We start from the raw sequence: 1091430 nt of genomic DNA on the forward strand, positions 1-1091430 counted from the left end.
TTGGTGTCTCCAGCGCTGGTATGAGACTACGTTTTTCATCAGTACCACATCAGCAGAGAAGCAAATACCTGCCAGAGTGCTCTTATTCATCTGTTCAAGAGGCAAGGCATGACTGTACCACTTTGGAGGGGAAACGCTTGGCCCTGACCTTGCAGTGACATTCTAACAAAGCGAGGAGCACACTGAGTGCTGGCTTATCTTGCTACTTGATGCTCAGTTGCCAACAGTACTCTACCGTTTACCCGCTCTTTCATCAGAAAACACAGGAACATTGCATCAGAGGGTCAGTACTCAATCCCGAGCAGGTCAGTCTACAAGCTTTATTTTTTCAAATTGATTCTGAAAACCAATCTCCCTCACCCTCAAGCATATGCAATTTGTGGCAAATGAGGGACTGATGGCATTTAAAATGAAAGTATTTCAGAGCCTTTCCCTGCAATGTTGTTTGTTTATTTGCATGGCACTAGGGATATGCCAGATGTTCTAAAAAGTCACCAAAACCTCATCTCCCTTCAGCTTTGTAAATAGCAGCTAATCCATTTACACTCCTTGTCAGGTTTGTTTCTTCAGCCTGGTATTTTAAAGCTCCTGGCTCAATCATGTCATGGGCCTGAGGATGCTTTCCTAGCACAGACAATAAATAATAATAACTGAAGCACCTGGGATTTCAGGGATATATAACTACTGTGAAAGTGAGATCTGAAACAGGCTGCAGACCTGTCCCGAGAATTTACAGTCTCATCAGAAAACACAGAAATGACACCAGCGAGCTGGCTGATAAATGACACATGACAGTCACAAATACTGATTTTCCTACAAACAATACTATTAAAAATAGCCCTGGAAGTACACCACTGTGTGAACCTGGGTGAATGCCAATAGGAAAGTGATAGGTCCCTCTGTGCTTCAGCAAGCTTTTCTCAAGCGATCAAGAAAAGCCTTGCACACCCACAAAAATTGTAGCAAGTTACTTTTGGAGATGGTAAATCTGATATGCATCAGCAAAGAGAGAGGAAGAAATCTGAATCCTGGATGTTCTCAATGACAGGAGGAAGGAATGGCTTCTATTAGGATTTGTGAATAGCAAAGTAATGTGCAAAGTGGGATTCAAAAGCAACAGCAAGGTGACCACAGTCTCCTCTCTGGAGAGGAAATCAGATTGACAAGCATGAAAATAAACTATTTGGGTTGCTATGAGCAGATTAATTAAATCTGGAACTCTGAGCTCTGCCTTTTAATTGTCCCTATAGTTAAAAATGGATTTTGCTTCCCTGGTTCCTGTTACCTGGATCACTTATTCCAAGGTTCCCTCTCAGCTTTGCAAACCCAAACTCACTACACTGTTACATGTAACTAGAATCACTGTTGAAGGATAATTACAGAGAAGCTACCACAAGGCTGGTTTCCATTTTCTAGTTCTGTTGCGCTATTTCTTTTCAGATGGCCAAGCTATCCACTTGTTATCTAGTAATGTACCCACAAAAATGAACATGTTCATAACCATTTAGTTTGGAAATAACATAAATGGAAGAGAATAAAAAAAAGCAGAGATGGCTTTTTTCCCCCCCTCCAATGTCAGTGCATCTCCAATTGTTTTGACCCTGCACTTTCTGTACGTCATGTCTCTAAAGAGATTCCACTGGGAATTAGGGATGTGCAAGGTTATGACCTGATAGTCAACACATCTTTGGCTTTGTAACTGAACACTGTAAGATCAGCAGAAAGACAAGAACAAAAGTTAAAAAGAGAAAACAGGCTATTCTTCAGCGAGAGTGTTTTGGGAACAGAGTCAGAACCATTCTTGTTTGTGAGTGAAATTCTCTACAGATCTTGGAATAAAAATGGCTAAGAAGGATGCTCTCCAATTCCTAACACTTGGGTACAACAGTGCCAGAGCTCAAAATAGGGTGTTGCTGCCCCAATCAATAAACACAGAGCTGATCAGAATAAGTTACAGCTCTCCTCTAACCCGAACGTCATTTCAGTAGGGATCTGGGTCTTGAGGTCAGCATGTGGCTTTGGCATGGCACCAGGCCGGGGAAGATGGGCACACATTAATCTTCAGGTACCTCAGCTGCAAACTCATCTGTAAATCAGTGATATCCACTCAAACATTCATATTTTTTATACAATGAGAAAGCTTGGGGGGGGGATTTTACATCTAACTGACCCCATTCTTTTGCTTTCAGTTTAATTATGAAGTTGGAAGAAAAAAACTGCTGTTGCCTTTTTCCACCAGTAGAACTTTAAGTGGGATATTAAAAAAAAAACCCTGCAACTGTAGTAGTGTTTCCTTTCTTTAAAAGTCATACTTCTATAAATAGTATGGCTTAGTCACTTTAGCAGTAATACCTGCATGACACAGAAGAGCCTGCAATCTTGTTCTTTTACAGTTTCCAGCTCGGTTGTCTTGATCTTGTGCTGTGTTTCCTAAAGTTAAGATAGCCATACAGCCCTGGTAAAAAGACAAAAACATGTGACAGGAGAAGACAGAGGGAAAGAAATGTCGAACTACAAATTCATTTCTAGTTCTTTATCTTCTTCTGCCATGTTATGTCCGTATTAGTCAGGGGCATCAGATTAGCTTCAGAATTAGCAGTAATAACATTTCTCAGATCTGTGGGCTATCTACAAGTACAGTACAGTTCTGTTTTACAATTGGGGTCATAAATTCAGCTGGGGTAGGAACCACACCAACATAAACAATTAACAGAATTTGAATTAAAGTCTGCCTCTGTATTTTACACTACCAAAGGATTTCCTTGATGTGCTTCAATGTTGTAGGATCTGTACTTGTCCATTGATTTCATTTCCTAATGGCAAGCCTGCATGCCTGCCACAAACACAAGACCAGAAGGCACAGCCCTACATTGGGCACACTGCTTCTGCAGGTACTGAAGAAACAGCAAAGGCATACTTCTCACCTCTAGGAAGCATCTGGTTTTTGCAAACGTACAGCCACACATTATTCCTTTCCTTCCCAGTTTCCACAATGAGATAAAAGTCAATCTCACTCTGAATTCAGCATCTTCTCTGAAAAGTACACCCCTGTCAGCCAGGTGTAGGTAGAGCTGGTTCAGACAGTGGTGGGAGCTGTGCAGACACAGACACATCATTTTAAGCAATGCAAAAATTCTTTGCTGTTGGGTAAATTCAGACTTTATTTTCCATGGATGCACTTGTGTTCCGTGTAATGAGAAGGCTGTCAGGAACTCAAGCAACAATTTACGAAGAGGTGAAGTAGCTTGCAGGGGCTGAGAGCTGAACTCTGCTGCAACACCACCCATACTTGTTCAGATTTCAAAAGGGTCTCCAGAGGCAACACACTTGACTCATGAACCTCCTGTATTATCCTCACACTCCCGTTTCAGTAATTTCTAGGGTCCTGTTGTACTAGGGAGTGAAGAGTCATGGAATAGCCAATGATCTTTTCTCCAGCAACCTTGTAATATATAAGACAGGATAAAGTTATTAAAGAGAGAAAACAGATGGGCGATTTATCAACATGTTAAATGCTCTTTCTCCCCAAAGTGCACTCCTCTCATTGCCAATTCTCTTCTTTCAGGTCTACCCACCCTCCTGAGGGAGCATGTTTTTGCTTCCATTTCCTCTAGACTGACTTAACCAGCTAACATCCTCCTGGAGCTGACTTGCTGTCAAGCTGCTTGAGTGAGAGCTGCTGTGCAAACACTCATCTATACAGGTGGATATTCAAGCTCAGGGTAATTCCCTCGATTTAAGCAGCATAGCTTATCTCTTTGTGAGAGACAGACTGCCCTGAGTTAACATGATTGTTTACATGATGCTCTGCAGTTCACTGTAGAGCAGCTGACACAAGGATCTTGTTCACAGTTACATAGGAGCTAAAGTCCCACTGACAAGGGCTCAGAAAAAACACACTGTTCCTAGGAGTAGAAGGCCAACCACACATAATAAAGGTTTGCAAGAAGCCCATTGTGCAACTAGGCAATGCCAGAGTTTCTGGGTAGGGTCCTTTTATTATCACGCTCAGTCAAGTAGAACTGGCACTATGACAAGTGCTTCTGAAAGAGCACTAAACGCTACCCAGGTGAGAATAAATGCGATTCTCAACTGATGTAGCTGTATCATCAAGAACACCTAGTTTGGAGGTGTAGTAGCAACAGTACATATTTATTAATAGAGCATATTTCACTATAAGGAACCAAATGATGTTGGTAACCCGGCTCTGTACCTAAAATAAGCCACATCTGGATTTGTAGAGCTACATGGTTACACCTACAAAACTCTGCTAATTCAGATTTGACTTGTTAGTTGTGAGGCTAGAACTTGGAAGCTTTCAAATGTTACCTAGTATTTATATTAAATGCCTTTAAAATGCATTCCTTGAATTTGGGATAATTCCCTCCCAACGAAGACCATTATTACAATAGTAGCACTTTATAGTACCTAATGGCAATGTCTGTACATACTTACCCATATGCATGCACACATAAACACACAGAGTATCCATTAAAAAAAGAAATATGCATGTATACCCCTAGGTACACAACATGATGCAGGATGACATCCTCATAAGGATGTGTAAAATCATGTTTCAGACATACTATAAAGTGCATGAAATTTAGAGAAAAAAAAAAGAGAGGACAATTTCCTTCTTCAAGAATTTTCCAAATAGCAGGTCTGTTATCAGGTGCAGTCAACAGTAAACCTATATTATAAACATGCAGGTATTGAACAACTCCTAGTGGCAGGAAAAACTCATCTGTCCGTGAAATGCATTAATACAGGAGATGTGTTCCTTCAGTGAACAGCAACTGCCTTTTGCACAGACTGTAACAGACTGGAATTATCATATTTGAATTTGTTTAGTTTTCATAAAACTGAGAATGGAAAAGAAAATTGAAGGCTTTGAATTCACTTTCATTTATTTCACACCTAAGAACATCTAATTATTCAAATGAAGTAAATCACTCATGCTGCAAATCTGGGCCAGGAGGGAACTCTATTTTGGTGCGAGGGGGCTGAATAAATAGGAGGAGTTTTGTTTCAAGTGTTTCGTGGGAGCTGTCATCACCTTTCTTTGCCAGTGAAAGTTGCCACTTACTTAGTGGACTGACAGAACAGATTTCATTTCTTCCTGGCCTTATTATGTAGCATTTGGAAATGACTGTCCTTTACATTTTCGCTATAAACATGTTTGTCCACTTTGAATCAACAGCACTGTCTTGTCTTCTTGCTTCTTACAAGGCTGTTCCTTGTATGATTTTTCTGGTTTTGGGAATTGGGTAATGTAACCAATTCAGCAGGATTCTATCTTACAAATGCTAACATTAGATGACCATCTTTATTATTTTTGCAAGGCTTCACAGAATTTTACAACTGAAATTCACATGAATAAAATTCCCAGTCAGACAACGGAGGATAACAGTCCCATGGGCATTGCACAATTCCCTTTCTTATACAGGAGACTGATGAAAACAGTTTTTATACTTTGTTTTATATTTATTAATTTAGAACACCCCTCAGTCAATTGCTTTTATTTTCTTGGTACAGAGGACTTCAAGTGGCAGAAAAACAGCAAAGGGAATTCAACATAAAAAGCCAGGTGTACTCAAACAGCAGGGGAATTCTGCCTCATGGAGAGCAAAGCAGCCCTGTTCTGAATCTACTTGGCTCCTTAAGGTGCTCGTCCCTGGAAGCAATTTAAAACCACAGGCTATTTTCCATTTTTGGCCTCCGACACCTGAAGCACTGCCTGGAGGAGGGAGGCAGTATGAATTTCAGCCAATTCTCAGCAAGGCTCTCATGGCTGTTTTGCTTCTCCAACCTCCTCCTCTGCCTTCCTTAAACATCCATCACGCGTCTACTTCAGTGCTTTTCAGCAGTGCCTCTGTCTTACCATGTCTTTGGATGCAGCAATGATGGAAGCATCCTGAGGAAGAGAAGAGCTGTGGTCCTTCCTCTTTTTAGAAGGAGGGTCAAAGACTAAGTCCCAACTCTGCAGGTACACTTGCAGCCTCATCACAATGTACTAGACACAATGGCTGGAGTAAGATTTTGCAGTAATATGGACACTCAGCAATGGGGACAGGGTAAGATCTAATCCTCTGAAAATTTAGCTGATTTATGGAGAGAAAGAAACAAGTGGGAGAGTGGGGAGTAGAGAGAAAAAGAAAAGAAGTTGAGGTATCCCAGCAGTTTGCTTTTCCTAACAACATTCTTCTTGTTGTATCTTAAGTTAACCATCATAAATGCATGGGTGCTCTGGCCTCTTACACAGAGATCTCCTATGCTGCAGCTGAAAGAAGCACACTTGTAAATCTCAGGCATTCACCTTTCCCACAGAAATATGCCCTATATATGTATCAGATGCTGACAGACTCCGACCTATTCAGAGACGCAAATATTAATGAAAACTGCTGAAATCCCACTTTTATGCCTCCACCAAGGAAGCATTTTCAATGCATTTCTTCCAATGTGGGAGAAATCTCATCTGACCTAGTTTCCTACCCTGTTTGTTACCTCCTGGCTGTCTCATCTGAGGTTCCACCTGCTGTTTCTCCATCTGCCAGCCTTTTTTAGATCAGAGGAACCTTCGGAGTTACACATTAAATGTCAGGCAGGCTTAAGAAAAGTTGTTTATGTCTGTACTTAAACAGATGATATTTTCCATTAAAAATGCAGCATGGAGACACTAAAGGCTAAGATGTCATTTGCTTTTGGTTACTGTAACTCAAGAGCAAGTCTGCTTATGTGGAAACTGATGCTATTAGTTCAGACCTATGTATATTCAAGCAGAATGATGACATCCTGTGAAAACCATTATTAATGTCTTTCCCAGCAATACTGAAAGCCTCAAGCTGGGAGCCAGAAAGTATCAGATAATTTAGCCAAAGTCACTGGAAGCCTTGTGTGGACTGAAATCAAAACCCAAACCAGTAGCAGGGAACCATCTATCTTCTCCCACTTACCTTGTAAGCTGTTCCGGAGCTGAACACAAAGATTTAGTCTGCATTAATATGTCATTAAATATCAATTACCTGAACAAGTAATTACCTCTAAAGTTGCGATACCTAGGAACAACTACTCCATTCAAACCAAACATTTGAGGTACATTGCACCATGCAGTATTTACAGTATGGTATTTTGCCAGTGTGCAAGACCACAGCACTGCTGAAAAAGTCTGGGGATGCCTTAGCTGTAGGGTTTTATGGTAATCTTTGTTTTTCTGCTATTTTCATTCCTCTAACATATTCTGCAAAGGGGCCTTGATCATCTGATCTCTGTTATCTCTGAGTTCTACACAGACTTAAGAGAGGCACCAGGAATCATTCACACCCACGTAAGTCAACAAAACCACTCCCTTTATTTTCAGTGAGTTAGGGATCAGAGCTCTGGAGCATCACCTCCATTGAACACCATCTATCTGACAAAAAAAAGTACTGTACAGCCAGAGACTTAAAAAACTCTAGAAGCAAGAGTTTCAGCAGTTATTTTCTCCCTAAAAAGCATACAGAAAAGAACTGGAAACTCATCATGTCAGTACAGACTGCCACACATAATTTGTATGAGAAGATCAAATGCATGGGTACTATGGGTGTCCTAGAACACTCATGTGAAACCAGAAGAAAACTTGCAACAGATTTCAGTGAACTTTGGATCAAATCTTAAAGGCAATTAAGTAGTTCTACTTATATATTAAGGTTTTATGAACATGTGTAGGCAGCCATTCTGTACCTGTCTTCCATTGTGCTCCTGGAATAATTTCAGGGATTAAATGGATGGCCCTGAATCTTTGAGTCTCCCGGTGCTTGGAGGCAGAGGGCTCTATGACAGGCTTGCTGCAACTGGTTGACCTGCTGTTCACATGGGATGCTCCCATATGACAATCACTGAACCTAGACTGCCCATACTATGAAAGCCAGTAAAATCTGTACTTCCTGAAGAGATGCAGGTATGTTACTTTTCCTCAAGTTCAGGACAGTTTAATGTACCTTAACTTGCCTATACCTGTCTCAATGGAATGAAGGAAGGTCTTGTAGCAGGGAAGGCATTTCTTGCCTTATCCCTGAAATACAATGATTTCAAGTCATTATACCAAAGGCATCTAAAACAAGTATTAAAATTATAATTTACAATAATAAAACCATTTTTACAATGTGTCTAATTAGGAACCATTATAAGACCAAGTAAATCTGTCAAAATAGAACAAAAAAGCAACATGTTTTTTTTTTTATTCCCTGGAGGACTGGGATATGGTGAGAATTGCTACTAACTCGTAATTTGAGGACCAGAAGATTGCTTTTAGTTTGAGTTGAAATCTAGGCTATTAAGGAAAAAAGTGCTCTGAGCTATATTCCTCTCTGGCAGGCATTGCTTAAGCAAATGCGATCACAACAGTACAAGCATTTTTTAATACCCAGGGCAGGCACTTAAAAAATTTGAATACAGCAGTATCTACTTAGTTAGCTGCCAGTTCTCCAACATAATTCTGACATTTGCAATCCACGTGTCAGTATTCATTGCACTGCAGGAAATACGCCAAAATGGCATTTAGTTTACCTGGAAAGGATGGTCAGACAGCCCTTAAGGAATCTAATTAAAATGCAGCTTGTTACCAGAGCAGTGCATCTTACTGTGCTGCCATAGTAACCAGGGGTCCCATGAACTTTTGGGGCCATCTGAGGGCATGTTTGCAAGAGGCACAAGAACTAATCTGATTGCCTGTGGTACATTTTAAATGACCTGAAAACTCTGAATGATTTGCTGATGTTAACCTATGAAAGAAAACAATTATCTCCTACACGTTCAGACAATGGACCAGTCTCAGGAGTCAATTTATTCTTATTACTGGTTTTTTTTTTTTTATGTCATACTGCTCCCCACAGCTTATTTAAGAAGCACCTGATTGACCTGCAGCATGTGAGCAACCAACCAGTTTAATATGATTCCCTAATAGAAAAACAACAATGATCAAGACCTGTGGGCTGTGGAAGAGACGATGAACAACAGAAATATGTGTTCTACTTAGGCTGCTATTTCAAGTGCTATTTCTTGAAGCATCAGGCATCTGCCTGCCCTCAGTTGTTGCTTTTGGTGGATGAGTCCCTACTAGCATGCTGGGAAAATAAATCATGCTGCAGTGCTGGGCTTTTCTTCCTGAAACCTTCTACTACAACAGAAAGATCCTTAAACAGTGTTAATAATTATAAAAGGAGTATCTTACAATATTTGGACATTGTGCCTTGTCCTAATATTTATTTTTCATGTATGCAATCAATAGATTTGCCGCTGAGGCATTAAGATGAATTTTAACAGTAGACATGTCCAGGTCAAGAGATTCTTTTGACACATCACCTGTAAAGAAGACTTCAAATTGTTAGTGGATTGTTTCAGGTTGTCATGAAGCATTTCTGCAAAAGAGTGGTGGACTTTGATGAAAATATCTGCTAGCTGTTTGAAATGAACAAGAGGATTTTTAGTTGCTTTGAAAAAAGAGCTTGACAGCGATTTTTCAGAAATAAATGAAATTCCTTAGAAATGTGGGGTTGGGAATGGGGGGTGACATGAGAAATTGGAAGCACCAGCTCCAATATGTTCACGTGATTTTGGCTCACCGTGCTACACCATCAGCTTCCACTGTATGCAGCTAGGATAGGTACATACGTGGACAAATCTATTCCACATTGGGCATGCCAATACAAGGAAGGCTGCAGAAAGCCAGAAAGGAGTTCATTTCAAGAACAAGTTGGAGAGTTCAGCCTTTGGGGATTTGGGTCTCTTTTTGTAAATACCAGTGTCACACATTATGTGGTTATGCTAAAGTTTCCACATTTACAAAACCAGACAATGATATTTACCTGTTTTAAGAGCCATGCCCTAGAACACTGGGAAGACTAGAGGTATGCAAAGTTCAAAATCCTGCTCAGGATTAGATAAACAAAAAAATACTGCATCATTCAGTTAGAGGCAACATTTGATTCAAAATAACAGGTAATAAAACATGAGAGAAGTAAAAGTATCTCACATTTAAGTCTTCTGGATTGGAAGAAAATTTTCCTGGATGGAAAAATATCCAGGCAATATAATAACTAAAATTAGAGTGTCTAAAAACAGACAGTAGATTGTACTTTTGCTAAATGGATCTTTATAGAAGACAAATTGTTTGCAACTAATCCATCACTCTTCTGTATTGCCCAGTGCTCTAACAACCATGAAATAATAATTCTTCAAAGGGCCCTGGTACTCTCAATTCTTCACCCTGATTTTGTATAGAGTGGGCTTCCCCTTGCTGGTTTTGTTCCTCCCGTTCCTTCACGGGAATACATTAACACGGGTTTTTGGAGAGGAAAGAAGGTGTTGTAAATCAACACTATTTTAGGAGTTCGTTTTTAATGGGTTACATTTTATTCGCTTCAGTTGGTCACAGTATTTACAGACACAGGTTAATAAAACACATCACAAAACAAGAAAATTTCAACAGCTAATATTTATAGGTGCATAGTTCATGCTTGATTACTTCTTTTTAATATGTATAATACATACACATATATATAAAGCTCTCACAATAAGTCATCTCTGCACAGAAAGAATAGTCATAGGAAACAAATAAAAATTGTATCATAAACAATATCAAATTACTGACAGCCTATCAACAAAACATGTACAGAGTTAGAAATAAGCAGTAGACACTTAGGTGGTTTTATTTAATATTTTCTTTGTTAACTTTTAAACTTGAAGCCACAATATCCACAGCACAACAATAACCCTGCCAACCAGCTTTCATTTCAGCAGGAGGGAAATGCTGAAATGAGGTGGATGCAGTCACAGATACTCCAATCATTGCTGATGGAAGACTTCAAAATACACTGTAAAAACTGTAAAAAAATTTTACGACTGGGCACATTGGAACTCAGCACTTGTACAGGATGGGATGTCTTTAGTAGTAGATTTCAGGAGATACAAAGGAAGGAAAGGACTCTCATGCTTCAGGTTCATAGTCTTGATACTCTTCCTAATGAGGAGAGCAGAAATCAGTGCTACTAGTACTTCAGATAAATGCACCCTACCTTCACCATTTGTTCTAGTCCAAGTGGATTCAATATCAGAATATTATGGATTTTCATGTGATCAGGATCTTTCCATTTTTTATTGTTTTGTTTCAGATACTGTGGTTGTGGTATTTGCAAGAGAATTAAGCTTTTACAGTGATTAACACGTCATTCAGCTGATGCTGCCAGGAACTCACAAGGCTACTCACGGCAATTCCCTTGGAGAGGGAGGACTAACTCTGAGCTGAACAGCACACTAGGTGCTGCAGACACTCCTATAAGCCAGTAGATCATTTAAGTATGTGTTTAACTACAGTTACATGATCAGCCCTCCTAATTTCAGTGACATTCAATGTTAGCGATGAAGCATGCCTTCAAGTCTTTTACTGGATCATGGCCTAAACGTTTTATACCTCTGATTTGCAACCTAATTATCTATACTGCTGTGAAACTGCCACTCCAACTACCAATGCATCATGCCAAACACTGTAGTAAGGTTTTAGATAGCAGCTTCATGAAAAAAGCAACAAGATAATTTACTCATATAATTGCATGAATTTAAGAGTATAATACTGAATTATCGTCTTTGCAAAGTGTGATGCTTTGATAAATGGCTAAGCCATTAAAACAATCTAGGAAGATAAGATGCAGTTTTTCCCAGATGTCCTATCAAACTTAAGAAAAAGATACAAGTTTACTGCAGATTACTCAGAAACCCAGCCACAGGTATTTCAAAACATACACAATATTTTTCTGGTAAACTTTCTCACTATCAAGAAAGCAATGGATTTTCTGATTCCCAGATCTTGACCAAAGTGACTGTGCTTCTGTTGTGCCCTTGCAGCTCACAGCATCAGCCTGTGCCAGGCAAATATAACTTAAGTGTGCATCCCCCTTCTCCTACATGCATGCACAGCAAATACCACAACTTATTTACCTCTGGAGGCATTTCATAGGCCTCATTCTCAGGATCCACAGCAACATTGGTATTATTCACCATTCCCTCCTGCAGGAAACCTTCTTCATTCTACATTTAAAACACGGAAAGAAAAGTGATAAACTAACTGCTTGTCTTGTCATTCCTCCCCACCAGTGGTTGACTTCTTGGCCTGTCCCTTGGTTGCGGGATGTTGCTAGGGGTTGTGAATAGCTCCAGAGAGATCTTCTCCATGTTCCACAGGGGTATCCATGGGAATGACTACCATCATTTTTCCAAATAGCTGAAGTGCTGATATCCCATTTCTCTGTTGCCATGGACAGGCCAAGAAGTCAATATGAATACAAGCACAGTGTCACCACCAACTTGCTGAATAGATTTGGAAAATATTTTAATCCCATATAAAATGCTTTGGTCAAGTCATGAACCAAACCACAACAAGGTTTTTTTTGCTCCTTAAGAGACAGTCCCATACAAACTGTTTAAGTAGGTTATCACATTCATTTCTGTTTGACTACCTGGGGGAATACAGTCACAGGTATGCAAAAGGAGTTGTAAAAGCAGGCCAGACGACTTGGGTAGTATCAAGACACACAAATGAAATAGTAATTCAACTGGGTATTTTTAATGTTAGTAATTCAATTATATATTTTTTAATGTTACAGACACTTCAATTGTCTCATAAGTCATTGTTTATTTTACAGTTTTAGCCCTTTTACAGTCAATTTCAAAGTAGCCAAAAAAGGGAGAACTATTATAACTCAGGCTGGTTTTTAGCTTCAGTTTTAGAACCTAGCTGTATTGGGAAAAGGTTTTTTCCTTTAATGGGTCACACTTCCATATGCGTTACTATGTCAACCGGCATGTTACTCTGTGCAGTGTTAGCATACGATACAGTGTGCAGTATTAGCGCACGATACCCAGCTTTTTACACCTTCTTCCATTACTGACCATTACGGAAGCACTTCTATTTTTAAGAAATTTGTATAAATGCTTCTGGGAATTAATGACATGCAACAGTGTAAGGAATAACTTGCTGAGTAAGTTTACCTAAGTGTTGTCCTAGAACTACAGATATTATTTAAAAAAAAACAAACAAACCCAAACCATTCCAAACGGGCCAATTCCCGTAGTAGTTGTTACTACAGAAGTTCACCGAGAAGAAACATGAACTTTCCCAGAACAATGACCACTGGAGTCCATCCTGAACTGTAAGAAAACTGGTATGAAAACATGCAGAGTAGCTCAGTGGAACTACTGTGACCATGCTGATTTATATGAGTTGACAATCTAGACAAAAATGCACTAAAAAAAATTACAGACACTCAGGAAGAAATTCACTTCAAAAAACCCTTCAGGTTGGTAGCATAGATGTAAGTACAAAATTAAGTAAGTCACAAACTAGACTAACGAGGTAATTCTTCAAAGTATACAATTGATAGGATTGTGATGATAATTATATTTAGGATATAGATAGGCTGAAGATAAGAGAAGCTAAACCTGAAACTCACTTCCGCAAGTTTAACACCAAATAGAAAATAATACACACAACAGGTGGCACTGAACCCTCTTTACCTTCACACAGTGTTTATCATGCTGCTGCTGTTCACAGTTTGCTGTATATCAGCTCCCTCTTTGGTTTAACCAGGTGACCTTAGTCATAATACTCTGCTCCTCACCTGCTGCATCTCTCCACTCACAAATTGTGACTTTATCTGCCAGATACAAATCCTGTTCTTCCTTGGTTTGGTCACCTCTCCTGGCACTGATGAATGTGCATGTACATGTTTTTCACCCTCAAAGTCCATAATGTGCAAAATTCATTTCCACAATGTGAATTCTTCTATCTCTTACTTCAGACTGTAAAAGGTCCAGTAGGAAGTTTTCTGGTGCCATTGCTTCTCACTGGGGCCAGATATGCTTTTTCCTCTACATGCAAACAGCATAATCCTTGTGGAGTTAATGCCTACTATTCTGCCAAGTTGTCTCCATGCATGGGCCTGCTAACAGTTAACACTCTGCCTTGCTCTATGGCATAGATAACACAGACAAATTCCAAAATGCAGTCAGGGACACCAACGAATAAGCTTCCTAACATCCTTACTTAGGCCTGTGTCTTCCAGAAGAACTAGTAATTTTGGGTGTTAAATATGACAGGTTACTTTTCGAGCACGAAATTATCAGAAAAACAGGGTTTAATTACAATTCTCCCCCAGCTTACCAAAACACTCAAGCTCCTAAGATTATTTGATGCGCAATATTTAATATCCAACTTCTAAACAAATTTTTAGGAGTATTTATGCCGAGTAACATCAATCCTTATCAACTTTGACTGAAATAGCTACATAATGTGTACAAAGCAAATTTAAAAGCTGTTCCTGTGCACTCGATCTAACGTATCTGCTCTAAGGACCTACAGTTCCAGTCTACTGCTCTCCTGTTTGATCTAAGATATAATTTAATTTCTGCTTCCCCCTATCATTAAGGAACAGCTTTGGCCAACAATCACTACATCAAGAAAAACTGCACCCAAAATCAGTCTTGAGGTTGCACAAGGAAGAAAGCATGCAGTTTAATGTGAACCGTAGCAGGAGAACAGATGGCAAGTGAAACTGCCACGACCATTATTTACAATGAAGAACAAGATTTGCCAGATGGATTTCAAAGAGCTTCAAAGGTCGTACACTGTTTGTTAGGAACCTCTGCAGAGGGTCTGGACTCTCCGTTGGCATTACAGAGACACAATGCCTTTAAAAAGCTGAATTTATCATCTTCCCAAATTCCTTCAACAAATTCAGGATGGAGATTCTTCTGCAGCTTTCAACCACAACACTAGTATTTTTTCTAATGAAGCAAACCAGAAGCCATATCAAATCATCAAGGGGACTGTTTTCCTGAGAAAGACATACCACCATTGTTTAGCTGGTAACAGTAACACGAACATCACCTTTCATGTTGATGTCACTGCAGTTCAGATAAGAATGATATTACTCAAGGTCACATTTGTTACATTTAAATGCATAGCATAGGTGACCACATCACTTTAAATGCTAGCGCTTTCTGCTTCTGGTGTACTTGTCACTTTGAAGTATCACAAAGGTAAACACCCACCCCCAGTAACACAGAGCCATTAAAGGTACACTTTGTATCATTATTTATCTCCCCCTTAAAAAAAAAGAAATGCAATTTTACATTCTCATGATCATAACTCCATAACCTAACTCAGTTATGGAACAGAAAAAACACCCAATAGACCAATAACGAAAGACATGTTTTTCTCTTGAAGCTATCACCTCTATTCTTAAACCATTTAGGAGGGTATTTCCAGAGGGAAAGCTTTTTATTAGTTCTGAAAAGCTAAACATAAGATTCTCAGCGATTAAGTCAGTTCTTCACTGAGGAGAATGAGCTCTATTGCAGGGAAAACACTTTAAAAAGGGAAAACTGTAACTCGCACAATAAACAAGGTGTTAGAAAAATGGCAAGTTGAGGATGTCTGCTTGTACCCTGAAGATTCCACTCAGAAAAACCAAATACCCACCTCTATCTCAGTTTGGAGCATGATCACTCTGGGTACGACTTGTATTTTATACATCTCCAGAGAGTCCTGTGCCCTCAATTTCTCATGCAGATATTGTGGGAGGATTTTTTTATCTAGCAGAAAGCTTTATGTCCACAATGAATTCTACACACAAAAATAAGCTAACACATGCCTCTAACACATAAAAATGTAACATGAGAAATAACAGTTAATTTCAACAAAATAATTATAAACTCAATGAACACTGGTTGCACTACATCACTTGCCAGTCTGTATTGAGTGTTTTGTAATTATTGACTAGCTGCAAAACAAGATAAGAGGCACTATGGAAAAAGCAGTGAACTAGAAAAGGAAAAAAGCTGGTTCACAAGATAATTTTGGTACACCTCTTTTGTAAAGACCTTTAAAGTCCCTTGAGACCCTTAAAATATTTCATGCAAAGCATTTTTAACTTAGTCCAGTTGTACGTGCATACCAGCTGGTACCTGGGGGAGCTTGAAATAAAAAATAAAATCAAAGACACGCAACCAATAGCATTAGTACCTTGCAAAATTACCATGTGCTAACAGATTACAGTAAGGGTAGTATTGCCTTGGACTCTACTTCCAAGCCCTGTCGCATACCAAGAACAGAACTGGCAGAGAGGTGGGATGCAATGCTTGGTGAACAAGCCCAAATAGTGCTTTCTCAATTTAACAGGAGAAAGGACAATCCCATCAGGGAATTTGATGTTTCCCAAGCTCATCAATTGTTCTGAGTAGCTCATCTGGAGAAGAAGCCATGCCCGCCTCCTGCCTGCCTGTGAGGCGTGGTCATATACATCTTTGCAAGCTCATATGTTAAGTCTAGACAACTTCTAGTGAATTATTGAATTTGTTGTTGTTACAGTCTAGATAATTGTGCTACTAATCTGCCTTTATTGCCACACCATCATTTAGAGAAACTGATTATCCCTAAAGCTGTTGGTCTCATGCCTGTTACTGCATCCTAAACCTATAATTCATCAGGGTTGCCTTAAGCCCTTACAACTGGTAACCGAATATCTAGCCTGACTAAACCCATTTCATTTTGGTATGTAAAAACCCTGTAAAAGAACTTTCTTCAGGGACTGTCATTATACAGCAAGCTTGAAGAAAAACTTTGGGATTTGTGTTGTATAGCCTCAAGGACAGTTGTTATGCATACTATCTAAATTCACCTCTTGATACAAGCTGAATAGCAATTTTCCATGCCAATGGAATCAAAATTCACCTTTGAAAGGAAAATAATTGCTATTCTTTTTATCCACCAAGTATCACAATACTTAGGGTCTGGATATTGGACCTAAGTGAACAAATACTTGTCTTTCTAATTTGGTAATTTATTTTTTACAGGTATGTTGACCATAAAGTCCAATTTACCAGGTGGGAGCAAATCACTTGAACAGAACAGCAAACTCTCAACAATATGCAAAACAAAGATATGCTAAAAGGCCTCAGTTTATTTACTTTTCTAGTCCTAAGGTACAAAACACATGGAGTTGACTGCCAGGTCAGCTTAGGATGGTCTAAAGGTTTGTTCACTTAATACAATAGTCAGTGGCTCCAAGCCTCAGGTGCAAATGACAAAGCATGAGCATCAGTCTAGTGGTTTTACTCCAAAGATACAGACAGGAGACATATCTATTCACTAGCTAGAAAGAAGTGAACTGTTTTAATTGTCACTAAACTGAACACCTAAGTGAATGAAATGATGAGAAATCATTATGTGTGAAGGAAACTAGCTGTTCCAGTGCACAACTCATTTAGAATACCAATAATAAAATGGGACTAGAGCCCTCATTCTCTTTAAATGGACAGTGGAAGTGAAGAAGAAACATTTAATTAAACAAATAAGTATCAGCATGATAGCACAATTTCAATGAAAGGCCAACACAGTGCCTCCAAGTGCTGCAGGCTGCATTTTGGTTCATATTTTTATGCCAGTCAGTTGGCAATAATAAAAGTGAAGCAGATAAAGCCTGGGGCCTATGAAAAGACAAAAAATGTGAAGACTGTCTACATATTTGTGGTTATAGGTCCATCTTGGTGTCTATAAATAGCTGGAAAGACTTGCTGCTTACAACAATTTATGAAGTGCTGTAAAAGCCTAAAAAACCATATTTCAATACAACACAGATTGTGTGATATTTTTGTTCTCTTCCTTTAAAATTCTCTGCTTAGTATTACCTGTAAAGATGAGACTCAACTCAGTTCAGAGTATAACAGGAACATTTCTGTGAGCAATCAACTTTCCTCAAACTCAGATTAATTTTTTTGCATTAACCAGGCTGGTAAAGTACCTAATTAGAGCTGCTGATAGGTTATTTGCTGATAAATGGCTGTGATTTATATGAAGAACCTTCCCATTGCCCAGGTCAGACCAGCAGGTCATACAAGTTCTAAAATGATGGACATCTGCATTAATTACAGGTGACTGAAAAGAACAGGCTGCCTAGGGGCTGAGTCAAGGTGCCAGCAGTAACACATGTAAATGCACCCAGAACACAGTCAGCTTCATGCTTTTCAGCTTCCAAAATCTACAGTGACATTGATAACTCCACAGGTAGCGAAAGAAAAAGCTGGAGCTTTAGAAAAATTTCCGTAGCTGCTAATTGAAAAACAGTGGTAATGATTCTATGGTAAGTAAACTTCCTATCAGAGAGATGTCACACCCGTTCCTCACTTGATATTCTCCTGAGCAAGGTATATTTTAGAGTAATCAATCTGCTGGTCTAATCCAGCCCAAGGGTGCCTTCTCCTGAATACAGAATTCAGCCTACACAATGCACTTTGCTAGGGATGTTGGGAGATCCCAAAGATCAACAGCAGGAGTGATCACATCCTAAAACAGAGAGGAAAGATGAAGGAACCTGTTAGGAAAGCACAAGTGAACTAGGTTCATATAATCACAAAGGAATCACCTGAACTAGAAGTCTTGAAGAACAGCCTGGCCCTACATGTGTCAGGAGCAACATGCGATTAGCTAAACCCATCTGTCCCCCTGCAGCAATGGAGGATTCTCCAATCTGTATGAACCTATCACCAAGAACAAACTCCAAGGATGATACCTGAGATTTGCATCTATTAAATAAAACTAGAACGCAAGTATCTTGTGATCTTGACTGATCTCTTTAAAGCATTCCTTCAATTCCAACCTATTACAACACTACTTAGCTGGGGAACTTTAAAACATGCTTCTTTCAAGGAAGAAATCAGCACTTCCTCTGAGAAACACCTGAAACAATTTTTTGAAGTTCTTATATATTTTTTTAAACTATATAAAGGTTTTAGGAGTATTTCCTGCAATTGTGATCTATTCAGCAGATCAAATACTACAAAAGACTAGAAAGTCAGACTGCATTTTAAAATTTATATTCCTGAGCTATCCATTTTCACCCAGAACAAGTATACAACTACACAGAGCTTTCTCTTACATTGGGAAAGATTAGCACGAAACACAAACATCTCTTCAGCTTATTCTTCTCCCATAAAAGAAGAAATGATTCTTTTGAAGTAAGTGGAAAGAAATATTTAATAAAGTTTGCTTAGTAAGGTGCAGGAGAGGAGACTCCTAAAGGACTAGTACCTAAATACACAATACTTGAGTACGTGTGTTGTGTTTTCTTTCCTTTCTCCTCTGGCAATGTTACCATTATTTTTGCTTTTCATTTCTGACTTAGATGAAGTAAAGCGCCAGACTGAAGTCTGCTGTCCTCTATACTGCATGAGAGTGGAGTTCAAAGCAAAACCACCTTTCCCAGGCCAAATTCTGCTCTTATCTATGTGTTAAAATAAGCCTGGTATAACTTTTCACCTTACTAAGCCATCTTTGTACTCATACCTGTACCACTGAACAGCCTGTCTCTTTTCAGACATCTGCTGCTGCTCCAAAACAGCATAAAAGTACCATAAAAATCTTTACTACTTCATATATAGAAAATGGTAAAAGTGCAAGTTTGGATGACCTCGAGGAGTCACCTCTGCTTTAGGCAGGTTCAACTTTCCCTAAGTCATTCGCAACAGATGTCTGGGGAAAAGACACCTTAAAAGCCTCCGATTACAAAAAATCCACAGCATACCCAGGCAATCTCAATCCTGCACATACTGTTACCATTAGCATCTTTCTTGGTGTCTAACCTTGACATTCCTCAGTATCATTTAGCACCAGTATCTCTAGTCCTGTTCCCAGTGGACACAGTCCCCTTTCTCTCTGTAGAAAGGGTTTGATATTGGAAGAAACCGCTATGCTAACTCATTCCAGTCTTCTGTGGACTAACCCAGCTTGTTCTGTCCACAAAATGCAGTAACAAAAAAATCTCCTGAGCATCCACTAACCTGTATCTCATTTAAGTCTTCGCTAGAGTTGGGATGTGGCTGCTTGGTGTTTGAAGAAGTCAAGTAGGGCAGAGACTGCTTGCTCATCAGGCTGGTGGAGGAAAAGGAGGGCAAGCCCCAGTGGTGTCTAACGTGAGAAAACTACCTGAACCAGTGTTGGCTCCCAGTCTCCTCAGCCACTGATTAAGCTTCAAAAGGGAGTTGTTACTGCACCATTTTAACCAGAAAGAGTCTTCTATTAATAAACTCCGCCAAACCACCTGAAATTAAAATGCAGAGCTGCTTTTAAAGGATCAAAGCAGCATAGAATGATAGTTGACAGAATTGTCAGAACGGCACTTTCCTTCTGGTACTTTCTTAGTATTAATCACAGTAGCTCCCAAAACTTCACCAGCTAAGCCGGGGTATCCCCTCTGCAACTGGGAATACAGTGGAGTCACAGCAAAGCAATCAACGTGAACTGCTACAGTTCACAAGAAAGTGCTGGCCCTCAGCCACAAGGAGCATAACAAAAGGGAAATAACCCTCTTCTTCACATATGTTTTTGACTTGACAGAGGGGACTCTAATCATACTCCAAGTATCACCCCGTTAATATTTAAGCATATGACGGAAACAAAACGATGCATACAAGACCATAGAGGTAGCACACACAAACAAAAAATATAGTTGAGGTAAAACATTCATTCTGTTCACTAAACCCACAAGGGCAAGTGAAACCACATTTCTGTCAGTAAGTTTTGAGTGAAATACTGCTTAGCATTTGCGCTTATTATACCCTCTACTTTGGGGATAAATAGAAAAAAACAAACCAAACCTACTTTTTGAATTCCTGGCATAACAGTCAGCTACATGTGATTTACAGATGTGCAGATCAAGTTGTGGAAGAATAATTCCATGCATGCCATGCCAGTGAGACTGATTATCAAAATTTGTTCTATAGACATGAGGGTGTTCAGTTAAAACAGAGGCGGAATTAAAAGTACACGCATGGGAAATCAATTACAGTTGCTACAGTTCTTTCTCCTACAAGCCACATTCACAGTTCCTGCAATAAACATTGATATGCTGCCCAGAGCAATACAACATCTTAAGCATTTATGTTCTCACTAGGATGGAGCTTTTTCATATTTTCAGCATTGAGGATGATGCAAAAAGACTGTCAGGACAAGTCCATCCTTCAGAAAGAGATGTGCATTTATGATATGACTCCCTGTAGTTTGAAAACAACACAAAAGCCTATCTGCTACCAGCCGTAAAGATGTTTCTCTACACGTGCTACTTGCTGAACATTTAGATAAGAATAAGAGCCAGATCTTGAGATCACCCATGCAGATCTGAACACAATTCACTTGCATGACTGCCACAGCTGGGTGCCCAAGTGTTTACAAATGCTCAAGCTGTATCAGTTAGACACCCAGCTGGTGAATTTATTTGCAAATGCCATTTCAGAAATGAGCCATACTAGAAAATACTTATGTGGAATACAAGGCTAAAAGTAAATGTAGTTTGCCATGAACAAATGAACTGAATGAAATTCAGCAATATGCTGTATTATCATCTTTTAATCACCATTTCCAAATCATTTTATTTCAGTTATCTGATGATAAGTATTTGTGCATTCCCACCACAGGAATACTTCAATGTCTGTCATTAAACTATGATATTTTTTGTAGTGGTTTAGCATAAACCCAGTTGACGTGTTTACTATTTCACAATAAGCATTGTTTAACAAGCAGATTCAATGAGGAAACCATACTACTGAAAATAGCAGGGATTTCTGTACATGTGTGCAATTTCTGTAAGAGCAGGCAACAACCAACTGCTTCGTATTCACTGGTTTAGTTGTTCATTTGCCAAGAATTATCCAAGAAAGGCAGTGGCATTAGAAATTGCAACCAAAACTGCTCTAACGTTACTAATCTCTTTTTACACTTGAAACATTCCAAACACATATGGGAAATGCGGATGCTTAGTGGGATATGTTTACCTAAACAGGAGACACTTTTGCTGGGATGTGCCCTGGACCATCTAGCATCCTCAAAAAGCTATTTACAGAGTAATAGCTGCTGCCACAACTATTCAGAAACTTTTCTGAATGGATTCTTGCAGAAAAGGAATTCAACACATTCTTTGCAACAAGGACAACAAATGCGTACCATATGTAAGCAATCTGATAAGAGAAGCTTAAAATAACATTACTAATGAAAGCTTAAAAGCTGATCTACTTGAACTTGAATTATTTTTACACATTTAGATTCAGATAAGCCTTGATTCAGCAAATGATTTTCAAACATACACTGAAGCACATAGTTAGTTCATTGGAAGTCAAAGCTTTTACATAGGTTTAATATTAAAATAACATTGTAGTGAATCAAGAACTAACTTCAGAAACCCAAAGTGTTTGAAGTGCCAAACTATTTAATTTGATAAGGTATAACATTTTTGAAACCTGATGCAAACTCTTTTTATCCAGCAAGGCAGACAGTCTCAGCATTTAACCATCTGTAATTTACCAAATTAAATCAGTGACAAGAGAGCTCTTTTATTGTACCATCAATGCAATAGGAGCATTAAGATTCACATATAAAGGGAAAGCATTCAAGCAAAGTGTGTTCCTAATACATGTTCCAATAGCCCCATGGAAACCAAGATTTATGTAAAGCAAAGCAAACTTTGGAGACAACATTCTCACAATGACTATTCACTGAAGAAACAGAACCCCTTCAGCACTGAAGTAATTTTTTTTATACATTGCTGCTGATTACTCTGTGCAAAAGAAAAATGCTCCGGTGCTTTGTGTTGTGTGGGTGATGCTCCCATTTCCCAACTGAATTAGGCCCAACATTTATATCAGGGGCGAAGTTTTCTAAATTGGCTTGTATTGGTACAATGACTCAGTGATCACTGCACAAGTGGGAGGACTTCAAGTATTTAATGTTGCATCTCATAATTCTTTCTGTCACAAATGCAAATGTTAGAGAATTTAAATTCATTTTTATCTTGTCATTTTAAAATCCTAAAAGGGACCTTTGACCACTCAGCACCCTGTTAAGCATTTAGCAGTCAGGAAGAAAAGTTTTCCTCGTCCATGATTGTTTAACTGGTTTCAAATCTAATCCTAATTCCTTCATGTGAATACAATGTATCACCATTTGCCCATTTCTCCAGGGGGAAAAAAGAAATCAAATTAAAAATTGGTCTGTCTCCTAAACTTTAAAGAAAAGAGAAGACAGGATTAATAATAGACAGAAGATGGGGTTGTGAACCCCATGAGCTACACAATCTGTATGCACAAAACATATGTACATCGTGGGGGCTTCTATGAAATAAATTTTAATTACTGTGTCCCCTTTCAAAGCCAAGTGCCTTGTAAATAGCAGCTGGAGACACTCAACTCATTGAATGAGAATTATGACTATCCTCTTCAAAGGCATAGGATGCAAGTCCTGTAGGCCCCAGTAACCTAAAGCACTTGAACATGTTCATCCCATTGAAGTGCATGTGATTGTTTTTCATCATAAGATTAATCACACATTGGGGATATGTATGGTTAACCAATGACCTGAAATTCAACACCTGGGAGCACTGAGATGTAACCAGCCCTGGTGCTTAGGCTTGCCTCTGTCACCAGCCTAGGAAAGATGGCTCCTTCACTCTCTCACACAAACCTTCTCCCGTGCTTGTTAGCCTGTCTGTGATACTTGATATTAGTGACTCATCTACATTGTAAATCACTAGTTCAGGCTTTTCATTAATCACCTGAAGCACGCTGGCCGCTGCAGTTTGCTCAGAGTCCCTGCTCTATGAATAATTCAGGCTTCAGCATTACAAACGCTGGGAAGAAGTTTGTAGGTCAGGCTTTGCACTTCAGCAATGAATTTGTGACATCACAGAAGGTATCTTATGGATATTTGTTACCAGCCAAAACCAAAATTCAAAGAGTAGTTGTTATATCGTATGGGTGGCCAGGCAATCACCTCTGGTGCATTCCCAGCGATATGCTTGTACAGACAATTAGTCCTGTAGCACAGACCAGTCTGCCTTTCCTGTAGAAAAAGCACTGACTAGCTTGTTCAACAGAATGAAAAACCCAGAGTAAATATGAATGCACTGTACTGCAAACTGATTTTTTTTCTTTTTTCTTTCAGAGGAAGAAAAAAAATCTCATTCAAAATATTCTGCACAAGGCACTATATGTTTTACAGGAATGAGAAAGCCACTGAGAAAAGCTACAGGTCGTGGGGAGGAGCGTGGATTTCTGATGGACTATTGACACTTCCTCCCCCATCCCTGCCACAACTAGATTTGATTCATAGCTCCTTCTTTACATCCCTTTCAATTAACTGTTTCTTAATTATTCCTACAACATTCAAACATTTTTATTAACACTAACTACAAAGTAACTGGGCCTCATACTCTAGATCAAAACAGGTTTCACACAAATTAACCAGGGCAAAGTGCACTCTCAGTGAAAAACTAGCAATGTGTAATTGATTTATGTCCACTGTCCACCCATCTGTTAACCCCATCAGTTTGTTCTCTGATAAAACATCAAAACTGCTGTCAATCATGCAGACAACCAAAGAGGCTTTATCACAGACACTAAAAGAATAACTCTCCCTTCTAACTTCTTAACACAGATAAGCATATCATTTGATATAGAGATTAGAGCTCAGGCACAGTAGCACAAGAAACCTGATAGATACTTAAGTGATGCGTCAAGGGTGTACCAGTCCTTGACATACCACTTTATTAAAATACGCATTTTCTAGGTATCTAGAACCACATTTTTAATGGGTATATATCAGAGCAGTCACACTGTCTTCAGACTCCGTGTCTGATCATTTATCTCCCTGATAGATCACTTATCTACCAAGACTGTAATTTACCCCCAATATTGCAACTCCAGAAGCAACATTCATCAGGGCTACAAATCTTGGAGAAGCTTTTACACATTTCTAACTGAACACTCAGCTGTAGGATTTAATTAATTGGAATATAAAACACTGATAATATTTCAGAGGAAGATGGGTCAATTATACAGTCACAGTGCCATTTGAATTCTCCTAGTACATACACATTAAAGAGTAGAAATGGTTCTGATTAGGCATAACAGTTGAACTACGTTATGTGAAGGCAGATAATTCTGACAGGGACTCAATTCTGAATGATCTCACTTGTTTTTCTGAAAGATAGAAGCTGTTCCACAGCAGCTGATGGAGATTTGGCTGTACTCAAAGCAAAATTAAATGTATTAGCTGGTTTCTACAGTGAACATACCAGTGGAAAATGACACAACCCCCCAGGAACAATATTAACATAAAAAACAAAGTTCGCATTAATGAATATGCAGACAACGGCCCATGAAAAGAAAAAAAACCAAACCCAAACCAACCCACAGGTAAATATTTTCTTACTATTACAAATCTGATGAACCACTCCAGTGTTGAAGGAAAAGTAACTTCAAGTTAATGATGACAGTGATCCTAGGAGAGGAAACATGCTTATTTTATCCATCTGTGAGGGCTTATGCTGCAGCTGTTCATCACTTCCTGGGCTTTACTCAGTGAAAAATAATAATCATGTGGAAATCTAGTCTCTCCCTTCTCAGCAACCACAGCTGAAACAGTTCTTTCAATATTAGGTTTTGGGCTTGGGTGGCCTAGTAACAATTCCTGTGTCACATCCACCATAACTGCTTTTCATTTTCTAAATGGTTTTATTTTATTTTATTTTGTTTAAAATCTGGAGAGAAATTTCCACCTAATATTATAAAACAGAGCTTTCAAAGTGCTAGTGTTTGAGGAGTTTCAGATCTACACCTCTCTGGGAGGATGCAGATTTGATAACAATGGGCCAGGAAAACACGTGTTCAAAACCTTGCAGAAAAATATTCTTGACCCACAAAGACTTTCTCCAATATTTCTGACTTCCATTAATACTCCTTTTGCTTCCTACCACCAAGGCAAAATGTTTGCAGCTTTATCCAAAAGCTTTTCAGCACCAACTGATCTGGTAATTCAGTTGTCACTCTGCAATGAGCAGCTAGCAATGTTTAATTTTAGGAATATTTCCCTGCAGTGTGACAGGGAAGAAAAATGGGAGTAACTTACCTTCTGAATATATAAAATTAGTAAGAACATATTGAAAAATATCAGCACAGTAACCCAGACATCAGCTGAAAAAGCTTGTTTGTATCTTTGGGGGCACTGATTCCCAGGAAGTTGGTTAACTTCAGCTCAAATGGTCTGCCTCAGCCAAGCCAAAGGCACAGATTTTCATAAACGGCTCTCTCCACAAAGGAAGGGGAAAGCTTCTGCCCTGACTGTGGCTGCCAGACTGAGCCCACAAAAGCCTGTAACACCACTGAGACCGGACATCCCAGGCTAAACAGGTAATTCCCTAGCACTCATGTCTTGGAAACACCATTCTTTATTCTTCAGCTGTCTACAGCTAGTCTAAAGGAAGCATTCATTCCTTCTTTTTCCTGCCTAAATAAATACCTTTCTGGCACAGATGTGGCTGAGCATAGAGAACAATCTACCTTCATACATGATACACATGAGCAATACATCTTGCTCTCAGACAACCACCTGAGACCTGCTAATCGCAGCAAGGGGCAGGCAAGAGCTGACAAAACTCCCAGCCCAGCTGAGCTCACATCTCGGGCAGCTTTGCTTTTGGGCTCGAAATATGTTTTGTTTTCCCTTCTGCTTTTGGTTTTTAACACTTTAGGATCACAAACTGCAAAGCCAGCAGCCATCTGCTGTTTCCCACCCCTCAAAGTCACAGCTGCTCCAGTGGACGGCCTCTCAGCAAGGACACACTGTCCCCATCTCACTGTAGTTTTCACCTTGGGTAAGAACAGTCTTCCCTGGCCAGACTTGTTGCAATGAACATTCCCCTGCCATTACATAGGAAGTGATGAAGCTTCTCTCCTTCACATCCCTAAAGGACCACCTACTCTGCTCCAAGTCCTATGGTCACCGCCGGGGGTCTGTCAGTGCGACACCTCCGGCATGCTGGCCTGCTAGTTGAAGACTACCAAAATGCAGTACTGACCAGACCTGCAGTATCACTCGACACTCTAGCTTAGGGAACATCAGTGCTGTTGCTCCACCACTTTGATCCTGATCTTCAGACTTGAAATGTCAGTGAACTGTCCAGTAGGTGTTTAAGTGTCCCAGCATGGTTAAGAGTGCTTACCAAAATACTAAAGGAGCTTTCCAGTTCAAATAAAACAACTTTTTATCCCTTTCCACAATACATTTTTTTGTTTTAGTCACAGCAATCTGATGCTGCTCAATAGCCCATATTTAAGCAATTGCTAATTAAAAGTTGTCTTTCCAAATGGGAGTTTAACAAAGTAATGAACTCTAGTTGCTAAGCTTGCCAAAATGTTCAGTGAAGTCACCCTGCAGAAATCCAAGATGGAGCATCCAGTTGAAATTTTTGCTGGATTAGTTGTAAATATTGGGACCATGAAATCAGTGTGCCATTATTGATGTATCTATACCAGCATCAAATCTTGTAATTCAGTTCTTCCACCAGCATAGTGTACTCTGAAAAACTCCTGTTAACTAAAACTACTTTTTAATGTATTTATTTATTGCTATAAAAGCTGCGATGACATTTGGGATAAAGCTCCTCAGAGAGCTATACCAGTATCTGTCTGCCTTCTAAATATAATCTTTCTACAGACATCTACCATAACTTCTTGTGGTACACACAGAATCTGTTCAAGCTTTCCATACATTCAGTGATAGATTTAACTTTATGTTTCCCAGGTTGGGGATAGTATAGATGTGCCAGCACTTCTCAGATAACATTTCTTTCCTTTTCCATCAATTATTAAACTGCGTAGATAGTTGTTTTCTCCCAGTGCCACATGACTTGAGAAAGAGCCCATTTTGAAGTTTGTAAAGTTCACAAGTAAAATCACCCTTCGATACCTGCTCTTTACAAACTGCCCTAAAGGAGCCGGCTCCCAGTCCCTCCAGTGGACAACCTCTCTGCTTCCCAGACAGCCTCTTGAGGTTCACTTGAAGTACAGAGTGATGAGCTTTGCACTGCTACAAAGCCAAATAATCCCAGAGGCTTGCCATGGGCATGAAGTCAAGGGCATGCCATGTTTACTTACAATTTCTGGTTTCTAGAGGAAGCTTTGGAGGCAAAAGCTGAAAATTAAGTGCACAAAGCAGTGCCTTACAAGCACAAACAAATCTTTGCACACATGCAGAGGTACTTCAGGTACCATGTTGTGACATTAGCAGATGTGACCATAACACACCCTCTGCTTTGAAAAAAAAAGATTTTTCTTTTTTTTTTGTGAGAGAAGAAAAAGATTAAAATTCAGGTAATGCTCTTCAAAGGGCTACATTAGAGATACCAAGATAAGCAAAGCATTCAAAAAAAAAACATGCAGCGCCATCTGCTCTCCTTTATCCTCTAACGTCTATCAGCGTTGACAGTGTTGCCAACATTAGTCACCCTCCTCATGATATTGGGTGTTTTTATTATGCTATCAGCTCCCATAATCAAAATTACACGACTGCATTTTATTTAACACACATAAACAAAAATCCAAACACCTGATGCCTGAGAAAACCAGCGCAAGCCAGAAGATCGAAAAAGCAAGTTAAAACTATTTAGACAGATTTGGAATGGTAAAATTTATTATGATAGTAAGTACACTTCAGGGACTACTTTTCAAAGTAGCTCAGCTTTCACAGGGGTACCAAAGCGATAGCCTGACTTAAGATCCACGGTGGTGTACTGAATCTCTCAAAAAATCTGTTTTTAACTATGACCACAGAATATTGGAAAAAATCCTGTTGCGAGGCCCATTTTTATATTGGCCTAGCTCTTGATAGAGAAATCAATTGAACTCTCTACCTTTGGAAGCCAGGCAATGCTCAAACACTGAACCGCACATTGATCACAAGTTTCATTCCCTCCTCACCCAAGCACAGCTCGCATTAGTGTCCAGGAGAAAGGAGTGAAAGCTCTGCCTCTCCTGCCAACTTTACATGCTACTCAGCTGCTTCACACAGTTTTTATTTTTATGTAAAGTGAGGAAGGTTTTTGCTATTCTGAAACAGAAAGTATGTCACCACCACTGCTTGCTGACACCAGGGTGCAGCTCACGACAAGCACTGTAGGCACTGGAGAGGTACCAGCCCACACTTGGCTGGCAGGGGAAGGGCAGCACAAGGCAGTGATACTCACAGGGGCTTTTCATCTGACTCAGCAAGACTGAGATGGGACCTGAGCGATTTGGGTCACTTTAGGTGTAGCCAAGCACCTGGGAAATTCTCCATCGCATCCCCAGCACAGGTGCCAACTAATAGCTCAGCCCCAGCCTTAGCCTTTAAGAAGATTCAAAATCTTTAACTTTGTCATCCTGCTTGTCTGTTTTAAGTGGAAACTGGGGGCTGTAATACATAAAATTACTCCATTCTGTGCATGCTAAGTTATAGCCTGCAACTTTGCAGAATACTCCATGACTAATATCTGACTCATGTAACGCCTGTATCACCAAGAACATTTATCACAGCCAGAAATCAGAGTACTTGCCCTCAGGTTGGAAGCTATTTTGATGCCCCAAATGTTAAGGAAGAAATAGACACAAGCCCAGCCGGCAACCCAGAACCACGCAGCCGCTCGCTCACTTCCCCCCTTCCTCCCCCTGCTCCTGGAGGAATGGGGAGGAGAATCAAAAGAACGTAACTCCCACGGGTTGAGATAAGAGCAGTCCAGTAACTAAGGTATAACACAAACCACTACTGCTGCCACCAGTAATAATAATGATAAGGGAAATAACAAGGAGAGAGAATACAACCGCTCACCACCTGACGACCAATACCCAGCCTGACCCAAGCAGTGATCTAGTGCTTCCAGGTAACTGCCCCCAGTTTATACAGAGGTCATGACATGCTGTGGTATGGAATACCTCTTTGGTCAGTTTGGGTCAGGTGTCCTGTCTCTGCTTCCTCCCACCTTCCCCTCCTCCCTAGCAGACCATGAGACTCAGAAAGTCTTTGGTCAGAGTAAACATTACTGAGCAACAACTAAAACATCAGTGTTATCAGTGTTGTTCTCAGGCTGAGAGTCAAGAACACAGCACTGCACCAGCTACCAGGAGAAAAATGACTGCTACTGCTGAACCCAGGACACCTAGGTAGTTGGTGTAACCAGGCTTGAAGAAACACAATGTGACCATCATAACCATGACCCTCACTCAGCCCAAGCACAAGGAAATTTAAACTAATGATACCCACCAGCTCAAGGTATTCTAACAGCACCCCTATGACCTAATCCCATTCAGGATTTTTTGCATACCTCCATACTTCGTATGCTTGAGTGCTTTGCCTGCTTGAGTTCATGTCCCCCCACCTCACATGAACTCAAGAAGAATGAACTCAAACACACACATGGCCCTTTACAGAAATCAAGTCCTGGTGCTTCTTGTAGTGTTACCTGTGGGAGGCAGTTTTCAGAGTTGCGTGTCTTTTGCTTTCTATATTTTCTAATATTAACTAATGAAGTTTGTAGTTTCCTTACAATTGTTACAGGTCCTGTCTCCCCTTCCCCCCAGGTTTTTCTCATAGAAAACAGGATTTCAGAACATTTGAAGGTTTCTCATAAAGTTATCTCACTTCCTCCTTTCCTGCTGAGATTCTGGCCTCAATAAAACAAAGCCATTGCCTGCATTTAAAACCACTGAGCTCATTAACTACTTAATGAATTTTGTGCTTTCCTGCTGCACAAGCTGCAAGCCTCAGCCTATTTTCCATGTATCAACTTTTTTTTGTTGTAATTTTTATTACCCAGTTTTGTGCATGGAGATTTCCTGGGTGCCGTGTGGACCAAGCCATGTTTTTCACTGTGGGAAATAAAGAAATTGATAGAACAGCAGTATTAAAATTAAAACATTTATTTGATATGTCGAATAAACCTTACAGCACCAAACCCAGAAGTTCCTAATTATAGTACACTAGGTTATGAAAGATTATTAAGAGTGAGAAGAAAAAGCCCACAAGCTTATCTGCTTGGTTGATTGCTGGCTGCTACTGCCAGTACAGCTCTTAGAGGAAGAGCAGGCATATGACTGACACATGCAGGAATCCATCTTTTTAAGTTACTACAAATCAGATCAAATGACCACCTGGGCAGCATTCAGCAGCTGCTATTGATAGTGGTCACCAATACATGATCAGAAGGCATCTTTGAACAATTAGTGAGCTCTCACAATGCAATAAGCTTCCTAAGAAGAAAACAATCATCTATTACACTGGCACTTTCTCAAGTTTCTATTTTACCTTATCAAATTCATAGAAGGCCAGCATGCTTGGCTTTAAGCAATAGGCCCGGCTCCAAAGCCACTGGCATTTCCAAAAGCCCTCTCAGTTTTGGATTGAGCTTTGTGGTTTCAAGTTTTTCAGGACTGGAGCCATCACTTGCCTCTTATCGTCATATTTTGCTTTTAATTATAATTTTTAAGCATCCAAGAGCATAAGTCTATCAGCCTTATCACATCTGATCTGCATCATGTGGACTTCTCCAGCATTACTGGAACTCTTAACTTGCAAGGCCACAAAAAGCGCAGGAGAAAGTAGTTTTATTGGAAGCAGCGATATTGAAAAAGATCATCATTTCAGAAAACAGTCCTACAGCACCTGTAGACAGAGCCACTGGCAGCATCTTTCTCCACATCCCCAAGACTTCAATTAGCCTGGAGTGAACCATGGGGAAACCTCATCCTTTGTTCTAGGAGGGAGAGGAGAGGTGGGTATACAGGGAGGAAGAGCTGAGGAAGCAGGTTTTAAGAGTAACCATGTGTACTGGGTCGAGCTGAGATGGAGCTAATTTCCCCACAGCAGCCCTCATAGTGTTGTGCTGTGTAGCAGTAGCTAGAAAGGTGTTGGTAAGACACCAGTGTTTTGGCTACTGCTGAACTGTCCAGCACTGCCCCCTCTCCAGCAGGCTGGGGACGGGCAAGATCTTAGGAGACAGAACAGCTGACGCAAACTGACCAAAGAAATATTTCACACTACATGACATCTGCTCAGTAATAAAATCTGCAGTATTATTTACAACATTTGTCTTCTCAATCAATCACTGTGAGTCCTGAAGCCCTGCTTCCTGGGAAATCTGGACACTGCCTGCTGATGGGAAATACAAAATAAAATCTTTTCCTTTTCTTGGTTTCTGCATGGGACCTTTGCTTTCGCTTTATTAAACTGCCGTTATCTTGACCCATGAGGTTTTTTCCATCTTAATTTCTCCCTGCATCCTGCTGAGAAGTGCAGTGATAGAGCAGCCCAGTGGGCAGCTGGTGCCTAGCCAAGGTCAACCCACTACTCCATGTAAGCAGAGTTCACAAATTATTAGAAAATAGCTACAGAAGAAGTGTAAGAAAACCCAAGAATGAGTCACTGCCAGGGGACAAAAAAAAAAATAAATAAATATGGTCCTGGTTCTTCATAGTAACTTTTTCTGAGACCAAAAATCAAGCCAGGTGTCCTGCTCTTGCCTGCAAAGTGAGAATATTATGGACCCTATACAGCCATTTCCCAGAAATACCTGTATGAAGATGAAGAATATCCTTCTTTTCTCCTCTCAGCCTCAAAAAATTACTAGAAAAAATTTATCCTGGCATTCACACATCTACAGTAATGCTCAAAACAGTAGTGTGGATTTATTTCTCTTTTCCTTCATTAAAACAATATTTAAATATGGAAAATTATTATTTTCTGTTATTTGACATCTAAGAACTTGGATTAAAAAATGAACAGCACATGTAAACAAAATACAAAGGCAGCAGTTGAAACACTCTCAAGATCTTACTATGTAAAACAGACATGAAAGGAATGAACTAGAAAAAGCTGTCATTACCAATCCTACTTCCATGGTGTAACGAAAGGAAATGTCTTGTGGTAGCATTGGTGAAACTGTTAAGTTCTTGTTTTTTTGATTGCTCTGTTCTTCTAGAGTTTTTGATGGGAAACATATGAACTAAGTGAGGAAACAGATCTCTCAATAACTCAAAACCATTAAGGAAAGAAGAGGTAAAAAACCCAAAACCCAAATACAAAAAGCTAACAGGACAGCTTCGGACACCTTCCTACATTTAAGTCCTCCTCCCATCACTCCCATGTGATGCTTATTTATTTTCTTTTTTAGTGTTACCATTAACATTGCCAGTAACAGCTATGCTACCTTTGAGTCCTAATTATTGGGGGACTCCACCTTCACTTAATCACCTTCCAGCAAACAGATCACTTGGCATAAAATATCCAGGACAGGAGTGACTTTTGGGAAGAGTGGTGCTCACTCTGCCATGGAATTAAAGTGAGGTCAAACACAGCCTATACACTTTTGTCAACCACATCCATGAATTTTAGTGTTCTGAATGCTGTGCTGATGTTCACCTCTGCAGGAGTCTTCAACTTTCTTACAACAGCATGCCAAGCTCTTATATTTTTACATAGAAAAGGCAGGAACATACTATACAAGTTCCAGAGGTAGGGCAGTGGGGCTTGTAAAATCTTTATTGGTCAGTGCAAAGCCACAGGAAGTTTATGACCTAGCAGAACCATTCACCTACTTCTCTAGCAGCCTCTGTCCATGGATCCACATTTCAAAGAGCTCTAAAATGCACCCCAGGCATTTTAAGCTCAAGAGTTAAAAATTAATTTTGCTTAGCAACATGCCCTTAAGGTATCTTACTTTCATGGAAGTTGTTTCGCAGGGATTCTTTTCATTATAGAAAGAGCTTCTGTTTAGTATCAGCCATGTCATTCACAACTCGTACTGGGAGAACCTGGAAAAAGCTTCACTTGATCCATTCAACCATGAATTTTCTTGCCTGCTTCCTACACTAATCCTTAACTGAAGGTCACTCTTCCTATTTCTACCAGAACAACAATTCATGCACATGACTTACTGTTTACAGTACAATATGTTAATTTCTGATTTTCTCTTGACATCCTGGGAGGATGCAGAGTCTTCACTGTGGGGGTCACCAACTGCCAATATCACTTACCATAGATTTGTGGAGCTTCTCTTGACAATGTGCTTGTCTGCAACCAGGAGATTTATCATGCATTACTGTCAGTTTCTCTGACTGCTTGTTTACAAGGGCAAAACATCTAATTGTTAATGATTACATCCCCAAAATTCACCAGTGTCATAACTACAATTCATCTAAAGATGCCTTGAAGAAGCCTTCGCATGTTGAGTCTTTCCCAGTTTCATCCTATGAGTAATTGTCCTTTGAACTCCTTTCTACAGAGCAAACCTACCTGTGTGTGCTTCACATACAAAGCACTGTCCCAGTCCTCAGCAGGGAAAATGGACATGAAACTTATACAGAGGGACAAAAACCCCAGCCAGGGAAAAATCTCCTCATTTAAACATGTTTTCAGTGGGAGCCATATGAAGGTTTGTGTATCACCCAAATAACGCCGTTCAGGATGGTTTTTTTTAAATTTTTTTCCAACAAAATATAAAGGAAGCCTTAAACTGTTTTTCAGCCACATTCTCCACGCTGGATACCTTGCTGGGTGTTTGTTGATCAGTTTGTATGCTGCCACTGTTTTTTGCTTGTTGAACATATGTTTTTGATTTGTTTTCACATGCTGTCCTTCTTTAGAATAATGCAGGTTGTTTCCCCAGTGTATGCTGCTCCCATCACTACCTTAGCCACAGGTTGTGTACAACTGTTTTGGCTGCATCTCCTCATTATTTAGTGTAGGTAATAAGCTCTGCTATTCATCCAGCCCCCATGCTGATCTTTCAAACACAGAAACATAGCTCCCAAATATCTTCAGTCTTTCATTGCAGGAAGCATGCTATCTATCATTCTTACTGTAATCCCTGGCACCTCTGTTCATCGCCCTTAACAGAAAAGAAACAGATAAGGCAGAGAGCACACGACAGTGCTGGTATCTCTTCTCCTCAAAGAACTAAGAGGGTTTATTTTCTTTTCCTGCAGGAAAATCTGAAGCTGAGTCCTCAAAGTGTAGTTAAGCATATCAACTGCCATTTGTGAATTTCTTCTTGGGAGATTAGGTAAGCATGCCACCAAAGCAAGTTCCAGGGTGAGACCTCACTAGGTAGCTGATGCCAAGTTCAAGTGAATCACAGCAGGGTTATGCTGGCAGAACATGCTGGCAGATTTTAGTGGTGCAGTGATTTCTCCATCAGTTTCCAGCAGGGATTACAACTCTCTACGATATTCAGAGAGGAGTTTTCTAACACACATTATAGCCAATTTTCACTCCCCTGCTATCCCCATTCTAACACTCAAGTTTTCTTTTGAGTCTTTTTTAGTCAGAATCCTTAGTGTTTCTCATGTTATTCAAAGAAATCACCAAGAACCATAATAAAACCACTTCCTTGCAGAATTATGTATCATTACTTATTTTAATGGAGAAGAACTTAATTAAAACATAAAAGCTGCTGACCTCTCAGTAAAGGTACAGAAAAATTAAGCCAACATAGTGAAGAAGACATCTCCTGAATTTCCCAAATAGAGATAATTCCTTTTGGTTTAGTGACTATAGCTACAAACTTGAGAAAAACCTCATATTTTTAAATCCTCTCTGCTTTCTCTCAGTCACCATGATGGTAAGATTATTAGTATTTAGTATTTCATGGATCAGGCTAAGAAGTTCATCCTACCCCAAAAAACATTCCTTTAGACTAAAAGCAAACAGTCTGCGGTGGTTTCGAACTCCCCACTTCTGAGCTAGGGTAATACTTTGGTGTACCTCTCTTATGGGCTCCAGCAAGAGCCATCTCCCTGCATCATCATGCTATATAGTGTTTGATACCTTTGAGGACTCCATCCCTCTCAGGGATGGGTACGTGGCTTTGTTAACACTGAAATAATAGTTTTTCCTCGCCTCTATTTTTGTGTAACATCTATAGGTTCGGTCTCTGCAATCACTTGTCAGAGGACGGGGATGCAGAGGAGATGCCCAATGCTCTCTCACTGTGAGCGACCACAGTAAATAAAGCTTCTGTCTGACCTGTCCTAATTTGTACTTGCGTGGTTATGCACTTGGAAGCCCCAGGCTCTTCAACAACTCTGTATCAAGTTTGAACACAACACAACTGTGTCTTTCTCAGAGGCTCAAATGAAACCAGTGCCCTTATTTCATTTCATTTTCGCCAAAGGAGCAATATCATCAGTGCTGTATTGTAGTTGGTAGAACAGTATGTCTTACAAATTTAAACACTGAGAAGCAGCATTCCCAACAACATATTACATAATGCAAGACTCTGAGATTTACTATGTTATTCACAAGTCTTAACATACTGTACTCATCTATTCACATAGTACTGAATCCTTCTTTTTAGAGAAGTCTCCTACATACACCATGCTAACAAAGATGACATTTACAAGTTTTACCATCAGCCTTTTTTCTCGTCAACTAATTTTGTCATAGTAGGAGTATGTCATTTATTTATGGCACGCATTTGGGTGGAGTGTGGGGTTTTAATCCCCAGCTTGAGGAATTTTTGTTGGACTTCTCAGCCAAGTCTGTGTTCGTTTAAGAGTGGTTCAGAATTAGTAACACTGAGGAGTCCAATTGGAAGCACTTCAGAAATACCTATTTGAGGGCACTTCTAATTAATCTGAAACCTGACGATAGAATCCTAACTATGGGTCACTCAACAATTGCCTTGGACAGCGTTCCAGTTTTTAATGCTAAAATGACATCGCCTATTGCTGCTGAGAAGGAAACAAAGTAATTAGTTGGTGCTCTTTAAAACACAACAGGACAACCAGCAATTTAAGGTTCCTTTACCTGGAAATAACCAAAATTAGAGTTATAAGCAAATAAGGCTTCATTGAATTGCTTTCTCCACTGCCAAGGATGGGCTCCCACTACACAGAGAGCTGATGAGAGAGAACTGCAGAATTGCGTTGTTAAAAAGCTAAAATGGTTATGGTCTCAAGCAAACACTGCTTCTCCACTTCCATAGCCTTAGAGATAGAATAAGAACATCACATTTAAAGGCTACCTTCCCTCCGGTTACTTCAGAGAAGGGAGTAAAATAACCAAGACAAGCTTATATGAACAAACTAGGAAAACCCAACACCCCAAAATAACAAAAACATCACCTCACCTAGGAGCAAAATACTATGGTTCTTTCTGAAAGTCTGGTTATCCTCCTACCAAATTTTCTATTGAATTCTTGACCAGATCTTCAGGTGATCTAGAACAAGCATCAATGAAAGCCAACCACAGACAGTTGCATGGTGTGCTGGCACTTCATAAACAATAAATTAGACATCTAAGGTGGAGATTTGAGAACCACATCACATGGGCCCTAAAGCTGGTCTCATGGGAGAGATCAGTAAGTCTCCCACTGACTGAACTGGTAAGTGACGTAGGCCAACACTACACAGCTGAAAATCCTGGGCCTGGATGGAAACAGAATCACAAGCAGAAAAACATTTAGATTAAGTCTTGTCTGACAAGGTTGCTTCATCTGCACAAAACTGCAAAATTAGTGGATTAAGGGGTCACAGTGGAATTAATACCATTAGACTTTAATGAAGCAGATGGTGCTGTACCTCAGTGTCTTAATTAAAAATTAATTGAAATTTATTTGAATAAAACAAGGCCTTGTGAATTAAAACTGAAAGGCTGAAAAGAAAAAAACAATGATAAATGAGTTTCAGTTTGAAGGAAGGCGCCTCATCAGTTACTAAAGGAATTTTTTTTACACATCTTCCTTAAAGATCCCTAACAGCAAACACAGCATACTAGTCAGAAATTTAGAAGTGGTAATGGAGTGTAAATAATTCCGAACACTGGGCAGCAGAAAAGGAATACAGAAGCCTAGAAATCAAATCTCAAGCACAAAACCTCCAGAATTCATCCCAGAAGCTAAGCCTTCATTTGTTCACAAGCCTAAAGTTTTGGTTTTTAAAAAAGTACTATTTCTAGCAGGTAATCTTGAAAACATGAGCCAAGTGTAACTATTACATACACATGTGCTCAAAAACGCAGAAAGACCCAAACAGCTCAGAGATGCCACCTCTCCACTTCTGGCTGTTAAGTCTGAAATTTTATGACAACAGTTTAAAGGTCAGCATGATTAGTTATCTCAGTACGTCTGCCTACAAAAGAATCCAGCTAATGCCCACACATATTCACAATGGCAGATTCCCTTTCCCACCAAAATTTCCAGCATCAGCTGTGATAATGATCTCCATAGAGAGACACTGCTTAGCCTTTTTCTACTCTTTAAATAAGCAGATGTCCAAATTATTGCACCACAGCGTTCCTGAGACAGTAGCAGTTGCATACAATTTATCTTGGACAAAGTGGTACATCTGCTTATGGATTTATTTGCTTTTTTAAATAAAGTATCGAATAACTTCAGGCTTATCATGCATAAATAGCCAGTATGAATTTCTATCTTTAGATTTTATTCTTTATTTTTACAATGCCTATTTTAAAAGTACCCAGGAGAAGCTTCAGTAACACTAATCCATCACAAAATACTCCAGAACACTTGTACAAACACAATTCTCATAACCATTTCAACTGCATTCACCATTTATTTACATTCTATTATCATAAATGAAAAACCACTGCAAATATGCATGCAGTAATGTATTTGCCAGAGTATTTGCAGAGTCCCTTCAGAAAGGCTTTGTGAGCTTGGAAGACTTTCTATCCAAGAGCAGGAACATTACGCACGATCAGTGACTAAACGCAGAGTACAAATAACAAATTGCGAAGAACAGACAGAGCAATGAATAGGCTGGAACAGCCAAATAATTTTGAATAATATACAAATTCATGGAAATTTAAATCTGTTCACACATCATTGGTGGACACAACAGCCGAAATTTCTTTTCTGCATAACAAAATTTCAAGATAAGCATAAGAAAATGCACTTTTGGAAAAAGAGGGCTACCAGGACAAAGATGGATAGATTACCGGGATTATCCTCCTCTCCCCCACCCAGGTTCTTATAAACATTCAATCTATGACAACAAAAATACCTCTCTACTGAATAAGTTACATAAAAATGGAGGATTTCCCTTTCTCCCCCATTTTATTACAATGTGAGTATTTTACAAGAAGTATAAATACAAACTGAAACCCAGCTAAAATCAAAAATATCAGTATGAGCTCAGATTTCATTTTTTATCATCAACTTGACCTTTACCTGTTAAACAGCACAGAGACAGTAAGGAATGATAGGTCAGATATCTTCACAGATGAAAACTAAAGGGCATTAAATAAAATCACCAGTGCCATAATAAAAACCTTACTGTAGGATATGGTGGCTGCAGAGGGTTATGTGCCATCAAATAACTGCCGAGCAAGTTGAGGGGTATCACAGAAAAACACAGCACCTTTCAAGAAGTCTACTGGCACACTCAATTATAAATCCCTGTTGGGGAGGGGAGAACATTGTGGAGTTAGACCATGCCATGCATGTCCTGCATCTTTGAGATGAGTTTCCCATGCTATGCTGACACTGATAGCTCTTCTTAGGTTCTTATATCTGATGCATTCATAAGCAAAAGGACTAAACCATTTAATGCTAATTCCCAAGGTGGGGGAGGGTGGATAGTTATTGTAGCAACCACTCCTGCCCCTAGGAAATAATGTGACTCCATAAGGAAAAGTTTTCTTGCAGTCAGTAGACATCAGGAAGGGAAAAAACCCAGTGTCCAGTAACGGCTCACTTTTACAAGGCAATGTGTTCGTATAGCTTACATTTGTGAAATGTAAAGTAAAGGAACTCAGAACGTGTCAAAGGTCATTTCTGTCCTCTGTGAATATGAAAACAGATATGGTGATTAATATTCTTATGGCTTGTACATTATCTCCAGTATATGACTGATTCCAACATATTGAAGGGAAGTTCTCAAGAAGGTAGGGAATGCTTTGGCTGTTATTTTTCCTGATACTTACCATATCTCTTTGAAGGTGAATATCCCTGTAAATGTTCATACTGTTAATTTACTTGAGAGTCAATAACAATTATATAAGTGTCCTTAAGTGCTTTTCTAATTTTTTACTTTAAGATCATTGTCTACTCAAGCTAATGGCAATTGAAATTACAAATAGTGCAACCACCAAGTAAAAAAAGCACCCTCACTGGGGGCAGAGAAGTTACAGGACACACATCACCAGGCTTTGTTTTTCTTTCAAAATTCTTCCACTTGCCCTCCAAGGAGGAAAATTATTTCTGTCTTTAATACTGAAGGCTCACTGCTGGCATTCCCAGGGACTATTTAGGTATTTATAATCAGGAGTGAAATTGTTTGCTCTTATATAGCAACACATGTTGCCTGCTGAGTATGAAACATGCCTCTTGTTATAAAGCATCAATTCTAGACAGAAGGATTTCTCACCCTATCACATTCCAAACTGACTATACCTTTGCTCTCACCTGGTTCATCCTAGCAAAGACAAAAAACCCTACCCAAACAACCCCCAAACCCAACAGCAGCTACACAGAATAGTTTCCAAACCACAGCTGATATTCTTACACATTCATTTTTAGACATTTGGAAACCCAGAAACAGGTAAGGCTATATCAACACACGAAGTTCCAGCCATTTGGGTCTGGTTTGGCTCAAACAGAACTTAATAAACATTTCCTTCGAATTCAGCAGACAGCATAGAAGTCCAAAACTTCTTTTTTTTTTTCCTTCCAAAATCCACAAAAATATTAGCACCATAAGAAACTTCAGGCATTTCAGGGGTGGTTATAATTTCAAACAGCACAATGAACAATTTGAATCTACACTGCAGATCTAGCCTGATGCTGAACACTCTGAAGCAGCATTAACAAAAGAAGCAGCTCTGAGTCTGAACAACTCATCCCAATGTCACGTTTGAACTTCATTCTGGTCTGTGAGACTTCCCCTTGCCTGTGTATCAGAAGCTTTTAAACAGGCATGCTGTTCAAGGAGATTGCTACCAAGCTTTGTTTTCCTGTTACTGTAAGAAACTTCATCTTTAAAAAGCTGTAGACAAACAATCATCACCCAAATACAATTTTAATTAGTTTAAACTTAAGGGGCCAAGCGATTCATCAGGGTTGGGCTGTGCTTGACTAGACAGATGGCATCAAGACTGCTTTCAGTGTTCAGAAACTGACAGCACAGCTTTTAAAATGCTTTAGGAGGGCTGGCGAATTTTAACCAGTGTAAATATTGCTGGTAAAGCCCCAGCAAATGTTAAAAAGAAGACATCATAACACTACCTATAGGTGTCTCAAGGCAGTGAATCTAAACTTACATATATGCCTATGTTTTGCAGACAATTGGCCAGTTCATGTTCCTTCCTCTGACATCAACATTACTAATTGAACTAATTAATGTAGCTTATAATTTTCTCCCAAACAGCAAGAGAATTACAAGCTTCCTGCCTTGCATTTCCAACAGACTAGAAGCATCTGTTCTGAAGATGAAAAGTGACATTTGGCTTTTAAGTTCTTTGAAACAATCTGCATGCGCTTCAGCGTGTGAGGAATAATGATTTTTGTTAGTTTGAGGATCTTATTCCAGGAGCTACATTTTCATTTCATTTTTTTATTTGATAAAATATGAAAAATTCCGAAATCAAAAAAGTAGTGCACCTCCAGATCCTGAAGAACTTGATTCCTCCATCCCTCCAAACCACACTTCAGGATACAGTATGATTTCTGACAGATAAAACCATGCTGGATTCTACATACAAGATTTTACTTCAGTTCATACTGGCTTGGAAAGGAGCACTGTGAGTGCTTGGAAGACAATCCCATGTGATTAGGCAATACCATTTTGATGGGTCTGGTCCATGTTAGAGATACAGAAAGAGAAGTATCAATTTTTATTACTTGCTATAGAGCTAAAAAGTCTGTGTACACAGCAGTAAATATGCTGGTCTTTCATAAGGGAAAATATGATAAAAGGCAGCACATGCCATCACTGACTCTAGCACATACAATAGACTAAATGCATATTGATAGAGTAGGAGGTCAGGAAAGTAAACATGTGACAATGAACGGTCTGTCCAATAGCCCAACTAATAGCAACTGTGCTATTCTTATTTATTTTTCTTTTTGTGAAACACTCCTATGCAGTGCTTGACTGAGTATTATTTTGTACATTCACAGCTGAAGAACCAGTTTCCCTCTGACAAGAACATACTACTCCTTAGCTTTTGTACTACTTAACCTTTTTACTAATATAATCCTATTAGCTCTGATTACCAGGAAGTGGAATATTCAGTAAGAAATTTGGCCATGCACCAAATTATCTCAGATTCTCAGATGTTCAGTTTCCACACAGTCTTGAAAAACAAAAACTGTTTATATGGCATAATTAAGTGCTCAAAGACCAGAACAATCTTGAATAAAAAGCAGAATATAAAGCAAACACCAAGTAAATGGAACACAAGTTTTCCATTGAGCAGGTTGGACTGACAACATCATCCCTTCCCGTCTTGCCACATCCTTCCTTGCTGTACTTACTCTCACAGTGTCAGTCCATGCTGAGGTGGCTGAGAAAACAGCAAGATAAAAACTTACTGTCAAAGGAAGTAAGAAAACTCAATTGCCACCTCTGTCCAGCTGCCACCATACCAACCTTATCCTCATGTCCCTAATAAATTCTGGCTTCTTTAAAATCTTGCCAATCTGGAAGACATACCAGGTCAAAGAAACAATGGTAGATTGAATGGACAGTTGACAGGCTCAAAACAGCCCTTCTTCATGCAGCCAATGACACTAACCAAATGGGATCAAGGGATTAATTTAACAGACCCCAACATCATTCTTGCATGGTAAGAATATGATGTTATGTGTTGCTCTGTACTATTTGGATGTTATCCACCTATTGCTTGATGTCTCTGGAAGATCACCTGCCCAGATGACTAATGTTCACTCCCACGGTAAAGGAGAGCAAGACTACACTAAACATGCTATGCAAGAACAATAAAAAGAACAAGAAAATATTTTCATGTCATATTTTAAAGCCAGAAAAGTTACACATCCATTTATTTCTGCCCTCTAGAGACTTCTTTCTAACCGTTACTCAGTAACGTCTAGTGGCATAACTCCCAGGTTTTTTCTTTGTCAAGGACAATTACTATAATTTCTCTCTCATAACCATCATCTGGAAAAGTTGTAGAAGATGATTAACGAAAATTTGAACACTGCAGCATGCATTGCTTCAACAGTAAAGGCAGAAATGAGTCACAACTCCTCTGAGCACAGTGTCCCAAAAAAAAAAAAAAAAAAATCTCTATGAGAAATCTCTTAAGCACTTCTTATAGCCAGTCTAGAGACATGACTGTAAAAGAATACTCTTAATCAGAACAACTATAAAACAACGTACTATCATAGAGTCATAACATAGGGTTGCAAAGGACCTTAAGATCATCTAGTTCCAACCCCCCTGCCATGCCATTGCTAAATACTCCGGATCCACTTCAACAGTTACATACATACCTGTGTATGTAGTCTACTTTATATTATCAATATGCTTATACACTTTTGCTTGTTTATTCTGCAATCACCTGTCAAATACTGACATTCTCCCTTGCTTCCTGAGCAGCCCCAGTGACTGCAATTCAGTTTACCTGTGCACCAAAAGCACTACCGAGTGGCTGGAGAACAGAGGATTCTTATCCCTGAAGCACTTCTAGTTTTAACAATAATATATTAATGCATTCAAGCCAAACATTCCTGGACAGAGGTGATCATGAGAAACATACACTCAAGCATAAGTATGTTTTTTTTTCAGTGAACAATTCTTTCTCACTCACACTCCAATCTGTCACACCAAATCTGTGTTCCAAGGCTTCCCAGTGCTAGTCCACAGGGCATGCAATTGTCAGACCCTGGTCTCCTGCCCTTTGATTTTGGGACTGAAGTGGGCTATGCTTCTTGAGAGCCACAGTTCAAATCTTGGTCAGGCTCCCTCACTCCTGAAGTTGTGTAGCTTGGATCCTACTAGCAGACATTCCAAACTTCTGTTAGCTACTCTGAAACAAGTGAGGAAACTTCATGCCTCATTGTGAGGAAGACAGCTCCTCTGATGCAAAGATAAATGGGATCCTTGCACTTCTTTGCTCCCACCTCTCAGATCAGTCTTGAGACTGTGGCACACGCAGAATGACATTTTGTCAAGGCACAATGTATTCTTTTAACAAAGATCAACAGACAAGTTGAGTGTTTTGAAAGACAGGCCACAATGTCTGGAGATGAGCCAGCGAAATGTGTTCCTCCCCTCCAGAAGAGTTTTAACAAACAAACAAACAGAGCAAGCTAAAAAACCCACAATCCAATGCATCTCAGATATCACAATATTAAATAACAGTCTTAAAATAAGGGACTTAACAGATGAGATATTGCAACACAGAAGCTCTTCATTAATATACGACATACAGTAGCTTGAAACATGATTTTAATAGCTCTGTTGAAGTGATTTTTGCAAGCAATGGACAGTTCATGTCAAAACAAAAATTACAAATCATTTCAAGTTTTCTTCCCTCTAAAGAATCTTAAGTAAATGCTATGACAGGTGTGGTTTTCTCCCTGAATGCCAGATATGTTCAGCTAAATGTAAAACAACAACAAACCCAAAATAAAAATTCAACCTAAGCTCTTACTTCATTTGGACCACTGCTGTATTTTAATAGAGATATTTCTAGCCAAACTGCATCTTCATTTTTCCTGCTTAGCTGCTCTGGATAAAAATCATGTCCCTGTTTAAAACTAGGCAAGCAAGGTAGCCTTTCATAGATTTAAATTAGTGAAACTGAACATTAGTACAATAAAAAGCCTAGTTTGACTTGTACACTGATGATTTATAAGAAAAGCAGGCAAGCATTAATCCCATTCTAGTCTCCCAGCAGTCTACCTGGAAGGTCAGGGGCAGGAAGTGATAAAAACTGGTGTATACACATTAAACACCCCTGAAACAGTGAAAACGGGTGAGAGACAACATTTAGAAGGAAATTCTTTATACTTTCCTGAAATTGTTGGCATATCCTTTTGTTGACAGCATTTTGCCCAGTGACGGGCAGTCATTCCCTTTGCCATCCTAGTATTGGTAGACACTAATCTGCCCTTCACAAAGTGGTCGTCTTTATTTTCTCAGGATGGCTACAGAGATCATGGCAACAGGGGGAAGAAAGTGGTGCAATATGATGTTGCACTAGACTGATGAAATAGCTAGTCAAACAGTATGCACCCGTGCAAACCAAAGGACAGCTCTCTTCCACTGGGCAGCAGTCTGCAAGACAGACTCACCTAAGGCCCAGTATGAACAGGTTTTAAATCACTGGTAATTTTAGAAGGTATTCAGTTCTTTAACTTGGATAATTAATGAACACCTAACAAAACACATTGCTGTAGATTTTTAAGCTCTTTAATCTTTGAAAATTGTTTTCTCTTTCCTTCATGCATACAAACCCATTCAAATACTAGATGCTCAGAATGTGACTCCACTGAACATAAGATAGCAGTTTCTTTCTCCTTCACATAAGGGGTACTAATTAGGTGAGCAAGTGATATGTCAGCAACAAGAAATCTAGCAACACTCAAACACCCCGCTTTTGTAAACTAAGTCAGAATATGCAAAACCTCCAGTTTTAAGTGTTAAGATGTGACATTCAAAGGCAGTCAGCACTGATCAAGTTCCACTCCAAATAAGTCCAAGTTCTGCTCCCAGTAAGTAATTATCAATGGGATCAGCATTAGGATTGATGCAGAGTGTTTATAAAAAAGAATTTGAAATGTAATCTCTTTGTCCCGTAGGCTTAATGTTCATGACTGATGTTCACCAAAAAGCAAAAGGGTGTCAGAGTAAGGTAGAAGCATTGCATACCCCTTATCACAGGCTGAACCTGTTTTCTTCCATGTTCCAGGAGCACAGAAGCAGAAGCAGAGGTTTTTGGAGGGGGAGTTATATGACAGCACCCATACCCCAAGGAAACAGGATTAAGAGGATGCCTCCTAGTGCTTGAATATCAGGGGAATAAAAAGGCTGCCATCTCTCATGCACAGCCACTCCCTCCCCCCTTTTCCTCATTCCCTCGCCATCAGATCTCCTCCACCCAGTTTTTCCACCCTTTCTGAACCCAACTCATCCCCACCATCTGCTTTGTCTACACAAAAGAGACTTTTGCGTAGAGGATAGAGAGAAAATCTCAGAGCATTTCAGAGATGTCAACAGTAGGTGAGACAGAAGCCTTGCTGCTGGCTTTTACATGTCCTAGAACATCAAGGCACACTGCTAGATTTAAAACTACTTCTGTCCTCCCTCTTCTGCCCCTAAAGGATAGCTTGGTAATAACTCTTTCCTTACCACAGGCTAATATGGATAACGGGTGGCAGGGGTACTAAGAAGCATTCGACCATGAATGCCAAGCTCTCTCTAGAAAGAGTTACTGTAAACACCGTTGAGCAGACTTGCTCACATTCACCTAAATGGTTCAGGTACTTTCAAAACAAAGGAAGAGTGCTAGCATTATCTCTTTCTCTCTCAGGTTAAAAACCCAAGTCAGTATTTAAAAACCTAAAGACTTGAAGCACTGTAATTCCACAGACACCTCTGACTGGGTCCTACATCTCTGTGCATCTTCCTCCTGAAATCAAGAGTACGTTTGACAGAGCATCCATAGCTATGATCAGTCTTTGTCTAAACTGGTAAATTTCTAAAACAGGAACAGATCCTGATATAGGATGAAGATTAAATTGCTTTCTGATGTCTCCCTGTAGAGGACAAAGATCATTATGGAACTGATCAGGGTTGCACAGAGATGTCGGTGATACAAGGGCAGTGCAAATTTCAGAGCTGCAGGGAGAAGCAGTAAAAAGAAAACTTTACCTGCCAACTAACCTTGTAATCTACCTGAAGTAACAGAGTATGTAGTTGGCTTTGTAACAATTAGCACAAAGAATACACTGCCTGACTAACAAGATTTACCAGCAGAAACAAGCAGCCTTCAATAACATTTTGTCAATGAACACTGCCAGGTCAGGTTTAGCACCATCTGTGCTGGTCAAACCAGTTACCTTTTTCTCAGGCCAACTTTAAATCCTAGAAGCACAGACAAAACTTGAAGTAACTGAACGTCCTTAACAGTCTGTATAACATGCTAAGTTGGAGATGACACCTTGAAGAGATGCACTCATCCATTTTATTTCAAGTATGACTGATAATTCTCTATGTTCTCTTCTCATAGCCTGCACACTAGTATCAATTGCCAAATGTGATTCCCCTTCAGGAGGCCAGCAAAGGCTTCTGTTTAGATGCTTCCCTTCCCATTAGGTACCACACAGAAACTAGAGGCATAAAACTGATCCAAGGAACAAAGAAGCCAGGAAAAGATGAATAAGCAAATCCACAGTCCTCATCTTAACAGTCATCAAGGCATTTATACAACTCCAAACAGATTCCAAAGCAAGGCCTAAGCTTTCCTTTTTAAATCCATTCCATCACTTCTCCCAGCCTCCTCTGTTTCCCAGTTTGGACAACAGCAGACATTTACAGCAGTCCAACCAGCCGTGTTTTAAAGCATACATCTGAAATGAAGCTCAGGGAAAAATCTGCAGAGAGAACCAAGACTTAAAATCCCCATCTCATAGATGCATAGATGGTGTGTAGGAGGTGGAAAGAAGCACTGCTAAATCTGTTACCTTTCCTGTGAATGACAAGCACACCACTCCTTCCAAAAATAGGCTATGAAGGAAACGTTACGCTGATGACTGTGAAAAGCAAGTTCACTACTCTGGTTTAGACAGCCGGTCAGCTGTATGTGAACACATACCCTTCTTCAACCTACTGGAATAGCTATTACTTTTTCTTTTTTTTTTTTTTAAAGCAAGCACATGACATTAATTGGAAATAATGGTGATTTGGAAACAAAAAAAATCCTGATTTCCTGAAGCAGTTTTATAAATTCTAAGCTAACAAAAGGAAACAACTGATACAAAGCTCCTAGTAGAAGTTTCCATCTTCCACCTGTTTGTCTGACAACCCTGTGCTACGCTCTATCACAACAGCCATCGCCTATTCCTCCTGCCGTCGCTCTTTAATTTCTGCTCTGCAAATACGTGCTTCTAATGGGGCAGTACATAGCCCGTCTCCATGCTGTGAACAAGGAAGAGTGTTTAGCTGCTAGATGCACACAGCAAATGCACTTCCAACAAACTTCTAAGATCACGGCACGAAGGACAAGGGGAAATCTTTCTTCCATCTAAGGATCCATATGAAACACATTCATAGTTACATCAACTTTCCAGTGACTTTTCTCTTGACCTGTTAGAATAATTTTCTCCAAAGAGGGAAATTAATTCTGCCCCCAGAGCTGTTTGATCTCTGATCTTTCTCTACAAAATCATTTACATACAGTATGTCTAGCTGAACTCTGTCACCTACTGTCTCTAGGAATTTGTAAGATAAAATATTGCATGCACAAAACCAAAAGTGACCTAACCATTAAAACTGGTGTTATCAGGAATCTGAAAAGAAGCATTTGTTCAGATGAATTACATAAAGCATCAGCTAAGTCAGACAAGGGTTAAACAAGCATCCTGGAATACAATTCTTACATGGCTGAGATATGCTGGGTGTTAAGTAACGAAGTCTTCAATGCCACAGTGTAATGTTATTAATTTTAATTGACATAAGTGTATTCATTAGGCAAAGCATAAGGGTTTCATATGGACATTATCATCTACAAACTGCATTAGGGATATAAATTCTACCAAACTGGCCAGAGACCGCATACCTGCTTAGAATTAAACTGCACATTTCAACACCTTTCAAGTATTAACCGATTATAAGTTATTAGCTTAATTAATTATACTTTGCATTAGAAGCAATCAAAAGCTTGCAGTCAATACTAGAACTGCTAACACGTTTTACAGCTTCCAGCCTCCTTCCTAAAGGCTCACAAAATTAAGAGAATCTCCAAGTCTTAAAAGCATTCTCCACCCTAGCTCAGTTGCCTTTGTAATTTCCTCCCCCAAGCACATTTTGCATTTCTAGCTGTAAAAACAACTTTCTTTAGATGTGGTAGTTTGTTCAGCCCCTGGCATCTTCCCTTCTTCAGCCTGAGTTTCTAACTCCTGTTAGAAATACTGTTTCTATGGATAAGAACACATTTCTCATGAGTGACACTCACCCTGACAGCCTAAATGATTTTTTTTCACACCACTCCAGGGCAACGCATGTCTGTTTGGACCAGAGTGCAACCTTTGGGCCATGAAACCATCACAGGGAATCAACAAGAAAAAAAACATCCATACATCTTTACATATAATAGCACATGAAGAAATTGTTACATTACACAATGAAAAAATATAGCAAAGGTCTACCAAAACAGAAAAAGCCCAGAGCCTTTGCTTTGTCCCACAGACCCAGAGAAGAACTATGCGTGGCTGACATAATACCGGCAGGGTATCTGCTGCAGTAAGTGATGCCCCTTCCAGGATGGAGTGGGAGGTAGGACAAAGGGATTAAACAGCTTCAAAGGCACAATCCTGTTTTATGTGCTTCTGAAGGAAGCACTGTTACAGACTGCCACTTGTTCTGCTTGCAGCTAACCTATTAAGCAGGGCAGAAGAAGCTCTTTATTGGCTGTGTCTCTTCACCTTGAGCTTCATTTTGACTTTTCCGACCTGAGCCCAGCAAATCTCCTGGGCACATGTTAATAGAGCACAAGCAAACAGCTCTGAATGCAAACACCAGAAGCTCGGAGGGCAATCAATATGTCCCTCACATTTCAAAACCAGGTTCTCTGCCTGCTTCAGTCTTGCAAAAAGCATGGATTTTTAGAGGACAATTTTAACAGCTTACACCTCCAGTTTCCTCACAGGGAATATTTTACATTAGATAAGTCACTGGCAAAGAAAAAAAGGTTTGCAATCTAAATTTTCAGTCTTTCTGAGACATTCAACATAGCTTTCTCCTGTAACAAATTCCAGTCTCCAGGTATACCATGGGAGCTTTTGAAACTCTTTGAGACAAGTACTTCAGAATTGAAAAATTATTACCAATAATCCTTACACTTGACTTTTTCTAAGGGACATATTTAACACAGCTGGAAGCAGGTGAGAGCCAGACACTTCAATGACTATTTACTGTCAAAAACATGGGTCATCTCTTTCGTTATGTGCTACCAGCTTTGAAGGAGTCCCAGGCAATCCACAGCGATTTACAAGCTTTTATCTATTAACTCACAGATTCTTTAGGAGCTGTGTCAGTGGTCAAAATAGCCACCAAAATGATGTATACCACATGCCACTGGTATTTGCCATTGTGTCACTTCCTTTCTACTAACAGTAGAAAGGAACAGTAGAATACACTGCCAATGTATTGGGTTTACATGGCAAGGTTTTGGTAGCAAGGGGGCTACAGAGGTGACTTCTGCAAGAAGCTGCTCTAAGTTTCCTCTCTGTCCAAGACATCCAATGTCAGCTGGCTCCAAGATGGACCCCACTGCTGGCCAAGGCCAAGTCCAGCAGTGATGGTGGAAGTGCCTCTGGAACAACATATTTAAGAAGGGGGAAAACTTGCTGCAGAGGAGAAACTGCAGCTGCAGAGAGGAGTGAGGATATGTGAGAGAAACAGCCCAGTAGACACCAAGGTCACTCAGAAGGAGGGCAAGAGGTGCTGCAAGTGCTGGAGCAGAGGTTCCCCTGGAACTCCATGGTAAGGCAGGCTGTGGACGTCCACAGTGGAGCAGATATCCACCTGCAGCTCATGGAGGACCTCATGCCAGAGCAAATGGATATCCGAAGAAGTCTGACCAAATGGGAAGCCTGTGCTGGAGCAGGCTCATGGCAGGATCTGTGTCCTCATGGAAAGAAGAGCCCGCGTGAGAGCAGGTTTGCTTCAGGACTTGTGACCTGTGAGGGACCCATGCTGGAATAGTCTGTTCCTAAAGGACTGCACACATGGAAGGGATCCATGTTGGAGCAGTCTGCTCCTGAAGCAGTGCACGCCATGGAAGGGAGCCACGCTGGAGCAGCCTGTTTTTGAAGGATGCACCCCATGGAAGGGACCCATGACAGAGCAGTTTGCAAAGAACTGCAGCTCATAGGAAGCACCCATGGAGAAGCTGGAGAAGTTCAGGGAGGACTGTCTCCTGTGTGAGGGACCCCATACTGAAGCAGGGTAAGAGTGTGAGGAGTCTTCTCTCTGGGAAGAAAGGAGCAGCAGAGGCAACATGTGATGAACTGACCAAACCTGCATTCTCCATCCCCCTGCACTGCTGAGGGGAGGAAACAGAGAATTTGGGAATGAAGTTAAGCCCAGGGATGCATGGGGGGGAAATGGTTTTAAGATTTGGGTTTATTTCTCATTATCCTTCTCTGATTTGATTGGTAATAAGCTAACTTCCCCAAGTCTGTTTGCCTGTAACAGACAGCAATTGGTGAATGACCTCTCCTTGTTCTTATCTCAACCCATGAGCCTTTTGTTATGTTTTCTCCCCGCTGTCCAGCTAAGGAAGGGAGTGATAGAGCAGCTTTGGTGGGCATCTGTTCTCCAGCCAGGGTCAGCCTACCACAGCCAGTAATTAGGTGATCCTAATAAAAGCATTCTGCCTTCTTCTTTACTTCCTCCCTCTTCTCTTAACCTACAGGTAGGATTTATTTGTTTTCTTAGGAGATGACATTGGATTGATATTCTGAAAATGCAGATTAATCTACTTCTCCACAGAGAGGTATTTCCTCCATACTTCAGTCCTGAATCATTTTGAAGTTTGTATAACCCTCATCACCCTATCAATCCAGGACCTCAATTTGCCACTCATACATATTAAGCATCCCATTGCAGTGCATTGCTGAACAGAGACTGGCAGACACAAACACACATTACAGTGGTTTGCCAAATTGTCACTTCAGCACCATAAACTTTAATTGCTGGCTAAAAACCTCCCAGCTGCAATCTTTGGCTTTGACAGTATCAGCAAATGGCACCAGCTATCACGACAAACCCTTAAAAGACTATGATTTCTAGATAGGCACTGAATGAATCACACTTAAGATCCTTACCTTCCAAGGCTTATACACTTCATCTTGCCCAGCAGAGGAAAGGAACACTGAACCATAACAGAAGATGCTAAGGACACCATTATTGTAACCCAGTAATGTTTGCAAACTTACGAAACCTGTACCTTAAGTTCCACAAAAATGCTACTATCAAGTTTGCTCAACTATCACGGATTACGTAAAACTATTTTCCATCTGAAATAGCCAAAACTTTCACACAACAGTGGGCAAGAACAAGAATAGTTGGCATGAATATGAATCATTCCTAACTGAACTTAAACATATTCCTCTCAGCAAGCAGCACCTTCCTGAATATTTAGCATGAGATTGGCAACTATTTAGAGTAAGGAAAAATGAAATACATTCCTGAGTACTGCACGAAATTCCACAGACGGATGCATAGAAAAGACTGGAACATGGTGAAATAGAACTGGTCCCATGTTAGCCTAGGGACTTGCATAATAATACACTCATAGAATGGTTAGGGTTGCAAAAGGACCTGAAGATCAGCCAGTTCCAACCCCCCTGCCATGGGCAGGGACACCTCCCACTAAACCATGTCACCCAAGGCTCTGTCCAACCTGGCCTTGAACACTGCCAGGGATGAATCATTTACCACTTCTCTGTGCAACCTACTCCAGTGCCTCACCACCTTCACAGTAAAGAATTTTTTCCTAATATCTAATCTAAATCTCCCCTCTGTCAGCTTAAAGCCATTCCCCCTTGTCCTGTCACTCCATGTCCTTGTAAAAAGTCCCTTTCTAGATTTCTTGTAGGCCCCCTCTAGGTACTGGAAAGCTGCTCTAAACTGAACATAGTACTCCAGGTGAGGTCTCAAGACAGCCAAATAGATGGGGAGAATCACCTTCCTTGGCCTGCTGGTCATGTTTCTTTTGGAGCAATAATGCAGAGCCATACATACACAGGGGAGACAAACACAGCTGCCTGGAACATACTACTGGGGCATATTAGGTCAGTTAGGAAATTGGAAATGGAGGATATAATAGGTAGAAGAGAAACTGAAGTAAAGAGCAGAAGAGGGAGGAAAGTAGAGCATAGACTGCAGATAAGCAAACCCTTACAATAAATGCAAAAGTTGGTTTCCTAGTAAAAGGATGGGGAGGTTCTTTTGATTCTCTCTCACAAGTTAAAGAAAAAGAAATGAAAAAATATGTTCTGCTATTTGTAGATATTACAAATATTATCTGATTATCATGATATAAGAACAATTCCGAGTGGAGAACGTGTTCAACTTTCCATCATCTAGCAAACAATCCTTATTCTTCAATTTAAGGATAGGGCTACTTCATTTCTCCAAGGTCAAAGTGGAATCTGTGGTTGATCAATTGCTAGAAAACAAAGAGCAATACGATGCCACCCAAAAGCTCCTCAACTTAATTCCTCCACAGTTAATTAGGAATACATTATGGTCAGAAGTTTGGAAGGCAGCAGGTAAATCCGGAACATCAGTCTAAGCTAAAATGTTATCGCACAGCATGAGTGTTACTAAGAAACCAGGATATTTCACAAGACCTTTACATTAAACTCATATTTGTTCCTTAATTAATGAAGAGCAATAACTGCCAGGATACTTGGGTAACACAACACAAGTTTTCTTCCCTTGCAACTCAACTCAAGTCCTGTTAGAATACAGATGTCAATGTATGGAAATGCTTTGACACAGAGAACATGGTCGTCCTTTAAATACTGCTGTTTTGCCCTCCGAGAAAAAAAAACTGAAACATGCCCTGCAGCATTTTCTCTGCTAACCAGGAAGGCCAGGAAACACAGGCTGCAATTCAAAATCCTCCCATCACTTCAACACTATTTTCAACAAACACAGAAATGCTAGCACTACTACCTGGAGTCATCCATCTTTCAGTCTGTTTTTTCCCCCAAGTATTGTTAGTTTCTGTGAATATTCATCTATATCTTCTCCAGCCAAATTTTAAATATTTCAAAAAGTGGTGGTTAGAGTGAAACAAAGTTAAGCTACTCATGTCCAGAAGTGCTACCAGAATGTGCACATACCTGCCAAGAAGAAGTGACAGGTAAGATCTTATCATAAAGCAAAAGAAAGGTAGAACCACGGTATGTCCTTGCTGGCTTTGTGACTTCTGTGGCCTTCCCATTTATCAATCTATTTTCTGCAGGCACCATTAGCATATTTCACCAAATAAAATTGCTTGTAAACATTAGAATCTGAGTGACATTATGCAATATCAACATATACTAAGCTACATAAATGGGACTTGTCCATGTGAAACACGAAAGGAAAACAGAACCGTATTAATGGAACTGCCTCCACTGCAATTATTGAATTTATTTTGGAAACAAACCAAAGCCACTTGCATTCTAATACAGAGCATTCATACAGGATTGTAATGCAGTTTCACAATTCTACTGACATTCATACCTCTGTACAACCTAGATGATTCCTAAGCTTTCCCATCCAAAAATTATGTGCACTGTCATGAAGGAGCGATTTGACTGTGTACATAAAGCAGATTCAAATCCTTAATATTGCCTGCCTAAGGATGCCTTATGATTTAGAATGAATCAGTGTTTGCTGTTTTAAGAATATGGATTAGTTTTACAGAAGTGATTTTTTTTACAGACATTTTAATACCACACCATCATTAATTCTGAGACTAGTAAGAAAAGCCCTGGCAAAATAAATCAGTCCAGCTATGCTACAATCAAAGAGACACATCACTTCACTGACAGTCCCACTTCGTCTGTGAATTCGAAGAAACAGCTAACAAATGCTTTCTCTTAAGAAGGGGACATCAGTTATTCAGCACCTGAGCAATGTGGATCCCCTAATGGAGAATCTCCCTCCCCATTCTTCCACTCTCAATCCACCTACATACATTAAAAAAAAGGAAACAGTGCTGTCGCTGAATGTTTGTTGTGCTCTGCAGCAGTCACTCATATATTATGCATAGATCAAGAAATAAAATTGTAAGACAAAAAGTAAAACCTATCTCAAACTACATGCTCTTCACATATTAGTATTTAAATAGAAATTTGAAAGCATTTATTTTCTGGTTGATGTTCAGTTGTGACTACCTGATTAGGCCTTCTCCTATACATAATCCAGAACTCTTGTGGAAAGTTTACTGTCTGCTGTTTATCTTACCAGAAACCACAGTATGCAAGCTTTCTAAGCCACTGCTGTAATTGTTCCTACAGATCAAACAAGCATGAGTCTCACATCAGAATCATGGCTGGGCTCACCCTGAAACGACCAAAAATCTCATCCCTGTGCACTGCATCACACAGCAGGACTGGTACTGCTTGGCTCAAATATAGAGGGTTAGACCTCTAGTTGCTTGGGAGGCTTGCTAGGGATCTAGACTACACATATTTAATCATAAATTTCTCCATTACCTACTGTGACCTTTTATTACAGCTATCAATAGTAAGAAGTAGTTGAAGAGGGCAATTAGATGTTGCTGCACCCCAGCAGCCTACTTGCTACTTGTGTCTAGAAGAAAAGCATCAACTTCAGTGAAGGCTATTTCAGCACTTGCCATGCCAAAATCTTACTAAAATTTCTTTGCTTAATTCAAGGCTTGACTTTTTCCTTGTGGCAAGCTCTAAAGAAAATGAATAAACTGTCTTATTTCAACAAAAGAACAAGAATACAAGCCTCATGTAACTCACACTTACTGTCCTGTTTTTCTTGGGGTCTATTAGCCTTGTCAGACATCAGACGGCCAATGGCAGAAAATGTAACGGAAAGGTGGAAAAACCTCTCTAATTCCCCTTCTGAAGGAGGAAATTGGATATCTCTGCTCCATAGCTTTTCTTTTGTGTTCTTGTGAGCTAAACTTTACAATCTTAATTGACTCATCTACAGGAACCAAGATGGGGAATAGTGATCCTTCAACAAGGCAAGCATCCTGTACAGAATACTAAGCACAACGATAGCCAGAAAACTTCGTATTCTATCAAAATGCACCTAAATTCAGATTCTGCCATGATTAGACCTATTTGTGAAACCTTATTCATAAAAAAGTACATTAAAATGAAGTTTTAATATTTTCAAGAATTTTCCATGTGGCATGTCAGCATTATAGCAGAGTGGGAAATAAAATATGTAATATATATCTCAAAAAGATAAAAAGACACAAAATGAGAAAATGCCTCTTTGAGCTTTTTCAAGTACTAAGCAAGGCATTTATATTGTATGAAAGTAGCAAGGGGACTATTAAAATAGTGATGGGGACTTTAATGTTGGCATTTAAACTTCGGGAAGTGCTACCCAAGATAACTTCCGTACAAGTCGAATGTCAATCTTAAGTTTCTGGTTATTTCGGCATTTGATTTCTATAGAAAGATTTTACATGCAGACAGCAGTTTAGAAAAAAATCAAAGTGTAAAGTGAAAGGAACAAAAGATTTCAATATTCATTTGGGTTTTTTTTTTTGGTTTGGGGTTTTTAGCTACCTGTGATAATTAAAACTTCTTTGGGAACGCTCAGGAATCTTAGTCTGCAACAAGACAAACCAGAAATCTTTGAAAGATGTGATGTCACTTGCATTTCAAAAATGGGTGTCTAATAAAGCAGAAAAGAAACCTCCATGCCACCGCTGAAAGAGAGACACATTTTCAGAGGCACTTACAGGGCTTGCATCCCTTCTCCCAGTAAGACTGTCCAGATGAACAAATAGCTGCTGGCTGGAGCACACTGTGATGCTTTGTGTCTTAATCAAAACTGAGCTGCTTTCACCAAAATTAAAAGGTGTTTCATCATGTCTTAATTCTCAGCAGTGCACAATGTCTCATGGATCTTCCCTGTAAAAAGGATGAAAAGGCTTCCACATATTGGTATATTTGATTATGGTGATTCCAAGCAATGTATAATGTCGCATGTTAAAACTGATTCTGACCAAGAAAAGCAGTAAGACAAGAAATACTCTACACCTGTGGGGTCCACTGCACTGGATGTTTACACTAGGATAGCATTTAAACCCTAAGGATTCACATGAAGTACAAGCTGGGAGGGAGGGAAGAAGATACAGCAAAGTTACCTTGCTTTCATTCTATGTTAACTTTCACATTAAATGCAGTTAGCAAAAAAAAACGCTTAATGCCTAAATTGAGTCTTTCCACTTCCACTCATCTTTTCCTCTGAAAGCTTGGTAATTAAACCAATGAGCTGTATTACCTGCTCTCTAAGTATATTACCTATCTGCATGTTAGCTACTACTGTTTATTATATGTCTGTGTTTAAATTGCTACTTACTGTAAACGTGTTAAGCTAAGACAGTTTAGAAAGGAAAAGGATTTAGCACCATAGATGCCAAACATAACCCATATAGATCCCAAACATGGTAAGGACAAGGCCTGCTCCTCTGTTTAGTAAGGTCTACAGCACACAAAACATGGCTAACTATATCTTTGCATTGAAGCTCAAAGTATCTTGAGCTTTCAACTTGACTGGGGATTTTGGTGCTGTAACAGTATAAATAAAATCATAGAATTTACCACTTGATTAATTCGTGAGATGCTACAGAACCAAATGGCATTAATTTGCTGAGATTAAGAACTTCAATTACTTAATCACCTACCTGAAAATAATAAACTTTGTAATGCATATTTTGTTCTCAGGAAATATTATACACTAGATATTCACTAGCTCATACCCCTCCATACTAGCTGTATCTATATGTTTATGCTGTGCTGAAAACAGAATATTCAAAGGATTTCACAGCTTTCTTAACTTGGGAAAAAAGTTTTATATGTTAAACACAAATATCATTAATCTTCCTTTAAAAAAACCTCAATTCATTTTGAAGCACGCTTACAGTGTACGCAGAAATAAAACATGCATAGATACAGAATATATTTAAAACAAATGTTTTATCTGTATAATTCAACTCATCAGCTTATCATCTTAACGGAGAGAAGAAAGCATGAAAAAGAGAAGCAGCTTCTTCTCTGCTTCCAGGAAGAGTCTCAATTATCACAAATAACAGTATTATTATGAGCAGGTTTTAAAATTAGACCCAATTTTACAACTAGTTTATTAAATGCTATTAATTTTTAATAGGCTGCATGATAAATGGTAGTGCGCATTCGAAATACTTCATAAGTAGATGCATGCTGCCAGTGCATAAAAATTTCTGGAACCCAAATAATCTTAAGAATTGTTTTGTTGTTTATTGACATGCTATTTGCAGTTTGTTAAACCCTTTTATATTTAACTCAAGCCTACCAACTGCCACTACCCTTGCTGTGTCAAGCAGTGAGTTTCTGCAAACGCATAAATGCCCTGGGCAATCCTCTGATGGGCACTATCAAGTCAGCCCTGCTGGTCTTTAAACTGTCACACTGCACTGCCTTTTTACGCAGCTTCTGGAGTGGGTAGGTGACAGTCTGGCATGACAGCAGCCCTCTAGCCTGCTCTCAGTTGGGTGGTTAAACCTGTGCTTCATGGTCCAAAACATGCTGATATTAAAGGCTGCAACCTCAGGCAAGCTTCTCAAGAAAGCATTTTACCAAGAATCAGCTTAGCGTTTCCTTTGCATAAATACTGTTGTATCCTCAGGTAAAGAAACACTACGACTGCTTTCAAGTAGTTGAAAGTCAAAACCAGTCATACCACAAGATTGCAGGCTTTCACAAAGGCAAGCAGATCACTAACAGCAGACTCCAGCAATGACCATCAGTTTAGACAGGCTTTCAGACACATGTTTGAAAGCAGCCAATCCCAGCAAGAAGCAAGGAGTTGGACTCTGTCCTTACAGTCACTTCCAACTTGAGGTATTCTATGATTCTATATTTATTCCACAGTTTCTGATCCTGTAATTACTGGCAAGTAAGAAAACTCCTCCAGTTGCATGGAGGTTGAGTTTAAGCAGTTCACAGAATAATTCAGGTTGGAAGGTGCCTCAGGAGGTCACTATTCACTACTGTCAGTTGCAGGATTTGGACTTGATTATGTTCAAATAAGAAGTCTGTATCAACTGGAAGAAATAATTTGTCACAAGTTTAGAAGTCAACTGAAATAACAGATTACTGGCTAATGCTTTTCAGCCTTCCATGCACAGATAGCCTGTAATCGTGCTTCTATCCACTTTCACTAAATACGCTTCACTTGCAATACCCTGTCAAATCCCATGACTTGCTTACACTGTGTAAACAAGGTAAGTGCTCCTTGTGCATATGGGATACACAGCCATTTGCTTTGATGTTCAACTCCAAATAGATGTTCATAGGAAGAATAACCTGTCAAAGACACTGGCTAGCCATGCAGAAGCACAAGGAATGAATTTGCTAGTCACAGTCTCTTATTCCCAGCTTATGGTAGGCTAGAGATATCACAGCCTTAAGAGACATAACCTTACAGCAATAAAATATACAGTTACATTGATACTTTGACAGTATGCCTCACTGACACCTTCCCCTAGTTAAGAAAGACTCACTCCATTTCTTACAAAGCAGAATACCTGTTGTCCCACTGGTATTCAGAATGATCATACTGGTCCTCACACAGCTGTCAGTTTTACAAGAAAATCCAAGCAAAAAATAAAAAAGAACGAAAATCTGTCTCCTATGCCTCTGAACTGCACAGGAAGACAAAAATACCTGGTTCTAGAGTACCTTTACGTAGTTCGATTTTGATTTTAAATTTCTGAAATGGCTACTCATCTGCAAAACCAGTGAGGGACACAGATTCAGAGCAGTCTGCTAGAAGCTATAGATACAGTCAACTAGACAGCCAGAATGCATAGATGACAGAGTATCAGTCTAAAAATACCAGTATCAAGAATCAAATAAATGGCTTTGCATATCCAAAGAACAAAGCACCATTGCAAAATAATTATTCTATTTATAAGGCTCTGGAATAGTATGCATGTACATTATGGATGTTCTTTAATTTCACGGATGTGATTTTTATTCTGTTACAGCTATCATGACTCATATTGAAGCTACACAATATACAGAACAGAATTAAGTGAAAGTCAGAGATTTACTTCATACTTTATAATTATAAGTATCTATCTATATATATTAACATTAAAAAAGACTAGGTATGGTCCATACTAAAGCAGGTAATTGCCTGTTACAGCAGTGATGATCCTTATGACACTGTTTGAAGAGCTATGAACAGAAAAGAATATTCTTAGCATCAAACTACAGAGAAGCTTTAGCAGAAACTAAGGGTATAGACTGCTGTGACCATGCTTGTCACCATACTCATGTATTCCCTGGAAGTTCATTAGATACTCGATTTTGTAGATCTTCAACATTGCTTTTATAAGGGACCATGGCCTTATCAAAAGCAACATTTTACTTACAACTGAACAAAAAAGAGACTAAAAAGACTGCAGGAAAACTGCGAAACTGCTTTGAAAGAGAATAAAACTGCTTGTGAGATGTTTTCAAGACCAATCCACCACAGTGGAGAGAATGCCTACCACAATGTCATAAAAAGTTTTCCCCCCAAACTGAAGCACAGATAGGATTTGTCAGACAGACAGAAATGCACTTCAATAAGAGAGAAAGAAGAGTTCTTAAGGATTCAATTTTAACGACTCCTCTGGACATTAACTGGAAATAAGAGAACATGATAGAACTTCTTCATGCTAAATCCATATGACACCCATATTTTTGTACAAATACTAGTATTCTTCATAATTTATTTTTTTCTTTAACACTTAAATGATCATGCAGAAAACAGTACAGGAGGGGGTTATTTGTCTCTTCTGGGCCATTTTTGTCTCAAACAGCACTGTACACATTTTGGAAAGCATCATTTCCACCAGCTATGTGGGGTCACTTTTCACCTAGCGTAAGTGCAAGAAAATAACCGCAGCATATAAGCAACCAAAAAATGTAGTAATGCTTTTTATTGTGCAAATACTTAATATTCACCTTGGTGCTGGAATAAAAATATCCACAGAATGTTTTATAGGATGAACTAGAGCAAATTTAATTTGAAGAGTTCGGAATAGTTTGGAGGCATATTTGAGCTTCATGTCACTATATTAATGGAAGATAGTGACTCTGAAGCTGGATCTTGACTTTAGATGCAATGTATCTAACTACTGACTGGATTGGTACACAAACCCTTCTGCTCTTCATCTACAGAGGATACAAATTCTGCTGTTAAACCTGAGATTTTCTGTTTGACCTTTCAGCTGTAGTGGCTTGCTTTTCAATTATTGGGGAAAATAATTATCTTCCCATTCAACTGTACAGCAATCCTACAGCTGCTGGCCCCTACCAGAGACTGAGTCCAGAATCACCACTAGGTTACACTGTAAAACATGATCCAGATTCAGTAAGACTTTTTAGGAAGGTAAGGGTCCATGCTTAATCCTACTCAAGTTCCCAAATCCTGCAAGTCACTCAAAAGACAAGCAATAAACAGCAAGTGTTTTCTTTGTGGCTCATTTGTCTAGCATTACACAAATCATCCTGCAGTCATACCACTGACAGACACAAAAGAAAACACTCCATCTGCCCTTCAGTTCAGAAAGATGAATTATCTTCCACTTCTTCACCTGGAAAAGACTGTAAATTAACAAACCTGTTTGGCCAACTGATCCTTCTTTACCAAGCCAGTGGCTGCAGCAATGTTCCCTGCTCCTTCCACTGTCTTCTGGGCCACCGCCGTCACTCCTGTTACCACAGCTCCCCCAACATTAGACACTTGCTCTTTGGTCTTCTCAGCCACTAAGGAGAAGCAGAAGATGGAAGAATACGTTATTATTATAGCTCTGGCAGCTGTAAGTTTTTCAGAGAATTGTATCTATCACTGACAGCCCAGCATGAAGAGCTGTAAGGCCATTACAATTTGTGTACCCCAAGTGGATCTTAAAGAAATGAGACTATCCATCAGGTAACACTAGAACAACAGAAGTAAAAATAAGCCTTATTTGTGGCTCAATTTATTTCATGTGAAAGACATTTGACACTTTCATTCATATCTAGCTGTACTTCAGGGAACAGAAGTCATTACTTAAGGGCCTTTATTATGCCCAACTCACTGTGCAACATACAAGAACTGCCTTCAATATATCCCAGTTTGGAAATGCATTCCGATTAGACCACCAAACACTTACTGCATGTTACAGAGCACAGAAGAAGATTTTTTTACATTACTTAAAAGCCATTGATTATTATTTTCTTAAAATATACTTGATTAATAAGCAGAGCTGCTGTTGTTCAGAGAATTTCAAATACAACCTTTTATTCATTTCTCTGTTATTTTGTCCCATTGCTGATGTGTCCATCTATAACACGTTAATCTACAAAAAGATTGAATGCCAAAGATGTCAAAGCAAACTGGATTAATAGCTAACTTCTAAGCCCCAGGGAAACACCTCATTTAGCCTACATATACATCAGCAGTTGCCATTTTACCTTTCAGAATATCACAGGGTTCTTTCTGCTAATTCATCCCCAAGGGCTCCTTCTGACAGCAGCCTGCACTATAGTGAAACCACTCTATGAAAAGAGATGGTATGACTTCATGCCTTAAAGTTACACAGGCAAATTTCTGGCATAAAGCACATTTACTCATGTAAACAAGGGGCTGTTCTTCAAAAATATACAGCAGATAATTTTGTAATTTTAACTAATCCCATACTTTCCTTCAGCCCAAATCCCATCTGATCCATAAAATGTATTCATAGCTCTATTTACACCCTTTAATGAGCACTTGATAAGATGCTGCTTGGCAGATAGGTCACCCTTTTAGAGACTTTTTTGTGACATACGAAAACAAGTCTTTCTCAGGTAAGTTATATTTCATTAATTCCTTACATAAATAGTATCAGCTGTCCATACCACAGGGCATGCAGCACAGACTGCTATGATTGATATGAAATAACAACAATTAGGAAAAAGCTAGAAAGGTAAGCAATGTGCCTACTATGTGATTTTCATTAAAGACGCAAATAATAAGTATCCCCTGACTGAAAATGCAGGCAGATCATTTAACACTCATTCTAACTTAAAATAAAAAGTTAGTAAACAATTATCTCTAATATGACCAAAACCAGGAGCTTTTGTTATAGAGTGGGACAACAACAGACTACATACATTGTCTGAAATTAGAAACAGAAAGTTCGTTCTGAATATCCTGCATGCTAATAAGATACAAATTCACATGAAAAGTCATTGTATCCATTCAGTATTCTATTGCATGCTTTTTTCCAGAAAAAAAAAAAAAAATAATCAAAAGTAGGTTTTGCTGAAAAGCAAATGCTGCCCTCAGGGAAGGTTTGACATAATGCTAGCAAGTGCAGAAAAATATCAGTCAAGATGTCCCATTTGATTACTATCAGCTACAGACCATGAAAAGCTCTGGACTGTAGACATAAAGTTTATATAGGAAGCTTTTCACTAGTTCTTGCAAACATGTATCTTAAGGTGTAACACATCATGTCTTCCAAAAAGCGTTAAGATCTAATTGTGTACAGTCTTTCAGAAACAAACTCAGTAACATTATGAGACAAACTTGTTAACATTCTCATGTTATTTAGCATGGTAAGACAAAAATCTCAGAGCTATGTAATAAAAGTAGCATCTTGCAAAAATACATTTTAAACTTGTATTCTATAAGAAATCTACGGGAAAAAAGGAAAAAATAAAGAGAATAAAGAGAAATAAGAGATGTGGTTTGGGTAAGTTTCAGTATTGTTTTTTATTTTCTGTCATCTCTTTCCCTTTCTGGCAGAGAAGACAAAACCAACAGAAGATATATAAATCACAATCCTTTTTATATATTTTTTTTCTCTTAATTTTCTTGTATAGAAGATACATACACTGTTTTGAAAATTCCTTTTTCTAAAGTACACTGAATGTCAGAACAGTTAAGAGATAAATTTAGCATGCTTGATGCTGACAAAGGCTTAGCTGCTCTTAAGCAGACTCTTCCCTTCTCATAAAATGATAAGGCATGGCTGCTCTGTGTTCATTGTCAACAGTCACAGTCTCATCATCTCAAAAGCAAAATACCAAGAAATAAAGTGAAACTGAGTGCACTGTGGATGCTGCAATATAAAACACTTAATTCCTGAAACCACTATTAAAATTCCTGAAACCCTTATTAAACTCACATTCCTCAGACTATCTTGTCACTGCAAGTATAACCATCTACTAAGAGCAACTACCCAATAGCTGCCATTCTCACTATTAGAACGTTTTGGGAAGTCTGTCTGAAGTGTGTTTTCTCCTCCCAAAAATACATTACCCTAGAAAAGGCTCAGTACATGTAAGCAAAACAAAAAAGCAAAGAATCAGGTGGCTAACACTGTACACTGGCACAACAAGAAGATACCCAAAAAAAAGCAGCAACAAAAGCAGTATATTTAAGACTACTTCTATTTCAGACTGTCATGGTTTAATCCCAGGCAGCGCTTTCTGGGGTGGGTTACAAAGAGAGGCTCCAGGTGGGGCTGAGACATAAAGCACATTTTTCACATCTTGTCCTGCCCAAGCTGGCTCAAGTGCTACTGCATGAACCACCTCCCATTTAATTTGTTCTAAAGCTTACTGCCACTCAGGGCCCCCAGTCAAAGTCATTGCGCTTTCAGGTCACTTGATAGGGTTTATGATCAGACAATTACCTGCGATATGCATTCTCAAAACACAAAAACCAACCACAACACCTAAAAAAAATTCCTTTTTTATTAGTTGGTGGAGGTGTTGTTATGTTGTTGATCACATCTCTGGGGGACTGATGGCATCCATCTTGCTATTTTATTCCCAAAACCTGGACATCCTGTGCAGATCCTTTGTCCTTACTTTGTTTTATGGCAAAAACAGCTTTCATAAGAACCTGGATTATTCTTCTCCCCTTTTCAAATGCTTCCTCATGTCATCATTATACTGCAGGTGTTCTGGAGTTTCATCCTGTTCCAGTGCAGTCTGGATCAATCCATGGCAGATGGGAGGGCTGTGTTTCCATCCTTACAGTAGTTGATTCCAAGTGTACTGGAAGGCCCTCTACAAGAAAATAAACTGAATCCTGCACTCTGCTGCCAAAGGGATCAAGAAAAACGCACTGACAATCTCAGTTGTTGCATACCATTTGGTAGCCTTTGACTCCAGCTTCTGTTGGAGTTCTAGCACACCTAGTACAGCAGCACTGAATGGCACTGTGACTTTATTCAGGCTTCAATAGTCCACTGTTAGCCTCTACTCTCCATTAGATATTTTTTTTTTGGACTGGGTGAATGAGGCTTACTGACCACTCCTTGACTCTCCAGTTGTGATCAACTTATGGATAGGAAGGAGGAGTATCAACTGGCAAGACACTGTCACCAGTGCATTATCACAGTAGCAGCTGGCACCTGCTGGTCTTCCACCCACAGCAACCCCACCACAGACAGATCCTCTGAGAGACCAGGCAAGCCGGACAGCTGGTTAATCTCTGTACTGAAAGCAGCTATTCCAAAAGCCCACCAGTACCCTTTTGTGTACGCTTGACTGTGCAAGCACTGCTCAGAAATAACTATCTGTGCTATCCCTGTGCTATCAGCACTGTTTCCAGCACAAATCCAAAACACAGCTCCCGATAGCTACTACAAAGAAAATTAACTCTACCCCAACCAAAGGCAGCATGCAGACACAGCGTAAGAAAGCCGACACAGGAGGTACCATAGAAGATCTGTCATACACTGCTTCAGGAATCAGAGCCCATGGAGATAAACCCAGCCAACTATATACATATCACAGATTCTCAAAAGCACTCTACCAGTGAGTGTCTTCTTTTCCCGTCTCTAAGGAACAGCTGAACACCATCACAGTCCCTATTACCCAAGTGATTCTGTAAATAAGCTCCAGCCTGGTGACCCTTCAGCTCTGAAAACCTAGTGACAGGAGAAGAAAAAATAAAATATGTTCCCAGTCTCATGTATTTTATTGCTTACACTTTATAGTAACAGGGGAAAAGCATTAAGCATGCACAAACAAATCAGTTCAGAACACAGGGGGTTGATACAAACTAATTAAATTATTCTGAATGCCAGGCTGTTTAATGATCTTAAACCATTAAGCCTTTATAAAGTTGATGTCTGCTTTGCATCACGACCTGAGAAACAGAGTAAATCAGCTTGTGCAGAGCTCTGCTGTGCTGTCCACCTACACAGACACTGTCCATTCCAGTAAGTGATCCTGGGATGGTGTACAATGACCATGCCAAGGCTAACTTTGAAATCAAAGTTCTAATGCTGACTATAGCACTGTGTAAAAATTATTAGCTTTCTTTTCTCTACTGCCTATAGACAAATGGGTCAATGATACCAATGTGAAACCTTCAGAGCAATTCAAGATGAAAACTATTTGCTTTCAATTTTGAACAATAAAAGTAGGTGAAAACCACAGGATTTCTCTGAATTAATGAAATTGTCCTTATTGCATTAAATATACTTTTGAATATGTATTTAAGACAATGAGGCTGCTTTAGGTACTTGAATTCATTTACAAAGAGACCATAAATACATTGGGGGTTATTTAATTCATACAGTTTACAGTGAGAAACTTGATGAAGTCAAAACACAAAAGGGATACCAGTGACTAAGAATGTTAACTATTACTAGAATGATCAAAGAATTGAGTAAACCCCTTGACTATAGTTCATGGCTGTTGATACTGTGTCTTGACTTGGCTTCAGGAATGGCTGAAGTATCAAGGGCTTTTTGGCTTTGATCTTTTGTACAAACCAGTGCTTTACTTTGATTATCAGGAGATGGACTGTAATTTTTTCATCTTTGATACTGTACATTTCTGAACACTTATCCCTTGGAGATAAGCAAGATGAATGAATTATATACTTACAATCAAAGGGCAGTAGACACATTAAGTAAGCAGGCAAGTCAGATAGACAAGCTAACACCCTATAAAACCAATAACCAAAACTTCATCTTCGGGAGTTCTGAGAAAGGGTGACCTGACAAATAACATGCTCACCATATTCCTGTGAATCACAGACTGGTAACCTCGTTTTACAGTGTCTTGATGCCACTAAACTTGGTACAATCTGGTCATGCTTTGTTTAAAGCAAGAAACATCTTTATCTATTATTTCCAGCTTTGCAAAGCACCTGACTGAAAAGTGTATTAGCTGTTCAGCACTTTGAGGCATGTCACCTCCCAGACCCCTCATCAGCAAAGGGTTTTAAAAGGCAAACTATTAAAGAATAGCAAAAATAGCAGGACCTTAGAACTCTGACAGCAAGAAAGGACTGAATGCACAGCTGTCAACGCACACACATTTTGATTTGCAATTCTAGTTCTCATTTCACCATCTTCAACCTTGAGTCATTTTTATTGACATGAAATGTGTTATTATGCCTCAGATTTCATATGATTTTAACAGCCTAGTGCATCGTAAAACCACTAAATCTGGTGAAGTCCTACTCCTATGAGACAGGTAGGTCTTTACAAGCACTCTAAAAGGCACCTTTGTCACAGGATCTTTAACAGAGTTAATTTAAATGGGTTTGATTTCTAAGGCAACTTCACTAGCATTTATCAGTGTCTTCATATCTTTTAGATCACTACAATGAGCCCAAATCTGGTTTGGCCCTGCTTGCCATAACAACTTTTCATAGACTTACATTCATTTTTAATCTCTGTTCTTATACCACCAAGCTTCTCTTTAGAAACCATGCTCTCTGGATTTTGCACTAAGTCTCCTCATTGCCACATTTCAACCAGCATGGCCTCTATCCATTTTACATTTTCCTCCAACAGCCAAACATCTTTCAAACAGTTTAACAGGCCAGAAGGAAGCAAACTGTGGCACTGAACCTGTTATTCCCAAGTTTCAGGTGTTTCACTTTGTGTCACCCATTTCTTAAAGTGGGTGAGGAGCAACCACTGTTCTGCCTAAAATTCACAGTAGCTACTCTCAATTTTCATAGGTGGTGCAGCACATAACAGATGTGTGCTTCTTATGTTTGACTTTGCAGCCCGTTTTGTATCTTACAGAACAAAATCTAGCATGTTTTCAAACCTGCAAAAATTCTATTCATCAACTTAGAATTTCTTGTCTCATTACACATGTTGCAATCGCGTAAAGATGAATAATCACAGCCTTTGAGATCAATTCTTCTCTCAGGAGAAGGGGAAGAAGTTCCCCACTAAGCTAGCCTACTATACAGCCACAGTGCTTCAGCAAGTTTCACGGATGTGCAAATGTCCTTGACTTATCCTACCACAGCCCAGCTTGGTGAATATTGCCTCTATTAACCTGCTCACTAGCGCTGTCAGTTGCCGTTTCCAAAACTGTGATAGCGTTAGATATACGTGCCTCAAATCTCATTCTACTGCAATCCTCTACTGGTTATAGTAATGATCCCTCTGAATATTTCTCTTAATTGAAATCTAACAAGCTGAGATCTCAAACCCTGTAACAATAGCATGCAAGTTCAGCCTGAGGTTAAACTCTGAAGGACTATCATAGATGCTCTGTTCAGTTTTGTTACTAAAAACTCTTAACTGACCTCTCAATCATTTATTTGGGTTGTGATATTAAGTATTGCCATTTTTGTACGTACAGCTGTTTATCCTTTGCACAGACTTACGTGAGCACGGTGAATGATACACTGGCTGTACACAGGAGAAACAGAAAGAAGATATCCTTTTCTCCTCCCTTACTTGTCTTCTAATTTCTTGGAGGAAAACCACCTGAAGTTTCTTGACCATGCATTTTCTTGACATCCCAGAAGTCCCATATTCTACAGCAGAAAATGGCATGTTCTGTTCAATGCACTATGGTCAGTTGAGGCTTTCCTGCACACTGGAGATCAAAGACTTATATTCGTTTTGCCACTTACCACAAATTATTGGTTACTGGTTTCAGTTCATACCTAAAATGATCCCTGCAAATCAATTTAAAATGCAAATTAAATCTTTCTCAGTGTAGAATTGCTAACGTGAACATACATGCCCAGCATCAACTTGCAAGTTGGAAAGTGCTGGTGCTTCTGAGAGATTAAGCAATTCTGAAAAACATTTCAAAACCCTCATAACTGTGACAATTCAAATCAGTTTATCTAAAACTGAAATCTGTTTCTCTCCTATAATCCACTTCCCTTATATTTTCCCACCTAACCAGCTCCAGTGGGACACACTGATGACTCACAAGAATATTCTACGAATGGAGAGGATGATATAGCACGGTCACACTGCAGTAGCAACATGACTGTGGATGCAGCAAGCACATCTTACATAAAACTGCACTATCTGTTTGTTGCTGGAAACAGACCTCAGACTACGATGAACAACCACTAAAAGCACAGGTGATACTTGGGTATTAAGTTCACATTGAATTCTCTGCAGGCACAGATGTACTAGTTTAAAGCCCTCTCGATCAGTGCTGCCAGCTTATGAGCAGACACATTTCCCTCGGTGGGACAGGTGGACCCCATCAGGCCCTAGCACACCTTATGTTTCAAAGACTCTAGTGTAATTATAAAACTCAAAGCTCTGGCAGAGGCACCAGCCCTGGGGCCTGAAATTTCTTTTGATCAAGCTTGCATTCTGGTTGCAATATCATTAGCACTCACATGAAAGATTAAGGGTGGGTCTGAAGGTTGTACTATGCTCATCAGTCACCTGGTGACATACCCAGTTGGGGCTCTAGAGGGGCAGAAACTCTCCTGAAAGAGGGTCTAATCTTCAAACACGTGCCTTCATTCTGCTCAGAAGAATAACCGATGACTACAATAACTCACCACTGTTTCATCTTGGTGCTGGCCTCGCACAAGGATTTGGTTGATGTGCCCTTGGTGAAGGTGGTTACATAGGCTTCTATCTTCCCATGTGTTTTGTCCAGCTACCTACTCTGTAATGATACCTGAGAGGGTTCCTCATACAGCTCAGTTCGATGACCTGCCTCCATCCCTCCCTGTCCCCAGAACACTGCCTTCCTCCTGGCACAAAACAGATCCTGGACGCCCCTCCGTTGCAGTCCTGCTGAGCTGGCCTGTGCACACCCGCCGAGGGCAGGGACAGACCCGCAGCTGCGGCCGCCAGGCGGCGTGACAGCGTCAGCACGTGTAAATTACCCGCGCAGCCGAGTGCAGGCTCCGCCCCTCACTGCCTCGTCCAATCAGCGGGCCCGGGCTCAGCCGCGCGGGGAACGTCCCCTGCCGGCGCGCAGTCCCTCCCTGCCCGTGTGCGATCCCCTCGATCCCCTAAGACTCTACACCATAGCTCTCTTAACATCATAGCTACACAGCAGTCAATGTAGCAGTAGCTTGGGTATTTCCACAGGGGCTGCAGCTCTCAGCAGTGATTGTGCAGCTGTGCATTAACGGCTGTGGAGGTCAGACTCCCACCTTGCATCCCAACTTCACCGGGGACAGCCTAGACGACTCAAGCATGGTCCCTACTGTAAGAAGGAGGCTCCTTCTCCATTATTTTCCCCTCTTTGAGTTTTTCTCTTTCAGCTGGCTGCAGTGATTCCTGCAGCCTCTTCCACCAGCACTGGCCCTGTCCACCTATGGGCTCCTAAATCAGGAGATTGAAAGTCCTTCTCATATGCCCAAATCCCTCCCCATTTTGCCTTCCACAGTCGTCCTCTAGTGGCATGCCTCTGCTCCAGATCCCACTTTTCTGCCTCAGATCATAAGGAGACAAACACAGGCACTCAAACCAGCCTTTCAGTGTCTATAGGTCAAAGTTCCACATAGGAAAAAAAAATAAGTAAGAAAGACTTCACTTTTTTAATGCCAACTAATTAATAACTTTCCAGCACAGAATATTTCACCTTTGGCAATGAACAAACAACAGAAAGACCCCAAGTTATTTCCTTCTGTTGAGGCATCTGGTTTCATCAGTCTCCTGGGTCATACCAGTACAACTTGACTGATTCAGAGTATCCCTCAAAAAAACCTCCTCACACAGAAATGAGTATATTAAATTAACATAATTGACTACAGAACAGTTTATGCATTTTGACAAAATGAATGTTGCTTTCTGCCACTCCATTTCCTGTGTTTTTCTATCTTTCATAAATTGGAGTGCTCTCAAAAAAACCAAAAACACAACAAAACACACCACAGACTTTTTAATAGCTAAATGGTTGGTTAATCAAACATAGTGAAGCAGTTGAAATTAAGAGGTAATCGTCTTACCTGTTGTGACACCATGAACAACTCCTTCCTTGGTCCTGGAACCTAAACAAAGAACAATATTAGGTTGAAAAGACGTTATTAAGTACAGACTAGATGGATGATGAAGAGGGATGGATATATAGATTAGATACAGTTACATACAGTATTTTCTAAGACTGTTAAAAATGATAGAGAAATTCAATTTAAGGGAAAGGGCAAAACCATCAATAAAGAGCAACTGTATGAATGTTTATTGACTGTGGAAAGGTGAATAATACTGGAAACACTTCTGCAGTTTATTTCCTATATGTACTGACTTCCTTGACATTTTCTTGATAGCTGTGTTAATTAAACCTCCCACTTTGCACACTCACATGGATGATTCTGGACAGAAACCATGTTAAAGTTCACGTCCTAAGGAGGCTCACACATGCCTTTGTATAAGATCAGAGCCAACTTTCCAGAAGATCCTTTCAATTTCATCTTACAACTCTTCTCCAGATCTCCATTTGTAAGGGTTAACAACTGTTACCGAACTACAGAAAAGCCTAGAGGTTAAAATCATGGGGAGCTGGTAGTGATAGCCAGATTCAGACCAAATTTAATCTGAACCATTCAACAGTAGGTAAGAATTCAAACATGAAAATGCCACCAGGGTCAAACACAAGATCTGCTGCATCCAGCATCCTTCTTGTCAGAGGCACATGTGACAACTTACGTAAAGATACTGCACACAGCAATCTAGAGCTGGTACCAGACTGAGGCATGTGTAAGCAATGTAACCCTGACACCCTGAAGACCAAACTGATTTCTGGAACACCCCTGTAAAAATACCATGACTTTTTACCACACTGCATGAAAGGAAACAATCTCTCATGTCTTCAATGGGAGGAGAAACAAATTAGCACATACTGCTGATGAAAACATAACTCCATGTCTTTTTCCTTAACCAGAATTCTACTTGTCCTCACCGGGTTTTATAATTTGGCTACATTTCAGGGATTAGTAACCATCTGTGGACTATGATGCCTAACAATGTGCAATTGAGCATTACAGAGACAGAGTTTATGCCTTAGTATGCCAGAGAGAGGATGACTCCTTTTTTTTATTGCCAACACAGAGATTACCTTATTTCTAATTCAATTTTTTTTTCTAAATGTTATTCAATATTTGAGACATTGTAATATATATTTCTGATGTTACACTTCAAACACCTATATAATTTTAGATTACATGTAAATTCATATACAAACTCATAGAGGCAGAAATATATTAGAAGAAAATGTATGAGCAGAAATATATCAGAAGAAAACAACCCTACCCACAATTCTTTACAATAATACAATTAAGTTCTGAAATAGAATATAAATTCATTCATCAATATGTCCTACTTGCTACTCGTGACAATTTATGGAACTTAAGCCAAGTATTTATAGCACCATCTGATTGATTACAGCACTGAAAAGGCTCTGTTATCCATGAGCAAGAGCAGAATGCCAATCCATGATAAATAAGAGGGGAAAAATGCTGCATCAAGTAAAATGAGATTTTAACTTTAACTAACCCTTTAATGAAGAAATAAACCAGCTGAGAAGTCTTCTCCTCCATTTATTCTGATTTTCTCTTTTAAAAAAAAATCTTGTTTTCTCTCACTCAAAATACTTACCATTGAAAGAATAATCCATTTTATTAAATCCAAGGTGTTAATGTCAAAGAACTTGGTTTAGGACTTTGGTTCTATGCTATAACCACAACTAATACAGAAATGCTCATCTCTTTCTGTTAATGGAAGATGGGTTTTTCTTCAATGAAAGCTTGGCTTGCAGACCCATACAGAACAGAGATATGTATAGCTAAATCCATTAGTTGGCAAACAACCAGCAAAGCGGTGGTCCAGACCTTACAGCATATGTTAGAGCTCAATACTATTTGCCCTGATACTGCACACTTGCATGGAAGTAGCAGTTTCTGCAGTCACAGCTACAACAGGACCCGTAAGTACATTAGGATCTGCCAGAACAGGCCTATAAATAAAACCAGTTGAATTTAGTAGGATGACTTCTGGCTGGCAATGAAGAAAAGCTGGTCATCCACACTGCTGTTGAGAGAAACTAGCTGTCTGGCATTCTGGCATTCCCAAAACATCAGATTATATCTTGCTTATTGTACCCTACATAACAAGGGGAACAGAACAATCAGAGTAGGGATAATATAAAGACTAAGGAACCTGACACTGATACACTAACTGGGTGATGCAGGAGCAATAGTAGTACATGATAATGCTACTTTTCCAAGCTATAATACACATTTGTGTGAGGGGAGGGAGAAGCCAAAACCAGATTTTTTGCCTTTCTGAGAAAAAAATAAAATAGACTCTCTTAATTTCATTTTTTATCTTCATCATTCTTACTATGCCAAAAATCTCAACAGTTTGGCAATACACTCATTTCTGGGGGTTTTGAGAGATGAACAGACTATTCCACTCAAGCCATCTCCGAGATTCCATTTGCTTAGTCAGAGCTGGGTTAAGACAAGGAAACATAAGCAGAAATTAGGGGAAGGAGAAACCACTGTCTAAGGAAAACACTTCTCCCATGTGCTGAAGCCCATTATTCCACCAGATGGACCCGAGAGTCCCTTGACTACTTCACTGGCTTTTCTACTACTGAAGGAAAATAAGAAACCTTATGAAAAGACAGCAGCAGAGGAATTTGGAAGGTCTTGCCAAATAGGTCATGACTGCACTGTTCTACTCTAAGGCCATGTGCCAGCTAAGCACAAGGAGTAGTAAACAACTCACCTGCTAGTCACCCTGCTCCTGGTAAACTATTCTTTTGTTCTGCTAGGGTGTAACACACAAAAAATGGCTGGAAACTCCCATTCCTGAGCACTGAACATGCATTCAAGAGTCAACTGACCAAAAAGTTCAACTCCTTGGTAGTACACACAGACCTCAGAGGAGCTCTTGAGAAGTACATCACTAAGAGCAAGCAAGAGCTTCTCACTCTTACTCTCAGGTCCTGCTTTCAAAATGGCTTGGGGTAAGTATGACCACTCATTTCCTCACAGCTCTTGAAGAATACATAGAGACACCACTTTAAAATTAATGCTACATGATGCAGCATAGGAGTGCTGAGACTCAGTCCTCCTTTCTAATCAATGATCAGGACATTGCTTGAAAGAAAGGACTTGATGCTGCTCTTGTATGAATCGAGACAGAGCTACTGATTTCAGCTGGCCAATGCTGAAATACATCATCAGAAGAATTCAGGGGAAAAAAAAAACAACAGACTTGAAAGCATATAAACACACTATAGACTATATTGAACAGTATCTTGGGTATTAAAAAGCAGGACAAAGGCAGTGGACTGAGGGAGAAAGAATAGACTAGTTAGAACAACCACTTTCCATCCCTCCCAAGCAGCAGCTTTTGTTAATAGAACTCTTACCAGGTAGAATTATGTTACAATCTTTCACGTAATAGTTAAGAGCAGCCTGGACAGAAAGGTCCAGATGTTTTACGTATTCCCTTAAATTCCACTGATTTCAGTCGGAGACCTTTATCAAAAAAGGAATCTGGACCAATGACTTTGAATATTATTAATTCTCCAGTAGCAGTGGAAGGCTGAATGTTATGGAGCTGATTGTTGAAACCAAAAATGGTGGACTGGTTGCTCTCAGCCCACTGTTGTTAGGCTCTATTTTGCAAGATGTCAGGCAGCTTTCACATCTGGCTGTGAAACTTGCATTTGAAAACCCAACTACAGAGACAGGAAGGGAGAAACTTTCAGGAGCATTAATGCAGTGTGCTGCTCCTCTCCTCTGCTCATTAAGGGGTTTCACCACCTTTTGCACTGCAACAATTATCAGCCTGCAGAACCAAGAGACCATCCCACCAGCCTTTGCTAACACTGCTCTGCAGAAGAGCCACCCCTGCTGTGTATTTGGGAATTAGAGAGAAAGATAGTCAGCTCCTCATTTTCTCCCTTACCCTACTTGACCCTGTTGAAACTTCAGCTGAGAAAACTGGGACTCTCTGCAGGCAGTCACACACCCAGACACATGAGCTCCTGGAGACACAAAGGCTTCCAACTTGTATGACTGAAACTGTGCATACAGTTCTTTCCTCCTGAAAAGCAGGCATCTGCTGTGGGAAGGATCCTACACCATTACTAGTTATCTGCACTGCTTCCTATCATGGCTCGGGATTCTGTTGTCCTTCCTATTTATTCTTGAAATAAATAGCAAGCCTGCCCTCCAAAGATCAACCTCAGCAAAATCATCTCTGAAGACAACAAGGAAATCTGTTGCCTCTGGGAGCAGAATCAGGTTCAAATATTATTACAGTCTGGAGAATGGGTCTCCCACAAAGATTAATTCAGCACACAATGTAAGTTTCTGATACAAAGATATCAGTGACCCCAGAAGCATGGCCAGGAACTACAATAAACCAATTTAAAAAAAAAAAAAAAAAAAGCCCTACCTCTAAAAAAAATAACACTAACATCAAGCACAATGTACAGTGAAAGAACATCTATTTTGATACACTGAAAATGAGCAGATGCTCGTTTTAAAATAGCCTCATCTTACAATTAGTTTTCAAAATGACTGCCATCTCTGTTGGCAAGAGCACCAAGCTTTGCTATGGCTCAGCAGGAGAAAAGTGTATTCCAAATGAGTAGTCCAACCTATCTGGAGCAGAAATAATTTGTTACAGACTGACACTAGCCTGCACGAGCAGAGGGAATCCTGAAAAGACATTAGAATTGCAGACTTAGTACTCCCATTTAAAAGCAATGCCTCTGGTCTTCAGCTCAGTTTAACTTCTCTTGGTATTTGTGCACATCTCCCCAGATACACCACAGCTTCCATTACAGAACTGACCTGTTACAAAATCATCAAAAAAGAAAGAACCTACAGAAAAGAGTATCTTTTTCCCTCCATTCTTTTACAGACGTACTTTATTTGATTAATAGGAGAAATTGATCCATAATTATTTTTTTAATGACTACTTGTTCATACAAACTTAGCAGATTATTTTTCCTGTAAATTTTTCATGGCAGCATTTTCAGGATAGTCCTCTAAAGCCTGATATTTGCCAAGCAAAGATGATTATCGTGTGATCAAAGTACCAATTTGGGATTTGAAAGTAATTTTATCCCCGGTTCTGTGCAAGACTTTTGTCTGTCCTAGATAAGTCACTTAACAACTGCTTTGCTACCTTGGGGTCTGATTGCCCTACCTCATTAACTGTAGTGGCTCTTCCTTGAGAAGTCATGGAAAATATCTGCTAGGGATATGCAACAATAAATGCAGAACATGGATTTAATTTCCAAAGATGAGGAGATGACACTTTGCCATACAAAATGTTACTGTTAACATGCCAAGCAGTCAGGATGGCTTATGCTCAGTTCCTGAACCTCTCAAGTTTCTTCTCTCAAAATCTGACTTAAACCCCACATGTTCTATGGGATGCTATGAAGCTACCTTCCACTTCAGCTTTTACATGTTTGTTTTTTTCTCCATTTATTTTTACGGCACCATCAACCCCTTCAGCCTTAACTTAGGAAACCTCTTGAAAGAGTGCCAGCTAGCAACCTGTACTACAAGGTACCTCCTAAGACATGACCTTGTTCTGTATGGCTTTACAGATGTGGCTCCACTCCACAGAAAACTAATGCACAGCCAGCACAATGCAGTGATGGAAGAATCAACATGTGGCTTCAAAGAGCTGGAGCTCAGGAAGTCTCAAGCCTCCTTTTGTTTGTTTTGCAATGGTCTCCTATGAGCCATTATATATGGGGGGTTGCAGAAGAATCGATCTGATGAGGATCCAGCTGTGAATGTCAAGGCACACCAAGTAGCAGCATGATCCCTGCTGCCCACCTACCCACATAGAGGACACCCTCTTTCGTCTTCCCTGCCGCCTCTGCCACACCCTGCTTGGTCTTTTCTGCTGCTGCTACAACTCCCTCCTTTGCCTTGGATAGTCCTTTCATGAACACATCCATGGCTGAAGAATTTCTTCACACAGCTCTAGGAAAAAAAAAGAAAAAAAGACAGGACACTTTCAGTGAGGTTTGTTTGGTTGTTTTTTTTCAGCTTTTTATCCCTGAAAGGGAAGAAAATTCTATTCAAAACAAATGGGATCACAATTACTTTAATACTGTATTACTTCTACCCCTATGTTATGTAGCTTTCATCCTCATCTCTATTACCAATACACAAGCACCTCTCTGTATGTGAGGCTGCACTCAGTACTTCATTCAGATAGAATGAATAGTTAAATAAGTAGAAAGGAGTACGATTATGTGATCACCTTCACATTTTCTCACATGCTGCTGTACACAGCAAGTTAAACACCATTGCCAGAGCAGTTCCTCCAATCCAAGCAAAGCCTGAGGATCCTATTTCCACAGAATCCTACAGAGAGGTTGCCAATAGCACAGTTCTGGTTGGGAAATGGAGTCATTGATACAACAAGTCCCTTCCTTGCCTACAAGGGCATCATTTCCTCCAAAGAACAGTTCTGTTCGTGTGGTGATTGCAAGATTTAGCCCTGTGATTTGATGATACTCCACCTCTCGTCCAGAAGAAAATGCCAGCTTAAAGAAATACCAGCAACTTAAATTAAGAAAAAACCCCAACCAACCCACAAAAATCCCCAAACAAATAAAAGTACAATACACCCACACCCTCCTAAATGACAGATGTTCACTTGTTTTAAGAAACTGCCATTACTATGCAGAAGAACTGGAGCAAATAGAGAATGCTGCTTTTCCGGTAGTCCAGCATTTTGTGCACAGTCCACACTACTCTTCTAGAAATCGAGTTTTCCCAAATGGGATCTGGTCTGAGAAGAGGTTTTACTAAAAAGCAAGAGCAAGAATGCAGGATTTTAGAAGCACTGCACTGAAGCTACCAGGTGAGCTCTGTGACAGCTATACAACCCAGCGCTACACTGAAACTACTAAATTAGTGATTAAAACAAAGAAGTCGGTGCCCCTTCAACAAGTCCATTATCGATAGTCCTTTCTCCCCCTCCCCCTCCACAGAAAGGAGCGCTGCCTGTTATTTTATGTTCTCTGCTGGAGGCTGAGTAGGAGGAATGGATATCTAGGAAGGCATCTGGGCTGCCGCAGCTTTCTACTAACTCATGACGAGCGTGTGAAGAAAAGCAATGTTTGTGCTCCAGCCAAACTGCCCACGGTACCTGTCACCCTGCGGCTGGGGAGGTGTCTCACCCACATAGGGAAGAGGCGGGCAGGCCCTCCATCCCGCGGGACCCTCCGGCTCCTCCTCAGAGAGGATCCTCAGCCCCGTCCCCAGCCCTGGGCGGGGACACCCGGGGACCGCGGGCGGGCGCCGTGGATGTGCATCATCTAACACACAGGCACCCGCATAAGGAGGGAGGGAGCGTGCAGGGCGGCGTGACCACATATATGCACATGCATAGAGAAGGGCACCTACCGGGGAGGGCGGGTGAGGCGGCCGTCTGGGCACCCGCGGGCTCCAGCTCACACGCCGTCGGCACAAGGCGGCCACAACGCCCGGCTTCCCCTCCCTGCCTCCCTCGTGCCCACAAGAGAACGTTCAACAAGAAATACTTATATTTTATATATACATTTAATTATATATATAATATATACATACATATATATATACACATACACACACACATGCATCCCCTTGGGCTACACAGGCACAGAAAACCCAGCCCTTGGCAGCACCGACACGGAGCGGAGCCGTTCACCCCCGCCGCACCGCTCCCCTCCGAGCCCGGAGCTCCCCGAGGGGCCACCACCGCCTCTTCACCCCGCTACCGCAGCGGAGCAGTCCCCACTCCCCCGGCACTACCGGAGACAGCACCTGCCCCGCCCGGCCCCGCACTTACCGCCGAGCTCGTCCGCCACCGGCGACCGAGCCGTTCGGAGCGGGCGTGGGACGGCGGGAGGCGGAGGGCGAGGCGCAGAGGGCCCGAGGGGAGATGCCCCTTCTCAGCACATCCCCAAGGGGGTGAATGGACCGGGTCTGCTGATGCCTCCCCCCGCGGCAGCCCCGCAGGCGGCGAGTGTGAAGCAGAGGAATGGAAGAGGGGTGGAGAGAGGATGCGCCACGGGAGGGAGGGGCGGAGGGAGATAGGGAGGATCCCGCCACGCTCCCCACCTTCTCCCGGCCCACCCGCTGCCGGGCTTTGCGCAGCCCACCAGTCACGTCCCGCTCGGGAGCGCGGGAGGAGGTGTGGTAAATGGGGGACACTTGTTCCATCCACTCATACCAGGAGAGGAACAAGAGTAAAAGGGAGACCGGGCGACTTAGTCCTGCGACTGTGCACACCCACCACTCCCTCAAAGGGCTGGAGCACCGCATCTTAGAAGTGTTGAGGGAGGTGGTGGTGGCGGCAGCAGCACACCTGTGTTTCACTTCACTTTTCACTTTACCAGATTCTTAGAAAATCTCCCCAAGCATCTAATTGTTTTTCTTCTACTTCCAAATCTTCAGCCCTAAGTGACTGGAGTTCAGTGTGACTGTTCTCACAAAATTCATAGACTCATAGAACGGTTTGGGTTGGAAGGTACCTTAAAGATCATCTAGTTCTAACCCCCCTGCCATGGGCAGGGACACCTTCCCCTAGACCAGGTTGCTCAAAGCCTCATCCAACCTGTCCTTGAACACTGCCAGGGATAGGGCAGCCACAGCTTCTCTGGGCAACCTGTGCCACTGTCTCACCACAACCACAGTAAAGAATTTCCTAATAGGTAATCTAAATTCTACCATCTTTCAGTTCATGGTCCCAGCTCATTTTTAAGGATGGGAGACTCTCTTGCACCTGTAATTTTAGTCTTAACCCTATTGCACTCACAAAAGGAATTTCATCCCAAATCAGGAATACTATGAGAAACTCCACCTCACTCCTGCCAGATTTGCCCAACCCCTACACCTCAACTAGCATCCTCCACCACACACTCCATACCCACTGCTATTAAAGTCTTAATCTGATGCATAGAAGTCACTTTTTCTGCAGAAAGGGTGAGCCAGCAAACTTCTCTATTTTGGTAACAGAATTTCGGCATGAAAAGCCAAGACCAGCAGGAGACAAGGCATTAGAGCAGATGGACCTTCAGCTTAAGTACATCAGTTCCTGTGCTGTATAAAATCCCACAAGACCTACACAAACAGTTTTGGTTTTATTGCACTCCAGAAGGAGAAATAGAACACGGTATAGATGAGATACAATCATGTGAGCTGCAAGGAGCATCTTGCATCCATCATCCCATGCAGACAGATGTTGCATCCCTGGTTTTGTTTGCATTCTGAACAAGTAGTGCAGAGTCTTCCTCTTGTCAGATTTCTTCATAAGCCTTAATATTTCTATACTGTTCAGTAAACTTTCTTTTGCTTCATTCCACTACTAGTTTTAATCAACCAAGCATTCAGCAATATATTTTATTTCTTCTGCAAGTAGGTGCAGACTGAGAATACAAATCATGACCTTATAATTCTACCCTCAAGAAAAACCCAGGAATTAAATTACATAAGGTGCTTCACCTCATTCATCCCATGCAGCACATTCATTACCAATGCAAGAACGAGATATGGTATCTCTATTTCCTCCCAGTTTGGGAGAGAGGAAAATAGGTACACTTTCAGACAGTAAATCAAAGTGAATCATATTCTTTGACCTTGTTGTTAACTGACCCAGCAATTTATATAACTTAGTAGTTAAATTGTCTCATTGAAAGCCATTCCCTCAGTCATTCTCTACCACCTAGGCCTGTAAACTTGGATCCCAAATTAGAATTAAAGTGAATATTGCAGTCCTTATATAAGTATTATCTTTTAGATTTATTGTGGTTTAAGCCCAGCCAGTAACTCAGAACCACGCAGCTGCTCGCTTACTCCCCCCTGCCCCACCTTTTGTTTCTCTAGCATGTAAGTTACTATGAGCATGAAATGTTGCTTTTTATTATGCTGGCATAAATCCGGATAGGCTTATTTTATTTAATTATGTTAGCAATAACAGAGAATCTACTATGATAAATATCCTTGTCTATTTATGGCTCTATTTCTGAAAACTTTATGAAGAGGAGCTCAAATGTTTGCAACTCCTAGCTTTTGCAAGGATCCTTTTTTTTTTTTTGCCTTGTGTTTATCAAAGGCAGGCATTATGTTGTGCTGTTAAACAAAGTAACAGCTTGTTGGTTAATAAAATCATGCAGCTAGAAATACAGAGGTAAAAGCAAGAAGGATCAGTTGCCACAGCAGAAATAAAGCTTAAGATTTCAGCTGTAGTATTCAAAATAGGCAGCTGTTAAATTCTAAGTCAGAGGGTAAAAGGCACAGAAGGAAAAAGAAATAGAATATGATTGTTGACACAAGAAATGTTTCATTCTGAAAACAGATGTGACTTAAACAGAAAACAGCATTAAGTATGGTAGTGAATTAGCATTGCATCTCCAAGGTAATTTCTATTTAAACCACATTGCCTACAACAGCTGGGTGGGGTTTTTTATGTTGTCTCCTCAGTACTATTGATATCACAGTAAGTTCTCCCCTGAAGCCCTTTCTGTCAGAAGAAAGGATAGTAGCAAGCAGATTGCCCAGTGATCACATGTAAAACAAATCTTTATTTAATGACACTGTTTACTCTGCGTGAACATCTAGAGTGAAAATCCATTGAGCAGTAATAAAAACTTGTTCAATCCATCTTGCATTGCAAGCTGATTGGATTATTTGCTAGCGATCAAGTACATATACTTTATCACTACGAAAAGAACAATTACTGGTAACTGAACAATGTTGCAGAGTAAAACTGATGAGAATTTGCTGTCTTCAGGTTAAAAAGTTGAAATGTAAAACTCTTCATGTGGAAACACTGGAAAGGTGCTCCCCTTCAACACTACCTACTAAATGGAAAGCTTTCCCCTGTTTATTCAAGGAGTGATTCACGCAGGCTCTCTGTGTTAACACAGAACTGGTAGGTGATGTTACTCAGAAGATACCTTTGAAATCCTGAAGAGCTGCAGTGTGAAAGGAATCTATCTTAGGGCAGTCTATTTACAGGTAACATTGATTATTCCACTGCAGTGTCTTTCTGTTGAATGCAGATAATCTGAAAATGGCCTTAATTTGATAAATCCATTGACTTTGTAAAACAGTGTGATTTTTGTGCAAATATACTTCAGTCTTTGTATTTCCCATAGAACAGTTTACTATGTGCATTGCTTTAGAGGCAACTGGGAGTTCAGACCATTTTCATCAACTCTTCCATCACAGTGTTTCCATTTCTATTCCCACCCAGGTCTCTCTGTGGGCCATGGCTGTCCATCACTGACCATGCTGTAACTACCTGTGTGCATGAGCAATTTCTGAGAATGCAAAACCAAGTTCAGTTTCAAAAAAAGTTAAATATGATCTCTCATTTGCTTACAGGTAAACTGAGATTTAGCATATCATTATCTTAACACTTAGCATGTTTGTAAGTGTTATAATGTAACACCCCACAGCACCTCATGCGCATGGTGTCTCCAGTGATGCTTACTCAACTGAAAATGAGCCCCATGTGTTAAAGCCTTCTTACAATCAAATTGCAAGTTATCATTTCAGAGTTAGTTTTTCTGTGAATCATTCTCTTTATTTATTTAAAATTCATGTCCACTATTATGCACCAGTTGCCAGTTTCAAATCATTCCTATTGAAAAGATTTCTGCTTGTGAACTGTTTTGGTAGATATATCTGGATGCTTACCGTGGGCTGGGTCACTGGATCCACTGTCCTGCTATGCAACCACTGGCGAGAGACACAAATAGAGCTGAAACAGGTTTGTTTGAAATTCAGATTGACATTCTTGATGTCTTTGTGCACAGAATCCTTCATCTCAGATCAAAATGAGAGCACGGACAGAACACTTCATAGAGATAGACCTTTGTGACCAGACCTAGCTCTAGCCTTTATTCTTGAGGCTTCTCCTCTGCTTCTGATTTACCTGCTCCTCTCTGGCATGAGGTTCTTTCTCAGATATCTTATTTCTCTGCAGTTCCAGCCCTTGTATTTGACATAGATCAGATAACCCGTCTAGTCCTTCCTGCTCTCAGCTCAGATGCACACAGCACAGTATGTACCATGTTCTGTCTGCAAACTACAGGCCAATTCATGATCAGCTTCAGGCCAGAACATGTCCAGTGGAGGTGGACTATGGAAGAAGGGGGGCTTCTTCCCTAAGTCTGAACATTTGAATGAATTAAGCTGGAACTGAAAACATACTGCAAAAAAAACCCACACGTATATCTCAAAGGAGGTTCCTAAACCTCAAATTCCTCCTTCCAAACATGAACAGTATAAACTTTCTCAAAAGAAAAGTTCCCCAGAATATTTTAGCATACCTAAAACGTAAGATTTCTCCTCAAAAGCTACTCAGGCATAGCTCTGCTATTTTGGGTGATTTAGTATACGTATATAAGCACACGTACATGTATGTGTATACGTGAGAGAATATTTACAAGGTATAAGTATTAAAAATGTCTTAATTGAGACAGGCATATGTGCCAAAATATGATGTTGGAGTTATGTACACACATACACATGTGTATGTCTACATACAGATTTAAAGACATTACAGATTTAAAGAAGTTTGATGTATGTCACTGACATGGTAAATATCAGCCCAACTACAGCAATGCTGATATAACTCTAACATTCTAAAGAAGGTTCTCTCACAGCTTTATACCACCTTTGTTAGAAGCAAAACCTGCCAGACCATCACCTCCTTTATTTGCAGCCAAAGCTGAAGTTACAGACACATCACATCTTTTATAGGCAATGATAATGTTTCTTGAATTAATTTATCTGGGCTAGAAATCCAGTGCTGAAGGGCAAAGCAATTCTCTGTGTTGCACTTGGGACCTTAAGCAAAGCTGTGCTCTAAAAAGCAAAAGCTTAAGTGACAAAGGAGGCCATATGGCAGCACGTTTCTACTCGGAGACACCCAGTACATCTGATGAGGCTGACCTAAGGGTGCCTGGCAAAATCAGTGCTGATTTTTCTTTAAAATGTTTCCTGTTACACGGTACCAGTGGGCTGTCTAGAACTAAAAGACAGAAACATCTTCCTCACGTGTGATACAACATGTTAGCAGTATCTCATATAACTGAAAATGCTAGCACTGGAAAAGTGGGAATCATCATACAGGGTCAGGTCTGACACCTGTCTTGTCCCAAATCATGTTGGAGTGAGAGGCCAGCACCAGCTGTCTCCAAGGTCAATGGTAAGACTGCATGCTCTAACATAGCCTGCTGCACTTACAGGTATCTGAGCCATAATGTGCAGGCACAGCACATTAATTACCTGGATGGAGGCATTTCTCAAGAAATGCACCAGGAAGGCAGCAGCTTTAATTAGATACTAAAGTTAGTCACCAGCAAACTGTTCAAACAAGTGCAAAACTCAGACAGGAGCATACTTCTTTCTATCAAACTGTCTTCTTTCTGGAATTTCTAAGGGAAAGTAGATACCACACAAAAGAAAAGTGACAGTTTTCATACAGACGACACTTTTGCCATCAGAGTTATTAATAATCCAGAGGTGATAAGCTTATTAGCAATCCAAACACATGACTGCATCTTCACACAAATTTTTGTCATGTTGCTTGTGAACAAGTTTGCTTTCTTGCTAGATGTCTGGTATCCAATATATTTAGTAAACAGACGTTCTATGTATCTGAAGTTCACCAACATATGCTACACAAATAAGAGATTCCCTTTTTGAACATTTGGCATGTGGAAAAAATACGTATAAGCACTGGTATACAGAAAAAGTAGATAAAGACTACATAGCTTGCTGGTATTATGTTTTGCCATATTAACCCACAAGAAAAAACTAAAGTCTTCTCTGGAAAAGGCAACATATCATTCTCTTATAATTTCTCTGATTTCAACATGCAAGCTTCCCAGCTTATACACTCTTTGCTGATGCCACTTCAATCATCTGAAAGTCATGACATGGTCATCAGTTGCTAGCACTGTTTTTGTAACACCAACTACAGGTCCAGTTCAGCTCCGATTCATGTTGGCATTAAATCAGCCATTCACTCAGGGGAACCAAGAATTACAAAGGAAATATCTATATAAGAAAATTATCTGTTCTGGTTTCTTTAGCTCCATTATTTATTACACATAATCCCTTACTGGAATCTTATCCTAGTGCAATCTCCAACCCACAGGCCTGTATATTTTTGTTTATGTTTTATTGCCACAAATCATTTAGGCACTTGTCTTGATTTAAAATTCTTAATTTTAAGGCAACACCTGGGATATTAAGATTTAACTACATGCAACACTAAGCAGGGCACAGAGTAACTGCAGGGAGCCATTTCAGATTTCTTCATGAGGGGATGTATACTCAGGCTTGGGCAATGTAGGCAATCGATACTAAAAAAGAGAAATTATTTTTCCTCATATTCATGCACAGAATAAATGTACCTGTACATTTAATTTAATCTAAATTGCCATTCCAGTTACAGCCTCAAGCACAGATCTTGGTAAAAAAGCCCAACAAAACTACCTTAGAAACATTCAATTTCTGCTAGGCTTTCCAATTTGTTTCAATTCACAAGCAGTTTGAAGCATTAACATTTGCAGAGATGCCCAGGAGGCAGGAGAAAAAGACTGAAAGATCACTTAAGTAAGGGACAAGTTAGGTAGGGGACAAAGGGAGGAAAAAGTAGCAAACATGACAGTAGTCACAGTCAAACAGGCCACAGTCAAACTCAAGTCAAATTTGCATAGGCATCTCAATGGTTGCCCAAAAAGGAAATGTAAGTGGTCAGTGGGCTAAGCAGAGTTCTGAAAGTGTCTTTTCATGGATGAAGACTGATGGGGAAGAGGGCATGAAACATTTTTAATCACCAATGGTCAAATGCCACAGGCACCTGGCAGAAGGAAAGCAAGAACTGGCATGCTGGCAGCAGATGGAAGGTGATCAGTTACCAAAGGATAGGAGCCTTGAGTTGTGCTGTCCAGGAAAAAGATGGAACAGTGGCGACACAAAAAAGAGAGGAGACATGGTGGAAGCCATGTGCTAGGGAAATTATTTCTCCAACAGTTTATTGAAGGGATACTGGAAAAAGATTGTATTTGTCAAAGTCAGAATACAAGCTGTTGTTTCCCAAAACCTATAAGCTGTCAGATGATCAGATCATTTTCAATGCCCCAAGCCAGCAAGACTAGAGTTACAGTAATCGCATCCTACCTCTACTAGGATAAATGTTTGTAAGTTCCAGATGTAGGAGGGCTTGCTTCCCAGGCTGTTAGTTCCATCAGTAACTGTAGGGCAACTAACTGTCAGACAGAGATATTCAGATCGTAATGCTTGGCTGAGTGAAATCAATCACAAAAAGCAGCTGAACAAGTGGCCAGATTTTCATCATTGTTGCCTGCAACAGTCCAAAATTAGTTGCCCACCCCCACCCCCCCAACAGGGCTACTGATTTGGTTTATCTAAATAGGGTTTTTTTCATTTAAACAGTTTAGGCTTTGCACTATCTTGAAGGCACATTTGATACCCAATGTTGTGGCTCAGACCCTGCAGTAGTCCTTCTCTTGCTTTATGCTCTGTGTAAGAAATCCAAATGATCTTGCCTGAAACAGCTGAATCTCCTTTTAAAAAAGAAGTAGTCAGTTCCCTTTATCTCCATTAAGAACATCCTAAAAGACTGGCTTTCATATCGGGCATCTGCTTTTTCCCATAGGCCAAAATACAGATTTCCTTTTGTGTTTTGAAATACAGATGCAGAACTTGCGTGGAGTCAGTGTCTGAGGAGTTTATCTGCCCCTTATGGTCCTAATCTACAGGAGATATTAAAAATCTTTTCAGTGTTAAATTTGTTTTCCCTATCAATATGTTTTTGCATTCATTTCCTATTAGCACTCACAACTGCTGATGAATGTTCCATTGTGCTTGATGTTTTACAGCCATGATCAGACAATATTCTTTGCTCAAAAGGGTTTATTATCTTGGTTTCATGAAAAGATTCAAAGAGGGTAATAAAGCACAGATTAAGGATGTGAGAAGGAGTAGGGAGAATGAAATTGGTGAACCATGCACAGTACACCGATAAGCACAGATCACTGCCTTTCTAGGTACCAACTGCCCTGTGAAATGAGAGTTTAGCATCCCTGTAGCTTGTTTAAGCAGTGAACTTCAATATGGAGAGGCTTGTTTCTCTTCATCTTTTACTGCAATCTTCTCAGCTATTTGCAGCCAAGGTCCTCTTGTGTTCAACCCTTGGCTTACACATCACAACGTTCTGCCTTTGTTGCTTCAATTCCAAGCTTCTCTGAAAGATACTGATCTTATTTGTTGTACAATTAAAAGATTCCTGGTTGTGTCATTGCTCAAAAATGTCTGTGTCAAGATGCATTGAATTTGATTCATCTTTTGGTATATACACACAAACACATTTGATATCTTCTTCTTTTCCATGTTGTCATGCACAGTGCTGTTCTGTTTAGGAGCAGCAGAAGCTAACTGCTATTGTCCATAATCAGAGCCCTCTCACAGGTAACAGTTTATGTTTTGGCTACAATCTACTTTAAGCTTTTGTATATAAACTGCTAATAAAGTGCTAATGTGTTTTAAAATGTTTCAATCAATTGTTAATTATTATTATTTACTGCTAATATCTAACCAAGCAGTAGATTATTTTTGCCTGTGGCATATGGTCATCAGCATTATCTTTTGGTGGCATCCTCATAACCATGTTACCAGGTACTTAATGAATTCCCTCCGAATATTAAACTCTTTCAGAACTACTTGAAATAGGCATAAACTGGAATGGTAAAGTATTTCCTCTAGCTATTCATAAGCCAAATGCAGCTTTCATTATTCTATGAATAGCTTGAATGCTCTGTTGAAGGCATTCCCCGCATCAGCAAGCTTGTGTTTCAATTTGAAATGTGTCTGATGGCATACTTTTAAACTGAACATCAGCTTCCTAAGTGAACTTTAATGTTCTTCACTCAAAATCAGCATGCTGAACACCTTCAAGAAATGGTATTGTATTTCCATTGAGTGGTTTTAAAAGATTGTGTTTCAGTCACTGCTGCTTTTGTCTATTGTGAATAATACAGCATTCACTCAGTGGGGTTCATCTGTGCAGTGAAGTACTAACATCAGCAATGAGAAAATAAGACCTTGACACTTCCTTAAGGCATCTATCTGACAAGAGGATTTCCAGTGCCTTTTAACATTTTCCACAAGTCATCTGTATTGCTCTCATACAGCATCTTCTCAATCCAATGTTATAATTTTGCAGTTTTGACACATCTAGTGTGTAGTTATGGAAAACCACCCTCTTGTTCTTGACTTCAGTGATTTCCCTTTACCTGTCTGACTTGAGCTATCATTTAGTCCAGCTCAGTGGAAGACTGATTCCTCGCAGGGACTATAACTTAAAGCCAAAGCTTTGAGGTGGATCTAAAGCTCCCTAAAGAAGATCAAAATGTCCAAAAACCCAGGTATGATCTGAGTAAAATCTAGGCAAATAAACACAATTTACTACTGAAGCCCAATTAGATTAGCCCAACAAATTAATGCAACAGAAAATAATAGCTTATACTTGACTTTTTGTGTAATTGCCCTGTCTTGGCAGCAAGTTTTGCTTCCAGATTTGCTTTGAGATTAACTCATTGACCTTCTCAGCTGCAGCAAGCAAAAACTGCACATTCCCTCTTTGGTCCTTTGAAAGCTGTTCATCCCCACCTGAGGCCAGCCAGCTGCTCGCTGCTCTTCAGTGCAATTCCACCTGCTGTGTGAGCTGCAGGCTCCTGGCTGCAGGTAGTGCTGTATGGCCCTGCCACAGGACCTTTTCTCTCTAGACACTCAGCAGCTCCACAGAAGAGGTTGCAATCTCTTTCTGCCTTCTAGAAGGTCTTCCAGAAGGTCTTCCCGAAGGTCTTCCCGTTATGTGTGATGGACCCCTTCTTTCCTGAAGATGGCAGAACACCAGCCTGTCAATGCATGTGCCTGTGCAGACATGTTGGTGAGGAAAACCCATATGATCTTCACCAGACTCTCAGCTAGAAAAAAATAAGCCTATCTTAGTGGACATACAAATAGGGTTGTGGACTCAGACAGGGTTTTATAGCCAGAAATATCTTTCTCTCACCTTACAATTACAAAGGAATACTGTGACAAGATCCTGCTGTCCTATTGCTCAATTCTACTCTATTGTTTCTACCATGAATGCTAAGTGCATTCTTTTCTTATGAAGCCCTACTCTCTCAAGCAGGTCTGGTTCTCACAGTTTTCTCCCACTGTGATACAAGGCTGTCTGCATGAAATCTGTAATCACAATAGCAGATGACAAAAAAAAACAGGTGTTAAGATTAGACAGATTATGCCATTAGCACCTGGGTCAATGTTCCTATGTAATTTTCTTTGTGCATTCTCAGACCATCACAATCTTCAGTGTGGGATTTCGGTTCAATATCTGAGCTCTGTAATATCTCCAGATTTACAAGGGTGCCCATGACACAGCTGCTTCTCTGGAACAAAGCTCTTTCTGAACAGGGTGTGATATTTAAATGAACAAACATTTTGGATCTCAGGGTAGTATAAAGAGGCTGTATGAATGTTTGCACAGTTAATGAGAATAGCTTCATGAGTCTAAGGGCACCAGTAGCCTTAACTACCTAGAGTAACCCCATCTGGGGTCTCCACCTGTTCACAGCACCTCCCATACCCTCTGTGCAGGGGCCTAGGAGTCCTATTTAAGCTTGGCTCCAGACCCCAAAGCCTCGCCTGAGCTCATGAAGAGGGAGCAGCAGAATAAAGGCTGCCCCACACATCAGGGATGAGGTGCAGGGTGGCTCCCCCATGGACAGAGATCTTGCTGACAGGCAACAAGCTCCTGCCAGCCTGGGGACAACCAGAACAGCACAAAGGGACAAAGGTGGCCTGGATCACTCCATCAAGGGCCTGGGGTCAGGGCTGGGCAGAGATGCTCAGTGGGGTCAGGTGAGGCTGTTTAAACCCATATCCTATCTCACAAAAATAAGCAGAAATTCCAGGGGGGGAGTTGTGGACTTTAAAGTTAAGACATCATAATGTATGATACAATGTATAGACTTGGTAATTTTATGGGGGAAGAAGTGTAAATCTCTGTGAAACAGAACTGAAATAGCGTTATCTCTCTAGGAAACTCAAAAGGAGAAACTACATACTGACAGGGAGTAAGATTTTCTTTACACTGAATTTACAACTCAAGCTAGAGCAATCTGAAGGAATATTATTGCATTAGCATAATCACTGTTCTAATGTCAAAAGTCTCATTTATTTTGTATACAGGAGACTGATCACAGCCCAAGTTAAGCAGGCTAGGGTTAGAGGAGAGGGAGCTGTCATGATCTGGATGTTTTAGAAACACAAGCAATTTTGAACAGAGCAATTCTACCTGATGAAATTAAATGAGTAATGAAAATAACGGTAACAGGAGACACCACCGATCACTGTAATTTATTTTATATAGAAATATATTTAGTGAATACTTCCCTCACTTCCATGCCTACAAGACCCCTATATTTTTCATCCAGTCCTGCAAGAATAACCACACTTCAATTTTAATTACTTTCTACAACTTAGGAAGGGTAAGAGTTCAAAAACCCTCAGGAAACATACTATTAAAACAGAGCAGCTTGTACTTGTGAGGTTCCCCCAGCTTCTCTTTGAGTAAAGAGATGGTTCATTCCTCTTTTACCAACACAAAGTTCACCATAGAAAGTAGGGAATAAAAGCATTGAAATATAACCTGGTCAAATTAGAGATCTCCATCCATCTCAGCCTCTCCACCAGTTTGCCAGTGGCCCTAAGAAAGAGACCCAGCATTCAGACTAGGGAAAGCTGTGATGCTTTGCTGCATGGAGACCTCATAGCAGCCTTCCAGTATCTGAAGGGGGCCTACAAAGATGCTGGGGAGGGTCTCTTCATTAGGGACTGTAGCGATAGGACAAGGGGTAATGGGTTAAAACTTAAACAGGGGAAGTTTAGATTAGATATAAGGAGGAAATTCTTTCCTGTGAGGGTGGTGAGGCAGTGGAATGGGTTGCCCAAAGGAGTGGTAAATGCTCCATCCCTGGCAGTGTTCAAGGCCAGGTTGGACAGAGCCTTGGGTGACATGGTCTAGTGTGAGATGTCCCTGCCCGTGGCAGGGGGGTTGGAAGCAGATGATCTTGGAGTCCTTTCCAACCCACATCATTCTATGGTTCTATGCACTGCCACCCCACACCTGACATAGACAATGGTGAGGCTGAATGCTGGGGCATACCAATGAGATTAAACACAGGTTCTGTGTATTAACTAAATTTACTATGTGCCTGCCACTGTGGGTTACTCAACATCATGATGCACCTTCAGTCTGGTGTTCCCATATTCTTTTATATACCCTACAGTGTCTGCCTGAGGGGCTTTAGGAAGGCTGTAGACTGCTGGCTTAGATATGTATATTTTGTTGCACAGCAACAGCTACCATCCCAAAGTACAGCTATTTTTTCCACCACTCTGTCCCACAGGTTTCTCAGATAGGACTGACTGAAACTCAGCAAATGCAGCTGGCAGTGGCAATCCAGCAGAGAACATGTAGAAATTGAAACAAGGCTCATAGAGGAAATCATATTATTGCAGAGGGTGAGCATAGTTCATACACAATTGTAAGTAAGCATCTTAGACCCCAACCTGCCACATGACAGTAAAACACGCTGCTTAGTTCAAGCAGTTTGAAAAGCCAGGAATAAGACGTCGTCATTTCATTTTACTATGCGTTGTAAATTTGAAAGCCTGTATTTCCCAGCAGACCACACAACATATTTTATAGAACCCTGGGGCTTCTCAGGAAGCTAGGCAAAGCTTGTCTTGTCCTGTTCTGCTACATTTTCTTGGGATTTTCACCAACAACGCATGTCACTGGACAGTGAGTCCTTTTACAACAAATTATTCCACTAAATCCCCCTGCCTCCAGTAGCTGGAAACACCCCTGATTAGTGGCCCTGCTTACTGGCAAGGCTTGTGCTGGACCACACCACACGTTTTTTACCACTGCTAGATCCAGCCTGCTACTCACAGTACAGACTCTGCTCTGCACTGTGTTACCAGTTTGTTGCATCCACATTAAAGGCTAGATTACATGAATTCATCATTATACTCCAAATCCATGAACAAAAGGCGAACACAAGTTATATGCAAAACCAAGAACTTATTTTTAGTTCGACTGAACTCTAAGCAATTTAGTGAAATAACTAATTTTAGTCTAGTAAAAATGATACACAGTTCAAATAAAATACTGTTAAAATTACATATACACAAACTTCCTAGAACCTACCCCATTCTCTGGTGTTGTGCTCACTCTTGCACTGCCCCTTTGGGTATGAGGGTTTATTCAGGGAATTACAGCACAGTCAGTACCTTCTCTCTGGGAGGAGTGGGATGTTGGTTTTTCCTTCTCAATCCAGGACCAGTAGCTAGAGTAATTTTTATGTTTTATGTGGAAGCACCTACAGCTGCTCTTTCTTCCTTGGCCTGTGATACCATGTCACAGCCACATTTAAGTGTTTAACATATGCCATATACTAATTCTTTGTTCTCTTCCCTTATCACTAGAACTGGTTTTACCCAGCTGCCAAGGTTGCTTTCCTTTGATAATCTATTTATAACCTATTTATAACAACTGACCAGTGCTGAGCTGTTCATAGTCATGGGTCCAGTGATACGACCCTTGCCTGTACTTTAAACCTCCTGCTTTGATCCCATGCCTGTGGTCCTCTACACTGCATTTTATTTAAGGGTCATTCTACACATAATAACTGTTTGCTGTCACTGTATGTTAAATACAGATAACAATAAGTGTTACATCACAGAACTGTACAAAGCTAAGCAAACACTAAACCAAGGTCAGTAATAGTTACCTGGTCATTAACCAATTAGTTGCAAGTTAAAACAAAACTTTAACAAAACCAAAACAAGTCCAAACCTTCTATAAACACCTTTTAGTACTAATAGAGAAAGGAAGAGAAGCATCTACCTCACACCCTTCCTCTGAATGGAAGATAAAAGAATTAGAGATAGACAAAAATCAGTCCTAAAGGGCTTAGAACACTGGTGCTCCCCAGAGGTGTAAAGACATTTGCACGTGCTGTAGGATCAGAGAAAGTAATTTTGCAGATGTTGAAAGAGCAAGACAGGATTTCTCTCTTGACTAAAATTAGATTGGAAGAGCTTAAAATTATGTGGAAAAGTTACAGTGCCTTTCTCACCTGGGATATTCACTGCAATGCAATATATGATGTCCAGGTCACTCTTCTCCAAGGCCAGGAAGGAGCTGGTGGCTTCTCTGTTATTTCTAGGTCTCTCAAAGATACTGGTGCCTATGGCCCAGCAACATGACTTTCAATGAAACCCCAGGGCTTTCCATAATAGATTGCTCTTGTTCCCACTAGGAAGGGAAATCCTAGGTGGATTAGAGTTTAATCTTGAAGGTAAGATCAGGCCTTGCTCACTCCAGATTCTTCCAGTGATCCAGTCCAAAACAGATTCATGTGGGCATTCCAAGAGCCTGTGTTCCCAAAGCCCTTTTGCTGCTCCTGCACCAAGTTTGAACAGCGCAGTTGCTTGATGCTTGGAAAGTATCTATCTTTCCCTTTTCTTTTGTGGCATCTGAATATTATGTAGAGGGCTTCAGCATATCTCAGTGCCTTCCTGGAAATGCTTGGAGAGACTGCCTGATCTTTTCATAAGCATTTGAAGGCACTCCAGAAAATAGATCAGACAGGCCCATATTGCTGTACTTCCTGTAAGAACAATGTACTAGGTGTCATACTGGTTCTTACATTCCTCAGTTGCTAAAAGAGCTGGTAGCAGGCTCTATCTTTCAGCTACACATGATAATACATACCAGGTTCAATGCACTGCCATTACAGCTCTGTAGCAGAGCTGACAGAAGAAAGGAAAAAGGTTGCACTGAAAGCACTGAAATTCAAAATACTTAGAAAGCAAATCCTTACAAAGTGGAGCAATTTTACATTCAGTATTTGTTTGCTTTACTTTGGTTTGGTTTATGAGGGATTTTTATTTTGAAAGCTTTTTCTCAGTTATTCCACTTGTTTCTCTTTATTTCGCTTTCATCTTTTCACCACTAGTGACTGGCATGGTGATGAAAAATGCACTTTATTAATTTGGGGATTTCCTAACAATAACAAACCCCCAAACATTTTGATGAAATAAGACTTTATTATTAGTTTGGGGTTGTTTGTTTGTTTGGGTTGTTTTGTTTGGTTGTTTTTTTTTAAGAAAGAAACCTCTTGTGTAGATTTACTGGCATACTCCTCGATGTTCAATTTGAAATGTGAACAAAAAAATAGAAGCCAGGGTAAGAAGTAAGAAACCATCCTTATACACTTGGTACAAAGTTTTCCACCTCTTCCATTTGAAATCAGTTGTTAGTGGCCATTACTTTTTGGTGTTACCTTCTTTGACCCTCTCTTAACCTCCAGCTTTTCTGTTACCAATACAGCTAAGAGACACCATTCAAATCCAAGCCCTCAGGTAGCTCTGATTGTGCCATGGCTACTATAAATGAGTATACATTCTTATATTTAGATTTAGTAGTCACTCCCAAAGCTCATTATTTTCTAAATTAGGCTTCTTCAGGCTCCAGCCCAGCTCTAAATTCTAAGCGGCAGCAGCCTTTGCATAACACTTTAGTCAGCCCTCCTTCACTTTTTGGTTCCAAGGGAAAAATTAGACACTACAAAAAATCTACAATTGCTCAAATTGGAGATTACACACAGAGGTTCCTGATGCCCTCCTTTTGTTTTTCTCCCAGGCCATGTCAAGACTGCTAACCAATTTTCTAGGAATAGAACTCATCACATGGGCCAGAGAAAAATCTCTCAAACCTATTTTTCATATGATGGGGAAAGCTTCTCTGTAAACAGCAGAAAGCTCATTCTAGAGTCTGGAAAAAAAAATGTTCTGTGGCAGGATCAGGGGACTTTCAGAAGCCTTCAATATAGACAAGTTTCACATCAAGGTTTCCAGGAAAACAAAGCATGGCCCCAGATAGTAGCAATCCACACAGTAGCTGAAAGTGAGTCTTTAAGTCTGGGTGGAAATGATATTTTTGAAACTCTTGTGTCAAAGGCTACAATGAAGAGTAAATTTCAGCTGGTTTGGGATATATTTTCTGCCAAATCCATGTCTTTTCCCTTAGCTATTCACCATTTTCTGACTGGTGAATCATCAGTGGACATACCTGGAGATAATTTGCCCTACCTTCAAATGTCTAATCTTAAGGAATATAGATCCCCAAGAATCTTTATAAGTAAAGGAAACAGGAGAATAATGTGATCAAACAAATCTTATAAAAGAAACTGAGCACATTAAATCAAAATCAGTGTGGAAATTGGCTTCAGCTAGTCATTGCAAATAAGATTAATCTCTTCTAAAGGCATTCCGCATCCTCAGCTCCTCTACCAAGACTATTCGTATAAAAACCTGCTTACAGATCCAGCCAGACAGAACATCTCTCTGCCACAGGACTGCTCCTCTCTAGAGGGAGCTACTTTTACAGATCCCCCGGCAATGTGCAGCTAACTGGTTCAGTTCTGGGACTCAGTTTATCCCTGGGTCACATACAGAAGGAAATTAAGACACTACCATATCCTGACAGAATATATCTCAAGCCACAGAGATGCCAGTTGGGAAACACCAGGCAAATAAATTTCTTTCCCTACTGAACTAGAACCTCATTATCAAACCAAAGAGCACTACAAGAAACCTAGAGACTGACACATTTATTCCTGTGCAATTCATACACCCACCCTACGAACAGTGACAAGTTCTAGTCATGTATCCAACTAAACCTGGACGAATTTCAAGCACAGGAGCAAAAATCCAGAGACAGAATTATGGATAAATTTAGATTTATGTATACTGAAATGTTTACAACTGTATTATCACTTCCCCTTCTAGATTTTCAAATCCCCCAGGCAGAGTCTGTCAACAGACCACAGCTGATGTGTAATGGAAGAACATCATGGTCATCTGCGTGCTACCAGTTGCAACACTGGGGCCTCAGAGCTGGAAAACAGAAACCGCAATTCTGCATATAAAATGATGAAAACTAAATTGACCCATAGACACCTCAGTTGAGCAAAATGCAGAAAAACAAAACATCATGAACAGAACTCCTGTGGTCTTAGGATACCACATGCAGACTTTTATAGCAGATTTTTATCTTGATTGTATCCATTAGAACTTGCTCTTTGCATACCTTGCACAATTTTCGTTCTGCTTAAAAAAAAGGAAATGGCTTCTCACTGTCCCTTAAAGGAGGTGTGACTCTCACTCCAGACTGAGCTGCTTGGGAGGGGGAAGAAATCTATTTTCCCATGAAACATGTATCTACAAGAAAAGTGATAAAAATGTGGTTGTAGAAAGCCAAGTCTGTATATTTGCCATGGAAACAGCAGTTATAAGAAACACAGTGATGGGAGGAATATCAACTATCATTTGAGTCTGAATTTTCCAGCATGCAGACATACCAAACTGTAGGCTGCTCCTCATGCAACTTGATAGACTCACCACTTATTATCTTGGTAATTGTGGTTCATTTCTGGCTGCTACTTTTGAAATGTCCTAGGTATACTTTAGTGTATTCAGGAAATACAAGGAATGAAATGGAAAGGAGAAAGCAATGGTGTAAAGGGCTCTTACTGCACTCTGGGTTCTGACCTCATTTTTGTGAGGCCAACAGTAACCCTAATGTGTATTTAATTTACCCATGCTTGTTTCTTTACATCCTGGCATGGGAGGACATTATAAGGAAGTAAAGGGATTTCTTTGGAGACCCCCTGAACACAAAGCTGCGCAGGTCTACTTTTGGAGGTTTTCTGTTTCATCTGTATCTAAGAAAGCTTGAAATTAAAAGCACCTCCAAGCTCTAAGAAAGCTTAATCAAAGTTGCAAATCCAAATTATAGTATAGGGTTCCGTTTACAGAACTGTCACTGTTTCTGTCAACTCTGTTCTTTGCCTCTTACTAGTTTCCTTGCTTTGATGCCCTGTTCCTCTTCAGTCACCTATCTCTCCTTTCATTACTCCCTTCTTTTTGCTATCAAAGCTGTGGTGGAAACATCACAATCTTCCTTCTCCCCCCTACTAATGTGAACAAAACCCCAGCCAAACCAAGCAGCCATTTTTGCCAAAGGAAAGAGATGCGCATGGTGAATGCCATCTGTTAGCATTAGACTCTGCAAACCAGATGACTGACACTCAGCAGCACTTGATGGCCTGCCCATAGCAAGAAATCAAAGAGCTTCCAGAAGCTGACTGCTTCCAGAGTTGAGGTAAGTGCTGCTCTTCCAGTCACTTGCAGCACTGCTGTTCAGGCGGGTTGATCACTCCTTGTGGAGCCACCTTCATCTGGGAGAAAGCAGCCAAGCACAGATACGAATGGTTGCTACAAATAGAGAAAAATGTTGCTGTTGTCACAGCCCTGGCTTCCTTCTTGTTTTCACAGAATGTTATTGATCAATATAGTAGGGAATGAGCTAGCATGGGAGCTTTTTGGTGCTTATCTCTAGTAGCATAAGCTTGTTTTTCACAGGGTGTTGCCAAAAAAGCTTTGTCACTAGCAGATATCCATGGGAATTTCACACTATTAGACAGATGAAAAGTGCATCCAGGAAGTTTCTGTCCTTCAGAAATGATTTATTAGTCCCCAGCTTGCCACCTTCTCATGAAAGAAGACTTCTGGGGCTAGCTAAGCTTTTCTTAATGTTGAATTTAAAGCCTATATAAGGAACTGTTGCTTTCCTGTCTTTTGCTGATTTCTTGGCATTTGGAAATGGTTTGGTCTCCAGAATAGTGTAAGCATTCCAAAGCTAAACTGTCTTTTAGCATCATCCCCTACAGGCTGCTGAAAGAGGTCACAGTGCTTACCCAAAATCAGTGCCTCCATCACACTTGGGAGGCAGTACCGGGAAGGAAATGGCCAAAGTTAGAGCGCTGCACCAACAGGTAATTTATTTTGTTTTAGGAAAATCCTAGTGTTCTTTGGTATATTTGCATATGAAAATCATTTCTAGAGAGGAAATACTTATAGGTGTTTATTTGAAAGTAACCCAGACCATTGCCAGTTCCCACTTACTTGATGTCAGCTTTGTCTAATGGATAGGCTGAAGTCAAAGCAAAGCAGAGAGCAACCTCTTTCATCAGCTGCCACAGTTCCTACATAAAAGATGTTCCTAATACATAAATGTCTCTGAAGGCTAAAATCTTGCACTCAGGCAAAGGAAAATAATATACTGGAATACACTAAAATCACAGTTATTACATGATATTTCAGCAAAGGTATATTCAAACACTGTAGGGCATTTGGTTTTCTTTGTTTGATCAAGAGTGATGCTGATGAAGAAACATGACTCTCTGCCTTAGCTGGATCCAGAATGCAGCTGATTTATAAAAACTACTAAGAATTCATGCTGTACCCATGCAAACTTGACATAGTGGCCTTTAACAGGAAAATCCCTCTGCTGCTATGTCCTTTCTACAAAACGTAATGATTTTTCCTGTTACTACTGTTCTAAGTAAAGTGAGATTCAGGGGAGTTATTTTTTGAGATGGACAGAGTGGTCTGTATTATGCAATCAAAGCAAACCTAAAGAAATCTGATTGATTCACTGAATCTTAATTTAGATATACAGTTTGAATTTCCAGGAATGACTTTTCTGGAGAAATAATTTTGTATAAGTACACAATGGATATAACCTGTACCTATTGCGTGCTTTTAATTCATGCTAACCATATGAGCTGCTAAGTAAAAAAAAAAAAAAATCAAAATTAAAAAATATGGTATTTCAGAATTGCTCAGAAACCTTCAATATGCTCTTGGAGCTTACAGGAGAAACATTATGACAAGAACAAGAGATACAAAGGGGTATTACAGCTCTTCATATAACTTGATGAGAATTTTATGCATCATTGCAGAGTGACTACAGAAGTGATTTTTTCTTCCCAATCCTGATGTGCTTACTTTCATTTCTTTAGTGCTGCCCTATCACACCTGACAGAAGAAAGCAAAGTGGCTTTTTCACTGCACCAACTTAGCTGGTACCAAGAGGCACTGCAAGCAATGTGAGAACTTACCACAAATACAAATTTATTTCATCTGGGGCAAGGAAAAGCCAAATTCTCCCAGCAGTAGGCATGCCAGTGGCATAAAATGCTATTCAATAACTCTTATTTTTTTATCATACCACTTGTGACAGTAGGTGCCCAGCAGGCACACAGCCCATGATCTAGGCAGCATTTTACAGCTGTTGTTGTAGCTGCTGGCATAGGTAGAGAAGATGATCTGGCTGTGCAGTCCTTGCATGGATAGTTCTGGGGTGTCTAATCCCTATGGATTTGAACTCTCTAAGACTGGGGAAAGCTCTACTACCAGTAAACCCCAAAGAGTGAGGATGATAGAGGGCTGTGACACAGGCTATGGCTGTGTAGCCAAGGTGAGGTTATAGAAGCTATTAAATAATCCGGAGAATCAACAGTAGACCTGCCAAAGTAGCTGTGCAGCCAGATAACTGCAGAAGAGATCAAACCAGATGCTCCCTTTACAGTGCTTAGGGAAAGTTGAAAGTCCCCGAAGATTGTTCAAGTTGTTCAATGGGATGAGCAGAGATTTGTCTGAAGTCAAAAGTGTTGCATGTGTGCCATTAGCAGATGTTAAATATACAAGAGTTTCTAAAATCCCAGCCTTTAGTCAGCTTACTTAGGCTTCAGTAAGGTGCTTTCCCGATTTGGAGAGCCACAGCTGTGACCCTGAAAATAAATACTACTCTTTCCTCCACTGTACCAAATAGGATAACTTTTATGTGAGGAGAAGGGTACAGCTCTTTAATGCAATGTAGCCTGATTTCAATGCCCCCCAAGGGTGCAGCTGCATCTTGAAGACTCCACTTCCACCTCCCAGGAAACTGCTTCTTTTACCATTCTGTGCTCTCATGGGAGACTCTCCATGCCCCCTGCTGAATGTGCCACCATACATAAAACTTAAGACTCACTGGGTGAAAGAACATGTGTGTAACAGCAAGCATGAGTGTAGACTCCAGGATGGGCACTAGACTGGGAACTTGAGATTCAGCTTCTGCTTCACGGTCAACTTTTAAATTTTACAATAAAAGCCCATGTGGCCAGCCCAACATGCAGGGATTTCAGTAACACTGATGCACAGTAATACAAAAAATGTGGCACCTATGGATGTATGCATAAGGGAGTAAGCAGCATGTTAAGCGGGAGTTTTCAGGATAATTTTCAACCCACTTCTACCTAAGTTTCACTAAATGCATCCAAGTGCTTATCTTTCCCTAGGTATAATTTGCCCTGAGACAAGCAGCACTTGGATATGAGCTAATGCCGAAACATGATCTAGATTGAGCTTCGGAATCAGATGCAGCAAGGAGCAATCTGAAAATGGATATCCTGAGTTTCTTACAGTCCCAAAATTGTTTTGCTAGATAAAAACAGCTTCAAAACATTTTATCTTTTAATCAACAGCCCAGACATGTAGTAATAAAATCATAAACAATTAAGATTAAATTTTCATTTTGGAGTATTCAGACAGGGAAATAAACACTGTTGTAATGAAATCTACCAACCATCAAAAGCCAGACTGTTTTACACTGCTTTTCTCTGCGCTGGTGGAAATCTGCAGTGGCTTCCCTGACTTTAGGGACAGAATTAACAGTTGCACTGGAGAAATTCAAAGCAGAATCAAAGCTTTGTTTGTTATAAGGCACTCTGACTCCATAAATAAACACAGTATCCAGCTGCTGTAATTTTCCATTTTTAAAGCCATCTTTCATTTAATTTGCAAATATGGTCAACACTAATTTACCTCTCATTTTTCTTTGTGATTTCTAAATATATAGGATGGCAAATGCTAATTCAGGTAAAGGTATTAATTCAAAATCTCAAATATAGAGCTCAAAAAGAGAAGCACTCACATGAAATAGCTTATATTAAAGCTTTTAAATGAGATTGCTCAACAGACTTTCTCCTGTGTCCTACAATTAAAGGACATTTACAGATTTTCTCAATGAATAATAAAAAGAAAGGGGAAATAAGGTCTCCAAAAGGAAGCATAACTGCATTTATTTTCTAACAGGTATCACAAAATTGCATCTGTTTTACTTGCATAGTAGAAACCTACACTTTACTGAGACAATAAAACAGAAAAACAAAATCATAGCAAATGGAAAACCTAACCCTTTAGCATGGTATTAAAGGACAGACTATCACCTGGAAGCTGAAAGCAAGGTGCTGTTATCCAAATCTCTCAAAACAGGAACAGACATGTCAGGGATTTACTTGACTGTAATAAGAACTAGTGGTTTATCTCCATGCTTGTTTGGTTGGTTGTTCTTCTTTTCTATTCCTCAAATAATATGAAGCATGCCCAGAAGATACTGTTCTGTTTCCAGGTGGGTGAGGTTGCTTTCATAGATGCACTGTCCCTAGTCCTTAGTACAGCACTTGTCAGGGACTAGAGGCTTTCTGAACAGATTGGTGATACCCTCTCAGATCTTTCCGGTTACTGACAGGTCTGTTCTGTTACTGCTTTGTCCCTACTTCAAAATGTCATGTTACATTTCTCTACACATTTTCTTCAGCAATTTTCTTTTCCCTTTCTTTTCCTTCAACAAGAAACTAACTTTTCTTAGTCTCAGAGAGCTGGAGAATGGCAGTAGAGGGGGAAAGATTCCTTCTCCTCATCTCCAACTGCAGTATTCAACCTTGCAACTACTAAGCATAATTTCATAGAGTATTATAGATTGGAAAGGACATCCAAAGGTCATCTGGCCCAAAACCCAACTCAAAGAAGGGTCTAGATCATATTTCTCAGGTTTTTGTCTAGTTGAGTTTTGAATATCCGGGCATGGAGATCCCACAACCTCTCTGTGTAACCAGCTTCAGTATTCATCTATCCTTCTGGTGTAAAAAAATGTCTTTACTCTTTATACTGAGTATTCACCTCCTAAAATCTTTTCTGCATGTAAAATTACCAATACTATGTTTAGGCTGCAATTAATATTATTTTAGAATAATAATAATTGTAATTGTAATTGTAATTAATTAATTGGCAAAGTATGCAACAGAAGGGAAGGAATGGACTCAGTGTTTCAGGATATTCCTTTCAGTCTTGTCCATGGGTAGCAGATTTAAAGATATCAATGTAGTGGTCCATAAATATAGATCTGTATGTGAACTAGGTGTTTTAAACTCCAGTTACAGTCAACTGGGACATAGGCTGGGATTTAGTTGCCCCTATGTAAGCATTTAACATCATTTGAAATGCCCTCAAGTATCCTGCCTCAAGGGCACGTGCCTTCCATAGATCATATGCCACCTCAGCAGGACTCACATGAGTGTTTATTGTACCCTAATCTGAAATGACACCAGGCACCTGTGGGTAATGCTATAGAAATAGTTCATACACATCATAGGATGAATTATAGAAATAGGATGCGGCATAAATCACCAATGACCTGTAGGTAAATTACTACATTCAAAGGCTTGTGGTACAATGATGAATACAGCATGAACCTCTTCCACATCATCTCCCCACTTCTGGCAGTACTGTGCTTAAGCATTCAAACAAAAACAGAAGACACAGCAAACTTTCAGCTTTATGTAACATACCAGCCTTGCCAACTTTTTCAATAACAAGGTCATAAGTACAAACTATCCAAAGGGCACATGTGACAAGTCACTTCTGTTCTCTGTACACAAACATATGAAAGGAAAATTACCTAATAATTTCAGTTTTTATCCCTCAGGATTACTTTGCAGTACTTATTTTTCCACATTTCTATTGTACCATTAATCTTTATCCTGTGCCTTCTGCAGAAACTTCTTTTTTTCCTCCCACAAAGGCTGCCAGGCTCCCACTCTCTAAAGGGTCACAGGTTGCAGAGAAATCCACAGAAACAGGAAACCAGGCTTCCTCAGTCAGTTTGAAACACCAAAACCTGTTTCCTTTCTACAAAAATAAAGCCTGTCAGAGCATCCTTTTGGTAGGCTCACTGTATGAGCAGCAGCTTAGGAGGAGGAAGAAGCTACAGGATTTCTTGCTGGGGAAATAAATGTGAGATAACTTAGAGCTTTTACAAACCAGCAGAATGAAGGCAACAATCTTCTTGCTGCTGCTATTGCACTTACAGAGTGGCAGCATTGGATTTAATACTGCAGGAAAGCTATGGACAACAGGCCAGAGTCATGAAACACAGACAAGTCGCTCAGACTTGACTCCCTCTCCATCCACAACTGTGGGGTCACACCATTCTGAGATCCAAGCTGCTGAAGCGAGTGCCTCACAGGGACCTCCTTTTGCATCTTCTGGCAAGACTCTTGGAATGGAAGCAGTGAAGAAATCTAATCCTTCAACCTCTACCCCTGAAAGCCTGTTAAATGGACACAGTGATGGTGACTCTGACGAAGATAAGATGGGAAGCTCATCTAGCAGCAAAGGGACATCTCTACAAAGCAATGCTAGAGAGGTCTCTTTTCAGCAAGAGGTCACTACAAGCCAGGATACAGTTATGGGGAGAAGATCTCTCAAGCAGTCATCCCACAGCACTGGTATCACCAGCACTCAGCGGGATGTCAACTCCAAAGCATCTGGCTTTGAAACTACCAGGGGAAAGTAAGGGAATTTTCATGTTTTTTTCTTTTCTCTTATATACTGCTTAGGAATGGTTATTTTCCTGTCCCCTGTGAGATAACTGGCAGGAGTCCTAGTAATTTCAGCAAAATTGTTTTCTGAATCAAAGACCATCTGAAACAAGCAAGGGACTAGACCCGCAGTATTTACTCAGTCAAAAACATATCTTTGTAACAGAATAAGTGCTGCAATATTTTATTCCTCAGGGTAGTTATCTCAAAACCAACAGGAAAGTCATTATCATATATGGGTAGGAAAGGACGACAATAGATGCCTCCCTGTTTTATGCACAGTAAACTTTTGTTGTTTGGTGGCGGGTTTTTTTTGTAATTTCTTGTGAGCAAAAAATTACAAATGCACTTTTTCATTTTAAATCTGTTAAAAATTATGATGTTTGTAAACCTTCCCACCAAATTAAAAATACAAGCAAATAATTGTACTAAATGCATCCATGTCTGACAATTTGAAACATCTTATTCTGTGATAAAAGCTTATGAAAAGTGGAGTTGCAGGTGGATGCACATTCAGAATTGTGTAACTTAGTACATAATAGCTATGTGTAACAGAGTGTATCAGATTGTACTGTCTAGTTTTATAGCTCTGGAGCACTCATTTATTTTCTTTGTTCCCCAGTGTCTTCAATTCTCAATGGGGACGTTGATATGTCTTTGGAGATGTTGCAAGGTTCACTTAATTGCTGATGCATATTCAGATACCGGTAGAAAATTGAAGATACAAAAGACTGGTTGTTTTCCATAGTATTTACAGAGAGTGGGCTTTCAGATTATAGATTTCTTCTTTTCATGGTATTTGTCCAAATGCTAGCATCCAAAAGGAGGAAAAACACTTCTGCCTAAATTCACACAAGAGAATAAATCACCCCCTTGAAATATTCCTACAATTATCTTTCTGTGTGTGGCCGAGAGCTAATGTTCCTTCAACTCAAAGAAAATATTCCCCTTGGCCTGAGCATGGTTTGGATCATGCGTATGTGAAATAATGCACAAAGACCCAAAGGAAAGGAGTCCTTTGACTCTGCTTGGAAGAGATACACCAGCAAGGAGCTATGTTTCCCAGAGTGCTTTCCTAGCACGCTCCTCCAGCTGTATGTTACCACACCTTACTATGGTGTTTGGCAGAGTGTCTTAGTTAACCTGAGTTAAATGAGTTGTCTTTGCATGTGGGAGCTGATAACTGTATCTCCATTAAAATAGGTCCTAACATATGTCAACCTTAGATCCTTTGGCTTTCTCAGCTTTTTTCAAGAATAGTGTTTCAGTGAAATTAATCTTCAGAAAACTCTGCGAATAGGCAGATATTGTTTCCACCTTTTACATAAGATATAACTATAAAGAAAGCAAAAAATTAGTCTCTGGTGAATAAGGTCTCATATTTTATTTATCATAACAGATGTGGTTGGAACTGCAGAGAGGCAAAATAAGCAAAACTTGTATTGGCTAGCACTGTACTTCATAAGTGGATGAGGAGCAACCTGCTGTGCAACACACATAAAGATTTTTTTTTCATCAAAGTTACAGGAATGTCTAGCTACATGAAACCCCAGCATAGAACAGAATGCTGAACCCCCAGTCCTTTCACAAACTGCTGGGCCATGTAGCCTCTCTCTAGCAAATGCCTACAGTTCTAGGTGTGGCTTGATCCTTTACACATCAAGATTCTTCTGTTGCAAGTCTTGTCTTCCTACTGCATAAAAGTGCTTATACAATCAGCTAAGGTGTTTTGAGCTTTTCTTCCAGTTTTGCCATTGACCTAGACTGTGATATAAGTCATTTAACTATTCTGTCCCACCTTCCCTATGAATCAGACCTGGATTAATAATACAGATGCTTGTGACTGATTTTTTTTTCAGTGAACTCATGAAAAATCACCAAGACTAGTGTGCTCAGTGTTACCAGTCACTGCTGTGAAACACCTGGCAAGCTGCTGCTGAAAACTATGCAGAAGAACACAAGCATTTTTATTTATTATGTGCAGATGTTATTGACCACAACCTAAATCCATTTCTAGCATAGATTTTCATTAAAAAAAAAAAAAAAAAGATAAAAGCATTTTGATTGCAAATAAACTGAAAGAGATGCTGTAAAACTTCCAATAAAGACATACGTATTTCTTCAAGGTTTACTCATTTAATGCCTGAGCTGAGCATGAATGACTCAATAGCAGATTTTGTAGTTGTAAAGGGTACTACCTCTGGAGAAATTTGGAAATACAATTTGCTTTTTGAATTGACTTTGAATTAGAGCAACCCTTTGGTTATAGTTTGTATTCCAACCTGAATTTTTTGAATGACCTTTTAGGAACTGCATGACTCTGTAAACCTTTATGGCAACCCATTGTGTTAACATATGTGCAGAAATGGTGATGTTACAAGGCTCCATATAAAAGGAACAATAGGAAGAAGTCAAGGAGAGACAAGAGGAAGGAAAACAAAATGAAAATGAGCATTTGTTTTTCAATATATTTATAGTTTTTAAAATAGCAATGAATCTACTTTGTTGGACAGTCTCCAGGGCTATGAGATTGCCCACAAGATACAGTATGTGCTCATTGTACAAGCTTAACTACACAAATGCCCCTTTCTGAAGGAGGAAGTGTGCCTTACTGGCTTAATTACAAGATAATTCTTTTGCTATTGCCACCCTAGATTATCTGAGGACAATATTATATACACATATCATGTCCATACTAGAACCAGAGTAGGAAAAAAGTTCTTCTGATTCACTCTATTTTTGCAAAATCCCCGTTAAAATGCCGTAAGAGCATGATTTAGGAAGATTTAATGGATTTTCAAAGCCTGCACCTGAAGAATATTTCTGACAACCACCCAGTGTGGCAGGCAGGACACAGCAAGGTAGGGGAGCTAGCATCACCCCAGAGCCCAAATTGACAGGCACAGTAGGGCTGCAGTGCCAAGATCAAGCTGGGAAGGCAAATCAGTGAGTCAGGATCACTGATCATCTGGTGATGGTGACCAGGATATATCACATTCCAGTGATCACTGGGCAAGTCCATAGTGATGGGGCAAGGTCAAAGTTAGGCCAGGATGTCAGCCTGCAGGTCAGGACTGGCACAGGGAGAATGCAGTCCTGGGGTGAACTTTAGTGAGGCCTTTGAGCCCATGGGCAGGGTATATGTGTGGAGACCTCAGGTCAGGCTGGTCAGGTTGAATAAAACCCACAAGTGCCATCAGGGTCCTGACAAGATTCCATTTAATTTTATTGAAAGAAATGCACTATTAGGACTGCCAGAATAAATTAATAATTTTTTTCCCTACTGAAACAGAACCATATTTGCAAAAGACTATGACTTTATTTTAAAAACCCATCTCAGGCTGGCTTTTCGGATTCCAGCAGAACTTCTGAGGGCAGAGGCATACTGCAACAGGCAGGAGTACAGTCAGTAGGGCTAAAGGCAGATTAAAAATTCTGCTGTTAATAAAACTTAACTTTGAGCCTCTCTGTATCACATCCCAGTGTCATATTTTAAGTGCTAAAATATTGGGCATATCCTTATCTCTAAAACCACTAAACTCTTCCTTATTCTTTGCTGGAATGAAAACACAATGAAATCCTGTTCTTTTGCAGTGAAGTGGAACAAGTTTATACTTATCCTTAGAATAGGTACAGGAGGACATAATTTATAGGTTCTGTAGTTGCCTGCTCTCTAAGTATTTCAGATGAGTAGTTTCACTGGTGAGGCATCCCCACTTCTGGGAGGTCCTGTACCCAAGCTTTCAAAAATGGTAAGGAAACTTTATAGGAAGCATATGTGGATTGGCCTCAGCTGAAGGAAAACTCCTTTCTTCACCTCTAGTAATGACTTTGACTTAAGCTTTGAAATGTAAGCTTATGTCTCCACAAACAAGTATCTTTCTCCTTTCATTTCTGCCAATCTTCAAATTTTCGTGCTATCCATATCAATGAATGAAGAAATGCTGAAAAAACAGAGCTGTGCTTCAGCAGTAGAGAAAGAGATTTTCCAAAGTTCCAGAGACATTAAATGTGAGCACCAATTTGGTGTCGAATAAGAAAACAGGTGATACATTCTTTTCAATTGACTTTATGTGAGATATGGGGCTTTTTGCCTGTGGAGAGAGGCAATTGCAGTATTTCACTGTATAAAGCATCTTAAATAACAGTGGTGATATGGTGGAAGTCTGAGGCAGAGTCCTGAGACTAGCACACTCATCCTTTCATTGAACCCAATGTTATTAATTACTATTCAAGGCAGCTCCTGAATGCATAACACATTCATTCAGGCTGTAAATTACCCACACTATTTCTGCATTGTTGGATGGCTCTGCATTAGTCTTTTCTCTTAGTATGTGTACACTGCACATTCTCCAGTTATCATGAATCCACTGAGGGTCTTCATAGACTTCCTCTGCCATTACTTTGGGTAGTGGTGAAGTGATGGTATTTTATTATTAAGCACAGAAAGGTTCGCTAAAGCCAGCACCAGGGACAGATTTCCTCAGCTGTCACATGTGCTAGGAGTGCTGAAATATTTCATTCTCATGACAAGACCTCTGCATTTCTCCCTAGAAATTGCTTTTCCTTATATCAGTTTGGTAGAATTTCTATTGTACTGACAAATTAAAATGAATGGGCAAGCTCAGTAGATGGCTCAAATGCACAACATACATAGAAACCTGATTTAACTGCCTAGTTAATGCAAGGTTCACATTCTCTTTTCATCATGTCACTTTTTAATGGAGCAGAGAACAATTCTTGAATTGATTTCTTAAGATTTTTGCATCACTGTGCATTTACAATAAATAACAATCATACATGGCTTAGGTTTCTGCCTCATTAGGTATGTTCACTATGACCTGGAAGGAGGAACCTCTTATACTGGTACTTAGGTTGCCTTGGTGGCTGTGTCGGAGGATGTTTGACAAGCAGTGCTTGCTTTACCCTCACAATGTTGTATTCCAGCCACACAGAAGACCTCTGAAATGAACCCCTCTTATCCAGCAGCATCTTGAATGAAGTTATGATGTGGGCTGCAAGTCCATAATCTAGTTTTCCTACACATGCTGAATGCAACATTACTCCCGCTGCAGTCCTAAAAAAACAAATCATTCAGCCAAGTGCTGGTATTCACTACTTTATTACTATTTCATTCACAGAATAAATGGGGCAATGGACATAATTATGCAGTTCCATAATGATGCATGTGGCCCCGTATCAAGAAAATTTTACTGTAAAGAGAATTTTAATGCAAGTATTTAGAGATTGTCGCTGTCTTCTGCTGAGCACAGAAGTGAAACAATTAACATCTGAGACTGCTGGTGTGAAGTAGCAAAACACCTTATTGCATCATGCAGATGAGGTACTACAGCACACTGTACAGCAGCAGTACTGGTATAGGGCAAGAGCTGAAAAAAGGTCCATGCAATTCATACTTTTTGTTTATATTAGTGCTATTATACCCTATGTATTGCGGAAATCTTTTCCACTGCTGTTGTCCCATGCACAGAATGAATTAAAGGATATGTTTGCTCCAAGGCGGTGGTCACTTTTCAAGAGGTTCCAGTACTGAGGTGGGAAGGAGTCATTGCTGGAGATGCTTTACCCAGCTTGAGCTGCCTCCCAGAGGGATGGATAGGGTGTTTTGTCTTTCAGGGGGAGAAGAAAGGTAAAAAAATGTCCTACAATACTGTACCGTAGGTGATAAACTAATAATTTCTGAAAACCAGGCAAAAATTCAGGAAATAGCAAAATCCAAAGTTCTGGTTGTCTGAGACTACCTTCCAGCACTGATGCTTGGCAGAGTCATGACTGACTCTTTTCAGTAGCACAGGAAACAGCAATGCAAAGAAAAGAAAAATCACATCACCACCCAGGCTGCTTCTGAGACACTCACAAAGTACTCATAAAAGGTAAAAAGCCCAACATCTTTTCCTCTTAGCCTCCTCAGATTCTGGTCATTTAGGTTTTCTGTGATCAGGCACTACCATATGGATGACTTCTGAATTTTTTTAATGATGGTAATAAAGGCTTCCATTCATCTCTCATCACACTAAATATTGCATTGATGTTCACACCTTTGCTCTTGCTCTTTTTTTTTCATCTGCCATGGGAATGAGGAATAGGAACAGAGTGTTTTCCATCCCTATTAATGTCTCTTCAGCCCTCTGCATAGTTTAGGATTACCGTAACTGGACAGTGTTAGGATTTGCCTCCCAGCCACTGCATTCAACCCTTTACAGCCTTTCATTTAAAGTACACCAGAACCATCAGCTCAAGTCTGCCCAGAATCTCAATATAACTGACATTTTAGAAAACTGACACTTTCCTTTTGTCACTTATAAAGGCTTTCTTTTTTGTTATTTCTCAAAGTAGAGAAGCCATCACTAACATACTACAATATCCTTATCTGTAGATTACTTAAAGGAATAAGAAACCAGTGAAAACAAGTACCACTGAAGGTCATCTGAGAAGCACTGCCAGTAAGCTAGCCCAGAATTACCTTGATGCATTTTCTACTCTGGGTCAGTCAGGTGATGGAAAATAAATGTATATTCCAAAGGGAAAAATGCAGAATTAATACCCTTTTAAAGAGCAGTTTGTCTGGGTTTTCAAATGTGTTTTACTGGATGATTCTCAAAGCAGATTATGCATATCTTCTCAAAAGTCTAACTTCCAGCTGTAGGCAAGTTTGATTATTTTGGAGGGCTCTCAACACAGACAGGGAGATAAGGTCCGAAAGAGCTGATCTGGTTCAAAACAAGACAACTTCTTATATGTTAAAATAGATTGGTGAAGTGTTAGGTAAGTGGAAATTGTGAATTAGTTTTTGCAGCTCAAGATAGGATATACAACTGATCACAACAGTAAGTAAAAACTTGAGACAAAGAGGCTGTTCACAGTCCAAGACTTCAGCACTGTATGTACAAAAAAAAGGAAATGAACAACAAGAACAGAATTTGTGTTTTGTAATGGTCAGGACAAAATGTCAGGACCCTGAGTCCTGAAAAAAAAACAATTAAACAAATAGTACAATTCCCTCCATCTGATACTTCAGTGTCAACAAGTCAGCTGTTTCTCAGGGCTAAAAAACATATCCTATAACATATTTTACAATCACATACTGTATTACGTATCAAAAGTATTTTTCAGAGCCTGTCTGGGTTTTCCATTCCAAACAGCATGCAGAACAGGTTTTCCAATCTGATTGGTTTGTGGTCTGTCCCTAGTGAGTACTGAATTATTTCAGCTGAGATTTAGGCAGTGAACCTAAAAAAATTAACTGATTTTGGTTCAGGTTTATAATTTCTCTTTGAACTAGAGCTTTTTTTTTTGAAAGATGACTGATGTTCAATTAAAGATACAGAATTTACTATATCACTAGTATCAAAAAGGTGAGGTCTCTGTAGTCACCTAGTGGAGTGCAAAGGAAGTTGTTGAAACCACAACATCGTCTCCCTTGCAGTAGCAATAAAACCCTGTGAAGGTTCTTGCTATCCTTATAATCTAAGTGTTTACATTATGTCAACTAATATTATCTTTCATTATCCAAACTTGGCACGTGCTTTAAAGAAAATTGAAAATATATCACAGCAATGTACTTTTATACAAACAAAATTCAGGGCTGATACTCTGATCTTTGTGTAATGGTGTTTCAGACTGGGAAAGATCCTAACTTCATAAGAAAGAAAAAAATGGATTGCTTCCATACCACGTCGTTATATGTTTTTACATTTGAATGCATGTAACTGACTGTATTCAGAAGAACAACCATATCACCCAAAGGAGACAGAAATACAAGCACAGATCATAGGTTCACAAAACCATAGAATCACTCAGGTTGGAAGGGACCTCTGGAGGTCACTGGTCCAACCTCCTACTCACTGCAAGTCCAAGTCCAAGATCAGACCAGGTTGCTTGGTGTTTGATGCAGCCAGGTACTGAGCTCCATGCTCTGGGCTGGTTGTCTGGGCCCTGCTCCAGTGCCTGGGTGTCCCCATGGGGAAGAAGTTTCTCATACTTAGGCTGAGCCTCTTTTGTTTCAATATGGGTCTGTTGTCTCATCCTCCTGCCGTGTACTGGTGGGAATAGCCTAGCTCCAACTTCTTCATAGCCTTTGGGGAACTGACGTTAGGTGTCCTCCCTTCTCCAGCCTGAATAAGCCTCTCAGCCTCTCCTCAAAAGAATTCAGCTGCTTGTAGCATCTTTCTACACAACCTCTGCTGAGGTGTAAAGGACAATACAAAATGTAAACGGGCGTAGAATTGAGATTGGTATTTCAGAAACTATTCTGTGAAGTACGAATAAACTGCATACAATGTGAAGAGGCACAACCAGTAAGCTGTGCATGGACTTCAGCAACAGGTGCAGCTCTGGGTCCTTTTGTACTCCTTCAGCAACACAGTAATTTCATTTTCATGATTCAGTGATGTTCAGCTGCGCTGATTCAATAGCATTTCTATTAAAAGCCAGGTAATTTAATTTACTCATGGATAAAACTAACTAATTTTCAGATATAAATGAAAGGGACGAAACAAAATCTACACCCTTTGTGGCCTGACTGCCACTGGTGTTCCTGTGAAGTGGTCTGAGGACCCCCTACAAGCAAGTGGAAGCAAGTGTGTACATATATACCTGATAATCTGCAGCTGGCAGTTTTTGTCAGGGTTGCTTTGTGTTTTTTTTTTCTTTGGCAATGTATTTTAATTCTCTGTGAGGGTGGTGAGGTGCTGGCACAGGTTGCCCAGAGAAGCTGTGGATGCCCCATCCCTGGCAGTGTTCAAGGCCAGGATGGATGGGGCTTGGAGCAACCTGGTCTAGTGGAAGGTGTCCCTGCCCATGGCAGAGAGGGTTGGAACTGGATGATTTGTAAGGTCCCTTCCAACCCAAACCATCCTATGAGTCTGTGATATATCCAAACAGTTTACAGTGGGAATGTGCTGTGGAAGGAGTCCTTGCAGTCTCACTCACCCTCTCACCCTAAGGAAGTTATAATTTTTTGGTGTTAGTGTAAATTGCACTTTGCTTTTCAGCAGCATTGGGTACCGCAGTGCCAAGAGGACTGGTTCAAAGCCTGCTGCAGTTAAACAGAAATATTTCCACTGACCACAAATGTATTCATAACAGTCCTGTCACAGACGAGACAACTTCACCAGCAAGCAGCCACAGCACTGATTCTTCGGAGTAAAACGAATTTATGGTTTTATTTTGCTGCCCTCCTTCCTGCATGCCTCCTGTTCTCCCTTAGCACCCCCTGGGAGCCCCGAAGGCAGCGGGGCTCTCCCCGAGCGCTGGTGCGGGTGAGCCATACGAATCGATGTACCTGTACCCGAATTTACACAGACCGGCCCCCTCAGCAGCCGTGAGCGGGGCGGCAGTCGCGACAGAACCGTGGACGCCCCACGATCCACCGTCGCCGCGGAGTTACAGGCGCGCAAACACCTTCCAGCAGCTTTCCACCTCAGCGGGCCACGACCGCCACCTGTTGGCTCTACTTGGCAGCGCCCCACCTCAGCCCTCCCCGCCTCACCGCGCCGCCCGCCACCGCCCCCGTCCTTCCCACTCCCCGCCGCCGTCTCCTCTTGGCACCCGGCGTTGTCCCGTAGCGCTGTGGGTCCATGGGTGGTCTTAACCAGGCGCCAGCTGCCGGCACCAGCAGCAGCGGGTAGTGGCGGTGGTTCCCGCATGGTGCTGGCAGCCCGCGGGGCGGGAGGGAACGACCCGCTGCCGGCTGTCTGGGTGGGGCGGACGGCTCAGACAAGGCAGCCAGGCCGCCACCAAAGACAGCATTAGTTCTGTTAATTGCCCTGCTAATTGCGAATTAGGCGAGGGGTTTAGGAGTGCCGGCAACATGCCAGCGAAGCAAAGATGGAATATGAGTTTAAGGGCTCTCAGCTGTTAGGGAATCATGAGGCAGGGGTACACCTAAGAGCAGGTGCTCATACAGCTAATGAAAGTGGCATATTTTTCACCATATAAAGTCAGGCCTGTCTTCAGAAAGCTGCACAGTAAATTAAACAGATTTGCTTCTTACAATATCTTAAACAAAAATAAGTCAGTAACTACTGCTTGAGGCATTACCTACTATTCATCTAATAGCTGTGCGCCACGGGACAGGTTTCCGTAGGCCCCATTATTTCATTTTGTGGATGGGAAGTTGCATTTTGCAGGGAATCACATCCTTTTGAAGTTGCAAGATGTTGCCCAGTAATTAACACCATATTCCATATATATATATACGTGTATATGTATTTCCATATCGTGAGGCTGGTGGAAATCACTGAGGATGATTCAGCTGAGCACAGGGAAAAACTACAGTAATCTGCCTTACCATATCAGAAATAAGGTGGGTTTTTTTCCAGTTGAGGGAAACACATGTATTATTGGTGCATACTCACGTAGACTGGGCACTGGTTTTCTGCCATGGACCCAGTGCAGGCAGTCCTTACTTAAAATTGCCCCAAAGCTACTTCTGTTTCACAGTTACCTCCAGGCTGCATCCTTTCTATTTTCCTGGGCAACTGTGGAAATGAAGAAATGCTTCATGGGAATGTTTCCTCTGTGAAAAAACAAACACTCCAGTATGAGAAGAATCATAGAATCGTAGGATAGTTAGGGTTGGAAAGGACCCTATTGGAGAGGGTACTGACGTAAAATCTGCATAAGCCGTATGTGACATGTAGGTTCCCAAAAGCTAAAGACAGGCTTAAGGTCACTGTCTGGGTCCCACTAATACCGTGCCAGATGTGGGTGCTTGGCTCCAGGTGTGTGGGCAGGCTCTGTGGCCCATTAGCTGCTCAGCACTTTGAATTTACAATGGCTTTAAACCCCAGAGGACTCAGGCTTGCCAAAGCTGGAGACTAGACATGCTTATTGTGAAAGAAAAAAATGCTGTTCTTCGTACTCTGCCCTACTTCTCAGATATGGTCCAGCCACACTTGATGGAGAGTTTGGATAGCGGTGTTTTGGTTTGAGCTGGAAACACTGCTGCAAATGTAATTTGCTGTTTCAAAAAAGCTGTTTCAGAAGCCTCAGGACTCAGTGTACTCTCCCACACCTTGCTACCAGTGAGTTTTCCTGGCCAACATATGCAAGAGGAGGATGAAATCTGTCACATGGGCTTTGTGCCAGTTGTGGTCTTGCACCATTCTCTCCAGGCTGCATTCCTGTTGTATGTTGTGAGGATTTTGTTTTGTTTTTAAATACGGCTTTTCTGATTGAAATCAGTTTCAATGCAAAAGAAATGCCTGCTCCTGCAGCTGTCAACAAAACCTGCATGTTAAAAGCCTGTGTTGCTGCTCTGGAATATATGATTCCATGGAGGGTAAAGAGGATTTTCAGGTTTAAAGTCCTGTTATGCAAATCAGTTGTCTTCTGTTCTGCCTTTGCATTAACACAGCCTGTCATGGTTCTTCTGCCATGCTTCATCTTCTATTTTCAAATCTACATTTTTTTCAGACAATTTGATTTCAAAATTATGTTTACATTCTTAACATCTCTTAATGAGCTTATTTCATTGGTGGCATAAACCTAATTGTGAGTCACACCAGGGGCACTTTTGCTATGAATATTTCCTCCAATTTAACCTGATCAAAGATTGTTGGGCCATGCAAAAACCACAGCTTCAGACATTGCACTCATGCAGCTTAAGAATGAGTTAAATACTTTAAATAGAAACAGTCTGCTAAAGCTGAATTAAATTTTTGATAGAGACTAGAGGTTGAGTTCAGACTACCTTTAAAAACTAAGAGCAGTCCTTAATGGATACATTTGGGATGTATTGTACCCTGTTTTCCTTTGAAGGGCATGTCCGAAGGTGCAAGTTCCAGCAGCTGTTTCCTTGAAGCTAGGCACCCTGAATAATAATGATAAATAGTGGATTGGTATTGTCAATATTAAAGAGTGATTGATTTATTTATTTATTTACTGGACTCTCAATTCCAGGGCTTTCATGTATTTTATGACTGCGTTTTATGCCTGTTTTCACTGTTTTATCTTCACATTGACCACATTTGCTCAGATGTAAAATGTCCTTCAATTACCAAAAGTTCTACCCCGACAATGTGTGCTGCAGAACAGGTTGTCACTGACAACACTGTTATATGTCTTCTGCTTTGCCCCTTTCTCCAGTGAGCTGTCAGGCCTGCACGCGAGGGTAGAATGCAGGCTAGGGAGCCACAAACTCAAGTCCTAACCTAATTTCTGCTTGTTGTAGCCCAGATTTTAAAATCTGACTCCTGTATTTGCATTCTTTATTTGCAGGGGTGGTAAGCTTAGCGCTCAGCTGCCCAAGGCGTTAGCCCTCAGGTCTTCTCTTTTCAGATAATGTGCAGCAGTAAAAGAGGTGTGGTACTGCAAACTGCCTGAGGTGGTAGTATCACTTCAGATGTCTTCTGATCAGACCTGATATGCCATGAGTTAATTGCTAGGAGTTATTCAGGAATTTAGATGTTAACATTCTCTGTCCCGAGTTTAAATCATTAGCAAACCACCAAGCTTAGAGCTACTCCTTAATAGACCACTGCCAGTCTAGCCCAGCATCACTTCCTGCATTTGCTAAGAAACGTTTAGCATCCCATTTACAGGCTAAAAGATTATTTATTTTAATCCTTGTGCTGCATTTCCAAGAAAAAAGTAGTTTTTAATCTTGGATATGAATATACAGAACCCTCATGCACTGAGCAAGCTCAGTGATAATGCCCTGAGCAAACCAACAAGTCCTCCTAATCCTAAACAACCTCGCCTGAAACCTCCACACATGCTCTTGGGCCAGGGCTCCATTTAAGCACAGGCTTAAGCATGTTCTCTTTATATCAGGTCCTTGTCACTAGCAGTCCTCTTGGAGTTGGTTTGTTAGCTAGTCTTTGTTTGGTGATTGCTGGGCTGCTACTTGATCTGCTTCTGTCATTTACAGCTGCTTGCCTGTCTGTGATGCTGTAGTATTGTATGTTGCTGATGAGGTCAGTGTTAGCTCATGTGGTTGGTTGTGTTGCTCCTTCTAGTAGAGAGAAACCCTGGTCTTGCTGTTCCCTGATCCTCAGAGAGGAAGCTCCATGGGAGCACTATCTTTCTGGTTGTGCTTGTGAGGGAGTTAAGTGTCCTGCTATGTCTTGCACCTACTGAATGGTTGGCAAGAGGGGATGCCTGTCTCACTTGGTGCTGCAGAGGTGTGCTGGAAAGGATGGAGTTACAATCTCTTTCTCACCCTCTGACTGTTTACAGTTTAGCTGTAAATACCACTTTTACTTAGTTACCCCTGCTAGTCTCTGTATGACACATAAGACTGTCAACAATCTATGTGTTCCAACTAGGGGGATGGTGTAAGTAACTTTGCTATTTGTCTGCAAAACTCAGAAGTCTTTTTATTCTGCCAATTTTATGTGTCTCAGACTTGCACAGAGTTGCTTTTGGCTTCAAGAGAGGTAGTGAGAAGAGTGATTAATCTTTAATCTTATGCTTGAGAGTTGCATTTAATTTTTGGCAAATATTTATTCATGGAGTCTCTAATTTATAGACAGACAAAAGCCTATAGCTAGAGGAGACCAAACAGAGGAAACGTCAAGCAAAAGCACAGCCTTTTTATACCCAATTAAAAAAGAAATATTATCCTTATGAAAACTCTCAAGGAAGTGGAGACTGAGTGGGCAAAATCAGATCAAAGAGACTCAACAAAATCTTATTTTATATGGAACATGTTATTAATCAATTAAAAGATACGTGTTGTGTGAGGGAGCATCACAGTGCTAGCAGCAGAAATACTGAGAGGTTCAACTTGTTGGTCTTACTTAGCATCTTCCTAGCTTATCCTGCTGTTTTCTCAGGAATCATTCTCCAAGTAAGGCATAGCTGAATTTAATGTAAGTGCACTGGTAAGATCTCAGTAGACAAAACCAATCACTTAAGGATAGGTGCTGGTACTATTTTGTGTTTTGTACTGTTGTTCTTGTTTGAAGCAGTGTAAATCTGTATTAATGCCACATAAGTAAGTGGAACTAATCTGGTCTTAATTGTATTTTGATTTCTACTGTAAGGAGCCCATAGTAAGTTACTGATTTCAGAGGTAAATGTCTGTTTCCTTACTGGATTATGGCACACTAACAAAACTACTACAACTGGAAGCAAAGTTTAGCAGCAAAACATGACCCAGGAAGAAAAACGTGAAGTTCTCATACACTGATATTGGTATGGAAATACTTCAGAGTTTACTGTCTCTGTAACTGAAATGTTTTGTCACTAACTTGCCAAGTGAAAAATGAAATCTGTTTCAGCATTGACAAGAGAATAATGTATGACCCTAAGAAAGGCTGTACTAATATAGGAAAAGAAAATCACTACTAGACCAAACAGACATTTGTTCCACCAGCAGAAATGCAATAATTTCTTCAGGATGCCATCCAATCTGCATGGGGGGACTTCCTGAGACAGTGGTTATAGATACAACTTTATATTTTTAAAGCATCAGCAAACCAATAGCACCTTAATTGCATGCTCTTTCATGAAATCCTTTAACTGCTTTTAAAAATCCACTTTGGCTTCCCAAACTTCCAAATATGGCACAATTTATGTTGGTGGAAGCACTACCCTGAGTCTTTTTTTTTTTTTCCCTTTAAATCTACTTTGGTTTGATGCCTTTTTGTCATAGTAATATAGACCAAATAATGAATGACTTCCCATCCCTCCTGTTCTTCATCTTCTATTTTCACTTTTCTTTTCACCTCTTTAGGATGTAGTAATGAAACTGAATTCTGTACTTAAACTGTAGACTAATCATAAACTCATATACAGCAACAAGGAGTCGATGTACTGAAACGGTGGTGATTTCTGTTTGTCCTCTAGTCCTTGCCTAATAATTTCATGCATTTGATTCACTTGTTTAGTTCATGCTTGCTACTAAATTGGCATATTCAAAGAGCTAATCACAATGATTCCAAGCTCTTTTTCCTGATTATAGTTAATTTAGGTAGTCATACTGTATGTATAAGGCTTTGTTTGTGTCTGACTCTGCATTATAAGACCCTGTTCTGACAGAAAAAAAAAAAAAAAATGGAAATTCAGCATCATGAGATTTTTGCAATACTTCAAGATCAGCTTTTGGTTGAGTACACAAAATGATTGTTATCTCCCTATTCATTTACTCATTAATGTCTTAATATAATGTCTATTACATATACATATGGGATTCTGCTGATAAACTCTTTCTTGAGAAAGCTAGCTGGTCTTTCACCTCTCTGATTTATGCCTTATTTATCTATACCAGGTCTATCCTCTTGCTATGTGACAGATAGCTTTTTTTCCTTCTAATAGCATTTGCTGAGTGACCTAGCCAAAAACCTCTGAAAATCACCCCTCTATCTACCTGTTCCTGATTCAGAGAATGCTAATAGATTTCTGTGGCATAATTTCTCTGTACAAATCTCTCCTGAGCCGTTATTCAGTTTATAATCTGTACTTAATTTCTGTTCTGTACTGTAGCTTTTAATAAGTTCCCTGGTTTCAAAATACAATTTAGCAGTTTGCCTTTTCTTGCAACCTCCTTAGAGTGCTTTCTTGCAAACCTGGCCTTGCAGTCACCAGCTCCTACATCCTGTGTTGCAGTGGTCAAAAGTTTGATGCTTTAATATATGACTTCCTTCTCTGAATCAATAGCCAGTGGCACAGCCAGCGTGAACTATGGCACATTATTGCCATGTGTGGCTTTGATCTCAAAGTGCACTGCAAAACACAGTCTACCTGTTCTCATGCTGAGCAAAGGGAGGAAAAGTAGAAGTGTCTATCCATGAAGTGAAAGTTATGGGTGGCTAAAAAAGTTACTAAACAATCCTTTGAATTCTAGATAAACAGTTTCTGTAACCTGAAATATAGATGTGTTTTGAGACTTGTCATTACTGCAGTCTAGAAGAGCTTCTTTGTACTTGGTGCTCCAAGAAAAAATTAGATTGCGATATAAATATATGTAGAGATGAAGAAAAGATTGTCTATTTCCTTTGTTGTTAAAAGGTAGCTGAAGCACAAAGACTAATAGCCCAAGACTACGTTGGCAGCATGAAACCGAACTTAATGTTTGGAACTTGGACTGATCCCTAAATTATGGGTTTAAATTTCCCCTGTAAGTATTATATCTCATCTTAGTGTGGAAAATGTTGTTTGTACTTTTAATTATATTTGTCTTCTCTGTCTTCCAGAAACTGGTGTGCTTATGTCCATACCAGACTCGTACCTACAGTGGTAGTGGACCACCTGGAAACCTTCTCATCAGGCAGAGCAAAGCCTTGGATTTGGTGTATTGGATCGTGTGCTCAAAGGTGTGTAGAACTAGGAAGAAGGAGAACTTACAAGTTTGTTATTGCCAGCTGCATAATTCATACAGCCATAACTTTAGAAGTGAAAATGAAAACAGATGGGATCATATTAGCATGTTTCCAGGACTCATCTTCACATGTCCTTATAGCAAGTATAAAAGCTCATGAATTGTCCCTATAGCAAGTGTAAAAGCTCATGATCTGGCATGCCTTTACTCTGTCACCCTCTGATCAGTTCAAAGTTTTCAAGTAAGCCTGCTCCACTCTTCCAGAGTACTGCAAAGGAAGGTGTACATGTACAAAGCTTTAAAGTGCATGTAGGCAAGGAAATCCTTTCTGTGCAGTTTTCCAAGCTTCTGCTCTGTTGGAGCAAAAGGCTTCCCCTAAGAGGCATAAATATTTTTATTATCTTTGTGCTGGATGCTTATTTCTGTCACAGATTTGGTTACGCAGTGAACCTAGAAAAAGTAATTGGCCTGGTTACAAGTTGTAAATAATGTCTCTACTAAACATATTCAGATTGTCCTTTGTGGTTTGGGTGCCCCATTGTATACTTCAAACTTCACATTGCAGTAGTAAGTGAAATTGGGTTTCAGTGCCTGTGCCTAGAAAATGGCAATCCAAATCAGCACAACAGAACAGAGATTCTAGTATGTTTTCCCCTTGAAATATTTCAAAAACCTCTTACAAATCAGTTTGACTATTCTAAGAATTGTCCTCTAGATGGTATGGTAGCACATGCCTAAAGTTTTGAGGTGAAACTGGGAATAGAGTATCCTTAGGATTTGGTAACTCTGAAATAAAATCAGTTGTATTTCAAAACTATGGAATGGACCCTATGGTTGAAAGGTTGCCATTTTTTTTTAAATTTTCTGATTTGATCTAGAACATTTGCAATAACTCCAAGTTGTTGGTTTTTTTTTTGTATGAAAATTAGCTCCTTGTACTGTTCCTGTAAATACATTTCTCCTATATAAATTTCTGAGGCTTCTCTGCATGGAGAGTTATTTTTCAAATCATTATTCCTGATTAACTTCTTTCATGGTCACTTACTTTGTTCTTATAAATGCATTCAGGAATGGATTATGCTAATGCAGAATAAGATAGTTTGATCATAAAATAAGACCATGCATACAGCAAAATAACTGAGAACTCTGTTGATTTTAGTTCATCTTAATGTTTTTTGAGTTCTTGCTGCTGAAAAAGCCATTTCTCAGAGGCAAAGCTAGTGCTTTGAGTGCTTTCAGCTTTGAGTGGAAACACGCTTTATTGGATTAATGTGTGTATAATCTTGGTTAAAATAATCAAAATGGAAGGCTTCCAGTGTACACTAAATGTTAACTGGCGTGGTAAAAATTCATTGTGATTGTTTTTTTTCAGTGATTTCAAAGAAAACAATATATCACAACTGTATTTTGACTCATTCTGTCCAGTTTAGCAGATATTAATTGTAATATCTTCCATAAAAAGATAGCGTTATTTGATTCCTGAATCAGATATTCAGGAAAGAAGTCTGACAGCACTAGAAAGACATCAGGTTCCTTTTACATCTATGCAGATGGTCTGAAGGCTGCAATATTAAAATTGTGATTGCTGTTGAAACACCAAACCCTAGTCAGGCTTCACTTTTAGTTTCAAGCAGTTTAGCAAAAGGATATGCTTGACATGTAAGATAACATAATGCAATTGATACAGGTATCCTACAACTCCTGTTTGGTCACCTAAACTAGGTTTAAAATGTTCTTGTTCTGCAGGTCCCAGACAACAACACACCAAGCCTACAGAATCAAACATAAAATAGTAACATCACTAGAGTGGAAGTGCTGTCCTGGGTATAGTGGGCAAAGCTGCCAATCCAAAGGTATGTAGAGCTATAAGAATTTGAAACTTGTTACTTCAACAAAAGAAAAAAGAGTGCAGTCTGACTTGTGAGCAGATACCTCTGCTGAAAATCATTACAGTCTCTCCTGTTAATTTAAATCAGGAGAGATGCACAGTAAATTAAAATGTTTGGGATTTTGACTCTTCCCTGCACATGAATTTCCAGAGTAGCTAAGCAGAATGTCCTTTCCTTTCTTCCACTCTAAATACAACTCTAAATAAATTTTTCTCAAAATCTTCAGTCCTATTCTGTTTTGCTAATATGGAGCTTGCATACAGTGTGTTTGGTGTTTCTACTTGTGACCTTTTAGTTACTGAATATTGCAGTGATGGAGATATTAAATCCAGGTCCTCTATTGAATGCTTGCTGTAAAATTAATCTTCAGCACTGTGACTCTTTCGGCTTTCAGGTTCTAAGAGTATATTTTCGGTATGATAACATAATATATCAACATTGTTTCCCTCTGAATTGAGTAGGACTTTCTTTGTTCATTTTAACAGTAACTGAATTTTACTAGGTATTACACGATCCCTGTAAAATTGTGCCCTTTTTTGACAGAGCGTTTTACGTCTGCCCTGGTGATCAAACGTATGGCAGTGTACTGTAGTTTTATGTCTGTAAAATAGCTATTTCTTTGCTGCTGGCCTTAAACAAGCAGGCCTTGAAAAATAAGATATGGCTTCAGCATATATATTTTAAATGAATGAATATTACAAGAAAGGCCATTAGATGTGGTAGGGAATTCAATCAGCAGTGGTAAAGTAGAGGCTGTGATTAAAAATTAATGTAGAGGAATGAAGAGAAATCACTGTTATTCACGTCCAGGAGAGAAATTTCAATACTGAAGAGCCAGAACCACAGCAGGCACAGAATTCTCTTCTGTGCAGCTGAGCGTGGAGTCAGATATTAACGCAGGACACAGTCAGCAAGGCCGTCCAGTGAGCATGGATCAGGTGTTTTAAAGGTTTGCTTTTAAAAAAATGTAAACATTAGCAAAAATAGATTTAAAAATGCTTATTGAAGGGGGAGGCTACAGCTGATAAAATTGAAATGGCATCAAAACAGGGAAGCATTGACCAGGAAAAAAAGCTGTATAACTCGATTTGTAGTGGCATCTGCATAAAAATAAGAATAAAGGAAAATGTTGTCAAGTGTTACAGAAGCAGGCTTGAAATTACATCTCCTGGGTTCTGTTTTCAAACCTCTTCTGGCTTGCTGAATAATTTGGGAAAGCCACTTATAATCTGCATACGCAAGTTTACCCATCTAGAAAATTGAGATGACACTTATCTCACAGGGGCACTGGGATATTTAATTAATTAATGCTTGTAGAAGTGCTTAAAAAGATTGGGATGAAAGGTGCTATGTCAGAAAGGCTCTTCTTCCCTGCTTCTGGAATCATGCCTCCCATGAGGAGCAGACCACCAGCACAAGCCCTGCTGTATTATTCAATTCCCATGAAGGGATATCAGCTAATGAACTTGAACAGCTGGAAGCCCTAGTCTTGTCTTCAGGCACTTCATTTCTACAACAACAGGGGGAGAGACGTTGTAAGCTCTGTCTGGGGCTCTCCAGAGGCTCTGTGCTCTCCACTTGGCCTCTCTGCACTTCATCTTCTCAACAACAGAACTCTTATCGAAGGGTGCCAAGAGAACTGGGGAATTCTGACAATATGGTTTAGACCTTGGGAAGGCACTTTGAGTGTGATGTTGTTTGCTTGTAGGAAATGCTAGTTCGAAATGCCTTTTGGTTGAACTTCTCTCTCAAACCAAGTGAAATCATACATAACTATTTTAGTCTGACAGTCTAGGCAGGAGGAAGCACTTGTCACCATCTGATAGTTATTACAAGACATCTGTAAACTATATTGGGTAGCCTCATTGTAACTGCTTGGCTATAGATACTTCTCAAGGTAATGTAGTAGTGAGTGAGACAAAGGAGCCTCTGGGAAGACACATGTTCAGATCACTGTTTCTAACTTTACCTCCTATGCAGCAACACATGACCAAATTAGATAAGAAATGGATCCTAGTCCAGAATGGACAATGAAACTTTTTAAGGGAAAAATGCAGACATAATTTCTTACAGGTCTCATGAAGCAGCGCAGTATGGATTATTCAACAAATAAAACATCATTGTTTTGGTTTGGGAATACCAAATGCCTAAATGGGAGCAAAACTGCTAAGATGAAAGGGTTTATAATTTCTGAGTTGAAAAGTTCATTATGTCATTTTTATTAAACACAGCTTCATTTTCTCCATCTTAAGGATGAAAAATTAAAATAATGTGCATGTAGTAATGTCTGAAGGTAAGAAATCCAGTCTGCTCATCTACATGTGTTCTCTTAACACTATCATGTTAAAAATGATTTCAAGAACTGGAAGATGCATCTTCAAATATAGATCATGCTGTATTCGAATTCAGCTTTTCTGTAGACTGAGGCTGAGGTGACTTAACATGTATGAATTCATTTCCATCTGCCTTGGCTATGGTTTAGAGCAAACAGCTGGTTCTCAGTTGCTGACAATGCCATAGCCATTGCTAGCACTGAATTCTCTCTCATGGTAGTGATGTCGTTTCTCCAGCAGATGGCTGTAAAATATTCCACACAGGAGTGAGTACTACCCTCTGCTTGGGGTGAGCCGCAGACACAAAATGTAGCAATTCCCCTTGAAACACAGGGAATGGTAGGAAACTACCAAATCCCCCACAGGCATCCTCCTTCAACTACTCCTGCTTCATCAAAAATATATTGAGAAAAAAAGATCCAATTTCCATTTTTTTTTTAATATTTTCTGAAATCATTTTGCATTCTATGTTTAAAAATACATGGGTCAATAAATTATACATCTAGACCAATATATTCAATAATAGGAGCCTAATATTAAATTCCTGTGTGCATTACCTGATACCCAGAAGTGCTGAAGACCCCAAAGCTCCTGGCAGAACTGGGAGAACTCATTGCTCAGCACTTTGAATTGCTGCTTCTTTTTGTTGTTGATGATGTTGCTTTGTTACTGTAAATGGCACCTATAAGGTGGGTCTAGTAGTCTAATTTTTGTATTACATTTTCTTATTAGCTTAAAATGAACATAGAATATCCAGTTTTTAAAAGGTCTCATGCAAATAATTTTATGACTATTGCTACCCTAAAGCATACATATATTAGAGTTTCAGTCTGGTGCTCCCATCACATCTGCTGCTCTTCAGCATCTAGGATGGGGAATCTCAGCTGAGGGACCAAGCAGTACATAAGACTTAATCACCGTATGATGTGTCAGAGCACTTCCTTTGGAAACAGACTGAGGCACACTAGAAGAATGCTATAGTAGAAGCTATATTGCCGGTGACTCTCCTGAATTTGCTTCACAAATGAACCCCCTGAATTTCTAATGCTGCCTAAGTACCTTTCCTTTACAGTGATGACATTTAATAACTGTACAATATGCTTTATTCTTGTAGGAATTCTGTGTGTATGTATCACTGGTTACTCTTCTTGCCTCTTTTAGAAGTGGCATAATGCACTCTTGGCTTGCTCCATTACTGGTGTGCTCCAACAGAGTGATACTGTATCCTGGATCTTGCAGAGATTAAGTTATCTGAACAGTTTAAACCATTAGTAAAACAAGCACACAGCCATAAATATATATATCCTTGAAAATCCTTAAGTGACTAAAACTAAAAAAGGCTTTCAGGTATTCCACAAGGTGAAGTTGTGAGTGGGGCAATTGATTTAATAGGGAGGATGAGAGATAAGATGGATAGTATAAAAAACCCTGGTGCCTGTAGTTCTAACAGTGGTAGAGATTACATTTAGAGCAACAGAAAGATCGGTAAATGAAAGAATAAAAGAACATCGATTTGCTGGTCCTTATCACATGCAAGTAACTGACTCCCTTGTCATAGATTATATCATCACATCACCATCTGATAAATCCTGTGTAATGAATTGGGCTGAATGCAAGTATTTAACTCCTGTCAATAACCATGCCACAGAAGGATAACTGAAGCTACTGAAATAATAGCTATTTGAGGATTTTATATTTATCAGTTGATTTAAATAAATTCTGTGAAATTTTCAGTCCATAAATTCAGTGACCTTTCCTTTGAGTTTGTGTGCTAATTGTTACTCCCCCCCTCCCTTAATTTGCAACATAAACCACCTTACAGCACCTTTAAGTGTAATCTATTGATCTCCATATATACTGCTAAGAAGCTGATGAAACAAAGGGAATTTCTTGATTCAGTGTTTCATTCTGTTTCCTTGGAAAATCACATTATGGCCAAACTAGTCTTAATATTTGAATTGGAAAATAATGTCACCATACCAAAGTTATTCTGCTTGTACTGTACTAAAGACTGAAAATCACACGAATGGCATTTCCTTAGATGTGTTCCAACTGGAACAACATTCACTTCAAAATGCTTCATGAACTGAGCAAGCATATAAAAATTAGTCTGAATTTATAGTAGAAAATGTACAGTCTACTTTGTGCATATTTTTTTTTTTGTGGTTTTTTGGGGGGTGCTTTTTTTTTTTCCTTTAACAATAATGAAATCAAAGGCAATGCAATTAAGCCTAATGGCTGGAAAAGTAAGTCAGGAAGGTGGAAATCTCAGTTCAGTTCCAGCTATCCTATCAATTGTTCCCTACTTTTTGTGAGTGAAGGTATTTTTCTGAACCTCAATTTTCCCAACTGTTATATTGAAATAATAATAATGGTATTGTAGCTTTTTGCAAATTGCTTTGGAATCTTTGGGCTGAGATGTAAAGTAAGCTCAGCAAATCCCTTCTGTTACAACCAGAGGAAATATTTAAAAACTTACTCCCCTTATAAAGTTTTTAAATGCATGTACCAGTTGCAAATCTCAGGTGATATTTGTTGGAATTTGGTGAGGTTTTGAAATGTTTCTGTTTTCTAGGTGCTGAAACAATGTAATATCCCCATTGCCTTTGTAGGAAGATATATATGGTCAAAGATTTGTGTAATCTGTAATCTGTTAAAAAAAAAATCATCAGTTTCAATTCACCAAATTCTGTTGCTATAAAAAAGTAATAATCAATTTTACAGCTGGCAATCACTGTTTTGCTTTTGTACTATTGTTATATTGATCTAAAATACTTCTGTAGGATTTTTTAGCCCTGGAGATTGCAAAATTCCGTTCATTATAGAGCAAGTTTTGACACTTTAATGTTAATACCAACCCTCTCTTATAGACGGACTAAGCAGATAAAAAGAATCACTGCAAATTATTAGGCTTTGATAAAGTTGTTACAGAATAGAGAGAGAAAGCAACTGTTGTGGAATCGTGATTGTCATGTTCAGTGTTTCACTCACATCCTTTCCTTTTTCTCCCTCTTTTGGCTCAAGAACAACAATCACTTATACACAGCAACCAGGCTGAAAGCAGCAGAACTGTCAGTGGGAGAACACCAGGACCTCCTCAGGACCCCAATGGGCCAGGTCAGCTGTTATAATTACTATCACATCTAACCCAATCACTGACCACATGACTCACTAAGGTCACTGCAAAAACAATTTGGGAAAAATCCCTGTGTGCTGAAGGGACCTGAATGAACTGTTAGAATTTCTAGTCATGGTTCAGTGGTATGTTTCTCTGGTAAAGACAGGCAGAAGAAACTGAATGTAAAGGTACCAGTAACTTAGCATTTATAGAGTGTCTTGTGACTAAAGAAAACCCAGGAAAGTCATTCTGCATAGAAATATTTAAACTATTATATTAGAGTAAAAGAGAGAATACTGGAAAAAAAAAACCAAAACAACCAAACAAAAAAACCCAAAACCAAACAGAAAAAAAACCAAACCAAACCCAAATCAAATCTAGGAGTAGCATAGACCAGCATTAGGCATAAAAGTAAATGTAGTGACATTAACTGTATTATCTGAATATGTGATTGTTGTTTACATATTACAAAAAGTGGTGCTTTATTCAGAGCTATTACAGTTGTGCTTCAAACATTAGCAAGGGCAGCTTAGGTGTGTTTTAAGCTACCCTATCTAGGATGATCAAATAGCTAAACAGCACAAGGGCAGATTATAGCTTTATACAGATGTTTGGGACTGTTTCTTATTACACTATTTGCTCACTACTGTGTTTACTTCAGCCTATCTAGACTGTGAGGATTTGGAACACGTCAGTGTTTTCTTGCAAGGGTGTGTACAGACCTCAGCATTGTAAGAGCTGGTTAGTAACAATAATGCTTTTATTCAAATAGTGATCTATGTTGAGAAGTTACCTTAGGTGGCTGCTGCATGAAAAGCTTCTTCGCCTCTTAGTCTCTAGAACTGTTGAGTGTGCTCACTTCCCTTTGTATTTATTTTCCATTACCATTTGTATGATTTAAAGTTTACTGGCACAAATGTTCCAGAAAATTAATTTCATAGTTGTCTGCATAAGTATTCATGGAAATGGAATTTTATTAATGCCAGGTGTGTCTGCACACTCACTAAACTGGGAGCAGAAACAATCATGGTTTATCAGACCATTCCAATTAACCATGAATTTAAATATTAAGTGTTCACTAAAAGGAACTATGAAAAGGTATCCATGATTTAGAGGTAGGCAAGTAGTTGTCAACCTATACTATGTTCCAGTTTGTACCACCTGGAGATGTGTATGCCTTTGAGGGTATAGAAATATTGGTAATGCAGAATTATTTGGAAAGTCTGTACTTGGTGAACTGCCAACAGTGATATAACCCCCAACAGAGAGTGAGCTGCATTTTTCAGGTATATTTTTGGTGGCAAATTAAATGCAAGTTATTTGACAGGATTCTGTACACCCTGTTGATTGAGCCTGTAGTTTACATGGGAAAGGAGCCAGCAGCTGGACAAGATGTGAAAGATAGTGTAAAGGAAGCATGTTCCTTGAACTTTCTTAATACTTCTCTTTTCTCTTGAATCTGTCGATGTTTCGATTACGAATGTCTACACTGGCTTTTTGTGTAATCATCAGCTGTTACACACCATGGTGTAATTGTCACTCATGCAGTTGGCCTATATTCAAAAACATTTTATGGAACCATATAAAAAGAAGAGTTATGTTCCTAGGTATGTGTGTTGCAGTTGTCAATATAGTGTTCTGGTGCTGGGATATTCACGCATACTGGGAGAACAGGATGTCAGAATTGAGACTGCCACAGGGTTTTATGGAGACAGTACACATGTATGTGTTTATGTCCATATATGTGGGGAGGGAGGAGGAGAGCTCCATATTAATTGCTTTTCAGTTCTTTTTAAATCAAATGGGGTCAGTTCAGAAGGAAAAATACCTGTTCTGGCTGTGAACCCTGTGAACACGACTTGAGCCCAGTGTCAGGACTGACAGCCCTGGTCTGTCATTCTATCAGCAACTACCAGGACTCTAAAAGCCAAATTCCAGCTCCTACTATGCAGCTATGCTACTTATAAACCTCACTTTCAGGTTCATCTGTGTAGTTTGACTGACAGAAACTGAACTGAAGAAAGCATTGCACCTGGCAGGTTGGTTATCAGTTTGGGTGACTATGCATGAGCCAGTAAAGAATTCAAATCACTTTCTCATAAAAACAATTCAAACAGGAGCAGAAGTGTCCAGGTGTGTCTGCTTGTCACAGAGCAGTATTATGATGAAGAGTATTCAGACAAAAAAGATCTTACAATGGCTTGTCTCCACATTGCCACTGGGGAGAATTGCTACACTTTAAACTAGGTGGTTGAGTTACGAACACAATTTTGTATCTGTGTCAGTAGACATGATGGGCAAAGTAAACAGCTGAAGGTACTAATATTCTAATCTAAACCAGCCAGCCTTATTCACCAGCTTTTACCACGTATGAATTTCAACATGCCTTTACAGGAGGGCATTCTCACTGGTGTTCAGCATGCTTCATCTGCACTGAGCCGTGCATTCAGTAAATTTTCAGGGTTTTCCCAAATGTGTTGAGTTAGATATGATACATGTATTTGTTACATACTAGAATTCTGAAGAATAAAAGTCAGGTCAGAAGAATATCTTCTTTTACATATAACTTGCTTTTTCTTTTTTTTTTTTTTTTTTTTTTGTAGTTTTTACACTCCTGTGCTTGCACATGAGTCCTGGTTAAAACTGTTCACTGCCATGGGAATAGACACTGATGCCATAATCAAAAATGACACAAGATCAATAGCAATACTATTGCTGTTTTATTGTAAATATACTGTAAATTTTTTGTATGCACTGCTAAAGAATATCTTGCCTAGCAGTTTATTAAACCATAGTATGTCCTTGATCATGTAGGGTAATATATCATGTGTCTAAGGTAAGCCACTTAGGCTGAATTTTTAGGAAGTAAAGAGATTTTTGTAATTTTGCTTACAGTAATTGAAGCATTTTATTTTGATCCAACATCTTCTGAAAATCACAGACTAAGTCCCATTCCTGTCAGCTGTCAAACTCAGATGGCTACCTGAAGTCATATGGAGTCCTAATTTGCATGGACCAAGGCCATCATCATCACTACCTATCTTAAAAGGGTGCCTGTCTTAAAACCAGATCTTTTTATACCTGAAGGGACTACAAGTGTCAGGATCAATTTGGGCAGGTTTTAAAACAAACTTGACTTCACAGGTTGAGCATCTTTTCTGAATGGCAAACTAATGATTATTCTAGTCATTTATCTCTTAGCTGTTTTGTTGCTGTGTTGAACAAGCCCTTATTGTGACCCCTATGCTGAAAAGATGTTTTCCTTCAAACACAAGCCTTACAAATTCATCAAGTTATGTTATAAATTGTAAGTAAAAATCAAGGTTTTTGTGATTGTGCTAAAGGAGATAGACTAACTGAATATACTGTAGGATACTAGGTGGAGGAAAAATGGCATTATGCTGATTAAAATATGCTAACCATTCAAAATGCTCTTGGAGAATTACAAATACTTTATAATGGATACAGATGCTTCAGTAATTAGTTACTGCTGTGCTTCTGAATGTCACTAATGTACGATACATGACAAAAATCAAGATTATTCACTCAAGACTAAAAATTCAGAAACTTTTCACCCCACTTCCAGCTAATGTGTGTCAAGTCAATTATACTTTCTCCCCGCAAGTGTTTTAAAGGTTTGGGATTTTTTTATTCTCATCTTGTTCTCTGACCAAGCACTTACACAAAAAATGAATGAGAGGATTAGCAGCCAGGAGATGAAACTGACTTTTCTACAGAAGAAGGTTGACAGCATTGCTGCTGCGATGAATGATGTGAGCAAAATGCTTTCTTCTCTGGAAGGCAAAATCAATGAAGATAAGGGCAGAGACTTGCAGTCTTTTCTGAAAGGTAAGAAAAATAAATTAATGTAATAATTCACGAAGTTAAAGGTGTCAGAAAAAAACAAATGCTAAAAATATTCATAAACTATCCTGTTCTATTGCTCAACATTTATGGGAAGAATTCTCTTAGTTTCATACCATGGTGGAGGGATTTGTTTATTTTGACATTTGTTATGGTGTCTTTTGTAGTAACAAAGAATTTACATTCTTGGGCACTGCATCATCTACGTGATAACTTAAGCCACAATCGAGACATTTTCATTTACTTAGAGCTTCTGCAAATATTCTTATCTTTGTTTTTTGTTTATATGGCAGCTGCTAAAGGATGTACTATTTGCTTTGCTATCAAGTCTAAGTAATATTCTCTAATACATAATTCACATATGCAGGGGAAATGTATAAGGGATTCTGTGGTTGTTGTATCTATAACATTGTAAACATCCCGCTGAATAATCTGCCTCTGATCATATTAAGCTACCTTTGATAAACATCTGTACTCTTCTGTGGTAGATGAGAGACATGGACAGGGATCAGGAGGCTGGGCAAACTCTCACCATTAGAATTATACATTCATTCTTTGTGAATCCTGCAGCTGTTTGTTTCCCAACTACAAATGGTGCTTAACAATCAGATTGAGACTGATGCTTTCATTTCCTTAATATACAATATTTTTCTCATGTTTCAGAATTTTTCCCCAAACTGTTTGTATTATGCACTTTAGAATCCAGAAAACTTCCTATTGTTTGAGAATGAAATGAGGGAACTGGAGCTTCTTACATTGAAATAAAAATAAATCAAACATTAAGTGCTTTTGTATATCCCTCAAATTTACCAAGTGTGGTCCTATTTCTTCTATGTTCAGTCCTCTGAGTTGCTTGTGCCACATGCTAGATGGCCCTCTTGTTCCCTGGATCAAGTTGATCCCATTTCTCACGTAGGTGACCTGCTTTCACCTCTCCACATATTGCTAGATGGCATTCTTGACCCTTGGGCATACACTTAATTTGTCTTTGAATATTTCACATTTCCCTTCTGCTTTCTCTTCATTCTTTTTTATATTCCACTTGTTCTAGCTGTCATTTCCATTCTATTCCAAGACCATTCTTTTGCTGCATCCTGTACTTCTGCTTCTTCATTCCCTTTCTATTTTTAAGGGTCCAAGTTCTAATTAAAACATGCAGTACAAAAGACCCTGTTATTTCACAGTTCTCTGCAAATGTGTTTCAAGCTTTTATTGGTTTTATTTGCAATGATATATATTATACCTGCTTAGATGAAATCTCCAGCTGCTGGCCCTTTTTTGATTTATGTTCTCCATCTATCTCCTAATCAAATTACTAATGAAAATACAGCTATCAAGTACTTTCCTTGACTCAAATTGTGAGTCTTCCAATAGAAGTTATTCTTGGCTTGTATACAGGTAAACAGCAGGAATGAGGTGAGGAGGAGAGAGAGAGCAAGGTTAGAGTTTCTCTTGGCTTGTATGTGTAATGTCAAAGGGCAACTGCAGTTTCTGTCCAGGGAATATCAGTCAGTCATACTCCAAGTGGGCAAAGAGCATCCTATAGTAGCAGGAGCTGGACGAAGTTTTCACGGTGTCTAACCTGGTACAGATGTGCAGTATAAGAATATCAGACTTGCTAAAAATTACTCTTAGGAGTTCACCTGAAGGAAAAAACAACTTTCCCCACTACCACTGCCATCCTGAAGCAACATGTTTTTGAATCACAGTTAACTCTGTAGTTGCTTCATACTATTCAGACTTCTTCCTACCTCCCCTGCTTTTCCATTTTTTTACCATGGTGCCCAGGTCCTTTACTCATATCCTTTAATCAGTTTTCTTACCACAGAAATTCTTATGGCTGCCCAGCTTTGTATCAGGGTTTGTTAGGAGTGAGGTCTGTTTTTCTGAACAAAAAATTCAGTACCATTTACAAAGTTGTTATTTCTTGGTTTCTTCTGTAAATAGACTTCGGTCCCACAGACCTGTCATCTGTTTATACAGAGCCACACTCAATGAAGTAACTGATATGATCCCCTAATCGGATTAGTGAAACCTGCATTTTTAAAAATGGTCTTCGGTACTCAGGAGACTGTTCCTACTTTTTACTTAGAGAAAATAGTTTGATGTTTCCTTTTAATTTAGTAAACTCTGCTTACTTCTCTCTAGTCTTTCTTCCTCCTTTCACTCCACATCAAGCCCTTTTATAGACTTCTTTCCTCTTCATTATTAAAATATACACTCCTTTGAAAATGAACTCAACAATGGAGTGTTAATCACTCCCAAGTCAGAAATGTCATTTACGGCTGGATATATGACCTTAACTCAGTCTCCTGTGTACATACATTTATTTTGCACATTATTCTTCAAATAATTGAATCTACAAAGGGAGTATATGTTGACACAGAGTAATTACACACTTTGGATTTCAGCCAGAGAGTTAAAATTAAAATTTATAATCTAATAGAAAGTGCAAGAGATCTGTAATGTTCATAGGTAATTTGGACCTTTCTATTTCAAAATGAGCAACAGAGAAACTGAGTTACATTCACAAATTCTCAGCTCAAGCTTAAGAATATACCCAATTGTCACCTACAGCAGAAGTTTGGATCAGGTCTTTCTGTGGAAGGGCATGCTCCCACAGACCCTAGTGAACTTTGGAATACCACTTGCTTACCACATACCTAGAGTCCTAGCCAGTAAGTAAGGGAGGGAAACCCAAAGCTGTCTATCAAGTTCCACTCTCTTGATAACAAAACCAAAAAAACCAAAGCTGAGCTATGTTCCAGATGTGAATCTACTAAATAGAGTAGGAATGTGAGAGAGCAAGAATGGCAGTTTCTTGACTGTCACAGGAAGAAAATACCAGTATAGATCCTGTGAAAGACCTCTTGCAGCAGGATGGTCTGTTATCAAGATGTGTTGCTGAGATGGAGAAATTTAATTAATTCCTCACAGAAGGTGTAGAGTAACGTTGTTTCTTTCCAAAGCCATTGAACTTTTCTTCACAGCTGTTAGTGTCTTTTAAAGCACAGAACATTTTTCAGCATCATAAAGCAACCCGACCAAGTCATAGTCATTAGTTACAATGGTTTCTCTACATGTCAGTTATTTTACTCTGCATTCATATCTTGGTTCTTCTTCTCAGCTGCCAGGACATCGTTATTCTCAGGTATCTTTTCTTACTGTTTTTCCTTCGCTGAAGTTCACTGACAAAGCTCTTTGTGCAAAGTGTGCATGTTCATGGGTATACATCTGTCCAGGTATTTGCTTGCTGTTGAGGCTGTAAAAAGTGAAATAAAGGCAATCTCATTATTATCTCTTCGTTATTTTGTTTATATTTTGTGCAAAAATTGCTGTGGCATCTGTGACCACAGTTGACAGTAGTTGAGTTTATTGCTTAGGAAACTTCATGCTATATTTCTGAAGTGGCTCTTTTCTAGGTTAGCAAACTTACTGCACCTGCCTGTTAAATCCTGCCTTGAAAAAAAACACCACCATCTGAAAAAGTGACAGATTTATCCCTCAGGGATCATGGGTGTTTACTGTCCGTTTTACCAGAAATAATGAAGACTGAGAGTCATAATTCATAAAAAGCAATTATAATCAACTAGTTTATCTGTTTCCAGCTGGAAACACACAATTCACATGGATCTCCTGAGCAGAAGTAGGACTGGGCTTCTCTGTAGCTTGCTGAACAAAACCAGTTTTATTTGGAATCCTTTTGCACCCTTGGAGCCCAAAGTTGTGCTGGGTTTCATGGGTCTGATTTCCTTCCGTTTTGCGGCTCTTCCTGAGAATGTATTTTAAAATAAGGTTTCAAAACATGCCTTGGTGTTTTAGAGATGAAACAATAAAATCCAGGGTATGGATGTAATTGAGAGGAAAATAGAGGAGGGCAACAGAGAATTTCTACCTTTACCAATACAGCTTTAATTGAAGAACGGGTGGTCATGGAGGCATTGTAGAGGCTGAAGGGTTTAGCCGTTATAACAAGAGATGGCTGAAAGTGTTCATAGGCTTTAGAAAAAACATGAAAAAAATGTTTTAGCTGGACATAGGGGCTACCTTTGAAAAACAAATCAAAACCACACATCTAATTTCATACCAGAGCGGAACTACTGCTCTAATTAACTGAGAAGTGTGGCAACACTCTTGATGAACACTGTTTTATGACTGTCTTATCAAAATACATCTCCCATATAGCCTTAGATGGGTTGTTATTCACAGGAGCAGAATTCCCACATGTTCACCTCTGCCCAGTGCTTTTCAGGATCGGTATTCCTAGGAGTATTCCTAGTTAAAGAGTTAGTATGCAAGACTAACTAAAGATGTGTACCTTCAAAATGTCTGCCTTTTGCAGCAGTTGTCTTGTTGCTAACTTTAGATATTCAGTAAGGCTATTCTTTTTATTTGCTTCTTTCTTACTATAGCATGTTGTATGATCACTTAGCACATACACTAGGAAGGTAATCTCTTCTTTCACTTCTTGACCATAACCTTGATAAAGCAAGTGTTTTTTTCCTTACTTTCCCAGTGGAGAAAGGATACATCATTTTCTCATGAGCAAGCCACAAAAGCACACAGAACTCCCCATTTCAGTGTTCAGAAACAGCTCAACTAGGAGATACCACATGCAGAGTCTGAGTTTGCCCTTTCAAAATAATAGCAAAACTGCCATTGATTTTGGAGAAACAGGGATGAGTCTTTAAATACTGTTATCCATTCTCTGCATTTATCAGCTTTAAATTTTGCTCTATGGATCGGTAAATAGGGGCAGGGATGTGTGTGTATCTCTTCAGCAAAGCACTGTGCTTACTCACATTGTAGAAAAAAATTTTGATATTACTATAATTGGTTTGATTGTTTCCCTATTTCTTCTTTTTCCCAAAGGTTTCAAATCCAGAAATATTAACGAATTAGTCAAAGACATTGTCAGAGAGCACTTTAAAGGAATTCAAGGTGAAATGCAAGAAAGCATGGCTCAGATTTTCAAGACGATATCTAGTTTGTCAGATGATCTTGAAAACACAAAGGGATTAGCCAAGCATCTGAATGAAACCCAGCAAAAATTTGTTCAGGAGAAAGAAAATGGGCCAACAAAGCTTGATATTCTGGAGCTAAAGAATCATATAGTGCAGATGAAAGAGGAACTGACCCTCACTTGTGACAAACCTATAAAAGCTTTACAGGAAAAGCAGAAAACCTTGGAGGATAACTTGGAGCATCAACAGTCAAGAAGTGTAATTTATTATGAATCTTTAAATAGGACTCTTACTGAAATGAAAGATGCTCATGAACAACTGTTATCAGTTGAACAGTTTTCAAGCCAAAACATCCCTTCAGATAAAGTCATGGAGTACAATGTTACAGAGTACATGTTCACTTTGCATGAGAAAGTAAAGAAACAAGGAATGATGGTGCTGCAGATCTATGATGACTTAAGAGTCCAAGATAGCAAGATCAGCAATCTCAGTGTTGCACTAGAAAATCAGAAAGACTCTGTTCTGGGGGTCTGTGATGACATGTTGTCAGAGAGCAGGAGGGATTTCCAAATGCAGCTGACAGCAGCTCAAGAGAATGTGCTTATCCTAAACAAAAGTCTCTCTGACCTGGTTCTTCCATTGGACAATAAGATGGACAAAATGAATGAGCAAATTAATGATTTGTGTTATGATATGGAGATTCTCCAACCTTTGATTGAACAAGGGATACCTTTTAGTCTGACTTCAGAGTATGAACAACAAATTCAAGCTGAAGAAATCAACAAGAAGCTTGAAAACCTCACTGCTGTTGTTAACAGAATGAGTTCTGCAATTAAGGAGCTTTCCAAAACTCAGGAAGGACTTAAAAATGAATCTCAGGCTTATCAGGAACTGTTTGAAAGTCATATTAATGAATGCTCCATGGAAATAGAAGAAGGATTAAACAAGACCATGATAGTGATAAACAGTGCTATTGATTCTATTCAAGATAACTATGTACTGAAAGATACGCTACATGCTCTAAGAAATGAGACTGAAGTCTGCTGTGGCAGAGCTGAGAAACTGGACAGCCTCCTGGCTTTCATTCCCCAATTTCAACAGTTGAATGAATCCCTCCGGATGCTGCTTGTTGGCAAGAAGTATGAATTTTCTTTACAAGTAGCACCATCCCTTTCTGATCTTCCATATGAGGAGTCTGACAAAGTTATCCTCCACAATTTCAGAAGACTTTTCTATATTTTAAATGATACATCATTAAAAGTGGACAATCAACAACAAGATATCAGCCGCCTGGAAGAAAAGCTACTTGATTCTGTGGAGGAATCAAAGGACCATGAGGTTCGCCTTCTGAATGTAGAGTCAAAAATTTCCAAGTTTTTGTCAAACAACTGTGCGTCGCTGAAAAAACCCAAAGCAGCCTCAACAGAGAAAGAGCAAGTGGTCTCACTTCAGCTCCAGACACTGAGTTCCAGGATCAAGGCCCTGGAAGCCAAGTCAATCCGCTTCTCAAACATCATTCCACTTCTGAACAAGACTGCTCACGAGGCCTGGGGGCTGTGTCATGATACTAACAGCAGCATCCATAAAGTGAATGCAAGTATACCTGTGCTAATTAAACTTGCTCAGCCAGATATCCCCCTCCTGCATAGAGGCCTCAGAGAGCTCATTGAATCTTGCTTGAAATAAGAGCAGGAGCTATTTTGACAAATTTAACCCAGCATGTTGACATATCAGTTGCAAATGCTATGAACAACATCACCAAACTTCAGAAGCAGGTGAAACCAGTTATGAAGAAACCAGTCCCAGTGAAAAAAGGAGCAACAAATGTTACCATGAGCCTGGCAAGCCGAAGTCAGAGAAATACGGATAATACTATAGATCCAGGTAATGCATTTTACTGTACTTAAAATTAGAGTCTTTGTAATAAAGGCCTATGTAACCGTTGTGATGAACTGAAGTGGCAGATCTTGACTGAAGGTGAATAAAAAGTGCAAAAGAGAGTTTCAGAGGAACTTGAGGTTACTCTAGTCTCTTGCTTATAAAAGATGATGCACTAAGACATCTAGAAGCTCCATTTAATTTTCCTTAAGAAATTCACATCTGATCAGTTTAAGATACATGTGCATGCACACACACTCAGCTGAGTACCTGACCTTTCAAACATAACTGTCAATTTAGACAAACTCTAAACTACAAGAATTTTGTGCCTGCATCTCAATTAGCAATTTCAGTAAAAAAACATGCAAGCTGGGAGAGTAATCTGGAGTTGTGTCAGTACTTTGCAGTGTCAGTGGGGACGAAGCATATAAAAAACCTGAGGCAAGTGAATACACCAAATCACTGAAATGAGGCTTTTGCTGACTCCTTCAGTAATGCATTGAGATTACTAGTGCAGTTACAACAGTGTGTTCTTGCAGAATCAGGAGGCCAGACAATAAAGTAGGTTTGACTCAAGTCCATCCAGAGAACATCTCAGCTGAGTAGAAGCTGCCATTCTTAAAAAAAGATGTTTTGAGTGAGATTTGCTTCTGAACTTCAATTTAAACATCATTATATGAAATGAATTCATGTGGATGAATTCACAGAAATAGTAATGGAATTATGAATTTTGGAATCAGATGAGTGAAAACTAGTAATGTAAGCTAATATTTTATAGAAATATAATTTCTGGAAAAATACAGAAAATGATGAGTGATTTAAGTTTCTAGAAATCCTCGAAGGACTCTAATTCACATTAGAATAAGTGAGACAGATCCTAAATGGTAGAGAGATGTCCAGATACTTTTGAAGACCTGTATCTAACTATTTTCTGTAAAGTATTCTTAAACTTACAAACATTTCTGGAACTATATTTGCACCATGTTATGAGCAGATGTAGGAGCAGTAAGAGCTACCACTGTTGTTCATGTGATAAGACCATGGGCAATCTCCTTTTCCCTCTTCACGCCTCTTCTCCCCATTTTCTTCCCTCATCTCCTTCTGTCTTAGGTACAGGCACTTTTCAGTGATCAGTTGAAAGGATCCTTTATGAAGTCCCAGTCCCATGAGTAGCTTGACTTCTGCTGAAAGCCATCCCTACTGAAGGATTTCAGTCCTTGGTTCTCATTTCAGTTAACAGAGGACAGACAGCTATTCCAACAGGCAGTCACACCAAGATTTCCCAAATTCTTATTATAAATTAACTTGAATATTTTGATATTAGAAATAGCAATTATTTTTCAGTCATTTCTGTTTTCTGCCTGTTTGTGCCACTGCACAGGATGGAAATTCAAAACCCTTGATCACAATTAAAATTAAGGGGAAATGAAATATGATGCCTTTAATCTTTCCGGAGTCTTCTACTTTATTGGAAAATGTCACTAGTACTACCTGCCTGGAGCGCAGGAAGCTGCCACCTGCTCTGTTCTTTTACTCCACATTATTGAATTAATATATTTCCTATTTATTATTTATTTCATGCTGAATTTTAATAAATACCCACTTGATAACACTGGAAGTATGCTTACTCTTACAGAAAGTGCAGATGTTGAAAAGCCCTATTTTTAAGCAACATTTCTACATAGCAATGTTTATGCAGACTTTTTCATCAGTAATGAGCTTTTGCACTCAGTGATATTTCACGCCTAGCAAATTCATACGTTACATTACTGTAAGTTAAAGAAGTAAGAAAGATCATTATTCTAATTAACAAGTATATTTTACTTCTCAAGGAAAGCTTTTTCTCTCAAGTTCCAGGAGCTCATCCGGAGATATGTGCTTATTCTACTAAAGTTTCTAGAAGAAACCCCAAGGCGTAACTGGCTAATTATAAAATGTATTTGATCTTAGATTGTCTTTTTTCAATTAAAAACAATTAGAACAAAATTCTAGAAAAAGGTGAATGAAAATTCTCATTGATTCCAGTATGTTCAATATTTGATCCTGATGTAATAGATTGGGATTTGCTTTGGCTTTAATGTGTTCACGATTTGGCCCTGAAGTAATACTTAGTAGTTATTTGAAATCAAGGGGAAAGAATGCAAGTTTGCATTCCATATGAAGGGACATACAGGTTTGGAGACTTCCCATATTGTGGAATGGATTAAAAAAAAAGGTGTATATCAGCTGAAGGCTACAATATGTGTGTGAGGGACAGAAAATCTAACACTTTTCCTGATATTGAGCTGTATCTGCAACCTGGGGTGAATAAGAAAATGATGGTCTTAAGACAGATTCAAGCATTTGAAAAGGGGGAGGTGACAGCTTTTAAAGAAACAATATACAGTAAGATTTTTATTAGTCTTGGATATGGATTATGTCTGTTCTTACCTTCCAATGAACTGTTCTGCTGCAGAAATGTGTGATGCAGCATGAGGGCAGCTTTGCTCAGTTCCATTTTCACATTGCCATTTAGTGCTGTGCCTGTTCTCAAGAGAATCTAGAGGCTGCCATGCAAAGGTGAATGCAGTCTCTTGTTGCCTGTCTTGTACTAGTTGTGGTTTGCTTTTATTCAGATTTCCCATCAACATGAATAACTGACGTTGCAGCTATGTTATATTTATGTATGTAGTATGTAATAACATGTTATGTTCATGAAGCTCCACCTGGGGATGGATGAGGAACTGCCTAAGAGTGTATGGGACAGGATTAACGGATGTGCAGGGAAAGGTGACATTATAGTGGGGGTCTGTTACAGGCTGCCTGACCAGGAAGACAAGAGTAGATGAGGCACTGTAGAGACAGATAGGAGCAGCCTCACACTCACAAGCCCTGGTCCTCATGGGGGACTTGAACCACATTGATATCTGTTGGGGGGACAACACAGCAGGGCATAAGTAATCCAGGAAGTTCCTGGAAAGTGTTGGTGGTATGACAAAAGAGCCAGCAAGAAGAGAGGCGATGCTGGTTCTCACCAACATGGGGGAACTGGTGATGACCATGAAATGGTGGAGTTCAAGGTCCTTAGGGCAGTGAGAAGGGTGTGTAGCAAGCTTTGGGAGAGTGGACTTTGGCCTCTTCAGGGATCTGCTTGGTACAGTACCATGGGATAAAGACCTGAAAGAAGAGGAACCCAAGAAAGCTGGTTAATATTCAAGGATCACCTCTTGCAAGCTCTATGTGACAGAGGAGGTCAGGCAAGAATGCCAGGAGGCCTTTATGGATGAATAAGGAGCTCCTGGGCAAGCTCAAATACGAAATGGAAGCCTACAGTTGGTGGAAGCAAGGGCAGGTAGCCTAGGAGGAATATGGAGAAATTGAGCAGCCAGAGGTCAGGTTAGAAAACCCAAAGTCCTGGGTATCTGCCCAGGGATATCAAGGGCAACAAGAAAAGCTTCTGTAGGTATGTGGATAAAAAGAAGACCAGAGAAAATGCGGGCTCTCTCCAGAAGGAAACAGAAGACCTGGTTACCCAGGACATTTGCCTTGGTCTTCACTGGCAAATGCTCTAGGCACACTGAAAAGGCAAAGCTGGGGAATGGGAGAATGCAGCACCACCTGTAGGAGATCAGGTTTGAGACTATCTAAGGAACCTGAAGGTGCACATGAAGGTCCATGAGTCCTTATGAGATGTGTCTATAGGATGAGAGGTCCTGTGGGAGCTGGCAAATGACATGGCTCAGCCACTATCCATGTGGCACTTTTTTGTACTGTAAACACCCTGCACAGCACTTATAACTGAATTCCCTCTCAGAGTCCCAAATGTACTGACAGCCTTACTTGCCCTGGGCATACTGACCTAGCCCTGAGACTGCACACCCTGCCTATGGGCCTGGGATCAGCTCAAGCCAGTGTCCCAGGCCTTTTCGTTCTTGCTGGACTGTGACTAACCCTGGTTACCACAATCGACCTGCTATGCTTTGCTTGTCACCACTCCAGGTGAGGCACCAGCACTACTGTCACCCTCAGTTCCTGGGCACCAGCCCCAGTGGGGCTGCCTCTCTCCCACAGCTCCCTGGCACTCCTTGCATCTAGGCTATTGGGGAAGCACATCACTTTTATCACTGTCAGACTTGAGAGCGTGAAGCCAGAGGTGATTAATAATTGTAGGCTGACAACCCGTCTGACCCTGTGTGAGCCTATGGTTAGCAGGCTTCCAGGCTACTCCAGTCTCCCAGGGCTTCCTGAAAGATGGTTACAGATAACTAAATATTGAAAAACGTTGGCAAGTTACTTCCTGTTCAGACATTTCCAAATTGAGCCACTGGAATCACTTCTTTCCATAAAGAGACCATTAAATTTCTGAATATTTGATTTGCTTCTAAACAACACCCCTGTAGATACTGACAGAGCTTCTTTATTTGGTTGAAGATCTATTTGTACAGCAGTGTATTTCCCAAAAGAGCTTCTGGCTGCTTGCCCTCTCAAGGAGTAGCAAAACTCAGCATTAACTGGCTCTGCTCAGTCCTGCCATACGGAGAATAAATAGCAGCTGCATTCAGTTTATTCTGTGCTATTAATAGCTGCAATTTAAGCAAATTTAATTTATAAAGTATCTCTCTTTTACTCATCTACAATACTAAGTTGTGAAGATTAATTGAAAATAGGATATGCACTATAGTAGGAAATTCTTTCCTAATCTGAACCTCTTGGCATCTTTACCCCAAGCAGAAAATAAGCACATAGTGTCTCAGGATGCCCTTCAGGAAGGAGAAGGAAAACAAAAAATACTGGGCAGAGGGGCAACCATAGCCAGAAATGACAGCAAGAACATACTATTGTAAGATTACATGGAAGTTACACAGAGATTACCTTTTCAGTGGGGAGCAAAGGCATTTGCCTCTTAACTCTGAAAACTCTTGTACAAACCCCCTTCCAGCTTCTTCTAGTTTTAGCAAATGGAGCACACTCCCCAGCTGCTGTTAAGCAATACTGCAATGGAAGGGTTAATTTCTTGTAGGTAAAGCTATGTCTGAATTTGATTTAACTCCGAGATTGAGTTCAGCCAAACTTATCCCTCAGCAGACTGTTAAAACACTAGTCTCAATCTCGTTATCGTTTCCTTTTTGTGGTCTTTTTCCTGTTTCTTAGATTTACTTCTTGTTATGATAAGCATAGGCCAATTAGCCAACAGTCTGCCCTGTTCTTAGACAAAGCTTTTGTATTTTGGGAATATGATACAGTCAGCAAAATCAGCTGTTTTCCTGCCATTTATGCTTTCCTTTCACACTTGGTAAACATGTGGATGCTTGGTAAATATGACAGAAATGTTGTGGATGCTTGGTAACTATGAGTAAAAAATAAGGTCAATTAAGTGTGCAGTGAAACTATTATCTGAGAAGAAAAACATTATTTCTTCATGTCCAGTTGCCTCTACTGTGACCCCAGTCATCACAGTCCTAAATTGCTTTATTTCAGGCATTATGGGATGGATATTATTTTCTGTGAAAAAAATTACTGGATTTCTTTAAGTCCATATGCTCCATCAGTGCAAATTTAAGTGTCACTGTACAATGTGCTTTAGCATTCTGCTTGCTGAAATGAAATTTCTCATAGACATAGTTTGCTTTAATGCAGGATTCTGTGAAATGTCTGGAAGGGAATCTGAAGATAACTATAGGCATTACTGAGGTATCTATGTGAAGATCCACGTCAACATTCCTCTGGCAATAAGTAGACCCTTTTATAAAAGGCTTTTCAGTTCCCACCTACTAATCTAGATTTACCATCACTGGTAAATCTGTGTGGAGTATTATTTCCAGAGCTCTGATGGTAGTTCCTGGGAAAGAAAAGGTTTGTTTTCAAAAATATATGACTTTCTAAAATATATGGGAATGCTCTATGCTCAGAATTTTTCATAGGAATGTTTAATTTTTAACATGGCTTGAATGTTCTTCCCCTCCAACTGCTATGACAACACATTGTGCAATTACACTCAGTAGTCACTGTCTCAGAGCTTAGCAGCACTGGACTGACATTTCTCCATATCAGCTGGGTGTGATCTGTATACGTAATATCTTTCATCTTACTACGTGTACTTGACCTTCTGAGATGAGCAGACCTCAGCATTTCTAGGTAATACTTAGAGGCTATAGGTATATCTTGAAGGTATATCCTATATATGATTAGATAGGTATGTAATTATATAGCTATGTCCTGGAGGCTGTCTGAGGGTACACTGTGTTCAGGCAAAGAGGGAAGCTAGCAAATGATCTGAAGTGCCTGGACAAGCTGTGAAGTTGGCCTTCACAGAGCAAAAATCCCACTGGTTTTATGAGTTGACAAAGAGGCTTTCCAAAATGCTGAAATCTTGGGAATGTCACTGTAATGACATTGCAGCTGAGGTTGTTGCTTTTCCTCCCTCTCTATCACAGGGCAGTACTCAGCTTGTGTCAGCTCCCCATGCCAGAATGGAGGAACCTGTATCAATGACAGACAGAGCTTTATTTGTGCTTGTCGCCACCCCTTTGGAGGAGCCAACTGCAGCATGAAGCTGGTGAACGACAATTCTCTGAGTGTCGGCAAGTACAGAATTTAGTAGCACAATATGCTAGCAGTACAGGCCTCTGCCTCAGGGCCTAATTAGAGAGCATTTGCTGGTCAAAGGTCTCAATTTCACTTTAATGAGTACCAACTCAAGTAGTAGTGTCCTGTGTTTTGGTGCTGAAGACATCAGTCCCCATGGGTGACTTGTGATCTCTTTCTTTAATATGACCAGATGATGGGATTAAATTGGACTGGGACCAGTCATAATACCTGGAAAGCTCCCTGGTGAATTGCACAGAGTGGGAGAGTGTGCAATAGATGTATTTGAACATGGTATCATGAAATTCAAAGGGGGAGGTAAAATCACATCACTGGGGCATACTAGCTTCAGTACGGCCGTAAATGCTGTATAAATACATGTAGCTACAATGATGCATGGGACTATGGCCTCAAGAAGCCATTTTAGGCATGCCTCTGATTTTCATCAGCCAAGGATGCAGCCTTTGAAAGATATTTCAAAAAAGAAAAGTGGAAACTGTGCTTATTCAATCTAGAAAACAAATAAATCATTTACATCCAGGCCACGTGGAATGTGAATTTTATGCAGCTTTTAGCAGCTATTTGACTGATTCTTACTCATGACAGCATATGAATAGTGAATAAAATCATTTGTACACTGGCAGGGAATCATAGTGTGCAGGCTCAGCTTGAGGAGAAAAGCTTATACTTATTTCCTCATTTAACATCAGGAGTGCTAAACCTCTTTAGTGTCTACATATGATTTGTGGAGAAAATTCTTGGCTTCAGCACACATAGGAACAATTAAAGAGATCCTGGGGTGGGAAAAACTTCAGGAGGAAGGGGTGGAGGAAAGAAAGTAAAGAAAAATAGTAGCTTCCTTAATGATAACATAGTATAGACAAACATAAAGTTCCCTTGCTGTTGCTAAAATTATTCTTTTGTCGATCCACCTAGCACTAATTGTGAAGAAAACTACTTTTTATAAAATACAGAGCAACTTTGTGTTTATGCAGAAATATGATGTTTCAGTTGCTCAAGCTACTGGGTGATGTGACTTCAGAAAAGCTGCTTTTGATCTTCTGGCTGGTCCAAGTTACCTTTATACATTACTTGAAATTTTTCTTTATTCTTTTCCAGATTTTTCAAAAGGATCATACAGATATGCACCTATGGTGGCTTTTTTTGCCTCTCATACATATGGAATGACGACTCCAGGACCCATCAGATTTAACAATCTGGATGTCAACTATGGAGCTTCATTTGCCCCAGCAACTGGGAAGTTCCACGTTCCGTATCTGGGGGTCTATGTTTTTGAATATACCATTGAATCATTTAGTCCACGTGCCTCTGGCTACCTGGTCATTGATGGAATAGACAAACTCACTTTTCAGGCTGAAAATATTAATAGTAACAAGTACACTGACAGAGTAATTACTGGAAATGCTTTATTAGAGTTAAATTATGGTCAAGAAGTCTGGCTCAGACTGGCAACTGGCTCTATACCAGCCAAGTATCCACCTGTGACTACCTTTAGTGGTTACCTGTTGTATCGTACCTAAGTCTGCCATAAAAGTAAACACCATCAAATGAAACAACCTGCATGTGAATTTACCTTTGCCTTTAAATACTTTGTTCTTTAACAGCCATAAGTTTCTCAAAGTAACCAATGTGATGATGTTTAAAGTGCTCATTGTCCAAGAAGTTGCTTGGTTGTAGTCATTTTCACATCTAGGGAGTCCACAGGTTGGAGATGGGTTTAAAAAATAAGCATTTTCTTTATAAAAACGTGGCTGGGAAGCACTAATCTAACCCAGGACAATGTTCTACATTCACACTGCATAAAAAAAAAAAAACAACACAAGGTTGCTGAGGATCAGTTCTCAAGACAAATCATAGCTGGTTTTGATTATTCCTTTTTAACCTGAGTGCATACCAAAGATGATGGGTAGATTCTGATGGCTGTGATGCTGGATAACTGCTTAGCTCATTGTATCAAGTGATAATCATGTATATATATTCTGTTTGGAAAAAATATATTCATTTTTCATTTTGCCTGACACTATTTACCACATAGAATCATAGATTGCATATAATACAGAATTCATACCCTGAGATGTTAGTGTTTAATTGATTCATGATTTTTAATGTAACCAGTATAATAACAAACTGTTTTTTTATCTAGCAGAAAAAACAAGAGGGAACACTTAGAAGCTGTGTGTTGATACAGATTAGAAATAAGGTACCATTTTCAGCAGTGAATATAGTGGATTTGGTGGAGTCTTTATGTTGCTTGAAGCATTTACACCACAGCTGGGTTTTCCTTAGGCGGTAGGTTTTTGGGCAAGCATGGTTGTATTTGCTTCACACAGATTTTAGCATGTGAACTTTGGCCTATAAAGTACACAAGATTAAATGAGATAATCATAGTAATTTGTAAGTTTGAGCTCTATAAATCTATGATTTCGGTTTGCTTCCACATTATACCCACTAACTACTTGGGGCAAGATGAACTTCAGTCTATGTAAACAGGAATGCGATTCCTAAGCACTAATCCAATAAAAAAAATAAAATATGTAGTTCATGTTACGGCTGCCTGAAGACATAAACCCTCAGGTTTGCGTCCTTATCAATTGTAAAGCCCTGGGTTGCTGCAGTTTCTTGATATCCCATGGGCTGGTGTGACTGACCAGGTTTGTTTCTGGTTATTGCCTTTGTTAATGCTAATTGATTGGGTTTTAGCTCTCTGTGTGTTTGTCTCCCTCCCTTTTCTCATCCTCCCAGCTGAAAAAAATAAACTTTCTCACACTCGACATGTCCTTACCAATTAGTGCCAAACGAGGTTTGTTCTCGTCACCAGCTCCTTCACTGTGTGTCAGGCAGGTTTGTCTCTGCCTGTTCTTTTCTATGGCTCCTTTGACCAGCTAGCCTTAAAGGTTCAGACACCCTCCTTCCATGGCCTTCCATGGCCTTCCATTCAGTTATCATTAATCAGTGTGCTCCAGTGATTTATGCCAGTGTTTTGAACCCTAGAGTGTTTTGAAGCTCCCTGAATTACTTTGTTTTACACTGTCAGGAGTTGACTCTATTCTGAGAGTCAACAGAGAGAGGCTCTATTCTGAGAGTCAACTGCAAATCTTGTCAACAGGTTGGGATATTTTGCCGCTGTTTGTATTTTTTTTTCTTTGAGGCCAGAATTTTTTTTTTTTTTTTTTGTACCTGATGAGTTTTTAATGTACCATGAACCCTGAATGAGTGTGCTACCTACCTTTCTCCTGTTGCATACATATTTTTCTGTAAATCTTTGATATGACACTAACTCAGCCTACCGTATCATTGAATATTATCAAAATATTGACCACAAACCCAAATCCCTCCTTGTATGATTTTTTCACTTTAATGTGTTTAGTTGTCTTTATTCCTGCTGTGACTATGGCTAAATGGCATGAAAATTACTCTGCAGATGAAATTCAAATGACCCACCAGAGACTGCATCTCTGTTTTAATGTGACTTTCTTCACCCTTGCTGTCCTTGCCACTAAATTCTTCAAGCTGGGTCCTCATTTTCACAGGCGCTATTACCCCCCCCCCAGCAGCCAGATACTTTTTATGTCATTGTACTGGCTCTCTTTCCTTTTTTCTTTCCCCTCTTTTCTCACAAAACTCAACATTCAATGGGGTAGAGTAAAAATTCTGATTAAAACTACATCTGTAGGAGTAACACATAGAAAAATAATTTCCTGATAGAAAATATTATTGAAGCTAGTTCTCATTGCACTATTAAAAATATGGAAGAATCAATATTTTAAAAATATAATAAATGTGCAACGCCCTTTTTATACAATAATCCATTCAAGTCTTTCTTTGGATATATTAAAACTAAGTATACTTGGCTTTGTCTTTTGTTAAAAACTAAAATGGAGATTCTTTACTGTGAATATAGGTTTGCATTGACTGCTGAGGTTTATTTATGGGCCTGTGTCTATGCACCAGGGCTGCCTGGTCTAACGAAGCAAACAATACTGAAAAATAACTGAGGATCAATAAAATCAGTCAGCCTACCCATTATGCAGAATAGACAGCAATCAGCCTGTACTCCCAGGAGAACTTTTCAGGCATCAAGCAGGAAAAGAGTTCCCAAGGTACATTGTCACCCTGTGCTTTCATTTTCATGCTCTGATTTGCATTCCCTAATGATAGCAAGCAGCAAATCTGAATGTTCATCTCTACCCACAGCCCTTGTGAGGGACCAGAAAGCCATCCTGAGCCTTTGTACTCCAGAGTGCACGGTGTTCTCTTTATTTGGGTGACTCAATAACCATGGCAACATTTTGTCTGGTTTGGCTTTGACAAGCCCATCCAATTTACTCCAGAGCTTGCATTATCATTTCCTTACCTGTACCAACCAAGTTATCACTGAACACATTCCCCAGCCCCTCACATACTTAGTATTTGTGCTGAGATCAGCAGTTTGTTTTCCTCACATACCTTTTCTAGCTGAATAGCCAGCACAACCCTGCTTTGCTCCAGCTCATGCCAAACTTCCCTGTTGACACATGCCTGCCTGATGCTGACTTATGGGTACTGCTGTCTGTCCGTACTCCTGGGATATTTTTGTTCAATTATTTTTTCTCTCTGAGATAATAACGTCTACGTTGGCAGCAAGCAAGAAGAAAGCCATCATTTCTGAATTCAGCCACTTACCTGAAAGCATCTGATAGAAGCAACGCTGCAGCTAAGCTCCACCAAAATTAGTGGGTATCACATGATTAAGTACTTTTAACGGTGGAATAACAAATACACTGAGACAGTTGCAAAACTGAATGTTCTTAGCAGTTAAATTTGGGCAGGTAAACAAGAGTGCAAAACAATGTAAAATAAAATAAGAAAACAAACAAACAAACAAAAAAAATAAACCCAAAAACCAAACAACCAAAACCCAACCCAACTGCTTCTGACATTTCCAAAGAACAAAAATGTATACCATGGCTATACACATCTTTTGCTGGTGGCTGCTACTTGGTGCAGGAATTATTGCCTAACAGCTCTATGGATTTCATTAACCCCTTCAGGCCATCAGTTGTATTGCAGGGTTAGCAAGGTCTACATTTTTTCATCCAGCTTTTATTTGCTTAATCCATACTTCTTTCTCTATGCTCAGCTGAATGCTAAAAAGACTGAGTGTTATACTCCTGTTCCCGTGCTAGAGTCTTATCAAAAGCAGAAGGGTATCTTCTTTAATTATTGTGGATGGAGTTTTTTCTACTTACTAAACTAAACTGGTGTAATCACATTTTCAGCAGAGTTCTGTAAGAAATGCAAGTATTTGTCATGACTTTGTATTTAAAATGCCCAGTTAAAGTCCCTTTGTAGTAATTTTCTCTTTGCAAAGCTGCCACTCTCCCTTTTCATATGATAGCAGTGATGGCGAGAGAGTTGTCAAGAATGAGATATAATGAAACACTGTCTTTAGGATGGGACTTCAGTTAAGAGTGCTGGGAAAGAAATTTTTATCAGCAAGCTGCTTCCCAACTGAAGTTGCTATAGATATGTTACAACCAACACACTGGCTCATAATGAACTTCCTTGCCCTGCTTCCCCACCCTCAGAAATCTGTGGTGGCTGCTAGTTGAAAACACTCTTCTGCATTCACATATTACATGTAAACAAACTGAAGTGTTTCTGAAAATATTTATTTTAGTAGTTGCTGTTGAAGATTCTTATCTTGGAAAAAAGCAAGTTGCAAACAAAACAGACCATGGCTGTTTGCAAACAGTGTACAAGTACTTTCAGAAAGCTTGCTATTCAGATGTGCAGGAGTTGGGAGATACCATACAAATGATCTGAAGTGCCCAGAAGTTCTTTATACATACCAAAAGCCTTTTGAAAGCTCTTTGAACCCATTGTTGGAAACCAGTATATCTCATATCCGTACAGATTTAGTGTGATGAAGGCTTGTATGTCTCAAATAAATTTGACACTAAACATCTGTTAGAGCATCTTTCCTTCTTATGTAATGGCGATGACAAGAATGGTGGCAATTAAAACAAAATTACTGGACATGTTTAGACTGAGAATTAAGCTCAGCTCTATCTGACTCTTCTGTCTCCTCTGCAAATTACCTTGAAAGGGAACAAAAAAAGAGGTTCACCCATCCATTGGTAGGCTACTTACTGCTTCTTGCTGAACTGAAATATACACGAGAAAACTGTTTACAATTACTTCCTGACAAAGAAAGTGCTATTACCAGCTTATACAAGTAAGAGGCGATTTTCAGGCTCAGTGTTTAGACACGTTCTAGAAGAACAGTAGACCTTAAGTACCATTTTTGTCATTAATTTCTAGGGTATAAGTTGATCACTCTGTTACCTCAGCACCAATACCTGGGCATTGCTAGAGCTTGTTAATAGATGCACACTATCATAATTCATTTAATTCTGGGGAAACAAGAACTATGCTTTTAGGAAGAAGAGAGAAATCTCACTCAATGGAAACTGTGGAAAACCATCAGCAATGCATTAAATACAGCCTATCTTGGCCAAAAAGTGCTAAAGGTCATCCGTTTGCATGTTGAATTATTTGTGTGAGCTAAACTGAAACATTAGGAGAGCTGTGAGGAGCTCCTAGCATCTAGAGTAGAAGATACAGATCTACTTGCACCCTTCAATTTGTATGTGGGCTTATCTTGTTTGCATAGGTTTGGACTTTGACTTACCTAATGCATATGGCCATGTTCCCCCAAGGAAGTTCATATGCTTAAATAATTGTGAAGGAAAGGCACAGAAGCGTAAGGCAGGGAAATAACACAGGCCATGTTTGTACCTAGTAAAGCATAAAATAAATTTATACCCTTTTGCTTGTTTGATGAACCTCACAAACAACAACACTTAGAGCAGTCTGCAGGCTGCTTTTTATCCAGCAAACACCTGCAAACTTAAGCAATTGAAAGCTTTGAAGAAAATGCATTAATAACAATATATATGCTTTCCTGAAAAAGAATGAAGAGAAAAATAAACTAAAGCTAAGATATTTTAATGCACTTGAGCAATAAGGGAGAATGTTCATCAACAAATGATGCCCAGCTGAGACAGGTTGTATGAAAGGTTAGCTTCTGTGATGTAGAAAGGTTTAATTTTTAACTATTTCCAAATAGAAAATAACTTTCCTCATGGAGTTGTTGTCTAGGAAACCAGTTTTCATCTTTTGCTGTGTGAAGTAGATTATTTTGCGGGACTTCACCTCTGTGGTGTGACGTGAAGCTTATTTGGTGGGTGTTTGGTGTTACCACTCAAGTACAAAGCCTCACTACAAATTTTAGTGGCAGTTGAGAGCCTGAACCACTGCTCCTGTGAAGCCTTGTGCCAAGGTGCACTTAGTACATGTTCTGGCTGTCACAGCACCTGAGTGTGTTTGCTGTGACTCTGAGATGAACCACAGCCCTGAGTTTTCTCAGCCTTTCCTGTCTGCTAATCTGCATTTCTTTGTACTTGCCCACTCTTTTTGAGAATGATGGGACTGTGGTGACATTGTGTCGTGGTTTAAACCCAGTCAGGTAACTCATTCACTCACTCCCCCCCTTCTTTCCCTCCCCCTACTCCCAGAGGGACGGAGAGGAGAATCGAAAAGAATGCAACTCCCATGGGTTGAGATAAGAACAGTTTAGTAACTAAGGTATAACACAAATCACTGCTGCTACCACCAATAATAACAATGATAAAGGAAATAACAAGGGAAGAGAATACATCACCTCACCACCAGCCGACCGATAACTCGCCCCCCTCCAGCCCAACCAAGCACCAACCCATACCTCCTCCAACCCCGCAGTGCACCAGCCCTTCCGGGTAACTCTCAGTTACCTCCTGGGCATGACGTGCTGTGGTATGGAATACCTCTTTGGCTAGCTTGGGTCAGGTGTCCTGTCTCTGCTTCCTCCTGGCTTCCCCTCCTCCCTGGCAGAGCATGAGACTCACAAAGTCCTTGGCCAAACCAAAACATCCTTGTTATCAGCTCTGTTCCCAGGCCAAAAGTCAAAACACAGCACTGCACCAGCTACCAAGAAGGAGAAACATGACTGCTACTGCTGAACTCAGGACACATTGGAAATTGTTTATGATGCAATATCCTTACAGCAGACTTCTTCTGAGCTGTAAAATAAGCCCAAGTCCTTTTCTGTTTCCCAGTTATTTTTAGTTTTCCAATTCCTATGGACACCCAAATTCCCATCATTTTAGTTTTGTTATAGTACACTACAAAACTCCCAAAAGCTTGTGTGGAAGAAGGGGTAGACTATTGTTTCAATCTATTAGTACATAAACACAGTAATTCATTGTTGCTCGTGTGTGGATTCTTTTTTGCAATACTAGGAGAAGCTGGTGGGCAAAAATTACTTTACAACCAGGTCACACATGCTTTTGTTACAGGAGGAAGTGCACATGGATGAGAAGCTGTTTAGTAGTCCTCTGTTTTAAACTTCATACTACTTAGTGCCACGCTTTTCATTTTGGAGATGAATATACAATCTGACCATTCATTTGGTAGCTTGTGTCATATCTCTGTCTGCAGATTATACTTTCTGAGGTTGTTCTCCCAGTGACTATTCATGAGACAACGTATGTGTGCCAAAGGCTCTGTACAGGCAGGGAAAAATAATCGACCTGTTATAAAAATAGTTGGAGTTTCTTTCAGGTGAAGATATACTGCTGGTCACCCAGCTATGTTGAAGCCTACAGATAGACCTTGGTCTGTTTTGAAGAAGGTTCAAAGATACAAAGGTGTAAGAGGACAGTTAAACCCAGAGAATAATTAAAAACATTGCAGGAAGAGTTAGTCAGGAAGTGGTATGTGAATTTGTCATCTAGTGTACAGGGAAGTCTTGTGGAACTTCTTACGTTCCCACCTGAATCTGAGTGGATCTGAGTAGCGTGCTTGCTTTGTTACTGGGAAGAACATGATTAAGCTGGGGGCATCTTGGGCAATCTCCCCTCTTGTTGTGCCATCTCCAAGTATTAGAACAAAACCTTGGTACATTTTACAAAGGTATGTAACAAGCCTAACTCCATCTTGTGTATTAACGTGTATGTACAGAGCTTCCCTTGGCTTATGAGGGCTGATAAAAATAAAACGATGGAGTGTCTATCTCATGTCAAATTACCTGATGTCAGCTGCATGTAATTCTGATTACACTTTGGCAATAACTTGCCATGGAAAAAATTGAATCCTTATCTAAGTGAGAATTGCCCAGTCAAATTTAAGCCAAGTAATATCTATTGCAAAAATACTTAAGAAAATAATGAGATTGCATTTTGCAATTAAAAAAAACAAGATAGTCTTTAAAAATTTTATCAAAAGTTGTCCAATAATTTTTCAGTATATATTAAGGGAAGCTAAAAATAGGGAGTTGATTTTGTAGCTTTTTAGCCTGCTGATTCTATTGAACTTGTTGGAGGGAAGAAGGCTATCCTTCATGCACACAGAGAGAAGTGCTCATGGCAATATGCGTCAAAGTGTTCAAAAATATGTGTCAAAGTGTTCAAAATCTCCTGTTTAGGTGCTAATAACAATGAATAAATACTGAGCTGTATGTGTATCCCTCTTCCTTTCTGATGGAATAGAGCTATATGAAGCAACATGTGCGTGGCAGGTACTTTACTTCAATGATGTTGAAAAAAGAAATGTATTTGACAGAAGTAAATGAACATTTACAGGAGGCATCTATAAAGTTGAAGTATCAAAGAAGTAGAACTGCCTGGCAGCCCTGACAGGTTAAGAGCCACGTTCCTGCTCAAGTCAGGTTTTCTTGCTAGTCTTCCGTTGTGTTTGTACCTTTTCACCTTCAGGCTACTCTAAGATATGATTGTGAGCCTCACAGCCTGCAACCAGTGTGATTATTATGAACAGCAATGTCTGTTTGCCATCTATGAAGAGTGTGAATGCTGGTAACTTTCTCCTAAGCAGAGTGCTATGATGAAGTGCTTCCTATAACCAGTTACACTGCTGGTTTTGTGAACTAGATAGCTCTTGCTTCTCATCTGTTGGCTTAAATAACAATGTCTGGTGATAAAAGGACTGTCTTAGGTTAATCTTTCATCACCATCCATTTCACTACCTTTCTTCCCACAATGATTTTCAGAAGTGCTGGCAATGACGGTTTTGGTTATATACCTACTTCCCAGCTAACGCCTTTAATGAGAAATGTTTATTTGGATTTTCGTCTTTCCACAGCAAGATGATTATCCTCTGTAGAGCTGCAGCACCAGCCATGTGCTCACATGTGCTGAGAACAGCATGTGGCAAGTGCTGAGGTTGTTGGACCTGTCTCTTGAACCTGACAGAATTAATCACAGCAGTTCACCTTAGAAGTGGCCAGCACTTCTGCAGTATTTCAGTCTTTCTGTCGTGAATCCCATGCAGTTTTATGCTTTTAGCTTGCTTTTATTTCCTGCCATTTCACTCCAGACACACTGTGAAATCTCTTGAGTGCTCGATTCTTACATCCATGCTGCCCTGATCTTCTATGTTTCTTTGGAGCAGACAGCATTCGGCATAATTTCCACCATCATTGTTATGCTGATGCTTCACTGGTTTATTTATCAAATGCTTGGGAATTTGCTTTCAAATCCTATTAATCCTATAATCCAGGAGCGTAAAAGGAATTGCCTAGGGAACGGCACTTTTCTCTACCAGCTCAGTACACCTTTGTGTATGTTTTTAAGGGTGTGTGTTGTGTGATCTCTGATCTCTGTTCCATTTTTTCTTATGAACTTTACAAAGACAGCTATTGTGTTCCCACCTTTTTAGGGTCTGGCCTGTGAACACAACACTTCAGTCACCCCCAGGAAGCTGATTCAGGTGGGTCTTAAAAAATTAAGCTCTCCTTTCGGGGTAGCTTTCCTTCTAGGCTGCACCTTTTTCCCTTCCTCACTTCTCTGGCAGATGGCAATTTCCATCTCACCAGCCTGGGCTCGAGGACACCCAGCTTGAAAGCAGTGGGAACAACAACAATTTCTAGATGGTAGGTTTCACATGTAACCAGAATGTGCCTCAAACACCCAGAGATGAAGAGAGATGAGAGACTTCAACGTCTCTCAGCATAAAAACCAACTTCAGTAAAGCTACACTTACTAGTAACTGCAGAGACTGTAGCTCCTAATCTGGTGTCACCTATGGCTTTATATATTCTGATTGCAAAAAGTAATTTAAAATACGCTGAATGATTCTGTTTCCTCTCCTCCTGGGATTGCTTTGATGCCCAATGCTTTCCTGTTGGAATGGGACTATTTGTTACAGCATTTCAAACAGTGAGCTTGAACCTGTGTATTCCTCTGGTGTCCCCAAAACTTTTGAAGACAAACACTTTAAAATTCAAAGAAGTTTTTCTCAAACACATAGATACAAAAATGCTTTCACAGAAATAGTTGCAACCTTTTGTAAAAATCCCCTCATTTTCACACCCTGTTGCATTACAAGGCTAATTCTCTTTGCAGCTAGCAGATCTAAATTGCCCATTTTGAAGTCACAAAGCTTCCCTTTATTCTCCAAGGAGTTGTGAACTGAACTTGTCTACAAAACTGTCCAGATTGTTGAACTGCTACAATCTTTGAGACAATAGTGACATTTTGCTTTGGAAACTCGCTCTGATTTAATCATATGTTGCTAGTTTTACATGAATTGCCAGATATTTCTGCAAATCTAAAATCCTCCAAATTCAGTGTCTTTATCGTACATGTGTCCTCATGATCCTTTCATCCCACCATGTGGAATGAGCTTGGGATATACAGCTGCTAACTTGATAATTATTTTTTTGTGCAGACATACAGAAGGGTAACAATTCAAGACTTAGAGACAAACCCAATGAAAACAAAAGGAAAGCATCTTGCTTTGCCTGGCCTCGCTTTCCTTCATACTAATACCATCTGAAACATTTTTTCCCATTAAGATTAAAACAAGCAGCTTGATTCCTAAGGACAGCAATTATTTTTGAGTGCTCTGGTGAGTATAATTACACTGTCAAGAGTTCAATTATGTTCCTCTGGTAGCCATGTGGCTCTGTTTGAGATTTCCAATTTCTCTCTCGTACAGGATTTGTGCCCTTTAAACAGTTATAACGTTGCTACCAATCTAATAATACATTTGTGCTCGTGCCGTGATGAGTTGCACGCCACCTGCCCACAGCTGTAACTTAGCACTGAGCAGATAAATAAGACAGTCCGTTCCCCAGAGGCTCCTACTCTCTGCTTCTTAACAGGTGGCTGCATGGCAGGATCCAAGCCTGGGAATGTCACCAGAAAATGAAAGTGGGAGAGAGAGAAAAGGAGAAACTGTGGTGAGAATGTACAACAACAACAACAACAAACCCCACAACAGCCTAGGTGTGAGATGCATCCTGATAACGATGAAAGAAAGTACATACTCGAGTGAGAGAAGTCAGCACTAAGGGAAATGCCTCACAGGACATGAAAGAAGATGTACTGCAAACTGGAGGCTGCTGTGCTGCTGGAGAAGAGCACCCAAAAGTGGAAAGCAGCAAGTGACAAAGGAAAGCAGTATTTGACAAGAGATACTGAAACAAAGGAGAAAAATACAGAAAATAGCAGAACTAAGAAAAAAAAGGAAATACAGGGGGTGAAATGGTTGTGGGCAGTGATTCATTAGCTAGCATCCATAAGATCTGTGTGATTTCCAGAGGGCTAAAGTTCCGCTCAAGGTACACTTGAAAATGACTCAAGGTATGCTCCAAAATGGATTCAAGTCTCCTAAGGAGGGAGGAATGAGTCCAGCTGGTGAGCAAGATAAAACACAGAGCAGCAGAGACACTGAGAATATTTTTTTGCCCTACCGCAGACTTTCTTTTTGTGTAACTTGGAGTCATTCTTTAGCTAGGCTGTGCTATCTTATCCAGATAGCACACCTCTTTGACCAGAATTAAGCACCCCTTTGACCAAAATTAAACCCAGATTTATATTGGGTTTACTGGTTTAATGCCATGAGGGGAAGAACTGAAAGATTTTTATCATGAGCAGAGCATGTTTTCATAGAGTCCTGATTTTTTAAAGCCATATCAATTTGTCCTTGTGCTAGTCTGTAGAAACCTATTACAGATCACTACAGCTTCATTCCTTTCCTGCTGTTATATGTTCTTATAGCTTGTGCTATGCGAAGAGGAGAGGGAGAGTCTGGGAAAAGATGGTCTTCTCTATAGGTAAAGCTTGCAAAAAGATGAAACACCATGGGGCCCATGAAGGTTGTTTTGAAATGGGAGAACTTGGTGAGAGGATCAGCCTGCCTGCTCTGCTTTGTCCACTCCAATTTGCCACTTCCAGGGAAAGAACTTCCTTCTGCTGGGGAGATCTGTTCTTAATCGGAAGCAAGAACACTTCTTCATGGTGCTTTGAAGTGGAAAGATGACGTTCCCTTTGGGAGCTCAGAGTTGTCTGATAACCTCTTCCCACTGTCCTGTAAAATGTAAACATGTCTGAGAAACCCTGAAACCAGCGAAGCAAACAGGAAGACCCAGTGAGAGCATGTCCTGCTCCCTGATCCAAGGGGACAGGAGAGTCACTGAGCAGCAGATTTGGGAGTGTATGGCCTGGGAAAGAGCTGATGGCTGACATGCCTGGGGAAAGCTTGGCTGTACCTTCTGTCTGTGCAGTTTGAGAGGCCCTTGAAGCCACAATTACTTGGCTGCGAGTGTATTGACTTTGATTGTTAAAGATGTAGAAGGAATAGAGAGGGGACAGAAATGAACACCAGGAATGTGTTTTGGACCATTTTCTCCCTTTTGCTTTTTATCCCTTTTATTAGTTATTGCTGTTGTAATGCAACTTAAAATTTGTGGGCTAATCTTTCCCTGTGTGCCATTCTCTCTTTGTGCTCTGACTTAATTTTGTAACCTGTGTTTTTGGAGATGCTATGAATGTCAACTATATAACGATTTTTTTCCTGCTGTTCTTTCCAGAAGCTCAAGAAATCATCAGATGGCCTGAGTCGGCACTGTTCAACTGACTTCAAAAGAGGTGAAGCAAAACTGGCTTGAGGAGCTGGCATGGCAGGGGGTGAAAGGAAGAGGAACTTTCCCCTACCATTTCAGCATAAAATTAATAATGATAGATATGATTCTGTTTCTTATTTTTTGACCAATGTTGTTGAATCAGAATAGATGTTCTGAAAGCTTTCTGTTCTGCAGTCTCCTATGATATGGCACTTTGTTGACAGAAAGATGATTTATTTGCTTTTCAAGCACCTCTGTAAAGTTCATGCTTTTCCCATGGTGAAGCCTTCCCGATTCACTGAGTCTGTAGAAAGATGCATCTCCTTTACCTGTTTTTTCATAAGTTCAATACATAGGTCCCTTCCAACTCGAGATATTCTATATGATTCTATGATTTTATTCCTTCCCCAAGCTCCATTGCAAGTGATACAGGATAAGCATGGGATTAAAAAATAAAACAAAGAAGTGAAAACCCATGTTTGCAGACTGCCTGGTTGTGGTGACTAAGGTCTAGTCAGACCCATTGTAAAGTACAGAAGTTGCAGCAAGATGCATAGAATTTGGCTTCTCACAGGCAGCACAAGATCAGAGTGAGTATTATCTGATTTTATCAGATTAAACAAGAGACAGAGGAAGAAGCAAGAGTCAGTGTGAAACTGGGGTTGAGTGTATGAATGCTTTTCCTAGAAAACAGTCTATTTGAATTTGACAATTCAGTCCCTCCCTGTGATTTGACTTGTTTCAGGAAATTGCTTTCACATTTAGGGTAAGAATCCTCAAGACTCAAAAGTTGTACTGTACTTGCAGAAAAATCATGAACTTGGGGGTTTTGGTTGGCGTTTTCTTGGGTGGGGGCTGCATTTCATTTGCCTGATTTTCTAACTCTCAGATCTTTTGCCTGAAAAACCAGAGACAGGAAAGTGTTGGGGGTGGATTGGTGGATTGGTGGGTTATGTCAGTTTTGGGTAAATGTGAAGGATTTCATGTGAACCTTGGCTATGTGATCTGAGACTCTTGGAAACTTAACATTCTGTTTGCTTGTAGTGAGCGCTGGGTTTCTATGCCTTAGCTGGTAAATTGTGGTGTATATAAACCACGTCTTGAATAGGCTTGCCCATCCTTTTTTCCTTCTGACACAGCATTCACAACTGTCATGTTGCTGTTTTATATGAGTGCAACAATTACTTATTATGAAATTCAGGGACATGGCAATAATAAAACGTCAGAAGAATCACTAAGTGTGCATGTGCAAAAAATTGTATGATCCTTTTGTTACCGGATCTTAAGTATTCAAAGCCCAGTGCTGTATCCTGCCCAGCTACCACTTTGCATTTAAATGTAACTCACAGTTAGTGACAGATGCTGAAATAAATATACAAATAGGGGGGGTGAAAGTACTAGTTTATATACAGTCATTTATCTTCTGATAGCACGAGCAAAGCTTAAGTCAGATACAGTTAAATGAACTGAAGCTTTAACAGTGCCTTTTGAACTGCTTGAATTAACAAAATCAATCCTCATAAATCAAACTATCATTGATCTATGATAAAATTAAGTTCTATAATCAAAATACACTATTGGTGCATGCAGCGTAACCGTACTTGTTCCAACACTGAATTTTAACCACTGCTGGCTAACTGTTCCTGCCGTGCTGTGTAAGGCTCCCATCTGGCATGGGCGATGCTAACATCACGATACAGTATTTCTTTTCCGTTTTTCAATTTAGGCTGACATCTGCTGGTCTCCACAAATGGCAGGCAACCCTGATGAATGCAAACCAATTTGAGGCGGTGGCTCTTTCATTTTTTCCCTTTGTCATTTTTCCATAGCTGGGAATGGCAACCGAGGCGCTTAATTACAAAGGAAATTCACTTAAAATAAGAACTCTTTGGAAGAAGAAAAGCAGGAACAATACCATGTAAAAGAAAATGAGTTTGACATGATAAATCACATACAGGCATGCCCGGTGTGCTGTGTGAGTACTCAAAGGAGCCAATAACAGCTACTATATATTGGCCAATTAGACCTACATAAAAAAGGTGTTATTTAAGGGCACCACACTGTGAGTCATAATGAGGAGGCTGTGCATGGGAGGGGGTTCTCTCCTTTGCACTTTCAATCAGGCTAAAGAGAGGGGGAGTGGCACCACGTTGGGCAATCAGCACTAGACCTGTGAGCAGGCATATGGCATTGGTCACAAAGGGCTTGGCGTTGGATGGGGTGACAGGTTCCTCCAGGAACTACCAGCACTACAAGTGCAACATGCACCTGGCCAGAAGCAGGAACAGCAATGAGAAGCTGTTCTCCACTGCCATGATTAAATAAACTAAGAGACACCTCCATGTTCCCGGCTTGCCTCTGACTGCAGTTTTAGACAATGAGTTAATTGACATCTTATGCTGACTGCAGCACTCCTTTCAGCTAGTTTCAAGGTTATTCAAATGTATCTTCACTAGTCTGTACTCCAGCTGCGTGGACTTCGAGTTGCCTTATTTTCTTGTTGGTATTTTGGATATGAATCCATTCACAACCACCTGTATACCTTCTGCTTTCCCACCGTGATTTGGAAATCCTGAGGAATACCTGTCATCTCTGAATGAACTGTGCGTCTGTTGAGGTACTGATACATGAGTTACCATGCATTTACTAATTCTCCAGAGGTGGTTTGTCATGCACTTTTATGTCCAAATCATTCACTGCATTTTTTGTTCTTGCCACCTTTCACTTCCGGTTCTTTATTTGAGGCTGCTGGCGTCCCTGCTTACCTCAGCAGTTGTATTTCCCACTCCAGTTGCACCACTTCATCTTCCCCAAGATACTTCCTAAGCAGAGGAAAGAAGAAGGGAAGCTTTATGCAATAGAAGCCAGTCCTGTATTGCCAGGGTGTCTCAAGTGTAGGTTACTGACACTAACTGATGTCCATGCCACTTACAGGCTGCCTGGTCTTCAGTAGGAGATGCATGAGAGTCCAAGTATTACCTTGTTCTTCTGTGGCGGTTAGCCCTGCTTTTCAACAGGGTGATTACACCCTGTCAGCTGTCTGAGCTAACACCCTAGGACATTTCAGCACCTAAGTCACTGCACAGCTTTGTAGGGTGTAGAATATACTGGGCGCTAGTTGTGATAACTTATGATGCTGACTCTTCTCCTTTGGAAACTAAGCTGAAGTCTCCACTTTCTTACTTAGAGCTGCAGCTTGCAAAAACCAAGAGAGACTGAGCCAGGGATGTAGGAGAGCCTTTTCAAAAGATGCCCGCTCCACCTCAGTGGCCTGCCACAGCTGACAAGGTGCTAAGGTGCAGCTGAATGGCACATGTGCCACAAGAGAAAGAAAGGGCAGATAAGATCAAGGTCCTTTCATTGTCCTCTCCTGCTCTTCTTCCATTATGTTATTTCTCATAAGCACTAAGGATTCTCCTGCCCAGAAAAGCAGAAAGTCTGCTCGGTTTTGGGAGGAATGAGCAGAGAAACGTGCGCAGTTTATACATGCTACTAGTATTTCAGCCAGGAATCTGAAGTCAAGTTGATTTTTGGCACAGGTTTAGTGATAGTTAGTAATTACAATTAACCATTCTTGTCTGTTAAGTGCTGACCGACATGAAAGGAGACAGTGCCACCCCCAAGCATGATAGCAATCAAATAAATCAGCAGCTGTTGCAAATAACCTCGATTCCCTATGCTGAGGTGTAGATTTGGGTTTGGTGAAAATCCTGCAGATAGCACTTGGTTAGCAGTGGTGTGATGTAAGAGCCAGAGAGTCTCTTACATATCTCTTGCTGCGATAATTCTGCAGCACTTACAAGAATAAAAAATGTCAATGCTTTGGATCCTGGCTCTGAGAATGTGTTCAGGGAGGTAGACAAGCTAGCTAGCAAGGTGAGCTTTTTTTCCCTCTTAGTACTTCAAATTATATGAGGTACATGAACCAGAAAACTACAGGACTGAAGATGGGACAAAAGTTGTCTTGATTTTTTGAAGACAGAGCTTTAAATCCTCTTTAGAAAAAAAAAGATGTAAAAAACAGCACTGAACTATAAAGCTGGTGCCCTGGCAATATCAGTGTAAGCATTAGGAAAATCCTCAAACTACCTTGAGCCTTTAAATGACTTCTTACACAGCAGTTTGGGCTGCTATGTAAGTATAACTGTAGTGACATTTGGTGCTTCTTTGGGTTAAAGCCTTCTGAATGTTCCTAACATCTCTGAATTACAGTTCAGATTGCTCTATGTAGTTGCTTCCAGGTGAAGATGAATACATTTACCACCAAATTGAATCCTATTGCTGGTGTTCATTTCTCTCACTCTGGGATTCTGCAGGTGCCCTGTTTCTATCAGTTGGTTAATAGTGACATTAATATACTGACAGATACACCCAAGTATGATGCAGTTCACTAGAGCTGATGGGGAAATGTGCTCAGACCTACACTTGCAAAATGTAGCTGTTTTATAACTTTCATGATTGCTGTTCTTGAGAACTTCACCTCTCTGAGAGTGCTGAGAGACAATTTTCTCTTCCATTCATTCCTCTGCTTATCATAATAGATACTTTCAGCACAGATCAGTGAACTGTAAATCTGAACAGATTCCTCAGCACTTCATACAGTAGAAAAGAAGCATCAGAGGATTCAAATTTGTAGCAAAGCTGAAATAAATTATACCACAGATATCTTGCTAGGGTGGATTTCATGTTCCATGTAACAAGGATAGAGAATGAGATGTGAACCTCCTTGTGCAACATCACTCAGGGCAGCACAGGCTGAGTGAAGCTGGGTGATCTGTCAGGTGCTCTTATGGCTTCCAGCAATGAAACAAGAGTGGGATGTAAATTGGTGGGGCTGCTCAAAGTCGTGCTGGGATAGCTGGTCACAGCCTGATGAGCACTGAGGATTTGGGGGCTGCAGAGTGGGTGCAAATCCTCCATAAGCCTCTGCTTATCTGAAGACCTCAGGCCAAAAAGCTTTGGTGCTGCTGTAGAGTCTCTCTCTGTTCCTGTTCATCTCCTTCAAGAATTCTTAAGCAGCAAACTTAAGCATAATCAAATTAGTTGAGCCAGTAAACTTCATTGCGTTTCTTGTTGCCCTACCACAATGACATGCTTCTAATATAGTTTACTTAAAACAGAGACAAGGATTTATAATTATTCTAACATAGCCTCTCCTCTTCATCTCCTGAACCTTCTACTCTGTGACTCAGACGGACTCAGGATTGCTTGGTGTGTACATCTGTGAGGAACATTACTATCTGCACAGCTTTTGCATGACCTCAGGCTTCAGGAGGAATGTCAGGATCAGACCCTGAATATCTGAATTAAAAGCTTAACTTTGAAAAGCTCACCACTGAAGTTGTCAGAAGGTCTGTGGGGTGCACAAAGAGAGCAATTGTGCACTTAGACTCCTGCATTAGTTTTCCATTTGTCTCCAGAAACCAATGCTGAAAGAAGGTGCTTGTGTTGCAGGTGGGGCATGAAAAATAATCTGGAAGGAGGAGTAAAGAAGCAAAATTCTCTGTTAAAAGCTCAGTTTTGCAGGAGCAGGCCTTTCTACCTCATTCTTTCTGCTTCAGAGTAACAAGAGAACAGTGAGCTTTTTCCCTCTTGTGGTGACTAAGCCCACTGAGTTCCCTTACTGTTGCAGTGTCAGCAATCCTTGCTGTCTTTTCGAAGTGGCACCTGTAATGACTCTAAGGCCCTAAGAGAGGTAGGGCTTCAATTCTACAGATACCAATGATGCTTTTGGAAGCACATCTCTCTCTTAATCCCAGCCTGTGCTTCCCATTCCATTGTAGCTGCAGAAGGAAATGCTCACATCCCAAGTTTATGCTGCTCCCAGGCATCTTTCTTCATGATTAACACAGAAACTTTTAATTTATAGGACTGGCATATTAACTCCGGTGGCCTAAAAGAATAAATGAGTAATACTGTAGGATCGTTCATTCAACAACAGGAATGTTTTCCCAAAGTTCTCTTTTTAATTGAAGCCATTTGTCATTTTCAGTGTAGAATGTATTCACTAGAAAGCAGCACCTCGGAGTGGACTGGATTGCTCAGGAGATTAGTAACGTGGTACAAAGCCTTTTGCCTCCAGCTTGCCAATTTCAAATCTGGCCATGTCATTATTGATCAGAAGAAGTCATTACAGGCTGACAGATGTTTGGCTGCTTATGGAGAAGCGATCTTGTCAGATTAGTCAAATTCTTTGTTAAGAGATATGTCCCTGCTTGCACACACAAAAAAATCCTCATTAGCACCTTGCTGGTAGTCCCTACAGCATCAGTAAGGACAGGGCAAAATCAGAATGGAGGGATTTTTGAGCCACTTGGAGGCTGATTGAAGCATTTTTGAAGCTATCTCATGATGTATTTCAAAATTTCCAAACTGATTCTGTGGTGCATAATTTAAAATCAGTCCTTCTTACACTGTTTGCACACTTTGATCAATGTGAGGTGTATTTTTTTTTGAGAAGCTGAGAACTCAAATATTTTTATTAGACTCATCAGTTTGTGCATTAACAGCAAAATATGCTCTTAGCAAAAAATGCACCTGAAATACCTGAAAAAAAAAAAAGGGGGGGGGGGGGGAACTGCATACATTTTTAATCCTCAGCTGTGTGTATTTTGCAGATTTTGCTGACTGATACTTAGGAGAGAGGAGATTCCATGAGGAATCTTACAAAATCACCACGGGCACTGTAGCTCAGCCTGCGGTAGCTCATATTTGTAGTTTAAATTAAACCTCTGCTCTGTGGACCATGAAGGCCACTAATGGTGAAAGCAGAAATCTCCTTTCAGAAGGTTCTGTAACTCCTTCAACATCACCCATGCTTTTTAGAATCACTTAGGACAGCGTACAGAGGAATTTTCAAATGGATCCCTTTTCCATGTCCTTTTGAAGATCCTGCGAGGAAGGTAATCCAGCTTGGAACAGGGCTTCCTCCACTGTCCCCCAGCTGGGACTCAAGGAGGCTTAACCTAGTGAAGGAGAGAGCTGGGGCTATGACGGAGATGAGAACGTCTGCACAAATAATATATGTGGGAGAAACATACTCATTCCTTCTCTGAAGTGGAGGAAAAAAATCCAGTGGGAACTCAATTTGCCAAATGGAAGAAAAGGATGTTTTATATGAGCTTTGCAGCCTGTGCTGCAAATTGAGACAGAAAAACTGCTTTGGGGTGTTCATAATTTTTACATCTCCAGCAGTAAATATCAAAGCTGGGTTGATAACTTTTTGTTGGCAGGAAAAGCGCAGGTGACATTGGTCTGTATTGCAAACAGCAGGTAAAGTGTCCCTCGATCAGCAAGGCAGGTAGGGAGAATTTCTGCTCTTGTGTTTTTTGATTCCAAGCCAAATTCTGCCTTTAGGGGACTGAATTGGGTTTTTCCCCGAGTTAAACTTGTTTCTCTACAGGGTCTTTGCATAGGGTATTTAACCAATTGTAACCTCTCACAAGGGCCTTATAGGGTGCTGAGTGCATTAAACAATGCCTTTGGGCTGGACTGGATTGCTCTGAGAAACACCACATTTTTGGCATACCTTGCATATCCTTTAAGCTATTCCAGCATGTGACTTTGGCTCTTTCTGTCTCAAGAACATTTGTTGTAAAATGCTGCAAGGATATGTGAAGGTGTGCCAAGGCTTCTGTGCACCTTCAGCCGCTCTCAAGGTGACAAGAATATAAGGCCGCTTATACAACTGATTTTAAAATGGCAATTTAGGCTTTCCAGAGCACAGAACAGCACATACCACTCAAGTCTTGGACAAAAAGATACAATAATGTCCTGCATTTTAGAGTTAAGGTTTATGAATTAGAACATCAGGGAAAAAAAAAAGGATGAGCAAATATATGTCACAACACTTCAGCCACCAAACTTGGCTGAATTGATTTTTATCAGTGAGGAGCTTTAACCTGCCCAATACAGCATGTCTTTAAAGTCTAAATAATATTGGGTCTGCAAGAAGTAATACTTCAATATGGGTGTTGAAAAATCTGGCTTGCCTTCAGGTAACATCAGCTGTAAGTAATGTGACCACCTGCTTGTGTCCCAGTGATATGGAAGGCGCCAGCCCAGAGCAGACCTATGGATTTCATAGCTGTCTAAAAGGGAGAATAAAAAGACAGATATTCCAATGTATTTTAATGAAAACAGGTAGAATCAGCAGGCAGCTCTAAATTAGTTATTAGGGTGATGAATACTGCATTATGGACCTGCATATGTGCCTTAGGCTTTTATAGGCTTGTAATTACATTAGGAAATATTGCTTCAACCTCAACATAACTGTACAAGTTATTTACTATGATTCTATGGCTTGAGATAAATGAAACCCAATGAAAACTCCTTCAAGTACTGTATGCCAAACATGTAACAGACAACATAACAGGGATGTCCCTGATGACAAAAGAACAAAGACTGCAATAGAAAGCCGTTTTGGGGTGGATCTGTGAATGGGAATATTGGTAGTTTTGTGAAATTAACTTTATTTCTCTTTCTCTGATGGTGTAGCTTAACTGAAGTTTGTTCTACCAGTCTGTGCCACCAGCTTTCCTGAAGGCAGCGTCTCCTGATGGAGGGTGCTTCAGAATATCCTGGCTAACACTCAAAGCCTTCACACATCCTAGAAAAGCTGCTTAGCTGGGATGTTGCAATGAAGTAATTGGGCAGGAACTCTCTAAACTGTTCTAAAATAATCATGAGTGTTCCTAAAGCAGATGAAAGACCCCAAGTAGTACAGAAGGGCTGTAACAGAAGGCTAAAGGGTCAAGACACCTGATTTTTTAAGGCTTTCTCTCTATTTGTATGAATTCTGTTACTTTCTTGCATAAGAAAAAAAAAGAAACAATACCTTAAAAATAAAGAACAAAAACCATAAGCAAAAGGGTAATAATTTTCCAAGGTCAAAATCAAGGACTTTAAAGGTCTTCTGAAAATATAGTGCTGCTGTCGCCAAAGGCATTTAGAGAAAGACGATATAAGGATAAATAATTTAAAAGAAAGCATAAGGAGTTAACAAATACAACTTTTCTAGTATTGTTTCAGCTAGATCCAATGGTCAGGCAAAGGCAGCCATGCAGTAGATGAAAAGAAACAGTGAATGGGAAAGATAACAATTTCAAGGGGGGGGGGGGGGGGGGGGGAAGAATAAGAAACCTTAGCACAGCTTGGGAGGCACAGCTATTAAAGCAAAGGCAATTTGTGAATCTCCAGGTAGATGCTACGCTTCAGGAGATACTGACACACAGAAGGGAAAACTAAGCTTTCTCACCAAGTTGCCTTTCACCAAAAAAACCCCACCCCAAAACAAATAGTGAGAGTTAATGTACTGGCTGGCATCACTTGCACTTCTCATCTGCTTCCCACCAGGTTTCCTTTCCAGATCAAAAAATACACTACATATCCAAAATGTAAATGCCTAATTTTATTTTCTTGGCGATTTCTTTGCATTGCTGCAAGGCCTCCAAAGGACAAGTCAGAGGAAGATGTAAAGCCTGTGTAGCCTGAGCTACAACTTGTTGAGGCACTGAAACAGTTGTCAGTATGACAAAGCTGGGTTTTGTAAGGCAAACAAAGGGAGAGGCCGAAGGAAGTGGTATTGTGCCACTTGCTGCTTTGGCCGTTGCTGATTTAGCTTGTTTCTCCTCCAGCCGCTCCCAAGAGCCTACACTGTCCCTGGGCACTGTCCCTACTCCTTAATCCTTCTTAGGGGAAAGCCAACAAGAAAGCTTGGGCTGGATGCCTCCAGGACCTACACAGCAAAGTGTTCTTTGCACACACAGACACTTCCTTGAACCGTGGCTGCGAACAACTAATCGCTCTGTAATCTTACTAACCTATTTGCCTCAGCCGTATGTTGGGGTTAAAATTCTTGCTGATAAGATTAAGTGCTGTCTTGGACGGGGGCCTACATAAATAATAATGCTATTTCCACAGTTGCACTCATTAGAATAAAATGTAAAAAAGGATGCCAGTCTTCCTACTGTGGGATGTCAGCCAGCTGCTAATTGTTTGTGATCAGAGAGAAGTTCTCTTTTTACCATCCTTTAGGGGTTTTATGTGTGTTGATAGAATTACATTTTACTCTTGCGCTGAACTCAACTGTATTTATCTACAATATTTGAGGTAGATTTTTCCCTTTTGAATGCTGGATATCTGCATGTGGACTCAAGGCTGTTATAAGCACAGGTTTTTTCTTTAGCTTCCTTATAAGGTTGTATTTTCAATCTGAGTGGCATTCTTTCTGAACAGCAAAGACAGTCACACCTCAGATTTAACTCCATCATCACAAAGCTGACCTGTTTTCTCCATTGTCACACCATTGCTGTGTCACACCATTGCTGTGAGCAAAGGCTCATTGCTCCTTTTTGCTGACAAGCAATGCATTACATTAATGCGAGAAGTACAACGACATCGTTCTAGTAATCTCTATTTTAAAAATTCATCAGCAAACTCCAGGGAAACAGAGTGGCAAATCCTGTTGTTTTACTGAACAGTCTCAGAAGCAGCAGCTGTTAGAGACTGCACTCTGAAACTGTGCCTTTAATCTTTGGAGGTGTTCTGTCACCAGCTTAGGCACAAAAAACCTGAAGCACAAGTTTAATTTCAGGCACACCTGCAACTGTCCTGGAGTGACTAAATGCTTTGCTTGCTTTAGACATATGTTGGCAGACTGAGGAAATCCTTGGATGCAATCGGCAAAGTCTGGAAAGTCTTCCAAAGCAAATCATGTATCAAGATAGTACACTCAGGCAGCATTTTAAAACTGAATGTTGAAACTAAAGCACCCATTTTCCTTTCAAAAACAACAAAAAAAAGGAACCCAAAAGAGACCAAAGACTAGCTTTCCAAGTAACAAGTCTCTCATGTAGAATGATATAGGCGTGCCTGAAACCACTTTTGACTTAAAGTATGATAACGTGTGATACAATTATGTTAACATTTCCAGCACTTTTCAGTTGTTTTAATGCTTATTTTAAAAAAGCCTGTTTCCTTGTAAATCTCTCTGCTGGGGGGTGGGAGAAGGGTGGAATGGAGGAGTGCTGACTTCTCCCATTTCATTAAAGGTATGCAGAGATTGCTTTGAAAACCCTAGCCAAATGGCTACAATCACAGGAGGAGTCTGACTGACTGGGGAGCCGTGTGAGCCAAAGGAGCTATGTAGAACACACCTGCATATACGTCAAATAGGAACTTGTCGGTGATGCCATTCCCGGTTGCGTGTGTCCTGAGTTGTTTTCATTGTTCCCAAGTCTTGCATTGTTAAGACAGAAATGCAAATTTCCTGATGTCTTCTGGAGGCCCACGGAGGGAAGAAAGTGAGAAAGAGAATCAAAGGGAATATATTATTGGTGACAGCAACTATACTAAGCAAGAGGTGCAAGCATGAACTGAAGATCTGTTTAATGAGAGCCTGAGAGGGAAAGCAGCCCACCATGCACACTAAACCTGCACTTGGAGCAGGGCATGGAGGGAGACACTGGAGAAAGGGTAATATTTCTGATACTGCAATCCTCATTTTCCAAGCAAGCAGCCTCTACTTGAGCTGAATGGTCAGAAGCCCCTCTAATCCTCTTATTCCTCTTGGTACATTCCTCCTCTAGAGCAGAGGTGCTCCCTCCCTTTCCCAAATCTTTGCAACTCTCCTGTTCTTCAATACTAATGCTGAAAAGATCAAAGCTAGGTGCCATTTTGACATTGTGAAATTAATTTCTTATTACTGTAAGTGCATCTTTTTCAGTTCTTTGTTATTGTATCTTCTAATATTTTCAGGATGAATTTTTTCTTTATTCAGAAAAGAGCTTCCAAGTAAAGTATTTTTTTTCCCCAAGTATTTCTTTCCTAAGGATTTAAAAATCACCATTTTTCATTGTAACCATTATTGAAGCCAAAACAGATTTTGAATTACTTGAAGCCTTTGCCAAGTAATATTTTCACCCTTTTGCCAGGTCTAGTTCAGACTTGTAGCAAGACAGCAGTGGAACAGATCTTGTATTGTACATTCATCCCCGCCAGTCTTACGCAAGACTTGTAAACAAGAGTGTGTGTCCTCATCTTGGCCCAGTAACTTCATTTCTCTGCTGGTTTAGTTATTTTTGTTATGTTATTATCACAGCTCTGCTTTTTCTCTTTCCCTAGAGGCTCAAAAACTATACTGAAGCAGCTAAATAACACAGTACTGCTGTTCTTATGGTAGGTACTTTTGGAAATGCTTGGTACCACTGTCTTGCAGTTATCTTCCTAATGCAAAATTTCCCAAACTCTTAATTTATACATTTTGTGTATATACATATATATATACACACACACACACACATATGCCCCTCCCTTCTGACTCCTTCCAGTCATTCTTTGTATTTAACTAGTATTGGCATTCTTTCATCTATGATTAAGATGATCTTCTATGATCAATACAGTCTCCAGGTGAACATTTTACATATGCTGTCTTATTAGCATTACTCCACAGTGGTCTTGCCTTTGTGTTCTCTACTCTGTTGCATGTGGGAGTCCTTCAAAATATCCTGAAATCTTAAGATCACCAAAATTATCTGCATAAGGATTATTATCATGAGTGAGAGGGAAACTTAGATATATAGCACATACTGCCTTTCTCTGCATTAGGAATATTGCAAGTAGAAATGGAAAATTTGGTGTTTGAATATATCAAATATGTTTGAATGTGTTTGATGTTTGACTGTACTAATGCAACCTCAAAGCAGGAGGGCTCAAATGTTTTAGAATCAGGCCATCAAATGACTCCTGAAAGTAGGGACTTTCAAGAACACAGATGGGAGTTCCAGTGGGTGCTACCACCGACTAGAAGGATGAAAGGTATACTAGAGAAGCATGATACCATCATACCTTTGGAAACCTTTACCTAGAAATAAACTATTGGAAACTTAAGTCATTAATGTCTAAGCTTTCATACTCAATATTTGTAACATGTTGAAACAAATAGTATCCTGCAGAAAAACATAAAAAATTTAATGAACAGGTTTTATGAATGGATGCAATGCATTCATGTCACTCATATAGCGTATTATCTGAATGTCTCACCCCATGAGCTGGAAGTTCAGGAATGGGCTGATATTTTTTAACGGCACAGTACCATCAAACAAGGCCTACAAGAAAATAAAAAGTGCTATTGAATTTGTATGTGTAATTATGTATAAGTAGGTTTAGAAATTTAGGTGAGTGGATTATAAATCACACCGAAATGTAATTAATACATCAGCCCTCTTCAAATTTAATTTAAAAAATTTCCAGTGACACTTTGCTTTCAAAACAAGTAAGAATGATGGTAAATGTTGGTGAAAGCTTTTTTTCCCCCTCTAGTAAGAAAAGTAATTTCTGAGATTCTATTTGACAGCACTTCAGACAAAAAAAAAAAAAGAAGACAGTTCAGTTGAAATGAATTAGTATTTCATAAAGACAAACAATACAATCATTTTATCAGGAGACTTCAAAAAATGAAAGGCGTGCTGTGCAGGAAGGAATGGCTCCTTAGGTGATCAGGTTTTTGAAGAGCAGTCATTCATTTAAAACCTACAGACCGAAATGAGCACATTTCTCTTAGTCTGAATAGAAATGAGTTCGTGTATTTCACAAAGTTTGTAACTCATACAAGCAAAGCAAAATCATTAGATGATCATAGAAAAAGGTTCAAATAAAAACTGGAATTTTTATCCACTTGTCCAATTCCAGAAAGCTTGTATTTCACAAGAAGCTAACATTAAACTAATGTGAAGCTTCTGGTAGGGTGGAATGTGTTCCCACAAGCATCCTACTGCTCGGAAAAACTGCAAATCTCTCTGGAATTTGATAAAACTGTTGGCGTTTTTCTGCTTTTCAGCATGACTGCCTCTTGGATAGGACTGCTGGGCTGGGTCTGTTTGAGCCAAGTAACCACAAACTAAACTATTGCTTCAAGTCTAGTAGAAGACTTAGTACATGTCCTTAGTGGACCCAATTACTACTTGGATTTCCTTTATAGTAACTGAAAACAGGAAGCAAGAAGGGTTGTTACAACTCACTAATGAGTTACCTGAAATGAAGGAAGCAGGGAAAAGGATGATATCAGACTAGCAGGACTGAGGAATTATTTTTGTGTATTGCACACATAGTCTCTCATCACTGAAGACATCAGGGGTCCAGTAACAGAGCAGCTCTAGAGCGCAATGACAGAGCCAGAGAATTCTAGGCATGTATCCAAGGCTTTCCAGATAAACTTGCAAAAGCAAAAGGAAATCCAACAGCACAACAAGTAATGCTGATATGCTGGAGAAAAGGAGGTTTGTCTCCAGCCACCTGCTCACCAAGAGGATGGTGACAGGCAGAAAGAAGGGGCTAGCTGACTTCCAGCCAGCAGTGCCAGCAGCCGCAGAGTACCCCTTGCAATATTCATAGCTAGCTGCAGCTCTGCTTCCAAAGGAAACTCCCTACAGTCTTCCTATTGATAACAGCTGCAATGAATTACAGGAAAATTCACATTTTAGGAAAAAACAATATCCTTAGGCAAAACACCTTCAGTTCCAGTAACCTTACCCTGCTGGGGGATAAGGTGCCTACATGCACTTTCTCCCCCATAAGCACGCAACTGGATTAGTATTTGAATTGCCTCTTGCCAACAGCAGAATGTCTGATGGCATTACTTTTAATACAGTTTATAAAAGAAAAACTATTGATACGAATAATTTTCCAGACAGTGCATAAAAACCTTTTAAAAGTTGAGATGCTGTGAATATGGTTGCTAACTGGAACATAAAAAGGTAAACATTTTCATAATCCTCTTCTAATGTGGATATAAATGAATTTGAATAGAAATGCCTTCCGAGCTAAGTAATTGTCCCCTTCCTAATTAGCAGCCACAGATCTGTCTATCAATTCCACATACAAAATAGATGTTAAGCTAGAAAGCAGTTTGTAGTTCCCACTCTTCTCTCTTTCATGCATTTGTAATCTGAATGCAGAAATCTTTTTGTGTGAAAATCACTAAAATTATCATCAACATATTTTCTTTTTAACACAGGTATAAACCTATGTCCACAGAAACCGCATTTTCAGTATTCAGTTATAAAGTGTGTCAAGAACTCCAGCTACTCTGCAGTATATTACTGAAAGAATCAGTTACCAGGCACTTCTTTTTTTACTACATTTTACCTCGATCAGAAACTGATGGCTCTTGCTATGGACACGGGGGCAGGATAAATCTTCTGCAAAGCAAATAACCCTAATTTGAATTCTTCATTTGTAACAATGTGTTTATGGATCTAGTTCACTCCTTCCCTTTTGGGAAAGGCATATTACAGAATGTGACAGCTCCCGTGCACTGGCTACCAGCACGTCTGGACTACAAAGCATGGGAAGATGGAAATACCACATTCAGATGGGGTCAGTCTTGAAACTGCAGAGCAATCAGGCTCAGGCTGAGCAAGCCCATGGTTAACTACGAGCAACTTCAGAGTCACATGGCAGATAAGAAAGTAGACTTTGAACTTAAAATTTTATCACCCATTGGAGTGCTATTTTGGAGAAAGTCCAGCAGAGCCTTCACCTTGAAGGGATGAGCACCCCACATGACCTGCTTAGGTCTGAATCCAAACCTGCTGAAGATATGGTAATGGTGTCTCACTGTTAATGGACACTGTTATCTCCATCAGCCCTTGAATTGAGCCCTTTTATGTCAGCAATTTTCCTTGGCTTTCCTGAATATTTTGTATCTTGAATTTGAAAAATGATAGATATTTCAACTTTTTTATTAATCTAACCTCTTAACTAAAACTTTCTTCTAAAAATTCCACAATATTATTCCATTACTTCACTGAACTCTTCTTCCCTATTATCTAGGTCTTCATTAATGCATAATCCCTCATACCTCTTCACCTTTTTTCTCTTCTGGTGACTGCTATAAAATAACGGTTTATTAACCCTGCCATTATAAAATTCTTGTTAATCTGATTATCCCCCTCATTTATCAGTGGACCTGCTTTTCCCTGCTTCTTCTGTTATGTCCATTCCACTAAATCAGGCTTTTATTATCACCCTTAGCTTTGTTATATAGCCATAAATAATTTCCTTTCTCTACCTTCTGCTCTATTCTTTTTCCCGACTCTCATTTCAGGTCTGTCTCTTCCATTCAGCTCTCTGTGAAGCAATGGTACATGCCTGTTTTGGCCAGTCACCTGTGATATGGTGGTTCTTTGGGCAGCTGTGAAAGTATGGAGAAGATACGAGGTGTGCCCTGGACACATTCCTCTGCAGACCTCCCTCAGTCTTCATCCTATCCCATCTAGGAGAGATCCAGAGCACATCAGCCTCAGGAGTAAGCTGTTTCTACTGTTGACAAAATGGGAGCTTCATTCATTTTGACCACTGAAAAGGAATTCACATTATAAATCAAGAACTGGAAAGATCAGGTTACAGAAGAGGTGCATTTATGGTGGAGGGAGAAAAGAAGAAATCCACAAGTATTTTGCCATCAATTTTAGCATGCCAAGTTTGGTGGTGTCTTATGAGTTGCTGCACAAGTTAACTTCTGTGAAACCCCTGCTTCTCATTCAAGCAAAGCTGCAAAGCTGCCATTAGTTTCAGTGTGACAGGAAGGTCTTGTCAGCTTTGCTACTGATGGAGCCACAGCTAGAAAGCTTGCACTCTGCCTTCAGGTCTGCCACCACACTGACAAGCAGGTACAATATTCTGCCTTCCTATACCCTGATATTTCATACACCCTTTTTGATAAGTGCATGGTGGAGGTTTTGTCTTCTAATATGTTTTTGCTGAATACTGGTGATAGGTGCTGCATAACGCACGTGGTGCAGAACTGCAGCCTCCCTGCTCCCTTCACTGCTGTTAACCTGAGAGATCAGACACAAATCCAAAAGGAAGTCCTGCCTGTGCCACTCAAAAGAAATCTCCTTTTACCCTCCCCTGATCTCCTACATCTGAAAGATTTCCAGCCAAGGTGCTGTCAGTCTGCCCTCTCACAGGAGGGAGGGAATTATGTAGTTTAACATCATTTGTATTCTTTCACATAATCTCTATTTGCATGACCAAAACACTGGGATTAGAGTAAAAACGCAGAAGTAGTCCCAAAAGAAATGGTACAAGCAATTCTGTTGTTATTTCCTTGGAGTTCTCATCATGTTAAAACCTCTCAATCTCTAAAATTGGTAGCTGGTGAGGAACAAATCACAACAGAGTGAGGTAAAACAAACCCCCACTTCTGAAATAGCAGAAAACCCCACAAGTATACAGCTGTATCAGCCAGATCTGTATTAGCCTCTTCTGCTTAAGTATGTATCACTGCCAAAGATTTCTAGGTTTTGTGTTCATCCAGAGAATTGCTCTCAGTCAAGTTACTGGCTAAAAACCAAGTAAGCAAATGCTGGCTCCTTTAGCTCCTGTAAAAAAAGAAAAAAGAATTTAGCCATTCCAAAGCACTTGCTCTACTTTCTGCTGCATTTTTCATCATTAATACTTTTCATTAATACTTTTCTATGGCAAGACCCCAAAAATCAAAACCATGTGAAAGGTGCTAAACACCTAAATAAGAAGGCACAGACTGCAATCCTTGGCTCCAGCCTGTGCCACCCCTCTATGCAGACCCACACTCTTCAGGCACAGGAGTCCACCTTCACAAACATGTTAGATTGTAGCTTAACCAGAGGAAAAGCTGCAAGGGGCTTTGACAAATATGAGGCAAAAAATTAACTTGGAGGTAGGGATTAATGATAAACATGCAAAGATTGGATGCCTAAACTGATGTAAGGATGCTACACTGATTTCTGGCTGTCATCTCATTCCAGAAGCCTGTTCCCAGGAAGGTATTGGCAAACGCAGATTTACCTGATCTATGGGTATGTGGATTGTAGAGGACAAGGAGTCATCCTATGTAGTATTTCCATAATTGAAAAAAGAAATAGGAAACATGATAACCTTCTCCCTGCCATGCTCTGTCTCTTCTAAGTGTTTCCATACTGACAGCTGGAAATGCAGACTGAAGACACTTAAAACCTCATCAGCCCTGGGGTTCTCTTGTTTTCACTGCAGCAACTGCCCATTCACCTCCTTAAATGCAAGGATGCTGCAGGGAAAAGTTGCCCAAAATAAATAATAGCCCCCTCCTCAAACTTGAAAACATTATGAAGCTGATGTTTCTATAACAATTATATCCATTGTTCAGATTAGGGTAATCTAGAATATGCAGAGAACTCGTAAACACACTGACATTAGTTGTCATGGGGAATATACTTCCAGCTCTCATTCCTAGTAAATTCAGTTTTATAATGAAGTGTGCTGTTCAACATATTATATCATCAGGATCAGACAATATTTTTTTCTATAATCCTGTCAATAGACCTCAACCATATAAAGAAAAACTTACTGTGGAAGAGGTTGCCCAAAGAAGTGGTAAATTCTCCATCCCTGTCAGTGTTCAAGGCCAGGTTGGACAGAGCCTTGGGCGACATGGTCTAGCAGGAGGTGTTCCTGCACATGGCAGGGGTGTTGGAATTAGATGATCTTGGGGTCCTTTCCAACACTAACTATTCTATGATTCTGGAGAGTACTACAAACCACGACATAGCTAATAAGCAATCATAACCTAGATTTTTTACGGGTTATGTATTATTTCTAAACAGATGTGACAAGATAAAATTTAATCACCGTATCATTGTTGACATCCACTGGAATAAATGCCTATAACCCACCACTCATATCAGAAGAGCATGATTGCAGAAAGGAAAAAAGAAAAGTAAACACTATTTGCCTTTTTCTTCAATTACTGTGGAAACATCGATACACAGCTGCCCTTTTTCATTACGCTGCAGCAGGCAGCGGAGTATTCATTGTTGAGTAAAATGATTGCAGGGGTGGGGAAAGGAGAGATGAAGAGAGAAGAAAGACTTCTCTATTTAAGATAATATGTTTCGAACTGAAAAATTTGTAATCCTCCTATCCCTGCCTATTGTTCACTTGTGCTATATTTCCTTCTCCTTAGCTGAATATACGCTGACAGGTTTTTTAATCAGAGAATACCACCAGGTTTATTAATTTGGCATTTATGGTGTGCATTCTTCTGTGCCCTCTGTCAGACTGCATTGGCATATTACTTGGATACTCAGAAGCAATATCTGATGAGGAATGAAGCGGGGGCAAAGTGAGGAATTGACTTTTTCAACCCCTGACCATGCAGCCACATCTGGAATTGTGGGATGCCTACAATAAATCCCATCTTATTATCCTGCATATGAAATATAACTCAGCTAATGACCATATGGAGCAGATTAATGTGAGCAGAGTTTAATTTGAAGACAGGGAAAAAAGAAAATTTCTGGCTTAATTGTCTAGATCAGAAATACAGCAACAGACAGTATAACAGGAGGACCATATTTAAGGCCCCTCCCATCAAATGTTTTAATGGTATGCAAGACCCAAGGCAGCTCTGAAAATGCCTGGCCCTGCCAACACACTTGTAACATGGGTTTGCTTTTGAAATCATTTTGGCTAACAGTTTTGAAAATGATTAGTTATTAGGAATATCTTGATTTTTCTGCCTGTCCAACTTAAAACACCTCCAAAGGGGATGATGTTTAGATGCTGTGTACAGTAGTTACATAATTATTGCAAGACAAGGCAAAGTACATTCTCACAAACTCAAGGCACCCTGGGCTTGCTCAGAGGAGGCTATAGCATGAGCCAAATGACAAGATAAAACCAGATGCTCCTTGCTCCTGAGTGATACTCCAGAACTGTTGTCTCATCTGGACAGCAGTCCTTCATCATCTTAGCAGCTGTAAAAGTAACTTCCAAATATCATCTTCAGCCTGCGTAGGCAGTGGTCCATCATGTAGTGTACATCACTGGTTTTGATCCCCTATCCAACCCAGGCGGTTCCTTCGATTGCTACTGCAGCCCTCAGAAACCATTTGTTTTCTCATGTATTCAGATTAGTGCTAGTGGATGATTGCTGCATGAAAGCCTATTGAATGTGTTTTTTTCTGTTAAAGCAATATTTTTTAACTGAATTTTTTCCATACCACTGAAAGATCCCAGCTGCTGCGGACCTTGTGAAATACTCTGTACAAAGGCACGGCAATGGCAAAAGGCATTTCTTTTTCAGGGAAAGCTTTCTGTCTGAGAAGCAAAGCAGGAGAAAAGTGACTTGTACAATTCCAGAGAGCAAGGGAATATAATGTTAAGGAAGGTTTCACAGTAAATTTCAAGTATTTTTTACTGCTTTTTTTCATTATCAAATCAACATAACTACATGAAATTAATGAAACCTGACACAGTTGAAATTTTTGGTTTTGTTTTTACCTCTGACCCTTGAATCTTTCAAAATGCAGGGAACAGCACAGTATTTCTTTGTATTCCTGACAGCTTTCCTTCAGCATAACTGTCATCCCAGCTATGAAGCAATTTTCTGTGTTGTCACATATACGACATTGGATGGATTGGATTATGTACAGCAAAATGTAATTAAAGATACATACTGCACAGGAGAGGTAGAGTCACCAAGGAAAAGAAGATTTGCCAACACCAAAATGAGGATTAAGGGAGAAGGAGGTTTGCAGAGACCTGAATATATTAATTTTCCTAACAGCTTACATAGCAATTCAGAGACTTCTATTGTGTACAGTGTAGTTAGAGCCTTCCTTGACCTGCAATCAAAAAGAAAGGATGCATCTGTGTGGAATCAGAGGAGACAGTATTTTATTTTGAAGTCAAAATACAAATCATCTAGGCTCAAAAAGAATAGCTGATAAACTGTAGCCAAAGGTTAAAGTGGCTCAGTCACTGAGGAAAAAACACGTTCCATCTTGTCTTTTCAGACTGCAGTTAAGTGAAAATTAAAAGGTCGATGAGATTATTTTCCCAAACCTCATTGTTTACAGAGCTTGTTGGACTTTTTTTGCCTCAGATGCGTGATGAACTAGATCTGGGAATAATATAGAAATGTCACTCCAGCATTATCTGTGAGCTGTGGCGTCTCAGCTCTTCAACCAGCCTCAATGGTTTCACATTGAGCAAAACCATCTGTACCAGAAGAGAAACATTATTTAGGAGGTATGCTGGAATAGACAGGTATGTTGTCTGTTACTCTTCATCATAACCGTCTCTCCGTCAACTTGCATATTTTATGCATCTTTTGCACTTCTGTAGATGTGTGAAAACATGAGCAACTGTAGACTTTGCTGGAAAGATCATTAAATAAATGCAAAAAATTAGAGGGAAAAAACACTCCATTACAGTGTGATGATTGTTATGATTAATTTACTTAAATCTCAGTTGCTTTACTCAGAGGTATATTACACTTATAAACAAACAAACAAAAGGGGTGAAGATGTGCTGATCAGCAGATTCAGTGCGGCAGTACAAATATTTACCCCAGTCCAGAGTCTACCGAGCAGGTGATATTATATTACTGAGCAGCGAATACACACAACAAGTCAGACAAGCATATAAATTTGATATAGAATCATAGAATTCTGCGGTGTCATGACAGCAGAGTAGAGGGGCAGGATCACCTCCTTCAACCTGCTGGTCACGTTCCTTTTGATGCAGCCCAGGATACGGTTGGCTTTCTGGGCTGCAAGCGCACACTGCCTGCTCATGTTCATTTTCTCATCAACCAACACCCCCAAGTCCTTCTCCACAGGGCTGCTCTGAATCTCTCCTCTGCCCAACCTGTAGCTGTGCCTGGGATTGCTCCAACCCAGGTGTAGGACCTTGCACTTGTCATGGTTAAACTTCATGAGGTTGGCATCAGCCCACCTCACAAGCGTGTCAAGGTCCCTCTGGATGGCATTCCTTCCCTCCAGCGTATCAACCGAACCACACAGCTTGGTGTCATCGGCAAACTTGCTGAGGGCACACTCAATCCCACTGTCCATGTCACTGACAAAGGTGTTGAACAAGACCACTCCCAACACCAACCACTATCTGCAATGGGAAACCCTGTATTTCCTTCTGAGGCTAGAAAGACATTGTTCCCATCAAATAAATACGTATTCTGCCATTGCTTCAGCATCAAAAGGAGCCCAAAAGACACCTGATCTTTGGTAGAACTTCAGGTATATGAATCACTGCTTTTGTTCACTGGAATTAAATTCATTTAATCTTAATACTAATGAATTATTTCTTTGCAGCCTTGCTTCACCACACAGGCACAGGTCTGCTTTCAGCTCTGGCTGGAGGCTTTCCATGCCTTCAAAGGGCTGATTTTTTCTGAAGCCTTATGCATGCTGGCTGGCTGCATTTCCACTCACTGCCCAGTCCTTTCCCCAGCTGCTTTTGTTCAATGGGGATAGCTGTCCCAGTGCAGTGGAACCGAGCAGTCCACGGTGGTTGCTCATGCATTAAAGAAGGGTCCTTGCAAGCACTGTGATATTTCATGTTATATTGTGTCTTAGTCATGAGGTGGGTGTGTTTTCCACTTGCTAAAACCCCTTGCCTTGATGGTATAGGAGGCCACGTGACATAACACTGTTTTTCCTGGATATGTTGACATTTATCTGTAGAGCTTTGGGGATGAAAAAGAAAAAGGTACAGCCAGCCTGAAGTTCAATGAAACTTTGCTTTTTGTCCTGTCAACTGCGCATGCGTAAGTGATTTGCTTGTGAATAAAGATTCAGGCTTTTTTTTAATTCAGGGATTATTATGCGGACTGAGCTTTCTTTCAACCCACTGTTTGTTGAGAAAGTGAGAGCAATGAACTTTACACCCCACAATAAACCCACACGGGCTCTTTTCACCTGAGTCTGCAAACATGGGCCTGTTGCACAGAGCTGGCAATTTCTCTTTAGTTACTTTATTTTGGCAGAAGTTTGCAGGCTCTAGCTGGTGGGACACTGTAGTGAGAATCCATGAAAGGCAAGGGGATTGATTTAGCCAGGATTTCTGGTGGGGCCCATGAGGCATCCCCTCCTCAGCTTTGTTCCTGTCCTGAGGAGTAGCACAGCAGCTGAAGCTTGGTCCTGCTGCCACTGCATCCTCCTGGGTAATTTGATGGTGTTCCCAGACCTGATACACTGACGCTGGGCTCTTTGGCGGCAGAGGCAGAGGATCCTTTGCTGTGCCACTCACAAACCCTATCTCCCAGAGCTCTGTGAGAGGGAGAGAGCAGAAAAGTTCCTGCCCAGAGCAGAGAAATTCAGACCTGGATCCTCCTGCTTTTGCTTGTCCAGTGGGAAGGATGTCTAAGGCAGCCTTGCATGCAACTACCCTTTCCAACACCTTTTTCCATTGGTGCATCACACTGGCACACAGTCCTGTTTTCAGGCAGATCAGCATGGGTTGCTTTAATCCATAAGACATATTTTAGAAACACATACATGGACTATATACTGGAAAATGCAGTGTATTTTTACGGACCTGAATAGCCTGGGTGTCTTGGTAGCACATGAGATCATTATGCCTAGCTTATCAGAATAATTACACTATTAGTGACCTTGACTAAGAAGGTCAGATCCTTTTCACTCCCAGTTCGGTGTTATCTTTTTCATGCAGCTTATGTTGGCACTTAAGTAATCCATACAATGCAATTAGCAGGGAATGGCTGTGAGTCTTACGTTGAAAAATGGGGAAAAAAGGTAGGGTTTCTCTAGTACACTCTTGACTATTCAGTAATTAGCTCCTGTTGTATCATTAACATCAGATACAGATCCCAGAAAATGAAGACTAGCTGACAGCATGAACAGACCACTCAATGTTAATTGACATACAGATTATTTTATCTGCAAAACTTTCTGTCTGTTCATGTAATGATTTGTTTTACTACGTGCTTCATAACCTCAGGTGTTATAAAATCTATGGAGGGATTCTTACAATCTTCCTTTTTTTAAGAATAAGGCAAACCCTTCTGCTATTAACCGTTCACACTGTGGCATGGGAATGCTCTGAACATGCTGTTTACAAGAGCCAATTGATCATGGCTTACTTATTTTTTTTAGAGAAACTAGGGTGTAAAGGCTGAGCTTTAACCATAGTAAATGCTGCATAACAGTGTGTGCTCTGAAAAAACATGTGCTATGTCTATCAGATGAGACCTCTATGGTGAAAATGTCCGTGCTTCAGTTTCGTTGCTGTATAATACAGATGCTATCACCCCTTGTCTCACAAAGTGCAATGAAAATTAATTATTGCAATGCACCCAGGTATTAGAGTGATGAGATTCCAGCCCTCACCCCTGCAACTTTCTGTAATATCAGATTCCTTTCCCTCTCACTGATTCCTATTGTGATCTTAGCATTCACCCCTCAAATGAAGGCACTTGCTCAAAAATCCAGGCAAAAATTAAGAATAAAAGTGCTGTCCAACATCAAACATTTCTTCTATGCAGGATAAAGACTTTCATCTTTTATTTAACCATCTTTTGTGAATGAAATGAACATATTCTATCCATTATAAATGGCCTGAAAACTTTAATGTTTTTCAAAAAAACTTCTCCTCCTCCTCTTCTATTTTACAGCAAATGTACTTGTTAAATTCAACTTCAGGTCAAAAAATCCCATTTTGTTCCTGAAAGAAGTTAAAAATGGCCACAGCTGAGTATCTATCCCTGCTCTGTAATAAAGTAAGTGCTATGAATCAGTTCAGCTGTGAGATTTAAATAGGGTCCTGCTTCAGGTGATAAGAAGACTTTGGGGCTTGCTTTAGGGTCACCTCATAAGAGAGTTTCTATTTTATCACTTGAGAGCTACAGTGACCTGACCAAATGATGACAGGAAAGTCTTATTATTTTTCTTTCTTTTTCTGAGCAGGTGTAGCTGTACTATTCCTTCCAGTTATATTGTGGAGAAAAGGTCTGGCTAAGTGGACTGGCTCTAGCATTCATAGTACTAGTTAAGAGCCATAACAAATTGCAGGTGGAAGGAAACAGAAGGACCATGCCTGGAAGAAATATGGCACCTTTTTTTCGGTTTGTGATGTCTGGAAAATCAGCTTAATTGCAATGGATATAAAGATTTTTTGTTTGTATGTTTGTATTGTTTTTAATGGAAATTGAGTTTTAGTATTTTTTTTCAAAGGGCTATAATGTTTTGGTTGCCATCTTTATCAACAACACATGGCTACACTGTGAGATTTCTATTAATAGTATATGCCAGCTGAAAGACATCTTACTTTTCTTCATTGCTTCTTAACTGGTGTGCAGGAAATGTATCCTCTGTGTGATGGGCTAGTCAGAGTAGACCTTGTTTTTTTGGTTTTGCCCACGTTACCTTTGTGCTCTGCAAGCAAGGCCCAAGAGGGGATGTAAGAGACCTGAGCAGCATTCAGAGAGTACAATTACAAGCAGCCAAGCACTTTACCTTGCTTCTTTCAGAGTGTTCCTTACATGCCTAGAAGGGCTGAAGCAGCAGTGCAGAGGTAAACCTAAAGAGTAATGAACAGAAAATAGCTCCTTTGAGCAGAAAGGAAGCATGAAAGAGGTGGTGGGTTCCCTGCTTTTGCATGGGCTGGGTTATAACTGCACCAAAATGACTAAAGAAAATAGCAAATAGTCACCCTTCCTTAAAGATGTTTTTTTGTATTTTATATATGTATAAAACTTCTCAGTTTTGAGTGTTTGTGCAGCTGCCATGCGGGCTTGTGCTTATATTTTGCCTAACTGTCAAATTGGTATGCTGGGGAGATGCAAAATTTCACACTATAGTCTCGACTTGATCCATAATAGCTAATTAAGGGAATGTGAAATTGAAATGTGTTCTTATCTATGGGGACTAAAATGAGGATACATAAGAAAACTAGAAGAAAAGATACAGTGAAAAGTGTTGCCCCTTAACATTTTATCTCTATAAACTGCTTTTGAATTACAACAGATAAATCTAGGTATTGGGAAGCCAGCTTAGAGAACAGCTGTGCATTAAGAACTGCCTAAGCTCCTTTCCCTGCAGAAGCAATTATGAAGTCTTTCCTGTGAAGTTAATACTGTTAATATAGATATTGTAGATTCAAAAGGCTAGATCTAGAAAAAGAAGTGCTTTGTGTCTATGCAGCCACTCTACTCACAGCACTTGTTAATCAAATATTCAGAAGACAAAGTAGTTGTGAATTCACATGTTTTGGATTACAGGTATTTTGACTGGTCTCATACCCCATAATCCAAAGGAATTAAAAGATTGCTATTCTTCAATTGAGTCATATACCTATACAAAATATGCTTGCCATGTAGAATGTGTATACATATAGATCCTCATACTCCATGTATCACTATATATGATGTTCAAGCAAGGCTCTGTGCCCCAGGATCTCCTTAACTCTTCTGCAGGAAGGAGTTACGGATTAGGTATCCTAGCATTCAGGGTCTTGATGAATTTCCTTTCCCAACTCCACACTTGGCTTGTCCTCCCTCCCCATGGTGATGCAGTGGCTAATGAAGTCTAAGCTAAAGGATGTGTATTGCTTTCTGCAGACATGTTTGCAGAAAACTGATGACAAAAGGGTGTTCACTAGCTCTTTCTAAAACTTTCTTCTTACTGTTATTTTGGATGTGCAATGCCTCCAGCTTTTAAAACTGTTTTGAAGATAGATGGGCTTAGGTCACGAAACCTTTTATTCCTCAAAATTAAGTGAATGAAATGTACATATGTTCAGCCAAGTGTGAAAAAAGGTCAGCAAATAAGGTGCTGTAGTGCGTATCTTCCTATATTCTGTCAAACACTTCTCAAACCTCAAAATTACTCCATTGCTGTGCTGTAGCAGCTGCCTTGTCATTGATGCCTAAAGGTATCAATGGGGGTATGCTAGATCACACTAGGCAGGCAAACTGGGACTTGTGTTTCCAGTTATTTCAGTTTCAGCTTCTGATCACCTTAAGAAAACACAAACTAGTCTATAAGTTCTAGGCAACATATACTGTATGTGATAACATCTGCTTCTCCTTGTTGTGCTACAGTCAACTTTCCACAGAAGTGTTTCTTCTATCAAATGTACGATGTTTGTGCTTTCTACATAATTAAATATGTAATGTTGGTATAATTATTTGGTCCCATTGTTTTAAGGTGAATTTCAGGAAATGTCAGCTTCATTTGGAAAAAAAAAATGAGAGAGTTAAAAAAAGACCATTTGTTTCACTGTTTTCATTTGAAGCGTGCAGATACACAGAAACAAAAAATAAATCAATATATCATGAGAGAGATACCCAGGGAATAATTACATTCAGGGTTTTGAAATTAAGGGCTGCCACGTGAATCCAATGGGTTACCAGTGTCACAAGGTCATGTTTCAGCCCCTTTGTAGGACACAGGGAATGAGAGTTAGAAAGACACATTACCCGTGCTGCCAGATTGCCCTTCCAGAGGCTGGGAGAGAGTTTAGGTAGGAGGTAAGCGGAAACCATAAGACTTTCCTAGCAGGTGGCTGGACATGTTGAAAATACTGGCTCTAAAAATCAAGCTCCTTGTTTCAGGTGGCAAACGGCTCATAAAACTGAGTATCAAACATCTGCCTGTGCTAGTGATCTGTTAAACTAATATGGGAAAATATATTCTTTTCTGTAGCCACCAAAAATAAAATGGGAAGGAGTGCTAGAAAGTAACTGCTTTTACTAAACCTGGACTTATCTCTGAATTGGTATAAAAGTACCTTAACTTTTCTGCTATTTCATGTCACCTTGAGATGCCAAAATTGAATATGCTACTAGCTCAGTGGGACTGAACTTGCCACTTTTTGCTCATTTTGAAAAGACAGGCCACATCAGGAATAATAGACAGCTTTATATCTACTGCTGGTGCTCCTGCTAAAAATGTTATTCCCACTTTGAAACTGTGATGCATTTGTCTGTGTTCTAGCAACACATATTAAACCATGCCTCTGATGACAAGCACATATGGAGACAGAAACCTGTGAAATAAACCCATGGGTTTTTTCTTTTTTTTCTTTTAATGTGAAAGACTGCTCAAGCTGGAGAATATCCAACCATTAATTATCAAAGATACCTTAAGTGACAAAGCTGCTGATCCCTTCCCCACTTCTCCATCGGCTTCTTGCTGTAGAGAGATAAATGTTGTTAAAAGCCTTCAAATTCTTCAGCGGCATATGACTTAATTATATAGGACAGTTGGAGAGTGTGAATTACTGTTAAATAGTACAAGATTTCAAACATGTGAAGCTGCATCTCTCAAGATTTAATTTGCATTTTCAGAGCTCTGTAAGCTGACTTGAATTATGGCTATGAATGTATCCTGTGTGATCATCCATATTCTGTATATTGGAACAAGAGTCCTTTGTGGATCTAGATGTAAAACTTCAACATGGACTGAATTCAAGTGATTCTTGGGAGATCCTCTCTGCAAGCCTTTTTTTTTAGACTCTGCTCAGGTATTTTTTTTGTTGATGTGTAATTGTAGAAACTTGGATAAGTTAACATAGAAAGATTTAAGCATTAAAAAAAAAATATGGTTATTAACTAGCCTTAACTGGTACAATGGTGAGCTCAGTGGAGCTCTTTACCTTTTTACATTGTGAAAATTTTGCCGTTTGGTGGTGTGTCTGTTTTATTCCTGGGTTTTTCTCATTTCTATTCCCCTCCTTCTGCAGAAAACATAGATTGATTCCCCTTCCAGTTGCTTATTAAAAGCAATGTGAAAAATTAATAGCATAAGGGTCAAATTATTCTGAGTAATCATGAAAGCTAATTATGAATTTTAATATTTACTTGTAAGAGTAATTAGTTATTGGAATAAAAATGTCTGGAGAAAAAAGAAGGATTTTCCCTTTATTTGACATCCCTAGATCTGGATATCTTTTTAAAGAGAAGATACTGCTTCAGCAAAAGCTAGTCTAATGTAGACATTTCTAGACATGATTTTAACACCTAATCTAGTAAACTATGAGAATTCATGTGAGGTATTTATAATAATGCCTTTTAGCAAGGGAATTTAAAATACCAGATGTAATATTTTATCCTTCGATACGTGTTTCCTATTATACCTAAAACGGTTATTAGAAAGGTGGAGTCATCTACTGTGGTCAATAAAAACTTGTAAGAACTGATTATCTGAACTCAAAAGTCAGCAGTACTTAGGGAAAAGTATCATGCAAGATGACTTTAGCTAACACAGGATTCTTTCTAGATATCCCTTGGGAACTAGAGTCATACCCTGGGTTTGGTTGTGATAGAGTTAATTTTCTTCCTAGTAGCTGCGTTTTGGCTTTAGTCTGGAAATAATGCAGATAACACACCGATGTTTTAGTTGTTGCTCAGTAGCACTTCCCCTGGTCAAGGACTTTTCAGTCTCTCATGCTCTGCCAGTGAGGAGGGGCATGGGAAGCCAGGAGGAAGCAGAGACAGGACACCTGACCCAAACTGACCAAAGAGGTATTCCATACCACAGCACGTCATGCCCAGTATATAAACTGGGGGCAGTTACCCAGAAGGCTAGATCAGTGCTCGGGTCGGGCTGGGTATTGGTCAGCAGGTGGTGAGCAACTGTATTGTGAATCACTGCTGTTTGTTGGGGTTTATTCCTGTCTCTCTTTTTGTTTATTATTATGTTAGTATTTTACTTTATCTCAATTATTAACTGTTCTTATCTCAACCCACGGGTCTTACCTTTTTCTAATTCTCCTCCCCAACCCTCTGTGGGGGGAGAGGAGTGAGCAAGCAGTACTTAGCTACTGCCTGGGTTAAACCACAGCAAAACATCATAACAAAATTGGAAATACATTTTGCAGTTCAGAAAGGATGATTTAACTATGTTCCCTAGTTGAAACATTTCACTGTCCCTGGGTGTTATCTGGCAAATACGTTTTTAATATTGTCATGCGACCCTATTAATCAGTGAGTTTTGACAGCTCAGACAGGGGGATGAGCATTTTTAAGGTATTTGGTGTTTGTCCGTGTAGAACGAGAAGCAAAATCTCCTTTGTATCATGCAGACACTGCCATACGTCATGTTGTCACTGCACTATTTCTTCTGCTTTGACCTCTCAGAGGAGAGTGAAGGAGATGTAAATTTGAAACGCCCCTCACCATTTGGACCCAGTCAGTGCTGTGACAGCTACCTGAAAAGTGTGGACCTGGGGAGTCGACCTAGACCTACAGGACATAAAAAGGATTTGAAGCTTCTTTCATGCAGATGCCCAGGTGCCCTGCTCACTTGTATCCAGCAATGCAGTCAGGCTCAGGGTGATTATTATTATACTTTTCAATGCTGAATACTGTGCTACTGAAAGAACTGTATTAATGAAATTTTTGGTTTATCTCATGCTTAGACGATAACATCTATGGTTAGGGCTGACATGATCCTCTCTTGACTGGTAAACTAATTTCTGAATGTATCAGGAAAGAGTAAAATAAATCTAAGCCATCTAAATGCATGTTCGGTGAATGCTACACAAATGTTCCTCCTCTTATACGGATAGAATGAAGCAGCCTAAGGAAGGAACTGAGTGTACTTTGGCAGAAGGGATGTAGCAAGTGCATGGATCTTTCTTCCTTTTTGATAGGGTTCCTTGCAACAGAGAATTGTCTCAAGTGTAATGCAGATCCCCTCTTACAAATCAGCTTGCAACTGGACCCAAGCATTTACTACAAACCTAGTTCTTCCCCACCTCACATGTTTCAGCTGCATAAACAAAGTACTTCCCAAAACTAATCTCCCTCAGCTTTGGTCTCCAATGCAAACTTGGTTTTAGTAAGACAAACAAAAACTTACAAGCTTTGCTCTTGCTAACTACGCATTGCAGAAGATTTCCAGGACTCTGAAAAGAAAGTGTTAGAATAAATAGCTTAAAAGTTAGCTTTATAATGTGAGCTACACAAAATCTCTGTTTCATCACAGAAGAAAACAAACGAGTCTGTTCAGATGATAAAGGGTTTGGTTTCCTTTCTGATATGTCAGTGTACAGTAACTAGTGTGGACTGTAGTTACAGCCCTGTGCTGATCACAAAAATGAGGGTAATGCTCAGCAGGGAGATGACAAGACTGATAACAGACCCTTCCCTAATCATCTTTGTTGGGACTGAGGGGTTTTATTACTGTTACTACTTCTGCAAACACACATGCTCTGATAACGTGCATCAGCAGTGTGTAAGTACAGTGATCACAGGAAGAAGCAAGAATGGCTGTAAGACTTGCATCTTCCATGTCCAACCTCCTCCCATGTGCAGGGCTTCCTTGCAGCCTCCTGGCATCCTGATGTTGACAGCCTGCAAACGTCCATATGCATCTTAAGCTGCCTCCTGTTGCTGGAGACCTGACAGACAGCCTCTGGCTATGCTTGGGGTCATGCTTGAGGCAGCACTGTTCTACAGTCTACAAGTCTGGTCCCTGGGAGAGCCCTAGGGAAGCTGATATGATAAAGATGCAATTTTCAAGGGTTTTTTCCCCTCCTTGGAGAGTGCTGGGAGTCATCTTGCTCTGGGAAGTCCAAGAGTGACTGACATTGCTAAAGAAGAGACTTCAGTTCAAAACGTGGGGGCTTCTATGCTCACCATGATGCTCCCAGGCTGCTCTTGGGTAAGTTCAGAGTTAGGCAGCTCACAACAGCTCTCATTGAACTTGTTCTCATGGATCAGTACTTTATTGAGGGCTCTGCCTCTGACACTGTAGTTGTTCGCTTTGGTTTTCCCTACCAAACTGCCTCACAGAGGTGGAATGGGCACATATGGATTTATCTGTTATGGGCTTGTTACCGGGTACAGGGACTTCCAAACCCTCTGTGTATCCTGATGGCTTCTTTTGATAGATACAAGTGAAACTGATTGGTAGTTGCCAATAGGAAAAAATGTCCTGGGGAAAAACAAGCTAGGCTCAATTTATTTTTTTTTCCGTCTCCTGGTAAAACTTTCAAAGCTTTTTGTACCATTACTTGAAATTGTTCAGGCTGTATGGTGGGGTATTTCAAACTCATTAGAAAGTGGGACCACCTGAGTTAGTAACATGATGATTTGATCCTTGGCTGACTTTATTTTATGCTGTTTTCTACCCATGTAGCAGATCAAGAATGGTAAAATCAGAGGAATTTTACTTTTTACTGCTACTTTAATCAATGCAAAATTGCCAGTATAGTACTATTTTAAACATATATTGCTTCGTGTTTAATTAAAAATACAAAAAGCTTTGCAAAGATGAGGCAATATATTTTCCCAATTTTAAATAGAGGTATGAATACACTGAGTGTATGAAAGTTGCTGCCAGTCCTGGTGGAAGATGCAGGTGCAGAACCCAGAGCTCCTGACCCTTGCTTATGCTCCCAGCTACAAATCGCCCTGCAGCCATCTGCACCCATCAGCTCAACTTTGTAAATATAAAATGGAGTGTAAATGGGTTAAGTGAAATGCAGGTCTGTCTTCTCATGTGCTTGCAATAACAATAGAAGCGGTTGACTGCATTTTCTGCAGATACGCTCGCTCTCATTTATGTACATTCTCATATTGACTTGGCGATCTTTGGCAATTGATGCTGTTTCGCTAGAAAGAGGAAATACAAAAATACCCTGTCAAGTGTCATCTGATTTACAATGGGATAGTTCATGAATGAAGACAAGCCGTGGGCTTTATGAAAAGCAGAGTATTGAGTAGAATGAATTCCAAGGATAAACATTCATTCGTTTTGTGAGCTCTGTATCTAAATCATAAATAAGAGATAACAATTTAAATTTCCCTTCTGAATTAATCTGATTTGGCTCTGAAATAGCACTGATTGTTATGATCTTTTTTTTCCTTTCTCCCCAGTGCCTACGTGGACAATATCTGTATTGCCATTTCTGCTGTGCAATTATCTACTGGCATTAATCACTGCACTCTGAAACAGTTCACCATGAATTCACACATACTGTGAATTTGCTTAGGTGGTAAACCCATACGCAGCTACAACAAATATAGGATGCTGTTTATGAGTGCTTAAATACATGCAGCTATTGATGGTGCATTTTAATGCACATATTACTATTGATGCTTATTCTATTCCATTGTAATTAAGTTCCACGATTAATTTTAATTATTACTAACCTTGAATTAGCTTTCTGCACACCACAGGCATATACAATAAATACATATAAATGGGTAGTTCTTTGAAAAATAATTGACTTGAGTTTTCAATAGCATGACTTGAAAGGAATAATGGAAACACTTTTTTTTTGTTATTAACCTACAGTGATGTATGCAACACGTGACAGTTTAACATACATGCAGCTTAAAAGGAGACACCTGGCACATGGTCCAACCCTGCTTGTGTTATAGTAAATGCTGTTCTTTTGTGAGCCAGTATCTGCAAGATTTATTTTAATTTGGACAAAGCAGTACATAGAAGCAGCAACTATTTAAGATTATTTAAGGTTAGCTGAGCAATAAAGTTCACTGGAAAAGGTGGGACTTTAAGAGCTAAAGGAAATACGGCTGTACTTGGCCTTTGCTAATGAGGCAATTGTTTTAAGTACAAAGGCCGTCCCTGAAAAAGCAGCAAATTGAAAAAGAAGATGGAAAACAAAAGGCAAGGTTAAATGTGCAACTTCATCATTTGTATTAGAATAAAAGCAACTCCTACTTTGCCTGGGAATGGGAGGGGATACCATGGCTATGGTCTTCCTGCAGTTATACCTGCTTCTTCCAGTCAGGCATAAAGGATGCTTCAGTGGGTTGGAACTAAGGGGAGCTGTTATAGGTAGAAATCATGCAGGCTCCAAAACCACAACAGAGGTGATGAAGGAAGGTGTATCATCTCTTTTGCTCCTTCTAAGCACCAGCTGACTCAGCTTAACTGGTACTGTACCGGAGACAGTAAGACATAACATCTTAGTTGTTTAAGTTATTCTTGTGTAGACTCGGGAAGCCCATGTATAATGCAATCATGCTGTTGATTCAAAAAAAAGGAAAGATGAAACACATTCAGAGATTCTTGTTGCATCTGCCTGAATATTCTTATAAAAAAAAAAGCAATATCTTTCTTCTTAAATTTCTTCATGCTTCTCAATTTGCATGTCAAATAAAACCTCAGCTACTAATTTTGATGACACTGGAAGTGTTTGGCTCTGTAGACAATCACTGTAAGTTGTCATATGTTATCGGATAACCATTGACAAACTGCATAACCATGCACTTTGTAGTCTAATGTGCAATGGTTTTCACATGAAATTAAGACAATTCAAGATCCTACAAAAAAAACTGTCTTTTGTTTGGGAATGCATTATGTACAATGCTAGAAAATGAGAGTTGGGTCAGAAAATCTGACTGAGGTTCCTTCTCCCTCTGCCCCTAAGGCATATTTATCCTTCAGACATCAACACACGCCACAGAGTAATTTAATCAAAAGTGCTCTATATCTTTATGGGTATATAATGGAACTGCCACTGGGCTTTCATTATAACTGGACTTTCAGGATTATCTTTCTGAACCAGTCTAAGAATTATGCTGGTGCTGCAGATTTCTCCATCTCCATCTTAGCACTATTTTTCCCTTTTTCTTTTTTTCCCCCTCCCTGTGAATTTCAGTATCTGTGAACAGCTATTTGTTACATTGCAGCATGAATTCAAGGCAGAGAGAGTAGAGTACGTGCATGTGTATTTTGCCTAGCAGGGGCTCTGTCTTTCTCTGAGCTTTGGGGAAAGTAGATACTGCATTTTCATGTTTGTCACAATGGTAGGCATCATGCTTTAGGGCTTAGTTCCCAGTTGCTTCTACTACTCAGTGGGGTAGAGTGATCCATACTACAGAGATTTTTTTCAGCAATATATGAGCAAATGTCAAAGAAACCCCCTCTTTGTTGTTGACGATTATTTTCCCCAGTGGAATGATGTCCTGTTTTTATGACAAAACAACAGGAAGGTGCAAAGTTGGCCTTGTCAATTCTGATAGAATATTTGATCGAATGCACAGTGGCAAAAAATAATTAAGTACACAGGCTTTCTTTTCTAGGGTATATTTTTTTGTTTGTATCATAGAACATCATTTCACTTTTCTTTATATTATTGCTAGCAGACAGAAGGAAACATCTCAGATGAGCAACGTTATTGCTGGCTATTGCTTATAAACATGAGTATTAGTTTGATGTGCTGACATAGGGCTTGTTAGAAATGATTTCATTCTAAAAAAAACAACAACCCAAAGCTTGTTGTTCAGAAAGGTTTGGGGTTTTGTTTATTTGGGTTTTTTTTGTTTTTTTTTAATAAATGTGATTCAAGTGTATGTGTCATGTATCACTTAAGAAGAAATGAGGAAATTCTATGGAAAGGTCATGTACAAGTTTCACATCATTTAAAAGGTAAGATTGAACTGTTTGTCCTTAGGGTTTGGTAACAAAAAAGCTACCAAAGTGAGAGCCTTTCCAGTTACCAGGGTTTCCTGAAGGTCCTCCTCGTCTTTGGTGCTTCCTCCTCTGACCATGTGGTCACTTTCCAGTTGCTCTGTTGCTCAAGGTGCCATGGGAGAGCCTGTTGCATGAGGCAGGGGTCTTCCTCAGGTGTCCAGCTCCAGTACATAAAGGGTCTTGCTGTCTTTTTTGTTGAGCTGCAGAGGTGTTGGGGAACAAGCAAAAAATGTTGTAAAAGGTTTGCCAGCACACTGCTGTCATCATGTGAACAGAAGTCCTGAAGTTTGTGTTGCACGCGCACCTCTTCTCCTCACTGATACAAAATTATTTGGGTGCTGGTCACTTGCTGGTTCACTAGTTTGAGAGCATTTCTTAACAACTCTCACCCACAGATGTAAGATTTTGCCATTTATTCAGACGTGAATACACTGAAAATGCTGCAAAGGACCAACATGAAATTTTAGTGATCTCTGTTTTGAGGATTGGCCCCAGGTGCTTGTTTCAACCCACACCCCAGGGTGAAGGAAGAAGCAAACAGTGAGAAACTGTGCTCAAACATTCTTGTATTACGGGAGTGTTTGGAGAGGGTGGCAAGTATCGAGAGCACAGACAGGATAAAGCAGCTCTCCAGCCGGGACCCTCCTCTCCTCTCCACCCAAACACTTGTTCATGCACCCAGCCTGGCCTCTCCCACAGGGAGAGGAGATGCTCAGGTCAAAGAGATGATGTTTGGTTTCCCAGGAAGTAGACAAGCTTGAATATCTGGTTCTGCCATGGTTCACATGGTCTGTTCACTGAAGAGATCAAAACATATTTATTTTTGGCACAAGACTCATGGATTCCTGCGGCTGCATGTCAGCAGAGAATGGATGAGCTCTCTGACCATAACATTCACCTCAGCCACCCCAAAACTTCAACATTTGTCATCATTCCTTTAATGAAAACAGTCTTTTTGCTACTAGACCAGCTTTCCTTATTAATTAGTTTGTAATGATCAGACGCATCAAATATTCCTGAATACTTGTTTTTGTTTTTGTTTTTTTTTATTAAATCATCTCAGATTTTCAGGCATCCAGGTGGCATTGTGAAACAAGATGGTCAACTGACTCATCTGACATTACGCTATAAAGCACAGTTTGATTCAACTTAGGGTTTAAACTATGTCTAGATGTAGCTGTAACTGATTGGTGAATCACTACCCCTTGTCACCAACCATTTCAGTGTTGCTTGGGCTCCATGACTGAAGAAAAAAAAGTTTATGTGCAATTTAGAAACTTCTTATCCTTTGGTCATAACCAATTGTAATGAATTAACTGCATAGCTACTATTCTAATGTTCACATGGTTTTATTTGTTCGTTTTCTCTTCTTTTATCCAGATTTTTTTGTCAGCTTGTGAGCAGGCTGGTTAGTCCACAGCTTTTTCCCCACAGCTCTCAACCACATCACAGCTCTGTCATGTGTTAGGGTGACTGGTATTGAGTCATACTTTCTTCTGCTGTACCTACAGTTTTTCTGCAGTAATCATCCTCACTCATATGCTGTTCTGCACTTTCTTTATTTAAATAATACCTAAAGGGGGTCTACAAGAAAGGTGCAAAGGGACTCTTCATCAGTGATTGTAGTGATAGGACAAGAGGTAATGGGTTTAAACTTACACACGGGACATTCAGAGGGAAAAGCAATGTTAGAACTCTGATGCCAGATCCACTGATTGTGATCTGTCCTTTGGCTGATGACTTTATCTGGCAATCGTCCTTTTACAGGGGCACATTTGACATCTTGGGTGGTTTGCAGACAAATGCCTGTCATGATAAAGGTGCTCCAGACTGCTGCAGCACTTACAGAGGAGCCAGGGTGCTGAGCAGCTCAGGGTCACCTTCTTGGGGTCTCAAAACTCAGTGTGCATTTAGCATTCAGGCAAAAATTGGGCATCCATATTCCTTTGGGAAAAAGTGGGAAAAAAAAAAATCTGAGGAAGGGATCCTCTGAAAGCAAAAGCCGATACTGCTTGTAACAGCTTGGAAGTGAATGTAACAAGAAAGACCTGGAGTTCATGTACATGCTACCCACCCTCTCATTTGGGATCCAAGGTGTGACCCTTTTTCAGTCATTTATTCCAAAACGTGACATTAGTCAGATATCTTCGAAGTTGGCCCTGCTTCGAGCAGGGCTTGGACCAGATGACCTCCTGAGATCCCTTCTGACCTGAATTTTTCCTGCCCAGTGGGAACTGGGTGGAGGGACATAGCACAGGATTGCCTGGTTTCCAGTAGCTTGTGATTAAAGCAGCCGCATGTGAGAGGCTGGAGTTCATGTTCCTGTTCTGCCTGTTTCACAAAAACATGAATCCCTATGACTTACTCCTCAGAAGACTGGACAAACAGGCTAGTAGATACTCTGGACGGCTGAAATCCCCCTTGGTGCCAACTTCTGGAGGTGTTTACCTGAACGCACCTGGAGAAGGAAATGGGTGAATGCTGGCTCCATAGGTTACTGCACTTGCCTGTAGATGTAAAAGACTAGGCTAATGTCGTGGTTTAAACCCAGTCAGGTAACTTGTTCACTCACTTCCAGTGAGTGGTGCCGAGCTGACAACAATCGAGGTCCGTGTCCGTCTCCCCCGCCCCCCCCCCCCCGCACCGGGGCTCTCCCCTTCCCCGCTCCCGGAGGAACGGGGAGGAGGATCGAGAGAGTGCAACTCCTACGGGTTGAGACAAGAACAGTCCAGCAACAAATCACCACCGCTACTATCAGCTAAAACAATGATAAGGGAAAATAACAAGGGAAGAGAATACGATACCACCGGCCAAGAAAGCGAGTTCCACCCGGAAGCCCCTGTCCTTCCGGGTAACTCCCAGTTACCCCCCACCCCGGGCATGACGTGCTGTGGTATGGAATACCTCCCCGGCTAGCCCGGGTCAGGTGCCCCGTCTCTGCTTCCTCACAGCTTCCCCTCCTCCCTGGCAGAGCATGAGCCTCACAGAGTCCTTGGTCAGGGTAAACATCACTTAGCAACAACCGAAAACATCGGCTTCACCAGCACTGTTCTCAAACTAGAAGTCAAAACACAGCACTGCACCAGCTAACACAAAGGAAAAAAACATGACTGCTACTGCTGAACCCAGGATAGCTAATAAATGTGGTGTTGTTTGCACAGTGTAGACAGATAAGAACAGAAAATAGCTTCCAGGTTACTGTACCGACTTGTATGTCAGTCAGCTGGGTTGAGCAGGGGTCTGAATATGACTCTCTGACCCTCTGGCTCAACCCTCTCTCTGCACTAGTAGACGCTTTGGCACTTGCCACGCCTTCATACAGCTTTCTAGCAATCTGGGCAGTATTTCTACATATGCAGTTTATCCCATACCAATGTCAAAACCGTACTTACAAGCAGACCACAGGAGCAGCCAGCCCAGTACTGCAGGATAGCAGCAATCCCTGAATGAAGCTGAAAGCTGCTCTCAATGTTTTGCTGCAGATCTGGCCCTTGACATGACCACAGTGAAGTCCTGGAGGCTTTCTGCCTGATTTTATTTCTCAAGAAAATCTTACTCTACAACCAGTGGCAGGAGGCTTTCTTCTATAAATACTGCAATAACAGGCACAAAGAGTTTTCCAACCTGTGCTGAATATCATTTCTTCTTTAACTGCTGAGTAAAAACTGGAGTCTGAGTTTCTAGAAATTTACCCTATGGTAGGTCAGAGCATAGTCCCACAATATGATAAATAAGATCCAGATAATTCTATGTAAAACTCTGAACTTCTACACACATGCACACGTAACTTTTTGTTGATGTAATGGACATTTTATTGCAAAGGACTTTTTTTTTTGCCTCTGGCTTGTAGAAATGAAAAACTCCAATGTGCATTTCAAATTATGCAGTTTAATCATAAATCAATGGACTAGTTTATATACGTGTAGAAATAGTCTTCTTAAGCATTTATTAGAATAAAAGGAAGTGCTCTGCAGAAAGAGCTTCAGCCCTTAGCCCAACTTCTGTATGCAGTTAGAGTAATGTAAGTGGAATTGAAATAAGTGAGTCTGGATCAAGTCCAAGAAACAACGGGATTGCAGTGGACCCAACACTGAAGCCAAAGGTAATTGATTTTGGATATTGGCGCCAAAAGGTTACAGCAAAACCTGACATTATTTCTGCTATTTGTGCTGTGTTGAGGATATTCCTGCTTCAGATTTCCCCACCTATTTGCTATCCCTCGAGTCCCAGTTCCTGTAAAGCATTTTACCCAATGTCTTGCTGAGGGGTTCTGAAGCTGCACCGGGACATTGTGAAGCTGCAGGCAGCAGACTGGGTAGAAGCTTTCTTGCAGGGGGCATGATTGAACTCAGGCTTTAAGGGCTGAAAGTCTAACACAGCATTGTCCTAGTAGGCCAGTCACAAAACTTGGACCTCTGTAGCCAAACCTCTTATTCTAAGAAAACACTGTTAAACATCTGATCAGTCTTCTGATAAGACAACCTAGGTATTCCTGCACTAGAAGACGTTGGTGGTATTATTTTTCTTGCTGTGAAGAGAACCCGCACAGTCCTTTTAGATAATTGGGTTGCTGGTGTTTTTATGCTAATTAAACTGAAAACATTTTGAAGTGAAGTCAGTCATTCTCCATTGGCAAAGTGCCATTCTGAATGGTGCAGGGGCAGATGCATTCACAGCTCTCTTCACTGGCTATAGTATACAGCGAGGGACAGAAAAAATGATCCATGAAGAATGGACAGTTCAGTGGAGACATAAGTATTAGCAACATTAGGCCAATAAAATCAACAATACGATTTTTATGTACAGCTGTAATTATTTTCTGCTAAAGAGGGTGCTGGAGGAGGATAAAGCAATTTCCATTGCCAGCAGCCTGCGTAGCAGAATGCCTGCCTCCTCCTCTGCCTCTCACATACACACATCAAACAATTGCATTAGCACTTCTGTTGCCTTTCTTCTCCCACCCTCTTTTTTCACACAATTTGAAAGCTAAAGCAGAGTGGTGTTGATAGTTGAGCCTAACAGCGAGTTTTGTTTGAACACAGCATATACTATCATTGATAATTTGGAAATTTCCTCATGCATTTGGAAGGCAAGTTTAAGTAATTTTTAAAGGCACATTTCTCCATTTGAAAACAATAAATTTGCTCTGCTTAGTGCTTCTGAGAGTGTGTCTTTGTGGAAAAGATGGGTGGTTGGAACAGAATATAAATATGCCTCTGCTTACAGGGATATGCTCTATCTGTTTGTAGATTTAAAATATGTATAGTTTAAATAAATATACTTTACTATCCGTTTTTTATTAAAAAGACATTATTGTAGAACAAATTCTAGTATTTCCTCTTCATTGCCACCTCCACTACCATGGGAGCAATTGTTGAGGAACGGCATTTCAGTAACTTTAGGGGCGCTCTGCAGACAACTGCTGTTTCTTCTCAACATGTCTTTAACAGTATTTAGATCAGGCTCCAAATATGTGTAATTAACTTTCTCTTTTTAAAGCTATTAGAGTGTAATTTGGATTTTATGTTCTGGCTATTAATGCTATAGATGCTTTAAAATGCACAGCTCCAAGCCCTGTTCTGTTCCTAATAGCTAAAGCCTAAATTTAATTTTTGGCAAAGGGACAGGGAGAAACTCCTGGGACTGCAAATATAAGCACCATCATTACATAGTAGATGTGTTTAGTACTGTGGTTATAGATAATTCACTCACTGATATGACTTCAGTGCTGCACACATTAAAATTATTGAGACCTTTGCCATCAAGTTCAGCAGGTACAAGTTTGTGTTCTTCACTTAAGTAGTAGCAAAATGCACATTTATTTGCTCATGAGCTTCCATAGCAAGCTTCCTCTTTCACTGAGCCAGTATATCTCTTCTACAAGGGCTAAAATTTTGTGGTCTTACAGAATACAGATGATAGTCATAATTTCTAAACAAAATCTATGTGCATTGGTTGGTATTTTCCTAGGTCCTACTTTTTACAAAAGGAACATTTCATATAGACTAAAAATAAAGTGTGGTTTTAAAGAGTACACCCATTCAGGGTGGAATATTTGAGGAAGTCTGTAGGAGTTAGTATCCAATTTCTAGTATTTTAATAGGATTTAGGTCCCTAGCTCCTATATACTCTCTCAGACTTTTCAATGAAAACCAGAATCCTGCTGGGCTAAAATACGAACTAAGTGACAATTTCTGCCTGAAAGTATCCTTTCAAACATATGATCATGTCAAAAAGAAAACGCAGGCTTGCGTAAAAAAGCCTTATACACACGATATAGAAGAAAAACATTTTGTCTTGCCCTAGTGTTTTTTTTTTCCCATTTATAATTTAATGAACAGAATTATCTAATATATTTTTTTCTCAAAGATTAATTCAGTATCTTAGAAATAACTAAAGGACATATGATTCCTTAGGTTTCATAGCAGGTATACAAATGTTTATTGAAGGGAGAAGTATTTAGGGACATAAATCCATGCTGCTTGTTGAGGCATAACTTACTGTTGCCCTTGGGAGAAAAAGGTCACACTGCGTTGGTGTGTGCATGTGTTAATGAACACATATTTAATATACTGGCACATTTCATTAGCTACATCACTCGGGTTTTAATTTTCCATTTTTATTTAATGTCCATTGCAAAGGCACTTAATTGTCTAGGATCTAGGCACAGATGAGTTAAAGTGACCTGAAGAACTCTGATCATTAGGTAGAACTGGTAACAAATACCTGTATTTTTTTCATAACTACTCTGTACATGTATCTCAGAAGGAGCCTATTTATTATCTGTATATGATTCAAAGATAGTCACGATAGATAAAAAATTATACTCAGGGGAAGAGTACATAGGGATGTATAAGTCAGGAAACATTGTGACACATTAATTATTATCCCTATATATTAGTGAAATAAGTTTTGTGTTTTGAACAGTTTTTCTTATTGATTTAGTTGTGAAGTGTATGTGTTTGGCAGTGTTTGGGCACTGCTGAACTCCACAAATACCTGGTACCTTTCTACTCACATCCTTTATGCTGCTGCATTTCCTAATGCTTTTGAAATCCACACTACAGAAAATTCAGCTGTTTAATTCCTGTTATATCATTTATGTGACTATAAATAGCAATAAATAATTAAATTACCCAAGATGAAGTTAACAGACCTTTCTGGTGTCATCCTTCAGGTCATTTAAGCTGATTGCTGTCTGGGAAAGAAACTTCCACAGGGAAAGAGCAGTAGGGAGCTGGTGCCTTTTGCTGAATGCCAGACTTGTCCTGTTAACCATAGATATTCTTCTCCAGATGAATGTTTCCTAGAAAGGGATATGTGCTTCAGGGACCTGAGCCAAAATATGAGCCTGTTCAAAGATTCAGCACATGAGGCAACACTGAACATTTCTATATATGGGGAAGTGTGATGGGAAGTGTGCTGATTTTGTCTTTCTTCTCATACTGACTGTGATAGAGCTCTACTTCATGGGTGTTTGTGATGTTCGTAACAACAATACTGTGTAATAGTAAAGTATGTAATAGAGTAATAAATATCCCTTAGGATGTAAGCCAAAGGCTAATAAATTCATTAAGCAGACCAGACTTCCAGCCACTAGCAGCAGACCTGGCTCTTAAACCAGAACTACAATGCGGGCTTCAGCAACTGTCCATCTCTAACAGAGACTTGAGTATTTTTAGAAACTGACTTTGAAATCAGATGTTTGAATAAAGAACATTCCCTCTCTTCCATAAATACTAAGTATGATGCTGGGCATAATAGACATGAATGTGAAAATTGATGTATCTTAGCACGTCTTTGCGTCTCAGTTTGATTGCACATTGTGAGAGCTGGTGGATTGATACCTTGTCTCCTGGAGCCTCATGATCACACAAGCCAGTGCAAAGGCTGATGAAACGAAGCTGCCTCTGCAACAATAGCAGTCTGAAGTGAAAGCTTTCTTCTAACCCCAGCTCAGCAAGCGGCTTCCAGTGTGAGACTGGTAGTTCACATCAGCTCTCTAGCTGCAGCATCAGGCTGGGCACAGGACTGTGCTTGCTGAGTATTCAGACACACAGTACTGCAGTAGCCCCTAAACAATTCACCTCCTGGATTAAAAAAAAAATCAGATTTTTACTTAAGTCTATATGATTTAATTTTTACTTGTGTCATCTTTACTGTTGTATAGGCATTCAAGGTCTGCCACAGGTTGGTTAGTGTGACTACTAAAGATCCAAGAACTCGTGCTTTTTCCTGTGCTTGAGGAAATACGGAGCTAATGTTTTAAATTAAGATTGAATCCTTTGCCTTTCTGAAAAAGCACTGGTGCATCTTTCCGAATTCTTGCTAGTGCGACCACTACATTTCATATACAAAGATAACACACTGAGAGGGCTCAGATGTTATTGCATATCTATTTCCAGTATGTTTTTCCAGATATATTCTTCCTACTGAAGATCAAACTGGAAGGCTGTGTGGAAGAACATCAGTAACTGAATGAGGTAAAACATTTTTCTGGGTGTTTTGAAGATGCTGACAATAGATCATACAAGCCAGCTGAATAATATAAAATACGTGACATATTCCTCTGGTTTTGATATTAATTATTCTTGTTTGGTCAGTAATTAAAGTATAACTAAATGCTCTTACTAGCAGATTATTTTTTCTTGATTTACCAAGCTAAAGAAGTAGAGAAAAGAAAATGTTTTCTCCTCCGTAAAGTCATTATCAATTGATGAGTGCATGAAGAATGGCCATTTCAGGAGAGAAGTTAGACCTGCAGCAGGAGTGAAAGGAAGAATTTGGGAAGGAAGTGCTGGAAAGATGGCCTTGCTCTATCTGGTTGAACAGTACTGTCCAAAATCTGTGGTGTGGAGTGCCTGTGACAGTTGTGACAACTCAGGGCCTTAATCTGGGAGTCTTTTCACTTAATGGTCTTTTAGGTGTTACATTGCATAACATATGGGTGCAACTTAACACATTCCCATGTATCAATGTATACACCTGGACATCCTACATTCCTCTGCATCTTCTCACATGATGCCTACGTCTTTTTTTTTTGCCTTGTGTGTGGTCTTTTGTCTGCAAAGCAGAGAAGATACTGCTCACTAAACGTAGTAGGAAAACTTTCAGAATTCCATGCTAACTGAGCTTTAGGTGCTATTTTAGGCCTAAGGCAAACCTGATTAATGAGATTTAAATGCAGAATTTGCTCAGCCCCCCAGGTTCAGTGGTACTCCTGCTGTGATGATGCATTAGAGTCGCAGATATGATAAAATGAGGCATATTCTTTTTTAATCCTCTATTTTCTGGTACAGAATACCACCCTCAGACAATGTTTTCAATACCAACACTCAATCTATTTAAAATAGAAATACATTTTTCCCTTTCAGCAGGTTTCCTTCCTATTCTCATTTTTGTACAATGGATAAATAACAAGGCTGAAAAGAATGCTTGTCAACTTCAATTTTGCCAAACATGTAAATGTTACAAAAATAACCTTTACAAAAATCCCCAGACAAACCAAAATATTTGCACGATATAAGGACAAAGATTACAAAGCTGAACAGACAAATTACATACAAATAAGCCCTGGTAGCCTAGAGAACCAAAATACTTCGTCATGGGGATCCTCTGAGTGAAAGAGCTCAGAATGAAAAGAAAAACTGACTTTATGCAGACTTCTGCTGTCCATATAAAAAGGCATGCAAGCACACAAGGCAGCACTGATTGCTTTTATTAACTGCTGTTTGTGAAAATACCACACTCAAGTCCTTTGGAGTCCTTCAGATTTATGTATCCATGTGGAGCTTCAGGGATTACAATGGAGAACCAGGAGTTTGCTCACCTAATGCAGGATCAGACCCTGAGCCAAAGTACACAGATTTTACTGGGAGAATATCCCTCTGAGTTAGGACTATTTTTTCACCAAGACAGTTTGGCTAGTGAAACATTGAAATAAGTACATTTATGCTTAAACAAAACTGCATTCTCCAGTTATGGCGTATTTCTATAGGGAAATATAAACAAACTATACTGCTAAGTTCATATTAGACCTCATCACATTTTTACTGTTTTGATTATACTGATAACAGTACAACACATATCTTGCATATCTATAGTGCTTAAAATCAAACTAGCTGAAAAAATATGTTCACAAAGCTGGGTTGTTAAAGAGCTGCTTCCCTTCGGTGGTAGTTACACATTCCCTGGCATCAAAATTTCCATCAGTGAACAGTGACAATGTATGCATTACGTGTTTGAATCTGAAAACAAATGGCAAAGCCAAGATAAGCTGTTTTACCAGACTAAATGAGGAGAAAAGCAAGGGCATGGAGACTGATCCTTTTTTAATGTCAAACTGGAGATTTTTTAATCAAAGGTAAATTCATGACAGTTATCTCACTATACAGATAGTCAAGTAACTTTTATTTGTTCAATTTAATAAACTAAATTTTGAGAGTGTAAGGAGCATTTATCTTTTTGAATGAATAGAAATCCCATCTTTCTAATGGCAATTGTTCTTTCTGGCCTCAGTGAAGGTGATTATATTCCTAAAAAGTGGTGTCATTTGTGTCATTGTCATTGAGGGAGTTCAGAGACTATAAATCAATTTACAGCCTGTTTAAAAGCAGGGGACAAAACCTATGAACATTAATTTTAAAACTGCTTCAGATTACTATTCTTTTATGATTAACTAAAGTGGACTTCAACCTCCTTTGAGATTTCCGTGTTAGTGTGATAAAATTCATTGCTTTTAACAAATGGACCAGTTTCAGTGACAGTGTTTATTCAGTACATTGCACATGCACGGCACTATACAGCAAGTGGAAGGTCACTTCATTAATCCTTGCTCCAAAGGTGTAAGTGGATATGATTGTATGCAATACAAAACCAATACATATTGATTAGCATGACAATGCTCCACTGAATAGGTATTTCTTAAAAGGAGAGTGGAAGCAGTTTGGTACAGGAGGTCTCCTTTGCCCTGTCCAGTGATGATGTTAAACCAATACCTCACCACAGTACCTCATGGTCGCCATGGTGTAGCAACAGCCCCAGTGCCAATCTGGCTTAAATAGTGTTGTTAGAGAAAAACCTGTAGCAAAGTCTATACAGCTATACATCCCCTGGACCACCCAGGATGCCCCAGAGTACGCTGGTGCCAAGGTTAGGTTACTCCCCCCACTGTGTAGTAGTGAATCACTGCTTGGCATACATAGCTGTCCTCCCAGAACCGGTTCCTTTGAGGCTCTTAAAATGCTTGTACAAGACAGAGATGAGTCTGTTTTACCTCAAAAGTGCCGTTTATGGCCAGGTCCAAACTCCATGCCGTTATGGTCACACATGCAGACAACCTCCAAGTGTCTGGTCTGTTGAATAAGACAGACTAGCCAATGACTTGTCTCAGGAATACAGGGATGCCTGTTTGGTGAAGGGCTGAGGCCTTGAAGAAGGTTACATAGGGATGCATGCTCAACCCTAATGGACATGGCTGTTCAAACTGATTTGATCTCACATGCCTCAGCTCCCCCTGTGCCTGCCCTGTGATGGATCTAAACTGGCAAGCTGGGGGGTGAGGTGGGGAGTGATAAAAGTATGAAAAAACCATTTATATTTATTATATTTATTGGGAAGTAGGCAGCATCAAGCAGATGGAATCATGTGAAATTGCTGGTCAGGCAGTAAGAGATGAACACAAACTAAGAGGGAATGGAAAGAAAAGACAGATGATGCAAGCAAATAAGACATGTCAGTTGTAGTGACTTTCAGGATATCTATTTCTCAGCCAATGAGAATGTCTTGTTCCTGGTTAATCTGTAAGTCCCTGAATCTAGAATTTCCTCTTAAGGCTTCATTTTGCTAATAAAAAGTTAATACAGATTTTGCTGTCATACAGGGAGCCTTTCCACTGAGGTCACTGGAACCATATCAGTAGGAAACTGATGGGAGAAGAGAATCAAGACACCTGTGCTTGAGCAGGCCCAGGGCGTGGTGGCCACAAGTGTTCCTGCTCCCATAGCTATCTGTTGGGGTCTCAGGTAGCAAAACTACTTCAAAACAGGTATTTATTACTTGAGGTGTAAGCTGAACACAATGTTTGGGGCATTTTCCCCACAGATCACTAGAATGCAATTTAGTGTTGGAAAAGCTGACACAATTTCATACAACAGCTGCTGGCTGCTGTTTATCTGCTTGTGTCACTGGGTTGATCAAAGCTTTGATGTGGAAGCATCACTTGAGAGTGTGTCTGAAAGTGCAACTTAATCATAAGGGCTTGACATTCCAGGCGACAGCAAGCAGCTAGGAGAGCTTATAGAAATGTGCTGGAGAGTCAGAGTTAACCGTGAGGAGGCTCTGGGAATTTTCTGCTGAACACAAGGAAGAAGGAGGGTGAGAGAAGGAGTTAGAAAATCATGCACGTCTCAGCAAAACATGCATTCCTCTACCTTTAACTTCAAGGCTGTCTCCGCTTAATAAAGTGGTTAAGCAGACCCTCAATTTTACTTACGGCAAATATCTTAGTCTGCACTTATTGTTGAGCACGTGTTTAAATGCTTTGCTGGTAAACTAGCTAGCTCTCAGTAAAATGATCTGGTTACTGCATACTCATTTAAATTCCCAAATCGTGTAGCTACTTCGAGCAATGAACATCTGCTCCGGAGGTGGTGTCACATGGGATATTTGGCCTTTTTAACGTGGATGACAAGTTGCTAAAAATCTGTTTCTCTCCATGTAGCATCGGTGTGGTACTACTGTGTGCTGCACCCAGCAAACTTTCCTCTGTGACTGTAGAACATCTTATCTGGTTCAGGTTTATTATCTGGCTGAAGAGGAAACAGAAATGCTTTTAGGCTTGATTGCTACATTTCATAGAACAGTCTCGTGAACATGTTGAGCAGATTGACAGAGGTACATTTAAATATAGATAGGTACAGTGAACTCATTTGTTTGAAGGTTTAGCTTTGGTAAAGCCATATTTACAAGCATCCAATTTCCTGACAGTTTTGTTCCAAATGTGACACAGACACATCTGCTTCTGCACTCTCACACAATCCTTACTCAGAATTTCAGCAGAACCTCATTGTTGCTGCTAAATTGTAGCTGTATTTTGTGGAAATACGTTTTACTCAGAATTCTTCAACTCTCATTGACTCCACTCTGATTTGCATTTCTCTGTATAAGCCTAATAGTTAAAATTTCTTTGAGTTCTTCAGTTTCACAGGAACAATGATGTTACAGAATGAAGAACATGCTTTGTTCCTGTGGAGACTTAAGTCTGTAATGCTAATGTGTTTCTTCAGTGCATCGTGTTGCTTATGTTTTTTTTTTTTTGTAGCATGAAGGGACAGGGCATATATCTGTAGTCCATAGTGTATTTCACTCAAATGACATCCTTACTGAGGCAAAACAGTTCACTTTGGTACATGAGGCAGGAGTGATCCTGTATAAATTGGCAAGAAAAAGCATAGTATGAAAACTCAACCATATTCCTTAAGTATTAGTTGCAAAGAACATAGCTAATCCTGTTTTACCCTCTCTTTCTGAACTCAATAAGGAACTTATTTACATCTAAATGCCACACAATTGATCTCTGCCCTGACCCAATGTTCCAGGGGAGTCTTTCCTTCTCTTACAGTGACGCGGATGGATCTATCTTTGGCATGGAGACGAAGACTACAAAGTTCTCTTCCTAGGACTGGCAACGCACTAGGATGGTGATGGAGTAACTGGAATATAATTACAAAACACAGACCAGAAAAGAGGACGAGGAAATGAAACCAAGACTGCTTCACCACCCTGCGGGAAAGCAGGAGAAAGGAATGCAAATCCCAAAGCAGATGCTGCGTGTAAACATACCGGAGCAGCGCCGAACTCCTCACGGGGAGACTTCCCCTTCAACCAGTCCCCCTGTTTGTCTCCCGCCAGAGGAGAGCGGGAAGCAGCTGAGCAAGGCCCGGCCCCGCGCTGGGGCTGAGCCCGGCGGGGTGCAGCCTCCAGGGGTCTCCTGGGCCACCGCCTCCCCGCTCCCGCAGCGGCGGGGGCACCGCGGGGAAGGGAGACACGACAGCACCAGGCACGGGGGGACGCACAGCACCCCCACGACACGCATACGCATACATATACATACGTACCTATACACACATACACACATGACACACCGCCGCACCGCGCGTACGGACACACACGCAGAAGCTGCCCCGCATCGCGCAGCGGGCACACGCGCACCGCACCGGCACACGCGCGGAAGCACCGCCCCGGCCCGCCCCCGTCCACCGCCTCCCTCCGCCCGCCGCGCACATAGACACCACGCACACGCCCGGCTGTAAATGACTGACTGACGGACGGACGGGCGAACAGACAAGTAGGGACGCCGGGCTCTGGAGGGATTATTCACCCCGTACCAGGGACACGCAGGAAACCACTTCACCTACCCCGCGGGCCGGGCGGGGGCAGGAGGGTCCCCAGCCCCCACCGGTGGACGGCGAGCGCCCCGAGTGTCGGAGGAGCCTGACCAGGTAACGTGTCCCTCCCGGGCAGCACCGCCGGGCTGAACGGGCAGCCGGCTCAGGCCGTGGGGCGCCGCCGGATACGCCGGGGGCCGGCTGGCGGGAGTGGGCAGAGGCCGCCCTGATTCTCCACTCAGGTGCTGAGGGGATGCGGGCGGGTGGTGCCCCGGAGCGCGGGTGGCCCCCCGCCGCTTGGCCTCGCCTTCCCAGCCCGCGGGGCGGCGGCTCCCGGCCGCCCTGCGCCGACCCGCGGCGCGGCTGCAGTGGTGGCGGCGGGGGATCGGGGCTGCCGGTGCTGCAGCTCCGCGCTGATCCCCGGGAGCCGCGCTCTGGTGGCGGCAGGGATTAGCGCGGGTGGCTGGCAGGGGGGACACCGGCATCGATGTCTTTGTGGCGTGGTGGGCAGGGGCTGGGTGCCCTCAGGTGTCAGCCGGGGCCGGCCCAGCCGCGGCAGCGGCGCCGCGGTGCTGGAGGGGGAGGCCCGGAGGCGCTGTGGGTCTCGGCCTGTGCCGGACGCAGCGGGGAAGCTGGTGCCGCGGTGGCTGCAGTGTGCAGTTAACCTGTGAGGATGTCAGGGAGAAGCGGTGGCAGAAATGTCAGTGGGTAGGGCTGGGGCACTGGCCGTCAGTCGTGTGTGGCCTTTGCAGCGTGGTTGGGTTTGGAAGCAGGAGGTAGAGGGTGCTGCCCGTGTTTTCCAAAATCAGATGGCACGCGTAAAAAGTGGAGCAGATGGTGGTGGTTGTGGTTATTATGGAAGAGGTTCATGAAAATCCTGTATTTCCTTTAGATAGTTTTTGTGTTGCCTCTCCTGGCTGAAAGAGGGGATTTTTCACTTGGCAAGGAAAAGTGTTGCTGCGAGTTGGCTTGTAAAGGAGCGGGGTGGTTCTGCCTTTTCTCGGAGAAGGAAACCCCCCCACAGCTTTATGTCTCCGTCTCACCTTTGAGACTGACAACAGTGTCTTGGCGTAGAGAGAAACTGCAGTAAGCTTTATTTCTTATTGCACCCCTTTATAGTTGAATGTAAATAGAAGCGAGACTCAGAATCTCCTCTTATCCTTTTCTATGCCAGATGTGTTTTTCTATCTAGTATATATTGCACTTGAAGTGTTAAACTCTTAGGGGGCACGGAGGTGGGGGTGTGAGGCAGGGTCTGCTAGTTACTTCAAACAATTCTCTTTGCACATACTTAAGAAGGAAAAAAAGGAACATGTTGTAAAAGCAGCTGAGGAATATATAAAAGTGAAATATTAATGAACTGAAAAAGCTCAGATAGCAAAGACATTGCGCCTAATCATTTGGGAAGATTCTTGTCTTTTTTACAACTCCTCGTTGTATGTGTGCCTGTAGTACAAATGCAGTCGGTATAAAGGACAGCAATATTTGTATTTAAATAGCTCGAAGTAGTAATAGTACATAATTTGTTTTTTTGCCTTGGTGATAATCTCTGCAGTGGCTTGGTTTAGCCATGATTTTTGAGGCTGCTGTAGGACAGAAAATTATTGCAGAAACAGAAAAAATATTTCAAGAATGTTTTCTTAGAAATGGAAATGGGAAGGACTGACTGAGACCTGGAATAACCCAGAAGAGCAACTAGAGCCTTAGAAAGACCTCTTACAGACATGATGATAATTTATTTTGCTCTGATGTTACTATTTATCTCTAGCATCCCAAACGAAGTGCAGCATCTCGTAAATGGGCAAGACTGTCCCAGCACAAGGTAGTACATGGCTGTCCATGAGCTGCGGAAAGCGTGTAGTACAAACAAGGGATATTTTCTGCAAATAGCATTTCCTTTACATCTTGGAGTCTGGAGTGCAATGGTCCCTGTAAATTGACGAACTTCCCCAGCTTGGCTTGAAAGGATACTGAGTGCAGCAGCTTTCTGCAGCAGCCTGATGAGGAAATCTAGTTCAGTGGGAAAGTTGTCTGTCAGCCACAGGGTGAAGTCCTGTGGCCCTGGCTGTAATCCCTGGTAGGACTTTTTGGAATAGCTGGTGCATATTGGTTTGAGTGAGGCCTGCCTTCTCATGAGCTTGGTGCAGGCCCCATCAGGCAGCATAGACGTGGGGAGCTGTACCATAAGGAGGAGCTGGAACAGTGCATAGGGTATGTACCATGTCTGGGTTACAAGAGATATTGCTTGGTGTTTAAGTCTGTTAGTCACAGAAGATGCTGAAAAACCATCTTGTATCTTCAGGTCTAAGCATATGGTTGTGTGAATGCATGATCTGTCATGCTGTGTGAGCTGCCTGTGGTTGAATCTCTCCTTCTTGAGTCAAGCCTAATACCTCATTTAAGCCTTTGTAGTTAATAGCTGGACATTGAACAACTTAAAATTGGCAATGTCTTACTTCACTAGATAGTGTTTCATAAATTGCAAGAGAGAAGTAGAAATGTTGCTCCATCTGGATGAATTCCTACTCCTCCATGAAGGTTCATGGAAGATACTATGGCTTGGTTGGATTACCGCCCCTGGAGTATTTGGAAAGTCAGAATTGCATAAGGGCAATGTATGGTTTTATGTTTTGTCAATAGCGCAGATGTGAGTACTACTGAGAAGTATTTTGTTAAAATAATGGTAGATTTTGAGAAACATACAGATGTGCACATTCTGAAGACATGACATTTTCACTGAGGTTGAGTTCCTGGGTTATTTTCACTGTACTTCTGGAGGTGTTCTAATGTAAAGAGGCTGTGTATTTTACCAGGTGTTATAGATCTTTGAGGCAAGGTAAGAAGTGAAAGCTGCACAATTGTTTTTCTGAGGTTGATTAATACAAGTAAAGCATCTGAGGACATAGCATTTGTGTGTCAGTGAAAGTATCGATGGAAAAGAAACCTTGCAGACATTTCAAGTCAAACGGTGCACATTATATTTTTGGAATACCCACCAGCTTGTTAGGCAGAAGAACTGAATTAAATTCTCTATCTTGCCAGAGTTACTGCTTGTTACAAGATTCAGTGCCTCAGGTCTTCCCCTTGTGAGTAGTTCTGCTGCAATTGGATGGGGGTGGTGGTAGGGGAACAAAAGGAAGCATATGCATAAATAAAATAATGGCAAGTAGGGGCTGGGTTTGTTTACTGGGAAATAATTATGCAGCTTAAGGTTTTTCTCTCATTATTGCGTTTATTTGGCAGATTTCTGCAGTGATAGTAAACTGGGTTTACTTGGTAAAGTGAATATGCTTTCGTATCAGACTTTAGCTACTGAATGTGCTGTGTCTGTGAGATGGCATGCAAAATACAGAACTTGTAAGCATATAAAACCTGTAGTGTGATTTTTTGCTTCTAATATTTCATGTATATTCCTATGCTTGAGTAAGGACCTATAACTTTGAGGTTATGGAAGATGGAGCCATATATTTTACATCCAATTGTATTAAACCTCTGTAGCTGTTTGCTAGTTAAGCATGTTGATACTTGATGCTTTTTGACTTGTTCTCACTGCCCTACCTTACACAGTGTATCGCACTATATTTTTATATAGAATATATAAGCACATACTTGGTGACTGCAGACTGTTGTATCATTTATCCACTGTATGACAAAATGTTAATGTTTCCTATGCAGTCTACTGCTCTTACCTGAAAAGTGATCTGTCCTGTTAGAGAATAGTTGTTTTATAATAAAATGTAAGGCAGAAGAAACCACAGACAGGCAATAAGTAAAAGCAGAAAAGTCCTGGATGTGGAAAAAGCAAGAAGTTTTTAAAATGTGCACTGTAGTCTGTTGCAAGTGTTTTGTAATTCTGCACAGAAACCAACCAACCAAAAAAACAACACAAAAAACCAGACAACCCCAAACTCAACAAACAACCCCCCAAAAACTTAGAGAAACAAAACCAACCCCAAAATACACTGTCAAGGGGTGTTGTAAGGTCTGAATGATGATGGTTTTGTGTACAAATGTTCTGTGTTGAATATAGATGACTCCATTTTTTTTTTTCCCCTGGTTATGCTAGAAAAGTCCCTGTGAATGTTGAGGTATGAATGTGTAATTGTTTTCTTCATAGATGGGAAATTGAGGTGGTGGTGTGTTGAAGTCACACAGTTGATTTGTGATAAAGATAATTGAACTGGAATATGCATCCCAAGTCACATGGTCTTATCTTAATGACTTAACTGCTTTAGTATAGTTATTTTGATAACTTGGCATAGATGTAGAAACTTCCTACAGATGCAGTTGCAGGATTTGGGTGTGGAGTTAGGCAACATTTTCTCTATAAAGGTTAATTAGTAGCAGATTATTTTTTTTTTCAGTTGAGGAGAAAAAGCTTTTCCTGGATTTTCTTTAGCTGCTGAGTTTGAGAGAAAGGAGTTCAGCGCTCATAGAATGCAATGACACTTTTGCATTATTTAAGGAAATAGCTCTTAATTTTTTATAATGCTCTAACATATCAGGAATTTGAGATCCAGTTCAGTCAGTAATGCTTTTGAGGGTCACAGCTGTCTTCCCACTGCGAAGAACCAGTTGTGACAGACTGGTAGAAAGCTTTAAAAAATGCCTTTTTTCCCCTATACGTTTTGGTGCAAATCATTGCCTCTGAAAATGTGTTGATTGGTTCTAGTGCATTTCCAGCTCTGGCTTTCTTCTTAGTTTTTGCCTCTTTCACTTTTGTTTTTGGGCCTCTTTCCTGCTCCTTCTTTGATGTGCCATCTTGATGTGATCTCTTAAAATGTTTCCATGTGAAAATAGCAGCTTTCAAGCCATTTACTGATTTTGTGTAGTACAGTGAGATTTAGATTTGGGTGAGAGTATAGTACAGAAATATTTAACATCTACATATTGCTTGTGTCATAGCCTAAAACCTTGTCATTTGAAGCAGAACCTGTGAAGCCATGATGTCTGTGCACATCACCTTCCAGTGATGTTAACCTGTCAGTTAGCCATGCCAGCAAAATCTGACACCCTGAGAAAGGTGGAGTCACCTGGTTCAGCCAGAATGTGGTAGAAAGGGTGTTTTGTGTTGAGGTGGCAATGGCAGCTTCTGCCCCCTCTGCCAGTTACCAAATACACTAGCATTTTCTGCTTTGCGTTTTTCTCTTTTGTAGTAGGTAGTAGTTCCAAATTCTTCAGTGTCTTTTAGCTATATTTACTGCAGTGCCAGTCAGGGGTGTGTGTGTGGTGTATTCTGCACTCCCCTGGCTTATTTATTCATTAATTTAAAAGTATTTTGTATTTTTTTTACTGTATGGCTGATGAGGGGAGAGTTTTGCTATCAATTCTCAGAGAAGTTTTGGCCATTTAAGCCAGTGGCAGAACTGCTGCTTATTTGAATAGGAGCCTTGGTGCCTGTTTTAACAGGTTTTACAACTTCAAAATACACAGGCTGGGTTCTTGATGACCCGCTTGTGGCACAAGTACAGTGAAAACAGAGTAACAGTCCTGCCAATAAAAAAAGATTGCCTTTCATTTTCTTTATTAATTGTGACCATACATATTACTTTAGTGTGTGCAAGAAAAATATTTATTCTGCTGTTAACACAGAAGCTTTAAATAAGAACTTAATCTATGTATTGAAAGGATGAAAATGCTAACAAGCTAATTTAATTTGCGGTATTCAGAAATATTAATAAACTGCCTTGGTAAACAGATTCTCCTAATGATATATTCATGTTTTTTTCTCTGTATTGCTGAAGGGAGGTGACTGACAGAAAATGGCAATAGGGAAAATGATGTTGCTTTCTCTATATTTATTTAAGTGATGCTGCAAGTTCATATACATTCTTTAAGATTCACAGATCTCTCAAACATCTTGAGGGCAGATCATGTCTTCAGCTATGAGTGCAAGGTATCAATTGTGCATAAAATGACGAAGTAGCTATAGATAATATCAATACATATTAATTTTCTAGTATTGATACTTAAAACAAGTATTGGGACACACAGCATCTGTGGGAAATAGCATTTAGAAAGTGATAGCATGTAACTCAAATGTTAGTTTTGAAATGCATGTGGAACTGCAGACTTTGTGGTGTAGTCACTTGTTGCATGACTCCTTGCCTCTGTGGGGAAAAAAGCCTCATGTAATATGTGCGGGCACACCTGTAGCCTGTGAAGGCATTCTGATTGTTCCACCTGCTTTCCTTCTGTTAGTGGTTAATGAGCTGTCAAGGATCCTGGGGTGGGAGAGCCAGGTAGGTATCTTCTATTCTCTTTTGGTTTTCCTGTTGCATAGGTAATGGCAGACTTTGCCCTCACTATAAGTAACAAAATAACTTCGCTTTGTTTTGCATGTGTTCTCGGTGTTGTGTAGCTATAGTTAGTGCAGTAATTACACTGTGGGTAGAAGACTTGAGCATCCTAATTTGTTGGTGTTTTGAATGTTTTTTTAAATGTTTTTTAATGTAACACCTGTAAGTTTTGTGAGAAATGTTGTACCTATAAACTAGTGACAAAACTGTTGCTGATTTTAATGAAGCCTTTATTGTATTCTTATATTTTAGTATTTGTTAATTTGCTTTGTATAGTATTTGGTTTTGTCAGTAACTGATTTTTAAAAATTACCAAGCATGTGCTGTTTTGATGTCTTTCGTTACATCATTATGTTTTTAGTACCTCTAAAATTAGGTTATCAAAATATTTCGGTGAATTGAGAAGAATATAAATTTTTGAATGGTCAAGACATTGCAAATTCGACTGATGTGAATAAGTTCAATGTGTCTAAAAAGAAACTTTTCTGTACTTACAGACACCTATTCTATAGTAATGTTAATTATGCCAGGGCATGATTATCAGGTGGGAACCAAGGCATTTTGAGTTTTTATAAAGTCCAGGTGAAGCAGAGATTACAAAGATCAGAGATGTTAAAGTGATCACCTGGATTTAAAATTCTCAGAAGTTAATGGGAAAGTGAAAGAAGAATCTAAGATTTGGGAGAACCATGCCTCAAAATAAAATTGAGGAGTTACAGATGACATGCGCAAAAAGTAGCTGAGGAAGAAGTAAAAGGAACATAGAGAAATTAGTTTGTCTGTTAACAGTTGACACTACAAATGGCTTCTTATCTGCTAATCTTAATTTTATAGCTAGCAAACTCTGGGGCATCTGTTGAGATGGGGAAGAAAAAGACAGAGGAGGGGTGGTAGGGAATTAAAGAAAAATCGGCTCCAAGCTCCATGCCTTCGCTATACTCCACCACTGTTAGAAGACATTTAGGGATTAGTCACATTAGCTATAAGGTAATTTCTATCCTCTCTGAACCCTCATTGTAACATCCTGGTCTTGCTCAAATATGTTTTTGGTGGCTGTCTGTGGCAGGGTCTCAGCAAATTTCACACCAGTCCTTAGTATTTGCTCATGGCCCTTAATAAGGGAGTAATGTACAATTGTCTGCTAATGGCTGTTAGTGATAAATTTTGTTATAGATTAAATTTCTAATGGGCAGAAATCAGTACTGGAAGCTACAAGGCTGTTTTAGGCTGTCAGATCTGCAGTTCTGCTAAACTTGTATTTTTAATGTACAGAAAAGTTAGTTTGAATTTTTTTCATTTAATGTGTGACATGAGATAAAGCATGCAAACAGCAATGTTCTGTGGCATAGCTAAAGGCCTAATAACTTGATTATGCATCTGAATCTTCTTTGTCAGGAGACCCATTTCATTTATATTTATAATGGTTTCAAATTAAGAGGGTTAGAAAATGAAGAAGGCTGGGGCGTTAATAAGACACGGCTGAGGCTTTAGTTGACCCATACTGTGAGTTGCTTACAGGAGACATAATATCCTTGTAAAAAGGGATCAGTTTAATGGGGTAAATATTGAATACATGCATACATATATATATAAAATACAAATATCCTTTGAAGGTTGCAATATAAGTTGTGGTGCTTTCAGCTCAAATCTATGGTGTACTCTACATGTGGAATAGTCAATGTTTCAGAAAAAAGGATTTAGGTTTATTTCATTTACTTGCTCTAGTACAGTGAAATCCAAGTTCACAGCTTTTAAAAATCTACTCTCAGATCTCTAAATACTTAATAACTGGTGGGGGAAAATAACAAAGCAAAAAAGTACTCCTCATCTTGGTTTTAAAGAGTTTAATATATTGCAGGCAAGATGATTCTGAAAGCTGTATATTAGCAATACACATGACATTTTGTAGGCTTAGTTTAAGAGGGCGGTAGGATGATATTTATTGAAGTAGGTAAGTAAGAAGTTGTTACTTGAAGAATTTTAGAGTGTCTGTTTTTTCATGCTTTCATTTGAATATGACTGAGGTCCTACGGTGTAGCTATTTTATAATGATTCTGTATTCTTTGAAAACAGTCAAGGGGGAAAATGGTATGTATATAAACAAAGAAATTCTGTACTCACATTAAGAATTCCTTTTTCTTTCTGGTTTGCAATTGCCTAGGACAGTGCATGTGATTTCCAAAATGCTGAATTTGAACACCAGAGAAACTGTAAAACACTTACACAGCACTATCTGTTTATGCAGCATTTTCTAAATATAGGCTAAGTCCTTGTCATAAAGAGTTTGTATATTAAAGCAAGACTAGACTTGAGATGACACAGAACAGCTTGAGAGAGGCATGAGAGCTATGTTGAGGAATTGTGAAGAACTGAACAACTGGTACAAGTGAAGAATTTGAGGAAAGCTGGAAAGCTTGAAAGAACAGTGAAGATGGCCCTTCCCAATTAAAACCAACCCCCCAAAAGCCCAAAGCAAACTGCAGCCCCAAAGCCAAATACAAAAAAACGAAAACAGAAACCAGGAGTTTGAACTGCTTTTGTTGTCCATTGTTTTGTTACTAGTTTTTAGAAACCACTATTTCTGTCTAATTTAGATAGTAAAACCTGTAACTGTGTGAAATCTATGGAAGTTTTTTAATTATTAATGAAGTAATTAATTTAGTATTAATGAAATTACTGTTTACAAATGTAAACTTATGGGTCTAGATTCTCAGCTGGTGTTACAGTATTGCTTCCTTCAATGGAGCCAAATACTCCTGTTTGGCCTTGTGTTTGTTAGGCTGAGCAGTGACTGCAGAATGAAAAAGGATGGAGGAGGCAGGCAATGCAATAGCTTTTGAACTACAGTGCCTTTAGCTTCTCTCCTTTGTATGTTGTTGGTTCTCCTCCATTCTTCTTGAAACTGTTTTTCTGTCCTGGAATTTGAAAATGGAGTTTGTAAGCTTTTGGTTAATTGTGTTGCTCAGAAGAGAGATTGAAACGCTAAAGTGCAAACAGTTTATCCTGATTTTCTATGGAAACAATACTTGCTATCCTACTGTCCTGGTGTGTCGCCTGTATATTAACCTGCACCAGGTATTTTTGAATTTGTTAGTTGCTTTCAGCAGTATCTGACAAAAGAATGGAGGTCTTAAGTTTTAAGAAGTTTTGAGAAATCAGAGTGGAGGGGGAGAGAGAGAGAGACTCATGTAAGAAAAAAGCTGCCTAGTGTGCTCATTCTATGATCAGTATCAATGAGTCAGCCTAGGAGAGGAGTTGTGTGTGTACCCTGGCTGCTGGGATCTTCTTAGACATTAAAATGAACTAACCACAACATGCAAATCTGTAGGTAAGTAGGCCTTGTTAGGTTTGGTGCTCATAATGTATGTGAGAAAAAAGCCCGAGTGGTTTTCTTCTTTGGGTTCTTTTTTTTAATGGTCTTCCTTCTTCCCCTGGGTTATTTTTATATCATCTTTTCCAAAAGCATAGGGTGGAACGCTTATGCAAGGTGTTGGACTGACGCCTGCTTGATGAGAATTGATTTGTTTAAGCCTGTGTGCTATATCCATTTACACCACCTGAAGCTTTGGATTTCTTTTTGTTAAACATCTCTTTGGTACCTCTGCTTTAAGGAGGTATGTTAAAAATAGAGAAGTAAGAGAAAACTTCATATAGAGTCATCTGTCTGTGCAGTAGTAAATCGCTTACCAATTAGTAGTGAAGCAAAAAAATAAATCCATGTATTTGTATTCAAATAGTGTGAAATCCTACCAAAGTGTTCAAAGTGGTTTGTTGCTCTAGTAGAAAATGAGCTTAGAAATAAAGCAAGGGAGTCTGTGTGAAAGGAAACTTAACAGACATATAGAATGGTAAGTTTCAGTACTAAATTGCTAAAATTTAGATAGTTTGTTTCTGAACTGTAGCTGATCACAATTTATGGTAGAGAATATACAGAATAAATATTGAAGAGAGTCACTGAAAAATAATTAAGTGGTGTGAGTGTTTGGCACAGTAACAAAAACAAAAACTTCTTCATGTGGTTCTTTATCTTGGAACAGAGTTTAGGCAGGGCACTGAAGTGGTTACTCAAGAGCATATTTATACATAAAAGGAACTTCGTTTGCTCTGTCAGGCGGGTGTGCATTGCCATGTTCCTGTAAAACCATGTGCTCAGCTTGTGTGAGGACAATGCACCTGTTTATTGGAGTGAAAATTTCAGTGGAGATAAACTGATACAGGGTGTACAACAAAGTGACTCAAGGGTAAAGCATCCTTTTTAGTCTGGGAATCTTGCTTTGGCACTGTGATAGTTTTGTCTTTGTGTTAGTTGAGCTTCAGTCAGCGCTGATTGCACTTCACTTGTACTCTGGTTACATTATATGTGCATTAGGCTTACTTTATCTATTATGAATTATTGTTACTGAGGAAAGCTGTTTCGTGAGCTACTTTATTACCTTCAATACCACAGACATATAATACTTAGAGGTTTACCAGAGGGATTTAAGGAATCTGACAACAGAAACAGTTACAGGGGTAGTGGGAAGAATCCTTCAAAGTGTTACATTTGTTTCCCTGGAGTTAATCTTTACATATCAAAGTAAATTAACCAGAATATTCTGCTTAGATGTCTCCTGGATTCCCGAGTCAAAAGCTATTATGAGCAAAATGTGATCCTTTTTATTCCCCGTCCTACAATCCTTACTCAAAGTAGGCTTCTAGTGAAGTTGATATAACTGAACAAAGTAATATTCTACATACATTTGTGGTATTAAGGGAAAGACATCAGTCATTGTGATATGCATAGGTGACATTATTATTTCAGGAGATATTTTGCTATGATTTTTTTTTTCTTTTTCTCTCTGTTAACTCTATTTTTGCCATTACTTAATCAATGCATAAAAAAAATGAACAGGTGTTTTTCCTGTAAGGAATGCTAGGTCATAGCCTGTCATATCATTCTGGGAAGATTGTTAGAAAGGGTGCAATAGTTTGTCATGAATATAGTTTTCAAAATCAATTGAAGACCCGTGGAGACGTGTGCTGTGCTAGAATTGAGTGTTTTCATGCCTCACTTTGTCCTTGTAATGCCCTGAAGGTTTTCCTGCTGAGTGGCATTTGCTGGAGAGGTCAGATTTGATGGAGGTTGAAATAATGTCCTGGCTGGAGATGAAGCAGAATATATTTCATGTTTATTTGGCTAGGAGTAGATACACAGAGAGATGAATTTCAGTGTAATCCTCAAACTGTTCACTATGTTGCCCTAATCTCTACAGCTACATCTGATTACAAAAGAAAAAGGTCACCGGTAGGCTTTAAAAGTTTCTGCCATCTGTCCTGGTGCTTACCCTTCGTTCACCGAACGGATGTATTGTGAGCAGTTTGACAGGCTCCCTGTGTATTGCAGCTTTTTATTGTGTTTTTTACCTTCTGTCTCTCTTTTGGGTCTGTCCAACTGGAGCAGCATGTGGGTTTTCTGTTTCACCAGAACAATGCACATTAACATATCGTTTGGTTCAGTTCCTCAGCCTAGCGCTTTGGATATGGGACCTTCTTTTTACACTGTACCTGAAATAACGGCTTGCACAGTGAATTTTTCACAAGGAAGAGGTCTCCTTGGTCTATTCCAGCAAGAGGAACTGTGTGCTTTCCAGCTCTTTCATTCTTGGGATCTTAGTCCTCATGGGCTGGTTTTACCCTACACACCTTTTTTAGCTCACTGCATCTCCAAATCCCTGCTATGTAAGTGACTGTACCCTTTAGTTAGCTTTCTGGATTGTGCTCATCCTTAATCCTCATCTGACACTTCACTGTTTCTGTCTGTTGGGAAGATCTTGCTAGACTTGAAACCATAGGAGGAGTGGGCTGGCATATACTTCCAGCAAAAAAATAGCTTTCTAGCAGCTCCTGGCCAACTTTATGGTGTGTAGTTGAAAGGAATATGATTACTTGTGATTGCTGTGGAGTAACAGGGTGCTGTCTTTTCCAGAGCTGAGGCATACATTTCACAACAATGTTTTCCATGCTGAGGTATCTCATTCATCTAAATCACATTTTGTCAATGTCCTGAGTGTAATAAACAATATGTCATTAAAGCTTGTCATGACCTCCATGGGCTTTTGAGAAAATACTATCATTACTGGAAAGCTGGGTTAATCTCTCCCTAAATCCATAAGTAATTCAGGCTGTTACTGTGGTTTCAGCACTCTTCCCTAGAAAGCACAAACCAGGAGAGTGATGGATACCAAGAAAATAACCTACAGATAAAAATCTGAGAGCTAATCCCAGTATTTTTAAATAATAAATAATTGATTAGAATACTTTAAATATTTAAAGTGTATTTAAAACACTATTTCAGCAACCTTGCTTCTTTGGATTTCTCTTTCAGATTTTTTCTGCTCATGATAGAGGTTTCAGGTATGTTATTTCCCCCCCTGGCTGTATTGTAATGAAGCATTAGATTGAAACAGGAAATTGTTGATGTCACTGTTTGAGTACAGTAAGGCATAGGTACCTGAGGCAGATGTATGGGCTGGCCACACCAGATCAGAAGTCCTGTATTCACAAAGCATCCTCCAATTAAAAGTATTTACAGTTGTGGAAATTAAGAACTGAAAGTCTTGGTGAGAGCTAGTTATGTCCACAGTGCCCAAGATAATGCAAATTGTATAAGCTGACAGTATTACACTGTGAGCTAAGGGAATGCTGCTGATCTTCTTTTTGTTTTTTGAACTTTGATAATCCACTGTCCCATGTGGCCAAACAAGGGAGATCTTTTCTGTGCAGCAAATAGTGGCAACAGTTTCTTGGCAGCTGAATTAATATCAGATTCTGTAACAGGATTTCAGATTAACATTAGATTTGTAGGTGCTAGTGGTATTTTGGCCTCCTGACTCTCTTCATAGGAAGGAAAAAAAAATCCTCTCTCTAAGGTATTTGGGTTTTAAATCTGATATCCCCTACTTTCTTACGTAGCATATGTGTGTCACAGTTTGACCCCTTAGCAGATAATGGTGTGAAAAGCACTATAGCCATGACTAGTATCAGTTCTTAAACTTTGAGATTCTAGATGAAGAAAAAGGTTGTTAGTGTACGTATAATAAGAGGAATTCAATTTCAAAGAGTGATCTGTGCTGCTTAATAAGATGAACTCGCTTGTACAGGGTTCATTTTAATAAGCTAAATGAAACATTGCGTAAGTAAGAAGCAAAGATTTAGGTCACCTTTAAACTACATTAGAAAAACAGTGACTAACAAGTAGTGGGTAATCAGTCCCCATTTCATACAGGATATAAGGCTGCAATATGTCTCTGCATGGGGGAGCACTGAGCAGAAATAAAGGAGGTGTTTTGCTTGCTGTGTATTTTGTTAGTGAGGCTGCTTGCTGGAATGAGTCAGTCTGGTCTCTTACATTGAAAAATATGATGTTAGCTTGACATTAAGGAAAATGAGGGAAGCTTATTCACAAATTGGAAAATATTTTACCCTGAGGGGTTAAAAAAGCTCCGCTTGTTTGCGTTAACAGGAAAAAAAGAAACAACTTGCATTTCCACATTTCTATTTACCAAGTGCAGGTAAGAGGAAGCTTCTTGAAATTGGGTGGTGTTTAGTTATACTTTAGTTGGAAGTACAAGAAGAGCTTCTACAAAATCTGGAATCTGAATATGAAGGAACTAATTTGTATAGGTTGTTATATAGGAGGTCTGAAATGATGCTCATCTTGGTTACTCTGTCCCTAAAATCCAGGAATAATAGAGTCATTGCTGGGATGCACACCATCATGAGGTAAATCTTATCATAAGACTCCGGATGGATTAAAAAGGTGATTATTTTCGGAGTCTGCAGCCTAGGTATCTTCTGCTTAGCACTAAAATATTTTTAATATGTATGCCTTTTTCTTGCTCATGCTGATTACTCTGTCCATTAATTATTTTTTTTACAGCTTAGAGTGGGAAAATAATCTAACCTCTTCCATCTTCACGTTCTTGCACATTGGGACAGACTTAATAAGGAAGTTGATGGAGAGAGGTTAATTAATTTAATTAGTTTCCGTGGGACTTGGGGAAAAAAATAAAATATGGGTACTGTTAATTTTCTCACAGAAGACCGTTTTCTGTAAGTGTATATACTGAATTAAGTTTGGCTTAAAATATTTCTGGAGGACCTTATTTTGATGCAGCTTAAGGGATAGGATGGCTCAAGTTTTTGGGGTAAAAAGAGGGATCTGGGACCTGCAAAATGCTTCCCTTCATTCTTGGCAGTAAATGTCCCTCCCCCCCAGACCACTGCAGAAGCAGTGTCTATGTTGTATGCCAGACTGTGTTCAAGAGGAGGGGTTAAGCTGCTAGGTCTGCCATCACTGCTGGAGCAGCTGTTCTGTGTCTCCTCCAGGTAGTGGGCCAGATGGAGGCGTCTCATGTGCCTGGTGTGGCCCACAGGCTGTCCTCTGAATGGTCCGCATGGCGAGCCAGTGTTCATAGCTCTATGGTAGGCTTCTCCTGCTAGCATTAAGTGGGTTTTCTATAAGCTTGTGATTCTGTTGTGTAAGAGTACACTGAAAGTCTTCCTTTCTTGAGAATACTGAATGAAAAAGATCGGGCATTTTTTCTGAGTAATTGAGTGATTATGGACCTTGCTAACCAGAAACTTAGGTTTCTTCTCTCTCACCCTCCAGCTATGACTGCAGCTGCTTTCCTTGTTATCTGCTGGCCTTTTGCCTTTTACATGTGTGGATGTATGCAGTTGCAGTCACCCCCTATGCTATATTAGCAGTCTGTGCCAGGAGGAGCCCTCAGAGACCATGGCTTAGCTCTGCTTAGGCTTTGCTGTACAAGCCTATTGTTAGACAAAGCTTCACATTGAATTCACATTTTCATTATGAAAACATGCATCTAATTGGTTCTTTCAGCTAACTAAAATGAAAGATGGGTGGCATCTGTTTAATAAAGTCTGTCATCATCTGGAGATTAAAGGGAGAAATACTTACGCTTTCCTGTATCTTAGTGTATTGGCTTAGTATTTCTAAAGAGGTTTGATGCTGACCTGGAGTTTTATATGACACTTTATGCAGTCACTACATGGCTTGAAACTGTTGTGAACACGTTTTCATATTGACATTTGCTTGGACACAGTTGGATATCAGAGTATTTTACCTGTAAATTTGAACCCTCAGAAAGTGAGAGTGAGCTTTACCAGTGTTGTGTCTGAACTGTCCGGGACAAAGACTCAAATTTAACCAGGTTTCTCTCATTTATTTCCATCATGATTCCCTGTATTTCTAGAACTTTAGTGTAAGATATTTTTCCTTTAGTTCTTTCTTGGATATGATACTTCTCCAAAGAAATCTTTATGCTAAGAATTACAGTCAAACACGTTGACACAAGCTGAAAAAGCCTGTAGATAGTTGAGGCATACCATATGTTGTCCACCACTTCGCTGCAGCTGGATTCTGCAGAAGAATGTTGTGGTAGCATTTCATAGGGTGAAGTGTATGGAGGCCATATGACGTGTTTCTTGGCTAACTATGAACTTCTGATTTTTTGTGTATAGCACAGGCATAATGCTTTTTTAATATAGGTTTTCTGTATGTGTGTATATATGAGAAAGTTGATTTTATACTACAGTATAGTAGAGTAGTGTCATAAGGTATAATTAGGCAAGCTATAATTAAACTACTACTGAGTTATGTTCTTTAGAATGATACATTATTTCCTTTTGGATTGAGGCCATTTCTTTCATGTGGTTTCCATGTCTGTGATTTCTTATTCTTAAAAATATGATTAAAGACTCAGCAGACATACACAGTTAATGGCATAGTGGGGAAGTTCAATATTTTAATGACTTCGAGGTGTAAAGACCCCACCCCCACCCCATTTATTTATCAGAAATGTTATTTAATGTTTAATCTGTGCTAATGCAATTTGATAAAAGTGAAACCACAAAATGCAGCATCTCTGGTGAAGCTGAAGCTTAGATCTAGGATATTGCAAGTAAAGGGTGTGTTCAGAGGCTGTCCTTTGTGCATCAACTGAAACTACTGGATGCCATGTCACAGTAAGACTATAACGGGAGCAGCGGTTGCTGACCAAGAGGTCAGTTGTGAACGTTTTTGCGACTGAAGGATTTGGAGGGGTGCCCTATTCTAAGGACTGTCCTTGTATCAGCTGTCATAGACAAATTCCTGGACTGATTTGAATCAACTGCTTCAATACCATGTTTTTGGTTACAGTGAAAGATTGGAGGGATTCTCAGGTGCCTGCATCAGAAATGGGAATGTGCCCTCATGGAAAGCTGCGGACAATTAGGGGACAGCATGATGAGACGGACAGGGATTGCACTAAGGGCCTGTGAGGAGGGAATGGAGAAATCTGGTGTCAAGGAAAAAAGTGATGCTTTATGTGTGTATGTGCAGGTTGTGTGCCAGCAGCTTGACAGCGTCTTAGAGGATGACAATTAGACTGCTGACCTTGAATGATGCTCCTTTTGCCGTATGACAGCTGGATGGCTGTAGCCTTTTGGAATGAACCTGTTCAACTGGGAATAAGCAGAGCTTTCAGAGAAAAGGCAGCAACCCCAGTCAGTGTCAGACGGACAGAGTGTTGCTGAGTTTATCTTTCTTTTTTTCTTTTCCTCTGAAAAAGATTCTGAGCAAACATAACGTACACTGTGTTTGTGTATACATACTGTGTACACTATTGTTGTGGTTTAAACCCAGTCAGGCAGCTTGTTCACTCACTTCCCCCCCCCTTCTTGCTCTCCCCCTACTCCTGGAGGGACAGAGAGGGGAATCGAAAAGAATGCAACTCCCACAGGTTGAGATAAGAACAGTTTAGTAACTAAGGTATAACACAAATCACTACTGCTACCACCAATGATAACAATGATAAAGGAAATAACAAGGGAAGAGAATACATCACCTCACTACCAGCCGACCGATAACTCACCCCCCAGGCCTGACCAAGCACCGACCCATACCTCCTCCAACCCTGCAGTCCACCAGCCCTTCCGGCTAACTCCCAGTTACATCCTGGGCATGACGTGCTGTGGTATGGAATACCTCTTTGGTCAGTTTGGGTCAGGTGTCCTGTCTCTGCTTCCTCCTGGCTTCCCCTCCTCCCTGGCAGAGCATGAGACTCGCAAAGTCCTTGGCCAAACCAAAACATCCTTGTTATCAGCTCTGTTCCCAGGCTGAAAGTCAAAACACTGCACTGCACCAGCTACCAAGAAGGAGAGACATGACTGCTACTGCTGAACCCAGGACAACTGTAAATATTTACATAAGCTCCTATCCTTTTGCATACATGATTTCTATAATAAAGTTGCTTGCTACTGCCTGGTGAAAATTGTTGTCATCTGTTTGACAAAATGTTTGTTCTTTTTTTTTTTCCCAAGAGATTTCTGCAGTAGTGATGGTCTTAAAAATTGGTTTAAAAATTTGTCATTAAAACCTAATGACACATCTGTTCTGCTATAAGACTATATAATGCTTTATTAAAACTAATAGCATATATTTTCAACTACTTTTAAAACTTTTTCTATCTCCTTACCATAGCAATAACATAGTAACATTTACTGCTTACACAGTGCTTGACCTTTCCAGAAGCACTTTACAAATGCTAATTAATTGTGGAATGTGGGCAGGAGCAATGGGGACAGCCAGGCCGGGAGAGCAGAGTGCTTCTTGCTACACCTTGTTATTTCCGGTTGTGAAGAGTATTGTCAGAGGTGCCAGCCGCCTTTCATCATCCTTCCCTCTTGATAGCTCTTATCTCGAGGAGTCCACCCTGTGTATTCCTTAACGAATCTCTCCTCTGACAATACATCATGAAGTCTGGCTTCCTACATACTTTTAGGCCCACTGGGGTTTTCAGTGGAAAACAGCTATTATGGCTGTATTCTCCCTTTATGCCTTGGACAAGGAGGGATTAGCATTTGTGTAGTGCCTTCCAAATAGTGATCTTGAAGAGTCTAATGAATTTGCCATTTCCCCATTTTGCAGATGTATAAAAAATTAAAGCTCAGAGAAGTCAGAATTGGAAATAGCATATTGGTTTCCTGTCAAATAACTTCTCTTTAAATGAATGAATAAAACTGATTTAATATAGAAAGCAGAAATGCTCTGAATTATGAAAAAGAACAAGATTATAGGACCTAAGTAGTGAAATATACTTTGCATCGCATGCTTAAGTCAGAGGAAAGGAAGAGCCAATATCCATGCATGTTGAATTGGGTTCACAGTAAGATAGTGCATACACCTGGGAATTTGCATATAAAAGACTGCTATAATTGTTAATTTCATGAGCAGATTGATTAGCAATGGCCAAGAAAGCTGAGTACCAACAGCAAAAAAATATTCCCAGTCCACACCCATCACCATTGCAAGTGGAGCAGGGTTGATTTTTTTTTTTTTTTTTTTTTTTTTTTTAACCACCAGAGGAACTGTGTTTAAATCTGTTTTATTAAAAAGCACATTAAACTATCTTGCTCCTGAGTCCTTCAGAAGCACTGAAACATTGCTTTCACTGCTCTCTTTGGCTGGTATGTGAAAATAGGACTGCTGCTGTTAGGGATTTTCCTTACCTCCATCTGCCAATTACAGCCATACCTCTAGTGTTGTGCTCCTCTCCCTTCGGTGAGGTATGATCGTAACTTGTGCCCTGGGCTCCCACAGCCCTCTGAGCTTCTGCAGTAGTGGCCTGGACTGCAGGCTACCAAGTTCAAGTGCACTTTTCTTTGTGTGTCTTGCCCTATCCTGTCCAAGGAGAACAGGATGGCATTTCCAGAGATCCCACAGGGGCTTGGAGTTGAGAGCTTGAATAGGAAAGGGACGAAGGTGTCAAGAAAAGAGGAGAAAGGCAAATGAAATCAGGAAAGAAGGTTCATATTGAAGTGTGTCAGACTCTTATTTTTGTACCTGGTATTAGGTTTTTGTAGAGCAATGTCTTCTGCACTTTCAGGAAATGGTATCAGCATTTGAATATAAAAAAATATTTGCTTTGCTTTTTTCTTAGTCAGGTTTTCTGACCTTCCAGAAACGGAATGTTGATTAGCTGGTGATCATGATAAATGATTATTTCCTGAAAAGTCAAACAGGCTTGGCTGAATTGATGATTTTTTTTTTATCATCTTTGTTAGCTAGTAATAATCAGTCCAGTATGTTAGTGCCTCTCTTTGCTGTATTTCACCGCACATCTTAGTTAAGGTTTGGATTTTCTGTTAAGCTTTTTCCAAGGTAAGAACACAGATATAGCTGAAATAGATCAGCCCATGGCCTGTTTAAAATCTCAGTAGAGTGGCAAGGGCTCCAGGAGTTGCAGGTGTGACTTTTACAAAGGCATTGCCTTTATTCCTTGCACTTTTGAGATTTGCTGAAGCTCTCAAAGTTGAGATTTAACCAAATATTTGCATAGGATGTTGATATTAAATACTGTACTCATCAGCATAGTCTTCTCCATAAAATCAAATACTGTTTTTGATTCATTCCAAATTCTAGCCTTTGCAAGTGGTGATGGGCCAGGGATCTGCGATCCTTAGTACTCCTCAAGAAATGAGAGCCAGGAACATAAATCGCTGTGTTGTGAAGCATCTATGAATGTGCTAAAATCCCACAGAATTACGGTATTTGAACACTATGTGCAGCATACTGATTAACCTTAAATGGTAGAGGAATATATATATATTGAATAAAAAATGATGGCTTGAACCCTAACCACCTTATCAGCATAGAGTACTGTAGTGTGTGTGTGTTTGCTCTTACTGCTAGAGGCAGCTAAGAATGGATGAATATGTGTTGTTAGAGGCACCCTGTTGTAGTAAAAATCCTAACAACCTGGAAAGCTAATGTATATGCACAAGTTGGTTGTAAGTAAAAACTTACTCTTCTGTTAGCTCACAAAGCTAATTTTTGGCCTTTAATGTTTAATTTTAGTACACATCATTGCTTAATTATGCTCTCTTTTCAAGTGCTCTCAATTTTTGTGTGTGCAGCTTTCTCTATGATGTTTTATATTAATGTTTAGGGTTTCATATAGGAAATAGGACTGAATCAGCTAATACAATTTTTTTAAAAAGATAGTCCTGAATAGGTGTAATTAAACACGCAGTTTGTCACCTCAGTAGGCAGAAATTCCATGCTTGTTCTAGTGTCTCATTGCACTGTCTTGGGTCTTTTGGTTAACATGTTATCTGAACTGATCAGTGGTGAATTTCTTAAGCTGATATTTAGATTCCTCACTTAATGCATTGTTTTTATGAATGTTGTCAGTTCGGTATGACGCATAGGTCTTTGATTTTAGTCTCCTCTTACATACATAGAAGCAATTCTGCTTTGTTTTCTATCTACTCATACTGAGAGCCTTAGCTTGGAAACAGGGTTTTCTTTCTTTTCTTGGCAGCTTAGATCTTGCAGGAATGGTAAGTCCTGTGATCAGAGCAGGAAGTCTGAAGCTTCTTTGGAAAGTGTGAGGTCCTGATTGCTGCTTAGTAAGAAAGCTGAATTTCTGCATTAGGTAACAGGAATTAAGAAGTGACACGATGCTGTGATCTTCTACTTACAAGCTCAGGGTTTTTAATATCTGAATATTAGGTCAAATTGGTTTGCAGAAGGTTTTAGAAAATGATCAAAGTAGCGTTGTGACCAGTAGCCCTATCAGCTTTTCAGAGGTTAAGGCATCTGTGCAGCCTAAAAAAAGTATTCTAGAGAATAGTAGATTATTAGAGATCTCAGAAAACATGCTTAGGCTATTGCATATGCAAATAAAGTTATGCTTTCCAGTATCTAAGCAGGTATGGTGTCAACTGTAACTAATCTGTCAGACGTCACTTGTAATGCCTCAGGTAGTGGGAAGACTCAATGGGTAAAATTCTGAATTCAAACTTAGGTTAGTATGGGACTGCCAACAACAGTGGGGTTATTCTATGTTTATATCCAAATAGATGATTATCTAATTAGTTGAATGAAAGATAAAGACCTATAAACCATTGAACTGGAAAATGTTTGTCTTTATTAAGGATGTTGAAATCCACGTTAAATACTCAAAATTGAATGAATAAAGACAGACAAATGATAGGAACAGGCTGTTCTTTTTTAGCCATCTGGATGTTATTCTCAGTATAATGCTGAGATAGTGTTTTTATCTGTATTGGAACATTCTTTGTGGAAGCATTGAATATAAACACTGTATACCCAAGCAATTTTTACAATTTAAGTTGTGGCACATATTTGATCAGGAAATGTCACCGCAGACTGCCTGCTGAAGGTCAGAGAGTTAAATATTGGAGCTGGATTCTAACTGGGCCAGATAATACAATAGCCCATAACAGTATTAGTAGTCATGCAAGCTGAGATAAAAGTTATCAGGGTTTGTTTTATAAGCTGATTGCTGTAGGAACCTGTGATGCTGCTTCCCTCCTCTCCTCTGTTTAGAACAGTGCAAGAGCTGGTGGCATTAAAGGGATAAAAAGGTCTCTTACAGTTGAATCATCTTTGTAAAAAGAAAGTTGACTTAAAGGTTAAGTGATCTCAACCTATATACTGAATGTTATATCACTTCAGCTATACCAGTGAGATTCTTGCAATGCAGAGGTGTTCCATGAGGGTTGGCGCAGCACCATGGGGAGGTAAGTGCTGTGCGTAAATTTATTGCCAAAAATATCTTTAGAGTGAAGTAATGGGAGCAGCTTTGTATGAATTAGAGAATTTGGAAGTGGATTAGGAATTTGGAAGTGGAACTCTTAATCTCCGGATACCTCGATACAAAGAGTCTGGTGAGCTTTTGGGACAAGATGTGTAGAACTGCCATGCTGAGACTATTAAAGAAGCAGAGCTGAACAGCTTTAATCTGTTTATTTACTACTGAAAGAGTACACACAGGGAAAGATGGAATAAAATTGAATGTAAATGTAAAATGTTTCTTGGTTTAGCATACTTTTTATAAAAAATTTGCAGTCAATTAGTGAAATGAGAGAAGGTGGCAAAGTACAAGAGCCAGATACAATTAACTGGGGGAAAAAAATCTGCTTCTTAGTATCTGTTTATTCAGGACTAGCTGCTTTCAAGTATGTTCTCTGTTGATCTGGGTTTTATGAATGAATATTGAACAGAAGGTACCACTTTTTTTTGAGAGACTATTAGCTGATGCTCAAACACACTGATTCAGTAGCTGGGTGTATGCTGAAATGCATTATACTCTGATAACTAGTCTGGGTACGTAGAAGATTTCACTATTGTCAGATCTTTAATGCTGAGCGGGGAGCTGCTAGCCTGAAATACAACCTTGTCACTCCGAATATGTCTTCTCATAGTTTGTATTCCTATCTACATTACATTGGCACTTTTTTGCTGCACGCTTTGTTGGACATATTACTCCTCCTTCACACTGCCTGTTTTCTTCTACATTTCCCTAATTAACAGGGAGATGAAGGAATACTGGAAGTGCTGAATCATTGTTTACTACATATTGTCCTTGCAGTAAAATGAATCATGGGTTTCTCACTAAACCAAAGCAAAACAATAACCAAAAACCCCCTACTTTTGTTCTGACTCGAGCAGTTTAGAGTTGAACTTTATCCGTCTTTGAGTAGTTAACTGGAAAATTGAAACCTGCTTGTACTAAGAGCTTCTATTCAGTACAGTACCCGCTGAACCTCTGTGAGCTATTGCTCTGATCCAGAGCAGTACATCTGTCTTAACCATTTGGTATAGTGAGGCATCTACTTAACATCACTCAATGTCCTCATCAACAGATACTTCAAGGAGACTTTGTGTATGAATGAGAGAATCTTCATGCTATACACATTTAATGGGTAAGTGGAGAAAAAAATTGTGTAGCTTATTTGTTTTATTAAAAAAGACCAAAAAGTAGAGGATTTTAGAGGGACTTAAGTTTTTTCTTTCCTCATTCTTCCACCTTTTCTGATCCTGTAGTCACAAAAAAAAAACAATAGTCACAAAAAACCCCAATAGTCACAAAAGCTAGTGATGTGCAGTTGCCTTAAGCCTGCCAATAACAGGGATTCCTTTTCCCCTTCTCAGCTTCAGTTTGTGGAGCGAAAACCGATCCCCTCATCTAATTGAATATCTAACTCCTTTTTCATGCTGGAGGTTACTGTAATTCACATGTACTGAAATCGGTCTGGGGTCTATTGTGGGACATGGTAAATGACTCTGTGTAGATGTGATTGATCTCTTGGAGAGTATGTGGTTTGTCTGATGCCATTGTGAAATGGCAGGAGCAATGCACAGAAATCAGGGTTTCAACAAGGATTTTTACTTAAGTCTTAGAAATTGCACAGGCCTTTGAAATCTGATTGCTTAGATTAGAGGCAGTGAAGACAGAAGGAATTCTTAGTTTTATGTGTGGCTGTATTGGTACACATCAGTCCCAATAATATCAACATTTGCACTTCTCTAATTTGTGAAAAGTTGTTGGAAAAAAAAAACAATTAAAAAACCCAAATCAAGCAAACTTTAAAAATTGGAAATCCTTTCAAGCTCCTTAGGCCTCCTCAGGAAGGGAGAAACTGACTGATTCATCCAGGAAGAGCAGTGAAGTTACTTTAACAGAAATATTGCATAGCTTCGGAAAGAACGAAACAGGTGTATTTATGTATGGTGCTAGGTATTTCTGAGTATGTATTTTTACATGAGAAACATCTTTTACTGTGGCAGCTATGGTATTGATGTTGGAAAAAGTCTAAGTAGAACTTCTGTTAGCTATTCAAATAGGTGATGGTGTGCTGTGGTGTGCTCTTTACCTAAATCCTTTGAAATAAAGAAGAGCAAGTTGAGTATCTTAGCTGAAGGCTTGTGCAGGATATGCCTACCAGCAGGTTATTTGCAATTTGATAAGGATGGTTCCTATGCTTTCTATGCAAAAGAGCTCATGCCTTGGAAATTATACTGACGGCAGAGGGCTTGGAGAGTTCTAACCTGATCAGAGGTTGCAATTACTGTATGGTTGCCAAATTTGAAAACAGCCTGGTGTTTGAACAGTAAAAACTGTTAATGCTATACAAGTTCATTGGCAGGAAGGAAGCCTGCCTGCCTTGTAGTGGCTCGTATGATACCTGAATTCAGCATAAAGGAACTGTCACTTGTGAAGAAACAAACTAGCTTCTAGAAAATGGGTACAGCTGTTAAAAATCCTGGCTAAGACCGGCCAGAACAGAATCAATTATGATAAAACATTGTAGCGTTGCAGATAAAGAATAATTTGGGAATAGCTGAACAACTTTCTGGAAATTGTCTTCTGCATAAACCTTCCTAAGCTCTTGTGTCGGTAAATGCAGGCTCTGGGTTCACACCTCTCTAGGGCTATGATGTCTTATGATAGCTACGTTAGAATAATTTTGATACCCTTCAGCCAGGAGAGCAATGACAGTGAGTTTGCTGGTGGTGTTTTAGCTTTACTGAACTAAGAGTGTGGCTTCAGACAGAAAGCTTGTGGAAAACGGGGCTTCTTGTCATCTCTGCTGTGTGTTTGGGCCGTCATGAGGTGAGGAACAGGTGAGAACAGCTTTTCTGCTAGTCTTATTAGTGAAAGATGAGTGTGCATAGTAGAAAACTTGTTCTGGGTTACCTGCTTGGAGGAGAAAGCAGAATTTTATCATAGAATCATAAAACGGTTAGGGTTGGAAGGGACCTTAAGGTCATCCAGGTCAACCCCTCTCTGACCAGGTTGCTCTAAGCTGCCCCCTCCAGCCTGACCTTGAGCACTGCCAGATATGGGGCAACCACAGCTTCTTGGAAACCTGTTCCAGTGCCTCATCACCCTCACAGTGAAGAATTTTTCCCTAACATCTAATCTAAACCTCCCCTCTTTCAATTTAAATCTAGTCCCGCTTGTCCTGTCACTCCATGCCCTTGTAAAAAGTCACTCTCCAGATCTCTTGCAGGCCCCCTTTAGGTACTGGAGGGCTCCCCTAAGGTCTCCCCAGAGCCTTCTCTTCTCCAGACTGAACAAGCCCAACTCTTAACCTGTCTTCATAGGGGAGGTGCTCCAGCCTCTGATTTTATGGGACTGCCGTCTTACAAGGGAGTGAGTGAGCTGTTTCCATAAGTTATTACGGTGTTACAGTACACAACTGTGTGCAATTGCCACAGGTACTATTTCCAATGGTTATCTAGTGTGCAGGTTCATCTGACTAGTAATACAGTAAAACATTTACAGTGTATAGGAGAAGTACTGCATTTGGATCTCGCTGACCAGCAGAACTGACACAGGAGCAGTTGCAAGCTGTCAGGTTTTCTCCCTGGCTGCCAGTTAAATGGATTTTAATTTTTATTTTTTTAATAGTTCTGGTGAGTTGCATCAGATCACTTTGTGTACTTGAAGTTAATCATTGGTGAAGTGCTTTGTTGGATCAAAATCAGCATTTGACTTCCTCAAAGGATTCTGCCTCTATTTATCATGATCCGTTTTTCAGGCTTTATGTAATTTCCAGTCTAGGGGGGATATGTTTTGTTGTTGGGTTTTGTTTTTGTTTTTAATAAATAAAGAATTGAAAGTGCTAGGCATTTGCTAATAGTTTATTTCAGATTGTTATAGTTTACTGAAGTATAAGCAGAAAAATCCTAGCCCCAGGGATCTGCAGCCTGATAGGAGGCAATGTTCAGGAGGCCAGGCCCAGGAAAGGAGCCCAGAGATTGCTGCAGTAAGATCACAAAGTTACTCAAGCATATACGCATCTTGAATCAGTTATTTTAATGTAACAAAAGAATTGCTCGCCAAGCTGAAACAAAATACACTGAAATGTAAAAATGCCTTCTTGGAACTTCTTGCTTCAGTGATTTTTGTATGAAGTGAGAAATATTAAAAGTTGGTCCCAAAGTGACAGTGTTTATACTGTCTGTTGCTTCTCTCTCTTGCAGTGGCATATTCTTAGTGTTCTTCATGAAAGCTGGTATTTTCGTGGAAAAAAAATGTACTGTGGAGAGCAGCAGGATGGCCAGAGACTCCTTGACTTGACATTGGACAACAGTATTAAATGAGAGAATGTTTAGAATGCCACTGAAATATGGACTTGTATCTCTTTGTAATCCCATAATGAAAGTAAAATCAAACATATATATCAGAGTGGTACATTCAGTTGACAAGTGTGGCTTGTCAGAAAGAACATAAAATAGAAAAATATTTTAATGAATCATAACTCTTTCTTGGGAATATTTGGCTTTAGAGTAGAAGGAAACATAAATAAAATATTCTTAGGATAATTTACATGATGCTAAACTAGTGAGCTCACTGGGCTTTCAAGGCTTAATCTCTTTGGAGGATACTACAAACATATATTTGGAGATAAAAATACTGACAGTCTCTGAATGGCTGATTTTAGGAGCTGTCCTATTGTCAGAAGCACAAATCTGCACAATTAGAGAATTCAAACCAAGAAAGCCACTACCTAACTCAGAATATTGAGCAAGCTATAGAATGCACAGGCTTTGGCTTTTTGTTTCCTTCCAATCTGTGTAACGCTTTACACCAAAAACCTAAGGTGTGTAATGCTGGAAAAGGGCCTGAGAGCTTGGACAGCAGTAGGCAGTGACTGTAGTATTCTCAGAGCTGATGTAAGACAGACATTTTCATCTGTTACTTGAAAATTTAGGTGGAAATGAAAAAAAACCCTTTTTTGATAGAAGTGAAGGCAGATCAGCAGTCCTTTCTGTCTTCAGATGTAAACCAGTAGTATTTTCTTGGGAACGGGTATTTTCTGCAAATAATAATATGTTGATTTTGGAATGCATTACTTTGAGCAAGTTCAAGTGGAAATTTTAATCCCCCATGTGTGGAGTATTCTTTTCTGTTCATTATTTGCAAAACTAGTTAGTCCATATAAGATAAAATGGTGTAGACTGCTCCTGATTTTATGCCAATGTGTGAAGACAGAACAGGGAGTGACAAGGCTAATTGTAATTTCTCATGCTTACTCATCCACATATACTTGCATTTGCAAGTGTAAAATTCAAGCTGTTGTATGTGCATCTCATTGTACCCAAAGATATATTTGCATAGAAATATTAAATATGTGGTAGAGATATTTGGTAAATTTTGAGGAAAAAAAAATCAGGAGAAGGAATGCATTGCAAAATCACTGTTTTTCTCTGTGGTAAATCTAAACGCAAAAAGCATGGCCTGGTGGGGAGAATGAAGTGTGCAACCTTCTGTCTGCTTTTTGTTCGAAGACAGTTTTGGAAAGCTGGCGTCTTTTTTTCAATTGGGTATTTTGTTGTGGTTGTTTTTTAATGAGTCCCGCAATTTATAAGAAAGCACAATATTTTTATTTTATCATAGATTACCAGTTAATAAGAATTTGGAATGCCCAATTTACTATGACTATGCGCTAGTACGGATATTGCTTACATAAAAAGTTGATGAATGGCAGATTTAATTAAATCTAATTGGGCAGTTATATCCTACTATTGTGTCTTGAGTTTAGTTCATTTTTATGAGTAGTATAACAAGCATTTGCTCTCTCATGGAAGGTTTTTATTTGTTTTTACACCTGTATAAGTATGCTGTGTAAGGCCTGTGAACTGTACTGCAGAGAGAGAAGCAGTGACATGAGAGCACTTTCAGCAAGCACATTCTCTATGCAGTGCAGGACCAGATCTTTGCAGAGCAATGGCTAGATTCTGATCAAGCCTGAATTATACTCAGTATGAATGTATTTGCCCTAAGGGCATCTGCCCCCTCCTTGAAGTAGTGGATCAGATCACATCTGTAAGCATATGTTACCAGTATTGAGATTGAGAGAACTCTCAAAATGCAATTGAGAGTGATTTGTAATCCCCTTAGTGGGATCTATTTCTGACTTAGTTTTCTCATGTTCATTTAGTTTAAAGCTGTGTCTGTTACATTAAGTAGCCTTTTCCTCAATGCCTTTTCTCAGCTTCTCAGCTTAAGATGAGTGAAAACCTAATGTCAAATTGTGACCTTCCAGCTTTCCTTTTAGTGCTCCACATCCATCACAAAGATGTATACATTCTATCAAATACATATTTAAAATGCACTCTGAACATGGAGATGCAGTGGTGAAATGGCACAGAATCAATAAAAAAATCGGCTACATTGTTGCTGTTTAGCTGCACTGTGTTTCAACACTGAGGTAAGAGAAAGCAAGGGTCCTAGTTAACAAAGGGGAGGCAGGAGCATGCTGGCTGTTAAAATATTCCCTCTGCGGAGCTCAGCTTGTGTTAAATATCCAGTTCATTGCCCTGTAAGTCCAAACCCCTTCATTTGCAGGGTTCTTTCCCCCTCAAGAAGCGTTTGCATCAAATGATGTCAGTTCTGTTTGGTGCAGTACACTGAGGTGTGGAGATTGTTGAAGTGTAACTAATGATACAAATTTGAAAGCCCAGTGATGGATGCACCAGGCTTCTCAAACCTCGCTGTAATATTTTTATTTCACTGAAATGTCTTGATGCAATTGAAAGGCATGTGTCTGAAAGCAAGATTTTCCAGTTCTCTGTAATATTTTGTTGGGATTAAACTGATTCTCTATTTTCAACTTGACAAAAAATGTTTTTGTGACCAGCACTTGAGTCATGGGGCTACTAACCCTCCTTCAGAAAGAAAGTGAATGTTAAAATTAAAGACACTGTCACAGTAGGTACAGCTTTTCATATACAAAGAGGGAGTCTTAGAGGTGGAGTATTGTTCATCTGCTATTTAAAACACTCATTTTAATTGATGCATATATTCAGAGGCATTCATGGGCCTTATTTCACTATTCTGACAACTGGTGCCTTCCAGAATTCTGTATTCAAGGATGAGGGGGTCATTAAGAGTAGCCAACATGGTTTTACCAAGGGGAAGTCATGTTTGACCAACCTTATAGCCTCCTATGAGGAAGTAACTAGGTGGATGGATGATGGTAGAGCAGTAGATGTGGTTTTTCTTAATTTCAGTAAGGCATTTGATACTGTCTCCCACAGCATCTTCACAGATAAGCTAAGGAAGTGTGGGCTTGATGATCAGGGAGTGAGGTGGATCAAGAACTGGTAGGAAGGAAGAAGGCAGAGAGTTGTGGTCAATGGGGCAGAATCTAGCTGGAGGTCTGTGACTAGTGGAGTCCCTCAGGGGTCGGTGCTAGGACCAGTGCTGTTTAATCATCGACCTGGATGAGGGAACTGAATGTACCCTCAGCAAGTTTGCTGATGATACTAAACTGGGAGGAGTGGCTGACACACCAGAGGGCTGTGTTGCCATTCAGCAAGACCTGGACAGGTTGGAGAGTTGGGCGGAGAGGAACTTCATGAAATTCAACAAGGGCAAGTGTAGAGTCTTGCACCTGGGAAAGAACAACCCCATACCAGTACAGGTTGGGGGTTGACCTGCTGGACAGTAGTGAAGGGGAAAGGGACCTGGGGTCCTGGTGGATAGGAGGATGACCATGAGCCAGCAATGTGGCCTTGTGGCCAAGAAGGCCAATGGCACCCTAGGGTGCATTAGAAAGGGTGTGGTTAGTAGGTCAAGAGAGGTTCTCCTCCCCCTCTACTCTGCCTTGGTGAGGCCGCATCTGGGATATTGTGTCCAGTTCTGGGCCCCTCAGGTCAAGAAGGACAGGGAATTGCTTGAAAGAGTCCAGCACAGAGCTACAAAGATGATTAAGGGAGTGGAACATCTCCCTTATGAGGAGAGGCTGAGAGAGCTGGGTCTGTTTAGCTTGGAGGAGACTGAGGAGTGACCTCATCAATGTTTACAAATGTGTAAAGGGTGAGTGTCAGGATGATGGAGCTAGGTTTTTTTCAGTGATGTCCAGTGATAGGACAAGGGGCAATGGGTGTGAACTGGAGCATAGGAGGTTCCACATGAACATCAGGAAAAATTTCCTTACTGTGAGAGTGACAGAGCACTGGAACGAGTTGCCCAGGGGGGTTGTGGAGTCTCCTACATTGGAGATATTCAAGGCCTGCCTGGACAAGTTCCTGTGTGATGTACTCTAGGTTACCCTGCTCCTGCAGGAGGGTTGGACTAGATGATCTTTTGAGGTCCCTTCCAACCCTTGGGATTCTGTGTGTGATTCAGAGAAAAATCGCTTCAAATGTGATAAACTCGCGTCTTCTTAATGGCAGCTATAAAAAGTAGTTTGTAAATAGGAATGAACATTCTGAATAATAAAGAATCACCTTTTAATGCAAACCCAGCATGGGCACCTGTGTGTGTGTGTGAAGAAGAGGCTGGGTCAGAGGATGTAGGATCCAGCACGCTTATAGTAAGCTGTAGTGCTTCCAGAATCAATACAGTGTTTAGTTCAGACATCTATCTGTACACTACTGCTGGATTTGGGTATATTTAGTTATTGAAAGTCTCATGAATAGCAACCTGTATTTGGCACGACCTGTCAGGTTTTCAGTGATGGGTATAAAATAAACTGATGCTCCTAGTTTGCTTCTTTGCATGGAGGTAGGCTTCTGCTGTTTAACTTCTCTATTGGTAACTGCTCTTAATACCTATTTAACAGAACCATCTTGTGTCAGGGACTTGTTTTCTAATGCATATTAGATGGTGATGGTTGGGAATCCTTCCCATTGCACTAGTTAACAAAATACCTTTGAATACTGGATCATTTTTAAGAAAGCAAAGAACGCCTTAGAATTAGAATTTCTGTAACATTTTCTTTTTCTCCAAGCAGTTGCAGAAAAAGCCCTAAAAGCATATATCTATAATAAAAAAAAACAAACAAAAAATAGTGAAAAACATGGCAGAAAAAAGGCAAAGCACTGAAGAGATGTTTACAGTCTCAGAATTGGCCTTGTTTTGGTTCTGTTGTACTGATTGAAAATAATCTGCAAATAAATATTCAAAACCATACTGATTGAAAATAATCTGCAAATAAATATTCAAAACCATAAATGGAAACATGAATATACTGATTATCTTTAAAGATTCAGTAAAAGTGTATAAGAGTTTTATTAAAGCAGTACTGGCAGTGACATTCACAGTGACCATCACAGCAAAGTTTTATTACAGCAGTATAGTGTTCAAAAACCGTGTTGGTGATATGGTTTAGTGGTGGTCTTGGCAGTCCTGGAGTAACGGTTGGACTTGATGATCTTAAAGGTCTTTTCCAACCCAGTTGATTTCATAGTTCTATGAAAACAGGAAGAGAAAGATGTATCCTCAGGATATTTTCCTATAATTTTGGAAACTTTTTTCCATACTTCCCACAATAACATGATAAAAGCTTTCAGACATCTCTGCTTGAAACAGATCTTTTTTGTGCCATCTGCCTGCCATCCTCAATGTGGGCCAAGGGGAGCTGAATCTTTGGCTAGAGTAGGTTTGCTTTTTTTTTTTCCCTGTGACTTTCTCTGGCACATTGCCTTCAAGAAAAAGCCTTCATTTGTGCTTTAGACCCAGAGCCAGCACGTAATCCATCAAATGCATCTGTTATCAAAGTGCAGTGTAAAGTAGGGAAGGGAGGAAGAAAATGGCTGAAAAAAGTGGAAGGTTTTTTGTTTTAGTGTGTGTGTGGTGTGTTTTTTTGTTGTTTTTTTTTTTTAATATATATATTAAACAAAATTAAAATATTGCTTTTCTTTGTGGTGTTCTTTTTTTCTCTAAAGACCTTATTTCCTTACAGCACAAAGGTAATTGCTGTGGAAAACTCCAGGTATCATGTAATAAACCAGTTTCTTTATCCATTCTGACTAATGGAAATTAATGTTTCAAGATGTAAAAAGGAATACTATGGAAAACTTAAAATTAGAGCCTATAGAGGAATTCATTTCCTTAATAGCTTTCCAGAAATTTAATTAATTTATGAAATTGTATTCAAGCATTTAACAATGTACATTTCTTTCCTTCAGATCCTGTGAGCAGAACTGCTCAGGGCAGTTCTTTAGTCCCTTCCTGTAGAGAAAGCACAAGTGAGTCACAAAGTCAGACTCTGAGGATGAAAATCTTTCCTGTGCTCATCCCTAAAGGATGGAAGGCTTGTAATAAGTATCACAAAGGCTCATATTTTGGTTCTTAATACTGTTTTTAAGGGGATAAATAGTGTTTTCTGAGGTAGCATGAACAGATACTGGCCTAAATATGGAATGATGTGAAAATTTACTAAGTCTTCCCCTTCCCACCCTCCTCTTGGAACTACTCACAGTACTCTTGGGGGTGTAAGGTAAATGTAGGATAAGATTTGACAGCCACTCAAATTATGATGATTGATAATTGCAAAGATCTGTGTGTCCTAGGTTTAGCCAGTGCTGGCTGCCTAGTTACTGTATTTGTAATGCAATTAGTGGTGACAGGGCAGCCTTCCTGTGTGCAGGGAAGTTGTGTTTGCAAAACAGCACAGATCAGCTTGCAAAAATCTCTGCTGCAGAACGTATGTGAAGGGGAGAAAGGTCTTTGTGTAGCTTTTCGGTTACAGGAAAGAGACTGGGGGAGCAGTGTGAAAGCTTCCTGCAACAATTTGGAAAGTGTAAAGGTTCAAATGTTATCCTTTACTCATCTTACTAGAGGACAAATTTTAGCCATTTGCTGTAAAAGGAAGGAAGGAATAATTTGTTTGAAATGCTGAGGAAATGGTAGAGTTCCCTTACATGTACACAGGTGTTTCCTGGACAGAATGTATATTAGCATATATGTTTGCATATATTTGGGCATTCTCTGAGGCAAAATAAGTGAATGAGCTTTTCTTCGGCTTATAGTTGAAGTAATGTGCAGATTTTCTGCTATAGTGTACACTGATTATTTCTAACACTAGTATACAAAGCAGTTCTTTGACACAGTGTGTAAAGATGGACAGGGATGCTTTGCGCAAGGGTAGCAAATTAGCAACAAAGAATATTGATCTTTAGTGCTTTTGACAAAGCTCTACTTAAGTCATTTCCTAGAAGTGAGGATTAACAAACCATTTGAGACCTTTTAAAACTAAACTGGGCAAAATTATAACAAGACGGCTTACTGCCACTATATTTTTGACTGTTGGCCATTATTACATGTTGCAGCCATCATTAAAGTTACTTAAATTCCTCAAATGTCCATGCCACCAGAGCATGATCCTGCCATCATCTTTGTTTCAGGCATTAACATTGTGTGGCTGTTCCTTACTATAGCTGTGTCATAGCTAAGCCTGTGGAGAATTCACTTTGCTTTTATCTCGTTAGTTTTCAACTAGTAAAATTCTCTGATTTGATTTATTCTGTCCCCTAATAGCACCATGCCAGCAGGGAAGGATGATGGGGCAGTGAGACCCAGTCGGGTGGAAAAGGAGGCCAGAGCCTATTTGCAGCAGTGGCAAGATGGGCTGAAGTGTTCAACAACTGTTTGCTGGGGAATTTGGCAGGCCTGAAGACAAAAAGAAGAAAAAACCCGAAACACTGTATTTTATTTCTACTGTTAGGAAAGGAAATAGTTAAGAAGGAAACAAATAAAAAAAACCCCATATAAATAAAAAAAGTATCTCAGTACTGAAAGCAAGGAACAGATTAATACTGCTAGATTTGGTCTGCAATCACTGTTCCTTTACTTTTTGAATATTACTGAGGCACACACATTTATGACTGACAAGCTTGCTTAATGGAAACCAGTGTATCTGGACAGCAGTGTGACAGCCAGGAGTTTCCAGCTGATGTGGAATATGCTGGTGCCCCAGCTAAGTAGCATAAATTCCGCAGAATGCATGCTGCACCCCTGCTCCAGATGCTGTTTTGACTCCTTCTGGAGTTCCAGACTGGACTGCGTTGGTCCAATGCTGGTCTATAAACCCACTCCTTCAGCTGGCCTCGTGTGAAGGATTACATCAGTGGAATGTGAGGCTCCATAGAATTTCCTTTTTTAAGACCTTGGGGCTTGTCTGACCCCTGCTTTTGTGTTTTAAGGGATTGCCAAGCACAAAACTGTTCTTCCGTCTGGCTGCTGCATTGCTGCCAGGCAGAATTCCCATTTTTTCCTTTAAGGACTCTGTTTTGACAACCCAGCGAGGTTGTATAAAACATATTTAACTCTTTCTTCATAAACAAGCCCTTGAGCTAGCTTATGTATTTTTCCAGTTAATTTAGTACTTTACTAAGCACAGCTACACTGTCCATTTTTAAATCTGGTATGCATTCTGCATCTTTTCTGTCCATACAGCACATTTGAAAAGGGTTTTGTCAGTTACAGCTCAAAAGTTGAGACCTATTGTATGTTGAGATCACTCTAATGGCATTCTTGGACATACACTGAACTTGAAGGTGATGCTTATGAATTTCTTTCATTGAAATTGCTACCTCTCATCCATGGAAATGTGTTCTTTCTGAAACACAGCTGCTTTATGATGTGCTGTGATAAATGTCACTAGAAGGGACAGCTAGAAGGAGGTGCAGCAGGAGGGCCAGGAGACCTCCTTGGATGGATAAAGAGCTGCTGAGGAAAATTCAAATGAAAAAAGAGGTTTATAAAAGCTGGAAGCAAGAACAGGCGGCCTCGGAAGAGTACAGGGATGTTGCCGGGGAAGCTAGGGATCAGCTTAGGAAAGCTAAGGCCCAGTTAGAATTAAAATTGGCTAGGGATATTAAGGATAACAGGAAGGGATTCTATAGGTATGAAGCGAATGAAAAATAGACTAGGGACAACGTAGGCCCCCCTCCAGAAGTTCTCATGAGAACTGGCTACCCTGGATTTGGAGAAGGCTGAGGTTCTGAATGACTTCTTTGCCTTGGTCTTCACTGGCAAAGGCTCTGACCACACCACCCAAGTCTTGGAAGGCAGAAGCAGGGACTATGAGAATGAAGACCTTGGGCCAACTGTAGGAGAGGATCTGGTTTGAGACCATCTTAAAAACCTGAATGTACAAAAGTCCATGGGACCTGATGAAATCCATCCATGGGTCCTGAAGGAGCTGGTGAATGAAGTTGCTAAGCCACTGGCCATCATATTTGAGAAATCATGGCAGTTAGGTGAAGTTCCTGACAACTGGAAAAAGGGAAATACAACCCCCATTTTCAAGAAGGGGAAAATGGATGACCCGGGGAATTACAGACCAGTCAGTCTCACCTCTGTGCCTGGCAAAATCTTGGAGCAGATTCTCCTGGAAGGCATGCTAAGGCACATAAAAAACAACAGGGTTCTTGGTGACAGCCAGCAGGGCTTCATTAAGGGGAAATCCTGCCTGACCAATTTGGTGGCCTTCTATGATGGGGCTACAGAACTGATAGACCGGGGTAGAGCAGTTGATGTCATCTACCTGGACTTGCGTAAAGCGTTCGACACTGTCCCACATGACATCCTTGTCTCTAAATTGGAGAGACATCAATTTGATGGATGGACCACTCGGTGGATAAAGAACCGGCTGAATGGACACACACAAAGAGTTGTGGTCAATGGCTCAGTGTCAGCTGGAGGCTAGTAACGAGTGGTGTCCCTCAGGGATCGGTGTTGGGACCAGTCTTGTTCAACATCTTTGTCGCTGACATGGACAATGGGATTGAGTGCGCCCTCAGCAAGTTTGCCGATGACACCAAGCTGTGTGGTTCGGTTGATACGCTGGAGGGAAGGAAGTTGGGTCTGTTCAGCCTGGAGAAGAGAAGGCTGTGTGGAGACCTCACAGCAGCCTTCTGAAGGGGGCCTACAAGAATGCTGGAGAGGGACTCTTCACTAGGGACTGTAGTGATAGGACAGGGGGGGAATGGGTTAAAACTTAAACAGGGGAAGTTTTGATTGGATATAAAGAAGAAGTTCTTTACTGTAAGGTGGGTGAGGCACTGGAATGGGTTGCCCAGGGAAGTTATGAATGCTCCATCACTAGCAGTGTTCAAGGCCAGGTTGGGCAGAGCTTTGGGTGATATAGGTCCTTTCCAAGCCTAACTATTCTGTGGCTCCAAATAAACATACTAAACACAGCCCTGTTAAACTCAAACCAGAATCATTATCTCACAGGCTGAAGTAAAACACCCTTTTTACTGCAAAGGTGTTTTCTAAAAGGGAGAAAAACTCTTAAATGAAATTTAGTGGAAAGGGTCATCTGACATTTTTACATGCAATTATACTTTTCGAAGTCAACAGGTTCCAATATGCACAGCAATAAGTGTTTATCTAACAAAAAAATTGCACTTAAATTAGAACTGTATGTACACAGAAGGATACCTAGATCAGCAAAACTGTGTTGTATATGTATGTAAGAAATAGAGGCCAATCCTTGCTCTTTCCCACTTCTCAGTACAAAGTGTCACTTACTGTACATGTATGCATGAATTTGGTTCTAATGAAGTATAGCGTTAAGGCAAGCTAAATGAACAGAAGAGCCTGGCACCTGGGGAGTTTCAATAAACATATGTGCAAATTTGCTGTCCTGTCCTTTCTATATAAACCTGGTGTTGAAATATAACTTTTATATTACTCCAGCAGATCTTACACTGACAGCTGCTGAAGTCATGAACTGGACTGACAGATCAGAACTGCTACATCATATATACATACATAAATTGAACACGGTGCATTTTTACTCCCACTGCAAGGTTCCTAGTGCAAATAAACCTGTAAAGACCTGACTGAGAGGCAGTGTGGACCTCACATTCATCAGCTACATTGTCCATTCTACATGAAGTTACACATACCAGCTAATATAGGAACTCAAACAGAAATCTGCTCCAGAGAGCTGCCATTTCTGGCTAAAGCATAATAACTTCGGGACCTGGTTACAGGAAGTGTGGCCTAGGCTTCTCACACGATTTACTGAATTTCCACAGATGGAAAATGCCTTTAATCTTTACTTGGTTGACAAGGAGCCCAGCATGATCCGGCAATGGGTACTTGCAGCCAGAAAGTCAACTGTACGCCGCACCGCATCAAAAGAAGCGTGACCAGCAGGCCAAGGGAGGGGACTGTCTCCTTCTACTCTGCTCTCCTAAGACCCCACCTGCAGTACTGCATTCACCTATGGGGTCCCGAACACAAGAGCGATGTGGACCTGCTCAAATGAGTCCAGAGGAGGGCTATAAAGACAATCCGAGGGCTGGAACACTACTATGAAGACAGGTTGAGACAGCTGTGCTTGTTCAGCCTGGAGAAGAGAAGGCTATGCAGACACCTTAGAGCAGCCTTCCAGTGCCTAAAGGGAGACTACAAAACATCTGGAGAGGGACATTTTACAAGGGCATGTAGTGAGAGGACAAGGGGGAATGGCTTTAAACTGACAGACAGGAAACTTAGATTAAGATGTTAGAAGGAAAAAAAAAAACCAAACAACAAAAAAAGCAAACAACAAAAAAACAAACACCACACACACACAAAAAAAAAAAACAACAAAACACACCACCAAAACAACCCAGAAACACTGACACAGGTTGCCCAGAGAAGCTGTGGCTGCCCCATCCCTGGAAACATTCAAGCTCAGGTTGGACAGGGCTTTGTGGAACCTGGTCTAGCAGGAGGTGGCCCTGCATCAGAAGCAGATGATCTTGAAGGTTCCTTCTAACCCAGACCATCCTATGGTTCTCTGATTATTCATTTTCAGAAAACAAGATGAAATTATCTAATGGGCAGCTACCTGCATGCAAGTACCCAGGCAAGGCCCCTGCCCTAGCACAGCTCCTCCTCAATAAGCACTGAGGAGCACAGCACAAACCCCTCGGAGCTCAGGCCCACTCCCCCAGGGCAGAGTCAAAGCAGCAAGCTGAGATACGCAAATGCTTGTACCCTCCATCTTTGTCTTGACCTTCCCTAGCTACTGGGTTCCAGGTAAAGGCATTATGACATCACAGGGCATTTGTTGACAGCATGGAAGGGGGCAACTGCTGACGCCATCACCCCAGCACTGCTTGTGACTGGCTGAGCTCCCATCGGGGTGATAGCATGAGATTGCTGGTGCAGAGACTGCAGTTCACCAGGGAGCAGCGGGGGATGCTCAGCCTGCAGCGGTCCCTTGTCCTTGCTCTCTGCATGGCCAATCTCTTCCTCGGCAGCCTCGGCCTTTCCAGCCATCCTGCCTGGGCCACCCTCATGGGGGATGTGCCTCGCCAGGACCAGGGCACTGGCACAGGGAGCCAGTGTTCCTACCGGCCCTGCCCTGAGGAGCCGCTTCCGCCCTCCTCCACCCCAGTGACTGGAGGCCTGGGGTCCCTGGAGGTGACCTTATTGAGCTGGTCGTGCCTGTGCCTGCTCCTCAGCGGGGTTTTGCTTATATGGTGCCTTTGCAGGAAAGCCAAGAGACACCAGAGAGAGGTGAGTGGTGGGGTCAGCTAAATGGGATGCTGCCAGATGGCTGGGAGCCAGGACCCACCAAAGCCTTGGGCCAATGTGCAGGGTAAGGACTAACAGCCCATGTGGAGAAGAAAGCCTGGGCAAGTGCCCTATGTCATCTGCCTCTTCCAGAGCCCTTTGACCAACCGCAGGAGGCTGAGACGGGTCTTGGCTGCAGAGGAGGAAATGAGGACACACTGACCCATGACAGGAAGAAGGCAGAGCCTGCCCGAGGAGGGCTTTTTTGCACATCCCGCTGCCCAGCAAAGCCTAACCAAACTTGACTTTCTCCAGGAGAGACCAAGCCCAGCCAGAGGGCTCTCAACCCGAGGAGGCTCCTGCCCTTTTCACCATTCTCCCTGCCCTGTCATTTGCAGGAGATGGGCCAGACACCCTCAGCTCCTCCAGGGACATGCTGCCAGGACGACTCCTGCTGCAAGACCTACGAGCTCATCTGTCGGCTGAAGGAAAATCCTGACTTGATGAAGAAGTATCTGAGGCACCTGCACAGCTGCTACCTGCAGGAGGACGTTCTGCAGATAGAAGGAAATGCCCTAAGACTTGGAAGAGGAGGAGGCACATTTCTCTGACAAGACAGCCACAGATCCCTGAAGGCTGGGGCCCAAGGACAGGGCATTGTAGGAGATGCAGAGCAAGCAATGCTGTCCCTGCACGCTAGGACATCCCCAACAATTAGCATGTTATGCGAAACCAGCTCCAAGCTAAATGTAATATCAAATGTGCGTTCAAAGACAGAGGCAAGTTACTCTGCACAGGGATGTTTCAAAGTGCCTTCCAACCAAAGAGAAATCGCACTCATGTGAGTTCTTCAGGCTTCTCCAAAGAAGCAGGAAAAAAGGACTGCAGCAGCAGCATTTAAAGCGCAGTCACAAAATCAGATGCCTCCTACACTGCCCATGAATAACATTCCTGTAACTAGCCCCACAGGATCAAGCGAGGCTGCTCTCACTTCTTGAGTTAGACAAATTCAAATGCCACACTCCCTCCTTTCATGTTACATTAGATTTTCTTCACCTTGCTACAATATTAAATAAATATTCTCTCAGATCCCTAAGGTCAGGTCTCTGTTTCTGTCCTAGACTCATCTCTTAGAGTAAGGGTGCAAAAATGACTGCACAGACCAACACAGAATTTTACATCTTACTAGTTCCACTGACAAAACACCTCCTTTGTTCCTATCACCCTACCCCTCTTCAGTCACAAGGATCACACATTCTCCTCTTCAGCCAAGGTTACACGTATTGTAATCATGTCTTTGACCATCTTTTAGACAATTTTAGTTTCACTACAAATCCAAGCAGGGATTTGGGAACCCATCACTGTTAACAGCTGTGACCTTCCATGTGGAGAAAGGAAGAGTGCCTGATTCAAACACAGGGGCAGAGGAGCCTGTCACAGAACCAGTAGTATCATAGAATAGTTAGGGCTGGAAAGGACCTTAACTGGCAAACACTTCTGAAACACAAATCGGCACAAGCAAACAGCAGGGACAAAGAGCACCTACAACTAAAACTGCTTTATGAATGGAACACTAACCATGGATTATTTTAGCGCTATCCCAAATCCTCAAGTGGGAAAGTTCTGTTGCTAATCGTTAGACCACACATCTGCTGTTTGCTGAGAACATATGGCACAATTGTAACGGGAACTGCTGAATAAAGTAATATAGCACTTTATTTGGATAATAAGGCATAACTTGAGTGGCACTTGCACTGTTCAGCATCATGTGGTAACCACATACAAGTTCCTGTCCCACCAAGTATCGGGATTTTGGCACATTTCCTTGGTCCCCCTGTATTTGTATTTTTTCCCTTCTGAATACATAGATAGCACACAAAGTCCTTCAACAGACCAAATAAGACACAAGTAAAGGACACCTCACACTCTCTGGGTTAGCTGGCAATAGCAGGCTCACCTCCGGAGAAAAGAAATATTTTCAGGGTTATCTTTGTTTTGATAAAACATTTTTTAGTCTCTAGGTAACAGCATCGAACTTACAATCTGGCCTGAAAGTCTGTAACAAACTCTGAAACCAAAATAGGCCCATCCAAAACCCATTTAAGAGTGTGCTAATCAATTTTAAACGTATGAATGAATGTAAGTGGTTTCATATTTACTTGAACTTGTTACTACTCGTGTCCTCTACCACCACTCACACCTCTTCATGCAAGACACTCATGAATAAACTGCGCAATAGTGTCCATTGTTAAGTCCACCCCTCGATCACGGGCCCATCTGTATGTTGCATCTCTGCCCTGATGGCCTGAAGTGTCATGGGCCCACCGGGCCAAAAATAATTCACCCTTACGTTGCCAATTTAAGTCCATCTGAGCCACTTCAATCTTAGCAGCTTTATCCACTTGTTGGTTGTTCTGGTGTTCCTCAGTGGCCCGACTCTTGGGTACATGGGCATCTACCCACAGTGCAGCAGCCCAGATGGGTTTACCTCTGCTTTGCCAGTTGCTCTGCTTCCATTGCTGCAACCACCCCCACAGGGCATTTGCCACCATCCATGAGTCAGTATAAAGTACTGGCCACTTTTCTCGTTCAGCAGTGTCCAGGACCAGCTGGATGGCTTTCACCTCCGCAAACTGACTCGATTCACTCTCTCCTTCAGCAGCTTCTGCAATTTGTAATTGAGGACTCAATGCATCTGCCTTCCATCTCCGATGCTTTCCCACAATACAGCAGGACCCACCAGTAAACAAGGCATACTGTTCTCCACTTTCTGACAGTTCATTATATGGTGGGGCCTCTTCAGCACGCATCACCTCCTCCTCTGGTGCCATTCCAAAATCTTTGCCCTCTGGCCAGTCCATGATGACTTCTACAATGCCTGGGAGACTGGAATTTCCTGTTCGAGCTCGTTGGGTAATTAGTGAAACCCACTTACTCCATGTAGCATCGGTTGCATGATGTGTAGAGGAGACCCTGCCTTTGAACATCCAGCCCAGCACGGGCAACCGGGGTGCCAGGAGGAGCTGTGCTTCAGTGCCAATCACTTCTGAAGCAGCTCAAACCCCTTCATAGGCTGCCAGTATCTCTTCTTTGCTTTTCCCCTTGCGTACAGGGGCAACCGATATTGCCACGAATTGGTACTCTGGTGTAGCTGCTGCACTTGGAGTTGTATTAGCTGCACTGTCTGTTGCAGTCGAAGACTGGGTAGCTACTGTACTTGTCACTGGGGCTGGTGTAGCTGCTGTGCTTGGAGCTGAGGAATTCCAAAACCCCACCTCCAAAAAAATCATCACCTATTCAAGACTTCTCAGACTTTTTTCATCCACATATCCTGAGTGGTTTGTAGATTTCACCTAACCACACTCACCTTACAGATAATGACATTACAGAAGGGTAAATTGAGACAAAGGTTACAAGGTTCTCACTGACGGTCAAGCATCGAAACAGCAATAAGAGTTGAAAGTAGTTTCCCACTTCGGAATCTGAGGGAAGATTTCACAAACTTGGGAACTTTTAGAATCACATTCATTGATAAAAATAAGAGTAAAAAATTAGCAGTTGTGTGTACATGTCTGTGTGCAGATCTCCTAAGCTAAATTTACTTCTTCTGCAGCAAAGTAGATGCAAGTCTCAATTTTTCAGTATTTTCTTTCCTCTAAAGACTAGGGGAAAGCTTGCTGAATCTTATTTGGGAAGGGCAAAGTTCAGACAGCTCATTTAGTCCATTACAAACCTCCCTATCAAATTACAACTGTAGTTTGAATGAAAGAACAGGTCGATATGTACTGTTTGGCCTCTTCCATAAGCAAATAAAGAGGTCTGTCTTCCCAAAATAGTTGTTGATAAAGAAAACCCATTCTGGCAAAGGAAGCTAATACACTGTGGATTTAAACAGGAGAAAGAATTACTGTATCTTCATTTTTTACTTAAAATAAATTAATTATTTGCAGAATGAGTTGTCTGTAATTGGCATATGATGCCAGATGCTAAATTTTGTATGTTCCTTCACTCTCTCTTAGTAATATATAGGTGTGCATACTGAACACTAAAAGCGGTAGCTACTTCAGTGTTCTAAAGAAGCCAACTTCCCCAAACAAAAATAAGAAAATACCACCTTTCTACTTCAAATAAGAAAAAAAAGCAAAGCACCTCAAAGTCTTATTGCAAGTACTGTCATATGATACTCGTTCAAGTTACAAAATCTAGCTCAAAAGTCCTCTCCTTCTTTTACAATATGGCTTTACCTATATTTCTCTGACGCAGGTTGTCCATCATAAGACTTACTACAGAATTTAGCAGTAGATGAAGAAAAGTAATGAAAAAAACTTCTTAGATTCAGAGTATTAAATTTAATCACTTTTTAAACCAAAATATAAATAAACAGAGCAGCAGGATATGGAAAATTATGCTGCTGCATGTCTTGTCCATGCAAATTAGAGTGCACAGTTTTAGGGTGGTTTGGGTTTTTCTTTTTGCAATTAAAAACTGTTTCTTGAACAAGTACCACCAGCTGTGGCCTATTTCCGTCCACCCAAAGGTAAACAGTTCAACTGGGTTTCAGCTCCAGCCATTCAAAGGTTCTCCTGGGTGGTGCAAGATAGATTTGTAGAAATTAAAAAGTAAGCACCAGAAGCACAGTCAGCCATCACAAGACAGGAAGCAGAAACAGCAGAGGTATCAAGAGAGGTTACAGTTAAGAATCCTATGAGGACCCTGAGGAAGAGGAAGAAAAAAAAAGAAAAAGAAAAAAATATGATAAGGGAAAATGAGTTTTGTACTCGAGACTGAGCTTAGAGATGAGAGTTCAGTACATTTGAAGAGACAAAGACTACAGGATTTGAGAGAGAAAACCCTTTATGCTAACAGGAAAGCAGAGGCAGAATTTTGTTTGCCTCACTGTATTTTTAGAAGTTCACCTCTCTCCATTCCGCCCCCTTTCAGCTGCCTGTGCACAAATATCAGCACTTAGAGGGAGCTCACAAAAAATGAACTGAACACTGCACTTCTACATCTGCATAGATTAGACTAAGGAAACAAAGCCTGATTCACTTTCCAAAACTCACAGTAATTTGACCAATTTCAGCAGCACACAAAGCATTATTAAAATGGTATTAAAGTGTTATTAAACCAGCATAACCTCACACCATAGCTCAGTATCATACATCTCCTTTATTTGCTACTGCTCCTTCTCCTCCATCCCAAGCCCACATCCTCACAGCCCTTTAATTTTGTCTTTCATCTCTACACCCTTAAATTCCATATTCCAAGTGGTTTTCTGGACACAATTTTTCTTCTTCAAAACAGCTACTTTGCTATTGAGGCTGTAATCCTTTAAAAGCTGTCCCACTGAAGTGAGTGATCCCAGCATCGCCTACCTCACAAACGTCAAGCAGGACACTCAGAGGAGAAGATAAGTATCAACAGTCCTATCTTTTCCTACAAACTGCGGGGAACTTTAAATTTTCTTTTCTTTTTTTTTTTTTTGTGTTCTTGAAAAACATCCCCAAAAAAAAGGAATTAAAAAAAAATTATCTTGTTTCTTAACAATACTGTTTTTAAGCTAAATCAGTTTATTTCGGTCTGCTGTATACTGAAGCAATAATCCTTGTTGGCCGAGCCAGTTGTCTTTTTTTACGTATTTGTTTTATGGGTCAGCCTCCAAACTAAACATCAATTAGACTTCAGACCTCACACTTTTTGTTTTAGCACCTTAGTACAACTCTTACAGCTATCAAGGATTAAGACATCTAGAAGCCAAAGACCGATTATTTGTTGAAAGCCCCACCTGCATAACAGCACATTAGACTTACTTAAAACTGACAAGTATTTTCACAAGAAACAAATTCTACTATAAATGAAGAGTCAGCACAGACAGATGTGATGCACAGAAGCATAAGGAATTGCTGCACCAAATAGTAACAGAAACATTCCACCTCACTCTTAAAACCTAGCAACCCTCTCATCCAATCTGCCATCATAAAAATCTGTCATCATAAAACCTGCCATCATTCATAAAACACACACACATTGCTGAGGCGAGCAGCTCGAGAGAGGACTCCGTCAACACCGGAGCGGGGGGAAGCTCAGCGTCCAGGAGCCTCAGCTCAGAGCGGCAAGAGCCACCGAGGGAGCCTCAAGTCCTCCACAGGAGTTGCCCAGGAGCCGGCAGCGCGCCTAACGCGAGCAGCTGACCCACAGGGGGCGGAGCCAGGAGGGGCGGCACCAGCCCTGACTGCTTAAAAACCCGCCTCAGGGAGCGCGTGCCAGAGGCAGTTTGCGCGGGCAGGCGAGCGTTATGATGAGCACTCGCCTCATGAGCAGGGCCCGGTCCGGGAGCTCTGCTCTGGCTGCCACGGCGGTGGCAGCGTAGGCACCCAGACAGAGCCAGTGAGAGGGGAGGCTGCAGTGCAGAGCTCGGGGTGTAGAGAGTGCCTGCACTGGTCTGGTGAGGGGAGGGTGCGCAACGGGCAGGGCTGCGCTCGGTGCTCCCTGGTGGAGGTCCTCCTGCAGCAGGGGCTGAGCTGCGGGACGCTGTCAGTAGGATGAAAGATGTCAGGGAAGCTGAGAGGAAGCAGGACTGCTTGCTCCAGGCCCAAACGGTGCAGGGGCCTAAAGTGTCCACTGTAGCTCATGGAGGAAGGAAGGAAGCAAGCCGTTAACCCAGGAAGCTAGGAAACAGCAACAAAAAAGAATAAAAAAAAGGAGTAAGAGGACAGTGGGATTGAGTGCGCCCTCAGCAAGTTTGCCGATGACACCAAGCTGTGTGGTTCAGTTGATACGCTGGAGGGAAGGAATGCCATCCAGAGGGACCTCGACACGCTTGTGAGGTGGGCTGATGCCAACCTCATGAAGTTTAACCATACTTAGTGCATGGTCCTACACCTGGTTTGGAGCAATCCCAAGCACAGCTACCGGCTGCGGCAGAGAAGTGATTCAGAGCAGCCCTGCAGAGAAGGACTTGGGGGTGTTGGTCAACGAGTAAATGAACATGAGCCGGCTGCCGTGTGCGCTTGCAGCCCAGAAAGCCAACCGTATCCTGGGCTGCATCAAAAGCAGTGTGACCAGCAGGTCGAAGGAAGGGATCCTGCCCCTCTACTCTGCTCTTGTGAGACGTCTCTTGGAGTGTTGTGTGCAGTTCTGGTGTCCTCAACATAAAAAGGACATAGAACTGCTGGGACAAGTCCAGAGAAGGGCCACGAGGATGATCACGGGACTGGAGCACCTCCCATATGAACACAGGCTGAGAAAGCTGGGTCTGTTCAGCCTGGAGAAGAGAAGGCTGCGTGGAGACCTCATAGCAGCCTTCCAGCATCTGAAGGGGGCCTACAGGAATGCTGGAGAGGGACTCTTCACTAGGGACTGTAGTGATAGGACAGGGGGGGAATGGGTTAAACGTTAAACAGGGGAAGTTTTGATTGGATATAAGGAAGAAGTTCTTTACTGTCAGGGTGGTGAGGCACTGGAATTGGTTGCCCAGGGAAGTTGTGAATGCTCCATCCCTAGCAGTGTTCAAGGCCAGGTTGGGCAGAGCTTTGGGTGATATGGTTTAGTGTGAAGTGTCCCTGCCCATGGCAGGGGGGTTGGAACTAGATGATCTTAAGGTCTTTTCCAACCCTAACTATTCTATGATTCTATTCTGTGATTCTGTGCCAGCTGATAAATAGTCAGAGTCTCTTGTTTGAACCTTATTACAGATTTCAAATTAAAACCTGAAAATAATGTTTTTTTGATATTTGAATGGTACCAAGCATGGGGACAAATAGGTTTTGGAAAATCCAAAATAACATGTTTTGCTAACTAATTTTGCATGACAAGATGGGTACATCACAGCAAGAAATTACGGTGTTGTAAAGGGTCATCTTTGCATCTTCTAGTTATTTCCTCCAAAGGACTTCTTGCTTGTATACCTATATAACCAAACACCCATTGATTGACATGTTAGTACATACTTCATTGGAAGTGTGCTGGCTTCATTAAATATACCCAAAATCTGTAAAGGATGCAATTTCAGACCGCATTCTGACCAGTTTATTTCTGGCCAGTGACCAGGGGGGTCTCAAGCCCTGGTCACTGGCCAGAAATCCAACAAAATCTTGCTGGATTTGCCTCCTATGTCTCTGCATTCTCTTATTCACTGGGTTCTGTGACAGGTACACCTGCCATGACAAAAGCCCATGAAAGCTTCCCCCCAGAGATAAGAGCTTGGGAAAACTTCCTGCATGTGCAGCTCTTGTGCAACCCATGTGGTGGTGGTCAGGAGGGACAGGGTTGAGGAAGACGGGGTCCTGAGCCAGTGAGGGGCTGCCTGACCATATTTGACCAGGGCATAAACAGAGCGCCACTGGAGACCCCTTTTGAATCAGTCCTCTTCAGTGCTTTGGGCTTGCAGCTGGGGACTCTTTTCTTGGGTCAGGATGGCAGCTAAGGAGGCTGGTGAAGGTTGAAAGCTCTCCCTTTAAGAGGTGAGTGATTTCACACTTTGCATCATATGCCATAAGCTTAAAGATTCAGCAGTGTAGTGTAGAATCCGTGTGACATCCCCAATCTGTAGCCAATGTTAGTAAATCTTGAATTGAGTTTGAAGAATACATTTCAATTAGCCTCAACTTACTGGTTCTGAGACAGGTTCCTGTGCCCCTGTGTTTGAGTCAGGCAGTCTTTCATTTTACACATGGAAAGTCACAGCTGTTAACAGTGATGGGTTCCCAAATCCCTGCTTGGATTTGTAGTGAAACTAAAATTGTCTAAAAGATGGTCAAAGAAATTATTACAATACGTGTAACCTTGGCTGAAGAGGAGAATGTGTGATCCTTGTGACTGAAGAGGGGTAGGGTGATAGGAACAAAGGAGGTGTTTTGTCAGTGGAACTAGTAAGATGTAAAATTCTGTGTTGGTCTGTGCAGTCATTTTTGCACCCTTACTCTAAGAGATGAGTCTAGGACAGAAACAGAGACCTGACCTTAGGGATCTGAGAGAATATTTATTTAATATTGTAGCAAGGTGAAGAAAATCTAATGTAACATGAAAGGAGGGAGTGTGGCATTTGAATTTGTCTAACTCAAGAAGTGAGAGCAGCCTCGCTTGATCCTGTGGGGCTAGTTACAGGAATGTTATTCATGGGCAGTGTAGGAGGCATCTGATTTTGTGACTGCGCTTTAAATGCTGCTGCTGCAGTCCTTTTTTCCTGCTTCTTTGGAGAAGCCTGAAGAACTCACATGAGTGCGATTTCTCTTTGGTTGGAAGGCACTTTGAAACATCCCTGTGCAGAGTAACTTGCCTCTGTCTTTGAACGCACATTTGATACTACATTTAGCTTGGAGCTGGTTTCGCATAACATGCTAATTGTTGGGGATGTCCTAGCGTGCAGGGACAGCATTGCTTGCTCTGCATCTCCTACAATGCCCTGTCCTTGGGCCCCAGCCTTCAGGGATCTGTGGCTGTCTTGTCAGAGAAATGTGCCTCCTCCTCTTCCAAGTCTTAGGGCATTTCCTTCTTCTATCTGCAGAATGTCCTCCTGCAGGTAGCAGCTGTGCAGGTGCCTCAGATACTTCTTCATCAAGTCAGGATTTTCCTTCAGCCGACAGATGAGCTCGTAGGTCTTGCAGCAGGAGTCGTCCTGGCAGCATGTCCCTGGAGGAGCTGAGGGTGTCTGGCCCATCTCCTGCAAATGACAGGGCAGGGAGAATGGTGAAAAGGGCAGGAGCCTCCTCGGGTTGAGAGCCCTCTGGCTGGGCTTGGTCTCTCCTGGAGAAAGTCAAGTTTGGTTAGGCTTTGCTGGGCAGCGGGATGTGCAAAAAAGCCCTCCTCGGGCAGGCTCTGCCTTCTTCCTGTCATGGGTCAGTGTGTCCTCATTTCTTCCTCTGCAGCCAAGACCCGTCTCAGCCTCCTGCGGTTGGTCAAAGGGCTCTGGAAGAGGCAGATGACATAGGGCACTTGCCCAGGCTTTCTTCTCCACATGGGCTGTTAGTCCTTACCCTGCCTGCACATTGGCCCAAGGCTTTGGTGGGTCCTGGCTCCCAGCCATCTGGCAGCATCCCATTTAGCTGACCCCACCACTCACCTCTCTCTGGTGTCTCTTGGCTTTCCTGCAAAGGCACCATATAAGCAAAACCCCGCTGAGGAGCAGGCACAGGCACGACCAGCTCAATAAGGTCACCTCCAGGGACCCCAGGCCTCCAGTCACTGGGGTGGAGGAGGGCAGGAGCGGCTCCTCAGGGCTCCCTGTGCCAATGCCCTGGTCCTGGCGAGGCACATCCCCCATGAGGGTGGCCCAGGCAGGATGGTTGGAAAGGCTGAGGCTGCCGGGGAAGAGACTGGCCATGCAGAGAGCAAGGACAAGGGACCGCTGCAGGCTGAGTATCCCCCGCTGCTCCCTGGTGAACTGCAGTCTCTGCACCAGCAATCTCATGCTATCACCCCGATGGGAGCTCAGCCAGTCACGAGCAGTGCTGGGGTGATGGCGTCAGCAGTTGCCCCCTTCCATGCTGTCAACAAATGCCCTGTGATGTCATAATGCCTTTACCTGGAACCCAGTAGCTAGGGAAGGTCAAGGCAAAGATGGAGGGTACAAGCATTTGCGTATCTCAGCTTGCTGCTTTGACTCTGCCCTGGGGGAGTGGGCCTGAGCTCCGAGGGGTTTGTGCTGTGCTCCTCAGTGCTTATTGAGGAGGAGCTGTGCTAGGGCAGGGGCCTTGCCTGGGTACTTGCATGCAGGTAGCTGCCCATTAGATAATTTCATCTTGTTTTCTGAAAATGAATAATCAGAGAACCATAGGATGGTCTGGGTTAGAAGGAACCTTCAAGATCATCTGCTTCTGATGCAGGGCCACCTCCTGCTAGACCAGGTTCCACAAAGCCCTGTCCAACCTGAGCTTGAATGTTTCCAGGGATGGGGCAGCCACAGCTTCTCTGGGCAACCTGTGTCAGTGTTTCTGGGTTGTTTTGGTGGTGTGTTTTGTTGTTTTTTTTTTTTTTTTTGTGTGTGGTGTTTTTTTTTTGTTGTTTGCATTTTTTGTTGTTTTTTTTTTTTCCTGTGTTTTTTTTTTTGTCCTTCCAACATCTAATCTGAGTTTCCTGTCTGTCAGTTTAAAGCCATTCCCCCTTGTCCTCTCACTACATGCCCTTGTAAAATGTCCCTCTCCAGATGTTTTGTAGTCTCCCTTTAGGCACTGGAAGGTTGCTCTAAGGTCTCTGCATAGCCTTCTCTTCTCCAGGCTGAACAAGCACAGCTGTCTCAACCTGTCTTCATAGCAGTGTTCCAGCCCTCGGTTTGTCCTTATAGCCCTCCTGTGTACTCACTTGAGCAGGTCCACATCACTCTTGTGTTGGGGGCCCCATAGGTGAATGCAGTACTGCAGGTGGGGTCTTAGGAGAGCGGAGTAGAAGGAGACAGTCCCCTCCCTTGGCCTGCTGGTCACGCTTCTTTTGATGCAGTGTGGCGTACAGTTGACTTTCTGGGCTGCAAGTACCCATTGCTGGATCATGCTGGGCTTCTTGTCAACCGATGCCCTCAAGCTGTTCTTCGCCGGGCTAATCTGAACCCAGCCTCTGCCCAGCCTGTAGCTGTGCTTGGGATTGCCCTGAGACAGGTGCAGGACCTTATACTTGGCCTTGTTGAACTTCATGAACCTTATTACAGATTTCAAATTGAAACTTGTAAATCATTTTTTTTAGATACATGAATGGTACAAAGCATGGGGAAAAATAGGTTTTGGAAAATGTGTAAAAGATTCCATACCACAGCACGTCATGGCCGGGGTGGGGGGTTACTGGGAGTTACCCGGAAGGACACGGGCTTCCGGGTGGAACTCGTTTTCTTGGCCGGTGGTATCGTATTCTCTTCCCTTGTTATTTTCCCTTATCATTGTTGTAGTTGATAGTAGCGGTGGTGATTTGTGTACATTGTTTGCTGGACTGTTCTTGTCTCAACCCGTGGGAGTTGCACTTTTTCGATCCTCCTCCCCGTTCCTCCGGGAGTGGGGAAGGGGAGAACCCCGGTGGGGGGGGGGACACGGACCTCGATTGTTGTCAGCTCAGCACCACTCACTGGGAGTGAGTGAACAAGTTACCTGACTGGGTTTAAACCACGACAGTTCTTTTTGGCGCCCAATGTGGGGCACGAGGGATTGAGAAAAGAACAGATCTGACTGGATTGATAGTCACTCGTCACAATGCTGATTTATTGGCTCTCAAGGTTGTTCCTCTTGATCTCACAGTTTCAGTATATCATATTTTACGTCCATCCGGTATTTGCTGCATTAGTGTTTTTCAAGTGTGGGTCTTGGGCTAAGGTTTTTATCCCATTGTACTTTATGGTAATGACTTGTAATACAATAGAATCATTGATCATGAAACTGATCTGGCTTATGTTCCCAGTGTGGTCACCACCTTTATACTTTGGGAGGTATATGATGGAGGTGCTTAGCAATTACACATCTTTCTTCTCCTTCTCAGGTGCTCAACCTGTGAAGGAGACATCCTTTTACCCTCCCAGTCGTCCCCCCAGACCATTTACATTTGAGAGTTTTGAATTTTTTGAATGGCATTTTAATGCTGTTGAGACTTGTTTGCTGATGGTGATGGGAATCACCATGCTAACACGCATACAGAGTGTGTTTTGCCCACTACTGATTTCAAGAGTTAAGCAGATTCAGGTTTGGGTCTTGTCTGGGGTCAAAAGACGATGTAGGAGGACCGAGAGATTTTCCCAGAGGCTGGGCAGCCATGAGTGGCAGGGTGTGTGGGATAGTATGGGCAAGTATCTAGGTCAGTGGGCCCCTCCAGTACTTTGGAATTTCACTACCGAACAACTGCAAAATCCAGAAGAATTAGTAAAACACTTAAATGAGGTGTGTGGTCATTCTGGCCATACCAGAGATGGACAAATCATGGCAACGTGCTGGGGCTTGGCCTATGCTTACAGGGCCTTGTTCAACACTATGCAGCACCTTCAAAAGGAAAAGAATGTCGGCGGATCTGAGGGCAAAGCAACAGTCGCTACTCAAACTTTGGCTGCAATGAACTGCGCAGCTACCCCAGCGGCAAGTACAGCAGCTGCTCAAACTTCAACTGCAACAGACAGCGCGGTTACCCCAGCTCCAAGCACAGCAGCTGCACCAACCCCAGCGACAAGTACAGTCGCTACTCAAACTTTGGCCTCAGTGAACAGAGCAGCTACCCCAGTGGCAAGTACAGGAGCTGCTCAAACTTCAGCTGCAACAGACAGCGCGGTTACCCCAGCTCCAAGCACAGCAGCTACACCACCCCCAGCAACAAGTACAGTTGCTACTCAAACCACAGTGATAATCACTGCAGCCAGACCAGAGGACCACTTCATACCAATATCGGTTGCCCCTGTATGCAAGAGAACAAGCAAAAAGGAGGCAAAAAGGGTGAAGCGAGATGAAGAACCAATGAATTCACCACCCGGTCCAGAATCTGATCAGGAGTCATCATCACATGATGAAGAAGAAGAAGAAGAGGTAACTTCTCGACCTCGGACCTCAACCGAGCTGCGGAATATGCGAAAAGATTTTACCCGTCAACCAGGGGAGCACATCATCACCTGGTTACTCTGATGCTGGGACAATGGGGCCGATGGTCACGAACTAGAAGGTACAGAAGCCAAGCAGCCGGGATCACTTGCTAGAGAAGGGGGAATTGACAAAGCAATTGCAAGAGAGAAAAAGTCCCTCAGCCTTTGGAGGAGGCTCTTGGCAGCTGTGAAAGAAAGGTTTCCGTACAAGGACGATGTTACGAGTCGTTCGGCCAAGTGGACTACTATAGACAAAGGCATCCAGTCTCTGAGGGAATCGGCCATCGTAGAGATGCTCTATCACATCAAGCCGAATAACGGGGATACACCTATAGATCCAGATGAAGTTGAATGTACACGACCCATGTGGCGAAAACTCACACGGAATGCACCGTCATCATATGCCCATTCATTGGCAACAGTAACCTGGAATGACATAGTACCACTAACAGTGGATGAAATGGTTCATAAACTCTGAGAGTTCGAAGACAACCTCACCCCTTCCATCATCTCAGCTGTGAAAAAACTTTCCCAGGACCTCGAACAACTGAGGGACGATCTATCTGATTTATCCAGCTCCTCATGTGTACCAACACACGTCTCAGCTATTAACAAAAGGCGTCCTGTTGTTCAAGAGAGGAGATACAGAAGGTATACGCCACGGGGTACCCTATGGTTTTACCTGCTGGATCACGGAGAAGACATGACAAAGTGGGATGGAAAACCTACTTCAGCTTTGGAGGAATGGGTGAGTGAACTGAAGAGGGGAGCAAGGGCCAAGACTGATTGTCCCATGAGAGCTACGGCTTCAGTCTCTGGTGAGCAGTTTCCCAGATGGAATGGAAGAGCTGATTTTACTCCAGCTCCTGTGATAATGAAGAATAATCCCTTTCAGCACGACTTAAGTGTCCAATGCTGTGACGACCATTAGAGGGGCCCTGCCTCCAGCCAGGTGGAGGTAGGGGACAATCGGATTTACTGGACTGTGTGGATCAGATGGCCTGGCACATCAGTCCCACAGAAGTATAAGGCTCTAGTAGATACCGGTGCACAGTGTACCCTGATGCCATCAGGCTGTCAAGGGGTGGAATCCATCTATATTTCTGGAGTAACAGGAGGATCCCAAGAGTTGACTGTGCTGGAGGCTGAAATCAGCCTGACTGGGAGGGAGTGGCAAAAGCACCCTATTGTGACTGGTCCAGAGGCTCCATGCATCCTTGGCATAGACTACCTCAAGAGAGGGTACTTCAAAGGCCCAAAAGGGTACCGGTGGGCTTTTGGTATTGCTGCTTTGGAGACTGAGGAAATTGAGCAGCTGTCCACCTTGCCTGGTCTCTCAGAAGATCCCTCTGCTGTGGGGTTGCTGAAAGTTGAAGAACAACAAGTGCCAATTGCGACCACAACAGTGAACCGGCGGCCATATCGCACCAACCTATACTCCCTGATTCCCATCCATCAGCTGATCCGTAGACTGGAGAGTCATGGGGTGATCAGCAGGACCCGCTCACCCTTTAATAGCCCCATATGGCCAGTGCGAAAGTCTAATGGAGAATGGAGACTAACAGTAGACTATCGTGGCCTGAATGAAGTCACACCACCATTGAGTGCTGCCGTACCGGACATGCTAGAACTTCAGTATGATCTAGAGTCAAAGGCAGCCAAGTGGTATGCCACGATTGATATTGCCAATGCATTTTTCTCCATTCCTTTGGCAGCAGAGTGCAGGCCACAGTTTGCTTTTATTTGGAGGGGTGTCCAGTTCACTTGGAACCGACTGCCCCAGGGGTGGAAACACAGCCCTACCATTTGCCACGGACTGATCCAGACTGCACTGGAACAGGGGCAAGCTCCAGAACACCTGCAATACATTGATGACATTATTGTGTGGGGCGATACAGCGGAAGAAGTTTTTGAGAAAGGGAGGAAAATAATCCAAATCCTGCTGAAAGCTGGTTTTGCCATAAAACGGAGTAAGGTCAAGGGACCTGCACAGGAGATTCGATTTTTGGGAATAAAATGGCAAGATGGACGTAGACAGATCCCCACAGATGTGATCAACAAGATAACAGCAATGTCTCCACCAACAAATAAGAAAGAAACACAAGCTTTCTTGGGTGCAGTGGGGTTCTGGAGAATGCACATCCCAAATTACAGTTCGATTGTAAGCCCTCTCTATCATGTGACCCGGAAGAAGAATGATTTTAAATGGGGCCCTGAGCAGCAACAAGCCTTTGAGCAAATTAAACGTGAGATAGTTCATGCAGTAGCCCTTGGACCAGTCCGGACCAGGCCAGATGTAAAAAATGTACTGTACACTGCAGCTGGGGAGAACGGTCCTACCTGGAGCCTCTGGCAGAAAGCTCCAGGGGAGACTCGAGGTCGACCCCTCGGCTTTTGGAGTCGGGGATATAAAGGATGTGAGGCCAGCTATACCCCAACTGAGAAAGAGATACTGGCAGCCTATGAAGGGGTTCGAGCTGCTTCGGAAGTGATTGGCACTGAAGCACAGCTCCTTCTGGCACCCCGGTTGCCCGTGCTGGGCTGGATGTTCAAAGGCAGGGTCTCCTCTACACATCATGCAACTGATGCTACATGGAGTAAATGGGCTGCACTAATTACACAACGAACTCGAATAGGAAATCCCAGTCGTCCAGGCATTCTAGAAGTCATCATGGACTGGCCAGAGGGCAAAGATTTTGGAATGTCACCAAAGGAGGAGGTGGTGCGCGCTGAAGAGGCCCCACCACATAATAAACTGTCAGAAAGTGAAAAGCAGTATGCCTTGTTTACTGATGGCTCTTGCCGTATTGTGGGAAAGCATCAGAGATGGAAGGCAGCTGTATGGAGTCCTGGACGACAAGTTTCAGAAACTGCTGACGGAGAGGGTGAATCGAATCAGTTTGCCGAGGTGAAAGCCATCCAGCTGGCCCTGGACATTGCTGAACGAGAAAAGTGGCCAGTACTTTATCTCTATACTGACTCATGGATGGTGGCAAATGCCCTGTGGGGGTGGTTGAAGCAATGGAAGCAGAGCAACTGGCAACGCAGAGGTAAACCCATCTGGGCTGCTGCACTGTGGAAAGATATTGCTGCCAGGGTGCAGAACCTGGTGGTGAAGGTACGTCATGTAGATGCCCATGTACCCAGGAGTGGGGCCACTGAGGAACAGCAGAACAACCAACAAGTGGATAAAGCGGCTAAGATTGAAGTGGCTCAGATGGACTTAGATTGGCAACATAAAGGTGAATTATTTTTGGCCCGGTGGGCCCATGACACTTCAGGCCATCAGGGCAAAGATGCAACATATAGATGGGCCTGTGATCGAGGGGTGGACTTAACAATGGACACTATTGCACAGGTTATTCATGAGTGTGAAACATGTGCTGCAATTAAACAAGGCAAGTGGTTAAAGCCTCTTTGGTATGGAGGACGATGGTTGAAGTATAAATACGGGGAGGCCTGGCAGATTGATTATATCACACTGCCACCAACCCGCCAAGGTACGCGCCGTGTGCTTACCATGGTGGAAGCAACCACCGGGTGACTGGAAACACATGCTGTGCCCCATGCCACTACCCGGAACACTATCCTGGGCCTTGAGAAACAGATTTTGTGGCGACACGGCACCCCAGAGAGAATTGAGTCAGACAATGGGACTCATTTCCGGAATAACCTTATAGATATTTGTGCCAAAGAGCATGGCACTGAGTGGGTATATCACATCCCCTACCATGCACCAGCCTCTGGGAAAATTGAACTGTACAATGGGCTGTTAAAAACCACACTGAGAGCAATGGGTGGGGGAACTTTCAAGCATTGGGATACACACTTACCAAAGGCCACCTGGTTGGTCAACACCAGAGGATCTGCCAACAGGGCTGGCCCAGCCCAGTCAGAACTTTTACATATTGTAGAGGGCTACAAAGTTCCCGTGGTGCATATGAAGAATTTGCTGGGGAAGACAGTCTGGGTAATTCCTGCTTCAGGTAAAGGCAAACCGACTCGTGGGATTGCTTTTGCTCAGGGACCTGGATATACTTGGTGGGTAATGCAGGAGGATGGGGAAGGCCGATGTATACCTCAAGGGGATTTGATTTTAGGGGAAAACAGCCAGTGAACTCAATTGTATGCTGTTGCCTGCTGTGTAATGCTTTTATAGCCCATCAACTAGATGTCTCCAGGTCACCAGCGACTAGCCCTGACTTCCCTCCAGCCATCGTCCCAACAGAGAATGAACTTTGAACATCATGGACCGAATGGACTCGGCAGCATTGTAGGGATTGGTCCATGCACTAAGAAAATGATCTTTTCCTCTTGGTCTGTATGTATATGGATATATATATATGGGAGAGCGATGGTGTATTGAAAATGTGGGATCTAAGCACGACGTGAATGGTATGGAATAAGGGGTGGATAATGTCCTGGGTTCAGCAGTAGCAGTCATGTATTTTTTCCTTTGTGGTAGCTGGTGACGTGATATGTTTTGACTTCCAGCCTGAGAACAGAATTGGTGAAGTCGATGTTCTAATTTGTTGCTAAGTGATGTTTACCCTGACCAAGGACTTTGTGAGGCTCATGCTCTGCCAGGGAGGAGGGGAAGCTGGGAGAAAGCAGAGACGGGGCGCCTGACTCGGGCTAGCCAGGGAGGTATTCCATACCACAGCATGTCATGGCCGGGGTGGGGGTGACTGGGAGTTACCCGGAAGGACACGGGCTTCCGGGTGGAACTCGTTTTCTTGGCCGGTGATATCGTATTCTCTTCCCTTGTTATTTTCCCTTATCATTGTTGTAGTTGATAGTAGCGGTGGTGATTTGTGTACATTGTTTGCTGGACTGTTCTTGTCTCAACCCGTGGGAGTTGCACTTTTTCGATCCTCCTCTCTGTTCCTCCGGGAGTGGGGAAGGGGAGAACCCCGGTGGGGGGGGGGACACGGACCTTGATTGTTGTCAGCTCGGCACCACTCACTGGGAGTGAGTGAACAAGTTACCTGACTGGGTTTAAACCAGGACAGGGAGACATTCCCTTATGCTCCCAGCCCACCCACCAGACCATTTACAGCATTATTTGAGAGTTCTGAAGGTTTTGAATGGCCTTTAGGTACCCTTGAGACCTGCTGGTTGGGATGGGGATCACCATGTTGTCATGCATACAGAGTGTGTTTTACCCATGACCGTTTTGTCTGATCTCAAGAGTTAAGCAGAGTTGGGTCTGGGCCTCGTCTGGGTTAGGCGACGACATAGGAGGACCAGGAGATTTTCCCCAAGGCTGGACAGCCATGAGTGGCAGGGTGTGTGGGAGAGTATGGGCAAGTATCTAGACCAGTGGGCCCCTCCAGTGCTCTGGAACTTCACCACTGAAGAAGTGCAGAATCCAGAAAAAATTAGTAAAACACTTAAATGAGGTGTGTTGTCATCCCAGTCATACCAGAGAGGGACAAATCATGGCAATGTGCCGGGGCTTGGCCTATGCTTACAGAGCCTTGTTGAACACTATCCAGCACCTTCAAAAGGAAAAAAATGTCTCTGGATCTGAGGACAAAGCAACAGACAGCGCAGGTACCTCAGCTCCACGCACAGCAGCTACACCACCCCCAGCAACAAGTACAGTAGCTACCCAAACTCCGACCACAACAGACAGCGCAGCTATTCCAACTCCCGGGTACCGCAGCTACACCAGCCCCAGTGACAAGTACAGTAGCTACCCAGTCTTCGACTGCAACAGGCAGTGCAGCTAATCCAACTCCAAGTGCAGCAGCTACACCAGAGGACCAATTCGTGGCAATATCGGTTGCCCCTGTACGCAAGGGGAAAAGCAAAGAAGAGATACTGGCAGCCTATGAAGGGGTTTGAGCTGCTTCAGAAGTGATTGGCACTGAAGCACAGCTCCTCCTGGCACCCCGGTTGCCCGTGCTGGGCTGGATGTTCAAAGGCAGGGTCTCCTCTACACATCATGCAACCGATGCTACATGGAGTAAGTGGGTTTCACTAATTACCCAACGAGCTCGAACAGGAAATTCCAGTCTCCAGGCATTGTAGAAGTCATCATGGACTGGCCAGAGGGCAAAGATTTTGGAATGGCACCAGAGGAGGAGGTGATGCGTGCTGAAGAGGCCCCACCATATAATGAACTGTCAGAAAGTGGAGAACAGTATGCCTTGTTTACTGGTGGGTCCTGCTGTATTGTGGGAAAGCATCGGAGATGGAAGGCAGCTGTATGGAGTCCTCAATGACAAATTGCAGAAGCTGCTGAAGGAGAGGGTGAACCGAGTCAGTTTGCGGAGGTGAAAGCCATCCAGCTGGTCCTGGACATTGCTGAACGAGAAAAGTGGCCAGTACTTTATACTGACTCATGGATGGTGGCAAATGCCCTGTGGGGGTGGTTGCAGCAATGGAAGCAGAGCAACTGGCAACGCAGAGGTAAACCCATCTGGGCTGCTGCACTGTGGAAAGATATTGCTGCCCGGATGCAGAACCTGGTGGTGAAGGTACGCCATGTAGATGCCCATGTACCCAAGAGTCGGGCCACTGAGGAACAGCAGAACAACCAACAAGTGGATAAAGCGGCTAAGATTGAAGTGGCTCAGATTGACTTAAATTGGCAACGTAAGGGTGAATTATTTTTGGCCCGGTGGGCCCATGACACTTCAGGCCATCAGGGCAGAGATGCAGCATATAGATGGGCCCGTGACTGAGGGGTGGACTTAACAATGGACACTATTGCACAGGTTATTCATGAGTGTGAAACATGTGCTGCAATTAAACAAGGCAAGCGGTTAAAGCCTCTTTGGTATGGAGGACGATGGCTGAATTACAAATATGGGGAGGCCTGGCAGATTGATTATATCACACTACCACCAACCCGCCAAGGTACGCGCCGTGTGCTTACCATGGTGGAAGCAACCACCGGGTGGCTGGAAACATATGCTGTGCCCCGCTCCAGTGCCCAGAACACTATCCTGGGCCTTGAGAAACAGATTTTGTGGCGACACGGCACCCCAGAGAGAATTGAGTCAGACAATGGGACTCATTTCCGGAACAACCTTATAGACACTTGGGCCACAGAGCATGGCACTGAGTGGGTATATCACATCCCCTACCATGTACCAGCCTCTGGGAAAATCGAACGGTACAATGGGCTGTTAAAAACTACACTGAGAGCAATGGGTGGGGGGACTTTCAAGCACTGGGATACACACTTACCAAAGGCCACCTGGTTGGTCAACACCAGAGGATCTGCCAACAGGGCTGGCCCAGTCAGAACTTTTACATGCTGTAGAAGGGGACAGAGTTCCTGTGGTGCACATAAAGAATTTGCTGGGGAAGACAGTCTGCGTTATTCCTGCTTCAGGTAAAGGCCGACCCACTCGTGGGATTGCTTTTGCTCAGGGATCCGGATATACTTGGTGGGTAATGCGGAAAGATGGGGAAGTCCGATGTATACCTCAAGGGGATTTGATTTTAGGGAAAAACAGCCAGTGAACTCAATTGTATGCTATTGCCTGCTATGTAGCATTTTTATAGCCCACCAACTAGATGTCTTCAGGTAACCAGCGACTAGCCCTGACTTCCCCCCAGCCATCATCCCAACAAAGAATGAACTTTGATAGAACCAGAGAGTTCTGCGGAAAAGGAACAATCAGCATCAGCAGGCAACTATCCAACACTGCACACAGCCTCTCCTGCTCTGAAAGACTGTTACAAGAGATGGAGCCCAACATCATGGACCGAATGGACTCTGCAGCATTATAGGGATTGGTCCATGTGCTAAGCAATGATAGCTCGCTCTCTCTCTGTATATATATATATATGTATATATATGAGATAAGAGTGATGGTATATTGAAAATGTGGGATCTGAGCATGATGTGAATGGTGTGGAATAAGGGGTGGATACTATCCTGGGTTCAGCAGTAGCAGTCATTTTTCTCCTTCTTAGTAGCTGTTGCAGTGCTGTGTTTTTGACTTTCAGCCTGAGAACAGTGCTGATAACACCAATGGTTTTAGTTGCTGCTTACTAATGTTTAGTCTGAGAAGGACTTTCTGAGTCTCATGCTCTGCCAGGGAGGAGGGGAAGCTGGGAGGAAGCAGAGACAGGACACCTGACCCAAACTAAGGAAAGAGGTATTCCATACCATAGCACGTCATGCCCAGTATATAAACTGGGGTCAGTTACCTGGAAGGGCTAGATCACTGCTCAGTTGGGCTGGGTATCGGTCGGTGGGTGGTGAGCGGTTGTATTCTCTTCCCGTATTATTTCCTCTATCAATATTATTATTGGAGGCGGCATCAGTAGTAGTTTTGTGTTATACCTTAGTTACGGGACTGCTCTTATCTCTACCTGTGGGAATTACGTTCTTCTGATTCTCCTCCCCATCCCTCTGGGAGCAGGAGGGAGGAAGGGGGAGGGAGTGAACGAGCGAGCTGCGCGGCTGACTGGGCTTAAACCACGATATTTATTTTAATCAGGTATAAATAGGGAGGTGGCTAAAAGAAGTACCAACAGGGGTAACTTTGAAAATCTTGGAGTAAACCAAAGGCTTGCTCACATTTTCTTAATGTTTGATGAAACAGATAGGAAGAATTTTCTCATGGAGTTATCTGGGTAGTAAAAAATATAAACCTCCAACATTCAGCATTAATCAGGATCTTGAAACTTTTTTATTAGCCCTCTTCTTCATTATACAGTGGAGGCAAATTTGTGAAGCTGACACTGAATGTCCATAGGTGGTCTGACTTGCCATAGGCACAGCATCTATGTACATGTGAAGCATGTAGAGTCTGCAGGTATGCAAGGGTCAACAGTCACATAAGGGTCTACAGTCACATATTACATTAAAAAGGACAGGTCAGTTACAGAGTGTATTGGCTAGGTTTCAGTGAGGGCATTTCATGTGTAGATCATTAAGCCAATTATCCTCCTTCCAGAGACAGGGAAGGTGAAGCACAGGGACATTAAGTTACCTGCCTAGTCACAAGAGAGTCTGCTGGCAGGAAGTGACTCCATGTCTCATAAATCTCTTGTCCATGTTATGTCCACAATAGGACATTTGTATTGAACTGTTTTCTTAAGCTTTTTTTCTTTAAGAAAAGTGCTTCTTTACTGTTATAGGCACTGCATTTCAGAAAGCTTTCAAATGGTTTTAAATATTATAATTGTCTATATTTAGAGAAAAGAGGAAAAACTCCTGGCATTGAGAAAAGCACTCACACCCAGATGCACAATTCTATCCAAGGCAAATTTTACATCTCAATTAATAATCCCTGGAAAAGAATAAGAATTCATAATGGAAGTGCTGGCAGGTCCTTAATTACAGTGATTCTAATAGAACCTGTAATAATAAGGTAGCACTAAAGTTTGTTGAGCTGCTGTCTGAGCCATCGAACACAGGCTCACAAGAATCTCTTTCTGCATGGAAGTGTGGTGTAATGCTGTTCAAGGGTGACTTGCATTGCTGTTCTGAGCGAGCATGTTGGCTTATGTATGAAATGACGCCTTCCTATCATTATGGTCTGCTGCTCAAAGTATGTCTAAACACATTTTCAGTTATCTCTGCTTCTTGAGAAGAAAAAACATTTTATCCTTAAAATAGTTAAACCCAGTGTTATTCTAGGCAAATGAGGAAGAATTAGCAGGGTTAAAAGTAGGAATGGAAAATGTTCTTTTCTGTGAAAAAGGTCTTTAAGGGAAAGTCCACTTTGCAGTAAAGTTATGTTTATGAAATAAAGTATTTCAGTTATGCACAGGGTATGGTGGCAGAGTTTTCACAGCAGTACTTGCATGCACTGTACAGAAGGCTCAGGTATCAGTGACCCAATTTTCCAAGCTCTGTCCATTTTCCATTCTGCTGTGTCACAAGCTAAAGATATTTTCCAACTTCTTTACTTTAGACTATAGAAAATAACAGAGTTAGAGTTGGTGAGAGCAGGGACCAGGAACTGGTATTGCATGTCTGGTGCTGAAAGATCATCTGGAGAGCAAATCCATTCCTGGATAAGCTGCCATCCAGAAGTGAGCCCCTGGGTTGTACTGATCACTGTAGGTAGACCACAGTTATTTTCAGCCTCAAGGAAAGGCTGATATTTGGCCTTTTTTTTTGGGTTGTGAACACATTGCAGTACAAATGTCTGATAATGCCAAGCCAGACACCTTAGTGAGGATATTTAAGATTTGCTAGCGCTTAAAAATGCATACAGGAACAACTAGCACTTATATGTGATTAATAGCTATTATATTTGTTTCTAAAAATATTCTATTCTGGGTTAGTGGTGAAACCTCTCATCATTGTCCATTTAAGAATGGATCTAAGGGTGTTTTAAGTGTCTCATCTGCAATAAGACTTCTGGAGTCTTAGGGCATTTCCTTCTTCTATCTGCAGAATGTCCTCCTGCAGGTAGCAGCTGTGCAGGTGCCTCAGATACTTCTTCATCAAGTCAGGATTTTCCTTCAGCCGACAGATGAATTCGTAGGTCTTGCAGCAGGAGTCGTCCTGGCAGCATGTCCCTGGAGGAGCTGAGGGTGTCTGGCCCATCTCCTGCAAATGACAGGGCAGGGAGAATGGTGAAAAGGGCAGGAGCCTCCTCGGGTTGAGAGCCCTCTGGCTGGGCTTGGTCTCTCCTGGAGAAAGTCAAGTTTGGTTAGGCTTTGCTGGGCAGCGGGATGTGCAAAAAAGCCCTCCTCGGGCAGGCTCTGCCTTCTTCCTGTCATGGGTCAGTGTGTCCTCATTTCCTCCTCTGCAGCCAAGACCCGTCTCAGCCTCCTGCGGTTGGTCAAAGGGCTCTGGAAGAGGCAGATGACATAGGGCACTTGCCCAGGCTTTCTTCTCCACATGGGCTGTTAGTCATTACCCTGCCTGCACATTGGCCCAAGGCTTTGGTGGGTCCTGGCTCCCAGCCATCTGGCAGCATCCCATTTAGCTGACCCCACCACTCACCTCTCTCTGGTGTCTCTTGGCTTTCCTGCAAAGGCACCATATAAGCAAAACCCCGCTGAGGAGCAGGCACAGGCATGACCAGCTCAATAAGGTCACCTCCAGGGACCCCAGGCCTCCAGTCACTTGGGTGGAGGAGAGCAGGAGCGGCTCCTCAGGGCTCCCTGTGCCAATGCCCTGGTCCTGGCGAGGCACATCCCCCATGAGGGTGGCCCAGGCAGGATGGCTGGAAAGGCCGAGGCTGCCGGGGAAGAGACTGGCCATGCAGAGAGCAAGGACAAGGGACCGCTGCAGGCTGAGTATCGCGCTGCTCCCTGGTGAACTGCAGTCTCTGCACCAACAATCTCACGCTATCACCCCGATGGGAGCTCAGCCAGTCACGAGCAGTGCTGGGGTGATGGCGTCAGCAGTTGCCCCCTTCCATGCTGTCAACAAATGCCCTGTGATGTCATAATGCCTTTACCTGGAACCCAGTAGCTAGGGAAGGTCAAGGCAAAGATGGAGGGTACAAGCATTTGCGTATCTCAGCTTGCTGCTTTGACTCTGCCCTGGGGGAGTGGGCCTGAGCTCCGAGGGGTTTGTGCTGTGCTCCTCAGTGCTTATTGAGGAGGAGGAACTGTGCTAGGGCAGGGGCCTTGCCTGGGTACTTGCATGCAGGTGGCCCCCCATTAGATAATTTCATCTTGTTTTCTGAAGATGAATAATCAGAGAACCATAGGATGGTCTGGGTTAGAAGGAACCTTCAAGATCATCTGCTTCTGATGCAGGGACACCTCCTGCTAGACCAGGTTCCACAAGGCACTGTCCCACCTGGGCTTGAACGTTTCCAGGGATGGGGCAGCCACAGCTTTTCTGGGCAACCTGTGTCAGTGTTTCTGTTTTTTTTTGGTGGTGTGTTTTGTTTTTGTTTTTTTTTTTGGTGTGTTTTTTTTTCTTGGGATTTTTTGTTTGTTTTGTTTTCGTGTTTGTTTTTTTTTTTTTTTTCTGGTTTTCTTTTTTTCTTTCCAACATCTAAGTTTCCTGTCTGTCAGTTTAAAGCCATTCCCCCTTGTCACCTTGGTGAGGGTATTTAAAATTTGCTAGAACTTAAAAATGCATACAGGAACAACTAGCACTTACATGTGATTAGTAGCTATTATATTTGTTTCTGAAAGTGTTTTATTTTGGGTTAGTGGTGAAAGGTCTCGTCATTGTGCATTTAAGAATGGATCTAAGGGTTTTTTAAGTGTCAGTCTCATCTGCAAGAAGACTCCTGGAGTAGGAAAAAGAAAAAGTGCTGCTAAAACCAAACATCATCTTCATTTGGCTATGATTTTTAAAACATGTTTTCAATATGGGGTGAAAATAACACCTTTTGAGAATAATTTTGTATAGTAAAAGAGCATTTGAGATAACAGTCACGACAGTGTTTGTGTGTCTTCAAGGAGCTAATCTAAAAATTAGCAGCTTTTCTGATGGCTGTTCAGCCAACTGTATTGATCATTTCAGTGCTTTTGTGACATATACTGTGCTTCAAAAGCATTCATCCATGACATTATCAGAGTACTCAGGGTAAACAGTGATGTTTAAAATTAACTGCAGTTTTCTTTTTGAAGTGATGTAGTGTCAGACAAATAAAGAAATCTTCACCAACATTAAAAAAATCAGTTAGTTTTTGATATTTATCCATTATAGGGTTTTGACTGGCATTACTCCAGTTCTAAAAAGTGAGCAAAACTGTACTTTTTTTTTCCTGAAAGTAAGCGGTTAAATACTAACTGAAACTTGGTACAGTTTCTTTTGCTTTTGTCGTGATGGAATAATCAAGATGTTTTTTGAAGGTGGATTCATAAATGTGGCTGTAATGTCTAATAATGCAAAGCCTCTTTTCTTTTAAAAATTAAGACAAATTCCAGCATCTGGTTTTGATGCTATTGGATGTTCTCTTCTGCTAATGTTAATGTGGGGGTGAAAAATGCATAGAAGATGGCTAATAAAGATTTAAGACCCGAAGCCATAGGCTTGCATTCTTACAGACAGTTGCTTCTTTAGATCAAGTCTTTGAGAAGCCCCTGAAGAGCCACCTTCAGTCGGTATCAATAACCTACCTTTGACTTGCAACGACTTTTATGCTATTATAAAAGGCAGTGAGAAAACCATGTTTACTCCAGGCTCTAGCCTTGGAACACTGTATGCAGTTTGTTGTTGCTAACCTAAATAACAGTATTGATTTTTAGGTGCTATGGAGTGTGTGTGCCTGCACGGTTCAATTTGATAGTAGTCAGTCATTTCTAGTGCTTTGATACTGGTATCACCAAAATTACAGTTCAGATAGAGACATCAAAATAAAAGCTATGCTGTGCCCTGCAACCACTTACGGACAACTGCTATGGTTTTCTGTGTCTGTCATATATTGATGGTTGTGGTAGCGTGATGGGTACTATTTAAAGCTTACCCTATAAAACCAGCACCAAAGAAAGATATTGCAGAAATCCACTTCTTTTGTCACATTATCAGCAGACAAGCTGTTGTGGCAAGGCAGTGGGACAAAATGTCTTGTTCTTTCATGGTGAATCACAGCAAGAAAAATGCAGGAACAGTTCCCTCTCAATTTCTTTCAGTACTCTGAAAATATCTCTGTTATTTTAAAACACTTACTTTGAGATGTTGAGGATGATCCATGAGGCTGGTAAGGTTCTTAATTTATGAAACCAGTTTGGCTGTTACATCATCATCTTGAGCTTAATGGATTTAAATTCCAGATGATTTTCCCACGCATTCTGCTCTGAGTTGCTCATTTTCTGTTACTGATTTATTATAATTCAGCCAGAGAAGGTGGCTGGAATAGAAGAAAAATAGCAAAAATTATTAATGTCCAGTGATAAGGATATGTTTAAAATATTTAGGACAAGAAATTAGAGGTTTTTTTGGCTATCGTCTTCTTATTTTTAGAACCTCTGGGAGGTGGAGTGAGTGGGTTACCTCTAATGGGTGCAGCTGCCTACATATGTTTTAGATACCATCTGTGGAAAAACTGAATTTCTGCATGGCTTACCAAACTGCAGCCAAAGGATTTGCTCTAAAGAAATTCATGCTCATACTTTCTGAGTTTTTTGTCTCAATACCTGGCAGTCATAGCCACTGTTATACTAGCAAGTGCTGGTTTTGGGTCAAAAGATGTTATTTTGTTGTCTTCCGTGTAGCAGATCCAGCTATCAGATAATTAACACCTGCATTTCAGGAAGAGTTCAGTGAGCCTGGACTTCTAAAGCATGGGCACCTAACAAAGCTGCTCCTGGGTTTGAAGTGGAAGTGATGCTAATAACACATTAAGCTTAAGCGATGTGGGTAGATGGGCAAGCAAGGTAAAACTGGGTATAATTCACTCTTCCTTGTATAAAATGGTGTGAGTTGTGACCTCTGTTATTGTATGTCCTGTTGGGCCTCGGGCAGTTCTTACTGTGAATTGTGGGCTGTGTTTACAGGTGAAGTTTCATAGGACCCTTGTTGCTGAATCCTGTCAAGTTGATGTCATTTCAGTTAGTGTTTAATATTATCTGAGTGTGGCATGACTGCAGCCATCCTCTCTTGGGAGCATTGTAGCTGTTCACTGTGCCGTCGCTGCACCCCTTCTGTTAAGCTCAGATGTTTGTCAGCAAAATAAATACTTCCTCCTTCCTCATTGTGGGGTTGCCTGTATTTTCAGTAGGGCCTGATTTGATATTTTAGTGACCAAATTAAGAATTCTGACTTAATGGCTTTTCCTATGCAGTTTAAACCAGTTTATCAGAACAGGAGCTTGTGGGTTGGATTTTGTGTCTCTGTTATTTCTACCTCTCTCAAATCAAGAGACAAAATAGTTCATGTAGCCCGAAACAGATCACCAGGGAATTATTGCCAGTCTCTCTTCTAGTTTTTGCCTTCCTATTAAACATCGTGTTGCTGTACAGCCCGTTCCTAAATGGGGAAATAGCTCAGGTCCTGACCAACCTTACAAGCCTTCTTGTCTCTGATTCAACACTGTCTTTTCCTTATTTCTGTCAACAGCAACTCCTGAAACTATTCCACAGTCTTAGTTGGGTAAAAACATTTTTATGATGTGTTATCCAAGTCTGTCGCTTGATTTGTGTTACTTATTTCAGCAGTCTTGTTCACAGCATTGAGATTGGGTATTCTCACAATCTCCACAGAAGCAGTATGAGCTGTTAATGTTATGTTATACTGGTATTGCCTGGATATAGTCCATATTGCCCTGAAATTTCAGTGTCTCAAGGGATTACTTTTGCTTTGCTTCAACGTCTTCTGCATTTATTGCCTTTCCAGATAGGCACGGTGCTGCCTTGTACAAGTCTCAGCTTCAGAAACTGCAGAGAGAAACCTGAGTTTGTGCTATTCAATCAGTTGTTCTGTCGTTTCTGCTTCTGTCTGTCAGAGCTTGAGGATTATGGCTGTCATTTTGCCTATTCACTTGTGAAGTTTTTGGGGTTTTTTTTAGATGCAGACTGAAGCCGGGGAGTTGGAGCAGGCCATGATGCAAAAGAGTTCTGCTGGTGCAGTGGACAGGTGTTGGGGCCACAACAGGACAGCTATGCAGGTATGTGCCTTGCAGTGCTGTCCCCAGTTTGAAATCTTAACACAGCATAAACCAGCCTGAAGAAAAGAAGGTCAGAACAGGAGTTGCGGGAGCAGAGAGGAATAAAACCACAGATTAGCCTCTTCTTTCAAACAGCAGTTTATTCTGCCAGAGCACCTTTAGATTGCAGGTGACATGTATGAATTGGCTGATCAGAGGTTGGATTAGCACTCCGTGATTTACTGTTGCTGTGTCATTTCAGTTAGCCTGGATTAAAGCAGTGGAGTTACATGTATTGCAAGTACAGGTACATGTAGAAGCTGTAAAATCAGCTATTTCTACAGCTGGTGGTAAGCTTCTGGATTTTTACCAGGATATTTGGTGTGGAAATTCCCAGAAATGCTTTATTTTTGTGGGCTGAAAGTTTTGTGTTGGGCTGTAATACACTATCTGTAATACTTTATTAAGTATTATATTTTCAGTACAATCTGAATTGCCTGTCCAGCCATATCTCCTTCACAGCTTTAGGAATACTTTGATAGTTTGGTTGCACTTCTATTTTTAGTAACCCTGTAACCTCACTTTCCTTGTATTTTCCATTTGAAATTCCTATATTATTTTGTTCTTAAAATTCTGAAAGTCATCTTCCTGAGCCAAGTTTAAAGTCTGAATAGTTGGCTGCTTTCTCCACTTCGTGGGTGTGTCTGCCTTTTGTTTGTAACTTTTTTTCTGATCCTCCGTGTAAAAGGAGATTCTTAAAGCTGCAGTCCCAGTGGGTAAAGATGAGACCGTAACAATTAATGTAATCTATAGGCCTGAACAATGCAAGTATTTCCTTGCATACGATTTCTTCAGATCAGATAGGAGCAGATGTGTGAAAGTGCCCTCTGCATTGCATGCCTGTGAAGCATTTGTATGAGAATGAAATTAACTTTAAAGAGGCACGCCAGCGTTCAAGCACTAGAGCTTTGACCTGCTAATGACTTCCTCATTCAATAAATTGTGGATCGCTAAATGCTGAGTAGGAGGAAAAACGTGTATTTTGTTAATTCACTGCAAGACTATAAGGAAAACGGAACCCATAGTAACAGGAGCAGTAAGATGCTGAATATAGTTTTTGTCTGTTGACAGTAGATGAAACACAGTAGGGCTAATACTTAGCGTCCATTATGTCCACTTGCTTGTGTCACATGAGATGATTCATCTGCTCAGATAAACACAGGAGTGTCTTGGATGCAGAGGTGCGAGTAGTGGTAGAGCAAACTTGCTGAGGGCGCACTCAATCCCACTGTCCTCTTACTCCTTTTTTTTATTCTTTTTTGTTGCTGTTTCCTAGCTTCCTGGGTTAACGGCTTGCTTCCTTCCTTCCTCCATGAGCTACAGTGGACACTTTAGGCCCCTGCACCGTTTGGGCCTGGAGCAAGCAGTCCTGCTTCCTCTCAGCTTCCCTGACATCTTTCATCCTACTGACAGCGTCCCGCAGCTCAGCCCCTGCTGCAGGAGGACCTCCACCAGGGAGCACCGAGCGCAGCCCTGCCCGTTGCGCACCCTCCCCTCACCAGACCAGTGCAGGCACTCTCTACACCCCGAGCTCTGCACTGCAGCCTCCCCTCTCACTGGCTCTGTCTGGGTGCCTACGCTGCCACCGCCGTGGCAGCCAGAGCAGAGCTCCCGGACCGGGCCCTGGTCATGAGGCGAGTGCTCATCATAACGCTCGCCTGCCCGCGCAAACTGCCTCTGGCACGCGCTCCCTGAGGCGGGTTTTTAAGCAGTCAGGGCTGGTGCCGCCCCTCCTGGCTCCGCCCCCTGTGGGTCAGCTGCTCGCGTTAGGCGCGCTGCCGGCTCCTGGGCAACTCCTGTGGAGGACTTGAGGCTCCCTCGGTGGCTCTTGCCGCTCTGAGCTGAGGCTCCTGGACGCTGAGCTTCCCCCCGCTCCGGTGTTGACGGAGTCCTCTCTCGAGCTGCTCGCCTCAGCAATGTGTGTGTTTTTATGAATGATGGCAGGTTTTATGATGACAGATTTTTATGATGGCAGATTGGATGAGAGGGTTGCTAGGTTTTAAGAGTGAGGTGGAATGTTTCTGTTACTATTTGGTGCAGCAATTCCTTATGCTTCTGTGCATCACATCTGTCTGTGCTGACTCTTCATTTATAGTAGAATTTGTTTCTTGTGAAAATACTTGTCAGTTTTAAGTAAGTCTAATGTGCTGTTATGCAGGTGGGGCTTTCAACAAATAATCGGTCTTTGGCTTCTAGATGTCTTAATCCTTGATAGCTGTAAGAGTTGTACTAAGGTGCTAAAACAAAAAGTGTGAGGTCTGAAGTCTAATTGATGTTTAGTTTGGAGGCTGACCCATAAAACAAATACGTAAAAAAAGACAACTGGCTCGGCCAACAAGGATTATTGCTTCAGTATACAGCAGACCGAAATAAACTGATTTAGCTTAAAAACAGTATTGTTAAGAAACAAGATAATTTTTTTTTAATTCCTTTTTTTTGGGGATGTTTTTCAAGAACACAAAAAAAAAAAAAAAGAAAAGAAAATTTAAAGTTCCCCACAGTTTGTAGGAAAAGATAGGACTGTTGATACCTATCTTCTCCTCTGAGTGTCCTGCTTGACGTTTGTGAGGTAGGCGATGCTGGGATCACTCACTTCAGTGGGACAGCTTTTAAAGGATTACAGCCTCAATAGCAAAGTAGCTGTTTTGAAGAAGAAAAATTGTGTCCAGAAAACCACTTGGAATATGGAATTTAAGGGTGTAGAGATGAAAGACAAAATTAAAGGGCTGTGAGGATGTGGGCTTGGGATGGAGGAGAAGGAGCAGTAGCAAATAAAGGAGATGTATGATACTGAGCTATGGTGTGAGGTTATGCTGGTTTAATAACACTTTAATACCATTTTAATAATGCTTTGTGTGCTGCTGAAATTGGTCAAATTACTGTGAGTTTTGGAAAGTGAATCAGGCTTTGTTTCCTTAGTCTAATCTATGCAGATGTAGAAGTGCAGTGTTCAGTTCATTTTTTGTGAGCTCCCTCTAAGTGCTGATATTTGTGCACAGGCAGCTGAAAGGGGGCGGACTGGAGAGAGGTGAACTTCTAAAAATACAGTGAGGCAAACAAAATTCTGCCTCTGCTTTCCTGTTAGCATAAAGGGTTTTCTCTCTCAAATCCTGTAGTCTTTGTCTCTTCAAATGTACTGAACTCTCATCTCTAAGCTCAGTCTCGAGTACAAAACTCATTTTCCCTTATCATATTTTTTTCTTTTTCTTTTTTTTTCTTCCTCTTCCTCAGGGTCCTCATAGGATTCTTAACTGTAACCTCTCTTGATACCTCTGCTGTTTCTGCTTCCTGTCTTGTGATGGCTGACTGTGCTTCTGGTGCTTACTTTTTAATTTCTACAAATCTATCTTGCACCACCCAGGAGAACCTTTGAATGGCTGGAGCTGAAACCCAGTTGAACTGTTTACCTTTGGGTGGACGGAAATAGGCCACAGCTGGTGGTACTTGTTCAAGAAACAGTTTTTAATTGCAAAAAGAAAAACCCAAACCACCCTAAAACTGTGCACTCTAATTTGCATGGACAAGACATGCAGCAGCATAATTTTCCATATCCTGCTGCTCTGTTTATTTATATTTTGGTTTAAAAAGTGATTAAATTTAATACTCTGCATCTAAGAAGTTTTTTTCATTACTTTTCTTCATCTACTGCTAAATTCTGTAGTAAGTCTTATGATGGACAACCTGCGTCAGAGAAATATAGGTAAAGCCATATTGTAAAAGAAGGAGAGGACTTTTGAGCTAGATTTTGTAACTTGAATGAGTATCATATGACAGTACTTGCAATAAGACTTTGAGGTGCTTTGCTTTTTTTTCTTATTTGAAGTAGAAAGGTGGTATTTTCTTATTTTTGTTTGGGGAAGTTGGCTTCTTTAGAACACTGAAGTAGCTACCGCTTTTAGTGTTCAGTATGCACACCTATATATTACTAAGAGAGAGTGAAGGAACATACAAAATTTAGCATCTGGCATCATATGCCAATTACAGACAACTCATTCTGCAAATAATTAATTTATTTTAAGTAAAAAATGAAGATACAGTAATTCTTTCTCCTGTTTAAATCCACAGTGTATTAGCTTCCTTTGCCAGAATGGGTTTTCTTTATCAACAACTATTTTGGGAAGGCAGACCTCTTTATTTGCATATGGAAGAGGCCAAACAATACATATCGACCTGTTCTTTCATTCAAACTACAGTTGTAATTTGATAGGGAGGTTTGTAATGGACTAAATGAGCTGTCTGAACTTTGCCCTTCCCAAATAAGATTCAGCAAGCTTTCCCCTAGTCTTTAGAGGAAAGAAAATACTGAAAAATTGAGACTTGCATCTACTTTGCTGCAGAAGAAGTAAATTTAGCTTAGGAGATCTGCACACAGACATGTACACACAACTGCTAATTTTTTACTCTTATTTTTATCAATGAATGTGATTCTAAAAGTTCCCAAGTTTGTGAAATCTTCCCTCAGATTCCGAAGTGGGAAACTACTTTCAACTCTTATTGCTGTTTCGATGCTTGACCGTCAGTGAGAACCTTGTAACCTTTGTCTCAATTTACCCTTCTGTAATGTCATTATCTGTAAGGTGAGTGTGGTTAGGTGAAATCTACAAACCACTCAGGAGATGTGGATGAAAAAAGTCTGAGAAGTCTTGAATAGGTGATGATTTTTTTGGAGGTGGGGTTTTGGAATTCCTCAGGCCTTGTGCAGTTTTTCTAAGTCTGGGTTTTGTGGTGGGTTTTTTGTTTTTTTTTTTGTAATAGTCTTATTGGAGGTTCTTTCTGCTTGCACAGTTCAAGACTGGTAACTGCAATATGTGTCTGTTCACAAACTGCCCTGAGATTCTGTTGATGCCACAACTACAGTGCTGGTCTTCAGGTCTCTTGATGTGAGTCCTTCTGTTTAAAAGCCTTCAGAGAAGAAGTATACCTAGGAATACTGCCTGGAAGGGCTGATTTGTTCAGAAATGTGAAAGCAGGGCAATTTTTTTTCAGTGTGCTACTTCTGAGAGTTGTTCTGTTTTTTATTTGCCTTTCAAATACGGGAGATTCTGCTTTTGAGAGCCAAAAAAGGTCTCAAGAATTTAAAAAGATAATTTTTTGCAACATGGAAATTTTGAGTAGGTATATATTTATGAATATATATTTATTTTTTTGATCAGGTATATTGTCCTGGGTTCAGCAGTAGCAGTCATTTTTCTCCTTCAGTAGCTGGTGCAGTGCTGTGGTTTTGACTTTCAGCCTGGGAACAGCGCTGATAACTCCGATGTTTTTAGTTGCTGCTTAGTGTGTTTAGTCTGAGCAAGGACTTTCTGAGTCTCGTGCTCTGCCAGGAAGGAGCACTGATTTATTGGCTCTCCAGGTTGGTGCTCTTGATCTCACAGTTCCAGCATGTCGTACCTTACTTACAGCCGGGTACTTGCTGTTTTAGTGTTTATTGGCTGTGGGCCTTGGGCGAAGTTTCTTGTTTCATTGTACTTTATGGTAATGACTTGTAGTACAATAGAATCATTGATCATGAAACTGATCTGGCTTGCATTCCCGGTGTGGTCACCATCTCTATACCTTGGGAAGTGTGTAACAGAGGTGTTTAACCATTACACATCTTTTTTCCTTCCCGTGAGGGAGACATTCCCTTACGCTCCCAGCCCACCCACCAGACCATTTACAGCATTATTTGAGAGTTCTGAAGGTTTTGAATGGCCTTTAGGTACCCTTGAGACCTGCCTGCTGGTTGGGATGGGGATCACCATGTTGTCACACATACAGAATGTGTTTTACCCATGACCGTTTCGTCTGATCTCAAGAGTTAAGCAGAGTTGGGTCTGGGCCTCGTTTGGGTTAGACGACGACATAGGAGGACCAGGAGATTTTCCCCAAGGCTGGACAGCCATGAGTGGCAGGGTGTGTGGGAGAGTATGGGCAAGTATCTAGGCCAGTGGGCCCCTCCAGTGCTTTGGAACTTCACCACTGAAGAAGTGCAGAATCCAGAAAAAATTAGTAAAACACTTAAATGAGGTGTGTTGTCATCCCAGTCATACCAGAGAGGGACAAATCATGGCAATGTGCCGGGGCTTGGCCTATGCTTACAGAGCCTTGTTGAACACTATCCAGCACCTTCAAAAGGAAAAAAATGTCTCTGGATCTGAGGACAAAGCAACAGACAGCGCAGGTACCTCAGCTCCACGCACAGCAGCTACACCAGCCCCAGCGACAAGTACAGTAGCTACCCAGTCTTCGACTGCAACAGACAGCGCAGCTAATCCAACTCCAAGTGCAGCAGCTACACCAGAGGACCAATTCGTGGCAATATCGGTTGCCCCTGTACGCAAGGGGAAAAGCAGAGATACTGGCAGCCTATGAAGGGGTTTGAGCTGCTTCAGAAGTGATTGGCACTGAAGCACAGCTCCTCCTGGCACCCCGGTTGCCCGTGCTGGGCTGGATGTTCAAAGGCAGGGTCTCCTCTACACATCATGCAACCGATGCTACATGGAGTAAGTGGGTTTCACTAATTACCCAACGAGCTCGAACAGGAAATTCCAGTCTCCCAGGCATTGTAGAAGTCATCATGGACTGGCCAGAGGGCAAAGATTTTGGAATGGCACCAGAGGAGGAGGTGATGCGTGCTGAAGAGGCCCCACCATATAATGAACTGTCAGAAAGTGGAGAACAGTATGCCTTGTTTACTGGTGGGTCCTGCTGTATTGTGGGAAAGCATCGGAGATGGAAGGCAGATGCATTGAGTCCTCAATTACAAATTGCAGAAGCTGCTGAAGGAGAGAGTGAATCGAGTCAGTTTGCGGAGGTGAAAGCCATCCAGCTGGTCCTGGACACTGCTGAACGAGAAAAGTGGCCAGTACTTTATACTGACTCATGGATGGTGGCAAATGCCCTGTGGGGGTGGTTGCAGCAATGGAAGCAGAGCAACTGGCAAAGCAGAGGTAAACCCATCTGGGCTGCTGTACTGTGGGTAGATGCCCATGTACCCAAGAGTCGGGCCACTGAGGAACACCAGAACAACCAACAAGTGGATAAAGCTGCTAAGATTGAAGTGGCTCAGATGGACTTAAATTGGCAACGTAAGGGTGAATTATTTTTGGCCCGGTGGGCCCATGACACTTCAGGCCATCAGGGCAGAGATGCAACATACTGATGGACCCGTGATCGAGGGGTGGACTTAACAATGGACACTATTGCGCAGTTTATTCATGAGTGTCTTGCATGAAGAGGTGTGAGTGGTGGTAGAGGACACGAGTAGTAACAAGTTCAAGTAAATATGAAACCACTTACATTCATTCATACATTTAAAATTGATTAGCACACTCTTAAATGGGTTTTGGATGGGCCTATTTTGGTTTCAGAGTTTGTTACAGACTTTCAGGCCAGATTGTAAGTTCGATGCTGTTACCTAGAGACTAAAAAATGTTTTATCAAAACAAAGATAACCCTGAAAATATTTCTTTTCTCCGGAGGTGAGCCTGCTATTGCCAGCTAACCCAGAGAGTGTGAGGTGTCCTTTACTTGTGTCTTATTTGGTCTGTTGAAGGACTTTGTGTCCTATCTATGTATTCAGAAGGGAAAAAATACAAATACGAGGGGACCAAGGAAATGTGCCAAAATCCCGATACTTGGTGGGACAGGAACTTGTATGTGGTTACCACATGATGCTGAACAGTGCAAGTGCCTCTCAAGTTATGCCTTATTATCCAAATAAAGTGCTATATTACTTTATTCAGCAGTTCCCGTTACAATTGTGCCATATGTTCTCAGCAAACAGCAGATGTGTGGTCTAACGATTAGCAACAGAACTTTCCCACTTGGGGATTTGGGATAGCGCTAAAATAATCCATGGTTAGTGTTCCATTCATAAAGCAGTTTTAGTTGTAGGTGCTCTTTGTCCCTGCTGTTTGCTTGTGCCGATTTGTGTTTCAGAAGTGTTTGCCAGTTAAGGTCCTTTCCAGCCCTAACTATTCTATGATACTACTGGTTCTGTGACAGGCTCCTCTGCCCCTGTGTTTGAATCAGGCACTCTTCCTTTCTCCACATGGAAGGTCACAGCTGTTAACAGTGATGGGTTCCCAAATCCCTGCTTGGATTTGTAGTGAAACTAAAATTGTCTAAAAGATGGTCAAAGACATGATTACAATACGTGTAACCTTGGCTGAAGAGGAGAATGTGTGATCCTTGTGACTGAAGAGGGGTAGGGTGATAGGAACAAAGGAGGTGTTTTGTCAGTGGAACTAGTAAGATGTAAAATTCTGTGTTGGTCTGTGCAGTCATTTTTGCACCCTTACTCTAAGAGATGAGTCTAGGACAGAAACAGAGACCTGACCTTAGGGATCTGAGAGAATATTTATTTAATATTGTAGCAAGGTGAAGAAAATCTAATGTAACATGAAAGGAGGGAGTGTGGCATTTGAATTTGTCTAACTCAAGAAGTGAGAGCAGCCTCGCTTGATCCTGTGGGGCTAGTTACAGGAATGTTATTCATGGGCAGTGTAGGAGGCATCTGATTTTGTGACTGCGCTTTAAATGCTGCTGCTGCAGTCCTTTTTTCCTGCTTCTTTGGAGGAGCCTGAAGAACTCACATGAGTGCGATTTCTCTTTGGTTGGAAGGCACTTTGAAACATCCCTGTGCAGAGTAACTTGCCTCTGTCTTTGAACGCACATTTGATATTACATTTAGCTTGGAGCTGGTTTCGCATAACATGCTAATTGTTGGGGATGTCCTAGCGTGCAGGGACAGCATTGCTTGCTCTGCATCTCCTACAATGCCCTGTCCTTGGGCCCCAGCCTTCAGGGATCTGTGGCTGTCTTGTCAGAGAAATGTGCCTCCTCCCCTTCCAAGTCTTAGGGCATTTCCTTCTTCTATCTGCAGAATGTCCTCCTGCAGGTAGCAGCTGTGCAGGTGCCTCAGGTACTTCTTCATCAAGTCAGGATTTTCCTTCAGCCGACAGATGAACTCGTAGGTCTTGCAGCAGGAGTCGTCCTGGCAGCATGTCCCTGGAGGAGCTGAGGGTGTCTGGCCCATCTCCTGCAAATGACAGGGCAGGGAGAATGGTGAAAAGGGCAGGAGCCTCCTCGGGTTGAGAGCCCTCTGGCTGGGCTTGGTCTCTCCTGGAGAAAGTCAAGTTTGGTTAGGCTTTGCTGGGCAGCGGGATGTGCAAAAAAGCCCTCCTCGGGCAGGCTCTGCCTTCTTCCTGTCATGGGTCAGTGTGTCCTCATTTCCTCCTCTGCAGCCAAGACCCGTCTCAGCCTCCTGCGGTTGGTCAAAGGGCTCTGGAAGAGGCAGATGACATAGGGCACTTGCCCAGGCTTTCTTCTCCACATGGGCTGTTAGTCCTTACCCTGCACATTGGCCCAAGGCTTTGGTGGGTCCTGGCTCCCAGCCATCTGGCAGCATCCCATTTAGCTTACCCCACCACTCACCTCTCTCTGGTGTCTCTTGGCTTTCCTGCAAAGGCACCATATAAGCAAAACCCCGCTGAGGAGCAGGCACAGGCACGACCAGCTCAAGAAGGTCACCTCCAGGGACCCCAGGCCTCCAGTCACTTGGGTGGAGGAGGGCGGAAGCGGCTCCTCAGGGCAGGGCCGGTAGGAACACTGGCTCCCTGTGCCAGTGCCCTGGTCCTGGCGAGGCACATCCCCCATGAGGGTGGCCCAGGCAGGATGGCTGGAAAGGCCGAGGCTGCCGGGGAAGAGATTGGCCATGCAGAGAGCAAGGACAAGGGACCGCTGCAGGCTGAGCATCCCCCGCTGCTCCCTGGTGAACTGCAGTCTCTGCATCAGCAATCTCACGCTATCACCCCGATGGGAGCTCAGCCAGTCACGAGCAGTGCTGGGGTGATGGCGTCAGCAGTTGCCCCCTTCCATGCTGTCAACAAATGCCCTGTGATGTCATAATGCCTTTACCTGGAACCCAGTAGCTAGGGAAGGTCAAGGCAAAGATGGAGGGTACAAGCATTTGCGTATCTCAGCTTGCTGCTTTGACTCTGCCCTGGGGGAGTGGGCCTGAGCTCCGAGGGGTTTGTGCTGTGCTCCTCAGTGCTTATTGAGGAGGAGGAGCTGTGCTAGGGCAGGGGCCTTGCCTGGGTACTTGCATGCAGGTGGCCCCCCATTAGATAATTTCATCTTGTTTTCTGAAGATGAATAATCAGAGAACCATAGGATGGTCTGGGTTAGAAGGAACCTTCAAGATCATCTGCTTCTGATGCAGGGACACCTCCTGCTAGACCAGGTTCCACAAAGCCCTGTCCAACCTGAGCTTGAATGTTTCCAGGGATGGGGCAGCCACAGCTTCTCTGGGCAACCTGTGCCAGTGTTTCTGGGTTGTTTTGGTGGTGTGTTTTGTTGTTTTTTTTTTTTTTTTTTTGTGTGGTGTTTTTTTTGTTGTTGTTGTTGTTTGCATTTTTTTGTTGTTTGTTTTTTTTTTTTCTGTGGGTTTTTTTTTTTCCTTCCGACATCTTAATCTAAGTTTCCTGTCTGTCAGTTTAAAGCCATTCCCCCTTGTCCTCTCACTACATGCCCTTGTAAAATGTCCCTCTCCAGATGTTTTGTAGTCTCCCTTTAGGCACTGGAAGGCTGCTCTAAGGTGTCTGCATAGCCTTCTCTTCTCCAGGCTGAACAAGCACAGCTGTCTCAACCTGTCTTCATAGCAGTGTTCCAGCCCTCGATTTATCTTTATAGCCCTCCTGTGTACTCACTTGAGCGGGTCCACATCGCTCTTGTGTTGGGGGCCCCATAGGTGAATGCAGTACTGCAGGTGGGGTCTTAGGAGAGCGGAGTAGAAGGAGACAGTCCCCTCCCTTGGCCTGCTGGTCACGCTTCTTTTGATGCAGTGTGGCGTACAGTTGACTTTCTGGGCTGCAAGTACCCATTGCTGGATTATGCTGGGCTTCTTGTCAACCGATGCCCTCAAGCTGTTCTTCGCTGGGCTAATCTGAACCCAGCCTCTGCTCAGCCTGTAGCTGTGCTTGGGATCGCCCTGAGCCAGGTGCAGGACCTTATACTTGGCCTTGCTGAACTTCATGAGGTTGGCACTGGCCCACCTGTCCATCCCCTCATGGTCCCTCTGGATGGCATCCCTTCCCTCTAGTTTGTCAACTGCAACACGCAGCTTGGCATTGTCAGCAAACTTGCTGAGAGCTTCTTCAGGAATAGTACTGTCCATTTCACCGAGAAAGATGTTAAACAGCACTGTTCACAATACTGGCCCTGAGGGAGACTGCTTGTTCCTGGTCTCTACTTGGACATTGAGCCGTTGTCCACAACTCTGAGTGTGACCATTCAGCCAGGTTCTTATCCTCTGACTGGTCCATTTGTCAAATCCATACCTCTCCAGTTTAGACATAACAGTGTCATGTGGGTCAGTGTCAAATGCCTTGCACAAGTCCAGGGAGTCATATAGATATCAGTCACTCTTCTCTTATCCACCAGCACCCTTGCGCTATCATAGAAGGCCACCAAAATATCAAAGAACAATAAAACAAGGTTATAGAACAAAGAATAATCAAAGATCATGTTTGGTTTCTGGTAAATCATGAAAATAGAAGGAGAGCTGAAAATATGCAGAGATTCAATGTTGAGCATGTATGCTGATTTTGGGTATTAACAAGAGTTCTTATTTAGAGAAGGTGGTCATAACAGTAGCTTTAATGTCCCCATTCTGGCTTTTAACTTAGAAGTTTGTGTGGTTTGAGAACTTCCTTGTGTAAGAAACAAAAAGATCAAGGGGTACACAAAAACTGGAATATGTGGAGATTAGTAGATCTTTTTGTATTCAAATATAAATGCTTGTTGCTGTGGGAAAACAATCACATGTTGTACTATGGTGTAGGAGGACAATTTTCAGCAGCCATGTTAAGCAGTTCTAACCAGAAGATGTTAAGATGTTTTCCTTCCTACTGTGTAGAGTTTGAATTGTGTCACTGTTTTATTTTCATTTTTGTGTTGCTAATTAAGGGACTTTTCCAGAGCTGTATGTCTCAAAATCAGTTTTGGGGCGCCTTTGTGGGTTACTTGGAATTGACACTAACATATAGGGTCTCTTTCTTTCTGGAGTTATTCTAGCAGACTTTGTGCAGCTGAGAGCTTTTAGATGTCTTTCCATACTTCTTTGTAGCTCTGGGAATTGTGCAGACTTGCAGTGTCATGGGATGGCTTGGTTTGGAAAGGACCTTAAAGATGATCTATTTTCAACCTCCCTGCCATGGGCAGGGACACCTTCCACTAGACCATGTTGCTCAAAGTCCCATCCAATCTGGCCTTGAATACTTCCAAAGATGGGACATTCACAGCTTCTTTGGGTAACCAGTTCCAGTGTCTCGCTACCCTCATCATAAAAAAATTTCTTGCTTGTGTCCAATTTAAACCTAACTTTTTGTAGTTTAAAGCTGTTGCTGCTTGTCCTGTCACTAAAGGGCATGGTGCAAAGTCTCTCTCTAGGTCTTACAAGCCACTTCTCAGTATTGAAAGGCCACAGTAGGGTTTCCTCGGAGCCTTCTGTTTTCCAGGCTGACTAAGAGCCTTCTCTTCTCCAGGCTCTCAGCTTTTCCTCATAGGTGGGGGGGATCCAGCCTTTGAATCATTTTTGTGGTCCTCCTGTGTCCAGTGTTGTACCCACCAGTACCTGAGTCCTTCTCTGCAGGGCTGCCCTTAATCCATTCATCCCCCATTGTGTGTTGGTACTGGGGGTTGTTCTGACCCAGCTGTAGGACCTTGCACTTAGCCTTGTTGAACTCCATTGTGAGTACTTACATAGTAAACGAGGTAATGCAGCTTAATTTACTGAATTTTCTTTTCTTTTTACTAATCTCTTCCTCCCACCTCCAACTTTCTTCAGACTTACCAGTGATGGTAAGAGTAGCCAACATATGCTTCAGTAAAATGAGCAATGTGCAAACCTACTTACCTCAAAAGAGCATAACTAAATTAGCAAAACATCTTTAGTCAGAAGTCAGTGATATGTAAATGTTGATATTTGTAAGTATATATGTAGAAATGGAGTAATACCTACTTCTGAATCAATTTTTTTATCTGAAATTATTACATATTTATGTGCAAACTGTTTACTTATTAAGAGGTAATTGGGAAAAACCCAAGCTCTTTTTTTTGACACCTCTTTTATGCATTCAAAATTGTGTTTAAAAAACTTGGGAAAGCATGGAGACTTGTTATTTAGCTGTCTTGTAATCTAAGTTTTATGTTCAAATGCAGATGTGTGAAATCTGCTTTAGTGTCTCTGATTTTTGGAACTGAGAACCATATGGTATCTTGGTTTTGCATTTCTTAGATCTTCTTAATTGTGGCTGCATAGCAATTAGGGTTGTGCATAAATTTAAGAAAATAATATATTCATTTGTTCTCGCTGTGTAAAATGTACTGAGAATTCATTTCAGCTTTTACAATAACCCAAAAAGGCATTCAGAATGGGGCAATTTGGTTTACAGTTAGCATATAGCTAATTTTATCCTTTAAAGTTTTACCATTCTGTCTTTTATAATGAAATGGTAAGACACAGTATGTCCAAATCATCCACTGAAGGGGGGCTAAATTATATCCTTGTGTACTGATCCAGCAAAGCACTCAGCCTTGGGCTTATGTCCCATTGAAGTCAATGGGACCACTCGTGTTTTGAAAGTTAAGTATGAGATTTTAAGTGTTTTACTGAATAGGGATGAGATTATTCTCAAAGTGAAGCATGTGCTTAAGTGCTTGGCAGAATTGAATTAGTTAGCATCTATGAGTTAGCACAAGAAAAACTGAACCTTTTAGCATGCTTGTTCAGAAGGTCCTGTTTGTGAGTTCCCATTGAGTTTTACAGGCTCTGAGATAATGTCATTAAGCAGTGTGTCAGTAAACTCTTCCATGTGAAGAATTTAAAAAAATGAAAATCATGGAGTCATAGAATAGTTAGGGTTGGAAGGGACCTTAAGATCATCTAGTTCCAACCCCCCTGTCATGGGCAGGGACACCTCACACTAAACCATGTCAGCCAAGGCTCTGTCCAACCTGGCCTTGAACACTGCCAGGGGTGGAGCATTCACAACTTCCCTGGGCAACCCATTCCAGCGCCTCACCACCCTAACAGGAAAGAACTTCTTCCTTATATCCAATCAAAACTTCCCCTTGTTTAAGTTTTAACCTGTTACCCCTTGTCCTATCACTACAGTCCCTGATGAAGTATGTCTCCCCAGCATCCTTATAAGCCCCCCTCATATACTGGAAGGCTGCTATGAGGTCTCCATGCAGCCTTCTCTTCTTCAGGCTGAACAGACCCAACTTTCTCAGCCTATCTTCATACGGGAGGTGCTCCAGCCCCCTGATGATCCTCATGGCCCTCCTCTGGACTTGTTCCAACAGTTCCATGTCCTTTTTATGTTGAGGACACCAGAACTGCACACAATACTGCAAGTGAGGTCTCACAAGAGCAGAGTAGAGGGGCAGGATGACCTCCTTCAACCTGCTGGTCACACTCCTCTTGATGCAGCCCAGGATACGGTTGGCTTTCTGCACTACGAGTGCCCACTGAAGCTGGCTCATGTTCGTTTTTTCATCAGCCAACACCCCCAAGTCCTTCTCTGCAGGGCTGCTCTGAATCTCTCTCTTCAACCTGTAGCTGTGCCTGGGATTGCTCTGACCCAGGTGTAGGACCTTGCACTTGGCATGGTTAAACTTCATAAGGCTGGCATCAGCCCACCTCACAAGCGTGTCGAGGTCCCTCTGGATGGCATTCCTTCCCTCCAGCGTATCAACCGAACCACACAGTTTGGTGTCATCGGCAAACTTGCTGAGGGCACACTCAATCCCACTGTCCATGTCACTGACAAAGGTGTTGAACAAGACCGGTCCCAACACCGATCCCTGAGGGACACCACTTGTTACTGGTCTCCAGCTGGACATTGAGCCATTGACCACAACTCTTTGTGTGCTGCCATCCAGCCAGCTCTTTATGCACCGAGTGGTCCATCTGTCAAATTGATGTCTCTCCAATTTAGAGACAAGGGTGTAGTTGTGTGGGACAGTGTCTAATGCTTTACACAAGTTCAGGTAGATGACATCAACTGCTCTACCCCTGTCCAATAGTTCCCTATCCCCATCATAGAAGGCCACCAAATTGGTCAGGCAGGATTTCTCCTTAGTGAAGCCATGCTGGCTGTCACCAGCCACCTTGGTCATTGGATGACTTTAAAACTCTTCCTCATTTGAGCATGTTTTTATCACCAAATTTATGTTTTTCCATCTTTGCCTCTTTTCTTATCTTCCCTTTTTGAAAGGATTTTGCATTTTTTAGCTGGTTTTTCTTTAACGGTCTGTTCTAGACATTTATCTTCCTCTCTAGGTTGAGTGGCAACTTTAATTTCTTTAGTTTCTGAGCATTTTTGTATTTCAATAGTCATCTCTCTTGTTAGGATGCTGCCTTACAAGTTCTCTTGTTTCTGTGCCTTGAGATAGGTCTCCAAACTGCCCACTTGGAATTGACACAGGAGACTTTTTCTGTTGTCGTTTCTCTGTTGCTGTTGGCATCCTTGCTCACCTTTATCTGTATCTTTTTTATTTGCTGAACATTTTGATATGTTGGAAATTGTTGGAGGGAAAATGTGGGTTACATGTTACAAAGAAAGAGCAATTTTATCTTCCTAGCAAACTTGCAGGCATTGTACAGACATCTCTGCTCTCTGTTGTCCCACCCAGGAGGCAGAGTACAAATTAATTGTACCCTGTAAAGAAGTTAGATTTTTGATTTGACTTCCAGGACCGACTTAAAAAAATTAGCTTTTATAAAAATGCCTTCACAGGCGTCCCTGATCTTTCAGAAACTTAGAATAGTTTTGAGAGTTACATTTGATGATAAAGGAGAGCAAATTATACCAACTTGGACATAACGATGGAGTCTGTTTAAAGGCCATACAAAGCTGTACAGCTTTTTTTAGTTAACAATGTCAAGGTACATGAGGGACATCTGGGAATGTACAGTAAAAGTGGTACCTGATAAGATTAACTGTCACCTGCTCTGACCAGTTCTGGGGATAATTGTTATAAACTGTTGAAAATGATGGTGGAAGGAGGTTCAAGTTAACAGGTAATTGCCTCAGTTGTGAGAGGCAACATGGTAAGGCAATAAACTTTAGAACAAAAGGCAGGTGTAAAAGATTATCTGTTGATTATGTCAACTGCAGGAACTGTTTTCACCCATTTTGGGCCTATGTGTACGCATTCTTGTCACTCAAGAAAGCTGAATGAAACAAGCCTAGTAATTTGTTCATAGCAGGACTGTACAGCTCTCCTTTTCTGGAAACACACTCCCTTAATGCAGTCAGTATTTCTCCTTGCCTGTTGTTATTCCCAAAGGGTTGCTTTTCACCATTCCCTGCCTCCTGCACCTTTTCTTGCTACAGCATGTTTTCTATTAAAGGGGGTGCCTGGAAGAAGTATTTGTTTGGGAATCAGTTTTAGTATTTGATTCTTAGGTAATAAGATGAGATCTAAGGATCTGAATCCAAAATGTGAAGTTAAAATATCTAGTAGGTTACAATGTTCCTGGTATAAATGCATCATAATTCTCTGATAATGCAGTAATACTTTTCTTCAACCTTCTATCTAATTGTCTCAAGCTGCTTTTAAAGGACAAAACTATATGTCTGACTATGATCCATGTATTAAATGAGAGGGATAGGTTCTCATGAGTCACTTGGTCACAGAGCAGATCATTTGCTAAGTAGAGGTAATACAGCTGATGGCTTCAGAGAGCCTTACTCTTCTGCCTAACATCTGGATAGTTATTTAGTACTTGGGGTAAATGGAAACTGTGATAACAGTTCCATGGTACAAGTAGCAGATAAAAAAACCAGCAAACATCTTTTGTAAACATTTCTGTGTTGGTCTTTGGCTTGAATGCTAACATTAAGGGAATTCTGTGTTATTTTGTGCCTACAAGCTGCTGATTTCCATTAGGCATTTATTTTTCCAAGGACTCTTGTTAACTTCTATGCTGGGTTTTTGTTTTTTTTTTTGTCTGGTTAGGCAGTTTTGAGTTTGCAGGCTGGTTTATTCTTCCCCTTTCTGTGCTTGCCTTGTGGGCTTAGGCTTCAGTTTTATGCTTAGACCTTCTTAACCTTCAGTTTTCAAATCAAAATGCATGTCTTTATTATGTATGGGTCAACTTGATGTATGTGTTTCTGGGCATTACTGCTATGGCACTTGATTGTCTTAAAGTATGCTGTACTTCTTGCCACAGAAATATGAGCCACTGTGTTTCAATGTTTAACAGCTTGCAATCAGAATATGAGTATATGAGCGCATATTAAGTTGTTGTGGGTTTTCTTCTCTGTTATTGTTTTTATTATCAAGATGACAGATTGCAATGAGTCTGATTAATCTAGAAATAATTTTATTTTCAATATAGTGAAAGGGGAATTGCCTGAGTCTTTGCTAAGATTCATAGAAGTCTTAAGTAGAATGTGGTAAATACTGTGATTATTTCTAAATGTAGTATGGTTTGTTCCTAAAAATGTATTCTTATAAGTGATGTCCAGTAGAGTACATTAACAAAAAAAGAAACTAAAGCAATTAGTTTTTAATTAAAATAATAAAACTACACAATGTTGGTGATGGTAATTATGAACGTATTTAACATTCGGCCCCATGAGGCATGCATCTTACATGTGCTAAAGCCTGCAGGGAACAGGAATCATGTGGTTCTCTTTCATTAGTTTTGTAAGCTGTGAGTACCTTGCCTAGCACAGTCAGTCTGAGGATATTGGTTCATTTTGCACCACCAGACTTGTTTTGGGGCATGAGTTGAGAATTGTTCTCCTCTGTTGCGCTTACAGGAATTTGGAAAAGGGCATTCTTGCTCCTGTTGCTGGTAATGATTATTTTTTTTGTGGTAAAATAGTCAACAGCTGCTACAGTGATGTACTACAATTACCTTATTATTAAAGACCGATCTGTAAATTAGTCTGCCTAATATTAGGCAGAGCTTCCGCAGTTTTTTTTCATGAATACTATTAGCCACACTGATTAATTGTATCTTATTTTTAAAATCCTTTCACTGGATCCCCTGGAATACTTATTAATTGCCCCATCCTTTTCATTGTGAGGATGTAAGGTACACCATTGGTTCCTCTATCTCAGTACTGTTTTCAACAGCAGCTCTAAGCAGACACTTAGGGAAACGTAGGAATGGAGCACACATGTAAGGATCTTCAGAACTGCATGATTAATTTGTTGGGGTTCTATGTATCTGTGATTTTCATTATAATCCATTAAGGGATTTTGTATTTGGTCAGCATAAAAAAAAATAAATAAAAAATTATGCAAACAAAATCCTGCTTCCATCCACTTAAATTGGGATCTGTGTACTAGGAGTGATGAGATCGTACATATCCAAGCATTGCTTTTGCAAGAGTTAAAAGAATTAGGGATGGGGTGACTGAGGCTTGTAGGGATGAAAGGCCACATGGTTTAAGTCAGCATGATTCAGTTCAGTGAAGCCCAGTGAATTTACAACAGATGAGGATTTGGTCCATTTTAATGCAGTTAAGGTCACACATTCAGCTGGTGATAGAGGTAATAAATGACCTCAGCCCTTGTCATTGTAGTTGCCATATATGCAGCAGAAGCAGGCAGCACATGAGGCTGAAAAGCAGCCAGGCTGCAAGATGTGCAGGAAGCTTTAGCATAAAACCTAAAAATTGCTGATGACACTGAAGTTGTGATTCTGGAAGGTAAGAGGAATAGGCACGGGAGAGCAGAGAACAAAGACTTGCAGTTCTGCTGGGACCATGTAGCACTGAGACAGTTATGAGGTGGTTGCTTGAAGTGAGCAAGAGGTATGCATTTGTAATACATCAAAAGCCGGATTTTAGAAGGAGCACATTAAAGCAGAACTTGAATTCATTGCTGACTGCACCACAAACCAACCGGATTCATGCACTAGAGAAGCTTACGATGTCTTATGAGCCAGCAGAATATTTTAAGGTTTGTTTGGGTTTTTTTTTGTTTTTGTTTTTTTTTTTTTTTTTGTTGTGTGGGGGAGCTGATAGAGATGCTTTGGATGCCTGCGGGAGTTGTAGCCAATATTGGTGTTCTGCTTCATGCTACTGACAAATTTTATGCAGTGAACATCATGGGTACAGAGTTAAGGCGTGTTATTCTCTATTTTCCTCATGAGAATACCAGCTGGTTTGCACAGTGCTGGTCTGTTCCACTTGAATTCCGAAGCAAATGACTGGCAAGGAGACTCTCCGTCTCCTATGGTCCTGGGCTGAGGCTGCTGTTCTCCTGCATGAAGGAATAAACAAGATCCTTTATTCTTTCTAGGTTGCTTTTCCTTTTCCTTTTCAGTTAAAATAAAATACAGCTGAAAGTCAAATTGCTGTCTAAATATGAACCCATCCCCAGTTACTAAATTAGTAATTACTATTTAGTTACTATTAAAAATTACTACTTAGTGTGAAGTCCAACCATAATTATTTTCCTGAAAGACTTAATTGAATGAGATTTTCTACTGTCTAAGCATCATAAGATGACCACCATGTGCATCATGAGTGAGGGTGAGGGGAGAGAAAAATGTGAGGGAAGAAGGATGCCATTTGATCCTTTTGACTGCTGCCTAGTCACCAGGCTGCTATCTCTATCCATCAGAGGTTTCAACATCAGTCAATGTCTTTTTGTCCCGTTATGGTATAATTTCCATGTGCACCCAGGTACCTGTGTAAGTCACACTTCTCTTGTTAAAAGTGAGTAACTTATTGCTTACATTACCCCACATTTGGGAAGAGTAATCAGAAGAGTCAATGCTGTGACATTTGATGCACAAAGCAAGCGTATAGTCTTCGATGCTTCTGTTTCCAGGTTATTATTTATACTTGTAACTGTTTCTAATTAACCTGTATGTATTGTCTATATCAGATGTTGGAAGAAATGCACCGTACACTTCTCCAGAATTCAGATAAGTGGTAGAAGTGAAAGAGATGGTTTCTTCTCTGTTAAAAAACCCAACAAAACATGCTAAAACATGAATGTGACTAACTGCTTCATTGTGGTATGGTCCTTGCCCTGTTTCTGACCTTTTTGTGTCTGATGGTTGAATACGTGAAAGTCAGTTGTTTATTTTCTTCATACAGTCATCTTTTTGGCAGTAGATGATCCCAGCTCTTACTGAAGAATAATTGCCTGGCGGGTGTATGTAAAGGCTACTCGCAAGATTGTTTCACTTCTGTCCTGCTATTTTCTGTATTATACTGAAATGCTTTGAGGTAGTCTTTGGTGTGATACAGAGGCACTGTAGGTGGGAGAGAACTGTGTCCTTGAGGTTTCTAGAAATCGTTTTTCCTGGTTCTCTTTTAGTAAACCCACAGTTTACCTAACACAAATGGGATGAATTTCCATACCTGTTGAAAATAAATGAAAGAATGAATTGTGTGTGACCTGTATCAGGCTAACGTTTGCCTTTTGCTAGTTTAAAGTCAAAAGAAAATATATAGATAACCTATTTCCAGTGTTCTTTGAATGCTTGTTGCACTTCTGATTTCATCCCAGCACTAGGGATAGCAGTTCACAGAATCATAGAATAGTTTACTTTAGAAAGGTCCTTCAAAGGTAATCTAGTTTAACTCCCATGCAAGGAGCAGGGACATCTTGAACTAGATCAGGTTACTCAGAACCACATCCAGCCTGATCTTGAATGCTTCCATTGGTGCATCCACCGCCTCTCTGGGCAACCTGTACCAGTGTTTTGCTACCCTCACTGTAAAAAATTTCTTTCTCACATCCAGCCTCAATCTCCCTCTTTTACTTTCAAACCATTGCCCGTTGTCCTGTTGCAACAGGCCCTGCTGAAGCTTCTCTCCCCATCTTTCTTATGGGCCCCTTTTAAGAACTGAAAGGCCACAATAAGGTCTCTCTGGAGTCTTGTCTTCTCCAGGCTGAACAACCCCAACTATCTCAGCCTTTTCTCACACGACTGTCTTTGGCTGGTACGAGACCAGTCAAAATGAGAGATGGGGTTTGAGGTGTGTGTGGCATCAAATTTCTTTATTGCAAATTTGTCTGCCTGCTTCCTCTCTTGTTTCCTGAAAGCATGGGAGCATTTGTAAATAAAGATAGGCTGGGGCTGCCGGATGCAGGGAATTGAATTCATGTCTTGCCTTAGGATACCTCAGTGCTTGGATTGTGTTCTTTTTTTCCAGATATAGAAAAGCTATTTCCAGATATACAACGGCTGCTTTGCCCAATCAGTTTTCAGTATAGAGAGAAAAAGTCTGCAGAGTTATACTTATGTTCATGTGTAGACACACATAGTTTTTTAAAGGCCTAGCTCTATATGTTGGGCAGTCTTCTTTTGTTTGTAAAAACTATAGAGAAAAAATAAACTCTGAGTAAGTGCAGACATGGTAGTAGCTTATGACATTTTGCACTGAGAAGACAGTTATGGCTGCTGTTCCCCAAAATACATTCTTGAGCTGTGTACCATGCTGTGAGGTTTACATGCAGAAGGAAAGAAAAAAAGTGTTATTCACAAAAGCACATGGGGCTGTTATGTATTTCAGTCATTTCATTTGCAAAACAAAATTGCTTCAGTGTCAGTAATCCCACCTTTTTAGCTTCTGCCTTCTACTGTACAGGCATTTGGCTTAGCTTGTATTTTTCAGTAAAGGCCTATTAATCCAATCACATTATCATTGATAACATTTAAAACCCTAAGAACTTATATGCAGGTGTTTCTTTGCTTTTGTTTGAGATGTAAAACAATATTTTAATGGCTTTTTTAGGCTTATGTTCTTCTTGTGTATAGGATTGCTCATAAAACCAAGTCACAAATGTCCTAGAGAGACAAATAATATTGGAATAGAATTGAAACAGTATTGAAGGAAGTACTGCTTAAATGCTGAAGACAATATAGTGCTGGAATCTGACTGATGGAAATTTTATGATCTGTGTGGGAGTCACAGGCCATGATGTTACTGGTTGGGCTAAAGGACCAGGACTTACAAGTGCATCAGCTGCATTAGGACTTCTGTCAACTCACCAAAAATTAAAAATATTTATTTTCACCTAGTTTTTTTTGGTGGTTGTATTGTGGGGTAAATTTCACTTCTCTCTAAGTCTGTAGCCAGCTCACCTATAAAGACTGCGTCTCTTACATGGTCCTTGCCGCCTGTCATGTGGTAGTGCTCACCTGAGGGATGGAGTATGTTTGCAGTTGAAGATTCACATGTTAATTCTGTGTGTTTTGCTTTGTTATATGGTTCTTGATTCAAATCATTAGAGAAAAGGTATCATCCTCTTTAAACTATGAGTGCAGCCTAAAAATCATACAGCTGTGAAGGAGCGTTGTAAGGAGCAGGTGAGTATTGATGTTTTGCTCTGATATAAGGTTGGGGCCTTTCATCTCTCAGTTTAAACTTAGATAGCTAACTCAGTTTTGTTCTTTGTGTGGAAGATATTGTTTGATGTTTCTAGGAGGTGCATCTTTAAGGAGAGCATCTTCAGGAAAGCTGTGTTCAGAAACTGTTAAGAGATAGTAGCAGGCTGGTTATTTATAAAAGGAGTGTTTGTACAAGCCTATGCATTACAGTTCTCTGTTTAATGAATATATATTCCCTTTGGGTATGTACTCGTAATTATGATAATGGAAAAAGTCACAAATAATTTGGAGTCCTAGATTTTGCCTGAAAGGCAGTGAAAAATGTAACAGGCGCTGACTTGCTTTTTCACACTTGCAGTCAATGAAAGAGGAGATCCACGGCTCCATCTGCTGGCGTTCATACCCACCAGCAAGAGTTGCTGTTCACTGAATGCGCTGCGCTCCGGCACACCTGTGTGAGTAACTGCTTGGCAGAAACTGAAATGCTGGTTTTTTTTTTTTTTGTTTTTTTTTTTAGCTGGTGGAGTAGATTTGTCTGGAGGCATTGGTGTAATGTTTTGACAATTTTAGCTGTTTTAATATTTGTGTTTTTTTTTCTTTTCTGCTGTTGTATTCACTGAAAGTTGTTTCTTTCTTTTGACAAGTTACAGTAATATATAAAATACAGAGCTGCTTGTATAATTCTTGCCCTGTAAATATATGTTTTTTATACTCATACAACTGCTGTAGGCAAGATAAAGGCATAATATTGTGTAGTTGGATGGTTCTTCCAAAGATGATTGCTGTAGGGAAAAAATAAGCTCCAAGAAGAAAAAAACTTGGCCTTTTTGTTTTCTCTGGAGATTAAGTACATGACTTTAAGTTATTTTTGAGAATAATTTGCATTTTTCAACATCTTGGTGCAGGCCAGTGTGAAAGGAAACTATTGTTATTTGATTAATTTTAAAAATTGCTTATAAGAGGAAAAATGTCTTGTTCACATTTTGCCTGTTTTTCATTTGCATTGGTTTCAGCACAGGAGCTCAGGAAACTGTCTGAAGTAGGAAAGATGCTGAAACAGTCCACCATTACTTTGGCTGCAATTAAATGTTTTCAAAACAGTTTACTTATTTTCCTTTAATATATCAAACTTTGTCTTGTTGTGCATCAAAAATCCATTACAATAAAACCAAAATTTGAACGTCTGTCTGTTGAAGCACGGAGTAAACCCTTCAGTTTCAGCAGAAACTGGATTTTAGAATTAAAAAGTATTGTAAAGTAATGGTTTGTGTATTTGACCAAGAGTCAGACCTCTGTACAGCATAAGGTGTAGGCTATTTTTTGGCTGTTCACATTATGTGATAATGATGTAAAATACATTTTGTCCTAAACAAGGGGCCTGATCTAACTGAAACTTTCATAGACTGCCACTTTTCCTTCATCCTTCTTTTTTATTTGACTACTTGTTACTATTCTAAAAACTACAATAATTTAAGACACACAGAACTTTGTATTAGGTCCTCGATTGATTGTGTAGAATTAGAATTGTTGTCCAATTTAAGTGTGAAAGAGTTGTCTGGAATAGCATAATAGGATTGCAAAAGTGTCTTTCTCTGCTGTTTTCTTTTTCCTCTGTTGCAGCTTTTAAGAAGGGTGCCAGCAGGGGTGAGGATGTTAGCAGAAAATTAGTGGGTTTGTAAAGCATATGCAGCTGGAGTGAATTTCGCTTTGTGAGGGTTACTTCTATATAGTGGAAAGCACAGCTAATTATATTAAATGTGGATGCTGAAAGGAAACACCTCCTATTTTGCCCATTATAGTATATATATGGCAGTTTATAACACCTCTGCAATAAGCAAAAAAATCAGTGAAAGATTTTACTTCTTTAATATCTGAGGGTATTAATTAATATTAATAATGTTAAAATAGTTTGAAATACATACATTTTTTTTCCTGTGTTGCAGGTAGAATTGTTATTTCAACTCAGTGATAAGCATTGGCAGTTATACACTTCAAAATGTATATGCGTGTGTGTATATGTGTAATAATCTATACAAATAAAATATTAATACAGCATTCAAAGTATTTGAACTGTATATGCACATAAGCATTCATATATGCATTTATGTGTGTATTTGTACATGTATGTGTAGATTTTAAGAAATATCCTCTGATAGTTATTGCAGACCTAGAATGAAAGGTGTATTATAATTACTTCATATTTTATGGGTGAGGATTTCTGCTGCTTAGTCAGTAAGAGAAATGTCGATAGTTTGTGCTCTTCCTTCAAGATGCAAAGGAAGAATGACTGAATAAAAACCATTTTGTTATCTGCAATTAGAGATAATGTATTAAAAATTATGACCACCTGGGAAGCTAAGACCATGTATATTCTTAGCAATATTGTTAGGAATAATCTCTATTATTATTTAGACACAGCCTCTGTATTTCCAGTGAAAGTTAATATGTGATTTTTGTCCAGTTTTCTGCTTCCTTCTGCTCTCAACTCTGTGAATGTCACGATTATAAACCAGGATGGTTTGTTCTCCAGTGAACTGAAAAACTGTGGGCAGGAGAGTGAACGATGGGAGGAAATGCTTTGCCTGAGCATAAGGTGGCTATAGTAATTTGATTTATTTAAAAAATATTTAGCTCATCTGCTACAGTTGTAAAACTGCTTTTGAAAGTTTCTTCAGCAGTTATGATGTCTCCTTAAAATACAAGGAAGAGCCCTCAGAATCTCTAGGCTTGGGCTGTGTGCACGTGCATATATATACATGTCAGCATGCCTACAAGTAGACATTCACAACAGCAAAAAAACCCACAACACAATAGGTCTGGAGGTGGTTAAAGAACTGAGAGGTTTGTACAGGGAGGGTGGAGAGGATTGCATGCATCTTTCTGAAGTCCATTTTGTAGACAGATGAGCAAGCTGGTATAACATAAGCCCCTGTCTAGGTTCACAGGGTCTCAGCTTCTCTGTACTGTTGTCTGTGCTTTTGCTCTTAAGAGTGGTGTAAATGCAAACTACCTTATGTGTCAGTGAAATGGAACAACTGGTTGTGCATCAGTGTGGTGGATATAAAATTATTCTGATAACCTGTGTGTGTCTGTACCATCAGTTTGGTCCCAATCATACTGAATTCAAATCTGGGTTTCAGTTGCAGAACCTGGGCATTGTCTAGGTTGGGGTTTAGCATGTCACCAGAGATAACAAATGACTTATATTAGTGACTGTTCCCAAACTATTTCTTTCATCTTAAACGACAGAATTGCTTATTGATCCCCAGTGCTTGTGAATATTGTGGCTTTTTGGCAATGCATGTTCAGGCTGGAGCTCTACTAGCTTTTTTAAAAAACAACATGTTAACAACGCAGAAAGTACAGTCCAATGTTTAGTCAGAAACAGTCTCTGAACTTACGTGTTACCCTTTTGTTCACAGTAATGTAACATATGTACTTTTATTAATCCTTAAATATTCTTTTCCCAGTTTTAATGTGTGTGTGTGTATATACACTGCGTAAGTACATATATTGTTCGTAGATATTTGTTGTAGTGATCATTAGATGAATGAATTTGTTTTTGAACTTGACATACAAACATTTTTTAGATAAATGACCTGATTTTTATTCCTGTGTGCTGAACATCTGCAGCTCACGAAGTTGCACTTGGGCATCATACCTACAGCCTTTCTCATTTGTGCGACTATATATCGTGTTTTTATTGCTCCCTCTGTGGTACTGTCTCTCACAGTGATGGTTTATATAATGAGAACAAAAAGGAGATAGAACTGATATATCTGCTGTGCTGATAAAAATAAGTCTTTGTTGCTTAAATATTTATTAAAAAAAAATCTAAGGGTGTATGAAACACTTTTCACTGATTTCAAACCAACTGCAAAAATAGTTAATTGTGAGCAAGTATGTTACAAGAGGATTTCAGAGGAGTGTTCAAGTGAAACATTCAAGTTCATATCTAGAAACACGTCACCATATTTTGACAGTAAATTCCTAGCACTTATAGTTCCTTTTGAAGAATTTTTTGTGATGCATATTTTAGCTTGATTGCAATGCCAGCACTTTTTTTTGCTGTAAGGTGATACATACAGCCTTTAGCAGGAGCACATAAAGGAATTAAAAATTCAACTGAAAGTTCATTGAAGAATATTTCAATCTTTTCTTGCAAATATCTGAGTGTTCAGGAGCACAAAATAATGTGTTGTTCTACTCAGATCATGAAAAATCAAGTCTCTTAATAGAGCTTACAGTTTATAAGATGACATGTCCTAAGAACTTGCATAAAAGGACATTTGTATCTATTTTAGCATGTAGATTTTATACTCTTAACCATGGTGATCTGCATTGTATAATATATATAATATCTATAAAATGATATAATACCATATATATGTAATATGATATAATACCATATATATGTAATATAGAACTTTTTCATCCACATCTTTGCTCAGCTGCTGGGTTTTCAGTGCTGTCTACTGAATATCACTTTGAAACTCTGTAAGTCTTCAGTAACGCATATGTAACAACTTGAAGCTATGCATAAAATTGATGTTGCATTTAGGCTGGCGTAAAGCCTGTTCAAGTGGACTTTGAGGCTGAATAATTTTTTTTCCCTTTTTCCCCCAGATTAATTTATTGGGTGTGAAGAGCCACGGACACTTTGTACCCTGATGGGGGACTCAGGATCCAGACGATCGACTCTAGTATCTCGATTGCCAATATTCAGGAGAAGTGTTAGCCGGAGACACGACTCTCTTCCCTCCTCACCTTCTTCTGCTAATGCCATTGGTGCCCACACATCCTCCCCATCCAGCACTAACTCCAGCTCAGGGAGCACAGGCAAGCGCCGGAGTATCTTCCGCACTCCTTCCATTAGCTTCCATAACAAGAAAGGGAGTGAGCAGAAGCCTGACTCTGCTAGTCAAAATGTTAATGTCACAAATGGTGCCCAGTCCTCTCTCAGCACTTTTCAAAAACTGAGCTTAGAGGAACACATTAAAAGCAGAGGAAGGCATTCAGTTGGCTTTGGCAGCTCACGTAGCAAGAAGATAACAAGGTCTTTGACAGATGATTTTGACAAGGGAAAGGAGCCTTCAGCTAATAAGAATGTCTTTATAAATTGCATAAGCTCTGGGAAGAATGAGGGTGATGATTCAGGCTTTGCAGAGGAGCAGAGCCGATACTCTGTCAAACATTCCACACGGAAACTTCTCCCTAAATCTTTTTCATCGCACTACAAATTTTCTAAACCAGTACCAGAGAGTCAGTCAGTTTCCTCCGTGCAGCAGTCCAGGTGTTTGCTGGAGATTAAATCGTATGTGGAAAGTGAACCTGTGATCACCAAGTCCTCTCCTCCATGTTCAGCTGAGACGACAGAGTGCATGGGAAGTTCCTTACAGTCCCCACTGCTCTCAGCTGACCTTACAGCTGCCCAGACGCCCTCTGACTTTGTTGCTCTGACAGAGGATTCTGTTTCGGAGGCTGATGCTCTGGGCAGCAATGGGACTGGGGTGCTGCTTACAGAAGATTTTGGCCACAATGTCTCTACCTCTCAGATCCTCAATCCTGTTGCTGCTCCTGCGAGGGAAATGGATTTTATAGAAAGTACTGGCCATTCTACTGGTGTGTCTCGTGTGAATCATGCAAGCTTATGTAGTGTTGATTCTAGTACCTTATTCAAAGCCTCAGCTGCTAGTCAAACAAAAGTATCATTGCAAGCCAATGAACTACATATCAGCAATGACAGGCACATAGGAGAAATTAACTCTGCAAACGCACATTTAGAAAACTTTGAGTTACAGCATAGAGAAGAACCAGTGATACCCTCTTCAAAGGCACAGGGGTTGAGTGGGGACAGAGATGAAAGTACGCCATCCAAGCACGCAGAGGAGACAATTCCTGTAGTGGAGTCTCAGATTGTTCCATGTTCTGAACCTCAGTCCTTTAAACCACAACAGGGTTATGAAACAAACTGTTCTAAAGGTATGTCATGTGATCTTTTTGTTATTGGGTTTGGGGGGTGTGTGTGTGGTTTTTGTTCTCAGTTCTTCTGTAAATATTGTTTGATCATAAAAGTGTTTTGCAGATTTGGAAGTGCTAGTTAGAAAGTTCAAAAGTTATGAATTGTGTCCTCCTCCCTAAATTGTAGGAATTAAAGTCAGTGATTTTTGAGTTCACGTTTTACAGTTTGCAAACACCTGTCAGTGCTGTTTGTAGCTATGCTTTCCAGTGGTAGAAAATTAATTAAGAAAGAATATTGATCCTTGCCTCTTGGTGAAGGCTGAAGATGGTGTATTTTTGAGGTATGCCTGTTTTGGACTTGAGCCAAAGGGTTGCATTGTTTGAGATCGAACATTGTCACAGAAAAACCTTCTTTTATTCCAGTTATGAAAAATAATACAGTTTATCTTATATTGATCTGGGTTTTGAAATTTCCCAATTCTTGCTTGCCCTATTCAGCTAACGATACGGAGTAGCTTGGACTGGATGTTTCTGTGGCAGAGCATGAAAGATCCTATTTCTGCTTCCACCTGAAATAACATTGTGCAAGTTCTCATTACGAAATCAATGAAACAGAGTTAATTACCGGCTAAATTTCACACTGGATCTTTAGTTTATGAAAAAGCATTTAGAAATATTAACAAGATTAAGTGGAAAGGCTGTGCCTAGAAATCCCATTCTAGCTAGATGCAGATGAATAAAGGCACCAGGCCCTTGAGTGAAGGACACGTGTCAGAAGACATTTATCTCTGACAGTTTATTTTCTCAAACTAGACCAAAGACTGGTGCTTTCTTGCATAACCCTGAGGTTGTATCTGGCAGGCCAAAATTTGTGAGACTTAACACGTCTGCATTTATAGTGTTTGAATTAGAAGATGATTGAGTGTAAACTTATATTTATAGAGGCATGTAGATAATAATCAAAAAGCAATCTTGCTTTTTGAATCATTTGTCACTTCAAGGCTTGGTTGGATATCTTGTACGTAAACAGTGATATAAAGTAAAATTAATCCACTAAATTAGCTTTCACTAGAAAGGACCTCTCTCCCTCAGACCTTAGTCAACTGGGAGAAAAAACATTTCCATTTATGTATGTTACTGGTGCTGAGCACTCGGTCTTTCTTGCAACATCATTGGCTCATCTGTAAATGAGCTCATCCTTTTGCATCTGTTATTAGAGAGTACTGCAGAACAGCAAGTGAGCAGCTCAGAGCGATGTTTAGAAATACACAGTGCATTTGAAACTCATGCATCAGCAGTTGTATATTTAATCTGCATTTCTGAAAAGCAGCTAACTGGAGTTGAAACTGTGACAGCGGGATTTTTGTAAATGGGATTAATGTTCACAGAAACACTAGCGCCAACACTGCACTGTATAAAAATCATGATTGTTAGGGTTCTATAGTGCTGTTCAAAATGTAATTTGGTTTTTTACTTGTGTGGTGAAGAATATATTTAAAATTAGATATTGGCCAAGCAAAGGAACCATTGGAAAAAGATACACAGTCCTGCCATATGAAATGATACTAATATAGTAAAAACTTATATGGCATTCAGTAAGATATGGTTATAAATAGCTATATCTGTTACAAACAAACTGGTTTGAACATTTAGTCTTGCTAAAATAGTATTTAAAACCAGATGTGAATGCAAAATATTTCCATACGTTTTCTTTGGTAATAGATATTTTCTCTTCCATAGCTGGTCTCACAGCTGATATTATAGATAGCATCATAAACATGATATTAATGTATAAGCAGGTTTGATATATTTCTTACTATAGAAATAATTTATGTAATACTTTTTTGTATTTTTGTGACACAGATTTTTTTGAGAAGCCTTACAGAAAATAAGTTCTCTTGCAAAAGACAAAAGAAGATAAGATATTCTGTGTGGCATTTATTATGTTATTAGGCTTTTCTCTTTCCCCATCTCTAAATTTACCCTAACACCTCAAAATGTAATTTTTCTCCTCTTTTCTAATGTATTTAACTGGAGTTGGGCACTGAGATTCAGCCTGCGCCTGCAGACTGAATTTGGGGGATGAGAATGCAGAGCTGAGCTAGGAAAGCTAAACAGAACCTGAAACCAGTGTGTGTCCTTGTCCTGTGCAGTGATAACTAAGTTGTGGCTTGGCCCTACAAAACATGAACTTGCCTTGGGACTCAGGGTAAGGCAGGTTGGGTTTTGGCACAAATGGGCCGGTGATAGTTTCTCTGGTAGATTTTACTGGACAATGGATTGGAAGTGTCCTAGAACAGGGGGAGAAAGGAAAGGATGACGCAAAAGTTCTTTTGGATTCTGTAAGGAGTCATGGACTGGGCTGCAGTGTGCTGAGTGTGCTAGTCATTGAGTGCTCAACAGCAAATTGGGGACACAGGTGACACTTATCTAGATGAGGGGAGTCTGATTTCTATAGAACATCTCTTATGAGATTGCCTTTCAATGTAAACATTTCAAGAAAAGCAGCGTTCTCATTAAGAAAAGAGCTGTAGAGAGTAACTCTCTAATGATTGCTGGTTGCTTCTCTATTTGTAGTTGATCTTGCCAATAGCTTCAGTCCGTACCGAGAAGGCAGATTTGTTGAGAAGCGACTGAGATCCTCTTCAGAAGGTACTGCTGGAGGCAGTCGGCTGATCATAAAACCAAAGGCTGGAAATACAGAAGAGCTTAACAGCCTACGGAAGCAGAGAGCAAGCTCATCCTCTTCAAAAATGAACAGCATGGTGAGTTTTATTCTCATATTCTCTCAAAAATGAACAGCACGGTGATTTTTCTGTGGTTGGAGTAACTTTGATGAGAAGCAGCAACTTTACAAACAATGGATGCTAATAAGGGTGTGTGTGTGGGGACAAAACACACACTGTCTCAGGCTTCCAAAATGTGATCCGGGCTCAGATATTGAAAATATTTTTTTTTTTAGGGTGTGACATTGTGAAAAGGTTTTCATGCTTTGTGAAGAGATTCTTGTCATGCTTTGGTGATTTTCCTGGGAGAAAAGTAGTGGAAGAGGAAACTGCAGCAAAATTCAGTATGACGATTTCTGAGGTGAAATACAGTGGGCTACTTTGTGGCAGCATTGTGTGACCGTGTTAGTTATTTCATTGACTCTGGTCTGGTATGAGTGAGATGAGAAGCTGAATAGAAAGGAAGTTGTCTGTAAGGAGGCTCACTTGAAAGGTCAGAGCGGTCCCTTTTGAATCTGGTGACAAGTTTGAATACTTTCGCTCTGGACAGAAAGTAAGGAGGAGAGGAAAGGATCTTTACTGAGAACCCTTGAGGGTCCCAAGGACTGGAAAAGTAAGAGAAGTTACGTAACTGCAGAAGATTACTTTTGAGTAATTTCGCTCTTCTAGTGAAATACTAACAGAAGGAACTGACTGATTAACAAGTTTGTGCTTTCCTATAGCCAGTGAGAATAAACATTTTAAGACCAATGTCATTTATACTTATGCATGCGCTCTCTAATGAGAGAGATAAACAAGATTCTAAGATTGAACATCTACAGCAATGGCATCCACTCTTTAGCTTATGGGAATCACTAAAACAAGTTTTATGGCCAGTATTAGTTTGAAATATTCAACATGCTAGCTGAAAAAGAGGATTAATTTTGTATTCTTAATCTGAAAATTTTCCACAGAAAGCAAAAAGCTCTAAGCTCTTACCCTTGCCTAGAGTTTCTAAACAGATGTATAAATAAAGGGGCTTTTTCTTTTCTGGTGTACTTGATAGCCATTGTTACAATGATGCGTGACCAAACACATCCCTGAGAAACTCAGATGTGAACACAAATGCCATTTCTAGGAAAGAATTTTTGCGGTTTTTCAGAGATGTGACACTGATTGATATAAACGGGTGTTAGATTTCCTGTTATGTGCTCTTCTAGTGTAGTTTTACAAGCTAATGCTAAAACTCAACAATTCATACCATGACTTTGACAACTTTTATGACTGCATGTTGTTTTGCCTGTCACTAAATGTAATCTTTCTTACCCAAGAAGCTAAGGAAGGCTAAATTGTCTTCCTCTGTGAGATTTGCCCATACTAGTTTCTGGTTGGTCATTTAAAAATTGTTCTCCAGAGAAAGATGCGATTTAGCGTGAAATCCCCTTACAGAAACTGTGGCAGGAAATTGGAGTTTAAGGGTTTCTCAAGAGGATGTGAAATTTATCTTTGATCTGGGCAGATCTTGCCCCTGTGTCTGAATGTATTACCTTAATGTTCCTTTTTTGGCTGAGCTCACAAATGCTGCTGTGGATGGCAGCAGAAAACTACATTAGTCCCAAGGAAAATCTTACTATGTACGGCCAATGCACAACAGATTTTCCAGTGTAACAGTGTCCTGCAGCAGTGGTCACTAAAAACACTCAATAGAATGGAGTTATTTGATGGCTTTTACAGAAATGCTTGCCTGTACACTCACTTTTTGTAACCTGGGCAGATTGGATTGCCTACAGTTCAGTAACAGGAGTATGCTCTTCTTAGCAGTATCAGGTTGTGCAGATTTATCAGTATTTACTGATTAATGTTATACTACCTGAAAGGGTAGGAGGCAAATTAATTTTAGGAAGGATAAGATTTTTCACATCCGCCTTTCTTGTTTCTACATTGTTGACAATTTGTCAGATGAAGTAGTACAGTACTTCAAAATTTATTTTAACAAAACCCTTGATTTTTAAAAAAACTTTTCTTTCTATACACTGGATTATTATACCCAGAGATACAGCATAGAAATCAAGGGGCAGAATTCTTCTAAATAGTAGAAAAACCCCTTTGTTCTATTAAGGTATATATTTATAGCGTATTTCTCTGTTTTTTTTTCAGGAAGCTAACATCCAAATATCAATGAATAACATCTTATTTTTCAGAGCCAGAAAGAATATGATGACATTTAAAGATGCTGTTTCATGTAGGCATACAGACTGTTATGCAGATGTAGTTTCTGTCCTAAAAAGCTGGTTTACCCTGGCTCAAGCCTATAAAACTTATCTGGGTTGTTAGACCCAAGCTATTATGCAGATCTCTGCATTCATTTAAACACTAGGCTAGACCGATGGCATAGCACTTCATTCTGTTTAGCCCTCTGTTAGTGGTGGGACTAGGAAGGTGACAGCACAGTAACAAAAGGAAGTAAGCAAAATGTGCATGGGGGGTGGGTGATATTTGAGTCTCCGATTCTTCATGTTTTGTGTATGAAATCCATGTGTTTTGTTTTTTTTTAATTCCCCCCACCCCTTCCATTAGCAAGCTTATCCACAAATTGATAAGTTTCTGTTGCAAAATGTTTGTACTGACTGTTTGTTTTTGTAAGAAAATGCTACGTGAAAAGTGTTTCTTTAGTAGGAAGTGAGATACAAGAAGTAATAAACAAAACAAAACCCACTCTATCCACCCTCCAACAACCAAAAGTTAAAAGAATAAGCTGAGTTCCCTGGAAGGAAAAGGAATTAAAATTGAAGAATTGGAATGTTTTTAGCAATACATATCTAAACAGGAAAAAGGCCCTTTCAAGAAACTTGACACAATCAATTAATCTTTAACACCACAGTAGCAGATTATTGCAAGTGAATGATCATAATGAAGAATAAAGACTCGATAAAGAATTGGAGTTACAAAAACCCCTATGGTTAAAAATCCTAACCTAACTATATTGTATGTCTAGAAAAACGTTAGCCTCTGTGGCTATCTGTATTCATTTTCTTCAATTTTGGAAGAAAATGAGCCAAAGGCATTCAAGGGAGGGCAAGTTCACAAGGGATTGCTGAGGCCTCCCTGCCGAGGGACACCGTTGCTGTTCAGTTCTGCTCTGCAGCATTGAGTGAGTGGCAGCAGCTGTGGATGCTGGTTTTCTGGCATCATCCAGATGTCGTGCTAAGCTGAAGAAGCTTTATAACATGGAAACTTTCCTCACAAACTGAAGAAAGTCCTCCAAGACCCTGTTTGCTTTCTTTTTCTTGCTGTCAGGCAGTGTGGGTTCTTTCTTCTGAGGGGCTAATGGGAGTGAGGAGCCAGAAGAATTGAAGGGATGATAGATTTTCACAGGAGATGAGAAGCAGGAAAGGAGAACTGAGAAACTTCTCTTCCTTCTAAACAACTTGCCCATCAGAGTGTTCTTGGCATGACTGGCAGTGCATTTTTTGAATGTGATAGGTAAAAGCTTAGATAGATGGATCTTCTTAACACTGAGAGTATGTATCAAACCTTCAAAGACAGTCACCACCTCCTGCAAGAGTGATATTAACTCACTTGTGAGAAGCTGAAAATAATTTATAATCTGGACAAGAGCAGTGGTACTTGTAAATGAGACTTAAGGAAAGAAAAAAGTCTTACAAAATAACTGAAATTGTGCCAATTTTTTAGTTAAGTAAATAATGAACTGAAAGAGATGGTTGAGATTAACCACTTCAATTATTAATTCTCTGTGTTTTTCCTTAGAACAGTTTCAAATCCATCATTCTTGCAGTGACTGATTTCTGCCACAAGATGACACCATTTCACTAAAAATGGTTTTAGACTTTACTTTTACAATTAGACAAAAGGTGAAAACTGCAATTCAGGACACGTTTCTGGAACAGTTTAATGTTGATTAGCCTGTGCAGTGTAATAGACCCTTTTCCAATGAACATGGTTGATACTGATGCAATTTAAAGAGGTTCATAGAATATATATATTCTGTATACATAGAAACTCTGGTCATTCAAATGTTCCAACTATGAAATCATCAGTTACAACTTCAAAAATTTAGACATAATATATGGACTAGTTATCTAGCCTCGTAAGATTGATAGAGGCTGTGATCTTGAGACCTGTTCTCCATCTAGGTGGTGGTTCTTTTCCAAGATGTAAGAAAAGCAAAAAGGAAGAAATTCAAAATGTAAAGCAGCATGGTAAAATACCTGAATGGCCAGAAATATGCAGCCCTGCAAGACCAATGAAAAGAAAATAGATCTGGGAAGTTGAAATGCAAAAAAGAATTATAATAACTGTATAGAAAAAAAAAACAAAAAGGATCAGACTCCCAGATCACTGTAAGTAATTTCTTTAAAGGATTAGGAGACAGAACAGTAGGGAAAAAGAGTTAATATGCTACAGTACTTAGAATAGCAGAAACTGAAGTGAGAGCAACAAAATTATCCATCACTTCTCACAGCAGAGGCTAATATGAACAGATGACAATCCTAAATATGACCTTTACCAGCACTAAAGAGGAAATATTAAAGAAACAATAATAATTGCCTTTTTTTTTTTCTTAAGTTGAGGATAGACATTTTGAAATGCTAGCAAATTAGCATTAAAACCAGATAGTCATAAAGGATGATATGAGTGAAAGTAGATGTATGTTACTACAAGTTTAAAAAACAGCTTCAGAAGATTGTTGGAGCTCCTAGACCACACTGCCCAATTTCAACACATGAGCTGCACTGTGTTGTGGAGAAATATGGTGGCGTATATGGAGTAGAATGAGACTGCCTGCTTACATTTGGCTTTCAAAGACCTGCCTTTCTGCCTCAAATTATTTAGAAAAAAAAAACAAACACCCCAAAACTGTCTGACTTTTTGACAGCTTGCTTACCCACGTCTGGCTATCAGCAAATGTGCTACATTACTAAAAGGAACCTAATTTTTCAGCTTTTTCCTGTCTCGGTGAACACTATCACTGGCCTTTCTGTTCTGCAGGAACTGCATTTCCCTGGGTACTCTCTCAAGCACAGGTTTTACTTCAGTTTCTCATACTTGAATCTTTTCTATATGTGGCTTGGTTTCAGTTTTTATGTTCAGCTACAAGTTTTCATCCTTCCTGGTAAAAAATTTTATGCTTGCCCTCAATGCTGTATCGTCCTCTCCTTTTGCCTAGAGCAGGGCAGCCTTGCCTACTTGTGTCAGTCCAATTAGAACTGCACAACTGATTTTTCCAGATTGTTGCTCTGTGACTGTGTCATTTCTTTCTTTGTATCTTTCCCATGGTTCCAGTATATTAGATAAAACTGCTTGTTGCCAGTTAAAGGACTTTCATGCCCTAAAGTCATCTCAGATTTTTTCCTTCAGCTTTAACAGTGATACAAGTCTTCATTGTCCACTTGTCAAAATGTCAAATAGTTGCATTCATATTTTCTCCCAGACTGCCTATCATGCACTAGTGCTAACTGCACTTACTCAAAACTTTCTTCATTTCCTTTCTCAATTTTCTTCTTTTTGCCTTCACTACAAGTAACAATGCAATACTAAATAAGATAATTTTTTAAGATGTGTGCCAGTACTGTATGACTGAGAATTTTTTGCTTATCCTCCAATGCTGACACTTCAGCAAAATTCCCTTTTCCTCAAGCTTGTACTGTGCTGTTGTGGTTTAAACCTACCCAGACAGCTTGTTCACTCACTCCCAGTGAGTGGTGCCAGCCTGGAAGCAGTCAAGGCCCGCGTCTTCCCCCCTGCCGGGGCTCTCCCCTTCCCTGCTCCTGGAGGGATGGGGAGGAGAATTGAAATAATGCAACTCCCACGGGTTGAGACAAGAACAGTCCAGCAACCAATGTACAACACAAATCACCACCACTACTACCAACGACAACAATGATAAGAGAAAATAACAAGGGAAGAGAATACGATACCACCCGCTGAAAAATGAGTCTGATGCAGAAGACCCTGTGTCCTTCCGGACAACTCCCAGTTACATCCTGGGCATGACGTGCTGTGATATGGAATACCTCTTTGGCTAGCTTGGGTCAGGTGTCCTGTCCTCCTGGCTTCCCCTCCTCCCTGGCAGACCATGAGGCTCACAAGGTCCTTGGTCAGGGTAAACATTACTTAGCAACAACTGAAAACATTGGTGTTATCAGCACTGTTCCCAGGCTGAAAGTCAAAACACAATGCTGCACCAGCTACCAAGCAGGCGAAAAATTGACTGCTACTGCTAAACCCAGGACATATGCTGATTATGTGGGGGTGCTCTGAGTACCTAACATCTCAGTAAGAATATTTACAATATAAACTAAGAAAAGAATAAGCAAATCCCAGTGTTGGAATACAGGGTAGTATTTTATGGGCTATTTGCAGGGTTCAACGTGATAATGGGAGGGGTTGAATGTCAGTAGAGCATTAAATTTGAAAAATTAATAATTGACTAATTTAGTGTGGAAAGGGGCATCTGAAACTTTGGGAAGACATAATGAAGGTAAATAACTGACACAAATTGTGAGATGCCAGCAGAAGAGATACTAGCTACAGGTATTTGAGATTCCTAGTGTATCTCTGGAGGGAACAGAAAGACAAAACATAAGTCACTTTTATGGAAATGTGTTATTGCCCCTGCCTGGAATGTCTGCTTGTGATAATTATCTAATTAGCAACTGGTGTCTCAATTTTAGTTAGTGTCTTGGATATTCTATGTGAGTGCCTGTACCTCGGTTTTGTTATGTAGGTGATTTGGGGTGACTTAGCAACAATTAATAATTTGATTTCTAGTGTATTTCAGAAATGGTACTTGCAACAATGGAGCACTTATCCAAATGCTGTATTCCAATCTATTTGAGTAGATTTAGTGTGTGATATTGTATGTCATGAAGCAGTATCCAAATCTGCAACACATGGAAGTGTGATCAGTGCTTTTCACAGATGACTGTTTTTAATGCTTCCTGAGTAGTCTTATTATCAAGCACCAATTCTAACCTAGTCGCTACATCGTGAGACAAACAGGAGGATCCTGGTCCCTATGGACTTGAATGTACATGAATAAGGGCTAAAATGTTTTTATGTTCCCTTTTTTCTATTCTGAAAACTATGATATTTTGCTGGTGTCTGAATAAACAATAAGCGTGGTTAAAACTAGGCTGACTGCTAGTCTAGGGAGGGTTGAAGTGATTTTCACATTTGCTCCAGGTTGCTTTAACATTTTCTCCTGCTCTATTCACCTTGAGCTTCTGCTTCCTATTTTCTGACAGTCTACACTGAGATCACTGGGAAGCTGAGATTTTTGTGCTATCTGTGGCCAGCACATGAGGTGGAAGATGCTTTTGAAAATACACTAGTTGAATGGTTTATAAGTTACAGTGGGTGACCAGTAGACTTAAAAGTAGAATTGAAAGTGCTTGTTTTTGTGACCTGTAAATGTGATCTGTGGAGCTCTGAGAAACCCCTGTGGGGTATATCTTCATCTACAGATTGGAGTCACGTTAATGATTAATGCCTTAACAGCAGTAAAGCTGCTGTCTTGACAGCATGCAGAGAAGTGAACGAAGGCAGTGAATGAAATATTACAGAGAGGATTTGAGTGCTCAGGGTTTCAATTCAGGTTCAAAAAAGTCCCTTAACAAAACAGCCTTTCTCTGATATACCAAAACAGTTATAAAAATATGAACCAGGTAAGCAAAATACATAACACTCCTTCCATGTTCTTTGCACAACCTTCTTTGAAAACAACAAGGTTATGTTTTCTTTGAATAACTGCAACCTGTTGTTTACTTGCTATACATTTATTATTTCTGGTGTTTGCAATATTCACAGAAGGTTTTTCATAGTTAAAATAGATGTTACATTTTGTTCTGTTACTGAGTTATGGGCTTTCTGCTTAATTCACATTTCTCTCTGCTATGCTGGGCTTCTCAAGGGAGAATATTTAAGAACATCAGTTCTTATTGAGCTATTCAGGCAAATCCTGTAAGACAGTGGTTCACCCTTCATGTGAAGTGGACTTGACAGCATTCATTTATAACTAGCTTTGTACTAACGTAACAAAATTTTCCCTTTTGCAATGAGTTTGGCGTTTTGCGCCTTGGTAGAAAGAAACTGTGGAAGCACTTAAAGCAAGAACTGTCAGGACTATTTTGATAGTATAAGGCTGAAACAGTGCTATCTAAATTGAGAGAAACTGATTGTAGGTAAGTAGTAATTTAGGTCTTATATTCTTAATTTAGCATGGGGAAAGTGCCTTTAGCATACCATTATAAAAAAAATGGAAACAGCAAATTGGGATTTAAGCATTTTGTCTGTGATTTTTAGGTCAAGTCAACTGAAAGATTTTCAGCTAAATACCCTTTGGGAAATTAATGTTGGTAGTGTAATATACATCTTTTAACATATTAAGAGCTTGTGAAAACCAGATTGCAGTTGTTGGACAATTTGAATTAATTCTTGAGATCAAGTAATTAACAGAAATTAATTTAAACTTGACTTAATACTTATGCTAAAATGGTCTATGAGCTTCTTTAAGGACATAATTATTACAGACCAAAAAAGGGTAAACAATTATTCTAGCATTGGTGCAGTTATTCTGATTTAATAGAGTTACCTTTGTACAGGTTGACCACACAGCTGCTTGTTTACTCCTTCAAGTTTGTTTACTCCTTCCACTTGTTTACTCACTCCACTTGTTTACTCCTTCAAGTGGAATGGGGAAGACAATTGGAAGTGTAAAAGTGTATGTGGGCTGCAAAAACCTCTGCGTGTCCCAACATGCATACCTCCTCCAAAGAAACAACTTATTTGTGGTCAAAACCTTTACTTTCTGCTCAGTGCTTGTCATGTGGAGATGTGAGAAGTGTCAGGATTTACCAAGGATTAAGCAATCCTATGACAAATCTAATCAATACTCCTTACCGAGTGTCACAGTATGTTAATCAGTAGGAGAGGAACAGAATCACTGTGGTTGGAAGACTCCACTGGAGACTGTCTGGTCCAGCAGCTCTGCTCAAAACAGGGTCACACAGATCAGGGAAACCCATGAGTTATCATTGATGGAGACAGTAACTACACTTGAAATTTGAGTAAGAGGGGTCTTAAGTAAGATGGGTCTTTATGCAGTGAGTAATATTCTTAAGTGGAAAAATCTTTCTATACAGTATTGGTAACAGAAAGTACTACTTAATAAAAAAAAAGGTATATTATTTTAATTTAATTCCTTCTATGCACTGGAAGATTATTGTCATGTCTTATCTTGGGAAATGCCCTTAGAACTTGCAGTATTTTTGCAGCTGTGGTACATCTTCTCAGGTTAGCATATGCAAATAATATGTATAATAGGAAAACAGAAATCAGTAGGCTTCTCTGAGGGAGACAGTTAATGGAGAAGCTGAAGTTGAAATGTATAACTAGTGAACACAAACAAAATATTGGGCTTTTCATCCCTTAGGTCAGATGATGCACAGGTAATTTGAGTTCACTTGTTTTTTGTGAAAAGAAAAATTGAAAATTGCCCAGGTCTTGGTCACAGAGTGAACAGTTTAGCTCCTGTCCTTTTTTTGTGCACATCATTTCCTGCTGTGTAGGTCCCTCAAATAGTCTGTCCAAGAATGGTCTTGTAGTGAGAGTTCTGTGGTGTTTTCCCATAAGCTCCCTATTTGTATTATTTTGCTTATGCAGGAAAAAACTCAGAATAAATACATTTTTTTTTTCACCCCCCAGGCTATAGCAATTCAGGGTAGGATGCTTCTTCCAGGCCTTTGATCCCTTTGACAAAAAGAAGGTAATGGGGTGAGAAATTAAATGCTGTTGGGTCACTTGTTTGGTCATTATATTTACAGTCCTTCTTGTCTTGCCAGTGTGTTGCTGGAGGCAATGCTGGATAAACCCTGGGTTAAAGATGTGACAGTGGTTGGAAAACTAGCTGCAGACCCCAAAAGCTTGCCCTTTAGAGCAAGAGTGTTTTCTGATTTAGTCAAGTGCACGCTAGCCCATTAAAGACTCAGGATCACATTTTGTGTGCTGTATTACAGATTGATGTATGGAAATTAGCTTTGGGAATGCTTATGTAGGTTAATTCACCTTTTAATGAAGGAATAGGCAAAAATATATGATCCAGGAATGGAATGAGGCAACACATTTTGTTGCTTCAGAGGTGATTTTCTGTATTCATAGAGCTTTCATTTAGTAAAACTAATAAATTTCATTGAAATAACACAGGTCTGGTGAATAGCTGAAGATGCTTTTTTTTTTTTTTTTTAATTTTCATAACTCATTGAATAGATGCTTTCATGAAAAAAAAACCACACAGAGCCCCCCAAACAGCACAAACCTTTCTGAAATTAATACACTTTAATTTTTAATTTCAGGATAAGAATGTGTATTTTTGTCTTTGAATTTTTGATAAAGAAACAAACATTTTGCATTTTTGTGTTTTGAAAACTTTCTTGATTTTGAAGACTTAGTGTTAGATTACTGTCTAAGATTTATAGTTACAGTCTGGATAGCTGTTTCAATTTGGAGCTGGTAGACAGAGGAATGAAGGTACTGGAGACGTAGCAGTTGGTAGTAGCTGGAGTAATTCGTTGCAGGACACTTAGAAAATGCAGTGTTTGATACCAAGTAAAACCTAGGGAGGGGAGTTAAAAAGTTCAGTAATAGTCTGCTTCAGGATTTGGAACACCTGCAATGAGGTGGGGCGTTTTAATCAATCCAAGGCTAATGGATTGATTAAAGTATTTCTGTTGCTAAGATGGATATTTTAGACACAAAGGTGGTCTTCAATTTGCCTTACTTTATTTTTTAATTCATATATTTTTTAATTCATATGTGTGCTTTAAGTTACTTCCCTATACACTGTTTTGTCTGTCCATGTAAAACAAGCAGCTCTGTGGCAGAACTCAACATTGTCTCCTAAAAATGGCTCCTACAAGACTGTTCACTAGACACCTTTTTGGAATATATCAAATGAAATGAGGTTAGTTTTGACTGCTCCAAAAATCAGAAGTTTGCATTTGCACGAGAAGTCTTCTTATCATGTTTTTTTGGCATGTTGTAGCTGATGAAAGTAAAACTCACTAGTTTTGATTTAGTTACTCTAACCTGAAATGGTCAGATTTGAAGTGTTTGGAATATATTTTGAAGATATTATCCCAAATTAAGCATTGTGAAACTTGTGTCGTGTAAAGTAAAATGAGTAAATAGTGGGAGGGAACACTTAGTTAAATGAAATTGTCTTTATAATTCTGCAGACTTGGCAGACTGCTACACTGGCAGACTTCTGTCTTTACAAATTTGCTAACTGTTGGAATCTGGCTCTTTACTGAAGTCGAAGAAGGAGTGGGGAAAGTGAGGACCTGATCCAGAGGGGGCGTGTGGAGGATAAAGAAAGGGTAGGACTTTCTGGAGGGTGGGCTTTGCTCCCATTAGAAAATGGGGAGGATGATGAAGTGCTGATAAGTGAGGTAGGGTTTAAGGTAATAAAACTGGATTAAGTGTGAGGGGGAGTTCACAGCAGGTAATGTGGAAAATGAAGCAATGAAGCCCTGACAAGGAAAGATGTTTAGAGGAAATCTGGGGCTAGTGGAGTTCTGAAAGTTAGGAGGATGCGAGGTAGGTCAATAGAAGAAGCTAGAAAGAGGGGAGAAGCTTTTTGTATTTTTGCAAATCAGGCAAGAATTGAAGGAGAAACTGGGAACTGAGCGGATCAAGAGTTTACAGAACTAATTGCCAAGAAGAAGTTATAACCTTTCTGTTACATGAAATATTGTAATCCAGGAATATTCCCTCTAAGGGACATTGTTCAGAAATAAATAACAGCCTGTAAAATATGCATTGTAGGCGACAACCTGTCAGGCATTTTAGCTAAAAGAGGGAAGTAATGCATTTTTCCTGCTATACGTGTGGCACTATGCACAGTAGTGTAAGTCTCTTCATATTTTCATTAGACACATTTTAATGGAGTTTTTCTAAAGATGAGAGTAAGAAGTTGTCATTTTTCTCTATACTCATTGAGGACAGATGTGACATGGAAGGCAATTTGACTTCGTTATCAAAGCTGCACCTTTTCTTTTGAAAGACTTTACGTTCTTTGAGTCTGTAAAAAGGGGAAATAAAGGAGTGTTTTTGCATCTTGAGTCACAGAGATTTATGCCTATTACTTTCATTCATGTTAACTGTGACTGAAGTATCCTCAGCAGTGACATTAGAATCCCTAATTTGTTAATTCAAGTCTTTATGCAAGATACTATACAACATACATGTTCTCTTTTCTGATGTGACAATTATGTGCTCTTTTTGCAATAAACGGCAATATTTCTTTTTCTGTATCTTTCTCCTTTCATGTGTGTCCTGGGTTCAGCAGTAGCAGTCATTTTTCTCCTCCTTAGTAGCCGGTGCAGTGCTGTGTTTTTGAATCTCAGCCTGAGAACAGCGCTGATAACACCGATGTTTTTAGTTGCTGCTCAGTAATGTTTACTCTGACCAAGGACTTTCTCATGGCAGTCTCATGATCTGCCAGGGAGAAGGGGAAGCCAGGAGGAAGCAGAAACAGGACACCTGACCCTAACTACCCAAAGAAGTATTCCATACTACAGCATGTCATGCCCAGGATGTAGAACTGGGTGCAGTTACCCAGAAGGACTAGATCACTGCTTGGCTGGGCTGGGTATCAGTTGGCGGGTGATGAGTGGTTGAATTCTCTTCCCTTGTTATTTCCCTTATCATCATTATTATTATTGGTGGTAGCAGTAGTAGTTTTGTGTTACACCTTAGTTACTGGGCTGTTGTTATCTCAACCCGTGGGAGTTACATTCTTTTGATTCTCCTTCCCATCCCACCAGGAGTGGGGAGGGAAGAAAGGGTGGGGAGTGAGAGAGCGGCTGTGTGGTTCTGAGTTATGGTTGGGCTTGAAGTGCGACAACATGGTATACCAGGTACGACTGTTTTCACAGTTGTTGCTTAGACCTCACTGTTGTGTTCCTTATTTTGCAGGTGTATAATATGGGAAATATATATTTTATTTTTTTAACACCATGACTAAGGCTTGTGTGATTAATTATTTCCTTAAATGATTTGGCATTCATCACGACAGTATCTAAAAATGAAATTGTGATACATTAAAATGAATTTATGAAGTTTCAGAACAAGACTAAAGGTGTATTAAGTAGATTGAGACCAAGTGGGGAGAAAAAATCCCAGTCAGTACACACCACAAACTGTTTTATGGACAGAATTATATCCAGGAGAGCATATACCTGCAGATAGAAAAGTAAGCTTCTGAAGTGAATCTTTGTCTAATATGTTGATATTTCTAAGTGGATTATGAAGAGATGTAATGTGACCTGTTTATTCAGACTACACTTCTGCTGTTTTAACCCTATGCCTCAAGGCTTCTGCTGGTCAGGAAATGCCATGGTCAAAAACAGTGAAGCAGCAGCTGGCTCAACTGGCCTTGGTTTGGTTCACTGTAGTCATGACACCACACTGTAGGGAGTGGTGTGGTGAATTGTAGGGGGGTAAGTGAATTGCTGGTTGAGGGTGGCAAGCAGAAAAATCATCTTTTTTGGAATGGTTGTTAACTTAGGTCAAACTACAGCCTTATGCTGGAGATTAGAGACTGGCTGCTGCTCCCGATGAAAAGGTTTTCTTAAATGCCTAATTAATATGCCTTGTTCACACCTACACTATTAAACTGATCACTGGAGATAAGCAGTCAGGACAATTTCCTCCTCTGAGACCTCCCCACCTCCCCGTGCCAGACAGTAAGTAACTTTGGGGAAACTTTTGCTTTCCCTATAGCTTGAGACACTGTTCTTTTTATTCCCCATTCCTTTGCCAGAGGAAGCATGCAAGCAATCGTTAAGGATTACTCGGAAAGAAAAATGAATGAAGGATTTGATAATAGTGGGAAAATTTGTATGTCTTTCAAACAAAAAAGAATCTCATCAATGACTGATAACTATCTCAATTTCAGAGACAAGCTGTCAAGCTATTCATGATGCTTTTCAGGTTTCTAAGAGCAGAAGGGAAGCAGAAGTTAATTCTTTGAAACAATACAGTTTAGTAATGGGAGATAATCAGATCTTGTGTATATACATGAACCAGCTTTTTCCTGAGTTCTTGTGAATGTGTAAATTCATAAATTTGCATATATTTTTATTTATCTTGGTATTTGTAAAGTAAGGAAATGATGGTAAAGTCTAATCTCTTTTCTGTGCTGAAATGCAAAATCAGAAATAAAATAACCCATTGAGAAGTGAATAGTGATCTACAAAGCTTATTTGTGCAAGTGAAATCTTCAGAACAGACAGATTTAGGATAGAGGTTTGTGGATGTCAGATTCTTCATGGCCTGTATTAGGAACTGATAAGATGTGACAATGAATCTCAGCATGTTAGTGTCTTTCTGAGGTTTTTATTTCAGAGATATACAGATACATGAATAAAAATCTTGAACTTAAGTGAAAGGAATAGCCAGTCATTCAACCATGGTTCATGAATCACAGCAGTTCTTGTTTTAATAATGTGAGTTGGGAAACTGGATGCCAGACTATTCTGAACTTGATGCTTTAAGTGGACTCAGCTGCCTACTGGAAAGACCTACAGGTGGAAGAGAATAGAACCAAAGCAGCAATGCTATGCTTACTAGCACAAGAAAGAAAGGCACTATTAATGCACGGGGTTTGCTCTCGGATAGCATTCACCATTCTATACAGTCTGCATAACAAAGGCAATTGTGGCATTATTAAATGGTATGAAGTGATACACTGATTTCTTGAGGCATATTTATTGCTGCACTGTAGGAGGTCTGTAAGGTCTATTAACTAGAGAAGTTCAAAGATATCTGTTGTTGTTCAATATTTATTTAAAAAATATTCCATGCAGCAGGGTGCCTGATAAAAGATTTTACAATCCGCTGTTGTCCTTGTAATGCACATTTCGGTTTGTTTAATGGAGCTCTTCTTTTTTGAGCTAGTGCATGAAGCTGCCAAAACTACATTGCTCATGAGCCTGGTGGTTGTTGTGAGGAAAGAAAAGCCAATGTTCCTATGATTAAGTAAAAACTTCTTCATGATCAGATGCTTTAATCATTACTGTGTATTTTAATAGTTGGTGAACAAACAGACTCATTACTCATTATTCCATCTCTATGTTGTGATGGCAAGCAGTATTTGTTTACCAAACATAGGGCAAACACTGCAGATTCTGTCGAGAGCTTTGTTCAAGCTAGGAATTATTTGGCAAATAACAAAGGAAATTTCTGTTTTTCTTCATACTACGTATTTCAAAGGTAGAGAGATGCAGCTTCAAGCAACGTTTTTATATAGCTGCACTGCAAGTTATTTTCATATTCAGGGTGAGCAGAAAGGATTAGCAGATCCTACATGAATTAACATTTAATTTCAGACCGCTGTTCCACTGTTTGATACAGTGTTGCTACACCCAGGCTTTGCTCACAAGCATTACAAAAGCCACATGCTAATAGGTATTTGCAGGGAATGGTCATACTTTGAAGTACAAATGATAATAATATAGGGAAGACTGACGTCATAAAAGTTTTGACTTTTATGGGTGGCTTCACAATGAAGATGAATAGGATTATGTATGAAATGAAATTTCTGAGTATAAATTAAAAGGATACACATCTGAGAATAGAAGAACAAATTGTCTGTGTTACTGCCTGTGATCCTGTCTATTTTAGCTTCTTTTTTTTTTCTTAGACAAACTATTGGAAATTATTTTTACAGCCAGTGTTTCTAGACCAAAACAAAGGGTACTTTGTTCTTTCCTGTACTTGTGTTTACTAAGGTAAGAGATGGTGCTGTGCCCAAGCAGAAGACAAGTTTCAACGATGGAACTTCAGAGATGGTGTGATCACAGAATAGAGAACATAGCATTTGCTTGTGCATATGCAAGATGTGTTATCAGAGAAATTACAGGTACATATGTAGGAACAGATTTCAACAGGAAAAAAAAAGATTGGTCGATTTCTAGAGTTGGTAAAGTGTTGGATCCTCTGACTAGACCTTTTGTGCAGGACATGTCATAAAAGCCAACCAGTTAGCTCTGGGTCAAGATCAGTGAGTTCTATTGGACAGTTGGAACACCTGAGCTTTCACATGTTTAATTGTTAAACTAATGGTAACTGTCTTTACTTCTAGCCATTAGCCCTCACTTTGTCTTCTATGCCTAGAATTAATGGCATCTTTTAGTACCTGTCACTTTTCTGTCAATTAAAGGTAATTCTAAATTGTAAACAAAGTTATCTTTTGAGGTTTTTTTTTTGTTGCTGTTTTTGGGGTTTGGTGTTTTTTTGTTTTGTTGTTTTTCAGTTTGGTTTTTTTTTTTTCCATTTGAACAGATTGAGGTCTTCACGTATCGATGTTGCAGAATATTTTGAGCCTTTATTGGGTTTATGGTTTTTTACTCAGCTGCATGATTTTTTGGGGGGGGCTGGTGAGTTCAACAAAAGTAAAAACAATCTTATTCCAGTAACAACAACAACAACAAAAAATAATACCATGTTGAGCATTTGTGAAAATAACTGGTACAGAAAGACAAAAATCACCACCTCATTCATGTCTTACTGTTGTATATATAGTTGATAGCTGGAATAGCAGTGAATACCATAATTCCTTAGGGTAAAATACACCGCACCTCCCAAGAAGATGAATTCTTTGCTGCAAAGTATCTTGACATTACTCGTGCAAATGGTGTGAATGTCTAGTTTCTCATAATGCTTTTTGCTCAGTGAAGGGAGTAGCTCTTTCTAAGTTTGTGCATAGTTGGCAGTTTTCCACTGTGCTGTTTCCTGTAAAGCTGATGCAACTATTTATGCAATAAAGAAAATAAAGTGTAGGCATCAACATATATTTTGTGTTATCAGTTGTATTCACTGAAGTAGGAGTCCTGTTGCCTCTTAGTGGGATGACATATGAAGTTATTCCAGTGTGTTATGGGAAATAATTGACTGGATTTTCTTTGTTTCAGTTGATCTGCTGTTCTTAATGGTTTTTATTTGTCTGAGGGCTGCATGTATATTCTCTAAAGGGCTGCTGATCACAACCACTTGCTTGTCTGTCAGCCTTTAAGTGTTCTTCATCTGTTAATTCATCTATCATCCGCTGCACTGAATTCCACAGACATGAGGAGGTATTTGTTCTTGTCAAGAGATGTGCTGCACCATGGTGCAGAAAGATGTGAGCAGTACAGGTAATATGTTTTATTAGTCTAATTGAAATAGAGGGAAAAAATGAACGAGCTTTTGGCACATAAATCCTTTTCAGGGCCTGTTCCTTAGGTAATAAGTAATTATCGTGAAAGAAGTGTTTGTGTCCAGGGAACACGTCTGTTTTTGTAGCTATAAAACTGGTCCAGTAAAGAATGTTATTTCTTCTAATAAACCTTGCCTCCCTAGATCTTTAGTCAGTCGTGATTGCAACAATTCTGCAAGTGTATTTTTTCATCAACTCCTGGTTTCTCATCTCCCCGTTTTTATGTACCTTCAGCTGACACATGCAGATTGTAAGGTACCTCATTTTCACACATGTAAAAGCCTGGAAAAGCAGTAATATGTGAGAAAAATTAAAAATATACCTGGTTAATCAACTTCTTTTGTACAGCTACTTTTTACAAAGGTGATGTGATTGCTCATCTCCTACTGCAGCTATTCACTGCAAACCCACGTTTCTTCATAATTATTTTGTTGATTTTTCTTTTTTTGGTGGTGGTGGGGAGGCACTTTTCTTAATTTGGCAGTTTTCATCATTTACATTTTTAGATGAAAGCTGCCAAGTTTTACTGGGGCCTAAGCTCACAAGGGGAATACTTATGTCATTTCCACATGCTTGTCATGTTATTTTCTCTACACTTGTTAACTTGAACTGTCAACATATAAAGTGCTCTCACAACATTTGCACATGAGGTGCTGCAGGAGATGACATAAACTAATAGAAGGTGTTCATGATAACAGAAAATCTCATTTGTAGATAGTGGAAGTGATGAGTTCAGGGACTTGCACTTTGATTGCTTTATAATTAACGATGCTTTGTATATCTTAGTGTGATAGCTGCAGACACTGCTGTTTCACAGATCCTGTCTGATAGGGTCATTTCTACTGAGACATCTGGGCAGCTGAGAACAATTGAACAGGTATTGCAACCTAGCTGGGCCGATTGCAAGTTTCTCTGCTAATCGCAGGCATGTCAGTCATGATTAATAATAGAAACCCAGTTTTCAGCCTTATATCCTGTTTGTGGATGTGAGGGTTGCAGGACTGTGTTTTAAAAGCATTCCTTTTTATTTAGCAAGAGTAGGAAAATCAGGTAGATATCCACAGGAATAAATGCCAAGAAGAGGCTATAAAGACAGAAAGCTTATATCATATTGCCATATAAAAGGATGGCAAAATAAACCTTTTATGGCTTCCCTAACTATTCTATGATTCTATGATTCTGTGATTCTGAGATGAAGCTTTCTGCACCAGATGTTGTTGAGAACCTATGGGCTATTTGGTTTTATTGTGCTGTTTCTGATTTCCTCTTTAGAGAGCAAAGAAATTATCTATTGAATTCCTTATTGTTCTTGGGTGCCATTCCTTCCTATCCCTTCCTTATCCCTCTGTACTTAGCACTTGTGAGGCCATACCTAGAATACTGTATTCAGTTCTGGGTCCTTCACTACAAGAAAGACATTGAGGTGCTGGAGTGGGTCCAGAAAAGGGCAACAAAGCTGGTGAAGGGTCTGGAGAACAACTCTTACAAAAACAGCTGAAGGAACTGGATTTTTTTAGCCTAAGGAAGAGAAGGCTCAGGGGGGGCCTTATTGCTCTCTACAAACACCTGAAAGGAAGTTGTAGTGAGGTGTGGGTTGGTCTCTTCTCCCAAGTAACAAGTGATAGGACAAGAGGTAATGGCAACGTCATGGGGAGGTTTAGACTAGATATTAGAAAAACTTCAATGAAAGTGTTATCAGGTATTGTAACAGGATTGCCCAGGGAAGTGGTGGAGTCACTGTCCCTGGAGGTGTTCAAAAGCGGTGTAGATGAGGCCTCAGTGACGTGGCTTAGTGGTGGTCTTGGCAGTCCTGGGGTAATGGTTGGACTTGATGATCTTAAAGGTCTTTTCCAACCCAGTTGGTTCTATGATTCCCTTAAAAAGGAAGGCTTGTGAAGGGGATGAGTAGAGATGTTCCTGTTTGGTAGCTGCAGTAATCTGGCACTTCCTGTGGTTTGTGCTAGCGGCAAATTGGCTTAATTCTGTCTCTCTGGGAATCCAGGAGGTCCCTGTTTGTAAAATAACAAAAGCTTGTGTTAATGCACAAGCCCATTTGAGAGTCCGCTTGCTGTCTCTTCAGGGTCTGTCAGCTGCACGCATTTTCCTTCCCTGACATATAAGATCACTAAACCTGATGGCTTTTCCATGCTAAAGCAATATTCATACTTTTAATTTGTTGTAGGCTTTCGGACAGTCAAGTATTTCCCTGTCTACTTTTACTTTATTGCCTTTTCTAAAGGTTTGGTGGATCTGGCCTTAACTGCTTCAAATGATTGGCATGAACAGCCTGATTCCCTGAGAGCCATCTTACAACTAGCAAGCAGAAGTGATCGTATTTTGCATGGCTTCCCAACATTTCTTATTTATATGCTGAAGATCGTATCTGATTTTTTACTGAGCAAATCTTTGAGCCTAGAGCTAAAGGAGGAGAAACTTCAGCTCGTAAGAATGTTTTAACTCTAATAAATTACTTATATATTGTCTTATTCCTATTGGAAATGGATTCATGTCTTAGCACTGGACATTTGTTGTTTGTGATCCTGTACAGCATGTACCTGGCAGGACCTATTTGTAAAACTTCACTTTAACTTACGTTTAATTTCCCTGGTGCTTTTTGTAGTAAGTGGAGATAACTAACAGTGGCTAATTTCAACTTCCCTTCAAAACCACATGTAAATTTTCTCATTGTTCTCCCTTGCTGACTGTTGAGAGGACCTAAAGAGATTAGCCTCGTGGGGCTCTTTGAGAGGCTGGCTCACTACTAAAGCATTTGACCCAGTTTTGTTAATTGTTCTCTGTGATGGCATATCATGTGCCATGTGGATCCAGCCCAATTTTTGAGTGTACCACATGGTTGCCCATTTCAGCTGATGGTTTTTGTCCCCTTGCCTCTCTGTACTGTTGGTTTAGTTGGATTCTTAAGCATCTGCAAGGTGTTTTGATACTTGTTATGTAAATGAGGTTTTTAGCTTCATCTGATCTAAGCTATTTGATACTTTTTGAGCCTCCATTTGAGATTCTGTATACAATAGTTCCCATTTTATTGAATGTGAATTAGTTTAATATAGGTAAAGAAATATTCTGTCACGTTTTACAGAGGTCTTTTTCGTATAAATACTGACTGGTGTTGCCATATATAACAGATGTGAGGAGGTGTTTATTTTTTATTTTTTATTGTGACCTGCTTTGGATCTGTGTTTTCTCTGGAAATATTTTGGGTGGTTTTAATTTTTTTTAAATTTTATTTTATTTGTTTATTTGCTAGGAGATTTTGCATCCTATAGTCTTCTTAGCCTTGCTGCTAAATGTTTTCAAGAGATTATCCAAATCTTCTGGCTAGAAAGTTATCAGAGGGTATCACAAACAGTGCAGCAACCAGTGAAAATAGTTTCAAGGTTTTGTTTGATTTGCTGTCCTTTGAGGTTTTTTTTGATAAAGGGATGGACTCATGGAGAGGAGATGGAAGATAACTTTCATAAAAAGTAGATGTCATGCAGAAATTCCAGTTCCAGTGCTAGGGTGTTATTCATCATTAGTAGGCATGGTAGAAATGGCATTTTGATTAACTACAAGTACAAAAATAGTTAAACTAGTACTTTAAACTGTGAAACAAACCCCCGGTTACAGCAGATTTTTTTTTTCAGAATGGTTTTCTGCTCTTTTGTCTGTGATACTTGAAGTCAGGAGGCCATGTTTATACCCCCAAATACATTTGAATTTAGCAATCTAAAATGAGTACAGTTACTGCACACTTACATACTGTTCATCTTGGCCTCACCCATCTCAGTTCATCTCAAACAGCTGAGGTCTGTTATCTATCAGACATAAATATTTCATTGCAGACTTGCAAGAAGAAACCAGGACTGACTTCTACAACTGGTGCTCTGAAATTCATAGACTGATTAGCATTTTTTAATAAGACTTCAGACTGCATGTCAAGGAGATTTAGTTGTTGATGTTATCTAAAATTAGGTTTTGTAACCTTGGAAAAAATATATCCTCCCTTTTTATTTCCTAGAGCATCATACTGTACAGAACATATGACATTTTGTTTTAGGATTTTTTTTATTAGAACAGGAATAATATATTGGGTAACTCCTAATAAAATCAATTGAATTTTTGCATGAGGAAAGACCGTATAAATGGTTGGATATAGCCAAAGATCATACCATTATTCTTTGTGACATTCAAATATAAGTTGCACTGTCAAACAGTGGAAAACACCTGCAGTTTAAATTACTTCCTTTATGCTCCATTTAATTCTTTTTCTTAGAATGGGGTTTTTATTTCAATTCCAGAAAAAAAAAAGTATAAATTCAGTCAAAGGCTTCTTTTTAATGAGTTTATATTTTTTCCAGTTCTTACATGAATTGAAGGAATACTGTACCCTCTTATTGTATGATGATGGAAATGAAGATCTGAGAAATGTGTGAAATAAATGTGTGTGTAAATAAACCTTTAATGTCATCGACTTAAAAATGTCATTCACTAAGCTCATAGATTACTTCATGCTGGAGAAAGGAAAAACACCCAACAACATTCAAAACAGCATTCTAAGCCCATTTTTTTCTTAACATCCTTTCTTGCAAAAAAGGGTCAGGAAAAGTAAAAAAAGTAGCATTGCTCTCAAAAATGCCTGTGGCAGTACAAAAATCTTGTTTTTTTTTTAATTTTTTTGCGAAAAGACTGACAAGAACTTGTTATGTTAAATGCTCCTACTGCTGGGAAAAGAATCTGATATGAAAAATGCTTGCTGTGTCATTGGCCCCTCACAGAGGGTTGAAAAAGGGTGCAACAGGAATAGAAGGGTGATTACTGGGATTGAAAGCAGGTATTAAAGTATCTTTTTAAGGCAGAAGGAATTTTATCTCCATTTAGCTAACAAGTGGAAAGTTCAGGTGGAAGTAGAAAGAATATGGAAATAACAGGTAGAGACAACAGCTTAATATTTAAAGAGCAATATTACTCTTTCATTACTTGCTTCCCTCTGTTGATTGATGTATTAGGGTAATTTTGTTTGCTGCCTTTCGATTGATTTCTAAATACATGTGTATTATATAGCGCTTTATCATGTACTTCAATGTTCCTGCTTACTGATTCCAGGGAAAATCTGTTTTAGGTTTGATACACTACATTTCACCTATTACATTCTCAAGAAAGACAAATGATTCTAGCTTTCTGCAAGCTGACAACTCATAAACAGGACCTTTAGGAATAGAGGCTGCTTCCTTCTGTCCTTCCTTGTAATGATATAAGCGCTGTGGAAGAAGGTTCAACAGTGCATTGCAATTACAAATAGAGGTGTTTAAAAAACCCCCAAAGACAACCCAACCTAAAAAATGTACATTGATGGTCATTCTGCATAGCTGACTACCCCAGTAATACAGCATTACATAGAGTTACAGTTCACTGAAAGCAAAATGCAGATGTTTGTCTCCTTAACAGACATACATACATTATAAATAGAAAACTTAATGTTGTAAGAAGGAAGTGATAGCTTGGTTATTAAATTATTCCATTCCTTTTTGGAAAATCCTGAAATCACTATGCCCTTAAATTCTCTGTAGTCACAGTTTTCTCACTTGGAACTCTCCATCACGTTCATTAATGGAAGATCATATGTCATGCTGATGTTTATTTTCCATGTCTGTTTTCTGTGTCCAGGACTGATGGAACGCACCGTTTATCCAATCTGTGTTACTTGTGTAATCTTTATAGTCACGTCATTGCCTTTGCATCTTTGTACAAAGCCTGTGGCATGCTTCGAATGCTGTACAAATTTTGAAATACTAGTGATATTTTCATCTAGATTTATGGGTAGTACAGGTTTGTTCGCCATAATAGGAAGTAGTTCTTCATAATGATAGTTATACTGTATGTACATATGGTGTAATATAGCATGAATGTCTTTGTTGTTTTTCTGAGCTGTTGTGGTGAAGGGGTAGTAATAAAACTCAGATGTTTTTTTTTGAGTTCACATTTCTTGAAGGAGGGCTTTGATTTGCTATGCCTGGGAGTGTAGTTTGTGAAAAGATCAGGAACTGTTACCTCTCTATGTGAGGCTCTTCCCTGGTCTTTCTCATAGGCTTGCTGAATAGCTTGAACTAAGTTATTTAAATGTCTTCTATTTTTTCGCCATCTGAAAACCAAAAAAAAGGAATACAGTCATCTTTCTGGCTGTGAAAATGCTGGTTTGGTGAGGGATTATCTCCCTAGAAGCATAAGGTGATGAAAGATATTTTACTGGAGAGTTTTACTATTTCTTAATTTGTCCCTCTCAGTTTAGTGTCTGAGCGTATGCAAGAGCTAATGGCTTGTACGAGTTCTGGATTTTGCTGTAATGAATAGAATCAGAAGCAGCTGTGTATACATTCATGACAAAGATAAACAAAGATTTATGCTTGTAATTCTGAGGTAGTGACTTCATGTTACATTCTTTATTATTAATAGAGTTCTACACATTTCTGGTGATTTTGCAACTGGAAATACACTTCAAAATGTTGATTCAACAAGTAAAGTTACTATTATATTGTTCAGAAATCATTTTCCATTCATTAAGAATGCTATAGTTAATTTATAGATATAAATTTGTTTTATGAGGCTATTGACATTTCAGTCCAGTGGCATTTGTGGAAAGGAAAGTAATTTTTTTCCTGTTAGCCTTACAAACAGTAAACAGAAATATTCTTTTTATTTTAGTAAAACATTTATTTCATGTATTAATAATCTCTTGGGTAGAGATACTTTTGTGATTTAAGGAAAATCTCTGATTTCCTTAGTCTGGGAAGAAAAATGTCTTTGTATATCCTTTCTGTTGCATTTTAAAAACAACCAGCTATTTACCCAGCCATCCCTGCTCCCCTGGTTGTTACCATAGTGCAAAACTCCATTAACTTGTCTTGCTTTATTGCATTTATATTACTAGAGGAAAAAAATGAGGTTTGTGGTGCATTGGCTGGCCAAGCGCATCCAATCTTAGGTTGAAAATGAAAACTCTGACTCCAGTTAGCCTGCAGGCATGGCTGAGCTGTTACGATGAACTTAAGCTTTTTATCTGGAGCAGAAAATTACGTGTATGCAGAGTAAATTTGATAAAGCACACCTGTAAGAGAAATTTAGCTAAGTGCCAGGAAGATTAACTAATAGTCTATTTCCTTGGCAATTAGAGGCTTCTAACTAGCTTTGACACGCAAGTATCAAAGGTACAGTTTTTGAGTGCACCTGTTTTTTCGTTTTTAGAATTATCTCCTATTAGGTTTTACATTTCTTTTTCTCTGTATAAATATAATACTAAAATTTGCCATTAATCCTGCGAGTGCTATATTAAAGCCATGTAGATTCACCTTAGAATATACAACAATTTATATGTAAAAAAAACGTTGGCATGAAAATGAATATTCTGTTTCGCTAAGAAAAAAAAAGCCTTGCCTGATCGGTGTGTCCAGAGAAACTATTCGAAGGAGGCATCTGAAGACTGTTGCATTTTATACTTCAGATGTGGTCTGACGGTGTAGCTTGCTGGGACACCTGGGACAGCGATGTTCAGTGGAATCATTACAAACATTCAGTTGAAGGAGGTTAAAGTAGTATAGCATGAAATTTTGCTTTTTTTTTCGAAAGAGTTTTGCTTTTCTGGAAACTTTGAGTGTAATTTTGGCTACCTATCAAATATGAGTAGAGAGGCGCCTATCTATGGCAGGCGACCAAAAGTCTGTGGTTTTAATGTAAGTAAAACCCAAACATCCCCAAATCCCCATTTTTGGACTGGTTAGGAGCCTGCATAAAAAATGCACAGGATCAAACTTTTTTCCCATTTAGATTGAGATCAGTAGTGATACTGCTGTAAGTAGTACTTTAGGGGCAGGTACATGTGGTGAATTTGGCTATTTTCTTTAGTGATGCTAAATTTAATTTGTTTATCTTTAGGTAATTTTACCTATGGACATGAAATGATGATATCCAAGTTGTACTAAAAAGATAGGCAGAATGAAGCACTTAAGTTTCTTACTGCAGTGTATAGATCCTCAGGGGTTAGTCTTGCTTTTTATGTATTTATTTATAAAAAGAAAGTGAATTTTAAAAAAGAGGAAAGGAAACCTTGAATTTCTCCATGGAGGTTGGAAAATAATTTATTGCTAATTCTGTTTATTCACTGCGAAGTGCAGGACCCATTATAACTTGATGTTTTATATGTTTTTACTTGCTGTTTTGTGTTCATATGTTGTTTTTAATCAATATGGTTGCCCATGCTAATAAATTTTAGGTGTGTGTCTGTGCAATAGCTGCAAGAGGCAGTGATTTAAGGTTTTACTTAATGCTTTAATACAACTCGTGATCAAGTTAACAAAATTCTGCATCACCAGGGGAGCAATCTTCTCTGGCTGGGCTCTACTCTAATCTTACAGATCAGCACAGACTGCAGAACTGCGGATGAGAAACCCGAGTTTGGATTTGCAGTGCTGAGAGTATATTATACTGTGAGGTACCTAGTTTTTCACTCACCAGCATAATAATAAAACACACTTTTATAGATTAAGTAATACTGATGCCAACTTCCATATAGCCTGTCGCAGGTAAATAAAGTGCTACAAAAATATTGATGCTTAAGGCGCAAATAATGAAATAGTGTTTCAGTTATATTAAAATTGGTCTAGTAGAAAAAAGAACATTGCTGCTGGGCAGTGTGAGCCCTTGGAGATTGTATGTCTTGCGCTTATACTCAGAAGAAGTGCCTAAATAGGCCGTGTCCTTATTTGCATTAAGGAGGGTGCAGGATGTGTATTAAGAAATGCTTTCTGATGGTAAGGTTATTCAAAAAACGAGGTAGTTTGACTAAGGGTATGGTGGAATCCCCATTGCTGGAAATCTCTTAGAACAAATTGGATAAGCAGTGGATAGGAATTATATACCTGTATTTCCTACTGCCCCGGGGTGTCGGACTTGCCTCAGTAGTGGCTTTTATCCTGCTTTAGTCTGAGTTATGCACTGTGCACTCTGGGGGCAGTTGTAAAGCTTTGCCATGACTTGCCAGCAGATGAGGTTGATGTATGTAGAAGGCGCAAAAGTCAAAGCAGGCAGAATTTTCAACAGTCAATTCTTTATTCTCTGCATGTGTCACAGGAGAGGAGGATGAAGAAAAAGCCTGTTGTTAGAAGAGCCAGCACCAGAGAATTAGCAAGAATCTGAAGTATGCATCTGAAAGCACTATTAGTCACCATTAACTGAAAGCATCTTTCCTGTTTGGTAGCAGTTGTTGCTATTAAGTCATTGGGCTCATATCATCTGTCTGAGTGAGATTATAGGGTGTGTATTTGTGTTTGGAGTTTATATTAATTCATATGTACATACATATATATTGAATTATAGGAATACGTCATGAATTCAAATGTCCAGAAATAACACCTGTCATAATGTGTGTCTTTGCATCAGAGTTGCTCAGGAAAACTACTTTAGAAATGTCTTAGAGAGTTGTTTGTGTTTTTTTTAACCATTAGCAACCAGTGTAAACTTTTCTACGGTGACATTTTACAAACTTCCTTCAGTTACACATGCCAGGGGATGGTAACTCACCAGCAAACTGGTGGGAAACTGAGTTTTGTCCGCCAAACTGATGTAATCCCATTCTCTTTTTCTAAGGCTTCAAATGTTTCAGGTAGTATTGACAGGATCAGTCCTCTTAAATTCCACCAACTTCCTGTACCTTTAGTACATCCTGTTGACTACTTCAGAGCCTTGAGATAACCAGCAATAGCAAAAACTAGGAGTGACTTCGATGGGATTGAAGCAATCTGAAACAGCCTGAGTATGAAAAAATGATTTTATAGTTTTCTTAATGAAGGGGAAAGATGGTGTAACTGTATTGTTTTAAAACCTTCCACCCCCATACACAAAGTATTGCTGTGTAATGTTATTATCTTTATTATATAGAATTGTCTGAAAGTTCTGTAGCAATAAATTTATCAAGCAGCTTCATTTTAGGTACTTGAAAGAATGTATTAGTATTCACTGAATGTATTATCTGCAGTTTAGAAGAAAGATATCCAATATTTTAAGATGGGAGATAGTTCTGCTAAGGATGTCCCATCATTCCACCCATTTACCACTTCATTTTCTATGCCCTTTCTACCCTTGATTAAATACTGTGCTGTGGTGCTCATGAGAATAATTGGGATGAGCAGAAGCATTACTAACAAGAAAAAATTGCAGCCTCCAGCAAATACTTTTTCTTATTAGTCAATGTGCCACCTTATGAGAATGTGATTAAATTCAGATCAGAACTTCACTTTAATGATGTGCTGATGTAATACTGTATGTGGGTCATTTGTTCCCCCAGCCCCAAAACATCTCCTGGGCATGGGGGCAGTGCTTGTCTCATTTTTATATCTTCAATGACCACTGGTGAAAATACAGCTTTTTATACTAGTGTTGTATGTTCACTGGAGCATATATCTTGATCTGAAGCCTAGTGCTACAGAACTAGTAGTAATACAATAGTTGGAGGTTTTTCTTAAGTTAAAACACAGTCAGAGGCCCATTTGTATAGAGCTGTATTCATGGGGAGAATCATCTGTAGCACAGGAATGGAGGAGGCCTTGGATTTTTAATTTTTACTGTGCTGTGCCAGTAAAAGCCCCTGGGAGCTGGCAAAACCCAGTATTTCTGCCTCCTTGTTATTGTAGTGCATATTCTGAATTATCTGGATCCTGAGATTAAAAATGAAAACAGAGCAAAGCATTGATTCTTGCTAAGCTTTGCTTTGGTCTGGAGTGCTGATGTTGGTGCTGGGACTGGATGGTAATCAAACCAGCTGAGGCAAAACTGAAACGTTTTCAAATGATTCTGTATGGTCAAATTGGTGGGGAAATTGAAGCACCTGTGTCCTCATTAAACTTGGACAAAGGTTGTCTGTGAAAAAGGCAAAAGATTTAGTTCCTAATGATACGAGATTGTTATGTGTTCATGTAGGTTTTGCTTAGTATGTCTATGATTTCATGTTTGAAAGTCAGGAACTTGTGTTTGTGCTGCTTATAAAGATCATCTAAAATGAACAAAACAAAAAAATCCCAAACCTCCATAACAAAACTAAAAAAAAAAACCCAGCATGGGAAGTGTTAAAGTGGTAGTCAGGAAAGAAAAGTATATGCTTATGGTTGTAACAGACTGTCAGGAATCTGAAGAAACAAGGATTGAATATCCAGTGCAAGTGAAATGGGGATAGGAAAATTCTGAATTTTGTTGGTCTTAAAAGGAAGTATATTTCACTGAATTACGTGATAGTTTTAGGTACTGCGAGTTTCATGAAAGGTGTTCATCAGTGTCTTTCACCAAAAAATCCTTTTCACTAAGCTTTCATTTTAAATCTAAAGAGTGGGAAGAGTACTTTGACTTTCACAGTAAAATTCTTAAATGGAGCTCCCATTTGATGTGAGCCCATCTGGAGCCAGGGAACAGATTTCCCTAGAAGTAGAAGTAAAGGTCCTACCTAAAATGTCTAGGAGGGGCAATGATGTCAAGATGCTTACTTACAGACCTGCTTCAGAATAAGTGATTAGAAGTAATCACACTTGTGCTGAGCTATTAGTCTCACATTTCTCTTGCCCACCTTGTCCTTAACAGTAGAAATATTTTTCCTTGGAGACTGCACTGTTGAGGCAGTCATTTCATTAGTAAGTGAATAAATTCAAAAGTGTTGTGTCTTGGTCTTGTTCCTGGCTCCTGTTAGTTGATGTACATTTCCAGTTCAAAAACCCTTCCTGAAATATGACTAACCTTGCATTTTAAGCTGGTAAAAACCAGTATCTGTGTCCTGAAAGCAAACTTCTGTTTAGAGGAGTTTCATGGCTCCTATCTGTGGGTAAAGAATTGTTGACAATGTTCTTGGGATGCTGTTCGATTATTTGCAAATCTGGAGCATTTGCAGTCTGAGGGGCATTGCATGTATACTCAGGGCTGCTTTGTCATCAGGCAGCTGATTCAATGAGTTTTGTAAGAAATGAGCAAGTCACCTGGTTGCCAGTTCATCACCTTTGGATAAATTTGCAGGGCACCTACTATGTTGTGGACTTATTGTAATGTGAGCTCTGAATATACCCTTTGGACAGACCACAAATTACTTGGATTTCACATAGAGAGTTTTGGTGTTCATTAGAATTTACTGTATAGAGACTGAAATCAAGCTTTGAAAATAATTAGAAAAACCTATCATATTCAGGTTTTTTTTTTTTGCTAACTTTAATTATTGAAATTTAGTAGTGGCAGTAATGACCCCCTTATGTGTCAGTATTAAAACATAATCCTATGATATAGTATCAGCAGATGGAAGCAGGTTTGAAATCTTTCTTCAGCAGTATTAGTATAAGAAACTGTGGTGTCATAAAGTAATTTCATAACTCATGGATTTGGAAGTCTTAACTCTGAAAAGGAGACGGTTTTTCACAGTCATAGAAAAATATTCTGTACATCACACAACCACAGAATGGAGAATGGGCTTTGGTTACTTTTAATTTCTGTTTATGATTGCTGTGTGTTGACCCCCAGCCATGAGGTGGGAACCAAGAAAGTTTAATAGCCCCCTGACTATAAGTTAGGCTTTCTTAGGCTTTACACACAAGTAGATAGAGAAAGAAAGACTTATTTGCATTCTAAGCACATGATGGAATTGATGATTAAAAAAAAGTAAAAGAAAAAGAAAAGTAAAAAGAAAAAAAGTAATATAAAGGGTCTGGTGATAGTAAGTGAAAGAATATAATGAATGTTTGGTATCTAGAAGACTGCAAATTCTTTCTTGGACATCAAGGGGGTACATTTGGTAAGAAATCCTATCTAGCTTGCCTTAATAAATTCCAAGAAAATCTCTGGGCTTCTACAGATGAGAATCTCTGCTTGAACATGTATTTAATACAAGAGCTGTCTGTGGAAGGAACTCTAATATTACCTTATCGGTACTGGAAAATTATTGCATGTGATAAAGAGCGATATGCTTATTTTGGTATTTTCAATCAAGCTTATTTTCCTGATACTGCTTTTGGAAATGGCTTATCTCGTTTATGACATTTTGTGATTCTGATGTTTTCCTGTTGTTTTCTGTCTTGCTAGATTAATTTAAAATATTAAATAGAAAGGTCTCTTTTCTCTATAAGCCTTATACATGTAGTTTCTTGTAGAATCACAGGATCATCCAGTTTCGAAGTGACCTTGATAGTTTGCTAGTCCAACTTTCAGCTCATGGCAGGACCAGATGTGAGACAGAATTATAGAATAGTTAGGGTTGGAAAGGACCTTAAGATCATCAAGTTCCAACCCCCCTGCCATGGGCAGGGACACCTCACACTAAACCATGTCACCCAAGGCTCTGTCCAGCCTGGCCTTGAACACCACCAGGGATGGAGCATTCACAACTTCCCTGGGCAACCCATTCCAGTGTCTCACCACCCTCACAGTAAGAAACTTCTTCCTTATATCCAGTCTAAACTTCCCCTTGTTTAAGTTTTAACCTGTTACCCCTTGTCCTGTCACTACAGTCCCTAGTGAAGAGTCCCTTCCCAGCATCCCTATAGGCCCCCTTCAGATACTGGAAGGCTGCTATGAGGTCTCCATGCAGCCTTCTCTTCTCCAGGCTGAACAGCCCCAACTTCCTCAGCCTGTCTTCATACGGGAGGTGCTCCAGTCCCCTTATCATCCTCGTGGCCCTCCTCTGAACTTGTTCCAACAGTTCCGTGTACTTTTTATGTTGAGGACACCAGAACTGCACACAATACTCCAGGTGAGGTCTCACAAGAGCGGAGTAGCGAGGCAGGATCACCTCCTTCGACTTGCTGGTCACGCTCCTTTTGATGCAGCCCAGGGTACAGTTGGCTTTCTGGGCTGCGAGTGCCTACCGAAGCCAGCTCATGTTCGTTTTCTCATTGACCAACACCCCCAAGTCCTTCTCTGCAGGGCTGCTCTGAATCTCTTCTCTGCCCAGCTTGTAGTTGTGCCTGGGATTGCTCTGACCCAGGTGTAGGACCTTGCACTTGGCATGGTTAAACTTCATGTGGTTGGTTGGCATCAGCCCACCTCACAAGCGTGTCAAGGTCCCTCTGGATGGCATTCCTTCCCTCCAGGGTATCAACTGAACCACGCAGCTTGGTGTCATCGGCAAACTTGCTGAGGGCGCACTCAATCCCACTGTCCATGTCAGCGACAAAGTTGTTAAACAAGACCGGTCCCAACACTGATCCTTGAGGGACACCACTCGTTACTGGTCTCCAGCTGGACATTGAGCCATTGACCACAACTCTTTGTGTGCTGCCATCCAGCCAGTTCTTTATCCACCGAGTGGTCCATCCATCAAATTGATGTCTCTCCAATTTAGAGACAAGGATGTCGTGTGGAACAGTGTCGAACGCTTTGCACAAGTCCAGGCAGATGACATCAGCTGCTCTACCCCTGTCCATCAGTTCTGTAGCCCCATCATAGAAGGCCACCAAATTGGTCAGGCAGGATTTCCCCTTAGTGAAGCCATGCTGGCTGTCACCAAGCACCTTGTTGATTTTCATGTGCCTTAGCATGCCTTCCAGGAGAATCTGCTCCAAGATTTTGCCATGTACAGAGATCAGACCAGGTTGCTTGGATCTTGAAAACTTCCAAGGCTGGAGACTGCACAGCCTCAAGGAACTGTTTCAATACCTGGCAGTCCTCATGGGGAGTGAATTTATCCCTATATCCAGTCTGAGCCTCTTATATCATTGTATGTCTCTGTTATCTTTTGTCCTTGTGCCATGCACTGCTGTAAAGAACCTGGTTCTGTCTGCCGTATAGCCAAACAGCACTTCTAACACTAATGGCAGGCTGTTTTTAGCTCCTCCCAGAGACTTTTACTTCCATTTGTTTTACATTGTGTTAAGGGCTGTATTATCAGCTAAGAGCAGCAAAAATTATTAGTCAGACTGTAGAGATTAAATTAGGAGTTATTTTCTGAGTGCACAGTCTATGAATAGAGTTATTTTGATACAGACTGTAACTATGTCTGACTATTCAAATGCAATCTATACCAACTTTTCTTTTTGTCCATTGCTGATTTATAATGCAGGAAGATTGCTTATGTCAGAGGCTGTTATTTTCTCTGGCCTGAGTGGAAGGAGTTTCAGGTGTGCAGAAATGAGTCAAGATACAATTTTTCATTGCTTTGTGCTGGATTTGAAACCATCTCCTAATAGTAGAAACTATCAATGTTTCTAGTACTGTGTATCACATGCAACAAAAGACAGTGTTCACTATTCTCAACAACGAGTTTTTGTTGATAATGGAATAGAGAAATATAGAGTATTCATGTGGTATAATGCATAACCATGTATCATCCACACAATATATATGGATACAAAAAGTTATGATTGTTATACTTGCTTTTTTTTGTATCAGTAAGAGAAAATGACAAATCATGCCTGAAAAACTTGCAGTGTCTTCTTCCATAGTACCTGCAAACCACCAGGAGCAGGCCACAGCAAGATTACACACAGTTTAAGAGCTCCTATGAAGAAATAAGCAGTGAGACAAGTGATTGTCCATCACAAGCTAAATGCAGTTTTCTTTGTTAAGGGGGATTTTGTTTTGAGAATTTAAAAAAATCCTTTTGATTTTTTTTTTTTTTTAATTCACTTTTTAAAAGTTTTTTGTTTTTTGTTTTTTTTTTAAGTGAAGCTCTTAAATATAAAGTTTATGTATAAAGGGCAGAAGGCAGTACCATGTCATCCTGTTATTTTTAGTTGGAGAGAAAGCACGTGTGTTTGTTTGAATTCCAAGGGTAAGAGAGAATGCACGCAGAGTTACTTTAAAAATATGTCAGAAAGTTTTCAGATCTGCGACTGATAACAGCAATAATGATGTACTACTTAAATTCTGGGTAGCATTAATATTTAAATTCGTATACCTTTCCATCATAGTTTAAATTTATGATACAGAACCCTGAGGCAAAAATTGAGGACAATTGCACACCATTTGTCTCTTTTGGAGATCCATGGTGTCTGTTGATTATTGTGTCTATAACTTAATTTTTGATTACCTGATCACACAAACGGACTGCCGACTGAAATTCAAAGTAATTATTTCAGCAAATGCAGCAAAATTAGGACCTACAGGCTTTTCTGCACTGAGTGCCTTTCTCCAGGAAACTTATTTTCCCCTCTTAGCCACTCGGTGGCAGTAGGCATCTTTTGTAACGATGAACGCAGCTGTGAAATGTGCTTGTGCTTCAGAAGACTGCTCGGTTTCTTGTGTAGTATGATGCCTAAGACTTTTGACTGAAACATAAGTTATGTTTTGCTTATTTTATACAACTAACGGTGTGCTAATATTTTGGAAGCGTTTAGGAAAAGCATGGCACTGCAGTATAGAAGAACGAGTTGGGGCGTGGGGAGGAAAGCAAGTAAGGTACTCTGGTTTCTCAGCAGGTAAGGCCTGTGGGCAAGGAAGCCTGTTCGAGCTTTTTATTTCTGATGTCGCCACTGTCATAGCCAGGGAGCAGTAACCCTGCAATGCTGTGAAATTGGCAGCATGACATACTTGGGATTAGAAGTATTTGAGATTGCTCACGAGTAAAGAAGCCTGACGGATAAATTACCGTGGTGAGTCACATTCCCACACTGACACTCTGCAGGGTCAGGCTCCAGCCTTCAGCATCAGAGTCATATAGTATGGCCTATAGGGCAGAGATGCCTAACGGCACTGGGCAACAAGTAGGATAAGCAGTTGTTCTTGTGATGTGGAGAAATGCTGTGAGTGAAGTGATGAACAGGCCAGCCCGACACATTTTCACTTTGCCTCTGTAAGCAGCAGGAGGCTGGAAAAGAAACTTGCAGCTTTCTGAGTAGCAGAGTTAGAGTATCCAGTTGTTCAAAGTTGTTGCTTGGTAGAAATGTTAAGTACTGTATAGAAGGGAAAATAACATCCTACTGTATTGCTGCATGACAGAGGTTAAGTTTGGTTTCCTGTTTACTATAAATTGTCTCCAGACACTTCAGAAAAGAATGATTTAATAGCACGTTATATACAAATGGAAGAGCTAAATATCATATGATATGACGCAATGCAAAAAGCAAAAAAACACAAAACAAAAAGAAAACTTCTGAATTTTCATTTAATATTGCACTAAATTGATATCATTTCTGTTATTTTTGGTATAGGAACACCGGCATAAGGACACTGATTGAAAGATGCACTTGGTGTTCTGCAGAGTCGTAGGATGCTGCAAGTAAAAGAAGCCATTGTGGCTTAGGCCGTTACGGTTCTCCATTTTCCACCTGGCTCTTTGTCTGGTTGGGAAAGCAGAATATGGTGTGTGACTGCTCCTAGGTCACAAAAGTTTACATCAGTTTATTAAGATAAATTATCTTAAAGAAATTTAACAGTTTTATTAGTAACTTGTGGAAGCTCAGAACTGAATTGTTCTGTGTGTCCTCATAAGATTGCGGTAAAGTAGAAGAGGGATAGAGCAAAGAGATGGAGTTTGTGGTCTCTTTAGCTGTCCCTGCTGAATGTGAATGGAAAAAAATGACTTGGAGTAATTTGTTCTGAGTCTTACTATTTGAATAAGCTAGGCAGACATGGAGTAGGAGTGGAGACAGTACCTTCAGGTTGAAGAGACTACTTGATGTAATGAAGCAGGAAGTGCAGAAAGCATCAAAGCTCACATTTTCTCAGTTGGCTGATGTTCCTTTAGGTTATGCTGCTTTTCAGGTGTAATGTTTGAGTCCTTCTAGTTTACAGCTTCATCACACTTAAAATATCAAAGCAAAATACAATCCAGTATCAAGTTTTTCCTCTCATTTCAGATCCAGACAAAATAAAGATGCAATTTCAGTATTAGTTATAGTAAGTCAGAAGGCTTTTGCAAGCAGAAACGAAGCAGTTCAAATACTGGCTCTAACTGCCCTGAAAATGCCTTTTTTAAAGGAGAATGTTATTGAGTAAAAGCAGGTTATTACTTGCTTTTTTACCAAAAGGCATGAAATCTACTTTTCTTTGGACACTTACCCCAGTCCATACGGTAAGTTGAGCATATGAAGAATGCTACTTTGATCAATGCAGGTATATCTTCCATTGGGAAATATTCAAAGGTATAAGTCTGAATCCTGGATTTTTATGGCACATAAACTATGGGTCTATTAATGTAATCTTATAAAATAGTAACAATTGGTAATTTTAGAGACCTATTTTGTACATGGCAAATACATGTGTATTGGTAGCTTTCCTCTGCTTTATATTTGATAAATGACACAAGAATCTTTAGTGTCATATTGTACTTCTGGAGATAGTGCATGGATAATGTTATAGATGAACAGTAATTGCTCTGTTTGTGAGTGGTACCTGAAGAGCACAGAGTGATGCATTTTTGCACAGGAAGGGTTTTTTGTCTTTTAATGTTTACACTTCAAGATTAAACTGGTCTTTTTCCCAGGGATCAGTATGCCAAACCTTCATTGAGACACTTGTATTATCAAATTTTGCAGTGCTAACCTTCTGTGTATTCTGAGGGAAAGGAAAACAAAAAATCCGTTATGTCTTCGCAGTTCATACTTCTATGGGTAGTCTGAAGTGTAAAGGAAGTACATACTGACAAATTTTTTGGAGTATAGAAGGGTACTTGCCTTGGGGCTGAAGTGGAGGGTTGGAGCTGAGGGCAGTGCAAGCTCATCACACCAATGATGAAGCACTGCCAAGATAGTGACCGTGGAAGGAGAATTAAGAGGATTAACTTTTGTCCTCTGAAAGAAGAGACAAAAACTGAAATTAGTTCATGGTGCTTATATTTGTAAGTTGTTATGAGTGTTTTTTGTGTTCTGGCCTAATACTTTCAAATGTCTGCCTCTTGCACTGCTAAATCTCTGCCAGTTGCGTACCAGAGCTGTTTTAGGAGGTAATTTCCTAGACTTTTTATTACCTGTTGTTGGACTTTAAATGGACTCAGTTCAGTGGTGAGTCAGAGCAGGAGGAAGATCCTGAAATTGTGTTTGCGGTGATGGGTACAGCTGAAGCTGGTGTGCTGTGTATGTATTCGTATGTGTTTGTTTTGAAGGGACATCATACCTGTTCCTTGGTCAGTTTCAACTATCACATATTTTTGTTAATAATATAGCCATAGCTTTTACACCTAACCTTCAACTCAGTAAATCTCTGACTGCAATAATATGTATATAGTTCTCTGACAACTGAGGATGGTCATCTGGCTGAAGCAAATACAGATTTAAAGAAAAAGCTCTTCTATTAGTAACAGCAGGCTACCTGTGATTATGCTGGTACACCCTTACTGTTTCAGGAGCTGTAAGGGCAGATAGGTGTTTAGTGGTTAATGTGTCAGCACAGAGAAACCTGTTAAAGAACCCCTAGCAAATTAAGAACTCTCTCTTTTTTTTCAGTCAGTTCCACTGGGTGGGTGTTTACTTAAATTACAATGCAATAAAATTTAGCAACTGCCTGGCACAGCTGAATAAGGGAGGAGCAGAAATGCAAGACTCTGCTTTCTGTTCCAAGCACTGCAGCCGTCTCATTCTGTGGAGTAATTTCACCTGTCTCTGATTTCTCTTGTAAAAGCAATAGGATGTTGAGTTGGTCTGTGTTAATGAGTGTATGGAAAGTAATCATAGAATATTCACTGTTTGATGGTGTAGCAAGTTTTATGAGCACTGGAATTAGGAATACCTGACTTGCAAGGGGATTTATGTTTTGGGACAGATAGATCAACATCAGTATGAAAGAAGGATGTAGGATTCAGCTGAAACTTCTTGCTGTAGAGAAGAAAAGGGTATTTCATACCTGCCATTATAAGGTGTGAGCTTGTACAGCACTTTTGCTCACAGCAGGTGCAGTGCTTGAATATTGTTCTTCCATCCAAATATCTGCTGTTGCTTATCTTCCATGTTTTGCCTTTTCTGTTCAAGTCAATGTTGGTGAAGAGCTTCAAAATTTCCTGGGAAAAGAACATAAAAGTTTAGGCTTAGTGGGATGACATCTATCTTATTCTTTAGGAAAGCAGGGTAATAAGTTGTCATTTGTAAAAATACATGCATGCTTCCATTGCAGAGCTGGGAATAATAGTACTGTATAGTAATGAACACCAGAACAGCATTTATGTGTGCTGGGTTTATCACAATGAGTATGCTATGTTTGCTTTATGACTCCACTAAATAGAAAGAAAACTAATTTTTTTGTTACTCCAGTCTAAACATACAGAATTAAGGCTGTATGTATACAGCCACATAAAAAAAGGTACAGGCTTTGATATTTGATCAAATTTCTTTTGCTCAGCACATCCAATAGATTCTAATCTTTACGTAGGTTCCACTGCATGTTTCTAAGTACTTTTTTCTGCAGTACATTCCTCTAATCATACCATAAAAGCAACAGCAGCTACAAAAGGCTCTTACATGCAGAAAAGCTATCTTAAAAATAGGGATATTGACCAAGAAAGACCATGTCATTCTGTTATGGATGTGTGAAGATGACTGCTAATCCTTGTAAAAAGTGTTATTAGAACTTACTGACTGAAGTGAGGTTAGAATCTGCGTGCAAGTTGAGGCAGAAGAAAGTAGTTCTGATGTAACTAATGGTGTGGTACAAGTACTGTGGAAGTACTATGCTCAAAAGTGTAGTACAAGTGCTTCTTCATTCTAGTAAACAATTGAAAATAATAGCAATGTTCCATCTTTAAGACAGTAAATATTTACTGTGTAATACTTCAGTTTATTCGGTAAGGTCCTGACTATGTAAACATTAAGGACTATTCTTATTTAAGAGTCCAAGTCCTTCTTAGCATAAATTTGAGCATTAGGTTTATGTGGTGTTATATGCTGAATAACATATTAATAAAATATTCTCCAGGTGAGTTTATTGTGATAGCCCTACTGAAGCTTAGTCCACAAGGATCCAGTTTATTCACATTATGGGATAAAAACCTGTCCTCAGCATTGAGCCAAGTCTGTTTTTTTTGTGGTATTGACAGTTTGGAGTAGGAATGAAACAGCAACATTTTGTTAACTGAACCTATAAATGCCACTATCCTATTCAAAACAGAAAAATCTTTTACCTGTTTCTGAAAGAAAGTTGTAACTGTACTAAAGAAACTTACCCTGTGATGTATGTATTGATGATTCCTTTTAAATCTAAACTTCCAACCTAGAGGCTATCTTATTTCAGGCCTCTTAACAGTGTGCCCTGAGCACCTAGCCATTAACAAATAATGAGAGCATTGATTGAAAGAGAGAAAAAGCCCAAACTAGAGCACATTAGATTATTAAATTAAAAATTAATTCCAATTAGTACTGGGGGAACTGCTTTCTACCCTACTGAATTAGGCAGCTGGGAATTAATGGCAAATGAAAATCATTATAATGACAGTCTTTTTTGGTAAGAATTTGAAAATGTTTCTGACAGTGGCATCATGACCTCAAAGAGTTTCTATTGCTCTCTATATTGAAGATGTGTAAATGTTGATTAATGGAGTATTTTCTAGTGGAACTTAGCCTTTCCTGGCTATATGAGATCTAACTTGGTGCAATAAGCTACCCATCCCTGTTTGTTCAAATAGCAGACTTGTCACATGCTCAGGATGAAGAGTTCTGTGATTCAATGTACAATATCTAATGGCAAACCAGAAAGCCTTTAAAAAGTAAGCTGTTGATTGAGTACATATTTTCATTCATTGTCCTTTTAAACAAAAAATGTGCTATTTCTTTGCTATTCATTTTTATATGTATATTATTTCTGTTAGATTTATAGGAAGAATGGGAATTGTCAAAAGAAGTACTGCAGATGCCATTTAAACTGCAAAGCCACACAGTGAGCAGAAATAAACGGAAACACAACTGGGGGTAAAAGACTTGTAAGCAGAGTGAAAAACAGGTTTTGTACTTTGCTTTGTGTCAAATCCAGCACATAGTTTTTTAGAATACTGTTTTCTTCTGAAGTACCAGATACTGATCCAATTTCTACCATATGTGTGTAACATTATTTGGGCTCCATATGTATGTATGTATATGCTATATATATAGTATATGTTATATGTAACATTACTATTCAAGCTTTCACTGGTTATAATGTCAGCAATTGCATTTTCCTGATCTGATAAACCTGACATCAGTCTGACTTGTAAACAGCAGTTACTGACTCAAATTACTGAAGGATTGGATGTCCTGCTAGCAAGTAACAGTCTGTGATGTAGTTAACATTACTAAAGGGTTATATTGTACCAAAAATGGACTGTAACTTCATTGCCTTATACAGGGAATCACCTTCACCTTCTTCGGGCTCTGAAGCAGTAATGAAACTAGTGCTGTTGTTGGGGTAGACTAAACAGAGAGTGATGCCCAAAAGCTTAAGGACTAGTTTAATTGTCTTCCCTGGCCTTAGTGTTGTGCTTCCTGGTATTTCCACTGCATTCCTATAGAGAAATCATCCCCTTAGTAGCATACTGACTTCACTTGACAGGTGAAGGGGAGGTCAATGATGCGACACAACCAGATTCTGTTATCCCTTGTTGTGGTTGGCGTAGTGGCTGAATGTACAGGTTTGGTCGCTTCTGAATTTGGACATAAAAGCCAGGTGACCTCTTATACCAATATACGATTTTGTTCTTAAGAGGGGCATGTGTGGTGAACCAAATTCTTCTGTTCAGTTAAAGCACATGCGTAAGTCATGGGAAAGAGCTGGACAATCGTTCTTTAGATATTCATGCTGGTTTTCCAGTCTCTTGCCTAGGGGTCTAAATATTTGTTAGAAAAAATGCACATGTGGATATTGAAAGGGACAGTAGTTTTGAAAGTACAGAGTTTTGAAAGTATAGGGGAGAAGTAACAAAGGCTGTAAATTGTGTGCATTACAGAATTTCTAGCAAGTGGTTGTTTTTTCTGTGAGATTGAGATACCTCTTCAGGGTAGAATGTTGTACTTGGTATTGGTAATGTTAAAGCTTGGTGCAGAGGTTGCTCTGATTCCTGAAGTTCCAAATTCACTGCCCATTCAACTTCAATAACCAAATAATTCTGTCTTCTGGACCTGTAATTGCCATTACAGTTATTCTTTTAAAAAACAGAACAAAACAGTGTGCACTAGTGGAAAAAATGACATTTGAGCAGAAGCCTTTCTCAAAGAATGATTTAAAACCCTGTTTACCAGAGCAGCTGTAGGCCAAAGTTGCCATGGAAACAGAAAGAATTCAAATAATATTAGCAATGGCATATCTATTATATTATATTAACGATGGTATAGTAAAGGGTCACTTGTGGTTTCATTTACAGAGCTCAATTTTTAGTGATTTATCACCAATATTAGAGGCTACAAATTAGAAATAGAAACAGAAGGTTTGGCCTTGAATTGGCTAATAATAATATCGGGAGGGAAAAAAGTATTAAATTTTCTTGTTACTAGACAAAAAAAAATATTTATTTAAACATATGTCTAGGAGAGTTTTGAGGGTTTCATATGTAGCAAGTTATTAGTCTTTTCTCAGAAATAAAATAATGATCAAGCCATTTGGCACCCAAAATTGCTGATTCCAACAACATAGGTGATACAAGTGGACCTGGGACATTTTAAGCAGATGGTATTTGCAAAAAGAATCGATCAGTTCTTGAACTTGGTGCCACATACGTACCTTTTCCTGCATTGCATTTCAGATATACTGAAACCACATGCTAAACAATGTTAGACCTCTCTGGGGAAATGGGGCTTGAATTCAGCTGTCTCTGCCAGATTAATGTGGCTGGTGCTGGATGATGGCAGAAAGAGAATTGTTTTGATGTGGTTTGTCAGAAAAGTAATATTCCTTAAAGCTATTGCAGTGGTTTGCCCCTTAGGAGTGGTAGTGGTTTAATAAGTTCGTAAATGCTAAGGTTGTCGCTCTTGTATTCCCTGAATGTAAATGTTTCTTTTTTTTTGGCAGGCAGATCCTCAGTAGTTGTATGGCTGTATCCTTTACTTATCTGGTCCACCCTGCTGCCTGCACCCTCACCCCCATCCTGGTGACCAAGAAAAAACAAAAATGAAACTGAGGGTTGATTACGTGTCATAAAGCAATTTTTGACCCTTTAAATGTTGGCTGAAGCATTGACTTGGGTGCTGTCAGGACACAGACAGAAGTTTCTAGCTGCCAGTCTCAGTTGCCAGAAGGCTTAGCCCTGAGTTATATGTTTAATGTAAATGGTTTTAGAAAAATTTACCTGACCAATCCGTGTGTTGAATAACCTGTTGCACTTAACATCTCTAAGCTTCACAGAATTGTCTAAATGATGCCCCATATAAATGTAGGATAAAAATACTCGAGGAGCTTTTTCTGTGTTTGGTGGAAAAATCCGGCACATGAGATGTAGAAAACTTTCCCAAAGCTATGCAATGATAATGACTGCACTAGAGCACTTGCATAGCACTTTGCCTATTACAAAAGCTGTAAAAACATTAACTAATCCACAAAGCAAATTATGTGTTGCAGATGTATCTCTCTGCTGGGAGGAAAGCATATGTGTGTATGAACAAGGGGAAAAAATCTATTAAGGAGGCTTAATTTGGGCATTTTAAGCTTTGTTGCATTTCTTTGTATTTTCATAGTTTCTTAACAGAGGATTTTTTTTTTTTATCTCTAGGATTCTGCTAATGACATTATAGATTAATGTATGAAACACATATGCACCTTTTTGAGCACAGAAAATCCAATTGTCTGTATTCTGCTTACAAGCAAAATGAATCTAGAATTATGTGAAAGAATGGCAAACAGTCAGGAAAGTGCCTGTCTGTTTGAAATGGTACTGTTTTTTCTTTTATTCACAAACTCAAACCTCAAGCTTTCTGGTGCATATAAGTATTCTAAATGTAGCTTTTAAATTGATGTTGTATTGCTAGATACTGAATTCAAGGTTAGGTGATTACTGTCTTTATCAGCCTTGTCAAGAGCTGATATTCATCTGCAGTTGACTTGAAGCTGGATTTATTAGATCACTTTAATAGATGCTTAAAGTACACTAAATTTTAAATGCTGAGGGCACCTGTTTTCTCCCAGTATTCTAAGAACTGTTTGTCTGTGCAGCTGGCCTGTGTGTTGCAAGTGGGTGCACGCACATACATGCGTGTGTATGTAATGTCAGGAATTCAGGATGGTTGTCATGGGGCTTGTTAGGAGACTGCCAAAGGAGGCCAATTTCACTGGGCTGCGGGTACCAGTGATGGTGTTGGTCTTCACCGTTTCCGTTCCTGAGACTATGAACTCTCTGGTGATCAAAACTGGAGCCAAAGTGTGTTGCTTCTTCATTCCCCACCTTTGCTCACTTATCCTTGGTGGTTTTGTGCTTCTCAGCCTCCTCCCCAAAAGGAAAGGGACTTTATCTGCCTCTTCTACATGTCACCTTATTTTTGGGACCAGGACTCTTTCTGGTTCCATCACATACCTTTCTTCCCTGTTATACTGCTATGCCACCTTTGTTGTCATCCTGCTGGGTTTTTCTTTTTTGCTTGCATATTTTCCTGTGTATATCATTTGTAGAAATGCTCCATCATTCTCTAAGTCTCTGGAGTTGCATGTTATTTGTGTATTTTGTGCTTAGCAGTGTTATAAAATACTTGTATGTTGTTACCAATTATGCTATTAGTGGCACTTCTATGTTACAAAAACTGGCTATTGCCCCTTCATTTTAGTATGCATATGGTCTGAGTTCAAGGCAAGCAAATACTAAGCGTGGCTTTGGTTACTCCTAGAAAGGTGAGTCCATTAGCATTCATAGGTGCTGTCTTAGAGGCAGGTTACACTATGGCAGTACAACTGATGCTGCCAACCCATGGCTCTCAGCTGCACGTTATCCTCACCAGTGCTGTAGTATTCAGATGACTAAACAGCAGCATCTGTTTATCATGTATTCAAGACCAGCTGGCAGCATCTACAGCTGCTATGTATGAAGAGAAGCCCTTGTAGCTTTGTCGTGGGAGGTGGGCTAGTGATCTCTACGTGTCAAAGTACCCTACCATATGATCCCTATGCATGCCATCCCAATGGCAGAAAAGCTGATTAATATGGGGAGAGTGAACATTGGTGCTTTACATCAGTGTGATCATTTGCTTGAATGCGTTTGCCTGTGGATTTGTGAAGGCAGGTGCTGCTTCCCCATGTCATTGGACCCTGACTGACCCTGTGGCTGGATAGGAGCATGGTCAGCTCCTGTTCCTGCCGCTGGTGGTTCTTGAGCTTTGCTGTATTACACTTCTGTGGCTTTTGCAAGCTGACCATAGTGTGGCAGAATGAGCCCTCTATGGGTGAGTGCAAACTAAGATGTGTTATGACAGTCCATTAATTATAATCACTCAGGCAAAAGGAGCATCATTGCAGACATTGATTTAATGTACGGAGGGAATTGAAAGGGCAGAAATGAAAACAGGATAGAAAATACTACGCTTCCCTTACACAGCTGAGAGTGTGCATGCAAAACATAGTTAGAAGAATAGTATGGTGGATCTGAGCTCTGTAGTTAGACACTTCCCTCCACTGGTAATTTTCTGTCTTTAATTCCTACAGGCATATTAATTTACAATATAAATGGATTTCCACGTGTCAGCTACAGAAAATGTTCTTACCAAATGTTACAAGATTTATTTTTTTCCTTTCTGAAGTCTCTAGTTTATTAAAGCATTCAAGTAGGGAATAATATGCTTTTTGGGTGGTGCTGTTCAGGAAAAGAGAATGCTTTTAAGCTGCTGTTGATATATGAAAGGCATTCATAAGCTTTACATTTTATACAGAGATTTTTAGGTGGTTGGCAGGGATTCTGTGTTTTTAAAAGTTTTTCTGTTGCTGGGCTTCATGTACTTTTATTTTCCCTTTGAAGTATGTGGGAGAGTGCAGAAGGGGAAATACTTCATTATGTCCATGAATTATTCAGGTACGGTTCTAGGAGTTAACATTACTTTAAATAGCTCAAGGTCTTTCTTTTTCCTTGAGTATATCTCCGTTTTTATTCTTATGGTGATTGTATGCCATGTTCCTTTGCTGAATACAATTTTGATGGAGTACTACTATCTTTTGGCAATCTCTAGAAATCATTTCAGACTTGAAATAAGTATTTAATTCTGATCTTTTCCAGCATCAGATATGTAGTGACCCAGAGTAGATACAGGTGAATTGGCATATATATGACTTTACAAAAGAATTAAATTATTCTCCCTAGGGTGTTTCGCGTGTGCTTTTGCAAAAGCATTTCCAATATCTCCCCTCTCCCCATTTCTACAATGAAAGAAAAAAGGAATCCATAATATTAAATACTATCATTCTATTATACATGCAGTATTGGGATTTTATAAACCATATTTATTACATCCCCATTTCAGTGGGGAGGCATGAGCGCTAAGTCCTTATGTTTTGAGCAAAACAAAGAAAAAAACAAAGATATGAATATCTGTTTTCAGAAAATAGGAAGAATAACACAGAGGAAGGTGATCAGAAAGATGACTAGAGGTCAATATGGGGAGAAAGGAAAGCAAAACAGAATCCAAAGCATTTTATTGAAAAGTGAGTTGTTAATGTTTTCCTCTTGTAGTTCTAAAAATATCTTTGAAAATCTGGTGATTGCTTGATCAAAGATTAAAATGTAGTCAGTATGTTCAAGTTCATGATAGTAAGGTTATATCAGTGTATGTGTAACCCTAGCCTTCAGTGACTTCTGTAAATATGGTTGTCAGCCACCTATGTGTCTGATAGAAATGTTTATGAGCTGACCAATTGCAAACATGTCATTGCTTCAGTCTTGTAGTTTCATTGAGTCACTCATTGGACCTCGCATTCTCAAGGTCCTTGAACAATGTCTCAGCAATAGTCAAGGTTTTGTTGCATTAACACTATACTGTCATGAAATGGAAATCTTAGTCACTTGTGTAAAAGAATCCTGAAAAACACTGGAAGATGCCAGGTGCCAGTGGCAACCTCTGTGTGGATACACAAAAGCACTGGTAAAAAAAGTCATCTGTATCCCAAAACAAAATTTGTCAGGGCTGAATCTCCCTCAAGATACCAGCATAGAAAATGAATCAGAAGCCATTGAACATCATATTCACTAGGGACTGCATGTTAATTAGAATAAAGTTATAAAACTTTATATGCAACTCTCCAAAGATGCTGGTTACAACAGAGAACCTGTGTCTGCTGCCTTTAGAACTTTGCTGTTACTTTATTATTTCAATGGTATGAGAACAGGAAGCCAGGAATAAAAATGTGTGAAAACATCAAAAAATGAATCTTTTGAGTTGTGCCATTGATTTCTGGCTGTTTCAAGTGTGCAGATTTGTCACCTAAACCCAATTATTCATGAGTTGCAAATATTCAATATTCTACATGGATTTACCTTGCTTTGTTTATATGTATTCTGCAATTGATATGATTTTGCTAAGTCCATTTTGGAACTGAATTGCATTGCTTAACAAAATAATATGCTTTAGTGTATTTATATATTCATATGTATATTTTAGTGTAATTTTTGGATACCAGGCTAGCCAATATTTAGAGGTGTGTACTCCAACTCCATAAGCAGTAATTTCACTAGGTATTTATGTGTGTGGGTTGGTTATTTGTAATAATAATTAAAACCCCACATAGTAAAGGGACTTCATAAAGAAATGTTATGTGCTTTTTGTTTAAGCCTAATAGTAGATTTAAGACCTATTATGTTGGGGCATTTTATTTGTTTTTACTACTAAAGCTGTTTTTATTTATTCCAACTTTCAAACTTGCATTAAGTGATGTTGACTCTTGAGCTGGAACAGGTCTAAAAATAATGAAATACTTGAGTATTCTGGAAAAGGACTTCATGTGTTCATGTATTATTCATTAGATTTCCTTTGAGTGATTATAGGAAGGGAAGCTGGGAAGAGATAAAGATGGAGATAGGGAGGGAGCTAAGGTAGGAAGATCCCCCTTAAGCAAACCTGAGTAAACTTACTATCCAGATACACACTGTCTGGCTGGGAGGAAGTATATGTCTAATGCAACTCTACCCCTCTAATGTTTCAGCTATTTCTGAACTGTATCTGTTCAAATCACTGCATATTTTTCGATAATAAAATGTTTCTTGGGTCATATTTGTTACGAATGTTTAGGCCTAGTTATGTCTAAATTGAGTACCATTGAGTTCAATGGACTTTTGATTAGGATATGTGGTGGTTGGATGAAAAATAGCAATTTATACTTCTCTTTGTTGATGAAAGAATTTTAAATACGAAAATTATTACTGAAAAGTTACTAAAGTCTTTCAATTTTCTGCTGCAGCCATTATCAGTTACTAAAAGCAGCCTGGAACATTGTACAAATTAGTGCTTTTTATTTTGAATTAGTAATGTTTAAAATATCAGTGTTGAACAATTGTTCAAATGGAAACTTCTTTAAATAATGCTGGTAGTTCAACAAGTCAAAGGTAGAAATAGTTGTAGGTAAACTTGGGCTGCAGCCTGTCTTGACCAGGAAAAACTGAGAGATGTGGGCAAATGATGAACTTAGTGTATTCACATGTTCTCACAAGCTATGATCAACTGGAAGGAAAAAAACCACCATCATGTTAACTTTGGTTCCATTATAAAGACAAATCAGTGGTAGAAGTCAAGCAGACACTAGAAGTAGGAAGTACATCATAAGGCTTCAAAGGGGTTATTACAGAGTCAATAAAGAGGTTTTGCTGTGGTTTCTGCCTTAACTAAATGGTTTGCCTCCTGGAATAAATAAAAGGTATGCCACCATAAATTGACAACAAATGTTTTCTTGGGACCTTGATTGAAACATTCGTTTCTTTTACTTTATGTAGCAAAGCCTTGAAACTACTCCCTTTGAATGCTCCTTAGAGCTTGAGCTTTCTTTTATTTTCTTTTATTTTTAAATTAGTTGCGTTATTCTTCAAGGAATGCAGCAGCAGTGGTGTGAGGGAGAATGAGGACAAGGTCAAGAGATATTAAACTAACAAAGAAATTACAGTTGCTGCTAATTGTCATAGCAACAAAGGAATAATGGATCTTGGCGAGGAAGCAGAGGGGCAGAGGTTGTTGGTGTGCACTCACAGAAGTACTGTGCTGTTCTGTGGTATTAGGAAAGTCATTCTAGGAGCCTTTTTCTCTTATATTTTCTAATTATATGTTTTCAGAAAAGGTTAGAACAGGTTTGTTTTTTGTGTTTTTTTTGCTGTTTTTTTTTTCCTTTTAGGATAGCCCAGGGAACCGAAGTAACACTCTGCTTTGGTGTGCTTTTGTGCTTTTTTGTGCACTCATGAGTTGATTTCTGTGTTGTATCTGTGGAAGGACCTCACTGGCAGAGGTGGGCAATGAAAGCAGGAAAGCAGCTGGACTGACATTGCTGACACCCCTGACAGGTAGTGCAGCATCCTCTGCCAAACCTTATTCTTGTCATGATGGACAGTAACTGCTTTAATTTGTTTGTTGCCAGTTCTGTGATTGATCCTTTATAAAGAACAAATGAACTTGGGGAAAGAGAGATACTGTTTCCCTGGTGAAGTACTTCCAAGAATAGACCTGGGGGAATTTTATTTTATCAGTTCAGCTTGCCTACTGTTGGTGGTGCAGGCAAAGAGGTGGAAGGGAAGGGAAGGAAAAAGGAAAGGAAAGGAAAGGAAAGGAAAGGAAAGGAAAGGAAAGGAAAGGAAAGGAAAGGAAAGGAAAGGAAAGGAAAGGAAAGGAAAGGAAAGGAAAGGAAAGGAAAGGAAAGGAAAGGAAAGGGGTTTGTAAGTGTGTTGGGAAGGTAGCTGGGAGCCCTCAGCTCAGGTGAGCAAACAGAGATGTTGCAGTGTGGAATAGGATGCACATCAAACTCGTAGGACAGAGGACAGATGACTCAGTTTGCCTCCACTCTGAAAGTTACTGGAAGTGAAGACCTTCCTGAAAGGCAATAATGAGAGGAGATTTGTATATAAACTTTTTCCTTTTGGTCCACCTAATCTGGTGAAGTTTCACCAAAACTTAGAAAACTGCAGTCCTGTTTGTGTTTTGTTTGGTTTTTTTTTTTCCAAATAAAATAGAATTATTATTTTTTTTTTTTTACAAAGGCTGTGAATTACTACATTTTCACAGGCAAACACCCAAGATTTCACACTATGGGTAAGTTACTGCACAGGATGTAGGAGATGCTCAATTAGGATGAAATCACACTCCTTACTATTGGTATGGCTCATTGAAGGATGCTTAGCGTTAATATCAGGGTGGGTTCAGTTGGTCAGCTGTAATACAGATGATAATTTTAAGGTAAAGAACAAACCTTTGTACTTAAAACATACTAAATGTTTTACCTGTTATCTCTACTGGCTTGAAAACTTTTTAGCTGTTGCTTTAAATTTTCAGAGATTGTTCTTCTGGACTTTGTCACCAAAATGCTTTTCTTACATTAATAAAACAATATACAAACAAGGTATGTTTCTGTTCTCTGAGATACCCTTTGATCAATCTCAAGTGCGTAATACTGTCTATATTTAAAAAGGGAGCAAAAATCTCCAAAGTCTTCTTTTGTTTTGTTTTGTTTCCTTATGTTCTTCTGCTCTTAACCTTCCATAATCATTGATTTTCCTTCCAAAACACAGTTGGTAATAACACTTGGACTGAAGATACTTCAGTCACGTCAGGCAGTGCTTTTGGAATCTGTGAAAAAGAACAGAGAACAAATCTTAGAAGTGTCTTGCTGTTATTATTTTGAAAGATATTTAGGTACTAAAGGACATGAAATGAGGTTTTTGATCTCCAGTGCTTCTTCACAAGTTCCAACAGTGATTGAAAAGTTACTTAAGTTTTAGGTTATCTGTAACATTGAGCAATGTGTGTTCTCTCACTTCAGTTTAACACAGAACACTCTTTTTCTTTAATTTTGTTTTTAGTAAAACAGTTTTAGTTTGAGTTTGTTTAACATTAACACAGATCTGGAATAGGAAAGTTTGTGTCTACGTAAGTATCAAGTACAGTAACCTGATATAATGCACCTGCATATTGAGATATGTATTTCTGTGTTTTATTTTTATGCTTTTGTACTAAGTAATAATATATAATTTGATTTTGAAAGTCTACAATTTGTCAGCATGAGTGAAAGAAACAGTCACTCTAAGGAAGGCTTGTCAGCAGCTCTTTGAGTTAAGGTAGTGGGAATAAGATGCGTGTGCTTGATGTCACTGTAATGTTCATGTGATATATATTTTCTTTCCATAAAATACTACTCACTACTTATGTGCAGGTCTCAGTACTTGACAATTGTCACTTTCTGTGCTTGACATCTGTACATAACAGCATTAATAGTGGGTTCTGTGTCTCAGTAGAGGTTTTCTCATAATAATGGTAGGTCAGGGAAAGAATGCAAGAAAACATCCTGATGTTGCCTGTGTTGTTTGTGAAAGTGAAAAACAAACTTGCAGAAATAATTACTCAAAAGGGTTGAATAAGCATAAGTAGTGAGCGTGAATAACAGTTATGGGGAGAAAATACTTCAAAGAATTACAATTACAGAAAATACAGTTGTAATTGAAGTCAGGAAGGGCTTTTACAAGTTTAATGCATACTACTGTTACATTTCTCTGCTTTTGGTATAGCAGATTGCTATATAGAGATCTTACAGGCAGATTGATACTTTGGGATGATCACCTGGCCTCTTTTGCACTGAATTCCTAAATATGTGTCCCTTTAACCCTTGGATAAATATAACAGTAAATCTCTCTTCAGAATATATCGGTAAGGGCAGGCAGAGCTTAGAATTAAAAAATGTAGTACTGATGCTTCTGTGTTGTGTTAAAAATAAAATTTTTGTGGTTCATTAAAAGTTAGGATTAAATTTTGAAATACACAAGGCAATCATTGAGCTCTACCAAAAAAAAAAATAATCAAGTTACACAGATGGTATTACTTGTACTTCTGTGTTTTTTTTTTTTATTTTTTTATTAAATCTTTGATATCTTGTAAAACCAGAGAATGGTGACTAATGCATTTATGCATTGTACTTGGACAGTTGTTTCATACATTTTCTCACCAGTCCAGTGTCAGTAAAAAAATTTTCTCTAGCTCCTCCTTAAATGTATTTCCCAGATCTGATTGCTCATGATTTTGTGCAGAACAGTTTTGTTAACACATCTGTCTAAATGCTTTTTTTTTTTTTTTTTAATCTATATTAGGATGTTTTGAATAACTTGGGTTCCTGTGAGTTGGATGAAGATGACCTCATGCTTGACTTGGAGTTCCTAGAAGAACAACATCACCATCATTCTGGTAAGTCAGATAAGTACTGAATATCTTCAGTGAGGTATAGTTGTTCTTGAAATACAAAGTGTATTCAGTACAATTACTTGGAAATAAAAAAAAGATTTATTGGAAGGGGAAGAGCAGTATGCATTTTGTAGTGTTATTTCCAAATGCTTTTGTTGTTTAACAGAAAAATGCACTTCACACTGCGTTTGAACTTTGTATGTTCAGTTATGAAATTTAAGTGATTTGTACAGCTTTAGAATTCCTGCACCTGTATGATTTTCGAGATACTTAAAATGACGACTGCTTACCCCATGTGGTTATTGAAAATAGGTGATCCTATTTTGTGTGTGCCAGAATAACATGTTTCCAATGAAGAAGGTTTTATTTGAGACAGGAATGTTACTTGATCCTTTCTTTCGTAGTTGGTTAAGGAACTGTTGCAGTGTTGTGATGAATAGCAATAGCTAAGGTCAACTTGCAGTGTGTTCAGGATGATTTTATAACAGGATTATACGAGGTCTGGGCAAGTCTGGCAGCTGCAGTGGGGAATCCTGCATTTCCTTTGGCTGTGACATAAGATGGTGTACGGCCTAGTTTGTGAACAGAAAAACTCCTGCTAACTGTAGGGTTTAGAGAGACTTAAAATGTATTTGAGATTGATACTTGATCATAGGTAGAGCTTTGAGTTTGTACTCTGTTGCGATACTCTGCTATGACAGTGACATGCTTTTACGCAGGAGTAATTCTCGCCCTCTTTTTTTTACCTGCTGTTTTCTGACCCTTCTTTCTTCATCCACCATACAGGTAACTGCTATAGGTACCCACTATATTAGGTATATGTAGTGCACATTCATGCAGACTTGTGTCTGTCATCTTCTGTTCTGGTCCGTACTTCGATGCAAATTTAGCAGTAGTTACAGATAAACTGCTTGAATTATGCTCATGTTTCAACTATTCTATATATGATAATTGTGTTAATATATCTGAATTATCTCTATAATAATTTTATTTAATCATTGTATTGTGCTTTTTAAACCTGTTTGCATATCTACTTATAGGACAAAATATCTGTTCCATTTTATTTGGTAGGAAGCCAGAGTAGCCAAAGTAGCCAGAGAGTATAGGGTGTTGAAGCAGCAATACGCATGTGATTATAGTTCATTAAATTACTTGGAGCTAGGCTACAACAAACTACCTGCACAGCAAAGGCCCTTTCTAAACAGTACTGAATAATGTTATTAACTGGTTACAGAAAGTAACTGTGAAGAAATGTGGGTCAAAAAGCTTCAGAAACAAATATTTTATGAGGACTCACAGTTTTTAGATTTGTTCATTCCTTGGACCTGTTGGAAACAAATTAACAGGCAGAACCATTTTCCATAAATAAACTTCCCTAACATGTTGCACTTGGCCTTGCTTGTGTTTTCCTCCTTTTTCATATTTCTAAAACACTTAATTAAAAGTGATTGAAAAGGTATGTCCAGTATATTGCAAAGATGCATAGCAGCTTTTGAAACAGCTAGGATTGTAATGCCTAAATGACATTATGCTTGATGTAATGTAATGCCTAAATGACATTATACTTGATAGAAAATTAATTAAGATGGAGATGTGATACGACACATAATCTTTCTACTCTTGTCTCCTTATCCAGAACAAATGAGATGCTTTTAAAACAGAAGTATATAAGTTGTCTTTTAAAGAATAGTAATCATTTCTATTCTGAGCAGTATGCATTGCAGTATACATGGTGTCTTTGAACATGGGTGTTTATCTTATTAATATTTGCTCTTAGGTATATTTATTTGGTCGTGGGTCTAGCTGTAAAAAAATAGGATTTTCCTAGTTGTCACTGTTGTTTTTGAGTCATTCATTTGAAAGAAGGAGTTAGAAGGACAGAACCACAGTATAAATTGGCACAATTTCACCAAATAAAGCTGATATCTTTGTACTGGGTTAGGATCTGGCACAAAATGGGTAGATGTGGCTGGTTGTAATTCATCATCTTTATTCATGGTAAGATACTGAGATAGGCTTAATTTTCAGTCATTTGGCATTTACCTATCACTAAAGTACATAAAACCCTAGAGTTAGATACTGACAGCTAAATGTTTTTGACAAGTTGCTTTTCTGATTGCTATATTAAGCTGTGGTCCGCTTCCAGGATTTAAGACTTTTCAACAAAAATTCTTTCTAGTAATTCTCAATTAACCCATTCTCTGTTTTCACTTCTGGGCTTGTTTTCTCTAATAGGCCTCTCCATTCATACCTTAGTAGAATTCTTCTAAGCTTCCTCAATTACCTTATCAAATGTTATTGATGTGATTTTTATAAGAACAGGAACATGGAAACAATGAAGTGATCATGTCTAAGATGTACAACCAGTTTAATGCAGAGCTTCAATCTTTTGTAAACTCACCAGATAGGAAGTGATCATATTTCTGGGTGTGCATATATAAGCTATTGCAGATAACTGAGAAGCAATGTATGTTTTTTTAAAAGATCTGTAATCTTGGTCCCATCATAAACAAGAAGAAAACGGAATACTCACTGAGGATGAGCCAGTACTATTATGGTAGAATTTATATACTAATTGAATTTGAATAAAACTAAGGGGCTATTTAATTCTTTCAGTTGTGACCAGCCTGAAGAGTAGATGCTTTTCTACAGTATTTGCTAGTGGCCAGTTTGTTGGACTCTTTGTAAAGGCCTGTTTAAGACAATGTGCTTGATAGTTTACCTATGGCTTGCTTCCCCAAAAATCATTAAAGACAATCCCAGACATACAGACTTGTGAGCCTCCTCTTCCCTGTTGGTACATGCTGTCCATCATATATATAGGATTCAGCTTGGTGTTATGTCAACTTTACATATTTAAGCAGTTTTGTAGCAATATTTGTTTACACACCTAAAAAGTTCCTTATGATTTGCTAATACTTGAAAGGGATCTGTGTAGCTGACATTGACACTTGTATCATACTGAAGTCAACTGGGAGCTAATGCATGTGCTTCTAGGTCTGTTGTGGGAATGGAAGTCTTTATAAATATAAAAATATAACACAGAATGCTGCTTTTTGCATGGTAACCTTAAAATCATTCTCTTATGGAAGTCAAAGTTATCGACAGTACTATGACTATTTGTAGTCTAATAAAAATCCTGTTGATATTTTGCATATTGATGCTGATTATATTAATACTGATATATATATTATACTGATTATAGCATATATAATATATAATAAAAATATATAATACTGATATACCAATTATAGCATTTATTTGGTTAAGGCCATCAGTCCTAGAACCATGTTACAGTTCACTTGTGCTCCACTTTGCCCCTTATAAGGAATTCTGTGGGTGATTGCTGCAGGGGAAAATGTTCCAAGAGAAGCTCCATTCAGTATTTTAACACATAAGCTGAAATATAAGGAGTTGTAATTGAAAAATAATTCAGGTCTTTCTCTGGTTGTTATGGAGGGTTAACTAATGAATGGGGCAAGTTCGTACTCTTCAAGAGCCTATGAAAATCTGTAAGAAGTCAAATGACATGATGTGATATTAGCCTTCATATTCTTTGACTTGAATATCACAAACTATTTCTTGGTCGCAGGGCTGTATGCAGCATGCTGTATCACTGAAACAGCAACTCTGAAGTGTAGTTCCACAGTCAATAAATACAGTTGATGGGTTGGTTAATGGTGAATTGAGAAAGTCTATTAACTGCCATTAGGAGCTCCAGATTTTTAGAGACTTGTTAGTTATGGCCTGATTTACAATAGCTTCTACTTCTAGCTACTGTGATTAAAAAGTACAGTATTTGCTAGGCTGAGCATATATCTTTTTGACTTTCTACTGAAGTTGACAATAATAATTTAACAAAATAATTGCATTGATTTACCATAATTTTAGTGACCATTTATGAATGGAAAATAAGATACTGTTGGAAGGATTTCTGGGATAAATGGCTGCTAAGGAGCAAATTTTAAAGGAGGAGCTAGGAGCCAATTGGCAGGCAAGGAGACTTTCTTCCAGAAAGTGGAATGTCATATAAATTAAAATACAGAGTTAGAAAGGTGAAAAAGACAAAGATCTGTTGCCTCTTTCATTGTTTATGATGTTTTTTTAATTTATTACTCCAACCCATTTTTTGCTCCTGTTTTTTTTCTGTCCTCTCAGCTTTGCCCTAATGAGCTCTTTGTCCTCCAGCAGCATCCTCATGAAATGTGTTCCTGCAAAAGGGCACTGTGAACCTTGATAAGTACTTGAAAATTAAAACATATCCCTAACTTTTTCTATAACCACACAATTGAAGATAAGGAGATACCTGCAAACCTCATGTAGGTGCCTTTAATTTGAATGTAGACTTCTGTGTTCTGAAAGTCTTAGCACAGCTGTAGAAGTCTGCAACTACCTTGTTTCTGATCTCTCCATAAGTGATTTTACTGCATTAATGTACTACTTTTATTTCTGTTTAAAAGGCTACTGCCGAGATAAAGAATGTAAGACATTTTATTATCCCACCTAACACAATTGCTTTTAAATTTAATAAAATAATATTTATGTAGTTCTCAGTGAATGTAGAGCACTACTGCATACAAATGCAAAGCATTAATCAACTTGATTCACTGAAGGTTTTGCATACTGTTCTTAGTCTGGAATGTTTAAAACTAAGCATAATATGACATACATGATGAGCCTTGAGCATGCCTTTTTATTACTCTAAGTAAATTAGACTTTTAAAATATGTTACAGTGTTGATTTCCTGTTGTAGAATAATGAAGTTAGTGGTTTCTGTAGCAGCAAACCATTGCTGGTTTATAGAAAGTGACAGCATTAATTTGATCGCATTCAGTTTCCTTTTCCCAGGTGAAACATGACTGATTCTGAGTATTGATTATGTATAAGGAAGACCTATATATTTAGTGATATGAGCAGTGGGGAATTTATTCAACTAATGCCCATTCATGTGGGTGAGTTGTACTCTTGTGTTGTGCCATAGCCTATTGAAAAACCAAATACTTGATTTTGTAAGGTTAGTGTTGTCATTAAATGATGACTGCAGTAACTAGTAGCCTTTTCTTAAAGTACACAAGGCAATAGATATCCAAGGTATTTTTTAAATTTCTTAACTATTTGCCATAGATGTCATAAAAATGTATGTCTGTAGCTGGGATCTGTAGCAAGCGGTCCAGCTGAATTCAGGGGGTCTGCTCCAGGTACCAGATACGAAGCACATGCATGTATCATCTCCACATCAGGCTCCACACTGCGCAGTGACTATTCATCAGTGCAATACTGATTATTTGGGTACCCTGACTGGCCTGCTGCATTCATCATGTGGGTGCTTGCTGAGTAGTTTTGAATAATGTAGCTGGCTATAATTTTTAGAAGAGATTTGTCTTTGGATGGAGCTTAAGCCATTTTGGATTTAATGCCTCAGCCTCATCTGTAAAGCAGTGATCTAACATATTTCAGAAATTGTCTTATTTGCTTATTTGGGAAAAAATGAAGTAAACGTGGAAATGTGAAAGGGCATTTTAGCATCCATCTAATTATTGTTCAACTCCTAAAATACCCCACTTTCGGAGATAGGGCACATTTTGTTCAAACCAAAGACCATCTCTGTTAGAAGCTTCTCAAGTGTCTGCTTAATTCTGTATGTGGTAATACATGTTTTGGTACTTGCTTGAGGCTTAAGAATGTAAAAGAGTATATGTGACTTGAGAAAATGACATGGTGGGAGTGGCTTTTATGTGCTCCATGTATTTTCTTCTGTTACTGGATGTTGAGGAAGAAGGGTCTTGTAGCTTTTGTTAATGTAAGTGAAAGGAATGAGCATATGAAGTTCTGATGTAGTAGTATCGCTCTTACAATGTAACGCTTGCTTGTATATACCTAATAAAAAATAGAAAAGTAGTCGTTAAACAGATGCTCTTTATGTTGAAACTGTAATGCCCTGGTGTGGTGTTGGCTTAGAGTTGTCAGCAATGAGCAGGGAGAGGTATGTTTTAGTGAGGTGGTTGGAAACTGTGGGCTCCAGTCTTTGTCATGTATTTGTATTAGGTTGTTTCTATTTAGTGCATATTAGTAAGACCCGAAGCGTGTGCTGGCCTAGAGGACCCTCTGACCACACAAATGTTGGGATTTCTTAATTAAAAAAATTGTATTATTGATTTGACAGATTACTGTATGGGTTTTGCAAACTTCCAAGAGCAAGGTAGAAACCTGATTTTGTTTTCTGAGGTGGATGCACAACTTATGCTTATTTAAATGTCAAATTAGTTATCAGATTATGATTTTTTAGTAACATAATTACGTTAGATACTAGCAGCTTTGCCAATACAAAGGCAGTATACTTGTTTTTTAGGAAGTAAGAGTTGGGAGTTTTTATTGTATTTCTTTTAAAGCCAGATAGCCTGCAGATCAATTGCATCAGTAGCCAGTCAAGCTAAAGTGTTGGTATAATGATCCAGTTATATTAATTAAGTAGTTGCTGATTTGTTTTGAATGTGATGAACAAGCTGTGTGAAAATTCTGTGGTGGGTTTGGAGTTCCTCCTGTGCCTATTAATTAAATGCACTAATTATTTTTATTTGATTTTTTTTAATGGAGGGTAGGACTGAGGAGCAAAGCCCCTTTGGTGTTTTAGGTGGGTTTTTTGACCAGGAGTGGGAGAAATACAAATGCTATAAAAGACATGTACAGAAAAATTCAGTGCTGATACTGGGTCATTAGCACAGGTAGTTACAAACTGTACAACAGAAATAAATTTGCTTGCTTATGAAATGTCAAAGATCATCCAAATAAAATAAGAGAATAGATAAAACATTTTTTATTTATAAATTATACTACTCTGGCAGCAAAACACCAAAAGCCAGCTCCTCACTTACGATGGATCAGCTGGCATTCATTGAAACCAAAGTGTGTTAGCATGCCTGAAGCAGGGGCCTTGCAGGGTGCCTTTGGCCCATGGATCAGCCCTCAGCCAGCGGAAAGGTGGCTCTTGTTGGAAGCCTGGAGTCAGCATCAAGTTCTATGGAAGACAGCGTGGGTAGCAAGCTCTGGCACTGTTGTTTGGGTGGATGGTAACTCATTTTGTAAGACAGTGGCACTGGCTGGCACAGAAGCTCAAAAGGGGCAAATACCAATTGCTGGATGCTTTTCCTGAGATTTCTGGCAAAGCAGACCTGCTCCCAAGCAGACGTTGTCTCTGAGAGTCTGCCAAAGTTCCCGTGTATTGCATTCATGTTTGTCAGTGCAAGGAAAGCAGGCTTCTCAGTGTTTTTAATTTGCCTTTAAATAGAGAATAGTAAAAACCCCCGAACTATCCTAACTATACTTTTGTCAGACAGCTGCTAAGAAAAAGAGATAAGAAACTTAAGTAATTTGAATGTACTGCTTTACTCATGAATGTATCTTTGGCAACAAATTATGTTTAAAAACAAGAGCACATTTTGATTTTTAATTGGAACTGGGCACCCCACTCCTTGAGTTCTCTTTAAAGCCTCAGCGTTCCCAAATGTCACTTTTAGAGGTGTATATGTTACAGAACAGGTTAAACGAGGGCAGCAACCCTTCGGTTTTCTGCTTGATACGTGTGATAATATTTCAGTTTATATTTACAGGTTTTGAAGAAAATAGACATTGTGACATTAAAGTAACAAAGAGATCTGTGTCTCTGCTGAAAAGGAGGTTCACAGATTATTTAGCTCAGTAGCATCTTGTATTGTCACTACAGATTCTGGACAACAAGATAATGAAAGCACAATGAGCACTACTAATAATGAACGTAACAAAAACTGGTGCATGACTTAGCTACATTACTTATACCACTATAAAATAACCTGATAACAGTGTGACCAGCCTCATTTCATGTGTACATCCATTTTCCAGTGTGGCTTTGAAGTACGGAGTGGAGAGTCACATGCACTAGTTTCTCCGTAACTAAAAAAGCTAGAAACAGGGATTTTTGTATTTTCAGAGCAACCTATGCTACTAGGCTACACATTTTCCCTGAAGCATTGTTTAATAAATCTTACACAGTAATGAGGTAACTTAAGGTCTCTAGGGAAATGAAATAAAACTTGCAATAATCTTAACTGTTCTAACCATGATCTACAGCTTCTGAAAGAGCACTGGCCATGGAGGAAAGGAAAGGGATTTTTCCAGGCTCTGCAGTGAAAGAATAGGTACTATTATCAAATGTGAAAAGCGTATTTGTTATTCAGAAATTGCGTGCTTGTGGCTAGGTGTGTTATTAGGAGTCTTGAAGCTGAAGTTACTCAAAATAAGGAGAAGAAATAATGACTAGGAAAGTTGTTACTATTAAATTAGAATGAAACTAAATAGAAGTTCTAGGCTAATATAAGCTTAGTCCTCCAGCATCCTGGAGCAACCTGGTCCATATTCTGGAAAAGAAATACTGAGTTGAGAGTCCTGTTTTTGTTCTCTTATTTATATAAATGAATGGTGTAATCTTAGTCCAGTTTTAACTGAAGAAAACCCCACAACGCAGAGCTGCCACCCATTAAACTTAAAACTCTTTTAGTGTATTTTACCTTTAAAGTTGAGTTGCAAACCAGTCTAGTTGATAAGCTGCAGGAGGCATGTAAGGCTAGCTTCTAGCTGTGCTTCTCTCAGAATATATTTAAAGCATGTCTTACATACTACAGATAATTGGCCTGTGCTATGTGTTCTCAGTGAATAAAGGAAAAATACTCAGTTTCCTGGGCAAATTAGTATTTTTAGCTCTTTTTGGTGTGAAGAGGGGTGAAGGACTGATAATGTTCAAATGGTCAGTATGTTGGGTTCTTTTCTGGCTGATACAGATTTTATTAATGATATGTACTTGTAAGTTCTATTCAGTTAAATGGAGCAGTTAGAAGATCAGCATCACAGGACATCACATCATAGTTTAGATGCCAAGAGTTTTTCCTTCATAAATAGACAAAAAGGGGAAAAGAGCACAGTCCTCAACTCCAGGGTCATAAAAGAATACTCTGAGATGTATTTGTACGGAGCAATTAGAGTCAGAGTCTGTATCTCCGTTTCCTGTTCTTTCATAATTATAGTGTGACATTTAGTTACAAATCCTCATTCATATTGGTATGCTCAGCCATCATTTACTGAAAGCACCAGGACAGTAATTAAATTAAGCATACTGTCTTTCTACGTTCCTTTGATTTTATACATACATTGAGATGAAACATCTTTAATATCTGCAGGCAGAAAAGAAATGCAATAATAAACATTATGACAAATCAAAGCATGCCATCATATTTAAAGCAATTCTGCATTTTCAGATGGCAAAGTTGAAGTAGGGTGCCAAATGCTGCTTTTCTGTCCTGCTTTGTGAGTTTACAAAGATCTGGACAGGGTGTCTTGCCAAAATGGAAATGTTATAAGAACTTGAGAGGAGCATGCTGTTTCTTCTCAGTTTTCTGTGAGTACAACCAAGAGATTTAGGGACTAAGAGGAACAATTATGAGCTCACAATTCCTCTGCATAACAGCTGTAACTCAGTTTATGTATCAATTGCGTTTTCCATATAACTTCTGCAGTGGTCCTAATTCAAGATCAAACAAACTGTGTGTGTCTAGAAAGTTAAAGTAATGACTTTTGATATTTTGAAGTATTTATCTCTGGGATCCTTGTAGGTCCACTCTTAGATAGAAAGGGTAATCTGATAGTTAAAGATAGAGTCTAGGTCTTCTGGGTTTAGCTGGGCTCTTTGAAGCATATTTCTGGTAAGCTAGTCACTTAAGCTAGTAACTTAACTTAAGCTAGTCACTTAACTTTGTTGTAGTATGTAGAAAGGGGTACTCCTGCAGTCACGGGGACTTGGCATTAAAGTTTGAGATAACTCAGGATGTTGGGATGGAGCTGTATTAATGACTAGAGTTACTACAGTCTTTAGAGGCAAATCATGTTATATTTTGTGCTACTTCATATGTCATTCCAGGAAGTGGAGCTGACACTGCCACTGCTCTTGCTGGTATGTCCGGTAACTACTGTTACTCCTTCTGCTATTTTCTTTTCTGCTGAAAAAAAGCCAAAGCAAACCTCAAGTTCCTTCGTAATAGGAGGAAAAAATATTGCAAAAGCCTATCATGCTCGTCAACCAAAGCGTGGGCTCAAATAAATTAATTCTTAACTCTTACCACAGTTGTACCCACTGGGCATTATTACTCAAAGTTTGGGTTATACCTGTTGTAGTGTTTGAAAGTATTAGTTGACTTTATTGTTGTACCTGAGTTTCTTGTGATGAGAGAGCTTGTTGTCCCTTCTTTTGTCCCAATGATGATTCAAACATGTAATATTGTTTGGATCTTGTCAATTTTTACTTCTGTTTTTACCTTCAGCTTCCCTTGAGGGGGAAGGAATTCATGCACACACACACACACACAAGACATGCAGGTAAGTAAGCCCTGAGAGTTGATGCAGCTTAGTTTCAGCTTTAGGAGAGAGGTCAACAGGTAGAAAGGATTTCAGAAAGTAGGTCAGGGTGACATAGGCTTCCTGAGCATGTTTTGGCCTCTCAGAGACTCCCAGAAGTTTGTGCTTTTGGATTGCAAAGCTTAGCTAGTTTTCTGTAATGTGTTATAAAGAGGGGGATTGTACACCTCTTTGTCAAAGGAACAGTTTGAAATAAACTCTGACGTGACTGTGAAGAAATTTTCTGGTTTTACCTTCTGTACTTAGGCTTACTTTAGGGTTGTTCAATGTGACCCAAAGTGAAGAATGCCTGGCAATCATCGTATCACACACCTGATTCCAAAGTTCTTCCATGAAACCCTTCCTGTAGAGAACAGCTTTAAAATGAAAGTTTGTCAAAGCACAAAGTGGTTAGAGGGGCTGGGATGTGGGCAGGTTGCCGACAGCCAGAGGTGCTGTGCTGGTACTTGAAGGATCTACAAATGTGTGTGCGAATCCAGAGTGGAGAAGCCTGTGCTTGCAATAGTGACCTTAAGTCTTCAGCAGCCCAAGAGGAGGAAGAGACCTAGCTGCCTGTGTTTGTATTTTATATAGGTCTCCTGTGCATAGGTGCTGTTGCAGGCAGTGCCTTGTCTGTGCAGCCTGTGTGTCCAGCCATGTCAGTGTCCTGAGTGTGTCTGTGTATCTGATACACAAACTCATTTTCTCTACTGGTTGAAGCTGCAAATGTGCAAATGGCAGCAGCATCATTCAGGCTGGAGCACAGACATCCCCACTGAGCCCCTGTGGTTTGGAAGGAGAGATCTCCCCAGCCCTGGAGCCGCCGGAGGCAGCAGGCCCATGCAGCATCCCTCTGCCTGTGGTGTTGTGTGTACCTGCTGAAAGTAGCATGTACATAAATGTATGTACCTAGTAGTAGTATGTATGTGAATGTAAAACATACCTGACAAACAAAAAGCATTTATTCAAGCTGATTTGAGGTTTTAAATGTGTTATATCTTCACACCTAGCTTTTGAGGAACTGTAGTGACAGGTGGTGTTTGTAACACAGTAACTGCTGAATCTGCAAGAGTGAGAAATAAAACAAAACATTGATGGTAAATGAGTGTAGTACTTTTTCTTTGGAGGATGAATAATGCACTCATTTTCTTTTTGCTTCCTACATGTTTCCAGCTCCACAAACACAGTTCACATATATTTGGTTTGGTTTTTTTTTGGTGGTGTTTTTGCAAAGGTTAAGGAAATTAGAAAGGCCCTAGGGCCTGAGAAACACTTATGGGAGTGGAAAAAAAAGAAAAAAAAGAAAAAAAAAGGTAAGTGTTGGTAGTAAATTTCTCTTTATTATAATAGGATGTGATTTTGTTGACTGTCAAAAGCGCAGGCAACATGATTAGCCTGCTGAAGATCTTCCTGAGTTGACCAATTTTTATTTCACAGTTTTTCTTTATAAAAAAGCAATTTATTGTAAAAATACATTACTTTGGAAGTTGAAAAGCAGGCAGCAGATAAAATGAAAATACAGATGTGTTGTAATATTATTTTTGTGCTTTTTCCCAGAATGGCTAGTTTCACAGAAAATAGTTTTGACAAGCCTTTGTATTTCTAATGCATTTTCTCCATGAATAAAACACAAAAACCCCCTCATATTTTTAAGCTTCAATTTCATTGTTTTCTTCCCTACTCAATCTTTAATTTGTTTGTTTGACTTGTTTGGAGATTTTTGCAGCATTGGTAGTTCAGGAAAAGATATTCTTTATGCTCCTTAATATAGCATTACTGACATGATGTACTTGTAAATTATGTTTTCTAGTGTAGAATGAGACAGATACGTTAGTTGACCATCTTTCTGTCAATGTGTATTAGATGAAACACAAATAGCTCCTGGTTCTGAGGATTTTCAGTCAAAGCCCTTCAATCTGCAAGTACAGCACACCTGTATTCACAGATGTGCTGTCCAGAGCTGTGTGGAGTTACTCGCATGCAGAAGTGGGTGACTATCATTGTGTGCATCTGGAAGGGCTGGTTTTGCCTGTGGAAGAAAGTTCACCAGGCAACAGACATTGCCTTGTACTAAGTTGTTGACTCCTGTGCCATGATCCTTTGACACCGAGTTGTCACTGATAGAAAATAGGGGTAAAGAGGGAAAATGAATAGAGCTAAGCAGGAAAAATGGCATGGGAAAGTCTCAGTTACATCTTTTCAGAAAAATAACATACTTTGGAATGAAGTTCCTTTAGATTTCCTCTAGAATGATACATGCCAAGCAGCTTAAAAGAATTTTTCAAACTCTCGTAGGTTTTGAATACCAGCAGAAGTATTATTCTGTCCCTCTATTCTGAAGAGAAATCAACAGGTTGAATGAAGTCCAGGTGTATGACCTTCAGCCTGCAGGGATCATAAGTAGGAGCTCCGTAATACAAGCAATGCTTGCAATGTGTGCTGTTCCCCTTGTTCTCCACAGCAAACAGAGTATGTGTAGGAAGTGAGGCAGAGGTAAATTGCATGGTATGTCTAGTCTCACAATAGCCTACACTCTTATTTAATTGCAAGAAGAGCTCCTGACGATTTTTACTCTTTGGCGTATGGGAGTAATGAGCCATTGAATCAGCTCAGTAGCAGGTGCTAGAAGGGTGGCAAAGGGAACACTGTGAGCCCAGAGGAGGTAACAGAAAAAGCTGTGCTTTCTGCTAGTGTGAGAATTTATGTTTCCCAGATTTTGTAACTGTAAGTAAAAGACACTTTCAGTTGTATGACTTTCTTCTTAAGTACAAATGAGGTCGTTTTGGTCACCCTCACCCCCTCATTCCCCCAGTCACATTTAGAATGTCGTTTCTCTCTTTCTGTACTTTCTTGGAAGTTGCAGGAGCCTGTGTTATTGTAGATGACATTTGGATTTATTATGATTGCAACTCTACCCTATAAAATCAGTTACTTCTTTTGCAAGTTCAGCTCATTTTAGAAGTGTTGTGCAAAAAACCCCGTACTTGTTCATCTTTAGTCCTTCTCTTGACCTAGTTCTGCTTGCTTCCTATTAAAAACTTTATTTTGATGGGCTTCCTTCTGCTTTACATTCTTGTACCTCAATATATGAGGCTTGAACGATATGGACAGACTGCATATTTTCTACCTTCTGTTACTTCTTGATTTCAGGTGACAACATATATTGAAACTGTAGGTCAAAGATGGCAAATCTTGCTTGTGTCCAAGCTTAAAACTCCACACAACCAAGACAGATTTTACTACTATAGCAGTGGAGAATGCTGACTCCCAGTAGACTATTTTGTTTCTTATGTTGTAGAATATAATCGCTGTGATTATTTAGTAACACTAGTTGTATTTATAAATGATAGGTTAGGCATACTGGAGTTGGCAGATCTCCTTAGAGATTGGCCTACTTTCTAATTATGTGTGGGGATGAATCTTCCCTATGTTTATTGCTCCAAAAATATATTTGAGATTTTGATATCATTAGGATGTAGGTCCTTGCCTTTATTGTTCTATTCAAATCCCTGTCTGTATCAAGGATGACTCAGCGTGTTTCACATTTACTGCTTATCTCTTTGATTTCTTTTTTAAAGTTCATTATAGATTCAGATCTCTTCTCTGTCCTTTGTATATATGCATGTTCCCTAGTTTGTGGGGAAACACATTACTAGTATATCAAAGATTACTTAGACATCTTCCCTTTGGGAAACGGCAGTTGTTCAGTGCTTCAAGAATTTTCTGTAAAAGCATCTCAGAGGAGCATTAAGCTCTTATTTAGCCTAAGGCACGTAACTATCCCCACTGAAGTCAGTGAGATCATACACTTCAGATTTAAGCTCATTCGTAAGTGACCTTGGTCCTAGGAGCTTCAATGCCGTTTATATGGTGTCCCCTGTGAGACTGAGTTTTTATAGCTCTTCAGTTGCCGTCATTTGCCTTAAATATATATTGTGGCTAAAAAAGTAAGTATGTAGCATATACTTGTCTATAATATCTAAAAAACATATATATAAAACATATGTGTAAAATATAGTGTATTGTGGCTATATTTAAGTACAGAATTCCTAACAGATATTGTAGAAGACTAAACTGTGTAGCCCAGCTGAGGAAATGTATACCTACAGATAGTATAGCTGAGGTATGGACTTATTTTGTCTGAATTGTAGTACTAATAGTGGCATAGTTTAGAGGAACAAAAGTTCATATTATTAAACGAGTAATGATTACTTTTCCTAAAATAAATTTGGGGATACTGGCTGGCTGTTTAATTTCATGTGTTTTCTAGGCATGGACATGAAAGCAAAAGATCTGAAGATACCACAAAATGTTTGTTTATATTGCAAAGAAAATTAGAGTTGGTAGCAAAGCACAGTATGCTAATTTCAGTTAAATTAATGTTAATACCTTGTCAAGAAAAAAAACCTTCAGAAGGTACTCTTCTCTAGTGAAGCTTAGTCCATACAAACTGTGCTGTTTTCCCAAACCAATGAGGGCGTCATTCCTGCCTCATTCTTAATCATCCAAGAAGTGTAGAAATAGTTAATATGAAGACTTTACTCTTAATAAATACTTTATTTAAACAAAAGAATTATTTAACTGCCATTTTTAAGTAGTCTGAGGTGACCTTGAAAACAGGTATGTAGGAAAGGGAAAAAAACCCACAGGAAAAATAACTTATTCAAGGTTCATTTAGGTGAGGTTCATTTAACATCTTGCCCTGCCTTTTAACCATCTAGACTACTGTTTAAGAACTGCTGTGCAATTGGTTCTTTAATTAAGGAAGAACGAATTGGAAGGAGAGTAGGTCCCTCACTGTCTCTCTTAAATAAATTATTTTTTTTTCTTTTTCAAAAAGGTGGTGTCTGATTATTCTGCATCTAATAGAAGAAATTGTTGAGCCCGATGTCAATTATTTTTGTAGTAATTTCTACTGGAATTGCCTCAAGTCAGCCTAGAAAGTGCTATGATCTGGTTTCTCCTGAAGAGAAGCTTTGTCTTCTTGGCAGCCTTGATAACATATGTAGATTCCTACTTAACTCAATTAATCTGAGTAGGGAATTCTTAACAGGGATATTTGATTTTTTTTCTTACCTAAACCAAAGACTATGGTCTCAGTTTTATTTCTGAACTTTTTGAGCATGTATTTTCCAATAAATTGTCCTAGTAGGTGACTAAAACATTTACTCCTGTTTTCTTCTCTACATGCTCTACTTGTATTTTCAAAAGATTATGTTGAGCACAGGGTTTTTACAGATTTTCCGTCTCTGACATGACCTATATGAACATCTAGAATACCTCCACTGGGAAAAATGAGTCAAAACCCAGTGAAAGACTTAAATGAGTTTATTTTGAAAGAGCTTGTGTTGATGTAGAATTGAATCACAATTTCTGTAAAAGCAGTTTTGTCTCAACAAGCGGAGGCTGGATGTACTGAGTTTTAATGGTATCTATCTACCAGAGTAAGCGGTCTGTGCTGTTAACTACTTTAACCTCTAGTCCATACAGTTCTCGTTATGTACCAAGTAATCAAATCGCTTATGGAGGTATCACGCGCTGATTAAAGTGGTTTTATGGAGTTACGGAGCACTCACCCTGCAAGTGTAAGATTTTATGGTTTAATAAAAATCAGAATACTGTTCGTGTTTTTTTCATCTGATACAGTTCAGTATACAGGATATGTATGGATTCAAAAATAAAGCAAGTTAAGTATAGTCTACTTACAGGAAGAAAAGATACATGAAGCCATTGTTCTTTAGGTTGGCAACAATGTGCTGATGCAGATTTCAATACTTAGCCAGACTTAGCTGTCTCAGTAGTTTTGTTTATTTGGCTTGGTTTGTTTTTTTTCCCTTGATTTTCATATGCATCATTTGGTGTAGTACAGCTGTTCAAACTGCAAGAATAAGCTAACAACTTCGTATGCCTTTCAGTGTGCCTGTTTTTAAAATAATAGTCACTGTGCTGTCTGAGCAGAGGATAGGATTTAGAATTTTTTTTTTCTGGGGAGTGTTTTGCAGTCTTTCACCTTAGAATTTAATGTAGTAGCTTAAAAGGGTCTAGTTGTATTTTACATAGCAAATACCATAGGGAGTATTGCACTGTATTTATTGTACAGCTTTGGACTCTTTCCTGTGATATAGTCTTGCTTGTTTGTTTGTTTTGTTTGGTTCCTCCCCCCCAAACCCTTTGCCTTAACTGGTACACATTCTGAAAAATTATCATGTACTATCCTGAGAAGATTTAAGTATGTTTGTGTAAGAAAACAGAAAACAAGACTTCTTGTATGCTGAAAATACTTAAACCTCCTTATTTATTTTCTTAATTCTCGAGGCTGTAGCAATGCACTGCTGCCAGGTCACTGCTGATTACCACTTTCACCTGAAAATGAGAGTAAGAGCAATTCGCATATTCAGGAGGTGACACAGTAGATGTTTTAAAAACGGAGTTCTTGTGAACACTGTGACAGTTACTCAGTTTCTAATGAAGAAGTATAGTCTTGAACTTCACTCATCTTCAAGGAACAAGTTTTCTCTTCCTGTTAATGTAGCAAATGGGTTTTGTGGTTGTCTTCTAGGGATCTTGTCATGCCCAGTAGTACTTGCTGAGTATCTGGAGAGTAGTTTGGAAGGGAATCTGATGTTCAATACATTATTTATGTGAAATGGTTTGGTTTTTTCCAATGTTTTTGATAAAATGAAATCTTGCATCAGTAAGATAGTGATAAACTTTCTTAGATGCATATCTAAGTTTTTGTATTGAGTATTTGAGAACAATAACAAACGTTTTGTATTCTCCATATAATTTTAAAAGGAGATCTACTTTGAAGAAATATTTGTATTAAGAACTTGGTTTCAGTTTCCAGATGAATGCAGAATTGTGCTTTGTTTTTGGAAGTATCTCCAGCCAACTGTTTGCTAAAGATCTAATTTGCTTCAGTTTTAAAATGCAAAACAGATTAATGTTGTTATTGTATCAGGCTGTCCTTCTTATCCATTTGTTTCGTGCTTTATGATGCTAGAGTTGATACAGCTCTAATGGAAATGTGGAGGGGCAAGGATAACCTGAATTGCACAGATTCATATATTCTAGTGTAGGCTTGCTGGTTTCCTTCGAGATGTAGTATGTTATGTACACTAAAACAAATGGATGTAAAATATTGGGAGTTTTAATTTAGTCAAGTACTGTAATTTTGAATAGGCGACTATTGGGTTAGATGAAAGAATTCCCTTCCAGTGACTTTGGAAAGTGACATTTGAGTCATGTTCCTGTTCATATTTATACCCAGCAGGGAACTGTCTGGTAATGTGAGATCTCGTATATCTTTCAGGTAATTCGGAGAGATTCTGATAGCTTCATTAGCTATTCTATTCTAAGAACTCCTAACAGATTCAAGGGTATTGTGCAGATTTGTGGATTCCCTGTAGTACCTCTGGTTCAGAAGTCAGTAATTATGCTTGTTGTAGGTTTAGTTGTTGGATTTCTGGGTTTTGAGGAGGAAAAAATTAAAGAGTAGGTGGGAAAGGGAGAAATATTTTTTTAGTTTAAATTTTTGTTTTTATTTTTAATCTGGATACAGGTAGAGGTTGTGTAAACATGAATAATAAGAATGAATATATTTTAAAACTAGTTTTATTTGATAAATATCCTAAATTAAACTGGCGCTTTCTATTTATGTTAGTCTTTTGTATTCAGAGCAGTTTCTTTTCTGGTATGCTTTATGGCCTTCCCAGAAACTGTAATGCAATTACAGCCCTACTCTGGACAAGCAGAAATAAATCATGCCGGTTACAGGAAAAGTGTGTAGTCTTAATTCAGGAAATTAGAGACCTGTTTCTATCTGTGCCACAGATTGTCTGTATAATCCTTTGCAAGATACTGTATTTTATTTGCTCATCAGCCTTTATCTCACATAAGAATCCTCCTGGGATGCATTCTTTACCTCAAAGGTATTTATATACTGTGATTCCAAGTGCTGTAATATATCCTGCAGTTAGTAGCTTACAGTAAGTAGCTTACAGTAAGTTTTGCAAGTATGATTCTGATATCAACTGGATTGTTTGAGAAATGCTAATGCTTTGTTACACTTTTTTTTTTCTGTAATATTGCAAGTGATGTTTACTCTTAGCAAAGCAGAAAGTCAATAGCTTTAAAATCGACAATGATGAAACAAAATGCCCTACAGGGAGCTCAGTCTCCTGACTGACAGTGAAGAGAAGCAAACGGGAGGTTCTGATCTGGAGTATCAGGAATGACGATCATCAAGAGCTCCATCAGCTGGCTTTGATGATGAGCCTGGACTGAATAAGGGGCTGGTCCAAGGGCTCCTGTTCTCTGTGCTGTCATTCTGCCTCTGGCAGATCTGTAGGTGTGCTTTCATCAGGCAGATTGTACTAATATGTAAAATATATTTAGTTAATTTATATAAAATATATATATTTTCACATGCATTTATTCTGTACATGCTTCCATATTTTAACTGAAGCTTCTCATCTTGTAGAATCTCAAAACATTCTATGACATCACAAGCAATATTAATGGAATTATACCTCTAATTGTATTCTTAGTTTAAAACCCAATTTGGAAAGCAGACTACAAGGAGGGAAAAAACCTCTGCAAACCACCAAGATGACAAAACTGAACCTTGTTCATCATCAACACTTACCAGTCCATCCTGTACCCAGTTGTAGATTGGGTGGTTTTGTGACTTCCTGGATCCTGTGGCTGTAGACTTCTCTGTACTATTTCTTGGCCTCCAGCAATATTGAGAGTTTAGATGCTTCTGCTACAGAAATTACTAATCACGATATTGGTAACATTTGTTTACTTGTAGAAGTGGAAAAATAGTTTCTTTCAAAACTAGAGGAAAATACAGACATTTGGAAAGAACACATAATTGACCATTCCTACTTGTGTGAAAAATATTTTGACATCTTTCATCCAGCCATCAAAAATAGATTTTTATGAGCCAGTATAAATCACTTTAGTTCTGGAAAAAATCAGTAGTGTTAATGAACTAAGTATCAGTCTTTCTACGCTTTAAGTGTGAAAGCACATTGTCGCCTTGCATAGTATCATGACCAGGAGCCAGTGCTGCTCTTGAAGAAACAGAACCAGTCCCGAAGTCACAGGTGTTTCCTGCTCTTCCAGTGGTTTCTCATCTAAATACTGGTTGTGCCTAACACAATCTATGTTGCGATGGGGATAGCACACCTAAAAACTGATCAGTTAAATGCAGTCACATCAATGTACAGGCAAGTTGTGTGAAACTTTCTGTGAGAAGTTTCAAATATTATCACTCAACAGAAATCAATGGCAGAATGGTATGTTTTTACACATAGTTCAGCATTGTGTACTGATCATTTTAATGCATTATTCACTTCGAGGAGGTCATAGTTTTCTCAGCCTGTCATGGACTTTAAGCAGGAAAACTGAATTTCAAAGCTGCTACTAAATGTTTTCTGAGCCTCAGGTTGAAGAATCAAACATGTTTGTTTAAAATATAAAACACTTATTCCTAAATCACATTGATCACCATAGTAACATACATTCATTGCATTTCATATGAAGTTATTTAAAGTTACTTAGCTGGAAGAAATAAGTGTTGTCAGTTATTGATATATGAATGTAGCTTAATTGTATTAATGTGAAACATTATTATAGAATGAATGCTTTTTCATGCATTGTAGTTTCATGTCATTGTCATAATTAGTGTCAGTCATTTAGGTGAACTGTAATTTTGAGAGGGTGTTTTCCCCTTTTTTCATTTTTTTTCTGTGTCCCTCTTACACCATGAGTTGTATTCAGCATTTTAAAATTATATCTGGGTGTTGTTTTTTTTTTTTGTCAGTGGGTAATTTCAACCTTGCTTCTACTAGAGACACTTGATTTTGGCTTTTCTTCATGTATCTGCCCATGTACGGTTTGCCTTGGTTGTCCATGACTTGCTGGAATTTCCCATATTTGACGGGCATGGAAACATGCCTTTCTTTCTATATATGTTTTACTATTGCTAGCCACCTAGAATCATGTTTCTACTCAATGATTTAGTTAATATTGAGAACTGTCCTGTTTGTAAGCCTGTGCCCCCTTGGCTATGAAGTTAATGAATCAGTTCCTGAGCCTTTGCAGTTTAGAGCTTGGCATTTTAAGACAAATCAAGGTCAATGGCAATTTACCTGAAGATGTAGTTCAGACGTTTTTCTGCCTGGGCAGGTTAATAGTGGTGATCCTACAAGCTATTCCAAGTAAGCTATTGGTGCTGTTCACTCAGTCTTTGGTTTGTTCCAGGCAGAAGCTAAGTCCTCATGACTTAAAATCTGTCTTAACTGTAGTCTTTGGTTAGTATTAATAGCAGGTCCTTTGAGTTCTATGTTGACATGATAAAAGGTGTCAGTTTTTCCTGCAGTGTCTCCCAGCGTCCTCACAGCATAAGTGCACATAACTTCGAACTGTTACTTCTACACCTGATCACTCTCTCTTCCTTTTTCTCTCTGTCACTGTCAAGGGCTGAAATTCATATTGCCCAAATCTACATTTGAACCACCAAGGACTCTTCTACACTCTGTGGCCGGTGAGCACCGCTGCTTGTCATGAGACATACTTCAGATGTTACCATTTCTCTGCATAGGCTATGAAGGAGTTTAAATAACTAACCCAGGTGCAGATAACTGCTGACATGAATCCTACATGTTGTTTTTGTGGATTCTATCTTGGTTTCTGAAAACAGATTGTCCTGGGTTCAGCAGTAGCAGTCATTTTTCTCCTTCTTGGTAGCTGGTGCAGTGCTGTGTTTTGACTTTCAGCTCGGGAACAGAGCTGATAACAAGGATGTTTTGGTTTGGCCAAGGACTTTGTGAGCCTCATGCTCTGCCAGGGAGGAGGGGAAGCCAGGAGGAAGCAGAGACAGGACACCTGACCCAAACTGACCAAAGAGGTATTCCATACCACAGCACGTCATGCCCAGGATGTAACTGGGAGTTAGCCGGAAGGGCTGGGGAGACTGCAGGGTTGCAGGAGGTATCGGTCGGTGCTTGGTCGGGCTGAGGGGGGGCAAGTTATCGGTCGGCTGGTGCTGAGGTGATGTATTCTCTTCCCTTGTTATTTCCTTTATCATTATTATCATTGGTGGTAGCAGTAGTGATTTGTGTTATACCTTAGTTACTAAACTGTTCTTATCTCAACCAGTGGGAGTTGCATTCTTTTTGATTCTCCTCTCCGTCCCTCTGGTAGTAGGGGGAGGGAAAGAAGGGGGAGAGTGAGTGAACGAGTTACCTGACCGGGTTTAAACCACAACAGTTCTTTTGGCGCCCAACGTGGGGCACGAAGGGTTGAGATAACGACAGATCTGACTGGATTAATAGTCACTCGTCACAATGCTGATTTATTGACTCTCAGAGTTGTTCTTGTTGATCTCACAGCTTCAGACCGTTGTAACTTACGTAGAGCCGGTATTTGCTGTGTTGGTGTTTATCAAGTGTGGGGCCTGGGCTAAGGTTCTTGTCTCACTGTGCTTTATGGCAATGACTTGTAATACGGGCGGGCTCCAGCAGCAGGGCGGGACGGACATGGCCGTGGACTTGTACCTGGCCGTCCGGCTGCTCTTCACCGTCCTGGCCCTCACCCTACTCTCCATCTTCGTGAGGCTGCGGGGAGCCGAGGGGGAGCGGCCCCGGGAGCCGGCGGCAGCCGAAGCGGCTCAGGAGAGCGGCCCCGGGGACCAGGCGGCGGCGGGAGCAGGGCCGCAGGCCGCGAGGGGACGGCTGCCGGTGGAGGAGGTCGGGGCGGTCGAGGAGAGGAAGGAGGCGGTTGCCGAGCAGCGGGAGAAGGCGGCGGAGGAGCCGAGCCCCGCGGAGGAGCCGAGCCCCGCGGAGGAGCTGAGCCCCGCGGAGGAACCGAGCCCCGCGGAGGAGCCGAGCCCCGCGACGGCCGAGAGCATTCCCCGGCAGCCGCCCGCCGAGCCCCAGGAGGATGCAGGAGACCACGCAGCATTTCCCAGCAAGGCAGAGGAGGAAGAGCTGGACTCAGGAAAAGAGAAGCTGGTGGTGGGAGAGCCGGCAAGCACAGCGGCTACAACAGCCCCAGTGACAAGCACAGCAGCATCGTTTGAGAGTTCTGGAGGTTTTGAATGGCCTTTGGGCATCCTTGGGACCTTCCTGCTGATTGTGATGGGGATCAGCATGTTGGCACACACACAGGCTGTGTTCTACCCACAACCATTTTGTCTGATCTCAAAAGTTAAGCAGAGTCAGGTTTGGGTCTTGTCTGGGGTTAGACGACAATATAGGGGGACCAAGTGGTTTTCCCCAAGGCTGGAGAGTCATGAGTGGCAGGGTGTGTGGGACAGTATGGGCAAGTATCTAGTCCACTGGGCCCCTCCAGTGCTTTGGAAGCATTGGAGATGGAAGGCAGCTGTATGGAGTCCCCAGCAACAAGCTGCAGAAACTGCTTAAGGGGACAGTGAATTATTTTAAGCCTGGTGGGCCCATGGCACTTCAAGCCATCAGGGCAGAGATGCAACATAGACATGGACTCAAGATCGAGGGGTGGACTTAGCAATGGACACTATTGCCCTAGTTATTCATGAGTGTGAACACTGCACACAGTCTCTCCTGCTCTAGAAGAATGGTACAAGAGATGGAGACTGACATCATGGACCAGATGGACTCAGCAGCTTTATAGGGACTGGTCCATGCTCTAAGATAAGAGTGATGGTATATTGAAAATGTGGGATCTGAGCATGACGTGAATGGTATGGAATAAGGGGTGGATAATGTCCTGGGTTCAGCAGTAGCAGTCATTTTTCTCCTTCTTGGTAGCTGGTGCAGTGCTGTGTTTTGACTTTCAGCTCGGGAACAGAGCTGATAACAAGGATGTTTTGGTTTGGCCAAGGACTTTGTGAGCCTCATGCTCTGCCAGGGAGGAGGGGAAGCCGGGAGGAAGCAGAGACAGGACACCTGACCCAAACTGACCAAAGAGGTGTTCCATACCACAGCACGTCATGCCCAGGATGTAACTGGGAGTTAGCCGGAAGGTCTGGGACACTGCAGGGTTGGAGAAGGTATCGGTCGGTGCTTGGTCGGGCTGAGGGGGGGCAAGTTATCGGTCGGCTGGTGCTGAGGTGTTGTATTCTCTTCCCTTGTTATTTCCTTTATCGTTATTATCATTGGTGGTAGCAGTAGTGATCTGTGTTATACCTTAGTTACTAAATTGTTCTTATCTCAACCAGTGGGAGTTGCATTCTTTTTGATTCTCCTCTCTGTCCCTCTGGTAGTAGGGGGAGGGAAAGAAGGGGGAGAGTGAGTGAACGAGTTACCTGACTGGGTTTAAACCACGACACAGATATAAGGGCTCAATCACTATTTTGTTTGCAAATGCAACTGGGTTGTATTTGAGAAGTGCTAGATACCTCTTAGGTTCTGTGGTAAAGCTGTAGTCACACACAAGCAAATCTGTATCTGCAGAATCTCGGTTCTCATGTTTGTCTTTTATTTTTCTGGTAGACCGTTATCAATGTGGTCTCGTAGAGCCTGATCACAAAGCCTCTTGAAGTTGCTGGAAAGGTTTCCTTGATCCTGATTTTTCAGTGGCTTTTTGTGTGATTAATCAAACTGTTGCTTATTTGTCTAATTAATTAAACCCAGTGGTGGTTGAAGGCTCAAAACGCAATGGAATAAACAGTTTATAATTGACTGAAATGGGAATTCCATTTGAAGAACTGCTGGATAATCGAGTTCACTATGTAATCTTAAAATGAAGGGTACTTTTGTTTTTTATGTTTACACCTCCTGTTCATTATGCTGAAATTGAGCTGAAAATTGTTTTCTTTTGCTGCCACTAATTTTAATTTTTTAATTCAAAGCAAATTAAGATGCTAAGTTCAACAGCTAAAGCGATGAATTCCTAAATATGAGAGAAACTCAATCTCCAGCTATGCTTAGCAAGCCTCATTTTACTTGGTTATTTTCAAATATCTGCAGTGAAAGCCATTTATTATTATTTTTTTTTTAAAGAATTTGTTGTGATTGCTCCAACAAGTATAAACTGCCTGTTGACAGCTGTAGGCAAATGACCCTGACACTGCTGAAATTTTACATGACAGCTTTACCTCTTTCACTGCTAATCACTTCACCAGTAGCATTCAGATCACCTAGTAGGGCTGGATATCACAGAAGTTACAGATGGAAAGAGCTAATTACCTCAACTGGCGTGTTCACTTTTGTTTGTTTTTCTTCTCCCTTTTTCCTGCCAGTACAGGATGTTTCCTATGGTGTGTTTTCTATCAGCTTTCCTTTACTTCAGTTATGAGGCTGTACCAGTTGCCTTGAGAGTTTTCCATGTTTCAGCTTTTTCCTTATTTTAATTTGTATCTAGCATTCATAGAGCTGGGTGATGCCTGAAGTGATGCAGAGGAAAAACAGACAATGAGATGGGTGAACAGATGTGCCTGGATTTGCACTGTTATGTTTCCTACCTTGGTGACCCCGATTCTTAAACAAAATAATTTTTTTTTATGATTACCTGTAACAGACTCTTTAAACTTAATGGATGCAAATATTGTCATATTTGTTTTCGTTCGTGGTTTCTGTGAAGCAGTATGGAAAATGGCTAGGTAAATACCATTTTATTCAGTAGGTTAGCTTCTGTTACATATTATAATTCTAATCTGCTCACTTTCATACAAAACTAAAGGTCCAGACTTAAAATTTTGTTACACCTTTTACTTCATTTGTGGAGGAAATAATATAAAAAGAAGGAAATTGACTATTTTTCTCTGTGGTCATAATCAACAGTTTTTTCAATCAACAGAACTGTGAGCTGCATTTGATTTTTATTAGCAATGATTCATTAGCTAAAAAGGAAACCCAGAGGCTACGTTAAGCATTCTGATGCTGCCATGAGGGAAAAAAAAGAGGTTATAGTAGTAAGTGGAACATATTCCCCAGAAAAAATTTGAGAATAAATGGTGGGCCTCATGCGACACTCCCGTACATGGTCATGCTGACATGGTGCTTTCAATAAATATATACACCAGTCCCCCAGATAATACAAATAGTTTTACATCTTTTGGTGTTTAAACAGAACTCTCAAAAAAGGTGAATATTTAGGCTTTGATCAGTTAAATTTGCATTTTGACTTTCAGATCCTCACTTACCTTTTGCTTTTCTATGTTTTGACCATCCATCAATGCTTACAAGGTACCTAAATATAAACGTTAATAGTACCAATTTCAAAAGTTTGTTTTTGATGCTTATATAGCTCTTAAAAGATAACTGGTTCTTCTCATCCTTGCTGTTATTAAATGAAGTGTATTTCCCAAAGCGTTCCATGTGTACATGGAAAATAAATAACAGCAGAACTCAATTGACCACTTCATGATTGGAGAAAACTTTAGACACCTGCATATCTCACAAAGGTAGAGGTCCCAGAAGAGTGTATTAAAAGTAAGAAACATCAGCACTCTTCCATGGCTAAAGATGAAGACTTGTATCTGAGTAGTGTAAATTCCTCACCTGTACCCATCTACAACAGGAACACACACTCTCAGTTCATTGTTCATTCAAGATTCACTTAATGTGCTTTTGGCTTAGTGACCTCTTTGAGGTAGAAATCATTTTTATTTGTTTCCCATAATCCTTAGCATCCATTGTTTTGGTATGCTTATGATGAATGTTACTGTTATTAAATAGTAAAATATAACAAAAATAACAACATCCTGAAATAAGAAATAATTCACTTTGTTTTACATATGTCTGTGTTGTAAGAGAGAATTTAGATGCACCTGAAGGATTTTCACTGACAACTGGAGTGTGGAAAAGCTGAATCCTAGCAAAACAGTGAAGTGTGCTTATGTGGAGTTTGTAGGGAGAAGGCAAAAGTTTTAGCTAAGATTTTACCATATTGCTTGTTTGACAAATTGTACCAGCTTAAGTATATTGTTCTAGAAACTGGTGGAGCATAACTGTTGTCATGCATGGACACACATTCTGACCTTGGTTTAACAGTGCCTCACTGTTTTATTTTAAATTAATTATTGCTTCTGTTGTTGAAGTTGTTTTTCATGTATAGCTATTTGCACAGTTTTATCCTTTTCCCTTTAGTAAAATAAGTTGAAACACCTTGTAATAAATTACCTGAACAGATTCTGGCAGTGTGTAGTTCTCCAAAGTTAATGAATTTTAATGGTAACAGCAGCCTTAGCCATGTAAGACTGATAGTCTCTGAAAACTTCAGAGAAGCTGGAAAATAAGTTATACAGTTCTACTATGTGCAACATAGTGTTACAGCATTCACTTGTTGAGTTAGTACTCAGTAGGAATCTCGGAGGCTTTAAGGGAAGAGCTCTGGGGCTGTGCAGTGAGCTGCAGGTAGCTAGATCTATCATGCATATCTTCATGTGGTGTTTCTTAATATTCTTTGTTATAGTGCTTCGAATGGGTAGGATGACTGTAGAGGACATAAGCCTAATTGGGAGGAGGAAGAAAGTCTCTGAACAGTTATATCTACGACAGTTCTGTCAGAAAACATGAAAGACTATTCCTGTGATACTTAATTAAGCCTTGAGTCTTTGTAACAAAAACAGAAAACAATTAATTAATGATTAAAATTAACGGCGTGTCCTTTGTGTAGTGATTTATATACATAATTAATGCTGGTTTTTTTATGGTGTTAGATGTCCTTTACAGAGGTGGGTGATAAATGGTGGCTTCAGAGGGTGTTACTTGACATTTGGATTACTGTTTACTTAAAAATACTCTTCGTGCTAAGAGGATAACTGTAAGCAAGTGAGGCCCCCCTTCAATTTTATATGAGTGAAGAAACATTGATCTTGCACAGGGACTCCATTATTATACATATCTGCTTTAGGCAGGTAGCTAGGCTATTTCTATTTCTAGTATGTGGATGCTTTATACTTCTGTGTTCCCAAGGTACCAAGAGGACTGACCCTGAATGCTTAGAGAAGTTGTGGATACCCTATCTCTGGAAGTTTTCAAGGCCAGGTTGGAGAGCCTTTTAGCAACCTGGTTCCCCTAATGGCAGGGACATTAGCATATATCCCTGTCCATGTCAGGGGGGTTGGAACTTCCAGTTCTAACCATTCTATGATTCTGTGATTAAAGAGCAGTGTTGAACTATACATATATGTAAGATACTAGGACTTAATTTGAGTTACCGCAGTTTTCCTCAGTTAAGGGTCTGTGTCCTGGTTTTAAAAGGTATTGCTGTACTTCACATCGTTGTGCTTCACAAGACCTAACTGACTTTGGAGCGCAAGTCTTTTTTATAAAAACAGTTGATCACTTCAGGTTCTTCCTTTGACTATCAGTGAGATACAAGCTCCCAGGAAGCCAACGGGCTGTTGAAATCAGAGAAAACTCCAGATTCCAAGAAGAGCTAGATATTGTCTTTCATAGTTGTTAAAACTTTTGAATCTACTAAAGCTTGGTTGACTTAATCCCTACAGCCTAAGCAAAGCAACATGCAGATCTGTTAAAAACTTGGGCTTTTCACACATTGGCCAAAATGGAAGGCTGGAATTTGTGAGCACAATGCACTGATTTGCCTACTAGAGTTTTACTGTATCAGTGAGGGATTTAGGAGTGATAATCATTTTCTATTGTGTTTAGCCTCTTCATCTGCACTCCGGTTCTGTCTGAGAAAGGTTGTCTCACAGATTAGTCAAAATGCACATCCAGTTTAGCTGTGATATCTTGTATGCTTAATTAATTTTAAAATTCCATAGAGCTTAAAATAGTCTTTGAAAACAGTTTTTTGTTTTACAAATGAATATGCTTTTGTGCGCCTGAAATACAGAGATTCACCTGCAAGCATTCACTGAAAGTATGAAGATGTAAAGGAAAGCTGCGATTCAGTGGCTATAAAGTGCTTGAATGCAAATGTGAATCGAGGAAAGCAGCAACACAGTGGCTATAAAGTGTTTGAAATCTGTGAATTAAGGCCGCAGAGAAAAATTACTGCAGAAGTATGCTTTGGTAGAGGTTGGGAATTTTTAATTATTTTATTTCTTAATAAACCCATGGCTATAGTCTACCTACATTTGGGATAATAAGGAGTTACACATATATCATTCAGTAAAGAGGTGGTAATTAATTTCGTTAAAATTGATTTGTAAGTACAGGGAATTCCTATATATAGATGGTATAAAAAAAGGCCAGAATAACATGATAACCTGGGAGTTTCTGTTCTGGATTACAACTGTGTCTGTTCTCATCCATTCTTCTATTTTTACCTGGGATAATTTAGCAATAGAGAGGAGAAACTCATCTTTTTGTAGAAAAGATCTTGCAGAACTTAATGTTTCCTTTATAATATGGCATGTGCTCAAAATGTTTTTACCTAAACCCACAAGTATACAGCACAAAAGGCTGAATTCATCTCTCATATGAATTTCTAGAATTTATTGTATTCTGATTGTGTTCTTAAGCATTAGGGATGACTTGTGTGGTTTGGTTATCTGATATATTGCAAAATAGAGAGAAATTGCATTCTATCCTTCTGTGCCCTCATCCCCACATCCCCTCCGGCCCCTCTTTAAAAATTGTTCACATGTACCTGAAGCCAGTAAAGTCTGAGAAATGTTGACAGGATGGTTTGTGGTGTTGAGCTGTGACCCTGGACCACAGAGTGTGCTGTAGGTGGAAGAATTCTGACTGTATTTATTTGCTTATGTGTCCGTAATTTTAATATTTACCCAAATACTATATAATTTATATATTTTATATTTGTAATTATTTCAAAGTCTTTTATGATGCCATTAATTTCAACTGTAATTAGAAACCTGATAACAAGGTAATTATGTCTATAGAGGCTGTGGTTTTTAAGTGAATGTTTATCAGTATGGCCTAAAAAGCCATACCAATGAAAACAAAATCCAAAACCAGTTTTGCATTTAGAGCGACTAAAGATTTTGTCATGTCACTGTAAAATTAACACAGCAAGTTAACTAGGAAGTTAAACGATAATTCCTCTCTATCCAATACCTAATTAGTAAAGGTTAATCAGATTCTTAAACAGCAAATTCTTCTACAAAGTGTACCTTTGCCATCGTACCTGTTACGTGTATCAGGGTCATGGCCTTGCTTATGCCTTTGTTAGACCCTGTGGGATTCTTTTGAGGTGTAAGGTCTCCATGGTACTTGCACTCTGTATCAGAAAGGCAATGCTACATATCTGAACCCCATAAGAAATTTAGATGTGTTGTGGTTTAAACCCAGCCAGCCAGCTCGTTCACTCACTCCCCCCTCTTTTCCTCCCTCTTTCTTTCCTACCCCCGCCCCCCCCTTCCCCGCTCCCGGAGGGATGGGGAGGAGAATCGAAAGAATGCAACTCCCACGGGTTGAGACAAGAACAGTCCAGCAACCAATGTACAACACAAATCACCACCACTACTACCAATGACAACCATGATAAGAGAAAATAACAAGGGAAGAGAATACGATACCACCTGCTGAAAAACGAGTCTGACCCAGAAGACCCTGTGTCCTTCTGGGTAACTCCCAGTTACTCCCCCAGGCATGACGTGCTGTAGTATGGAATACCTCTTTGGCTAGCTTGGGTCAGGTGTCCTGTCTCTGCTTCCTCCTGGCTTTCCTTTCTCCCTGGCAGAGCATGAGCCTCCCAAAGTCCTTGGTCAGGGTAAACATTACTTAGCAACAACTGAAAACATTGGTGTTACCAGCACTGTTCCTAGGCTGAAAGTCAAAACACAACGCTGCACCAGCTACCAAGCAGGAGAAAAATGACTGCTACTGCTAAACCCAGGACATTATCCACCCCTTATTCCATACCATACACGTCGTGCTCAGATCCCACATTTTCAATATGCCATTGCTCTCACATATATATACATCCACATACACACACAGACCGAGAGAAAGAGATCATTTCTTAGTGCATGGACCAATCCCTATAATGCTGCTGAGTTCATTCAGTCCATGATGTCAGGTTCCATCTCTTGTAACAATCTTTCAGGGCAGGAGAGGCTGTGTGCAGTGTTGGATTGTTGCCTGCTGATGCTGATTTTTCCTTTACTGCAGAACTCGTCTGGTTCTATCAAAGTTCATTCTCTGTTGGGATGATGGTCGGAGGGAAGTCAGGGCTAGTCACTGGTGACCTGAAGACATCTAGTTGATGGGCTATAGAAGTATTACACAGCAGGCAACAGCATACAATTGAGTTCATTGGCTGTTTTCCCCTAAAATCAAATCCCCTTGAGGTATACATCGGCCTTTTCCATCTTCCCACATTACCCACCAAGTATATCCAGGTCCCTGAGCAAAAGCAATCCCACGAGTGGGTGTGCTTTACCTGAAGCAGGAACAACGCAGACTGTCTTCCCCAGCAAATTCTTCATATGCACCACAGGAACTTTGTAGCCCTCTACAATATGTAAAAGTTCTGACTGGGCTGGGCCAGCCCTGTTGGCAGATCCTCTGGTGTTGACCAACCAGGTGGCCTTTGGTAAGTGTGTATCCCAATGCTTTCCACACCAGGTACTCAGACGCTTCCTCTGAGGCTGCCTGGCCCCTCACTTGAAAAACACTAATACAGCAAATACCGTCTCAAAGTAAGGTACGATATACTGAAACTGTGAGATCAAGAGGAACAACTTTGAGAGCCAATAAATCAGCATTGTGACGAGTGACTATTAATCCGGACAGATCTGTCGTTATCTCAACCCTTCGGTCTCACGTTGGGCGCCAAAAAGAACTGTCGTGGTTTAAACCCAGCCAGACAGCCAGACTGCTACTGCTAAACCCAGGACAAGATGTTTAAAAGATTAGAAAAAAAAATAAATTTAAGGTGTGATCATGGATTTTTCTAATCAGTGAGTCAAAATGCTGTTTAGCAATAACTCTGCTGATTAGATATAGGCCGTGAGAGCTTGTTTCTGAATTAACTGAATAAGGGCACAAATAATGTAAATGGGTAAACCTTTCTCTTTGTGTGTGTGTGTTTAGAAACTTCTTCGTGTTCGCACAGAAAAGTAGTCCACAGCAGTTCACAGAAATAAGCATTTGTTTGCCTCCTATTATTCAGCATACAAAATACAGTTCATGCACTTTCTGCGTTCTTTTTGCCTCACTTGATTTGGCTTGGAAAGGGAGTTTTCTGAAGCAACTGCCTCCTTGAATGCGCCCCTTAATATACAGTGTAAGCCCCTTAAGTGGACTGCTTACTTCTTTGTCACTGATTACTAGGTTAAAAATGCAAAGTTAGTACTGTGTTAATGTAAATTTTACTATGTAAAATTTTTCAAGTTGTCTACTGTTGTTGAATATTCCTATCCTATTAGCATTACTAATTTATGTGCATGACAAAGCATTCCTGCAAATTATATGCAAGGGTAATTTCTATTATATTGGACTTAGCTTTTTCACATTGTAGTAACAGTAACTGAACTGTGAAAATACCTTTCAAGGGAATGCAGTTTCATAGTCAAAACTGTGAAATACGTGTTTAAAGCACAAGGATAGTTTACCTGCAAACAGAGCTTATAATGTAGGAAGTACTTGTATTTTCTCTACAGAAATATTTCTAAGTTATTCCACCCAGATTGATTTGAGCTCTTGCCTTTGTTCAGTGAAAACTGGAAAATCTGTTTTAAGAAGGTAGTCAAGTTTTTCTAAGCATCAAGAGCAGAGACACTCTGTAACTGGGAAGGGAAAGGTTTTCTATTTAGTAGATAAGTAGAGAAGCAGCAAGAATTGAGTATTTCCTGCTTGCATATACAGACATGCCGGCTAAAAGGGAGCAAGTGGCTGAAGCCTCCCATCAGGACTGGTGTTTTGCAGCTTATCAGTTCAGTTACCTGTGAAGTTGATGGCGCGTGGGAGGGAGGGAGTGAACCACCTGAGTATGCAATCTGTTATTTTCTGTCATCGGTACTTTTTGTCAAGAAACACACACAATACGCATTAGACAAGCCTTTTCCCAAACTTAACAGCAGTCTCCTGTGCCTGCTTCTTCTTATCCCTTTCACATTAAGGAGAGGTTAACTGGACTCTTTAAGTTTTCCATTCAACATGTTTGTTATTCTTTGATGTGTGGTAGTGTCTATGGTATGCTGTTAATAGGAGTGCCCAGTATTAGCCTTTTGATGACAGTGTGCATACTTGAATATAGTCTGTATGTACAATTCCAGGAAATTCTTACTTTTTTAAAAAGTTTTGCTATCAATCTTTTAAGTAGAACTTCTAAAAACTTACAGATGGTTAAGCTATGATATAGCTATTATTAAATATTATTACATTAAATATTAAATGCTTAAACATCTTTCATATACTTTTGTAGCAGCTCTGAAAATTATTGTTTCATGTTCATTATTAACAGTGAAAAGGTAGTGCTGATAAGCTTAAAAATCTGTGCATTGTTGTTATCCATACTTGGTCAACATGGAAACCTTAGTGAGAGAGCAAGGATTTGCTGGCAGAAATCATAGCAAAGTATGGCCAGCTTCAAATACTCAAAAAATAATTCAGTTTATAAGTGCTGAAGAATTGTTATTTTTTTCTTTGACTTCCAGTTTCAGTAATAGACTGCAGTCATGTTTTCAGACTTGGCTCACAATTTCAGGTAAGCCTATAAAAACAAGGAAGAGCTAAACTGAGCTTTGACTCAAAGATGAATGTAATAAAGCAGCTCAGGACTTCTGTTTCTTCCAAAGGTACCTCAGGAAACACTGTTGCCTTAAAAGAGTTGGCCCCTTATTTGCCTTTGCTCAACCAGGCAGAGCTATTTCACAGAATCCCAAGGGTTGAAAGGGACCTCAAAAGATCATCTAGTCCAACCTCCCTGCAAGAACACGGTAACCTAGAGTACATCACACAGGAACTTGTCCAGGCGGGCCTTGAATATCTCCAATGCAGGAAACTCTACAACCCCCCTGGGCAACCTCTAGCCCTTGTCACTGTGGCCCTGGCCTTTGGCTCATGGGTCTAGGGCTGCCGGGCATTAAAGGTGCTGGCGGGATCAGTCAGTAACCACTTGGAGCCTCCTTCCCTCCCAGAGCCTGGGCACTGCACATCAAGCTGAGCATCACTGCAGTGTGTGGTGGGGCCTACACTCCCTTTTGATCCTTATTATTTTCTGGGATTTCTGTTTGGATAAGTCTGAAGTAGTGTTGAGATCCTGGATGTAGATGCTTTTCTGTTTTAGTTGGTTGGTTTTTTTTCGGTTTGGTTTGAGTTTGTTTTTTTTTTTTTTTTTTTTTTTTTTGTGAGCCTAAACTAACACTTGTGAACCTCTGCGAGTACCTGAATAAATGCACTATTTTTGTAAAAAGAAAAAAACATTCTGTTTCTGACAGTAGAAGTGATACTTGTTCAGTATTAAGAACTTGAGAAAAGAAAACCATTATTTTCATACCTTACATTCACTAGAAAATTGGTGAGGGTCTCAAGAGGTTTTCTGCCTTTCCTTTCAGTGGCTCTAGCAAGCAGAGCACCAGGTGGCCAGGTGCCAAGTGTCCAGGTGCAAACCTTATGAAGTTTAACCGTGAGAAATGCAAGGTCCTACATGTGGGTTGGAGCAATCCCAGGCACAGCTACAAGTTGGGCAGAGAAGAGATTCAGAGCAGTCCTGTAGAGAAGGGCTTGGGGGATTTGGTCAATGGGAAAATGAACATGAGCCGGCTGCAGTGTGCACTCGCAGCCCAGAAAGCCAACTGTATCCTGGGCTGTATCAAAAGGAGTGTGACCAACAGGTCGAAGGAGGTGATCCTGCCCCTCTACTCTGCTCTTGTGAGACCTCACCTGGAGTATTGTGTGCAGATCTGGTGTCCTCAACATAAAAAGGACATGGAACTGTTGGAACAAGTCCAGAGAAGGGCCACGAGGATGATCAGGGGATGGAGCACCTCCCGTATGAAGACAGGCTGAGGAAGTTGGGTCTGTTCAGCCTGGAGAAGAGAAGGCTGCATGGAGACCTCATAGCAGCCTTCCAGTATCTGAAGGGGGCCTATAGGGATGCTGGGGAGGGACTCTTCATTAGGGACTGTAGTGATAGGACAAGGGGTAATGGGTTAAAACTTAGACAGGGGAAGTTTAGTTTGGATATAAGTAGGAAATTCTTTCCTGTCAGGGTGGTGAGGCACTGGAATGGGTTGCCCAGGGAGGTTGTGAATGCTCCATCCCTGGCAGTGTTCAAGACCAGGTTGGACGAGGCCTTGGGTGATATGGTTTAGTGTGAGGTGTCCCTGCCCATGGCAGGGGGGGTTGGAACTTGATAATCTTAAGGTCCTTTCCAACCCTAACTATTCTGTGATTCTATGATTCTATGATTCCTGTTGAGATTTCAAAGCAAGAAGCTGGTGACTGGAAGGTAGTACTAATCCAGTAGTTTGTTGAATCATGGTTAGTTAGATGAGACATTTACTGTGGAGCCCATCATGGGAACTCTCTCTTGTTTGACAAGCTGTTTTTAAAATCTGTTCACCATAAAGGTTTTTACCGTGATGGTGGTGAGACACTCAGAGCGGTTGCCATCCCTGGAAGTCTTCAAGGCCAGCTTGGGAATCAGGTTTGAGTAGCTTAGTGTCACGGAAGGTGTCCCTGCCCATGGCAGGAGGGTTAGAAATATATGATCTTCAAGGCCCATTCCAACCTAAACTATTCTAAGACTGTGATTTCCTGCAGTTTTATTTTCACTTGTTGGGAAGATATTATGTAAGTATCAGTGTATGTTACTGCCAAATTCATACAAGATGGCTGCATTTTTGCCATCTTTCAAGGTGTGTCTCTGGGTTGTACCTGTATGACGGTGCAAGTGCCCTCCAAATGCTTTTGACCACATTTGTTTTAGTAGTAGTGTCTTGGCCAAAAAAGCATTTTATATGTTTCACTCTCCTATGACAAACTACAAAACATGAAATGGTTGTTACTTACTTTGTTTGTGTCAGCAAGGTAGAGCCTAGAGATTGCCTAATGCATTGCTGTGTGCTGAAGTTCAAACTGAGTTTGATTAGTTTATTTAGAAATATTTCTTTATTCTCTTCATATTCATGACAAGTTAGATATTCCATAACCAAGGAAGAAAGACCAGAGCTAATGCATTTGGTAATTGACTGTGCAGCCCTCTGTACATCAACAGAAGGACCTCCTCACTGCTAACCTTCACAGCAGTCTCCACATCTTCATGTTATAGTCTTTAATCGAGGTGCAGAAAACTCCTACTGAGAACAGCTACTGGGCACATTAGCAATGTCCTGGACTTTACGTAAGGGTTTTTATTTTTTTATATATATATATACGCTGTATACACCTTTTTAATGTATTTCCTTATTATTTAGAGGCATAAATGGATAGTTTCAATATAAGGTGCTGTTTCTGCGCCAAGAGGACTGAAGCGGAGACTGCATGTTATCTCACAGTTTCCTTCTGGTTTACTAACATTTCTCTAGCTCTCAGCATGGTCTTGCAGCTCAAAGACAAGCTACCTCCTCTGACTTCTTCAGGACTATGCCAACATCAGAAAACCGCTGAGAGTAACTTAAGTGTGAACCCCAGAACATGTTAAAACCTCCTTCTCCTTAGGTTTTAGCTGTTAGGTCAGCCGCCAATGTGAGGACTGTTATTTCCAACTGATACAACTTGAAATCCTGACTTCCACCATCCTGAAAAGACACTATTTGTTGGCTGCTTTTTTTACTTTTTATAAATTAAATCATTAATAGAGTTGCCTAAGGAAAAAAAGTTTCATGTACCCCACAATAAATTTATGTCTTTGACATCTTCATGGTCAACCTTGATCCCATAATTGTCCTGACTCGCAATCTTAGTTTTCAATCTATAGCTACATGTTACATCTTTGACTTTCAAGGGACTGAGGAGGAGTGCTGGTCCTTCTGTTATTCTTGACCTTTCTTGGGAGGCACAGGGAGGCTATGTTACCCTCTAAAGCTGCAGTGAACCATGCGTTACTGTGCCATCTTTGCTTCCTACCTACCAGAAGGAAGGAATCATGGTTTTGTAAAGTAATCATTCCTTACTTTCATGTTTGTGGCCTGACATCATTAGTACTGACAGCACAGCTCTGGGAATCATTTGCTTGTTAGATTAACAGTCTCTCTGCTGTCTCGGCATTGATAGGTTGCAAAATGTTTAATGTATTGCTTCATATTAAAAACACATTTCAGCAACAAACCCATTAGTACATTTAAAAATCAAAATAGATGCTCAGAATTCAGAAGTAGTATCAATATAAAATTTTAATGTATTGCTCTTTTATAGCACTTTTCATCTGTAGGTAGCAGTTCTGTATATAATCATTGCCATCTGCATTGCTTGTATAGCTGTACAGAGGCAGACAGATAACAGTAGTCAAATGAAACCCCGGTCAAGTGTTTAAGCCCAGGGGGTTTTAGCTATCTCTTAACAGTATTTTATGCTTTATCTTGTTATACTAGGCAGTACCTCTGAAACCAAAGCTAATAAAGAGAAACTGAACATATTGAAGAAAACTAGAAGTGTACAGTGAGAAAACTTTGTTGAGTGGAAAATATATTGCCTGCTTTTTAAATCTAAATGTGTGGTGATGGTCTAAGTGCAATAACTTTAGCACATTTTACGCATGGCATCTCACATCTGAGTAGTGTTGTTATATATATTTATTGCAGAGCTATAAAGCTATATTTTGACTGAAACAGGAGTTTCAATCTTCAGTCTTTCAAATGTAATAATGTTACTTTATATAGCTGATTCTCTAGCTTTTTTATGCTATAAAACATATAAAGCATCTAGCTGGTTCAGGGGCCACTGATGGATACAAATTAATCATATAAAACAATTATGAGAGGTGATTTTAAGGAGGATGATGTGTTAAGTATGTTTCCTTCAATTTTTGGATGTTTTGAATGTTATTTTAACTGTAGAAATGCAGCATGCAACATTCATATTTAAGATTTTGCCAGAGGTGAAGTTTTATTTTGATTAATACATATGATATTTAAAATATTGGGTAACCTCCAAATAATTCTTGTTTTTAAATTTCAACAAATGTCAAGTGTTAATCTTAGGCATGCTCTTAAATTCCAATCAGCTAAGAGCATAATTGTTCACTAGAGTGAAGTAAATTACCTTCTTGTACACAGTGGCTTAAATAACTAGTTGGAAGGAAGTTCCAGAATTGGTGGTCCTGCATTCCAAAATGCAAGTAAACGCTCTGTGTACCAAAATTCACATTACTCACCCTCCCTTTGAAGAGCCAAGGATAACCGTTGTGCCTTAGTATCTAGAGTATTCTCGAAATTAATGGGACTCCTTCTAGTGAGTGCTAGGATTTGAAATTAGGTTGTAGAGGTGACGGCTGTTGACATTTTGAGGAGAATGGAGGAGTGCCATTACATGTGCTACAGTTTAGAAATCTGGGAGATAATTTATCCACTTTGCGATATAGGTTACAATTTTTCTGCAGCCTTGTTTTTTTTGTGTGTGAGTGATTTTTGTGTGCCACATCCTTTAGAAGCAAGCTACATAAATATGTAGGAAAGGGGAAAGTCCCATGGAAACTAACAGTGGACACTGGTGAATGTAGGTGGTTTTATATAAGGCCAGATTCCGTGGTATTTAGTTGTAGGTAAAAGATGTCTCCAGAATCACTGTGGTGTAGAAAAAAAAATCGGTTTCTCTTTATTTTTAGGTATGTCTAGAAATCTGGTCCGTTTGCAGCTCTCTAAATTTGAAAAGGGTGTGTTGTACTTGACTGGTTCCTAGAATGCCTCTGGCATGACATCTGAAGTAGAGATTGAAAATTTCCCAAGGGAAGATGGAATGTGGGGTTATGAATGTGTTCACACTATTTAAATAGTCATTAGGCCAGATTTTTCTGGATTCACAGATGCACAACCAGCCTTCCATATTCATGAGCGCTCTTTATCTGCTTTGACAAATGGTGCAATTTGAGAATTGAGCTTTCATCCTTTTGCTTCTATTTAACCAGTTCACCTTGGGTTCAGAAATCCTGAGGCTGATTAATCTGAAGGAATTTCCAGGTGAATTTGGCCATTTACTTTTTATCTTCAGCTTGAGAGCTATCCTGTGAAAATCAGTAATGTGTGTGTTACTCCTGTTTCCTGTGCAGGTTTAGAACATATTGACTTTTTCTGTGGAACAGGTTTTCAAGTTACCTTCCTGCCAACACCTACAGAATTTTACTGTATCCTCTTCTATGTTCATAAAATTTATAGCCTAGATGATCACCTGCTGGAGTGCGGGAAAAGGAGCATGTAGTTCTTTGCTACTGGGAGAGATGAGGCAGAAAAAGATTCACCACTGCAGGTTCCAAATTATTTGTTAAATAAAGCACCATCCTTCCTCTCCTAAAACCCTTAGCAGTATTTCATCAAGGAAAACCATGCCATCCCTCAGCATCTGCAATTCTCTTACTAATATTACCACTTTAGACTATTACACTTTAAAAGGTGCAGTAAATCTACCTGACCACTAAATGGCACTCTTTCCTTTTTTAGTCAAAACCAGAGAAAAGGTGCTGAAATCAAGGTAGAGGGATAATATGTGTATTTTCTTATTATCTAGTCTCCAAATCGCTGGTTGCCAATTAAAAAAAAGTGACTTATTTATTCATTCTTTGCTTTGCAGTTCTTATGACTTGTAGAATCTGAAGAGACCCAGATTAAGCTGTAGTGGCTTGGGTTTAGATGTTGCAGTGGTTTGTAGGTTTGGATCACTGCATTCTGTGAAGAACTTCATGGGTAACACAAAAGAAGAGGAGAAGCAAATGAATTTCTTCGTAAATTAGTTTTTTTTTTTATTTAGTGTTAGGAATTTAAATTACTCCTCATTGGTAAGCTTCCTGATGTGTAATGAGCTTAGAGCATTGCAGGCCTGGATGGAGACCACTTTGCTCTGGCTATTGTGTTTCCAGTACCAGTCTCTCTGCATGATGCTTCATATGGTCCTGTGGTAGCCTGATCTGAAGTTTTTTAGACACATTTTAATATGGGTGCCAAGCACACACATGGTCAATTAACAGACATCTGTGTGTTATGCAGAGTTATGACTTATGCAGAGGGAAATGTTTTCGGAAGAAATTAAAACCATGTACTTTTATATCTATTTTTGTGATACATGATTTGTCTTTCACTCCATTGAGCTCTGTGGGGCTGCAATGTAAACTTCAGTATCGGATTTGACAGTTACAGAAAGGGGAAGATTTAGATAACTTTCTTAAGGAAAACAGCCTCCAAAATACCTCTGTACATGCTAATGTTATTTTTCTTGCCATGATCACTTGTGTAATTAAAAACAGTGGCTTATAGGTATCCTGAAGCATCTATGTTACACACTTGCTACAAGGGTGACCTTGTCGCAACCAACTTTTGTGACTTTTGTACTTAGGATAGAGGCTTCAGTTCATCAAGTCTGGTCTCCTAGATAACAGTGATTATACTTTGCATAGTTATGCTTGTAATGAACATCAAAATATATGCTTAACTAACACACATCTTTCAGAAAGGTATTGGTCTTAACTTTAAACATGTCTAGAGAGAGCCAGCCACCAAGTGTATGCTTGTTTGTTTGCTGGTTGGTTGAGTACTTTTTTTCCATGCAGTTCAATTGCTCTTAAAGCTATGTTTGCTTTCTGTTAATACCTTTCTTTGGGTTTTTTTTTTTAGAGAGGTCTGAGTTTTTTTTTCCCATACAGTATCACATACAGCATCATGAACACACACCACTCTGGCAGGTTTTTGAGAAGGTGATATAACCAAGTAGAGCCTGACTTCACTGACTTCACAGTCACCAATTCTATGTTTGTACAGGCCAAGGCTTGTGTTGGACATTTTTGCAGAGGCAGCACATTTTGTCGCTTGTTTGCTGTGAACCAAAACAGTATTTCAGAGGTGTAGAGATAGTGTGCATTCTTTTTCTAGGTGTATAATCCTGCATTGGACTCCATTCAAACAGTGCTCAAATCATCCAGTTTAATGGCTCTTCAAGACTGCTAAGCTTGCCTGACCTGCTTGTCATTTTGACCCTGACCCTTTTTGTCAGCTGTAATCTATTTCTTTTTCGATTTATGTATCTTGAAAGTAAAATATGTTGCCCCCCAAACTGGGTTAGATTTCAAGCCTTAGTGATTATTTTTTTTTTTTTTTAATATTTGATCCTATTCTAGGAAATGTAAAATAGCATGAATGTAACGATCAGTTGTTTTATTGCTTTTCAGACATATGCATATATTTTACTTGACATATGCTTTATCTGCAGCACAGCAGTCTGTACTACTGAAAATCAATTGAAAAAATTGTGCTTTTATTATGACCATTAATTGAAAGAACTCAGCAGATCACTTATAAACCTGTCACAGCAGTGGCCTCTACTCTTCAGAGTTTTGCATCAGGACCATAACATTGAACTTTTGGAAGAACCACAGAATGTACCTGTGCCACATGTCAGATCAAATGACCACATTAGTTTCATTTTGCCTTGAAATATAGTAAATTATACGTAAGAAACACAAAGCATAGCAAAATCTGCAAACTGTGTAAATAGGCAGAATTTTCAAAGTGCAGACACAACAAAGGGACACGCAGTCATGTTCTGTTTCCCATTTTCTCTGTGGCACAGGAGGCTTTATACCATACTCTGTCTACAGCTTTCACTGACCTTTCTTGTCATGTAGCTAACTTGTGAACACTATTTCCCTGGTATTGCATGAAAAGCTGTGTGAACAGCCTAGGAAATTCCTTTGCTGGTTGTCTCCTGGTATCCATTTTTTGCTTGCTGATGTAACACACCAGTGAAGAACCTTCGCTTTCCAATCCTGTGAACACAGAAGTGCTCTTCACACACAGGTTTAGCTGATGCCTAGCTGTAGAAGCGCAGAGGGGGAAGGTGTGGTGTATTCTGCCTCATCCCAGGATTTAACCTGCTGTTCCTTAAAGCCTCTCCATTTCTGCTCTTGGTTCGGGGGTATATCAATATATTATTATAATGCTGCTGGCCAGTCCCTTTGCTGCTGGACTGTTGAGTGGTAAGACAGTGGATGATGTTATAGCCACTTCCCTCATTTCTCCACTACTTTATGGTTACACCAGAGTAGTCAGATGGAGCAGTAGCCAGCTGTTTGCTTATGTATGCTGCTACATGAGGTTGTTAGGTGGCTGCAGAGACATCCAAATTGAATTTGCTTTCCTGTAGGATCCTATATAACCATGTGGGCCAGGCTGCAGCCTCTACCCCAGGAGAGGTCTGTAATTACTCCAGACAGAATCTGAAGAATAAGGTGGAATTGACTCTCCCCAGTGTAAGTTAATTTTTATTTTCTGGAGAGATTGATTTCATTTGGTATGTAGTGTTGTTAGATTTAGTAAATAATACCAGAAAATTATAAAATTTTGACAATTTTAGCTCTAAGAAAAGCAAACCAAAATCACTTAAGCACTTAGTGATCTTGAAGTTTCTCAAGGGAGATGTGCAAATATTGGAGTTAACTAAGCTTGGGGCAGTTGGGGCAGATGCAATCCCTAAACAAAAACAATGACAGCAAAATTTCCTCAAGAGGATTTTTTTGTTGTTGTTCTTTCAAAAAAGAAGTCCATCACCTTAAGAGAGGCAAAGGTGTGAAATATATTGCTTGTATTTTATAATAAATACAGAAGATGTGTTCCTCAAGAAAAGAGAGGTAGAGCATTTTTATCATGGATTCTCTAATCATGTCAATGTCCGGTGTAAATTTCTAATACACTCTATACAAGTGACTTCTATGGTAGAAAGAATGAGTCAGGAGCAGCTGTGACAAATGTGCTGCTGTAGGGACTGTTCACTGGCTTGCTTGTCACTGAGGCTGACAAAGGCTGTCATTCTGCAACTGAACAGCTGAAGATGAACAGCTCTGCTGGCAGCTGTACCTTGTGCTCCTGCTAGTGGTTGCCTGTACAGTTATAATGGAAAGCCAGATAGCCTTGTACTCGTGCAAAACAGTCATCTCACATAATTTTCCTGTTGACCTTATGTTATTAGAAACTGCAAGGAGAGCTGACATTGTGATTTTATTTACTATTTTCTTTTGGGAAACTTGCTTTTGGAGGTTTATCTGTGTATTAATTGTTTAAATTAATTTCATATGACTACAGCCATTCAATACAAACAGCAATAAATTAATGTTGCTTGCCTGTCAGTCTTTATTTCAGCTAGGCCAAGGATAATAGTTGAAGCCAAGAGATTATACTCCTGGAAATGCTTGCTATTGAGTTTTGACAGTTTTACTTGTGGTGAATGACAGTTGAGGATATTGTTGTTAGAGTAGTCATTTCTTCAGGGGCTTGTATTGTGCCTACAGAAATGCCCTGCAGGTCTTTTTATATTCCTCCTTTTAAGATGCCAGTGTCATAGTCACTCTTGTTTCTCTCAAAGGCATCACATAGCTTAAAGAGAAAACCAAATGTGATCAAAATAGAACTAAAACTATTATTCTTCTCTTGGCTAAAAAGGGAACTTGGAGGCAGCCAGCTGTTATACCTGGTGAAATCCCTATCAGAATTTCTTCCATCTTTAGAAAGAGAGAGAAGGTTTTCCTAGTTTCTTGTATCTTATGGCTATTACCAGGGGGTGGTTTTATCTTCCATCTGAAACTGGCAGTTTCAGCAATACCTCTTACATTCTTACTGGAAAAATGGAGGTCTTGGCAGTTCAGTTTTCTTCCGTCAGCTGGGACTGTGGTGTTTTTCTTTGTTATTTCCTGGTGAGAGGTCCTGCAGGCAGCCTCATACTTTGTGGTTCCACAGTCAGGAGGACCAAGGGGTCTCAGAGCTCAGGCTTGCATAAAGGCCTAGAATGGCAGATTCTAGGTCTGAGTAGAGCAGAGGAGGTCTGGGTGAGCCTCCTTTGCCCCATGAACCTACCTGCAGCTGTTTTCTGTGATAAATTAATTTCACCAGTTATCTTCAGAACCTCTTTGTGAATATACCAATACACTTATTTGTACCATGTGGTGAGTATTACCATGTATCCTAGACTGAATGATTAAGCCTCCACATTTTCGTCTAATGGGTATTCATAGCATTCAATTATGAGACTTCCTGCCATTTGGCAGAATTAGATGTGATTGTTGGGACTCAGATCATTAGTCTTTCATCGTAACCTTTCCCTGATTTATACATGTGTTCTTCATTCATGTCCATGTCACAAAACAAGTCACAGACTACAGTGCTAAAAATACAAGTCTGAGACATCACTCTGACTGACAGTGTTCCTAAAAGCTAATGAGAGTTAGTCTAGAAGTCCTAATGTTAACACTAAACCAATGTTTTTTGATATTGAGAAGCAATATATACCTACTGGATTTAGAATATGTTCTTATTTTTAAAGATTTTTTTTTTCCCAGTGTAAAAACCATGTGTAAGCTGCTTGAAACAATATTTGTGTTTAAGTAGCTCACTGTGAGTAAGAAAGTATTTTAGGAGTAGCCTCAGACATAAATGGATATACATAGAATATTTATATAACAGTAGTTACAGCTGAAAAACTAATCTACTTCTAAGAATGTAATTATAGCTTCACCTGTTGTTGCCACAGTGATTCATCATTGCAGGAACTGCAGCAGAGTGGTTGTTCATGGAGAAGTTAGCAGCGTGGCCAGAGGTACGAAACAGGTCTTACACGGGAACAAATACAAATGCAGATTCTGCAGCTTGTAAAAGCGATAACTAGCAAAGCATCTAAAAGAAGTCTATAAAATCCTGAGTGAAAGTGAAGGGGGAATTGTGCATTGTCTTTTCCAGTACTAAAATTGGGAGAATTAAATGAAACCAGCTGGTGAGAAGTTTAAACTGGGCTAATAGGAATATTCCTTCATCTAAGCTATAGTTTAGCTTTGGAACTCTACCAGGACATTGTGGATGCTATAGTTTCACTCAAGAATGGAAGTAATTTAACTAATTCACAAAATCCATAATAATCATGAGGGATTAGTGAACATAGGCACAACCCCTCTGTTTAAGCAGGTCTACGAGTCATTGTAAGCTGGCTGAGGCTCTTTGAGAAGACTGGCCTTCTCAAGAGAGAGCAAGCTAAAGCCATTCTGTCAATACAGTGTACCTGACAGAAAATATGCAAGAAGTGGGTCATCAGTGTCGTTATTATCTAGGTGATCATTTTAGCAATCAGTGTTACCATGTCTGTAGGGTCTTTAGGTGATAAGGGCATACATTTCCATTCAGTGTCAATGGTAATGGCAGCATTCCATTAAGCATGACCATTAAAAGAATCAGCATTTGCTGCTTTTTACAGTTTAATTTCTTATACAAAGAGTACAAGTCAGTAGGCCCAAATTTCACACATGGCTATTACTGTAACAGTGGCTTGTGACAACAAACAAACTTGGGATACAGAAGCAAGATAATCACTGCAGAAATGGTGCAGTGTTAGAAGAATTCCATAGTTCCTGCTATGTGCTGCATTATGTACCCTTTACCTTTGGGTGCCAGAGTGAATAGCACAAAGTAGATGTCTGTGCAGCTTTTGTGAATACTACGAAAGAGCCAGGAAACATAAGGACCTGATATCAAGTAATTCATTTGCCCATAATGGGCCTATAATTGCTGCTATTACAAAATTTCTGATTGTGTTTATGCTGTGTTTAAGAATTGGGCCTGTGGTTTTATTGCAGAATCATTACAGCAAATCCTTTGGGGACTGTGAGTGTATAGTCTCATTCTCTTAAGTATTCATTTGGCCAATATCATGAAATGTAGCTGTTTCTAAGGGATAAGAGGCTCTAGAATAACTGTTGAACTAATAATAAAATAGAGATCCATTTAGTTTCATTTTCCACCTCAAAGACCATCATAAAATCTGAAATCAAGCAGGAAAATTGGGCTTTTTTATTTTTTTATATTATTATTATTATTAGTTTTTTTTTTTTAAAGTAGATGAGCAGAAATGGCTTTCATGTGAAGTACCTTGACCTTTTGTGTTTAAAGAGACCAAAAATCTCCTTGGGCTTTAGGGTTTAATAACAAAGTATTGAAAGACTTTGTTATGTTTCTGGGCTTGAGAAAGAAGGTATGGAACTGAAATCATATACTTGAATTTGTTGAAGTGTTTCACGCAGGTGATGTTTGGGGTTCAGGAAGAGACAGGTCTGAACAGTGGTTCCTTTCTGAGCCTGCTGTGTGAACCAAGAATATCAGATTACATGTCTATGTGGTGAGGAAGGGATTAGCATGGTGATTAACAGCAGTTCTTACTGGACATACCAGAATTAGTAAACTAGACTTCAAGATCCTCTTTTATAAACTCTTTCTAATGTCAGCAGATTTCCTGGAAAAACAAGCTTGAGTTCTGTGTTCCACATACTCCTTTTTTCTTTGCTCAGCTCTTCACTCCTCTTCAAAAGTAGACTAATCTAAAAAATACATTTGCAGTAGATCCTCTATTCCTGTCTCATTTGAAACAGTTTTGTCCTGTGTTTCCCTTATCTGAAGAACCTGCATGTGGCTTGCAGCTCTTGTCCTTTTCAGGGAGCCTCAGAGGGTGCCTCATTTCTTAAGCTTCATCATGGTGGAGATGTGTTTAGGAAACTAACAAAATGTAAGTTTGCACTGGAAGTTGGTGCTCTGGAGTAATGAAAAGGTTGTCTTCTGGCTTTCGGTAGTAAAAGGAATATGTGATTGGATACTTTGGGTCCCGACATTGTTCCAAATGCATCAGTCCCCTGTCTCCTACAGTGGCATTTGATGGATACTTCAGGGGAAAGCATTTAGTGCCTTCCTTGCTCCTGGCTGGTTGCCTGGGTTGTTTTTTCTTTACCAAAGCAGAAGGGGTTTTGGTGTAAAACAGCAGCTGTTTCCAGATTTCATCTGTCTCTTGAATGATGGGAGCTGATTATTTTAAACTTTGCAGGCACAAATGTAAATACTTTGAATTGTCAGAAGTACCCAGCTTTTTAAAATTCAGAAGTACTCCACTGTTTTCATCTCCTTTTGTCATGAATCCCTTATGCTTCATTGCACACTGCATATGAACATTTCCCTTCTGTTTTCTCTTAGCAGGTAGTACTTGCTGATAATTTCATGTAACCATCACTTGAATCTTGTGTCAAGGGAGACTTTATTTTTTTGATAATGAGTGGTAATGACCAGATTTTCTCTCTCCATTAAAAAAAATAAAAAAAAAAAAAAAAAAAAATGGTGTACAATTAACAATGTTTGAAATAGACACTGTAAATTACACCCCTAGAGCTTAAGCATCTTTTTATTCTCCAGAGGGATACATTCTATTCAGTAGCAGTTTTACTGGCCTACTATTTAGGGAATTAAGGTTTTTTTTCACTGGTTGGTTCAAAGTAGAAGAAAAGTGCTTAATTTGTCATTCTCATTGTTCTTAAAAGAAACAGCAAAGGGGAAAAATTTAAAAAAAGCTAATGTTTTTCTTCTCCAGATGTAGAGATCTGTTTTGATAGTGAATGATGTTCTGGGACTGGTTAAACCGACTAGGGCAAATCCAAGCCAGCACTCCTAGTGATTAATATATGGGGTACTTTTAAAGCGCTTGGCAATGGAAGAAAACAAACAGTACGCATCATTAAAGTGTAAATTGAAGAATCTGGGGAGAAATTATGCAACTTCAAAAGCAGTACAAATCTGTCATAATAGTGTTATGTGAAGTTAAACTGTTTGTTTTCTCCTTCTGTAGTTTCCTTTATATGACTTGTAGTTAGTATATAGTGTCCTTTATTTCATGCAGAAAATTATGTTCCTTTAATGGTAATACATAATAAAGATATTCCTGCACTTGCATTACTTCACTACAGCTATTGGCTGGTTCATCTAATGGTTGAATTGTGAATAAAGGAGATGCAATGGTACTGAAAAAAAAAAATCTCACATGCAAATTACTTATTTTTTTCAGGAGGTATTCAGTGTATAATACATTCTGAGATACTAAATAATGGTCTCTTAAAGAAATTTCTGCAGGTGGTATAAAATGAGCTGATTGTTTTCTTTGATGTTGATACCTTGTACAATTTTTTCTGTGCTTCCAGAGATACATGGTAGCAAGTGTGGTAATGAACCTCTACCTACAATTTGTACTTAATGTTTGTGTGCCATTGTAAAAATGTAGCAGATGGGAAGTTTTCTTACTGGTTTCTTTATTGGAGCCGTGGATATTGTGTAAGGCTTTCAATGCTGCCTCCTGTAAGATCCCCATAGGCAAGCTGTTGATGTATGGGCTGGGTGAGCAGAGTGAAGTGGATTGAAAACTGGCTGAATGGCTGGACCCAGAGGCTGGTGAGCATGGAATTAGCTTGCACACTCATGTCAGGAATAATGTGATAGACATTTTTACAGACACCAACTCAGATGATTGGAAATTCTGTTTTTCTCTATTTTCCTTAACAATTCATGTGACAAAGTTAAATTTATGAAGTTTTTGCTGGTTGTTAAAGTGCAAGTTGGACATGGGGAGTTTTATGGTTGAAAGAGGTAATCCCTTAGTGTAATTGTTTGCTATTCTGAATTTTGTAGTATTTTGAGGATCAAATAAATTTGGATTAATGAAGTCTATGATCCGCAGGCATCACTAATGGGCTTTCTGGGGGTTAATATAAGCCACTTGTAGATAAAAAATGAAGGTGTAGAAAAGAAACTACCTTTAAGAGAAGTTTGAAGTGTAAAATAAAAGCCATCTCCTTAATTAAAACAGTGCCCATCACCATCAATGTTAAAGTTGAGAGTCCACATTCAAGTACATTCTCATTATTTTAATGCAAGTTATGAACAGATAATAAGAGAATACACTCCAGTAGGTGAAAATTACTTGCTGCCATGTTGTCGCTATTTAATGACATTTGAGTTAATTATGCTGTCCCATAATGACTTATGACTATATGCAAAGAGACTTGAGATAAAAGGAGAAACTGTAGTGGTTTTCAAAAGCCAGACCAAAGAGTATCACTGTCTAGGATGGGAGGATAAAAAATTCTGTGAGCTCAGATCACTGGATGACCATTGGGTTTATCTTCAGCTGTAAATTAGGGGATTATACAATGCCCATATAGCATTAATTATTAAACAAAAGCAATTTCAGTTTTATTACTTCATGAAATTTCTGTAAAGGATAGGAGACTAGCAGTGTTGTGTTACTTGTGATTTCCTATTTTATCTTTCTTTGTAATTACCCTAATGGACAGTGACTGATCTAGGGAGAATCCTACCCTGTGATGCTTCCATAGTCACCAGGCCTTTTCTGAGTTCTAAAGTAACAACTAGATATTCAAGTGGTACCATAAGTGGGATGGGGAGGAGAATCAACTAAAGGGTAAAACACATGGGTTGAAATAAGTACAGTTTAATAATTGAAATAAAGTAAAATTTAGTTATAATCATAATGATGCAAAGGCAAAGAGAAAGAGGAATAAAATTCAAGAAAGAAGTGATGGACAATGCAGTTGCTCACTGTCTGCTGACTGATTCCCATCCAGTCCTCAACCATCTTATGACCCAAGTCCCCCCAGTTTATATTACTGGGCATGATGTGCTGTGGTATGGAATACTGCTCTGGCTAGTGTGGGTCAGAGGTCTTGTCTCTGTTCCCTCTGGGTTTCTTGTGCCCCTCCTTACTGGCAGAGCATGAGAGGCTTAAAAATCCTTGATCAGGGTAAGTGCTACTGAGCAACAACTAAAAACATTGGTGTGTTATCATCATTGTTCTCAGACTAAAGCTGAAATACAGCACTGCACCAGCTAGTAGGAAGACACTTGTCTCTATCCCAGGCCAAACCAGGGCACGCCCTTTGACAGACCTATCTTTTTATAATACTTTGGCTGCAAATCAAGAGTCAAATAGGCATAAATGTTATTATCTGTACATTTTCAGTTACTGGTTGTAGTGAGAAACTATTTTGTACGTTACTTGGTGCCCACCAGAAAGCACTTTGCTACTAGATGGTGTGCTGCTTACATGTAACACAGTAAGATGTAAAATAAAAATCACATAAAGTTCTTTTTTTTTTCTTTTTTAGTCTCTCTAATTCAATGTATTTTGTATTAGCTTTCATCTTAATTTGTTATGCATGGAGCTGTAATGTATATCCTACTTGCATACCTGTAGGCAATATAGCATGCTCTCTTTGGGTGTGACTGTGTTTTGGAGCTGGGTGTCTATAATAGTGACAAAGTTTTGAGTAATGTTGATTCAAAAAAAAAATGAAGTTGAGGTTTTAGTACTGGTCATCTTATGTGTCTTAGTCACTTAGCACAACATGCATGTTAATATTTTAATTACCAGCAAAAACAATGCTGCAGAACATTAAATGTAATTACAAGTACTCCACACAAAGATTTTCTTCCTGCTAGAATCTACCTGTGCTCTGCTATTTGTGCTCCTTGCTGAATAGCTCAGAATTGCTCTGAAAACAAAAAGACCTTTGCAATTTTCCAAACTTTGTCTAAACCTCTAATGCTACTCTGACTTGTTTCTTAAATCTACTCAATAGCTGCCTTAAAGCACCAGTTACCATTCCAGGATATTCATCAGGCATGAATATCTTGTTGATGTGCATTGAATTCATGCTGAATGTAATTTGAGTGCTGAGGTTAAAATAGTACAGTTAGTTGTTCTTGACCCAGTCAAGGCAAGATGGATGAAGTTTTATTCCAGTTTTGCTCCTCTTATAAGAGGAGCATAGGCTGTGCAAAAGGTACATCTTCTGTGGGCAATGTGGAGGCATGTGATTGTGGGGTGGAAGGTAGGAAAGTCTTCAGAAAAAAGTTTTCTATTGATAAGTAAATGTGAAAGTTCAATATTCTCAACTGTCACAATCACAATAAATATATGTGCTTGTAAAATAGGTTCTTTCTGGTTTTGAATTGCTGAGAGCTTGTTTTGATTATCCTTGTTTTACAGAATGCTACATCTGTGTTATTGGCTGTGTACGTGCATGTGTACACTATAAAGCAGTTCTCTATGTTATACATATAAAATATCGTGACTTTCTACTTAAAAGATAGGTCACCACATTTCTTCTTATTTATATTTGAAATATACCATAAATGTGTAAGAAGCTACTGTGCTTTGTTCAGCTCTTAATTCCAGCTTTTATTTGGCTCATAAAGGTACTCCTTGGTTATAAAGGAAATCTATACCTTCAGAATCTGTAAGAGTGGTGACTGCTAAGTGCTAAATTCCTAGTGACCCTTGCAATTTAGAATTTAGAATAGATACAACTTTTAAGAAATATAGTTGTCAGGGACTTTTGGGTATTCATTTATTAGTGCTTATTGAGTCAGATGCTCAGCTAAAATACACGATCATTCTTCTAGCTCTGAACATTGTCTAAGTCATCATCCGGCACAGTAATACATAGATAATTTATGTTAACAGAAGTCATGAATCAATATATCATATATCACTCCTAGGCTATTTGGATTTGGCTTTTTTAGATTAAAGTGGGATGTAATGGTTAAAGACAAAAAAATCACTAATCATGTTTTCTCAAGTCTATTTTCTTACAAAATCTGAAATTTTTGAGGTAGTTTTGTCTGAAAACCATAAGGCTCAGACACACTGATGGGCTCAAGCACATCGACATCAGATCAGGTAAAACTTCAGGAAATGTGAAAACCAACAAAATTTTCATTGCAGGTGACCATAGTAAAGTCTGATTAATCTTTTGTATTTTTGTTTTATCACAGTATGACTTGATTATTCTTTAGGCATTTAGAATACAAACTGAGTTCGCTCTTTAACACTGAAACTTTTTTATCATTGCAGTTTGCCGGGAAGACTCATACCAGTCGATAGTCTCATGTGCTGCTGTTGTACTTACCCCTGTAGAGCCAGCAGTGGATACAAGGAAAAAAGAACAGACAATAATGCCTGATGTGTCTAAAAAGTGAGTTATTCAAATAACATTATCTTTTACAAGTGCAGTCTAAACACTAGTCCAGATTATTTCTTGTGGATATGCATATAAACCTCCTTTCTCTTTCATCAGTGGTTGCACAGGCATTTCCAAAAGCAGAAATGAGGCTAGGCTGCTTCTTTTGTTCAGTAGCCTACCTTTTTTCCCAAGCCTTTGGTACTGAGGTACATAGAGGGAATTTGCATTTGTACTCTGATAAATTGACTTTTTAACAGGCTTAAGATTCTGTTTATTATTAGCAAGCTTAAGATGATTCTTTTTTTTTCAATAGTCCTTTCATTCTTGCACAGTTTTTCTAGTCAGTAGTTGCTTTTTAGAAAGAATGGAATTCCGAAATGCTCTGCTCATCTGAGATGTTTCAGTATTTTTCAGTGACTATTTTACTCCTGTGATACGAGATTTGATGGCATCTTCAGAAGTGTGGTAGTGGTCTTCCAAGGAAATGATACTTAATTAAATAGACTGTAATTTGGTATCTTGCATTAGGTGAGAACCATGACTACAGCATGCACAGTAGCATTTGTCTTGCAACACCAGGAAGGGTGGTTGTTTCTTAAGAGTTGAATTCTTGGAGAATGAAAGGAACTTTTTTACATTAAACAAAACCATAATGATAGTACTTTATCACAACACAAACTTGAGGTCTCTGCATTTTAAAGTGTGGAAGGTAATTAAGACATAACAATGACATCATTATTGGCCTTACCGTTTATGTTTAGTTTTTGCTTCTCTGGGTATATGCAAATTTAGCTTTGAACTTGTCTATAAAGTCCTGGCTTGCATACCTATTACTGTAAGAAAATGAGAATGTCTCCATAATCCTCCCCTCCCCCCCCCCAAAAAAAAACACAACCCAGAAAACAAAAAACAAACTCCCAACACCAAAAAAACAAAGCAAACCCCACGGATGGATTATTTTAGATTAGATGTGCTTTTGGTACAGATCTATGGCTTAAATCTGTATCTGACTATGGTGTTTTTTTCAATATGGTGATAAACCCATTTAGTCTACCTGTACTTACAATTTAACACAGTACATTGCCTATCATCTGGGTATTATTACAATGACTTAGTGTTTGAAATACTGTCAGCATCTAATTGTTTCAAAGTTTCTGTCAGATGGCTCTCTGAACGCTAAAGGACTGGAAAGGCAATGGGCTGTGAAATACTGTGCTGAAATCCAGAATAATTTCTGTGGTTCAAACAGCATAGCACACTTACACTTTCTCTAGCACTAAAAGGCAAACCTGAATTGTTGTTTGATTGGATTTTTCCTTTACTATCAGCAATTTCAGCATTTCATAATCCTTTATGAATTCAAGGTAAGGAAACTCCTGTATCTGTTTAGCATGTGCTTGAAAGCTGAATGATGCCATCTCCTAGAGTTTTTTTTCCTTCACCTTATTGGTAATAGCAAGTATATTAACCTGCTTTCTGCTGTGCTTGGTTTTTAAATTTTTTTCTTTACATCTTGACAAGTGAGATCTTCTAAGCATATAGACTTAAATAATGCTTGTCTTACGCACATAGAGGTCTCAGAAACGTGCTTTAACCTTTGCTACTCTTCCAATTTTCACATCTAAAAATGAGACTCATGGCTCTGGAATTGTTATGAAATGAAACAAGCTTGTGCTTAAACAGATTAAATATATTAAAACCTCTTCACATGAAACAGAATTTAGTATCTTTAAACCAACATTTCTTACCAGCGTAGTGGAAATTTCCAGCAAGATGTTTCTGCTTAAACTTTTGCATGTTGCTAGAACATCAATAGAGTAAATATTGTAGAAACCTTCAAACTAATTGGAGGGGTGTGAAAGCATACAGCACCAAGAAAATCTCAAGCATAGTGAAACATCATCATACCTTTCACTTCTCTCATTTGACCCTGTGTTTTCTACATTTGTTTTAATGGAATCAAAACAGATCCCAGTTCTTTTATCTAAATATCACAGAAACATAGAATAGTTAGGGTTGGAAAGGCCCTTAAGATCATCTAGTTTCCACCCCCCTGCCATGGGCAGGGACACCTTATGCTAAATCATGTCACCCAAGGCTCTGTCCAGCCTGGCCTTGAACACTGCCAGGGATGGAGCATTCACAACCTCCCTGGGCAACCCATTCCAGTGCCTCACCACCCTGACAGTAAAAAAACTTCTTCCTTATATCTAACCTGAACTTCCCCTGTTTAAGTTTTAACTTGTTACCCCTTGTCCTGTCACTACAGTCTCTAATGAAGAGTCCCTCTCCAGCATCCCTATAGGCCCCCTTCAGATATGGGAAGGCTGCTATGAGGTCTCCACACAGCCTTCTCTTCTCCAGGCTGAACAGCCCCAACTTCCTCAGCCTGTCTTCATACGGGAGGTGCTCCAGTCCCCTGATCATCCTCATGGCCCTTCTCTGGACTTGTTCCAACAGTTCCATGTCCTTTTTACATTGAGGACACCAGAACTGCACACAATACTGCAAGTGAGGTCTCACAAGAGCAGAGTAGAGGGGCAGGATCACCTCCTTCAGCCTGCTGGTCACACTCCTTTTGATGCAGCCCAGGATACGGTTGGCTTTCTGGGCTGCAAGTGCACACTGCAGCCGGCTCATGTTCATTTTCTCATTAACCAACACCCCCAAGTCCTTCTCCGCAGGGCTGCTCTGAATCTCTTCTCTGCCCAGCCTGTAGCTGTGCCTGGGATTGCTCCAGCCCAGGTGTAGGACCTTGTCCTTGTCATGGTTAAACTTCATGAGGTTGGCATCAGCCCACCTTACAAGCATGTTGAGGTCCCTCTGGATGGCATTCCTTCCCTCCAGCATACCAACCAAACCACACAGTTTGGTGTCATCGGCAAACTTGCTGAGGGCGCACTCAATCCCACTGTCCATGTCAGTGATAAAGATGTTGAACAAGACTGGTCCCAACACCGATCCCTGAGGGACACCACTCGTTACTGGTCTCCAGCCGGACATTGAGCCATTGACCACAACCCTTTGTGTGCGGCCATCCAGCCACTTCTTTATCCACTGAGTGGTCCATCCATCAAATTGATGTCTCTCCAATTTAGAGACAAGGATGTCGTGTGGGACAGTGTCGAACGCTTTGCACAAGTCCAGGCAGATGACATCAACTGCTCTACCCCTGTCCATCAGTTCTGTAGCCCCATCATAGAAGGTCCCCAGATGGGTCAGGCAGGACTTACCCTTAGTGAATCCTTGCTGGCTGTCACCAGCCATCTTGCTGTTTTTTAACAAGGCCTTAGCGTGCCTTCCAGGAGAATGTGCTCCAAGATTTTGCCAGGCACAGAGGTGAGACTGACTGCTCTGTAATTCCCCGAGTCATCCTTTTTCCCCTTCTTGAAGATGGGGGTTATATTACGCTTTTTCCAGTCGTCAGGAGCTTCACCTGACTGACATGATTTTTCAGATATGAGGGACAGATATCCAGTTTCATCTGTCTAGAATGTAAACAGCAAGCAAGATAAAGCCCTTGACATGTCCTGATTTCCATTGACTTGAGTGCAGAGTCCATGTATGGGCTGATCTTCACAGGTGAATTATAGTTATTGGTATTTGTAATTATCTCTCTGAAAAATAACATCAGTGCTTTTTTTTGCTTATCTTTGTCTACCTGAATGGTTTTGACTTACATGTCCCAAAGCTGAGCATACCAAAGAGGGCTGAACAGTGGCCAGCCATTGAGGTCTCGTAAAGAGAAGTTGCTGCCTTCAGGTCTTTGGACCGAGCATGTTTAATATAACTAATGGTTTCTAAAATTACATAAGGAAGCAATGTGCAATCCAAACCTGATAAAATGCAAATTAATGATAATAAGATGTTAAACAGTCACAAATAACTAAAAATGTTTATATTGTAAACCACAGTGGAATTATATTCATGATCTTCAGGACACAAAAAGCTGTGAAGCCTGGTTGGTGGTGAGGGAAAGCTTTGAATGTGAATTTGATAATATTTGACTAATGATGTTATTTTGTTTTGGAAAGAAACTGTTTAGTGGCTTTAAATAATGTACTGTATTTGCTTAATATAATTTTGTTATAAGCAGCAAGGAATTGTGCCAGAAGTGGTAGCAGCAAAGCTTAACAACTCTTTGAAGTGTTAGTGTTTAGATGTTATCAGAATTGGAGAAATAAAAGGCCAATTTTTTCTCCTGTATGTTTTCTTGGAAGCTAAATACGTTTCATCAGGAAACAATTCTTAGTGATATCTAGGTAATTGCTAACTCTTGTGTGCTTGTGCACTGAGGAAAATCTATATCAGTCATTCATCAGGAATGTACTTGGCTGACTTGTGTGATAGCCGCAAAATAAGCAGAGAAGGCTCTGGCCAAGCAAACATAATATATTTAGCAGCCTGGGAGTGACATCCCCATCATAAGAAGCATGAAGGACCCTATTTGGTGAAGCTATAGCACCTTCAAGAGAAAGATGAAGTCCTTGCTTGGTGCTTTGGTCATTTTTCTATAGTGTCTTGAAGGCTGGTAGAGTACAAAACAGGTTTGCTGCTCTTCTATAAGTATGCATTTTGGAATGGAGGAACTTATTTTATAGGAGAACAATGCACAAGACTTGTTTTCTGCACTTGGCAAAGCACTGTGATTCTAAATGTAGTGATTCTATGAAAGCATGCTTTCGGGCGGCAAGAGCAAGAGCACCCCTTTGTAGCTTTTGTCCTTTGCACAACAGACTGTGATGCAGAGAAATACATAGTCTGAATGTCAGTATAAGGTCAGGAGCAAAAACAAGAAATGTGAGCTCTACCTCCACTTTTTCTAGGATGTTGTGTTAACTTTGTTATATTTTGTAGAAATATAAGACTTAACATGATGCTGTCTTAACAGTTCAAGTTATAAAGGCCTCTTTCTGTTGCTGTACTGATAAATCAGTTGTTCTCAAAGGTGCTCAGATGCTAAACCAATTCGAACATTTTGAGCAATGTATTCTGCTTGCATAGACCTAATTTTAGTTCTTCCTATCTGATTTCAAATATAAATTAATTAGCTGCCAGGACAGAGCAATTATATGAGGAATCCTCCTTTTCCTTTCAAGTTCTTTGCAAGGAAGCATGGGAAAGGAGACATAGTCCAGGGAGCTGGATGTTATTCTTTGAAACAACTTCGCTTCAGGTTCTCTAGCCAAATAATCAGCTGAAAGCTCAGACTACAAAAGGCATTGTGGAAAAAGAACTTTCTCAGAAACACGTCTCTGAGCAGACAATGTTCTGCTGCTGTGTGATGTTGATATGAAAACACTGAAAACCATTCATGTGCTACTAGTGCTTGGAAGAAATATAGTGAATTCAGATGCATAATTTTTAATTTATGTGATGTAAAATTAGTCAGGTGCCTAGGTACTTCATCTGATTGTTATCTTTGAATCTGACTGCCCTGCAGTTCAGCCTAATGGTGGCAACATGCAGCCCTCCGAGCTGGCCAATTTAAAGCTGGTTTGTGCATTTCTACTGCAGCTGCCGTCATGTTTCTGACTTTGATTATTTTATTTTAAGGTATTACTTGCCTCTTAATCGTTTTTGGAGAGCTACAGAGCTTGTTATGTCATGAAGCAGACACAGTAATTTGGCAACTGTTTTCCATGTCAGAAATATTTTCCTGAGCTTTAAGGGAGATTTCCAGATGGAGATCCTAGATAAAAGATATGACAATGGGTAATGATTTTAAACTAAAATAGGGTAATTCAGACTAGATAGAAGGAAGAAATTTTTTATGATGATGGTGGGGAAACACTGGAACAGGTTGCCCAGGAATGTGGTAGGTAACCCGTACCTAGAAACATTCAAGGTCAGGTTGAACAGAGTTGTGAGCAAACAGACCTAGTAGAAGATGCCTCATCAGGATGTTTAGACTAGGTGATCTTTAAAGGTCCCTTCCAACACAATGATTCTAAAAACTACAGCTTTTACAGTTGTTCAGACTTTTAAGAATTGAACCAGATTTTTGTGCTGAAAAATGCATGAATGCACCTATGTAATGAGGGTTTTCAACATTCTGACTGTGCCAACACTGTTTAAATTGTACCTTGCAACTGTGATTACCTGAGCAAGATTCTTATGCATGACCTCAAATATATGAGAAGGCTCCTTGGAGTCACAGTGACTAGCCTGCGTGCTTACTGATGGGAAACACGGTGTTAAGTGGGAGTATTATAGCTTTAATGCCATTCTGTACTGCACTTACTGTTTAGTACAGATACTCAGTTTGGCATCCAGGAAGGTGTTGGTGCATATATATCCTGTATTTGCTAGCTGCAGTGCGTATATTCCAAAATTTAGGATTTTTTTTTTCTTTTTTAAACTCTGACATCTTCAAGTTGTAAAAATGTACTTGATACATCTGAAGACACTGGTTGTCCTTCTAGACTCTTGCAGACTTGCCTAATTCCATTGAAAAGGAATTAAAGCCAAGCTGATTAGGTATGTTACTTTTCACTTATTTCAGTTACAGATTTTCTTCTTTTTATCTCTCTCCCTCTTTTTTTTTTTTTCTTTTTTTCTTTTTCCTGTATTTTGATAAATCTCAGTGAAGAAATTAGATTTTTTTTTTTTTTTTCCCTTGGGGCAAGAGTGGTGGTATTTTACATCTTTGATTTTTAATTCTCCTTAGTGGTGACATGAAGCATGTTCTCTAATACAGCCAGGTTGTCAGGCAGTGGTACCCCACTGCAAGAACTGTATCTGCTTTGACAGTCTATTCAATAAAACATGTTTTGATAATGTGAAAAATGAAGGCTTTTCAGACTCGTTTGGATAGCCTGATAAAAGATGATTGAGTTGTTTCAGTTTCCTGAATAATTGGCATGATGCAGTATGAAAACGCGTGTCACTCTCTGGGTAATAGGGAGAGTAGACAGATGCCCAGCATTGCTGTGGAATGACTTTGGTTTGAAAGCTGTGGTTCCAGCCTAACTGAAAAGACACATCAGCTGAATTACGGAGTACTTCCCACCGTAACATTTTAGTGATAGATAAGAGGTTAGTGAGGTAGAATTTATATCCATTTCTTTAAATCAGGTACTTTGAGTAAATAGAAGCAATATGCTTATGCTGTCAGTGGTCAAATGCACCATTAAAATTTCTTCTTGGACTAGTATGAATCATATATGTTTCTGCAGGGGCCAAGTACATTTCCATAATTGCTCGACACACATGAATACTGGAGGTCATCCTCAGGGAACAGCTAGGCCTGAGTCTCCTGAGGGCGCAGCCAGAACAGTGGGGCATGCACATGTAGGTTCAGGTCCTGCACTTGCCCTCCACAGGCTAAGTCCTCTGCTTCGTTGCACCATGTCTGCTCCCAGCACCCCTGAGGAGCACCGCTGTGCCTCCTTCTGGCCTGCTCATGCTCCCTGTGGGACCCCGCGGCCCTCCTCCTTTATGGTCCTTTGCCAATGGGTGTGTGGCTCTTTCTCTGTGTAGATTTAGGGATGGCTAAACCATACTGATGTATCTTATGTGTTAGGAGATTCTGGTGTGCTGTCCCAGTCCATGGAGTTTAGACATGAGTACTGCCTGTCTCTCAATGAACAGGACAAATGCAGTTTTTACTGGTGGGGGGCGTGACTTATCTTTTTTGTGACATGACACCTGAAAAGCCTGGAAACCAAAGTAAAAGTCTTTGGGAAGGTAATTTCCAAAATACAGTAGGATGTTTGATTTGCTTTAGACCTTAGTGAACTAATGGGTTTTCCATGTTAGATATGCCTATGCTTAACTAGGGTATATAAAAGTCTTCTGAAGAAACATGGCATGAACCGAATATGTCTTAGTAATAGATGTCAGTTTCCTTTGATAAAGTTGCACTTGATAAAACAAAGATGGCTTTATGTTTGAAATATATTTTCTGCTTAGTTTTTGAATCTTTATTCTTTGTATTTGCAAGGATAGCCTATAAAACATAACTGGCTATCTCTAAAAAGACTTAATAAATGGCAAAGAATTAATAAATGCGCTAAACATAATCAGGGTAACAACAAATTAGCTCTTTGTTTAAAAGCCACTAGTAAGCTCTTACATTTGATAAAAAGCTCATTTTTTATTATTCTGATTCCCTGTCCCTCTGCAATCAAATGGAGAAAAACCAGACTGTAGCCCATGGCCATAGCAATTCCATGGTTTCTTTGTACATCCTGTATTGCTTTTTTCATGTAATAGAAAAATGAGTTATTTCATGTCTTCTCTGAAATGGTTCCCATTTCAGAAAATAGGAAAAAAATAGTATTTACAATTCTTTATTGTTTGCTGTCCCCTAACCCTAACTAGTTGAAACTCCTACTTGACATTGTGTGTCTAAGCTACTCAAATTGGTAACCTATTTCTGCTTGCTTTGAGGTAAAACAAAACAGTAAACCAGACTGATGTTTCTATTTTTTTTCCTTATGCCCACTTTGAAAATTAGAATGATTTTGCACAAACAATTATAAAATAACAGTTGTTTACCCTGGAAAGTGAATATGGAAGAAACTTTCTATCTGTTTATAGAACCGGGGTGTCATCAGTTCTCATGTTCCTTCTCAGTCATGGCAAGCAGCAATTTATAGGGAAGATTGACAGGAAAACAATCTGCATAAATGTTTTAAATATCTTGGGCAATTGTCTGCAACCAAAGGATTAAGAAGTTCTCTACAGCTTCATGTGATCTTTAGTTGCAAATGTTTAATAAGCTGTCTTTTGAGAGCCACTAATTGATTGTAATTACAGTACTTAATATTTTCAATAGTTTGAAATTCAACTCCTGTTTTTTCCTGTGTGGTGGTGAATAAGGCAGGAGGCAGAGGAATCTGTGGAGGAAGGGTGTTATCTAGCTTTTATCTATAGAACTTCCTTTGCAAATATGGTCATTGTTTGGAGTGCTTCCTCTTCAGCTCTGTGAATAGACTTAGTTTCTAATGAACAGTCGTTTCAGTCATTGCCCTTAAAGTATTACTAATGTGACTTAACTTCATGAAAAGATATAGGGGCAGAATGTTAAGCAAGGTGCCTAATGAGGTCACTTCAAGTCAAAGCATGGAGGATTAAGAAGACTGGCATTTCCAAGTTGAGATAATTGTTTTAATTCAAAAGTCTCCTGCACTGTGTCATCATGTAGCTAAACTTTATTAATAAAAGAAAATTCAGGAAAAAAAATGTGTAGGAATAATACAGCTTTGCTGAAAGTGATGTGTCTGAGCTTCAGATGGTGAAAATTCATATAGAACTTTGGAGTCAAAATAGTTGTTGCAATTTACATTGGTACAGAGCATGACCAAAGTGGATTTAAAGCATTGAACTGTACAAACTAAGGACAATGTAATTATAGTCACCTGGAATACAAATTTCCCCTGCTTCAGAAGCAAGCAATAGACAACATAACTGCATCAATGATTACAATTTAACTAGACCCGAAGTCATTATGAGAAAAACATTGTCACCACATCCCAGTTACATTTACAAAATGGCTCTGGTTTAGCCTGAAGCAATAATAAAAGATCACTTTGTTCCATTCACATCCCTAAACTTATATACCTTTATGATATCATAAAATCATTCTGGTTTTGGTCTTCAGAGTAAGATTATCCATTTATTTATCTGACCTGAGACCATTTTTTTTTATTCCTAAATTAAATTCAAATCAGCAAATCCCCATAGAATCATAGAATATTTAGGATTGGAAAGGACCTTAAGATCATCTAGTTCCAGCCCCTCTGCCATGGGCAGAGATGCCTCACCCTAGACCTAGACCATATCACCCAAGGCTCTGTCCAGCCTGGCCTTGAATACTGCCAGAGATGGAGCATTTAGCATGCATGCATCCTTCTTTTTTTGTTCTCTGTGAATCATTATGTTCTCCAGTGGATGCTTCTGCAGTAGTGGAAGCTTTTGTCATCTGATTTCTTCATCCTTCACTTCCAGATATTTTCCCCAAAGAAATGCACGAAGATAAGTAGTTTTGTAGTATTTAATTAGAGATCTCATTTGAAAAGGTGCTGCTTGTCTTCCAGATAGATATATAAAGGCAGATTATTTAAGATACGTTTGGTTCAAGAGCAGAATTTTATCCTCTGTGTACTGTGGTGTCTAGAAGTTTCTGCTTAATTTATATTACTGAGAAGTGTGAGTCAGACCACCAATATCAACCAAATCCCAAAGTGGCAGCAAGTAAGAACTCGTCTAAGCTAATGGTCTTGAGTAATCATTGCAAAATACTCTTGGCATATACATTGTAATTAGAGCAATGAACCATAAGACACAGTTATGACTAGATAGAATATTTGTTTGAATTTGAATTTTGTGCTGAATTTTTTATTGTGTGTTGAAATGGGAACGATTGAATCTATACTGAGACTCCTTAAACTCTGGTGCAAGTCTAAAAGGAGATAATAGCAGAAGTAAGTAAAATCTCACCTGGTTCCTTGACAAGAATGATTACTGTAGGCAATATAGACAGAGGTGTTTGGGAGGTTCTAGGATGCTGAGCCACTAAATGGGATTAGACAATTAAATATCATTATTTTATCTGGAGATCCACATCTGAAGAATTGCTGTTTTAAATTGTAGCATTAGTCGCTTACAAAGTTCGTTACTCTAACGATATTATGGTGTTTTCCATTATCCAGTGTGACATCTGCCTAGCCCTGTAGAGCCCACCCATTGTCCACTGGGATGACTGTGTAAAGCCACTCAGTCATAATGTCTTTCTGAACCATGGTTACAGTCGGGCATGTGGAAAATGACTCACTGATTTACCTGGGATTTAAAAACAATGAAAAAGAAAAGTTCCCCATGGAGCCTAAACTCATGTCTAACACAGACACTCAGAACAAGCATTGTTACTCCCTCAGTTTCATGTATTAAAGAAGATCTAAAGTTTTCATTTAGCATTTATTATTTAGCATTTATTCAAGGAGCGGCACAATGAAACCTCAAAAGAAATGCTGTGATCTTGCTGTATGGTCTTTTGACTAATTTTTAAAAAGCCATTTTTGTGATAGTCTGAGTTCATATGCACTTACGTTGTATAGTGGTTGTTAAGTCTGTGTTTCAGTAATCCATTCTGTAGCATACTGTGGCGATTTGGAAGACAATGTTAGATCCTATTGTTAACCTTGGTGCCAGGTTTTGCCTAATGACAATTTACAGTCGCTTTGAGGCTTCACTGTAAGAACATACTTTTAAAATATAGAACAGAGAGCTTTGGGAGAAAGACTGTTTTGCTCAGATGGGGAAACAGAGAGAAGTGCCAGCTGTGCCCATTTATTCCTTTTTCTTGTATGCTAATATGTCCAAAATTTTAAAAGGATACAGAAGTCACAGTGCTGTAAAACTAAGGCAAAAAATATTTGTTGAAGTTGACTTCTTTTACTCAAGCTTGCACAAAATGAAGTGCTTAGTCTTAGGTAACCATGCCAGAAACAGAATTATACTTTCTGGTATGTAAAAACGTCGGCTCTTCCTAAACTGTAATTAAAGTTCTGTTATGAGCCATAGTCAGTGGTTGTATTTTATCATCTCACGAGGAAATGAAGGCGGGTTTGGGTCTGTACTTTTGTGTAGCAGAAACATCAGGCTGCGATAGCATTCTCTAAATGCTAAAGAGGCAGGGAGTGGTGGTGGTTGAGAAGGGACCAGGGGATAATTTGGTTTGTAATTTAGAAGACTGTGGTGTTTGTATTAAAGTACAACCTCAGTTCCTACAAATTGGATTTCAAAGCATAATTGCAGCTCAAATATAAAAAATTAATCAACTATGTTATTACTTGTGAACAATTAAAGCATCATAAAATGGAAAACAAATATGAAGGAAATATGCTTGTACATGTAATGCTAGGATTGCGAAGCACTTAATTTGGTTAGACAAATGCGTTGTAGATTAAAACTAGAAAAAACAGATCAAGTACGTAGCACAGATTTATTTGCTTCACTTTCACAGTAATTTAATCATATCTCTGAAGCATAACAAAGAACAGCATTTCTTGGTAATTTCTTACTGTCACTGGAAGGTGGGGGAAAGAACGAGTGCCAGGGGACAACTACATAGATTTGCATTTATGATTGCATGGATTAGCTATTGGGCTGTGTTACGCTGTTTTATAGCTCCTGTATGCTTCTGGTGAAAACATAATCAGGTGTTCTTTTTAATCTGATCAGTGAAAAACCATATTGATGTGATGGTGCTGTTGTTGGTTTTATTGAGGGGTTTTCTAAACTATATTTTGCAGAATGTTCATAAAAAATGTGGCTGTATTAGAGTTAACATTGTTAGAAAATCTACTAGAGTCCTGTTATCATGACTTAAATAGGAATACCGTTGAAGGAAACTACGTTCAATCAGCCTGCTGCTTAAAAATACAGAAAGTGCTTCAAGTGCTTCAAGTTGAGATATTACCTGCATCCTAGAGGGAATGAGTTATGTGAAAAAAAATATATGTACCTGCATGCTATTTTTTCCTTGCCATCAGTGGGATTTCACTCTTTATTTGCAAAACTACATGAAGGGATGCTCCAGAAGTACACATAATTTAAATCTTAGTATATCTAAGATCAAGATTTGCTCTGTTTTGCAGAGTGAAAAAGAGGTATTATTGCTCTTTTCTTCTCTTCCCACTCCTGCCTTTTTCCAGTCAATACAGTGGCTGTGTCACCCACCATATGGGAGACATAAGACACCTACAGCACAGGAAAAAAACTAAGCTGGGAAATGGGGAGGTAGGAAGCAGAGGAGATAAAAGTTAAAGGACACTGCAACAACACATTAAGAAACATGCAGCTTCAGTGCAGCTGGATTGAGACATAAATTTGCAATTATATTGCAATAAAGTTAAGCTGTAAAGACAAAATACTGTACCAAGCAACAGTGATTTAAAATAGCTGAATGCTGCAAAAATTATCCATACACTTATGAAGTAAGTACAAATACAAATTGTTTGCCCTGTGCTCCAGGAGCAGGGTTAAACTCTGTTAGACTAAGGTGATTGACTGGCCAAGCTGCTTTTTATCAGTAGTAGCCACCATGTAAAAAGTTCGCTGATGTTTGTGAAGAAAAAATATTTTTTGTTTTTCTTTTCCTGTGCCATACTCCAAGGATTTCATGTGATTCCTGCACCAGGTTGATTTACTATGCGGTGGATATGGTACGAAGTTACTCCCAATTGTTTTGACTACAAATTGTTTTGCGTTTGGTATTTTAATCCTCTCTTTCTCATTACACAATGGGCTAGTATATAGCTTTTGTTGCACATGAAAAATATTTGCTGCTGATACATTGATTAAATATGTGATAGCATGTACTGCAAATATATCCATCTATTTAGATTTAGAGCTTCCATCAGAGCAGCCCACAATGCCAGCTTGTGTACAGCTTTAATAAACGTCTCCAAAAAAGAGAAACAGAGAAAGAAAAAGAGGCCAGTGCTGGGATTTTAACTGTAAGGTGGCTTTTCAGAAGCATGTATATATACACCAAAGTATGACATAGATTACAATTTGGAGATCTGTCCCTTTTTTGCTCTTATATCAGCTGTTTCACATATGTTCATCAAATCCCCCAGATCCCTGGAGTATTCCAGTGATGAGCAAGTCAAGAAGTAGTAGGAAAATATGGATAAGAGATATTGGGGAAAAATCTAGGAAAGCACAAGCAGGGGGAAAAGAGGGGTAGGACTGAGGTAAGCTTTCCCATGTTTTAATCAGTCATGCTTATAACCTATACTCTTGGTAAAACTCTATTTATCTGTTGTTTGCTTATATAGAAAACCTATAGGCTATTCACCCAAAAGCAAGCTAATGTTTTTCTAACTTATACTGACTTACTCCTCTATCCCCAGCCATTTATTCAAAATTTTTAATATTGATTTTTCAGGAGTATTTCAGTCCCACTCCCAATTATCTTTTTATTATCCCCTTTTGTATGAAATACATCTTTCTATAGAATTTTAGTGCCCAGGTTTCTATTTGGGAAGATACTGAGTTGAGAAGGGCTTAACCTCTCCTGATGGCAGCAGGTGCAGAGGTGATAGAAACCTCAAATCAGAGCCACAGAGTTTAAAGGCAGAACAAAAGGAAGAGAAGTCGTTTTTGGAAAATGACCCAAGTTGTAAGACGATGCCAAGTTATTTTGCCCTACAATTCCCCCCCTATTAATGGGGCTGTATTTTGAGCCTTATTATTGTTACCCCATTTTAATCTTAATCTGATTTTGTAATCTTATTTTTCTATTCCTTATCTGGACCCGAATAAATAGAAGTGGCTGATTATTTTTGACTGGAAAATTTTAAATGCTCTAGATAAACATATTCAGAGATACAGTCTAGATAAACATTGTTATATCAATTATTTATTTTCAATTGTGATAAAACATGTTAAGGTACTCTAAAACGTGCTATGTACTTCCGTAGGTAAATAAGAACCTCTTCATTTTCTTGTTCAAGGAATAGTGCACTATAATGGATGAGCTAGAAAATAGCATTTATGGGTCGATGAAAAAGCACAGGTGTTCAGAAGTAAAATTACTATTTTACTTTCTAAATCCTATGCTGGTGCTGTGGGAGCAAATGTACCTTAAAAGAGCATATATTTTACTTTAATATCAGATGGACTTGGAGTAATTCAAGTAATTGTGTAATAATGAATATTATGTAATTGTTTTCAAATTCTCAACTCTTCAACTGTGCTGCAGTTTAAAGTTATACCTTGCCATTGATATTCAGAGAATGCGGTACTGATACAGAACAGATTATTTGCTTTAAGAAAGTTTAAGTAGGCAAATAATCATTCTTCATTTAGTCTTCCAGAAAACACTTCTGTTTTTCAAAGATGTCACCTAAAACCAGGAATACATTTTGAGAGCTTGGAATTCAGTCCAAGTATGTTACAAGAATTAATCACAAAGCAGAGCCATAGTTCAGAAAGAAGTCATATCCCCATTCAGGTATGGAGTTTTGACATGAGCTCTAGCAAAGCTTGTTTATCCTCCTATTTAAAGTCAAAATGACTAAAAATCACCTGTTCAAAATAAGTTTTAATGGTTCCAGCTTTGTCCTATCTACATGCTTACTGCTGATACTTTTTTTTTAATGTGATACTACATAATAAAATACACTAAATGCTTTAAATTCCCAATTATTGAAATATTTTGAATTTGTAGTGAATGCCTCATAAACTTCAGGGAATCCTTAATTTAGATAGCAATAGAACATGCTGACTCCAACTCAATAATAGATTATACTTAAAAAGGCAACAATTAAATACATAGAATAGGTTTGGTTACTATGGGAACAGTTAAGGTTTTTCAGCATTACAAACAGTGTGTATACAAGGGAAATTATGTTCTTCTGAGTCAAAGAAGCTGTGAAAGCTTCCCAAGGAAAAGACTAGATAATATGAAATAGTTGAAGCAAAAGCTTTCATGTATCTCTCTACAATATGTCAATGGTTTTGTGTTCCCTCTTCCTGCTTCCCCCCCATTTTTCTGCCACTAATTTTTGGAGTTAGAAATTTTGAGTTGTGTAGCAAAACGTGCTTTGCAAATAGGATTAGTGGTTGAGAGCAATGTGGATGAGTTATTTTATTTCTGGGGCCATTTACAAGAGATATAATCCTATCTCATAAATCTTACTTAGATCAGGGCATCTGTACTATAGCTTCACACTTTCTTTTGCATAGTTTTTTCTTTATTCTCTTAACCTTGAAGTAGTAAATGCACAATCTAGATGAGGAAGAAGTTAAGAAAATTGTCAGTGCTTTATTTCCTGAAAGCTTGAGTCCTTTCAAATAGGATTGCACAGTCACATTATGCATGTTATACTTAACATTATTGCTAAATATTTGTATCTCAGCTTTTATGTTTGTCAAGAGAAGGAATGTTAGACAGGTCGAATACTTAATAACATCAAGTTTGAAGTAGAACAAATACTAAATAAAAGCATTTAAAGTATCTTCTATACTTAATCTAAAGCAAGAGGAGAGGTTTTATATATCTGTTGAGGAAACTTTAAAAGCTTAACCATCAGGTATGCTCAGTCCTGTACTAAAACTGTCACAGTCTTCAAGAGCTGGGAACACTTGAAATTTGGTTCCTTGGAGTAAAGGAAACTGTAGCTGAAGCCAATAAGCACACTTGATTTCTTGGTATGACAATGAATTTAAAAAGGAGAATGTTATTTGATTGCCTCTGAAAGAAATAAACTGCCCTAAAAATGTATTATCACCTATTATTTAAATATATATTAAACAATACCGTGTTATTTCCGTGTGTCTCTTTCAAACTTCAGAAATGGGAATGTGTTGATGGTGAACTACAACCCAGCAGTGTAAACTCTGCTAAATGTCATCTAATTTTCTGTGCTTATTATAAAGCAAGATAACAACCTTTTGATGCAAAGTACCATACAACTTGCTATTTTTAGTACTGAAGTAAGAGTATGGTACATTGATAAATACATGTTAAGGGGCACTAAGGCCCCTATGACTTTTTTTTTTGTTTTGGATATAATATTTACTATGAGATTGATATAAAGCATTTTTCATAATTGTATATGAGAAAAGACTGTATTGCTGTGGAAAATGATTCTCTGTCATTACTGAGAGACCCAGGATTGACATATGCATGTGCAATCATGATTGAGGGGGATGTATCTAGATTCGTACTGGTTTTTGCTTGTTTGGGACCTTTACTGTGCCTGTATATGCAGTTCCTGTTCTCTTACATCTCACCTTTAGAAAGTGAGGAAGTGGAGGAGCCATAGTGTTATAAACTAAAACTTTATAAACAGTATCTTGCAGTCACAGTGTTATAGATTGAAATTTTCTGGATCTTTTTTTTTTATTATTATTTCAGGCAAAGAAAACACATTTTTTAGAACTGATTTTTCACTTTCACCCACATTCATATGTTTAGATCATTTAATAACCTTACATTTCTCAGTCCAACTCCAAATTTATGTCATCAGTGAACAAATAGAAAGCCACTAGGGTGAGATAATGCTGGGTACAATTAAGCTTTGTGGCCTTCTCAACTTCTCAAATACTCATTGACCTTGGCATCCTCCTCCAGGGGAAGGAGGATTTGCTGGCTGTGAAGCTAGTAACTTGTACTACGGGTGGTTTTGTGCTGATCTTTGTTAGTAGTCCTCTGCAAAATTCCAGCTGAGCACCACTTCAGAGGCCATACGCTCCACACCTTTAGCTGCTTTTTATGTGCTGACTATTATGTGCTGCTTCATTACCAAGCTGAGCCTGTTCAAAGCCATATTGAAAAGCTGATGAAATTGCCTTTAATGGGAATTGAGACAAGCCTGTTGTGCTGCCTGCAGACAAATTACTAAGAGAACTGAAATGAGCTTAGGGCTCAGCATTATCTGTTTGAAATATTTTCTTGTCTGAGCCCTGTTTCCCATCATCTAGCCTGGAAGTATCACTGATAGGGAGCAGAGTGGTGAGTACAGGCACTGCAGCCCATCTGTGCCACAGTCCGTGCATGGCTGTGAGGAATGGGCACTGAGGTACTTTCTCCATCAGGAGAATAGCTTTTGTAGCACTGACAGAACGCAAGGGCTGTTTTTCTTTGCTTCTCAACAGCTGCTTCAAAGATGACCTCAGAACATGTCAAAAAAAACAGTAATAAAAGACAGACAGGAAGTCTAGCTTTAGACAGGCAAAGATAATGAGTACTGTTTTATAGATTGCTTTCCTCAGAGAGAAAGCTAACTCAGGCTTAGCCATGGCTAAGGCTTCATAAATGGAGTTACAGGTACTCCAGTGATTTTAGGCAGTCAGTATATCATAAAATGATTAGTTTCTTTTTGATGAAGTAAAAGCAGCCTTGCATCCTTTATTATTATAGATGGCATTGGCCTGATTTATGACATTTACCTGTTTTCTTAAAAAACCTTTGCAAAGTAAGTAAAGGGCAAAACAAATATTTTAGAAAGCTTACTTCTGTGCACTGTTTTTGCTAGCGGTGTTTATAGAGGAAGCATGGTTCTGTGAGAAGTCTTGTAGAGTTGTTTGATTGGACCAGGTAATTCTAATATTTTTTAACCTTGTCTTAAAAGTTGTTTTTTTCATACATGTGCTTGTGCGATAGAGTTACTTTTCTATGCTGCAGATAGCTTAAAGTCAGCCTGTCTTAGGTGAAGGAAGCAATTTTCCTTATTTCTGAACTAATTTTCCGTTGACCCTGAATACTGTCTAAAATATTTTCCAAATGAATCTTTCTTATTTTATATACTGAAGTAAAGTCAGTAGTAAATAGTCAACTAGGAGCAGACATTATAAATGAGTTTACTTAATAACACAACAGACTTTTCTGTGATCATCTTCAAACCAGTAGCTACTTGAGGCTGGCAAAATTTCAAATCTGTTAGGGAGTAGATATAAGCTATGTATCTTTGAGTGTCTTTAACTGACCATATACGAGGCTTATAAGGGTCAGTTTTGTTGCCTACATTTTCTTTACACCAGGATAAAGCCAGAATTATGACACAGGCTTAGGGAGCTCTTGATAATGCAGAAAGAATTCCATCTACTCATTTGCTGCATTTTCACTGGGGAGAAATACTTCACCCAAAATGAAATGCCTGTGCCATCCACATTGGATTCCTGTGTACCTTGCCAATAAATCAGGCTGTCCAAGGCATTGCTTATCCTCAGAGGTGTCTTGTCTTTTAGCAGTGCAGCTGCAGAGATATTTCTTGAAGAATTAATATATGCAACTATGCGTTTTAAGTGTCAGTGGTTCAATGCAATGTCATGAAAGGAAACCTAAAGTAGCTTCCTTGGACTCTAGAAACAATTAACTTAGTACTTTCTTGTTCATTTGTTAGTTTTACTGAAAAATTGAGTATTTTAGCTTGAATGGAATGCTACCTAAATTGATTTGAGTATGTCAGCATATCATTGTTGGTATAATAGTTACATACTACCAACTAGATACCTGGAATAGACAGCAGATTAAATATTTTTAAGAATTTTTTTGGTTGATACAGTTGATCAGTGTTTGAGGTGCTTTTATCCGGTATGATCTAAATTTTTTATTTTTTTCCTTTATTTTGTAGCCCTATTTTTGTAGATTCTTCAGTGATGTTGGAGGGAAAGAACTTGATGTTTTAAATCTATTATACTGATTAATGTATCATGTAAATGTTCTTCATTGTTGATGGTGAATGGAAGAACATGCTAATTTGTTCAGTCATCGTGATTTCATTACAAGAGGGGCTAGCTGTAGATCATTTTGATAGAGCTGCTATGTTTTGTGAGCTATCTAATCTTGAATCTGTGGTTGCTTACGTTAGGACATCCTTTTGTAACAGGCATGTTTATTTTGTGGTCAGGACTGCTGCTGAAAAAAGGCATTTCAGCCCTGTCTGTCATATGAATGCTGATGAGCAGAAAGCAGGTTTCTTGTCTTACTGTCTACTCCACCAGGTTTCTTGAGGTTATGAATCCCATTGTATATTGATGACACAGGGATAAACTTGTTCATTCTAGCACACCTTTGAAAAATTAATGTCTGTTCTAAAGATCTGTCACCTTGGATGCATTCTGGTGCCTATATGAGCACATCACATCACATATTGGTCAAAGGCTGTATTTAGGTTTTTTTTTTTGTAAATTTAGTTCACATGGCTTTATCCATCTGCCACAGCAAAAATAAAGAAAAACTTTGTGTCAGCCAGAATTTGTAGGGCAACTTTGATTGAAGATCTTGCCTATCCTGAGGTTGCCACTTTCTCCAAATAGTGATGAATTAAGGTAGTTAAAAGTAGGAACTTTAAACCGTGAGTTATATAGCTAGAGAAGGATAAAATGTGGCAGCTGTTATACTGTCTTCAAAAGACTAATTACAATCTCCCTTCCCATTTCTTATATTAACGCAAATACAGTGGTAAAGCCGTTGAACAGTTGAGTTTTGCTTTGTAGACTCTAATTTCCTGATGTTAAAAGGTCTTTGTATTTAATGATAAAATGACGGATGCTGCATTAAGCTGAGTGGTTTTGCCCAGTAGTTTGTACTGCCCAAGAGGAGTGCTGCTGCTCTGACTTCCAAAAACTAGGAGAGAACAAATGTTCTTATACATATATATGCTTATAAAATAGGGGGCTTTAGCATGTATAAATAAAACCTTTTGAAATCAAATAGCATTGAAATTTGACTCCCATCTTGGAAATTAATTGTGTTGTGTGTTTTTGTTTTTAGTTTGGTTCCTTCTCCTTTTTGCCCCTGAAAATACAATGGCTTTGTGAATTAGAACATTAAAAAGTCAACAAAGTTCATAAGAGTCAGTTGGATTCATATAGCTTTGGTGCTCAAATTCCCCCTGAAAAGTAAGAAAAAAGATATAAAAGATTTGAAAATGCTCTTTTGTATTACTCCCAACTCTGTTTGAAAGTCGCAGATCTTCATAGATTGAGTTTTGCAGAAATTGTAATTTACCATAAATGCACTTCTATCTGGAGTCTGAAAGTGTCATAATGGAGTTGATCTATTTTAATAATTCAACTGTGGTGCTATGAATATCCACATATTTATTCAAATTTAAGCAAATGACTGGTCCATTGAAATTAAAGCCTGTACATAAGTCTTTGCAAGCTTGTGCTATTTTATCCAGTGTCCTTTCATTCAGTAAAGCAAACTGGATGATATATGTCTGTGAAATGTAAATATAAGTACTTTTGAATAGCAATAATTAAAGAACTTTAAGAAAATAAGTACTGAAAATGGAAAGAAAAACAGAAATTGAAGATAAAAACATTTTTATTTCCACAGAACTAGTGAGAAATATTCAGTGGGAGGGTGCAAAGCACAAAGCTGTTATTCAAACAGGTAAAGGTCAAGTCCTTGTAAAGACTGGACTCTCTTTTAGTTTTGAATAATTTAAACTATTTCTTCTTTTGAGGCAAAGATTATAGAGTGAAAAAACCTCTTCTACTGTCTTAACCATTAAAAAGAAATTTGGTTATTTCTTCTCTTTTCTGTCCTTCATTACATGCACATTTAAAATTTACTTCAGTTATTAGTCACACTTATAAATCCATTTGCAACCATAGTGATTTCACTGAGTAAGACTGAAAATCTTTCAGGGTAATGGAGTCCTAAGTAAGTATTAGTTATTACATAATTAAGATCTTACTTCTTCCAGGTGGGGATGCTTTATCTGGATCTGCTTCTGATGGATAAAGAGTTCAAGTAACATTCTGAAAAAGTAAAGAAGTTATTCCTAGTATTCTGTTTGAATCAGGTAGTAGCTCTAAACATTGTACTGAAGCTTTCCTAGGCAAGTGTTACCTTCTACAGGCTCCAAACCTTGTTCATTGTGCTTTGGCACAAGGACTGCACTAAAACCTTCCAGCACTGAGCGAAGTTTAACCTGCAGTCTTAAAGTCAGCCAGAGCATTTAGGGAAAGATTACTACTTACTTGCGCCGATTTCTTAAAACTGTCAGTGGCATTCTGAGTTTGTGCAGCACCTACTTACACCATAGACATTGTCAGCTATGGGTGATGAAAAGGGAGGTTCATGCTTTCCTAGTTCCACCATTGCCCTCATCCCAGTCTGACCTTGAAATTAGGATACAACCTACATCTACTTGCTTAAGTGTCACTCAGGAACAGAAATCTAAATCAGACAACTGACGGAGAGGAGTGAATGGAGCAAGGGAATGAAGCAGATGCTTGCTGAAGCATAACTGTTATTAATAGAATAAATTTCTTTTTTAGCAGTGAACCTGCTTTAGGAGTTTTTTGCTCTCACAGTCCTAATCTCTATTCAGGCACTATGTACTCAACTTAGCTGTGAGTTTCAAGGAGACGCTTTGGTGAGGACATGGTTACAGATGTGTTTTAAGTCGGTTAATGTTTCAGGCTGCAAGGTGTATCAAAAGTTTTTTACACTCTTTGCTGCTCTGAAACATTTATTTCCATGGATTTTGAGGTGCTGAGAAATTCTGTAGAGAATTTACCATGCTACAGTAGATGCTAGTGAGAAGTGACACTTTTGTAAGAAACCATCACTCTCAAAGTCAGCACACTTGAATAACAGAACTGAGTAACCGTTAGATCTCTTCACGTCTTTTCTTTGTATTTCCTATGTAAAAGTAATCCTTCTGTGACAATCATTGAAACAAATCTCAGCGCATTAGGAACAACCATTAAAATAAATCTCAGCTAAGAAAAGATCTCAATAATCATGAAAATAGGTCTATGCTCATTAGGCGTTTTGGTATACAGGCTGATTACAGATGATGGGACAATTTTTACAAGAATGATCAGTGAAAGTGGACTTCTTACCTAGCTGCTGAATATCCTTATCTGTGCTTACGTACCTACTGAATTCTGGATAAAACATCTTTGTTAGTCCTACATGAACTGATGGTACCGCAGGTGAGCGCAACAGTGTTCCGTTAGATGATTTTTTGTGCTGGTGTTTGGAAGAGGACCACAGAGTTGTTAAGTTAGGCCAAGCGTATGGATACAATTCTATACAGTGGAAACTCAAAAGTTGCATGTGTATTTGCCATTATAGTGGAAACATTCACCTTTTCTATTAAAAAAAAATACTAATACTGATAACTTAGGGGTACCTCTTCTATGAAATTAAATTCTTCAATTTTAAAAATTCTGTTATGTCAAAATTCTAAAGTATCTTTTAGTTACTCTAGATGAAAGTCTGTGAAATACAGTCTTCATATTCGTCACACATTAAGTTCACCTCTGCCTCATATAGACTTGAACTGCTAGTCATTGTTTTGTTCTTCAAATAAAAGGAAATTGGTCTACGGGAATAGAAATCAGTGGCTCAGCTGAATGGGAGTTACCCATGTGTACCTGTGGGCAAAGTATGAACCATTTATGTTTAATTAAATGTAGTCGTCTGAGTGGAAACCAGATCTAATCTCTGTTTATTACAATGCAGGAATGAGGAAATCTAGTTAAGCAACAGAATAGAAGAACTGTGTGGGATCGAAGGAGCTGGAGGTATTGTTAGATGTCTAACACTAGAGCTTCATCTACAGTGGGAATAAATTGTATAGATGACTTTAATTAATGCTGAGTTGTAGATTCCAGTTCCAATGAATTTCTAAAATTAATAGAACACTGTTTTAAGAAAGAATAGCTCTGTACAAAAAGCATCAGCCAAAGAGAGAATGCCTTTGTATTAACTCAGTTTTAAGGTAACCATTTAAAACTGTACTAGATATTGCAAGGGGTTGAAAAGCTTAATATCTTCCTTTAATATCTATTTGACTTTGTGGTGAGACATTCTTGGAAACTCAGATTGTATATATAAGTTGTAAAAGCATAATTTTATGCAGTTTTTTCTAAAGGGCGCAGCAGGGAATGCTAAGTCATATTTTTCTCATTAAATTATAGTGATACTTTTAACCCAAATAATTCAGTCTTTTTCAGGTTCAGGGCTGTTTTTTTTAAGAGTAGAATTCAGATTTTATTGTGAAGTCTCAGAATAAAAAACATAATCTGAGGGAATATTTCTTCCTACTGGTCTCAGAGGATATAGAAACTAATCTGTACCCTTAATGTTAAGGATAAGCCTTCTGGGTTTCCTCTAAAGAACCTTCTATGGCATCCTATTAGGAAGATAATGAAAGATCCAAGTTTTTATTAGTCAAAGCTATTTTGGCAGTATTAAATATGCTTTTTAAAGAAAAAGTTGCTAAAAAGCCAAGTCCTGTGGCTTAAAATATCCTATTCTTCACCTGTCTGCACTGTGTTTCAGGATATACTGATAAACCAAAAAGCAATCCCAGCAGAAATGGTTTGTTATTAGGCCAGAGACACCGCCACCTTCCTTTCCTTCCCTTACCTCCCCCCTCCCAGTTGTTAGGCCATCAGTCACTTAATTTGCTGAACTCCTTGGTGTACTTGATTTACTCAATTAACTGCAAAAAATCATTTTAATGAAGTCTTGGGATTTTGCAGGGGTGGGATATGGCTGCTTTTATTCTAACGTCCTCTGAAATGGATTTCACTGTAGTATGTATTTCTCCTTCTAAAATACCAGTGGTACAGGAGCTATCGCTTTTACATTGTCTTTGCCATATTTTGTGAAGGGTAGATCTGTTGCTTTTACTACTTTTATTTCTGTATAGGTTCATTTATGATAACCTAATCAAAACCAGTATAATTTGCTAAAATGTTACTGCACAAGGAAATATAAGTTCATTTATAGAATTGAAATATGATTGGGAGAAAAAAGGGATACCAGGACATTGATTGTATACATTGTTGTTTTCATTTAATACTTTGCTTACATAAACATGGGTTTTTGGTTTGGGGTTTCTTTTTGTAACACATTGCCATTGACAAGCTAGAAATAAGTGTCTTTTTTTGGGTTTGGTTTGTTTGTTTGTTGGGGTTTGGTTGTTTGTTATTTTAAACCCAGAAATCATGAGGTGCTAGCTGAAGCAAAATGATTATGTTAAGATATTCTTCAAACTTGTTCTAATGAACTCATGCTGTTTGAAGCCCAACAGTATTGCTTTAAATCTCAATTTTCTTACTGTTGTGAGCATTTTATTATAAACACACTAAAGAAAAAAAATATTTCTTGGTTTCTATCACCATGTGAGAAAAGAGTTGTCTTAAAATGTTCCCTTTGAAAGATTTTAGTATTCTTGGTATGCAGTAGTGTGCAAGATCTGAGGAGCAGGGAAGTCATTTGCCAACATAGCAAAATATAAAAGCCTCATTAGTTTTGCATAGGATTTTTAGATGGTATATGACACCTATAAAAATATTATACTGGAAAAAACTGCCTTCAGAGGCTTTTTAGTGCCCTCTGTCCAGCCAATGGAAGTTGGTTCTTATTATGCAATGCCTATAGCTAGCTTACCTGCTTGCATGAGGATATTGTGCATTTGCTGTTGGGCTGCTCAGTTCATCAGAAGAATTTTGAGGGAAAAGTTTTGTGGAAATGCAGTATAACCTTTCCAGTCGCTTAGAATGATCTATTTAACTTAACCCATCTCTAGAGAAAAATCTTGTCCTTTCTCCAGAATTATTTGGCTTTGATTTTTTTTTTTTTTTTTTTTGGTGCCTTTATTTCTGAGGAAGGTGATGTATGTTTAGGATGTTCAAAGCCAAAGTAATGATAAAAAATGAAAGCAGATTGAATCTCTGGAAAACCGTGTATCTTTTGTTCTGATTTGTGACTAACATCTAACGTAAAATTAATATTTCCAAGTTTGTATATTTTGAATTTAGAAGTTGTGTGTGTATGATGAATCGTGAGAAGAACAGTTTCTGCCTTTTAGATGCCAGGCATACGTATGCCTACATAGATGAAACTCTTCAGTGTAAATTCTGCTTTGGTTCAGATCTATGTAATGCAGTGGAAACTGTTGGAGATACACTTGAGTGACTGAGAATTGAAATTGGTCTCTCTTTTTTACTTTATGAAAGTAGTGTAAAAATCATCTGTGCAGTAATCATAATTTCATATCAAAACATAAGCTCATATGGATATATTTGACCTGAGGGAATATCAACAAAAATTAAAATTAGACAAAATAAATAAAACATTACTTTTTTCACTGTCAAATCTGTGATTGGGCAAGAAACTTCATTTTGTTATTCAAACATTTTATTGCTCTTAAATTTGTATCATATACAATATCCTTATGTTGCCTCAGTATTTCTGTAGCACTGCAAAGTTCTATAAATGAAAAAAGTATGTTATTGTCAGACAATTTAATATTACTTCAATGAACTGTAATGCACATTGCCATGTGCAATTGATATTACTTGGTATAGTTAAGCAAATACGAATGAAAAGTCCCAATATTAGTCACAAAATACATCACTGGGTCCTCAATATCCATTTCTAACATGACTATTTTCAGTATGCCTTCTCATTTGCAAGTGCATAGCTGGATCTTTACCTTCAGATGATAAAACGTTAATGAAGTTGAGAATTAGTTTGTTTTCATGTTAACTAATTTTTCATATCTCTTATGTTTACATGGGCCCGGTTCCTTTTCACAGACCTCTTGTTCAAAGTTATGTGAATCGCAGATGTATGTGTTTTTACCTTTATGTCTGTCCTAAATCTCAGTTTTGCCACCAGATTGTGTTGCCCATCATAAACATAGTTTGTGTAAACTCTTGGCTTGCACCTCAGGCTACATTCATAGTAACAGCAACTGCTGCCACCCACCAGCTTTTCATATTTAAAACCCAGGCTTAGAGGCATAGCAGTCTTGGGTACTAGAATCCCATATACAGTGACTAAGGTGTCCATTTGTTCAGCTTCACTCTCCCAGCTCTACCTCTTAGCTCCCATCTGACCAGGACACATCGCCAAAATTTAAGATTGTATGAAATTTATTTACAAATGCGTGTTTTATGAATATGAACAGATTACGCGTTAAGTAAGCCAATTTATGTGTCTTCAAAGAGTGTAATGCTACTTGTGCATCTGTCCAGAATTTCTCAGTTGATGTTTTGTCCTTTAAAGGCATCACGTGTTTTAGAAAGTCAAATCTTTTTAGCAGAACTTACGTCATTAACGCAGTGTGATGTTGTCTATGGTTATACTGGTCTGTTAATCTTGGTGTAGGTTTTCCCAGAAGAGAATAAGGTAGACTCAGCTCATCTTCATGTCACTGGGCATAAAAGGTGTTACAGGGCATGTCTGGAGCATGGGGGTGGAAGTGCACATGTACTAGACACATGTAACTTGTGCTTTTGTCCTGGAAGACCCTCCTTGAGACAGCAGCATCCTCACCAGAGCTTCTGCTGTAGTGGGTATGTGAAGAAGACTGGTGCTATGAAATTGCACCAGCTGTTGTTAAGTTTGCAGTGAAGACGCTAGTGGTTAAAATAATTGTGATTATAGGATTTTTTACTTTTGAGTTGATATTTATCATACACTCGTATTTGTAGTCTTTAATGGTGATTTCATATAATCCTGATTTATAAATTTATATTGTCACAATTTACAAAGAATGCCAATGATGTTGCTTTGCTTGAAGATCAACATACTGGTTTTTGTGTTTCAAAATACCCTGTATGAAAGCATAAACTCTTCTCCCTGAACTATAATCTCAATTCATGATAGGAGTCAGATGGAGGGCTGCATTCCTTGCCAAATGATAGGATGGATTCCCAGAGAAGCCTAGGAAATTAATTATACTGGGCAGCAACCATCCATATCGAGTATGGAAGCTAAATTTTTAGCAAATGTTGAAGGATGCAGATGCTGTGGACAAGTGGATGAGAACAGTTGTGGTAGCTGGGTTGCAGTGATGCAGGAGGTGCTTGGGGACAGCACAGCAGTACATTGAAGCAGCAGGCATACTCGCAGAGCTGTGGGAGCGCTCTTGATAACTCTGCAAATATTAAATCTGTTGACTTGGACATCCTGTGTTTTTTATTTTTCCCTCAGTAATGATTTCTGTTATAATTATTTTAAAATACAAATATAAACCCATCTCTTTCCCCCTCCCAAAACAAACTAACCAAACAAAAAAACCCAACAAACCAAAAAGAAAACCCACCAAACCAAACCAAACCAAACCAGACCTCTGAACATTGTACAGATGGGGTAGCATTTCAGGATGTACAAATAGTTTTGAAGTCAACAGCCACTCTATTCCCCTGAGTAAAATTAGGTATTTTGTCTATACCTTTATGTTTTTTAAAGCTTTGCCTCAAGGAATCAGTGCTCTGTGTCTGCAGTAATGTCAGATTTTTGTGGTTTATTACTCTCACAGTAGGCTGGAATTTAAACAGTTTTCTTATGGTACTCTCCTCCATGTTACCATGTAGTTCTTAATAGTAAGGAAGAAAGCTACAAGCTTTACTGCTGGAAAGGAGAAGAATATTGAAGGCTTCTGTCATGTTTTTTAAACAGACTCTTCAGTTACTTGAGCCTGCCAAAAGGAAGAGAGTAACAAAAAATACCTCAAGAACTGGAGAATGTCCACAGTTAAGCAGTGCTTTCTTTATTATTACATTATTATTATTAATTTGATCTGTTTCAAATACTTTGATAATTTATAGCAATCAGTCAACAACTTGAGGGACAAATTTGGCGTGAAAGGTTGTCTACTTTTATAACATGACTTTTATAAATAGCTGTGTCCCATCTCCACATGATACTATGTGATATTTTATACAGCATTCCATGTCACAAAATACCAGTTTTGTGTCTAAGCTGACAGCTGGGTTCTTCTTGCTCCTACCCACATGTCACTTCATGGCTCTAGCTGTACATCAGCAGTATAGTTAAGTTTTGCCTTACCTCTACATCTAAAATACAGCTGTGAAATACAAATCAGAATGCTGAAAAACCCAAAATGTGGGAAAAAAAGGGGAAAAGTTTTGTTAATGAAGACTTGTTTAAAAGCATAGGTCTTGGAGAGAAAATACAGACTACCTAACTTTCTATTTTCTCCATTGAATTAATGAGCAGTGATTAGACCAACTGAGGTTCTACTGAAAATGCTGGCACTTTTTAACTGTATTGTCAAGTATATTTGTATATTTTGCTTTAAACTATGTGGTGTTCCCATTCAAATTTCCATGTTGAGTATGGCACAGAAATCACTTGCTGAGGATGGATGGAATATGGAGCACCAGTCGTGTCAATTAAATGTGCCTTCAGCCATCTCATCAACATGAATGTGATGCTTAAATACTGCAAAAGGGGGTTTCCAGTGTACTTCAATGCGGCTTTTGAAGGCCCTGCTTCCGGGGTATACAGTGATCATACAGAAAGTATTTTGTCTTTATTAATGATGAGGCAACATATTAAGATTTAGGAATCTGTCTTTCCTTTGAAACTGGATGGTATAATCTTTTCAGAATAGGCACTGGAGCTTCATGATGATGTTTTGCTGACAGGTAGGGTATGCAACAAAATGACCACACAGTAGCTGTGTAACATGCAGAGTTTATTAAACAAGCACATTAAAGAGAATAAGCAGGCTAATGCAAATTGATCTCTCTCTCTCTCTAGTAAATAAGTACAATAAAGAAAATCATATATATGTGTAAGTAAAGTACAGGGGAAAATTAGCAATAAATCAGATTGTTACTGCATAGAGAGAACAGGTATTAAGAAGAAATACATCACCAGTTACCACCAAATTGTCATTGAGGCCCACACTTCAAGCTGGGAAGCCCCATTGCAGCCAGTGCTAAGAGTCTCAGATAATCAGGAAAATTCCTCTGCGGTGCATCCATCCACCGGTGAGGCTTCGATCTGGCTACAAGAAGGTCCTGCTTTTATACACTTAGGAAAACAAATGGTGTTATGCTAGGTCTGCGATTGTTTACTCATGGGGCTGTGCAGTTTCTCATGATCTCACTGCTGCCCTCACCAAGGGTGTTGACTAGGCACCCATTTGCAAACAAGTGTGAAGGTCATAGAACAGCTGCACACCTATGTTTTTGTGCCTCTTTCCAACAAACAGTCATGATGAACATAAACGTACTCTGCAGAATACACTTTGACAGAAAAAATACTTTGTTATGTGTCTCAGTCATGAGAGGGAATCATCTTTCTGCTAGGTTCCCATCCATCCAGATGTGCATCCTGGATTCAGTCTTCAGTGATGACCTATCAAGGAATCTTTTTATGCCACAGAATGGGAGGGAGGAAAAAATCCCACACAATTACAATAGAGTGAATCCTGTTTTCAAGATGATTTTTTATTTTAATCGAAGGACTAATGCTTTTGTCTTACATGCTGCATTCATTTAATTGCAAAGAGTAGGGTCAAAGTCTGAGGTCACAATGCAGGTTGAGAGGTAAAAAGATAAAAGTCAGTTTCTGGCTTGTAAAGTGCTGGATAAAATATGTTTTTACCATACTTAAGGGAAATAAAGTTTTAAAACTGTTACGACTGTGATGACTTTCCTTATTAGCTCCTTTGATAGGAAATGTTAGAAAAGCATCTGGGGTTTTTGGAGAATTCATATAGAGTGAAATTAAAACAGGATATTACCTCTTTTCTTGCCTTTTCTCTGCAAAAATAAGTGTGATGGGTATTTTTTTTTAATGGCCCATAGATATTGCTCAATGTGAAGGCTAATGCATTCTTGAATATGGCTTCCATCAGAGAAACTGATGGTATAAGTGAGAGACTCTCATTAAACCTATCTATTTGTAGTTGCACACACAAAAAAGTCCTTCTTAATTGCCTCGCTGCATGTGTACAAGAGCTTAAAAAGAAGCAAAATATAAAAGATTAAAAGAGCATAATACATATTCAGAAGATGAAAAGATGTGACCTAAATGATAAAAAAAAAAAAAAAAAAAAGAGAAAAGCTTGAAATCTCTTCATGTTTCTCCTAAGTAGGAGAACTTCGAAGATGACAGTAATGTTCCATTGGGTTTCATCTTTTTCATAATAACGTATTTTGAAATCTGGAATGAACGTATCTCCTAAGAATGTTTTTTTAGGACTGTATAAGTTGTAATACATAGCACAATATAAACAAGATTTTCTTCTACTTTTTTTGCCATAATGACTGAAGTTACTATTCTGTTTGACTTTAAATAATTATGATTAGATCTGTGCTTAGGTGAGGCATCCATACAAAAAAGGGAGATTGATGCTACTGGTTTAGCAAGCGTTGTTGTATAACTTAGTTGCAAACTGAAATCTGAAGGGGTCAGAGTCATAATGTGCTTGGTTTTTGAATGAGGTATAAAATCATGATTCTGACCACTTGTAGTCATTAAAGGTGCCATGGTGCTTCTGGTGAAAAACGCTACCATCCTGGCCAGACTGAACTTCGGTCAGTTTCACCGTTCACCCCTGATGTGAGTGCTTTGATGTTGCTTAGTTCGTAGGTTTCAGCCAGCCTAAGGGTGACTGCAGTTTATCAGTGAGCCAAGTGGTACAGCATGCTTCATGTTTGCTATTCAGTTAGGAAGTTCCTGGATTCATTTGGAAAAAATGTTTTTGCTACATAGAGAAGACAGTTGTAACAGCAGCACAGGCAGCATGAATTTACATATGCTGAGCAAATGGTTGACCTGTTTAATTAATCACAGTCTTTGAAACAGTGACCGTATTTCTGACAATGATCATGCACCACGCACGCTGTCTGATGATGTGTGTAATAGTCAAGGAGCTGGAAAGAGCTTATATTTTGCAAATACAAAAAGTTGCTGGGAAAATCTTGACTAATGGCTCAAAAACAGTATTTGGTTGGTTTTTTTTTTCTGGACACAGAAGTGCACGTGTATGTGTGTATGACAAATGCCAGTGGTTAAGCATGTGCCCACCCCGTATAAGGGGGTTTTACAAACATTGATGTATTGTGTCTATAGGAAATGTAATTCCTACTTCTTTCAGGTTATAGCAAGAACTCCCCTGATTTCAAAACATCAGAGAAGCTGAAGTTTTGATTAATTTTGACACTGTCTCTTTGTAACATTGTAGTTTGTTTAATTTTCCTTTGCGTTATTTGAAAGGGATGAAGGTGATTAGCATACTGATTATGGTGTTTCTCAACTCATTTCCAGCAATTTTCTTTCTTGTTGAATAGAAGCCAAATTATTCGGCAGCGGAGTAAAACCATTGCTCTTATATTTTCAGAATCAATACTTGTGTCAGATTTACTTCGTTGGATTTTAGCAAAGACAGTTCTTGTACTGTTGCTCAATATTTTTTAAGAATGTTTTTCTTACATCCTTGCAATAATGGTGTGTATCTTTGGGGTGAATGGGTTTTAGTATTGAGTGGAAGTTATTTCTCTTGACACAGAACCATAAACAACAGCTTCATGTTTACAGGTTGCTCAGAAGGTCCTTAGAAATCATCTATCAATAACCTTTCCTGTTTTTTTATTACGCATGCTGACGTGTGTTTGTGTGCACATAGGAAAACGTGCATTACTGTTGCATGCTGAAATTTTTGTGGAGTGTTTTATACTTAATTTTATGTCTGTCTTTGTAAGCATGTGGGTAATAATGGGTCTGCTTATTTTCAAGAAGTTTGGTGATGCTGGTTTTGGTAATTCAGCCTTGGCAGGAAGAGTCTGAACTCCGTATCACAGCTTGTGTCTAGGCAGAGAGGCAGAAGTTACAGTCCCCTGGCCATCAGGACTGGAAACTGATGGCTGGAATCTACCGTGGCAGTACTGTTGCTTTGCTTTACCTTCTGTGCAGACCAGTATACAGGGGGTGCACGGGATAATTGACTGCTGTAAACTCTGGCACACGACATTCAAACCAAAGGTGGTTTTCCGAAATACATCTCATGCCAACAGAACACAAAACGTTCTTTACTCATTCGCACAAAGAGGTTTAAAGCTGGGAAGAAGTGATTTGATAACTCAAGAATGCCGCCTTCATTTGACTTGCGTTGACGTGAAATGGTTAACCAAATGTGTGGAGGAAAAGGGTTTGTTTCATTGTGAACTGTTGATTTTTGAGGACAACAAATCTCTTTCATTTATGACACCTCTGGTCTTCAAGCACAAAATTCAGAAACCCCTTTTTCTAGATGGCATATCTCTTCCTATAAAAGCAAATAGGGAGCACAGGCACATGTCTTGGACCATATGACCTGTGCTCATATTAGATCTCTCAAAAAGACGAGTTGCCTGACCCCCAGACTGCAAAAGGAGGCTGTAAGAATGTATGTAGCCTGAACTGCGAGAACACCTGTACCATTCCTGAGAAACATTTTCATTTTAAGGATGCAATTTAAACATGAGGTTGCTTGGGTTGGCCTTTAAATTGCTTGGTATGGGTAAGGCATGGTGTGTTTCATTTTTAGCACATCCTGGTATCTACCTAAAGCTCTAGCTCCTGCCTGTTGTGTGTGTGATATGTGACATTTCACTTGCTATCCCAGTTCTTCCTGTCTTACCTTGTTGTCACCGTCTGGACTGCAACAAGATGTAAGCCTGCTTTTTGGCTAGGAAGAAGTTTGTGTATGGAATTCAGGCTTTAAATAGGGAATGTGCTTAAAGCTTTGTCTCTGCCCAGTGTGCTGTTTGACTGGCATGCTAGGGAAGAAGAGTAAAACTTTAGTGTATCTAACACTAATATTTCTGGCGTGAGTTTCTTTTATCAATATCATTAGCATCTTAATACAGAACTGCTTTTACAGACACTGTGCTTTACTTAAAAAGATTTTAACGAAACAGCAGATGAAAAATCTCGTATTTAATTGTATTGCTCTGTGAAACTCTACAGCTTTTGTTGCTATCACTTGCACCTTTCACCTCTGTTTCAAGTGAAAATTATTGCAGGTTCTCTGAAATGAGTTACATGAAGAAATCATTATTATTTCATTCAGATGTTTTGAAGCCAGATTTTAGATGTTGTTTGAGGTGCTGACATGAGCACTTTCGATGTGCTGCAGCAGCTGTTGTGCAGTTACTGCTCCTTAGCTAATGCTTTGAGACCAGCAGACTATTTATATTTCATTAACATTTAATTAGCCCACAGTACCTATGCCTTACTAATGACAGATGGCTGCAGTGAACTTGATGACTCTCTGGCTTTTAAAATTTTGCTATTTTAAACCTGTTTTTCTGTCTTCTTGCTTTCCTGTTAATAATCTGACATTTTATTTTATTTTAATCAGCCTTTGGATAGTTAAACTTGAAGAGGAAAGTAAGCCTAATTGTGGCATTGGAAACCACAAAATGCTGTAGGAGTGCAGCAGCTGTATATTCTGTAACATGGTGTCTCAAAAAGGCCTTTCCTAGCAGTTTATGGTATGGACACACGCTGAATCATGTGAATAATGGGAAATGCAAAGACAGAGTCAGACATTTTGAGTGTGTTGTTTCAAACATCAGGTTACCTTTGAAGTACTAGAAAGCAAATCTGACCAAAGTATTTGTGTACAGGAGCGTTTTAATTATGTCTGTAGTCTTTTGATGGCTTTTATGCATCTGTGAGAGTGATTTTAATTTTTTTTAAAAATAACATTAAATTGATGTTATAGAAAAAATATGGACTCTTTGCTTCCTATGGTATGATATTAAATTATAGAAAATTGCTACAACATTGAATTCAGAAATCTTAGAATATTTTCTAGAGTTGAGAGGAGTAAAAAGAAACACTGAAAAATATGGAAAAACTGTAGTAACAGGGCACACTTCTTTCTTGTAATTCTCAGGAATTTAGTAAATATCCAGAAAACTGAAAGAACGGAAGAAGCAAATGTTATTGTTTACTTCCATCCAGTTTTGGCGCTTTTCATTATGTCCTTTGTTTTCAAATGAAAATCTGGTTTAAATCTGCCATTTATTTTCTGGTTAGGAAAATGTTTATTATGACTGTTGGAGAGAAATTGCTGAAAGAATCTAGAACAGAATTCAAAGCACTGTTCCTCAGCCTGCCAGAAAAATCTTTAAAAAAGCATACATTATATCCACATATACTTTGTTCACTTACTCTTCAGGTCTGTGAAGTCAATTAAGACCAGTGGGAATCATACGCATTACCACAAATGCCTAAATACTAAATCTGGGTGGTTTTACAAGGACAATGAAAAAGAGGAGGTGTTGTAACATTTTGTTTTTATTTTCATGCCCTAGACCAACTTTACAGTGGTGCCATCTATAAGAAATACCAATAAATTCTATCCACTAAAAGATTATCTCTTTAGCTATGGTCCATGGTATCTACCTGGCTAAACTGATAACTGGTGATGCCTTCGTGATGAAAACCTAACTTTAAAAAAACACTAGAAGTGAGGTCAGTATATATTTCTCAGCATTATGGGGCCAACAAGAAGACTGACCCTATCCCAGGAAATAAGATAATTTGTCAATAAGTTTTGTAAGTTTTGTAAGAACTCTGTCTTTGGTAAAGCTGAGGGATGCTGGAAGGACAAAAAACAGTTTGAGCAAATAAAGGTTGGAAGGACATATGTTGCCCTTACTTCTGCCTGTTGGGATCTGTCAGTCAGTTCATTTAACGTTCTTCTTTCATGACTGAAATGGTTCACCTGGGAAGTCAGTAGTGGAAATATCATCATAAACCCAGAGCTTGCCTGGCTGTCCTCTGCCATACATCACCTCCTGTCTGTAAGAAGGGGGAGTATACCTGAGGTGAAGGAGGAAACTGCAAGAAAAGCTGATTTATAAACCTGCATCAGGCATAATGGATTGCTGAGAATGAAGATGTATGTTAAACCAGTTGTTTGTCATTTCCGAATGCAGGTGTGAAAACCAGGTGATAGCTGTGTGGTTTGGGAAGCAATGAGATTTGAAAAGAAATTAATATGAAATATGTATTTTAACCACCACAGAATTTCTTATCTGGAGCATCACAGGCCATCACTGATGTTTGGGTCTGCTACAACAGTACTGAATTATTTTAATTTCTAAGTATGAGGCCATACACAAATCTTGTGTTTTGGGAGGATGACTGTTTTCATTCTGAGAATTCTACAGGAGGACCATTTTATTCACTCATAAATTTAAAGTAACATTTGTGGCTGAAAATTTCTATTTCAGCCCTAAAAAAAAAAAAAAAAGAAAAAGAAAAAATAAAAAGGAGGAAATGAAGATTACTATACTCTGGATTAGATTTTTTGTTTTCTTTTGCGTGCATTTTTAAAAAAGGTGAGCTGTATTTCTTTGTAACACTCTTAGAGCTGTTGCTTTATCTGCTAAAATATCATGATGTGAACTGATGACTGCATGCCTCTGGGGATATTGCCACATAAAAATTCTGTTTTTGTGAAATTAATCTCTGTAAAATTGGATAGTAAACATAAGCAGCAAAGCTCTTAAAGAAAATCTGTTGACTTTAGCAACTATGCATGCCATTTCAGTGCTGCCAGAGGATGATTGCAGCTCAAAGGTATTATTTACATGTAGAAGTATGTCACTTTTTCTGTTTAAAACTCTTGACTAACACAGTATTTGTATATTGGCTTTTGGTAGCCACAGCTTGAAGGGTCTCATCTCCTCTTTCAATTTGCAATTTTCAGTTCATAATGTAATTAATTTCTCACAGTTTTATTTTGAAAAGTATTTTTACATTTAGAAATGTTACTATTTTGAGGAATGAAAAAAATACCAGCTTCTACACTATCGTTGTTACCATCTGCATGATGCCCTGCAAGTATGTAAAAGCGAAATGAGACTAGTGAGCAAGACTTGAGTTCTTACATTCAAATCTTACTTCTCAAATTTATCTGTTAGTTTTGCTATTCACACATTAGTCTGTACACTTAGTACTATTGCGATATTAGATGTAATTGTGTGAATCCTTATGTGTTTGATGGGATCTGCATTTTCAGGTACTCAGAATAAATTGTGTTAAGATGATCTATGTGATACTGCAAATGATGAGGAAGGATATTCAGCTATGAATGCTAATTCCAATAAATAACAAGTGATTTATTTTGTGATTCTACTTCTAAAAAATCTGAAAGCAGCCTCACAATAGCCATTATTTCTGAATTAAAGTATCTGTACTAAGTTTGAGTGGGGAGAAGAAACTTTTTCAAGTTATTTATATCAAAGTTTTTGAAGAGAGTACCATATGTCACAATAAGTTGGTGTAATTTTTTGGACATGAACTAAAAAACGAAAGAACAATGCTTTTGAAACAACTACACAAAATTATACAACTCTTAAAAAGTAAAGCACACTTTTTTCATCTGTTTCTTTATCGCCATATTAAATCTCCTTTCTGACAGCTAAAAGGAAATTACTGTGATTTAGGGAGTGAATCTTTATCAGTAGTTGACAGGTAGAAAAAAATGATAAGGCCGTACAAACAAGTTATTTATAATAGCATTTAGCTGGAAAGTGGCAATCACTCAGCATTTGATTTGTGTAATTTTCCAGGGACCTTCTGCAGTCCATCAGGCACTTTTTATGAGCCTGTTACTTAAGCATGAAAGTTTTCTTGCTTACTGCAGAAAGAACAAGATAAATGCAAAACTGGATACTGTTGTGTAGCAGATAATGCAATTACAGATTCTTGTGCTGCTTAGAAATCATAGAATCATAGAATAGTTAGGGTTGGAAAGGACCTTAAGATCATCTAGTTCCAACCCGCCTGCCATGGGCAGGGACACCTCACACTAAACCATATCACCCAAGGCCTCATTCAACCTGGTCTTGAGCACTGCCAGGGATGGAGCATTCACAACCTCCCTGGGCAACCTATTCCAGTGCCTCACCACCCTAACAGGAAAGAATTTCCTCCTTATATCCAATCTAAACCTCCCCTGTTTAAGTTTTAACCCGTTACCCCTTGTCCTATCACTGCAGTCCCTAATGAAGAGTCCCTCTCCAGCATCCCTATAGGCCCCCTTCAGATGCTGGAAGGCTGCTATGAGGTCTCCATGCAGCCTTCTCTTTTCCAGGCTGAACAGCCCCAACTTTCTCAGCCTATCTTCATACGGGAGGTGCTCCAGTCCCCTGATCATCCTCGTGGCCCTCCTCTGGACTTGTTCCAACAGTTCCATGTCCTTTTTATGTTGAGGACACCAGAACTGCACACAATACTGCAGATGATAATTCCTTCATAAAGTCGGTACTTAACCATTCTGGCTTCCCTCTCTACTCCCCTTTTTTCCTAAAGTGCACACGGTGGCCAAACTCTTCCTGCAGAATATAGTCTGCTAAAATGAGAGCTTGGCATAGGATTGTTGAGGATATGCCTGGTAGAGATTGTGCAGTGGAATTAACTTCACTCTCTTTACCACAGCTTTTTGTGTTCCTGGTGTGTCATCCCATTTGAGGAATTCCTTGTCATGTCGCTAGATTCTTTTATTTAGCTGGTGTTTAGGATGGAAAAATGAATGTCCCATCTCTGTCATATGTTTCTGAGAAACTTTGGTAATATTGATTCTTTGAGAAATCTAAAACTGCTCAGTGCCATGTTATGTTGCTTTCTAGCCAGGATGACAGTTGGAAAAGCCAAAGCTGTCTTCTGTCTTTGATGGTGTTCTTGACAAGTACTGAGACAGAAAGCACCAACATGAGTCTTCAGTAGAAAATCATCTTATGCCGGAATTTTATGGTTTTGAGAAGATAGGAACAAGTTGCTACATTTTTAGAGGTTTGGCTGAACAAGCTGCTGGGATTGCTTCTGCTCTCCTGTTTACTTTCTCCACATTTGCAGGAGTATTTTGCTCATGCTACTTTTCTCCCGCTGTTGACCAAGACTGTTTCATTTTGAAGGTATCCAGACAAAAGCGGGTGGACCATTAAAACTGTCAGCAGCCTGAAAGGGTGATTGTTGGAGGCTGACTTCTGGGGTACTAGATAGCTGGCAGAGTTAGTCAAGGATTACAGCAAATGGATCCCCAGGGGATTCTCTAAAAGGGACTATGTTTCAGTATCAGTAAAATGCATACAGTTTCAAATCCTGTAATGGTGTGAATACAGACAAGTCAGAGAGATGATACCAAGCTAGTTTGGGGGAGTACCTGTCCTGATGAGGATTAAATCCTTAGAAATGAATTGCTGAAAGTTAAAGACAAAAATTAGTCATTCAGCAATCATAGCCAAAGAGGACTCATTATGAATTAGCTTTCTGTCAACAAACGTGTGTTTTCCATGGTTTTCCTGCTAGTTTACGCCCTCCACCAACTCTTTGTCTTTTTGTCTCATTATACAGTAATAGTGAATTAATACAACGTTGCCCAAAAAGGTTTGCTGAAGAAGACGGCATTGCTGCAAGAATTGCACACTTTAAAGACATGAGGCCTTAGGTCAACAGAATTTACCTTACAAGAAATCAATAGCATCCTGAAAAACAATTGCTATTGTTGCATAAAGAATATAGGAGAAAATTGTATTTGACCTTTGCCTTTGCATGCAGATCTTGACTAAATGCGGTCACTGTCACTGCAGGTTTCTTTTATTTGTCTGTTAAAGCCTTCCTCTGTTGTGCCAATGCAACTGATGATTTTACAGTGCCTTCCCTAGCAAGCACCAGTTAATCAGAAGATGCTTAGATTTAGAGTTAGATTTTTTCCTAAGTCTCTTAGTACAGAAATTTAATGGGGTTGTGGCGCTTCAAGGAAGAAATGTTAAGTAGTCTGCTAGCTGAGCTTCCTCATTATATTACCTTATGCTTAGCTGCTCAGATGAAATGAATAATAATTTTCTGCCTTGGCTGGGTTAGCTCTACAGAAGCACCATAAGCATCCAGTCAGGCAATTCTGCATGTGAAATTGTTTTTAATACATGCATTTGAATACCAGTTTAATGTGGTTTACTAAGATGTTGCCATCACACATTAAATGGCATATCTTTTATCTTTTTCCTTTTTAATTAATTTTGAGCTCACTATGTGTTAGGGTGTATATATGTAACTAATGATTCGTGGAGGTGTACATCTCTGTTGCCCACATGCATCAGTTGTTTGAATAATTAGATAGAAGCACTGAATATAGACTGAAATAGAAATACTCAAGTGGAAATCCTAATCTGCTGCAATAATTTAAAGAAAGGGCTTGTCATTGCCATGTGTAAATCTTGAACAGACTGTTACCTTGCACAGCCACAACAGCATAAAATTTAGCTCAGTGAAATAGAGGTGCTTTTCTAATATCCTGGTTTTGTCAGCTATGGAAAAAGGCATTTTAGAAATAATATTTAAAAAAGGCATCAAAATTTTAGTTATGAAGAAGAATTTCTTCTGAAGTGCATAGTGTTTTAAGCAGGGCATTAAGGAGATCTAAAACCAGAAAATGAGGTGGGAAAGCTCTAGATTCCTTGGTATTACCAGTGGAGAAGACTTTTGTGTACATCAAAATAACTAGAAAAAAAAGTAATATCTCTTCTTATTCCCTCCACCCACCACAATAGATTTCCTACCTCTCAGCTAGATGGCTCTTGTAGGAGTGAAATTTTCAAGATTTTTTTCTGGAGTCGGGTATTTCTTTTTCTCACATTTAGGCTTTAGCAGCCATAACTCAGAAGACAAAGCAATATGGAGTGGTGTAACAAACTTATCCCATCTGATCAAAACTCCAAAACTTTCTCACCAATGTTATTTTTGACCCCTGCGCAGAATTGCACTGTGCTGGAGGTAATGGCCCAGTCTTTATCATCAACCATGAGTTGACACTGGCTGTATTCTTTTTTCCATATTTTAAGATTACATCTTCTTGTGCACTATCATGTTAAAGATCCTTTGGACTTGAGACAAAGGGAAGTGTTTGTCATTTCTTAACATCTTAGCATATTATTGCCAATTTATCATGTTGCATGGCATCCTGTGACAGGATGATGAAGATCAAACATTACTTGTCAGAGTCATATGACAAACCAGTGCTAAATTATTGAGTCTCGGTTGACAGCGGTTAGTAGTAGAGAAAGGTTTTGAGTCATCAATTTCAAAACCTAAGGGTGTTAAAAGAAGGCATTCCTTGCCAGGGGAAACTGTGAAATAAATCATTATGTCAAATCTGCTGGCTTATGCGGCATGTTGATTTGCTTCTCTGTCTTTGTCTCTCTTCCCTGCCCCATCCCCCCACCTCCCCCTTTCGTTAATCCATGATTTATTTGTTGGTATTTTACCTTTCTCAGGTGAGCATGAGTAATTATTATGCTAATAATAGCATGATTCCTTTCCAAGATTCTTATGGCTACAATCTCTCTTACCTTTTCTGTGATCAAAAGTCATGTTGAAAGGAGTTAATAAATTACAGGATTTATAGGTGCTAGGAAGAATCTAGGTTTGCCTCTCTTGAATGCTTTTTTTCACTTCACCATCATGAGCTAGGTAAGGTTTCTAGTGTCAGTTGGAGAATGACAAGGGATTCCCATTTTGGACATGTGATGTATGTGGCGGATTTTAGAGTTGTTTTTCTGCTACTTTTGTCTGTGTAATACAGTATAATTTTGCTTTCTGTGAACTTCAGTAAATACTTAGTGGTTCTGTTGAATATTCTTCCCATTAAACTCACTTGGAAAGAGAATTGGGAAAAATGACTACATTAAGTATGCAGAGAAAAACAAAGAGAGTCACGGTTTTCCTTCCTCTTTGTTTCTATCTGTTGTCGTGTATGGTCATGAAAGAATTTAGGATACTCCCCTGGGCTAGGAAAGCATTTTGCTTTTCTGAATGGGAGCAGTTGCTTGGATTCAGTGAGGGCTCTGTCACTGATACCAGCTGGAGCATTAATCAACTTGTTGCAAGGTTAGCCAAAAAACCTGGCCATGTTAAAATACAATTTATATCTACAAATATTTCAGGTCTAGGACATGTCAGATACAGTTTTTTTCAGTTCAGCCTGCTCATTTTTTGCCACTGTTTAAGAATTACAGATTCAGTTGCAAATTTTTATTTTTTTAAATGCTGTGGCTTGACAGTATCATTCCCATGCTATGATAAATTAAACTAATTTCTGCAGAAGTCTAAGCATTTTGTTTTTTTAAAAGTAGTAGTTTATCATGGTTATGAAACAAGCTACACTGTAGATTAATAATTCACTTTTTCACATTTGAGATAATAACTACAGTATCACACATCCAGTGTTTATCTGGCAGTTCATTTTTTAGTAAGAAAAATAAAATTGTGTTCGCATTTGTAATTTTAAACCTAAATCATATAATAGCATATATATTTTATTACTATTTTTATTTTTTAAAGGATTCGGGTAATTACAGATTTAAATATGCAAAAAGTGAAAGTTTTATTCAGTTAGATTCCTATGTCTGTATTATTTTTCTGTGGTTCATGCAACCTAGTGATATTCCATCAGTGTGTAAATTAATCTATTATTTGACACTTTATACTTGTTTTAAGTATATAAATATAAGACAATTATCTGTGATCATTGTGATGGTTGCATATGGCATATGTGCCCATATTAACCAGTAGAGTAACCAAATACTTGAATTAATATTCACTTTTAGCAGTTCAGTACAGAATATAACCTATTGAATGCTTAACCCTTCATCTTTATCTACTTTTATGAACTCGCATAGTAGAAATAGTTACAAGGATATAAGAAAGAGAGATGGAAAAAGACGTGACAAGGTACGCAGATGGCCAAGAGGATAAGTGGCTTTGAATTTTTCCAATCTAGAATTTTGTTTTTGGAAAGAATACAGAAGTATGTGGAGTCTTAAGTGTTTGTAGTCTCTTAGTAATGGACAATATCAGGTGGTAGTGGTGGTTCCAGAAGGGAATTATGGAGTACTGAAGGCAGTAAGGAAAGAAGACCTACTGGTGAAATGAGAAGTATCTGGATATTAAGAACTGTGTTCATATCCACAAAAAATATTTGGGAAGAATTTAGTTACTTCAGTCTATGTATAGTAACAAGATATCAAAAATATCTCTGAGCTCAGTCTCAGAGTCATAGAATAATTTAGGTGGGAAGGGGTCTCTGGAGCTGTCTAGTCTAAGCAGAGCACATCCATTTGGATCAGACTGCTCCATTCCTTGTCCATTTCAGTTGGATGGATGTCTGACAGCCCCTCTGAGGCCCTCTCTAAAGTGTTTGATAACTCATATGAGGATTTTTTTTTCATGTATCTAGTAAGAATTTATTATGCTTTGCATCCGCATGTTATTCTCCATCATCTCTGCACCTGGCATTAGGTAGTTTTAGACAACACTGAAACAGTTTCTAAGGGTGATCAAACCTTATTCTCTCAGCTTCCCCTCATAGGTCATAGCATTCCAGCCCCTGGTTCTGGTGGCCATCCACTGGCCTCACTTTAATAAATACTTCTATGTTACGGTCAGAAGCCCGGAACTGGGTGTATTATGACAGTGGTGGTCTCACCATTGCTGAAGGGAGAAATCATTTCCCTCAACCTTCTGGCTTCGCTATTTCAGCTCAGTATGTGGTTGGCCTTCCTCACTCTGGGGCATGCTCTGACTACTGTTTACTTGTTGTTCAGTGGAACCCTAACATCCTTTCCTGCAAAGCTGCTTTCTGTCTAGTCAGTGCCCACTCCGTATTGGTGCATGGTCTAATTATGGAGATAGGAAAATAGCTGTATTATTGCTTCCTCCCTCCAGCTTGCACTATTTGGCAAATTAGATGATGGATTGTGTTCTTGTGGTTTAGATGCCTAAATGCAATATAAAAATTATGAGTGTCAACCTGACAATCGTAATCTGTAACAGAGCAGCTGTTGAGCAATATGGATTGCAGTCTTGGAGTTTTAGATGTCTTTGCCATCCAAGGTTTAAGACAGTCTTCTGTGTTTCTCATGGGCTTTTTAGGGTTTCTGTTCTGAGCCTCTTCTACTTTTAGGCAACCTGTTTTTCTCCCCCGCTTTATAGTATAGGTGCCCAAGTTAAGGCTGTGGTTTCTGCTCCAGGAGCTGGGTTCTCAGCATCTGTTACCATGTTCAATGTCACAACCTTTAACAATCTTTTGCATCTCACCACAAGTGACTGGATCACTCTGCATAATTTACTTGACATGTTTGGCTTTTCTGGCTTAATGTTTGTGAAGGGAATTCAACTTAGATGAGCTATCTGAACAGCCTCAAAGAATGGCTTTGTCAGGTATTTTTGAAATCTCAGGCTTAATTATATAAAATCCGTACCTCAGATTCAAAATGTGTGCTATTTTGCCAAGTTATTCTTACTCCTTTTGTTATGGATTATATTCCTTTTACTGCAGTAAAGTAATGCAATAAACTCTGCATGCTTGCAGAGTAAGCTCTGCAAGGTGAACTCCCTGTGCTTGCAAGCTGAAGATCACAATCTAGCATAGCATATTTCCGGTGAGACTCAAGTGACTCTATAAAGAGTAAATGATCCGTTTCCTTTAGTAAGACAGCTCACTGCCCAGTATTCCTCACAAAACCATATATTAATGTCACTTCTTTGTATAAACATATAGTCTGGATATTTCATTTTTTGCTCTTTACAATTATGTAGCTGTGCTAGTGAGCATGCAGAACTATTGAAGGAAAAGTATATATTCACAATCCAGTTGTTGCCATTGCCAGTGGAAAATAAGTTGGAGCTGACTGTCAGACTGATAACCTGATGTGACAAGAATTACTGTGCTTTTTAGATACTGACAATTTATATTCAATCACTGCTTACATGGATAGACCTAGACTACCTTAGATCAGGTTCATTGGTGTGCTGTTTGGTTAGTGTAGGGGTTTTGTTTAGCTTCTATTTAAAGGTATGGTGTCATACAGTGTGTGTATATATGCAAGTGCCAAGGTTAGAGTTAAAAAGTAATAAAAGAAGACTGAGACTTTGTTAGACACTTAATTCTGGGCATATTAAAATGTTTTGTTATTGCATATTAAACTATTGTCTTTTAGATGATTTTTCATGGGGAATCTGGGGGTTGTTAAGTTTTTGTTTTGAACATAAGCAAGTTGTAAGAACAGATCCAAACCAGGAGCTGTTTATTTTCCTGATTTTTTGTTCTTAGGGAGAGCTGAAATATAAAGGGATCTCTAAGACTCATTTGGGTTGGGAGGTAGAGGGATAAATAGAAATAATTTTTTGTGTAAAGGGAAGGGGAAGATTGAAGAGAGGGTAACGTTAAGGTAGAATTTCTTAAAAAAAAAAGAAAAAAAAAGGAAGAATGAAAGAATATATGAACAGTTGCTGCTTCTCATGCAGCTCTAACCAGATAAATAAAGCCCTGAGGAAATGTAGAGCCTCCCAGCAGCGGGTGCCAGAAGGACTGGCATTTATCTGAGCAGCCCCTGTTTTGAACATAGTAGGCAACCCAGTTTTCTCAGAATGTAGGAATCCATGCCCAAGAGATAGTCAGAGGTAGATGGTCGGGTTAGTGTATGGAAGCAGGAAGGCTGTGTTAAAAAGAAGGTGACTTCCTGTGACCTCTGCAGCCATGTCCCATCTCCATGTGGAGGTGGCAACTCTACACATCATCCCAGTCCTCCTGTATGTGCCATGGGTTTTGTGGAAGTCAAACTGAAGCACAAAGGCTGGTGTGCTCCAGTACTGACTGCATATCACCTCTGGCCTGCAGTTGTACTTAACATATGCATCTCAACCTGAATCAGTTAAGATACAGCCCAGATGTCAGCTACAACATGTATTTGGTCAGTTTTTATGTTTTATTTCTGTCTTTGGTTGCAGATTAAATGTATCACTGTGGCAAGTCTGAAAAAAAGTATGCTTAAAATAAGTTAATTTGACAAGATCTAAAGATCTACAGCAGGCAACATACTAATCTGTGAAAGAGGCAAAACATCTCACCTTGTCTTGGAGACTGAACTACATTCAGAAGAGTTTGCTGTATCCAAAACCAGCTTCTAATCTGTGCAGAATTTGTGAAGTTTGTATGGTATGTTGTGACAGCTCTCACCAGTACGTTGCATTGATTGAAACAAATCTTTGGAACAGGAGCTTTCAAAACTGGCTAGCACAAGGGAATGTTTTGAGGAACAAGTACCTTAGGCAACAAAGGCTGGTTATGATAGTAAATTTACTTGTTATATGATATTAATGAAAATTGTGTTTAATTTGGAGATCTTTTACTCATTCTTCTTAGTCTGGCGTAAGACTTACATTACAAGCAAATATCATGTGCAAACCCCTTTTTTTTTAGTATTAGCCAGGCTTACATCTTGCCAACAGACGGTTTTTGTGATTAAAAAGTCAATGCCAGAATGTCTGATGTAAAAATCTCCTTGAAAAAGTTGATGTAAAAGTCCCTATAGTTTTCCGAAATGCTTTTAAAATCAGATACTGAAATTAAATGATAAAATCTGTATTACAGTTGCTAGAGATAATGCTTCCCAAAATGCCTGAAAGCACAAGAAACAAGGTGAGTCTGCTTCAAATACTGAGTTGTTTTACACCATGTTAGGTCTCTTTGCACACGATGAAGTGTAGAGTGCAGACATAGCCTAGATCCCAACTGATTGTAATTCTTTAAGTAAGAAATTTTGGAGTGTTAATCACTGTATGTGTCTTGTGGTTGAATGAGATTGCAAAAGTACCCGAGCTTCTAGGTGTATGTGAATGCTATTTACTGCCCTACTTAAGTACATCTGGAAAAAGAAGATCCATCTTCAGAGTTTTTAAAATCTGTTTTCCTGGTCAGTCATATTGAAACTTCATGGAACACAGATCCATTAAAAAGGCCGATTTTAAAAAATGCTGCCTTTTACTATTTTTAGTGTGGGCAAGGAGTTAGGATAGTTTTTAGATTTTGACCTGGCACCTGTATTTTATAGGCACCAAAATATTTATAAATCTGTCATCAGCCACAGCAGACAGACTTGGTGTCTCAGACACTTAAACTTTGCTCTTGAACTGTTTGTGTTTACAGGTACACTGCTCAAGAGTAACACAGTCTGTCACTGTGTTTCATATCCCTTGAAGTGATTTTGTCTCAATTCTGGAAATAAAAATCTGTACTATTGAAGGCAGGACATAGTCAGCAGAGCTTTTTGGTTTATAACAATCATTCTCCCTCCAGGCAGTTTAGGGGAAAGGGACTCCAGCACACCATGGGGCACAGTGCTTACAGGCATTTGTGTGGCATCTTGCTGTGTGCTCTGAGCAATCCCTTTGTGTGATGGTGAGATTGCTGTCTGTAAGTGTGCTCTAAAAAACGTGATAGGAGCCAAGTGATTATGAATTGCACCAGAAATACCAATTCATTGTAAAGGATGGATTTCAATAAAGATCATAGAAATTATTGCAGTATTTTGAGTGAATGCTTGTGTTATATATTAGATTTGAAAAGGATTATAGACTCATAGAGTGCTTTGGGTTGGAAGGGAACTTTAAAGATCATCTAGTTCCTACCCTCCTGCCATGGACAGGAACACCTTCTACTAGACTCTGTTACTCAAAGCCCCATCCAACTTGGCCTTGAACACTGCCAAAGATGGGGCACCCACAGCTTATCTGGGCAGCCTGTCCCAGTGCCTCACTATCCTTATAATAAAGAATTTCTTCCTTACAGCTAATCTAAGTCTACCCTCTTTAGGTTTAAAACCATTCTGCCTTGTCCTATCACTACATTTCCTTGTAAAAAATCCCTGTCCAGAGTCCTTGTTGGCCCATTGGAAGGCTGCTATAAGGTCTCCCCAGAGCCTTCTCTTCTCCAGACTGAGCAAGCTTAGCTCCCTCAGCCTATGTTCATAAGGAGAGGTGCTCCAGCATTATACAGTTTCCTGAAAATATGATAGGTAATATAGTGTCAGTGGGACTTTTTTTCCTTTTGTATATAATGACACAATTTAAGTTTAGCTGTCAGGTCACATTAGATTCTCTGAAATATTCTGTAGTTTTGGAAACTGCAAGTTTCCAAAACAAGTCTTCATACAGCAGAAAGAAAGTGAGAAGCGCATTTGTGCCAGTCAAGCTTATAGACATTGTACTTTCTCTCACACATTTCCCCCACCCCGTTTACTCTCCTCCCTTCCTTCTCCTCATTGCTGGAAACAACTGCATCACTAATAGGAAAACTATTGAGTTAAACTTGAAGCACCATCATGAAGTTTTTCGATGCAAATAGGGCTCAGTTGCTTTAGTTTCTTGCTTATGACAATCTGTAGTAAAAAGCTGATAAATCAGGTTGAAGCTGGAACGCAAGTGTGTAAAGCAAGATAAAAAAAAATAGGCTTCCTTCTTGAATAATGGCCTCAGGGATTACTTTCTTTTATAATTTGAAGGGCAGTTATGAAGCTTAGAGAAACATCTTTTTCTGACTGTAGCTGAAATGAAATCTAAAATGCTTCAGGATCACCAGCTGTACTGGGATGCTTTGAATGAAGCACAGACAGCTGGACAGACTACCCCCATAGCTCCTCACATGTGATGTCTTTTAAGTGGTGTCCTCAGGGTTGCCCCTTCAATGTATGAATTCAGAATATAGCATTTGTGCAGCTGGGGAGCACTTTTATTCATATAGCTTTGCTTACCTGAGAGATTTGTATGTTCCCTGAAAGCATTTGCTATAACAGCACTGTGATGAACAGTTTCTGTCACTTCAGCAAACAGATCAGTTAGGCCACAGGGAGAGATACAGTCTTGACAGACCTTGGGAACATGGGGAAAATACCTGCTAGTTGGCACAATCAGAGCCTTTACAAATTGTGTATGTCTCACTTTATAGATTTTTTTTTTGTGTGTGTGCCTATGGGAATATAATTTCTGAGAAAGATGGTTTTAACAGTATGTAGAAAGGCAGTAAACTTCACTATAGGCAAGAAAATAACCCTCTAACTGTTGACACAGTTCTAACAAGGATCTTCTAAGCTCACACTCATTTAAAGCTAAGCTTTCATTTTTCATTGTCATGTTTGTGTAATTTCTACCCAGGAGATTGTAATGGGCTGAGGCATATCATTCTACAATTTTGGAGAGTGCAAATGTTAACTCTCATATATACAGGTCAGCAGTGCTTATTTATGGCTGAATTGGTGGTTGATTCCTCACTATTAAAGTTTCAGACAGAGAATAGCTGTAGAAAATTCAGTCATCAATGATAATAAACTTTTCAAGCCCTTACTGGGTGGTATTAATTAAGTTGAAGAAAGAGCCTGAGAATCACATAGTAAATAGGTTCTGCCACTTTATATTGCCAATCACACAGTGTTAAAGTCTGTGTTAGGAATGTTATGGACCTTCACATCACTAAATGAGTTTGTCTGTTGAGCACAGAAGGAAATGCTTCTGCGCATTGCCAGTTGTGCTCAACTTTCAGCTTTTTCAGCCTGCAAGCTTCTCTTCTTCGTCTAGAGAAGTTTCAGTGAAGATGGTATTGTACTAAGCACAGACTGCCCCAGTGCTCAAACCAGTTATCCAGTAAAAGCATTTGCAAGACTCTGGAGGTGGAGGAATCACTGTTCCTTATGTCTCTGGCCCCATTACAATCAAACACCTTAGTATTTTACTTTTTCTCTGACAGAAGTAACATACTTCACTGTTATTTCCTGCTTGCCAGTTTTAAAAGCAGAAACAACTGGGTGGACAGCACTGAGATAAAGACAGATAAGGAGAGGTTAACACTGCATTAAGACTGAGAACTCTAGATTTAAGCCAGTAAACTGTCCAGTCATTTAGTTCTTTTTCTTTGCTCTGCATTATAAATGATTATAAATTTACATTTGCCTTTACTTGCCTTCATTGTGTATACTTAAACTGGGAGCTCATAAGTGAAGTTTTCCTCTAAATAATACAATTTTATAGCTTCCAGGTGATGGGTTGATACATAGCTTTTATTGCACAGTGATACCAAATTTATCTTCACTCCAGTTTCAGTTTAAATACTTGAGTTACCTAACTCTCATTGTTTTGTGCAAAACTCAGTGTTCTTCATTACAGCATTTGAATGAACAGTTCAGAAATCTTGAGTGTAACATGATTGTACTATTATGCTTTGGTTACTTGGCAGTTTAAAACTATTTTCCTGTAATTTGGCATTAAAGACTTTATTGACAGATGTGTAAATAAGGGTAAGATATATATCCCTAGAATATTTTGCTTCTGTTTAAAGCTTTTAATGTTTTCTCTTGGCCTTCTCTAAAAATGAAATGCAATTTTAGTAACCGGAATTACTTCCAACTGAAAATTGCACTTTTTTTTTTTTTTTTTAAATAAAAAGAACTAGCTACTTCTGTTTTTCTGCAAAAGATTTCCAAGAAAATTGGCTCAGCGCTGTAATTCTTTTTCCATTTGATTGAATCCATTTTGCCTTCAAGTACAGCTTAGAACAGTTTCTTTGCCCTTCTTTTTTTCTTCTTGATGAAGACTGTGGAGGTAAATTGAGTAGATGAAGAATGCTTTCATTGCAGTGGCTTTAAAGGTGTAAATCTGCACCAAAGAGCCAATTTCTTGGCTTCACTGCATGTTTAAAGTATCTATATTGCATATTCAAGGTCGCAACATATATGTGTTTAGGCATATATGCCTATGTAAGCTTATTAGGTTAGGTAAATCCTTTCTGGGCATTGTACTGATTGCAGGAGTTCTTACCTGGGTCCCTGTCCCCAGAGCAATCCCCTTTCTCTAGTGTTTGAGGAAGCTGTGAATAGCTTTTGTAGGAAAAAGGTTTTGAATTTTGCACAACATAGTTAATTTACTGGACTGTTCTTTTACTTGTGAATCTGGGAAGTGATTACACAGTAATTTGGGGAGGGACTTTGCAGGATGAGTCCCATGACATAACGACATATTTATGGATAATTCCAAGTAGATCCTCTCTTGTATTTCCTATTCTCTTAAAGTCATTCCTTCTCTGTGATGTATCAGGTGGCAGTTTCTCCCAAGTAGCATTTAGTAAGTCTGCCAGCTATAATTGCCTCTCACATCTTCTGGGAACAAAAATGAATACTGTACTTCCCTCTTTCCATTGCTATTTTTAAGAGAAAGGGAGATACTTGTGTAACATTTATAAGAACACAGTAGTTTCAAGGACTATGAGTCCTGTGACATCAGCTGTATAAAGATGAAAAGCTACAAACAGTTGCTTTGCACTGACAGGGGCAACTGCATAAAATCTGATGGAAAATCAAAGGGAGATGATTTCACAACCACATCAGAATTCAAGCGAGCTTCTTGTTACTTTTTTCAGTGCCAGAGATTTTTTTTTTGCATTGTTCACTGCACGATGCTTCCTTGCCACCATTATCATGTAGGCTTTTGAAGACATATACACTCATTTTTGATACTGCCATGTCTGTTGATGCCATGGTTAATATAAGTAAAATAGCATGAAACACTTCATATAATTTTCAGATCAAACGTAAATGCTTGTTTGTGTCCTTATTTACAAAGACTGAGTTAATGTTTAAAACAAAAACAAAAAAACAAAAAAAAAAGGGGGGGGGGTGTGGGGGAGGAAATAAACCCTCCAAAGCTTAATTTACTTTATGTCACATCCATTTCTAAGTTATCAGCTCTGTCTATTTTTTTGACCTTCTTTAGATGCATTCCTGATCCAGCTCATCAGGAATTATGTCCTCCTTGCTGTCCATTAATTCATCTCCCTGAAATGTATGCTAGATTTTTTGTTGGAGTTTTATAGGGCCTCCATTTAAGTTCATTTACATATCCACAGAGCTTTATCACTGTAACTCGGGGGATGGTTTGCCAATATTAAATGAAGAAATGCCATGTCTCAGAGATACAAATACCTTTTTTGGTGATCTTCTCGTGTAGTTGCATGGTCTGTTACTCCTTGACTCAACAAAGTAAAAAAAAAAAATCAAGCTTAAACAGGGTAGATTTAGGTTAGATATAGGGAAGAAATCCTTTGCTATGAGAGTGTGAGACACTGGAACAGGTTGCTCAGAGACGTGGATGCCTCATCTTGTGGTAGTGTTCAAGGCCAGATTGGACAAGGCCTTGGGCAACCTGGTCTAGTGTGAGGCGTCCCTGCGCATGGCAGGGAGGGGAGGGTGGAACTGTATAATGTTAGGATCCTTTCCAACCCAAACCATTCTATGATTCTAAATTCCTTCATCGTCTGTTTCTGGATGACTCAACATTTACACTATATTATAAAATCTCTCCCCTGCTTGAATGTTATATTCTATATTAACCTGTAAAGTGAACAACTTTATATGACACAAATGTCTAAATTGGATTAATGTATGAAGCCTATTAATAGCTTTGGACTGAGGCCAGACCCTGTGGTAATCAATTGCTTTGTGATGATATAAAGTTTGTGACTGACTCTAAATTACATCAAATGGTGCTTCAACTGCTGGAGCTATTGGAATGTTGGATGTAGCATTCCTTACAAGAATGAAAGTGTGAGGCTTCTTTTGATGAATTCAGTATGCTGTGACAATATATCAGAAAGCTCTAGTCAGGAGACAGTTTTCAAGGTTTTTTGATGTTCTTTTACTGTATTTTTAGCTCTATTAATACTTGGCACTTAGTTTCTTACTACCAACTTCATTCTCTCTGAAAAAAAATATATTGAAATAACTTTTTTCAAACTAGTTTGTAAGATTTTTGTAGGGGCTGTAATCACCTGTTCATAGATGGAACACATCTTTGGCTTCTTGATTACATGTGAAATATAATATTTAGTTTGCGAAAGGAGCATATTGATTTTTATTTTTTTTTATACCTATTTAGTACTGGAAGGGTCAGAGTGATAATAAACAAGCTTACAGAATTTCGTGTGTGGGCAAGGAGGCAGTTGTTGAGTTTCATGGAATTAAGAACCTAGTTATGCTCAATCTTTGTTTCTCATACTAGAACTTATTTCATTCTTCCATTTGACATGGAAGATTTCATAGCTTTGTTCAAAGACTGAAGCTGCCAAAAGTCACTTTCCAAAAGCATAATTTGTCTACCCCTGAATTCTGTTGACTAGCATAGGAGTATAGTGTCTCCTATATAAGTGTAGGTACTATGGATCTTCTGTATTGTGAATGTTTTGGAAGTCCACACAGACTGGTCTATTCTGATCAAAAGTCCAGAAATCTTTGCCGTGTACCTTCTCCGCCCAAGCACCTCTCCCACCCACAAATGCAATTTTCAGTAGGAAAAAAGGTATGTGCGTATCTGCTCAAGACGGATTGATGTACAACATGGGAAACAGAACAAAAAAAAAAACATGGCTTGTTTGCTCCCCATCTCCTAGTACTCTTTCCCAATGAAGCGAGCATAAGTTGTGCAGAATTTTTTTGTAATAAAGTAAAATGAGCCTTAAAGTCATTACTGGCGATCATGAGGCACTGCTGTGTTTATCTTGAATTCTCTAAGTTTTCTAATGAGCAAAACAAGCACCTTTTTTGAGAGATTGTTTACCTAATAAAGATTAATGGCTTGATTCTATTCAGTGAGGAATACAATATGTTGCCTGCTTTTGCAATGAACCATAGCATGATTTTATGCCTGTCAGGCAGCTGGTTTGAATGTATCTGATATAACATATTTGTGGATCAGAAACCAGGAACAACCGTAATCTGCGTAGGAAAATGACTTCAGTAATCACCACCTCAAATGAAGAGGTTTTAAAGTAGACCTTAGTGTTCAATATATCTTAAAATTTTATTCTAGTTCAACAGTATTGTTCTTCTTGTCCTTTCTCTTGCCTGTTGAAAATACAAGGAAAATTCAGGCAAATGTAAGACCTATTAATAGAATGATTATCAAACACTAAACCCCAAGAATATTTTAATACAACTGTGTAAACTGTTGAACTGCTATAACATAACTCAAAAGTTTTGTTTATTCTTTCCTGTAAATCTTGTGGCACAAAGTATAGCAGAGGAAGACCAGCTGTCATTCTCTGAAAGACGTGTTTCTTTGACTGAGATAACCAGTCTGGTTATTTCATCTTACAAGTCTTCAATTTGTCAGTAAACTGCTGAATTCTGCCATTTTCTTGTACACTGGCAGATTAAATGTGGGGCCATGTGACAAAGTTTCTGATGCCTTTTGCTCTCTCTAGGGATCAGGATTGTTGCCTGAACTACGGCTTACACAGTTTACCCTCTCTTGATCCTTGAACTGGAGTTTTAAGGCATGATGATGGCCAGGTTGATAAACATGATAGCATTTACTGAAGTCAATCAGGTTTTATAGGATAGTTAATAGGAGGCTAGCCTGGTCTTCACTAGCTCTCCAAAGGCTCCAGTTTTGAATGAAAAATAGGAAGATTGCCAGGAATGTTCAGTTGGCATTTGATCCTCGGCAGGAATTGTGACTGAGGGAGATATTATCTGTGAATTCACTCTAGTTATGTATTTCCTAACATTTCGGATTTTTTCTGCTTCTGAGCTTAGCAGTGCCTCTTCACTTAAACATCTTCAAAAGAGCTGAAGATTAGTAAAAAGTATAGTATATGTCCCAAATAGGAAATACAAAAGGAACATAGGAAGAAGTTTTGCTGTACTTTAAATGCAATTTGCATTGGATAAGAAAATGCATTAAATGAAAGTTCACTTCCTGGTTTAGGTAATAGTTTTGTAGTAGGTTATAAAGCTTAAAAAACCCACATGTACTCATAAAATGCCTGTGTTGAGATCTTTGAGGAAGTTTCACAAGACTATAGAGTGCCTTCTTTGTCAGTTTTTTTAGAATTATAGAATCATAGAATAGTTAGGGTTGGAAAGGACCTTAAGATCATCAAGTTCCAACCCCCCTGCCATGGGCAGGCACACCTCATGCTAAACCATGTCACCCAAGGCTCTGTCCAGCCTGGCCTTGAACACTGCCAGAGATGGAGCATTCACAACCTCCCTGAGCAACCCATTCCAGTGCCTCACCACCCTAACAGGAAAGAACTTCTTCCTTATATCTAACCTAAACTTCCCCTGTTTAAGTTTTAACCCATTACTCCTTGTCATATCACTGCAGTCCCTAGTGAAATATCCCTCCCCAGCATCCCTATAGGCCCCCTTCAGATACTGGAAGGCTGCTATGAGGTCTCCACGCAGCCTTCTCTTCTCCAGGCTGAACAGCCCCAACTTTCTCAGCCTATCTTCATACGGGAGGTGCTCCAGTCCCCTGATCATCCTCGTGGCCCTCCTCTGGACTTGTTCCAACAGTTCCATGTCCTTTTTATGTTGAGGACACCAGAACTGCACACAATACTGCAGGTGAGGTCTCACAAGAGCAGAGTAGAGGGGCAGGATCACCTCCTCCGACCTGCTGGTCACACTCCTCTTGATGCAGCCCAGGGCACGTTTCACTTTCTGGGCTGCAAGCGCACACTGCCGGCTCATGTTCATTTTCTCATCAACCAACACCCCCAAGTCCTTCTCCGCAGGGCTGATCTGAATCTCTTCTCTGCCCAATATATTAGTATGAAAATATATTAGTATGAAAATGCATTTGGTAAATTAAGAGATAGAATTTTTTAAACCAAAATGATTATTGTAGTTGTGAAGGAAAAATCAAGCATGAGAAGGTAAAGATTATCACAACAGGTGAAAACCACACTAAAATACAGGGCAAAAGTGGAAGGAAGGGTGAAAAAATGTGAAAGTAATTTTAATGTTCCCTAGGCACATTTCTCTGTCATCAAAGCTATGAATTCGTGAAGCAAAAGAAGAAAATTTGAAAGAAAGGTACTCTGTGTAGAATGCCAATAGAAAGCACATATCACAGCAGATGTCCCTTTCACAAAGACTTAGTCAAAACTGGATGAAGTGTGCACTGGAATCAGTGCTGGCTTCGTACAAAGGCTGGTAGCTTTAAAGTTAACTGGGTAAATCCTGCATTAGGACTGTATTACTATTGTGTCTCACAGTTCAAACCTACCTTTAGTCTGTGATCTTGTGAACTCTTTTCCATGTGTTTAATGGCACATATTAACAATTTCATTTAATTATACTGATCTTTATCTAGGTTTAATAAAAGCCTGTATATACAGTTTACAGTTTGAAATAGAAAGAAAATCCATGAAAGTTATGACTGAAGTCTTAAATAGAGGGAAGTATTATGAAATTTATAAAATAGCTGTCAGGTGAATACTTAATTCAGTAGATATAATGGTAAAGTATTACTTCAGTAGAGTCAGACTTCTAAAAACTTTTGAAAGGAAAAAAAAGTGGATTTTTATATATGTATTTATGTACATATTACATATTTATATATTTAATAACTGTATTATATATGCAAAGTGCATATGAATTTCCCCTATAGTATGCTGTTAATGATGCCGTGGAAGTGTATCGTGATCTGCTCCTGGAGCATAGCACCAGGCCATCAGCCAGCTGGGAAAAGTCTCGGGAGAATTATTCCCAGTGAAGGACTGATGCTGCTTAATCCACCAGATATAAACAGCTGTCAGAAAATCTCTTCACCTGCTTTTTATACTGAGGGTTAAAGAAAAGATGAAGTTAGCAATTCTCTCCCCCTCCTTCTCTCCACATCCCCCCCCCCCCCCCCCATATTTCAGTAATTGTCATTGTTCATTTATTGTTACAGGAGATTCTGTAATCTCCTTGAAACAGGAATTGTCTTCAGTGTGCTGTGATCAGGCACAGCAGTTTTTTACTTGACACACTGCCAGCAGTAGCGTGGCTTTATTAATTAAGTAGTCTTTTCAATGCAGTATTTGCACTACTCAGTGTTATTATACGTGTGTACATTACTGTCCAAATGTATTAAGAAGGAAATTTGAAGGGGAAAAAAAAACATTTTATATTCTATGTAGCTTCAATCTAGAAGGAATTTAAACATCACTAGAAACGTACACGTAATACCTCCTGGGGAGGACTAGTTGGAAAATGTAATTTGGGATTTCCCTCTGACCTTTGCCATGAGTCTTCAGTTAGCTATTCTTAAATTCAGATTTAAGGAATTTACAGTTTGCTAAAAAATGGCAATATTTATCTTTGCCAACTAGGAGACACAGGCAAATGCTGTTTAATGAAGGAATTATTTGTTACATTTATGTCGAGGTCATAGGTCTAATTAAATTACTTAGAAAGTTTTTTCACTGTTCTTTTATCTGTACTAGATCATATGAGAGAAACAAGAACTGACAGATGTTAAGATACATTAGGCTACAACATAAAGTAATATAGTGCCCTACTTTTTATTTTATGTAAAGGCTTTTTTGAGGCACACTGGTTCACAGATTGATGCCGAACAGAAAGGTGAACATTAGAAAGAACAAATTTGGATGAGGAAGTGTAAAAGAATAAATATGACTTCAGTGACACTCAAAAGGTGGGAAAAACAAGTAATTCTCATGGAATATTGAAGTTACCCACCCAGAAAAAAGCAAAAAGTGGTAATACAAAAGTGAAACACAGGCAAGAAAACCCATTATGACTGGCTAGTGAAAGAAATGGAAAAAATACTTGGTAGTAATGGCATGCAGAGTAGAGCTTATTTTGACATACAATATTAAACACAGTGTTTTGCCTAAACTAGAAAAAATATGTTACCCACTATTTATGACATGGCTAGGAAGAGTAGGATGTTTATATAGGCAATATGCTGTTTGAAAGGAGGGAAAATGTGATGCTGTAATGGATTATGTAAATAATGTATGTTGTATTTCAATATAGAGATGGCTAAATCAGTCTAATAATTGCAAAACAGTATTGATTTTCTTTGCAAAAAGGCAACCTTGCAAAGTAATTATTGTTTGTTTACTAAATATGGAGGCTTATGAAGGGAGTTAGTTGTATGGATTGTGTTTATATTAACCGAGGTACAATGAAGCAGTAAAAGTTATACTCCCATTGTTGTTTTTAGCAGTATACATTAATGGCATTGTTACTTTAGTCCTTATGTTACAGACTTTTCTGTAAATATTTGTAAATGCAAGAGTAGAGGAAATTACTGGTTTACATTAGTAAAATGAGACTGATTACCTCATCAGAATATTCTTTTTTGACAAATCAGCTTTCACAAAAAAAAGCTATTATGAGAATTGGTATTATTCATATCTGATTTCTGACCAGAAAGTCAGCTTTTCCTCACTGTTGCTTTCCTGTAATGCTGAATTTTCTGAAGGGGTGGAATCCAACAATACCGACAGCATTCTTCTCAAAGATATTATATAAATCTTGGTTTTTGCTCCAGCAAAAGAGTTGGATCAGGTTGATGGTCAATGTTAAACTGGTACTAGGTTATGCTAGAGTAGAACTACATGACTAGTGACTGCATGTCACTGTAATGCAGGGAAACCATGCTTCTCTCTGAAATGGCTGCATACATGTATCTCCTTGCCATAAATCTATACATGTGTGCAACACATACCTGTGTGGAGAAGCCCTGGCAAGTCATAGTATTGTACTCCAAGCAGTCCCTGAGTCACATAAGATCTATGTTCGTATTTGGTTGTCGCAGTTTACAAAAAGCCATGTATCACTCTAGGCTGCTGATTGCTTAATGATCCCTTACTACTTGTAATATTAGGAAGCTTCAGCCAGATTAATTTACAGCTTCCAGTTCTCTTTGCTGAGGAGTAAACCCTTGAGGCTTTTGTTTCACTGCAAGAAATTAAAGCTATAGTTATGTTGTTGTGCTTGTCAGTTTACTTTCTTTTATCTAAAACGTGAGAGACAGTCCTTCAGTACAGACTAGCATATAAACTTCCCAATGCAATTGAGTGAGACCAAATACAATTGTGAGTCATTGACTTGAAGGGAATTTGCCAAAATTGCAAATGAGATCTATTAGAAACAAAGTATTTCCCACTGAAAAGGTTTGTAGCTTTTTGCAGATGTCAGTGAGGGCCACAAGCACTGAATGTATTGGGATTCAATAAAAATGTCTTAATAGGTATCTGTCAGAGTGAAGGAAATAGTAAGAACAAACTTCCATTTCTTCCTTATAATGCTGTCTCTAACTAAGTATAAGGAGGAGGACACACTCTTTATATTTCTGCATATTATCTAAGAATTAGAACTTAGTTTTATGAAGCGTGATAGGGATTTGGTTGTATAAATAAGTCAATGCGCACTTATGTAATTTTCAGTCATAAGTCTTGGTTAGATCTTGTGGGTTAAGATGCAAATTTTCTATTTCTTTTTAATGCTCTCCTTATTCTGTGGTTCAGGAAAACCAAATAGAAAAATCCTGCATAGACTTAAGCCTTTACGCCATCTTTCATTCCCACCATGTGCATACACAAGATTTCTGAATATTGATGAGATTTTATGTTACAGGTTATGACTTCAAAATACAGCAGAATTTCATTCATCAGAATGTCAGAAATATGACATTTGATCTGGTTTTCTTCCAGTTTACATATATTTGTTTTATTTTGTTACTGCTCATGCAGTAACCCTGATATGTTTAGTTTCATTTTTACTGTATTTGGCAAAAATAAGCCAAGGGCAACAGTACAAATCATGTGAAAAAATACATTTTGGTCATATAGTAAAGATAATAAATAATTAATAGATTCTCTTAGCTAGCTGGTATGAGCAGATCACAGTGTCTGACCTCTTCCTTAAAATAAGCACCAGAATTTAATTTAAGTACACTTTTATTAGGAATATTATAGCTATGTATACTTATAGCCAACTTTAATGGATTGGCTACTGCAATAAAGAGGATCAGATCACTTTTCCTATATAATGATACCATGTGCAAAACAGGTAGGAGTTTGTTTCAATCATGAGAAAGCTTCAGACTATTTCTGAGTTAAAATGTACACTATGAAGGGCTTGAGGAAGGCAAGATAATTATCAATACTCTGCTTAGGGAAGAAAGTGCTGGGGGAGGTCACTAGTAACAGCATCAAGGGTCATAATTTCTCAAGCACTTTGAATTAAAAATCCTAGTTTCAGAGTAGCTTATGCATTTAACACTTTAGAAGCAATTAGCTGCTAATGAGATTTAGGATAAGCATCTACTTGGCTTAAACTATATATGAAAACTAATTACTTAAGACACCTTCTAAATTTTACCCCTCATTTCTTACAGCCTGTGCTCTGGGAATTACGAAGATCACAAGTGGTCAGGTCCTATGTTTTGTGTGTCTTTAAATGAAAAAGAGAACAAAAGTCCTTTTCAATTTTACTGTAGTGTTTCTGGCACAAGGGTTCCCCCCTCCAAGTCCTCACCATTTCATGGGGAAAAATGCTCTTCTATCTTTCTATCTTTCATTTAGATAAACTACAAGACAAAATAGTCAGAAAGACCAGGGTAGAGTTTTTTGGACGCTGTGAATAGCCCAACCTCAATTACTGTTTCTTTTTTAGCTTCAGCTCTATAGGTTAGCAGATGTTCCCTGATGCTAATATTTTCATCTTGTCTCACTGCTGTCTTCCTCCATCCCATTTCCAGCCTATCCCAAAGCAAAGGCTGGAGAATACACTTTTTGAAGTCTTAATGGCTGAATGGCTGCTGTGGATTGATGTTCTTTGAATTTGTATCTGAGTTGGACTATGTAAACCAATCTTGAAAGTGCCAAATAACTAATCAGCTCATCTAAAATTATTTTACTTACATTTCGGCATCATGAATTACACACAACATGTAATTTACACACAATAATGTGTTTGAAATGCTAAAATAATGTTTCCTTGATTAGAGTATTAGAAATCTACAGGAAAATGATGGATTTCTGATGTGTTTCTAGTTTTGCTTGTGTTGGGAATATAACTGAAAAGCCTCATGGTATTATGAACATTGCTGTGACTGACAAGTATGTGAGGAGCTTCAACAAGATTAATTACCTGAATTTCATATGCCTATGTCAATGCAGATACTCTAATACTTCATAGACAACTGAAGTGTTTATGGGATTAGCATTATATGTATATGATTATAACTTTATATATCTTTAAGTATATAGATAATTATAGCATTATGTAGCATAAACAATGTCAAACCCAGAAGAGTGCAATTTCTCAGAGGACCTAGAGATTAGATGCAGAATTTTTCCAAGTACTTTTATATGTAAACCCATTAATTTATTGCCTTGATAGATTTCCAGTTTGTTGTTGAACTACATCATCTCTGTTGACATCAGTTTAAAATCTATTAAGTAAGTTTTCAAACTTTTTTGCTAAGGAACAGTTGGACCTTAAGGATGTTAAAAGCCTAAAATGTTATCTTTTCATAGGAGATAAAGAAACCTTGTATTTTGTGGAAAATAAAAAGTAAATAAAAGAGAGAAGCAGGAGAAACCATCATACAAAAAGTGTTTCTGCACCTTCCTTATTTCTGTGTTTACTTCCCAAACTCAAGCACTCCGTGAATGTAGTTCTGACTTGAAGTTGCCTGACTTCAGTTGCCTCCCTATTAATTCAGGATATCTTTAACCACTCTCGGTTACTCTCTCCTTTCTGTATAGTTCCAGGACTAAGGGCTTCACAACACAAAACTCCCTCCCACCTGTGTCAGTGATTGCATTTTGAAGCACAAATCTTTCATCCTACTATTTTTCAAAATGCTGCTATCAGCTAGTACTTATTCACTGTGCTGACAGACACTTTGGAAATATGGGAAGTAAAAAGAGCTGTTTAGGTCCTTAGTTCAGGTATGCTTCTGGTCAAATCAGGAAATTATTTTTTCCCCCATATGATCAGTGATTGATATTTTTAGACACAATAAGGGGATTATGCCTATGCAAATTGTACTTTGCTATTCAGTTTCAGGTTGCTACTGTCAATCTTTTAACTTACTCTGTAGCATCCTTCATCCTACCAATTTTTCTTCAATTATTTATGAAATTATTATTTTCATGTCTCGATGCTGTTCTCCTATATGCTGAATCTCCTTTCTCTAAAAAGGCTTAGAAGTAATTCTTACCTCTCCTAGTCTATATTTCTAACACATCAGTTGAATTTACCTACTGCAAATATGGGGTCTAAAAAGGGTGTGCTTATCAATATCATAGAACAGGGGCTTAGCCTTTACCTGAAATGAGCTCTGAAGTAGTCATTAGTTTTCTTGATGGATGTTTGATTATGTGTTAGGATACGATTACACAAACAAATGCAGATAACCTTTTCTCATATGTAAGCTAACATTCCATGTGTATGTGAAACCCATTTGTGCCTTTTTCCTGTGGAGAACTGGAATATATCATAACATAGTGATGATGTGTTCATCTACTTGAGTAGCCCTTGTTCTCTTAAGTCTCAGCCTTATTTTCCTTGTTTTATTCCTCTGTGGTATACATGCACTGAGCCTATAATTTCGTTGATTCAACAACTATTATTTATTTACCTGTATGGTTCCATGTACATTTTTATGTATTAAGAAGAGCCACTTATGCCTGAAAATACAACAATACTATCATCTGTGCTGCCACCCAAGTTAAAAAAGGAAACATTACACTGCCTGTTGCCTGTCAGCTTCGTGAAGTATTGTTCTGTCAGTAGCCATTGATTTTTTGTGAATCATCTGGGGCTTAGGGAGAGTAGTGATTTGAGAACTGTCAAGACACCAATCACAAGGTGCTATGCAATAGTTTTGTTCACAACTAGTAATCATTTTTATCAGTAAAACATTTTTATTGTGTAGTCTTATACTGCTGTCAACTGCTGAAAGGTGTGACTGTGGAACATAGGTCTGAATGTAGACTAGGCACACTGTATCAGCTGGTCTATATTTGGCTTTAACGAGCACCCGCAGCCAAAGAGATTATTGTGATTTTGTTTTTGAAAGGACTTAGCATACTGTATGCATTTAAGAATGCTGATGAAAATCTGGGAGCGTGGGAGGGAAAAATTTGGAAAGGTAAAGCTGCCATTTCATTGGGTAACACAAATTTGAATTGTGGTGATATTGTTATTACTTCTACAGCCCAGCAATGACAGCTTTAAGAATGGAGTGCTAAAGCATCATTAGTCCAGAAAAAAAAGAAACCACCGTAATCATAAGAATGTGATGCTACTTTTTAAGGAGATAGAATGGAATCTGGTTGAATTAGTCAATGCTAAGGGTTTTCTGAATGCTGGAAACAGCTCTTACAAGCACGCTATTTTCTGAATGTCTTTGAAAATCTCTTTTGGAACTCAACAACTCGTTTGGTAGATGTCAGCTTTAAGGTTCAAAAAGCTTGGCATGTAAAATTCAGCTTGGAATAGAAAATCTAGAGCAGCTTTCCTGGCAGATGCTGCCAGCAACATCACAGAAAACTTCCAAAGTATAGGTGATGGGGTTTTGACACAATTGTCTTAGTGCTAGATTAATTTCTAGATGCTGTTCCCTAGAAAAGAAGGAATCATTAAGAAAGAAGGAATCATTTCACAAGAAGAGATAAGTAAATCTCGACAAAACCAGCTAAGTTAGATCAGAGACAGTATGAAACTACTCATACAGTAGCAATCTGGGCTGTTTTCTTGAAAAGGATATGGAGCTCTATTGATTTTTAGCAGGTTTTTTTTCTTTTTTTTTTTAATTTTAGTGATGTGAAAGCCATGGGAGAAGACTGTAAGACATTAAATCTGTGATAATTTTCAGACAGAGATGATGTTCAGTTTGCCTGGTTATTCTCGTGGAGTGTTCTAGATGTTAGTGAAATTAGAAGGCAAAGGTATATGTGCTTCGTTCTCAACCAAAATTTCTCAGACTTCCAACAAGGCAGTTACTTATTCTGTTTACACCATCTTTATGAATATTGTGACGAATGAAAATGCATGTTGTTGTTTGTTTAAATGAGAAGTCTCTATGTTTTTTCTTAACTTTTCTCACTGATTTCTAGTGTTCCTAATTCTTAATATCATGATATCAGACTGTCTCAATGCTGCCATCTGTAATATCATGTAATGATGTTTATCAAATGGAAGCCCTTTTTTTGTGTAGCACATAAGTTCTTGAATTTAAGAATTGGCTTTTTGATGTTTTTTATGGTCCTGGAAAGCAAATGTAAGATCTCTGCTGCTGCTCTCGTGTGTAAATGGTGAACTACAATTCTTGTTTGAGGGCAATTTTTGTTGTCCTTGTACCATATCAGGTCATACACAAAATGTCTTATCAAAGATTAGGACTCAGCTGTGCTGGTATAAAATAAGCATACAAGATAGGGCACATCACCTAAAGAGTTCACAGCAAAGGGAGTATCTGTATTCTGGGACTGGGATAGCTGTAAATGACTCAGTTCAGTAGTTGCTAGCTGTGTAGCTACCACAGCTGGAGTCTTATGGTAGGAGGAGAGAATATACCACCTGCATTAGCTCTGTCTGGTGTCATCGCATGGCCCATTTCCATTTCACCGCTGCTGTCCCCAGTTTATTCCTTGTTAAAGTTTTATTGGGTATTTCCTCGGCTTTTGTGTTTTGCAGCCCATGCTAAAGTCTATATAGTACTACATGTAACAAGTTTAAAATCTGACGTACATATATGCAACCAACATGCAGCTTTTTAATTATGCATTTATGTAATTTCTCATTTAAAATTTTGTGTTAGTTGAATAAGTATATTGTGATATATTCATGCCACACTGCTTCTAAGATGTGATTTTTTTCAACCAAGTGCTCAAGGAATGAATTGCTTCTAATTTGACCTACTTGACAGTGGAGACAAGATGAATTGCAGTCTTTTCAGGCTTTGAACTGTGAACCCTGTAGGTATTTACACAGTACTTGATAAAAAATTTAGTAAAAACATTACCTACTCTATTGCATCTCTACTGATAATATTTTCAGGGTTTAAAGAATGTTTAACATCTCTTACATTTGAGTGCATCATTTTCTATAAATTCCAGCAGAATTTAGAAGGTAACTATGACTTCTCTAGAGAATTGATAAACCACCCATAGAACTAAATAATGTTGTTATGATACCAGAGTCAGAAAAAAAGGTAGACGAAGGCCACTTGAGACAGTGACTAGGGAGATGTAGGTACCTGAATAGTGTAAAAAAATGTTAATAGAACTCCTAGGCAGTTCCACTAGTCACAAAATCTTTTATTTAATTTGTGATGCCCAACTTTAAGCCTCTAGGCATGCTCAAAGGCAGGTAATTTTGACATGAATTACTCTGCATCTGGCTCCTTCTTTTTGGCTCCTTTGGGATTCAGAGAATAGGCATTGCCCTGACTTCCTCACCTGTGGAACCAGATGTTAGAAGGATGCTAACAGTGTTCTTTCAAAGAGCCAGTGAAAAAATGCAAAGGAACAGTTTCAGGTTTTGTCATCTGTCTTTCTTATCATAGTATCTTTCAACTTGACAAAAGTATTTCTACCAGTTTCTTTGCTCAGTGTTTTGCTAGTCTCATAATATTTCTCCACTTGTACACACACTGGTTTTCTTATGGAAAAGGCGGCCTTAACTGATCTGACAGAAACTTTTGGAAAAGATGAATAATAGGCTTCTGCTTCATCAAGTGGGTCACTGACTTGAAAACTGTATTTGGGAAACCTTCATTTCAGTCCTTCTGGCATAGAGAACATGAAGCCCTACATCCAAGGATTGCTCCTTGACTTTAGTTAGTGTTCTGAGGATATTTCATTCCCTTCTGTTGCAGCTCTTCCGTTTAAAATGGTCAGACAATGAGTAGAAGCAATCAGTGCTTTCTGAAAAGCTTGCTGTAGCTTTATGGTTGAATCACAAGGAGGAGTAGAGACAGGTAGATCAGATTCTTATCAGGCAGAGAACAGATTTGAGTCCAGGAATTCTAAATGTTCTCCCAAGTTCTTATTAATAGGTTTTGAAAGAGAGGCTTAGCACCTCACAGATTTCTTTGTCCACTAGTGTGTAAGAGTACTTACCGTAATGTTTCTCTGATGTTTTCAAGTGCTTTCTACCTTGCCAGCTTTTCAGTAAAGAAGCTATTTAAATGCGTGTTTTTCCAAACAGGAGGAGGTGATTTTTGCTGTTGCTGTGATATGCTTAAGAACACCATCTGTATTCTGTTGCTACCTGCTACAAATTATCATTTGTTGAATTTAGCTTTTTTCTCATGTCATTTATTTCTACAAAGGGAGATAGCAGCTTTACCAGTAGATAATGGGAAGTTATTAACTTGCTTCACCTTACATTCCCAGAACCACATGCTGCTATTTCTTGTAATAACCTTGGCTTCAGTAATGTGGCCCTTTGTGGGATCTTTCTAGTGTGTTGTGTAATTATATTGTGACTACAGAATGAATGCAGACTGTCATTGCATTACCCTGCTAATCTAGTATGGTGATTGGGGTGTTGTTTGTATGATACTTCCCCGCTTTTCTCATCTGATAAAATTTTGTTTAAAATTAACTATTTCCTTCTCATGGGACACTAATGGATTCCACTCCACTACACAGCCAGTGTAGGAGCAGGGAGATGTCTGTGAAACTGCTAAAACATGAGTGGTAACATTGATGGAAATAATATTAATTTCCAGGTTTTAAGGAAACACTACCAGCAGCAGTCAACGAAAATGTGAATTGTTCATGGGAATTTCTTCAGTGGTTTTAATGGGGCAGTTTAAAATCAATTTTTTTCTGAAAAGTTTTAACCTAATATAAGTAATTTTTGGAGACACTACAAAAGAAAATAGAGAACTATTTTCTTTTTAATTATTGTATACAATATTATTTGGTGTATTCTTAACATTGCAGATTTTTTTTGTAAATCCTTAAGTAAATTAAATATAGCATAAATAATTCAAAAAATAAAGGTGGGGAAAGAGGCTAAGGATCTAAAAGCAAAGAACATATTCACTTTGGGAATTTCATTTCTCTTTCTTAACACTTAGTGGTGAGTTTGGCTCCTTTAAAGGTCTCCTGATGGGCAGATTATGGGACTCTCTGTAAGAAGATGGCAGTAAATGCAATTTGCCACCTGTGGGCAAGGTTTTGTTGTGGCAACACACCTGTATCAAAACTGGATCTTTATCATCATGCTGTGTTTTGAAGTAAATGTCCAAATTTTCCAGTAATGCAAATCAGCCTCTTATAATGAAAATTAATGAAGTTTGGCTAATTCAGCCATGTGAGATCTGACCCTGTTTTTCAAAATGTCCCTTATTGTTCATAAAAGTGACTCATTAGTAATTTTTAAGAAGAATATGTTAGTGATTGTTAAAAATAGTTTCTGGAAGGTGGAAAGTTGAAAAAAGTTAAGACCTAGTACCATTAACAGATGGAGACCTATATGTAGATAGTAACTTTCTGATAATTATGGTGGATCACAAGTAATATATGCCCCCACTCCATTTTCCCATGTTTGACAGCAGTGGTTGCAAATTCTTTGGTATGTCTTACAGAAGGTCAGCGTGGAGCTTTCTTCACATTGCACTGCAACATGCACGTTTCGCACCATGAAAATGTTGCTTTGTCTACCCTTTCTTATGTTGCTCTGAAGCACTTCAGTAAAATCAAGATTTTATCTGTCAGAGATGAAGGAAATACTTTTACAGATCGCTGTAATTGACTCATTGGTTTGTTAACCCAAAGGTATTTAGAGGATGCCACAAATATTTATGATGTCCTTGAGTGTTTGATTTTGCACGGGATCTGTAAATTAGCTGGAAGATGTGTAAAAATTCATACAGTCAGACAGCTCCCTCCTGGTTACACACATAAAGTGGCTCAGGAGCATAAATTATTCCTGCTGAGGTCAGTCCTAATTTATGCGATTTTGCTTCTGCATCTGCCGTTCTGAGGCAGAAGAATATAAAGAATATAAAGAACATTTGCATTTGAAGAAAAATTTCTTTCCTGACATTGAACTTCATTCACTTCGAGAAATCTGTTGTTACAAATGATAATCTGAAGAGTTTCATTTTACATTGTGCAGGTCACAGAGGAAAGTACTTCAAGCTGTATTTTTGAAAAAGCTGAAAATTGCCCACAGCCTGGAAAATTAACCTTAGAGATCTGTTACTGAGGATGTGTTCTGTGCATTTCACTGTATAAAAGTGTGAAGTAACACTGTGTGACAGTATAAGATGGCCACTAGATGTCCAAGTTAACCTTTGTTCTTCCAGTGTCGCGTTAAAAACATAAAACAGTAAAGAAATTCCAGTGTATGGAGCAACTTGAGTGCAAACATACTGCATGACTGATTTCCCACCAGTGTCTGTGTGGAATTGAAAGGCTTGCTTATGACTTGGGAATTCTTACATGAGCTTGAGGCTGTCCTCTGTTTCCGTTTGATAATGGTTAAACTGGATCCTGCCCTTTGAAACAGGGAGAGTAGTGATCTAATAACATTATTCCGAAGTTTTTTAATTGAGCTATAATATTCCACATGTAGGGAAGGCCCATGTAATTTTCAAACACTACCTACTTGGTGGATTTCATTAAAATGAAAACATATTTCTATCTTTCAGTGATGGGATATATACTATGTGAGATGTACTGTGACAAAATTGCTAAAGAAGATACTACCTTGATTTTGTTGAGAATATAATTGTTGTTTGATGGTACTGGATAGAGAGGTTGAGAAAGGAACAGAATCTGATCTTGTTCTGTTGAAAGCCCTCAGTCTGCCTCTTCATCACCCTAGTGAGATACTTGCTGCTGAATTGTGTATTGCTCTGTGATGGTATAATTGGAAAGTTCTGGAATCTTCCATGGAATCTTTCATTTTTCCTCTTCTTCTTTTTATTTTTTTATTTTTTTAAATTAGAAGAAATCCATCTTGCCAGGTATTTTCATCTAATAGTTTTAAAATTGCTACCATCTCTGAGAGTATAAGGACTTCTAAGCAGCTAGATAGGTGATAGGAGATATCCTTATGTTATCTGAAAATTCTGATTTAAAACAGCTAAAACTCGGAAATGGTCATTTAAACTAACTAAAATCCTGACAGTCTATAGCCAGGAAAAGGAAGCATGTGCAAAAAACTTAAGTTTATATTCCTTTATATAAATATAAATTAAATTCCTTTATATTAATATAAATTAAATTTATATTTATATTGAGGAATGGATTCTACCATAATTAAACTCACAGGCATGTTACTTGTCTAGTATATATCACATGCATATGAAAGAAAATAATTCTTTAGGAAAAAAAAAGAAAAAGAATTTCAGGCCAACTCCATTTTCTGTTCTATATATAGTATGCAGGTGAAAACTAGAACCTTGTCATCAAAGTTATATTTTGGTGCCAGGAATTGCTTCTGTCTTCATGATGACCGCAAACACATTTTACAAGTTCATTGTCTCTTTAGTTTTCACACTATAGTTGTACTTAGCTCAGTAGAAGAATTATCTTTTTTTATTAATATACCTGAAGTATACTTCCAAAGGAATACCTGAAGTATTTTAACTACATACCAGAAGTATTTTAACTGCATACATTGATCATAACTTGCATGGATTAAAGGTTTGATGAGGTTGTAATTTCACTAGTTTGTTGCCTATAATTCTTTGCCTAATCATCCTTGCCTTATTTGGGCGTATAATCTCTTTTATTAGGATGTCTAGCAGGAATAAAACAGATAAGAAATGTAGTAACGGAGCTAGCAGTCAAGAAAATAAAGTGAGAGAGTTATACTGTTCCTACTAAATGGTATTTCCTGTCTCTTATGGCTTGAGGGCAATTTTATATGAGATTCCTTACATTACATGCTAATATAATAATAGCTGAAACCCTGAAGTAGTTTAAACATTTTTCTTAATTTCAGATCTCTCTGCTATTTAGCACTAAGTAAAGGTTGACTGTGCTGCCGTTGTGAGTGAAAGAATTCCATTTTACTTTATGTGACTTTGAAACTAAAGATATGTCTGTGACCAAAGTGGTCAATTTAGGCAAGTATGAATAGATTATTTAGAAGGCTTAGTGGCTGTCTTATCTCCAGTCCTTTTTTCTGTTTTTCTTAAAAAAAAAAAAAAAAGGAGAACAGAAAGGAAAAATAAAATACCAGCTTGCATTTTAAAAATTCACCTTTTTTTGAAATATAGTAAGACTATATAGTGGTTTATATTAGAAATGGGCTTTGTTAGTTCAAATTCAATAAACAAGATGTTTCTCTGTTAAATTGCTATTCTAATATCTAGCTCCAAAAGCTTATTTAATGTCAATCTAAGAAGGAAAAAAAAGCCTCTTATCTTCCCCCCCCCCCTTACTTCTGTGTAGCCCATTTTTTCTCATCTAGTTACCTCTCCTAGGTAGCATACACTATATTTCATTCTCAGTGTTATTTTATAACATGCTTTCTCTAGATTAGCAAAAGAATTTGGAAGCAAAATGAATAATAATTATCTTTCTGGTATACATTTTTCTGGGGAGATGTGCTGTCTGAGGGTAAAGAAAGATAGCAGTAGAGAATATGAACTGTTGAAATGCATCAGAATGCCAATAATAATTTTGTGTTGCATGCACAAGAATGAATGAGTCACTCTTTATTTTTACTTTTACATAGAAATTGTTTCATATTAATACTTATGATCAGGCAACTGTGCCTAGTGCCTAATCTGCCTTTATGAAGAAGTTTGGCAGCCTGTGAAGTGCTAAACAAGAAATACTGAACTCCTTAAGCTGCAGAAACAAGCAGCTCTGTGGTATAATAATAATTTCTGAATCCAGTAACATCTCTAATGAAGGATGAACTTCTGCACTGGGATGGAAAAAATTTGCATTTAAAATGTGCCTGTTTTATTTTTAAAAGGCAGTTTATGTCTGAAAAAGTGACACATACTGCGGAATGCCGAAACAAAAAGATGCAAATTATACCAGAGTTTACCATTTTCATCATAAATGTTGTTACTGCTTGTAGAATGAAGATTTGCTCTTATTTGCACTCTTTTTTACATATATTTGTGATGTTCAGCATGTTTGATGCTGGTTTTCTTCCAAATTTCATTTTCTTTTTCCATAAATAATAAACAGTGATAATGAAGCAAAATGCCTTTTGTATTCTGTACTCTAATTGAGTATAGCATATGATAGCATCTATTATATATTGCATTACATGAATCACTTCAAATAATATATACTATATTTCACTATTTTAAAAGATGCACTGGAACAAAAATTGTCTGTTACTAGCTTTAGGCTGGTTTGGGGGAAAAAAAAAGGGAGAAAATTAAAAATAAGAAATTATGCATTTGAATATATCTGCTTGGAATAATTTCTGCATTTTTCTTGCTTCTTAGAGAAGATAATTTCATTCACAGGCATAAGTTGTTGCTTCTTTCTGTTAAATTTCCTTAATTCAAAATGTTATATTTGATTCTGATCTTGATGTTTTCTGCTGTTTAGTACTCAATCACTGTGTCATATCTGGATACTTACTATTTTGAAGCTCAAAATAAATGGGATTCTAAAGACAAATAGCTTTAGATTATACTTAATTCACAAGATTATTTATACACCAAAATTAAAACCTAGTAGATTTTACTTTGCAGTAGACATTTTGCATTGAAAATACTGTAAGACTTGCAGAAATTTAAGAAAAGGTAACAGAAAAAAAATGAGAACTTTTAAGAGTGTTTCAGAGTGACTATGGCATGCAATGACTTCTATTATTTTTAAACATTTTCAGTCATACAGACCTATTTTTTTACAATAACAAAAAAAAAAAAATAAAAGCCCACAACCTTGGTCTGTCTTTTTAACAATTCATGCTCTCAATTTTATTTTCTTATTTTTAAAAACTAAGGAATGCCAAAATCCTTATGGTGCTTTCCAGGCTGTTAATACTTCAGACTTGGAATGTAGAATGTGTCTTCTTTCAGTTTACCCCAGGACAAATGGAGCAGAGTGATTCTAGCTTTGAAAAGCCATAATTTTTTATCATTTCTTTGAATGGGTTTTTCTTAGGTACTTTCCTAAAGCAATAATTTTACTAATGCCAACTGAAAATTGCTGTATAATTTTAGCATTACATTTTCTGACCTTTTAAGTTGATCGCATAGGAATTGTAAGCGCAGTGTCTTCTGCACAGTTGATTGCATTATTGCCTGTGGTATTGCTCTCTATTAATATAGTTTATCTTATGATCATTGTTGTCACAGTCTCATTTCCCCCCACAGCTTACCAGGTCTGTAAGGGGCTCAGTTACTATTGGAAGTGGTAGGGGGATGAGATATTCCCCAATAGCTATAAAAGTTGTCCTAAAGCACTGGAGTCAAAAGCTATGGTGTACATTTTGCAACTGTAGATCAGGAGAAACCTCTTTAGTTCATAAAGCCGGGCTGGCAGAGTTGAAAGACAAGGTGCTTTACCAGAGGTCTAGCAGAATGACTTTTTGCAGCTGGAGGGTAAAGAGTATAAATTGACTTTTGGTGAGTCTATCTGCAGTAGACCTTGGGGATGTAGTGCTGTCCACGTTGCTGACTGCATCCTCACCCTTTCTACTGCACAGCAAAGGAAAAAAGCATTGGCTCCGAATATGAAGAACCAAGTTTCAAGACACTTGAGCAATATGAGCTCTTATCTTTCCTTTGTTGTGCCACAGACACTTGAGAAACTTGTTATTGATATGTTCAGTTTTACTAAACCATGTTTTTTTGCCCCCGTTATATCTTAGTAGTGGCACACAAATTTTGTTAAGGCATAGAAGTGAATGTTGAGATAGGTAAATAAATAGTCACCATAACCCTTCAAATGCTACACTTTGCCTGGTCCTTGACTCGATATGGCTGACCCCAAATGTGGAGAAGAAGGGAAATAGATCAAAAAGGTTTTTGAGCTAAAGAAATTTAACAATTGTCCAAAAGCCAGCACAAGTCTGATCTCCATGGTTCTTGATAGAATGGGTAGAGGAGGATGGACACTTAAAAGCAGATCAGGATTTGATATACAGAGATCTTAACATGACTGTATCTAATGATACACCGCCATAAATTTCTAACTGTTTGGCTTTATATCATTAGTTACATGAAGAATTTTTTAAAACAAAAGTGAACCATTATTCAGCCATTTGGTTCAATTAGTATTGTTTGTCTAAATGCATGAATTATAAATCAGGTAGATATTAAGCTTGGTTTTTTAAAGGGTTTTTGTTATAGAGGCATGAGTCAGAAATTGTGTTAGGCAACTTAATTCAAATTTTTGTTGCTTCCTGATAAACAGCTGAAGAACTGAAACTACTTCTGTAAGATTGGTTCTCATGTAACTTTCCAGTGCTGTTTTGTCACAAACTGTTGATACAACTCACTCTGTGCTTCTTGCTGTTTAATTTCATTTTATTGTAGAAAGGCAGTTGATGCCATTTAGGAAACTAGCAAAGAGATCTGCCAAAAAAGCACTTGTTGCACCATATGGCATTTAAAATCAAAAATGAGCTTTGTAATAAGTGTGAGACCCTTCCTGGGTTGCATTTATTTCCTCAGTCAGGTTTGGTGAATTTTCTGTAGCTGAATTGTATACTCTGTGCTAATGGCTAGTAAACCTTTTCTATTTTCTATAAATAAGTTGACAAGTAGCTATTCATTGTTTGAGCCTACTTCTTCCCCCATTCATAGAAAACAAAGGAAAGGTGTGCTGAATTAATTGTGTTATATACAATGCTTAAAATTGCTATTGGAAGCGCTTACCAGCTTCACAAGGGTACATGACCAGCCACAGTGCTTCACAGAAAAATAAGTATATGGCTTATATCCTCGGCCCTGCACTCTAGTAAGCCACGTTAGATACAAAAACTACTTGTCTGCTTGTCCTTTTGTGAGAACCCAGTCGCTTGACTGGTGACAGATAGGTAACAGATTGTGTTTATAATCCACAATGGAAAAGGGTTTTCTGAGCACATGTTTTGAGCTGTGTCTCTTAACCAGTATGCAAAAGATAATGTTAAGGTAATGCACTATGCCATGTCAGTAATTATGGAGCCTAATCCAGTAACTGGAACCCAGCACAACAAGATGTTAATTGCACTGCAGAGCAGTGGTCATTAAAATTCATCCTTTACCCCATGCTTACTGTATCTGTTTTCTATTACAGAATTGATATGCAGGGTATAACAGGCTTGAACTCAGTGACTGATGTGTTCCTACTGATTCTGAATTCTTCTGTGTAAGGAGCCTTAATAGAAATTACATGAAGTGAAATCATCACATTTATACATTACATACCTGAGTGTGTGCCTGTGTGAATGCGTCAATTTTGAAAAGCCACGATGTGTGATGGAATGTGCAAGTTGTATATTATTGGCAGATGACATAAAGGTACATTTCCTTATGTGTTTGGCCTTTACACAAAAAGTTTCAGGCCAGTTGAAAGAGAAACTCCAGAAAAATTAACAAGAAAAAAAATACCAAAACTGTATGTTTTCATATAAAAGTTAATTGTAAGTCTGTATATGGAGTAAATTCATAATAAAATCAGTAGCTTTCCTTTTGCCTCACAACCTCCCTCCCTCTGTCCTGAAATACTTGTTAATATATTTTAATAGGGATGTAGAAGTATTTTGACTAAAAGCATTACTGGAACTAGTAATGCCAGAATTCAGCTGGCTTTTATCATTCTGTCTCCCAGGTGCCCCTTCCTCAGTTATGTAAATGTGTGCATTCATTGACTTATGCCAGATGGTAAAGCTGGCATGGCTGCATGAACTCTATTTGGGCTTGATTTTTACATTGTCAAGACTAAAAGTTCTAGTATATTAAAGCTGTGATCATAAAGAAACATACTATTTGGATCTTAAAGGCGCTGCAGATGTTTTCTTTGCCATAGTCTCTGCTGTTCCATTCTGTGTAGGAAATTCCAAGATGGGAGGTATCAGCAATGCTGTTGCTTTCCCTACTGAACACCATGGAGTATGGCATCATTTTGTCAAGCTTCTTACAGTCCTGTGGCAAGATCTTTCTAGTACTTTTTTCTGGTCAACTTAATGTTTGTGGGACTGAATTTATTGCCATTTTACAGGATGCATCTAAAAAAATCTGTGCAATACTCTCATGCTATTTGAAGTGCTTCTTTCCAAGCAATAGAGCTCAGTAGCACTGAACTACAGGGAGAAAGCACAGTCAGAAGTGGGAAACTTAGTTGTGTGCATTTTATGCATATCTAACTGAAAATTTTATAGTCAATTTATTCTTTTCCTTGAGCCCACATAATCTATACAAACAGAAATTGGTGCATTCTCTGGTGCCACTAAAAAAAAAATACTTGTTGGGCTGTAAAAGTCTGGAGAAATCCAAGGTGACCTTTATAAAATGACACCGAATTTTCCAGGATTGCGATTCCCTCTCTAAGCCATTGCCTGGGAGCACGGAAGATGAATGACTCGGCCAAAGTTAGGACTGTTGCATGAGTCAGTTAATAAGGGATTTAGCAATAATCCATTCTACCACTTCTAGAATATAGTCAGGTATACTCTATAAGTCAAAATGGTGAATAAGCACTGACACCTGTAGGCAATAAAAGACCAGTACTAAGAGCCCAGAAGGATTTACAAGGTTTGATGCAGAGGCTCTTTTTCATGTCAGTGGTACTTTGGATATCTGTCTAGCTAAACCTCAGCAGAGTTACTGTTGCCTGCAGTTCTTCCATTATTGGACATGATTCTGAGTTTACCACAGTGCAAATAAATAGTAAACCAACTAATCTCATGTGAACAGATCAGTAAAAACAATGGCAAGGCTAGAAACAGGTTGATTAAGTTTGTAATAATGAGGTTACAAGCTGTGATGGCATGTTTCAGGAGCCAACTTTCTCATGTGTTGTAGCTCTTTTAAATCAACTGTGAGCAAGTTAACCAAAATCCTTCTGTGCAGAACTGCAGATGTTCCAATATGTCATATCAAAAAGTAATATCACAAGGCATTCGATTCAGATGCCTGTAACTGCTCAAAAACCTAACCCGTTTTGTTAGCTGTTGTTCTGCAGGTCCCAGAAAAAGCCACCTGAGTCAGGTTGCTTAGAGGCAATAACTGTAAAGGATATAATGTTTAATATAAAGTTTATATAACTGGGGTAGATGAAGTTGGTACTTAACAGAAGATATCCCAAATGTGTCATGTGGATTCCAGGAAATTGCTCAGATTTGTACAATAATTGGAGAAGATTTATAGGTCATTGTGATAAATTCTGTTATTAATGGTGGGTGTATTTAAAAGAAAAAAGAATTTATTGATAAGTAACATGGTTCTATGACATGCATTTCATTATTAATAAAGAAGGTAAGTTTACAATATCTGAAGTGGTACCTTTAAGAACCTAGAAATCAAAGGCAATAAATAGTCCAACGCAGTGTGGAAACAGGACTAGTAATTCCCTCGAAGAACTGATTTTCAGATTTCTTGTGGAAAGGTGGATTGTCTTTTGTAATGTAATGCAGAGATAAAGAAGTATTTTGCAGTACTTCATAAATCCTGTAAAACACTGATCTCTAGAAGGATTTTTTAGACAATTTCCATTTCTAATAAGAATTAGTTGTAGCCTTTGTGAATCTTCCCCTTTTGCACTGATGTTGAATTAAGAAGGAAATGCAGTGGAAACTGAGCTTTAGAAGAAGTAGTTAAAATTGTTGGTGTCCTGGATGCTTTGGCTGTATTTCTAACAGTTCTTACCAATTATAAACAACCAGTTTCTTTACTGACAAATTTTCCTAATCCTTTAGCTCATGATGCGGGAAAATATAACAGAAGGGAATGGCATGGCACAGTTACGGATGTTTTTTTTTTTTTAACACAGCCATAAAAGTGAGAACATCTGACCCCGGTTTCAAAATGCGGTAAAGCAAAATATGGGAGAAAAAGTGGGAACAAGGGTCAAGAATCAAAAAATAATCCATAGTAAACAGCTAATCAACTTCTCCTGTTGGGGTATTGCCTAGAATTCTTCATCCTACTTCCTGCTGTTTCCTTTTCCTCATGACTGCTTTCTTTTTGGCATAGCAAGCCCTTCTGGTGCAAAATACTTAGAAGGCAATTTACATGCCAGAGAACAACGGTTTCACAATTTGAATTTCTCAGCTAGGTACTTTATACAGAAGAGCATGTTTGGCACATTTTCCATAGGGAGCGAACCAAAGCCTGCTGCCTGCTATACTTCATTATAATGGGAAGTATCCCTTTATGTGATCTTTTATATTTATTTTATAAGCTAACATTATGAAGGCTGAAACTCTGTCATTGCTATTTATGCTGTATTTGTGCTTTTGGATAAAAAAGAAGAGCATCTGCATAGAAAAGGCTTATGGGAACTGTTCATACACCGAGATTTCTCATCTTGGGGTATGAAATGTGTTAAATGAAAAGCATTAAGAAATCTTAATCCTGTTTATGCTTCAGGAGCTCCCTCTGGGCTTTAATTTTTTCCAACAGTGGTGACTGAACTCTTTATGAAAACATTAACAGTTAGAAAGGATTTTCACGTTAAGTGAAATAAAATAATTGGATTTTATTCAGAATGAGATTCTATAGAGCGGCTTATATCGTGTATTGCTTTTGTGCCCTTTCACTATCAGGATTTAAAAAGACAGGTGTAAATGTCAGTTCTGCAAAGAAAAACTATGTGGCAGAGAGTCTTCTATTATTTTCTTTATCAAATGAATATATTGATAATGCAACTAGGAATGCAACAGCAATTAGCTGTTTATTGATATTTCTGAGGTTATTACTAAATATGTATTTCTTCTCTTCCCCCATATTATTTTTTTTATTATTATTTTTAAAGTAGTCTCTTGCTCATTTTGCCCCATTTGCAAGAATAATCATAGAATAATGTGTAACCTCTAATCCATTCTTTGTTTCTACTATACAGGAGGGTATTCAAAGAAAACAAGCAAATGCATATTTGAGTCTTTCTAGATATGAGCTAAAATATTACAGCATTCTTGGAAGATTAATGTGATTGCTATAGTCTGAAAAAAACAAAGGAATGATAGAGAAGGAAACATGCATGCCTGATGTTTAAAGTCAATAGCATACTTTTAATATGTCAAGTATTTTGTTTCTTGAATTCAGAACAGTTGTATAGATAATACTATTTATAGTATGCAAATTACAAGTTACTATGAAGCTGGTGTGGGAAAGGGCGGGTCGCAGAGATTGCATTTTAAGTAACTTCATAGGCAGGAGATTAAATTTAGAATTCTTACAAGCAGTTTGACATAAGTTTAAAAATTTTGGTAAATTAATTAGCAGGAAGGGTGAGAGTTTCAGGCTCTGGTTCTAGGAGTCATTTTCAAACACTGTAGCCCAGATAAACTTCCAGCTAGATTAAAATAAAACTTCATCCCTTCTCAAAGGCAGCTTTCTTGAGGCATGAGTGCATCACAACAGTCTTTATCTGTGGAAGAACTGCTTTGGAAGAACCTTAACTGATAGCTTGGTAAAAAGAGTAATTCCTTGTATAGTTTAAATCTCCATTTTCTTATTTTTTTTTTTAATATGGTACCTAATTAATGTGTTTCAGTACTTGCTGTTTTTCCAGACTAAAATTTGTTTATTTGTAATTTCTCTCAAATGTATAGTGAAATCAGGCAAATCTGGGAGTAATGGTTTCATAAGAGCAATAAATCTGGGTAAATTAGTGCTGAAGATAACTTCAGGATCTTACCAGGAATTCTTCCCTTTTCAAATTTTTTTTTTTCCTTAAGGAATGAAAAGCTATGAAAATGCCAGTTAAATTCTCCCCTAGTTTGTTTTCACATACAAACACAACAGAGTGCAAATAAATTCTGTGAGCCAGTTTTCACTAATTAACTTGCTTGTCTCATTGGAGTGCTTTGTTTTTTTTTCAAGGTCTGACACCATAATGTCAGCTTTGACAAGAAGCATAATCTGTTTGTGCCTTGGTTTTCCGTCTGTATGTGGGTGACAATAATTCATCATTTTTTTTGGCTGTCAGTCAGGACGTGCCTGCAGCTGTATACTTACATTGTAGTTGTCACTTGGGCTAAATAATATCACAGGTGATACTAAATTGAAGTTAAACTTTAAGTACTTATGTTTAATCTGCTTTATCCTGTCACTTGTATGTTTTTTGACAGCAGGTATGTAGCGTGCAAAGCAGGATCGTTATTCTCTCTTCATGGATTTTGGGTGGTCATGAGTGATAAAGAGAGTGTTCCAGTTGCCACTCATCACTGGATACTCGATATTTTGTACATATTTATAGTTTCTTTCTGTTGCTCTGCAAAGCTCTCATTCTCTGCGTTAAATGCCGTAAATAGCTCTTGCTGTAAATTTAACTTCTCAGTTATTGTTTTCTTTCGCATGAATGGTTCACCATGTATTTATCTATTTGTTAGTGCTTTGGAGAGGATTTTTGTTTCAGCTTCTATGCTCCACTTCCTTATGAAATGCCTATCTTAATGTTTACTTGTCTTTCCAGTCATTATTTATGCTAGGAAACAGTGGTGAGTAGTGAATCGGTGATGTGGTGTAGTTCTTCAGCTTTGTCATTTGGTAGGATTTTTCAAAGCACAAAAGTAGCGGGTGTTGTCATCATAAGCTTGGAAAGAATATCCAAACCAGAAGTATTTTCTGGTTTTTGCATTCAGGCCACAAATAGACTCTGTTGTTCTTTGTTGTTGCTTTGAAGCAGCTTTCCCTAAAGGACAGGAAAAAATGTCACATCTTCAAACAGTGTTTATATTTTTTATGACTGTATTGCCCCAGTGAGTTCTAATTCAGAAGCCTCTTCCCATCTCTTTGTCCATTTGCAAGGTTTTGTCTCTTGAAAACAAGTGAAATGGGGGAAGTATACATAACTGTTAGAAAACACTAGCAAGACAAACTGTTCCTGTTCTTGAGTGTCTTTGGATCAGATCAAGGAAGCAAATGAATAATAAGGCTTTTACCCAGGTGTGATCACCTAGAATCACCAAAACCACTCTTTGCCTTCTGTCTGGCATTACCGGGATGTGTTTGGAAGCACAGTTTGGGGGATTTGCAGCACAAAATGAGGTGATAACTTCTCTTCTATACCCTTTGCTTTCACACGGGAGTCCTTGAGAAAGGGAGGGTTTGTTCTGCATGGTTTTGCCTGAGCCCCTATATTGTTGCTGTGGCGGCTGAGAGCTTTCTCCTCCTCTTGGCTACCTAAGTGCAATTCAGATATGTATAACAGGAGTCTTTATCTGTCAAGAAACATCGTTAATTACCAGTGAATACAGTGTGTTGAGATGTTGCAGTTTTACAAGGCAAACCCCATACCTTTACATAAGTGAAACTTGTTTTCACCTAAAAAGTTCCCTTCATCAGCAGTAGCCTTTGTCACATCAGATGGATCCCAGCATTCTGCTACACGAAGCTCCTCTTGTGCATCTAAATCTTTATCCTAATTCCTACAACCATGAATAGAGGGAGGCAATAAAAACATTTTAGTAGGAATACTCTTCTAGAGCTTCAGAGTATCTGTTAAAAAATATATCTGGATTAGTTCACTCCTAGAGCAGGAGCTCTTACGCTCTTTAGCTGGGATGGGTTTACCCTTTCCCTACCTTCCCTGCCCTGAGGCCACGGCGCAGGCACAATACCCTCCTGGTTGTGGTGTGCTATGGTGCTGGGTTTGACTTTGGCATGTCCACAGGTAAAATGATTGAGAAATACTTGACCAAGCTGACCCACTAATGTTCTGGTAGGAATGGATGCTACAATCCCCAGTGGAAGTGCTGCCTCTACTCTTCAGGTTTCTTAGTAGAAGATAGCTCTTTTTTTAAAAAAGTCCCCTTCTCTAACTCTGCTTTGTGATGTCAAATACCAATGGCACACTAGCTGCAAATGGCTTTTTTTTTTTCCACTTAGATGTCGAAATTTGAAATTCAGTGGAGAGAATCAGAATAGACCAGAGTTGAAGTTACACAAGTAGTTTGATAAGTTGTGAAATGGCTTGGCAGAATATGAAATTGCTTTTGATCTCCTCCTGAGTTGGAACATGCACAGAGATAGACTGTTAGGACGCAGGTGAAACCTGGGCTGGGAAGAAGACGTACTGTGAACAGTACCTCCCTATGTGTACACTCTACTTACGTGTTATTACCGACATTGGGATATATGACTGCCATGAAATGTACTGCTACTCTAGCCAGCAGTGCTAATAAGAGGCTCAGTAATTTCTTTTCACATTTAAGGAATAGTTTAGCATGATGATATGTCAACTTAAGAAGAGAAATAATGTAGAATTCTTGCCTATATTATTAAAAGTCAACATATTTTTCATATAAGAGCAGTAGCTCCAGGTATTATTTGTAATTGATGTTTCTAGATTCCTACTCTGAAAATAAACAATGTACTGTTCAAAAACTTGAAGACATTTTTGCTAGTTTAGAAATACAAATTTGCATTTCAGCATCAAATAGGTTTATGTCTTTTAACTTATGTGTACTGTAATAAGCAGTGCAACTATTCAAGGCTTGAATTCTTTTTGCTGCAAATATAAGGAATAAAAGAAGGAGCATGTACCAGGTATTCACAAAATGAAAAAGCTGCTGGCTGCCACGTATCTCTAATACTGATTTTGCACCTGTTTCTATTGATAACCTTATGGCCTATAAACAAAAGCACTTTCAGGTTGGTTTAGTTTGGTTGAATTCCAGGAATCTGGTGGATAAAAAGTATGTATTTTCCAACATTCCACAGCTTTCTTTGGTTTCAGAGAGGAGTATAGGGAGACATAAAGAGGCAGGCATCAACATATCAGTCAAGGTGCAGAACTGGTATTTTATCATCTTGGTTATTCCTTGCTACTTTCAACTGTAGCCACCCACAGTGTGTCTTGAAGTACTGGAAATTAATGCTGATTAAAATGCCAAACATTTTTTTTAAGGTATAGCACATACCAAATTGGAAATAAAGTAATGAGGTATAAAATGTTCAGCCTGTTGTTTTAGGTGATGCTGTGGGGAAAAATGTCCTCTACACAAATAACATTACCAGTTGTCTCACTTTTATAAACCAAGCAGGATAAAAACAAAGAATAGTAGGGATTAAGATACAACAAATTAAATTTTCTTCATTAAAAATTTGCTTATTTCAGTGGCTGCCTCAACAGTTATATTGATACTGCAGTCTCAGTAGTAAATATCCAAGTGACTTCAATGGTTCGTGTTCATTTTATTCTTGCGTAGCTTAATCGTCCTTGTGGGATCCACAGGGTTCCTCTCTGTTGGTAGTGAGCTGATCACCATTTGTAAAAGCAGGCTTCTGCAGCATGAGACTTCCAATTATTTCTTTGGTTATCCTCGCTTAGTTTGCTTTAAAAATGAATTTAATATTCCTGTGTCTTCTGCTTCACATTTTCACATTTTCTCTTTATTATGACTGTGGCAAGAGCACATGACTCATGACAAGCTAGTTGTGCATGTGAAAAACTCTTACGGACTTATCCTCAGGAGCAAGATAAAGATCTCCTAGCTTTCACCATGCATTTTCAACTGCTTTGCAACTGCAAATCAGAGGTCCAGTGGGTTTAGACTGGCTCTTCCCTGTTTTTTGACACATGGATAAAGGTGTTTATCATCTGTCTCACAGTGTTTGCCTTCATTTAGATGAGTTGTTTCATTTGTCTCAGTTGTGAAGGGCTTTATTTCAGGAGTCATGGGATGAAGGAGGAACCATCTTCATAAAGTTAATGAATTCTTACTGTATTTTCTGTTTTCTAAAAATAATTAATAACATTGCAGGACTTATAAAGTAATTTAGAAGGGATTTTTTGTGTAAACTAGAAATTTCCATTTCGTTGTCTTTTTCCTGCGTTGCATTTTTTCTTGAAAATTAAACATAAAGGCTTGACAAACGATGTTGTGTCAAAAAATAAAATAAGAAATGCAGGCTGCAGCCCATTGGTTCATTTTGTCTGATGGATGATACTAACATTTCAAAATGTTGCTTCTAGAACTAATAAAAATGTCTCTAAGGGAATAAAACCTACAGCCTGTGGACTTTGCTGTCACTGTCCTAGCTAGCTAGGCCGTGGCAGTTAAACCTCAGGTGTAAAGGTTGGGGCCAGTTCTGCACAAGCTGCGCCTCACCTAGGAAATCCACTGCGCAGGCTGGAAGGGCTCACTCTCGCTTGTCTGTATGGACGGGCGAGGGTCGTAATGGTAAGTGACAAGTGCAGATCCAACCTTGCATGTGGGCAGACCAGCTTATGGGTCACTCGAGGTTGCGCAGGAGATGACAGTCCCGATTGGACACTTCCTGATTGCCTAAGCACCCTTTTTTTCCAACCAGATTTGCATATCACACTTGCCCTTGGTCATCGTGCTTGTAGTAAGCATGGTTAAAGCCCTTCCCAAATCTTCGCTCGTGAAGCCAAGCCATCAATCAATCTGCAGCCACATTTTGCGAGTAAGCATTGTTTTGCCATATGGCCCTGGCCAAGCTGAATATTTATTTCAGCAAAAGATAGACAGTAGTTCTGCTGAGAAGGAGAAAAACTTAGAGACTGTGCTTGGAATTTTGTTGAAACTCTCATACTAGTGATGGTCAAAGGCTGTTCTAAAGCAGCCTGTTCTGAGGTTAGCTTGACTGTGTTTAATTACATTAGTTTATTATGCTGGATGCATGAAGCCTTCCAGGAGAAGAAACGTAGTGGCTTTGGTGTGTTTGTGTGTGTGTTTGTGTGTGTGACAGATAATCACCTTCCTTCTAGAAACACCTCTGTAGTAGTTTTGAGAGGTTGCTGCCAGACGTTAAAGTGTGGGAGATGCAGGTACATTGGTTGCAGGAGAAGGGATATTAGGATGAAGAAGAAATGAGATGGAATAAAAAAATTCCAAAGCCATTTATCCCTACTCCCCTATATTGTGTAAGAGAAATATGAACAATTTCTGGCCACACAAAGAAACAAAAATATGCGTTCTGCATGCCATGGGTCTTCCCTTCTCTTCACTATATTCAGCCGAATGAGATTGTCTCTTTTGGGAGATGTCACAGAAAGGAAGACTTTTATCATTTTTACCATCTTTGGGCAAAGCAGTATTTGCATTCTGAGCTTTGTTTAATAGACTATTGAGCAAAGATAGTGATCTGTGTTTATGTGGCTTAACCTGAATAGAAGCCTTCGCCTTTGCTACCAGCCGGTGTTATCTGGTTTTAAATGTCAAGTATCCTTCTGTGTGCACAAAAAAGAAGATGAGATAGGATTCACATAGGTCCATGCTGGAAACAAAGTTATGGCTGCAGGAGATGGGTATTCACACCCCTGTGCAAGCTTTAAGGGCACCCACCAAAATGATCTACAGAGAGCACCTCTGATCAGAGCCTGTGATGTTGTATATTGTATTGAAGTCCTGACATTAGTCTTAAAGCTGAGACACTCCAGACTATTGCCTGATTATAGCACAGAGAAAGCTTCTTTATTCTAGGCATGTTTTCTGCTTGGTTTTTATTACAGTTGATATAAAAAAAAATCTCATTTCTTGTTCATAAGAAGACAGAGTTCTTCTCTAAAAAAAACCTTGACATACAGAAAGAAAGAAGAAAAAAAAAGAAAAAAAAAAACAAACAAACACAAAACCCCTCAGATTATGAGAACAATTAAAATTTTTCTATTCAAGTGACAAAAGAAAAGAAAAACAAAAGAAAAATGTTCTGGTAATAGCAAGCGGATTTCTTGTTCATCCTTCTGTTACCCACTGCTAATTAATCATGCCTCTTTCTCAAGCCTCCAGTGTGTAGTTGCGTGACATCTTCCTTGTTGATGCATGCACAACCTGAAGCTTTCCTAAATTTTTTCACGTCAGATTTAGAGAACGACAGCCTGGCCAGTAATATGTATGCTAATGCCAAGTGTCTGATGGATTTCTGGTCCCTGAAAGCAAAGCCAGGAGGATGGCCTTGCATTAGCAACACAGAAGATTCAGTCATAAGTCAAGCGATACTGAAATTCCAGGAGTGTGCGATGTCTATATGTGCACAGGCATGTCTTTTGAGTTCTTTGTCTTCTGCTTTCAAAATCCATCAGGTGTGCTTGGATCGAACTTTCACGCTGTATCTGGCAGAAGTAAGGGCCAAAAATCAACATTTTGTGGTTTTTTAATTAAAAATATTCAATTTATCCCCAAATCTGGAGTGGTATTGCCCAAGTAGCTTGAAAATAAATGAGTTGGCATGTCTAGTTTTAATCTCAGTCTAGGTGGAGCTTTGGATGGCAAGTTTTAACACACTCCAACAATTACTAGGGCTGCATGTTATTAATGGTCTCCTGGCAGAGAGTTTCCAAAATTAGTAACAAAAAATATTAATTGTTCTTTTACATAATGTATCTGTAATGTTTCGCAGAAGAAATGCTATGCAATTTATTGTAAAGTAATAATCTTACTAAATTATTAATAAGTTTCTTAAAGCAACATTTACAAGTGTTTTTTCATTGTCATATTTGTTACAATCTTGAATGAATTAATGGTAAAGGTTATAACAGTACTGTTAAGCTAAAATAAATTATGTTCTGAATGTTGCTGTTATTTACTGCTTAAACTTTGAATATGTGCAGTGCAAAAGAATTCAGACATCACATGTTAAGTTCAAATCCTGGGCCAAATATTTTCAGTGAGATGCACCTTTTCTATACTTGTTTAGTTTTGCACAATATTGCTCTGCATGTTATTCTTAACCTTAAACAAGGTGTGCATCACAAACTAGAAGCAATTACAGTAACTGAACCTACAGGTAGTTCAAGCGGAGTCCCAAAAGAAGAGAATTAACAGCAAGAGAGTAAGCGACTGAAATAAACATTTAATTTTGATGTGATGAACTTAAAACACAAAGCTAAAAGGTAGGTGACCTAATGTCCTGGAAGTAAAGAGAGAGAGATGGAGCACTGTAGAGAGAATAAAGCTTCTCATGGGACGTGACTCATGGACACTTATCAAGTAACACTACATCGACGCAGAAATATTGTAAGCAGCAAACAGCTCAGTGCTAGTATTGAAGTTCTGGCATGCTGCTTCCGTGTGCTGGTGTACAAATAAAGATTTAGAAATATTTAATTATGATTTTAGAGATCTGAGCTTTGGTATGTCATAATCAACCAAACCAAACATCTCTTTTTCATCTGCCTCTGGCTGCAATTTGCTAAATTTTAGATTGACTTTTTCATAGCAGGTCACATTACAGGGGAGAAGAGGGAGGAGGAATGTTTTCTTCTGTATAAGAGGGCAGTAGAGAAACACTGCTGAAGTGCTTTAGTCTAACTAAATATTCTGATTTTTTTTTTAATCAATTCTTTACAATCAAAAAGAAAATTTTGAAGGACATTGAAGACCATACTGGAAAATGCAGAGAAATTCCATGTAGGTGGGCTAGTTCCACCGTCTGATACAATGACATGTTTCTGTGGTGTCACTTAGTGATTATGTCATGTAAGAACAAAGCAATTAGGTTAATTTACACATTAATTAGTTGATTGATTTCTTTTTGTTTGGTCTCTAATGTGTTTGTTTAAAAAATCAAGCATGCTCTTCTCGAGGGGTTTAATTTCACTAATTAATATCTGAGTGCATACATTTCAACACCTGCCTTGTAAGTGAAACCATCTAATGAATACAAGCCTTCTGGTAGTTTGAGAGGACACTCACAAGGAAATAACACCTGAAGGGTTCCATGACTCTTTCATCTCCAAGGATATGTGGGAATTTGTTCTTAGTAAGTTGTTGGCCTCTATGCCAGTGGCATTTTTTGTAAGTTGATGCATTGACTTGTGCCATGTTCAGGGGAGAAGTGGAGGCTTTGAGCTTCTGGAAGGAAAGTGAGTTGTTCCTGAAACTTCTTTGCGGTTGGAAGCTTTCAGTCTCTTACATTCATTTCAAGGCAACATACGCCTGGATATGAGCTATTTATTTCACATTGGTACCTCGTACTCTTCGTAGACAAGATCCAGCTGTTTAGCTTAAAGTGTTAGAGCTACAGTTCTTGGGTAGTTGTTGCAGATGAAGTGATACATTTCACTCGTAAGAGAGAAATAGCAATATGTTTATTGATATAAACCAACGATTTAAAAATGTTTAATGGTAAATATGATAGCGGTTTAACAAGATTCAGCGGCAAGGTATACATGAGTATTTACTGCATAGAGAGAACTGACAGGGAGATCCTTGCACTGAATCATGAGTTTCAGAAAGGACCCCCTTGCTTTCTAAGCTCCTCCTCAGAGAGGAGTCTGGGGGTGGCTGGATCCAGACTTAGTCCATGGTTTATGTCTTAAGGATTATATATGCACAATGAATCTTTTATATCACTTAGCTAAGATTTCAAAGTTTAGCATGCTATTAATCATTTACATAGTATCTGATGCAATAAGGATTCTCCCGACCTTGGGGAGTAACCTGGGGAGGTGTCCCTATTCACGGGGAGATCCTGGTGTTCAGCTGCTGCCATGCAGGAGAGCTCAACCAGCCCTGGGCTGGCCACTATTTTATGGAGTAAGATTACTGACTTATATTTGCATACCAGCTGTATTTTGGGGTTGCTGTATGCTCAACTAGCCTTCAGCTGTTGAGCAAGACTTATGATCGTTAACTCTTGGGTAAGATTTGTGGACCTTAACTACTGTGATGTTAGCTATCTTCCCAGAGTCCAGCATGGCCAGATGCAACCATCAGACTATTGCTTAAGCAGAAAAGGGGGTGGGGGACAAGCAAACTGCTACAGTAGCTTTTATGAAGTTACTCTAAAAGGAAGTTTATTTTTTCTGTTCTATACACTTCATTTACGATCAGTTTTGGCTGGAGCCCAGCAAGTGTATGTTATTTGACTGTGGGAAAAATACGTATTATTTCATGTCTAAGTCTGCCCAGAACTGTTAATCATGAAGCAACAGATTTTACATCAGTGAACAAACTGAGCAAGATTTCTTTTTCAGTTCTTGCTTGAAAACACTGCTCTTTTTTATAAGTTCAACAACTGCTCTAAATGTATGGTTTAACTTTTAGGTTGCCTTTTGTGGAGTCAGGAGTTGGATGCAGTGATGCTCATGGGTCCCTTCCAACACAAGATATTCTATGAGTCTCTGTGATAATATGAAGCAAATATATGTATGCACATCCACTACTCAGCTAGCAGGAACACATGCTATTTGCAGCTGCTGTGCCAGAAACAGCATGAAGCCGCTTGTCAGCAAACTTCACTAAATAACTAGTGTATTTAATTAGCATTGATGTTAAATTTGTTATGTTTTGTTACTTTTCTTTAAAGCAGGCTTTTGAAGTCACTGTGGCTGTTAGTATGTTTGTAAATGGAGTTGGAAATTTTTGCGAAAGATTAGTTCCATAATGTTTTTTAAAAACCTTGAGAAGAATCATATTTAAGAATTAAAAAAACCTCTAGTGTATTGCTGTCTTTTAGGAATGCATATATAGTAGAATGAATATTCTGGATTTCTTTATAAATTATGTCCTTGAATCCATTACATGCTTTCGTTTTTTGGTCATAAAAGAGAATTTAACATAAAAGCTCTTTTAACAATAACATTAGGTTCCAACTATTTCATGTGATGATGAAATAGGATGGGGTTTAAAGTTGCACTTTCTTCCTGAGATATTAATCAAGTTCCCTGCATAAAGTAGATGAAAAGTATCCTCTGAATTTAAAACAAGTCTTTCCTATTCATTATTCTTAAACTGTTAGAGGGCAATGAGAAGGGATACATTTGTTTAATCATACACTTTCACCAAAATGAAGGTCCATTATGTTGGTTCCATTATAGAGTATTGAATGTTATCTTCATTCAGAAAGCTGTGTTTGTAATTACTGATTTATTTGGTAATTATATTATGTTACTGATTACATATTTAATTGTGTGAAAATGTACAGAACTAATAATAAATTTTAGGATTGCTAGTTGGAATTTTCTGAATACCACAGAGTTTTAACTACATAATTATTGTACAGACATCCCTTAACTCTTAATTGCTTGGCTTTGCTGATGTTTTAGTCCTCTTTCTTCTCATCCCTGGCATTCAACTGCCATCTAATCCTGTAAGCATGTGCATTTTTGCTAGTGGAGGAATATGTGTGACTATAGTATTATAACCTACAGGATGATACTTGAGGTGTATGTATCTGTTCTCAAGCCCTGCCATGGTCAAAAGCCTGTAATTGGACCCAGTCCAGGAAGATTTCCCTGAATCACTTGGCTATGGATAAAGGCAGGGTAGGGGTTGGGACGTCAGGAAAGCAAGCAGACTGCTAAACATATTCCACTTTGTGTATTTGGTAAATATTAATTAGCCCTTTAAAACTGACTTATGCATCTCCAATGAACCTCTCAGCCAACACAAAGTATAATGAATTGCCTGCTTGCATCACAAAAGTGTTCTTAATGCTTAATAGCTTCATCAAAAGGTAACATTTTGGTTTATGCAGTAGTAATACGATTAAGTGCTTCCCAGATATTTAAAAAATAGGTCAGGTAGGACTCAGAGTGGTTTGTCTCCTTTATAAAGTATATGATTTTTCCTCTTAATTGTCTAATTTTGGAAATCTATCTTACCTAATTCATGTCTGTGAATTCTTCCAGTTACTAAGCAAATACTTGTTGCAAACCCTGCTGTCTTTCCTATACTAACAGTTCTGTAGGTGCGTACCAGGCACAGAAAACACTTTTTTGTTTGTTTGTTTTGTTTTGTTGTTGTTGTTTTGGGTTTTTTTTTGTTGTTGCTGTTTTTTTTCTACTTGAAATAGACCTAGTTTAAACAGAATTTTGGAAAGCCTTGGTAACAAAAAAGCGCTGACCTGTAGTAGAATGTATTTGGTAATTTAAGTAAGGGAAACTAGGGTAGCTAAATGAAAGGAAAGCGCTTCTTGTGCTTCTTGGAATGCAATCATTATATCCAATATCCATCATGATTTTCCTTTTTTTTTTTTTTTAAAGCATGTTTTTAACCTCGTAAAAACCTGAAAGTTTTATGTTCTGTTTACACAGTTTCTAAAAGCAAGACACAAGCATTGAGAGCGAGAGCAAAGGTGAAGAGAAATGTTTTGATCTAGAAGGTGATAGTGGCTAAACAAATTTATATTTCTCCTTTCATCCAGAACTATAAAGTTTACTGGGCATGCTCGAATGCCTGTCTTCTTTAATAGATTAGACCAAAATTTTGTTGTTCTGGTCCTGAGTCGGCTGAGTTGGTCATCTCCATGGAGTGAGATTTGGAGAGGAAACTTAAGTACTTTTGGCTTTTATTTGTGCTCAGGCATTGTCCAGTCCAGAGTACATTGTGTTTACAAAGGTTGCAGTGACTTTGGTCATAAATGGTAGATTCATTCTCTGTCCAAATAAAAGCTAAGCCTTCTTTTGTTTATTTCCTAGCCAGAGATGTAAGGTGAGTTACTGCTTGCTTTTGTACGTAATTAAGCTGCAATTTATATTTCATATGCCAGTTATAGTTTCAAGAATGATCCCCTGCTGATATTTTTTTCCCAAAACCAGTTAAAAAGACTCAAATTCTACCAAACTCTCAGTGCCCAGGGAGCCTCATTTACTTTTCCTGCTTTGTCTGTAATGCTTTCTTTCCTTCTGTACTAAGAGTACTTGATATTGGAAGACTGGGGGAGCTTATTCAAGTAGGTACTTTTTTGAACATTATCTGATTCCTGTATGGTGTTACATTACATTGTTTGCATCACATTTAAATTTTCCTAATAGATTCCAGGAGGAAGAAAAGGACTGAAATCTTAAGTGTTGTGTTTTTGTGTGCTTGAGCTCTCGACTCATGTAGAATTTAGCGAAAGGAAATTAAGGTTTGATATGCCTTCAGCTGTACTTTTGCTGAAGCTGAGAATGGAAGGCTTTTTTAATTTTTTAAATTTGATTCCATATTTCAAGATCACCAGGTTCTAGCCCAAAGGAAATCTTTACGACATTGATAGAAACCTTAGTTTCTTAACTTATAGCAGTACTAGCCATTAGAGTTTGTGTGCACATTTGTGTGTGGTTGCATAGTTTGATTTGATAGTGACCGATACTGAACATTGTTTTTCTAAAGGCTGACCTTGTAAAATCGTAGCATCAGAGGACCAATAAATGATACATAGTTCTAAAAGCTGTAAAATGTCAATATGTACCTTATGACATGATGTAATTTAATATTCTGAGATGTCACCCTTAGAACTTCTGAATCATTCCCTGTTAGAAGTACTGTTGAAAAATCGTGTGAGACAGAGAGATATATGTTTTGATGCCAAAGAATGCTAATATGGGTAATTCTGTTCTGGTTACCTTTTTAACTTCTCAGTATTGCAAAGGCTGCATTGTCAGAACTGAGGAGTTTGGCAACTTTTACCCTCATTGAACAGAGCTTGAGGATATTTAGGCACCTAGCAGTACGTTATTTGATATACCCACTGGAATATTTAGGAACAGGCTTTTAAAAGTCAATGCCTCAGTCCTGCTACATATGGGGAAAGACTTTTCATTTTTCCAAAATGTGTCCATATATTTCAGTTGAAAGACATTTGGGGTAGACCATGTCTCTTACTAAGTGGGATTAGCAAGACATTACTTGGAGATTAAGACTCAGTCTGGGATGACTGTAGGGTTTGACTGTAACATACATCATTGTAAGAGAGCCACAGAGTGCTTTGAACTGAACTCTAGAAGTGTTTGAGGTAGGCAGATTTTTCTTTAAAAATCAGAAGTAACTGCTCTTTTGTGTCTTATATGGTCCCGCTGAGGGAACTTTCTCAAAATAGTAATTAGTGATTTTTCTAAAAGAGGATCCCTTTCATCTATTTGCTCCTGGTAAGGAAAAAGAAAATTCTGGATGGGAAAAGTGTGGTTTGAAGGTTGTCCTGATTTGTATGAAAAAGGATTTCCTGAAATAACCTGAATGACATTTTTCTGGTGCAGAAGGAACTGTGTTTCCTGGTGGGCCAAGTTATGAACAAGGAAGAGGTTTTTTTTTTACAGAAATACTCAGTGAAGATCAAGTGTAGATGATGTGCTTATATAGGAGTGCTTGTATGAATTTTGTAACTACACATATGTAAAAGTACATGTCTATGTATACACATGGTGCACTTGTATATGAATACAGTTGCACACTCAAACACTGAAAATAAGTGATTTAAGGCTTCTTCTAAAACTGTGCTTTAGAAGATAAGCCCTCAGAGAAGAAAGAAGGTATGTGCAGCTCTTCCCTTAGAGGCTGGGGTCTTTTGCTGTGTTTGCAGAGCCTTCCTAATGCCCACGGTGTTATGTGGGTTCTTTTCGGTTAAGCTGGTATCAGGAAGTGCAGACTCTGTGGGACCAATTGTATTAGGTTTGGCTAATTCTGCTATAGCAATGTCTTGAGTACCGCTGATGAAAACTAAGAAGATTAAACTCCACATAATCTGGGGATCTTTGTGTAAGTAAATTCAAATTATAATAAACTCTTCAAATCATTGATCTGAGGATCAGTAGGAAGGGAAGAATAGCTCAAACTAGCTCAAGTTGCAAATCTTTAGGTCTTTTTTTTTTTTTTTCTTTTTATATATATATATATATTTTTTTTTTCCCCCAGCAAAAAAACCTTAAAGATGCTTTGGAATAATAAAGTTGTTTTTGTTCTGCCTTCTTAAGGGAAAGAAGGTTTGAAAGGAGCTGCACAATGGTGTATCTTCCTCAGTTAGTTAACATGCAGTTGTGTTGGATTTATGGAGGCTATAAAAATGCTAAAGGTCAATGATTGATTATTTTAATGTTACACTTCCATTTCAATAAAGACTGCTTTTGAAATAGAACTCTTAATGGCAGTACTATTTTGCTAAATATGGATATTGTAGCTTCTGATTTTTGTATTCTTTAGAAATGAGGAAACACATTCATGGTGTTCACTGGGTATGTCCAGATATAAAGGAAACAAGCCAGCAGTCTAAAAGTACCATCTCAAATTGCACAGCTTTTCACCCTATTTTGCATTTACAAATTTGTAACAAATTTTCTGTGATTTTCAGACCTTATGCTGGCAGTAATGTTTCTTGACACTAAGATTGCTTTTCTCTTTTGTCGTTTTTGGTCCCCTTAGATGTAACATGCAGCTGATTAGAAAGTATTCCAAAGGCTTTACGTTGATTCCACATGAGCAGCTTGAATTACTGTTTCCTTATGACATTGGTCTAGAGGGCCGAGTTTTAAGTGTGCTGTCAGGCTTTGTCTGATCTTCATCACACAGAATATGAGAACCACTTATTATCTGGGAAGTGAAGTCTGTAATACCTGTGAGAAAATTAAGATCAGCTTTTTCTCAGCTGTGTTTTGCCACAGCTTCCACAGTTCATCTTGGACCTTTCTTTGGAACAGGCTGGCGGTTCTCTTGCTTAGGTGTCTGAGTGGGTTTCACATCTCAAGCTTAGAGCTTTATAGCTCCATAGCCGTGCTCAGAGATTTGAGGTGACATCTACATGAGACGGTTCGTATTGCACATCTACACCACTGTCATCTTCCAGAATGGAGCAGTCCCATCCAACCTGCCTGTGCTGACAACCAAACCATGACAGGGTATCATTTGGAAGAGTGATAGCTGGGTTGCCCCACAACATTTCAGAAGTGCTTTACCACTGACTGAATTTCAGTGCTCAGGGACATTTTCAGGTATAGTTTTATTAAAGTAGGGACATAGTCTAAGCATGTGTGTGTGTCGGGCAAATTTAGAGCTCAAACAGGAGCTATATATTTAAAAGTGATCAGATTACTTTTCTGAAATATTTGATGTTGATATTATAGAATTAATATAGCTCTCTTGAGGCTTTTAACCTACAGTTCCAGAAGTTTGTCAGAGATAACATTTGCTTCTGAAACATTTTTACTACAATAAACACATCTTTGGAAGGTAGAGGGGGCTGGTCATCTGTAAGGATCTCCTGCACTACCAATTGCTGAATCAGCCCCTTCTCCAACTTCAGAGGTAAAGAAGCATTTTACTACTAAGGAGAGAAGTCTAATTTTAATACAAATTCTTTTTTTCCCCCTTGCTAAATCTCTGCTGCTGCTTTGAGATGAAATGCAGTGGATTACTGTAATAATACTGTAATAGACCGCCTGGACACTGTTAATAGTTAACTTGATGAAATATCAGTGCTGGAATGAATTTAAAATGAGCTTTTTTCTGCAGCAAGTAGAAGGATTTGTATCAGACAATGAAGAGATTTTCTATCACAGATTAGTTAAATTCTATTCAGCTACTTCAGAGGTACTATATGATCTGAATGCTTATTATATACCAACTCTGCATCACCATTTTTTAGTAGCAATTGAGTTAGTTTTTAAACTCTTATGACCATGAGTGGCGGTATGTTATTATGGTGCTTTTCCTTACATTATTTAAATTAAATTACTAATTTCATTGTTTTATGAGAGTCTTGAAAAACCTGGATTAGAAAGTTTTAGTTGTTTTGGCAGTCATGAGCCATCTGCTCACAGCCATGATCTCTGGTGGTGCGTTCCTTGATCTAACATGTTGTACCTAGTGCACATGACATAGCTTGCAAATTATAAAAATGAACAACTCATAAAAGATAACTTTAGTAGCCTCATTTCCAGTTTGCTAGTATGCATTGGGAATTGCTTATCGTGAGAGATCACATTAATCCCTTTTTGTATGTGGTTCATGTGAAACCGAAGTTAACCAAGGAAAATGTCCTGTGGAAAAATATTCTTTATCCTGCCAAAATACAGCCATGCATAAAATTCAGGATGTGGTTTGTGTTGCATGAAAATTCAAATGGAACAGAAAATTGGAACTATACATTAATTGAATAATAATTGTCACTTTCTTCACCACTTATGCTAACATCTTTAATTTTAGTGAATTAATTTATTATGAATATGGGCATCACGCATTGCTGTTACAACGCTTTTATAATTTAGCAGTAATTAGTATACTACTATTGTACAGTGCAATCGCATTCTCAGATTTATTCTTCATTCAGGTTTGTCCTTTTTCCCTGCTGGTCAAAGAGAAAATAGGTGCAACACTGAAGTTGTGCATGCATTAATGCTGCAGAAGTCTCTATACACATAGAGTCACATTCTGTTTTACCAAAATGTCAAGTAATCTCTATTTAAATTATTTTTCTTCTATTAAAGTTTTGGCTGAATTTGTCTGATTGAATCTATGAACTCTAGATCATAGAAGCACAGAGGTGAGAAAGAAACTCCACAGGTTTCTGTTCCAAGCCCTTGCTCAAAGCAGATCCAATTAGAAAAGGTTGCTCAGTGGCTTGCACCATCATGTTATGAGTATTTCCAAGGTTGGGTGTCCCACAGCATCTCTGAGCCCCTGTTTCTCTGTTTGACCAATAATAAATAAACAGTTAAATAAATAATGTTCTTACATCTGTTCACAATTTCCTATATTCCAGCTTCTGTCCGTTGCCTTCCATTCTATTGCTGTGCATTCCTAAATAGAATCCATCACCTCTGCACCCTCCCAGTGCCTTCTCTTTTGAAGACTGAGCAAAATTGCCTCTTAGCCTCTCCTCATTTAGTATGTACTCTAGCCCTCTCAGCTTGTTGTTAGTCTTCACTGGACTTGCTTGAGCATGGCAAAATTTTATAGATAACTTGCTCTGATATTAAAGAAAGATGGTATATATGCTTTAAAATAGTGGTATTCTATTATCTCCAAAGTCCATCAAAATTTTTCTGCATCTTTCTGTTGTCTTTAAGGATTCTCAACCACAACTTACTGTTGTTTAGTTTTATGTTCTGCTTAAACAGTTTAAATGGTAACTAAACTTCAGTGAGTACAGATTGATTACATTTCAAATTCTATTATGCAGAAGAGTGGGTTCATCTTATGTCACTGGGCCAGCCCAGAGGGAGTATTTTTTTGGTGGTTTTCTTTTCCTTTTGAATGCTAAGTCAAAGCATATGGAAGAGCGTGATCTAGCTTTAGAAAGCACACCAGAGTTTTTGATTTTGTTTTTATTTTTGTTTTATAAAATGGAATTGAAATAAAATATACCTACAGCAGTTTTGCCCATAGGATATTTTAAGAAAATGGCTTTTTTTTTTAAGGGTGTGAGATAAAGCATGGTTTTTGTTTCTGTAGAAAATGGTACACTTATAAATGCATATTTTATTGCTAGCACCATATGGCTACATGTATGTTTTAAAGGCCATTCATGCCAGCAGGCTCAAAAAGTGAAGTGTAATGTGTCTTTAAGCTCAGAAAAACTGAAAGCCAAAAATTGAGTTAGTTTTCGTGTTTCAGTGTTGATCTTTGTGTTTTTTCTTGTAAGGAACCTATCTCTGAAGCTGTCAAAGGAGGTAGACCAAGGAGAACCCAGGTATCCTCGTGTTAGCCAGCTGGCTGGCAGCCCATCTGTGGAGTGGCCTTTTACCGGTCTGGAAGAAGGTGGAGGCATTGAATCTTTGCCCTTCAGACTGATGCTGCAAGACTGCACAGCTGTAAAGACATTGCTTCTGAAAATGAAGAGGGTTCTTCAAGAGGTAATCACCCAGTCATTTGTTAAATTAATAGCTTTCAGCATTAATGAGCTAAGCAGCAGAAAAGGGTCGGGAAAGTTTATGGACCTGATGTCTTAATATGGCTGGAATATATGGAATTGATGCAGAAGTATAAATAGTAGTGCCTCAACATGGTAGAGGTAAGAAAGCTTATACTATAACAGAATTTAACTGATACCACCATCTTGGTGTGCTGAGTAAGAAGTTTCTCTTTAGCTTTTAGCAAAAAGAGGGCAGAGGAGAAGTACTATATCAAAATAAACTCTATAGGTTCCCTCTAGTGTTTTAGAGCTTTTCAGTTTTCTCACTACAGTTGTTAATCAATACAAGGTCTGCAATTAGTTCAGAGGAGAGATGCAAAGAAAAAGAAATGTCCTTTTAAGTTTCAGGACTGAACTTAAAGATTACTAGCCTGAGTTTGTAAATGACTGTTTAAATAGGATTTCATAGGCCATTCTAACAATTTCAGGAGTCCTGACTAGTTCTATCCTGCTGTATTCTCCTGCTTCCCTCATGGGCTGCAAGTGTTGCTTTGAATTTTTTTTTTTACATCCAGTTCCCTTTAGCATTTTAGAAGAAATCAAATTATTATTAGGCTGGTTTGGGGTTTGGTTTTATTTTTTTGCCACTTTCCAGCTCTGGAGATTTGACATCTTTTTTGCAAGCTTTCAGTTTCATGTTAGTGAACTGCAATGTGTGTTGTCTTTGAGACCTACAAAGATATTTTTTTTAAATCTATGTAATTCATAGGATTACAGAATAATGTAGGTTCAGAGGTCCAATCTCTATGCCCAAAGCAAGTTCATCTTAGAATAGGTTACTGAAGGCCTTGTCTACTTAAGATTTTGGTGCCTTCGTGGGGTTTCTGCGTCATCTCTGGATAGCAGTTCCAATATTTGACTACATCATTGTAATTTTTTTCCCTAAGATATAATCAGAATTTCCCTTGTTGCAACTTCATTGTATGATTAAGTGCTAGTCACTTAACTGAGACTTTGTGGGTTGTTTTTTTTTTTTTTTGATTGTTGTTGTTTGGTCTCCTGGGATATTTGCTTGGTTTTTTTTTTCTTTTTTTAATGCTCTCTTTTCAATCATCTGTATATAAATTCAACAAATTGTTGGCCTGTCTGAGAAGGTTTGTCAAAATTTTAGCCTTAATAGTCATCCATTAGTCCTCTTAAATAGCATGTTTTTTGCTCTATGGCAAGCCTTATGCCTTTCAGTTTCCTTCAGTTCACTAGCAGCTTTATGTATGCTGTTGGGCTTCTTAATGGACTTCTGCTGAAACTGAAATTGAAATCATTAATTCTCCATCAGTTCCTGCTTATGCAGTGTCAGAATATAGAGTGCATTTAAAGCTGCTTTTCCCCTGAAAAGGATTTGTAACCATATTATATATGGAAATAAATAATAAGAATTATAATATTACATGACATAGCAGTTGTAACATTGAGCTGTTAACACTGAGAGCATGTTCTGTTGCTTCTAGTGTGAAAAATTCATGTCCAGTTACTAATACATCTTTATGTAACTAATTTTATTTTTTATCTTAATCATTCAGTGTTTTACTTCCTTTGTACCATGTAATTTCCATCCTCCCATTTGACTGTAACGCAGTGTGATTCTGTCCTTTCCTTTTTTTCTTGCCTTGCTTTCCTTTATGAAATCAAAATGGCCTTTTTTTTAATTCTACAGGTGGATGTTACATGCGATGCACTTATGTATGTGCTGTTATTTGCTTCCCTGTTTTTTGGCACCTTTGATATGGAATATTCCAGTAGTAGTACACATTGGTCTAGTATGCAGCTGAACAAAACTTACATGGCTAGAATGAAATGACCAATCTGATGATTATTGAAAACTTTTACTACCTTGAATTATTTGTATTTTGGTTTTAAGTGAGTTATTTGTATAATAGCAGGAATAGAAGTACTGTGCTGTATACATAGGAGTGTACTTTTTAGTAGCCTTATCTGAGAAATAGCTGACATGTAGTGCAATCTTCCAGTTATACTGATATAAGTGCACATACTAATTCTTGAAACAAAAAATTATTTTTCAAGGTCATGTTAAACTACACAGTTTTCGTATCTCCATAAAGAGTTATCAACCCCATCCACTGTACAGTGGGCAGCAGCTATGGTGTAATTGCAGGAAAGTGAAAGAGCAATAGCAACAAAATATTCACAAAAAATATATTCTTTAAAACAAATAAAAATTGTAGGAATTATTCCAAAAACAGAATAGGATTCAAAAGACAATGAGTAGCTAGTTTGAACAACCAAAGAGAAGATGACCTTGAAATATATCACAAATTTATATTGGAATGACACAACTTGATTATCTTTAGAAATCCAGAATTTTATACATTTATGTCACTTTTAAATTATTAGCGAAGAGTCCAGGAAAATATAATTCTATCAAATTGATATATTGTGTTGAAGAGTGTGATAAATAAGTCATCTAAGCATATTTGGCAGGCAGTTTCCATGGAGAAGGTACCCTACTTCCATTGTAACTAGATGTAATTTCTTTATCCAAAAATCACTTCCGCCCAAATCAATATTATAAATCAAACTCACAACAGTACTGAATTAAAAGATATAAAAGAAGCCCACTTTCCTTACCATGGAATGTTCACATATTTTTAGATGTAGTGGAATATAGGCTGTGGCAGGATTATACGGTATAGAAGTGAAATATTTTTTGGCTATAACAGTATTAAATATGTATATTTATGAAAATAACGTCACATATTTCACACAGTTTAAAAATATACAGAGCATACAGTCTACAAGGGGAAAAATTACGTATGAGTTATCAGGAAAAAAGCTGCAGTATTTCAGTTTCATAGCTGATGTTACCCGTAAAACAAGAAATTAGTGTTGTCTACACCTCTTTATTGAAAAATAAGACGTTAATTGAGTTAAAATACTATCCCTGTTATTCAATATAATCCTTCTATTTAAGCACTGAGCACTGCTTCTCAGGAATAATTTAATTATGATCTTCCAAAATGTAATACTAGCTAGTAAAATATATTTCTTTTTATCGTTGCACTTGCTTGTAATAGAAGAATCTAAATGGAAAAAGTGCATACAATATATTCTGTACTGTGCTGCAAAGTTATATAGCTGTGAGTTTAGCTTGTTATTAGTCTTACCGTGAAAAGGGGAATTGAAAACATGGCAGTAACTTGCAAGATTGAGAATGTTATTAGGTAATGTATTTAGTAAGACTAATGAATGATCATTCAATTAAGAGAATTAATTACCAGTTCACTTTTAGTGAAAAAGCCTTGAAAATGTTTACTAATAATTCTTTATAGCTTTGGCCATGCCAGTCTCATAAGGCAGATTGTTCCCTAATGTTTTGAGAATCTCATTGAACAAAGATGAAGAGAGCCTAGAGGACCCTGGCACATGAGCAAACTCAGTGATCCACTAGAAATTAATCCAAAAAGTATGTCTCACTCTATCTGGCAGCTTTTTGTTGGATATTCCATTCCTAACAGATAAATGTGCAATAAATGGAATAATCAAGACTTGGGGTTGCAAAGTTTCATGAAAAACTTCACCAGAGATTAGCGACACAGGCAGCTTGATGAAAGCCACTTCACCATATAAGACAATACAAGTTGTCATGTAGCTTGTCTGTGATTTACAAGTAGTTCTTGGTCTCTCTTTTCTCTCCATCTCACTTATGTTTATTGAACTGTTTGGGGTTTTTTTTTTCCTCGAAGTCTGCTTGGTGTTGATCTTTTTCTCGGTAGTAACTGCACTCATTCAAAAACAAAAAAGAAAAAAAAAACAAGCAAACAAAATAAAAAAGAATAATAATAATAAAAAAAAACTAAGTCAGGAGTGAGTTGGTTGAGGGCAGGTTTGCTCTCTCCTAAGAAATTAATTTTTCACTTTCTGACTTCAGAAAGGCCTTTCTGCTCTGAGCCAGTCTTAAACTCATAATCTGTGTCATCTTTCCTCCCCCATATGCTGTGCTTTCTATGTTTTATTACATTTGTGGCCGCTAATTGATTGCTTATAGTCAATGAGCTTCTAAAATTTAGACTGCAGCTTCTGCCTCACTTATTGCTATCAACAGTAATGAACATATAATGCCTCTTTCCCAAACAATATATGGGCTTTCTTGTACTCTTCCAGGTGAGACTGAAATTATTTCCATCCATTACCTTTTTTATGGTTTGAGTTATAGCTTACTGAGGCAATGTTGAAGGCTGGCTAATTGAGAGGACATTTAACGGCTTTGCCTTTGTGGAAATCATTGGTAGAACATTTTAGGCAAAGACATATGAGGAAAACTTGTATGGTTTTTGTATTGTGCCTGGCAAAAAAAAAAAAGGGGGTCTTTGTGCTGAAATAAACATAGTGGAAAAAATACAGCTATTTTAGGAAGGAATCCATTTAGTCAGTGGTGTAATGGGGTTTTGTTAAAACTTTAGATATTGAGATGAATGTCCCAGTAAAACCAAAATCTCATCCAAATTTAGGCTTATTTCTATAGGTCATATTTCCCCTGTATTCTTTTTGAAATATATAGGTTATCAAATACATAATTCTACTTTCAGATTTTTTTATGAGGCTATTAGAAGTGACCTTACTGGTTGCTAATCTAGACAATTAAGATACGTTGACTGTATGTTTGTGTAATTTGGAACGTAAATTATTCAGTGCATGGCCATGCTTCTTTCGCGTTCTGCAAAACACCATGCAGGCTGTGGAGCTTTAGAAATGGAAGCTAATTACTACAATTAGCAATAGGGATAAGTCATTCTGGACATATATTGCATACTGTGTTTTACTAATTAATCATTTATTTTACTGTGGGAAATTGCAGCTGTCTGTGGCTGTCATTAAAACTTAATGTGTCCAATACAGTGTGTTTAGATTACACTTGAAAAAATGACAGTGGCCGTGACAGTTGCCTGAGACTTGTAGGACAAAGTGAGACCACTCAGTCTGCAATTAGCCTGTTGGATATCACTGGCTACATTACTTCTCCCCATGCATCTTTCACCTCATCAGTAAAATATGCATAATTATAGAGTCTACTTTTATGCTGTGCTTGCAATCTACTAATGGAAAGTACTAAGAGAAAGCTACATGTTGTTTGCTGTATTTTGTAGCCTGATTGCTAAGCAATATGGAATTGGCCTTAAACTATGTTTTTTTAAGATATTAAAGCATTTTTGGTAGTTCACTATGGAAGGTGTTTACTAATATTGTCTTTTAGCCACTTAGGAAGCAATTGCAAGTTTAATACCGTGTAAAATACTTCAGGTTTTCTTCCTTTAAGTAACTTTGTAATTAACTATGCTAGCATTACTGATTTATTCAACAACTCTGCATTTAATGCAGTCCCTTTTATCAAGTATTTCGTGCTAGAAATTGGTAATTCCTTCATTTTAGGGTGTGTTGACACCCATAAATTAAAATAATTAAAAATGTACTAGGTTTAGTAATAGTATTTATTGAATTTATTTCATTTTCACTTGGAAATACACACTGGTATGCCCTTGCCCAGCTGCTTGCAAAGAGAGAGCAGAACACCCTATTGTCACACTGCTTGTGCATTTTCTAGTAGAATATCTCAGCGTAACAGAGAATATCGGGAGCCAGTCGATATAATCAGATGTTCTTTTTGGCAGCAAAGTTATTTTATTCTAAGATTATTCATTATTAGTGTATTTAATAGTAGAAAACAAACTGTGGATTCCTTTGTTCTTCAGGATCTCCATACTTTACAGCAGGTGCTCCTGAGAGTGTGTTCGTTTGCTAACACTCCATGAGTACTTAACAAGTGTGAAGTTACAGGCTGGGACTGGCACACAGCCCTTGAGTCTTGAGAAGTCACACTAATCTCAGCTCAACATAAAGAACTGAAAAAATCCAACTCAGTTATCAGGCCATGCCATTGCCTTCACTCAAAATAAAGTTTGTTTGCAGGCCACATTCAGAGTATTTTTGAGCCACACTTTGAGAATTACCAGTCTCAAATTAATACACTTATTTTTTTTAATGCTAAAAACCCGAAATATTTCTCTGGTCCATTTATGTTCTGTTTGTTCTGATGGCTTAATTTTTGTAAACTACGTATGTCTATGTATTGCAGCCTTACTGAAACCAGATCAACATGAAACATCATCCTTCCACAGCTAGATATTAGTATTGATTTACATGTCTGCTTCTAGGGAGGTGTGTTGCCTACTGGGGGCATGGATCAGGAATGTGGCAGAGAGGCTGCCTGCTCTAGTAAGTCCCACGGACTATTACCCACTCCTGGTGATACATGTGGGTGCTAGGGATATAGATAGTAGTAGCCTGGGGAGCATAAAGAGGGACTACAGAGCCCTGGGGGAGGTGGTTAGGGGCTCTGGAGCTCAGGTGGTCTTTTCATCAATTCTCCAGGATACAGGGGAGGACCTAAAAAAAGCTAGGAGGATTAGCCGGGTTAATAACTGGTTAAAAGGGTGGTGTCATAGTCAGGGGTTTAGGTGTCTTGAACACGGGACCCAAGCTTGTAGGCCAGGTCTAGTGGGGCCTGGTGGAGCTGGTCTGATAAAGAAGGGAAAGAGCAGTTTTGTTAGGAGGCTTGCCAGACTGGTCAAGGAGGCTTTAAACTAGACGTGTTGGGGGAGGGGGGCATCATTCCACCCCAACACACCCAGTCAGTTGCCAGAACCTATAATAAATGCTTGGAGCCATGTAGAGATATCCTAGCCGCTCCAGCCAATGAGCCAGCTTCAGTTGGAGCTCGGCTCAGATGCCTCTATACAAATGCCCGTAGCATGGGGAACAAACAAGAGGAATTAGAGATGTGTGCACATCTACAGGGGTATGATATAATAGGCATCACAGAAACATGGTGGGATGGCTCCTATGACTGGAGTGTTGGAACGGAAGGTTACAGGCTCTTTAGAAAAGACAGGCCTGGCAGACAGGGAGGAGGAGTTGCCCTTTATGTTAGGGATAGGCTGGAGAGTATGGAACTCTGTCTGGGGACAGGTGAGCAGTCCACAGAGAGTTTGTGGGTCAGGGTTAAAGGGAAAACAGCTATGGGAGACATTACTGTGGGGATCTGTTACAGACCGCCTGATCAAGGAGAACCTGCGGATGAAGCACTCCATAGACAGATAGGAAAAGCCTCACGCTCGTAGGCCCTTGCTCTCATGGGTGACTTCAACCACCCTGACATCTGTTGGAAGGACGGTACGGCCCGGCACAAGCAATCCTGGAGGTTCCTAGATTGTGTAGAAGACAACTTCCTTCTGCAAGTAATAGAGGAGCCGACAAGGAGAGGTGCCATGCTTGACCTCGTGCTCACCAACCAAAAAGGGCTCGTTGGAAATGTGATGCTCCAGGGCAGCCTTGGATGCAGCGATCATGAGATGCTGGAATTTGAGATCCTCAGGACAGTGAGAAGAGCGTGCAGCAAGCTCACTGCCCTGGACTTCAAAAGAGCAGACTTTGGCCTCTTCAGGAACCTGCTTAGTAAGCTTCCATGGGATACAGCCCTAGACGGGAGAGGGGCCCAAGACTCTTGGTTGATATTGAAGGATCACCTGGTACAAGCTCAGGAGAGTTGCATCCCAACCAGAAGGAAGTGCAGCAGGAGGGCCAGGAGACTTCCTTAGATGGATAAGGAGCTCCTGAGGAAAATGCAATTGAAAAAAGAGGCTTATAATAAGTGGAAGCAAGGACAGGTGTCATGGGAAGAGTACAGGGATGTTTGAGAAGCTAGGGACCAGGTTAGGAAAGCTAAGGCCCAGTTAGAATTAAACTTAGCTAGAGCTATTAAAGATAACAGGAAGGGATTCTACACATACACAGCAAATAAAAAACAGACTAGGGAGAATATAGGCCCCCTCAGGAAGCTCTCAGGAGAACTGGCTACACAGGATTTGGAGAAGGCTGAGGTTCTGAATGACTTCTCTGCCTTGGTCTTCACTGGCAAAGGCTCTGACCAAACCACCCAAGTCTTGGAAGGCAGATGCAGGGACTGTGAGAATGAAGACCTTGTGCCCACTGCAGGAAAGGATCTGGTTCGAGACCATCTTAAAAATCTGAACGTGCACAAGTCCATGGGTCCCGATGAGATCCATCCGTGGGTCCTGAAGGAGCTGGTGAATGAAGTTGCGAAGCCATTGGCCATCATATTTGAGAACTCATGGCAGTCAGGTGAAGTTCCCGATGACTGGAAAAAGGGAAATATAACCCCCATTTTCAAGAAGGGGAAAATGGATGACCCGGGGAATTACAGAGCAGTCAGTCTCACCTCTGTGCCTGGCAAAATCTTGGAGCAGATTCTCCTGGATGGCATGCTAAGGCACATGAAAAACAACAAGGTGCTTGGTGACAGCCAGCAGGGCTTCACGAAGGGGAAATCCTGCCTGACCAATTTGGTGGCCTTCTATGATAGGGCTACAGAACTGATGGACAGGGGTAGAGCAGCTGATGTCATCTACAAGGACTTGTGTAAAGCGTTTGACACTGTCCCACACGACATCCTTGTCTCTAAATTGGAGCGACATCCATTTGATGGATGAGCCACTCGGTGGATAAAGAACTGGCTGGATGGCTGCATAAAAAGCTTTGTGGTCAATGGCTCAATGTTGAGCTGGAGACCAGTAACGAGTGGTGTCCCTCAGGGATCGGTGTTGGGACCGGTCTTGTTTAACATCTTTGTCGCTGACATGGACAGTGGGATTGAGTGCGCCCTCAGCAAGTTTGCCGATGACACCAAGCTGTGTGGTTTGGTTGGTATGCTGGAGGGAAGGAATGCCATCCAGAGGGACCTTGACACACTTGTGAGGTGGGCTGATGCCAACCTCATAAAGTTTAACCATGCCAAGTGCAAGGTCCTACACCTGGGTTGGAGCAATCCCAGGCACAGCTACAGGTTGGGCAGAGAAGAGATTCAGAGCAGCCCTGCGGAGAAGGACTTGGGGGTGTTGGTCGATGAGAAAATGAACATGAGCTAGCTGCAGTGTGCGCTTGCAGCCCAGAAAGCCAACTGTATCCTGGGCTGCATCAAAAGGAGTGTGACCAGCAGGTCGAAGGAGGTGATCCTGCCCCTCTACTCTGCTCTTGTGAGACCTCACTTGCAGTATTGTGTGCAGTTCTGGTGTCCTCAACATAAAAAGGACATGGAACTGTTGGAACAAGTCCAGAGAAGGGCCACGAGGATGATCAGGGGACTGGAGCACCTCCTGTATGAAGACAGGCTGAGGAAGTTGGGTCTGTTCAGCCTGGAGAAGAGAAGGCTGCATGGAGACCTCATAGCAGCCTTCCAGTACCTGAAGGGGGCCTATAGGGATGCTGGAGAGGGACTCTTCATTAGAAACTGTAGCGATAGGACAAGGGGTAACGGGTTAAAACTTAAACAGGGGAGGTTTAGATTAGATATAAGGAGGAAATTCTTTCCTGTTAGGGTGGTGAGGCACTGGAATGGGTTGCCCAGGGAGGTTGTGAATGCTCCATCCCTGGCAGTGTTCAAGGCCAGGTTGGACGAGGCCTTGGGTGATATGGTTTAGTGTGAGGTGTCCCTGCCTACGGCAGGGGGGTTGGAACTAGATGATCTTAAGGTCCTTTCCAACCCTAGCTATTCTATGATTCTATGCATCCAGAAGCCAAGGGATTAGCTTCTTTCTTATTTCTTCTGTGGTTTCCTCAATGAAATGTTTTCATGTAACAGTGTGACATGCTCCAGGTCAGCACAGATTTGCCTAGCATGCTGCCCCAGCCTCCTCAAAAGCCAAGTCTTAACAGCACCTTGCAGAGAAGCATTAAAAATAGCAATGAATATGTAATGTCCCAACATCAGCAGTTTTGTGCAATGGGCTACAATTAACTTGTGCCTGAAGACCATAAATTATAACAGTTACAAAACTGGAACCATTTTCCCATTTAGTACTTCCATGGGTTTGATCAGTTGCTGCAAGTCCGTCAGCTAAGTCCCAGCTGACGCTTCTTGGCTGATCACACCAGTTGCATTTTCTGATAAATCTGCAAATACTGAAAAGTCCATTGCAAAATAATGATCAAGCAATGGAAGAAATCCAGAATGTCTGTGCAAGTCTGTAGAAGGATCAGATTATACTCAGTTGTTAGAGCTCATGAGTAATATTGAGCTAAATGACACATTTAGTGCAGAAGGTAGATGGAAGAGTTTGTGATAAGAAAACAAGTAATACTGCCAGATCTAACAAATTTTGCAATGAGTTATCCAGTTCTTTTAACAAAAAACAGTTAGAAATAGGAGGGGGATCAAGATGAGTGCACAACACCGAAGCTGCGAGGCAATTGAATTTCCCGCAAATTTACTGGGGTTTTAGGTATGAAAATACCAACTTTTCAAATGGTTTTGTAAGTTATGAAGGAGTGTTTAGTATAAGGTTTATACCTGGTGCCACTGCCTTAAACTCCAGTAGGTTAAACAAACAGTTTCTCCACTTCTGAAGTTTCACAGTCCTGTATTCCTGCTATATTGTTTTTTTCTTCCTCATGATAGGTTTCAGAGATTTTCTGACATTTCTGGTTAGATAAAGATAAAGCAGTTAAATAGATAGGTTTAGATAGATAAAGCAGTAAAAAACTGATGATATGCAACTGTTGCCATAACTGGCTGAACAAGAAGAATAAAAATGTAATATGTAAAAATGTACATCTAGCATTCAGGTAGCAGAGTGCCAACCATGCATGAAGTTACCCATTTCAGTATTTGTGTTTGTAGGTGATCATGTAGATGATTTGGCAGAATTTAAATTTCATCTCTTAATTAATTATCCTTTGCCTTTTATCAGCCAGAATTTAGGAAACAAGTGCTAGTGTAGTCACAGGAGAAGTTCTCACTCTTCACAGCGTGGACTTTGGCATAGCTCTGTGCTGCAGATTTATTTAATGTTTTTTTTCTGCACAATGCATGCCATTATTTTGTAGCCCAGCATCAGAACAGTGCTGATCATTTTCCTAGTGGAAGAAAGGATAAGAAAGCTGTTGATATAATGTGCTTACATAAATGCATAATTTTTGCCAAAATAATAGCGCTAACATTTTGCAGTCTGGCTCCAATTCATGATGTGTGTTTTCTTTAGAGAAGGAATTTTTTTTTTTTTTTTTTTTTTTAAAGGATTTAGAAACTACACATCAGGGACATATCCTCCACCTGGTTTTGTAATTGTCCACAGCCGGTTGGTAGGCACATGTATTTTTTATGAAGAAGTGGTGTATATAAAGAAATATTGCTTATGTCCAACGATCTGTATATCTTTCCTTTATATACCTTACTAATATAAATACAGCAGTTCTCTACCTTTGGTCACAGCCTCAGCTGGGTGTGAAATAACATAGGTTCTTTTAATCCAGCTGGTACTTGGTGCCTTCTCAGAAAGCTGCTGTATTTATCTGAATTTCTCCTTAGGTTTTCACATTCACAGTGAATTTCCCTTGCAGAGACAGTAATTGTCCATATGATTAAAAGCTCATGGATTCAAAATGCAAAGTTAACTCATGCCTAGGATATTTTTTTTTTTTTAATTTTAATTTAAATTAAAAACTATGCTCTGTTTTCACTCCTGGACTCAGTGAATAATTTTGGGAAGTTGTCAGGTAAAAGCAATATCCTTATTTACAAGCTTGAAAGAGAGGATTCTCTTTTTATCAACAGTTCTTATGTCAGATCTGTGTGAAGGTAATCTTAATAGGAACAAGGACATGTGCAGAAATAACAGATGCTGCCTCAGTGGAAACTGAGCATGTCATAAAGCAGCTAAGCAAGAATATAGTTTGACAACTTACCTCTTTTAAGCAGGATAGAACTAGAATGAAAGGCTAGGTTTCTATTACTTGCCAACCCATGCAACATCTCTTCTAAAAATAGTTCTTCACTTTTGATTTAAACTGCATTATAAATTTAGATCAATGATGAAATAAATGCTTGAATCTCCAGTGTATAGCCATGTCAGCCCATCTCACCTGAGTAAGACTTTTGCTGCTATTCTGGCAATTGCATAGAGAAAGCAAGCAGTTACTCCTTTTACAATAAGAATGAGCTTGTCTTTTGATCTCCAGTCCCCTACCCCACTATTTTTATGCCTACACTTTGTGATGCAGCTTTGGATCAGATGGTGTCTCAAATTTGTATTCCTAGTCTTCCTGATACTTGCTTTCTCGTTCTCACTGCCATGGATCAATGATTGCTTTCAAAATAAGACTACATGGTGCATGTAGAGAGAGGCAGTTTAGCGTGTCTATTTTATAGATTAAAGAATAACTTTTTATAGATTAAAAAAAAAATAGAATCTTCTCTAGCTTATGGATTTTTTCTTTAATAGATTAAAAACAACTGCTCTAGCATCTAAGCAAATCAGAGTTATTAACTATTTGGTCCCACTCCTTTGGGACTTCTCCTGATTTGCCTCACCAGCAGGGAGAGCTTTGTACTTGTTCTGTGTAGGCTACGCTGACATTTAAAAGGCTTTTAGTTCTTTTGGAGTACTCCAAGTGAACACTCAAGGTAAAGTTTAAGATAAGCCAGGATAAAAATACTGCTAATCATAATGACCTTTGTAAAATCAGTCAACTATCATAAGTATATGATAATTAGTTCTTTTTCTCATTAAAGATCTCTTTTAAAGCTCATTGAGTCAGTGGAGATCTCTGCAGTGATGTTGGTGATCTTGGGATAACTCCGTGAATGAATGAGACAGTGACATCAAAATGAATTCATAGTTTCTATTAGTATGTGGTTGTCATTGTAATTTGCATTCTGGTGGTGACAGACTGCCTTTTTTCATTGCAGTTGTGTGTCTGCATCTGTGAGTAAAATGTGGGTATACTGCTATATATTACTTATATATTTTTACAATAAATCAGTTAGGAAGATGCATCTGGCTTTGTAAGATGCACATGAGCAAACAGTTCTTATAGATGTACCTAAAATAAGTCCAGTTTCTAACTAATTATGTGTTTGGTGGCATTGAATTTGCTGCTGTAAGCTGAAACCATACTATAAACCTGTAATATAATTCCAACTAGAAAGTCTTCTTAAATCTGTGTTTCTTAACTGTTGTTTAGATACTGATGTTTTGTATCCTGTATTATTACGTGTCATTGGACTGTTCTTTCACAACTGATTTTTCTAATGAATATGAACTTATATATCTTTCTTTTGACTTTAACTTCTTCCTAGTTGTGTTCTTTTTATTGATTGCCATTATGTTTTGTCAATACACTTCATAAGTGTATTTTGCCTTGCAGTTCTGTAGGCTGTATTTTACCATTTATGCAGCTTGCTAATACAATATCTGAGTTTTGGCTTGTTTTTATACCAATATAATTGATTTTTTTTCTCCACAACTTTAGTATCTTTGTGTTTATCTCATGGTTCTGGCATGTTTTGGGAGCTTCTTGATCAATTTATTAGGAAAGTTGGATCAAAATATAATTGTTTGCTATTTATATCTCAGCTTTTCTGGAAATATAATTAGGTAGTATTATTTGGATGAATTATTTTCTTTAGGACTTGCATTACATGCAATTTAATTAGCTAGAATTAGAAAGAATTAGTATACAATAGTATACTAGTATTAGAATTAGCATTGATAATATTATCATGTTGATATTATCTAATACCTATTCTTATTTTTATAATAATATCATGTACATTGTATTGTACATTATATTTATCATATATAATTACTTAATGGTATTGACATTTCCATCTGAATGCTGTAGGGGATCTTAAGAATCATTTTTTATTATCTTAACAGCATTTAAAGATAACAACAAAAAAATATTTGTGCAAACAGAAAGTTTCCATCGTATCCTCAGGCAAACTTGGAGGAACTGAGATGTTATTAGTTCGACAGAGTGTCTTATGAAATATATTTCCATCATGGCTGAAAGAAGGCACCTTGAGAACGTAGTATGATGACAGAATCACCCCAGGTCATCAAAGCCAGTGCATTGTTCACATTTCTTTGTGTAGTAGGACCAGGCTATATATAGGTATATAGTTAGTCTTCAAGAGCATATTATTTTTGTGCTGAATTTTATCTTTTAAAATGTCATTTAGTTTTGTCTGTGCCATGGTTAAAATTTAGAACTTCATTCCATTTTCTATGTAGCAAAGGTAGAAATGAGCCTTTTTGGCATGCTGTTAACTGAAATATCTGTTCTTCTGGAAATGCTTCAATGTGTCAGAATAATCAAAATTTATATAGTCATAAACTAATTTTTCACTCATATCTTCTTCTTGGGAAATGCAATGCCGAAAATAGAGCAGTGATAGCTCTATTCATGTATGTCATTCAGGAAGGCATTCTGTGCAAGTCACACCAAAAAAAAAAACATCATTGCATCCATCTTGGTTTTAATCTTAAATTGCGATTTCTTGCCCTGATCTGGAATGTAAGTGCAGAAACAAGAGGGCATGAAGCAAAGACACAGAAATAGGAATAGGAGAAACGTCGTGAAATATGAACTAAATGTGCACAGTAGAAATGCTTCACTGAAAGGGCTGTTCTTTGCACTAGTCTGGCAGCCTAACAGGTCTGCTTCTGTGTTTGGTATTGCTTAAGCAAGTAATTTATCCTGACAGTAATTTTGCCAGTGCTGCAAGAATCCTATTTCACTAAGATTAACACCTTCTCCATTGTTTTGAAGAACAAATATGCTTCATTTCTTGTTTCTGGATCTTCTTGTCATCTGTCTTACTGGCCTTGCTGTTGTTTGCGTGTGTATGATTTAACAGGCATTTTTCATGAACTCCAGAAATAAGACCTGGCAACTGAGCTTTTTCGCTTTCTTAACTCTTTTTGTTTGTTTGTTTGTTTGGTTGGTTGGTTGGTTTGTTTGAGTTTTGTTTTTTTTTTTCTGACAAGGCAGGATTGCATCATGTCAGGGCTGGGTTTCTGGTCTGCTGCCCCAATTAGTGCTAATATTAAGTTTTATCACCAGCATACAAATAACTAGGGTTTTGTTTTTTTTTTTTCTTTAATACTGTCTCCTGTTGTAAGACTGAGATCCAATCACAAGAGAAAGCAAGAAGGCAAAGACTTGGGGTAGCCATTATTCCAGACAGCTTTTTGGAGTAATAACATAAAGTATTCATATACTGTCATCTGAAATTCTCAAATTAAGTATGGTTTGGCCTGTGACATCATTTGGGCTCTTCTTGTTCATCCCCACTATGGTAACAAGTTGACTCACCTGTTTTGAAGGAAAAAAAATCTCAGAAGGAGTGAGTAAAAGGAGAATTATGACGTGTTTATAATTATATATCATACAGGATTTATTCTGTAGGAGGGGTGTTGGTGGTGAGATTGTGAGAATTAACTTAAAAGAAGGTGTGGGTTTTGTCTTCCTGTATTAGGTTTTAAAGCAGAGCTTTGTTTAGTAAGGTTTCTACCCAGCAGAACACATTGATAGCTTGTAATCCTGGTAGAATTGTGTACTTCTGGATCCCAGCCAGGAGGCTGCTGGTACAGAATCACAGTGTTTAGTTTCACATCATGATTGACAAAGTTTTAATTGAAATTAAAACAAAGACGTAAATGAAAACTGGGCTAAATCTTTAAGTAAACTCAAGCACAAACTGTAATTTGTGTATTCTTCTGATTTTTATGTGGATTTATTCCAACATTTCTTAATTTTCACTGAAAACAGCAAATCTGAAATCTGCCGTTTTCTCCATTTCAAATACATTTGCTTCATATCATGGTCTTACAGCATAAGCAATCAAATAATGACTAGTAGATTTTAATATGGATGCCTGAATTCCCATTTTCTACTTGAGTCCAGCACACAGGACCTCAATCGCAGGTTGCTCATGATGTATAGGCCTTCATGAAACAGATGAAATCAATCTTGCAACTTCAATTTGCATTTAGCTTCTCTTCTGCTAAACATTTCTTTCATCCCCCCAATTTTTATTTTTACAAAAAAAAAGCACTGAAGACCTGGTTTAAGTTTTGAGAGCTAGGGAGCTCAACAGCTTGACAGAGTTTTCACATAAGATGCCTCTGTAACCGCAAGAAGCTTCTTTGTCTCTGTGCAGCACAGATGCGCTATGTTTATAACTCAATTTCACATACTAACAGGGCCTAGTGCAGTCATCAGTTTTAGTTTAAAAGTCTGCCTATTGCAGTTGTTTTGTCTTTGACTAAGACCATGAAAACATCCTTGGCTGTGAAAAGTAAAAAGCTTTGGTTTTGCTGTTGTCATTTGATTGATTATAGCACAGAAGTGGTTCAGTACAAGCTAGCACAGGTTAATTCTATTTACAAAATCAATCTTTACCTATAACTACAATAGGCATCCACATGATTTAATGCAATTTTAAGACTTTCTCAAGCAAAAACAATTTCAGAAGCTAGATGTTTGCAAAGTAAGTTCACAGTGATTTTCATGAATGGCAGTGTGGCTTTTGCTTGTACTTCCAGTGCGTATGGATGATGCTGTTCTTGATCTGCATTTATTTGTCATCTGTGCTTTAAACTTCCCTTTCTCTCTTCCCCCTGCCCATGAATGCTCCTAGATGTTGTGAATGTTTGTGAATATTTTGTGAACAGTGCAAGATACCAATGTTTTCCTCTATGCAGAGGTGGATTAGTTCATAGTACATTTCTGCTACTATGCATCACTGGCCTCTTGCTCTGCGTGTGCATAGAAGTTTTTGTAATATCCATCTTTTTCAGTGATCATCCGATATATAAAAGGTCAGTTCAAGTGTTTCCATTAACCACAATAGGTGCCAGTTGAAAGAAAACTCCAAAAGAGTCTTTCCATCTCCTTTGAAATAAATTTTACAGCGTTTCATATGGAATGATAAGCCTTTGTTAAGTTATTGTTTGGAGTTTTTTTTTATCTATCCTCTAAAAATTAATAGATTACTATAGAATTTTGTAGGACTCTTTCAAGTCCTACAAAATGTTAAAAACCGTAACATTTTCTGTGGAACCCTGTACATTGGCTTTGTTGTGTTTTCTCCTTCATTGTTAAAAGACAGTTAAATGGATCAGTCACTAAGGTCATACAGCTCTGTGTTTAGGGCACATACATGCTTTCATGCCTAACAATACCATACTCTGTAAAATCATTAAAATTTTTAGGTTTTGCAAACCACATTGCCAAAATATTCATATAGTTTTGTATGCAAATGCCCATGTTGATTGCATTTCAAGACAAAACTGAAGTGATTTGAAATGCATGCACTTCAAGAGTGAGTTTTGGGAGTAGAAAGAAGGTTGTCTTTAATTCCAGGAAAAATGAGATACAAACAGGTGTATATATTCTGAATTAATATATAGCTTCAAAAATAAATTATACCTTTAGGCCCAATCTTCAGGAATTACAGTACTACCTGAAAAATCTGCTCTTTTTTTATTTGTCTTTGTGTACTTTTAGGGTTTTTTAATAGGGTGTTCTTAATCAGGTGCTGATTATAAGAAGCAATAGGCCTTAAGAATAAAAGGCAATCACAGCTTTGGAAAGAAAGAAGAAAATTTATAGCATGCAGAGAGCAAAAGCCTTTGCAGATTACCTGAGATTACCTCTGAGCTAATTTCTTGGTGGAATAGAGTGGGTTTTGTATGAAGTTTGGTGGGAGAGGAACAAATTGTGTAAAACTTCCAAGAGACATTTTTAAGTAAACAGCTTTACATGCTTAGTAGCTGTTAAACTACGTCCACTGTTAAATGCCTTCAGGGAGCTGAAGCAGGTTTTTTTGAAACAGTATACAGAATAGCAACAGTTTGGTTATTTATTCTGCTGAGCTACTGCTTCTTTCTGTTTCAAAACTTTTAGTAAATATTTCCTGTAGTCTTAGCTCTTCATTCTGAGAAAGATGAGATTCTGAGAAATCCAGGAGATTTTCTTTCATATAAAATAGATTTTTCAGCAGATGAATTGGGATAGCAGCAGTCTTTCAGCATGTGTCAACACAAGGAGCAGCTGGTAACTGCTGTTAGAGGAAATCCGAGGACAAAATGATGCTTAATTTCCTACCTTGCTCTTCTTTTGGCCAAGGGAAGATCAGGAAAGAAAAGGAAACTAGTAAAGTGCTTCAAAGAGGGAATCTCATTTCCTGCCTTGTGCCTGTTTGGCTGCACTGACAGCAAGTCAGGAAAACCAAACCTCTGCCTTCTTTTGATGTACAGTTTCAGCACTTCTGTTGCAGGAAGGGAGAATCCACTGGGCAGACACCAAGGGAGTCATTAGACCAGAGCAATTTCTGGGTAGGACAAGTAAGATTGGAGGAAGAAGTAATTTATTCTACAAGGCTGGGAGCAGCCCACCAGCAAATTCTGACCTCCTTCTGTGCTTCCCATGTACTAAAAAGCCTTTCTGTATTTTCAAATTAGGCAACATTTCCTAGCTTTGTGCAAACACATAGAACAAGTATGACTGTTTTTTTTAATTTACCTTTGAATGTGTAATATAAATATGCCTGTGTGCTTTACAGTGCCTCTGTGAATGATCTCATATTTGTCACATGCAGGTTTACCATTAAATATTGAAGAATACATGAATTATAATAGACAACTAACTAGTAATTTCTTCCTACAAGGAGGGCTAGTGTTTGTGAGCCACTTACGCCCTAGTTGTATCATCAAAGGGTAAGCCTTTTCAGGTTTCTGCCTGATGCTCACACAGATGTTTTCTGGTACTTCAAACTGCATTTTCAGATTGCAGAGCCAAGCAAGTTTCACAGCATGACAGACCAAACTCTAAACACCATTGCTAAACACAAGGGGAAGATTAAATTATCCTTTTAAAGATTCCTGTCAGTCATTATATATGACAGCAAGCTTCAACTTTAAATTGGAACTTAATGGAATAAAAATAAAACTGAATATAGTGAAACTCTCTTTACATGAAATACTACCTTTTAAAAGTTATAAGAAAAAAACTCAGAGGTGGCAAAATATATAATTTTCAGTCTGGAGAAAGACTGATAGCCTTAAAATACGTCCTTTCATGCCAAAAAAAATCTTTATGCTAATGGACATTTCTTATAATATTGCCTAAAGGTAATTAGAAATTATGAAAGAGTGCAGGAGACCTTCACATTAATAAAGTAGTATAGTGAGGGAGGATAAAGAATAGCTGATGTGTACTGCTGTCTGGCAGACAATATGAAAATTATTGAAAGGATATTTAATTTTGATACTAGATCAAAATTGTGGTAGGAAACGGAAGACAAACCTTTTATTCCTTCCTGTGATATGTTTTTTTATGGCATGTTCAAGAATAGTAATGGCTATTCTTATAGCTGCTTCCGTCACTGAGAAGAGTCTCCCAAAGATGGAGAGACATTTGGGTTTGGTTTTGAATACGATACACAGTACTGTCCATTTATTTGAGAGAATTGAGAGGAAAATACCCAAGTGTGTGTGGAGAGAGAGAATGTTATAGCACTTGATAGGAGTGGTAAAGTGTGGGAAACATAGAATCAAATATTCATCAATATCAGACTCTAAAGAATAAGCACTTCCTGGAGCAGTTTGCTAAGGTGCACATGGGAAGGAATTGAGAATACAAGAACTGAGATTTTTTTTTGTTTGTTTTTTAAAGCAGTATTAAGGTGTAATAGGAGTGGTGGAACCATTTGTTTGTGTTCAGATATATGCACTGAATTCTGGGAAACACAATGTTAGGGGTAGTGGTATGTCCTTCAACTTTCTTGCGTTATTTCTGTAAGTAAAAAAATAGCATAGGATTGAGTGACAATAGCATTTAGAGTTCATCCGTCTGTGAGAAAAGCTTACTAGTGCCACTTCCAGTCTGTGATCCTGCTGGAACTCTGACAGGTTTGAATGGAACTGGTTTGCTATAACCAAGAATATATAAACTTGGGCAAACACCATGGTTGTTCAGCCACTTTCGATTACTTCTGGAAATCTGGAGCTTCTGCTGGCTTCTGGAGCATAATGTGGAGCAGCACATATGTGTATATGGATTGAAGGGGAGCTGAGAGTGTGAGATGAGAATTTGTGCTTTATTTTCATAATTCCATCCACAGCAAAAAGTAAAAAATGAAAAAGTGAAGACAAAGGCATGATGAATAATGTAATACAAGCCTTAGTAAGGATTATTCTTTTTGATTAGCTGTTCTTGAGGTTTTTCTTGAAGGTTGGTAGTGTCAGAGTTTCCCATGTGGTTTTAGTTTTGATGAGAGCTTGTGAGGTAACTCCTGAGGTGGCAAAACCTCACGCCAGGTTCAAGGTGTTTTAGGGGAAGAAGCCTTTCTTCCTACAGAAGTTCTTCCAGAATTCTATCTTAACATAAATTGTACTCTTTGAAGTTAATGTACACTAGCAAGGCATAGAGTAAATATTTTTGAACATTGAAAGGGCTTGATTCAGTTCCTTGACTATTGATGTTGCGTGTCATTTAGTATGCGTTGTGGTAATCTCTTCTAGCTTCTAGCTTCAGACCTTGAAGAGCTTGGGTCTCCTGTAGGTCTCACATCATATCTGGTGGCCTGTGTCTATGACTTAAAGACCTTAGGATATCTCAGAGATACTTATGTTTAGGTAAGTGAACTACTTCCAGGATGTCAAATAAGAAACCAAACAGGCCAAGATAACTGCAACCTACCGTGTTTGAATTTTTATAGTGCTGTAGAGAGACACAGAATATAAAAGTGGAGTAAAGTCAGTTTGCTCTAAATGTGTGCAGTGTGGTAGGTCTATTCCCATGAAAGAGCCCTACATGGAGATACGTATTCTATTTCCCATATTAAAAAAAAAACAACACCAGAATTTTTTCCCTTATACTACTTTAATTATTGCAGCCTTTCTTTTTAAGGAAAAGATCTTGAAACAGGAATTAAAAAAAAAAACCAACAAAAAACATGAAAACCAAACAAACTAAGAAACAATAAAGCAGCACAAACCAAAAACCACAAGCAAAAAAATTAAATCCAGCTTATGTGAAAGTCTCCTTACCTTTTAGAAAAAAAACCTAAATTTCAGTTTTTCAGCATTGTTAAGCATGCAGTAAAATAATGCAGTTACAAGATCTAATGGCGGTATCAAGCCCACACAGCTTGGCTGTATCTTTCAGAAGAAACTTCTCATGTGAGGCAAGAATGACACTAAAATAGTACATCTAACAGTACTATCAGTGCTTTTCTGCAAGGTTTAATCTCTGAAGTTGTGGGCTGTTGCTTTTGAAGCTCAAATTTCAGCTAGAGTGTATATTAGATTTAGTGAGCTGTTTGATTTCATTACAAGGCATAGGTCTGCTGCATTTCTCTGACTACACAATCCACCTGCCTTTGCAGGGAGCATTCCTGTGGGAATCAGTGTTCATACAATGATGAAAAATTAAACCTTCCATTTGATGCTCCTTTTATTGAGGTTTACAGGAGGATGTTGAAATACCTTCTGTGTAACAGTCAGCTGGAGTAAAGTATTATCCATCAGTGAAGGTATAATGATTATGTGAATACATATTTATCTCTTTATCTGATGACAAGCTCCAGTGAAGCTCGGAGCATTCTTAGTGGTTACCCAAAGAGTGTTATTACATTTCCTGTTAGACTTTGATGCTATTTTTTTGTCTAACACTTGTTTTTATCAGTTTCTCTGTATGCCAAGTGAGGAGCACTACTCTTAGTAAGTTAATCCTGCTTTCTGTGTAGGAGATGTAACCTCCTCAGAGCAGCTCTCTACACACTAAAAAAATACAAAGCTCTGTAAAGGAACTGTCAACACCGAACTGAGAAGTGCAGTGGCTGCAGCTTGTGTACATGAAATGGAGCTTGTTTTAAACTTGAAGTAGCTTGTAATGTAGCTGCCACACCATTAAGCATAATGTGAGCTTCAAAAGCTGCTGGAGACTTTGAATAGGCTTTAAAGGCAGCCTTAGCACTGATGTGGAATTCAAGCTGCTCCAACCTCCTTGCTGGCAGTGCCCAGATTAGCTCATTGGATGCTGGGGGTTAAGGTGTCCTGTTGAGCAACTGGGATTTCAGTACAGTCTTCCCTATGGCTTCAATGCTATATTGGCTTAAGTAACCTCCCTTTTCATTTTTGGAAAGAAATATGAAAACGAATTATACAAACTCATTGGAGTTCTTTCGGTTCTATTATTTTTATCTGTGTTGAACAGTGTTACTTGCGGTGCAGCTGGTGCTCCTCACCTCACGTTAGTCTGTGTTTCTGCAGAGCTCTGGCAATGTATGTTGCTGATTTCTCCTCTCCAAACTTTTAATTTATTCATTTTTTTAAGAACATTAAGCCTACTAGATTTTACATTGGATAGACTGCTATTAACAATTTTCTATGTATTGGTGCTAAGATCATTTTAATGTTCTTGTTCATAAACTCTTTAGCCTCTAAAGCTATTAATTCCATAATGGGGAAACTGCCTCATCATTTCTTTCTGAGGCAAGGCAACAATATTGTCCCAGCTGTGTGATCTTTTCAGGATATTCCCAAAGGAAGGGAAAAAAAAAATTATAAAGCAAAAAGGTCAGAAACCCTCCAGGATCTCCCACTAGCAATTACATTCGTCATAGGCAGCTCTCTGGTGGCCTCTTGGCTTCACTAATTGCCTGTAGTGCAAAGTAATTTTATGTCTGAAATAGCTTATATGCCTCTAGCTTGGGTGAAGGCCAGACATCAGGCCAAAAATTATAACTGATAAATCATCACAAAATCCAAGCTAGTGAGGAAGTAAATTGACTTGTCCCATTTGCTGCCTGTCACGTTTGAATCTCCTGTCTTTCTTCTTCTATTTTTTTAACACGAGTTAGTGGTTTTAAACCAAGCAGTTGGCATTCTGCAAAGGCACAAGTTTTCCCAGTTGCTGTTTGTGAGCTGGGATGCATTTGTGTTTCTGAGTGCTGGTACCATTCAGTGACCCCACTCTTGGGTACATGGGCATCTACATGGCATACCTTCACTACCAGGTTCTGCACCTGGGCGGCGATATCTTGCCACAGTGCAGCAGCCCAGGTGGGTTTACCTCTGCATTGTCAGTTGCTCTGCTTCCATTGCTGCAACCACCCCCACAGGCCATTTGCCACCATCCATGAGTCAGTATAAAGTACTGGCCACTTTTCTCATTCAGCAATGTCCAGGGCCAGCTGGATGGCTTTCACCTTGGCAAACTGACTCGATTCACCCTCTCCTTCAGCAGTTTCTGCAGCTTGTTTTTGAGGACTCCATACAGCTGCCTTCCATCTCTGATGCTTTCCCACAATACAGCAGGACCCAGCAGTAAACAAGGCATACTGTTTTTCACTTTCTGACCATTTATAGTATGGTGGGGCCTCTTCAGCATGCGTCATCTCCTTCTCTGGTGACATTCCAAAATCTTTACCCTCTGGCCAGTCCATGATGACTTCTAGAATGCCTGGACAACTGGGATTTCCTGTTTGAGCTCGTTGTGTAATTAGTGCAGCCCATTTACTCCATGTAGCATCAGTTGCTGATGCGTAGAGGAGACCCTGCCTGTGAACATCCAGCCCAGCACGGGCAACCGGGGTACCAGGAGGAGCTGTGCTTCAGTGCCAATCACTTCCGAAGCAGCTCGAACCCCTTCATAGGCTGCCAGTATCTCTTTCTCAGTTGGGGTGTAGCTGACCTCAGATCATTTGTGTCCCCGACTCCAAAAGCCGAGGGGTCGACCTCAGGTCTCCCCTGGAGCTTTCTGCCAGAGGCTCCAGGTAGGGCCGTTCTCCCCAGCTGCAGTGTACAGTACATTTTTTACATCTGGCCCGGTCCGGACTGGTCCAAGGGCTACTGCATGAACTATCTCGCGTTTAATTTGCTCAAAGGCTTGTTGTTGTTCAGGGCCCCATTTAAAATCATTCTTCCTCTGGGTCACATGATAGAGAGGGCTTACAATCGAACTGTAATTTGGGTTGTGCATTCTCCAGAACCCCACTGCACCCAAGAAAGCTTGTGTTTCTTTCTTATTTGTTGGTGGAGACATTGCTGTTATCTTGTTGATCACATCTGTGGGGATCTGTCTACGTCCATCTTGCCAATTTATTCCCCAAAATTGAATCTCCTGTGCAGGTCCCTTGACCTTACTCCGTTTTATGGCAAAACCAGCTTTCAGCAGGATTTGGATTATTTTCCTCCCTTTCTCAAAGACTTCTTCCGCTGTATCGCCCCACACAATAATGTCATCAATGTATTGCAGGTGTTCTGGAGCTTGCCCCTGTTCCAGTGCAGTCTGGATCAGTCCATGGCAGATGGTAGGGCTGTGTTTCCACCCCTGGGGCAGTCGGTTCCAAGTGAACTGGACACCCCTGCAAGTAAAAGCAAACTGTGGCCTGCACTCTGCTGCCAAAGGAATTGAGAAAAACGCATTGGCAATATCAATTGTGGCATACCACTTGGCTGCCTTTGACTCTAGTTCATACTGAAGTACGGCAGCACTCAATGGTGGTGTGACTTCATTCAGGCCACAATAGTCTACTGTTAGCCTCCACTCTTTGTTAGACTTTTGCACTGGCCATATGGGGCTATTAAAGGGTGAGCAGGTCCTGCTGATCACCCCCTGACTCTCCAGTCTACGGATCAACTGATGGATGGGAATCAGGGAGTCTCAGTTGGTGTGATATTGCTGCCGGTGCACTGTTGTGGTCACTATTGGCACTTGTTGTTCTTCGACTTTCAGCAACCCCCACAGCAGAAGGATCCTCTGAGAGACCAGGCAAGGTGAACAGCTGCTCAATTTCCTCAGTCTCCAAAGCAGCAATACCAAAAGCCCATCGGTACCCTTGGGTCTTTGAAGTACCCTCTCTTGAGGTAGTCTATGCTGAGGATGCATGGAGCCTCTGGACCAGTCACAATAGGGTGCTTTTGCCATTTTCTCCCAGTCAGGCTGATTTCAGCCTCCAGTACAATCAACTCTTGGGATCCTCCTGTCACTCCAGAAATATAAATGGGTTCCACCCCTTGACAGCTTGATGGCATCAGGATACACTGTGCACCAGTATCTACTAGAGCCTTATACTTCTGTGGGACTGGTGTGCCAGGCCATCTGATCCACACAGTCCAGTAAATCCGATTGTCCCCTACCTCCACCTGGCTGGAGGCAGGGCCCCTCTAATAGTCATCAGATTGGTCACTTACGTCTTGTTGACAGGGATTAGTCTTTAGCACAGGAGCTGAAGTAAAATCAGCTCTTCCACTCCATCTGGGAACCTTCTCACCAGAGACTGAAGCCTCAGCTTTCATGGGATGGTCAGCCTTGACCTTTTTTCTCCTCTTCAATTCACACACCCGTTCCTCCAAAGCTGAGGTAGGTTTCCCATCCCGCTTCATCGTGTCTTCTCCATGATCCCACAGGTAAAACCATAGGGTAGCCCGTGGCATATACCTCCTATATCTTCTCTCTCGAGCAGTAGGGCGCCTTTTGTTAATAGCTGACACATGGGTTGTTGGTACACAGGGGGAGCTGGATAGATGAGATAGATCATCTCTCAATTGTTTGAACTCCTGAGACTTTTTCCACAACTCAAATGATGGAAGGGGTGAGATTGTCTTCGAACTCTCGGAGTTGATGAATCATTTAACCTGCTGTTGGTGGTACTATGTCATACCAGTTTATTGCTGCCAATGAGTGGGCATATGATGACGGTGCATTCTGTGTAAATTTCCGACACATGGGTCTTGTACATTCAGCTTCATCTGGATCTGTGGGCCCTTTCCTGGCATCTGGCCTGCAATAGATCATCTCTACAATGACTGATTCCCTTAGAGACTGGATGCCTTTCTCTAGAGTAGTCCACTTGGCCAAACGACTCGTAACATCATCCTTGTATGGAAACCTTTCTTTCACAGCTGCCAAGAGCCGCCTCCAAAGACTGAGGGACTGTTTCTCTTTTTCAATTGCTTTGTCAGTTCCCCTTTCCCTAGCAAGTGATTGCAGCTGCTTGGCTTCCCTACCTTCTAGTTTGTGACCATCGACCCTATTGTCCCAGCATTAGAGCAACCAGGTCATAATGTGCTCCCCTGGTTGATGGGTAAAATCTTTTTGCATATTCCGTAGCTCTGTTGAGGTCTGGGCTCGAGAAGTCACCTCTTCTTCTTCTTCCTCTGATTCACGTAATAATAACTCTTGATCAGATGCTGTTTCATCTTTCTTGCCTTTTTTTCACTTTTCCCCTTGTGTACAGGGGCAACTGATATTGGTACGAATTGGTCCTCTGGTTTAGCTGCAGTGATTGTCACTGTGGTCAGAGTGGCTTCAGTATCTGTTGTAGTCAGGGTTTGGGTAGCTGCTGTGCTTGTCGCTGGGTTGGTGTAGCTACTGTGCTTGGAGCTGGAGTACTTGCACTGTGTGTGGTGGTCAGATTTTGAGTAGCTGCTGTACTTGTCACTGGGGTTGGTGTAGTTTCTCTACTTGGAATTGGAGTAGCTGTGTTATCTGTTGTAGTCAGCGTTTGAGTAGCAGTTGTACTTTTCACTAGGGTTGGTGTAGCTGCTGTATTTGGAGTTGGAGTAGCTGCTGTGTTCGGAGTCAGAGTAGCTGCATTATCTGTTGCTTTGCCATCAGATCCAGAGACATTTTTTTCCTTTTGAAGGTGCTGGATAGTGTTCAACAAGGCTCTGCAATCATAGGCCAAGCCCCAGCACGTTGCCATGATTTGTCCTTGTCTGGTATGACTGGGATGACAACACACCTCATTTAAGTGTTTTACTGATTTTTTCTGGATTCTGCACTTCTTCAGTGATGAAGTTCCAAAGCACTGGAGGGGCCCACTGGTCTAGATACTTGCCCATACTCTCCCACACACCCTGCCACTCATGGCTGTCCAGCCTCGGGGAAAATCTCCTGGTCCTCCTATATCGTCGCCTAACCCCAGACGAGGCCCAGACCCAGCTCTGCTTAACTCTTGAGATCAGACGAAACGGTTATGGGTAAAACACACTCTGTATGTGTGACAACATGGTGATCCCCATCCCAACCAGCAGGCAGGTCTCAAGGGTACCTAAAGGCCATTCAAAACCTTCAGAACTCTCAAATAATGCTGTAAACGGTCTGGTGGCAGGGGGGCTGGGAAGGTAAGGGAATATCTCCTTCACAGGTTGACCACCTGAGGAGGGGAAAAAAGATGTGTAATTGCTAAACACTCCTATTATATACTTTCCAAAGTATAGAGACATGTTATTCCTAAGGGTCTGAAGACTTGTATGTCTCCTGACAAAGTTCTCTCTTTCAGAGTGCTCTGCTTCCCTCAGCAGTGAGGAAAACTTATATTCTTGCCATAAAAATAGGCTGTTAGGCAATGTTGGTCCACATCGTACCTTCTGTGTGTACATACATGTATATGCACATACCCACATGTGTTCTGTTACTCTTCCTTAGTGAACTTGCGTAACATCACTTTTTTTGACAATGTTTCTTCTCACTCTTTAAAAACATTAAAAGAAATTTAATGTTCTGATTTTTACTGACTTTTATTAATAAAGAAACAAGTGTGGACCTCTAACAAGCAGTCTGCCTTTCTAATTTCCTCCTCCTTTCCCTTTCCTATCCCATTGCCTGATAGCTACCTGGGAAGAACTAACAGTCTGAGGAGTAACACTTTCTGGAATGATGCAGATTATGTTTTTTCCCCTAATACAGGTCAATGCCTAAAGTGGTGTTGTTGCCCTCCTCCCTCTCTTCCCCCCACCTCCCCCCGCTTTTTCTTTCCTTCTTCTTATAAACTAGATCTGTATCACAGCTTGTACTATCCATGGAGGCAAGATGGCTATCCTGAACAGTTGGTTTTTAATATTTCAAGGTAACAGCTCCTGGAAGATAATGAGGTGTTTTCCCATAAATCGAGTCAAACTGGGAGCATTCAGCAATGACATTTCCCTGTATATGTGTATAGAAAAGCTTTTTTTTTTTTTTAATCCTCTGTCTGGATGCTATGGGTATAAATTACTATAAATTATAAGCTGCTGTTTTTCTGTGATGGCATAATTTATTCTTGATCCTGAAAAATAAGTATAATTTTAATTCATTTTTAGTGTTATGCTAAGATAGCCCATCTTCTTTATGAAACAGGGCTTGTGTGCTGAAATGAAGGATGCGTTTTATGTTCAGCTTGCCAGAAGTGTCCTTTGCTATCATTCAGTGTGACATAATAATAGCTTGGATGTCTTTTGCCTTGCCTATACTATTTGCAGTATGGGAAAATTAAGATATCATGGTTTTAGTGTTGCTTGTCAAGAAGTCCTGAAACTTTCTCTTAGTTTACACTGTAAGTAAACTATGCACATGGTTTACTATGCACATTAAACTATGCATATAGTTTTTTACAAATTATTCTGAGAATTGGACCCAAACTAGTCTTCTAATTAGAGTCTTGAAATCGTGCAGGGGCTGGGATATTGATCTGAAAAGCTGTAACTGGCTCAGGCTCTCTGAAGATAGGTTCAAATGCTGAAGTCAAAGCCAGGCTCTTTGCTGGGGGAAGGAGATGGCATGAGGTTGGATGAGGCTCTGAGCCTCACAGTGCCAGCTCACCTCTCCTCCTTGTGCCTGCTTGTAATGAACACTCCTTTAACCTGAATCTTTACAGCAGCCATATGGCATTGGTTGATTAGAATAAGTGTATGCGAATAGCACTGGGTAGTATACTGGGTAATGATAGCAGTCGGTCCAAGATGATAGTCCATCAAATAATCAGAAGTAAAATTTTCAGTAACTTCTCTTAATGATATGAACGTGTTGCTAATTTAGTCTGTTTCTGTTATCTTTTAATTTGTGATCTGATTGCTCACTTTGCTGAATTATAAATGTCACAGTGATAGGAAAATGCTTTTTAATTTCAGCTTGTCTGTTGACAATAAAACCTATATAATAGAGAATTAGGTCCCAACGACCCTTTTTAGTTTGCTTTCTATATTACTGACAGCCAGAGATGAATGTCATACTAAGTTTAACTTAAAACAGTCTATTCCACTGTCTTTTTGAGATAGGAGGATGGAAAGTAGAATCACTGGTGACAGAGTGAGCTAAACTTGGAAACACTACACAAACCCTGGCTTATTTTCAGATTTCTTCTCTGGAATTCATGGGGTTACATAGAGGATGATCTAAACCACTATGGCGGTCAGTTAAACACTCTTTACCAGCTACATGACCACATGTATATTTCACACAATTCTCAAAAATGCTTTTGTTTAAAGTAGCAGGAAAGGCCAAGAATCGGTTTGTAAGAATATCAGTACTGTAAGCATCTTGTTTAAACTTCAACCTGTAGGAATTAGTGTAATACAAGGAAGAAAAGAAGGACTACTTATCAGTTTAATTACTTATCTAGAGTTTTATTTTCTTTTTCCCTTATTTAATGTTCAGAAAGTCAGTAGTGAAGCATCTTTTGGGGGAAAACATTGTCCAAAATCATGATGAATATGTTAATACAAGCAATTTTGCCTATATTTTAAAAATTAAGAGCGCTCTCTGAAGCTGTTAAATTATGACAACATTGCTGTCACACCACTGACTGCACTTTAGTATTAAGTATTTGTAAGTATTGCATATGAAGAGTTACCTGTAATGTACTATATGCAAAACTGATAGTTGTTAACCTGGAACTGGAGAGAGTCGCATACAGATTGGGAAACCCCCCCCAGAGAATCAGGAAAAATTTGTGCTAGCCAGCCACTCTTTACAATAGGATATACATGAAAGAAACCAAACCCTGTTTTGATTAGAACTTAAAATAAATTAAACTCATGCCAGGTTAGACAGAGCTTTGCGTGACATGGTCTAGTGTGAGGCATCCCTGCCCATGTCAGGGGTGTTAGAACTAGACGATCTTAAGGTCCTTTCCAGCCCTAACTATTCTTGTCTATCCTGAGGTTAACATTTGAAGGTAATGAAAAGTATTCCTTAATGTGATGCTAATACTCAGGCTAAAAGTGGCCCTTCTTTTTTTAGACCTGAAATGCTTTTCATTTCTTCTTCTCAAATAACTAATACTTATGTCAGGAATTAAAAACTGCTGTGTAACTCCCCTGCAAAAGAGGGGGCAGCTACGGAGGCCTTTCTCTTTTGCCAGAAGTATACAAAAGTGATCTCTGCAGTCTGATTCTCAGCAGAGCTACTGCATCAGTCTGTTAACCTAGCCTGGAGAAGCCCCAGGCTTGTCATAGACTTTGCTGATTTCTGAGCAGTGCAGCTTCATGCTGAACTGCCAAAATAGTGACAGTTCTAAAATACATTTTTTCAAACAAGCCAAACTAGGCTTGCAACAGTGCACAATCAGGTCCCCATATTGATGGCTTGGCTTCGCGAGCGAAGATTTGGGAAGGACTTCAACCACTCTTACTACAAGCATGATGACCGAGGGCATGTGTGATATGCAAATCTGGTTGGAAAAAGGCTGCTTAAGCAATCAGGAAGTGTCCAACCAGGACTGTCAACTCCTGAGCTAACTTGAGCTACCCATGCGCTGGTCTGCCCACATGCAAGGTTGGATCTGCAGCTTCCCATGCACCTTGTCACCTACCGTTTAGACCCTCGCCCATCCATACAGGCAAGTGAGAGTGAGCCCTTCCAGCCTGTGCAGTGGATTTTTTAGGTGAAGAGCAGCTTGTGCAGGACTGGCCCCATCCTTTAAACCTGAGGTTTAACTGCCACGGCCTAGTTAGCTAGGACGGTGACAGCAAAGTCCACAGGTCGTAGGTTCTGTAAGAGTGTCCTTCTCTTTTATGGAAGACCATACAAGGCTAGATGAGCTCCATCAGCCCAGGTTTGAAGATAGGAGTTTTCCTTCTCCTATGAGGAAGGCCTGACTTCACTAACGAAGATTCAGTAAGACCTTTACCCATGCATTCTGAACAGGACTGTCATCTCCAGGGTCAGTCACAAGCGACCGATGGTGCAATAGCACAACAAGCGTCTAGGCGTTTTCTTAGAGGTATTCAGTCATAAGTCTGTAGGTGGTAGCCTCATGCCAGTGGCTCCTCAGCCAAGCGCACGCACCAGGGGTCTGAACCTGTAGTTCCTCTCATACTGAGCAGGATTACTATTGCAACAACACATCATCAGTAGGGTAAAACTAACCTGTCTCACGACGGTCTAAACCCAGCTCACATTCCCTATTAGTGGGTGAACAACGCTTGGTGAATTCTGCTTCACAATGGTAGGAAGAGCCAACACTGAAGGATCAAAAAGCGATGTCGCTATGAACGCTTGGCTGCCACAAGCCAGTTATCATATTACCATGGTGCCATTTGATGACACAGAGAAGAAGTTACCTTGGTATGCCTGTCCAGGACTGTGAGATGTGGTTATTTGAAGTTATTTTTTAGCTGTGGCAAGTATGAATGAGTGAACATGGTGTAATACTTGGGAATTATTATTATTATAATAAAGATTTATTTTAATTTCTGGATTTGTTTTAAGGAATATATGGTTCAGATCTATCTTGGATATTGTTGACTGTTTAATAAAAGAATAAAATCAGAATGTGTCCTCATAAAGTAAAAGAGAAATTTGGTGCAGATGTGTAAGCAAAGTGTTATTTATTTATAGGAATGTTTACTGGCCCTTCAATAAATTATTTTAATCTAAATTTCATTAAGTCAAATCCAAAATCCAAAGCACAAAATCTTAGTCTGTTTTGAGATATAATTGAATGACGTTCAAAGCAGTTGATAATAAGAAAAAACAACTTCATTCCAGGTTAGCAGATTTAACTTAAAAATAAAGAAGCACTTCAAGTTTCTGAATGGATTTAAAATAGAAGAACAATAATATTTGACTTATATATGTTATGTATGTCAAAGTATGACAAATGTTTAAAAGTTAGGTATTTGTATCAGTTTGCATGTATATATTAATGTGCATTATGTATGTACGTGTGTGTGCTCAAGCAAAATTACTCATGTTACAAAATATGGAACAGGGCAAGGTGTATACTGTTGCCTGTGTAGTGGGTGTATTAGAAACACATATTGTCTCTAAATTTATTATCCATTTTAAGTGGGCACCTTTGTAACTGCATATATTGCTAAGCTTATTTGAATTGCATACTTGAGTTTGGATTATGTAGGCATATTTTGAATCAAGCACATGCCCTGCCAAATGGGTAGTACAGTGCACCAGTCCTGTGGAAAAGCAAAAATCTCTGTTTGATTAGGTGCTGACAGATATTTGCATATATATTTCATCATTTCCAAATATGTTCATATAGTTGTAAGCACTTCTATTTTTATAAAGCTATCTCTTACTGATCATGCAGAACTGTTAATGGTCCAGATTCAAAGCAACTTAGATCATTTAAGAGTGACTAGGGAATTTTGCTGATGAAATGCTAAACTGGAGTCTAGCAAATGTTGTCTATCATATTATAAGATTGCCAGAATGCTGCTCTTGCTCATGCAAGGTCTCGCTCAAGGTTGGGAAATGAAGCATATCTTTTCCTAACTGTACTCAAGGGTCTCTCTCATGTATGCTTTCTGTGGTTGTGTTTGCCAAACACCAATAAAACTGGGTCTCCTCAACAATCCCACTGATTATCTTTTTAGTAAGCAATGACAGAAAGTGGTAGGAATGACGCTTCTTATTTCACAACAGCAGGGTGGGAGGGATCCTGAAAGCCTGTGATTATGTCCTTCTTTCACTGAAGGAAATTCAGACTTTCTTCTGGCAGTTGAGCAAAGTGCTTATGAAGGCAGGAGGCAAATGGTCACTGTACCTCCCTTCAACATTGTTCCCCTGCGCAGAGAGGTATCCAAGACTTACTGGTTGAGGGAGAGGGTTAAAAAAACCCAGCAAGCATTAAGCACCATTGGGTGTGATTTTGCATTGGTCTAACAAGGAAATTACACTTTTCTTTTTTTTTTTTATATTTTTTTCCTCCAACATCCAGGGACAATCTCTGTATTTACTGCGGTGATTTTTAACTAAATTATATTCTTAGGAATGACTGACTGATCAAATAAAATACTGAAGTAATTTAGGACATTGCAGGGATTATTTTGGATTGCTGTGCTAGGCTAATGTGGAAAGCAGACAGCCGGCTTTAAGTTAAACATTAATATACTGGTATTGGAAGTTAAACCCTTTTCAGTGAGATGAATAACAAAAAGCAAAACAAAAAAAAAAACACCAAAACCAAAAAAACTCAGAATTCTAATTCTTAGAAGAACAATTGTAAGTTCCCTGTTTCCCAAGCAGGGATTGTAGAAAATATTATTTTGGTCTGTCTTGCCTTTTGGCTTTCCCTTTGCAAACTGCAGGTCATGTATTATGAACACAGTCTAATTCCTAAGCTAGGATCTTAACTTCATTAACTTCCACCTAAGGAGAGATGCCTTTAGCTGATAGGCTCATTCATTTGAGAGTTTCATCAATTCTGGGAGAATTACTACTTTTTCTTGGTGCCTGAGGCATTAAATTGGTCACTGAAATTGAATCTCAGGTTCCTAAAGAAGTAAAAAATATTCCATAATGTACAGTTTCTATGCTGACCAGCAGAGATTTTGTCATAGCCTTTATTTTAGTGTAATAGTGTCATACAGGTTTTGAGAAGTGGACAACTCACAGGACTTAAGGTTTCAAGTAAATTTAATTAAGAAAATAAAGTAATATACGCATGCAAACTTACTGAAGAGTCTTACCACTTTTCCTCACCAGGAAGAGTAAGAATCTGTCTTTACTATACATAGCTTTGCATTTTCATTATCAATTCTCCCCTTCTTTTTTATAATACCCATGAGCTCCTCCATGATCAAATGTGAATCTCCACAGTACTTTCTCTCTGTTCCTCAAATACAAGCTAGTTTTGTGGGCAAGTTATATGAAAACTGACAGCACTGTCTGGAAACTGTCCTGCAGTGCACCAACTACAAATGTGTAGAGGCTGTCAGTGGAATTTCTAGAAGTACTTGGCATTAAGCAGCACAGAAAAGAAGCAGAAAGCCTTCCTTTATAATTTGGCTCCTGAATACCCTTGTGCTTAACCCTGTGATTTGAAACTTATGGTTTCTCTTACCCATCTGATGTGTCCTATGAAGGGAACCTGTTTAGTCCACAGTTCCTACAAGTGCTTTCTATGGAAGCATTTGTTCTTATTCTCATTGATTTTCCCCTCATATTCTAAAGCTGATCAGTTTTCAGATGAAGTTGCTTATGCCCCTCAAAGATGCTGGCAACAGCTTTATTTTCCCCATCCTTCCCTCCTCCTGTCCTACCTGTTTTGTTCCCATAACCTGGAGGCATTTACTCATCTGATGTATAGTTTTTCCCTCTTCTATCAATCTTTGATTATGTTAGTGATTGAGGTTATTAAGGTCACCATCCTTCACCAAGGACTGACATAAGCAGGCAGTGTTATATGTCCACTGAAAGAGACTGAGAGAAAGGAAATTTCTTTTTGCTCTTTTGGAAAGCTCTGCCTTTTCTCCAAATGAGATTTCTGGTGAAGATAAGGCAATTTCTTTAAGAGAATTATGGAATGTTTATGGCGTTTACGTGATTAAATTTACATTCCTGCACAGCTGTAGCATATTTGAATGTTTTAAAGGAAAAGAGTAGTCTAATTACAATTACATCATTCACTCTGCACTTTCCAGAACATTATAAGGCTTTAGTCTTGACAGTTCAAGAGTGAAAGGAAATGGAAGCTGACCTGCCTAGGAATTGGGGTCTCTTTCTATAACAAGTCAAAACTGGGAGGTCTTATGCATGTATTGTGCTTGAACGGAACTACCAAAATAAATAACCATAAGTTATATGCCCTAGGATGTACAATATGTAGCAGAACTATGGCAATAATAGATTTATATGTTGAAGCCAGCTTATAAATGTGATGTGACTGTAGTTATGTAGTAGGAAAAATGAACTGGAATGTTCATTATTCTTCTCAGGCAGAGTCAAGGCAATGTCACATTATACATTAGCTTTGTCCCATTATTCATTGGGTATATGAATTATGGAAGTCTTATAACATACAACTGCATATTGTCATGCATTTTGATGATGTATTTTTTTAATGTTTGCATATGTTGTATATATTCTATAAATTGTCTGTAGGCTGCAGTTGTCTGAGAACACTTACTGTTCCTGGGCTTACACCAGTGAAATAAACTAAAATTTAAATATAACCAGTTGCTAATAAAGTTGAGCATAGGATTATTTAACTCTTCCTAACAAGGAATTTTCAAAAGAAGGCAGACTTTCAAAGCCTCATTCCTTTTCTGTCTTTGTGTGCACAAGTTTATGGCTAAATAAGTTAGGGCCTGATCTTTTCATTCTGTTTTTATAGACCCATGTAATAATGTGGGCCACTGTACTGTTACCACTTGCTGCTAGTGCATATGTCAAAAGATTTTTACCGACATGCATTTGTGGCCTTTAGTTCTAAAATTAGTTTTCAAGACTAGTGTCTTGAAGTATACTGATGGAAATGAGTTCTGATTCGGTTGATGAATTACTGAAGGTACACTTTTGCACTTTGATTTCTTTAAACCTTGTCATTGTAATGTTTAGTTTTCACACATTATGGTCTTTAAATAGTGCTTTCAATTTTCATTTTTCATGGGGGCACACTCAATCCCACTGTCCATATACCTGACAAAGATGTTGAACATCCTTGTCTTAGCTGGAGAGACATAAATTTGATGGATGGACCACTTGGTGGATAAGGAATTGGCTGGGTGGCCACACACAGACCTGTGGTTAATGGCTTAATGTCCAACTAGAGATGTGTTACAAGTGGTATCCCTCAGCGGTTGGTGTTGGGAATGATCCTGTTCAACATCTTTGTCAGTGACATGGACAGTGGGATTGAGAGCACCCTCGGGAAGTTTGCCAACAGCTCTAAGCTATGTGGCTCAGTTGATATGCTGGAGGGGAGGGATGCCATCCAGAGGGACCTTGAAATGCTTGAGAGGTGGGCGAATGCCAACCTCATGAAATTCAACATAGCAAAGTGCAAGGTCCTCAGCCCCGGGTACTTTTCCACCTAGCAGCTTTCCCGCCGCTCTTCCCCAAGCCTGTAGCATTACATGGTGTTGTTGTGGCCCAAACACAGGACCTGGCACTTTGCCTTGTTGAACCTTGTACCATTGGCTGCAGCCCATTGATCCAGCCTGCCCAGATCCCTCTGGAGAGCCTCCTTATCCTTCAGCAGATCAACACTCCCAGCCAACTTGGTGTCATCTGCAGATTTAGTGAGGGTGTACTCAAGTCTCCTCATCCAGACTATCAATGAAGATATTAAACAGCAGTGGCCCTAATACCGAGTCCTAAGGAGCACCACTAGTGACTGCTCGCCAACTAGATGATGCCATTTACCACCAAACTTTTGGCTCAGCTATCCAGCCAGTTTCCAATACAGTGAGGAATATACCTGTCCAGTCCATGAGCAGTGAGTTTCTTCAGGAGAATGCCATGGGAGACAGTGTCAAATGCTTTCACTCCTCTCTCACAGCTGCTATGCAGCTTTGTTTTACCCTTTCTTTAGTGTGTTGTCACAGAATCACCAGCACCATTGTTGATGGTCTCAACTTTGGCCAGCAGCAAGTCTGTCTTGGAGTCATCTGGAATTGGCTCTGTTTGGCATGGGGCGGAGCAGCTTATGGTGTCTTCTCACAGAAGCCCTCCCTGAAGCCCTTTCTCCCTGCAACCAAAACCTTGTCACATAAACCCAATACAAGTATTAAAAATTGGAATATACAATGGAGGGGAATACCATATTAATAACAATATTAACGGCTAGAAATAGTTGGAGGCAAAGCTGTTTAATGAAAAGAATGAATGCTTTACTCCCTTCCATAAGCCTTTGTTTTCATAAGGAACTTAACTACAACAGAGAAATTTCTGGAACTTGATTTCCTTTCCTACTTCTATTCTGCCTTTTCTTTTAGTCCTTTCTTGTATTCCCTGTGAATTTATTGTTAAGGTTTTCATTTAGGGACTTCAGTGAGACTATTTTTCTTGACCTTGTGTCAAGAGATCCCTAAACACGAGACAGTGATGGAATCACTTGTGTGTAGTGTCAGACTAAGTACTCACAACTGGGGGTTTCTATTCAATTTGATGGCATACTCCTTGTTCATGTATATATGCTGAATTGTGCTGCATTTATTTTTGGTACAGTAATGCTACCTATAGAGTGGGGAATTTTGATGAAATAGAAGTTTCTAAATGGCTTTGACATTGTTAAGAAAGGAATTTTTTTGAGATATATTTTTTAAAAAAGCTCTATCTGAAAGCATCTGTCATAACTAAGATATCTGTGCTTTTGATTTGTGTCAAAGACACCTAAAACCTGAATACCTGTTCCTCTCAGGCCATGCTTTAAATTCACAATTTCAATACATGCTGAAGACAAGCATCATCAAGTAAAAGCAGTGGAGAGAGAGCCTGTAATGCATTAGAACTTTCCATGTTGAAAGCTATTTGCTCTCATTGTTTCCTGCTGTGTCAGTATATTCATCATGCCTACTTGCATCATGTCAAGTAGTCAATAGAATTCATAGTTTTTATATGTTGCAGTGTATTTGTGTAGTAAGTTTTTATTTGGGTTCCTTGAATAGGTTGTGCTCTAATGTTTAAGTACTGTTAGTGTCTAAACAAAGAGAGATTTCTAAAAAAAATCAAAAATGGGTGGGAATGAGGGCAAAGTTTCAGCAAAGGCTCTGCTACAGCTATTACCCAGAATGACTGGAACACAGATCTGACCATGCTTGGGGAGAGAAGAGCAGGAGCTTTGCAATTTACAAGAAACAGGTGCAATTTACAAGAAACTTGAGACTGCCATGCACTAAGAGGAATCATTCAGAATGTCATGCCAAAGCCTGAGAAAACAAATGTGATTGTGATATTCTGCAATATTAATTTGGAAAGAGCTTAAGCAAACTAATCACCCTTTACAAATTAAGGTTGCACACTTCATGTTAACTTTAGAAGTCTAGATTTGCTGAGATGAGAATTAGCGTGGTCCTCCTTTAATGCTTTTGTAGGTTATGTCTTTGAGTTTGGGATCTGAAAATTTGTCAGTCCTTAAAACTTCTTCATCATATGTGCCGCAGAAAAATGCAACATATCATTAACTTTCCTTAACTACTTCTCAAGCAAGCTGCTTTGTAAGCTGAGCAGGAGATGAAGGGGTTGTAGTGCTTTATAATCCCTTACTTTGCTTTTTTCCTCCATGACAATATCAATGATTTAGTCTTTCTACTCAGAGAGTGCCAGAAGTAATTTATAATAGTAATCATATTTAAATTTTCAAATTCAGTACAAAGCATCCCAGAATCTCACTGAAAACTCTACTGCCCTACTGAGATAGTAGGATATGAAAGTATATTCTCATGATAGCTGGGTAGTTAACCTGTACTGCTGCTGTATTCCTCGTTTTTTCCACCCAGCCTCCTGGAGTTTGCTTTAATTCTTGTTTATTGTTTCCTAATTTAGCTTGTAATCTCTGTGAAATAAGTTGTCAGGGAGGAAGTGTTTGTATTACAGCAATGTGTTTGCTTTGCTTTTATTGTTTATTTTTGTTGCAAGCTCTTTTTTATGGTCTGTGAGGACGTGATTAAAGCCGATAAGGATGAAAAAAGATTGTGTGGGTGAAGCTTGAATTTGAGACATTGGCAAATACAAGTTTAGTCCCTGCATTCAGCCAAGGAGTCTTTAACTTTTGGACCATCTATTTACTTTATCTTATCGTCACAGACTGTAGTGAGAATTAATTGGTACTAGGCTTAATATATATAATTTATATATTTATTATGTTGTAATGCCACAGTTAGCCCTGTCTTCATCAACAGGGTAACAGGTAAACAAGTAGGGTAAGAGTTACTGATTTTGAGTCTCTGGAATGCTTGTAGGCAAGAAACAGTAAATGCTGATTAGCTAAGAAGCAGACTGAAAGCAGGACAAAGCCAATAGGGCTGCCAGCCCTTCCCTGAAAACTATGATTTGTGTTGCTTCACTTGAGACTGCTTGCTATGAAGACTGACTGAATTAGCTTCAATATTTTCCCCCTTGACTTCTTTTGGTTCTGAAGAAAGCCCTGTAAATTCTGAGTAGTCACCAAAAAATGCAGGAAAAATTCTACATATACTTTCATTTTGATTGCAGGCTGTTATTCCCAGCTTTCCCAGTTTCTTTCTTTCCCTATAGCTACCATGAAAGGGGCAGTTCATCTTGATTACTTTTTGCTGAAGTAGGTTTCAAGGCAGTGAAATGTAAACTTCATCCTAAATGAAAAAAAGTGTATTTGCATCCTGTGCATCTGTTATATAGGCCAGTTCAAAGAGACATCGAGACATCTGCACTTAACAATATGCATGCAATGCCTTGCATAAATGACACATGCTCTAGCCCATTCTTCATGGAAATGCAAAAAATATTGTGACAAATGTTTCAGGCCAAAGAAGGAAGGGGGACAGAAGAGTATTGTTAGAAGGAATTAGATTTATAGGCAAGCTATAAAGCTATGAGATCTCTCAAGCATGACCTTATTAATTTTGCCCACATTTTAAGACTAAAGAACACCGTCAGATATTTGAGAAGTAGATGAACTTAAGGTCCTTTCAAACCATAACCGTTCTATGGTTTTATGTCTGTGTAACTTTTAAACACTTTTTTTTTGGTGAATGTTGGTTCTGTAGGAAGAATGGTGAGTAACAGGACAAAACCGCTGTTTGCTACTACCAGTCTGATGGTCACCAATATTAAGACACAGGAGAACTTCAGTATACTGCTGCCTTTTCCAGGGCTGCCCTTCAAACTACAGTCTCTAACTGAAGGCAGCATTAGTGTCTTTTCATATGAACCCACAAGGATTTGTTGTAGCACGCATCTTGCTTCTAACATCTGGACTTTCTGCCTGGACTTGTGCAAGATGTTCAACACTGTCCTCCACAACATCCTTGTCTCTAAATTGGAGAGACATCAATTTGATTGTTGAGCCACTCAGTGGATAAAGAACTGACTGGATGGCCGCACGCCAAGAGTTGTGGTCAATGGCTCAGTGTCATCTGGAGACCACTAACGAGTTGTGTCACTTAGGGATCGGTGTTGGGACTGGTCTTGTTTAACATCTTTGTCGCTGACATGGACAGTGGGATTGAGTGCGCACTCAGCAAGTCTGCCAATGACACCCAGCTGTGTGGTTTGGTTGAGAGAAGGAATGCCATCCAGAGGGACCTTGACACACTTGTGAGGTGGGCTGATGCCAACCTTATTAAGTTTAACCATGCCAAGTGCAAGGTCCTACACCTGGGTCAAAGCAATCCCAGGCACAGCTACAGGTTGAAGAGAAGAGATTCAGAGTAGCCCTTCAGAGAAGGACTTGGGGGTGTTGGTTGATGAGAAAATGAACATGAGCCGGCTTCAGTGTGCGCTCACAGCCCAGAAAGCCAACCATATCCTGGGCTGCATCAAAAGCAGCGTGACCAGCGGGTCGAAGGAGGTGATCCTGCCCCTCTACTCTGCTCTCGTGAGACCTCACTTAGGAATATTGTGTGCAGTTCTGATGTCATCAACATAAAAAGGACATGGAACTGTTGGAACAAGTCCAGAGGAGGGCCACGAGGATGATCAGGGGACTGGAGCACCTCCCGCATGAAGACAGGCTGAGAAAGTTGGGGCTGTTCAGCCTGCAGAAGAGAAGGCTGCATGGAGACCTCATAGCAGCCTTCCAGGATCTGAAGGGGGCCTATAGGGATGCTGGAGAGGGACTCTTCATTAGGGACTGTAGTGATAGGACAAGGGGTAACGGGTTAAAACTTAAACAAGGGGAAGTTTAGACTGGATATAAGGAAAAAGTTTCTTACTGTAAGGCTGGTGAGGCACTGGAATGGGTTGCCCAGGGAAGTTGTGAATGCTCTATCCCTGGTGGTGTTCAAGGCCAGGTTGGACAGAGCCTTGGGTGACATGGTTTAGTGTGAGGTGTCCCTGCCCATGGCAGGGGGGTTGGAACTAGATGATCTTAAGGTCCTTTCCGACCCTAACTATTCTATGATTCTATGTTCTCTGTACATGTTGTATGTGATTCTTAGAAATCCCCTGCATCTCCTGCCTGCTCTCTCATAGTAGCTGCTCACATGTTTGTAATTAAGTCTGCTACATCAGTTGTGCTTGCTGACTGCTGAAACCTGAAGTTATTTTGTTAATACATGATGGGCCTGAATATTTTCCTTCTACATAGGTGTGGTATGTGCTACTAGTGTTCTAGGTCACATGTCAATCCATATAATCTCAGTGGGGTGTCTTTGGTACAGTTTCATGTTAAGGACTTTTTTTCTGTTTCTGCCAAGTACTCCTTATGGTTCAGTTCACATGAAACATTTTTTTCTTATTTCCTGGTAGAAACTGTTTTGTATTTTTGTACAGCAAATGAACAGCTTACAGCTATTCCTTTGTGGATTTAGTAGCAGCCAGTAGAACTTAAGTAGTGCAGTGAGCTAAGTTGTATGTTTTTTGCTTTGATGGGTTTCTGCTTGTGGTAGACTGACAACATTTTCCAAAGGAGTTTGAAAGAGTGTAGAGAAATTGGACTTTAAAGTGGTTTATACCTCAGCAAGATTTTTTTGTGACAAAGCAAAGTCATTTCTTCAGTTCAAGGCTGGTTTCCGCACTAAATACAAAAGACCTGCAGAGAAGAGGGTATGCATGAAAGCTTTGAATAAAAGGTCACAGGAATTCTTTATAACAAAAAAAAAAAACCAAACCACCAACATTAGGCAGGCTGCCTGTACATGTCTTGTGTGTACTCATAGGTCTAATCTTGGGAACAATTACATGCAGACATGTAACTTTAATTGTGTACCTGCCAAATCAATGAGACAAATTGAAATCTTTCTCCATTTGTAAGATCCTTAGTTTAGAGTTTCCCTTTCAGCAGTTAGAACAAAACATCAATGAAATGCCAGGGATTTGTCTAATATAGGTTTAGTATTATACTGCAAGTCGCTGAAGAGCTCTTTTACATAAAACTTGTGTTTTTTGTTTTGTGCTTTAAATAGGGTTATTTTCCTAAACAACAATACCTGGACAAGTAATTATCATGGTTCCTGTTTTCTGTTCCTTTCAGTGCTGCAGTTTTTGGTCTTAAATTGACAATATGCTTTTTGGGTTTGAAGAAAATGTTGTCTTCCATGTTCATATGTGTTACAAACAAAGTGGTTTGCATATCAATACTTTAAATGAGAGGAAAAACAAAAAGTGTGCTCTCCAGGAAATGAAATTAATCTATAATTACCCAGTTAATTATCTGTACATTGTACTGGGCACTTTAAACTGTCAAAAAGACATCATATTTTATCTGTTTTATCATCTTACAGAATGCTCCTACAGAAAAGTGAAATATTTCTTTTGTTGTTTGAATGTCAGTGGATAGTGAAGCATACTTACTTGGGTATATGGATTGAGGGTAGATAGACAGATAGCCAGCCAGGCAGCCATAATTTATTTTTGTTAGTAAAAAAAATTGTTCAAGGTGAAAACCAGTAGTTACATGCATTACTATAGTCTGTTTTATTTGGTTTGGTTTGGCTTTCTTTGTATTAATTTGTAAGCACATCAAATTATTTTATCCTTCCTATCACATGTGACTTGGGCTCTTTTCAATACTTCATCTTTATTTTATTTTGGCCTTTTTTTTTTTCTTTATAGACGGGTATAGCAGGATTACAATTACATGCAAAAAACCCTACTAGAATACACACATGGAACTGTACAAGGAATCTGCTGTTATTTACTACGAATAGCAAGACTTTTTTCTTGTATAGGTTTCTTCTTTTTTGGCCTGAGATTGTAGTTTGTGTAGCACACTGTGAAGCTGGAGAACAAACCAAATAATAGTGAGGGTACTGTACTGCATTATTTCTTATCATTTTGGGTTTTGTTTTTGTTTTTTCAGAGAGGTGAAAATGTGCATTACCTTCTTCTACCTCCCTTTTCCTGAGAATTCCTCTTTGTTCCGCCCATTTTGAGATCCTCACTTGTTCTTATTCTCCAGTCTCTTCACTTGCTCCAATCAGCCCAGTATATTTCAGTTAGCTTTTGATAGACAACCAAATGTAAATACTTCTTCCTACTTGTCCTCAACCTCTTCCATGTCTTGTCACAAGACAAGCCTTCTGAAGAATGTCTTATGTCTTAAGTGAAGACAACCTTGGAACCACTTTAATGGATTCTTTCAGATTTACTAAGAGTTCTCTTAGACTGTGCTTAGACTTCTGCTTCTCCAATTGTCCTACTCTTCCTGAAGCCCATCCTCCATCTCGTTTGCTCAGAATCCTTCACTTTCTAGTGACTACTTCCTAGTAGTACTCCATTTCCCATATTTTATACCTGTCAATCACATATGTCAAGACATTCTTCTTCAGATCTTGTCCTCCTTGGCATCAGTGGGTATTTGGCTCCTTTGCTTCTGTCGTGGTTTAAGCCCTGTCGACAAGCCAGCCACACAGTCTCTCTCTCACACACCACCCCCTTCTTGCCCTACCCCTGCTCCCGAAGGGATGGGGAGGAGAATCAAAAGAATGCAACTCCCATGGGTTGAGATAAGAACAGTTTAGTAACTAAGGTATAACACAAATCACTGCTGCTACCGCCAATAATAATAATGATAAAGGAAATAACAAAGGAAGAGAATGCAAAACCTCACCACCAGCCGACTGATAACTTGCCCCACCCTGCCCGACCGAGCACCAACCAGTACTTAGTCCGACCCTGCAGTGAACTAGCCCTTCTGGGTAACTCCCAGTTACATCCCGGGCATGACGTGCTGTGGTATGGAATACCTCTTTGGTCAGTTTGGGTCAGGTGTCCTGTCTCTGCTTCCTCCCAGCCTTACAGTATCACAGTATCACAGTATGTTAGAGATTGGAAGGGACCTCGAAAGATCATCTAGTCCAATCCCCCTGCCGGAGCAGGAACACCTAGATAATGTTACACAGGAATGCGTCCAGGTGGGTTTTGAATGTCTCCAGGGAAGGAGACTCCACAACCTCCCTGGGCAGCCTGTTCCAGTGTTCCGTCACCCTCACTGAGAAGAAGTTTCTTCTCAAGTTTAAGTGGAACCTCTTGTGTTCCAGTTTGTACCCATTACCCCTTGTCCTATCATTGTTTGCCACTGAGTAGAGCCTGGCTCCACCCTCGTGACACTCCCCCTTTATATATTTATAGACACTGATAAGGTCACCCCTCAGTCTCCTCTTCTCCAAACTATAGAGACCCAGCTCCCTCAGTCTTTCCTCATAAGGGAGATGCTCCACTCCCTTAATCATCTTAGTTGCCCTGCGCTGGACTCTCTCCAGCAGGTCCCTGTCCTTCTTGAACTGAGGGGCCCAGAACTGGACATGGAGGGGGGCGTTCCCACGGTGACGGCGGGAGATTTAAAAGCGGCCTAAACTCGCTACTAGCATTCAGTCAGCTGATCGGAGCTAGCCTAGCTAGAGCCACAGCCGGCACGCTTCAGCAACGCGAGGGTCAACGGAGATTAGGAAAATCAGAGGGGATAGCGCAGAGACATCGCGATTCCCAACATCTCCCGATCCCCGAAGCCCCAGCAGCCCTTGCGAGAGAGAGGCTGACGTGGAGGGGGGCGTTCCCACGGTGATGGCGACCACTCCCCTGCTGCTTGCCTTGAAAAAAGCCTTCCCCTCCTCCCTGGTCAGGGTAAACGTTACTTAGCAATAACTGAAAACATTGGTGTTATCAGTGCTATTCCCAGTCTGAAAGTCGAAACCACAGCACTGCACCAGCTACTAAGAAGGAGAAAAATGACTGCTACTGCTGAACCCAGGACAGCTTCTGACTCTGTAGGGGTTTCTTCAGTACTGAATGCCTTGCTGTCCCACCAGCATACTGTCAGTCAGTTTTGCATCCTTTTCTTCTTCATTTGCACCTCATTGAATTATCTTATCTGACTACATTAATCTGTCACATAAAAGGTTAACTCAGAGCTTTCATAACATTCTTCAGACATGTTTTGTTTTGTTCCAACTAAGTCTGCGTGAGTCCAGAAATAAACCCCCTGTATAGTCACTTACAATGTTGTTTATTGCCCTTGTATCAGTCTAACTATACCTTGCAATGTATCTCTGAAATTGATTATGTGCACTGTTACAGTTTCTTCTGGAATCAGTTACACCATTAGGATGCTGCTATATTTGGTGTCCTGATTTTTCACTGTCTCATGAAAATATTCCAGTAAAACGCCTTAGTTGTCAGTTCTGAGTGATTCTTCAGTTCAGGAGTACATCTCACCACAGCAAGCAGTTCAGACATCAGCTGAACTGAGGCTGTAATAATGGCTGGTTTTAAATTATTGCATGCAGAAATATATTAATTTGTTTTTCTAAAAATTAGATATACAGAATCTGCAGAATTATTAATTGAAATCAGATACCAAAGCTGTTGTTGACAGTACACCATTGAGACTTTTTTCAGGAACTGAGACAATCTTTTAGTAAGCTGCAGAACTTTATTTCTGTATAACACAGTTCTTTTCACATCAGAGAAATTATCTTTTGAAGGCTTCTCATCTCTCGTCCAAGTTTATGTTGCTCAATGGAAGCTAACTGCAACTGATGTTTCCTCTTATGGAAGCTCCCGTACGTGGCATACAAATGGATTTGCACAAAACTCATGCATCAAAATGCTAACTGAAACCACCACAGTAGCGAAAATTATCAGATACAATTATTTTTCCCCATTGCCTGGAAAGTCCTTATCTTCATTTAACTGAGTGAAAATCCTGTCATATGAGGCTTTAGTCATACCAAGTCTTGCTCTGAATGTATGCGTTATGATAGGATTGAATAGCTAATGACTTATACATCACGCTGTTGTTCCACAAAAGTGTTTCAGCCCTTGTGTAATCATGCTTATGAGTTTTGCTAGGTACAAGTGACAATACATACTTTGTAAAGGCCATAGGGATAGATAATTATTGAAAATGAAAAAAACAGGTATCTGATCAGACTGTTGATCACTGCAGGATCACTGAAGGTGACAGAAAGACACATCCAGACATTGGTGATAGAAATTCCCGCTAACACCATTTTTTAAATGCAGTGATGATTCACTATGTGAAACAGTCTTCTGTATCCCCTGGCAACCAGAAACCAAATGTATCTCTTCTTGTCTGTTGGCCTTCAAAAACACATTTGTTTTCAGAAGACAGTCATACAACATTAGAAGCCCACTCACACCCATTGTTCATAAAGAATTATTCATAAAGAATTAACAAAAAGCAGACCTCTGTAGTTATTGTTATTAATCAACAAATTTTTCGAGCTCTTGATCAAGTTGTAGGGCATTTTTTGTTTTTCTTTTTATAATGTGAGTTATTTGAGACTCCATCTTTGACTTTTTCATGCATGAAAAATAATACTGTATTTTATGCAAATTACTCTTAATGTTTAATATACAGTTAAAATCTGAGAGATGTATGACTTTTCTCATCAGAATTTCTCATATTTCTATAGCAACACAATATCTTACTATTTTATTGACATACTGTTAATTTCTATTGTTTAGTCTGTTTAGGATAAAGAAAACAGATTCCATATTTCACAAAACATGTAAAAATAAAGAACTTTTCTTTAAAATATAGTATGTCAAATGACTGGTATGTCTTTGTGTAGGTAGCTGAAATTCAGTAATTCAAAAGCTTCAATACTCATGTCAAAATAAGCACAAAAGACACAGGTTCTTTTTCTTCAGGCTTGTTTTTCAGCAGTCACACCCTGTTCTCTTTCTTCCCAGTGTCTAGCAATTGATGCTATTTTTAGTAATTATTCTGGTAATAATCACTCAGCAGACTTTAAGCTGAATTGTTCTACAGTACTCTTACCTGGAGAAGTACATGATTTTGTGCAGAAGGCTTTGACCTTTTCAGATCTCCAGTTTCTGTAATTTGCTTTATAAATTCAAAGCATGAGAAAAAAAATGGGATTTGTCCAGAAGAGGTGCTTACTGCACATTTACAATTTCCATTTACAGAGAAATGGGTTTGTTTCAGTTTTAAAATAGAATTTAGTTGTATTTCACACTGGCAATTGTGTGAAAAATTTTCATATGGGAGATTAGACCAGAACAGATTCTTCGTGATGTATGTTCATGTCCTAGCTACCTGTACAGTAGTTCCCTGCCTGGACAGTCCATAGTGGAGATATAGTTTAATCCTGGAGGAACTGACTGACTTTAGCTCACAGGTAAATTTAGCCTTCCTTCTACAGTTGCTGTAAGGTGAATATTAAATTTGTGCACCTGAGGCACAGACATAAATGAGAAGAAGAAAACCCTGTCTTGCTTGAAAAGTATTTAAATGATCATGAACATTGAAATTTATATTCATTTTCTACTACGAACCATTAATCAGCTTTAATTATGGATGTATCCAATTGAGAGTGCAGAAGCGATCGCACTGCTCAAAATAGAAAATAAAGTTATTGGTGCTATTTTGATGCTCATGCATTTTTACTTTTTTTATCCACTTAATTTTTCCTTGTCTTTTTCCTTTGGTGTTGGTTCCTTAAACTGAACCTTATTAATTGTGATTCACGTCCGGCCCAATTATACATGACAGGATAGTACTCTTCATATGCTTGAAATAGCTTGATAAATCATGGAATCATAGAATTGTTAGGGTTGGAAAGGACCTTAAGTTCATCTAGTTCCAACCCCCCTGCCATGGGCAGGGACACCTCACACTGAACCATGTCACCCAAGGCTCTGTCCAACCTGGCCTTGAACACCACCAGGGATGGAGCATTCACAACTTCCCTGGGCAACCCATTCCAGTGCCTCACCACCCTGACAGTAAAGAACTTCCTACTTATATCCAGTCTAAGTTTCCCCTGTTTAAGTTTCAAGCTGTTACCCCTTGTCCTATCACTACAGTCCCTAATGAAGAGTCCCTCTCCAGCATCCTTACATGCCCCCTTCAGATCCTGGAAGGCTGCTATGAGGTCTCCATGCAGCCTTCTCTTCTGCAGGCTGAACAGCCCCAACTTCCTCAGCCTGTCTTCATGCGGGAGGTGCTCCAGTCCCCTGGACTTGTTCCAACAGTTCCATGTCCTTTTTATGTTGAGGACACCAGAACTGCACACAATACTCCCAAGTGAAGTCTCACGAGAGAAGCAGTAGAGGGGCAGGATCACCTCCTTCAACCTGCTGATCATGCTCCTTTTGATGCATCCCAGGATACAGTTGGCTTTCTGGGCTGCGAGTGCACACTGAAGCCAGCTCATGTTCATTTTGTCATTGACCAACACCCCCAAGGCCTTCTCCACAGGGCTGCTCTGAATCTCTTTTCTGCCCAACCTGTAGCTGTGCCTGGGATTGCTCCTACCCAGGTGTAGGACCTTGCACTTGGCATGGTTAAACTTCATGAGGTTGGCATCAGCCCACCTCACAAGCTTGTCAAGGTCCCTCTGGGTGGCATTCCTTCCCTCCAGCGTATCAACCGAACCACACAGCTTGGTGTCATCGGCAAACTTGCTGAGGGCACACTCAATCCCACTGTCCATGTCACCGACGAAGATGTTGAACAAGACCGGTGCCAACACCGATCCCTGAGGGACACCACTCGTTACTGGTCTCCAGCCGGACATTGAGCCATTGACCACAACTCTTTGTGTGCAGCCATCCAGCCAGTTCTTTATCCACCGAGTGGCTCATCCATCAAATGGATGTCGCTCCAATTTAGAGACAAGGATGTCGTGTGGGACAGTGTCGAACTCTCTGCACAAGTCCAGGTAGAAAGTCCAGATGCTCTACCCCTGTCCATCAGTTCCGTAGCCTCATCATAGAAGGCCACCAGATGGGTCAGGCAGGATTTCCCCTTAGTGAAGCCTTGCTGGATGTCACCAGCCGTCTTGTTGTTTTTCAACAAAGCCTTAGTGTGCCTTCCAGGAGAATTTGCTCCAGGATTTTGCCAGGCCCAGAGGTGAGACTGACTGGTCTGTGATTCCCCAGGTCATCCATTTTCCCCTTCTTGAAAATGGGGGTTATATTTCCCTTTTTCCAGTCATCGGGAACTTCACCTGACTGCCATGATTTCTCAAATATGGTGGCCAGTGGCTTAGCAACTTCATTTGCCAGCTCCTTCAGGACCCATGGATGGATTTCATCAGGTCCTGTGAACTTGTGCACATTCAGATTTATAAGATGGTCTCGAACCATATCCTCTCCTACAGTGGGCGCAAGGTCTTAATTCTCACAGTCCCTGCATCTGCCTTCGAAGACTTGGGTGGTTTGGTCAGAGCCTTTGCCAGTGAAGACTGAGGCAAAGAAGTCATTAAGAACCTCAGCCTTCTCCAAATCCAGGGTAGCCAGTTCTGAGAGCTTCTGGAGGGGGCCCACATTGTCCCTAGTCTGTCTTTTATTTGCTATGTACCTATAGAATCCCTTCCTGTAATCTTTCACATCCCTACCCAAGTTTAATTCTAACTGGGCCTTAGCTTTCCTAACCTGGTCCCTAGCTTCCCGGACAACATCCCTGTATTCTCCCCAGGCCACCTGTCCTTGCTTCCACCTTTTGTACGCCTCTTTTTTCCTTCAAAGTTTCCTCAGCAGCTCCTTATCCATCCAAGGAGGTCTCCTGGCCCTCCTGCTGCACTTCCTTCTAGTTGGGATGCAACACTCCTGAGCTTGTACCAGGTGATCCTTGAATATCAACCAACAGTCTTGGGCCCCTCTCCCGTCCAGGGCTATATCCCATGGAACCTTCCTAAGCAGGTTCCTGAAGAGGCCAGAGTCTGCTCTCTTGAAGTCCAGGGCAGTGAGCTTGCTGCACGCTCTTCTCACTGTCCTGAAGATCTCAAACTCAACCATCTCATGATTGCTACAACCAAGACTGCCCTGGAGCATCACATTTCCAACCAGCCCTTCCCTGTTGGTGAGCACGAGGTCAAGCATGGCACCTCTCCTTGTTGGCTCCTCTATTACTTGCAGAAGGAAGTTGTCTTCCACACAATCAAGGAACCTCCTGGATTGCTTGTGCTGGGCCAATCTGTCCCTCCAACAGATATCAAGGTGTTTAAAGTCACCCATGAGGACAGGGGCCTGCAAGCGTGAGGCTGTTCCTATCTGTCTCTAGAATGGAAAATTCTATAAAAATGTCTTATATAAAATGTCTGTCTATAAAATGGAAACATCAATCACTGAAATCTGTGACTGTTGGGTATAAGTTACTGCTATTTAAATCTGGTGAAGGCCTGTGCTTGTCTTTTTGAAAATTCAGAATATTATGACATCTTGTGTTCAAGCAAATGCTCTCTTTTTTTTTTGCTATTTTTTTGAAAACGTTCAGTAGTTTTGTGTCTCAGTGAAATGAATGGAAATATTGTGCTTTTTTTTTTTTTTGCTTTTATTTTCCCTTTTCTGAATGTTTAAGATAGCTTAGGAATACATGCAGACTCAGGATATCAGATATACATTTGTAGGCATTTGGAATCCAGTACTGTTGCCTATGGGGAGAGGGGTATCTTCTTGGCCTCTGTCAGTCATTGAAGAGCAGTTTCCTTTGACTTGCTTAAGCTTCAGTCTTCTCCTGAAAAGACTTTAGCACTATCAATGGTTAAGGTTTGTCATTTCTTTCTTACTTTTACTATGTATATTTAATACACGTATCTGACCTAGATTCAGTTTGTGTTTGGTGGGATCGTTCCATTTTAGCATAGTGCAGTCACAGTTCATGGAGAACGGCATAGGCGTTGCATAAAGAAGTCTGGTTGGTTTTAGTTCCTGGTTTCAGGATGATGGGCATCTTATTTTCTAAAACATAGTCTGACTTTCAGGCAATTTGTCTTGGTTTTCACAGGCTCCCCAAATGCACATTTACTAGTGACATTAAAAAGTAATTTTTTTTGTTTGTTTGTTTTAGGGAACTTGTGGTAAATAGATGGAAATAATAGTATTCATTGTTTTGTAGTTTGTGTGGTGTTGTAGAAATCCTCTGAAAAATATATGCCTGCAAATAGCTTTCCAAACCACAGTATTCTTACTTAAATTTAAGTTCAGGTACTTGCCTATAATAACCTGTCAGAAGCATTCAACAAGAATCCTGTGAAAATTGCTGTTCTTCTTCATGAAAACCACATTAAAATGATGAAGATTTTTTATTGGATTTTTGTGTGCATCAGTTAAAAAGCCACAGACTGGCATTTTTTTCCTTCTTACTAGTTGCAGTACTCTTCTTTGCAGGAAACAAGCAAATGAAAAGTAATGTACAGCTCCTTTGTATTCACTGTTAATGTATCATCTTTAAGAGCCATCAGTAAAAGCTGAAAATTCTCCTTATTTTGAAAAAGTGTATTAATATGGTTTTATTTAATGTGAGATTTTCCAGAACTCCTGGCACTGAACTCTGTGTCTCTGGCTATGACAAGGGTTAAAACTGTTGCTGGGCACCCATCCATCACCCTTCTAATACAGAAACCAATTAGACTTTATACTACTGAAGGACAAGCATAGCCGAGTGAAAGATATGGAGCCATTAGACTAGAAAGGATTGAAACCTGACAGCAGAATTTTCTTCTGATGGTATGTGGGCAGCTTCCAGACCCTTTGCAACATCCCAATGCTGCAATATGAGTGTCATATGTTAAAAAAAATATTGAGAAGTTTTTAAAAGTCAATCATCATGTGCTTTGATTGAAGCAGAACTAGTGGCAAAAGAAGTATGTGGCCATTAATTGAAAGGTATAATGAAATAGATAGGTGTGGGCAATATTGATTTTAGCATTCCCTCGATACTGATTTTTTGTTTTGAAAATGTCACACAAGTATATTTTTTCATCTGCAGTGTATGTGCTAAAAGTTTCTCATATTTGGTCTGTTTACTGTATTTCAGTGCAAACTCTTTGCCAAAAAACATTTATCTTTTTTTGTCAGAGCAATGCCTTTCCAAGATTCTCCTCTCTACACAGTATCTGATGGAGGCAAATAGAAAATTGTACCAACTTTAAGTTATGGAAAAGCAGACTGATGAAATTTTTGTATTGAACTTAGCACCCCTGAAACGCTGGGAGCATCCACAGCGTAAGAGCTAGAGTATATAAGAAATAATGTGAGCCAGGCTTTTCAGCCAAGCTCTGCTGATAGGCATCACTTAAACCCAGAAGTTTCTGCTGCCTACAGATCCTGTGACCTCTCAGGGTGTGTATCCTTTTAGATAAAAATTGCAGTTGGAGTTGTTGGGGGTTTTAGGAAGAATTTGGGGAGCTAGCTTTTGCTTGTAACTCAGGTGACAGCTTATGCCTCAGGCAAGGGAGTCCCATGCATTTTGCTCTGCATGAGCTTGCCTCTGTAAACAGCTGATGCAGTGACAGCCCCATGACCTCCCTGCAGCAGCCAAGTGCTGTTAGCACCTGTCATCACCTCTGTGGTGCTGAGAAGTAAGGGGTGCAGCAACGATGCCAAGAGAAACTTTTGTTTTTACCATAACTGAGCCTGCAGAGATTCTTGTAAGCAGTAGCAGCTGCTGAGAACTAAAATCATAGCGGTGGATTCAAAGGGAAGGGAAAAGAAGCAGATAAAAGAAACTCAATGGAGGGAGGTTGCCATCAGATAAGCCAGGCTGCCAGCTGCTTTGTGGTATAGCATGAATATGGATAATCTCCTAGTTTGTAGCATGAGCCTAGGAGTTTGCTGACATGTGTCCTCATTTGCTTTGTCTCTTGCCGATTTATTTTTGTAGTAGCTCTACCAAAGCTATTTCAAGGAGTACTGATTTATCACATGGTGATTGTTCCTATACTTTAGCCTTGCTTCGTGGAATTACCAAACCAGGGAATAAATATATGGATGCATACAAATATATAAATAAATATGTAAGTAAGTACAATAGCAGAGATGCACGTAACAATAATTCCAAAGAAAACAGACAGTACTTTTTCCTAACTGTTTTTTCATTCGAAAAGCTCTTTATATTTCATTGTAGTTAAGTGAATGTGAAAGGTGTGTACAATTTTTCTCCCTGGTCCCCCTATTAATGTTGAAGGGTAGGAAGAAATTATAGTCATTTGTATTCTTGGACATCATATAAGTGAAAAATTAATATTTTATTGCTAATGGCTTTATAAAATGCTATTCAGATATCTCAGCAAGCTTAATATATAACTTCATTACAAAATACAAAAATGAAAACAAAATGCTCATCTGAAAGCTCTAAAAATAATGATAATGCAGTGCCTAAGTGCTACAACAGGCAACTTCTAACTCTATTCCATTGCAAGATGCATCAGTTTCTTAATCAGTACAGTTTGGCCTCACCAGACTGTACAGAGCTTGGGGCTGAGAAGCTGTGTCAAATTGGAGGTTCACTGTTGTAAAACCTGAGGTGTTTTTCAGAGATGCAGTATTTGACCAGCTTCACTCTGTATCTTTTCCGTAGCAAACCAGTTGTATGGCTGCTATATCACAGCAACTACATAACGAGATTCCTTGAGTCAATTTTTTGTATGTAATTTTATATAAAATATATGTATATGAATATATTACTATATATATGCTATATATTCTTTATATATATTAAATGTATTTTAGTACATGGTATATATCAGCCTATATATATGGGCTGAAAGGGATGGGCATTGACTAAAAGAAGGAAGAAAGGTAGAGAAGGTGGGAAGACTTTCAGGTCCAGATGGGTAACACAATAGGAATACTGTTGGTGGTGAGATGGGTGTGGGAGTGAGAAGTACAGTGAGTAGAAGGTGCTGTGCAAGTACCCTAAAAGGTAAGAAAGAGACAACAATCTTGACATATCCTGATTTGAGCTGGTGGGAGAATTAAGTATTAGGCTAGAGAATGGAAAGGCAAGTAGAGCTAGAAATACTGTGGAGAGCTTACTGCAGTTGGGGTAGTTTCTGTTGGAACTTCTGCCAGGGTGGGAGTTGAAGTTCCTGTTGTGCCTTATCCTTCTTAATCTTTCCTTGAAGAATGAAAGCTGCTGTATGAAGGTAGAAACACAGAGCACCACCTATTTACAAAATCAAGGAATATTTGTTCTGCCTTGACCAAGTCCCCTTTGGAACCTGCTTGCTAAACCAAAAAGCAGGCTTAGCATGCTTTAAAGCTGTGTCTATGATAATCAGAATTTCTACATTTCAGGAGTTAATATATTGCCTTATGTTACACAAAGGGACTCAACTTCTTAAAATCATTAAAGAACGTTGCTGTTAAAAACACCATGAAGCAAGTTAACATGGCAAAACTTACTTTAAAAATGTTTACCTTTTATTTCTAACAGCATCATACTGAAGAAGTGCTGCAGCCAAGAAAAGCGTATTTCTAATCACCAAATTTCTGCTTTTCTTGCAGTTGGGGGGTGGGTGGAGAGAGGAGGGAAATCTGTCTTCCTTGGTTTAGCAGCAGACACGTGCAGATGTTTAGAATGTTTCCTTTAAGCTGTTATTGGAGAATTCAAGACAGTTGAGCATGAAGCCTGTACATCTAAACAAGTTAAAATACTCTGTCAGAAGTGGTTCCATACTGAAATTGTAAAAACCCTTCTGAGTACTGATGAAGAAGTGAGAATAATTGCAGTCACAACATTTAGAAAGTGCAAAGTGGCTTGTTAAAACCTCAGTGAAATGCACAGCAATTGAAAGCATCTGAATCTTTTTGAGAAACACAGAAAAATAAAACATAGCCTCGCATAAAAAAAAACAGTTTGAAACTCTGACAATGTTGTTCTTGGTGGTTACAAAGTAAGATAAAGGTAGGAAACAGCCAGACAATTGAGCAGGAAATTATTAATGAAAATCAGTCTGGCTTCATTATGTTCAGACTTATAAAATAAATTTTAGTAATATTATGAAATATTTTCCTCATTTAGATAAAAATAATGTGGCATGGAAACTGTAGGCAGAAAACTGACCGCAGTGTTGCAAGAGGTATCACCTATATCCCTATGTGCTTATGGCCAAAAGGGTGTAATGAACAGTAAAGCATGTGTAGTGTTTTGGACATGAGTTTAGTGTATGAGAAAACGTGTACCTTAAAGAAAAACATTCATTAATAGCAAGTGCAAATAGATCTTTGTCTTGAAGGAATTGTGTCTTTCTCTTGTAGACTAAAAAAGATGTTACATAGGCTGTAAGGAGATGATGAACACCAGAGCTTTGTGGAGAACAGTTAATTGTATGAGTATGTGAGCATACGAACTGTTTCTATGAAACTGGCACCTAAAGCCTGGCTTCAACAGTGGCCATCTGTGAATAGTTCAGAGGAACTTACAGAGCAACGTGTTTTCAGGAGCACTTTTTTCCTAACACATCGAAAGAGTTATTTCCACATATCCAGAAGCATATGAATGTATATCCTGTGTAAGTTTTTATCCTCTTTAGTATACCTGTAGGTGCATCTACTTTTTGTATTAATACCTGATCCTTTTTGGCTCCAGCGTATAGCTTGTCCCAGTATGTTTAGTTATGTAATGATGCAGAACATGTGTGGATGTGTAAGGGAGGGAGAGGAAGCAATTCTGTTATCAGATTTGAAACTTCTCAGTTTAACTAGTTGACTACTTCTTTTCAAAGTGTTTTATTTGTAAGAGCAGAAAACCAATGGATCTGTATGCAGGGAAGATGTAGGAGTCTGGGAGAGCCCAGAGACCCTTTGCTAGTAAACTCCTTTGACTGGATGCAGACATTTTCTTCCAGATTCAGGCTATGGCTGTAGTGTGGAGTCTCAGTCTGGTTACTGTTAGTGCTGCGATGCAAGCTGTGGAGAAAGAAAGTATCTTTGCGACAAGTAAGAAAAAAGCCATCACTAAACTTGCTATATGAGATAAATGTCATATTTGCTAGAAAACTGAAAGCAGTTTGAGAAAAAAAAAAGTATATTTTCAACCTGAAAGATCTCCTGAAGAAAAGCAATTGAAATAGGCAGCCTGCAGATTAAAATCCCAGGAGAGTACTTGGTTCTCTCAATTGACTGCTGAAAGAGCAGAAAAAGCTGACGTTATATGATATTATTAGGGAAGAATATACAATAACAAAATGTCATGGCTGGATAGTATAGTCAATGAAGTATGAAAGAAACAATAGAAACTGAGGGAGGGAGTAGAGTTTTGCTCAAGGAAATCAGTTCTCCACTGTGTTATCAACAAAGCATTTGCATCTGTGAAAGCAACCCTCTGGTTTTCAGTAGGATGAAAATACAACTGGACTTGCTTTTAATATAATGTGTCATAGTAGCGATCCCAACTCACACAGTGACAGTCGTTGATGATCTTGTGGTATTCTTCACAAAGAGATGTTAACCCCAAAGTCATTGTCCAAATTACTTTTGAAATTACATTCTGCTTGCAGATAGAAGTGAAGTTTTTCTTTTAGAGATTAACTCGAATTGAATTTGCTGTCTGGGAACATAAAAAAAGTGGTTTTCTCCCACATATTAATAGATCCTTTATCCAACCTCTGTGTATCTGACCAAGGAAACTTGTGTCTCTGTTTATTACGAGTCTCGTGAAGGAAAGCAGGGAATAAAGACAGACTGGAAAGTTAAGCAATGAAAAATCAAGGTGAAAAAAAAGAGCAGAAAGGAGGACATATTTACTATTAAATAAATCTATTAATTATATAGTGATATAGTCATAGAGAAAATGACATATGCTTATAAAAAAGACTTCTTTTTCCTCTGTGTGTACTCAATTGTAAACCAGCAACCTCTAATTCTTGAGCCCCTGTTAAGAAGCTTAGTTCAGATTTCTACTTTGTTTACATATTTTTATGTTGATTAATGTGTTCTCCTCATGCCAGCTACTAGGTGTTTTCAATGTTAGGTATTTTCATATTCCCATTTTTAGAAACTGAAAAACAATTAATAGTAATTTGTGCCTGGTACTTTGGTATTCTTACACTTCCGCGTTTAATATAAAGAGAGGGGGAAGATAGCTAGCTTAGCAAACTTAAATATTTCTGTAAATTAAATATAAATTGAGCAATGTGAAAATATAGTCTGAGTCTAACTATTTCAAACACCATAGGCCTGAAGCAAGCCATGGACTGTCTATGTTGCTAACTGGTTATGGGCTTTATAATTAATTTAGCCTAATTAAAAGGCTAAAAGAGCATCTGTCCAGCTATTTTTCAAATTATAAACAAATAATAGTCAACAAAATATCCTTCATCCCAATTCCTCCTTGCTGAAAAAAAAAAAATAAATTGCTGTGCAAAATATTACATTTAATGTCTTTGCTCAGAGTTCCTGAGAAGTCAGAATCTAAATTAAACATTACTGGACATACAAATGCTGTTAAGTGACAGATTTGCCCACCCATATACTAAGTGCTAGTTGAGAATCAGTAGGTAATTGAACCGCTAAAAACTTGGCTATCCACACCTCATGTACTGGCATAAAAAGAGGTAGTAAGAAGCAGCTGTAATTTATGCTTCACCCCTGTGATGTGAGCTCTGATAACTCAGGTTAGATGCAAGAACTGCACAGCCTTTCAAGCTATGGGAAAAGCAAGCTCTAGGCAATGGACCAGGCAAATACTGGAAAATAGTAATTAAATGTCTCAGCTGATAATTGCCCCATTAGTAATAATAATTAAGTATGCCTATTGATAAAAGGCACATGAAATAGCTTTATAAATAACCATCTGGATTGTATTCTAAACACATTTTAAAGAATCACTTCCATTCTTAATGGGATTGAGGATGTTGGGGGAAATTAGTCAAGCGTGGTGGGAGGTGAAGGCTCATTTCATTGTCTACACTTTTTTCTTATCATTACTAATTTTTAATAGTAATTTTATTTGCAGGAAGAGCAAAAACTCTTCATGACTTTAAGTAATACAGAAACTTCAGAAGCCACTCTAGAAGCACATAGGGGAGCATTGCACACTCTGGATATAAATGGAGTGCTTGGACTTGTGAGTTCTTAATTTCTATCTTTGTTTTTAACAGCACTTCATAGCTTTGGGCAAATCATTCCCCCTTCTTTTTTACTTTAATTGATAAAGTGGGATAATAATATATAAGCACAATATTTCATAAAGATGTTATACAGACCCATTAATAACTCCATTTGCAGGTCTTAGATTACCTTCAGTATATCAAAATGTCACTACAGAGCTTGCTGACTGCCCTTATTTAATTTCCTAGTTCTACTCCACTTCTAGGTTATAAAATGATACTCAGTGGCATCATGTATGGTACAACTAGAACTATCACCCTGAAAGTGCGTTCAACACTCATCCACTGCTCCTTAGAAGCTATAAAGGACACAGATTATCTTTTCTTCAGTTATTATAAAGATTTATTTGATCTGAAGCTCAAATATACAGTGGAGGTTTTCTCTGTCAGTAGTAACTTCTTAGATCAATAAATTGTGATGCTGATCTCCAAAGAAGTCAACTATCATTGCAGTTTTTACCCTTGTTGAAAAGGAGTGGTAACAAATTAAATTGGCTTCTGTCAGTGAATGATATACAGTGGATGGTCTGTATTTTATGGTACAGTTAACAAAGATTGATACATAGGCTGCTTCATAGAGAATATCACATTAAAGACAAGGGTTTTGTAGTGAAAAAAAATACAATTTACGAGGTAAAGTGAGTATGTTTTCGTTTAAAGAACAGTTGCTGAAGACTGAAAGATGACTTGTTTTCAAAGGAGCGTGGTTTTAACAGTGCACATTTATATATACTTGATCTTCTGTATTGCAGGAAAAACACTGACTACATTCTCTAACCTGCTGTTAGGCAATTTACGTCACTATGTAGGCTTATGAAACATTCTGTTTCGAGGTAGGTATAGCAAGTGGAAGAAAACAAGAGAAAACCAAGCCTGTGACTACTTTAAAACAGCTTCAGAAAGAGCTGCTTTCTCTTTCATGCAGCAAAAATGGTGGCAATCTGTCCTCAAAAAGGATCCTGATCCTGGATCCCCAAATAGGATGCAGAAGTGGGAAAACTTTTCTCTTAGACTTTGTTTTCTTCCTTTGCCTTGATATCCAGAAATTTCCTGAAATTCATCACATTTTTAACATTGTTCTCTAGGGTTAAATGATCAGCACTGTCTAGAATGATGCCATGATACCCATCCAGTTGCACAAAGAGGATGATGTACATTTATGCTTATCAGCTCTAGAAATCAGAAGAAAACTGGAGCATTGATCATTGTAATTGTGGGACAGCTATCAGAGAAGTTCTAATAATGCCCATTTTCTGATTGTAACAGCCTGCACCAAATTAAAAAATGCCAAAAAGCACAGAAAGAAAAGCTCACAGGGTTGTTTTCTACATGAACAAGATGTTTTCTAAACTGTTGTTCTGAGAAATGCTTGAACTGCTTGGTATTCAGACATTTTAAAAATGGAGTTTAGGTGATTAAAGCTTTGCAAATTCTCTGCCCTCCAGAACACTCAGAGGTTTCCTGCAATACAGGAAAAAGGCTCAGTCTACAAAACGCAGCTGTGGTATCACTATGCAGCAGAAATACTTTTTAAATGTTATACTTACACAGCAAAGTACTGCAAAATTAGGAGATGTCCTGATTTACCTAATTTTGCCAAATATAGATATCATTATGATACAAATTATGTTTAACATCTACTATGACTTAAAAGATATGATTATAGCCTAATGGTGTAGCATCTTCTGGTTAATCTATAACTAAAATCTGTCAGCTTTAAGCCAGTCTAAGCATGGCTGCTTTTATGAGAACAGGCTCATCAAATAAACAGGCAACATCAAATAAAAAGTCCTCATTGGACTCACAGTGATAGGTTTTTTTTGTATGTATATATTTTTTGTATGTGTCTTTTGTATGTGAAGTGTGATCATGACAAATACCTTAGGGATGGTAAATTTAGGTGGAAGGTGTGATGTTATTTGTAATTGTTTTTACGTCCCTTCAGGAGAGCAAGCTGACAACGTCTCTAAAAGCAGTGATTAGTTTGGAAAGGTTTTTTTTTTTAATAGCTCAAGAAACAGCCCTTTTGGTACTGTCTCACTCAGTTCTCCACTATAATAAACTGTATTAGTGCCACTGGATTTAATTAATTTACACTGGCAGAGAACCTGCTCTGCATTCTTTAGAGAGGAAAATTACTGAAGTTGTTGGAGGGAGCACTGATGCTGTATGTACATGGACAGCTCTAGCCAGACACAGGCTCTTCTGCCAGTGCTCCTATCTGGCCAGACTCAAACCATTTGCAGAAACTATATAGTCATGGTGCTCCTGCTAATATAGCCCACCTCTCAGCAGCCTTTCTAGTTCAGGCACAGTGCCACATCATTGTGGCATCCAGACCTGGGCTGGCTTGTGTTCAGTCATCAAAGAAAACTGGATGTTTTTCTGAGGCCATCATGTGGCTGAGCCTTGAGGCATTTTGTTAAAAGCATCTTCGGCATCCTCAGGGCTGTTTGACCTTTCTTAGATTCCAGCTATCACTGAAGAATTTCCAGCTCGTGTAGCATACAGGTACCAATCCACTTCGCAGGTTTTCATACTGAGAGTGTTTCAATGCTTAAAAGATTGGACTGCCTTCCTACACACTTCTAAGTGCAAATTAGGGTGCTTGATTTGGTTTGGAAAGCAGTTACTTGATTTCACCACCCCCCTTTAGGGTTTTTCTGTACTGTGTAAATTAAAAGACGAATTGTCCTCAGCTGAACTGTTGGCTTTTAAGGCAGAACATTCTTACAGACAAGGTCTCCAGTTTTGTCTGCACTTTGAGTTTAATCTAAAAGAGTTATATTTCACTTCCTTTAGGTAAATATCAACCAGTTTCCTTAATGATCCAGTGCAGGAATCAGTCTTAAAATTTGTTATGTTTGTAAATGCTAGAGTAATGGCTTCAACAAAGATAGTGGCTTTCTGACATGTTATAATCTCTCCTATTCCTCAGCTACTTCTCTGTGTTCCATGAGTTATAAACTACCTGTACCTTTCTTTCTCCTTGGAAATAATTACCATGCCCCCTTCCTCTTTTACTTACGTCTCTTTCGCTTAGCAAGTAACTTGTTGTTTCTTTCAGATATGGTGTAACTGATACATATCTGATTAAACTCTGTGGTTTTCTCAGTAGGTGTTAACTTTGAAGTCTGTGTCCTCTACTTGAGATTTGACATAGGGATTTTGTAAAAATTTCATCTGTTTTAATCCTGTACCAGTTGATTCAATAAAATATGGTATCTCTGCTTAAAAATCTGCTGAATGACCTGTTAGAACTTCATGGTTGGAGCAGTGTTCTTCACTTCCAGAATCTGGACTTCTTGGAGATGTCAAAATAGATTTATAGTGATATGAAACAGACAGCTGATTAGTTAATTGCAGAAGTTCAATTCATTAAATCCTTCTGCACTGCAACGCCATAGTGTGAAAAGGAAATTGATTTCTAACCCATGTAAAATTTTTATTTTTATTTTATATTCTCTGTTACATTATTTCTGTTTTATTGTTGTTATTTTTGTTGGCAGATATTTTTCATTTTAGCACTTAAGGACTTATTTCTTAAGATTTATCATATATTCTGGTTTTCCTCATAACAATTTTTTGTGAATTTTTTTAATCCAGATTTTGTTCTTCTATTATTATTACAATTCCAAATTATTAAGATTTTCCACACACCTTTTTTGATGTCTGTCACATCTGTAAAAATAATGACCATACTAACTAATATATTACTGAAATATTACCTGAAAAAAGAGACCAATCTTTCAAGCATTTTGACCGAATAGGTCCATTGAAATATACTAACTAATTTTCAATATTAACTTTGCAGTTCACTGTTTCTTTTCATATATTAGTGTTCATTTATAAGATATATTGACTCACGTGAAAGTGATATTTTTTCAAACTTTGATACAAATACTTTCTTTCAGTGTATTGCTTTCCTGTTAAATATGCCTCCTAATTTTACTACTGGGACATCCCCATAATAATAAAAATACTAATTAAACCAAAATTGTATACCATAGTTGTTCATATGAACAAATTTTTTGTGTTATCAGTTAACCTCTTGTATTACTCTTTTGTAAGACACAGTATGTTATTTTTGCATATGTTTCAGTCTTTGAATGGGGAGCTCATTTAAAATAAAGAAAATGTAAAATACTTAGCCATTAGTGAAATATTTTTACTAATTGAAGGTAAATGCTGTACAGATTGCAGTTGTTTTGCCAATCTAATTCTGTTGGATTTTCAGTGTTCGTTTTGAGCTTTTTTTTCTTAATCCCAAAATGTAAAACGATGTCTGCAGAACTTGATTGGAAATGCAAACCACTGTGTGCTTTTCTTTCAGAGTACGGACATGAGTCCAGCTAGTAGCACCACCTCACTCCCTGTTAGCCCTCTTCCTGAGGAGCCATTATTTTTCAAGGTACAGTTCATTAATTTCATAGTAAACACTGTATATGAATTTTGGCTTATTGTATTATCTGCTTTACTATAAAGTGTTATTGTTACTGCTTCCTGTTCTTAAATTATAGATATTCTTTTATGTATATATATAAATGCAATTTTCAAGACATACCTAGAATAAAATGTCATTGGTTTTGAGGGTATATTTTTTCCATCAAACCAGTGCTCTAAACCCTTATTTATAAGACTGTGTTTGATACTTTTTGCTACGTACATTCCTGTATATGTGTGTACATCATTTTTCATCAACAGTTTTATCACTGTATTTCATTTCAAGTACATGTTTTAATGAAACAGTGATTAGTTACCGCAAAAATGCAGGAGACATTAAATTTACATCATGAAACAGTTTTGGCATAAGCCACAGGCCTTTCACTGTAGTTCATTTTAATAATGATGGGACAATAGATACAACTTGGTAAATTTTGTGCTGTGAGGAATAAGTAGCTCTATGTCACTTTTTCACCTGACTTCATGGTATTCAGCCGTGGTACACAGAATAGGCTTAGACACAGGCTGACTCTTGGAAGAGGTCTCCTGGAGCTTTTCAGGTATTTGGAGCTGCAGCTGCAAGTAAAGCAGTCATCTTGCCAGTTGTTTGCTGAGAGAAGGAAGAGGGAATTGGTTTTTCAGCACTGTTGTCTCAAACATGTCGTAATATGGACAGTTACACTCACAGGAACATCCCTCTTAAAATTTCCCCTTTCCCCAGTAAGTATCCATGTGCTGTGTGAGTAGCTTGGGTTGCAATTTCAGTCACTTAGTGATGATGCCGAGTTAAAGCTGAGGAAGTAGAATTAATGAAGGTCAGTGATGCAAAGTTGCGTCTGTCCTGCACAAACCTCTCGTGCAGGAAATACCAGCTTATCAGACCTGCCCAACCCCTTAAAAATTTTTTTTTTGGTTTTTTTTTTTTTTTGTTTGTTTCTTTTTCCCATATTTTGTATGTCTGAGCAAGAGTTACATCCTACAGTTCATAGCCGGCTAGCTAGCCAGCTGATTCCTGCTATTAGAATGTTAAGGACTGTGCTTGTTCAGTGGTTTCCCTGGTGGAGGTACAGATGGGTATATCCACAGTCAGCTATTCAGTGATTCTTCTTTCTCTTTGGAGGTTTAAATTTTTCAAGACCCCTACCTCACAGATTTGGCTGAAATGGAGCAATGCTGTGCCAAGATACTAAAGCAAACGTCTTTTTTTTTTAACTTGGGAAACCACGTTAAATGCACATTGAAATTTATTCAACATCGTAAGTCAGATTTGGTAGTTATTGTTTCTTCCTGTACCTGGGAAACCACTAAGATATGTCACATACAAAGAAATGGGCTGCTCAGCTCAGATGAAATTGTAAGAGGCAAGGAAGTAAAATAGTTACAATAAACTCTCATGCTTAAATTCTCAGCTGAGGTATGCAAACACTGCTCTGTTTGCATCAGGAGCACTCTGGCAAATACACTGTCGTGTATTTGGTTTTGCCCTTATTTATTTTTAAAGGAAATGTTCCTTCTATAGCTCAAAATGGGTTGTAAATGACTTCTTTGACGTGGAATAGTTGCTCTAATAAAAAGAAATGAAGGTATTTCTTCATATTAAAAGTCTCCTTCCTTTATATTTTACAGTAGAAAATGATACAAGAAAAAAAGTAGGCAGGAAGCATTATTTAATCTTTCATTTTCATTCAGTTTTCAAAACAGAAAGTATTTTCTATTGGAATTCAAGCAAAATGGAAGCTAGAGCAGGAAGTCAAATAGATCTCACAGCCAATGCCCTTAAGTAGAAATAAAAGTAATATAAAATGTAGCTGTTACTGTTATTTCTTCCTGACTCACTCTAAGAGACAGCAATATTGTTCCAGTAGTAATGTGAATGACTGGTTTTACAAGCCATAACTCTCCAAATACTGTCAATCTATAATACTAGCTTTTGATGATGGGATGATGCATTTCCCTTAGCAACATGATAATAACCTTTCCTGCCTTCTTGCTGTAGAAATGAAGATTGAAAAAGAAATTCTATTCTGTGGTTTGGAAAACACAGATGTAACGAAGCAGAGCAGTATAAATGCTCTGTCTCCTTGGTGTAGTCTGTCTCAGAGCTAGTGAGCTTTTATATTAGACTGTGAAATGAAATCAAGCCCCTGTTCTCAATCATACCTGGGTTTATACCAAGGGGGAGAACTGTCCTTTCTTGGATTTTATTAATTCGTCTTCAAGATAGTCTGCATTTCTGCATAAAGAGAGAACGCAAATTCTGTCATCATACTCATATTACATCCAACTTTACCACAGCAGATGCCTGTCATTTTCAATCCCATAGGATATGTGCTCTATAAATATAAAAGAGAATCTAAGCTTATTCAAAAACACTTTAAGATTTTGAGTTTAATCTAAGGAAAGTTGGTAGCAAGATTCCCTTGAGAGTGCTTGCATGTTGCATCTCAGCTTTGGTAACACTAAACTCAGCTACCATTTTCACTATGCATTGTGCATGGTGTGACATGGAGCATTGCTAGGAAATCATTTGAGGTGTCATAGTTTAAGACCTGCCAGTAACTCAGCACAATGCGGCCATGTGCTCACCCCCCCCCGTGCCTTTCCACTCTCTGGGCGGGATGAGGAGGAGATTTGGAAGAATGTGAACACCAGAAGTTTAGATAAGAACAGTCCAATAACTGAAGTACAATACAATATTAACACTACTACTAATGTTAATACTACTAATAATAATAGGGAAATGACAAGGAAAGAGATATCAAACTAAAAGGGGGAGGGGGAAAAAAAAACACAAAAACCCAAAACAACAATCAGCAGTGATGCATAGTACAATTGCTCACCACCCAGCCTGACCTGAGCAGCAATTGGTTCCTTCTGCGTGATTCCCCCCAGTACTGGCCATGACGTGCTGTGGTATGGAATACCCCTTTGGCTAGTTTGGGTCAGAGGTCCTGTCTCTGCTTCCTCCTGGCTTCTTGTGCCCCTCTTCACTGGCAGAGCATGAGAGACTGAAAAGTCCTTGATCAGAGTAAGCGCTACTGAGCAACAACTAAAACACTGGTGTGTTATTAATATTGTTCTTGGACTAAAGGCAAAACACCAGCTACTGGGAAGGAAATTGACTCTATTCCAGCTGAAACCAGGACATAGGGCCATAGTCAGGCATATTTGGAGCAAAGTTTTTTCCAGTACAGCAAGAGATACTCCACCTGAGTCCATGGTATACCATTATTTTAACGGAATCATTATGTTTTATTTGTGTGAAGACAGTACATTTAGAGGAGTGTCAGTGATACCTAGCAAAAGGAATAGAAAACCTTAGTAAGAAATAACGGTAGCCAACTCTCATGTGATTTAACCCAGAAAAGCAAACCAGTAAACCTGAGAAAATGAAAACATAAATGTATCATTAATGCCATTCAGCAAACTTTGCTCTGTAAGTGTCGTAAATAGTGAAATAGCAATGGAATTTGGTTTTGCTTGTGGAAAGAGCAACTTTGCACAGTAGCCAGAAGTACAACCAATTTTTCATGTTGCTTCACATTGCCTTCTCCCTGTGGAGTTAGCAACACACGTGCATTCAGAGCAATCTTCCCCATCCTTGTTCTTCAGAAGCTTAACAAATTCCTATTCAGGCACGTATGCAGACAGTGCATGTTTGAAAAGCTTTTCTAAGCCAATTTTTGACAATACACTCATAGGCATTTCTTTTTAGTGAGGGTTGTCTTTAAATCAAATTCTAGTTCTCAATCCTCTGCTGTTTTCCATGGTTAAAGCTATTTTAAAAAGCAAGATCTTTTCCTGTACAATGGGAAAAGTTTACTACTCGTCTCGCAAAAGAATATTATCTTTGCTGGGGGTTTTGCACTTTAACTTTTCTATAGGGAATGTCTTCATTTGAACAGTTTGTCCTTCTGTCCCTGTGTAATATTTCTTGAGGAATTAGAGACTTATCTTGGGGAAAAAAGTTATGTCATAGCTGAAAAAATGCAGAATTATGAATCCGAAATACAGCAGAGCAGAACAGTATTTGTCATGCAACCTTAACTCAAGTGTTATTCCACGGTATAACAGCAAAACTGTAGCTGGCTCAAATGTGAGTGACTTCATTATGAAAATTTATCATGCTCCTAAGCTGTAATTAAAAATAATCTTGCCTTTTATTTTGAAGATAAGTAAAGGTGGGGGTATTTCTGAAAGGTCAACTTACTAAGCAGTATCTCATCATTTTTTAGAACCTGTTTCTTTCTCCTACTCATTACACTGTGCTTTATTGCAATAGTATTTTAGTATTTTTTAAATTATTCTAAAATACTGTGATGGATACTTTTAAGAGGGAATCTATGACAGCCATTTAGTAAATACGATATCTAATACTACCTGATATCCTGGGTTCAGCTGTAGCAGTAATTCTTTCCTTCTTAGTAGCTGGTGCAGTGCTGTGTTTTTTGACTTTTGGTCTGTGAACAACGCTGATAACACTGATGCTTTTAGTTGTTGCTAAGTAATATTTACTCTGATCCAGGACTTTCTCGGTCTTATGCTCTGCCAGTGAGGAGGGGCACAAGAAGCCAGGAGGAAGCAGAGACAGGACCCCTGACCCAAACTAACCAAAGAGTTATTCCTTACCACAGCACATCATGCCCAGTATATAACCTGGGGGATTTACCCAGAAGAGCTTGATCGCTGCTTAGGTTGGGCTGGGTATCGGTTGGTGGGTGATAAGTGGTTGTATTCTCTTACCCTGTTAATTTCCCTTATCATTAGTGGTAGCAGCAGTGGTTTGTGTTATACCTTAGTTACTGGACTGTTCTTATCTCAACCCGTGGGAGTTACATACTTTCCGTTCTCCTCCCCATCCCTCTCGGAGTTGGGGGAGGAAAAACAGGAGGGAGTGAGTGAGTGGCTGCATGGTTCTGAGTTACTGGCTGGGCTTGAACCACGACAAATAATTATTCATTATCTGTTATAATGAGCACCACTCTCACTGGTTATTAACCACAACCAAGTTGTAAGTAGTAACCATAATTGTTATTTATTATAGCGATATTTAATTGCATTTCAATTCTGTTATTAATCTCAACCATGCTTTACTAATTGGTATTAAACATAAGAAAAAATCTTACATTCTTTCATTTTTAGTTTGGGGGAGCTGAGAATTTCCTTCAGTTGTGTTCTGACTTCTGTAATTAATACTCTTGATGCCAGTTCCTTCAGTAAGAAATGGAAGTGCCAGCACAAGTAGCAGAAGATAACAGTCCTTAGCAGTGTTACCACTGCTGTAGGTATAATAAGGTATAGATCTATATTAACTATAATAACTTATGGATCTATATATACTGATAGTTCTGCCATTCATCCTTGTAGCTGTTCAGGCTCTGCAAACTCAGATCTTTGTAGTAACTAATGGTATGGTGCTCTGGCAGCTCATGACATTTGTGCATGCAACTTTAACAAGAGAGAAATTTTCCATCTGATCAATAATCAGATTAATATTTTTTACTGCAGATGTTTAGAATAAACAATATGACAGTCACAATAAGGTTCACTGGTTAGTCAAAGAGATCTGTCTTTGAGAGTGTGACTTTATATAATCTAGCTGAAGAATTAGGCGTTGTCCAAATTTAGCAATCATGACAACAAACTGAACCTATACTTCAGAACGTCTCTTACGCTAGTTGACATACAGTCAGCCTATTCACCCTCTCTACCTAAATGCACTATTTCCAATATTTTCAGTAGTTGCTGGCACTTCTTTGAATAAGATTATTGTATTGTTTCTTTTTGGTTTCAAAACAGACTCAAAAATAATCACTTAGATGTTATGACCAATGGGCAGGTACAGGTTAGGGTTCAGTGATCCTCTTTCATGGGCTGAAGGCCTTGTTAGCTCTTGTCCCTCCCATTCCACTCTCTACCTGAATTTCTGCTTCCACTAAGCAGTATGTAAGCTCTGAAGCCTCTGAGGTTTTTGGGCTTTGTTTGTTATAGAAGTATTTTTGGTATTTCTACTAAAGGAAATAGAGATATAGAAGTATGATTCACTCAACCCCATCTAATCTGCTGCCCCAATCTCCAGTTTATTTTAAACCAGTCTCTCATCTTTTTTCAGCGGTTTTATTTATTCCTCCTACTCTACTTTTATTTCCTGTATCAGTATTCACTTTCGCTATGACTTGTTATGTCTTACTGGTTTAGCACAGACTGTCAAAGTCACATCATCACAGGGGCTTTCTGTCTTTGATGAAAGCCTTCAATTTTGTGATTTCTGAGAAAAGACTTAAATATCTGCCTTGTTTGCAGTCTTTGTCATCATAGTATGAGATCTAGAAAAAACACTGAATTTATTCTGATGGTAGGAGTGAGAAGTTGGGTCCTGTTGCAAGAAGCATTGATGCATCTGTTCACTCTCTTTTCCTTTTTCTGAGTAGCTCTGTGCCTGCTTTTCCTAAGGAACAGGGCTCTGCCAGCAAGTCTGAGTAGAACCACATCACCTGTTTCATGAGTAATATTTACATCAGCTCATCCAGCAGGGTGTGGATGTGGCTGTGAAGTTTTGTCTAAGGTTTGACTGATATGAAATAGAATGACAAAAAATTCATCATCAAAGTAGAGCTTAATGTAAGAAAAGTTTTTAAAAAGTGTATATACTTTTCCAGCTTTGATCTAGTAATTTCTTCAGGTCTTAGTTTATCCTGGCCTGTAACTGGATCTGGGAAACTGGTGCTCTCTCTTCCAGTATGCTCTCCATGTCTGCCATTGATTCTGATTTCTTACTCTCATTGAAAATACACTATATTTATGGCCAAATCTGAACACATCTTCTTGTACCTTGTGTGTGTCCACTGAAAAAGATGTCCTGTACAGCTTGGAACCAGAAATATCAAGCTCTTCCTATGGGTTTTAAAAGGAGGAGATACAGAAGACAATGGAGCTACTGTATAATCTAAAAATACTGCTATGCAATTTTAGAAATATTGTATATGAATTAATAATTCTGGTAATGTTACTGCATAGCTACTCCAGGTTATTAGACTTCCTTAAATAGAAGTACTTGGTTTAGCTCTCCTAGGGGAAATTGGGTGAGCAAAAAGAAACAGATTAAATAAGCAATCTCCTAAAACAGAGTAAAGACCTCTACAGTGTAATGAAGTGTTAAAACCAGACAGTAGAAGGGAGTGAAGATCAAGAATCTCTCAATGGATATTCTTTTTGGAATGACTGACTTATAGTTTAGAATTTGTCACCCAGACAAAAGCGGACTTGAGTGATTGTGGGTAACATATACCTGCCAGGTTTCGTGTATGGAGAAGACAGACAGATATTTACACATTCTGAAGACAAAATGGTATTTCCTGAGATTTCCATTCCCAGCCCAAATTTTAGCCTGAGAACAAAATAATTCAAGAAAGAAATGCAGGAGCAATCAAGAAAACTTGTGTGAGCTCAGAAGTACAGTTGTCCTAGTACAAGGACATTTTACAGGATTTTTTTATTTATTTATTTTTAATTTTATGCAGGAAGCATAGGTACAGCATCTTGGTAATTTGGTAATGTCACTGATACAATTACTGAAAGGAACAGGAATGACACTGGGAACTACATGTGTTTTGTCTGATTTCTTTCTGCCTCTATGCCTTGATCATAGCTGCCTTTCTTTTGCAGATTTTGTGAACACGCATTCTCGTTTCTTTTGGTATGTTTTCCTTAATTGGTTGAAACTTTTTTCACAGGGTGAGGATTAGTTCAGTATTTCAAATTTGATGCTTTTAATGTTACAAATTCATTTATTTTCTCAGTGAGCTGCATACAGAAAAATGATTGTCTAATAAAGTCTCCAGAAACACAGATGATCCATCAACAAATGCATGCAAAAGGATCATCATTACTGTTTTTCCTTTAATGAGGTTTCCAGAATAACTGAAGAATTAATCAGTACTACAAGGACAAATACTAGGTTCATTCAGGTTTCTTCCTTCAGGCAGACACACAATCACAATGAATTCTGATACATACCTACAGGGTTTTTTTTCCCTGATGAGTACTCTGTATCTAAAAAGTCATAATACTTGTAGCATTACAGGTTTGCTGAAAACATACTATCACCAAGACTGTGAAAACAGATTTTCTTGAATCTCCATGGGAGGATCTTGTTATCCCAAGTAAAAGCACTTAGAGTTCTTCATCCTAATCATCTCAATACAGACATTAACTCCTAAGTTTCCTTGGCTAGAGACCTGTAGGCATAAGTAAGTGTGAGGGAGGACATTGGCATACGGAAAATATTATGAAAAATCTTTTAGTAAGCATATTTATGCCAAGGGATTTGGAGTGAAATTCTGATTAATCAATGGCACAGTTCCCATTGACTGCATTTTGGTCATGGATGACATGGATTATGTCACAGGCATTGATTACTTCAAAAGTGAAAATATAAATCTGTACTGACCTGTTTAACCCCATCAGTTATTTTAGAGGTGAAAATGTAAATGTGTGTTGACTATTCCAACCCAACAGTATTTTCTGTGGTTGCACTGTTGTAAATGGGATAAAATCGGAGCATTTTTGCAAATTTCATTGAATACAATTAAAATGTAGAACTGTTTGCAATGCAAGAATTTATTTAAGAATAACAATTCAGTTCCAGTATGTCTTAGAACAATAGATGTTTTCTTCCTAGTATAAATTAAAGAAACTGGGGACTAGAAAATGGGTTTTCTACATCTCAGACCCATATTCTCTCAATAGCAGGTGGTCTGTCTCTCTCTCTCTTTCTGGCCAGTGACTGCATTTTTCACCCAGGAAACCTCTGAAAGACACTTGCATAGAAACTTAACATTTTTTGTACTCTTGTATTAAAACATTTGTAAGTGACTTTCTCAGAGTCTAAATAAGTAATGTTAATGACCCAGCCACATGTTTTCAAACATAATCTCTTATTGTAGGAAATACAGGGTTTGGCATTTTGGAATTCTTGAGTTGGATGTCTCAAAAGTACAACACTAAAAATAATTTATTTTTATAATGCTCTTCTAGATATTAGAAAGATGGATATTTTGGTGAGCAATTTAGATAGCCATCCAGGTGAGTGGGAAATGTGTTCTGTTAGTTTTTATCACCTGAAATTTAAGGCAAGCTTTAATTACGGAAACACAGACACCTTATACTACTTCAGAAACCCATGTATGTCCTGCATTTCCTCCAGCTGTGTCTTTAGTAGAGCAGGCAAAACACTGAGAGATGATGGGTAGGGCTTTGCAGGATCTTTATTTTTGTTTTATTTCTATTTTGGTTTTGTGGGATTTTTTTTTCCTTTTTTTTTTTTTTAATTTCTTATTTTTCCCTTTGAGTTTGTCCCTGGATCATGCTGTGTCTCCTGGTAAGTTATGATCTCCCTTATAAGCAACATGTTTATATTGGGTTACTTAATTTTGCTGAGGAAACCATTTTGTCTGGGAAGCTTTGTTTGTGTGATACAACTGGATTAGGTGTTTTATAATGTTTGGTTGGAACTCTCCAAATGCTGTTTCTCTTCCCACCAAACTTTGTATGGCTGCTTAAAATTAAAGCTAGTTCTGTGTTGAAAAAAAAAACAACAAACCCCAAACAAAAAACAACCAAGCAAAAACCTTTCCCTGCATTTAAATATTAGAAGTATAACATGGTTTTGGTATTATCGGGGTAGATTTCTTGTTTCTGAAAGGTGTGATGTACTCTGATTTTAAGTCTAACTATGTGCATTACATTTATTCTTTGCTCTTTCCTTGCTTCCAGTACAGTTCAGTATGCTGATGGTAATGAAATATATTATGAAATATATTTGTGTGTTGAAGGTGACCTTTTCCATGCTTTATCATTTGTTCAAGAATCATCAACTTGTATTTTGCCTCTTTCACACATATATATAAAGCACTACAAGTAAAAGAACGTCTTTGTTTGCTGAAGGGTTCTTAAATGTGGCTGAATGATCTAGCTTTTAATAGTAGTCTGAGAAAGCTGTGTCTCACTGCATGTGTAGAATGAGAAATCTTTTTATTTAGGCTTCTTCATTTATCAGAGATTAATAAGAGTCCTGAAAGGCACTGGGGATGAAGATAACTGGTAGAGTCAGTTTTATTTCTTTTTAAAATGTTGGCTGTGGGTGTGTTGTATTGTTCTCATGGGGAACATGCATAAGAAAATACCATTCCTACTTCAAGTAGTGTACAGAAAACTGTGATAATTTAAAAAAAAATGCATTTTTTAGATAATATACATCTTTAAACACTCCTTAAATAAACAGATGTGGATACGATTTAGTTATAAATAACTTTTTTTCCTTGATTTGATATTTTCAAGCAAGGATGAATGCTTCTCATCTATAGATGAGAAGGAATAACACAGTTATAATTTGGATAATGTTTTCAAAGTGTTTTAAATGTATACAGCTATGGGAGTCTTGGTTTAGATTTTAGCATTTTAAATGGGAGCGATGAAATATTAGATTAAGGTGAATAAGGGCATAGTGGAAAAAAGTTCTTTCCAGGTACATGAGAGATCATGGGCACATCTGATTCCATGATCCATTTACAGATCCGTAACTGTAAATCTTGATATTTTTCTCATAAAAGGCAGCTTTCCTTTGGAAAAAAAAAACAACAAAACAAAAAAACTTCTCAGGGTCTGGCTTTGTAGTGAATTCCTAACACTTTCTGATCTTGGTAAGAGCAGAGAATAATGAACACTTATGTCCAAATAGTTGTAGGTTTTGAGGGGATTTAGTTTAACAAGGACATCATGGATTAGGATATAGGAGCAATGAATGAATATATCTCCTTAAGTATAGAACTGAGGATTTTAAAAGGGTTAGGTGAAGTCCTTTTCCATTGATACTGACTAGTTGAGTTCCTAGACACCACATAAACACCACATACTAAAGTTCATTGCACTCAGCAGCATGGTTGCCCTTTGTTAAGAATTAGGAATGACAAGGGACCTTCTTTTTCTCCCAACTAGATCTTTACTTTTGTAGTATTTATTCTTAGCAGTATTGTATAGTCCCAAACCTAATTTGATTAAAGTCACCTTAGAACAGGCTTTTTATACCTTAATGGTTCTGTTCTGGTATCCGATTATTTCTGTTGCTTGGAATCAACATTACCGTTTGCTGTTGGTGTTACATTTCTGGATGTCATCAATAACCAAGAAAGGAATGAACAAACATGATTGACTTTTTTTTTTCTCCCTCTCCCTGTGGTTTGATCCTTCAAAACACAATGGAGTTTCATGCTTAAGTGAAAGGGAGAATCATACAATTGCTCCACATGACTGTACCAAGCAAATCTTTGTTTCTGGTGCTTCTAAAAAAAATGCTTAAATAGTTTATTTCAGTGAATCAGTGAATAGCACAGTAAAGTTCGGGGAAAAAACACAATTTATCTGTAACTGAACAAAGGGAAGATTGGATCTGGGGAGCATAGCGTTCTTTGCAAGGCCAGTTAAATATCAAGTTTTATACAGGTAGCATCAAACACATACTATTGCTAAAGTTTTTTCTTTACCTCTCACTAAATTATGTAGAGCCTCACCTCTTTCACAGGCTGCTGTCTGCATCAAATTTAAAGTGCTTAGGAAAAATGCACTAGCTGAAAATCTGGAGGGTATAATTATGTATCTTATAAAAATAGAAGCAATATAAACATGAAGAAAACTGGTGCCAGCGAATGTTTAAAATAGTTCATTTGACATGCCAATGTTAAAGATTTAGGAGTTTCACACACACAAAAAAGTTAGAATTTTTTTACTACTAAGAGAGAAAAAATTTAAAGACATTAAATATTGTTTTCATGCAGGTATCGCAGCTGTTAAGTAAGATGAAATTGGGATACTGTTTGAGAGGGGAACTAGGAATATAACACTGACTTACTGTTTCTGAGTGATTGTTGGGATTACTGTAGGTTAGTTTTCTTTGATAAAATTTTAAACCTTTTTGACACAAGTATTCCTGTGCTTGCAGGCTGAATAGATCATCTTTCTGCAAGTAGTCCTGGATGTGCGTTTGCTGCTCTGTGCATAGTGTGCTCAGTTTGTCAAACCTGACAACTTAATGCTAGTTCTCATACCAATAATAGAATTAAATTTGGGTTCCTGTCCCATGGAAGTGTCAAATGTTTTCAGACATTCTCATGCTTAGCACAGCTATGAAACATGTAGATCATATGCCATGTTATTTGACCAATGCTAGTTTTAAGCGGCAAAGTCTTCAGATGTGATGCTAAGATATTTGTCATAATTAGAAATGACCAGTACTTGTGGCTTCCTGGTATCTTCATGATTTTGCTTTATGCTCCGCTATATTCTTGAGGGCACTCCTTCAACTGCAAGTTTGTGCATTTGATGTTTATTGCCATGCTTATAGACATTTTGAATGAATAATATATACAGGACTTTAGGTTATTAATTCTTTAAGTGTTTTGCTTCAGTATCCTCTTTTGGACATCTTTATCTTCTCTGTTCTTACAACCAGTCACTCTTTAACTGACTTCCATAATTATTCAGTGATCCATAATTTTCAGTGATACATGAGGATGAATGTAAATTTTAAAGCAAAATGATTATTCCTTATCATGACAAGAAAAAACAAAAACAAACCCCAGAATTATCTGTCCATAGATTAAACCAACATTATTATTGGATTTCATGTATTTTATAAAGCAGTATGCACTTCTTGGACAGGAATAGGTCCTTGGAGTATATTACATTAGCTGGGGGAAAAAATAGCAAATGTTACAAAGCTGTCTTTTTTTTGTTTGTTGTTTTTGGTTTTTTTTGTGTTTTTTTTTTTTTTACCAGCAGTGCAGTCATATAAATGCTATTTGTATCACCTAGATATCTTCAGCATGCAAACATAAGAGGGCTGAGCATCATAAAAATTAATTCTTGGAAGTGCTGAGGGTCTTGCAAACACTAATCCGCATGATACTTCTATAGGATGAAGAGGCATTGTTATCTTCCTCTCACAGAAAGAGGCTTGAGGTACTTCCACTGTGTTGGTGATACTGCACACTATCTGGGTTTCAGACTGGGGAACTGATGCTGCATTTCCAGATTTCAGTTTCTAGCTCTTAATTTTTTCTCACCAACTTGTCCCTTTCTTAAAGGGCTAACCTTCCCAGTCAAAACAGAACCATGCAGCCGCTCACTCACTCCACCCCTTCCTCCTCTGCTCCCAGAGGGATGGGGAGGAGAATGGAAAGAATGTAACTCCCATGGGTGGAGATAAGAGCAGTCCAGTAACTAAGGCATAATACAAAACCACTGCTGCTGCCACCAATAATAATAATGATAGGGAAATAACTAGGGGGGAGAATACAACCACAGCCCAACCCAAGCAGTGACGTAGCCTTTCCGGGTAACTGCCCCCAGTTTATGTACTGGGCATGACGTGCTGTGGTATGGAATACCTCTTTAGATAGTTTGGGTCAGGGGTTCTGTCTCTGCTTCCTCCTGACTTCTTGTGCCCCTCCACACTGACAGAGCATGAGATTGAGAAAGTCCTTGATCAGAGTAAACATTATTGAGCAGCAACTAAAAACATCGGTGTTATCAGTGCTGTTCCCAGGCTGAAAGTCAAAAACACAGCCCCGCACCAGCTACTGAGAAGGAGAAAAATGACTGCTACTGCTGAGCCCAGGACATTTCTCCTTTCGAGGTCTGTACACCGAGGGCTTTAAGTGCAGAAATATAAACAGCAGTTATTTACTTAAAAAAACATTTAATCACTCTTCTGCCACCAGCAACTGAGGTATAAGTGTCCATTGGTATTCAATCACTTCTCTAGTATTTTTGTAAACTTTCTTGTGGTTTGTGGAAATCATAATTGCTCACCTGTTCATAGAAATATATTGCACACCTCCATAAATCATTCCAAGGAGCAGTGCAGGCAAGCTTCATGATGCATTTAGCTTGAAAGAATATTCCCAGAAGAGCATAAAAAGGCAAAACTAACTGAATCTAAGTGTGTGCATCACCAGGGAAAAGATAAAGTTAAATTGGTTCATGATTATGATTTAAAGTGCATCACATGTTCTTTTGTGATATATCTAGGAGGTTGCTATCTGACTGTCCAATTGCAGCAGCTTCATCTCTTCCAGCTCTATTGGCAGGGTGAAAAACATAACTAACATGATGTTGTGAGCTGGAGTGCAGCTGATTGCTCTGTCAGGTGCTTGTATACCTCTGACTTTAGGTAATTTGTCAGGAAAAAGGCAAGAAAGATATGACTGCAAACAAAGGTGGCATTTAATGTCAGTGCAAGCCTAATGGTAGAGGAATAAATAGTCAAGAAACAGTGATTTGAATTAAGTGAAGTAAAAGGTCAGAAGCAAATGAAGTGCCTGCGTTATGTGTTTGGGGAGCCTGATATGGTGATTCTGTAGCTTCTTGCAGGCCACGGATTTGGGGCTTCTTATCTGGGGCTTCGTATTTCACCAGGCAAGTGCCAAAGGAAGTCTGAGACCTGCAGTTCCAGTCTTTCCGGGCAGTTTTTGTGAAAGGTGTCCAATTCAGGATTGGCAGTTGGAGGAATAATATCAGATGGACCATGCCACTTCTCTCCTAGTCCCTTCCAAAACACAGTACGTGCACTATGAAACCCCAGTTACCTATAGTTTGGACCAGTGACCATCCTAATTGACATGGTTAATGTTCTCCTTTGTACCTGCATTAAATGAATCTGAAGGCAGATAGAGTGCTGCCAGGGAAATTCATCACAGGGTTCTGCTAAAAAGATATCCCTACAGATAGGCAATATACACCATCTGTATTGTGCTTTCAGCTATAGCAGTTTAGGCTTAAGAATGGTTAAAGGAAGTTGCCTATGAACTCTTTGGCTTAAGGAATTACATGATCTGTAAATGAACCAAGTAACATCTTGATACCTTGGTATGAGGGTGTTGCAGGGGTGGGGGGAAAAAAAGCCAACCCTCAGTCATGCTGTGACTATGGAGCATTAGAGCAAACCCAGGCATTTGGCAGCATAACCAAAATGTTGTCAACGAAGGTGTTTAGTGAAATTAGCCAACTGTTAAATCACAGAAACCATCTTTCTTTGCCCTGCATAAGTTTGGTTTACCAGGTGGCTCTTTCCATCTATATTTTCTGTTGTTGTTGTGTCTTCTCCTCCTCCGCCTCCCCTGTCTTAAATAACAGCATGTTAATCATTTTGCCCTCTTGACTTGGTCTTATCTCTGTGATATCAACTCTTACAAAACAGAATTATTGCATGGCTAACACTAGAAAATCTTTCCTCTATAAATATTTTACCTAAAATAGGGTTCAAATACAGTCTGTGATGTGACAGTTGATACTAATTCTTTTTTTTTTTTTTAATAAAAATGCTTTTATAGTATGTAATGAGAAACATCGCTAATGTGGACAGAGGGGAAGATTCCTTTTGTGCCACTGCAAAAAGATGTCTTGAAAAATACAACTGCCTTACAAAGTTTTACTGTGTCGGACTGGCTTCTTGTAGATTGACTCATACTTTTTCCCAGTCCTTTAGGCAATGGAATTTTTAGAAGTAAGAATCTGGGGGCTTGTTGGGATATTTACAGGGAGCTGATTCTATTTCCTGCTGTGATTCTTTCGGCAGCAGTGTAGCCTTGTCTCTAGGGGCATTATTAGGAGTCTGTTGCAGAGTAGGTTGATCTCCCCTTGTTATGCTGTTGTTCAACAGAGGAACATGCTCAGTGCACTTAATAAATTGTAATAGAAATTTCTGATATTAAAACCATTTGGCATGAAAATTAGAATTTTGCAGGTATTATGGTGGTAGAAAAAAACAACAGTAATGCAACATACTCAAGAAATACCTTATAGAAATTGCACTTATTTAAGCTGCAGCTGTAGCTATAAAACTATGTAAAAGCACTGAATAAAAGTCTGATAGGTAAAATTATTACAACAGAGATTTAAAAAAGTGTGAACCTGAGTCAGTTACCTAGGAATAAGACAATGTTACAGCACTAACAATATGATATACTCTTAAGGATAATACTGTTTGCATGACAGCTATCATCTCACTATGAAGAGTCAACTGAGGACGCCTACTGACATTAAAATTCAATCTAAATGTCCATATTGTTATCTATTACAATCCTTATCTGAAGAAGGATACAACATTAATATATCTGCATAACTTCTTACATTTTTTTTTAGGCATATCAACTGTTATTTATATGCCAAATGGGAGCATTATAAGATGAGGCCTATAAGCTGAGAATAGACATATTTAGATGGGCAGAGTATAGTCAGTAGGAGAAAAGATGCATCGTAAGTCATATTGGCTAATGATGCTCAGCAGATTGTAGAGATGGTAGGGATCTGGAACAGGCTGCCCAGAGAGATTGTGGAGTCTCCCTCTCTGGAGACATTCAAAACCCACCTGGACATCCTGTATAACCTGCTCTAGGTGGCCCTGCCTTGCAATTACAATTCTGTAATTTCTGATTTGTCATTTGTGTGCTGTCATGGTTTAAGCCCTGTAGTCCCACTTGGTTTAACCTGCTATATTATGTTTCTTGTCAGGGGACTGTAAGAGGTCTGTATTTATTGAGTTGCAAACGATCAACAATTATCCAGGAAAAGTAAACATGCACTATTTTAAGGAGAGATCTCTTGCATCCCTGAAGCACATCAAAATATCTCATGCCATACACTTGGGAAATTTTATTTTAATAATTAATGGGCCAGAATTATTTGACTTGAAATAATTTCTTTGAACTTTATTCACTTAACAGATTTAGCCATATTTTATGTTGGTCAGAGCTGTGTGATTCTCTGCTTGCTGAGCTGCTTTCAACAGTTGATTCTTGGTATTTGAGCAAGGATCGACAGTTTTGTAAAAGACCTTTGTTACTTTTCCACAGAAGTGGAATATGGCTTCCATAAGGATTATGGATCGATACCATCCATTATAATTTGAACTGAGAAGACTTGATAACCCAGAATAGAATTCGATAAACCAAAATAATCTTGTTTTAGCCAAGAACAAAAATAAAAATTGTTCTGAGAAGTAATGGAAAATACATCTGTGTAGCAGATGACCGACAGAATGGATTGTATGCTTGTCAATCTTTATTACATGTGTGAAATTCTTAATGATATCTAAAAAAAAAGGGCATTGCAACAATGGGTATGTATATATATATATATATAGAGAGAGAGAGAGGGAGTACAGATTGGCAGGGCTGCCATGCTCCGTCGTGCAAGCATGGAGTTGTTTGTTGCTTTCTCAAGATCATAAACCACCCAGGAGGTGTGAACTTCCTTAGTTATTTTTTTTTAACAAGTCAATTATTATTCTTCACTTAAGAAAAAAAAAAAAGTTTGAAAAGTGCCTAATGCAAAGTAAGTAAAACCAAAAAGTACAACATAGAACTGTGACTTAATCAAACAGCTTGTCAGTGACAGATCCAGATTTCATGAACTTCCATTTTGCTAATTGGTGCTTCTCTGGCTTAATCTCTTTTTGAATTTGGTGTAATCTCAAGCTTCCAGAAGAAGTTTGGAAGGAGTCATGTTTCCAGTCCCACTTCTCCTTTGCCATCATACCTATCTGTATGTGAGATTACTGTTTGATTTGGCTCGGCTTGTTTGCATACAGTTGGGAAATGAGCTGGGTTGAAGAAAGGGCAGGACCTGGTCTCTTGGCATGGGACTTGCTCATTCCAATAAATTATTAGTTGAACTGTAAACCCAAGACAAATGATTAACAGTAAGTGACAGACTACTATTAGTCAAAACAATGTTCCTTTTTCCTCATGTGCCTAGCTAGAGAAAAAATATCTGAATGAAAGAGCTTTCAGTAAATCTGTAGGTGACAATGATCTGGTCTGCTCAAGAGCACATAATCATCCAGCTTTGAGTGGAATATGTTACCGCTGGGAGCATAGCCAGTGCAGAGCAAAGATGCCGGGAATGGGGACCTATTTTCTCAGATAATCAGATTTTTGTACATAAAGTGAAGGCCCACAAGACTTACCTGTTATGGGTGGCAGGACTGGAATGCACAGCAACATTTCAGCTTTGCACCGTTGTCGTGGAGCACATTCAAGTTTATAATAGTGTGTAGGGGATAGTGGAGTGTTATGTGAGATGACTAATGCTTTTCTGTGCAAGAAAGCAGAGCAATTTTTATTAAAGTCCTTATAAAGTCTGTATAAACAAACAAGTATTATTCTGTTTTTGAGAAGGGCCCATTCTGGAGACAGGGGGAGGTCACTGGTGCCTTTGGGAGAGCTAGCCAGCTTTGACCAGGTCAAGGAGACGCCACTGCTTCCTCCTGCCAGGAGCGGATGAGAGAGGCAGTGGGGATCTGGGGGCTGCACAGGGAGCCCAGGTTACTGTAGTGAGGGTGGCCACCTGGGTCCCACAGGCACTCTTGGGCCCTGGGCAAAGCTCACTGTGGACAGTGAGCAGGACTGCCCAAGACAGGCCAGCAAAACAGCAAAGGTATCTCCAATTGTATGGGGCAGCTGAGAAGCGGCTGTAGTTTGGTTTGGTTCTCCCTAGGAAGGTCAGAAGTTTTCTCTCTTGAAAAGTTAGGTATTCTTGTTTTAATCCTAGCAGAGCCTTTGAGTTGGCTGAGTTAAAGACCCTTCAGGCAGCTTTATAGAATTTTTAGGAAGCTTAATATAAAGTTTTATTTTACTATGAAATTTACTAGCAGGCTCACTTGGGAACCAGTTTCACCCTGATACATACCCACCCACAGGTACAGGTATATATTTGTTACAGAAAGCCACACAGTAAACAGGCTGTCAATTCCTTGTCTGCTTTTTTAAATTAAAAAAAAAAAAAATTAAAAAAAAGTATTGCACCTGCTCTTGTTTAGAGCTGCATCTGTGTAGCTCTCCATGACAGCAGCCTACTCATCCTCTTTCTGCTTTGTTTGATGAGAGAAAAGGGCAATAAGGGAGCAAGATGGGGGAGAAGCAAATCAAATGTCAATCAAAGGTTCTTATCAAGTGCTTCGGAAGAAGAAAAGACTGCATTTACCTCTGACTTTCAGAAGTAGCACTGGATTTTCGTTTTTCTTCCTGGATGGACAAAAGGGAGAAAATTGCAGGAGTGGGAATTTTAATTTGTGATTCACAAAAATGTAGTTAAATTGCAAACAGTGCAAGTCTTGCGCTGTTCTAGTAGCTTATTTACACAGAAAGATGGCCTTGGGTTTAAGGTACAAAAGTGAAAACTGGAGGAAACAGAACTCCTGTCTGTATCTTTCTTGGGGAGACAGTATAGGTGATTTAAATTCTATCTGCAGAACTGCCAGAGTACATTTATTTTTTACAGTGGCATAGTGAGACAAATTTTATTAATCCTTCGAAGTGCTTAGAGGGCAGCTGTGTTAGATGTACAAAATATTAGTACTTCCAAATGTTCTTGACACCAAAATACATAAGAATAAGGCAGTGGAAATGATACTGCAGGCTGCATACTGAAAGCCATGGGAGTTCTAATTGGTAATAAGAATATTAATTCACATCAGATAGTCCACACTGGCATCTGACTGTTTGGCTGTTACAAATGTTATGATTTAATTGCTACTACTTGGCAGGTCTGAGGATGTTCTACAGACTGGTAAGATTAGATCTGGTGTGCATGAAAGGGATGGGCAGTATCTTGCCTAATACAGCTATGTCTCTAATTATGAACATAACAGAGCTTCAGAAAAATTGATGCTTTATGTGAAATGTTGGAATCACCTTGCTTTTGTTCTTTTTAATATTGTGCAGGTGATGAGATTAAAAAGACCCACCTATTTGGCAGTTTCAATGAAAATTAGGTTCCCCTCTAAGTAGCACTGCCCCCTAATGAATAAGTTTGGAACAAGAGAGCTCCTATAAGTAAGCTGAATAAAGTTTTTAAAAGGCTGATAGTCTTAAATTAAATTGTTAGTAGTAATCTATTACACTATGTACATAAAGTTTGAAATTTTAGGATAAAAATCTTTATCACTGAATTCTAAACAACATTTCATTACCAGTTTTTCTTTCTTTTCAAGTCTATTCCCCTTCCCTTCATATCACAAGAGGAAAAAAAACCCACTTCTTTAATGTTTAATGGAGAATGAAACTGAAATTCAAATAATAATGAAAATTCTATTAAGAAATTTACTGTTTTCATCCCCCACATTTTCCTGTCACCCAGGTGGATGAGAGGCTAGGAACAGGCAGAGGGATAACAATGTCACATAATGGCAGATATGCCATGGTTTCATCTTTCTAATGACTCCATAGAAACAAACAAAGAAAACCTCAAATCTGTAAGAGTTGTTCCTATTTGTTTGCAGTAGAAGATAAGCTTAGAGCTGAAGCTTTGCTCAGAAGTAAAAGGAAGATATAACTGCTGTCTGAAAAGCAAGAATATCACTAAACAGATGAAGTTGCCTGTGAGACATGTTCAGATTCTGTTACAACGCTATTTTCCTGCACCTAAATCTATCTATAAGATTTCTGTACCTATTAGAGCATGATAACAATGTTTCAGTTAATCAGTCAAAATTCAATTTTAGTAAAACAATTAAGATGGAGGAAAAAAAACAAGCAAATTTTAAATGTGTCTCAGTAGAAGGATTACAGGTATGATGTGATGACCCACCTCATAAAGCATGAACATTTTTTTGAACAGCAGAAAGATAATAACTGGTCGGAAAGCCACATGGAAAAGAGTAGTAGAAGATACCTAAATTGGTGATAATCACCAAATGGCTGATGAGCTATGGCCCCACCTGCAAGAAAGTCTTAACAGGGAGAGAAAAAGGCAAATCGAAGGTTTCCTTGTTAGCCAATTTGTATAGCTTGTTGCAGCAGTTCAGGTAATGCTAGTTTGACTGACTTATATGTGGTAGACTCACAGGAGCAAGATTAGTTTTCTAATGCAAAGTTTAGTCTCTACTGGAAATTAGCTGGCTTTCTACTGCCAAATTCCTCTTTATCTAGGCTCTGTTGTACAGGGACTGGAAGAGTCTGGGCTGGAGGACTCCTGTCCTGGGTTCAGCAGTAGCAGTCATGTTTCTCCTCCTTGGTAGCTGGTGCAGTGCAGTGTTTTGACTTTCGGCTCGGGAACAGAGCTGATAGAGATGTTTTGGTTTGGCCAAGGACTTTGTGAGCCTCATGCTCTGCCAGGGAGGAGGGGAAGCCGGGAGGAAGCAGAGACAGGACACCTGACCCAAACTGACCAAAGAGGTATTCCATACCACAGCACGTCATGCCCGGGATGTAACTGGGAGTTAGCCGGAAGGGCTGGGAGACTGCAGGGTTGGAGGAGGTATCGGTCGGAGCTTGGTCGGGCTTGGGGGGCGAGTTATCGGTCAGCGGGTGGTGAGGTGTTGTATTCTGTTCCCTTGTTATTTCCTTTATCATTATTATCATTGGTGGTAGCAGTAGTGATTTGTGTTATACCTTAGTTACTAAACTGTTCTTATCTCAACCCGTGGGAGTTGCATTCTTTTGATTCTCCTCTCCGTCCCTCCGAGGGCAGGGGGAGGGCAAGAAAGGGGGGGAAGTGAGCGAACGAGTTACCTGACTGGGTTTAAACCACGACAACTCCTGCAAACAGCAAGGACTAGATTTGGAGAGGAGAGATTGTAAAAGACTTCTGGATGGATTGGAGGGCAGCATTCCTCACACTTACAATGTGAAAGCAGTTATACCGTGGTAGTTTCCATGGAAAAGACCTTGGCCATGTAGGAGATGGTCCTGCCCTAGGAGCAGGATCATTCCCGCTGGGGGTTCTGCTAGCATGAGAAAAGTACTCCCTGAGCTACAGATTCTTCCTTGGGTGGTCTTGTTGCCACTATTTCATTATTATTATTTAGAGTATGCTACCTACTTATGATTTTGGGAAATTATGGGTTGTTCAAACTTCAAGCCAACTTCTGTTTGTTCCTGAAGAGACAAGTTAGCTCCAGAACAGAAGATGGCTAACCCTGATCTAAGCCATCAAGGTTAAAGGACAAAGATTACTTGAAGGCAGCAGCTATTTTTTTTCTGGGTAGATAAACTACATACTTGCATTTGTCTTTTTTAATTCCATGTGATGATGCTAAGGGAGGAAAAATTCTGTCTTGCCATTACATTCACATCAGCTTGCATATATTGTGTTTCCAGCAGAGAAAGATGCTGGATAATATTTCTTTAGCATTTTGTCCATTCCCAGTCAAATTGGGATATCTTTTTCCCTACTAAGAAGGTAAAGATTTTTCTTAAACTCTCATATTTAATTCTTCAGAAAAACAAATTAATTCAGTGTCCCTTTCCAGGAGCTTTTACAGTAAGATTCTACAGAAACATTTGCTGTCTCTTTCTTTTGGGAAAACATTGTATTTGAATTGTGAAGTTCTGCCTGTGCAAAAAGAGATTCAGCAGCAGTGTCTTAAAAAAAAGTTCTGTCTGATCAAATGAAAATCACTAAAATATTACCTAACCTGAAAATGTTCTTCTCTGTCACTGGATTTTCCATGGGGTAGAAGGGGGTAGAGAGACAGAAGATCAACTGCGTGTTTAAAGTAAAGTGTGCAGTTCAGTGCTATGATAAATCAGGAGAATATAGCTGTGGGTAAAGTTTCAAGGTTTTCCTACTGTTTATCCTGTCCACATCTGTCAGCTTCCCCCCAGCCCCTTAAAGTGTCTGTAAAGTGAAAAAGCCTAGACAGAAATGGTTTGCTTTTTTTCAGTAATTACATTCTTTCTTAAATATGGCTCTTCCAGATGTAGTTATGTTGTTACTCAAAGTCAGCTGGTTTTAGCTGAAGTTCTTAAAGGTGTCCGCTGACGTAGGCTCCTTAGTTTTTGCTACTTAGCATAAGACATGAAAAAGGATGTTATTTTGAGTGCGAAATATCAATACTTTCTTCAAGTCAGGGCTCTTAAGAATTGCTGGTACCTAAAACTAAAGATTCCTCAAATGCCACTGATACATATCTCCTGTACAAAAAAAAAAAAGCTGCTCTTCAGAGCAGTTAGTGCTTCCTCTAGTACATAACAAAGCTTTGTGTGGAAGTTTAATGTTTGAAAATTACAAATAGAGCAACCAGCTAAGGTGCTTAAGATTAAAATGTCAAGAGTTTGTTGCATTTTAGTTATTTTATGCCTTTTTCTTTGGGGACTGGTCTGCAAGACAGATTTTCAAAGGCTTCCAAAGTATTTCTAGTACTTTCTTGCCATTACTCATTTGAATGTACAAAAGTGCTTAATATCAGTGAAAAGCATTCTCTGTGCCATGTTGTTGATGACAAAATAGAAAAAAAATGTACCGTAGTTGTAGTATGTATTTATAGAAATTAAATCTTTATTATGAAAATTAGCTGCACAATTTGCACAGCATGTGGAGAAACAGAGTTGCCTGAAAAAACTAATTTGCATACTGTACACAGTTTGTAAAATCCACACCCAAACATACAAAGAGGTAAAAAAGGTACCTACTAATTTTAATACATTACATTTCTAAAGAAGTAACCTCATCATCTTCCTTCTGTTTGGAAAACTTGAAGTCCTTATTTACTGTAGTTTTTATGTTTTTACTGTTTTGTAAAGCCACCATGGCATGTAAATTGCTCTCAAACTTTACTGGATAAATTTAGCAGCTGAAATATAAGACATAGCTAGAAATGCCCATATAACCTTGGTTTGTCTGACTGTGTACTGATTCTTACAGCAGTTCACCCAAACGTATTAATCAAGTAAATTTTGATTTTCATAAAAAGTTCTGATGCCTTCCTTAAAACAAGTTTTTAGCATGTGGTTTTTGGAGACACTTAGACATACTGCACTTCTTAATAAATATTTCAAAAAGTGTAACTTCAACTGGAACAATTTCCTGTTATGGTCTTAAAAATATGTCTGATGTGCACATGTGCTTATCTTTGCACATATGCTTGGGTTCATTAGTGCTTACCTCTGGCATTTTCGTTGCTGGAGAAATAAAATCCAAGAGTCATTTAAAGCATGTACTTCAAGACGAAAGCAGCCATACTCAACAGGGTTGCTTCCTTGATGGTCTTACTTATTGGAATGTGATACATAAAATCAGAATTATGTATCTGACACTCAATTCAGCAACTATTTTTCATGTTTATAATATAGTAATATTGCAATTGTAAATGCTGTAGTAATAGCAATTATTTCCTTTTAAAAAAACAGAGATTATCTAGTATTCCCTTATTATACAGCCAAAAGAAAATGTGACAATCTACCATCTTTACTGCCAGTGTCTTTATCTAGGAGTTTTAGATAAAGCTAGAACTAACAGTTTAGGCTTGAGTTTGTTGTGGTTTGTTAGTGGAGCTAAAGTCGTGTCATGCCCTCAGATATATAGGAACATCATCTTAACAAACTTCATGTTTGGAATGAATAGCCATCACAGGGCAACTAGGCATTTTAGATATTGTGCATCTGCCAAATGTGTGAACAGTGATGAATGTCTGCTAAAAGAAAGTACAGACCTGTGATCCCCAAAGCAATGTTTGATGAACATCAGGACCATTCTATTTGTACTTGAAAGATAAATCTGTTTAACCTTTCAGATAGGGATGAATCTGCAACCCAATATTTTAAAAAAAGGTAATGTTCCTTTTTTAATTGGTGAAAAATTACCTAATTAATAGGTCTTTGGGATATAATATTATTTGAGTAATGCACAACGTGTGTTACACCCTGGGAACGTCATTATACAAATAAAAGTCTGTCAAATCATCATTAATTCTAGAGATTTCCAAAGCCAAAAATTAGATTCAAGAAGCGCTTGGCTTAACAATCTAAATGAGCATGAATTGTTTTCATTTCATCTTGATTTAGAGTCAGGTAACTGACTGAGAAAAATGGATTTTTGCCTTTTTCTTTTATTTTCTTTCCAAAATTGTATCATTAGAGGTTAATTCCTGTCACTTTTGTTCAGACATGGCAGATTGGCATCTTTGCATTTTGATCCTTTGTTTATTATGATTTTAATAACTAAGGTTACGTAGCATTAATGCATTTTAGGGGGTTAAAATTAGAAATATCATTTCAATCTGTAAGTGGTTTGTGTAGCTGAATTATGAAGTGGGTTTCTTTGCATGTACTTTTAGAAACAATTTAGCTGTAGCTCAAATAAGATCAAAGTTTTATGCTTGAACTTGGAATTTTTAGAAATCAATTGTCATCTGTTATGTCTGACTAGCAGGGTGTAATCCAGAGCATCCTCACTGTGATGCGGCACTGCACTCAAGCTGTTCTGCATAATATTCTCCCTCAAGAGGTTTACTGAAACGCATTCCACCTACAGCATGAGTAGGTCCCTGAGTCCTCCTTACCTTCTGATGAGGGGTACCTTTTTCAGAAAATAAGCTTTACAAGGTGAAAGCTCTTAGATCCATGTTGAAACAACCAGAAACTTTGTTGGCCTGACTTTCTGAACCCAAATTCGGTATCTTTTTTTAATATCTTATACTTTTTATTAAAATAGAAGTCATCATACTTTTTCTGAGAGGGGAAAACAAACAATTATACCAGCCTCGGGTGTGGGCTTTGATCTGGAATCCCTAAATATGAAGGCATGTAGTCTCCCCCACTTACTGTTTTTGAGGTTATTTCTGGGTTTGGAACCTGGATTCACATTGATTTTGTTTTCTGGACAGACTAATAATAGTCCTGTTCTTTAGTACTAGGTTTTCCTGTCTTTCAGCAGTGGAAAGCTTGAAAAGGGGATAAACGAGGTGTAGTTCCTTTCTTGGTTCCTAGGCTGCACGTTTCAGTGCTGTCCTCTGACTAGCTAGTGCCTTTCCAGCCATTCTATGTTTAAAATAAACCAGATATCATGTTAGCATAGTTTTGCTTGCGTTGAAAAAAAATTTTAATACTTTATTTTATATCATCATGAAGATTTTTATAGACAGATTTTTTTTGTCAATGTAAAAATAATATCTGGTATCTAATTTTTATTATTTTATGAAGCTTAGAGTAAATTTTTATTGTTTTCTGTCAAATCTATCTCAGGATATGCACATTCCTCCCTTAAATGACTTTCATTATGATTACCATCCTGTTGCTACTGAAAGTTATAAAACACTTATCAAATCTTAACTAGTGCAGCTTGTATGAGGTGGTGATCCATCCTTTCTGTCTTAAGAGAATGAGTACAATGCATGGCTATTTTAAGACATGGGTTGAATTGAAGAGGCATAGGTGAAATGTTCTGCCAGGCATGTGTGGGCTGTCTTTTATCTCAATTCAGAGACTGAAAAGGATACATATTGTGATCATAGCGTTGTCTGGGGAACAGAAAAACAGACTAAAAAGTATTAGGCGTTTTTGCCTACTTGATTTGCCATCAAACCTTCCTTTTTTCACCCAGTATCCAGAGGTATGGCCTCCTCGCTGCCTCATTTGGTCTGGCCCTTTATTTTCTATCTGTAATTCTCAGTTTCCTGTGTTGGGAAATGATCCTTAGCTTATGTTCCTGTCCAGATGCACTGTCTACTCAAGGTCCAGTTGATCTTTGAGTTTTATTCTAACTCATTAAAGTCTTGTCTCTTACAGTCTGTAACATCAAACTCTTCTGTCTTTTCTGTCTTTCCAGTGATTTGAGTCTTTTCATGCTGGAACATCAGTTTTCCAGTGGCCTGCCTCTTCAAAAACTACTGAATACTCAGAATTTTCCAACTGTGGGCATTTCTTGATGTAACCCTGATTTCATTCCTTAGGCTGTTATTTCTTCTAGGTGATTTCCACAGGGTTGCTTTTCTTTCTGAGGCAAGAATAAAAGATGAATACTGTATCCAGTCTTTCAGCAAATTACTCTCTTACCCTTCAAAATTTTGGACATTTGATAAAACATTCAATTTTGGTTCTCTTACAAGAAAATTGTATTATGTTTATACACAATATGGCACTATTTACTGAGTCTGTTCTGGTGTTATAAGTTGTACCAGAAAAAAAAATAGTTCAGAATTTCTGTGGCATTTATTCTCTTTTTTTTTTCCCCCTTTTAATTGTATTTTTCATCAAAAGCCACAAACTTTTCTTCTGCTATTTTTGGTATCTTCCTTTAGCTTAATTCTTCTCTTATGATTTTCCTTATCTTTCTTTTATCACATCATCTTCTTTCCTTTGTGTCTTATTTAATCCATTCTTCTATTTCATTACTTATTTGCTCCCCTTTTTTCACAGCTTGTCCTCCCTTCTTGTGACTGGGGGTTTGATTGTGCCACCATAAACACAAGCTCAGGCACTTCATTAGGCTTTCTGGGAAGCTGGGTCTGATAAGCAGTGGGGAAAGCGTCAGTTTCAACCCAAGGTTAACCCTTTCTCAACCCAATTTCAACCAGCAGATAATGGCAGGCTCTTGAAAGCCATGATTAAGAAATTGTATCAACCTTGACTGTGTTAATGTGTAGGCAGCCTTTAGCAACTGCTCGTGGAGCTGATTAAGGATTTAGGGCATAGAAGCAGCTACCCTGATACAGCATGCACTCCTGCATGAGGGAGCAGCATGCCTGTGGGGTACCAAAGACCCAGTAAGCGTATCTGATGTCCAGAGGAAGATAATACTGATCTCTGTCTAATTGCATGACGGATAATATGGAATGCCTTCAGGTAGGATAAGTAAAAATCAGTAGATGAAATGAGGGGATAAGAGTAAATCCAAAGGGCAATACTTACTTGTGCATCTTTTGTCACCTATATCCATTAAGAAACTGCTTAGACACTTTTTCTTTGGTAGAATTGCCGGATTTCAGTTACATCCACTGGAAAGTATTCTGTACTTGATGTCTGCATTCAAATGCAGAAATTTGCATTGTGTATAATGGGTTATGCTGTCTAGAAAGAAGCTGGTTTATATATATTGTTCAGTTGTGTCATATATTGAATATATATTGGCACCTTCTTTAGCATTGAGAATGGTGATGCAGCTAGCAGACTTCTTGTGTAGCAAATGATCAGCATATGGTTCTTCTGCTTTGATTTGATTTACTTTTGGTGACTGGAAGTTTAATGCCATTTGATCTCATTCATTGCATATAGACTACTTTTAGTGGACTATATTACAAAGGCTAATAGCATTCCTAAAGCATTTTACGATAGTTGATTTGTACCAGTGCAAACTGATTTTCCTTGTTGTGAGGTTTAGTAGAAAATTGGCAGTAGGATTTAATAATTTATCTGATGTTTTATGATGACTGAAATAATTTCATCCTTTTGTTGGCAGGTTTGGCTACATACCAACACCATTAAAAGCTGTAGGGATGAGAGTAAAAAATTATAAACCAGCCAGGCAATAAGATGCCTAGCAGAACACACATTGCTCTTGTAGAGAGTAAAATAGGGGTTGCCTAGATTGATCCTTATGATACCATAAACCATTGTGTCTCTCCCATGTGCTGCTACTTTTCATTGAATCAAGAAAATCTATGCCTCTGTTTTAATGGAGAAGTTCTGCTCTGGGGTTTTCATTCTGTTTGATATCTCTGCAAAATCAGTCTGGCTTTTCCTGTTCTCTGAAGTCTAATCTCATCTCTCTGCAGGATATAAAAAATTACTGCTCACTGCTGTAGGTGTATAACACAGGCTCACTAGTTTGCATAGCCCCATTAATTTTCATAACGTCTTATAGTAGGTACTAAGCCTATTTTTACTGGTTAGGAAAATACGTAGGACAAATCTTCCATATCCATACAACTGTGGAAATATATAGAGGATGAGAATCTAGTTCCATGAATATTGTGGCAGTGGTCTTTTGGAGGAGGGGGTGGAAGTTGAATTTTGTGCAAAAGTAATTATTTTGATAGTAATAATGCATGCAGCACTGTTCATCTGGGCAGGATCTGTTTCTGTCTACATGGAAGGTAGGCCGTGCCGTGTCGTTACTGGTACTGCATATGGATACTACACTTGTATCTATTATGTATACAGGCAAACTCATTTAACCTTAAAAATTGTCAAGTTTTCAACGACAACAAAAAAAATGAAGTTTGTGACTTCTGCTTGATTCTGTTTTACTTAAGCTTATTAAAATGACAGTTTTCTAACGTTTTGCAGTTGGGTCCAAAGTGCAAGCACGTCCCATACTGGATGTAACTCGCTTATTATTATAGATTACAGATATGTTATTTTTTTCATAGTCATCTGCTTGAGTTCTTGTTCCATATATGTCAGACAGAAAAAAAAGCAGTATCTCATTATATACTATAGATGAAATATTCATCAGAAGCACCTTTTAATGTGATAAAACTTTCTGTAAAAATGAGTAATTTCATCAACAATGACAGTAAATTCTGATGTTTGCTTCAAAGATTTAACCTGTAAGATAGTACTTAATACCATCTTTAAAGATCAGGACTTCATTAGGACAGGTGTTTAATCATATTTATAGAAAGGAAATTCATCTCTATCCCTAGTTTATAGCCTTAATTAAACTCCTCATCAGTAATTTGAAAGGTGCTGAAGGACAGTATCTGCAGGACTTCAATGTTTTCCAGGTTCTTTTGTAATAGGATTTTTTATTTTGTCATAGGATTTCCACACATTTAAATTCCTTGGGGGGGGGGGGGAGGGGAGATAGTCAGATGAAGCCATGCGTATTTCCACAGTAGTTTCACACTCAGATTATTTTTTTCTTTAGTAATTTTAGTTAAAACTTCTGCTCTTTTACTGCAAAATTAGCCTTTTTTTTTTTTTTTTTTTTTTGCTTTAGGGATAGCATTTGGCTTTCATAAGACAAAGTTAATACCAGTGGTGCATAAATATAGCAGCAGCTGAGAAAGAATAGTTAAGTCTAAATTTTGCTTGCTTTTCTGTCAGACCAAAGACCTTTGAATGACAAGTGTTTAAAGCATTGACAACAGCAGATACACTCAGGAAGAGTTTTACCAGTACTCAGTGTCCATCAGAGTTAACCCTGAAAGCCATCATCTTTCATTCAGATTTCCATCTCATCTCCAATTGAGAAACTTAACTAAGATGGAAATAATCCTTTCTACTGCTTATGCCAACAATTTAGGAGGTAATAGTTGTGCGTTGAATTGATCAAGACGACAAGAACTTTTAAGCATGAAAACATATAATTAGCTGTACAAGAGGGAATGAACTCAATGCTAACAGCTATTCAACGTATATGTGCTAGCAAATTCAGAGTCCCTGTTAATAGGCATAATCTGGTTGGTGGTTTTTTTGGTATGTAAATATGTATAATATTTTAGGCTTATTTTGCTGGTTGGTTTTCTTTACTTCCCTTAGTTTAGTCTCTACCCTGTTACTGCTTTTTGTGGGTGGGTCTGATAAAGGTTTGACCTTTTCTGAAAAATGCATGTAGAAAGATTCTAAAGTATAGGACAGTAAGTACTTTAAAGTTGAAGGACTGAGATCGTGCCCATCTTTGAAGTGGGTGTCACGGAGACTGAATTTGACATAAAGATCGATACGGATCAGTGATGTTATTTGAATAAGTCATTTGTCATGAACAGGCTATGCTGATGAAAAACTTAGGTTTATTTTTTCATAAGAGGAGAATCACAGTATCACACAGTATCACAGTATGCTAGAGATTGGAAGGGACCTCGAAAGGTCATCTAGTCCAATCCCCCTGCCGGAGCAGGAACACCTAGATAATGTTACACAGGAATGTGTCCAGGCGGGTTTTGAATGTCTCCAGGGAAGGAGACTCCACAACCTCCCTGGGCAGCCTGTTCCAGTGTTCCGTCACCCTCACTGAGAAGAAGTTTCTTCTCAAGTTTAAGTGGAACCTCTTGTGTTCCAGTTTGTACTCATTACCCCTTGTCCTATCGTTGTTTGCCACTGAGTAGAGCCTGGCTCCATCCTCGTGACACTCCCCCTTTATATATTTATAGACACTTATAAGGTCCCCCCTCAGTCTCCTCTTCTCTAAACTATAGAGACCCAGCTCCCTCAGTCTTTCCTCATAAGGGAGATGCTCCACTCCCTTAATCATCTTAGTTGCCCTGCGCTGGACTCTCTCCAGCAGGTCCCTGTCCTTCTTGAACTGAGGGGCCCAGAACTGGACACAATATTCCAGATGCGGTCTCACCAGGGCAGAGTAGAGGGGAAGGAGGACCTCTCTCGACCTACTAACCACCGCCCTTCTAATACACCCCAGGATGCTATTGGCCTTCTTAGCCACAAGGGCACAGTGTTGGCTCATGGTCATCCTGTCGTCCACTAGGACCCCCAGGTCCCTCTCCCCTACACTGCTCTCTAACAGGTCGTTCCCCAACCTATACTGGAACCTGGGGTTGTTCCTGCCCAGATGCAGGACTCTACACTTTCCCTTGTTATATTTCATCAAGTTATTCCCTGCCCAACTCTCCAGCCTGTCCAGGTCTCGCTGGATGGCAGCACAGCCTTCTGGCGTGTCAGCCACTCCTCCCAGCTTAGTGTCATCAGCAAACTTGCTGATAGTACACTCAATTCCCTCATCTAAATCATTGATGAATATATTAAACAATACCGGTCCCAGTACTGACCCTTGAGGCACTCCACTAGTTACAGGCCTCCAACTAGACTCGGCCCCATAGACTACAACTCTCTGGCTTCTCTCCTTCAGCCAGTTCGCAGTCCACCTCACTACCTGATCATCCAGTCCACACTTCCTCATTTTAGCCGCGAGGATGCTGTGGGAGACTGTGTCAAATGCTTTGCTGAAGTCAAGGTAGACCACATCCACCGCTCTGCCATCATCCATCCACCGTGTTATTTCCTCATAAAAGGCTAAGAGATTGGTCAAACATGATTTCCCCCTGGTGAAGCCATGTTGACTGCCCCTCATAACCTTCTTATCCTTGATATGCCTTAAGATGGTACCAAGGATAAGGTGTTCCATCACTTTCCCAGGGATGGAGGTGAGGCTGACGGGTCTATAGTTACCCGGGTCCTCCTTCTTGCCCTTTTTGAAGACTGGAGTGATTGATACCATAGCCTTTATGTTTTTCAAAAATACATATTTGAGAAAATATGAGTGAGCTACAGTGATTAAAGTGCTAATAAGATAACGAAGGACTTGTTACCAGACATGTTATCAGGATTTCTCACCATAACTTTGTTACCAGAATTAAAAACTGTTATGATTGACTATTAAATATAAATAGAACTTGACAAAATTCAATTATTTTTTTTAAATCATTTGGACTGTGTTTCTTTTAACCAAAACTATTATTTTGTTAAAAATAAATATTTGCTTGATACAACTGGTCCAAACACAGCAGAGCTCACCATAATTTTCAGTGATTCTACCTGTTCACATTATCCTGAAGATTTTTATGTGCATGTTCTCAGAATTGGAGCACTGTTTGGATCTTCCTGTGTCAGGTACCACAAAACTGAAGAAATTGAAATTCTAAGTTTATTTTGAATGTGTAGCTCATGTGTGTCTGCATACCCATATACAGTTCTGAATATCTGAAGAATCCTATTGCTATTAGTTTTCAAACCAAAACAAACCTATGTTTTTTGTGTATGTGGCCAAGTACTTCAGCAGCAGCTTTTGTTATTAGTACTAACTGACATCGAGTGTTAGAAATGTGATTGTATTCTTTCCACAAACAAACTGATGTAAATAGAGTATTCAGTGGTGACGAGGAACAACTTTAACATAATTTAAAGGTTCAGTGGCCAGTTCAACAGGGATTTTCAAAGTATTCTTTTCACAAGTATACAGATTCTTTTCCTACCATGTTTTTATTGTGTAATTTACAAAACATGTAAAGAACAGATTTGTTGTAAGAATTGTAAGCATTAGTCTACAAATAGGTTCTACTGTGTAGCCTTATAAAAAGAAAATGGAAGGTATACAAATCAGTCTGGGGGAATGTTTTTAAAACGTTTTAAAGCTGGTATTACGGTACAACAATACAAAAAGCATACTTAGTAAAGAGAATGAAACTTTTCTGAGTATTTGAACTATTAATACAGAAGAAGACAAGAGTCCTCAGTTGCATGCAGTATTTCCCCACCTCTTTTCATTCTTACAAAAAAAAAAAAAAACCCAAAACACCGAAGCTCCAGAATCTTCTTTGTCTCTCTTTCTTCCCCCTTCCCAAAAGATTTATTCTGATAAGTGATAAGCTAATCCCATTGTTAAAACTGTGAAATAGGTCTTACTCAAGGGCAAACATGGTATTTTTGTATGTTGAATGATTTTTCAGGCAAATGGACAAAAGCAGTCTTTAATTTTGTGTTATTGAAGGCAGTTATACTTCAAGTTCAGAGAGGATCAGCTCAACACAGCAAAGCAGAACTGCTCTCAATGTCTCTTTTGTGTTACTGCCTTGCTTGAGATTTGATACTTAACCCCAGTTCCACTCAACAGCTCATAGGAAAGTGTAAATAATACATATGTTGAAAGTGCCAAATTAATGCCATCTCACATTCATTTTCAGTCTTCAAGATGTGCGGAATGATGACTCTATGGCTTACCAAAGCTATAGCTAGCTTTATCTTCTATACATAAAAAACTGATACTGAACAGATTTTACCTGAATTGGTATTACCTTGCATTGGAATTACCTTGCATTGCTGAATTCATTACCTTGGAATTAGCTTGCATTGCTGAAATTACCTTTTGTTTTCTGTAGCTCAAATAAATAGACTGTGTACAATTGTCAGATGACTATACTGAAACCTGTTCAGATCCTCCCGCCTAGATATGAAAGGGGGCTGGTGTGGTGTGGTGGGTTTGATTTGTTTCTATTGTTACTCTTTCACAGCGTAAGCTGCAGAAAATATGTCTCCTTACATTGGGCTATTAAAATATAAAGTGATTCCCAGATCACATGTCGGGACTAGATATTCCAATTCAGTTGCTAAGGATACTGTTGAACCTCAAAAAAGATAATGTACAAGAAAAAGAAATATGCTAATAATAACTGATTGGGAAATCAGCATTAATCATTCCTAAAGTAACACCCAGAAAAATCCCTCCACCAGTTCCAATGATTGAAAACGGACCCGGGAATCTTACTGGTAAATATTTTCGGTTTTGTTGGTAATGGTTCACCCTACCCACTCTCAAGTAATTGGAAATCTTTTGGGAATATAAAATTCTAGGCTTAGAACTGGTGTGGCTTCAGGAAGGTTACAGCCTTTAATTATGCCTGACCCAGGTGAAATGAAAGGAAAAGGAGGATTATAAGGTGTGAGACCAGTAACAAGCAAAAGACAGAATTGAGTCCCATGGACTTATGCACATTCAGGTTCTTAAGATGATCTTGAATCTGATCCTCTCCTACAGTGGGCCCAAGGTCTTCATTCTCACAGTCCCTGCATCTGACTTCCAAGACTTGGGTGGTGTGGTCTGAGCTCTTGCAGGTGAAGACTGAGACGAAGAAGTCACTGAGAAGCTCAGCCTTCTCCAAATCCAGGGTAGCCAATTCTCCCATTAGCTTCCGGAGAGAGCCTACATTATCCCTAGTCTGTCTTTTGTTTGTGGCACACCTATACAAGCCGTTCCTGTTACCTTTCACATCCCTGGCCAAACTCAATACTAAATACATTGAAATTGCAAATAATCGGGAATGTAGGGCTGTGCTGGTTTTGGCTGGGGTAGAGTTAATTTTCTTCATAGTAGGTTGTACGGGGCCATGTTTTGGATTTGTGCGTAAAACACTATAGATAAAAGATGTTTTCATTACTGCTAGGTCCTCTTCTGCTTCTGACACTACCTAGCTAGTGGGTAGGCTGGGGGTACATAAGAATTTGGGAGGGGACATAGCCAGGACAGCTGACCCCAACTGACTAAAGGGATATTCCATGCCACATGATGTCTTCCTCAGTAATAAAAGCTGGGGGAAAAGAGGAAGAAGGGAGGATGTTTGCAGAACGCCATTTGTCTTCCCAAACACCCATTATGTGTGATAGAGCTCTGCTTTCCTGGAGATGGCCGAACACCAGTCTGTTGGTGGGAAGCTGTGAATGAATGCCTTATTGTGCTTTGCTTGTGCCTGTGCAATTTTTGCTTTACTGTCTTTTAACTGTCTTTATCTAAACCCATGAGTTTTCTCACTTTTTACCCTTCTGATCCTTTCCCCCATCCCACTGCAGGGTAGTGAGCAAGTGGCTGTGTGGCACATAGTTGCTGGCTGGGGTTAAACCACTACCAGGGCTTAGAAAGGTTTACTGTTGCTTAAAGAGAAAGTGTGTAATTAAAATGATGATAAGGTAGTCATGATTGTAATAAATTGAGGTTACAGAGATTAGACATTAAACTACTGTGTAATGATGAAGAGACCTTCAATGTGACTATGTTCTAGGCCTTTAAATGTTAAAAAGGGTGGGGTCCTAAAATTTAATCCATTCTTTAGCAGGACTTTTGCAGACTGAACAAAATTCTTAAGATGATTTTCCATTTCTTTGCATCCAAATCTGCCATTCTTTTACCTGTTGTTTACCTGCAACTTAGAATTGACAAGAAATATGTGAAAATGTATTTGCTAATCTGGGGGGTGACTGGGGGAAAAGAAGCCCACATATTTCTGAAGAAATTCCAGTTACCAATTAACATTTTCATTATAATAATTGAGTCATATTTAATTTGCATTAGGATTTATTATCTGAGCAAACCTGACCTATTAAACTTTCTAAATCTATTACTGTCAGCTAATGTCATGATTACAGGAAGAGTATGAGGTGTGCCATAGCAACATGGCTGTTCCACCAAATACTTAACTTGAAATCACCATTCTGCTGTTTATCGAATTATTAGACATGATTAATTATTTTATGCAATCCACTCTCATGTCCATCTTTTTAATACTTTCCTTGTCATTATAAGTGCCTTTAGCCTTACAGGCTAATTAAAGGTTCTTGTATCAAGTCTGATTACCACTCTAATGTTTTCCAGGCATGCTTGGTGATGAGCTTGGCATATGAAACAATTTCCTACAGTAATAAAACTAATTAAAGCGAGCAGTCATCCCCACATCACTCTTTGATGAATTATAATGAGCTCATTAATCTCTCCGGTCTCACCACATCTATTGGCTAAGCTTCTCTGGGGGTATGTCAGGACAGAATACTTCCCCAGGAAAAAATTGACAGTGAAATGTATCTAGTCTTCCTTTTTTTGACAAAGAACCAGGAGACAGCAGAGGTCTGCTGTAAGTGGAATATGCTTTTTAATAATCAAAATGAGAAAGGGTAAGTAACTAAGACCCTGTAATGATGGCAAAGGAAGAATCATGCAGGAACTTAACTAGGTCTAGCATTGCACTGCAATTAATGCCACTGTGGCACACACACTTCACTTAAAATATGATCTTAAAAAATTGTTCTAGTAACTGGATCTCTGGGAAACTGCCTAAAGAAAATAACATCAAGCTCTTTTTTGACTGAACTTCCTGGCATTTTTCTTTGTTTCTTCAAAATGAGCAGAGAAGAGGTGGTGAGATTTGAGTGGAAAGAGTTGATTCATATGAGTACCCATATAGAAGAATCATCTATTTTTTATGAGATTGTAACCCTGCAACTTTCCCCATCTGTAAAAGATCAAGTTTAGTAATAGGCAATCATAGCTACCCACTGGAGTTAACTAGTTCTTATTAGCATTTGGATGCTTTTAATTCAAATGCATAATTACAAAGTTATTACCAGGTAAATTAATCTCTAGTTTATATCTATTCATTTAATATATTTTAATATTAATAAAAAGTTCTGCAAAATGTGTGCTCCCTTCTGCTAGTCCCAGATACTCCCCATCCCCAGGTCCTGTCCTTCTATTCTGCTTTTCTCACACCTTTTGTACTGAGGTCCTGAGGGCCTGAAACTATGTCAACTACCTTCAAGCGCCGCAGTTATTTTCCATTACCAAGCCATCAAAATTAACATTACTTAGAACTGATTACATTTTGTACTTTTGTGCCTCCTTGTTTCAATAGGCAGGAATCAATCTTCGTGTTTTATGTGTGCAGGTTTTACATAAAGTGTAGCAAGATGTTTTGAAATATCAGAATGAATTATTGATTTGCCACCAGCTGTGCATCGTTTTATTTGCTCCTACTTTATTTAAAAGGACAGTGATACTATCTGGTACGTTTATTGATATAATGTGTTTGATATAAGCAGTAGCAAATCACGAGTATTATATATAGTTTGAGAGGGTATAATATTCTCCACAATAGCCCCTGCACTGTGTTTATTTTTATATTATTATGGTACTTTGTGGTCTTATTTTAATGAATATGAGGGTCTTCCAGATTTAAGGAACCTTTTGGAATAAAAGGAGTTAAGACTGGTATGAAAGTGATAAAAGAATTGACACAGAAAAGAGATTATGTGTTGAGATTATTTTTTTTAATAGTTTTAATATGTCCACAGGTAGAGATGTCATTAGGCATTAATCCAGTATTTGTGTTTACGTTGTGTGGAGATGGAAGTCCTTTTTTTCATAGGCACAAAGCTCAGGAAACCTGTCACTTGTTGCAGGCTATTCGGGGTGCTCCACTGCAATACTTACCTCCCTTTTGTATTTCTGAATTTCCTGCTCTGAATGAAAAAAGGAGCCTCTTCATATGGAAATGTTTGGAATTTACACCTGAAAAGAGCCCGTAGTTCAAACTATTGTGTATGTAGGAATTTGGAGGGGGAAAGGGAAATAAGGAAGCAATTTGTCATCTGTTAAAGTGTAACAAAATTAGCAGATTCCCTATATTTAAAAATGTATGGTTGTTTCAGTATGCGTGCTATTCTTTAGTTAATACAGGAGCACAAACATTGCAGAAAGTGAAATAAATATGCTTTTGAGCATGTAGTTTATATTAGTATTTTAAATTTCGTTTAAAAAGTCATTTTCAATCTGTTAATCCTTCAGTAGTTCCCCAGTTAAGAGCTTCGGTGGGATCTGTGACCTTTCAAAGATTCTGATTTCTTAACATTATGAGTCAGTGCTCCAGAACTTATTCTCTCTGGAAAGAAATTTTTTTTCAGATTGGGCACACAAAACTAGAATTTTACTGGATTTAATGCGTTTTTTGAAATTGTCACTCTTGGCACTCATTTGATTTAATTTGTAATGTCAGAATTCCAGAATGTTTATGTTGGTTGCTGAAATTACAGAAGTATTTAAACCAGGATGCAACAATTAACACACCATAGGATGATTAGCAGAATTAAGGTAATGGGAAAATTTTTAGGCATCTTTTTAAGTAATAAAATAAATATTGGTTCCTATAAACATTTACCAAAGGAAGTGCAGAACCTTTGTAGCCTACTTAATAGTAGGCTTATTTTCATGCTTTTTTTTTTGTGGGCATCTTAAAAGGCACTTGAACTTGAGGTCGTCTACGTACAGTCAAAATCAAAAGCTTATTCAAAACTAAAAATGGACATGTGCCTAGCTTTAAAATACAACTATTCTGTATGTATCATAGTGTGCTTAACATATATTAGATAATAGGCAGTTTCTAAATCAGCTTTTTACCTAGTCTACCTACCGGAATAAAAGTGATCTTTAGAATTAGTAATTTTGGTCTTTTAATATCATGAAATATTAGTGGCCAAATAAAACTTTATAATCCAAAATAGTGAGGGAAAAACTTAGGTTAATCTGAGGTAAACTCTTTATTTCCAAAGTGCATTTTTTGTTCTCTGCTGTTTTACTAGTCTGTATGCTCTTTTGATGCCTCTTTCCTTAGAATTTGCTTTTGTCTCTATAACGTATTTCCCATTCTATAGAAAGATAAAGCATGTGATATATGAAGAAATTCTAAATTCTGTCTCATGAAGACACCTGGCCTATATAAATCAAAGATTTTGCAGCATTTTTCCTTATTTAATCATTTTCTTAATAACCTGGCAGAGAACAGGGTACACTGTCACCATGAGCTTTCATAATGTTAATATCCATATCTGCACTAAATGGTATTTAATGGCAACTTGTATATCATTGTTAATTCTGTATTTATTTTCATACTTTATCCATGCATACAAGCATTTGTATATTGGATTCTAAAAACTATCCTGAAATTGCACATTATTTTCATAATTATAACTTCAGCCAGGGCTGGCTGGATCTCTTTCTTAATCTCTTAAGAACGTAAGATTACTTCTGCAAATTCTCCTATGTTTGGTAGCTCTAAAAATGTATTTGTTTCCTCCCTGAATCATCCTGGTCAATGTAGAATTATTTTTATCTAGATCCTAAGGAAAATCTTGATGTGGCTTTAAAAAATAATAATTGGAAAATTTAAACATTTATTTTGTCTCTTATTGTGCACAAGAGGTGGTTTTGTCACGTTTTTCCTCACAACTGGAAGAGCTGAAGCCACTATTTTTTAAGGCTGTCCTTTCCCCCTGTTTGAAATTTTCTCTCTTGTGATTCCAGGAAGCAAGAGAGGGACTATTTTAAGGCATAAATGTTGAATATGTAATAAAATAATGGAAACGGTGTCACATTTTCAAGCCAATAGTGGAAGACTACAGTGGATTCAGCGGAGACTTCAGCTTGGTAGCCTGTGCTGTGTTGAAGCCAGAAAGAAAGCTGCTGTTTATATCCTCCCAGGGGAGTCAGGATCTGATCTGGACTTTTCTCCTTCCATTTAGAGAAGTGAGGTTTTATGTAGAACATTATCCTCTGAATATGAAAAAAATGCATTTACTGCCTTGGCAGTAATGAAACATTAAAAAAAAAGAAAAATACAGCAGTTGGCAGATATTTTTACTTCTTGGCCTAACTGGTTTTATCATGCTGCTTGCCAGAAAGGAAACTGTGACATACCAGTGAAAAAGTGTCTGTATTTCAGTTGTGAGTGGAATTATGCCTGTACAAAGTTACAGATCTTATGGGTGCTTTTTTTCATGTGAATTGGCCTACGTGTATTACATGATTAAGGTTGGTTTGCATGTAAGAATGGGAAGGGGTTTTGCTGTTGCTGATTTGGTACTAGGGCAATAAAATAGATACAAATAAGATATTTTTTCCTGATTATGAGAGTTAATAGGAGAATATTACATTGCTAAACTTCATGGTTACAATTTAATGTAAAAATAAAATAAGCAAGGCCAAAATACTAAAATAACAAACAAAAAAATCCCACCTTGATTGTAAAAGGTTTTATTTGAATTGTTAAATGGTATAAGGTCTTCCAGAGAATTTCCAATGCTGAAAGATAGTTGTTGTATAAGAAAGCATTCCTGACAAAGGAGGTTATTGAAAAAAAGGTAAATAAATGATCTGTGTTTCTATACAAGCGAATACACCAGCAGCATAGGGGGGAACTAGTCTGGGAAGTCTTGAGATGCCAGTTGAAGATATCTGAGAATAATAATGGAATAATGTAGGATAAGAAATCTTTGCACCAGCTACTCATTTAAGTATGCTAAAGAAATATGCTAGAGAAATTGATACAAAAAATTGCTGAAATGCTTACTCTTGCCTGTTATCTGTTGCTTAAATCATCTTATTAGCAAAATGATATGGAAATGACAGTTTTTGTTGTTGTGTTTTTGTTATTGTTGGGTTTTCGTTGGTTTTGGTTTTGTTTTTTTAAGGTTCTTTTAATTTGACATTGTTAGCAGCTAAATTAGTAAAACTGTTCTGGAAAATAAAGTTACTTGGCCCATGAATTAATACAATAAATGGGGAAGAGCAGACCTGACTTTAAGATTTTAATCATACCTCAGAAGTCTGCTTGTGAATAAAGATGATCTGTTTTGTGTGGTTAACTCAATTTCCAAAAAGCTTTCAACAAGACCCTTTATCAAAGGCTTTTAAAAAATAAGAGGATGAGTGGGAAATTCTTCTCTTGGATTAATGGCAGATTAGATGTTGAGTACAAAGGATGTAAGTAGTCATTTATTAAAGGAAGAATTATGCATCCAGAATGGTCCATAATAATCGGCCTTAAAATGAGGTGTTGCAGAAAGATCTCGTCATACCAAATGATTTAAAGATGAAAGGCAGTTTGAATTCAGTATCAGCAGACACACAGGGGGAAGAACAGGCCCATTTTTCTGAATCAGAAAAGAGAATTTGTAGACCCTGTGTGTAGTTCCTCATAATACCACCATAGTAGCTACCCAAATACATAAAAAAACCTCCAAACATATATTTGAGTAATTGTACTTAACAATTCTTGCAGGGCTCTTAACAAAGTAGGTACAGGGACGTTGTTGCTGAAGATTACTTATTCTGAATTGTGTCACACTTAATTTTAGGTTTATGAAGAGATTTGTGATGGGGTTTTTCTATGTATCTGAGCCCTTAATTTCTAAGTAAAAATTCAAACTAATTCTTAATGCAAACCAAAATATCATAACCTGATTGTGTGAATGGATGGCTGAGCCACTGATGAAGTGCTGTATGGAATCTGGGTTACCTGGTTTGAATGAGGGATATAGTGTAACTAGAAAAGGTGGATTAAAGGTTTTGATCAGAGGTGCAGGGTGGTTTCTATAAGAAAGGAGGTATTCCTGAGCTTCAAACAGATGGTGGGTGTCAGGCAGTAGGTATACAGACTTTATAAAATGATGGGAGATAAGGAGAAGATGAATAGGAAATATTCCTGTCATTTCTTAAGGAAGGAGCAGTGACATTGTTCGGCGGCAGGTTTGAAACAGAAGTAAGATTTGGGGGATTGGATTTTCTCGGTTTTCTCTGTCTTACTGTGGATGTGAATTCTGGCTCGGGAAGAACCATAAGGAGGGAGTAAATAGGGTGGTTATATCACGGAAAATACATTTATGGGGTTTGTTATCCATTTCCACTCCTGGTTGCCGTTCACAGTTTCTGAGCGTTAGATACACCTTTTGCTTTACCAGGCATGATCATTCATTTTATGTTTTGCAGTTTATTAATCAAACTGCATTCCTTTAAACTCCATGCTTTTTATTATTGCTTCTGAAAGGAGCAAAATTCAGCTGAAGGAGAAATAAAAATAGAAAACCAAACATTAATTTGCTCAATGTGTATTTCACAGTTAACTGACAGTTGGATCGCTATGAAGAAGACATTTACTTAGCTCTGTATTCGTAAATGGCTAAGGCTAAAATTGCATAGCCTTACAGATTCTGTGAGTGTTAGCTTCATAGTAAAGTTTCAGTTGAATTCTAGTATTCAAATGAATGTAGCTGTTAAAAATTTTTTCATTAAAGTATTTGACACATTCCATGTAACTGAACTTAGGTAAATATGATATAGAATCATGTAAGATTTTATGAGGATTAATCATCCTGTGCTTCAAACTCCATTTGATTTTACGATCAAGTGATGAAATATAGAGGTGTTCCTTTAGAAGCCGTTTAAATGCTGTAGCTGCTCTGAAAGATGTACATAATGATGTCTGACATGACCCTAGCTTCCAAAGCTGGTTCAGGGTTTTATTTGTTTTGCTCCCACTAGGAAGACACCCTGTAGTGAGACTCTGCTTGTGTTCAGTGAAGGTGCCATGGGAGATCAATCTGAGTTGCCATGTTATGCTTTAATGGGAATTTCTCAAGTGTGGGCTTGCCCTTGTGCTGGGCTTGAGCAACAGCTGGCATGGCAGTGTCTGAAGTCATTACAATTGCCTGAAGTCAGTGGTTGCTCTCTGGGAGCATTGTCAGGACTCAAGCCAAGACTAACTGGACTGGCACAGCACCAAAGCAACAGATAAGCCAAAGAAGAAAAATCAATGTGCTTTGCACATGTGAAGAATTGCAGCCAGCCAGTTCCTTTCTCTCTTGGTGTGATTGAAAGGAATTGATATGACGGATATAAATTGATACAACATGTAGAGCTAGAGTGAACACAAAAAAGGAAAAATAAAACCTTGGAAAGACATACTGTGTACGTACGGTAACATGGTAGAAACACACAGAATCATGGTATCATGGAATAGTTTGGGTCTGAAGGGACTTTGAAGATCATATATTTCCACCCCCCTCTCCTGTCATAGTCAGGGATAACCTTCACTAGACCAGGTTGCTTAAAGCCCCATCCAGCCTGGCCTTGAACTCTGCCAGGGATGGGGCATCCACAGCTTCTCTGGGCAACCTGTGCCAGTGTCTCACCCCCCTCATACTAAAGATTTTTATTTTTTTTTTTTCTAATTCCCAATCTAAATCTCCCCTTTATCAGTTTAAAGCCATTGTCCTGTCACTACATGCCTTTGCAAAAAGTCCCTCTCCAGACCTCTTCTAGCCCCCCTTTAGGTACTGGAGGACTTTTGTAAGGTCTCCTGGAGCCTTCTCTTCTCCAGACTGAACAAGCCCAACTCTTCAGCCTGTCTTCACAGGAGAGGTGCTCCAGCCTTGATCATCTTGGCCCTCCTCTGGCTTTGCTCAAGCAGGTGCATGTCCCTCTTTTGCTGAGGGCCCTAGATCTGGATACAGTACTCCAGGTGGGATCTCATGAGAGCAGAGTAGAGCTCTGCCCTCAACCTGCTGGCCATGGTTCTTATGATGCAGCCCAGGGCATCCTCCCCCAGCTACTTTAGTTTAAAGCCTTCTTCACCAGCTTGGCAAGCCTGTGACTTAAGACTGGTGACTTCATTTTGACACCTGAAACAGCACAGTCTCAGGTTCTCTACCTCATGTTAAGGTCATTACAACTTTAATTAAAATGCTGATAACAGTAACAAAACTAAGTGGTAAATGCTCCATCCCTGTGTTCAAGTGTTCAGGGCCAGGTTGGACAGAGCCTTGGGCAACATGGTCTAGTGTGATGTGTCTCTGTCCATGGCAGGGTGCTGGAACTAGATGATCCTTAAGGTCCTTTCCAACTCAAGCCATTCTATGATTTTAAGATTCATGATATGATAAAATCCTGTTTCTGAGTACAGTCAATACCCAGAAGTCATCTAACATAAGTAAGTCAGATATGTAGATGCTCTTCCTTTTATTAAAATTATATCAATGTGATTCATGTTAACACAAGTGGGAGGCTCAGTTTGGAGAGAGATAATGGTGCTCCTATACAAACTTCAAGTAAGATCTACAAAAGTACTTGGTGTTCTTCAGATGCAGGTGGTATAGAGCAAACCATAAAGGATATCCTGTACATAGTCTAGACCCTGTACATAGTTTGGACTCTACATGCTGGCATAAAAATCCTGTACATGTTAAAATAAACTGTGTTTTTTCTGAATGTTATAAACTGTTATCCAGAAACTTATTAATTTTGCTACCTAAATCTGCTGCATAACTTCGAGGAAGCTTCAACTATTCTCGCATTTATGTAGCTTTCTGGACCTGATCTTCAGTTTTCAGTTTCTTAGTTCGGTGTTAGAGGATGATATTATTTTAAGACACTACATCCTAAGTAATTGCTGATTTTTGCATTACCGTAAGTTGATACAGAATCTGCTTAGCATCTGAAATTCAGAACATTTATCAGATTAGTTTTATAATATTCTAATATTATGGTACTATTTGGCAGCATATTCTGTTTAATATTAAAGTAAAATTGCAGTAAATTTATCTTCCATAATGCTTGGTTAGTTCTGTTTATAGCACTTTGATTTCAGTAAGCATGATATGCCCATTTGTCTGAAGTATGAAGAGGTATAAAGTAAGTTTTCAAAAGGAAAATTACTATTTTTTTTCTACTTATGCATAACCTGCTGTAGCTGTCTTCACACACACAGCACCATTTGTCATCTTGTGACCTGATCTGATGAGAAACAGATTTGCTATTATGTTTCACGTTTTCCCAGGTGGACAGAATTAAACTGAAATGGGAAAATACTGGTACTAAGATATAGCAATCACTGTTATAGCCTGCGACTGAAAGTAAGTAAAAGAGTGATAATTGGAAGAAGTAGAAAGATGATGAGTTTAAAAATACTCTGACCATGAACATGTATAATAATAACAGTTGAACCATAGGGAATATATAGCTAAATTCTGTGCGGTGATGGTGGTTTGTTTTTTTAATAGTATCAGAGAATATAAGCAAGGAAAATACGACAGATATTTTGCACCAGCAGCTTTATGAAGTATGCTTAGAATTTAGATTATAACTTTTATTATCTCCATTTAATAAAAGAAAATAGTTTTGTTTTATTTACTTTTTAAATTATTATTATTATTTACAGATCATGCAGTGTCTAACAGTTTTCTTTAAGAATGTGCTGTTAATTGACTTTTTATCTAGTATTTCCAGAGTCTTGGACAAGCCTGCTATGGACATGCATACTGCAATGGGATGCAGAATTCTTACAACCAAATATTAATAATAAGAATATCATTATGATATGTAATAGTATATGTAACATATAATGCATTCCTACTAATGTAGGAATGTTTCTTCCAGATGTGTAATTACAGTGTAGACTTGTAATGCACTGACTGCAAGCTCTGCTAAAAGCAGGCCATCCTTTTCAAGTCCCTTCCTCTTTGATGTGGTGTTGTGACAATTCCTTAGAAGGGAATTCTGGTTTTCAGGTAGGTTTGGGTTATTTTGTTTTGTCTTGCACTGTATTACAGTGTCATAGTACATAATGGAATATTTCAGGCCTCCTAAGGAGTAAAGACGATTTGTTGCCGAATTCACATTCTCTACTATGCATTGCTATTTGTGTCTGGGCTAATAAATGACATGGCATTCCGCAAGCATTTGATGCCCCTCTCCGTCCCCCTTCGATGATGTGTGACTTCTTTGGTATCCTCCACTCAAGCCTTCACTGAAATATTTTGGCTCTCGTGCAAAGTGTGATTTTTGGAGTCTTTTCTCCTTCCCTAGCTTTTCAATAGTTACTTTCCGTAAGAACTGTATTCACTGTTTTGGTAACAGTTGGTTCTATAACATTTTTTTATTTCTATTGCTGCTACATTCAGACAGATGTATGGGATATTGAAATTACCCAGGCCGTTCTGTGGCTGACTACTTTTCTCTTTTATTCCAGTATGTTAATTTCTTTCTTCTATTTGTGTTCTCAGTTGGTATTATAGCAGAAATGTCCTTGAAATATAATAGAAACAGGAGAAGCAGCAAGCACGATTTGTCTTCTCCCTTTGTCTTGCATTCATAGAACAAATGACACCTGTGCAGATACCACGTGCTAAAATAAAATCCCAGTTCTATGCTGTGTTCAGCAAGGAAAAAAGAGTGCTCTGCTACTTTCAAACACAGTGTAGCATAGAGTAGATGGAATATAGAGTGTGTTTATTATTTGCTGCTATTTTTACTAAACAATAACGTAAAACCTGGGGCATTGCTAGTATTCCCCTTTTACTAGATAATTCTGGGTAACTCCTACATTGGCACTGATGTACGTGTACAGCAGGTTACAAGAAAGATCCTATCTTAAGGTCATTCCTTTCTGAGATGCTTAGGTGCAGATGAAGTCTTCTCTTTGGCAGCAGAAGCATGAAGGGTGAGGGTCCAAACCTCATAGTCTCAAGTATCCCAGCACAATGGGTCCCCCAGAAATTGCAGCACGTGCTTTTCATAAGATGCCATGGTCTGCACAGGAGCTAATAATGCAGCATTTTGATTTACAGGAGTCATGTCTCACTGGCAGGTGTTAATCAGTTTCCCTGATATGCAGCAAGACAAGAGAAAATAATTACCCTGGATATTTTTTCTCCAAACTGTAATGACAGTTAGTCTGTATTGTATGAGAGATTGTTGCATGGAATGTTGAAGTTGAGTGCCTGGGGAGCTGTGCTGGGCAAAAGGGGTCAGTCCCTTTTGTGGGGTGGAAGATCCAGGTGGGTGCATGAATGTTTTTTGCCATGAGAGATGCAGCATGCTTTTTAAGTCTTTGGAAGCTCTGGGAGGCAAATCTGTTCTTCAGGTTCTCACTAGGCCAAGGGAGGCCTGCATTTCTTCTTAGACAATACCTGGTGCCAGAGCTCATCTCGGAAATCTTTCCTGCTGTAGTTACCGTATGCATTACAGCATGCATACTGTGTGTGCTTTCTCCACGTTGTTTTTTGTAAATGTCTTGGCTATAGGACCTTCCTGTTTTCCTTCTTCCACTCTATGTTCTGCTAACTTTTTTTTCAGTTAAAAAGGGGAAAATCGGGAGATAACAACAGTATGAAACCAAGGTGACCAAAAGAACTCTGAATAACTAGAAATGGAGTACGATAGCTAATGTCACATAATTTTCAAAGCCTTTTTTTTTTTAAATACCTCACTTTCAGAAAAATAATAGTGAAGGTCTTGATACTTTAAGACAGATTTTTATAAGCAGGTATTATGCTAACAAAAGTGTTAAATTTATACTGATAACACATCCTGTGCTGAGGGCTGTATGCTGGGATGTGCTAGTATTTTATTTTCAGTTAACATTCCTAAACAGCAATCTCTTAGTAGATAGTAAGCATGAAATGTCGCTGTATCATATAGCAAAGAAAAATTTCTGTGTTTCTGTAAAAGAGGTAGTGCAAGTTATGCCTTTTTCATAAATTTGAGTCTTTCAGGAGATCTGTACATAGTACTGAAGTAATGTGTAAACAGGTCCGTTACCCACCTGCCAGAAATAGCGTATCTCATTTCATTCCAGTTGTAAATATTTGGGGGTTTATGTGTGAGTGTCTTGTTTTTATTTCCAGTTCCGTTAGAATGGATGATGAACAATATTATTATTTTGAAAGGTATTTATTATAGCCAGACATTTAACTGAGGAAAATGGACTTCACATTCTTTACTGTTCTGCCTCATATTTGTGAGTTCATTTGGAGTTGCAAGCACATTAGCAACGACAGAGTTCAAGATTATCATGGCCATTATACCCTTTTGAACCCCTAAGATCTTTGTGGCCTGAATTTCTGCGCTTTTGTACTTATGTGGTTGCTAGAGGTCCAATTTTAGTATTTTTAAACAAGTGTTGTGTAAATGTTTTTTCAGCAGGGTTTTTTTGTTTTTTTGTATGGCTTAGGTATTTTTGTCATTGCTGTTTTGGGGTTTTCTGTTTGTGGGGGTTTGTTTGTTTGTTTTTAAATAACGATACTCCAAACCAGTAAAATTCCCAAACTTTGTAAATATGACTCTGTGCTAGAAGGATGTAAAGATACAATTCTTCCTTTATGGTTGTACAATCAGCTAGTTGTCTGATTCATTTGCTATGGTTTTATTCTTCAGCAGCTCGATCATTTAATCTGAGTTTCTCCTCCTAGATATTTATCAGAACAACACAAAAATTTGATCAATGTTTTGTCTCCAAAAAAAGGTGTTTAAACTGACATGAACTCATGAAATTGCCTGGGGACAGCTTGCAGACTGCCTCATGAGCCTAGGTTTGGCTGCAGTCTTAGCTATTAGGTTAATTTTTCATGCAAGTTAAATTGAGTTTTAGTCAAAGGTCACTAAGCAGTACCTATTCTTTTCTCCACCCAGTCAGTACCAGAATTGCTGCTATTTTGGCTGACATGAGACAAAAGAATGTATGCATGGAAAAGGTGCTTTACTTTTCCTGTGGATGTCCATTATACTTTCTTTTTCTTCCTTTCCAAGATCAAGAGCTCCACAATAGCGCTTCTAAATTGATATTTCTCTAATGCTGTTTTGTATGAGTGAAATTTTAGCACTTCACAATCATTCCTTAACTGAAAAAGAATGATCTGATAAAATCTTCAATAAAAAAGGCTTAAAAGATGCAAAAACAATGAAATGGACTTCTGTGCAGGGAGCTAATCACACTTCTGTGTAATGTCTTTGGATGCATTAATTTGTTTATGCAGCAACTTTAGAATATGTTATTGAAAATACAGCACATGACAAAGGACAATTGAGTTTCATTACTTGAATGTAATTATCTCACTCTATGTGAAACAGTCTTTTCTTGTCAAGAGCAAAGTAAAAGTGCTAAGCCTATTATAACATCTCTTTTGATGTTTTTTGTAGGATGGAATAAAAGATGAATGCTCAGTGCTGAAGCTGCAGCTGAAGGAGAGAGATGAACTCATAGCCCAACTTCGTGAGGAGCTGGTAAGCAGGAGAAGCAATTGGTTTTGACTGTTGGTGGTTTTCAGTGGTTTGCTCTGGTTTGGGTTTGTTTTTTTTTTGGCAATTTTGTTTGTTTGGTTAGTTTTTCTCTTTTAAATTAATTTACCTGATAATGTCATTCCAGACCAGAAACTAAAGTGATACAATTTCACACCTGCTACAGAATAGCTAGCCTAGGGCTATGTTAATTATTCGGATAAACACTAAGAACACTGCCTGTGCATTTTTAGGGACATGCCAGCCTCTGACATGGCTGCTATCTAGATGCTCTGCTAGTAGAAGTTTCCTTGAAAATATTGTGTTGACAGTTGTCTTGCGGTATCAGAGGCAGAGAAATAGCACAGCACTGTATGCATATGACAGAAATATTGAAGGGTCATGCACGTGTCCTGATGAATTGCAACCACTTCTCCCATGGGAGCTTTTCATTTGTTCAGTAGAAAATGAAATATTTTTTTCTCCTTAACAGATGTCTTTAAATAAAATACTAAATATTCTTATACTTGCTAAGCCTTTCCTTAGTGTATGAGCTACTAATGCTTGAGTACTGCCATTTTAAGAATAGGTAGAATACTCTTAAGTGCTGAGATTAAATATGATACAGCAATTAGCAAACAAACACATGAAAATACATTTTATTTTCTTATTAAGGCTGCACTAACATAATTTTTAAATTCCATTTTTGATGGAACATGATTAAAACATGTATGTCTTCAGTATTTTTAAATAAAGGAGAGATTTTTCCACCTCTTCTCACAGATAACTTAGACTTTGCAAAGAAAGCCTGTAGGGTCACCACATTTAGGAAGGCATTCAGCACATACGTCTTTTGCATGGAAGTTGTAGGTGTACAGGCACCTAACATTTTGTATAAGCACCAGGAGGAGAGGTTGTCTCCCTATTTACATCTTAATGATCTGAATCAGGGACTTTCTGTGCCTTACTGTCTCATGTCTAGTGGCTGGCTCAAAACTTGGATAGAATGAATTCAGGCCCATCCATTACTGCATCTTTTATGAACTAAACAAAACCACCAGCACAAACAGCTAAGTTTCAGGCTGCATGGGAAAAATGTGATACTGCTCAAGGATGAAAGATTTCTGTGCTGTATTAACATCTGCAAAATAAATACAGGTCATCAATATTCTTTGTTTCATATTTGGCTACATTAAGGAATGATGTATTATGTAATTATTATCTAAAATTAAATGACAAAATGGGACACAGGGATCATCAAGCTTCTGCACAGTCCCGGAGCATTAATTTTATATCAGTCTAGTTCGGAACATATGCTACTTAACTGGTCGACAGTTTTGTCAGTGTAAAATTATCCTGTATTGATACAGTGAGCTGTAGCTCATTTGCTGTTAACTGTTGTCAAAGTTCATCTGTATATATGTCAGTTGCAGAAAGAAGTCCCACAGGGAATTTAGTTCTTGTGCCTCATAAGAGACAGAAAAGTATATCTTTCTAGGGCCATGAAATAAGTATTTCCATATGATTGGAAGTAAATGTCAGTGATTTAGTCTATGACTTACTTCAGTTTTGATACTCTAGGACTAGAACTTACAAAAGAGAGTTCAGGTGGGATCCTTGAGACCACAATGAGCAAATTGAAACTAAGCTATGAGAGGACTCAGTATGTCTCATTTACTCCTGTTGAACTAAATAAAGCCAGACTGGGAGATAAGCATGTAGTAGGTGCCCACAGGATTGGAACAAACAGTTTTGTGCATGAGGTGTGCAAGAATGAATTCAATATGCTAGTTTTGGCCATCTGTGTATTTTTTAATCTATACCGTGTATTTTCCTGCAATACTATTTACCTGTAAAAAGTTGGGGGTGTTATTTCTTTGTTTAGGGATGTGGTGTAAGAGTTGCCAGGATTCCTAGAGTAGCTAGAATTAAAGTGACAGGAAAGTAAAAGAGCTCACTAAAAACACACTTTGAACTTGGGCCAGAGCTGAACATTTTGACAATCTTTTGGAAAAAAAATGACTGTATCATTTTGTCAGTATCCGCTGGATCACTAAGTTGGATTCTACTTATTGAAGGACCTGAGCAATCCTACAAGGGAAGTACCCACTCATCTTAGGCTTTTCTTAAGTTATGCAGCTATGGAGGAGCTCTTTACAACTGTGATTTTGATGTTAAGCATCTAGAAGTCTCATTGTGAGCCCCTGTTGTTTCCCTGATGCCTGTAATGAGACTGTATGAGGCTGAGGATGCAACTTGAAGCCCTTTGAAGAGCAGAAGGGCTTTATTGTCTCTGGCCACCACCTCTTGCACTGCACATCCGATGTTCTCATGGAAGACCCCTCCACTGCAGTGCTACTAAATACTGAGGCCCACCAAAAGGATACGCCCAGGGTTCCCCCTCTGGAGCCTTTTGCAGGGCTACTCCGAGTGCTGGGTAGTCATTGTGATCCCCTTTCTGTTTTTCTCTGCCCTCCCAATGGGAGCTTCATGCAGTTTTCTTCTCATTGCTTGAGGTGAAGGAGCTGCATGGAGTGGACAATTTAAGGGAAGTAAGCTCTGGGTTTAGAGCTGTTAAAAACGAAGTAAATTTGAAATACAGCATAGAAGATGTTGATAAAAATGTTTTCTTCATTTGTAAAAATCGGCCAAAAATTGAATCAAAAGATGCTTTAGTATTCTGGAAATCCTACAGTTATTTATGTGTTTGTAAGACTGTAAATGTTACTAAAGTGAAAGTTTACAAAAGATAAGTAGAACAGTAATCTTTGGGTAACAAAACTATATCTTTTCACCTAGCTACAATTTATTACAGACATGATGGATAACTTGGATGAAGTGCTTGATAGATAACTACTATTTTTATTCTTGTATCTTAGGGCAATCCATGTTCCATTGTCATTCTGAATATGGAAATATAACAGTTGTAAATACAGTCTGTCTGTCTTGAAATCATGGCATCATGATGTTAATTCAGCGGTAGCACTTTAACATAAGTATCTATTTGAATGGGAGTCCATTTTATACTTCCTGAGAGAGGTATATGAAAATATGCACTTTCCTTCAGGTTTTCAGTTAAGTCGAATGTTTGCATGCAGATTTTAAACCCTTGGTTAATAGTTTTTCTGCAGCACTCTACCACTAACTTAAAGTGAACTTCAGGTAAATTTTGGCTCTTGAGGAGCTTTTGTTTCTTTAGTTTTTCTAGAATTTTCTAATAGTCTTCCTCTTCCCCCTTTATCTTCATTAAAAAAAAAACAAAAACAAAAACAAAAACCTAACAAATACTTCTCAAAAGGAATTTCTACCACATTTGAGTATATTATGAAGGAAAACTTGGACAGAGCTGGTGGTGGAAAATGTCAATGGAGTGCAAAATGACTTGCTTCAGAGCACCTGCAACTGTTCTTTTTCCTAATTGCTATCTTTCTCTTGAAGGGAGAAAAGGATAAATCTTCAAGGAATTAAAACGGGGATTTAGATGTTCAGGACAGGAGGCAGGTAGAAAGGATGAAACGCAAGAAATCCTAACCTCTGAGCAAACAAAACACTTGTAAAAGTAGTCCCTCACCAATCTTATTATTTGTACTCTTTTTGGTGGTAATTTTTGATTGACCCCCTTGATACCAGAAATACATGTGTCTGTCTTTGGAAGGATAAATATAGGTAGACAGAGCAGTGGGATTAATTATTCTCTCATCTCCTGAAAAATACCTGCTTCAGAAACTGGCAGAGAGTTTGGCTTCCAAGATGTCAGGTGCTCAGAAGTGTTCTAAAGCTGCTTGGAAATGGGGAACTTGAGCAGTAATCTCAAATTTGGGTTCATGGCATCACTTTGCTTTAAAGTGATTTGTGATAATATCCTCTTATCCAGAAAATGAAAGAAAGAAAGTGAATCTATTCTGCAGTGTTGGGTAAAAGGTTTGCTCTTGGTGAAAGTACTTGCTTCCTCTTGTTCTCTCTCTCCCCACACCCTAAAATAAACAAAATGAGTCTCAGTTTTCATTGGGCTCAGATTTTTTGAAACCTCAGCTGTCTCCTACCTGCCTCTACCTATAACTGCATCTTCATGTGCATTTTTCCAAATAAATCTTTTTCCATTGTGGTGTGAGCATTTTAGAATGACATTAAGCATAAAATATTTTCATGGTATAGTGGCAAAAATAACTGAGTGCTGCTTACATTAACATTTATTCTACTGCTGTCATTAGTACAGCAGCATTCACACTGAAAAATGAGCATTAGCAACATTATCCTTTCAACCTTGATTTCCCTGTGTAACTTGAGTGTGTGTTGTGCCATCAAAATAAAAAATGTAGTGAGGTGGTTGGGTGGATTATGAGTGGAACTGGAGGCAAAGTTAGGTCAGGAAATTAATCCTCCTTATAGCCCAGCTGTTTGAGGTATTTTTCTGCTGTGGAAGTGGCTCTTTATCAAATGTTAGTTAGACCTTTTACATTTATGGAGTAGCTGGATACAATGCTAGCTTTACCTTAAGATGTAGGAATTAATGCTTTAGGACTAGAAACTCTGGAATTGGCTCGACAAAAAAATTCCTAAATATGGTGCATTCCTGCAGGATAGAATGATGGCAAGCTTTGCTCTTTTCTGTAGTTTTATTTTAGTAATGGGCAATTAGCCAGTTGCTGCAGTTTTGAAGTTTCATGAAGATGAGTACTTGTTATCCAGCTTTGAAGTGTAACAGAAAGCCTGAGATGCACTTGAATCCTGTTGATGAATGGTTTGCTCTTGGATTAAGTGTAAAAATCACCTCAGAATGTAGTTATGCCAACATAGATGCATTGGATTGTACAGTCTTCAAATGAAAACTTGTTTTGTTTCGACAGGTGAAGTGTGATATTTTGGAAAAATCAATTGGTGAACTTATGATAAATACCATTTTTTGAGTTGTTAGGGAAAATACAAATTTTGTTCAGTCTATTTTCAAAATTTTAAAAGTTGTCCTTGAAGTTTAAAAAAAAATAAGTAATTCACATTCAAAAATAATGATAGGCCTTATACTTTAAAAAAAAAACTAACCTAGATTAACTTTACACTGATTACCCGCTTCCTCTACGTTCTGCTGGTTTGTAGTTGCATTTCATGTTGGCTCTTTTATGAGGGGATATTACAGACCCATGGATTTTCTTATAATTTACATAAGAACAGGCAGTTGTAAGTACTATCAAATCTGTTTTCTTCCTCTTATTTAGGAAACCTTAAGAGCAGAAAAGAAATAGATTAGATAAACATTGTTAACGTGTCAGCCTTCTTTCTCCCTTTTTTACGGGAGAATTAATTGCACGTATTCCAGAAAAGGCTTATCTGAGCTGTAATTACTCTCTCAATGAGTTCCACAAGACAGACATGGAGTGTGGAAGTGGCAATATCCTATGACACACAATGGGGATTAGGTTCCAATTCCCTTGATGGGAAGCTGCTAGTCAGATAGAATAATTTTCCTTGGCACTTGTGGAGGTGATCCTGCATATGAAGTTAAGTCTCTGTCACAGACTATTGTCATATTGTGGTGTTTGGCATAGATAAACAATTATGTCACTGCCATAGAGTAGCGTCTTCCTAGTCTCAATGAGATTCTGCTCCTGAGTACTTTGTAAAAATAACATTGCAGAAATAAGCAAATCTGAAATGCAAGGTTTGTCCAAAGCCTCCCTTGAGATACAGTGTTGAGGCTTATACTCCTGTAATAGTAATGCACCATACGTGCTTGTCTTTGGCACCAGTGTCGCTTGTACACTGCTGCCTTTATGAGTGTTAACCTATATCCTTGGAGCTCTGTGGGGTTAAGCTGCTCTGCCTCATCTGAGGGGCTAACTGTAGGAGTCCTCACCTAAGACTTGCAAAGGGAGTTTGCATGGTGCAAAACAGGATTTGTACCGAGCCTTCTTGAGTAATTGAGGCAAAGGAAAATCTGTGTTGTTTTGTAAGTGTCTAGGAAGAAAAGATGTGAGGAAGGTAGCAAAGAGCCGGTGGCATTTTTGTATAGTTTTAATTGCTCAAAATCCTGGACTTTTTAAATTCAGTTTGCATTTTTCTTATATAGATACACACAGATGTGTGCACACATAAACATATGTATATGTAGATACACAGAAACATGCATGCATTCACATACACACATGCTGGTTCTCTTATTCAGTATGCTTCTTGGTCATTACTTTCCACTCAAAAATTGCTAACTCTTATTTAAAGAAGATTGTAGAAGGAAAGTGGGCTAAAAATATGGATATTTACTGTTGCTTGATGGCGCTATGTTTCTGATACTGGATGAATTCTCAGAAAAGTATTTAAGTTTGAGCTTGCATGAAAACAACTGCTGTCAGTATCATCTAAAGACATGCTATTGCATTATATGTGTTTATAAGAGCAAAATGAGTGATGTTGCTAGAAAAACAAATGCACATATGCTGGAAAGCTTGTTTTACTTCAGTTTAATTTGTATGACTGAACAATTTCAGTGTGTTGCTAAAGGCATCTGTGTGACATATTTTTACTGTAGTCATCTGATGGGGATGAGTTTCAGATTAATAAATGTGTTATACTCAGCTCTGCACAGCAATGTCTAATCAATCAACTGGTACTGTTGTTTCTTCCAGTTATTAATTTTCTCTTTGGGGAGAGAGTTTTGCTTTTGAAGATGTGGGGATATCTGTCAGTGCAGTTCACTATGGATCTAATATAAGAATAATGTTTTGCTTGCTCTTTTTCATTTCCGCCCCCTCCCTCCCCAGTTATAATTCAGGGTCTTGTCCAGTTTTCTCAGTTTTCTTTACTGTACCTAGGCACAATTCACAGGAAAGTCTGTGTGTACACACCGCTGTAAGCAAACATCACACATAAAGAATCTCCATTTCGGTAGCAAAAAGCTTCACTCACAGTGTAGTCCACCATTTAAGTGTTTTTTGTCTATAAAGGAGAATTTTTAGAAAAGAAATATAATAAACATTCATTTGAAAATATTAATGTAAGCACTGGGGAACTCTTCTTAAGACACTGAGAAGCTGGACTGCAATCTCTGTCCTTTCCTAAATAAGTAACCTAACAAGAAGTTAGCTGTATTAAATTGCTAGATCTCACTAACATTGCTTCACAGAAACTGACTCCATAGATTCTCTCCAATTTTTTTATGCTTGGGTTGTTTTTTTCCCCATCCTCTTATTACTTAATTTCAGTTTGTATGCAAGGAAAAAATGTTACTTGAGGTACAAGAGATTTCAGAGGTTTTAATTAGCCTCTTTTTCAAAGACTGAAAGTGTTCTCACTGAAGATGCTTCTTATACTCTGGTATAATGAATATTGCATGGGTCAAAGGGTGCTCAAACACTCAGGTTCTCTGATTTCCTTGAGATACAATCTTTAGTGATTTTAAGTTGAGTTTACAGCTGCAGCATGTAAGTGGAGTTTTACTATAATTTTCATTGAAGGTACTGTTGTCTCATTCATCTATGTGAAGTCTTAGTTCTGAAATTGGGAAAATATTTGTTACCTCTTCCAGGCTTTGAGTAGAAAAAGCGTCCTTTTCCATAACTGTTTTAAATTGATTTGGTCTGGAGGCTGGGAAGTAGAAGTAGTGGAGAGATCAAAGTGAGAAATTTTCCCATGCTTGGGATAAGTGAATTAAATAAAAGATTATTGATCTTCTGCATCTGAGTAGCTAATAAGCATCTTGGATGTCCTGTGTTTTCACTGGAATGGACCAGAAGGATGCTGATGCTAGATAGCTACTGGAAATGTTGCCATTTATTTTGGAGAATTTAGGTAAGTTCCCTTTCCCCCCTCTCCTTTGGGTTTTGTTGTTTAGTTTGTTTGTTTGTTTGTTTTTTATTTGAGCACAATAGAAATCTAACAGCAAGACATAGGTCTTGCTCACAGAACCAAGCCTCTTTCTTCTATCTAGCTGCTTAATGCTCCACTTTGGGTCTTTCTTCTGCTGATTGATACCTGTACCTATCTTCATCTTTTGAAATATTGTTCCCTCATATTTTCTATAGAAACCACACACAGTGTGCACTTCTAATGTCTCATGCATGTTTTATCTATTGTTTGAAAAGCTTGACTTGATGCCCAGTTCTGGGTTTTGGGAGGAGGTTGCTATTTGCAAGCTCAGTCATTTGGATTGTGGTTCAGCTGTAGTATCTTTGACTCTGGATGAGATTTCACCAGTATCCTAATATAACAAGGGGATGGTTCTGTGGCAAAGCTTTCAGAAATTACCTGCTTATTACTCTGTATTTAATCTGGGGGCTTGATGAGATAAGCAGTGGCATGTACAAAAATGATTTGTCACTTTTCAGGGAGGAGGCAGATGACTGAAGGTTGTTCATGATGTGTGGTAGTAAAAAGTGCCATGAGGGATATAATTGATAAACACTGTGTTACAAGACTGTATACTAAAGTCTGACTAGTGTCCTAGCAGAAAGCTAGCTTGCAAATTTCTACTTTCATTGGCTTATTCAATCAGAAAATACTATTTAGGTCATCTCTTTTCATATTTTGGTATTTTGGCTCCTTTGGTAGTTTAACCAGATGAGAGCTTTATGCTCCCTTGAATCTGGATTTAGAAGAAGATAAAAAGGTAACATATGGTAATCATCAGAAAATTGGTAAAAAACAATGAACTTACTGACTTTTAACCAAATATTGCATTTAAATTCCAAGGAGAAAATTGCTACTCCTTAATAGTAAATTAACTTAATCTCACACATACATTTATTTGGCTTGTCTTGGGTTTTTAATTCTAATTTTTTTTTCTTTTTTCACTGTTTTTTTTTTTTTGTATGGTTGTAAAATAAAAGCAATCAACTCTTTCTTACTTTTTTTTGTTGAGTTCAGAATATAGTGAAAATATATCTTAGGTTTTGTGGTGATTGTGTGTATGTGTCCCAAGGTATTGTCTATGAATTATTTAGATGTTTGAAATGTACTTAACATATTTTGGAGTTTTCTAGTAATAATGCAAGACATTTATCTTACATTTACCAATTTGAGTTACAGATTATATTGGTTTTCTCCAAGGGAGCTCTTGTGATTTACCAGAAGAGTAATAGAGTTTGCAGGCTGTAGTACTTATCAGAATTCACTTATTATCAACACAGGACTTTATAAAACAAGACTTTCTCACAGTGTGATATTTGTGTTCCATCTTACAAATGAAGGTTTCACCAAACAATACCAGTTGGGCAATAGGATGTTGTTATCATTACAGATTTGGAAAGAACAAATGGAGCTATTGTGCTAGTAGTATGATAATGAGGACAAAAAAAGACCCTATCTTTTATGTAAACTTGCTTCAGTCTGGTTGGTCTGCTTGTGGAGGAGTTCAGATTGATAGGCTGGAAAAGTAAGAAGTGCTGCAATTAAAGGATAATCTACAGCAGCAGGAGAGCTCACTTTATTTTTCAGCTGAGCTGTGTTTGTCATTTTCAAAAGCAGAATGACAGACTGTGAAGGGAAGAGGGAAAGATGGTGTAGAGAAAACAGGATTTTTAAATTGTCACTAGATCCACCTTTTAGAACCACTGAAGATATAGGTGTGTCCAGCCTATAGAGTTTGCTTTGCAAATGATCCTCACTTAGCCAGTGTTAGTGAGGAAGTTTAGATCAGATGAAGATGTTTGTTTTGTTTTTCCTCCCCTCCAGTTCAGAGCCACTGAGATGATGTGATTCATCAGATCCTTTCTTTCTACCCTCAAGTAGCTTAAAACATCTTCTCTAGCACTATTTGGTCTTTATTTCTCAAATCAGAGGTAGTAGTGTATGTCTGTCTCTCTTGATTTGACCTAAAATTCATGGGCCGTTCTGCTTAGCCAGCAGGATTTAAGAAGTATCCAAACAGAGAGCTTTTTCAACACACGTCGTTATTACCAAAATGTTTTTCTGTGGAATCAGGTAATCAGATTAAGCGGGATCGAGTATGCTAGTTCTTAACCAGTTAACTGGAAAGTACAAAATGTACATAACCTGTAGGGAATCGGGAAGCTGCATGTCACATGCACATCCAGTTATCTGTTTGTGTTGAAAGGAAGAAACCTGGAAAAGTCACAAAGCCAAGGTTGTTTTTTGTAATTCCTGAAATCAGTAGTGAGCAATGTCTGCAGAACAAGGAGTCTTATGAATTTATTTCCTAAGGAACTGGTCTGACAAGGAATACATAAAATTCAGCACGGGAAGACGTAGATACAGCCAAGACCTAGGACTGATCATGTTGTCAGAGTTGTTGATAGAGGCAGTCAAATGAACTGCAATTCTGACTATGAATAGTGATGAGCTCCAAATGTTTTAAGCTTGGGCCATTCCATCTTTTGCTATGCACTGTTTGCTTAATTACTGTGTTCAGTTGAAGATGAATCCCTACCCAATGCCTACTGAGATAAAAAGCCAGCATCAAAGACAGCCATTGCCCTGTAAGACCAGTTGTAGAACATGGGATATAGGGCAATTTATTAGCTCTCTCATCTTCCAGCAGGCTTATATAGCAAATTCTACAGTCCAAATCATCCAATGTTCTTTTTTTTTTTTTAGTTACTAATACTCTGTAGGTGTTAGCATGGAGGCTGGAAATAGTGTTTAAAAAATGTACCAAAATAATACATGCAGATAAAAACTGTGTGTAACCTACCAGGAAGGCTAATTAGAAATTGCTACAACAAAAGTAGGTAGTTTAAAATGAATGATAATTTAGGTTAGAAGGACCTCAGGTATGCTCAAGTCCTGCATCCTGACTCAAAGCAGGATTCAAGTCCAAGTTAGACCAGGTTGTTCAGGGCCTTTTCTAGCTATGTGTTGAAATTCCTCAGGGACCAGATACTCTGCAGCTTCCTTGGATGACCTATCTAGCCAGTCTTGTGAAGATTATTTTTTTTCTTGTGTCCAGTAGGAGTTTCTCACTGCAATATGTGCTGTTGCTCTTGGCCTTTCTCTATTCCCATCTGAGAAAGAGGTGTCTGCTGCTTCTCCATACCCTTTTTGGTAGTGGAAGAGAGCAAATGTATCCCACTTCATCCTTCCTGTTTCCAGGCTAAACAAACCCAGTTCCCTTAGCCTCTCCTTGTCTGTCATTTGATCCACCATCTTAGTGGCCTCCACCCTCTTATTGCATCCACTGCTCATTCAGTCTCCACAGTACTGATAAAAGGGGGCTGGGGGGGTGAAAAGCTCCAGCCATTTTCTGGTTGCGTCCTTGGTATGGTAGCCCAGTGTACTGTTAAAATTCTGACCTTAAAGTCTGGGCATAAATCATATTATTATTTGATATCATAATCAAATTCTATTATCATAAAATTATCTAAATTATTTTAAGGTGTTCTGAGCTAATTGAAAATATGATCCTTCTGTCATGTGAGTGTTGTCAAAAAATCTGGCTAGTTATCAGGCTCCTAGCATGTCTTCTAATGATATTATATGTCAAAATACTATTTAGGAACTTATTATCTAAGAAACTGTAAAATACAGACTCAGACCAGGACAGGGAATTGCGACCATGTGCAATGTATTGCTGAATAATATTTTTGCATCTATCTGCATAGTGCAGATGCTTTTTTATTTCACTTGGGAAAGATGCCTGAAATATAGGTTAATATTCAACTATGAGACTAAGGCGTTAATGTCTCTCAGAAATAATAATCACAAACTCCTTTTCTACCAGATACTATATTATTTCCCTCTCTAATTAGATTAATGTGTTTAAAAATAAATGAGCCAAACACAGAAAAAGGAAGACTTGGGCAGGCCTCTATTCTTCTATGAATACTGCTTTGCTTATGGAAAGGGTTAAGTACAATGTATTATGATTGTTAGATACACTGTTAAGTAAAACAGTATTTCTAACATTTGCTGTCAGTCTGTTTGGAAATATAACTAAATCCTAATAGTATAGGGCTCATTCTTTCAATGCAAATAAGTTCAGTGTTAAGATCTATTTAAAAAAATACCTTCTGAAATGATCAATGGCATATCAGAGAAAATCTGAGTAGAGAGGCTAGATAATAAGAACAGGGTTCTGCTTCAGGCAAGCGTACATCAGTTGCATTGATTTTTGTATTTGTGTAGATTTTAATTACAATTGCATTTTTAGCCTCCTTAGCCATCCAGAGGCCTTTGGGAAGGGATAAGTATAGATTAAAAAAATAAACCTTTTTAGCATAAGCACCAAATATTGTGTCTTAATTTTGTTCTCTTATGTCATTTCCTACACTGCTTTATTGATGTAACTGAACCCTGGTTTGAGAGTTACCACCTGACATGAAAGGGTCAAGTCCAACCTGCTTGTTCGTTTAATCTTTCATCAGGTTGCTTAGGCTGTACAAAATACACTGATGTGAGTAAATAAAACATAAAATAATACTCCAGAGCACTGTAATGTTGCTGGTTTCCCACTAGGCACTCAGTGAAGTAGTCCCTGAATTGTACTATAAATAGCACTGTACTTCTCAGAAGGCATGGGAATAGAATTTTGTACTTATGACTAATTAATGCAATTGAAAATGATCATGTACAAGGAGACAACTTTCACAGCTCATCTGTTTTTATGCTAAAATAAGTAAAAATAACTGTCCTTCCTTTTTCTGTGAACTGTTGCTGCTTTGGTTTTTCATATATAATTATTATAAGAGAATTGCATGGATAGGCTTATGATTCTTTGCTGTTCGAAAAACCCATTTTTAACTTCCAGATGTTTGCTGCACATCAGCATGTACATTGGACTTGATTCCCTACTATGTGTGCTTTGAACTTAAATATGGTATAGAAAACAAGTTGATAGCATCCTATTCATAGCTTCGGGTCAGAGCCAAGTACTGTCTTATTCCATTGTAGGACTCAAAATAATAATGCAGTCATTTTCTTTGGGGCTGTCACAAGGGAATGAGAAGTTATATTTTGTTTCTTGCATAAGGTTGGGAAGCACCTTAAATCACTCCATGAAAACTCTCGCATGTAGATTTTATTCCTGGCAACAGCCTTTGGTTGCACTGATACCTGCATATGTTGTTTAGCACAGGCAAGAAGCCTTTTACAGTAACAGTCAAATAAACAAGACAAATTCTCAGCGAGAGCTTGTCTTCCACAGTCACAGTTAAACCATTTTCTAATTTAAAAAAAAAAAGCCAACCTCCCCTCGTATCCTAATGTTTTGTGACTTAGTTTTTCTCTGCAAAACTTCAGTGTTAAATGATAAGAGGAAAGAAAGAAAGCTCTAATTTCTGCTCATAATGATTTTTCAGTCACTAAGGGCTAGGTCTTCCACCGGGTGCTCATGAGTGTAGCTACTTGATGTGCTGATGACCTGTGCTGATTTACAGTAAATCCTGTCATTGTATATCTAGAGGGGGAAAGTGTAAGTATCAATTTTGTAGGAGAATAATAAAATTCTTCATTTACTTAATAACATGGTTTTGATGGACAGGTATATTAATGTAGTACCTCACACGTAAAGACTGTTGGCAACTAACTTCATCATTCATTAGATCAGATTGTGTCTTTTGATTTAAAGATGATTTGTGTACTGCACTGGGAATAGAACAGTGCACAAAAGGCCAGCGTTAACAAAGTTGCATGTCTCCCTTTGTGATTAATGGTGTGACCTCTTTAATCAAATAACCAAAAGAACAAGGTGTTATTTTTAACATTAGGCTGGAAATGAAGAAAAGGGTTGACAATGCCATGTTCAGTCTCACACACACAGAATACCTCCCACCCTTATTTGTACAGAAAATTGAAAACTAATCTTTCTGAAGTAAATAGTAACAGTGTCTCTCAGATTTCACAAAGTAAAAATGGAAAAAAAAAAAAAGAGAAAAAAAAAGAATAATAAAGAATAATTTTGAAGAGCTACTAATCTTTTTGTTTTCTGAGACTTTTTTGGTTTATGGTAGTTGAAGTACTACCATACCGTAGCAGTTAGGAGTGCATAACATAACAGCAGCAGTTATGAGTGCAATCTCAAAATCAAGCAGAATGGCAGGTGGCCTTTAGGGAAGATTTGAAGAAATTGGTTTTGAATGGTAGAGAAAATTTCTCTTGTATTCACAAGGTCATCTTTTGAAGGTGATTATTACTGTCCTTTTCACTGCAACTTCAATGAATCCTGTAATATTTTTGTCACCAACAGGAATCAGAAATGCATTAAAACACATCTAAGCTTAAAAGAAACTTAGGTAGGAAATTACTTGAAGTGTATTTTAGGCATTAGCATCAGCTTAGACAGATGTTTCTGTTGTACTGGGGGAATTAAAAAAAAAGGTTTACTAAGATCAGAATATGTTAGCTTTGACAGGAGTTACCAAAAAGCTACATCTAGCATGACCTTTGTTTTTATGGAAAGAAATTGGACACTAATCTTATTGCAAATGTCCACCAAGGCTTGTGGGAGAAGGAAAGAAAGAATATTTCTGCTCTTTTGTATCTCTTTTTTAACATGGTTATCCAAAGGAGGCTCACTACTAAAACTCAGTTATTGTCTTCATTAATTTGGTAGGATAATTTTTATTGTTGATTTTTTTTTTTAGTATTTTTCTATTTTTCTTTCTTTTCTTTTTTTTTTTTTTTTCCTTGGGGCAGAGGTAGTTAAAGTACCAAGAGCAGAGCACAGTTTTACAGTTTAATAGATAGGGCATTTTTTGTATATATACAGAATATACTGTAATGAGTACCTAGAGAGATATAAAGCCAACTTTGTAAGGAGAGATCTGCAACATGGTGTCACAGGGGTTTAAAACAGTACATTACCCTTTAAGCTTTAGAAGATGGAGTTTCAAATGATCATCCCAGAAGCCCCCACGGTCTATTTAACACAAGTTATTTTTAATAGTTCTTTAAAAAGTATGGCTGAACATACCAGGCCATTTCTTTAAAATACTGTTAGAAATAATGATAAGCTCTATTTAAACCACTGTGGGGACCTCTCTTCTTCAGCAGGAATGAAAGCTCAGCAGTTCTAGACTTCTTGTGAGCAGTTCCGCAAGGATTTAATACTTCTCTGCAGATGACTTGTGAAAGTGAAAAGTGTTTTTTCTGTCCCTAGTGCCAGGATCCTTAGATTCTACAAATTTCAGTGCAAGCTTTTATGTAGTAGATTATTTTTTGTTATTTTGCGGGGTTTGGAAGAGCTCATAAGGAGATTAAACTGATGGTTCATTTGATCTCCTTTGTAAGGCCATCATTTTATTTAATGGACTTTTATAACATTTCTGGGAGAATGGCAAGGTTTTAAATCTATTCAGTTGAAAGTCCAGAATACCCCAAGGTCAATAAGGCAGGTCTAGTGGCTTGAAGCATCTTTGGGGTCCTGTATATGACCAATGGAAAAAGCTTAAAGATTTAAATTTGCCTTATTTCAAGACAGAAATAATTAGTTAGTCAGAAATTGTGTTAAATTCAAACTCAAAGTCAAGGAAATGCATTTGTGATTTCTGTTTGAAGGTGTTTGAAACTTTCAGAATTAACTTTTGTATCACTTTTTTTCTCATCTTAACATTACGTTTGTTTTTTTTTAAACCTGTCACAGGAAATATTATCAGATGTTTTTCTTTTTTTTTTTTCCCCTTCACCATAGGCAGGTTTCAAATCACTGTTTATTTGAACAGCAATTTACAGCCAGGGAAGTTCTCTGCTTTACATATGTCATGAGTCTGTAAATGTCTGTTTCTGTACTGCATAGTACGACTTACCAGCATGAGTAGGAATGGATCCGAAGATTAAAGCAGTGGGTTCCAATGATCCAGTATGTACTCTGTGCAGTTTCATGGGCTTTTATATCTGGTCTTTTGGATTGGACCTTCATTAGGAGTTGAAGCATACAGTGTGTTCCTCAAACACATGCTTTTGTTTAGTGTGATTTGAAAGGAGATGAGTTTATGCACTCAGAGGCTAACTGTTATGAGCTCCCTTACCTGAACTCAAATGTCTGTATGGAGGCACACCTAGATGGGTTCAGGTTTCGGTGACTTATTTTGAGGGATTTAGCTAAATGGGTTGTGTGCAATTTTTGCATCTGGAAGTATGACCTAGTATATGTCATAGAATAAAGTGGAAGTGAACTTCTCACTACACTAACCATGATGCTTCTGTGGTTCCTGCAAAAAGATTTAAAGACTAACATCTTTTACTCTAATTTTGGAGCTATGATAGGAATTAAATATATTCAAGAGTCACCTTAGATGAGCAGCTGGTTAATGTTAGATATGGTTGTATTTAATTTTTAAGATGATCTGAAACGCATTGTTTGAACAAATTTAACATGGTGTCTGCTAGGCACTAAAAATGTTATTTCTTTGATATATTTGGAGAAAGCTTTATTAGTGTTAAATCTCCCTTCTTTCTCTAAGAAATGACTGAAATGTCCACTTGAATTTCATGTTTTGCTGCTTTTGGTGACTGCAAATCACTGAAAGATGCACAGGTTGCAAGTGGAAAAATCATTATCACTCCCTTTCAGCATCTAATCAATTTATAAAAATCCTGCTAGTCCCATTATTGTGGCATTTATGTCATTGTGGTATTGTAAATCTAAAGAGAAAATAGGATCTTGAATGCAGGGTGATAGGATAAAATTTTGCTGTTAAATGAATGAACTAGCACAGAATTAATTTAATTCTCTGTGATTATCTCTGAATGATTCATCATATTAAAAACTTCTGCAGTTCTGCAATTTCAAGCAAACAAATACCAGTCGCATCTACAAGTTGATGACAAAACTTCTGTTATGTTACTTTAGGTCAGATTTGTCCCATGTCATTATGGATACAAAGTAAACAAATTTTCTGTGGAAGAGGTTTATGCTCCTTTTTTGGTGATTATTGGACTTTGCTCTCATTTGAAGTCCATTTCCTGCAGATAGCTCTGTCATCTATCTCACTGAATGTTGTTTCGCATTGTACATTTCCTCTAAGTACATATATTAAAAAGATCGTTTGTGTCTATTTTGTTTACATTTCTCAAAAGTTAAAAGCAAAAATCCAATTTCTGTATTATTCTTAGTGCTTACTTTGAAAATAGATACTATGCATAGAATATATTACTATACAGAATAAATTTTAGGATCTGTGTGTTCAAATTATAAGCGAGAATAATTAAAACATCCAAATCCTTGAATAGCCGAATGTTGCTTAGTTCTGATAGGGGATATTTAAAAAAATGAGGTGTTCAAATGTAAATGTCTGTCTTCAATCTTTAAGTCACAAAGTGAACAATCTCTTAAAGATAAAACACAATAATTTTAGGCAAGTCATTGAGCGTCTCACAGACATTATGTTTACAAATGTTAGGGGAAATAAGGCATCTGGCAGTTAGGTTTATATTACTTTGTTAACTTGGACTGAACCTCTAAGCATCTAAAGAGCTGCTTTGAAAGTCAAGATCTTGCTGCACTATTCATAGCTCTGGAATGGGAGGTCATACTCGGGGAAGGTTAGGCTAAATCCTTAAGCAGTCTCTCAAACACCAGAAACCTTCAATTATGAAGAAAGTGAAATCATTTCTGTGTTAGGACATGGTTGTCCTGTTTATTGCTAACTGGTGTGCATATCACTTATAAGACCTACATATTCTTTAGTCCTTACTGATAATTAGATGAAGAGGTGTTTTGGGAAATGCTTCAAAATAGTAATTTTTGTTCTCACATGCATTAGAAACACTGACATAGTTCTGATGTTATTTTTGAAGTGCCACTGCAAGAACTCATATAAGCCTTTAAAAAATTCAACAAAATCTTTAAAAAATTGTCCTTTGGGTAAGATTTTTCATGTTTCCCAAGATTTTGCAGTTGTCAGAATACTTGTGTGGTTACATGTTATTTCTTTTTATAGAAGGTTGAGGGAAATTGAAAGTTTTCCCCTTAGTCTGAAGTGAATTCCAGATTGTTGTAGGATTTTAATTTTTTCTTTACGCTTTCCAGGATTATTAATTTCTTCTTTGTTCTCAGGCTATGAGCAAGTATGATTATAGAGGCATTGTCACCATAGAGTGTTTTTCTATCCTGTTCTTTGAAGCTATTATTTTGAATAATCCTTCATGGAAACAGCTTGAGTGAAGCTGTAAATGGACATATTTTTTTGAAAGGTTGGAAAAGACATCAGTGTGACACATAGTACCAGACATTACGTGCTACAAGCAGGAAATCTATGACTTTTCAGTTAACATTAAATGGGAAACTATTAATGACAGTTGGCAGTAAATAAGTACAGTGGTCCTGAACTACTGCAAAAATGAGTTAGTTATCTTCCCAGTAAGTGGGATTTTCCATTAAGCCACCTGTTACAAAACAGAGCAGACTGTCCTTACTGTTCCTATGTTTAAATCAAAGTCTAAAACTTAAGCTGTTTGCTTTGAAGTTACAGATGTATTTATTTTTCTTTATTAAAGTGGGAAGCAGCTTTTTTTGAAAGCTTTTGAGTTCACTGTTTCAGTATGAGTGAACATTACCAAGATGTGCCCATACCTGGAGATGTACTGCGGATGTGCTTTGACCAAACTCCTCAAGTTGAAGGACATGATCATGGTATTAAAGAATAGTCTTCATACATTGTGCAGATGTACTCATCTAGTTCAGTCAATTTAAGTCCAAATTGGTGTATCCTTAAACCCTTTGAGATGTGTTTTGCAATATAGAGACTATTGTTGCTTTGAAACTTTGTTGAGCTCCTACAGTTTCTTCTCTACAAAATTGTTAAACTTAATTTTATGTAATACAAATCCTAGTTTTGATCCATTTATCACTGTTCAAAAGCTTTCGTGCCAGCAGAGCTTGCTCTTTGAGAAGAGTGATGTTTGTAGTAGTTTGTTGTGCTGTGAGTGTGCAGAACTCTCTAAGGAGTTGGTCTGAAAGATGGAGCTGCTGAATGCAGATGGCTACTATCTACAGCAGCAAACTAGTACATGGTATAAAACCATTATTCCTTCTATTCCACATACACATAAGCTGTGCAGATGCAGGTTCTGTCATCAGGAGCTGCCACCTTCTCTCTTGATGGTGCAAGCTGTGTAAGTGTTAGGCATCCAAATGAAGGAGTTGGCTATTCTGTGTAAATGCAATTGCAACAATGGCCACAGTATGCAATATGCAGGTTTGTCTGCTTCAGTAAGAAGTTGCTTTCCTAAGTAACATACTGTGTAGGTGAGTAACAGCTTGGTTGCAGCTGAAAAGCTGCTAAGTTTTTAACCTTGAAGTCATGTGTCTCTTCTGATGTTCCCATTGACTGAGATGTCAAATGGGGTTTTAGATGGAGCTAATAACTAATGTAACAAGCAAAGGAAGTAGAATGATTTTTAAATTGTTTGCCCAATAACGTTTCTAGTTCTCTCTGCATTAAGAAAAATTTCCTTATGTGTCTAAACATAGCACAAGAGTACAGGCTGTTTATAGGATTTAAATGCTTTCAGTAGCTGTTTTCTGCTAATTCAGAGGAAGAACATTTGTTAGCACTAAAAAAAAAAATAAAATTTAAAGGACACTTAATGATAAAGTACCTTAAGTATACTCTGCCCAAAGAATTAGTGTACAAATTGCCAATGCATGACAATTAATGTAGTTAATGGTTAAATATTAGCATGCAGTTATGTAATACTCAAATACTGTGTTCAGTTTTGGGCTGCCCACTGCACAAAAGGCATTGAGGTGCTGCAGTGTATCCAAAAAAGGGCAATGAAGCTGGTTAAGGGTCTAGATATCAAATCCTACGTGGAGCAGCTGAGGTGTTTTTTATCCTGGAGAAAAGGAGGCTCAAGGGAGACCTTGTCAGTCTCGTCTCTACAGCTACCTGAAAGGAGGATGTAGCATGGTGTCAGTCTTTTCTTCCAATTAACAAGTGATAGGAGAAGAGGAAACAGCCTCAAGTTGCACCAGGGGAGGTTTGTGTTGGATATTAGGAAAAACTTCTTCACCAAAATGGTTGTCAAGCACTGGAACAGGCTGTGCAGGGAGGTGGTAGAGCTCGTGGAGGTATTTAGGACATGTAGATGTGGCACTTAAGGACATGGTTTAGTGTTGGACTTGACAGTGTTAGGTTTATGGTTCTATATGGTTCTACATGATGAATTTAAGTGTGGTTTTCAACCTAAATGATTCTGTAAGGGAAAGAATACATTGGAAGTCAAGACATAGTTGATCTGTATTAGAAATAAAGATCTCATTCTTGATTGTGGTTTGTAAAGATGAATGTGTGTAACTTTATTTTTTTTTCTCCATTTTCCTTGTTTCAGGGAAACAACTTCTGAAAGCCTTTGTTTTTTGTTTTTTGGTTTTTTTTTCAGTTACTGAACAGACATATTTTTTGGTTTGGTTTTCAAAAAGCATTAGTGGTGTTGTCAGTATGTTAAAGTTGCAGTCTATCTCTAGGACACAGCCAGAATCAATTATTGAGAAACCCTTCTTTACAGTAAGACAGAGGTTAACCTAAAACTGAAAAGTAAGGAAGGTTATAACCTAAGTTCCATACTGTCCTGAGTCATTTCTTGCTGAAACAAAGCACTTGAGCATTATGTGTGATTTAAATATGAAGGATTTTTTTTTTTTTACGTGACTTGAATAATGCATGACCTTAAAATTAGGCATGTGTTTAAGTGCTTGGCCAGAACTTAGGCTTTAATTTTCCTGAAATTTCATTATGAGCCTGCCCCATTGTACTGCTTGCAGCTTTCTCCATAGTGTCATAAAAATCACTTATTTCTAAAAATATGAGAACTGTCATCAGCTGGTTCAACTGAACTCTTAGTCACATACATAGACCTATTTCTGATCAGTAGCAGATGACTTAGCAAAGACACTACACTACTTCTTTTCCTAGTGTTTCTCATTGTGCAGTCATTTGCTGGCTTTGAACTTTTTGATTTAATGTCTTATCTTTGTTACATAAATACTGATGGATTTTTTTCCTTTGCAAAATCTGCAAATAATTTTTTTAATCAGTTACACTTTGTACATCTACGATATGCTCTGTGAGTGGCATTATTTAGCAACATGTGTGCAGAAATTCCCTTCTTTCCATTATGCTTCTGAGCATTCCTCAGATTTCTTGAATAGTAGGAAACAGCAGAGGGTGAAAAATAATATCCCAGTTCCTCAAAACATATGCTTGGTTTCTGTAGGTATCATGCTTCTGACAGTCAGTTTTACTGAATCTGACCACAGAATTTGCTTCTGTGAAGGACATATATACATACTATATATATATATAGTTATATATTATTCACATTTAATATATATACACATTTGTATAGTATGCATGTTTTCCTTCTTCTTTTTCAGTTTGAGGGCTAGTGACTAAACAGTGTCAATCTGAACATAATGGAAAACTGATGCAACAGAAATAGTGAGTTTGCTCTCACATCAAATTGCTGATCCAAAGAGCCCCTTCAAATTTGTTTCCAGATATATTCTTGGCAAGTGTCTACCAAACTAAATTACAAAACCCCCCAATATTCCTGTGGTAATTTTTCCTAAGAGAAAAAGAAAATAGACTTATGCTGATTTTAGATAATGTATATTTCTATGTTTTGAGCATAATAGACTTAAATATGAACAAAAAGCATTTAATAAAATATTGCTGAGGTATTACTATTTTATAAGCTAATTAGGTCCTTTGGTTTGGACCCTTCTATCTAATATGCTGTTAGCCTAGATATGGATATTTGTTTATTTGTATGCATATGCAGTTTTTAAAAATATTAATTTATATTCCTACCCAAATTCTATCAATATTCAGCATGACTAATTTGTGTCACTTTCCATTTCCTTGCTCCCGTTAATGTGGAATTAAGAAACTAACAGAGACTCCATGGGTAATGATATGTACTAACATGTCTCATGAGTATTCATATGTTCTCCCAAGAAATTTTTATTCTTCTTTCAGATCTGTAAATGAGAATGAAATTTGCATATCAGTATTACCAATTCACTGTGATACGTCTCATAGGCTGATTAGCCTGTGCATTTAAATTAGACCTGGAAATGCCTATTGTACATTGGAATGACAATGTTAGGTGTTTAAAACCAATATTGCTCATCTCAGGGTTTGTGACTTCTTTTGCCCTCTTCACCAGAAGCTTGCTAGAGGTCTCAAGGCCATCTCTAATGGAGCAGGGAGCTGGTTCCCACTCCTTTCCAGAGCTTTCTTGCTCTCCTCAAACTATAGAAAGGCAAATGTGGTAAGCTAGCCAGTAAGGGGTGCTGAAGCTTCTCGTGAAGAATAGGTGCTTTCTGTGTTTGGGTGTATGTTTGATAAGGCACTTCTGTAGTAGTTTTAAATGAATGACTTCATGTCTGAAAGGGCTTTTTAACCATGAAAAGGAAAGTAAGCATGAAGACAATGCTTTTCTTCAAAAAACATATTCTGTACGTGCCAAACCATAGCCTTCCATGTAATTAAAAAGTAATATATTAATCTCTTGAACAGAAATAAAAGCCCAACGGCAATCAGAGCTTTTATTTTAAAAGCGAGAAAGTGCAATATTTCCATTATTCTGTGGGAATTTCTACTGAATGTACAAACTGCTTAAGTACTTTGGCACTTGACAGTGTCCTGAAACCTTAGGATAAAGAGTGATTTTCTTCACAGGAGTTCTATGGGATACAGTTCTAAAGCTGTATATCCATGTGTGTTTTTGTTTAAAATGGATGTTGGCCAGTTTGGCATGAGTTTCATTAGGAATTGCTAGTTTCTTGAGATTTTCTGAGAAAAACTTTGCTAGTCAGCAAAGCTGCTCTGGAGCAGAATACAGAACATGACTACTCTTTGCTGGATAATGTTTCTAGTAAAATATTAAAGTATAAATGGCTGAATATGAACTTTTTTTCAGAAAACTTTATTTTATGTGTTTCCTGTTCCACAGGAAAAAACAGAAGATAAATTAGTACACTATGTTTGCAGAGATCCCAAGATAACTGAAGACGTATTTCTTCCATAGCATTGTCCAGTCTTTCACATGTACATCTATCAATGTTGACAGGTTCTCAGTTTCTTCTGCCAGAAGATACCATAACACATGCTCAATAATGTTGCTGTAAAATACAAATTCAAGTCATACTCCCCCAAGTCCACCATTTGTAAGCAACACTTCAGTTACATGTGATGTATAATTTTTGATACGCAAGTCAGTTTTGCATTTTCTAATGCTTATCCCTGTATGTTCTACCAATTTGGGCCATCAGTGTAGAGTGGGAAAAGATAGTCTTTGCAGGCAACTTCTAAAAGGTACATTTACCTTTTAAAAACTATTTTTATTTCAGCATCTTTGGGAAAAAATGATAGGAAAATTTTGGAGCCAATCATTCATTGTCATCTATGGACCAAGCTTTGGTTGAATTTTAAAGATACCAGTGTCTTCAGGAAGTCTTTGACATAGTTTATTTCTTCAGAAAGAAATGGCCATTGTTCTTTTAGTACTTTTTCCTAGCATTTACATGGCCACTGAGAAAAGTGCTATTGATTTTGAAACACTCTGTAGCAGTAAAAAGCAGAATAAAATCCACTTACAGTTAACATTTCCTAGGTGTTTGTTAAGCATAATAGCAGAGTTGAAGCATTTGATTTAAAATGCAATGTGTTGGGGTTTTTTTATTATTTTTACCCTGAAAACTGTAAATTATGGATTCATAGTCTAGGATTTTTTCTTTTCAATGCTTGATGCAGTATATTCTTGTAATAGAATTTAAATCTTACTTTTACAGGCACTTGATCTAATTTATTGTTGCCAGAGTAACATAAAATTCTGACTTCAGTATTTGGCAGGCAAACAAAGGAGGAATTGACTGTCAAGTATGTTGTGTTTAAGTATGATTATTGTGGATCTTTATTTTGTAGTTCGTTGCGTGGTTTTGTTCCTCTCTGGATTGTAACTACTGTCTACTTGAATGAAAGACTGTAATCAGTTGAAAATGTTGTAGATATTAGAGCTATGCCTTCCAACATCTTGTATCCACAAAGTACTTTGCTTTTTCACAGTTTCTAGTTCTCACTGTGAAATTACAGTGCTTGTTTGAAATTTTACAGATGGCATATGGTTTGCATAAACTTTCATATCAGTGCTTTAATAATTGTCACTTCATAACCGTGTTATTAAAGATCAAGCCAAGTATTTATCACCAGTTTTTCACTCCTAAAATCCTTTAAGCTATTTTTTTAGAGCATTAAAAACCATTTTAGGCTGAGGTTGGATTTGTTCATTTTGACTTTGATTTTTTTTTTCTTCTGAGTCCTAAGGAATGATTTTTGAAATACTGTTGTGGAAAACAGACATTATGTGGTACCAGGTACTCTCCAGTTTTCAAATATTAATCCAGCAGACTCCTCTAAATCCATAGTGGTAGCAAACAGCAAGGGGTTGAAAGTAGCAAATTCTGGGATTGCTTTCATCCATCACTAGATGTTAATAATTGTTTTGTGGGCTTTTTTATCACAAGGATGTCGGAGTAGTTATCAGCTTTCAAGCAGCATGACTTTCTCAATTGCACAGCCCTTTGATGAAATTGTCAACTGCAATCATGCAAGATTGAAATATGGCAGGGAAAGAGGGAGGTTATTAAAATGAGTTTAGAGAAATAAAAATGAGAGTGTGTTTTATTAGCATTTATTTAAAAAATCTGGATTTTTAATTTTTTATTTTTTTATTTTTAGGTTAAGGATGGATAGTTTCTCATTGTTCTTGTAGTAATAAGAGAAACTTTGGTTTGTGGGTGTCCTGGGTTCAGCAGTAGCAGTCATGTTTTTTCCTTTGTGTTAGCTGGTGCAGTGCTGTGTTTTGACTTCTAGTTTTGAGAACAGCGTTGGTGAAGCCGATGTTTTCGGTTGTTGCTAAGTGATGTTTACCCTGACCAAGGACTCTGTGAGGCTCATGCTCTGCCAGGGAGGAGGGGAAGCTGTGAGGAAGCAGAGACGGGGCGCCTGACCCGGGTTAGCCGGGGAGGTATTCCATACCACAGCACGTCATGCCCGGGGTGGGGGGTAACTGGGAGTTACCCGGAAGGACAGGAGCTTCCGGGTGGAACTCGTTTTCTTGGCCGGTGGTATCGTATTCTCTTCCCTTGTTATTTTCCCTTATCATTGTTTTAGCTGATAGTAGCGGTGGTGATTTGTTGCTGGACTGTTCTTGTCTCAACCCGTGGGAGTTGCACTCTCTCGATCCTCCTCCCCGTTCCTCCGGGAGCGGGGAAGGGGAGAGCCCCGGTGCAGGGAGGGGGGGGGAGACGAACACGGACCTTGATTGTTGTCAGCTCGGCACCACTCACTGGGAGTGAGTGAACAAGTTACCTGACTGGGTTTAAACCACGACAGTTCTTTTTGGCGCCCAACGTGGGGCACGAGGGGTTGAGATAAGAACAGATCTGACTGGATTGATAGTCACTCGTCACAATGCTGATTTATTGGCTCTCAAGGTTTTTCCTCTTGATCTCACAGTTTCAGTATACCATATCTTACGTCCATCCGGTATTGGCTGTATTAGTGTTTTTCAAGTGTGGGGCTTGGGCTAAGGTTTTTATCCCATTGTACTTTATGGTAATGACTTGTAATACAATAGAATCATTGATCATGAAACTGATCTGGCTTATGTTCCCAGTGTGGTCACCACCTTTATACTTTGGGAGGTATATGATGGAGGTGCTTAGCAATTACACATCTTTTTCTCCTTCTCAGGTGCTCAACCTGTGAAGGAGACATCCTTTTACCCTCCTAGTCGTCCCCCCAGACCATTTACATTTGAGAGTTTCGAATTTTTTAAATGGCCTTTTAATGCTCTTGAGACTTGTTTGCTGATGGTGATGGGAATCACCATGCTAACACGCATACAGAGTGTGTTTTGCCCACTACTGATTTCAAGAGTTAAGCAGATTCAGGTTTGGGTCTTGTCTGGGGTCAAACGACGATGTAGGAGGACCGAGAGATTTTCCCAGAGGCTGGACAGCCATGAGTGGCAGGGTGTGTGGGATAGTATGGGCAAGTATTTAGGTCAGTGGGCCCCCCCAGTATTTTGGAATTTCACTACTGAACAACTGCAAAATCCAGACTGCACTGGAACAGGGGCAAGCTCCAGAACACCTGCAATACATTGATGACATTATTGTGTGGGGCGATACAGCGGAAGAAGTCTTTGAGAAAGGGAGGAAAATAATCCAAATCCTGCTGAAAGCCGGTTTTGCCATAAAACGGAGTAAGGTCAAGGGACCTGCACAGGAGATACAATTTTTGGGAATAAAATGGCAAGATGGACGTAGACAGATCCCCACAGATGTGATCAACAAGATAACAGCAATGTCTCCACCAACTAATAAGAAAGAAACGCAAGCTTTCTTGGGTGCAGTGGGGTTCTGGAGAATGCACATCCCAAATTACAGTTCGATTGTAAGCCCTCTCTATCATGTGACCCGGAAGAAGAATGATTTTAAATGGGGCCCTGAGCAGCAACAAGCCTTTGAGCAAATTAAACGCGAGATAGTTCATGCAGTAGCCCTTGGACCAGTCCGAACCGGACCAGATGTAAAAAATGTGCTGTACACTGCAGCTGGGGAGAACGGTCCTACCTGGAGCCTCTGGCAGAAAGCTCCAGGGGAGACTCGAGGTCGACCCCTCGGCTTTTGGAGTCGGGGATACAAAGGATCTGAGGCCAGCTATACCCCAACTGAGAAAGAGATACTGGCAGCCTATGAAGGGGTTCGAGCTGCTTCGGAAGTGATTGGCACTGAAGCACAGCTCCTCCTGGCACCCCGGCTGCCCGTGCTGGGCTGGATGTTCAAAGGCAGGGTCTCCTCTACACATCATGCAACTGATGCTACATGGAGTAAATGGGCTGCACTAATTACACAACGAACTCGAATAGGAAATCCCAGTCGTCCAGGCATTCTAGAAGTCATCATGGACTGGCCAGAGGGCAAAGATTTCGGAATGTCACCAGAGGAGGAGGTGGTGCGTGCTGAAGAGGCCCCACCATATAATAAACTGTCAGAAAGTGAAAAGCAGTATGCCTTGTTTACTGATGGCTCTTGCCGTATTGTGGGAAAGCATCGGAGATGGAAGGCAGCTGTATGGAGTCCTGGACGACAAGTTGCAGAAACTGCTGAAGGAGAGGGTGAATCGAGTCAATTTGCCGAGGTGAAAGCCATCCAGCTGGCCCTGGACATTGCTGAACGAGAAAAGTGGCCAGTACTTTATCTCTATACTGACTCATGGATGGTGGCAAATGCCCTGTGGGGGTGGTTGAAGCAATGGAAGCAGAGCAACTGGCAACGCAGAGGTAAACCCATCTGGGCTGCTGCACTGTGGAAAGATATTGCTGCCCGGGTGCAGAACCTGGTGGTGAAGGTACGTCATGTAGATGCCCATGTACCCAAGAGTCGGGCCACTGAGGAACACCAGAACAACCAACAAGTGGATAAAGCGGCTAAGATTGAAGTGGCTCAGATGGACTTAGATTGGCAACATAAAGGTGAATTATTTTTGGCCCGGTGGGCCCATGACACTTCAGGCCATCAAGGCAGAGATGCAACATATAGATGGGCCCGTGACCGAGGGGTGGACTTAACAATGGACACTATTGCCCAGGTTATTCATGAGTGTGAAACATGTGCTGCAATTAAACAAGCCAAGCGGTTAAAGCCTCTTTGGTATGGAGGACGATGGTTGAAGTATAAATATGGGGAGGCCTGGCAGATTGACTATATCACACTGCCACCAACCCGCCAAGGCAAGCGCCATGTGCTTACCATGGTGGAAGCAACCACCGGGTGGCTGGAAACATACGCTGTGCCCCATGCCACTGCCCGGAACACCATCCTGGGCCTTGAGAAACAGATTTTGTGGCGACACGGCACCCCAGAGAGAATTGAGTCAGACAATGGGACTCATTTCCGGAATAACCTTATAGATATTTGGGCCAAAGAGCATGGCATTGAGTGGGTATATCACATCCCCTACCATGCACCAGCCTCTGGGAAAATCGAACGGTACAATGGGCTGTTAAAAACTACACTGAGAGCGATGGGTGGGGGAACTTTCAAGCATTGGGATACACATTTACCAAAGGCCACCTGGTTGGTCAACACCAGAGGATCTGCCAACAGGGCCGGCCCAGCCCAGTCAGAACTTTTACATATTGTAGAGGGGGACAAAGTTCCCGTGGTGCATATGAAGAATTTGCTGGGGAAGACAGTCTGGGTTATTCCTGCTTCAGGTAAAGGCAAACCCACTCGTGGGATTGCTTTTGCTCAGGGACCTGGATATACTTGGTGGGTAATGCGGGAAGATGGGGAAGTCCGATGTATACCTCAAGGGGATTTGATTTTAGGGGAAAACAGCCAGTGAACTCAATTGTATGCTGTTGCCTGCTGTGTAATGCTTTTATAGCCCATCAACTAGATGTCTCCAGGTCACCAGCGACTGGCCCTGACTTCCCTCCAGCCATCATCCCAACAGAGAATGAACTTGGAACATCATGGACCGAATGGACTCGGCAGCATTATAGGGATTGGTCCATGCACTAAGAAAATGATTTTTTTCCTCTTGGTCTGTATGTATATGGATGTATATATGTGGGAGAGCGATGGTGTATTGAAAATGTGGGATCTGAGCACGACGTGAATGGTATGGAATAAGGGGTGGATAATGTCCTGGGTTCAGCAGTAGCAGTCATGTTTTTTCCTTTGTGTTAGCTGGTGCAGTGCTGTGTTTTGACTTCTAGTTTTGAGAACAGCGTTGGTGAAGCCGATGTTTTCGGTTGTTGCTAAGTGATGTTTACCCTGACCAAGGACTCTGTGAGGCTCATGCTCTGCCAGGGAGGAGGGGAAGCTGTGAGGAAGCAGAGACGGGGCGCCTGACCCGGGTTAGCCGGGGAGGTATTCCATACCACAGCACGTCATGCCCGGGGTGGGGGGTAACTGGGAGTTACCCGGAAGGACAGGAGCTTCCGGGTGGAACTCGTTTTCTTGGCCGGTGGTATCGTATTCTCTTCCCTTGTTATTTTCCCTTATCATTGTTTTAGCTGATAGTAGCGGTGGTGATTTGTTGCTGGACTGTTCTTGTCTCAACCCGTGGGAGTTGCACTCTCTCGATCCTCCTCCCCGTTCCTCCGGGAGCGGGGAAGGGGAGAGCCCCGGTGCAGGGAGGGGGGGGGAGACGAACACGGACCTTGATTGTTGTCAGCTCGGCACCACTCACTGGGAGTGAGTGAACAAGTTACCTGACTGGGTTTAAACCACGACAGTGGGTTTGGGTTTTTCTCTCTTTTTAGTTGAAGCCACTTCTAATAGAGAGATTTTGTTGATGTAGTAGTAATTTCCCAGTTTCCAGTAAGCTAAGCTGCGCTAACCCAAATAGAATTAATTTAAAACCTGTTTGTTTCAATAAAATTAAATTAAGCATTTGCTGCCTGCCTTCATGTAGATCCTGTGCTAGGAAAAAATAACTAAGAAGCTCCAGTACACCCGTGCGGTGGAGCTCTGTCCATCATGGATCATTATTATACTGGAATCTCTCTGCCCATGCCCATGAGACAGCTTGTTACCAAAAGGCTGCAGTAAGCACAAAGATCTTGTTTTTCATTTTGCTGATGCTGTCTAGGTGTTTTGGTGCTTGCAGAAGATTTCTAAAGTCAGTTGTAACTACGAAAATGTTAGAAGAGCTTGGAATCAATGAAAATTAGCTTTCTAATTCACTGTAGGCCATTGTCATTGTCAGTAAGAGTTACTAATTTATCTAGTTGGAGCATGTGCTTTATGTATGCTTTGTTTATAAGCAGTCACATCTATAGCCTACAGTTTTTAAAAGAACAGCCAAAAGGTGATGAGCAAAGAAGGTAGCTAATTACTACACACAATGTTTTTGCCATATCAGTACAAGCTGACTTTGTTGCTTTCTAGATGGGTAACCTGAAGTTTCAACTTCCATTACGTTTAGTTGTCACACTTTTGACATCTGATATGTAGCCATGCGATAGTTTTTCTCTCCATTATTAATCTCTCAAGACACTCTAAAAGGTATTGCTACTTATTCATGAAGTGTCATTTGTTTCTCCTTTTATATATTGCCATTGTCAAGAACAACACAATTGTTTAACTACTGTTGGAGGGGTTTTTTTTGTGTTTTTTGGTTTGTTTTTTTTTCCCAAGACTGCTTCATTGGTAAAAAATGCATGCTTGTTTGTTTGTTGTAGTTTAGTTTTGTTCCAGTTACTCATCTCTGTATACCATGTCAGTTTGGACAAAATAACTGCTAAAAATGCTAAAAATAGTTAATGACTTACCCTAGTCATCTCTTTCTTACAATTGGAAAAACTCCAGTGCACATGATGAAGGATAAAATATGAGAGTAATCTAATTGCACATTAGACCAGAAGGCTTCAAATCTATGTATTCCACAAAGGCTAGAACTGGTTGCTCACTTTTTCTCTGTAACACTGACTTATTGTGCTCTTTAAAGACCCACAACTTAAGTGACAGTGTGCTCTGAGTAAAACTTGGAGAAATGTGTGACCATTTTATGGCTGCATTTAGTTTAGTAACATGAAATATCAGTTATTCTCTAAGGTATTGTGTAGTTGTAGATCATAAACTTTTAGCTTAAATTAAACATCACAGCTGGTTGCCTTAATTTGATGCATTATAGCACAAATGTTTAAACAGCTTGACTAAAATGAACCATACTGTAAATTCAAAAGAAGATCGAAGGTCATTGCACATGATGCTTGGTGATTTGCAAATTTCCTTTATTTGGGTATATAAAATGTATTCTCTGGAATTTAGCTTAGAGGACTGGAATTTGACAGAGTAGAACAGATTAACAAAGGATGTTCAATCAGTTTTGCTTTAAAATAATATGGTATAATAAAGAAATCCAAAATAGCATAGCTCTCTCGAATTTTCAGAAGGAAATTAAAACCAGAATATCTTTTGGATAGCCAGATCTTCTGGGTTCTTTCATACATGCTTATATAGAAATATGTTTTCCATGTAATTAATAATCCTAACTTCTAATCCATTTATCCCATTAAGCTTTATTGCTTTTTAAGAACATAATATGGCTTCTCATACATATGTAGGGGCTTTCTTAGTTGAACAAGAGAAATGTAGGCATCTAGAGATATCCGATTTGTAGCTGTGCTCCTACTTGACTGAGAAAATGTGTCATTCTGTATTCAAAAAGGCCTGGAAAGCAAATCGACTTCCTTTGCTTCCTATCTATTCAATGTGAATCTAGTGTTAAGACTTTATAGCAATGTAAAAAAAAAAACATTGAACTGAGCTATTGCAAAGAAAATGAAGGTAGTCTGGGCACACTTCAGAATACAGTATGTGTAATACTGAGTGCTGGGACTCTCTGTGGACTTTCTTTTTAATATGCAACCAAAATCCATATAGCTGGTAATTTATCTGTAACCATACTTGGTGTACATACATTGTATATGAATTTGAAAAACACAATTCAGCAGTTTTTCTTACGTAAGCAGTAAGTAATTATAACTCATATGTGCTTTAGGAGTTTGATCTTGTTCATGCCAAAGATAAATGACTTGTCCTTCATGGTGAAGAAATGTCAGCAGAAACCTGTTGGTTCAATTTGCTTGTCTGTATTATTTTTTGTTTGGCTGCCAGCTTGCTTATCTGGACAAAATGGGGGCCTGTGCTAGTGTTACTTCTTATAAGAGATGTATTCTTACACATTTATATCAATCCAGATTATTTTTTTTTTTTAATCTGGTGAAGTTATTCGGTGTTCTTTCTTCACCAAACATCAAGGTTTTAATCATGACTTTCTTATCATATGGTCTTCTGATCTAACTGTCAGTGCTGTTGCATCTATGGTAACTGTATTGATCTACTGAAATATCCCAGTTCATACAGCAATTCTTTATTACAAAGCAAAGTCCATACAAGTATAGCTGCTGATAAGCTTTCTGCAGTTAGCATCTAGTGTTCTTAGTGAATACCTGGAATACTTTATATATTTAGTTAATAAGCAATGACTATATCTCCTTCATTATGATCTTCCATGGTTCCCTGAATTTTCAGAGAGTTATCTAAACCATTTTTTTTAAAGCTTTTTTTTTTACATTAAAAAGACTTTTTTTTTCTTTGCTACTTTTATACTTTCTGCTTGCCCATTTCTTCACTCTTGCAAAACTATGTATGGGTTTTCTTTTTCCCCAGATATGTCATCTTACATGGAGCTTAAGAAAACATTAAAATCCTGTGATTAAATAATTAATGCTATGTAATATGCATATCACAGTATCACAGTATGCTAGAGATTGGAAGGGACCTCAAAAGATCATCTAGTCCAATCCCCCTGCCGGAGCAGGAACACCTAGATAAGGTTACACAGGAATGTGTCCAGGTGGGTTTTGAATGTCTCCAGGGAAGGAGACTCCACAACCTCCCTGGGCAGCCTGTTCCAGTGCTCTGTCACCCTCACTGAGAAGAAGTTTCTTCTCAAGTTTAAGTGGAACCTCTTGTGTTCCAGTTTGTACCCATTACCCCTTGTCCTATCGTTGTTTGCCACTGAGTAGAGCCTGGCTCCATCCTCGTGACACTCCCCCTTTATATATTTATAGACACTGATAAGGTCACCCCTCAGTCTCCTCTTCTCCAAACTATAGAGACCCAGCTCCCTCAGTCTTTCCTCATAAGGGAGATGCTCCACTCCCTTAATCATCTTCGTTGCCCTGCGCTGGACTCTCTCCAGCAGCTCCCTGTCCTTCTTGAACTGAGGGGCCCAGAACTGGACACAATATTCCAGATGGGGTCTCACCAGGGCAGAGTAGAGGGGAATGAGGACCTCTCTCCACCTACTAACCACCCCCCTTCTAATACACCCCAGGATGCCATTGGGCTTCTTGGCCACAAGGGCACAGTGTTGGCTCATGGTCATCCTGTCGTCCACTAGGACCCCCAGGTCCCTCTCCCCTACACTGCTCTCTAACAGGTCATTCCCCAACCTATACTGGAACCTGGGGTTGTTCCTGCCCAGATGCAGGACTCTACACTTTCCCTTGTTATATTTCATCAAGTTATTCCCTGCCCAACTCTCCAGCCTGTCCAGGTCCCGCTGGATGGCAGCACAGCCTTCTGGCGTGTCAGCCACTCCTCCCAGCTTAGTGTCATCAGCAAACTTGCTGATAGTACACTCAATTCTCTCGTCTAAATCATTGATGAATATATTAAATAATACTGGTCCCAGTACTGACCCCTGAGGCACTCCACTAGTTACAGGCCTCCAACTAGACTCAGCCCCATAGATTACAACTCTCTGGCTTCTCTCCTTCAGCCAGTTCGCAGTCCACCTCGCGACCTGATCATCCAGACCACACTTCCTCAATTTAGCTGTGAGGATGCTGTGGGAGACTGTGTCAAATGCTTTGCTGAGGTCAAGGTAGACCACATCCACCGCTCTGCCATCATCCATCCACCGTGTTATTTCCTCATAAAAGGCTGAGATTGGTCAAACATGATTTCCCCCTGGTGAAGCCATGTTGACTGCCCCTCATAACCCTCTTATCCTTGATATGCCTTAAGATGGTACCAAGGATAAGGTGTTCCATCACTTTCCCAGGGATGGAGGTGAGGCTGACCGGCCTATAGTTACCCGGGTCCTCCTTCTTGCCCTTTTTGAAGACTGGAGTGACATTTGCTTTCCTCCAGTCCTCAGGCACCTCTCCCGTTTCCCAAGACTTGGTAAAGATGATGGAGAGTGGTCTAGCAATGACTTCCGCCAGTTCCCTCAGCACCTGCGGGTGCATCCCATCTGGACCCGTGGATTTATGGATGTCCAGATTGCTCAACTGGTCTCCAACCCATTCCTCATCGACTAAGGCAAACCGCTCCGTCGACCTGACTTCATCTAAGGTCTCAGGGGTACAGGGCTCTTCAGGACTGCCTGCAGCAGAGTAGACAGAGACAAAGAAGGCATTCAGTAACTCTGCCATCTCTGTATCTTCTGTCACCAGGGCACCCATCCCGTTCATCAGTGGGCCTACATTGCCTCTGGTGTTAGTTTTATCTGCCATGTATTTGAAAAAGCTCTTTTTGCTGTCCTTGACCCTTCTCGCCAGGTTTAATTCTAAGGAGGCCTTAGTCATCCTAGCTGCCTTCCTACATCCTCTAGCAGCAGCCTTATATTCCTCCCAAGTGGCCAGCCCCTCCTTCCATGACCTGTAAACTCTCCTCTTCCACTTGAGCATACCCAGCAATTCCCTATTTAGCCACGCAGGTCTCCTGGCCCTCTTCCTTGACTTCCTACGTGTCGGGATGCTCCGATCTTGAGCTCAGAAAGAGCAATCCTTGAATGCCAACCAACTATCTTGGGCCCCTTTACCTTCAAACAGCCTTGCCCATGGGATTTCCCCTAGCAATTGCTTGAAAAGGCCAAAGTTTGCCCTGCTAAAGTCCAGGGTTGAATTCTACTTGCTATTCTACTGGTCCTACCACACAACATCCATAGAAGGAATAATTATTGTGTGACTAAATTCCTATGACTCTAAAGCCTCTATTTCTTAAATTGCAAGTGCTTTCAAGTTTATCCTTCCACTTTAATATAAATTGTAAGTGCTTGCAAGTTTATCCGTCCACTTTAATACTGATATGGTATTAAGAATATGGTACTTAAATTACTTCATCACCTGTGTAAAATTAAGTATAGTTTCTGTCCTGTTTTGCACCTGAAACTCCAGTGATGTTGTGCTGATCCTGGTTGATAACATTTGGATTCACACTGTGGTGCCCAGGATCAAATGTGTTACAAATTCAGTATTTATAATATATCAACTTTAATTGGCTTCAACCAATGTAGATTCAAGACTTTTTGTCTTAAGATGAATTAATGACTGAAGGCTGTGCTGCAATAAAACATCTTCATTCTTTCCCACCATTTTAATCATAGAAAGTTTAATTGAAAGCTACTCTATTAATAAGAACTAAAAGGTACATTGATCAACTTAAGTAATTATTTGATCGGCTTCAGTCCGTAACAGGAAAGTTATATACCTGTAATAATAGCCGTTTAAATGCTTATGTAAATAAAAATAGACTGTTATGTTCACTAAAATTAGGATTGTTGATGGTTTGTTTTTTTCTTTGGGTTTTTTTGGGGGAGAGGGGGAGGATCACAAAGTACCTGTTCTCCAATCACAAGGTTATGGTTTTCCTAATTTTTTAAAAGATATCCTTAACTTCCTGTAACTTAATTTCTTGTATTCATGTTTATTTTTAAAATGCCTCTAATTCTGTGCTTATGCTTCAGGTTTTCATTTAATTTAGTTTTACTTGACAAGTTGACAGCAACGATTCTTGTTCACTGGCTTCTGAAAATTTAATTCAGTTGGTGACAGTATGATGTGCTGTGAATAGGTCAATGTATCTTAACCTGATGCTATAGAAAGTAAAGTGCTTAACTCATATTTCTCCTCTTGTTTTCTTTAAGAGTGTGAATTTATCATACAGCCAAGTTTTGGGGACTAAATGTTCTGGATTTTTTCCCTTCCTTTCCCCCCTCCCCCCCATTAAAGTTAGGCTTCTGGGTCCTTACTTTGAAAATTGCATAAGTCATCAAATACAATTGCTATTTGTGAGTCTCATGGAAGTTATTAGAAATCATTGGGTGATTCCAGAGTCTGAAAAATGGATTATGTATGAACTTAATTACTTAATCCAGAGCTGCACCTTATAAAAAAAAAAGAAAAAAAAAAACCAAACCAGTACACCCAAAACAACAAAACCCCAAAATCACCAAAATGCCCTCAAAAAACTGTTCGAGGATGTAATTTGTTAAAGTACTTTAGAAGTCTCAGTGCAGGCCTGGATGCTTTGGAAAGATAGTACTAATCAAGAAGAATAGTGTATTCAACAGTAACTAATATGAAATATATTTAAAATCTTTAAAAACCTGTCTCCAAGGCTAAGCATCAGAATTTTCTGTGCTGATCAGGAAATATGATAGGGAGCAGCCTTTTATTTTATTTTTTTTTCTTTTTTTTAGCAATAGGGTAAGGTGCTCCCAGAATTTTTATTTAAATGATTAACACCAACCATATATATGAATTTAAATTTGTCATGGTTTAAACCCAGTCAGGCAGCTCGTTCACTCACTCCCCCCCTTCTTTCCCTCCCCCTACTCTCAGAGGGACGGAGAGGAGAATCGAAAAGAATGCATCTCCCATGGGTTGAGATAAGAACAGTTTAGTAACTAAGGTATAACACAAATCACTACTGCTACTACCAGTAATAATAATAATGATAAAGGAAATAACAAGGGAAGAGAATACAACACCTCAGCACCAGCCAACCAATAACTCGCCCCCCAGACTGACCAAGCACTGACCAATACCTCGTCCAACCCCACACTCCTAGCCTTTCCAGGTAACTCTCAGTTACATCCTGGGCAGGATGTGCTGTGGTATGGAATACCTCTTTGGTCAGTTTGGGTCAGGTGTCCTGGCTCTGCTTCCTCCTGGCTTCCACTTCTCCCTGGCAGAGCATGAGGCTCACAAAGTCCTTGGTCAGACTTAAAACATCAGCATTATCAACTGTTCCCAGGCCAAAAGTCAAAACAGAACGCTGCACCAGCTACTAAGAAGGAGAAAAATGACTGCTACTGCTGAACCCAGGACAAAATTCAATATAATCACCTTACAATGAAGAGAGCTCTGTCCCAAGGATACGTAAAAGCTGTTTCTAAAAGAAATATTGAATAGCAAGGATATCCTATTATTGTTTAGTTCTGCCACACATTCTTAATAAGCCAGCTATTAGACTAAGTGAAAATTTCAAATCTGCTCTTTTTATTGGATAAAATTGAGGAGAATTACCTAAATCATAATATTGTTTATATGACTAAATTATGGAAATGTAATTACAAAACCTTGAAGCAAAATGAAAGCTGCAAAATAAAGCACCCCTGTGGGAAAGTGCCTTAGTGAAGACTGCCTGTGTTTCTGCTTGTGTTTTATCACTTGGCTGTGATAAAATTTCTACTTGCATTAGCCACTCTTCTACCTCCCCTCTCCCCATCCCAGCCCACAAACTGGGGAGAAATTAATCTTCTGAAGACAGTTTATTTCTTTTAATGTAGTTATTGTTTGTTATGCAGCTCAGATTTTGTTTCCTGTTTTTCATCTAAGCCCAGAGTTTATTTCCTTGATAGCTAAATCCAGGTTTAAGCCTTGGAAATTTCCACCTTCCTTCCAGAAGTTGCTGCAGAAGTATGAAGGCCTTAGAAACCAACCAGAAAGTTGCGTTTTACATGGATTCATTTTGACAACACGTTAAACACTTTTTAAAAAAAAGTCCAAAACAAAATATCCTGTGAGAAAAGCAGTAATTAAGATAAAGTTCAACTCTAGCAAAGCTTCTGCTGAGGGAGTTATCCCTTCCGAGAGACAGGAAAGATTGCCCAGCAGTTTGTAAGGCTGTTATTACTAAGGAACAAATAAGAGGTCAATATGTTTGTGTGGTAGAGTTCAAAATTACAAACCTGGATTTAGAAAGCTATGATCTCCCTAATAGTAAAAATTGTGTCTGCCGCATACAAAACAAATGCTACAAAACTACTACAATATAAATGACCTTTTTTTTTTTTAATTGCAGTGTGTGAAATAATGTCTGAGCACACTTGATTGCCACCATACAGGTGGCAAAGCATGTTTTAAGGAGCATGTTCTTTAGTACCACATTAGTATGGAAAAGTTCCACAGTAGATTACAAAGTCTAGACAAATTAATTTTGTAGCATCCTGAATTGTCTAAATAATATTTTTTTCAAGCATGCAGGAAGGTGTTGATGTTTTTCTCCAGATTTTTCACAGATGTTTTTAGTTTGATATTGCTGTGAAGTGTTCTGTCATTTGCGCTTCTGACTAAAACATGACAGTTGTGCTCATGGTTCACATTTGCAAAAGAAGTCTAAAGGATATAGGTGATTTTAAAGCTTCCATTTTGGACAGGGAATGAAGTGATAAGCTAGATGTGCTAACCTAGCAGATTGTAATAACACAGCACGCTTGGGGAAATCAGAATTATTGTTCTTTGTAGAGTAACTTCCTGATATTACTGCTCACTAACTGTAAGGAATAGAAATCCAGAGATGGGTAAAGAAACCATCTGTGTAACGCAGTCAGTTGAAACACAAGAGCAGACATAACAGAGGGGAGTATATGAACTACGTGACCTGTATTGCAAGACAATCTGGTAAGAATCATTGGTATAGAACATTGGATTTCTGGTGACTACCTTTTTGTATTGCAAAATGAATGAAAATGTAAGAGGAAAGTGTGCGTGAGAGAAGTACAGTACAGCATAACTCCGTGTCTCCCTTTTGACTTTGGATCTGTCATGTCCAATTTAAAGATTTCTCTGGAAAGGCAACATCAAAGCTGCTGTGATTTGGATTTGGAACATTATTTTTTCTTTATTTGAAAATGCATTACTAAAAATGTTTGTTAAATTAAATTTGTAATATTTTGACTTTTCCTAGAGTGCAAGAGATACTTATACTATATCACATAGAACTTAATAATTGAGACTGTTGTAAGATAGATTTAGTCTCAACTTCCTATCAGCCGGCAGTGTCCATCCACTTTCTAGGGAGCACAGCTTCAGTATGTGTAGTGTTTGTTATGGAAGACTAATGTTGCAAATAATGAATGCCCCCCTTCCTCTTCCTTTCCTTAGCTTTTATTGCTGAGCAGACATCATATGATATGGAATAACTTCTTGGCTGGTTTGGGTCAGCTGTTCTGGCTGTGTCCCCTCCCAAGATCTTGCCCACCCTCAGCCTTCCCAGTCTACCCAACTTTCCTAAAAAGTCTTAAGCTGTGCAGGCTGCAGAGGAGTTCTGGAGGCAGGGAAGGTGTAAGAAAGTAGGGTGAAGACAAGCAGTGTGGAGGAGGCGATACAGCTCTGTTGTTAATGTGACTGTGAAGTCCTGTTTTCTTGATGATTGTGTGGAGTCCCAGCTACAGAAACAGTCCTAGCTGCAGAACAGCTGCCTTGGGTTCGTCCAGACAGAGAAATAGAAATGTCCTGTATGAGGTAACGGTTGTAAGATTAAGCATAAAATGAGGGGCATCACCCTGCCTTCTGGAGGTTGCTGACCTTGACTTAAAAGTCTAGATGCACAATTAGGGTATAATATAATACAAAGCTAATGTACACAGCTTGTAAATTATTCTGTGATGGAGAAAATGGGTGCTCTTCTTGCTGTGGGGAGCAAAAGAAAAAAGGTAAAGAGGTTAATAAAGATGCTATGAGTTTGTATTTTCATGCACCAGAATGTTCTAAGGGCATAAAAGTATTGGTTCAAAGATAACTTTTGCAGGGAAATGAATTCTACTTTTTCTCATTCCTGTGACATATTTATTGCTTTAGTAAGAACTCTGCAAAGGGTGCCAACTCTAGCGCTAGTGTCCAGTTGTTGTGACTGTCCCTGAAACTGAAGTTTCTATGAAAGAGGAGAGACCTTGGATTTAAGGGTCACGCATATAGTAAACTGAAGTCTAAAGGGAAGAGCAAAATCTCTTACTGGCTGAGAAAGAACCAAGGTTATTAATAATTATGTTAGCAGGGAGAGAAAGGACCAGGAACAGGTACAAGTAAGGAAGGAACAGGTCTACAAGGAGAAAACATGGGTGGAAAGAAATGAATGGGAAAGAGTAAGTTTAGATCTAGTGCATATAAAAAGAAAGGAGATGAAGTCAGCTAAATAGAACAAATAATTTTGTGTCAGAAGTTTAGCTTTGTAGCATTTACGTTCTATTCTTAATTATCCTCACCATAAAATGTTTGGGGTTTGTTGTTTTGTTTGTGGGGTTGTTTGGTTGTTTTTTTTTGTTTGGTTGTTTGGTTTGGTTTTGGGTTTTTTTTCTTCTTTTTCCTGTGAAAATTTTTTTATCATATCAGTGGAATAGACTGCACTATTTGGTCACTATCTTTAACTGTGTAACTATTACACATATTACACCAGCCTAACAAAAGCAAAGCTTCAGGGGTACCACCTGAGTTTGACAGACCAGCTGTTGAACCAAAGGTGGTCTTCTGAATATAGTCCCATTATGACTCATTTTGATTTCCACTGACAAAGTAATAATCTCTTCATGTTGTCTCTTTCTTTTGCTCTGTGTGTTGTGCATAAGTTCTTTGAGTAAGTCTGTGTGTGGTGTATTTTCCTTCTACTTAAGAGTGTATGTAGTGACTGCCATCAGGATCAGTAAATCATTAAAACAGACAATGAATGGAATGTAGTAGTCTGAGGAGCAGGTAAAACTTTGCAGATGATTGGAGCTGATCTAAATATATAGGGTCAGATGCCATGGAAGATGTCTGTAGTGCCTGAGGAGAACAAGCTAAGACTAGAATGGAAATGAAATGCACTCAGAAGAACACAGATGAGGAAAACTAATCTGTTTGCAATGTCTGCTGTACTCCCTGAGGTAGAATTGGAAACTTAGACTGCCAAAAACAATTAAGTCTTTCACAGGTTGGGTGCAGTTTTGGCACTTCAAAAATTAGTTGCTGTCTTTCTTCAGTTTTGCTTGTGCGCAAATTCTGATGGGAAAGCAAATGATGTTTCTGTAAGTGATGCTGGAAAAATCAGTGTATACAGACTAAACAGAGCATCCCTTTCTGAAAATGTTGAATGCTGCGTTGGTTTTCAAGAAGCTTGCCACTCTTTTGACATAGTGATGCTTGTGCATAACAAGTCAATTTTGTCTGCAGTATTTCCTGAACATACAGCTAGAATAACCTGATAGTTTAAGACAACCTACTTGAAAAATTCTGTAGAACTCATTAAAAGCTCTGCTATTTTTTTAATAGAAGACAATGTGTATCGGCCATTTCTGATAATACCTATACTTTAAAATTACATTTGGTCAAGTAATTCTGTTTTGTTTTCTGATTTTGTATTTCATGTTTGTCATGGTTTAAGCCCAGTTGACAACCCAGAAAAAAACATGCAGCCCGCTCACTCACTCCCCCCCTTTCTTCCCCCTGCTCCAGGAGGGATGGGGAGGGCAAATGGGTTGAGATAAGAACAGCCCAGTAACTAAGGTATAACACAAATCACTACTGCTGCCACCAATAATAATAATGATAAGGGAAATAACAAGGGAAGAGAATACAACTGCTCACCACCTGCTGACCGATACCCAGCCCAGCCAAGCAGTGATCTAGTCCTTACAGGTAACTGCCCCCAGTTTATATACTGGGCATGACGTGCTGTGGTATGGAATACCTCTTTGCTCAGTTTGGGTCAGGTGTCCTGTCTCTGCTTCCTCCCAGCTTCCCCTCCTCCCTGGCAGAGCATGAGACTCACAAAGTCCTTGGTCAGAGTAAACATTACTTAGCAACAACTAAAAACATCGGTGTTATCAGCGCTGTTCCTAGGCTGAAAGTCAAAAACACAGCACTGCACCAGCTACTAAGAAGGAGAAAAATGACTGCTACTGCTGAACCCAGAACAAATTATGTATTTGGAAAAAGACATGTGATGGCCTACTGTAAATGTATCATTGAATTCAGAGGAAGGAGGCTTTTGTTCCCATGAAAGGAGTAACATACCATAAATGCTTGATATGTGAAAACAGGCAAACGTTTTGTGATTATCAAATATGCAACAACCTAAGCCAGTTTTTCCATATACACTTTGAGAGTTCAGTGATGTTCTGATCTGTTGGTCTGCTGAGTCAGTTCGATTTTTCAAGAAAATATATGGGAAACCAGGAAACAAAACATATTGGTGGGGGGAGGGGGAGGGAAGAGGGTGGGGTGTCTTTAGTCAGATTTCAGTTCTTCAAAAAATATTTAATGAACAGCACAAAATCAGATTTTTTACCTTGCTCCTTTTTTTTAAAGCATCAATAAGCAAAAGTTGGCTGAGCTTTTTGCACAACTTTCTCTTTATGATTGTAGGTGCTTTTTCATGTTATGGTGATTCCTAAATCCACAGATATCTTCTTACAGAAGATACTGCAGGATGTTTCCGAAGAAAACAGAAATCTAAACCCTAAACCAAGTAGCAGTAGTATGGTGTAGAGGCATAGGTTGTTACCCAACTGCAAGGTCTCACAAGTAAATTCTAAACTGCTTTTGCCATAGCTTTTACATGCACCCTTAGTGGGTCTTGTAGAGTCTTGTTTGCTTTATGGTAATAAAACACCCATTTCTTTGGCATGTATTATAACTTTGGTTTAGTTTGAAATTTTCGAAATTATGGCTCCCAGTTGAGTGCAAAGAGTTTTAGGTTAAAACAAGTTATTTGGGTTTTTTTGGTGTTTTGTTGTTTTGTTTTTTTTTTTTTTGTGGGGTTTATTTTGTTTGTTTGTTTTCTTGTTGTTTTGGTTGTTTTTTTTTTTGTTGTGTGTTTTTTTTTTTATTGTGGATTTTTTTTGTTATTGCTCGGGGAGGTTTGTTGGTTTTGGTTTGGTTTGGTTTTTTTAGATTAAACAGATGTGTGTTGTTGTATTCTAAAAATGCTAACCAGGACTTAATCCCTGGATAATGTTGTGTGGTTCCTAATATTTATAACCCAAGATCAAACCATCCAGTGAGCTATTTAATATAGTAATAGTATTAGTTTATATAGACTTTTTTTTTTCTTTAAACATTGTGTGTTGGTAAAATCACCCATGAGAAGTAACATTGACTTTCACTGTATATTGCCTGTTAATTCTGGTTACTGTAGTACTGGGTCAGTGCAAGGGTCTATGCAGCCCTGTCTGTCTCCAGTGGTGGCCACAAGCAACCACTTACAGAAAAGCTGGTACATGAAGCATGTGACATTTTCCTCAATGCTATCCCAATCTATCATTTTGCAGCTCAAGGGAACTCCTGAACTGCATGTTACCTGTTTATTTGTTAACACCCAAAGGATCTCTGCTCCTCACTTGTCCAATCCAGTTTTACAGTGTTTGTAGTTTTATACCTCTTGTTCTCCTTCAGCCATTCATTGCATCTCTTAACATGCCTAGTTTGAAAGTGCTTTTGTTTCAGAGCTGTCTTTATTGGTTTACACTTACAGATCAGAGGGAGCCTCTGGTTTTCAACCAACAGACAGAATTCACCTCCCTTGCTCTGCATCTGTATAAGATGCTAGAGCATGTAGCGTGTTTTAAGAAATGAAGCAACATCCTAGGCACCACTGGCGTATCTAAAAGCAGCATTTATAAGCAAATGTGTTTTTTGACAGTAGGAACACATTATGAGCTGAGCCAGCATTGTGGCAGCATTAGAGAACACTTGTAAAAAATTTTAGCAAAACAACTTTATCAACAATAGTGTACTGACAGGCTGATTATGAGCCAATAAAGAGGAATTATGTGGTAGATTGAATTTATATTGAAGCAGAAATTGACTGTTGATGCTTCCTCAAGTGCCACAGGTTCACCTACCTCTCTTTTTCACTTCTTTTGAGGCAAAGCTAGAATTTATTCCTCTTTTGTCTGGAAAAGTGTATTAGATAGTACCAGGGTGTCTCCTTAGACTTCTATAACATAGTTTTTATGCTTTCATGAAGATATTACTGTTTGAGATGTTATTTCCCCTCTTCAAACAGTTTTACATGACAGCTGCTTATGGTCATGATTAGAAGTCATCTTTTTGGTTCCATTATAGCAGTAATCTGGGGACCATAGCAACATGGTTTGCTTGTGATGTATGTCAGTGGGAAATAGAGATCTAGTTCCCCATTTCCTTAAATGGTGAAAAATTGTATTTTTTAAAAGAATATAAAAAGGACAGACCTTTTTTTCAATACTTTTTCCTGAAGATTCCATAATGATTCTAGCAATAGTAATTAAAAACTTATTTTAGATTCTTTGTGCTAGAACCCCTTTGTGCATGTGCATTATACCAAAACCTAGAATGTAAAGGTTACTTTCCTTGTACAATGTAAGAATCATTAGTATTTTTTGCAGGTGCTTGGAAAAGTACAACTTTTAGGCAGCAATGAAAATGTTTTGCAAATATTTTGCTACATATTTCATTACTTTCATCAATTGAAATTGAAACATCAGCACTATAAATAATTGACTATGTTTCAGCATCCTAATGGTTTGCTGTGTAATTTTTAACAGCCACACAGCTTTCATGATGTCAAATTCCCAGCATTGGGAAAGTTTCTAAATGGTCAAAACTCTTCTGCTTAGACACAGTAGTACAAAGGTGCAGAACATTACTTGTGAGTCTTGGTTAGATGTGCAAAAGTATAATATCATGATAATGCTTACTGAAGTGTGTTGGTTTTGTTTTATTGAATTAATTATGATATACTTGATATTTTCAGTATCTCAACTGAGATGAGTGGGTAAGAGTGAAAGGCATGAGTGATAAACCTAAATTCACAGTAAAAAGGTATCTACTTCAGTCATTTTCCATTGTCAATTACTGGCAAAACCCATGCTGTGGCTTTTGCTGAAAGCAGGTTCATGATGGGTGAAAGTGCCTTTTGGTCCTTGCTTGAGCAAATAACTGCCTATGCAAAAGTCCTTACAGTGCATCTGAGAGCCTACTGCAGTGACTGAAACTTTTTCACAAGTGATACTGCTGCATCCTATTCTATCCATGTCTTTCAGGCTTTCACTGAAGTTCCCTGCTTCCCTGTAACTCTCCAAGCCCCACTTTCCCATACAGTCCTCAAACATTCTTCCGGATTCCTGAGCGTTACCTGGGCTGAAGGCGCTGTGTGCCGTGGCTAGGTTAGGCTGAAGGCAGTGCACAGTAGTCTGCCTGCCAGCTGCTCATCTGGCTGGTTTTAAGCTTGAAAGTCATGCTGAAACCTCTTGCCAGCTGAGGCCCTTTGCATCTGTCCAGTGATTTTCATCAAGCTTATAAAACTTCCTATATTCTAACTCTGTTGCTTGGATTAATTAGTATTGACTGTTGTTATAAGGAAGGATGTACAGGATAAGGATAGATGGACAGGCAGGGTAATCTCTTCCAGAGTGTGCCTGTGAGTATGCACCCTTGATGGGCTGCATATGAATGCAGGACAAAAGCAAGTCACATATTTGTCCTGTTCTGGGAATGCTAAACCCAGAATGATGGTTCTCTCCAAAATACTTGTCAAAATATGCAAATAATTTACTGAATAACTGGCATAATGTCACACTGGGAATGACTCAAAGAATGGCAGCTGTGGGTTGTTTTCAGTATTGCTAGGTATATATCCTGTTGTACAGGGATCATACGTTGTTGCTATCAGTGAATAAGACTTCAACCTATTTGTTTTAAAGTTTGACATGTTGATTTCCATTGTGGCAGCAGTTATTTAATGTGGTTATTTTCTTTATTCATTTAACCAGCATATGATCAAAATCTGCCCCATGCAGTTGCTGGGGCAACTTGAAAAAGACCATTTCATTACATTTGTACTATATGCTTCTTATGCCACAACTGTGAAACTCATTCCTCAGGACAGCAATCTGTAAAATTGCTGTAAACACTTAGCTGTGTAAGGTTTAATTAATGCCAGAAACCTTCAATAAACATCAGTTGCAATTTGGAATGTGCTGGGTTGATGATTCCTGCACTCTGCCTAATGCACGTGCTGTTAAATCTCTGTGCAAAAGTGGCTAGTACTGACATTAATCACATCCCACGAATGTCCCTGTGCGCACAGAGGGAAAGGAACCCGCAAACTAAGAGAAACAGCATTTGACAAGCAATGCACTTAAACATCTCCACTTAGAAGCCTAAAGGACAAAGTGCATAACGTCAGCATTTCATGTGGTAGGGGAGAAAAACACAGTCAGTGAGTGCTTTTGATACTTTCAAAAGTTAAGAAAACTTCCCCAATTAAAGCTTTATATGAAATGTGGTGCGGAATCATCTGTTCATTATTACTATGGGGTTTTCATAACACTGTTACTTTTTATATTGCATTTTGTTTAGCCAGAGTTATTCCTTCAGTGAATACTGGTAGTCACAAAAAAAAAACCAAAACCAGGGGAGAAGTTATGGAGACAAACAAACAAACAAAACAACACAAACCAACTGTTTCAAAACAGACATTTTGGAACAGACTTTGAAATTCTGTTTGTGTACCCATGCAAAACCTGGCAGCATTTTAAATCATGTACGCCATGGAAGTGGTAAATGTGGTTGTTTTATAAAGGGGTAAAGGAAGAAAACCTGCAAGGCTGCAAACTGTGTGCTCTTCTTGTTTAGCAGACTTGATTGGTTTGTGTTCATTTTCCTGTCCTCTGTTTGTGTGTGTCAGCACAACTCTGCCAGCTGAGTCATGAGCATTCCAATGAGAGGCGATAATGTGGCAGTGTATTTTAATGAAAGTAGAAGTGCAGTAATAATCTATCTAATCCATTTTGTTCTGTAGGTTCTTGGAAAAGCTAATTCTTGCTACTCCAGGAGAAAGGTCTCATGCTACTTCTGTGAGACAAGTATTTGAAACAAATATGTTTATATCCTTGTTTAAGGTTTAGGATAGTATTTTTCTAACTTGCAGTTGTTTCTAAAAAAAAAAAAATAATGCTGGTTTCCTTGGCTTATAAGCAGTTTAATTCAAGACTTTACATGTTTCATCTCCATTTTCATCTAGTAAACTTAGAGAAAGCACAATGCAGATGAGGTAAAACCTTGTTGCTGATGAAGTATTTTATAGCTGATGGCTTAACAATTGCTGTCTTAAAGAACAGTAACCAGTATCACATCTTGAAAGATGTTATTAATACTGTTCATTTAAGTAAAGGAGAACTCGGTTGAAGAGAATGTCAATGCCATATATATTGTGTCCATTTAGGAAAAGAAAAAGGCTGTAATATTGTTAATAGAAGGTATGCAAGTGGGATCTTTTGAACATGAATATGTAGTCCTGCTTTACAGTAATCTCACACAAAATTAGCCTGAATATTTCTCACAGTTGTGGAATCTGAGAAAGTGACTGAATCTGGAAATTGAAGTAAATACTTTGAACTTTAACGGTTTGAGGAAAATGGCTTTTCTGTATAGGATGCAAGACTTGGCGTGTGGATCTGTGCAGCACTCTGTAACTGCATGACCTTGAAAAGTAAATCGCCTATTGACCATTTTTGCTCAAATATTTGTGAGAAAATCAAGTCAGTAGCACTAATTTTGTGTGTGTGTTTTTTGCTGCTGTAAGGCTTAAGGTCCTGTATCACAATTTCTGATTTGTCAAATTGGGCTTTTATTGTCTCCTAGGCTTGTCTGTTGGGTGTCTTATATTTTGATACAGGATTTTGTCTAGATGGTCATAGTGCTGTAGCAGTGACAATCTAAGGACATAAGGGTTGAGGGAGAGCCAATTCATTATACAAGTTAGCATAAGACTCTGGATGCAACCATAACAAAAATTAAGACTCAACCCATTGCTTATTAATAACTATACTTATAGAGGTAATTGCTGTATGAATGACTGTGCTTCATGTGTCAGCCTTTTTATGACTGCACTACTGCTTGTTTTTACTTCCCTTTCAATAACCTTCTCAGGATTTTGTTTTGTTCTTGTTATTGTTGTTGCAGGGTTAAATTGACATCAGTTTTTATGGCCATATTATTCATAAAGTTGATCATATAATTTTTTTATTGTATTGCATTATTCAAAGCATGCATGGCCACATCTGGGTCATATATGAGTGTGTGAATTGGTTTTTTTTTATTATTTTAGATTTTTTTTTTATTTTAAAGAAATAGTGACTAGAGAAGTTCCTGTATACTTTCAGTTATGTGTGTACATAAACTCATGTCTTTACAGTAGCCTCAATTTATTATGGAAAATATAATCAGTAAGGAAATGACTACTTGCCATACAGTGCTACTGCATGATTGAATGATAATAACAAATAATAACCACATATTGTTTTAAAATATAAAATCTAAAATTTTAATAGTACCTGGAAATGGAGTTGTACTTTTTGTTAATGCAGCAGATAAAACAGGAAATAATCAAACTACAGGGGTTTTGGGGGGTTTTGGTTGGTTGTTTGTTTTTTTTTTGTTAATTCTCCTAATCCACGAAATAGAATGTAATTTTTTAATATAGCATGAACAGATACCCACCACTGTTTAATGCTGTATCTTAAAATACCTTCCAAAGATGCTTTTGAAAAATAAAGGTTAAAAGTTGGGTGTGTTTGCAAAATCTTTATCCTGAATTTCTGTGGTGGTCTTATGTTCCTGTAAACATTTTTTTTTTTTTTATTTTCCAATACATATGCAGGTGGTAATTACAGTGTTGTGGTTACAATGTAGTTCAGCCAAATAAATGGGAGTAAGAAGATACAATTTTTAAGGCTCTTTTCCTGTTGCTGATACTCATTAGCTCAGTGGGCTAGGAGGTTCACTTTTTTGTGTGTTTTCTGTTTCTCATTCTATACTCTCAAAGCTTGGAGTCTTATTTTTATTAGTAGTATCATACAGCACTCAGCAAAATGTAAGAGTTTTTCTCTTGTAGAACTTGGGGTGGAAAGTTTAAGAAAATACTTGGGATTATAAGGATTTCAAACTTTTTAAGATATAACAGTGATAACTGTCTTTGGCTATGATCTAGTAAATGTTTCTTTGCATTACTGTGAGTAGGATTAGCTGGTATGACTATAGTGGGGCTTGTAATTCTATTAAGGTTTGAAATCTTGTTCATTTTCAAAGAGTTATGAAGTGATTTCACTTTTAGAAGTCGGGATTTTTTCATTAAATGTATTCGGACTTGGCAGTAACTAATTATTAAAGTATTGCAAACTGCTTGGGGACAGGCTTGTCTCTGCCTTTCTTGATCCACACAAAAGTACTGTATCCTGATAGAAATCAAAGCAGAAGTGACATCATTTTCATTCCAGGTACCAGTCTTTCCATATGCATGGGACTTTGCCTTTGTGTTTTACAGAGAAAGTATAATGTAATAACTAAAAAACTAATTTGGTTTGTATAAGAGTCCCAAGTGAAAACTATTAAATGTTCACTGGAATTCCATGAGGTTTTGTTTTTTGTAATTCACAGTGATTTGACAGAACTATAACCCTCAATGAAACTTGTATTTGTGCATACTTAGGTTCATTCCCACCAAGTTCCCCCTGGTTTTCACCCAGTGATGGGCTAGTCGCATTCATTTGCCACTGTGACTGCAGAGTAATGCATTTAATTTTGTTGTGGCTTTTTGGTACCTTAGTTCTTGGTACTTTATCTATTGAGTGTTGAGTCACACTCTAGCTGCTTTCTTATCCAGTGCTCAAGAGACAGCTGGGCTTCGCAAGGCATTTTCAAGTGTGATGTGATTCAGCTATGCTGTATACATTATATTTTCTTCCCAAACTGAGACTCAAACCAACAGCGACTCAATTTCTATGGAAATAGCTGCTGTAAAGTCAATTCTGTAGCTTACTGTACTCTGTAAATTAGGTAGAATAGATGCTGTAGAGCAGGTTTTTGTGCTACTTGTTATCCCTTTGCTCTCATTGCCTAACTGCTGCTGTTGATTAAGTTTAATCCCAAAGCACACCAGAATTAAAAGACTTTGCATTTTTATAAGTCTTCCTAAGAAAAGTTTTTTTTTCTTTGCAGTTCTATTGCAAACATAAGTTGTTATTCACAGTGGGGTAAGTGCCTGAAGCAAGGGAAACAATCATATATAAATTGTAAATCTGACTGCAGTGCTGATGTTGACAGTTTCAGATGTATGCTGAGAAAAAAAAAAAAAATCTTCATGAAATTGTACAATAATCTGTCCAGACTATAGGGGAGGAAAAAAAATTAGTGCGTTATCACCTAGACAAAATTGATCCTTTAGTGACAAAAGCCACGGCACCACTGGCTAACTTACGATTCCTCCAAAACAGCTGGAACAGTAAGTTTTGCTTTTTGATTTAGTATGACTGTTCAGGGTAACGTTCAAGCAAAAATGCTTGAAATTGGCAATTAAACAAAGCACCACAAGTGATCACCGTGCTGTCGCTGATAGGGAATTGGCTACGAGAATGGTCACAAAAGATAACTTTGACCTGTTTACAGCCAAAGCTATGACAATTTTTTTAACACTTTCAGAGAAGGAACATTGTGAAAAATGTCGTATGTTTCAAGATGTATTAACCTATACTGACTCCTAAATACAAGTATTCTTATAGTAACTGTTTTACCTAGTAGCTGTCTTTCAGTGGTGAAAGTCCATTTTTCACTTATTATTTTATGTTATATTTCATTTACCTATTCTATCTTTAATGTATTACATGCATGTGATCGGCTGAGGCCTGTTATCTTCCTATTTCAACACCTTTTGGTGACTTATTATTTTATTACTATGTAATAAGTGTATCATCAATGACACTCTTTTATACTAGCAGCTGTTTGAGATATAAACTATGTGCGAATTTAATCCCATGTGAAGGAATAGCTTTGTTGAGCATAGAATCACAGCCTAGTGCTTTTCAGCAAGGGTGTTGAAATTCTCCAGTTACTATTATCAGTAATGTAAGCAACTGCAAATGATAGAGAAAAGGCCCTTCCACATAGTTTTTATCTCTCTCTCCTTGCAACACACACACACACAGACACGTACGTGAGAGCAAGGGGTTGCGATAAATGTTGCTGTCAATGCTGTGATGAGTTATCTGACTTAAAAATAGCCCACAGCTCTTCTTGCCTTTTTATTAATCAAGGTGAGCCCAAGGAATGAGAATTTTTCATGTTCTTATCCGTGTTACCTTACATCTTTGCTGTTAATGCTGTTTATTTTAATGAAAGGGAATAAATATGATGAACAGTAAGAAAAACTGTTAATATGTGTTCTATCTTAAAAAGAAACCAAGAAGTACTTCGTCTCATCAAAAAAATCTAAAACTTTGGTCTTTAGAGAGGCAAAGGCGGCAGGTGTTTTGTTTACCTGGAAAAGGAGTATAATGAAGGACCTGTTTGTAGTATTTTTGCTACCTAGTATCTTGTAGAGAAGGCAGACCCCACTCCTCTCGGTTACTGGAGTGGAAGATGGGACATCTTAACCTTCTGTGGTTCTATGAAATGTCTCAAAAGAAAAATGGTGGCATTAAGGAAGCATCATATACCATGTTTTGACTTTCTTAAAATCCTTACGTTTCAACATAGACTTAAAAAGCTTTTGGAAGCTTTTGGAAGCTTTTTTTGTAGCTAGGGAGAAGGTGATAGGGTGCAGCATATGCAGTTAGTGGTATGAAGACTGGGTCATGAATGGAAAAAGTCGCTAATTATTCAGTTTCACTAGGAAGCCTTTGAAAAAAGATAACTGGTGTTTTAAAGTAGCAGGAGGGTCTGAAGTAAGTTTTAGTACTTGGAAAATTACTTTAAAATGTTACTTTACAATAGTAACTGTCTCTGAGAGAAATGATGTGATGGTAGTTGAAGGCTGCTACGGGAATATACATGCAGGTAACTTATTTCTTTGTTATGAATTAATGTTAAGGTGAACTACTTCCCTTGTACAGATCTTTTATTTGGCTGTTTTGCTGAATTCAGAAAAAAGGGTCAGGTTTTATTTCCAAAAGTCCTTTTCCAATATCTGGTCAGCTGGAAATTTGTCTGTCTTTCCCATTTGTAGTACCTTAATAAAAAGTAAATAAGACATATTGTCTTCCTTTTCAGACTGCTTCTTCATGACATAGGCTGCTGCAGTCATGGCAGCACTGTTGGGTTGTTAGCTGTTTCAGTGCCAAAGACCATAGTAACTGTGCAGGCTCAGACTATCAAACAACATCTGAATAGTTGAGATACTGGAGATGAGGTCATTTAGGTGTTGTCGTGTTCCTGCTGCTTACATGCTTTTGGCCAAAATTCACTTAATGTAGTTATATACATCTTGCCTTGAAATGAATATTTGTTTTTTTAAAATATGTTGACGAGATAATTGTAAAGGAAAACAGAACTTAGACAACAGCCAAAAATAATAACATTTCTATGTCTTTTTCAGTGAAAACAGAGATTCATTCAACTTGAGACTCAATTAACTTGAAATTCACTTTAGAGAAATTCTGTTTTACTGTGATACATACCTGTCTGTAACATTAAAACATGATTTTGTAGGTCTTGACGAATTTGAGTCAAAGTATTTTGTATGGATATAGCTGAACATTAAACTGAATTGGTAGATGAAAAAACATGTATCAGTGCTGTAAAGGACTGTGTTTTCTGTTCATGGAATCTTCCATTTCTGTGTGCCTTGTCCTGCCTTATGCGGCATATTTACAGTTGTTTCATTGTATACTTTCTTCTGGAAAATTATATAGTATATGTACTTAGTGATGAGTTTCAAATGAAGTATCAAAATACTTTTTTGGGGTGAAGCATAGTTACATTAGAGCAGCCAGATTTCTTGCTCAAGCCTATCACAGAGATTCCATGCTGCACTTCCAAAAATTACAGAGGTACAGATGGACAAGCATAGGAAAACTAGAAATCAGTACAATACCCAGGAAATATTTAGGCTTTGCTAATGTGTTTGCATCATGCAAATGGGGAAATCATCTCCATGTTGTGATCTGCAATGGAGTTTTAATGTTCCTTAATTTTTATTTTTTTTTAAATAAATAAAAAATATTTATTTGGTTGTTTTAATGGTGCTGGTGTTTGAACAAGTTGCTGCTGCTGCTGGGTGCTTTGTACCTGTATCTATTCTGGAAGAAGATTGCTTTGCATCACGCTCCAGTGACATTCTTCTTGAGGGCCCAGCTCTACACGTAACTGAGCTGTGCCAGTCCACTGTCTAAGAGAAGGCTAAGTTGATAAAAGGAAACAACAGTAAGGAAAAAATTGTCCCAGAGAGAACAGTGCCATAATAAATCTGTTTCTGAACAATTGTCCATGCATGATATTTGAACTTATCTGGATATTTGTAACAGCAAAGCCCAGTGAAGAAAAACGTGACTTAGCTATGATGTGTTATTTTGTTTTGCAGGAAAAGGCTCAGTGCTTTCAGAAGGCTCTTACTTCTCAAGCAGATAAATCCACTCAGACAGAACTTGTGGGCCATGATGTAAGTAGCTGTATGGAACAGTATTTTTTATCATCTTTGTGGGTGTTCAGACTTCTGTCAGCCTGTTTGCCTCTGCTGCTGTGTCCATGCATTGATTTAGTGAGATTTACTGGAACACCATTCATCCTTTGCTCTTAAATGATTCTAAAATACCTTCTGAAACATGAGAAGATAATTACAACTACCTGCCAGCATGCCAATACCCTGTTAACTTTATGCTTTATGAAGACATGAGAATTAGCATAAGTGAATGTGGAAGATATGTATTAGTGGGTTGTTTTAGGTGTTTTTTGCAGTATTCATTTACACACTTATTGACAATTTAATGAGGTTATTATGTTTATAATCACCGTATGCTGTCAAACCAATATTTGAACTTTAGAAGATAATGGGATAAATACAGTTTTGCCAAGAGATGTTAAAATTCTGTGTCCTGGAAAGCATCTGTCAGAATTTCTGTTAGAAGGTGAATTGATAGTATGGTATCCTGATACAAGAATAAGATTCCTTAACTCTAGAAATAATGGGGGGTTTTCCTTTTTTATTTTTTTTATGGAAGTATTCTGTCTGTGGGACATTGCTTGAGTATGTATAAGAGATTCACTTGTTTATATGAACCATCTTGAATAATTTTTGATTATGAATGCCACAGTGTGGAATATTTAGCACAGTTCTGTGATTTGAACAAAATCTAACAATACTTCTTACTGGCAAAATAAGGCTGTGGTTCTGCATTCATATATATTGACATGCTGCTTCAGATTTATAATAAGAACACTGGATTAAAGCAGGTTTTGAAGCCTTCCTTTCAGTGTGTTTTGTATCAATGGATCATTAAAGTTTTGTCTGCTGAGCCCTTCTTCTGAAGATAGAACCATAAAAAAATTCCCATTTTAATCTGAAAAGTTCTTGAAGCTCTCTACACTTTGTGGATGTTTTTTCAGACTGTCTTTAGCTGATTGAAGCCAGGAGTACTCTTTTTTGTTTGTTTTTTTTTTTTTTTAAGTAAAATACTTTGGCCAGAAATACAGTTTGAATTATTGTCTTTATATGTATTATTCAGCACTTGTTGGTTGTGAGTTTTTGTTTTGCTTTGTTTTCTTTTGAGTACTTTTTTTTTTTAGGGCAAGTAAGTCAGTACTTTATTCAGTGCACCTGTCTGCACTAATTTCTTGTTCATGGGTTGCCAGGTATGAACTCTTCTGTTCTGCTGTGTCTGTGAAATAATGTCTGTTGGAATTTACTGAAACTGTGAGGTGTATGTATTAATGGTGAATATCCCATAATATTCAAAAATACCTAAAACGTTTTTTTTATACTGTAATGCTATATCCCTTCTGGGGATAGTTAGCTATCCTTACCAGCTATTTTATTTCATCTTAGATGTTAAATAAAAGTTTTCCACTGAAAATGAGAATAAGCATTTTGGAGGGGTGGAGGGGTGTGTGTTTTTTTATTTGTTTAGATTTGGGAGTTTGTTTGCTTTTCTTTTTAAACATGTGATTTATACATTTGATTGTTCTCTCCCAAATTAAATACGTGGTATCTCACGCTGCAGACATCCATGCTGTTAACTGTTTTTTCTGTTTGTTTGCTTGTCTTGCTTGCTTGTTTTTCCCAGTCTGTGTTCGGTTGAGAGTTTGGATGGGTTAGGGGGTGGATACCTTCTGCTCAGTAAAGGAGATGATTGACACTTCTGCAGTAAAATTAGAACCCCTTCCCCCAGACAGATACAGTGTTCTAGCTGAGGTCTGAGTATTAAGATAAGAATAATTTTTGAAATTGGATATTTTCCAGCAGCATCCTCTTCAACATTAGAGGAACACGTTTTTCAACCTTCTGTGTTAAAATGCCTCCAAGGAAGGTTAAAAAATGTCATGGTTGCAATCATATATATTTTTTATATAGGGTGATTCAATGCAAGAGCAAAAGGAAATGTGGAATGTTTTTGTACGGAACAACACATCCACCTGTATTTATCTTGTGTGGAGTACTTGTGAAAATTGCGTTACAAGGAATTGATTACAAAGTTGAACTAATCTGCAGGAATAAGACATGCTTACTATGACCATTCATGAAGGGAATTTAATGGAGAAGGATGTGCAAATAAGTTAACACTTTTCATGATATTGTTAACAGCTTTGGCCATTTATTAGATTATGTAGCATTCCTTCAAAGGAATGCTATTACAGGTAATGACAGTTTCAGCTGTGTTTCTGTTGAAGCCAAGTGGCAGTTACATTTGTATTTGTTGCTTTTGTGTGAAATTTTAAAGAGCAAGTTGTAACCTTGGAAAATAGTATTTGTACATCGTTTTGTTCAGGATGTGCCTAAGTGTTTGTAACTGTAAGAATATTGTGCTGATGTGAAATCAGGTTTAATACGAAAACACAAAACATATCAGATGATACAAGATATAATTTTCACCCTATTAGTCCCACATTCTTAGAATAGCGTACATTAAGTAGTTAAGATACCTAGTTTAACAGGTAAACAGAAAAATCAAGTTGATTCCGCCATCACTACAGATTTCCTTCAGTAATTAAAAAGAAAAGCCAAAACAAAACCACCCAAACAAAAAGTTCACCTGTTTTATTTCTTCTTAATGCAACTTCAGAAGCTAACAAGAATCAGATAAAAGTGTTATCAGATAGTTGCATAACATTTTTTCAGTGTGTACAAATATTGATATACACTTAAGAATGTAGTATTTTAGAAATTAGAAGTTAGTGCTTCCGTGAATAGTTTGTTTTGTATTCTTTCATATTCTTTTGTTTCACTGTATAAGTTTAATATGTGTCTATTTCACAAAAGAACCCCCCCTGGAACAGATTAGCCCCCAAAAGAAAGCAATGCGCTGTTTTATTTGACTTCTGGACAATGTTTCCAGTAGTTTAAAGACTACTCTTTAGCCTTGAAATCATTTAGATGTGTTGTTAAAAGTAAATGGAAGTTCTGACTTTGACTTAGATGAGAAATGAATCCTTTTGTCCATAGGGTATACAGTAATGAAAAAAGGCTAGAGGCTAGTCTGTATTTAGGAAGGAATGGGTGGAAAAGGAAGAAATGCAATCTTTCAAAGGGAAGAAATGTTCTTGCCTCTGTGGAGCTACTCTGAAGAAGTTTAAACAGTGTTGACTGAGAGCTTGAGGTAAGTATTTGAAGGAATGGAAGTTAATATAGTGTATTTTATGTTAGTGGATATCACATAACTGCAGTCAGAGTCTGGCTATCAGAATGATCAGCAAAGTTTGGATCATGCAATCTTCTGCAATAGCTGTAAATTGTTGGATAATACTTCTGATTTCTCTGTTTTCTCCCATGCCACACACTGAGATTTTTCAACTGAAATTGCTTTAGAGCACTGTAATAGCTAGAAAGTGCAAGCTAAAGCCTGTAGCAGTAAAACTAATGTTTCTCATAAATAACTGTTTGAACTGTAAAGCACACTGCTTAATCTCTTTTCTGTATTAAGATGACCTAATATGAAGCCTAATTATGGAATTAAAACCTAATTTTTGAAATAGGTTTTGGTGGCGAGGAAAAAGGTTTTTGATGAAGAGAAATGCTACAGTTTCTTTAAGTGATTAACATGACCACCTTGCTGCTGGACTAAGTTGAAAGTAAAATATAAAGACAGCTGCTGTGCACATTCAAGGGAAGATATTAGAAAATAATCCTAAGGTTTCTTAGAAAGCTACTTGCTTTCTGCTGCAGAATCTCAAGGGATCTCCACTTTATGATTGCCCTAAATTTATTCCATTTTCTGATATGTGTCCTGAGGTTCATTTAAAACATGTTGTGAGTCTTTCAGAAAGAGCCATGTGTGCTGCAGATTGATGTAGGAGGCTGTTAAATGATTAATAGGTCTTAATCAATGGCAATTTAACCTCCTTCACTTTCCTTTGTTTACAAAGCTTTATTTTTTTGAGAGATCAAGCAATAATTTCTTCCGTGTCGATCAGGTTACTAAAATAAGCTACAAGATTAATAGATACAGTCAACTATCATTGTGACTGATCATAAGATCATGTTAAGCAATACAACTCTAGTAAAGGCTGCTAGCTAAATAGGTAGTCCAAAATATCATGCCGGTATCACGCAGACACTCTGCAGCATGTGCCATTGCTAATGAGTTTTCATTCAAATGTGTCCTGAAAACGGAATTAAACAATCACAGTACGATTCTCTATTTCCGTGACCAAAAGAAGTCTGACTCAGCACTGCTGTGTCAGTCTTTATTGGTCTGTGAATGAAAAAAAAAAAAAAAAGGTCTTATTTTTATTCTACAGAGAGTAGAAATTCTTAAGAGCTGACGTGATTTCTACAATGTCTATTCTGTCTTTGCCTTGTGCTGATATTATAGGTTTAACACCTTGGAACTGCTATTGTCTTTGGTCTTTGTCTTCCATACTGACAGTAAACAGGTTTTGGACTGGTCCATAACTCATTCCCCAATTAATGAGAATCCTTTCTAGTTTAGTGGTCCTTATATTTTGTATTGTGTTTTTGTAGTCTAACACAACAAACTTGTCTTGTATAGCTTCCAAACTGTTTTCTGTTTGATTTGCATAGCTGCAACTTCCTCTAGCAATCATTCTCTCTTCTTATGTTCAATTTTTAATTTTTTTTTTTTTGTAGACAATTTCAGAATACCACTTCAAAATCTTGTGTTTTAGGATGTCCTACTTTTGCAAATTCTGTCAAACTTTTCACCCATTAATTGTGAGATATTATGCAGAGAGTTGTTTTGGTTTTAATCATTGCCTCCCACTGACCCTTACCAAATGTACTGCCTCACCATCAAACCCGTAGGCAGTTGCTGTTTGAATTCCATTTAGCCACAAAGTCATGAACATGAATGAGTTATTACACCTAGTACTGCTCAGCAGGGGGACAAACTGTTCAAGTCACCTGGGCTTGCCAGAGGATGCTTGCTTGTGCTCAGGGTTTGGTGTCTGTGGTGCTATACAAACAGTACAGGTTTTCACATAAACAAACTTCAAAGTAACTGGCTTCTGAAAGTTGCTGTATAAAAAGACAGCCTTCCACTTATCACTTTAATTCTGTGGCTGATTATCAACAGGTATTACGTATTTAATTTTTGCAACCTCTACGAATAAGGGACAGTAAATTTACATTCTGTAGTGGTGCTCAGTTAGTATGAATGATCTTCCTCTTTGATTTGTGGAATGCAAGTTGGCTTCTTGCTGCTTGTAAAAATAAGCTGCATGCTGTTTAAATATTTGTGGTAATGTATGGCTTGACAATGCAATACCTGAGTTGCCTCGTATAACAGAACTTAATATAACAGTGTAGCATCTGTATCTTTAAAATATTCCTTTCCTGTCAGATGCTCTGCAGTAACAGTGCAATGTTTTTCTTGCCTTTTTTTCCATCTTTCTACTTACTCTACATTTCTTTGTCATAAACTTCTTCTGTCTTTGTATCTGCAGTTATGCTGTTGCCATCTTGCTTTTAAAGTGCAATAAAATAAATATTGACCAGACCTACTGTAACTAGCTTTTGCTTAGATGTCTTGGTTTGGGGCAGAGAAGAAGGGAAAGAAGGATTTAGTTACTACCAGCTATTCATCCTAGAATTTCTTTTTTTTGAAGACAGTACTTTTCTCACTTTTTCTGCTTTAGCTCCATCATTGTCTTCTCTTTAGCCTTCTCTTACATGAAAAAGTAAACTTTTTCACTTAGTCATATCCATCCAGATATTTGATCTCATTTCTTACTTTTATTTTAATTTCTAGGTAGTACTTTTAAGTGAGTATGACTTACCAAAATGTTATGGTGGTAGTGTATTTTCAGCATGTTATAATTACATTGTTTCTGTCATAAAGATGCTACCAGGCAGTTCATGACATCTCTTAAGTATTAATTAAATGAGAAAAATTAATAACATGTTTTTAGTACATCCACTCTGATCTATTACGCTAAGGGTGGAAAGAAGCAAGACACTGACAAATAGTGTGTTTCAGTAGTTTTTGTTTGGTTAAAATTAAAAAGCCATCCTTTTCCCAGTAGATTATACCTTGCTGACTCTGTTCATACATTATGCTGAATACTGGCAGTGTCCTGTTTGTAATGCCAGAGAATGGTTTAGGAGTATCATAGCAGCACTGAAATGGTTTGAATTTTGTTCAAAAGAATGAACTGAGGATTTAGTAAAGTGCATCCAATAGCAGAAATTCTTGAACCTAGCAATGTTTTTGCTTTGAGTATGTTTTCTTAAAAATGATAAAAGCTTGGATTCACCTTGGAATGAGCAAGAAAAATTCAGAGATGAGGCATGAATAACTACTGTATTATAATGGATAGCCACTGTATTATAACGAATAATGTGTATGGTTTTTGTTCTATTAGTACATTTAGAATGTTTTTTAATGCAGAGTGATCTACTTTTATGTTGTGTGCATGCTTCATGTAGATTCTCTTCATTAGCATAAACAAGCTCACTCTGGTGACCTTTCTCTGTACAAACACGACGTCTGTTGTATAACTGTTTTCTAACTAGAACTGTGTCATGCGCAAGCTGACAAGTCATATTTCTGGTTTTGTATGCCTTGTTGCTTAATTCCTCGTTATGTTGATCATTAGTGTGAAAGAAGCTTTATTATTACATGCTGCCTGCATGACTGCATACAGCAGAAATGATCATTTTTCATTTAACTTTGTGTTGCCATCAAACCATCTAAGATTTCATTTCTTATTTTCTTTTCTTATTTTTTTCTTTTCCTTTTTTTTTTTTTTTTTAAGGCCCTGTGGAATTCTTCATGTTCTGAAGGCTTAGTTTACAAACCTATCAGCATCTCATTGGTTCCATCGTTATTAAATTAAAACCCAACATCTGGACACTCTTCATTTATGGATTTAATTAAATACTGCTGTATATGAAAGAGCTGCAAGTTACCATTGCTGGCAAAATTCTACTACTTAACATGATATTTGGATTATCAGCCATCAAACATCACTTCTTTGTCAGTAATATCTTCATTATTATATATATCTATGAATAAATTATTAGTAAGCTATTGCAAAATTATTATCTCAAATAAACCTCAGTTATTCTTACCGGTTTGTGCACTTAGTCATCCATTGGTGATTCACAAGTAAGAAAATCCTTCAGTGATGCTTGTCTCAGAGACTGAAAAAATAAGTCGTCAAGATCTGGAAACCTAAGGAAACTATTAGTTTTAAGAACCTGTTTTGTTATTTTTTCTTTCAGTAATAATATTTTTGTGCCACTTGTGAATGCAGGGTTACTATCTGTCAATATGTGATCTGTTTGATGAATATTCATAGTGATGTATGTATTTCTCATGTGTGATTCAAGAGACATTTCTGCAGGGGATTTGATAAGCCTATACAAGGTCAGAATTTAACCCCAGGAAATGGGACAGCTGATCCTAAAAACATACACTCTGATTTTTTATTTTTTTTTTTAATCCATTAGGATCATAGGTTTATTTAGCTTTTTATCTTATTTTCTGAGTACTTATCTTCTTAGAGACATTGCTAAGACAGCACCAAGGCGAGCAAAGTAAATACTGTGTTTGCTGAATGTGACCGTGGTACTTGAACAGATAGCTTTTGTTGTTCAAAGCCGGGGTGGGAGGGAAGGAGGGAGGAGGTTTGGTGCAATTCCTGTTTTATGGCTTTATTAAGCAAGAAATCAGAATGAAACTGGAGAGTTCACCACAAACCGTGTCACCATTATTAGTTGCTTCAGTTTTCTCTTACCCAGGATTGGATTCATTTCCTTGTGGATGTACTCTACACCCACTCTTACCAGGTAAGATAAGAAGATGCTTGTGCCAGCAGTATTCTTAAACCTTTCCTGCTAATACGTGTTCTTCCTAACAAGAGATGATACTTGAATGCCATTACTATGCTAATTGGTTCAAGCCTCATAGTATATAATAATAACAGTTATTCCACTGGAGCAACACTTTGGACCTGTAGCTTTAATTTCATCAGAGGACATAATACTCTCATTTAAAAATAACATTGCATCAGTTACTCTTAAATGAATATGAACTGAAAATCAAAACAATCAACAAAATATTCATGCAGGTCTTCTAAGAAAGACCATGAACCTTCTTCACAGGGGATGTTGCATTATGTGGCTAGTTCTGTACCACTTAACATGGTGGTTAGTCAGTGTTTATCAATCTTATATCGTCTTTCCTTCTTCTGTCACTCACAGACATCTTCACCATCCTCTCTCACCCTTTTGGTCAAGCTTCCTGAAACCTCTTTTCTTATATAATTATATAGTTCTTACTGTATTTGTTGGAAGTATCTTGATAAAACAATTAATTAGCAAATACATAATTTAAAGAAACAGCAGAAATGGTCATGTGTGTGGTATCCTTTTGAACTTTACCTTCCTTCTGGAATTTATCTGTTGCCATTCTCCCTTCTATTCCTTGGGACTTGAAAATCCATTTTGTAATCATTGATGAGAATAGAAATGTCTACCTATTGCTGTCTGTTGTGCTTTCTTTTTTCATCACTGCCTTTATTATGGTAATATTTTCAGACCTTTTAGGATGCTGTTATCTGAAAAAGGGTAGAGAGAACATTTTTCATTGTGATGCTTTAGCACAGAGATCTGTATTTTTCTTAAGAAATGCATATTGGGAATATGAAAAAAACCTGTGTAAGTCAGTGAAAGAAGATGATTGGAAGGAAAAAGAAAAAATTTTCAGGATTTTGATGAGAAAAAAAAATAGTTTCACTTCCTAAATGAACATGCTTTTTAACTCTTTCTCCTAAGTCTGTGAAAGTATACTTGAAGTATTGAAACAGCTAGTGTATTTCTAAACCTGTTGCCTGATAGAGGTATTGGTAGCAGCTGTCATTTCAGTGCAAAACTGAACATGGCCCTTTAAATTTGGGAGTAAAGAGCATAAGAGTTGGGATTTTAACTTCCCCATGAAATTACCTGTAATTTCCAATACTTTTCTCACAATTTCTTTGGTTTACATTCATTTTTCTTTAATTTTACAAACCAGTATGAACCAATAAGAAGTTACTCAGGTTTGGTTTTTTGCTCATGTAGCATTTGAGTGGTCTGGAAGAAAATTGTGATTCACAAGTATTATTCAGACATCAAGGAGACATAATTAATGTGAGCTAAGTCCACACTTTATATGTGTAAGTGAGAACTTACCGGTATTTTAATTAAGGTCTTAGCAGTCTGATAACAATTTTTCTTTTTAATTATTCCAGTTACCGTGATACTAGCATATCTAGTTCAAACAGTCTGAAGTTAAATGTACATAAAGTTCCTAGGACATACCTCTGTCTTTGATGTATTCCTGACTCTTGCACAGCTTCTCATTATCTGAAGGTCAGTGGCTTCAGGTCAATTGTGGGAGTGGTAGCATTACAGTAAGTCTGGTATTGCAGCACCTTGACAAGAGTCTCTTAACATTGCTGATTTCTTTCTACTTCTTTTAGAATCCAGGTGGGATCTTTCTGGTATGTTTATTAACATGTTGTACACCTTGGTCTTTATCATTGCTTTCAAATTCACATGACCTTATTTTTTTATCCTTACAACTGGTTTTACTATGCTCCAAAGGTTTCTTTCTTTTGGTGGGTAACGGGACATGCTGAGTTGTTCATATTCCCGGGGCCTCTAGTGTCATCCAGTATCTGTAATTCTTTGTATTGCTTGTTATTGGAAGATCATTCTTTACAGAGTAAATGCTTGTTACTGGTATCTGTGAGATATAAACATATAGCTGACAAAGCCACCCCTGCACCACCGCCACTACCAAAACATTGCCACATAAGCTTGGTATAAGGTGTTAACGCCACACAACAGCATAAGAACAGCTAGTGCGAAAAAGATAACAGTAACCTGGGAATTAGATAACTGCTCTGTAGAGCTAAAGTAAATATCCAGGCAAGCCAGCAAAAAACAGATCTTGATGCCCATGTTGTTAGCTTGACCCAAAGCCTGTGTCTTCTTTATAACTAATGGCAACACCATGTTAATTGGGATACAATAGTAAACTAGCATTGGAAAAAATACTTTGTTCTCATTGTGAATATTGACACTTATACTTTCTGTTCTTTCCTCCAGAGAGTGCAGTGCTGTTTGGTACAGCATAGGAGGGAAAAAAGTAGAAACTGAGTCTTGGATTTTGAATTAACAAAGGTGCAAAAAAACTGGAGCAAATAGAACAGATTTTCTGTGTTAAATGTTGAGAGGTTGAGAAGGAAGAAGACTGGTTATAAGAGTTATAAGCAGCCAGAGAGGAAGACAAGTCTCAAAAAGCCTGGGATGCGGTAGAGGCAATTGAGTTCAATTGAATTAAATTTAATTAGTCAGTTATTCATTTTCTTAATAGTATTCTGAAGCAATTTCAGTATGAGAACATGCAGAACAGTGTGAATACTGGTACACAAAGAATTCTGTGTACCTCAATATGTATTTGGCCAGTAAAGAATTCCTGTAGCTTACACTGTTTACAACAGGTCTCTAAAATAATTTGAAACATAATCAAGACTGTTGTGGACATAGGTGCATGATGAAAGGCTGGAAATTTTGTTGTTCTTAAATAGTTAGGAGGTAAGTGGCTTTTCTTCTGGAACTGAGTTTACCCAGTGTTAACCAGTGGTTTTTTAAGGTTTATGTACACTCTTTGGACATTTAGATTATGGTTTAAACTTCAGTGTGCTTTAGACTTTTATGTAAGTGTTAAAACTGAAATAGCTTAGGAAGATAAAGTTAGCATACAATGTATGACCTATGTTATACCAATAATAGAGACCGAAAATTTCCCTTTCGGTCCCAGTCCCTAACCTATTACTAATATTTTTTCAATGGAAGTGAAGTGAGAACTATATGGAGGCTTTATACTCTGCCTTCGTTTATAGTGCTCTTTCAATATTCATTTATTCATTTTTAGTAATGGAAGTTTCTACTTCTGAAGAGTCAACAGAATATTAACATTAATGATAAAACAGAAAGAAGAAGCATGAAGGGAAAGGATTATAAATGAGATTTGGGGAATAATAATATGTTTCTTTGTAGTGTACAAAAAGGCATTAAATTGAAAACAGAATCTACTGAATGCCAACACTAAAAAGAAATAAAGTTCTGTTTGATAGCTAGCAAACACACTGCAAAAAAACTTGCAAAGATAATTTTTGTGTGTGCATGCATTAAATCATGGTGAATTTGAAAACACATGAGTTGAATACCATCTTGCTTCGTATTTAGTACCAACTTCATTGCTTTCAGGTGCTGTTAATGTTAACTATCATGATGAAATTAAGTGATAGCTTTGTATTTGATACTACAATAGGGTGGCTTGATCTGTATTGTGTAATGGTACATGCATACTGTTGAATATTTGGAGAGAAATGCCAGTGCCTTGACTGACACCATGTTTTAGGCGAAGAATGAGGAAAGCACAACTGCATGAGGAGCAGATGATACATTAAGTATCTTCTTAAATATATTAAATATATGAAACTTTAAGTGCACACATTAGACATGAGCTTCCCAATGTGCAATTATTGCAATTATTGTCCATGTGAATATATATTTTCACACCTCTGCACATCTGTATTTTACCTTCCAGTCTGAAGATGAAGTACAGGTTAACTCTCCAGATTAACGTGGAGACAAATCTACTACAGGAGTCCTGTCAGGTTGTGAATGAATTCTGCAAAGAGAACCTCTAAGAAATTACCAAACCTCAGGTATTACAGAAATAGGGACAACATGAAGAAAGACAAGTTTTGCTGGTTGGAGTGAAATTTTGCAAAAGGTCCAGCTCAGGCCTTAGTGTGGATATCTTCTCTGGTACCTAGAACACCTTTCTTCACTGACCTTGATGTTCGCAGGACTTTTTCTCAGCATTTTTTCCTTTGCTTCTCTGCTCCCTGGTGTTTTGCCCTTTCTTAAATATGTTTTTACAGAGATGCCACCAGCTTTACTTGTGCTCACTGTGTCATTTGTGGACCCACTGCAACAGTGGGACAATGGCAGAGCTGGCTGGATGTGTCTGTGTCCAGCATGGGGCTGCCCCTCATCTCGTCTCACAGATGCCACCCTGCAGCCTTTCTGCTTCTAACTCCTTACCACATAAACCCATTGCAAAAGCAAGTAAAAGCAAAGCATAACACCACAGCTGACCTGAATAGGATGAGCGGTAATAGTCTTCTAATTGTTTTCTGTGTTAGGAAAGTGCTTCCCTGGACTTACAGATCTGTTAACATGTGAGGGATGAGTGTTACGAAAGGGTTGACTAGATGCATGAATTTAGTTATGTTGCAAATTCAGAAACTAATGAAACGTAGCATAACTGCTGCTCCAAAATACCTGGATACACTGAGATTTGTCACCAGACCAGAGATTGGTGTTAGTTGATGACTCCTGTGAATTCACCCTTGGAGTGAGAGAGACAATGTTGGCATCAATTCTATTGGCATCAGTTCCCTCTATTGGAGACCTGTTTTTACTGCAGGATCTGGGCATTGCATTGAGTGTGTCAGAGAGATGGTCCAAGCCTCAGAAAATTAGTTTTACGAATAACATCACTTCTATTAAATTATGTTCTCAGAACAATTAGCCTTTGTGAATAACACACACACACACACACACACAAAAAAAGTTTTGCTCGAAGCTGGCTGAAACATCAATATGTTGATTGGCAGAGTATGGTAAATAGCACTAATACTGGAATTCCCTTTTGATAGTGTAGAGTGAAGAACAAGTGTTTAGAGTAGAGGTAATTTGGGTGTATGAGGGGCGGTGTTCAATTTGTTTGGGAGAAGATGATTTTTCATGTCAATGAAAAGGCTTAATTAAAAAAAACATGTAAACCATTATGTACTCCATGTTCTTTGGGATAGTCTTCCCGAATTCTCATTCAAAATTATCTAGCAATCAAATTCTGCATTAATAGGGCAAAATTAAAGGTAGCATTTTTGAAAGAAGGCAGTACTGTCCTTGGATTGGCAGTGGATTACTGTTGCATCTAATGGTACTCCTCTGGAAAATCTTTCACCAGTTGATTTGCTACACATTTATTATCCTGAGTATGTGGTGACTCTTCATCACATTTTCTGATAAATCCATACAACACTTGAGAGTGTGCAAGCCTGATGTTAGCCAGATAGGACTTGAACAGCAGGTAGAGTTTACCTTTCAAATTTGGGCTGGAAGGTCTATAGTATCCATTTTACAAGCATCTGTCAAGCATAGGCAATTTAATTTGTGGGTGGAAAAAGAACCCCCCAAAAATAACTACTCAGCAAAATAAGAATACAGAAATGAACAAAACTAGTGAAAACACGGAGGGTAAAAACTTTATGGATCCAACAAAGTACATCAGCATCTGTCCAGTATTTTTTTTACTTTTTAATATTTCTCTTTGCAACAAATATCCATGGAGAGGAATAGGTCTGTCTTCTGAAGGTCTTTATAGCCCAATGATCTCTCTAGATATTGGCTAGTAGTAGAGAAAAGGCAAAAGGAAAAGTGTAAAGGGATGTTACTAATAAACTGCTCAGTTTACCAAATGAGATTTGAGATTATCAGCTTGAAGTCTGATAATTGCCAGTAGACCTGTTTTTATGAGTTTATTTCCCTTCTGATTCTCTATCCTGCCTACATCCTCAAAGGCATATGTTGTGGTTTTGGTTTAGTTTGATTATTCTTCTTTATAATATTAATATGTTTCTCATCATCTCTAGTTGTGATAAAACTAGTATCCAGTGTTAATAGGTGTTAAATAGTAATTCACTATCCCTGTAGTTCTTTCTTCATTGAACATGCTTATGCTGAGGAGCAGATTAAGTGGCTAATATAGGTATGGGGCATATATGGCCAGAAGAAGGTGCCAGGTATTTGAATCTAAGAGCTTTTTCTACTCTCTTAAGTAGGAAAGGAAAAAATTAGGTGTCTGACTCCATCCCTAAACCGCAGGTATTTCCGTCTTCCTTTTTTAAATCTCTTGTTGCCATGTCTGCAAATTTCTCTTGCTGTTGAGAATATCTGAAACTCTGTTAGTGGTGGGGCTTTTGTTCTGGCTCATTATTTTCTCCTGCTGTTGCTTCTTTGCTTATTTCCTTTTATCTTGCTGTATTGTTTTTATTCTTTCTCCACATTACAGTCCTGTCTGGCTCATCCTCTGTTTTCTTTTCTATAAAACAAAATTTTTATCACCCATAATGCATGCTTCTAAAACTTCAACAATATGAGAAACCAGAAAGTCATGTTGTTGTTTTTTTTTTAACTTCGGGTTTTTCTTGGTCTTTGTTCTTATTTTTAGGCTGAAGGGAAGAGGAAAAAAGACATCTAAGGCAAACTATTCATACAGAATAATACTCAGGGACGAGGAAGTCATATTTTTCCCGTAATTCCAAATGCTACCTACTGTGTTCAAAATATATGAAAAGAAAATAACTATGTTCAAATATATTAAAAGAAAATAATGTAATTTTCAATTCTAAGGATATTAAGGCGTTTTTATAGATTTTTTTAAACATCTAGAAAATTCTATTTGTTTATTCAATCTTGTATCAAGAAATTCCTGTAAAACTTGCTTCTTGAACTATTTGTAACAGATTCTGGTTGGCAAATGTTATGACAGCCTTACTGTATACTGTCAGCTTGGACTGCATAGAGAACAGCTATTTTCAGCTGACCATTCAGATGTACAGTTTAATTAAAATACTGTTAGATTCTTTTGGGCATCTACAGAAAACTTCTTAGACTGCCAGAAGGCTTACTCTGTGTTAGTGCTTTCTGTATGTTTGTCATGTCACGCATTTGTGGAAGGTCCTAGCATAGTAAGCTAGAGGATGCAAAGGGAGCACTGATGTGATGTATTTCTCTTTCATACTACTAGTCTGTACACTAGACTAGCAGAGATCTCAGAATCCTTGCTGTTGCACAATATACATAAAATTCTTGAACACAACCTGTAAAACTCTATGTGAGCTACTGTTATAGGAAGGATAGGATAATTTAATATATTTATAATATTGGGCAGCTTTCCTTCTGCTGAAGACACTAATTTCAGCTTTATTTCTATCCCATATTGTTCCAACTGTTGCTTCCCCTTGCTCTTTGGTTCTAAGTAATGAATGTAATGTGCTGCTTTACTTTTGATAAATTTAATTAATCTATGATTATTACCAGTATTTCTGCATAAGTACAAAAGACATGTTCAAAGACTTGAGGCAATATGCTCATAAAATACTCATTTTGTTCTTGTATTAATTTCAGTAGGTTATTCCAGGACTGAATAAAAATCTTATTAAATACCCCTGGAAAAGCATACCCATTGAAGGTTTTGTGTGGCAAAATTTCACCTCCTTTTCAAGGGAGGCCTTTTAAAAGCCAGGTTAAAGAAACCAATCAACTATCCTATTGTCTAGAGAGTTCTTGCCCAGAGGAAGCATGCGGCTCCTTCAGATTTTTTTAGCCATCGGACAAAGAGAAAAATTCAGCAGAAGTATTTATGGTGTTCAATATCTATAGCCAGGGGAAACTCTGTTTGATTGAAGGACAAGGAACTGTGGACAGCCTGACTCTCCTTCCATGTTCAATTTGGGATGCCAGAATATTATATTGAACTATCCTGAGGCATTAGGTTGCATCACTCAAAATATTTTCTGCACATTTTCTTTATATTTGAGTTTTCTTTTGCACATAGTAAATTTTAGGTTTTTTCTTTTTTGTTAAATGCACTGCCAAAACTGATTAAATATAACCACAATAGTAATATGACATGTTATCCTTTAACCCCTAGTTGTATTAATTTGCTCTACTATATGTGTGTAAGAGATGATGTTTTAAATAACTAGTGGGGAAACCTCCCACAGTACTTGATAGTTAGTCACCTCTCACAAGACTGAAGTCTAGATCAGTTCTCACAGGTTAACAAACAGGTCTTAAAAAGGTCTGCTCCTTATGGCATTTTCTTTCACCAGGGGCAAGAGGGGAGGCACTGGGAAGGGGAGCAGGGACAAAGACTGTACAATATACCTAATGAAATGTTTTGGGTGGTTTTTTTTTTAATATTTTTTTCTGTCTTTGAAATGTTCTCTAGAAGCTGTGAGTGCTTTTATTTTCTATTCTTGTAAACTTGCCTCATTGACCCATTACAATTCTATACTTCTCTAATCTCCGTTCTTTCCTGTGTTTTGTTTCTTGGTTTTTTGTTAGGTTGTTGTTTCTTTTTCTTTAGTTCTCAGACTTCCTCCTTGTCATCACTTTGGTTTCCATACCACTTCTATGCTTGTTTGTGAACAGTCATCTTTATCAGCATTTTTCATTCTTTCTTGAAATCTTTGATCTTGGTTGTTGTCGACTTACCGCATCAGCTGCAGATTTCCTGAATGCGTACTGAAGGAGCACATTATTGTTACAGATACAAGTAAGCTTCAATTTTTGCATAGGCAATTCAGAAATAATAATGATACTTAAATACGTTGACTTTCTCCTACTCTTTACTATCATTTTCATCTGCGTTGTCTTTACAAGCCAACATCTGACTACATAGTCAGTGTCTGCGGCAACAGTTTCAGGTATATTTAGCAACTAGGCAATCCATTTGACAGATTGCACTTCAATTATAATCTTTATAATATTTTTAGAGTAAAAGTTTCTGGAGGAAATTTTTGGTATCAGTGCTGCTTTGGCCCTCACTCTATGGGGAAAAGCTCTGCAAGTTAGTTCAATTTTTGATAACTGTATAGCTTTCTTACTTTCCAAAGTAATCGAATGATATGTGATTATAATAAGCAGTGTGCTGATGTTAGGTAGGTATGCTGACACCCTCTTAATTTCAAGGGAAGCTACATTTGCCAAGTTCGGAATTGGCCATTGCAACTCTAGATTTAGCTGTTTTATTGATTGATGTTTGTTGTTCTAAATTATTTGTGATGCCTTTATTAGGCAAAGTTGCAAACCAATTTATGATTGTACATGATTAAACACTTACACAAGGATTGCAGTTTCATCACTAGCTGTAAATGGAACCAAAATCCAAATCACATAATACAGTGTCAAAGGATCTCTAAGGCTAATCTGGTGTTAATGCAAAATATCTGAAGTGCTTTTTTCTTTTTTCTCTCGTATGTTTTAATAACGTTACCTTTTCAAAAGGGCTGAGTTACTTCCTGCAACAAATATTAACTCAGCATCTTACTGTAGTTTTCTTGTTTCAGGAAAACAATTAGTTTGAGCAGCGTAATGCACTTCCACCGGTGGGCTCTAAGGTTGCATTAAATTAATATTTAATATCCAAGGCCTTTTTTTAACAGAACTTAAACATAACAAAACTTGAGCCACCATCTCCAAAAACGAACTTGTTTCTAAACCAAATCAGCACTGATATTTGTTGGTGAACAGGGTCAAATCAGTACACAGATCCTTCTTTCCACTGAAAGTTTTGCAGACACAAGGAGTTTATTAAGAGACACCTTAATATGCTAAATTTTGTAGCATATCATTCCAAATACAGACGTATTTAAGTAACAACTGCAATCAACATCTTCCAAAAGCCTAAATATGGTTTGTGGATTTGGATCAAGGTAAGTGTTGGAATTTCAAAACCTGTGTAATGTATATGACCCAGGCACAACTTGTTATGCATGTATGAGAAGCTGGTAGGTTTTGTAGAGGAAATAAAAATTATTTTAAACTTTTGTGTGTATTTTTGGTGTTGTTTATTCTTTTTAATAGAGCATTTTTCATTAGTGCATCTCCTGTTTTCTACCCTTGCATTCTCAATTAGCATAAAGTAGAGGTTTTCCACTGTGGACCATTTCTACATGAAATGTGCCAAAAACTTCATCTTGTACTAATGAGTATTAATTGCTGTGTCACTGTCTATGAATGCATGAAATTGTTATGTCCTAGAAGTAAGGACATTCTGCAACAAAGGAAGTTGGGGCTGTTCAGCCTGGAGAAGAGAAGGCTGCGTGGAGACCTCATAGCAGCCTTCCAGTATCTGAAGGGGGCCTATAAGGATGCTGGGGAGGGGCTCCTCATTAGAGACTGTAGTGATAGGACAAGGGGTAATGGGTTAAAACTTAAACAGGGGAAGTTTAGACTGGATATAAGAAGGAAATTCTTTCCTGTTAGGGTGGTGAGGCACTGGAATGGGTTGCCCAGGGAGTTTGTGAATGCTCCATCCCTGGCAGTGTTCAAGACCAGGTTGGACGAAGCTTGGGTGATATGATTTAGCGTAAGGTGTCCCTGCCCACGGCAGGGCGGTTGGAGCTAGACGATCTTAAGGTCCTTTCCAACCCTAACGATTCTGATTCTATGATTCTATGCTGTATTTGCCTGGAAGAGGGCTTTACCATTGCTAGAGCATTAGAGAATAGAAATCTGCTCTGCCTTTAAAAGTTGCAGATAGGAATCTTTTCAGTCACCTTTTCTTGGATGTCTCCTGTTTTAGCATGCTGAACTCTGGGCTTCTTATCTGTGCAAATCAATAGCATTCCATTGGGGTGCTCTGGTACATCATAAATGACATGCATTGCAGTTCTTTTTGTATATTTTCTTTTACGATGAGAGTTTCTGAAATGATGCTGAAGTACGTTAGATCCCTTTGTTTAAAAAAAGAAAAAAAATTAAAAAGTGATACTGACTTCATTTAGTCTATTACTTCAGCAAGTGTGATTCAAAGTTAATCTTCACTTGCATATGCTATTACAAACACTAATTAATCCTATTTGCAAAGACAAATTATCCTTAAAATATACACCTAATTACGCCACATATAGTCTCTAAATTTGTATAAATAGAAGTTACAATTTTGAACATTGTAGATAATAAGCAATTTTCTGAATTTACATTTGCATGTGCTAATTAAAGACAGCTTCATTGTATTTACATTGGCAAACAGGTTTTGTTCTCATTACTCAACTTAGTGCTCTGTGAACAGAGGAAAATAACATGCTGGGTTTGGCACAGGTTCAAAATATCTATCTTAAACCTGACTTTGCATCTAGATTTATCTTTTGATGAATTGAACTAGTTAGTGGTATTTTCTTTAACAGTTACTGTTGATTTAATTAAATATATCTGCACATAAAGGGAAGAGAAATTCTGGAATTTTTTTTTCCTTTTATTGTTTTGATGAATACTTCCTTTTTATTCTTGGGAAGTTTAACCCTTGTGTAAGTAACAAACGTGATCATGGTGTACAGATAATGCATAGGTCAGTATGCAATATAAGATATTTCTTGTGATAACAGTAATAATAAATCTCTTTTTTATGTTTTGTTTTTATGTACAAGCAAAATTTGAAATCTGGGCAATCTAAGATTCTGAACGAGAAGAAAATGTCTTGCAAGCTTTAATTTTGGTTCTGTTTTCAGCGGCAGATTAAAAGTACATATGCACATTGTGATGAAATATGTAATTTTTATAATGTGGTAGATTAAGCAAAGTATTAATTTTCAACCATGATAAGCTAAAAATAAACTTTAGCAGATCTTATCGTTATAGTTGGTGTATTACAAACTACCTGTTTCCAAATCCAAGTAAAACCCATAGCTGAAATCCAGTTATTATTATTGTATTTAAATCCATTCACTGCTTTCAAATAATTTTAACTTTTTTTTGGTTTCTTACCATGAGTCAAAAAATGTTATTTATAAACATTTACTAATAGTAGTCAAAAAATACTTACATTTCAACCATCTCATAAAATAATAGCATTAACAGTAATTGGTGATTATGTGCCGCTTAGTGAAATATTTATTTTGTTTATTGTATATACCTGCTATAAAAATTTTAAAAACAAACCAATGAACAGTTATGTTTGGGCAAGACTTATAAATACATTTGATCTCAGATATTTTAAAAACTATTATGGTTGTTGTATTTTCTACAATGCTATTGTGTTTTTCTAATTTAAATAAATAGAAGATTCCAGAGCACATAGGATCTTGACATGGCTTCCAGAAGCCATACAAGGTTCTCTCTAACGATTTAAACAAATTATTAGGTTTTGTTTGTATTTCTTTCAGAAAACTTGAATACAATTCTCTACTTGCAAATTTTCATCATTAGTTGCATCTTTTTCCCTTTCCTCCCTCATAAATTCTGCAATCAACCTATTTGCTTTTAACCTCATCTTAATTCATCAGGTACACAAAAACCATGTTAATCCAAATCCACATGTTGTGGTACTGCTGTGTCACTGAAATTTCTGCAGTTTTCTATAGGGTTACCAACCTCACATAACATGTATCATTTCCTCAGAGTCCTAGCTTAGAAGAGATGGACCTTATTCACAGAAGCAAATTTGATTTTTAAGTACTGACAGTTATTATCCTAACATTTGTGTATTTTTGTCTGTTTAAAGGCTAAAAAAAATTAATAAAAAAACCTTCAAAATCAAAGCACATGGTATGATAAACAAAACAACCTTCTCTACACTAGGATTCAGTTTAGATAAGTTACAGTATTCACTGTAATACAGTGAATACAGTAGTTGCTGTTTCTCCATTATTCTTAAAGTATGTAATTTATGCATTGTTGTTCTTAAAATAATATTGCTATTGAACTTCAAGGACTGTCTGCAAGATGTGGTCCAACAGTAATTTATGTCATAAAGTTTGGCAGGTATTTAAGAGAGCTGGAAGCAATCACTGCTAAGGCAGTTTGAGTCTCCATTTGTGTCCTCATTTGAGGTATTCACTTGTGCTGTCATAATTACTTGAATGTCACATTTAAACATTTACTCTTTTTCAAGGCCTTAAGAAAGCAGAGTGATTGCCGTAGCAACACCAGTTATCTGCAGGGAGGGATTCTGAATTACCACCAGACCCTGGATTGCTGCAGCAGGTTTCCACCTTAGCGATCTTTCACTCTTGCTGAAAGTTCAGATAAATCAGCATGCTTGCATGTACCAGACAAATTTTAGTAATAAGCTACTTTAGCTTGTATGGAGATGGGTGAAAGTCTAGAAACTATCTCTTGTTCAGAGCATTTGATGGAATCTGGATAGCTTAAGGAAAAGAAACTGTGTTAGAAACTGTTCAACGTGGATTTCTAAGCTGAGAGATTCTATGACTACTTTTTGTGTATCAGTCGTTTTGCAGCTTGGGCACTGCATATAAGCAGTGGTGAAATTTAGATGGTTAATTAAAGCTAAGTGGAAAGGAGAAAAATGTCAGTAATTCTTTATTAATAGGAACCTGTGAAGCAAGAAGATTCATTAGTAAAAGCAGCCTTCAGTGATCCAGAGCTGAGGTTACTTGTGAAGGTTCAGTTCCACCACAGAACAGATTTGTGCTCTCCTGTTGCCCCTTTCAGTGATGCTGAGCTGCTCACTCATATCGTGAATCTTTTTTAACTCTGCAAAAAGTGAACAATTTTCTGCTGGCTGTCTTAGTTCAAGAGCTGTTTGAATGCCAAGGCTGGCACTGTAAAGGGCGATTATCGTGAAATAGGAAAGAGTAGGTGATTACAGGGAAGCCTAACTCTGAAGATGTGATTCACTCCAGCTAAGCCTGTCAGTGGCAGTTTGCCACATAATTTACGTTATCTCTCACCTGGCAACCCGGTAAGCCAGTTCAGGAATGTATTCACTTCTATACTGGGTTAGTAATTGCTGGCTGAGCTCCTGACCTGGCTCCCTGGGTTGTCAGAGACATGCCAGTACCATTAAGAAAGGAGAAGCAGGAGGCCCCACGATACCAGTGCTGTAGGCTGCAGCTGGCTGGTGTCCCACTTCAGGTCTCCATGAAAACACAGTGACCAGGGACAACATAGTGTGGCTCTTCCATTTTCCCCACAGTGAACAGTTACACACATTTTGTCTTGGGGAGCTCACCATGCCAGTAACCTATGCTACAATCACCACTGCTTGCATAAGAGTGGGTAGGACTGCAGGACGGGACTGGAGGCCGAGCATTGACTGACTTTATGTGCTGTGGAGTAGTAGTATTTGGCAGCTGTAAAGAGCTCAACTCAAGCTTAACTTGATGCTGTGCTGATCCAACAGGTTTTTAAATGTCAGCAGAGTCATGACCTTGCATGAGAATTCAAGGGAATTCAGGTGGAACTGAGTTTGAATTTTAAATGTGGTACAATTAGCCCGAGTTCAGGCCATGACAAGAGCATGTGCAAACTCAGGTTTGTGCATGGGTGGGCATATATTCTTGTTTTAAATCTTTGAGTAACCGATCTCAAAGTTTCACATAGTGTAGGAAATTGATAGACATTCTTGGAAGTGAAAGTACTAATTTTGTAAGTGTGTTTTCAATTGGGTCATTAAAAATAGTTCAGTTGCCATTTGTACCATAGTGACAAACCCCTGAAACTATTGAAGGGGAAGCCTTAAAGATGTACTTTATGTTTGGTAAGAAAATTCAATGCTACTGTTTGGCTGGCAAGAGATAAATATCTATTCATCAATATTTCATTTAGACAAATTTATCTTAATGTTTTCAGAAGCACCAATCCTTAAAAATATTCCTAAAACTGAAGTGGTTTTGTTGTCTGTTCTTAATCTAGTATCCTGCAAAGCTCCAAGTACAGGAGTAAGATGTTTACATAGTATATTAGCTCCAAATGTTAATTTCTTTCTTCTCTTCAGCTATTCATTCAGCTGTTACTAGATCTTGTGGGATGAATTGAATATTTTTTTTCATTTAGGGTGGAGGAAGGAAAAGAAGAGAAGCAATAACTAATAATGGTCTAGTTCTGCACTACACTTACAGTGCTCTGGCTGGAAGATGCTAGCTGAAATGGTTTCTGCTTTCTGTGGAGCATTGAATGTAGTGATCATGGACCCAAAGTGTGACATGGTGATGGGGGTCCACCTGCACCACCTGCAGCATACAGATCTGTAGAGCTGGCATTCAGGGGGTGGAGAGATGGAAGAGCCTACTGGCTTCTCTTTCAGTGCAGAGAACTGCCCCTGCAGCAGTTTAACTGTGGCAAAAGTTAAAACTTGAAACCTTGAGTTGTTAAGAGGAAAAAAAGGAATGAAGCAATCTGACAGTCAGCTTCCCAGCAGTCTGCAGAGTGGGTCTTTCAGTGGTAAGACCCACAGGTGCTTCATGTGCAGCCAGTGTTGCCAAATGGCACCATGGGACAGGAACTTTTCATTGTAGTCAGATGTTTTTTCTGGTGGGTGGGTGGTCATAAGCAGAATACTTTCACGTGTGGCAAGTCTTGAGAAACATGCTGTTATGCCTGGGGTGCCTGGAGAATGTGTCTCATGCTAGTACAGACCTTCCTTGAGAGGTGATGATTCAAGCATGGTCCTAGAGAGCAGTGCTACAGATGTTGAGTGCTGCTGAGGGGTGAAACTAGTGACACACTAGCAGCTGACAGCCTACATTCCTGATGATGTAAACACCGATGAAAATGCATTAAGAATGATTCCTTTTCTGTTTTGGGGAGCTGTTGAATGTAAGGGATGGTGATATAATAATTCTGAGAAATGCAAACATTATAAGTTCTCTGAAAAGTGTAGTACTTAAAAAAAAAACAACAACAAACAATATTATTTGTAGTCAGGAAGAATAAATAAAAAAAGATAAAGTATCAGGAGGAAAAACTTTCATAGGGAAACAAGTTGCAGTTCAGTCTTATCAAGAGCATTTCTCTTCATCTCAAAATGATACAGAAGTTTAAATTAGAATATACAAGGAGAAACCATCCATGCTTGGGCTGTAGGTGATATTGCCAAAGCTCAATGTGTGTGGAAATTTTTATTTTACCATTTGCGCAGAATTACCACTCAAATCAATTTATAGCTTTTGGAAAAATGCAGTAGCTTCTCATGTTGTTTAGGTACTTGTTGAAGATAAAATGATGTAATATATTTTACATTGCTCTGAAGGGAGCAATGAATTGATGATACCTTAAGGTTGATAGTTTTGCTTTTTCAGTGTCATTGCCATCTTACGCTGCATATGTAGTTGTAATGTTATGTAACATCACTTAGTATTTTGAGTATTGGTATGGAATTTCTGCTTTAGCTTTCTGTACCTACTTTTTTTTTTTCTTTTAATCCACAGCATGATTGAGGAGTGAAACATTTGAATTACTTATCAAAAAGCCTGTTTTCTGACCTCATGCTTCTATTGATGGTCTGCACGATCTCACCCAGGATGTTTTTCCTTTCTGTACCTTGGTTTCCTTATCTCTGAGTATCAAGATTTATTCTTTATGAGGAAAATGTACCAGCTTTTTTTTGTTAATATTGGCATAAAATATTTAAATTTGCAATACTGCATTACTGATTTATACCTGTTTAGTAGAGGTAACAAGTGTGATGGTTTTGTATCAACATTTCAGAGTAAAAATTAGTGTTCATAATAGAAAAGCCATTAGTTAATCAGATTGTTATTAACAGTTTAAACCGGTAATTTTAAAACCCTTATCTGTCTCTACCTAGCTTGAGAAGTCATACAGTGAGATTCTTAGTGGATCATGAATTGGCATCGTTTAAATGCTGTTGCACTTAATTTTATATGCTGCTACTATTAAACCATGAAGTGTATGTGCTCAGAAATTGCAGTTTTGTGAGTGGTACTTGACTGTATCTGACACTACCACCACTGTCTGTTAAGATTTGTCTAAAACATACTCACACTGTAAGAAGAGGGAATTATTGAATTTTGTAAGTAATGTGTTATATAAATGAATTAATATAACTGTTTCTGTGTCAGGATGTTTGAACAAATTGGAAGTTTTCTCAGAACAAAACCAAGAGAACCCTTGAGTTCTGAAAAGGACAGTATTTTTAAAATGCAGGAATGGCAGGATCAAGATTATCCTTTTTGTTCCTTCTGTTTGAGCTGGAATGTTTATCAGATATTTGCATTCTTTAATCTAAGAAGGTTTTGGTGGGTGTTTTTTCTGTTTTGTTGTTTGGTTTCGGGGGTTGTTTATGGCACTACGTTTTCAAATCTTTGCAATATGTTTTTTATTTTCTGCCGCATAGGTAAAATATTTTTCTAATAAATCTGGAGGATTTTCATCCGAAAATACATTCTATGGTGCTGAGATTAGATCAAGTTATTACTGGTTTCTGAGACAGAATTCACATATTCTTACAGAAAAATTAGAGTAGATTTCTAAAGGTGGAAATTACTCTGAGTACGATTACTGTGTAGTTCTGGATGCTTAATTTTTTGACTCTTTTCATTACTGAGTAAGCTGTTTCATAGCTAAACAAGAAATCTGCAAATTTATCTCCAATAAGAGCAGTACATGTGCAGAAATAACTTTTGCATTATTCCTCAAAAAGCTCCATTGACATATATGACAACCATCCCTTGATTAAGCATGAATCACATTTAAAAGCACGTGTGGAGAATTTTAGATAAGGTTGTTTAAAAGAGTTGCATTTTTGTGTGTGGTGTTATTTTACTGGGGGTGTCTAGGAGCATGGTGTAGAACCATAGTGCAAGTTGTTCTGCTATAGCATGTTATGATAAGATTAACTTCTACTGCAGTCTATGCTATTTTGATTAATGCATCACAAAATATGTGCCAGCCAGATAGCAACCTACCCTGTGTGCCTTATGATGTTTCCAAATTCATCATTCTTTGTATGTGACGTGTCGCATTTTCCCTGTGGGCTGCCATAACCTGCAATACCATAGAAAGGTTAAGCTCCTAAAATATCAGAGTTTAATGAAAAATTGAAATACAACTCAGACAAAATTTGCTTCTAACCAGTGAGTTCCACTGTCTTTTGTTATGAATGATTGGTCAATTGGCTTGCACTTCTGCCTTCCACTCTTCTGTTGGATTTCATGTAAAGGCATGCAATTTATTTCTCGAACATATTAGCAAAATAAAGCAACATGTCAATTAAGTACTGTCTGATGGCAGATAGACGTGTTTTTAGGTTACTTTGTAAAGGTTTCAGGACACTGACTATAATTTTGCAAGCCATCCTACGGTGGCATTTGGGTTTCTTTTTCCTCTTGAAGCATAGAAGGATTCATTCTCCAAACTTTCACAACTCAGGGTGCACCTGTCTTTACTAGTCCATGATACAATAACTGCAGTAAAATTCAAGTACTGTGAAACCTAGAGCCTGCACTTATACCTTATTGCCTGCTTCCTTTTGTGAAAATATTATATAGGGAATGGTAGAGGACTTGATCCCAAGGAAAGTATGGTTTATTATGAGGCAGAAAAATATGTCTATCTATGTGTTTTAAGAATAATTTATTGTACTATATATCTTAACGGAACAGCCAGTATAGTGAAAAGTTTTGCTTAAAATACTGTCCCCCAAAATTTTCTTGTTTCATTAGAACAAGTGGTGACTCTAAAACTGACCTCTGCAACAGCATTTCTGGGAATAAAGAAAATGCTGTAGAAGGCAGCAACTTCCTATTTCTCTTTATTTGCCTTAATAGTCTGCTGTTGCCTTTACTTTTTCAGTGTGATACATGCAGGCTCGCTTTCAGGATATAGCTCAAGCAAGGCATTTTGCTGAGGTAGCAGGTTGTTTAAATTGTGAGAGATGTGCTGAATGATAGATAACAGGAATTATCATACTAAGTGTCCCCTATGGACAGTGCTAGAAATGGTGATACCCAAAACCAGCTTGGGCTGGTTTAAGTGTTTTGTATCTCTTTTGCAATGCTCAGTAGTAGAGAATTGATAAATACCATACCAGTTAGTCCTTTGGATGACTGATCAAGTCTTGGGTTTCAATTTTAAATTAATTGTGAAAAAAAATTGTCTTTTCTTATGAAGAAAAAAAAAAGTTTAGGTGTTATATGTTTTTTTTAACCATTGCCATCTTGTGTCTAATTCCGTTATAAAAGGAGATGAGAAAATGTGCCAGCATGAGTGCATTCTTCAAAGTAAGTGTTACATAACTCTTTTTTTGTGTCATCTTTACAGAAGTATTAATTCCTATGAAGTGTTTTTGGTTACTTTTCTCAGCTGATTTAGTGTTACCAAGACTAGCTGAAAATGCAGACAGAAATGTGGTTTTGTGGTTAAGTATTTGGAAAAGACAAGGTAAGATAGCAGTTAACTATATATTGACAGTATAAAAATTGCCTTGCAGAAAAAAAGTTTATTTCATACCTATCTTTATGTTTGTACATCTAAAAGTGCACAGTAAATTTATGGCAGGATACTGCATCATTAATGTTTAATAGAGAAATAAACGTCATTGCCATCAGCATAGCAATGCTATAATCTTTGGGTCTGAGTAATGTGTCTCACAGGTGGGCATGAATGGCAAGTAAGATGGGACAAAATATGCAGCTTTTTCTAACACACTATGGGGGATTAGTGAAGATCTGTCTGCTATGTCTGAAACCCGGGATATTAATGTCCTAGAAAATCAGTGTTATGCCATAAAGGAGGCAGCAATATTAACAGAAAATAAGAAGAAATGTTAGGGGGTTTATTTTACTTCTGCATTAGAAAAAAAAGCTACAATGAAACTCCTCTATAAATATCTTAAACAATTATTTTCTGTGCTATAGTAATTTGTTTAGTTAGATCCAGTAATGTGTATTCTGTAAGGAGGAAAACAAAACATTTAGCTGATTCACCATATAAAAAGACAAAAATCTTGATTTATGCTTGTTTGCTTTAGGTGTTTGTATATTGTATGGAGATATACAGAGAGCCTGACTGCATATTGGAATAGTTCCCTTCATTCCCATACTGCTAGAATTCTACTCAATAAGCATAAGCAGCGGCAGGATTTTTCTTGAAACTTCATTAGCTGATGATACAAATTTCTGGTTGTAATAGGAATTTGAGTGCTAAACTGCTGGTCTACACTGTATTTGTTTGATTTTGCTTTTGGGGTTCATTTTTTTTTCGACTGTACAGTGAGAGTCTTGATAACCCAGAGACTGATAACCACGAATCAGTCTGTCCATATAAGTTAGAGGTTAGCTAGAGAAGCCAGTGTTTTTCTAAACTTTTTTCCTTTATGCAGCCTGTGAAATGCTACTGAATTTTGTAGGGAGACTTTTCAATATATTCCATGCTACAAACCAAGGAGCAGTCTCTGCTGCACAGCACCACCCTACTTGACTGGTTTTGGAATTGCTTTTGTGGGTTTTGCAGGTTTTAATATTTAAGAGGGGTTTGGTTAGCTATTGGTTCCAATTTCAGTCTTAGATCTTCCCATGCATTGTTAATGCTACTTTGCATTTATATAGAAACATAAATCTAATGCCTTTTGAACATGTAAAGTTTAGCTTATCTCCCTTAGAGGTGCTAAGTAACATTTTTTCATTCTCATTTTGGTAATTCTTATCAGCATAGGCCCACTTTTCTTTTCATGTGTCTAGAACTTAAGTATCTTCCTGCATATTGCATCATTTGCAGATTTAATTAATGGCTTCTATATTTAATGACTACTTGTAGAAGTCTGAAATTTTAACACTCATCCTGCCACTAGCAGAGTAGGCTTTTCATCTACACTAGATGGAATTCTGTTAATTCAGTTTTACTTATGGTTTGTTACTGGTTGTAATTCATCTAGTGATACTTTCAAGCCACGTTAGTTTACTTTTGTTGTTAAACTTCCTGATATGATTTACCAGTCACATTAGATTTCTTATTAGATGTAATAAAATGTGTCAGATCAAGAACTTGAGTAATTCCAGAGATTTTTACATCTTTCTATGTGACTTGTGAAAAGTAAACATTTTACAAGCATCAAGTAAAAAAGAAAGCAATTAGAAAAATCTGGTTTTGAAGCCAGAAGCCTTAACAAAAAAGTCTAAGGTCTGGTGAGCCTGAACACTGCCTTAGGAGTATTCAAAGTGTATATCCCAATTTATACCATTTAAATATACCATGAATAAAAGCAGTGTTGTCTTCTGTATTAATAACAAAAGTAGTACTGGAGAAAGAAGAGCACGTAAGTTCATTGACTGCGTCTATGAAGGCTTTGTATTTTTATAAATTATGTTTACATTTAAGTACTTTTTGGGCTCTTTGTAGTTGTCATTAACTTGAAAGGTTTCATGTCCTAAACTGCTTTAATTCTAATTTGTTGAATAAAGAGATAAAATTTAATTAATGAACTTAATAGACAACTGGACTCTTATTTGGCCATCTGTAAAATTTTCCAGTCTGTTTTTGCTGTTTTAACACCAATAACCCAGTATATTTACCTAAGAAAATACAGGAAGAGGAAAAACCTCATTCAAATGCTTGTTTTCTCTCTAGGTATTGTGGCTTGGTGCAGCATAACAATTCCCAGAATTTGTATGGCTTTTTTTTATTCTCTGAATAAAAGAGGTCTGATTAAAAAAAAAAAAAAAGGTGCTGTTGGTTCTGCATCTGTGTATAGATCATCTGTTTAGTTGTTACTGTTTTCTCTTCTCTGCTTTTTTAAAAAGCTGAAGCTTTGTGAATTTGAAGCAGTTAGCAGTATCTCTTGATCTTGAAGAGATACGTTAAATGTTTGCCTTTGAAAAATTTGGTTATCTAGTTAGGTTTTTAAGAAAGCTTACATGAGTCGATGTTGTATACATATCGTTGCTCATCAAGATAATCCCTTAATAAGCCCAGCAGGGTAGGAGAGGTCTCTGAGAAAAAGTCTGTAATTCAATAATATATTTAATATATTTGTAAGCTGTGTTCATTTAGTAGAAACATAAGCTGGACAGAACTGCATATACTCTTTGGAGTTATGATGAATTGGATTGGACACACTACACTGTCCATCCTAAGGTGAGAAAGGAAATTTGTAGCAAAGCTAGAAATGTAGCCATAATACTTAAAAATGTTAAAAATCTGCTCTTAAGAGAGAACCATCATCTATTCCATTTACATTATTGGACAGCTAACCAAGGTGCATCATCCAAAGAGGAGAAAATACCGGTTTTTAGTTTTCCTTCAGGCACTATGTCTTTTTACTTTCCATTTGCATACTGTGAACTTCTGTCCCCGAAACATAGCTGGATGTGAAATACCTGTTTCTGACCATACCATGCTTAGAAATTTTTGTTAATACTAGATGACTTGGGATTTGCCAGTGAAGAAATTTAATTAATTACGTATACTGTCCTTGTTTTCTTCAATATATTGAAACTGTAGTAGCTGTATTGTGAAACATGTATTGTGAAAATCATTGTGTCCTCCTGCCCTGACAATCCATAAGTGTAAAACAGTGCTATCGTGATAGCATGGGATTGCAGTGCTGCAAATCTTGTATGTGACTTCAAAAAAATCAAATAATTTAAAAAAGCAAAACAACCAGCAACAAATATGGTAACTGAGAACAGTTTTTCATTTTCCCTCAGTTGTTTCTGACTTTGTAAGAATATAAAACTTTGTAAGTACTTTCTAATATCTATCATAAAGGTATAAAGACTATTAAACAGATTTAAACTCTACGTGAGAAACCATGTTTTTCACACACCACTAGCTGGCAGGTATGTGTAATAAAAAGTATAGTTTATTGGGCAATAATGACGAAAGTAGAAGATATTTATTTTATTTTCCTGGGTAAAGTGTTGAAGCATGCATTTGGCTTTGAGCTGGAGCTCAGCTTATATTGAACCCTGATCCCCGAATCAGGGTCCTTTCCCAGTGCTCTTGATGTTTCTACAATTTCCTTGTCATGTCTTTTCCTAGATTTGTCAGCACAGTATATCCCACAAAACCCCATGTAGATGTAGGGCTTGTTGCAGTTCTTATGTCACCTTCAAATGAACTAGTAGGCATTCTGTGATACGGAGTTACAGTGCAGTCTTTTAGTACAATGCATCTTCCATCCAAACAGAGATTTCTTTAATACTAAAAAACTATAATTGCATTTCTACATGTGTTCAATTAACGTACTGTGAAATACGCTGGCAGTGGTGTATCAAGCATAAGAACTCATGAAAGTAGCATTCTTTCAGCATGTTTCTGGAAAAAGGTCTTTATTTCATTGTGTTTTGTCCCATTTCATTAAGAGATTTCAAATTAAAAAGCAGAGTAATATAAGGTAACTACTAGAGAAGGGTTTGAAATGAACTGAAAGCTTTATTGGATTTTTTGGGGGGGAAGAGTGGTGCTTCTTTAATACTTGCATTTGAGCTATAAATTCTTTAGCAACTACAAAATAGCTTACAAAAAAATTTATCACACACAAGCTTAGCTTATAAATATATTTATTTATTAAATACTTTTCACTACAGAAACCACATCCTGCAGTGTAATAGTATAAAATCTTTTTTGTTTGTTTATACTCTTCATGCATGTAAATAATTCTCTGATTATTTATACGTGCACAGAAAATGAATTCAGAAAGCTTCATTCCCTGTGAATGTAATGTGCGTTGTCTCCCAAAAGATCTGAAAATGATGTTATTAGCTCTGGAAAGATAGAGTTTGGTCTAGGAGAAATGCTTTTAAAGTATCATAGAAAATCATTTAAGCATCTGAAAGTCCTTAATACACATTATTAATATGTTAGAAACAATTATTAGCTTAAGCAATAGGAAGAGATAAAGTCCAGATAGAATAGTAACAAAGGGGAAGGCTTACTTTACAGTTATTTTGGAACAGAAAAAAAATGAAATGCATTATTTTTAAGGCCGGTGGACTTAATTACTTGAATTGTATACCATGAAACGCAAGGAATAATCAGATGATTAATTTGTTTTGCAGGAAGACTGAGCATTCTTTTACCTAAGTTATTTTATATTGGAATTTCTTAATGAACGGGGTTAAAATAACTATTTATTCTTTCAATTCAGTTTTTCCAGATTATTTTTTTACTTGTTTTTTTTTCAGATCCTATAGTGCTAGCAGAGGAACACTTTATTCAGTGCTCCTTTTGACCATACTATACATACTGCAATGTTGTTATAATTTAATGTGGTCGTTGGGTGGCAGGATATTTATAAAATTTATGCTTGAGCTGTAAACATGGAGAAATAATGTACAAGCAGTGGTGATGGAGAAGGCTTGAATTTTCCGAATTGTGAGCATGGGAGTGATAATTAAAACTCTCAACAGGGAAAAGGACAGAAGAGCAAGAGGTCAGATACAAATCTGTGTTGCTCTGTTAGACAGCAAAGTGGTGCCAGCCTCTGCCAGGTAATGCTCCATTACTGGCTGCAAGAGAAGGACAAGGACAGAAGAATATAAAGAACCATAAAACTGTCCACCTGAAGGAATGTGAAGGAAGTTCATTCTGGTTTTTATTATATGAGAATTTCCAAAATGCTATCTTTTTTTATCCTGTAATTTTTACTCATATTTGGTCTGTTTGTCCCATAGTGGCAGCTTATTTCTAGTGAGGGGTGCATGTGGGTGTTTATGTGTGAATGTGCATGTGTGTGCATTCATCCCACTGGGAGAGCAGGTAGGTATATCAGCGAGAAAAATTGTCTGTAAGCACATAAACATTCCGGTATCACAAATACTGTGTGGTTGTAAAGGACTGCATCACCTGAAGTTGAAAATTAGGAGGTCAATGGGACAATTATTTCAAACCTGTTTCAAAATAAATTAACACCTATTAGTTCTGAGCTAACATTCTTTTTATTCAGTATGTATTACAACATGGAATTAAAAATAAACCTCAGTCTCAAAGAGGGAGCGCTTCACAGGCTGGTACGTGTTCTGCTCCACGATGCCAGCTGTATAAATGTTATTCTTTGCAAACCACATCATTCTTTTGCCTCTTATCCTCATCTGAGCCTCAAATCCTTACATGATAGGTGTGATCTCATTATCTGAATGCTTTGTTTTTGTTAAATAATGCTTATTAACATGATAGATTTCATGGCACATCATTGGGTTGAATTGGTGCTTGACACATCTAAGGAGGGTGCGAAAAACAGGTGTCTGTGTGTAGCCAGGTACTACAGTTCAGAAAACCATGACAGTATTGGTTTCAGTGACTTGATGAATCCTTTCCTAATCCTATTCTTAAGTAAGGCAAGTTTGAGGATGTGTTTAACTAGGGAAATTATTTGATACATTTATTTGAATTTTTATGTTTTCCATTTAAGTAGAAGAAAAGATTTTTTTTTTCCAGTGTTTTTAACATATTTTGACAATTCTAGTATTTTATTGGCCTGGGGAAGGAAATCAGTAGCAAGAATTGTTTCCAAATAATGTGAAGCAAAACGTAGGGGGAATTTCCAAAACTGCGAATTAGATGAAAGAAAATCTGGGGATGTGAAACACACAAACATTATTACAGATGGGTAAATAGTGGTAAATTACTCATCCTAGATCAATGACAGATGAAGAGGGTTCTTTGTTTCTAACAAGTTCTTATCTGTAGCCTACACATCATACAATGTTCTGTAGTTCTCATCCTATAATCAAAATAGTCTTTCATAAGGATGTAATGAAAGCTCAATGGAAGTTAAAGTACATTTCATTTAATCTGATAGAGAAATCAGGATTCTTTAGAAAAGGAGCATTTATGATAAATTACTAATGAGGTTGGCAGTGAGTCAGATAACTACTTAGAGAACATGATCCATACTGAGAGCTTTAAAAAAAAAAAAAGTGTGAAAAAGATACTTAGCTATCTGTGAAACAAAGGCTGTGTTACTATAATTTGAGTAACTTAAACACTTGCTTTGATTTTTCTTTGATAACATACACTTAAACTTCTCATGAATGATTGTCTATAGCATGACTAAATCTTTTCTCATTGATGCTCTCTTTTTTTCTTCTCATTAAGAATACAAGTTATTTTGTGCCAAGCTAAGTAATAATTGTGGCACATGACAAATAATTTGAAATAAAAAATAAGATTTTTTTTTCCTTTTTTTTTTCAGAGTCTAACTGTGCAGAAGTGGGTAATCCCTTCTGTGTTACTTAATCTTCACAAGTGGAGATAGATTTCTTGTCAAATCACATCTCTATTCATGAGCCGTGCCCATCTTTAGTGTAGAATGCTGCTGATTTGGTTTTTTTTTTAACCCTATCTCTTTTTTGTTTTAAATTAAAATGCTACCATAATAGAACCAAACCCCATCTCTTACCACTGACTGTAGGAAATTTTGACACTTAAAATATCATTGGTGTGAAGCAATTCAAAAAAAGAATGCTATATTGACATTTAAAAACTAGGCAAAGCAGCCTGCTAAAGAAAGACTTGTATGTATGTTAGAGAGATAATTTGTTAGACTTCCATCTCGATGTACATACGCAGTTGTCCATTTTAAGAAATCCCCTTTTTCCTCTCAACTGAATAAAGTCTCACTTGTTGCTGGGGTTATATCGTATATTACATAGATGGTTTCAATCTTGTCTTCAGTTCCTGAAAAAAAAACTTGTCATGAATGGACCTCGTAGTAATTCTTTAAATATTTTATGCATCAGTGGATATCTGCTTAAGAAAATGATTGCTGGAGCTGTGTACCTGACGCACCATTTGTGGGATCTCATGATGTTCAAGCTTTTTCTCTTTATAGCTTCAGCATGTTCTCTTATGAAGTTGCTGATGGTATTGAATTTTACAGTGACTTTATGTGCCGGTAATTGACCCCAGTAAAGTCAGGAGGCTAAAGCAAACCTATATTACAAACGCATAGTGAATGAGGAATGCACAAGCATTCCTGAAGCTCTTAATCTTCTGAGTTGAACGTGTTTTGTTTAAGTGTTTATGTAGTAATATAAAGTAGGGTCTTTCACTTATGGATTGATAGAGGATTTGTTTTTTAATCAGTTCTGGCAAAATCTTAAGATAAAATGGAAGGTTACATTGTTGGACTTTCTGACAGGCAGATGAACACTACTACTGTGCCTAACATTCTGAAGAGACAGTGATGTTCTATGTCCTTCATCAAGGAACTTAGCAATCAGTTAGGAGAAGCAGTATTTCCCCAGTTTTGTTTAATGAATTTAGGATTGAGAAAATCATACATACCAAAGGCAGGGAGGGAAGAGTTTGAGATCCAGCAATGGATTAAACTTTTATTCTGTTAGATACTCTTAATTGCAGCTGTCATCAGAGCAAGAAAGAGCATTGAAGGGAACATCAAAGGTGAGGTGTCAAGAGTGGTGTCACACTGGAGTGAAGACGACTTGAGGTGCTGATGTCTTTCAATTTAAGAATCAGTTTTGATGAAGGTTCTGATTTTTGAGGTCTGTTTCTTTACTGTGACTTGTTCTTTGTACTATGTGAAAACATTTTAAGATGTTGCCTTTTGCATGTAGGGGAAATATCAGTGAAAGAAAGTCTAAAAGGATGAGAAGTAGGAATTCAAGGCTGAGAAGGGTTCGTTAATGTGAAGCAGTTTCATTGCAGACTTTAAATTAGATTGTATTGTTCTACTATGGAACAAAGGGATATAAATTGATTGCATTTAACAAAGCTGCAGAATTGTTTAGAAAGATCATGGGAGGATAACTTTCAGACATGTTTGCAGTTACTTCTAAAAGCCTAGAGAGGGAATTTGTCTTTAAGCACTCTGCAGTGCGGGTATTTACATGTGTTGTGAATGCCTGTTGGTTTGCCTGAGCAGAAAGGGACATAGTCCAAGAATAATGGGAAAATACAAGAGAGCTCTCTAATACTTCTGTTTCAGTCTATATTTTTACCAAGCCAAAGGGATGTGTTCTGAAATGGCTTTGAAGATACGTGTGTCTGGAATTCTCATAGTAGATGATCAAACCACTGCTGCTATCAGTGTTAAACTGGTCCAAAGTTTGACTGCAAGAAAGTAGGAGAACAAATGGGTATAACAATTACAGATCTTTCTGTCAGCATTTATTTTTGCTAGCTATTACATGGATACTTTTAGAAATGCTGCCATCTCTTTATTTTCTTCATGGTAGTTTATAAAGGTTGTTATCAAAGAAAAAAAGGTTGTTTTTTTCCTTCATATATCCAAGATTGATTTTGCTGTGTGCAAAACTTGGAAAGAAAGGAAACACTGAAAGTGCTGTAGTGTTACAAATTCCTAGGACACGTAGCATGAGAGTATTTAAAGTGTAGATTGCCCTCTCAAATATAAAACACTGCATTTATAGTTGATTTTTTTTTTTCTTTTTACAGCTGGAGTAAGAATACACAGTATTTGTTATTTCTTAAACAAATTTAATTATTTAATGCTACTTTCTTATGAATGAAAGATTATTTTAATAAATATTAAAACAGTATGAGGATGTTATCTGGTATTTTTCTCAGACCTAGAGCACTTAATGGAAAGCAGATTTCTGTTACTAGCCAACAGTGGAGCTAATTTAGCACAAATATTAGAAAAGCGTAAGTTGCAGCTCTTGGTTCCAGTGAGCAACTCTTGCAAAGAATGGGGGGAATAGAAAGACAGAGAGAGTAGAATTCTAAAGTTAAGACTACAAGAACTTTTAAAAAGCCCCCAAAAGTAACATAAAGCTTACTGTGAGACACTTGAGTGTCACTTATTTGTGGTTGCCTACATCCCAGATAATTTCTTTTGTGTTCTGTCACCAGAAAAGTCCTGTATGTTTTTAAGATGTTTCTTTTTTTTCTTTTTTTTTTCTTTCCTCAGGTAAGAAGTAGTTTTTGTGAGTTTTGTAAACACAGAAATTGAGAGGTGTCAGAGATGCTTTTCAGAGTTCCAAGTATCTGACTCAGTAGAATATTTTTTCTGTTACATTTGTTATTGGATTAAAATTCAGAATGGCTTAATACTGGCCTAGTATTTATGTAAAATTATGAGCAGTAGACTGTAGGAAAGCTCTTGCAGGAGGAGGACAGGACTAGAACTGAAGAGTTCTCATGTCATTATGCAAGAAATCCCTAGGTAGGGAAGGTGCCATGGGCTGCATTGCATTGTTTTGACATGACAGCTACCAGGTGTTCCATTTCCATTTGTTTTCATAGAAGAAAAATAAAATCTGTGGGTCTGTCACAAATGAAGCAGAACTGATGCTGCCAGCATAAATCGTCTGTTTAGAAAAGTAAATCCCAGCTGCCGTGTAGCTAAGGGTTAGATAATTTGCCTTAGTACAGAGGAAATATAGGTTAAAACAACAATAGAGAAACTCATCTGAGATCCCAAAAGTGAAGAGATTGAGTTAATTTAAAAATAATCTTAGAATATACTTTAGATTAAATACAGTATGTTGATGAAATAGATGCCTAATACAATATTTTAAGTATGTAAGATGCAGATTTTTTTTTCTAAATCAGTCTTCCTAGAAATTTTGCTGCAAAGGTATAGGCAGATTTTTTTACTGTCTTTTAATAAGCTTTATACATACAGAAGCCATATCATACATTAGCATCAATTTTTTAAATGCTTAACAGAAAATTAGTATGTTAGTCTTGTATGCAAACACATGTATATTGTAGCTGTATTTTATTTTTCATGGATGTATGAGAGGAAAAATGTATTTTATTTTTCATGGATGTATGAGAGGAAAAATTGGTTTATGTTATTTGAAATCAAACTTGCTGTATTAGTGTCTAGTTTTAAAATGGCTTGCTTTATGCAAACTGCATAGTATACTTCTGGTATCTATTCAATAGCATGCATTATTTCTTTTTCTGGAAACCATACACACCTACACAGGTATTTCTCATAAATTAACAAACACAATTTTATAAGGTTGCGATTATAAAACTTCCTCAAGGCTTTCTGCCTTTTGACTTTCAGTTGCATAAATTGTGGGTTGTTTGCTATCCTGGACTTTTATTTTAGCATGCAAACTAGGCTGTTTGTTTCTACAGGAGGAATTCTAAAATGCTAATGCAGGATGCTGCAGCATCCCTCCACACTCCTCCTGTGGGCCAGTGCATACAGTGAATTTTTTCTGTTGTTTTAGCTTCTAAAATGATTGGCCTGATCACTTCAGGTTCTTGAATTACTGTATTTTAAAAGGGAGCATCATCCTCCTTTATTTTATACGAGTTCTATGCTGTTGTGCCTTCATTAACTTGGTGAAGACCTACCAGCCCATAGCTGTTTACACCATGATATCAGGCTATACTGGAGGTTTTAAGGTTTTGGTTTTGGTTTGGTTTTGGTTTGTTTGGGTTCTTTTTTCTCATAAGATTGTATTATAATACTTTGTAATGCAGAAATCTTGGAATTTTCAGGTAATTGCTGGTTTATGAGGCTGGGATATATGAGAGACAAAATATGCTGATAACAAATTGCATGTGTAAATTACCCTTGTGTGTATTTGTGATCTCTGGAAGAACATGGTACACATCTGCTGGGTTTTGCTCATGTTGTCCCTTCAAATAACTCTGGTTTTTGCTTCCTTCTGTATGATGAAGAATCTACACAAGCCAAACCCTTCCAGTACTTGCAAGTAAGGAAGTGCCATCAAGCTGACAAAATTTTGCCCTGGCACATAAGATACTTCAGCAGAAAAATATCTTTCTTTGCAAACAGCTTCATTTTAAGACTGCAGAAGTGTCTGCATAAATATGATTATTTGCATTTGTTTGCATGAAAACTTCATGTGTGGAGCTATAGCAGCAATCTATGTAACCCTCATCTTGTTTAAAAGCCCTACAGTTTTTCTGTTTGAGCTTGCCATCTCTAAAAAAAGATAAAATCACAACTCTATGTCCAAATTTATAGTTCCGTTCACCCAAAAGCAATAAGTAACACGTGGACAGTTTGCTGTCAACAGATGAGTTGCTTAGAGTTCTAATTTTTGATTATTAGTTTTTGTTCTTGATATAAGCCTGACGAGCCACTTACAGGAACTTTTTTTTTCTTTTTCTTTTTTTTCTGTTATTTTAATACTGATGATACAAATGGCAAGAAGTAAATAAAGGTGTTGTAGAGAGTTGTGCTGGGGGTCAGTGTTGGAGGCCTGGCAGGATAGTGATGGCAGTGTGTAATTACCAAAAGACTCATCCCTGCTCTGACAAGCTCATTGGCTCTTCCAGGGTTGAGGAGCAGGAACTGTCTCATTCATGGCCACTGTCACCACCTGCAGCTATGTCTCCTCCTCAGAAACTTCTGAAGAGAAGCAGGCAATGCTCGCATGTCATCCCTGTATTCAGATTTTTGTGAACTCGTAACACTTTCCACCATGAGCAATTGGCAGAGTGTCTCCTCTTGATTGTTGATAATTGTCTGACTCTAACAAGAATTTTAATAGCAGATGGCGATTGGAATTATGATCCCTTAATACCATTCTTATTTAAATTTATTACAATAATTACCCTGTGATTAATAAAATACGTTAGTGCATTCATTGAAATCACCACTCTGCTATTGCACAATATGGTAGTTAAACACAGTAAATGCTTCTAATTAGTTAGTAATTCAATAACATGCTTTTTTTTTTTTCTTATATCACCCATAGGATGTTTAATAAGATACTGGGCTATTAGCTGCTATGAAATATATGGGGAGGGTTATGTTATGTAGTTATCATAATTTGGAATTTTATGGGAAAGCCTTGACCAACTGTTTCACACAGACAGTATTCTTCTGTACCATACTTGGTCTATATTAAAAATACTTCGGGAGAGATGCTCCTAAAATTAAGTTAGGAAGCTAATTATTTTGTAGATAATAACCACTTCAGCTGTATGTAAATAATTTGTTGCTAAATTTCATCTCATTTTTAAAGCCTATGTTTAAAGTTGACCAAAGTTATAAAAAATACTGGCTATATGTGTTCATATATGCATAAGTCTATGGGGATCTTTGTGTGTAAGCATGTTGCACAGGTTAAACTGAGATGCACACTGGCAAGTATTTCTGACCGCTCTCCAGAGTTTCTCGTGGATATTAAAGCAAAAATGTCATGGAATTGTTTGGTTTGAAAGGGAACTTAAAGATCATCTGATTCCAGCACCCCTTCTATGGGCAGGGACACCTTCCACTAGGCCAAGTTGCTCAAAGACCCATCCAACTTGGCCTTGGATATAGTCAGCTATCTTAAAACTCTAATTAAATAAGCTCTAAGCTTAAAACTCTATTTAAATATTTATTTTTAATTCAATATTTCAAAAATATGCGCGTGTTTAAAAAAAAAAAAACGATTTACAGAGCAGTCCTTCCCCTCTTCTTCTCCCCCCTCCCTTCCCCTCATGGCCAGGTACATTCTTTAACCACTGACATCTTCCAGGTTTTTTACAAATGTAACTAAATTCTAAACTGCCACTTCACTGTGTAGATATATAAACAGAATTGGAGATTTTTATATGTTTGCTGGTTGTTTCCCAGATAGTGTAAAATCCTTTACTTCTACCTGATTTTTCAAAATATTTACAATAAACTTGTCCTGAGTTGAAAATCCTCAAATCAGCAGTTTGAAGCTATTTTCTGACTTTTTACATTGCAAGAAATTGTGAGCCTTGCATTACATCCCAGCTCCAAACATCAAAGCGGAATATTTTCATTATGTAAACTTATCTAAACATAAATTAAAATTCAAATTTTTAGTACCTACAATACCTTTTCTGTCCTTTTAAAAAACATGGTTCTGTAAATTATCTGACTCTATGTGGAACAGAAAATAGTTGGGAGCCTAAGGACATACAGGTAATTGAATTAAGCAGGATGAGTTTGTCATGGGTAGGTTGCCATCTGTTGATAATGCAGCGACCAACAGTATATAATTAAGAAATTTTCTATCACAGCATCTTTACTTTTCATGCGTTTCTACATCCCAAACATCAATAATGTTATATCATCACAGTGAAGTTATAGGTATTTGGGAGTATTGTTAGCATTGGCAAAAGCCCTCAGTCTTGCACCCCAGCTGGAATAAGAAGTTTGTGGAATATGTAACATCTGTTTAGTTTAGAAAAGAAAAAAAAAATTATACTGTTCTCCCTATTCCAGAAAATGTCATTGGAAAATGTGGACTTTTGGTGCGCTAATGTGAGAATATCGTAGAATTCACCTGAAATTTTGCATATTTATTGAATTTTGATGTTTACACACAAGCAGAAAATCTGAATTATGATGAGCAATGCCCTTACCCTAAGAAACAGTTGTAAACAGCACCAACAGGAACCATTAAGTCCTTCCAGCTGTGGGCTGTTACTGCATTTTGATATATCGGGGGATGGGGGCACCAGGGGCACACAACTCAGAAGCTGAGGCATTAAAACACTGTTTTACACTTGAGAAACAGCAGAAAAGAATCTCTTTTGACCATTTGCCCTTTCACCTTTTCCATTATCTTCTGCATAAACCAGAAAACTTAGGACAGCTGGCTGCTGTGAGAATCCCCAGTATCAGTTTCCAGCTTAGTGGTATGTCAAAGCAATTCCATCTCACTATCTCTAATTTCTTGCAAGAAAATATTTTAAGACTTTTTTTTTAAATCAAATATTAAAACAAAAAAGATATTCATGGATATTCTGGATATTCTGATACTTTCTGGAGATTAAAAGGGGAGTGAAAAAAGAGAAAGCAGTTAGTTTCGAATTACTTTTTTCTTTCTTTAAAAAAAACAAAAACAAAAACAACTCAAAAAACCAACAGGGTAATTGGTGGAAGGAATTTGCCTACCTGCTGAGTGTCAATTGAATGGGAGAGGAATGTTTTCCAAGAGTCTTTCATACTCATCATCTTGCAGGGCCCAGATCTACAGTCGAAAAAAATGTTAGAGGGCAAACAAGGGAAGAGTTGGTTCTGAAGAACACCCCCAGCTTCTGGCATCGTTTGTAGGCAGATCTGTAGCCCTTTAAGACCCCTTATCCCACCTACAATCTCAGTGGCTCACAGAGTCTAGCCACCAGTTCCCAATCCCACAGGTAATTTTTAAGATGTAAAGGTCATCTAGTGAATTGTCTGTTCTTGTCATCCCCAGTCCTCTTTCTTTATTTTGGTGTTTAGCATCACTTCAGTGGCTGGTGTCATTAAAGACCACTTTCTTCAGAACTAGGAGACTATGATACAGGTATGAGATCTTGCCTCCAGTACAGCCATCAGGAAAATTTCTGTTGGTTTCAGAAAAGCTATGTTCCTTCTTGGACATAAATGAGTACTGTTAATATTAACAAACTAACCACCCCCCCCCCCGATCTGATTATGGGAAAATCTTACCGCTCATTTATTTTGTTGAGTAATAGTTTTGTAAAGACCTTTTTAAAATATTTCTCCATGTTAACATTTCCTTAGAGTGATCTGTGAAGGTACTGTTGTGAAGTTATACTTGAAGAGAAAGCTGTATTAAAGAGAAAATTACTCCTCACCCCAGTTCTTTTTCTTTTTTTACTGCCATTTTTTACTGTTGAGATTCTGTTTTTCCTTTGTACGCATCCCAGTTCAGAAAGGTTTTTCTTTCTCTTGCACTGCTTCTAATTGGAATATTCAGGTATATAAAAGTGAAAACTTAGCTGACAAAGTTTTCTTCAACTGTTTCCAAGTAGGGCATATTGCAGAAGTGTGAGCTGTTGGTTGGGGGTGTTTTGGTTATAGTCTTCCATATTATGTTCTTCCTATGATCTCCGCCTATCTTAGCAAGAACTAATTATTTGAAGGCTTAAGGACTGCTGCTGCCAAATGGTCTCACAGTAAGTGACTGGGTATGGAAATGAAACAGAACACTAAACCTTGGGGATTCACCTGGCCTCCTTTGCAAGCCAGGTTGGTTCCCACAGTGTCAAATAACAATTAAAAGAATTCGAGTTGGAAGGTGACTCTTTAAAGAGGTCAAACTACAGAACAAGTTTCAATATTGAACTACGATAACTTTGCACAGAAAAAGAGTATAATAAGAAAAGAAAAGCAGAGCAAAAGTATTAGTACATGGGATGATGTTTAAATGTTTTAAGTACCGTATATAAGATGTTTGCTTATTACTTGGGAGGTTAGTTGTTAATACTTGTTTGTTACATCTTCCTAGCGGCATGATCATGTATGATTGATCATGAGTGAATGGATAACTTCATACCTGTTAGAAGAGCTCCAAGATGAGAACCTTCTTTCTACTTTTGTAAACATGTAATATGTATGTTTTCTCATTAAACACAAAGGGCCATAGGCATTTATGCAGCAGTGTAATGAATGCAAGTATCTTTTATCTTCCATCAGAAAATCTCAAACCATTCTTACGTCCTTGGCTAATCAACCCCTAACTGAAAATTTCAAAGAGCTGAACTTGTCCATCCTGTGCAGTCTAACTGCATCTTGCAGACTGTCCAGACACTCTGGAGACTTTCTCCAAGATGTTCTTGATCTGGATGTCACATTCCTCTTTTCTTTGCCCTTGCATTGCTCTAGTTATTAAAACTTTGTAGATCTCACCTTCTTTACTGTGAGAGTGGTGAGACACTGGAACAAGTTCCCAAGAGAAGCTGTGACTACCCCATCCCTGGAAGTGTTCAAGGCCAGGCTCAATGGGTCTTTGTGCAACCTGATCTAGTGGAAGGTGTCACTGGCCATGGCAGGGGAGTTGGATCCATGTGATCTTTAAGGTCCCTTCCAGCAGAAACCATTTTATGATTGTTTGTCAAGCTATGAAAGGGTGAAATAATTTGTCATGAGTTTTAAGTGCAGATTGGGTTCAAACTGTGTACGAGCTTTGAGGAACAATTTAATATTTTTTTTTTTTGTATTCTAAAATTGTAAGGATTTTTCTATTTAACCTCTGGAAATATCAGTTGAATAAGATGGAATTCTTTCCAGGACTGGAGCCATTAAGTATTGGGCCAGCACTAGATGTAGAGTGAATGAGGTTGTTGCACATACTGCTGATGCCAAAGTTTTCTTTAAGCACTGCATGTCATCTACATTGGACTTCTGCTCTGCTTAAATATTCAAACCTTTTCTTATGTATTCAGACATAAAAGTTCAACAGTCAGGGAGAAGAGAGAGCCTTGAGCTGCCACCAGGAGCTGAAAAGTTTTTTCTGACAGAAGCTTGCTGGCAAGCAGTCCAATATGCAAAATGAGAAGTCTACTTTTAAGATTTTGGTGGAGAGGGGGTGAAGCTGTACTTAAATCTTTTCCATATGCAAGGAGAAATTATACAAGATATTCTATATTATTATGTTTCCAGAACACTGTGATTATCTATTAAAATAAATCAACCTTATTTTAAAATGAAAAGTATTACCTACTTCCATCAATAATAGCTTTTGCCTTTATAACTTCAAGATTATTTTCTACCTGGCTGAAGTCATCTTGGCTGATGTTTGTCTGTGCACCTGCATCTCTCTATTCCCATATCTCCACTTCAAAAAAACAAGTTATTTTAAAACAGGCTGTTACTATCCATGATATAGTCACTACTGATGCACACGCTGCTGCTTTTGAAAAAAGAGATTTGAAGTCTAATGTTACTGTTTCCTGCATCATGTATAGTTCAGTGGACAGTATAAATTGCTCACTATTGCAGAAAGCTTCGCACTTCTGCTGACTGTATTGTACTGACTACATTAGGCCAGATACTGTCAACCCTAAGCCATGCTTTCAGTGTAGAATAAGGGGACAGAACTTGCCAGTTAAAAGGTTGCTTGAATGGAAACATGTTTCGGAAAAGAATATCCCTCTCCAGGATATGTAGCTTATTCAGTGAAAAATTCTGGTCCTTCTGATTATCTGCTAGCTCTAGACAGGGCAATAGGAGTTGCCCACGCAACTTCAAAGGAAACCATAGCTAAACAAAAGCATTCCTTAATTCATTGAACCCAAATGGTTTATTAAGGTGTGTGTTTTTTTCTTTCTTGCTGCTGTTTCCAAAGTACATGGTCATAAAGCATCTAGAAGATCCTTCTTTATTAAGAAATTACCAGGGCATGAGCACACACATCAAGTGCATAATACATTTCTCACAGTACGATAATTTTAGTATAATACAATAAGTAACAATTTAAAACCAAACAAAAATCTGGTTTCTAGGGAGATCTTCTGAAAAGGATCAAGCCTTATTCAGCAATACTATGATAGGGTGTACAGAAAAGTAATGAAAACCATTTAATCTAAGATTTCATACTGTAATGGTCCTTAAGTTACAGGATTTATGAACAGGGAAGGGAGAAGAATGAAGAGGAGGAGAACTCCTGCTTAATTCAGTAGTTAATTTGAGTTTGAAAGGAGTAAATGAGATCAAAAATGATGTTTAGCATAAAGGATAACCTTCATGCCATACATGTTTTAATAATTCCCATTTGTTCCACAGATCTAATTAATGGGAGTAAGTAGTTGATTTTTTATTTCAAATTACTGTAAAGAAATGTCCTACTTGCAGACAAATTGAAGGGTCCCTTAAAAAACAAATTCTGCATAACATTATGTTTCTTTGAAAGTATTGGGCATAAATAAGGATAAAGGTCAATATGCTGAGAAGGCAGTAGCTGAAAGACAAATGAGGTTGCCTTTGAGAGAATTCAGAGGCTGCTGTGTAAAAGATCTGTGCAAATTAAGTATCCACAGCATCCCTTGAGTGAAAAAACTCAAACAACTAACCAAACAAGTTATCTAACCTTTTGATACCTAAAGATACTATAAAGATTTTGGTCAGAGGCCAAAACAGTAGGACTCATTACAATTTCAGTGCTTTACTTATTGGTGCAATGGACTTTATTTAGGCAACAAGAAGAGCAACTGAGTATCATATGATTCAAAGTTTCACTCAAACTTCATGTTTTATTTAGCCTTCAGCTACGATAACCACAGACAAACCCTATGAAACGTTATTTGTGCCCGTAGAGTACCATTAATTTTCTTTTAATCTTTCTCTGCCCCAGGAAACATTTCAGTTGAATTTTGCTCTTCATGCAAGGAATCAAGAATACCAGGAGCCAAGCTCATTTCCTTTCATTTTCCCTATATTTCCATATTTTTAATAGATTCATGGCCCATGGTGCTAATCCTAGAGTTATTGTAAGAACATGTTAAATTGAAACTATGTATTTATTGTGCCCATCTGCTAAATTCCCAACATCTCTCTATAGTTTATTGAATTTCCTAACATCAGATCTTGATTTCACAGATCAGTCTAGTGGCATTTTCCTGACCAGATGATTTTGTGTTCTTTGCCCTTCCCATTGCCACACTCCTTCTTTCACTGTTTTACTCATCCTCTTAGGCTTCCCTTGATTCCTTCGGCCACTCTCCCCATTTTTACTGTCCAAGGACTGTCTCCTGTTCTCCTTTTAACATTATGAAATAATTTTAACCATTTTTCCAGCTTTGCCCTCACAGTTGATCAAAGATGTTGGGGTTGTTTTTTTGGGTGTTTTTTTTTTTTTTTTAATTCAGTTTTCTTTCCTGTTTTTCCCCATTAAATGAGTTGCTATTTTGAGGAGGTTTAATTTAAATTTTATTTTATTACTTTTGCCTACACTCCAGGTTTAGGAAAGCTGTTTCATTCCTATTAGCAGGAACTTGCAGAAACATGGGTGTTCTTGGGGAGAAAGAATAGGAGAGGATATTTTACTCAGTAGCAAATATTGAATAACTCTTCATTTAACAGCCTATTTCACTATTGCATCTTCAGCATTCCAGTAGCATCTCTCTCTTAGACGGATTGAAACAGCTGTTTGACACAGAATAATACCACAGCAGAGCTTAACAACTCTTTCTTTGAAGTAAGCTTTGGATTGGTAATGATTATAAAATCAGGATCTCTGCTGAAAGATAACAACTCTAGCAATCTCAACCCTGAGATACTGGTTCAGAATTAACTCGGAGGGAAGTGTACCATCTGTTGCTAAAACCTAACACTAAGAGCTCAGGCAATTTCTAGCTTAAAGGGAAAACATGGACCTGAACCTAGCCAATTAAGGGAAGTGGGGAGAGGGATGGAAAGAAAAACTTAAAAATAGCGCTTGGTCCTCCTCTTCTGTCTGGTGCTGGCTGACAGTAGAGACAGAGGAGAGAATTGACACTGCAGAGAAAACAAACTGCATAGAAAGTTCCATCAAGCGCCCAAAGTAAACATGGGAATGGACAAACATTGTTTCTTTGCTATTTGATTTAGAATAACTTCTATCTCTTATCTTGTAAAGCTTATCCACACTGTTTAAACTGTTTCTGCTCCTTCAATGCTTGATAATCAGGACTAATTTCTGTGCCAAAAATGCATCTCTGGATAACTAGTTTACTTTAACACTGCTCATCAGCCAAACCTAACAAAAGAGTCAACATTTCTTGCTTCTTTACATGAATCATACTTTTTTAATTGAACAGTTTAGGTGCTCTAGAAAAGAAACTAAAATGTTCTTTTGAGCCTTGTTTTCAGTTGTGCTAAGAGGAAAAAAAAAACAAAAAACAGAAACCCACCAAAAAAGGCCGAGTAAGAGCTAGGGGACTCAGCTGCTTGAAATGAAATACAGCTTGCTTGCCCATGCAGTATCTTCAGGTAATGCAATGATAAATCTCTTGTAACTGTGGAACCTGGGTAAATGCAGATCTGACCTTTTGTTTACAGAGTATCAAGGGAAATCTTTATGAGACCACAGAAGTGTTTGAAAAGGTTTAGAAACATTATGAGATGGTAAAATGTGTCCCCTGAGGATAATTTTGACAGCAAAGATCTGACACTGTTTCTCAGTGAGCAGTGCCCTTTCTGCGGAGACTTGAACAAGCCATTTGGCAGTGATGTTTGAGAAGCATTTTCAATGCAATTCACTAATGCAATTCAGGGAAAAACCTGATCTGTGCCGTTATAATTAAACAGGTTTTTAATGTTACTAAAATATTGACATGAAAATATTTACTAGATGTACAGATGTTGGTGCTTGTACAATGCAAGATAAGCTAGGAAAGACAACATTTTCATTTTGGAAGAAAATGAGTCAAATTAGTCTGTCTTTTATACGTCTTCTAACTTTCACTGGTTATGATTGTTTATCTGATTATAATTAAAAGCAGGGACATAAATCAGCTTGACTAAAAGTACAGATTGTGTTTTGTTGCATAAAATGAATTTATTGATTAAACAAATGGAGAAAAGTGTTCTGAGCAAGAAAGAACCCTTTTTTGCTGAATTCCAATCAGAAAAGATTTAAGTCTGTTCTGTTGTTTGGAAGGAAGTGCCATAAAGAACAGAATAGCAGCAATATGTTGGGAGTCAGGTTTTGGATTAAAACCTTACTTTTCGTTTGGGTTTTTTGTTTTGTTTTGTTTGCTTATTTTTCAATTTGAAATTCCTGGGTGGGGTTTGTTTGTTTTGGGGGTTGTTTTGTTTTGGGGGTTTGGTTCTTTTTTGGTTTGTTTCTGATCTGTATAAAGATATTAATTATGTATACATCTGCTAATCATCATTAACCATGAGCCAGCAATGGGCCCTTGCCACAGTGAAGGCTAATGGTATCCTGGGTCACCTTACACAAATTATTGACTAGGTCAATCTCCTGAGCACTGGTGAGGCCACACCATGAATGCTGGGACCAGTTCTGGGCTCCCCAGTACAAGAGAGACTGGAGAGTATCTAGTGAAGGCTCACCAAGGTGATAAAGGGACTACAGCATCTCTGCCATGAGGAAAGGCTGAGAAACCTGGGAATGTGTAGCATAGAGAAGGCTCAGGGGGAACCTGTTTCCATTCCTCACACATGTGAATAATACTCCATACGTGTTACATATACAGTGTGTACATATATGCTCACAGAGAATATGATTTCAGAAGTATGTATGTGTGCATAAGTATGTATATGTGAAAATGTAAGCACATCTCTTGACTCTCATGGTCAGTGGGAGAGACCTGAGATAACCCAAATGCAGGCTGTGTGCTCTCGCAGCCCAGAAAGCCAACCGTATCCTGGGCTGCATCAAAAGGAGTGTGACCAGCAGGTCGAAGGAGGTGATCCTGCCCCTCTACTCTGCTCTTGTGAGACCTCACCTGGAGTATTGTGTGCAGTTCTGGTGTCCTCAACATAAAAAGAACATGGAACTGTAGGGACAAGTCCAGAGGAGGGCCACAAGGATGATCAGGGGACTGGAGCACCTCCCATATGAAGACAGGCTGAGGAAGCTGGGGCTGCTCAGCCTGAAGAAGAGAAGGCTGCGTGGAGGCCTCATAGCAGCCTTCCAGTATCTGAAGGGGGCCTATAGGGATGCTGGAGAGGGACTCTTCCTTAGGGACTGTAGTGATAGGACAAGGGGTAACGGGTTAAAACTTAAACAGGGGAAGTTTAGATTGGATATAAGAAGGAAATTCTTTCCTGTTAAGGTGATGAGGCACTGGAATAGGTTGCCCAGGGAGGTTGTGAATGCTCCATCCCTGGCATTGTTCAAGACCAAGCTGGACAAGGCCTTGGGTGATATGGTTTAGTGTGAGGTGTCCCTGCCCATGGCAGGGGGGTTGGAACTTGATGATCTTAAGGTCCTTTCCAACCCTAACTATTCTATGATTCTATAGAATAAATATACTCACAAAACCCCTGCATGTGTGAATTGAAGGAGAGAAGCAAGGAAATGAGGTTGTGCAGTTTCCAAAGCTAAGACTGCTGCCAACAGTTGTAAGGAGACACTGTTTTAGACAGCCTTTAGTGTATAAGTTTACTAGATTTGATAAATGTAAAAATACGAATTTGTAACTATACTATTACATGAAGGATATGGGTTTTGTCATATGAATTATACTGATCCTATTTATCAGCACTTAACCATCCTTTTGCTATGTTTAATTTATTAATGTACAAATTAACCTGGTACTTCATTATTAACAGAAAATAGTTCTAATAAATACTCAAACATTACAACTTAGTATTGGAACCATGCTATAACTATGACATATCCAAGGTCACATTAAGACCTGGCTGCAAGGAGCATCTAGGTGCCAACTGGCTTAAAAATTAGTCATCAGGGTGATAAATTCATGTTTAGGTAATCTCTGATGGATTCAGGACTATATTTTTAGCAGGGGAAAAAACAGAAAGGAAAAAAAATGCACTTACTCCAATTCCCATTTATGTAAGGTCTTCTGATGTTCTTGCGTATACAAAGAGACTCATTCTTTGTGGATTTAACTATATAAACAGTATTATAACTGTAGAAATACTCCAGCATTCATCATTCAGCAGTGCTGCAGATGGATTTGCTTTTTTGTTTCCACTTTTTTCTCCTGGAACCACTGTTCCATTGCATGCACGTACGGCGTGGCCACTTTGGCATCCTGGCTCTTCTAACATGTTGCTACAGCAACAAACTTCTGCAGGGAGAAGATTATCTGGCAAACAGTACCATGCCTGTTTACTGTGGAGCTGTGGAAACAGAAGTTAATAAACTTTTAACATTACAAATTAGGAAACATCTGGGGTTGCTGTCTCTGTCACCCTTGTAGGATCAGGGTACCCCACAGTATTTTATAAGATGGGAATAAAATAGGTATTCCTCTGACATTAACATGCATTTTTTTTAAAAAAGGTAATTGAAAAGATAACATTCTGTTCTCTGATTTAACCCAAGTGCCAACCTCATTTGCTTTAACTTACAATCTCAGAAACTCTATCATCTGAAAATGAAACGGAAGCTTCTTTAGACTGCGTAGGTGTGGCTATGAGAGAGTGGCACAGCTGAAGGCACCTTCCGGGGTGAGCAGTGCTACTTTAGCACCTTCCTTGGTGTTGACTGGTGACAACATCAGCCTCACAGATAATGTTCGCTGTGTTGGCTGTGATTCACCAGATTTTCAACAGTTTGGCTGCATTAGGGTAGAGAGAAGAATGACAGACAGTAGAATAAACATCTCACTATATTAGTCTGACCCATCTGCCAGTATTGATTCATTCCTGAGAAGAAACAGCTGGCATAATACAGTTCCCATGTTGTGTAATGTAAGCTACATGCAGAAAGGTTTGCTGCCTGCCCTCTCTCTTTCCGAGAAAGTGAGGTGAAGTTTGGGATTATTCACACTATTAAAAACACAGAAAGTTTCTATTATGTGTGACTGCAAATTTTTCTTTAAGACCTGCATTTATAATAACTGAAACTAAAATACTAAAAGAAAAGGATACAGAAAATCTCAGTTATGTAATAGTGCTTTTCTTTGGGGATGGTATTGTCCATACTTACCTAGAAATTTTTTTTCTATACAGAGTTCATATAGTAGTAAAAAAAACAATAAACAATTTAAACATTTTTTTTTTAAAATCACTGTTGTGCAATATGCTTCTCTGGATTCAAAACTTGTCTTAACCCAGTCACAGGTCATATCCGTTGTCCAGTTAGTGATTTTGAGTGCATATTGTAATTATTTGTTTGGCTCGAGTCAAGGGTTTTCCCTTTGGCTCTGTAGGTGTTTTGGGTACCCAGTATGTGCCTTATTTAGTTCACCCATTATCCACACTGGTTTTTGCCTTTTTAATGTTGATAGCAAAGTTGTCTGCTAAATGCCAGGTTTGTTTTGTGCGTATGGATGTATTGCAGAATGCTGAATCTTTTCATATAATTGTCATACTTTGATACTTGAAGGAATTGTAGAATAAGCAGTAGACTTTTTTTTTTTGTGTGTGTGTGGTAAAGCAAGATAAAAAGAACTTCATTTTTGAGATAAAACAGGATGAGAAACAAAGAACATCTCGGTATCTGTCACTCCATCTACGTGATGCTTCTATCCCAGAATTATCAGAACTGGTGTTGCTCACAGACAAGGCCTGTAAATCATTGTCTATTAATGAAAAATTTTGGCATAAGCAAACAGCAATTTGCAGCTTTCATCATGGAGATATGTCATGCATACTGGATTGTAAAAGTAATCCTCTTGTATTTTCATTTCCAGACATGATATCATGATATTTTTTATATTTTTTCTTTTTTTCTTTTTTTTTTTTTTTTTTTAACTGGGAAGAAAGCATTTTAAGGAACAGGGGAAAAAAAAATAACCCATTTTAAAATTCAGTGAACCCACTTTAAAATTCAGTGTTCAAAATCATATACTTATGAACTGAAGTAAATTCATAACACTTAAAAATATTTGGCACAAGTTAGCATACTTTGCTTTTTCCCAGTGAATAACAAGTACAAGCAGTTCTTTCTGCCTGCCTATTTCACCAGGGAGTTAGCAGTATCAGTTCAGACAGGCTGAGAAACATATGATTTTATTTTTTTTAATCCACACTTAGAGTTAATTAACAAAACCATTTTATGAACAGGTTCCAGTTGTGATCAGTTACTGAGAAAATAGTACCTTGAAACAGGTGTTTTAAAACTAAGAAAATCAAATATTCAAGCAAATACCTATAATACTGTCCAGGCTGATCAACTTAATAAGTATTTTTGACATTTCTACTTAAACTACTTCTCTCAAGATCTACACAGGTATAAACTTAAAGATAGGACAGTTTTATGTGGTATGGCAAACTGGGGTTTGCCATGTCTGTGTTAAGGTCTCAAATTTGCCATAGGCTTCCTGTGTGACATTGGTCATGTGATTCAGTATTTCTGGGCTTTATTCTAGCTATGTCTGTTTATGAAAATTATGTATTAGTGATCTTTTTCTTCCATTCTTCAAATGTCTTGTTTATTCTCAGTAATATACTTTGATGAGATGTGATATTTTCATGTGGGCTGAAGGTGATAGAGTAATGATAAACTGCGCTTGCAGTCTGTGAAATTGCACAGAAGTGAATTAGTCTATATTATTTAATTGTTGGACATTCAGTTTTTCTGTTGTATTAACAAAGTGCTCTGGTTTTCAAATGACTTGGGGACTATCATAATTAGTGTTAAGATACTGTTTCTTAATGTGCAGTGTAGCATGAACTTTTCTTAGGTTACTCTTAGTAGAATCTCACTGCCCCCAAAAGGCATACCGATATGTTTTAAAAATTGGTGCTTCCTGAGCTTAATTCTTTAAAGTTGTCCTAGTTCATCTTGAAATACATTGTGAAATATTTTACACTCCCTTTTTTCCTAGGTGTTGTAATAGAAGTTAAAAAAAATAATCTGTTAAATAATATTAATTTTTTTTTTTCTTTATAATTCATTTGCTTTCAAACATAACACTGGAACAGCTGGGTAATATCAAAGTCTGTGTTTCATAAACACAGACCAATTCAATTCCGTCCCAATTTGTGTGACAGACCTGACATCTCTGATTGATAGATTTGGAGCATGGAGAATGCAGGAACTGACATGATAGCACTCCTCACTGTAATGGCAGTGCTGTTGTTAAGCACATACTTCTTATCAGAAAAAGAAAAAATTGACAAGTTTACCCAAGTGCCTTGAGGTGAGGTGGGGATGTTTCTGGTGAAATAACTCCAGTATTTACCTGAATACTGAGTTTCTGATATGGCCTTCATAGAAGATGTTTCAAATAACACACGGAATCCATGCAAAGGATAATTAATGTGTGCTGATATTGATGCAGTCAAAAAGAGATAGATTCAGATGTATTCAGATCTTTGCTGAAATAGGGCTTCTGACATTTGCTCGAATGCTTTTTTAGAGCTGAAATGTTATTAAAATATGGCCTGTCGTTTTGCCGGAAGACTTGCAGAAGAGAGCTACTTACAAGTTATACTCTTGTTCAGTGTTCCAATAATGCAGGTCACATCAGTTAGAAATGCAATGTCGACACAGCAGGCTGTTGCAGATGCTTCTTCTCCCTGGTCTAACTATCGCTTTCATGCAGTATGTATCTTAGTAAATAGGTGAGTGTAGCTGTACAGGTAACTCAAACTTTATTGCAAGAAAGGCTGTACATAGGTCAGGACAAAGGATAAGAAGAAAAAGGATGTGTAACAAAAAACTGTGTGCATAGGATTTTCTAACATTTTAATTCAGTCCAACTTTCAGATGTAGCAAAGGACTATTTTAGGTGCATGGGGAATTACATACTGTCATAGGCGTGACTTTTAGGTGCATGGGAGCAAAGCACATGTGAGACTAACACATAAATGTGGACTTTTTTAGAAGTATATGAAAGTCTTTTTATAGCGTGGATGTGACTTTTTTCAGCATAAAAAAGGCTTGCAAAAGGTACTAAAATTCAGTCTTTACATTTTGATTAAAATTTCCTTTGATATTATCCATAATATCCTCAAGACTGGTTATTACTTCACAGATTAATTTTTACATTAATGGAAGATGAACTCTGAAGAAGATATGGGGCTCCATTATGGGAAATTAGTAAAGATTACACTGATACACAAGATCAAAAAATTGTATGATGACAAGGTAGATTTGCTGAAAGGAGTCGGATAAGCAAATTCCTCTGTTGCCCAGCTGTTAGGATCCTAACAAGTCTTGTCAAATTTGAATCTCATCAAGGAATGGCCATTAGTTGGATGTACAGTACTGATTACATAACTGTTGTGGTTTAAACCCAGTCAGGCAGCTCGTTCATTCACTCCCCCCCTTCTTTCCCTCCCCCTACTCCTGGAGGGACAGAGAGCAGAATCAAAAAGAATGCAACTCCCACAGGTTGAGATAAGAACAGTTTAGTAACTAAGGTATAACACAAATCACTGCTGCTACCACCAATAATAATAATGATAAAGGAAATAACAAGGGAAGAGAATACAACATCTCACCACCTGCCGACTGATAACTCACCCCACCAGCCTAACCAAGCACTGACCAATACTTCGTCCAACCCCGCAGTCTCCCAGCCCTTCCGGGTAACTCTCAGTTACATCCTGGGCATGATGTGCTGTGGCATGGAATACCTCTTTGGTCAGTTTGGGTCAGGTGTCCTGTCTCTGCTTCCTCCCAGCCTTCCCTCCTCCCTGGCAGAATATGAGCCTCACAAAGTCCTTGGTCAGACTAAAACATCAGTGTTATCAGCTCTGTTCCCAGGCCGAAAGTCAAAACACAGTGCTGCACCAGCTACTAAGAAGGAGAAAAATGACTGCTACTGCTGAACCCAGGACAATAACTCAACTGTAATTTGTTATTGTGGTAGCTGATAGTGTGGCTCCTAATGTTCATCCACAGAGTGTAGCATCATAGATGTGACATCCAAAAGACTGATTAGCCCAGATCTTTCCAAGAGAAGACTTAGTTCCTCCTGGCCTGCTGGAAGCAGCTGTTTCCCATGAGGTGATCATGGATATATTACAAAGCATCTATTACTGGTTATTTTTAAGGTGACTGATAGCTGTATCAATGCAAAAAAGAAGTTTTTCTGTTTGCTTATTGGAGAAAATGATAAAGGTTTCTTGGAAAATAAAAACAGGCAGTAGTATACTATTGACTAACTGGTAAATACTTATATCAAATGCTAAGTACAAACGTAAATTAAGAAGATTAAAATGTAATTTAATTTATTTTCAAAGTGGAGAATACCACTTTGATTCATTAGCATATCAATTTTAATAATGTTAAATGGTGGTGTCAATGTCACTTGCGTTATAAGTCGTAAGTATGAAGATATGTTCATATTTTACCAGTATCTTTTACCAATAAGTATTGCCAATAATGTCTGAAATATCTTGAGAGGAAAGCTGTTGTTAGACCATTATTGTAGCTTCAAATGTAATTTATTAAAATCACATCATTTATATTGTGGTGTAACTGTTTCATCACCATGAAGCTGATTGCCATCAATTTCCTGGTTTTATCTTTTTACAGTCCTACTATGTAGTCTACAGAAAATGACTTAATATATTCTTCTGCTTAAGTTTACAATCTGTAAAAGGGAAAATGGAAATTTATGTTCAGACTTAAATGTACATAGCTTATACAGAAAATATATGGATAAATGAGGAAGTAAATTCTAGTTAATTTCCTTGTTCATCTCAGTACTGAGTCTCTTATGAGCCTCATTAACTGTACAACTACAGAATTAGATGGTGCTTTTGCAAAGAGTTTACATTAAAATTTTCCAGAAGATGCTGTAAAAATTAACAGGGATTTGAGCTTCCAAATCTGTAGAAAGCTTTTAAAATTTCAGCTGCAATATTTTTTTCTTCTGCCATTACCTTTGTAAAAGCTCTTTCACCCCCCTCCTTCACCTCCAGTCTTTGTGTGAGCTCAGGAGGTTAAATGGATCTGCTATAAGCAAGTAAACTAGAGAGACAGTAATAGTTACAAACTGAAGTCTGGAGTGGGGAGGAAGCCTAATGACTTGGAACTGGTAGGAATATTCTGATAAAGCTTTCTAAAATTACTTTCTAATTATTTATCTGTAAAGGAAAAGCTGGAGCAGTAGAGAGAGACATGATTCTTTCCTGCTTTTTACAGTAGTTGCCCATGAAGTGGGAAATCAGGATTCATTTTTCTGTTTGAATGAATATTCATTTACATATTCAATGAACTCTCAGAAAAAACTAGGACTCACTGTGGAGTATCCTGTAGCTGTGTCCCAGGGGACTTCTATGCAATGTGGGTGACAGAAAAGCTGGGGTCTGTCTCAAGGCAGTGCATCTGGAGCCATGCTCTTATATCCCAAGGAAGTGTTGTTCCCTCAGCTATACCCTAGATAGATGAAGCTTTTTTATTTTTTTTTTATTTTTTCCCTTAAATTGAGAGAGGCTTAACTGGCATAGACTTCCTGGGAAGCAAGACATCAGCACATGTAAGACTTGCTTGGGGAGACAAGCACCACAACCACAAATATCCTCCCTCTTCCTTCCCTAAACTTTTAATGGTGAGCACAATGTCATATGGTCAGAGATATCCCTTAGGTCAGCTTGGGTCAGCTGCCCTCACTGTCCCACATCACAGCTTCTTGTGCATCCTTGTTAGGAGGAGAGAGAAAGCTTTAACACTTTTCAGCAACAGCCAGAACACCAGTGTTTTAGCCACAAAAAGCAAGGCGCAGCACTGTAAAGGGCTACTTCCATCCCAGCCAGACCCAGCACTTCTTTCTGTGCTGGTGCTTTCCTCTTTGAATCACAAAACTGACAGCAATTCCATCCCAAAAAAGCTTTTCCTCTGGCTGTAATTTCACCCTTCCTGTATCTCTACAGATTTTCTCACTGGTCTGTTTTAGCCACCTGAGTCAAGGTGATACATGTGGGCCATATCAGAGCCAGGATCATTGTTAAACAAGTAGTAAAGCCGCTGGGTTGGGTGGGTGCAGGAAAGGAGCTCCTAGCAGTGTTACACAGAGAGAGAGAGGGTAACACAGGTTTTTGAAATCACCCTTGCTGCAAATCAGTCTGCCACCCATTCTCTCCTAAGGTTTTAAAATAATTAATCAAGAAAGGATTAAATTATCCCTCTTCTTAACAGCTGGGTTCTTTATTCATTGTAGGACACAGTAACTTTCTCTTCCCCTTGGAAAAAATGCAGCTGCTTGTTTCTTATCATGCAGAGCTTGTAGTCCTAAAAGTATATAATTTTCAGTTCTCTAAATAAAAGATCAGTTATTATAAAAAGAAAAATAACAATCGGTATTTTCAGGTATCCCTATGCCATTATGCAGGCATGCAGATAAGTCTTCTCAGCTGGAACGTATCGGGTATAAAGAATAATCCTGTGCTTCTGTTTCTGCGCTGTGGGGTCAGAAATTGATAGGTAGACTGTTAAACTCCATAGATGCTTCCAGTTCCAAAGGCCATCTGTTGTGTTTTCTTAAATCCATCCACAAAAGAGAAGAAAAAGCAATGCGTCTACTCAAGGAATTCTCTAAGAAGTGAGCAGGAATATTATTCTCTGCTCTCTTCTTCCCAGGTAGATGTAGCAAGAGGAGCTCATTGTGTTTGTTGTGTGCAATTAGACACGTTGCTTTTGTAGTGGCTTTGGATGTGTTCTTGTGCTCAGGCAATGCACCAATGCACTTTTACTCTCACTTCAGGTTTCTGAATATTTTTCTTTTCATATTTTGAATTTCAAATAAGACTAAATATTAGTGAGCTTGGTTTTAGGCAGTGCAAGAGGGGAAAAACAGGGTAAAATTTAAGCTACAGTTCAGTTGTCAAAGTGAAGTAATAAGAGTGATATGGTAAGCATTTTTTGATGATTGTTGCAGGATATTCATCAAAAGGAGCATCAAAAGGCTGCATCAATAGGAGCATGACCAGCAGGTCGAAGGAGGTGATCCTGCCCCTCTATTCTGCTCTTGTGAGACCTCACCTGGAGTGTTGTGTGCAGTTCTGGTGTCCTCAACATAAAAAGGACATGGAACTGTTGGAACAAGTCCAAGGGAGGCCCATGAAGATGATCAGGGAGCTGCAACACCTCCCATATGAAGACAGGCTGAGGAAGTTGGGGCTGTTCACCCTGGAGAAGAGAAGGCTGCGTGGAGACCTCATAGCAGCCTTCCAGCATCTGAAGGGGGCCTATAAGGATGCTGGGAAGGGGCTCCTCATTAGGGACTGTAGTGATAGGACAAGGGGTAACAGGTTAAAACTTAAACAGGGGAAGTTTAGATTGTATATAAGGTGGAAATTCTTCCCTGTTAGGGTGGTGAGGCACTGGAATGGGTTGCCCAGGGAGGTTGTGAATGCTCCATCCCTGGCAGTGCTCAAGGCCAGGTTGGACGAGGCCTTGGGTGATATGATTTAGCGTAAGGTGTCCCTGGCCACGGCAGGGGGTTGGAACTAGATGATCTTAAGGTCCTTTCCAACCCGAACGATTCTATGATTCTATGATTGACCATGTAATAATTTGGGTTTCAGTATCCTTCACAAACTCCACAGTGTGCAATTTTCACATTACCACTGTGGAGGCTGAGACCTGCATGCAGTTATCCTGAGGCACAGGCATCGGTACAGTTCTGCCAGGTGAGCCAAAACAAAGCCTGCTTCTGGCAAAACCAGTGGGGATACTGCTGAGCTTGTTTCAACTTGGAAATCATTCTGCATAACTTAGAGCAACAACAGAGGGATAATTCAGAGATGAAAATTGATGCAGACATGAAAAACGATAAATGAGAATCCAAGGCTTTGGTGATGTTTAACATTCAAGTTTCCGTTCATGTGTACACAGAAACATCTGTATATGGTATATTAGATCAGATTACAGAGATGATCTCCATGCCAAGCTCAGTGCCTTGTTTTTTGTTGTTTTTTTTTTTTTAGATGATTTGAAGATGTTCATTGTCCATGATTTGCAAGTGTTCAATGGCTAATTCAAAATTTGAATTAATGAAAGGTGTTCTGTTAAAAGGTGTCTCATTGGTACATTACTTGCTAGTTTCATTTTTTCATTCCCCATCCTATCTTTTTTTTTAGATCTAATTGATCTTAGTGAATTACCCTCAATGAAATTATCTCTGAATTATAAGACTGTAAGTATGCCATTAATGTTTTAAGTTCAAGTATCAGCTCTTGTGATAAATCTCACAAGATATTCAAAGCTCAAGTCATTTAGCAAAGCACATGTATTTTGACTAGTACCACAGAAATAGGAGGACAGAAGCAGAGAATCAGGTGAGGAGAAACAAAGGAGACTGAAAAGCAATTAATCATTTCATATCACTGACACTGATACTTAAGTTTTGTCATTAGGAGAATGAACTTTATTAGCTGAGTAAGTAGGACACTAGAAGCTTACTTAGGTTTTAACTGGATTTTAACCTCAGCAAGTGACACTTACAAAGCTAAAAATAATTTATTTTAATAGAGGAAGTTATTTAGCCTAAAATACAGGTTTTTGTAACGCTTGAATTGCATTCAAGTTAAAGTGGAACATTAGGTAGAACTTTAAAAAACCTTCAGAAAATTGAATTTGTAGGACTTCCTATTTTTACTCCCCAGTGGTAGTGCTTGAGTGGTATTTGGGGGTTCCAGGAAAAAATGATAAATGTAGATAAATTTTATATTCTTCTGCTCAAAATAATAAAAGCAACATAAGTAGAAATTTTCTTTGAAACTCATACCTTTTTCTGACAGTTACTAGGTTATAAGAGAAAGTGGTTGCCTGTTGTACTGTTTGTAGGGGCTGCAGACAGATGATCTGTAGTGCAGTGCAGGACATACATTTTTGCTCTCTGGAAGTTGTATTGTCACATTGGAAATTAGCAGAAATTGTTTTTAAAGTTAAAAAACAATGCAAGATAAAATCTCTAAAATAGCCTAAGATCACATAGTTTGTGACTTTGTTCTCTAATAGTTGTCTGTCTTTTCCTTAAAAATTCATACTTATCTTTTTCATTCTGAAGAGCTTTGCAAAGAGTATTTCACAGAACAGTCAAAAGCTTTTTTCATGTAGGTTATCAAAAATTCCTATTACTGTCTTTTACCAAGACAGATGTTAATGGAAGCCCAACGTTTTTGCTGATAAGTTACTATTCAGGTCCATTATTTTTAATACTCTGTGACTCCTTTTCAACCAGGGAAATATGACTAATTCTCAGTGGTGACTGTACACCAGTAATTTACAGTGTAAGTGCATGATAATTCAGCTGAGCCAAAGGAATGCTTATTGTCCTTGAATCGAAATTTCAAAGTGAAGACCAGCAGCCCTCCCCATTCAGCAAAGGAAGTAGCCATGTATCTGTGTGTTTCTGGTTGTGGTCCTGGGAGCTGATGAGAAGACGACATTTTTTGTATTACCACTAGTGAAAAAGCAGAACTGTTGGCTGGTACTTATCCTTTAAAAAGATGTTTCTCTGTGTGAAAAACTTCAACTTTTTGTAGAACACCGGATGTCTTTCTACTGAGAGGAACCAAATTTAAAATACATTTTGCTTTTCCTTATCAACTCAAGCTAGAAACAATTTTAGAAATAAAGCTGATATAAAATAACTGGTTTATGTTCTAAATAGCTGACCCTCCACACTATAAATGCACAGTGATCTAATTTAGAAATAAAAATTGAACCAGATAGCTTTAAACAGTAAAATATTTCAAACTGAAGAAAAGACAGAAAGTTGTTTTATTGGTTTTTTTAATGGGGAAAAAAAGCCAACCAAACAATAGTAGTAAAGTTCACAGTAATGATATTTGCATGCATCCTTCTTTGTCTAATGTCGTGTCTGCCTTTTTCAAAGTACTGTAGTGGTTTTAGAAATCTCCCAGATTCCTGGGAGACTAAAATTTAAAATAGGTAATAAAATTTTGCAGCACAAGTTGAACTTTTCATGACCATCTGTCTTTGCCCATCTTTAGTAACCGGTTGTTTATCCAGTTTAGAATTTCAGTACATAATTATAATATATTGAGATTCTAAGTAATACCTCACCTCAAAGGTAGTTTGAAGGATAATAATATTATATTCACCATCAGTAGAAATGCCAGCAGTGTTTTGGAAGTAGCTGTATGAGACAGTTAAGTGGATATTTAGGAACGGGATTATGCAAACAATCTTCATATGTAGAAGCTACAGACTTGCCTGATATATAGTATTTTACATCAAGGCTGTGGTTGTAGTGCTCACATTGGGGATTTTTTATTTTAGATATTCTTTTTTTCTGTGGGTAATGACAAATATTAATCCATGTAAACAGTTCCTATGTATTTTAATTACTATTTGGTAAATCCTTCAGCTAATAAAGTGTGAATGAATATCTTTCCTGGAGGTCTAGTGAGAGAGAGAAAATATCTTCATCTACAAGCCAGATATGTTCCAAGGCTTGGGCTGCACCAAGCAGCTCTCTAGCTGTGCTATGGAAATAGTTATTTTTCCATAGCTGAGGAGGCTTCTTAGCTGCCAAACCTTGGGGAATTGTTTAGGGAAGATGTCAAAGATTTCACCTATCTCTTCCACTATGGAAGGTACTTGCTGTTACGGGAAGCACAAACTGTGATGAGCTGTGATCATCTAAAGTAGATTTGTATCTACAGCCTCGAAAGAGACTGCTGGATCAGACAAGGTTTGCTCTTCAAGGGAAGTGATTTTTGAGATGTGGATTACTGCCTCAGCTCAAACTGGAAAGCACTCTGATCTTGTAGTGACTTGAGCTTGTAACATTAATTTTCTAACTAAATAATAATTTTATAGCTATCTTGTATCACTATTTGTCATTGTGCTAGTTTTCTTTGCCAACACCTTAAGCCAGGGCGTACTTAATGCTCTAGCTGAATTTGCAAATTTATTTTAAAAATTCCATTTTAAAGGTATTGATTTCTCTTACTATAATTTGCAATTTGATATGCCTGTAAGAAAAAGAAGAAAACAGAAGTTTATCTCCATTGAGTGCTATTTTCTGAATTGACCATTTTTCAATAGTATTCAAAGGAAACCATGGAGCAACCGTTCTTATGGCATAAACTATTAGGGCTGTATTGGTTTCATGTTGCTTCATTAGTAGTTTCTTGTCTTTTTTTCCTTCTCTTGCCCATCTGCAAGAAATCCAGTAAAACATAATTTTACAAAGGTGGGATTTGGGGGATACAAACCATCTCTTCCAACCTTATCCTTTAAAGGGGCCATTATGTATTTTCATAGCATAATGAAAAAAAAAATCCAACAACCACCAACCAAACAAAAAACCTCCTTAGTTAGTCTTTGTGCATTCTCAGATGAATGACTAATCCTTATTTTATATAGGGTTGAAGTAAAACTTCATCTAAGAAGCAAACAAAATGAAACTTTGAGGAAAAATAAATCTAGAGCTGAAATGTGTGGTCAAGACAAATTTTCCTTTGAAAAATGAAATGCTTTGGGCATGGTATTCATGCAAAATGAGTTAGACAAATAGTATTTTGATGTAGTAAAATTATTATTTGGGGGTTTATTTCAAGTCTTGAATTTGGATTTAGATCCTTATTTATTTGTCATGCTTTTGAATAGAAATTTGTCTACTACCTATCCAGCACAATTTTGTATCTTTATGTTTTATCATTAACTAAAGCCATGAGGAAACTTAAAAATGTGTACTAATTTTTTTTTTTTTCTTTTTTTCTCCCCAACCCTAGGATTTCCTTTACCATAGTGTAGCATGGGTATTGCTCAGAGAGAAAAAAAGGAGGTTTTCCTGGGGCTCTCATTTACCTTTGTCTATCATTTGAAACAGTGCCCCCAGCTAAAAGATTAACCCAGGGAATCTATATTTCATCTTCACATTCCTTCTTTAGGATAGTGGAAAAGGTCATTAATTTCAGTTCCTGTTCATAGTCGTCATATAGGTGACACTCTGTAAAGGGAGTGTAAGAAATTTTTACTCCAAACCTCTGACATTTTATCGTTAATCCAGTGATAAGTTCTCGAGTTCTTTTTCCTTCCAGACAGCCATTGGGGAACGTAGATGGTTTGATGCTGCTGTGACAAAGTCAATCATTTTATGACAGCTGGAAGAGCTATTAATTGTATTGTCATTTTGCTCTTCAGCAGAAGTTGCAGCTAAGTATATGATCTCATTCTTGAACAGTTTTTAGAAAAGCATGGGGAAAATAAATGTTGATTGTTTTTTGTTGATAGGTATGAGTGACAAGATGGATATTTCCTCTTTCTGCCTGGTTAAATAGATACCATATTTGTAATAGATACCATATTTGGTATTCTTCTTGGTTAAATAGATACTATTTTATAATAGATACCATATTTGTGCATGCATAATATCATTAAATTTCTAATCAGATTACATCATCTTTTTCCTCTCAAGCAGTCCTGAAAGTGTGTTGGTTTCTGTGAAACTCACAGTTTTCCAAAAGGTAATCAGTTTGCCTCCATTCCAAGGCCTCAGAAACAATCCATGCAGTACTTTGAAAATGTTAGGTAGAAATAGGCCATAGGCATTTAGAAACATCTTGCAAATTGAATTAATTTTTGTTATTTTATGATGGTAAACTATTTTGTATTTTTTTGTTGTTGTTATTGTTGTTAGGTACTAGACTAATTCTTGTCTGCATATTCCAGTAATATATAATGATGATCATATTAGGGCACATCAGTAGAATATGCATGTATATCTAGTATGCCTGGATTACAAAGGTTAATGACACATTATTATGTTTAGTGTGTTAATGTGTTCAGAAGTAGCTTTTCAATAGCTGTACTAAAGGATTATTACCATTTCAAATTTGACTAGAACTGCTGGAATTAGAGTTCTTGCAACCTTAACTGATTCCCATAATACTATTCTGTAGTAAATGCTCCAAAAAATAATGGCTTTATCACAACGCTGTATGCCTGTTTCACATATAGAAAGCTGAGGCAAAGAGATTTTAACACTTAAAATTGTAAAAAATGCATATGTTTCTGTCTGGCTTTTGGGGGGGGGGGTGAGGGCTTTGTGTTTTTTTTTGGTTTTGGTTTTGCTGTTCTTTGTTTTTAGTTTTGTAATTTTCAAAGCATGGATCCAATTGAATTAATTGGCAATCCTCAGCCTTCCATATTTCATTTAGAAATTTGATGTTGTCAGCAAAGATGTGATTGTATAGGTACTCTTCAGTAACTTCATTATCTCAGTCATTTCAAAAATTCCAATTTCAACTTAACAAAGATATGTATAGATAGTTTCATTTATTATACAGATGTGATCATTGACCGGGCAGAACCTACCCTAGGCACTGAATCAGAGACGCTATAGGGAAAATTGCATGATTATTGGTTCTGTGTTATGATTCATCCCAATGTGCTGTATATTCAGGCTATACTAAGTACCTAAAATTCACTGTTTCCTCTCTTGAAAATGTTTGACTTTGATTTCAGATGAAACTTTTTATTTCATCAAGGAACAAGATAGATTCTTGGGATCAAGAAATTTCATAGGTGGTTGATGAGACTAAGGAAAGTTGCTTTTGTCCCAGAATAACAATTCTAATAGCTGTAGGTTCTTCTTTTAATCTTCCCTTCAACTTCACAGCTTTGCCTGCATATTTCTTACATCCTTCTGTACTGTGTTTGCATGCATATTCCTCTACTTTGATTCTTGCCTTCTCTCTCTGTATGTTTCTTTCCTTGGATTCTGGATCCTCTGGCCTTTCTTCTGGCATTCCCCTCAGTTACTTATCTTTAAAACAAGAGCATTTTCATTTTCCTCAGAATAAGAGGATGATTTGGGGGTTGGAAGCATGTTAACTGGACATCTGGTGGGAGGAGTAAGTGCCAGTGAAGTCCTGCTCAGCTGCCTGTGGCATTGTAGGCACATGTGGGACATTAGAAAGTAGGGTTTGTTTTGTGCATAGGAAAAGAATTAAGAAAATACAGGCTCCACATATCGATGTCTACCACAATTCTGTGTGATGAAGGCTTTTCAGTAATTTATCCAAGTTTGGATTCCTTTCCATAAGAAAGACAAAGGACATATCCAGGAACTGGAGAAAGGCATTCTCTAACCTTCTAACTCTGAGGCACTAAAACTTTGATGTGAATGGTATTGTTCTGGGAACTCTATCTTAGGGTATTTTTCTTTGATGCCAAATTAGCAACCTTATTTCAACTTCAGATTTTTAAAAAGTCAGGTTGAGAGGGTGGGAAATATCAGCCGAGACAGTTTAAAATTTAGCAAGCAACTTTTATCTTGGCAAGTGTTAAGCAACCAGAACAATATATAGAACTGAACTTACTCCAAAAGATTAGAAAATAAAAATAAAAAAAAACTGTATTAAATACACAGTAACTCTTTAGTTGCAGTAATTCCAGGAGAGAATGATAAAAAATGCTTCTCAGTTTCTTCCCTAATATTATCAAGGTTTTAAAGATATTCCTATGCAGGATAAGTGGCTTAAAGTAACTTAATCTTTTTCACTAGCTGATTTTTTGTTTTTTGTTGGTTTTTTTTTTTGTGTGTGTGTGTGATTTGGAGCTGGGCTCTAATCTTTCCCAAACTCTTGTAGAGGAACATACATAATTTCAGACGTGTGTTTCTTCCTATATTTCAGTGACAGGTTGGGAATGGCTTGGGATCACTGGCGTTCATGAGAAAGCTGTTGACATCTGAATCTACCCCTTTGTTCTGACTCTTATCCTGTTTTACAAAATTCTAGTGAACTCAGTGGAAGTTAGGTGTTGCCACAGTGCCCTCAGGCCAAAATTTTTATTTAACCCTTCCTAAAATTAGATGTCATCATGTCCTGGTTTCAGCTGGGATTTCTTCTTAGTGTTTGGTACAGTGCTGTGTTTTGGATTTAGTCTGAGAATAATGTTGACAACAGACTGATGTTTTAGTTTTTGCTAAGTAGTGGTTACCCTAGCTCAAGGACTTTCTCAGTCTTAAGCTCTGCCACTGAGGACGGTCACAAAAAGCCAGGACAGAGCAGTCAGGACAGCTGACTCAAACTGGCCGAAGAGGTATTTTATACCATGTCATGCGCAGTGTATAAACTGGGGGGATGTGGTTTGGAGCCACTGATCACTACTCTGGGACGAGCTGGGCATTGGTCAGTTGAGCGGTGAGTAATCATATTGCATCCCTGTTTTTTCTTGAGTTCCTGTCCTCTCTTTTTCCTTTGCTTTACTATTATTATATTTTACTTTATTTGACTTACAAAACTGTTCTTATCTCAACCTTTGCATTTTTATCTTTTTCCAGTTCTCCTGCCTATCCTGGGGGAGGGGCGTGTGGGACATAAGGGTGGGGGTAGGAGAGGACGCTGACTGAGCGAGTGGCTTCATTGTACTTAGTTTCCATCTGGGGTTGAACTATGACAGCAATACTCTCATGTTCTCAGTAAAACGAAAGTCAAACATGAGAGAGAGACAAATATAAAAGCCAGCCAGTGAAGGTTGAGAAGTGAGGCATGATTTTGTTTCACATATGCAACAGGAGTGTTAAAGACTATCACTCAAAAAAGGTAAACTCTTCTCCAGTAGAGTAATAGATCCTTTTGGCCAAACAAGATCAAGAACCTCTCCACTGCATGCCAGGAAGGCCCATAATAGAGCACATCTTCACTCAGTTACCAGTCAAGAGATGAGTGTTCGAAGGGGAAAAAATGTGCAATTACTCCTGCTGATTTCAATTGTGTACATGATTTGTAATTCAGAGGAATATTTTCTGGCTTTACTGTCATAGTAGATTGCTTCTTTCTCTTGCTAACTAGGACATTTCAGTTCCTCTACATAGATACCTACAGTTAGCTCAATAGTAAATAAAACAGTTCATAATTAACCTAATGAAGCTTTAAAAGCTGAATCAAAGCACTTTGAATCAAACCTGTTGACCTTCACAGATGTCTAAACCTGCAATCTAATCATTAGAGAAACTTACTCTCATTCAAACCCTTTACATTTACATACAAGGCTGGCTGGGCTTACAGAGCTCATTCAGAGGAATCAGCTGAGAAAAAAATGTTTTTATAGAGTCAAACAAACACAGACCTTTACTTAAGCTGACTTCTCTGTTTATTGAGTATTCACTGTAATCGGGGTATAGTCTGAATTATCGTTTCTTATTTCACAGAGAATTGACAAACTGTGGTGAAGTAATAAAATTAAGATCCATGCCTCTGTGTGTCACTGAAATTCTCTTGCTGCCTTTTTGCAGTCAGCTCTGATCTTCTTTCCAAAAGTGTGCTGTGTGAATATGATACTGATTGTCTCCACAGAGATAATCAACTAACTCCCAAATGCAGAGAATTCTGTTGCAGTTTGTTTAAGAGTTTGTTTTCTCTTTAAAAAAAAAAAAAAGGTACTTTTTTTTAACAAATGCATCTTTTGCTCTTGTCAAACTATGACTAATTACTATGACTTCCAGCAGTTTTGCCACAGTATTCTGCAGGGACCAACTGAGGAATCTGACCAGCTGCAGCCAATAATTAGGGTAAAGCAAGTTAGCTAGCAGTAGATGTTTGCCATACTGTATGCAAACCAGATTCATGGGATGCACCTGGATAATGCAAGTAAAATATATAAAATGTAAATAAAAAGAAAAATGTCAACAGAAAGCTACATCCAACACTGAATGAATATGAGTAGTGATACGTGAAATTATATTCTTTACCAAAAAGAAAGAAAAAGCTATTTTTCTTACTCTCAGGGGTATGTGTGGTTTTAAATATATTTTACTGCGTAGCAGCATACAGAATTTGGTGTAGGTACTGCTTAAACATATTAAAAAAGTAACCTAATCTGAAAGGGATGTGTATCTCATGCTCAGTTCAAAGTTGGTTTTTGTTGATCCTTGTAGTAGCCACGTAGTACTCATGAACATATGCCATCAAAATTTGGCCACCATAGAAGGCAGGGATTTTATTTTATTTTATTTTTTTTCCTTCTGTGGTGATCTTTATAGGCTAAATAACACTAAAATTATCTAGTGAGCTGCCTTGGCTTGATTTTCTTGAGAGCTCTGCAAGTGTGTAGGTGAATGTGCTTTGCCTGTGCCTTTTAAATTACGAGCATTAAGCTTAATCACTTTCAAGTCATTTGCAATCATCTGCTTTTTTAATATTTATGCTTTCTTTATGCGTGCTGTGAAAAGTTTACTTTCTCTCACATATGTAATTATATTTAAATGACATAATGATTGTGACACAAATCAGAAAAGCAGCAACTTATTTGGGGGAACAGGGGAGGTAGGTCTGTCATCGTGCCATCTTTGATGAGCGATCCCTTTAATTAGTCATTAGGTGACTTTCCCAGGCAGTTTTCCAGTGATGATTGTGTAAATAGCATTATAGGAGAACTTGTTGCATGGCAAAAAGGAAAATCTAGCTGACAGTATCACTCAGAGCTGTTCTTAAATGGATGATTTACAGTCTCAGGCCTCCTGTTGGGCTCTTCAGCCAAGTTTTCTCCCCCTTGGCTGAGACTTTTCCCTTAGCAACAAATTAGCAGTCTGCATTTTTATATGCTTGTTGCTTTTTGTTTTGTTTTTTTTTTTTTGCTTCTTGGCAGATAAAAAAAGTTTTCTTAGCGTTTGTTTTGATTAAAAAATGCAAAACTATCAAAAATTAACTATATAATAATGATCTTGGCCTCTTCACTGACTCAATTTTTCATCAAGTGTATTTTCTTGGTCTAGAAAAACATATACGTATATATGTCTTCATATACCTGCATGTAACGTCATTTTAAGAACCATGCTGGATTACAGTCCTAAGCAATGTGAACTTGAGCTTTTTAAGAAAAAATAAAAAATAATGTAAGTAGCTTGGGAGAAAGAACATTGTGTCTTCATATCATTTGGGTGTGCTGGTTGAATAAAATGTACTTCCTAGAAATTTGAAAGCTTTCAACCTAAACCCTGAAACTAGTATCTCTTTCCCTTCTATTTTTTGCTGTGGATATTGAATTTTTTATTGTGGTCTTCAGACAAGTGAGAAATCGGGCTTAACAAAGGAATTTCTTTGCCACAGTTAGACTGCTGTATACTGCAGACTTACAAATAACTGCAAACTGGCATTGGCTTTCTGCCTATTTCATAGTGTAAACCACCCCTTCTCCCTGAAGAGCTCTATAAATGTAGTAAAACCCCTTCACAAATTCTGAAGTTTTGCTGTCATTGTTTCCTTTATATCTTCCACCATTTTTTAGTAAACTTCTGATTTTGTCTTTGCATGGGTAGTGAATTATTCCCTCATGGGTTATGATGCTAATACCTTAATTTTTGTCTTGAAATTTCCTGGTGTTTGTGGCATTCAATCCTAGTAGCTCTATGATAAAATCATGAGAAGTTAATTTAAACAGGTTTTTTTTTCCTTGGAACCCTGTAAAACAGTCAATACTTTTGACATATTTTAAGTGGAGCTAGCACTCACATAGGCAGTCTTTTAATAATGTATTTTTCATGTAAATGATTTGGTTGGGGAAAATATCAGCAGTATTTCATACTTAGATGCTTTCTCAATCTTGTAGATTTTATATCAATTTGTATAGTAACTGACGAAACCTAAAATTACTAAGTGTAAATTAAAGCAGAGCTATTTGAGTTGACGTTCCTACATTAGTCTCTGTAGCTGAATAGAGGGGAATGGTGAAGTGGCCACTTTATCTGTTTACATTGAGAAGCATCTCAATCCACAATATTCTCTCTCCATTAAAAAAAACATTATTTTTTAGTATTTGTCATGCTCTATATGACAGAATAATTATGTATTATGAATTATGGTTTATGAATTTTGGTGTATCTGTCATCAAAAAATATATTATTATATAGTTCAGTGTTTTATATGTGTCATGTTAAGAATATGTGGTAAAAAATAGCATAGAAAATTAAAATGTAGTTTTTTGTGGGTTTTTTTCTTTTTTGAGTTAACATAATGTAATCATCTGATACTGTGATTCAACTAGTTTGAGTTGTCAAATATAAATTTCATTATTTTCCATTGTGGAGAATTTCTCAATTACATTTGGATATTCCTTCCGTTATCTAGAAGAAATGGGCAAATCAGGTGATAGCTGTTCTTACAGCATAGTCATATTATAAAACATTTTTGAAGGTCAGTCCGGAGAAATATTTTCCTTTATTGAAGTAAAAATATTTTTAGGATCAGGAAAAAAGCCCACTTTATTGATGTTAGATATGGATAATTAATGACCGGGACTGTCTTTTACATATATTATACTCCACTATTTCCAATTTCATTTATATGTAGTTAGTGTTTTTCCATCAAATTCATCTGCAGCGATACTGAAATAGTTTTGTTGGTTTCAGCGTCTGTACTATGCTGAAATTTTGGAGTTGTCTCTTGCTGAATATATATTTATTTTTTTTTCCTTTTGAATTTAATAAAATTCAAACATTAAATGAAAGTTTCATAATAAAAATTAATAAATGTTTCATCAGTACACATGAGAGAGTACCCCGCATTTATTCACACTGATCATAACCTATTAAAAAGAAAAGTCTAATTCGGGACCAAATTTGCAATGAGATTCTCTTGAGAAACTATTTGTGGAAATGGACAAATCAGCTTATGGTCCAAAACAAGCTCAAAAGTTAGGTTTGCAAAAGATAGAGTATTTCATCTGGCAAAGACTGAGATGACCAGCGGATGAATGTTAGTCTGCATGGACAGTTTTCTTACCAACAGCTTCTTTGACAGCTGCTTGTCTGTATTTTTACTACTGACATAGACCAGTCAAGTCTTCAGGCTCCATCTCCCCCTTTCCTCTGTTTACCTACTTTTATGGGGTAGGAGAGTCAGCAGAATAAGTAGGAGAAAATGCTGTTTGATGCTGAAATAGGAATGCACCTTGTGGTGATATCAGCAATGCTGCAGGTCAGAAAAGAATAATGAAGGAGCTCAACCTCTAAGTCGTCTTCGCCATGTTATGAGAATGATTACATACAAAATTTTTCAAATCAATTCTAATTTGGAATTTTGATCGGAGGAAATATTTTTCATCTTTTCCATCATTGTCACCTTGTTCATTTTTCTATTATGTGTGTTACCGTTTTCTTTAAACAGTGTAAGAGGAAGTCCAAAATGGGCTGCTAGATCATAAATCATCATAGACTCATAGAATGGTAAGGGTTGGAAGGGACTTTAAGGATCATCTAGTTCCAATCCCTATGACATGGGCAGAGGTGCCTTCCACTAGACCAGGTTGCTCAAAGCCCCGTCCAGCCTGGCCTTGAACACTGCCAGGGATGGAGCAGCCACAGCTTCTCAGGGAAACCTGTTCCAGTGTCTCACCATGCTCATAGCAAAGAATTTCTTCCTAATATCTTATCTATATCTGCCCTGTTTCAGTTTAAAGCCACTATCCCTTGTCTTATCACTACATGCTCTTGTAAAAAGTCCCTCTCCAGATTTCATGTAGGCTCCCTTCAGGTATTGGAAGGCTGCTCAAAGCTCTCTCTGGAACCTTCTCTTCTCCAGGCTGAACAGCCTCAGCTCTTTCACTTCATCTTGGACTGTCTTCATAGGAGAGGTGTTCGAGGCCTCAGGTCATCTTTGTGTCCCTCCTCTGGCCTCCCTCCAATAGGTCTGCATCCTTCTTATGTTGGTGGCCCCAAGTTGAATGTAGTACTCCAGGTGCAATCTCACAAGAGTGGAGTAGATAGAGTGTCCTCTCTCAACCTGCTGGTCACACTTCTTTTAATGCAGCCCAGCATACGGTTGGCTTTCTATGCTGCAAGTGCACATTGCTGGCTCACTGAACTTCTCATCGACCAAAACCCCTAGTCCTTCTCCTCAGGGTTTCTCTCAATCCAGATCTGCCTGCCATGTAGTTGTGCTTGGGATTGACCCGACCTAGGTGCAGGACCTTGCACTTGGCCTTGCTGAACTTCATGAGGTTCACATGGGCCCACCTTTCTTGCCAGTCTAGGTATTTTGTGCCCTGAGCCACAGCTGGGGTTAAGGTGTTTAGGCTAGTCAGTTTCATTTCATATCAGACTGCTACCTGCTATACCTATCTCTGAAGCTAGCCCTGACCTTAGGTAATAACTTTCATAAGACAGGTCATGGATATGGTAAGTTGCTTGGTTTTGAATAAAGGATAGTGCAGTAGGATCTACAGGGTCAAAAGAAACCATTTAGTTATGTAAGGTTTTTAACATGCTTTTTCCAAATCACATCATAAACATGATTTTGACATTTTGGACTGAGATTAATGAACTAATTATCTTCAGTCATTATGTGCAATGTGCTGGGAGTCCTCAAATGAGTTTTTGCCTTAGATCCCTTTGAGTCTGTTTCATGTGTTTGGCAGGATTGGCTTTCTCCAGCTCTTTCAAGCTGGAAACCAGCTATTCAGCTCTTGTGGAGATGATTTCTGAGGTGTGAACCCTTGAGTTTTCTAAGTATGTCCCAGTTGTGATTGATGCTTCCTTCCTATGCCCTTGAAAGCAATTCATTCAGCACAAAATGAATAGCGAACAGTACAGCATAAAAATGATGAGCCAGATTTTGGACAGATTAGCGTTGCTTCTAGATTTGACGAGTTTGCAGAAGATAGCTATCTTTCTAGATCAACATCCAAGACAGTGTGGTTTTCTCACTTTTTGAGATATGTTTCACATTTCCGCATCTGCCCAATCCACTCACTCATTTATTCCCTCATCTATTGCATAACTTGTATTCCCTTTATTCCTAGAGAGACACAAACTGTACCAGCCTGGAAGGAGCTACGCTGGCAAATATTTCCTTTTAAAGACATTTCCCCATTAGTTTTTAAAACATCGTTAGTATTCTGTTATGATAATTACCTTACCTTTCCTTGTTACTACCAATGGTATCTTTTGAACCAGTTGGGAAAAAGCAATTATTTTCATTACAGTCATGTAACAATTTACACCCACAACCCCCTTTTTCCTCTGCCCCCACCATCCAGTTGGCTTCAAAGTGCTTTAACTAGTTCAGAGAAATTACTTCATTGTTACATTCAGTGTTACCGGGTAAACTTACCCACTCGGGAGACCTGTTGAGTTTTGCAGTGTGGCAGATCTATCACTGTATTGCAGTGGGAACTTAGCCCTAATCCTGAGCTTTTGCAGGACTCACTGTCCTTCATTAGAACTGAGCAAGTTCAAACCCAGAAGGAGTTTTTCAGCATGTGGAACATCCAGGCGTAGGTACTGTTGAGAGTGATTTCCAAGAGAAAGCGTACTGAGGAGCTAGGCTTCAATTTTTGTCACCATACACTCTGGAGTGGAATGTAAGGTAGCCATATCTGCATCCCAGGGTGCCTTTATTTGTTTATTTAAATGGAACAGGGTAGTAATAACACTTTTCTTGATTGTGTGGGTGCTTTTGGAAAGTATGAAATGCAATAGTTGGCCTCTGTGTTAAGGTAGTTTGTGTGCAGCAGTAGAACAACACTTCCAGAGTTGTATCAGTATTGGTAAAAAATGTACTTCAGTTCACTTCTGCTGTGAAGGGGAAATATGCTTTCCCCTGGAACTGTTTTCTGTCACTGTTCAGCTCTTTTTCCAGAAGGAAGTCAGTAAATACCTTGAAATAAATTAATCTGGAACCCACAGAGGAGTCAAAATTGCCACATACAGGGAAGGATGGAGCACACATGGGTAAAATCTTCAGAAATAGTAGAAGAAATGTCCTGAAGTACTGGTCAACTATTTATATTTTCCACAGGCATGTCCATAAAAGGATACAGTCAGCATTTATTTTGAGTAGCTATTACTGATTTGTTATGCCTATTATATAATTGCATATATTTGGACATTTTCAAAAACAAAACTGCAGAAAAAAAGCCCCCTAATTATGGTGAAACTTCACAGTTATGTCTTTATGTAGAATAGATTTCAGCTACATGCTTGAAGAATCAGCAGTACTTTAGGGTGCTATCTCTTTATAAAGGAAATTAAGAAAATTTATTTTTACCTTGTTTGTTTATTCTAAGTAAATGTCAATACTTTCTGTATTCCCAAAAAAAAAAAAAAAAAGATGATCTGCATAGAAAAAATATTCTCCTGCTTTCACACTATAAGTAGAGGAATATAATTTTAAAATAAATTCACTAAATGCATGCACTAAATAAACTCAGTGGGATATCAAAGAGCAAATACTCAGAGTATCGGGGAGTAAAATCTTATTGGGCAAGTAGATTTATTTTTTTTTTTTCCCCCAAGTACAGCTTCGGTCCCTGAAAAAACAAAACACGGTGCTATTTCTACCTCGTTTGTCCTGAACAACAAGACCATGCCAGTCTCACATGCATTCAGTTACATTCACAGTAGTAGAGGGACTGTGGAGTCTGGCGTGTGCTTTCCCTCCTCCTAAAAGAAGAGGGTAGGCAATTCCTCTGTCACTTGCTTCATCCAGACCCTGGATTAAAAGGAAGATAATAATTCTTGTTAGAGATTCCTTGGAAAGCACAAACAGTTACACTGACTGTCTCATGATTCTTTTTCATGACAAGCTAGTGTCATGCTGATGTTCACGTATTTTGCTACATGTACACAAATAGATATGTATCCTGCCATATTTTCCAGCTGCAGTCTTCACCATACCCAAAAGGCAGCCCTAAGGGGCACATCATTTAACAGAACACTGCCTCTGATTTAACCTCAGTTGCTGGGAGCTGTGTCAAGCTGCTTCAGAGAAAGGTATGAGTGCAGTAAGGGAAGCAGGGGTGAGCAGTGTCATTAACCATGCCTTCCTTTCAGACACTGGGCTGAAGACAGAGCTGCAGATGGCTCCAGGGCAAGTTTCATCCAAGTTCTACCTTTACTGATGCCAGAGAGCACATGAAGTGAGGCAGGGAACTGCCTTTTATTATCCAACTTTGGATTTCTATTCAAAATAAGTATACAGCATCCGATACATTAAATCTGCCTGGTCAATTATTTCTAGGTATTGCTTGAGGATTACAAGGTATCATTTTGCATTTTAGGGCATTCCTGCACAGCATTGTCTGAGTATACAGGCACTTGAATGGGCTTGGGTAGCCTCTCTGTGGGGCTGATGAAACTGCTGAGGTACCCACACTAGTTCATTTCAAACTACTCTGAGTGGGAATGAGCTTCAATTAAAGCACTGAGTGCTGAGTTCTTTATATTGTTGGCTTGGAAATGAAACTCCTTTCTTCCTTTCCTCCCTAAAAACCCCAGCATCTATAGACAATGGGGTAGCTGATCAAAGCTTCCAGGGAAAGCTGCTTTTATAACTGACAAAAGTGGACCTCTAAGAGAACAGTGTGTACAAAACCACAGAGATTATTTAGCAAGGAGTAGTTGTATGTAATTCTTGGGCACTGTGCTTTTCCTACTTGGGAAACAACAGGACTGAAATCTATTTAACTATGCAGAAAACACTATAAACCAGGTCCTGTTACCCTTATACATGCTCTTTAGTATTTCTTCCTAGTTAAATTATTTCAGGCTTAATTATTTTTGCTCAATATACATTATAAAAATATGTTTGTGCCAGTGTTCTCGTACATGCTACTACTTTTTTATGCTTATACTAGGGAGTGAAGTATACTTATTGTGTTACTTAACCAGGGCAGAGAGCAAGTTCTATGACATTATTTCCTTTTAGTGTGGTGTTTGATTATTAGTAGGTCTGTGAAAGTTTATTTTCATCATGGAATGACTGGAAAGCTATTGATGGAGAAAAAAAATGTGAAAGGGGATTTGGAATCACTGTCTCAACAATTCTAAATGCATCAAAAGGAAATATTTCCCCTTGCTAACGACTAATTAGGACATTACTGGTGTTGACCACTATAAATGCTGATTATGTCAGTAAGCTTTTGGTGTTTAGACCAAGCTTCAGTTTCTTCTTTTCTTTTAGAGATGCAGTTCAGTTTTAACTAGTCAAGAGAAAAGCCACAGCAGCGCAGAAGACTGAGGCAGAATTCTGCATTTCCATACAAAATATGCATCAGAAAACAAGCCTGCTTCATTTCTAGGCTTATCAGTTTGGATCTGTTAAATGAGTGAATCAGAAGCCCTTAGCTTTAGGCTGCTACTTAAATTTCCAATCTGCCTTCTGTATGAGCAGCTAGTCACACAGTCATCTCTATCTGCCTGAAATATCATCTGTGTACATGTCTGCCTGACCTATTTCATTTTAAAAAACAATTGTTTTCCTTCCCCCTTGCTATATAAATGTCCTAATGAAAAAGATGCCATTTTAATTCTTAAGACTGTGACATTAGAATGAGCAAAATACCAGTCAGTTTTGGGAAAAAGACAGTAACTTCAGTTTTCATTTGACTGCTAAAGCAGCTCACTAGAAGTACTATTTTATTCTTGTAAAGGTTAAAATTTACTTTGAAGAATGAGGTTTTTTGAAGGCTGTTTTGTAGATGTGGTAACTCCAGTAAAAATTTACTGAGCAAATTCTTCTGGGGCCTTACTGCACCCTGCTCATACTGTTTGACTGTAAGCTGCTACTACTACATGAAACCTGCTGATTCCTGAGCTATTCTGTCTCACAGTATCTAGAGGCTGTGATAGGAACCTGGTCAGATCTACTCAATCAGGTTTCATACCACCCAGAATCAAGATTTAAACTTGGCCAGGACTCTTATAACACCAGTGAGTGATTTTTCTTTGTTATCTGGATTTTCTAGCACTGTTGTCTTTAGATTTTTACGTCAAAATGTGTGTTCAACTTCAGGTTTTGTTCTGATACATGTTGTCCTCTAAGAGGAACAATGTACAACAGGTATCTTAGCAGGCAAAGGGTGACCTAGTGTATTTAGAGGACTGGTGTGTTGTAGCAAGGGAAGAGGAGAAAATACCTCAGGTATATTTTCGGTTTTTGCTAACCTTCCTTTTTTGATTACTTCCCTGCTGCTACTCCTTTCAGCCTGACCCCAACCCAGAACTGAGAAGTATAGTTGTTGAGCAAATGTGGAAAAAAGCAAGTACTTGTTCATCTGTTCATAGAGAGTTTAATTTATAAAAGGGAAAGTAATTTTGAATTGACAGTTTTCATTTACCTTATATTCCCACTGCTGCTAAGAACTTCCATGTTCTGTGATAAAGGTAGCTAACAGGCTTGAGACACATGCCATGTTGTCAGTGAGCATTTGGAAACACATTTGTAACCGTATTGGCCCTAGCAGACTAATGCAGTGTGTCTAGCTTCTACCCAGATGCTGAGCTAAACCATCAGTTAACAGGTAGCTGTTTGAGGGCTAGAGAGGTGTGCTGATGGGCTGATACTGAGGCCAATGCAATTTGAAACAGTTCTAGTGATTTTTCACAAGTGCATTAGATAGCTTGTGTGTTTTTCCAATAAAATCTGAAAATTTGTGGCTATTAGCTTGGAAACCTCATTTTTAATTATTGACCAAGAATTAAGGCATCATTCATAGCCTGTGTCAAAATATGTTTATATCACTCTTATGCCATCCTCTGAACATGTTTCTTCAAACAGGAGGGGAGGGAGGAATTAAAAGGGATTTTGAGTTAAAACAGCATCAAAATAACAAAAAGAAGAAAAATGCATTAAAGGTTATTAAAACTGCAAACAAAAATTCAAATTGACTTTCTAATTAGTTCTTGGAATTCACTGCTGAGTACTGTACAAAAAATTTGAGGTGTAGTTAGAATATTAAATTACCAGTCTAATTTAGCAGTATAATTTTGCAGCAATATATAATGAGAATTCAGGCCAACAATTAACTCAGTGGTTCAGCTGGTAGAATTCTTGGGTAGCAGCCAGGTTTGCTTATAACCTCGACTGCACCTTTCATTCTCCTCCCCCTGCCCTTCTCCTGCCTTTCTCCTGAGGCTGATCAGCTTATTTTTCTACTACTTTCTTTAAAAGGAAATTATTGTGAAATTTCAAAAGTTAAATGACTTGATAATTCAGTGCCATTCCCAAATAAATACTAATTCATGAAGCAGAGGATGAATAATATATTAATAAATTACTTAGATGAAGTAAAAGAGTTGAATTTAAACACTGTTTTGCACTAAGAAGCATTTTTCCTCAGTTATATGAAATACATAAAGCTCTTCTGAAAAAGAGCCTTTTGAAGCCCTCATTATTCTTTTTATGTTGTGGGTTGTAGAATCCTATATATTGTTTTCCAGCCTGAAGGATTGGTTCATTATGCATTGTACACCAAAAAAGTAGTAAGTATTCTGCATATTCTACAGTCCTCATAAATTTACTGATGTTGATATCAAAATGTAGGCTTATGTCTTAATACCCTTCTAATTTGTATTTGTAACCATACTTTTTTTCCAGGAAGGGTGATAGAACACCTTCGTATGTAAAACATGCATAAAATTAATCACATATTTAGGAATTCTGTTCCAAGTCTGTTTTACTTCATACTAAAGATGAGCTGAATTGCTGGGTCTACAAGAATATTTTCTTTTTTGAGAAACAATAAAGGATGCTTCAGTTTGCTGTAATTACTTAAGAGAATAAACCAATGCTGAGGCAATTTAAATGATCAGTTTGTATTACAGATAATTTTAAATCCAAGTGACTTCCTCTGGAAGTTAGGATTTAGGAGCAGTAGTAGAACAATGATTTTGAACATCTCATTTATTTTTAGGAATTTTTATGTGGGTTTTTTAATCTTTGTTTCATATATAAAACCTATGTTTATTCCCAGGCCCAAGATTACCTTGATGAATGCTTTAGTTGAGGAAGCAAATGCATATTCAAAGTAATTCCCAGATTCTGACCAGAATAGGACACAAGGGGTTTTAGGTGTATTTCTACCCAAAAGTGGGTAGAAACAGTCACTTTAAAAAATTAGGATTACTATCTAACTGATCCTTTTATATTTTTAGTACTACTTTTAGCAAACATGCTTTATGGTATAGGAGGCATTTTACTGAAATGTTTTCTTTAAGAAATCAAAGCCCCATGCTGCATGTTATTAAGACATGCCATAATATTTTCTTTTACATGTTAAACTGCTTTGTGCTGATGCAACTTATCCTGAAGAAATGAGTGTAGGCAGTGCCATTACAGTTTAGCGTTGTTGTTATGTTAGTAAAACTTTACATGGAAGACCTTTTAAGTAAATAAGACAGACATTGTAAACAAAGAGGACTGCAAGTTTTTTGTAACTAAACAAGTGGTGGAATTGCTTTAAAAAAACAAAATCAGCTGGATATTCACCAAATGTAAACAGGCTTGTGACAAGAGAACTGTAATACTAATGTAAGCCCTGTCAGGATGCAAATTCTCCAGTCATTTTCTACTGAAAATGTTTAGTCCTGTGTTCTGCAAATTGAGGCATTATGTCTAAAATTACGTTTTTCCCCTCATTGTTTACCTATGAAAGATATACAAAGAAAGAAAAGGTGGAGCGGTAACATCCTTCTGCAGCTGTCAAATGCATAGCAAACTGTCCTGCTGCAGGAGAGACTAAAAGCCTCTTGTAAATGGTGCCTTCTGACAGTAAAATCTGTGAATGTAATTAAAAAATAATAGAAGTTTGCATTTCCCTTAATGCAGCTTTGACAGATGAATGCTGAGATGAAGCTGAGATACTAATTTCTGAAGCAGTTGCAAACTGTTTTTAAATTAAAAGTTCACATAGTATTAATATTGTCACTCTCTGAGATAATATCAAGCTTTTAAAGCTTAGATTTCCTCTGTCCCAGCAGGTAGTTCAACCTGTAGCTTGTTCGAGTCCAAATGTCTTTGCTGCTGGTAGTGTTATCATGGTGGTTCCCAAAATGTTTTCAGTGCTGTACACACACATATTTTCCTTCTCTAGAATATTTGCAGTGTCACGGTACTGTAAAATCTCACTATGGAAAATGATAGAAGAGTTAATCTACTTTCAGGGGCTACCATTACACTGTTGCTAATGATACAGTGTTCTAAAGAGCTAGTTCAAACTTTGCCCTCCAAAATGTGGTATTTATTTAGGTGGAAATATTTTTATAGGTTGAACTGGAATAGCTGGTCTCAGATATTTGCTCAGTGTCCTCCAAATTTCAACTGGAAAATGAAGATGTTTTTCCAGCTTTAATAGTTATTTCTCACCCTCCATGAAATCTGCTAACAAGATGTATCACAAATGTTGGAAGATGCATGTCATATAGAATAATAATTCCCATTTTAAGGTTTGTTTTTGAAATTAAGATCTTTGCTGGTTTTCTCACATCACCACTTGTGAAATACAGCTTTAAATTTCTCAGCAGGTCTCGCTTTTTTTTTTTTTTCCCCAATAATAACAGATACCTCAGAATTATTTATGTCCAAATACATAGCAATCCAGTGTTTTGATGATAAGTCCTGTTACTGTACTTGCTTACTGTATCTCTCCCTTGAAGTAATTTATTATTTGAGGTGACACCAATCTCTGCGCTGAGAGGGTCATCTGCAGACTATGCCACTGCACTACTAGCTTTTGATGGCCTCCTCCCTTCAGGTAAACTCCGTTCCTAATGGTGTGATTTTATAACCTGTTATTGATTAAGCAATGTAAATCATATTTCATTCCACATAGATGTGCCACAGAAAATCAAAAAACATGTCAAGCAGTCATTAAACACATTCAGTCTGGAAAACACATTGTTAGGACAGATGCAGTTCATCCCTTTACAGACCTAGAATTTTAGATGAAGAGACACTTAAAACCTGTACAGCTGTATCAAACTTGAAGGAAAAAGTACGTGATCAGTCTTCTTTCTTAGTTTGAAACGAGAAGTATAATTCATTGTTACAGTTGGGTTTGTATCAAAATAAGCTTCAGGCAGAATAAACTTCCTGGAGAAAATAGCTAGTTTGTTAGCCTGTTTATAATTGGTTTTGTGACACAGTTTTTATCAGAATCCAAAATGCTAAGCTTCCCTTAGGAAAGACACTTTGAAATATTTCTTAAGGCTAATCTAAGGCCAGTTGGTCACCCCAGCAGTTGTACCCTTTCAAAATATGGTGCTGGAATAAGCATCCAGTTTCAGTCTTATTCAGGTTGGTTTGATACCTTTCTAGTGGTTAGTCTTTGCTACTTAACTTGCATATTACCTGTGCACTAGGAATCTCCCAGGGATGGGCAGATGTAGTTGATGTATCTGCTATCTATGTGGTGTACCTTCACCATGGTTTCAGAAGGCGTATTTCATAACCTAGAAATGAGAGAATTGTTCCTCTCTACCATTAGTAGATTTGACAAGTGGCTTTCTGCCTCTCGGAGAAGTAGGTTCAGTAGTTTATTAAGAAATATATTTTATGTTTTTCTCACTATTTCTAGTGCTGTTAGGATGCAAGTCATCAAGTGCTGTTAGGGTGCATATGCCTCATGGCATTACCTTGGTGTGTTAGATAATTTGCAGATGCCCTGTTACTCTCTGGAGGTAAATAGATAACTAACACAGGACCAAAGACTGTGGCAAAGCTGGGAGGTGTAAGGACATGTCACACTGATCTTCATGAATCTTCTACAATTTTGCTTCTTACTCTTCCTTTCAAGAAGCAGGAGACAGTAGTATCTAACTGCTCACCCAAAAATGAGCCCCCTGTGCAGCAAACTAGCAGAAGATAGTTACAATGAGGATGTTACAAACTGCATGTGCGCGTCTGGAAAGCACAATAAAGGCAATGGTAGCAGGTTATAAAAATGCCTTTCTGTCGCTTCTGTGAACTTTAAAGTCTCTGGCTTTAAATTAAGCTGTATGTAAAATATTTATAGTACAAACACTTTATGATAATTTTCAGGGTAATTTTTGAAGGCCAGAAAGCAAGTAAAATTTCTATTTTATCAGAATTAAGTTTTTATACTGCCATTAACTTTACACTTGTCATTCAGAGTGTTAGGAAAAATAGATATGTTCACCTGCTTTTCCTGTGATAGTTCTGAATTTCGTTAAGATCCCTGTACCTTCTGTCCCTATCGCATAAACTTGAAGCTCGGTGTCCTGGGTTCAGCAGTAGCAGTCATGTTTCTCCTTCTTGGTAGCTGGTGCAGTGCAGTGTTTAGACTTTCGGCCTGGGAACAGAACTGATAGCGATGTTTTGGTTTGGCCAAGGACTTTGTGAGCCTCATGCTCTGCCAGGGAGGAGGGGAAGCCAGGAGGAAGCAGAGACAGGACACCTGACCCAAACTGACCAAAGAGGTATTCCATACCACAGCACGTCATGCCCAGGATGTAACTGGGAGTTAGCCGGAAGGGCTGGGGAGACTGCAGGGTTGCAGGAGGTATCGGTCGATGCTTGGTTGGGCTGAGGGGGGCGAGTTATCGGTTGGCTGGTGCTGAGGTGTTGTATTCTCTTCCGTTGTTATTTCCTTTATCATTATTATCATTGGTGGTAGCAGTAGTGATTTGTGTTATACCTTAGTTACTAAACTGTTCTTATCTCAACCCGTGGGAGTTGCATTCTTTTTGATTCTCCTCTCCGTCCCTCCGGGAGCAGGGGGAGGGCAAGAAAGGGGGGAGAAGTGAGCGAACGAATTACCTGACTGGGTTTAAACCACGACAGTTCTTTTTGGCGCCCAACGTGGGGCATGAGGGGTTGAGATAACAACAGATCTGACTGGATTAATAGTCGCTCGTCACAATGCTGATTTATTGGCTCTCAGAGTTGTTTCTCTTGATCTCACAGCTTCAGAATGTTGTAACTTACTTAGAGCCGGTATTTGCTGTGTTAGTGTTTATCAAGTGTGGGGCCTGGGCTAAGGTTCTTGTCTCACTGTGCTTTATGGCAATGGCTTGTAATACGGGCGGGCTCCAGCAGCAGGGCGGGACGGACGTGGCCGTGGACTTGTACCTGGCCGTCCGGCTGCTCTTCACCGTCCTGGCCCTCGCCTCTATCTTCGTGAGGCTGCAGGGAGCCGAGGGGGAGCGGCCCCGGGAGCCGGCGGCTGCTGAAGCAGCCCGGGAGAGCGGCCCCGGGGACCAAGCGGCGGCGGGAGCGGGGCTGGAGGCCGCGAGGGGCGGCTGCCGGTGGAGGAGGTTGAGGAGAGGAAGGAGGAGGCTGCTGAGCAGCGGGATAAGGCAGTGGAGGAGCCGAGCCCCGCGGAGGAGCCCAAGCCCCGCGACGGCCGAGAGCATTTCCCGGCAACAGCCCGTCGAGCCCCAGGAGGATGCAGGAGACCACGCAGCATTTCCCAGCAAGGCAGAGGAGGAAGAGCTGGACTCAGGAAAAGAGAAGCTGGCGGTGGCAGAGCCGGCAAGCACAGCAGCTACACCAGCCCCAGTGACAAGTACAGCAGCATCGTTTGAGAGTGCTGAAGGTTTTGAATGGCCTTTGTGTATCCTTGGGACCTGCCTGCTGATTGTGATGGGGATCAGCATGTTGGCACACATACAGGCTGTGTTTTACCCACCACCATTTTGTCTGATCTCAAAAGTTAAGCAGAGTCAGGTTTGGGTCTTGTCTGGGGTTAGACGACAATACAGGGGGACCAAGAGATTTTCCCCAGGGCTGTACAGTCATGAGTGGCAGGGTGTGTGGGACAGTATGGGCAAGTATCTAGTCCACTGGGCCCCTCCAGTGCTTTGGAAGCATCGGAGATGGAAGGCAGCCGTATGGAGTCCCCAGCAACAAGCTGCAGAAACTGCTGAAGGGGACAGTGAATTATTTTAAGCCTGGTGGGCCCATGGCACTTCAGGCCATCAGAGCAGAGATGCAACATAGAGATGGACTCATGATCGAGGGGTGGACTTAGCAATGGACACTACTGCCCAGGTTATTCACAAGTGTGAACACTGCACACAGTCTCTCCTGCTCTGGAAGACTGTTACAAGAGATGGAGCCTGGCATCATGGACCAGATGGACGCAGCAGCTTTATAGCTACTGGTCCATGCACTTAGATAAGAGTGATGTTATATAGAAAATGTGGGATCTGAGCATGATGTGGATGGTATGGAATAAGGGGTGGATAATGTCCTGGGTTCAGCAGTAGCAGTCATGTTTCTCCTTCTTGGTAGCTGGTGCAGTGCAGTGTTTTGACTTTCGGCCTGGGAACAGAACTGATAGCGATGTTTTGGTTTGGCCAAGGACTTTGTGAGCCTCATGCTCTGCCAGGGAGGAGGGGAAGCTGGGAGGAAGCAGAGACAGGACACCTGACCCAAACTGACCAAAGAGGTATTCCATACCGCAGTACGTCATGCCCAGGATGTAACTGGGATTTAACCGGAAGGGCTGGGAGACTGCAGGGTTGGAGGAGGTATCGGTCGGAGCTTGGTTGGGCTGAGGGGGGCGAGTTATCGGTCAGCTGGTGCTGAGGTGTTGTATTCCCTTGTTATTTCCTTTATCATTATTATCACTGGTGGTAGCAGCAGTGATTTGTGTTATACCTTAGTTACTAAACTGTTCTTATCTCAACCCATGGGAGTTTCATTCTTTTTGATTCTCCTCTCCGTCCCTCCGGGAGCAGGGGGAGGGCAAGAAAGTGGGGGAAGTGAGCGAACGAATTACCTGACTGGGTTTAAACCACGACACTCGGTTCTTTCTGTGAACTGTACAAGGACTTGGAACATAGACACTGAGGAGAAAAGTCTGAGACAGAGTATGAATCCCTCCCCCACCCTTTTCCAAAAGAGAACAGGGTAAGAACAAATAGAGAAAATATTATTAAATCTGTGAAATCATTATAATGGCCTTCCTTGGAATACTCTAATACTGATCCTTACTGGTGTAAGCATTAGAAAGACGACTGAAGGAGGGAGATCACAGAGCTAACAGTATCTTTAAGTACTACTGAAAAATAAGAATTTCACAATGTAAAGAATTTGCTTAAAATAATTATACCATAAAACTTAGTGAAATTAAAGTTAGGGAAAAGAAAAAAAAAGCATTGAAGCATTTTCTGTTTTGTGACAAAATTTTTGAAATTTGATGTTAAAAATAGCATATTTAAAACACACTGTCTTTGGGGAATCAAAAAGCACATGCTTTGGTTCTGAAACTTGAAAACACTTTAATTTCTTTAAAAGTATTGATCTCTCCAGCTATAAGCATATTACAATTATATGCAGTATATGATACCATAAGGGTCAGTGATTACATAAAGTTCATCTTAATGTTGCTCTTTAAACCAGTATTGTTTTTATATGCCATCATTATTCTGTTCTTTAGCAACAATGAACTTTATAGTTCATCTAAAAAGATGCCAGGTAAATATTTCTGCAACGTAATGTGGTATTAGCCCTTTTCATTAAGTAAAGATTACACTATTTTGAGGTGAAGGTTTGACTGCACAGGACTGAAGTGCATCTCTCTATCAAAGTATTTTCTATATTGTAAACAAAACAAATTTTTGTTTCTGAACATTTTGTGACTGCTCACATTTCACCTGAGCAGTTAATCTGTGTTAGCTTTGTTTTTGTCTCCATTCTTGTTACTTATTTTACATAGCTGCCATCCCAAAATATCTGCTCCTACATGAACATGCATCTTACCTGCACACACACGCTTCTGTTGCATTTTATCCTGTAGTGCTGGGATCATAGAATTGTAGAAGGGATTGGGTTGGAAAGCACCTTAAAGATAATTTCCAAATGATCTCATGGAATGTGAAAAGTATTGCTGTAACATTAGATTAGAAACCATGGACAGTCTTTAAAGGATGGAGCATTCACTTGCAAAGAAGTTTCTCTTCTAAAAACAGTCCAAGCATGGTGGTGTTTTGGGTATTCCTGTTTATTTGCAGATGGTAGAGAAAAGAAGTGTTAATGAAATAAAATTAGTTTTTAATTATTCCAATATAATTAAATACAAGTTTACGTGTACCAGCCTGTGGCAACACGTTTCTATTTTCAAGTGCTTTGGTATTGTTAAGGCCTAAGAAGTGTTGATCAGGGATTATTTTATGTATTTTAATGATAAAAATGACACCTGTAAATATGGTGCTAATGAAAAACTGTTTTTTAGGTAAGATCAGAATTCTGAAGGCCACAACCTGATTTTCAGTAAGTTCCTGTGCTATTTTTGTGGCATAGAGGCTTAAAACTGAGCAAATTTCCTTTGTTTTCATCTATTTCAATGTCGTAATGTTAAGCTTTAATGCTTCTTGTTTTTTGAAAGTTGCCCTTTGAGATGCAAGAAGATGAGCAAGGCATACCCTGTACTTACACTTTAAGCTCTGGTCTGGCTATCTTGTTTTCTAACTGGGCATTTGCAAAGTATGCAACGCGCTCAAAGTCCATGGTAATGACTCCTGCGTGCAGATCTGGAGACGGCAGTAGATGCGGTGGCAATGAGGTGTATCTCTTTTGTGGAAATACCTGCCAAAATTACCATCTTAGTTTAACCCAAAACTACTGATATTCAAAAGGCAGCATTACCACAGCAGGGGGGTTGGAACTAGATGATCCTAAGGTCCTTTCCAACCCTAACTATTCTATGATTCTATGATTAATAAATAAATAAATAAAATTCCAAGCACTTACTCTATATTTTTCAAAAATCCTCTAGAGGAAATTGAGTCCATCCTGAATGAAACAATTAGCAAGGTATTTGTTCAATTACCATTCAGAACTATGAATTGTTTTCAGCAAGTTTAAATTTCTGTGAATCCTTGGAAGCTATGAATAAAAGAATAATTTACAGAGCAAGTACCCATTTGTTCTGATTACTACATTTCTAACACTAATTCTTCTAGCTCTGTAGCGTATGAAATTTCATCATGGATAAAAAAATTTCAGAATAAAATTACTATTCTTCCAAAAGTAATTCACATGAAATCCAAATTTTCTAAACATAAATAGGTTTCTATTTAAAAAAAAATTGCAGTGGGTTTTTATATTTATATCTCAATCTATATGGTATCTTCATGAACCAAATTTAGAGACTGACACTTGGTCTTTTCCAGTATATGTAACATTATTGCAAATGAAATGCCAAGCTTGATGACTATCATGTGGTGTAGATTGAGGTTGGTGTCTGTCACGTGTATGGATATTCTCCAGATAATAAAAATCTGTATCTTTCCAGAAAATAAAATCCTTCCTGCAGTTATTTTGATGTTTGTCTTTTACAGGGCCCTTGCATCTCTATTGGAAACTGTAAACACCAGTTGCTAAATGAATCGAACCCATGCCTCCTTTGATTTGGTTGGTAGACTGGTTATATTAGAGGAAATCATAGAATCATAGGATGGCTTGGTTTGGAAGGGACCTGAAAGGTCATATAGTTCCACCTTCCCAGCCCTGGGCAGGGACACGTTCCACTAGACCAGATTGCTCAAAGCCCCATCTAACCTGGCCTTGAACACTGCCAGGGATGGAGCAGACACAGCTTCTCTGGGAAACCTATTTCAGTGTCTCACCATGCTCATAGCAAAGAATTTCTTCCTAATATCTTACCTAAATCTGCCCTGTTTCAGTTTAAAGCCACTATCCTTTGTCTTATCACTACATGCTCTTGTAAAAAGTCCCTCTCCAGATTTCATGTAGGCTCCCTTCAGGTATTGGAAGGCTGCTCTAAAGACTCTCTGCAACCTTCTCTTCTCCAGGCTGAACAGCCTCAGCTGTCTTGGACTGTCTTTGTAGGAGAGATGTTTGAGGCCTCAGGTCATCTTCATTTTTTTTCCAGATGAGGTTATATAGTCTTAGAAATGCAGTTAATTAATAGTTATTGCTTACAAGTGTGTATAGTTATTTTAAAAATTCAATTTAAATGTCAGTGCATCTTTCAATAATGTAAAGTATTTAAATATGTCTATGTCTGATACGTAAGATAATTTGAAGCGTGGCTAAAATCGCTGAGGCTTTACATCTGCAAGACAGGATGTATGAAGTCTTACTGTTCCGCAGACTGACTTTTCCTTCCACTGACTGCTCCAATTCAGAATATAGTGACCCCAAATTACTGAAACTTGCCATTAACCAAGATATTACTAGTTATAGAATCTGAACTGAAATGATTCTGCTCAAAAGCTTGTAGGTCATAATGATGTATAATTAGCTTATACTTATATAGAAATCATATTAATAACAGTTAAAAGTTTGAAGATAACCTGTCACTTTTTTAAGTAGGCCAGGATTTTAGGATGGAAATTTTTTTTGAGAAGTAAATGGTTTACACTATATGAAATCTGGCCCACAGCAAATTAGCGATAAAACATAAATATACACTGCCTTTGTCTATAGGTATTTTAATTTATAATACCTATATGTCTATTTGTACTGTAGCATATGTCTGTAGATACATATACATGTAAAAATAACGTGAGGTATAATTGCACAGACAGAAAAATATTATCTGCAAACACCCCTATGTTTATAATATGTGAATAAGATCTGAGTCCATAGAAATGCTATAGTTCTGGTGTAAATTGTTTCTTCTTATAGATAATTACACAGAAACCATACTGTATATTTTAGCTGCCCTGACAAGCACTAGTATGGCCTAGCATAATGTAGGGGCCCATTTGGATGTATGTGTGTATGTATTTATTCATATATAAATTGCTTTCCATAACAATGAAGTTTCTGATGTTGAATTACAAACCCTTAGTATTATTAACTTGATCAATTTTCTGCTTAATATATCACCTCCTTGGCAGATGTTGGCGGGTTCTCTAATGTGTTTCATCAAATATACAGAAGCTGTGGTGTTGCTGACTAAATGTCATTTATCTTTTCCACTTTGGAAACTTAGTATCACATTATGATAGCTTTTGTTCAGTCTCCTCAATCTAAAGTATGAATAATGTCTTGAGTTCTGTTCAGTAATATTTGCATAACTAACTCTTAATATTTAGGATTCTTCAAGGTGAAGGTAGGGCCATGGCTGGATTAGTTTACTGTTATGTAGTTGTACCTGTTAGGGTGGAGATAAAAGGCCAGCTGCATTTTCTTCTGACTGAATGTATTATTCAATAATTGGATGAATTGGTATTTATTGTATATTATGGACTACAACCGAACTTACGCCAGACATAAACTTTTCAGTTATCATGATATTTATCATGATCATAATTTCTTCTTTGTAATCCTGATGAAATGGGCATGAGGAGATGTGCACACAAACTGAGTTTAGAAGTCTCACTGACACAGTCTTCCATTCTGGAGACCAGTAACGAGTGGTGTCCCTCAGGGATTGGTGTTGGGACCGGTCTTGTTCGACATCTTCATCACTGACATGGACAGTGGGATTGAGTGCGCCCTCAGCGAGTTTGCCGATGACACCAAGCTGTGTGGTTCGGTTGATACCCTGGAGGGAAGGAATGCCGTCCAGAGGGATCTTGACACACTTGTGAGGTGGGCTGATGCCAACCTCATGAGGTTTAACCATGCCAAGTGCAAGGTCCTACACCTGGGTCGGAGCAGTCCCAGGCACAGCTGCAGGTTGGGCAGAGAAGAGATTCAGAGCAGCCCTGCGGAGAAGGACTTGGGGGTGTTGGTTGATGAGAAAATGAACATGAGCGGGCTTCAGTGTGCACTTGCAGCCCAGAAAGCCAACCATATCCTGGGCTGCATCAAAAGGAGTGTGACCAGCAGGTCGAAGGAGGTGATCCTGCCCCTCTACTCTGCTCTTGTGAGACCTCACCTGGAGTATTGTGTGCAGTTCTGGTGTCCTCAACATAAAAAGAACATGGAACTGTAGGAACAAGTCCAGAGGAGGGCCACGAGGATGATCAGGGGACTGGAGCACCTCCCGTATGAAGACAGGCTGAGAAAGTTGGGGCTGTTCAGCCTGGAGAAGAGAAGGCTGCATGGAGACCTCATAGCAGCCTTCCAGTATCTGAAGGGGGCCTATAGGGATGCTGGAGAGGGACTCTTCATTAGAGACTGTAGTGACAGGACAAGGGCTAATGGGTTAAAACTTAAACAGGGGAAGTTTAGGTTGGATATAAGAAGGAAATTCTTTCCTTTTAGGGTGGTGAGGCACTGGAATAGGTTGCCCAGGGAGGTTGTGAATGCTCCATCCCTGGCATTGTTCAAGACCAGGTTGGACGAGGCCTTGGGTGATATGGTTTAGTGTGAGGTGTCCCTGCCTACGGCAGGGGGGTTGGAACTTGATGATCTTAAGGTCCTTTCCAACCCTAACGATTCTATGGTTCTATGATTCTATGATTTAAACAATCTATGATTTAAACTATCTATGATTCTATGATTTAAACTATAGTTTGGTTTGGTACCAGAAATATTTACATTTCAGAAAGGCTGTGAAATTTTGTTTTCTGTCTGATGACATTGCCACAGCCTAGCGATTCAGTGGAAGCCCTCTGCCTGCTTCTCTGCTATTGCACAAGTCCAGTTAAAAACCAACATCTCGAAATCCTAGATAGACCTCCCCCCACCCAATTTTAATTTCACTCTGTAAAAACAAATTCAAATTTTAGTTTGGATGCAATTATAATGCTCCAATTACTGCCCTAGGGCTGAAATAGAGAGATTTTAAAATGTAGTGTACCTCCCAAGATGCATAGCAGTAATATTGCTCTATGGTGAAAGAGTCCCTGAATATATTTGAATAGAGATAATGACTTGATTTCTTTGTGGAAGTCATAATCCATTCAAAAGCTTTTAAAGTTAATTACCTCTAAATTACTTGTATTGTATTAGGTTATTCCCTGAAAAACAGGACATATGCTAACAGATTAAAAAAAGAGATAGAATCTCAAATTGTTTTATGATACTCTGCCTAGCACAGCTGGGTGATATAGTCATATTTCTTACCCTGCTTGACACACATGCCATGCAATATACTTCTCAGAGGATCGTTTTTTTCTTTATACCTCTTCATCTTTCAAATAAAATGTAATGGATTTTATCCTAGTCACAGTTCCACCTGTGTATCTCCATTTACAGGGGCCCCTTGGTGGAAGACCTAAGATCCTCTTTCTCATTTACATTAAAATATTCAGATGAAAAGTAAGAGTAGAACAATTAAAAAATAAGGGAGAGAAAAGGGGTTTAAAATCTTTTCACATATGAAACTTCAAGCTTTTATGTTTGCAGTGCAAAAGCAATGTTTCTGCTTAATTCCATTTCTTCTGCATTTAGTAAAAAGATAAGTAATTGCCTACCTTGTAGAGTTGCTTTGTTCATGTTGCTACATAAAATTGATAGTTTGAAATTTTTATGGAACTGGTACTTCTAAGAGTACCATTTTTCATTTCACCCTTTCTATTATCTCAAGTTCTTTACATTCTGTATTGCCACATTTTCCTCTGTTTATTTTTCAAACTCTTGGGTTTGCACAATTCAGTAGCTCAGTGAGATACCACAACTGTATTCTTAAAAACAATACCAATAGTGTTAGGTGAGTGTTAGTGAGAAAAATAAACTTTCTTTTGTCTTTTCCAGTTTAAAGCTCTTCTGGTTACAGTTTGTTTTGGTTGTGTTTTTTTTTTTCTCTCTACTGAAATAAATGTAAAGCTGGGTAGTTTTACTACACAGTACTGTAGAAATGATGGAATATGCAGTAAAATTGCAAATTAACACTGGATGAAACCCAGACTCTGATACAGTAGAGGGAGATTAGAAATGATTTGTTTGGTCTCCATGGGAAGGTGTGCCAGATGTCCCTCTATTTAAACAATCCCTGATTATTAACCCCTGAAACAGTACTCTGTAGCTAAGGAAGGCTGCTTGCTTGCTCTCAACACACAGGCAGAGTACAAGAACTTCTGGGGGATTGCTTCAATTATGAAAGATATACCCCCATAAATGTAATTTTTCAACAAAATATATATAATGTGTGAAAACATCAGGTTTAGGTAAAGGGCATAGCCTTCAATGTTATGGTGTCTTACTTCCAGATTATGTAATCATGCGGTCCAGTACAATCAAGCAATGCAGTTTTACTGTATGAAGTATGCTTTCTATTGATTAATGGGCCAATTATTTCAAAACAGGAACCATTTGCAAAGTAAGGGAAAGTGATTTAAACAGATTACATCTTAAGTTTCTGTAACGTGTCTTTATAGTACAATTTATACATGAATGTGCATGTAATCAGACACATTGAATGTCCACAGACTAGAAAATTATCTGAAATTAATGCTGAGATTGTGCGTCAGCAGCTTAAAAGAATGGAATTGTCATAATGGAGAGCGAGGCATGCTGCTGGTGTAAGTTGGCATAAGCCTACTAAAGTCAGAGGATCTGCTAGCTTTAAGACTTGGCTTTAGTTCTGACTTCTTGACCTGTCTAACTTGCTGAAGACAATAGTTGCATGACAATAATTATTTCAGTAGTTAATAAATCACCACCTTTTTTTTAGCAGTTTGCAGAATAAGGACCTTGCTTTCGTGTATAATATTCAATTTTTATATCAATGTTTGGTTTTTTAATACAAGAGAACAGGAAAGCTATCTTGGTTTGCAGAGTATTAGTAGCTGCTAATAAGTGATGGCAAGGGGCTTGGTATATGTCAGTGAGAGAGCCACCTGCTTACCGCTGAGTTTGTGTGTGTCTGCCCCTTAATTCTAAGTAGGATTTTATCCATAAACATTACGTATATTATATATTTTAGTCAAGGTAGCTTCGTTGACTGCCTAAAACTAAGTGCCTTTAATTTGCTATAGCTACAATGCAAAAGCTGTTCCTGCGTAACAGCTGCATCCCAAGAAGTATTGTGCCTTTTATGGATCAGGAACTATCGTGCAGCCTTTGAGAGTGCACAGAGGCAATGGAGACGAGTACATTGTTTTGCACTGCTGGTTGCTTTCCTAAGGTGAGCAGTCAGATCCACATATACCACAGGAAGACGTAAGTGTGTATATGTGTATTTTTCACTTTGTGGTAGTCATCAGGAGACTGTTCCCCACTATTAATGCTGGGAGTCCCTCATGCTGCACAAATATTCATTATGGCCATTCTAGAGATCATGTGTGGCAATGACTTGGACCTAAGCTGAGCTGACATTTTGACCCAGATTTAGCTGATTAGGGAAATATTTCCCTTTCAAATTTGGCATGTGCTGTAGGCTACCAGGAAAACTAGGGCACAGATTCCCAGAGGGTGGGGTTTTGAATTGGATGTGTGTTCAAATGTACGCTTATGTAACTATGGCACTGCTACATCACACACCCATTCCTTTGCTTGACTATTAAATAGCCAAAGAAGGCATTGCTCCTTAACTTTGTCTCTATTTCTGCTAAACTTGAAAATTCTGTGCAAAAAAAACTTTATGCAAGATATTATAGTTGTGATTTTTCCATGCCTACTTGTTAGTGCTTTTAAAGACATGATGGAGTTTAAAGTGCTTTCTGGATAGTAAAAGGTGTTTATGAACCCAGAATAGCCATGTAAGCATGAAATTTCCTCAGTATCTGTGAGATTTGACATTGGACGTTGTGACTAAAGATTGGGAAAGAGCTTCCAAAGAGGGGTTGTGTTCTGCCTTGTCAACATTGCTGCTGCGTAAGATAATGATTAAAAAACTCTGTGGATGCACACTAATAGTTTTTCTTGTAAAAAGTAACTGGCGCATTGTGTGTAACTCTGTGTAGGAGCTTAGATGCTTGAAGTACTGTTTGCATTATATTTCCTGTCTGGTTTCTGTAAATAATTGCTTAGTAAAAGGTAGCTTTTGGCTATCAACTGCTTGCTTACTTCTCTGGAGGAGTTTAGCATCAGAAGTTAATCCTGAAGACTGGCTAAAACAAACCCCAAACAAATGATAAATTTACTCTCCCTTCAAGTAATTCAGCAGGGTTTAGACTTTGTTATTTCAAAACTGATGTTTGGCTGGCTTCTTCTAAAGCCCTTTTGCTTTTTTCTCCAGTCCTTTTTTATCCAGTCATTCATCTTGATTGTGTTGTGCAGCTGTAACTATACCAATATTTAAGCTTGAATCAAGCTTTCCATTATATTAATCTTTTTTTAACCAGCCTCCAAGATTCTCCCACAATAAACTAATCTCTGAAATTGTAAATGATACACCATGACCAAGGTTTCATTTCTGGGCGATGTATATGTATAGAAATAAGTTTTTTAACAAGGAATTCTGTGACATAATGGTACCTTGTACCTGCCTTTATTTATACCAGTCTTTCTACCTGGTATCTTGACTGAAATCACTGGGGGAAGACACCTTTTAGCAAGTCTTATCATGATATTTTTTTATGGGAAGAGAAATCCTCATAGTTAGAAGATTTCATGCCAAAATAAATGTTTATAAATTGCATTTATAATTGGTTATGAATATTCTGAAATTTGTACTTCTGAAATAAAAATCATTAGCAGTGAATCAGTAGGTACCACCCATCTTTGTAAATCTTGATCATTCAGTTTAAGGGCTTTAAATGAGCTCTACTGTTTGTAGCATAGCTTACTTTTCAGGGGCTGGGTGAGCTACAAATGTAAAATAAACACTTGGTTTGTTGTTTGTTTTTTTTTATCCCATTACTACTAAAGAAGTTAGTCACCAGGATGGTGTTAGCTAGCATGTTTTGCAGTTGGAGAATCACCTTCTCACTCCTATTTTTTTCTTGCAAACCTTCTTGTACTCTGCTGAGTGCATGTGTGCCCACACTGCACTGATCCCCTTGCCTCACCTCTGGTTCAGTGACCATTCTAGAGCTTCTCCAAGGACAGAAACATGGCTGTGGAATAGAAAGACATTATTCAAATCTAGCAGTAAAGTGATATGTTTAAGTAAACTATTAGAACTCCTGTGCAAGCACGATGTTTGATCTTTGAGGAACAAACCCATGAGTTGTATCTGCTGTACCTGCTTTTTACATTATTATTGTTGTTATATTTTCTGTTCCCCTCTCCAAGAGGCTTTACAGTCTATTTTCCACTCTGTAGGTCCTCATAAACTTTCCACCTTCCACTGAGAATGTAACATGATGACATGATACCTTGTGACCTGCAGAGTGTGTCAGAGAGTTTTAGAAAGCAAGCATATACTTCAGTCCTGGTATTTCTGGTTTTCCTCAGTGCAATGAGATAGCTTTTGATGGAGATTTCTTTGCAAAATGGGATTGGAGAACACTTGTTTCATGCTATTTCCAATCCAGGCTGATGGCTTATGATGGTGAGCTTCTGGTTTTGTTTTTTTTTATTTTTGCTAATGTGCTGCAGCTCATTTGGAAGAGCTGGTGTCCAGATTAATTTGTTTCGATTATGCTGCTTTTTATCAAGATATTTTTCCCGCCTGTCACTTTCAGTTGGAGAAAAATAAAGTAAAAAAAAAAAGTTAATTAGTAGTTCTGGAGAATAAACTATAATCATTAGTGCTGCAGGAACATGCAGCAATGTGATGTCTGCTCTATGATATTTCTCAAGTTTCATTGTCATAACCTAGCCAGTTTCAGGAGGAAAAGCACCATTACTCATGACAAAGGCAGCAATATTTCCAGGAATATTCCTGAGAAAGGGGGGTATTCCTCTCTGACTTGGCAGAGGCCTTTTTACAAGAGTAGCCATCCCATCTCTGTATCCCTAGGTAGGTATCCAGCACAACTTTTCAGATGCTTTGCACTGACTCTACAACGCAGAAAGCTTCTGGGGTTCAGTGTGTGGAGTATCAAATGAATGTCAGAGAATCTGAAATGTTTAGCAAGGAAATTGGTAGAAAAATTGAAGAAAAGAGAGGGAGAGAAATCAGATCAGTTACAGGATTTGCAGTAGAGAGAACAGAAGAACATGATCTAAGAAAGCTTTTATCAGGGGTGAGGAGAAGTTTGCCATCACAGCTCTTCTGGTGAGGTGGAGGAGCATGTTAAGTCTGGGTAAGGTATGTGGAGCTTTGCATGAGGGAATTCTCAGCACTCCCAAGAACTGAGAGGTAGATTTGAAGACAAAAAGATTAAAGCAATTAATACTGGTGACATGTAAGTTGCAGAAAACCATGGGATGTATACATGGGTAGTTTATGATAAGTATTGGTATAGAGGCAGGAATGACAGCTTTAAGAAATGTGTCCATAGCTGAGCTTCAGCTAAAGTGTCTTCTTTATTTCCATTATGATATGGACATGGAATTTGAGAGATTTCTGCTGGTCACTGTAATTGCACTGGTGTGTTTTGTTACTTTTTAAAGTTTTAGTAATTTAACAGTTAAGTGTTCTGCATAATAAACTGCAGCCATAGTGAAAACATACATACAATTGGCACAAAAGCCAGCTGTCCTGGTGGATGCTCTTCTCAGGAGAAAGTCCTCAGAAACAGCACTAATTTACATAAATCTACCCTGGTTTAATTTTGTCTTTTAATAAGCTGTTTAATAGGCTATCTAAAGGCACATGGGAAAATATGAAGGAAAGTAGGATTAATAACCATTAGTTTGGCTCTGCTCAGAACTGGAGTTTCTATGGGAGTTTCTGTATCAGTATGAATAAGGTGGCCTTAAATGAGTAAAATAAGGATGAAAAGAACAATTGTCTACATTCTGCTCCCATTAGAACAAGTCTGCAAGCTTGTTTCCTTGAAGGTGTTTTGTCCAATTTGGTGAGATGTATTTCGAGAGAGGTTTTAGATTTGATTCATCTTCCTTCTTGATGGGTTTTATAAGACTGACTTTTAAGGTAATGAGTATAAAATAAGTCATATTTACTTTCTTGATTTTTCCCTGTTATGTAGAAGGATGAAATAATTGATTTATCATTGACAGTATAAAAATTCTAATTTTGCCACAAATTAGATTATTCTGTATTTATTCTGGATAACACTGAAACAGACTGGTGTTCTGAATCCATTGTTTTTTTTTGGTTTTGTTTTGTTTTGTTTTTTAAGTATTGTTCAGTGTTCCCCTTCTTCATGGAGTGTTTGTTTTATTAAACACTGCACTTAAAAACAAGATGCAATTCTTGCTATGATTTTTTTTCCTTTTGAATTGGAGAAAAGATCACTTAATTGCAGTGTATTGCACTGCAGGAAACGTAACATCTGTTGATTGTTACGAGTGTAGCAGGAAGAGAAATGCTTTGGCATTTATTGGTTACTAGTTTAAAAAGAAAAAAAAAAGAAAAAGAAGTCCAACTTTCCCATGTCTTAGTCTGAGAAAGAGCTGAAACCACAGTTGCAGTCTCTTGGAGAGTCAGATGTTTGGCACACGAGCCATCTCCAAACTGCTGAAACTGGCTATAGAGATTCATATAACCAAGTACAATGAACTGCCAAAATATGAATTAAGGTGAAAAGATCTGCAGAGCTGTTATTTAAGATTTGGGTTAAGTTTTATTAATTTGAGACTGGTTTAAGTTTTTAACATACATTATGGGCAGACATTTTGCACTCTAAATTGGATATTTTTATTCCATCTAATCCAACTGGACTTCAGTCTCTGACATCCTCCAGTTTTTATAGAAATCAAATAGTTAAAAAATAACACATTTGGTCAGTTTTTGAGAAGAGTACCCTTGGTAAGGCAGAGACTAATGAAACAGTCTAGTTCATCTCCCTGAAAATGTGAGGTTTCTGGTAAACTGTTGAATATATTGGTGATTCTTTTTCTACGTTGGTACTGAGTTTTAAAACCAAATTAATCTAATCCTTTTCTGAATAATGAAATCTTAATTACTCAGGTTGAGTCTTCATATTTCATCTAGTAGTTTAACAGCACTAGCATTCAAATAGCTGGGCTTGGCCTTTAAAATTAACACTGTTTTTAAAGCAAATGGCAGAAATACCAACTCAGAAATGGGTCTTTCAAGCATTCTAGTTACAAATTGAGGAAAAAAAGCAAGAGATTAAAAATATATTTTCTATATAGTCACAGTGACTGGAATGACAAGCAGCAGGTCAGGTTCATGAACTTTTTAGGACAAGGGCAGGGAATTAGGAACCAGTTGGCTGACACATCACAAATTATGTTAGACTGAAAGGAAATAAAAAGTTCCTATTAAACTTTTGTGGGCGAGGAGGGAGCGAAACTGACATCACATGCTCTATCCTGATAGTCAATAATCACATGTGTTAGTTTCCCTGATAAATGTGGTTTGTGATGCACTGTCATGTTGTGTATGTGAAAATGAGTTTCTGCATCACTATCAAACACTTTTGCTTTTGTTGAGCTGTATGCAAGTAAACTTGTGCTATAAATCACACATTAGATTTATATTTGATCGTGAAGGCTAACTAATGGTCTCTTGTTTTATATATACTTTTTCTTTTTCTGGTTTCTTATGAACTCTACCTTGTCCTTCAAAACAAACAAGCATGTTTAAGAAGATACAGCTTTCCTCTATTTATAGGATGATTTGACAATTCTAGTTCCAAGTACAGGTAGCTGTAGTAAATATTCGATACTGCTGTGGATGACTGCAAATCCTGTTCATCTGAACAGAGCAAATTTTCATCTGAAAGCCTCTAATCCTGCTTCCAGATGCTGTCAGTCATGAATACACACTGTGTGTATTTTACAGTTTGTCCATGAGGTGGCAAACACTGTTGATCCTTGGCTTGCCACAGAGAGATATAGCATGTCAGTGCTGCTGATGTTTTTCATGATCAGTGTGGTAGTTTGTAACAACCTTTCTGATGTTTTGCAATAAAGGTGTTTTACATTTGCCAGTATGCAGCGGCATGGTGATTTCTCTTCTGAAATAGCTGGTCTAAAAGGTTACAGTCCCTGGCTTTTTTCTTATGCTTGTTACCAGATCCTGTCTCGGCTACAGTGGCAATAACCACACGTGATTTAAATGATATAGTACAGGGAGTGGTGAGATGCAGGAACAGGGTGGAGCTAGGAACAAATTTAATCAGATTTTTTTTAGAAATAATCTGCTGTAAAGAAATTGTGTGGATTCATACCTTAGTTTTTCTGCAAAAAAAAAAAAAAAGTGTTATCTGTTGATTAGTTCAGTTTTTCTCTTTTTTCCCTTTTAGCAGTTGCTTTAGTAATCTGCAGGGATTTCCCCCATTCTGTACTGTCCTTAGTAATGGCAGTCCTGTCAGAGAGAAGACCAAGAGTTCAGTTTAGGCAGCTACTAAGTGTTTTCTTGTAATTAGTTGGAGGAGACTCTGGAAACAAACAGTTCACTCTCATCACCACTCTTCTACTCACATAAATAATGAACATCGTGTAGGTAAAGGATAAGTAGCTGACATACCATGAATAGTATCACTCTGTGAAGAATATCCCTTGTCTGGTGACATTGTCAGAAATTATACAGGCAACATGAGCTGGTCATGATCATTCAGGTCAATGGCACAAGGACAAGCCCTTTAATCAGCAGCTTCTTGTCAGTGGGGTGGGGTGGAATGATCCTGTGAGAGAGTTGCTAAATGTTTTAAGACTTATGTCCAGCCTTTCACCATGTAAGAACAAAGTATCTTTTTTATTGCTAACAAAACCAAATCAAACAGAAACCAAAACAAAACAACAACCCAAACAAACAAGCAAAGAAAAAAACAAAACAAAAAACAAACAAACGAAAACAACCACACACACACAAAAAAAGAAGAATAAAAGAACCACAGGAGGGTTACAAACCAAAACCATGACCACTGATTATAGGCTATATTGGCGAGGAGGGTATTTGTGGCTGCACTACATGGACAGAGAAGTTGTGAGCTTCTCTATGGAGCTTGCAGGTTTGAGGTCGTGATGGAAAACTACTAACTACCAACCTGTATTAGCATTTAGGAGAAGCTCAAAGAGTAGTTTCTGGTTTTGACATATATGGGAGGATGTTCAGCTATTCTTCACAGATCTCCCCAATAGGATGTACACAAAAGAAGCCTTCTTTGGTTTTTCACATTTATAGAATTTAGAAATCTGTGGAGATTGTTCCTCACCGGTATACAATTAACTGTGAGCTTTCTTAGGTTACAAATACGTTACTAAAACAAAGTCTTCCTCTAACTAACTGTAAGCACCCAGGAATCTCTGACATTTAGGCTGGTTAATAGCATTTATTTTTGTCCTTTAAAGCAGGTCTGCTACAGGCATTTGCATAAGGTCCATTTGATCTCGTATTTGGTTTATTAACTGGTTCTGAAGCTTCATATTTAAAGAGTATTTAGGTAATAAAGTCATATATGCACCTTAAAAATCAGTAATTACAAAAGTAAACAATCCTCTTCTTCCCAGGTTCTCCTGCTTGTTAGCACGGGGCTAGAACGTTCTTAACTTGGGATCTGTACTGTTGTCTTTTATAAAGCAAAAATCAATAGTGGTGCTTAGTTATTCAGTGATGGTCTACATTTGCCTGGTTTATTATCTGCATGTTGCAAATGAGGAAATGGAGAGCAGCTGTGCAGCTGCCCAGATTTGTACCTGGTATCTGACAGTTTTGCACATTTTCTGACTTCAGATGAAACCATTAGACCACTTCTCTCTGGGGAAATGTGTGGAGACGATGCACTGATCATGCAGAAATAGAAGTTTTGCTGTTAACTTCAGTGGGTCAGAATTTCTCTCAAGATGCTTGGATTTTTTTCCAGCTTATTTGTCTCTAATGAGTCTTCGTGTTTACTGGCAGGAAGGATATATGTGTATCCAGAAGTTTATTGGAATAAAGGGCAGCTGCTAGCAGCTACATAATGAAGAGAGAAAGCGGAAGGTAAAGCTGAAAGCCAAATTACTTTGATCAGGACCATGATTTACTGCCTCTTTTCATGCATAAGTGTTTCTTGATTTTTCAAGACTGCCCCAGAAATTATTTTTCTGGAATTGAATGGGTAGAATTATTTTTTATTTGCTAGTAAATATTTATCCCAAATGGAGGAGAAACATAAATTTATTCTTGTTACTGTGATAGTGTAATTTTAGGGAAGAGATGAGGCTCTTTCTTTTTTAATCTTACTAGGCCATATCTCACTGGGAATTTTGAGGTCTTTGAGTCATGGTTCTCATAGCAGATAAAAATGAGCTTTTCTTTTTTCAGCTGCTTCAAGTAAGTTCAAATGAAGGAAAAACAAAATACAGAATTTAAGAGGTGTAGTCTGGCAGTTGTGTTTTATATGAAATTATGAAGGTGGTCACTTGCTTTACTACTCCTTTTTTATGCTGTTTGTAGATAAGAGTTTTCAGTGCTTTGCTATTCTCTAGTTACTGTAACTTTAGTTTTTATGAGACCATCCTGTAATGCCACATTTAGACAATAGAAAATTAGCTTCAATAATGTTAAAATTTTGCATTTAATGCAGAAGGGAGCTATTCCCTTAGGGTCTCATTTCTAAAGAAAAACTAAACTCTGAGTGGGAAAAAGTAAAGATTCTGGTTGTTCTGTTACTTAAATCCTACTTTAAAAAAAACTGCTTTTCCATAATAATTTGTGAGCGATCCACACAAAACTACAAATACTTTGCTTCTGAAAATGTTTCTACAGCCTTAAATTCTCTCTGGTGCCAAGGATATCACAGAAGTTGCAGCTTATTCATTCTTGCTGGGAAACAGAATGGGGAATAGGGGCTCCTTCAGGGTGTCTGGCCTGAGCATGGTCAGATACACTCCAACAGGTTCCATGGAGTCATGGGGCCAACCTGTGTAATGCATCTCATCAGGCTTATGCCTCTGGCCTCACCTTTGACTATGACCCTAGTTACAGGAATTAAGTCTTTTGAAATCCTTCGCCTTCCCAAAGAGAACTTTGTCCTGTATTTTCACAGAAGAATGTTGACTCTCTTAAACAGAATGTTCAGTGAGCTCTTCAGAAGACATTGGATCATGCTTTTTCTCCTTAGTAGCTGCATATTTAGCCATCAGTTTTGGTACTTGAGATTTGGCTATGGTTATGTCTTGCATGGACAAGTTCGATTTGTTGAGAACAGAACATTCCCCACTGTTCTTTGTGTCAGTTTGCCTAATATAGAATAAAAAATATTGAAAAACATCCTCAAGATTATGATGTTCCCAGCTCCACAAATAATTTACCCTTAATTACTTTTAAAATTATCATCAGTTGGAAATAGAAAATGGAGCTACTTCTGTAACAGACTGATTGAAATGTTTTTTCCAGATAACCACTTTATGCCTGTAATATATCTGCATCAGTCCATAAACTCTATTTTCTCTGTAAAACAGGTCTTTAGTGTAGTTATCAAAGGAAGCAATCACTTTGTGCAGTGAACTCTTACCATTATTTAGATAATTGTGCTGGATAGTTATATTTGCGTATTGGATGTGATATGGTGCCCACCTAATTTTGGATTACTGTCTCTGGGATAAATATAAATAAAAAGAGAGATAGATGTTCTACTGAAATTTTTGTCCATTTATTTGATTGTTTTTTTTTTCAGAGAGCTGGGGTGTTTTTTTAATTTTTAAAGAAAAAAAAACATTTCACAATCTCTTACTGTTAGAAAATGCAAATTAGAAATATGCCACTGTGGTTTTGAAATAGTGTAGTTTTCATGGTAGTCAATTCATCATTATGTTGAAATAACACGGCATTTTACCTCCTGAAGACTAGCACTATACCTAAATGTTGACGGTCGCTCTGTCTTGCATGGATTTTATTTTTAACATACATAGTGTTTTCATTTAGCTAATTAGTAGTCGTCTTTCTCTTTTCCCTTCCCTTTAGTTTCTTTGATAAAACTTGCCTGGGGATTCATTAAATCTTAATTCACAATACAAATCTTAACTCTGCTCATTCCCTGCAGTGTAGCCTGTCGTTGATACTTTGTAGATATGTCTTTCTGTGAAGTAATTGCCTATCTTCTGCCTCCTTTAATTCTCATGCTAGTCTGGACATTTCCAGAGAGCACAATTTATAATTCTCCCCCTGAAAAACTAACATGCTCATAAGAACCAGAAATAGACGTTATACTTGATTTGTGGGTTTGTTTAAAAACATACACCATCATGTAAAAGCTGTGTGCAGCCTGTGCAGTGTGATAAGCCTATTACCTCTAGATCCAGCCCAGGAAAAAAAATTAAGAATATGCTTAATCACCTAATTTTCAAAGTATGAATTATTTTTTTCAGTGTCTATGATATTATCAGTGCCTAAAAGCAAGTGCTGATGTCCTGTGCTGGTGTGAAGGTTCTGAAAACATTTTTGGCGTTTTATGACTGAAAATAACCTCATAAATAAAATTATATTAAAAACTAGCAGCAAACTAGAGTTGAAGGAATTCTCCTTGCATTTCAAGCATACTTGGCTTTCTGCCTGATTTAGAAATATGGGAGGAAGGCCACCTTCCTAGGAAGTGGTTTCAGAATGAAAAGCCAGTTCTGCAAAGGCTGAAATAAACCAGAATAAATAAAAAAATAAGATAAAACTCATGTTGTTTAATGGAACCATTAAGGCTTTCCTTGACACAGTTTTGCATTCATTTATATGGTAAAGTTTCCGATAGCTTCCATGGCACTGGGATGGAATGACATAATATTGTTTAAGCCTTAATATTGTTTAAGCATATAAAAGAAGCATATCTTATTTTTAAGCATTCACGGTGTGGCTGTAATTAATGCTGCAAGAGCCTTTATCACAAACTTTGTTCTCTCAAATCATATTTGTCAGTGTGACATCACCTTTCAAAGGTGAAGTGAAAGTGAATTGCTTAATGAAATAGTAATTTTTAGATAAGTCCCACTATCTAGAGATGTCCCTTTGGAGTTCAGGAATAATAACTGGGCAAGGACTGTGATTTTATATAAATTATTGAAATTAACACCTTACTGAAACTCTGAAGCACAATATACTAGGATGTTAGTTAGAGGGCACTTTTTTTTGTAAAAAGTTAATTAGGTCATTTGCAAAAATAGAGTATTGAAACACCATTAGTTTTTCTTGCACTTGACTGACTTCTGTAGTAACAACTGTTTATTCCATGTCAAATATTTGAATTTAAAGTGCTAAATTATTCTATTTTTTTTTTTTTAATTTAAGCAGCTTATTTTTCATAAGTATACACACACCACCCCCTGGAAAAGGAGAAAAAGTCTACATATTGTTTCTGGTGGTCCCAGCAGATGGTATAACCAGTTGACAAGTGTAGATGCGGTGAGCAGTGTACATCACTAAAAGTGTAAATTTGTCTATACCACTGTTCTACTACTTTCCTGTTTAAATTAAAAAAAAAACAAAAAAAACAAGTCAAAACTCTGTTCTGATATAGAAATGTTATTTTTGAGCCTTGTCTTAAAGTGTTTGTTAAAACTTACCTTTGTGAAACAACAACATCTGTTTGCTGCAGTTACTGCTGCTTCTGTTTCAAGAAGCACTGCTGGTCTTGACCATTTGGGAATTTATTACATTTGTTGTGAAACCTGTCTTTCTGATTAACTGCTTATGTTCACTCCATTTAGGATCTCTGAAGAGGCTTAAATGGGAGTCCTTATGTGTGATTTTAGGCTCTTACAAGCAGGGGACTAATGTATGGCAGGTCTTTTACAGTCTGAATTGCTGACCCCTGTGAAATGCTCTGCCATTGTATGATCGATCACTTCACTACTGAGGGGAAAATAACACACTTTCTTCTCCCTCTTTGAAACCTCTAAGAGCTTGATAGTAGAGTAGCCCTGGGTTCTGCAAAAAAACGGCAAAAGTTGGGACACAGTTACTGTAGAGGAAATAATGGACGTTCCCCACTTTACTCATCTTTTTTTTCCCCTCAAGGATTGCATGTTGCCCATACATACTGTGTGTTTGAAAAATTATTTACAAACATCAGTGTATTCTGACTATGCGTTTCCATCACATTTCACACATTATTCTAAACTCAGTGTATCTGAAGGAGTACTTCGAGCAGCAGTCACAGATAAGTCTATGTAATTAGACGGATCCTATCAGAAAGTGGGGAAAACAAGGTATTATTTTCAAAATAATATTTGAGAAGTACTGGAAAACCGTATAATCCCTGCTACATGGGTGAGCAAGGCAAATGTTTGAAAGACAGAATATTTAAGTATTTTAAGACCACGAGGAATTTACACTCTTATCCACTGTTGCCATTTAAGAGTGGGAAACATCATCAGCTTAGTGAATTCAAATACATTCAACCTTTGCCTGCTTATAGTGTCTATGAGAGGCTGCTAAATATGTTCTAGGTGAAACACAAAGCTAGAGTCCCATTTCCGTTTGTGACTGGACCTGGATAGTGCAGCTGTACTTAAAATTGCATGTAAAAATATATATTCACAGCTTAAAATATGTATAGGGTGAATACAGTTGGTTATATCTTGCCTGATCACACAACTATTTACTGTAGCACTAGTATACACTTCGTCTTTTCCTCTGTGAATCAGAGCATTTGCATCTTACACATGGTATTTCAATATTGCGTTCATTGCACTGCTCTTCACTGTAAACTGACTGCCATCTGGAATTTTTCTTGCCTGGGAATCTCTAATCACAGCTTGGTTAATTAGTTTAAGACATTAGGACACATTCTTTGGACTCCTTTAAATACAAATAATGCTTTATTTATATTACAGTTGATAGCAGGAAAAAGAGAACTGGCATTTTCTTCTCTTTCATTATCATGATGAAGTTCAATTAAAAAAAACCTCTTTAAAGCAAAGTTTGTTTCAGAGACCACCCAGTCCAAATGTATTTTTGTTTTATGGCAGGTGTTTCAGCAATTATTACTAATTGGAAAATTAGATGCCGTTGCTATAGCAGCATCTTTATTCAGTAATTGGTTTTGGCACATTTTAACTAGCAGTAGCTCAGCTAGACACAAAGCTATTCAAGTGAGAGATGGGAAGGTTTGTGTAAAAGTGGTGAGCCAGTGCTGTAAGTCAGTATATTAACCCTCCACCTCTGTGGCCCTGGGCACAAACCAGCATCTCTCTGGGAGCACAAGCAAGACCTTGGTGGCCTCATTCATGTCAGTAAAGCACAAGAAAACAGGAAATTGGTGAAATTCTGAGCTAGCGCTTCAGTTCTCATTCTTTATTTCTATTTTGAGTGTATCGGTTGCTGCAGGGTCAACAAGCTCATGTGATTTTCCTTTTCAGACTGTTTCCAGCTGGCTTGATCTCCTCTCCAATTGCAAGTATATTGATGCTTATATATTGGGTGGGTGATGTGTGTGTTTGCTGATCTCTGAACCTTTGAACTTGTCTTTCTTTGACGTGTCTTGTACTTTTTCCTTTGGTTCCTGCAGTGAATATTTGTTGGGGCTTATGGCATTATGCCCACATGTGAAATATAACATTTATTTTGTGGGAAATTTAGGGTTTCCTTTAAGTGCTTCTTTGCATCTGCTCACAGTAGGATGGAGCTCTACTGACTTGTTGCAAACTAGAGGATTTTCGTACTTTAAACACCTTATTCCCTTCTTGAGCTTTGAAAGGTAGAGCTTGTTATGCAAAAGTTGGTTTTGTTTTGGTTTTTCCATCTCTACCTGATGTGGATTTCATGAAGATTTTGAAACCTTGGAGGTTAGCAGGCTTTGAAAATTAATAGCAGTTTCAAACCTCATTGATTCCTCCTGCCCTACCCCTGCATTTTAGATACCTTTCCTATCCACCCTTCCTTCTGTGACTTTAGGTACCATGTGAAGGGGAGAGAAGGCTTGCTTAATAGTAACTATGGTTTCTTGACAGGTGTTATCTCTTCACCGTCCATTCTATGCCTTTTCTCTGATAGGCTTTTTTTGACTTTCTGAAAAAAAAGTTATAGAGCTTCTCAAAACAATGATAGTCTGAAATATCTCCCTGCTATATGTCTGAATGTCCTGGGTTCAGCTGTAGCAGTCATTTTTCTCCTTCTTAGTAGCTGGTGCAGTGCTCTGGTTTTGATTTTCAGCCTGGGAACAGCGCTGATAACACTGATGTTTTTAGTTGTTGCTCAGTAACGTTTACTCTGACCAAGGACATTCTGAGTCTCATGCTCTGCCAGGGAGGAGGGGAAGCTGGGAGGAAGCAGAGCCAAGACACCTGACCCAAACTAGCCAAAGGGGTATTCCATACCACAGGACATCATGGCCAGTATATAAACTGGGGGCAGTTACCCGGAAGGGCTAGATCACTACTTGGGTCAGGCTGCTTATCTCTTCACCGTTGTATTCTCTTCCCTTGTTATTTCCTTTATCATTATTATTATTGGTGGTGGCAATAGTGATTTGTGTTATACCTTAGTTACTGGGCTGCTCTTATCCCAGCCCATGGGAGTTACATTCTTTTGATACTCCTCCCCATCCCTCTGGGAGGGAGGGGAGTGAGCAAGTGGCTGCGTGGTTCTGAGTTACCCGCTGGGCTTAAACCACCACTGACTATGACATAATGGCAAGTGTGAGCATGCGCTACATACTCTGCTGGAGGAAAAAAAAATACTCCTGTTTTGTAGGTTTGGGTACATAAGCCACATTGAGAAGTTTCATTCTTTCACAAAGATTGTAAGTTGCTCAAAGTACAGTTAGACATATGCCTCTTCTTGCTGTGAACTAATTATGATGTTAGGTGTCAAAATACTGAGTGTTGGGTGCCACAAAATTACTAATAAGCATTCATTCTAAAGTAAGTTTCTTAGTGGGTAGTAAAATAAACCATTTAGATCCTATGGGTTTAACTTAAAAAAAGCAAACAAACAAACCAGTTCTGTAAAGATGGGATCTCTATTTGGAGGTGTATCATTTGGGCCGTGGATGATCTGTGAATGAGGATTTGATTTATAAATGTGATATTAATTATTAATCATGGCTTGGCAGCTTTTAAAATAGCTCTTGTAGGTTGTTTTTTTTTTGTGTTTGTTTATAATTTAACACTTGTTTATAATTAAACACTTGTTTTAATGAGAACTCTGATAAGAAATACTTATAGGTACAAGTTCTTTGATGGGTTGACAAATACCCAGTTGGTACTGTAATGAGAAACTTCTTAGCTCTAATGCATAGAGCATATTCAGAGTTGAAGGAATTGGGGTTTTTCTTTGATTTCCCTTTAAATGTCAATTTAAATGTTTGTTAATTTCAGAGACAGGAAAAATATGCCCTTAACTGCCAGACAAGCTGCTGCATGTATACTTCATGCTTTTGGTAATAGCTCCTTCAATGTAAAAAAAGAAAAATAAACCACCTTAAAATAATAAAGAAAAGTCAAGGTGACTCTTATCAGTGATACAGAAAACAAACAGATGCTACTGTCACTTTTGTGCTGCTTCAGAAAACTTTGGTAAAGTATCAAATCCCATACATATGGATGTGTGTAACTAAGACTCCCCTCACCAAAAGACCCCTTGTAATATCTTGCCTTGTTTGACTTCTGTTGTGTTTAATAACCTCCTTTCTACTAGTTGTTCTTTTTTTCATATCTAATTTCATCTGTTTTGTAGTAGACTTGTAACTCTGATCTGGTATGTTATGAAGTTTCAATTAGAAGACCAAACACAGCTTGAATCATCTCCAGACAAACATACAGCTGTGTAAGATGTTTCTGTGAGTTGGCTCTAGTCAAATGAGAATTTCAAAGATCCTCAAACCTAAACCAAACTGTATTCAGCAGTTCCGTGTTCAAAGTACAAACGTCACCTGCCTTATTTTTATTCATGTTTGGACCTGTGTTTATTAGAAGCAATTTCCACATAGCTACTGGCATCATCCATATTCTGTAGCTGAGGTGTTCTTGATTTTGACTGTGTTATTGACTCAAATAAAGTAGATATGTAGTCCACCAACTTTTTATCTCCCTTCCCTTCCCCACCAGGTTTTCTCTTCTTTTACATCTTATTGATGTACTGCTTAGTAAAATACCTACTTTTTTCTTCATAGCCTACTGTCCATTCAGTAGAAGGTTAGAATTTATTATGGCATATGCACTACCAGTAAATCTAATTATAATAATGAATTTTAATGCATGAAGTGGTAAAAAGACTTTTCTATATTGGGACTGCATAAGAGTATTAGTTCAGTTGCAGAGTGTGGGAGGGAAGAAATGTTTGGAGCCAAGTTAGGTTTTGTTATGCCACATACCCTTTGTATGAGGCATAAGGCATTGTATTCTTAGGGAAATATGCATTAACATGATGTCAGGGCATCTAACAAGGAACAAAGGCAAGGGACTGAGCTTCATTCAGAATGCTTTAATGTAGTTATAAGGCATTCACTTGTTTTGAAAGCACTTTGGCATAAGAGGTTGGAAAAAATAATTATGTTCAACTGATTATTTCTAGGAGAATTTTGAGGAAGGGACAGGACTAAATGGACTAGAGAGAATGTTTCTGGAAAGTGTGTCACCCCTCACCAACGAAGAAAGTAAATCAAATAGCAACAGAAATAGGTAGTAATACCACCACACAGAGTAATTCCCTGCAGCCACATAAAAGGCTGTGCTGGGTTTTCTGCAATTAACTCCTTAAACAGCAAAAGAAACTATTAAATAACTGTGCTAAAAGCCTTCTGTAAAAAGATGATGGCTAGCCCTGGATTATATAGAATGATAAACTCATAGAGTAGTTTGGTTTAGAAAAGACCTTTATAGGCCATCTAGAGCAATCTCCAAGCAGGGACATCTTCAACTAGATCAGGTTGTTCAGAGCCCTGACCAACCTGAGCTTGAATGTTTCCAGGGGTGGGGCATCCACCACCTCTCTGGGCAACCTGTTCCAGTATTTCACCACTCTCACATGATTTTTCTTTTTTTTTTTTTTATCTAGTTTGAATATATCCTCATCTAGTTTAAAACCATTATCTTTCATCCTATCACAACAGGCCTTGCTAAAAAGTTATAACCATCTTTCTTATCAGCCCCCTTTAAGTATTGAAAGGCTGCAATAAGGTCTCCCTGAAGTCTTCTCCAGGCTGGCCAACTGCAACTCCCTCTGTCTTTCCTCACAGGAGATGTGTTCCATCCCTCTGATCATTTCTGCAGCCCACTTCTGGACATGCTCCAACATGTCCATGTGCTGAGGACTCCAGAGCTGAACAGAGTACTCCAAGTGGGGTCTCTCCAGAGCACACTAAAGGGGCAGAATCATGTCCCTTGACCTGATGGCCATGCTTCTTTTGATGCAGTACAGGACATGGTTGGCTTTCTGGGCTGCAAACACATGTTGCTGGCTCATGTCCAGCTTTTCATTCATCAGTACCCCAAAGTCCTTCCTGTCAGGGCTACTCTCAATCTCTTTATCCCTGGCCTGTGTTGATACCACAGTTTCCCCCAGCCCAGGGTCTTGCACTTGGCCTTGTTGAACCCCATGAGGTTCACATGGGTGCACTTCTCAAGCTTGTCCAGGTCCCTCTGGTTGGCATCCTGTCCCTCAGGCATTTCGGCTGCACCACTGAGCTCAGTGTTGTCTGTAAAATGTGCTGAGGGTGCACTCAATCCCACTGTCTAAATAATTGATGAAGATACTGAACAGTACTGGTCCCAATACCGCCTGCTAATGGACACCAAACATCGCTGTTTTCCACCTGGACATGTTCAGGTGAGCATAAGTCAAATTAACTTTTATATATATGATTATTAATATATATATAAACTAAATGAAAACAAAGACATTAAACAGTTAGCAAAACTAGATCTAATAGCAAGCTTCCACAATTTACCATCTACTTAAAAAAAGAATGATATTGTATCGATTCAAAAGCTCAGATGCTAGAAAAAGTGGATCAAAGCATGAACACATCAGTCAGACTATGGTTTAGATATGGGAATCATTAAAAAAATGTTGTGGTTTTAAATTGCCTGCTGGGTTAAGGGTTTTTTTGGTTGGTTGGTTTGTTGTTGGGGGGGGGAGGAGGGGGAGGGAGTGTTTTATTTTGTTGATTTTGTTATGTTTTTTTTTTAATTTGTTGTCATTTGGGGGGGGTGTTGTGGGTTTTTTTTTAATTATTATTACTATTTTTAAAGTTCAGTTGGCAAGACGCTCTAATCTTTTTAAGGGAAAAGAGTAGACAGGAAAGATAACTGTCTTCAGAAGCTGAGAAATTAAGACATTTCCTACCAGCTGATTTGAAGTTAAAACCTGAGAGCTTGTCACATAGCCTGTAAAACAAAATGAGCTGTATACAGAAACATGTCCCTTTTCTTCTATGGTATGTGTTTCATTTATATTTTAATTTGTTTTTTAAACAAAGTTGAATCAACAGCCTGAAAAATAGAAGTCTTCTGTTTGAAGGTGATACAAATTAATGTATTTCTCAGCAGCAAAATCATTCTCAAATAGTTTGCTTCAGCTCTTGGGCTTAAAGAGGAGAGCGTGTGTCCAATCGATTTTTATTTTTCATATCAAGTAATAACAACAAAGTTTTCTCCCTCTCTGTCTACCTCATCCCCATGCCCCTGCAGTAGTGTTTTGTTGCAATGTGAGCATTTACCAGTTAGGTCCAGGAGTACTCATACCATTTTGCAAAGGCCGTCAGGCATTGATCCAATGACAGTGGCTGTCATGCTGACTGAGATTTTTTATCTTCTAATAACCATTCATTTTCTTCCTTGCCAATCAGTCAGCTTTTCTTGTATAAAATCATGTGACTTATTTTTTTATATAGATATGCATTTTTCAACTATAATCCTAATTTTCATGATTCAGCAATCAAATTAGTTTACTAATTGATGATATTTGTGTTGTCATATTATCTGTGTTACCTACTTATGTTGTGACAGATAAAATCAAAATGAACTCAGATAAACAAGAGGTTTTTTTAAATGTTGTCATACAGCTCAAGGACTATGTCTGACTTCATGTGGGCAACTAATATATATATATATATATAAAATACATACATATATATGTATACGTAAAGCTCCTTACTGTATTTGAGCTGGCACAAGAAGAAAGCACTTTCGGATGTGAAAGATTTCCAGTGACTTTTGGTCAGACCTTTAATATACTCACATCAAGTATGTAATGTACTACTGCAGTAGTAATCACATTCAAGGTGATTTGTACAATCATATTAGCCCCTTAAAAATAACAAAATGAGGTTTTTTTTGCTGTTTTTTTTTTTTCTGGGATATTTCAGAGACCATCACAGGAAATAGCACGCAGAACTGTGAAAGTATTTATTTAATGTGGCAAAGCAAATGTTGCAGGTTTGCAGTTTCTAAGCATGTGAATAGGCTTGCAGTTTGCAATAATAAGAAAAGTTCAAATTTCATGCATTTGTTTTTCATTGTCATTTATCTCTTTTTGGCATGAATACTGTTTTTATAAAATCATGGAAGGGTGGTTTTTTTTTGAATTAAATGAGCTTTAGTGTAAATATGAGCTGAAAAGGTAGCAATAAACGTGCTTCAGCATTAGGTTCTGACTCTAAATTATATTGCAACGTGAATCCTTAGACATTCAGTTAATCTGCATGAAAACATTTATTGCAGTGTTATATTCTCATCTAAATGTAATCACCCCATGGTCTCTGCCCTTTGCTCTATTAAATTTTTAATTTAGGGGTGATTAATTCAGAATTCATTGTTGACAACTGCTTTGTGTAGGAGCAGGAGCTAAGTGACCAGCTGAGGTCTCTTCCAAACATAATTGTGCTGATTCTATGATTACAGAATCATAGAATGGTTTGGGTTGGAAGTGACCTTCAAAGGTCCCCCCTGCATCAACCCCCCTGCAATGAGCAGGGACATCTTCAACTAGATCATGTTGCTCAGAACCACATCAAGTCTGGCCCTGAGTGTCTCCAGGGATGGTTCATCCACCACTTCTCTGGGAAACCTGTCCCAGTATTTGACCACCCTTGTAAAAAATTTCTCTCTCACATGTAACCTTAATCTCCCCTCTTTTAGTTTAAAACCATTATCCCTTGTCCTATTGCAATAGGCCCTGCTAAAGTATCTTGCCATCTTTCTTATACATTCATTTTACATGTAATATCAGAAAAAAGTATTTTCCCAATATTAAGTGCATTTAAATGTTGTTTTTTTTTTTTTGTCTGTGACACACTGTCTAATGTATGTGACAATTTATTGCATAGAAGGCTTCTAACTGTTCTTAAAATATATGCCAAATTGACTTGCTGTGTAATGCAATTAATTCCTTTTTTGTTATTGTTTTTAATTGGATCTTTATGTTTGCCATATGTAACAGGACAGCTTTAGGCAGGAACAGGGGGTGATAAGGATGAGAGAAGGTGTGGAAGTTGACTAAGTACTGAAGCTGCCCAGCAGTTTCAATCTGAATTTCCAATGCAAAGCCCTAACATAGGAACACTTTTACTGAAGTAAGTACAGTTAATAAGCTGTAAATGAAAGATGGCATAGGCAATAGTGCCCAAGAGACTTGAAAGACAAGTTCATGAAAGACTTAAATGAACTAAGCAGGGTGGCTTTAAAACAACTTGTACAAGCCTGAAGGCAGGGATAGGTAAATTCAAGTTCTTTTAAGTCCCTGAGATCATAAAGAATCAGGTCATAAAGTGATTAAGAAATGAATGTAACATACCATCTGTAGTTCCACTGAGATGACTGCAAATGGGTTAATATTTTTCCATTTCATTTTTGTTATTATATTTACAGATAATTTTGTTTTTAAATTGAATAACAGTATTTCAACTGTTGAGGCATGCAAAAATTCACAATGTATAAATAATTTCTACCTAAGCAATTTGAGCAGATTGTTGTTGATAGTTGTAAGGAGGCATTCAATTAACAAATGTAAAGTAGCTCTACAGCAACATTAGTTGTATTATCTATTTGAAACAATTATTCTGTTGCTATCACATAAGGGCTGTAGGTAACCAGAAAAATTGTTACTGCCTTGTCTGATTGTATCTAGATTTAACATGGTGTTTATAGTTTGGCCTTATGAGATTGCAAGCCAAACTGTGGTGTGAAACTGTATTTTAGGATCTTTCACTTATATGTGGAAACAGATTGCTGAAAAGTGCATGTAAATGTTGATTCAGAGTTGAAAAATGTGCCAAGAGACTGCTAGTAAAATATTTACTGATAACTTTAGGATGGAAATATGTCTTCCTTATTGAGCTATAACTTCAGTTTGGAAGATATTTGGAGGAGGAACATACTTATATTAATATTATCTGTAGACTATGAAGCCACATTTCACATTTGCTCCTGAGGCTATTTTCTTCTAACGATTTTGTTCATGCCTGCCATAGCTTTCCAAAAAAAAAGGAAAAAAAATATTAAAAAAAAAGGAAGAAAATATTTTGAGTTTATGAAAGTCTTGTGGTCACTGTAGGAGCAAGGTATTTTTTCTAGTTTCTTTGTTTAAGGTAAAATAAATTGCAATCTGAAATCTAATATAGCAAAAAGACATATGATAATTTTTCATCAGAAGCATTGTAAAAACAATTTTGGCTTTCATTAAGGTTGGATAATGCTTTTAATAAGATTAATTTGTAAACAATTCCTGGTGAAAAGTAGATGGGGGGGTTATTTGCTTGAGGTTTTTTTAAATATTGTCTAAGCCCATCTTTTTAAAAGAAAAAAGAATTTCTGTTCTGCTTTAAAGCTGTGGTCTTTCTCTTTAATACTACTATTTTGACTACAATTTTTCATTTATACTTATTCAGATGATTGTTCTTCCAAAGTATCAAACTCTGCACCTCTGTAATCAAATGATCATTTCTTCAAATTATAGAAATGAGCCTGAAAGATCAGTGGTTTCTGAATATGTTGAAATGGTCTCAGCACTAAATTTTATATGGAAATTATTTAAAATGAAAAATGGAATGAAAGCTAAAAAGCAGAATATGAATTTCAGCTAGAAATCAGGGCATAACTAACACAGTCCCGTTGAATGAGCTCATGCAAAAATAAGTTATGTGACAAAGATGAGGTTTTTCCACCAAAACAGCAGAAATCGTAAAAACAAAATCAATGAGTTCACATGACCAGAAATCAGCCGTTCCAAGCCGCTCTCTAAATGCAGTTGAAAGAGGCAGTACTTGTGTCAAGGGGGCCATGGATCATATCATGGTAAGGAGGACATACTTGAGAGCTAGATATAGGTCTGGAGTAGTGCAAGGACTTTTGAGATGTTTCTGCTCAGATGATTGAGAGTGCACAGTAAAATCCATTGATCAGTAAGTTTCTATAAGTTATTAAGTTTCTCACACCAAACCTGAAACCTTGGGGAAAGGACAGGAAGTTTCATGAAAGTCTGTATGTTTTAGAATATGGTGGCACTGTGACATACTAATGTCATTATACTGAACTAAATATTTTTTTTTATAACTACTTAAGAGTAGCATTGTGTTGGAAAAGTAGACCCAAAGTAGCTTTTACTGAACTCACTATTGAATCCAGAGTGACAACATGCTACATCTTACCATTTTAATATTTGCTCTGATTATATAAGAAACACATTCTGCCTTTACAGGGAAATGTGGTGTAGTGTTCTAGCAAGTTTTTCTATCTCTGGGAAATCATAACATATCAGTGGTAATACGCTGTCATGTATTGATCAGGAATTATCTTTCAGAACTCTTTTGAGATCAGTTGAACATTTTTTATGCGACAATAATCAAGACTTCAGTATAGTCTGTCATTTAAGGCTGTTTTTTATTCTCAGGAGTGCTCCAAAATGTTCTGAGGTATCAGTCTAATTTCTATCAGAGGAAAAGGGATATGTTCATCTTCAAAGTTCATGTCAAAGTCTTATGTGTTTTGTCTAGGGAAAATATTGCCTGCACAAGTAGTCTCTTCAAAAACCATAATCAAGAGGTGGGGGTGGGCAGCATGGTTTTGGTTTCTTGTGTGTTTGTGTTGTTTTGTGTTTGACTTTTTTTTTTTTTTTAATTAGTGGCTTTTTAACCATGTAATAGGTGGCTTTGTGCTCTAAGAGGGCATTTATTGGAAAAACATTCATTTGCTGGGTAGTGAGCTGTCTTTTATTTGTTTCTAGCATTGATTGGTCTGTTGTCAATACACATCTTTGTGGAGATTCGTCATAGAAAGTGACACAAAAAGAACAGCAATATTTGTGTAGTTATGCTGTAGAGAGGGCATTCAGTACAGCTGAATTGATTTGATCGTTTCATATATTGCAGTACTCAGACTTCCAAGCTGCTCAAGGTGACCCCAGAGGACTTCAGTTGCTCTTTGCAGTTAATAACAGGTGAACTCATAACTTTAGAGTTCAGAGAGATGTAGGAAATGTATGTAATCACTAAAGTATTTTTATTGAAAGGCCTCATTTGAACAGCAAACAAATACATACTCAAATGTTTTGCTTCATTGAATAGATTACATTATAAACCCTTTTCATTTGGACTTCCTTGCTGCTGTTGTCCCAGAATGGATACAGTCATAAATATTTTAGCTGGTTGGCATTTGTGGTCATTACTTTAAAAAATTGACAGCAACTGGTTTTGTTCATTGTGAGGATGTAAGAAATGAAATAGCTATGGGAACTAAATGCCAGATTCCCTTGTGGAGTTCATTGGATCTTCCAGTGAACACTTAACTGTGACGTCTGATAGAAACTGTCATACTTTCACCTTGAAAAGATTAAAAATTGATAGCATTTTCTAAAATAACTGAGTTTTGTAATGTTCTGACTGCATTTCTGAAAGCTAAGTAAAAAGAAATAAATGACTGACTGAAGGAATGTAAACAAAACAACAGTGTATCTGCTTGTCTGGTGCCTAAAATCTGCATTCACTTTAGAGATGTCTTGGGTAATCAAGCATTCCTGTATTAACAATGAGGAATGCTGAGGTATATTATCTGGATGCAGAAAAGATAAAATAGAAGCCTCTAATTTTTTCCTTCTGAGAAAATGAGACTGTAGCACTGAATCACATGGCACAGGAATGTATAGAAAAAAATAGTCTTTGCCCTGCTTTTAAAGGGAATATACCTCCTAAGGAATCTGTCCTAAGCATGAGTTTACTAGCTGTTTAGTGCTTAGTTCAGCAGCTGAATGAATATGGCTGCAGAAAGCACTTTAGCTAACTTTTTCTTTTTCTTTATTTTTTTTTTCCATTCCAATGAATGTGCTTTACATCTACAGGCAGAAGATGCTGACAGGTTTAGCACTTCAGTCCTAGAGGATGAGCTGTGGCCTCCCAGGCCAGCAAGCACTTCAGATTGAATAGAGCAGGTGTTATAAATCAGGCATCCTGACAGTTTCAAGTTTAGAGGCTTCTGGATCTTGATGGATTCCTTCTTGACAGCTGACCCCTGACTTTTCAGGTACTTATGGGTGTTTTCTCCTCACATGAGTATTCAGAGGTGAAATTTAGGGACTGCCCATTTTTAAACCTTCCCTCCAGAAGGTCTCTGATCACAGACAGCAACTTTTTTTCCACTTCCTTGTGCTGCCATATGAGTTGGCTGCTGCTGAAGTGTAACTTACTGAGCTCATTAGACTTGGTATTTTTTAGAAGCATAACCTGTGTAGAAATATCAGAAATATACTTTTTTTTTTTAAAATTTATTTCATGTTAAATGAATTAACAGAGAGAGATTTATTTACATGCGTTAAATCAAAAAGTCCTTTGGAACTGATTGAAACAATTTGGAAAGATAGAAAATACAATCATAGTGAAAACTTTTCTCCTGCTTCTCATCTATGACAGCATGGACTTTATTGGGATTTTAGCATCAAAAACTTAAGTGGTTTTGACCTGATGTAGGCAGAGTGATCAACCAAAAAGAAAATGTTTGCACAATGATCCTGAAATGTTGAATTTGCACTGTGCATTCACATAATAAAGCTTTAGAAGATGCCATCGTTAGCATGTTTTATGTCCCCTCTAAAAGAACTTCAAAACATTTTAAATGGAAATGGGTTGCATACATTTAAAATGTATGGAGATGCTTAACATTCATCAGTGTCCTGTGGTGAACTTAGTGTGTGCAACAGTATTTAAAGGTGAATCCAAATTCAAATTTTGCTGTATACTAGGAGCAGTATTTTGAAAGAAGCTATTCTGTATGTGATCTCTTTGTTAAAATTATGCAGCAGAAAGGTAGGGGAGGGTAAGCCACTTAAAAGCTTCAGATAAGCGTGCTAACTTTTATAAATCATTAACTTAGTCACTACAAGATAACACATCATCTACAGTGCCCCTCTGCATTATTAATATTAATATCAATATTTTATCCTTAAGTAACACTCTACACTTCTAGGAATCACAGCACACTTGGAAAACTTAATATAGTATTTACCACTGAAGCTATCATGGAAACCTAAACACTTTAGGATTAAATGTTATACCACCTAGAAAAGATGGGGGGTGGGGGGAGAAACATGTTCGATTGAAACTGTGGAACTACTTGGTGTTCCAGCACAGCCTGGATTTTCCACAGAGAATGTCTGAAATTTGGCTAAAAGATAAAGGCATATATCCTTTCCCCCCTGGAAGGCTATTTACTCTGGAAATCATGAGTAATTAATGCAGTCAAATTCATTGGCACCTTGTTTTTCAAAGGAGCATTATATCATTACAAATACATTACTTAATTGATGTATTAGTGATAATTGTAATTGTCAATGAATAACTGTATTCCCAGTTCTATAGTTGATGGATTTGTGTATGTTGAGGTTGTTTGAATGTTTTGAATGTGTTCTTTTTGATTCTGTGGAGCAGGGTGTGAATGTAGCTGCTACACATCCAGCTAGCCATTGTCAGACTAATTGACTTGCGTTTTCTTTTTTATGTCTGACTTCACAAGTCATTTCAGTGTCTTTAAATGATGAGCTGAAAACCTGCTTTTAGGAGGTACCTTAATAAAAGATACCACTGTGTACCTCAGTTCTTTCTAGAAAGCTGCCTTTAAGCAAAGCAGAATAGCATAAAGTTGGCAGAATGGGGAGGCTGTAGGATTGTCTTTGTGCAATATGTGGTCTTCAGTACTTCTAGATTTGCTGTATATGATTATGTGTACTCCTAGTATTTCAAATAACTGTTTTGTTTCCAAAAGACTTGAGAGCACTGAAAGGAGGTGGTAAAGCCTTAGTAGTCAGTGAAGAGCTGGTTTAATTGCCAAATGTATGGTTAGATTTGGTACACAAACTAACTTATCCTTTGGGTACTTTGAGAAATTATCTGGAGATGAAGGTGAGCTTTGGCAGTACTGAAATACCTGCACAAATAAGTGTGGGGTTAGTGGACAGTGCGCTTGCAGGGCCTTGGAAGAAGGGGCCTTGAGTACACTGCTTTCTTGCACTGTGTTCGTGCTAAATAAGAGAGCTTACTGCCTTTTCCTGGCAATGTATGCAACCTTGGAAACAAGGAAGGCAGCTAGTGGGTTTTTTGCTGCCTTAACAAAAGTCAACCCCAGCTTGACTCCTTGGCTACTTGTTGCAGTGACTGTGACCTCTAACTATACTCTAACTATAGTTGCAGGGAGGAGTTAGTCTCAAGGTGAGAATCTTGGGGTGTCGTGAAACAAATGGCTTCTGCAGAGCTACCCAGCATTGCAAGTTGTAGTCTCAGTGGCACAGCCATGGCATCTGAAGTGATGAATAATCCTAATTATGCTGATTTTCCTTAAATAAAGTTGTATGGGAGCAGTGGTGTAAAGATGGAATAGGTTGACCAGGGAGGTTGTAAATGCTCCATCCCTGGCAGTGTTCAAGACCAGGTTGGACGAGGCCTTGGGTGATATGGTTTAGTGTGAGGTGTCCCTGCCCATGGCAGGGGGGTTGGAACTTGATGATCTTAAGGTCCTTTCCAACCCTAAAGATTCTGTGATTCTATGATGGTTTCTTTATGGGGCTTTCCAGATATCCATATATATGCTTCACTATTCCTAAGTAAAGAAAAAGAATTTCACAAGATCTGCAAGAGAAAAGGGTCTCAAAAACAAATGCATAGTATGTTCTGAATGCCTGATAAATCAATTCCCAACCTTGAATTCAAAAAGATGGTGGAAGTCAAAATGACTTCAGAGGAACCCAAGCTCCACTTAAGTCTCATAAGTTTCAGGTGTTTGATTATGTTTTGTTTTGATTTGTTTGGTTTTTTTTTAAAGGCAGTCAGTGCAGTCTAAATAGTACTGTAACTAGTCATCCTTTACCACCCAGTCCAAATTACCAGTATGTCCTTTTACATGGGGAAGAAAGATGCAGCCTTGCACACAAAAAGTGAAGCGCGGATTCATGATATAGATTCAGAATGAGATAACATACTTTAACGTTGCTTTTCAAATTTTATACAGTAGACTTTTTCTTTGCTGGTTATTCTCTTTATCTCTTTCTGTTATTTGTTTTTCTGGGTTTGGGGTGATTTGGGTAGGGAGAGGATAATGGGTATAGGGGATCACATTGAAAAGAGGCTTACCTACAGGTCCCAACCGGTATGTCTTGCTCAGCATTTGATTCACATTTTCTTTACATGCACAGTTGGTATTTCAGAGATGTGTGGTAATTGCTGGCATAATGCACAAAAGATGAAGCACAGTATTGAAAGAGCACACTGTGTATGCTGATCATGGTTTTAATAAAGCTGCTTCCTATCACCTGTCATCAAACTGACCCAGTGAGGGCTTGTTAAAGAATTTTAGAGGGAAGATGAGGAGGAAGTGGCAGGAACTAAACTTCATTGCACTCGCTCTCTTTCCTACCTGTTTGAAGTGTACTTTACCTTCAAACAGTGACAGTATCAGTTAAGATACTTGATGAATTTGAGCCTTCTTATTTTCATAAAGGAGTTTGTTTTAATATGTGCTCTGTACATTGTCCTTTCCATCAAATCTAATATCTGACAAGAGTGAGCGTGCCTGTCTTATGCTGATACTTTTTTTCCCAGTCTTCTCTCTTTCTCTCTGTCTTCTCCCTTTTTGGTTCATTGTGTCCACTGATGGGTGGATTACTCATAGAATGTTCTGGACTATAATTTAGGTTTATCTGAAAATAGGAACTGCAGTTCTCCAGTAATAATAACCTCCTCTATCTAAAGTCTCTATTTCATTTCACTGCCTTCACTTTCTCATGTCTTGTCATTTTTTTCATTTGCTGCTGCTGTTAATCTGACATCCTTTGCTCAAAAAAAAAAAAAAAAAAAAATGTGTTTTATTTACAGGGCACAGCATTTGGAAGTGCTCCTGTACCTTCTCGCAGGCAATTATGTGAGTCTCTTAAATTCCGCTCTGTGTTGTAAAGATGACTATGTGTTCATGTGCTGTAGCATGGCATGCCGATATAGAGTTTATGCCCTGAGGTCAATATTCAACCGCTGGTGTTGTATATTGCCTGAAACGTGTTCGTAGCTAACAGCTTCTATTGACCCCTTCTTTGTTGTGTTTTGTTCAATGCATCATAAACTGGGACTGCGCTGTGCACTATAGAGTTGCAAGAAGGGAAGAAAAGACTGTAATGACTCAAAGTCTGGAGGGGAATAAGTATAATATCCTCAGATCACATGTTCAACATATTAACAAACGAGTGGCATTGTTAAAACTAAAGAATTTTTCTGTCCCATTCTTCAAATTAATTTCTCCATTGTGTAAACAAAAAAGAATCTGGATCTCAAACAATTAAAAAATTGAAAATCAAACAATGTGGTGTAAAGCTGATTATACCAAAATCATCTGTATTTCTTACAAGACTTTCCATCTAACTGATTGTAAGAACAAGTCCATCCTCTGAGTTGGAGAGGAAAGGGAACATTTGTTCAATTTTTTTTTCCTTAAATCCATTGGAAATATTGACAATAGATATTTCTCTTCAATTAAAATAAAATTCCCCGTTTCCACCCAGAACCCCAAGAAATCATGAGTAAAGGCTTACATTCTAATTCAAGATGATCTCTCTGCTACTATAACAGTGTGCGCGTGTAAGTATATCCATTGATTACATAGATTCTCAGAATACCATCAGACTTTTGAGATGAGGACTTACGTTTCATGAGTCTGATTTTCTCTCTCCTCCTACCTTGAGTTAAATGTCCATCCTAAAGATATTGGTGTCTTCCATATGCATATAATAATCTATAGCCATACACTGCATTATTATAATTACTATGCACTGCATCACACTGCTGAATGTCAAATAGATTCATCATAATGTAACATTACAGGCTTATTCAGTGCAGTTTTGAACGATGCTTCATTGTTGGCAGTCTTGAAACATGTTGCTTGTGTAAATTCACCAGTGCTGCTCTTGTGTATTCATAGGAAAACATATAGCATTTGTCTATGAGTGTGGGTCTTGCAAAAGCAACAAAAAATATGATCTGTATATGACTCGCCTTTCTTTTGTGCAGTTATCTAAAATGTTGCTATTCTACTGGGTATATCTAAGGGGAGAAAAAATACCACTGTTCATGAAACGTGACTGTGCTCCTATTACGGTTATTTACGGTATGGTGGAAAGAATTAATATTGCCATTGAGCCCTTCAGAAAAATAATGCTGAAGTTATTTTTATTCAGTGTGCATGATGGCAGTCTGCTAAGATGAAAATTCAAATTGCTGCCTGCTTACTTTCGTTTATATTAATCTCGCTGCTGATTAATACATGATTCCACATGATTAACATCAGTGAAGACTTTGGAAGCACACGGACATGATAACATGCTTTAAAATGCTTTGTTATAAATAATCAGAAGTGTGCATGGTGCCAGTGTTGACAGCTTCCTTCCTAGTCTGGAGCCCTCATTTGAGATGAGTGATAAAGTGTCAAATAATGAAGTGTCTGGGATTTGAACATAAGGGAGGGTGTGAGAAGGCCAAAGTAAGTTTTATGTGGCAAAGACAGGATAAAATTTGTGTACCTAAATGAAGATGTGGAACTGTGAAATAAATAGAAGACTGAATAATGGTTGGGTTAAATATGTGGATGAATAGGTTAGAAGGAGTGGTCAGAATCTCCACGATCAACTGATGAAATAATGGTAAAACTAACATCACTGAAATGGCAAGATGAGAGAAGTAGGTTTAAAACTGCATATACAGAATGTGTCAGTGGCTTACCTGTGAAGCAAATAGAAGCCAAAGAAACACATAAATAAGGAAATCCATAGCATCAGGGTAGGTGAAATTATTTCAGCCAGCTCTGTTCTGCTTTTATGTGTACTAGGAGGTAAGGACTGTATGGAACTATGAATATGTTGTGGTAAAGTTCTTCTAATAGAAAGCTAAAATTGGAGCTTGAGCATCCTACACTTGTCTCCTATTCATCAGTGGTAACTTTTCTGGACCCTACAAAGCATTGAGCATTATTATTGTTTATGTACAAAAATGGCAAATGAGGGTGTCTGAGAATCCAGAGCAGGAATGCTACTGAAAGAATGCTGTATACTATCATGTAGAAACTGAGAGGTAGGCTGTGTTTTTTTCTAATTGATGTTACCCGTGACCCTGCAGTAACTCTGCTACAGTAGAATAGCCAAGATTAATTTGATCTGAGTTCACACAAGGTGGTCTAAACTACTAGGGACTTGTGGCTTCTTCACCTCCATTGTGAACAGGGTAGGTTCAATGGTGGTGGTATAAGTCACTTGGAAGTCACACACCTCCCGGCATCCAAAGATGTCAGACATTGAGTGGCGTCTGTGCCTGTGCTGTGTTATGACATTTCCTCTTGTAGCCCAGGGTTCAGAGAAGCTGCTGGTGAAATGTGACTAAGTAATGAGTAGTTGAGACTGAGATGCTGTTTATATAACATTTTGAAATAACAAGCTTTTACTGATGGAGCATTTTAACAATCTGGTTATAAACTATGAGGCACTTATTACAAGCATAACTAATAAATTCCAATATGGAGTTAAGACTCCTTTCCGCAAGATGAAAACTTGGCCTTTGAAATAGTGTAAGTTGCAACTTCATTTTTGTTTTACAATGAAGACACTAACAGAAGTGGAAATAAAGGAATGTGTAATCCAAACAAAACATAATTGTGAGATCACCTGTAATTAGCAACACAGATGCCAAGGCAGAGGATGAACTTGATGGGGACTCCAAAGAGAACAGAAATGTTGTCAGAAGTCCATAATGACAGGTATGTGACCCAGCCTTTGTCATTAGAGTACTACTGCCCTAAGAACAAAATACAGATTTACAAAATACAGTTATGACTAAATAAAATGTTGTATCAAAATAAAGTACAGCTACAGAGTTTTGGGCAGAATTGCAACATAATTGCCCTGGGGAGAGAAGAGCTGTCATATTTTCTCCTGTCACTTGTCCATTACATGGAGGAAAATCACCAATACACCAGTGAAACTGGTATACTGTACAATTTAAGCTGCTGGAATATTTTATTTGCATAATACATGAATAAACTCTACAATTGTGAAAATATACATGTTCATTGCAAGCTTTCCTTTAAACTGCACTTTTGTCCTGCAACAGCCACATAATTAGAGTCAGGATTTTAAGTTTATATCCTCTGTTAAACATTGGCCTAGCACCAGATGACAAAGCTTTAACAATTTTATGTCTATGGTACTTTTTACCAGTACTGTATTCCAAACATTTTCCTTGTTTAAGCTGAAATGCTCTCAAAACATAAGTAATTTCTGATTGAAGGTGACAGTGGGCAGTACTTTTCAAGAAAATGTGTTATCATTTACATATAATTCGGGGAATTAAAATTGCTTACCGGTTTTTATTAGTGCTACTTAGAAGAAGCAATCAATTAGATGAAATATTATAGAAAGAGGCTTGCTATAATAGATGTTCCTGAAACACAGCAGAATCTCAACAAAAATCAATATAGTTATGTGGTACTTGACTGTCAACTTTACAGGCAGAACAAATTAGATCAGATACTTGAAATAGCTATATTTATATCCAAGGAATTTCATACCAAGTAATGATAAGAAAAGTGCCAAAATCTAAAGCAGTTAAACTAACCTTTAGGCAGGGTTTGCATGCAATGGAGAATTTAATAACATGTTAAAACAAAGTTGAAGTAAGTTAAATCCCTAGTTTGTTCATAAATGGCACTTCAATGTTACGATCTCACAAGCAAAGTTTAATTATTTGGGACAAATATAAATACTTCAGAGTTTTAAATTTAGCTGTAGTGTTTGCTTGGGTTTTTGTTAGGTTTGGTTTTCTTAAGGCATAAATTACAGGAGAAAATATGTACGGTAGAAATTACAAGAGCCAAATTCCTAGCTTAGATAGTTGAAGTGATAAAACAGTCTTAAAAAAGTACTTGCCCACTGTAAAGGTATTTCCAAGTAGTGGATGGCTTCTTTGGTCAACCAGAGGGAGAAAAGGAAAGTAGATACAATACTGTGAAGTTAGCTGTTTTCTTGAATCATGGTGCATTGTGGAGGAAGAAACGTTTTTGTGGAAGGTATTTTCTAATATAGAGGAAAACCCATGTTTGTGTTGGTGTCATGGTTTAAGCCCAACCAGCAACCCAGAACCACGCAGCTGCTCGCCCACTTCCCCCCCCCCCCCTTTCCTGAGGGATGAGGAGGAGTATCAAAAGAATGTAACTCCCACGGGCTGAGATAAGAGCAGCCCAGTAACTAAGGTATAACACAAATCACTACTGCTGCCACCAATAATGATAATGATAACGGCAATAACAAGGGAAGAGAATACAACCGCTCACCACCCGCTGACCAATACCGAGCCCAACCCGAGCAGTGATCTAGCCCTTCTGGGTAACCGCCCCCAGTTTATATACTGGGCATGACGTGCTGTGGTATGGAATACCTCTTTGGTCAGTTTGGGTCAGGTGTCCTCTCTCTGTTTCCTCCCGGCTTCCCCTCCTCCCTGGCAGAGCATGAGACTCAGAATGTCCTTGGTCAAAGTAAACATTACTGAGCAACAGCTAAAAACATTGGTGTTATCAGCATTGTTCCCAGGCTGAAAGTCAAAACCAGAGCACTGCACCAGCTACTAAGAAGGAGAAAAATTACTACTCCTGCTGAACCTAGGACAATTGGTAAATGTGGAAGCTGCAGATGAAAATATTTAAAATGTCTACTTGCATAATTTTGAAGAAATTTACAAATGAGTAGCCTGGCAGTCATTTTATTGTAGATTTGATCAAAATATATGGAGTCAAGAGATATTAACAGTAGTTTGGTTAAAATAATGCCTGAAAAAAATGCATACACATTTGTGAAGTCCAACCATGGTATTTTCAGAAAAGGATTTTCTATCAGAATTATTTTTATATATGATAAAAATTGCAAGCATAGAAAATAATTGGTGTATTTTGAGTTTTATAAAGAAGCTTTAGCCTCAGAGAAGGGTGAAAAACTTTATCCCTACCCATAGGCCAGATATGAGTTCTCCAGACTTGTATCTCCAGACATCTGAGTGAGAAAATGACAAAGTCTTGATCTCACACAGGGTCACCAATCTCAGTGATGGGTTTCAAAGTCTATAGTAAAACTGGTATCAGGTTTTTGATGGGTTTCTGATTGAAATTATGCAAATACCTATTTCATTTTTCAGAATAATGGTAAAAGTATTTGTATGGTAAAATTTACGATGACAACATTATTCAGGTTACTCAATCTAACTAGACTGGTGGCTTTAGGACAACTTGAGGGGTTTAACCAGGCATGTGCAGCAGGATGGCAGGTGATTGGATACAGCAGAGTAAATAATTGGGTGATGAAAAGATAAAGAATTAAACTTTGAAAATGAAAATATTTTGTGTGCCTGTCAGAACAGACAGGTGTAGTCAGCTCTAGAAAAAGTACTATCTTGTGTAGGAGAGTCACAACAATAGCTTTGCTTCATTCCTCAAGGGTGGCAAAAAAGCTCCACCTGAATGTAAGAAAGAATGTGTTTACTGTGAGGGTGGTTCAGCATTGGAATAGGTTACTTAGGGTGGTTGTGGAGTCTCCTTCCCTGGGGATATTCAAGATCTGTCTGTATGGAGTCCTGAGCAATGTGTTCTAGGTGACCCTGCTTCAGCAGGAAGTTGGACTAAATGACTTCTGTTGGTCCCTTCCAACCTGAACCATTCTGTAACTTGTTCTCTAGATGGTTTAACAATTTTGATACCCTTCTGTAGAGTGTAGTAAAGCAGAAGCTGATCCAGAGAGTGAAGTGGTTGGTACTAATACAAAGGAGGAAAAGTTGAATTTGTCTGTCATTTCAGAATTTAAAATTTAGTTGTACAGCAATGAATCTGAATAACTCAATCTCCTAACTCAGTAGGACTCTGCGCAAGTAAGATTTTTTGTGAGTCCAGGAACCTTACTAACTGCAAGCTAATCTTGGATAGATTTTGGTGGAGGTAAATTATGATTTTTAAAGTTATTAGTTTTCTTTCTGGGGATGTTTAAATGTTCACAGGGTATGCAGAGAATGACCTTGGTGAGGAAAAATGCAGAACTCTTAATTACTGTAAAATAAGTGTGTTCTTAATCCTAAATTTAGGTTTATGCCAGTGTGATGTCCATAGGTTCAATTACTGTCTGGCTGAAGCTTAGAAATGTATCTGACTCACTGTAAAAGATTTAAAATCAAGTTTTAATGAAGTAATTCACTCTATTACTAATTAAGCATTAGTAATAGAAATAAATTATGTAAATAGTAATAATCCTTAGTGTCTATTGTTTTACATTTTTGTCTCATAATTGTTCATTGTAATATTTCTAAAAATAGCCTCATCTGACAGTCACCGCCTAAATTTAATTTAAAAATGTATTAAAAAATTATCCGTTTAACTGAGTAATCTTTTGATCAATTTTTTAAACTCAGTAATATGTTCTTAGTAATTTAGGTTTATTCTATTGTAATTACAAGTTATAGTCCTGTTAACTCCAGTGAATGTAAGATCATATTCTGGCTTTGTAAAATAAGAAAATATGTGTTCTGACAATAGTCTTATTAATATATTTTTATTTTTAAGTCTTTCATTTGTAGGGAAAGAATTCTAATTCTCTTAACAGCAGCTCCTGCTTTCAGTCCTGTTTCTATGGAAACAAACATTAGTGCAGTGAAAGTTTTAAAAAAGTGATTATTTTAAAACATTGGGGACTGGAGAATTCATTTAAGCAAATTTGGAACCCACTCAAAAAAGCATGGAGCTTATATATGGAATAGAAATAATAAAGTTTTTATGTTATAGCTTTGTATGTGGGTTTTGTCTTTGTTCCTTAATTCCATGATTTGAAAGGATTTCTTCTTAAAAAAATAAAAAAGAATTTTTATTGCATTTAGATTGTGCTAGTACAGAGCTCCCCAAGAGGGCTGTTATACTGAAGGATATGTTTCTGTATCTAAGAGCACTAAGGAATTCAGAAAAATTATTTTTTGTTTTCATCAGCTTGTGCTTGATGAGGGAGAACAGCATATATTAGACTGGTGTGTACAGTGCTACATTAAAAATCTCGTTTGGCTTGCATACTACACCTGAATATGGAAGAGATAAAACAGATACATCTTTGCATCTTGGTTATCCTAGCTTTGAGCACAGAGAAACTACCGTGGTCCTAATTTTATTAAAAATCAGATACTGTTTCTTGTTTAAATAAGTAGTCTGTCTGGGCAAGATTCACCAAATTCAGACATAATCAGTTTTTCCTGTCCTGCTTAGCATTCACAGACCTGCCTAAACTTAAATCCATTGAGACTACAGCAGCCATAAGTTTGAGGAATTGCTTGTTCTGTTTGTTGATTCAGCTTTCACTGCCATTAAAGTGTGTAAAAGTGTGGTACATTCTTCTACACTTCTTTTGAAAGTTAAAAGTTTAAAACTAAGGGGTTTTGTTGGAATTAGGCTCTTGCTACATCAATTTTAAAGCACTGGACAATTTTAAAAAGAAAGCATTCTTCTCTGGGCTTCTTGAGGTACCTCAAGTAGCTGTAGTTGTATGGGTTTTGGAAGTTCTGTCTTCAAAATGTCTGTAAAATATAATTCATTATTATAAAAGTGTTTTAAAGTAATTTCTGTATTAATCCCTTGGTCGGTTTCAAATTTTTCAAATGAGATTGACTTTTCAGAGTAACTTTTCAAGGAAAAACAATACATTGTTGTTTGGTTTTTAACCTAACAAAAAGATTAACACAGTAAATAATTCTTCAGTTAAAGTGATATTTAATTTTAAGAATAACAAAATATTTCTGGTTGATCTGATCTTTTTCATTTATGCATCAAACTGAAAAGTTCCTTACATACCTAACTCTGATTTTGAATAATGAAATTGAATCTCTGGTAGATCTCCATCAGGAGTAAACTCAGTGATTCATTTATTCTGAATAAATTACCTATCAAAGTAATCCTATTTCCTGTGAATTATCTAAAATCTAACAGTGATTTTTTTTTTTTTTTTTTATAACTCTCTCGGAATTGTAACAAATTGTCAGTATAGGTATATGATAGCTTCTGCTTTGTCAGTGGAGTAATCCCCCTGATTCAGTACTTCCCCTTTTGACCACTGTAATATTGCTGCTGTTCCTGGACTTTTCCGCACAAAAAGCCCTTCTTTTTCTCCAGGTGACCATCTACTGTGCTATAGTAATAGCAATGCATACTTTCAAATTGCCTATTGTTAAATTTTGCTGTGTTCAATTATTGCAAATATCCTGTTGATCTCATCGTTATAAGATCTTTATATAAGAGAGGCATCAGGAAAAGGAAGAAAAATGATTTGCAGAAAATTGACGCTTTAGCTCTTCAATGAGTACAGTAGGAAAGTAGAGCATCTCATAATTCAAGATAAAGCTTCCAGTGAAAGAAACTGCACTAGAGAAGTGATGCATTAGAATGAACATGAACAATGAACATCATCTGCTGAGAGAGTATAAAACCTTCAGCTAAAAGACCCTTTCTCAGGACCTTTGAGTTTCAGAGACTTCAAGGCTTCAGGTACAGGTCTTCTCGCTGGTGCTGCAAAGGCTTAAGTGAAGTAGTCTCAGGCAGAATTTGAACTAAAGAAAATGTTTACCCATGTTCTTCTGATTTAGAGTATGTGCAGCCATGAAAAATTGTTATTCCATGACATGAGGAATTGTAACATCATTTTATGATGAGGACTTAAAGCCTACACACTTGTATTTTAGTTACATTCATTAACATTCAGCACTTAAAACTATGGAGACTGTATTTGCTTTTTGATTCATCATCGTAACAGGTAGTGCTTTTCTCTCACATGCAGTCAAATTAAAACCTATTGTATTCATTGTTTTGGTCAGTAGTCCTGTCTTCAGAAGATTAATGAAATTTGGGACCGCAGAAGAAGGTTATTTAAATTATTGAATGGCTTAATTGACAAGTCAATATTAAAAAGTTTTCAAGCTATTCATATTAGAGTATGTTAAACATAGTGGAGAAATTCTGTGAAACTACATTTATTGGCACACTGCTGGTTTTTGCAGTATGCAAAACTAGCATACTGGACTAGAGAGATAAATGAACATGTTTTGGTTTGGCATAACCAGAGAGGCTGCATCAAAAAGAGCATGACCAGCAGGTCGAAGGAGGTGATCCTGCCCCGCTACTCCGCTCTTGTGAGACCTCACCTGCAGTACTGTGTGCAGTTCTGGTGTCCTCAACATAAAAAGGACATGGAACTGTTGGAACAAGTCCAGAGGAGGGCCACGAGGATGATCAGGGCACTGGAGCACCTCCCGTATGAAGACAGGCTGAGAAAGTTGGGGCTGTTCACCCTGGAGAAGAGAAGGCTGCGTGGAGACCTCATAGCAGCCTTCCAGTATCTGAAGGGGGCCTATAGGGATGCTGGAGAGGGACTCTTCATTAGAGACTGTAGTGACAGGACAAGGGGTAATGGGTTTAAACTTAAACAGGGGAAGTTTAGGTTGGATATAAGAAGGAAATTCTTTCCTGTTAGGGTGGTGAGGCGCTGGAATAGGTTGCCCAGGGAGGTTGTGAATGCTCCATCCCTGGCAGTGTTCAAGACCAGGTTGGAAGAGGGCTTGGGTGATATGATTTAGCGTAAGGTGTCCCTGGCCACGGCAGGGGGGTTGGAACTAGATGATCTTAAGGTCCTTTCCAACCCTAACAATTCTATGAGTCTATGATTCTATGTGTATAGGCTGAATAATGAACAATGCCATTTGTGGCTCTTCTGATATAGCTATTAAACTATTAACAGTTTTCTTTATTGTGTTTAAATCCATTAAATAGATTAAAAGATACTGCCTTTAATCAACTCCTAGTACAGAAGGCATGATTTCTTTTCCAGATTTCCTTTCTAAGATTAGGCATGTGAAAGTATTGCACTCACTTGCGCATTTTATCAGCGGTGGAAAAAGAAGGCTGATAGACATTTTACTGAAATGAAAAGAGGTAAAAGCTGGAATAAAAGAAAAGAGCTAAAAGCTGGAATAAAAATATTCACCATTTCTCTATGCCATACAAACGTGCTTGCAAAATACCCATTACTGTTCTCTCCCTCTCAGACATAACACAGTCTATACTTTTCTAGAGAGAAGCTAGACAAATAATCCACTCTGTTGTTCCCTCTTCTTTCCCTTTTGTTAATTATGTCATTTTCCCATAGATCCCATGGATTTCTATATGCTTCATAGACCACTAATTAGAATTACTTTGTTTTAGTGTGACAAAGCAAAATACTGCTAATACTTGAATTATTCATGGGTATTTATCAAGTTCACCCATAGGACCTATCAATGCAATTAATGTGGTATGGTTTCTTAAAAATGAACATTTGGTATCATGCAATTTTAAGCAGCAATGTATATAATTCTTTATATGAGTATATCAAGTCAATTTATTCAAGTTTATTCTTCTTTCAGTTATAGTTCTAATATGCTTTCCCTTCTTTTAATCCATTCATTTCTAACATTTGGAAAGAATCTACTGCTTTACTTTTATAGAAAAGTCAGTTCATTATTGTCATTTGGTCATACTGCAGAAGCTCAAACACACAGGAGGAGAATGGGAGGTTTTTATGTGCTTTGTTAGTCATCTATTGTTGGGAAAAAATATCTGCTGCATGTTTTCTGGAAGCTATTTCAAGCATTTGTTATAAGAAAATACAATAAAACCAGTACTCACTACAAAATCTTGTTAAGCTTTTCTATAAAGCAACAATGCTTTTTACATGCTGTCTCTTTAAAAGGCTAATAATTGCCTTAGTTTTGTTATTAAAACAACGTATTATATAAAGTTTGGTGCTTCCAGAAATTTATTTTTAAAATACTTATATTTGTTGACATTTGCCTGCATATCTGAACTTTGGATTTTTCAAAGACTATAATTCCAAAGAAAAAAAGATGCAAAAATTAATGTAATAAAAATAAACTCTACCATATATAATAACAACATACTGGGATTTAGTACTTATCTTAAAATTACAGGTTTGGCAGTGAAAAATCTTACCTTCTGTGCTAACAGCATAGCTGAAGAAACTCCCTAATCTCCTACCTCTGTAGGTAATTCTCTAGTGGAAAGAACTGGTCTGTTTCCCTTGTGGGGTCCTTTTGTTGCTGTCATCCCTCTATCAAAGTCTCTTGCCAGCTCTTTTTACTTAACTCTGGGAATGACCCTATTTTGACTGGAGAACCACAAGGCAGAAATGCTCTGTGGCTTGTATTGTATAGGTAATTGAGTCCTCTTCTTCTCCAAGATGCAGTATTCCATGTTTATAAAAGCTATAAATAATTTATAGTTAAAAAACTATAAGAAGTGTTAACGGAGACCATTATTTGTTAATATAATGAGTACATGCGTAATTTTGGCTTATGCGAGCATTTAATATTTTAGTCATCAGATTATCATTATTACCACTGAGTTGCTTATATTTAGTTTTTCTGTGTAGGTTTAGACACTGAAATTAAGGAATCAGGCACTTAAGTTAACTGAAGCATGATTCCAAACAAGAAAAATGCCATCATCCCCTTAAAAAGAAGTGTTAAAAAGACAAGCATAGACAGGAGTACAGAGACATGTAGTTTACTAGCTAAATACAGACACACTCCAGAAGTGTGAATTCATGTCTTCCGTTATTGCTTCCAGGAAAGCTAAGGCTAGGTCAGCTTGCAGTAGTTGTGGGTTTATGTACAGAGCAATCTGCAGTGTTTCAGTGTCAGCATGTGTCCCTACCTGCTTCTGGGTTGTCCTTTCAATGCAGACTGTTCTATATGACTGTGTTGTATCTCTATAACATCAACAATAGTTCATCATCTGAAAGGCTTTATTATTCTATTTAATTTATTCATAGTATCTTTTAAAAAATGAAATCAAAATCTTTGGAGGTTGTGAAAAGAGACAATGCTGAGGATCAGCTTGGTCTGTACTTGTCACTAGCTAGTGTTTTGTAAGCCTTGCTAGCTTACAGTTTGGTGTCTGATATTCCACTCTTTGAGCTACTCCTTTTATAGATAAAACCTTGACAACAGAGATCTTCAGCATGTTGTGATTTTTTTTTTAATTTTTTTTGTTTTATTTTCACTGGAGCTTACAGAAAGCTTTTAAAGTTTGAATTCATTTTGGTGTTGGCTGTCTTGGCCATGTGCAGCGTATCTGCTAGCATCAGCTCCTCCTACTCACTCCTATCTGAATTATAAACAACATAATACATACTCAGTCTTCATTAGGAAAAGTAAAGGAGTCTTCCTATGAAGAAAACGCAGGTTGAGGCCAATCAGGTGGGGATTTTCACTTTTCTGCTAGCAGACGGGACCAGTCTTGAGTAGGAAAATTGTTGCCAGATGAACTCTGAACTTGGGGTGACTCCATGGACAGGATCTGTTTCTTCACACTCGTAGCTCTTGACTGGCATGTATGGTGGTGCCTGCACACTGGATAATATTTTTGCTTACCAGTTTATGGCCATAAGTAAAACTATGATGAAGTGGTTATTTAACATCACTGACTATGTCAACCCTTTCTTGAGTAATGATGTGAGCATATACTGGCCTCAGGAGGAGAAAGCTCAGCTGAAGATTTCTGTTGATCTGTCCACATTTCTTGCCTGTGGAAATTTCAGAGAATGAAGTTTAATTTTACTGCACAAAAGATGGTACAGCTAAGCTGCTGTCACCTAACGGTAAGCACCTGTAGTTTGTCTTTTAGCAACAGTCGCTGTTCATAAGTTGGAAACTATATTTAAAATGTTTTTATCTAGTGTGTCTAATGAAACCCTTTGGTCATTTATTCTTTGGATTACAATGGAAATAGTATTCTGGTATTTTTCCATTTTTAAGTACACAAATCATTCTTTTTTGTGATGCATCTTTGACCTCACAAAACAATTAATAGTCACTTATATTCAAAAAATAAGCTGAGTTAATTAAAACAAAATAAAGCAACTGCTACAATAGATTGGGAATGATATGTCTGCACTTTAGCATAATATTTAAGAGTGTATTAAAAAAGAGCAGTACATCCTTTCTTCTTTTTCTCAGATCACCCACACTGAGTCAATAGGAAGGTGTTGCAGATTTTAATTTTAAATTGTCAACATCCTCATGTGGCATGAATTAGCGATACAGATGTAATGACTAGGTGCTAGCAATAGCAGTCATAGGTTTACTTTTTTTTGTACTGGTGGCTCTTAGCTCTCAAGCATCCTATGGGAGCAGGACACATATACCTGGGAGGTGGGATGCTCACCTGGAGGGCTGTGGGTCTCCCCTCTCAACTTCTACATAGAAGATCTTTTTCTTGGCTAATATGTCTTTCAGCCAGGCAGGAAGTTGTACATTCTTAATTCATGAGTGTGATGAGAACAAAGTGAGGCTGTTCCCATGTATGACTAAATGTGTGTTCCTGGGGCAAGGGCAGGGGTGTTTCCATCCCATGAGGGATTTTGTTTTTTCTTGCCTCAGCACTAGCCACACAGCAGGAAGATCAGAGCATTTAGGAGGACTTCCTGTGACAGTGAAGGGTTTTTATTAATTTATTAATAATTATAAAAACTTTGAATGATCTCATATCCAACTGTCAAACTTACCAGTGAGTTGCACATCCAAATTATCTGTTAGGAGCAATAGAGATGTTCCTTTATTGAGAGCTTTAACAATACAAGATGTTCAGTTGGATGTTAAAATCGACTATGAGCAGAAGTCTCAAGATTTGAAAAAAATAGTTGTTTACTCATCTTTGTGAAGTCTGTATTCTTGTTTGAATGTGAACACAATTTTATTATGATATTAAATATTATGTTTATGGTAGTAAAATTATATCAAATATTTTTAAAGGAACTATCATGTATAGCTGCAGACTTAAAATGAGAATCACATCTTGATATTTTACAGTTCAGTTTGACTTCAATGCTAAATAAATTTAAATGCAAGGTGTGCAATAAATCAAATGGAATAAAACAATAGTGTGAAAAATACCCTGGAGTATTAATTCATCTGAGAAGGAAAACTACTGAATCTGAGTACTTCTGTGGGCCAAATATATGATTCATTGCCGTAAGCATAGGAAGCCTCAATACAGATTCTGCGTTCATATTTATGTTGAGCTATAAAGTACAAACAGAACCACAGCAGGAAGCATATTGTTTCCTAATGGAATTACAAAGCCATGGAAGAAAGACTCCTAAAAAATACTTAACTAAATAATTACAGGATGAGGTGTTATATTGCTGTAGTTTTTCAAGTATACTGTTTAAGCAGTTGCCCTACTTCTGAATTAGGCTGAAAATCAATGAAAGGCAAATCTGGAGTAATTCTTCATATCACTTACTTTGTAACTAACTTTGAAGACTGATTTGGTTTTTTTCTTACCTTGAAAAACAACAGACAGAAAGCAATTTAAATACTGCAATTTATCTTTGATGGATGACGTATTTAAAGCAGCTGAAAGCAAATAATTCGAGCATGTAGCAATTAACTTTCTGATCCCAGTAAGGGATTTGCATATGCTCACCCTCACCATTCAAATGTGGCTCTTAGCAGGTATGAGGTCTAGTTCTAGTTTCATTTGCAAAAGAAAAATGTTACAGTTTCCTGTGTTCGTTTGATATGAAATGCTGAGAGATTCTACAAAACTTTCTAGTACATCCAAATTTTGGTAGACAAACATTTTGCTACAAAGTAAATCTGAAAGATTTCATTTGGGAAGACACAAAAGAAGTCATGACCCAGTGACACATCAAGCCTTATTCTTAGCCGAAATAATATGAACCAAATATTACATGATTTATATAAATCTTTATGATTGCTGATGATGTGGAGTCCCACCCAAGGCACAGTGTGTTTTCCCTATTCTGTTTTTATTAATGCTTGTTGGAGAAGAATCAATGGCACCAGAGGGACTCTGCTGCACTTAACTGATTTCCTCGGTGTCATTACAGCTGTAGTACAAGTAGATTTTGCCAAGTGTGTGGTATGAAATGGCCTTTTGATCCCCTGGAACATGGATCAAAATGTCAAGACATGCAAAAGGCAGGTTTGGCTTCTTTTTTTTAGTTTTTAGTTGTTTTCTGTTTGTTTTTTTTTTTGGGGGGGGGGGGGTGCAGGGGGTTTCTCCACGGCATCCTGCATCCATATAGTTATATTTTCATATATAGTGTATATGTTTTAGAACACTTTATTAAACAATGTGATCCTGCATTGCTTCTTCACAGACATCTCCTAGTGAGAAACAAGCTGTGGACAAAGTGTGCCGATGATGCTAATGTACAAAGCTGTTTTCCTTAAAAAAAAAACCAAAACAAAACAAAAAAAAAAAGTGAAGTTGTTGACTTGGGTTTTAGGCAGCAACTCAGCCTCAGTTATGAACTAGTAAATAAGCAGTTGTTTGAGAGTGCACAATTGTGAATAAAAGGTATAAATTAATAAAAATTAGATAGCCACTTTGGGGAAAACCAATCCATGTATATAGTCCACTTTTGCCCATTTTTTTTTTTTATTTTCCAAAATGACTGGCTTAGGTAAGAATGAGCTTTACATATTAATTCCTAAATATCTAGGTTTACTTTCTGGTGTCATTAATGGATTTCAGGCTTTTTTTCCAATTATATATATGGGTGAAAAAAACTCTTTGCATTATAAAATACTCCTTTACCTTTATTGCCAATTAAGGGAACGTGCTGGATTCTATTTCTTGTTCTTGTTAAAGAGCATTATTTACCAAATAACTGAATTGTTTTAATGTAGAAATCTACCGACCAATTTAATATTGAAGTTACAAAGGGTTCTTTTTTCTGAAGTGACATCATCTTTCTAATACCAACTTTCTAATAAAACTTTGAAGTTACAAGCTTCCTTTTGTTTGTAGTATCTCAATAACAACATGCCACATGTAGTCTTCCCTACAACTCTGCACTTGTGATATCGAGTTCACATGAAATTGCACTGTCTTGCAGCATTTAGCTTGATTTTGAAATTGAGCTCATCTGTTTCATCCATTCAGGTTAATCTTGCTTGAGAGAGGTACAGCATCTCTGAGCAGAGTAAAATTAGGAAAATTTTAAACAAAACAAATAGTTTAAGTGATACTTTTTGTATATCTGAAGATGAAGTAGTAAATAATTTCAGTTCAGATACTGCTTTCTTTTCAGTCACCCTTTTATTTCTCTGGCTAGACTTTAAGTGAACAACTAAGCCTTTCTGAAAGGGCACTGATGGCTATCTGGAGCCATTTTAAAGCTATTATTGAAGAAAATATGTTTACTTCAACATCCCTAAGCCAAAGTATACTTAATAATTACATTTAAAAGTAACTTACTGCCATGCCATCATGTGATTGCAGTCTTTTCTTGACTTCTATGTGAACTCACCAGGGTTATGTAACAAAGAATGAAAAATACTTGTTAAGAACATTTTCTCTGTGTTTTGGTATTAAAATAAAAAAAAAAAAAAAACAATGGTTGGGAATCAGTCTATGGATTGTTAGGTCTGACTATGCAGAATATGCCCCCCCAAAAAAAAAAATTAAAGTATATATAGAAATCAGTTGAGGTGATTTTGGGTTCTTTGCCCCCCATACCAATAATTTGAAATGGCTTAAATTAAGTTTATAGAGCTAACGGGGTTGTACTTGTGTTACTGGGATAGTCAAGTGTCAATGCTAGAATTAGTATCTGTTGGTCACCTACTGACTATTGTCCAGGTACCTTTCCAGCAGTGTTCAAGATCTCTAAAATGTGTTTCTGCTGTATCAGAACACATATTGCAATAAAATTAATTGTTGAATTAAAACATGAATGTGTAGCTCATTACAAAATAAATATCAACGAACATATATACTGCATTTAGAAACAGTGCAATGAGTAATATTACTCTAATAAGGCTTTCTGAATATATGCAAGAACTATTATCATAGCACTTAAATTTCAGTGGCTGACTACTGCTTATGGTATTTCTTAATGTGGTACCGGAACTTTTCATTTAGATTCACAATGCACGTTTATGCAAGCCCTCAAATAATGTTGTTTGGAGTAAAACATGTATTTTGTGATAATATCTTCACTTGAAATAGAGAAATCTGAAAAAAAAATATGCCTTAAACCTTAGTTGAAGGTGATTTTACTTATTTATTTATTTTTAAGTACTTACTTCAGTCTGAGCAGAAAATGAATATTGGGCCAGTGACTTCCTAAGATGAAAAGGAAGGAAAGAAAAAAATCAGAATGCAAAATATTCTCTGGATATTTTGACCATTTACTTCTCCTCTGTCACCCTTCTGGCCTTACCAAGTGCTTTCAAAATGACACATAATTACTGTTTTTATTCCCTTTCTGGTGCAACTTGACATTAATGTATTTGAAGATATAGCACATTATATGTTATTCAGAATCAGTAGTGAAAATAAATCAGATTGATGGAATTTAACATTGGAATATACAGTTCAAAAAAGTGAAGATGTGTAAGTACATTTTGTGGAAGAAAAAACTTTCGACATTCTTGTTATCTGAATTATTCTCCTAGGTCAAATAATTTTAGTGTGCAGGCCAGATTGTTTTAGTAAGCATTGGAAAGATTTCTTAATTAAAACAATTAGAAAAACCACAAGGGAAGTGAATATCCATTTACTCTTGCTGCCATTACCATGAGAACCTCTATGGTTTCAATGGTAATTTTTCAGAGGATGGAGTTAGAAAAGAGTAACCAGTACCAATGCTGCATCACTTGTTGCCAAAAACAAGCTAATAAGTCTTGACCAGTAGCCTTCTAGTCTTTACAAGAAATGAATTGCCATTTTACATTTTGAATACCAAAATGAGAGGTGAAACCATGTTGCCATAATGTTATCCTTCTTGCAGGTCACTGGACAAACTAACAGATTAAGGCTGTTTAGCATTATTTTATGCTTCATCTTGATTTAAACTGAACATACTTTAAACTATGCCCTTTCAGTTAAGGTGAACGGGAAGATAAGAGGCAAAACGCCACTTTTAATTCCCATCAGTCAAGATTTGCATGGTGTGCTTTTGGCTCTACAGCTGGCTTGTCTTGCAAGGTCAAATCTTCTGCCCCATGGAAGCAGCTGGTGAGGTTATAAAGCAGCACATCTGAACATTTTCCTCCAGAAAAAAAGATTTCATTGTTTAACTTCATATTACAGTCAGCCAGCTGCCTCACTGCATTTACCAAAGAGGTATGTAAATTTGAGTCCCGCCAAAGTAGCTTAAGATGTTTATCTAAAGCTTATACATGCAAACACATGGTTACATATGACAATGGAGAACTTGCAAGCATAAAGACAGCTTTGGGATCACCTCTTATTCTCCACAGAAAAAATCCTTAGGAAACTATTTCTTTTCATGTGAATGGTGGCAAACCTTTTTATCATCATACCAAGAAATGTGTCTCTAATTGTACAGTGCAGTCTTCCACTTAAGATATTTTTGGGCCAATTTTAGAAAGAGACTCTCCTCAAGTTTGGGCAAATACTGGGTTATTTCACATTATCACAGGCTTCTTTCCTTCTTGATCACCAGCTATGGCTCAGAAAACAGTGCAAGTCCTTGTAGGTAAGCAGAATCAGGCCTCAGAAGAAAATAATGAAATACATCATGTGGTTTTACATTCCCAGCTGAAATCAGTGGTATATATGTAAATCTGTAAAATCAGACAGATTCATTACAATACTATTTCCAACACATATTTTTGAAAAGGCTTCAGGGTGATTCACATTATAAAATTTTGCATGCTAGTTTCACCTCGAGATCCTTATGTCAAAAGTATTAAATGCTTCTTTGTGCTTCAGGCTAACAGTAACAGCCTTTTTCAGGCTTCACTTAAATTTTCCTTTTTTTCTTTTTTTTTTTCTTTTTCTTTTTTTTTTTAAATCAGGTAGCCTTAGAGAATTTCATTTTTCTTTTACTTTTGTATCTCCATTGTAAATTTAAGTGAATAGAACTATAAACTATACTTTTCTCCGTGAGAAAATTTAAGTGCTTAGTTTTGTTGCTTTTCCTGGACACTGAAATGCTGGTCCACTGATATCAGCAATTTTAGCATTTGACACATTGGCATTAATCATTTTAGCTTTACAAGGGGCTTATTTTATTTTTTTTTTTATCAGTTATAATATTTCCTTGATTGTTTGCATCTGTGGGAGTAATTTTATAATATCTGACATTTACAAATATACATTTCATAAGTTTGAAGTCACCTACTTGCTGAAGACCAGCTGTGGTTCATAATAGGTAGTGTGGTCAGGTATTGTCATCTCTTTGCAAGTTGGAATAAACTTCTGATTTTAATTTAGTTATTATTTATAGGATTGCTGTTAATAGTTTATATAATGGCAGCAGTGGGGTGAGGACCATTCTCTACCCTGATCACTGAATGACTGAGTTGAAGGAGAGGTAAAAGTATTCGTGTCCTGATTTAGATGGAGCTGCACCAAGATCTAAGAAAGTACAATTGTAAATAATTAATATGAAGTATGAACAATAACAATTTTAAATAAAATAAATATAGTTATAGATGAGGCTTAAGGACTTCAAACTATATTGTTATGTTTGTATGACTTCTCTTGGAAGTCTATCAACATGAGAAATAGTTTTGGTATTTTCCCATTCCCTTATAAATCATTTGATATAACTGGATGCCATTAAGCATGCATTAACCTGTGGTCATTTAACAGGATGAGAGGGAGAAAGAAAAGGAAAGATCATCTTTCATACCCTTGGTGCAGATCTGTCTGAGATAATACTTAGCCCACATATAGTGTGTGTGTAAGCAGCTGTCATGTCACATTGTATAAGATGAAATCTTACATTAAGCATTGCAAATAAACCATTTGTATAAAGTGGACGTAAGTCTCTGGTGAAAAAAATATTTCTGGTAGTCATTAAAGTTTAAATAATTCACTTGAGGACTCAGTGTTTTTAGAATTTTCTTGGTAAACATACTAACTTTCAAGCCAGAGTACTTTGTATTCTCATGAAAGTTTTCATTCTTGCTGTGACTTACTCCAAAACAAGCTTTCCATTGTATACAGTATTAAAGAATGCAGAATGGTAATATATAGAGGAACTAGTGGATTCTTTTATTACACCACAAATAGAGTATCAACTTTGCACTTACTAAATATTGGACTGGATTTGAACCTTTAATAAATTTTAGAAATATTCATTCATTTATAAAGTTTACCTGTTTAACTCTTTCAGTACCTTTGTTGCTGCTGTTATTAGTAAGGAACTGGGCATTGCTGTGAGGGCTGTATTCTGAGACTAGGACACCAGGCAAATATCAAAAGCTTAAGTAACTAATTATGCTCAGCTGCAACTGTTTACACTTTTCTGAATGGACGTTATCTCCTGTACGTGGATCTATTCTGGCTCACTGAGGCCAGCATGAACTATTTGCTGACTCACTGCATGTCATCTGGTTAATTCTAACAGTTGCACGCTGGAAATCATCTTAGTTTTACTATTTTTCTACCAAAGAGCTACTACAAAGCATTTTGCTTCCTCCTCTAAGTCATTTTGGTATGTCAGAGTGTAAGGCAGACTGAAAAAAGTCATGAATCTGCTGCATCCACTTCCTAACTTCCATGTATATTCCTCTTTCAGGTTCTTTAAATACCAGTATTCTCAGTTTTAGGTGTGCACTGGTTTTCCCTTACTGCCTGCAAAACCCCAAAAATTTAATAGATATGCATTTATTCAAACATAACAGGCCTCACAAACTCAGTATTATTTTGGCCATTCATGTATTTTCTTCTGTTTGCTTCAGGTTTGTGTTATATTTTTGTTTTATTTATTTGTGTTTTAAACCAGAAACTCCTCAAGGCATGAATTCAAGTCTTGTAACAAACTGTAAAATATCTAGGTGATTTTGCAGTGCTGCATCCGTAATGTTTTAAATTCATTTAATTATATAACTAACCAAACCCCTCATAGCATCATTCATTTGAATGAAGCACAAGGGAGGTAGTGTCTCTCAGGAGGTGATCCTAGAATATTCTGCCTATTTAAAAGGAAGTTGTTTGCAGTCTTTCTCGTAAGACCTATAAACACAAGAAGAATATAGGCTATAAGAAAAAACTATGTTTGAAGTAGCATACTTTATTGTTTTTTTTTAATACTGCCTTCTAAGAAATAACTGGTTTATATTTTCAAAAATCTCAATGTCTGAGGAACGTCATTACATGTGATATATGAACTTTAATCCAAGAAAATTGTGGGTTCTGATATAATACAGTCATTCAGTGATATTCAGTGATATTGCTTAAGTGCTCAAAGGCTTCAGCGTCAATGCCAGTCATTTGATCCTGGAGTGAACTTAGGTGATAAACTGCTATGTACTGCATCTGTGGAAAGCAATACAGATCGCTGGCACTATTGACTTTAATGCTGGAAAGCAGAAAGATAATCTCTCAGGGGAGCTTGCCCTTCTAAATACCAACTTGAGCATTAGAATTATACCTTTATTTAATATTAGTTTTGAAGGGAAAGGGAGAGTGGCATTTATTCCCTGTTTGAATCAAGGTACTATGTCATAGGTGGTACCATATTCAACTAAAGTGTTCTAAGCCTGTAAAGGGTTTCACAAACACAGTAAATTTCAAACCAAAGCCAACTGTTATGAGTTTATTTAGACAGACATCAGTTTATGTGAGTGGAATGGTAACTGATACATCTCCTCTGCCTCACAAGTTATTAGCAAACTGGTGCAATACGGTGTTTAGAGTCTAAGGCAAAAAGGGACAAGAAAATAATGATGCTTTGTTCACTATGAAGGAAGGATATACACATAATAATTGTGTATTAATATGTATTGTTGTAGTTCTATAAGAAAGGGAAAGAGGCATATTTGGAACTATTTACTCCAATAATTGAGGAAAAAGTTCAACTAATTATGTACATACTGCTTTACACACAGGCGACGCTCATGGTCTAACTATTCTTGAGGCATATTAATTCTCACAGAAGATGCTTTTGATGGTGATCTTAGTCACAAAAGTGAACTGCTTGAATTACAGAATGGTCTGGGAAGATTTGTTTGAAGATTAATCATCTCGTGCTAGCCGTAACTTTTTAATTACTTCTGGTACAGGCACTAGGGTAGGATAAGATGTGGCATCCAGGGTGTCCAGTTACTAACAGTGTATGACGGTAAATTCCTCTGTGTTATTCAGGTGGTTATGACAAAAATGCTATTCGGTTTCCCTATAGGTGTGCTTTAGACAGATCAATGTAGCAGCACTTCCAGGACCAGAAGTACTTGATATTAATAGTATGTTTATTTACATAAAGCTACATAATTTTCACTTTTAAAATTGGTGATGTAGGGTGGCAAAACTGTAAATGCCATCTGAAGTTTAACATGTTTTTCACTTCCAAATGTTAGTTTGTAAAGCCAGAGGTTAAGTACAGGTACTTTTATTCCTGTTTTGTAGTAGCTTTTATCAGTGCTGATTTCTCAGGCAGTGAATGCAGCAAAGTGCTTTTTAATTGGAAGATGATGTTATGTTCTAGACTGATCATGGTAACATGATTTGTACTTCTCTGCTTTCACAGAGCAATTCCTATGAAGGATTAAGCATCTCCAACAAGTTGTTAAACCTGCAGAGTTTAGGATAGACCTTACCCCTATGTATGAATCCAATTAGTCCATCGGTAACAATGATAGGTAAATGAATAGCTGTATTTTGTGTGCCCTGCTCCTGCTGTGCTGTAGGATGCAGTTTTGCAGCTTCATATGTAGACACCATGTGTGTTTTTAAAAGCATCTCTAATATTTGTTTCCCTTGTTCCATGATTTTCCTAACCACATTAAGAAAATTTGCTCTCACAGACTAGATTTTTAGGAGAAAGTTGTTTCCAGACTATTTATATAACCTTGTAATTTGATTGCATGTGGTGAATAAAGCAAATCACACATGGAGTGGGAGGGATAAGGTTCTGTGGAAACCAGTGTCTGAACAGTTTCCCATGTCTAGAAATAAAACAGCTCACCAACTTGTTCAATTATGTTAAGTCATGGTAATAGGCACCATAATAATACACACAGTGTCAGACATTGCCTGTGGAATAACAAGGGCATGAAAGAAGAAAGTAGGGCTAAATGGCATAGTCAGAGCCCAGGGGTGAGCTGTTTCACTGTAAGGAAGCTATCTTCATGTTCATGGAGGACTCTGTCTCACTAATGAAGGAGCGAAAGTTCAGCCCTCTACAATTATAAAGTGATGATACTTTTGTATTATCTAACTTTCAGAATGTTGTAGCCTTCTGGATGAAGCTTTTCTTTGCATTTTAACAAATTTACTATAGGTGGTGGTAGTGTTAAGGGATTAAAAATAGTTCACCATAAAAGAAATAAAACATTTGGTTATGAGATGCTGTATCATAATGAACAATGAGAAAGAAACAAAAAAAAACCTCCTCTGTCTTTTAAATTACAGTGTTGTATCTTACCAAACAAAATTAAGACAATGCTGCAATATTTTTATAATAATTAGAATCCTGTTGAATTTTCATATTAATTGGAAAGCAGTAGAACCAGGTTTCTCAGAGTGAGCACAAGAAAACACAAGTTTTTCTTTGCTGAAGTCAGTTCTGAGACACAGTCATGACAGATGAAAGGCTGGGAAGTTAAGCCGACTGACTATCTGATGCCAGAAGAGGCGTGTGAGCTAGTGTCTGGTCCCCACAACACACAGTGCTCTCAGAGATGGAAGTGGAGCCTGTGCTTGGATATCCTGACAAAGAAAGTTTCATGGTGGTTCTGCTGCTCTCACTACTTTCTCTGGGAAAATTAGGAACAAGGCCATTTTTTTTTTACTTCATACTCCTTAAATACTAAGGGCATCAAGAGCCTAAGTAAGCACTGACCACATTAACTCAGTCTTGCTTTGTCTGCAGAAATGTGTCTAGAATCCCCTGGTATTTTCAAGACTAAAAAACTACATCTGAATACAGTGGTTTTGTTCCAAGTAGTTGAAAGATTTTGCCTTCTCTTATTTATTTGTTGTGTGATTAATTAGTCCCTGGGAAGAGTTTAATGATTCTTGGTCTTGATACTTTCCATGGAAGCATACATTAATAAATCCATTAATTTATTATTTGTTTAAAATGAGATCATGGGGTTGGAAGCACCAAACCTCAACATACGGACAGTATCTTTTCATTAATAAAAATGACTCTGCCAGCACTCTAATCAAATTCTGAATATGAATATTCTCTAATCTACAGTATATATTTCAATTTTTCAAACTGACTATTCAAGCCATGAAACAGTAGCACAAACTATTGCAGACAAGTTTCACATACAAAATCACATTTGCTGAAGTGTAAGTACCAAATGTAGCAAATACTTCAGAGTCTGGCTGTGGTTGCTGGTTGGTGTACAAGTGCTCTAAAGCCTTGCAGAGCTTGCAAAATACTAACAACATGGCTTCTTCCCTGGAAGTTCAGAACTTTCTTTATGTACTGATTTGATTTCAAAACCATATAATGGCTTCATCATAAATCCAGGAAGTAATATGATAATGATTATATTTGCAAACCAATAATTTTCAGTGATGGCATCTCTTTGATCTGTTAAAAAAAAAAAAAATTATTTTCAGGATGGCTGTAATAAATTTTTTATAAAATATTAAAAATAATAATTAATTATGGTAATTACTATAAACCTTATCCAATTGCATAGAAGAAGTTACTGTAATGAATTTTGGGCTTGAACCATAAATAATCTTTCCATATCAGGGTAAAAAAAGCCCATAAATATAACCTTTTTTATATCATAACCTTAAAAGAGGATTACTGAGATATAATATATTCTGGTATATAATCTGAAAAATTTCAAAACTGGAAAAGCATTCTGTATAGGTATCTCTGATTTCTTCATGTGTTCACTGCTTTCTGTGAGGGATTTAATAACTTTTTGTTACGTTGATCCCTGTAATTTTACAACATCTTTTTTTTTTTTTCTGCATTCCTGCTTTTGTGCAAGTAATACTAGGCTCCCTAAACTGCACCCACCATATCAAGTTTCCAGAATAACATTTTCTTCTTCTGCTTGCTCAGATGGAGCGCCATGCAGGCATGTGCCGAGGCACAAGCGAGCATGTGCATTCACTATCAGCACATTGCACCTCTCTTAGAGGTGTGTTACGCAAGTTAGTTCCTGGCTGTAGTAGGAAAATGCTTACAGTATAAATTGCAAAAAGTTGAACTTTTAAGTGATCTTTATTAATGTCATTATACTGCAATTCCTTCTATGTGCTGGGTTTGGGGAGTATTTGACAGCTAACAAAAAGCTCCTTATACATAATATTTTGTTTATACAATTCATACTTGCAATGTTTTAAATAGGAGAGACATCAGTATGTATCAAGTAGCTTTGGTGAAGAGAGCAACAAAAAGATCAGTGCATGATTTTAAAATGAAAACCTCCACTGCAGTGTGTTTAGGGCAGCTTTCAGAGGCACACCAAAAGGCTACTTGCCCATTGCCTTGGTGGGTCGTTGCTCTTACTGTGAAGATATTCACAGCAGTTTGATGTGCTGAAATCTGATTTTATTTCATTGATGCACTAGTTGTATGAACTCTCTAGTATTTAAGTCCCCCCATGGTCCACCTGATTGTTTCTTTCATTCCTATTGGTTTCTTTGCAGTATTATAAGGCATAACCATTTTGAGCAGATTTTTCAAATGTTCAGTAGGTCATGGTATAGTGAAGGAGCGCCTTTACTCAGAAATTTTTTGTATATGCTAATTTTCTATGTCTTAGAGAGGAAAGTGAAAGCTTATCCATCCAGCGCAGTGGACTGGAGCACAGTGGTCCTCTTCAGATATTTTCTTAGGTCCTAGAAGTAATTATTTCAGTGTTTACTAGTGGTTTGTATTAAAACAGAAGGACTCTAGACAGTATCACATTTTAAAAAAGTGAGGCTATAGGGTGTACATGAACAACTGCTGCTTTTTGTCTACTGTACGCTTGGAAGACAGTGTTTGTTTTATGAGGAAAAGCTATACCCCAAATATTTTGAAACCGAGCTTACTGGTGTGCACTACCACATTTACTATGATGTTTGTTGGGTTGGATTATGCTTCTTGACCTCCTGCTGAAATGCAAAGATGTGTTATAGCAATGGAGTACCAGAAACAGCCTACAGAAGTTAATGATGCTTTAGATAGATTGTCCATCCTCTTATTCAGCTAATCCTCCATCCTGCTTTACTTGTCACCTTAATTATGAGGCCAATGAAAGCAAAAGAAGGTTTTGGTTGGGGTTTTTTGTTTGGTTGTTTTTTTTGTTTGTTCATTCATTTGTTTTTATCATCAACTTTGAGACAGATAAATGACCAAGGCAGAAATATTTTGTGGTCAAGGTTACTTCCAGAGTTGTTAGCATTCCACAGAACAGCAGAAATTAAAGTATGTGGCACAGCCTTGTAGTGTGATGTCTCAAATCAGACTCATGGTCTCATCCATTTTTTGTACTGAACATTGCTTACTGACATTGGCAGAATTCCATATGGTTAATATATGAACCAATTCACAGATCTTTCTTCCTCTATCACTTTTTCTTTGCTAGGAATAATGTGCCTTCACATCTTTAGTACTTGGCACAATTCTGTTCCTCTTTTAATCCTAGACAAGAAAACCAAGCTCAAATCACAATCAGATATTAATAGCCTTGAATACTGGGCATAGTAAAGTGATGAATTAGTTTCATCTTGGAAAATTGAGTTGTTTATTCATTAGTCACAACTTCATGAATTAATTGTTTAATGAGAAATTAATCTCTTTTTTTTTTTTGAATAGTAATTGTTTGACACTTTTTCCTCTTTGTTTAAATCCAGCTCTTCTAAGTACAAGAGAAAGTACAAGAGAAACTTTGAATTTTTTCATAGGGGCAACTAGTTGCATTAGAATTAACTACATCTTTTGTGTATGTATTCTTAGTAATTTATAGAGAGAGGGCAGAGTATTTTCACATGTGCACCCAACAGCAGAACCCAATTATATTACAGTGGAAACTAATTATCCTGAAGTATAGAACCTAAGGAAAAGTTCACTCAGACTACGTAAGAGTTTTTAATTCTTTGGCTAAAATACACATACAGAAAATTAGACGTATCAAGAATCCTGTTTACAGTGTTGGTGTGAGAGCTGTATGTTATTTGAAGTCATGGATTGATATAGCAGTGAGCATTTGTCAGCTTAACCCCACCCCGAATACAAATAAACCTGATTGTTACAGGGAGCTGAGGACATAATTTCTCCAATTCTGGACTGCTTTCTGCAGTGAGTTTTTCTAAATGAGAGCGTATGTATGTCAGCTTGCCCTTTGATATCTCCAGTAGTTAAGTCCCTGTGATAGTGACTTCCCCTTTTTCCATCTTTTTCCTTTTTCTTTTCTCATTTTTCCTTATCCACTATTCTTTACAGGCACCTAATGGCTGTGCAAAAATAGCCCTTCAGACAGAAGTTTCATCACATCATCCACGAATTTTCAACCCTCATGTCACATTTTCTCCTACTTGCTTGTAGCCTTCAGACTGCTTTGATCTGGCTTATGTTGTCATTGAGCTGGGTTAAACATGTTACAAGATCAGCTTTCCTCAGTTCCTTGCCTACCAGCTATTTGCCTGAGCGGCTTCAAGGCCTCCAACTGATTGTGCAGGCCGTATTTGTGACTTGCAATGTGCTGCATGAAGAGCCGTTGAATTTGTTTGTTCATTTGATTATCTTAAGTGGATAATTCACCCTTAGAAATTTTTAACATGTCCCATCATAATATCTTTTCTAGGATGAAGTGCCCTTTTGTTGTGGTTTAAGTCCAGTTGGCAACTCAGAACCATGCAGCTGCTCACTCACTTCCTCCCCCCTTCCTCCCCCCCGCTCCCTGAGGGAAGGGGAGGAGAATGCAAAGAATGTAACTCCCACGGGCTGGGATAAGAGCAGCCCAGTAACTAAGGTATAACGCAAACCACTACTGCTGCCACCAATAATAATAATGATAAGGGAAATAACAAGGGAAGAGAATACAACACCTCATCACCTGATGACCAATACCCAGCCTGACCCAAGCAGTGTTTTAACCCTTCCGGGTAACTGCCCCCAGTTTATATACTGGGCATGACGTGCTGTGGTATGGAATACCTCTTTGGCTAGCTTGGGTCAGGTGTCCTGTCTCTGCTTCCTCCCAGCTTCCCCTCCTCCCTGGCAAAGCATGAGACTCAGAACGTCTTTGGTCAGAGTAAACATTACTGAGCAACAACTAAAAACATTGGTGTTATCAGCGCTGTTCCCAGGCTGAAAGTCAAACCCACAGCACAGCACAGCACTGCACCAGCTACTAAGAAGGAGAAAAATGACTGCTACTGCTGAACCCAGGACACCTCGTTACTTGTTTTTTCCTCACAAAGTAAACTTTTCTGTATTTTGAAAGCCCTTTTAGCCATTTTTGGATTTTCTCAGTTTCTTAAAATTTCCAGTGTATCTTTTGTCGAGCACTGCTGAACACTGAACGTTCCATAGAATGTTCCATAGAGCTACAGATCATAATCCAGAGATGATTTTACTTTGCCACTTTGTCCCCATACTCAGCCTTTTAATGTCCTGGAGTTCTTAACAGTCAGCCTTTGCCCTCTGTAATCTCAATAATGAAGTACCATCGCAAACTGTCAGCTGGCTGACTCCTCTCAAGCAGAAAACATTTATTCTGATGTACACCTGTCCTGGGTTCAGCAGTAGCAGTCATGTTTCTCCTTCTTGGTAGCTGGTGCAGTGCAGTGTTTTGACTTTCGTCTTGGGAACAGAGCTGATAACAATGATGTTTTGGTTTGGCCAAGGACTTTGTGAGCCTCATGCTCTGCCAGGGAGGAGGGGAAGCTGGGAGGAAGCAGAGACAGGACACCTGACCCAAACTGACCAAAGAGGTATTCCGTACCACAGCACGTCATGCCCAGGAGGTAACTGGGATTTAGCCGAAAGGGCTGGGAGACTGCAGGGTTGGAGGAGGTATGGGTCAGTGCTTGGTCAGGCTGGGGAGGCAAGTTATCGGTCGGCTGGTAATGAGGTGTTGTATTCTCTTCCCTTGTTATTTCCTTTATCATTGTTATTATTGGTGGTAGCAGTAGTGATTTGTGTTATACCTTAGTTACTAAACTGTTCTTATCTCAACCTGTGGGAGTTGCATTCTTTTCTATTCTCCTCTCTGTCCCTCTGGGACTATGGGGAGGGCAAGAAGGGGGGGAGTGAGTGAACGAGTTACCTGACTGAGTTTAAACCACGACAACACCAATTCTAGACTTTCCTACTTCTAATCACTTCCATAGTACAGACATCAACATCTGTGGGTCCCCAAATCTGTTGCATCTTTTTACCATTTAAATAACATTTATCATCCTTCAATCCTTAGATGCTAAGGTTGTTTTGAGCATCACATTACATCCTGCAAGTAGTAATCTAGCAATTTCATCCCTGAGGTCCTTGAGGATCATTAGGCAAGCACTGTTTGCTCCTACATTTGATATTTTCCCTCTTCTTCTGCATAATATGTTCATAATATGTCCATCTTTCTTAATTTTAGACTCCAGCTTACTGGACTATTTATCTGTTGAGGGTTGTTTTGTTGTTGTTTGGATTTGGAGGCGGGGGGAAGGGGTCAAAACAGAAAACCTGTTTCTGGTGTGTCACATGTCCTTACCGAATAGTCATAGTGTTGCCTGATTCCTCCTCTCCTTACTCCATTAAGATAGGTTATTCCTAGTGAAAGGAGTTTCATGGTTAGATCCTGCTGGAGAATTGCATTGTCCTTATTTGGGAAAGGCAGTGCTGTATTAGTTATTCCAAATACTTCAAAAGTTAAAACTGTCTGCGTATTTTATCGATCATATATGATATGAAAATTTCACTGAACATACTTTTTTTTAATGAGGTTTTGTGTCTTCTTGACGCCTTTAAAACTGCATGAGATGTATTACTATCAGAGATTATAGACCTATTGCTGCAGTTCTGGATTCCTTGCATATTACATTTTGATAGGTTGTAGGCGTTGAAACTTTTTCCCTAATACAGAAAATGGTGTATTCAAATTTTATCTTTGCTGATGCTAAATAAAGCAACCTGAACAATGTTTTCACAGTGAAATTGCAGTGTCAAGCCTTTACCTTTATTTGGATAGCTTTGTTGAGGCTAGAATGCAGTCACAAACATGAAAATACCTGATCCTGGATGCGTTTCTTTCTGATGATGTTTATTTTCCCCTTAAGTCAGAGGGAAAAGAGTTTTCCTATTTGAGACCAAAGAAGAAGAGGAGAAATGGCTTTAAACATTTTAAGTGTTTCTGTCAGTTTTTGAAAACAAAACAACAAAACAAACAAACAAAAAAACAAAAAACCAAACCCACACACAATCCCTCCCAACCAAAACCCTCCCCAAACAAAACCCCCCAGAAAAACAACCAACAAGAAAAAAACAGTGAAAATTACTGTTGGATTCAGAGCTTATTTACTTCTATAGGAGTTTATCAGTTATCTCAAGGTATTTAGATTTAGATTCAAATTCTCATTACAAGGTTTGAAACATTTACAGATAAAAACTAATACCAGCAAAGATAGCCAGGAGCTCCTCTACAGACTGTAAAAATAAATGTTTATCTTTTAGCTTTATAAAGTTATTTAAAAATAATAACTTTAAAATGAAAAAGATGCATTTCTCTGTAGGACTAAGTAGACTACATTGTTTATTATATTTTAGACTTCTAATACAGCTTTTTAGTGTTACATTGCTGAAGTAAATTTACTAATATGGAGGTCTAAATTATCCAAATGTCAGAATATTTTCTGTAATATGAAATATACTGTAAACAAAGTCTACTTGTACTAAATATATATATGAATTGCTTTTTACTTAACAAAAAGCAAATAGAATGGGTTGGGTTGGAAGAGACCTTAAAGTTCATCTAGTTGCAACACCCCTGCAATGGGCAGGGACACTTCCCACTATACCAGGTTTCCAGGAAGAAGAATTTCTTCCCATTATCTGAATCTCTTCTCTGGCAGTTTAAAGCGATACCCCCTTGTCCTGTCACTACATGCCCTTGTGAAAAGTCCCTCTCCAGATTTCCTGTAGGTCCCCTTTAGTTCCTGGAAGGCTGTTATAAGGTCTCCCTGAAGCCTTCTCTTTTCCAGGCTGAACAAGCTCTCTCACCCTGTCTTCATAGGAAAGGTGCTCCAGCCCTCTGATCATCTTTTTGGCCCTCCCTTGGCTTTGCTCCAGCATTTCCACATCCTTCTTATTCTGGGGGCCTCAGAGCTGAGCACGGTACTCCAGGTGATAGATTTATTTCATCTTGTTTTAGAACTCAAGGAACTCACAGTTAATTTTCAGTCCTATCTTATAAAGCACTATGAATTCTCATAGGAATAAAGTAAATGTATAGAATGTAATTTAAAGGCAATAGAAAGCATTTCCTGTAACCTTGATTCTTTAACTATTGCTGTACAAAAAACGATCCGATCAAGCTAGGAAAACAGATAAAACAGAAAACAAATGGTCTGATAGCCTAAAAATACCATTATTATAATATTTTTATTTTAACATATTCTCATTATTATTAAAGTAAGATTTAAAAGTTGTTTTTATAAAATCTTTTGAAATTTATCTTTTAGCAAAATGAAATGTTTTGCAGAGTGTGTTATGGTATGATAGCATGTGCCCTTTTTGCTGAACTAAAAATTTTCTTAACATTCAAACCCATATTTAAGCTACTTTTTTTTTTTTTACTTGATAAATCACCAAGGATAGTTGTATTGCAGAGAAATTGTCTCTCTATACTCATGTCTAACCAGCCATTCGTGTCAGAAAAAAACATCTTTGTTAAACAGCTGCATAAACATTTGGGATACTGTTGTTACCAGAGGAATTGTCCGAGTGTGCATGTTTTTAAAACATACCATTATGCTTGGATTGATAGGCTGGGAAGAATATTTTGAATACCATATAATACGTGATCAGCCGTCACGGCATGTCAGCCTCTTACTTGTTTACCAAAGTACCATCTAAATTAAAAGGTATTTTGTTACAAATGCTAGAGCATCAGGAAAGTACTCTTTTCAAACTAACCTATAAGCAAGACAGGCATTTTGAGCTGCTGAGTATTCCCTGGTTATTTGTTAGAGAACATATTAGCAAGAGTTGTGCTACTTACTATTTCTGTAACTCTTTTTTTGTTTAACATAATATAGGGGAAAAATAATTTTGAAAATCATTTTTTCTGCAGTTTCTTCCTATGATTTGCATTTCCAATTCTGTCTTCAAAGTGAAGCAAATCCTTTCTCTTTGCCCAGTAATTAAGTTTGAAAATGTTTTCTTCTTTTCAAATGTGACTTTATGCTGTCAAAATTCCTTGAATCAAAAAATGCTGCTCCTTAACCATCTCATCTTAAGAGAGCCTAGGCACGCCTTGCCATTTTCCTGCCATCTTACTGTCCTACTCCCATCTGGGAATCATTCAGGCAAGTTCTGGAGTCCATTAAATCTATTTGTGTTTCTTACTTGGGGGGAAACTAACGTAAAATGGCAGATCTGGCTGGCTGAGGGTTGCTGTTGGAGGAGGGAGAGCATCCAATTAACCAGTGAGGTTTCGCAACAGAGCTGAACAAATCATTCCCAAAGAAACGTAGAAGTACACAAAGCTCACCTGAAATTTAGTTCAGCAAAGTTGAAAGGCACCCTAATGACCCAGTTTTCAATGAAGGCATGCCATGAACACCTGAAATTAGACAATGTCATACCTGGCTATATTTCAGGTCATGGCAGATGGTGACAGAACTTTGAAGCTTTCGGGATGCAACTTAGGCAATTCTGGCTACAAGACAAAACCTTAAAAACTGTTTGCAAACTTCTCAAATTTGGAGAAAGTTAATACAGGAGTTTTCCAACTTTATCATATCTCTGTACATATATCTGAGTGGAAAATTAGTCTAGGCATATCCTTTCATCCTTTGTCATTTGGAGACATTTCTACTAGACTTTGTGTTTTAAACTCCTCTCCAGTTTTGAGTAAATCACAATTTTTTATCATTTAGTTTTTTTAGGCAAATATAAAGCAAAACTTAGAGTTAATGACAGCTGCTGTGGCTTCACTTCGTAAAAGTTAACCATAGAAAAACCTGACAAAAGTCTTGAAATGTGACTTAAGATTTTAGGCTTCTAGTATCAGGCTTTTTTTGTGACTCTAGGTGTGAGAACGATAGGAGGTTGATTCACACAATTGTTTTGTCTCCAACATTTATAACGCACAATCAGTTGTTTTGCTCCTGGTGGAAGTTTCCTTCTTCAAGTGTCTAGCTTTAGGATTGTCTGTATCACATGCTAACATAGCTCTAAACCAGCTTTCTCACCAAAATTATTTTTAGTCTAATTTGCTACCCTCTTAGCAGCTTTGCAGCATGGTTAAAATAGTATTTATGCCTGTGGGCTACTGATCCAAATATCCAGGAATACGTACCCTTTCTAGGAAAAGAAGCTACACCTACAAGTATTTTCTCCTTTATGACTGATTCTCTTAATAGGTCAGAAATGATCCTAGATGTTTTGGATCTCAGGTGGGACAAGGGATACTTATATCCCTCTCATGGACATGAGAAGAAATGTATTTTATCCTTCTACCTACAACAAATCTAAATACCTGATCAGTCCTAGTATCTCCATGGGCAAGTCAAAACTTCTTGCTCTCACAAGTGGAGTTCCATATTGCACACATACATCCCTGGGACTATTTGATATATGAAACAAGTGTGAGGGTAGTGGGGGGAAAGAAGGAAAAAAAAAATAAACCAGAAAAAAGAATAATAAAAACATTGCTTACTAACACTGCAATGACAGTTGAAGAGAGAAAGTCTTGTTTGGTTTAGAAAAACTAGAAAAATGCTCAAAAATAATTATTCCTTCTCATTGAATAAATACTTTGTCATGATGAAACTGTCATTTCAGAAGGTTAGATTGCTTCTCATATGGGTTTTTGCTTGATATAAATGCGCAATTTCATTTTTCTCACCAGGAGATAGAGAGATTATTGTTTGATGTATAATTGGATATAGTAAGAACTTGTTTTCAGGAGTGCATATGAGCAAAAAAAAAACCCAAAGAAAATATGGAAGAAACACTAACTAAAGATACTACCATAATGTTCTCTCAAATATGCATTCATCACCCTTGGCACTTGAATATATCAATTTTTTGGTGGAAATATATAGAGTGGATTCCCACTTACTTTTTCTGTTTTTACCCTGGGTGCACTTGAAAGAAGTGTGTTTGCAAATTGCTCTGAAGGTGGTGAACTTCAGATGTTTTCAGACCTTTTTTAGCAAATAAGTCATACTATACGAAGTCAAGTAATCAGTTTTTTGCATTAGGGACAGTGTTACTCCTTCCTTATGCTTTCATTACTCTTGTTACAGATGAGCACTCAGTAAATGAAAACCATCTCCAGTAAAGGTGTTGGTCTCATGTGAAGACCTTAAAAGTTGCAGAATAAAATGTAGAAATTGAGCTGGAATTCAGTAGGAGCTTTAATAGGTGGAGAAATTGTATGGGTCTTCCCATACAATTTGTTGGTTTTCCTGGCTGATACTTTGCCTCCTTGAACAAAGGGATCAGCTGTATGGCAGGGTTGCTGCAGCTTCTGTAATTTGAGATCCTGCTGGGACTGTACAGCTGTCACGGTTTTAAAATAACACTGCTAGCGTGCTCAAAGTGTGCAATATATTCTCTGTGTGCCATAGCTCATAAAACTGACAGCATCATCAAGGATGGAAATGACATTCAGTTCAAACTCTTGGACATTGCCAATTTATGTAACTTTCATGTTGAAAACTACTCTGCTTAGCTGTGAGGCTGAACAGAAGAATTAGCAAAATGGTACAAATCACAGTATACATATTGCCATAATTCTTGGATTATTTTCAGTAGGAAATTTTGAAGTAAATCTTGAATACCTTTCAAAGTGTTTGCATGTGCATTTTTGCAAACCTGTGCCACCTATTATTCCATAAGTAATATTATTTTCTTGCAAGGAAAGCCTTCAAAAGCCATCTCAAGCTGAGACTGCTTTTTCTCAAGTCCAGACTTGGAAGATAAATTTTAAGAATTTGTGTGTGTGTATTAGTACAAAAGCAAATGTACCCAATATGGTACAGTAAAATAAGTGATATAGGTCAGTAAAATAAGTGAGCTAATAATAATATGCTGTTGTACATAAAATTATGCAGTTTGACATAATTTGACATAGTTTAACTAATTGTCATGTCTTACCTCCTTCATGGAGGACATGGGGTGTACACATGTAAATTGAAATGCTAGAACAATAATGGAGTTATTTAGAATACAGATGCATGACACTTCTGTGTTGCTGTTGAATAGATGTTTTCTACTACAGTAGTATGCTGTTGTAGTATCTTCTGGAGGATGTCTGCAGAAACAAATGTTTTCAGTTTTCCCAGTAAGTATCTCTTATTTTTCTTTGTGATACCATTATTCTTTTTTATAGTTAAACATAGAACTGTAACTGATCTGTAACCATCCTTATTACGTATGATTAATGCAAGATCTATGACCAGTACAATATCAAAAAATCCTAATATATTTTTATAACTGAAGAATACTAATTAGGATTTTATGCTATAGCAAGGATGGATAAATCTGGGAAGGGGAAAGCTTTCCAGAAGGTATTAAATGCACTGAGATATTCAAAATAAGATTTTTTTTCCTATTTTTTTTTCCTGTTCTCTACCCTCAGAAAGAAGTGGGACACTTGTATTTCTGATCAGTATCTTTTTATTTACACCTGCTCAACGCATTAGCACAGTTAAAAAAGCACAGAATCTTGTACTAGAGCTGATGAAATAATTGCTGCAAGCTGAATGTTTAGACACATTGTACAAGTTAAATGTACAAAATTCACCCATTAGAATCCCTTCTGCTCCCAATTTGTCTTTCACACCCATTTAGAAATTTTCTGTAGAACAAACAAACAAAAAATCCCTTAAGGAGTAATTCTTCAACGTGTTGAGTCCATTGAGAGGGCAAACTTCCCTTGTTTCCACGGAAATCATCTCTCAGAAGTTCACGTTTGTTCAGGCTAATATGCTGGACTCTCATATGCACAATAATCAGTAAGGCATTTTGATACTTTTCCATTATCATTATCCTTCTCGACACATCTGAATTTTTTAAAATGTATTTGCATTACATGAGATATTTTGTCTGTGGCAGAGAGTTGGTTTGTTTTCATATATTTGCACATAATTGATAATGGTCAGCAAGCTGTAAGGGGGTTTTGGAGTACATTAAAAAGTTCACGTTTCTTGCAAGTAGGTCTGCAGTAGGTCCACACCACTGTGGAAGCTAGAAGAGGTCTATTCTCCTGCAGCTTTCTCTTTCTTCCCTGAGGAGCTTAGTATAAGCCACAAGCATAGCATGTTATAGACTGCAGCAGTCTGCAATAGCTCCTAACTGGTATTCTAGCTTAGGTTAATCAGGGTACCTAACTGCATCTTTCATGATTTTCACATGCTTTAATTGCTGAAAATTTTGAAGTGGTTAAAATAATTTTGAAATGTTTCAAAGAATTTTGAAGTGTTTCAAAGATGAGGTTCTAGCTACCCTGAAAAAGACTAAATTTCCTAAAATGCATTCAGCATCCCTTGCACTACAAGGAGGACTTGGTGTATACTGGGCTTTGTATGGGATCCCACTAGCAATTTTCTTAGCCCTTTCTTTTCTACTCAGTCTTTTTATTTTTTTTTTTTTTTTTAATGGTATAACTTCTTTTGTTTCTTTTATGTTATAACAGTAACAGTTTTGGATAAACCACTGATAGATATGGTTCGACATACTTATCCTCTGGTTTGGTGGAAGATGAAATATTAGATACCATTTTGCAATCATGCTGCTGTCGAGCTTAGGTTTTATATGGTGAAAAGCAATACAGTATTTCAGTGGGAAAGTATGTACTAGTGTTAAGTGGGTGGAAGGAATAATTCTGATGAAATGAAATCCCTATAAAACTCTGTGTAAAACTAATTTATCATCTTGAATAGCTGTTGCAGTGTACCTATGAATTTAGGGAGCAACCTTGATGTTTCAAGCAGAAATGACGGGGAATTTGTTCTTTGCCCAACACTCCAAAGTAATACTAATCACTATCCTGATAAAACAGCTAAGCAAACTTTAAGTTTCAGATATGGTTTTAATACAGCGATGTCAGCAGACTCTGTGGATTCCAGCAGTGAGCTGTAAAAGATGCCAGGTGCAGGTGCTTGCCAAAATAGTGTGTAAAGGACAATGTTTGCCTGCTTCTCTTGCCATTTGTTGAGGGTACCTGACACAACTTTTTTTTTACAGGACAGTTGGATTGCTGTTGTGTTTTGCTGTGAACGTGATTGTGCATAGCTGAAGGATATCTTGTGCATGAATCTCTGATGCCCAAAGCACTCCTACTTTTATATAAAAAGGCAAATTAAAGGAGGAACTGTGTTTGGAAGTGAGTTAGGAAAGGAGGACTTTTCCAGTCAGCAAAATATCTGAAAATAAATGGATTGATTAATTAAAATCAGTATGTCTACTCATGGATTAAGGTACTTGAGCATGATATATATGAGGAGTTATTCTGCAGACTCTGATCCCTTGCTTTGACAATTAAATATAAAAGTTTCATTCTCGGACTCAAGGTTGAATACAATTCCTTATGAGCCTGTCCATGTTAAATTGTGTATTGTCACCTTCCCCAGCCATTCAAAACTTTCAGCGAGGCCAAACTCACAAATCCCTTCCCTTAAACTCCTGTTTCTGTGCTGTCACTACATGTGGAGTTAACCCCCATGAAAATTTACTAATGTGAATCTTTTCACTGTCTTTCTATATATTACCCTCTCTTACAGTGCCATATAAAACTTGTTGAAAAAAGATTAAATGCATAGAACTTTCACACTGGTTAGCCATTATAGGAATAATTAATTGTAATTATTCACATTCATGCCAAAAAGCTTAGTATACATGCTTCATTGGAGAGATAATATGAATTGGTTTACCAAATGTTAAATGTCTATTCAGGGCTATATCTTTAATTTGGAGGTTTATTATAAAGTATCAGGAAATCTTTTTATATCAAGGAAGTATTTATAAGCATTCATTCTGCAAGGATTCTTATGGAAGTTTTCCAAGTGATTATTGGATGTTTCTAGACAAAAACATTTTTTCCCCCTCAATGAAGAGATATAGCTAAGACATTGTGAACTGTTCAAATAAAAACATGCCAAGAAATATATGATGTTCATGAAGGAAACTGCATGAAAAGGAAAAGAATAAATTGTCTTTCTAAAACAGGAAACAACATCTTTTTGAGACACAACAGCAACAGAGAAATCAGTCTCTTACTGTTTTCAGACCCTTTTAGCCCATCAGGTGGGTAAAGGTCCCCCTCAGTTTCTCCTTGGAGTAGCTGATCCTGTTGCTGAGTGGTTCTCCCTTGATCCTCTGTTTTTTTCTTTTGCCCTCCCCCTTTTTTTTTTCCCCTCCTTATGGTTTGGTACTTTTTTATGTCAGTGTTTGCCTTTTAGATCTTAATCTCTTTTTAATCTCTTGTTTCTTAAAGAGGAAAAAGTGCCTTACAGGTCTTTCTTCAGACTACCAACATCAGTGATTAAGCGGCATAACTTCTCTTTGAGTGAATTTCAAGAGTAGACAAAAAGATGTGCCAGCCATTATAGAGTATAGATTTATCCATGGGGAAATATGAGATAGGTCCCCATGCAAAAGATGGGAGAGTAGAGGAATTAATGGATACTTCTCTAAATTATTGCTTGGTTTCATCTTTTATTGAAATTGTAATAAAATGTAAGGTGGAAACCAAAGCCTGGAAATGCGATGTGTATTTAAATGATGGTGGGTTTACCTATGGTTGCATTGTCAGTCCAGGATGAAGCCTGACTGTACAGGTAGCCGAGCGAACTGTGATAGAGCTTTAGGTTACTTACACAGGACCTCCTGCATTGAGCACTTTGCTTATATTGAATCTTGATTCTGGTGTTGGTTTATGTTTAAGATTATTTTTATTCATAATATGGGATCAACCCCATTACCACTCCTCAGCAGACTTCTTAAAAGAATTTTTAGTTTCAGTTATAGGCAACTTGGTTAAATTTCATTGGTTTAGGGGTTTCCTTCTGTCCTTAGAGGTATCCAATTAGTAGTACAAGGCATTTAACTCCTATCAGTTAACCATGGCTTTACTGAACTACCATTAACATTTTAGCAGAACCTCTATTTGAATCTACTACTAATTTTCCCAATTTTCATGAAAACATTAGGAAGAAGTAGGATAAGGACTTTGCTGCCTGTATCAGTAGATTCAACTGCTGTTTCATGCTGGTTCCTTGAACTTCAGATGTTATTACAATGGCCTTCACTTCTTTGATTTATATGTGACTTTGGAACATAACTTTTTGCATATATCTAGGTTTTAGTTCTGTCCTTTATTTTAGATGTGTTTTCTTGGTAATGGAAAGCTGTGATGGTGCACTGTGGAAACAGAAGCATAAAAGAATCAACTCGCAGTGATTTCAACATTTCACTTCTTTGAACCATCTGTTGACTGCATGCTATATAGCAATTTTGGTTTGAAATGTGAGATCTCAGTCTATAATTATTGCTGATGTAGAAAGTAATTTAAATTAATTTGAAAATAATATTAATGATTTTTCAGATAAATCAGCTGAATAACAGGAAAATGAATACTATTTTTCGTCATCATGTGGTTGTTTTACTTGTATTTGGTTTCTCAGTTTCGTTATGCTTTTCAAATTATACTAGTAAAGTAAGTAAACCAAAAACCTTAAATAATAGTTTTCTTAAAAAAAAAATAAAAATTTGAAATTTATAAGGAAAATCCAAGCTCAGTTCTTAGTAAATAGAGTTATATAATAGTTTATAATGAATTTATGATCATTTGTTTGTCAGCTTAGAGGACCCATATCATAAGTTTTACATTTATTTCCAAATTGTCATGGTTAGGGAGCATTCAGACAGTGAAAATTATTTGTGTATACACAAAATATACAATATATATACACTAAATATTCAATATATATACAATGTATATAGCACATACATACAATAACGTGATATTAACAGAGGACATACAGATTATATTGGTAAACAGAAGTAACAATTCAACAAATTTTTCATTTTTTGCACATATACTGGCATTTTTTTAATATATTTGGGGTATTATTTTCCTCACTAAGAAATTGATATTGTCAGAAAGAGAATTATTCAAAAGATTCAGCAATCCAAGTAATATTAACGTGTTTAATTTCTCATGAACCTGTATTCTAACAACAACCTGAAAAAACCCAACCCAAAACCCCAAAACCAACATAATAGAAGCCCAGTCCTTATCACTGTATTTCGAATTGTGAATCCAGAAATGCAGTCCCTCAGCTTCTTTCGTATTAAGCACTGCTTATGCGTAAGAAGGCATCCCTCCATGGCCAGTAATATGGCTATTTACCTTTACAGAAAGTGTGTGTGTGTGTGTGTATCTATATATAAACCAAATAACAACAGCAGATCCTGATAGCGTAATTGCTTTTATATCTCTTTCTATAAATGACTTTCAGCAGTGATTACCTCTTGGCAATTGAGTCTGCTTCTTAGTTGGGCCAAAGTATCAGAAAATTTGTAAATCAGATTTTAGTGTATCAGAGGTAATTAAACCACTATGTATAAATGACAGATTAAAATTGGTGGTTTACTGCAGTTTTATTTGCTGGCTATGTATCACTTGAAAGGCAGAATATGGGAATTATGGACAGTCTTGCTACTGCTTAATGTTGCCAATAGCTATTAGAGGTCCCCTCCCTTTGCGGTCTCCTGTCCCTGCTCCCCTGAACTGCCGCAGATCCCTTCCCTTCAGAAACATTATGGCCTTTTTCAGAGGGAGGGAGCCCAAGCACATCAGTGAAGAACAAGAAAGAAGCAACAGGAACCTCCTAAGCAGTATTTTGGCTGAAGAATACATTTGGGGAACCAAATTCACATAAGGGCATATAACACCTAGATTACTCTTTCTGAAAGCAGATGGATCACACCACTCTTGTTTAGCTCCCCTTGGGTACCACACGGAATGAGACAGAGCATGGTGTGACCTGTGCTTCTCTTACCTCTCCATTTATTTCTTCTTCACAAAATACTGGGACTAAAACAGAAGATAGAGTCAGAGGTGAAATTTTAGTGGAGGTGTTTTTTATGTGTTTGTGGGGTTTATATGTATATTTATGTATATGCATACCATTTATCATTCTTTGGAATTTTAAGAAAAACTGTACATGGTTCTTCTCCAGTGACTGCAAAAGCATTAAATATCTCACTCCATGTGTTCATAACCTAATGTAATGTGAAAGGTCCAGATACTCCAGAACAAAAACCCAGTTGCACTCTGGTGACAGCAGTGGGGCTGGTTTCCGCAGTCTTTAATACTCTAATAATGGAGGGTAATATCAACCAAAATGTTATACTTAAGAGGACCACTCTTTGTTTTCTTCAGTTATGGGTGGAAAGTAACCAAATACCAATATGAGGTCTGTAGAGATGATCAGTTTAGTTTAAAGGTCTCAGAATTGATTTGGACGGGTCATTTAATTCTTCAGCATATTCATGAACTTTTCTAGCTGTTCATCTTTGTAAAATGTGTTTTAATATCATTCTCATTCCTTCTTTCTTTTTTTTTCTTCTTTCTTTTTCCTTCCATCCATCCATTGTCATGTATTGTGCTCTTGATTACAGTCTGTGTAATCATTACCACCGTGTGAAGGCAATTCCCCACATCAGCAGGTACGGTGTCACATGTTCCTAGGAACATGTATGTGTGCTTTCAAACTGCTTCAGTGTTGTACATCATAGCAAATTTCTTTTAGATTAACATCTTTACTTTCTGTCTTCCATTTCCACTGGATATGACCTAACATTTCTGCACAAAAATTATTTTTAAAATTAATTAATATTTTTAAAAAATTAAAGGTGTGGACCAAAGAGGTACTGTCTTTCTTATGGGCTAGAAAGCAATGCTATGCAGGTTTTTGACATTCCATAGGTCATGCCCTGGACCCTGTAATCTTCTTAGCAGATTAACATCTGCTACGAAGTTTCATATTTTTAAAAACCCCTAAGCTGCATTGTTCAGTTAGGGTTTTTTTTGTGATTGTGAACAGTTTACATGAAATGCTTGATACTCAGCTGTAATTTTTGCCTCTGTAATGATAAACACTGATGAGCAAATTAGCACTTTGTCATTCCTTATTGTTCTAGTTCTATGTAGCCAAACTCATTCATCAGTGCTTATGTGTCTTTCAGAAACATGTTATGTACGGATTGCTGTATGGCTACCTGGGTTCTATTTTGGGGGGTTTTATTGTTTTGGGTTTGTTTTGTTGTTTGTTTTTTTTTTTTTTTTGAGAAAGTAGCAAGATCCTGTAGATGCTCATTTACATGCAAATTAATATAAGTTTCTAATGATGTTTCTGAACATCACTAGCTTGTAGCTTGATTTCTTTTCCACTTTGGCAGAAGAAAAATTCATTAAAGAGCTGTTGCAAGTAAACTGTTGTTAGTGATAGTGGAAAACTGTGTCTTTACAACCTGTTTTTTAGAAATTCAAATTAATGTAATTAATGAAATGAGTTCATAAGGTTACACAAATTTATTATACATTTTATCCATTCTATATTTATATACATTTATTATGCAAGTCCTTTCTATTTAACATTTGTTTTGGAACAACATGGAGTCCTTATGACTTCCTAACCTGCAATGTACATGGAGGTATAACTTTTTCTGAAATAAAAAAAAAAACAAACTCTTGAAAATTAAAACATGACCATTTCTAGGCTCTTAAGACATCTCTCAGCTTTTCCATTCTTATCTTCAGTGTCTCTGCTACAACCTTAACAGCATAATAATTTTCCTATGTAAACATAATTAGCTTAATAATTAGTTCCTCTTTTGCTAGGACAGTAAAACCTGTTTTGTCTGTCCCTTCAACTTCAGACTGTAAAATACTGATTAATATTAGGAAGTCAAAAAGGGGAGCAGCAAGTACTTTTTAAAAAGTAATACTTTGAAATAACTGGATTTATGCATACAACTCTTTATTGTATTGAGTGATAATATTTAAAGCTGCTAAGCTTCAGATCAGTACCTCATTCACAAGCTTGCATATCGATATTCAGGAAGTATAGTGCCATAAATAAGATGTGGTCCCTAAATAGCTGCAAGCTTCAGCTTTGTAGCATGGAGACTGCAAGGTGTGTCATTGTGAGGTCAACCCTAAATGAACTATCATTGCTTCCTTGTTATGTTCCAACCTGTATAATTACATTACCTTAATGGATTTTCCCTTCTTATTAGTAAGATAAAAGATGTGGGATATAAAATTAGCTGTTAATTGCCTCGGTTAAGCCAATGGATAAGGATCATGGTTCAGTTATGGTAATCACGTGGGTTAATAGCTTTGTTATGGTACCTGCTGTAGAATCACATTTAGCAAAACCATAAATGTAATTTGATTTAAAATAATTAAAAATTGATTTGTTTAGAACAGTGAGCTTCCTAGAGAGGTAAGAACGAGAAACATTTTGATAACTAGAGATACATGTAATGGGTGGAGGAATAATTGTGCCACTGAGTCTAATCCCACTGCTGGGTTAGGTGATTTTGCAGAATTCTTGTATTCAAATTAGTAGAGACAATTCTGCGTTATAAACAGTATTTGTGTCACAAAAGCACACAGTATACCTGTCATGTACTTAAAAGAAGATTTAAATCTGTGAATTTACACATTCCACCTTTACTAGGGTTTTATAATCTCAAGATCTCAAGAAGTTCAAGGAGCTCCTTTTTGATTTATGAGGACCATATGATTCCAGCACCTATTTGATTTTAATTTTTTTTTTAACTTTTTTAAAATGTAACCTTTAGTCTGTTGGTCAAAGTTCAGTAATTACAGGCATTGAAAATCGTTTGGAAAGTGAAGATACATAATAATGGAGCAGGAGAACAGGATCTGAATGCAATATGCAGGTCTGTATTTTGCTTCTGGGAACAGTCTGAGAACAAACAGCTTAGCTGATCTTGTAGCACTGCTTACAACAGTAATAAAATCTACAAAATATTTCTACCTAGTTTCTGCATTATATTTTGGTAGCAAAAAAATAGCAAAATTTACCCAAAAGTGTTATTGTACTGTATTGATCATGAATTTGCAGTGATTAAAGAAAAAAAAAAAAAGAGTTGTGTTTAACTACTGTTATTTGAATTCCAACCCTGGTAATCTAAGCCTTCTCCAATTATGTTACTTAGGATTATACTATTTATCACAAATATCCCATAGAATAGGCAAGCACTTTTAGATGTAATCAGTATTAAATGAGGCTATGCAAGAGGTACAATTTGTATCTGGCCTATGCTACTGAATATGGTTTTTTGTATATTTTCAATTGTAAAGCCTTTGGTGATACCTTGGTAATTTGACCTACCTCACTGAGATTCTATAGATATGGCTATTGGAATTTAAATATCCTATGCTTTTATCAGTTGCTTTTATTTTGTTTCTGAGACATATAATAAATACATTTGTTCATAAGAATGGAATGCCATGCTATTAATACTGCACGTCTTAATTAAACAGTGTATTGTTGATATTTCAGGTTATATGCATATATTATTCTGTGATGAAATAGTGAGATTTCAAAGCATTTTTTCAGACAGATCATTAAAAATCTGCCAGAGGATTTTCTTATGAGGCTGTTTCGGATTTATGAAGAACATATTAAATTCTCTCAAAGAAAAAGCCCCCAAAGACTTAGGCTAGTAGACTCTGTAGTTCCATTCACGAAGCAGCTGAAACTCTATACAGTTATAATTTTGTGGAAAACCAAGAAAACAAGTCTATCTGTAATTTTATTTTATAAAGAAAGTATTACTCGAGTTTCTCTGAAAATGTGCTTGTGGGTGAATTTGAAATGTACAGGGAGTATGAGTGCTTGATGAAGTTAAGTGCAGACACTGAATCATGGTGATCAGATGAACTCTGTTGACAAGTAGTATCCTTTAAAAAGACTAATTTCTGTAACTCAGAGTGTTAGTCCCTTTTGTTTCAGATTTCATTGAAACAATTAATTTTAGGCACACCACTGTAATGGACAGATGCCGGAGGATAGAAGCAAAGGGTATCATGTTTCATTAAATCGAAACAATAGATAAATGATATTCAAAGTCAATTTAAATGTCAATCTTGTTTTCAGGTCTAGTCAGAGGCCTTTGGAGATCGTAATTGGTGTTTGTCAGCACAGACTGGGAAGAGGAATGTGTCCCCATTTGCTCGGTACATGCTGCTGCCCTGTGCTGCTGCAGTTGGGTCAGCTGAACTTCATGTAGCTTTTGACTCTCTTACTGTTTTTTACAGTTCTAATTTCAAGCAGTTTATTAAAAGAGGGTAAATTTCTCATGTCTCAGTGTATTCCTGTGAGCCTTTGATAATTGGAATAATCACTTTTTCCATTTCCACTCTTCTAAGCTATTTAAGGGGATACTACAGTAGGCTGAGGCAGTGAATGTTTTCTTTTTTCCAGCCATATGTCTGTCATGTAGTATAACTGCAAATCAAAGCTAGGCAGCATGCCAATTACTACTTCCAGAATGTGTCCCTCCCACAGAAGTTATTTATGCATACTGCTAAGTAGCCATTGAAATTTTTTTCTGCTTGAGGAGAACAACTCCACATGCATGACACTACAGGAGGTCTTAAAGTATGGGCAAGGACATCTATGTCCAAGGCCCAAGTCCTCCTTCTTTGGGAGACATTCTGGCTTTCGATAAGAATTTACATTTTAAGAATAGTGTCATGGGTGTTTGTGGCTTGCAATTTCAGGTCATTTCCTGAAGGAGGGATGAGTGACGTCAGGCGGGATCAATATGAATAAAACTTCATTTCAGGAAAATGTACTGCTTTCTGCCATTCTCACCACTCACAATATTCACAGAGTGCTGATGGGCCTTTGAAATTGTCTGTATTTAGGGCTTTTGAAAATAGCAATTCCATCTTATTTTGGTTTTGCTTCATTCTTAAACATAATTTCTTAATTTTTTTGGTTTAAATATTTCATCCAGGAAAACACATGCTTCAACTAGCTTGTCTAACCAAGCCTTCTCATCTTCTCAAAGATTTTAATGTGTATTTATCATAGAATCATTTGCATTTTTAAAAACTCTTAACAAGTTACTGAGAAATCAATGAGAGTTGTAACAGGTAAATGTGGTCAAGTATATTTGTCAGAAATTAACCGAGGAATATGACAGGGAGCAACCATGATGTAGAAAAAAATGTTACTGGTAATCCACTTGACCTGCATAGGAAAAAAAAAGACTGTAAGTATAAGGAGCAACACTGAAGTTGTTTTTATATCATGGCTATAGGTATTTTAAGGAGGATTTTAGGTAGAATCAAGATCCCAATACCCATACTGTTTACTCTCTTCCTTCTTCCAGCTCTACTCCTCTCCTTGGTTGCACATAGCTCAAGTGGCCAGCCTCGCTTTTAAATGAAGTTTCTTGTTTTCATAAATTGCTGGTCTTTGTAATGCTAGTTTAGGACTAATGAGATCTTTACTTCTTTGGGGAGTATTCTTTTAATATGTATATGAAAACTTAGAATAAGAATATGCCAAGAACCATGGAGGAATATTATTTAGGTCTACATGGGAGTTTAGCTAAACTGACAGGAAAAAGACCAAAACAGAGTGTTGTAACAGCACTGTGGGCACCCGTACTACTACTCTATGCAAATCTGTCTTAGTGGACTTAGTAGTCAAGACCATATGTGGTTGGTTGTTTTTTATCAGGGTTGTAAAGCAGTCTTTTATGGGGAGCAGAAAAGAAAGGCAAACATAATGGTATAATTTTACAGATTTACTGAACTGTGCAAATTTACAGTGAAAGCTGTAGATTTACAGGGCACTCAACAGTAAAGAATGCAGTGGGAATGGCTGGTTGTTTCAAATATTCAGCATTTTTTTAAGCTGTTAAGTCAACCATGTTCTTAAGAAAATGTTCTGAGCTCTTAAAAGGACAGTGAAAATGTTGCTTTTATGTGAAGCAAAATATGCTGAGATATAAACAAAAATGTAATATGAAATAAATACAATAGGCTATTTATTAGAAAAATGAGAAAGAATCACTTTCAGTATGGAGCAACTGCATTATACACAGCAGTGGTACTGAAACCATATAGTTCTCAAATTAGCTTTACTCTTTCAGATCAGAAAAAATGAGTTGAAAGTGTGTTGGGAAATGTAAAATTTTCCTTGGGAACCTAATGGCTTATTTGCATAAAATGTAAAACAATCAAGCAATCCTGAGACTGGCTTTTAAACTATACACCAAGGAAGACCTATACTTGAGTCTTGTAGTGTTTTAACAAAATCTTTTATTGACCTCACAGTGTGGTGGTGGTGGTGTTAAAATGTGTGTGATATAGTTTGGTAATGAGATGTTTAGTAAGGCATTAAGAAATAACAGATGTGCTAATAAACAGTGAATCAGTCTATACAGTGTAAAACAGGTGACGAAGTGTCCTGATGCACTACAGTGTATCATTTTTCAGTTAAATTCATGTTTCAATTTAAGAACATGAATGATAAGACATTAGTAAGAGTTGTATCAACTGTATTAATAACTTACATCTTTATTAAAATATGTGTGTGTAATAAGAAAATATTTTATTACTGAAATTTGTTATTTGCACTCTTGGGAGAAATTCAGAATTGCAGAGCCTGATGGCACACTGAACCTCTGTTAATTCTGGTCCAAATGAACTTGTGCTTCTCTGTGTTGTCATTTAGGTATTTCAGGAAGTCAGATAGTCTAAAGCCATAGCCAGAGATTTCCTAAGACAATTCCAAAATCAAGCCATTGGAAACAAATGCCTACCTTTTCCCTCCTCCATAGGAGACAGATTCCTCATACCCTTCTCTAACTGTCGGTTATTTATATGTATTTCTTTCCTCTTTTACATCACCTGGAGGGAAAAGTCATAGTTTTACACAGTTCAAACTTTGCCTTGCCTGTTTCATAGAATCATAGAATCGTTAGGGTAGGAAAGGACCTTAAGATCATCTAGTTCCAACCCCCCTGCCATGGGCAGGGACACCTTATGCTAAATCTAAAAGAGATAGAGGTCATGTACAGTTTCAAAAGAGCTCAGAAAGGTTTCACACCCTTACAGGGATATATACATTTTTAAGTAAATGTGCACTATTTTTTTGAATGCTTTGAGTCACAGGTGGCACACTGAATATACACATTAAACTTTCCCAACCTTCATAACTGAGTTGCAGCGAATTGGTGGTTTCTTTCTTACGTACTCACAAAACCACCATGTTTCTTGATGCAGTTTTCAGTTTCAATAGCAAGTAAGGATTAACAATAAAAATAAATTAATAAAGAAATATTAGAGACAAGAGACAAAGTTTTGTTGCAAAGATAGCTGGGAAAGCTTCATCCAGATTTTAACCAGTGCTAACACCAAAATGTCCAATGAGAAAATTTATGTCAAATACTGTGTTCAAGCACCTCTGTTGAAATTAGTCTGATGGCAACACTGTGAAGACCTGGGGGAGTAATTTTGTAGCTATATAAAGTTGTTTATGGGTCTGTAATTAGACAGCAATCAGTCAGTGCTTGACATTTTAACACATCAACTGACTGCAATGGCAAAGTACCAACTTCAACTGTAAGTCCCTCATTAAATTTCCAGTAAAACAGGATTACTGACTGTTATGACTGCCAACATGCATTTTATTTTAAATAGTAATCAGGAAAGTTATTGTAGTTAATTCTAGAAATATGCATCTTTCTTCTATCTTTTTTTTTTATTCAAGATTTTAGCTGTAGTGTGATACAAATTATTTAGAATGAGGTCACGGAGCTTTCTCCTTAGAAATACTACATAGTTCTGTGCCAGTTAAAATTTTCAGCTTCAATTATAAAGAAAAATTAAGATGTGCTGTGGAGTGAAACTACAATGGTGAAAGATTAATTAGCTAATATTTGTGAAGCTCCAAAGATAAATCAGGCTTTGCAGTGTGTGTGTTAAGTATTGCTGCAACAGGGTTGCTAAAATGCACAGCTGAAAGTCAGTTGGAGGGTTGAATATTTTCACAATTAACTCACATCATCTGAAATCTTCTATATTGGGAAGACTTTGCAACTAGGCAAGTAAACTTGCATGATAATCTCCCTGGCACTAGTGGATCAATACCACCCAATTAGTTTAGCCCACACTTTTCACAGTCTATTAGTGCCTCTACATGTCTCATCACACTAAATCCTTTGGGGGGAACTGAATAGTGAATCATTCTTCATTTGCAGTTTCTTGTCTGTGGTGGACAGAAATTGAGTGTTTTGGGGGCAGTAATGACCAGTGAAGGAAAATTCCTTTTGTAAAGTGGCCAGTGCACGGAGCTAAAATGCCACTGCCTAAGCAGATCACAAACTGTAGACTTCTAGATAGAATAGCTGCATCGGTGTGTGTGAACCTCAGTATACAAATCAGAAATGTCAGTTATATCAAGTAAAGTGCCAATCCAGTATAAACTCACTGTTTGACTCAGTCTTGACAGGGAAGCCTTATGTGTGTTCAGGTATGGCCTGACCTTCCCTGACATAAAGCCATTTAAAAGACAATTAAACTACCTTTTCTTCTGTGTTGTGCATTCAACCTAAAATAAGGTATCAGACTCATGTCAGATGTTTACCAAATTTACATTACTAGGGGATCTGGTAGTCATCATTGTTGTTAATAGTAACAGACCTAAAGCCAACCTGTTCAGACACCAAAAGGGGAGTCTTAAGAATGGGATTTGGAGGTAACACCAAGCTTCACCAGCCATTTTGTTAGATGCGGATAATCAAGGTAAAAGAATAAGCCCCTTGTAAAAAGGCTGAAGCAGAATAAGTGACATTTCATTATACATATTTTTAATCTTCTCTTTTTAAAAAATAAATTATGCTTTTTCTTGGAAGACATTTTTTAGGTAGTACATTGTCATTTTCGTTTAGTAGTACATACATAACCTTCAAACTTTACCTAGTCTTTTCCTTTTTAACCATCTCTTGTATAAACAGATTCAATACGAAAGAGGCCTGTTTTTTCCATCTGATTTACAAGAATCCTGTAACATCATCTATTTTGTTTTGTAAGATTTCTCATACCAACAGCTTCTTACAGGCAGCTCTGGGATTTCAGTGCTTCCTAATCTTTTTTTCAGATCTATTTCATTGCTCATTAGCTACAAACCTGTGTCTGTCTTTTATTCATACCTCAGGTTGAATAGGGCTTAGAGCAACCTGGTCTAGTGGAAGGTGTCCTTGACCATGGCAGGGGGTTGGAACTAGGTGATCTTTAAGGTCCTTTCCAACTGAAATCATTCTGTGATTCCAAGAGGGTGCCTCTTTTGCTACCATTTGTTTATCTGTGAAAGCAAGGTTTGATTTAATAATAGTAGTAATAGTCATAATAATAATTGGACAGAGAATCTCTCCTCCCACTTAACAAATAGTAGGCCGAATCACTAAAGAATCCATAAAAGGAATATGCAGTTCTGAATATTAACCCAGTAATAGTTTTGCTTTTCAAAACCCACAAACTTCATATTTTCAGTATTTTAATAAAATTTCTGTAATCTAATTTATGTTGTTTACAGCTTTATAATGAGCCTGTCCCATAAATCTGAAGAATAAATACTCTGAATTTTTCACTTAAATATATCTAAGTAGTAGCAATCTATTCTGACAGTAATAACTTTTTTTTTTTTTTTAATTAATTTCACTAGTGTATCTTGTAGCTGTTTACTGGATGTTTCATTATTGTTCTTGCGGCCATATTTTTAGCCTTATTATAGAATTTCCCAAAGGTACGCTTTACTATTATCTTTGAGCTTCTACATTTACTTTGTATTTGAGTGTTAGAGTCTCTTTGCCATTTAGCAGAATTCCCTCTTTCTCCTCTCATTCACACAGTTGTGAAGGGGAGACTTGTTAGTTTTCTGGTCTGTAGAGGAAGAAACAGCTGATACTTCTAGGTCTTGCTTAAACATCTCTTGTGCCTCCTTCTCAAAGAAGTGATGCAAGACAATCAGAAAACATAATTTCAAATAATGCCTTCCTTAACTTTGGGGAATATTTTATTCAAGTATAGACCTGTATCTACTTCAGAATCTCCATTGGAATTTCTATCCCATCATGCAGCTGCAGTTTTAGGCACAAATAAGGAATATATTGTAACTAAGGTTTAGAGGGCTATTCCTTTACTGTGTGCATACGTACATACTGCTTAGCATGCAGTGGGAAGTATGTTTGCACATCTCTCAATGAGGCTAGACCTTTGCTTCCCAACATGTTACCATTTACATTTTGATAGTAATTCAAATTGTAGTGGTAGTGAAACAGTTCTGTTTTATTTTTATGTTCAAAATACCATGTGGAGGGTTTGCAAAAAACCTAGCCCCATGACAGTGTTGTACTACCCAGTGAAACCAGAGGAACTGCAAAACAGCTGGGCAGTAGTGCCTTCATAAGGAATATTTATGATGGTGCCTTGCTCCTCTCTGAGGAACCACCCATCAGGATTCCTCAAACGAAGACTTGCACCTTCTATGCAAAACCAGCAGAGCTTGGTTGCAATTGTAGTTATACACTACAGCGGTAGTGAATATTGTAAACTAGGACACTTGTGAATATTTCAGTTACTTTTCTGTTGATATCAGAGAAGGAAGCTCCAGGTTGCTGCATGATAAACAATGAAGACCTGTGTTTTTTTTACTATTTATACAGGCTGTGTTTTTCTGAAGTAAGAGCGTGTGTGAAAAGTCCTTAGTCACCATAAAATTTTCCTTCCCTCATCACAGATAAACCATTGAAGCAGCATAGCTTTTTGCTTAAGGATGGATTTGCAAAATTTTAGTCACTAGTTCTCTCTGTGGAGCTATGCAGTGCTGCCACACTCAGAAATGATGGAGATATACTGTCAAGCTCCTTTTGTGAAACAGATTGGAGAGTTCTGTCCTAATTCTGATGTAAGGCCCGGGAATGCCTTCAAATGTAATGTGACTTAATATGCCAAATACGAGTTATATTCTTTGTTTTTCACATTTTTACGAGCTCTTGTTCTGATGTACAGTATAAAATGGAACCATTTATATGGTTTTTCATTATTAGAGAGATAGTGTAGTCTGATGTGTAAGATGTGTAAGATGTGTTCATCTTCCCTGCTGGTAAAAAGGCAAGGGGATAGTTGAAGGATAAATTTATGATCAGGGTAATTCTGATTTCATCATTTCAGACAGGGAGCAGACTACTTTTCTCCTGGACACAAAGCCTCTGTCTTCCTGGAGCTGTGCCATTTCATTTAAATAATCCACTCAATGTACATCTGTGCTCTATACCACATCTGTAACTGGCCATAACAGGCAAACTTGGGTGTGATCCTAGATTTTCTGATTTTTGTGTGAAAAAGTTATTGCATGTTTCACTCCTGTTACTGGAATCCAGAAGGAGGCATGTTTTCCAAGAACTCAGAAATACTAAGAAAAGTTATTCTACCTAATTTTATTTTTAAATAAATGCAATAAGTTAATTCCAAATAAACATTTCTGTAGTTTTCACTTGCCTGTTAATAAAGATGGTATTTGCTGTTTCCCTGGTATTTAATTGTAATTTTATTATACTCATAAGTTCTGTTAAGAATATTTCTCTTCCCCTTCTTGTTATTCCTGTGCTTTTGCAACTATTTTGGGGCAGTAACACATGGTCACAATGTAAATTAGCAGGTTCTGTTATCTCCTGTGTTTAATACTTGAATTATATTTATAGATTTGGTGGTGGTGTTGAGAGATGTAATGTAGGAATGTGGAGAGTGTTTTTCTCCGTATTTGTTTGGATTTTACAACTTACATATTTGTAACAAAATTTTCTTGTAAACCTCTATTCATCATTGAGAGCTTGGATTCTGTAAGAAAGAAAAACTTCATGGTTTTTACCTAAGTTTGTGTTTTGTCACTTAGTTTCAGGTTAGGCAATTTTCTGATAGTAAATAACAATCATCATCATAGTAATGCTTCAGCTGAATATCTTGGGACTGGATGTGAGCTCTTGAATGTTTTTGCTTATTTTTCCTGGTTGCACTTCTTACTCAAAAGATGTTTTGCTGCTGTAGGCTGATAGTCTGCAGTCTTTGCCAGTACTGAGCACTTGTAATTGCCTGGAAAGAGTCACTTCTTTTCAGTAGTTCTTAAGAGCGCATTTGTTATTATTGTCACAATTACTACATGCTGGTGTTTCTTCTGGATAAAATAAATTTGAATCTTATGCTGATCTAAAGCTACAGTGCATGTACTGCCACTCCACAAAGTGATGACTTTATCAAGTGTTTTTCAATGCAGTTACTTTGAACTAGTCCTTTATTTTACAATAGATCTAGAAGTACATTTAGATTTACCACGTTGTCTGTTTGCACTGCCTAGAGCCCAAGCCCCATCACACAGACGTGGTGAATGTGGCTGCAGCTGAAACAGGCTGCCTGAGAGGCCCTGGAGCATGTGTGGTGGCATGCAGGGAGGTGTTCTGATAAACACTGGTGGCACCTAGTGGGCAAAAAAGGTGGCAGATGAGAAGGGGCTACCAAAGCCTTACTCGAGTGTAAACTCCCTGGGGAGATTGACTCGCCGTGTTTCCATCCCTTAACATTGGCTCAAGAGAGAATGATTTTCTCCCCATCAAATATATTCTCTGTATTTCTAATGCAGTTCACTTGCTACTGTAGTCCGGCTTAATTCATGCTTGCTGTATTCCCTGTGTCCCAAAGTCTTCATGACATTATACCATAAATGCTTCAGCCTCTGTTAAATCTTAATGAGAAGCAAAACTGTCTTGGATTAAGCAGGTCTGACTATATCAATATTTTAGCAATGTAATTTATAACTATATGTAAAAAGAGACTTGTAATTCAGAGGATTATCCACTGTTGTATAAGGAGGGGGGAAAAATCTCATTATAACATTTTAATGCCTTTCAAGGCTTTCTGAAATTGAGTTCTCCCTTGGTTATGCTTGCACTCAGAAGAATTTTTTAATGTATATTTTTATTTTATTTATGTTTCATCTCCAGCCTTTGTAGAAAAGCCCTCTGTACCCGTGGAATGAAACTAGGAGAAACTAGTAGGTAGTTCGTGAAATTAAGGACCAAATTGTCATGCTACTCAATGTCTCTAGAAGGAGCTAAGAGTCTGTTAAGGCTCCCTTGTTCCCTGAGATTTACTTATAATGGTGGGACTTGCTTCTGTTTTCCCTCTTATTGAGAAGTTTCTCGTAGCACAGTAAGGCTAATTACTTCATCTCTTGTGCCTGGCAAGGTCATAGCTAAAACATTTTCAACAATGTTTTCCTATCTCCTTCAGCCTCTTGCTCAGTTTGTGGCAAACTGAAAAAAAAAAACCCAGCAACCACAAAACGATTTGTGTTTGTGTGACAGTTTTTGCCCTAAGTGATGTTTTGAGCGTATAATACAACTTTTATACAAGTTGTATACTTTTATCACAACAAGTGTAACACTTGTCAGACAATAAGCACGCCATCCTTAAACCTGTAACTTTTCTTTATTGTGTGTTTTCCTGGTGTTTGTAATGTTTTGGAAAATACTTTCTCACACTCATGTAATCTGTCCAGAATTTTCACTAGTGTTATTGAAAAATATTTTTAGTGTTGTAATCTGGGGTCTGCCAGGTCTCGGCTTGATTACAGCCATTTTATCAAAATCTGATGAACTAGCAAAGAGGGAAAGCAAATTTTCTGCATTTTCTTGTCTGAAAACGTCAGTTCCACATACTGTCCAGGGAGCCTCAATTGGATTTATAGGGAACTAACCAAAAAACTAGTTCGTTCAAACGTGTTAAAAAATAATCCTTTTCTTGGTTGCTTTTCATCCAGTTATTCCCCAATATTAAGCATATTTTTAGAAAAGAGCTGTCCCACAACTGTTAATTCTGAGCGGCTTCAGAAAGCAGACACAAAACGCTGTCTGTAGCACTGTACCTGTATTTCCAAACTGAGTAATGAAACTGTCACTACTTATGGCAATTGTTGTGGCATCTTGTGGCCATCTCTTCGCTTTCACCTTTGTGGTTCATTTACCATGGTTTTGAGCACTGTAGTCTCAGTGAAACCACAGTAGTCCTGGAAGGGCAGAAATTTTACACTCAAAAGAATGATTTTTTTTTTAAACTGAATGCAGGCATAATGATGTCTACAGCATTGGTCTTCCATAGTTTGTAAGACTGCAGTTTGGCACTTGGCTGGGAACAAGGACAAGCTTCTGAAATACTTCTTACAAAGCCAGCTCCCCAGCTGACCTTCAGACTGTATCAGCAGTACAATAGACATATTCTCATGAAACCTGCAACAAACTGCAAATTTTCACATTCAGATTTCTATTTCCATGCAACTTCAATTACAAAAAAAAAAAACAACAAACTTGTTTGCAATTGACATCAAGCAGCATCTGCAATCCTATTAAGAATGAGATATATGGATCATTATTTTTGCATGCAATTTGAAAAAAAAAGAAAGTACAATAGGTTTTATTGCTTTGAAAACCTATTTCTATTGTAATTCAAATCAGCTGTTTACAAAGGAGGGATGCGATCTGAGCTCAGCACAGAAAGCTTCAATCCTATCTCTGAGTCTTTCTCTCCAGAGTAAGTAAAAAGAATCCATGTGAGCTGAATTTTCAGCAGGTGTGTCTCATTCTGTCTGTGGAAGTGCTTTGATTTGATGCAGTAGGCAAGGAACAGTAAACAGTCATGCAAAACAGCATAACAAAAACACTATAAGATTCAGGTTTCTGGTCCTGGAGACTTAATGATCCATTTTCCAGCTTTAGTTCAGAAGGTATTATTCACAAGGTATTATAATCACAAGGTATTGCTTCTCCTGCCTTATTTCATTCTTAAATTTCAACTTTAAATAAACCCATAAAAACATCACAGAGTTTTGCTGAATACATCAGTTCTGTTAATCAGAATCACAACTTTTCTAAAGTGCTTCCCAGGGACTATAAAATCTCTTTATGGGCCAGATCCCTTCTCCTATGTTAATGAAAGAGCAGTGTTTCTGGGTAGTCTTTATCTTTCTCAACTGATAGCATGTCAGATGAGAAAAACTATTAAAAATGGCATCTGTGAATGAGTTAGTTATATCTACACATCTAGAAGCTGCGGGACCAAAAATATTCCACATTATCATGCTGCGGTTGTAGGAACTAATGTTGTTGTGTGGTCTACCAAAAGCAACTGCATTATGGACTTTGATTATTTTCAGTGTCTTGAGTTTTTGAACACTCACTTCTCCTTTATTGACCTATACATTTTGTAGGATTGTTGTTACCTTATAAAATTACTAATTCTCTGTTCAGTGAGTAAGTATTAATGGTATTACTAATGAATATCTTTTTATGAGCTGAAAATCTGCTGTGTTGTAAGTTAGTATACTAGAATAATTTATAAGACAATTGACCATCTGCTAGTTTTATTCTATGATACTGGCTGGTCATATCAATAAAGGTAAATATTGCTTCCAATTGAAAAGGCTGTCATTCACAGTGTAATTAAATTTTTATTGTTTGTGCTCTCTGAACAGCCCCACAGTTTCTCTTAGAGCTTCTATTAAGAAAATAAGATCAATTACTCAGTGTAAATGCTCTTATTTTTAATAAGAGAATGTTAAGCTATGAATCTTACATGCTGACAACTGTGCTGTAATAGCTTGGCTCTCTAGTAGTTGAATTAATAAACATACATTTGCTCATTTTGTCAGGACAAGTTTATTGGTATAATGAAATAATGTTTTACTGATGAATGAAACTCTCCAAATCTTCAGCTTGATTAATTTCATAGCATGAAAATGAAGTGGATTTCTTTTATCAAACAGGTTATTCTGAGGTGACTTTAATGTGGGTTTTGGTTTGTTTTTTTGGTTTTTTTTTTCCATTAATACATTTCCATAGAATTATTTGTCTTGTTTTTATCTTGCAACTAGCTCTCTGGAATATTGCAGTTGTAAGCTTTTTCAAGTTTTCAAAATTAGGTGGTCATATTTTCTATTTGATATTTTATGTGAATTGATTCCAGTTGTTCACAACACACTGAAATGTTGCCAAAAATTCTAGACTTAGTTCAGTTACATTTATCCCAAATTGTCTTTGTTGCAGATATTTATTAAACATCAATAAAATATTGCTTTTTATATTTTGGATGATGCACGCTATTTTCCCAGGTTAGAACTCCTTTAACATAGAGCTAAAACAAAAGTGGATTTTCATGTCAAAGTACTAAAATGTTTCATGAGTCTTGATTTGTACAGGTAAGCCATGAGCACAGGTATTTTTTAGTACAATTTTATGATATATTTCATTAATTAGTAATACAAATTACTAATTATTCCTCTGTATGTCATTTTCTCTCTCCCATTTCCTCAATCTGTTTCATATTTGGAGACCTGAAGAAGTTGAAGAACTCTAATTTTTTTTATTTCTTTTTCAGAACCCTGAAGGGAAGTTTGCTTTTGTTACCCATTTCTGGGAACACCTGTGCACTGTTGAGTTTAATTGGGCTACAGCTGGTGCCACTGTTGTGTGGAGTGAGCAGGGATTTGCAGCCTGACTGGAAATCTTGACATTGTGTGTCATTGTCTGTTTCCTAAGCTGTTACGGTACTTACATAAGTTAGAAGGTGTTCTAATTTTGGGGGGGATTGCATTCTCTGTCAACCGGTATAGGTGGTGTAGGAAGATCAGCGCTGTGAATGTTAAGCATATTGCACAGTAGCACAGAACAAGTCTGTTCAACAGCCACTGAATTTAACTTCCGTTTGGAGAAGTTACATGGTCATTTTAAGAACACTGTAATGAGGAATCACTCATCAGCATCTTTAAATCATAGAATGGTTGGGATTGGAAAGAACCTTAAGATCATCTTGTTCCAACCCACTGCCATGGGCAGAGATGCCTCACACCAAGACCATGTCACCCAAGACCCTGTCCAACCTGGCCTTGAACACTGCTGGGGATGGAGCATTTACCACCACTTTGAGCAACCTGTTCCAGTGCCTCACCACCCTCACAGTAAAGAACTTCTTCCTTATATCTAACCTGAATTTCCCATTTTAGTTTGCACCCATTATGCCTTGTCCTGTCACTACAGTCCCTAATGAAGAGTCCCTCCCCAGCATCTTTGTAGGCCCCCTTCAGATCCTGGAAGGCTGCTATGAGGTCTCCACGCAGCCTTCTCTTCTCCAGGCTGAACAGCCCCAGCTTCCTCAGCCTATCTTCATACAGGAGGTGCTCCAGTCCCCTGATCATCCTCGTGGCCCTCCTCTGGACTTGCTCCAACAGCTTCAGGTCCGTCTTATGTTGAGGACACCATAACTGCACACAGTGCTGCAAGTGGAGTCTCACAAGAGCAGAGTAGAGAGGTAGTAGATCACCTCCTTCAACCTACTGGTCATGCTTCTTTTGATGCAACCCAGGACACAGTTGGCTTTCTGGGCTGCAAGTGCACACTGCCAGCTCATGTTCAGTTTCTCATCAATCAACACCCCCAAGTCCTTCTCTGCAGGGCTGCTCTGAATCTCTTCTCTGCCCAACCTGTAGGCATGAAACATTAAAAAAATGTTGAGAAGAATTTTATATAAAAGGGAGAAGAGCTACACCTTTTTTTTTTGGCTTTAAAATTGTGATTGAAAGCAAGCTACCTACCTCCTGTCCTAAGGAGGTTCTAGTTGAATTGGTAAAAGAAGGCAGGAAATAAGATGGAACTATGCACCAAATATGCTGATCAGAAATCAGAAAATTGAAAACAAATACAGTTTATGGTTAGATTTTTAGCTGTGGAATGTATGAAGTTTAGAAATGGCATTAAATCAAGTAATATTGAACTTAAAATATAAGATTTCTTCTGCTTAAGGGCTGAATAAATTTGAGAGCAGAAATCAAGGTATCATTGACTATGTATAAAAGATGACCTGCTGTTCTTCTGTTCTTTTTCTTACTTTTCATAGCTGAGCTAGCTATTTCATACACACAGTGATATATCAGTGCTTGAAGAAATTGCAGATATATGCCCAACTAATAAATCAGGTTTACCAGCTTCTGTGATTATGTTAAAAGTAGTTCAAAGCACATGGTACACCAAAGCACCCCCTTGCAAGAGAGTGTCTCTGGTGTGTTGGCTAGTATGTGATAAAGCAGTGGGTCTAGCTACCACCTCTGGTCTGCTGAAGAGCAAAGGCTTAGCTTGTACAGCTGAAAAAAATTCCTGTGGTGGCCCTGAGTTACCACAGACAAACTTAGCCATTGGCACTTTTCGAGGACATGCTGCCAAACAATCAGCTGCTTCCTGCAGGAGACCTGCCATCTGGAATTTAGAGAGTGCTCCTTTTGATAGACATCTCTGGCAGCGAACAGTTTGCCACATGTAGTTTTCCTCTTTTCCTTTTTGGGTTAGGTTTTTTTTTTTCCCCCTGAAGTTTTGGAGGATTTTATACAGTAAACTTTTTGGAGATATGTTAAAAGATTTCTCCTGTCTTTGGGTTGATAGTGGGGGAAGTTATTTAGTTAACTGTTTGAGATTCAGCCTTAAAAAACTGACATTAAAAGTTAGAAATTGTGGCAGAAGACTGAGGGTCATGTCAGAGACTAGCACCCAGAAAGTATGTGAGCGGACACAATTTGATACAAGGGAAGTAAACTGATTGTATTTTGGACAGGAAGCTATTAAGAAGGATTTTGTTTGGTGTATGTTTAAAGACTTAAGAGAAAGAACTTGAAATATGATTAAATCCTCTGTTGAGCTGGAACTGCCAAAGAAAGCAATGAACTTGGGAATGATTTAGACAGGCTGGGCTTCAAGATGGATAGATCAGTTTCTAGTTCCATGTAAAGAAGTATAAAATGACTATATCATGGGATAAAGGACTTAAAAGGGGAACATGCACTCACTAGCCTGAAGTTAATAAATATTGAGCAGGATGTCAACCTAGAGATTGGAGTAGATGCAATTATAAAATCCTTGTGATAGAGAGCAAAGAGTAACAAGGCTGCATTCTCCTTGTGGGTTTAACTGCTGTCTCAGAGTAAGATCTAATACAGATTGTTTGCAAATCGACTTATTCCTAGCAGAGCAGAATTATGTTTGAAGTGGTACACAGAGTACAAAGATACAGAAGAGTAAGAGGGAAAATATGATACTTCATGAGGTAATTTCATGTGACCTTTTCCTACAGTTTAGTTGAAACTCAGTTTATTTTTTAAAGGGTTCCCGGGACATAGCAGGGTCCACTTGGTGGCCATTTTGCTGTCTGGGCAGACTGTAGGTTATTCACACTGTTCTGCAAAAGCAGGATTGGCTCTTTGGGAGTTTCTGCTCCAGTTTGCTTAGTTGTTCTAATGAACTCTCTTAAGGCAGTACAGTCCAAAAACATACTCTCAAGCAGCAGGTAAATGTCTAGGAAGAGCTGGACCTTTTAAAATCAGTCATGGCTTGTAAGTGAGGGCTACAATCAGGAGGGTAGAGGATTTCAGTGTGCAGTGGTGAATTGGCTGTCCATGACTATTTTAGCCCTGATTTGCTTTATGACATTGCTTTACAGTTTTGTATCTCTTTATAATCTTGGCTACCAACCTGACAGTTATTCAGATAAAGATGGCTCCTTTCCATGACTTACACAAGCCCTACAACAATACGACTCTGCTCTTGATCAAGATGTGTACATACTACTTTCATTTACAGAATCTTTCTGTAAAAGCCAGCTGTTTGTTTCACAATTGTATCAAGGAGTTTACAAAGTTTGTGCTGAAGGAATAACACTGAATTAAATTAAAAGCTTTATTTTATCTGGCTTCCATTTCATACATAGCTCTCATTGTTTGTAGTACAGGAAAATAATAAATAATTGCTGCAGTTAATTAAAAATAGAAGTACAATTGAATTATTCCATTCTCTGGAAACACTATTTTGTACAAGCTTCAAAACAAGAGAGATAATTTCTTTTATATAAAAGGTGTACATAAGTTACTAGGAAACGAGAGAATTCATCATGACCTTGTTTTCCTCTTTGAGGGCTTCAAACTATAAACTCTTAAGACTTTTTGGTGGTATGTGGGCCTAGGAAAAGAGCAAGTGGGAATTTACAGATCATAACTCACTAAGGAAATAACTTCTGTCACATGAGGGAAGCTGTGCAATGCTGAAATACAGGTGGTGGGTTTGGAGGGTTTTTTAATGAAGTTTTTGTTGAAAACAGAAAATAGTATGTGTCTTAAATGTCTTTCCACCATGTTGTTTAACATGTAAGATATGAGAAATGCCACTTCATGAGTATTTTCACTGAATTTCAGTCTGTCCGGATCTATCTGCCTGTGTCAGAATAGGGGTCAAGGCTGCTTCTGCCCAAAGCCAGCTTCAGTGATACAATTGTCTTACTGCAATGTCAAATTTCACCATTATTCCTTTGGCTGTGGTTGCTGCAGTTTTAAGAGATTGCCAGCACTTGTTACCCGCCCTCTCTGGAAGGGTTACGCTACTGCAGGAGTAGTGGATAGAAACATACGTATGTCTATACTGCCTGTCCCCTCCAATAGTTGCTTTTGTGCTCTGTGAGCTGCCGCCGTTGAGCCCAATGAATGTACCTGTTCCTGCTGCCTCTGTGGCAGATGCAGTGATTTTTCACAGCAGTGTCAAGCAGGGCCAGTGTAGTCAGGGGGAGACATTTTTGTGGTATTTTGATGTGGCCTGCAGGAGTTAAAAATTCTCATGCCTGCCTTTCTTGCTCTTGTTAAGAGCAGCAGTTACTAGCTTATTCATATACAATCACAAAGAAAAGCCAGGGTAGAAATCTACATGGTATCTTTTAAGACTGGAGGCTGGTGAAGCATGTTAGGGAACTAGGTGTTTACGATTGCCCAGGGTCTTATACCCTGCCCGAAGCTTTAGGTCTTGGCCACAGTCAGAGGTAGGATGATAGGCTGCCACAAATTTGCCTGTTTCCGTCTGTGTTCTCTTGTTCAGAAGCAGCAGGCAGGAAACTTAGAAAGTCTGTATGGTAGAAACAAACTGCAGTGGAAATTAAAAAGAAAAGCGAAAGATCTGAATTCACTGAGGTAAAAGTGATCATGTATTTTTCATTTTAGGTTTTGTTTTTTTTTTCCAAATACTCCAATTGTTCCTTCAGAAGATGTAGACTGCTGGTAAAATGTTAGTATTAGTCCTGAAGCAGATTAAATCAAAACAACTCAAAGTACCAGAACTATGGACACTAAAAGCTAGTTGAGTGTGATTAATATTACTCTTTGTGGATTTGTCAAAAATAGCAAATAGTGAAAACACTTATTTCCAAGCTGCAACATAAATATGTTTTATCAAAGGTTAATCCAATCTGAAAACAATATTGCATCTTCTTGTGTAATACCAGCTTCTCATTTGCACTGTTAGAAAGTTTTGCTGCCACTTGACTTTACCAACAGAGTGTTTTAGATATAGCAGTTAATTGAATGGCTCTCACCATAAAATGGATCTGGTTACAGATGTGGACATACGTGGTGGGTTAACCCTGGCTATATAGCAGGTGCCCATCAAAGCCACTCTATCACTCCTTATCACTGGATAAGGAAGTGAAAATGTAACAAAAGGCTCATGGAGAGATCACTCACCAATTACATCATGGTCAAAACAGACTCAACTTGAGGAAATTAGTTTTCCTGTATTACAAATCAAATCAGAGTAGAATAATGAGAAATAAAGCCAAATCATAAAACACTTTACACCCACCCCTCCCTTCTTCCCAGGCTTCACTTTACTACTAGTTTCCTTTATCTTCTTCCCTCCCTGAGCAGTACAGGGGAAATGGAGGTTGTCTCTGCTGCTCCTTCCTCCTGAGGAGGAAGGAACCCTTTCCTCTCTCTGGCTGCAGTTTGCTCCTGTGAAGTAACTTTTTCTCCTTCTCAAATCTGTTATCCCAGAGGCACTGCAGCTGATGACTCAGCCTTGGCCTTGGACCTGTTTGGTGTTATCTCTGTCAGACATAGGGGAGGCTTGTCGCAGCTTCTCGCAGAAGCCACCCCTGTAGCCTCCCCACTATCAAAATGTTGTCACAAAACCCAATACAGAATAGACACACACACACAAAAAAAAAAAAAAAAAAAGATTTTAAAATTTGAGTAGCTGAAAAAGAAGAAAAGAATTTATTTTTAGCTCAAAGATAATTTCTTACTGAAAGGATTTGTCTGGGAAAGTTATCACGGAGGTGAAATTTGGAATGGAAGCTGGAGCTAACAAGTAACAACTTGCTTGTGTTAAAATATGTTATATGTATTTTAGATATATATAGTTTGCTAGGTGTAGTTCACATATTTTCATTTCTTATGCTAAGTTTCTAACAGCTGTTTTATTCCAGCACTGTAATTACTTGATAAGAAAGGCTTTACCTTATATCAATTTTTCATCAGTTTTTCTTTTCCCTTTAAGCTGATAAAGGAGGTGCAGTGTTCAAGTTGTTAAGCTAAGTAAAATAAAAAACCCATTTGTGCTATGAACCTCCTGTAAATAACTTGTTAGTGTCCTCTTCCCTTAGAATAACTAATAAGAAAAAGCTTCTGTGATGGTCTTACAAGACAGGTTTTGTAACATCTGTTTTCTTTTATGCATATAGCTCGCATCTACCATTGCAAAACAGACATTCTTCACTGTTATTTGTTGATGCTTAAAGGTTCAATGAATAATTCAGCCCGTTTGCCCTTCTTGCTTTGCTGCACACCTGTTGAGCTCTTAGAGCAGAGTCATATCACTAAATTCCAACTTCCTTTACAGCTCCAATTTCATGCTTGGCCTTTCCTACGATACATACCAGCAAAAAAGAAATAACTGAAAGAAAATATTTGTGCAAATTGTTTTAGCAAACCTCAGATGTGTATAATAAGCCTTTCCCATCCCTTCTTAATTAGAATGGATTCTTGAAAGGAGACTGCATCTTTTGGTCAGGCAAATTCTGTTGTGTTACAATTATGTCCACCAGTATATGTGGGTAAGAGCTCAAAAATACGATGAAGTTGCAGAGCACTGTAAGCACTGTCTTTAAAAGTCGTGAGCATATTACTGTGTATGTACCTGAATAAAGTGGAAATGGAACCACTGAGTCCTGCATTTAGGAGGTTTATGATGATTACAGGCAGGTAGATAGTCTACACATGTGCCTCTAACTTTTCCATTGTGACAAAATATGAACAAGCTTACCTTATCTTTAATTGTCACCACTTTGTGTAACTTGTTAATTCACATACTCTTTAGTTCACTAAAAACTAATTATGTTATGTGCTGAAGGCTGAGCAGGGGAACCCATGTTTTTGAACCTTCTGTACAGAGGAGTTGTCCATGTTGGAAAAGTAAGGACTTTTTTAGTAAACATAATGTGAAAAGTGGTTCATTCCTCAGTGTAGTCAAGGCAGTAATATCTAGTCTTACACCAGAAAGCAGAGATTTATCCTTGGATGCCAGAAACATTTCAGAACCTGACCACACTTGCAGTCAGTGGGATCTAGATTCCCTTACAAACCCAGGTTTAGTTCTTGTAGAAACAAGGATGTTAGGATGTTAGGATTAACCACAACCATTTTAAACAATTCCAAATGAAAGGGTTTGTTGTCCTCAGTGAATAATAAAATGTGTTCATCATCTTGCTACTTAACATTGCCTTAATTATGAGTGTTTATTAGGAGTGATTGCCTGCAGTGATTAAATAAAGAAATACACTCCTATATTGTAAGAGATTATTCTAAAACTTATTTCCTGTGGGCTTCCTTGCTATTAATTTTGTTTCAGTGGAGCACTCATTTGGACTCTGAATCTGAAGAATTTCTGCTTTTCCTCAGTCGCCAACTTGTGAGATAAACATTTCATAAATGGAGTTGTTCAGGGAAAAGGAGAATATCCCTTTCAAAAGAGCTGTTTGTATGTGAAAAATCAATATAATAGTGATAGATGAGAAAATATAAGAACTCAAAGTGTAAATGAAAATATTTTTTCTGCATTAATGATACCAATGAGATTTGATTCTCCTAAAGAAACAAAAACTCTGGCTGCAGACAAGCTGCCCATAATGACTGATCTGTGAGAAGTTCTGGGTTTTTTTTTCTGAGTGTTCACTGCAACAAGACCTTGGCTGCAGAATTATTTACTAGACCTCAACGTATATTTGAATATGATTTTTGTCCCTCATATAAAAAAAATATTGTTAACAAAAGTTGCTGCTTTAGAAAAAAAATTTCCCCACAGTTGCAATTTAACTACTAGCAGTGTAACTACTACCAGTATGCCCCAAGAGATAATTTTTTCAGATTTTCTTAATGCAAAGACTCAGGGTAAGATAAAGTATGAAGATAAAGCTTATTTATTTAGCGTATTAGTTCACAAAGTTTAGATGTGCTTATTTAGTAGTAAAGTATATTTAATATTCCTGAAAATTATTGGATGCCTCAGTTTGCCAGTCATTTTTTTCAGTGAGACCTTCATTTGACAGGTGTCTGTATTGTATATTGCAGTGGATAATTGAATTGATACTTAGACTGAAAAAAAAAAAGAAAACAGGATTACATAAAAAATAGGTATGTGATGCTATGAGGTATTACATAAGCACCTCTAAAAATTTTAATTTTTGCTCAGATACTTAAAAATGGGAACAGCTATCCTCTCATTTTGTATTTTGTTGTTTGGTTGTTGTTTTTTCTTTCCCAGACTATTAGTATCATTGTCTGAATATTATCTATTACTAAAGCTTGCTTGCTGCTTGTCTTAGTAATGTACTCATTTTGGATGGCAATATTAAGATATTAGTCCTCTAGAGCTCTCCAAAGTCAAAAAAATATTGGAAATAATGTTTCAAAATTTTTCAAATCTTCTGATCATCTGGACATATCTTGCATGTACTCTTAGGCTGGCATATTATTATGTTTGGGGCTTTTTTTGAAGAGCATTTTATTGCAAAGTGACTTTATACATCATTCACATTACCTAATTATATTCTGCAGTTTATATCTCATCAAGTATGCAATTTGTTGGGCCGGCAGTTCCAAGTCTTAGCAGATGGAAGCCACTATTTTTATATCTATAAATAGTTAATTTGCTGTCATTCTTTATTCCTCCAGAGGTAGAAGAAATAAAGTCAATTGATACAGTAATAAAAAGAAATTTGCAAGGTTTTTGCACTTGCTGTTGTTACTAGTTTGTGTGATTGGTCTTTTCAGCCATTTTTTGTTTAATGACATCAGTGGAAGCATAATGCAATCGCTGTTCAAAGAGTTGTTTAAAATTATTATCCTCCAAATAATACTAGCTTTTTGGAGAACAACATTATCATAATGATCTCCTTGCTTCTCATGATTTGTGTTGTATTACTGACCTTAATGCTGATATATGGGTCAGTGGAAAGCATATGCCTGCAAGAACTTTGTATACATTTGTAAGTGTAACTTTCAGTAATGCAATTACACTTACATGCTTTAACTAGTCTGTGGTTGTACCATTCTCATGCCAACTGCAAAACACTGCTACAGTAGGAGGCACATTTTTTAGCAACATCACAATGTGTCATCCCTGTAATAATGAGCACACTTCCACAGGCTACCAAAAGTAGTGCTGTATCTTCTACACTATCAATGAGCACACACAGGTGTTCTATTTGCTGGTAGCCAGGAAGCCTGTGGCATGATCACTGATGAAACAAGAACTTGTTTTGCATATGGAAATCAACCTCAGTCATACTATTTTCTTCCTAAATTAAGAATCTGAATTTCTTACATATACGAAGGTGGCAGTGGCCACTACATATACTTGTTTTTTTTTTCTTTTTCACCCAGTTTCTGTATAGAAATAGACCTCTTTCAATTACATTCGTTTTTCACAGCTCTTCAGAATTTGTTGATTCCCTTCGTTACAGGAAGGGAAGTATCTGGCATGAACAAGTAACTGAATGTTGATTTCCTTTGGCAGCTTACATGCAGTCAAAGATAGATGCAACGATTGTGTTTAGACTTGATAAAAAAGTTCCAAGTTTTGGTCCCCAATTTCTGCTCTGGGATGCAGAACATCTGATACCTGCTCCTGTTGAACCACATCCTTATGTCTTTCTTCATATGGTCTGAAGGATTTCATTCCGCACCAGTCAGGATTTGATCCTTGGTACATGTATCAGTTTCCTGATAGCATCTGCCTATAACGATGCTTACCACTGAGGTTTGCACACCAATACATACTTTTCAGTATTTTTCCTTCTAGAAGAAGCTGTTTAATAAAGCAAAGCACAAATAAATGATCTACTGGCAGAGTCCTACTTGGCTTCTGTACCCTGTGAGAAAGAGATTTCTCATTAATTTATCGGATTCATACCCTCCATCCCACTCACAAGCTGCTCACTTGTTACAGTAAGTCATTAAATAAGCCTAAAATTTACTGTATTTGTTTTCGTGTGTAAACTGTGCAAGTTTAAAGACAATCTCCTGAGTTAAATTCAGATGAGTACTTACAAATTTGCTGCAGATTCAGTAAGAGGTGTTTTCTTGACTCGATACCTTTACTTACTTAAGAACAATAAAATCCCATGGAAGAAATGGGTATGAGGGCCAAAAAGAAAATATTGCAACAGACACAGAAGTACTAGTTTGTTAGCTAATACACACTTTCAAACATGTGAGGCTTTGTAGAACTTCCTCTGCAGTTCGTTTAGTTTGGAATGAAGCCGTTAGCGTGACTTGATAATCCATGCTGTCCATAGGAACAGTGTTATAGTAATGATCCTAATTTTGAAACATGTCATTTTGTATTGTTTGCTTCAGAAATGTTGTTTTTCTCACTGGACCCAAGTGTTTAATGTCCACAAACAATACATGTAAAGAGAACCTAAGCATCTAAAATCAGAAAAGATATTTTGGCTTCTGGTAAGTTGCCAGTTGTAATTTAAGCAATTAAAGCACTTGTGATATTTAGCACCTTGGGTTAACAATGAGCAAAGTCATTTAAGCTGTACTGAAGGGCAGACTTTAAAGGTTAACATCTTCTGCATGCAGCTTTGACCAAGAGAAGAGAATATTTATTAATTAGATTCATTGGCAGGTGCAATGGGATTTAAAAAAATTTTGGGAAGATATTTTTTTCTTCTCTGTTACAATTTGTACTGAGACTGATGATGAATAATTGAGTTGAGATTTCCAGATTTGTTCAGCATTGACCTAAATCAGCTCCTACTAAAATCACTGTGAATTCTAACCATGTTTCAAAACAAAGATGGTTCTGCTCAGTCCTATATGTATATATATGGTTTGGGGTGGAGGTAGGATGTGTGTCCATGAATGGAGTGATTTTTTTTTTTTTTTATTTTTTTATTGGTTTAGTTCCTCAAATTAATTTAAACCAGTAAAATATGTAGAATTTCATTTTAAAGAGGCAAAAGACAATTAAAATTCCAATTAACAAAGGGGGTGCATTCTTAGCAGCATCACAGAATCATAGAATCACAGTATGGTTAGGGTTGGAAAGGATCTTAGTTCCCATCCCCCTGCCATGGGCAGGGGCACCTCCCACTAGACCGGGTTGCTTAAGGCCATGCCCCACCTGGCCTTGAATGCTGCCAGAGATGGAGCATTCACAACTACCTTGGGCAACCTGTTCCAGTGTTTCACCACTTACACTAAATAATTTATTTTTGTATCTAACCTGAATTTCCCCTGTTTAAACCCATTATCACTTGTCACTATGGTCCCTGACGAAGAGTCCCTCTCCAGCATCCTTGTAGGCCCCTTTCAGATATTGGAAGGCTGCTGTGAGGTCCCCACACAACCTTCTCTTCTCCAGGCTGAACAGCCCCAATTTTCTCAGCCTGTGTTTGTATGGGAGATGTTCCAGCCCCCTTATCATCCTTGTGGCCCTCATACTTCGCATAAATCCTCCTGCCATTGCACTTGTTAGCACCTTCAAAGCGAGTAGAGATGTTTACTTGCAACTGCATCAATTGTCAGGGCTCATCATTTATGATGGAAACAGTTCACTTACAGTTAAAACTAAAAGCAATACTGTTAAAGTAAGTGTTGGAGATATTAAAGGCCATTTACCTGAGAGGCAAGTGTTGTTGTTTTTCACTGTCTGCCTGACATCTAAGTTGCACAGTTTGTTCTTATTTCCTTCTAAAAAAAGTTATATGTGTTTGGAATAATGAGTGTTCCCTGCTGGGTCCTCTCCTAAGTTAGCATAGTAGAAGAAAGAAAGAGATACTTATTTATTTCATTACTTTTTCCCTAGTGATTAACCTGGTCCCTTAGCTGCAAATAGCAACTGACTCAACTTCTGGTTTTCCAAGTGACAGTGAACTCTGCTACTACTCTGTTCTTGAGCTGAATTCATTACAGCAGGTCACCAAAATGTATTAGAAAAAATGAAGCTTTACAAGTTGTATCATTTGACACATACTGTTTCAATTTTTTGACAGGGTTTTTGAAGAAAACCATGTAAATTTGGTTTAGTTGCTGCTTTGAAAATCTGACCTTAGAAAGGGTTTACAAGTGACCTGGAAGCAGTACTTCTGATTTAATTAATGGACAATAGAATATGGGGGGGGGGGGGGGGGGGGGTAAGCTTTGAGGCATGTGACTTTGAAAATTCCCCTTCATTTAGGACCAAAGATTAGGTTGATGTAGTAGTTCTACTCCGGGTTTCTTCTGTCTTTGAGATCATTTAAACTGTTCATGTAAATCCTGTGGCTCTCTACTGTTTCTTGTTTCTTGCGAACATAGAGTACTTAAGAGAGAATGGAATGAGTATTCTTGATGAAGTTTATGACATTTTAGATGATGGTATCTCTATCTGTGGTGCATTATATCTTGCTTCAAAATAATCCTAACAAATTCAGTGGAAATAGACCTGAGAAATAATCTCTGCTGTAACTGCACAAAGGTTTTCTGATTTAAGGGACTATAGCAGTTTTACACACTGTAGAAACATTAAAAAGCTGTTCAATCTAAGGAGGCAAAATAAGAAATGTTATTTGATTGCCTAGCTCTCCATAGTTCTCCAGATTTGGCTTTTTAGGATCCAAACTTACACACACAATATTTATTTTTCTTTCTATTTTATATTAAGAGAAGTATGTCTGCCTCTCTTTGATTTCAGATTGTGATTCCAATTTCTACATTGTGATTTCCAAGGAGATTCCCATAGTGTCTGTGCATCAAACCTGGCAGTCTCCTGTTGGGTTCAGAAGGCTATTTGTTCACCCATCACGTTTGCTGAGCTCTCAAGCTCATGGGATGTTTTTGAAACAAAATGTTTCTATTCATGCATGGAAATAGGTGAAAATACAGCACCAGTCATTATTTGAAAGAGAAGGTATTTAGATGTTGGGTTTGTTTGTGCATTTTAGTGGAGCATGTCTAATTCAAACCTTGTGAAGCTGAAGCTGGAGTATTGAACTGCAAGGCTAAGCGTAGCTGAGCAGAACATATCTCCATATTCATTACACAACAAAAGATAAATTATGCTACCTCATTAAAAAAAAAAACAAAGGTATTTCAGCTGAAAATCAAAGGCATATAATGTTTGCAGAAGAAACCTCTTGTTTTCTAAGAAAAAACTCAAAGCAAATACTTTTGTTAACAAAAAAAAAATCAAAACCAAGTTTTCCTTTAAAAAAGCTTCCAAGATATTCATTAGCCTTCCTTCTTATTCCTTCCTTCCTACTGACAGCACCTTGAGAGACTCACTTAATCTTTGTCTCCTTTCCCCTTCTATAAAGGCAGAGTGGTAATTGTATTATGAGGAATCAAAAAACAGCTGAAAGGAAGGATCTTTAAAAGCAGTAAATACTCTAACATGTTTTTAATGTCTTCATAAAGTAAAATGCTCAAGTTTCAAACCAACATATTAAATTGTTTAGTTCGTTTCTTCTGATGGCATAGGCTCAGTTAAGGCATACCAAAGAAAGATGTGTGGGAATGGTATTGAAATTTAATATATATATATATATATATATAAAATTAGGAGGATGAATGGAGTGAATGCATAGAAGTGGAAACTAATGAATGCCTTCCAGTGGCACAGGCTGTAACCATGTTATGGTGTTGGGCTGTAGTAATGTAAATTACTACAGACAGCATGATTGTAGCAGTTGTAGTTCTGATAATTGTTTGCATTCATGGCTTAATGATGCTAGAAAGAAATGGTACGTTTCTCAATAAAATAGATCTAACTGACTCTTAAGTCAGCATTATGTTCAGCTCTGAACCAAGTGACTGTGAGCTGCCTGTAGCCTGCTTTTTGCGACTGTTTGAAGCAATGGCTAACCTTTGAGATTCAGTGAGGGAAATGGAGTGTTATTCTCTTGATCTAAACCGTATTACAACTGTTCATATGCTAAACAACCTATGCATTAGAAAGACTGCTGTAGGCCCCCAGGAAAGTTGCATCTCTTACCCATTAATATTTCCAAGACCCTTTCTGAGCATACCGGTGCAGTTTGTCCTTCTCATGGGACTTGCGTTGTCAGGTCCCTGGGCTTGGTTTAGTGGCATAAAGGAAGCGTTCAAGATAAAATCTGCTATTGAGGGTAAGGAGTTCCATTTCAAATGTCTTTTTTTAAAAAAAAAATAAAAATTGGTAGGAACATGGGATGGAAAATGGGTATATCTGCTACTGAACACAGTGCCCTGGAAAAGGCTGGTGTTGCCCACAAAGTCCAAATCCCACATACAGGATAGGCCTCTGTCAGTCTCAAAGCCTGTAGTAAAAGACATGGCCCTAGGTAAGAGAACAATAATATTGCTAGTGGCCCATTATGTCTGTGTCTGCATTAAAACTGTCTTTTATAACCCCACAGCCCTGGTGATGTTGCTGAACTAATGGGAGAAAAGCAGTCCCTGCTTTCCCCAAAACTAGCAATTGGTTTGACTCAATGTTGTGGTTTAAGCCCTGCCAGCAACCCAGAACCACACAGCCACTCGTTCACTCCCCACCCATCCTCGCCCAGCTCCTGGAGGGATGGGGAGGAGAATCAGAAGAATGTAACTCCCACAACTTGAGATAAGAACAGTCCAGTAACTAAGGTTTAACACAAACCACTACTGCTACTACCAATAATAATAAGGGAAATAACAAAAGGAGACAATACAACCGCTCACCACCCACCAACTGATACCCAGCCCGACCTGAACAGCGATCTAGCCCTTCCAGGTAACTGCCCCCAGTTTATATACTGGGCATGATGTGCTGTGGTATGGAATACCTCTTTGGCTAGCTTGGGTCAGGTGTCCTGTCTCTGCTTCCTCCCGGCTTCCCCTCCTCCCTGGCAGAGCATGAGACTCAGAAAGTCCTTGGTCAGAGTAAACATTACTGAGCAACAACTAAAAACATCGGTGTTATCAGCACTGTTTCCAGGCTGAAGTCGAAAACAGCACTGCACCAGCTACTAAGAAGGAGAAAAATGACTGCTACTGCAGAACCCAGGATACTCAAGTATGAGAGCAGATATGCATCAAGTACCTCAGAAATGTTAGTATCACAAATTCATACGAGTTTACCTTGCTTTACATTCTGTCTTCCATTCTAGCAGTCGTAGCAATTGAAGGTAAGCTGTTCATCAAAAAGGGAAAAGGTATTTGTTCCTAGCACAAATACATTTCCCTGTGCATAGCCAGGAGAAATAAAGGTGCATGCAAATCACACAATAAAAATGTAATACAGATTTTCAGTGTCCTTGCCTAAGTTTCTCAAGTTCCAGCTTAAAACAATTGATTTTCCTGCCCTGATGTGCTGTAGGAGGACAGTTCCAAAACTTCTTTCTCCTGTTTTTCAATCTAAACATATTGCAATACTAACTTGTTTTAACACATTGAAAATCAGACTGTGTTTAGGCGTAGTCCGTGAAAGTATTTGATGGACTGTAGTGATAGGACAAGGGGTAATGAGTTTAAACTAAAACAGGAGAATTTCAGGTTAGATATAAGGAAAAAGTTCTTTACTCTGAGGGTGGTGAGGCACTGGAACAGGTTGTCAGTAGAAGTGGTAAATGCTCCATCCCTAGCAGTGTTCAAGGCCAGGTTGGACAGAGCTTTGGACAATACGTTTTTTTGTGAGGTGCCCATGGCAGGGGGTTGGAACAAGATGATCTTAAGGTCCTTTCCACCCCTAATCATTCTGTGATTCTATGATTGTATGATACTTGTTAAGCTGCCATGTTACTTGCAGTTATTGCCTGATCATACCAGCTGTACACAGTAAAAGGGGATATATATGTATATAACATATAGCTATATTATATATAATAAGAATGCTAGTAGTAGTGCAACCTATTAAAGGCAGAGAACTTGTCAGTGTAGTACACTACTAGTACATTATCAGCACATATAATGCAACAGACATTATCTTTCTGATTTTCCAAACCTAGATCTTGTGTGCAGACCAAGAATGCTTTTCCTTGGTGTTTTGAAGTTGAAGACAGTGTTGTTAGTGTGCACTGGCAAACTTTTGAAATCTTACCCACTTTTCTCGCTGCATATGCATGAGAAGAGAACCAAGGACCAGTTCTTAAGATTTAAATTCTCACCAGGTCCCAAGGAGGGATTTCAGTATGGGGATTGCTGCTAATACCAGCTCACCTTGATTTGTATAGAGTTTTTAACTGTGTGTAGTTTTGACAGTCCTTTTGAAGGGTGAGAAATGGCTCCATAGTCACATTTTTAACATTCATTATGGAGAAGCTAGAAGCCTGTGGTTTTCAATTGCCTTTCTAACAGTGGTCAGATGATGAAGACAATCTGTTTAACAAGCTGGCATATAAGATAGCTTTCTCCGTATGTCACACATTTGCCATTCCATCTGCTGGGTAATGAAGCCAGCGAAAGCCCAGCCTGACCAGCCCCAGGATGATCTTCTTGTCTTCCAAAAAACACCAGAAAAAGTGACAAACTTATTTAAACTTTAACATATTTTATTTCGCTCAGTACTTCCTGTTGTTCTTGATACTACATAATATAAAGCCAGTAGGTGTAAATCAAGTATTTGAGGTAATCATTGTTTTTTACTCTTTGTCCTTGAAGGAAATACATGAGAATATGATGCAATAAAATGAAGGTTGAGTTTCTACCTATATTCAGGAGCAAACACTTTCAGATTGGATCATGGAAACTTGTGATTTAAGGAAAAGGTTTTTTAGTTAGGCAGAAGTCTGCTAGAAAATCCATTCAATTTTTTGAGAATTATTTAAGGAGTTAGAGATCACAGTGGTGAAACACTATGACTTATTTGATGTTTGATTATAAGATGTTCTAAAAGATGGGATCACTAGCTGTAAAATTGTTATTTACATCCTTAATGGAGATGATCTTCAGTAAGTTTTAACATTTTTAGTTTTATGGTGAATAGAAAGGTGCATACAAGCACAGCACAGTTCAGTTTGAACTTCTTTTATTAGCTCTTGAAGAAGTCTTGAAGTAGTATGTACAAAATTGTGCATCATGCAGTCCAGCTGACATGGCCAAAGCTCTATTATCAAATGATAAACAGGCAGGTAGTGAGAAGTCCTTGGTGGATATGTTATCCTTTGGAGGGGCATCTGTGCATGGTGTTGCTAACATACCCTGATCTAATGTCAGAAATACAGGTACATGTTAGAGAAGTTCACTTTTCTGCTTGGTAAAGCTCCTGTTCTCTTTCTGTAGACATGTAATGGTACAACCATTCATTCTGAGTCCACAGCCCCTTGAGATGATGCAGTTTCTCTAGCTGAACTGTTTTGATTCGTTGTTTTTGGTGTGTTGTGGTTTGTTTTTTTTTTTTATTTTTTTTAATATGAGAATGAATACGTTCATTTTTGAGCCAAAATGTATCATTTGACAGGCACAATTGTGCAACATACGTTAGCCACTCAAATCTCAGTGCCATGAAGACCTCATAAGAGCTTCAAGAAAAAAAGGTGCTGTCAGAAGGTGAAGTAGTGCAACTTCCTTCTGTGAAGGAACTTTACATGGCTGCATCCCTGCAGTGATATGCTGGTTTTGAACTTCAGTTTGTTATGCTGTTTCCAGTTTTTATTAGCTCTTGCAGAAATATTCAAGTAGTAAGAACTTCTCTTCTGTTGCTAACCAAAGTACTTGAAACCTAACTCTCATGAAGCACTGAAGAGAATAGAGGGATGAGTTAATTTTTCTTTTTTGTTTACAAGAGAGCAGGTGTCACTGAATCAGAATGGTTGTACAATGCTGCTCCTGTAGGGAAAACTGGGATACATTGGGTGCAACCTGGTAAAAAAGAGAGATTCCAGCTTCTGATTATTTATTTTACTCATAAGCCTCTATGCTTTGTACTCAGTGTTAAAATGTAAATTAAGAGTTAACAGCAATCAAGGACACTTTTTAATTTTCATGTTTCATTACTTATAACTGGTTCCTTACTTACAGAGGTCCCTTTTTAAATGAAGATGATAGTTATTATTGTTCTGATACCCTTTTTTATACCTGCTGTCATCAAATACAGCTACATCCCTTTTGTTTTCCTTTGTTCATGTTTGACCTTTGTTAGTAGAAAGAAATCTTGATGCCAAGCTTTTGATAGACTGAAAAAAACAAAAACCCAACAAACCCCAAAGGAAGATTGTATGGGAGCATGTCAAGGAAGAGAAGGGGGAGGGAGGAATGCTGTCCAGTGCTCATTCAAAACCTCTTCAGGGATTTGAAATCACCTGTGTTTAGGAAGTTGTCCCAAATGGACTCTGATCTGTCTCAAAGTGGTTATATAGTGTATCTATCCCTAGTTTCTGCAGCTAATCCCACTGGCATGCTATGTTAACCTCGGGTATAGTGCAAAAGAAGAACAAAGCTTTTGGCTGCTGTCTGTTTTGATAGAACATGTTGTGTTTGCTGGGCAAGTGATTTATTGTATAAGCATTATTCCTGTGGTCATATGAAGGTTACTGAGTGTGTTGCAGAAACTCTAAACAGCGCACAGTGACCAGAGTGGTAGTGGCTGCCTCACTCCCACACTCCTGGTTACAGGTGATATGAATTTTCTAATTTGAATGTTGTAAACTCTGGCTGGATAGCCGCACACAAATAGTTGTGGTCAATGGCTCAATGTCCGGCTGGAGACCAGTAGTGAGTGGCATCCCTCAGGGATCGGTGTTGGGACTGGTCTTGTTTAACATCTTTGTCGCTGACATGGACAGTGGGATTGAGTGCGCCCTCAGCAAGTTTGCCGATGACACCAAGCTGTGTGGTTCGGTTGATACGCTGGAGGGAAGGAATGCCATCCAGAGGGACCTTGACACACTTGTGAGGTGGGATGATGCCAACCTCATGAAGTTTAACCACTCCAAGTGCAAGGTCCTACACCTGGGTAGGAGCAATCCCAGGCACAGCTACAGGCTGGGCAGAGAAGAGATTCAGAGCAGCCCTGCGGAGAAGGACTTGGGGGTGCTGGTCGATGAGAAAATGAACATGAGCAGGCAGTGTGCGCTTGCAGCCCAGAAAGCCAACCATATCCTGGGCTGCATCAAAAGGAGTGTGACCAGCAGGTCAAAGGTGGTGATCCTGCCCCTCTACTCCGCTCTTGTGAGACCTCCCCTGGAGTATTGTGTGCAGTTCTGGTGTCCTCAACATAAAAAGGACATGGAACTGTTGGAACAAGTCCAGAGAAGGGCCACGAGGATGATCAGGGGACTGGAGCACCTCCTGTATGAAGAGAGCCTGAGGAAGTTGGGGCTGTTCATCCTGGAGAAGAGAAGCTGCGTGGAGACCTCGCAGCAGCCTTCCAGTACCTGAAGGGGGCCTATAGGGATGCTGGAGAGGGACTCTTCATTAGAGACTGTAGTGAAAGGACAAGGGGTAATGGGTTAAAACTTAAACAGGGGAAGTTTAGATTGGATATAAGGAGGAAATTCTTTCCTGTTAGGGTGGTGAGGCACTGGAATAGGTTGCCCAGGGAGGTTGTGAATGCTCCATCCCTGGCAGTGTTCAAGACCAGGTTGGACAAGGCCTTGGGTGATATGATATAGTGTAAGGTGTCCCTGCCCATGGCAGGGGGGTTGGAACTTGATGATCTAAAGGTCCTTTCCAACCCTAACCATTCTATGTTTCTATGAAACTCAATGCACTCTAAAAATTATGGGTGTTTTGTGGGCAAGGCACAATTGAAGAGGTAAAATAAATCCCTTTATTGTCTGGATTTCTCTTTTTCATGCTGGAATTAATATATTAAATCCAAATTTTCATAGGTTTGGTGCATTACATTGTGCAAGTGTTTGAATATTTTGTGTATAATGTAATCTCACTTCAGAGGAGATAGAGAGATGTCAATATCTTAAGGTCCTTTTCAACCCTAACCATTCTATGGTTCTATAGATCTAACGAGGAAATTCTTTACTGTGAGAGTGCTGAGGCACTGGAACAGGCTGCCCAAAGAAGTGGTAAATGCTCTGTCCATGGCAGTGTTCAAGGCCAGGCTGAACAGAGCCTTGAGAGACATTGTCTAGTGTGAGGCATCCCTGCCTATGGCAGGCAGTTGGAACAAGATGATCTTAAGGTCCTTTTGAACCCTCACCATTCTATGATTCTATAGAATATGGACAGATTCAATAATTTTATATAGAATTTACCTCAGTTTAGGCAAATTCTGAGTTGGGAAATGTGACATCATAGAGCAGCGTGCACCTCAGATGGAAATGAATAATATTATATTTTCCCATATTGTTGTCTTCCTCAAATTATAACACTGTTTTCTTCCAGGTTATGGAGGTATGCAGAAGGCTAAAGTCATATAGAGTTGGTGTATTGCCCCATGTTTCCCTGGGGAAGATTATGATGTATAAGGGTACCTGTGTGCTGCAAGTGGCCCCATGTGGACAGGTCTTTCTCAGCATAAAACTACATGACAGGCTGTTCTAGCAGTGATTATTATCTAATGATTGTATTACATACAATATTGTATTATGTTATCAGTGATTATATTATCTTGAGTATTACCCCAGAGCAGAGAATTTTAATTCCCTCTCTGCAGATCCCTAAGTTACTGAACTCTTTTAAAGGAGCATATGTTAGCACTTTCATATTCTTCATTAAAAATAAATACATAGCAGATTTTCTGAAAATCGTTTTGGGTTTTGGGGAGTGGGAAATTGTGAACAAAAGAGTCCATTGTGTATCACGATTCAAGTCCCATGTAAGCTGTTTATAGAAACAGGCTTGATAAATAACATTTTCATTTCAGATAGAAGTTTGTATTAGAGAGATTAGTGGTTTAGGACTAATCACGTGAAAGCAAAATACTAAATTGTTCACTTCTTCATAAATAAGGATTGGATTTTGTAATTTTGCTGTATTTTGCTTACTCTGAAAGTTTATTTAAAATCTCATATTTCTATATATAAGAATATATATTCTATATACAAACTTGAGTTTTTGTCCATTATATCTCCATAGAGATATGCCCTTTTATGTGATAGATATGTTCTTAGTCCAGAAACTGTTTCAATGCCTTCTCATTTGCCTTTGTTGCCTTAAGTGTACTATTTTTGACTCTCCTGGGAGGAAACCTAACTTTTTTTTTAATCCACTGAAAATTAATATTTCCCTAATTTTTTCAGTTTCCATCTCCTATCTTAGACATGAGTCATCATGTATTATTGGGTGACCTACTTTCAGGCTTTCCTGTTGATTCTTTTCCGTGGTCTGTTTCAAACGTGTTTGGGGTTTTGTCATTAAGAAAGGAAAAAGAGGGTATATATGTGGCTGTTAACACTTGGGAAAGTAATGCCTGTATTCTAGTCACTATTTCAGCACATTTTCAGGTTTTTCAATGAAGAAATACAGCATGAAAAAATGATGGGTCTTATCTCTTAATATTGTGTAGCCCTGTGGTTATGACCCTTGCTCAGATATGGGACTACACATTCATTCTTTTTAATATAAAGATTCAAATCTGTTCTGTCTCAAGCTGGAGCTATTTGGTACTCTCCATTATTCTCAGAACAAATACTTTGTGCTGAACAAAAGAACTGTCTGAAAGTTATCTTCTCCTGAAGTGATATGTAGGTTTGTTTTGTTTGGTTTTAAATTTAAAGCACTTTTTCCTTTTCTCCAAGGTAAAGAATGAGTATTGTCTCTGACAGGGACTCACATAGGCTGCAGTGTCTCAGATAAGTACGGTTACCATGAAGATAAACACTTTATACATTGTTCAAAATTTTGTGAGATATTTACATCTCATTTCACCAGTGTACGGCTAAATTCTTGATGTGTTTTGAGATTACGATGGGAGAAATGGAGAAGTTAAGACTTCCTAATGTAAGTTTCACTAGGTAGAAAAAATGAAATCAGACTGATGGGTGACAAAGTTTTGACAGATTTTGTGGTATAATGTTTAAAAGAAATATTTGGAGCATTTTCTCTCAGACATATTTTAACTTATTTGAGAATGTTTTATATTCTTGAACCTTTTGCTTATTATAGTTGGTTTTTACCTGTAAAATTTTTCAACATTTTTTTATAGCTAGTTCAAAAGAAATATCCTGTTATGGTAGTCTCCGCTTTACTGGAAGGAAGGAAGGTTGCCTATGTGCATTCATCCATACATAACATATTTGTGTACATTTGTGGTGCTCTACTTCTAGTTCAAATGCATGAGAATTCCAGCTGCATACAGGAATAGCTTGTATGTAATACAATACATACTATAACATAGTATATATGAGGGTTTGCATAAACTCATTTTATGCCAAAAAAGAGATATTTTAGAAATTCCATGGCTGCTTCTGTCATTTTGGTCTCTTCACCAGTGGTTCAAAACTGATCCTAGCATTTATGCAAATATCACATTCAGTACTTGCTCTGCGATCATAACTTGTGACCTTAGGCTTTAATCTTCGTATACAGTCCTAGGATACTTAGTGTTCACATTATTCATGTCTGCCATCATTGCAAAGTCATCCAAATTGTATTTATGGAATTTATATGTGCCATAGTGTACTGACAGTTTTATGGATGAAATTAATCGGGCCATCTAAAGATAAGTTTGTTACTTGCCACTTTCTTTTCATCCCTCCACCCCATCATAATTAATGGGCTTTTTTTCTTACAGCAGGCTGACATAATTTTAATGATGTTTCTTCTGTGCAAGCTTTAATTATGTTTTATAATCTATGACACTTTATACTTTCTCCTTCCTTGTGCTAACAGGGTGATAATCTAGAAAATGGTACTTCTCTGCAGGTTTCTGCAGATAAGGAGTGGTGAAAAATATAGACATAAGTTGTTTTTCTCTTAACAGGAATGTCAGCCATTAATGTACCTTTACTTGCTTGCAAGCTGATGATATTCTTGAAAAAATTGCATTTTTAAAAGTAGCATGTTCAAAAGTGAATGGAAAATAACATGCAAAGGCTTACTATAATTACTGCAACCGTGCCACAGAAAGTAGAAAAAACTGCTGTGTTCCTACTTTGTTCGTGATACTGCATATTTTCAGTGGTAGCATTTTAACATTCAAGTTGTTCTGGACATTAAATGTTTTCCAGCACGATGACAAGAAAAGGCACCTCACCTGATCTGATGTCATTGTGGATTCATGAAAGCCAATGATGTAGAGAAAGGTTTGCTGAGTGTAGAGGGCCTAGATTTATAATTTAATTCTAGATACCTTAAGCATGTTAGGATAGTCAAAGTTCACTTTGGTATGAATGAGCTTTTTATACAAGAGTGTAAGATCAGATTTTGCTAAATTGGTGATCTTCAGGATTATTCCCAGGAATTTGAGTTTTCTGTTCTTTCTCAATCTTACCTGGCTTTGGAAAGCAAGATTTGGGGGGCAATATATAACAGCGGGACTACTAAACGATCTATGCTGGCTCAAATAGTTTGGATACCATGATTTACAAGCCAAAGATGAATTTCTGTTACTTGATGCCAAATTGAGCAGCCCAGCTGCAGAATGCCCATTATTTGCTGAATGTGAAGTATTCCACATTTAAGGAAGGGTCACTTTGTTAGATTTTATAAAGGGATATCGCTCACACAAAAATCCATCTCATACTAAAATAATTTATTTAATGTTAAAGCACTGCTAGGATTTAATTTCTCTTTTCAGAAAATAGGCACTTTGTGAGCATCTTTTGCCTTGAGGGATATGCAGGGAGGGAAATGTCAAATTAGGTCACTTTTACCTATTTATCTATTTAAAATCAGAACACTTGTGTTCACACAGTTGTGAGACCAAAAATATGACAAGCTTCACATACAGGATTTAAAATAAAGATGGAGAGATAATCCAGAAAAATAAAATAAAATTTTCCATTCATAAAAATAGAGGTATATATCATATTTTTACAATTTTGCACTAATACTTTAGTAAGGTAATCTCATTCCATACCCTGGCATTTAAAATTCTTCTTTTACATAAATGAAGAGAAAGAAAGGTGGTTGCTTCACCTTTATGTTGTGAGAAACAATTTCTGGTAAATGATTTAGGCTTCAGATTTTTAGTGACTGATGAAGATAGGAAGGGGTTTTTTGTTGTTACTAGGTATATGCATTTTTTAACTTGCTTTTCTCTCTCCCCTTGATTTGACTGATCTTACCCTGTCCTTTCTTTCTTCCTTTCTCCTTTATTTCTTTGTCACTGATACCTGGCTTCAGTCATCTTCTCGGTGTGATCCCTTTTTATTTATTTTCACTCGCTCCTGTTGCCCATACTTTTTACTTTTCCTTGCACCTATTTATGTGACTGTTTCCATTCTTTGCAGGGAAAAAGTGATGTTTTTTATATGCCTGGAACATTAAATGCAGAAAACTTTACTTTTCATTCCAAACCGAGAGAATAAATTTTCTGCAGAATAAAACTTCTAAATATTTTTATTCATAAATCAAAGAAGTTTTAATTTTGTTATGCTTACAGTGTTATACCCTTTTTGATTGCTGTGAAAGATGTCTAAATGATGGTTTAGATTATCAGAATTATTCAGAAAAAAATACATTATCAAAAAAAGGAATTTGATTTATTTTTAATTATTCTGATAACAATTTAATGTAATCAATATGTTGTTCTTAAAAAATTTCATTTGGATTGAGCTGCATTTAGCTTTTTTATCAGTAACTTCTCTGTTGCAAAAAATATAACTGTCTGTAAAGGATGATGAAGAAAATCCATGCACCCTATTCTTGATAGTTTCCCTGAGACATCCACCCTTCTCAAAGGTGCTTTGGATAAATTTAGCACAGTAATACAGAAGTAAAAGATGGAGCTTATCTGGTCTTATCAGCATCTGGGCTCTCAGGGCAGGATCACTTCTTTTACTATATTATCTGAGGCTTTAGTCTGTTCTTAGAATTGATTTTATTTTCTTACAGCAGTCAGCAAGAGTTAGTTTCAAATAGTTTAGTCAGTCTTTCCTTAAACTCTTCACAGAATATTGAAGAATGAGAAGTGGAAATCAAGAAACTTCTGTAGCTGACATTTTCTCTTTTTTTTTTCTTTTGATACTTTTTACTTTTTTTTTGTTGTTTTTTTTTCCCCTGTCTGTAAAGCACTGAAAATTTTGCTGTTGAAATTGTTGTTGAATTATAATGTGATTTAAAACTTGTGGGCCAGATTAAAAAATACACTGGAGAGTCTGGATAGCCCTTGGCTGTGCATGTCTCTAAGATATGAACACAGCTTTAATTGTCATGTTCATAACTATTGAATGGATCAGTGGGGTGAGAACAGCTCAGATTGTCATTAAGGAAAACAGTGGCTATATAACTACTGATATTCATTCTAATCTAATTAATCTTCAAACAATATACACAGTACCATGTTTCAGTTGACAATTCCGTAAGAATTCCATGGGAAAGACCACATTCTCTGTAACACTTGCATTGGCTGGGAATAATTACCAGAGTGTAAGAGTTGGAGAGTTATGTATGTATGTATGGTTGTTTGCTTTTTTACAACTGGCAGAAAAAGATGATCTCATTTGCTATACTATCTATGTTTTCTTTTCAAGAGAGCTTTCATTGTTCTTACATGTCACTTTGTCATGAGTGAAGTGATGTACTTCACTTATAAGACAGAACAATATGTTTAGAGATATAAAACAGTGATTTACAAAGTTTGATACTAAATGCGACAGTGGTTTAACAAGATTAGATAGCAAGGTATACTTGAGTATTTACAATCTAGAGGACAGGGTCAGACAAAACTGTCAGAGAGACCCTCCCATTGAGTCATGAGTTTCAAAGAGGACCCCCTTGCTTTCTAGAATCCTTTGTGAATGGAGTTTTCATTCATCTACATTTAAAATGGACCAGACTTGGTCAAGGGTTTATGTCTAAATATGTATGCGATCAATCTTTTATATCACTTAGATTTTAGAGTTTCAGTGAGCTGAAGAAGTTTCCAATTCACTTACTGAGTATCTGATGTGATAATGATTCTCTCAACCTTGAGAAGTAACCCTGAGAGGCATCCCTACTTAAGGGTCAGTACTGGAATGCAGCCCATTACCGTGCAGGTGAGCTCAATGGTCCCTGGGCTGTCCGCTGTTTATGGAGTAAGATGATTGATTTGTAGTCATATTTACATACTAGCCATATTTTGGTTGGCGCACTCTCAGCTAGCCCTCAGATATTGAGCAAGATTTATACCCTTACCTATTGTGTTGTTATCTTTCTCCCCAGAGTCCAACGTAAGCAAAATGCAGCCATCAGGACCATCACTGGAGGGTATTGCTTAAGCAGAAAAGGGAAAATGGAGGAGCACACTGCCACGCTTTTTTCTTATAGTAGTCATAATTTTCAATTTACTTCACATTTTCTTGTGAGACCTATCATCTGCATGTTATGACAGTTAAGGAGACACTTTCAGTTCACCTCTCAACCCTGCCTAACTAATGCAGATAATTCATCTGCTTCTTGAAAGGTTTTCCTTTGTTCCATTGTATTTGGAAATTATGTCATCACCCTGGATGCTCACATGTAAGGAACAAAATCCCAAACCAAGACGAAGTTTTGTGGTACAGGTACATTCATCTTTTATGTTCCTCCAGTTCTCATAATTACTTTCTGGTAAGACCTTTTGTCTGTAAGTAGGCTTTAATTCATTTTAATAATTCTTTTCTGCTGTGGCATTCTGACATGAGCAAACACATCTCCCTGCAGACATGAATTTTACACTATCAGACTATTTCTTACCTCAGATAAATCATATCCATTTCTTCACATTTTTACTTTCCAGTTCAATAACATGTTTGGAGGAAATGAAATATGTCTTAACAGGTACAATCCTCTGTCTGACAGGTATGATCTTTTCATGAATCTAGGCTGGCTGACCCTTACTTCACTGCATGTTGCATATAATCCTTTTCTCTTATTAGTGTGTCCTCACAGCTGAAGCCAAATTATTCCTTCATCTTGTTGGGTTTTTCGTTATCTATGGGGACATCTGCATATATTGGCTATCTCCTGAAATTTCTTCATCATTGTGTGAATGATAAAACCATCCACCCAAGGTTTACCTGTTTCCCTCGTGAATTTCTGGGCCTGTGCCCCTCTAATTATTTCAGTGCATCTTTCATGTCTCGGTTACCAGATTACTTAACTATTTAATTGATTTCAGAGTATTAAATATTTACTCCATGCCTGAGGTCATACCCATTATTAAGTGTTGTTTTACCCTGTAATAAAGAAAATAGTTAAGTAAGGTACTTCGCTGTCAACAAGATACCTCTCTCAGGGATGACCTCCAGCTTTCACTATTTAAAAAATAGGCAGAGACTTCATGCAACTTGATTTCATCTGTCACCACGATGTCAGTCTTTTCCCTAAATGGTTCCACTGTCTCTTCATTGAGTTGCTCATATCCTGTGTATTTTAAAGACTTGACTGCAGTTCATCTTTAATTCCTATGCTATTTTTATTTCTGGCTGCTTTTATTCCTCCTCATCCGTGCTGAGATTCTAATTTATTTTTTGTTTGTATATCTTTCGCTCAGCCTTCTTGACTGATATTTGTAAGTTCCAGTAAGACTCTTTCTTGGTCCTTTTGTCAATCTGCCTTTCCAGCCAAATGTCACAGAGCTGTGGCATTGCAGCAATGTATTATTTACTTTCTAACTCTTATAATCAGTGTCAATACTATCTGTATGTTCAGTTAATCGTTCTCAATTCCTCCCATTTTACTTATTCTTACTCTTCTGCCTCATTCTGTTTACTTCCATATGGTTTTAACTGTACTCAGCCTTGACAGTATGTCTTCTTCCTAACCTAACTTTTTTTCAAATCAAATTTGCATTGCTGAGATTCTTCTTTGCCTTAAATCACATCTATTCTGTCACTTACTTTCTATTCCCTTGCAATTTGGTATGTATGTTGAATTTAGTCACATTACAGATAGTCTAGTATATTGTGCCCCCAGTCTTATTACTTCAAATAGATGCAATCTATGCTCTATTTCTCTAGATAATTTAAATTTTATACTGCTATCATTTCAACCTTTTAAAATGCTGTTTTATTAGTAAAGTCATTTCATAGTCCAGTTGCTCTTTCTGCCAGGAATGAGGCCAACAGTCTATCCCTATAACTAACTTGCCATCTGAAGCATATACATCCACCATCCAAACTAGTACTTTTCTGTCCTTATTTCTCTTCTGTTCCTTTCTCAAGGACTTCTAAGGCCTTCTTGATAAACCAGATTTTTTATTTGTTGATAGCTGTCTACCATATATCCGTACTCTGATTTTCTGGAATACAATACTGAATATCTTCCAAACGGTTTTTGTCATCACATTTTAGAGAGAACTTGCACTTTTTAATTGGGAAGTCAACTTTCTTCAATGAAGTGGGAATTCTATTATTAGCTGCTCTTCAGAAGACCTAGACTGTGAGTGATAACACAAGCGGAAGCCCAGATCATCTTGCATTCTAGAGAATACTTGAATAACTCTCTAGTCAGTGTCCAACAACTCCTTTTCATGAAGAAAAGGTAATGCTAAGCATAGCCACCCATTGAAATGTGTTTTTCTGTGATACGTATTTAGGATATGCACGTTAGTGCTTGGACTTCTGTGAACCAGAGCACACACTAAGCACCTAAGCTCAGCAATAGTGGCGGTGATTGATGAACTTAAAAGAATATTTGAAAGTTTTATCAGCTGCCTGTGTTGCAGCAGCCAAATAGGACTCGACTAATCCATTTGTTTAGCTTCACAAGAAGCACTTCTTCCTGACTTTCTGCATCAGAAATCACAAAGCTACACATTTATTCTCTAAAGAGTAACCCTTAGTACTGTACTTCAATTCTGTTCCTGTTGTATTGACAGATTACTATCTGACACAGGATTGCTTGGATGTCAGCACTTAACATGGCTGTCCTCCAATTTACTGGTCTTTCCCATTGCACTTTTTTTAACATTCAAATTTATGAGGTCTTTAAGGCATAAACCATTTCAAGACATTTTTGGTTTTTTTTTGTAGAATCAGGTCATGCTTTCCTCTGATTTTTTCTCATAAAAATATTAAAAGTTAAGGGTAATTTTTGCAGTTTTATAAAGGGGTGGCAAGTGGAAAGGCTTAAATAAAGGGTTTTACGTCTAGTATTGTTAGTGAAATCATGCTTCAGTGTTCAACTTTTGGTTTGTGGCATTTCATTGTCATTATAATAGTTTAAATATATTACCTAAGAATACTAATTTTAATTATCAGTTGCAATTAAGACAATCTCAAATGCTACAAGAAAACACTGAACCATCTATAGCCAATATCATATTTGCTAGAAATTGCTGTAACAATTGTTGTCATGCTCACTAAGTGCAGGCTGGTAATACCTGTGTCATGGTGTAATTCCAATGGGAAGCTCAGCCTCCCCCAGCCACTCACTCACTCCCTCCCCCCAGTGGAATGGGGGAGAGAACTGGAAGGTGAAAATGAGGAAATTCGTAGGTTGAGATAAAGACAGTTCAGTAGCTAAAGCAAAAGCTGCACATGCACAAGCAAAGCACAGTAAGGAATTCATTCACTAGGTCCCGTGGACAGGCAGGTGTTCAGCCATCTCCAGGAAAGCAGGACTCTGTCATGTATAACAATTACTTGGAAAGACAAATGCCACAATTCCTCCTTCTTCCCCAAAACTGTAGTTGCTTCGTACAATGTCATATGGTCGGGGGTATGCCTTTGCTCAGCTAGAGTCAGCTGTTTGGCTCTGTCCCCTCCCAGCTCCTTGTCCACCCTCAGCTTACTTGTTGGTGGCGTAGTGTAAGAAGCAGAAGAGGCCTTGATTCTGTCTAAGCACTGCTCAGCAATAACTGAAACATCCCTATTATATCTGTTTTGGTCACAGATCCAAAAACCAGCACCAAGATAGTGACTATGAAGGAATTTAACTCTATCCCATCCAAAACTAGTACAACCTGGAAAATGGTTGTGGTGGTTTAGTAGGGTCCTAGCTGCAGAGCTCTGGCTTGTTAAGTTGCACACAGAGGCTTTGCAATAAGAGCCAAGGGAAATAAGAGATTTCAGTCCAACAGATTTCTAGAGCTCAAGGGTGAACATCTTCTGTAGCAAAGATGTAGCATCAGATGCTTCCATTATAAAATAAATGTAATAATGGGCTGACTCTGTTGATTTACTTACAAGGCATACTTTCAAGTACAATGGAACCATGATATTTACTGATTATTAGCACTTTTTCTAAATATGGGTACACCAGCAGGCATGATGTTAAGTCCTATGAGGAGAGTACATGCTTTACAAGACTCAGAATGGGCTTACTATTTAGTATGGCTGTATTTCATGAATATTTCATGCTTACCCAAGGATACGCTTGCGTGCAAACCGAATAGGAACACCTCTGCCTAAATAGGTTTCCGTATGATTTTAGAGTAGCCCTTTATTTTGTATAACTCAGATGGGAGGTTTAAAGAACCTAAAGTACTATTTACACATTTGCTACATTCTATTTCTCTTCAACAGCTGATAAGGCTTGATGCTTTGAAATTAACCTCACCTGTGTTCATTTCCCTGCTGCCATCGCTTAAGACAATCTCTGTGGTTAGCACTAGCAGAACAGCTAAATGGGGGTCTACACTTAGTTTGGCGGCAGCAAGGGTGTAAGGGATGTAACTTCTATGAAACAGTAATTGAACTTTTTTTCTGGTGTCAAAAATTGTTTTTATTGTTTCCAGTTTGGTTTATCTATAATGCATCATCACCTCAGGACTCTTCTTTTTTCATCTCTCTCTTAAAGTTGCCATTTCTATACTCGTCTGGGAATCTAAGTGCAATACTTGAGTATAGTTGTTCTGATTTATAAAGCTCAGCAAACATGAGTCTTTTTTGTCCAGTTTTTAACAAAAAATAAAATTGTCTCTCTTTTCCATTCAGTTAGGGAAATATATTAGTCTTGTAGACAGGAAAAAAATTGAATGCTTTTATCAAAATGATGCTTAAATTTTAGCTCATTGTAATAAAAACAAACAAAAAAAAAAGGTGCTTTTTTATTATTAGGCAGAATAGGTGAAGTCAGAATACTTGTGCTTTAATAGGTCACATTAACACATTGCATTAAAGAAAAATTTGTTTGGGATGGAGGGGGCAAGGCTAAGCTTTGTGTTGTGATAGCATGAAAAGTATGTGTCATTGTCTTCTCTCTATATGCACAGTGAAAGTAATGCTGCATTTGTAAATACATCTTTCAGCTTAGTTTGTGCCAAAGAAGTGAAACATATTGAAATTCAGTATATGTTTAAGATAAAGCGTTATTGTTTATAGGCCATTGCAAAGCACACCTTTGAGAGACTGCTGGAGTAAAGAAAGGTACTGCCTAAATGACAAATCAGAAGAATTGTCAGGCTGCAGTGAGTCATCGTTTAGAATAAATGAATTTGGCATGTATATTTTATATAATTTTGAAGCAATAGTGGAAGGAAATTATGTTTCATATATAGTATTTCCCCGTCAGCCTAAATAGCCCTTTCTTTGTTATAGGCACAATAAATTTGCTGAATTGCGATTAATTTAACTTTCCACAGAAGGAAATTGTTCATCTGGGCTATTCTTTATACTTAACACCTACCTGTATCATTTATAAACAAAAAACTGACAGCATTATAAGAATAAACTTTCTTCATTTGAGTGTACTTACTGTTTAGGCTGGATTTAATGTGTACTTGTTTTATTTTTGCAAGTCTTCTCTTTAGAAATTATGATAATCAAGCATCAATTCTTGTTTATTAACAGCTTCACTTTCAAACTGTCCATGTGGCAATACTGGATTGCAGATAATGAACAGGAATTCTTTTTCATTTGAGAAGCCCCACATTAAAAAATATTCTGTATAATTGTTTAAAAAACTGATGTTTCATTGTGCATCCAACTTAAACAATTTAGTCCATCAAATTATGGCCAAAGCTTACCTCTGACCAATAAGAATGCAGAAAAATCATTAAAAAGATAAATTACGATTACTGTGTTTGGGAATAATCTTTCACACATTAAAATGTACAAAGCATTCCTTTTCTTTTTTCAAAATGAAGAGATTGTTAATTAGATAAATTACTTAAAGTTTTGTTGAAAAGTCTTTTTCTTTTGAAACTGTTATTGAAAATGTAGTAAAATATTTCTTGGTCTTAGATAAAAAAAACCCTCTTTTCAATCATACTTGTATTTTGTGTCAAATTTGAATCAAGTTTGTCTTTGAAAACATGTCAGATGTACATCTTTAAATCAGTATAAACGCAATTAGTACTAATACTTTCAAGTAATTATAAAAAGTACATTTTTTAGCAGCAAGACTTTCCTTTACTTTAAAAGTTAGTCTTTGGCATGTTATCAGCATTGAAAGAAATTGCAATAAATACTTGACTGTAAGTGGCATAAATGCAGAAACAACAACAGAAATAACTGTATATAGCTAAAAAAAGACTGTGGCCTCAGACAGATCCTTTTACAAACATAGTTTTCCCAACCATGTTTTTTCCCTTCTTTAGGCACAGCTGTAGAAGCCAAAAGCTCTTGTTAGTTGATTGAGGTATTTTCTTGTCAGAGAGTCTTTGAGCAAGATGCAAATTCCTCTTTTTCTTAATCAGCACAATAAATTGTTTCTTCTCTACCTCTCCCCATGTCCCCATCCCACTTTGCTCAACTTCACAAAGCATTTTGAAGTACTGAAGTGTTTCTGTATGTTATGTGTTTAGGAAAAAAAAGATAGTTTGCATGCAAATGAAAACTTTTCTGATGCACCTGAAGAACAGCATTATGGCAGTTCGTCCAATTAAATTCTCCTTTGCCTTCTCAGAGCAGAGAAAACTGTAGTCAGTTATGGCGACCATCATTATTCCTGTAACTGCTTTCCCAATAAATGGTCAATATGCTGTTCCTCCATTGGCAAGTAGATGGAAGCGAAAGAACAGGTAGAGTTTTACCTTTTGGTGATCTCCCATAGGGCTGGCGTGCACTCTGTTGGTATGTGTGGTCACATACCCAAAAATCTTGCATTATTTCCAAGGCAGAATAAAGCTACAAATTTTAAGCTGACTGAATAATGGAAAGTCTGGGATAGGTAGCAGGGCATTAGTTAAACTTCATAGAATAATGCAGAAGTCTTTTTCTTCTCCAGATGTATCTTTTGCAGCATTTCTTTTTCACTGATACTGGAAATACTGTTTCTGTTAGTTGTGGCTTTAAATGTGGCATGATTATTTTGGACTTTTGTATCAGATTTTTACCACTGAAATACAGAAGGCATGCTCTGGCTTGGTAAGAAGAAATAATATTCTTATGAAAATAAGAATGTTCATGCCATGCATCAAACTCATCAGAAGGCAGTAATCAACACAGAAAAACAAACACATGCCAGTCGTTGCCCTAAATCCAACACATGGTCACTGACTTCAGTCCTGCAAATCATTACTCCAGACTGAGATTATTAATAGGTGAGATATCAGTGTGTGAAACACACTACCAAAAAACTCAGCAGGTATTTATGGCAGAAGTCTTCACAAAGGAGGGATCTTTCCTTAGACAGATAGGAGCCTTTCCAGTGCATCTAACACAGACTTCAAAGTGCAGTAGCTTGGGGTGCTGAGAGAAATAGTAGAAGCTGTAATGGATTTGCTGCTTAGAATATGGACAGTGTGAGGGAAACTTCAAGAAGGAAAATTAAGGAATTATAAAATATGCCAGGAAGCTCCAGACTTAAAAGGTAATGTGGATAAAGTCTTATTTTAAAAGGAAGGATACATGAGAGCAAGCTTGCCTGAGAGCCATCATTGTGTTGGAGACGGCACAAATACAGAAGCTCCTAGAAAGTTGCTGAGGGCCGTGATGGAGAAAAGGCAGTACACTAATGAAAAGATTTGAGAGAATAACTGTACACAGAAGTAACATTTATTTTCACTTCTGAGACAGAAGATTCTTGGAGGCAGGATTATTTTAAATACAGTGAGCATAGAGTAAAAGCAGTTCAAACAGTCAGCAGTAATGGTAATTATTATGCCATGTCTGGTTTAATATTGAGTAATAAAAGTGGCATATTTTATAATCATCTTCACAAAAATACTTTTTCAGGATTTACAGTAATGACTATCTGTATTTAGGTATTCTGCTTTGTTAGAAGATGTATTTATTCACTTAGCTAATTTTCCTTTTCATAATATTTGGACAATTTGTGACTTTACCAACTTGCGCATTTTTAACTTCAGGGTTTCTCACAGTCTATCTTGAGGCAAATTATGATAATTGGACTTTTTACAGGGCTATGTTGCTACAAATTTTCAAAGACACAGTAAAATGTCTGCTAAAGGATTGACACTGAATTAACAAAACATCCCTGTGGTGGAAGTGAAGTGCTTAGTCCAGACCAGCTGTCAATGTTTCCAGGAGAGGACATGCATAGTCAGTATAAGCTTCAAGTGTTGGTCCTGGCTATCAAGAGATAAATGAATGCCATTTTTTTGATAGATAGTTTCTCAGCTCTCCAGTGGTCATGGGCATGACTGTGAAGGTTACCTGACCCACAGGTGTGTAAAGATCTTGACAGTGGGCGTGTCAGTTTTCTGTAATACACAAGGACCCAGGGGGCTGGCTTCTGAGAATTTCCATATTATTCCTTATTATGAATTACTGCAAAACCAGTATTAGTAAATATATATGTATACACACTACAAGTCGCTACAAAACTACCACTAGGAAAGCATCTATATGTCTATTTAAAGTTATTACAGAATTCCAGTGAGTGAAACAGCTATACTTCATAGAATCATAGAATGGTTTGGGTTGGAAGGGACCGAACCACTGCCATGGGCAAGGACACCTTCCGCTAGACTAGGTTGCTCAAGGCCCCATCCAACCTGGCCTTGAATCTACTTGAATCTACTTCTGAACCTTTACCTGTGTGTGCACCTATAAGTGTATTACATTAGGTGTTACTAGTATAACATTCACCAAAATGTTCTCAGCAGTGGGGCTAATCAATAATGGAAAAGTCTCACTTCAAAGATGACCCGTGTCACAGAGTCCTGAGTCAGCCGGGTGTCCCCAGCTAGGGTCTAGGCTATGTCTGTGTGATCTTGTGCAGAGAAGCTCATTTCAGGCAGAGAGGAGTTTACTTTTTATCCCTTTTTGTGTAAAAGGGTGTAAGGCGTCTGTTCCCAGAATAAGTGTTGATGACTCCCGTTTTCCTGGAAGGTCACTTCCTTATCACTGTTTCTTTGTACTGCACCCATCAAGGTTTCTTTGTCCTGCCAACTACTCTCCATCAGTAAGGTTTCAGCGAAGCTTATCAAGGATGTCTGGGGTGTCCTGTCTAGGGAAATGTCCTTCTTTGTCAGAATGTTTACAGGGTAGTTTTGTGGCAGCTCTGTCAAGCTCTTGTATTATACTTTGAAATAGGAGTAAAATTTGCAATTCAGAAATAAAATGCAAAACTGCATTCAGGTAAATGTTTTACTTAAAACATTTATTTTTAATGTTTTTTGCTGTTCTTTCTTGTGTGCAAATTTACGTGTGTGTAGAAAACCTGCACTTGGCCTTCTGAGGCACCCCCTCCCTCAGTGTGCTGTTTGCTTGAGAAAAGTGCTAGCTGAATATTCACAAAAGATGCCCAATACACGCCCCCCTCTATATTGGTCTTTTATTTGCAATTCTTTGTGGTTTTGCAGGTGTGTTTTTGTGTGTTTGGGGGCTTTTCTGGGGAGGAGGGTTGGTTTTGGAGTTTGGGGGTTTGTTTTTTGTTGTTTGTTTTTTTGATGGGTCTGGTTGTTTGGGTTTTTTTTTTGTGTGTGTGTGTTTGTGTGTGTGTGTTGTTTTGTGTTTGTTTGGTTGGTTGGTTTTTGTCGTTTACATTAATGCATTCATCTTTTCTACGGAAGCACAATAATTCAACACTCAGGTTACCAATATAAAGCCTTTTTGACAAGAGTTAGTAGAAGAGCTTCAGAATGAGCAGTACTGAGTAACAGTGAAGAGGGCATGGAGAAGTTGACTTGCTTCTTTAGCTATGAACTCAATGATCTCAGACTACTAGAACAGTGATCCATACAATGATCTGTTGGAAAGCAGGTAGGTGGTGTGAATGCATGTGTATGAAAACCAGATTCATCTATATTTCCTTCCCGAGCCATTCCCATCTCAATTTCTGATACTTCAGCTTCAGAAAGCCTGGATATTCAGTCACTTTGCACTTCGTACAACATCCAGTTGGCAAGGTCACATAGCAAACAGCAGCTGGATGGAAAATCTGATTTTCTTTTATGTGAAGCTTCCCTATCTTTTCTCTAAACAGGATTGATAGATCTACCCTTTTCAGGATGCTTTCACATCTTCAAATATTTTTTAAAAGATGGGTATTAGTTGTGGTAAAACAATGTTGCTGGATTATAATTCTGTCAAATTCTTGGACCCACTTAGTCTGTGTGCTATGCTGGGGTTTTATTTGGTTGATGTGCTATTAAAAATGGGTTGAATTGTGTAGAGATAGATTTTGAGGACTTAATCTAGTGTCTGATGCTGTGAATAAATGCTCTAAGGAATGGAATGAGAAAAATGGTGCAAATCCCTCCAGAAAGCTTTGTTTTGATTTTAGTCACAAAGTTGCAAGATTGCAGGGTTTTTTTTCTTTTCTTTTCTTTTCTTTTCTTTTCTTTTCTTTTCTTTTCTTTTCTTTTCTTTTCTTTTCTTTTCTTTTCTTTTCTTTTCTTTTCTTTTCTTTTCTTTTCTTTTCTTTTCTTTTCTTTTCTTTTCTTTTCTTTTCCTTTCCTTTCCTTTCCTTTTCTTTCCTTTTCTTTTCTTTTCTTTTCTTTTCTTTTCTTTTCTTTTCTTTTCTTTTCTTTTCTTTTCTTTTCTTTTCTTTTCTTTTCTTTTCTTTTCTTTTCTTTTCTTTTCTTTTCCTTTTCTTTTCTTTTCTTTTTTCTTTTTTCTTTTCCTTTTCTTTTTTCTTTCCTTTCCTTTCCTTTCCTTTCCTTTCCTTTCCTTTCCCTTTCCATCTTTTTCTTTTCTTTTTATGATAAAATAATATGCCTAGCAAGTGCATCCAAGTGTTATTTTTTGAGAGGAAAGGCAACACAGGAAAACTCTTACTCAGAATCAATTTGCTTTGGTTGGAGAATATAAAATATGTAGAAAGCATCATGTTTACAAGAATTAATGGAAGACCTTCCAGTCATTAGAAGAGTAGTCTGATTGACTCAAGGAATCAGTTCTCAGAGAGCAAAATTCTCTGTATATTGGTTATGAAATGGGAATACTAAAATCTGATGAAAATTAGCATCTATACAGAGGAAGAAACTTGAGAAATGAAGTATAAGAAAAAAAGGTGCAAGATTTTTGCATTTTCATGGATGTGTAAAAGCAGTGGTAGAAAGTGATTTAGGGTTTCACTCATGTTTGTGTGTCTTTCATGACAGGATCAGTTATGTTTTGTATAAATAGGAAAGTAGAGCTTAAAGGTGGCGGGGGGGGGGGGGGGGAGGGCATTCTGACACACAGATCCAAGTGTTTTTTCCTATTGCTTGTCAAGAAAAAAGAGTCTTGGGAAAAAAAACTTAACAGCATTGATACCTTTATTAGAATAAGGGAAACTTGCAAGTTGGAAATGTGAAGTGTGATGAATTCCAGAAAGCTTATGTGAGATGGTGGGACACAATGCACACAAGAGAGGACTAGAGGAATACTGCTTCTATCTTTGGCAAAGCCTGGAGTATGTTAAAAGCTATTTTCCATTTTCAGTGCAGTGCTTACTCAGGTGGACACATCCTGATGAATCACCTTTGCCAGAGGAAATACGTGTTACTTTTTTGATTTTGTTCAATTGAGAAAGAACATCTATAATTTCATAAGTGCAAAATTGAATAAAATTACATAATAAAATTTTATAGCATTGAGGAACTGCTAAAGTGTATAGCTAGAACATCTCTGAGACAGATTAAATAAGAACCAGATTTAGTATCCTGACTTATAATTAGCTGTACCTTATTCCACTGAAGTCGATAGTGCTACAGAAACAAGAGTCGAAGGTGTCAAAGAGTAAAATAGGATCTACTTTTCTAATGAAGGTGTAGACCTACTTCCAGAGAAGAAAACTATTGTCTTAATTTTCATGAGTCCATAACTGCCATCCCATTACACAGATACACTAATTAGGATTCTTACCATGAGCAGGTGTAGAAGACTTTTGTATTTAAGCTCATGGACTGGACTAGTAGCTGATAGAAATTCATGTGCTTCTTTTGGAAAGTGAAGATACACACCAATCCACCAATCGAGAAGATCTTGGAGTCAGGCTTCTGGAACTGCTCATGAGAAGCACTGTCTCCTGATGTGTGAGAGGACAGTGCTATATATGCTGCAGCTTTTTTCCCACCCTCCTTGCCCATGATCCATGGAGGAAGAAGCTTCACTTAGTGAAGCACAAGTGGCTTCACCCAGATGGAGCAAAGGGAAGATTTGATTAAGTAAGTCCTCCTGCATATGCACTTATTAATCAAGCGTTTTGAAAGTACAGTTTAACCAGTGCATTATATGGTAGATTGGAAACAATGGGGAGTTGAAATTAATTTGCTCTGTTCCTAGACGATCTAATGACTTGCAAAGTACTCAGTGTGAGTCAGATTCTCCTTCTGCCTGCTTTCCTCTAATGAAGAGTGAGTAATATTTACCCAGTCATTAGAAACATGATAAGATGCCTTCTCAAACAGTTTTTTTGCCACTTTTTAACTTAGATTGCAATTTACTATACTTAGTTTACTATGAACAAAATGAAACTGAAGCTTAGTTAAAGAAAAAGCGAACATTTGCAAATACTAAACTAACAGTCTTCAGGCAGAAATCAGGAGTAGTTGGCTAGTATATTGCTTTATCTGTTTTAACAATACATGTCAAAAATATGAAGATAAGCATTTACAAGTAAAGCGCAAGAGATTTCAGTCTTCACTGAGACACAGAAGGATTTTGGTGGAAAGACTAGCTACAGGAAAGTATGCTGCACACAGTTATAAATTTGGAGAGCAGTAGCTGGAGAGCAGCGCTGCAGAAAGGGACCTGGGACTGCTGGTCCACCGCAGGCTCAATGTGAGTCAGCAGCGCACCATGTCAACCAGAGGGCAAACTTCATCCTGGGGTGCGTCAAACCAGTATAACCAGAGGTGATTATCCTGCTGCGTTCAGCACTGGTGCGGCCTCACCTTGAGTACTGTGTGCAGTTCTGGGGCCTACAATTTAAGAAGGATGTGAATGTCCTTGAATGCATCCAAAGGAGGGTAACAAAGCTCATGAAAGGGCTAGAAGGTGTGCCCTGTGAGGAGTGACTGAGGGCTCTGGGTTGTTCTAGTTTGGAGAAAAGGACCCCATTGCTCTCTGAAGCTTCCTGAGGAGAAGTAGAAATGGAGGTTCTGAGCTCTTCTTCCTGGTGTCCAGTGGTAGAATGAATAGGGATGGTTCAAAGCTGCACCAAGGGAGGTACAGACTGGATGTTAGGAAGCATTTCTTTATCAAGAGGGGAGTCAAACACTGGAACAGGCTTCCTTGAGAGGTGGTAAGTTCCCCAAGACCTGTCAGTGTTTAAGAGGCATTTGGAGAATGCCCTTAATAACATGCTTTAACATTTGGTCAGCCTTGAAGTGGTCAGGCAGTTGGACTAGATGATCGTTTTCAGTCCCTTTCAACTGAAATTTTCTGTTCCATTCCATATAAAATTGCAGCATTAAAAGGGTCTCTTCCTTGACAACCAAGATAACCAGGTCTACATTATAAATAGCAGAATCAGCTTTCAGTCTCTTGCTCACGAAATACAATGTTAGCAGCACAATGTTTTCTTTGGTATAGTGTAGACATGGGTGTACTTTTAGATTGACAAGAAACAACAGTTCACGGTAGCACCATTTTTCTTCAGTCTGCAGATGGCTCAGTTTTACTGTGACTAGTATTACAGGGAAAGCTAAAAAGGACTAAATGCAGCACAGGTAGCAGACTTTCTTTATTCCAGCTTTATAGAAGTGGGGGTAGAGAATAGGAAATGATAGCAACCCAATAATCAGTTTATCAGCTTTCTGTCATCACTAAATGTCACTGTCATCAGAAGATATTGTTCCAGAATACTTTAGAAGACAAAAGGATGATTCGACAAGCTCAGAAAAGCTATGGATTACAGAGTAAATGGAAGAATAGAGGAAGGATTCAATTTACATATCTGAATGACAACAGATTTATAGGTTAAATATTTCTGTACAGTAACTAATAAATTTGCCCCCTTTTTGCTTGCAACTTTGTTACAAAATGATAGGGAAAAGTGAAACTGTATTTTCATGAAGTCATGAGCTACTCTGACAAATACATTTTTAATGTATGAGGAAGAAGATATGCATGATAGTGAGCTACCAACATGCCTAGTAAGCTAAGCATGATAGTGTGCTACTCTTTAGTTGTTCCTCTACAATTTCATATTTTCCAGTGACTCTTTAGCACTGCAGTAAGAAGTAGTATGTTTGCCTTTTGTTTGGTGTTTTGGAAGCAGTTTTACTTGTCACAATGGTTCAAATGAGTGAAACCATTCCACTCCAACACATATCACAATTAGTACTTTAAATAACTTTATTTCAGTACAAATATAGGTTCTACTTCTCCCCAAATGCCATTCACTGAAAAGTTAATTTTTATATTCCTTTATTGTTCTAATGTTTATTTATGACAAGGATTGTGTTTAGTAAGGAAACAAATGAGACTATCAACAGCTCTTAATATAAATATGCACGCACTAGTCCAAAGAGATGGTAGTGGGGATACTGAACACAACATTAGGTGTAAGGCCTTTCTGTGTAAAATAATGAGCATTTCAACTGTGGAGAATAGTTTTCAGTTCCCCTGCCTGTTTTAAGCAGGTAGCTTAGCTCAACTATCAGCTTGAACTAGTGCTCTTAGACATTGAAAGGTTAACAAGATCACCCTGGAAGAAGCTTTGTTCTGAAATGTTTGTGCCTCTCTGCAAGAGCACTAGAATAATGGATTTCACCATGTCATTTGGAACTAATCTGCTCTAAAAAGTCATGTCATCAATGAATGCTGAAGTTGAAAGAAGTTAAAGGTGTGCTCAGAGCAGAGCACATCAGACAATCTTTAATTAAACTCTCTTTGAAATAGTCCTTTGAGCAAGAGACACCATTGTTTTTGAGACTACCTATATTTATGATTAAAATAATTTGGCTATTAATGGTTCCTGGACTTTCACTATTTGCTGTTTTCCTTTGAGCTTTCTTTCACTTTGTATCAGCAATAAAAATAGTCTACTGACTTTTCATAGTTCCTTTCCAGTAGTGCATTAGCGAGTTTTGGTTACATGTAACAGCAGCTTTTAAAAATGCCAGAAAGCAGCTTGGGAACTAAGGGCATAATAATGGTACACCTTCTGCAATCATTAGATACAGAAATTGCTACAGTGTACTCTCCTCTTTTTCTACATAATCTACATGCACACCAATAAGTAAACAGGAAATGGAAAAAGCCATAGGTGAGCTGTTCTGGCATGATAAGTTAATGCTTTTTTATTCAAGTAAATGTTAACAAAGAGAGTTTTAGTGCTTTTGATTCAGCCCTGTTTTTCAGCTGACTTACCTAACATGGAATTCAGTCAAATGTCAATTTATATAACCAGCTTAAAGAATTATCAATATGAAGGGCAGGGAATTGCAGGTTTCTTTTCCTGTATTACAGAGGAATCAGAAGATTTTGCTGGCTTTATGAGCTGTCACTGACAGCAGTTTAAATTAGGAAGAACTGAACTTAATCATAAGACAACAGTGGTTCAGCATAGTGATAACTCTTAGGCAAGTTGTAGGTTTTCTGTATCTTTTTCTGTTTTTTTTTCTTCATTAATTAGAAGCAATAACAGGAGGTCCAAATTTTGAAACCAGTTCATGTAGTTTTAGGAAGAACATACATTTTGGTTTGGTTGTCTGTGAAGAAAAAGATCAGCAAAAGTTTCCAGTTCATCCATTCTTAATACCACTCTGTAATTGTAAGCACATAAGTAGTCTTGCTGAAGTCAATGACAGTTGCTAATATGCTTCAAATTAGGACTGGCTTAAGTGCTTTTCTAGATGACAAGTCATTAGTAAACTGCATCACATCATATCCATCATGTTATATCCATCCATCCCAGTAAATCTTCATTATTTTTATGCCAAAGGACACCTTAAATAAAAGACCCATGTTGACCATTCAAAACAAATAAGCAACTGTTAGTTATAATAATTTTGTATGCAATTTTATTTAATTTCATTCAAATAATTCAGCAATCTGCAGAAAGAGACGTGCTGGTAACAAATGCTCTATCTTTATTTTGACTGTTTTTGCTTGAGAAGTTCCTCGTTTGTAGTAGTAAGAACTTGTGGCCAAATATCAGCATGCATAATTTTAAGAATTAATCATGGATCAGAAAAGAATTAATACTGGTTAAATAAATACATTTTCAGAAGAATGAAAGTAAACAAGCACAGCAGCTCAGTAAAAATGGTCTGACTTTATTAAAGGCATTACAAAAAAATACCTACAAAAAGAATTTACATAATAGGAGCTGACATGGTACAGCTCAGCATCTTGATAGAAGTGGAGATTTAGTTGGGGGAAGAAGGGTCAGAAGATGGTACAAAAAGCATGCTGTCTTCTTGGCAAGTGGTCCAATTTCATATAAAAGCCCTGTAAGAAGTAGAACTTGACAAAATGTCAATGAACAAATTCAGCAAATGTTCAATTCATGAAGGTAGGTAAAATTCAGTGAATACATTGAGGTCAAATAGAGAAGCCAACTTTATATAAATAAAAATATTCCACTTGATATTTTTATTTAAATAATAAGTGTAAAGCAACATTTGTTGTGGGGTTTGCTTTGTTTGGTTTTTTTTTAAACTTAATTATTATTAATTAAAAAAAAAAAACAAACTTCCTCCCCCTTTCCTTCCCTGCCCCCCCCCCCCCCATTTTACTGCCATGGGAAATGAATGGCTTAGGACACATCAAATTAATGTGTTCTAAAAGACAGTAATAAATCATAAATTTAAACTAAAATTAATTTGGTTTTGTTTTGTCTTTAGCTAAGGAGACAAATTCAGTTTAGAAGTATTGTGGCCTTCTCTATTAAGTAGTCTGCAGATGTGTTTTCTTCTCTGCTTTCCCAAAATGCTGCTTTTGGTACTAAAATTGCATGGTCACAGAATAGTTTAGAAAACCCTACAGTCAAATTGGTGTCTATATTTAATTGCTTAATGGCCTGTTTATTTCTTAGAAGAAAACAGATCTCCATGTTTTCAGTGTTCATTACCTTCATTACCTTTGAACAGATAATTTTTCAATGGATGCCTGAGATAATTGTAAATATGAACATTACAGTTATGTATATGGATCCATAAAATCTGTTCATTGGCGTTTTCTATCTAGTTATAAATTGTGTTTAATAAATTGCTTGTTTGCACGTTACAGATTCAGATTTGCTGCCAGCAGCTTGCCTGCTCTTTCACCTTGCTTATAATATTTTTGTTTTAAATGGCAAAAGACTGCATTTAGTCTTCCCATTAAGCAGATGGTTTATTAGGTTAATTTTCTGTAGAAACAGTCTTGGTGCTTTAGCATTACAAGGTCAGCAGATGCTTGCACACCTCCTTTCTCTCCAGTGTCAGTCATCTGGTCTTTTTCACTTCCTCACCTGTTTACGGTAATCTTTGTACAGCAACATGTTCCTAGTGCAACATATGCCCTTCATGTTTTCCAGATGACATTCAGAAACAGCACTGTCCTGGTATGTTGAAATCATAAATGTGTATTTTCTTTTTTCTGTATAAGGATCAGTTTTAGTAATTTCTAATAGGGAAAGTACATTAGCTGTGATGGTAAACAGTGGTTTGATGTCACAGTTATAACTTTTTATACCCCTCAGGAGTTAAAGAACTGAGGCTGGGAAACTGGAAAATAAGTAATTGTAGTTTTCTTTAGTGTAGGGGTACAAAAAATCTGGAGCATCCCTAAATACACTTGAATCTGTAAATTCAAAAGATGATACTTTTCTGGAGAAAGATGGTGAAGAAGATGAGTAATTTAGGACAACAGCAGTAAGACCTGCCAAACACTTGGACAAATAAACAGAAAAAAAAAAATCTGGAAATTTTTCTTCTGTACTAAAGGCTTCCATCTTTCTAGGGAAGGCAGTCTTCACTTTCCTGAAAGCCCTTGTAGCTGTTTCTAATGCCCCAGAAATGTCTTCCTCCTCAGTTGCAGACTAGATCCAATTCACAAATCAAGCTCTTTTTTTGACCACCAGCTCAACTGACATTTACTTTCAATTGCCGGACTCAAGTTGCAGTGCTCCTGATCTTGTTTTCCTAATCATTTAACTCCTTTAGTTTGGAGCAAGACCAGCCTGGTAATTCTATTGGAAGATATCAATTCTCTAACTAGGAGAGCTCCATAAATGAGAGAATCTCTTTCTCTGTCCTAGCTCTTTTTCCACCTATATTATTGAATTAGATGTTCAAGCATTTGCCTAATTCACAGATTGATACATTTCTGCTCATGCACAGAGCTACACAGACTTGAAAATAGTAACTTTAATCATATAATTAAACAAGGTAAAGGGAGGCAGTGTTTTGCACACTTATAGTTACATATACAAAGATATATGTAAATTTGCATCCTATTAGTTTTGAGTGGGGCTGGGGCCTGAATGGGGTGGGGGTACTAATAACAGTCATACAGAGCAGCAGCTGATTACTGCTCAAATTCTCATGGCTAAACAAGCTGCCAAGGCAGTGTTTAAACTCTCATTCCAGTCCATTGTTTTTCTTCTGAAAACCCATTCCCCAACTGCCAAGCCTCTGCAACAAATCACTGTCTTTGAACTGTTATCTTTTAACACAAAAGGGAGAGCAAGACTAGGTTTGAGTGAAACTTTTGAGCTCAGTTTTTGAGCTGAGATGAAACCCCTAAACTAGAACGAGATTTTAACCAAAAATCTGCTATTAAGTCTCATCTTTAATCCCAAATTCCAAATGCAGTGCAAGCCTAGAACTGTCACTCTTCTTCCCTTTCCCCCTACCCCTGCATTAATTTCATTCATTTTAGTGTTTTCTTAATCACTCATTTACTCGATATTCTACTGGGGGCTTCTCTGAACCACAGAGTTCCTTTGAAATAATCAATATTTGGTAATTCTGCAGATTAGCCTTACAGAAGACACAGGATCCATGAATGTTTGCCCGCTATGTACACATTTTTAAAGGACAGTCCAAGAAAAAACATATCTGTGATTTTCTGAGCAGCAGTTTCTAACAGGCGTGTGTATTTTGAGTTTATTTTAAGAACGAAATGCAGCTATATGAAAAACACAGTATTTCTACTGTACAATTTGAAGTTCCGTGCAGTGTATCTGGTGATAACTTGCTGTCACATTGATCTTCACAGATAAATCCTGTATTCCGAACTCTATATGAAGAACTATAAGATTAATGGATTGAATTGTGCTAACTGCATAATTGCAGCTTCTAGTGCACAGTGCAGATGCAATCCTTTTCTTACAGTACAATAGATTTTTAATCTAAAATCACATACAGTCTCTGAACAGCTCTGCACCAATGTGTTGATTGTAGGTCTTGATTCTAGATAGGAGATGCTTATGGACACTGACATAATTTGAATGATTCCCTCAAACTTAACATTTATGATCATAAAAGATGAGCTCTTCATCTCGAAGCTGTGATTACTGTTTTGTCATGTTTTTGTTCTTCTTTTCCATTCGTTCACTTTTCTGCTATTGATAGCACAAGATCACCTCCTCCTAGCTAAAGTCCATTATGATGTCCGCAAGTGTTTCTTCATAAGTTCTCTTTGTCTTACTCTTTGTGACTGCTGCCATAGCAGTACTTAAGCACTTTCCTACATTATATATCAGCTATACAAATGCCAATCTAAAACACTAAAACACTTGCTTTCCACTCTCCTGGAAAATCTCTTACTTTCTGTATGTCTTATCTTTTTAAATACGTCCCTGGTGTCCCTGCCTATGGCAGGGAGATTGGAACTAGATGATCTTAAGGTCCTTTCCAACCCTAACTATTCTATGATTCTATTCTATAATTCTATGATTCTATGTTCCTGTTGCTTTTAATTTCCACTTATCACACTCAATATGTGAAATCACATCCTCAATTGAGTCTTACCATTTACGCCACCCTTCTGAAAATTAATTCAAAATTAAACTATCTTGTCTTCTATTTTGGCTTTTTTGATTTTTGTAATGTGTGAATCTGCTATTTCAAGTTTTTACAAGGTGTTTGGCCAAATATGTGTCATCCACTTCCGGGAGAGGTGAAAGTGAAAAAACTTTTTGTCATTTCAGAGAAAAGAAAACAAAAATCACTTCTTCAAACAGCTTCAGGAGCAAACTGCCTGGAATTAGCATGCTGGAGCTTGCTGTGAAACAGAGCCCCCATCATGTCAGTGTGTCACCGAAGCTACTTGATAGTCATAGGTCAGAGATCTCAGTTGCCAGAAGACAGTTGCCACTGAGTGTTCTTATGAGAAGGGGTTCTGCTTTGACAGATTGAATGTGGATTCAAAAAATCACAGCATCACTATAAAAGAAGTATTTTTACCAAACATTTCTAACATGGGAAGGTGCAATGTACATGTAAATATGAGGGACTGATGTACAGTCTGTCTTGTAAAACCGTAGGATTTTTAAATAAAAATTTTCTTTATAAGAGCATACGCAAAGAAACCTAGCACTTCTTTCAGCAAGTATCATAGCTTCATAAAATAATAATTTCCAGATCTTTGATAATTACTGGGATTGAGGTCTCTCTTGTATGTATGTATACACATGTACACTTGCATACATATCTAAAAATAGCATTTTGTTCAGTGTATTTCTGTTCTCATATGTAGGGCTCCTGCAGTTTGTCAGACTGTTTTTATGGTTGCATCTGAAATGTGCTGTTTTAACACCACCCTACTGGGATAATTCCCTATTTGCAGTACTTAATATCAAACATTATATCAAACATTATATCCCTTTTTTTCAGTTGGCATTCTTTTTTTAGTTGTTTAGCAATAGCAATAAATAAATAGCTGAACAGCAACAATGAGGAGAAGTGCCAGTTGTGATTGAAATTTAAAAAAAAAAAAGGAATAAAAGAATTATCTGGTAATTGTTAGCCATCTCGCTAGTAGGAATCCAAAACATTCATCACATTTGAATCCGTGACATAAGCTTAGCAGTTTGATTGGTCAGTGTTCATCCAATAAAATGTATCAGATCATAGGTGATATGGCTGTTTATGGAGCCTGTACATATGATGATTCTTCTCCTCTGAAACTTTGTCAGCTGCTATCAAGATTGTTTTCCTCTCTGCATATTACAGGAGTGCACAAACATTCCTGTGTATAAACACGCACCTCAGACAGAACATTCAGGTAAAAAACGGAGAGGGATAGGGAGAAAACCATTTATATAATCCAGTACAAATCACCATGCCAATGACTGACTTCTTTATCAATAGTGTCAGGTAGGATGTTGAAGGAAAAAAAAAAACCTACCAACAAAACCCACAGTAAATCACAACCTCCACACCCCACCGAAAAAAAAAATCAAGATAATTACAGCTATATTTAATAGAACCAGGGAGCAAAACTAACTCATATGCAGCATGGTTGTCTCTATGGGTAGTATTAATCACTTTTGTAATCGTATTTCTTTTTTGATTTGTTAAGGTGGCATATTTAGTTGCAGCTCTGGGCAGTCACAGATGGCTGGGTATGAAGTCTGGGGTCGAAATTCAAGGGGCTTTCCATAGATGTGAAACAAAGAAGTATCTGTAGAGAATTGTGTTTCAACTGTTGCTTTCATTTTTTTCACCTCATTCTGCTACTAGCATGAAATTTTGTGTGGTAACATGTTGTTCTGCATATGTTCCATTTACCTGAAGTGAAATCTTAGTGCAGAAAACTCTACTCTTTGCTCCAGGTGGTTCATGTTTAAGGCCTGTATTACAGGATTAATTATTAAATAGAGACAAAATGCTTGTATGTAAATATTTTTCTTCAGATTTTGTCTTGAACTGCCTTGTCTTTCCTTCCTTCCTCCTTCTTCCATCAAAGCGAATGAAAGAAATTCTGTGGATGTAAGTCCTAGTATTTGAGCAGATGGTGATTTGCCATGACCTTAAGATAGCTTAATATAGGGCAAGACTGACTGTATTTTTTTCTGCAAACTGCAAACATGTATATAGCTTGATGAAAGGCCTTGAATCAAGACCCTGAGATGTGATAGGTAGGATATAGAGATAAGCTCCTTCTTTATATTGTGTACATTGTCAAAAGCCAGATGATGTCCTAACTCAATATGTTTTATGAAGCCTGATAAAGTTTTGGAATTGTTAGAAGTTTTCACAAGCTTTGGTCTTCAAACTGTAGGCAATATTACCACAAAATTGTGATGCAGGTAGATTCTTCTCTGCTAGCTTGGTGGAGCATCATGAATCCGCTGGAGCTATGCAGTTGTCCTGGGTTCAGCAGTAGCAGTCATGTTTTTTCCTTTGTGTTAACTGGTGCAGTGCTGTGTTTTGACTTCTAGTTTTGAGAACAGCGTTGGTGAAGCCGATGTTGTCGGTTGTTGCTAAGTGATGTTTACCCTGACCAAGGACTCTGTGAGGCTCATGCTCTGCCAGGGAAGAGGGGAGGCTGTGAGGAAGCAGAGGCGGGGCGCCTGACCCGGGCTAGCCGGGGAGGTATTCCATACCACAGCACGTCATGCCCGGGGTGGGGGGTAACTGGGAGTTACCCGGAAGGACAGGAGCTTCCGGGTGGAACTCGTTTTCTTGGCCGGTGGTATCGTATTCTCTTCCCTTGTTATTTTCCCTTATCATTGTTTTAGCTGATAGTAGCGGTGGTGATTTGTTGCTGGACTGTTCTTGTCTCAACCCGTAGGAGTTGCACTCTCTCGATCCTCCTCCCCGTTCCTCCGGGAGCGGGGAAGGGGAGAGCCCCGGTGCAGGGAGGGGGGGGGAGACGAACACGGACCTTGATTGTTGTCAGCTCGGCACCACTCACTGGGAGTGAGTGAACAAGTTACCTGACTGGGTTTAAACCACGACAGTTCTTTTTTGGCGCCCAACGTGGGGCTCGAGGGTTTGAGATAAGAACAGATCTGACTGGATTGATAGTCACTCGTCGCAATGCTGATTTATTGGCTCTCAAGGTTTTTCCTCTTGATCTCACAGTTTCAGTATACCATATCTTACGTCCATCCGGTATTGGCTGTATTAGTGTTTTTCAAGTGTGGGGCTTGGGCTAAGGTTTTTATCCCATTGTACTTTATGGTAATGACTTGTAATACAATAGAATCATTGATCATGAAACTGATCTGGTTTATGTTCCCAGTGTGGTCACCACCTTTATACTTTGGGAGGTATATGATGGAGGTGCTTAGCAATTACACATCTTTTTTCTCCTTCTCAGGTGCTCAACCTGTGAAGGAGACATCCTTTTACCCTCCTAGTCGTCCCCCCAGACCATTTACATTTGAGAGTTTTGAATTTTTTAAATGGCCTTTTAATGCTCTTGAGACTTGTTTGCTGATGGTGATGGGAATCACCTTGCTAACACGCATACAGAGTGTGTTTTGCCCACTACTGATTTCAAGAGTTAAGCAGATTCAGGTTTGGGTCTTGTCTGGGGTCAAACGACGATGTAGGAGGACCGAGAGATTTTCCCAGAGGCTGGACAGCCATGAGTGGCAGGGTGTGTGGGATAGTATGGGCAAGTATCTAGGTCAGTGGGCCCCTCCAGTATTTTGGAATTTCACTACCGAACAACTGCAAAATCCAGAAGAATTAGTAAAACACTTAAATGAGGTGTGTGGTCATTCTGGCCATACCAGAGATGGACAAATCACGGCAACGTGCTGGGGCTTGGCCTATGCTTACAGGGCCTTGTTCAACACTATCCAGCACCTTCAAAAGGAAAAGAATGTCGGCGGATTTGAGGGCAAAGTGACAGTCGCTACTCAAACTTTGGCTGCAATGAACTGTGCAGCTACCCCAGTGGCAAGTACAGCAGCTGCTCAAACTTCAACTGCAACAGACTGCGCGGTTACCCCAGCTCCAAGCACGGTAGCTACACCACCCCCAGCAACAAGTACAGTCGCCACTCAAACCACAGTGATAATCACTGCAGCCAAACCAGAGGACCAATTCGTACCAATATCAGTTGCCCCTGTACGCAAGAGAACAAGCAAAAAGGAGGCAAAAAGGGTGAAGCGAGATGAAGAACCAATGAATTCACCACCCGGTCCAGAATCTGATCAGGAGTCATCCTCACATGACGAAGAAGAAGAAGAAGAGGTAACTTCTCGACCTCGGACCTCAACTGAGCTGCGGAATATGCGAAAAGATTTTACCCGTCAACCAGGGGAGCACATCATCACCTGGTTACTCCGATGCTGGGACAATGGGGCCGATGGTCACGAACTAGAAGGTACAGAAGCCAAGCAGCTGGGATCACTTGCTAGAGAAGGGGGAATTGACAAAGCAATTGCAAGAGAGAAAAAGTCCCTCAGCCTTTGGAGGAGGCTCTTGGCAGCTGTGAAAGAAAGGTTTCCGTACAAGGACGATGTTACGAGTTGTTCGGCCAAGTGGACTACTATAGACAAAGGCATCCAGTCTCTGAGGGAATCGGCCATCGTAGAGATGATCTATCACATCAAGCCGAATAACGGGGATACACCTATAGATCCAGATGAAGTTGAATGTACACGACCCATGTGGCGAAAACTTACACGGAATGCACCGTCATCATATGCCCATTCATTGGCAACAGTGACCTGGAATGACATAGTACCACTAACAGTGGATGAAATGGTTCATAAACTCCGAGAGTTCGAAGACAATCTCACTCCTTCCATCATCTCAGCTGTGAAAAAACTGTCCCAGGACCTCGACAAATTGAGGGACGATGTATCTGATTTATCCAGCTCCTCACGTGTACCAACACGCGTCTCAGCTATTAACAAAAGACGTCCTATTGTTCAAGAGAGGAGATACAGAAGGTATACGCCACGGGGTACCCTATGGTTTTACCTGCTGGATCACGGAGAAGACATGACAAAGTGGGATGGAAAACCTACTTCAGCTTTGGAGGAACGGGTGAGTGAACTGAAGAGGGGAGCAAGGGCCAAGACTGATCGTCCCATGAGAGCTACGGCTTCAGTCTCTGGTGAGCAGTTTCCCAGATGGAATGGAAGAGCTGATTTTACTCCAGCTCCTGTGATAACGAAGAATAATCCCTTTCAACACGACTTAAGTGTCCAATGCTGTGACGACCATTAGAGGGGCCCTGCCTCCAGCCAGGTGGAGGTAGGGGACAATCGGATTTACTGGACTGTGTGGATCAGATGGCCTGGCACATCAGTCCCACAGAAGTATAAGGCTCTAGTAGATACCGGTGCACAGTGTACCCTGATGCCATCAAGCTGTCAAGGGGTGGAACCCATCTATATTTCTGGAGTAACAGGAGGATCCCAAGAGTTGACTGTGCTGGAGGCTGAAATCAGCCTGACTGGGAGGGAGTGGCAAAAGCACCCTATTGTGACTGGTCCAGAGGCTCCATGCATCCTCGGCATAGACTACCTCAAGAGAGGGTACTTCAAAGACCCAAAAGGGTACCGGTGGGCTTTTGGTATTGCTGCTTTGGAGACTGAGGAAATTGAGCAGCTGTCCACCTTGCCTGGTCTCTCAGAAGATCCCTCTGCTGTGGGGTTGCTGAAAGTTGAAGAACAACAAGTGCCAATTGCGACCACAACAGTGCACCGGCGGCAATATCGCACCAACCGAGACTCCCTGATTCCCATCCATCAGCTGATCCGTAGACTGGAGAGTCAGGGGGTGATCAGCAGGACCCGCTCACCCTTCAATAGCCCCATATGGCCAGTGCGAAAGTCTAATGGAGAATGGAGACTAACAGTAGACTATCGTGGCCTGAATGAAGTCACACCACCATTGAGTGCTGCCGTACCGGACATGCTAGAACTTCAGTATGAACTAGAGTCAAAGGCAGCCAAGTGGTATGCCACGATTGATATTGCCAATGCATTTTTCTCCATTCCTTTGGCAGCAGAGTGCAGGCCACAGTTTGCTTTTACTTGGAGGGGTGTCCAGTTCACTTGGAACCGACTTCCCCAGGGGTGGAAACACAGCCCTACCATTTGCCATGGACTGATCCAGACTGCACTGGAACAGGGGCAAGCTCCAGAACACCTGCAATACATTGATGACATTATTGTGTGGGGCGATACAGCGGAAGAAGTCTTTGAGAAAGGGAGGAAAATAATCCAAATCCTGCTGAAAGCCGGTTTTGCCATAAAACGGAGTAAGGTCAAGGGACCTGCACAGGAGATTCAATTTTGGGGAATAAAATGGCAAGATGGACGTAGACAGATCCCCACAGATGTGATCAACAAGATAACAGCAATGTCTCCACCAACTAATAAGAAAGAAACGCAAGCTTTCTTGGGTGCAGTGGGGTTCTGGAGAATGCACATCCCAAATTACAGTTCGATTGTAAGCCCTCTCTATCATGTGACCCGGAAGAAGAATGATTTTAAATGGGGCCCTGAGCAGCAACAAGCCTTTGAGCAAATTAAACGCGAGATAGTTCATGCAGTAGCCCTTGGACCTGTCCGGACCGGGCCAGATGTAAAAAATGTGCTGTACACTGCAGCTGGGGAGAACGGTCCTACCTGGAGCCTCTGGCAGAAAGCTCCAGGGGAGACTCGAGGTCGACCCCTCGGCTTTTGGAGTTGGGGATACAAAGGATCTGAGGCCAGCTATACCCCAACTGAGAAAGAGATACTGGCAGCCTATGAAGGGGTTCGAGCTGCTTCGGAAGTGATTGGCACTGAAGCACAGCTCCTCCTGGCACCCCGGCTGCCCGTGCTGGGCTGGATGTTCAAAGGCAGGGTCTCCTCTACACATCATGCAACTGATGCTACATGGAGTAAATGGGCTGCACTAATTACACAATGAACTCGAATAGGAAATCCCAGTCGTCCAGGCATTCTAGAAGTCATCATGGACTGGCCAGAGGGCAAAGATTTCGGAATGTCACCAGAGGAGGAGGTGGTGCATGCTGAAGAGGCCCCACCATATAATAAACTGTCAGAAAGTGAAAAGCAGTATGCCTTGTTTACTGATGGCTCTTGCCGTATTGTGGGAAAGCATCGGAGATGGAAGGCAGCTGTATGGAGTCCTGGACGACAAGTTGCAGAAACTGCTGAAGGAGAGGGTGAATCGAGTCAATTTGCCGAGGTGAAAGCCATCCAGCTGGCCCTGGACATTGCTGAACGAGAAAAGTGGCCAGTACTTTATCTCTATACTGACTCATGGATGGTGGCAAATGCCCTGTGGGGGTGGTTGAAGCAATGGAAGCAGAGCAACTGGCAACGCAGAGGTAAACCCATCTGGGCTGCTGCACTGTGGAAAGATATTGCTGCCCGGGTGCAGAACCTGGTGGTGAAGGTACGTCATGTAGATGCCCATGTACCCAAGAGTCGGGCCACTGAGGAACACCAGAACAACCAACAAGTGGATAAAGCGGCTAAGATTGAAGTGGCTCAGATGGACTTAGATTGGCAACATAAAGGTGAATTATTTTTGGCCCGGTGGGCCCATGACACTTCAGGCCATCAGGGCAGAGATGCAACATATAGATGGGCCCGTGACCGAGGGGTGGACTTAACAATGGACACTATTGCCCAGGTTATTCATGAGTGTGAAACATGTGCTGCAATTAAACAAGCCAAGCGGTTAAAGCCTCTTTGGTATGGAGGACGATGGTTGAAGTATAAATATGGGGAGGCCTGGCAGATTGACTATATCACACTGCCACCAACCCGCCAAGGCAAGCGCCATGTGCTTACCATGGTGGAAGCAACCACCGGGTGGCTGGAAACATACGCTGTGCCCCATGCCACTGCCCGGAACACCATCCTGGGCCTTGAGAAACAGATTTTGTGGCGACACGGCACCCCAGAGAGAATTGAATCAGACAATGGGACTCATTTCCGGAATAACCTTATAGATATTTGGGCCAAAGAGCATGGCATTGAGTGGGTATATCACATCCCCTACCATGCACCAGCCTCTGGGAAAATCGAACGGTACAATGGGCTGTTAAAAACTACACTGAGAGCGATGGGTGGGGGAACTTTCAAGCATTGGGATACACATTTACCAAAGGCCACCTGGTTGGTCAACACCAGAGGATCTGCCAACAGGGCTGGCCCAGCCCAGTCAGAACTTTTACATATTGTAGAGGGGGACAAAGTTCCCGTGGTGCATATGAAGAATTTGCTGGGGAAGACAGTCTGGGTTATTCCTGCTTCAGGTAAAGGCAAACCCACTCGTGGGATTGCTTTTGCTCAGGGACCTGGATATACTTGGTGGGTAATGCGGGAAGATGGGGAAGTCCGATGTATACCTCAAGGGGATTTGATTTTAGGGGAAAACAGCCAGTGAACTCAATTGTATGCTGTTGCCTGCTGTGTAATGCTTTTATAGCCCATCAACTAGATGTCTCCAGGTCACCAGCGACTGGCCCTGACTTCCCTCCAGTCATCATCCCAACAGAGAATGAACTTGGAACATCATGGACCGGATGGACTCGGCAGCATTATAGGGATTGGTCCATGCACTAAGAAAATGATTTTTTTTTCCTCTTGGTCTGTATGTATATGGATGTATATATGTGGGAGAGCGATGGTGTATTGAAAATGTGGGATCTGAGCACGACGTGAATGGTATGGAATAAGGGGTGGATAATGTCCTGGGTTCAGCAGTAGCAGTCATGTTTTTTCCTTTGTGTTAACTGGTGCAGTGCTGTGTTTTGACTTCTAGTTTTGAGAACAGCGTTGGTGAAGCTGATGTTGTCGGTTGTTGCTAAGTGATGTTTACCCTGACCAAGGACTCTGTGAGGCTCATGCTCTGCCAGGGAAGAGGGGAGGCTGTGAGGAAGCAGAGGCGGGGCGCCTGACCCGGGCTAGCCGGGGAGGTATTCCATACCACAGCACGTCATGCCCGGGGTGGGGGGTAACTGGGAGTTACCCGGAAGGACAGGAGCTTCCGGGTGGAACTCGTTTTCTTGGCCGGTGGTATCGTATTCTCTTCCCTTGTTATTTTCCCTTATCATTGTTTTAGCTGATAGTAGCGGTGGTGATTTGTTGCTGGACTGTTCTTGTCTCAACCCGTAGGAGTTGCACTCTCTCGATCCTCCTCCCCGTTCCTCCGGGAGCGGGGAAGGGGAGAGCCCCGGTGCAGGGAGGGGGGGGGAGACGAACACGGACCTTGATTGTTGTCAGCTCGGCACCACTCACTGGGAGTGAGTGAACAAGTTACCTGACTGGGTTTAAACCACGACAGCAGTATAATTCTTTGTGAGGCTTTTAAATAGATTGGGAAATGAAAATAAATATTTAATCAGAAAATATCACTAGTCTGGTGATTTCTCATGAAGGCAGCTATTTGTTTTGAAATGTGGAATGGTTAAATTACTTTTTTTTTTTTTTTATTTTACATCTGAGGCCTAAACATGTGCTGTCTAATTTGTTTTCTGGTACCTTCATAGTAGCCCTCAGCCATGAAAGAAATGAGTTGTTCAGGTTTTCTGTTTAAAGGAGAAGCATATAATACCAATGTGATATGCCCAAGCAAACTGTATAAGGGCTTCAGATACTAGGGAAAAAGATCACATGATACAGAATGAGGGTAACAGCTTCCTCTTATGTTACTGCTAAATACTGTAAAATTTAATTGTCACTAATACCTGTGGGCTACAAAAGGCCAAGAACTGCTGCTGGTGGGGAACTGTAGTGGCAGCATCTCCTTCTTGAGATAAAATGTTTTAAGTGAAGTCTTTGTTGGCATTCTGGGAAGTAAGAGATAAAACCTTTATCCAGAGAGTCTTTCAGTACTAGATGATAGCTCGAAAGGATGAATAATACCAGCAAATAAAAAAACACGTTCACAACACTGGCAAGTTCATACCAACATGTGGGAGGAGTCACTCAGAGAGTGTGGAGCTCTACTGAGAGCTTTCATTTAGAAAAATAGCAGTATTGGGTATGAGTTAAGCACCAGTGATCCCTACTGGGCACACAGATCAAATGACTTCTCAAAGTCTTGCCATTCCTATTCCCTTTTATCTCTTTTTACCATTGTTATTGTTCAGTGTGCTTAATGCAGTGGGATTGATAAGACTTACATTGTATTTGTTCCTAATAATCTGTGTGTAACCACAGAACAATGAATGCAAGTGGAAATTAAAGAGAAAGAAGTGATCATTTTGGTGTAAGCAATAGAGCTAAATAGAATGCCTTTGGAAAGCATGAAGTACTCCATATTCATGTGCACTAATGTATATTGAAGGATCATTTTTCACAAAATGCCTTTGTGATAAATGATTATTTGCCATAAGCAAAAAACCTAGTCTTCTGGATTTGTCTCATTTTCCACACAAAGAGCTATGAATTTGCCAGTGTGTTTATCCTGCCCAGCCCAGCTGCATATATTTCAGCCTAACCCCATATAAACTCAAGGTGTAATCTCCCAAAATAAACATTATATAGCACACAATATCTTTACTGGAGAGGATACACTTAAATGCACATTTTTAATAATCTCACCAATAAAACCCATGTATACCTACCAGTAGTCACCACATTAAATGCTGAATTTAGGATATTAAAAAACACACACTAAAATTAATGAAATGGGCATTTCTGATTCCACTGAACTTAGAGTATTTTACTGCTTTCACATCAACCTTACAGGTTATTATTTTTAGTGGGTTTGTTTTGTTTTTTTTTTGTTCAGCAGCTTTGTGTTATAGAGAAAACAATTACTTCTTTTAGTAGCATTATTGCATTGTTATGAGTAGGATGTGTTACCACTTGAGAAACTCTTTCAGCAGATTCTGAGTTTGTACCTTTCTGCCACCTTTCAGCAGAAAAGCTTGCTAGTTTTTCATTTCTATGTTTGCAACCAGTGTTTCAGGTTTCACAGCTCCATGTCATTGGAACTTTTTCTCATGGTTGTGAGTCGGAGCAGCATTGAGCAGAAACACCATTGACATTTGTGTGAGCTGTTGTTATCAGCCTTTGAAGAATAGTGAAAGTTTTTCAGTTTTCTTTTGTGGGGGGATAATATGGTGTTTCATATGATAAGCTGAGAAATTTTATATGTAATAGATGCTGTTGTATTTCACCCTCCCCAAAATATCAAGTATGAATTTCTGTAATGCCCATTCTGTAATGCACATCATCATCAGCTGTATTTCCAAAGAACATATTTCATGATCTCTTATTAATGAGCATTTTATGTATAAGTAGTGGTAATGTAATGCTATTTTCTCTTCTAGAGTTCTGGTTTATAAATGACATTGCCACAGTTCTTGGTGTGTTCTCTATTTTTCGGTGCAATTTCTTATATAAGCCTTATAGTCTTATATAAGAAAAAAAGTTACTTTTGAACTTCTGTGTGACTTTATTATTGAACTAGAGAGTTTTTTTTTTTTTTTTCTGTAGAAGTAGATAGTGGAACAAAGGCTACATGCTGCTTAATTTTTGTTAAGGAAATTTTGTAGCTGACACACTTCAGCAATTGAACTGGATGAATCAATTCAGCTTTAGAGACTTGGAAAGAAAATTCTAACAGTGGAAACATGGTTCCAGGTGCCCCATCTCTATTTTTGTCATTTAAAAAGCAGAATTCTAATGGGCTTTTTTTTTCAGCAAGTCCGTGTTATACCTCTGGTGCTAAACTAATCCCAAAGCAACTTCACATTCCCAGGAGTTTCATCCCTCAGTGAGTGTCTGAGTCTTACCTCTGAGCCTTGATGTGCATATTTGATGGTGTGCTTGAACTGACTTTCTTCCTGGAGAAGAAACTTCTTCCTTTGGTCTTACTGTGACTGATTTTGCCTGCCAGAGCTGTTTTCAATATGGAGATGGCATCTTTGGGCAATTTATTCCCTCTGTGTGGCTCCATCTGCATGGCAAAGGAGATCAAATCCCCTTTATTTAAAAAATAATGATTAAAAAAATAATAATGTTTACATATAGTGGCAAATGAAATTTCTTCTGAAGAAAAATCAGTCTTCCCATTATCAACCCATCAGTTTACAAATTGCTTGTGCCAGTGACATTGCTTATTATTATAAACATGAGCTATCATTTTTCTGTTTTTGAATCTGTTTCTCTTGTCATCCAAAGAGGACAAGTATGTGTGGGAACAGGGGAGGAGCAAATCAGATCTTGATTAACACAGTATATGTAGAGAAACAAGAAAAATCTTGAGCTGGAGCCTGATATTCTGTTTACACCAAATAATACCTTACTGAATATGTGGTCTCATTTACCTTAATGACACTCATTGAGACAGTAAAGAAGTTAAAAATGACTATAAAAAAGACTTTTACATAACAGAGGATAGGTATAATAAAAGTGTTATTGGTCTGTGAACGATCTCAAAGTATAAAAGCCAATCATATGATAGTGGTTAAAAACAACAGTATGTGAAGGCAGCTTTGAACATAATAATTTAGACTTTATTTTGGACCATGAACAATAAGTCACATTAGCAGTAATTCATGTCTGCGCTGTTATGGGCCACTAAATCAGTCGATCTTTTTATGTATTTATCTCCAGCAAGAAATAGATGTTAATATGCCACATATGTAGGTGATAAAAACTAAGATTTGAAAGGGAACGGTTTGGCTTTTTCTTGAATAGACATTTACAAAGGAACAGATGGATTTGATTCATTATTTCATGAATCTTTAAAAAGCTCTTAGTCTTTAGACCAATCATAAGGCATAGCTGGTGTCTAATGCAAGTCATAGTTCTATTAGGTGAACAAAATGTGAGAAGAAATTTTTCAGGTTTTTCCTTATCTTTCTGTTAAGTGATCCATTTATTTTTGGCTTTGTTGGTGTTCTTGGTTTACAGGAGAAGGAAAGTGTGCAAAGTTACTCTTTTATGGTATTGATGGTGGAAAATCACTTTTTTTTTTCCAAAAGCAACTTAAAGTAGTTACACAAATCAGCTTAGAGGAGATTTTCAGCTACAGAAAATCAGAGAGCGAACCCAAGCAGGGCAATACAGATAGGGGCTTCTTGCAGTGCCTGACTGTTTTTAGTTAATCGTGCTGTGCTGGTTCCAAACTGCAGGGGTTGCAAGCAGTACAGGTTTGCTTATTAGCACTTGCTAAGTCTTTTGTGGCTTTCTTCCACTGTGATCCAGTGCAATGAATACCAGTAAGGCTGATGAAAAAGTCTATTGTCAAGGAATTGCATGCTAAAATAGAAATAAATAAGTAAACAAAAGCAGAAAATGATGGCACTGGTTTGCTATTCAAGCAAATGAGGAGTAGTATTGATGTTCATCTCCTTCAAGGGAATGATTGCAAGTTATGCAGTTAGAATGATCTGAACTGTAGTTATGCACATCAGAATTCTGCAGGGGAGGCAAAGTTGCCATTTCCCAAACTGGTGAGAAAACAAAAGCTTCCCACTAAAATTAGTAACAATGAAACAAATATTTCTCTTCCATTCTACTTTTTCCCACTTTTTATGCCTTCCCTCACTTCCTACTTTGATTTTTTTTTTTTTTTCTCCTCTCAGTGTTCAGTATCAACAATGCTTTCCTTCTGGCTTCCAAAATGTTATTCTCTACATTATGCAGATCAAGAAAAAGCAAGTGCAGAGCTTGAGATGCACGTTTGATAGTTCTTTCTAAAAATAGGTGGTCTCTATGGCAATATTTCATAGTGCCCTTGAAGGTGAAAATTCAGTTTTGCTAAGCCGAAGTCTTTCAACAAAAATGACAGATCTCACTTCTGTAAGGAGATTGCTATTGTCAAAGCTGTATATTCAAAAAGTCAAAAGAATTTGGGAAAATATATCTTTAAAAAAGTCAGGAACTACGCAAACTCTTCACTTAGAAACTGTTGCATATTACTGTTTCATTACCTTGATGTTCTTTGTCTGCTTTTATTCAACTCTAAAATATTGCACAGTTTGATTTTCTTAATTTGTTACAAAGATCTTTATGAACTGTGTAATCTATTATAGAAATGAAACACTGAAACAACTCTCCTTATCACTTCAAGCTGCTTGTGTTTTTAGAACATATTTCAATATTGACAACCTGAATATGGAACAGGTTGTAATGAGCACCTTCTTTTTTTTGTCTTTCTAATCAGAAGCAATTTTACTTTCATCTGATCTGGTTCTGTTATCATGATTCACTTGAAAGAAATGCATGTTTACCTTTTGTCAGGGCTGAAAGATTGGTACCTTCATTTCATTCCAAATAAACTGTACCTCTTTGGTGTGATGTTTCATATGTATATTTACTTACTTTGCTATACTATATTTACTTACTTAGATATTCTTACTTTATACTCTTATTTTAGCTTCTGGCAGAGCTACCATGGGATGAAAAATCTCAGAGCTATATGTCTTTAGTGAACATCAGAGTATTTCCTCTTTTAAGTCAGGTCTTCAAAATCAGAATCACCTGTGTACTTGTATTATCTTTCCCATCTTGCTTACAGCTATACAGCTAAGAGGCTCATGCAAATCAGATACTGCAATGCATATGTCATCCCTAAATATGAGCTTTCAGGGACCGGATTTGTTTCCTTTATGCAGTGATTAGTTATCTACTCATTGCAAACTGGTGCGTGTAGCAGTATGAAACAGAATCCAATTTTGAAGATTCACAGAGGACTTACGATGCATGAAGCTGCAGCGGTGATGGCCAAAAGGATTTTTTCTCTCCTGGTTTTAAATTAGGTAATATCCAACAGGAATAACATAGAAAATGTGACCATATGGGTTTTTAAAGAAGGATTGTAACAGAAGTATAGATATCATGCAAATGTGTATCAAAGAAAAGGGAGGAATGAGAACTACAAAATAGGTTTGTAGATATCAAATTTAAAATTACTTTCCTGTTGGCATGATTGACTTGGAACAAAGAATATATGTAAAAAAACCAAAATATCAACAACACTAATATGAAAATGGCTTACATACAGTCCATTAAATCAGCAGACTGAGATTTCACATATTTAGTTTGCTAGTGCATTAGCAAACAGGCTGACAACAATCATACAACAGGAATATGAGAAATTTCAAAATTGTACAGAAGTACAAGTGCTCTAGAAGTAGAATACATGAACTTTATCAATGTTTTTAGCTCTAATAAAATAGTCTAAAACCTGTGATACTGCCAACAAATTGACACTGTAAGAATAAGAAAAAATGTCTGCTTATGACAACAGTTTAGCATACCCAATTCATACAGATATCCTTTGGAATCCTTATACCTCTATTTGTTGCTCTGTGTTACAGGCTTCATTAAAATTTGGCAGTTTGATTTCATTACTTTATATACAGCAGTTTAAAATTGTGGACGTATACCATGAAAAAGTGAGACCCCTGTTTTCAGCAAATTACATTATAAATCCAAAGTAAAGTATTTGTTATTCTCAATCCTTACACTGTGGGAATTGCTAAGATTAGTATTGGAATTTTAATTTATGTTTCTGTAGTCACATAGTTTTGTAGCCTGATGTGTATGTACAAGACATGAAACACCAAAGTGACAGATCCACAATACTTGAACATCTGTTCTATTGTGAGTCTCATATAGGCAATACACAAATAAGGAATTTTATATTACCTTATCAACTGTATGTCCTTTAGTGGTTTTCCTTACAAGATGCTAAGATGTACTGATTTTTAGTGTGCAGTATATATGTACGTATATGTATAGAACATGTGTAGTGTGCAGTGTATATGTACATATATGTATAGAACATGCGTAATGTTAATAATGTTAGTCTTTGTGAATTCTTTTTCTTTGTGATACTTTCTTTCCTAATAGCAACCATTGAGAGAGCCCTAAGATTCATGCATATAATGCACAATGTCAAGTCGTGTCACGTCTGTATTTGCCTGTGGTCCTGCTATACTGAATTACTTTAGCAAAAGCTTGCCTTAAAAATATCTCTAGTCCTGTCATCATTCAGTAAAGCTTCTCAAGTATGTGCTATTTAAGTCATTATAAAGCCCCATAGAATCATATGAAAACTGTTTAAATCAAATGTGGCAAACTAATGTGAGTTGATTGTTTTATATTTGCATCAATTTTAGCTTTATTTCGCATGAGTATTACATGATTAGATGTTGTGATGGGAAACATACTAGATTAGATAGGGACTTATCATGAGAATATTAGAACCTGCAAAGATAATTTGCACTGCTTCTCGTGTTATTTTTTGTTTTAGAAATAGAATTAAAAAGAATCTATAACTAGATTCTGTTTAACAAAGTTGTTTCCTAGAGGGTCAGAAAACCATTCAGTGGAACTTTCAGTTGCTTCAGAGCAGCTTAAGAATTACTTTCTCTGTTAATGAGAAAGGTGTTGATTGATTTTCCTTGGTCTAAACTGAAAAAGATACTTTAAATTCATTTTAATTGGGTTCATTCTTTTCTGTGTCATATGCTTGGTACATGTTCTGAACGTTAGTATTGACAAACACATTGCAGATATTTACAAGAAATCACCTCAAAAGGTTGTGAGAGGGAATGTATTTACTTTTTGTATGTGTATTATGTCTCTTCCCTGAAGCACTTCAAATCCCAAGAGTGTTTTCTTATCCATTATGAATCATTTTCATATCCACTGAACACTAAAACTACTTTTCAGATTAAGAATAAATATACATTTTTAAGGCAACAAATCAGGAAAACAAAGACCTATGCACAGTACTTACATTGCTGCAAGACTTTCTTCTATGAGGAAAAAACAACTCAGAAATGGAAGGCTTATGAGAAGTTTATTTGATCTTTTATTATTCACAATGATAAAGCAAGGAAACTGAGTTTCGAAATGCTACTATCAAATCTGAAAGACATTAGTTTGTCTGTTGGTTGCTGAAAATACACTTCAGAACCATTAAGGTTATACTGAATGGCTCTGGTAATAAATCTGTAAGTAGTATATTTCAGTGAAATATAGTTTGAAAATACTTCTAAAGGAATTATTTTGTGCTACTAGTATGTTGTCTTTCTTTAATTTTCGAAGACGGTACAAGTTGGGTTCTTCTCTGAACGTTATTACTGTGTTCAAGTAAAAGAAATAGAATTTATAGACACATCAAAAAATGTATCTAATTATTCATTGTGAGTGATCAGCATGCCCAGTGAAGATCAGCTTTCAGCGTATTTTTGTGCATCATGTAAATAGCTTAGCTATGCAAAGCATATTCATTGATGGCTTTATGAATAGACACAGAGATGGAAAAAAGTTCTGTTGAATTATTAATACTAATAAATTTTCCATTTATGTGCATTTGTCATCATCCCCTTTTCCTTCCTTCCTTCCTCCCTCCCTCCCTCCTTTCCTCTCACCCTTCCTCCCTTTCCTCCTTCCTTCCTTTCTTCCCTTCCTTTCCTTCCTCCCTCCCTCCCTCCCTCCCTCCCTCCCTCCCTCCTTCCCTCCTTCCCCCCCTCCTTCCCCTCCCTTCCTCCCTCCCTCTCCCCTCCATCCTTTCCTCCCTCTTCCCCCCCTTCCCTCCCTCCCCTTTTCCTCCCCTTCCTTCCTTCCTCCTTGCCTTCCCTTTCCTCCCTCCCTCCCTCCTTTCTTTTTTTTTCTGCTTATCCCTGAGGTGTCACCATCCTGGGTGATGGGCTCAGTCGTGCCCTGTGGTAGGTTGTTTGGAGCCAGCTAGCACTGGCTGGGGCAGCCCCAGCCTCTCATCACCCTGTAATGTCACCCTGCAAAAACCTGGACACCTGCAGTTAATACAGGCAAGCAGAAAGATTATGCAGAACAGGGTGAATTTAAGCTTGACTTCAGTCTCCTTTGCTTCTTCCTATAAATAGTGTAGGTAGGTAAAGCCCTCCATGCAGGAATGAAACAAGCCCCTTCAGACTTCACAGTGGTGTAGCCTTCGTAGTTAGAACAAATTTTGTCAGGTGGTGAAAAGCATAAAACCTGGGGATTGCTGATTCGAAGATGAATGTTCCTTAATTAAATTGCAGAATGCAATGTAATGTAATCTTTACTAATGCTTTGTTAGTAATGCATTATTATAAGACTGAAAATGGCAAATAGCATACATCACTTAAATTGACCGTTTTATTACACAGCATAAGCTACCTGGGACTTTTTCTTCTTCTGAGGTTTTCTGAATGAGATCATTATGGAATATTGATTAGTCTTAAGAATTACAGTATGTTTCTCATTACTTCTTGACTGAATAAAATTAAAAAAAAGTAAAATAAGTTGCTGTAAATTGTAATCTGTCTTGCTGTTCCCTTGAAAATTCAGAGGCTGAGTTTATCTTTCCCTGGGCAAAATGAACCATAATGTTAAACCTGGAATTTGAATGTTGCTTTTCTTAATGAATATTAAGAGCGCTGTATGGGCTCAAAGCTCTCAGTTTTGAACAAGTTTGGATCCAGACTTAATTTTGACTCCTTCAAGATGATAGGTTTGCAGTTTTACTGTTTAAAATACAGAGTTTTATACAAAACCTGCCATTAAAATCCACACTGTTTCTTTGAGGACTCTTGACTGTGCTGCTGTAAAACAGTCTTATCAACAGAATGAGACACTTTGCGCCCTTGCTGAGAAAGAAATGGGCTGAAAATATAATATAGCTGTTTCAGAACTGAAGCTTAAAGTATTATCCATAATGTGATGTACAGTATAATGCTAACAAAATTAGTATTTCATAAAACAGTTTGGTGAATTTTTTAATATACTTCAAATGTGGTATGGTTCTGCAGTTTGTCATGGGACTGCTACAACATTTGACTTGTTAGCCTGTGGTTTTGCTTTTTCCAGTGTTTTACTGTTTCCAACATTTTGTAGTCCGAGCAGTTTTAAAGAGGCAAATGTCTTGCTTTAAATCAGTTATCGATTTTAATGCTAATGAATTTCATGGCTTCAAGAGGGAAAAGGGTGGATTTTGATTTTTGGCTGTGAGAAGGAGTGTTGACCAGAGGGAGCTGCTCATAAACTACACCAATCTAAACAACTCCCCGTCCCGTGTAATGTGGGTGACAGAGAATCTCAGTGGCTAGGATTGTCATTATTCAGACATTGAATAGTTGCATCCCTAGGACCAGCTGACCTTTCTAGATTTAACAGAACCGCTGAAGTAAGTAGGTATCCCCTACCTTGGTAGCACAACTAAGAGTTTTAAGATCTGAAATATCTGGAGATGTCTATTTTGAGAGACATGATATACCCAAATTGCCGTGTTGCATCCTAAACATTTCACATCTTTTTTTATGAAACTGTTTTTTTTCCATGAAAACTTGGAAAACTGATGGCCATGTGCTGTAAAATCAGAGAACTGCAACAATTTTCAATGAAATGACAATCCCAAATTTATATTTAGAGTACAATAGATGATTTTGCTCTACGTTAAACACAGTCTTTTCCTGTTCCATAGCTGTATGTGATGAGAGAAGGGAGAAACAAAGACCTCAGAATTACAGCAACCCAGTGGGGTCCTGACCCAAAGCCCAGTGAAATCAAATTAAGTTTTTCCCATTTGTTTCAATAAGGACTGAATTAACTTGAATGTGGACAAACAGCTTGATGAATAAAGCTAAGAAAATTTAAATGGCTTTCTGTCACAAATTAGTAGCTTCCTTTTTTATTTTTATTTAAAAAAAAAGGAAAGAATAACATGAAAAACTGTTTACTTTGACTCTCTAGCACTTAAGTTCCAAAATTAATTTAAATACTACATTATTACATTTTATTGTAACTTTTAAAAAGACCAAATACCATGAGCTCCCTTTCAAAAAGAGTCAATTGGAGTTACACAGACTTACTGAAATTGCAAAATGCCCCTTACAATTCCTCCAGGCATTTTTTAATGTATTAGAATAAAACTTTAACAAAGCTCAAACCTCAATCATTAGAGAAATCTTCTGAGGTTTTTCTACTTTTATGTATTAAATCTTAGTAGGGATGTTATTTGCATTGATATTCAGCTTGCCACCCTGATGCTTCATAATGGTACATTTTGGCAAGAATACCAGAGCTTAATTTGAAAGGAGGAATAGTATTTTTGGTTATTTCCAGGTAATCGCTCAGTCTTACTTGGAATATATCATGGCAGGATCAGAGTAGCAATATGAGCTTATCTTTTAAAATGTCTAATATATTAATATAGTATTAATGAGCCTTCTTTACAGCAGGGACCTAATGTGCCCTGGAACTCCCTACACACTAAAAAATTCAGAAATAAATCCCAATTGCGAAGGGCCTAATTCAGAGCTCTCTAAAGTTAGTGGATCAATTTATCTCCTTGGTGAGAAACTACTGAGTTCTGTCATTTAAGGGCAGAACTGGAGCCTAAGAAGCAGCTTAAGAATTTGATATAAGTGCACCTGGAAATATAATCTAGATTTTTTTCTACATATTTTTTAAAGTTAATGTATATGTTAGTTAGCAGTGCCAGTGAGGAAATGCAGAAGTTACCCATTTCAGACAGAAATGCAATCCTGAATGAATGAGGAGACAGTAAAAGCAGCTATGAATTTGTGTGAATCAGACCACTGGTGGGATGTATACACTGACTTCAGAGAGCTTTAATTTAGGTCTCAGACAACATTATTGGAAAACTTATAGCTTAAACATGTGATGTTAAAGTAAGCCTGTAGGATTGTTTTGAAAACAATATGTTCAATGGATATAAGGGTATATGTATGGAATCCATATACCTTATAAAGTAGTTCTTAACAACTTCAAGAAACCATTGTGTTACCTTTTGTGCAGAGTTCAGAGACTTGAGATAAAAAATGAGAACCAGAGGATTTTTGTATTGTGGCAATTTCTTCACTGCAGTGTCTGAGCTTCCATCATAATGGAGAATGTGGGAGGTGAATAAGGATTTCTGCTTTGCATCCTTGGTTGAAAGCTGAAAAGCTATGATTGTGTACTTAATGATCTGCCTTAAAATATACTCTGATAAAAATATCTGCCTTTAAAATCTGAACATATACATTTCACTATATATAATGAAGAAGAAAAAGATTTTCTTCCTCCTAAATTATCTGACATCCTATCTATAAAGACAGGGACAATAAATTCTCACTTGATATTTCTGGGAGTTGGCAGCTTTCATATTTCCCATTACTCAAAAGATATCGGAAGGGGGGTGTATGTGTGGAAAAATCACCACCAAAAAACCCTAAAAAAGTAGTCTTTTAAGTGTATTCCTTAAAGCCCCAAGCCAAAGTAAGAGTCATGTAGGTATATGCTAGAGAAATAGTAGAGAAACTGCTCTTTGTAAGCAGCTAGTACAAGTGTATACAAAAGACTTAAATCCTAGCTAAGTTCTATTTTCAGGGATAAAATGTTCTGGAGACCTTACAAGAGCTCTATTTAAAATAGAGAGTTTCCTCTGAAAGCCGCAGATACCATTTGTCTTCTGTACAGTTTTATATTACCATCTGCAATCATTTGTCTAAATTCAAGGTCTCCTCCCAGAAATCTGCAAAGAAAAGAAAGGTTTAATTATAAAAAAGGCTTTGCCTGGGTCATTACATCACTTGATTTTGAACAATGTGGGTAAGCAAAGGTAGAAATACTGAAGTAATTCAAAGTTGTAAACTTTTGAAAAAGCATGTTTCAATGTCTGTAACAGGACATAGAAGCATAGAAGTGCTGCTGATTTATTTGTCCTATATTAGTGTGTCTGAGAATAACATTAAAGGTGATAAAGTATAATCTAATAAAGACTGTTACATTTTGAAAATAAGCAAATGCCTGCCAAACCAGAACAGATGGAATTCAGGTATTGCAGCATGAAAGTTCATTAATAATTTAATTACCTTTTTTTAATAAGAAATAATGAACCTTTTATTGGCTTTATGAAAAGCAGGTATCTTTTACAAGGACAGAAGGGGAAAGAACCATGTTATTCTGGACTGGAACCCAGTCCAGAAGTCATGCATCTGAAAAAATCCTTGCGTAAACCAAGGAAATTGTCCATCCTCAGTCTCTCATATGCCTATAAGCTGATAATTGTTTCTTTTCTCCATGCCTTGACAAACCAGAACTAAGAACAAGAGTTTCAGAGATGAGCGCAAGCAAATTCAGTAGCCAGGCATGTTGAACAGAGGTTGCAGTGGCAATGCACTTGGAATGTGAAGGTTGTAGTTATGCACAGGGGCAGCTCTGGCACTGGAGATGTGTCCTGTGTCTTCAGGAGTCTTGCTAAGCCAAGTGCTGGTGGTGCATTTTCTAGCATTAGAGTGCAACAGAAGCAGAATTACTTCACATCTGACAGTTAGAAGAGGAGATGGACACGCAGCAAACTTTTTTGCATAACCCATTTTCATTTGCCACATTGCTGCCCTTTCATTAAAAAAAAAAAAAAAAAGAAAAAGAGAGAGATCTATGTCTCCCTTGTCCTCTTTGTCTGATTGTTCTGGCTGCTTTCCTTGTGTGAATAAAAAGCATTTACACAACCACACAGGGAGCTTGATCAGTGAACTGTACCGGCTGAAAAATAACTTCCACACACAGAGAGATTTGAAAGTCATCGTTTTCAGCCGTGCTAGCTTCCTTATCTAATTCACTGTGTAGTGACTCAAACCCTGACACTGGCACAAAGGAATTATCAAGGAGGGATGGCTGGGAGTGAGGGCACCCTGCCCAAAGCAGCAGGAAACATTTATGCAAAGTTAAACAGTACAGATGACAAAGGTAAAAGACTATGTTAAGTCTTAGTTGGGTAAGTTTTGCACACATGGGGTTGTTCCCCATACTGGCTACCATAGCAGTGGCCATTTTATTTACTATGATTTTCAAAAATGTGTTTCCTGATAAGAAATGATCTGCAGAGAACCCCCAGGTAGAAGTTTAAATAACGCTCTGTGGATGTTATAACCTGGTTTTTAGTATGAGCTTGAGTTGATTCCCTACAATGTAGGCAGCCTGTTGCCTCATGTTTGAGAAGGAAACAATAATGACTGCAGTTAAACATAGCAATATACACTCTGAATAGAGGCACAGCTGTTGAATATGAGGCATTTCATAAAGAGGCTTTGGAATACTGTGCATTTGCTATAATTCACATGCAAAACATTTGCAAGATGGGGACATTAGTTTTTTTTTAATGCCACACCCCTATAAATTATTTTTTCTCATACCTCATTTCCTTATCTTCCCCTGGTAATTTGTAAGAACCGGAAATCACCTATAATTAACAAATTCTACTAAGAATACCTAGTGAAAGGCATTGCTGACATAGTACAAATGGAGAGTAGCATATATTTTCCTGATCTAGCATTTTGCATGCTAAGAAGTCAAGCTGTTGTTGCTTTCCACTAGTAATAGCCATAAATGTTAAGAATGAAGTGAAAATAGCTTAGAAAATTACTATATTTTTTTTTTACTCCAATAGAACGCAATAAAATATAATAAGTATTGTTTATGGCACTGCAGACTGGTTAAATTTAGCGTGCTTTTTACAACATGTCTACACTGGCTATATAAATCAAAGATGGTAAAATGTCTGCATTTCTAGCAGCATTATAGGGGTATTACCTGTGCAATCTGTAGGTTTCATATTAGGCCATATATGTTTTGATAAGACCATAGACATAAGCCCAAATATGTGGATGCATACACATGGATTTAGTCTGATGTGACCTGTTCTTGCACTTCTTGTGAGTGAGAAATTGTTTGTTCACTGTTTTATTTTAGTTTTTCCTTTCTGCTTTTTCGTATCTATGCAAATTCTTTCCTTCTCTGCATTTCTGAGATTTATTATAGGCAACATTATTATCAAACTGATTTAATATTAAAAGCTCCAAGGAAGGAATTAGAAATACTTCCATTAAATAGGATCTTAAATAAAAATCATTAATATTTCTTCTGTGTAAATATATATATAAAAAAACATCAAAAGAGGAAAGTTTCTACATTGTACTGTAGGTATAATTTTTAATTTTATTCTCTTTTATGTGGATGTACAAGTCTGCTTGATCTTATTTTAAGGTGATACTGTGAGGTTTAAATGCTATTAAAATAAAGTTTAGTTACTTTTATTTGGTAAAAAATAAAAAAATAAAAAATATTTGGTTCTTTTACCAGGGCATTACATGTGGACTATTTTTCAATAAAATAATTTCTGAAGAGAAAGGTGAACCTACATTTCTGCTACTTCAAAGCAGTTTAATTTTTGCATGGGTATGCGATATATTTTTGTTCCCATATAAACTTTGGTATTCATGTATATTTACAGCATCTTTAGGTACTGAAAGGAGAGTGCTTTTCTCTCCACATAGCAGCCACTTCCTATTTATTTTCTAACACACACTTTTCTGCATTTAAAGGGAAGAGGTCTGAAAAGTTAAAAGATCCCCATTTCAATTCAAAACCAGTTTGCAAAGGAGTCAGTCTCCAAGGGTGACTGCATGCATTTCCCACATTCCAAGGTAGAATATTTCATGGAAAGGGGGTCGTGCAGTGCCACATCATAGGTCAAGCTTGCGGAAAGGGTACGACTCCTGCTTTGAATATCTCCTCCTCTTTTGGCACCAGCATTCAAATTCTTTGGCACTCAGGGCAGGAGAAGTTCTCTGCACTCCAGCCTGGCACTCAGGCACGCTCAGTGCTTTCTTTTGGCATTATTCAACATATTGTCACTGTGACTACAGAACAAATTGATTTTTGGCATAGAAGCTGCTGCTGTAAATTCTTCTTCCTTGTAGGTGCACCTCCAGGAAAATAAACTAGGGAAAAGAGAAGGACATATAAGGGAATGATGAAGCAGGTGCTGCTTGAGCCTGATTTTTCTCAAAGCAGCAACATAATGTGCACTAAGAAGCAACTGTTTGTAATAAAAAAACCAAAAAAATGTCTGTGTTGCAGGGGTGCAATAATCTGCATTTTGTTTCCCTCCCTAGTGTTACACAGGCAGCAGCATCAGAACGAGAGTTCATCTGCTGAGAAGTGTGTAATTATTCCTACATGAAAAGCCACAAGTCAGCTGTTAACCTGTTTGGCCTGAGGAGGTGAACTCTTGAGACTGCTCTGACAGGGTGGCTTTGTGCTGCTTATTGCATGTGGCAGGTAGCAGTTGGTGGGTGTCCTACTGTTTGCCAGTCTTCCTGAGGTTACTAGCGGTGCTGCATGTAATTGCTCAGCCAGTTGCAGGGAATGTGATTGTGGGATTAGCAATTAGATATATGTTAGGATAAATATGCTCACTTGTGCTTCAGTGCCCAAGAAACACTTGATTAATCATTTTTACTCCTGGTTGATATGGAAATGTTTGTGAATTGGGGTTTTTAAAATTTCTGCTTGATATTCCTAACAAGAAAATGGTTCTTCTACAGAACACCTAGCAGTATAAGCATTAACATATTTGGTTTGTTTAATCTGTGTTTCTACAGCTGAGGAAGGCTTTTACTTTGGTACCATAGAAAAGAACTGCCAAATGGGTGCCTAAGCGTCTTCCAGATCTCAACAGAGATTGCTTGAGTGACTGAAAGGTATATTACATGCACTAGCTGGACACCTGGAGGCAGCAGAGTGATTATGTGCCCTGAATTACAATGGTTTTCATTGTCCTGCAAGGTTTATGGAAGTGAGGGGAGATACTTGCCAGTGGCTGAGGGGCAGAAATCCAGAGGTGAGATGGGCAGCTTGTAAGATATTCCCTCCTAAATAATGATCACCTAGGATGCATCGTAAGCATAGCCTACATAGCCTTCTTGGGTGTGCTGTTGGGATATTCTGGGGAGCTGTTTGTGTGTGCTTTATAGGCTCTTATGAGTTCGTGGTTGTCAGTTGAATGTGAGGCTATATTTACCAATCCCCAGCGTATGTAAGAGTGTGTACGCGCATATTGTGTTCCTTCATTGTCCTCCTTCATGAATTTCAAACATTGCCTGTCTTTTATCTTTCAGTGTACAGTGAATTGGAGAGTCTGGTATGTTGCCTTAGACACCTTTGTTGTTTCTTTGCAAAGTTTTGTTATCCTCTTCTAGGACTTTCATGAGTTTTAAGCATGGTGCTTAAAACAGCTTTAGCTAATTTAAGGGTTGGGACCTCTCAACCAATAGGCAGGTTCATTGCTTGTGGATTATATTGAATGAATCTTTTAAAAGTAAATCACAGTTTTAAAACAGTTCTGTTTTGGCTGAGGGGGGAGAAACACTAAGAACATTTCCAACAATAAAACAGTATAAAATGGAAGAGTTCAGCTCCTTAAGGATTTGAGCTTACAGCAGAAATTCTGATGGTCAGGTCAGAGATCTCTCCTCTTGAGAGTGGCTTGAGAGGTGTTTATTTGTTGCTTATTTAGGACCAATGCACTGGGTCAACAGACTTCGGAGCTTCAGCCCTGGTGATAGGGTGTAAATAGAAAGTAGAAAGTGAATTGCAGGTGTATGTAACTTCCTAAACCCCTGTTCAGATTTTTGCTTCTCACCAGTGCTCTTAATCTGATCTCAGACTAGCAAATTCCCTGACAGAATTACAGAGTGGTTGAGGTTGGCATGTTATCTTGTCCAAACCCTCTGCTCAAGCAGGGTTCTCTAGAACCTGTTGTCCAGGACCATGTTCAGACATCTTTTGATGCTTTTTTCCAAGGATGGAGGCCCCAAAACCTCCCTGGTCAGCCTGTGCCAGGGCTTGGTCACCCTCACAGTGAAAAAATGTTTCATGATGTTCAGAGGGAACCTCCTGTGTTTCAGTTTGTACCCATTGCCCTGGTCCTGTCACTGAGCACCACTGAAAAGAGCCTTGCTATGTCCTTTTTCACCCTCCCTTCAGATATTTATACACATAGATGAGATGCTCCTGAGCATTTTCTTCTCTGGGTTAAACAGTCCTAGGTCTTTGAGCCTTTCCTTACAAGAGAGATGCTCCGGTCCTTTAATTGTCCTTGTGGCTCTTTGTTGAACTCTCTCCAGTATGTCTTTTACTGGGGAGCCCAGAAATGGGGACAGTATCCCAGGTGTGGCCTCACCAGTGCTGGAAGGATTGCCTCCCTTACTCTGGGAGCAATTTTGTCTAATGCAGCTGAAGATACCATTTGCCTCCTTTACAGCAAGGGTACATGACTGGCTCCTGTTCAACCTGGTGTCAACCAGGGACCACAAGTAGCTGCTTTCCAACCAGTTGTCCCCCAGCACATAGTGATGCATAAGGTTGTTCTTCCTTAGGTGCAGGGCTTTGCACTTCTTGTTGAGCTTCATGAGGTTCCTGTTGGCTCATTTTCCCAGCCTGTCAAGGTCCCGCTGAATGGTATCATGACCCTCTGGCATATCAGCCACTCCTCCCAGTTTAATGGTCATCAGCAGACTTGCTGAGGATGCACTCCACGCCATCATCCAGATTGTTAATGAAGATGTTAAATAGAAATGGACCCAGTATTGATCCCTGAGGAATATCTCATATTTCTAAAACATGTCTTTGCTGTATAGCTTTAACCAAACAGATATTCATCTTTCAAGACTGCTAATCAGAAAAATGGTTTTTTTTTTTCTTAAACTGTATTAAAAAAAAAAAAACAAAACCACACCACAATGTATTTGAATGAATTACTTCGGTTATGAATTATTTAAAGTAGCTTATACAATTAATGTGGCAGGAAGGAGGCATAAAAGGCTGCCATCACAGCAGCATGTGGTGCTCAGGCAAGACGAAAACACACTGGTCCCTAATTTATGTAGTAGTAAATATTCTTCAGACACATGCTTAATTTCATTCCTGCTCAAGACAATGCAATAAAGGCAGTGGAAGTTTTGCTAGAGGATTCAATGGGATCATGATTTCCCATGAGCCTTTCAGAATTTAGGATTTCCATTAAAATGCTGCTTAATGAAATGGCAAACAGCAGAGGTGGAACTGATATTTATGTCCCAAGAAGTCTAAACCACTCATTTTAGAATCATAGAATGGTTTGGATTGGAAGGGATCTTAAAAGTAATCTAGTTCAAACCCCTTGCCATGGACAGGGATGCCTTCCACTAGACCACATTGCTCAAAGCCCTGTCCAGGCTGGCCTTGAACACTTCCATCTTCTCTGAACAACCTTCTCCAGTGCCTCATCACCCTCACAGTGAAGAACTTCTTCCCAGTATCTAATCCAGATCTACTCTCTGTCAGTCTAAAGGAAGCGCTGAGACCCTGGGCTTCCTGGGAAGTGCAAGAGCACCCCACCAGATCTGCTGGAGTTATCCTGGAGCTGACAGGATCTGCATTAGGGAGGTTGGCACAGTGCTAGGACACAAGGCTGCCACTGTACCACCTGCCCATTGCAATACCTGGGCTCTTCTGGTGCCTGGGGCACCCCAGGGCCCATTGCAGAAATAATGGAGAACTGCCTGTATTTAGCCATCCTGAAGAGACCTATGAAACAGGTACTCTATTATAATTATATACAATTCTCGCATACTTTCCTACATACAACCTCCAAAGCTGTGCCTCTCACCCCTAGTCCCCAGGGCAGAGGGTCTTTTGGGATGGGATGTCCCATTTTAGCAGCTATTATGCAGCAGCTGTCATACGTTGGTAATACTATGTTAATTTACATCGGAAAAGCCTGTAGACCCAAGTGAGCATATCATCTTCTATTACTTTTTTCAAATGAGAGACCTATTGTACGGGCTGTAAAGAAAAGAAAATGTAAAATTTTACATTTAGAGAGAAAGGGCATGTTGCAACAGGTAAATGCCTCCCTATGTGCATTATTACAGAAAGTTGGAGGTATAAGTATGAAATGTAATCGTGCTTGCCTTCCTTAGGCTATGCAAATGAATAGAGAAGCAGAAACCAATAGAGGTATTTCAGTGGTTTTAACAAATTTTTTTATATTGTTTTTCCTAGAAGGAAATGCAAAATAAGAAATTCCAGTGGGTGTTTCTGTTTTTGTTCCCTTTTGTTCATTTTCCTTTGCTAAGTTTGTGTAACATAGTTTTGCTGAAAGAAATAAGGAGCTGATAATGCTGAATATTTTGATATAGCTGCATTAGTTTTTTGCATGTTTTCAGGGAAGATGGAATAGAAGGTTATTTTTCCAAATAATATGATCTTGGTACTACAAGGTTTTTGTGAAGTGTTGTGTTCTTAGTCATTTTGCAGGCTGTAGTGGGCTCCTTATGGTTATGCATCCCGTATAATCACTTACAAAAGCAAATAGGAAATTCAAATCATGCATATAACTACATACATGACCAGAACAGACAGGGAGAACTCCAAACCCAACCAGCGCTTTCTCTGTGAATTGCCTATTCTTAAATGTCTTAGACATTAGTCCTTTTTAGAGACACTTTCTCTCCTAGCATATTTTTAGAGCAGTTTTGTTATCAGATACTGCTTATTTTCTTTTGTTCAAATATTAGTCTTGGATTTGTTACCAAAATATAGTGACATTTCCAGTGAGGATCTGAATTGCATTGTTATAAAAATATTTTCATGGATTATGAAAAAATAAAATACATTCTCTGTTACTTTAAGCCTTTTAAGTTATGCTTTTTTGGATTACATGATTTCACCAAGAGAAATCTAAGGTTTCCACTGTAAAGAAGGTCAGACAAGATTATTATAACGGGTTTTTCTGGCCTTAAAATACATGAAATGAATGAAATAGTTTTATCTTGTTAGAGTTGACTTTCCTGAACACTGAGTAGCATATCTTGTAATGCTACAGTAGCTGCTTTGAAGAGAGCTGAACTGAATAGACCCTTATTAGAGGTACAGTAAAGATGCTATGAAATATTTTTCTTCTTTTGTGTAAGCCACTGGTGTAGGCGGAAAGAGGTTATTTTATGTACTTATCTGATGGACGATCTTACCTATGTGAAACTTGGTTTCTTTGAAATGACACAGTAAGGAAAATTTTCTATCGCTACTAACTATACACAATTTTGAAATGACAGAAGATAGGTTTCTGGATTTTTTTAGCACATGAGGGGAATTATATTATTCAGCTGCAAACTAACTGGTTTTTTAAAGTAGTATCTTTCATGTAAATCAATTGTATGGATTCCTTATGGGCATTACATTTCCTCAGCAGCTATTTATACTTGACAATGAGTCCCCTTGCTATCCCTGACAAGATTTTATTATTGTAAATATATTTGATATTGACAGATGGAGATCAGAAAATAGAATTTATATGCACCAATTCCATTCCAACAAAGCCAGTAAGTTCTTGGGTATTGGTTTTATAGGGATGTCGTAGTTTAAGCCCAGGCCGTAAATCAGAACCACACAGTCTACTCCCCCCGACCTCCCTTTCTTCCCTCTGCTCCCAGAGGAATGGGAAAGAGAATCGAAAGAATATAACTCCCACGGGTTGAGATAAGAACAGTCCAGTAGCTAAGGTATAACACAAATCACTACTGCTACTACCAATAATAATAATGATAAGGGAAATAACAAGGGAAGAGAATACAATACCACCTGGTGACCGATACCTAGCCTGACCCAGCAGTGCACTCGCCCTTCTGGGGTAACTCTCCGTTACCTCCTGGGCATGATGTGCTGTGGTATGGAATACCTCTTTGGCTAGTTTGGGTCAGGTGTCCTGTCTCTGCTTCCTCCCAGCTTCCCCTCCTCCCTGGCAGAGCATGAGACTCAGAAAGTCCTTGGTCAGGGTAAACATCTGAGCAGTAACTAAAAACATCAGTGTTATCAGAGCTGTTCCCAGGCCGAAAGTCAAAACGACAGCACTGCACCAGCTACTAAGAAGGAGAAAAAATGACTGCTACTGCTGAACTCAAGACAAAGGGGAAAAAGGTTATTCCTTATTCCAAGAGAATCCTATTTGTACTTTCCCTATTTCTAAGACTGTCAATGCCTAAAAAAACCTCCTAGGCATGGAATGATTCACTCAGCATAGATTTATAACCATCATAGATAGTAAGCTCTTTGAAGAAAATATTTTAAGGAAATTTTTTCTATTGTGAATGAAATTCACTTGACTGAACATTGTCCTGTGATGCAAGGTTCATACAGGGATTTTTTCTCACTGAATCCTACAGCAGGGAGCCAATATATTTTTGGAATAGTAATGCTTTATCCTGTCATAGGAGTCTAAACTATTTCTACATGTTGTTGAATGCATTAAACTGACCAGTTAAGGCTAGGGATTGATTGTGGGTGTGTCATAATGTTTTTGTCTAACCACAAAAAAGAGTTAATTATGGAAATTTACTTTAGGGATAAAAAAAATCTGGCTATTCTGTGCTGCTATATTCCTAAAACAGGTGTCCTATATATATATATATATGTATTAATTAAAGTAAAAAGACTGTTTTCTCTTCAAGAATGTCTTAATCTCAGCCATATTCTCATAAAAATAAAAAGTCAAGTCAAAGGGCAGTTAGGGTTTCTTTTCTTGTCATCAGTATAAAATTCGCCATTTTTGTTAGTCCTTTGATTTCTCCTTTTCAGACTGTATACTGAGGAATAGTGTCACTGATTAACAGTTCTTGAATATCCTTTGCTAATGTATGCAATTTGCCCTTCTGTTTGTGTAAGTTCAGCTCCTATTGATTTCAAAAGTAAGGATGCTAATTTATGAAACTCACTTTAATGGAAGGATTTGTTATTGTTAAAGAATGTAATGTAAAAAGGTGAGCAGTGGCTAACTACGTCTGGGGTTTTGTGTGTCTTTTTATGAAAAAGCAAGCAGTGCCATTTTCAGAAGGCACACAGTCATTAGAAATCTGATTTATGACATTCACTAATTGAAAGTGAGACAATAAGCCCTGAAAGTGAGACTGTAAGCCCTGATAAGTATATAAGAAGTTTCTCTTTTTCACAGAAGGTAAGATAATAAAATAGATATATGTGTATGTCACAGATATAGAGCTATATAATATATAGGCGCTTGAACATTTCACATTTAAGTCTTTTTTAGACTACTACTTCTGCAACAACTGTATTCTGGTATGTTATCTGACTGAATACATAGTCATATGAATTTCATTTTACATATGGAATTTCTGGTACTATAGGAAAGGCATTATAGTAGGAAAATAAGTAAGTGCATAATTAGAAACTTGGTAAAGCCTAAACATGCATATAATAGAAGTTAGTTGTCAAAAGTAATTGCCACCTATAAGTCAGTTTTAATTCAGATGATCTACAGATATGATCAAGTTTAGGTGCCCGCATGTCAGGCCTGAGGCTAGAAATGGACTTCACAGGTTTCAGGTAGCTGGTCATCAAAAAAATAAATAAAGCTAAAGGCAGAGTTCTTCGAACAACTTATTATGTATACTTGGTACATCAAATGTTGTACAGAAATGCTGGTTTTGCTTGCAAAGCTGAAAAACCTGTGTTAGCATAGCAATAAATGTCAGCTGAGTAGCACACTCTATCAGAAGGGCTAATTAGCACTTACGCAGTTTTCCTGCTTACAATTCCAGAGCAAGCTCCCTTAGTGCTTCCTCAGGACCTTTGTGTCGTACTTCACTGCCCACACTGCATGAACCATGGTCTTTTAAAATGACCTTGGTGTTCCCATAGATCTGCTTCTCCATTTTCTGTCAGTTTATTTTGCATCACTTATGCAAAAGAGGACCTTAATTATAGACACTTATGACTTTCTATATGACTGTAGCTGAAAGTGTGGTACAAGTGGCCCTTAATTCTTGGATTGCACAGAGACAGTGAGACCCAAAGTGCTAGGTGAACATGAGGATCCAGTCCCCTGGAATGGAGCCTAGAACGTCCATGAGCAAGTCAGACTTGGACACCTTATTCTAGACTCTGCTGCCTGTAACTAAAGGTGTAGCCTGTGTATAACAAGAGCTTAATGAAGGTATTTTCCTTATTGTTAATAAGCTGTAATAGCTGTGGCTGCCGCAAAAAGCTGATGGGATAGGAGGTCAGTAAAAAGATGCCGAAGGCATGAAGAGAGACTTGTTATGAGAATTGCTGGAGGTGTGGGAGCTAGTCTTTGTTAAACATTGATGTTTCCAAGACAAGGGATTTAACAGATTTTTAAAATGGGGATGTAAACGCATTGCATCTTTCTTACCATTTTATCCCCAGGTCCAAAATAAGAAAAGTCTGCCTGGTAAAAATTGGCTTTTCTGTATTGACTTTCTGATTTTGGGGAAGACTTAGATACAGACTGAGTAAAGTAAGCTTTGTTATATCATGTAGTGTGTCCTACTGCAATAGTAGTAGTCATATAATTGAAAACTACACTATTTAGTAGGGTTTTTTATTAGTATTTTTATAATTATTTAGAATTGTAAGCCATAGGCTATAATAAGGTATATTCAGTATCATCTAAATGATTTTTTTTAATCATTTTTAAAGAATATAACTAATACTGGTGAACAGCTCTGAAGTTCCAAAGAATCAATTTAGAAGGCATGGTAAACAGCTGTAATATGCAAAATTTTCTGCTAGCTTTACTAATGAGAAAAATTTTTACTTTAACCTTTGAAATGCAGTATTGGGAACACAGAGTAATGATTTACTGAAAGTTACTAGAGATTAATGGGAAATTCTTCACCATTTTCTTCCTACTTTATAAAACAACATTATATCCTTTTATAACTTGTGGCCTTTACTGTGCATTATTACTTATGTAAATGAAATTTTCCAAGGATAATTCTATGCTGTGAGAAGATGAATATCTTATTTAAGCATAATAATATTTTATTTAAGTGGGTTGCTTATCACACTGTATCACCACTACCATAAAATCCTTTTCAGACATTAGCTCACCTCTATAGATTGTTTGTATTCAACTAGCTTGTTGGTTAAAAAGGCATTATGGAGAAGAGGCATGCATTTTAGCATGTCATAATTTTTGCTTTCAGTAAGTAAATAGAGATGTTAGGCAGAAAGAGAAATGTTTCTGGTTTATATTGACTGTGTCCATTTTGTAGAGCTTGCAAATTGATCAGCAGGAGGTTCTTACCCATAACCTGTTGATATTAGTCCATGCCTTATTTTGACACACTGGACTTCATTTCTTTCATGTGCTGCATGTTGCTAGAAGGCAGTAAGTTCAATAAGTGCAGATCTAAGTTGTAAAAGCTACTATCATGGTCCAGGTGCTACTGAAGTCAATGAGAGTGAATGCTTTTTAAGAGACTTGGGTGAAGAACAATTACCTGCTGCAGCTAAATTACATTTTGTATTGGATCATCTTTAGGCTGGAAGCTGATAAACATAAAAGTGGGGAGGTGTAGAAATTAAGGAGCTGACATAATGACAGATGTGGCATACCATAGTACTGAGATAATGTGTTTTGGTAAATTAGATCTGCACTTAAATAAACTATCATAACTGTGAAAGGCATCCGAAGGGATATAAATTCAAAAGCATGACACAGGGCTTAATCCTTTCCATCCTTTGTAAAAATATAGAGCTATAGCACCTTGTTTTGTTTTTGGAGTTCTTTGTGTTGCTTTCTATGGTATGAATTCTCTGCTGGCTGCAAATAGAGGCAGTTCTGTAGAAGGTGCTACAGTCCAGTTGAGACGTGAAAAAAGGCCAAGTGAACCAATTGGGGAGGTATGGTTAACTTTGCATTGGAGAACACATTTTGCACATTCCTCATGTACTTGCGAACACAAAAAAATTAAGTGGTAGAAAACTTGAGGGAATCCAGAAAGTCTTTGGTTTTCTGTCAGAATAATTACTCTCTCTGGAGTGCACTTCAATTAACACTTCTGAAGGTAAAAATCCTTTGGGATGGTAAAACCTTGTTCTTCAAATACACCATTGCTGGCTGGTTGTCAGGGTGCTCTAGGTGCATTGGTGAGAGATTATTTTGTTTTATTTTATTCTCCCTGCCTGCTGTCAGAATGATGTATTTAAGAAAGTTGCTCTACTTGGAAGAATTACATTATAGGCATCTAAGACTCCCAGATGCCTCTGGGCACAGGCATCTTAAAAATCTGAACCCTTTCTGGGGTGTTTTTGTAATTCATGTATTTTTCTGTCGTTTTATATCACTATTTTATCACAAGACCGTCAGCAACAATATCCATTTTTGAATGTCCTGCAGCAGTGTTGACTTGTTGTTATCTCTTGTCATATTTCACTCAGTGGGTTTGAAAATGGGAAGTGATGAATGGCTGCTTTTTTAATAACATGTTCCATTCTGGAGCTTTCTATAAGAGTAGTCAGTTTTCATTACTTTAAAGTGGGTCATTTTGTTTTGTTGTTTTTTTTTTTTTCATAATATAAGAAAAAATTGCCAGAATGACAGTTACAAAGGGGAATCCTAAAAAAAAAGGGGAGGTGGGGGAATATTTTAAGAATATTAAATACCTAGTTTTAGTTCAATCTTAATGTATTAAGCACTAGAGTGGAATAATCAAAATAATTAACCTAAAATATTTAGATCTTTCTCATATTGATGTACCTTAAAACACTGGTGATCATGATACCAAGTTATCAAAATTTTACAGCCAATCGGATTTTAGTAGAATTTTTCCTTCCTTCCTTCCTTCCTTCCTTCCTTCCTTCCTTCCTTCCTTCCTTCCTTCCTTCCTTCCTTCCTTCCTTCCTTCCTTCCTTCCTTCCTTCCCTCCCTCCTTCCTTCCTTCCTTCCTTCCTTCCTTCCTTCCTTCCTTCCTTCCTTCCTTCCTTCCTTCCTTTCCTTCCTTTCCTTCCTTCCTTCCTTTTTCTTTCAGAGAAATAGACTTAAGCAAGAAAACCTGTGCTTTTTGTTTAATCTGATCAGGAAATTCAAATCCTGATTTTATTTTTTTTAAACTTTTAAGACATTTTTGAAGCAACAAAGGAGGCTTTTTTTTTTTTCTTTCTCCTATATTTTTAAAATGGGCTACTCTTGAAATGAAATTTCGGAGACACGTTTGCATCCTAATTACAGTCCATTTCCAGGGTCCACATTTAGGCAGACCGTAGGTTGGCATTTGGAGATTTTTGGGGCAGGGAAGTTGTTGGTTCTAGCTGAGCTACTGAAAAAATAAAAGGGAAAGAGATGAATGGATTTTTTGCTTCAGAAGTCACCAGCTGGCAGATCGGGTCCTTGGAGCACTGCCAAGCAGCAGTTTACAGCAGCCCTGCAGCTGCTCCAGGCTTGGCTGGAACATGACTGGCATGAAGCCACCTTCAGCTCTGGACAAGGACTCAGCCTTCAAATTGGCAAACAGATGCATTGGGATTGTAGTTTTGCTCACTCACGTCTAACAGTCATAGAATGCAGTTGGTATCTAAAAGTCCACTGCAGAATATTTTTCATGAAACATTTACAGGAAAATAAGGAAAAATAGGTTAAAAATAAAAGTTTGAGTTTATGTCCAAAGTATTTTTTTTTGGTGGTGCTGCGTGGTTTTTACTTTTATGCATTTCAATCTCAGATAATTTTTTTTCTTAGTCTGACCAGATCATGAGGATCCTAAATAACTGTAAAATGGGTCAGCAAGGAAACTCAGCTGGTTATATTCTTTCAAGCTAAACTGTCTGAATTCAGCAAATGAACAACAAAAAACTTTACTCAACCCTGTATGTTGTGATTTTTATAAAAATGTTTAAATTATAGCATTGGACTTTTTATTGACAGTATTTGGGGAGGGGAGAATAATTTCACTGAGGGGAAGGGGAAGGGATTTCTTGTTGATTTTGACTCCATTTTGGCCGCGGTTCTCTCTTTTCCTGATGAAGAGCTATTCTTCAGTAATTTGTCATAGATAGCAATGGTAGTGTTGCTTTTTGGTGGTTTCTGTTAAAATCTCTGTTAATTTCATGTCTAACTATGCATCTGGTAAAATGAGTCTGTATTTCCTTGTTAACCACCTCTGCCTTATTGCTGGAGAGAGGGTGAAACCAATGTCTTAGAATACTGATGGCATATTCTATATTTGTAATGATGTTTTAAAATCTAGGTAAATTAATTCTTAATTTGTCACCACCTGGTATTTGTTTAATTATTCAATATAAGCGGAATTCCACAAGTTACAGCTTTACAAAACTAAGATATTCCCTAAGTAATAATAATGAATATTATTAAATAATTATCGATACATACACACATACTGTGTCCCTGCATTGGCCAGCAACCATAAGCAAGTATTTTGGAGACCTACAAATCCAGCATGTATTTTCTAAAATGAAAATATTTCATGTGAAATGCAACCTTAACAAGAAAGAGGAACGAAACATTGCATTGCCAGATAGTCAAAACAAAGTATTTAACCAAGATCAAGGTTAAAAAAAGCAATACAGAAAATCACGTGATTATGTCTTGTAACTTTTACTGGTACCTAGTTTCCACAATATGCCTTGCTTTGAACATGCTTCTGTACTTCTCATTTTCAAGACCAGATGATTCTTCTGTATTTACTTTAAAACCTACCTTGTAAGTATAACTTGTTAAATAAGATTTTTTTTTCCTACAAGTTTTTACTTTTTACTCTATTTCAAGAGACAAAAGTAACTGCTAAGCCATTCTTAAGACAGTAAAACAACTGGTATGCAAGACCTCCAGCAATGTTCATGCGTGGAAGCGGCCTCTTTAGACAAGGCTACAAAGTTCTGCAGCAACATGTTTAAATTTCAGTTATTCACATGTCATGGTGCTTATCTCAGTGAATGAAGATAAGAACAAGAATAGTTGCAGATTAAACAGAAAAGTAACATGCTTTTGCTGGCACTGCAATAGCAGTTGAAAGAAGAGAAATGGTCCTTAATTCCTAGAATTCTTTACTGAGCAGTGTATGCTACCACAAAAAACTCCAAAGTGTATACAGATGTATACTGCTCAGAGTGCAGTATCAGTGTCTATTTTTGTGAGTGTTGGGGGGGAGGTTATGGTTCATCTTAAACATATTATAAGGTTTTGCATTGGTTTAACTTCAATTCTCGGACAAAGAATTGAGGCAAATAATCAAACAAACTATAAGCACATAGAAGAAAACTAGATGAACAAGAGCCAACATGGATTACAAATCACATCAATTGCCAAACCAATCTAATTTCATACAACAGCACAGTAACAGGCCTTCTAGCTAGAAGAAAAGCTGTATATGTCAGATTTCTTGCTTTTAGTCAGGCTTTTGATACAATTTTATAAATGTGTTGTGACATTGAGTGATTTAGGGTCACTGAAAGAACTACCGTTGAATGTATTAGTAAGAGTAGTTTTGATACGAATTTATAAAAGTGTGAATTGACAGAATTTGATGTCAAGGTTCACTCTATTATTTTTTACTTGAATGATGCATACAAAGGAAAATAAAGATAAAATTGAGCTTAACATCATTGATGATACAGAGACCAAAAGCACAGAGGGTAACGGAGACCTTCCTATTGAGTCATCAGGTTTGGAGTGGACTTACCTGGCTTTCTAAACTCCTGATGGAGCCTAGGTTTGGCTGAATTCAGTCTTAGTCTTAGACCGGGACAATGGTTTATGTCTAATGGAAGAAATACAGGGAATAAGGAAGTCGTCCCATTGAGTCACGAGGTTCAGAACAGACCCTCTTGCTTTCTAAACTCCTGATGGAGCCTAGGTGCAGCTAGGTCTAGTCTTAGTCTCAGACTTGGTCAGCAGTTGATATCTAAAGGATTACAAATGTACCAATTTATTACAAATGGTATTTTTACATGGCTTTCACCTATCAGCAGCCTGTGTTTTTAAGGTGGATCTTAACATTTATAAAGTGAATCAGTAAGATTTACTATAGTTGCTATAGCAGTTTTGTACACACATACACAGGCATGCTTATAAAGACATATAAAGATATACCTGTTAAAAATTCTCCTCTATTTCAATGAAATATTCACATTGAATGTCTCAGCATTTCTCAGTGGTTGAGGGTTGAGCCTCGAGGAATGAGGGGACTTCAGCCCCAGGTCCCGTTGTCAGTTCAATACTATTTTACTACCTGGATGATGGACTAGGGGATATTCTTACTAAATTTACACCTTATATGAAGTTGGGTGGGACAGAAAACTTGTTAATGGATAAAAGGGGAATTCAGAATGACCTTGCAGCATTAGAGAAAAGATCAGAAGAAAAATGATTACATTAAATAGAGGCAAATGAGGAATTATGTCTCTGTGACAATAATCAGCTGAACAGCCTAGTAATAATTTTGTAGAAAAAAATCTTGGAACTGATTTGGACAACCAGATGAACATGTGTGAACAATTTTGTGCTGTTGCCAAATAAAATTACTAACCTCATACTGGAGTCAATTAAAAAGAAGGTGAAGAAATCCTTCACAGAATTAAAAGTGCTTCTTCTGCTTCCTAGTGGTAAGAGATTACCTTAAGTACCATACTCTGGGGCTTCTACTTCAGGAAAAAATTGTGTAACTTCTGAAGAGAATCTACAGAGAAGACAAGAGTAGTGACTTGGAGTCTAGAAGATAAGTCCTATGAGAAAAGACCAATGTGGTATTTTTTTCATTCTAGGGAAAGAAGATTAAGGGATAGTTTGACAGCATTCTTTGACGACATAAACAGGTATTCAGAGATCAAACAGCAATTCTTTCTTAATTTCCATGATAGGGAGAGATACAACAAATAGACTTGCACCCAGAGAGGCTCAATTTAGACATTAAGAAGACGTTTTTTCTAAAAGTAAAGGTAATGTAGTGGAAAAGGTTGGCTGAGGAAGCGATACAGATTATATCGATTTTAACAGCTGGTTAAAATAAAAAATGTCAGGAGCAGCATAGGGTAAAGCTGATGCTAAACAGAAGTATAGAATAGACTAGATGTCCCACCATGAGGTTTATCTCGATTCTATATCAATCTTTAGGTTGTCAAAGGGCATATGGGGGGTGACCTATGGTAACTCCAGAAATATTCCCTTATGAGAAATGCAGGAATTTGTGCAGGGAATTAAATTTACCACTCTTTTCCCCGTAGGATTTATTGATTGATGGCTTGGCTTCACTTGCAAAGCCAAGCCATGTCCCAGTAGGAAGACTTTACTTACTGTCACAGAAATAAATGAATTTAAAAAAAAATAAAAATTAACTCATAGACATGTCTCCCCAACAATTATTCCATAGGAATCAGATCATCTGTGTGCTGTAGGCATGAAATGTAAATGATGTTTTCCAGAAGTGTTCTACTCCCATCTATGAGTCTGAATCAGCACAGAAATAAAAGGGAAAAATATTACTCCAGAACTAATAAGTTTTGAAAATGCCATCTCTGATGCCTTAAATGCACTGCAATACTTGTATCCAAGCCTGTGTATGAATCCGTGTAGAAGCGTGACCAGCCCGTCTACCCTAAAATAAGGATGTAAGCTCTGAACATTTGACTGTATCATTGTTCTGTGTTGTTTAAAATAGAAATGCATGTGATTGTCCTGAAACAATATATCCAACTTTGCTATGGAATCATGGAGACACCCTGATATATTTTTAGCAAAGTGTTGTTTTAAAGCTTGGGGGTATTTTTAATTTTCTCAGCCTTGTTCTGCAACGTCAGAGCCCTTGTGGCAATGTAAATGTCAAGATACTGCTGGTATGTCCTTTTATAGTCCTGTTGCAGAAAACCTACATGGAGTGAATTTGGACTTTGGTTCCAAATGGACTAGGTGTTTTAACCAGTACCTGGAAAGTGTGACAGCAATGAATTAAGGTCAAATTTGTGTTCCAAAGTAACTTCTAAAATAAAGTGCAATTAATGCTATTACTAAAATCCTTCTTCATATAACTGCAGCTTAGTTACCATAATCTTACTACTTAAAAAAAAAGAAAAAATCAAAAAATAAAAGGTGCACTAATTGCAAGTTAAAGATTTCTTTGAAACATCATATGGGTGTGTTAGTGTCACAGCTTGGCTAGTGCCATTCTTCAGCCAAAAGCGCATCTACCTGTGAGCTGAGTTCCTGGGCATCGCCACTGGAAGCTATTTACAGTCAGTCCTGGAACAGGAAGAATTCTGCTTTGACTGCATTAGCATTTTCCCATCAATGTTTTAGTTTATACACTGAGAGTATATTTTTTAAATGAGCAAAGGTCCTACAACCCCATCATCTCCCCAGCTAGGTGTTCTGTGGAGGACAAAAGAAAACAGTATGTTAAGTACATACTGGAAGTTTACAGTGATCTGACTTGCCATGTAGATAATTTCCCCTTCTTTAAACAAATAAAAACGCATGCATGCTCACACAGCATCAGAAGTTGCTAACATGCTGTAATCCTTCTTACACTGTAGTTTTTCCAGGCAGCTAAAATAAAACTATTGCTCTGCTCTGGCAGAGCATTTTGGCATATATTTTACTGTAGTATATGACACAACACCTAGATTCAAGGGAAAATGAAAATGGTTATAAGTAAGTGAACATCTTTGCAACCCTAAATATTCTATGATTCTATGATTCTATGTTCTGACCTTAACCAAGGTATGACAATACTCACAAAAGACGCTTTTTACATTTTGTAAGTATTTGAGAGTGTTAAGAGGTGAAATTGATGAAATCACAATTCTTGTTTCATCATGTGAAATCCTTTTGAAAATCTGTTTACAATTCACAGAAGCTTTTTATCCATTCATTTTGTTCTGACAAAAAATTCTCCTTCTTTGGTTTAAACTATTTTTATAGAACATGCCAGAATCATTACCTATAATAAATATTTTACAATATTAGTTCTGCTAAATATGAATGAACAATACTTCTATTTTTTACTATCAGTGCTTTGGGAGGTTTACCAGCATTTAAGATTCATCCACCATTTAAAATCTGCCAGGCCTATGTGCTGCACATCTGTAGTGCGGAGTGGTTTCTGTGCTCTACACCATTTCCCTATTATATTATATTACTAATGCTTTTGTTTGTTTGTTTTGTTTCCCCAGGCTACATATCCAAACAGAACGGTGAGCCAAAATCTCAGCACAAGGGACAGAAAGTCAGCACATACTCCCACAGAGGACCCTTTTAGATACTCATCAGGCAACCAGGCAACAGCCTATGAAAGCAAGAGTTGTCAGCTGTCTAATTTGTGTCTGAGCAACCTCCTAAAAGAGAACGAGATTGTGGAAGTCATCAAGCATACTAGAGGCACATACGAACCCCTCACTTCAGAGGTCACTCAGAATGGTTTGGCCACCACGGCACCAACTACAGCAAAGCCAGCATCCAAGGCAGACAGCTACCCAGCGTTCTCAGGAACTCCAAAAGACCAAACTGCTGTACCTCGGCAGCATACCACTTTCACAGGGAGACTCGGACAGCCTCCAAGGGGTCCCATCTCTTTACACATGTACAGCAGAAAAAATGTTTTCCTCCACCACAATTTGCACACAGCAGAGCTACAGACTTTAGGTCAACAAGATGGGTAACAAGGAGAGTTGATTAAAGAGGAACATAAGCTCAACTAGAGCTCATTCTTCAGTTCTCATCTGCTGCTACTTCCACCTGAAAAAAATAAAGTAAAAAATTAATGTTGTCTGTAGGTTCTATACTTTCCCACCAGGGACTGTGGCAAAAGGGTGAATTTTAATTAAATAGTTAAATTAAATTAAAAAAGTTAAATAACTAGATTGACTTGTCATGCAAAAGTCACCATGAGTATTATAAATGGGACCATTTGGCTGGCATTTCTAGTCCAATATTGGGTAATTTATTTTTTTGTTTTCTTCTATAAGCCACTATCATTCCCTGAATTTCTAGAAGGTGATCTTAAATAATACTGTGTATGTTTAATAATGTTACTGTTAAAGTAGATGTGAGGAATGAATAGATAAGTAATTAGTAAAATCTCTTGAATTTCATAGAGACTAGGGAAATAACGAGTCAGAAATCTTTGAGGACCCTCTTTTTACACTTTTTTTATAAAATGAAATTTGCTCACCTGTAGAGGTGTGTTACTGCTTCCTGCTGTATGTATTTTATGAATGCCTCATGCCACAAGTAGAGGAAGTGACTGATTTTCTGCTAACAGGAAGGTTCATAGAGGCTTACCAGGTATTTAAGTCAGTAATTCAGTAACTGGGTTCCAGATTGAGCATGTCAACTTGGTTCTTCAATCTTCCTTCCCCTTTCCCAACCTTTAACTATATTTGTTCAGTATTTTTGTTCTACGAGGACATGTCAAGTTGTGGTGATGTTTGTGCTTTACAGGCACTGTATCACTCATGACACAATATGAAGTTCTATGCTATGATATAATGCATCATGTATTTTACTTCCCAAACCAAGAATGGGTGAAAGACTAAAGAGGAATTGTCTTATTACCCAGTTCCAATTACCAATTAGTAAGTCAAAATTTCTGTAGGTTGTATTGTCTGCACAACCTGGTTTATACCAGCTCAGCAGGTTTACTTGTCTTGGCATATCACACACAAGTGAGCTGAATCTAATGCTACCTGACGTGCAGCATGCTGGTCTCACAGGAACATGAAATCATCTGATCACACCATGAACCTATAGACTTGTCAGTAGCAAAAGATCCTGTTTTCCCCTTTCAGAAGGCTTGAAAATGAGAATCTCAAGTCGAGTTGCACCAGACGTGTGGCATGTACTAAACATGACACTTAGTTTACAATCTTACTGATGGAGGATAATCTGAATGATAATAGGACATATAGTTAACAGTTTATAAATAATCTGGCACATTTAAGTACAATCGAGGCAGATCTGAGACAAGACACCTCTCTATTTAACCGGTGATTAATAATGAAAGACAAGGGTACAGCACATTCTCACACAAAGAAACAAACCAGTGTCACTTAACTGAAGTAGTGTATAATAAAAAATGAAGCTTCTATAGCCACTAAAAATGTTGTAACATTTGAAAAGTAAACCACTGTCGTGATTTCAGCATATGCCATATAGTTACATAGGGCATATAACATGAATTAATGCTACAAATTTTATCTGCTTAGCTACCTAATATTCAAATTAATACAAGCATTGATTAGATTAATAAAAAAAATGGACTATGAACTTGGCAGATATTCTGCAAAGTCAGTTAAAAAACCTGCGTTTTCAGGATTCTATTTAGTGAGGTTTGGTTAGAGTAAATTTTATGACATTATCTGATGTTGAAGAGAGCAGGTTTTGTCTAAATAGTCTGTAGTGATAATTTTGGGTATCCAGAGCTGGATACAGAAGAACCAAGACAAGCATTTGCCAGACTCCTTAGTGTTTGTGTGTGTGTTGCTACTGCCAAAACACAATGTGCAAAAATTGCAAACAGCGCTTGACTGATTTAACTATGGGTGCTCAGGACTCCAGTCCTGCATTGAAACTCATAGGTTAAATTCTACCAGAAAAATAAAAATATTAGTAAAAGAATTCCTCTACTAAGAATCATGTATTCTTCTGAGCAATCTCTTAATGTCATGGTGTATTGAAAGGACCGTTGTTTCTTAGTAACAGTACAAGTCTTGCTCACCTCAAGAGTTGATGTATGCAATTATATTTCGGATCTGTAAATAAATTAACATACACTGTAATAAAGGATTTTTTTTTTCCAGGATACAAATGTACTATACTACATAAAAAAAGGAAAAAAACAAAAACCAAAAAACCAAAAAAAAACCAACAACAAAAACCAACAAAACCAACAAGCATACAAAAAAACCCTCCGACCAACCAAACAAAAAAAACAACAACAAAAAAACTCTTCAATTTTAACTTATGTTCTATATCTATTGATTTGGGGTTTTTTTTCCTGGAAAAATTACACTTTATTAAAAAAATATTCCATCTATACATTTCAAAAAGAACATTTTAAATGCTACTATTTTCTTGGAGAATCTTTTATAAAGCTGAATCTTAAAAAAACTGGGGAAAACAGTTCAATTAAAGTGAGGGATATTTTTAAAATGTCATCTTGAAGCTGTTTTGTATCAGTATTTTCAGCACTGTTATATTATTTGTAATACTAAGTGTAAATCTCACCCAGAGAAGGGCATTAGCCACATGTTAATGTACAGTACAGCAGTAACTGTAAACCAGAGGTCCTTTCTTTGATCCTCTTCTGTATATAGTAATCATAAAGCAACAGCATGTGGACATTCTTGCAGTGAATTGATTTCTTTGTACTAAAAATCTCTAGTTTTTTAAGAGTTCCATGTATAAAATGATTAATGCATTTCTCCAAGGCTGTACATATCCAAAGACATGACACCAGGGGGAAAAGGCACTTTTTATTTTTTCCACAGATGTACCTTTTTTCCATTTTTTATATGTTTCTGTATCACAAAGCATAACTAAAATTTCTACTGAAGATTACTTCTTGATATTTCCTTATCTTTAAACGTGTTAGAGGACATTTTAAGGAGGAGGAACTCCCCAAAGAAAAGCCATTTTTATTTGAAGTAATGTCTCATTATTTGAAACAATCACTTGACAAAAGAAACATTAGATCTGTGCCCTAAATATTTTTTTATAATTTAAGAGAGCCACATCTGAAATTGTATATCATCTCTGGACTTATCCTTACTTCTTTTACTAGAATGCTTCTACAGGATTTGTTTATAAGATAAAATAACATGCTAGGGTGAACCCTGGTCCTTGTCCAGTGCTGTTCTTATTTTGGCTTTCAGAGCAGTGGAAAGGGTATTTTTGATATACCTTGTGCACATGAATGATGTTCAAGCTCTTCTTGGGCATGCTGGAGGGAGAAGTCTTACTACAAACCTCTCTTATTTTTAGGCTTTTTAGCAACTGAAAACATCCAGCCACATAAATTTCTGCAACCTTTTCAAGAAAGGCAGACCCTCAATACATAAAATGAAACACCCAGAATAGATTCCTTTTTCTCCATCTATATTGTTATATTTAACTTTATTGCATTTTGTTCCAAAATACGTATATCCACATAAATGTTAGAAGGGCTTTCCTTATATGTCTTTTTTTCTGGAAATTTCAAAAGAGAGTGTATCCAGACTAGGATGTTCACATGAGATTTGGATAAGCATTTCAAAGCTTACCTGGGCTACTCATGTTTGTCCATGTTCATTGCAGTCACTGCCTAAAAATTGATATTTTTCCTTTTCCTAAAAGCCAGTTTGGAAGTAGTGATTTCTGTCTGTGATTATTCACTGTATACTGTTAAATGGACAGTATACTCTGCAAACTAATCAAAATAGGCTATTACATATCAGTTCTGTATTTTATATGCCATAACTCTTCTGGCATATCTTCACAGGTTTGATTGGTATGACACTGACTTCAATTTGACCATACTGTTTTACGTCACCTGGCAATTGGGATTGTGGCCTTTAATCCACTTAGCCTCAGTTTATGCCTAGATCTCTGAATTTGGAAATCTTTCCTGGTTTACAAAAAAAAGACAAGAAAATATTTGACCTAGCAAATGATAGTGAATGTACTTGGGTTTTGTTTGTTTTTTTTTCTTTTTACTTCCTTCACATTTGTAAACAAAAATAACCCCTGCAAAACTCTTTATACATCTACGTAAGTCATAAATGAAGTCCAGTGGAGTAACAGTGACCTCTTACAAACCTTTCAAAGAAATATGTGGAGCAAAAAATCCACAGGAGTCCTCTTACAGACATTTGTAGTGGTTTGAAAGCATAAAATATGTATCTGAGCACATTAATGATACATGTCCTATGGCATCTTTTCTTCTACTCTTGCTACTGATGATTTTTTTTCTGGAGGAGAATTTGCTGTTTAAAGCTTGTTCCAGATGAAATAGGCAGTACAGAGTGAAAAAGTATATGGAAAGTAGCAGTGGAGGTCTTCTCCCAGCTTGGAGAAACACACAGTATCATTTCCAGGATTTTAATGTTCTTCAGTCAGCAAGAAGTTGGCAGAGATCCCTCAGGAAAACATACTCAAATCATGCAGGCCGTGACTGCCTTTAAATGGAGTTTAGTCTGTCTTATGTAAGGCACTTCTAAGATCATTTGGAAATTTCAGCAGATGCAGAATACATCTTACTGATTTTTTTTTTTTTTTTTAAGATGAAAAAGCCATGTGCTGTTTTTAACCTAGGAAACTGTTTGGGTCTTGCTTCCTCACTGATGATCTATCCAGCTTGTGAGAATGTATCCACTGTGATACGTATTTTACTAGTGCTTTATCTAATGAAAATTGAAAAAGAGAAAAAAATACTTTTATTGGTATGAATTTCCTATAAGTCTGAGATTCTCAATAGCCATGGCTGTCACTTCCATTTTGTATAGCTGTGAAATGTTTTTGGATTTGCCTTTTTTCTTACCTTCATTACCAGCAAATCATTACCCTAGTTATGTTTTGTTTGGGTTTTTTTCGCCCTCAAGCCTGTACTTGAAGTATACCAGGAGGACTGTTGAGGATTTCAGCAGAAGTAATCCTGGTCCTATGAAAGCAGGGCAACAGTAAGTTTACCTGAAGGTATCTGTATGATTCTTGGGGATGGAAAACCTATTCTGACTGATCTTAACTATTAAAAATTTGTGAAAATCTGATGAATATCTATTGGTTTTCCAAATCCATAGAGACTATAGAGCAGAAAATACTCCACTGAGAAGGTTTTTTTAGTGCACAAATAATATTTTCTTATATTTTGCATTGTGAGCCTTAGTGTGTCTCTCTGGATTTCAGAAACATCCCCTCTAGGTATGAACTTGTGCTGACTATGTAGACAGGTTGCACCACAGTGTCCTTTCTGCTTTAAGAAGGCCCCACTGGATTTTTTAATATCTGATCACCAAAATATTGAGTATTTTCTTCCGGAACTGTTGTGCTGTTGCTAGAGTAGCATGCACTACATTCACAGAAAAAAAAAAACACTCCCTAACTGAATGCTCCAACTCTGTTGGTGAGTTGTCATTGCAGCTGGTTTACATCTACCCCAGAAGACTGTCAAACTTACTTAAGCACCTATATAAACAAATATATTCCCTGATTTGAGCCTGCTGTTATCACATTGAAAAAGACTTTGTTTAAAATGTATATGGGTATCAACAGTAGTATTAGAATTTTATTTATTTTTAATTTTCCATTATGTCAAAGCACTTTATATGAGGACTTAATATGAACTACAAATTAGCTTGTATTCTTTTTCTTACTTAAACTGGATTTCAACAGGGTTCAGAATTCTTTGCTTAACTTTAAGCACGTGAATAATCCCATCAAAGTAAAGGAATCAAATCCCACTTCTTTGAAAAGGTAATGAAAAATAATATTTTTATTGACATAAACGATTTCATTCTTGTTTATTGTTTGAAACTTATGGCATATAAGAAGTATTTTTACTTATATCTATATATAAATACTCTTCAAAAACCCTAGATAAGTAGAAAGGAAAAGAAAGAGCCTTCTACCTTCTACTCAAGTCTCTTGTCCTGCTATACCATCAGCCTTTTTTTTTCCAAATCATTATTTTCTTAAAAAAAAAAACCTTCCAATTTCTTTCCCATGGTTAAGAGTGTGAAAAAAAAAAGGTTTTGTACATACTCTACAGATGTTATGTAGGGGTGATCAATATAACAAGGAGAGTATAAGCAAAGTCCTTAATCAGTGATGTAATCTGATGTTGTTTAATAAGAGGGCCAACAGTATATAAAACGTGTAAGTGAAGAACAGATGTTTTGTAGCTGGAAAAAATCTAATGGAAGGGTAGGTTGACAGACTGATAGCTCTTTTTCTGTTGCGGAGGTGGTGGTGCATAGGCTTTTTCTGTGAAATATACTGAAGTAATATTTATAAAATAAATACTTTGGAATAACAAGAAATGCGAAAAAATGATCACATAACACCACAAAATATGGATAAGGGTACTTTGGTATTTTGATAAAAACAGCATCTGAGTGAACTTGCATCTTTTTATTACCTGGGTATTATTTTTACCTGAAGGATAAGTGTAAGTGGAGCAACACAATTGCATTGTAACACAGAAACAATTCAGACCAAAAAAAAAAAAAAAAATTATCCCTAAAGCCTTGCAATTTGTGTTGTTATTTCTGACTCTCTGAAGTAGGTTTGTGTAATTGTATTTCATGCAGCCATGGTAATGCCCTTACGCAATGTATTGGCATACTCTAAACAGTATGGAACCATTGAAAAGAGTCATGACCCAGAACCTACATCGAGCTGCATTTAGTTGATAGGGTCATGAGTCTGATTTTCCTTTCCAATGAAGGACAACAATTCTTATGAGAAAACTTTGCCATAAATATCTCCATAAACAGTTTTACCTATGTGAATTTCAAACTGATTTAAAATTAGGCCAACTCTGAGTATTTTTTTTAAATTGTACATGTTCTTTACTACTATTAATGGCCAGTAGAGTCCTTAGGCTTTTTTTCTTTTTTCTTTTTTTTTTTTAACTGAATTGTTCTCCTTTATGTGTTAAAGTTGGACATTAACCTTATTTGATTGTTTTCTCATTGTGTACTTGTTCATGAGTACCTTGCTGGCATTTTTTTTTAAGCTACTGACCACTATAGAAATTGAAGGGTTAATAAGTCATTGTGTTTTGTATTATGTACTGCTAAACATCTATTTAATTTCAATAACAGTACACTGCAAGGCCAATTGTTATATACTACTGAAAGTAATTTTAAAAATGTAATTGGCAATACTATACAGATTACTTGAATTAGAAGCTTTAAAAGAGTAACAAAGGTGAGAAAAGGGGGAAAATATTCACTTGAAGATTAAGTACAAATAATGCACTGGTGAAGATTATTCAAAAGAGTAAGTTCTACACAAGACAATGAAAAATTTTTTCACTGAATATAGAATTTCAGGATATCACTGATAGATGGTAACTTAAATTTAAAAAGACAGAAATGAGGATATTTTTTCTAAGAGATAACGCACTTAAAAGACAACAGGATTTACAATACTGATGATATTTGCCACAAGGTACCTTACTTGCAGATATGTTCCAAAAAGAAATGTGTAAGATATGCATAAGTTCTGATTGGACAAGTTCATTGGCAATTTTAGTGGTTTTACCCTACAAAGCCATAAATGAATTAAATTCTTTTTCTTATTTAACAGACAAATATCGTTTAATATTTTAAAATGTTTCAGTCACAATTCTTGCCTTTGATTTTAGTATCACAGTACCCCATTTTTTTAATTATTTTGAGGTTTTGTAATGTGTGCAATAAGAACCCGATTGTTTCAGATTCAGTCTTTGTGCACTGACTGAAAAAAATACTTAGCCTTTGGAGACAAATGCTGTTGTCTCTGAAGAATAACAGGCAGCATTATGTTGGGGGTTTTAATCAGATTAACTGATTTCTGTGAGTTACTTTGAAGAGTTTTGACAGTTCATAAAACAGTACTCTGTAATTCTATTGGTATTATTTAATTGACATTTGTTCCTATTTCTAGTTGGTATTATTTTTACTTTTGATGGAAAAATTAAATATTATTTTTAAATATGTAACAGAATTTTGATTTTAAACTTTGCTGTAGAGATGCACATTCAGATACTTCCATATTTGAAGTGAACATAAAGGGCTCTTACACTTTTTCTTTCCTTTCTGCCAAAACAGAATTGGTTAATAAAAATCCTGTGTTATTCTATGAGCCTGTGTTGTTTTTTTCTTTGAAATATCTTACATTTCTTTGACTTTTGTTCATAATTTTTTTGGTGAAATACATGTTGCACTTTAATAAGCACAAATACTTTTATGACAGTGCTGTTAACAATTTGTCAAAATAGAAAATTTATATTCTTTTTTTCCCTAGGTTCTTTAATCATCTGATGAGAATTGTATATTGAAACTATTTGATACTGTGCAAATAATTAAGTATAAACACCTCTTCAGAACTCATAGAATGGTTTGGACTGGAGAGAACCTTCAAGATCATCTAGTTCTAACCCTCGTACTATGGGCAGGAACACCTTTTACTAGGCCAGGTGGCTCAAACCCAGGTGGCTCAAAGCCCAAAGGCTCAACCTGGCCTTGAACGCTTCCAGTGATGGGGCATCCACAGCTTCTCTGAGAAACCTGTTCCAGTGTCTTACCACCTTCATAGTAAAGAATTTCTTCCTTATGTCTAATCTAAATCCACCCTCTTCCAGTTTAAAACCATTCCCCTTTGTCCTGTCACAACATACCCTTGTAAAGTGTCACTGTCCAGATTTCTTGTAGGCCCTGTTTAGGTATTAGAAGACTTTTGTAAGGTCTTCTTCTGTTCTCCAAGCCAAACCACCCAGTTGTCTCAGCTTGTCTTCATAGGAGAGGTGCTCCAGCCTTCTGATTATCTTTATAGCCATCTCTGGAATCACCCAAGCAGGTCCACATCCTTCTTGTGGTGGGACCCCAGAATACAGTACTGCAGATGGGATCTCACAAAAGTAGAGGGAGAGAATCACCTCCCTTGACCTTCTGATCATGCTGCTTCTGATGCAGCCTAGCATATGCTTGGCTTTTTGGGCTGCAAGCCTACATTGCAGGGTCATGTTAAGCTTCCTGTCAAACAACAACACCCCCAAGTCCTTCTCCTCAGAGCTGCTCTCAGTCCATTCTCCAGCCACCCTGTAGTTGTACTTGGGATTGCCCTGACCCAGGTGCAGGTCCTTGCACTGGTCATTGTTGAACTTCATGAGGTTTGTACTGGCCCATCTCTTGAGCCTATCAAGGTACCTCTGGATGGCATCCCTTCCCTCCAGTGTGTCAACCACACCACACAGCTTGGTGTCATCATCAGACACTGGGGGTGCACTCGATCCCTTTGTCCATGTCGCCAATAAAGATGTTAAACAGTGCTGGTCCCAACCCTGGCCCCTGCGGAGCATCACTCTTCCTGATCTCCACTTAGACCTTGAGCTGGTGACCACAACTCTCTGAGTGTGACCATCCAGCTAATTCCTTATCCACTGAGTGGTCCATCTGTCAAATCCATGCCTCACCAATTTAAAGACTTGGGGCCAGTATCACATGCTTTGCACAAGTCCAGGTAGATGACGTCAGTTGCTCTTCCCTTATCCAGCAACCCCACAGCCCTATCATAGAAGGCCACCAAATTTGTCAGGCACAGTTTGCCCTCAGTGAAGCAGTGTTGGATGTCAACAATCATCTCCTTATTGTCCATGTGCCTTAGCATGGTTTCCAGGTGTCCCTGCTCCATAATCTTGCCAGGCACCAAGGTGAGAATGGCCACCATGTAGTTCCCTAGTCTTCCTTTTTTTCCCTTTTAAAAATGGGGGTTATATTTCCCCTTTTCCAGTCAGTGGGAACTTCACCAGACTAAGATGACTTCTCAAATATGATGGCCAATGGCTTGGCAATTTCATCTGCCAGTTCCCACAGGACCTGTGAATGCATCTCATCAGGTCCCATGGATTTGTGCATCTTCAGGTTCTTTAGATGGTGTCGAGCCTGGTGTTTATTTCCAGCAGGTAAGAAAACATCATTCTCCCATTACCCACCTTTGCCTTCGGCAATTTGGGTGGCTTGGCTGGAGCACTTGCCAGTGAAGATGGAGGCAAAAAAAATTGTTGAAAACCTCAACCTTCTCCATGTCCAAGGTATATGCAAAAATTCTACTGTGTGCAGGAAAAAAAATCCACATTTCCATTCTGGTTTTGCATTTCGCAAATTCCTTGTCTCCTGTGTATCAAAGTATTTTACATCCACAACATTTCTCAGTTCCCTGCTTCACTCCCCACTTGTTCTTAGTGTGAAAATAGTAATTTCCATAATTAAAATTAGGCCTCATTTTATTTTTCCTTCTCTTCAGGTTCTTGTTCTGCTATATTCTTTTGCTTATGTGTACATTTGTATACTGTCCATCACGGTGTTTCAAGGGAGATTATAAAACTCCTCTACTACTCATTTTTCCTGTAGTGTGTTTAAATGAGCGTCTTAACCTTCAAAGACCAAAATCATTAATATTACTTCGATTCAAATACAGAAGAAATAAGCAAATTATCACATTTGTAAGGCTAGAAAGTACTTGTTATTACTAACAGTGCTCTATTAATAAAAGAAGTATGAAGACCAAAGTGATTGCTAATCCTGTCATAACTGATAGTCTAGTGACCAACAAAGTTCAGCTTATTCCTGTATGTAAATAATTCCTATGGGCTGCATTCTTAGTCCAGCAGGTTTATTTGGTTTGTGTTTGGTTTTTCTTAATCACTAGCAATATACCATTTTCAGTCCCAATTCTGAAGGAGGCCTCAGCTTGGCCTCCAATTCTGCATCTAGGAATGACTGTAGCTCATTTCACAGTACTTACATGTCTGTTACCCTGCAAGTAATCCTGTTAAAAAGATGTCGTACTCTAAGCTGTTTCTTACTGTTACTATACATTGTTCAGTAGCTGCTCCATTTCGGTGGTGTACAGAGTATTCTTTCTATCATTTGGGTTCCTTGCAGGAATATGAAACTTAATAGGTTATTTGACTTTATGTATATATATATATATATATATATATATATATATATGAGCCAAGGAAAAATAAAACAGAAATATATTATTATTATGTAAGTAGAAGAATAATTTTTAATCTATGACAGCGTTATACCAGCCTGTATCTGTACAGAACGCTGACATTTTTCTGTGAATTTAAATTACAGTATTATCAGCCTTCTACTCAATGCAGCTAAAGAAATGTCAAATTAGATTCAGGTGTAATAAAGAGGAAGTTTCTTTCAAATTTACACCATTTACATAAAGTATTTGGGAGCTAAGAAAACTTTCCTACCTGACAGCACTTCTATGAAGCTTGACTTTTTGTTCAAAACAATGGACAGCTTAGTCTCTGTATTGTGATAATCTGCAAAGTACTCAAGGATTTTTTCATGGTTGCTATATGCATTTTCTTACTTTCCTGTCAATCTTTATCATCTTTTATGAAACAATAGGACAGGAATTTATTTCCTATTGCACAAATATCTCAAAAGCTTCATGTTACTCAGAGTGAAACAATATTCAGGAAATAGCAAAGTAATCCCTAAGTTGTTTGGTAGGTATTGTTATTTAAAACGTTTTATGTTGTAGTAACTCTAAAAATATTATTAATTCTGCTTTAGAAAAGTACATATAAGAGAATGAGCTAAGTCTTGATTCATAGTTTCAGATGGAAAAAATACTACGATAAGATAAAAGAAAATTGATCTCAAAGATTTTTCAAGTGTTGGAAAGCAGTAATAATGAACATAGTTCCTTGAGTTCACCTCTTTTAATGACAAACGTGAAATATGTCAAGAATCAAGTTTCATTCAGAAAAATCCTGCATATAATGACTCAATGCAAGTTAAATAATTTGGTGCATAATTAAATCTACATGCACTATTTCGGCCAACCTCTGATGTTACGTAGAGGTTGTTACACAATTTTAGAGGAATACATCTACCTCTATACTCCTGCATAACACTGATGTGCGCTCTTGTTAGCAACACCAGCTAGTTACAAGTTCTGCTTTAAATTACAGCAGTTATTTTAATAATTGTCTTCTTTATTTCTCTCTTTCCTTTTTATTTTCTTTTATACTTTGTTACAAATTTCTATTTGTAATGTAAAGTATTCTGACCGTTTAAGACACAGAAAACTTTAAGAACTGTTTCACCTGTGCCTGATTTAATTATCAGATCATACTGTAAGCCCTGAGACTTAAAAGGTGAGGGTAAAACTGCAGTTGTTATCTCTGCTGGTATCAAGGGTCTTCATCAAGTAACACTCGGAAGAAGCTAAAAAAAGAATTTAATGCAGAGACAACATAAAGAGGTGGCAACACTGTGGTCTGAATTACGTGTTATCTTGGTGGGGTTTGGTTGTGGCTTTTTTTTGTTTTTGTTTTTGTTTTTTTAATTTATAGTAGTTTGTGCTTGTTACTTGATTTGAGGGTACAAAATTAAGACTTGACTGCACAAATGATGGAAATGCTGTAGCTAGCAAAGGAATGCTACAATAAACCCATCTGAGAGCATGCTTTGGTAAGTCATTGTGGTCCTACACTTTAATGCTGAAATTTTTATTACTGGGAGATGGTTATGTTATGGAGTTCAATACTTTTGCACCCATTAAACAATATTGTGTTGGTTTTGGTTGAATCCCTTAGTTCATTATGTTTATTGACCTATTATTCATATTGGTCTATTCTTACTTGCCTGTCACCTTCCTTCTATTGACCTGATTTTCATTTTGAAGCATGACTAATGCCTAATGAAGTCAGTGGATTACTTCTTCTGTTACTTAGTGTAGTATAATGGAGAGAACTTTAACTACAAATTAAGACTGTGTGAATTTGGTTTTTTAGTTCTGTTTATAACTAGGTGTGTAGAGCTGGGGTAGTTATTTCATCTGTGTTACTCTTCTCAGTTTTGACCTCTCTCTTTTTCAGCCTATAATAGCTTCAGGACACAAATTCTTGATCTCTAATAGCCAAATGTGGAAAAATGTCCAAATCTGTGACTATTCTAACACCCATGGGCATGTCCACACATATATATGAAATCTAATTTAAAATTTTATAGGTAAACCCTTGTGGACCTGCTATTACTATATCTTTTAGAAGCCTTTCTGCTCTCTTGCTGTAAAAATATACAATTCCTCACAGGTCCATTTGATTCTAAACAGATTTTTTTAAACAGACCAAACCAGATAAGAAGAAAAAGACTATGACAGGATCTTGGAGAGGAAGGAAAATAAACTAAAACTAACACTTAGGAGCAAAGAGAAAAGTATTGGTTTCAACAGGGAGGACTTCCTAACAGGAATTCCCTATGCCCTCCACCTTGCTTCCTGAGAATAAGGTGAACTAAGGTTTTTCAGTTACTTAGTCGCACCAAGGCTCAAAAAAATATTCACTAGAGAAACATCCAATAAGATGCATAAGGGTAATTTTCTTTACTAGTTTCTATGGTAACACACCACTACATAAAGCCACGAAAAAGCATCCACATAATGCAATGTTAGTTCAAGCATGTGAACACTGTCACTCTTTGTCTGACGCATAAAGGCAAAAGAAAACTGCAACATATAGTGGGAGAAATCTAACTGCAAATTTAAGAGCTTGAATCTTGGAACCGTAATGCTGAATTGTATTGCTCTGACAGTGTAATTTCTGTGGAGTGGGAGATGGTGGTGTTGGATATTGACCCACACCATTTCCCCAAAAGCTTATATTCTGCTTCAGAAGTAATGAAAGCAAACTAAAAAACTTCTTTGGCTGGGAAAGACCTTTCAACTCATGACTGGTGGAAAAACTGATAGAATGGTAAAGGCAATAAATCATGCAAAGTAACTGGGGTCATTTTGTAAAGGTCCATTTGTAAAGGACACATTCAAATTAATGCCAATGGAACTTTGACAGCTCTGACTTTGCTATGAGGTTCTTAAGTTGAAAGGCAGACTCCCAGGATAAAATCCCTGACTAGGATCTGGAGTATCTGTTTCAAACCTGAAAAGCCCTCCGAGATTGTATCTTGAGAAAGAACCTGTAGTTCTCAAAAGGCAGCACTGCCTCAGTGACCAAGAGACTCTTGATACTTCCTTCTAAGGCTGAACTGTCTGCTTGGAGGCAACCTGCCCTTCTCCTTTCTAGCAGTGACACAGATTTATTTTGGGTTTTGTGTATATATTTAGTTTCCTTAAATTGCTAATACCCTACCTTTATTTCTTAGCAGTTATGTAATATTCATCTTGATGCCTGAAGACCTTGGTGTTTTATTTCAATGCCAGCTTTGCCAAAATGCCTCACTGTTTTAACCCTAGCTCTCTTTTGCCATCCACTTTGGTCATCTGCCTTGTATGCTTGTAATTCCCTCTGAATATATATATATATTTTAATCTTAATCATTGTGGAAATCTTATTGGGCTTGATTCAGATGTCTGGGGGAGTCAGGCTTACTGGTACTGTCTCTACACCTGTTTCATTCAAATTCCTTGGGAAAATCTAGGAAGGCAGAGCTCTGACTGCCTTCAAAGAAGTGTAATATGTTTAGCCCATACAAACTGTGGTTGGAGAGGATCATGCACACTAAGAGTGTATATACACTGTCACTTTTGCTTTCTATCAATCAAGGCTTTTCCCTTTCCCTCCTTGTTTGGTTGTTTGGAGTTTATTGGTTTGGGTTTTTTTTTTTAGTTGCTTTTCACTTGCATGTTCTCTCGATATGTAGTAATGAAAAAAGTTCTAATATATCTTCAGCTGATAGGTATGCCAGCCCCTTTCACGTAGCAAAAATAGCCCATGAGCAAAAATGGGGCATAACAGGCTATAAAGGTGGAGACTGGGTACACAAGCTGGGAGCCTAAAAGTAACTGGGTAATATGTATGGTTTGTTGTCCTACAATTAGAGGACTATTAGAAATCTTGGATCTTATTGTATTCTCAGTGTTCATGAGGCCTTGTGATAGTGCAGATGTGGACAATTAATATATTTGTAACATTCAGGCTACAGTTTAGAAATTTAAATATTAAAAAAACAAACAACAAGAACATTGGTACCCATGACATATGTAAGTAAGTGTTCTGCACAACTCTTCTTTAAAGCTTTCAATTGTCATTTTAGACGAAAATTCCTGGGAAACTTCATTTTCCCCGCCTCTCTCTCCCCCCGCCATCCCCCCCCCCCCCCAATTTCTGGTTTAACACGTTAAAGTCATGTCACAATCAGAATAGCATTCTTCCAACTTCTAATGTCTGAGTTGCCTAGGATATAATGGATTCCCCTTTGGGTGCTTATGTTAATATGTTGAGGCTTTATAAAAAAAGGCTCGCACTTCTCATAAAAGGCAAGCTTGCATTTTTCACTCTAACTTGAGTAATGCAACTCAAATAGAAACTTCTAGTTTTTTAGACTTTAGGCTTTACTTCAAACCCTAGCTGAATCAGTGAATGTGCTATATTGTAGTATAAATTATAATGCCATATGACATGAATCTTAATATAAAGCCATAGCCAAATTCTGTCTTTTAAAAGGAATCAATTCTAATTTCTGTACTACTTCAAGCTTGGAGTTGCTAATGATCTAGAAGCATTGTCTGGGAGCTTGTGCATGCTGGGTGCTTTCACAGCATAAGTATTCTGAGGATAGGTACAACTAGGAATGAAAAGACTGACAATAATATCGGTGCTTCTTGCTTGTATTTAAGAAGTCAGATTGGAGAAGATGTTGGACTGGTGGAGTACTTAAAAAGTGAAAAACTATAGTAACCAGCTTGGTTTTTGGACAGTATTTCTTCTTTTCTTACCTGCTCTGATAATTGGTGGGTTTTGTGTTTTGTTGTTTGGTTTCAGGGTGTGTGTTTTGTTTTCTTGGTCTTTTTTTTTTGTTGTTTTTTTGTTTAGCAAACCATTTTGAAGCACTAAAGCAAACTGAAGTATTGAAATATCTTTAGTCCTCACTCCTATTCTGGAGAAAAACAGAACCCACATTCAGCACACTCCAACAGGCTGGAAGAAGCATTTGGGGACAGAGAGCTGCCCACAAAAAATGAACTTTTGGAACAAGACACTATCAAGGATTTTCTGCTTCAATATCAGAACATGGAAATTTGAGGCCTGTATTATGAAACATTCTAAAATAGTTAGTTTTCCTTATTCCTCTAGGCTACATGAATATAAAGAAACAATAATTTCCTGCAATATTCAACTCTACAGGGTTTCCTGTGCTGGCTTGGAGAGGGGTAGGTTCACTGTGGAGGACTTGTATGCTCACACTTCAATTATGCACTGATGTGGTTCTAAAGCCTTTCAAAAAGTTGCTTCCATACAAACTGAAAGACTGTGCTGTAGAGTAGACACATAACCATCCCAGGCTTAAAAATTGCCTTCCTCTCTTTAAGGGTCTCATTTTAATAGATGTCATTAAAGTCTAGCTTAATCAGTTGCTGTAGGAGTCTTGCTGAATAAATAGGTAGTTAACCCACAGGAACACAAATGGAACGTATGCCCTGACCCACATGGAATGTGTGCTCTGTCCTTGGTCCCATGGTAGTGGACAATTTCAAATTCTGCTGTTTGAAATAGCTGAAGCTTTTCCACAGCAGCACAGGCATGTGGCCACTGGGTCACAGGATATTAGTCAGAGCTGCCATATGGGTATTTAATCTATCCAGGTGGTTTTAGCCTTCTGTCTTCGGAGATAATGAAAGACCATTGCAGACTTTGTGCAGTTCCTACTTAATGGGTGCCAAGCCTTGAGCTCATAAAAGACTACATGCATTTCATGCTGTATCACTGAAACCATGGTATTTCACTGAGTGTAAAACCTCCTGGTGGTAAATATATAACTATGTGGGCTTTACATATGCATAATTAATATATAGCCTCATATGCTCAAGTGGAAGAGGAGAGTTTACAGGTCATGGAAGGAGGGGCTGGCCACTTGGGAGGAATATAAGGCTGCTGCTAGAGGATGTAGGAAGGCAGCTAGGAGGACTAAGGCATCCTTAGAATTAAACCTGGCAAGAAGGGTCAAGGACAGAAAAAAGAGCTTTTTTAAATACATGGCAGACAAAACTAACACCAGAGGCAATGTAGGCCCACTGATGAATGGGATGGGTGCCCTGGTGACAGAAGATAAAGAGATGGCAGACTTACTGAATGCCTTCTTTGTCTCTGTCTACTCTGCTGCAGGCAGTCCTGAAGAGCCCTGTACCCCTGAGACCTTAGATGAAGTCAGGTCGACGGAGCGGTTTGCCTTAGTCGATGAGGAATGGGTTAGAGACCAGTTGAGCAATCTGGACATCCATAAATCCATGGGTCCAGATGGGATGCACCCGCGGGTGCTGAGGGAACTGGCGGAAGTCATTGCTAGACCACTCTCCATCATCTTTACCAAGTCTTGGGAAACGGGAGAGGTGCCTGAGGACTGAAGGAAAGCAAATGTCACTCCAGTCTTCAAAAAGGGCAAGAAGGAGGACCCGGGTAACTATAGACAGGTCAGCCTCACCTCCACCCCTGGGAAAGTGATGGAACACCTTATCCTTGGTACCATCTTAAGGCATATCAAGGATAAGAAGGTTATGAGGGGCAGTCAACATGGCTTCACCAGGGGGAAATCATGTTTGACCAATCTCTTAGCCTTTTATGAGGAAATAACACAGTGGATGGATGATGGCAGAGCGGTGGATGTGGTCTACCTTGACTTCAGCAAAGCATTTGACACAGTCTCCCACAGCATCCTCGCGGCTAAAATGAGGAAGTGTGGACTGGATGATCAGGTAGTGAGGTGGACTGCGAACTGGCTGAAGAAGAGAAGCCAGAGAGTTGTAGTCTATGGGGCTGAGTCTAGTTGGAGGCCTGTAACTGGTGGAGTGCCTCAAGGGTCAGTACTGGGACCGGTATTATTTAATATATTCATCAATGATTTAGATGAGGGAATTGAGTGTACTATCAGCAAGTTTGCTGATGACACTAAGCTGGGAGGAGTGGCTGATACGCCAGAAGGCTGTGCTGCCATCCAGCGAGACCTGGACAGGCTGGAGAGTTGGGCAGGGAGTAACTTGATGAAATATAACAAGGGAAAGTGTAGAGTCCTGCATCTGGGCAGGAACAACCCCAGGTTCCAGTATAGGTTGGGGAACGACCTGTTAGAGAGCAGTGTAGGGGAGAGGGACCTGGGGGTCCTAGTGGACGACAGGATGACCATGAGCCAACACTGTGCCCTTGTGGCTAAGAAGGCCAATGGCATCCTGGGGTGTATTAGAAGGGCGGTGGTTAGTAGGTCGAGAGAGGTCCTCCTTCCCCTCTACTCTGCCCTGGTGAGACCGCATCTGGAGTATTGTGTCCAGTTCTGGGCCCCTCAGTTCAAGAAGGACAGGGAGCTGCTGGAGAGAGTCCAGCACAGGGCAACGAAGATGATTAAGGGAGTGGAACATCTCCCTTATGAGGAAAGACTGAGGGAGCTGGGTCTCTATAGTTTGGAGAAGAGGAGACTGAGGGGTGACCTTATAAGTGTCTATAAATATATAAAGGGGGAGTGTCACGAGGACGGAGCCAGGCTCTACTCAGTGGCAAACAATGATAGGACAAGGGGTAATGGGTACAAACTGGAACACAAGAGGTTCCACTTAAACTTGAGAAGAAACTTCTTCTCAGTGAGGGTGACGGAACACTGGAACAGGCTGCCCAGGGAGGTTGTGGAGTCTCCTTCCCTGGAGACATTCAAAACCTGCCTGGACACATTCCTGTGTAACATTATCTAGGTGTTCCTGCTCCGGCAGGGGGATTGGACTAGATGATCTTTCGAGGTCCCTTCCAATCTCTAACATACTGTGATACTGTGATACTGTGATAGCACATAGGAAAACAAGAGCTAGAATCACTTCCTATTTGGAAGGCATGTCATAAAGGATGCTGATTCCTTATTTTACTTTCTGTGATCATTACAGCCAACTGAGAAAGTGAATTACTTAAGGTATTTATAAAGAGGCAAAATATTCATAGACATTGCTTAAGCTACTTTAAATATTTATAGAAATAATGACAATTTCCATCTGTCACCCTAAAAATGGTACTGATGATTGCTCAAGATTTGTAATACTTGAAATTGTCTGGCACCCTGAGAAAGGCAGGGCAGGGAAAGAAGCTGGGTTTTTGTTTTTTTTCCTATGTAGATTAAAAAGATTGTGTGAACAATTGTACATATGCCATAAAACCAGAAAGTGTTGTTCACGATGCCTTAGGAAAGAAGCCTCTGGTTTTAAAACAAAAAAATATAACAAGCACTTTGAACTCTATACGAATGTCTTTCTAACACATCTCTTGTATTTTGAGTCAAAATAACCAATTTACAAGACAACTTGGGTAGCCTATTAATGCTTAATCTTCTGTAGAAGGGGTGTGATGTGTGTAGAGATATGGCTGCAAAGGCGTTTAGATTTGTCTGACGCATTATGCTACGGTGAATAGCTGCTGTCACAGAATTGCTTGTTCATCAATATTATCACTGGTATCAAACAGTGTGAGATGGACTTGGGCTTTCTAAGCAGTTTCTTTTATATCAGAAGCAGAGGACTTCAGCAGTCCTTAGATGAAATGCCCTGAGGGTTACCATTACAGCCACTCTTTCACTGGCTCTGTTACTGCACTGTAAATGCATATTGAGAGACTGGCAGTTGCATCTGTGTCTGGATTTAGTGGGGTGACATACTTCTGTTGCTTTTTAGTACTAATAGCAGAAAATGGTGTTGTCCTTCAAAGCAAGTACCTGGCAATCACTATGTAAATTCTGAAGATACCTGGGGCTCTTTGGCCTCACATTTGTCTTCAAACAAAAAGTGTAGTTTCTTTGATAAATTAGTACCATCCAAGTGGATTCTATAGTCTTAAGGCTGTGGCCATTGCTCTTCTAGTAGGCTGCGTCTGCACTTTTAGGAAAGATAGTTGCTATTCTGGGCAGTTTAAAGACCTTTCTTCAGTGTGGTGGCAGATTGAAGAATTTAACACTTTATTGTGGTATATGGAGGACTAAGTAACACCGTGAAAGCTAATGGAAATACAAGCTTTTTGAAGCAACTTCTCTGATTTATAACATTTATCTCGGGGCAGGGGAGTGAAGGAAAACAGCTGTCTAACATGCTGCAGCAGTACGCTTACATCATACTACATCATGGCCCAGTCAAACTTAAGCCTAAGAATGAAGTTTTTGTTTAAAAACATACCCATCCTCTGCTAACTAATGAGGAAAACAAAGTTTTATTTCAGGAAGTAAGTTATCTGCAAGCTAAACAATTGAAACATCAAAATATAACACTTCTAGTCAAAATTACCATGTATTTATACTTATTTTGTACTAACAATACAAAGTTTAGCAAAGAAATGTAAATGCCTGCTGCAGCACTTTTTTCACCTTTCTACCATCAACCTCTATCTTAGGACTTATCTAGATTTTAGGGTCAGCCAGAAAACAGACTGGATAAGCTGAGTGAAATAAGTTACAACATGGGACTGAGGGAAAACTATAAAATTAATTTTAAGGACAAGTTTATCAAAGCTCCAGAAGCTGGTGCTGCTTGTCAAGGGGAACCACACCCCTGTCTCCTGACCATCAAGAGTAAACTTTTAAATAATGTAATCAAGGCAAAGTTTTTTTGGTGATGTTTGGTTCTTTTTGTTATTTCTATTTATTTATTTATTTAAATTCTCTTGCCCTGCTCTTTTGGGAAGAACTGGGATACACCGTTTATCAGAACCCAGGGGAATTTCACCACTGCTTCAGAAAGCTTGCAAGAACTAAAATGTGCTTTTGTCATAGTCAACTTCTGTCAGGGATGTCCTGCAATCTCGGGATAGGAATGTCTGTGCTTTTGGAGCTTTGTTCAGGCTCAAAGAATAAGAATGAAGAAGAAAATAGTAATAGGAAGATTTACAAGCTAAACAGGTTGTGAGAATCATCCTTTACAAAAGTTCAATGTGAACTTAACTAGTTTCTTCTTTAAGAAATAAGCATGGTGAAAAAGATAATCGTTCTTAAAAGCTTATAATTTTCATCTAAATGAAAATGTCAACTAACTTTCTTTAAATGCTTTAATGCATTAGCAAAAGCAAAGCTCTTCATCTCCTCATCCTGTAGTGTTTTGAAGATACTTAAGTAAGTTCTTGTAAACAACACTTGACCCTCATAGTACCAATGCTCAGAGTGAAGAGGGATGCAGAGGGACTGAAAATCAGTTGCCTTGGTGTCCCAGCACAACTAGCTTTGTAAGTGTGGTTTACTGGGAGAGTTTTTAACTTTCAGACAAGCAAAAGGATAACCCAAGCAAAGATCTGCCCCTTAATTTTCTTTGGAAAACTTTTCCTTCTTCTGGTCTTGTTAGCTGTTAATCACTGGAATAGACCATCAGGTGGGTCACAATCACTTCTTTGTGTTTCTCACCATTCACAAAAAAAAAAAACAACAGACAAAACAACCAAACAAACAGCTGGAAAGTCACGTTTATTTAAGGCAGAAAAGTGACAAGCTTTCAGGACTCCAGTATCACAAAGGCTGGCTGCAGTACGGCTTGGCTGAAACAGAGTAACAAATTTCTCTACAAGAAAAGAGTAACTCCCTCAAGTGTAGCTGCCATGCATTACGTATATAAAATTGTCTTTTACTTCATTTAACTTCATTATTAAATTACTACTAGCCACACAGATTAACACAGCACCTATTGTCACAGTTTAACCTTGCACTTAGTTAAGCTCATAAAATATAATTCTAGCAAAGAGCTCAGTCTAACACAAACATTAGTTGTTTTCCTTGAGCCACTTTTAGGGCAAGCGGGGTATTGCCATAACCTGGAATGTAACCTTGAGTTGTGCCTTAAATATAGTTCTACCAAAAACTTTTTAAGGTTGTCTTTTTCCCCTGCTAGTATTCTCATAACACCGGAAAAAGGTTAATTCCTGGTTTACTTTAAGTAGAATGCTTCAATGTGTGCCTAATTTATGTGTGTAGTTTTGGACAATTAATGTCAAGAAAGACTTGTGTGTTCTGGTGAAGCCTATTGTCCACTAATTGCATTTTGAAAAATGGAATTTATAACCCAGCCTGAGCAGGTTCTCTGAGGTTACCCAAAGGCCATAGCATAAATCAGGATTTGAAACGGTATTGCTTAAATTCAAGGGCTATGCTCCTAAAAGCATCTCCTCTCAATTATATCTGTATTTAAAGTAGTGTGAAAGTGTAACTACAAACTATCTGGGTAGAAGTTATAATCTGAAAATTCCCCTGGTTTATTAATGACAATCCAAAGGATTTGTCTAAATTCTTTGAGGTTTTTTTTGGGGTGGGTTTGGGGATTTTTTGGTTTGGTTGTTTATTTTGGTTTGGTTGTTTTTTGTGGGGATTTCTGTGGGAGTGGTGTTAAGATAAATCTTTATCTTTGCTGCCTTGTGTGCGCAAATGTAAAGTTTTTTTTTAAGTGGCTGGAGAGAGATTTGCTGAAACCAATTTATAATTTTTTTTTTATTTTTTATTTTTTAATTTATTTCCAACAGTGGATATCAAGAAATGTAACGTCAATGAAAATATGGAGCTTTGACAGTAAGCATGAACAGAAGTTAATTTAACATGCTTTTTGGAATGAAGTAAAGAATGTATCAAAATTCTGCTTTCAGGTTGGAAAACCATGGGAGCTGGGTTTGGTATTTATTTTTTTTCCAAATCGAAACTCCTACTATTGAGTAGTACAGCCTGAAAAGAGGTGGTTTTCTGTGGGTGCAAAAACAAGGCTCAGTACCTGCAGGGGCAGTTTTGTGCTTGCAGTCATCTGCACCCTCAATTTAGCATGATGTCTGGGTCCTAGGTCACTATTTTTGTCACAACTATCACTGTATTTAACTAAAAATTATTTATTCCTTTTGAAGAAAAGAAAATTGGCGCTGGTAACCTGTCCTGCAGGCAATGGGGTCATGTGACTAGATAGAAATCCTTTTCTTGGAGAGGTCCTGAAGCTGTTCAGAGACCAAAAACTGCAGTGCATGGTCAAGAAATAATACTGATAATGTGATTATAGAAATGAAGATAGCACTTGAAAAATACTGGCTTTTCCCAAGTGAATATAACAATGTATAGCTATATCAGTGTTTGTTATTGTACAATGGGATCAACATCTAATGGCAGAGTTGGGCTCATAATTTCCAAATAGTAGTCTGCAGCAATTCTTGATCTTGCTTTGTCAGTTTTAATCTTTGATGGCAAAGAACTCCTCAAAGGATGTCCCTAATGGAAATAATGATGATGGCATAAAAATAAAAGCAGGCTGCTATACTGGGTGGAGAAAGTGTTGTACTTGCCCTTGTCTCCTATTTGTTGCTGTGTGGAATAGCAAGGATGTTGTTTGCCAATAATCTTGCTGACAGTCACCTTTTGAAGGTTATTTCTTCCCAGCCAGCAGAAAGCCCAAATAAGGAGAAATACACACTTCCTTCTTAATTTACAAGGACATCTGCCAAGTTTCTAGCTTGAGAGAGGGAAACTGAGAAAAGGAGGTATGGGCACAAGAGCCAAGTACTAAGCATTAAAATACAAGCCACGACTTCCAGAAAGTAGGGTAGGTACTTAAAGATGCTGAGAAGATAAGGTATTTTTGAAGGTTACCCTTCATTAGCCCACCAGTGGTGTTGAAAAGTGCTTTCTCTTTGTGTCAGGACTGTATTATGCTTTTCGTTTCATCTTTCTAGGTATTGATAAGCCCCACAAAAAAATACTTTCTGCTCTGTGCCAGTAGGTATGTGATCATTGTGACAGCCTGCGCTGTGATGCAAGGAGTAATACGTATCACTTTCTCTAGTCTATTACTACCAAAAAACTATAACCTGTTCTGTGTGACTTTGCAGCATAGGACTTTGGTATCTTTTCCAAGCTGACTTTTTTTTTTATGATTGTGTGTATTCTAGGTGACAAACCATTCTGGGTGTCATACTCCATGTAAGGGTCATCTGGAAAATTTATCCCTCTCCAAGCATGTGCAGTGGAATAGTACTTCTTTCTGCATCAGCTGGGTTATAAAACTACGCTGTGCAGGAAAAAGATGAATCTTCCAAGTTCTGTATGCATCATAAATGATGCATTATAGTGCAACATAGTTTGTATACTAAGAGCTGTTTAAGCAACGATACAAGATTAATACAGGCTAATCTCAAATATTTGGAGACATGTTTTTTTCTAACTTTATGTTATACCTGAACTGTTGTTTGATCCTGAACCAGTTCATAGCAAGTTTTTTGTCATGGTCAAAGTCTATATAATGGATCTGTTTCAGATTTGAATGACCAAAACTATGAAAGCCAATTTTAATACTTTGACTTGCATCAACTATGAATGCAAGCATATAAACATGCAGTACAGAAGTGAGACCTTAGCAATCAACTTTCAGTGTCTGGGGGATCAGGTAATCCATAATTCCTGAACTTTTTCTAAAAAGCAACTGCATTTTCAGGGATTTTTTTTTTTTTGTCTGTTTTTTCAGCCTGTAACAAAATTGTGACAATCAAAACTCTTTAAAAGTTTAATACAAATCAAGAGTGTCTAGAAAACCACTTCTACAATTTAAGCCAAATTTTAACTGAATTCAACTAGTAATTGCTTTGAATGTTAACCCCTTGCTTAATTCCTGGAGTTTAATGCTAGTCCTAGAAAAAACTGCCACGTCTGCAGGTCAGCCTAGCAGCCCTAGCTCTCACATGAGTTCTCCTGGCCCCAGATGCTTCTCTTGGAAAGTGCACTGAAACTACTATCTTTTCTATGAAGTGTTGAGTTTGAGAGGAAAAAAAAATCTCAACATATGACAAGAGTTAACATCTTGCCTGATTGTCAATTTTCTTCTTTTTCTTTTCCATAGTGACTAAAAGTAAGGAAATTCAAGGTAAGATCACTTTGGAGAAGATTATCTTTATTGAGGATCTGTAAACCACTATAAATTATTTCAGATTCCTTATACAAGGAATCCATGGCACTGAATCTATTATGATCTATACTTTGTATGGGTTAGCATCAGTTATGTTGATGTACGATATGCAGTAATACCAACTTTAAAAATTATATCATCAGATTTTTTTCTTCTATGACTCAAAATGCACAGCGTGTTTCAGGATGTAGTGAAAACCTGTTCCATGTGAGCCTGTTTTGTGTGGTGCATATGTGTTTGGGGGCTTTTGTTTGTTTCCAACAGAGTTGCCAAAACCTACAAATGCACACAAATTGAGAATAGACTGATTAATGGAAAACAGATTTCTTGTGACTGTTAAACCATGCTCATAAAGTCCCTAAATCAGTGAATATTGTCCCTTGAATTGGTATGTAATATAGTCAGGACATTTTCTTGGTGAATCTTATAATGTTTCCTACAAATCTGGCTATTGCCAGACTTGGTATAACTTAAATCTAATATTGCTACATATGCTTTAAGAGTTCAGCTTGTTGCTACTCTTTTTCTTCTTCCTTCTCATTTCTTTGGGCACCCCTCAACACATCTTGAACAGAGGCTGCATTTGGGAAGTTCAGTCTTTTTGCTTCTTGATGGGATCAGAAAGTCTAACAATGACTACTGCTGCATGTTTTGCCCTGGTACCAAAATTTAAGGTTTAGTTTATTTTTAATCTGGTGAGGAGAAAGACTCAGAACCAAGCCCCAGAAAAGGCTATCTCCTGACTTCAATGAAGTCTCTACACCTGATGCAGTGCTTTGGAACTAATCATATTTAACAGGCTTCTTCAGTAAGTGTAGTGTTTCAGGAACGTTCACTGTCCACAAGAGATATTCTACAGGCACAGAGTTAGCTCTTAAGGAAGATAATAATTGAAATACTCCTTTTTAAAGGTTTTTATGTGAGTGGAGATAGAAGATGATGCATTGTTTTTAAGAGAATATTGAATGTAATTTTCAACACCAGAAGCTACTTTTCACTTACCGAGATCAGAAGTGTGTCAAGTACAGAAGCCTAAGGGCAATCTCTAATTACAATGTGGCACAGTTTTAGTTCCCCACAATATCCTTTGACAACTAGGATGCCAAGTCTGGGGCTACAGATCTATGACTTGAAGTCATTAAGTGTTGTTACCAACTTTAACTTTTCAAACAATTACAGCAAATCTTAGCACTGGGGGTCTGGCAGAGTGCTCCTTCTGTTCTGAAAAGCTGTGCTAGTAAAAATAATGCTGCTTAATTTGTTGCTGTAAAGTTTAGCTTGCCACTGAGGTGAACCTCAGGAGGGAAAGTCAGAGGGCAAATCTCATTCACTGCATTAAGAATGCTGTAAATAAGTTAAATCAACAACAGATATGAATTACCCACAAATGCCTTATGAACACGATTTTTTCAGGAGATCTATAAATGTTAAACCTATTCACCTCTGAATTTAGAACAAAAAGATAAATAGTGGAAGTATCTTATTTTTCTATTATATTACACTGACCAGAGTTTGCTCCCAGTTGTAGCAGATGACTATATCCTTCATCTACCTAGTGTCATTTCAGGCAATATTTTGTAAGAGCATAATTAGTGCTATTTCCGTGGCGTTTTGTTTTGGTTTTGGTTTTTTATAGTAGGTGATAAGACACTAAAAAAGTAGCAATGACAGCATGCAGTATCACCATTGCACTAAAATTCATACTGATATTCCCCTTACTCCCCTAATGTTAAAGTAGAACTAATTTAGGAAGGAGGCTGTTGGAATCTGAGCTTGGACAATCGCTTATGTGAATTAAAATTCATGAAAACATGTGAATAAGTTGTCCTTAAACAATTCTATGCTAAGTATATTCCAAATTTGTGCTCTTGAAGGACTGTTTTCAAGTGATCTGCTTTAAGAGTATTCCAAAGCAGGGGCCAAAAAGGATATTTTTACACAGGCAACTTCTCTGTGAACTTTGAGTCCTCTGAAAGAATTGATATACATCCCTACTATATCCATATTAGATGGCACTAAGGCTGTTTGAAACATTGGTTTTAGCAAACTCAGATTATGTAGGGGTGTTTTACTCATACAATTTCCATTTTCTGCTAACAAGAAATTGAACTGAACTTCTATTTTTCCCCTAACAGAAGAACTGTTGTCTAGAAAATATTGCAAATAGCTTTAAGAGAAAAGATAACTAGACAGTTTTGTGCTGCCCCAAGGAGACAATAATGTTCTACATTTCATTTTGCCCAAAGCTACTGTGTTCACTGATACAATTCTTCTGGTAATTATGGAGGAAGATATCACCATGAAATACTCAATGGGTGGTCTAAGAATGCTAATAATTTTGATTCTGCCTTGTCATGCAAGAACTAGCCTACATGTAACAGTGATTGTCAGTGAGTATTGCTTTGCTAAGCATTTGAAATTCTTTTTTACCAATAATAGTAATTGAAGGTGCTCATCGTAGTGAAAATTGCTTACAAGCCTGTTAAATTGGGCAACCAATGCTGGAGCCTTTACCAATGTCTTTCTGCCTCTCTGAGAGTATACACATTATGTAGGCTAGTAAGGGTTATTAGAGCACACGATGAAGGGCAGAATGCTTGGTGTTCCACCAAGTACGCTCTAGTCATCTTCTCGTTCTAGAAAGAAGCTGCACTACAGAGGGAAGCAAGCCACAACTGAATTCCATCAGATGTGTCTACTTTGGTTTTTTTAGTTTATTTTAGTACGAGTTGTTTAATCTCCTGTTACTTCAATGCTCACTTAGCATAATTTATTGTTTCAATAATGAACAGAATAATCCCACTTAGATATTACTACCAAGTATGTTGATGTATAGATTAACACAAGTTTCGGTAGATGGAGTCACTTAATGCTAAATTGAAGTGTATTCTCAGGATGACTCATCACTTGGAAGGCAAAAGGAGGAAATTATTGATTAGTCAGCCAAGTATATGAGATTGCCACTTCTTCAAATGAATGTTTTTACACCTCCAACATAGTAAGACAATTCTGTTTGTGTTAAACATCTTTAAGGATTCCTGTAAAAGAAAACAATTTTCCAATAAGGATGGGTGATTACTGTTGGCAAGTCAATTTATAGCCCCTGAAGGCATTCAGAAATGAAGAATACCTATGAAATATGATGTACTAGCTGGTAGTTTCCTCTAATGGATGCAACCAAAGACCATATTCCTGTTAGCAGAAAAGCAGAAATCCTGAGAGGGTATGTCAAGAACATACCAATAGCAGGTCATCTGGCTAAAGGGAGGGAGCAAGCTTTTGGATTTAATCCTGGGAGGTGTTTGAGATGGCTGAGCCAAACTCAGTGCTGCCACAAACAGATGGTGTAAGTATTCCAAACTGTATTACAAGGTAGGAGTTCCCTAACTCTTTCCTTTGGCAGCTTCAGCATTTGACTGACCTCTTGATCAGCTAGTTCTGCTCAATAAACCTGCAAAAAGCATGAACTGTGTCTTTCAGAAGCACTTTTCTATCACTTTAAGCCAATACAGTTCACTGAAGGAAGTGCTAGGCTTGTACAATGGAAGCAGTGTGAGGGCACAACTTCATGGAAGAAGAAAATGGTAGAATTGCCTTTTTTCTGACAGCAGTGAACATTTAGTTTGGCACAGCTTTCTCATCACCTTTGAATTAATTGTTTTAATTTGGATAAAAATTTGAATTCTATTTTGTTGTTCTGGAGCTTCTTAAACTGCTGTGCTTCTCTTCTGGCTATAGCATGCTTGATCTTAAGGGGAAGGGATGACAAAAGATTTCTCAGTATCACTTCTTTACCTGCACTGTAGCAGGTGGTCTACAAAAATGTGTTTCTCAAAACATGCCAATATTTACCTTTCAATTTGAGGAAAAGCTTAAAGCCAAACACTAGGGAGCACTATACAATTTTCTAAACTGAAGATGTGAAGGAAAAAAACTTTATTCTAACAATCCTGCTGCCTTAGGGTTAAATTTTTCGTGTCACATGGGAAGGCAGCTACCTGAATTGTCAGAAATAGAGATTTTTGTGCTCTGTGCCCACATACTGCCATGACGAATGGATATATTTATCTCATTTGTAATCTGCATCAGGAGACGATCATTACTTTCAAAGAAGTTGTCTCTGGGAACCTAAAATTCTGGAGGGTTTGGGAAAGTGTTTTAGGGGGGGCTTTTTGGTGCTTTTTCTTTTTTTGGGTTTTTTTTTTTTTTTTGGTGGCTTATTATTTTGGTGAGAGCTTGGAGCTACATATTGGACATATAGGAAAAATCTCTCTGTATAAAAAGTTTTAAGTTTATGTAAAAGTTTTAAAGACTTTGCAGAGGAGTATATACACTGTTTTGAGGCATGCAAGTTGGGGCAATGTAAATGGGGGATTAAAAGGGCAGATGGAGATAGTATTACAGAGAGAAGAATGAGAGACAGGGTGTATAGCCCTGAAAATATTTAAAGATTTGTGGTGCATCTCATCTTAATAAGTAACACCCATTGCAATAACAGGAATTTGGGGACTGAACATGCTACTGCTGAACTCAGGACACTTACGTTACAAAAATGTCTTGCAACTAAGCAACGTTAGGAAATGACATTGTTTAATGGCTAGGATCTGGCACATATAGAAGTATAATACAGAGAAGAGTGGATAATCCCAGTTTCGTAAAATAGCACATGGAGATAGCAGAAGTTGCATAATATTTCCAAAATAGAGTTCAAATAAATAATGCAGTAGCATAATATTGATCAAGGTGAAGATAATAGAAATCTGAAAATGTAGGCCAATTTATTCTGGTTCAGATTTCAGTCCAGATACCTTGTCTTTTTTTTGTTTTCTTCTCTTCTCCCTTCAAAGACACTTCGGATGTCCCTCAATATTTATCAAAAATATAAGCTCCAATTCTGACTGACACAGAAAAACATAAATACTTTGTTTTTTCAGTATTTTTCATCTTTATAGTTGATGTTTGAAGGAGAGCCAACATGAATCACAGTGTAACTGTTACCTGACTATTATTCATCTTTATTTTCATTACATTTTCCTTCCCTAGTGGTGATTTATCTTTGATAGAGATCTACTGTTTCCTCCAATCCATTAACATTTTATTTAAAAACCCTCTTTGACCCTATATTCACTTTTAATTATCATCCTTTTCTATGTGGTGTTATTCAATGCAAAGACTCTCCAGGATCATATGAATCTGAAAGACATTTTTAACTTATGCTTATGAAATGTAATCTTTCTTTGGTAGCGTACTAACTCCAGTCACCTCAAGATGGAAAATGCCATCTCTCTTCCATCCATTAGTCCTCTTGTTGATTCTCCTCAATACTTAATTACAGTCAAACTTTTCCAAAATATAAAAATAGCTTAAAAAAAAAAAAAAAATTCAAGCCTCCAAACTTCTCTTCTTCACAGATGATTTCACACTTTGTAAACACTATTCTGAATATGTGAAGAACACTTTTTTAAACTACTAATTTGCTCTCTAAATGATTTCAAACATTGTAAGGAAGGGCAGCATTTCCTAATGCAAAGTTGACTGTCAGCTAAAAGCAGGACTTACTTTTATTGCCACTTCTTATCTCTCAGCAGAGTAGGAAGATGGGATTAATACTTAACAAAAATGACAAAATCCTATCCTAACTAGACTATAACTTCTTTGCCATTCTAAATGCCATTTAAATTGTCACATCACAGTATCACAGTATTACAGTATGCTAGAGATTGGAAGGGACCTCAAAAGATCATCTAGTCCAATCCCCCTGCCGGAGCAGGAACACCTAGATAATGTTACACAGGAATGTGTCCAGGCAGGTTTTGAATGTCTCCAGGGAAGGACACTCCACAACCTCCCTGGGCAGCCTGTTCCAGTGTTCTGTCACCCTCACTGAGAAGAAGTTTCTTCTCAAGTTTAAGTGGAACCTCTTGTGTTCCAGTTTGTACCCATTACCCCTTGTCCTATCATTGTTTGCCACTGAGTAGAGCCTGGCTCCGTCCTCGTGACACTCCCCCTTTATATATTTATAGACACTGATAAGGTCACCCCTCAGTCTCCTCTTCTCCAAACTATAGAGACCCAGCTCCCTCAGTCTTTCCTCATAAGGGAGATGCTCCACTCCCTTAATCATCTTCGTTGCCCTGTGCTGGACTCTCTCCAGCAGGTCCCTGTCCTTGAACTGAGGGGCCCAGAACTGGACACAATATTCCCGATGCGGTCTCACCAGGGCAGAGTAGAGGGGAGGGAGGACCTCTCTCGATCTACTAACCACCCCCCTTCTAATACACCCCAGGATGCCATTGGGCTTCTTGGCCACAAGGGCACAGTGTTGGCTCATGGTCATCCTGTCGTCCACTAGGACCCCCAGGTCCCTCTCTCCCCTACATTGCTCTCTAACAGGTCGTTCCCCAACCTATCCTGGAACCTGGAGTTGTTCCTGCCCAGATGCAGGACTCTACACTTTCCCTTGTTATATTTCATCAAGTTATTCCCTGCCCAACTCTCCAGCCTGTCCAGGTCTCGCTGGATGGCAGCACAGCCTTCTGGCGTATCAGCCACTCCTCCCAGCTTAGTGTCATCAGCAAACTTGCTGATAGTACACTCAATTCCCTCATCTAAATCGTTGATGAATAAATTAAATAATACTGGTCCCAGTACTGACCCTTGAGGCACTCCACTAGATACAGGCCTCCAACTAGATTCCACCCCATAGACTACAACTCTCTGGCTTCTCTCCTTCAGCCAGTTCACAGTCCACCTCACTACCTGATCATCCAGACCACACTTCCTCAATTTAGCTGTGAGGATGCTGTGGGAGACTGTGTCAAATGCTTTGCTGAAGTCAAGGTAGACCACATCCACCGCTCTGCCATCATCCATCCACTGTGTTATTTCCTCATAAAAGGCTAAGAGATTGGTCAAACATGATTTCCCCCTGGTGAAGCCATGTTGACTGCCCCTCATAAACCTCTTATCCTTGATATGCCTTAAGATGGCACCAAGGATAAGGTGTTGCATCACTTTCCCAGGGTTGGAGGTGAGGCTGACCTGTCTATAGTTACCCGGGTCCTCCTTCTTGCCCTTTTTGAAGACTGGAGTGACATTTGCTTTCCTCCAGTCCTCAGGCACCTCTCCCATTTCCCAAGACTCGGTAAAGATGATGGAGAGTGGTCTAGCGATGACTTCCGCCAGTTCCCTCAGCACCCGCGGGTGCATCCCATCTGGACCCATGGATTTATGGATGTCCAGATTGCTCAACTGGTCTCTAACCCATTCCTCATCGACTAAGGCAAACCGCTCCATTGACCTGACTTCATCTAAGGTCTCAGGGGTACAGGGCTCTTCAGGACTGCCTGCAGCAGAGTAGACAGAGACAAAGAAGGCATTCAGTAAGTCTGCCATCTCTGTATCTTCTGTCACCAGGGCACCCATCCCGTTCATCAGTGGGCCTACATTGCCTCTGGTGTTAGTTTTATCTGCCATGTATTTGAAAAAGCTCTTTTTGCTGTCCTTGACCCCTCTCACCAGATTTAATTCTAAGGAGGCCTTAGTCATCCTAGCTGCCTTCCTACATCCTCTAGCAGCAGCCTTATATTCCTCCCAAGTGGCCAGCCCCTCCTTCCATGACCTGTAAACTCTCCTCTTCCACTTGAGCATACCCAGCAATTCCCTATTTAGCCATGCAGGTCTCTTGGCCCTCTTCCTTGACTTCCTACGTGTCGGGATGCTTCGATCTTGAGCACGGAAAAAGCAATCCTTGAATGTCAACCACCTATCTTGGGTCCCTTTACCTTCAAACAGCCTTGCCCATGGGATTTCCCCTAGCAATTGCTTGAAAAGGCCAAAGTTTGCCCTGCTAAAGTCCAGGGTTGCAATTCTACTGGTCCTACCACACAAGATCCTGAATTCCACCATCTCGTGGTCGCTGCAACCAAGGCAGCCCTCAACCCTTACTGCTTCGACCTTGTTAGTGAGGATGAGATCCAGCAGCGCTCCTCTCCTGGTCAGCTCATCCACCATTTGCAGGAGGAAGTTATCATCCATACACTGGAGGAACCTCCTGGACTGTGGCTGGGTTGCCGAGTGGTCCTTCCAGCAAACATCAGGGAAGTTAAAATCCCCCACGACGACCACGGCCTGTGACTGTGAGGCCGCTCTCAGCTGCCTGTAGAAGGCCTCGTCAACTTCCTCACACTGATCCGGTGGTCTGTAACAGACACCCACAACAGTATCGCCCCTGCCAGCCTGCCCCTTAATTCTCACCCACAGACTCTCAACTCGCTTGTCATCTGTCCCTGGACAGAACTCGGTGCACTGTAGTTCCTCCCGCACATAAAGAGCAACCCCACCACCCTTCCTGGCTGGCCTGTCTTTCCTGAAAAGGACATAGCCTTCCATGACTATATTCCAGTCATGTGAGCTGTCCCACCACGTCTCTGTAATTGCCACCAGATCATAGTCTCCTGACTTAACACAGGTTTCCAACTCCTCCTGCTTATTTCCCATGCTGCGCACATTGGTGTACAGGCATTTCAGGGAGCGAGCTGAGCACACCGATTTCACCCTAGGATTATAGGAGGCCTCCCAGTCTCCATCAATTCTGGAGTGCTGCCCCACTGGGGCAAGCCCAGCTACAGCCCCATCCCCCTTCGAATCTAGTTTAAAGCTCTCCAAATGAGCCCTGCTAATTCGTGCCCCAGCATCCTTTTGCTTCTGTGAGATAAACCTTTCCCACTTGTCATTGTCCAGACTGGTGCCCTATAAAACCAGCCATTATCAAAGAATCCAAAGCCCTGCCTGCAGCACCAGTCTCAAAGCCAATTGTTTATAAACTGAATCTTCCCATTCTGTCCCACATCATCAGTGGAAGATGGAATGAGTGAGGAGAAGATCACTTGAGCCCCAGACTCTTTCACCATCTGCCCCAAGGCCCTGTAGTCTTTCTTCATCCCCCTCAGACTGCGGGAAGCAGCTTCCTCCCCACCTGTCTGGAAGACCAGCAGCGGGTAGTAGTCTGTCGGGTGCACCAGGCTGGGGAGTGCCCTGATGATATCCCTGATCCGGGCTCCAGGCAGACTACACACTTCCCTATGATGAGGGTCAACTCTGCATATGGGGCCCTCTGTTCCTCTCAGAAGGGAATCCCCTACTACAATGACCCTTCTTTCTTTCTTATCAGAGGCAGTCTTGAGGTGCGAAGTCAACCGCCTTTTCCTATGTGGCCTTGTAGGTGGGCCTTGCACCACATCCTCACCTACCTCTCCTTCAAGAGAGAAGAGCTCTAGCTGGGCTAGCTCCGATCAGCTGACTGAATGTCATCTCCATATTGTGCATGTAAATTGAACATAAATCCTTTGAAAACTTATGCACATATTATAAAGGATGTTGATCTGTTTCAAATGCAAGGTGACTAAATGGAATTAAAGATGTCATTACTTGTTGGCACCTGCTCCAGAGATTATAGCCTTTTGACCACAGAGCAATACCACATTAATTAAAATGTCCAGGTTTCATGTAAAAGAAAGAATAAGTGCTAGGTGGAAAAGAGGGAAACTAGATGTTTCCATTTGTGATTAAGCGAACACAAGACTTTCTCCTAGAGTTTGGAAATAAGTTAAAGAAACAATGGAGAAAAGAAATCAAAATTTTTATCTTCTAGGGCTCTTTCTGATCTCCTTAGCTAATCGTTTCTTCTTATTTATGCCCTTCTAAAGATAGGAATCTAGGCTATCTACTGTAACTGGTATGACAGGCAAACTTTTTTATTCCTCTATCTCTCTCCTATATTTTGAGTGCTAACAACTGTTTTATTTTTATTTAGCCACAGCATATGCAACTGTGTTTCAATTTCTCTGCTCTGTCCTGACCCACAGAAAGAGACTTGATGGCTAAAAAAAGTGCATCCTTGAGGATCACACAAGGGCCTTGCTTGGCTTTTTGTTACTGGTGGAGATGAGCAATAAGAAAATCATGTGGATTTCAGGGCCAGAATTGCTGATCACATTTCTAACTAACAAATAAGGACAGGAAACAAGCCCTAATACCTACCATAATACTTCAGAAGTTAAGTAAGTGTCCTATGAATGGCACCACAATACATAAGTAAAAAATCACTCCATAGACCTTGACACAATGCCACCTTACTTTGTGCTTCTACTGATAAAGCTATCTTAATTCTTATATCTATACCATTATTAAAAGAAAAAAAAAGTTTAGAGGGTGGGTTTTGTTTTTTTTTTCTGGGTGAACCTGACACAGTGTCAAATCAAATTTTAATTGACTCTGATTTAACATCCTGTTGCTGTTTTGAGACAGTTTTGTTGTAGTTATTTGGACTATCATGCTCAGTTTATTCACCTAGAGATATATTTCCATCAATTACTTTACAGTGTAGAATACAGCATATAAGGTATTTTACAGCATTACAAGCACTTTATTGTAAATGAAGAAAAGTCAATTTCAATGAACTGCACCAAAGGTTCTTTCAATATATTCAGTGCATAGTTCAACGAATAACACTTTGCTGAAGGTGTTTCTAGCTATGGAACATCAGCTAATTTTACTTTCTGTCACTTATTTACAAAATAGCATTTTTTTATGGAAGTGCAGAAACCCCAGCAGCTATCTGCAGTGAATGTGTTGGGGCTAAATAAACTTCAGCTACCTGATTGTTTTAGTCTGAATGAAACATGTAGTGAATTCTTGCAGCCGTCATGCATCAGTCCATATTTCCTACCACAGTACGCTTATTTAATACACATAATCCTTTTTGATTAGTAAAATGTGTTTCTTGAGATTATGAAATAGGGGGTTCTATCCCTTTACAAAAATGGATGTACACACAGTAACATTTATCTCCTGTTTCCTACTGCAGGAATAAACTTGTAAAATCAAACCAAAATAAACCACACACACACAAAAAAAACTAAAAAACAAAACCAAGCCACACAAAACCCCCAAAACACACAAAAGCTCCACAAAACCACAAATGAACACACCCCAACCTCTAAAAACCAAAAATAAGCCTATGACTTCATATGTTGTGATCTCCCTTCCACCCTAATTTACCTCTCACAAAATGACGTGAGCTGACCAGAGAGACTTTAAGTGCAATAAAACCTGATACTGAAGCCACAGTACTTTGGGGGGAGGGGTTTAATTCTTACTGTGTAACTGGGCCACTATGTAACTACCAGTCAAAAGGACAAGACACAGGAGCTCGCAGAAAAAACAGCATGAAGCTGAATGTGTTTGGACAGGAAGACTGAATGAAGTAGTATCTCACTGATCTAAGTTATTCCATTGATATAAAATAGTCCTGCCTGATGAATAAAGGCCTAATCATCTGATGTACACTTTGCAAGAAAATACACTTAGTGGGATGAACTTTAGCTTTCCAGAATGACACTGGAGAACTGTGTCTGGATCAGTAAACGTATTTTGGCTGTATATGAACAGATAGCTTCTAGCTTTCATTAACAGCTACAGCAGTCACAAACTGTCTCATCTTCTACAGAGATGATAACAAAAAACAGTAAGACATGCACATACTGCTCCCCCCACTAAGGCAGGGCAACCTGGAGCAGGTTACCCAGGAATGTGTCCAGGTGAGTTTTAAATGTCTCCAGAGAGGCAGACTACACAATCTCCCTGGCCAGCCTGTTCCACTGATCTGCCACCCTTAATATAAAGAAGTTCCTCCTCATATTGAGGTGAATCTTCTTGTATTTTGGTTTACAGCCATTGTTCCTTGTCCTGTTGCTAGTTATCACTGAAAGGAGTCTGGCACCATCCTCCTGCACCTGCCTTTGAGATATTTACATGCATATCTCAAAGATGAGATATTTACGATATCATCTCTCAGTCTTCTCTAGGCCAAACATGCCCAACTCTTTCAACCACTTCTCAGAGGTGCTTCAACCTCCTGATCATCCCTGTGGCCCTCTGCTGGACCCTTTCCAGTACCTCTTTGTCTTTCTTGTACTATGGAGCCCAGAACTGGACATAGTACTCCAGAAGTGGCCTCACCAGGGTCAAGTAGATGGGGAGGATCACTTCTCTTGACCTCCTGACCACTCTTCCTAGTACACCCCAATATACTATTTGCCCTAGTGTGCTATAAGGGCACACAGCTGGCTCATAGTCAACTTATCATCTACCAATACTCCTAGGTCCTTCTCAGCTGAACTACTCTCTAGGTCAGCTCCTAATCTGTACTGGTATTTGGGGTTCTTCCTCCCCAGGTGCAGGACCCTGTGTTTGCCCTTGTTGAACCTCATTAGGTTTCTCTTCACACAATTCTCCAGTCTCTCAAGGTCCAGCTGAACAGCAGCACCGCCTTCAGGTGTATCAGTCACTCCCCCCAGCTTTGTGTCATCCGCAAAGCTGCTGAGGGTACACTCTAGCCTTTCATCTGGGTCTTTGATAAACAAGTTGAGTAAGACTGGATCCAGTATCGATCCCTGGAAACCACCACCGACTACAGGCCTCCAACTGGATTCTACTCTGCCAATCATGACCCTCTGAGCTCTGCCTTTCAGCCAGTTTTGTCTACTCACTTAACCCACATTTCTTAAGCTTTCGTAAGGTTCTTATGGGAGACAGTGTCAAAAGCCTTGCTGGAATTAAGGTAGATAACATCTGCTGCTCTCGCTTGTTGACCATCCTGCCATGTCATCACAGAAGGCTATTAGGCTGGCCAAACAAGATTTACCCTTGGTGATTCCATGCTGACTAATTCTGATGACTTTCTCTCTACATGCTTGGTGATGACCTGCGGAATGACCTGTTTCATCACCTTTCCAGGGGTGGAGGTAAGGCTGACTGGGCAGTAGTTTCCTGGGTCGCTCGTCCTGCCCTTTTTAAAGATGGGAATAACACTGGTCTTCTTCCAATCATTGGGCATCTCTCCCATTCTCCATGATTTTTCAGAGATGATGGAGAGCAGCAGAGAAACATCTGCTAGCTCCCTCAGCACCCATGGGTGTATCCCATTAGGGTCCATGGATTTATGGGTGTTAAGTCTGTCTAGCCTATACCTACCCCAGCCCTCTACAACCAGAGGGAAGTTTTCCTTTCTTCAGCCTTCTTCCCTTCCTAAGGTCTTTAAAAAAAAATTTAAGAGGTGCTGACTGAATTATCTAATACATTGATCTGTATTCTTCTGGCACTCTATACTTCAGTTCCTAGTACGCTTTGCAATTTACTATGCCTAGCTCACGTTTTCCTTCTCCTATTGCCAGCGCAGCATACTCTTCCTTTGTGTCTTCTGCAAGGGGATGAAAGCACCGTTCATGTAACATTTTCTTTTCAGAATGTTTTTGCTCTGTAGTGCTACCTCTGAGAAAAGTATGCAATTTTTGAACAGTGAGCATAAAATGAGCCCTGGTTTTGTTCTCAGGTTTAACTAACAAACAAACAAAACACCAAGAAGTCAATAATTCCTCTTTTTCTTTAACTCCAGTGGCAGCTTGTCATTTCACATTTTTACTAGTTGAATGGCGAATTGCATCTGTTGTATTAAAATATATTTTTGCATGCTGTTGGTTGGACTGTTACTGACAATAATAGCATTTTGATTTACCAAATTTTCCAAAAATTTATCTTTTTAACATTTATTACCTTAAACAGAGCAGCTGCTTGAAATTTAACTTGGAAGATGCTTTAGTGATTGGTTCTGGGTTATGGACTTGGTTGCTTTAACTGTGGGAATTTGAATATTATTAAAACTATTACATGTCTTGCAGCTTTAAAAAAAAACCATTTTAGTATTTTTTAATCAATCAAAATTGCCTATCAAATGCCTAGAGCAAAAGATCTAAATCCTACATGCGAGGAGCAGTTACTATTGAGAATAAATATATAAAAACAAGGTTATTTGGTATGATTGCAGTTTTGAACAAAGTAGGAAATACTAGATCTTTCAGGTAACACATATCACTACTGAAATAAAAATTATATTTCATGCATCTTTCATTTGAAGTAACTCTGTAGACATCTTCTAAAATTCAATGGGTGTAAATATTTCAAAATTTACAATGTAGGGAACAATGATGTTGGTACACTGTAAGATGAAAACTATAAGCTCACGGTTTACTTAAAAGCATATAGATGACTTGCAGAATTCATTACAGTATTCAAACTGAGATAAGAAAAGATAGGTTTGCAATCACCATAGGTTTCATATCTTTCATGGGCTATTTAATCTGCTTTGTATATTTTCCAATTTCAGTACTAATAATACCACATTCTGTTCTGAAACTTTTCATTTGTTAAGTGAAGTATCTATTGCTTTTTTATTAGCATGTATTTTTTCTTTTCTCCCTTTCTAGTTAACTTTCATTTACCTGTTGCTTGTATCATTTTCTTCCATCTAGAATGGGAATATTTCTTCTATGCTGCATTCACAATCACCATCTTCATTATTAATCCTGAGAACAGCATTACTAATGGATTCATTATAATTTTCATCACTTAAAAGCAAGTTCATTTTCTGATGAGATGCAATTTTCTTCATGTGCGTTTTCAGACACTTGATTTGCTTTCTTTCTTTATAATCTTTGTAGACAACTCTTCCTCACAACCTACGAAGAAGACAACTCATGAATATATTGTTAAGATTCTCTTTATTCCTCCTAATACTTCCTTCTGTTGTTTGTCTATCTACATATGCTTGTACTGACAAAAAAATTCTCTAGCCCTTTTTTTATTACCATGGTTAATTGCTTAGATTCACTTTGAGTTATTTCATTTATAAGGTCTTTGAGATCAGCAAAAGAAATGTTCTACTGAAACTAAATATTTCTTTTACAATACCCATTCACTATCATCATCTCATGCACTGATACATAATTTACATATTTTAAAGTATTCTTCAATGTGCTTTATACAAAATCTGAAGTTTTACCTATTTGCATTGGTACAGGTCTATTGACGTTGAGTAACTTAAACAATGGAATTGACCAAGCTGTTTCAGTGCATGTGTACTTTGCAATTTGTTTAGTACTTATACATAGACTAGTTATAGGTACTTCGTTAGAAGAATAATTTTAACTTCATGATCTGGTCCTCAGTCTTTGTTTGAACACAGCTGTGGGTAGAGATGCATCTATATACAGATTTAAAGAAAAACTAGCAGCTATAGTTGCTTATAGTCTAACATATCTCTGAGAGAAAATATTCTTGTTTCTTTTGGCACAAATCAGACAATTGAATTAAAAAAAAAAAAAGTGTATTTTAAGTATGTTTCTTAAAGTCAAAAGACCAGGCGCTTAATGTAAGTTGACCATTAACTTAACTGAAAAAAAATAAGATGGCTCCTAGCTAAAGTTATAAGACTAGAGAACGATTTCTATATGCGATGCCTAAAAGCCCCCCATTGAGCCCCAAGCCCTAGTAAGTCTGTGACATACAAGCATGTAGATTTTTTAAAAAATTGTAATGCTGTATAGCAGTGCATGATTTAAAGTATTTCAAATTTATAAGCACACCATAATCACTAACAAAATATTCTAAGGTCCATAAAGTATTGAATATAGTCAAATAAAATAACTTCTTATGCAAAGAATTATTGGAAATGTGAGCCTCTGTTCTATGAGAACACGAGGTATTCTAAGCCTGTCTGTCAGCCTGATGCAAATATGATTTCATTAATTGGCTATCATTATATATTTGGTAGAATATCTGACTAGAAAAATCATTTTAAATGATTTGTGTGAAATCAGGTTTATCCTAAATTAAATCCTCATTAATAAGTCATTCTCATAAAAGTATATGCTTGACTTTTAATACTCAGAAAAAGCAGAGTCATATGATATTCTCTGATGTGCTTTAATTTTGAGTAAGATGAAACATTTTATTTCTAACTTAACTTTAAAAGACATATTGCAGAAAATTTGATGACTTGTCAATCAATCCAAGTCCTGAAATGTAACAAATCGGGTACTTTTCTGATCTGACTAACATGGATTTGTTGTGAAGAGCTCAAGAGAAGACTTACTTGTTAGTTTGTCTTTATTTGGATTTTTTGGTAGTTTGTTAGCATGGCAATTAAGAAATTTGAGGGAAAAAAAGACTGCAAATGGAGAAAATAAAACTTTATTGTTACATACATTACATAACATCCAAAGTACATTAATCTGTTATATAAGAGTTTAGAAGTAAACATGGGAATTGTTATTCCAGTTCTGGCTTCCTGATCGGCAACCTCTTCCTCTGATGGTGAGAAGGGACATCAGATCTGTGCAAAGATGAGCAGCTACCAATTTCTTCCCATTTTCTGAACAGGATTTTTCCCTCCTGCTGAAGTAAAGATTTTATCTCTGCTCTTCTTGAACTTGTGTAATTGCCTTACTGATTAGAAACTATAGGACACCAACAATGCAGAGCAATAGGGAGAAGTAATAAGAGGGTCTCATCTAACTATATTTCTTCTAGATTATTTAATAGCTCTTTTTAAGCCACAGTTCCTACAGTCATAGTCTTGATCACAAAAAGTAAGCTTACGCTTGTTTGCCCCTCTCATGTGTACTTTTGTGTTTTTTCTACATTAAATTTAGCTCATGAAATTTCACATACTTTCTCTGTCTCTGAACTCTGATTGTTCCCAACAAGAATTTATCCAATTACCTGGGTTAAATTCAGATCAAGACGATGTGACATACAGTAGGAAGAAGATTGTTTCTCTTTGAACTTCTGCTCTCAGTGCAATGAACAATTTTTGCTAACAGGGCAAAGTCCTGAACTGCACACGGCAGGAGCAGACATAAAATCTCATCTGACCTATGCTATGCTGGGAAAAATCCCAGGTCAATCACCTTTTTTATGTGGTATTTTATATGCAGATTTGAACAGCACTACCACTGCTAATTCTTTATTGCTTCTGGATTATTCTTATTGCAGTATTTATCTTAGACTCTAACCAGGCTGCTTTTTTGACTCCTTTTATTCCCTTCTTAGAAACTCCGAAGAAGTCATGGAATTGTCAAGTGTTATGCCTAATCCTTTCAGTTTTATTAGATGACACGTGTTTTTCTAAGCTGAGGCTATATGATTCGAACCTCACCTTCTCTGTCAGAATGCTGCAGGTATGTATCTTGGCACACGTACACACTCGCTCACTCTTAAAACTTGGAGGTGGGGAAGTGCCCTGTCCTACTCAAGCAAACAAATAACATCTCTGTCAGCAACAGAGTAGGACCGGTACCTACTGAAACCCTAGCATGTGTTGTCTTCAGTGATGGCAATGGTAATATTATAAATAAGAGTTAACTGAGATTCTTTGATGGAAGAAACTGAGGTTCCTGAGGTTTCAGTTATTGATTTAGATAGTAAGTGAAGTCAGTTTATTCAAAACATAGTGCTAGAACATGAGAACAAAATATATCTGTTATTCTTTTTACTGTAAACTCCTTTTCATTGTACTGCTAGGTTCTTGCCTAGATTACTGCTCTCTACCAGCAGTTAATTATGTCCTTAATATAAACTTCAGAATAGACCGGACTCTGTATCTATTTAGCTCAATCAGGAAAAAGATCTAGTGACTTCAGTGAATATCATACCTGAGACAGAATTTATTTTATGCTTATTTTGAACTGTTTGAATTCATGAGACCCGCAAAATTAATTCTAAAGCAGAAGACTGCTAAAAGGCAATAACATAAAAAAAAAAGTTGGGTGGTTGCTATCAAATTCAAGTCTGAAATGCAGGAAATTCTACTGAAGATGGATATGCAGGTGAAGCTGCAGCTAAGGAAATTTAGAGAGATAAAAACCCAAAGGTATGCAATTTGCCTTTCCAATTCTTTGTTTGGGTCACAGTTTTGTGGATCATTGAAGTCAGTAGCACTTCATAGTTGATTTTGAACTTTTTATAGTTGTTCTATTTGCACTTTGAACTGGTAATTCAATGAAAGTTTGAGTGCACTAATCAGGAGCTGTGAGATATTAAAAAAAAGAAGGGAAGAGGATCAAATATAGGGTTTGTAGAGGAAGTCAAGACTTTGGGCTAAAAGGTCAACACCTTTTTCAGAGTAATCTTAAATAGAAGTACAAACAGTGACAAGAAAATTATAAGAGTAAAATTATGCAAAACTAGGCTATGCAAAGTATTGCACTCAGGTGGTAAAACACACACATCTTACGGCCAGGAATTCAATAGTAAATTTGCATAACAGATAACTTCACAAAGGCATTTCTACCTCAACAAAACTGAGTTTTAAATTCATAAACATATCATGTTAACAAAATAAATTAATTAAAGATTAAAAATATAAGTAAAACATGGGATTTGCAATTTCCAAAATAAGTTACAACAGTTTCTTAGAGACATCTTGGAGAACTGGGGTGAAACAAATAACTGTTAATTAATGATTCAAAGTAGTAATCAATTGCTAACCATAAAACAGCTCCAGTTCATGAGTAATCAAGAACCAGATTCTTAGACTAAAAGGAAAAAAAAAGTGGAAAAAAGTTGTTCTAATACTAAAAGTGCTATTTTAAGGTATAAATCTTAACACCACTCATGTACAAGCTGGCAACTGAATTAAGTGCATTCTCCTTCTTTCAAACCTTCCCGAACTGACACTGTTTTGCTGGGATTAATAATTCTATCTATATATGCAAATGAGTCAATGGAGTTGGACTTCTGGCATGTATGTCAAGGCACTCAAACATAAAAAAAAGTGATATGCATTTCAAACTGAATTATTCCAAAGGCCTTAAATGAAATCATTAGATACACTCTTCTATGTCAGCTATGTGCCTTTGCGCATAGCAAAGACACATTTGAGAAACCTTTCTGTCAGATCTGATTAAGAAAGCATTTGGCACCACTGAATATTTTTGGCAGTTTAGGACTTTCCTTTCCCAGTCTTTTCTGACACAAGTTGACCCTCTTTCTGGTGACTTAGGTTTGTACTCCTTTTCTCCACCATACTTACCCATGAAGACAATGTTGAGAGAAAATTACTGAGGTGATACTGTGTATGTATTTGTAGATGATGTAGAGCATCCAAACACAGGATGGATGTCTCTAATCAGAAGGCAGGGAAATCAGTGAAATCATACTTATTGCCTATATGTATGAGCACCATTGGAAATGCATTTAAAATTTAGGAAAAACAATACTTCTTTTTACGTACATACACTGGTGGGCTGCAGGAAAATTGTTTTAAAAGGCTGACAAAGATAAACAAACTGTGGAAACAAAGTAATAGTACCACAATGAAGAACAACAAAATTATTAACGGTGTCATTGTAAGAATAGAAATTTAACGAAGGGAAAATTTATCAGTATGATCAGTTGCTGTCTGAATTCTCAGCTGAATGTTCGAGAAATATCTTGACACTGAAAACTAATTTTCCAGAACTACCTTAGCTCTGCATTTTGGGGTTTGGTTAGTTCTGAGGTTTTTATTTCCAGAATGGATGGAAAAGAGCTGCTGTGCCTTGTCAAGGTTATATAATCTCTAATCTTTTACAACATCCTCTCTCTGCCATGGAAGTCACCTGGAAGCTTGTGTGGGTTTGAAGACAGCAAGACACTTAGTAGTTGTAACAAGCTGTATCAATGCAATGACAACAGTAAATAACCTTCCTTTAAGCCCAAACATTTTCTGGGCCCCTGCTGTAGGGAAAGCATTTATTTCAAAAAGTAAAATCTCTTAAAGTCTTGAAGAGCAATCTTCCTTCATTTGCTACCTCAGTTTTCCCTAAGACTAAGACAATTTTTTTTCTTAGCTCTGACTACCCTAGAAAACTCTTCTTTTTTGCTATTTAAGTGCACAACCAAAGAAATCCAACCTCATCTAAAATAAAACCTTTCATGTTATTGCTGTCCACAGTAGAGGTAAGCAATAGCATAACTTCTTGTTATTCCACTTATTAGGATTTTCTTCTGTATTCTGCTTTTTGAAATAGCATTTTATTGAAGCATTTCATAGCTCTTAGGAAACAAGCTCTCTAATAACTAAAGTCAACAGAAGTCAAAACCTACTGGAATTTCCCTGTGGGTAGAGTCAGTTCACCAGTTACCTGACAATGAACACAGAATTCAGTCAGTAGTTCATTTGACACTCATGTGCACATTTAACACAATCTCACAGCTTAATGAAGAGTTGCTCTGGTATTACAAAACATGGATTTGCAAACTGGTAAATGTCCTTATGCAGTATATAAGGAATTTTCAGTTCATCTTTTGCTTAAAAATTAATTAACCAGTTCTTGATAGATACATGATTGGAGAGAATAATTAGAAGGAAAATCTGGACTACAAATTAGAGCAACTGGATAAAATTTGTAGAAGGGGAAGCTGGGTCTTGAATTTCTTTGGAACCATTTTATAATTGTTTACTTCGTGCTGCATGAGTAAGGAAATTTGTGTGACAAACCCGATTTTTCTGTAATTTGTGATAAAAGTAACTGAATGTGGGTTGATGGGAGTCAGGGGGAAGAGGGTAAAGCCTCTGCAGCAATTACTGTAAATTAGTGGTATGGGGCAAACCCTATGTAGTAGGGAGCAGGTTCTTGAAGCAGAGTTAGTGACCACTGGAGAAGCTACTCTGGACACAGATAGCAAGAAACATCAACTAACTATGCTGTTTTAAAGTATGTGAAATGTAGATTACTGTAATAAGTGAAAAAGTCTTTCTTGTGCCATTCATCTCCTCCACAACTTTTAAACAAACTTATACCTTCTGCACTGTAATTCCTAGGATGTAATTACAATAAAAAGACTAATGTTCTAGAAGTGAGAAGGATGTTTTGAATTTTACATTGGAATTGAGGTGGCAACATCATTCTTCTCAGTAAGCATTTATTGCCTCAAAGGCTCACAGGACTTCGTAGTTTCAAATAGACAAAAAATTGCAAGAATTTCTTAATAGACAGCCACTGTCCTGTACATGCGACTTTTTCTGTCCTTTGTCAACTTGTACCTTCAACATCCCAATACTAAAAAAAAAAAAAAAAAGTGATGTATTAGCCCTCAGTAATACCACAGTGTTACATTCAAACTCAACACAGAAAGGTCCTATTCATGCTAGCAGGACAACCTGTTATTAAGGGGACCTCAAAGTTGTCCCATAATATATTTAATTTGAGGGAGGAAGGAAATTACATGAGAGCTTTAGCTCTCATCTTCTCAAAAAATATTTCTAGGTAAATTCTGAAAGATGGTACAATACTTATGCAGCAACTTCTTAGAAACATGCTCCTGCTTTTAGAGAGTGGGATTTTACAGCCCCATTTCACAGCAGGAATTCCTCAACTATTGTGAAATTATTGGATTTGCTGAATAACTAAAGATTTGTCACTTTAATATCAGTTCCCCTCTGACATATGTCCTTGCTGAAATCTTTCCCATGTACACTAACCTAGAAGTCCTTTGGAAAATGCAAACAAGTGAATACAGATCTCCTGGGATCCAAATGTTCTCTTATCATGTGTGAACAAAATGGGTCACTTTGCTTCCTTCAAGTGTAATATATCATCCTAATAATGTGCTTTAGTCTTCTCTCATGAGAAGAAATTTTCACAAGTCTGCTTGATTTCCAACATGCCGTTGATTTTGCCTTTTCATCCATGCGCTTGTCCATAATAACAATGAAAACCTAGCATGATCTGTTCCACTAGTAGCAAGGCTCACAGGTTTTTTTGTTGTACAGTAGACATTTTACAATATAAATTTGGATAGTGAGAAAATTACATTCTTTAGTAGGTTTTAGAAATAGTTAAATCCCCGTTTGTAAAGTGTGGAATAATTCTCTCTTAATTTCAAGTATAGAAAAGACATGATTGAGCTACTTTAATGATCCAAAGTCTGCAAAGTGTATTAATCACCAACTATCCAGGTTAATGTCTTGATTCATTATAACAGCAGTTGCTGTTCACACTACTAAGACGGAGATTTCTTTCTACTGTTGCAGCATTTCTGTTCTAAATCACATTGCTCAAAGGTTTATGGCTTAGTCACTTATAGGTGGCATTCAGCCAAAAAATATCTTACAGAGATTGCTTACCTTTGTGTAGAGGTACAAAGACAGGTTTATGTATTCTGGTCTAGCTACAGACTAAAATGACAAGAGTATAGGGATGTGCTCCGAAACAGTGTAACAATAGGTCTATGTAAGTGGTGTCAGTAGTAAAAAATCAGAAGCTTTGTCATTTGAGGAAATATTTTGCAATAAACTTGTGGGATTGGAGATTAAAATCTTCAGTAGCCTATTCTTCATGTTGCCATTAGGAATGCCTTGTTTGCTTCACTGTTCATCAGGGATGATTAAGTCAGCTTTCCTGCATAACATTAAAAATCACCATAGCGTTGTAGGTCAATGGCTGGATTTTTGGGAAAAGGGAAGGAGAGTAGTTGGCACTGAGGAGATGATGTGCAAAGTGGATATTAAAGAGATTTTGTGCTGTATGATTTTGAACCTGTTTGGTATTGGCACACTAAGAAAACCTGAACCCCCCTTCCCTCTCTTGCTCAGTTTGAGTGTTCATTTCTGTTCATCTGCTTGTCTTTTATTTTAGTTATCCCTTTGAGGTAGAGAATATCTTTGCAGTGAGTCTAGGAAACATCAAATGAAATGAGGTTCTGTTCTGTCATTCAACTGTGTTGACATGGTAGTTACTGAACAAAAATCCAAACAACATATGTGTTGCTCTGGGTACGTTGCTGAGAACAGCAATATACTGACATCATGAAATAGAAACCATTAGCCAAAGCTTCTCAGAGATCCACTTGTATATACATGTTGCAGATTGAGCAAGTTTTGAGGCAGGTAGGACAATGGGATTCTCTCTCTGTTTTTGTGTCTTCACATGGTTGATGCGTATGTGCTATGTGTAATCTGAAGCATTTCACACTACTTGGCAATCTGACAGAATAGCAAAGAGGGAGGTTGCATAGCTTATTGTCAGCAAACCACATTCACTGGTTAGGAGTAAGAATTGATGAGGAATTGTTTGTGCTTATAATATTCAACCAGATTTCTGGTGTGCTTGCATAGAAGTTTGTTTTGGTGTCACGACATGCTCCTTTGTTGCAAGAACTCTTTGTGATACCTCTAGCTCCCAGGATAATGATCCTCCCAAATGCTGATTCATCCATACTCTCAAGAGAAAGAGGAAAAATGTCTCCAGTTCAAGGTAAATGTCCCAGAACAAGACTACATTTTCTACTCCTTTTCTGAACTTGACTTTTTTCAAATTTTGGGCAATTCTGGTTTCCATCCCCTTCTTTTGTTGATTCTTCATGTTGGTGATCTGTCACATCAGATTTGTGCCATGGACTTGTTTGGAATTGTACCTTCTATTTTAACTTCTGAATGGGAAAAGTAGGACTTTTCAAGAAGCAAAATAGAAAATAGGCAATGTACTCTTTATCCTTGGGTGAATCATACAGCTGGCTGCCATATGTGCACTTGAAACCTCCCTTTATTTAAATGATTTAAGAAGGGGATGAAGGATTGATTATACCTGTATTTATCCAAATGTTATGTACAGAAAATATGATGGTTTTTTTTCCAGTCTACAAAAGGTATCTATCTTAAAACCAGTCAGTAGAATCCTACCAAATGATATTTTGCTTCTGAAAGACTTTTTTTTCTAGCTGAATCCCAGTATTGCTATTAACTGGCTATTAAGTGCTGTGGGACGTGAAATATAAGTCATTGTAGACTATTTATGCCAGTATGATATAATACTCTGGTCAGCTCATGTTACAGTTTAATAAGAAAGCCACTAGGTATTTATATGAAACTGGTTTCATAAATATAGTATAGCATAATATATATTTTACTTTATTAGTCTCAAGGTGAGCTGAAACTGTCTTGACAGCACAATTTAGCAATTATAATATGCTTCTATTAACACATGCTCAGTAATGCAAGTTTTTGAAATTAATCACTTTTATTTGTATGATTTTAAATATCTTAGGGGGAGTTGATACTATTCATCACTCTGAAATACTGAAGCCTGTAACTGTACGGCTGTTCTGCTGGGCACTATCTCCTGATCTTAGGGACAGAAGGAGATTATAAAATAATACAACCTTTTTCCAAATAAAATTCTCCTATAACTTCATATGTCACTCCAGAACACAGAGTAGGAGTTATGGCAAAGTGCATATGCAAATAGTGAATACTGAAACTTCTGTGACTGAGTTAGACTCTGCCAGGTCTGTTACTGCCCAGGTCAGCAGAACTTCCAAACTGAACTTTCCTCCTATCTTACAGTGGAGGGGATGCTGGTAGGATCATCCTTGCCATCTGCAGTAAGGTGAATTAGGTCACCTTAGGTGCATAGGCACAGGTCTTCCTCTGAGATGCTGGTAGTGAGGTGTCCACTGGTGCTTGGGAGAAAGGTATCAGTCAGAATTCCTAGCAGGCATGTCAGGGAAAAATACTAATTTATGATACAACTTTGATCCGCAACAAATAGACCAATTTCAGGAGACTTCCATTTTCAGGATCAGATGGAGCTTTCCCTCCCCAGTTTCTTTTCCTTTTGTGTAGCACCACAGAGTTATAAGGATTATATAATTACAGTAGGTAGGATGGTATGTACTTGGTAACTTTTGCCTTGTTTCAGAAGCCTAACACAGTGGTAAAAGAGAGGTTGGATATCCCTGTTTTCTGTCTATCAGAAAGCAGTCACTCTAACGTGTCCAAATGGTCTCTTTAAAGAATCTGTGCTTAACAGCAAAAACCCCAAAGTTATTTCTGATTATGCAGAAACCGCTAAGTACGGACCACCAGTGATGCTGCTGTAGCTGAACACAGACTTCAGGCTTCACAAAACAAAACTGCTACTAGAAATATTCAAAAGAAAGAATCAATTTACTGCCAACAGGAAATAAGGGTTAGAATATAACAGTATACCAGGAATTTGTTGGATTTAATGATCTTGGTTAAAATTTCCAGACTTGGACAGCACCAGTGAGGGATGTATGCCCCTTACGTACTAGGTTCTTTCTGCCAGATTTGTCCTGTGTGCTTTGAATAAAAGATGCATGTGGCAGTGGCAGTGCTATACAAGATGGTGAGGATGGGAGCAATAATAATAATATTATTGTATGAAAATTGACCTGTGTGAACTGAAACTGTAAATGTCCAGTGTCTTTGCTTTGCTATCCATCCAGGAGACAGATTCTGCTTCTCATGAAGCAGTAGTAGTACCAGTGAACTTACTGGCAGAAAATGGAGTAAGAAAACACCAAAGCAAACTATGGAAAATTTGAATTTGAGAATGTAATGAGGTTGGTGATGGATCTGTGCTGCAGTCTTGATCAATTTGTTAGCTTTGTAGTTAGTGTAATCATCACGTTTGCTTTTTTTTTTAACAACTTTAGAATGAAGTTTTAACATACAAAACCCCAAAATGTCCCAGTTTAGTGAAGTGCTTTACTAACAGGAATTGTGATACATGTCTGTAGGTAGTTCTCTCTGCTGTTCTTGGCAGATCAGTAATATTCAATTATATGGTGAGATTTTGGCATGAAATATAAGGGATTTTTAAAAAGTCAGAAATATTTTCACTCAAGACTTAAAGACCAGAGTCTTTCATCAGAAAGAGAAAATAAAAAAGTCCTGGATATGGATGTCTGGGCATTCCATATCTGCATACTGAGATTTGGTCACCGAGGCTAGAGTCTGAAGCAGTTGTGAGAAATCTTAGCTCTTTCAAAGTATCATAGACCAAACAGTTGGCATGGTAGACACTGTATATTCAAAATCTGGAATGCATCTGACAGCATGTCACATAAACTAGAACAGCTTAACTGAGAATGTGATATTCACATAGTTTACAATGTGCCAGTGGAAAATAAGACTGTACCATTCTGAGACTGTGAATAACGCAGACATTTTTAAATATTAAGGCACCACTAACTAGTATAACAAAACTGGATTTAAGTATGGTGATGCTGGTTTTGCCCAAAAACACAGGCCAAAAAGGGGTGACAATGGCCATAGAAAATATTGTATCTGTGAGTTTACATCAAACTCTTGGCATTTCAGGGAGTTATTCTTGCTTACTCATTTTGATCAGGTCAGCAAAAGTTAAAGACCAGTGATGTCACCTGTGAATTTTTTTCCCTTACCTTTTTTCTTTCCTAGAAGACTTCACAAAGCCTATGCCCTCTATCTTGATTAGTTTAATCTTGGGTATTAAAACAGTTATTCACAGTTGCCATCTGCATCACAGATCTCTAAATGTGCTGGATACAATTCACTTATCACTTACATGGGAAGTACATAAAGTAGAAAAAAAAGTTGTTGAAGAATACTTGGCTTCAGCAGAACCTCTACAAGGTCGCTTATTGCTCAGCCAGAGGAACCAAAAGAATATAAATATACAGGGCCTACTAAGTAGCCTTTGGGGGCAGGCTGGGGGAAGGATACTAAAATGTGATATTCTTTATGCCAAAATTAACACTTTAAATACTGATGCTGCCCCTTAGTAAGGAAAGAAATTTAGACAAAACAAAAGCTAGTGTGTTCCCTCATATATCAGTGGAAAGAATGCTTTGTAAGGAATTTCATACCAACAACTGTCATGCAGCTGCATTATTGATGATTCTTTGATCTATGATCAATTTTTATAGCATACTGATGACCTGCACTACCTTATTTCATGCTGTGTGCAATAATTGAGGGCTACAGTATCTGAGAAGACCTTACCCTTGGCTTTTCTCTGCCTTTTCTTTTCTTGTGCTGGACCTGTTCTCTTTGTTAGGTTGTTCTTGAAAGCTTGTTCTCTCCATGGAAATTCTGTATTGGTTAATTATAATATTTTAAGTCAGATTATAAATGAGTGATTAATACCAAAAGTTTGAATTGGAATAGAGCCAGGGGGCTCAGCAGCAGAATTTCTCTTTATTAATACATTGTACAGGGAACAAAAAAAAACTAGCAAAGTTATATAGTATTCTCTTTCTTGTTATTTTTATGTTTTTTTCTCCAGCCTTCATTTAATGAAATATATTAGCCTGAGCCTCTAAGAAAACATTAAAGGGGAGGAGGTAAGAAGACAACATCTCGAACTTTTTTGTACCCCTTGGTATTGGGGAATGTAAAGGAAAAATAAGTAAACTGCCTATCTTTCAGTGGTGTATGGTCTAGGCACCATATCTAGCCCCTTCTTTCATCTTAAAAACAAGGTCTCTATCACCTTTCTTTGCATCTTTCTCCAGATATGTATTCAGGCTGAAATCTGAGAGCAAATTGTGTTCCCTAGGAAATAATAATATAATAGGAATATATTTGATTCTGCTGCCCAAATAATTAAGGAAAAAGGGTAGTCTGAATTACAAATGCAAAAAATTGGAGAATCTGCATATACATTCTTATTAAGATTTTAGATGAATGAAACAAAAAATCTAAGCAGAAAATTAATTTTGTTTCTATTGTTGAAATGTTATTATAGCATCTTTTTGTAATTAGTGAAAATCATTTGCGGTGTGATATCCAGAAGTAGACCTGGTATACATATTTGAATCTAGAAGGAAATACACACGAGTTGTGATAATCTGAGTTATTAGGCTAGCTCATAGCCTGAGAAATGTAGCAGGAGTTTGTTCTTAATGGTTTGAACACAAAAGTGAATGGCTGATGAATGGCTGAGTTACACTTATATTAACTAGCAGCAGAGTGGGAAAACCTCTTCTGAGGTCTGTCTTCCATATTTATGCCACTTTCACAGAATCACAGAATCCTAAGTGTTGGAAGGGGCCTCAAAAGATCATCTAGTCCAACCCTCCTGCAGGAGCAGGGTAACCTAGAGTACATCACACAGGAACTTGTCCAGGGGGGCCTTGAATATCTCCAACGTAGGAGACTCCACAACCCCCCTGGGCAACCCGTTCCAGTGATCTGTCACTCTCACAGTAAAGAAGTTTTTCCTGATGTTCACATGGAACCTCCTATGCTCCAGTTTACACCCATTGCCCCTTGTCCTATCACTGGACATCACTGAAAAAAACCTAGCTCCATCATCCTGGCACTTATCCTTTACATATTTGTAAACATTGATGAGGTCACTCCTCAGCCTCCTCCAAGCTAAAGAGACCCAGCTCCCTCAGCCTCTCCTCATAAAGGAGATGTTCCACTCCCTTAATCATCTTTGTAGCTCTGTGCTGGACTCTTTCAAGCAATTCCCTGTCCTTCTTGAACTGAGGGGCCCAGAACTGGACACAATATCCCAGATGCGGCCTCACCAAGGCAGAGTAGAGGGGGAGGAGAACCTCTCTTGACCTACTAACCACACCCTTTCTAATGCACCCTAGGATGCCATTGGCCTTCTTGGCCACAAGGCCACATTGTTGGCTCATGGTCATCCTCCTATCCACCAGGACCCCCAGGTCCCTTTCCCCTTCACTACTGTCCAGCAGGTCAACCCCCAACCTGTACTGGTACATGGGGTTGTTCTTCCCCAGGTGCAAGACTCTACACTTGCCCTTGTTGAATTTCATCAAGTTCCTCTCCGCCAACTCTCCAGCCTGTCCAGGTCTTGCTGAATGGCAACACAGCCCTCTGGTGTGTCAGCCACTCCTCCCAGTTTAGTATCATCAGCAAACTTGCTGAGGGTACATTCAGTTCCCTCATCCAGGTCGTTGATGAAAATATTAAACAGCACTGGTTCCAGCACCGACCCCTGAGGGACTCCACTAGTCACAGACCTCCAGCTAGATTCTGCCCCATTGACCACAACTCTCTGCCTTCTTCCTTCCAACCAGTTCTTGATCCACCTCACTACCTGATCATCAAGCCCACACTTCCTTAGCTTATCTATGAGGATGCTGTGGGAGACAGTATCAAATGCCTTACTGAAATCAAGAAAAACCACATCTACTGCTCTACCATCATCCATCCACCTAGTAGTTACTTGCTCGTAGAAGGCTATAAGGTTGGTCAAACATGACTTCCCCTTGGTAAAGCCATGTTGGCTGCTCTTAATGACCCCCTCATCCTTGATATGTCTAGAGATGGTGTCAAGAATAAGTTGTTCCATCACCTTTCCAGGGATGGAGGTAAGGCTGACTGGTCTATAATTACCCGGGTCCTCCTTCTTGCCCTTCTTATAGACCGGCGTGACATTTGCCATTCTCCAACACACAGGCACCTCACCTGTTTCCCACGACTTACCAAAGATGATGGAGAGTGGCTCAGCAATGACCTCCGCCAGCTCCCTCAGCACCCGTGGGTGTATTCCATCCGGACCCATCGATTTATAGATGTCCAGATTACTTAACTGATCCCTAACCCAATCCTCATCTACCAAAGCAAACTCCTCCTTTATCCTGACTCCTTCCGGGGCTATAGGAATCTGGGTCCCCCGGGGAGAGTCTGCAGGAGTAAAGACAGAGGCAAAGAAGGCATTCAACACCTCTGCCTTCTTTAGATCCTCTGTCTCCAGGGCACCCACTTCATTCAGCAGTGGGCCTATACTGCTTCTTGTGTTAGTTTTATTCGCTATGTATTTGAAGAAGCCCTTTCTATTGTCCTTGACCCGACTTGCCAGATTAAGTTCCAAGGAGGCCTTAGTGTCCTAATTGCTTCCCTACATCCTCTAACAGCTGTCCTATATTCCTCCTAAGTGGCCAGCCCCTCCTTCCATAATCCATAGATTCTCCTTTTCCGTATGAGTTTGCCCAGCAGTTCCTTGTTTAACCATGCTGGTCTCCTGGCTTCCCTACTTGACTTCCTACTCATTGGGACACTCTGATCCTGAGCTTTGAAGAAGTGGTCCTTGAATGCTGACCAACTATCTTGAGCCCCTTTGCCACCTAGTACCCTTTGCCATGATACTTCCCTTAGCAATTGATTGAAGAGGCGGCCAAAGTTTGCCCTTCTGAAATCCAGAAATGTGGCCTTGCTAGGTATTCTATTCCTCCCACACAGGATCCTAAACTCCACCATCTCATGGTCACTGCAGCCCAGGCTGCCATTTGACCATCACTACTTCAACCAGACCCTGCTTGTTGGTGAGTGCCAGATCCAGCAGCGCTCCTCTCCTAGTTGGTTCATCCACCATTTGCATTAAGAAGTTATCATCAATGCACTGGAGGAACCCCCTAGACTGTGAATGACTGGCTGTGTAAGTCTTCCAGCAAATATTGGGGTAGTTAAAATCCCCCATAAGGACCAAGGCATGTAGTCGTGAGGCCGCTTTCAATTGCCTGTAGAAAGCCTCATCAACTCCTTTGTCCTGATCAGGAGGTCTATAATAGACCCCTACAACTGTGCCACCCGTACCAGCCTGTCCCTTAATTCGCACCACAGACTTTCCACTTGGTCCTCATCTGTCCCTGGACAGAATTCAATACATTCTAGTCACTCTTTCACACAAAGAGCAAGAGCAAGAGCTTTCGTGAAGCTTCATCTCAGAAAACCCAAATAAAGCCTTCTCCTCACTTCAGTTAGGTATATATAAATATTTGTATGATTGAGTGCCTAAATTACAGGGAGAACCAAAGATCCACTTATCTGAGAAAGATTCCTTATTTTCCTCTTTCTCTGTCATGTTTTTTGCATTTTGCACAGGAGCAGCAGCTGTTCAGTAACTGAACATTAAGGTGCTCTAGTTCCCTCTTTAGTGGAAGGAAAGAGCTGCTCTATTTTGTAATGTAAATAGGCTGGAAATCATAATCCTGCCTTGCTCTTATAAGTGCAAATGCTCTCAAATATTCTTTTAACGTATCCAGTAACATAAAGAAAAAAAAGTGTTTTTTTCATCACAATAATTAACTTATTCTTCTTTCTACCTATATCTTTTATTTTCTGAAATAAAATTCTGAAATAGTTTCTGAAATTGTACCTAATTCCTTTTTTTCCCCTAAAAAGATATTTTCAAACCTCAATCTTAAAATGTGCAGTTTATCCAATATGTTCTCTATATACTGTTATTGCATTCATCATTGCTGCTATGTGAATTAAAAAAAAAAACAACAAAAAGCCCCCAAAAAACAAACAAACAAAAAAAGCTGTAGCAAACCCAAATTTCTATTTTTCCATCTTGGGCTGCATTATGCATGTAGATAGAATAATTCCAATAAGTGCAAGCATAGCAACATTATTGCTTGCAACTGTGGTTTTGTCTTCCCTTCCAGGCAGTATTGCTCTTTTATATCAGTGTGCTTCTTTTTAGAAGAATGGATTCTACTGTCCATTACTCATTCTGTCATTCAAAGGCAGACCAAGCTTTTGCAACACTGAGACAAATATTAAACAGAACTTGACTATCTTTTTATATCTACCTTTTTAAAAAGCAGTAAGTCTGACGATACTAAGGGCACCAGTAAACTGTGAAACCACATGCCAGAGATGAGAGCTCTTTAAAGACTCTTTTTTTTCTAGAATTGCCTAATTGGAGAACAGAACAATAAAAGACAAACACAGATACTGCTGTGATCCTTGACTGTAACTACATGCCTAATAACTCTTTGCAGTCACAAGATCCTCAGACAGTGTTGCTAGGTGAAATAGCGTGAAAACATACGTAACACTTCCGCATATAAAGTCCTCAAGTATCCTTAAAAATCTAAATATAAAAACACATTCCTGATTTTAATATATATATGAATACCTCTATTTAATCAAATATGCATTGAGAATTGCATAAAGCATATTTTCTGTGAGCTCTCAGGAAGAAATTTGAAAGAAGAAAAATTGTTAATATTTATTTTACATACAGACATGGTAAAAAGGGAGCAACACGATCACTTCTCAGGTGAAAATGTCTGTTACTCTGTATTTAACCTTTGTAAATGTTCATTTTTTGCAATAAAAAGCACCTTGTTGTACCTTGAGAATAGCGATCCCTGTTCTAAAGCTGGCTAGACATTATTCTACCACCTTCTAGATCTGACTAACTGCTAAGATATTTTCTAGTTTCATTCCTTTCCCTCAGCTGCAATCTGTTGTGTTGGCTATAGGAGAAAACAGAAAAGTTGCTAGTATTGTTTCCATCTGGATATTTAAATTAACCAACCTGTGTTGGGAAAATTATACTTCTGCTTTTGAGAGTTAGGAGGAAACGGAATTTAAACTTTACACCTGCTAAACAGAACTTTGGAACCCTATTCATCATATTTGCCCCCAGGGCAACAGCAGTCCAACAAGACAGTTCGCAAGGAAGACTGATAGATTGCATGGAAGCATAGCCCCAGGCACGAAGGTATGGGAGGGAAGCTCATCTCCCATACATTTCTTTTGGCTGGTCCCATTAATAAGCGGTGTCATCTTTGAGGTTCTGAGAAGACAACAATACGTTAACATAATTCCCCAAAGAATCTTGGACTGGAATGCCAGAACTGCCCATCCATCAATTTGTTATGTCTTGTGTTCAACTAAAATACAGATATTTAGTATCTGCACATTCTGAAGATTTCATATCTGCATTTAACCCACAAATTCATCAATCACTTCTTAAAATGCTGTAAGCTGTGAATTTTTCAAATTTATTTATTTCTATTCTTTTGCAGGAGATAGATACACTGTTCCCTGAAGTTTTGAAACAATAAGTACTTTCCTGAAGGTTGCACCCCAACCACATTTTCCCTACTTCCTCTAGGAATGAGGGTATAATGGTAGAAAGCTTACATTTCAGCAAGGATCCTGTGCACTGTGATGTTAGAAGCAAAAGCCACAACTGTTTCCAGCTCTTAGTGCATATATATAAACACAGTTGCGTGACAACACACAAACACACAAATATATATAGGCTCATATATATATATATATTATATATCTGCATACCTCTCCATGCACTCTTATCTCCATGGCCCTTCAGCTGGAAAAGTTTCTTTGAAAAGATTTGTTATTTACTTTCCAAACATTGCTGCAGTCTGATCTCGGCCTATCAGTTCTTAGACAGATTTGTCTGTAATGCTCAGAAATTAAATCTCTGCCAAAAACACGTTCTAAAATGTAACTGACAGCTGCTTTCTTTCCAAACCCTATCCATTAAAGAACTCTCAAGAAAAATAAACAAATTTAAAACTAAGCCATGAGAGGAATTAACTTACCTTGGCAAAAACTTGGAAATTGTTAATAAACAATAAAGTGAAGAGATTGACTCCAGGGACACCAGTAATAGTGATTGCTCTTTCAGAATGTTGGTAATAAAAGGGATTGTTGGTTTGAAAAATTTATCTTATTTTTTTTTATAGAGGGTGCTAATAACTTTATTATCTCATCTGACTTCAGAGTAGTGGTCAAGCTGCAATGACTCCTTCTCCTGGGAGAGGCAAGCTAGTTGCATTTGTCTAGTATGTCTAGCTGGTTCTGAATGCCAGTACTTGAAAGGTTATTTTGGTCATATGGTATAGCTAAAAGTTGCATAACATAGGGTTTGGGAGATTTTTTGCATTTCATTAAGGCAAGGGGTTTGTTGTTCATTGGTTAAGAGTACCTGTACCATCCTACAGAAGCCTGCAAGTCTCAGGATTGCCTACCAAATGTCCCAAATTTTGCCTTGCAAAAAAGGGTAAACAATCTAAAATAACCTCCCCTAGCCCAACATCCTTGCACTTACATAAGAATCAACTTTTTTTTTATTGGAAACTTTCAATTTTCTCCAGAGTCCTTCCCCATCCAGAACCATGGATTACTATGTAGATAAGCATGAGAAAAATCCCAAGAGCAGTCAGGGAAAATAGCTGTCTGGCATCACCAAGTATAAATGCAGAAAAATTAACTTGTTTACTCCCACCTATTCCTGCTTTCTGTCCATTTTTTGAGACACATTTTTACCCACTGATAAATTATTTTGGTTTATTTGTTACTTCATGATGAATGTAGAGGCTCATTAAAAAAACTGATTTAAAACATGAGGTCAAGGCATATCTATTCTGCTTAGAAATTACACAGTCTAGCACCAATCCTGCTGCTTCTAGGTCTAAGGAGCAGTGTGGATGCAAGGAGAACAATTGCATGTCAGGAGCTAATATTTTCTCCAGACACATTATGGTGGAGATGTATGCACAGTATGATGTGGATATAACAGCTGATTAAGTGCAAAAGTAGAGATCTTCAAACAGTAGTCCTGAGCCCAGCACAGATGTGATGTAGGACTTAATTTGGAAGCAGTAGTATAGTGACTCTTCTCACTGTTTTGTCCCAGGGACTAAGTGTGCATTCAGCAGTAGAATAAAGTTATATGCTGTTTGAAAGTAGGACATAAGATCTCATTTTCATAGTTTCTTTACAAGAATATTATCCAGGGCTCAGGTAAACTTTAGAATCAAAACTTGATATATACACCAACCTCAAAGTTTGGAAGGAATCTGGACTGAAACTTGGAAGCTGGAGTCAGAACATTTAAAACACATTACCTATTTCAACTCCAATAAAGCCAGAGATAAAAAAATTAATGAGTCCTAAATTACAACCCTAAACATTTTCAAGCAGCTCTACCCTCATTCCTGGTAATACTGTCATATTTCCTGTCACAATTTTCTACTGGCACATAGAAGACTGCTTCTGTTCATGCCTAAAAAGGCTTCAGTTTTGATAGGATTGAGTATTATAGTTTATGTTTAAAAAGAGTTGCTATCTAGAAAAAAGGTTCTTTTCTTCCCTTGCCACTTCCTGCCTCATGGATCTTAATACAGTAATCATTACAAGAGGATACAGGTCATTTAAGAGAGAAAGAGGAGTATGTTTCACTGCTTTCTCTGCTCATACAATAGCCATATTAAATGTCTTCATACATGACTGTAATAGACCCCATTCAGCTGTGTTCTCTACCTGAGGCAATTCTCAAGCCCCTGTTGCGTGGATTGTAGTGATGTAAGTGATTTCCATAGTGATTGTAGTCATGTAAGATGCTTTCCATAATTTACTATTAAGAGAAAAGGGGAAAACTATGAGTAGAAAAAAAAGAGGAGATTATGATACCATACTCTCAGGCACATAACTGGGAAGGAGAATTCTATTTTCCATTTACTACTCCAAGGCTTCTTCAGAAATTTTACTCTTAATAAGCCATTTAACTTACAACTCTCCTCTTGCACTAATTTGAGCCCTTTCCTCTGTTTCTCTCTACTAATAAATATTTTAATCACAAAATACACTATGTGAGCTCTTCTTTCATATAGCTAAAGTAAGAAAAGAGATTTATTACCGCCACTATTTCTCTCTTCTGTCCAGCCCTGACTTCCCCCACCCCCTCACCCCTCCTCCATAGTTTTAATGAGTCTTTAACCCACTATAAAATATACGGTCTTGTTCTGTTTCATGCTTATGACTTATGGATTTTCTTTTGATGCTTTTGTCAGTGTTGCTGGCAATTTTTTTATTTATATCCTTTAGTCCAACTTGAAATTAATGAGCAGTTCCAGAGAAAAAAAATCTATTTGCCCTGTGCTGAAGCAGTCTACCAATCTTGAGAAGAATTCCTCTGAGAAAACAGTTGTTTTCCTCCTCTCTAGCTGAAGAGGACCACCATTGGTGTGCTCATGCACTTAAGTAAAACATAGTTTGTGCTCTTTCTAAGCACCAAGTAGCATCACCACCAGAGCGGTGTGCCTAGGATTGTAGGTTTTATTGTTTTTTTTTTATTTGCTTTTGGTCTGTTTTCTTGAGACTACCAGCAGGATTTAGGTGGCTGTTCTAATGCCTTGTATGGTCCCATTTTTCACAAGAAGTCCTAACCAACTCAGGATCAACAGCAAAGCTCTTGAGGTAAGGCATTGGCCTGTGTCTGACAGCAGATGCAGCTGAGGCTGGGTGGTCAACTGGTCTCAGCTGTGCATGAAATGCTGCTAGCACCCTGAAGTGAGAACTGGTAATGTCTCTGGGCAAAATTTACTGCTGAATTTGTTACTTATATTTAAGGGAAAAGGACAGTTTGTATCTTCTATGTAAACAACAGCATTTCTCCAAATACAGCACTTTTTTTTTGGTAATGTTTTCTGCGAATAGTATGAAACTGAAGCACCTTTGCTCGGGCTGAGAAGGGTCACTAACATATCTGTAGGCTGAAGCCTACAGAGTACAAGGTAATTAGCTAATTACAAGGTAATCAGCTATTAAAAGCTAATTTGTAGTTTGGGTTGGTGTCTGTTGAAATTTGTAAATCTGTGGAATTAATCATAACTAAGTTTCTTTGCTTCTTAGATGTCCTTAGCATAGCAACTTTGATTGCACAAAACTTTTTCAAGGATATCACAGAAGGAAGATAAGTGACTTGTATTTCATCCCCTGATCAGAGGGGCAGATCAGAGACAGTGTTTTGTTAGCAGGCACTGCTGGAAATTCAGGAATCTCCTGGGGCCAGCCTGAGGGTAGGATGACATGCAGCCATGATCTGTTTTACCACAGAGAAATGTGCTAATATTTAGATATTTACATTTGGGAGAAATCTGCTTTGGGCACCAGTAATACTGACGTTCCTGCTGTGACAACTGCCATTCTCTCAAGAAAAGTGCTGAAAAGGAGTCATAGAATACCAGGTTGGAAGGATCAAGGATCATCTGGTCCAGCCTTTCTAGGGAAGCCTCCTTCCTGGTTGGCACATCTAACATTTGTATGAGGAACCAGTCCTCCATGCACCCCAGGAACTTGATGGATGACACGTGGGCCAGATGAACTGGAGGGAAAAAATACATTAAAATGTTATTGTCACCTCTCTGCGCCTCTATGCTGAGATGAGTTAAAGTAATAGAAAGGAAAGGTAATAATGAAAGTTGAGCCTTTCAAAGCTGAGATGAGGGCTTTCACAGTACAGTAACAGGGGTTTCTTTAGTCCTTACATCTTTACTCTTGCTCAGGGTTCAACAGCATCTTAGGTGTCTTAATGGTCTGAGGAAAAAGGCCATATTTTGTAAATACTATGATGCTGAAAGGAACCTTTTTGGCTAGCTTTCTAAGCTGCCATGGGAAACCTGGAGGAGTCCAAAGTCTAGTCTGATAACTTTTCGGCATCACCTTTCAGCTGAAAGCGTGTAAACACAGGCTGTTATTCCCCCATGTATATTGGGGCTAATCTTGCTATTACTTGTTCTTTTCAGTGTTTACAATAGTACTTAACAGTTGCTGCAATTTACCATCATCTGTTTAATGTTTTTATTCATGTTTGGATGGTAAACAGATTCACAGGCCTATCTTGTGGATTAGTTCATTTCTAAACATCCCTGATGAACTCTCTTTAGAATTCTGTTTAACAGAGCCATAATTACTCAGCTTCTGTGTGCATCTACAGCACCTTGCAGGCTGCTGAGGCTCTGACATAAGCCAAGGACACAGGAAGACCTACAAGGTTTTAATTCTTCCTAAGTTATTAATATGCAGTTTTCAAATAAGGTAATTTCTGTGCAGAAAACAATTTATAACAGTCGCCATGGCTTACTGCTGTAAAACAAGAATATGGCACGTAGCTTAAAGGAGAGCAAGACCCCAACACTTAAATAGAAAACAAAATAAATGCAATACTTGTCTTGCTTTCTTTACTATTCTGTGGCAAAACTCTTCCATTTTCTCATCTGGAAGATATGGATATCAATACTTTCCACCTTTCATGACATTCTGGGAGTTATAAGTACACAGCATGGATGCAGACTTTTCCTTGGTAATAATTTCCTATGAACACAGCTTTGTTTTGCTACAGCCCTTGGTCACAACACATGAGAAATGAGCTTCTAATTTATCACCATTAAACCCTCCAGAGGGGGAAGTCATAAGATAAGTAGTTGGGACATTTTTTTGTAGGATGCGCTCCTTCAAGAGTTTGAATGCTGTTAACAGAGTGTACTCATCCAGAACGCAAGTCAGTGTTTTTGCTGGCAGTGACACTAGATCTTGGGAAACAAGTTGACAGTTCCTGCGATCTCAGTGGTTGTGAGGTAAGGACATGCTTTTGAAACCATACTTAAGCAACTAATTATATTTTAAATGACTACATACTTTTTAAAATCATATTAATAAATTCTACTTGAACCTGTACAGGTTAGATCATAACAATGTCTTAAAATAGAGGCTGTTTTAAACTTCAAAAATTTTATTTTCATTTTTGTTTAGGCAAACACAAAGAAACTACAAAAATGCCCCCGTAAGGACTGCATAACCAGTTTTATTTCTTGTAAACAATAACTATTTACATATCAAAAGGAGTAGCCATAGGAAAAAACCACTTTTGTACTAATGTTACTTCAGGAAGCAAGAGCTGTGTGAAGAGTTCTTAGTGTAAATGGCATATTTGAAAAGAGTCAGAACCTGAGTTTAGTGTTGTTTATGGTGGTGGAAATTTAAAACATTCTTGTGAAACTGAAGATGCCCAATTCCCTGTTATGTAAGGCCACATCAGGGACATTTTACCAGCTGTCAAAGTAGTTTGAATTGGTTGCATTTGCAATGGATAAATTTGTAAGGAAGGAGAATGTATACATAGGGAGGCACAGGATTCTTGTGTCTTCTGTAATATGGTTACTAAATATCTTACCCTCTTAAAAAAAAAAAAAAAGGATTATTAGAAACAACTACATTATGTTACAAAGCAGATTAACCCAAGACATTAAACTGCACCATAAGAACATACTTGCAACGCAAATGTAAACAATAAGTTGCTAATGTGTAAATTTGCACTGAAATCTTATAACTGAAGACATGTCAAATATGATCTGTCAACAATTTGAGAAGAATTGAAAAATTATTTTTCTTCTTTGAAATGGTTACAAAAATCTTTTACTTCTAAAATTCCTTATTTTGATTATAATGAATTTGAATATGATCCATGGCACATAATGTATTATAAATCCTTTGGTTTTGCATTTGTCTTCTTTTCTTTCTATATGAAAGGTTTGGGAAGGGTAAGTAAGAATGCAGGGAAATTATTGTCTGGAGAGGAAAATGAGCCACAAACAACAAAAAAAATCATTTACAATATCTTCACTACAAAAAAAAAGGTGGGGAACAAGTTATTTCAATATGTTCATACAAAGCAACCCACAAACTGTTTTATTATGCACATGCTTTGTCATTACTTATTTTGTTAGAAACATGTCATCATTCCTTCCCCTAACATGAAAAATAGAAAGCCAAAATGGAAAGTGCACTTGTACCATGAATTATAAAGTATTCCCTTGATTATCACATCTATCTTTACAATGGGAATACAACCCTATGAGGATTCTTCATTTACACAGAAAATCCTCTTGTATCCTCTCATATTAATGAATAAATTTCTTGTAAACTATGGAGAACTGGGTTGTCTTTTTGAAAAACACTTCCACACATATGATGGCATGTCAGAATAACAATTTGAAGGTCTGTTCCATGTTATCTCCTTAATTGGCAATATTTCATTGGACAGTTTTGGTCCAGTTCAACAGATTTCCCAAAACAGCAGTAGGTCATTCTTCCTTGAAGTCTAAAAAAATTAAATGATATCAAATACTCCACTGTATAAAGATGTAAGAATAAAAATGAGCTTAAATCTGTTTCATCTTTATTTGATCTTTGCTTCTTTAAATTTTTAGTCAGCAACTTCATTATTAATAGAGTAGCTCAGAGATTCACACCTAATTAATGCCTGGTTAAACACCATTTAAAATGTGATTTGGTTTGTTTGTTTGTTTCCTTGCAATATTTTCCTCTACATTTAAATTGACATAAACTGCCCCTCTGTCTAAAAGAAGCAGTTTCTCTTTGGAGTTTAGGTCTTCATAAGTAAATAAGTGTGGCTGGTTTAGCTTTGAGCACACATCATTTCTCTGCCTCTTTTCGTTTGATAGCACAGTAGTAGAAATGTGCAGAGGCAGAGCAGGGCCGCTTCTTTAGAAGACAGTGTCATAGGCAACACATCTCAGGGAAGCTGGGGAATTTTACTCAAACTGTGACCAATCAACACAAATTTCTGATCACTTATTTTGTTACTGCTGAAAAGAACACAGACTCTTACACAAACCACTTGAGTGAAGATCTATCCTCCTGCTTTGAGGCTAAACTAGCCATAGTTTTGCCACAGAAAGGTCAGAACTAAAATATTTTTTTGCCTCCCACACATGTTGTCATGCCCTGCATTGAGCAGCTTGATCAGCTGAGAGGAAGAACAGAGGGTATTATTGCCCTGCCATGGTTTTTTTTTTCCCCACTTGGATTTTCATAGGGATTGCAAAAGGCACATTGTTGACACCCTAACATTTCCCATCATGATTTCAAGTCTTCACTTCAAAGCACGAGAGCCTTCCAGCATAAAGCACTGTATTTTTGTCCCCTGAAAGTAGGCTGAACTATTTTAAATGCAACTTGAAGAAAACAGAAGTCAGCCTGAGGTAGACACACAACAGAAAATTTCAGTCTATAGAAACAGAAAATTTCAGTCTGAGTAGCTTAAGTTTGTCTTCTGTTGTTTCTAGGTTAATCTATGCAACAAAAGATGTAAACTGTGTATGGATAATTAATTTAGGGGGGAAATACACAGACTTATAAACTCTTTATGTTCCTACATATCCTGAATCTAGTTTATTGAAATTAAATTGTTACTGTGGGAAGTTTCCAACAACATTAGCTGGGGGGGGGTAGGGGGTGTTCTAGGAAGATCCTGTAATGATCAAAGTGCAATTTCAGTTTATAATTCACACAGATGTGTTGCTGAGACAAGGTTTCAAGTACTTAGCAGACACAGCTGAAGCTGAACTTTAGGTGCTGAAAAGTTTCAAACTCTGGTAGCAATTATCAGAATAAAGGTTGATAATACATTGGAAATTTTTTATTTCACCTTTTTTTTTTTTAAACCCTATGTAAATATTTCATTCACCATCAGTGATACACCATCCACAACAACAGGTTCATTATGTGGAAACATAAAAAAATGAGACCAGTAAAAATACTATCAATTCCCTAAGGGTATATTAAAATGTGCAAAATAATTATCAAATCTTCAGCCTGTTACTTTATATCATAAAATTTACAAATTTTATTGAAGAAAGAACCATGGAAATGCTTTAGCCAAAGTAACAGAAGGAAGGTATTGGTAAGTATTCATAATCAAATACCTAAAAGGACTACTTAGCATCTTCGTACTGTACAATATTTAATCAAAGTTCTTATGGTTCCCACAGCAATTTGAATTATTTTTTTTATTGTATACAGGTAACGCTACTGAACTACTGTGTTTGCCATTGTTATGTATTCAAATGACCAAGCAAGGCAATATTGAAGACTACTTGAAGATCGGTGTGAAACAGGACTAAACTGAGGGGCCAGAACCAGCATTACATACTTATGTAATTATTACCATGAATTTGCAGTAGTACATTGTCAGATCCTAAAGCCACAGGAGCCTATGTTAATCTCACTTTCCCCCCCCTTCCCCTTACTTCTATTTACATGGATTGCATTTCATAAAAATATTGTACAGTATGAGCTATATATTTTATCAATTTTTTTATGATCTGTGGAAATACTGAGTAAAAAACCCCACCATCTCAAAATACAAGAATTCATCAAAAGAGCAGTCAGAATCCTTATCCTACTGTGCTCATTTTCCCTAGAGCTGGTTCTAGTATCGTGAAAGATACTTTAATTCTTCTGGGTTTTTTTAAATTATTTCAACCTGATATCTAGTTAAAGGAGAAGTCATTAAATAAACTTTTGGACCTTAAGATTCTAAAGAAAGTTTGGAAGTTTGAACCTTAAAAGCTCATGAAACCATAGATGCATGACAGGTAAGTATTATCTATATGTGAATATATGATTATACAGATAATGAAAATTGTGTGTAAATATATTTTCTAATATTTGCATGTTTGGTACTGCAGAGTGATTAACAACCACTGGATAGTACATAGCAGGTTTAGAAAATATGAACTAATATTCTCTTCAGATTCAACTTTCTGGTAATTGGCAATTCTGTTCTCTCTGACTTTCTCTTGATTTACTTCTTAACAACTTAACTGTTCAATTTGAAACCAACTTTCTTTTAAAGACTATCTCATATATCTTAATTATCTCCTTCCTACTACATACAGCTTTCTAACTTTTAAAGCATCAAGATAGACATGTATTGAAAATCTGCTAATTTCTGTTAAGGGAGCTGGTCTTTACTGAGGCATCACTGCAATATGTAGATATATCCCTAGTTGACCTGTTCAAGAAGAGTCTTACTTCGATATATTTTGAACCAGAGGAAAAAGAATTCAGAAGATTTCTCCCTGACCTGCTAAAAGGTTTATTTTACAGCAATTTTCTGGATTTCCTAGTCTCCAGTTGATAGGATATGCAGATTACAAAGTTGGCCCATATCCAGCATATGACTTGCACCTTATTAGTGTCCCCAAGGTCACAAAGGGGTAATCTGTCCTGCTGAAGTGCTCTTTGTAAGGAAAGAAGAGCAGTAATTAACACATTCAGGTAGAAAAATGTACTTTCTACCTTTTTGCTGCTTGTTGTGGTGGGCTCTCCTGTCTGAACTCCTGTGGAAGTATCTTCACAGCAAGGCAAGCTGTAGTCATTTCATTGTAGGTTACTTTGGAAAGCTGCTAACTTTAACGGCTTATTTTTAGAGATAACATGAGAAATTTCCTCTTCATTAAGATATGAAAGAGCTACTCAGGTTAATGCTTGTAGTTACCTCTGCTGAAGTCCTGGCGTAAAATTCAGTAACAGGGATGCAATTTACTAATTTTAACAAACTGGTTCTGTCCTGGGACTTGTTAAAACTCTTCTAAGTATAAACAAATGCATTAAATCAGTACAAAACAATTTCCAATTGCCTACTGGAATAACAGTACTTGCAGATTGTTTTTTATTGTAGCTTAACTTGTATCTGTTATTAAAAGAACTAAATAGTTAGCTATTGGTAAAGTAAAGAAACTCTAAGCTTCAGAGCCAGAGTTCAGTTGCTGTGAGGTTAAGAAATTGAGGTTTTCTGATATTAATAAAGCTAATATAAAAATATTAAGGTTTACTCTGTGTTACTATTAGTCTGGAGATAGAGATCTAGCGATTAGCTTGTCCTTATGGTATCTGGTTTGGACTTTAAAAGATTATTCTTCAGATTACATTAACTGGAGCAAAAGCTGAGCCCTCATCAGCAGGGGCTGTGCAGAAATCATCTAAAGCAGGAGTTTATTCACTGCTGCTGTGAATCTCCTGAGTCAGGAGAAGAATTCAGTCCTTAAACAACTCATGCTTTGGTAACCCCTAAATGGTGCTTTGACTCCATTTTTGTGTTCCTATCCACAAATATTTTCAAGCCTACCTAAGTCACTAACTAGACACTGTTCATCGTCATCTATTCAACATTACTTCTTGTAGTCCATACATGTCAAACTCTGTACCTCTTGGAAAAAGCAGAGCAGTTTCATAACCCCATGATAATGAGTGGCAGTTGTGGGGAACTGGAGAGAGTTACTTACCAGGACTGCCTGGTGAAACTTTTAGTTGCCAGTGGCCAAAATTTCAGCATCGTTTTAGGATCACAGAGTTTGCCTTGTTGTCAGCCTGCATACTGTCAGTGTATGCAGCGGGATTGTTGCTGGCTTTACAGCCAATAAACTCACTGTGGTGATGGAGAAGTGAACCAGATTTCTGTCTCACTGTCGTTCTTTTTTTTTTTTTTTTTTAAGGTGCCATTCTTATGTCTATATTTCAGAAGTAGGAAATGATGTACTCTCCCTCTTTGAATTCCCTTGTTTTTCAGCTAACCTCCAAATGCATGCTACTGTTGCATGCACCTCCTTCCCTCTGTGTCTTTGATCCTTTTATATTTTCTGCATAAAAGTTATCTTTAGATTTGTTTGTTTGTCTTTGACTCAGACATCTGTCAGCAGCATTGCCTTTGATGGCTGGATCAGTCTGACATTTGTCGGTGAAAATGCAGTAATGTTTCCACAGGGAGGCACCAGTCTTCTGATTTGCTTTTGTAAGTTACATAGCCCCTTGCTGGACAACTTTACAGAGGACATGCAGCAATCTGTAGCTGCAGTGTTGGTTTCTTGGTTTATGAAAACCAGAATGGGTTAGGAATTCTGGACTTAAGGAAAGATGAATCCAAATTTCAGTGGATTTTTTTTCCTTCCTTCAATTTTCTTGAAAGTTGAAGCTTTATTTTGTTAGTAGCTAAGATGTAATGACTTCTGACAAATATTCCTTGCAGATTTACCATAGCTATTCTGGATGAATGTTACCCACTGACTCCAAGTCAGTGACTTACTGAAGACTAAAGAAATAATTTGAATATACTAATATTCAAAATGGAGAGGATCCTTGGCTGCTTTCTAGGATACATGAATGCCCACTTGCACAGACATTACCTACAGATGTATCAAAAAAACATATTAGGGTTGCAAGAAAAATGATCACAAAGCATTTCCTAGATGCTTTTTAAGAAAATAATTTTATCTCAGCAACAGTCTCTGTGCTCATGCTTCACTAATAGAGTAATTGCTGTACACAATAACTTTACCTACTTAAAGTCATAACAAGAACATTAAAAAGACTGTCCTATTGTAATATAACAATATCTCATGGCACTGTTCACTTTTTAAAAAAATCATCTGCTTTTCTGTGATTTGCAGATAATTATTTTAGACAGTTAAGAAGATCTTCAGTATCTTTTGCTGTTTTAGACTGCTCTTCAGTGTCCATGAGAAACAAAGGCAGGGAAAGGAGGGGGCTTTAGGGGAGGGGTACATCAACTTCAGACAATAAAATATTATTTTCTCGCTAGGTTCCAGGAATGGATAATTTCTTATTTACAAATCTATGCTTCAGGCATAATTCAATAAAAATATAAAACTTTTGCAGCTTGTGAGATTCTGTAGTGCAGAAACTGGATATATTTTTATTGAACCTATCTTTTAGAAATTTATTGAGTAACAGCCATGAGGTTCTGTTTCAGCTTTGGAGCAGCGTTACAGTTTTATTATAACAACACCCAATTGTAATGCGCTGTTTAAGGCTGTTCAGACATTTGTGCTCTATCTCCTCTATTCAGAAGCCTTGTTACTAAGTCAGAGATCTGAAGCTTGTGGTAAAATGGACTTTAAAACATCTCTGATCAGGAACAAATGTTGATGTATTCTGAAAATGATGGATCATCCATCTTTCTCACCTCTCTTTTAAGACTTTAATTCATCCATCAATATATATACACCTTGGTTTTGTGTCTTCACACATTAGTCTGTGTCATTCACTTTTTGTACCCAACAGTTAAGGCACCATTTCAGATTTTCTCCATGTTCTCAAGTATCTTCAATTTTTAGGGTTATGGAGTTTTTGGTTTGGAGTTCTTTGGTTTGTTTTTTTTTTTGGTTTTTTTTTTGTTTTGTTATCCATGCTCCATTACATGCTAAATTACTAGAAAATAGTCAGTAAGGTGTAGCAAGAGGGAGAGGAGACAAGTAAGAACAGGAATTTTTAGGTTTCTGAAGAACATTCCATATGGATCTGAAGTTAGAATTGTGGGCAACAAGACCACAGTTGCTTTTGCTGGCATTTCTTTTTGGAGATGGGAAATGTTTGCTACCAGAAATTTATGCCACTGATAACTGATTTCTTTTAATCAGATTTATTCTGAAGAATGTATCAAAAATGTGTTGTTAGATTGTTCTGGGTTTTTTTCTTCTGTATAATTGGGGAGGGGGGTGGGGGTTGGGAAGAAAGCGGAAATTGATTCTGGTACACAGAAAGCTTGGCACATGTTATAAAAATGCTGCAAAATACTTTCAGATAAAACCGGTATTCCTTTGGTTATATTTGCATCTAAGTTTAGCAATAGAACTCAGGAAGCATGACCAGGAGTTGAGAAAGAAATAAAATGAGAAGTAAAACAGAAATAAAGGTATCTCTATATTTTAACACAGAATGATTTGATAATATTTTTGAGTTCAAAAGCGATTTAATGTTCCATTCATGGATTCTTGGTAAGTTCTTTTTCTTAAGGCAAATGCTATGCCAATATTAGTTCTAGAACATTAAATATAACATCTTTTTCTGTTATAGTTCTGTTTATTTAATACAGTAGGACAACAGTAGGTTATTTAAAGACGACATTTTAAGCTATTGCTTCTTATCTCTTACTTTATTAAAAGGCAACATTGCTCTTGCTATTTCTCAAAATCTCAGTGCAGTGAATGATGGCTTAGGTACCTCAGTGCAAGCTGATATTTTGCTGCTGTGTTTCAAGATTAGCTCTCCTTCTGGGACGAACACTAAGATAAAAGAAATACAGTCTGACAGTGAAACTGAATGGTTATGTAAAGATACTCAATAAAGCTGTGAAGAAAACCTGTCTTATATTTTGCTAGTTTAATGGCATAGCTATTAGGAAATAATTGTCTAAATCACGTACATTGGCCAATTAGCCTGTCCAGAGAAATCCTCATATACAAAACAGTTCCAGACAAATATAGCTATGGTCTCTCTGCTGAAAACAAAATCCTTGAACCAGTTCTCTTGTCCAGCTGGAGAGGAATTTGTAATTTTCTCACATAAGTAGGCACACATGTTGATTTTGGAAATCTGCCTCTAATTAGCAGGCGTTTAATATTCCAAAAGTATTTGTTCAGGTATCCACAAGTAAGCAAGCAAGGTTCCACTGCTACTCTGTGTGCAATAAATTTCTCATCCATAGGTTAGTAATGGAAAATGAATTGAATTACAAACAGATGTTGAAAGAGCAGCTGATATCCTGAAAAGCAAATCTTGAAGCTATTCCACAGTCTTGTTAATTAAAAAAGACCAACAACCCATCAAAAAAAAAAACACAGCAAAACAAATTGGGCCTCCTACTAAGACAGAAAAAAACAGAAAATGATAGAGCTGGGCTCTGGTGATATAACCTGAGCACTATTCTTATCTGTGCAGGCTACTAGTGGAACAAAAGAGTAGTGTAACTGTGGACTAGTACTAGATAGACTGAGCTTTTATTTCTCTTCCTCTTCCCACGCCAGCATAGTGTGTCATATCAAAGATATTTTAAATTTACAATACTAGATAACCTGCCAGCAGCAGGGATAGGTATGTGTGTTTTTCATCCATGTTCTAGCAGATGATTAATGCAATGTATTTTAAAGAATATAATCTATGCTTTACAAACCATGCTTCAGTAGTTAAAAGCTAGGTTATATAGTTGCCAAAAGAAAAAGAAAAGGAAAAATGCACCCAACCAGTAGATATATCATTATATGCATTGTGGCATAGCATTTCATTATAGTTCTCCAGTTTAGGGGGATCACTGCATTGCTGCGCAAAACACTTCTGAAAAGAAGGAAGGGGGAGAACACAACCTTAAAGCAATGATATTTTGAGCACCAAATCAATAACTGCTAATCACTGTATTTGCATTAATACTTTGGTGGAAGTGACAATCCATCTTTCACATAAACTAATTATTTCAAATAACACTACTCCTGAGAAAAATCTCAGAAAATTTTTGGTTTGGTTTTGGTTTGACGGTGTCTTAGTTAAGTCTTCAGTTTCTTCCAGAGTTGTTTTTTCTAGGCTTTTACCTGCTATTACATGTCAAAATGATTGATCAGGCAGGATTAACGTTTATTACCAAAACCCACACCAACCTGAGCTTTAATATGATTGTTCCATACCATTTCATAGAATTACTAGGCACAAGTTAATTATGGACATAAATTAATGAAGAAAGAAGAGGAGATTATTGTAACAGATGAAAAATCATCAGTAAACTAAATAAAACTGGAAAATAGGTATTTGCTATGTTACAAATAAAAGATATGTCATCTGCAACTACGTTTGATCTAGTGTCCTTTTGCTGAGATAAGGTCCTCCCATTGTATCTGAAATGTCCGAAAGTCAGTCCATGTTAATCATGTCAGTTGAGATTTGTTAAAATTTCAGTTTTGAGAAAAGTGCTCAAACTTCATAGGTTTACGGCCACCACCAAGCTGAGGTTTCAGCATTCATCTAGTTCAAAATCTCTTAAATGAAATGAAATCTCAAAATTTCTAGTTCCAAATCCCAAGTAACTGTAGTCTCCTGCTTAAATGAAAGCCAGCTGTGTGTGAAATCCTGCATAATATTGACACTTATGACTTACAACTACATAAGTAAAAGTGGTATTTTGCATTTTCTCTATGTTGGTAACACACCAGAGATCTTGTACAATCTTGTACAATCAATGTACAGAGAGGTTATTATCATGCAAACAATCTTCCTCTCATCTTGAAGCAGATGGATCCTGTCTTACTGCAAATGACAGAGCCCTCGTGTTTCCACATGTTGGATTGCTCCCTATGGAGGAAGGCAAACAGGTTCTGTTGCTGCTGATGCTGGCATTGTTTCCATTCTCTCTTGCATGGAACATAATAACAGATATGTTCTACTTGGAAGTACCATGAACTTTCCTGCATACCCCCCTTTAAAAATTATGTGGTGTTTAGAAAGCAGTAATAGGTTTTAAATATTAACAATTAATTTAGATTTAGAAATCTGAAAGTGCTGGGTTTGTTTCATTGATGCAGGAAAGTGCTGAAAGGGAAGCAGAAAACCTTCCAGCATATGAAAACTGTTATCAGGAGTTTGTGTAATTTCTGCTTTTGGGATAAAACGTAACAATCTGTAGACAGAGGATTTATATAAGGAGGTAAGCCACGAGTTTTAAGAACAGGTCATGCAAACATCTGCTCAGGGTGTCCTAGGTATGCACTTCATCTTGCCTCAAAGGAGGAAGATGAACTCGGTAATCCTATTATATGCCTTTAAACCCAGCACAATTTCACATCCACAGGTACTCCCCTGGAAAGCTTTTATTGTTTGAAAGAATTAGTATAATGAAACACAAAGGAAGACATTACCCTTTAAATGATAAATCTTTTTGAAGGACAGCCTGATTCACTGGAAAAGATTTCTGAAGGCCTCTAGTTCTTTACTTTTGCCCATCACCATACTGCTCTGCTAATTTGCACAAATTGGTTTTGGTATAACTTTTTCCTGAGTAACACATTTCCAGTTTCTGGCCCAGCTATAATCTCAGTCAGATGTATGGTTGGTACTGCAAAATGAAGAGTCTGTTTCTCTACAGGCATTAGGTGACTGTTCACTACTGAAATGTCTCTTGGGATGGTCATACTCATAATTTTGTTTTTTAAAAATTAGTGAATGTCTTCTTTGGCAGACAAATATTCTGTTTTGTTTGGGAAAGCTGGGTTTTTATAAAAGTCAGTGGAAAATTGACCTTTAATTTTAATACTGTTGGGCAACTTCTTTCAGTTTGCTTTCATTCTTCTGAAATTAACTTCAGAAAAGTTTTCTTGGCCCTGAGGTTGGTCTATGATTTACTCATACAAGTTTGAAACAGAAAGGTAGCTTTTAATCTAATACTACTTTTTAAGTAAGAACAAAAAGCAGTTTCTAGTTTACCCAACTCCACAGGTATAAAAACATTCAGATCTGATTTATTTCATTATATCATAATAAAGTGGGTATTTTCAGATGATTAGCTCCAGGCTTTGTTTCAGAAAATAAGTGAAACTGTGCTGGGAAATAACCAGGCCCTTCTTCATACTTTAGTTTGACTTGGCTTGTTTGGAGTGACTCGTTCAGATTTTTGGAGTATAATGGTTTTCCTTTTAATTGCTCTATTGAAGAGCCCGCCTCTACACCTACACCTCCTTTTCATAGTTTTTTTGGTTTGTTTTTTTGTTAGGGTTTTTCAATTTTAATTTCTTTCACATCCCTAATAAAGATCTGTAGATGCTAGGGCCCATTGCACAGCAACTGGTATTGAGAAGTTTTGCTATACCTCTAATTGTAAGAATTGATGTAGTATAACATGAAGAAAGTGTCCCAGGAGATTTTGTTGCTGTCCAAGCTCTGCTCAGCAGAAAACCTGTGCTGAAGTTATGTGCTTTCAAGCCACTTGTATCTTTTCTAGATTTTAAGCCATTTGTAAGCAGCCTGTAAGGAATGATTTCAGCCAACAGGGATTAGACTCTCCCAGCTGTCCTGCATCAGTGTGCAAGAGGAATGACAATACAAGAGATGATACAAAGGCTACTGTAATTAGAAAATTCAGGAATAATCCTTGTTATGCTGCTTAGCCAGGTTTATTGATGCTTATAGAGAGGAAATTAAAGCCACACCAAAATGTTACAGAGTACAGCACAGTCAGCAAGGGAAGAGTTCATGTGAGGTGATGAAAATAAGTTGCAGTACCTGGATTTCTTTATTGGAACTTATCAAATGGTCAAGATTAGCAAAGAAACCTGAATTTCTTTACTTTTTTAGTGATTGCTGTTTTCATTTTTACAACATCATTTGTGTGGCTGATGCTTTGGAAACAAATAAGGGAATATAAGGGTACAGCCTCTTGCTGCAGAGGCAGTATATGTTAATAGTTGAAAACCATACCAACACATGAAAAAGTGGTTTTCATTTCCACTTTCTGTATAAAGGTAATGCATGTCCTGGTACATCTCGTTGTATTCTCAAACTAAAACCATCCATGTTTTGTTATCTTTATCTGTGTCTGAAATAACTATATTTTGGGATCATGGTGTGTACTGTGATGTTCCATTCTTTCCCTCATTTTGGTTATTATTAAATTCCCAATACACAGTCTTATCACTGAGATGAGACTCCCAAAAGCATATTTTTTTCCGGTGCTGTGACAAGATAATAAAGCCAAATGGTAAATCTTATATTTGTCACAGCACCGGAAAAAAATATGCTTTTGGGAGTCTCATCTCAGTGATAAAACTGTGTATTGGGAATTTAATAATAACCAAAATGAAGGAAAGAATGGACCATCACAGTACGCACCATGATCACCAAAAATGGTCAATCTTATATTTACTTTTATTGTCTCAGAAATGGTGCTACTCTAGAATACGCAAGATTTAAACGGATCTGAGGTGAAAGGCTGAGTGTAATCTAACTGCTTGTTGCTTTCTCTTTATGCATCTCACCATCTGGTTGCAATTGTTTAACTTTTTGCCTTCCCTTCATACTTGGTATTCATCTCTGAGAAACATTTGAAGATTGTACTCCTGTTTTCCTTCATTAACATGTCCAAGGGTGCAACTGCCAGGACTAAACAGGCATCATTATGGAAATTGTACTTAATAAGGGCAGAGGCACCACATAGTCCTGACCTGCCTTTTTCAGACTGTCACTCTGGATGCCACCTCGTGGCTTCACAGGCTTGGAGTAATTGCAGGTTTGCCTGTACCCTGGCATTATGGGTACCCCTGGAATTTTTTCCTAGCTTGATCATGAAAATCATGGATTTTGGAGGACCTTGTTACCCCTGTTTTTTCCATATACATTTTATATAATGTTCATACCCAAATGTTACTACAGTAATAATGATAGAGCTTTTCCATTTTGGATGTTGATAGCTTGTCAGTGCTTTATTTAAAGCATGTATTGTTCTCACACCATGGCTATTTGCTAACAATAGGATATGACAATGAAAATTTTCTTGTCTTCCCTTGTACATTTTTCTGTATTTCTAGGCTTTCTCAATAGTAGCTTTTTAGAAAGCTGTTTTGAGCTTCTTTCTTAAACCTTTTTCATTGCATTTTAGAGTCCTTTTCTCCAGGTGCCAAGAAATACCTAGGGCTGTCAAAGAACGTAATATCTGGGTTGTGGATTGATTAGTTTGTTTTTCTCTTCCCCAAAGCAAAAGATGCCAACTTGGAAACTTAACAGTAAAAAGGTCATAATCCTAATGCTCTTTGCCTTATACATGTTTTGTGATCTACTAACAATTTTAGCTATTTTGTTATTTTGGTTTTATACTTCATTACCATTGTCAGTTTATACCTCTGCAACACTGACACTTTAAGGTTGAGTTATAGTTGGATTCCCTGACTTCTCTGTGTGCTTTGGAGCCCTGTTTGAGTCATACAGTAAAGACTTTGTTACACTAGTAATACAGCTCTAGTGGACTTCCAGATTTCTGTTCCTTTGAGGAGAAAAGGCTTCTGTGGGTTTGTCCTTGTTTACCTTATAATAAAAGCAAAGTTTGTACAAAATGATTTGTTTTGGAAAAAAAGAAAAAGTCTCGATTCTTATCAGTTACAAATCTTTTTGCAGATGTGAAATAAGTATATGTATCATTCAGGAGAAAATTGACCTTAACAAAAATGCCTGCTTCATACTGTATTGGCAAAGAGAGATTCAAGGCTATTAGGTATAATATATAGTGCAACTGATACAAAGTTGTGCTATGAAGCATATTTTTTCAAATAAACTTTCAGAACCTTTTATTGACATGCAAAAACAGAACCCAAGAAGAAGAGGCAGTTTAGGTGTTTATTTCCTATTGAGTTTTCTAGACTTTTGAATATGTAGACATTTGCAGATGCTAGCCCATCTAGTCACCTGAGGGAATATGAAGCTTGGTTTTGTTTTATTCTATCTATCAAATGCATATAAGCTGGGATAACATGCCCAATATTCAGTCAATTTCTTACATGTGGGGTTGCTGATTGCAGAAAAAGTTTTACATAAGTGCATTTCAAAGAATATTATCTAAACTGCTGCCAGGTATAGGTGTTTTCAGAAAAGAGATACCATTCAGTGCTGTACATAGCTCTTATGTGTCTAATTAAATTGTTAATACATTTTTATGGAATCTTTATTATTTTAAGATCACGTGAATGCAGCTTGCCTTATCTGAAGGAGTTTTCAGAGCAGATACATTCTTATGGACATAAAGACATACATTGAATTATCTTCTTATGTTGTAAAAAAATAGGTTTTGTTTGAAGTTACCAAGTCTTCTGCCAGTTTACGAAATTCATATACCAGCAGAAAAAGTGTCAAGTTGAAACGTGTCATTATTTTCTGCTGAATAAGAGTAAAAATAGATCTGTAGTGATAACTACAGTTTAAAAATCTTTGTTTAATAACATATAAATAAAATAACATGCTGAAGAGCCTAGTTTTCTCAAATAAATTGCCATCAATGATTCAGAGGGATATATGAATAAATTATGCCTAATTAGCATCACATTTGTGGTTATTAAGCATGTTTCTTAACGTTAAACGTTGCAACTTAGTAATTTTAAGTAACCATCTGTTTTTGCACATTAACTCATGGTATTCTTTCTGTAACTAATATTCTGTTAATCTTCCAGGCAAGATAATAAAGTAAAAAAATGAAGATGTCTATTTATGAATCCATCACCAAAGAAAAACAAAATGCTAATGACTATAAAGGAAACTGGTAATTAAAAAGTATTGTGAGTTGTACAGCATTGAGTCTTTGAAAGGTTGGACAAAGAAAAGAGTGAGATTATACAAACATTAATGTAAGCTTGGTCCTGTTGACATGTAACCTCCCATGTCTGAGTTACGTGAAATATTTGCTATGTGGCATTTTAGTAATGTATAAATGACATTAATTTCCCAGCCAGGTTTTAAATTATCCTGAATATAAAATAGTTTACATTGGTAAAGACTTTTAGGATCACTGAGTCCAACAATAAACCCAACACTGCCAAGTTCAACACTAAACTGTGTCCCTGAGTGCCACATCTACATGTCTTTTCAATACCTCCAGGGATGGTGACCCCACTGCTTCCCTGGGCAGCCTGTTCCAGACTGCCATCATGTTAACTGACATCTTAGCTTTCCCTCAGTTTTTACCCATGAACACTCAACCCTAACACACCACCATAAAACTCTAAACAATCAAAACAATAACACACAGAGCTACGCCACCACCTTTCCTTCCTTGCCTATCCCTTCTGAAGAGTTTATAGCCATTCACTGCAGTACTCCAATTGTGTGAGTCATTCCACCATTCTTCCATGGCAACTATGTCAGCTTTGCTGCTGCAGAACGGCTTCCACTTCCACCTGTTTGTTGCTCATGCTGCATGCATTGGTGAATATGTACTTCAATTGGGCTATTGACCCTGCCACCTTTTTTTGGATAGAAGCCCTAGCTCCTATGTGACCATTTTCAGACAGTTCCATAATTTCAAATATGTCAATAACCATTGTGTCCTTGTTGTCGCAAGGATCTCCATCTCCTGCCTCCATTGAGATGGCAGACCAAAGGACTTTGCTATATCCTGCTGCTCCCAGAGTTATCTCTAGAGTCTGGTTTTCTCTCTTTCCTAGTTTAAAGCACTTTTAGTGAGCCCTGCTGACTTCTGTGCAAAGATCCTTTTTCCCCTTTGAGACAGGTGTACCCTGCCTGTTGTCAGCATGCCTGGTGATGTGTAAACCAACCCATGATCAAAATTACCCAATTTCTGCTGGTGGCACCATGCTCAGGGCCAGATACTGATTTGCTAGCTCTTCCTGTTTCTTCATTCATCATTCCCTGCTGCTGGAAGGACAGAGGAGAACACTACTTGTCTTCATTCCTTAACCAGTTTTTCCAAAGCCCTGAAGTCTCTCATGATTGCTCTTGAGTTTCTTGTTGCAACTTCATCACTACCTACCTGAAAAAATCAATAATGGATAATCTTGGGGCCATACCAGGGTAGGGGGCTTTCTCTTAACATCTTTAACCCAAGCCCCAGGGAGGCAGCAGACTTCTCTAAAAATTGGGATAAATCATGCCAGAATTCTAAATATCAGCTGTTGGTCTGTCTCAAAAGGGTCCATTTCCCTGCCTGCATGGTGCAATGTAACCAGCTGGGGATATGGTCATGAAGCCTGTAGATCACTGATGTATTGCTGTTTTCAATACAAAAATCTTGTGGTGATTGGTTTTGGCTCCATGGGACCACCTGTGTAACATTTCTTCCAAATGCTTCAGAGTTTAAGATTAAATTATTAAATTATCCACAGAAAGATACTTGGTTTGCATTACACCTTTAGGCAAATAATTTGCATACATTATGCAAATTATATCAGTGGAGACATGATAGATCATTTCTTCCAACTTTTAAAGTTTTCAAAACTTTGACTGCTATGTACCCTTGATGTCAGTCTTTTGCTTATTCAGGATCCAGTGATATGGTCACATCTGAGCTGGACTGTTTTGATCGTTATTTATCTTGCATTGATTTCTTTGTAGTGGTTAGGTTAAGTAATTTAAATTGAGTTGTTTCTAAAGTTTTGAATAGGCTAAGTTATAGTCAAGATCATCTCTTTAAACAAAATATGTATGGACAGTCTTTCGGTGCAGAGAATGCACTGGCAGTAGAATCCTAAACTGAAAATGCCTCTTTCCCCATGACGTGGGTTAAACCCTAGCCAGACAGCTTGTTCACTCACTCCCAGTGAGTGGTGCCGGGCTGAGAGCAATCGAGCCCCCCTCCCCCCCTGGGCTCTCTCCTTCCCTGCTCCCAGAGGAATGGGGAGGAGGACTGAAAGAGTACAACTCCCACGGGTTGAGACAAGAACAGTCCAGCAACCAATGTACAACACAAATCACCACCATCACCACCAATGACAACAGTGATAAGAGAAAATAACAAGGGAAGAGAATACGATACCACCAGCCAAGAAATGAGTCTGACCCAGAAGCCCCGTGTCCTTCTGGGTAACTCCCAGTTACCCCCCACCCCGGCCATGACGTGCTGTGGTATGGAATACCTCCCTGGCTAGTCCTGGTCAGGTGTCCTGTCTCTGCTTCCTCACGGCTTCCCCTCCTCCCTGGCAGAGCATGAGCCTCACAAAGTCCTTGGTCAGGGTAAACATCACTTAGCAACAACCGAAAACATCGGTATCACCAGCACTGTTCCCAGGCTGGAAGTCAAAACACTGCACTGCACCAGCTACCAAGAAGGAGAAAAATGACTGCTACTGCTGAACCCAGGACACCCCATATGCCCCTTCTTCCCGAAAATTGTTAATTTCTCCTCTCAGTACAATCACTGTTAAGCAGCATGTAAAGGGAAACTTTTTATATTTATATGCATACAATGGATGTAAATAATCACTGCTTTTCTTATTAAAAGATGAAAAACACTTTTTCATCTTAGATATAACCTAATTGATATTCATCTGTACAAGGCAGAAAGTAAAATTGTAAAAGCTGTATTGAAGGCATGTACCTCATCTATAAAAACAAACAGTACAGAAAAGCCACCAAAACCTCAGCCCCTTTAGAGTTTTGAAAAGGAACACTAGACTAAATCTTTTGACATCATTGCTGTGAACTCATTGTTCTGTTGGAGGAGAGTCTAATTTTGTAATAGAGTTCAGCAAAGAAGAATTTGAACCTGCACATTTTTCTTTCCCAATCAAAAGAAAGAGGAAGTAGGAAAAGAACAAATTAAGAATTGGAAACTGGTGTAATAATTAACTGAAAGTACTGCAACAACAAAATCCTTTTGTGACTCCAGCTTATCACACCTTAAAGACAGTTGATTTTTCTAAGGAGTCTGATATTCGACATCCTCAAGCTGGCAAAGTCACTGGATTTATCTCCATTACCTATTGATAGACCCATAAGATAACAAGGTAAAAGCTGAAAAGATCTGTCAGTTCAAGTCCTTCATCTCTGTGCTCATTCAATGCTCATTCATTACTCCTCCTTGCTGTATATTTTTAGCACTTTGCAAAGACCAGGTTTCAGTATCTCACCAAACTCTATTGAAAAAATATTGCAGTGTCTAATACATAGAATCAGTTGCACAGCTGTGTGTGGATCATAGTGACAAAGGCCTGATTCTGGCCTGTCTCTAATTTAAGAATGAACCCCTTGCTTTGAACTGTTTTTATCAATGTTCATGAGAGGAGAGTCAGAACAATTCAATCAACAGAAAATGCATCACATTTTAAAATAAGATTGAATTGTATTAAATTCAATAATGGTGTTGTCTTTATTAATTTCAAAAGTTCATTTAAATGCAGCATTCTTAGCCAAATACTTCACAGTACAATTAGCTCTTTTGTTTAGTTACTGTCTGTTGGTTTTTTTTGAGGAATATGGATTTAAGGAAAAAAGATCAGTTGCAATTTTATTGATTATATAGTAGACGGATGCTGGGAAGGTTAACAATTCATTTTTACACATAAACCAAGTTTAAGGACATGTTTTTCCTCATTATAATGAGTAGTTCAAATCAGCAAATGTTGCCATAGTTGCCATCATTATCATTATTATTTCACAGTAAAGATCACATTGAACAGCAGAAAAAAGGTCTACTATTTCATTTCCTCTATAGTGAGACTCCAAGTGCTTCCATAATTTTCCTTCAAAAGAAAGTGGGTGTTTATTAATTTAAAACTTCCATTCTCTGCAGGTCATTCTGTATAAATATTAATCCTTAAGTTTCAGAAGAAAATACTGTTTATATCTGTGATGCTTTGATCATAAGCTTAAGTGGATAAACATTATAAAATGCCTTTATATTGCCTGGATCCTCAATAAAAAGTCAAATCTGATTGGAGACAACCACACATGAATACACAGCTGGTTAAAGAAACTGGCCTCATGAAAACAAAATAAGGCAATGGGTTGCTTCTTGCAAGGATATTGAGTAAATAACAAGTTAACTTTTTTTTTTTAAAATGCAAAATACTTGCTGAATAGTCTGAAAGTAAAAGGTGAGGATAAAGTTATTCTAGCAGAGTTCTTCAGAGAATATGCTTACAGAGCCAAAGTAATCCAGCAAGATAAAAGAAAAAAAAAGTTTGAATACTTCCAGTTTGTCAGCCTTGACTTCTGCTTGAGACAGTTTGAGACACCAAGCAGCCTTTTTGCATTTGTATTTGCTTTAATAGGGAAACCAACAAGGAAGTGAGCTCTTCTAGCTCTGTCCACTCAGGGCCACTGGAAGATTCTACTGACAACAGCTACTCTTGTGAGGCATTTATTGCATGCCAAGTCTTGTCTCAGATGTGGCATTGAAAGTGGAACTGGTTATAGTTCAGCATGCTATTTTGCACACATTGCTGCTTCATCTTAATTTCTCTGCAATCTCTAGCTGCTTTTCCAACAACAAAGCCAGAAAATAAAACTCAACAGTATCTGCATATAGCTGTTTGTAACTGTCCTGGGTTCAGCAGTAGCAGTCATGTTTCTCCTTCTTGGTAGCTGGTGCAGTGCAGTGTTTTGGCTTTCAGCTCAGAAACAGAGCTGATAACAAGGATGTTTTGGTTTGGCCAAGGACTTTGTGAGCCTCATGCTCTGCCAGGGAGGAGGGGAAGCCGGGAGGAAGCAGAGACAGGACACCTGACCCAAACTGACCAAAGAGGTATTCCATACCACAGCACGTCATGCCCAGGAGGTAACTGGGAGTTAGCTGGAAGGGCTGGGAGACTGCAGGGTTGGAGGAGGTATCGGTCGGTGCTTGGTCGGGCTGAGGGGGGCAAGTTATCGGTCGGCTGGTGCTGAGGTGTTGTATTCTCTTCCCTTGTTATTTCCTTTACTATCATTGGTGGTAGCAGTAGTGATTTGTGTTATACCTTAGTTACTAAACTGTTCTTATCTCAACCTGTGGGAGTTGCATTCTTTTTGATTCTCCTCTCTGTCCCTCCGGGAATAGGGGGAGGGCAAGAAAGGGGGGGAAGTGAGCGAACGAATCACCTGACTGGGTTTAAATCACGACAGTAACAAAAGCAAAAGAGTTGCTTACACAGTCTGCAACACTGCAAACAACACAGTTAGCTTGGAAAATTACTATCCTTGACACTCACTCATGCCCTGGTTTTGAAGATAGAGTATTTAAAAGGCCAAGAGAAGAATGAGAATGAAGTAAGTCTTTTTATTAATATTTAAATTTTTCCCCCTCTACACTCCATCTGTAGTAGATCCATAAGGAACAATACAGATCATTTCACAGCAGGATGAAGGAGGGGAAAGAATTTTGTTAAACGTATTTGTGGCACACAAAAGCAAATGTAGATGAACAGAGTATTCGTGGTGGGTGGTGGTTGTCATACATTGCTCTGGTTTAGACCTAAGCACTACTTCACTGATAGCTTTAGTTAAATTCAGACAATAGTATGCCAAGCTATAGGCAGATATTAAACTTAAGAGGTGTAGAAAATTGTGCTTGAGGAGTTACATAAAAGAAGATGGGGTTCAATTATGAAGGAAGTACTCTAGTTGATATTATCTTTTATTTCACAGTTTATAAATATCTTCATAAAACCCTCAAAGTCTCCAAAAGGTATAAGCAAAATTTGTGTTTGTGGTAAAATTCAGAAAGTATGTTTCAGTACAAGTCAAGGACAGGACATTTATATTTCAAGTCAGTGCTTTCACAGAATACTCAGTGTAACCACCTTGCAGTTATGAGTCTTCATGAAAGAACTGAGACTTTCCTATGCAACCCACCTTTCAGAAGCAAAATCTTCCAGAAGACTTGCACTCTACAGTGGCAAGTCAAAAAGTCCTAAGTTCAAGTTGTTTGGCTTTTAATTGATTTTTGTGTAAAAAAAAAAATATGTACTATATACATTGGTTTTCTCTTTTTTTTTTTTCCTTATTCATTCCAGTTATGAAAGTTATTTTTTATACACAACCTCATATCCCTGGGAAAAAAATAAATCTTCAGCTAGAGATAAGGGATTTTTTAAAATTGAAATCCTTTTAGAAGTCATAGACTGTAAAATAAAATAAAATTAAAATTAGACCAGAATTTTAGTACAATCTTTTTCTTGTGTTTTAGGTGTATGCAAAAATAACTGTTTCCTTTGTTCTCTACTCCTCAAATCGTGTTTGTCTTGCCCCTATGTTTCACAGACAGTTATACACACAGGTTTAATGCTTCGATTGCAGTTTTTGAATGTTGCCATTATATACCCAGAGGTAAGACCCTCAGAGGTATTAAAAATCAGTTTGAATTATACAGAAATGCATTTAAGGATCTATGTCAAGGTGCCTTGAAATACTGAAACTTTTGGTTCTACCAAAAGCTAGTGTGTTAGATGAGTCAAGCAGTTCTGAAAAATTGGGCCACTTAGAGCTTCAACATGTAACATGCTGAGCAACTCCTGCCCTTCAGGAGCAATCTGCTTTTAAAAAACTCAAGTTTGAAATGTTGGACATAATTAATTTTCTGCTAGAATTAGAGGCTGAACAATAGAATACAGCAGCAGATCCAGGCTCTAGCTGGATCCTGAGGACATCCTTGCTTTGAAATGTAATATGCCTGCAGAGAGAGAGAGTTAGTCCCTCTCTCTTTATTCCTTATGAGGATTTAAATATTTAATGTGGGAGAATGTAGAATTACATTTTAAGTCTATGTACTGAATATAGCTATCAAGCCACCCTTATTACATATTTCTTTGTTAAATTTGTTCTTCAGAAATCCTTTTGATGATTTATTTCCCATGTCAACAGCCGTTGCAGGGAACATTACAGAAGCATTTCACGTTATTGTTAATTTTTCATTAGGTTTTATTGTTTTAAATTGGTACACTGTTGCCAAAAAAAAACCACACTTTATTAACCCAAACTTTAAATGTCATAAAACTACATGGTATAATTTCTGCTGAGGTTTTTGTTTGTTTGTCAGTGTTTTGTTTATATTTATCCTTATCCAAGGTCATAAATAATGAATGTTTCTCTCAGTAGGCCTTTGCAGTCTAGTCCTGAAATCCCTGAGGTTTGTGGTGAAAGACTGTTGAGATCCTAAACCTGATACCACCCAGCCTACTGTTTCTTTTTAAAGACTTTGTACGTACTGTGTGCATCTTCAACATCACTGTGACTTTCGATGGTTTGCAAGACTTACATATTCTTATATAAGCCTGTATATACTGTCTACAAGAAAGTCAGCAGGAAATGGAAATAATGCTCTGCTGGTATTCACCTATTCTTTTTTCATACATGTAATGTTTCTGCATTAAGCTCATTTTTGTCCCTCATGGTATTACCTACAAAAAGAAATTTATTGTTATGAATACAAACACAAAGAGGTTGATGATTTTCAGCTATGCTTAATACTTGTCTGCATGGCTTGGAAAACAGTTACTGAGGATATTCGTAGCTTTGGTACATTTACCTGTATGCCATAAATAGCCATTTCCCACAGCTTTGCTGGGGAACATGCAAATACCCCAGAAACTTTTGAAGCAGTAATTCATTAAAGCACTTCTAAAAGCTTAAAAAAGTAGAAGAAAGGAAAGAATGACACCCCCCCCACACACACACCGACACACATACACATACACACACCAGGTCTGCCAAATATAGCCAAGAACACAGATGTTTACTACCGGAAGTATTTCTTTGTTTAGGTGGTCCTAATGCATGAAACTACCAGAACAGTTCCCTTTCTCTGGCCAAACAAGACATGTGTGATCTGCTCAACACCTGCCCCAAGGGCATTCATCCCTACCATGTTCAGCCAGGCTTGAATAGCTACACAGATCAATTATTGTAAATTCTTCCTGTTGAGAAAGAGTGTTAATACCAGCTAGCCCAGGTTCAGATACAGGAGTGCAGTAAAACAGGCAATGACTGGAGTTCATAAAGGTCATCAACAGTATTGCTATTAATGTGACTACTGAACAGTAAAGACTTTCAAGGATTTAACTTACCTTTATTGCTATGTAAGTGTTATTTGGTTTTGCACTTCGCTTGGGTAAGTTGATAACATCGATACATTGCAATTTTCTAATGCATTCTTTCCTTGTAACACTTGGTTCAAAATTGCCAGGAAAAAAAAAAGGAATAAAAAGTGGAATTGAAGTGAGGACAAATTTTTTACTTGTTTCAAGTATATTACAAGACCTTTGGGTGTCTGAAACTGATGAAATGATCTTAGTTACCAATTGGATGAAAAATCTAAGTACCAAACTGTCTTAAAGCAAATTGTTCTATTGGAGTGACATACTTGTTGAAGTACCATACCTGTTACATTAATAGCATCCAGTCTGGCTGCCCACAAAAAATAAAACGGAAAGAGACTCTCCTCAAGAGAAAAAAAGTTTTTGAAGGGTTCCCATCAGAAAAGCCAAGATTTCACCAGAAAGTCTGCAGCAGCTTAGAAGCTAGAACGTACGGCCTGGCTTTTCTTCTTCCTCTAAGATTTTTCTTCCATATTTTCACTAATTCAGCTGCAGTCTCATGCCACTGGGGACTACTGCAAAGAAGCTACCCCAAGGACTGTGCCAGGATCCAGCATTCATTGTACCTTGTACAACTGAAACTCGTCACCATCAATTAATAATACTAAAGCAATAACCTGGCCCAGTCTACAGACGTCAAACAAGCAGCACTCTTATCCTAGCAACAGCAGCTCAGCTTTGTATCAGGTGGTGATGGTCATTTCCTCTTAGGGTGAGAAATCACACAACATAAAGGGGAGGAAAAAGGAAGTAAAATATATTATAGCTCTGAGAGAGGCACTCCTCTTACTCCAGTGCTGGCTTGGAAATATTCATTTTCCAAACACTGAAAAATGTAAAGTGCTTGAAAAATGCACCAAATATTAAAGGGTAATTTCTATTGCAGTATAGCTGACTGAAATATGTTTCAGATTCCAGAAGGAGCAAGAAAATCTCCTAATACACACACAAAAAAATTGAAATAAGGAATGTCTCAGGCATGCGGGTGAATAAACTCATCACTAGTTCTGGCACAGCACAGTTACGCAGAAACACTGCAGCTGTTGCTGTGTACTGATCCCAAGCGGTATGTTGAAAGTGAAACACAGATGAAAAGGAGTGTGGGGTGGATGAAGAAGAGAGACAAATACCAAAGAACTTAGCTTGGAGGGACAGGAAGGCTTGACTAGAATTTTTCACTAGATGTCTTGTTTACTGACTGTAAATGCTTAAGGTTGCTCAAAGGAGCTAAGCAAACTTCCCTCTTTTTCAAAGGATTTTAATGTATCACACACAGTGCTTTGGAAAAAATAAGTAATTGAACATAGTTTGTTTTCTCTGTGTGCTTTAGGAAGCGATTGATGCTGCTTACAGGACTTCATTAACCTCTTCCTTGTTTCTGCTCATGTTTTGCTCAGTTTTGTTATAAATGTTTGGACTTTTAAGCAACCTGCTCCAGGTTATTTTGAAATGCTGTTTCATGCCAACAGCACCTTCATTCTGTTGCCTCCAAGCAGGTTCATTAAAATCTCTGTGGAGTACCATGCATTTTATTTGGCATTAATTCTAGCACAGCTCCTGAAACAGCAGTTTCTGATTGATCTTGAAAGCTACTTTGGTTTTGGCTTTACTGCAAACCCCTCTGGTGCACCTTGTGCCTTCTAACAGTGTTCACTACAGCCAGCTTTTCAAATATTTTAAACCCTTGGAAAGCTATTGCTACTTCAAGCTTTTGTGAGCTTTGGGTTTTTGTTTTTTTTTAAATCTGAGCGTAGTATATTATAAAATGTTAATAAGCAGTAATTTTTCCCTCCGCTAGTCACCTGCTTTCACCAGAACATCTTTCACATTGCTCAAGCTGTAATACTTTCTCCTCCACATTCACATGAACTGGCATTTATTTTCATTTAAGCTATGCTAGTTGGCACAACTTTTTTTACTTTCCATGTTAATGGCAAACATCTTACATAGTTATAAGTTAGAAAAAAATGTATCACTTGTTAAAAATTTGCAGTTTTTAAACCAAGTACAATTGCGGTTGTTTTATCACCCATCTTTCCTCCCAGCTTCGTTTGAACAGCTGCAAGTAATATCCCTAAATCTTGACCATCTTTTTATACTTCCAGGTAGATGAGTGTTTTTATTTTATTCTGGCATGAGTAAGTCTTAAATTATAACTATATTCCAATGATGAGATGCTTCATCTCTTCTCCCAACTAACAAGCAATAGGGCAACAGAAAATGGCCTCACGTTACATCAGGGGTGGTTTAGATTGCATATTAGCAAAAATTTCTTCACTGCATTGGAAAAGGCTACCCAAAGAAGTGGTTGAGTCACCCTACCTGGATGTATTGGCAGTGCTAGGTTGACACTGGGACTCTATGAACTTAAATGTCTTTTCCAACCTCAGTGATTTTGTGATTCTTTAATTTTTGCTGCTTTTTTCCAAGGACTGTATTAGTACATGAAATACTACATGGTTCTGTACTCTTTCTACTGATAAAGTGAAAAGTACTCAGAAAACTCAATTACTGCTTTGATAATGGCTTTTCCAAGTGACAAGACTTTATTGGAGAATGGATTTTAATTATGGCCATAATTAATAGTGAGAATCAGAGCAGTCAGGAAAAAAAAAAAGAAAAGCTGCTCTCCAATAAAGCCATGTCACTTGTCCTAGGTGTGTAGAAGTATTTACAAAACAGGGACTTCCTGGCCAAATGGTTCCTGATCTAAACATTAAGCAGAAGACACAGAAGAATATATCTAGAGTGAGGCAAACAGAGATAATAATGACTGTTTTGGCAGAAATGAGGCCTCAGTACGATGGAGCTTACAGAGCTTCAAGCTTCTAAAGATCTTAAAAATAAAACTTATGAAAGTGGTCTTAAAGTTTTCAATGAAGAACAAGAAAAGGGTGGGGGGGATTTTAAGAAGGGAATTCTGACCATCTTTGAGGGCTGGAATAGATGATCTCCAGAGATCCCTTCCAACCCTAACAATTCTGTGATTCTGTGATCTTCCTCCCCCAGTAGGATAAGGCAGTGGCTGGCACTTTCAGACAGATAAAAATGTTAAACCAAATCCATGGCTATACTTTACCAGACTTTCAGGCTGAACCTATAAAGATTTTCCACCTGAATGTGTGTTTGTTTCCACATGGAAGGGTATCACAAGTTAAATTTCATTGCTTATTGCATGTGTTTGTTTTGATAGATTTCTATCTTAAGGAATCCACTCTGTCTGCCTATGCCTGGTAGATGTCCACTTTAAAGAACTCAGATAAAGACATTTTCACTCTTCCTTGTCTCAATGATATCCACAGACAAATAAAAGTTTCTGGGAAATATTTTCTGCTGCCCAGGATTTTTCTGTGTTCAGTTACACTTCATGACTTTTAATATAAGATAGCCTCAAACCAACCTTTGCAATAATATTACCCTCCTTTTTTCCTTTGATGTCACACTAAGACATTCACCATGGTTTTCAATAGAAACACAGCATAATATCAGTGTTTTTAAATATTTGATGTTGCATTTGCAGTGACTCCTTTTCTGCCACATTCGAATGGCACAAACCTTTTAACGACAGGGGAATTAATTCCCATCTCTCAATTCCCAATACCCACCTTTAAATTCTTCAGACTGCCGTGTGTGTCAGTGCTTTATTTTGCTCCTGAGTTCTGCACTGTGTAAGTTTTTAAGCTGCGAAATGCAATACTAATTTTCTCAAAGATCATATTAATGCTGGTCTCTTTTCCCTTTTCTGTTTCCTTTATATTTTTCTATTTGACTTGGCTATTTTTGTGTCTCTTTATGAACCTGGACTCATACTGAAAAGCATTTTGAGCACCAAATAACCCCAGTAAAGTCACTAAGGATCTTGCAGAGCAGATTGCCAAGCATGCTGTTCCAAGACCGGCTAAGCTCAGCCCTGTTCTCCATGGCCATAGTTACATATTTCAATCTTACCAGGCCTCTAACTGCACTAAGGGTTACTGATATTCTTTGAAAGTATGTCCTCACTTAACACTGTTTGCAGTTTCCTCCCCTTCTTCTTGCCTTAAAGACCTCTTTTTGATTTCCCCAAGTGCTCCATTATTCTCCACAAATTGACTGCTGTTTCTTGGCACCACGCAGTCCAACCTGAAGCCATCACTCTACCTACAGAGTACATATGTGAGTATATTGTCAAAGCTTAAGCATGCTTATGCATGTGGAAGAAGAGTTGCTTTATCTTTCTCCCTTTTCTGATGATGCTTGGTGGCATATTAGGTCACTCTCCCTGGGTCTACTTCCATATTTCTTTACTTTTCTGGGATGTGGCTTCTGGCATTAGACTAAAATAAACCAGACCCAAAAGACTGGAAATGTTAAAACCCTGAGAAAGATAAGATAACATAACAAATCCTTTAAAAAGTCTTGCTTCCATAGTTAAACAATGAATGTTCAAAGGACGACTGTATCAGTGCTGCATAATGTCATTTGTTTGTTATATTTTACTCACATATCAATCAAAGGCTGAAAATCCAAACAAGATATCACTGCATTCACAAAAAGATATAGGAGCTCATATACAAATTCTCCTTACGGACTCTTTAAAGTGTAACAGAATTATGAGTGAAGAAACATCTTTTTTTAATCGATAACTCAACAAAGACCAGCAGTTGCAGCAGAGATGACAGAATAAATTCTCTTTCCTCCAATTGCTTGAATTATTTCTAATGATAAAAAGGCAAACAATACACATTCACTAAATTACCTTATTTTACAAGAAGACTATAACACATGCAGAATAAGGAAAATGCAATAAAGGGAAATTAAAAATTCATTTATCCTTTTTTTTTTTAATGGCAAAACATACCCTCTTTTTCTGGAAAAAAAAAAAAACCCACAGGAAAAAAAACAAAGAAAAAAATAAACAAAACCCAATAAACAAACAAACAAAAAGTAAACAGCCCCCCCCCCCCCCCCCTCCTTATTCTGATGTCTTCACTGTGATATAGTAAAGAACTGGTTTCCATCCAGCTGCAGGGGCTACAAGTGATGGCAATGCATTTTCTGAATGATCATAGCAATGGAAGGAAACTGCAAGGAAGGCAAAACTACTCCTGGTTTGCTCTTGGTACAACATAAGCTCACTTGGCATAATACCTGTTAAACATGAAAGAAAGCAAAATACCATAAAATCTTTTCAAATATGTTTCATTGGCTAAGATATGCATCCAGCTACAGTATCCATTTTAGAGCAGACATTTCTAAAAGGCTCATCGCTGCTTATGAACGTCAGCACAGTTATCCATTATAATATACATGTGTACTGTGAAAACAGAAATGAAGATGGTTATGGATTTTTATAGCACACCATGACTTTTTATGCAGCAGCAAGACCATTTACACTTACTATTGGAATTAGAAAATTAAATTTTAACCTCTAATGTCTATTTAAATATAGCTAGCACGTAAGTAAACAGATGTGCTTATTACAGATCCAGAATGTAATAATAATAAAAAAATCTAATTTGAAGCTCACCCTTTCAAAGAATTCCTCTGAGATGAATTCTCTTGACTCCCAGCAAATGGAGTGGGAGTCAGAGCTTCTCATTTTCCTGAATTGGGCCCCATGAGAACAGTGTATTTGTTCTTTAACATTGTTCAGTAATATTTAATACATGCGAAATGCAGATTGCCAGCTGTTATACATCATCTCACAGCAATAACACACTGTGATATTTAAATCTTGTAGTTATTTTTGTGTGAGTGATACTCAGGAAATTTGAAAGTTGTTGGTAAATAAATATTTGAGTGTATGGCTTAACTTGTTTATTAGTACATCTGCTTGGAAACTTGGTAATACTGATCAATATTTCAGAAACATAAGCTAGCAAAGGTGATTGGAAGGGAGTGTCTTCTATGTTCGTGCAAATACATCTGCACGGTCTATTCTGTTCTGCTTGAGCTATAATAGCAATCAGGATGTAACCTCAACTTGGGAAGCAAATTGATAGAGCTGGCTGAACTTGGGGGTTGTACAATGCCCTGTGGTCCTGCTTGCACTGCATAAGTCTGAACTGTGATGTACTTGTTTGCCACTCCCAGTTTTCTCCTTTTTGTTTTTTCCTGTTTTTGTGTCTGTGTGTTTAGTTTTGGCTTTGGAAGGAGGGGTTCTAGTTTTGTCCTCAGTGGAAATAAGGTGGCAAGAAAGACTATTCCAGCAGGCAGTGTATAGGCATGAACCATTCGAGTTTCCATCTGGGTTGGTTTTTTTTTTCCGCTTCCCTCTGCACCTGTCACGGAGACTAAAACCTGGCGCAGTTACAAATGCAGTTGTCTATCACCATAAATGCAACGAGCTAACAGGACAACTGCTGAATGGCTTGGGTGCTGGAACTGCCTGTCAGCCAGGCTTTCCTCAGGCAGGCAGCACTCGACTTCAGTGAGGCTGAATCAAGCGTTTCACTTTGCAGACTCACAGGGTGCCATTTGAAGAGTACATTCTCAACTGGTGTTATTATACAGTATTTAAAGGGAAACACTAAGACTCTCACACAGGATGGTATTCCATCTGGACTATGAAAAGTGTATTGCTTAGCAACCAGCATTTACTGTTCTTCTGAATTTTTTTGGTTGTTGTTGCAAGTGTATCTCCAAACAAGTCTGCCCAGATTTTTTTCTTTTTTTTTTTTTTTTTTCCCCGTTTCATATATAAACAAACAAATAAGAAAGACTCCAAACCCCAGAGCTGCCTTGGAATGCATGGCAACTACTATGGGTCCACACCCAAAATCACGACTACAGCCTTGCATAGCCCACTATACATTATCATATAAACAGACAGACTTTTTCTGTAAGGCCCAGCTATCCATGCCTAACTGAATACTCTCTCTTCTTATATTCATTCACTATTTATGATGATGTATCTCATAAAATAAGTGACATATTTAAGATCTTGCTTTACTTCCTATACAAAATGAGTATTTTATTCAGATTTCTAAAGTCTGCAGTATTTGAACTTATGAAACATAAAACATGAATGCACAAAAATGTAAGTATATACATACTCGTGTACATTTATGAAAATCTGGCCATATGTCCCCCTTTATCTGAGAACAGCAGATCACTTTACAAATATTTATGCAGCTCCTTCTCTCCTTCAGGTTCACCAAGAATCAGCACATATATGTGGTAAGGTATCCATCACAAGGTTGAGCAATTTCTGAGAACCATGTAGTAATGCAGGGTAACCAGCTTGTGACTTCTGATTTTTTTCACCCCCTGACAGTGGTTATTTTTGCAGAGCTGGCTTGTAGGAAGCAGTTGGCACTTGAACTGTGAATATGTTTTTTTGCTAGAAAGGCTATTACGAGGAGATAAACTGATGTAAAATTGTAATAGTATACCAAATTCTAGAAGCTGTAGGTTATTTTCTTCATTTTTGAAGAGTTTATAAACCGTGTTTAATTTATAGTGGAAATGTTCACAGATTATTGGAAACATTTTTCACTTCCCTTGATAGAGTTAGGTTAGGATCCACTGTGCATGAAGCACCTGCATCACACACTATATTATTCTGAAGCAATAGTCATACTTGAGCCTTTATGAAAATATTTGTTATCTTTAAAACACATTTCAGAAGGCGCCTGGTCAATATTTGAACTACGCTCGCTGGAACTGAACCTAGCCCTGGCTTTTCACTTGATGTTTGCAGAGGACCAAGTGGAATAAGGGTTTGATTCCATGACCAGTTCTGCTATTAAAAAAAAATAAAATCATTATAATGTGAAGGTTCTTTTCTTTCTTTCTTTTACATATTCCGCATGTATTTATGTGGTTTGGGAACCATTTATTTTCTGTATGCCTCAGGATACAAAGTCATACTAGACAAGCTTTGTCATTTGAAACAAGCTAAGCTTTATTGGTGTGAAAAGACACTGTATGCATACTAGACTCACAGTCTAGTTATTGTGGGTTAATAAGCTACTGTCAGCTGAGGTGCACTGAATGACCATGGTATCTTCTTAGCCTGCAGTATGTAGAAAGTAAAATACATTAATATAAGGCACCATGAGAAGAACCTAACTTTCCTGAAATCAGGAAGAAATTATTTACTATGAGGGTAGTGAGGCACTGAAATAGGTTGTCCAGAGAAGTTCTGGATGCCCCATCCCTGGCAGTGTTCAAGGCCAGGCTGGATGGGACTTTGAGCAATCTGGCCTAGTGTGAGGTGTCGCTGCCCATGGCAGAGGGGTTGTAACTATATGATCTTTAAGGTCCTTTCCAACCCACACCATTTTATGATTCTAAGTAAAAATGTTTAGTTTATGTGCACCATAATTTTTCCTCACACACTCTTTTAGATAATGCTGAGTTATTTTTATTATTTTCTTCACATTTTTCTTTATGAAATAAATTTCTGGGTTATACCTTCCTTTTTATTTGCACAGGCTTTTTGATATTTTTTTTCCCCTAGAATCTAAAGCTATATGGTACTTCTTACCATTGTAGTCTTTTTATTTTTAACATGCAAGACAACTATTGCAGTACAGGCATAAAATTAGTTTTGCTCAATGGGTTTCTTGTCATGCATGTGCAAAAAGCTTCATTTGCCTCCAATTTAAATTTTTGTTTTCCTCTGGTGACTCATTTTGCTGCATCTGTGTTTATTCTATGACCTGTGGATAAGGCATGTTTTCCTAGCTGGGAGCTGGCTGGGCTTTTGTTGATGACTGCCATGTGTTGGTTTAGTCTTGCATGCAATCCTGTCTTGATTTCTCCAAAGCTTGCACTGTCAGCATTTTCCCAAGGCTCCACAAAGCTCTTCTGGGAAGCCTTTCAGGTAGAGTTCCTCTTCAGGCTTATGGAAGACATCACAGGTGCTTTGTCCTTTGTAACAAAGTTTATTACCTTCCAGCAAATATACATACTTCATTGGTCTTAGTGATAGATAATTTCTTATTATATTTCATCGGTTTATAGATTTTATTTTGGTCACAGTGAGTTGATCTGTTCGGGTATTTTTTTTTATTTTTTTTTTTTGTATTTTACAGTAGTTTCTTGGTATCATTTCATTCTGTCTTTTCAGTGAGCTTCAGCCTGCATCACTGTGGTTTCTGGCTGATGGAAAGTGGTTTAAACGTCAGAAAGACCAACGACAAAAAAAAGAGCGTGAGTGATCATTTTCTAAGATAATATTCTAGGCAGTCAACAGTGTGAGTTTGAGAACTACTTTTGATCTATGAGAGACTAAACTTTGAGTATGGCTGTATATATTTATGCTGGACTTACACTATAAACGTCTATATTTTTTGTTTGTTCTTACTATTACTGTAGAAAAGGTAAAGAAGGCTGCTTTAGTATAGTTTAGCCTTTCTGTGATATACTCCCTGCCCTTCCTTAAGTGTCCCTTTATCTATGCTAGTATTCAGTTGCTTGCACACACAGCTATAAGATATGTACAAAGCTTGCTGTTTTTCAGAAGACATACCACTGACAAGGCTCCTAGTGGCTTTATTTATAAAGGTACATAAAGGTTTACAATGTACATAAAAAGCAAGAAGATTTTTTGAGGTTACAAGACATATGTGTAGTTTAGCTTCATTGTGACTGCTGTGAATGCCTCTTTGGTAGAAAGATGGGAGAGGCCTGTGTGCTGCGGAAGCAGGTGGAGAGCATTAGGTGATAGGATCTCCCCTCAGGAAGAATGCAGAAGACTCTGAAAGTAGAATGCAGTTGACCTTATGTTAAGAGCAACTCCAGTGGAGGAAACCCAATGCATGAAAGAAAAACACCTGAAAAGCATGAGAGAAGACTAGGTCAGATTCCTAAGGCAAGTGAGCCCTGCTGTGCTCTGATTGGTGCACCTAGAAATCTAAATGAAGCATAGCTAATCATTGTTTGTGAAACATTAACCTGTAAATTAAACAGAAGAGTTTGCTTTCTTTTTCAACATAGAGCTGATAAAAGTAGAACAACAGAGAACTCTTACAGTTGATTGAAGTAAGGTTGGATTTAGCTGCTCTGGTATGTCTTTCTGCTTTGTTTTTCCCTGGCTTTCTCCCATCCTTTTTTTGTTCTTAACTATTCGGTAACAAATAATACCTGAAGTTGAACATTTTAAAAGAATGTGTCCTATATATGTTGTCAATACTGAATGTATTTATTTCTGGTCATGATAAAGCCGTGTCCTTTCCTGTATGCTCTCTTGGGCAAATAGAGTACTTGACCTTTCGTGAGAAGGTGAAGCTGCCATAGAAATTAATAAGAGTTTTAAATGAACAAAGACTGTAAAATTGACCCTATGTCTTTTCATGGGTTATATCAAGTTAGAAATAAGTAGGTCAGGCTTCATCTTCTTGATATCTAGATCTATGTTTGTTGGCTCATGTTTAGCAGCATGCAGCCTGTGTTGTGTTAGGAAGTGTTGCATTTGCAGTGTTTTTGCATCAAGCACCAAATGACTTGTGGAATGTAAAAATCTTTATCCTTAGCATTTGATTAGAAACAGCATGTTTCTGTACTGTCAGAATACTGCAATAGCAGAATTATCCAGAAAATTGGTTTAATATAGTTTGTTAAAATAAATATGTCATTATTGGTAATAGCCTTGGTTGGTTTGGGGTTTTTCTTGGTTTGTTTTTTGTTTTTTTGTTTAGGGTTTGGGGTTTGGTTTTTTTTTTGTTTTTCACTTTATGCAGTTATTTGGGTCATTCAGAAGCTGTTCTTTTGCAGCAGGACCTCCCTATTTAGATTGAAAAAGCAGGTGTTTTATTGACTTTGAGTCACAATGTTATAGACTTAATCTCATGGTAGACTCGCTTACTTACCTTTGCTTGCTTAGCACTCAGTATTTTATTAGAAGCTGCTTGTGGCTTTTGTCTCCTTTGTTACTAACATGCTTCAGTGTGAAGTGCTTGTGTGTGTAAATAACTAGCCACTCCATGCTGTTATGATTCAATGGGATGATAGATTTCTTGCTGAAATGAATAATGAGCTTTATTTACAACTTTCCCCAAAAAAGGTTCTAATGAAGATACTTGAGTACAAATCTGTTCCTTCAGACTTTATGTTCTTCCATTTAAAACTGAATTGATAATGCTGTATGCAAGAAAAACACCCCCTATATCAGTGCTGCTGCAGACTTTTGGTTTAATGGACTGCATGCACACATGGACTCCATCAGCACACACAGATCACTTAAGTTTGAGGAACAAAAGGAATGTTCTACACAGCCCTTTTACTGTGGTGTGTAAAAACATTATTTGGTAATCTGATACAGAAAGGCACAATACAGTTCAATCTCTCCATGGCTGCAGTAGACTAACTGTAAGAAACTGTGACTGTGCTGACAGATAGCTCTCTATGGATTTATGTGAATGTGTGTATCAGTCCTCTCATACAACTATATTCACAGTTACCATCACTGCTGTATATTGGCTACCTCCAACAACTGAATGAGCTCTTAAATGATAGTAACTACTTTAAAATGCCTGCTGCTTAAAATGCCTCCTACCAAGTCACTTGTCAGTCACTGTAAAAAAAAGAGTAGCTATTTCGGCTACTATCAACCACATACGAAGACTGTTCCTCTCCTGTTCTGCACATGCCTTTGCAACGTACAGACCAATCAGCTAAGCCAATTCCAAAAAAAAGAGCAAGTGATATCTAACCCAATCCAATTCTGAATCTTCTGTAGCTCTTTTTAATTTCAGTGCTGTTCTACTGTCAACAATTTTTGCCAAAGACCTTGCAAAGTAGGCACTTCCCAGTAGATGATATAACATTGGGTCAGACACGTTTTATGTACTGTATTTTCCCTATGAAGTGAGAAGACCTTCTTGATCCCTAGTGAATTCTGATGTTGCAGTCTGCAGGTTGTATCCTGCGCTTGTCATAATCTGCAACACAAAGACTTTCTGAGCCATATAGCTTGGCCACAGCAGACAGTTCATAACCTGAAAGGAATGAATATTCCCAGTGAGAGCTTTGTAGCTGTGGTGTGAAACTCTCCAGAGTTTATAAAGATGCACTTGTGTTGCCATATTTAAACTCTTGAATCTTGCTACTGTTCCTGGGATATACGGGGTGATTTTGCAGATACTGTGCGTTACAATGTTAACCCTTACTTGCAGGGAAAGCAAGCTAGGCTCCTATAGTGCAAGGTCCTACACCTGGGTTGGAGCAATCCCAGGCACAGCTACAGGCTGGGCAGAGAAGAGATTCAGAGCAGCCCTGCGGAGAAGGACTTGGGGGTGTTGGTTGATGAGAAAATGAACATGAGCCGGCTTCAGTGTGTGCTTGCAGCCCAGAAAGCCAACCATATCCTGGGCTGCATCAAAAGGAGCATGACCAGCAGGTCAAAGGAGGTGATCCTGCCCCTCTACTCTGCTCTTGTGAGGCCTCACCTGGAGTATTGTGTGCAGTTCTGGTGTCCTCGACATAAAAAGGACATGGAACTGTTGGAACAAGTCCAGAGGAGGGCCACGAGGATGATCAGGGAACTGGAGCACCTCCTCTACGAAGACAGGCTGAGGAAGTTGGGGCTGCTCAGCCTGAGAAGAGAAGGCTGTGTGGAGACCACATAGCAGCCTTCCAGTATCTGAAGGGGGCCTATAGGGATGCTGGGGATGGACTCTTCATTAGGGACTGTAGTGATGGGACAAGGGGTAACGGGTTCAAACTTAAACAGGGGAAGTTTAGGTTGGATATAAGGAAGAAGTTCTTTCCTGTGAGGGTGGTAAGGCACTGGAATGGGTTGCCCAGGGAGGCTGTGAATGCTCCATCCCTGGCAGTGCCCAAGGCCGGGTTGGACAGAGGCTTGGGTGACATGATTTAGTGTGAGGTGTCCCTGCCCATGGCAGGGGGGTTGGAACTTTCCAACCCTAAGGTCCTTTCCAATCCTAGCTATGCTATGATTCTATATAGCAGAGTCCCAAAGAATGCCCCCCAAAAAGGCAATGTCAAATGCTGCTGGCATGGATATTGGGGATTTACACCATTTGGGAAAGACAAACCTGGTGGGGTTTTTTTTTTTTTATTTCTCAGCCCTGCCTGACGTACAAAGACCTGTTGAGAGACTGTTTTGCTTACTCAGACATGTGAAGAACCTACAGATATTTGGAAATGGAGTAAGTCTAACATCTGCAATGTGGCAGCATCTTGTGAAAGAAAGTTAAGAATGTACAACTAGATTGGAAAATACTTATTTGAAAAAAAAATGCCTTTTTTTTAATATGAAAATATGTGTTGTTTTGAATGGTTGTGTAAATTCTGAATCTGAAAGGCAGTTAATTTTCAGTAACTTTATTGGGCACAGGGTGGCTTAGCATAGTGGAAAAGGTTCAGATGCACATTCCTGCAGCTTTAAACAGCCTGAACAACCTATATAACTTTCAAGGTTTTTTTTTTTGCATATATATATTCATTTCTCTTCTGACTCACAGCATATAAAGAAAAATTAAAAAAATAAAATAAAAGTCCAAGTCTTTAAGTTCTGCTGACATTATGGACAAATTCAGTGTCACAGATTTGTGCTTTGCAGCAGCTGGCTTTATATAGCCTTGCCAGCAGCTGGGATTTGTTAAAACCTTGATTTCAGGATCAATAACACCCTCATTAAAGTTGCACTGTTGCCATATGGCTGTTGGAACCCTGGCATTGAAGACACGATGGCCTAAACTTTAGTAAGGCAAAATTTCTAGGATTTGTAGGCATAGGAAATAGCAAGCTTTAATAAATAATCACTGGCTGAAGACCTTTCTAAGCTCTTTCACAGGGTTGCAAGCTCAATTCTGGAGCTGTAATTTTGAACCTCTTTAGCAGGTGAGTGCCCGCACACTCTTTGAGTATAGGACAAACTCATGGGGTGTGATGTACATCTTTGAAGCCCTCAGTTGGTGAAATTATTTGGTTGGAGCTGCTCCGCAAGCTACAGGGCTTTCACAGAGACTTGCTGAAAAATAAACATGGTCAGATTTGAGTAAAGCTAAGGTAAATGCCAATCAGACTGCTGAAAACGGTGTAAAGGGACCATAAGGCATCCAGCAGTGTGAGTGAATAGAATGGATTGTCTGTGCTCCCTTCACCTTTTTTTTTCCTGTGCCTTGTGACTGCAAGAAGCCTTAACGTTATTGGGTGCATTTCATTAATTTTAACCCTGATCTTAGGGTGTCAAACTTTTTTTTTTTTCCTTATGAAAAGCCTTTCAAGGATCTCCTAAGTAGATGCTGAGTAATCAGGTCGTAGGCATTTTTCTGTATGCCTAGAAAACAAATCATGGTGTTGAGATGACTAGTGGAAACATTGATACTTGGCAGGATTGGGGTAGTTTTGAGATGTTTGTCTCTGCCTGTTTAACTTCAAAAGGTTAGGCTGAGATAATTTTGGCTTTTTGCAATGCTGCTGAAGAGACAACAGTGGTCCCTGCTGAGGTATTATACTGCTGTAAAGATTAGACTTCATAGCCTGTATTTACTTGTCAGCAACTCTGAGCTTTATTTGGAAGATGCTATTTGTGGTGTTCTGACAAAATGTCAATTTTTATATACAAATAAATAATAATAGAAAAAAAACAAACAAAACCAACAACCTTCAAAACCTCAGGAAAGGAAGCTTGCAGACTTCTGCTGTTGCTTTGACTGAGATAAATTGGGGTATCAGGAGTGGATGACAACTATAAATGAAACTGTACTTGTCTTTTCCTTGTTGAAATTCCCTGCCCAAGTTAAGTTACTTAAAGTTATCTCTATGTACTACCAATAGCACATGAAACTTAGAAGAATAAGTTTTAGCAAGACATAGTGTAATTTTTATATCTGTATATCAAGGAAAAAGTTAAAAGAAAAACGCTGTACAGCTTGCATTTTCATTCAGGATTCATAACAAGCAGGTGACAGTATAAGAATTTAAGGATAATCTATGGCATGGACTGTGGAAGCTTTAGCACCATGTGGTCCAGGCTGAAAACTAGTAGACACATTCCTCTTATTAGGAGTGATTAGTAATGGAGTGAGCTTTTCAGAGTGTAGGGTTTTTTTCTATGTTGATTATGACTGCTTTATTGGTGCTGGTTATAAATACTACAAAATGAAGTTTAATAGGACATAGTATCTGGTTTTGGTCACGATTATGTTGTTTTTTTTTTTTTTAGCTTTATTCACATGATTTACTAGACATTTGTGGAAAAAAAGTTTAGTATGCTGATCTTAGCACAAGAATTTGGATGCCAAATGTCTGTTCAGATACTTCTCTGTAAATCTTTAGTCATGTTGAAGCTAGAAACAGAGTAAAGGTTTTCAAACAAACTGAAGACCTAAAAGTAACACGAAAAAGCAGCTGGTGGTAGCTCAGTTTCCCAGGGAGGTACACCTGTCTTCCCTCTGTTTTCCCTTCTTTGGTGTCTCTATAGCTTATGAATAAAACCAAGGCTAACAGTATTCTGAAAGGATGGACTAAAGGCTTATTAGAAAGCAGATGCCTGCATTTAAGTCTCTTTATTGTACAGTAATTCTTCTCTAAGAAACCAAAGGGTTTTTTTTTTTAGCTGTTGTGGTTCTTTCTAGGGGTGCAGGTTTGTTTGTAGTGGCTCTGGCCATTCTGGCTGTGTATTTTTCTACTTTAGAAAGAATAAACTAGCTGTGAATATTTAATAATTTATTTTTTCTCCAGCAATACCCTGTTCTCAAGATGTTCAAACATCCTTTCCTTGCTGAAATGCTATTTATTGGAAATGGGGCTAATAGGGTATTTGGATGCTGCAAAATGAGGGTGTTTTTTTTAGCTTTTAACCATTTAAAAAAAAAAAAAAATCTGGTAACTTCTATATAATGATCTGTCAATATGGAGTACAATGAGGAAGCTTGAGGAAAAATGGTTTCCAGATTGTTATGTGCTGTCATGCAATGGAGATGAGAATCATGGATTAGGCAATTCTACAGTTTCAGTTTTTCCTTTTTAAGAAAATGGAAGTAACTAAACGTAGCTAGCTAATTTGTCCAAATAACATGAAATAATACTGTATAATTTCCAATATGATGAACTGATCTATTTTAATTAGTAGTTGCTGTTCTAGTAATATGAGTCTACATCAAGCAGATCTAACTCGAGCAGTGTCAATGCTGTTGACAACCCCTGCCCTCTCTAAAGTAGTACTTTCTCTCTACTGTTGCAAGTACTGTAACAACATCAAATTGGGGCAGTAGTTTACCATGGATCACTGAGGAGCCATGGATTATTTTACATCTAACAATTTATCTTAAAATCAAATTACTTAATGCATGGCAAAATAAATGTTTGAGCAGGTTTATTATCCAGAATGTGTATTGTTATGAAGCAGAATTTAAAATCAAGTAGGGCTGAGGGACTAATACCTTCAAAAAGCCTGAAGGCATATGAAAAAACCTACAAACACTATGGAGCTTTTCTACCCAGATCATTATAAAACCAAAGGAGATCAGTATCAGGGCACAGGATCTAAATGCAGAGGATAATAGAAGCATTACATTCTGAAGCGAAGTTTCTGAGAAAATACTTTCCACTGCCCTCTGCTGACTGCAGGCTATGTAGTGATCTGGCTCGCTCGGCTGTGTGTAGCTCTGTGTGCTTTTCTCAAAGTGGTGCACTTGAGAAGTAGGTGCTAGCTGCGTTATGAATGGAACTGTGAAGGTGAGTCATACTTTGAGGATATCTTTTTGCTGCAGGGGCTGCTATAATATCTAAAAGTTTTCCTTTATGCTCCCCCTGCAATGAGCCATGATATATTGGCAGATGTAAAAAAGCTTTTTCAAGTCTACTTTGACTGCCAGATTATATTCACTACTTAAGTTTGGTGTGCTGCCTTTGTACCTGTGCTGCTTGGAACCATGTGAATTCAGGGCTCCTAGAAAAGTATTAAACGTTGTCTGGCCTATTTGTATTGTACAAATGTCAGTTTTATCCCAGTCACTGAAGAAAAAAGGAAACAAAATGAAACAAGAATATCATAGAAATTTGCCCTGTATTTTCCAGAACAGCATGATGAAACCTTGGAGGGCAAAGTAGGCTTTAGCATTACAGCATCTTCATACCCTCTTAACCGTGTGCTGTCTGGGGATCAAAGCAGTGTTTAAGGCATCTTAGCAGAAAGGCACTATAAGGCACTATAACTTTATGATAGATGCTATTGCTAACCAGACTTAAGATACAATGTTAGAGTAACACAGCTCCTGCTTGCTTACTGTGCTGTGCATTTAATCCAAAGGTTAAATCCTCCTCTGTAACTGTTTGTAGTCTGTATCTAGTACCAAGTTAGGAGAGACATTTTTAGGGAAGCAGAAGGTTGGGTCTGACTGTAGTACTAAAACTCGGCAAGAAAACAAGGCAACTGTCAGTATTACAAGAATTTATGGCCCTATGTAGTCTTTCTAATGTTATTGTAGTATCTTTCTCCCCAATTTCTTTAATGTCTTTATGCTTTAAACCAGAAATGTCAGCACCCTGTACTAGTTTCTCTGAAACAACTTGTCTGGATGCTACATGCACTTATTGGTGTGGTCAAGCACCAGACGCTTTCATTTTCTAAATGTAAAGGCATGCAACACTTCAAAGCTAGGCTAATTTCACAGATGTTACGAGTAATGAGTCAGTAAATGTATTTCAGTAAGTATCACTTGGTTAGGTCAGGTCCCGGAAGTAGATTAGAAGTAGAAGCAAGATGCTTCCCAAGTAAGTCTTCTATGTTATCCTGAGCTCTGTGCAACATGGCTGAACGTTACTCTCAGGTTAGCTACAGTCAAGCTGTACAGATGAATTAATGGTATGTGCTCATAGACAGGTCTGAGGATCATGTAGATGTGTTAGACATGCTTATTACCATGAGGGAAGCAAAAGGCAAGGTAGACTCTCAATTTTGCAATTAAGTGTTTTCCTCAGGCTATTTTTTTTTTTTAGTGATTGCACTTCCCTTTAGAGTGCTTGCAGGCAGCAGTCTCCTTCTGTTTAGTGTTCAGTACCACAAGTGGTCTTCACGGTTTCTTGGATGCTGCTGCAGTGCAACCTGTCTCATTGGCAGCCTGAGCAGCCTCTAAATCCTGCATCTTCCTCTCCTGTAGATTTGAAGTACTCTTGGCACTTCAGCACAAACACGTGGGATCTGCTGTAAAAAAAGCATGTGCCTCTGATCTGCTGAGTTCACAGGCCTCTGCCTCAGAGGCAATTTGGAAGGTTATGCGACTCCACAGTGTGAATGCACCTGAGGGTCAGGACATGGATGGATAATGTCGGTACCCAGCTTGTCACACCTGTGGTGTCCAGTATGTTCAGTTTACTGGCTGAGGGCATAATTCTGCATGCAATGGTAGTCTAGCCTCTGCATTCTGAAATCAGGTCAATGATCACAGTTAAATGTAGCTTGGAGGAAGGCAGCATATGAAAGTCTGTCTAATGCTTTAGTAAGAAACTTGGTATCAAAAGCTGTGCTAAGATTACAGCCTGTACAGTTCTGAATGCTTCCATAGATGGAGCACTTGCAAAATTGCAATCATCACTAATTGTGAAAGGTGACCTTGTAAAAGAAGGTAAACCCTAAGAATGCTTCTGTAGAATAATGTTCTTCTGGCCTACCCTAAAGGGAAGAAAAAAACATCAGTATGGTTATATTTTAGAAGTTCAGAACACTTCTGTTCAATCAGTTCCAGCATGTTGTCTAAATGAAATAAATCAACTGCTGCTTTTTCTTGCAAGAAAAAAACCCTTAGAGGAAGGTCCATGGGATTTAACTAATTTTAACTTTGGCTGCTGCTTGGCTCTTCTGTCTGCCCCCATCTCATGCAGAGGTTTTCACAAATCTTGTGATCTAGAGAATGAACCCCAAACCATGAGGTACGTTTGCTTATATATTATTGGCTGCTCCTTTATTTTACTCTGACACCTTTAATTCCTCCTGGAATTGGGACTGTGCTGTACCTTTCAAGATCAGTGGCCATAGAATTGCATTTAAAGGATTTTGTTTCATTCAGCACATAAATATTGACAATGGCAGTAAAGGGGAGTTTCATGTTGAAAGCAGATGTAGTTAAAATATCATTGTTGTTGGCTTCTTTAACAGAAGGATATCTAGTCTAGATACACCTGCCTACTTACTGAGTTAATTAGCTATTAACTGACTTTAGAAGTGGATTTAGTTAACAGGTATTTGTTAAATAAGTACAGTTAATTTAGTAATTATTCATTTTGCAGGTTAACTGCCAACTCTGTAAACAGCTATGGCTACAATTATGATTACTTTTTAGTATCCATTTGGTTACTGGAAATGGAGCTCTGCAAGCTAATTTAAATCTGCTTCACAACATATTTGCAAAGTGTAATTGAATAGTAGTTAGTGACTGGTCTGTCAGGTATAGAAATAGTATGCAGGGTACTCGATGTGTCCCAGTCCTGTAGGACCAAGAGGAGTAAAATGCATCATATTTTATTTGGCCTGAAATCAGATGATGCAGGACTGGCTGCTTGTGAAGAGAACTGAAAGTTGTCATTTTCACACTGCCATTTTTCTGAAGAGGACTGAAAATTGACACTTCTTTTCAAAGAGGGATTTCTTTCCTAATAGACTGCTATAAAGTTTTTAAGGTGTATTCTTAGTCAAATTGGACCTATTAGTTTGGGTTTGAAATAAATACATTAATTCTCACTGAAGAGTAGTGTGTCTTATTTCTAATTCTTGTATCAATCCAAGTTTATGTGTTGCCTTTGTAGGCAGAGAATAACTCCACAAAGATCACTATTAAAAAAAACCACATTTTGTCAAGCAGCACAGGTTAACATTTTTTTCATTTCTGATTAATGATTGTAATAAGATAAGAAAGCCTGTGTTCTTGTGGGGGTTTTATGCTGGGGCTTTGGTTTGGGGCTGTTTTTTGGGCGGGGGGGGGTGGGGTGGGGTGGTTTTCTGTTATCTTTTATTTGAAAAATCACTGTGGAGGTGAGTCTCCAAAGAACACCAGGAGCTTTCAAATGACCTAGTCCTAAAGATTTGCTTTGAGAAAAGTATTCTCTCCCTCTCATGGAACATAGATGAGGAATCACTGTGGAACAGCATTTTTACCCTTTCGATAAAAATTTCTGTCCGAGATTTCCCAGCATTCTGACAGAACCTGTGTATCTGAGGGGATCTGCAGTTATTTCAATGTCTCCAAATTGCATTTCCATGAAGAAGCCTGCAGGACCTTGAGGGAGCATGTTACTATGTGTTTCTCCAGCACTTCTTGGAGTGCTAACTCTGCTCAAGTTCAGTGGGAGTACTTCCTCAATGAAGAATTATCAGGGGGGGAAGGGGGGGATCTTTTTCCAAGGTTTAAGCCTTTAGAAAGTGATCTGTTGGATCCCAAGTACTTTTCTTCAGAAAATCAGAAACCATTGCAATTGTGCAGTTCTACCTTCTTTAAAATAGCCTGAAATTGTGTGTTTGATATACTGGATGCTTTGGGCTGTAGGCTTTTTTTGGTTTTATTTCCATTATGACCTATTTGTAGGTGGTAACATGCCTCAAGTCCATAGATATTGCTTCAGGCTCACTTCTGATGTGCTCAGGCCAGACAAGGGAAGCTGCAGTTAATAGAAGAAAGAGCTGGTTACTTGTTTTTATAATTTGATAACTATTTTGGGAACTTGCTGTCCTTTTCTATATTTACATATGTTCCTAGTTGCTGCCAAAACTGTTTGTTTTCTAGTCTGTCATTACTATCGGTATCTTTACTACAATCTACTTGCAGATATTTGGCATTCAGAAAGAGAATAGTATGTATTGAAACAAAAAAGTGTGGGCAAATTTTTGGTTTAGATCTCTTTCTTGGTAGTCAAAAAAACATTGAGGGATAGTTAAGTCTCAGAATTGTAAATAGTGTCTTAATGCTTGTTAAGCACCCCCCTCTGGAAGGTACAGCTATAGATGTCAGGAAGTGAAAAATAATTTGATAGCCAGATAGAAAAATATCTTTAATGATTCCTGACAGGGAAAAGTTTTACAGCTAATACAGAACTATACCATATGATGGCACAGCTCCATGGAAAGCCCTTCAGGAAGAAGAAACACGGGGTGAAAAAGGCACTCAAAATGGGAGGTGGGGAGTTCTGGACACTGCTCTGTAAACTGTTTTCACTCTTTACCAAATGTTCAACATTCACTATATATATGTACATATTGTGTGTGTATATCTATAGCTATAAATATCTGTGTGTGTGTGTGTGTGTATATATATATAAAGTATTTTGGAGAGAGAACAGAATGTTCATCCTCGCCCAAGCTGAACACACTATTGGTATGACAGAGCATCAGTAGCATCATGTTCTTCCTGGCTTTAGAAGAAAAACTGAACTTGGGTTTCAATTTTCCTGAGCTGAGGGTACTAATAACTTGTCTTTAAACATAATAAGGCAGCCACTGTTAGTGTTACCAGAACCAGCACCCAGCTGAGAGGAAAAATTGATCGGGTCCTTAGGAACAGTTCTGCCCCTTGACTCCTGGGGTGGATTTAGGGCTGGAACAGCTCAGAGGCAGGCACAGTGTGAGCCCGGTTCAGAGTTCTGTGGCCCAGGAAAGGGAAGCAGTTCACAGGCATTGTTAGCATAACATTTTACATTGACTAGCTTGAAGTCCTTGCACTGTTTTTTGAGGTGCTCCTCTCTTTATATATAATGCATAAAACCTTGGTCTGTAACACTGGGTTTAATTCCACTTGAGAGGCCAGACCTCTAAATGCAGACCTTTCTGTGTCTAACCTGTATCATTTCAAGTCTCCTTAATTAACAATTTTAATAAACAAGCAGTTATTTAGCAGGTGCAATTCATTTTGTAAATCACTTTACCTTCAGCACATAGTGTCAGGAAAATTTAAAATTGATCTATTACATCAAAACATGCTCCGACCTATTAAGTGATATCACCAGGCTTTTCTTCCTTTGTGGGTAAATAATGATAATCTAGTGCTGTCCCTAGTGTAGGCTTATAATTAAGGTCTTTTGTAGGCAGGTGTACTGTTTATCTATTATTTAGAGCCATGCCAATACATGGCAGTGAATCTGCTCTCTGGCAGGAGTCCCAGTTGACATTTATCAGAATGCTAAATAGTGAATACTATTTTATATGTGTAGGATGTAGTATTACAGAATGGGGATATCCTTGTTTTTTGTCCCTGTGCCCTGTTACAGCTATTACCACTAAATCTGAAGAGGCTTCCACCATCCCACCAGGATTTTGAGAGCTGTTGGCATCTTACTCCACTGAGAAATAGCTCTGTGGAAAGGGACCTGGGGGTGCTGGTGAACAAGAAGCTCAATGAACAGCGTACTGCTGTGGTGGTAAAGAAAGCCGACAGGGTGCTGGGTTACATCAACGAGGGCATCCATCAAGGCTGGAGAGGGTCCAAAGAAGGGCACAAAGATATTCCAAGGGCTAGGAAGATTGTTGTATGAGGAAAGGCTGAGTACTGGGTTTGTCCAGCCAAAAGAAAAGAAGGCTCAGGGGAGGCCTAATGTCCCAGCACTTAGAGGGTGGCTACAAGGACAAGGAGTCACATGGAAAAGATAAGGGGCCATCATAGAATTGTAAAATGGCTTGGGTCTGTAGGGACTGTAAAGATCATGTAGTTTCAACCCCCATGCCATGGGCAGGGATACCCTCCACTAGACCAGCTTGCTCAAAGCCCCATCCAACCTGGACTTGAACACTGCCAGGCATGGGGCAGCCACAACTTTTCTGGGCAACCTGTCCTCACAGTAAAGAACTTCTTTCTCATATCTAATCTAAATCTCTCCTTCGTCAACCTGAAGCCATTCCCCCTTGTCCTGTCACTACATACCCTTGTAAAAAGTCCCTCTCCAGATTTATTGTAAGCCTCCTTAAGGTGTAGGAAGGTTGCTCTAAGGTCTCCCTGGAGCCTTCTCTTCTCCAGGCTGAGCAAGCCCATCTCTCTTAACCTGTCTCTATAGGACTGGTGCTCCAGCCCTCCAGTTATCTTTGTGAGCCCCCCTCTGGACTTGCTCCAACAATATAATGCATCCATTTTACTCCAAGGGAGATTCCAGTTGGACACAGTAGGAAAATTATTCACAATAGAAACAATCAGCCATTGAATAATCTCCCCAGGGAAGTGGTGGATTCCCCAGTGTCAGATTTTTCTAAGATTCAGGTGGATGAGGTACTGGGCCATCTTCTCTAGACTGTACTTTTTGCAGGAAAGGTTGGACTAGATGATCTTTGAGGCCCCTTCCAGCCTGGTATTCTATGATTCCTACTTCAGACTGAAATTTTCTGTACTTTCTTCTTGCTTAAAAAAGAGTTTTCCTTCTCTTAAGTGACTAGATTACACTGGCTGTCATTCTACTTACCTGCTATTAATGGTGGCAGTGGGAATATTTTTTTTTTGCTAGGAATTCTTTGAGGTTTTAGGCTTACATAGTAAATGCAAGTTACAATCAGTCTGGAAATTTGGCTTTATGATTGGTGCTTTAGTTTTCATCAGCCCATAAGCACTTCCTATAAGATACCAACAGTAGATACCAACATAAATACCCAAACTATTCCAAGTTGTTACTTGCATGTTTAAGTATGTGAATACTATTTTTGTAATTCACCATTAACTACCTGTTTTTCATCTTTTTCAGGTAAGCTATTTAGTTTTCACAAGTTCTAACATCTTTTTAAAGTTAAAATCAGGATATTGAGATCTTCTTTCTCCTGAGCTGTTCTAATAAGTGCTCTTACAGGATACTTGATATCTAATAAGTCTGCACTTCAATGTTTTTTGTTCTGATTGACTTTTCTAAAACTCAAAAGAGCTTGGAAAGAATGATTCCTCCATGGAAATCAGCTTTAGTTTGTCATCTCATGAGGTGATGGAAGGTTTTCCTTCAGTAGCAAAGCTATATAACTTTCCCCAAGATCTTCAGGAGTTCAGGCTTGCCTACAGAGAAATAATTTCTTCAGGTCTGCCATTCCTCCTTTTGGATAGAATTTTTGGCAAGGGAACTCTGCTAGCTTTGCTTTTACCAGGTACAGGAACCCAACAAAAAACCAACCAACCAAAACCAACCCACAGATAAAAAAAAAAACAAACAAACCCATAAAACTTTTTTTTTTTTATATGGAGGTTGCAGGTAGAGATAGGTTCTTGGCATTATGCACAGCTTGCTCATGTCAGACTGCTGTGCACCCGCCCTTGAGGTGGACTGTGGCATTCATTTCAGTGTAGTCCAGAATTAAACATCTGACTCATTCATATGAATTATGTATGGTATTATTTAGAATGGAGACAAGCTCCTTTCTCTGTAAGGTTGTACATAAAGCAGAACGTTAGTGTAAAATATTTTCCTGTAAATTCACACCTGCAGTTTATTATGATGCTTTTAAAAAGATCCTTGGACTAACTGCTTGATTTCTTCGGGCTTATGTATACGTTGGAGGGCTTTTCTGCATTTGCCATAATGAAGACTACCTTCTGCAGATACAGTGCTCTCAAAGCAAATGGTGTACCTAGATAAGTAACGTTTTCAGGCATTGCCTTTAGGGGGAGAAAAGTATTCAAACTTCTTAAAGGTCACTTTTTAAACCAGCAGTTTGCCTCAAATGCTCATGCAGCTCTGGACACTCTCTAGTGGTCACCTATAATTGAACATAATAAGAAAATGTCATATCTTGTCCTTTCGACACTTGTTCTTTCTTTCTGAGGAGTCAACTTCCCCTATCCCCCACTTGCTTTTGCATTTAAGTAGCTCAATTTCAGTGTATCTTGTTTAAACAATGTTGCAGATGGCCCTATAGGTATTGTTTTCTCCACAGCAGAGAAATTCATCAAAATTATTTCTTTCCATTATACAAAAATTCTAATTGTTTTATACTTCTCCAATTATGTTTTGAAAAGGAATGAAATGTGGAACTTGATTCTGAAAAATTTTCCTTTCTAAGTTTGTCAATCTATCGCATGAGAATAGTGCCAAATTACCTATGCATTTGTGCTCAGTTCCCTACTTTGTACCACACTAAAAAAAAAGAAAAAAATCAAGGATTTATTTCAAGAAGAGTTTGAAATGCATGGTTTTGTCTTGATCCCAGCAGATTACAGTTTGTCCATAGAGACACCATTGGTGTTAGTTCTCCCTTCACTCTGTGCCACATCTTCCAGTCTTTCCACCTGCTTCTCTAGCAGCTGGATGGCACATCATGTCACCTTGTTCAGTCTTGCTTCCCTTGCAAACAATTGCCAGACTGCAGTTGTTATTCTGTCACCCTGGGTTTAGTGATAACTTCTGTTGTGCCAGACTGCAGATAGTCATGATGTGCAATTTGGTAGGTACCTTGAGAAGTGCCTGCAAACTTTAGTCATTACCTGGAGGATGGTGGTACAGGGAAATACCTGCTGGGCAGCAGGTGGTTGGGATGCAGAACCCTGGATTGTCTCATGATGCTGCTGCTCAAGGATGTCTTCCCACAGGAGGCTCTCTGCCTGCCTTGCTGTAGGTGGCAGGCAGTGTGGGGTTTAAGCACTGGTCACCTTGGGGTGCCTATGGAGACAGAAAATCCTTCCACCTTCTTGCAGCACATGCGAAGAAAGAAATAGGAGAAGGGAAGACAGGCTATTCTCACCAGATGATACAGACAGATTTTCTGACATTAAAGTTGCTGTAGCTGTTCTTAGTATATGAATTTGTTTGAATGGTCATCTTAAATTATGATTACTATGATACATTACCATTAAGGGTAGCAATAAGCTGGTCTGTCTGGAACTTCCTTTTCCATGATATTTTAATTTATTAAGAGCTTAGCCAGCTAACAAAAGCAAAACTGCCTTTAGCGTATCTGTGAGAAATTCACAGATCTGGTTAAGCCAAAAGATTTTGAATAAATTTTGGGGAGAATATTAAACTACCTGTAGAAATTTATTTAGATACTTCTGATGTAATACTTCCTAAACAGCACATCTACATTTGCCTGAAGTTATTTACAGGCACAGCATACTCTGCAAATACTTTACTTCACAGCCTCCCAGAAGTTTAGAGTAAGTATGGCCTTAAACTCTTGTTTCATGCATAGTATATCCTATGGTAAGACACAAGATGTACGTGCAAGATCTAAATCATGCTACTGGAAAAGCGCTTATATGGTGCCCATCACTGCCTACCTTTCTTGCAGCTGGGCTCCTGTTGCTAATTGCTTTGATTTCCAGTGACACAAATCAGTAAAGGAAGTAATCGCTGTGCAGGCTTATGTGTCTGATGAAAACGTCCACTTCTAGTTGTTCTAAAAATAGGTAGCCAGTGAGAGTTATAAATAACATTTTGAGCCATTCCATCCAAACTGGGATCTAGGGCCATCTTGCCTTCAGCCTTTCAAGTGCTCATTCTATCACCCTCATCTAACTGCTTAGAGTATAACTGTATTTTGTACTTCACTGGACTGTGGTACTCATGCAGCTTCATAATCTATAACAGTAGGAAATAAGTGGGACCTTGAAAGAATGACAGGCAAATGAATCTTACTGATGGTAGCATCCATTAACTTAGCAATATATGACAATTGCCATCAGTAAAGAATACAAGACTGAGCAACCTTGAGGGTATCAGAGCTCTGCAGGATCCTGGCCTTGCATGCCTTGCCAGTGCAGCAGTGCTAAAGGGTAAAAATGGCAAAATAATCCTTGCAGAACTAATGAGTCATGTTTCAAGTTATACTGGTGGGGCAAGTTCAGCATACCTGCTCCTCCTTCTCTTCATGCACGCACAGTTTGAGACCACTCTCCTCCAGAGGATGCTTGACACTCTTGCAATTGATTGGTAAAGAGCTTTTAGAGTAACACTGCAAATATATACCACCAACAAGCTGGCGCTGGTGTTGGTGTTGCTGGAGCCATGCTAGTTTAATTAGGGCTCTGTGAACTTCCAAAGCAGCCTGTTAGCACACTATGACTTCAGTACGTTATTTCTACCCTTTGGCTTTCTGTCACTTGCTTTAGCTGCACAAAGATGGGGTGTGTTAAATAGCCTCTGGAGGCATTGCTCTGGAGACATGACTGGTCAGCAGAGATCCACAAAAAGAGACTGCAGACAATTATGCTCTTTCCCCTTCCTAGAATATGAACTGGGCAAGGTGGTAGCCACAGTATATCACTTTTTTGCTGCTATGCATGTGAATGGCATGATAGCAGCATTTGCAGGACTTAATTCCAACTTCTTAGTGAAATAACGTCTTTGGGGAGCTAGTTTAGTTTTCACTTAAAGGTGATCTGGTAAAAAGCCTTCTTTGGTAACTGTCTTTATGTTGGTCTTTGGTTAGTTAGCTACAAGATTTCTCAAGGGAAGGTGATACTTTTGAGCTGATATTACCAATTCTAAGCTATTAAAATGAGTCCTTGATAGACTTCCTGGTTAAAAATACTAATGTCCAGCATCATCTTAAAAAAAAAAAATCAGAAGTCAAGCGTTTGAAAGTAAGAGAATGCGAGAGCACTAACTGCATGAATACTAATTTTATATATCGAGTTGTGGGGGTTTTCTTCTCCATATTTCTGGGTCACTATAAAAAAGATGGCGGTTTCTTTTTACAAGGAGTTGCATGGGAAATACAAGGGGTAGTGGGCACAAGTTTTTCCCAGGGAGATCCCAACTGGACGTAAAAGGGAAGTTTATCACAATGAAAACAATCAGCCATTAGAAAAATCTCCCATGGAAGTGGTGGATTCCCCAGCATTAGGCAATTGAAGATTCAGTTGGGCAGGGTGCTGGGACAACTTGTCTAGATTGTGTTTTTGCCAAGAAACGTTGAACCAGATGATCTTTAAGATCACTTCCAGCCTGGTATTCTATGACTAGCATTTTCTTCAACCCTTGAAATAGGAATTGATGTATTTTGCATGTTGGCATTTTCAGTTTTTCCTTTTGCCTCCATTTCTGAGTGCAATGAGAATGAGATATGAGGGAATTATTTCATGTTATTCCTGTCATCTTAAAAAAAAATATATAAAAAACCCAGTAAATAATAGCTTTCTCAGACTTATAAATTTTAAAAATTTCATAAATACAAGGAAAACCATAACCTTTCAGCTTTGATCTTGAGGGTGGCAGGGCACACCTTTTTTCTGAACTCTTTCTGTTTACTATTTAGTTACTTGCATGAAGCTGGAGAATTTAAAACTTTTCAAGCATAATCAAAAAGAATCTCAGGCTTACTGATAGATTTGAATATATGGAACTTTACATATGGATGAAAACCAATTTTGAAAATAATAATTTTCAAGAAAGAATTTACTTGCAAGCTATAATTTCATTAATTATTATAACTTGATTGTTTTCTGGTTTTGACATAGCTTACTATCCTTTTTGGATAATATATTTTTTATGGTAATATATTTATGTTTATAAATGTGGCTACCTGAATTCCTATGAAAATGGTGCATCTTGTCCAACAGAAGTCTTAAGGATCACTGCAGGGCACTCATGGGCACTGATGATACGGTATTTCATTATGACCTTATCAAGGAATGTGCTATGCAGTGTGATTATAAGTGATTTTTTTTCAATTAGGGTGTACCAGTTTCAGTTATAACTCTTCCTAACTAATAACATTTCTTCAGTCTCATTAAAGTATGTTATGCAAGTAACCATTGAGTACTACCATTTAGTTCTTCTGCAAGTAACAAAAGGAAAGAACTGAGGGAGACCAGCTAATTTGATTGTTCAATCTTACATAAGCACTTTTAACCAGAGCTTGAAAAATAAAATATACACTTTAAACTTCATTCAGCCTCCTATATTGAAATTATTCCTGCTGCCCTTATTACAGAGAAAATGCTGTTTCACCTTTGGTGGTAACTTTACATCCAGCCTTACAGGACACAGATTCTCTTTGCTTTTAAGTACTCAGCTTCATTGTAGGAAATAAATATCTGTAATTTCTCTGCAACAAAGGTTCAACAAATTCTGTTAGACCTCAGTGCTAATGCAACAATCCTGTTTATGTTGTATTGCTGCTGTCTATCCAACGAAAGTATAAGGAACACTTACCATTTTATCATATTAGTATTCATAATAGTAGTTACACTGTATAGCTTCTCTTTAAAAAAAAAAAAAAGATTTTGATAAAATTCAGATCTGAATTCTGCCATTCTTTCTGCTGTTGGGTAGTAATTTTCCCTGAAAATAGTAACTCAGGCTACTGGCAAAGCAAAATGTTGCTCATCACAATTAAGGGTATTGGAATCACCCAAAATTGTTAGTCTTGTGCAAATACTATTGTATTTGAAGTTCTTACCTTCTGGAAATGGGGAAAAATTGATCTCTTAAAGTGAGTTAGAAATATAAATAAATAGATATTTATACATTGGAGCACCTTCAGTGTAATTTTTGTCCAGATTATAAGGCATAAGGGATGTTTTCCTTATGTGTCTCAACAGAAATTCAGCAGTCCAATAGATGTGCAAAGGATGTAAATTAGTTTGAACTTCTCCCTGTGTGATTTAACGTGTTCACATACAGCAATCAAGGCATAGAGGTTTTCCCCGAGTTACTACTCTAAAGCATAAGCAACAATACTGCAGCTTAAAGACCTCGTGGCTGGATTGCCAAGTAGAATGCTTTTACCTAGTTCTTATCAGGATGGGAAGCTGGAATATCCACAATGGGAATGATGGTTTCGGGTCTGTCCCCACCTCACCCCCATCCCTTATAGTTCAGATAGTGCCTGATTAAGTTCATATTTATATTCAGGTTGAATAGAAATTGGGGTTTGTGTATGTATGCAAAATATGAGTTGACAGCAAATTTCTGCCCTGGGCACCTCTAGATGTCTCTGTGATTTGGTGGGTAAGGTGATTATCTGCTCTTAGTCCCAACAATGAGCTGGGCATAACAAGGTTGAGCTAGGCAAAGAACCTAAAAAGCCAGAGGATCAACAATGACAGGACCCGCAGGTGGGTGAATGGAAAAAAATATTTGCAGCTGAACTTAGAAGTTAATTCTCTATTTTCTTTTCCCTCTTAAATATAAGAAAAAGAAAGCAACAGTGGAACAGTGAAAGACACTCTCAGAGTCTGTTGAAACTGTGAGGAAAGATATTTTGAGGCAAAATAGCAGTTTTTATAATACAAATTAGACAAATATATATATAAGGATGGCTTAACTGTGTGCAGCAGTGCACTGGTTCCACTGTCACAACTATACCCACCTTCTTCCTTAGGTTCTTCTTTGTTTCTGAGAGAATGCAAAGTTATGTAAATATACACTTCGGGGAAGCTATTTACTTATTTTTGCCTGATAGTTACAAGTCTTTAAAAGGTTTTTTACCCTTTGCCCCATCCCTTAAGCCATTGAATGGCCATTGTGATTGCAGACAGACTTGTGCCATGTAAACAAGTTGTAACTAATGTGAAAAGAAAAAGATGGTGTGATTATAACTAATATTATCATTGTAATCCTACATTAGCAATGTCTAATGCTCCTTATGTCTAGTTCCTTATGCTGTGTCTAGATGCAAATGGAGCTAGTGACAGGTTGCAGCTAAAGAACACAATGAAAAAGAAGAGATTACAATCTTAAGAGCTGTAAATACCTAGGGAACAAAATATTAACGGGGTGCAACTCTAGAGCAGAAAAGCAGTCCATGAAAGCTCATGCTGTGAAGGACAAGGCAGAAGAGACTAGCTAGAGGAGAAAACAATATGGTTGTCAAAGAATCTTCCTGCACAGAGGAACAAATAGAAGTACAAGGCTTGACAGAATATTTCACAAAGTATAATCTAATTAGTACCAGAAAAACAGAGGACTTGGCAATGAGTAAGACAAAGACTAAGGATAGCAGATGAATAAAGAGAAGGAGTGAAAGGATTGAGGTAAGACAAACAAAAATGCATTCAAAAAGACAGAGGATTCACACCAGTGCGAAGATGAGGTGTCATAAGTAACTTTGAAGTATGAAGAGGCCCAGAGCACAATGAGCTGGTATGTTGTCTGCTGAGAGTGAGGGCCAATGCAAATACAAAACATGAAAACATTGACATCAGACACAAGATTTTTTGAAAGAGCTGTCCAGTGTGTGTGGTAAAGGTTAAATGGCTGTCTGACCAAGACCATCCTTTCTGTTTGTATGAATGCAAAAACAGCTGGTACCTGAAAGGAATGGTTTTGACTTCTACTGAGCACACTCATGGGAAAAGATCTTGAACAACAATGGGGCTTCATCGTGGATTTTTTTTTTTTAATTAGGTCTTCTGAGTTAGATCACTTCTTAAATGTCACCAAACCTCATGTATAGGACAAACATTTGTTTACAGGGACTCCATTGTGCTCATAGTATGTGATAGGAAATGAATGGAGGTTTCCTGACACAAATTAAGGGAAGAAAATAGAAATTGAGCATGAAAAGTGTCTAACAGTGCAACAAAAGATAGGATTGTTAAAGAAAATAAATCAACTCTGTTACAAAATTGAAGCTCAGAATTGTAAGGTTTAAAAATGGTCACAGCTCTCTAATTATATACCATTGTCCCTAATGCATGAAAGAAAATGAAAAGAACAAGCATAATGTTTTGATGTGAAACAGTTGTTTTAAAGCAGTGTTCAGATGAAAGAAAGAAATTGCATTATGTGGGTATTCTTTATTTTATCACTTTATTTCATTATTTACATAATCTGTTGTTACCTTACATAGTCTTACAGAGGTTATCAGGATAATTACATGATTTCTTTCTCAATTTAACAGTTGGCAATAAAAATAGAGTTCAAACCCAGGACGCAGGCGTTGCTGGGAGAAAAGATATGTTGGTGTTTGTTTTGCAACAGGGTTACTTTTGCTATGCTGTGGGTTATTGGAAATTTGTTTTGGTTTTTTTTCAAGCCACAACTGTGATTTTAAAATTATTTTGGTCTGAATTTTTGACTGAAACAAACCAAATTTTTTGAGGAACTTGGTCAGTACTTCCTAATTTGGCTATCCAGTAACACATTTTAAAATAAGAATTCTTCACACCTTTATTGAAAAATTCATAAAGTTAAACAGATCAAAGCAAAATGAAATGAAATAGAGAAAGCTGGCTATGTAACACTTGATCTTACTCCCCTACACATAATGTTTGACCTTCAATAGCTTTTGTGATCTGTACTTACTTTTTCACTTTATCCTTTTATGCTATTTTTCTGGGCACATATGCCATTACTCTAAGCCCCAATAGCTGCTTCTTCAAGACAACAGACACAATCATATTCAGGTGAACATACTCCCTTTTTTGTGGATAAGTGTTACTATTTTGCAGAAGGTTTAAAATTATTGCCGGAAGAATATTTTATTATTGGGGTTTGTACAGTGCCACCATGTAGTAAAATCTTTAACTTTTCCAAAATGGAAGCTGCAGACTGAACTCCAAATGGATTAAAACTCAAAAATCTCAAGAGAAAAATAACAGATAGACTTCTTATTTCTATGTAAGCAGATTTAAAACAAAACAAAAAATATAGAAGCATAAAAAGATTTAGGTTGAAAAAGTCTTTTTTAAGATCAAGTCCAACTGTTAGCCTAGCACTAGCACTGCCAAGTCCACCTCTAAATGATGTCCTTCAGTGCCACATCTATGCATCTTTTAAATACCTCCAGGAATGGAATACAACTTCAGTGACTTCCCTGGGTAGCCTGTTCCAATGCTTGAAAATGTTTTCAGTGAAGGAATCTTTCCTAGTATTCAATCTAAACCTTCTTTGGCGCAGCTCTTGTCCTACTGCATGTTACCTGGGAGAAGAGTTCAACACCCACTTCCTTTCGGGTAGTTGTAGAGAGTGATAAGGTTTACCCTGAGCCTCCTTTTCTCCAGCCTGCACTTCCTTCAACTTCTCCTCATAAGGCTTGTTCTCTAGACCATTCACCAGCTTCATTGTCCTTCTTTGGACATGCAAAAAACATGGCGTTGTCAAAAAGGGCAAAGTCCCTTCATGCTTCCAGTATCTATTCCTGCTTTACAGACAGCATGTCCCTTTTCCTATACATTATTGTCAGACTAGTGCTCCATAGTTTTAAGTCAGCATTCTGAAGAGAAAGGGATCTAGAGCAGAAAAAATGGTTGGGTGAAGATAACAGATGTGAAGGTGAGGTGTCCTTTTCAGCTAAGCTGGTGAATTTCCTACGTGAAAATATGACTCACTTGCGTGAGTACAGTATCTGTACTATGACTACCACAAAACTGAAAATCTGGGTAAAGCGGCTGTCACTTTCCCAATGTGCTTTTCCCGTTATTTTTTGAAGACGTTTAACGCAAGGGAAAAAAAAATACAAACCCGCAAAAAAGTATCCAGATACAGATTTCAAATCTCGAGAAGCACAGTAGATATAGCCCAAACATACTGTGAAGAAATTAATGTGTTATTTCTGTAGGGAAGATTGGAAGACTATAAGAAAGCAGAGGGAGGGAAGGACTTAAGGGAGTCCTTCCATTCAAGGAGCCTTAAGAGTAAGGAGGAAAATAATGACGGTGAGTAGAGTGTGATCCTAGAGCAGAATGCAAAGATTAGGTGTCATATACAGGATCTGCTAGTAAATTATTACTACGTTTCTTTTCTGTGATGTAAAGGCCTGGACATAAAGATTGATTAGGTCCAGGTCAACTTTTTCAGTTCTGGGAACATAAGTGAATAGATTTCCTTTTGAACAAATACTGTTACCTGACTTGGGCCTATTATGTTAAGTGAAACTGTCTTATACCACATGTGGTTTATCCCAGTTACTTCTGTGGCCTAGAAATATTTTACTCACACAGAACTTTGACTTTGAAGAATCTAACTTATGAGAAGAGGTAGTACAACGCAGAGCAAGTCACAGATCCATTGAGACTGAAACCTTGATAACTGAGAGAAAAGGAAAAGGACTTTGATACTCATATGATACCCAGTAATCGAAATATTTAAGTTAATGCTTCTATAAATTCAAGTGCACAATATGATGTGACAATTTCCTCATGGGAAAGAGGCAAGACCTTGGCCCTTGAACAAGATATATTCAAAATAATGAGGTGGTGGTCTATGCATTAGCTTAGAAATACTTGCAATTTAAGACATACCAATTAATAAATCACAAATGTCTTAATTTGTTGTTCTCAGTATGAGAAACTATCTTATGTCAGACTGATGACTTAATTAAAAGTAATAAATTCTATATACAAAGCTTACTTTTCATAACTGAGCAAAAAAAGATAATTATCAAGGCTATAAAAATAATGGCTTGGATAGATTAGTTATTTATCTTTCAGGAGAGTGGTGAGAAATTTGTTCTTTTAAAAACCTGATGTGCAAAAAGTAAGTGTTTTGCAAGATTTCACCCGTCTCTGAAAAGGAGCTCTAATCTTGTGCTATAAATGTTATCTGTCCTTGTAGACTTATCATCCTCTCCTTGGGCAACCTTAATTGCAAATTGCTATGACCATACATAATGTTCCATGTTATGCTATAAGCAATTTGTCCTGGGTTCAGCAGTAGCAGTCATGTTTCTCCTTCTTGGTAGCTGGTGCGGTGCAGTGTTTTGACTTTCGGCCTGGGAACAGAACTGATAGCGATATTTTGGTTTGGCCAAGGACTTTGTGAGCCTCATGCTCTGCCAGGGAGGAGGGGAAGCCAGGAGGAAGCAGAGACAGGACACCTGACCCAAACTGACCAAAGAGGTATTCCATACCACAGCACGTCATGCCCAGGAGGTAACTGGGAGTTAGCCGGAAGGGCTGGGGCACTGCGGGGTTGGAGGAGGTATGGGTTGGTGCTTGGTCGGGCTTGGGGGGTGAGTTATCGGTTGGCTGGTGGTGAGGTGATGTATTCTCTTCCCTTGTTATTTCCTTTATCATTGTTATTATTGGTGGTAGCAGTAGTGATTTGTGTTACACCTTAGTTACTAAACTGTTCTTATCTCAACCCATGGGAGTTGCGCTCTTTTCGATTCTCCTCTCTGTCCCTCTGGGAGTAGGGGGAGGGAAAGAAGGGGTGGGGGGTGAGTGTACGAGTTACCTGACTGGGTTTAAACCACGACACAATTATAGAGTAAGACCCTCACTATATGGGACTTACTACTCTGTTTTGTCGTGCTCTTCAGTAAATGGAGCTGTCTCTCAAAATCATGAGGATATCCTTTTTTGTTGTTTGTTTGTTTTGGTTTGGTTTTTTTTAACATGGATTTGTCTGAATGGAGAAGTATTTAATCTATACAAACTTGATTATAAGGCATCAACATGCTGGGGAAAATTGAACTACTTTTGTCTTCAGAAGTGAAAATAGGATGTAAATATGTCTGTTTATATAATTTTTATATCTGGTTATTAACTTTTCTCCCAATACACATATTTTATCTGATGTAACTTAGTGGTACCTTATCTTCATGATAGCAGGAGTGTAAGTCAATAAATTAGAGACTAAAAAAGATGTAGTATTTATTAGAGCTGTTACAGCATTGGAGGATCTTTCTGTAAGCTGAAATCAAGTATGCTGGTAATGTAAATGCATTTCTACTGATAAAATCTGCTATCCCAGATCACAGTTTCAAAGAAAACCATTGATTCATAATTAGACAGTTGTTAAGTGGAGTTTTTCAATGTTGGACATTGGTTCAAATTTTGCATTTCCTATATGTTAAAATATGTATGTACATATGTTGTTGTATGTCAAGGTACATTTGACTACTAGCAGAATTGCTTCATTTTAAGTGGTGACTTTCCCAGCATTCAGAATGACAGCTTGTTTTTAAATCTCTATATGTTTGTGCATTAGAATTTTCTTAAATGGTAAACTCCACAATAACCGCTGACCTGCTGCAGCAGTCTATGTGAGGCCTTCACCCGTATCACTGTGTTCTAAGCATTTAATGTGACATCTGTACAACTGAGTATATGAAATTTCTAAGTGGGTGATATTGTTTTTTCACTTCCAGCTATAGTACTTAAGTTTTATTTAGTTTTCTGTATTTATAGCTTAGCATTACGGAAACTGTAGATAGTTATAGAGGTATCTTAGGCTTATTAACAAGAGATATCTGAAAGGTGATGGAATTAAATGACCCATTAGAGAGATTAGACCTTTTTGCAGGAAATAGCTGTAATTTGTGGTGCAGACTAAGGAAAGTTAACTTTTTCATTTGCTTGAAGTTTATAGAGTATGTTGCATGTCATCTTCCTTTGAAGACATTTAAAGGCATGGATCTGTGAGCAAAAAAGTAAAGGTTCACTGCACTCTTTAAGAATGAATTCAAACAGAAACCAAGTCTTGACTTTGGGACTGTTGGTGCTGTGTCATTTTTTTTCCTTTTCCTTTTTTCTTCAGTAAGTAGGAAGGAACAAACCCAGAGCTCAGGAACACTTAAAAAATCAACGGCAAGATATAAAAAGCACAAAATGGTATAGAATGTGATATTGTAGTTAAGGCAAACTAAGTAAAACCTATTTTCTCTGCTCAGATGTGTTGATTGAATTTAACAGGGAACTAGATCCTTAAGCCAGTTTCGACTTGGATTTGAATGGTGTCTTTAGTCACTGTTCATTCACTCTAAATTTTAACCCCATAAGGACAAGACTAATGCATCCATGTCAAGACCAATTATTAAAAGCTTGGTTAGTAGAGCTAGATGTTGGTAGAAGGTGAAACTTAATATGTGTAACACTGAATTACGCTTTGCTCTTTCAAACATTACTAATTGCCATTTAAATACTGTGTGTCTTAAGAGGACTAATTTAATTTGAAAGTCCTGAAGCTGAAAATTTGAACTGAAGTTGGTAAGAGGTCTCAAAGTTGAAATGGATTGAACTCTTAATAAACATGTTTAAATAACATTAAACGTCTGATTTCTGCAACCATTCCTGAAAGAATTTGAAGTTTAAAGTGACTTTTTAAGTATATGTTAAGTGTAGCAACTGAACTATATACAGAAAGGAGTAAGACACCTCTGTACTAAGTACCCTACTGAAAATGCTATTATAGTTGCTCTCCTGATGAGACAAAAGGGCATATCAGTACAGCCTAGTTAAATCACACAAACAGGGCAAGTTCTACAAAATATAGGGCTTGGCATAAAAATGGAGTAATGGATTCCATTTAAATAAAGTTTATTTAACTAGTGTCAGACAGGAATAATTTCTAGGTATCATGACCACACTAAAGTTAGTATTCAAGAAAAGATCTAAAACGAGAGTTTTTCTGAATACGTATCTTCCATGGAAGTTTTTTCTCTTGTGCAGAAGGTATGTTTTGGCAGGATGGAAAAGCCTGATTGTGGTATCACCATTAGGTTGTGGTCAACAGAAGTATGTTAAATGATCCAGTACACAGGATGAAGAAACACTGAAGGAAGTCAAAGCAAAACTGTCTATTCTGGTGCCATGCAACAATACACTAGAGATTCTTAGTTCAGCTTCCTTACAGTCGGCAGCCCTTTACTCCTGGGCAGAACTGCAGGTGTGACACACCTTTTCTGTCATTAGTAGTACTTCAGTCTGAGGACATGATCCAGCTCCTGCTATTGATTGACATGAAGTCCACTGAGAGCAAGAGTGAAATGTGCCAGAGTACTGTGACTTCACAACAGTGGGAGTCTGGTTTATACAATCTTTGGGTAGCATACTGTGAAAACTCGTGAGGCAATCATATTCACAGATAAGTGGTCTCTAAGAAAATTCAGAAATGTAATTAAAATATACTAATTATTTGTAAAAACTGGTTCAAGAAAGTACATTTCACTTGCAGATCAAAGTTGAGACAAGATGTAGTGGGGAATGTTGTTTGCATCCTTTCCTTTGCCCACTTCAAGTAAAGAAAGATTCATGAGCAAAAGTCAGGTTAAAACAGTACAAGTCACTGGTTTAGCTTAAGGACAGGGGAAGGTAATGTAATGTAATAAAAAGGCTCTACTGGGAAAGGTTAAACATTTATCTAGTCTGCTATCTTGTCTCTGATAGTGGCTGGGAGGAAATGCAAATGCTTAAGGCAGAGCATAAGACTGCTGAGGTAAACGCATAGTAATACTTCATTACTTTCCCAGCCTTGAACTGTGTATAACTTTGAAAGTTACTAACCTAGAAGGGATTTCTGTGTGTTTTTTAACCCTCAGTGGATTTCTTTTCCACAAAGATACCCAGGCTGTCCTTGGTACTGGTACTAACTTGCAACATCCTCTGGCCGGGAATACAGAGTTTCATTGACAAGCTATGTGATGAATCATCTACATCTGGTTATTTTAAACTTGTCACCTAGTAATTTTTATTTGGGTCAATTTAGCTTTTGGTTCAGAATACGTGGCAATTGTTCTATACCTTTTCCCTCTATGGCGTTCATGATTTAGTAGATGGTTGGTGAATATCTTCTTTATCCAGACTAACAAGCCTATACCTATCTATTCATTAAATTATTCAGTCTGGAAGAATTCCAGGAGGCCTTCAAGTCTAGTCCCACTTCTGCATACAGAATGTCTAATTCTTTCATTTTCCTTTTTTGAACTTTCCAGTTTTACTAAAGCCCATGTAGATAATCATGCTGCACAGTCCTTGAAATGCATGCTCACTGTGAGTTTGTAGAGTGTTATAATGTTTTCTTCTTTATTTATTTCCTAGATATTTGTACCTATCTACCATTTTTAGCTAACCTCTTTAAACTGCAGGACATGTAAGAGAATATTTTATATGCAATAAAGTTGTGTTTATGAAGTCTGTGCCAACTTTTTCTAATTAAAGTACAGGTACTCACTGAAAATCTAAACATAGAAAATAGGCTACACTTCAGCTGAGATCTTATATCAATAGAGTTTTATAAGAACAGTAGTAACTGTCTTTCTACTACTACTATCCACAATAGCGATATAAAAGACAAGACATTGTACTTGCAGATTGAAGATGATGGAGGAAACATATCACATAAAATTCTCCCTCGATTACTTTTAAAACTGAGGGAAAGTTTAAAATTACAGCACTTTGCAGTGAATAGCACAGCATAAGTTTAAATCATGGAATTCATTATCCACACAAGACTTCTGTTGTATGTACTGTAAATAGCAAATGTATAAACAGACTTCAGAATATCTGACATTTTATTTTAGGAAGCTGTGATTTTACGTGTGTAATATATACCTGTTACAGTATAGTTTTGATAATGCTGCATTTCATTCGGATGTGCTTCTGAAGAAATAGATCATATGCTTTCACAGGTATGCTACTTTTGATCATAGTGGTAATAATATAAAGATGACCTAGACATGAACAAGGGCACAAATCTAATGCTATCAAAGAGAATAAATACCTAAATGCACGTCTTTCATCAAAGAATGTGTAAAGTAAAAGTAGTATATAACATAGAGACTAAGTTTATATCAAACTAAACTTTCCCCTTGCTTAGGGCAAATAAAGTTGTGTCAGGTGAAATGTGACAGTAGTGGATATAGAGCCTATCACCCATTCATACTTTCACATTTGCCATTGCTTCTTTAATGGATTTTAAAAATACCTTTTCATCAATCTGTAGAACTGTGTCTGAACAGAATATTCATGTTGGTTGTGGGTATTGCTGAATACTGTCTATATGAACCTTATTTAAATGTGCACCACATTTGGGCTTATTTTTAATGCCACAGGCACTAAAACACATAGCCTTCTGAGGAATTACATGGTATTATTAGTGACTGTGAATAAAAGTAGACAGACTACACAGAAGCTGATCATCAGCAAAATGAGGAAACAAGACTTGCCTACTGCTTTATTAGTAATGGTGAAAACTTAGCTTAATTACTGTTTCTAAATTTTTGTACCATACTTCATGGAATTTGTGACTAAAGGAATAAAGTCTAAAATTATATTGAAAAAATGATGGGAAGCTTCAACTCTAGGGTTTGAAGAAGTCATGAAGGGAATGGATTCTGGGATGTGTAGAAGGCAGAGGAGGTAAGGGGATAATCTCCAAGCATATGCAAATTATTTGCAGTGACAAAATGAATTACATATTTTCTGTATTCTCCTATGCAACATACACAACATGATGGGCATAAACACAAAATTTTTGTTTTGTTTTTTTCTTATGTGGTAGAGGTTTTGAAGCAGTTGGAAGGCTTGAGGAATCTGTATTATAATAGAGGTTTTAGGAAGAGGTTGCAGAAACAATATAGAAATGTTAGTTACTGCCTTGCTGTCAGGATATCATCTACTGCATGTATTTTCTGAATGTTTTGTACACAGGGTAGATGTGTAGTACCATTTGTGTCCATTATCCTGTAAGGAAAGTCATGTTGAAACTGGTTCTGTTGCATTGCACAATCTGATGGAACAACCACCTGAAGATAATGTGGAAACAAGCCATAAAAAATGATTGACAGGCTTGAGAAAGCATACTAATGGGATATTTTAATCTAATAGAAGAATCATAACAAGAACTAATGCCTTGAAGCAGAAGATGCATAAACTCAAATTATAAATAAGACAGATTTTTACACCAACAGTGATTAACCTTTGAAACAAGCTGCAAAGGGGAAGTGTGGATTGTGTATTTTCTGAAGATTTCCAATTAATACCAAATGTTCTTTCTGCCAGCTAGGCTCCCGTTAGGCTTGGTAACAGTCCACAAATAGTCTCATCTGTTTTAGAAGTGGAATTGATGTTTGTTTCAGTTTAGGTTTCAGGAGTTGGTTTGTTTTGGTTTATTTTTATCAGTAGTTATCCCAGTCAATTTTGGCCTCTTCATTCAAGTTGCTACAACCACAATGTCACCTACTGTCCTTCCTTTTGGATTCTAGTTGGTATCAGCCCCCAGTTTAAGTAGAAGTTTTAACCAGTGAGTCACAGGAAGCAGTAGCACTGGTTCAGAGTTTGCGTGTGGGAGGGCCAAAATTAGCATAAATCATATTATCTTTCTTGGTCTGTTGACTATAGACAGATTTTAGTTATGGGCATTCTACAGGGAAAAAGGGTAAAAACTTATTTGGTGTAATACTGGAAATCAGATTTAAATCATATAATGATGCCTTAAAGACTATGGATATATTCATAAACTGCTAGAAGATGGCAATGGTGCGATTACATATGTTTAGTAATTTTCAGCTTACCCGACTTAACATTATCCATCAATTTCTTAAGTAATAAAAGGTAATAAAACACGTATGTTTTCTTCTGTATCTTTAATTTGTTCTTTAAAGCTCATCTATAAATTGCACTATAAATTTCATGTGGGTTTTCATTCTTCAGTATTAAATCCAGCGTTCTAGGCAGTATTAAATTCAGCACTAACCCCGACTATAACTTACAGAGCATTGTAATCATCCCAATGAAATTATACAACATTGACATTGCCAGGTTCCTCTACTGTTTTCCTGTCAGTAAGACTGCAGTCGTGATAACATAGGCCTTTTTACAATTGTCGTGTGTCTCCTTCTATGTAGAAAAATACAGTAACATTTTTCAAGCATTAAATTTAGTGGAAGTAAGAAACCAAAAAATTTAGGGGCAAGGAAAAAGAATCTCTCTCCTTACTAGACATTTTGTCATTAGAAGAACTCAGCAACAAATACTAAGTTCCAGTATTTTTTGCTTGCTTAGACTGCTTATTTACTACCTAGTTAATATTTGTATATTCGGTAGTGCCTAACAGCACAATGAAAGCTTATTCTGCATACAATAACAGCTAGTCCCTGGCTATGGAGTTATATAGTTTAAGTGTCAGCTTGTAATACCCTTGTTCATTTTGCAAAGATATACACTTTGCAAATAGTCATTTTGGATAAAGCAATGTACTGCTCAGAAGGAAGAAAGGATGTGAAATGTGGCCCTAAGGATAAAATTCATCTTCCTTAAATTAGCTATTCAAAGTGCAGTTAAATATTTCCTACTTGATCCCTTTTAATATTGATTCAGCTCCCTGGCCCAGGCAGACACTTCCCTTGTATATCTAATGTACTATACTTTGAACAGTTAGGAGTTTGACTTAGTGCTCTCCTAGGCTCTTAGACTCCTGCTATGATTCTTAGAGTTCTCAGCCTTTCCCTGCACTGGTTTCTTCATAGATGTACAGTTTACTGTACCTGTCCCAACTCCTTTTTACAGAATCATGGAATTATTTAGGTTGGAAAAGACCTTTAAGATCAAGTCCAGCCATTAACCTAGCACTGCCAAGTTTGCCACTAAGCCGTGTACTCAGGTGCCATATCTACACATTTTTTTTTAAATATCTCTAGGGATGGTGACTCAACCACTTCCTTGGGCAGCCTGTTCCTTTTTGGTTTTTTTGCAAAAAGACATTTGAGGTGTTCCAAATAACCTCATATAAGATGAGGCCCAGGGGAACAAGAATGTTGCAGGGGAGACAACCTGAAAACCATGACATTGCTTATGTCTCCCAGTGTTGTGGTATCAGGATCATATGGATGCAATGGATATTCCTTCCCTGCCCACCTCATCATTTCAGGCTTGGTATGTGAAGCAGAGGTTGCTTGCTACAGGGTGCAGAATCAAGGTCTGAGGCTCCAGAGCGGCTATTCTGGATAATTGGATGGTTTGACACTGAGATGCCAGCAATAAGACATTGTGGCAATGATGAGCAACCGAAAAAAGCTTTTCATCATGAAATGGCATGTGGTGAAGGAGGACAGGGAATGTGTTAAGAAGACTGCTCATGCTTCTCTGTTCTTTATGAAGAAACCTCAAGGGCAGAAGGTGAACTTCAGAAACAATTTCAGAAGCCTTCAGCATTTCAGAACAAAAGATGTGTGTCACTGCCCCCTGCAACTTGTGTGTGGGGGGAGAGATATCAGATTTATGTAGTTGTGTAAGCATCTAATAACTCAAAAGGTACTTACAGAGATTTGATCAGATGGTCTAAGTTTGGGTCTAATCATTGCACCTGCTCCCACCTCTGTGCAATCCTGAAAAAGTGTCTTTGCTTTCTCTTGGTGCTGATTTCCCTATACATAATAAGAAGACTCTAGTATCTAGCCATTTACCTTCTGAATTTCAGTGCATGGATATCACTAAATTTTGTCTGCTATACTAAAGAACTAAAATTGTCTTAGAGGATGAGCTACCGGCACTGCTTACTAACACCTGTCTATTTCTGATGTGCTCAGGCATTATGTCAACTACTGTATGTTTGGATACATTATGCTAGAGTGGGCCCATATCTATCTCTACAAAGATAGATTATGCAGTGCTTAGGTTGTTCTTTCTCTTGGGTCTTAGCTAACAATGTGAGACTCTTATAAATCTCTGCTGTAATTTCTGTTTTACCACACTGGGAATTGAGTTTTTCTCTTGCATGCTTGCGGTAATGAATTGCAGGTTACCAGATTTACCACTTATTGTATCCACCAAATGCAAGCCACTAACTGACAAAATTACTAATTACTATAATGCAGGTAATTGTTTTCCTTGAGGTTTTAACTCTTGTTTTATGGGATTCTTAATTCCTTTAGATGTTGTTAGTATCCATCTAGCCAGCAAAACAAATGGATCTGCTGCAGCTTCCTTGCTTCTAATGATGTTTTTTAAATAGGTGTTTCTTACTCATCTTGGGTTCTTATGTGTTTTCTGAGAAAGTTTAAATGGAGTTTTCCACCTTGGAATAAATGACCCTATAGAATAAGTATCTGTTTTCTGAAGGGTTTTCATTGAACTGAGGGTGTGTAAAGAAGAGCTAAAAAAGGGGGGTGGGAAGATGGAAAGGATTGAAACAAGTGCTGTAAAAATATTTTATACCAAAACATTAACTGTTATGTCTAGATATAACTTGACACCTTTTGTCTGTCCTTGTAACTACAGTTTCTGCAGAAATGCTACTCTATGCTTTTCAAATAACTTTTAGCAAGCTATTTAAATATTTACTAAAGTTGCTTATTTTGGTACGGGGTAAATAATGTCAACAAAAAATTCTCCCTCACAGGTACGTGCTGAGGGATAATTAGCTGGAGAACTTGTTATCCATAGCATAAAAGATTGGAAGGCACATGTGCCTTGCCAGTGTTACTGGCACTTGAACCATTCATTTGAAGAGGACAGCCAGCTCTTTTTACCAGTGAAGGAGGAGAGAAGGAATTCACTCTCTTCTTCAATTTGTCTCACTTTGATTTCCACTCACTTTGTGATATCCCCAAAGAATACAATGAGTTCAGGAAACTGGTAAAAGCACAAAGCTTTAGTTTTGCAAGTGGTGATAGGAAACTCCCCAACTCAGTTTGGGGAAGGTTTGTTTTGTTTCTTTCAAAACAATTCACTTGACCCACAGTATCAGAGAATCATAGAATCGTTTAGGTTGGAAAAGACTCATAAAAGGATGAAGTCCAACAGTTAACCTAGCACTGCCAAGTCCACCACTAAACCATGTCCCTAAGTGCCACATCTACAGGTCTTTCAAATACCTCCAGGGATGGCAACTCAGCCACTTCCCTTGGCAGCATGTTCCAATGCTTGATGACCCTTTCAGTGAGGAGATTTTTCCTAATATCCAATCTTAACCTCCCCTGTTGCAACTTGAGGCCATTTCCTTTTGTCTTGCCACATCCCTCTGTTTAAATAGGCATTTTAGAGGTACAGGCCTGACTTGCAAGCTGAAGCTCTCCAAAGGTGCCACTGCCAATATTGCTACCAGGATACTGGAGAGAAGCAATGCTTTCTAGATATTCATAATGAAAACTCTTAAGTATGTTTGTGAGGGCTGTCATGAACTCTGATTATATTGTTTCACAAGAGCTGAAAACAACCTTTGTCTATACTGAATCAAATATTAAGTGTTTTCCCAATGAACTCAATGCAATGCTCTATCTTATTTGTAAATAACAGGTTGTCCTGGGTTCAGCAGTAGCAGTCGTTTTTCTCCTTTGTGGTAGCTGGTGCAGTGCTGTGTTTTGACTTCCAGCCTGGGAACAGTGCTGGTGATACTGATGTTATCGGTTGCTGCTAAGTGATGTTTACCCTGACCAAGGACTTTGTGAGGCTCATGCTCTGCCAGGGAGGAGGAGAAGCCGTGAGGAAGCAGAGACGGGGCGCCTGACCCAGGCTAGCCAAAGCAGTATTCCATACCACAGCACGTCATGCCCGGGGTGGGGGGTAACTGGGAGTTACCCGGAAGGACACAGGACTTCTGGGTCAGACTCATTTCTTGGCTGGTGGTATCGTATTCTCTTCCCTTGTTATTTTCTCTTATCACTGTTGTCATTGGTGGTGATGGTGGTGATCTGTGTTGTACATTGGTTGCTGGACTGTTCTTGTCTCAACCCGTAGGAGTTGCACTCTTTCGATCCTCCTCCTCATTCCTCTGGGAGCGGGGAAGGGGAGAGCCCTGGGGAGGAGGGGGGCCTGATTGCTCTCAGCCCGGCACCACTCACTGGGAGTGAGTGAACAAGCTGTCTGGCTAGGGTTTAAACTGCAACACAGGTGGAGATTTTATTTGCTCATCCTGGCTTCAAGGAATGTATATACATTCCTCAAAGTATAAAACAAGTCAGTCTTTCTTGCAAAATTTGATAAAAAGTTTGTATCTTCTTTTACCCTCAACTTTTAATCAAATAAACTGCTCTCTGCTTGTGACACAGTTCACCAGAGGGAAGCCTGCTACTGTTCACTTGTGCAGTATGGACACATATTTAACTTGCTCAGATAAGAGACACTTGAATGACTGTAGGGCAGTGAAATGGTCAGCAGGACCACTTCCCTATTCACTTCCATGTTTTCTTACTTTTATGTGATCTTTCCTTTTTGTTGCATATGTAAAAGTTTTTAAATGAGAAAGTGTTCTTGGTACAGTAGGTATGTTCTCTCAAGTTTAAAAACCTACGTAATAAAAGCAAGTTCACAAACATTTAGACATAGTATCTATGTTTTAACCATAGCAAGTAAAAAGATACAAACTATAATCTTTTTCAATTTCCAATACCTAATGGAAATATGCTAACTTTAAGGTTTCACTGTTTCTAACCCCCCTCTTCAAAGGAATACTTTTTCTTGCTATACCATATATTGCCTTTTGTTCCCACCTTTTTCCAACATATCCTAAAAACACAATTACATAAATCCATGATCACCAGTTATGTTTCAGGTCAGGCTTACAAACATTGTCTAGATACAGTTCTTTGCTGAGTTAGACAAGGTAGCTGAATCTTTAGTCAAATGTCAAGAGTTAAATTCCTGCTGTTGACTTGGATTTCTGTCACCTGCCTTGCTTCACTTATATCCACTATTTTATGTAGTTTCATAAAATGTGTAACAGTTACTAGAAAATAAAAGTTCATTCAGAAAAAATAAAGGTCACTCAAATAAAGAGAAAAATACCAAGTGCAACTAGAAAAGGTTCAATCATCTAAAAGGTCAGATTAAATAAGACACACTGGGGTAATTTTCCCCCCAGTTGCTTAACTTTCATAAAAGTTGATGAAAGCTCAGGGGTGAAGTCGCTCTTTTTTTAGAAACAATTTCTGAAGCAAAACTTGATGAAAATAGATGTCTCTTCTGTAAGTTGCTCTTCAAAGATACCTATACACTTAACAGTTGAACATCTGTCTGCAATGATCACAGAGCAGTTGTATTGGCTCTCAGGTCTCATAAAGCAAATAATCTCAGAATTATAAAGGGACAAAGAGGGAAGGAAGAGTTGTCTTAGTCTTTGGTGCATATGCCCTTGGATTTTTGTGTGATGCATCTGAGTGTTGACAGATTGGAAGCTGTATTATATACTGCACACTTACAAGTGATTTTTATTAAAGGGTTCAGGTTTTGGTTTTTTTTTTTCTTATTATTCTCCTTTGAGAAAATAAATTTATTTCTGTTATTTGTAGCATATGTCAGTGAATGCTTTAGGAAGGTCACATTGTCAAAGAGCTTTCCCGAGTGCCTGTGGCAAATTCTGTTTTACATCCCTCTTTTTGCTTTTATATATAAAGGAAGGTTCAGTGTTATATATTTGGAGCATTTCTGTTTCAAGCATAATGCTGATCAGTTTTAGGACAACTCTTTGGGGCGGTTCAGAAATGAGCAGGTAATATTCTACCTGTAATGAAGAGAGATTATATGTTTGTGTGAATACATGCGTAAAGTGCATATGCTGATCATAAAGAGAGTTAACTTTTCAGTGAAAGGAAGGAGGAGGAGGTAACACTGGCTATGAAAGATGTTTGCCTCTCATAATCTGGGAAAATTAGGAAAAATTTTGAGGAAAATTGTTTTCTGCTATAAACTTCTTACATTTGGTTATCTCTTCTCCCCAGTTTTCTTCAATGTTTCTGTAGAATACTGGAAGGGTTAAAGAGAAATTGTAGATTACAGTAGGAAAATCACTCACCTTTTTTCAGTTACCCTTAAGTTATCGTTAAGGAGTGTCTTCTGTTGTAGTTGATGCTTTTGTGTCTTGTGAGATGGTTATTCACACAAGAAAGGGGATTTGAGGTGGGATGTCTGGTTTTGTGTGTGTTTTGAGGGATTGCTTAATTTTTCACTTTTCTAACTTTCATCTAGCTTCCATCTGGAGAGTGCTGTTTTAGACCATATGTAAACTGCAGTGGTAATCCTGAATCTGTACTGAGTGCGCATTAAACTACAAGTAGATACTTGCTAGGAATTTACAGACTCTTAAATGGTATTGAATTTCCTCTTCCAAAGGCTGTTTTTCTTGCAAAGCCATTGTGTCAATAACAGAGTTGGTAAACAACTGAGAGTGCTGCCCCCTTCATTTGAAGGCCAGAGAGCTTGGCCACATGCTTTCTGGTGGAGTTAGTCCTTACAGTTCTGTCCTTGGTAGAAGGAATTAAATTGCAGGACACAAGAGAATTAGGAACTGTTGAAAACTGACGAATAGAAAACGTTTCCCAGTGTGAAGCTTGGGTCTTATAGAAGCAACTGAATTTTGAGGGGTTGAGTTTATCTGAAGGTTTTGCTTATTAGTCATATTTTAGGCAGAGATTGTGTTTTATTCATCACTAGTTTCATTGTATTATAAGTACGGCAAAAGCACTGAGAGCTTAGCTCCATGTCTTCTCATATGTCCTGTTAACATTAGGTAAGGTGTGTGTTTACTCACTTGAAGAACATTGTCAACTGAAATATTTTAGCAATCTTGATCTATTTTTTTTTTTTAATATGTAGGTAATTTGAAGTATTCTGGTTAAAGATGTCTATTTTTTACACAGCTTTGTCCCATATTTGTTTTTAGGGGTTCTGTTTGCTTCAGCAGCTTTGACATTTAACATCTGTCAGATTTGCTTTCTGGTTTTCTGGACAGAACAATATGCCACCTGTTAAGTCTGATGCAACTACAAACTTAGTGTTAAATCAGGAACTGATGGTTGTCACAGCAGGAAGGAATGTTCCAGCTGAATTGCAATATATATTTTATTACAGTATATGCTTTCTCTGACATAATCAAACACCCCACTTCTGAAGAAAATTTAGTGCAGGAGGATTCTGTATTACCTATGAAATTCACCAGGGTTGGGAGTCTATACTTGAAGATTAAAGTACATGTCAAGTAACAGGACCTATAACATAATTTCAGAGGGAACTGATAAATCTCATTTAAGTTCTCTTTTCCTCATGCTAACATGGTATGTGCTTGAACTTTTTTTCTTTTCCTCATGAAGCTGGATTAAACTTCAGAGGCATATATAATTTGCACTGCTCGATTATTCTTGGATTGATATATTTGCTTTAAAGTTTACTTTTTTTACTACAATAAATACCACATTATGCTGTACTTGGTGGCAAACTTGAAAACAGTTTTGTATGCTTTTCATCATACTCCAGAAAGCACAAACAATATCCAGTGCATTGCCGGAGACCATGTAGGAGATGTGTAGGTGTAGGAGACCATGAATTACAATCAGTAAATACTTTAGTTCCAATACTTTCTTTGTAAACATAATTGCTTTATAATTCAAAAAATAGTTTAATTCCTGTTAACACTACACTAACACCACTATAGCATTCCAGTTGTATTTACTTTATTAAGTGATTTTATTTGTCTCAGACTAGTTTGGTATAGTTCTGTGAATCATTCTAGTATTTTTAGAAGGTCATAGACTGTGCATTCTTGGGCAAATCAAAGTTCCTATACTTTGTTTGATAAAACCAAGCAAAGCAGACTAGTTCTGTTTAATGTTTTTAGATAAAATTTACATAAACAAATCTGCTGCTAAAAATGCATTTTTCTGACCATGTGCTATGAACTAATATTGCCCAAATAATGTGCAACTTTCTGATACTGACTCCCTGTTGAGAGGTAATCTTGAGGTAATCACTGCTTCTAAAAATAGAAGAAATCAAGAAATTTTCCATCAAAATGTTCTAGTCATGGGAAATTTCAGATACCTTCGCTAGAGTTTAGCTGCTTAGTACTTCTTTTACAGTTTCAGTTGGATGTGCTGTTCTTTATCACTATATCTCAGTGTAAATAAGCTGTATCCTAGACAAGCAATTATACCTCCTTGGTGACTAAAGTAATTTCTGTACATGGCAGAATGCAAAAATTCAGAGTGAAAAATTGTCTAAATGATAAAGAACATTTGTGTATGACATGTCTACTGAGACACGCCAAACAAACAGTGTTTACCATACAGTAATTAGTTGTTCGTGCAGATAAGAGAAGGCAGGAGGTGCAGTAAGTGTGGATTTCGTTAGGGTATTTTTAATCTTTGCCAAACTACTTGTTGGTTTTCTGGGTTTGTTTTTTGTTTGTTTTGGTTTTGTTGGTTTGGTTTTTTTTTTAACCATGTATTTCTCCCTGAAACATATGAAGTGCTACACAATGGTAAGAGCGTGTTACACAGTATTACACTTGAATCCCAAGGTAATGTCACTATGCTATGGTACTATATTGTTTCCCTGTAATTCTCTGTTGGTCCAATCCAACCCAAGTTTTTGGAAGGTACTGCTTCTGTTTTAAAGTGAAATCAGAAATAAACATGCACAAAACAGTTATTAGAGTCTTTTGGCATGACCTACTAGGTTTTCAGCAAACCCACACTGTTTATGGGTTTTCACACATTTACTCCCACATGTTCACATACTGCCTTCCTTACTATATGTCAGATTACTCTTTCTTAAACATTCCACTGTATATCCTGCTTCCACGTTTTGATCATCAGTTGGCACATCTTTTTGCGAGTGCTCAGTTATTTCTCCCATTACCTTATTTCCTGAAGACTACATCAGTAAGACTTCTTCATGTTGTTTGTTTAAGGAGCAGCAGGCCCACACTTAAGACAGGCGCTCGCCTCCCAGACTAGGGCAGTGCAAACTCCTGAAGCAGCACAGCGGAGGAGGCAGTACCTATGGGTGACAGCATGAAATGACCTCCTGGAAGGCTGAGCAGGATGGGAAAAGCTCTAATGGATGATACTGATAACAGCAGCACGGTGATTTTTTGAGTCACGAGATGCAATTAGGCTTTGCTCTTGTATTACAAGCCAGTTCCTCATTTGCCCTGTTGCAACTGCTGAACACTTGATTTATTAATTTATTTATTTATTTTAAATTTAAATCATGACTAATTTACGGAAAGGCATCCAGTTTCATTCTGAAAATGTTAAACACTTCTCTTTTCCTTGGTGTTGTATAGGAATTAGGAATTACTTTCAAATCTAAAAAAAAAAAGCATTTACCTGATTTATAGCTTCACCCTGCTTCAGCCTAAAAAAAACACTAAAAAATCAGGGCACAATAATCCTGATTCAATATTTTAAGGCACTAGTGACCAATACAAACTCGAGCACAGCTGAAATAATCTTAGTGGCTGATTAAAAATTTGGATCAGGACTTCAGCTGAATGAACAGCATAGAAGTGATTTTATTTTTTATATATATATATATATATTTAATCTGGAATGTGAGGAATGGCAAAGAAAAAAAACCTAATTTTTGGATGTTTTAATTATTGCCAAATATTTTGCTTACTGTCCATGTATTATGGCCATTTGCTGTTTTTTTTTTTTTGCCAGGGAGACTGCTTCTAAAATACGAAAATTGAGACTGTGGGTAGAATAATAGTTAAGGACAGAGTATCTCTGTTCCTGTTCAGAGGTAAAGACAAGTATGAAGGAGCAGGCACTTGGCTTATCCCAGCCATCTCTGTGACTCCAGCCAAATTGTAGAAAGCCTCTTCTAATTGTCCAGCTTCCTGACTGAAGAGAGTAAATAGGTTGAGGGGGAAAATGGAAAGCAAAAGAAAATCTGACTTCAGTCCCTGTTCACATCAGGAGGTACACAGGTCTTTCAGTGGATGAGAAGAAATTATTTCTGTTCTGTCCCTCTTGGGCACATGTGGAGTTAGAGAATCTGAGATGTTCTAATTTTCCTCTGTTCACAGGGCAGTTTGCATTAAAACAGCAGGACCAGCCTCTTGTATGAAGTTAGGTCAGCCTCTCAGAATACAGAAATAGTGTATGATGAAAATGACATATTCAGTAGATTAATAATAGATCCCAAACAGTTGGAGAGCAAAGGAATAAGTGAATGAATTACCCGTTCTTACAGATTAATTCAATGCAATTGTTATTTTTGTAGATTTTTTTTGTGCATTTGTAAATAACAAATTACTGTATACCACAATGTTTTCATAGCCCATTTAGGTGTAGAAAATAAGTTAATCTAACCAAACAGAAAAAAAAAAAAAAAAAATCATTGAAACAATTAACTCCAGTGGTTAAGAAAGCATATGTTAGATTCTGAACCTTTTGAGAGGGAAAGCCCTAAATATAAGTTAGAAGTACACTTTGCAGAAAAGGATCTGCATGGATAACTGACCACAATGAATATATACAAAAGAAGCTACTGACCATTTGGAAAGGTAATAATAGAAAAAAAAATGTTGCTAGATTAGGATAGCATGCAGTACTGCTCTAGGCAAAGGCAAAAGAATAATTTTTTGTCACTTTCAGTGCACTGTGTAATAAGTATATATATTCATATAAATATGTTCTTTTCATGTTCCAGAAAGTGCAAGATAACATTTATATTCCAAGTCCTAATGTTAGAAAATTTTAGGGTTGATCTCTGCTGGCAGATACCATTCTTATTTTTTAGGACTCTTCCATTTATTATACCTGTCAAGGTACTACTCCTGCTTGTTGCTTATTCCTTCTCTTTCTTTGTACTAGTCATTCAAACAAGAGCCTACTTGTGATAATGAGTTTGTATGTGGATCGGTGGTGTCATCATGAAAGGGTGACATTGAAGTTAAAAGAAACTACTAAAGAGGGACTCAGGGGAAGTGAAGCTAATTAGTTGAGTTAAAAAGGGATAATTCATTGCAGCCTTTGTCTTAGAAATACATTTCAAAGTTTCATTTCCATTTCAAAGTTGCAGACGGTAACTTGCAGAATTATCATAATGCATGTACTTGGAGAATAACAATTTGGCTCTTTCTGATTGGTAGCTGAACAATATTAATGGTATGTGAGTCCATGTCATCATCACTTTAAGAAACTTGGACCACATTTCAGAGTGATCCCACTCAGTTACTTTAAACACTTTTTCTTCTTTTGTTTTTTTTTTTTTTTGTTCCTTACATTGCTTAAAAAATTATATGCACATACACATAAAAATAAAAAATCTCTGCCTTTGAAAAACTTGGCAGTTGATGCTCTGCACAAGACTGTGCAACAGCAGGTTAGTTGTCTCTGTATGTTAGAGAATATAGAAGGTATGTAAGCAATGAAGATGCATTCCAGTTATCTTTACCAAAAACTGAGCTGGTGAGAGCTATGTCATTCAGTACAATTGAGGTTTTGTTTTAACTCTCTCTAATCAGAACTGGAAAATTTCTGAATGGTTTCATTTTGGAGAGAAATCTTTAGATCAGCTCTTTCAAGCAACGTCATCTTAGAACATAAGGAAATTAATGAAATATTACTTCTCTACTTCAAACCAAAAGAAAATACTTTAAACTTTTTCAGCAGTTATAGCTCTGAAACAGTGTAATTTATAATGAACAGCAGTTCATAATCTGACAAGCGAATGCTCCAGTAATCATACATCTAATTGGAAGGTGCCAAAAAATCTTGTTTCCAAAACACAAATAATGCTAATTTTATGCTGTCATCCTAAACTCAAATTTATATGGGTAAGGGAAGTATCTGGATGGCAGGAAATGATCACGTTAATATTCCATGCTCTGTGTTAACTTCACTTATTGCCTGTGTGTATCGGGATGTGTATGCTTTTTCAAATTATGTTTGTAGTACCGTACAGCTGCTTCTAATATAGACACTCTTCTTTCGCTATTAACTACACTTTATGGCAAAAGAGTATCTTCACAGAGTATAGAGTATAAAAGGCCAACAAGCAATTCTTATTCAACAAGCGAAAAGTTAATTACAACAATGTAAAATACAAGAGAAAAATTTCTGGTACCTGATGCCTGTATCTGCAGTTGAGTTAGCTTTACAATTTAAAAGGTATTTGGGAAGACATATATTTTAAAAGCTGGAAAGAAAGGGTTTACCAAAGATTGCTGACTAAATTGGAGTATATACTTTAGCCAGAAGACAGCTTACTGTACTCATCTATACATAAACGCCTACTGGAGAATTACAAGGAAGCACCTTAAAGCCGAAAAGAATGAAAATAATAGCCAAAATACTATGAAGGATCCTTAATGATGTAACTTAAGTATCATTATAGCTGAAAAAAGAGAACAAAAGTAAAAATATGATTTCTCTCCTTGCAAGTGTACAGAATAAAATAATTTCTCAAGAAAGGAAGCACTGAAAAATACAGTAAACGGAGTAACTTCATATAGAATATAATTTAATACCTGTAACCAACATAAACTAATTTACTAATGTTTTGCATGAAATGATAATATTAATGCATAATATAATTAAAATATTGTAGTATGGGGAGTAGATATGACCTTTGTGCTTCAAGACCTGATTCCACAAATACATGAGCAGCCACAAATCTCACTGAACTCCACACGTAGCCTTAAAGCACAATGGATTTGAGTGTCTGATGCTTGTAATTCTAATTCTAAATAATGTGGTCTGGAAAACATCCTCCAAGGGAAGTGAATTTTAGAGAAGAAAGATGTAGTACAATTTCTGTAGAAGACAGGTGTTCAGAAACTTGAAGAAGGTCTAGAAGAAAATGCAGATTCTGATTTGACAGATAAAACTACTTCCTTAGTGAGGCTGCAGCAGTTAACAATGCAGGCCTTTGATATACAGAATTTTCTTGAAATAAAAAAACAATAATCTTTCAGTTTGGTGTTCAGAGCTTTTTAATTTCTTTCTTAGTGCTTTGTGACATATAGAAATAAATACAAAGCTATTACTTGTTCAAGTAGCCGGGCAGTGTACTCAACAGACAATCACCTCCATTTCTTACTACCATAACAACATTAATTTTGTTTATGAAACACTGAAATTGACAGCATTTGCCCACAACCTGGCCAAAAAATGCAACAGTACACAATCTGCCTCTGTGACATGGAGGTTGACATCCCTTCTCCTTTGCATTTCAGAGGAGCACTTCTTCAATTTTCTTTACATAAATGGGTATATTACAAAGAGACCACGTTAGTTTAGGCTTTCTTTATTTTAAGCTTTTAGCATTTACATTGATGGATGATGGTGGTTCTTGACCTTTTGAAGTCATTTTATTTTGTCCATTACTCACTTGCAAGCTTATTTGAAGAGCACCTCAGTATCATTCTTGAAGCAAGAATGTCACTTATATAATGATTTCACTATGCAAAGAGAAAAAAAAATCTCTACTTGGTAATAGATTCTGGTAGTTTAGATGTGTGTTTTCCCCTCATTCCAGCAGAATCCTAATTATATCAGCCAGTCTTTTATGTCAGCAGACAGTCTTTTTCTCAAAAGACTATTCTATTATATAAATCTGTGAAGTAATCTTTGCTCCATTATGACCAACAGAACCTTGTGGCACTGTGACTTCACTTTTGCTTAACTCCCTTATGAAAAAAATTCCCTCTGCAGAAGACTTGCAGAAAGCAGCAGCTCTAAGCTTTGCCCACTGCTTATGTAGAATGCTGATGTCACCAGTGATGGAACAAATTTGCGTGGTATATTTTGTCTTCCCTTCTCATTTTTGTATCTGGGTAGCTGTGCGTCTGATGTGTATTTCTTGACTATTTTGTTGTTTTTAAAATAGTGGAAAACAGTATGTAACGTTGTTTACCATTGAGTGGGTAGCTAGTCCTGTCTTTATGTCAGTTGTCTGTCTGAAATGCTTTTAAGACAAAGTGTTTGAACGAAAGCCTTCTGTAGTCAAAAAGAAGGTGCTCATTTACTTGTATGTGCAAGTCAAAGGGCTCAGATCTGCCAAAGAATAAGTGGTACTCCATCTGCCTGAATAAACAGTGCTGTTCCTCCAATTACTAGACCAGCAAACTTGAGATACAAGATGGTAAATGTTGTTTTCTAATACAGTGATAGTTTTAAAAAATCTTTTAATACTAAAACTACTAAAATTCTTTCCACAGTTACCCAAGGTAATGCACCACATTAACCTAAAAAAGTCAATGGTAACATTCTCTCCATTATGTACAGGAAAAAAAAAAAAAAGGCAAAAGAACCACAGAGAGAGTTGCCTAGAAAATCTTTCCAGTTGCAAAAAAAGTCCAAATTTTTTTTTTTTTAGAAATCATTTAGATCATTCAGACTCATCAGCTGAATATGAAACTTCTAATTAACTAGGTCCTCATCACAGTTTGAGCAGACATGAGTAGAGTTCTTTAAGACACTGCCCTATGTCGGACACAAGACCTCGTTTTCCTACACGGTGAAGATAAGTCCAGATATTCCATTGTGTCAAGAAATACAAAATGAAGCAGATCTTGATTTCTTTTCTTCAAATGACAGAAGAAACAGAGGGACATTGAGATGATAATATATCAGACTGTAAGCTATAAATGGAATGCCTGTTCCACCTGAGGACGGTTACAAGTAGAGGCTGCATCTCTTCTCTGTAGAGATCACCTTACTTTCACATTGGCCTGTATTCATTCCATATGTAAAGCAGGACATAAGGACTGCTCTTAATTTCAATGGGAGTAAAGAGAAATGTGTGTTTCTATGAAATGCTATGTCTCTACGGTCTGTTGTTCCAGTTCAGTAGAATATTTCATCTAGACTGATAAAATGAGGTTTTTTTTTTTCTTAAGAAAAAGCAGGTCTCTGAGACTGCCTTTTAATGTTCACTTGCTTAAAGCCTGACTAATACTTTAAATATATGGAAATAAAAAACTACTAAGCTAGTTTTAAGAGCCAGGTTGGAGCAGATGACCTCCAGAGGTCCTTTCAAAAAACCTAAACTATTCTAATTAGTCACTGCAAGAGGCAAAGCAAGTAACAGTGTAAGTATAATATTTATATTTAAGTGCAATGGTATATTATCAAAAACCACAATTTTTTAAATATTTTTGTCCTCTTTGCTTTGGCTTGAAACTCTAGTAAATCTTTACTGAATTTTCATTTTAGAGTTCAACAGCTAAATTATTCAGGTAATGACCTATTTGGGCTTTTAGCAGATCCCAGAAATCACCAGACTCTTCATAAATCATCTCTACAGAGCAGCCAAAAATGATCTCTTCCAGAAACATAAAGAATTTTCCTGCAGCTATAGTAATTGTACAAATCTGGGTGCTGTATCTGATGACAGAAACTCTTTCTTGTGATTGCATAACTAAGATATTAGTGGCATTTCTGTCTTTTCTGTTGGAAATGCCACTGTGCAATCCTTTCTCTTCCTTTGCTCAAGATTTCAGACTTCTAAATACTCAGTTCGGTCTTTTTTTGACAGCTGTTGACTGCTGCCTTGTGCAAGACACAAGTTACTGTTTAGGCCATCCTATGTCTTCCATGCAGCATGTTTGGTGGTGCAAGTGGTTGATCTAGAAGTCTGGGGCTAGAAGAATACAGATTTGTAATTTATACAGATTTGTTAATTTAAATCAGCTATCACTTTATGAAGCTTATGAAACATTTGTTCAGGTTGTAAAACAAATTTTTGATCATCTGCGCCACCTGTTTGAACATGATTATCACACTCAGCTCCATCTTGAAACTGTCAGCTTGTCTGACTCTGTATTCTCTTGCTATTACTTCAAACATTATGAATGAGATTAAATTCTTACACTGAGTCAGTACTCTCCTGCAAAGTAAGAGAGAACTGTATTTTGGTCAGAGTTTCTGCCTGACTATTGTTACCATAAAAGCCACTGGGGGCAAGGTACGCAGAATATTGCAGTCTATACCCCATCCCCAAACTACAGTAAAAAAAATTCAAGTGATCAAAATAAGTGACAATCTCTGTTTTGCTGGCAGTCTCCCAGCATTTATAGCATTGAGTGATCTCACAGAGAGCAAAACAGCCACATCACAAACAGGGCTGGTCTGTGCGTAGAAAGGTCATGCAGAGTGGCACCACCTTGCGTGAGGATCTGCTACAGGTTAATATATGTGTTATCTTCATATTTGAGGGGAATAAAAAAGGGTTGGGGGATTTCTAAGCCCAAGGACAGTTTTAGATATTCCAAGCACTGTTTCTCCGTTTTACATGATTAACATTATTGCAATGTTAAGAACGTCAGGAAGATATTTTCTGGCTCTGCTTGTCTCATGGTCTTGCAGTCAACCTGGGGACAAGGACAAGGTGCCCCAGCTGCAGGATGCTGTGCAGGTCTGGGGAGTGCTTACAGAGGCACAAGCCCCTAGCTGTTAAGAAACAAGTTGATTGTTTGACTGTGATTATTGGTGTAAAGTCTAGCACTTATGTAGAAAAACATCATGAATGCAAAAGCTGGAAGCGCAGATGTTGTGAACAGAACTGTAATGTAAACCAGCACAAGTGGTTCATGTCTGTTGTCTAAAATCCCTAAGAAGGGCAAGGCTATATTATCTATAGCATGGAACGTATGCAGGAAAGCAGGATGTATATCCCACACTACATTTTTGCCATGCAGTTATAACTGGATGCCCTAAGGATGAAGAAGAGACAGGAGAAAAACTGAATGAGAACGGGATTTTAAAAGGGACATGTCAGGTCTTGTGGACTTGATTCAGTTGTTTATGGGCACAAAGTTTTGGTGCTACCCTTTCCTGACATGTAATGACAAAGGCTATGATGGCTGCTCTTATAGAATCATAGAACAGTTTGGTTTGGAAGAGACCTTTAAAGGTCATCTAGTTCAAACCCCTTGCAATGAGCAGGGACATCTTTGGTTAGATCAGGTTGCTCAGAACTCCCATGCTTTGTTGTTAGTTAGGTTCTGAAGAAAAATTGGGTGTGCAAATAATCACACAAGGTGGTAAATTAGTGAACATAAAAGTATTCAACCTGAGTATATGTTCCATAGACTCAACATTTTTGTAATTTCCCCAATTCTTTCAGCACTGATGACTTGCAAAAAAAAACCAAGCTACTACTGTCAACAAGGTGTAATAATCTTGAGGGAGGCCTCCAAATCTTACAGGAATCTGATTATGATGACAACCCAGTACACATCCTGTGAGGAAGATGAAAGTGGAAAAGTGAAGGTTTATTGCTCTATAAATCCCTTTTTAGGGTACTATGCTGGCTTCTACTTGCATGTCCATGTAGTTGCTTATGTTCCTTAAGCCTAACACAGCTGTGCTCCTTCATCTTCTTTAGATAGTTATCATCAGAGGAAAAATGGGGATATACAGCTTACTCCATTCAATGACTTGTGTCCAAAAAGTAAAACGTTCAAATTTGTAATGAATTACAAAGTGATAAATATCAAGTAGATCCTACTCCTTGGATGGCTCTGCAGGCACTGATTGGCTGCTACAGCTTTTGAATTTAATGGATGCTTTTCCTATGATGATATCAAATGCTACTGTGAAAACAACTGGGAACCCTTGTCAGGTGTCACCTTTGGATATCTGTATTTCATAACACACCAAAAGGGGGACCACTCAAGAGGTGTGCTTTCAGCAGCATGGCAAATGCCACTGCTCTAATTATGGGGATCCTATTTTGTTGTAAACACATTTATTGAGGCATAGATTTTTCTCTCTGGCTTTGACGCTTCAGCTGAAGGCCCCAAATGCAAATAATCAAAAAAGAAACACTGAAAGCAAGATCTGCTTAATTTTGTGGGCCACTATGTTTTTATGAGTTATGCACAATAAAAGGACCCGTGGCCCTGTGTTGATTTGGAAGCACAAGGTGTTCTTTTTCCAAGGTCTAGCCTGCCTGTCAGATGATGTCTCTCTTGATGTAGCTGTGTTCATGGGATTTGCTGTACGGTGGAATTAAAATAGAGGAATGCCAAGAAAGGATTCACTGCACAGGATTACTAGCAGGTTTTGTAAGGTTGACACAAAATCAATCATGAATGCCACCAAGAAATTAAAGTTATATGCTTTTCCAAGGTTTTGAAATTCAATATTGATGAATGGTGCCATAAGTATCTGAAGAGAAGGTGTCAAGAGGATGGGGTCAAACTCTTCTCAGTGGTGCCAGATGATAGGATAAGAGGCAATATGTATAAACTAAAACACAGGAAGTTCCACATGAATATGAGGAATAACTTCTTTACTGTGAGGTTGACTGAGCATTGGAATACATTGCCCTGCCCAGAGGGATTGTGGAGTCTCCTTCTCCGGAAATATTCAAGAGCCATCTGGATGCAATACTGAGCAATCTGCTCTAGAACTAAATGACCCCCAGTGGTCCCTTCCAGTCTGAATCTTTCTGTGATTCTCTGACTGTCACATGCTTCGTGGTAAGAGACTCCTTCAGCTTTGGACTAAAGCTAAGGAAAGCAGTGGGTTGATAGTCTGTTGTTTGACCACTTTTTTTTTTTTTAACACTTTGTAGAATTCACCTGAAAGGGTTCTTTACAAGATTTTTTTTATTATTATTATTTTTATGTTCTACTAATTTAGGAGAGCAAATCCCAGTGAAAATCCTTCTGTTACCAGTATAGAGCAATGTGCATGAAAATACCAGTAACTTGAACAAAGAGTAGAATCCAGATTTCTTTTTCACATGGTTTCCCACTAAGCTGATATTAGGAAGAATATATCACTGAAACACACAGAGGAAAATAATCTTCAAATATCTCTTCACAAACCATGAAAAATAAAAGCCTTTGGACTTGGTGACCTACCATTGTACTGCTGAAAGATACAACTGCTGGATGAACTTGCATAGTCTTCAGCTCACTGCAATAGAATCCTACAGGCATTTTAATGTTAGATATATGCAGTGAGGTCTTGCCAGAAGATGAGAAAGATATCAGAAGTATGTCTTTTTAAATTGTCACTCCACGTAAAATATGGGCTATTTATACACTTGGTTTGTGGTTCGTTATATCTTGCTTGTTTATTCTTCCTGTTTAATGCATACTCACTTGTAATATGAAATCTGTCTGGCAAGCATAGATTAGATACAGCAGTCAAACTGACTTTTCATGTATTGTCTGTACTCAGGGAAAGCCCAGAGGCCTGCTGCTTCCCCTAATTTTTCCTGTGCAGCCCCAATTTTTTTTTGATTATTCCCCTGGGCTAATCATCCAAATCCATTTAAGACTAATAGGTATGTACATCTGTAACTGAGTGAATGAGCTGAAGCCAGAGAGGGTTTTGCAAATGTACCTGTGGTTCTGTAGTCCCTCTGTTACTTATGTTAATGTGTTCTATGAGAAGAAGCTGATAGAATAGGTGCATCTGATCCCAGGGAGCTAGTAGTGCTAAGCTTTTATAAATAATAAACATAAAGAAGTCAGAGGGAAAATCCCTGCCTGTGGAATTCCCAGTGATGTTTCCACAAAGGCATTTTGTCAGTAACCACACACAAGATCAGACTCAGATGGTATTTGTGAAGGATCTGTGACAAATACATTGGGCAGATCTGAACTTTTCTAATTTCTATGTAAATTGATGTTCCTGCCATGGGAAGTGAAACCAAGAATAAGAAAAGAAAATGTTTTCTAAAATTTCTGTTTCTGTGATTACAGCAAAGCCTTCCTAAGTACTGTTATTTGAATTTTAATCAAATAATTTAATACAGCATCAATGGACCTAACTGTGCATGTCTCCCATGAACACGGAACATTCTGTTGTCTATTTAGATAGAGCTAAGTACTTTATCTAAATAGAGTAGTGGGGAAAAACTGAAAAATTGACATAACTATGTAGAAGGGCTGTATGGAACGTCTGAGGTCTAATCTGAGGATTAGAATAAAGAAATTTAAACTGAGAGGAATGAGGAAATACTAAGAGAAGCTGCTGAAGTTATCTGACCTATTATGAATCTGTCCAGCTTTCTGAACCATCTGTGGGACATTGAGGAGATACTCTGCAAAGAAACATTTCAGGCAAAAAATCATTTGAGCTTGGGCCTTGTGTACAGAAATGAATACTGCTTATGGAAGCTTGGGACATCTTAGAGAGGTACAGTCTTTTTAAAGCAAAACCCTTCTTTTCTTCCCTAGCTAGACTTTCACACACTCAGTTATAACAGAGAATCATGAACTTACAATAAGTGACTCTATATGTTAACACTTTAGATTATTTAGGTCTGTCTAAAAAATCTGATATTTTCCAAACTCTGAAGGAATGAGGCAGCTAAGGAAGAAATCAATTTGCTGACAAATCCATTGAAAATGTTGACTGACTGTGGCAACTTGAGAAGTTTAAGCATGGAATTAGTATTTGGAGAAAGCAGAAAGTTTAGACACACACCTTTGTGAGACTAAGAGAATTTCAGGTGAGAAGGACTAAGTTTTCCAAGTACACATGTAAGAAATGGAAAGTAAAAATACATGATCCAATTACTAAAGAATATTTTGCGCACTGAAGGAACACCACAAATTGACAGCTTTGAGTGAAATTAATACATCAGCTGAAAGGAATCAGAAAGTCTGAAAGTGGAAAAAATGATGTGGAAACAGTCTGATGTACCTAGATAAGCTGTTAAAATGTCAGCTGAGTATTACACTAGCAAAATATGTATCCTCATAATTGTCAGAGTCCCACACCTACTTGTAAGTATTTTTGGTGACTAAAGGAGCATTGCTAGACATAAAAGACAAATCTAAATAATACATGAAAATATTTTTTTTCAATTTTATTGAACAGATTTTATTTATGGTGTGATTGACAAGTACTTATTAAATTTGCAAGGAAAAAATATATTGATATATAACTTATTTTCCCATAAAATTAGCTTGTTATTTTACCCGTCTTTTTTTAAGTAATGTGCAAGGTTTGCGGACCTATGATTCATCTATGTTCTTGATTTGCTGTTGACCAGAGTACATTTGTATTTTAGCCAAAATTATGAGTAGAAGCACTGAAATATGTAGTAGATGAATTCATCAAACCTTAATGAGAGGAGAAGCCTTCAGGAGCATTTCTGGGCTGAGAAAAAGAGACCAGGAGCAGAAGTCATACTTCTAAATGCTGTTTAATTGATGTTGTACATGTGCCCTAAGCAAGTTTGCCAATGACACCAAGCTGTGTGGTTCAGTTGATACCCTGGAGGGAAGGAATGCCATCCGGAGGGACCTTGACACACTTGTGAGGTGGGCTGATGCCAACCTCATAAAGTTTAACCATGCCTAGTGCAAGGTCCTACACCTGGGTCAGAGCAATCCCAGACACAGCTACAGGTTGGGCAGAGAAGAGATTCAAAGCAGCCCTGCGGAGAAAGACTTGGGGGTGTTGGCTGATGAGAAAATGAACATGAGCCGGCTTCAGTGTGCGCTCACAGCCCAGAAAGCCAACTGTATCCTGGGCTGCATCGAAAGGAGTGTGACCAGCAGGTCAAAGGAGGTGATCCTGCCCCTCTACTCTGCTCTTGCGAGACCTCACCTGCAGTATTGTGTGCAGTTCTGGTGTCCCCAACATAAAAAGGACATGAAACTGTTGGGGCAAGTCCAGAGGAGGGCCACGAGGATGATCAGGGCACTGGAGCACCTCCTGTATGAAGACAGGCTGAGGAAGTTAGGGCTGTTCAGCCTGGAGAAGAGAAGGCTGCGTGGAGACCTCATAGCAGCCTTCCAGTATCTGAAGGGGGCCTATAGGGATGCTGGGGAAGGACTCTTCATTAGGGACTGTAGTGATAGGACAGGGGGGAATGGGTTAAAACTTAAACAGGGGAAATTTAGGTTGGATATAAGGAGGAAATTCTTTCCTGTTAGGGTGGTGAGGCACTGGAATGGGCTGCCCAGGGAGGTTGTGAATGCTCCAACCCTGGCAGTGTTCAAGACCAGGTTGGGGTTGGATGAGGCCTTGGGTGATATGGTTTAGTGTTAGGTGTCCCTGTCCACAGCATGGGGGTTGGAACTAGATGATCTTAAGGTCCTTTCCAACCCTAACGATTCTATGATTCTATGATCTTATCAACTTCTGAGATATGGCAGAACAGCTGAGTGAAGACATTTCTTTTAGAGAAATTAAATGTTTCAGGGGTATCCCATCACCTTTCAGTGTATACTATACACCTTTCTAGGATACAGAGATCAAGTTCTGTATTTTTAGCTAACATTATTCTGTTGCTGATTAATGAAAGTGGTTGGTTGATGTTCTGAGGAGGAGCAGTTTAAGTCTGCAGCTCAAATAAAAATCTTAACATTTTTAGGAATTTATGAATATTTAAAGTAAAACTTTGATTCTTGCCTTGCATGGTAGATCACATTAAGACATGTTTCATACAGTGAAACTAAACTTCAAAGAAAATGTTTGGTTGCTGAAATGTGCATACATATATATGTGTATATGTATTTATGTTTGTGTGTATATATAGAAATCTAAATTTTTTAAATTATTTTTTGACTTGTGAAATATTAATGCTCTCAATTTTAGCTGAGGTTTTTCTTCACTTCATTTCTTTATTATTTTGGGGGGTATGCAAGGTATGCGTTAAAACTAATATTTGCATGCCTTATTGAAAGCAGATGGAAGTTCTTGAAATATTGAGGGACAGGACTTTACTGTTGATGTAACAGGCTGTAGTTTTGCTCTTCTGCCTTTTTGGTAGCTTTTTAATTCAAAATTATATAAGCATATGTTTGACTTTCAGAATTTTTGTTTGGGAGGTTTTGATGGACTCTCAATATATTGTGTCATTCAAGGAAGTTGTAGGGTTTTCCCTATAAAGCAAATGGTCTTTGCCTGGCTCCCTAGCCAGACAGTATAACATTTTATCATATAAATATCCAAAGTATCAAGCACAGAAAGAAATTTACTATTAACGAAACTTCTAGCTAGAACCGAAAGCTATCTCAACATAAATGGAACTACCCCAGGTAAATTGAAAGCCAGTAACAAATTGTGTTTATGTTATATACTGTGTATTAGAACAGTGCAGGTAAAGTTACCTTAACTTCAGAATTTTTCTAAGGTTCAGTGCTAGTATTCCAGACTGGGATAGTTTTGTAGTTGGAAATAGGTTTTCTTTCTAAAGAAACCTCACATGTGCTCTCAAATGTGCAATATTTGTAAATAAATGTAAATTTAAATTCAAAGTACATATAAATACTGATTTGCAGGCAAACATTTGCCCATCCACTGTAGGTACGTTTTTGCCTCCTTTTTAACTCTGATCCACAACTGAATTATGAAACATGACATACTTAGAAAGCAAAATATCTGAACATTTGTGAATGTATTTAAAATTTCATAATCACACAGGCAAAACCCAATTAAATAACTTTCTCTTTTATATCACCATGTTGTTTGTTACATACCATTATTTTAAAAATTGGCTTATAATGCTGAGCAGGTACTGTTAAAAATAGCATAAAAACTTATTTGACACAGTTTTCACATAGAGTATGTGTCAATAACTCTCAGATCGTTAGAAATCGCCAAAGTATTTCCCTGAAAACTGGAGAGCTAAAGGTCTCCTGTGTGATAGTCTGAATGGTATCATATATGTCGCTAATCAGATGAAATGCTTTGGAGGGGGGTTTCCCCCCTTATTTGAGGCTAAGATGCATGTTTTGGAATGGGTGTGTGGAGGTTCAGTTGTATAAGGATGCATATACAAAAGATTATTTTGTTTAAAAATCAAACAACTGAAAGTTTCCCTACAGATATTGTGTATCATTAACACTTAATCTTTATTAATAGTTTTTAATCCTTTTTTCCCCCTTTTTTTTCATAGCACAGCATTAGCTCTGCCTATGGTGTCATTCTTCAGCTTTTTCTCACTAATGATTTTTCAGACTAACTTCTACCAAGGGGTGGAAATTGTACAAATGGGCAAGAGCAATAGGGAGTGTAACTTGTTGCTAAACACCGACCTTGTTCCTGTCTCCCTGGCAATTTTCCTCTCATAAAGCATTTGTGTCCCTCCTCCGGATGTACAAAAAGGATCTGAACAAAGGGTAGTTGCTTTGATATTAGGCTGGAGTTTGGGAAGAAGTCTGTATGTTACATACTGGTTTTCCTTTGAACAGTTATGACCTGCTGGAGATGTGTCAAGTTGGAGATGGGCTCTTCTACTTGTACTGACTTTTATTGCAAACTCTATAAAGACCAGCTGAATACACTTTTGATTCTTTCATCTCAGTCTTTCATTTCCTCTTTTGTTTTTTAAAGAAAGATGAGCGCACATCTTTGTCTTTTGCCTTATGTCTCAGCACTTTTAAAACCAAAGTTGAAGTCGCACAAGTTTCAGTGCCACTAGCTCACTCCGCCATGGCAACTTTGGTGTAAAACCTTAAAAGAAAAAAATGCGGAGCTGTTTCTACTATACATGGATTTGGCATGTAATACAAGCAGTCTATTTCACAGATGTTTTCAGTGTTTAAGTCTCTGTTCTTCCTGTACTTAATCTTAAATCTTACCAAGTGCATCCTCACCAAAAAAAAAAAAAAGTTAAAAAAAGAAAACTTCAGAATAACTCCTACTTGTATGGACAAGGCTATTCACTGTGAAAGTAGAAGGTCCAGATTAAATCATATGCAAGAATGGCCTAAGCAGAGAGTCAGTCTCCCTTACCTAGAGCATTATTTACAGAAAGTAGGACAGCTGTGTCAGAAGAAACTTGGGTGCTTTGTTTAAATTTCATACCAAGGAAGAGTACTGAGGTCCTAGTGCTGGATTTTCACCCTCGCTGTGTCGGGCTTTAGACCTCGGTGTGGTTTGGTTACATAAGGTAGTGATTTGGTTATCTGGGGAAGGAACCATGACCTGTGAGATATGAGCACCATTCAGCCAGACCTTATTTGTAGCCTAATAATGCAGGGATTTGCCTCATGTACAAAGATTCAGGTTCCAGCCACTGTGCTGCCTTAGAGATTAATCTGTGATGATACAGCTTCCTCTTGGGTGTTTTGGGTTTTTTTTTGTTTGTTTGGGGTTTTTTTGTGTGTTAGTTTGGTTTGGTTTTGGTTTGTTTTTTTTTTCTGGTGGGGGTGGTTTTAGCATTTTTTCATATCAATGTATCATGCAAAGTTTTTGTTTCAGCTTGCATGGTTTGGTTTTTTTTCTTTCCTTTTTTAAATTAAATTAATGGCAAAATTCCAACCATCTATTCAAACGTATGCTGTTCTTGGATAATTCCCTTTGTAACGCTTTGTATACCACAGGAAGCTGACACTGGGATTCAAAATTCACATCCATTTGTTGGTTTAGTATTGTTTCCCACAGGGTTTACGAGTCTTCTCCTGCTTCCAGTCCTTATCTATCATACTGCTACATATCAGGGCTGGAACTAGATGATCTTAAGGTCTTTTCCAACCATATCACTACTCTATGATTGTATGATATGGAACTAGTTTTGCTTCCTCTACATGCTTTTATGTTAAATCCCTAGGGACTTTTCTCCTTCCTTTCCTTCCTTTCCTTCCTCCTTTCCCTCCTTTCCCTCCTTTACTTCCTTTACTTTCTCCTTTCCTTCCTTTTTCCTTCCTTTTTCCTTCCTTTTTCCTTCCTTTTTCCTTCCTTTTTCCTTCCTTTTTCCTTCCTTTTTCCTTCCTTTTTCCTTCCTTTTTCCTTCCTTTTTCCTTCCTTTTTCCTTCCTTTTTCCTTCCTTTTTCCTTCCTTTTTCCTTCCTTTTTCCTTCCTTCCTCCCTTCCCTCCCTTCCTTCCAAGGTGGCTTTCTAGCAAATAGAGGAGCTCATTCCCTTACTTCTGCTCCCTTGAGTAGACCCAAAAAATCAGTTCTCACCTCATTTTACTAAAGGTCTGACTTTTATATTGAAATAATTCTCATTTCATACCTAGGTTGATAGAAGACAGAGGTAATTAGTGAAAAGTGCTTAATTCATTACTTTTTTTTTTTTAACTCAGTTTTGCCTGCTGAACTTCACTTGTGCAACCCTTTTAATGACTATATTTAAGTTAAAGTTTGATAGACTCCTGCAAAATCACTTTCTCTTAAAAATGAGCATCTGTTTGTATTCTACTTATAGTGAGACTGAAATCATGCTTCTACTTCATATTGTGCCTGGTAGTTTTGCCCAAAGTTGGGGCTAGAAGAATCAATCTGACACGTTTTCACTAAAGTTGCTTATGCTCCGTCATCTACCAAAGTATGTTTTGTTTGTTTTCATTTCCATTTAACTTTGACAGCCAAAGATGAGACATCACAGTTCCTACGGATTACTGATTTTTATGCTATGAAGAACCAATAGATAAATCGTACGCCATTAATCAGCTTTCTGTGTGTGAGAAAAGCTTCTCATTTACTGAAGCTCTCGGAAGCAGAGAGTTGAGCAGATGTGTTTTATCTTGATCTAGTTGAAACTTCAACTGATTTGAAAGGGAGTGAGGTAACCAAGTCTTGATGCTAACACAAGTTTCTGGAGAGGTTTAGAGTTTTAAATGCCTGAGGTGACTTCCTGCTTTCCAGTTTGTGCAAAAATTCACCTGTCAAAAATGTTCTAAATGTAATTTAAAGCAATCATTTTTTTTCTCCTTCACTGGGTGCTTCCTATGTCAGTATGAAACTCATTTTGCAAGAGTGGGAGTTTAAAATCTAAAACTCTAGCTTGTTATTTAACCTAGAGAAGTCAAGGTCCACTGTCCAATGTGCCCCCATTAGTTATCCTTTGCTCCTTTAAGCAGTTGCACTATGCTTCCTTGCAAATGCTTAAGGAGTAATGTATATTAAATGAGCAAAACTCATATATTTGCATAAATGTGTCACCATGTCCGTATATGTGAAAAAAAGAGTAAAAGTGGGAAATAATAACACAGTATTTACCTCCAGTGAAGCAGAACTTACTGCACCTGAATAACTTTTTGGTACCCAAAAGATATTCAGGCTAAATGGTTTACAGCTTTTCAGATAATTAGCTCCTGTCAGTAGAAGTCCATTCAGATTTGTGCATGTAAGGAGGTTCATAAACCACATAATTGTTTATCTACAAGAATAATTATATGCATTTGCAGTGTTGAACTACTTGAAGAATTATCTAATAAAGTAATAAGAAAGTGGGAATTTTTTAAGGTCCATTAAGTGCTCAGCTTTTTCAAACTTTACTAAGCATTTAAATTATGTTGTTGTTATACTGTAACATACATAAGCATTCTTGTTTATTAACCTCCCCCTTTTTCCATAGTCAAATGACCAACAGATATACTGAATGTCATTGAGCCACTCATTACTCTTTCACAAAACCGCTGTCAATGTCTTCTTTCATGAGATTAAAGTCAGAAGCTTTATGGAGTACCTTTTGCAGGGGGAGAGCTCTTAATTATTGGGATGTGGAAAGTATTCTCTTTGAGTAACACTGTTGTCACTACTTGCTTTTTCAGAATAGACCACAAATTAGAAAGATAAAAGACTACAGAATGAGGCATTTATCATGATCCCTGGTGGTAAAACTGTTCTCAACCAACTGGTAGGTGCTCAGAAATATACTTTACTGGTCACCTAAAAGTATACTGACCACCTGCTTATTTTTTTGTGAATTGGTTATTGTGTGAGCTGGTGAAAAAGAGACAGACGTTAAAGAGGAAAAGTGAAAAGAGATTAAAAAACATAGAGAACAGTAACAGTTGGAAAGCTTGTAATATAAATGGGTAGTGCTGAATGTATTTGTGTGTGTGATGGGGATGATGCAGGAGCATTCAATATCTGGAGTCATCCAAAACACATTTTACAGTCATGTTAATAGGAATTGTTTCAATTTATCAGCATGAATTCACTAATGTGAAGAAAATGTTTACCCTAGTCAAAATAGAAAATGCAGCTTTTTTCTTTTAAAATTCATTTGTTAGCAATTTTAAGTAAGTGAAGTAGGCATCAACAAAAAGTAGGTCATAATAGGATGACAATTTTACTTTGTTTCTTTTTTTTCATCTACTGTAGGGTTTATTAGAATTGTATGTTTTCAAGAGGCTCTTTGAAAGGAAGTCTTTCTGAGTGGCTTTCATTGAAACAGTACCACTTCAGAGTTGTGTGGCCTTTCCAGTCCTGTTGGGATGGTTACATAGGGTAAATATTACATGAAAAGTACTTGTAGAAGCCAGGTCCGACTGAGAAAAATAGGTTGTTTATTTTAATTTTAGGTACTGTACAGACAAAATTGTATTATCTTAAAAATCACCACAAATAATTTATCATGTTAGTTACGCACTTTCTTCCTTGCCATGTCATCAGATCTAATGGTTCTTTCTTAATTTATGACAGAAATACAGTAGAATAAGGTAAATGTCAACTATAATGATGCTGTTTGTTATGATGAAAACACAGAGAGAAGGAAATTATGTTTAATGCATCAAAGCAAGAAATTTCAAATAGGTCATTTCAGCTGCCTTGACTTAATATTTCTTTTGGGTAGAAAGAATGAGGGAAAGGTGAGGAATTATTATTGAAAATGACAGTGTAAAAATGTGTGTCATAAAAAATGGTTAAAGATTCTTAGATATGGGACATATTTCTCTCATAGATGAAGGACATATGAACTTTTTCAGAGAACAGGCATACTAATATCCAACAGTGAAATGACCAATTAGTTTCTTCTGGCATGGAGAATTTGACTTCTCAGAGAGAGGTGATCTATACAGCTCTAAAAGTTAGCAGTTATCTTTCTGTACCTGGGTCTTCATTTGCTTCAGTTAGCCCTTGTTTTCTGGAAAGACCTAGCACCAATAATTGCATTGA

General features: G+C 38.4%; 3 protein-coding genes and 4 long non-coding RNA genes across 11 annotated transcripts; 2 read left to right on the forward strand and 5 right to left on the reverse strand.

The window, feature by feature from the left end:
• Positions 1 to 10366: 10366 nt before the first annotated feature.
• SNCA (synuclein alpha) lies at positions 10367 to 79182 on the reverse strand. Its single transcript, XM_061476950.1, has 6 exons — positions 78899 to 79182; positions 76895 to 77040; positions 71026 to 71067; positions 61462 to 61607; positions 11971 to 12060; positions 10367 to 10996 (listed from the first exon to the last, which is right to left on the reverse strand). The coding sequence occupies exons 2-6, from the start codon at positions 77013 to 77015 to the stop codon at positions 10964 to 10966; spliced, it is 432 nt and encodes a 143-aa protein (XP_061332934.1). The 5' UTR covers positions 77016 to 77040; positions 78899 to 79182; the 3' UTR covers positions 10367 to 10963.
• Positions 79183 to 103092: 23910 nt separating this feature from the next.
• On the forward strand, positions 103093 to 147469 carry MMRN1 (multimerin 1). Its single transcript, XM_061477334.1, is given in 9 exon segments — positions 103093 to 103752; positions 119945 to 120064; positions 121816 to 121922; positions 127316 to 127408; positions 131085 to 131258; positions 136146 to 137909; positions 137912 to 138121; positions 144529 to 144675; positions 145799 to 147469. Coding segments are annotated over 9 exon segments (3561 nt in total). The 5' UTR covers positions 103093 to 103228; the 3' UTR covers positions 146221 to 147469.
• LOC133281607 (uncharacterized) lies at positions 114037 to 208672 on the reverse strand. The gene is made up of 3 exons (XR_009747553.1): positions 208293 to 208672; positions 131092 to 131251; positions 114037 to 114321 (listed from the first exon to the last, which is right to left on the reverse strand). It is a non-coding gene; the product is annotated as an uncharacterized LOC133281607 (long non-coding RNA).
• CCSER1 (coiled-coil serine rich protein 1) lies at positions 207974 to 935607 on the forward strand. 5 transcript variants are annotated; one of them, XM_061477306.1, is made up of 12 exons: positions 207975 to 208380; positions 298477 to 298573; positions 302745 to 304100; positions 306657 to 306844; positions 357199 to 357292; positions 408442 to 408562; positions 503862 to 504072; positions 566319 to 566396; positions 615224 to 615307; positions 668166 to 668243; positions 788793 to 788838; positions 934603 to 934837. In XM_061477306.1, exons 3-12 carry the CDS (start codon positions 302789 to 302791, stop codon positions 934686 to 934688), a joined length of 2298 nt encoding a protein of 765 aa, XP_061333290.1. In that variant the 5' UTR covers positions 207975 to 208380; positions 298477 to 298573; positions 302745 to 302788; the 3' UTR covers positions 934689 to 934837. The 5 variants fall into 5 exon arrangements, with proteins under 5 accessions (XP_061333307.1, XP_061333290.1, XP_061333276.1 ...); XM_061477323.1 differs by lacking the exons at positions 788793 to 788838; positions 934603 to 934837 and adding an exon at positions 669056 to 669238 and having other exon boundaries at positions 207974 to 208380; XM_061477292.1 differs by lacking the exon at positions 788793 to 788838 and having other exon boundaries at positions 934603 to 935607.
• Positions 255650 to 256878, reverse strand: LOC133275450 (uncharacterized). The gene is made up of 2 exons (XR_009745532.1): positions 256743 to 256878; positions 255650 to 256343 (listed from the first exon to the last, which is right to left on the reverse strand). It is a non-coding gene; the product is annotated as an uncharacterized LOC133275450 (long non-coding RNA).
• Positions 717990 to 721486, reverse strand: LOC133275464 (uncharacterized). The gene is made up of 2 exons (XR_009745537.1): positions 721255 to 721486; positions 717990 to 718299 (listed from the first exon to the last, which is right to left on the reverse strand). It is a non-coding gene; the product is annotated as an uncharacterized LOC133275464 (long non-coding RNA).
• LOC133275468 (uncharacterized) lies at positions 723557 to 725026 on the reverse strand. The gene is made up of 3 exons (XR_009745540.1): positions 724981 to 725026; positions 724323 to 724459; positions 723557 to 723671 (listed from the first exon to the last, which is right to left on the reverse strand). It is a non-coding gene; the product is annotated as an uncharacterized LOC133275468 (long non-coding RNA).
• Positions 935608 to 1091430: the final 155823 nt, after the last annotated feature.

The sequence above is a fragment of the Pezoporus flaviventris genome, unplaced genomic scaffold (assembly GCF_033815535.1).
Source record: "Pezoporus flaviventris isolate CSIRO_AGI_PZ_B2104156 unplaced genomic scaffold, CSIRO_AGI_Pfla_v1 ptg000002l, whole genome shotgun sequence".
Lineage (NCBI taxonomy): Eukaryota > Metazoa > Chordata > Aves > Psittaciformes > Psittacidae > Pezoporus > Pezoporus flaviventris.

Coding starts and splice junctions, on each gene's coding strand:
- SNCA (XM_061476950.1), bottom strand. CDS start 77,015: ATGGATGTGTTCATGAAAGGACTATCCAAGGCAAAGGAGGGAGTTGTA. Junction 71,068..76,894: donor AGAGGGTGTCCTCTATGTGG/GTAGGTGGGCAG, acceptor TTCTTTGTTTAG/GTTCCAGGACCAAGGAAGGA. Junction 61,608..71,025: donor TGTTCATGGTGTCACAACAG/GTAAGACGATTA, acceptor GCTTCTCCTTAG/TGGCTGAGAAGACCAAAGAG.
- CCSER1 (XM_061477292.1), top strand. CDS start 302,789: ATGGGGGACTCAGGATCCAGACGATCGACTCTAGTATCTCGATTGCCA. Junction 408,563..503,861: donor ATGCCTGATGTGTCTAAAAA/GTGAGTTATTCA, acceptor TTTTCTTGTAAG/GAACCTATCTCTGAAGCTGT. Junction 615,308..668,165: donor CCCAACTTCGTGAGGAGCTG/GTAAGCAGGAGA, acceptor TTTGTTTTGCAG/GAAAAGGCTCAGTGCTTTCA.